This window comes from Dasypus novemcinctus, chromosome 9, assembly GCF_030445035.2.
Source record: "Dasypus novemcinctus isolate mDasNov1 chromosome 9, mDasNov1.1.hap2, whole genome shotgun sequence".
Lineage (NCBI taxonomy): Eukaryota > Metazoa > Chordata > Mammalia > Cingulata > Dasypodidae > Dasypus > Dasypus novemcinctus.
In genome coordinates, this window is record NC_080681.1 from 100,321,553 (window position 1) to 101,464,754 (window position 1,143,202).

Here is a 1,143,202-nt window from a genome sequence, read left to right on the forward strand (position 1 = left end):
ATGATTATAAAGTTATCTGGCATAAGTGTTCTGTTGTATCTATTAAAGTTGGTAATAGGTTAGAATTATCGTTAGGCACAGAGTGCGTTTTGTTTTCAGTGAGTATTATTTTTCATATAAGAGTGGATATTTCTGTTCCTTTCTTTAAATTCTTAACATAAAAAACAGACTGTAGCAAATGCTTTAGTATCACCTATTGAAATGGTCGTGCTGTTTCTTGCTTAATTATTGAAGTGATGTGTATTTGTTCTTAATTAGAATTTCTAAGTTAGGTTTCCTTATTTTGTAATTTTTTTTCTCCTCCTTTTGATTTCCTTTGGTTTCTTGTTCTAGATGCCCTTTCCCACCTCTGCCTGTAGCCTCCTTACACATACTAAATTTTGGGAAAGCTTAGGTGAAGTTCCCTGGGTATGGATGTTATCTGAGCATTCCAGCCAGTGAAGTGCCATGTGACCAGGTGGAAACCATTCCTGTTAACTCATACACTGAACATGAGCAATGATTAAGAACAGGTGACTAGATTAAATAATTAAATGCATTTAATGCATTTTGAGTGCTTATTTAAGTAATCTTTGAAAATCAATCTTAATGTTGCTATGATGTGTAATGTTAAATATTTCACTTTTTTAAATTTAAAAGGATCTTTTGTATGTAATTCTATAACTGTTACTAGAAGAGACTTTGGACAGAATCTGCTTATCTTCTTATCCTTAGAAATCTGTATTTAGTCACAAGCAATATTATGTGGATCTCTCAAGAATTTTTTTCCTAGACTCATTAAGTATTGTATCTGGGAGGAATATGGCTGTTAATTGTGTTTACTAAGTGATATGTGCATAAATAAATAAAATGGAAATATTAATAATCATTACGATCTTCTAGGACAGCATATGTTATGCTAAATATGACTGATATGAATGGATTTTCTCATTATACAAACCTTTATTTTGTTGGTATGAATTGTATATACTCTTGGTATATTATTCTTTTAATGTAGTGCTGATTTTACCTACTGATATTTTATTTCAATACTTTCTATCTCTATTCAAATATGATATTGGCATAGATTTTGCTTTGTTTTGACACCTTTATCAGATTTCAAGCTCTTTGTCATGCTGGCCTCATAGACTAATATGGGGAGGCTCATCTTTGCTTTGGAACAGTTTATAATGCATAGAAATCATTTGTATGAGGCATAATTAGCCAGTATATCTTTATATTCTTCAGTCTGAACCTAACACTGTTTTCCAGTCTTGTGTCAAGTTTGGAATTCTGTATTTTTACAGACTTTTTTCCTATTTTGTTGTGGTTTCAAATTATCTGACAATTTGGCATAAGTAGACCTTCATAATTTAAAAAAAAATATTACTTTGCCATGATATATCAGCTTTCTGATTTTAATTTTGTTAATTTGAATTCATTCTCAAATGCCTTTATAGTTTAGGTTTCTTTGTTTTGTCAGTGAATTATCTTTTCCCTTCTTATTTCCTTTGGGTTTCCATTGCTCTTACCTCTGCCTATCATCACATCACATGTGGGGACCACGTGACCCCACATTCTTCCCTAGCCCCAGATGCTTGACTGATGCAAACACAGGTCTTCTAAAAGATAGGATTAACCATCAGATTCTTATACATTGGAAATTAAATTAAGAGACCAAAAGACTGTGATCATTAACTGTGGGGAGTCAAAATGCAAGCTCAGGTTATGTATGAATCAGTATTGCCACCAGCGAAGCCACAGGCAAGCTGAAATTAAGGCAGAGAAGAATACCAGTGTGAGCCGTGGAAGTCAGCGGGGAAAAAGACACAGATGTGCTGAGAGAAGCAAGGACAAAACTCATGTAACCCCAAGAGGAGGGTGGTGGAGACGCACTCTGTCTTTTGTCCTGCCAGTTCTCCTGAGACTTAACTTCCGCACATGTATTTCTATGAGGATTACCCTCTATTTTCTTAGAACTTCTATTTTGTCCTTAAGCTAGAGTTTCCGTTTCATGTAACCAAAAGTCTTAAAACATTTTCATAGGTTTTAAGCTTAATGCTTATTTGACATATTTGATTTTTCAAATAATAGAAGACAAGACACATGTGATGAAAATTCATTATTTCTCACAGAAGTTATACAGAAGCATTCAGACCTCCTAATTCTTTGAGAACTTTTGCTTTGCCCATTTTAGCATATTCGTGGTAGCAAATACCAGGACAAAATTTATTCTCATAGCAGTTGTCCATCATTTCTTCCAAATAAGCAATAAGCAAGGTACTAGATTTTCATTTCTCATCTCATATTCTCTTTCTTTGAATTACAAATCCAAATTAGGCAAAAATCAAATCCATGCATATGTGAATATGTATCTATATCTACATAGGAAAAAAAGGGGGGGAATTGGAAGAAAATAGACCAAAATTTTACTGGTGTTATTCAGTTTTTACTTTTTTGTTTGCTCTTTTCAGTTTTCTCCAGACAATGAGAATGCATTATTTTACAATCAGATAAATGCAATTATTTAATACTAAAAGTAAACAATTTCCTCTGAGTTTGACTTGGCTGTACTTCAGAGTTTTTTTTAATATAGTGTTTTTATTTTCATTGATTTCCACATTTGCTATTATTTGACCCAAATGGAATTTTGCAGCAGAGTTTTTCATTTACAAGCTTAAATTTTTTTTGTCTGTTTTAATTTATATCACTAATAGAGCATTATTTACCTGAACACCAACCTTGGGACAAAATTGGGTCACAGCTCTTGTTAACTGCCCGCTCTGCATCTGTTCTTTCAGATTGTTCTGGTCTGTTCTTTCCTAGGCATGGGTAAAATATATATGGTTGACATTCAGTTACTCAATGATCATTTTATTAGTGCTTATAGTGTGCCTGGCACCATTTTAGGTTTGGGTGATACAGAAGTGAAAAAGTAAAAAAAAATAGAACCTTTGTTCTCCTGGAGCTGATATTCTAACAGGGAGACAAACTAATCAGAAAAATCATATATTAATAAGAAGCTACCCAGAAAAAAATAATTTTTAAGTGTGATATGGCTGAGGTTGGGTTTTCAGGAAGGTGTCTTTGCAGGAGCCATCTTTACAATGAGAGCTGACCAGAAGGAGTCCGTCATATGAAAATGTGAGGAGAATGATTCCAGGCAGTAGGGACACTGGTACAAAGACCCTCCTGCAGAACAAGCTCAGAGAATTTGAAGAAGACCAGAGTGGGTGGAGCTAAGTGGACAAGGAGGGTGGCGAGAGTGGAGCTAAGAGAAGCTGGTGCAGGTCAGGCCATGAAGATAAAGACCAGAGAAAGGGTGGGGGTTTTGTCCTAAGATTGGTAAGAAGCCATTGGAACATTTAAATCAGGGAAGTGACATGACTTGTTTTATGTAGTAAAAGGGGACTTAAGCATATAATGGAATATTATCCAGCTATATTAAGGAATGAAATTCTGATACATGCTATAACATGGATGAACTTTGGAAATATTAATTTCCAAATAATATAAGCCAGATACAAAATGAAATAAGCCAGATACAAAAGGACACATATTTTATGATCACACTTTTATAAAATATCTAGAATAGGCAAATTCATAGAGATAGAAAGTAGATTAGAGTTTACTACCAGCTGAGAGAATGGGGAAAAAGAAAAGATAACGAGAGGATTTCTGCTCTAGGAAGATGAAATAAGTGTACTTTTCCTCATTCCTCCCCCTAAGTACCCCTAAAAGCCTTGGGCATTATAAATAAAACAAGTATTAGAAGTCCCTGAAAGGTGGAAGAAAGAAGGCAGACTGACTAGGAACTTCAGAACCCAAGGAATGACACTGTGGTGTGTTCCTAGTTTTGTTTTGTATGTTTTTTGCTTTATATCTCTTGGATTTGGAGCAAAAGGTTGGCAGCCCAGAAATGCTTACAGTCAGATACAAAAAATCCCAACAACATCTCCTTTTTTTTAGCCAAATGACGAGAAAAGGGGCAGCCTAGCAATGTAGAAAATATTTTAGACAATAGCCACTCTATTCCAACCACACTCGACAGGAATAAAACCATGACCCCTCTCCTAGCCATGCCAGCAAAGGCCAAGTAGGGAGCCTAGATTTCCCCAGCCTGCAATTACATGTCCTAAACTCCTGCTAGAGAGGTGCTTAGATAAGATCAAGAAGGGAGCCAGGACTTTCATCCTCACCAGGTGGTAACAGCCCTTCCCTGACAAAGTATCAGGAAAAACCACATGGGGAGCCTGGGCACATATTCACCCCCCATATAGCAGTAATAAGTTTCACACACACAGACACTGAAGTAGAGGCAGAGGAGGCCTAGTGGGAAATTGGAACTTTTGCCACTGCCCAATAGTGATAAGGCCACCACCTTCCCCTGAAGTGTCATTGGAGGGCATGAGTTTGTGTGGGGGGAGGGGATAACAAGTCACCTCTACCTCCAGCCAGGGAGGTCATTTTGGAGGCCTAGTAGAATGCCAGGGATCCAACCCCTCCCAGAAACAATGAGAAATATCTCCTCTCAGAAGTCAGTGGAGACTGAGTGGGGAACCTTGACTTCTATCTCTATTGGATAGTAATAAGATGATGGCCCCTTTCCAGAAGAAGCCACCTAAACAAATGTTTAAATAAGATCCATAGCATAATACCCAAAATGTCCAGTTTGCAATTGAAACTTGCTTGTCATACCAAGAATCATGAAAATCTCAAACTAAATTTTAAAAAATCAACAGATGCTAACCGTGAGATGACAGATGTTAGAATTATCTGATAAAAATTTAAAGCAACCATCATAAAAGATGTTTCAATGAGCAATTATGAACATGTCTGAAACAAATGAAAAAATAGAAAGTCTCAATAAAGAAATAGAAGATGTAAAGAAGAACCAAGTGGATAATTCAAAATGTAAAAATGTAATAACTGAAATAAAAGATTTATGAGTGGATTTAACAGCAGAATACAAGGGATAAGGAAAGAATCCATGAACTGGTAGACAGAACAATAGAAATTACTGTCTAAACAACAGAAAGAAAATAGGTTTTTAAAAACATGAATAGAGGCGTTCTGTAGATAATAGTAGGGATCAGCAGGGCCTACCTTCTTACAAAAATAGCAGAGGAGAGGCAGAAGCTGGCTGAAGCAGCTGTTTTGTAGTTCTGCAGATGGAGAGAGTGCCATGCATTGTCTAGGAGGGAACAGGACAGAGAGACAAAGAGGCTGAAGCAAAAACTGACTTAACTAGCCCTGTCGCAGGGAATGGTGCCTATTCCATCCTTGAGATGAACAGCTTTGGTACAATCCATGGCTGATTGCCACTGATGGAGAGGAGAGCAGACATTTTCCTCCTTGGGAAGGGGAGGGCATGGCAGAGGACTGAGTGTCTTTTGCTCAGTGAGTTTGAACAGCAAGGCCTGGCTTTGAACTGTGGCTCTAGCTAGCCAGCTAAAGTTACCATTGTCTCTATACCATCTAGTGGAGGTTGGAAGAGAAATGCTCCCTCCATCCTAAGACTCCAGAGAAAGGTTTGCTGAAGAGCACCATCTACTAGCAGGCTAGGAAAGAGAAGGGGGGAAAAAAAGGTTTTTTGTTGACTTTCCTGTTTCTATCTCTAAACCCCCTTGAATCTGGTCTGAGCCCCATTAGTTGGTCTCTGGCCTCTTTTGATAACATAAAAAGGGGCAATTTTAAAATTATAGGGGAAGCAGACTTGGCCCAGTGGTTAGGGCATCCATCTACCACATGGGAGGTCCACGGTTCAAACCTCCTTGACCCATGTGCAGCTGGCCCATGCGCAGTGCTGATGCATGCAAGGAGTGCCGTGCCATGCAGGGGTGTCCCCGCCTAGGGGAGCCCCACGTGCAAGGAGTGTGCCCCATAAGGACAGCCGCCCAGCGTGAAAGAAAGTGCAGCCTGCCCAAGAATGGTGCCGCCCACACGGAGAGCTGACAGAACAAAATGACGCAACGAAAAGGAACACAGATTCCTGCGCCACTGACAACAACAGAAGCAGACAAAGAAGATGACGCAGCAAATAGACACAGAGAACAGACAACCGGGACAGGGGGGAAGGGGATGTAAATAAATAAATAAATCTTCAAAAAAAATAAAATTATAGAATAATTTGAACCAAGAATCAAAGACGAGTCATAAAGCAAAGTCAATAAAAAATAAAACCTTAGTCAAGAGAGAGAAATTGACCACCAGAGTAAACCGTCCAACATAATCCAATGCCTAGCCATCAGCAAAAAGCATACTAAGTAGGAATACATGGCCTAGTCAAAGGAACAAATTAAAAATCCACATGAGACACAGGATTTGAAAAAATTAATCAATGACGTTTGAATAAATCTCCTAAATCTTTTCAAGGAGATGAAGGAAAATATGGTTAAAGAGATAAAGGATATTAGGACGATACTGGACAAGCATAAAGAAGAATATGAAAACTGGAGCAGAAAAGTAACAACTTATGGGAATGAAAGACACAATGGATGAGATTAAAAATATATTATAGGCATAGAAAAACAGAGTTGAAATGGCAGAAGAAAAGATCGGCAAGTAAGAGGACAGAACATCTGAAGTTGAAAAGACAGAAGAACCAACTGAGAAAAGAATGGAAAAAATTGAACAGGGTCTCAAGAAATTGAATGAAAACACAAAGTGTAAAAACATATGGGTCACAGGTGTCCTGAAAAAGAATAGAATGGAAAAGTGGCAGAAAGAATATTTGAGAAAATAATGGCAGAAAACTTCCCAAGTCTTATGAAAGACATTTTCATATCCAAGTAGAGCAACATACTCCAAACAGAATAAATCAGAATATACCTACTCCAAGACACATGCTATTCAGAACGTCAAATGCCAAAGATAAAGAGACAATTCTGAAAGCAGCAAGAGAAAAGCAATCTATCACATACAAGGGTTGTCCAAGAAGACTTAGTACAGAATCCTCCTTAGAAAACAGGGAGCTGAGATGGCTATGGTATGATATATTTAAGATACTAAAAGAAAAAAAAAATCCAGTTAAGAATTCTTTCTTAAAATTTTTTTTTTAAATTTTTAAAGAAGTTTTAGATTACATAACTGTTACGTTAAAAATATAGGGGATTCCCATATGCTCCATCCCCTCCCAATTCCCACACTTTCACACATTAACAACACCTTTCATTAGTGTGGTACATTTGTTACAATTGATGAATACCTATTGAAACATTGCTACTAACTGTGGACCATAGTTTACATTATAGTTTACACCTTACTCCCGGGGATGAGCCTCACTGACACAGAGGCATTATTACCAAGCACCAACTAGTGATGCATCTGGAAAAACAGATGACCAAACGGGGAAAGGGTAAATACAAATGAGTTTTTATGGCTAAGAAATTTAAAAGTGAGTTGGGAGGTCCTTCCAGAGGTTACACTTAGGCATGTCTCAGCAAGACCTCATTGACTGTCACAGTAAATAGTGCCTCAAATAGTGGGGCTCCTGAGGGCTCTAGAGACCTCCAGACACTATAGGCAGGACAGACAGCTCAGGAATTCGGAGTCTACAAGACTCACCTTAGATGCAAGGACACAAATAGGTTGAAAGTAAAAGATTAGAAAAAGATATTTCACACAAACTGTAACCAAAAAAGAACTGAAGGAGCTATACTGGTATAGGACAAAACAGATTTTAAATGCAAACTCTTATAAGAGTCAAAGAAAGACACTATATATTAAAGGGGCAATTCACCAAGAAGAAATAACAATCATAAATATTTATGCACCTAACCAGGATGTCCCAAAATACATGAGGTGAACATTGGCAAAACTGATGGGAGAAATAGACATCTCTACAATAATAGTTGGAGACTTCAATATACCACTCTCATCATTGAAAATAACATCTAGACAGAGGATCAATAAGTAAACAGAGAGCTTGAATATGATAAACGAATTAGACCTAACAGACATTTTACAGAATATTACACTCCGAAATAGCAGGATATACATTCTTCCGAAGTGCTCATGGCTCTTTCTTCAGAATAGACACATGGTGGGTCACAAAACAGGTCTTAATAAATTTAAAATGATTGAAATTATACAAAATGCTTTCTCTTTGTAATGGAATAGAGCTTGAAATCAGTAATAGGCAGAGCATGGGAAAATTCACAAATATATGGAGGTTAAACAACACACTCTTAATCAGTGAGTCAAAGAAGAAATTGCAAGAGCGATCTGTTAAATGTAGATCTGCCATATGATCCAGCAATCCCACTACTAGGTGTATACTATGAAGAACTGAAAGCAGGGATGTGAACAGACATCTGTGCATTGGTGCTCTTAGTAGCATTACTCACAAGTGCCAAAATGGAAACAGCCTAGGTGTCCACTAACAGATGAATGGATAAACAAAATGTTTCATATGCATATGATGGAATATTATTCAGCTATAAGAAGTAATGAATTTGTGATGCATATCATAACATGGACAAACTTTGAGGACATTATGTTGAGTGAAACAAGTCAGACACAGAGGACAACTATTGTATAATCTCACTAATGTGACCTAAAATTAATGAGCAAAGTCCTGGAATTAATAGCTAGAAGTCTGGCTACCACAACGTAGAATGAGGATAGAAAATGTAGAGTTGAGGCTTAATTTGTGCAGAATTTGTAGTAAGTTTGATTGTAAATGTTTAGAATTGGATAGAGGTGATGATAGCACATTAGAGTGAATGTAATTAGCAGTGCCAATATGGGGGTATGATTGTGGTTGAAGGGGAAAGTTTAGAATTATGTATGTCAGTAGAAGGAAAACTAAAAGATGAAACATGGGGTAGCACAGTGAACCCTGTTACAGACAATGAGTGTCGTTAATAGTACAAATATAAGAGTGTTCTTCCATGAATCAGAACAAAAAAGAAATGCATATTAATATTACAAGATGCTAACAAGTAGGGTGGTATTTCGGCAAAAATATACCTAATGCAAACTATGGACCGTAGTGAATAGTAATATATTAATATTTTTCAACAATTGTAAAAAATAGAATTATGCTAAGTGACAGAATCCAGCCACAAAGCACTACATATTGTTTGATTCCACTTATATAAATTATAATTATAAATACATTTATGGAGACAGAATTAGATTAGCAGATATGTATGGCAGGGAAAGGATAGAGTGGTTGAGAAATGATTACTGAAGGGTAGGGGTTTCTTCTTTTTGGAGTAATGAAAATGCTCTAATGTTGACTGCAGTGATGAATGCACAGCTCTGTGATTATGTCAAAAGCCACTGAAGTACTCTTTATACGGATTGTATAAGTGAATATATCTCAACAAAACTGCTCTAGAATTTAAAAAATGAACAAAGTCTCAGGAACCTTTAGAACAATAATAAAGATATAAGATTCATGTCATCAAAGTTCTGAATGGAGAAGAGAAAGAGCAGGTCTGAAAAGTACTCAAAGAAATAATGGCTGAACACTTGCCAAATTTTGTAAAACACGTAAACCTACACGTTCAGGATTCTCAGCAAACTGGAAACATGATAAACCCAAACAAACTCACACCAAGAGACACCATCATTAATCTTGTGAAAACTGAAAACAAAGAGGGAGTGGATGTGGCTCAAGTCATTGATCTCCTGCTTCCCACACGGGAGGTCCAGGGTTTGGTTCCCGGGACCTCCTGAGAAAGCAAAAACAAAAACAAAAACTGAACAACAAGCAAAACAAATGATAAAACCAACTTGGGGAAGCCTATGTGGCTCAGTGTTTGAGCACCAGCTTCCCACGTGTGAGGTCCTGGGTTTAATCCCCGGCCCTGGGGACCTCAAAAACAAACAAACACACCAAAAACAAGGGAAAATGAAAAAGAAAAAAGAAGGCAGTAAGAGGAAAATTGCTACTTATCTATAGTGAAAAAATAGTTCAAATGAAAATGATAGAATTCTTATCAGAAACCATGAAAGCCAGAAGGAAATGACACACTGTTTCCCTGTTGTGAAAGAAAAGAACAGTCAATCCAGATCCTACACCCAGTGAAAATATCTTTCAGAAATGAAAGGGAAATCAAGGCATTCTCAGATGAAGGAAAACTAGGAACATTTGTTTCTAGCCGAACTAATCTAAAAGTAAAAGAATGGAAAATATATATAATTCAAACATGAATGAAAAGAAAGGAGTGGCTAATTAGTATCAGAGAAAGTAGACTTCAGAGCAAATAAAAGTAGCAGAAACAAAGGTAATAATAATGATAAAGTTGTCAGTCCACTAAAAGAACATAACATTCCTAAATATGCATGCACCAGCAACAGAGCTGCCAAATATGTGAAGCAAAAACTGCTAGAACCAAAAGGATGAAGAGACAAATCCACAATTATAGTTGGAGAATTCAGCACCTCTCTCTCAACAACTGATAAACAACTCAGTAGAAAGTCAGCAAGAGTATAGAAGAACTTAATAATCCCATCAATCACTAGGATTTAATAAACATTTATAGTATTCTCCATGCCACGAAAACAGTATGCACATTCTCTTCAGAACAAATACCAAGACAGACTTATCAAATTGTAAAAAACTGAACTCATACAGAATGTGTTCTCTGACTACAATGGAATCAAACCAGAAATCAATAACAGAAAGCTAACAGGAAAATTTCCAGCACTTTCAAACTGTACAACACATTTCTAAATAATCCATGGATAAAGAGAAAGTTACAAGGAGAAAACTTTTAAATATTGAAATGAATTGAAATGAAAATATAACATCAAAAATTTTTTCCACATTAAAAAAAATATTTATTTCTCCCCACCCCCTCATTGTTTGTACTTGCTGTGTCTGTTCATCTTCCTTATTTGCTTTTTTTATCATTTTTAAAAAATGTTATTGTCTTTTTTCAAAGATAAATAAATCACACAAAATGTTATGCTAAAAACATAAGAGGTTCCCATATACCCCACTCCCCATTCCACCCCCGCTCTTCCTACATCACCATCCCCTTTCATCAGTGAGGCAAATTCATTGCATTAGGTGAATACACTCTGGAGCACTACCACACTACATGGATCATAGTTTACACTAGTTCACACTATTCCCCGTCCATCCAGAGGGTTATGGCAGGATAAACAAATGTCCTATATCTGTCCCTGCAATATCAACTCCAGGTTGACAACTCCAAAAGACAGCTCCAAGTCTTGAAAATGCCCTTACATCACACCTCTTCCTCCCTTTCCCTGCCCTCAGCAACTCCTGTGGCCACAGCCTCCACATCAATGATACAATTTCTACGATTGATAGAGTCACGACAGTTCTATAATAGAATACCAGCAAGTCCACTGCAATCCATCTTACATCGCTCCATCTTGTGGACCCCGGGATGGCAAGTCCATTTACCTCTAAATTGAGAGGGAGCTTAGCTCCTACATGACTGATGGATGCAATTCTCCTGCTTGCAGTTGTAGACAGTCTCGTTCCCTTGTGTGGTGGTTCAGCATTCTCACCTCCCTGTCAGCTGACCTGGGTAAGTCCAACGAACCGGGGAGTAGGAGTTGCAACTCTGCTGAGGCTCAGGCCCCAGCTGGCACATGGACTGTCCAGAGATTCAAGTCTCCTGAGCATACACAAGCCCCAACACCAATCACAAGTTCAGTAAAAGTGACAGAAGAGGCATGTGTAGAGATGTCATATTTGAGTCCAACTCCATCACAATCGGGAGCACAAATTCCAAAATAGGGCCCACTGGCAAGACAATGAACTCCAGAGCTATCTGTCATGACCATAGAACCTGTGAGTCTTCATAGCCCTCAGGAGCACCAATACCTGGGGTTATATCTACTTTGGCTGTCTCTGGGATCCTGCTGAGATGTGCATAAGCATGGCCCCTCTAATGACCTCCCAACTCATTTTGAAGTCTCTTAACCATATAAACTCATTTGTCTTCACCATTTCCTCCTTTTATTCAAGGTCTTTCTCTAGTTGCATCACCATTAGGTGATGGTAGTAATCCCTTGGCACCATGGAGGCACATCTCTGGGAGTCATGTGCCATGCTGGGGGGAAGGTAATGTGTTTACTTGCTGAGTTTAGCTTAGAGAGTGGCCACATTTGATCAACATGGAGGCTCTCAGGAGGTAACTCTTAGGCACCCCATAGCTATAGGCCTAATTCATATAGTCATCAGTATCAAGTGCTCATCATTGGACCATGCTTCTTCACTGGTCTTTGCCGTTACACTTGGGAGATTGTTGCTATTCCATTGGGGAATGCAACAGAGCTCCCCAGGATGGGAACTCAGCAGTCCCTCTGTTGCCATGTGTAACTCTACCCACTATGACAATACCCAACAAACATCTGAACATATCTATATACCCTATATGTATGCCCTGCAGCACTCCCTCCTACCCATGCATCCCCCATCAATGACACCCCATATCAGTGCTCCTCCCCTGCCATAGAACATCAAAACTTATGGGATTCAGTTTCAGCAGTGCTGAGAGGGAAATTTATATCACTAAATGCATATATTAGAAAAGAGGAAAAGCTCAAATTGGTAATCTAAAAGTAAAATAATCCCAAGGCAAACAGAAGGAAGGAAATAATGACAAAAGAAGAAATCAATGAATTTGAAAACAGAAGAAGAATAGAGAAAATTAATTAAACAAAAGTCTGGTTCTTTGAAAAGATCAATTGATTTGACAAACCTCTAGGAAGATTGACAAAGAAAAATAGAAGATACAGCTTACTAATATAAGGAATGAAATAGGAGTTATCACTACTGGTCCTGCAGACATCAAAAAAAGGATAATATCGGAAAAATATGATCAACTCTAAATACAAAATTTTAGTAAATTAGATGGACTGGATTGATTGCTCAAAACCCACAAATTATTACAACTCAACCAAAATGAAACAGATAATTTAAATATACCTATAACTATTTTAAAAATTGAATTTATAACTCTAAAACTCTCCAAAAAGAAATCTTTAGGTATAGATGGTTTCACTGGAGAATTCTACCAAGCAATTAAAAATAAATTATTCTATACAATCTCTTGAAGAAAATAGAAGGGAAGGGAACACTTCCCAATTCACTTCATGAAGCTCGTTATTATCTTGACATGAAAACAAGATAAATATAGTACAAAAAAAGAAAGTTACAGACCCAGATCCATCAAGAATAAAGTCACAATAATCTTTAACAATATGTTAGCAAATATAATTCAACAATATATAAAAATAATTATATATCATAACCAAGTGGGATTTTTTCCCCAAGAATGCAAAGCTGGTTCAATATTCAAAAGTCAGTCAATATAACCCACCTGTACAACAGCATAAAACATACAAACATGCATGGAAATTTCAGAAGGAAGGAAGAGAAAAGGGAAAAAAATCATATTTGATGAAATTATGGCTGAAAACTTCCCAAATGTAGTGCAGAAGACTAATAGACAATTTTAAGAAGCTCAGTGAATCCAAATTCTGATAAATCTGAAGAAAACCACACCAAAACCTATAGTCAAACTGCTGAAATATAATAACAAGAGAAAATCCTGAAAACATCAAGAGAGAAAATGATTCTTCACATGCAGGGGAACATCAATATAATTAACAACTGATTTCTTCTGAATCAGTGATGGCCAACAATTAGGGGAATGGCATATTCAAAGTTCCAAAGGATGAAAAAATTCTGTCAGTCAAGCATTGTATATCCAGCAACACTATTCTTCAAAAATGAAGGTGAAATAAATATTTTTCCATATAAATGAAGACTGAGAAAATTTATTTGTTGCTGGCAGAATTCCCTTATGAAATATACTGAAGGCAGTTCTTCAGAATTAAAGGAAATAACAGCTGACAGTAACTCAAATCCATAGGAAAAAATGAAGAGCAGCAAAAATGATAGATAAGTGAGGTAATATAATAGACTCTTCCAAAAATTTTCTCATTTTTTCTCTTAATTTCTTTTAAGGGTTAATATTGCATAAAGCAATAATTCTAACACAGCATTGTTGAGTTATAACATATATAGATGGAAAATATGTGACAATAATGGGATAGAGGAGTGGTGGAGGGAATGGATCTATATTGTAAAAGAGTTCCTATATTTTACCTGTATTGGGTTAGCATTAACCTTAAGGAGATTGATAAGTTAAGAATAAGTTAAGATGGCTATTGAAACCCCTAAGAAAATAACTCAAAAAATAGTTTTAAAAATCTACAGAAGAATGAAAATGGTGCACTCAAAGTACTTACTAATCTCAAAAGTAGGCAGTGTATTAGTCAGCCAAAGGGGGTGCTGATGCAAAATACCAGAAATTGGTTAGTTTTTATAAAGGGTATTTATTTGGGGTAGGAGCTTACAGATACCAGGTCATAAAGCCTAAGTTACTTCCCTCACCAAAGTCTATTTTCACATTGGGGCAAGATGGCTGCCGATGTCTGTGAGGGTTCAGGCTTCCTGGGTTCCTACTTTCTAGGGTCTTGCTTCTCTCTGGGTTCAGTTCCTCTCTTCCTCCACAAGGTCAGCTGTAGGCTATCAGGTGAACAGCTCTGTCTCTTTCCCTGGGGCTCCAGCTTAAGACTTGAGCATCAAACTCCAACATCAAAACTCCAACATTAAGAACCCTCAACTCTGTCCTTTGCCATACCTTTTATCTGTGAGTCCCCACCCACCAAGGGGCAGGAACTCAATGCCCTAATGACGTGACCCAATCAAAGCCCTAATCATAACTCAATCATGCCCAAGTATAGACCAGATTACAAACATAATTCGGTATCTATTTTTGGGATTCATAACCATATCAAATTGCTACAGGCAGTAAAAGAGGAACAAAAAAAGTCAGGGGACTTTTAGAAAACAAAGAGTAAAATGGCAAATGTTTGTCTAACAATATCAATAATTACGTTAAAGGTGAGTGGTTACTAATGATGCATTTGGAAAAAGACCTTAACCAAAGGGGAAACATTAAATACAAAAGAGTTTTTATGGCTGAGACATTTCAAAATGAGTTAGAAGGGTGTTTCAGGGGTTATACTTACGCTTATTGCAGACAGATCTCACTAACTGCCACAGTAAACAAAGCCCAAATGGGGTGCTCCCAAGGACTCTAGAGACATCCAGATACTATGGGCAAGGCACACAACCCCATGAAATCAGCATCATATTGGTGGGAATATATGCTATATATGATAATCTATTTCCCCAATGTAACAGAGTTAGACTCATTTTTAATTTCCCTACACATGATGCTTCTACCCCTTTTATTTGAACTTACAAATAGCACTCTACCTATTAAATATATGTCCCAGAGATTTAACCTTTGGTCTGTTCATACGCTAGTTGAGCCATGAATCTTAGCAGAGCTGCAGCCAACACTGACTCTCCAGTTAATTGGACTGGTCCAGGACAACTGACAAAATGATGATGATCGAAAACACCCATCCCAAAAAAAAACAGAGAGTATCTGCAACTCAGTTTCATCCATTTGTCCCATGAGATCTAAGTCCCCTCTCAATCTGAAGTGCAGTGAGCATCACTATCCTCAAATCCTCAAGATTGAGGAATGAACAAACATAAGAAGGGAATGCAACCATCGTCCAAAATAAATTTATTATTATTGTTGTAACAGAAAAATATTGATATAAAGGTAGAAGTTCTGAGGGGAGGAGGTGGAGGGAAGAGTAGGTGGAATATAGGGCATTTTTAGGACATTGAAATTGTTCTGCATGATATTGCAATGATGGACGCAGGCCATTATACATTTTGTCAAGTCCTGTAAAACTCTTTAGTAAAAAGTGTAAACCATAATGTAAACTTCAGACCTTGGTTAGTAGCAATGCTTCCGTATTTGTTCATCAATTGTAACAAACATACCATGGTACTGCAAGATGTTCTTAATAGGGGAAATGTGGAAGGGGGAAGGATGGGGTACATAGGAATCCTTTCTTTCTTTCTTTCTTTCCTTCCTTCATTCCCTCCTTTCTCCTTCTCTTCCCTCTACCTGGGGCTGGGCATTGAACCTGGAACCTTGCATGTGGGAAGCTGGCTCTCAACCACTGAGCCACACTGGCTTCCCTGAGTTGGGTTTTTCATATGTTTTGCTTGTTATTTTTTTCAGAAGGCCTGGGAACTGAACCTGGAACCTTTCATGTAGGAGGTGGGCACTTAACCGCTTGAGCCATATCTGGTCCCAAGAATCCCCATTTTTTTCAAAGTATTTTTATTATATAGAAAAAAGTCTACAATTTCCCTCTTGAACACAGGACACAAAATCCCCAACAAAATCAAACTTAGCAATATGTAAAATAATATACCAGGACTGTATTTTTCTGTTGCTATGCAAAAAAATTATCACAAAATTTGAGACTTGACACACATTTATTATCTCATCAGTTCAGTGGTTTGGTAGTCTGGGCTTGGCTTAACTGAGTCCTCAGGAAGTGTCACTTTGTCACTTTTACTGAACCTGTGGTTGGTGCTGGGGTTGGTGTGAACTCAGGAGACTTGACTCTCTGGACTGGCCTTGGGCCAGAGGGGCCCTGAGCCTCAGCAGAGTTGCAACACCTACTCTCCCGTTCGTTGGACTTCCCCAGGTCAGCTGACAGGGAGGAGAGAATGGTCAACCACCACACCAGGGAACCGAGAGTGTCTATAACTGCAAGCAGGAGAATTCCATGCATCAGCCATGTGGGATCTAAGTCCCCTCTTGATTTAGAGGTGGAGTGGACATCATCACCATCCCAGGATCCACAGGATAGAGGAATAAAATATGGATTAGAGTGGACTTACTGGTATTCTACTATAGAACTACTACCATTCTAGTAATGGTAGAAACTGTATTATTGATGTGGAGACAGTGGCCAGTGGGTTGCTGAGGTCAGGGAGAGGGAAGAAGACGTGCGATGAGGGCATTTTCGGGACTTGGGGTTGTCCTGAATGATATTGCAGGGACAGATGCAGGACATTATATATCCTGCCATAACCCCCTGAATGGACTGGGGGAGAGTGTAAACTACAATGTAAACTATAATCCACGTGGTGCAGCAGTGCTCCAAAATGTATTCACCAAATATAATGAATGTGCCACAATGATGAAAGAGGTTGTCGATGTGGGAGGAGTGGCGGGGGATGGGGAGTGGTTTATATGGGACCCTCTTATATTTTTTAATGTAACATTTTTGTGATCTATGTATCTTTAAAAAAAAGACAATTAAATAAAAAAAATTTTTAAAGAAGGAAAATAAAGAATGAATGTGGGAGGATGCTATTGCAGATTCTACAGGGTAGACGAGGCCAAAGATCATTGTGATCTAGGCTACAGCCATAATAGAAAGACATGGTTGAACTAAAAAGATAATTACTTTTTTTTTGAGTTATAAATAGGTTGTAAAATTCATTCCAGTTACTAGATTTTGGGCTGAATTTTCTTTCTGGATTTGGAACTGGGGAGCATACCATTTGAAAACCAAGTTTACTTGAGAGCACGTCAGATGGAGAGATTGCCCTAATCCATCAACATAGTGGGATGTAAAATTCTGAGCAGAATCAAGATATGCCAGGTCCTCATTTTTCATTTTAGTAGATGACTGAATTCTTGGTTTTCTGGGAGTGTCCCCTCATCCTCCAGTTTAAATCTTCTCTTGAGAGTAATGCTGCACCTCTATGGAGGGAAGGAGAATCTCTCAAAACATGTTCTTGAATAGCAGTTATTAACTAGGGGAGATTTTGTCCTCCAGGAAATATCAGACAATATTTCAGACATTTTGGTTATGCTGGAATATAGAATTCAGGCTTGGGGTACCCAGAGAGGCCAAGAACCTGATCTGCCGCTACATGGTCATCTTACTTCCCTGTACTGCTTTTCAAAATTATGTTAAATGGTAAAAAGTAGTATGTATGTAGTCAGTGAATATTGAAAGAAAGTTAGAAAAAAATAGATAAATTTAATTCACATTGATTCATTTAGACCGCATTTATTTATTGAATTATCTGCTATGCTCCAAGCCCTGTTCTAGGCACTGGAGATACAATGATGAATTAAACAGATGGTCCTTATTCTCATGGAGCTAACATTTTAGTGGGAAACTACACAAAGCTATAAATGAGTATTGATAAGTACTCTAAAACAGGATAAAAGGGTGAGAGTACTATTTTAAACTGAGTGATCAAGGAAGACTTTTCTGAAGAGATAAAGTTTAAGCAGATCCCTAAAGGGAGAACAAGAACAAGCTTACAAGGAAGAACAGGAATGTGAGAAGGGGAACATTCCATACAGTAGGGACAGCATGTGCAAAGGCCCTGAGGTAGAAGCAAGCGTGGTGTGTTTGAAAAACAGATGAGAGTTTCTGTGGTTGGAGCACAGTGAGTATGGCAGAGAGAGGTGGAAGAAAAGTGACTGATTATTTGGGACCTTTAGGCCATGACGAGTCTTTTTTTCTTTGTTTTTGTAAGTGTGATGGAAAGCTATGGAGGGTCTGGGTCAGAGAAGAGACAAGCATGTTGAAAGGATTGTTCCAGCTGCTATATAGAGAGCAGCCTGAAGGGGCAGCAGGGAAACAAAAGAGACCAGTTAGAGCATATCACAGTTGTGCAAGTCAGAGGTGACTGCTTCTTGTACCAGGCTGGTAGCCACCTGGGCAGTGAATAGTGGTCAAATACAGGATATATTTGGAAAGTTGAGGAAGTAGGATCAAAGACAAAATAAGAAAATTTTTAAAAAACCCACAATATATTCAATCTCTTAGCTTTCTCATAGCTAAAACTCCTATTACCAATTATATGTCTTCTAGACTTTTGCATATATATTTCTATTTGTTAACCTGCATTATCACTTATCACAAACATTTTCCATGGAAGTAATTTTATTCTCAAATATAATTTTAATAAATATATAATATTTGATTATAGGAGACACAAAAATTTGCTTAACTCATCCTTTATTATTGGACGTTTAGGTTATTTTCAAATTTTCACCATTTTAGAAACTCCTATATTGATATCTCTATCAGTGAAATGCACACATTCTCATTCACTTCTTTAGGGCACTTTCCTAGATGAGCATAAAGTGGTAGCATGTTGTAAAGCATGTATTACTCACCCTCCAATTTACCCTCCTATCACAAGTTTACAAATACTTTCCATACACCCTCAGGAAGCACTATCTATTCACCAGTATTATGTTTAATCTTTGGCAGGTTGATAGAGAAACAATATTATGCGTTTTAGTTTGCTATTCTCTGAATACACGTGAGGTTGGATATTTCATTGACTGCATCAATAGACTCTTTCCTGGTCATGACTTGGGTCACATTTCATCTGTGCTGGCATGGAGGATTTACCATGGGGGTCAAATTCTATTCCAAGTGACAAAAATCGAACTCATGTAATTGAAAAGTCCAGTGATGGAAAAGCCAGATTCAGGTCTCATTGGATTCAGGGATCAAAGGATGTTTTTAGGGCTTGGCTCCTCCTTGCCATCTTCATTTCTGCCTTCCACTCTTTTGTTTGTTGGTCTTAAGCAGCTTATGGTACATAAGGCAGTCACTCCAGAGCGTATTCTCTCAGCATCAAGTCCAGCAGGCAGAAACACCTGCCCCAGTCCCAGAGGTCTCAGCAAATGCTTCAGGGCATGCCACAGTTCTGAGGGTCATGTGCGATCCTGAGCCAAGCATGATGGCTGGGCAATGAGGGGTTCTTATTGGCTTGGGTCTGGGTCGTACTCTGACTCTGGGACTGGGGGGCAGAGACAGCCTCATGTGAAACAGATGGAGCCTGAATTGAACACTGAGATACTAATAGCACAGAAGGGGTGGTGGTTCCTTTCAGGCAAAAATGCCAAGCTTCCACAGCAAAAGAATGAACAGCTTTCTCTCTCTCCATCTCTCCTAGGCCTACTGAACTCACCAAGGACTCTTTTTCTAAACTGTATGACCCTTGACTAGGCATGGGCAGCAAGCGACTAACCAGCCTTGTTGTCACTGTGATGTCATTGAGTACATATTTATTGATTTTAGACAATGGGCAAAGAAATAGCCTTGGTGCTGGAGAAGAAAGAGGGATCAAGATGTTCTAGACTTGGTCTCAACTCACTGAATTTTCAATAACTGAAAGAGACAGAAACAACCATAATTCAAAGTAAAAGTAAAGTAAGGACTAAATGCAGGTAGAATGACCTTGGGTGACAAGATAACCTAGGGTGGCAGAGGGGCATTCAAGGGAGACTCCTGCAGGGACAACACTTGCAGAGCCCTGAGTATGAGGTGGCTTTCCATACATAGAGAGAACGGTGATGAAACCCCAGAGCCCACAGCATTCATAGATGGTTTCCAAACCCTTTCTTGCCAAGTTCTGTGCAATGACTACTTGTAAATTGTAGGAAATTAATTGCATCATTTATATTCCCTGCGGATACAAGCCAGATCTGGTCTCAGCCTCTTTAAAGCAGTCACACGGCCACATTCTTCCCCTACGGCAGAAGCCCGCTGCTGCTTTCAATTATTTAGGCTCATTTGGACAGGGTGCTTTGGCCTGGCCACCCGTTCAATGCTCAGTGATGGCCGGAGCCTCCGTTCACCAAGAGCAGCAGGGAGGAAGATCGGGTAGCATGCTGGCCTGAGCTGTGTTCAGGGTAGTTCCAATTGGGAAAGACTCAGCAAACAACCTTCCTAATAGTTACCGTTTTTAATTTCTCCTGAAATATTGGCAGGGGGAGGTCCTGCAGAAGAAAAATGAACCTTAAGAGATGATTCACCGACTTAAGGTACACTCATGCTCAGAGTCAAGCAGAGTTGCCTTATCAAGGACTGCTCCATCCATTCCTTCTCCTAAACTCCTATCAATAACCCACTAACAATAACAAGTTGCTACATGATACCGTCACCATGCTGTTGAGACTAAGCACCTGATGAGGTGTGTGCAATAAATCTGATTCCTCTCCTTTCCTTTCCTGTTCATATTTCAGAGTGCACAAATATTTATGGAGTGCCCAACTTGTGGCAAGCACATAGTGGACTAGGTTGGCAAGGTCTCCCGCCACCCACACAATGCTTCCACTCTATGGAGGGACACAGACCCAAACAAATAAAAAGAAACTCAATCATTGCAATCAGGAAATGCAATTGGGTAATGTGATAGAGGGTGAGGAAGGGGTGCTATTTCCTATTAAGCGGTCAAGATTGACTTCTCTGGGGAGGTGGCCTTTGAGTCATAATGTGAATGATGGACAGGAATGAGCTATGTGAAGAACAAGGGAAAGAACATTCCAGAAAAAAGATATGAGCAGGAAATATAGGGGTGAAGAGGCCTCGATAGTTGAATAGTTGTGACTGAGGGAAAGGGAAAGATGGAGACAAAATATAATTCTGTCTCCCTACTTGTTCTTTCCTTAATCCTCTTTCTTCCTCTCTTCCCTCAAGCCCCTCTCCTTGCCCCTGCCCTCCTCCTTTGCTCAACCTTGCAGGACTTCTCTGTCACCTCCTCAGCCTTCTGGGAGTCAGCCTTCTGGGAGTCTGGGATATTGTGGGTTTTTTTTTTTTTTTAAAGTATAGCTCTTGGCAAAGAGCCAGTGCTATTTCCATCTTGTGTAGAAAATATAGAATTACCGTGAATTATATTGAAAAATTAGATTCATTCACTGCTGTGATAATTTATCTCCCAATCTGTCTCAGAAAGTTAGCAGCTGGTGAGAAAATAAAATGTAATTTAGGCAAAAAAAAAAAAAATCACTTTTAATCTATGTCTGGCAGGGAGAGAGGCTATTAAGTGAGTTTACTCTTTGCCAATCAGGTGGTTTTCTTTAGCACACCCTCAAATGAAGTGTTGTGATGGGGATTAATGGATAGCTTGCTATCCTTGGATAGGCCTTACCAAATATGGGGTGAGAAGCCAGGCCTCACTTAAAATTCAAAGCTTCCAAAATGAGGCCCCCTGCTAAGGCTCATCTCTTGAGATCCTGCTGGACTTGCTCCTGCTAAGAGAATCCATGACTGTTTCTGCCTCCCTCTCTCTTGAGAAAGGAGGAGAAACATCCCCCAATTTTAAGCCTTATTGATTTAAGGTGTTTGAAATATTCCTCTCCGGTTATTATAATGGCCATTTTTCTTCTCCTGAGAGCTGATTATGTGCCCTGGAATTGTCCTGACATCATCGCATGAGTCAGAACACTGAGCTAATCATGCTCTGCCTGCAGTCCAGCCAGCCCAGAGCTCCCTGCATCTATGAGTCAGCCCTTCGTGCTAGCAGGCCCAGGCGAGGCCAGCCGGGAACGGCAGGCTCAAGGCTGCACCTTTTCAGACTCGGTTGCATCCTGCAGTGTCTGTGCAGGCCTCTTGCCCTCCTTGCAAGGGGTCTTGTCTTCCCTGAATTCTCTCAACGGGAAGTTTGCAGGACTGCAGGGAACAGACACTGTATGTTTTCCATTCTTCCTAGCTTAGTATCCTGCTTCCTTGGGGAAACTGAGACACAGTGGAAAGAGAGTGTCATGGACTGAAATCCAGAGCCTAAGGATGTAGTGAAGGGTCTGCCATTCCTTTGTTGAATGTCCTTGGGGAAGTCTCTTGCCTTCTTTTGGCAGAAGCAGCCTCACCTATAAAAGATGGGCAAGTTTTCTCCAGTTCAGAGATCATGAATCCATGAGTTTGTGGTTAAGGTTACACAGATACATGTCCTGCTCCATTCTGTACATGCTGGGTAGAGCATGGACTTTGCATCTGAGCTCAAACCTCCCTGGCACCCTTGATCAAAGGACCATGTCTCAGGTGGCTTTGGGAAATGGAGAGTGATTTATAACTATATGAGGGTACAGAGGACAGGGGATCACCAGGTTCTCACTAGCACCTTACACACTGGGTGCAAGTGACAGGATACCATGCTCTTTGGATGCTGGTTTCCTCAAAGCAAACTGAATTTCCCTGCAGCAGTTGAGGGGACCCTTCTGATGGGGGAGCAGGAACAGGAGCCCCAAGTGTGGAGAGCTCTCAGAAGTTGTCTGGCCACCACATTCTCTCTAGGCAGAGCTGTGCCTCATCCCATCCCCCAGAGATCTTGCTGACTTCTTGAACATGACCTCTGAGGTCAGGCAAAGAGGAAAGGATTTGATTTAAATCCAGTTCGAACTTCCAGGAAAGCCAGTGCTCGCAGTAGAACTTCCACCTGTTCCTACCGTCTCCTCTACAACCCTGGTCAGGGTAGAATTACCAGTAGAATAGAAAATCAAGGGAGCACTGAAGCTGGTGTCTGTTAGGCAAAGCTGAGAGAAGTGTAAGGGAGTTTTGAAAGATGGAAGGCAGGCCAGACTGGTCCAGAAGAAAGGAGGAGCTCATTCTACACACAAAGGAATAGGCTACAGCCATTCACTCATCAATGAATACTTACTAAGCGACTTCTCTGTGCCAAGCTCTGCTCCAGGTACTGGGAATACAGAGGAGAGAAAAGGAAAGACAAGAGCCCTGTTCTCATGAAAATTCTCGGTTGGGGAGACAAGACAGAAAAGTAATAAACAGATATATAGACAAGGTATTTCAGAGAGTAAAAATGAAACTGCTGTGAGATGTAATTGAGAGTGTGCCTGGGTGGGCAGGGGTGGGGAGATTATCCCCACAGGTGGTTAGGAAAGTCTTTTAGAGGGGGTGCACTTTGAGCTAGGACCTGAATGATGAGAAGGAATGAGTTGTGAAAAGGACAAGGGGAAGAATATTCCAGAGAATATTCCAGAGTGGTTCCAGAGAGGCTCTGAGGTGGGAACAGCCTGGCATGGATGGAGGAATAGAAAGGTCAGAGTGACTGGGGTGTGGCAAGCAGGTAGTGCAGTTAAAAAAGGAGAGAGAGAGAGAGAGACCAGGAAGGCAAATAGGGCTAGATCATGGAGGCCCTTGCAAGTCATGGCAAGGAGTCTAGATTTTATATTAAGAGTGGTGGGGAGAAATTGAAGGGGTCAAGCAGGAAAATAACATAAGCTAGTTTATATGTACATACTTTAAAAACATCCAGGCTTTGGAGAATGTATTGTGTGGTCTGCCTGAGAAGTTAAAGAAAAAGATCCTGGCAGAACTCCACTATTACACCCATCTCCATTGCAAAGAGAAGGCCCGGAGGTGAGGATAGAGGGAACTTGTATGGATCCTACTTAGACTTTAAGAGGAATACCAGGGAACTAGGTCTCTGTGAGCTGAGGACACAGTGACAGCATCTCCTGATTGGGCCAGGGGAAGCAAAACCCACTGTCCTGCACTCTGAGACACTCACCAGGAAAAGGCAGGCCATCTTTTGGTTCTTGGGCAAAGAGCCCCAAGGCACCTGCCTCCCATTTTCCCTCTCTCCTCTCCCAAACTGCTAGATACCTGAATTGTCCAGTACATTTATAATGAGCCTAATCGTTCCTCTTCTCCCTTTTGCCTGAACCCAAAGATATGAATAGGGGACAACCCTGATAATCTCAGCCAGAACTGATTTCAACTCTCAATACTGAGGGAACCCAACTTCCCCCTAACAGGGTGAAGAGACAGAGAAAATAACCAGACATGGGGAAGAAACTGAAGTTCAAAAGAAGGAGCCCATCTAAGAAATTGAATAACATATCTTCCTAATAGTAAAATTACTGAAAGAAGCAGGAGATAATTTTAGACGATTCTTAACTGTTCTCCCAGTGAGATTCAAAATGTCATTTCATCTATGAATCTAAAGCAGAAACTCACCTATGATGCTATGAAGAGAAGACAAATTGTGACAAACTAAATTAGGAGTCAATGTAAGGTGAGAGTCCGGAGCCCGGGCTTAGAGTCACTCTACACTTCGCTGGGTCTGTGGTCCTGGACAAGTTCCTGAGCCCACAGATTTCTTACAAAAAGGGGATCTAAAATAGTAGCTTCCTTGTAGAGTTGTTGCAAAGCTTGTGTGAACAAGTACTTGTGTGATGTGTGAACAGTACTTAGCACCATGCCAGCCACTTTATAGGCACCCAACATGCATTCTTCTTGACAAAGTGCATGAAAGTGGAACACAACTGATTAGTTTAGAGTTTATGGTGACAGCAAAGAAGGGCAGGTTAGATTCCTCAGGAAACCAAGAGCAAAGTGAAGGGCAAGTTAGGGAAATTAGAACTGAATTTAAAAGAAAAGAAATAAGAGATGAAAATAATAGCTAAAAAGAAGAAAAGAAAGAGGCATAAAGGACAGGAGCAGTAAATTCAAGACTGAAAGAGGAAGTCCTGTAAATAAAAATGGAGCAAATGAGGTTAACTATTTAAAAAATAATAAAGAATTTTCTGATGTTTCTGCAAATCTAAAGGACTTATTGAGCAACAGGAAAGGAAAACAGACCAATAGCTAGAAACATTCAGGTTAAAATTTTGAATTTCAGGGATAAAGGAAAAATTACTAAATATAAGAGAAAATAAATAGAGGTTTATTAAAAAGGAAGGTAACCAGGTTAGCAATGAGATCTTGCCAAAAAACCAAACACCAGATGAGAAAGGACCATACAAGCGGAAAAGCATGACAGAGAATTCTAGTTCTCCTTCCAGATTATTATACATACAAGGGTAGCAGAAAGGTTTCCTCATGCATAAAAGGGCTCAGAAGTATACTTCCCATAGGATTGTGATGAAAAAAAAATTAATCAAAGCTAGAGCTTAATGCCTAAGAAATGAATTCAATATAGAAATTAAGAATGTGGAAACCATATTTTAAAAGGAGTGTGGAATAAATTATAAGGTGGAGCTAAAGCTAAATAATTATCTTTAATGGAATTACATAATATGCAAATATAAAAAAATCTTTAAAATAATTTAATACTAACCTATATCTAATACCCCTTATTTCTTTTTAACTAAGAAATGAGATAATATACGAGACAAGCAAATTTTGCCAAATTTTTCCTCTTTCACAAGGAAGTATTGATAAATATTTCTTTTCTGGCATTAAATAAGGAAAATTGGATATTTAAAAAAATTTTAAAACCACCTGTTAGAATAAAAACAAGATATAAACTCCAAATTCACTAGTAAATAGAACAGAGAAAATGCATTTCCATAGAGGAACAATAACAAAAACAAATATATAAGCATAAAAAATATTATATATATTTTTTAGTATGACTGCAGATATGAATGAGTTAAGCGCTAATGTTAAATTAAAAGACTTTCAAAGGATGAGTTGAAGTCCATTCAAGTTACTATCACAGAAAAGTTAAAATTCTGCTCTGGGACATAAAAGGTAGTGGATTAATGTAAAAAATATATCATGTTCCTTGATAAGAAGTCTCAAAATTTTATAGATTCAATTTCTTTCTAACTAATCCATAAACAAAGTGTAATTCTAATAAACAAATGGAATTTTTTGAAACTTCACAAAATGACTTTTAAATTCTTCTAGAAAAGTAAAGACAAGAGAAATAAAAATAAAAATTGAGGGAACAGAATAAGAGGGCACTTATTTTTTATATTAAAATATATTTCAAAGATGCATTAATTAAGAAAGTATAAAAATGAAGATATTATTGCAATATACTAGAAATCTCCAGAAAAGCATTTCATGACATTGAATGAAGAATACATTACTCAATACATTGCCTCAAAGTCATTGTTAATTATTTGGAAATTAATAAAATTGGATCTCATCATATCATATACATAAAGACTAAACATATTAAAATGTTAAATGTAAAGGCTGAAGCCATAAAATAACTAAAATAAAATAAAGATAAAACAAGGATAAATACTTGCTTGATCTTTAGGTAGAGAAAGGAAAAAGCAAAGGAATAAAAAACACAATGAAAAAAATGAAAGATTCGACTACTCAAATATTAAAATAGAAACAAAAAATTTCTCATCAAAAAGTCCATAAATCATATTTAAAAGAGAGGGAAAAACCTGATAACTAATGTGACATACACACACACACAGACATGCACAGATAAAAGGTTAATGCCTGGACTATTTAGAAATCAATGCAAATGAAAAAAAATAGGCTTCTAATAGGAAAAAATGGGCGAAATATACAAACCATTGAATTACAAATGAAGAAACACAAGTGGCCCATGAGCATATTAAAACCTCATTATTGAAAAAGATATTCAAATTCAAACATCATGCCTATCTAATTAAAAGATTAAAACATGTACTACTATAGAGTTGTAGAGAAAGAACAGGTAATAGATACTTCTATACCTGCTGGTGGAGATTTTAACAATATATATAACCATAAGGTTGTAACCTTGCTTATGGATATCCCTTTCCTAGGAATTTATTCCACAGAAACATTCAGAAATTTACACTAAGATTTAGCTACAAGGATGATCTTTACAGCATTTTTTAAGCAGGTCAAAATTGTTGATAATAAGAAAATCTAATATTTATTTATTGAACACATAAAATGTCCAGGCACTCTGCAAGTTCTTCACGTGCATTAGTTCGTTTTATCATCAAACAGCCACATAAGAACTTCCTAATATTATCTGTTTCACAGATGAGGAGCTAGAGGATTAGAACAACTCAAATGCCCAGCAAAAGAGGATGATTACATCCTGGAACAAAAATAATATAAAAGTTGCAAAGCCATCTAAAACAATATTACTTAGAGTAAATAAAAGGACATTACTAAATGCTCACAGTACATTTGTAAGTGTGTTTTGGAACAGAGGACAAGACATTTCGCCACTTGATAAGTGACATATATATGCATCTCCCTAGGAAACAAAGAATAGATAGTGAAAGAGAGGGGGTTGGAGAAGATGAAAGGGAAGAAAAGGGAAAGGGAGGGGAGGGGAGGGGAAAGCTGTTAGTGATTTTGCTCTATCTAGGAGATTATAGAATGGTGATAATCTTAATTTTCTTCTTTGTGTCATGTTTTGTATTCAGATTTCCTTCAATGAACATGTACTTTTAGAACAAAATAGAATTTTAAATAGTATTTTAGTTAAAAGGCGGAAAGAATTGTTGTAATTTTCAAAGGTTTTTTTTTTTTTTTTTTTTTTAAATAAGGAATAAAGATTGTTTTCAGATTTACAGCCAAGCCCTAATGGTTTATCCAAGGTTGCTGGGGTCACTAAAGTTCTCAAAGCTACCTATCCTAGGAACAGAACAGGACTGATTTATTTACCTTGGAATAAATTCCACTCTTTGGTCCAGAGAGACTCTGGCTTAAAAGGCCTGCCTTAGATCACTAAGTCCCCCCTCTGGCTAGAAGTTTTGTTCTGAAACTGGAGCCCTATGCATTTTCCCAGCTAAATATATAGGTCCTGATGTTCATTTTGTATATTGATGTGTCTGAATGTCTTCAGCTCCCTGCTGTCCTGGATCAAGTGACAAATTTCACTGCATTGTCTTCTGAATTTCCACAAACTAATATTTTCATTAATAGGAAAGTCCCCCAAGTTCCTGATCACATCATTTCAGCAAGGTGATTGGGTTGTATAGAGAGAGTTTAAAAGTAGAAGGGCATTAGGGTGTCTATCTAGCCTGGCTGGTTTGGGGGATGAGGGCCACAATAACGACCACAGGAGGATTTGTCACAGCTATTCCTAAGGCACAGGCAGATGGGCTCCTTCCAGAAGGGGAGAGCTTTATACATCTTACTGGAGCGTGGGGGTGGGATTTAGGTGAGGGAAATCAAAGGCTGTCTCTCCCACAAATACAGCAAAAGATCACAGAAAAGTCTCCTGCTGGCCATGTAGTTATGGGTATCTCTATTTGACCTTTTCATTCATCCATCCATTGAACAAATATCTTTTGAACACTTGAAATGTCCCAGACACTGAGGATATAAGGATGAACCAGATAATAACCCTGTCTTAATGGAGGTTGACACCTTGATGGAAGGAGAGAAAAATAAGCATGTAAACATATAAGCAAACAAGTAAAAAAGCAAATAAAAATAAGATGATTTCAGATAGTAGAAAGTGCCAGAAGAAAATAAAAGAGGATATGAGATGGCAAGTGACTGGGGTATTACTTTTCTAAGGTGACCGTGGAAGGCTGCTCTAGGTGACAGCTGGGCTGAGATATGCATGAGTAGAAGCCAGCCACTCTAAGATAGTGTACTGCTTCCTTATTTTCCTTAGCCTGGCTGTAGCAGTTTGGTATTGTTTATGAATTCCAAAAACATATTGGATTATGTTTGTAAACTGGTCTGCTCCTCTGGGCATATTACACTGTATTAGATTCAGAGGTTTCACTTTTATGTGATTAAATAATGATTAAGATTTTGACTCTGCCACGTCAGTAGGACATTGAATTCCTGCCCCTTTGGTGGGTGGGGACTCATAGGGAAAACAGCATAGCAGAGGGGAGAGTTGGAGTTTTATGCTGGAGCCCCAGCAAGTAAATACACAGGAGAGGAACACAGAGGAACAGAGGCAGCTCCATAGACATGTCAGAAGCCCCCAGAGGGGAGAGAGCCTATTAGTCCACAGCTGACATTGTGGAGAGAACAGAGCAGTTGAGTGAAAAGAAATGAGCCCTAGGAAATGAGTCTTATACCAGTCTACAGAGGAGACCAGAAGCAGCTGGGACCATGGAGCCTGAAGAGGAAGGCTGAACCCTTGCAAAGACCAGCAGCCATCTTGCTCCAACACATGGCAACAGACTTTGGTGAGAGAAGTAATTTACTCTTTATGGCTTTATGACTGTAAACTTCTACCCCAAATAAATACCCTTTATAAAAACCAACCGATTTCTGGTATTTTGCATCAGCACCCCTTTAGCTAACTAATACACTGGCCATGCCTGTTTATCAAGCCCACTCCCTCCAGGAAATCTTTCCTGGAGTTCTCACTGTATGCTATTGCTTTCTCAGAACTCTCAGTCTGTGCCACCTGTACTATCAGTTCTCCCAATGGTGTGTGTGTGTGCACATAAAAATGTATGCATGTGCAATGGCTGTGCAAGTCCTATTAGGTTACAGGATCCATAATGAAGCTAGGGGAGTACCCTATGATCAGTACACAACTGAGTGGTCTGAGTTCTTCACAGGTCTTAGCCCAGACCCCTGTATCCAGGTGCCCAATGGGTGGGTTTGCCTGGGTCTCCCACAAATGCCTTGTAATCATCAAATTGGAATGAAAATCAAGTTCATTATGCTTCACCTCCTAAGCCTACTCCTTCTATACCTTCCAATTCAGTTGACATCTCAGCATTTATTTCTTCAAGAGTCTGTCTCTGCCAGGGTCACCATGTATGGTTGGGCAATTTGTGCAATGCACAAAGGCTAAGAGGATGAGTGGAAGGTGACACCTAAGCCACATGGTCAGGTACCAGGTCACCTTGATATGGGGCTTAATCCCTGCAAAGGAAGGAGTGCCTTTACCATCCACTTGCCCAGTCCTGCACCATGAGGCTACATTTGCCCAGAGCAGGTACTTTTTCCTAATTTGCACAAAGGTGCCCTATAGCTAATTATGGCCCAAGACTCAGTGTGATCTTAGCTAGAAGTTCTTGTGGGCTAGACCTACATGTTAATATATTTTAATTGCCAGTTACATCTTTGTAAACAAAGCCAGCTAGTCTTTTCTCCACTCACTTATTCCTTCCCCATCCTTCAAGGTCACTCACAAGTTCCCCATCTTACAAGAAACTTCCCTGGTTCTCCTAATCTCTCTTCTAAGACCACAGTACAGGCTGTCTGCACAGCTGACTTTTCCTTGCCTGTAGCACATAAGGGCGTGGCCTTCCATAAGTGAATTTTGCCATCTCAACTGGACACAAAAGCTAGACTGTGTTTTGGACCTCAGTGGCTGGCACTGAGTAATGCATGGATCAGAGAAGCCTCAAATATACTCTCTCCTATGATAAGGTAGAAGGGGGTGGTTTGTCAGTGGATGGGGGCAATGGTGGTACAGGGATGTGAGTGGGGGTCGATGGTGCTGGAACGTGAAGGTGAGCAGGGTGGAGGATTGGGGTGGACTATCCATGGAACTGGAGGGAGGCCTGGAGGAAGGAACAGGTGAACTCGGGAGATTTGCAGGTTTGTGGCTGAAACTATAATTGTGGGAATGTTCTTTTGGCAAATATGGCAGGTGAGGGTCACTGCCGCAGGGTGTTGGTGGTGGGGGGATATGTGGGAAAGAGTGCACCTGTGGCATGCTTCAATGGAATATGAAAGTGCTCATCGTGTCATAGGGTGTTATCTCAGTGGGTGGAGACACACACATTAAACAACAAAATATTAAACTCCCGTCTTGGGGAGTCCTGCTGCGTTCTCATAGAGAGGGGCAAGAATCTCTTGAGCACATAGGCAGTGCCTAATAAAACAGACCAATATGTCAAGCCCTCAACATTAATGCATGTAACTATGAACCTTATTCTTGAAAAATTGAAACTTAGTGGTTACCTTAGGTTCTGAGGGGAATGGGAGGAAATAATAGGTAGAACATAGGGCATTTTTAGGACATTGGAATTGTTCTGCATGATTTTGCAATGATGGATATACAGGCCCTTATATATTTTGTCAAAACCTATAAAATTATACAGTGCAAAGTGTAAACCATAATGTATACTATTGACCATGATTAGTAGCAATGATTCAATATTTGGTCATCAATTGTAACAAATGTACTGTACTCATGTAAGATGTTATTAATAAGGAAATATGTGAAGGGGGGTGAGGTATATGGGAATAGCCTCTATTTTTGATGTGACTTTTTGGGAACCTAAAGCTTCTTTGAAAATAAAGTGAAAAAATAAGAAGACGGTGGGGAAACATATAGAAGATATTGTAAAAATACACAGACGATAACAGATCTTATAGTGTTGGCAGGCACAATGCAAGAAATTTTTTTGGCTTTGTTTTTGGGGAAATCTTGGATTACAGAAAAGTTGCAACTATGGCAGGATCACTGGTGCAGGGTGTTGGTGTTGGGGCATGTGTGGGGAAGGATGCACCCAGGGAATGCCTCTATGGAATATGGATGTATTCATGCGGTCATGGGGTATTATCTCAGTGGGTGGAGACCCACAAAATAACTAACAAAATGTTAAATTTCCATTGGAGAGTCATGCTACATTCTTTAAAATAGTGGTAAGAATCTCTAGAGTACATAGGCAGTACCTGAAAAAGACAGACCACTACACCAGATTCTTTATATTAATGCTTGTACGTATGGACCTCATTCTTGTAAAATTGATACTCAGCCTAGTAATATATATTGCCTAAGAGTTACCTTCCAAAGGCCTCCTTGTTACTCAAATGAAGCCTCTCTCTAAGCCAGACTCAGCATATGAGCTCACTGTCTTCTGCCTGGTGTGGGACATGACTCCCAGGGATGGGCCTCCCTAGCACTGACGGATTATTATCAAGCCCCAACTGGCAATCCATTTGGAAAACGACCCTGATCAAAAGGGGAAAATATTTTATACAAAAGAGTTTTTATGGCTAAGAGATTTCAAAGTGAGACAGGAGGTCATTTCAGAGGCTACATTTATCCATGTCTCAAGAGGGTCTCATTGACTGCCACAGTAAACAATGCCTCAAGCAAGGGAGCTCCTGAGGGTTCTAGAGATATCTGGTCACTATAGGAAGGGCAGACAATCCCAGGAAACCAGCAACCCATTGGTGGGCCTTACCTTGGAATACATGTTAACCTATCTTCCCAGTGAAAGAGTTAGACTCACTTATTATTTCTCTACACATGGCTCTTCTGCCCCTTTTATTTGAGCCTATAATTAGCACTATACACATTAAATATATGTACCAGATACTTAAATCTTCTGGCTGTTCATATGCCGGTTGAGCCATGAATCTCAGCAGAGTTGCAGCCAACAGCCACTCTCTATTTAATCAGACTGGCCCAGGACAACTAACAAAATGATGATGATGAACAATGCTCATCCCAAAAAACAGAGAGTATCTATAACTGCAAGCAAGACAGTCCTACCCATCTGCCCTATGGGATCTAAGCCTCCTCTCAATCTGAAGCAGAGTGGCTTACCCATCCCAAAATCTTTAAGATTGAGGAAAGAACAAACTTAAGGGGGGAATGCAACTATGGACCAAAGTAGACTTCTTATTCTAGTAATGGAAGAACTTATAACATTGATATGAAGGCAGTGGTCACCAGAGTTTCTGAGGGAAAGGAGAGGGAAGAATAGGTAACATGGTAACATGGGGCATTTTGGGGACTTGGAATTACTCTGCCTGATATTGCAATGAAGGATACAAGCCATCACACATTTTGTCAAAACCTATAGAACTGTATAGTGCAAAGTGTAAACCATAATGTAAACTATTGACCATGGTTATTAGAAATGCTTCAATATTTGTTCATCAGTTGTAACAAATGTACCACACTAATTAAAGATGTTATTAATCGGGGGGAACTTGAAAGGAGGAGGGGGTGAAGTATATGGGAATCCACTAGATTTCGATGTAACTTTTCTGTAATCTAAAATTTCTTTAAAAATAAAGAAAAAAATACTTGTGACCATTTGGTATTTTTATGAATTCCAAAAATAGATATTGGATTGTGTTTGTAAACTGGTTTGTTCCTCTGGGAATGTTAGACTGTATTATCTTCATAGGTTTCACTTTCACTTTATTAAATCAAGATTAGGGATTTTATTTAATCATGTCATTAGGACGATTTGGTTTGAGTCCCCACTTCCCCCCACCCCCCTTTATGGGCTTTATAAATGGATGTTCGATCAAAGATAGTGAAGTAAATACACATAGAAGGAAAACACAGAGCGTTTAGTTTTGGGCTAGAGCCCCACGGAGAGAGCAAGCGGTTAGCCTGATAGTTTACGGCTGAAGAGACCACAGCCCTGAACAGCTGAGAAAGCCCAGAAAGAAACAAGCCCTGGTGAGAGAGATGAGCCATATGCCAGTCTACAGCTGAGATCAGAAGAAGCTGGGACCATGCAGCCTTAGGAGGAAGAGGAAGGCTGAACCCCTGCAGAGACCAACAGAATTTGCTTTAACACATGGTAACAGACTTTGGTGGGAGAAGTAACTTACTGTTTAGGGCCTGTGACTGCAAGCTTCTACCCCAAATAAATACCCTTTATAAAAGCCAATAGATTTCTGGTATTTTGCACCAGAACCCCTTTGGCTGACCAGTATTTTCTCCTTGAGAATGAAATTCTTCCGCTGGCACTGTATTTTCAAAGTGTGGTTTCTGCAAACTATCTGCATCAGCATCATCTGCATATTCCTGGGTCCACCCTAGACATACTGCATCAAACTCCCCAGGAAGTGGGCCTCTGAAGCCTTATCATTATTAGTGTGAACTTGGGAAAATTGCTTTGCTTAGGTCTACCTCAGTTTCCTGGGCTACACTTCCCATTGGGACCCCAACTCTGGACTGGTCCTTAGGAAAAGTTCATCTATTCCCTGGCTCTAGCAGGAGCCATAGAATCCCTGACTGTAGTGTTATGTTCTCTCTCTCCAGCTGATGGACCATTCAGAATTTCAGATACATTGCTCCAAACCAATTGCGGAATATAGAAAAGTGAATGAATGAATAAATGAATCACTCAATCATTCAATGAAACAGGAGAACTGGTTTTTTGAAAAGACCAATAAAATGGACAAATCTCTTAGAAATGAGGCTATCTAGGAGGAGGTGGCAGTGGGATGCATTCCATACATGAAAATGCTGTGATGGAGGGAACCTAGAAAATAAAGAAATGAAGAGGTCACTGTGGCTGGAGTGTAGTAGGGGGAGCTATGGCCAGAGAAACAGGTAGGGACTGATCATATGGGCCATTACAGAGTATTTTGAAATGTCTCCTAAGAGTCACTGGGAGCCATTGTAAGATTTGAGTACAAGTGACCTTTCCAGCAAAGCCAGGAATAGGACGAGGTCTTGGCACCTGGACCTTGCCCTGGAAACATTTGAAAAGGTTTCTTCCATTTGTGAGGCTCTGTAAAATAAAGCAATGGGAATGGGGAGTGATTCTGTCCCAGGTATACCAGTGAGGAACCTGAGAGGGTACCAAGGGATGCCTGCAGAGGGTCCTGGAAAAGAACATGCTAGATTTCCTGCACTGCTACTTCATGTGGCTCCTGCCTCTGTCCCATCCCTCCCCTTTAGTTGGCCTGGATTTGGGATTGTTCTCCAGTTGGAATCTTGGCCAAGAGTTGGCCTTTCAGAAAGTGGCCTCATTCCCAGGGATTCTGAGTCATGGAGGAAGCAGTGTCCGGATAGACAAGGAGCAAAGTCAACATTTTTAGCCAACACAGATGTGTCAGCACCTAACAATCCCCTGAGGTTGCTGGGCTAACCAGGCTTCATCTGAGGTCATGAGGACAAAGCAAATTGGAAGACACAGCACCCCAGGGGAGGAGACAGAAGTGACAGAGCCCTTCAGCATTAAATGCTACACTGGACGCAACTCTTGACCCAGACTGCGCGCTCCTCTCAAGGTCTCCCAGGCACGTCAAAGAGCCCATCAGCCGACATCTCTGTAATACCTTTGCCTGAATCAGGGAGATGGGATATGATCATAGGTGTGAGGCTCAGGGAGAACTCAAGTCAGTTTGTGGCCAGCTCTGCAGTAATCCCTGGGGCTGCAAAGACAACACGTCTGCCTCCAGGAGCTAGTCCATATGGGAAGACATACCCAGGAGAAAACGATCACAGAGTAATGCCCTCCTCTAAAAGAAGTGATAACAAGGGCAATGACAACCCTGATGGGCATGAAAGAGGTCCTTCTGGGGTGTTTCAGGATAATTTAAGGCAGAAGGAAATGGCTGAGCTGGACCTTGAAGGATGAGTAGAACTTTAGCAAGTGAACAAGGGAAAGAGCACCCTAGGCACATGGAAGAATATAACCAAAGGCTTGGAGGCATCAAAGCACTCGTGTTTCAAAAACACAAGAGTGTAGTGGTCAAGCAGTTGGACTTAACTCTGCCAATTACTAGCTATGAGTTGCTGCCTCCGTTTCTTCATCTCTAAAAAAGGCAATAATAATTGTACCAACTTCATAGGATTGAAGTGAAGATGTTAAAAGTTAAAATACATAAAGTCCTTAGAAGCAGGCCTGGCACTTAGTAAGTACTATGTGAGTATTAGCTGTTATTATTATTATTATTATTATTTTTATTTATTTATTTATTTAATTCCCTTCCCCTCCCCCGGTTGTCTGTTTTCTGTGTCTTTTTTCTGCGTCTTGTTTCTTTGTCCATTTCTGTTGTCGTCAGCGGCACAGGAAGTGTGGGCGGTGCCATTCCTCAGCAGGCTGCTCCCTCCTTTGCGCTGGGCGGCTCTCCTTACGGGTGCACTCCTTGCGCGTGGGGCTCCCCTACGCGGGGGACACCCCTGCGGGGCGCGGCACTCCTTGCGCGCATCAGCACTGTGCATGGGTCAGCTGCACACGGGTCAAGGAGGCCCGGGGCTTGAACCGCGGACCTCCCATGTGGTAGACGGACGCCCTAACCACTGGGCCAAAGTCCGTTTCCCAGCTGTTATTATTATTGTTGAAGGTGTTGTTGCTATTGCCATCATTTTTGGATGGCTATCTGGTACACACTCAGTGAAGTTGCAGGTGGATGTAAGGTCAGATATGAAACTGAGGAGGGAAACTGGGACCACAGAACTGAATGGTGGACCCAGCAAGGATTTCAACCCTTTTCTTCCAAGGGTGAAATTTCTTTTTTTTTTCCCCCACTTTTCTATGTTTTAAAAGATACTTCAATTCAGGCCATAAAGAGCCATAAGTCACGTCACTCACCAAAATCTATTTCGATGTGTTAGAGCAAGATGGCTGCCAACATCTGCCAGGGTTCAGGCTTCCTGGGTTCCTCTCTTCTCGAGGCTCAATTCTCTCTGGGCTCAGCTGCTCTGCTCCTCTGTGTGCTTACTTCCTGGGCTCCAGCTCAAAACTTCCAACTCTGTCCTTTGCCATGTCTTTTATCTGTGAATCCCCACCCCTTGGGCCTACTGATGTGGCCCAATCAAAGCCCTATTCATAATTTAATCAAGTAAAAGTGAAACCTCAGACAGACCAGTGCACAAATATAATCCAATATCTATTTTTGGAATTCATAAACAATATCAAACTGCTACAGATGGCTTTGTCCAAATGTACTCCTGTGAGTCTAAAGGGCAATCTGAAGGGGAGTGGGGGGTGGTAGAAGTGTAGCTAGTGCACAGTGCAGCCTCAGCTCTCTCTGCTTCTCCCCATCAGCCAAGTCTTCACCTCTTGCTCTAGAGATCTCAGGTAGCTAGATATGAGAATGTTGTTTCATCCTTTTTCCAGAGGACATGAAAAAGCACCCAAAGGCCTCTCAAAGCCCCCTTCCTTACTCGGCTTAGGGTGAGGGGGATGTTCCTCCCTTCTCCACAGGATGGGGGTGGGTGCATGGTACACTGACAACTCTCCAGGAGATCACTCTTCACCTCACCCTCTAGCATTTCAAATTCAACCCTTCATACCTTTGAGATGGATGATGGAGTAAAGTTCTCAACACCAGTTTTGACTACCCCTCCCTACTTGAAAGTCCCAGTGATCAGCATGTTGATTTGGAATACAATGGTACTTGTCACCCTAATTTTTTTTTTATCTCATTCTCTGGGGAACTGAAACAGAAAGATTCTCAGGTTAGCATCCTGCTAGACAGCAATGAAGAAACAGAGGTGGACATGTATAGTTCTATGGGCTAGGTTAAAAGTTCAGAGATTTAGAAAAAAAATGGAGTTCTGTATATACTTAGAAAACTGGAGTGCTCTTGCCCTGCCCTGGGCACCTTGGATCCTAGGCCAGGGAGTGGGGATCAGTTCTGGCAAAGGAGCTGGGTGGGGCAGAGCCAACTTCATCTTCATAGGATCCAATATTGGCTTATGTTTAAGCTTCCTAGATGCTAAAACAAATGCACAACATGTGTTGGCTTAACAACAGAATTTATTGGCTCATTATTTCAGAGGCTAGAAGACTTGCTTTCTCCCAGAGATAGTATCTTTGGGCTGGCCAGGAATCTTTGGGGTTCCTTGGTTCATCCATCACATAACAACACACATGGTGGTGTCTTCCACTTTCTCTTCCAGGTTCTGTTTAAGTTCCAGCTTCTGGTTGCTCTCCCAGGCTTCTTCCCTCCATGTCCAATTTCCTTTGCATATAAGGAGTTCAGCAGTATTAGATTAAGAACCACCTTAATTCAGTTTGGGCATACTTTAGGTATTGTTACCTTCAAAGTTCCTATTTAAAAAAAGGTCACACACACACAACCAGGGGTTGGAACCTGAACTTACCTTTTGTGGGGGAACTGGCTCAATCCACAATAGCTTATTTCTTTTAGCAATTATTAATCACTGGAATTAGAAAGAGTTAAATTAAAATTAAATAGTTTGAATTTAAATGCTGATTAGCTGTTAATGTCAGCACATTAATAGTTCTGAGTTGACTGTCACCAACTGTATGATCTTGGAAAACTTGTATTAAATGTTTAAAAAGCACCTAGAAATGTGCTTAAAATATAGTAAATGCTCACTAAATAGTAAGTTTTTAAAAAAAGTTCTGAGAGAGAGAGGTAGCTGGAGGAAGCTGCTTTCCCAAGCAGAGGTCCTGTGGTAATCAGAATTCTTCCATTTTCAAATGAAAGAAACCTAATTCAGACTGTTTAAAGCACAAAGATAGCATATTGGCTTATGTAAGTGAGAAGTACTGAGGTCTCTTGTTTCAGGCGTGGCTAGATCCAGGTGCTAAAACATCATTAGAAATCTGTCTCTATTTCTTGATTCTGTTGCCCTGTAGATTTTTTTATTCTTAGATACTCTCTCCCTCCCAGATGGCTGCTATAAATTGTAGCTTCATATCTTCAAATTTGGTAGTCCCAGAGAAAAAGAGCTTCTTTTTCCCAACAATTACAAAAAAAGGGTCACAGAATTGTATCTTATTGGGTCATATGTCCATCCTGAAACAATAATTGAGCCATGGTAGTAGAATCCATTGATTGGCAAAGCCTGGAACACTGGGGCAGTCTCATCAGAAACATATCAAGTGAAAATGAAGAAGAGGTAGCTTCCGAAAAGAAACTCAGAGTGCTGTTATTTGAATATGGGAGAATGGAACCAGATAAAGGAGCCAGATGTCCTTTATAGACTCAGAGGAGTCAATACCCTGGTAAGGTTATCATGTTCAAGGAAATGGCCCTCAGCTTTGTGGAGTGAGAAAATGAATTGTATCTGTGCTCCCAAGCTGAACAGTCTCTGGAGGACTGACTTATAGTAACTAAGCTCACAGAAGACCAAGATACAAATCAGATTTCTTAATGACTGAAATATTCAGGTTTTCTATCCAGGGAAATTCCAGCTGCTACATGGAAGTATTTGGGAGGCTGACTTAATCTTCATAGTGTGGTGTGATTTCCTAATTTGTCATCTGTCTCCCCTCTAGATTGCGAACTCCTGAGGGCAGGGATCGTGTCTGGTTCTCTATTCTCAGTTCCTCAGACTGCATCTGGCATTTAATTCTCAGTTCCTACAACTGCATCTGGCAGAATAGTGGGCCATTAAAAATATCCACATCCTAATCCCTGGAGCCTGTGAATATGCTAGTTTACATGGCAAAGGGGGATTAAGGTTGCAGATGGAATTAAGGGTGCTAATCATCTGACCTTGAGATGGGGAGATTACACTGGATTATCTGGATGGGCCCAGTATAATCACGAGGGTCCCCATATGTGGAAAATGGAGGCAGAATATCAGCGTCAGCAAGATGCAATGCTGTGACTTCGAAGACAGAAGAGGGCCATAAACCAAGAAAATGGTTCCTACCCTAGAACCTCCAGAAAGAAACATGGCATTGCCAACACTTTGATTTTAGTCTCATGAGACCCATTTTGGACTTCTCACCTCCAGAGCTGTAAGATAATAAATTTGTGTTTTGTTTTTTTTTTTACTTTTAAAATACTTTCTTTTTCGAACAGTTTTACATTTGTAGAAAGATTTAGCAGAGTTTTCATACACTCCATGCCCAGCCATCCCCATTATTAATATTTTACATTAATGTGGTATTTTTGTTACAATTAATGAACAAATAGAGATACATTATTATTAACTAAAGTCCATACTTTGTTCAGATTTCCTTAGTTTTCACCTAATGTTCTTTTTCTCTTCCAGGATCCCACCCAGGATGCTGCATTACATTTATTTATTTATTTTATTTTTAAATTTTTTAAAAATTTTTTAATTTTTTAAAATTAAAGTTAATATATCACAAGGAATTTTACATTTAAAAACTTAAAAAACAAAAAACATAAGAGGTTCCCATACAATCCACTCCCCATCCCCCTCATCATTTTTGTAAATTGTAATTTTTTGAAGATACATACATCACAAAAAAGTTACACTAAAAAATATAAGAGGTTCCTGTATACCCTCAACCCCCATCCCACTCCTCCCACACCAGCAACCTCCCTCATCATTGCTGCATACTTATCGCACTCAGTGAACACATTTTGGGGCACTGCTGCACTACACAGATAATAATTTACCCTGTAGTTCGCACTCTCCCCCAGTACATTCAGTAGGTTATGGCAGGATATATAATGTCCAGCATCTGACCCTGCAATACCATTAAGGACAACTAAAAAAAAAAAATGCGTTCTTTTAAGCCACTAAATTTGAGGTAATTTGTTACAGAAGTCTTAAAAAACTAATGCAATTGGTGCCAAATAAATAATGGTTGAATCACAAAATTAAATTGAGTCAGAAGTTTGCCTGACGAATGTGGAATCCGAGAAAAGGAGAAAACTCTGGAAGGCTATTTCCTCCAGGCCTTGGTGAGTTTGTTGATCCATCCCTGGATTCTCCCTGAGCCCACCTGTAGGGACAAGATACTCAGGGTGGCCACACTTTGAGTCATTCTCTCACGGACAGTGGTAGACCAACAAAACCAATTTCTGGTTTGCAGGCTTTTCCCTTCTCAGTTTACTTGCAGACCACTCTCTTCTGCAATTTTTTTAAACTTATGAAAGTAATATATGCACGTACTATTTTTTTTTTTTTTGCAGCTAACGTGAGCATTATAACATGAAAACTAGAAGTCTCTTCAACCCCCAACCATCCTTTCTGATCTCCAGAATTAAATTATTGCTGTTTCTGTGGAATTTTCTACTTATATTCAAGGTTGTATTTACAAGTTTATGTGTGTACATCCACAGACAGAATATTTTGACATGAAAGGAATCAAACTCTAGCTAACATTCTACAAATTGCTTTATTCATTAAACAATATATCTTGGATGGTCTTTCCTTATTAGCACGCTTTTTTTTAATGGTTATGTGGTATTTCATCGTTTACCATAATTTATATAAACACTGCCATAGTGGTATTTTGATGGTTTGGTATACAGTATAACAGGTTCTTTAATATTTAATCCCATTCTCCTGTGCCCACACAATCACAGGCATTTTATGACTTTCGTAGACCCTGGGTACTAAGTTTAGAAATTTCTGTCTCATATCACATGGAACATATTTAAATATTTCCACATTCCATATTAAATCTAAATTTGCTGTAAAAATTAGAAATATTTCCTTTGAAATAACATGGCTCTGAGTAATTTATTTAATTTATGATTGACTACAATTTCTTAGCAATCATCATGCATACTCCAGAATTCTTACAAAGTGAGCCAATTTAATCTACAGTTTTTAAGTATAATAATGTTTTTATGAATATTAAATTTAACAATGAATGTGACATAATGCTATACTTCATAGACATTTAAATACTTACTTAAAATTTTGATATTTCTGCTTTCTTTTGAAGTTAATAGTGTTCTTTTTTCAGACCTCATATTTTCTCAGGGCTTTGAGAAGTTTGTAATCTTTTGGAAGCTAATAACCCCTGGAGACAATTACTAAACTACTCAATGGGCAAAATACTGTGCATGCTACTCCATGGCTGGGTGGTTTGACTCACTCTTTTTTAAAAACATTATTTACTTTTACTGTGGTCAGTATACATAACATAAAAATCATTTCAACCATTTTAAGTATCCAATTCTGTGACAGTATGTATATTGACAATGTCATGTTACTTTCACCATTATTTCCAGAACATTTTTATCATTTCAAATGGAAACTTGTACCCCGTGAACAATAACTCCTCCTGTGCCACCCCTACCCTCTGCCCAACTCTGATAACAACTATTCTGATTTATTTCTCTATGAATTTGCTTATTTTGAGTGTTTCACATAAAAAGAAATCATAAAATATTTGTCCTTTAGTGTCTAATTTCACTCAAAATGATGTCTTCAAGGTTCATCCATGTTGTAGCATGTATCCAAACTTCATTTCTTTGTAAGGGTGAATAATATTTCACTGTGCATGTACCACATTTTACTTAACCATTCATCTCTTGATGGACACTTGGGTTGTTTCTAATTTTTGGGATTATGAATAATGCTACAATGAACACTAGATACAACTGACTGAATCCCTGTTTTTAATTCTTTTTGGATGTATACCTAGAAGTGGAATTGCCAGGTCAGGTGTAATTCTGTTTAACCTTCAAACTGCCAAGCTGTCTTCCAAAGCAACTGCACCTTTTAACATCCCAATGTACAATGTACAAGGGTTCCTATTTCTCCACTTTCTTACTAGCACTGATTATTTTCCACTTTTAAAAATAATAGTGGGAACATACAGAAGAAATTGTAACCATACACAAAAAGATAACGGATATGATGGTGATGAACAGCACACTTCAAGAAATAAAAAAATACACTTTCAGCAAATAACAGCAGATTTGAAGAAGCAGAGGAAAGAATTAGTAATGTGGAAGACAGTACATCTGAAATCAAACTGATAGTAGAATTGATGGATAAAAAGATAGAAAAAATCCAGCAGGGACTTAGGGACCTGAATGACAACACAAAATGCATAAACACATGCCCTATAGGCTTCCCAGAAGGAGAAGAGAAGGGAAAGGGGAAAGAAGGGGTGTTGGAGGAAATAATGGCTGAAAACTTCCCAAACCTATTGAAGGAGATGGATGTACATGTCCAGGAAACACAACGCAACCCAAACAGCATAATCCCAACAGGTCTACCCCAAGACATATACTTGTCAAATTATCCAATGCTCAAGACAAAGAGAAAATACTAAAAGCAGCAAGAGAAAAGAAAACCACCGCATGCAGGGGAAGCTCAATAAGATTAAGTGCTGATTTCTGGTCTGAAACCATGGAGGCAAGAAGGCAGTGGTTTGACATAGGCAAGGTACTAAAAGAAAAATATTTCCAACCAGGAATACTCTGTCCAGCAAAGCTAGCACTCAAAAATGATGGAGAGTTCAAAATATTCACAAATAAACAGAAACTAAGAGAGTATGCCAACAAGAAACTTGCCCTTCAAGAAATACTGAAGGGAGTACTGCAGGAGGAAAGAAACAAACAGGAGAGACAGAATTGGAGGAGAGTGTAAGAACAACTAAAACTACAAAAAGAGAAAAAAAATCAAACAACATAAGACAAACACAAATTTAAAGAAAATATGGCTAACATAAGTAATTCCTTGAAAGTAATAACACTAAATGTCAATGGATTAAACTCACCTGTTAGGAGACACAGATTGGAAGATTGGATAAGGAAATATGACCCATCTATATGTTGTCCACAAGAAACTCATCTTAGACCCAGGGATTCAAGGAGGTTGAAAGTGAATGGCTCAAAAACAATCTTACAAGCAAACAATAACCAAAAAAGGGCAGGGGTAGCTATATTAATATCAGACAAAATAGGCTTTAAATGCAAAACAATTGTGAGAGACAAAGATGAACACAACATATTAGTGAAAGGGATAATCTTTCAAGAAGAACAAACAATCATAAACATTTATGCTCCTAACAAGGGCGCCTCCAAATACATGAGGCAAACACTGGAAAAACTAAGTGAAAGAATAGATGCCTCTACAATTATAGTGGGAGACTTTAATACAGCACTATCAACTTTGGACAGAACATCTCAAAAGAGAATCAATAAAGAAACAAAAACTTTGAACAGTATATTAGAGGAGCTGGACCTAATAGACATATACAGAACATTACACCCAAATACAGCAGGATATACATTCTTCTCAAGTGCACAGGGATCATTCTCCAAGATAGACCATATGCTAGGCCACAAAGAAAGTCTCAATGAATTCAGAAAGATCGAAATCATACAAAATAATTTCTCTGACCACAGTGGTGGGAAGCTGGAAATCTGCAAGGGCCAGAGGCCCAGATTTCACAAGAAGATATGGAAATTAAAAACAGCACACTCTTAGAAAAACAGTGGGTCAAGGAGGAAATCTCAAAAGAAATCAATAACTACCTTGAAACTAATGAAAATGATAACACAACATACCAAAACTTATGGGATGCAGCAAAAGCAGCACTGAGAAGAAAATTTATAGCCATAAATTCATACATCAAAAAAGAAGAAAGAGGGAAGCGGACTTGGTCCAGTGGTTAGGGCATCCGTCTACCACATGGGAGGTCCGCAGTTCAAACCCCGGGCCTCCTTGACCCATGTGGAGCTGGCCCATGTGCAGTGCTGATGCACGCAAGGAGTGCTGTGCCACGAAGGGGTGCCCCCTGCGTAGGGAAGCCCCATGCACAAGAAGTGCACCCCATAAGGAGAGCCATCCAGCATGAAAGAAAGTTCAGCCTGCCCAAGAATGGTGCCACACACACAGAGAGCTGACAAAACAAGATGAAGCAACAAAAAGAAACACATGCCACTGACAACAACAGAAGTGGACAAAGAAGAACACGCAGCAAATAGACACAGAGAACAGACAACTGGGGTGGGGAGGAGTGGGGAGGGATAAAATAAAATAAATAAATCTTTAAAAAAAAAGAAGAAGAAGAAAGAGCTAAAATTGAAGAACTAACGGAACACTTGGATGAATTAGTAAAAACAACAACAACAAAGTAACCCCAAAGGAAGAAGAAAGAAAGAAAGAACAAAGATAAAAGCAGAAATAAATGAAATAGTAAATAAGAAAGCACTTGAAAAGATAAACAAAACCAAGAGCTGGTTCTTTGAGAAGATCAATAAAATTGACAAACCCTTAGCTAGACTAACAAAGAAAAAAAGAGAGAAGAGGCAAATACACAAAATAAGAAATGAGAAAGGAGATATCACCACTGACCCCACAGAAATAAAGACTACCATAAGAGGATACTTTGAAAAACTACATTACAACAAGAAGGACAATTTAGAGGAAATGGACAAATTCCTAGAAACACTTAAGCAGCCTGCATTGATGAGACAAGAAATTGACAAACTCAGCAAACCAATCACGCATAAGGAGATAGTCAGTCATTAAAAACCTCCCAACTAAGAAGAGCCCAGGGCCAGATGGCTTCATAGTTGAATTCTACGAATGATTCTGGAAAGAACTAACACAAGTCTTGCTTAAAATCTTGCAAAAAAAAAAAAAAAAGTAAGGAACATAACTCATTTTATGATGCTAACATTGCCCTAATACCAAAGCTAAACAAAGACACATCAAGAAAGGAAAATTACAGACCAATCTCTAATGAACCTAGATGTGAAAATCCTCAACAAAATACTTGCTAATTGTAGTCAACAGCACATTAAATGAATTATACACCATGACCAAGTGGGTTTCAATCCTGTTATGCAAGGATGGTTCAACATGAAGAAATCAATTAATGTAATATACCACATAAACAGACGGAAGGAAAAAAAATCACATGATCATATCTATAGATGCAGAAAAAGCATTTGACAAAATAAAGCATCCTTTCTTGATAAAAATACTGCAAAAGGTAGGAATAGAAGGAAACTTTCTGAACATGATAAAGGGTATATATGGAAAACCCACAACTAACATCATTTACAATGGTGAAATCTTAAAATCTTTCCCTCTAAGATCAGGAACAAGACAAGGATGTCCACTATCACCCCTTCTATTTAATATTGTGTTAGAAGTACTTGCTCGAGCACTGAGGCAAGAACCAGATGTAAAAAAGTCATCCAACTTGGAAAAGAAGAAGTCAAAATTTCACTATTTGCAGATGACATGATCCTATACATAGAAAGTCCTGAGAAATCTACAACAAAGCTTCTAGAACTTATAAATGAGTTCAGTTAAGTTGCAGGTTATAAGATCAATGTGCAAAGATCAGTACCATTTCTGTACACCAATAATGAGCAATCTGAGAAGGAAATCAGGAAACAAATACCATTTACAATAGTAAATTTAAAAATCAAATACCTAGGAATAAATTTAACTAAAGATGTAAAAGACTTATATACAGAAAACTACCCAACACTGTTCAAGGAAATCAAAGAAGACCTCAATAAATGGAAGAATATTCCCTGTTCATGGATAGGAAGACTAAATAGTATTAAGATGTCTATCCTACCCAAACTGATTTACAGATTCAATGCAATCCCAATAAAAATCAAAGCAACATTTTTTAATGAACTAGAAAAGCTAACTGTCAAATTATTTGGAATGTAAAGAGACCCCAAATAGCCAAAGACATATTGAAAAAGAAAAATGAAATCAGAGGAATCACACTACCTGAGTTTAAAACATACTACAAAGCTACAGTAGTGGCAATGGCAGGGTATTGGTGCAAGGATAGACACACTGACCGATGGAACCAAATTTAGAGTTCTGACATAGATCCTCATATATACACTCATCTGATATTTGACAAGGCCACCAAGCCCACTCAATGAGGGGAGAATGGCCTCTTAAACAAATGGTGACTGGAGAACTGAATATCCATATGGAAAAGAATGAAAGAGGATTACCATCTCACACCTTATACAAAAATCAACTCAAGATGGATCAAGGACCTAAATATAAGAGCCAAGACCATAAGGACCTTGCAAAACATGTAGGGAAGCATCTATAGGACCTTGTAATAAGAAATGACTTCATGAACTTCACACCCAAAGCACAAGCAGCAAAAGAACAAATAGATAAATGGGACTTCCTCAAAATTAAAACCTTGTGCATCTCAAAGGAGTTTTTCAAGAAAGTGAAAAGGCAGCCTACACAATGGGAGAAAATATTTGGTAACCATATATCTAATAGGAGACTTATATCCTGCATATATAAAGAACTCCTATATCTCAAAAATAAAAAGACAAACAACCCGTTTAAAAAATGGGCAAGAGATTCGAACAGACGCTTCTCCAAAGAAGAAATACAAATGGTTAAGAAGCACATGAAAAAATGCTCAAAATCACTAGCTATTAGGGAAATGCAAATCAAAACTACAATGATATACCATCTAACTCCCACAGACTGGTGGCTATCAAAAAACAGAAGACTACAAGTGTTGGAGAGGATGTGGAGGAATGGGAACACTCATCCACTGCTGGTGGGAATCGAGAAGGATCCAGCTATTCTGGAGCAGTTTGGCAGTTTCTCAAAAAACTAGCTATAGTTTTGCCATATGACCCAGCAATTCCACTGCTGGGTATATACACAGAAGAACTGAAAACAAGGACACAAATTGATTTATGCACACAAATGTTCATAGCAGCATTATCACTATTGGCAAAAGCTGGGATCAACCCAAGTGCCCATCAACAGATAAATGGATAAATGAAATGTGGTATATACGTACAATGGAATACTACTCAGCTATAAAAACAAATAAGTACAAACACATAGGATAACATGGATGAATCTTGAGGACCTTATGTTGAACGAAGCAAGCCAGGCAGGGAAGGACAAATACTACATGACCTCTCTGATATGAAATAAGCAAACCAAGCTGTTTCAGAGAACTAGAGAATGGATGATAGGCTTAAAGGAAGTTGTGGGGGAGACGAAGTTTGTGAGCTGATGCCTAAATGGGTGAAATTTGTGATAAGCTGGAGGTAAGTATTTGTACAGGAAAGGGATAAGATGGGGGCATAAGGATAACTTTGGGTGGGGCTTTGCAGGCTTGAGAGGGGCTAGGGTTAGGAGGATGGGTCAGATGGCCCAAGGAATTGGGGCGAGGGCTGGGGGGGACAGTTGAACATGAGAGATAGTCAGGTATGTGGTTGAAACTATAATGTTGAGAAAACTCTTTAGAAAATATAATAAGGAAGGATTACCTGTTTAAGGTGCTTAATGGGGGGCATCTTTCACAGGAGCAGGCTTCTAGGAAGTGTTTGAGTTCTCATCTTGTGAGAGTGTGTTATATCATTGGGTGGAGACCCATACAATGAGTGTGAGGATGTACCCACATCCTGGGGAGGCCTGGTGTACTCAAACAGAGGGAATTGTGTCTCTTGAGAGAATTGGTGGCTCCCAATGGGTTAGGGCAGTCCAGTATGTCAAGCCATCAGCATTGTTGTATGTATCTGTGAATCTGGTCCTTCAGGTAGTGAAGATTGATTGTCACTGTGGGCCCTGACTGGAGGGGGAGAGAGGTATAGAATAGATGGAAGCAAGGTAACTGGGGGCAGTAGAAGTGTTCCACAAGATCATGCAATGATGGATATAGGACATGTTAAATTAGACCAAAAATGTATTAAAGTATATAGGCTAAAATGTAAACCATAATGTAAAACACAGCATAACTAAAAATTTAGAAAATTGTACAGTCTAAAATATAAACCATCATGTAAACCAAAACAGAACCATGTTTGATAACTATGTTTCAGTATCTCTGTACATCAGTTGCAGCAAATATAACATGAACATGTAAAAAGATCATTGCTGAGGAAGAGAGAAAAGGATTAGATGTTGGATATATGGGAGTCCCCTATATTGCATATGTGAATTACTGTGATCTAAAACTTTTTTGAAGACAAAATTATAAATTAGGGGAAAAAAAGAATAAAGGATGTAGACAATGAGGAAGAAATGAAAGAAAATGCCTTACCACTGTACATACAGGACAACACTTATTACAGTGATGAAAGGCAAAAAGTCAAAAACAAAGCTTTATAATATTTTTCATTTTTTAATACCCCAATTTATTTTTACTTTATTTTAGTTTTTCTAAATTAGTATGTATTCTATTCCTAATCTTTAAACCCATCACTATATTTTATTTTCTTATTAATTGGATTTGGCTATATATTAGGCTTCATTTTGAAGAAGTTTTGGACCACAGAGAGGTTCAACTATGGCAGAGGAGGAACACTGGTGTGGGGTGTTATTGATGGCGGCATATGGTGGGGAGGGAGTTCTTTATGGCATGTATATAGGGTACATAAAAATGTTTGGATATATGTTGGGTATTTTCATAGTAGTTACAGCTGTAAGAGACAACTGAGGGAGTGCTGAGTTCCTACCCAGGGGAGCTCTATCACATTCCCTAATGGAACAGCAACACTCCCCCAAGTACAACAACAAAGACCAGTGAAGGATGGTCCAATGATGAACCCTTGATACTGATGTAGACTACACTTATGAGTCTGTGTGCCTGAAATATGAACTAGGCCTAGAACTGCAGAGTGCCTAAGAGTCACCTCCTGAGAGCCTCCATGTTGCTCTAATGTGGCCACTCCTTAAGCCAAACTCAGCAGGTAAATGCATTACCTTCCCCCAGCATGGGACATGACTCCTGGGGATGAGCTGCCCTGGGCACCAAAGGATTACTACCAATCACTAAGTGGTGATGTAACTACAAAGAGACCTTGAATAAAACAGTCAACTCAGACCAGTAGAACATCTCAGCCTACATGTAGGATCATGTGTTAAAAACTGCTTTTTGACCTTGAATAAAGGGGGGAAATGGCAAAGACAAATGAGTTTATATGGCTAAGAGTCTTCCAAAAAGAGTTGGGAGGTCATCAGTGGGGTCACGCTTATGTACACCTCAGCAGGACCCCAGAGACAGCCAAAGTAGATACAACCCCAGGTACTGGTTCTCTAAGGGCTACGGAGACATACACAGGTTCTATGGTCATAGCAGATGGCTCTGGAGTTCAATGCCATGTCAGTGGGCCCTACTTTGGAATTTGTGTTCCTGAGTGTGATGGAATTGGACTCAGATGTGACTTTTCTGCACATGCCTCTTCTGTCACTTTTATTAAACCTGTGGTTGGTGCTAGGGTTGGTGTATACTCAGGAGACTTGAATCTCTGGACTGGCCATGGGCCACCTGGGCCCTGAGCCTCAGCAGACTTGCAACTGCTACTCTCTGGTTCATTGGACTTACCCAGGTCAACTAACAGGGAAGTGAAGATGGTCAAACACCACACCAGGGAATCGAGAGTGCCTACAACTGCAAGCAGGAGAATTGCATCCATCATCCATATGGAATCTAAGCCCTCCCTTGATATAGAGGTGGAGTGGACATCACCATCCCAGGGTCCACAGGTTGGAGGAATAAAATATGGATTAGAGTGAACTTACTGGTATTCTACTATAGAACTATTGTGACTAGGAATAGAAGAAATTTTATTATTGATGTGTAGAAAGTGGCCACGGTAGTTGCTGAGAGCAGGGAGAGGGAAGAAGAGATATGATGCGGGGGCATTTTTGGGACTTGGAATTGTCCTAAATGATATTACAGGGACAGATGCTGGACATTATATATCCTGCCATAACCCACTGAATGTCCTGGGGAAGAGTGTAAACTACAATATAAACTGTTATTCATGTGGTGCAGCAGTGCTCCAAAATGTATTCACCAAATGCAATGAATGTGCCACAGTGATGAAAGAGGTTGTTGATGTGGGAGGAGTGCAGTGTGGGGTATGTGTGGGGGTGGGGAGTATATGGGAACCTCATATTTTTTAATGTAACATTTTTTGTGATCTATGTATCTTAAAAATATATAATTTAAAAATGATGGGGGTGGGGGGTGGGGAGTGGGATATATGGGAACCTCATATGTTTTTTCATGTAAAGTTTTGTGTGATCTATTAACTTAAAAAAAAGTTAATTAAAAAATAAAAATAAATAATAGTGGGAATGGATGTGTTTCAAGCAGTTGGGCACCTGCTTCCCATGTGGGAGGTCCCAGGTTCGGTTACTGGTGTCTCCTAGAAACAAACAAGCAAACAAAAGCAAACAACAAGTAAACAAAATAACCAAATCAGGGGAGCCGATGTGGCTCACTGGTTGAGCTCCAGCTTCCAACTTACAAGGTCCAGGATTCAATCCCTGGTCCCGTTATCTCTCTCACACACACACAAAATAATAATCGCCATCTGTGTGTGTGTGAAACTGTATTTCATGGTTTTGATTTACATATTTCTGATGGCTAAAAACATTCAGCACATATTTATGTGCTTATTGGCAATTGTGTATCACCTTTGGAGAAATATTTATTCAAATCTTTTGGCATTGCTTACTTGGATTTTTTGTCTTTTTGTTGTTGAGTTGTAGGAATTCTTTATAATTTCTGAATATTAAACTGTTATGTGATAAATGATTTCCAATATTTTCTTCCATTCTGTAGGTTCTCATTTCATTCTCTTGATAATGTCCTATGATGTGCAAAAGTTTTCTTTTCTTTTCTTTATTCATTTTGTTAATATTACATTCAAAAAATATGAGGTCCCTATATACCTCCCACCCCCCTCACCCCACTACTCCTCCCATAGCAACATTCTCCTCCATCATCATGGAACATTCATTGCATCTGGTGAATACATCTCTGAGCATCGCTACACCTCATGGTCAATGGTCCACATCATAGCCCACATTCTCCCATGTTCCATCCAGTGGGCCATGGGAGGACCTACAATGTCCATTAATTGTCCCTGCAGCACCACCCAGGACAACTCCAAGTCCTGAAAACACCTCCACATCTCATCTCTTCCTCCCATTCCCCACACCCAGCAGCCACCATGGCCACTTTCTCCACACCAATGCCACATTCTCTTTGATTGCTAATCACAATAGTTCACGAATAGATTATCAGTAAGTCCACTCTAATCCATATTCTATTCCTCCATCCTGTGGACCTTGGATTGGTTGTGTCCATTCCACATCTATGTCAAGAGGGGGCTTAGATTCCACATGGATGCTGGATGCAATCCTCTTGCTTTCAGTTGTAGGCACTCTTGGCTCCCTGGTGTGGTGGTTGAGCTTCTTCAACTCCATGTTAGCTGAGTGAGGTAAGTCCAATAAACCAGTGTGTAAGAGCTGAAGTCTGTTGAGGCCCAGGGCCTGGCTATCATATGGTCAGTCCAGAGATTCAGATCCCCTGGGTATATATTAAACCCCAGCACCAACTACAATTCTGGTAAAGTAACAGGAAAGGCTTGTGAAAAGAGATCATGTTTGAGTCCAGCTCCATCACACAGAAACACCAACTCCAAAGAAGGGCCAACTGACATGGCACTGAACTCCATCTGCCATGACCATAAAACCTGTGGGTCTCTGTAGCCCTCAGAAGAACCAATACCTGCAGTTGTATCTACTTTATCTGTCTCTGGGACTCTGCTCTGGTGTCCATAAGGGCAACCCCTCTGATAACCTCCCAGCTCTTTTTTAGAGACTCATAGCCATATAAACTCATTTGTCCTTTCCATTTCCCCCTTGATTTAGGTCAAAAAGCATTTTTAACTCCTGTTATTATATGTAGACAGAGATATTCTGCTGGTCCGAGTTGACCCTTTTATTCAAGGTCATTTTCTAGTTACATCATCAGCTGGTACTTGGTAGTAATCCCTCAGCACCAGGGAGGCTCATCCCCAGGAGTCATGTCCCCTGCTGTGGAGAAGGCAACGAGTTTACATGCTGAGTCTGGCTTCGAGACTGGCCACATTTGAGGAACACAGAGGCTCTCAGGAGGTAACTCTTTGGCACACTGCTGCTCTAGGCCTTGTTCTTATTTCAGGTGCACAGGCTCACAAGCATAGTCATTAGTATCAGGGGCTCAAAAGTTTTTTATTTTATCTATTTTTATCTATTTTTCTTTTCTTCCTCATGTTTTTGGTGTAAAATCTGAGAATCTGTTTTCTAATATATGGTCCTGAAGATATTTCCCTATGTTTTATTGTAAGAATTTTACAGTATTAGCTCTTTCATTCAGGTCTTTGAATCATTTTGAATTTATTTTTGTAGTAGTCCAAATTTATTCTTTACCACATGAACATCCAGCTGTCCCAGCAACATTTGTTGAAGAGACTTCTTTTGCCCATTGAATGGACCTAGTACCTTTGTCTAAAATCAACTGGCCATAGATGTGTAGACTTATTTCTGGACTTTCAATTCTATTCCATCAGTCCACGTCTATCCTTATGCCAGCACCACATTGTTTTAAATATTGTAGGTTTGTAGTAAGTTTTGAAATTAGGAAGTCTTAGTTCTCCAACTTTAATTTTCTTTTTAAAGATGGTTTTCACTATTTAGGGCTTCTTGCAATTCCATATAAATTTGAGAATTGTTTTTTTTTTTTTTTTCGTCTGGTGACCATGGTCACCCTGGTCCTGTTCTTGACCTCAGAAGAAAAGCTTTCAATTTTCACCATTGATTATGATGTTTGCTGTGAGTTGTTCATAAATGTCCTTTATCATGTTGAGAAAGTTACTTTCTCTTCCTAGTTTTCTGACTGTTTTTATAATGAAAAGATAGTGGATTTTACTAATGACTTTTCTGCATCAACTGAGAAGAATGATCACACGGGTTTTCTCCTTTATTCCATTAATGTGGTGTATTACATAAAATTATTTTCTTATAATGAACCAGTCTTGCATTCCTGGAATAAATCCCACTTAGTCAAGATGTAAAATCTTTTCAACACACTGTTGGATTTCAACACACTTTTCAACACACACATTATTTTTTTGAGGATTTTTGCATCCATGTTCATAAGTGATGTTCTGTAATTTTCTTTGCTTGTGATGTCTTTACCTGGCTTTGATACTAGATTAATGCAGGCCCCATAGAATAAATTAAGAAATTTTCCCTCCTCTTGAATTTTTTTGAAGAGTTTAAAATGGATTCTTCTTTAAATGTTTGGTAGAGTTCAACAGTGAAGCCATTGGTCTTGGATTTTCTGTTTTGGGAGATTTAAAACATCTTTTGTTCCTTTTTTTCTTTATTAGAGAAGTACGTTTACAGAACAATCATGCATAAAATACAAGATTCACATATACCACTCTACCACCAGCACCTTGTATTGGTGTGAAACATTTTGTTATAATTGATGATAGCCCATTTTTATAATTGTACTAGTAATTGAAGTCTGTGATTTAACTTAGGGTTCACTGTTTGTGTAGTGTAGTTCCATGAACTATTTAAAAATTTTTTGTTCCGTTACCATGTATACAGTCTATTTCCCCTTTTTAGTCATATTCAGATATATATTTGAGTGTTGTTAATTGCATTCACAATTTTATGCTACCATTGCCACCATCCATTACCAAAACACTTCCGTCACTCCAAATAGGAACCCTGAACAGTTTAAGCCTTAACTTCCCATTCCTTATACTCATCTTATCTTCTGTTAACCTATATTCTAGATTCTGACTCTGTGAGTTTGCTCATTCTAATTGGTTCAAATCAGTGAAATCATACAATATTTGTCCTTTTATGTCAGGCTTATTTCATGCAGCATAATGTCTTTAAGGTTCATCACTGTTGTTGCATGTATCAGAACTTCATTCCTTTTTACTGCTGAATAATATTCCATTGTATGTATATACCATATTGATTGGTAGACACCTCGGTTGCTTCTATCTTTTGGCAATAGTGAATCATGCCACTATGAACAACTGTATGCAAATATCTCTTTAAGTTCCTGCTTTCAATTTTTTTGGGTATATACCTAGTAGTGGGATTGCCAGGTCATACTGTATTTCTATATGTAGCTTTCTGAGGAACCACCAAACTGTCTTCCATAGCAGCTGCATCATTTTACACTGCTGGCAGGAAGGAATGAATATTCCTACTTCTCTCTATCCTCTTCAACACTTGTTATTTTCCATTTTTAAATTTTTATTTTCTTTTAATAATAGTTTTTCTCATGGATGTGTAATGGTATCTCATTGTGGATTTGATTTCCATTTCCCTGATGCTTGATGATGTTGAACATCTTTTCATGTGCTTTCTGGCAATTTGTATATCTTCTTTGGAGAGATGTCTGTTCAAGACTTTTGTCCATTCTTTAATTTGGGTGTTTGTCTTTTTGGGTTAACTTGGATAATTATTTATATATACTTGACATAAATCCTTTATCAGATATATGGTTTCCAAATATTTTCTCCCATTGTGTAGGTTGTCTTTTTTACTTTCATAATAAAGACCTTTGAGGAATAAAAGTTTTTAATTTTGATTAAGTCCCACTTATCTATTTTTCTTTGGTTGCTTGTGCTTTGGGTATAAAGTCTAAGAAACCATTTCCTAACACAAATTCTTGAAGCTGCTTCCCTATGTTTTTTTATAGGATTTCGATGGCTCTAGCACTTCTATTTAGGTCTTTGAAACATTTTGAGGTAATTTTTGTGTATGATGTGAGATGGCACTCTCTTTTTGTTGTTGTTGTTGCAAATCAAGGTCCAGTTTTCCCAACACCATTTGTTGAAGAGACTATTCTTTCCCAATTGGGTGGTCTTTGCCACTTTGTCAAAAAATCTGCTGACAATAAATGTGATGGTTGCTTTCTGAGCTCTAAATTCTATTCCATTGGTCTACATGTCTGTCTTTGTGCCAGTACCATGCTGTTTTGATTATTGTGGCTTTGTAATAAGTTTTAAGACCTGGAAGTGTGAGTTCTCCAACTTCTTTCTTCTTTTTCAAGATTACTTTAGCTATTCAGTGCCCCTCACCCTTCCATATAGATTTGATTATTGGTTTTTCCATTTCTGCAAAGAAGAATTGTTGGAATTTTGATTGGGATTACATCAAATTTATAAATTGCTTTGGGTAGTACAGACATCTTAATGATATTTGGTTTTCCAATCCATGAACAAAGAATATCCTCCCATTTGTTTTGGTCTCCTTTAATTTCTTTTAGCAATGTTTTGTAGTTTTCTGGGTACAAGTTTTTACATCCTTGGTTGATTTATTCTTAGCTATTGATTCTTCAGTTGCTACAGTGAATGGAATTGTTTTTCTTAATTTCTTCTTCTGATTATTCATTGCTTGTGTATAGAAGCAGCACTGATTTCTGCATATTAATCTTGTATCCCTGCTACTCTGCTGAACTTGTTTATTAACTCTAGTAGCTTTGTTGTGGATTTTTCTGGATTTTCTCTATTTAGGATCATATTGCCTACAAATAGGTAATCTTTACTCTTTCTTTCGAATTTGCCTGCCCTTTATTTCTTTTTCTTGCCTCATTACTCTGGCAAGAACTTTCAATACCACAGTGATGACAGGGGGCATCTTTGTCTTGTTCCTTATCTTAGAGGGAAAAGCTTTCAGTCTTTCACCATTAAGTAGGAATTTAGCTATGGGATTTTCTTACATGCCATTTATCAATTTAAGGAAATTTCTTTCTATTCCTAGTGTTTTAAGTGTTTTTTTTTTTTTTCAAGAAAGAGTGCTGTCTTTTGTCAAATGCCTTTTCTGCATTGATTGAGATGATCAGGTGTTTTTTCCTTCATTTCTTTAAAGTGGTGTATTATATTGATTGTTTTTCTTATGTTGAATCAACTTTGCATACCAGGGACAAATACCACTTGATCATGATGTGGAATTCTTTAACTATGCTGTTGAATTCATATTACTAGCATTTTGTTGGGTATGTTTGCATCTATATTCATAAAAGATATTGGTCTGTAGTTTTCTTGTGGTATCTTTATCTGGCTTTGCTATGAGGGTATTGTTTGCCTCATAGAATGAGTTAGGAAGTGTTTCCTCCTCTTCAGTTTCTTGGAAGAGTTTGGGCAGAATTGGAATTCATTCTTAGGCTGTTTGGTAGAATTTCCCTGTAAAGCCATTTGGTCCTGAACTTTTCTTTGTTGGGAGGTTTTTTATTACGGCTTTGATCTCTTTATTAGTAATTGGTTTGTTGAGGTCTTGTATTTCTTGAGTCATTGTAGTTGGTTTGTGTGCTTCTAAGAATTTGTCCATTTCCCCTAGGTTGTCTAATTTACTGGCATACAGTTGTTCATAGTATCCACTTATGGTCCTATTTATTTCAGTGGGGTCAATAGTAATGTCCCCCTTTTCATTTCTGATTTTCATTATTTGTATCCTCTCCCCCCCCCCCTTTTTTTGGTCAGTCTTGTTAAAGGTTTGTCAATTTGTTTGCTCTGAACCAATGTTAGGTTTTGTTGACTCGCTCTATTGTTTTATTTTGTTTTGTTTTCTATTTCGTGGGAAATTTTTTATTACTGATCTAAGATGTTTACTTGTTCTAGGTCTGTTGAGATTTCCTATTTCTTCCTGAGTCAGTTTAGGTAATTTGTATGTTTCCTGGAATCTTTCCATTTCATCCAGATTGGTGTCCTACAATTGTTCATAGTTTTCTCTTAGAATCCTTTTATTTCTGTAAGGTTAGTAGTAATGTCCCGTCTTTCAGGACTGATTTCAGTTATTTGTGTCCTTTCTTTTTTTTTTTTTTTTTTTCTCTTTGTCAGTTTATCTAAAGGCTTGCCTATTTTATTGATCTTTTTCAAAGAATGAACTTTTGGTTTTGTTGGTTTATTCTATTCTCTGTTTTATCTCCATATTATTTTTTACTCTTTTCTTCCTTCTGCTAACATTGGATTTAGTTTGCTCTTCTTTTTCTTGTTTCTTCTAGGTGTGAAGTCAGGTTATTAATTTGTGATCTTTCTTCTTTTTTATCTTAAGCATTTAGAGTTATACATTTCCCTCTGAGCACTGCCTTTGTCATATCCTATAAGTTTTGGTATGTTGTGTTTTCATTTTCATTTGTCTCAAGATATTTTCTAATTTCCCTTGTGATGTATTTTTTGACCCATTGGTTGCTTAATAGTGTATTGTTTAATTTCCACATATTTAAATTTTTTTCTACATTTTCTTCTGTTAATAAATTCTAGTTTTATTCTGTTGTGGTTCAAGAAGATACTTTGTTTGATTTCAAAGTTTCAAAATTTACTAAGATATGCTTTGTGACCTAAACATATGATTTAGTCTGAGAATGATCCATGTGTTCTTGAGAAGAATGTGTAGTCTGCAGTTATTAGGTGGAGAGTTCTATAGATGTCTGTTGGGTAAATTGTTTTATGATAAATTCAGATTTTCTATTTTCTTATTGATCTTCTGTATAGATGTTCTACCCCTTATTGAAAGTGTTGTATTGAAGTCTCCAGCTGTTATTGTATAACTATCTATTTCTCCTTTCAATTCTGTCAAATTTTGCTTCTATATTCTTGGACTCTGTTGTTAGGTGTGCACTTGTTTTATTATTGTTATATTTTCTTGTTGGATCAAAACTCTTATCAATATATAAAGTCCTTCTTTGTCTCTGCTAAATTATTTTTATCTAACTTGTATTTTGTCTGATGATAGTATAACCATGCTGACTCTCTTTTGGTTACTATTTGCATGGATTATCTTTTCCCACCATTTTACTATCAATCTCTTTGTATTTTTGTATATAAAGTGAGACTCTATTTGACAGCATATATATGGATCATATGATTTTCATCCAATCTTCCTATCTCTGCACTTTAACAACAAATTTAATCAATTTATATTTAAAGAAATAATTGATTAGGTAGAATGTACTTCTGCCATTTAGGCATTTGTTTTCAGTATGTCTTGTATGTGTTTTTGTTCCTCAATAACTCCCTCACTGCCTTTTTTTATTATTTTATTTTTTTTAATAGTGTACCATTATGATTCTCTTATTTTCTCTGCTCTATAGTTTTAGTTATTTTCTTAGTGGTCACCTTTTTTTAAACTACAATTAAAATCTTAAAATGATAACAAACCAACTTTGAATAGTACCAACTTTTAGTAATACAAAAATGATCTACTTCTTGCTTAATGTATGTAAAAGTTTCAATTAACTTTATTGCAAAAGTATGGAAATGTATAGAGTTGATGGTAACACATTATAGTGAGTAGCAGCTGGTTTATAAATTGGAATGTGGCTGGAAAGGGTAGTCTAGGGATGTAAATGTCAGTTGAAAGAAAGTTGTACAATAATCTAGGGACTGAATAACACAGTGAACCCCGAAGTGGATGAAAATTGTGGTTGATGGTGCAGATGAGAGTGTCCTTCTGTGAGCTAGAGCAGATGGACATCAGTATTGCAGGTCAGTGAGAATGTGGGGAAGCATGGGGAAAACAAAACTGGTGTGACCTATGGACCTTGATTAATAGCAATACTGTAATATTCTTGTATCAAAGCCAAGGATGTACTGTGGCGATAATGGGGCCTAGGGAAAAGTGTGCCAAATGTATGCTATGGACCCATGGTTGATGGTAATAGTCTGATGGTATTATCTAATAATCTGTAAAAAAATATTTCACCACTGTGTGATGTGTTGGTGAAGGATGTTATATGGGAATTTTATACATGTGCATGATTGTTTTGTAATTTCACAACTTCTATAGTAAAAATATATTTTAAAAATAATAAAATGGTTGGTTGAGGGAAAAATACACCAAATGTAAGATATGGACTATAGTTAGTAGTATGATTTTGATGATATTCTTTCATAATTTGTAATAAATGTCTCACAACAATGCAAGGTGTTGGTGGTGGGTTGATGTAAGGAATCCCTATATGATGATATGCATGTTGTTTAGTAAGTTCAGAACATTTACTATACAATTATCATTGATGTATGCTCATGTATGAATGATATATTTCAATAAAATAAAATAAATTTGATTTACTCCTACACACTCCACCTCTCTGCCTTTTATAATGCTATTGTCTCAGATCACATCTTTATACATAGTATGCCCATTACCATAACTTTTAATTATTGTTTTACACATCTGCCTTTTGAGTCATATAGGGGTAAAAAGCAGTTGCAAGCCAAAAGTACAATAAAACTGGTGTGAAGTTCAGGCTAATGTGTCAACTCAGCCAGGTAATTGTGCCCATTTGTTTGGTCAAGCAAGGACTGGGCTAATTGTAATACAAGGACATTCCATGGACTTTAATCATCAGTGAGTTGATTGCCTAGATGGCTGATTACATCTACAATCAAGAAAGGAGACTGCTGTCCACAATGAGTGATGTCTTATCCAATCAGTTGAAGACTTTAAAGGGGGAAGTGATTTCAGCATTCAGAGAGAATCTCCAGCTCTGCTTCAGACAGCCAGTGTCTCCTGGGAACTCATCAAGGACCTTCACTGAAGCCCTTGGTTTGCAGCCTGCCTGAGGAATTAGGACTTGTCCTCCCCCACAGTCACATGAGCGAATTTTATAAAATCTCATACTATTTACAGCTGTCTCCTGTTCCTTCTGTTTCCCTAAGAACCCTAATACAACTGGATGTTATATTTACCTATGTATTTACCTTTACCAATGTTCATTATTTCTTCTATGTGTTCATGTTGCTGTCTAATTTCCTTTGATTTCATCCTGAATTATTCCTTTTTAGCATGTCTTGTAGGACAGGTCTTCTGGTAATGAAGTCCTTTAACTTTTATTTATTTGTGTCTTTTTCTCCTTCATTCTTGAAGGGTAATCAGATATACATTTCTTATTTGACATGATTTTTTTTTCATTAAGGACTTTAAATATTCCATCTCATTGTCTTCTGATGAGAAATTTGTTATTAATCTTATGGAGCACCTCTTGTATGTGACAAGTTGCTTCTCTCTTGCTGCTTTCAAAATTCTCTTTGGATCTTGGTACTTTAGCTATAATTTGTCTTAGTATGGATCTCTTTGAATTTACCCTGCTTGGAATTCATTTAGCTTCTTGGATGTTGTTTATTTTCATCCTTAATTAGATTTGTGAAGTTTTTTGCCATTATTTCTTCCAACATTTCTTTCCCCCCTCTCTCTCTCATCCTACTGGGACACATATAATGAATATGTTGCTGTACTTGTTGGTGTCCTTCAAGCTCTGTCAATTTTTGTTTTTTATTAGGTATCAGGACCAGGGATTAAACCCAGGACTATGTATGTGGGAAGCCAGTGCTCAAAAACTGAGCTACACCAGCTCCCCTCTGTCCATTTTTTCATTCTTTTTTTCTTTCTCTTTATAACACTGCAGAATAATTTCAATTGTCTTGTCTTGTCTCCATTTTTGCTGATCCTTACTTCTTCCTCCTCAGATCTTCTGCTGAATGCCTCTAGTGAGCTTTTCATTTCAATTATTGTATTTTTAGCTCCAGAATTTCTATTTGGTTCCTTTTTTAAATTTCTCTTTTTTTTTTTTTTTGTTATTCAGCCAATCTTTTCATAATTTCCTTTATTTTTTTGTCCATGGTTTCCTTTAGCTCTTTGAATGTATTTAAAGCAGTCAATTTAACATCTTTTGACTAAGAGTTTCAATGTATGATCTTCCTCAAGGATGGTTTCTGGCTATATTTTTCTATTTCTTTATGTGTTTTATAATTTTTGTTGTTGTTGAGAACTAGACATTTTAAATATTGTTTTGCTGGAAATCTAATTGTCCTAATCCTCTGGGATTGCTGTATTTTCCCTTGTTGAGAGCTGGAGCTGTCAGCTTGTGACTTTTCCAAACTACCTTTGGTTCTAAACAGGGAATAGGAAAAGAAAAAAAAGTCACTGCTCTTTAAAACTCCTCTGTCACTTGTGCCAATAGGGTTGAAACGTTTTCTTTCCATGTCCACTCCCCAGAGATAAAAACTAGTAATCAAAAGCAGCAATCTACAGCTGGACCACACAGCCCTAGGTTTTGGAAGACAAGGTCCTTATTATTCACCACCTTGTCACCAGCAAAGTGCAGCAGAAAAATGAGTTGCAGTTCCCAAAGCTGCCCACATGTGGCTGGAGGATAGAAAAGGGTAGCCACTACATAGAAGGTGAAATTCACTGATATTTACCATTCTCCATATCCAGCTGTTCCCTGGATGTCACAAGTGTTTTGCTGGACTCCAGAATTCCAAAATAGTTGAGTCAGACAGTTCCTGCCAGTTCAGTATTTGCTTTTATGGAGGGAGTAATTCACAGAGCTTCCGGTTTTGCCATCTACCTACAATCCTCCTGAAGAGAGTGAGTAGGAGATTTGGAGTATGCCCAGGGCGGCATGAGCAGGAGCCTCATCAGGGTCCCAAAGATGAATGTTTCCCAAGGTGGTGTGAGACTGTAAAACCAGATGGGACAAAAAAAGATGTAGAGTTATAGCCTAGGAAGCTAGTCTTCTCTGAAGGGAACCTACTGGCCAGGAGTTGGGCACTCTTAAAGTCTTTATCCATATATTCCAAGTCCATCTTTCAGATGCTTCATTCTATTTGCTGTTAGGGGAGAGAGAGGGTCTTCTTTGTTTCCCTTTAAAAGGGTAGCCAAATCTTGAAGGTCTGGGAAGCGCTAACTCTGCCCTTATGCTCTGACTACTATAAAATCAGAGTAGGCAATGTATGCTTAAGCAGCACTGACTAATGGGCAAATGAGGGTCTCCATCAGGAGGTAAATTTCCCCATCTGCATCGCTACATGTGAAAATGTCATACTGATCAGAGCAATAAGTGCTCAGAAGGGAAGGGCAACATAATGACAGAAACAATTTGGCATCTCATTTGATTTCCTCACAAAAAAATTAACATTTTTTAAAAGATTGACTTTCTCCATGGAAATTCCTCTCCAATGTAAGCACTTGACTGATGATGGGCTATTATAAATGCTTATGATCATGAGGATGAGATTTCTACAGCATTAGATGTTGTTATTACTTTGAATGAAATCACTGTGAGGACAATTTCAGGTCCCACAAGCAACTCTTAGCTTTAAGAAGTCCCCATGGATCAGAACACAATTTCCACAGCTCAGTAATACAGACAGCCAAGAAGCTGGGCAGAGTCATGTGAGATGGAGGGATGCATGTGAGCAAGGAAAAGCAGCAATGGGCTAGACAATGGTTTGTAATCTTTGTCTCTTAGGTTATCCTCACATGGAATAAGAAGAAGTTCACAATGTCAGGCACATGCAATATATCTCTACTTTTGTCTTAACAGACTCTATATGACAATCTGGGGGTCTCTTTACAGGTTCCATGTGTGCTCTAGATATTATTTTTCTTGGCAACCATGGATATTCTTGTCTTCTTTCTCTCCACTCTAGACCTCTGTGGGGATGACTTCTGCAGATAACAATAACAAATGTGTCAACTTCTTCTAGAGGTATTGCTGATTCTAGATCAAGGTCAATGCTGCCTGATATCAGGGGTGTCTATACTGGGAACTTCTTGTAGTGGAAGACAGCCTGTGGTCTCCAATATCTATTATATTCTTTTTTCTTTAGTAAAAGAACTCCAACTTTTAGCTAAGTATACTGCCATCCACTGAAAAGACTATATTTTCCAGCCTCCTTTGCAGTTACAAATAGCCATGGAAGTACATTCTGACCAACAAGATATAACCAGAAATGCAGTGTAAGACTTCAGGTACATCTTAAAACAATGAAGGTGCACCCTGCCCCTTCTTTTCCCCTTCCTCATTACTTGCCCCAGAATGCAACAGACATGATGGCTGGAGCTCTTGAAACCATCTTACACCTTGAGATGGCCTTCATAGTGAAAGGTGTGTGCTGAGAAAGATAGAGACTTGTTCCCTAGTGACACCACATGGGAAGCACCACACCAGCTTGTTTAAGCCACTTTTATTTTGGATTTTTAGAATATGCACTGTTAAATCTTTTACTAAATGATAAGGACCAGTTGCTGTTCCAAAACTCCTGAGAACAATTCAGCAACAATTTTCTGAGGTTTTAATCACATTCTGTGTGAGTCCTTTTGCCTTTTATCTGGACTGGAGTTCATGGAAGCTGAATAACAGATGAGACATTCTACTAAGATCTCCCTCTTCCATGCCTCCCTACTGACCACTTGGTATATATCAAGTGAATAAATGACACCCTGTGACCCTCGTTACACAGAAACTGATTTTCTGGATGCTATCTTTGTGGTTAAGGTGGCGAGAGGTCAGATCATGTGTGTGGCATTGGGAAAGTTGCTTTGCTTCACTGAATTCCAGTTTCTTCACCTGAAGTTGATAAGATCTAGCTAGAGAGGACTGGGAGGGGAGAATTAAGTACCACACAAGGTGATGCTTGCAAAAGGATGCAGCACATCACAGGTACTCTGTAAATGTGAGTTTTCTTCCTTTCATCCTAGCAGGCTAACCAGGGCTTCCTTTCTTCAGAGAAAACAAAAAGTGAGGGAGCATGTGACTGATACCTGGTCAGTTTGCATAAAGCAATATATATTTCAGTATCAGATCAGAACCAGGAAACCACACACTTTAAAGAGAAGAGGGGGGGAAAATGTAGACACAAGAAAGGCCACATTCAGAGACTTGACAGAGAGGAAAAAGGGGCTGAATGTAGTGGATCAATCATCAAGGTGAAGACTTAAAAGACGATTGATTTTCCTCCTTGATGTCCATATTTCAAGGGCTTTGTTGGATTCCTTCTGGGAAATCAACTTTGAGGCTCATGTGCTACAGAAAGTCATTTCCTCTGAGCTTTGTTTCCAGTGGCTCCCTGAGTTCTAGGCGGGGAGCAAATACCAATGTCCTTGGAGAACAGCAGCTTGACCTCAGCACTATCCCTCACTCTCTTTCCCCATCACCCAGATGGCACCCAGAGTGAGTGAGTTGCACCAGCTGTCCTGGCTGTGTGGCCTTGGGTAAACTGATTCACCCATCTTTAGGTGGTTACTGACAGTTGCGAATCATCAAGCAGGACAAGTGTAAGATCTTGAATCTGTGAGATAAGTGGGCAGAATGAAGCTGAGCCAGAGGTGAGAAGTAAGATGTTTTTTTGGACACCAAAAGTCAGAACAAGGCAGCTAATGTTTTCCAGGACAAAGGTCAAGGAGCAAGGAGGCAAAAGGGGTGAAGCCTAGTACAGAGAGAGAAAGGAGCAGAACATGGTAAGATGGGAGCTGGGGACAGCATGTGGTAAAGGGTCTGGAAAGTCCGTGGCCCAGATTCCTTTGTCCCCAGGTACCTTGTAAGGTAGAAAAAAATCAGTTTGAAAGCACAGAATCAAGGCTAATTGAAGTGAGTCTAACAAGAATGGCATAGGATTACATGAGTAATGGATGGAAAACCATGCCACACAGGGCTTGATAAATGTCAGAAGAATTTGAAACAGAATACGTATAAGGCAAAGGACAAAAGAATCAACTTGAAATTTCTCTTCTCTGCTTCGGAGACAGGGACTCTCAGGTGAACTCCGGGCTACCTCAGGGTTTCCACAACAAGTGTGGGTGGAGCTGACTGCCCCAGGCAGCAACCCAAACTAAAGCCTGCCCCCACTTTCCCCAATCCCCGAAACCCTTTGGCAGTGTTGGTGTTTTTCTCTACTTTCCAAGTCAACAACCATGGCCCACAGATCAAATCTGGCAAAATGGTTTTTGTAAATAAAAGTTTATTGAAGCATAGCCATACCCATTCATTTATAACCATCTATGGCGGCTTTCATGCTACAATGGTGGAGTTGAATCATTGGATGGATAACACATGGCCCACAAAACCGACCATAACCAGTGAATGGACTGCGAGAGAGTGTAAACTACAACATAAACTATAATCCATGCAATGTAATGCTGAAAAATATACTCATCAAATGCAATGAATTTACCACACTAATGAAAGAAGAAGTCAATGTGGGAGGAGTGGGGGGATGTGGCGTGGGGTATATGGGAACCTCTTTTATTTTTTATTGTAACATTTTGTGTTATTTATGTATCTTTTTTAAAAAAGATAATTAAAATCTTTATTTTTATTTTATTTATTTATTTTTTTTAAAGATTTATTTATTTAATTCCCCCCCCCCCCCCGTTGTCTGTTCTTGGTGTCTATTTGCTGCATCTTGTTTCTTTGTCCGCTTCTGTTGTCGACAGCGGCACGGGAAGTGTGGGCGGCGCCATTCCTGGGCAGGCTGCTCCTTCTTTTTCACGCTGGGCGGCTTTCCTCACGGGCGCACTCCTTGCGCGTGGGGCTCCCCCACGCGGGGGACACCCTTGCGTGGCACGGCACTCCTTGCGTGCATCGCTGCTCATGGCCAGCTCCACACAGGTCAAGGAGGCCCGGGGTTTGAACCGCGGACCTCCCATATGGTAGACGGACGCCCTAACCACTGGGCCAAAGTCCATTTCCCCAATTAAAATTTTTAAAAAAGCTTGGAGAACATCAAAGAACCAACTCATTACTTTGGAAAAAAAAAACCCTAAAGGGCGTTACCTCACCCTTTACAGAGAATGCTTGCCAACTAATGGATGGATTAGATGCGAAATGTTTGTGGGTGGGGCCAGAGTTGTGACTTCCTTTACTGCTCCTTTAATATTGCCTTTTCCCAGGTGCTTTCGGGAGAGGGCAACCTGAACTTTGTACAATCAGAGGAATAAAGAAAAAGGGGAAATTTCATGGCTGGATGGGAGGATTGTAGAAGAAATAGAGGTGCTGTGCTGGTCTGATGAAGACCTTCTACCCTGCTCCCACAGTGTGAGACACTTGGGAAAAGAGGCAATTAGGACATAATGATTATGAGCAATCTGACCCAAGCTCAGGTCATTCTGCCTCTTCCTTGCTGTGTGACTCTGGACAAATTTCTTAAACTCTCTGAGCCTTGAAGCCCTCAGGCCTCACAGGGCAGAATTTGGAGAGATCATGTATATAAAGTACTTAACACAGATACTGATACATGACAAACACTTATAAAATGCCATTATTATCATTATAGAGAAGACTTGGGATGGAGAGAGGGGCCCATGTCTCTTTCATTCCCAAGTTCCTGGAAGAAAACAATTTTTAAGTGTCAGAAACAAGATAAAAATTGTCCTGAGCACAGGAAATCTGCTCTAGAAATTGCAAAGCAGAAATCATGGTTCTCTTTATATTCTGCCACAGAGTAAATATCTTATTTTATTTTAAAAATGTTTATTTCAAATTAAGAAAAAATAGAAAAAGGCAGTTAAATGACATAGTCAAGGTCTCCTTATTAAAGAAAAAAATGAAGAAAAAAGTGCTTATTCATATTCATATCTCACAAAACCAAGCCCCATATTTTTTTAAACTTTTTTTTACAGGTAAATAAATAAACTAGTTTTCCTTTTGCTACAAAACTGTTACCATGTTGTTGTTGACTATAGTCTATAACTTACATTAGTTATATTTTCCCCATGCATCACCGCTTTCTTAACACCTTGTAGTAGAACATTTCTGTATTATATTATTAACCAGAATCCAAATCTACTGCCAAAATCATTGTTATACATTCCATATATTATCTGCCAGCTGTCCTCCAACTAACATTAATCTCCCTAGCCTACTCATTTCAGCCACAATTACTTACATAAATCAACAGTGCTTGTTACACTGTTTATCACATATTTACATTTGACCTTATTAAACATTCTACATACATGCAGCATCATCTACCACTTCTCATCCCACATTTTATCTCCCACCAACCTACACTTCATAGTCCAATTCCATAAATCTACTCATTGTATTTGAATTTCAAACAATTTTGTGAAAAATGTGAAAAGACAGCCAACTCGATGGGAAAAAAAGCTTCAGAAACCATATATCTGATAATGGATTGATCTCCATGTTATATAAAGAGATCACACAACTTTAGGACAAAAATACAAGCAACCCAATTTAAAAAATGGGAAAAAGACTGAAGTAAACATTTTTCCAAAGTAGAAATACAAATGGCCAAGACACATGAAAAGGTACTCTACGTTATTAGCTATTAGGGAAGTGCAGATCAAAACTACAATGAGATATCATCTCACACCATACAGAATGGCCATTGTGAATTAAAAAAAAACCAGAAAACTGCAAGTTCTGGAAAGGATGTGGTGAAATAGGAACACTCTCAATGTTGATGGGAGTGTAAAATGGTGCAGCATCTGTGTAAGACTATTCGGTGGTTCCTCAGGAAAATATGCCTGCCACATAATCCAGCAATCCCACTATTAGAAATATATTCAGAACAACTGAAAGCAAGGATGTGAACTGATATTTGCACACCAATGTTCATAGCAGCATTAGTCACAATTGCTAAAAATGGAAACAACCTAAGTGTCTGTCAACCTATAAATGAATAAACAAGATGTGGTATATTCACACACTGGAAAATATTCCAAGAAACCAACTGAGGAAGAACATGACAACATAGAGGGACCTTGAGGATATTACATTGAGTGAAATATGCCAGGCACAAAAGGATGAATATTGTATGATCTCACTGATAAGAACAGTGTAAATATTAATAATTGTTCAGCACACTTTTACATCAACCAAAATAAAAATTTCAACTATGTCCATGTCATTGGTGCCACTTCCCACACTCCCCATTTTCTTTTTCATTTTTGTTGTTACTAGAGAAGTTGCTGGTTTAGAGAAAAATCATACGTAAAATACAGAGTTCCCATATACCACCTGTATTAGTCAGCCAAAGGGGTGCTGATGCAAAATACTAGAAGTCTGTTGGCTTTCTTTGAAGGGTATTTATTTGGGGTAAGAGCTGACAGATACCTCGCCATAAAGCATACATTACTTCCCGCACCAAAGTCTATTTTCATATGTTGGAGCAAGATGGCTGCCAATGTCTGTGAGGCTTCAGGCTTCCTGGATTCCTCTCTTTCCGGGTCTTGCTTCTCTCTGGGCTCAGGGTTCCTCTCTTCCTGGGTTTGCTTCTCTTTCCTCTGTGTGCTTACTTCCTGGGGCCCCAGTTCAAGACTCCAGCAACATCAAAATCTCCAACATCAAAAACCTCCAGCTCTGTCCTTTGTCATATCTTTTATCTGTGAGTCCCCACCTACAACACCCTATTGATGGGGTGCAATCAAAGCCCTAATCATGATTTAATCATACCCGGTACAGACCAGTTTACAAACAATCCAATATCTATTTTTGGAATTCCTAACAATATCAGACTGCTACACAACCCTATTATTAACAACCTTCATTTGTATGGTACATTTGTTATGATTCATGAAAGAATATCTTTATATGCTAGGGAAGGGGAAAAGGGGTTTGATGTTGGATATATGGGAATCCCCTATATTGTATATGTGAATTACTGTGATCTAAAACTTTTGTAAAGACAAAATTAAAAAATAGGAAAAAAAAAGCAAATGTAGACACTGAAGAAGAAATGAAAGAAATTGCCTTGCCACTGTATGTACAGGGCAACACCTATTGCAGTAATGAAATGGAAAACATCAAAAACAAATCTTTACAATAATTTTCATTTTTTAATACCCCAATTTATTTTTACTCTATTTTGGTTTTTCTAAATTAGTGTGTATTCTATTTCTAATTTTTAAACCCATCAATATATCTCATTTTCCTATTAATTGAATTTGGCTATATGTTAGACTTCATTTTTTAAGAAGTTTTGGACCACAGAGAGGTTCAACTCTGGCAGGGGAAGAACACTGGTATGGGGTGTGATTGATGGGGTGCACACGGTTGGGAGGGAGTTCTCTATGGCATGTATATAGGGTACATAAAAATGTTTGGATACATTTTGGGTATTTTCAAAGAAGTTACAGTTACAAAAGACAACTGAGGGAGTACTGAGTTCCTACCCAGGGGAGCTCTATCACATTCCCCAATGGAACAGCAACAATCCCCCAAGTGCAATGGCAAAGACCAACAAAGAAGGTTGGTACAACGAGCCCTTGATACTGATGACTAAGCTTATGAGTCTGTGTGCCTGAAATATGAAGTAGGCCTAGAGCTGCAGGGTGCCTAAGAGTCACCTCCTGAGAGCCTCCATGTTGCTCAAACTCAGCAGGTAAATGCATTACCTTTCCCACTGCATGGGACATGACTCTTGGGGATGAGCCTCCCTGGTGCCAAGGGATTATGACCAATCACTAACTGGTGATGCAACTAGAAAGAGACCATGAATAAAATGGTCAACTCAGACCAGCAGAGCATCTCAGCCTACATGTAGGATCATGTGTTAACAACTGCTTTCTGACCTTGAATAAAAGGGAAATGGCAAAGACAAATGAGTTTATATGGCTAAGAGTCTTCCAAAAAGAATTGGGAGGTCATCAGTGGGGTCATGCTTATGCACACCTCAGCTGGACCCCAGAGACTGCCAAAGTAGATACAACCTCAGGTACTGGTTGTCCTGAGGGCTATGGAGACCCACAGGTTCTATGATCATGGCAAATGATTCTGGAATTCAGTGGCCCTACTTTGGAATTTGTGCTCCTGAGTATGATGGAGTTGGGCTCATGTGTCACCTTTCTACACAGGCCTCTTCTGTCACTTTTACTGAACCTGTGGTTGGTTCTAGGGTTGGTGTAAACTCAGGAGACTTGAATCTCTGGACTGGCCATGTTCCAGCTGGGTTCTAAGCCTCAGCAGTCTTGCAACTCCTACCCTCTGGTTTATTGGACTTACCCAGGCCATCTATCAGGGAGATGAAGATGGTCAACCACCACACCAGGGAACCAAGAGTGCCTACAAGTCCAAGCAGGAGAATTGCATCCATCATCCATGTGGAATCTAAGCCCCCTCTTGATATAGAGGTGGAATGGACATCACCATCCCAAGGTCCACAGGATGGAGGAATAAAATATGTTTTAGAGTGGAGTTACTGCTATTCTACCATGGAACTATTGTGACTAGTAATGGAAGAAATTTTAGCATTGATGTGGAGAAAGTGGACACAGTAGTTGCTGGGGGCAGGGAGAGGGAAGAAGAGATGTGATGTGGGGTTGTTTTGGGGACTTGAATGATATTGCAGGGACAGATGCTGGACATTATATACCCTGTCATAACCCACTGGGTGAACTGGGGGAGTGTAAATTGCAATGTGGACTGTTATCCATGTGGTACGGCAGTGCTCCAGGGTGTGTTTGCCAAGTGCAATGAGTGTGCCGCAGTGGTGGTGGTGGTGGGGTTGTTGATGTGGGAGAGTGGAGTGGGGTATATGGGAACCTCTTATATTTTTGAATGTAACAGAAAAAATGAGTATCTTTATAATTGTACTATTAACTATAGTCCATTCTTTACAATAAGGTTCACTGTGTTGTACAATCCTGTTTTTGTTTTTGATTTCTAGTTTAGTAACATATATAGAGACTAAAATTTCCACTTTTAACCACGTTCAAATATTTAATTCAGTGCGGTTATTTATGTTCACAATGTTGTGCTACCATCACCACCATCCATTACCAAAAATTTTCCATCAACCCAAATAGAAACTCTACAAATTAAGTATTAACTCTGCATTCTGTACCCCCAGCCCACCCTCTGGTAACCTATGTTCTGGTTTCTGATTCTACGAATTTGCTTATTCTAACTATTTCATATTATTGAGATCATACAATATTTATCCTTTTTTGTCTGGCTTATTTCACTCAACATGATGTCTTCAAGCCTCATACATGTTGTATGTATCAGAACTTCCTTTCTTTTTAGGGCTGGATAATACTCCATTGTATGTATATACCACATTGTATTTTATTTATCCATTCATTGGTTGATGGAGCTCTTGGATTGTTTCTATCTTTTGGCAATTGTGAATAATACCACTATTAGCAATAGTATGCAAATATCTGTTTGTCTCTGCCATCAGTTCTTTTGGGTATACATCAGAGGTGAGAATGCCAAGTCATACGGTAATTCAATACTCGATTTTCTGAGGAACTGCCAAACCTTCTTACATACTAGCTACACCACTTTGCATTTGTATCCATTTCTCCATAGTCTCTCCAACACCTGTCATTTTTTAAAGATTTATCTTTTATAAAAATTTTATTTAACTCCCACCCCCCATCTGTCTGCTCCTTGTCTGCTTGCTGTGTCTGCTTGTCTTCTCCAGGAGGCACCAGAACCTCCCACACAGGAGGTCTGAGTTGCCAGGACCTGAACCTGGGACCTCCCCTTTGGTAGGTGGGCACCCAACTTGTTGGGCCACATCCACTTTCCCATTTTGATTTTTGTAGTAACCATTCTAGTGGGTGTGAAATGGTATCCCATTGAGGTTTTGCACTTCTTTAATAACTAATGATGTTGAGCATCATTTTGTATGTTTTGGGGCAATTTGTATATCTTCTTTGGAGAAATGTCTCTTCAAGTCTTTTGTCCATTTTTAAATTGGATTATTTTTATTGTTTAGTTGTAAGATTTCTTTTTATGTTTTGTATATTAAACCCTTATCAGATATGTGGTTTCTAAATATTTTCTCCCATTTGGTAGGTTGTTCTTTTTACCTTCATGATAAAATCCTTTGATACACAAAAGTTTTAAATTTTGATGAGGCCTCATTTATCTAATTTTCTTTCATATCTTCTGCTTTGGGTGTAAAGTCTAAGAAACCTTTGCCTAACCCAAGGGCCTCCTGAATAGGCTTCCCTATGTTTTCTTCTAGGAGTTTTTGGTGCTGGTTTTTATGTATAGGTCTTTGATTGATTTTGAATTGACTTTTATCTGTGGTATGATGTTGGGTCTGCCTTCTTTCTTTCGTATATGGACATTCTGTTTTCCCAGCACCATTTGTTGAAGATACTGTTCTTTCCCAATTGAGTGGAATTGGCACACTTGTCAAAAATCAGTGGGCCATAAACATGGAAGTTGATTTCTGAACTCTTAATTCAATTCTGTTGGTATATATTCCTGCCCTTGTGCCAGTACCATGCTGGGGTTTTTATTTGTTTTGTTTTTAAAGATACTTAGATTGCATAAATGTTACATTAAAAATGTAGGGGATTCCCATATGCCTCACCCCGTACCCCTCCCACACTTAACCCACATAAACAATATCCTCCATTAATGTGGTACATTTGTTAAAATTGATGAACATACTTTGGAGCATTGCCACAAACTGTGGATTATAGTTTATATTATAGTTTAAACTCTCCTGCACAATTTTGTAAGTTATGACAAGATATACAATAGCCTGTATCTGTCACTGCAGTCTCATTCAGGACAACTCCAACGTCCCGTAAAATGACTATAGCACACCCATTACTTCCCTCTCCCTACCCTCAGAACCTCCGGTGGCCACTGCCTCCATGTCAATGATAAAAGTTCTTCCATTGTTGGAATAACAATAAGTCTGGGGAAGCAGATTTGGCCCAATAGATAGGGTGTCCACCTACCATATGGGAGGTCCAAGGTTCAAACCCAGGGCCTCCTGACCCGTGTGATGAGCTGGCCCGCTTGCAATGCTGATGCACACAAGGAGTGCCATGCCAAGCAAGGGAGTCCCCTGCCTAGGTGAGCCCCACGCTCAAGGAGTGTGCCCTGTAAGGAGGCCGCCCAGTGCGAAAAAAGTGCAGCCTGCCCAGGAATGGTGCTGCACACACGGAGAGCTGTCACAACAAGATGACACAACAAAAAGAGACACAGATTCCAGGTGCCGCTGACAAGAATACAAGTGGACAGAGAAGAACACACAGCGAATGGACACAGAGAAGCAGACAACTCGGGGGCAGGGGGAGGGGAGAGAAATAAATAAAAAATAAATTTAAAATAATCAAACAATAAGTCTGTAGTAGAGTAACAGTAAGTCTACTCCAGTCCATTATTTATTCCTTAATCCTGAGGATTCTGGGATGGTGATGCCCACACTGCCTCTAATCGAAATGGTGTTCCATACTATTTTGATTACTGTGCTTTGTAATAAGGTTTTTTTTTTTGACTTTTTAAAAATTAATTTGTTGAACTATATCACTCATACACAAACATGCATAAACAATAAGTATATAATAATAGTTGTGAACTTACAAAACAAACATATATAACATCATACAGGACTCTCATAACTTACCCTTCCACCAATAACTTTGCATTATTGGTAAACCTTTTTAACGAATGATTAAAGAGCACTGTCAAAATATTACTACTAACCAAAGTATTTTCCCCCAACCAACCCTATTATTATCTTTATATCATTTATATATGAGCACACATAAACAATTAAATGTATAGTAAAAGTTCTGAACTTACAAAGCAAACATGCATAACATCATACAGGGGTCCCATACATCAACCCTCCACCAACACCTTGCATTGTCATGAGACATTTGTTACAAATTATGAAAGAATATTGTTGAACTCTTACTACAAATCATAGTCCTTATCTTACATTTGGTGTGCTTTTCCCCCAACCCACCCTATTATTATTTTTTAAATATATTTTTTATGACAGAAGTTGTAAACTTATAAAACAATCATGCACATGTGCAGAATTCCCAAACAACATCCCTCCATCAACACACCACACTGTGGTGTAACATTTGCTACAGATAAGATAATATCATCTGATTATTACCATGTCCATAATATACATTTGGTTCACATTTTCCATACTGCCTCATTATCAACACAGTACATCTTTTGCATAGATGCAAGAATATTATATTATTACTACTGCCACAGTCCATAGGTCACTTCAACTGTATTTTTCCCATGCTTCACATTCCCAGTACCCTGCAATAGTGATGTACATTTGCTCTAGCTCAAAAAGGACACACTTGCATCTGAACCATCAACCACAATTCTCATCCACCTCTTGGTTTACTGCGCTATCCAGTTCATAGATTATTCTCTAGCATTCAGTCAGTTGGCATTTACTTATCTAAACTACCATTTTCAGTTACATCCCCATTTATAAACTAGCTGTTACTCACTATGTGTTACCATCCATTCTATACATTTCCACACTTTTACAGTATATAGCTAATTAAAACTTCTACAGACATTAAACATCAGTAGTCCATCTCAGTCCTCCTCTTATCTCCTTTAAGAATCCACCACCTACTACCAGGTCTTGAAGAGATTTTCCTACAGTATCTTCTAGAAATTTTACGGTTCTTGCTTTTTAGTTTTTTTTTTTTAATCCATTTTGAGTTAATTTTTGGTTATGGATATCCAATTCTTTCAGCACCATTTGTTGAATGGACTGTTCTGCCGAGCTGTGTGGGTTTGACAGGCTAGTCAAAAATCCCTTGACCATACATGTGAGGGTCTGTTTCTGAACCATAAATTTGGTTCTATGTGTCTGTCTTTAGGCTAGTACCATGTTGTTTTTACCACTATAGTTAGATAATATGATTTAAAGTCTGTAGATAAGGGTTTGCTTTTCTTTTTTATGATGTTTCTGACTATTCAGGACACCTTACCCTTCCAAATAAATTTGATGTTTACAATTTTTTTTAATGCTGGTGGATTTTTATTGGAATTGCATTGAATCTGTATATCAATTTGAGTAGAATTGACATCTTAATATTTAGTCTTCCAATCCATGAACATGGAATGTTCTTCCAGTTATTTAGGCCTTTTTAATATTTCTTTTAAAATTGGATTGCAGTTTTCTGAATACAAGTGCTTTACATCATTGGTTAAGTTTATTCCTGACTGAGTTTTATCTGTCATATTTTATTTTCACTGCTCTTCTGATACTTTTAGTTACTTTTATTGATATAATCTCATTTCTAAACTCTCTTCCAGGCCTCTCTCTCTTGTATTTTCTTTTCAGGCTCTAGCACACCCTTTAGTATTTCCTTAAATCTGGTCTCTTGCTTAGAAATTTTCTCAGTTTCTCTTTATCTGTGAATATTCTAATCTAGGACTCATTTTTGAAAGACAGTCTTACAGGATATAAGATTCTTGGCTGGAAGTTTTTCTCTTGAGGTATCTTGAATATACCAGACCATTGTCTTCTGGCCTCCATGGTTTCTGGTGAGAAATCAGTACTTGATCTTATTGGATATCCCTTATGTGGTATGCATTGCTTTTCTCTTGCTGTCCTCAGAATTCTCTCTTTGTCTTTGGCATTTGACATTCTGATGAGTATATATCTTGTAGTTGGTCTATTCAGATTTTTTCAGATGGGAGTATGTTGTGCTTCTTGGACATGGATATCTATGTCCTTCAATAGGGTTGGGAAATTTTCTACCATTATTTCTTCAAATATTTCTTCTGCCCCTTTTCCTTTCTCTTCTCTTTCTGGGACACCCATGGCACATACATTTGCATGCCTTTTGTGGTCATTTAGTTCCCAGAAACCCTGTTCAATTTTTTCCATTCTTTTCTTCATCTGTTCTTATGTATGTTCACTTTCAGAGGCCATTTCCTCAAGGTCACTAATCCTTTCTTTTGCTTCCTCAAATCTGTTATTATATCATTCCAATGCTTTAAATTTCACTTATTGTGCCTTTTATTTCCATAATATCTGCTATTTTTCTATGTATGCTTTCAAATTCTCCTTTGTGCACATCCAGTGGCTTCTTAATATCCTTAATATCCTTAATCTCTCTAGCCATCTCATTGAATTTATTAAGGAGATTTGTTTGAACATCTATGATTAGTTGTTTCAATTCCTTTATGTCATCTGGAGGCTTATCTTGTTCCTTTAACTGGGCCATAGCTTCCTGTTTCTTGGTGTGGATTGTAAATTTTTGTTGGTGTCTTGGCATCTGGCTTATTAGAGTATTTATTCTGGGTGCAGTTTTTCTCTTTAGTTTAAGGCTTCTTGCCCTTTCTCTCTTGCTGGTTGTGCAGTAGGAACTAAGCATTTAGTTGGTGCCATAAGCTGTGGAGGCTCCAGCTACCCTCATTGCACCAGGGACCAATAAAGCTTCTTCCAACTTTCTCCTCTGCCCAGGGCAAGGACAGGGTCACAGCTGTGTGGAATAATCCAAGTCATGCAGGCCTAGACTGTAGTTGCCCAGAGAAACTAATGAAGCTTCACACCCCTTTCTCCCTAGGGCAGGAATTGAGCTGCAGGTGTGGGCAGCAATCTATGCAGTGTGGGTCCAAGATGACTGCAGCTGCCCCAGTAGACATCTGATTTTCAGTCTATGCCAGCCAAAGGTATCTGCAGTTACCTGCATAGGCTGGTGCAGGGCCCACCAGCCTCCTCCCTACTAGAGGTGGGGCTGAAGCCTAGGCTAGTGCTGCAGGCCAATCTGGGTGAAAGAAACCAGTTCCTACCATCACTGTGATTTGTCCCCTCAGGCTGGGGACAGTCAAAACGGTGGCCACCGGTCTCTTTCTGACTGGGGTTCATCCTTACCCCAGTTGTTCCTAGGGTTATGTCTTAGCCAGCTGAGTCTACCAATCAATAGCCGAAATCAGCAGCCAACAAGCTCCTTGCCTGTTTTTGGGAAATGGAGCTTCCAATTCCAGCCACAGAATAGCTCCTGGGACAGCTTGTGATGCGAGAGTAGGATAATCACCAGTCCCTGAGACTTGGCTGGTAATTTCCCGAAGGCTACATTTTATGGTTGTAGCATTTATATTTAGGTCCTTGATCCATTTTCTGTTAATTTTTGTATAAGGTGTGAGATAAGGGTCTTCTTTCTTTTGGATATGGATACCCAGTTCTCTCGACACATTTTCTTGAATAGAGTGCTCTGGCCCAACAAGTGGGCTTGACAGCTTTGTCAACAATCACTTGACTATAGATGTAAGAGTCTATTTCTGAATTAGCAATTTGGTTCTATTGGTCAATATGCTATCTTTATGCCAGTACATGCTATTTTTACCACTGTAGCTAAGTAATATGCTTTAAAGTCAGGAAGTGAAAGTCCTTCAACTTTGTTCTTCTTTTTAAAGACATTTTTGACTATTCAGGGTCTCTCATCCTTCCAAATAAATTTGATAATTGGCTTTTCCATTTCTTTAAAAAAAAGTTGTTGGAATTTTTATTGGGATTGCCTTGAATCTGTAAATCAGTTTGGGTAGAACTGACATCTTAATGATATTTAGTTTTCCAGTCTACGATTCTGGAATGTCCTATTATTTAGGTATTATTTGCTTTCTTTTAGCAATGTTTTGTGGTCTTCTGAATAAAAGTCCTTTATGTCCTTGGTTAAAATTATTCCCAAATATTTTATTCTTTTAGTCAGTATTAAAGATATTTCTTCCTCAGATTGCTTATCAGTAGTGTACAGAAACACTACTGTTTTTTTTGCTTGTTAATCTTGTATTCTGCTACTTTACAGGATTCATCTAATAGTTCTGGTAGCTTTGTGTGGATTTTGGGGGATTTTCTAGATATCAGATCATAACATCAGCAAATAGGAAAAGTTTTACTTCTTTCTTTTCTATTTGGGTGCCTTTTGTTTCTTTTTCTTGCCTAATTGCTCTACTGAGAATTTCTAGCACAATACCTAACAGTGGTAGGAATGTGCATTTTTGTCTAGTTCCCTGTCTCAGTGGGCAAGTTTTCACTGTTTAGTACAATGTTAGCTGTGGGTTTTTCATAGATGCACTTTATATTTTGAGAAAGCTTTCTTGCTCTCTCTCTTTTTTTTTTTTCTATGCACCATGGGCTAGAGATTGAACCCAGGACCTCATTTGTGGGGAGCCTATGCTCAACCCCCGAGCCACATCAGCTCCCCTGAGTTGGTTTTTATCATTTGCTTTTTTTTTCTAGGAGGCACCAGGAACCAAACCCAGGACCTCACATGAGGGAAGGAGGTGCTCAACTGCTTGTGCTATGTCTGCTCCCTATTCTTATCTTTTGGAGTGTTTTTATCAAGAAAGGATGCTGCATTTTGTCAATTGTCTTTTCTGCATCAATTGAGAGGCTTATGTGATTTTTCTTTTTCAATGTATTAGGGTGGTTTAGCAAAGTAATTGATTTTCTTTCTTGAACCATCCTTGCATATTTGCAATAAAATCAACTTGATAATGGTGTATAATTCTTTTAATGTGCTTTTGGATTCATTTTGCAAGTATTTTCTTGAGGATTTTCACATCCATATTCATTGGAGGAATTATTCTGTAATTTTCTCTTTTCATAGTATTCTTACCTGCTTTTGTTATTAGGATAGTGTTGACTTCATAGAATGAGTTTGGTAGCATTCTTTCCTGTTCAATTTTTGGAAGAACTTGAGCAAGATTGATATTAGATCATCTTTCAATGATTGGTAGACTTCACCTATGAAGCCATCCAGTCTGGGCTTTTCACTTTTGGGAGGCCTTTGATGATTGGTTTGATGAGGTCTTCTAGTTCTTTTAGGATCAGTGTAGGTTGTTCATGTGTTTTTTTAGGAATTTGTCCATTTCATCAACATTTCTAGTTTGTTAGTTGTTTTTTTTTTTTTTTTTTGGCATACAGTTGTTCATAGTATACTCTCATGATCTCTCTTATTTCTGCAGGGTCAGTGGTTATGTCCCCCTCTCGTTTCTGATTTTATTTATTTGTGTCTTCTCTCTTTGTACTTTGTCAGTTTAGCTAAGAGTTTGTCCATTTTGATGATCTTGAAGAACTAACTTTTGGTGGTGTTGATTCTATTATTTTTTATGTTTTCAGTTTCATTTATTTCTGCTTTGATCTTTATTATTTCTTTCCTTCAGCTTGGTTTGAGATTAGTTTGCTCTTATTTTTCTAGTTCCTCCAGGTGTGCTGTTAGGTCTTCAATTTTAGCTCTCTCTTCTTTTTTAATGTAAGCATCAAGGGCTATAAATTTCCCTCGTAGCATAGATTTTTAATATGTTGTGTTCTCATTTTCACTTGTCTCAGGATATTTACTGATTTCTCTTGCAATTTCTTCTTTGACCCACTGATCATTTGAGTGTGTTATTTACTCTCCATATATTTGTGAATTTCCTGCCTTTCCAGCTGTTATTGATTTCCAGCTTCATTCCATTAAGATCAGAAAAAGTGCTTTGCATAATTTTAAATTTTAAAAATTTGTTGAGACCTGTCTTGTGACCCAGCACATGGTCTATCTTGAATAAGGATCCATGAGCATTTGAAAAGAATATATATCCTAGTGTTTTGTGGCAGAATGCTCTATAAATGTATGTTAGGTCTAATTCATCTGTCAAGTTTCCTTTTTTTTTTAAGATTTAAAAATTTTATTTTTCTTTATTTATCCCCACCTTCCAGATGATTCTCTTGTCTGCCTGCTTATTGTTTGCTTGCCTTCTCCAGGAGGCATCAGGAACTGAACGTGGAACCTGCTACTTGAGGGGAGAATGCCCAATGGCCTGAGGCCCATCTGTTCCCCATGGGCTGTGGGAGTGGTATTTAGCATGTTGTGGTAGGGGCAATGTCTAGCTCATCTTTTTGTAGGAGGCACCAGGACCTAAACCTGGGACCTTCCACGTGGTAGGCAGGTGCCCAACTGGTTGAGCCATATCTGCTTCCCTCTGTTTCCTTTTTTATCTCCTGCGCAGATGTTCTCCCCAATGCCAAGAGTGATGTGTTGAAGTCTCCAATGATTATTGCACAGACATCTATTTCTTCCTTCAGTTTTGCCAGTGTGTGCATCATACATCTTGGAGTATCTTGGTTAGGTGCATAAATATTTATTTTCACTTTTTCTTCTTGGAAAATTGCCTATCTTATTAATAGATAATGACCTTCCTCTTACAACAGTTCTGCATTTAAAATCTATTTTTCTCATATTAGTATCATTACTCCAGATCTTTTTTTGGTTACTGGTTGCATGGAATATCTTTTTCCAATCTTTCACTTTCAACCTGATTGTGTCCTTATGTCTGAGATGAGTCTCTTGTAGACAGCATATAGATGGCTCATATTTTTTTTAATCCATTCTATCAGGCTATAAATTTTGGCTGGGGAATTCAATCCATTTACATTCAATGTTATTACTGTAAAGGCATCACTTATTTCATCCATTTTATCCTTTGGCTTTTTGTTGTCATATCTCATTATCATCTATATTTTTACCTTTTAAGTTACCCTTACTAATAATCTTCATTTCTACTTTCTTCTCCAAGTACTTGCTCTTGTCTTTTCCTTTCAGACTGTAGCACTCCTTTTAGTATCTCTTTTAAATTTGTTCTTTTGTACCTTACTGTCTCAGTTTTCATTTGTCTGTGAAAAATTTAAAATCACCCTCATTTTTGAAGGGCAGTTTTTCCAGATAAAGAATTCTTGGCTGGCAGTTTTTCTCTTTCAGTACCTTAAATACATAATACTTTTTTCTCACCTACAAGATTCTTTTTTTTTTTTTTAGATTTATTTATTTATTTCTCTCCCTCCCCCCCCCCACCCTAGTTGTCTGTTCTCTGTGTCTATTTGCTGTGTCTTCTTTGTCCACTTCTGTTGTTGTCAGTGGCACAGGAATCTGTGTTTCTTTTTGTTGCATCATCTTGTTGTGTCAGCTCTGTGTGTGTGTGGCACCATTCCTGGGAAGACTGCACTTTCTTTCGTGCTGGGTGGCTCTCCTTACAGGGTGCACACCTTGCACGTGGGGCTCCCCTACATGGGGGGCACCCCTGCATGGCACGGCACTCCTTGCGCACATCAGCACTGTGCATGGGCCAGTTCCACACGGGCCAAGGAGGCCCGGGGTTTGAACTGCAGACTTCCCAAGTGGTAGACAGATGCCCTAACCACTGTGCCAAGTCTGCTGTCACCTACAAGATTTCTGATGAGAGATTGGAACTTAGTCTTACTGAAATTCCCTTGTATGTTTCTATGTGATGTGTAGCTTTTCTCTTGCTGCTTTCAGAATCCTCTCTTTATCTCTGGTATTTTTCATTCTGAACAGTAGGTATCTTGAAGTAGGTCTATTCAGATTTATTCTGTTTGAGGTATGTTTTCCTTCATGGTATTTATATCTTTCATAAGGGTTGGGAAGTTTTCAGTCATTATTTCCTCAAATATTCTTTCTGCCCCTTTTCCATTCTCTTCTCCTTCTGGGACATGGATAATGTGTATGTTTGTGTATTTCACATTGTCATTCAATTCCCTAAGACCCTGTTCCATTGTTTCCATTCTTTCCTTTTTCTGTTCTCCTGTCTTTTCAAGTTCAGATGCTCAGTCCTCCATTTCACTAATTCTATCCTTCATCAATTCAATTCTGTTGTTTTATGCCTGCAATGAATTTTTAATATCATCCATTGTGTCTTTCATTCCTATTAGCTCTACTCCTTTTCTTTGCAAGCTCTCAAATTGTTCCTTATTCTCTCCCAGTGTTTTCTTAATATCTTTTATTTCTTTAGTCATGTTTTCTTTAGATTCTTTGAAGTGATTTAGGAGAGTTGTGTAACTATCACTGATTAATTGTATTAAACCCTGTATCTCTTCAAGATATTTGGTTTCTTCTTTGACTGGGCCATCTTTTCCTGTTTCTTAGTATGGCTTGTAATTTTTTGCTGATATCTAGGCATCTGAATATGTTGATGAATTTACTCTGACCATCAATTTCTCCTTTTGCCTAGTTATTTTGTTTCACAACTCTTCTTTGAATTTTGGTTCAACTTATTTAAGTCTTTAAAATTTCCCTGTTTAAGTTACCAAAATAGGGGTAGGAACTTACTAACAGGGCTCAGAACTGCTCCAAAGGGTCTGGAACAAGAGACTCCAAAACTTGTTTTATCTCCTTGCAGTTTCCTGGCCAACCAGCAGATGGCGCTTATTGGTGAATATTTCCATAAAGATGTCTCTTTCAACCTCTACTTGCTTGTGATTCTGATCTTGCCAAAGTCGTGATTCAAAGTGGCCTCTGCTGACAAAACTCACTGAAGAGAAACCACTCTCTGCCCTCTATGATGTCCTCCCTCTTCCAGGAAGGAAGATATCTGTTCCCCTGGCAGTGGCTGCAGTGAGCCATGGTTTTTATACAAGCTGTTATTGAGGGTAGGGATGGGTACTATGCCCATCTCTGGGAGTTAGTAACTCAAGGTTTCCATTTTGGTTTCTTCATTTCTCTGTCCCTTGCCCTTCTGGAGAATGTATAGCACTTTCCTGGTCTACAGACCCCTAAAGCACTTTCTTGAACAGACTCTTGCCTTTCTTCCATTATTTTTATGAGAGGGCTGAACCTGCCTTCCTATTCTAATCCCATCTTATGGGATGTCTTTCCATATAAATTTGATATTGTTTTTCCCATTTCTCCAAAGAGGATTATTAGAATTTTGATTGGGATTGCAAAGTATCTATAAATCACTTTGAGTTGAATTGACATCTTAATCATAACAAGGTATGTTCTTCCATTTATTTAGGTCTTCTTTGATTTTATTGAACAGTATTTTGTAACTTTCCATGTACAAGTCCTTTACATTCTTGGTTAGAGAACTGGTATTTGATTTTTTAAATTGTTATTGAAAACAGAAGTTTTCTTCCTGCTTCTACCTCAGGTGTTCGTTTATTATGTATACAAACACTACTGATTTTTGGAAGTTGACCTTGCACCCCACTACTTTGCTGAGTTCATTTATTAGTTCCAGTAGCTTTGTTGTGGATTTTTCAGGATTTTCTATATATAAGATCATGTCCTCTGCAAATAGGGAATATTTCACCACTTCCTTTCCAATTTGGATGCCTTTAATTTCTCTTGCCTAATTTCTCTAGCTATAACTTCCAGTACAATGTTGAATAACAGTGGTGACAGTGGACAACAATGTCTTGCTCCTGATCTTAGAAAGAAAGAAAACTTTCAGTCTTTTCACCATTAAGCTGTGGGTTATTCATATATGCCCTTATCATGTTGAGGAAGTTTCCTTTTATTTTTATTTGTCTAAGTGTTTTAATGAAGAAGAAGTGCTGGATTTTGTCAAATACCTTTTCTGCATCAATTGAGATGATCACATAGTTTTATCCCTTTGTTCTGTTAATTTAGTCTATTACATTAATTGATTTTCTTATGTTGAAACACCTTTGTATACCTGGGATAAATCCCACTTAATCATGGTAATAATTCTTTTGATGCACTTTTGATTCATTTTGCTAGCATTTTGTTAAGGATTTTAAAGTCTATATTCATAATGGATATTGGTCTGTAGTTTTCTTTTCTTGCAGTATCTTTATCTTGCTTGGCATGAGGTTGATGTTGGCCTCATAGAATGAATTAGGGAGTGTTGCCTCCTCTTCAATTTTATGGAAGAGTTTGACCAGGATTGGTGTCAATTCTTGGAATGTCTGCTAGAATTCCCCTGTGAAGCCATCTGGTATTGGGCTTTTCTTTGTTGGGAGGTTGTTGGTTACTAGTTATTGCTCAAATCTCTTTACTAGTTATTTATTTATTGAGATCTTCTATTTCTTCTTGAGTCTATGTAGGTAGTTTGTGTATTTCTAGGACTTTGTATATTTCTCCTAGGTTATCTAATTTGTTAGCATATAATATCCATGTCTAGTCCTTTTATTTCTGTGGGTTTTGTATTAATGTTCCCTTTTCATTTCTGATTTTAATTATTTGTGTCCTCTCTTTTTTTCTTTGTCAGTCTGGATAAAGGTTTGTCAATTTGATTGATCTTTTCAAAGAACCAACTTTTGGTTTTGTTGGTTCTCTTTATTTATTTTTATACTCTAATTTCATTTATAACCTCTTATAATCCTTGCCATTTCCTTCCTTCTACTCACTTTGGATTTAATTTCTTCTTTTCTAGAACCTCCTTTGAAGTTATGGCTCTAATTTGAGAACTTTCTTCTTTATTAATGTAAGACATAAGCATTTGGAGGTATAAATTTCCCTCCCATAACTACCTTTGATGCATCTTTTCTTTTGTTGCTCATGCTTTGGGTGTAAGGTTCAAGAAACACTGCCTACCACAAGACCTTGCAGATGGTTCCCTACATTTTCTTCTAGCAGTTTTATGGTCCTGTCTTTTATATTTAGTTCTTTGATCCATTTTGAGCTGATCTTTGTATAGGGAGTGAGATAGGGGTCCCCTTTCATTCTTTTGATTATGGATATGCAGTTCTTCCACTACCATTTGTTTTATTCCAGCAATGTAGACTTGGTAGGTTTGTCAAAAACCTGTTGGCTGTAGAGGTAAGGATCTATTTCTGGACTCTCAATTCCATTCCACTGATTAATGTGTCTATGTTTATGCCAATACCATAATGATTGAATCACTGTAGATTGGTAACATGTTTCAAGGTCAGGCAGTGAGAGTCCTCCATATTGTTATTATTTTTAGGATGTTTTTGGCTATTTGGGTGACTTTCCCTTCCAAATAAATTTGGTAATTGCCTTTTCTATTTGTAAAATAGGCTGTTGGAATTTTGATTGGGATTGCATTGAATCTAAATAATTTGGGATAGGACTGACATCTTCATGATATTTAGTCTTCTAATCCATGAACACAGAATGTCTTTTCATTTGTTTAGGTCTTTTTTTATTTTTTTAAAGCAGTATTTTGTAGTTTTCTAAATACAGGTCCTGTACATCTTTGGTTTAAGTGATTCCTAGGCATTTGAGCCTTTGTTCCTATTGTAAATGTATTTTTCCCCCAGTTCTCTCCACAGATTGTTCAATATTAGTGTACAGAAACATTAATGATTTGTGCATGCTGATCTTGTATCCTATGACTTTGCTGAAATCTATTATCTCAAGTTACTTTGTCATAGACATTTCAAAAATTTCTAAATAGAGAATCATGTTATCTGTGAATAGGGAGAGTTTTACTTCTTCTTTTCCTGTTTGGATACCTTTTATTTTTTCTTATCTAATTGCTTTAGCTATAACATATAGTACAATGTTGAATAATGGTGGTGACAATGGACATCCTTGTCTTGTTCCTGATCTTAGAGAGAAAGATTTCAACCTTTCCCCATTAGAATGATGTTGGCTGTGGGTTTTTCATATATGCCCTTTATCATATTGAGGAACTTTCCTTTTATTCTTATCTTTCAAAGTATTTTTTATCAAGAAAGTGTGCTGGATTTTGTCAAATGCATTTTCTGCATTGATTGAGATGACCATGTGATTTTTTCCCCTTCAACCTGTTACTGTGGTATATTATGTTAATTGATTTTCTTGTGTTGAACTACCCTTGCATACCAGGAATAAATCCCACTTGTTCATGGTGTATAATTCTTTAAATATGCTGTTGGGATCTAAGCTCCCTCTCAGTTAGAAACAGAGTGGGCATCACCATCTCAAAATCCTCAAGATTGGGGAAAGAACAATGGACTAAAGTAGACTTTTTATTATTCTATTATAGACTTATTATTATTCTAGCAATGGAAGAGCTTGTATCATTGATATAAAGGCAGTGACCACTAGAGGTTTTGAAGGAATGAAGAGGGAAGAATAGGTGTAACATGGGGCATTTTGGGGACACTGGAATAGTCCTGAATGACTATTGAAATGATGGATACAGACTATTATACATTTTGTCAAAACCTATAAAATCATGTAGGGCAGAGTGTTAACTCTAATATAAATTATACTCCATGGTTAGTAGCAATGCTTCAATACGTGTTCAATTGTAGTAGGTCTATTCAGATTTATTCTGATTCGTGTTTGCTGTCCTTCCTAGACATGTAAATTCATTTCTTTCATGAGAGTTGGGAAAATTTTAACCATTATTTCCTCAAATACTCTTCCTGCCCCCTTTCACTCCTCTTCTCCTTCTGGAACTCCCATGACATGTATGTTGTTGCACTATGTGTTATCATTCAACTCCCTGAGCCTCTGCTAAATTTTTCCCATTCTTTTCTCTCTCTGTTCTTTTCTCTCTTCAATTTCAGCTGTTTTGTCTTCTGCATCACTTATTATTTCTTTCATCATTTTGAGTCTGCTGTTGCATGCCTCTAATGGGTTTTTGATCTCCCTATTGTGTCTTTCATTCCCATAAACTCTATTGTTTTTCTATTCTGGTTTCCAAATTCTTCTTTGAGCTCACCCAGTGTCCTCTTGATGTCCTTTATCTCTCTAGCCATATTGTCTTTCAACCTGTTGATTTTCATTTAGGAGATTTGTATGGACTTTGTTGATTAGTTGTCTCAAATTCTGTGTCTCATCTGGGGCTTTGATATATTCCTTTGTATGGGCTATACCATCCATTTCCTTAGTATGGCCATAATTTTTGCTGATTTCTAGGCATCTGATTATGATGGTGAGTTTACTCTGAGGCTCAATTTCTCTCTCTTGAATAGCGATTTAGTGGTGGGATGCTGTGTGTTACTGCAATTCTTTGATTCTTGCTCAACCTGTTCTAGCTCTTTGGGATTATCCATTCAGTTGTTCAAATCTGGATAATGGCTCCAGTAATGGGTTGCAGACCTGCTTCCAATGGTCTTGGGTGTGTGTGTAAAGGCCCAAAAAGCCTTTTATTTATTTGCTTTGAATTTTCCCACATGCACGTCCTTGGTTCTCTAGCAGATGGTGCTCTTTGGCAGATCTCCCAGTTCAAACCCTGGTCAGAATGTGTTCACTGCAACCCTGACCAGAACAATATGACAGAAGATCCTGCCTCAGGGCTATTCAGAGTCTCACAAATCAGACTTTCTTAGAAGCTGTTCTCCAACCTTTGCTGGCAGCCCCCTCCTTTTGGCATCTCTTTAGTCCCATTCCGGCTCCTAAGGCAAGCAATTGCACAACCCCACCCAGCCTGGAAGGGATTGGGGGACACAGCAGACCAAATTTGTTAGCCAAAAACTGAATCAGCCTTAGACTTTGACCCTCTTCCTCCCCTTTCATGGGGAGGTAGACCCCCGTAGCCCCTGTCTGTAGCTGCTGGCCAGAGGCTGAAAGCTATCTGCTCTGAGAGTAGTGAGATGAATACTGGCAGTTGCAGCTATAACTTTTATACTCAGAGTTTCCCATTACTATTATTTTGCTTTGTTCTTTTCTTTTCTGGATGGTGTCCAGCCTTCCCCTGATGTTCTAAACCCAACAACATTTTTTTGCAGGCCTTTTCTGCCTGTCCTCTAACTCTTTCTCTGGGAGAGAAGTCCTGTGTCTCTCTAATCCTCCATCTTCCCAGAAGTCTACTATATTGTGTTTTCATTTTCATCTCCCTCAAGATATTTTCTAATTTCCCTTGTGATTTCTTCTTTTGACTGATTGGTTATTTGAGTATGTTGTTAATTTCTGCACATTTGTGAATTTTCCATTTATCTCTCTGTTGTTGAGTTCTAGCTTCATCCCTTTGTGGTCAGAAAAGATACATTGTATGATTTCAATATTTTTAAATTTATTGAGACTTGTTTTGTGGTCTAATATATGGTCTACTCTGGAGAATGATCCATGTGCACAACAGAAGAGTGTGTATTTTGCTGCCATTGGATGTTTTTTATGTATGTCTTTTAGGTTTAGCTAGTTTAGAGTATCATATAGGTCATCTCTTTCCTTCTTGGCTTTCTGTCTAGATGTTCTATCCATTATTGAAAGTGGTGTATTGAAATCTCCTATTATTACTGTAGAACTGTCTGTTTCTCCCTTCAAATCTGTCAATATTTGCTTCATGTATTTTGGGCTCTGTCACATATATATTTACAATTGTTAGGTCCTCTTGTTGAATTGACCCCTTTATCAGTATATAATATCCTTTCTTGACCTTTGTAACTATTTTTTTTACTAAAAGTCTATTTTATCTGAGATTAGTATAGCTACCCCAGCTCTTTAGCCCCTTCTGGAAATATTTTTCATGTATTTTCTTTGTGGCTGTCATTGGGTTAAAATTTAACATCCTATGTTTATAGTAATCACATTTAATTTAATACCAACTTATCTTCATTAGGATACACATACACTCTTGTTATACTCCTTCACCTCCCCTGCCTTTTCTGTACTTGTTACAAATTATATCTTTGTATATTGTATATCAGAACAATTGATTTATCGTTACTCTTGATGTGTTTGCAGTTTAGTATCTGTAAGGAGTAATAGGGAAGCAGATGTGGCTCAAGCAATCGGGCTCCCATCTAGCATATGGGGGGGAGGGGGGAACCCAGATTCAGTTCCCAGGGCCTCCTGGTGAAAGTGAAGGTGAAGGTGAAGGTGAAGGTGAAGGTGAAGGTGAAGGTGATCAGAACACACACACACAGAGTTTGAAAGACTAGTTTTTTATGTTCCATCCTGGCACCAACAAGCTGCTCCAGGAGCCCAAGCTCCAGTCCCCACTGCTGCCCACCACAAAGCAGAGGTAAGGGGGGATGGATGCAGAAAGGGTGAAGCTCACTGGTATTTACCACAGTTTACCAGCCTCTTCCTCCTGCTTCTCTCTAGATGCTGCACATTGTTCTCCTAGACTCCGTAGTTTCAAAATAGCTGATTCACACAGCTCTTTCAGTTTAATAGTTGTTTTTGGTGGAAGGACTGATTCCACCATCATCCCACAATCCTCCTCCATTTTCTTCCCACAATCCTCCTCCATTTTCCACAACCTTCCTCCATTTTCTTTTAATTAACCCATGAAAATTACTCAACTAAATTCTCAAGCTTGGGACTGCCTGATGAGTGCCAAGCTAACAGCTTCAGTTTTACCTCCAACCAGAAGGAAAGCCTTGTTCTGCCCATCCTTGTCCATAGCCAGATCCTCACTGCTCTTGCCGGCTCTTCCTTCTGGGTCTGTTCCCTCTGCCCACACAGGCCCTGGTCTTGGGGTGGAAGCACCAAAGGCCTGCACATGTAGGTGAAGGATTCTGTGCCTCAGGGGAAGGGATCTGTGGTCAACCTCTCTTACTATCCCCCAGTGGTGTGCTGGTTAACCAGACCTCTGGGGGAAGGGAAGAAAAGAAATCTTATAAGTAGCATTTGCCAATTTCTGTAGTGTAAATACTCCCATTATGGCCAATTTCAAGTTACCAAAGTCTTGTAAAATTTTTGAAAATTTAACAATTAGTTTCCTGAGCCAGTCTGAGCTGGCTCCAGCTCACCACAGCCTCCACCCTATATACTGTGCCTATCACGGTTTCCTAGCTCCAGGTGCCCTATTAGCGGGAACCCCCCAATTTTACTTCTGGGGAACTCCTTTCTGGCCCCTGTTGTCCCCAGTGAGTTCTCTCAAAGGGTCTGGGCAGTGGGGAGTTCAAGTTTGCTCAGCTTTGCCAACAGTGCCACCTGTATCCCCTAAGTCTGATTAGGTTCACACTACTCATTACACCAGAAAAACTTCCTTCTGTAACCCACTAGATGACTCACCAGGTCACAAGTCTATCCCTTTCTCAAAGAGCTGAATCATAGAAGTTTTCTTGCCCCTCTCCATCCTGAAACCTCACCTGGCCATAGGTTTCTTTCAGGCATTACCATCTGCCCCTAGATTTCATTGCAGCCTCCACACTGGTGTCCCTGATTTGCATCTCCCCCTCATCATGCCACACTTTTTTTCCTGTCTTTTTTCTTGAAGGACCAGTTGAATTTTGGAAGGGAGAGAGAAGTGGTAAGGCATCTATGGTCTAAGGAACTGGAGGAGGAGTATAGGGGTACATGAGCAGAGCCTGGAAAGAGAACTGGTCTGGTTGAGACAGAGTAGCATATAGGAAAGGAGTAGGACCAGAGCCTGAAAGGTATGGAAGGTTCAGGTATTTGTCTAGACTGGAGGGGGCAGAGCACTGGTAGAGCTAAAGATTTGCAAGATATAAATTGCAAGTATGTCCAAGGCAGCAGTAGCTGCCTTGGAAGCAAGTGAATATGGATCCTCCACCTCCCCTCCCCTTAGTGTTCCTTCACCAAGAGTAAGCTTTGACTTTGAACTACTCAACTTCAGGAGCTAGTATCATTCGTCTCCATTATCTCCAGAACCTGGTGATCAGTCTGGTGCTTCATAGGCACTGGGACAGGATGCTTACAGAACTTTTGTTCCTGGTCCACCTTCCTTTCTTCTGCCCTTGAGGGTAGAAAAGCAGGGATCTTCCAGGAAACCACTAATTCTCCGTGAATCAACAATGCCTTTATCATAGATTTCTAGAATCTTTGTGGAGGTCCTGTGATGCTCAGCTATTTCCTCTGGAACAGGGTGACCAATGATCTCTTTTCCTCTAGGTAGAAAATGCTATCCAGAAACACTCTGTAAAACATTCCATGGCCATCTGAGAAATATTTCTGAAACATGAATAAAATGTTATCATTATTCTGCTTTAAGAAACAAATATAAATAACAATAAAAAACTTTTTGTTCCCTATCACCTACACAGTAAACCTAAGAATCCTTTTTGTTGTCAGTGTAGAATTTTTGTTTTGTTTTGTTTGTTTTGCTTTGTTTGGGGTCTTTTTTTAATCTCAGATACAAAGGGTCAAGTTAATCATATTCTTTCTGTGCTCTTCTAATGTCATGATCCATACAAGACTCCTTGGGATTTAATTTATTTATATGTATTCCCATTTCTCCCTTTTCCTCCCCCTAGCGTAAGCAACCTTACAAATGGGTTTAATGTGTATCCTTGAATTTTTATGTATAATTGGAAATTAAGAATTGTTTTAATCTACCTAAGTAATGCTATGCTAAAGACCTTGTCATATTTTTGACTCAGTGCTATGTTAACTTTCATACACATTATTGGGCAAACATCTAGTTTTCTTGCTTCTACCCTCCATATTCATCCACAGGTGAGGATGCCTGCATTATTTCTGACTTGCTGTTCCCACAGTCTGTGCTACCATGTATATTCTTATCCATGGTCCCTTAACTTGGGTGAGAATTTTTCTGGGGAATTGCTGGTCATGGAGCATCTGCTTCCTTAGTTTGAAAATATCCAACCAGTTTGCTCTCCAGTGTGACTGCACCAGTCTGCATCCTACCAGTCCAAACCCCATCTCCATTAGACCCCTCACCACTTTCCAGCTACCCCCATCCTAAGTTCCTGCTACCAGATATGCTCACTATGCATTGAAGGTGAGTGTTTATGGGAGACTATCTAGCCCAACCATCTTGTTTACTGATTAGGACACTAGGGCACAGAAAAAGGACATTGGTGGCTCAAGTTTAAACAACTTGGAATGGCTTAAATAAAAGGACCTGGGTCTCCTGACAGTTTAAGGCTCTTTACACTTCACCAAAATTTTTCAATCTTTTCTCCCATTTCATAGAAGTAGGAAAGAGTGTTCCATAGATAGGAAATCACAAGCACAGTTTTACATGGAATATTAGAAGAAAAAGGTGAAATCATGGCTCTTTTGTCCTTGAAATTACTTGCCTTTCTGTTGTGGGTCTGACCTACAGAGTTAAGAGCTGGACACTTATGTCAAAGGAGTCTGGGGGTTTGTGCTGTGCTCACTCCAAATCAGGCAAAGCAGCAAACAACCTGGCACCTGGCACCAGCTTCAGAGACCTGGATAGTCTAATGGGTCTTTAATCAGTCTGATCTTTCTGGGGCTTCATCTAGGTCTATCACATTTACCATGAAGTTTGCTTCCATGTAATTGCCAATTATTCCAATAGATCAAAGTTGATTTGGGAAACCTGAGGCTAAATTTAAAAGTCAGTTTAAGCTTATGAAATTGTTTGGGGACAATAGTAATGTAAACAAGCAGGTTCTTTAATACATAGAAAATGAATTGCATTTTTCATGGGATTTTCATATCCTCTCCCCCCTCTGCCTTCAGGGCATCACTCTCATACTGAGAAACAGTTTGGGAGGGATAGGAAACGTGGAGAAAAACGTGATGCTGTGGCTTACTTCACTGGGAGGCGTCTTCCCTCAGACCAGCCCACAATACACCCTCAGAGAGTTTCCCACACTCACCGAGGAAGGGAACTCCCCATTTGGTCCACTGGGTCCCTGTAGCCTTGCATGACTAGACCATATCACTTATCAGCTTCTACAGCAGGAACCAAGCAAATTGTCTCCTTTTGTGCCTGCTTTTTATGCAAGAACAGCCTTATCCCACCTCCACACCTTCCCCTCCTCTTAGCTCCCAAAGCTACCTACAAGTTACAGGCAATTTAATAGGCAGATCTAATCTTGCCAAGATTTCAAAGCCATCCAGTCAAGGCATCCTAACTCTTCTTTTCTCTGCCTCTTCTTCCTCCTCCTCCTCCCAAGCTGCCCAATGGCAGAGTCCTGGTAGAGGCTCAGAGGTCCTCCCCCATTTGACTTTGGTGCTTTCCATTGGTATTTCATGATGGAAGAATGCAAAGTCTTTAGTGTTTCTGATATAATGTAGAGTGTAAAGTTGTGTATATAGGCTCTGGACCAGGAAACCTAGATTCTAATTCTGGCTCTACCACCTACTAGCATGTGAACTTGGGCAGATTACTTTATCTCTCTGTTCCTAGGTTCCCTGGCCAAGAAAATGGGAGTACTAACAGGATTTACCTCATAGGCTTGTTTCTGAGATTTAAATGTGTTAATACCTTAGTAACATGCCAAGAACAGCACTTGTGATCATAACAGATGATGATGATGATGATGATGATATGCTAATGATGGACAGTTTCAGAAGGGAAGAAAGATGAGAATTGGTTGAATTGTTTTTTTCTAGATCATCTTTTCCTTTAGAGCCCATCCATCTTTAGAGCCCAGAGATTTTACTCATGTGCAAAAGAGCCTCCAGGCAAACAGCACTAAGTCAGCTGAAATGAAGTCATTTCACCACTGAGGTCAGTGATGGAAAGAAGTTCTAGACACATAAGAAAGTAGAGTTCACAAGCAGATATATGATACAAGACTGTTGGCAAGAGGCTGGTTTTGCCTTCTTGGGAAAGAGGATTCATTCCCCTGCCACATGAGATGCTCTGGTCTCTTGCTACTCAAAGTGTGACCAAGATGCCTTGCCAGGGGCCCTACTTTGGAGTTTGTGCTCCTGGGTATGACAGAGATGGACTCAGATGTGACCTCTCTACACGTGCCTCTTTTGTCCCTTTTATTGAACTTATAGTTGGCACTGGAGTTGGTAGGTGTATGTCCAAGAGACTGAATCTCTGGGCTGTCCATGTGCTAGTTGGGCCCTGAGCTTCAGTGGAGTTGCAATACCTAATCTCCAGTTCATTGGACTCACACAGGACAAGTAACAAGGAGGTGAGGATGGACAACCACCACACCAAGGAACTGAGAGTGTCTACAACTGCACACAAGGGAGTCCCATCCAGCCATATGGGATCAAAGCTCCCTCTCAATCAGAGGTGGAGTGGGCATCACCATCCCAGAATCCTCAGGATTGGGGAATAAAATATGGACTAGAGTAGACTTACTAGTATTCTACTATAGACTTATTGTGATTCTAGCAATGGAGGAAATTATATCATTGATGTGGAGACAGTGGAAACTGGAGTTGCTGAAGGCAGGGAGAGGGAAAAAGAGGTATAATACAGGGCTTGGAATTGTCCTGGATGACATTGCAAAGACAGATACAGGACATTATATATCCTGCTATAACCTACAAAATGGAGTGGGAGAGAGTGTAAACTCCATTGTAAACTATAATCCATGCTGTGTGGCAATGCTCCAAAATGTGTTCATCAATTGCAATGAATGTACCACACTAATGAAAGAAGTTGTTAATGTGGGAAAATTGGAAGTTGTGGGAGTGGGATATATATATGGGAATCACCTATGATTTTTAATGTAATATTTTATGTTATATATATATATATATATATCTTTTAAAAATAAATAAAAATATATTTTTTAAAAAGTGTGACCAAGAATGAGCAGCATTAGCATCTTCTGGAAGTTTATCAGATAGGCAGGATCTCAGGTCTGTGGCAGATACAGATCTATTTAATCAGAATCTGCATTTTAGCAAGAAACACAATGATTTTTATGCACATTAAAGTTTTAGAAACATTCTTCTAGTCCAAATGCAAAGGAGTGGACTCAGTGGCCCTCCTCTGCTGTCCCACTGGACAGTAAGTGCCATGTAAGCTAGGGACTTTGTTTTATTCTCATTGTATCCTCAGTATTTCACATCATTCCTGCCACATAGTAAACACTCATAAATGTTTGTCAGATAGATGTATGGATGGTGAACTGAATAGTAAATGAGGGACTGCTGGGCTAGAAGCTTTGTTGACTTGTTTTTGGTCCTCTATGAATGGTGCAGGAATATCCCAGCAGGAGGCAAAATGGTGAACCTAGACAAAGGCCATTGCATAACCTCATTTACTGCCAAGATTGAGCAAGATTGGGTGGGGGTTCCTATATTTTTTAATGTAACATTTTGTGTGATCTATGTATCTTTTAAAAATAAATAAATAATATATCATTGCTAAAAAAAACATTTGGGTCGGGGAACTTGAGACTTCCAGTTTTATGTAGCTGGGCAGAGATAGGTCATGCAGGGACTGACCTGTGTCTACCACATATTCCTCCTCTCATACTTGGGTGACCCTGACAAAAAGGAAATAAGGTCAGTCTGACATGATTTGTTCAAACTGTACGCATGTAGCTTGACAGTGAGTCTTGCAACTTTGGGCCCTTGTCATCCAGCCCCTATGATACTGGATATACATTACTGGGTAGAAATGATGCTATATAGAACCAGTACCCTCTGAGACTTGAATGTCCTAATGACATTTGCCTGTTCCCAGACTTCCGGCCACTGCCAGACTTCCATGATTCCTCAAAGATCACCATATTAGGCAATGTCCTTTGCAATTGTTTTGAAATATCCTAACATGTCATTTGTCTGGGCCAAGGGTCAGGCCCAAGCACATATTCATAGTAGTTCAGTGTTTGATTGTAGTGGCCTCCTCCTCCTCCTTTGGATACCTTTTATCCCTAACAATGTCTGCTCTCACCTTTACAGTCTAAAGATTATGAAAAGATTTGTCCAAAGGGTTGGGGCTGTTTGTGACAGTTCTGAGGCCTTAAAAGTAGATCTGTGGGGGCTCACAGTGGCCTCTTCTGTGCAGGGCTCTTTTTTTTTTTTTTTTTTTTTTTTAATTTTTTTATTTTTTATTGACTTTGTAATAATATTACATTAAAAATATATATGTGAGGTCCCATTCAACCCCACCCCCCCACCCCCCCTCTCCCCCCCCCCAACAACACTCGTTCCCATCATCATGACACATCCATTGGATTTGGTAAGTACATCTTTGGGCACCTCTGCACCTCATATACATTGGTTCACATCATGTCCCATACTCTCCTCTATTCCATCATGTAGGCCCTGTGAGGATTTACAATGTCCGGTGATTACCTCTGAAGCACCATCCAGGGCAGCTCCATGTCCCGAAGATGCCTCCACCTCTCATCTCTTCCTGCCTTTCCCCATACCCTTTGTCCATTATGTCCACTTTTCCCAATCCAATGCCACCTCTTCTATGTGGACACTGGATTGGTTGTGTCCATTGCACCTTTATGTCAAGAGGAGGCTCAGATTCCACCTGGATGCTGGATGCAATCCTCCCATTTTCAGTTGTAATCACTCTAGGCTCCATGGTGTGGTGGTTGTCCTTCTTCACCTCCATCTTAGCTGAGTGTGGTAAGTCCAATAAATCAGATTGTAGGTCCTGGAGTCTGTTGAGGCTCAGGATCTGGCTATCACATTGTCAGTCCAGAGATTCAAATCCCCTAAATATATCTTAAACCCCAACATTAACTGCACCTCCAGCACATTAGCATGAAAGTCTTATGAAGGGAGATCCCATCTGAGTCCAGATTCATCACACATAAACACCATTTCCAAAGAGGGGCCATCTGCCCTGGTAGTTAACCCCATCAGCCATGACCATAACTCCCATGGGTCTCTTTAGCCCTCAAAGGAACCAATATCTGGGGGTTGTATCTGCTTTATCTGTCTCTCTGACTCTGCTCAGTTGTGCATGAGGGCAAACCTTCTGCCAGCCTCCAGACTCTTTTTTAGAAACTCGTAGCCATATAAACTCATTTCTCCTTTCCATTTCCCCCTTACTTTAGGTCAAACAGCATTTTAAAGTCATGGTATTTTATGTAGACATGGATATTCTGCTGATCCGCATTGAACCTTCCGTATAAGGTCATTTTCCAGTTGCATCATCAGTTGGTAGTTGATAGTGGTCCCTCGTTGCCAGGGAGGCTCATCCCCGGGTGTCATGTCCCACGCTGGGGGGAAGGCATTGCATTTACATGCTGAGTTTGGCTTCGAGACTGGCCACATTTGAGTAACATGAAGGCTGACAGAAGGAAATTCCCAGGCACAAAGTTGCTCTAGGCCTTGTTATTATTTTGGGTTTATCAGCTCACAAGCATAGTCATTAGTATCAGGGGCTCACTGTTGAACCCTCACTCTTGCAGGGCTCTCTTTATCTTCTCCCTGCCGGCTGCTCCTCCTGGGATTCCTCTAAATTTCTTCAACTCTAGGAGATCCTTCAAGAATGCAAGCAGAATGGAATGAGTTTAAGGTTTGATGTCAAACAGGTTGGGGCTTGGATCCTGGCTCATGAGGGTCAGAATAGCAGGGGAGAGCATTGCAAACACATTGCTGCTCTGTTGGGCATAGGGGCCATTCAGGTCCCTTGTAAGGCTCTCTTCTCCTCTAATCGTTCCATCCTGCCCTGCCAGCATCCCCTGCATTATCTCCTACAGAAACTACACCCAGACCTGTCCTTTAGAAGCAAAACATTCTTATGTCTCCTTTGTCCAAGTGAACTGATAAAGCAGACATGGGGTTGCCTACACAATATCCATTCCCACCCCAGACTTCTTTCTCATAACAAGATCCCTTATTTTGTTGGAGATCTACCTTCCTCAGTTTTCCCATTTGCTCATGTGCCTCAGAGGAAGTAGACACAGTGTTTCTGATTAAGCTAAACCAATCATGGTTAGTCACTGCCAGTGACTGCGAATCAGTTCCAGCCAGTAGGTGTGAGGAAAGTCTGTAGAGGAGCTTCTGGAAGAAGTTTACTTGCCATTAAAAGGAGACACAGGCAGAAAGTATTGCACTTTTCTCTATATCAACAGGTCTAAAGATGATGCCTGGAATGGTTCAGCTATGGGGAGGACCAGACTTAAGACAAAGCCAAGACATTTAGGATGGCAGAGAGAAAATACAAAAAAGGGTCCTTGATGACAGCAATGAGCCACTGAATTAATCAACCCCAGTGCTGCCCTATCTCTGCACTAACGGTAATATGAGGATAATAAATCTTATTGTCTGAGGCTGTTGAGTTGAGTTTGCTGCAGCCAAAACAAAAAAAGCAAAATGCTTGATTAGATATAAACGTACAAGGAGGAGCTGTAATGCTTGTGCCTTCTTTGTGGTGACTGATCTGAAAAGGAACCTGCCCATCAGTGTCAAGCTTTATGCCTCACATAAACATGCATGCATGCTTCACAAGCATTCATACACACGCATGTGTCAACATCAGCCAAGAAATGGAAGCAATTATGTGACTATTCTTAAGAGAAGAACCCAGTTATGTTTAAAGCCTAAAGTACAAGGGCCCAGTTTTGTTCAGATAGGAAAATGAAACACTGCCAAGTGGGAGTGGGTGAGAATGACCCAATTAAATTATGGCTTTTATTAGCATCTTGTCCTTGGGTGTGGGGGCCTAACTGGTACAGCTTTGTCTAGGAGAAAGCTTTGGAAACCATAACGCTGTTGCTAAAAAGTAAAAGTTATAATTCAGAGACTAAAATATCCTTCTCTTATTCAGAGCCCATTCTGTAACTTAAGAGATATGTAATGTCTCAGGCATAGAGTTCTTAAGAGGTAGCCTGCTGGGTTGAGCCAGCCTGCCATAGCCCAGGGGTTGCCCTTGCATCCATCCCTCATCTTCAGCCAAACAGAAGCCAGGGCCTTACACCTTGTCTCAGGTAGGGTTCCCAGGAACCAGATGGAGATTTGCATGCAGGAAGTCTATTGCACAGGAGCAGGTGAGGAGTGTTCTCAGGAGCACTGACTGGGAATGAATAAAGGCAGCAGGACTGGGGAAGGGGAGAGGTTGAGCTGAGATATAATAGTTACAACTGAGGCTCAGCAGATCCCACAGGGAGCTCTGGAGCTGGGGTGGTATTTCAGAGTTGTCCCGAATTAAGTCAAAGGGGCTGGGACTTTGACATCATTCACGTATTAGCTATGGGATGTGGGTTGCCCCTGGGGAGGACACATAACCCTGGGCAAGGCAGCTCCCTTTGAAGGAAGGAGGGCAATTCCCAGGGAGGGACCCGGCTGTGAGCAGCCAACACTCCTGACCACTGGGGAGTGAGGGCCTTGGTCCTGCAGGGTAATTCTGGGGGCCACATACCAGCATCTCCTACACATCTGATACAGACATTGGAAAGTGCTGAGCAGAAATGCTCTTATTCCCCCGTCCTTCCTAGCACCTCCAGAGTGCACATGGTAGGCATTTAGTAAATATTCTTAGATAAATAATGAGGGACATCCAGGATCCAACTGACGAAAAGATGAAAGCATCATGCTCTCATCCTCTCTTCAGTTTACCATCCCATGCAGAGAATTCACTGCTACTTCTAGGGCTGTCAAATATTGTTTAAATTGCACAGATCTGCCTCAAATAAAGGACAAGAAGATCAGAATGTCCAGAGAGTTTTTAACTTTTGGGGGAAAAAATTCAAGTTACAGCATGACTGCATGGCATACAATAAAATAACTTTCAGATCAGTAAAGAGTTAAATATAAAAGAATTGAAACACTAAAAGAGTTAGAGGACTATTCCAAGGGAATGTTTATATAAACTTGGGTGGGTGGACTTTCTAAGCATTGCTAAGCATTCAAGCATTTCCAAGAAAAAACAATTTAGGAAAAGATTGATGAATTTGATTACTTAAAAGTAAAATCTTCACTGGGTCAAAAAAACACCACAAGCAAAATTAAAAGGTAAATGACACACTGGGGAAATTACAATAAGCACATATTACAGACAAAAGGTTGATGTATATGAAGAATTCTCTGTAGTCAAAAGGAAAAGATAAGCACCCCATAAAAATGGGCAATAGGCATAAATAGGCAATTCACTAAAGAAAAATTACAAATAGACAATAAACATATGAGAAAACATCCAGCTTCACTGGAAACAAAAGGTATGCAAATTAAATCAACAACGAGTGTGGGGAATTGAGCTTTCTCATATACTGCTGGAAGGAGTAGAAATTGGTACAACCTTTTTAGAGGGCAATTTGGCAATATCTATAAAAAGTATTAAAAATGCGCATGCATGTCTTTGACTCAGCAACTTCTAGGAATTTATCTTAATGATAAAAGCAAATATATTGTAACTATTTATATGTAAGGCTATTCAATAAAGCATTATTTATCTTAGTGAAAAACTGGAAACAATATGCATATCCAACCAAAAGTAATTTGTTAAACAAATTATGAAATATCCAGAATATGGGATACTATGGAACCATTGAAATGAAGTTAAAGAAGCACATTCACTGACCTAAAAAAAAAAAGTTTAAACATATTGCTGAGTGAAAAAAGCAGGCTATGAAATACAAAACAATATAGATAACACCACAAATGTGTGTATGTATGTGTGTGTACACTTAGAAACAAAAAGTTTGGAAGCACAACTATTTTCCAAATATTAACTTTCCTTATCTCTTGATGGCAGCTTACAGATTTTTATCTCCTGTGTGATTTTCTGTTGTTGTCCACATTTTCTGAACTAACCAAGAATTAACTCTGTATTTTGGAAATAAAATGTCATGAACAAATGAACAAAATACTTGGATTCAGAAGAATTAGCCAAAAATGTATTTGCTAGTCTTATCAGTGTCAGGACTGCCCCCACCCCCACCATGTCAATGTGAATCAGATTTGTATCTGTATTTTGAAATTGAGGACTGAGAGTCAGAAAGGAGCCCACCTGAGCACCACCAAAGACACCTGGGGATTGGTAGTTGATGACCATCCTCTTTGAGGGTAGGACTGAGTCACAAACATCTCTGTGTCTTGCACAGGGCTGATGAGAAGTTGAATGAACATGTGAGTAGCAGTTAGCCAACCCGCCTTCTACCCCTTCTCCTGAGCAAAGTTTGCTGCATATAAGCAGAAGAGCTCCTCTCTGCGCTCCTTCCTTCAGGAGCCAGCAGGATTCTCTTGTTACCAAGACAACCTGAGTCTGAGCAGAGGTTAGGCCCTGTGGAGGCCACCTTCCACCTCATTTCTTTCCCCTGTGCCTGCCCCTCTCTCTCTGCTCTTGCATAATTCTCTCTCCAGGTACTTTATGTCAGCCTCAAGATAGAGACATTTGACTGCCCTACACAAAGACATTGTGTGTTAACCTTGGACCCCAGGCACAGCTGTGAGAAACTTCTAAGAGGCCCAAACATCGACTATGTTGACTTAGTTTTACTATTGGAATAGTTGGTGAAACTGTAGTTAACCCTGAGTAGGTGGGTGGATGGACATTAGAGTAGTCTTATCTAAAGGCAAGGCATAGAAATTGGAAAGTAGGATTAGGTTGGAAGTGACTGAGAGTGTGGACCAGTGAAGAGAGGACTGTTTCCACCCATCTGGGGCCCTGTGTCCATGTGGCCATCCACTATCTCCCTCCATTTCCTTTGCCACCTTTCTGCCAGCTCTCAGCCTGGCATGCCTAAGCCACAGGCAGCTGTCAGCAGGCCAGCCCACCTCTCCTCATTTTAGAGCACTGAGCCAGAAATGTTTGAAATTGATGCAAACTTAGAAAACTGAGATTTGGGTTTTTGCCCCTTCCTTCCAGCATATCTTTTGCTCAGCCAGCCAGGACTGGTTGCCACAGACACTACTGCCCAGATCTGTGCAGTAATAGTTATCATTAATAGCTGTAATAATAATCATAGTCACTGCTATTACAACTCCCATTTTGAGGATCTACTATGTACCAAGCCCTTTAAATGTATCATCATATGCCTGTATAATAAAGTTGCAAGGTACACGTATCTAGATGGTAAATTTGCAAAGTAGTGTAACCGAGAGTTTCCCAGACTTTTCCCACTTCTAGATACAAATGGGATCACATGCCTAATACTTGCTTAAATTTCACAGATTTGTTGCTCTCAAATAGAGGGCGTCAAGTCTATCCTCCTACCAACATTTCATATGGCTAAGAGTTGGGTTCCTCAGGTGCCGTATTACCCGCCTCCCCCCCCGCCCTGCTACTCCCCTGCCAGGCTTCATTGTCTTTACTGTTGCTCTTTCACTGGCACCCAGGTCCTTACTCCTGAAATGCCTGGCACCAGGCTGTCTGCTGCTGCAGGGGAGCCATCAGTGGTGGCAAATTCAGGGAAGATGCTCTTTGCCTCTCTTCTGCTATATCTTACATGCTGTTTGTTACAAGCCTGAAACAGTTTTGTTTGTGCCTGAATGTATGACCTAGTTACTGAAATGGCTCCTTCAATGGCCTGCCTTCATCACACACACCTTTACCAGTGGACACGTGTCCAATAGGCCAGGAGACAAGTACAAGCGACAGAAACCACGCCGTGCTCAAGAATCATACCACCCCTCCTTCCCCTCCCTTTTTCTCTTGCTCTTTTTTCCACACTCAAACCAAGACTGTTTGACTGGCTCAAGTCCTTTATGTCTGCCTCTCCTTCCCTAAGAGAGCTTTTACTGAATAGCTGATAGCAGGCATTCAATAAGTATATGTTGAATGGTTGGATGGATGGATGGATGGATGGATGGATGGATGGATGGATGGATGGATGGAGAGGTAGATGGATATATAAAATGCCTAATCAGTTCTATGTCAACCAGTTTTTATACCAAGTAGTTTTTATTACTCCACATATAATTGAATTTCATTGACTCCAAATGAGATCCTTGTCAGAGTTAGTATAGTTCTCTATATTACAGATTTAAAAACTGAGGCCCAGAAAAAGTGTCACTTGCCCAAAGTCACACAACTGCTAAGCGGCAGAGGTAGGGTTCAAACCCAGGCCCAACTGACACACAAATCCTTTCCTCTTTCCACTCCGTTCCACTGTCTCCATAGCAAGATGCTGGATGCTCTGCCACATGCCGGAGCTACATCACTGGATGTCCCTTGGGGCTAAGACCTCTCAGACAACCTTGGTATTGCATGCTTCCCCATTGCACCCCTCAATCTAACACGTTCAGGCAAAGGTCCCCATGGGTAACCTACCCATTGTCCCCAGCACCTGGTTTGCCTGCCCATTGTCGGGAAGGAAGATGATAACTCCTTTGGACTGGGTCTGATTTTCTCTGTTTTTGGTCACTTGCTTTATTAAGCAGAGACAGAGTCTGTTTTATAAGTCTTCTTGACCCAAGGGCTTCTACATCCTTTCCCAACTCTCTGCCTCAGAGAAGCAGCAATGTCTGAGCAATGTCTTGGGACTTCTGGTAAAGACAGTTCAGTCCTTTGGGATGAGCTCCTGGCTATCAATTCCTTTCTCTGCAGGGAAGAACCTTCCAATGCAGCCTCAACCCTGTCCAAGTCCAGAATTCACTGATGTCAGCTTGGAGAGAGGGTGACATGCCTGCCACATAGGCTTGAGGTAAGTCTCATCGGCCCTAAACTACAGCCTCCTGTCCCTGGGTGTGTGCCTGCCCTATTATAGGCTTCTGACTCAGCCCTTGATTTTCCTCCAGACCTCATAAACCCTGAATCCTAGTAATTTTTGTTAGCCAGGGCCCCATCTCCCATCCCCTAAGAAACCACCACACTTCTCCCCAGGCTGGCTTTGCTCTCCTTGTTTTAGCCACTGTCTGGATCCCACAGGCCAATATAGTACATCTTCAGGATGATAGGCATGACCCAGAAGTGTAGCCTGGGACTACCAGGGCTGCCTGTGCCTGCCACCTTTTGGATGTTACCCCAGTCCAGATTAAAATTCAGTAGGCTCCTTGAACATTGGTGTACAGACTGTTGATCCCTCTCACAAGCCTGAGTAGTCCCTGCCCTGTATTACTGTCTGGCAGAGCCCTTGTAGGGCTTTAAAGCAGACAGAGCTGAATGCTGCGGAATTGATTTCAAGAGGGGGAGTTTGGAGATGCCCTGTTACAGTGAGGTAGTTGTGTCGTCCAGAGCCCCACAGGTCCAATTCTGGAGATAGGGAACCAGATAATGCACAGTATAAAATGCCAGGCTAACCTCTGGACTCTGTACTGCATGTATCACTAAATAAAAATCAGTCATGGGTTTTAGGAAACTGTGTAACCATGCATGTGCTTGCATGCATTTTACTGGTGGAGTTTCCATAGTTTTTATTAATAATAACAAATATTTACTCAGCACTTACTATGTGCCAGGCACCAACTAAGCACTAATGCATTTACGCATATTAACTGATTTAATCCTTATCGTACCCTGTGAGATAGGTTCTATTGTTATCCTAATTTTACTGATGAAGGAACTAAGGCTCATAGAGGTTGAATATGTGCCCAATATCACGTACCTGGCGAGAACTAGAACTGGAATTTGAATCCAGATCTTTGTGAATCCCAAGTCCATGTATTTAACCTCTATATTTCATTACTGAAATTTTTTTTTAAAAAGTGCATGGCCCTAAAAAGGCTTAGAAACTTCATACAAGGAGAAACTGAAAAAGTGGAAAAAAGCCTTGATTGGGTCAAATGAAGAGCAAGGGAGCATTCAAGAAATCAGCATCCACTACGGAGCCAGCAACATTCTTCTAGCAGGGCTTTGCAAATGTTCCTTCATTTTCTTTTCACAGGAGCCCTGTGGAACAAGTCTCATAATCCGCATTTTACAGATGAATTAAGTGAGGCTCAGAAAGGCTCGGTAAACTGCTCATGATCACAGACTCATACAAGGTGGTCCTGAGATTCAGATATGGGCCTATTTGAATCTAAAACAGTCTAATGCTGTGTGAGGGATTAGACTTACATAACCACGGGCTTCCCAAACCTTGGAAAGGGGCAGTGGTGGGAGAAGGGACCCTGTGCTCCTTTTCAATCCCATCCTGCATTGTCCTCTGTCCTCTCCCTTCTTCCTCCCTCCTCTCCTGTCACCCCCCTTACTCCTGTCAACCCAACACACCTATCCCTCTTTACTTGCTGGGGATTAAGTTAGGAAAACAAAAATGAAATGAACACTGCTCTGCCAACCCATCCCTGGAGACGCCGACTTACACGGGTCCGACGCTGTTGATGATGTTCTATCGATTTCCCCTCTAATTGCTGCAGCTAGATCTATATTCATTTTCTGTCTCAAACTTCTCTTTTGTTGGTTCAATCAGCTAAATGAAGGGCCCATTTTTCTCTGCTCCTGTCCTGAAAAGCTAAAGAAGTTTTGAATGAAGAGCTCTCTTCATAACACAGTGAGGTCAGCAGACTAGGGACAACGAGGGTCATAAGAGGATGACCTCTTTTGAAGCTTTGACAAAGAACAAGGCTGGAAAAGGCAGACTCTTGGGACAGACTCAGCTAGCAAGAAGCACACATATTTCACCTTGAATTCACAGATCAGGAGTCCTCTCATTCATTTAACACCTTCTTTGAATATACCGTGGACTGAACCCTAGGGTAGGCTCTAGAAATATTTGGAGGGAAACCAAAAGGACACAGTCCCTGCCCTCTTGGAGTTAAATCAAGTGAGGGGAGACAGATGTTAATCAAATAATCTCATAGATACATATAATTTTGCTATGCAAAGTGTCTGGGTCAACCTCAAGAGCCACAGGAAGGAGTCTCAAACAGCATATCAGATTGGCTCAAACAAGACTCATCCTTCCCTTTGTTAATTCAGCAAGCTTTCTTTTCAGTTCCATTAAACTGATGTACAACGGAGGGAGAAAATGCAGAAGGAGATCTCCAATAAGAACAAGACTTGGTGTTTTTCTTCAAGGACTCACTACATAGAGGAGAGACGAATGCAGACACATGAAGCTCCGAGTTGAGGCAGGCAGAGGTAGGTGCTATAGTAAAAGTATAGTCTGAATGTTGTGGGAGGTTGGGAAGGCAGAGATAAAAGTCTGGCAGAAGGAATGTGGTAAGAGACAGAAGAGACTTAGTAAGGTTTTGACAGCCCTACTGCATCTTCTAGGTGCCCAGCCTTTCAAGGATAAAGCAGGGGCCAGGGTAGTCACCTGAAATGACATATGACTCCGCTGGGAACAAGTCCAGGAGCACTACAGGGAAGCCGGATGCTGTGGCCATTTTCCCTGCCTGCATGGGTCCTTGAGTAGGCAGGTGGTAGAGCATACAAAATCAACCTTCTTCCTATGTGATCTGCCTCTAACTTCAGCCCTTTGGGGAGACCTAGCCCTGCCTCTTGGTGTTCAGCCCCAAGTGTTCATTCCTTGCTTGAGAAGCATTTGGTGCTACTCAGTCCTCACGCTGGGAATCTGACTATACTTCATCTTTCCAGTTCTCAATCCACCAGCATTTACTGCCCTTAACCTGGCCATTATACCCCTAACTCTTTACATGTCAGGCCGGGTAACTATATTAGGTATATAGAACCATTAGACTAGGTTATGTTGCAATAACAATGTCACCTCAAAATATCAGTGGCTTCACACAATGAGGATTTGTTTCTTACTTATGCAAAGTCCTCAGAAGTTTCAGTGGCTCCCCAGGGCAGTTCTCTTCCAAGCAGTGACTTAAGGATCTGGTATGCTTCTGTCTTGAGACTCTGGCATCTTAACACATGGCTTCCAGGTTTCTGTAGCAGGGAAGAGAGCTGAGGCATTATGCAGGGGTTTTTTACTGCCTCCCCCAGAAGTGATATACATTCTTTTGGTTCACAATCTTGACAACAATTGTCACATGGCCCCACCTAACATCCAAGCTGGGAAATGTTGAGGAAGGAGAGAGGAAACATATATTTATAAGTTCTTGTAACATCTACCACAATTGGTTCAGTCTCTGGACAAGAGGTCTATTTACACACATTCTTATCTGGGGCTCCAACTTTCAAACCACCACAGCCTAATGTCTCATTTTTCATCCTTATCCCTATGATACAATCTTTATTCACAGCCCATGTCTTTCTACACTGGTGCTAGACACTGTTCTAGAACTACCCTCTGAGCTCAGTTGTATTATTACTTCCATTTTATAGGTGTGGAAACTATGGATCAGAGAGAAGCATAACTTGACCAGTTACTAGCAGCCAGAAACTGATAGGAAGTGATTGAAGCTCATGATTACCTTCAAAAGAAAAACTCACATCTCTTCTTCTCTATTAAGCTGCCTCTATTGAAAAGCACTTGTATTTAAAACATTTCTTGGGAAGCAGACTTGGCCCAGTGAATAGGGTGTCCGTCTACCTCATGGGAGGTCTGCGGTTCAAACCCCGGGCCTACTTGACCCATGTGGAGCTGGCCCACACGCAGTGCTGATGCACTCCAGGAATGCTGTGCTATACAGGGATGACCCCGCCTAGGGGAGCCCCACATACAAGGAGTGTGCCTTGTAAGGAGAGCCGCCCAGCGCGAAAGAAAGTGCAGCCTGCCCAAGAATGGCACTGCACACATGGAGAGCTGATGCAGCAAGATGACGCAACAAAAAGAAACACAGATTCCTGAGCCACTGACAACAACAGAAACGGACAAAGAACAACACGCAGCAGCAAGTGGACACAGAGAACAGACCACAGGGGGCGGGGAGGGGTGGGTGGAAAGAAATAAAATAAATCTAAAAAAAAGAATAATAAAGCTTTAAAAAAATAAAATAAAACATTTCTGTTATCGTTGGGACAATATTGAGACCTTCAGAAAGGTAGAGTTGGTCAAGTTCAGTAGTTACGAGCTTGGGTTTTGGAGTCAGGCACACATATGTTTGACTTTCTGTTCTGGGTGACCTTGGTCAAATGACTTAACCTCCTATTAGTGCACCTGTAAAATGGGAGTTGTGATAGTTCTTATTCAGGTTGTTTGTGACACTAAATGACTTAATGTGGTTAGTAAAGGCTCAATAAATAGTAACTGCTATTAGTATTATTATAGATTTCTAGAAGTCAATATTTAATCAACGGTTTGATAGTGTGTTTAAGATTCAGTGCTAAAAATGCTAGGAGAGGAGAGACGGGGAGGTAGATGCACTTGGGGATCTGTGTTTTCTGCAGGCTCCAGATGAGTTGCAGGGCAATTAAGCTGCCAAGAAACCTGGGTCGGTAAGAAAATTTCAGTCATACACCTCAAGAGTAATGGGACCTGGAGGAAAGAGTCAATAAATCTCTGAATATAAAGAAGAGGCTATATGGAGTGGGATGCAGATACAACCTCCTTTCTTGCTTCTTCAACCTTGAATTTGGCTGGTTCCAGTATAGCTTGGATTAAATATCACCATGCTTGTAAAATGCAAAACACAGTCTGAGGCCTAGAGTTTGTGCTCAATAAATAATTATGATTATTACTATGATAATTATGATTATCATTCTACTCCAGTAAGTTGGAACATGGATGTGGGAGACCATAATAAGGCAGTTATCTCTAAAGAGTCTTATTCTATGATTTGCTGATCTCTATCCCCAACTTGTTAGGGGATTTTGTTCAGGAACAAAACCTCCCTTAAACACTGTGAGTTTAAAGGAAAGAAATTCATTGTCCCAGACCTTGAGGCCCCACAGTCTAGGCAGGGGGTCAGATATGGTAGCAGTGACAATATGTACTGAGTGCCTTGTCCTACACTGTGCACTTCACTAACATATCTGCACACCAAAAGCAGTTGAATAAAATAGGACTTATTCCCCCTATTTTACAGATGAAGAGGTAAAAAACCCTCAATTTCCTTAACCTTAAAATGGGCACATCAAGACACTTCAGTGACTTGCTGTGAAAATTTGAGATAACTTCTACAAAGGGCATAGAATAATTCAGGCACAAAAATGTTATGGACAATATTAGGGAAGGCTCTGCAGAGCAACCAAGGCTTGTCTGTTAAGTTGCTGGCTACACAGGGAAGGTGTGTGGGAGGGGTGGACAGTGACCCAGGAGTCTGATAGTTCGAGTTGGGAATAGAAGACCTATGCTAAGTAAAATCACAGGCACTGGAGGAGAATGGGAAAGTGAGGGAAGGAATGAGTGGGAGGCAGGTGATGTGAAGGGTGCCAGATCAGCCCCAGGGGGTTAAGCCTCAGACTCTTCAGGGCTGCCCAGCTGAGACTGTCCCAGGTCTAGAGCTGTGCTTAGGTCTATGATTTACTCCCTATCCCATATCCCACTCCCCAACCAGGCTCAAAATGATGCCAAGTTCTGTTCCAGCCACTGGCACAATATTTAAGGACTGCTAATAACTTTGACTTCTTATGTTTCTCCTAAGTCTCCTTTGCAACCCACCAGATCCAGAAGTCAAATGTGCCAGAGATAAGATTTATTGGAGCAACTGCCAAATCTCCCCACAACCTGCTGCTCCCTCCTTCTGTATCATTCCAGGATGTAGGGCTAGGGCCCTGCCCCTAATTCCCATAGTCAACATCCCATCAGCCTCTTTGCACAGGTTCTGCTATGGATGACCCATCCCCTTCCTCTCTGCTTTGGCATATTTGACTCATAGTGGCATATTTCTAGGAACGCAAGTAGGAAGATCCTTGCAAAAATAACAGTGCTCATGATTCTCAGGGCTAACGGAAGGTAACCACTTAAGCGGCAGATTTTTGGAAGCCTGCTCAGCCCTAAATACTCCCTGTTGTTTATTAGAGGCCTATAAATTATACCATGAGAGAGATTTTATTTTAATTCGAGTTATTCTTTTAAAGTAAACTTTTGTTATGAAGGGTTACTCAGTATCAGAATTTGGGCAAAGTCTTAAATGAGGTTGCCCATGGCCAAGCCAATGGTCAGAATGCTGGAAGGTGGACAAGGCAAAGTCAGTCTGGATTTCATAAGATCGGGACTATGGAAAGTTTCTTCCTGGACTATAGCAATTTCAGGGAGATTTCTGGATGTGGGCTATCTTCTGGTGGCACCATCGCCTACAGGCAAGCAGGCTCTCTGGAAAGGAGTTCTCTAGCCCCTGAGGCCTTCATCCCTGACTAAAGGTAAAGTTCTGCCTTTAAACCAGAATTGGAGCTTAGCTTGGAGTTTGTGCTCAAGAGACCAGGTGTGCTGGAACCCAAGCACACAGACTTTACCTGGACTTACCTTCATGATGTTGATGAGGAGGAGGATGATCCTAATGTTTGTGAAAGTTGTGGTGGTGATGATGCCTAACATTTATTATATATTAATCATGTATCAGATACAGTTTTATAAATTTCATGTGTATTCGTTCATTTAACTCCCACAATTAGCCTAGGGGGTGGGTACTATTATTACCCTCATTTTACAGAAGAGGAAAGGAAGCTTGGAGAGGCATGGCTTCCCTGTGCCACTGCACTGCGCAACTTAAGGGGAAGTCGGTCATTCTCACTATCATTTATGAACAGTGGCCCTAGAGTTGCATAGGGCACAAACTGTTCAGCTGTCTGCAGAGAGGCTAAGTAACTCATCCAGTGTCACAAAGCTAATAAGGGGTGTGTTTAAACCCCAGATAATGGAGTTCCAGAGTCCCCATTCTTAACCACTATACTCCACGTGGCTCTCTTAGGACTTTAGTTTCAGGCAAGTGTATTATGGGCATAATGAGCCAGGTGGTATTTTTAAACACATTTTTTAATATTTAACTTTTCATTACAAAGATAAATTCAAATATTACAAAAGTGATCAATACAAAGTCAAAGTTCTTCGCCTTCATATTCTCCCCTGTGGATGTCTGTCTCCCATGCTTCCAACCCTGACAAGAAAGAGGAAGGGATGGAAAGCTGCTGGGTTGACTTAATGAAGGGTTGCTATAGGAAGAGAAGGCAATAGAGCTTACATTTCATGGCAACCCTTTGGCATTCAGGCCAGGCTTCCTTCCTGGATATGCCCTGTCTGCACTCCTTCATACACAGAACTTTGAGGAGCATGTATTCACCAAATATAATGAATGTGACACAATGATGAAAGAGGTTGTTGACGGGGGAAGAATGGGGTGGGGGGTGGGGTATATGGGAACCTCTTATATTTTTTAATGTAACATTTTTTGTGATCTTTGTATCTTTAAAAAAGAGAGAATTAAATTTAAAAATTTTCAAAAAAAAAGGGGGGCTTTCTGAGGGGATTTGTCAGAACCACTGGATGTCACTACCACCTGTTTGACTCCTACCAGAAGGATATACAAGCCTCAGTACATTGAGAGCTCAGTTCATGACTTTGAAGACTATGTAGGGCTTCTGAACAAAGACATCTCTAACCAAGTATCATTCAGCCTAGGTTATCCTCTTAATTTTATTAACAGATGCAGATTTTTTCTTTTTCCTTTTATCAAAATGGAATCATACTATATTGATCTATAATCAGCTTTTCTGCTTGATTCACTGATACACATCATGATCATCCCTCTGTATAAGTGCAAGAAACCTGCTGCTTCCTTCTAATAGGGGCCTGGTGATCCATTGCGCAGCTACATTACAATTTTTTGTCAGCTTCCTGTTGATGGATATTTAGATCATTTCCCATCTTTAATACTGTTACAGGCAGTGCCATTACAAATGTCCTTAGATATATCCTTTCACATAGCACTGATATTTTTGTATGGAGGGGAATTGCTGTGTCAAAGGATATGCAATCGGCTGGTTTTAATGATAGAGCCAGATGGCATGAGAAACAAAGGAGATGCATTTTAATATGAGGGTGGAGGCGTAATGGCTTGGAGCAAGAAGGATGCTGACCTGAGATTTTGTACCTTGGCAGAATGAGCAGCCTCAACCCAAGAAGACCGCAGAGGCAGCTGTGTCCTCTGGAGCTATCATTCTCAGTTAAAGGGGAAGAGGGGAGGAGTGTCCTGGAAAGAGCCTGAGCATGTAGGGAATTCTGTTTGCCACAGAATGGGAAAGGACAGGAAGGGACAGGAACTGTGAGGGTTGGATTGGCGGGCAAGGGAGCAGAGATGGAATGAGAGGACAGGAAAGAGAGGCTGGGTGTTAGGGAGGGTCTTTAATCCAGCAATGGATGCCCAGGGTGTGAGGTTGGGGTGATTGTCTGGCTGCAAGGTTCAAATGGATCAGAGATGATAGTCTCTAAATGGCACTCAGTGCTGAATGACACTTGCAAAATGTGGTCGTAGCACAGGGTTTGTCTTAGTTCTGCTTCTCTGGAAACAGCGCCTGAGGGATTCAGGTGCAATGATTTAATGAGAGAGAATTCTTCAGGAAAACCTATCAGGGAGGAAGCAGAGCAGGATAGGGAAGCCGAAAGAGCCAGGCAAAGCTGTGGCCTTAGGTAAAATCTAGCCTTGCCTGACCCAAGGGGTGCTCTGGAGTGAAAATCAAGCCGTGGAGTGGTCTTGCAGTGAGGCAGAGGCCAAGTGTGTATGCCTTCATGTCAGCCAGTCATTGACTAACCCTGGGGACAGGGAGGAAACCTCCCAAACTCCTCCAGGCCAGGGGTTTCCGGTTATCTATGGGCAAATCTCCAGAGAGGGTCACAGTCATTAACATTTGCCACAGTTCAGGGACAGGTATATAAACAGGTAAAGGAATCTGCGAAACACCCAAACAGCGTCTATTACATGGTTCAGAGTCATCTAATTAGGATTCATCTAGAGAGATCTAAAGCAGACTAAGAAGGGGCAAGATTCACTGGTTCCTGGAAACCTTGCCTTGCAGAGAACTGCACGAGCAACAGTGGGCAGGAGGACTCAGTCTGCTTCCTGCCAAATATGATTTGGGCACGCTTTAGAAGAGCAATTGCCTGCTGGAGAGGTGACTGTTCTGAAAGTAAAGGCTGGTGTTGATTTAGAGCATCAGGAATTAGCTATTGCTTCAGGGCTTATGGAAAGGAATCCAAGGACTCTGAATCCTGGAGAGTATGCGGTGGACTGCAGACAAGACCAAGGCTGTGTGCACTCTTTCTTCTCCTCTTCCTGCCTTTGACCTCATTAGTGCATCTTCACACCTAGTGATATCATGTACCATGGAGATTGAATCCATGGATGCTGGAGTCAGACACCTTGGCTTGGCTCCAGACAATGCCACTTTGAGTAACCTTAGGTGAGTTACCACACATCTCCAAGCCTTAGGATTCTCATCTGAAACAGACTTAAGAGTAATCATGTTCTTGGGTAGTTGTGTGAGTGAGACAATGAATATGAGGCACTGGATATATTGGATGCTCAACAAAAGACAATTGCATTGTGGTTATATTTAAAATCAGTTTTATTTCCTGGCCCAGGAGCATCAGTGCCGGCACTCCCTTTCCTTCTGAGCCTAAAAACAAACACCCCATAAAAGGGTTTCTCCCTCTTTACTCCTCTGGGAATCTTTCCAAGCTCTGCTTCTAGATCCTGTTTTTTCACCTTACCTGTTCTTCATTTATGAATGATCACAAGAATTGTACTCTATGATCCACCCAGAAAAGGAAGGAGACAGGACCAGGATTGGTCAGGATGGACAGGATTGAGCAGGTGGCTCTGCTCTGGGGCTGGTCTCCTAGAGAGGTGGCCTCCATTCTTCACACTGTGCTCAAAAGGGCTTGAAGAGCTCAGACTGGACTCCCACAGGCTCCTGTGTTACTTAGGAATGAATTCAGTTTCAAGTAACAGAAAAATTGGTTAAAAGTGGTTTAAACAAATAGGGGTTTGTTTTTCTCTCAACACAAGGAGTCTAGAGATAGTAGGCCTCTGGAAATGACTCAGCAGTGAGTGATGTTAGAGACCGTCTCTGAAATTCTCTTTGCCTTTGCTTCTGCATTTTGCTTCGTGGTCACAACATGGCTGCTACATCTCTGGACATGGCACCCATGCTTAAGGCAGGAAGAAGGAGGAAAGCAAAAGAGGGAAATTCTTCTCCAGCCCTATTTGTCTCCTTTTATCAAGTAAGTAGAAGCATTCCCAGAATCTAAGAAGGTTTTCACATAGGTCCAAATGACCAAAAACGATCACAACCACCCCTAATTGTCAGGACTAGAATAGTCATGTTCAGATTAATATCATGGTTCATCTCCATGGGTTGGCATGTTGCTGCTCTGAATAAAATCAAGGTTCAGTGGGCAAGGAAGAAAGCAAGTAAGGATATTTGGTCAGCAGTAAGTAGAGTCTGCCCACCTTCATACCCAGAGAAGTCCATTCCCTGGGAGTGTGATCACAGCAGTAAAGATATGGTCAATGAGGCTGAGCCAAAAGCCAATGTTCTGTTTCACATGCCATCAGAGCTCTGTCCCCACTTTCTAGGATCCCCAGTCCATTTTTGTGCACACAGCTCTCAGACTGTTTTCACTCCAACTCCAGCACTGGAGTCTCTTTCTGAGAGAGCTGCCTTAGCTGTAGAAACTCACTTTGCCTGTGCACATAGGGAGCCAGAAGGGTATAAATACTTAAGCTCCCTAGCCTCTAATTGAGACAGCTCTGAGCTGTGGCTTACGGTCTTCAGAAGTCCCTTGTGGAATTACATGGGACTTTGCTTGATATCACACCCTTGCTTGACTTCTTCCTTTACTTGTCCCACTTCTCCAAACCCCTAATGGATTTTCCTGGAACATTTCATAAGTTATTTTCACATGAATTTCCAAGGTCTATTTCTAGGGGACCCAACCTCAGGTCCTGGGAAATTGTGATTCAATTACTGGGTCTGTTCAGAGCAATAGATGAGGAGAGGGGGCAGGGTCTGGGAAAGGTCTTAGCAGTGCACGAGAGCCAGCCAAGTAGGCTGGGGTTTAGGACAAGGTCCCTGGCTCAGTGATAGTTGTGGGGTAAAGAAGGAAATGGAGGCAAAAGCTTGAATAGAGGGATAGTGACAGTATGGCAGGTATTAGAGTGCTGCTGGACAGCCCTGTGAGAACCAGGATTAACATGGGTCTCCAGCTTTATCCCAGGCCACATCCCTTCTGAAGGCTAAGGTACCCAGTGACCTTAAGGCCTGGGTCAGGACTAGTGCAGGGTGGGGTAATGCAAAATCTGTAGAGACCAGGCCTCAGAGCTCTAGCTGAGCAGGTCATGGAAGGAAAGCACTGTCATGCTTGAACCTCAGCTCACCTCACTTCATTGAGTGTCACAGCCAGGTGGATCCCAACTGTCTTTTAGACAAATGATTTTCAAACTGGATCCTCAGAGCACCTCTTTAGCCAGGACTGCTCTGCTTCATCTGGTTTACATAGTTGACACAGTCAGTCAAGACAGAGAACTGCTTTGTCACGTGAGAGCTATTCTCTACCTCCCTCTGCCTCCTAACCTGGACCTTAGATGAAAATGGAGAAGGGGGTTCTGAGTCACTGAGTTTCATGTCCTTGGCTGAACCAGGGCAGTGAGAGAAAGGTCAGCCCTTGAAGCCTCCCCCAGGGATTCCTTTAGCTTCTGTATCAGGAGAACAGTCATCTGGATTCAACATCTCACTAAGAATGATATGTTCCATCTTTGTGTCCTTGCTTATTCAAAGTTCCTGGAGATAGACACTGAAGAGATGGGTTTTATTAATGGCTTTACTTTTGGTTGTATCAGAGCACTGAGTTGGAGGACCCATCAGAAGAAGGTACTTCTCCAAAAGGAAATTGAGTAGGGGTTAGAAAAGGGAGATGAATACCAGTCAACAAAAAAAGAGACATATGATTAACTCTTTAATGTTCATATTCTAAGTTATGACAGAACCTCAATGTCCCACTCACTAGAAACCTTATTACATATATTGTACACTGTTTAACTCATTCATTTTTGCAGTAATAATAAGAGGAATTTGGAGAATTGTCTGCCACCAAGACTTCCTGCAGGTGTTCAGTTGCTGCCAATTGTACATATGATTTTTTTCACCACCCTTTCAATTTTCTGAACCTATCTCCTTTGAAGATCGCAGCATGTACTACACAAAAGACATGTTCAAGTCTTAATCTGCCTTCCTATAGATGTGAACCCATTTGTAAATAAAACCTTTTAAAGATATTATTGTTAATTAAGGTGCAGCCAAATTGAATCAGGATGGATCTTAATCCATATCACTGAAGGCCTTACAAAAAAAGGAAATTCAGACGCAGAAGTCAGTAAAAGCCAGAGAAAGAGGGGAAGAAAGCCATTTGACAGGCAGAGATGCAAGCCAAGGAATCCCAAAGATTGCCAGCAAGCCAGAACGAGAATGCTACAGAGTCCAGGAGAAAGCATGGCCTCTTAATACCTTGATGTTGGACTTCTAGACTCCAAACAAAGACAAACTAAGATGTCTCTATACCCTACCACATAGGTTTCTAATAAATTCATCTTTTGCTTAGCTTAGCCAACAAACCTCAACTGAATTGACTGCAAATTACAGGTTCACTTTGTGCATACAAAATATGGCATGATTAATGGCTATTTGCTTTACACGTAATGTTACAGAGGTTGCACAAAAAAATAACCCCAAAATTGCTATTTGTCATAATCACACCACACACCCTTTTGTTTACACACCTCAATGCATTTACTCATGCTGTTCTCTCCAACTAGAATATCCTGTTTCCTTGAAGTAGCCATCTCTTAGAGTGGACACCAGGCCCATGATGACCCTTCTTTTTTAGGGAAATGCCCTGAATTCACAGGGGCCAGCCTTCAGGGGCCAGGTGTGCACTACCTGATCTGGGTCATCAGGCCCATCTAATAACTAGATGTGGATGTCTGGCCCTAATTGGGCCAATCAGCTCTTTTCCTAAGAATCTGGAATTTTGAATTAAGAGACCAGAGACTTGGGTTTTGTGGAGTTGAGTTATGGTGATGAAGGTTTTCTAGAGAGAAGGATCTTAGACTCCTGCTGCTGAGATCTCCCAAACTACTGGGTTCCTTGAAATGTTCTTGTTCATCTCTTCCTTGGATTCCTTGAAACAACCCTTTTAATACCTCTCTTTATTTAAATTAGCCAGTCAGATTCTGTTATTTGCAACCAATCTTACTCAATATACTCCTGATTTTCTGGCTATTTCTTCAATGTCTTTTTCTTGGTAAAGCCTTCTTTGACTCACTACCCTGTCTTAGTTTGCTATAACAAATAGCACAGACAGGTTGGCTTAATTAACAGGAAATTCTTATCTCATGCTTTTGGAGGCTAGAAGTCCAAAGTCAAGGTTTTGATAAGCCATGCTTTCTCCTAGCATCTACAGTGTTCTGGTGGTATCTTGCTGGCAATCCTTGGAGTTCCTTGGTTTGCAGCTCTACCTCCATCACATGGTGGTCTGCTTCATTTTCTGGCTTCTTCTGACTTCTATCTTCTACTTGCATGTCCAATTCCTTTTGCTTATAAGGACTTTAGTAGTATTGGTTCAAAGCCTGCATTCATTCAGTCTGGGCACACCTAAACTAATAATGGCATCTTCAAAGTCCTATTTACAAATGGGTTCACACCCACAGAGCCAGGAGTTAGGACTTGAATATGTCTTTTGTGGTGGACATGGTTAAATCCTCAACATACCCCCTGGCAAACAAAATTTATCCCTTTCTACTTCCCCTAACACTTAATTCTCACTTCTACTGCAGCATTTCATACTCTGTTTTTTAATCTATTGTGTATTTAGACCATGGGTTCCCCAAGGAAAGAAGCATGTTTATTTATACTGCTATCCTTAATGCTAATCCTAGTGCATGCAACATGAGATGTTTATTAAATTCTTCTTGATTAACCAATTAAGTGAATGAGTGAATGAACAATTAGAACTAAATTGGTCACAGGCTTTGTGAAGGGTTAAACCTTATTCCTTTTGCTGTGTGAGTGAACACTGCAGAGGGATGTCAGCAGCAAACCAGTTCTGTTCTGCTCACATCTCCGCCACAATGAACTCTACAAGCTGTCAGAATCCCTTTGTCCTGTTGGAACGTCTGTTTGCTGCATGTTGCTTGGAAAGAAAGGCCATCAGATAGGGGGCTAGAGATTCCCTTGGTTGTACAGCGATTTCTTATTTCCCGTGGACCTGACCTGGCAGACCTCCTGGTCATCCCATTGACCTCTAGCTCTCTTGAGCAAGTCCCTGAGGAGTGGGGAGGGCTGTCTCTCTGCCTAGGGAAGGAGGGCTGACAGGAAGCACTGGAGAGCCTGGCCAAGCTATTCTCTTCATTCACAAGAGCTTGATTCTGACAGGCTTTGGAGAAACTCCTCACTGTGACTCTGAGTTGAAATTCAAAGACAATTGCAGCATGGGTGAATATAAAACTGGAAAAGTAAGAATTTCCAGAACAACCAATCCAATGACTATAACTCTGACCTAAGCCTCACAAAGCCAGTGCAATTATGGAAAATCAGGGCAAGAGTGGAGAGATGAATGTGATGTTGATCAAAATTCAAGTGTTCAGAACACAAGCCATCTGAAAAGTTGGACCACAGGGCCAAAGCTTGGGTTTCAGTTGAGCTGCAGCACTTATAAGAAAAGTGGAATCTGGACCCAGGGCATTATAGCTGTGCCTCTTGGGTACAGAATTAGAAAAGCAGAGAAGGCCTGAAAGGAAAAGCCCTCTAAACCAAGGACCCAGGCAAGGTAAGGGTTGGCTGGTGATTTTGAAATAATAGTGGTTGTAATAACAATAATAGCTCCTAACATGCCAGGCACAGTAGTAAAATACTCCAGATGTGTTATCTCATTCAATCCTTGCAATATATTTATAAAAACAATACTTCCCATTGTTCCTAGTTTTCAGAAATGAAAATAGGCCTAGACATCAAGGAACTTGTCTAGGTTCACTCAACTGGTCAGTGAGGAACCTGAGATGCTGACCCAGACAGCTCTTTTGCAGAACCCTCACAATGGGCTTCCAGGTCAGGCATGTTCTCTGCTTTCCAGTCACCCTGGGCTTTTCCTGCTTTAAAGTCTTTGCATATGCTATTGCTTCTGCCTAGAGCACTCTGAACACCTAGCAGTAGTGTGATAGCATGGAAGTGTCCACCAATTCTCTCAGGCAGCACTATCAGGTATTAGCATGGGTTGTGAGATTGACCAGTCAGTAGAACCTACAAAAGTGAACAAGTAGCCAAGTAGTCAGTAAATGCATTTTAAGCTTTTCACTTTCATGGAGGGTATAATATGATCTGGAGAAAAGGAGACTGAGGAAGAGGATTTTGGAAAGAGAAGCTGAGGCAAGGTGATTTTAATTTATCCAAGATTTTGTCACTATATAGCTTGAGGTAGGCTAACATCGACTTTCTTTATTTTTTAAAAGATTTATTAATTTTTATTTTATTTCTCTCCCCTTCCCCACCTCCCCCCTCCCCAGTTGTCTGCTTTCTGTGACCATTCACTGTGTGTTCTTCTGTGTCCACTTATATTCTAGTCAGCAGCACAGGGATCTGTGTCTCTTTTTGTTGCATCATCTTGCTGTATCAACTCTCTGTGTGTGCAACGCAACTCCTGGGCAGGCTGCACTTTTTTTCATGCTGGGCGGCTTTCCTTATGGGGTGCACTCCTTGCGTGTGGGGCTCCCCTACATGGGGGACATGCCCATGTGGCACAGCACTCCTTGTGCGCATCAGCACTGCGCGTGGGCCAGCTCATCACACAGGTCAGGAGGCCCTGGTTTTAAACCCTGGACCTCCTATGTGGTAGCCGGTTGCTCTATCCATTGAGCCAAATCCACTTCCCAACATTGACCTTCAATTTCTCTGTTTGGCAGAGGAATTTGCTATCCATCAAAAACACTTTCTTTTCCTTTAGAGAAGATGGCTAGACTATATCTCCCAGATGAGACTATGCAGCAGAACTCTAGCCAATGGAATTAGTGGGCACAATGCTTGCTACTTGCAAGCCTTACTCATAAAATCCTCCCATGTATGATACTCTCTCTCCAGGCCTACCAGCATGGTACCTATCAGAGGACTCTAAGACCCAAGGACATGGTATACCCACAAGATGGATGGACCCGAGTTCTAGAATTACTTTATGGAAGGTCACCCTCCAAACACCTGACTGACTTTTCATAGGTGGTAAATAAACCTTTATTTTGCTAACTCACTGAAATTGGGGAGAGGGGGGCCAGCAATATCCTATACTGTCTAACATATCTCTTCTGACAAAAGAACACAAGTGAGCAATCTCACCTTAATTGCAAAGGGCAAGCGATTAGTTAAATTGCTAGTTAGTGGGTTAGATGGTATACTAAATTACAGAACATCTCCCAGTCCTTCAAAGAACATGAATTTTGGAACAATTAGTCCATCAATAGCCTTTATTATGTGCCCAACCTATATAAGAACCATGGGGTTGAGGGAAAAGAAAAATGAAAGACCTCTCCCTGCCCACCACAGGCTTTTAAAAGAGACATAACATGCCCATGGAGTGAGATTCTATTTTGGTCCAGACACCCATGATAAACGTGTGGCACATTTATGGTGGCCCCTGGAGTTATATAAATTAAGATAAGGATCTCTGGATTGAAAAACCTTAGAAGACTTATAGTCCTTGTGTCCCAGGCCAAGCCTTCCTCAAAGAGAGAGAGGGAGAGACAGCTTCGCAAATAATTCATAAGCTGCAACATTCCCACTGACCTCAATATACTGCCAGCCCAACACTGTAACTTCCACATACCCCGGACAAGGGGTTGTAAAGGCGAGCTTCATTTATTCCTTCATTAAGCAAAGATTCATTGAGAACTGCTATGTGCACTTGATTCTGGGGCTATAGCAGTGAACAAGACAGATTAGAGGCCCTGCTATTAGGGAAGTAATAGAGAGGAAAGTAAAGCAGAATAAGGGAGTTAGGGAGTGGCAGGGTAAAGGAGTCAGAGTCCTGAGAAGGACTTGAATGAGATGAATTAGATGGATATCTGGGGAAACTTTCTAGGAAGAGAGAATAGTAAATGCAAAGGCCCTGAGATGGGTGCTTGCTTGACATTTTCAAGGAACAACAAGGAGGCCAGTATGGCTAGACAGAGTCAATGTCTGCAAGAGTTCCAAGAGTCATAGGAGGTAAAGTCCAGAAGGCAATGGGACCCTTGGCCCTTGAAGGCCATTGCAAGACCTTTGGCTTTATCTCAGAGTGACAGTAAATAAAGGGAGGATTTATAGCAATGGAGTAACATAATCTGATGTGGATTTTTAAAGGATCAAAAATCTGCAGGGCTGCTAAGTTGAAAACAGATATAAGAGTGTCTGGTGGAACAGGAGGACCCATTAGAAAGTTACTGAGATAACCCAGGTGAATGGTGGCATCACGGAAGAGGAGAAGAAATCTGATTCTGGATCTATTTTGAAAGAAGAGTCTATAGGATTTACTGAAAAATTGGATATGGAAGAAAAGAGATGAGTCAAGATAATCCCAAATTTTGGGCCTGAAAACTGGAAGAATAAAGTTGCCACTTTCTGAGATAGCAAAGATTTCACAAGAAACTAGGGAGCGAATGAATATCAGGAGTTCCATCTTGGACACATTGAGTTAGAGATGTCTATTGAGCATTAAAGTGCAGATGTTCAGTATGTTCAGTAAGTAATCGGATATGCAAATGTGGATTCAGGGAAGAAGCCTGGGTGGAGACACACATTTGGTAGTCATCAGCCTAGAGATGGTATTTAAAGTCACAAGTTCAGATAAGACCACCTGGTTAATACAGAAAAGAGAAAAAGATGAGACTGAGCTAAGCAGCACTTCAACATTGAAAGGTGAGAGCCAAGAAGCAACCAGCAAAGGAGGTTGACAAGTGCCCATAAGGCAAGAGGAGAATCAAGAGAGACAGTGTTTCAGAAACCAAAAGACCATTCCAGAAACCAAGAGAAGTGTTCAGAATGGAGGGAGCCATCACTCTATCACCTGCTGCTGGGAGGCTGAAAAGGGTAAGGCCTGAGAACTGAGCTTAGAGAAGTCAATGTGAAGTCACTGGTGACCATGACAAGAGCTGCTTTGGAGGAGCAGAGGGAAGGAAAGCCAGTCAAGTGGGTTCAACGGGAATGAGAGGAGAGAGAGTAGCTAGAACAATGACATGCTTTAGACAAGTTTTAATATAAGGGGAACAGAGAAATGGGGCAATAGCTGGGGGTAGAATAAAGGTCATCAAAAATGTTTTCTTTCACAATGTTTGAGTGCTTATGGGAATGGTCCCTTAGAGGAAGAAAATTGATATGAAGGAAATAGAGGAGATGTTTTTAGGAAAAATGCACTTCCTTCTGTGGCAAGAAGGGATGGGATCCAGTGTACAAATGGGGGATTGGCCTAAGACAGGAACACAGGCATTTCAACAGGAGGAAGGGTAGCTTATATGGGCAAAGATGTGACATCTGCTTTTTTTTTTTTAAGTACAGGGCCTGGGCATTGATCCTGGGACCTTGCCGGTGCTTAACCACTGAGCCACATCAGCTCCCATGTGTTGTGTGTTTTTTTTTTTTTTGAGGGGGCCCTGGGAACCAAACCCAGGATTCCCATGTGGAAAACAGGCACTCAACTGCTTGAGACACATCTCCTTCCCAGTGACATCAGCTTTTAGTTGAGGAGCTAGAAACCTGAGAAAGTTATCTTCTGTATGTGCCTATTTTATTAGGGAACCAGGAACCAAAGTGATGGCTAAGAGTTAGAAGGGGGATAAAGGAGGTGTGAACAGTTGTCTAGGAGAGGTGGAGCAAACAGGGACCAGGGACTTGTAATTGTGGTAATGATCAGATCACACTAAAGGCCTGTTGGAGGTTAGTGGTCAGAAGCTAAAAGTTGAAAACAGCATAGTTTGACATTTTATCCAGCCAGGTTTGGCTGTAAAAGCACATGCACGAAGTACTGTGGGGAGTTGGATTTAACCAGAGCTGGGTTAAGGCAGATGCCTGTGACAGTGGAAGCCACCTTGTCCGACAAGAGCACTCATGATGCTACATTAGTCTTGTTCTGTTCCAAAAGATCTCTTATACTAGGATGCCTTAGTGCCCTTGGAATTTTATGAACTTTAATTGTAGAAGTGCTGGTAGTAAATGTTTACTGAATTCATCTCTGCCAGATGGTATTCTAAGCACTTCACATGGATTATCTAACTAAACTTCATAGCAATCTTATGAGGCAGGTGCTGTAATTATTCCCATTTTGCTAATGAAAATACTGAGGCACAGAGAGTTTAAGAAACTTGTTCAAGGCTACCCAGCTAATAAATGGCGGAGTCAGAGGAGCATTTTGGCAGTTATTCCAAAGCACACGAACTACTCCACTCTGTATACTTACTACCTGGGCTGTGATGTATATCTCAGCAACTCATGTGAAATCACAGATTTCCTAAATTTGGATACCAGATGGGGAAACATATTCCAATTTATAGCCTAATTTATAAAGGGCTGTAAGTTAGCTCAAGTTCTGGAGGCATGCTTGTTTAACAGAGGTATGCTAACCCAATTATGGGAGTTGGAAAAAGGAAAGAATGATGGCTGGTAATTCACAGACAGCCTGCCTTAATTGTCGGCAAATGGGGGTGGGAGAAAGTTCGCCTCCATTCCTAAACTTCCTTATAATTAACAATATTGTGACTCAACATCACATCCACACAAGCCCACAAACATCTGCATTTTGGCATTCCAAGGGCGGATGCCATATCCACCGTGCTTCTTTATGAGCACCTGGGGAAATGGCCTTGCTGATCTACCCAAAGAGATATTAGGGAAATGCCTCAACCAAATTTTTTAAACATGAATGTATTGTTTCCCTAAACCTTGTTTTTTTTGATTATCTTATTCCCTGGGTTCCCATGCCCTCTTGAGCCCCTAACTATTTGGCAACATCAGCAGGTACTCTGTGTCTTTCGCAGTTGCCTAAACCAGCCATGGCTGCTTTATCAGTAACCTGCCTTTACAGATGTACATGTATTCCTGATGTAACAAATATCTTTTTGGCAAAAAGCATCAAATCTCCTCTTGTTTGAGGGTAGGGATTGCTCATTTTGCTTTCAGCAAACTCTTAAGAGGATAATCTGACACACAAGGTCCCTACAGGAAGAAGTACGCCAGTTAGTAAGGCGAGGGCCTGTGGGAGATGCTTCATGAAAGTACACTGAGGGAAAAGGACTTGGCCCAGTGGTTAGGGCGTCCGTCTACCACATGGGAGGCCCGCAGTTCAAACCCCGGGCCTCCTTGACCAGTGTGGAGCTGGCCCATGCGCAGTGCTGATGCGTGCAAGGAGTGCTGCGCCACGCAGGGGTGTCCCCCGCGTAGGGGAGCCCCATGCGCAAGGAGTGTACCCGTAAGGAGAGCCGCCCAGCGCAAAAGAAAGTGCAGCCTGCCCAGGAATGGCGCCGCCCACACTTCCCGTGCTGCTGATGACAACAGAAGCGGACAAAGAAACAAGACGCGGCAAATAGACACAGAGAACAGACAACCGGGGAAGGGGGGGAATTAAATAAAATAAGTAAATCTTTAAAAAAAGAAAGTACATTGAGCCCAGATGCAAGTCCACTGGGAATTGAGGTGAGACTGGGAGGAGTAGAGCCGCCCAGAGTTGACTATTCACTTCCTTGAGGACCTGATGAGTCAACAGGGTGAACTCATGCATGGCTGCATTGAGGCTAAAGGGTCGTCTTGATTTCTAAATAGCTCAGAACCCCAGGTAGGAGGTGCCGACTCCCCTCCTGCCGTAAGCATCTCGGTCAGGTCACCATGCTCTGGTGTTGCTGCTCTGGAATTGCACCCTCCCTTCTGGCCCAGTTAATGAAGGCAGGAAGCTGGAAGCTCTACACCCCATTCCCAGGGCTCTGCTCTGGTCTGAGCTCCAAGCCTGGACATCAGGCACCCTTGCCCTTAGGGCCAAGTCCTTCTACCATTTCCCAGCTGGCTTGGATGGGTGTGGGGTGGCCTCTAAAGATTACCATCTCTCTTCCCAGCACTGACCTCACAGTTGCTGTGGGAGTGGAGCAGGGGGTAGAGAGAGGAAGAAGCAGCTATAGGTGTAATCAGGGGAACGAGGCCCCACTAGAGGGTCAGGAGGGAACTGTCGCCGCTGAGGGGCTTCTGGGGAGCACCTCCACCCCCAGAACTGGCTCCAGGCAACCACCAGCACCCAGCACAGAACCTGACATAAATAGATTCAAAACTCTTGGTGTGGAGTCCAGGGCCTGGCTTGTAGCAGTCTTTCTGAAGCCTGCCTGCATGGGGACCTGGAGCGGCTCCCTGTCACAGTCTTTTTAAATTTAGTTAAGTAATACATTCCACTGCAGAGAAATTAGGAAAGCTAGGATAAAAGGGAAAATGGGGGGGGGGGGGAATCCTATAATCTCACCATATAAAGTTAGACACATTAACATTTTTGTATCTTTCCAAGACTTCTTCACATGCATCTTCACATAAATATATTTTATGCAGATGGTTTTGTACTATATGTACTATTTTGTAACCTTCTTTTCCACTTGACAATATGTCATGCTCAGCTTTCAATGTCAGCACATATAGTTCTACATCTTTTTTAATGACTACATTGCAATCCTTTGGGTCAATATACTAAAATTCATCTAACCAACCCCCTATTGCAGCATAAATAAATGCTGCTTTAAAATTTTTTCCTATTACAAACAAAGCTGTAGTGAATATTTCTGTATGGACAGTCTTTGGTCTTAAGGAACTCCCAACTATAGAAATTTAGGAGGGGATTTTCATTGCTTTTATTTATGGCAGGTGAAATAACTTTTTAAAATAATAATAATGATGATAATAAAAGCCACTGTTGATTAAGTATTAACTTCATGCCAGCACTGAGCAAAGGGCTTTGCATCCCTATGCCATTAAATCCTTACAACAAATCTATGAGTATTACTGTTAATATTCCTATTCCACAGAAGAGTAAACAGAGGCTCAAAAGCAGGAAATGACTTGCCCAGGATCACACAATGAATAAGTGGTAAGGTCAGAATTCAAATCTGAGTCTGAAGAGCACAAAGTTTAAGCTACAGGCTAAAAGCTAGATTCTCTCTTTACAGTTACTTGTAACCAGTGTTCCTGGGTTTTAGCCTCAGATCTGATTCTTATCAGACATATGTTGAAACAATGAAATAGCAATAAAAGACTACTTGTGGGAGATAGTAAAATGACCACAAATTCTTTCTTTCCCCACGTATGCTCTTCTTTTACAATGTGTGAGTTCAAATCTCTTCTCTCCCTTCAACAATGGAGCCCATTTCCTCAACCCTGGAATCAGGGCTGGTATCTGGGCCTTGCTTTAGCCAGTAGAATGGGGCAGCAGGGATGTGATACCAGTTTCAAGGCAGGCGACCCTGCTGGCGGATGAGAAGTTCAGGCCTCAGTCACGCCCCTCTGGCTGCATGAAGGAACCTAGCCAAGACCAGTAGAGCCACCTATCCAGTTGTGAGCTCATAAGTACTTACTGTTTTAAGCCCACAAGTTGTGGGTAGTTGTCATGTAGCAAAAGCTAATGCAAGCACGGCTGCATGGTTCTGTTAGTTGTGGACTACGCAGTTTGGGTGGAAAAGGGGGCGTCTAGTGGGGGTTGTGAGCCACACGTCTGGGAAGCCTTCACAGAAGAGGTGACAGTTCATGCATTGCGGGGTGTGCAGTAAATCGCAAAGCTTCCTGGAGCAGAACGGGGTGGTGGGCCTGCATGTACAATTAGATAAACCGCACTGCTGCTGCTGCGGGCTGCGCCAAGCGTGGGTTAAGCAGACTCTTCCCTTTGGCCAGAAAGGTGGGGAGATGTCACTTACACACCAATGCAAAAATGAAACACCTGGCAGAGTCCCTGGCAGCCTCTCACTGGTCTACCCTTAGTTGGATGACATCCTCCTTTCAAGTGGAAAATTGGAATTCCAGTCTCAGACCATGGAATTTCTTCTGGATTTTCCTCACCCTGAGGCATCCTTTGCCCTGGGAAGTCCTGAGGGATTAACACATCACTGCACCTTCAGACAGGGCAGGTAGTATAAAGTGCGTTTTTCAGTAACGCACAGGTGACCCAGGGGGTTTGCTCTCTTAGCAGTGCCTAATGAAAGATTCAGCCAGGTGACCTTCAGGGTGTGACTCAACAAGTCACTCACTCACTCATTCATTGATTCATTCATTCATCCATTCAATCCACAAACACTCCCAAACTAGGTGCTGTGCCAGAATTGAGATGACCTTGAAAAGCTCACAACCCAGTGTCGAATACGGATGGAAACAGAAGTCTGGTATCCATAAAGTCTCATCTTTGCTAGCCATCTCTTGCTTTCCCTGTCTTTGCAGTAAATGTGTCTCTGTAACTTGTCTCAAATGAGCCTAGGTGAGAAAGCAAGGGGTCCAAAGGTGGCCCAAGAGTAGCCCATGTCTGGTCTGGGTCAGTGATGGAAGCAGCAAGCTGCCTTCCCGCATCTGAGGGAACCAAGAAGGGAAAGACAGGTGAAGTGGGTGTGGGCTCTGGATGCCAAAACCCATCTGCTTCAGGGTTTTGATGTCACCTGGAAGGAGGGGAGGGATACAGGCAGATCCGCTGAGGCTTGAGTCTGGAGGGGACAGTTAACCTGATATTGTGCCATCATAATAACAATAACTATTTTTCATGCCTGAAAGCATTCTCAGCACACGCTTATTAATGTCCAGGCATTAGGCCCTGTGGGAGGTGTTGAGGAAGACAGAGCTAAAGAGTGTCCTGCCTCCAGGAACACAAGTTCTGTTGGCTGCAGGCAAATTGTTGCAGTCTGAGGTAATAGATGATTTAATGGGAGCAAGCTACAGGAGCAGAGGTGAAAGACCTGGGCAGATTATGGAGGGCTTCATATTTGAATTGGTTGAATAGGAGTTTTCCAAGTGGTGAAGAGACATTCCAGGAGGAATAAAGAATTGAATGCACAAAGATATAGCAGCATGAAAAAGCACAGAACACACCAGGTTCCCTGAGCATAAAATGAACAGGGTACAATGGGAAACAAACTAAAGTGAAGTAGGTGGGGGCCGGGGATTTATGTGCCAGTTAGAGGAGCCAGGACTTTATCCTGTGGAAAACCTGACAGCCCTTGGAGGGCATTAACCAGAGGCTGGTATGATCAGAGCTGTCTTTTGGAGCCTGTGGTAGATATGTTCTAGACAGTAAGGTGAGGGGCAGGTACACAGCTAGGAGACACTGCAGGAATCTTGGCAAAAGGTGATGACGGCAGATGCAATGGAGAGAGCATTAGTTCAATGGTCAGGTGCATAAGCTCTGGGATTGGCTTCCAGGGATCAGAGCTGCCTGGATCTCTTACCAGCAGTGGAACCTTGGACAAATATTTAATCTCTCTGTACCTGACTTTCTTCATCTGTAAACTAAAGATAACCAAAACAACCACTATATAGCAGTTCTCTGAATTAAATGAGATGACCTATTAAATTAAATAAGTTGACTTACTAGATCTATTCCCAGTGCATTGCACATGCTCTGTAATTACCAATTATTCTCATTTGATCCATTAGACCTGATGATGATGGATATGGACAGTGAGTTAGAGGGTAAGTCTAGAGTTGTTTCTACCGAACTGGCTAGGAGGATATTATTCCCAGACAAAAGAAATATTAGAAGATTACCAAAAAATGTTCTTCCCACACAATGGGAAATGGTACCCAGTGTATCCAGTGTACAGAACTAAGCTTCTGTCCCTCTCCTTTTCTCCTAGAACTCCTCTAATGCAGTCTTGGTTCTGTGTAAGTAGACTAGAATCCTGCCCAAGACAAATGACAATAACAGACACCCATAGAGGTAGCATCATGCCCACTTATCCTCTTTAAACCTCACAACAAGCTTGTAATATGAGTAGGACAGGTTTATCATTGTCTGAGTTCTTACAGGGGAAGAAACAGGCTCAGCAACATTGCACGGAGAGGATAGAAAGGACAAGAGCCCTGGGTCTGATCCCAGGTCTTCTGACATCAATTACAGGACTCTTCCCCTGACCCTGACTTGCTACCATCTTTTTGCTTCCCTCATAGGCTTCCCCAAAACTATGTGACAGTAGAGAATCTACTTTGAAGCTCCAAACCTGATTTTTCTGCCTCTGAGAGGTGAAAGGGAGGATTTTAAGCCCCACAAGAAGGGTGAAGTACGGGGTGATCCTCAACTCTGCTTGGAGGCTTCCTTAGAAGGAATTCAGCTCCTCAAAAGTCCTGCTGCAAGGCCAGAAAGCCCTGGAAACAGTGAGAGGAGGGAGAGACATGATTCTTAGCCTCCCCTTTCAAGAATGCTCCAAAGCACAGCAGAAAGGAAGGAGAACTGTTACTTTTTTCTGGGTACTGTGTTCCGGGGACCAGACACTCGCCAGCTCATTGACCATTTCACCTTCACTGTGAACCATTGGCATCATTTCTATTTTTAATGTGGAGACTGAGAGCCAGAGAAGTTAGGTACCCAGGTCTGTGTGACTCAAAATCCAAATTCTTTATTACTCTATTATGACAGTCCTGCCTTTGAGTGAAAGCATAAGGTGATGGGACACTGCATTAAGACAGCTTCCTCTTTCTCTGGGTATATTTTGTTACTAAACTGAGAAGATATTTTTCTACTTTTAATCATTGTTTTTGTGAGGACAACAGAGAGGATTAAATACTGTTAAGGGACTTCCTGGAGTGGCAGAAGTGGGGAAAGGGGCTTGTTTTTCACTTGGCTCAGTTTGTATCTGTCTCTAGCCTAAAATAGCAATATTTAATTAAGAAGGAACATTTAAATGTAGGAGATTCCCATATACCCAATGCCCTCCCCGTTTTCTACTTTCCCTTATTAATAACATTTTTCGTGTGGATGGCACATTTGTTACAATTGATGTACAAATATTGAAGCATTGCTACTAACCATGGTCAATGGTTTACATTATGGTTGACATTTTGCACTGTACACTTTAATGTGTTTTGAGGAAATTTAAAATGGCCTGTATCCATTATTGCAAGATCATGCAGAACACTTCTAATGGAATTGGAGTTCTAAATGGAAATATACTAAGTGCCAGAAAATGTGGTAAGTATTTTATATACATTGTTTAATTTAATACCCAAAACAACCCTATGAAGTAAGTTCTATTACAATCATCCCATTTTTCAGCTGAGAAGCCTGAGGCTCAGAGAAGTGAAGTAACCAATTTCTCTGAGGTCATATAGCTGCTAAAGCCAAGTCTATGTTATTGACTGTTATTTTATGCTGCCTTCTGAAAGAGAAGAAAATTCCCCTGCTAGCTACAGAATAGGATAGTCATCAAGCACAGTCCATCTATGGCACATGGATCCACCTTGGAGGCCATAGGGCAGATCCTCTGGTTAAATCCCAATGTGAGTCTAGAACAGGAATTCCCAGTCTTTGGTTCCATCTTTGAATTGGGGTCCATAATCTAAGAACCTTGCACATCCCCATAACAAGGCTGTTCAGACTCTTGCTTAATAGATGGGCAGTGATAACATATAGGTCAACAACACAGGTCTTGCTGGATGAAAGAAAAAGATTCTAATCTGTTCCCACCAGTTATTAACTATATGAATTTGGGCAAAAGATTTACTGTGTTTGAGTCTCAGTCTCCTCACCTCTAAAACAAGATTAATAACAATACCTATTTATTCTGGTTATAATTGCCTTATAAAAAATTACCCCCAAATTTAACAGCTTAAAACAGCTGCTCATTATTTGCTCCAAGGAATTTTGGAAAAGCCAGGCTGGGAACATCTGACTTGGGATTCTCATTTGATTGCAGTCAGATGTCAACTGGAACTGCTGCTATCTAAAGGCTCCAATGAGCTGGATGTCCAAGATGGCTCACTCACATGACTAGCAGTTAATGTCAGCTGTTGAGTGAGAGCCCAGCTGGGATGTCCCTTGGAGTGCCTACAAATGGCCTTTCCAACTTGGCAGTCCCAGGTTGGCAATCCAGAGCTCCAAAAGCAAGTGTCCCAGCTAACAATGAGGTGGCATCATTGCTTTTTATGAACTAGCTTAGGAAATCATGCAATCACTTCTGCTGAACTCGATTGCAGGGCTCCCAGGTTCCAATAAAAAATAATTAAACTCCACCTCTGTATTAGTCAGGGCTCTCCAGAGAAATAGAGCTGATGTGTAAATATTATGAGATTTACTATGGGAATTGGCTCATGTGACTTGGGGATTGGCAAGTCTGAATTCTGTAGGGCAGGCTGCAAGTTGAGAACTCCAACAAAGGTTTCAATGAATTCCCCAGGAGAAGCTGGCTGGCTGAAGTAGAAATAGAAATTCTTTCTGACTGCTGAAATCCTCAGTTCTCACTTTGAGGCCCCCAACTGATTGGATGAGGACTTTTATCATTGCTGAAAGCAATCTCTTTTATTGATTGTAGATGTAATCAGCTATAAATGCAATCAACTGACTAATAATTTAAATCCATGAAATACCCTAACTGTAGCAATCAGGCCAGCGCTTAGTTCACCAAAGAACTGGAGATCATAACTCAGTCAAGTTGACACCTAACATAAAACATCATATATGGGATTGTGGCTGAAAGGGGTAGTTTAGGGATGTATCAAATGAAAGAAAGCTAGAGAATAATAAGGGACTGAATAACATAGTGAACCCGGTGGTGGATGAGAGTTGTGATTAATAGTACAAATATAAGAATATTCTATGAACTAGAACAAATGTACATCACCATTACAAGGTAGTAAGAATATGGTGCTGCATGGGAAAAATACAATTAATGTAACTTAAAACTATAGTTAACAGCACTATTGTAGTATTCATGCATCAATGTCAAAGAAAGTACTGTATACGGTATGGCCCAGGGGACCTGAATCTCTGGACAGACCATGTGATAGCCAGGCCCTGAGCCTCAACAGACTCGCAACTCCTACACTCTGGTTTATTGGACTTACCCCACTTAGCTAACATGCAGGTGAAGAAGGTCAACCACCACACCAGGAGGATTGCATCCAGCATCCATGTGGAATCTAAGCCCCCTCTTGATATAGATGTGGAGTGGACACAACCATTCTAAGATCCACAGGATGGAGGAGTAGAGTATGGATTAGAGTGGACTTACTGATAGTCTATTCATGAACTATTGTGATTAGTAATTGAAGAAAATGTGGCATTTGTGTGGAGAAAGTGGCCATGGTGGCTGCTGGGGGTAGGGAGTGGGAGGAAGAGATGTGATACGGGGATGTTTTCGGGACTTGGAGTTGTCCTGGGTGGTGCTGCAGGAACATGTTACCGGACATTGTAAGTCCTCCCATGGCCCACTGGGTGGACTGTGGGAGAGTGTGGGCTATGATGTGGACCATTGACCATGAGGTGCAGCAGTGCTCAGAGATGTATTCACCAAATGCAATGAATGTCTCATGATGATGGAGGAGGTTGTTGTGGGGGGAGGAGTGGGGTGAGGGGGGTAGGGAGTATATGGGGACCTCATATTTTTTGAATGTAACATTAAAAAAAATAAAGACAAACAATATTTTTTAAAAATCAAAAAAAAAAAAGAGGGGGTATGGGATTTTTCCTTTTGGACTAAGGGAAATATTCAAAAATTTACTGAGGCAATGACGGCACAACTCTGTGATGAAAATGAAAACCACTGAGCATACACTTTGTGTGGACTGTGCAAGGTATGGGACTGTATAACACAGTGAACCATGTGGTGGAAGATGCATGGTGGTTAACAGTACAAATATGAGAGTGTTTTCTCGTGAACTATAACAAATGTACAATACTAATACATGGTGATAATAATAGGGAGGTGTATGGAAAAACATACCAAATGTAAGCTATGGACCATAACTAGTAGTAATATTCTTTGATGTTCTTTCATAACCTGTAACAAATGTTCCAGAACAATAGAGGTGTTGGTGGGAGGGTGATGTACGGGAATTTTGCACATTATGCATAATTGTTTCATAAGCTCAGAACTTCTTTATATATATATGTGTATGTATATGTGTGTGTGTATATATATATATATATATATAATAAACCATCACAACTTCTTAATGGGGGGAGTGGGTATGTTCTAGAAGAACACATAAATAGGTGATATTGTTATGGCTGTCTTTGGAAAATACAGTCTGTCATCCATGAATTTAAGTATTGTGCAAGGATTAAATAAGACAATGGAAAGCACTTAAGACATAATTGGCACATAGAAAATATTCAAAAAGTTTAGCTATTGCTATTATATATGATCTGTTTGGGAGATATCTTTAAATATCTCAGGACGATGGAAAGGAAAAGGAAATATTGACAGTCATTGACTACCAGCAGTGGCAAAGAAGACAAGATTTTCCAAAAGGGTAAAACCACTTTATCATTTAGTTAGTGAATGTACCCAGAGATGAGAAAGGAGCAGGGTCTGGAGCCAGAGACTTCTGTGAGCATAAAGGAGCAGACTATCAGGATTGTGCAAGCTAAAATGTTTTAAGTCTTAGACAGAGAAGGTGTAATCCAAGAGCCAGGCAGGAAGAGGTGAGAATCGGGGCAGGACTGACCAATGACACCAAGGTTGCTGGGAGCTGCATATCTTGGGCTCACATTGTATGAGAAGAAAAGGTAAGTCTAAAAAAGGGACAAAGAGTCCATCAGATCTGGTAATGGGGCCAAAATGGGGTTCAGGGCTTCTAACTCAGTCCTCGAAGGCCAGATAGCTACAGACTTGTGTCTGGGCTGGTCCCCAAGGACAAGGAAGCTGGCTTGCAAACCTGCTCACTTGTGGGGGCATCGGTAATGGAGACTCTGGAAGTGTTTCCCCTTATTAAACTAGAACATTTCTTAACGCATTATTGTCAAGAGTATAAAAGGGACTGTAGCTGTTTTATATTGTTTATGAATTCCAAAAGTAGATTGGATTATGTTTGTGAGTGGGTCGTTTCTCTAACTATATTAAAATGGATTGGATTCAGAGGTTTTATTTTTACTTGATTAAATAATGATTAAGGCTTCGATTGGGCCGTGTAAGTAGGATGTTGAGTCCCCACCCCCTTGGTAGACTGGGGCTCACAGAGAAAACGACATGACAGAGGAGAAAGTTGGGCGTTTTGGATGCTGGAACCCCAGGAAGTAAACACACAGGAGAAGAACACAGAGGAATAGAGACAGCTCCATAGAAATGGTGGAGACCCCAGGAAGCAAGAGAGAGCCTGATAGTCTACAGTTGACCTTGTGGAGAGAACAGAGCAGCTGAGTCCAGAGAGGAATGAGCCCTGGGAGAGAGACAAAATGTATCCCAACCTACAGCTGATATTGGAAGAAGCTGGGACCATGGAGCCTTAAGAGGAGGAGGGAGGCTGAACTCTTGCAGATGTTGTAGCCATCTTACTCCAACATGTGGCAACAGACTTTGATGGGAGAAGTAACTTACACTTTATGGCCTAGTAACTGTAAGCTTTTACCCCAAATAAACACCCTTTATAAAAGTCAACAGATTTCTGGTATTTTGCATCAGCACCCCTTTGGATGACTAAAACAATGACCATATCTGAATTTCTTGAAAAAGTCTGAAACAATACTTTACTATTTTACCATTGCTCTTATAATAAAATCCATACTCCATTACATATACAAGTGCATGCATAATTTGGCCCCTGGTATTCTTACATTCCTATCTTAAACAGTTTTCTTATACTCCTTAGACTTCAGTTCCATTGAGCTTCTATCAAGTCCTAAGTGCTATACTTTTTTTGCCTCAGGCCCTTTGCACATGTTGCTTCCTCTGCTTAGAATGATCTCCTCTTCCTTTTGCATGGCTTGGCCCCTTTTCATTTCCAGGTCTTAGCTGGACTCTCATTCCTACAGTAATGGTTATCCCAATTACCCAATCTAACTAGGCTACATCTTCTTATTGTCTTTCAAAGCACCCTGATGTTTTGTTTTCCTTCATATCATTTATCACAACTTTCTGTATTTACGATTTGATTATTTATATATTTATTGATTATTTATGTATTTGATTATCCTTGTTCATTGTTTCCTTTCCCTACTAGACTGTCAGTTCCATGAAGATGGGGCCATAACTGCTATTTTCACTTTGTAAACCTAACACCTAGTTCGGTGACTGGTATTCAGCAGCTATTCAGCAAATATTAGTTGAATTTGAACAAATGGGGAAGCATAAGTTAAAAGAGATCGCTAAACCTCAGAACCTCAGTGTGGCTGAGCTAAGGGGTATGAACTTTGTCAACAAAGCTGGGGTAGTTTAAAGATACCAGAAAGTTGGGATTGGCAGTGGCCATGACACCTTAGATAAGAGCCAATGGGATCTAGGGTTGAAGAGTTTTTGATTCCGAGCGTCAAGGCCCCTTGAAGGTGACTGTGTCTGACACTGATCTCCCTATCCTACTGTGTTCCTTTTGAGATCGTTTCCCAAGAAATACTTTTTCCATGCAGTTGAATGTATATGTGCTCTGATAGCAGGAAATGAAAACCAACACCCGATGTGCTGTTGCTATCAGGAAAAACATCTAATTTATGACCTGCCACTTGTGATGGGCCCTGCTGGAGCCTGGCATCACCTGCGTCATCAGCTTCAGCTGCTCTCCATGGTCCTGAAATGTCCTGTCTTAACAATGTGTCTTCACAGAAGCCCGAATCTCAAAGACTTGCAAGCAAACGCATTCGTACATGAGAATACAATGCACACAACCACACACTTATACACACAACATGAATCTATCCACATGCACTTTCATGTTAGCTAAATGGCAAAACTCATTCAATGAATAATAGCTCCTGCTATACGTATGCCAAGAACTAGGATGGTTTGGGGCCTTTTTGAAAATAATAGGCCAGCATATCTCCTGAAGTGGATTGTTTACAAAAATATCCATAACTTTCCCCCTCCCTGTGTCCATGCCTCTTTTTTTAAAAAAGATTTATTTTTTATTTATTTCTCTCCCCTTCCTCCCTCTTCCCCGCCCCCCCCCCCACATTTGTCTGTTCTCTGTGTCCATTCACTTTGTGTTCTTCTGTGACCACTTCTATCCTTATCAGCAACACCGGGAATCTGTGTTTCTTTTTGTTGCACCATCTTGTTGTGTCAGCTCTCTGTGTGTGCAGCACCATTCTTGGGCAGGCTGCACTTTCTTTCCCACGGGGCGGCTCTCCTTACGAGGCGCACTCCTTGCACATGGGGCTCCCCTACACGGGGGACACCCCTGCGTGGCATGGCACTCCTTGTGCGCATCAGCACTGTGCATGAGCCAGCTTCACATGGGTCAAGGAGGTCTGGGGTTTGAACCACAGACCTCCCATGTGGTAGGCGGACGCTCTATCCATTTGGCCAAGTTCGCTTCCCATGTGTCCATGTCTCTTGCAATGTGACTTTGCTCCTCCTCCTATCCAGAAGTGGAATTGGTTTCCTCACCCTTTGAATCTGGGCTGGCTTTATGACTCCTGACCCCTTGAATCTATGCTGGCCTGGTGACTTACTTTAGCTAACAGAAAGTGTTGGAAGCAGTAAAGCACAACTTCCAAGTTTAGGTCTCAACAGGCCTTGCACAGTCCCATTTCCTCTTGGAAACATGCCCAGTGGCCATGTGAACAAGCCCAGGCTGGCCTCCTGGAGGATAAAAGACACATGGGGTGGGGCAGAGAGAAGCCACTCTCGCTGAAGCTCTTCTAGAAAAGTCATTCCCCAGCTGACCAGACACATAAGTGATCCCGGCCACAAGCAGCCTTGCCCATCCCAAAGCAGAAGACCTATCCAGCCAACCCATGGATTTGTGAGTTGTTGTTTAAAACCACCATTTAGGGTAGTTTGTTATCTTAAAATAGCTAACTGATACACTTCTGTACATCAAGGAACACACCTGAACTTTTCCTAAAAGTAATATGCCTCTTAAAATCATATGTCCATGTTGGGCCCTGAAAAAAGTTATATTGCTAACTATAACCTCCCCTCCCCCCCAGATGATGATACTCTGTAGTATTAGCACCATGATGTGGTCAAAAGAGCACTTCTTTGTAAGCAAGAAAACCTAGATTCTCATACTGAATCTGTCATTAACTGACTATTGGCAAGACACTTGACCTCTCTGGCTTCAATAACTTTATCTGTATATTAAAGAGTGATTTTACCTTATATTTTAAGCCTTTCAGCCTCTGACATACACCGTATGGTCCCATGATTCCCAGTCTCTGCTCCTTTCATCTGTAAAGCAAGAAAGGATAATTCACTGTTCTTTCTGTCTTGCAGGATAATCCAGAAAGTATGGAGTGGTATTTCCTCTCTGGCAGCTCTGTTTCCACTAAAGCTTTCAAGAATTTGAGTATTTCTGCATAGGAATAGACACCCTGAGATGTTGGCTCTGTCATAATTCACTGGGTTTTATCAACATATGTGAGCATGCTGATGTTCAGCCAGTCTTATAAAATGGGGTGGAATTGATAAATGTGACTCTCAGACACCAACTCAACATCTAAAAGGACTCCAGGAATTCTATTGGAAAGTACACCCTGAGCCCCATCTTCTTTTCCCCTGGGTTCTTGTGGGAGGTGAAAACAGCTTTATTTATGAGGTGGGGTTTAGTTTCCAGGCTCACAGAATACGGGACAAGCACAAAAACATATGTACACACCACAGTTAGAAGATAAGGTTGTTTAGAGCTCTTTGCCTAGCTCTGACCACACATAGATCAGTGTAAGTGTTGAGTGGGGTAAACTTCTTTCTGGAGACAGTTCTGAATGTGTTCTGAATCCCAATAATTTGACTGAAATTTGTTCCAGAACTGAAATCTAGGGAGTGCCAGGTTGGAAACTGCAATGTGGGTTTGGCCTAAGACACTTAGTGACCTAAAAGGCAACATTGTGAGTGGGTTCTCCCTAAGGTCTGTAGCATTTTGGTACCGGCAATCTTTGGGGTCCCTTGTCTGTATCTCTGCCTCAAATCACATGGCAATTGTAGCAGTTTGGCATTAGTTATGAATTCCAAAACAGATATTGGATTATGTTTGTAAACTGGTTTGTTCCTCTGGGTATATTAGATTATATTGGAATCAGAGGTTTCTCTTTTACTTGATTAGATAATGATTAAGCCTTTGATTGGGCCAAGTCAGTAAGGGCGAGGACTCAGAGAAACCATACCACAGAGAAGGGAGATTGGAGTTTTAATGCTGGAGCCCCAGGAAGTAAACACACAGAGAAGCAGAAGTATCAATTAGACCCAGCAGTGGCCCCAAGAGAGGAGACATTCATTTGATAGTTTACAGATGGCCTTGTGGAGAGACAGAGCAGCAGCTGAGCCCAGAAAGAAACGAGCTTCTGGAAGAGAGGAACCCAGATGTTGGTAGCCATTGTGTTTCAACATGTGGCAATAGACTTTGATGAGGGAAGTAACTTATTCTTTATGGCCTGGTAACTGTAAATTTCAACCCTAAATAAATACCATTTATAAAAACCAACAGATTTCTGGTTTCTTGCATCAGCACCTCTTTGGCTGCCTAGTACAGCCATGTCCTCTCTTTTCCCTTCCAGGTTCTGTTGACTTCTGGCTTCTCCCTGTGAATTTTTCTGACTGTGTCTAAATTTCTTTTGCTTACAAAGGATTCCAGTAATCCAGATTAAAACCCACCCTCCTTCAGTTGGGCTACACCTTAACTACAGAGAACTAGAAATCCAAACTCTAAGGAAAAATTATAGTCAAGAACCATAGACGGTTGGTTCCCATTCCACAACAGAAGGTAAAGCAAGTGGGCAACCTCATTCTGAAAGTGATTAAGGACAAGGTGAATAGGTATTATTCAGGAGATTTTTGGTTGCAAGTTACAGAAAACCTAATCCAAAATGACTTAATCAAAAGGGAATTTAGTGGATCACAAAACTGAAAAGTTCTGGAGATAGGCTGGCCTTCAGACATAACTTCATGCAGGGGTTCAGACAATCTCACCAGGACCAAATTTTCTCTGTTTTTTGGTTCTGTTCTGATTCTTTCTATGTGTTGGCTTTGACAGATTCTGCTGTCATGGCCTCAAAAAAGCTGCAGCTGCACCAGACTTTTCATCTACAATAAATGCCCAGCATAGAAAGCCTTTCTCTCTCAGTGGTTTATAAAATTTTCTGAGTGGTTTATAAAAATTTCTGAGTCTGAGTCTTGCTGATCCAGCTAGGTCATGTGGCCATCCTTGAACCAAATCCAGGACCTAAAGTTATGGCATACAATAACTAACTTAACTCTGATTAGGGCCTACTACAAAAGCTAGTAGGCATCAGCCCCACTCAAACCACAGAAACTGAGAGTGAAGAAGTAACTCTTCAAAGAAAATTCAAGATTTTTTTTTTAAAGCAGAAGATGGGTCAATGGATGCTACACAAAACTTCCACGGCTGTTCACTATAGGTATCAATAGGTAGACAGATGAAACAAGAATGAGAAGCCTTGCAGCCTGAAAATCTAGGATTCTCTGGGAAACAAGAGTAAAACTTTCTGCAAACACACAAAAGGTTAAAATGATGAAAGTTAGTAAAATAAGTCAAATTACAGTTAGAAATGAAGAATACAGGCTTTTTGGAGAGCTCCTTCAGAGGTCAGAGGAGTTCAGATCTTCAGGACATGGGATCCAAAAAAAAAGTCTGACAACACAGTTTTGAGTACCTTTAAAGAACCCAGCTGGAAATATGGAAACAGTCAAATGGAAATAATGTTTCCAGGGACTAAGACTCAGGGTAAAGATAAGCTGCCCTAAAAGGAAAAGATTGGATTAAAAAACAGACATAATTTAAGGCATACCAAGCAAAACAGTGATTCTTTTTTACATCATATATACCCCAAAACAACCTGCAGATGCAAAGGCGGTCACATTTAAGGCTCAAATTACCATGGCTCCAAGCTCTCATCTGCTGGATTATGGCATTATAAAATAGGATCACCATTTTCTCTACAACTCTGTCATGCCCTGTCACTAAGGCTTAAAGTAGTTCTGCTTGTTCCCCAAGTTTATGAGATCTCTCAGTAAAACAAGTCAATCAGCTGCCCATTTTAGCCCTCTAACAAGGGAGGCTTAAACTTGGCATCTGGAGCCAGGAAAGAATAGATATCATGGCAACTTTCCTTCCAGTCTCTCCCATCTCTATCCTATAGCCAGACTCCAATAAAATGTGAGCTTTCTTTCCTAGTTTTGCAATAGATAAAAATAAATATATAGGGGAATAATTCATTCAACTAATGTTTATTAAAACATGATATACTAGGTTTTTTACTTTACAATTTAGTGGAGATGAGGGAGAATAAAAGAGCAAACACAAACTTGCATGTGTATGTGTGTATAATTACAACTAGAGATAACTGCTGTAAAACAACCATCTGGATATAGAGGAAGAGAATATATTGGAGGGGATTGCTTAACAAGGTTTTGCAGGGAGCAGTTGTGGCTCAAACGGTTGAGAACCCACCTTCCACAAGAGAGGCCCAAGGTTTGGTTCCTGGTACCTCCTGAAAAAAAAAGAACAACAAGCAAAACAAACAAACAACACCAACAACAAAAACTCAGGGAATCCTATCTGACTCAGTGGTTGAGTGCCAGCTTCCTGCATAAGAGGTCCCAGGTTTAATCCCTGGTCCCCTGGACTTAAAAAAAAAAAAAAAAAAAAGTAAATTTTAGAGATAGCTTCCCATGAGATGAAATTTAAAATAATCCCTGTAGATAACAGTTTGCGTAAACCTTCCTATTGAAAACAACTAAAATATGGAATAATAATTTAAAGTAGTATTTTAAGGCACAGAAAACAAACAGGATCCAGAACTGAGAGTGGTGTTCACTCTTAAAATACAGGAAATGCAGTATGTTAGTTTATGGCTTTTTTCTTGAGAGCATTCCCCAAAATGTGCACAGCTTGTGGTCGCAGAAAACCTCAGCCTTAGTTATGAAGAAGCAGCAGCTGGAAGCTGGGGGAAAAAAATAACAGGTGAATTTAGCTGCTGCCCACTGAAGGTCAGAAAGAGTTTGGAATTTGAAAAAAGCCACATCAATTTCCTGTGAGAACAAAAGTCAACACTCTTCATAGGGACATAGTAGAATCCAGAGAATCTACAACATATCATTTATAATATACAGTATCCAATAAAAATCACTAGTCATATATGAATCAGAAAAATGTATCCCATACTCAGGAAAAAATGTAGTATAGAGAAACTGACCTCACGATGACCCAGATGTCACCATTAGCCGAAAAGCATTTTAATGCAGCTACTATAAATATATTTAGGGACTGAAAGGAAAATGTACTCATAAGAATGAACAAATGGGGAATCTCAACAGAGAAATAAAAACAACAAAATGGAAATTCAAAAGGCAAAAAATAAAATAACTGAAATAAAAATTGACTAGATGACATTAACAGCAGATTAGGTTTGGAAGAAGAATCAGTGTCTTGAAGAATATCGATTCTAAAGAAAGATAGAAAAAGAAGAAAACTGAACAAAATCTCAGAGTCTGTGCTATAACATTAGATAGTGTATCACAGATGGAGAGTCCCAGAAGAAAAGGAAAGATTGGAACAGAAAAAATTATTTGAATAAATATTGGCTCAAATCTTGCCAAATTTGGCAAAGGATATTAACTTACAGATCAATCTCGACAACCCCAGGAGAGACTACTAAGAAAGTTACAATGAGGCATATCATAGTCAAATTCCTGTAATGTAAAGATAAAGAAAAAAATCTTGAAAGCATTCAGTTAGAGGAAAATGACATAGTGTATCCAAAAGAACAATGATAAAAATAACAGCCAACTTCTCTTTAAAAATAATAAAGGACAGAATACAATGGAATAACATCGGTAAAGTGCTAAAAGAGAGAAACACTGTCAACACAAAATTCTATATCCAGCATTATCCTTCAAAAATGTAGGTACATTAAAAACAACTTAAGATAAACAAAAACCAATTCTTTAGCCAGAAAAACTGCACTACAAGAAATGCTAAAGAAGGCTATTCAGGCTGAAAGGAAATGATACCAGATAATAACTCAGTTCTATGGGAAGGAGTAAAGATCACTAGAAAGGGTTAATATGTGGGTAAGTATAAAAGTCTGTATTTTTTCTTCTTTTACTATCTTAATATATTTAAAGAAACATTATATCACTATCCTGTGGGATTATAGTATATGTAAATGTAATATATATGCTAACAATAGCATGAAGGATTAGAGTGAAGTGAATAAACTACATCAGGGGTTTACAAACAATGGTCTGTGAGCTAAATCCAGATAACCATGGGCCAAATCTGTCCATGTCCTTTAGTTTACATATTATCTTTGCCTTCTTTCACACTACAAAGATAGAATTGAGTAATTGCAAAAGAAACCAAATGGTCCACAAAGCTGAAAATACTTGTTATCTGCCTCTTTATAGAAGAACTTGGCTGACCCCTGGACTATATTACTGCAAGGTTCTCTTTTTTGCATGAAGTAGTACAATAGTAACTCTGAGTTGATTATGACAAGTTAAAGATGTATATTAAAATCCCTATAGCAACCAATAAAATATTGCAAAGTGACATAGATAAAAAGACAACAGAGTAATCAAGATAAAATAGTAATATATTCAATTAACCCAAAAGAAGACAAGAAAGGAGTAGGAGAGAAACAGAAAACACATATAAATAAAAAACAATAAGAAGATTTCTGGTCTGTACAAGATGGCATAAGTTCATTTTTCCCTGCTCCTTCCCACTAATCACAATGTTGAGCTCTTGAAATGGCACAAGAGAACCAAAGGAGAACTGTAAAAGATACTAAGAAGAAGGCAAGCTGGTTTGGGACTCCAAGATTGGAGGAATAGCACAGTGGCAAGATATCATGCATCTGACCCCCCAAGAGAGGAGGGTCACCTAGACCTAGCATTTCCCAACCACCAGCCTAGCAAAAGAAGGCAGCCTAGGTATGCTCCCTCCTCCCTTACATGTAATAGAAGTCACCTTGAAAAATATCTGGTGAACCTAACACCTCCAACAAGGGAGATCAAATGGAAACTCCACCAGAAATAAGTAGCTAAGAGAGGTTCTCTTCTTCCCTGCCAAGCCTGAGACTCTCTTTTTCCATTGAGAAATACCAACATAAGTGAACAGAGCCAAGAGGAGAGATGCAGGTACAGGAAACAAGAAGCCTCTCTGTCCCCACAGGTTGGAAACACTCCTTCCCCACCCAGAGACACCAGGGTGGGCAGGAAGCACTATAGAAACGAACCCAGGCACAGAAAATGGCTTGACCAAGGAAGCCTCTTTGTCCATGCAGGCCCAAGATTCTGACCTTCCCAGAGAAACCAAGATAACCAGGGACACATGTAGAGGGATCCCACCACATCCCTCTTTCACCAAGAGACATCTACCTGCACTACTTGGGGAAATGCCAGCAGGGACCAGCAGGCGTTCCAAAGACACCAGATAAACCAAGCAGACCAAAACAACATCACAAAGGCTCTGCAAATTAAACCACAAACCACAAAAGCAGGCCAAGGCCCACATACTAAACCTAAACAAGGTTACTGCCTGCTAAAATAAAATAATAGGATCAGGAGTCTCCTACCATAATAAATAAAATGTCCAGGATACAACTGAAAATCACCCATCATAATAAGAACTAAAGAAAATCACAACTTTACTAAGAGAAAGCAATAAAACAACACCAGTGCTAAAGTCAATGTTGGAAGGAAGGATGGTCCAATAATGAGCCCTTGATACTGATGACTATGCTTATGAGCTTGTGTGCCTGAAATATGAACTAGGCCTAGAGCTGCGGGGTGCCTAAGAGTTACCTCATGAGAGCCTCCATGTTGCGCAAATGTGGCCACTCTCTAAGCCAAACTCAGCACGTAAATGCACTACCTTCCTCCCAGCATGGGACATGACTCCTGGGGATTAGTTTCCCTAGCGCTGAGGAATTACTACCAATCACTAACTGGTGATACAATTAGAAAGAGACCTTGAATAGAAGAGTCAACTCAGATCAGCAGAATATCTCAAACTACATATTGGGTCAAGTGTTAACAACTGCTTTTTGACCTTGAATAAAAGGGGGAAATGGCAAAGACAAATGCGTTTATATGGCTAAGAGTCTTCCAAGAAGAGTTGGAAGGTCATCAGAGGGGTCATGCTTACACACTCCTCAGCAGGACCCCAGAGATAGCCAAAGTAGATACAAACCTAGGTGCTGGTTCTCCTAAAGGCTATGGAGATGCACAGGGTATATGGTCATGGCAGATGGATTTGGAGTTCTGTGCCACATCAGGGGGCCCTACTTTGGAATTTGTGCTCTTGAGTGTGATGGAGCTGGACTTGGATGTGACCCTCCTACACATGCCTTTTGTCACTTTTGCTGAACCTGTGGTTGGTGCTGGGGATGGTGCATACTCAGGGGACTTGAATCTCTGAACTCCCCATGTGCCAGCTGGGCCCTGAGCCTCAGCAGAGTTGCAACTCCTACTCTCTGGTTCACTGGACTTGCCCCAGGTCAGCTAACAGGGAGGTGAAGATGGTCAAACACCACACCAGGGAATCAAGAGTGCCAACAACTCTGCAAGCAGGGGAATTGCATCCATCATCCATGTGGAATCTAAGCCCCCTCTTGATCTAGAGGTGGAATAGACATCACCATCCCAGGGTCCACAGAATGGAGGAATAAAATATGGATTAGAGTGGACTTACTGATATTCCACTATAAAACTATTGTGACTAGTAATAGTAGAAATTGTAGCATTGAGCTGGAGAAAATGACCACAGTAGTTGCTGAGGGCAGGGAGTAGGAAGATGAAATGTGATGAGGGGGCATTTTTGGGACTTTGAGTTGTCCTAAATGATATTGCAGGGTCAGATCTGGACTTTATATATCCTGCCTTAACCTACTGAATGTACTGGAGGAGATGTGAACTACAAAGTAAACTATGATCTATGTGGTGCAGCAGTGCTCCAAAATATGTTCACTGAGTGTGATGAGTGTGCCACAATGATGGAGGTTGTTGGGGTGGGGTGTTGGTTGTTGGGGTGGGAGTGGGGTGGGGCATGGGGGGGTATATGGGAACTTCATATTTTTTAATGTAATATTTTTTTGTGTGATGTATTTATCTTCAAAAAAATAAAATTTACAAAAATGATGGGGTGGGGGTGGGGAGTGAGGTATATGGGATCCTTTTATGTTTTTTATGTTTTTTTTATGTTTTTTAATGTAACATTTTTGTGATCTATTAACTTTAACAAAAAAAGTGTAAAAAATAAATAAAGTCAATGTTGAAATTAAACTTTTGAAGACTTGAAAAAAATATTGAAAACAACCATAAAGAAATCATGCATTATCTATAGGGGAACACCAGTTCCGAAGACAGGATATTTATTATCTGAAACCAAGGACACCAGAAGAAAGGCACAATATTTTCAAATGAAAGAATTATCAAATGTGGAGTCAATGTCCAGTGTATTAGTCAGCCAAAGGGGTGCTGAGGCAAAGTATGAGAAATGTGTTGGGTTTTTGTTTTGTTTTGTTTTGCTTTTATGGTATAGGAGATTCAATTTTTTTTTCTTTTTGGAAGATACAAAGATCACAAAAAAATGTTACTTTAAAAATATAAAATATATGGAAACCTCTTATTTTTTTTAATGTAACATTTTTGTGATCCATGTACCCTCAAAAAAATAAATTAAAAAAATGATGGGGGAAGCAGATATGGCTCAAGTTATAGAACATCCGCTTACCATATAGGAGGTCCAGAGTTCAAACCCTGGGCCTCCTGGTCCATGTGGTGAACCGGCCCACACACAATGCTGCCATGCACAAGGAGTGCCATGCCACACAGGGGTGTCCCCTGCATAGGAAAGCCCCACACACAAGGTGTGTGCCCCACAAACACACCCCAACAAAAAAAGTGCAACCTGCCCAGGTGTGGCACCACACACACTGAGAGCTGATGTAGCAAGATGGCACAGCAAAAAGAGACCCAGATTCCTGGTGCTGCTGAGAATGCAAGCAGACCCAGAAGAACACACAGCAAATAGAAATGAGCAGAAAACCAGAGGGGGAAGGGGAAGAAAAATAAATAAAATAAATCTTTAAAAAAAATGATGGGGGTGGGAGATGGAGGTGGGGTATAGGGAATCTCTTATGTTTTTTAATGTAACAATTTTTGTGATCTATTAACTTTGAAAAAAGATAAAAAATAAAATAAAAATAAAATGCTCAATGAAAAAATATGTATATAAGAGGTTTTCATATACCGCTCCCCCCACACACACACACACACACTCCTCCCACATCAACAACCTCTTTCATCATTGTGGCACTTTCATTGCATTTGTGAATACATTTTGGAGCACTGCTGCACCTCATGGATTATAGTTTACATTGTAGTTTACAATCTCCCCCAGTACATTCAGTAGGTTAAGGAAGGATATATAATATCCAGCATTTGTCCCTCCAATATGATTCAGGACAATTCCAAGTCCCGAAAATGCCCCCACATCACATCTCTTCTTCCCTCTCCCTGCCCTCAGCAACTACCTTGACCACTTTCTCCACATCAATGCTACAGTTTCTTCCATTACTAGTCACAATAGTTCTATGGTAGAATACCAGTAAGTCCACTATAACTCATATTTTATTCCCCCATCCTGTGGACCCTGAGATGGTGATGTCCAATCCACCTCTATATCGAGAGGGGGCTTAGATCCCACATGGATGATGGATGCAATTCTCCTGTTTGGAGTTGTAGGCACTCTCAGTTCCCTGGTGTGGTGGTTGACCATCTTCACCTCCTTGTTAGTTGACCTGGGTAAATCCAATAAACAAGAGGGTAAGAGTTGCAAGTCTGCTGAGGCTCAGGGCCCAGCTGGCACATGGCCAGTCCAGAGATTCAAGTCTCCTGAGTATGCACCAAGCACAGTTTCAGTAAAAGTGACAGAAGAGGCATGTGTAGAAAGGCCACATTTAAGTCCAACTCTATCACACTGAGGAGCACAAATTCCAAAGTAGGGCCCACTGACAAGACACTGAACTCCAGAGCCATCTGCCATGACCATAGAACCTATGTGTCATTGTAGCCATCAGGAATACCACTACTGTGGTTATGTCTACTTTGGCTGTCTCTGGGATCCTGCTGAGGCATGCATAAGCGCAACCCCTCTGATGACCTCCTGACTCTTTTTGGAAGACTCTTAGCCATGTAAACTCTTTGTCCTTACCATTTCCCCCTTTTATTCAAGGTCTTTTTCTAGTTGCATCACCAGTTAGATGATTGGTAGTTATCCTTGGTGCCAAGGAGGCTCATCCCTGGGAGTCATGTCCCACACTGGGGGGAAGGTAATGTGTTTACATGCTGAGTTTGGCTTAGAGAGTGGCCACATTTGAGCAACAAGGAGACTCTCAGGAGGTAACTCTTAGGTACCCTGCAGCTCTGGGCCTAGTTGAAATTTCAGGCACTTAAGCTCATAAGCATAGTCATCAGTACCAAGGGCTCATCACTGGAGCATCCTTCTCCACTGGTCTTTGCCCTTGCACTTGGGGGATTGTTGTTGTTCCATTGGGGAATGTGACAGAGTTCCTCTGGCTAGGAACTTAGCACTCCCTCAGTTGTCTCTTGTAACTGTAACTACCATGAAAATACCCAATGAATATATGAACACTTTTATATACCCTATATACATGCCCTGGAGAACTCCCTCCCAACCATATGTCCCCCATCAATAACACTCCACACCAGTGTTCCTCCCCTGACATAGTTGAGCCCCTCTGTGGTCCAAAACTTCTTAAAAAATGAAGCCTAATATATTGCCAAATTCAATTAGTAAGAAAATGAAATAGTAATGATAGGTTTAAAGATTAGAAATAGAATATATACTAATTTAGAAAATCTAAAATAAAGAAAAATAACTTTGGGTATTAAAAAATGAAAACTACCATAAAACTTTGTTTTTGATGTTTTGCCTTTCATAACTGTAATAGGTGTTGCCCTATATATACAGTGACAAGGCAATTTCTTTAATTCTTTCCTCAGTGTCTACATCCTTTTTTAAAAAAATTTTTAATTTTGTCTTCAAAAAAGTGTTAGATCACAGTAAAGTCACATATACAATATAGGGGACTCCCATATATCCAACATCAAACCCTTTTCCCCCTTCCCCAGCAATTACTTTTTACATATTCATGTTATATTTGCTGCAGCTGATATACACAGCAATTCCACTGCTGGGTATATACCCAGAAGAACTGAAAACAAGGACACAAACCAACACATGGCCACCAATATTCATAGTGGCATTATTCACTATTGCCAAAAGTTGGAATCAACCCAAATGCCCATCAACAGATGAATGTATAAACAAAATGTGGTATATGCAAACAATGGAATACTACTCAGCTGTAATAAGGAATACTGTACAAACACATGGGATAACATGGATGAATCTTGAGGACCTTATGTTGAGCAAAGCAAGGCATTGAAGGACAAATACTACATGACCTCTCTGATATGAAATAAGCAAACCAAGTTGTCTCAGAGAGCTAGAGACTGGATGATAGGCTTACAGGAAATTGGGGGGGAGAGGAAGGCTCTGAGCTGATGAAGATTTTACATGGGTGAAATCTATGACAAAGTGGAGGTAAGTATTTGTACAGGGAAGGGATAATAAGACAGGGGCATAGGGATACTATTGGGTGGGGCTTTGCAGGCTTGAGGGTGTCTAGGGTTGGGAGGATGGGTCAGATGGCCCAAGGAATTGGGGGGACAATTGGGGGGAAGAGATGAACATGAGAGATTGTCAGGTATGTGGTTGAAACTATAATGTTGGGAAAACTCTTTAGAAAATATAATAAGGAAGAGTTACCTGTTTAAGGTGCTTAATGGGGTCATCTGGCACAGGGGTAGGCTTCTAGGGAGTGTGGGAGTGCTCATCATGTCATAGTGTGTAGATCATTGGGTGGAGATCCACACAATGAGCAGGAAGGTATACCCACATCCTGGAGGGCCTGATGTTCTCAAATAGAGGGAATTGTGTCTCTCAAGAGAATTGGTGGCTTCTGAGCGACAACAGTCTAGTGTGTCAAGCCCTCAAGCATTGTTTCAAGTATCTGTGAATCTGGTCCTTCAAGCAGTGAAGCTTGATTGTCACTGTGGGCCCTTAAGGGGAGGGGGGGAGAGGAATAGAATAGATGGAAGCAGGTTAACTGGGGGGCAATGGAAGTGTTCCACAAGATAATGCAATGATGGATATAGGACATGTTAAATTTCATCAAAAATGCATGAAAGTCTGTAGGCTAAAATGTAAACCATAATATAAACCATAATGTAACTAAAAATTTAGAAAATTTTACAGTCTAAAATATAAACCATAATGTAAGCCAAAATGAAACCATGTTTGGGAGCTATGTTTCTGTTGGGTTTTATAAAGGGTATTTATTTGGGTAGAAGCTTACAGCTACCAGGCCCTAAAGAGTACAACCCATGGTTCCATAACAGGTACTTTCTTACCCAAAGTCACTTGCCACATGTTGAGCAAGATGACAGGCAAAGTCTTGAGGGTACAGGCTTCCTCTTCCGCTTAAGACTTCGTGGTCCCAGTGCTCCGAACCGGTGGGGGCGAGTTCTAGGACCTGTGGGAAGGAGCGGGGGTAGGGGACGAGAAGAATGGAGGCAAGACAGGATTCTGATCAAGCCTCGTTTATTGGGGGTAAAACACGGGGATATATAGAGAGGGAAGGGAACGTGTACATAGGTGATAGGCTGGTCTTGTGGGTGGCAGACGTCCAAGGAGGGGATTGGCTGACAGTTCGCACAGGGTCTGCGGAGTTTCGCGCCTTGCGCATGCGTATTGCTGTGGTCACCTGAGTAGAGGCAGGAGGGGGAGAACAAAGAAGCAGGGAGGAGAAGAATAAGGAAATGACAGGGCAGATTTGTGAACTCCGCCATGTTGTGAGATCCGCCATGTTGTGGGAGGCTGTAATAGGTCTCACAGCGGATGGCTCCCCACATCCCAGCTTCTTCCAATCTCATCTGTAGGCTGGAATAAGTCTCTCTCCCAGGGCTTGTTTCTCTTTGAGCTCAGCAGCAGCTGTGGGCTATCAGGCTCATTCTCTTCCTGGGGCCTCTGCTGTGTCTATGGAGCTGTCTCTATTCCTCTGTGTTCTTCTCCTGTACATTTACTTTCCAGGGATCCAGCATAAAAAACTCAAACTCTCTCTTCTACCATGTCATTTTCTCTGTGAATCCTACAGATGTGGCTGAATCAAAACTGTAATCATAATTTAATCAAGTAAAAGTGAAACCTCTGCATTTAATACTCTCTAATATGCCCAGAGGAACAGACTAGTTTACAAACAAAATGTGAAGATGACCAATCACCACACCAGAGACCTGAGAGTGCCTACAACTGCAAGCAGAATTGCATCATCATCCATGTGGAATCTAAACCCCCTCTCGATATAGAGGTGGAGAGGACATCACCATCCCAGGGCCCATAGAATGGAGGAATAAAACATGGATTCAAGTGGACTTACTGATATTCTACTATAAAACTTTTGCAACTAGTAATAGAAGAAATTGTATCAGTGACGGGGAGAAAGTGGCCACAGTAGTTGCTGAGGGCAGGGAGTGGGAAGAAGAGATGTGATGAGTGGGCATTTTGGGGACTTTGGGTTGTCCTAAATGATATTGCAGGGTCAGATGTTGGACATAATATATCCTGCCATAACCCACTGAATGTACTGGGGGAGAGTGTGAACTACGTAATAAACTATTATCCACATGGGGCAGCAGTGCTCCAAAATATGTTTGTGGAGTGCAATGAGTGTGCCACAATGATGGGGGAGGTTGTTGGTGTAGGAGGAGTGGGGTGGGGGCATGGGGGGTATAAAGGAACCTCTTATGTTTTTTATTATGTAACCTTTTTTGTGAAGTATGTATCTTCAAAAAAATACAATTTACAAAAATGATGGGGGTGGGGGTAGGATGTGGTTATATGGGAACCTCGTGTTTTTTTTAATGTAACATTCTATGTGATCTATTAACTTTAATAAAAAGTTTTAAAAAGCCAGTATCTATTTTTGGAATCATAAACAATACCAAACTGCCACATGCAGTAAAACTATCTTTCAGGAATAAAGAGGGAAATAAAAAAATTTCAGATGAAGGAAACTGAAATAATTTGTACTAACAGACTAATTCTTATAGATTAACAAAATTAACTTCATCAAACATAAAGGAAATAACAGAAAGAATCTTGGAGCATAACAAAGGAAGTATGTATATACACACAATGGAATACTATTCACCTTCCACTGAAATCACTATATTATATTGTCCATCGATTATTCTCTAGCTTCCTTTTAATTGCCATTTACTTCCATAGACTACCTTTTTCAGCCACAATCACATTTATAAATCAGCAATGTTTAATTACACTCATAATTTATTATTCTCAACTCTATTCATTTCCACATCTTTACAATTAACCTTATTAATAATGCTACATATATTAAGCATCATCTCCTATTCTCACCCACCTTCTACTTCCTAGTAACCTATACTTTAAAGTTTACCTCCATGAGTTTGCTCATCGTATCTATTGCATATTAGTGAGACCATATAATATTTGTCCTTTTGTGTCTGGCTCATTTCACTTAACAAATGCCCTTAAGTTTCATCCATGTTGTCATACACATCCCAATTTCATTTCACCTTACCACTGAATAGTATTCCACTATGGATAAATAAACCACATTTTATTTATCCATTCATTGGTTGATGGACACTTGAACTTATTTCAAAAATTAGCAATTGTGAATAATGCTGCTATGAACATTGGTGTGCAAATGTCAGTTCAAGTCCTTGCATCAGTTCTTCTGAATGTATTCCTAGTAACAGGATTGCTGGATCATACAGCAGTTCTATATTCAGCTTCCTGAGATACTGCCAAACTGTCTTCCATAGAGCTTCACCATTCTAACATTCCCATCAACAGTGAAGGAGTGTTCCTTTTTCTCAACATCCTTTTCCAGCACTTGCAATTTTCTGTTGTTGTTTTCTTAATAATGGCCATTCTCTAAAGTGTGAAATGGTGTCTCAATGTAGTTTTGAACTGCATTTCCCTAATAGCTAGTGATTTGGGGAATTTTTTCATTTGCTTTTGGCCATTTTTATTTTCTCTTTGGAGAAATGCCTACTCAAGTCTTTTACTCATTTTTTAATTGGGTTGCTTGTCTTTTTATCATTGAGTTGTATAATCTCTTTATATAAAATGAGTATCAAACCCTCATCAGATATGTGGTTTCCAAATATTTTCTCCCATTGAGTAAGCTGCCTTTTCATTTTCTTGACAAAATCTTTTGAAGAAGAAAAGTGTTTAATTTTGAGGAAGTCCTGTATTTCTATTTTTCCTTTTCTAAGACATTGATATTTCAAAATGGGGAAGATAAATGGTCCTAAATGGTTATGAAATTTCCATACTGTACTCCAAGTGGTAAAATGTTAATATCAGTAGACTGTTTTTAGTCACATATGTATATTGTAATATTCAGAGCAACCACTACGAAAACAATATAAAGAGAAACACTCAAAGGCACTAAATATAATCCAGATAGAATTCTAAAAATTCTGCAAGGCCATAAAGGAAGGAAAGGAAAAAGAAACAGAGGAATGAGAAACAAAGGAAACATATAGAAAATAAATAAAGACTGAAATGCTAACATATCAATAATTACCTTTAAATGTAAATGGTCTAATTACACCAATAAAAAGTGAGAGATTGGCAGAGTGGGTAAAAATATGTGACCCAACTATATGCTACTTAAAGAGACTTCTCAGAATGGGAATTTAATATTTTGTTGATTATCCTGTGTCTACACCCACTGAGATAACGCTCCATAACCACATAAACACACACATTCATATTCCATAAAGGCATGTCCCACATAGATCCTTCCCCACACATTCCCCACCACTGACACCCTGAACCCTGCAGTAGTTGTAATTCTTTTGTAATCCAAAATTGCCCCCAAAAGAAAACCAAAATAATTTTCTTGCACTGTAACTTTCATCACCATAAGATCTGATATCATCTTTATATGAGAAATGCATTTCAAATCCAATGATATAGGTGATTTAAAAGTAAAATTATGGAAAAAATATATGCCATGCAAGTAGCATTTTTTCCAAAAAGCAGAAGTGGCTACACTGATATCTGATAAAGTACACTTCAAAGGAAAGAAAATAACTTTAGACAAAAGACACATTGTGTAACAATAAAAGGGTCAATCCACCAAGAAAATGTAGCAATCCTGAATATGTGTGCACCAAACAAGACATCCAAATATATGGAATTAAATTAATAAGGATGAAAGGAAAAAATAAACTAACCCACAATTATAGTTGAATATCTAACACTCTTCTCTTAATAACTGATAGAACTACTAGACAGAAAATCAGCAATTTTGTAGAAGATCTGAAAAACACAACAAATCAACAGGATATAACTGTCATGTAGAGAACATTCTACCAAACAACAGCAAAATATACATCTTTTTCAAGTACCTATGAAACATTCACCAAGTCAGACTGTGTTTTGCCATGAATCAGACCTCAATAAAAGTAATTGAGCTGAAATAATGTAAGCTGTGTACTCTGGTCATCATGGAATCAAAACTAGAAATCTATACCAGAAAGACAACAGGATCATCTCTAAGCACATGAAAATTAAACAATATAGCTCTAAATTATCCAGTGATCAAACAAGACGTTTCAAAGGAAAGGTTTAAAAATGCATAGAACTGAGTGAAAATGAAAGTACACTGTATAAGAGTATGTGAGATGCAACTAAAGCAATGCTGAAATGGGAAATTTTGAGGACTAAATGCTTACATTCCACCTGAATAAAGCTTTTAAATCAACAATCTAAGTTCTTACATAAAGAAATTAGAAAAAGAAGAACAAAATAAATCTAAAGCAATAAGAAAGAAAGAAAGATAAAAGAAGAAATCAATGAAATTGAAAAAAGAAAAACAATAGAGAAAATCATGAAACAAAAGTATGGTTCTTTAAAAAAAATCAACACTATTGATAAATCTTTAGCAAGACTGACAAAAATAAAAACAGAAAGGACACCAATCACTAATATTAGAAATTAAATATGAGATATCACTACAGATTCTGAAGACATTAAAAAGATAATAAGGGAATATTGTGAACAACTTTGTACTCATCAATTTGACAGCTTAAAAGAAATGGACTGATTCTTCAAAAGTTAAAAATGACCAAAACTCAATCAAAATGATACAGACAATCTGAATAGCTCTAAAACCATCAAAGAAATTGAATCCACAATTATAAGGCTCCTGAAAAAAATAATTTCTGGGCCCAGATGGTTTCATTGTAGAATTCTAGAAAATATGTAAAGAAGCAACACAAATTTTATATATCTTCAAGAAAATAGGCATGTGGTAAACAGAATAATGACCCCAGAACTTTTGAATATGTTATCCTACTTGGCAAAAAGGAATTTGCAGGTGTGAATAAATTAATGATATTAATGATAGATTATCTTGGATTAGCTGAGTGGACCCAATGTAATCATAAGGGTCATTGTTAGTAAAAGATGGAGACAGGAGAGTTATAGTCTACACTGGTTTGAGTCTTTTGTGGGTCCCCAAAAATTACGTTCATAAGCTAACCTATTCCTGTGCATGTAAGCCTATTTTATGTGGGACCTTTTGGTTAGATTCAGTTAAGGGACCTCTGATTAGATCACTTTTGATTAGATCACTTCAGTTAGGAGCCTTTGATTCAATTGTGGGACCCAGGGTGGGTCCTAATCCTTTCACTGGAGTCTTACATAAACTGAGGACTGAAAGCAGTTCTCACGCAAAGGACTTTCTCACATAGAGAAAGGGAACTATAAGCTGGAATCAGCGGAGCAGCCCAAAGCCAAAGAGACAAGGTCCATGGAGAGAGGAGTCTTATGCCTGATTGCCCACAGCTGAGCTCAGAGAGAAAGGAAGCCCAGAGGAGAAGGCAGTGACTAGCTACCATTTTGCCTTGCCACATGGAAGGAGTTCAGGATTGCCAATGGCCACCTTTTGGTGAGACAACTTCTCTGACGATGACTTGTTTGGACATTTTCACAGCCTCAGAAACATAAGATTTTACCCTAATAAATTATTTTTATAAAAGTCAACCCATTCTGGTATTTTGCATTGGCAGCCTTTAGCAAACTAAAATAGAGTCAGAGAAAGATTTGAAGATGTTCTGCTGTTGGCTTTAAAGATAGAAAGGGCCATGATTCAAGGAATGCAGGCAGCCTCTAGAAGCTGGAAAAGGCAAGGGAATCTCCAGAAAGAATGTAGCCATAACAACACCTTGATTTTAGCCCAGAGAAACCTATTTTGGATTTCTGACTTCCAGAACTGAAGATTAATTTGTGTTGTTTTAAGCCACTAAGTTGGTAAAAATCTGTTATAGCAGCAATAGGAACTAATAGGAATAGGGGTTGAATACAAGGAGGTAACACTTTGCAACTCATTTCATGAGGCCAATATTACTCTGATACCAAAAACCAGACAGACAGTGCAGTGAAGAAGACAACAGACCAATATTTCTCATGAATTTTGACACAAACTCCCCACCAACTATTAGTAAATTGAATCATACAATGTGTAAGAAGAATTAAATACCAATTGTATACTATGACCAAATGAGACTTACTCCAGGTATTCCAGGCTGGTTCAATATTCAAAAATTAATAAATAAAACTCACCATATCAACAAGATAAAAAAGAAAAATCATATGATCATATGAATTAACTGAGAAAACAAATTTGACAAAATTCAACACCTACTCATGATAAAAACTCCCAGAAAAGTAGGAGTAGACTATTCTTATTTTGCCAGAGCTGCTGTGACTGATATTACAGAATGGGTTGGTTGAAATAACAGAAATTTATTGTCTCATGGCTTTGGAGGCTAGAAGTTGAACACCGAGGTCTCAACAGGTGATGCTTTCTCCTGGAGCCTGTAGCATTCTGGTGCTGACTTGCCACAATCCTTGGGATTCCTTGGATTGCATCTCTACCTCTGTCTGAAAATGAGGTGATTGCCCTTGTTTTCTGACTTCCTTTGACTGTGATTTCTACTTCCATGTTCAATTTCCTTTGCTTTTAAAGATTTCAGCCATGTTGGATTAAGGCCTGTCCCCATTCAGTTTGAGCACGACTTAACTAATAATAACATCTTCAAAGGTCCTATTTACAAATGGGTTCACACCACTTGAGGTTAGGACCTGAATATGTCTTTGTGTGGGACATGATTCGATCCCCAACAAAAGGGAAACTTAACATTATTAACAGCACCAAAAAATGACAGTTAACATCATACTTAATTGAAAGTCTGACTACTTTCACCCTATGATCAAGATCAAGGCAAAGTTGCCCACTCTCACTACTAATAGTGAGCATATTACTGCAAGTTCTAATCCCTGCAGTAAGGCAAAAAAAGAAATAAAAGGCATACTGATTGGAAAGGAAAAATAAAATGATCAGATGACATGATTGTCTATGTAGAAAATCCCAGGGAATCTACTAAAAATAAATGTCCTGAAACTAGTAGATGAATTTAGCAAGGTCACAGAATATAAGATCAACATGCAAAAAAATTATATTTCTATATATTAATATACATGTCTATGAACATGCAGAAACCAAAATTTAAAACACATTACTAATTTTACAGTCAATCAAAGAAAATGAAATACTTACATATACAATAAACAAAAACAGTTACAGAATCTATTAATACATGCTGGAAATAACAAAATGCTAATGAAAGAAATCAAGGAAGATCTAAACACATGGGCAGACATACCATGTTCATGGATTGGCAAACTCAACATAATAAAAATGTGAATTGTTTCCAAATTGTTAAATATACTTAATGTAATTACTGTAAAAAATCCCTGCAAGATTTTTTTGTGGACACAGACAAACTTATTCTAAAATTTATATGGAAAGGTATAGGCCATAAAATAGCTAAAATTATATTGACAAAGAACAAAGTGGGAAAAAATTACTTAGTATGAAGGCTTACAATAAAGCCTTAGTAACCAAGACAGTGTGATATTGGTGGAGAGATAAGCAAATCAATCATCAAGAATGGAGGATCCAGAAATGGACCCACACATATATGCCCAATTGATTTTTGGCAAAGATGCAAAACAATTCCCTGGAGAAAAGAAAGCCTTTTCAACAAATTGTGCTGGAACAATTGGGCATTCATCCATAGGCAAAAATAAAATAAAATAAAAAAGAACTTTGGCCTAAGTCTCACATCTTAAACAAAAATTAACTCAAAGTGGACTATAGACTTCAATGTAAATTTTAAAATGATAATCATAGTCTTCTCTAAGTAACTCGTAGATCAACTAGAGTTGATCATGAAAGCTTTAAAAGTTCTGAATAACACTGTCAACCACTTTGACCTAATTAACATTTATAAAATACTATATCCAGAAACTGCTGAGAACACATGCTTTGAAGGGGCATGTAATCACCAAGATAAACAATCTGTTGGGCTATAAGACAAGTCTGTATACAAAGTTTCAAAATATTAAACTCTTACAAAGCATATTCTCTGAAAAATAATTAGAAATAAATAGCAATAAGGCATCTGGAAAAGCCATAAATATTTGTAAATTAAATAATACACTCCAAAATTATTCATGTGTCCAAGAAATCACAATGGAATTAGAAACTAGTACACAATGAATGAAAACAACCTCTCAAAATATGTGGCATACAGCTAAAGCAATTTATAGTTTTAAATGCTAATATTTAAATGTCAAAAATCACCTTAAGAAGCTTTAAAAAGGGCTTCCAGTTTCAGATAAGCATGTTCTACCCTTCCTTTCCCAGGCAGCTAAAAAACCTAGAATGTATTTGAGGACTCTGAAAGATAGTAATAAGCAGACTGCAGAAGAAGACAAGAACTCAAAGTACCACTCAACAGGAAGTAAGTTTACCATTTATTTCTCTTCCAGTATCCCCTGACCAAATTTCAACAGTCTAAAACCCAAAAGTGAGAATGGGTACAGTAAAAGAGAACATGGATGACATTTAAAGCTCTGGAAACAGAGGATATCATGTGCGAAGAATGAAGAGAGAGCATAGGTCCCAAAGCGAGTCCTTAAGGAACACGCAAAAATCTAATCTCCAGAAGCTGGGTAGAGTAGAGGAAATGTGGGAGAAGACTGAGAAGCAGCCAGAACAATGGGGAAAACAGGAGAATGATGTCATGGACAGTGTTTTGAGAATGAGGAAATGAAACTGAGTAGATGAATAAGAATAAGTCGAAGGCAGGAAAGTGTCCTTAGGGCTTATTACTAAGTAGATTGTTGGTAACCTTGACAAATCAGTTTCAGTTGGAGTAGTGGCTGCTGAAAACAGACTGCAGTGAATAAAAGGATAACTGGGAGGTAAGTAAGTATAGACTATATGTGGAGACCCCTGTTAGAAGCTTTCCTATAGAAGGAGCCAAGAGAATTGGGGCATAGGAGGCTTGCAAAAGGAAATGTAATAGTTCTCTTAGAGAGTAGGAAATGAGATTTTTTTAAAGATTTATTTATTTTCTCTCCCCTTCTCCCCCCACCCCGCCCACCCCCCAGTTTTCTGTTCTCTGTGTCTATTTGCTGCGTGTTCTTTGTCCGCTTCTGTTGTTAGCGGCACAGGAATCTGTGTTTCTTTTTGTTGCGTCATCTTGTTCTGTCAGCTCTCCGTGTGTGGGTGCCATTCCTGGGCAGGCTGCACTTTCTTTCGCGCTGGGCGGTTCTCCTTACGGGGCGCACTCCTTGCACATGGAGCTCCCCTACGCACAGGGCACCCCTGCATAGCAGGGCACTCCTTGCATGCATCAGCACTGCGCATGAGCCAGCTCCACACGGGTCAAGGAGGCCCAGGGTTTGAATCGCAGACCTGCCATGTGGTAGACAGATTCCCTAACCACTGGGCCAAGTCCGCTTCCCTGGAAATGAGGTTTTTGAAGAAGTGTGGGGCTGCTGGCCACTGATGAGAGTTCTCCTAAAGATAGGCTGACTTTCATCTTGGGTCAGTATGCTGTTTCTTAATGTAAGCCTCAATGAAGAAAGTGAGCAAATTAAAAAATAAAAAAGAGAGAAGCTGGTCAGGTTGGATGTGCAATGTATTTAACCTGCTTGGATGCAGGCATGGAGAAGATGAATGGTTAAGTCCATCCATAGTTGGAGTGTTTTTAAGAGAGTATGATAAATGAAGAGATGAGCAAGTGAGTTGAGGTTATTTGCAAGGAGGTGTTTATAGCAATGAACCACAAAATCTCAGTGTAAAAAGAAGTGTAGTGAAGGCAAAGGAGACGGTGGAAGGTGGAAAAGTGTGTCTGTTTTGGATTATATAATCCTCTAGTAGGACCCTTAAGAAAGTGCATGTAAGGATAGGTTAAAGTCAGAGAGAAGAAAGTTAGAATTATAATGAGTATAATATTATACTATTTATAATATTATACTATATATGCTATTATTACCATTGGGGTAATATTTAGAAGCCAGAGGACAGCTTTGGACATTAGTGGTGGAATAGAGAAAGTGTCACTAGAGGATGAGGAGGTATGAAAATTTCAGGGATGGAATATTAGATGAGTCATTTATGTGGATTCAGGATACTTGGAACAAAGACATAGAGGAAGACAGAGAACCAGGAACTAAGTCTTCAGTGAATGAAGGGGAATGACCGAGTTTGTAGTGGCAGTAATGGGAGTATGTGTGAGGGGTCCCAGGTATATCTCAAAAGGAGCAGTGTCTTTGGAAAGGAGAGAGAGCAGAGCAGTGGCCTGGACACAGGTGTGAGGAGTAATGAGAGCAACAAGCCTCACTCCCTGGTCCTCAGGAATTTGGAAATGCAAACCTGAGAAGCTTGCCCAAACAATGTCTCAGGTAACAGCCATGTTTTTTAAAAAGCAGGAGGTAGATAGGATGTTGCAGGAAAATGCTGAAGATACAGGGGTGTTTGCGAATCAAAGCAGGAGTCAATATTCGTGGAGTATGGGCCCTAACCCTACAATGTGTGTGTGTTTATAAATACCATATCCCATCTATTCAAAGGCCGCCGTTCAGCCTTTCCCACCTCCAATGGAGTGATTCTCACCATCTACTGCCCATCTGGGATATTTTTACCACTTTAAATTGGTGGCTGGAAGAGCCACACTTACTCAGTTGTAAGATTGGGCCACCTGTAAAATGGCAGCTGAATCTCCAATTGAACTTTATATCCATTTGTCAATTTGTTCCTGGCGAGTAGTGCCCCAAGAGCTCACGCGGCTAGGTTTCTCTCCATTATTCTGAGGACAGCCTGAAGTTAAAGAATCACATCATGGTATTTGGTGTCTCCTTTGGCCTCTCCCATCAAAAAGATCCAGTTAAAATGCCAAAAGTTGAAATCCCTCTTTATTTGGTTCACATGAGGCCAGGTGATTCCTTCCTTCAGGCTCATACATTGATGTTCAAAATAAAACATTAGCTGTGTGCAGTGGCTTAAGCTAATCCAACCAGATACAGCTAGCCAAATAAGCATGTGCTTATGCAGAAATTTGAGTTTTGAGCTGGTACATCTGAAGGACAGGATGTGCCTGCACGTTTAGTACATTTTACTCTGTGGAATGAGCCAAGCACTTTACTAAGATGATGCATTACTGAAGACTGTCTAGAAACAGAAAAATGAACTAGAGCCAGAGCAGGCTCCCTCAGCTTAAGTAAAGTAGAATCCAAAACAAGCACCTTAAAGAAATGGGTTGAATTTGAATTATCTTAATCTCTAGAGGGAAAAAAAGTAGGATATTTTTAGAAACTGAAAATGTGAGAATATTTGGACGTCTCACTTTAAATAATAATAAAATGACCTTGTAAATAATTCTATTTTGATTCATAATCTGTTTTGTCTGATGTCCTATGCTAGGTGCTGGGAATATAAAAAAAGACAGGACTTCTCTCCCTAAGGATCTCCCAGTCTGGAAGAAAACAGACCATTACAGATATTATCAATTCCCATTAGAAGATGATCTAGACTAGATGCTGATTCCCAATCTGTAGACTCAGGAGCCGGGGGCAAAGGGCATCCATATTTGCAAAGTTTTATTAAACTAGGCATTGTCTTAGGGAAAAAGAATGATTTCACACATATGTGTGCTATTTTAAGAGGAGAGTGGATATGGATGAAGTCGTGACTAACAAAAAGAAAATTCATTTAAAAGCTTTTCCGAATCCATGGAGATTTTTTACCATCATGTATTTTCTCAATGAATGGATAGTATAACTACATCTGGGAATCCAGGAAATACCTTGTGTTCAAAAGAGGGTTTCCAACTAGGAAGAGCTGGTAAACAGTGTTCCTCAGCAAAATTCCATCCCAGCAGGTGTACAGGACTGAATGCTTCCTCAGATTAAAGGCTGACCCCTCCATCTGAGCTCTGGATTCCATACCCTTCTTGTCCACGAGAACTCACTCCACCATTTACCATTTCTCTTTGATGTCTTGACTTGCCCTTCTCTACCACGCTTTTCTCGTAGTCCATATACATGCTCAAGTCACTTTCATCTTTATTAGAATATTCCCTATTATTTCAATTCACAAACATTTATTGGGCTTCTCTATAACCTAGTCTGGAATATCAGGGAAAGACTCCCTGAGAAGATGAAAGTGAACCTCCAAATAATGAGTAGACATTAATGAGCAAACATAGGAGCAGGGGGTAAAAAGGGCATTCCACACATTTAACTTATCTCCTAAAACATTTCTCAAATCCATTTGCTTATCTCAAATTTCCAACAGCAGACTAGTCCAATCTCTCATCACCTCCTGCCTGAACTGTTAAAATGTCCTCATAACTGATCTAACTGCAATCATGCTCACCTGCCCCCCACCTGCCTGGTTTCGGTACTGCAGCTGGAGGGGTCTTTTTCAAAATGCCTTATCATGGTCTCCAAGGCCCTGCGTGACGGAAGCCCTGCTTAAACTCTCCTGTCTCAATGAGCACCCCTTCCCCCTGACATTTTCCTCTAACTCACATGGCTTTTTAGTATTTCATATTTGCTCCATCACAAGGTCTTTTCACATGATTCTTCTGTCTGAATTAAATGATAAGAAATTTTATTTTATTCTAAGAGTAGTGGAAGCATTTGAAGGATTTTAAGTAGAGAAGTGACTACATATGATCTGATTTATAATCTTAAAAGATCACCTTGGCTACTGGCGAAGGATGAATTTGAGGGGGCAGAGGAGGAAGTAGGGAAACCAGTGGGGATGTTATTTCCAAAGTTTAGGTGAGAAATAATGATGACTTGGACTCAGGTGATAGAAGTACAGATAGAGAGAAATAAACAGATTTGTGATATATTGGGATCTGCAACCAGTAGAATTTGGTGATGGATTTGATGATGGAAAGTGAGGAAAATGGAAGAACCAAGGATGACTCCTAGGGTTTTGGCTTCAGCAATAGGGTGTGTGCAGGTTCTGTAACCTGGGGAGGGGACCTGTCCTATTTCTGCTAATCACTTGCCCTTTCCATTGCTCTTTACTTGCTGTGAGTTGTTATGGCAATGGAGTTGCAGAGTACTTGGTTGGGAGTAGACTGTAAAAGATGTCGATGTAGGGAAAAGATTGAGTATTCTATATAAGACATTGTGAAAGTTCATTCCTAAGAGATGGGTTTCAGGTGTTGCTTTGCTGATCCACAACACCAGCATTACTTCCTTTCTGTATATCAGTCCCTGTATTTCCCTCCCTGTCCAGCTTAGATACCATTTCTTATCACTTCAACCTCTCTCTTGTCAATATCCTTGCCCCAATGTCTCCCCCAATTCAATTTCTGGCAAAACACCAAGTTTGGATGAATCCAATTATCGCTCATCTCTGTTGCTAAGCACTGTTGGAAATCGACACAGATTGGTGTCACTATAAATCATTGGTGCCACTCTAAATTTATGGTTTCCTACTTCAAATGGACCCTCTGTGCTGCCTGGCAATCCTTCTCTATTTTCCTTGTCAGCTCCCTCTCATTCTCCACAGTGGCTATTGCAGATGTTTAACCCTCTCCTTGAGCACTACCTCCCCCTTGCTCTTAGAAGATGAATTCGTTTCTATTTCACAGAGCAAGTGGAAGCCATAGGAGAAGGGAACTAAACCTATAAACTTATTTAAATCTAAAATTACTCTTTCTTACCTTTCTTCAGTAACATGTCCCCTCCCCCATCTAAAATAATTCAGCCTGTTCTCTTGATTTCATTTCCTGCCACTTTTCTGGGATCTTCTATTTTACCCCTGCTCTTCCCTATGTTGTTCAACTACTCCCTCTTTCCTAGCTTCTCCCCACCTGCATTTAAACTTGTTCAGGGCTCTTTTATCTTTAAAACAAAGATAGTATTTTTCCCTCTACTCCTATGTAGTTACTGTCAGATCTATTTTCTTTTACCAAAGTTCCCTGAAAGTGTTACTAACACTTAGTTGTCTCCAATTATCATCATCTGCAATCTCCACAAATCATTTTAGTCTTGTTAATACCTTGAACATGTCCTCATCATTTTCACTAACAACCTCCATTTGACTTACTCCATGGTCACCCTTCAGTCTTTATGTCCTTTGGATTCTGAGCAGCCCCAATGTTGTTAACTGCCTCACCCTTCTGAAAAGTCTCTCTTCCCATTGGCATCTGTGACACCACATTCTTTTGGCTTCTCCCCAAACTTTTAGACTACTATTGAGGTTTTCTTGGCTTGATCTTGAGTGGCAGAGTTATGTGTTGTGTTTTCTCCTCTTTTCCTTCAATATCCTATTCTTATATGAGTTCTAGGTTATTTTTTAAAATGGCTACAATTCTCTACTCCACTCTTGTATCTAAGCTCTTTGTAATGTAACTTTGCTGCTCCTTCTATCAAGACATGGAGTCTGTTTCTCTACCTCTTGGATCTGGGCTGACCTTGTAACTTACTTTGGACAATAGAACAAAGCAGCATCATACCTGTTCCAAGCCTAGACCCCATGGCCATGTGAACAAGCCTGGGCTAGCCTGCTGGATGATGAGGTTCCTGTGGCCCAGTCACTTCTATTGCCACTGTCAACAACCAATCAAGCATCTGGTAAGTGAAGTGATCTGAGACCAGCCAGCTTCAACCAACCTGTTACCTGACTATAGACATGTGAGCAAATCCGTCTAAGATCAGCCAAGTCAGGCCCAGAACAGCAGAACTGCCCAATTGGCTTATAGACTCATGAGCAATAATAGATAGTTATTATTTTAAGCCGCTAAGTTTTGGAAGTATTTGTTATGCAGTAAAAAATAACTAATGTAGTTTCACTTCCACTCATGCCTTCAATGACCACCTCTATGTTGATGATTTCCCAGACTATTTCTCTAACATAGATATACCTCCTTAAAGCCAGACTCATATTTATACTTACCTACTAGACAAGAGCATTCATTCAGCCTTTTACATGGTTTAGACACAGTGCCAAACACATATTTCTCTTCATTTTCTCAACAACATCATGTAGTATAAATAGTTTTCATGGTCCCCATCTTACAAATAAGAAATCTGAGACAAAGAGAGTTAATAACATGCCCATAGTCACAGAGCAGAAAGTGGTAGGTCTATAATATTCTAAAACCTGTGTTTTTCATCACTATGCTGTCTTCTACACTACTTGCAGTTCCAAATATGCACCATGTGGCCATGTCTCTAACTATACTCATATTGACTTTCCTTCCTTACATGTTCTATCCTTCTGCTCTTCCTGGCTAACTCCTACTCATCCTTCACAACTCTAAATGGATAACAACTCCTTAGAAAGTTTCTCTGTTTGAATTTCTTCTCCTTACCCCAGAATGGATTAGATGATCCTCCTCTCTGCCACTGTAGTATGTAGCATATATGTAGGGGTACATAGTTCTATCCTGTACTTACTGCGTTATATTGAAATTACAGATTCCTGTGTTTGTCTGCCTCCCTAGACTGTGAACACCTTAAGGACAGAGATTTTGTCCCCAGAAAAGGAGCTAGTGGGTGCTCTATTCACTTCACCCAGTCAGGCACCACAAGCAATAGAAACTAAAAGAACGATTGCTCAGACATCCCCATGGCAGAGTCCAAGATCGGGAAAGTAGATCCAGAGTATCCCAAACTGTTCAAAAGGTCAGCTACTCATGTAGAAATAGAAATTCCAGCCCATTTGGCAATTTCTAAGGCAGTGGCTCTTGAAATGAACTTTTCACAGACAGAGAAACAAAGCCATTCACCCAAACTCAAATATGTGAGCTTAAAAAGAAACTGCAAGAGATCACAGCATTCCTGCTCTTTCTTCTTTCACTAGTAGACACTTGCTCATAAAAATAGATTCCAAGAGATGCTAAAAATGAGAAATTTAAGGAATAGAAAAAGTCAATTTAAGGAACTAGTCTTTCTCAGAGTAACATCAGGGAACTTTCAGCCATCTACATTTTTCTAGAGTTTTCTCTTAAAACTTCATGATTCTAAAATTAAGAGCACTCTAGTGAAGGACAGTAGAGTCAGCATAATCCTGAGGGGCTGTGGGTTAGTTCATCCTCGAGTTAATGGTGTTTACATTGTCATAATGACTTGCTATTTTTGTGAAATCTAGGTACTGTTGTACATAAGTGTGACAAAGACCCAGATTCCAAAAATTCATGTTTTCCTCTTCTTCTTAGAAGTATAGCTAGACTATATTTCTCAGTCTTCCTTGCAGCTAGGTGTGGCCATAAGACTAAGTTTTAGCCACTGAAATATGAGAAGAAGTGTTACATGCCACTCCAAAGCTTGGCCCTTAAAAACTCAGTCATGCTGCTGCTGCCTTCCAACTGCTGCAATGGAGATAAACACCAGGGCAACCTGTTGGTGTTAATAGATTCTCTGCAAGCTGGTAACAAGAACTAGAAATAAGCTTCTGTTATATTTGAGTTATTTTATGTAGATATCAGAATCTGTATTAATTATCTCTTGTTATATAACAAATTACCCCAAAACTTAGAGGCATAAAACAACATTAATTATCTCAGTTTCTGTGGCTTAGGAGTCCGAGTGTGGTTTAGCTGGGTCCTCTACTCAGGATCCTTCACAGACTGCAATCTTGTTTTGGGCCAGGGCTCTAGTTGTCCTCATGGTGGAACTGAGAAAGGAAGGATCTGCTTCCAAGTTCACTCTTGATATTGTTGGAAGGATGCAGTTCCTCATGGGCTGTTGGCTGAAGGCAATACTCAGTTTCTTGCAATGCGGGTCTCTCCAGAGGTCAGCTCACAGCATGGCAGCTTAGTTCATCAGAGCAAGAAAGCAAGAAGAGCCAGAGAGAGTGAGGAGCAAGATAGAAATCATTACTTTGTAACCTAATCTCGTAAGTGACATCCCATCCATTTGCCACATTCTGCTCATTAGAAGCAAGACTCTAGGTTCATCCCACACTCAAAGGGAGGGGATTACAAAAGAGTAAGAATACTAGGAGTCAGGGATCACTGGGAGTTGTTTCAGAAGCTTCCTACTACAAGGTCTATTTGTTACAGCAATCAGCCTATCCTAACTATTGCCATGAGCCTAATAGAGTAGTTTGCAGCTTTGGTGTTGGTGAGAATTCTTGAAGGCCATTTGAACATTTGCCCCATGTATCATGCCTACTCCTGTGAGCAAGGGCAGAATTATCCATTTTCACGTTATTCATAACTGAAGGGAAGGGTGATAACATGGCTTGAAGCATATCAGGATTATATCCACAACTGACCAAGCCCAAGACCAAATGGAGAATTAGTTTCTTCTTGCTGCCAGATGTTCCTACTTCTCTTTCCCTGGTGACTGAAAACCGTGGCAGCAAGTCCTTCCCTGCAGTGATGGCACCTTTGCCACCATGTTCTCTGAAGAGTCTACCCAGTACCTGATACTTCAGGAGAAGGTAGAGAGTAGAAACCCTGAATTGAGGAGGACCTGGCCAGACAGCTGTCAGATGCAAAGATCCTTACTATGTATAGAGTTCAACATAATTGCTCATCTGGCTAAGTCCTGATCCTCTCTGGATGTTACATCAAGGCACTGCTGGAATTGCTGCTTTTGCCGCCCTCCCCCCATCACCCTAATTAAGCCAAAATAATAAGGCAACATGTTAGACATGATGATCGAGTTTTAATTAGACTTTGATAAACCCAATGTGGATTTGGTCTTGTCAGGTGCAACATTTCTGATGAGCAGTGAGGTCCGTGAATCATGAGATAATTTTGGTATAAATAGCAACTGTGGTTTCATTTTCATCAGTGTATAGAAAGGCCAGAGATTGGGTATATGTGTAACCATCAAACCCTTCATATTTGGAGAATGCTTTAGAGTTTTCAGTTATTGCAGACCATTGCTACATGTTTATGTGAGATGAGACTCACATAGCAACAAGGCTCACAGGCCCAGATGGGGAGATGAAAGGAGAAATTAACATTTAGTTAATCCTTATGACATGCCAGGCACTGTGCTAGAAACATCATACATGGATTGGAGATCAGATATCTCATCCAAAGTTTCAATGATTAAGAAGTGTCAGAGCCAGAACTCCTACTCAGGCCTATCCTTTACAGGGCTCTCTTCACAGCTTCATGTAGACAATCTTCCAAAGGCATCCAGAAAAGTAACTGTCACAGAGACAGAGACACATACTTTAGAGCCAGAAGTACCCTCAGAGTTAGATCAAACCTCTCACTGTGCAGTTGGGGAAACTGAGACAAAGAAAGAAGAAAACATACACCTTGATTGCACAATAATTGGTGGCAAAAACAGATGAGAATTAAAGTCCAATGCTGTCATTCTTGCATTCATTTAATTCAATTTGATTGAACAGATATGTATTAAGCATCTAGTACGTACCAAGCACTGTTTTAACTCCATATTCCAGTGGGCTTTCCACTGGAAGTGAGGAGAACAGATCATGAACAATAGATAAATTAATTATATAGTATGTTAAGAGAGGATAAGAGAGGACTAAAAAATGACAGAGCAGAGTAAGAGGAATTGAGAGTGGCAGAGATGAGTGGGTTTAAATTTAAAATAAATGGTTACTGTAGATCTTTTTGTTATAGAGAAGTCTTTTTTTATTTAATTTTATTTTTTAATTATCTTTTTTTAAAGTTAATAGATCACACAAAACGTTACATTAAAAAACATAAGAGGTTCCCATATACCACCGGCCCCCACTCCTCCCACATCAACAACCTCTCTATCACTGTGGCACATTCATTGTATTTGGTGAATACATTTTGGAGCACTGCTGCACCTCATGGATTATAGTTTACATTGTAGTTTATACTCTCCCCCAGTACATTCAGTGGGTTATGGCAGGATATATACTGTCCAGCATCCGACCCTGCAATATCATTTAGGACAAATCCAAGTCCCGAAAATGCCCCCTCGTCACATCTCTTATTCCTTCTCCCTGCCCTCAGCAACTACCTTGACCACTTTCTCCACATCAATGCTAAAATTTCTTCCATTACTAGTCACAATAGTTCTATAGTAGAATATCAGTATGTCCACTCTAATCCATATTTTATTCCTCCATCCTGTGGACCCTGGTATGCTGATGTCCACTCCACCTCTATATCGAGAGGGGGCTTAGATTCCACATGGATGATGGATGCAATTCTCCTGCTTGGAGTTGTAGGCACTTTTGGTTCCCTGGTGTGGTGGTTGACCATCTTCACCTCCCTGTTAGGTGACCTGGGTGAGTCCAATGAACCAGAGTGTATGAGTTGCAAGTCTGCTGAGGCTCAGGGCCCAGCTGGCACATGGCCAGTCCAGAGATTCAAGTCTCCTGAGCATACACCAACCCTAGCACCTACCACAGGTTCAGTAAAAGTGACATAAGAGGCATGTGTAAAAAGGTCACATCTGAGTCCAACTCCATCACACTCAGGAACACAAATTCCAAAGTAGGGACCACTGAATAAAAGGGTCAACTCAGACCAGCAGAATATCTCAGCCTACATGTAGGATCATGTGTTAAAAACTGCTTTTTGACCTTGAATAAAAGGGGGGAATGGCAAAGACAAATGAGTTTACATGACTAAGAGTCTTCAAAAAAGAATCGGGAGGTCATCAGAGGGGTCACTCTTATGCACACCTAAGCAGGATCCCAGAGACAGCCAAAGTAGATACAACCACAGGTACTGATTCTCCTGAGGGCTACAGAGACACACGAGTTCTATGACCATGGCAGATGGCTCTGGAGTTCAGAGAAGTCTTCTTAAAGGCAAAGGTTTCCATTCATTCATTAATTTATTCACTCATCAAGAACTTAAAAAGAAAAAGAAAAAAGAAAAAACTTACTGAACATTTATTCTGCCCAGCTTTTGATGGAGATGGGCAGTAATGCCAATAGAATCTATCCAACACCACTGTGTCTGAGCAACTTTTTCCTAGCTAAGGACACTTTTCAAGCTCATGACCATTCAAGTGGCCTCAGTGCTACTGACCACTTCTAAATGGCACAGAGCCTCTAAATAAAATTCAAAGTGCAAAGTCAGATAGTGTTTGGGGCATGAAGGGGAGAAGACCTCCCCAGTCACTCACCACACATGACATCCTTGCAGCAGCACCCTTACAGGTCTCTCTCCCTGGAGAATGCACCACCTAACCTTTATTCACAACTCCCCATCAAAATTGTTCCAAACTGGAGCTAACTTCACTATCAAAGCCCTCTTTGAAACTCCCCAAGGTGTCGGCTAGTTAACCCTGTAAGCTAAACGAATCCGTGGATTCCTGTGTCTATTTCAGGATGCTAATTGGAATCTACTGACCCAGACCATTCATTCCTAACCTCCTAATTTGTTGAAGTAGCATTCTAGAGATAGGTGGTCTCTGTCAGGAGCCTTCATATTACACTGTGTGGGAGCGATAAGCCTTCCCATTCGGAGAGAATTTTGCAATTGACAAGTCACTTTTTTACCCATAGTATCACTAAGCCCTACAAAACTGCTGGGTCATTATTCCTTTTTTTTTTTTTTTCCATATTAGGAAGCCTACACTCTTAGGAGTAAAAGTCTTGTCCAATATCACAAAGCCTTTGAAACACAACTAAATGTCCAGTGCTCATTCTATAATTCCAAATGGCTGGCCCAGGGGGCAACATTTAGTAACAGGTTGGATGGACAAAATATAGGTGACCCAGCCCCACGTTGAGTGCAAAACCAATAGCAAGAACAGCAGGAAATTCAGGAATCCAGTAATGTAGTATTTCTCAAAATCAATGTGGACAAGAATTACCTAGGAATCTTGTCAAAATGCAGATTCTGATTCAGTAGACAAGCCTGAAATTCTGCATTTCTTAAAAACTCTCAAGTGATGCCAGTACAGCTGGTTCTGGGCTGAACTTTAAGTAGAAAAAGGATGGTGCAAGTCCATAGATCTAGTTGCCTCATAGAACTAAACTCAGGTCCCAGTTCTGCCCTGTAGTAGCCATGACTTTGGGAAAGTCTCTTCACCAAGTTGAAACTCAAGACTTTGTTTTGTTTTGGTTTTTCTCCAAAATGAGCAACAGAAGAATGCCATGGTGGGCATTCATCTTTGTTCTTAACAAGATTTCATTGATTTACCCCTTAGACTGTCATGTAAGGTTATGCCAGCTGTGTCTGCCCATGAGAATGAGACAAGCTGAAGTTCAGGCTATACCCCGCTCACTATGCTGTGCACCTGTACAAGGCTATGTCCACCTAGAGGAAGGTCACCATTTTTCTCACTTACACAAAGACACTGCATGGACCAGCAGAGGCCGTAATTATACACCTGCTCATGATCCTCCTAGTCCCCAGTGCATTCCTACTGATCTGCCTCACAGGGCTTGATCTAACTGCCAAGCTCATCTATTCTTTGTCTCCTACCTCATTCACCTGTTATAAAGAGCTGCTCAGTAATGACTTCTTTGACTCCTCCAGGCCTCTACTATATTTTTCCCCTGTCAACAGCCTTGTGGTAAAACCCATGTTTGTTCATTGCCATTCAATCATTCAACAGCAAATATTTAGGGGTAGCTGCTGTGTGCCAGGAATGCTTCCAAGCAACAGTAATACACAAGTGAACAAGACCAAGTCCCTGCCCTTATGGACTTACCATTCTCAGAGAAAAGAGACAAGACTTAAATCATATTTAAGATAATGTCAGACAGTAACATTCATAATGAAAATAAAGCAGGGTGAGGGGAGGTCCTGGGGCAGCTGCATCTTAGCACAGTCAAGAGAATTACAAGAAGTGTGGCTTGAGCAGTGTGTGTCAAAGGAGTGTCTTGTCACAGGGAGAACTTTGGTTTTTGTTTTTTTTATATATATAGTTTTTTAATTGCTTAGTTTTTAAATTTCAAAACATTTGAAAGTTCTATTACAATAAAAAATTGAGTTAATTTTTAAAAAATTTGTTTTTAGTGGTGTGAAATTCACATAACATAAAATTAATCATTTTAAAGTGTATAATTTGGTGGCATTTAGTACATTCACACCGTTGTGAAACCATTGCCTCTATTTTCAAAATATTTTTGTCACCTCCAGAGGAGAACTTTGGTTTTATTCTAAATGTGATGGGACTCCACTAGAGCCATTGCTCCTGCCATTGAGCCTCTTTGTTTCTGGCTTAAATGTTTTGATTGAGCAGGGAGGGCTATAGTTCACTCAACAAACATTTCTTGCACCCTTACAATCTGCCAAACACTGTTCTAGACCCTATTCTAGGTCACACTCATGGTCCCTGCCCTCAGAGAGTTTACATTTCTCTGAGATTTCACTGGGAGATGAATCTCCAAACTGCTCTCTTCTTGCTGAGAATCAGGTGGGGATAAGGGTAGAGGGAAGAAGGGGTGAGGCCTGAAGTTGATGACCACTGGTTCCTACCTCCCTTTGGGTATGCAATTTGGGGTGGGGTTGGGGCAAGTCAGAAAGGGCTGGGGGATCCACAGCTACCCACATACAATGCTTTCAGTGGATAATTCTTATGGAAATCAAGAACAAGAAATGGGCTCAAAGTCAGGGTCAATATGAAACAGAGAAAAAGGAATAGCCCTAGGATGGAGAATTACATAGGGCTGAGCTCCCTAAGGGAACTGGCATTGGCTCTTGTAATGAACACAAGCCCAAGGAATGCACAGAAATTCTGAGGAGAAAAAAGGCTTTATCTTGATTATATTTTATATGCATGTACATAAGCATTCTGCCCAAATTGCAATTGCCCTCTAAGACCCACCTTTAAAAACATCTTTTATGAGATCATCCTTAAAATCTTGATCACTTCCTCCCTCTGGCAGATATCTCACTCTGCACTTAGGTGTTTTTGGTGCTTGTAACAGTACCTGGCTCACAGCAGGCGCTCAATACATACGTGCTGGTTGGCTGGGGGGACACAATGACCATCTGATATAGTTTCATCTCATATGAGGTTGTCAGCTCCAAGACGTATGTATGGGGATGGAGCACAGGGGAACCTGCAGGAAGGTCCGAGACTAATTAATCTCTTATTCCCCTATAACACCTAGAATGTAGCCTTGTACATAATAAGAGTTCAATGAACGTGTGCTGAATGAAAGAATATGAGCTTTACCAGAAATCTGAGTCCAAGGATTCAGTTTTTCCCATGAAACTTTAATGCCAGAAAGGATTTCTGCATATGAAATTCACCCTTCTCCACTCACCTTTACATAATTCAGGCGGCATGTGGTTCCTTGGGGACTTCTTTGGACATTAAGTTCTCTCTCAACAGTCTGAGGATTGAACAGCTACACTTAAGCAATTACCATCGATTTGCCATTACCAGTGGGATATGGGGAGTAGTGGGGGGAAGGGCACGGAGACGAGAGGCAGAGGTGCAGGAGGGCCCAGTGACACAGAGACCCAGGTACCGCGAGGCTTGGGGTCTGAGATACAGTGGTTGACTTTATGGAGTCACGGAGCTTAAAGAAGTCGGCATCCCTGAAAGAACCAGAATGCAGGGCAAGGCCATTAATGGGGCCTTTCAGCTGTTTCTTGGTGTGCTTGTTTCTTTTCCCCAAACAATCTCCATCCTGTGGCCCCTCAGCGTCAGCTTGACAAGCGCATCTCAGCAAGGCAAGTCAGAAAAGGGAAGAGGTCAGAGAGGTTGTCTTTGTTTTTCAGTGAAAACCCACAGGATGAGGAGGAAAAACATTGAGGCGTTCTTTGAAGATAGGAGTCTCGAGAGAGCTGTCAGAGGCGTGGGGAATGGCTCGGGCAGGGTTGGCTGACTCCTCCACCCCCAGCTCCCAGACACATCTGCATTGATGAGTTGATAGAGACAGGCTTCTTGCAGGAGTGGTCCAGGTCAGAGAGGACCAGGATGACAGAATTGCTGCCGGCTAGGACTCTTCCAGGAGGAAATGCTCTAAACGGTTCCCACAGGGGCCCAGAACTCAAAAAGGTGAAGCCCTTCTCAGAAGCAGTAGTTCCTCCATCCCCCATTCCTAATTTAAAATGAAATTCTCTCCAGTGGAGGTGGGTGGAAGAAGAAACCACTCCCACTTCATTGCGAATTAATAGTGTTAAACCCTCTTGAGGATAGAGACACCTGGGGGGAAAGGAGGGGAAGAAACTGGCATTAAACATCCACCCATTTCTCAGTCCCTTAGCTTGGTTGTCATTGGACCCTCCCAGGAACTCTCCAAAGCAAGTTCTGTGATTTCCATTTTAAAGATGAAGAACATGAGTCTCCACAGACATCAAGCAGCCTTTCTGAAGACACCTGGCTAGTAGGAGACATATCTGGGTTATAGACCCAGAGTAGGAGCATCCCAAAGAGCATCCTGCAGAAATGAGCCCAAAAGGCCACCTGAAAAGAGATCCACAGACAAAAAAAAGAGCTTGGGAAACTCTCTGCCTTGGAGGTTGTCACTGCCAGCCTACATGGTAAGCCTCTAAAAAAACGTGCTTAAATTTCACCTCCTCAGCAAAGGTTAGGTCCATTCCCTGGCCATTCTTTATCATAGTACCTTCCTCCTTGGCACTTAAAACCACAAGCCTAAATAAATGCATATTCAGCATTTATTTTTGTTGCATGCCTTTCTTTCCAATTAGACTACAAACTCCATGAGAACCAGGACTACCTCTGATTTCTTCCCTGTAATATTCCCAGTGTGGGGACAGCACTTATTCCATGGCAGGTGCCCATTAATATCTGCTCAATGGATGACCTACACAAATTTGTTCAACTTTATTTAATCCAAGTTTTCCAAAACTTATTTGCCAATGAGCTCTTTCTCCTAGAAACTGAGAACATAAGATTTAGGGCAAGATGCAAGTCTCTGCCAAGAAGTTGAGCTGGTGCCCTGTCATCCTCCCCGCCTCCAGGTATGCTTGAGTACAGGCCATCCTCTGGAAAGGGAGATATTCATGAAGCCGTGAAAACCCACATTGACCATACCTGTGGGATTTGGGAGGTGAGGAAGAATAGATGAGCTGATTTAAAGGTTACATGGGAAAAATAGACCTGTGATACTAGCCAGAAAAAATTATGAAATCAAAAAATAAATAAAAATAAAGTGAAATGGCAAACCTTGTCTGATATTAAAATCTAATAAAAAATCTATAATACTTAAAACTAGTTTGTTCTGGCACAAGCTGGGTAAATTAAAGGAAAATAAAATCCAGACATAAATCCAAAAACACAGGAATTTAGTATCTGATGAATATGGTATTTCAAATCAGTCAGGAAATAAAGGACTGTTGTTGAGAAAACCAACTCGCCATCTGGATAAAAAGGAAAGCTAGATCTCATTTTTACTTTTCACACCAAAATAAATTCCAGATGGAGCAAGAATTTAAACATAAAAAGTAAACCTATGAAACTACTAGAAAGAAACATGGAAGAATTTTGTATGATTATAGAGTGGAGATGGCCTTTCTAAGCAAGATACAAACTCCAAACTGAAAAAAAAAAAAAAAAAGAATTGATTGGTTTGACTAGAAAAATTTAAAATTTCTGAGTTTCAAAAATATTAAAATAAACTCAAAAGAGAAAAATAAACTAGGCAAAAATATGCAACTCATATGACAAGTAAAGAACTGGTTTACTTAATATCAAAAGTCCTAATAGATCAATAAGAAAACAACAAATAACCCAACAGAAAAAAATGGGAAAAACAAAGCAAAACAAACAAACAAATAAAAAGACCTGCACATGGCTAATAAATATATTATATTAGAAAGATATTTAAATCCCCTCTCATTATTAAAGAAATACAAATTTTACATGAGAAACCATTTTTCATCTTTTGATTGGCAAAATTCAGAAATTTGATAAAAGGCAGTGGAGCACAGGGGTGGGGAAATAGAAACTCTTATGTGCCCCCTTGGGTGGGGAATTTGGTGGTGTCTATCAAAATGAAGAGTGTGCCAGATGCTTAGTTGATGGGGCCTCTTGATTCTTCAGTGCTTGGGCTGAAGTGATGCTTCCTTTTCAAAGGCCCCAAAACCACCTCTCCTCAGCCACCTGCCAGGATCCTACATCTCCCTTTCCCTGGATTCCAGGTGCACTGGAACTTCCAGCAAGATGGAGATTTCTCTCAACCCCAGATCAATCTGGAGCTCTGCTGTCCATGTCTTATCACTTTGACTGCAATGATGAGACTTTGAAGAACTTTGAAAAATGCCTCTTCTCTACCCCAATAAAAGAGCAACCAAAGAAACTGCAGAATAAACAAGCTATCCCAATCTGCTTTCAGGATATCAAAGCATCCCCTGGCAAATGGGAGGGGAGTTGAATGTAGTCAACAGTGCATTCCATTTGGACAAGAGTATGAATTGGTGATTGCACAAATTGGTGGCTGACAAAAATGACTCCATTTTGTGACTTCTTTAAAACCCATTACCCGAACAAGCAGATGAAGAACAGCAAAGGGTAGGGTGATCAAGCAACCAAATTCCACAAGATGGGAGCCCAGGAATGTGGCTCACAGGTAGGTACATCCTGGTAGACAGTGACAGTGATAGCTAAGCCCCAGCTAGCTTCTCTATAACCATGGGGGTGGCTTCCCAAAGCAGCATGTATATCCTTGAGTTACCATTTTTTGTTTCCTACGCCACTCAAGCAAATATCATGATATGAGTCAGGTTAAGCAATGGGAATTTATTTGCTCATGGTTTGAGGCTGGGAAAAAGTCCAAGTCAAGTTGCCATCATGGTGATGCTCTCGTTCCAAAGACTGACATTCTGGGTCTGGCTGCTGGTGATCCTTAGTTCCTAGCTGTCACACAGCAAGGCACATACTGGCATCCACCCTTCTCTTCCAGTTTCTGTTGATTTTCAGCTTCCTGTTTCCTTGGCTTTCTCTCTTTCATTTCACTATAAACTGCAAGGAGAAATCAGAATGCAGTTTCCATATTCACCTTGGGAATCTCCTCAGCTAAATAGGCAAGTTCATTGCTTTCAAGTCTTGCCTTCCACCCAACAACCGAACTCAATTTCACCAAGTTCTCCACCATTTTAAAACAAAGACTGCCTTTCCTTTACTTTCCAGTAATACATTTGTCATTTCCTTCTAAGGCCTCATCAGAAGTACCTTTAGCATTCATATTTCTACCAATGGTCTCTTTAGGGCAATCTATCAATTTTATCAAACTCTATCAATTTTATCAAACACCTCAAAATTCTTCCAGTTTCTACCCATTACCCAATTCCTTAGCCATTTCCACATTTTTTTTTTTTTTTTGGTTAAAATCTGTTTTAGTTTCCTTTGACTGCTCAAGAAAATATCATGACATGAGTTGGGTTAAACAATGGGATTCAATCATGATTTTGAGGTTAACAAAAATGTCCAAATCAAGGCATCATCCAGGCAAAGTTTTCTCCCCAAAGACTGGTGTTCTGGGCTTGGCTGGCAGTGATCCTTGGTCCTCAGCTCCTCTGTCATATGGCAATATACATGGCAGCCTCTCTATTCTCTTCCAGGTTCTGTTGAATTTCAGTTTCTGGTTTCCATGGCTTTCTCTCTCTCTAAATTTCATTCCACATAAAGGACTCCAGTAATAGGATTAAGACTACCTGGATTGGGCTGAGCAACACATTAACTGAAGTAGACTCATCAAAAGGTCTTACTTAAAATGGATTCATGGGATTGGATTAGATTTAAGAACAGATTTTTCTGGGGTGCATACAGTTTCAAACCACCACAGTTAACTTTAACCTCTCCATAAACTCTACCAAAACTTCTGCCATATTTCCTTTGCATATGTCCACCATTCTTTCCATAAAGCAGTCTTGTATTCCCCTAAAAAAATATTAAAACAGTACATAGGGAAGTGGATTTGGTCCAACGGGATAGGGCATCTGCCTACCACATGGGAGGTCCAAGGTTCAAACCCAGGGCCTCCTGACCCTTATGGTGAGCTGGCCCATGCACAGTGTTGATGTATGCAAGGAGTGCCATGCCACGCAGGGGTGTCCCCTGCATAGGGGAGCCCCATGTACAAGGAGTGCACTCCGTAAGGAGAGCCACCCAGTGCAAAAAAAGTGTAGCCTGCCCAGGAATGGCGCTGCACACCCGGAGAACTGATGCAGCAAGAAACAACAACAACAAAAAACACAAGACACAGATTCCGGGTGCCACCGACAAGAATACAAGCGGACACAGAAGAACATACAGTGAATGGACACAGAAAGCAGACAACTGGCGGGGGGGGGGGGCAGGGAAGGAGAGAGAAATAAATAAAAAGTAAAAATTTAAAAACAAAACAAAGTACATACATTTTAACCCAGTAATTAATCTTTTAGGAATTTACCTTTCAGATATACTCACACATGTGCCAAAGATGTGTTCAATTACAAGACTGGTTTTAATAGTAAAAAATACAGGAAATAATTTAGACATCAATCAATAGAAAACTAAGGTAAAGTACAGTATACCATGCAATGGAAAATTAGGCAACCATGAAAAAGAATGAGACAGCTGATGTAGAAGCATCTAAGAAATATTCATTGAAAGCAAGCAAGTTTCAGAAAGTTCTATCGTTGATGAAAAGTATAAAGATTATATATGCACAGAGTATTTCCAGAAGAAAATGTGTCAGTAGAACTAAATATATAGTAAAAAGTATCATTCTGTCCCATCTCAGACCAGCCCTGCCCTAACTCTAAAGGAGGGAGTATCCATTCTCTGAAATATGAGGGTCCATCTCCCAACTCAGTGAGCCCAGAGTATAGAATTTGTCTCCCATTTATGTTTGTCATCCAAAGTCTGTTTGACCAACCAGGCCCCCAGCAAGGGGGTCTGACCAGGCCCATGACAGCTAACTGCAGACTCATAGCCTGGAGGCCAGAAACCCAGAGAATTAGTCTCCATCACCAATTGCCCCTGTTGTGTGGGATGCCGTACCATGCAGAGGTGTCCCTGGACCCTGTGGTTCAACCAAGTAATATTCAGGACTCAGAGGCCCTGCTCAGGTCCCCCAGAAGCAAATGCTCATGATGAGGAGATTCTGAACTCCATGGTAACAGTGTTCTGTGCTCTTGTCCAAGCAGACAGTACTAAGGACTTGGAGAGCAGCACTGAGGACTCGGCATCAGCTCTTATGCCTCCAAGGGGATGTACCATGCAGGGGACACCTCTGCATGGCATGGCACTCCTTGCACGCATCAGCACTGTGCGTGGGCCAGCTCACCACATGGTCAGGAGGCCCTGGGTTTGAACCCTGGACCTCCCATGTGGTAGGCGGGTGCCCTGTCAGTTGAGCTAAGCCTGCTTCCCAGACCAGGTTTTTTTCTCCTTGCTCATTGGGCCTTCTTGTCAGTGTCTTTCCTATGACAACTGTAACATGTTTATTGAATACCTGTGTGCTGGGCATGGTGGTTATCTTGACACCTACTGCATGCTGGGCATGGTGTTTACTTGACACCTACTATGTACTGGGCATTATGAGAGTCTTGACTTGTACTGTGAGCTGGACACAGACTAACTTGATACCTGTGTGCTGGTCATGGTGGTTATCTTGACACCTACTGCATGCTGGGCATGGTGTTTACTTGACACCTACTATGTACTGGGCACTATGAGAGTCTTGACTCGTACTGTGAGCTGGACACAGACTAACTTGATACCTGTGTGCTGGTCATGGTGGTTATCTTGACACCTGCTATGTGCTAGGCATGAAGGTAACAATGACACCTACTGTGTCCTGGGCACAATGGTAGCCTTGTACAACTGGTAGCAATAAAAAAAAAGCAAGACCTGCCTCCTTGACCCAGGTCTGACTTAGATGCATGCGGGGTAGTCTGGCAGTTTTCTGAGCTGCTCAGGGTGAGTTCAGCAGCCAGGATGTAGATCTTGGTTGGCCAAGCTCCCAGAAAGCTGAGGGCTAAAAAGATGGATTAACTTCATTTAAGGAGAGACCAAAAGATCTGAGATTGGTTGTGAATGCCGATAGATTGGAGCCCAAGATGTGCCGAGCTAGTCTCAGGGTGGTTTAGGGATATCCACTCATGTCCCATGGATGAGAGGCTTGACCAGGGGAGCCCACGTTATGCCTTGGTACCCATAGCCCTGTCTTCCTCTTGTCCTTGCCGCTGGCCCCTGCATTATTCACCCCTTCTCCAATACCAATTTAGGCCACAGTTATAATTAAACCACCTTAAGTATCAACAGCAGCTTCCTTTTGCCAAGTGCTGCCCAGGAAATGGTGTCAGCAGCTGTTTTGCCCCTGGGCTGTCAATCTGGGCACATGGTGAGTGGTTAGTACAGGGTAAATTTAGCAGTCAATCTCTCCCAGGGGTAATTTTTTCTTCTAGTCTTCTTCCATGCTAATCTGTAGCTCCAATCTGGGCCAAGGTTTTCTTGAAAGATGGCTTCAGGCAGTCTCATGCCTGCTTGAGATACATAGCAAATTATAATACCAATCAGAAAGCTTCCATATCTGCTACTATCATGATCAACACCACCACAGTGTATGAGCACTGAAGCCAGAGACCTGACTGCAAATCTTAGCCACAAGCAGTTGCTTAACTTCTCTATGCCTCAGCTTTTTTCACGGGCAAAAGAGGATAAAAATAATATCTATTTCATAGGGTTGCTGTAAAGATTAAATGAATTAATATATCTAAAAGCACTTAAAACAGTACCTGGCACACACTAAGTGTTCAATAAATATTAGCTAATATCATTACTAACAATGATATACTGAGCATCAGACGTCATCCTTCACAAGGGTTCTCTTACTTTTTCTCACACTGTGCCCAGAGGCAGATAGCATCACCCTCCCTTTGCTGATAAGGAAATGAGTCAGAGGGAGAAGAATGAACTTGCCTAGGGTCTGATAGCTAGAAAATGGCGGAGCTGAGATTTGAACCCAGGCGGTCAGTCTCAGGTCCATTTTGACTCTGACCAATCTGCCACACTGCCCTGTGGAAGCAGCTTCCTTAGATGGGTTTGTAAGAAGCATCATTGGACACTGTTTCTTCAGAGACAGGAAACCCTGCAGATCTCCTTTTCATATATGCCATGGATCATTCCTGGTGGCACAGAAAGTCACAGTCACTGTAGGGACTGCTCAGGACCTTTCTCCCTTGGTTCAGGTGAGCTGGCTCCAAGAAGTGCAGGTAAGTCAGGATACGACTCAGCACTCACAAGCCCACTACTGAGCCCAACACTTTGCTCAGGTAAGCTTTGAACAGCCCTATCTATGAAAGATGCCATTTTATCTCCATTTTATAGATGATGAAGCTGGAACCCAGACAGGTTAAGTAATTCATCCAAGATCAACAGCTAGGAAGTGGCAGAACCAGGATTTGAACCCCAAACAGTCTGGCTCCAGGGACCATGCTCTGAAACACTACAACAAACTGCACGAGAAGTTGGCATTCCTGACAATTTGCCAGCCCAGAGCACCTCCACAGAGTTATAGGGTGACTCCCAGGACCTCCTAGGCTTCAGCAAAGAAGGAAAGAGCCCCAGCAACTGGGAGATCCAGGAAAACCGACATCCCATGAGTAGCATATTCGGATCTGGTCAGGAAGTGCAGGACTTGTCATGCTCAAGTGTCGTGCTGAGAGCTGAAGGAAGGAGGCTGCAGAGCACAACCAGAGGAGCACTGGACTGGGAGTCAGGGGACGTAGGTTCTAGGTCCAGGTGCCTGGCTTGTGGAGCATCCTTTCCCCCTGCTGGACACCAGTTTCCTCACCTGCAAATTAAGGTCATCAGTTCACATGTGCCCTGAAGCTCTCTGTTCTGTCAGGAGAATTATCATCCATTCTTGAATCAAATATTCATAATGGGTTGATCCCTCAGAGTCTGACACTTCACAAAAGGTGGGGACTATCCGTCTAACTTGTCTTGGGATGGGCCTAGCTTGGCACAGCAAATGTCATAGCGTTGGCAGATGCTTAGAAGGTCATGCCTGCAGCTCTGATGTGAGTGGATCCAAGGAGGGCCAAAGAGGGGAATGAGTCCTGGGCAGCTTCCCAGGCCAAAACTTGAGGCAGGGGGCAGAAGTTGAAGAAGGACAGAACTCAGCTTTGTCTAGAAAAAGCAGTGTAATGAGTTGTCTTATGAAACAGGGAGCTCCCGGTGGCTGAAAGAGTCCCCGCAGACATGCATTTTTACCTTCCAGGGTCTTTGAACAGGAAGTTCCTTTCTTCCCCACGGGATTCAGGATATATCGCATATTGGTCCATTTATTCATTGATCGTTTATTCACCCAATGAATATTTAATGAGCACCTACTTCATGCCAGGCACTGGGGTAGGAACAAGCGATATGAAGATGAACAAGGCACAGCCCTGCCCTTGACCAAAAAGGTATATGCATGATCAGACGTATTGAGAGGGACACTTGTCCACTGTGCAGTAATCTTTTGGTAGGTCATGGAGCACTTGAAAAAAAGCTCTGAACATTCTCCCCAGAAGTATGCACACCTACACGATAGTTTATAAACAAATTTGAAGTCCACACGGAAATGAGCAATGGTGCCCTAGAGTCCATGATTGCAACCTATTAGTTCCCATGTCCACACAGCTGAGCAGGGACTGGTTGGCTGCTGGGCATGCTGGCAAGATGGCAGACAAATTAAGACACAGAGAGGGAGCTAGTAGGGATGCAGGGCAACTGCAGATATAAATGGAGTTGAGAAAAGCTAGCCACGAGGACAGGATCCAAGCTCTAAGAGATCCTGGGCACACCTAGCCCTGTCAGCTTATGGTCCAAGAGGAATCAGTTTCACTGGCAGGAAAAGCAGGGAAAGATGTTTCTGAAGTAGAGACTGAGGGTGAGTGAGACCCAGAGGCAGGTCTTTCCTGGAATTCTAGGAAGAAAACAAAACAGGGTTCATTCTGGGAGGAAAAATTGAAGATCCAGCCAGGAATCAGGGCACCTTTAGTTCCCCCACCAGGCCTTGGAGGATTAAATGAGGGTGGGGTAGAAAAATCCAGCATAGTCAACGGGTCTGATCAGAGAAGAGCCAAGCAGCTACTCCAAGTCTCCCACAGGGATTTCTCTGCATTTGCTCTACAAAGGGCAGTAGAGATTATTTCTAACCCATGCTATTTCCAGGATGATGCCTCTTGTTATTGGGCTCTCTTAAAAGTTGGGGCTGGCCACAGACAAAAACAAGGGATGCTCAGTAGGCTGGAATATGAAAGGGCAAGTCGGCCAGGAACCCTCAGAAACCTCACCAGAATCCAAGCCCCAGGGTCAGTGCAGGACATCGGCGGAATGAGGCTAGAGTCTCAAAGCAATTCCCTCACAGTTAATCCTGGAAAATAAAGGGGCTGGGACCTTCCCTGGAGAGGCCTTGGAGAAGGCAGAAAACTAGATGAAAAGTTGGGATTAGAGGACCCACTTTTGAAGTGAAGCTGACCATCAATTCATCTTCCATCAAGGTAGGGTTCAAAGAGCTTCTCCCAGGGTGAGGTTCTTCTCAACACCTGTCTTTCATCATAAAAGCCTCGGGTTGATGCTCTCCTTGGCAGGAGAACCCATAGGACAGAGACCACCTGTTTCTATCCATTTTTCCATTAACATTAAAAAAGACAGAGCTCACAATCTCCCCCTGCCACGTGCTAGAAACTGCTAGCCACTTCACATACACATTTCTTGAAATCGTCAACGACCATTGATGTCTTCATTAGCTAGCTGAAAGAAATTGAGATTCAGAGGGTTTCAGCAATAGTCCAAAGACACACAGCTAGTAAGTGGTAGAGCTGGGATTCAGACCCACGTGAAGTTGAGAGCTGGATCACTAGGCAACACTGCCTTCTTGTCACAGTCCTGACCTGAGTCCCACCTCTGATCCGCTCTAGTGATGCCACAGGGCATCTTGTTTCATGGCCTTTCATAGTCTATTTCGATATACATAACTAACCACCTCCTTCATGGTGAGGATATAAACTCAGCATTTCCCCCTCAACTGGAAGCATCAGCCCCAGGCAGCTGGCACACCTGCATTTCCACCCTGGCTTCCTCCACATAGCAACTGGTACCTCCAAAGCATTGACGCTTAATGCCAATTCTCCTCATTGGCATTAACACATCTCTGTTGGCTAGAGGCAGGTGACCAGACCTGATGCCTTCCCCTTTGCTCCCCTCCCTATGATCTCTCTCTAAATATCATCTGATGATGTCACAGACCTTGAGCATGAGCCTCACCCACATTTAGCCCACCTTTCTCCAGCCACATGAAATCTTCTTTCTTTAAAACTGGTTCTCCCAGCAGAGATTTTCTGCCCTCAAATGGTCTAGACCAGGATGTCCAAAAATCTGTCTCTAAGTTAAGTGGGGTCTGCTCTGTTGCATCTCAGCCCAGGAAAGATCTAGAAGTTCAGCCAATTGGCCACCATGATCATCGAGAGGAGCTGGACCCCCCAATCTACCTGGCCCATCTTTGAACAAACTCAGAAATTTGGCCCTTAAACAAGTGCCATTGTGAATTTTTACTTAACTGTTTCCTGTTTCCTCTCCCCAACTAAACTGTAATGCCTCAAAGTCAGTCTAATACTACATGTTCAACATAACTAACTGAATCACTAATTGTGGAAGGAAGGGAAGGGATTGCTCATTTGCTGTACACCTACTTTGAACAAGGCACATAGGGGCATTTAAAATTTTAATCCTCTCTACAGCCCTATGAGATTGTTTACCCAAAGCTTTCAGCTTCCTTGGTTTATAGAACCCCAATCTGGTTCCTGAATTAGGCAAATTTGATGTGCTCAGGAGAGCCCTTCTCCGGCACCAGGGTCTCTGTTATCTTTCACCAGTCAGAATCTAAGTCTGACCAAATAAGCACAGCCTTTGTTCAGATTTCGACTAAAGAGTCTGAGCTCTATGCTCACACAATCTGGGTTCGGATCTCAGCTCTGGCAATTCTTGTGGAGTAGCTCTGGAAAAGTTGCTTAACCTCTCTGTGCCTTAGAAATAGCACCTATTTCTTGAGGTTGTTGTGAATATTGAGTAAGTTAATCCATGTAAAGTATTTAGAAGGGTGACTGTCATTTACTGAGTACACAATTAACATTTATTAAATCTATTTCACTAGCACTAATAGTAGTAACAGCAGCATTAGTAGTAGTAGAGTATGGCCATGAGCCATAAAGTAGAAATCTCCTGGGCACGTCTATGCAAGATTATGCTCTCTTATAAAAAAAAGGAGGTGGCAAGAAAGGCTGCCTCCTTTTTCTTGCCTTGATTGTGATGTAATTTGATGTCCTGCCTAGAGCTGCAGAAGCCAAGTTGGGATTTTAAAACAATAATCTAAGGACAAAAGGAAACAGGCTGAAGATGGTAGAATGGCAAGACAGACACTTGAAACAGCCTTCTCTTTTCTTTAATTGAGATAAATATTAGATATTGTATGCTATGATCGCCCCATTTTACATAGAAGGAAACTGAGGCTGGGGTGGGGAAGGGTTAAGTAATTTGCCTAGGATCACACAGCTAGATGGCAAAACTGGAATTTAGAATCAAAGCGTAGTCTCCTTCTTCCGAACCAACAGGACCGGAGGCTTGGCGAGAAAAGAGCATCTCTTGGAGAGGAGGTGAGGGAGGGGCATGCGTGAAACGCAAGGCCGGCTTCGCCTGGATCTGGCAGAGGTGTATTGGAGCAGGTGCCTGCCTGCTTCCAGTGCCTCAGCTGTCAATAAACCCCCCAGCCTGGCTGTAGCAAGCTGCAGATTCATGCAAATTCAGGGCCTATATTTAGCAGTAATTTAGCTGTCATCAGTCAGAGGGAGAAGCAAAAGCCCTCCTGAATGTAATGGTTATTCATATCGACTACCTACTCCTCTGGTGCCTTATAAATCCAATGGAATCTGACTCAAAGTCATGGTGGCATGCAGGGGGCTGGCTGGCGTGGATTATTTTATCCCCCAGGGCACAGATGATGGGGCAACAGTCTGAGTACAAAGAGAGGAAGAGTGGATTTTTTGTGGAGGGTGATGATAAGGGAGAGATGGAGAAAGATGAGTCAGTTGTGGAAATCTAATAAAAAACTTGAAACATGAAGGATGCCAATGAGTCAGAGGAAGTTAAAGCTGGAAGGGCCCTCGGAAGTCAAGCAGTCCAACCAACCCCCAAGGAAACTGAGGCCAGGGAGAGGAGTAATCAAAATAATAGCTATCATAATTGTCATTAATCAAACGCTTGCTCTATGAGCCAGGCATTGTGCTAAGCACTTTACAGGCATCAGGTCCCTACAAGATCAGAATTACTGTTCCCATTTCACAGGTCAGGGACCTGCAATACTGAGAGATTAAATCACTTGTTCCAGGTCCAAAAGTGGCAGTGGCAGGATTTGAACTCAAGTCTGATACCAGAGTCATTGCTTATAACCACTGATTTGTTAACAGTTACACTGTTAGTAAATGTCAGAGCTAGACCAGATATTGGTTTGAGCAACGCCTGGTCCAACCTTCTTCCTCCTGTATCCCCCAAGTAGAAAAAAGTGTTGACTAGCTAGAGAGAGGAAGGTAAAAGTGAACATGAGTAGAAGGAGACCATGGGTTTGTGCTTGAGATGGTTGCAGGTTTGGGGGGAAAATTAATATCCTGTGTTCTCCCTCTAGCATCACATGTCCACTGGACTTATTTATGGATGGTTGTGGAGTGCCTGCAAGCCCAGGAGAGGTTGTTTTAGAAAGGCTAGGCAGGAATGACAATAGGGGGAGGGGTACTTGTGCATCGGGAAGACATCCAGAGGTGGAGAGACACAGAAAGGGGAGGCGCTACCCTTACCCAAGGTAGACCAGACCAGGCATCGTTTAAGAGGAGCCTTCAGGGAGAGAAACAATCCTAGGAGGGAGAGCCGTTCAGGCAATACACTTGGCCTTGCCATGGGAGGGAGCCGCGCACCTTGTCTCAGCCCACAGAACCGAACCCAGATTTGTAAAGACTGCAGCCTGCACGTCCGGAGCTAATATGGGACCCCAGCCACACCCCACCCCGAGCATCCCCTCTAGGATTAAGAACATGGACTCTGGGACCAAAGTGGCCTGGGTTCAAATCTTTATTATCTATGTGAATTCTAGCAAGGCATTGAAGCTCTCGTGTCTGTTTACTCATCTATGAAATGGTAATAATAATGGTCTCTACCTCATAGGGTTGATGCGAGGAGTAGATGAATTAATATATGTAAGGCATTCAGTAGAGTGCCTGGCACAACATCGGTGCTAGCTATGGAAGCGTTCCCTATTACTATCGCTTTTGCTGTTGTGAATTCTGGGATGCTTTTGCCTGCCAAAGTCAAGTCTGAGGGGCCAAGCATTTCCCTTCCTGAAACTCAGGATGACTCAATGATCGCCTCACGGTGCACTCCAGTCATCTGGATAATGTGCAAAAATATATCTATATGCCTACCCTTTCTCCATTGCACCCCCTCCCTACACACACGCCACCCCCTCATAACTACATCTATCTGGATAATAATAGAAAAAACAAATCCCCTGCTTTGTCCTCAGGTTGCTAAAGAACAATTGGCTGAATTGGAGGATATTTGGGCCCAGAGTGACTTTCACTGGCCCCCTCTCCTGCCTGTGCTACCCCGTTCGGCCCCCCACGGCTGCTGCTATGTCACGATCCCCCAGCCCAGCTTCATGCTGTCCCAGTCATCCGGGTCGGACTCCGTTGCATCCCTCCTCCCTGTCTTGGATGTTCCAGACATCATGTGCAGCTTTGCCATCAGCACTTTGTATCCTGAGCAGCCAGGAAGAGGAATTGCCACAAATAACTGTGCTAATGGGAGGTAATGGAAGGAGAGAGACTGATGTCTCCAGTTCGCAGGAGGGCTGGTGGCACAAGCTTGCTGAGCTGGGTCTGAGCACTTCAGCTGGCTGCTAGCTCCTAAAAAAAGAACCTGTGGACCAGCCTGTCTTTCTGAATCTGTGCCTGTAGTGCAGCATCTCAGGAGCAAGTCCTGCAATTCCCGATTCTGGGGAAGGTGCCTAGAAGACCCTGGAAGGAAAATGCACGGTGAACGGTAAGTTCCTCAGACCAGCAGCATCCCTGTCACCTGGGAACCTGTTAGAAGTGCAAATTCCCCAGGCCCACCCCACATCTACTGAATCAGAAACTCTGGGGTGGGTCCTAGCAATTTTAATAAACCCTCAGGGGAATTCTGATGAATGTTCTCAAACTTTAATGAAACACTTCTAAATTTTGCTGGGGAGTCCTTTTTGTTTTTGTTTTTGTTTTTGTTTTTTTGTTTGTTTCCCCTAATGCCCAGGCCACACTACAACCCAATTCAATCAGAATCCCTCAGGGTGGGACACCAGACATCAGTATTTTTAAGTTCCCCCATGTTATTCTAACAGACATTGAGGGTTGAGAACCACTGATTTAAATACTTGGTCAACAAATCCACAAGCACCCTCTTTCTAATACGATTGTGCTAAGCAAGAGCCGTAAAGATAATTTGTCTCTGTGCAAGAGAAGGGAAATATTCTTGCCAATTAGATGCCAAGATATTACTGTGCCTATTTTATGGAGGAATAAATAGAAACATGAAACTGTTAAGTTGCTTGTCCAAAATCAAAAGCAAAGCTACCTTAAGGCAAACTATATAAGGTCTAACCTGCAGCCTCAGGCTAGACCTGGGTCTAGAGCTAGCCCATGCCACTTCATACCATGGGAAATGTGCACACCATTACTATCACAACAAAAGCAGTTATTTCACTCTGCTTCAGCTCTCATGAATGACATCATCAACTGACATTTGGACCTCAAGGCCAAGATGGCACACCGGTTAGACACACAGAGTAGTTTGTCTACATTAGGGTAACAAGACAGTGAGTAAACTATAGTTGTAGAGGCTGTGGCATATCATAAGAAATATAAGAAATTAATGGCCTCTGTTTAGTACCTAAAAATACAGATTAGATGTTATATCTACCACAAGTGGGAGGTAATGTGTCAAGGGTGAGAAATCAAGGTCAGATTATGCAACAAAACCAAAACAGTGATTTAGACCTCACTCATTTCCCTCTGCTTTTAGTTGGTTCCTTGCTCAGTAAGTTTCAGAGCCAGAATTTGAATCCTCTTCTACCTTACCCCAAAGCTCAGGGACAATCATCAGGAAATTATTCAACAGAAGCAAAAAACTTCTTCATGAGGATGTTCAACAGGCACTACCTATAATAGCAAAGCTGTTGGAAAAAAACTCTATTACAAAAATAATAACAATAATGACAGTGTCTTTCCTTTACTAAGTTTCTCTGATTCCTGAGACATTGCACTGAGAACTTAATATATATTATTCTATTTTAATTATATGTTGTGGAAATAACTAATACTATTTACTAAATATTTCCAGTTTTTCCTTTCCAGGACACAAGATTGTACTTCCAGTTACTCTTGTTGACAGGTAGGACAAGGTAATTCTATCAAATGAGCTGTAAGCAGAAAGGACATATAGCTACATTGTTAGACTGAGTTCCTAGGTAACTATGAGTATAACCATACCACCATCAACCCTTTTGCAACACCAGTCAACCCAGGATGTACAAGTAGCTTTGTTTTTTAAACCACTGAGACAAGGAGATTGTTTGCTACTGCAACATAACTCAACCTATCCTGACTCACACATTATGTAGTATTATCTCATTTTCAACCCTGCAACATTCCATGAACTATTATTCTCAATTGTATTTTATAAATGGAGAAACTGAGGCACAGAAGGATTACATTATTAACTTGCCCAAAGTCACGGAGCTGTTAGAAATTGAATAAGTCTGGCTAATACCAAAGACCATTCTCTTGATCACTACACAAAGGAAATTATGGCATCCTTAAGATTAATAGTTTTAAAGATAAGGTGGAAATAGAAAGTATATGTATGATGAAACCATAAATGGAAGAAGCAGGTTACCAAGTGGTAGGAACATCATGTTTGCAATTATATTTATATGTGTTTAATATGAACAAATTCAGGACAGAAATATATAAAAGTTGTTGTTTTAGAACAGCAGGGTTATATGTGACCTGTCAAAAGTTTCTTCGCTGTTATTTCATCATTTTTTCATTAATAAAACAAATCAATCTTCTTTTCGAAATGCCTGCATCTGCACAATGTCAAGCATGTGGGTGGACGGTTAAAAAAAAAAAGCCATCCATCAGCAGCAGCATCTCTTGCCTAACATCAGACATCTGGAAAGTCTGAATGAACCAAAAGACTGAATTTTTCATGCTTCACCTGAACTTTTTTGGGAGCAGGAGAACAGATCTTTCTGAATAGCTCATGAACTTCATGGAGAGAGAGACTTCGGTAGAAATGCTGTGGAAAGCAGCGCACCATTGAGGAAAAGAACAAGAGGAAAAAGACATAGTCTCCCAGACAAACTGGATGCAAGGAAATTCTCTGTTCAGCCACCTCTGCCTTGGGTCCCAGTGGGAAACATCGTCAGTGGAGACCAGAACATTTGGTTGGTGTCTGATGCAGGAGACTGTGGGGCAGGTATTGTTAGCCAGGCCCAGCTGACCCTACTTGTGAATACAGGAAGCACTGAGGACTATTTCAACTTCTGTGAAAGAAACAAAACCCATGTCAGTATTCATCAAAATACAGAGCAGGTCCAGCCTCACAGCACTGGCATTGCCATGACTCCTTTAAATGGGTCCCTTCTACAGAAGTCACCATGTTGGCATTACATGGTCGCCCCCTCCTTCATACTAAGACGCCAGCTAAGTGAACCATAAGAGAGCATGAAGTCAAGGGGCAGGCAAGCTATGGGCTGACAAGTGCCCCATGGATTTGTCTAGAAGGGAAGCTTTGCTCAAAAGGACAATGTTTTCTCACAGGACCAATCAAATTCTCTCTAATGGCAACTCCAAGCAGGAGAAGCACATCCATCAACAATGCGGGATCTAAACCCCCTCCCTATATAGATGTAGAGTGGACATAACCATCCCAGGTTCCACAGTATTGAGAAATAAAATATGGATTAGACTGAACTTACTGGTATTCTACTACAGAACTATTGTGACAAGTAATGGAATAAACTGTAGCGTTGATCTGAGAAAGTGGGCACAGTAATTGCTGAGGGAATGGAGAAGGAAGAATAGATGAGATGTGGGGGCATTTTTGGGACTTCGAGTGGTCCTAAATGATATTGCAGGGACAGATGTTGGACACTATATATCCTGCTATAACCCACTGAATGTACTGAGGAAAAGTGTAAATTACAATGTAAACCTTAATACATCCATTGCGGCAGTGCTCCAAAATGTATTCACCAAAAACAATGAATGTGCCACAATGATGAAAGAGGTTGTTGATGTGGGAGGAGTGGGGTGTGGGGGCGTGGAGAATATATAGGAACCTTCTGAAATTTTTAATGTAACATTTTTTGTGGTCTATGTATCTTCAAAAAAATACAATTAAAAAAAGAATGGGGGTAGGGAGTGGGGAGTGGGGTGTATGGGAACAACTTATGTTTTTTAATGTAATGTTTTGTGTAACCTATTACTTTTATAAAATATAATTTAAAAAATTTAAAAAAAGTTTTTTAATTCTCTCTAATGGGGACTGTATTAGTTTCCTAGCTCTAAAACAAATGCCATTCAGTGGGTTAACAATTTAGTGGCTCATGGTTTCAGAAACAAGAAGACTTGTTTTCTCCTGAGGTCAGTATCTTCTGCCTGGATGGTAATCTTTGGGGTTACTTGGCTGTTCTGTCCCATGGCAATGCACATGGCAGTATCTTCTCCTTTCTCTTCCAGGTTCCATTTGCTTCTAGCTTCTGAGTGCTCTCTATGGCTTCTCCTTCTGTGTCCAATTTCTTTTCCTTGTAAGGGCTTCAGCCATATTGGATTAAGGCCCACCCTTAACTAATATATCTTTGTGGCAGTTTGAAGCTTCTGTGGATCCCAGAAAATCATGCCCTTACAGTCAGTCCATTCCTGTGTTTGTAAACCTATTGTAGGTGTGAACTTTTGATTAAATCACATCAGTTAAGGACCTTTGATTAGATCATGTGACCTGAGATGGGTCTTAACTCCCTTAATGAAGTCATAAACAGAAGAATAAAAAGTCACAGACACAGAAAAAACTGCAGAGAAAGCCTTTAGAGAAAAAACTCCCAGAAGCTTAGAGAGAGAGAGAAGACCCCAGGAGCCAGAAGCTGAAATCAACAGAACACAGCAGCTGAGAGGAGGCCATTGAAGCCAGAAGGTGAAAGCAACAAGTCTCAGAGGAGATGGGAGAGATGAATAGACATTGCCATGTTCCTGATCACCCACAGCTGCAACCTTGGAGAGAGAAACCATCTCCTGATTTTGCCTTGAGTTGGACACTTTTACTGCATCTGAATTGTAAGCTTAAAATTAATAAATCCCCTTAGTAAAAACCAACCCATTTCTGGTACATTGCCTTGGTAGTCTTTAGCAAGCTAAAACAATCTTCAAAGGTCCTATTTACGAATGGGGCCACATCCACAGCACCAGGGGTTGGGACCTGAACATATCTTTTATGAAAGAAATTATTCAATCCTCAACAGGGGTAATTAACACAAGATAGAGATGGGGCAGTTGATATCAGAAGCAAAAAGATATACAGGGAGCAGAGAAGAGAATGTGTCCCAGTTGCAGAGCACTGGACACACGCCTGCTTTTAGGAATAGATATGCAGGACTAAAGTGACCTAGAGGTTAAGCAATGTTTAATCCTGGAGGACTTTCCCGCTCCCAGGCTATCTTAGTCTCAAGGTTACCTGGCTATAGAGCTATACCTGTGACACTTTGTTTAGGGGTGCTTCCAAGGGTTGTTCTTAGAGCCTGGGGTCTGCTGAAAGGAAAAGAAGTTTTGCCCAGTGAGCAGATCTAGGACAAGAATGCTAAAGCAATAATAGAAGGAAGCAACTGAAGCACTCGAACCTCACAAAGTGTTACAGGCACACTTCCAGATCTAATTGGTTGGACTAGGAGTCAACAAACTTTTTCTGTAAATAACCATACAGTAAATATTTTATTCTTTGAGGGCCAAACGGTCTCTTGTCATGACTCAACTCTGCTATTGTAGCTTGAAAGCAGCGATAGACAGTCTGCAAAGGAATAATGGGCATGGCTGTATTAAAACAAAGTGTTATTTCCCAAAACAGATGGCAGATTGGACTTGGCCCATTGATGGTAACATATCTAGACTCCTGTCAATGGCAGTGTGCCAACAGCACATGGAACACCTTCCCTGTGCACAACCATGGTATAGGGGTTGGCTCAGGGGAGCAAGGGCCTTAGTCTCTAACTTTATATTTTTCGTTTTTTCAGGAGGTACCAGTGATTGAACCCATGGCCTCCTACATGCAAAGAAGGTACTCAACCACTGAGCTCCACCTACTCCACCTTAGTCTCTAGCTAAGTCGCTTTCTCCTTCTTTGTGTCTTTCTATGTCTTTTGCAGCTCCTGAATTCCAGGGACAGCCTGATAATGAGGGGATGTAGGGTGACAGAGGGCCTGGCTCCTGAGCCCTGCCTCTCCACCCATCTCCTCTGCCTTCTGAAGAAAAACATCTCCTTAAGGTGTGGGAAGACAGTGACAATTTCAAGCAAAGAAAACACCATCTGCAAAGATGAGAAACCTATTTCTTGACTCCACCCATCCTTAAACAAATCCTCTCTCACTGAAAAGTATATTTCTAACAACTCCCACCGACTTCACCCTACCCTGACATGCATGCAACACTGTCTGGTTTTGAAGCTTCTCCCCCGAGCTCCGAGAACATGCACTGACTGCCTCTGCTTGGGAATCCAATCAACATCTCCTGACTTCCACTCCCCATGGACCCCAGACCTGTTCTTCCCCCAGTCTTTTCATATCATGAAAATGTCACCTCCAATCACTCAGATGCTCAGGTCTAAATCCAAGAAATCATCTTTGGCTCCTTCCTCTCACATCCAATCTATCAGCAAGTCTGATCAGTTGCACCTCCAAAATTTATCTCAAATCTTTTCTTTTTTTTTTTTAATTGATTTTGTAAAAATATTACATTAAAAAAATATTTGAGTCTTTTTACTGACAATATGATAACCAGGCCCTGAGCCTCAACAGACTCCAGCTCCTACAATCTGATTTATTGGACTCACCTCACTCAGCTAAGATGGAGTTGAAGAAGGACAACAACCACACCATGGAGCCTAGAGTGCCTACAACTGAAAGCAGGAGAATGCATCCAGTAACCATGTGGAATTTGAGCCTCCTCTTGACATAGAGGTGCAACGGACACAACCAATCCAAGGACCTCAGAGAAAAGGTGGCATTGGAGTGGGAAAAATGGACATGGTGGCTGATGGGTATGGGGAATGGCAGGAAGAGATGAGATGTGGAGGCACCTTTGGGACTTGGAGTTGCCCTGGATGGTGCTTCAGGTGCAATCACCGGACATTGTTAATCCTCCCAGGGCTCACTGGATGGAATGGGGGAGAGTGTGGGCCATGATGTGGACCAATGACCATGAGATGCAGAGATACCCAGAGATGTACTTACCAAATGCAATGGATGTGTCATGATGATGGGAGTGAGTGTTGCTGGGGGGGGAGGGGTGCGGTGGGGGTGGTGGGGTTGAATGGGACCTCATATTTTTTTTAATGTAATATTTTTACAAAATAAAAAAAATATATATATATATGCGGACCCATTCAACCCCACCATCCTCACCCCACCACTCCCCCCCCAGCAAGACTCATTCCCATCATCACAACACATCCATTGCATTTCTCAAATCTTTTCTTATCTCCATCCCACTGCTTTAACTCAAGCTTGCTCATCATACATCACAATGGCTTCCTAACTGCTCTTTTTCTTCTCATGCCCACAGCCCATTATCCATTAATCAGCTGGAGTGATATTTTTTAAAATAGAAAAGATGGGGCTGGTGTCATATCCCTCAGTCCCCTGCTTAAAATCCCTCTTTGGCTTCCAGCTGCTCGAGACTAAAGTCCAAAGTGCTTATGTGGCATCCAAGGCCTGGAATCCTCTGGCTCCTGCCCCTTCTCCATCCTTGCCCTATACCACTCTTCCCATTGACAATGTTGCTTCTACAGTGGCCTCCTTCTATTCTTAGAAGGCAGCAAGGCCTCTCTCACCTCCAGGCCTCTGAGCTTGCTATTCCCTTGGCCTGGAATGTTAGTCCCCCTGTTCTTTGCAGGTTGGCTTATTCTCATCTTTCAGATCTCCATTAAAAAGTGGCCATCTCATAGAGACCATCATGTCCAAAACTTGACCCCAAGGTTTACAACCCTGTATATTTGTTTCAGAGCATGTGTCTCAGTCTGAAACTATCTTGTTCAATGTTTATTTGTTTGTTGTTGCCTTCCCCCACTGGAATCTAAGCTCCATGAGGGCAGGAATAGTCTCTATTTGTTCTTGCCATGCCAATATCTAGAAGAGTACTTGGCACATAGTGTGCTCAATAAGAACTTGTTGATTGAAAGAATGAGTAACCTTGCTCCACCTCATATGGAGAACAATCCAGTGGTCTTCCTTCTCCTTCTCCCTGCCCACCCAGAACCCTTGGTCTTAAGAACTTGGCCTACATTTACAGATCACTAGAAAAAAGAGATATTCTTCTGGAGGTGCGCTGGGGCCCATGTAGATTTTGCCTCAATGCCACAAGAGTGAAGGTTTTAGACAAGTGAGGTGCATGAGGCACAAGGAAGACACAAAGGCCAGGGTTGAAGGTGTTTCCCCCACCAGCCTTCCCCCCCACCTTGCTCCAAGCATATTCCCTCTACTCTGAAATTCAGTGTTCTTTCTCTGAAACAGAATCATTAATAGCTGCCTTATAGGATTATTGTCAGGATCAAATGAAGGAACACACATGAAGCTAACTGGGTACAGAAAAGCCCCAATGCTTGGGGCTGGGGGAGGAACTTGGGGGCATTGCCTTAGCAGGTGTGTTGACCAGGTTTACTTCAGGGAACGACATCCAGAGACACTCTAGGTGGCTGCAGACTCCACGGAGCAGACAATTTTATTTTATTCACCTCTGTCTCCCAGTGCCTAGAACAGCGTCTGGCACATAGTAGGCACTCAAGTCATTTCACTGAATTAGTCAATGGAAGTGAAATGTACCTGTTGTGGTCAAATGGGAATAAAACAAGATTCAGACAAATTCATCTGGTTGAGCACAGCTGAAATCTTTTGTACTCAGTAATAAGTAAGAAAAAGAAAGTAACTGAGGATGGTCAGGGCTGTATGAAATATCTTGAACCTATTTGAGAGTTAACTACAGGTTTTAGCACCTAGGAATCTTGTTCTTCTGGAGTGTTATTTCGCCCCTATCTCATCTCTCTCCTGTTTGGACTCAATATATCTCCCAGCAGCGAGCCTTCTGCATTACTTTTCTACCATGCTTCACTTCCCCCAGACAGACTCTGGGATTAACCTGGGCAATCCATTCTGTTTAGATGAGGGGAATCTTCATTTGGTCTGCTGAATGTGAAAAGAGAAGTAAATTATTCACTCAGGATCAGCCATTCTTTGTTGACTGTGGTGGAGGACACAGCAGTCTGGGTTTGAGCCTCTTCAACTTCTGGTCCTGGTGCCTGGGGCTAGTAGAAACTGGATGACCCCTCACAAAATCATTTGGTCCTGAGAGCTGCCACTTTCCTGCTAGGGCAGTTCCCAAAGCAAAGCAATTTACAGTAGTCATTTTGGGTTTCTAGACATAGCCCAAGGCACAAACCAGTGACTACTGCTGACTTGGGACCTGTGGCAGAGCATTCTTAGCAAAGCTCAGTGTATGAATGAAATTGAGGAAGGAGCAGCCTCGACCCAATCTAAGCAAACCTCAGTTGGAAAATGTTATCTGAGCCTCTGCATGTGCTGTTTACTCTGCAAGAAACACTCTCTTTGTCCTTTTATTCACTTATTTGTTCATCAGGATTTAGCACTTCTTCCTGGAAGCCTTCCCTAATTTCCCTGAGTCAGGGGTTCTTTCCCTGGCCCTTGTGCTGGCCTCTACCACAGCCTTTAATCTACTATCTCCCTCACTACAGAGAAATCCCCAATAGCAGGCACTTGGCTTATTCATCTTTAATCACTATTATCTAAAGAAAGCCTAACACAAGTAGGCATCAGTGAATGTTGGGATTGAATAAATGAAGCATCTTTCTGAAGATCACATTACCCATAAGAGGCAAAATCAGGTGCATTAGTCAGCTTGGAAATATAACCAATAACCCCCAAATCTCAAGGCTTAAAATAAAATACATCTTTTTTGTGCTCACATTCATGTTGGCAGTTATAAGATAGCTGTGGCTTTGCTCAGCTCTCCTCCATGCATCTTGTCACTCTGGGAACCAAGGGGAAGGAGCATCATCCCCTATGTGGGAAATGCCCATTCTTGTGGCAGAGGGAAAGAGCAAGAGGATGACAAGAACCACATAGATAAAGCTTTTGCTCAGACATAGAATATGTCAAATCCACTCACATTGCACTGGCCTAAGGAAGTAAAATGGCCAAGCTCAAAGGTAGTGGGGCTGGAAGATACACTCCTCTTCCAGAGAAAATTTGGGAAGAATGAACAATCTACCATACCAGGGCTGTCTGACTCCCAAGGTCCCTCTATTTCCTGTCTTCTACCTTGAAAAAAAAAAAAACCTCTCCCTAGAGTTGTAATCTAAGGAGATAAGAAAGGGGAGGGATCCAGATGTGGCAGAAGTGGGGGGGTGGGGATTTATAGTGAAGAATCATCAGGGCACCTTCCTGAAAAAGCTGTGTTTATTTTCCATCCTGATGAGAAAAAATTTGCAATGTTTACAGCATCACAGCACAAGTAGAACCATGACTTAAGTCTCACAACTTCCATAACTGATTTCATGTATTTTTTTTTTTAAAGATTTATTTATTTATTTAATTTCCCCCCCTCCCCTGGTTGTCTGTTCTTGGTGTCTATTTGCTGCGTCTTGTTTCTTTGTCCGCTTCTGTTGTCGTCAGCTGCACGGGAAGTGTGGGCGGCGCCATTCCTGGGCAGGCTGCTCTTTCTTTTCACGCTGGGCGGCTTTCCTCATGGGCGCACTCCTTGCGCGTGGGGCTCCCCCACGCGGGGGACACCCTTGCGTGGCGCGGCACTCCTTGCGCGCATCAGCGCTGCGCATGGCCAGCTCCACACGGGTCAAGGAGGCCCGGGGTTTGAACCGCGGACCTCCCATATGGTAGACGGACGCCCTAACCACTGGGCCAAAGTCCGTTTCCCAGATTTCATGTATTTTTGATAGTCCATTCACGTTTCAAGTCATCATAAATTTTCTTTCTCCTTTAGGAACCATGTCTTCACATAACAATGCTCAGAGAAATCATCATAGGAAACACACACAAAATAAGCTCAATCCTCTTCCCAGTATACTTTGCTAGGCCCAGGATGATCAATGGATGTAAGAAAGAGCTGCATTGAACTGGCACCCACAACTAGTGCCAAATTATGACAATAGCCCCTCAGAAACCCAGGCCTGGGTTTCCCTCCCTCTATGCCCTGCCTGTTCAGGGCCCATGTGGTCTCTGGGCAACATTTTGGCTCACTGAGAAGCTGGGAAGGAGAAGAAAGTCAGAAAGGAGCTAATACCTACCTGCAAATTACATTCTCCCTGGCAATGGCCCACTTGTGCACAGGTATTACTTAGGCCCCACAGTGTTCCTTTTGTTTTAATCTGAGAAGCATTTTAAAAAGGTGGAAACATCATGATTTCTGGACTCTGGAAAAAGTGGAAGGCAAGCCTACCATGTGGCAATAGTCAAATCAAGTGGAGTTGTGGTGCAATGATGACTGCTCCCATTAAATGGTACATAGGCTCTGGTCTCCAAATGGACACAGCCACTCCCAGTACCTGCAGATGCATCTACATCTAATCTGATTCACTCCTTTATGGTACCTGTCTGACCCCTGTGAATACCTGTTGTTTTCAATCCCTTATTTATTAGTCCTGCTGTATATGAGGAATTGCATTAGGGGTCACCTATACTCCTTGTTCAGTGGACTTCCCCAGAATCAAAGCAAAGGACCTCTCCTCACTTCCTAAACACTGCACTAATTTCAGTATTTAACTGGGAGAGTCATATAGGTCACATTTCAGCTATGGTGACTGGTACATCTAAGATCCAGAAGATGGTCTTGTTTAGGCCATTGGCACTGTTGACATTTCCTAAAGATTCATCTATTTAAGTCCTCATTGTTCACAACTAGGATGGTGATAGAGCTAAAAGAATATGGAGTTTTGGTCAAATTAACCCAGATTCAAATTCCAGTTCCAAGTCACATCTATTCCTGAACCTGTTTCCTGATTGGTAATATGGGCATATTAATTTGATCTCATTGGATTGCTGTGAAAAGGGAATAAACATGGCCACGTATATAAAAAGGAGAACACACATTATAAATAGTGATTGAATATTAACTCGTATTCAAAATCCCATCCATTTCAAGCCTTGTTAAATGTGTATACCTGATACATGCAATAATTATAGAGTGAAAGTTACCTAACAGAGGTGAGTGTGAGAAGAAATGACTATTCTCTCAAAGGGATAATGGAAATCTAGATAGTTCCTTCTATTTGGGTGATAGAAATGTCTATCAAGTTATTGTCTATTTTTATTGGGTTGTGTCTTTGTTGTTCTTGAGTTGTAAGACTTATTTAATTTGAACTCTAGAAACCCCTATCAGAAATATGACTTGCAAATATCTACTCCCATTCTGTGGGTTGTCTTTTTTTTTCCCTATTTTTTTAATTTTTTTAATGTTACATTAAAAAAAATGAGGTCCCCATATACCCCTCACCCCCATCACCCCACTCCTCCCCCCATAACAACAACCTCCTCCATCATCATGAGACATTCATTGCATTTGGTGAATATATCTCTGAGCACCACTGCACCTCATGGTCAATGGTCCACATCATAGCCCACACTCTCCCACAGTCCACCCAGTGGGCCATGGGAGGACATACAATGTCCAGTAACTGTCCCTGCAGCACCACCCAGGACAACTCCAACCCAGAAAATGCCCCCCACATCACATCTCTTCCTCCCACTCCCTACCCCCAGCAGCCACCATGGCCACTTTCTCCACACCAATGCCACATTTTCTTCAATTACTAATCACAATAATTCATGAATAGAATATCAGTAAGTCCACTCTAATCCATACTCTATTCCTCCATCCTGTGGACCTTAGAATGGTTGTGTCCACTCCACATCTATATCAAGAGGGGGCTTAGATTCCACATGGATGCTGGATGCAATTCTCCTGCTTTCAGTTGTAGGCACTCCTGGCTCCCTGGTGTGGTGGTTGATCTTCTTCACCTCCATGTTAGCTAAGTGGAGTAAGTCCAATAAACCAGAGTGTAGGAGTTGCAAGTCTGTTGAGGCTCAGGGCCTGGCTATCATATGGTCAGTCCAGAGATTCAGGTCCCCTGGGTATACCTTAAACCCCAGCACCAATTACAGTTATGGTAAAAGTAACAGGAGAGGCTTGTGGACAAAGATCACATCTGAGTCCAGCTCCATCACACAGAAACACAAACTCCAAAGTAGGCCCAACTGACATGGCACTGAACTCCATCTGCCATGACCATAGAACCTGTGGGTCTCTGTAGCCCTCAGAAGAACCAATACCTGGGGTTGTATCTACTTTATCTGTCTCTGGGACTCTGCTCAGGTGTGCATAAGGGCAACCTCTCTGATAACCTCCGGGCTCTTTCTGGAGACTCATAGCCATATAAACTCATTTGTCCTTTCCATTTCCCCCTTTTATTCAGGTCAAAAAGCATTTTTAACTCCTGGTATTATATGTAGACTGAAATATTCTGCTGATCTGAGTTGACCCTTTTATTCAAGGTCATTTTCTAGTTACATCATCAGCTGGTACTTGGTAGGAATCCCTCGGCACCAGGGAGGCTCATCCCTGGGAGTCATGTCCCACATTGGGGGGAAGGTAACACATTTACATGCTGAGTTTGACTTTGAGACTGGCCACATTTGAGCAACACGGAGGCTCTCAGGAGGTAACTGTTAGGCACCCTGCAGCTCTAGCCCTTGTTCTTATTTCAGGTGCACAGGCTCACAAGCATAGTCATTAGTATCAAGGGCTCATTGTTGGACCTTCCTTCTTTTTTGTCTTTTCCCTCGCACTTGGGGAATTGTTACTGTTCCTTTAGGGAGTGTGATAGAGCTCCCCTGGCTAGGAAGTCAGCACTCCCTCAGTTGTCTGTGGGTTGTCTTTTCACTCTGTTGATAGTGTCCTTCAATGCACAAAAGTTTTCATTTTTATGAAGTCAAATTTTTCTAATTTTTCCTTATGTTTTTCTTGTCATATCTAGTAAACATTGCCTAATCCAGGGTCATGAATATTTGCCCCTATATTTTCTTTAAAATATTCATAGTTTTAGCTCTTACATTAGGATCTTTGTTCTATTTTGAGTTTATTTTTGTTTATGGTGTGAGGTGAGGGTCCAACTTGATTCTTTCATATTTGGATATCCAGTTGTCTCAGCAAAATTTGTTAAAGAAACTCTTCTTACCCATTGGATGGTCTTGGTACCCTTCTTGAAATCCATTGACCATATATATATATGAGTTGATTTCTGAACTCTTAAGTCTAAATCCTTTGATCAACGTCTTTATCCTTATGACAGCACCACACTGTTTTGATTACTCTAGCTTTTTAGTAAGTTTTGAAATCAGGACATGTGAGTCTTCCAACTTAGTTCTTTTTCAAGAATGTTTTGGCTATTTGGGATCCCTTGCTATTCCATATGGATTTTAAGATTTGTTCTTACATTTCTGCAGAAATTTTAAAAAGCCATTGGATTTTTTTCTTTATTGGAGAAGTTGTGGGTTTACAGCGCAATCATACATAAAATGCAGAATTCCCATATAGCAGCCTACCACCAATATCTTGCATTGGTGTGGAGCATTTGTTACAATTGATTACATTACTATATTTGTACTATTACATTATTATTATTGTACTATTAATTATAGTCTATGGTTTAACTTAGGGTTCACTGTGTATGCAGTGTAGTTCCATGGATTTTTAAAATTTTTATTCTATTGGCATACATTTCAGCACTGTTAATTACATTCACAGTGTTGTGCTACCATCACCACCATCCATTACCAAAACATTTCCATCATACCAGATAGGAACTCTGTACATTGTAAGCCTTAACTTCCCATTCCTTCTCCCTCACCCTATCCCCTGGTAACCTATATTCCAGATTCTAACTCAATGAGTTTTGTTTTTCTAATGTTTCAAATCAGTGAGTTCATACAATATTTTCCTTTCATGTTTGGTTTATTTCACTCAACATGATGTCTTCAAAGTTTATCCATGCTATCGCATGTATGAGGACTTCATTCAATTTTACAGCTGAATAATATTCCATTGTATGCTTATACCACATTTTATTTATTCATTCATTGATTGATAGGGATTGAATTTTGTCATAGATAGCTTTAGGAACCATATTAAGTCTTCTTAACCATATTAAGTCTTCCAATTCATGAACACAGAAAGTCTTTCCATTTATTTAGGTCTTCTTTAATTTCTTTCACAGCACTTTGTAGTTTCCAGGGTACAAGTCTTGCACCTTGTTGGTTAAATTTATTCCTAAATATTTTATTCTTTTTCAAGTTATTGTCAATGAAATTTTTTTCTTAATTTCCTTTTTAGATTGTTCATTGCACGTGTATAGAATACAATTGATTTGGGGTGTTTATTGCAACTTTACTAGATTCATTTATTAGTGCTAATACTTTTTTAAAGTAGATTTTCTATATGTAAAATCATGTCATCTGTGAATAGAGAGTTTTACCTCTTCCTTTCCAATGTGAATGCCTTTTTTTCTTGCCTAATTGCTCTGGCTAGAGCTTTGAGTACAATGTTGAATAACAGTGGTCATAGCAAGCATCATTGTCTTGTTCCTGATCTTAGGGGGAAAACTTTCAGCCTTTCACCATTGAGTATGATGTTACCTACGGATTTTTTCATAAATGTCCTTTCTCATGTTGAGGAAGTTCCCTTCTATTCCAAGTTTGTTAAATGTCTTTATTATGAAAGGATGTTGGTTTTGTCAAATGCTTTTTCTGCATCAATTGAGATGATCATGTGATTTTACTCTTTCATTCTATTATTGTGTTGTTATGCACTGACTGATTTTCATATACTGAAAGACACCCTTGCATTCCTTTGTCATGGTGTATAATCCTTTTCATAATGTTCCTGGATTTGATTTGTTAGTATTTTATTGAGGATTTATGCAACTATATTCAATAAAGGATATTGGTCTGTAGTTTTCTTTTCTCATAATAGCTTTACTAGATTTGGTATTAGGCAATACTACCCACATTTTGAATGGTTAGAAAGTGTTCTCTCTTCTATTTTCTGGAAGAGTTTGAGAAGGATTGTTGTTAATTCTTCTTTAACTGTTTGGTAGAATTCACCAGTGAAATCACCTAGACCTGGGTTTTTCTTTGTTGGGAGATTTTGGTTATTGATTCAGTTTCTTTACTTGTCATAGGTCTGTTCAAATACTTTGTATGATTTCAAATTTTTTAATTTATTGAGTCTTGTTTTGTGGTCTAACATATGTTCTATCCTGGAGAACATTCCATGTACACTTGAGAAGAATGTATTCTTCTGTTATTGAGCTAAGTGTTATGTATGTGTCTGTTAGATGAAGTTGGTTTATAGTGTTGTTCAAGTCCACTATTTCATTATTGATTTTCTGTCTAGTTGTTCTATCCAGGATTGAAAGTGAGGTAATGAAGTCTCCAATTATTATTTCAGAACTGTTTATTTCTCCCTTTGATTCTGTCAATTTTTGCTTCATATATTTTTGGACACTGTTAATAGATGTGTCTATGGTTAGAAGTGTTAAAACAACTTGATGAATTGATGCTTTTATCATACTTTTGTCTCTTGTAATAACTTTTTTACTTGAAATCTATTTTGTCTGATATTAGTATAACTATCCCAGTTCTCTTTAGGTTACTATTTGCATGGAATATCTTTTTCCATCCTTTAACTTTCAATTTATTGTGCCTTTGGATCTAAAGCAGGGGTTCTTAACAAGGGATCCATGAGCTTGAATTGAAATTCAAAAAAAAAAAAATTATTCTTGTGGGGATGTGTTGATGTGAGTATGATATATTTATTAAATAATACACAGTATAGCATGCACTTAGTAAGGGGTCTGCAGTTTTCATATGAAAACTGGCAAAGGAGTCTGTGAATAAAAAAGGTTAAGAACACTGATCTAAAGTACATGTAGTTGGGTCATGTGTTTTTTAATCCACTCATCCAAACTCTGCCTCTAACTGAGGAGAGATTAATCCATTTACATTTAAAGCAATAACTGATAAAGAAGATCTTACTTCAGACTTTTTGTTATTTGTTTTCTATATGTGTTACATCTTTTTTGCTCCTCAAATCCTCCATTGCTGCCTTCCTTTGTATTTGATTTTTTTCTAGTATACTGTTTTATTGTCTTCTCATTTCCTTTTCTGTATTTTAGTTGTTACCCTGGGATTACAATTAACATCTTAAATTTATAACAATCTAGTTTAAATTGATACCTATTTAACTTCAATAGTATACAGAAACTCTGCTCTTATATAGCTCTACCTCCCTAATTTATGTTGTATTGTCACAAATTGTATCTTTTTACATTATGTTAATGAACATAGATTTATAATTATTGTTTTAAGCATTTGTCTTTTAGATCATATAAGAAAAAAAGAGGGAAGTAGATGTGGCTCAAGTGATTGAGGCTACCTACCACATGAGAGACCCTGCATTCAGTTCCCAGTGCCTCCTAGAGGAGATGAGCAAGACGGTGAGCTGGCACAATGTGCAGGCATGGCAAGCTGATGCAAAAGAAGGCACAACAAGGAGACACAAAGAGGAAAGACAATGAGAGACACAACCAAGCATGCAGCTGAGGTGGCTTAAGTGATTGAGTGCCTCTCTCCCACATGGGATGCCCAGGTTTGGTTCATGGTGCCTCCTAAGGAGAAGATGAGCAGACACAGAGAGCACACAGTGAATGGATATGAAGAGCAGACAGTGCAATGGGGAGGGGGGATAAATAAAAAATAGAAATAAATCTTTAAAAAAGAAAAAAAAAGAGAAGTTACAAACCAAAATTTTAATAATATTGACTTTTATCTTTATTCACATAATTACCCTTACCAGTGTCCTTGACTACTTCATATGGACCTTAGTTACTGTTTAATGTCTTTTCATTTCAGTCTGAAGGACTCCTTAAGCATTTCCTGTAGGAGAGTCATGGAGAGATGAACTTCCTCAGCTTTTGTTTATCTGTGAATGTCTTCATTTCTTCTTCATTTTTGAAGGAAAGTTTTACTGGCTATAGAATTCTTTGTTGACTTTCTTTTCCTTTCAGCACTTTAAACACACCTCCTGACTGCCTTCTAACTGCCACACTTTCTCATGAGAAACTGGCTGTTAATCTTATTGAGGATCACTTTAACCTAAAGACTCACTTCTTTCTTGTTGCTCTCCAGATTCTGGTGTTTGTCCTTATCTTTGACAGTTTTATTATAATGTGTCCTAGTGTTTATCACCTTGACTTTATCCTTCTTGGAGTTTGTTGAGCTTCCTGGATAGGTAGATTTATGTCTTTCATCAAATTTGGGAGGTTTTTGGCCATTTTTCTTCAAGTATTATTTTTGTTCCATATCTCTTTCCTCTCCATCTGGGATTCCCATAATGGTTATGTTGGTATGCTTGATGGTGTCCCACAGATCTCTTAGGCTCTGTTCATTTTTTTTTTTTTTCATCCTTATTTTTCTTCTCCTCAGACTGTATAATCTCAATTGACCCATCTTCAAGTTTGTTGCTTCTTTATTCTGCCTGCTAAGGTGTGGAACTCCTCTAGACAATTTTTCATTTCAGTTATTGTTCTTTTCAGTGTCAGGCTAATTGTTTCCCTTTATACAATTTGTATCTCTTTGTTAATATTCTTTACCCAGTAAAACACTATTCTCCTGCTCTCCTTTAATTCTTTGTCCATGGTTTCCTTTTAGCTCTCTGAGCTTATTTAAGACAATTGATTTAAAGTCTTTGTCTAATAAAGCCAATGTTTGGGCTTTCTGGAGGGTAATTTCTATTATTTTTTTTTTTTGTCCTGTGAATTGGTCATACTTTCTTGTTTCTTTGTGTTCCTCATTATATTTTGTCAAAAACTGGACATTTTTATTGTAACTCAAAAATATTTGTGATAACTCTGGAAATTTGAGTCTCCTCCCTCCTCAGGGTTTTTTGTTTTGTTTTGTTTTGTTTTTGCTGCTTATTGTGGATTGCAGATGGTTTGCTTTATGACTTTTCTAAATTATTTTTGTAAAGACTGTATTCTTTATTGTGTTTCACCACTGAAGTCTCTGTTCTGTTAGCTTAATGGCCAGCCAATGATTTGACAGGGATTTCCTTAAATGCCTGGAGCCCTCCCTCTCCCCCATCCTACTCCACTCTCACCTCCCCCCCTCAAAAAAAACCTACTATCTGAGTGTTTGCTGATGGGTTTTGTGTTGGAGCACTCCTTCAATGCTCAGCCAGTCCAGTTACAACTCTGCCTTATCCTTCACTTATTGCTTGCTCAAATCCTAATGGTCACCAGATCTTCTCAAGTCTTTTCTGTACATCTGTCCAGCCCTGGGAATGCACATGGTATTCTAGATTCCAGGTAGCTCCTTCCCCAGCCTCTTCCTTCCCAGGCTTTTTGGTCTGTCTCCTCCATGCCATAATTATTATTTCTTGTCCCTGATGGCTGCAGCTAGTATATTTGTCTTTAAATGCTTTTAACAAACACCACTCAGGAGGCTGTTCAGACTTGAGAATGTTCTGAGGCAGGCAAAACAAAGGCAAGCCTCTGAATCAATCCCTCTGGAAGCTACTAGATAGGTCAAAATATACAACCACAATTATTTGAAAACATCGTCTTCACAACAACAGTTGGACTGGGGACTTGGGTATGATAGAAAGGAGTTAAAATGCCACAATTCTCTCTTACCAAGATTCAGCAGTTTCTTTGTTCATTAATTTCCCCCTCATTGTTGAAAGTTTTTTTTATCAAATTCTAGAGTTCTGAAAAAGATGATTCCAAAAATCTTGCCTGCTTAATCATTGCTTTAGTGGAGGGGTAGAGTGTTGGAGTCCCCTGCTCCACCACTTTCAATAATGTTACTTCCCTATGTCCTTTTATTTTATCTTTTTTTTTAAAGGATACATAGATCACACAAAATGTTACATTAAAAAATATAAGAGATTCCCATATACCCTACTGCCCACAGCCCCCACTTCTCCCACATCAACAACCTCTTTCATCAGTGTGCCACATTCATTGCATTTGATGAACACATTTTGGAGCACTACTACACAGCACAGATTATAGTTTACATTGTAGTTTGTACTCTCTCCCAGTCCATTCAGTGGGTTATGGCAGAATATATAATGTTCTGCATGTGTACCTACAATATCATTCAGGACAACTCCAAGTCCTGAAAATATCCCCATATCACACTTCTTCTTCCCCCTCCCTGCCCTCAGCAACTCCCGTGGCCACTGTCTCCACATCAATGATACAATTTCTTCCATTGCTAGAGTCACAATAATTCTATAGTAGAATACCAGTAAGTCCTCTCTAATCCATATTTTATTCCTCCATCCTGAGGACCCTGGGATGGCAATGCCCACTTCGTCTCTAACTCGAGAGGGGACTTAGATCCCACATGGTTGATGGATGGAATTCTCCTGCTTGCAGTTGTAGACTCTCTTGGTTCACTGGTGTGGTGGTTAATCATCCTCACCTCCCTGTCAGCTGTCCTGGGTAAGTCAAACAAACAGGAGAGTAGGTGCTGCAACTCTGCTGAGGTTCAGAGCCCAGTTGGCACATAGACAGTACAGAGATTCAAGTCTCCTGAGCATACACCAACCCCAGCACCAACCATAGGTTCAGTAAAAGTGACAGAAGTGGCATGTGTAGAGAAGTCACATCTGAGTCCAACTCCATCACACTCAGGAGCACAAATTCCAAAGTTGGGTCCAATGGCAAGGCACTGAATTTCGGAGCCATCTGCCATGATCATAGGACCTGGGTGTCTTTGTAGCCCTCAGGAGCATCACTACTTGGGGTTGTGTCTTCTTTGGCTGTCTCTGAGACCCTGTAGAGATGTGTGTAAGTGCAACTCCTCTGGCGACCTCTTGACTCATTTTGAAATCTCTTAGCCATATAAATTCATTTTACCATTTCCCCCTTTTATTCAAGGTCTTTTTCTAGTTGCTAGTGTGTCAAGCCCTCAACATTATTGCAAGTATCTAAGAATCTTATCCTTCAAGCAGTGAAGCTTGGTTGTTACTGTGCACCTCGAGGAATGGGGGAGAGAGGAATAGAATAGATGGAAGAGGGGGTAATTGGGGGAAAATGGAAATGTTCTGCATGATTGTGCAATGATGGATATAGGTCATGTTAAATTTCACCAAAAATTTATAAAAGTGTACAGTCTGAAATGTAAACCATAATATAAACCATAATGGAACTATGTTTTAATATCTGTACATCAGCTGTAGCAAATATAACATCCACATGTAAAAAGATCATTGCTGGGAAAGGGGGAAACAGGTTTGATGTTGGGTATATGGTAGTCCCCTGTATTCTGTGTGTGACTTTACTGTGACCTAAAACTTTTTTGAAGACATAATTAAAAAAAAAAAAAAGTATGTAGGCACTGAGGAAGAAATGGAAGAGATTGCCTTGCCACTGTACATATAGGGCAAAACATATTACAGTGATGAAAGGCAAAATGTCTGTATTAGTTAGCCAAAGGGGTGTTGATGCAAAATACCAGAAATGGGTTGGTTTTTATAAAGGGTATCTATTTGGGGTAGGAACTTACAGATACCAGGCCATAAAGCATAAGTTACTTCCCTCATCAAAGTCTATTTCCATGCGTTGGAGCAAGATGGCTGCCAATGGCTGCAAGGGTGCAGGCTTCCTGGGTTCCTATGTTCCTGGGGCTTGCTTTTCTCTGTGTTCAAGTTTTCTTTCTTCTTGGAGCTGGCTTCTCTTTCCTCTGTGAGGTTATTCCCTGGGCTCCTCCCTAAGGTTTTGGCTTCAAACTCCAACATCAAAACTCCAACATCAGAAACCCTCAAATCTGTTCTTTCCCATACCTTTTATGGGACTCACAGGGTGGGGACTCAATGCCCTAATCATAACTCAATCATGCCCAGGTACAGATCAGATTGCAAACATAACCCAATATCTATTTTTGGAATCATAACCATATCAGACTGCTACAACATAAAACAATTTTATGATATTTTTCATTTTTTTAATACCCCAATTTTTTAAACTTTATTTTAGTTTTTCTAAATTATTATGTATTTTACTTCTAATCTTTAAACCTTTCATACTATTTCATTTTCCTTTTAATTGAATTTGCAATATATTAGGCTTCATTTTTGAAGAAGTTTTGGATCACAGAGGAGTTCCACTATGGCAGGGAAGCAGCATTGGTGTGGGATGTTATTGATGGGGGATGCATGGGAGTGAGTTCTCCAGGGCATGCATATAGGGTATATAGATATGTTTGGATGTTTGCTGGGTATTGACATTGTGGGTGGAGTTTCACATGACAACTGAGGGAGTGCTGAGTTCCCATCCTGCAGAGCTCTGTTGCATTCCCCAATGGAACAGCAATGATCTCCCAAGTGCAAGGGCAAAGACCAGTGAAGAAGGATGGTCTAATGATGGGCCCTTGATATTGATGACTATGCTTATGAGCCTGTGTGCTTGAAATTTCAACTAGGCCTAGAGCTGCAGGGTGCCTAAGAGTTACCCCCTGAGAGCCTCCATGTTGCTCAAATGTGGCCACTCTCTAAGCTAAACTCAGCATGTAAATGCATTACCTTACCCCCAGTGTGGGACATGACTCCTGGGGATGAGCCTCCCTGGCACTGAGGGATTACTATCCATGTCCTTTTAACATGGAGTTAACCACTAACTATCAATCTCCCACAGCCCAAGCTTGAGCTTTCTGTCCTGGAATCTGAGGTTCCTGTTCACCTGCCCAGATTATGATGCCCAGTGGAGGACATTACAATGGATATTGCATCTATCTCTTTTAGTTTTTCCCATCTTTTGACCATTTTTCTGTGTTTGCTCAACAAAGACAATAAACAGAATGAAAGAGAGGCAAAATTCAAAGAGATAATGGCTTGGAATTTTCCAGAATTGATGAAGAAACATAGTAATGTGGGGAATCCTAATAAATACTGGTTGTACAAAATAATAATAATAACTAATTTGTGAGGTTAAAAAATAATGACTTCTAGTCAGGTGTAGGATAATTGTACCTAACATCCTAAATACCTATGTCATTTGGGTGGAGAATATATATATTCTTTATTCTTTTAAATATGCATAATAAAATTTCTAAGGGAACACTAAGAACAAAAATAGGTGTAACTTCTATGGTAATTAGGGGAAGATAATTAATAAGGTGAAAGGGGAATCAGTTAATTAAAAAGAAGGCAAAAAAAAAATTAGAACAGAGTTCAATAAGCCAAAAACAAAAAAGCATGAGTAATGGAGAGCACAAAATAAAATAGGAGAATAAATTCTAACTCTAGCATTGGTTCCAAAATTATCAAGTGACTAAATTCTCCAGTTTAAATAACAGGTAGCCAGAATAAAACCAATCCACTCTACACTGTTTATAAAACAGATATACCTGAAACATAAATGCACAGAAAGATTCAAGCAGTTGAGAAAGTTGAAAAAAGATGTCAGTCAAATAATAAACAAAAGAAAGTTGACAGTGCAATATTAGTATTATTTCATTAAATAAAAGTTAAAGCAAAAGGCACTATTGAGATAAAGAGAGTCACACATATTCATAAAATTTCACTTCACTGGGAAGATGTTAACTATTCTAAACTTGCATGAACATATAGGCATATAGCAATACTGAAATAGCAGTAAAATAATAAGACAAGAATTGTTAGAATCACAAGGAGAAACTGATATATATGCCTTCATACCAGGAGATTTTAACATATTCTCATGGTACAGTAGCAAATAGATAAATTTTTAAAAGGCAATAGCAATATAGAAGCTGAGAACACAAAATTAAAAAGCTTGATCTAATTGAGCTCTTTAGCAACAATTGGAGGATAATTTTTCCCATATAAACAAGGAACATTAAACAAAGTCTGAAAATTTTCAAATAATTTGTATTACATAGGCTATGTTTAATGATCTCAATCCAATTAAGTTTATAGCAATAACCAAAGGATAAGTAGAAAATAATCATTTTGAAAATCAAAAGTCATAGTTCTAAATAACTCATGAGTCAAGGAGGAAAACATATTGGAAATTAGAAAATACTTAGAATTAAACAATAATGAAAATGCTATATATCAAAACTTGTAGAATATAACTAAAATGGTACTTACAAGGAAAAATCTAGACTGAAATGCTGATATTAGTAAGAAGACTAAATTCTTGAGCAAATTTTATTCCAACTTAATTAATTACAAAAAGGAAATGATAGAATAAATTCAAAGATGATAACATGGAGGAAAAACAATAAGAGAGTACGTGATTGAAATTAGAAATAGGTACAACAGAGAGATCAACACAGCCAAAAGCAAATACTTCAGAAAGAGCAATATAATTATCAAATCTCTGGTAAGATTGTTAGAGAAAAAAGAAAGTAAAACACTAAGAGTATAAAATGGGACACTCTACATAGAAACACAGAAGAGGGTAGTAAAAGACTATCATGAACACCATTATGATAATAAATTTGAAAATTTAGATGACATGAACAAATGCCTAGAAAAATATAACAAAACCGATTCAAGATGAAATAGAAAATATGAACAGTTCTATAACCACTGAATCAGTAGTTTAAAAATTTCCTGTATAGAAAATACAAGGCCCAGAATATTATATCCAAACATTTAAACACAGGTCAATCCAAATTTATGCAAATTATTTCTGAGATTATGAAAAGAGGGAATGTATCAAAACTTATTTTATTAGGCTAGTATAACCTTGACACCTAAACATAAATAGGTCAATGCAAGAAAAGAAAGTCACAGACCAATCTTACTAATACATACAAAAATTAAATAAAAATATTAGCACATGAATGATGAAATATTAGAAAATTTATCAATGCAACTTGCCTCATTAACAGATTAAAGGAGAAATAGCAAAAGATTATCTCAGGGGATAAAGAAAAGAATTTCATAAAATTCAACATTCATTATTAAAATTAAACAAATGAAAAAACAGTTGTAAGCTAGGAATAGAAGGAAACTTCTTTAAACTGATATAGAGGCAAGCAGATTTGGCTCAACAGATAGAGCGTCCTCCTAACACATGGGAGGTCCAGGGTTCAAACCCAGGGCCTCCTGACCCATGTGATGAACTGGTCCACGCGCAGTGCTGACTCATGCAAGGAGTGCCATGCCATGCAGGTGTGTCCCCCACGTAGGGGAGCCCCATGCGCAAGGAGCATGCCCCATAAGGAGAGCCGCCCAGCACAAAAAAAGTGCAACCTGCCCAGGACTGGTGCTGCCAACATGGAGAGCTGACACAGCAAGATGACACAACCAAAAAAAGAGACACAGATTCTTGGTGTCACTGACAAGAATACACATGGACACAGAAGAACACACAGCAAATGGACACAGAAGAGCCAACAACTCGGGGTGGGCATGAAAGAGGAGAGAAATTTTTAAAAATAAATCTTTAAAAATTAAAAAAAAATAAACTGATATAGAGTACCTCCAAAAATCTTATAATAAATACCATAATTAATGGTAAAAAGTTTTTTTTTAATTCCCTTTTGCAAAAGGAACAGATCAAGGATGCTTGCTGCCACCATTTTTATTCAACATTATTTGTAATTTTTTGTTTTTATTCCAGTTTTTTGCTTTCAACATTATACTCTAGGCCTTAACTAGTTGCATAATGCAAGAAAAAGTTTAGAAATCATAAAGATTGGAGAGGAACAAACAGAGTTATCACTATTTGTTAGTGATAAGGTTATCCACCTAGAATACCAAAAGTATCTTGCAGATTCTTCAAATTTTTCAAATTTAATAAAATTTCTAAATAAAAAATTAATATGTATATTGGTTAGCAATTTCATTTCCACATACCAGAATCACACGCAAAAAAAAGTTTAAAATAAACCTAACAAAAGATATGCAAGTCTTGGAAGAAAATTACACAACTGCATTAAAGATATTAAAGAATATCTAAATAAATGAAAATATACCTTATTTATGGATAGGAGAATTCTCAACTAAAACAATATCAGTGCACTGCAACAGGTTTTTTCATGGAACTTGACAAGTTGGCTCTAGAATTCAAATGGAAAAGCAAAGAAAGAGTCAAGAATAACTGAGTCAACCCTGAAGAAGAAGATAGTGCAAATTTTGTTTTATTCTAACAGATAAAAATGTATAACAATATTATAGTAATTATGACAGTGTTTTTTTGATGCAGGGGCAGGTAACAGAACAAACAGGCTAATAAAACAAATTGCAGGGAAGCAGACATGGCTCAACTAGAGTATCCGTCTACCATATGGAGGGTCCAGTGTTTGATCCCCAGGGCCTCCTGACCCATGTAGTAAGCTGGCCCATGCACAGTGCTGCCATGCACAAGGAGTGCTGTGCCACGCAAGGGCACCCCCTTGTAGGGATGTCCCACATGCAAGAAGTGCGCCCTGCAAGGAGAGCCACCCCTGGTGAAATAAGCACAGCCCACCCAGGAGTGGCGCCACATACATGGAGAGCTGATGCAGCAAGAAAACGCAACAGAAAGATATGCAGTTTCCCAGTTGCACTGAATAATGCAAGCAGATGCAGAAGAACATACAGCGAATGGACACAGACAGCAGACAACCAGGGGAAGGGGAGAGAAATAAATAAAATAAATCTTTAAAAAAAAAAAACAAAAACAAATTGGAGAGCCCGGAAACAGTCTCACAAATACTTGGAAACTTAATATATATGTAAGAGCTGGCACTGCAGATAAGAAGAGAAAGAATGGCCATTTCCTTAAATGTTTCTGGGAGAATTGGTAGTCTTGTAAAAAAAAAAAAAAAAGAAATTGGACCCTTCAAATCATATGTAAAAAATCAATTCAAGACATATTAGATATTTCATGTGAAAGAAAGAACTATACAATTTTAAGAAAACAAAAGTAGAAAAGCATATCTTTAAGACATCAGAGTCAGAAAGGATTTTCTAAATAAGACTCCAAGAGCATGAATCATAAAAGAAAAAAACAGATAAATTCCACTTCATTGAAATTAAGCTTTTTTGTTCATTATGAGACATCATAAAAAAAGGGAAAAAACCGTCAATTGGGAAAGCCTTAAAGGATTAATATTCTTTATATATAAAGTACTTCTATAAATCAATAAGGGGGGAAAAAAAAAGAAAATTACCAATTAGAAAAACAGAAAAAAGGTGTGTAGAATCAGGACCTTGATAGATGAAGAAACAAAAAATGACCAACATGAAACCTGGATGTAATTAAAGCCACAATAAGATACCACCTTACACTCACAAGACTTACAAAAATTGAAGTTCATTTATTTAAAAGGTAATTGAAAGCAATAATAAAAGCAACATACTATGAGGTCTTTAGCATATATAGAAATAAAATGTAGAAATGAAAAATCACACAAAGAATGGAAGAGAACTAAAAGTATACTGTTGAAAGGGTCATATATATATTTTTTTCTGATAGCTATTGTTTCTTTTTTAAAATATATTTTTTACATATTTTAAAAAGATACATAGATTACACAAAATGTTACATTATAAAAATGTAGGGGATTCCCATATGCCCTACTCCCTACACCCCCCACCCTTCCCATATCAACAACCACCCCCATCAGTGTGGTACATTCATCGCAATCAATGAACACATTCTGGAGCAGTGCTACACAGCATGGATTATAATTTACATTCCAGTCTATTCAGTAGGTTATGGCAGGATATACAATGTCCAGCATCTGTCCCTGCAATACCATTCAGGACAACTCCAAGTCCTGAAAATGCTCCCATATTACACCTCTTTTTCCCTCTCCCTGCCTTCAGCAACTCCAGTGGCCACTGTCTCCACACCAATGATAAAATTTCTTCCATTGCTAGAATCACAAGTCTACAGCTGAACACCAGCAAGTCCACTCCAGTCCATATTTCATTCCCCAATTCTGAGCACTCTGGGACGGCAATGCTCACTCCACCTCCAATTGAGAGAGGGCTTTGATCCCATATGGCTGATGTATGGGACTCTCCTGCCTGCGGTTGTAGACTCTCTCAGTTCCTTGGTGTGGTGGTTGTCCATCCTCACCTCCTTGTTAGTTGTCCTGGATGAGTCCAACAAACTGGAGAATAAGTGCTGCAACTCTGCTGAGGCTCAGGACCCAGCTGGTACATGGACAACCCAGAGATTCAAGTTTCCCGGGCATAAACCTACCAGCTCCAGCCCAACCATAGGCTCAGTAAAAGTGACAGAAGAGGCATGTGTTAAATCTGAGTCCAGCTCTGTAACACCTAGGAGCAAAAACTTCAAAGTAACACCCACTGGCAAGGCACCAAACTCCAGAGCTATCTGCCATGATCATAGGACCTGGGTGTCTCCATAGCCTTCAGGAGCCCCACTGTTTGGGGTAGTATCTATTTTGCAGTCTATGAGATCCTGCTGAGATGTGCATAAGCACCACCTCTCTGATGACCTCCCAACTCAGTTTGAAGTCTTAGCCATATAAACTCATTTGTCTTTACCAATTCCCCTTTTCATTCAAGGTTTTTTCCTAGTTGCATCACCAGCTAGTGCTCGGTTGTAATCCCTTGATGCCAGGGAGGCTCATCCCTGGTAGTCTTGTCCCATGCTGAAGGGAAGGTAATGAATTTATATGCTGAGTTTGGCTTAGAGAGTGGCCATGTTTGAGCAACATGGAGGCTCTCAGGAGGTAACTCTTAAGTATTCTGCAACACTAGGCCAAGTTGAAATACCAAGCACAAAAGACTCATAAGTATAGTTGTCAGTATCAAGGACCCATCAATGGACCATCCTTCTTCACTGGTCATTGCCCCTGTACCTGGGGAATTGTTGCTGTTCCATTAGAGAATGCAGCAGAGGTCCCCAAGATGGGAACCCAGTACTCCCTCAGTTGACACATGAATCTCTACCCACTGTGGCAATACCCAATGAACATCCAAACATATCTATATATCCTATATGCATGCCCTGGAGAACTCCCTCCCATGCATCTTCCATCAATGACACCCCACACCAATGCTCTCTCCTGCCATAGTTGAACCCCTCTGTGATCCAAAACGTCTTCAAAAATGAAGCCAAATATATTGCCAAATTCAATTAATAGAAAAATGAGATAGTAATGATAGGTTTAAACATAAGAAATAAAACACATAATTTAGAAAAACTAAAATAAAGTAAAAAAAATTGGAGTATTAAAAAATTAAAAATATTTTTGACATTTTACCTTTCATCACTGTAATAACTGTTGTCCTGTATGTACAGTGACAATTTCTTCCATTTCTTCCTCAGTGTCTTACTTTTTTTTTCATTATGTCTTCCAAGAAGTTTTAGTCACAGTAAAGTCACATTTAGAATATAGGGGACTCCCATATACCCAACATCTTCCCCCTTTTCCCCCCTTCTCTACTAATGATCTTTTTACCTGTGAATGGTACATTTGTTATAACTGATGTACAAATATTGAAACATAGCTACTAATCATGGTCAGTAGTTTACATTATGGTTTACATTTTAGACTGTACATTTTTATAAATTTTGGGTGAAATTTAACATGGTCTTTATCCATCATTGCAAGATCACACAGAACAATTCCATTGCCCCCTAACTACTCCCTCTTCCATCTATTCAATTCCTCCCTCCCCCTCCCCTCAGGACCCACAGCAACCATCAGGCATCAGGCTTCATTGCTTGAAGGACAAGACTCATAGATACTTGCAACAATGCTAAGGGCTTGACACACTACTCTGTCTTCCCTTAACCCTAACCCTAACCCAGGAACCCTTCCTTGTCATACTGCTGAAAGAGTTTTCTCAATATTGTAGATTCAACCATGTACCCACCAATTCCCCCATGTTCAACTGCTCCTTCCCCCAATCCTCCCTCCAGTTCCATGGATCATCCAACCCATCCTCCCCACCCTAGTACCCTGTCAAGCTTGCACCACCAAACCCAAGAGTATCCCTACACCCATGTCATATCCTTGCACAGCACAACTACTCACTTCCACCTCATCATAGATGTCACCTCTGCATGCATTGGTTCACAACCTTCTCCCTTTCTATTTCCTGTAAACCTATCTTCCAGACTTTAGCTCTCTGAGATGGCTTGATTTGCTTAATACATTCAGAGAGGTCATGTAATATTGATCCTTCAATACCTGGCTTGCTTCACTCAACATAAGGTCCTTAAGATTCACCCATGTTATCCTGAGTGTTAGTACTGTATTCCTTCTTACAGCTGAATAGTATCATTGTATGTATATACCACAATTTGTTTATCCATTCATCTGTTGATGGGCATTTGGATTGATTCCTACTTTTGGCAATAGTGAATAATGCTGTTATGAACATTGGTGTTCGCATATGTCTGTTCGCATCCTTGTTTTCAATTCTTCTGGATATATACCCAGCAGTGGAATTGCTGCATCATATGGAAGATCTATAGTTAGTTTTTTGAGGAACTGCCAAACTTTCCTCCACAATAACTGTACCATTCTACATACCCACCAGCAATAGATGAGGGTTCCCATTCTTCCACATCCTCTCAAACACTTGTAGTCCTCTTTTTTTAATAGCCACCAGTCTAATAGGAGTAAGATGGTATCTCACTGAAGTTTTGATTTGCATTTCCCTAACAGCTGGTGATGTTGAGCATCTTTTCATATGCTTTTTAGCCATTTGTATTTTTTCTTTGGAGAAGCATCTATTCAAATCTTTTGCCCATTTTTAAAATGGGTTGTTTGTCTATTTTATTTTTGAGATAGGATTTCTTTTTATATGCTGGACATTAGGCTCCTATCAGATATATTGTTACAAAATATTTTCTCCCATTGGAGAAGCTGTCTTTTCACTTTCTTGACAAACTCCTTTGAGATGCAAAAAGTTTTAATTTTGAGGAGGTCCCATTTATCTATCTATTTTTTTCTTTCACTGCTCATGCTTTGGGTGTGAAGTTCATGAAGCCACTTCTGATTTCAAGGTCCTGTAGATGCTTCCCTACATTATCTTCCAAGATCTTTATGGTCTTGGCTCATACATTTAGATCTTGATCCATCTTGAGTTGATTTTTGTATAAGATGTGAGATGTTGTTCCTCTCTCAATCTTTTGCATATGGATATCCAATTCTCCAACCACCATTTGTTGAAGAGGCCATTCTCTCCCATTTGAGTGGGTTTGGTGGCCTTCTAGAATATCAGATGACTATATGCGAGGATCTATATCAGAACTCTGAATTTAGTTCCATTGGTCAGTATGTCTACCTTTGTGCCAATACCATGCAGTTTTGACCACTGTAGCTTTGTAGTATGTTTTAAAGTCTGGTAGTATGATTCTTCTGATTTCATTTTTCTTTTTCAGTATGTCTTTGGCTATTCAAGGCCCCTTACCCTTCCAAATAAATTTCATAGTTAGTTTTTCCAATTCAGTAAAAAAATGCTGTGTTGATTTTTATTGGGATTGCATTAAATCTATAGATTAGTTTGGGTAGGATAGACATCTTAATGATATTTAGTCTTCATATCCCTGAACAGGGAATATTCTATTTATTAAGTCTTCTTTAATTTCCTTTAACAGTATTGTGCAGTTTTCTCTATATAAATCATTTACATCTTTAGTTAAATTTATTCCTAGGTATTTGATTTTTTTAGTTGCTATTGTAAATGTTTTTTTTTTCTTGATTTCCTCCTCAGATTGCTCATTATTGGTGTATAGAAATACTACTGATTTTTGCTCATTGATCTTTTTTTTTTTTAAAGATTTATTTATTTATTTAATCCCCTCCCCCCCCCCCCCCCCCCCCCCCCCGTTGTCTGTTCTGTCTATTTGCTGCGTCTTGACTCTTTGTCTGCTTCTGTTGTCGTCAGCGGCACAGGAAGTGTGGGCAGTGCCATTCCTGGGCAGGCTGCACTTTCTTTCGCACTGGGCGGCTCTCCCTATGGGTGTACTCCTTGCGCGTGGGGCTCCCCTACGCGGGGGACACCCCTGCGTGGTGCGGCACTCCTTGCGCACATCAGCACTGCGCATGGGCCAGCTCCACACGGGTCAAGGAGGCCCAGGGTTTGAACCGCGGACCTCCCATGTGGTAGACGGACGCCCTAACCACTGGGCCAAGTCCGTTTCCCTCATTGATCTTACAACCTGCTACTTTACTGAACTCATTTATAAGTTCTAGAAGCTTTGTTGTAGATTTCTCAGGGCTTTCTATGTATAGGATCATGTTATCTACAAATAGTGAAATTTTGATTTCCTCCTTTCCAATTTGGATGCCTTTTATAACTTTTTCTTCCCTCAGTGTTCAACCAAGTACTTCTAACACAATGTAAAATAGGAGTGATAATAGTGAGCATCTCTGTCTTGTTCCCAACCTTAGAGTGAAAGCTTTTAGGATTTCACCATTGTATATGATGTTAGTTGTGGGTTTTTCATACATACCCTTTATCATGTTCAGAAAGTTTCCCTCTATTCCTATCTTTTGTAGTGTTTTTATCAGGAAATGATGCTGTATTTTGTTGAATGCTTTTTCTGAATCTATAGAGAGGATCATGTGATTTTTTTCTTTCGATCTGTTTATGTGGTGTATTACATTGATTGTTTTTCTTATGTTGAACTATCCTTGCCTCCCAGGGATGAAACCCACTTGGTCATGGTGTGTAATTCATTTGATGTGTTGTTGAACATGATTAGCAAGCATTTAGTTGAGGAATTAACATTTAGGATCATTAGAGAGATTGGTCTGTAATTTTCCTTTCTTGTGGTATCTTTGTTTGGCTTTGGTATTAGGGTAATGCTGGCATCACAGAATGAGTTAGGCAATATTCCTTCAACTTCAATTTTTTGGAAGAGTTTAAGCAAAATTGATGTTAGTTCTTTCCAGAATTTTGGTAGAATTCACTTGTGAAACCATCTGGTTTTGGGCTCTTCTTAGTTGGGTGGTTTTTAATTACTGATTCTATCTCTTTACTTGTGATTTGTCTGTTGAGTTAATTAATTTCTTCTTTCATTAATGTAGGGTGCTTGTGTATTTCTAGGGATTTGTCTATTTCCTCTATATTGTCCTTGTTGGCATATAATTTTTCTAAATATCCTTTTATGCTACTCTTAATTTCTGTGGGGTCAGAGGTGATACCCCCTTCCTCATTTCTTGTTTTGTGTTTTGCATCTTTTCTCTTTTTTTTTTTTTTGTTAGTCTAGTTAAGGGTTTGTCCATTTTATTTTGTCTTCTCAAAGAACCAGCTTTTGGTTTTATTTTTTCTAGTGCTTTCTTATTTTCTATTTCATTTGATTCTGCTCTGATCTTAGTTATTTATTTCTTTTTACTTCTTTTGAGGTTAGTTTGTTGTTCTTTTTCTAATTCCTCCAAGTGTTCAGTTATGTCTTTGATTTTAGCTCTTTCTTCATTTTTGATATTTGAATTTATGGCTATGAATTTCTCAGTACAACTTTGCTGCATTCCATAAATTTTGATATGCTGTGTTGTCATTTTCATTTGTTTCAAGGTAGTTACTGATTTCTTTTGAAATTTCCTCCTTCACCCATTGTTTGTCTAAGAGTGTGTTGCTTAACTTCCATATCTTTGTGCCTAACCTAACTCTCTGGCCCTTGCAGATTTCCAGTTTCATTCCATTGTGGTCAGAGAAATTACGTTGTATGATTTCAATCTTTCTGAGTTAATTGAGACTTTCTCTATGCCCTAGCATGTGGTCTATCTTGGAGAATGATTCATGTGCACTCGAGAAGAATATATATCCTGCTGTATTTGGGTATAGTATTCTGTATATGTCTATTATGTCCAGATCCTGTAATATATTATTCAAAGTCCTTTATTTCTTTTTTGATTCTCTGTTGAGATGTTCTATCTAATGGTGATAATGGTGTATTAAAGTCCCCTGCTATAATTGTAGAGGCATCTATTTCTCCACTTAGTTTTTCCATTGTTTACCTCTTGTATTTTGAGGTGCTCTGGTTAGGTGCATAAATGTTTATGATTATTCTTTCTTCTTGAAAGATTACGCCTTTTACTAATATATAGTGTCCATCTTTGTCTTTTACAATAGTTTTGCATTTAAAGTCTATTTTGTCTGATATTAGTATAGCTACTCCTGCCCTTTTTTGGTTATTGTTTGCTTATAAGATTGTTTTCCAGCCATTCACTTTCAGTCTCCTTGAATCCCTGGGTCTAAAGTGGGTTTCTTGTAGACAGCATATAGATGGGTCATATTTCCTTATCCATTCTGCCAATCTGTGTCTCTTGACTGGTGAGTTTAATCCATTAACATTTAGTGTTATTACTCTCAAGGAATTACTTACATTAGCCATATTTTCTTTGTATGTCATATGTTGTTTTTATTTGTCTGTCTTATTAGTTCTTACACTCTCCTCCAACTCTTTTTCTCCTGTTTTTTCCTTTCAACCTGCAGAAGTCCATTTAGTATTTCTTAAAGGGCAGGTTTCTTATTGGCATACTCTCTTAGTTTCTGTTTATCTGTGAAAAGTTTGAACTCTCCATCATTTTTGAATGCCAGCTTTGTTGGCTAGAAAACTCTTGGCTAGAAGTTTTTCTCTTTTAGTACCTTGACTATGTCATACCACTACTTTCTTGCCTCCAGGGTTTCAGATGAGAAATCAGCACTTAATCTTATTGAGCTTCCCTTGTATGTGATGGTTCTCTTTTCTCTTCTTGCCTTCAGTATTTTTCCTTTGTCTTGAGGATTGGAGAGTTTAACAAGTATATTTCTTGGAGTAGGCCTTTTGGAATTTAAACCGTTTGGTGTGCACTGCACTTCCTGGACATGTACATCCATCTCCCTCAATAAGGTTGGGAAGTTTTCAGCCATTATTTCCTCCAACACACTTTCTGTCCCCTTTCCCTTCACTTCTCCCTCTGGAATACCTATAATGTGTATGTTTGTGCATTTTATGTTGTCGTTCAAATCCCTAATTTCCTGTTGGATTTTTTCTATCTTTTTATCTATCTGTTCTACTATCTGTTTGATTTCAGATATACTGTCTTCCATATAGTTAATTCTTTCCTCTGTCTATTCAAATCTGCTGTTATGTGCTTCCTATGTATTTTTTATTTCTTTGATTGTGCCATTCATCACCATCATATCTGTTAACATTTTTACATATGTTTACAATTTCTTCAGTATGTTCACTCAGTTTTTTCTTAATATCCTTAATCTCTTACTTCACTTCATTAAGTTGGTCCATGATATTTCTTTGGACAGCTATCGTTAGTTGTTCAATATTCTGCTTCTCTTCCTGGTTTTCAGTTTGTTCATTGGACTAGACCATGTATTCCTATTTCTTGGTATGGTTTGTAATTTCTTTGTTGCTGTCTGGTCAACTTTTTATTTTGATGGGTTTATTCAGTTGATTAGCTTCTCCCTCTACTCTGGGGTTTTATTTAGTTGCTATGTGTGTGTGTGTGTGTGTGTTTTCTCTTTGACACTTTGTTCTTCTTATTCTATTTCCTTGTTGTTGTCTATGTTTCCTGATTTGTATGTTTGAGAGGAATAAATGACCTCTGCTCAGTCCATTGTTGTCTCTCTCTTGAAAGCAGCCACTTAGAGAATGTACATAGTTTCTGCTACTCCACCTATAAGCTTATCCATTTATATTATTTTAAGCCACCTTACTTAATGAATGTCTGTTCTCAGCACTTCTAGTCAACTTTGAACTGGAGGTTCTAGCAGTGCAAGAAGAGAGGAAAAGATGTAAATGTTGACATGATCGCTAAGTCAACTAAGTCTCTACAAAAAGCTATTAGTACTAATAAGTGGATTTTGCAGGGTCAATATACAAAATCAATTAACTTCTATAAACTGTCAACATTGAATTGGAAACTAGAATAAGAAAACTATATCATTTATAATAACATAAAAAATTAAATACCTAGTATAGCAGTTTGGTATTATTTATGAATTCCAAAAATAGATATCGGATTATGTTTGTAAAATGGTTTCTTCCTCTGGGTGTATTAGATTGTACTAAATTCAGAGGTTTACTTTTACTTGATTAAATAATGATTCAGGCTTTGATTTGGACACATCAGCAGGACACTGAAAAAACAACATGGCAGAGGAGTTAGTAGGAGTTTTTGGGTGCTGGAGCCCTGGGAAGTAAACACACAGAAAAAGAACACAGAGAATGTCTCTAATTCTCTGACAGCTCTGTAGATGTGGCAGAGGCCCTGGGAAGAGAGAGAGCCTGATAAGACAGCTGACCTTGTGGAGAGACCACGGTAGCTGAGCCCAGAGAGAAATGAGCCCCAGAAGAGAGATGAGACTTATCGCAGCCTACAGCTGATATTGGAAGAAGCTGGGACCATGAGCCTTAAGAGGAAGAGGGAGCCTGAACACTTGCAGATGTCGGCAGCCATCTTGCTCTAACACACGGCAGCAGATTTTACTGAGAGAAGTAACACACTTTATGGCCTGGTAACTATAAGCTTCTACCCCAAATAAATACCATTTATAAAAGCCAACAGATTTCTGGTATTTTGCATCAGCACCCCTTTGGCTGACTAATACTACTAGATATAAATTTAACACAATATGTTCTAGACATGTACAATAAAAACTACAAAACAGCAGATAGAAAGTGAAGATCTAACTTTAATGGAGAGAAATATGTTCATGTACCAGGACTCAATATTGTCAATTTTCCCTAAATTTATCTACAGATTTAAAGCAATCCCAATAAAAATCCTAATAGCATTTTAATATAAAATATTTTTATAATATTTAATAATATAAAATATTTAATATAAAATAATATTTAAAAACTATATCATTTATAATAACATAAAAAATTAAATACCTACTGTAGCAGTTTGGTATTATTTATGAATTCCAAAAATATAATCCTAATAGCATTTTAATATAAAATTTAATATAAAATTTTAATATAAAAATTGGAAAGGTGATATTACCATTTATATTGATTGTAAAATAGCCAAGACATTTAAAAAAATAGAGGACTTATACTACACGAATTCAAGATTGACCATAAAGCTAATCAAGACAATGTGGCATTGACCTCAGGATAGACATATAAATCAATGGAAAAGTAAAGAAATAGATTCATGGAATTGGTTTTTGAAAGAGGTGCTGTATTAGTTTCCTTTTGCCACTGTAACAGATTACCACCAATTCAGTGGTTTAAAACAGCACAAATTTATAATTTTACAGTTCCATAAGTTACATGTCCTACACAGGTCTCAGTAGGCTGAAATCAAGGTGTTAGAAGAGCTGTACTCCTTCTGGAGGCTCTGGGGAGAACCCATTTCCTTGACTTTTCCAACTTTTATAGTTTGCCCACAATCCTTGGCTTCCTTTCTCCGTCCACAACCCTTCTTCCATCTTAAAATTCAACAATGATGGGGTAAGTTCTTCAAATTGTATCACTCTGACCTCCTCTTCTACCTCCCTCTTCCATTTTTAAGGACCCTTGTGATTACATTGGGTGGACCTGGGCAATCTAGGATAATCTCTCCATTTTAAAGTCAACAGATTAGTAACTTTATTTCCATCATAACTTTAACCTTAAGCGCCTACTATGTACAGGAGCTGTCTTTGTGGATGGAATACAAAGATGATGTATCAGACAAGGCATCTTTGCAGAAGGAGCTTATAAAAGGGAGAAAAAAGAAAATGACATTTTACTGCAACACACTAAGTTTGGTGCTTACTGAGTTTGGCACAGAGGAAACAGTAGCAAACTGCTGGGCTCACCAGAGGAGGTAATATTTGACTTGAGGCTCAAAAGAGGGATAGAAATTCACCTGAGAGAAGTATGGGGACAGATCAGTTCTCAAATTTTTATGTGCAGTGAGGATTGCCTGTTGAGTGAAAAAATAACTCTGTACTTCAAATGTAGATGTTACTATTTTTAAATGTAAATAAATATTGCAATGATTTTTAAAATCTAGATTCATTTAAAAGTCATAGTGTTTTCTGGCATTATGCATTTTCCCAGTTGACAGTGACTAAAAGTATAAATGCTGTCATAGGTTGAAATGACAGGGAGAGGTGCCTAGAAACATTTTTTATGTTAAAGTTGGGGGCTGATGATCTCCATAATTGAGGTCTGGGAATTCCCTGAGGAAATGAGGAGAAATGAGACACTTTTAAGCAGGGGAAGGACAGAATCAGGTTTCTGTTTTAGAAAGGTCACTTGACTGCCATGGAGAGCAGAAGGGAGTTCAGAAGGCAAACAATCTGGGGACAGCGACACAAGTTTGGACATTCACAAGTGATGGCAGTGAGAGGTAAAGGTGGCTGGAATCAGACAGTGAAGCTGGGGGGAAGAGGTATATTCAGGAGATAAGTAAAAGGCAGAGGTGATGGGATGTGGTGGCCAAAGGAATGTGGGAGGTGAAGGAACAAAGGAGTCCAGGATGATTCCAGGTTTCGAGCTCTGCTAGCCGCTGAGGCCGTTCACCAGTGCTATCTATATTACCTCCAGGGGACCCGGCAGAGGGGACAGGATGATTAGCCCCTTTTTAGAGATAGCCAAGACCTTTACATTTTGGAAATGACTACACTCTCCAGTTTTAAAAGAAAAAAAATTTGTTTGAGACCTAAAGAGACAAAAGGAAAAAGTGAAAGATTCAGTTACTAACAATTCCTCAAAGGAGATAGGGAAGCTGAATAACAACAGGGAGTAGTCTTTTCAGAGGTCATGGCCAGACAAACAGGAAACATCCTGAGCCTAGAAGCTTGCCTGCTAACTGTCCCTGTTTGCTGATGGAAATGAACGCACTGCGGCAGGGCCACGGTAAGGGTAATTTCGAAGTTAGGACTTAGACTATCACATACCTATGCAAGGTTTCAAAGCTGGTAAATGGTAAAAAAAGGATTTGAATAACAATAATAATATGCAATAATTATCAAACACCTACTAAGTGTCAAACTGTTTCTCAGTCCATAACATGTATGAGTTCATTCAAATAGGCCTCCCCATTCCAAGAGGTAGATAGTATTATGAAGCCCATTTTACAGATGAGCAGACTGAGAGGCTCACAGAGGTGAAATAAACTACTCGAAACAACAGGTGATAAGTGGGAGTGAGGAATTAGACTCAAGCAATCTGGCACCAAAGTCTGCTCCCTCAGCAACTACTCAGTACCCTCAGGTCTGTCTGGCGGACTCCAGAGACTGCAGATATACCACTGGGGCCTACTGTTCTGGCACGAGGGGAGTACCGGGGTTCCGGGGTTCCGGGGAGGTGGGGAAGCCAGTTTAGGGCAGTGAAAAGACAGCAGGAAGGGGTGGAGGCGTCCCTGCTCTTTGAGGCGGGTCTGCCTGGGCCTCTGCCTGGGCCTCTGCCTGGGACACCAGGCGGGAGGGAGGCGTCTGTGCCGGCAGCTGCCTGGGACTCCACACCCAGAATGCTCTCGGGTGCCTGGGCCGCCGAGGGGCCGCTATAAAGTTGCTGGCCGCACTCTGCGCCAGACTGAGGTAGGTGAGGGATTGCAGGGTTCCGTGGGGGCGGGAGAAGAGGTGCCGCGGCGAGGGCTACGAGACTGGGGCGGGGTTTGGGGGAGGGGTGAGTCTGGAGCTTGCTGGGATTCTGTGGGGACGGTTTGCAGGAAGAAACAGGCTTTCCGAGTCTTGTGAAATTGATTTTATTTTTATGTTTTAAGTTTGTGCCAGGACGTTTTCTCAGTTGAATTCTTTTGACTACTTCTATCTCCGCATTACACTCTCATCTGCGTCCTCTAGCTGCGCATTCATTCCCACGTGCAAACAGCACTGCGAACAGACAAGCCTTGTTTCCTGTAGGCTAAGAATGTTGTCTGCCTGTTGGCCATGACCCAGAAAAAGGGCCCTCGTTTGAGTCTAGTAACCTGTGTTAAGTCAAACCTCTCTTAACCAGTCACTTGTTTCACCTTTTTTTTTTTTCCATCTGCCTCATTAACTCTTCACTCCAGGGTCCCACTTTTTTTTTAACTGTAGAAATTCAATGGCTACCGGAGCTTAAAAGTCCCAGGTGCATTAACCTTTGTTTCCTGCCTTTGTCCTCGGCTAACAAGCGCCAGCCCACACTTCAGTGCCCTTGGGCAAGGCTATGTCCTACTTAATAATCTACTTTCCCCCAGAGGCTCTGAGAGGCTCCTTCTGTCTGAGATGCGTCAGGAACCTGGCGGGGAGAGGGCGTTGTTGGAGGGGGGAAGGTGGAGTGCACGATCACTGAGCCCCAACCCTGTCCCTAGCAAATACGGGACATTCTTCAATTTAATACACACATTGACTAGGTGCTGGCCTCTGCTAAGTGTTTTATAGACCACTGTGGTCTTTAAAAGTACAAATCAAGGCCTGTCACCTTCCTGCTAAAAACCGTTCAGGGCGTCCCATTGCTCTTAGAATTGAATTCAAAATTAGTACCTACAAAGCTCTATGTGTTCTGATCCCTGCCTCTATCTGTAGCTTCCTCGCATCACTTCCTCTTCATCTACTAATTTAACTCCTCTAATTACCTGTCAGATCTCAGCTCAAAAGCAATAGAACAGGGAGGCACAGGAGTAGACTGGTTTCTTGTCTAGCCTCCAAAGCTAAGCTCTCTTGGTTCAGATCCCAGCTCTGGACCTGACTGGTCTGATTATCATCATGTGCTCATCCATAAGCCAATCACTGTGGCCACGGTGATGGAAAATGCTGATTGCTCAGACAGGCTCACAGTGCTGTCCCCTGGAGCCCAGTAGTGACATCAACTTTGTTGGGAGCATATGGACTGAGTGAAGGCAAGAAGGCTCTCCACAGCAAATCAGGAAATGGAGCCCCAAGAAAGAGGAGCACAAGCAGAAATAGCAAATGTTGGCTTCAGTGTTGTCCACTTTTCCAGACTTTGATCATTGTGTTCCTCTACAACATTTGCCTTATTCGTGTACCACGTGTGCTATTTAAATAGCATGTTTTCCTGACTCCCTTTATGTAGCATTCATTTTTAAATAAATTTATTTATATCACTGCTGTAAATGGAAAAGAAAAAAACAACCACCAATATTACTTACCATAAATAGGAAGTAAGGCTAAATTTTTTACTTTGTGTGAAAACAAAGCAATGTTACTAAATTCCATCTAGATACTGTGGTCTGCTAAAAATGTTCTGGGACTGTGGCCTTGTTCTCTCTTTGTTAAAAAGAGAGATTATCAAGTGTTAGAGAGGTGTAAAGACATACTAACACCAAACTGAGCCTTTCTCCCTGATGTAATCAGAAAGCCTAAGAAAGAATTGAAAAGGAAATTACTTTCTCACTATGTGATTCAATGTGATGTGATGCCATATCCATAGAGCATGGAAAAGTCATTTTCCATGTCTCTTACAATCATCTGGCATACCACCAGTGCTTACCTGCCTGATAGTTTAGGAAACACTGTCTTGGAGTTTTGAACTTGGCCAAAATGGTTGAATGAATGGTCAGTGACAGTGAGGCTGAGGGCTAGTTGGTTATTAGACAGGAAAGGAGGCATAACAGCAAGCACTTTTTATCAACAGATACTTGTCTCGTTGTCTAATTGGTCCTTCCTGGTGAGGGGTGAGAGGAATTTGTTCAAGTCATCTTGTTTCTCTCCTTCCCTTCCTGGGGAGCTGCGCCTTCTCTGTAGCAGACACTTGCGTTCTAAACTGGGACCAAGCAATCTTCCCAAGGAATGACCCCTCCTTCTACCCATTCAGAAACCTGGGCTCCATCCTTGGCACTTCCTTTCCACTCATCCCCTTCACAGCAACAACTTCCCTGGCATATGCAGTCACTTCCAACTCCTAAATACTTTCCTCAATGTGTCCATTTCTCTTCCCCTCTGCTTCAATCACTGTAGTTCAGACCATTAGGTCCTCTCTGGACTACAGCTGCTTCCTAACTATTGACTTCTCTTTTTTGCCCTAATTCCCAACCCACTTTCCACCTCACAAGTGGGGTGATATTTTTTTAAGTGGGTTGGGACAGTCCCTGGAGTTAAGTCTTCAAGGGTGTTTAGCCCTTGGAGTAAAAGCTGCAGCAAGGCCTGCCTGTGTGGTCTGGACCTGCCTAGATCTCACATCTCATCTCCTACCACCCGCCTCCTCCATCCCCATGGTAGAGAAGTATCCTAATTCTTCTTAGGGTCCTAAGAGCCCTCTTCCCGGCCTATGCCGCTGTTTCTCATCTGATTCATTTTTCTCATCCTTCAGTTCAAATGTCACTTCTTCAGTAACACCTTCCCTGACCCACAATACAAAGCATGTATCCTCGTAAGAGTATCCCATTCTTTGCCTTTATCGCACTTCCCACCATTTAAATTATATATTTATTTGTATTTGTTTAATGTGATTCTTCCTCATCAGACTAAGAGTTCTGTGAGAGGAGGGGATTTGTCTGTCTTTCTTAATAACTGATATATATCCTTAACCATTAGCCCAGAGCCTAGAACTCATTACATGTTTATTAAAAGCATAAATAAAAAATTCTCATAAAGCAAATGATGTTCTTAATGTCTAAAATTGGTTTAGAGAGAAATACGTGATATTAGAAGAGGAGACTCAGTAGACTAAGTATTAAGTGTGTAGAATGCTTTTGGTAAGAGGTTTGGTAGTAGATAAGGTACTATTATGTGGCTCAAGATGTTTAAGGATGCTTTTTGTATAGTTGCTGTAAAGAGAAATCTGTTAAATCAGAGGATTTAAGAAAACATGAAGAGTTCAGGAAGACAAAACAGGCAAGGTAACTCAGGGAACTTACTTCCTTGAGACCATGAGACCACAGGAGTGAGGTGGGCCGTGGGCATGGCTAGAGGATCCTGCAAAGGCTCAACTACGTGATCACTGCTCCACGTGATATGCTTCCCCTGTTAAGTACACCAGAAATGGAAAACCTGCATGCAGAGTAGGCTACTGCAACTTGAGCCAGCTCTACTCGGAGAGGGATTGGGGTAGACTTTGAGAAGGCTTTAGGGAGAAGTTAAATCCATAGGGTTTAACTCTGAGGGATAATAATTAAAAATAATATCCTGAGCCTATGTGCTTGAGAATGTCTTGAGTATGTTACCTTCCTGCCTGTTTCTCTTGCAAGCATATGGGAGCCAGGGCTAATAAATTAAAGATTCATGAGTCCACATCGAATCCACTGTCTTACTCACCACTACTGCTACTTCGAAGAGAACCCCACTAGGAGCAGGGTAAGGAAGTCAATAGTCCCCACCAGATTTTTAAAGTCAGGAGCCCTCTTCCAACTTTACTGATGAGGCAAATGGGACCTGGAGACATGAAATTTAGACAGGACGAGCTCTCGTGAAATCAGTACATGCGCTATTTGTGTATCATCAGTACAAAATCCTAAGAACTTAGAAGTACTGTAAGTTACTGTTTGAAAATTAACCTGTTAAAAGCATCACATAGAGAGGGAGTTTGACCATCAGCACGATGCTCCAGTTGAATACAAGCAGTGGTGTGCTGGATCAGCTCACACCAGCTTGCAAGAGTCAATTATTACATTTTCAGCTAGTTGTTAAAAACAACCATTATTAAAACTTAAATGTTCTAAACCTACAATTAAAAAAGTTTTATTAAAAACAATGAAAATATGTATCCTCAGGTTGTTTATTGCTATTATCTCTATTTGATGGAAATTCTCTCTAATGGTGCACTACTGTACATTTCTTCTCAGCTCCATGTTCAGTAACAGCACATTGGTAGCTTGAAATCAGCCAAGGTGTGAGTATATATACCATGGGAATCAGAAAATCCTACAAATCAGGGCTTGGTTTATTGTTTTTATTGATTGTCTAGACTTAAGAAAATGATGGAGAAATGTTAATAATAATGAGATTAAGCCTAAGAGCCTATTGTGTCTGTAAATGTTACCTTGTGAATAGCACCAATATTAAGGAAATAGTCTTCCAAAATTTAAAGACTATTATCTGGTTCAGCAAAGCAGTCACTCATATCATTGATGAAATGGAGTTTCAGTATGTCTTTATTATTTCACTATCATCTTGTTAATGTAAAAGAAATTATTAGCCAACACTCATGTCAGAACTACTCTCATTCTTCAATTTTTACCTTAGGTTGGCTACCGATGAAAGCATTTGGCAAAAATCAATGAAAGGGTCCTTTGAGAATCAGCTGGCTTTATGGAATTGACAATATATAGTATTCTGTATTCTATTATTATTTGAAAATTGTATGCTACACATCCTTTATTATCAGCAGAACTTATAATAAACTTATGCACTTATGTAGAACATATGCCTATCTTTTTGAGAGGCAGTTGTGAAACATTGACTTGCACAACATGTGGGCATCCCCCAGACCAAAACAAAGGCTGAGTGTAAGAGGTCCCTGGATGCTATTCAATGACGCTTATAGTTTTGCAGAAAGACATGCTAGTGAATGGAAGTTGGAATGCATTAAGCTCTAAGAGGATCCAGCAAAAGGGAATTTCATTGCTTAGCCAACCCTGCCTAATTGAGAGAAACATGACTAAAATGATTAGGTTTAGATAGCTGTTTTTTATTAGGGAGAACAAAGGTTTTATCAGTTCTCACCCTGGCCTAGATAGCGGTTTCTCAACCTCAGAGCTGTTTTGGGCCACATAATTCTTTGTGGTGGGCCACTGTCCTGTGATTTGCAGGATGCTTAGGATCATCGCTGGCCTCTATCCACTAAATACCACTAGCACCTCCATAGCCATGACAACCAAAAATGTCTGCTGTCATTGTCCAATAACCCTTGGGGGGCAAAATTGCCCCTTGTTGAGAATCATTGACTTAGATGAAATACCAAGTGAATTCCATTCAATTCAATGAATAGTTGTTGAGCGCCTGCCACGTGCAAGGCATTCTAGGCACCTGGAGTACATAAGTGCGGTTTCTATATTCCTTTGATTATCCACTGAGCTCCTTTTCTCCACCAGACTGTGAGCTCCTTGCGAGCAGAAATTCTGTCTTATTTTTCTCTGGGTCCCCAACCTGTCACAGAACAAGGCCTAAAACCAAAAAGGTCCTTAGTAAACATTTACTGTACTGAATTGATCTGAACATCCTTGCACTTGTCGAACACACTGCCTACTTGTACACTAGGCAGCCTTATTTCTCCTAGCCCTTTACTCAACACTAGATTTCAATGTACTGAGCTCTTTTGGTTCTCCATTGCTCTTTTAAAATGCTGTTCCCTGGGTGTTTTCATTTTTAATTAATGCGTAACAAATCACAAACTCAGGAGCTCAAAACAATGCCCATTTATTATCTCAGGAGTTCTATAGGTCAGAAGTCCATGTATACTTACTGGTGTTCTGCTGGGGAAATATTGTGATTAGTAAGGGGAGAAATTGTAGTAGTGATGTGGAGAGGGTGGCCACGGTGGCTGCTGATGGTCGGGAGAGGGAAGAAGAGATATGGTGTGGGGGCATTTTCAGAATTTGGAGTTGTCCTAGGTGGTGCTGCAGGGACAGATGCTGGACATTGCGTGTCCTGTCGTGGCCCACTGGCTGGACTGGGGGAGAGTGTGGACTACAATGTGAACCACTGTCCATGTGCTGCAGCAGTTCTCCAGAATGTATTTGCCGGGTGCAGTGGATGTGCCACAATGATGGAAGAGTTTGTTGATGTGGGAGGGGTGGCGTGGGTGGGGTGGGAGGTATATGGGGACCTCATATTTTTTGAATGTAACATTTAAAAGAAAAAAAAAAGAAGTCCACGCATGACGTGACTGGGTTCTCAATTCTGAAACCAAGTTGCCAGCCAGCTGCGTTCTCATCGGGAGCTCTGAGACCTCTTCCAAGTTCATTCAGGTTGTTGGCAGAATTCGGTTCCTTGACAATTGGGTGTGACTTTCCTAGAGGCCAGTCCCTGGTCTTTGTTAAGTGAGCCCCTATATCTTCTCATATCTGTTCCCCCTCATGCTTGGAATCTCTCTGACTTCAAATTTCTTTCTCTGGTCAGACTTGTTCCTTTTGAAGGGCTCGTGTCAGGTTCACTGAGGATAATGTCCCTTTATTGGTCAATGGTGCCATGTAATATAACCGAAATATGGGAGTGAGAGCCCACGTATGCACAGGTTCCTTCCACACTCAGGATGGAGGGAATTATCCAAGGGTGTCCCCGGGGGTCATCGTAGAATTCTGCCTACTAAACATGGACTCGTCCACTCTCCCCTACCCTCCTTCAACTTCACAATCCCAACCCTTTTGCTTTTAGATCTCAGCTTAGATGGCATGATTTAACAATAGCTTACTTTATTGTTATTTCTAAAAGCTTTACATGCTTTACATAGAGTATTTTATTTACTTTTCACAACAACCGTGTAAAGAGGGTTCTATTTTTATTCTTTGCCTTTAAAGTTTCCTCCATCTGGCACAATTCCCACAAATAGCCTTATGTTCACTCCTTCACTGGAGTCGCTTCTCAAACATCACCTCCTCAGAGAGAACTTTCCAATGGCCCACCCAAAAGTAGCTCATAATGAATTGCCAACTAATCCATGTAGAAGGATTGACTGAGCTAGAAAACCACCATTCACTGACCATCATATTTGTAATTGATTTGGGCCAGAATCATCAATAGATGTTATAACTAGTAGGTAAAAAACTGGTGAAAGGACAGCTATACAGGCTCAAAGTATCTCCCCACAAAATATTGATTAATTATAATGGGGAAAATAGTGTCTTTATAATGGAGAAAGTTGACAGCACCAGCTTAACTAAATAATCAGAGTTAAGATCACCAGTAATGAGATAAACCTACCTCATGTGCCTTCTAATATAATCACAGAAAAAAAATATCATGTCTGTGGCTTTCCTGCCTTATTAGATGAGCCCAAATTGAGGGGATCACTCTACAAAATAGCCTGTCCTCTTTAAAAAATGTGAAGAGTATGAAAGACAAAGAAAAGCTGAGCTTTATTCCAGAATAAAGAAGATTAAAGATATGTGACAGCTAAACTGAATGCAATATGTGATCCTGAATTGAATCTTGAACCAAAAAAAAAAACACAGTTGTACTGGTACAACTGTTGAAATTTTTAAAATATCTGGAGATTAGATAATAGAATCAATGTTAACTTCTTGATTTTTAAAATACTCTATATAAAGAAAATGCCCTTGTTATTAATAATATAAAAGAATTGTAAAGCAAATGTGGTAAAAGGTTAATAGAGAACCTGAATAAAAGATACATGGGAACTTTTTGTACTATTCTTGCAACTTTTCTGTATATTTAAAATTATTTCCAAATAAAATTTACCAAAATTTTTTAAAATCCCCTAAAATATAAAATTAACTTACTTTCCCACTCTTCTTTACTTTTCCGCATAGGCTTTATCAGCAGTGGTTCCACCACATATTTCACTTAACTTTCACAATGGCCATATGAAGTAGGTACTGTTATGATTCTTTGTCTTTATGGTTTCCTCTGCCTGAAATGCTCTTCTGCAGGGTGGCTGTGTGGTATTTGTTCACTTCCTTCTGTCCTCCACTCAAGTGCCAATGATAATAGCATCAGTGTTCATTTCTTCCCTCACTGGACTGTGAAAACAGGGACCTTGTTGGTTCACTGCTGAGTCCTTAGCTTCTTGAATGGTACCTGGCACATAGTAGTACTCAAGAAATATATATTGAATGAACTGTCTCCAATTTAGAGGAGAGAAGAGCATGACCTGGGAAGACTGCAGGTGGTAGAATCAGGCAAACTGATTCCAGAACTACTACTAACCACTCTGTTCTACTGCCTCTGCTGCTTCAGAAGGCCCCCTGGCCTGCCCTTACCTGTGTCAAGACAGTTGCAGGAGGCAACTTCTGACATGGCTCCCAATGACCCCCACCTCCTGGTGTTCACACATTGCATACTCCCCTCACAACCCTTACAGGGTACAGAGTGCAGGCTGGACTCTGTAACCTACTTCTAAAAATAGAATATGGCAAAAGTGATAGGATGCTGCTTCCATGGGTAGATTACAAAACCTGCTAGCAGGCTCTTGCTGGCTCTCTTTCCTGCCTCCTTGCTTGTTTGTTGCCATGTTGTAAGACATTCTATGGAGAGGCCCATGTGGCAAGAAACCAAGGGAGGCTTCCAGCCAAAAGCACATAAGGAGCCAAATGCTACCAACAATTGCATGAATAAGTATGGAAGCAGATTCTCCCCAGTCGAGCCTTCAGATGAGACTGCAGCATGGTAGACACTTAGCCTGCAGTCTGTGAGAGAACTTGAAGCAGAAGACCCAACTGAGACATGCTCGAATACTGGACCCACAGAAATGACAAGATAATAAATGTAGTTTTAAGCCACTATGGTTGGGAGTAATTTGTTATGCAGCAACAGGTAACTAATGCAACATCCCTTTGCATCTCCACAGCACCTGCATTTCTTTACCATAGATATACATTTTGTACTAAAATCATTTGTCTATATTGCCCACATTTTCCAGCCCTCACACTATAAACTCTTTGTGGACAAGGTTTGTGATGTTTACTAGTTCAGTTTACTGGTTTATAGCACAGTGCCTGCCTCTGAGTTGGAACACTGTAAATGCTTATTAAAAATTACTGAGAACTCCAATTAGAAATAAATTGTAGTTGGATTTAAGCATCAAACTATGAGTTTGGTTATCTTTCAGGACCCCAGCGAAGTTCTTCAATTTGTAAAACTTAGAAGCAGGGCCGGTATGGTGAGCACTTCACCATTGTTGTGCCACCCATGAGGCCCCATTTGGGTGGCCAGTTGGTCCATAGACAACATCATTATCTCAGCTTCTTCGAATCATAATTCTTGAAAATAGTATTGGTAACACTAAACCACATGAGAGGGCAAAGCGACCTGCCCATTCACCTGTTCTAATTAGTATACTTTTAAATCTTCCAAGAAAACCATTTCTTCCACTTTACACCACGCAAAGATTTAACCATAAAATTTAGGCATAGAGTAATCACATCCTGAATCAATGACTTCTCTTTTGAGTTAAAAAAAAATCCTAACATGTTCATTTTAATTTAAAAAATGCTATTTTAAATGGTAGGGAGCCTTTTAATTCTCCACTCTGGGTTATAAAAAAATAATAGATAGGCAGAAATGTGTTATTAAAGCTATTTTTCTTGGCATTCTGGTAATTTAATAAACTGCTGAAGCTAAGCCTTGAGACTTTATGATGCAGCAAGAAGACGACTTGTCTGTTGATTAATAGTTTCTGATCATCCCCCACCTAACCCCCCTCCTTCCTGGGGTGATTCCTGAAGGACAACTGGTGATTTCTGAAGAATAAAGAGGATTTGGGGAAACACTGTGTAAAAATGTTTTGTCCAAGGAAGGTTAATCTCCACACTCTTCTGTGAGTCTTGAGGTCCTCGGGGGTGGGGGTGGGGTGAGTCTCAGAAGATAACTCTTGGAGTGGCCATTTCCATTTTTGACAATTTCAGAGTATTTTACCAACCTTAAAAAGTCTCCACGTCAAGGTCATTAGGGGTGTTCCAGCTATTAGGGCTTTGTTAATGGGCTTCAAATCTACTCTTAATGATCCTAAAACTCTGCAAACCATGTTCCTGCTTTGCTCATCAGCTCCCTGTTAGGCTCTGTCCACAAAGGCCATTTGAGGGAGACCCCAAAGGATGGAGGAGAAAGAAAGGACTCGCTGGTCCCTGTCTGGCTCCTTTTCCAGTCAGTGGCACCCTAGCCATGGCAATTTTTTCCAGTAGTAGCAGCTTGTAATTTTCCAAATTACAGAAATTTGGAAAAATTTCTGTTTTTTCAAAACAGAAAACCAGCCTCACTGTGCCCCTTTAGCAGACCCACACCATTAGGCAAGTGCCTCTTCCTCAGAGGTCTGGGACCCTGCCCCAAGAGGACCCTCTTCTGAGCCCAGAGACACTAACAGCAGCCAAACAGGACCCTCTTTGTTTGAGTTGCATCTCCTCAAGGCTTCTAAGTTTTAATAATTACAATCTCTTCCCGTTGGGTCATAGCTTCTTCCTGCAGTGGACACCCCTGTGACAATTTTAGAATTACTTTTCTGCCTTTCCCGTTTCAAGCCAGAGTTAACAAGTATTTATATTAAATTATTTATGTTAAAATAACTGATGTGGTTTCTGTCTCCCACCTGTGCCCTGCTGTGATAGAGGTGGCTTAACTTCATTTGGCAGAAAGATGCAATCTCATAGATTATAGATAGGCTAGCCTTGCTGTTTTTAGCCTGGTCTTTTCCTTGTAAAGGAAATTGTTCCAAACATTACATAGATAAGACTGACCCAACTCAGCCAACATTCCATTCTCTCTTGCTTTTGGTAATCACTGGAAAGGATGGTTGTAAGGAAACCTCCCTTGCTGAAAAGTCTTTCTTCTTCCATTGCAGAGAGTTAGCTCTTTGATTGTCCTTCTGTATAACTTAGCACCTAGCCCAGTGCCTGTGTAAAGGAGGCACTTGATAAATAGCTACTAAATGATTGAATAAAATAGAAATATGGATGGATGGGTCTCAACAACATCTAGCAGTGGGAACAAGAAAGCCTTCTTAAAGGAATAGTAGGACTTCATCTTTGAATCTATCTTTTAGGATTGTGTTTGACTCTTTGAAAGAAATCCAAAATAATAGTGGCTTTTAATAGGAGTTCACTTTCTGTCATGTCAACAAAGCCCAGGGATAGGCTTGGTAGGGCTGGTCTGGCACATGCTGACCAGCCCCTTGTTGCTCTACCACCCTCTTAGTGTAGCTTCTTCTTTCAGAAATCACACTTGACACTTCTGCCCACAACCGGACCCTTCCGGGTTTGATTACTAAGGGAAAAGGGGGAAATACATACTTGAGACCAACTGGCCATGCCTGTCATGCCAAGAAAAAATAATACAGAACTGAGGACACCCTCCTGAAGAGGGGAGGTTTGCTCTCCTTGCTTCCCAAATGGCCTCTCCTTTCCTTGCAGAGACTACTACCACTGCTTCCATCCCAGGCCCCTGGCCCTGTCTCCCACTTTTTATGGCAGTGGCTTAAGACTGGAAACAGAGACCTGAGTTGTCTGAAGACTTAATAAGTGTTAACATTAGGATCTATGTTCCACCGAAGTTCATTCACTGTGGGCTGAGTTACTAGAAACAGGGAAGTGGGAGGAAAAGTGGGCAAGAATATCGGCTTTGGGTCATTCACAGTGACCTTAAATCATGTACTTAATCACTCCAAGCCTTAGTTTCTGCACATATAATAAGTATGTATCTCACAGGGTTTTAATGAAAATTATATGAGATAATAAAGTTGAGGTATATAACATTGTGTCTGTTCCATTGTTAAGTGCTCAGTAATTCCTAGCAGTGATTTTATTATTTCTAGAACCAACAAAATAAGCTACTCCTTGACTACATTGCTTAAACTACACATGGACTACTACTAGTTTAAGATTCTCAAATAGCAATACGTCCTGAGGGAGGAGACTGGAGGGATTTGCAAACATGTCATATGAGAACTAGATGCAGGGACCTGGAATGCTAGAAGAGCAGATGTCACTTACCTGACACTTTCACCAGGGCTGGGTGTCCCTGGTATGTGCTCTCACAGCACTCAGTCAACCCCTTTGACTATCTCTTCACCTTTCATAGTAATACGGTGCAATGGCTAAATTTAAAAATCCATGAGGGCAGGCACTCTTCTTCCTTGAAGAGGATGGAGGTGGAAGGAACCTAGAGAAGAGCCAGCAGTTTTCAGGCTCACCCTCAGATTTCATTCAGGGCTCAAAGCAGGATAAGCCCCCAGGGTCCCTGTTCCCCCCACTTTGCTGTGGAATTTGCTGAGAGACAGCAGAGCCAGGCACATAGTGGAGTGTACTGGAAAGGCATTGCCATCAGCTGGAGCCCTTCCTTACCTAAGATTCCTCTTCAAGAATTTCCTAGGAAAAAAATTAAAAAGGCTTCTGGGAAAGTAGTTCTCAGCATCTGAGGATGAGGGCTTGGGCAGTGGGCTCTAGCTTTGTAAAAGGCAACTCAATACAATTCAACACTTTTTTTTTTTTAAAGATTTATTTATTTATTCATTTTTCTCCCCTTTCCCCCCCCACCCCGGTTGTCTGTGTTTATTCGCTGCGTCGTCTTCTTTGTCTGCTTCTGTTGTTGTCAGCGGCATGGGAATCTGTGTTTCTTTTTGTTGCGTCATCTTGCTGTATCAGCTCTCCATGTGTGTGGCGACATTCCTGGGCAGGCTGCACTTTCTTTCGCATTGGGCGGCTCTCCTTATGGGGCGCACTGCTTGTGCATGGGGCTCCCCTACGTGGGGGACACCCCTGCATGGCAGGGCACTCCTTGTGTGCATCAGCACTGCGCATGGGCCAGCTCCATATGGGTCAAGGAGGCCGGGGGTTTGAACCGCGGACCTCCCATGTGGTAGACGCACGCCCTAACCTCTGGGCCAAGTCCGCCACCCTCAACACGTATTTTTGTTACCCACTGTGAACCAGTCATAGTACTAGATGGTATTTTTCATGCATTTTCTTTTTCTTTTTAAATAAACTTTTATTTTTATTAAATACATGTACACGGTTTAAAAGCCAAATTGTGCTAAAAGTCTCCTTACCAAGGCAAAGATCTCCTGCACCCCACCCCCTCAAAACCATCCTGTGTCTCATAGACAACCACTTCAACTTTCTGGTATTTACCTCCAGAATTCCATAACTCAATCATCTCTTGGGTCATCCATTTTAGATATTACCTACAGACTTTTTATTATGATAAATGAGGATTTTTACTCTATTCACACCCCCTTTCCACCTCCATCCGCCCACTGCAGTCAGATCACAGTTTTTGGTTAAATCCATATTTGAGCTTTTTATTATTATGACCACATAAATATCATTCACTGCTGAGTTAATAACAGTTGTTTCATGTTTTAATTGGAATTGATAGTTAAATCTTTCCACCCCCACCAACCACTATAAAACAACTCTCAATACAATTTTCCACATAATCACTTCTGTCAGAATAATCTATCATTTTCTTTTTCTCCAATGCCTTCCCATCCCCCACTGGCACACACCCTTTCTGGAGGTCTCCAACTTCTGGCTTCAGGTTCTGGACTGGTGGTGGTGGCTCTCCAGATCCTGCTTTACAGCTCTTGAGCTAAGACCTTCCTTTTCCTTTCTCATCATTCCTGAGATTTCCTTAGCCTCCCTTCAACTTTGGCCACCTGATTCCTGGGTTCTCTGATTTGCCCACATGTCATAGTGGAGTATAACCTCCCTTAGTTTCTCAACAAATGTGCAAGGAGATAAGTTTTCTGAGACTTTACACATCTGAAAACATTTTCTTTCTACCTTCACAGATAACAGCTTGGGTTTAGAATTTTCAGTTGAAAATCATTTTCACTCAAAGTTCTGACAGCTTTATTCCAAGATCTTCTATGTTCCTATGTTACTATTGAGAAATTTTATGGTATTCTGACTCAGGATCCTTCAAATATGGGCTGTTTTTTTTTCTGAAAATGTTAGCATCTTGCCTTTACCCTCACTATTCTGAAATTTCACAATGATATGCCTTGCTAAGCACGGATTTGAACCATTCAGACTGGGAAATTTTCTTGTACTTTTTTCTTTAATATTTCCCTCCCCCTCTATTTTTACTGTTCTGCCTTGAATGCCTGCTAGTAAGATATTGGGCCTCTTGAATTGATGCTCTCTTTTATCTTCCATATAACTTTTTTATTTTTAAAGAAGCTTTAGTGGCACTCCTGAGGGCTATGGAGACACCCAGGTCTTATGGTCATGGCAGATAGCTCCAGAGTTCAGTGCCTTGCCAGTGAGCCTTACTTTGGAATGTGTGCTCCTGAGTGAGATGGAGTTGGACTCAGATGTGAATTCTCTACACATGTCTCTTCTCTCCCTTTTATTGAATCTGGGGTTGGTGCTGGGGTTGGTGTATACCCAGGAGACTTGAATCTCTGGGCTTTTCCATGTACCTGAGTTGCAGCACCTGTTTGTTGGACTTACCCAGGTCAGCTAACGAGGTAAGGATGGTCAACCACCACATCAAGGAACTGAGAGAGTCTACAGCTGCAGGCATGAGAGTCTCATCCACCAGCCATGTGGGATCGAATCCCCCTCAGTTCAGAGTGGAATGGGCATCACCATCCCTAAGTCTTCAGGAATAAAACATGGAGGAATAAAACATGGACTAGAATGGACTTACTGGTATTCTACTACAGAATTATTGTGACTCTAGCAATGGAAGAAATTATATCATTGGTGTGGAGACAGTGGCCATGGCAGTTGCTGAAAGCAGGGAGAGGGAAAAGGAGGTGTGAAAAGGGGGCATTTTCGGGACTTGGAGTTGTCCTGAATGACATTGCAGGGACAGATGCAGGGCATTGTATATCCTGCCATAACCCACTGATTGGACTGGGAGAGAGTGTAAACTACAATGTGAACTATAATCCATGCTGTGTAACAGTGTTCCAAAATATAATCATCAAATGCAATAAATGTACCACACTGATAAAGAAGTTGTTGATGTGAGAAAAGTGAGGGGTGGGGCATATGGGAACCTCCTATATTTTTTAATGTAATATTTTGTGTGATCTAGGTATCTTTTAAAAATAAATAAAAAATATATTTTTAAAAAAGAAGCTTGAGATTATATCAATGTTACATAAAAAATTTAAGGAACTTCTGAAAAGTAAAGTCTATTAAAAATACACTACAAAGAAAAAATATATAGGGGATTCCCATATACCCCTCCCACACTTTCCCCCATCAACAACATCTTTCATTAGTGTGGTACATTTGTTAAAATTGATGAACACATACTGAAACACTGCTAGTAACTATGGACTATAGTTTATATTATAGTTTACACTTTGCACTGCAAAATTTTAAAGGTTTTGACAAAATGTATAGTGGCCTGTATCTGTCATTGTAATATCATGCAGGACAATTCCAGTGTCCCCAAAATGCCCCCAAGTTACACTTATTCTTCCCTCTCCCTCCCCTCAGAACCTCTGGTGGCCACTGCCTTTATATCAATGATACAAGTTCTTCCATTGCTAGAACAATAATAAGTCTACTTTAGTTCATAGTTGCATATGCCCCTTATGTTTGTTCATTCTCCGGTCTTGAGGATTTGGGGGTGGTAACGCCCAACTCTATTTCTGATTGAGAGGGGGCCATATAATTTTTAGAATTCTCCATCCATGAGCTTTCTCTGATGTTAGCTTCTGACACTTTCATTGAGAAATTAAATCAACCATTACCGTTTTAATGTCCAAACTTACTCTTGTTCTGATTTTTAAAAAATAAACATGTGTACACTGTCTTTATTTTTTAAATGTACTACCTTCTCTTATCTGAGAATATTATGGTCTCTCTCTCTTTCCTTAGTTCCTTCTTACTATTTTTTTTTTAATGTTTGTCTTGTTGGAAGCTGTCTGTTCTTATTGAGTCAGGCCCTAAAGAGTTGGTTGAAAGTTCTTTGTACACAGACATAAATGGAGGGTAATTTTCATTGGTACTTCCAAATACCTTTGAGGAAACTCAGTTTCTCCGGAAAGGCCTCCAAACTCCTGCCTTTCATTGGAAATCCAGCTGCTGCCTTTGGAGTGTGGCGTTCACTAATCCCCATGTTCCATCTGGGACATAATCTCCACAATCCTGATGCATGATCTCTGGAAGTTTCTCCAGAGAGATTGCCTCCTATAGAACTTTACATGGCTCTTGACATTGTGGGGCAGAGATAGGAATTCCTTCCTTTAACCCTTGCTTTCAGCTTTCTCTCCAGCACCACGTCCCACTTTATCCTGCGCCTCCAGGGCTCTACAAGAAGTGTCCCAGATCTTGTTGGTACCTAGGCATGTTGATGTCACCTTCCTCTGTTCTGCTAAGGCATTAACACTCCTCCAGCCCATTTCTGCTTACGTACATAGTAGGTGGGGTTTCAGGCTTCTAATTCCACTGAGGATGGGATTTGTAGATTTATTTGTTTTGTCTTGTTATTTGGGGGTAAATTTCAAGAAAAGAGGGTCAGAAATGTTGTTACTCCACCATCTTAAAGCCGCAAGTCTGGATTATCTTTTAATGTACACAACTATTAATTCTGCCATTAGGGGAGTGGATGTGGCTCAAGCAGTTGAGCACCTGTTTCCTACATGGGAGGTCCTGCATCCTAAAAAAAACAAACTAAGAACAAAAACAAACAAACAACAAGCAAAACAAATGAAAAAACCAACTCAGGAGAGCCGATGTGGCTCATTAGTTGAGCGTCAGTTTCCCACATACAAGGTCCTGGGGTCTGTACCTGGCCCTGGTACCTCAAAAAAAAATTGCCATTAATGTTACTGAGGTTTAGAGAGAATAAATTCTTTGTCCTAGATCAGAGTTGGAAAGTGGATAAGTTGAGAACCCAGGTCTGGCCAAGGACAAAACCAATGCTCTTTGTCTTACTCTCTCCTGCCTCCCCTTCTGAGGTCAAGGGAAAGTAGAGTGCAGCCTGGGTCAATTCCTGTAAGTATACTTTGAGGAAGCTCTTCAGAGAAGAAAAGGGCTCCTGAATTTATGAGAATGCCCAGGTGATTATGTGCAGTTCCTGCACTGTTAATCAAGGATAGCAAAAAGAAATAAGTATGTTTTGGAATTGTTTTTCAGTGCATGTTTTTCTACCTTGTGTCCAAGGAAGACTATTCCTGTAAAAACTCCACCTGGAGTAGGACAGAGGAGTATGCAGTCCTTTTATGTTCATTCCTGAGAAACAGACTGAGATGTTCAGAAGTGAATGGATCACAGAAGGAAAGAAATAAGCCCTCAAGCTTATGATCCCTGGGGTCCCATGTTTAGATAGCAGCACCCCAAGAATTTCAATCCATGGTCTCTTTTCGGGTCCCGAGTAAACATTGAGTCTCATGGGGAAAATGGGCAGGAAATATTGTGCAGAACGATAAAAATAGACAGACACACCCATTTCAAAGCAGCTCATACTTTTATCATAAAATACAAACTTCCTAAATTTAAGTGTCTTACTTCTATGTTACCAACAACAACAAAAACAAAAATCACTCATGTTAGCTAAATACAGGTGCATATGTGGTCGAGCAAGTGGTATGAATGTGAGGGGCAGGGGTCGTGCTGTGTGTGAGGGGGGCTGTGTGTGCAAGTGTTGGTCAATAGATGCATCTGGTTTTGCTGTTTTCTGTCTATGACCTGGTCCGAACCTTGGCTTTCCAAACTTCATACCAAGCTTTTGCAGAATCCAGAATTCCAGAGCGCTTAGCCCTGATCCAAGGGTAAAGGGAGAAAGAGGGAGAAGAGGAGGAGATCTAAAAATTTATGCCATTCCCACTGGAGGAAAAATAGGGGCTGTTCATCAGGGGCCCACCAGACGTCGAGTTGAACCTGGAAGAGAGAGGGGAGGGCGCCATGGTGAAATTCCTACTGTTAGCAGTGATAGGAGGAGTAACAAATACTAATTTGGGGGCTGTCAAAGATTGTGAAGATCATGCCAGGTTTGGAGACTACAAGCTTTAACATAATAATAAAGAAAGCTTTGGCTCTGGGAAAATAAAATATTAAAATGATACAATTCAAGGAAAATAAAGAGCTTCTTGTGCCCACTTAGATCAGGGAAACCCAGGGAGTCTGTAAGGATTTTTTTCTTTGGGGCTAAGACTCTCTCTGAGTCCAGGACCACAGAGTAGGGGGCCCCTCTGGACCTGAGCACCTTACCTGTGTGCCTGTGACCACTCTACCTGCCATAGAGGACCAGGTGTGTTCCTTGGAAATTCCACAAATTAGGTCACTCAGGCCAGGCCCCTGATTAGATCTCAGAATCCCAACAATCCCAGGGCTCCTCCTCCCTTATCGTCACCAAGCTAAACCAGACACTTCATTTCAACACCAGTTCAATAAGTAGGCACTAGGGCATCACTGAGTGTCAGGGGTTTTTCTAGCCACTCTGAGAGGGCAGAACTGACAAGATTTATGCCTCACCCTCTAAGAGCAGAAATAGTTTTACTTTTTCTTCCTGGCACACTCTTATTCATCCTTCAGAATGAAGCCCTCTCCTCTGTGAAGCCTTCCCTGACCTCTTCAGATGGAATCAGTTACCCATGCTTCTGGGTTCCTACTGCAATTTCTTCAACCATCTGCTAGGATACTTTGAATGAATGGGAACAGGGCTCAATACAAACATAGTGGAGCAAATGGCTAGATTTAGCCTAATCCAAGGATTTTTAATCACTTTTCAGCTGGGCAGATGGGTATGGCAGAAGATACATTTATAGCACCCTCCATTGAATTGATGAAACCCAAAAACATGGGGAGGGAGGGGGGAAGGTAATGTAAAAAGCAATGGAGTCAAACCACCATGTTAATTTTGAATGCTCCAGTTGTTAACATTATCTGTCTCGCTGTAAGAATCCACAGACGAGCTAAGCTTTGGGTTAGATTTGATTCCCTTTCTCACTAAAATGAGTTCAATGAGGGCAGGGACCCTGTTTTTGGACTGCTCACCATTTTACACTCAGTTCCCAGCCCAGGAGGTAGGAAGTAGGTGCTTAATGCTTAATTAATGTCAATGATAACTCCATCTCTTTTTCTCTCTTTCAAAACACATGTTAGAATATAAATGATTGAAAGTGACGTTATTATAGAGACACCCTGTAATCCTCTCTGATGTATAAAATAAAGGCCATGACTGATACTTCAGTATATAATACTAATTACTCATGACACCTCATCTGATTACCACACCCAATTCTCTAGACACTCCAGGTTGACAACTTCTGATTGAATCAACTGCCAAGGGCCTGGTATGGGAAGGATATGCTCTAGACCTCTAGACTGAGGAAGAGGAGTAATCCATGTGGACTGGAAAAATCAAGGAGAGCTTCCTGAAGGAGGAGTTTGGGCTGCCCTTTAGAATGGTGACTATAAGTCCAGGTTTGCCTGCGAGAGTTGATCTGCTGGTATTTCTGGTGTAATTATTATTAATGCCCTTTTAACTCTCAAAATTAAAATTGTTTGGAATTGCATGGCTATCCTCCTCTAAGGGATGTGTGAAGATTGGCTTGGCAGAGGGAAGGGAGTGTTCTCCTCCTCCTTGCCAGAGAAAATGGAGGCCCCTTGTTCCTTGCTCTCCCACTTCAGTGTCGCCTCCCGAGTTTCTTTTTTCCTGACCCAGAGGAAGAGATGACTTTCCTTGTCTCCCAGACTAAACTCCACTTGGGTCCATGTATCCTCCCTGCCCAGAGCAGTCTTTGCTATGCCTTGGCCTTCCAGCCCATGCCCACCTGTGCTCCCTGCCTTCATCCTCTGTTGCCTGGGCTTTCTTCCCATGATCGGGGATTGTCTTCCTCCATTCTCCAGGAAACACTTTCCTCACTTGGCTTCCCACACAGTCACTCTCCTGCTTTTTCTCCCACTTTGCTATATGCTCCTTCTTAGCTCCTTTGTCAGTTTCTCCACACCTGTCCAACCTCTAAATGTTGAATATCTTAGTGCTCAGTCCTTGAACAGCTTCTCTTCTCTCTCTACACCCACCACCTGGATAGTCTTATTCCATCCAATGCCTTTCAAAAGCATCTCATGCTGATGACTTTGAAGATTATATAACCAGCCCCAGCCTCTCCCCTCACTTGCATGTTTGCTTGTCTGTCTCTTTAGTGCCTATTCCCCACTTACTCCAGTAGAGAAGTTCCATGAAGAAAGGAAAATCTTCATCTGTCTTGTTCACTTTAGTATCCCCAGTGCTTAGAACAGTTCTAGGCATGTAGACATGAGTGACTGAATTGTCCCTTTTGGGGACACAGGCTTCTACCCTTTGCCTCTTTTTTCTGACCTCGCTTTCCTCACCTTCCCAACCATCCTCTCAAGCAAACCCCCCCAAGACCTGGTCTAGCTCCTGCAGCAAGTCTCTTTTCCCTTGAGCCCAGAGTCACAGCATGGAATGTGGGACATTGCGGCCTGCAAGTAGTGTGTCTTGATCCCTTCACCCTCTTTCCCTCTGCCGTCACCCACAGACACTTGTAAGTACCTCCAGACTACATCCTCTTTAGGCTCCTGTTTCTCTCCCCAGTCAGCCCATCAATTCACTCCCTTGTGTACACATCTTTATTGGATCCCCAGGCCTGGCAGTCAAAGCCTTTGATAATCCAATCTCAGCCTCACCCTGTATTAGCCCTATATCCGCATCTTTTTCAGGGACAAATCTAAACTTCAACTAGATGCCTCTATTGCTCCAGCCTCTAGCTTGCCATGCAGGGCCCTTATACCGGTGGCCTCTTCCAACCACTGCTCCTTGGAACATCCCACCCTCAGCGCACCTATAGTCCCACCAGCAGGGAGCCTGCCTCTGTCCCTGGGGCCACTTTACCCACATCCCACCCACTGCTAGCTGTCTGAGGGAAGAACCATGCCCTGTGCATCGAGGGTGCTCCTCACAGCAAGCTTCCCAGGAACTAAATGAACTAACACAGTGTTTCCTGAGGGGTATTTGGTGAAACACACTGAGATGCGCTGTACAAAAAAAAGGAAAGAAGGGAGGACACAAAAGGGTTTGTATGATGTTCAAATAACACTATCGCTCACTCTCGAAAATTCTTGATGTGCCCTAAAAGAATTAAATGATCAGAGACTTCCTCGTCAGAAAAATCTGTTCATCTTTGCTTCACAACATATCTAACTATTGAAACACCTTTCTAGAATTTGTCCCTTTTAACAAGACATTTGGGGGAAATCCTAATTGAAAGGCTGAGAGTCTGAGGGGACCTAGTTGGTACATGGTGAAGGGACTATGATGAGGAGGTTGGGAGGGCAGGGAATTGATGTCAGAGTGGAGGGTTAGGGCCTGATCCTAGAACTGACTTACTCAAACTGGGGCACACATTCCCCAGGCGTGCTGGGACATGCGAATTCACAGGAATGACAGAGCACTGCCTCTTGCAGCATCAATATTAGTTGAAAATTTGGTGGGTGGAGATGAGCAGCTATTTGTTGTTATATTAAAGCAAACACAAATTTATTACTGAACAGCATGCAAAATGTGTGTGGACTTTTCAACTAAAATGCTGAGTGTGTGCTGGCTGTTTGCTGCTAAGCCTCAGAGTGTTCCAAGAAATATGAGCCCCTCTCCTCCACTATTTGGGGGTACTTTGGTGGAAAAGTGTGAGCAGCCCTGATAAGCAGTTGAAGGCCCTTCAGCAGGGCCTGTCAGGAAGGCAATGGAACATTTGGGAGATTAACCTGGCAAGGAGCTCAGGGTACAGGAGGGGGGCTCTAAGAAGATTACCTGGCTGTTCTTGTAAACCAAGCAAAGGGGAAAGGCAAATGCATCCTGCTCCACTCCACCCTCTGCCACCTCCTATAGCCATCTCTGCTGTGGTACGATGGTGCGGTGGCATTTCTCCATCCAGGCTGTAGGGCCCTAGCACCCGCCAAGGCCCCACGGCTTGTTTCCATACCAGGTTCCTCCAGGAACCCACACAACTCCCAGGCACAAGCACAGGCCCCTCCCTCCCCTCCCCACAGCCAAGGAACACACATAGCAAGAAAGCACCGATGAAGCCCACTGCACGCTCCCCCCACCCCCACCCCGGCAGCTTTCTGGGCATGGTTGGCTCCCAGCCCAGGCCAAGGACTTACCCATATGCCTGGGAGAAGAGGTACTGCGGCCCATCTCCTGCCATAGGGGAAGGGTCTCGGGGGTTGGTGGACAACTTTGGAGGGGTCCTCTGAGGGTATGGATAGTTGGGTTGGACAAAGGGTATGTAGCTCAGCAAGGGGGTGTAGGAAGAGCGGAAAATCTGCTGTCCCATCTGCTGTGGGTTGTACGGTGTCACCTGCAGTTCAGAGAGGAGAGAGGGGTGAGACCCAGCAGAGCCCAGGGCTTCTGAAACATCACCCTTCCCCAGCCCCAGATTTAATCCCAGTCCCCACCCCTCAGTCACTGTGGGGTACACAGAAGGCAATGTGTTGGAATAGAAAAAGCACAGGTTTCAATGTCTGGATGTGAGACTCACTTTCCTTATCTGTAAAATGGGCAAACACTACATACACTGGGTGGTGGCTTGAGTGAGTTGATATGAGACTGGCACATAATAAACAGCAAGTGAAAATTTCCATTACCTTCCCTATTCTCCTGCTTTATCTTTACCTTTGTCAATAGCCACCCCCAAAAGCCTTTAGCTCATTTTTAGGGATTTTACCATCTCCCCAGAGCTGTTGAGGTTTTCACAGCTGTCTTCTCTCTCAGGATCTCAAGAGATTCCAAGTCCAAGCTAACACTGCCCCGTGAAGATCTCCTGAGATGAGGGAATTGTTCTAGATCTGTGCTGACCAAGTCAACAGCCACCAGCTACACGTGACTATTAAGCACTTGTAATGTGGTTAGTGCAACTGAGGCAGTTAACGAATTTTACTTTAAATTTAAACAACATGGCTACTGGCTACCATATTGAATGGTGTGGATCTGGGAGAAAGGACAAAAAGCTGCAATGGAGTTCAGCTCAAACCCTAGACAAAAATAGAAATTCAGTGGTGTTTCTGAGACTGTTGAGCTCAAACTCCCACTGGGATTTGGGAGACCTCCCGCCATCCTCCTGACAAGGCCAGGGCCTCTTCTGCCTTATTCACTGATCTATCCCGAGCCTTAGGGCAGTGTCTGGCACACAGGAGCTGCTCAATAGTCATATGTTAAATGAATGAATGCAAGAGAAAGAGAGAAAAAGGAAAAGAGGGGGCAGGGTACAGACCATTAAGCATCTATTTGATTACCTAGAAAGACAGGGAACTCATTACATTATGAGCACTATATTCTACTACCAGCAGCTTCAAATGTCAGAAAACCCTTCCTAATATGGAGTTGACATTTATTCCCATGTGTTGAGGGCAGTTTCAGTCAAAATTGAGGAAGGTTCTGTATTCCCATGCTATACCTAGCCAAGCTGACACCTGAACTTAACATCACACCCTCTTAATAGCAGGAACCTGGGGCCAAAGTTTCTCAGGTATTAAGCATTGGGACAGCCTTCTCTCACTCTGTATGTCCTTATCTGTAACAATAACAGTATGGGGTTTTTATTGAGTGCTTAGGGTATGCCAGGCCCTTCAAGGACATTCTGTCATTTAAACTTCAGACAACTCTGTGAGGTAGGACTATCATTATTCCCATTCTACGGATGAGGAAACTGAGGTTCAGAGGAATGGAGCAACCTGCTTATTAACTGTTTAAGGGTGGCCGTCAGAGCCCAATGCTGTGAGCCCAGAGCTTGAACTGGCAGCACCTCCCAGCCATGCACCCTCCAAAGTCTGCACTCCCCTCTGGTCCTTTCCACTTTCTTCTAATGGGCATGGATGAGCTGGTGAGCCTGAGCATGGGCACCCAAGCTCTGGGATGATGAGCTAAATGCCAGAAAGCACTTGGGCTCACAGAGGCGACCCAGGAAGGCCTTCTACCAGAACAGACCCCTGGGGGCCAGCGTGACCAGCAGATTCTGCTTCCAGAAAATAGCCCAGTAGTGAGAGGGGTCTGAACCTGGCAGGGATGGAAATGTAAGAGAAGACATAGGTCCCAGAGCTTATATAAGCTCTGCTCAAAAATATACCCCTAATTTCATAAAATGAACAGTCAAACCACAAAACAGAGCTTTGTATACTGATCTGGAACCTTCTCCCAAGATACACTCTTGACATATGCAATGAGAGACCACTGTGCCCAAAAAGTCACCATTCATATAAAAACATTTGTTTAAATAGATATCACTAGAAGGAATAGAAGAAACCATTCACAGTGATTGCTTCTTTGTTTTCGTTTTCACCGTATTCTTCTGTTGCTTTTTTCAGATATATGCACTCCAATAGAATTGTCTAAGCATGTGCTCTTTGGAGCTCAGGGAACAGTGTCACTGCTCAAGGGAGGCCACAACGTGGCTGCATCTCCACGAGCCAGGCTGTCTTTCATCTTTACTTCATCTCAGGGTGCAAAGGGTTTCTACCGCTGAAAAAACAGCCCCTACTCAGGAAATAAAGGAACCCATCCCCCTGAGCCCTTCCTACCCTCTGGGACCAAGAGGAGCACGTTAACATCCTACAGATCAAATGTACAGTTTGTACAGAAAGGGTGAGGCTCCCTGGGGAGACGCGGGAGGCAGCGTCTGTGAGCTGGGTTCCGCGCGTGTCCACCCTCCTGTGCGTGTGGGTTCAGGGCCAGCCTGTGAATGCAGCAAGTTGGTTCTTAATACCCTCCAGGCCTCCATCCTAAGACCCTCTCCCCACACCCCCATCCCTGCCCCAAGAAACTCAGTATCTCCAAATGTGCTTCCGTGCGTGCTTGCGTGTCTCTGTGCCCGAGCAAGCACGGGCAGCTTGGTGGCATGTGTGTAGCTGCGTGTTTATTTGTATCTGTCTGTGTGAGAGGAAGTGTTTGTACTTTTTTGTCTTTGCAGCTTTATTTTGATACTGCAGTTCTGTGTATCTGTGTACAGGCGGCGGTAAGCATGGAGTTTGGGAGATGAGCCCTGAAGCCAGGCTGCCCCAGGACAGACCTCAGTTCTTCCACAGTATCACTGTCCAGCAGGCATTTACCCCCCCACACACCACCTACCCATGAGAGAAGGGATGTCAGATTTAGTAAATACAAATACAGGGATTTGAATTTCATATAAACAATGAACAAATTTTTAGTGTAAGTATGTTCCATGCAAAGTAAACTAAACAAATACTTAAAGGTATTTGTTGTTCATCTGAAATTCAAATTTAACTGGCTGCCCTATATTTTAACTGGCAGCCCTACATGGGAGCAATTTAACTCCCCCACCCCACTGGCGCTGGGCTAAGCCCTGCGATTTGCTTTGGCTAATGAAACATGGGTGGTAGTTAGAGTGCACCAGTTCTGAGCTGAGGTTTTAAGAGGTATTTTTGTGTTTTTACTTGGTCCTCTCATGCTTCTGCCACCCACCATGCAAGGAGCAAGAACTGCTGTACCTTCAGCCGGGGCCCCAGAAAGAGGGACACATGGAGCAGCCTGAACCCAGGCCACAGCCCAGCCGAGCCCAGGGCCTGCAGCCAACCCCAGACCTGTGAGCCAGAAATAAATGTTTACAGCTGAAAGCCCCTGAGATGTGGAGGTTGGTTGATGCTACAGCAAAAGACGTTGACCTTCTGACCTTGGGAAAGGTACCAAATGTCTCTGCCTCAAGTTTCCTCATCTGTGCAATGGGAATGATAGCAGTGATTCACAGGGTGGCTGTGAGAGTTAAATTGGTGAAAGCTGGTGAAGCCTTTGGAGGAGTGTGTGACACAATAAGGGCTCCATAAGGGGCAGCTGTTAGCATCAGTGACTCCAATCACATGTTGCTAAGTGTATCTCTTCTCTGGGGCCAAAGCTGAGGCAGAAAGTATGGTTGGTGACGAGCTGGACAAAGATGGGGAGCTGGGACAGAGGTGGGGTGTCATCTACTCACCTGTCGGGAGTAACACCCCAGCTGGGGGTGCAGGGCCTGCTGATAGGGCATCCTGGCTGTTCTTTGTGGGTACAGGCCCTGGGGAGAGAAGGGAGAGGCTGAGGGCCATGGCACCAAGACCGCCCAGTGAGAGCACAGCAGCTTCGTGCTCAGCAGTGATACATGTTCCTGGATCACCAGACGTGCCCGAGTCTATCCCACCACTCTGCTGTCCAGACCCATGGCCTGTCTCAGGCTGGCTGGAGTCAGGCCTGGGCAAGCACAATTCACAATACAGATAAGCCCTCTTGGGCAGGCCCTTTTTGGCAGGTCATTAAGACAAGAGCTTCAGGCGCTGGCCTCCTCTTAAATCCCAGATCTGTCCTTTTGTGGCTGTGTGACCTTGGGCAAGCCACTTCACCTCTCTGAGCCTCTTTTTCCCCGCCTATAAAGCTACACATGGTGAAGCCTGAGAAGGTACCCCAAGTTGTCTTTGTTGCTGTCTACACACCTTTTTCTAAGTTCCTTTCCCCAAACCCCATTCCCACTTGAAGTCATCTGTGTGTGTGCACCTGCGTTTAAGTATATCTGCGTGCGTGCTTACATTTGTGTCTTTGCAGCTGTGTTTCTGGGTATGCATGTGCCACTCTGACCCCAGTGGTATCCACTCGGGTTTGTACTGCTGTGTGTGCCCATGCACATGCCTGTCTGTGCCTCATGGTGAGGGCTGGTGCAGGGTAATGCATAGCTTCAGACAGTGCCCAGTGCATAGCAAGGACATGGTAAATGTTAGGTCTTTTTATCATCTCTCACTGCCCCTTCCCTTGAAGAAGCTCTCTGGCAGCTTAGCCAAATGGAAAGTGAAAATTTTATTCACAATTATGTCCAGGAGGGCACAGGAGCATCCAGGTGCACATGTGCATGCACACAAGGTGAGCACAGCAGAACTGCATTTCTGTCACTGTGGGTGGGGTCAGCCCAAGATTCCTCCAGCCTCAGACTCTGCTTCTACCTGCCAATACAGAGTGACCTCCCAAGAAGTGGCTCAATGCCCCAGAGGATTTTGTACCCCAAAACGCTGCTTTCCTTCCCGTGCTCAGCTTGTGCCAACTGTCAAAATGTTGATGGCTGCGGCCATGCCCTTGATGACTCCCTCACAACCCTGTTCCTCATAAAAGGCTCTGGAATCCCTGACATGGAGTCCTCAGGGATATCTCCCAGCTCTGCTAGTCCCACCATCATCTTCCAGGTTCCCAAGGCACACATGCTTTCAGGGTCCCTCCCTGCTCTCTGCTCCATGCACTCTTCAGATGTTCCTATGCTCTGGCCGCTCCCACTCCACCAAGACACCTACACCTGAACCCAGGACATTTACTCCTCTGTACTCCAAGCCCTGCAGCCCAGGGCAGCCTCACTCACCACTATTACTGCAGCGTGGCCCTGAGCCTGGCCTTGGCCTGAACCTGGGCAGAGCAGTCAGGCAGGTGGGTTGCTTGCCAGTTTCCAGCCTTCCATTGGAGCTCAAGGCCACTCTGCCGGTGGCAAGTGTCTTTCCCCTGTTTCATCTTCTCCCATCTTTCTCTCCTCACCCTCATGACTACTGCACTTTGTCTTTCACAGCCAACTTCCCAGACCCAAAGAGAAACAGTCCTCCTTCAACCCCACATCTTCCGGATCCTGCCCTTAGGATCTTTGAAGACAAGCAGCTGCCCACCCCTGCTCAGCCCTGAGGCAGATTTCCAGGAGATGGTATTATATCCATCAATATGAGCAACCCTGCATGACTGTAAGAATATTTCTGATTAGAATTGCAATTTTGTAAAATCACAAGCAAGGGTAAATAAGCATTAATTTTTCTTTGCTTATGGTCACAGCCGCTTGCCACACCCCTTCACCCTTAACTGCGAACACAATTCTTCTAGGTCGAGCAGCCCAGTAGCCTCGGAAGCACCTCAATGTTGGGGACTTTGTCTTCCACATCTCTGTGCCCTCCATGGAAGACTGCATTTGAGGCCTCATCTTTATCCCTGATATCAAGCAGAAAGAGACTAGAACACGTTGCTCCCATGTCTCCTCGTCTCCTCAACCTAGTCTGCAGAGGTCCTTGACGCCATTCCTTAGGAATCTTATAATAAAGGCCAACAGCTGTATCATACTTCATAGTTTACAAAGTCCTTTCAATCCACCAGCTCACTTAATCCTTACAGCTGATTCAAGTACATACTGCTGCTGCTCTGATTATCATTGGTCCATTTTCCAAATGAGGAAACCAAGGCTCAGAGCATTTAACTAACCTGCCCAAGGCCACCCAGCTTGAAATCAGCAGAATTCCTCTAAACCCAAGCCTACGAATTCCAAACCCTGCCTTCTTTCTAGTCTGTCAGCCCCTTAGTCAGCTGCCTTGAGGCTGAATGGCGTCATGACATCATGAGAAGGTGGGAGGAGGTAAGTTATGTTGTCCTTTGCTACCACCTGGGAGGATCCACTCCTTTTACAGCAGAGTTTAGCTGGGCCTGCTCAGAAGACCCCATGGGCCATAGCAGCTGGAACCCCAACCACTTATGCCGAGGGCCCGGGGACACTCAGAGCCACCCCTGAGATGTGACCACTGGCATCTCTGAAGACAGAGGACTTTCATGCTCAGAAATGGCTATAGCCATATCTTATCCACTCCAAAAAGGTCAAGTCAGGAGAAAACCACATTACAAAGAAATATTATCTCCTCTTTATAAAATAAATCACTGAAAATCAGCCTTCCATGGTGAACTCTGTGAGTCTACTGGAGAGTAACTCTACTTTAAATAAAATGATACAATTGTTTCTCTTTCAGAGCAGGGTTGTGCACAGCGTGTCCACTGCTGGTGTTGATTTATTCCTTGTTTACACTGGACACCCAGTTTCTTAGTCATCTTTGAATTCCACAATGAATGTCTCGCCAGGGTAAGTATAGGGTTTTTTAAAATTACTCTAGTGAATGAGTCAATAAAATGGGTAAATCAATGAGCAGGTGGTGAGTGAAAAAGCAAGCACAAAAATGCAAGTGAAGAGGAGTACTGCTGACCGAGCCAGAGAATCAGTGAGTGCGTAGATGGATATTCCTCTTAAGATCTGTGTAAGGATAACATATCACAAATGGGAAATTTCCCCTTAGATGGGGTTTCCTTACTACCTCTCACCTCAATGGGGGGACAGGACACTTTCTACCCCTCGGGGGGAGGAGAAGAAGGTGGGCACTTGTCCTCTTTAGCAAACAAAAAGACTTGAGAACAAAATGTTGGTGGAGAGACACTGGCTAAATTCCTTTAGCTTCCATTTAAGATTGAGGGGTTAAATCTGGGGACCAGGTCTGAGTGTCTTTAAATGGAGCAGAGAAGATTTGCCTTCCACATGGGAAAGCTAAGCCTTAAAATTGTCTGCTCTGCTGTAAAGGAGCAAATGAGTGGGGGAGGGAAAGGGCATGGAGGTAGGCCAAGCCAATGCAGTGGTCAGGCACAAAGCTCCATGTCCCCTCTCCGGGCTTTGCTGGACCAGGCTGGGGTGGGGATTTCCTGAGGACCTGGGCCCACTCTTCCCCATCCACCCACAGGCCATCCTAGAAAAGAGCAGGAGAGGAAGAGAGGACTGACGTGGAGCATCTTTCCTGGACAAACGAGCATTACCTAAAGGGACTATGTAAGTTACTTGATTGGACTAGGGTTTAAACCAGAGTAGACATTTATTTAATTTCTCCCTTCTTCTACCCAGTGGGTGGCAGCTCCTAAGGGATATTAAGTTAAATAAACAAAGAAACTACATTTTCCCTGCATAAATCAGTTCATGGAGTGAAATTTTCAAGCCCACTGCAGGTGTTTCATCATCCCCCTGTGTCTGGGCACTAAATTCCTCTTAGTTCTGAACCCAGCACCAAGAACACGTGCCAAGCTGCCTTAGCCAGTACAAACTGACACTGTTCAAATGTGGTGAAATAAGGTGGCGATATAATTTATTATCCAAACTAGGACACTTGAGAGTGAAAGAGGAGGCTATTGATAATTATGCTGGGACAAAGACCTAAACTGGGACTGTTCCAAGAAATCTAGGATATATGGTCCTCCAACTTTTAAAGAAGTCACAGGAGGCAGGTGGGAAACAAGGACTGTGGCATTGTCAAATGCTGGGAACCAAAGAGAAATTCTGTACAAAGCGTTTAACCAGCCAAACTAGCAAAGCAGCTCTGGAATATCCAGGATAGAGTGAACTGGAACTCAGGCAATGGGAAATTAGAAACACAGGTGTATATATGTGCAGTGTATGCAGATGTACATAGAGATGTGTGTGTAGCTCAAGTGGTCAGTGCGATATGACCAAAATGGAGAAAATAATTGACACATGGATAGGTCTCTCCTGTAGCTCCAATGAAGTCTCTCAAGTATAGAAATGAAGTCGAAGGGGAGTCTAATGGCTCTTCGTGAAATAGGCTCCTTAGAAGCCACACTCCCTAATGGTGGGAACCCACCTGAATGACACATGGAAAGCCAGGCCCCGCCCAACTCACTCACCTGATACTGCGGAAATGTGGAGTGATTTGTGAACACCGGTGGAGGCGGGTAGTTGAGGTTGAGCCAGAGTGGCTGATTCAGGGTTGCTGAGGTTAAGGTCGTGGCAAAGCGTGGGGTGAAAACGTTCCCTGTGTACTTGGGGTTGTTCTTATCGGCAGCAGTCACAGGAGGGTTCACTGCAAGTCACAGGAGAGGTGGAGCATTTCAGGGACTGAGGCAGGGAGAGGCCAGCAACCCTTCAGCACCACAGCTACCCCAGGAACTAACAAGGCCAGAGGTGGGTTTCTTGCAGCCATACGAGAGTTCTTCGGAATTCTGGTGAATTTCCAACTACAGGAAAACATCATTACTTCCCACCTGGCCAATTTGGAATGCAGGACAGTCCCAGCAAGGTCTGGCCTGGAGCTTCTCTTTCCATCATTCACTAGTAAAGGAGGCAGTTTAGCAAAGGAATATAAAAGAGTAGATTCCAAGAGCTATATTTCACCTACTTACAAAACCAAATTCTTTCAAGAGCTTTAGAAAAATCCAGCGCTATACAAACAATTGCTATGCCTTTGGAATTCATACATATCAAATTATTAAAGCAGGCCCCCTAAGGACATGCACTTGGCAACACAGCAAATCTTGCACAAGTCGTTGTATCTATGTGGGAACAATTTTTTAAAGTCATCTTTTAAAACATTATAAAATTCAGATTGGCATGACCAAAATTATTCTGAATGAGTGAGGTTTTTTTTAAGTTGTTTCAGGATATGAACCATGGATTTTCTTAACCTATAAGATGTCCTATGGATTTATAGAACCAGAGAAGTCCTCAGTTTCCCCTTTATTGGTATCTGTTTTTAGGAAAGTTTTGACTGAAACAGGCACTTGAAGGAAGGCAAGGTGGAGAAAACAGGGTCATAAGTAATCTCTGTAAACATAATCTAAAACAGGGATGACTGTGGGAAGATGGCAGAGTGGGAATCCCAGGAAACAGTCCCTCCACCAAAACAACCACTGAACTGGCAGGAATGGTGTGAACTAACTATTTTGAAACTCTGGAGTCTAGAGGAATACTGTGCAGCATTCAGAGAAAAGCCAAACAGAGGCTGGTAAGATGCAGTAAATATAAGTGAGTTTCAGCCTCTACAGCAACCCCCATCCCCATCCTCCACCCATGTGGCAGGAAGCAGCGGGGACCGCAACCCAGCTTGCTGGTGCCAGAGTGGGCCACAAGGACCTAGAGCTCCAAACCCTGGAAGAGTGTCACATCTGATCACTGACCACTGCTTTTGGTCAGTTATTTCAGATTGCTGGGGGGCTGGCTCTGAGGGTGGCCATTGTTTCAAACCCCCTCAGGCAAAATTAACAGAAGAGTCTTAAAGAGGCAGTATCTTTTTTTTCTTCTTCCTCTTTTCTCTTTACATTCCCCATTTGAGAGCAAAAACTGTTTGGAAAAGTCACAGATTGATGCCTCTATCCCTCAATAAGACACACACACACAAAAAAAGACAACAACAAAACACTTGCAATTCCAGAGGAGTAGGAGAACCATATTTCCAGAATTATAACAACCTAATACTAAGGATGTCCAGTTCTCAACAAAAAAATTATAAAACAAGCAAAGAAACAGGAAGGTATTGCCCATTCACAGGAAAGAATTTGACAGAAACCATATCTGATGAAGCTTATACTCAGAATTATTACTCAAAGACTTAAAAGCAACTGTCTTAAATATGTCCAATGAGCTAAAGAAAGCCATACACAAAGAATTAAAAGAAATTAGGAAAACAATGTCTTAACAAAATAAATTGAAATTATATATATATAAAAAAAAGAACCAATCAGTAATTGAAGTGAACTATCCATCCCATGGATTTAACAGCAGATTTGAACAGGCAGAGACAGGTATAAGTGAATTTATCAATACAAGATGACTGAAATTATTCAATGTGAGAAAAAGAAAAAACAATGAAGAAAAATAAACAGCCTGAGGGACCTGTGGGACACCATCAGGCATATCAACATACACATCATTGGAGTCCCAGAAGGAAAAGAGAGAGAGAAAGGGGCTGAAAAAGTATTTGAAGAGATAATCACTGAAAACTACCCAAAACTGATGAAAGATACACGCGCGCACACACACACACACACACGCAGGAATCTTGATGAACTCAAAGCAGATAGACTCTCGAGGTCCACATCAAAACGCATTATAAAAAATATACATAAAAAACAAAACAAAACAAAAACGCATTATAGTGAGACTGTCAAACACTAAAGACAAAAAGAAGGTTTTGAAAGCAGCAAGAGAGAAGCAACTTGTCCCATATGAGGGATCCCCAATAAGATTAACAATGGATTTCTCATCAGAAACCATGAAGGCCAGAAGAAAGGGGGATGATATATTTATAAGTCCTTAAGTGAAAAAAAAACTGTCAACCAAGATCTGTATCTGGCTAAATCAGCTTTCAAAAGTGAAGGAGAGGGAAACAGACTTGGCCCAATGGATAGGGCGTCCACCTACCACATGGGAGGTCCAAGGTTCAAACCCTGGACCTCCTTGACCCGTGTGGAGCTGGCCCATGCACAGTGCTGATGCACGTGGGGAATGCCATGCCATAGAGGCGCCCCACGGGCAGGAAGTGCGCCCCGTAGGGAGAGCCGCCCAGCGCGAAAGAAAGCGCAGCCTGCCCAGGAATGGTGCCGCCCACACGGAGAGCTGACACAACAAGATGATGCAACAAAAAGAAACACAGATTCCCATGCCGCTGACAACAGAGGCAGAGAAGGAAGACACAGGGAATGGAGCAGAGAGCAGACAACCGGGGTGGAGGGGGGAGAAGAGGAGAGAAATAAATAAATAAATAAATAAATAAATCTTTCAAAAAAAAAAAGAAAAGTGAAGGAGAGGGAAACAGACTTGGCCCAATGGATAGGGCATCTGCCTACCACATGGGAGGTCCAAGGTTCAAACCCTGGGCCTCCTTGACCAGTGTGGAGCTACTCCAAGTGCAGTGCTGAGGCACGCAAGGAGTGCTGTGCCACGCAGAGGTGTCCCCAGCACGAAAGAAAGTGTAGCCTGTCCAAGAATGGCACTGCACACCCGGAGAGCTGACACAGCAAGATGACACAACAAAAAGAAACACAGATTCCTGGTGCCACTGATAAGGATAGAAGCAGTCACAGAAGAACACACGGTGAATGGACACAGAGAGCAGACAACTGGGGAGAGGGAGGGAAGGGGAGAGAAATAAATAAATAAATCTTTTTAAAAATTTTAATAAAAAGAAATTAAGACATTTACAGATAAACAGAACAGAAAGAATTCATTACCAGAAGATGTATCATACCCAAAATGCTAAATGGAGTCCTTCAGGCTGAAATAAAAGGACACTAGACAGTAACTTGAAGCCATAAAAAGAAATAAAAAACATTGGTAAAGGTAATTACATAGGTAAATATAAAGTCCTTAATTATTGTACTTTTGGCTTGTAACTGCTTTTCCACCCATATGACTTAAAAATGCAAAGGCATAAAATAACACTTAAAATCAATGTTAATGGGTATATAATGCATAAAGTTATAATCGAGATAATGACAATATAAAGGGGAAGAGAAGGTGATATGTAGGAGTAGAGATTATTCTTACTACTGAAACTAGGTTAGTATTAGTTGAACTGGGTTATTATTAGTTTAAGATGTTAATTGTAATTACAAAGGTAACCAGTCACTAAGAAAATAACTAACTAATATAGAGAAAAGGAAAAAAGAAGGGGGAAAATAGTACACCAAGAAAATGCAGCTAGGCCCATGCACAGTGCTGATGCGCACAAGGAGTGCCATGTCACACAGGGGTGTCCCCCACGTAGGGGAGCCCCATGCACAAGGAGTGCGCCCTGTAAGGAGAGCCGCCCAGCGCAAAAGAAAGTGCAGCCTGCCCAGGAATGGCCCCGCACACACGGAGAACTGACACAACAAGATGACGCAACAAAAAGAGACACAGATTCCCATGCCGCTGACAACAACAGAAGCGGACAAAGAAGATGCAGCAAACAGACACAGAGAACAGACAACCGGGCCAGGGAGGGGAAAGGAGAGAGAGAGAGAAAAAAAGTGGTAAGGTTGTGGGGAAACATAGGAAAAATACAATAAAAAAAAAAGAAATGAACTAAGTTGGTATATTTTGACTCAAATCATGAAACAGGGAAGCGGACTTGGCCCAGTGGATAGGGTGTCCGTCTACCACATGGGAGGTCCGCGGTTCAAACCCCAGGCCTCCTTGACCCGTGTGGAGCTGGCCCATGCGCAGTGCTGATGCGCGCAAGGAGTGCCATGCCATGCAGGGGTGTCCCCCGTGTAGGGGAGCCCCAAGCGCAAGGAGTGCGCCTCGTAAGGAGAGCTGCCCAATGCCAAGGAAAGTGCAGCCTGCCCAGGAATGGTGCCACACACAGAGAGAGCTGACACAAGATGACGCAACAAAAAGAAACACAGATTCCCGTGCTGCTGATAAGGATAGAAGTGGTCACAGAAGAAAACACAGGGAATGAACACAGAGAGCAGACAACAGGGGTGGGGGGTGGGGAGAAATAAATAAAAAATAAATCTTAAAAAAAAAAAAAAGACTTAGAAAAAAAAATCATGAAACAATATTTTGTTTTTTAAGTGTTGTTTTGTTATGCCATAACAAAAATTTCAATAATTATTGAAAATAATAAAAGAGAATATTTTTCTTTGTGATAGATTAAAGATAGTATAAGGTAATTTTGATTGAATAACTTTTATATCATTCAATTGGAAATACAGCTATTTTAAGATGTGGTACATTGATGTTAATAAATGATGTAGGTCAGAAAAAAAAAATGCAGCTAAATACAAAAAAGGCCATAATATACTAACTGAGGGGCGCCAAAATACAAGACATACAGAAAACAAATATCTAAATGATAGAAGTAAAACATTCCTCCTCAGTAATTACCTTAAGTGCCAAAGATTAAATCCCTTTATTAAAAGGCAGAGATTGGCAGATTGTATGAAAAAGCAGTATCTATTTACATATAGGCTGTCTATAAGAGACTCACTTTAGGTACAAAGATAAAAAGAGGTTCAAAGTAAAGGAAAAAGATATTTGATGTGAACAGCAATCAAAACAGAGCCCAAGTAACTATATTATCATCAGACAAAATAGAATTTAAGTAAAAAAATTTACAAGAGACCAAAAAGTACTATATATTGATAAGTTTCACTCAAGCAAGATGATATATCAATTATAAACATTAAGTGCACCTCACAACAGAACCCCAAAATAAATGAAGCAAAAACTGAACAGAAGTGAAGGGAGAAATAGATAGTTATACAATAATAGTTGGACACTCCAGTACATGACTTTCAATAATTGATAGAACACTTCAACAAAAGAACAAGGAAATAGAGGACTTGAATAACACTATTAACCTATTAGAGCTAATGGACAGATATAAAACATTCCATCTAACAAGAGCAGAATAAATACTCTTCTCAAGTTCACATGAAACATTTTCTAAGATAGAACATATGTTAGAACACAAATAAAGTCTTAATAATTCTCTAATATTGAAATCATACAAAGAATCTTTTGGACAACATGGAATAAAGCTAGAAATTAATATCAGAAGAAACCCTGGAAATTTTTTAAATATGTGGAAATTAAACAACACACTATTAAGAAAACAATGAGTCAAAGAATAAATCACAAGAGAAATTCAGGATATGAATGAAAACAAAAACAGAACATATCAAAATTTATAAGATATAGTGGAAGCAGTGCTCAGAGGGAAATTTCTATCTCTAAATGCCTACACTGAAAAAGAAATATCTCAAATCAATAACCTAACTTCACATCTAAAGAAACTAAAACAAGAAGAACAAACTAAACCCAAAGCCAGTAGAAGGAAGGAAACACTAAAGATTTCAGGGGTTCTTAACCATTTTTGTTCCATGGACAACTGCCAATCATGTGAAAACTTACTAAGTCTGCATTATACTGTGAATTATTTAATAAGTATATCACACCCACACCATCATGTTGCCACAAGAATGTCTTTTTAAGATTTCAGTTCAGGTTCACAGACCCCTTGTTAAGAACAATCAAAAGTTGTTTTTATTTTAAAAAGATCAATAAAACTGAAAACTTCAGCCAGACTGACAGAGAAAAAGAGATAGGAGAAATGAATAACTAAAATCAGGAATGAAAGTGGGGATATTAGTGATGACTTTAAGAAATAAAAAGGATTATAAGAGGGTACTATGAACAATTATATGCCAAAAAAAATTGGAAAACCTAGATGAAATGGATAAATTCCTAGAAACATACAAATTACCTAATCTGATACAAGAATAAATAGAAAATCCTAATGGACCTATGACAAGTGAAAAATTGAAGCAGTAATTTAAAAACTACCAACAAGGGAAAGTCCAGAACTGGATGGATCCACTGCTGAGTTCTAGCAAACTCAGACTTATCACCAATCCTTCCCAAACACTTGCAAAAATTAGAAGAGGAGGGATTACTTCCTAACTAATTCTATGAAGTCTCTATTACTCTGAGACCAGAGCCAGATAAAGAAAGCACTAGAAAAGGAAATTATAGACAAACATCCCTTATGAATATAGATGCAAAAATCCTTAACAAAATACAGAAAACTGAATCCAACAGTATATTAAAAGGATGATACATCTTGACGATTCCCGGAATGCAGGGACGGTTCAATATAAAAAAATCAATGTACTATACCACATTAATAGAATGAAGGCAAAAAAAAGTGTGATCATCTCAATTGACACAGAATAGGGATTTGACAAAATTCAACATCCTTTTATGATAAAAACACTCAGAAAACTAAGAATAGAAGGGAAGTTTCTCAAAATGATAAAGGATATTTATGAAAATTCCATAGCATAAATCATACTTAATGGTAGAACACTGAAAGCTGTTTTCCTCCTAAGATCAGGAACAAGATAATGATGCCTGTTGTGACCAGTGTTTTCCAACATTTTACTGGAAGTAGCAAGAGCAATCAGGCAAGAGAAAGAAAAAAAAGGCATCGAAATTGAAACAGCGGAAGTCAAATAACCCCTATTTCCAGATTATATGATTGATCTTATATTTAGAAAATCCCAAAGAATTCGTGAGACACTGCTAGAAGTAATAAACAAGTTCAGCAAAGCTGCGGATACAAGATAACCAGAAATTAGCTTTCTGTACACACCAGTAATGAACAATCTGAAAACTAAACCAAGAAAATTCTATTTACAACAGAATCTAAAGGAATAAAACACTGAGGAATAAGGAAGAGAAAGACACTTGTGCACTGAAAACTAAAACATTGATGAAATAAATTAAAGAAGACTTAAACAAATGGAAAGAAATCCCATGTTCATAGATTAGAAAGCTTAATCTTGTTAAAATGTCAATACTACCCAAAGCAATCTACAAATTCAATACAATCACTATCAAAATTCCAGCTGCTTTCTTTGTAGAAATGGAAAAGCTGATCCTCAAATTCATATGAATTGCAGGGGGCCCCAAATAGCCAAAACAATCTTGAAAAAGTAGAAGAAAGTTGGAGGATTCACACTTCCTGATTTCAAAAGTTAAATAAGTCTACATTAATTAAAAGGATAATTAAAATGGACTTCATCAAAAGTGAAAACTTTGTGCATCAAAGGACATTATCAAGAAAGTGTGAAAAGACAATCTACAGAATGGGGGGAAATATTTGGAAACCATATATATGATAAAGGTTTAATATCCAGAATATATAAAGAACACTTACAACTCAACAGCAAAAAGGTAAACAACCCAATTTTTGAAAACGGACTAAAATTTTGAACAGATATTCTTCCAAAGTAGATATTCAAATGGCCAATAACTCTGTGAAAAGATGCACAACATCATTAGTCATTAGATCAATTAGAGAAGTTCAAATTAAAACTACAATGCGAAACCACTTCATAGCCACGATGGCTATTATTTTAAAAACCAAAAATGACAAGTGTTAGCAAGGATGCACAGAAATAGGAATGCTTGTATATCATTGGTGGGAAAGTAAAATGATGCAGCCACTGTGGAAAACAGTTTGGCAGTTCCTCAGAAAACTAATCACAGCATTACCATATGACCTAGCAATTCCATTTCCTAGGTATCTAACCTAAAGAATTGAAAGCAGGGACTCAGAAAGATATTTGTACACCAACGTTATTTGCAGCATTATTCACAAGAGCCAAAAGGTGGAAGCAACCCAAGTGTTGATCAGCAGATGAATAGGTAAACAAAATATGATTTATGCATACAGAGGAATATTATTCAGCCATAAAAAAGAAGTGAAGTACTTTTGCATACTACAACATGGATGGAACTTGAAGACATCATGTTGATGTCATAGAGACAGAAATCAGAACAGTGGTTACCAGGGGTGGAGGAAATGGGGAATTATTGCTACATGAACATGAGTTTTGCTTTGGGGTGATGAAAATAGTCTGGAAATAGATAGTGGTGAGAGTTAAAATGGTTAAAATGAGTTTTATGTATCTGTATTTTACTACAACTAAAAATAAATACATTATTTTTTTTAAAAAGTCTAAAGCATGGATTTTTCTTTGGCCTGAGTATTTTGAAAGAATATGATAATTGCTAGGCTAGGGTTTATTCAAAATTGACCACTAATAATGCCCATGTGACCCCTGAAAGCCAACTGCATTTCTCTAGTAATAGTATTCTCAATAAGGGACCTAGGGAGAAAGTCGTTTTCCCATTTTATAGGTTTGAAAATGGGTACCAAGAGGACAGTGACTTGTCCTTGGATAAGACAGCCATTTGGCAGCAAAGCCACCCCTGGGTCCTATGGGCATTTCTGGAACTCCATTCCTCTGCAGACCCTCCCTAGGTAGGTTCAGCTTACGTTTCAGCTCCAGCCCGTCCACCTCCATTTTGCTGCGCAGCCTCAGCTGCCCACTTGGATTCTTGGTGGCCCCAAGGAACTCGTAGAGCAGGTTCTTCTCAGCTGGCCATGCAGGCTTCTTGGCTGGCAGGGCCACGGACATGGTGCCCACTGGGTCACTGCATCCCTCCTCACCACAGCTGTCCTTTCGGCTCTGTGGCCACTGACTAAGGAAGAGGCTCTCTCGAGCCCTGATCAGCTCCTTGGTGCCAAGGTTCCGTTCTATAGCAGGAGAAAACTGAATCAGTGCCCCAGAAGGCCAAGTGCTGGATGTGAGGAACTTCCTCGGGACTAAGTACTGAAGCTTCCACAGCACACACTGGAGGCTCAGACCACTCTGGGGAACTCCTCCCTGCTCCCAACCCAGTCGCCTCCTCCCTCAGTCCTTTCTTGCTCACTTTACTTTTCCCTTTTCATGCATGTAAACATCCATCCATCTTTTCCTACTTTCCTTCCTTCTTTCTTCATTCATTCATTCCACCCCCTCATCCTTCCATCTACTTTCTTCCTTCCATTCAAACTTCCTTCCGATCATGTTTTTTCATCCTTTCCCCCTTCCTTCCTCCCTTCCCTTCCCTCCCCTTTCCTTCCTACCTCCTTACCTCCATCCCTCCTTTCCTCCCTTCTTTTCTTTCCTCCCTTTCTTCCTTCCAACCCTTCACAGTGTCAGGCCCATGGTGGATAATGGGTATGCAAAGATGACTGGGCACAGGTCATGTCTTAAAGGAGCTCTGGCTTCATGGGGAGACACGTTTCTCTAGGACACACAGTCTGAGCCCTCGTCATGGGCTCCACTCTTGTTCTGTTGCTCACAGGCAATTCAGCCCTTGTTCATCGGTGCCGGGCCCTGACCTGAGTGCTGGGGACACTGTGATGAGTCAGAGCCAGACTCTGCCCAGTAGGGGCTCAAACAAGAGGAAGAGAGAGACATGCCCAGAAATAGCTCTGAAACAAGGCAGATGGGGATCATGAGGTGATGGGGGACAGCCTGGGAGAAGAGGGAGGTTGAGACCGCTTCTGTCTGAGAGGGTCAGAAAAGCTTTCAGGAGGAAGCAGGGTGTCAGCAAGGCCTTGGGTCTAGGAGTGGTGGGGGGGGTGGGGGTGGGAGAGGCTTGTCAGGCATGGGCAAACTGGGCAAAGGCACGGGAGCATGAAAGAGTCACTGGCTACGGCTGGAGAAGCGGGGAGAAATGGTTGGCGCCAGATTCAGGTCTCTGTCCCAACAGGCCAAGACCTCCCCCTAGTGTGAGGATATTGTGGGGCCCTCCCCAGCAGTGGGTTTCCATAATATTTTATTAGCAATGAAACTCTTTCCTCAAACAAATTTAAGTGTGGGTAAAATAAGATATATAATTACAAAACTATTTAATTATTTAAGTAAATAATAATCATTCTCTAACATTTCTATAACTATATAATTATTTATACCATTGTTAAGGCATTGCTCTGATTGAAGCCTGGAGGAGGGTCTTGTCCTCCCAGCCTCTTCCCTCCTTTCCCAGCTTCGGGACGCTTGAAAGCCTTGGTGGAACTGGCTGGGAAACCTGGCTGTGCCCCTGGATGGCCGTGCACCGCCCTGGACACGCGGTTGGCCCCTAGGAGGACGATGTTAGCAGCCTCATCGGGGAGCTGTGCTGGTGTCACTGTGGGCAGTGAACCTGACCCCGCCAGCTCCTGACTCCGCCCTGGCTCACACCTGAGGGGCCGAGCCTGGATGGTGGGAGGAGATGGAGGCCAGGGAGGCTGGGCCTGCCTCCCAGCATCAAACCAGCAAAGGAAGGAGCTGCTCTAGCCTGAGCCAGCTTAAAAGAAAATGACATTTTTACCAAAATGTCTCCCCAGAGTCTCTTCCAAGAGTTCCTCTGGTTGCTGAGTTTAGCCCCCAGCCAGTGTGCTGAAATAATGATACCCAGGAACCATGGCCATTTCCCCAGAGGCCCACAGCCCCGGAGAGATTCTCTCACACACTTACCTGCCTTAAACTTGCTTGCCTGCTCACTCATCTACAAAGCACCCTCTTCCAAAATCTGCATACAAAGACGCACATGTATTTCCTTTGATACACCTGTGCACAACTGCACACACATACCAGACACATGCACAGACACAGACACACTCAGGTGCACCCGTACTTGCAGTCTTCCCTAACAAGTGCACTCACACCTGAAGAGTTCCCTGTCACACATACTTGTACACATCTGCACACACAAATGGTGGGGAGGGTGGGGGGACAGGGCAGCCTCAAACTCAGCAGCCCAATCCAAGAGAGGCACCCACATATCCCTCCTGGGAAAGGTGGTGGAGAAAGCCTTCTCCCTCTAGGCAGGGTTCAATCCTCTCAAAACCACAGCTCATCCCCAAGGAAGCTTCTGGCTCTTAGAGACCTGCCCAGGACCCAGAGCCTGGCTCCCTGTCCACATCCCCAATTCCTCAACCCTCCTACACTGCTCCCAAATACAGTCTGTTCTCTTGCATAACCTTGCTCCTATTTTCTTGGGGAAACTATTTTGGGTCCTCTGCATTCAGGCATCTCCCAGTTATCCATCCAGACCTGCAGTGGGGATGATTTTCTTTGGGTAAATGGGAATGAGCTCCCTTCCTGCTGACCGTAGGCAGATACTGCTGCGTTCAGCCTGCCTTCTCTGAACCACCCAGTTTGATTGGCTGGATCAGAACAGTCACAAAATGCAGAGTAAGGTGGGGGAATTTGGGAAGTGGCTGAATTTCCTGGGAAGGATATGGGTACCCCAATTAGGGGGTGGGATGCACTTTTCCAAGCCCTGAAGTATGAGGGAACAAATCCCAGGGCCAACAGCCTGAATGGCACCTGTTGAATTTAGCCATCCATCTCCCTGCCCAGACACACTGAGGACCAGGCCTCATTGCCAAAACAGGTGCCTTCATGGGGCCCTAGTGGAAGCCAAATGGCCCCAGCTGCCAAGAAACTCTCTCTGCTATGCTTCCCAAAGTCCCCATGCTGTAGTTTCACCCTAGAACCAGCTGGGGTAAACACATCCTTCAGTGTGCTCTGGATACCTGGTGGATTTTAAAAACTGAGCAGTTAACAAATGATGCTTATTCTTCTTCTCAAAGCATGGTGGAATCTGGGCCTCCGTGTATGGCTATACAAGCTGTGCCCTGTACATGGGCATCCAACAAGGAGGCACAGGGGGCCTGTGTCCTTCTCCTAATTTGAACAGAGATGCATGCTGCACTTGCTGTAGCCCTGATTAACTGCCTGGTGAGGACCTCCTCTTTGCAGGCCTCCTCTCTATCCCTGCTCCCAGCCCACTTACCCACCAAGTGGTGCCCCTCTATGGTGGGGTCAGTTTCAGGCTTGGAGCAGATCTTGGCAAACACAGGGAGCTGCCTTTTCTGAGCAGGGAGCTCAGGGATATTGTTGGACAGTGCAGGAGGAGGTGGGGGCGGCAGCAGCAGGAACGGGCCCAGCCCCGCTGGCTCCCTGGGTCCAGGGCCGCTGAACATGCTGTGCTGCAGGAAGTCTTTGATGACCCTCGTCTCCTCCAGCACCATCTTGTTGTCGGGGGCCTTGGACGTTTCGGTGGACTTCAGTGGGAACTGGGCCAGGAGCTTGCTGATCTCGGAGTTAGAGGTGCCCAGGCTGCGGCTCCTGTCCTCTGACCCCTTGATACCTTTGATCTTGGCAGCACGCAGGATGCCTGTGACTGTAGACATGGCAGAATCACAGTCCTGCCGGCTGCCAATAACGGCCACAGCCACCTTCTGCTCCAGAAGCTTGTCACCGGTAATGACGGTGGCTCCCGGGAGTTCACTGCTGCCTGCCACCAGGGGAGGTCCAAGAATGCAGGGAGCTGGCTCTCTGGTCCCCTCAGTGAAGCTGCTGGGTGCCTTCAGTTCACCCGAGCTCTCTTTGACCAGGATGAGGTTCTCCTTGGTGAGACTCAAGAACTCCTGCTCCACCAACAGGGAGATCTCATCTTTGCCAGTGCTGAGCTCTGGAGCTCTGCAAACAGGTCAGAAAGAAAGATGGTGTTAGTGCCAGCTCGCCAAAGGGTGGCTCCACAGGTCCCAGCCCCAGGGAAGGCAGATGGATGCAGGACCTGATGGAAACCATTGCCCAGCAATGCTTCCTCAAGAGAGAAGATGTTTGAGCAAGTAGTGGACTTGCAAAAGGTTTCTACATCCCTGCACATGGGGTGTGGTACAAAGAGTGCAGTTCTGGGAATCAGGATACCTGCTCCTCTCCCAATACTACTTCATGCTTTGAGTCGAGGCAAGTCACAGCCTCAACAAACCTTGATTTCAGTCCATCCTGCCTGTCGTGCCGAGAACCTGAAGCAATAAAAGACTTGGGTGGTCCATGGGGGAATTTGCACAGCAGCAAAGGAGTCAGGCGTGAGCCAGCAGCTCTAAGCACACAGTGCAGAGGGCAGGCACTGAGGCCTGGGGGGCCCAGGGAGCACAGGGCAGACTCCCCAACTCCTCGCTGCAGAACGGTGGTGTGAGAGGCGAGGCTCCTGGGCGGGCAGCCCGAGTTCCCGCTCTGGCTCGGTCACTTTCCAGCTGGGTGACCCTGCACAGGAGCCTCAGCATCTCGGTAGCCCATTCCCTTCACGTGATTAACAGGAATAGTGCAGAGCCTACCTCATGACATGTTGTGAAGGTGCCAAGTACCTCGGACAGCGCCAGTCACAGAGTAAGGGTGATGGCGGGTGTCAGCTCTAATTTCTATCTCTCTGTCACCCTGGCTGCGCCCTGGACCCTTGTTTCCCAGCATGGCCTCATGCATACCAGCGTCCACCTGGTTGGCACAGCCCCCTGACCAGATTGCGGCCTCTGGACTAGGCCCTACTTCCCGAATGGCACCAGTTGTTTGCCATCCAGTTGGTTGCTTCCTGCACTGATTTGCAAGATTCAAATCTTGGACCTAAACATTGGCATCTGATACCTACACTTCAGACCCCTGGACCCCCAACTGGACACTTGATGGCTGGCGCCGGCCTGATGGGACCTGATGGACTCATGGACTCTGGGATACAGTTTGCTGGCTCCTCTCTGGGGGGGCTGGGACGATAGGGGTGACAACCCTGACAGCCTGGCTCATGCCCCAGCCTAACCTACCAGCAGCCTTGGCAAGGGGGTACTGTCCTCCCTGGCAATCTCAGAGCCATGGACACCCAGCTTAGGGCCATTGGTCCTGCCTACCTGATGGGCTCCTAGGAGGGGTAGATGAGATGGCCTACACGGAGTAGTCTGGAACCCATGAGTGCCCAGGGTGAAAAGGGTAAGAAGAGGCAGAAGGAAGTGAAGAGAGCACCAAGAGTGGAGCTCAGCTGCCGCAGCTTAGTCTCTGCAGCTGGTGACAGAGCCGGGGCCAGGCTCAGGCCAGGGAAGGGGCGGGTGGGCCTAGTGCACAGACATTCCTGCTCTGACGACCTGCTTGGAGGGCGTGGTAAGTCCTAGAAATAGTGAATGTGCAATGCCCTGAGCAAGAAGCACGCCTCTTGGTAATGTTCTCTGCGCATGAACGCATGCACACACATGCACAATATACACACACGTGTCTTTTGCACACACGTTTTTGTCCAGAAACATGCCGGCACACAATGACTCATATGCTGACTTACATAGAACCAGGAGAATAGTCACTGCCTCTGACAATCAAACAGAATGGGCACAGGCTATAGTCCTCGAGGCTTCCTCCGTGCCAGGCATTAACCCTTTAGTAGCTGGATCCTAATGAGGCCCAGGGGACACTAGAACAGGGTCTGGATCACCAGGGCACTTTGAGGAGCTTGGGAAGAGCTACATGTCAAAGCTATGGGAGGGTGTCAATATTCTAACAACCAAATGTACCTCCTGTACCTCTAGGATGACACAATTAAAGTCAGGGAATGATGCCAGGGAAAAGCAGACTCTAGCCAGACAGACCTTGATTTGAATTGGGCCGGACACAACTGCATATTGTCAGCCCTTGCAGTCTCATGGTTGCCCCCATGAAATGGACACAAGAGCCCCCACCTCCTAGAGCTCTAGGTGTAGAGCTCAGCACAGTGGCCCACCCACAGGAAACACTAGCGCCCATTAGCCAGTGTGGCTGGGTCCTGGCAAGTTCCCAGGGCCCTCGAGGCTGTGTGGGACAAGGTCCACCCCTGCTTTGATCCTCTTGCCTTCCATTCTCTCTTCTCTTCCTCATCCCTGTCCTCTCTCTCTCCTGCCTTTGGCCTTTCTGCTGTGCCCTGGGAGCAATCACATTAAAGAGGTTGCCAATCTAAGTCTTACGTTTTAGGTCTCCCTCCTCTTCCTCATCTCCCTCCACTTCATCATTGTCCTCAAAGGGAACAGGTGAGTCTTAAGGCACAGAAAACAGACATTTATAGGACCAGTTTTTGCCTTCCCACCCCCTCACCCACAGAAACACAAACAAAAAACTTGCAAAAGCTATATACCAATAGCTTTTCTGAGTCAGAACCACTACAGTTATGGTACTTTAAAAAAATTGTGATCATGGCATTGTGGTTATATTTTTTAAAAAAAGAATCTCTTAGAGATCCATACTGAAGTGTTTACAGAAAAAATTATGCCTGGGATTTGCTTTAGGATGAATGCAGCAGGGGGAGGGGAAATGAGGAGGGTAGTAGATGACAAGGGGTTGGCCATAAGCTGGGTGAGTGGTGCATGGGAATTCACCACGTCCTAGTCACTCGATGTCTGTCCATGCTTGGTTTCTTTCTTTTTTTTTTTTTTTAATAAAAATGCTATACACAAAAAACATTCACCACTGAACCCTATAAAGTACCAGTCTTAAGGGGCAATCAAAGCAGCTTCTAAGACCTGCAGGGCCCTGAGGCCCCTATACCCCAAAATACCCATGTGGTAGATACCTCTCACCATCCAGAGGATGTTCCTGCCCCTCTCCCACCTGTACTCAGCCTGGCAGAGGGACTCCCTGGAGCTTGGGTCATCAGCGCTGTGTGTGGATCCTGGCTCTGCCCCCTCAGTAGCTGCCTTCTAATCCATCACATGGGCATAACAGCTGCCTCACACGGTTATATGGTGAGGATTATATGAGATAAATTGTGCAGAGTCCTCAGCACAAGCCTGGCAGAGTAATTCACAGTGTAATTATTATAATGTTATTATCAGTGATTAGACCTTAGCTGCAATGAACCCAAATATGCCTTGCCATAATGTTCACTCCCTGGCACCAGCGCTGCCCCCCAGAGCAACAAGGAATACTTCTGCACTCCCACCTTGCAGCGCTTTTTGTGTCAGAGCAGACACTGGTGTCGCAACTGTCTACTCCTCTCCTTTTGGAACTCACCTGTGCTTTGGGCTGGTTCTCAAGGGACGTGGTTTCCAGACCTTTCCCATCCTATCCTGTTCCTCTGGACATACCATGGAAGTCAATGGGGCTCCAACAAGAGCTGTCCTTCCCAGAGGGGTGACACAATGCCAGGAATGGGGAGCCCTTCCCTGGCTGTGGACCTTACATGGGCCCCAGAGCACCACTCCCCAGAGGGCCAGCCTCCTTAAACCCCCATTCCACTGGCCTCTGCCATGAACCCAAGTGTCCATGACCAGCCTCACATTTAATCCTCTCCACACCTCTGGGCAAAGGACAGTGTCCTCCCCACTTGAGGGATGAGAATAGTGACCCCCAAAGAGGTTCCGGGCCTTGTCAGGACAACGTGCAGAGGCTGGTGTGGGGATACAGATTTGCCCAGCTGCCTTCACTAACTTTTCCCCATGCCCAGGTCTCCCTCCCGGGAATGGTGTCCAGCTGGGTCTCCCTACTGTACGGCCTGGGCTGGTTTCCCAGTTGGAACGCCATGGCAGATATTGTTGGTCTCGCCCCGTTGCTCCAGCCTGTGGATGGAGAAGCATCACAGCAGCTTGATCCTATCATCCGTGGCATTAGCTGTCCCTGACAGCTCGTGTCAGCCGCATGTCTGATGAGCACGTCTCCAGGGTCTTCTGCCAATTTACGGATGAAATGTTGAACAGGAGAGAGTCTGGGGCATAGTGTTGGGGACACTGTGAGAAACCCTTCTCCCAGCCCGACAGGAATCTGGGATCAACACTTTGGGAATCAATCAAGCCAGCTACTATCATCCGGTCTCCATCTCCATCTTCGTGAAAGCCTTCGTCAAATACCTCATGGCAAGCAAGATTCACCATATCTAGGATTCTCCGATCAAGGCTTTCCCCTGCCCTGTTCCCTCCACCCCAAGGAAACGGGATCTATAAGTTCGTCTTTGTTCTAGAAAACTTCATGCCCTCAGAACTGGGATATTCTCAGAACTCAGATCAAACCATTGTTCTATTTAATACCCTCCCTTAGTCTCTCATTCCACATAAGATAAAAACCAAATTCTGTGCCATGACCCATGGGCTCGCCACAAACTGACCAAGCCTCTGTGCCCTGAGGTCCTTTCTCTTGTTCAGCATGTTCTGGTCACACTGGACTTTTGTCTATTCTTTGAGGCCAAGTTCATTCCAGTCCAAGGGCCTTTGCATTTCTTGTTCCTTCTGCCGGGAATGTTTTCCCCCAGACCTTGCCATGCCTGGCTCCTTACCATCCAGGCCTCAATTCAAGTTTCATTTTCTCAATGAATGGGCAGCTTTTGCTGCCCATTTGTTAAAGTGCCCTCCACCAACTGGCCACTCTCTACTCCATTTTCTACTTCATTTTCTTCATAGTATTTTTCACTCTCTTATTGTCTTTTTTTTTTAATTTGTCTACTCCCCACAACAGCATATACTCATTGTGGGCATGGCTCAGCTTTTGTTCACCACACTGGCCTCAGGGCCCAGAATAGTGCTGGACACATAACTCCAGCTCAATAGGTAGTTGTTGCATAAGAGAATGAACTAGCTTGGTAGCCTTTGCCATCTCCATCCCTTGGATCTCCTGGCTGCCCTGCTGCCTAGTCTTGCTTCTCTTCCAGGCAAGGTTTGCTTAATTCCCCATATCCTCCATATCTGGCCTTGGTTCCAGTTTCTGGCCTCCCATCTCCTGTCTCATCTCTGCCCTGGAGGCCCTGTGAGCTGATCACATGACACTCGTCCTCCTGTGGGCCCGCTGCTAAGACCTCCCACTTCTGCAGGCAGCCCTAACTAGGCAGCCCTGCCAGAGCATACACCCCCACTGAGCCATTGTCACCCCACACAAAGATTTGAAGGCACCCCACAACGTTGCCGGGGTTCCACATTGAGCCTGCTTGCCTGTGTTTTCTGGATTCTACCTTTTCATCTCTCTTCCTGAGAAGTTTTGCCAGGCTTGGCAGCTCTCCCATATTATTTGCTTTCTCCTTCAGATTGGTGAAAACCAGAAAATCTATCACGAATTCTATCACAGTGAATCATTTAGGGAGGTAAACCCAGGTCCCAGGCTGCTGACAAAGGAAGCAAGTCGGAATTGGTTCCATGGCCTCAGCCACTGCCACCTCTGCTGTGCCCACCTCCAGGAATGATAGGTGTCTGATACGGCTCTATACGCAGAGGCTGTGCATTATTTCTGCATTTGCGGTATACAGAGTCGTATAAAAATAAAGGCTATTGACTGGCTGGCACCCCTTCCCAGAATAATGACTAAGCAAGCATGCTGTTAGCTCCCCGACAACAGTTCTGTGTACATGATAACACAGAGCAAAGATGAAAACTGCTATTCATCTGAGCCAAACAACAGAAAAATGCAAGCAGAAAATTGTTAGTGCTGGAGGAAGACACCAAAACAAATATTTCCTTCCAGCTATGGCGTTTGAGACCGACGGCAAGCACAGTATACCCAGGCCCAGTGCCCAGGCAATGTGGCTGACAGGGAAGTGAGGGATGGGAAGGGCTTCAGAGTGAGGCGTGGACCTGGGCTTGAACTGTGGCCCATCGGCAGACTGACCTGCGAGCTTTGGGTGCTCTTCTGGCTTCATTCATGTCTGTGTGGGTGGAGCAGCACAGCAGAGTGACCAAGAGCTTGGGCCCTAGAGTGAGGCAGAACTGGATTCAAACCCCCACTGTCTTAAGGGTGGCCAGACCTTGAGCACACTGCCCATCACACCTAAGCCTCAGATCCTATTGCGTAAAACAGAGTAAGGGCTCTCTTTACCGAGTGTTAAAGGACATGTCAAGCTCTTTACATACAAAACTCTCATCTTGACCTATAATAGCCCCAGTGGGTAGTGTGGTGGGCTGATTACAGGAATGGCCCCCATTTTATCACACTTTCCTGTATTCATGCCCTTTGGTAGTTCCCTCCAATCTTGATTCTGGGCTTGACCATGTGACTTGCTTTTTCCAATGTGACAGTAGCAAATGTAATGCAAATAAACTTGAAAAGTGATCGGGCATTAGGGCTTAATTGCTTGTTTCTCTTGGAACCTGCCACCTCCATGTGAACAAACTAAGGCTAGCCTGCTGGAGGGTGAGACATTAGTAGAGGAAAGCTCCAGTGTGCCTCCCTCTTTAGTCAGCAAGCTCCCAGCTGATGGCAGACATGGGTGAGCACAAGCCAAGTCTGGCCAAGCCCAGCCCAGACCAGAGGAGCCGTCCAGCTGAGCCCAGCCTAAGTCACTGGACTATAGAAATAGGAGGTAATAGTTGTAGTTTTGAGTCCCTAAGTTTTGGGATGGCTGGTTATATAGCAAGAGTTAACTGACACAGATGGATAAAATTGTCTCAATTCTAAAAATGAAAAAGTCAAGGCATGGAGGGGTTAAGTAATTTTCCCAAGGTCACAGAATTAAGATGGAGCAAAGCAGGTGAGCCCAGGAGATCTTGCCCAAATGTCATTCTCTTCATCACTAGGCTATACTGCTCTGAAAACCAAGAGTGAAATGCTGTGAGAATATCCAAAATAAGAGGTGAAGAAAGACCTCTTTAAGGAAGTGTCATTTAAGTTGGGGCCTTAAGGTGAAAAATGCATGGAAGAGCTTTCGAGATACAGGGAACAGCATGTGCAAAGGTCATGGGGTGGGAAAGGGCTTGGTGCTGTTGGTGGGACTGATGCTCACGTAAGCGGAGCACACAGATGGATGGGGTGTGGAATCACCTGACGCAAGGTTAGAGATGAAAGCAGGCATCAGACCATGCCAGGCCTTGAAGGCCAAGCTAAGAAATTTTATTCCAAAGACAGAAGGGAGCCATTGGAGAGAATGAAGCAGGGAAGTCACAGGCTTGGATCACCTGGATGGTGAGTATTTCTCCCAGAGAACAATCCAGAGGAGTTCTGGGAGGGAGCTGAGGCTGAGCCAATATCTGTGATGTGTCTACCAGGTACCAGGTATTATGCATGGGCACTTGTCCCTAAAGCAGCCAAGAGGGACAGGAAGCATCTTTCTTCCCGTTTTAGAAAGAGGAAACCGAGGCTCAGAAAGGTTCAAAACACTTAGGTTCACACTAGAAAGTAAGCATTGGAGTAGCATCAGAGCCCAGATCCACATGGCTCCAAAGCCTCCACTCTTACCCTATAGTCCCCAAAAGAGTAGATGTGGGAGCAAGAGCAGGGGCTTTGCAGTCAGGGGCCCTGGATTCAGACCCCAGCTCTGCCTTTCTGATGGGCTCAGAGATAACCTTCCACAATTCAATTCCCTTCTTTGAACCTGAGCTGAGGGAGGCCAGGGAGCCAGATGGGAACCAGGAGGACGAGGCAGCAGGAGACAGAATGAGGTGGGCAGGCGGAGGTGGGGGGAGAAGGGTAAGGAGGGAGTCACCAAAGGGTCTCCTTGTGGAGGCAGAGAGGGGCTTTGGTGTCCGGTCTCTCTTGGGCTGAGGTTGACAGACATTTCTGGGTCTTTCTAAGTACTTGGAAAGCAAGGCCCCATCTTCTGTTCCCCTGGTGAATATGCCAAAGCACTCAGGGCGGCCTGTGCCCACTGTGGAGCAGGGGGGTGCAGCCATCTCTGTCACAGCTACCTAGTGTCTTCCCCCATCTTCCCTGTATGCTAGACCCAGGATTCACTGAGCTGCTCTAGTCTTCCTTAGGCACACACCACAGCCATGCACATGCACACTTCAGTCATGCACACACACATATACAAACCAGTCATGCACACACATACACACCACAGCCATTCATGCACACCACAGTCAACACACATACATACACCACCACCATGCACACACATATACACATACCAAACCATACACACACACACATGTAGACACACTACAGCCATACATACACATACACAGTCATGTATGCACACCACAGCCATGCACACATACATACACTACAGCCACACACACAAATCACAGTCATGCACACACATATACACACACCGCGGCCATGCACGTACATGTATACGCAGACAACAGCCATGCACCCACACATTTCAGTCATGCACATGCACATACACAAACCACAGTCATGCACACACATACACACACACCACAATCATGCAAACAAACCAGAGCCATGCATGTACACTACAGCCATGCACACATGCACACACCCACATACATACTCCACCACAGCCACGAACACACACATACACATAGCAACACACCCACACACCCACCACAGCCAAATACACACACCATAGCCATGAATATATACACGCACATACACACACACCTGCACACCAATCATAGCCATAAGCACACACACAGCAGTCATTCACTCAAACCACAGCCTTGTGCAAAACTAGCAGGAAGGAAAGGAACCAGGGAAGGAAGGTGGATTCCACTCCTCTCACAACCCAAGGAGCCTTGTCCAAGTTCTTTCAGTTTGGGGGTGGAAGGGCTGGTGAGCGAAGCTGTGGTTTCAGTTGCCATCCCAGTGACTGGACTCCTGTGTCCCAAAGATCCCTGCAAACCTTCAGAGCTCTATATGCTGAGTCCTTTCTGGTGGAGGTGGGGTGGGGTGGGGAGTAGGAACCGTGGGAAGAGGGCCTTGGGAAAGGTTTGACCTCCCCACTTCTCACCCCTCCTCTACCACTCACCAGGCTGTTGTGAGGATTAAGTGAGATGAGGAAAGCGAAAGCACTTGGTAAATTGTAAGGAGCTCTATGCAAATGTTAGCTGCTCTTGACTGAAGATGGGGGTGTGGGAGAGCCAAGTTCAGCTGCAGCTTCTGAGCCACACTGACCTCAATTCACATCCCAGATCTGGGCTTATGAATGATGTCAACTTGGCAAAGTCACTGAAACCTCGGTTTCTTCATCAGCACAATGGGGGTGGTGAATCTACCGGGGTTAGAGGAGACGACACTGTGAAATTGCCCAGCTCTTTGAATGCCAGACCTGGATTTCATGTTCATCTCATTTCTTAGTGTAGTCCTTCCGACACATAGTAGATGCAATTATAAAAATGCCCCTGGCCTACACTTAGAGCTCAAGAAGTGGTAGGCTCCTCCCTTCCACGCCACCTTCTCAAAGCTGGTCCCACTCTTCCTTTTTAAACCTGCCTCCATCACCTTTGACCCCCAGACCTGAGAGCCTTCTGAACATCTGCAGAAGAATCACCTGCGGAGCTTATTTCACATGCAGATCCCTGAGCTCCCTTGGAGAAGGATGATTCAGTTCATTGAGAATGGTGCCCAGGTATCTGGATTTTGAGCAAATTTCCCTGTGCCCACCCAGTGGTTTTGATGCAAATGGTGTACTTGGAGACCCCCGGCCAGGTGCAAATTTCTCTTTAGATGCTTTCCAGCTCCTCCCTGCCTATCAGTCAGGGAGGTGGGGGAGCCCGAGAAGGCAGGACTGGCACATACAAGTGAGACACCTGGACAGGACCCCGTCCCTGTCCCTGAGGCAGGGAAAGGAGGAGCTAGCAAACAGGGAGCAGCCCTGAGTTGGGACAGGGGCTAGGAGGGGTGAGGAGGATGAGGGATTCAGTGAGCTGGGGAACGAGACAGGAAATACTGGGGAATAACTACAGCAATAAAGGAGCTTCGGCTGGGAGCTGCAGAGTGATTCTTATTGTTCAAATTATCTTTAAAACTTTTCATTTGAATCTGTTTAATAAGGGAAGGCTTACCCTAAGGAAGAGGTATTTTTTTTAATGTGACTTGGGAGCTGAATTGGAAAGAATGTTGCAACAAAGATATTAAAAAGGGGATTAAACGAAACCACTGGTGGCCCATCTCTGCAGGCTCCCACAACCTGCGACAGAGCTCCCGAAACCATAAAATTAAATTAAAAAGGGGGACACGGGAAGTGGGACGTTAATCATGATTCATCTTCCCTTCACTTCTTGTGGCTCCTGGTGATAAGCAGACACCAAAGGGCTATTCAGGAAAGAGCTCAGGCTCTAAGCTCCACCAGGCTTCTATCTCCCTTTTGCCCCTTCCAAGCTGGGTGATCCTGGGCAAGTTGCCTAGCCTCTCTGAGCCTCAGTTTCTTCATCTGCAAAATGGGAGTAGTATCAACCATCTACTGTGAAGGGCCTCTAAGACAAGGAAATAAAATAGAAAATTAAAATATAGAAACTGGCAAATATCAAATACTCAAGAAAATTGCAGTTCCTTTCTCGGTAGGCTAAGGCAGAAGGAGAAATAAAGCTGCAGTGTTTTGGCAGTTCTGTCCCTATGTCCCTCACTGCCTCTTCTGACCCCTTACTTGGATCCCTGCCACCTCTGGGCCTCACCCTCCTTGAGGTGACATTTTTATGGCTCATCTGTTTACTCATTGCCTCATTCATTCACACATACTGCAGAGCCACCAAGTGCCAGGAACTGGGCTGGCAGCTGGGGAGACAAAGATGAGTAAGACACAGGCTTTGCCCTTAAGGGACCCATGCTCAAGTGGGGGAGAAGAATTGTTGCCACAAGGCAGAGGCCACCAACAGCCAGGTGACCGCCTCATCAGAAAGCTCATGCTGGAGCTGCAGTGACAGTTCTGCCCTGGGTGCGTGCCCTCCCCTCTGACCAATGACTAGAGCCAGAGCTGATGCTAACTAACTCTTCCATTCCATCTCCCTCACATAAACACCCATACGAGGTGGTCCTCATTGCTGGGGAATGCTTATCTCTCCTGATGATTTTGTCTTCTTTTATTAGATAGTATGAATTATGGAAACCAACTGTTAGGTTCCCCATTTTTTGCTCTGGTTACCAAGAAGCTCAAAGTGAAATCTTCCTCAGTTGTGTAAGCTCCCTTAGCCTAGGTTTTCTGGAATATGAGTCTCCTCTCCTCAAATCATTCTTGATTACTTAATGCCTGTCATTTTATCTTTAATAACAACAATGATGATGATGGCGACGATGATGATGCTAAACACGAAGTCCTTATTTATGCCAGGTGCTGTGTAAACTTACATACATTATTTCATTAACCACTATAATATCCCTTTAAGGGAGTCACTATGATTTTTTTCCATTTTTCAGACAATAAATTGAGGCACAGAAAATTTGAGGGACTTGGTTACATAGGTGCAATTCTAATTCACCCACCTCCTTATTTTATTGTATCTGAGCCTTCTTAAATCCCTTAGGAAGGAGATGGGATATAATTGTTTTTATTTAAATTAAAAAGAGGAACCCAAGAGGAACGGGGAAGAAAAAATGTTGAATGGGATGAGAAGTGAAAAATTCACAGGATAACACACTTACCCTAGATCTTCAAGGAGGGATAGGGGTTTGAAACACAGACAAATGGGGGCAAGGCATTCCTTGTAGTGAGATAACCTGAGCAAAGACAAAGAGGTGGTTCCCTGCTGATAACTCAACTTGGTTTACAGAAAGCATGAAGTAGAGCTTTCTATAAATGAGCATCTAGATACAGGTGGGGTCTACTACAGAGACCCTTAAAGACCAGGCCAAGGGATTCAGAGGACAATGGGGAGCCATGGGAGATATTTGAGCAGTGCTGCTGATGTACTTCCAGGAGGTGAAGCTGGAAGGAGTAAAAAAAGGTGCCCTGGAAGGCAGAAGGGATGAGGTCTGTAGAGGAGGGAAGGGTCAGGATGACCCTGAGCCTCTGTCTGCCAACACTTAAATCAGTAACAACGCAAAAACTAAATCATATCACAGTTTAAAGAAATACGGTTTGTCTTGGGGCAAAGTCCTGTCTGCTACAGACCTCTCTGAAACTTACAAAACAATTCATCTACTTCCAGTACACAAATGGACAAAGGATAAACATTTTCATTAATACGGACAAATTGGGAGGGAAACATGAGTCACGGGTCCTCTACAGATCAGTAAACCTGCAGAGCATCCTCCATTGGATTTTAGTCTTAGAGTCATTCTTAAGAATATGGTTTCTTCTCCTTGGTGCCTTATGGGAACCCACATTTCCACAGGCTTGCCCAATGGTCATTTTCTTGGTTCCACCCTCATTAAGCATCTGGGTGTTGACCAAGATCCAGACCTCTCCCTCCAAGATTGTTGGGGTGATTGCCACACTTTACCCCCTAGTAGAGTGATGTGAAGACAAATTTCCCCTACCTTTGGCATACATGTTCAACCCTCTTAAAGCAATGAGTTGAACACCTGGCCTTCCCTAAGCTTTGTCATATAGGCTCAACCCTCTCAGAGCAACGAGTTGACCACCTGGCCTTCCCTAATTCAGAGGGGGAAGGTCCACCCCTCCCAGACCTGTGGGGTGCTGACCTTAACAGTCCTAATCTTTGGTGAATGTACCCCATCCTCCCTGTACTCTGGAGCAGCAAAATTCTCCCAGAACATCAGGCAGGAACATCCACCCTCTTCAACTGCTGGGGCAAACTTACCCTCTCTGTACACATGGGTGGGGTTCCTCTCTTGGCCCAAAGTGATGTTTTAATTCCAGATCTCAGCTTCCACGGTTTTCCTTCTGAAGTCATTTCCCCTTCAATTTCTCCTTTCCATATCCCTTTTATTCCAGGCTCACAGTGGTTTTGTTCATACATCTCTCTCAAAAAGTCTGTTGGTTTAGCATGCAGGAAGCAGGGGTTCAAGCCATCAGACAGTAAGACTTTCCACAAGTCTTTCTGAAATAACTGCATCTTCAATCCTGATTTACAAGTTCCAAGTTTAGTTAAGCCCTCCAATGGGGCACTTTCATCTGGAGCTTAATTTCCAGAGGCTTGAAATTTCCAAAATCAGTTTCTGTTTTCTTTGGGTCCAACAGTTCATTCCTCAGTATCTCTCTCTCTCTTCTAGCATTTTGCTATAAGCTACAAGCAGAAGTCAAGCTGCATTCTCCAGGTTTACTTTGGAAATTCTGCCTTCCATAAAACACCAAGAGTTAATCTTGCTAATTTCTCTGCAACTTTAAAACATGGATTGCCTTTCTTCCAGTTTTCAATAATAGTTTCATCATTTACTTCTAAGCATCATAAAAAGTCTCTTTAGCATCCATATTTTTATCAACAGTCTCTTGAAAACACTGTAGGTCTTTTCTTCCAAACAGCTCTCAATTCCTAAAAAAATACCCCTTACCCATTTATAAAACCATTCCAGCATTTTGGTAATTGCAAAAGCATTTCCCCATTCCTCGGTACTAAATTCTGTATTAGTCAGCCAAAGGGGTGCTGATGCAAAATACCAGAAATTGGTTGGTTTTTATAAAGGGTATTTATTTGGGGTAGGAGCTTACAGATACCAGGCCATAAAGCATAAGTTATTTCCCTCACCAAAGTCTGTGTTTTATGTGTTGGAGCAAGATGGCTGCTGATGGCTGCAAGGGTTCCTCCCTTCCAGGGCCTTGCTTCTCTCTGGGTTCAAGTCTCCTTTCTTCCAGGGCTTGCTTCTTCCTGGGCTCAGGGTTCCTCTCTTCCTGGGGCTGGCTTCTCTTTCCTCTGTGAGCTTATTTCCCAGGGCTCCAGCATCAAACTCCAACATTAAAACTTCAACATCAAAAACCCTCAACTCTGTCCTTTGCCATGCCTTTTATCTATGAGTCCCCACCAACCAAGGGGTGGGGACTCAACACCCTACTGACCTGGCCCAATGAAAGCCCTAATCATAACTTAATCATGCCCAGGTACAGACCAGATTACAAACATAATCCAATATCTATTTTTGGAATTCATAACCATATCAAACTGCTACAGTCCCCATGTGTGAGTTTTGCCCTCATCACTCCCATCACCAAGTTTCAAGATTTAAAAAATAATAATAAAAGTAGGTATATATTCCTAGCAACTTTTCCGGAAAAGTCTAAGCCAATTGTTTAAATATCAGTAGCACAAAGGATCAGTTGGCTTGGAGAGTGATTCAAATGAGGCAATGCTTTGGGTTGCCAAGTCTCCTTGGCTCCAGGAGCATGGAGGACTGGCCAATGGAGTCAACCATGAACATCTACTAAAGTAGATGCAAAACAGTCACTTTGTTTTCACAACAGATAATCCCCAGAAGGTTGCCAATTGGGAAATCGTTTTGTTTGTTTGTTTGTTTGTTTGTTTGTTTGTTTGTTTTTAATGCTTAGAAGGATTTCTTTTCTTTCTGCAGCCTTGTCTTCCTACTGGGGTCTGGCTGGGAATGATGCCCACCAAAGCCTTTCAACTCTGCAGACCAAGCTCTGTCTCACTCAAGGTGAAGACGTACTGGAATCAGGGGAAATGGGATGGCCTTGGGTAGTGGAATGGACCACACCCAGAAAGCTCCAGTCCACTTTTCTACTCCCAGTGACCTCACACACCCTACAATCAATCTCTAGGGAACTTCCTATTCTACCTGCTGAAAACTTTTTGTAGGCTGTTCCTTCCCTCTTCTCAAAACCCACCAAGGGGGCACCTGCTATAGGGACGTTCACAATTATAATTAATCATGCTGTTCTCTGCTCCCAGAGAAATGTACCCATGTCTTTTATCACACTCACAGTGCAGGGGTCTCATCTGTCAACCCTTCAGTTCGCCTTCTCCAGGGAGCCTTCCCTGGCCCAAGTCTGGGTAACAAGTCCCCTCAGTGTGCTCTCGTGTCACTGGGATGTCTTCTTCAGGGCACTTATCATAACGTCCTGTGGTAGCTGTCTTGAGAGAGTGGTGGTCCAGGAAGGAGGTTAGAGACTGCCTCCAAGTTTTCCACCATTGTATTTTTTCCACACAGTGCCTGGCACATAGTAGGTGCACAGTGAATATCTGTTGAATGCTATTGCTGTTGTATTTGTGTCCATCTCACCCACTAAATGGGGGAGATTTGCAGGAAGCGCCTCTGTTGTACTCATCTTAGTAGCCCTGGGACCCAGCACAGGGCCTGGCACAGAGAAGGCAACTGTTTATTGGATGAATCAATAAATGAAGGAATGAAAAAATGCCATTCCATAGTCAGGACAATTGAGACAGCAACGAATTCAAAGTCTCCATTCTGAGGCTGTAAGTTTTAGTGATGAGGGAAATGAATGAATAAGTAATCCTAGGATGTGAGTCAGTAAGTGACTTGCCACAACTCTCTAAGCCCAAATTTGAGACTAATTAAAAGATAACTGAATAAGATTCTGGGGTTTAATTGACAATAAACAGAACTATTGATTTCTCCCCATAAGCCCATTCCTCCCCCTTTTCTTCCCCACTTTAGTAAATGGCAACACCAGCCAAACAGCGGCACAAGCCAAATCCCCAAATTCAGCCTTAGTGTTTCTGTTTGCAAGCCCCAAAGCTCAGCAAAGCTGTTAGCTCCTCTTAACGCACATACTGAATCCCTGCACGATTTCTATCTCCACTGCATTAACCCCTCGCTCTGGTCCAAACACCACCACCATAGTCTCTCACGCGGACTGCTGTAAGGTCTTCCTGAAACCTACCAACTTCCTCTCGCACACCCCGCAAACTATCGTCACACACGGATGGGTAGATCTTTAAAAGAAAAGCCCCTATATATGCCTCATAATATGCAGAGTAAATCTGAAATTCCTACCGTGATCCCCAAGCCCCCATGACCTTCCCCCTGCCTGTCTCTGATCTCACCTTAACCCACATTCCCATCACTCACTATACTCTGACCACAATGCCTCTCTCAAACCTCACTCTCACCACAGCATCTTTGTACTTGCTCTTCCTTCTGCCTGGAAGCTCATTCCTGGATCATTGCCTGACAGGCTCATTCTTGGCATCCAGATCTCAGCTCAAACATCACCTCCACCCAGAATCCTCCCCTCTATTATTTTACTGTTTTATTTCCATCACTGTTATCTGAAATCTTCTTGTCTATTTTTTTTAATACTTGTTATCTGTCTCTCCCAACTAAAATGCCTGTTGTTTTCATGTTCTGAAGTTATCATCCTTATTTGTTTTCTGTCTCTCTCCCTAAATAGAACATAAGCTCTAAGATGACAGGGCCTCATCCCCCTAGCTCCTAGCACAGTCCTGGGCACATAGCAGATGCTCATGAATATTTCCTGAATGAATGAATGAATACAAAAATGGATTCAAAATGTATATACAGAGTAATGTAGGCTTGGGGAGAAAAGCGAATGTGGTCTTAATTGCCATTAACAAGAATTCAGAATATAGATGGGAGGAAATTGCCCTACTCCATTCTGTACTTATTCAGTTATATCTGTATTACTGTACTTGGTTCTGGAAGTTGCACTGCAACACAGCAGGCAGTATAGACAAGAACCTGACCAAAATGGCACATAATGAGAAATTCAGAAAACCAGAAATTATGGGAAGACTATTGTTACTGTCTTTAATATCTAAAAGACTATTGAGAGAAAGAGAGGACAAATTTGGTTTGGAGCCTGAAGGGGCAGAATCCAGTCTAACGGGTATTAGTTTGATGGAGATAGATTTCAGCTACAGGGAAAATGAACTTCTGACAGTCAGGTTTCAGAGTAAGGGAATGCACTACCTTTGGAAGTAGTGAGCTCACCATCTAAGAAAGTGTAAAAAGTGAATAACAATTTGGCAAGGATGTTGGGGAAGGGATTCCAGCAGGAGAAGATGACCTCCAAGATCCCTTTCAAACTTGAGATGTCTGGGTTTCTATGTACCTAGGTTCACAGTCAAGAAAGGACTTCTGTCTGACCCTCCTCTTGACATAGAGGTGCAATGGACACAACCAATCCAATGTCCACATAGAAGAGGTGGCATTGGATTGGGAAAAGTGGACATAATGGACAAAGGGTATGGGGAAAGGCAGGAAGAGATGAGAGGTGGAGGCGTCTTTGGGACATGGAGCTGCCCTGGATGGTGCTTCAGAGGTAATCACCGGACATTGTAAATCCTCACAGGGCCCACTTGATGGAATAGAGGAGAGTATGGGCCATGATGTGAACCAATGTATATGAGGTGCAGAGGTGCCCAAAGATGTACTTACCAAATCCAATGGATGTGTCATGATGATGGGAACGAGTGTTGTTGGGGGGGGGAGAGGGGGGGTGGGGGGGTGGGGTTGAATGGGACCTCACATATATATTTTTAATGTAATATTATTACAAAGTCAATAAAAAAAAAAAAAAAAAAAAAAAAGAAAGGACTTCTGGCTAACAAGAGTGGTGGAGATTACTTATCCAGCTGCTCTGACAGCAGAAAACTGTTGTCAAAACCAAGTCTACAAATCAGGGAGTAGAAAGATGAGCTGGGCAGTGTCTTCTGGACCCTGGACAGCTCCCAATATTTGAACTCGGTTATCTATGTGTGATCATTCAAAATATGGGACTTCCAAATGTTTTGACTACCCGAAAAGATGCCTCAGATTCTAGGGGAAGATAGCCAACATTAGATGGCCCTGGGTTTGATTTCTGAAATTCCACCACTTCTTAACTGTAGGACTTTATGCAAGAAATTAATTCCCCCAAATTTCAGTTGCTTCATCTTTAAAACTTATTTCATTAAAAAATGGGGAGACAGGCCAATTGAAATAAGAGTGGAACAAATCTGATAATTATTGAAACTCAGTGATAGACATATGCACATTCACTATACTATTCTACTTTTATGTATTTGAAAAATTGAATAATAAAAGTTAAAGAGGGGGAGTTTAATAACAGTATCTACCTTATGGAATAATTGTAGGGCTTAGAGCAATTATCATCAATGTTATTACAAGAAATTTTTATGAATTCTAATTATTGCCAGGAATTTTAAAATATCACATTTAATTATCCCAATAATCCTGTAATATATCCCAATCATCTCCATTTTGCAGGTGAGGAAACCAAAACTCAGATAAATTAAAGAATCACAAATCTTACAGCTGGAACAGGGCTGAAATGTGATCCAAAACCAAAGTTGTCTAACTCTCAATCACAGCTGCCTTTATCTCAAGAATAGCTCATTGCATTCTACTTGGTTGACACTGACGCAATTATGATATCATTTATTCATTTAAGCCAGTAGTTTGCTAGCTCTTTTCTCAGCAGCACAACTTTTTTTCCAATGCAGCCTTACTCAGAACCCCAGAGAGTAAAACTGATAAAAGTTATACAGTTCTGTTGACATAGGGGCTGGGCCCCAGCAACCAGTCCACTGAACTCTTGGGTGGCCCCTGGAGCATAGTTTGAAAAAATCCCAGATTGAAGCCAACAACAACAACCAAAACCCTAAGAATGATACATTAAGGACAGCTTACATTTGTATACTGCATCTTTGTTTTCCTGTGTCCCATCACATTTGATCCTCATTATCAACTCTGAGGTGGACAAGGCAGGGCATATCATCCTCAATTTGCAGATGAGCAAATCAAGGCCAAACGAAGTTAAGCAACTGGCCAAAGGTGCACCAGTTTAAGTTTTGGCCAAGAACAGACTGGAAGGAGTCTGTCTCTATTAACTAAGTGTGACCTGGCAGAGAGGATGTCATCTACTGGAAATTGCTACTGACCCTTGGTCTCCAAAGTAGACCAGCAGCTGCTTGACCACTGAGAGCTGAGCACAGTCCCATGGGCCCCTCTGCCAAGACCCTGTCTCTGAGCAGATGGCGATGGGAAGGGGAGAGAGGCTCACTGCCACCAGACAGCCTGATAACAGCCCTCTGGCTATAGATAGCCCATTCCCATCCAAGCCATATATTCCTGCGCACAGAGCAGGGGAGGCATTAACAGCCAAAGTGCCTTCCACCCTCATCTGCAGCGAGAAGGTAAGTGCAGCAATAAGTGCAGACCCGTGTAGCAGTTACACTTTGCTTTTCTCCCTAGCTCTTGCAGGGAGATGCCTGAATCCAGAGGCAGCCGATAATTGCCTACATGGTTCCTCCACTCCAGAGCATTTCTGAATTGAGCTGGAGCACGTGTTGGCATAGACAACACTTAATTATCACTTAGTCTTTAATTAGCACTTAATTATTAACACTTAATCCATCTGTAAAATGGGGACACTAATACCTGCCTCAGAGGGACTCTAGGAGGATTAATTAATGTTTGCGGTCCACTTTGAAGAAGCAAAGAATTGAAGAAGTGCTCAACAGTGGCACTAACAACCACACTGGATTTATTTCCTTTTCCTAATGAGGTCCCATCTTTCTCTGCTCCTTCCTCTCCTTGCGAATATCTATCCTTCACAATATCTGCCCAATTTTGCCCTGGTAGAGAAACGCTTAGCTCTATGTATCTCAGACACAGGATTTCCCATCCTAGAAACGGGCTATTTACAGCCATCTTCACACACTTTAATTTTCCATTATGTCCTCTGAATATGTCAATGCCTTCCCAGTAAATATTTTGATGTGAGCTTTTGCAGCGGCTTCTGTGGAGGCTGAATGGGACAGCTGCTCCCTGTATTAGGGAATTCCAGATGTGGTTTAAAACCACCAGGCTCATCTGTGTGAATGTCCAACCTTTGGGAATGGGGGGGGGGGTGCAGATCTTCTGGTTGTCTCTGGGGAAAGCCATGGGCCTCTGCGCCACAGGCTTCAAAAGAGATAGCCACCTGTTCCTTGGCCTTGGCTAGGGTGTTTCCTCAAGGACCTAAAACCTAAATCTGGTTTGGCTATGCCTTGAAGATGAAATATGTCGCCTTACTCGGCTGGTGAAAAGGTAGTCTGGAATAGCTCCTTGGTCAGGCTCTGCCCTACTTAACCTCAAGACCTTGATCAGCTCTTAAAGCCCGGATGTAGGACCACGGGGAGGGGGGGAGGGAATGTATACAGCCTTTAGGGTTTAATTGGCCTGAACAAGGGGCAAAAACATTTCCCCAGAAGGTCAGACCTCATCTCCTCCCTCCTCCCTTGGTGCCAACCAAGCAGGGGAACACTCACTCTTCCTGGAAGCTGAGCCCGTTGTCTCGTGGAGTCCCAGTCACTGGGGCAGAGAGCCGCTCCATTGAGGTCCTGGGCTGCAAGGCTGCAGGCAGACCCTGAACCCTCTTCCAGATTTCATGGCAAGTCTTATCTAGGCTGTCTTGGGGTGTGTCCTGGTGGATCCAGATGTATCTGGGGAATGGGCCCAGGGCGGAGGGGCGCTTGGCCACCAGGGCCGAGGACGAAGGGAGCCCATTCCCACTGGCCATCCTCCTCCTCTCTTTCTGGAAGCCCCTTTGTCCTCCCAGGGCTCGCAGATGAGGGGACCATCCACCACCACCCCTCATTCACCAGAAAGGGGGATGAGGATGGGCACTGGCAGAGGCAGGTCAGTTCTGGCTGGCTGTTGCCCCAGCAAGGTGATGACGTTCAGAAGCTCTCGATTTATGCGTGAGTGGTAGGTAGGGGACAGCTTTCTTTTGGGGAGGGGAAGCTTATTTTGATTTGTTTTTATTTGCTCTTTCCTGGCTTTTGCCCCCCTCCCCCTCTCCCTTAGAAGAAAATATTTAAAAGTCAACAAAAACCAGTAGCTTAGTAACCGTGGAATCCCCCGGAGCTCAGGAACCAGGCGCCTGGGCGGGCAGAAGGACATCTGGGAACAGCTGGAGGGGGAGGGCTGGCTCTCCCCACAGTCCCTGGCACTCCACCCTTGCGACACTCCCCTGACACCTTGCGGTGCCTGGGGCTCAGCCCATTCTCGCTGACTAAGCCACGCTGGTCAGTGGTTAGGGGCCTGGCACTGCCCTAGGCACCGTGGGGGCAGGAGCCCGCCATTAGATTCTCAGTTCCAGTCTTGCCAGGGACCCCCGCGCAGACCGAGGCCAACGGCCCCTGGCCCCTCCCCCCGCTGAGTCCCCTCTTTGCTCGATCCCCTACCCCCTGGTGGGCCTTCTCCAGCGGCTGCCCTGCTGCCTCCGGACAAGAAAAGACAAGAAAACTAGTGAGTGTATCCCGGCGGCTCGCTGCCGCCCCCGGCACGCCCAGCAGACACCTGCCGCGCCCCCCGCGCCAGGGGACGGGGCTCGGCACCCCGACGGGCCCTGAAGCTTTAAAAGGGCGCGGTCTCAGCAGGGGAGGCCGGGCACTGCGGCTTGGGCCTGCTTGCCAGTGGCTCCCACACCCTTCCCGTCCAGCGCTGGAGTTCTTTCTGTGCTTTCAAGCCCAACGGCTCGGTGCGCGGGGCGCCGGGGTTCCGGGTCCAAGGCCCTACGGCCGCCGCAGTGGGGGCGGGGGCCGATGGGGGCGGGGTCGCCCGGAGGGTCCCAGAGCATTTTCCCCTGCGATGGAAATCCAAGAGAGCCGGCAGCCGCCTCACTCCGACTCAACACAGGAGCCTCCGCGCCAGCCAGGGGGCTCTGCCCCCTTATCAGCCGGATTTTAACACTAGCAGCCAATTTATTGGGCACTTAACGTGTGCCAAGCGCCAAGCGTTCTATGTTGTCCTATTCAATCTTAGCGAGCTCATGAAGTTTGTGCCATTTATTTATTATCGTTCTCCTTGTGCAGAAACTGGCTTAAAGACATAAAGGGGTGAATTCCAGGAGCACTAAGAAATGGGGTGCTGGGATTGAAACCCAGGCCCTCTAGCCTGCGCCTGGGCTCTGAGCTACTGCGGGAGCCGGTTCCTTCCGGTGCTGGAATTCAGGGGCCCGGAAATGGGTGCCAATGGGACAGAGGCGCAGAGAGAAGGGCTAAGTGTGCTGTTTGCTATTCACTGAGCTCCTGTCCTCGTTGAAACTGCTTCATTAATTTCGGAATTGGCCCAGGACCTCTGCTGGGGGCTCTCCAGCCCCAGGAGTCAGTGGTTGTTCCTGTAGTTGTTTCCCCTGCGATGGAAGAGCAAGAAGGCAGAGGAATGGATGCAAATAAACGAGAAGGCAGCCCATAGACACAGGCCTGGATGGAATCCTGGCACTGCTGATTCCAAGCTGTGTGACCCTGAACAATTTCCTTAAGGTTTCCCATCCTCATTCATTCATTCCCCAAATATCCACTGAGGCCTTCCTCTGGGCCCTGCTGGGATGAACAAAAAACACATGATTCCTGCTTTCCTGTATTCTAGGGGAGGAAGATAGATGGCAAACTCGCAAAGCAAGTATATAAACAATAGTTACAGATGAATTGGGCTGTGATGGAAAGGAATACAGTGAGGCAATGCAGGAGGGGGAGGCAACGAGAAATGATGGTCCAGGAAGACATCTTTGAGGAAGTAACTTCTGAGATGACAGGGAGGATGAGAGAGTCTTTTCTGTAAGATGGTGTGTTAGTTAAGGTTCTTTTGGGAAACAGAATCAACAGGAAATATCTGTAAATAGTATGAGATTTGTAAGACTCTCTCATGTGACCATGGAGATGCACAAGTCCAGGTTCCACATGCAAGTTGCAAACCAGGAGCTCTGATGAAAGTCCAGTGAAGGTCGTTGATGAGTTTCCAGGAGATGTTGGCTGTCCAAAGACAAGCTGGGAAATTCTCTCTGAATGCTGAAATCACTTTCCCTTTAAAGGCATTCAACTGATTAGATGAAACGTCACTCATTGCTGACAGCAATCTCCTAGGTTGATCGTAGGCGTAATCAGCCATCTATGCAGTAAACTCAATGATGACTAAAACCCATGAATGTCCTTATATTACAATTAGCCCAGTGCTTGCTTGACCACACTTACCTGGCCAAGTTGACACATTAGCCTAACCATTGCAAAAGGTGACAGGAAATCATAATAAATCACATGAAAACCGAATTTCTAGCTCCTGGTAGGCACTCGGTAAATACATATTGAATGAATTAATGGTATACTATGTGTAAAGTGCCTGGCATACATTAGGTACCTCAAAAAACTGCCTTACTCTTTACGGAGAGGCCACATTCCTGGAAATGTTGACTCAATTTTGAAATCTGAGCTTCATTCCTTTCTGATTTTCATTATAAAATTGAAGATGGGTTCCTTTGGGTAAAATTCCAAGGACCTAGACTGAATAAAATTATTGTTAAGAATGTAGAAAACCTTTTAAGATAGTGTGTTTAAAGGAAAAATGATCATTTCTGATGAAATATTAATAGTTCTGAAAATGTCACTCAGTGTTTATGCTGCTTGGCATTTGGTTGGCTAACACCTATGCTTAGAACAGAACTCCAGGAACCTTGCACTGCCCAGGCCACAGGATTCTGGAAAGCCAGCCAGCTCACTTACTCCTTCTGTTCTCTCTCCCCTTCAGCAGGAGATAGGGGACAGGGATCAATGACAGGGACATGTTTCTTAGAACATACAGCTGGGGTTTCTAGAAGATGCTGCAAAGACCTTAAGTGATGCACTTAGAGATAATACAAGCTGTGTGCAATACAGTAACCACATGTGGCTATTTTAATTTTAATTAATTCAATGTAAATAAAATAAAAAATTTAGTTCTTTAGTTGCACTAGCCACATTTCAAGTGCCCAATAGCCACATGTGGTTACTGGCTAGCTTATTAGCACAGAGAACATTTCCATGACCACACAGGCTGTAGAACAGACTGCCTTGTTTATATTCTGATTTTGGGTTTTCTGGCAGTGTAGACTTAGGCAACTTACTTAACTTCTCTGTTCATCAGTTGCCTCATCTGTAAAATGGGGATGATAAAGAACACCTCCTTTGTAGAATTGTTGTAGCTATTCTCTTTCTAAGTTATTACTTATCCCATGGAAAATCCCTAGAACAATATTTGGTGAATAAGGGGCACATAAAAATGCTATATATTAGTTTTTTTTTATATATTAGGTTTTGCTAATTATACTGAACATTGTGTCTTGGGTGTTTCTGAATAGCAAGACTCTGTGCTATGCATAACGAGGAAGAACATTTGCTTAATTTTTTATTGTGCTGGGGGAATTGCTCTGTGGCAGAGGAATGGACACCAAACATCACCTAAGCCTTTGCAAGTTTTGTTTGGTTTTGAGCACCTAGCATGGGCTAAGACCAGATAAGGCACAGGGGTTAGGGATGGATGAGACCTCTACTCTAGGCAAAGGCCCAGTCTAGTGCAGAAGGAACAAAGCATTCCACAAGTGCCCTGGTACAAAGGAGGTGTTTGATAAATGCTTCTTCCAGCCTCTGATCAGCACAAGTATATGTGCCCAGGACATTTTGGGACACTGAAGATAGTACAGTGAAATAGCCAGGCTTTCTCCCTACCTTCTTAGAGCTTGAAGGGATGCATTAGATGGTCATGGACAGCATTTCATCTTTGAATTATTTTTAGCTTAGAAAAATTCTTAATTTACTCCTTACTAACCATATTACCAGGGCAGGTTGTTTAACCTCTCTATGCTTCAGTTTGCTCATTTAAGAAATAGAGATAATAAAAATACTGACCTCACACAGTTGTTCATGATAATTGAGATAATACATGTAAAGTGCTTAAAATAGCTTGGCATGAGCTACGTACCCAGTGAATGTCAGCTATAATATTTAGGATTCTGGAATTCTTGCTTCCCTGTTTGGCTCCAGGACAGCCTCAGGAGCTGTCCCCATCTATTCCCCAGCCAAAGCCTGTACTCACTCACTCCCACTCCAGTACGAACACGGCTGGGTTGAAGAACTCAGAAATGTGGGCAGGGCCTGGCCCCACCCCTCATCTAGTAAAATTAAACACACCCACCTTTCACCAAAAATATAACTTTGTGTCTGTGAAGAAAATAGAAAGGATTTTTACCATTTTGCTTTTGAAAATTTTTGGCCATGAGTGATTTATTGAACGTATGATCAGCTATGATTTCTCACCAATCTTGGTGCCTACTTAGGAAATCTTGTGTAGTGATAAAAATCCAACCTACAAATTGTTATCAAATGTAATGAAAGTTTTGTGACGACTAAATTCAACAGTTAATGAAGATGACACAATATTACATTTTGCATTTAATTAAATATTTACCGATTTCAATGTTGTGGCTTTCTTCTTTGTATTTTGCAGCCTAATGGTGACATTTGCAGGCCTAAAATTTTTTAGTAAGCCGCTAAAAATAAGAAACCCCAGTTATCAAGCCTAGAATGCTTAATGGGTTAAACAGCCCGGAGGCAGGGCACATGCATAGGTAGGTCCTGAGCAAATTTCTTTAGGGACAAACCATCAGAACTGGAGGAAGAGGAGGCTGCAACCATGTTTCCTGGGAACGGGCCTCCCCTGGATGCTGTTCTAGCAACGGGACTAGGTTGCAGAGCAGCCAGCCATTTCCAGGACTTTAAAGCAAAGCTGTGACTCTGTGGCTCCTCTTCTGGTGACACCATCAGCAATCCCTGCCATTTCCTAAGGGGTTTTATCCCTTATCATTGCTTTGATTTCTTGCCCACATGTGAGTAAGTGGTTAAGAGCTTGGGAGGGGAAGCAGAGAGGCTCAACTGATAGAGCGTCTTTCTGCCATATGGAGGGTCCAGGGTTCGATCCCCAGGGCCTCCTGACCCACATGGTAAGCTGGCCTATGCACAGTGCTGCCGCTCATAAGGAGCGCCTTGCCACGCAAGGAGTGCACCCTGTAAGGAGAACTGCTCCACGTGAAAAAAGCACAGCCCACCCAGAAGTGGCGCCACACACGGAGAGAGCTGACGCAGCAAGGTGACGCAGTGAAAAAGAGATGCAGTTTCCCAGTGCTGCCAGATAATGCAAGTGGACACAGAAGAACACACAGCGAATGGACACAGAGAGCAGACAACATGGGGGAAGGGGAGAGAAATAAGTAAAATAAATCTTAAAAAAAAAAAAAAAAAGAGCTTGGGAAGAGGCAGCTGATACACTTGGGCCTGAATTTCTGCTCTGCTACTTTCTCACTGGAGGCTTTACACATGCCTAGCCTCTGGAATTCCTGCATCAGTAAAATGGTGAAAACAAAACAGAGAAGTTTGGGGAGGGGAGTCCAAATAGGGAAATGCATGTAGAATCCTCAGTACAGTATCTGCCTCTGTGAGACCTTAATAAAAGATATTGATTACTATTCTTGTTATTATTATCATTAGCTATTCTGAACAACCTTGTAATGTGAAAATGGCATCCTATGAGATCTCCAATTACAGTTAGGGAAAGGAAGGTCATAGCTAGAGAAGAAGAGAAACCAAGCTGGCAGTGGTGGCCTAGTAAACAAGCATCAGAGTCAGTCCCCAGTAGATCCCCTGGTTTCCCACTCTGGGTTTTCTCCACTGAACCAGACCCCAGGCATGATAGATGCCCCAAGAACTACTAGAGGGATCCATATGGGATGCTTGGCTCTTCCTTTCATTTCCATGCCAGCATATTGGTCTTAGGACTTCTATCTACTGACTACTGAAAAGATTTGAAGCAGCTTTCAGATTAAAAAGTTAAAAAAAAAAAAAAGACATCAAAGATTAAAACAAGATTTGACTCCATCCAAAGAAAGCAGGAATAGCTGCTACTTCCAGGTACCTGAATTGGTCAGCTCACATGGAGGTAATAAAACTAAGTATCCCTATTTGTCAGCAAAAGCAAAAATGGAAACACGTCAGATGGCAGAGTTTTTATTTTCTGACAGGAGAAAATACACATCTTCATCTGCAGAGACAAAATGTTTCCTGGAAATAACCCCAAGCATGAATTTATCATGAGTCCTTGTATAAAGGACACCAAGTGACACAGTGGGCAATATATTCAATTCTGTTTTCATAAAAGCCAGAAATGCCATTAAGTTGGTCAGTTTCTCACACGAGGGTTCTCTGAAGGCAGGGAGCATAACATTAAATCATAACTCAGAGAAAGCATTTCTTTAAGGAACTCAGATAATGAAGTCCAGGAGAAATACCTTTGGGTCCATTCCACAAACATTACTGAGCACCTACTCAAGCATGCATGCATTCATCCATTCAGCAAACATCAACTGAATGCCCACCAGGTACCAGGCATTCTGACTGGCACTGGTGAAGATTGCTTGTAAGAGCGGACACCTGGACTGAGTTTTGAAGGACAAATAGGAGAGCACCAGACACAGAAGGAGGAGGAGAGTGTTTCAGGCAGAGTAAGCAGCAAGCACAAGGGCCCAGAGGGTAGGGAGAGCAAGCTGGGCTCATTTCAGGAATTCAAGGGCCTCAGAAGGACTGGAGCCTGGGGGTGGGGATTGGGGAAACAGGAAGGTGGATGGGTGGGCAGGGGCAGGTAATGGAGGCTCTTGTGGGGAGGGTCTTGCAGGGAGCTTGGATTTCACTCCAGACCATGAGGAAAAGTCCAGTGACGGCAAGGGAGCTGTGAGGTCAGGTGAGTGTTTTAGAAAGAAAACTGGTACAATGAGAAAGATAACTGGGTACAATGTTTTGCAAAGATAACTGGTACAATGACTCATTGAAGGGGACCAAAAGCAGAGGAAGGGCGCCTGTAATCCAAAGAGAGATCTGGGTGATATCCAGGAAGCAGAACTGAGAGGGCTCCATGCCTGCCTGGATGTGGAGGCCGGGTGTAAACGTCCTGGACGAGCTCCAGGTTTCTGACTCAGGACCATGGTGGGTGTGGAAACCCTTTCCTGAGGTGGGGAACTGAGCAGAGGGGCAGGCTGGAGTGAGGGACTAGGCTGGGGTAGAGGGACATCCAAGAGGAGAGAATGTCAGGCATGAAATAGGCACTGGGTGCTCAGGTGACAATAACATTTTCCTGCCCTCAAGGAGCCCCCAGCCTACCAGATGAGACACAGGAGCAAGCTGACAGGTTCAGAGCAGGGAGCGTGGCAGGCAGAGGTGTACTTCCCTCACACCATTCCTCTGGAGTCCTGGACTGCTGGGAATGAAGCAGATTTGTCACGCCCGTTACATGCTGCCTCCCTGCCCTTGCCCCCACTGTTCTTTCTTTCTGGAAAGTGCACTTCTCACTTTCCCTTCCCCACATTGAGCTAGCTTTCTCCTTGTTCTCCTTATATTCTGTATCTCTCCTGGAGGACTTCATCATGCTGTGCTCTGTAACTCCCTTCTCAATGATCTACCAGCTCCGTGAGGGCAGGCACCACTGGTAATGCCTTATTCCTCTTTATATTTGTTCCCTCAGAAACTAGCACAGAACCTGGCATGCTCATTAATGTGTGTGGCCTGGACAAATGAATGAATGTGTGAGAGAGGGGTAAGCAAATGACTGCATGTTACAGGGTAAAACTAGTATCTGGGCACTGCTAGGTGCTGTAACCTCAATATTTCAGTGCATTAACACTGTTAAAGATCATTTCTCATATAATAGTCAACTTGGTTTTCCTGGTTGGTGGGTGACTTTCCTTCACCTGGCAATTTGGATACCCAGGTTTCTTCCATCTTGTGGCTCTGCTATCCCCTAGGGACCCAGATGCTCTATATCCAGCAGGCAGAGGGAGGAGTAAGGGTGAGAGGGTTCCACTTCCATTCCTTTGGCTAGGACACTGTCTCAGGACTGCACCTCACTGTAGAGGGGGTTGGGAAATGTCTTGACTGGGCAGCCCCTTCTCACTGACATTTGGGGCTGAATAATTCTTTGTTGTGTGGTGCTGCCCTGTACATGGTGGATTGTTTAGCAACATCCCTGGCCTCTCCCCTCTGGATGTCACCCTCCAGTTGTGACAACCAAAAATGTCTCTGGCATTGCCAAATGTCCCTGGGAGGAGAGCAGAATCACCCTTGGTTGAGAACCATTGCTCTAGACTATGGAAGAGGGAGCACAACTCTTGAGGAACAGCAAGCACGGCTGATGGGAGGAACTTCAAGCAGAGATGATGACCTGCAGCAGCCCCTTCCCAGTGCAGATGGCCTCTGACAAGCAGAAGACAAAGTTGATCTCTATCTTGAGCTCTGGTCCTTTCTTTGTTTCACAAATGATGAATTTTCTGCAAGAATTCAGTGGCCCCTGCATTTAAAACGCTAGAAGAATGGCCAGGCTGTGGGCCTCTTGTCACTTCACCCTCCTGGCCATGGAGGCAAAAAGCCTGACCACAGTTTGTTCTGGGCTTTTTTTCATGAACCCCTTCTGTCACCTTTCCTCCAGAAGGCAGATCACTGCCATTTCTATAGTGACAGCCTCACCTTTGGGAAATCCTAGCTGCTGTCAGATCACTCTCATGATTTAAAAATCAACCCCATCCCCAACTCAGGACCCAAGTTTTCCCTTTGAGCCCTCCCCTTTGCTCTGTGGCCTGCTCTGAAGTCCTGCCTGCCCCTCCATCTCCCTCAGCTGCTGCCTCCATTTCTGCCTTACGTTGCTGGAGGATTGCATTTGTTTTCATCCTATTGACTTCTGAAGGCTCTTTTATTTTCTTCTGGGGCCAGAGTGAAATTTTCAGGGCATGGAGTCTATAGCCCCTACTTGAATCAGGCTGTTCTCCAGAGCATCAGGACCTTGTTTTCTTTCTAAAACGAACTCTGATCTTATCTGGATGTTAGGCTTATCTTGGCGGGTCACTATACTGCACTGGGCTTTTTTACAATGTGATATGGTGAAGAGACTACGACCTGTGGCTGCCTACTGCTAATGGAAGAATGCAAGGGGAAGGGGCAGGCAAGAAGCTGCTCTGGGGGCTGGGCTCAGAGCCATGCTCTCAGAGGCTAGTAGGGGGAGGGCTTGGACTGCTGTGTAGACTCCCATGTGATCTCCCCTTTTCTGCCCCTTCCCTTCCTGTCCCTTCTCCACAGAGGCCAGAGTACATGCCAGGTCTTGTCACTTGGCATCCCTTTCCTACCAATGAAAACCCAAACCTCTCATATTCAAAGCTGTGCACCTTCCCAGAGTATCTTCTGTTAAAACACCGTGCAATAACACAGCCTTAACAGATAACTCTTTAAAGACATATTCTGACAGTCTTGCATTTGCTTTCTCTACTTTCCTTCACCTGCAAAAGTCCTTCCTATTTCCCACCATCTAAGAATAAAAGCCACCACTCCCTACGAGAGCCTGCAGGATCTGGTCCCTGCCTACCTCCCCCGACCCCCCATCTCCTGACCCTCTCTCCTTGCTGGCTTTGAGTGCTCTCCTTCTGTTGGTCCCCTTCCCTCTTCAGGGCCTTTGCCATATTTTCTGCCCCCAAAGTCCTTTCCCTATTCCTTGTCTGTCTTGCTTATTTTTAGATCCCACTCTCAAGGTCAGCACCCAGACAGGCCTTCCTTGACCACCTGCTTAAAGTGCACGCCTTCATTCTTTCTCCTAGCAGCACAGCATTTCCTCCACAGAGCTTTTACTTCATAACTTATCTGTCTGTCTGTCTGTCTTTATTGCCTGCCTCCATCAAGGCAGGAACCATTCACTAGGGTGTATGTTCATTACCTAGACAGCTCCTGGTGCACAATGATGCCCAAAAAATGCTTTCTGTGTAAATGAATCTTCACCTTGTCAGAGTCCCTATGCAGGTCTCAGGGTCCAAATCCTACTTCCCTCCTTAAATTAACCTTCCCATCCCCCAAGTTCAAGGAAAACTCGTTTTCTTGATATGTCCCTAGGTAACCTGCCCCTTCTTCTGGCATGACGATGATGGCTGGCTGAGTTGTACCTATCAGTTATGTGGTGGCTTCCATCTTTGTTCCACATCCTTCCAAGCCGGGCCAAACACTGACATTCAGCAATGCGGGCAGCCTAGCCATCCACAGGGCCTGGAGCACAAGAGGAGTGCGAGAAACACATGTGGACCCAAATAGATCAGAGAGGGGGAGGGATGGCAGAGGATGTGAGCAACCGCGCAGTTTACAGGGATGAAAAAAGGGCCCTGCCCTCCACTTCTTCCCCGTGGAGAAGGATGACAAAAACTCTCCTTTTGCCAGGGAGGGATTTGGAAAGGGGGGGGGGGGGAATCCTCTGCTGCCGATGGAGCCACAGAGCAAAGTTTTGGGACAGAGGAGAGGCTGGAGGCAGGCCAGTGCCCTGGAGCCCCAGGATCCTAGATGAACCCAGACTCCCTTCTGCCCAGCTATGGGTTGCAGAGATGACAGGGCTGTCTCTGCCAATCCTTTCTCTAGAGGAGAGCCCCGTCCCTAAGAGAGGGGACCACCCAGGTTAGGAGGCAGGAGCCCACCCTAGAGAAGGCCTAGCCAGCACCCCCCACCTAGGGCCCACCACCACTCACGGCAAAGGCAGCCCCTCCCTCCTCTCCAGGGGTGGTGGAAAGGCCGTGGCCAGTCCTGGCTGGCTGGCTGAGCCCTCTCCTTCGGGGGCTGGGCCTGGACAATGGGGAGCGAAAAGTCCCCTCCCCGCCGCCCCAGGGACATAAAGCAGGCCTTTCACTGAGGACTTCTGGCTGCTTTGGTTAGTTCTTGGCACCCAGCGAGCCTGCGACGGGAGGGGCGGGAAAGCAAGTATGTTAGGGGGTGGGGATGGGGCCCGAGTTCCTGAGGAGGCACGCCGGCCCGGGTCCACCGGGCTGGCTCCCCAGCTGCGGGATGAGCTCATGCCGGGAAACCGGAACCACTTGGGGGGTGGGGTTGGGGAGAGAGACCGGCATTTGGGAGGCTGGGAGAGCATGGCTCTGGGGCAGCAAGTTTTACGTAGGGGGCCAGGACAAGCATTCACTCCTCCGGCCCTGCCCGCGCCCCGGTGCCGGCAATCTCTTAGACCCTCTCCACGCCCTTCCCCGGAAATTCTCAGGCTCTGCCAGCCGCCTGGTTCTGTCCCCGAGGCCTCTCAGATGCCAGAGGTCCGGTCAAATCGCGCGGCCTCCCTTGGGTGTCTCTGGCAATGGTGTGGGGTGCCCAGTGGCAGTTGCCTCTCCCCTGGGCGCGCCAAGCCGGGGCCTCCTTCCAGGACCCTGTCCACCTCCCGCCCCTCCAGCACTCCCCCTCCCCTGCCCGCAGCGTCTCTCCTCTCCCGCGGAGAGTTTGGCGTAGACAGCGAAGGAGCCATCGTGACTGATGGAGGAGTCTAGGGGAGACGAGACAGTGACGGCGACCGACCGAGTCGGGGTGGGGGACCGAGGCTGAGCTCTATCTAGGGGCCTGACGGCAGCGGCGACGGGGGAAGAGGTGGAGAGAGGCTTACGCCATTGGGAGAAACTCGGCTGGTTTGGGGCCGTGATGGGGAGACGTGGGGGCGGGGTGGCTGTTGAAACAGGGTCCGGTTATTTAATTTTAAGACTAAACTGTGTAAGTAACTCTTGTACTGTCCTTCCACCAATCCACCCCACCCCCACCCCATCGCACATGCATTCCTCCCTGTACCCACAGAATTTGTTTTAGGGGAGGGGTAGGACTGCACTGAGTCAAATGAACGCCCCCCGCTCCCACGCCCTCCAAATCTCTGTCTACGCACGTTTGCCCCGCTCCTGGGATGGGGTAGTAGGCCATTACTAATGGGGCTCGTAAACCTCTCTCCCAGCCTCAGATTTAAAGTTCAAAGCCACCTTCCACGATCAGCTTCTGAGAGCCGTGACTTGGGGAACCGCGTCTTTCTTTGGTTACATTTTCCCAGACAGTATTCCAATTTCCAAACGTGGGAGAGACGCGTGTGTATGTGTGTATGTGCCTGTGTGTTCGAGTGCATGTGTCTGTGCCACATGTGTGTGTGCGCACGCGTTGGGTGTATTAATGGGTGATCTTATAAATGGAAACAGGAGAACTGAACTTAAAAGAAACTGGTCAATTGTAAAACAAACAGGAATAAACAACCTGGTAGATGTAATTTGTGGTTTATCAGGAGATGGAGGTGGCACTGAAGAGGAACCCTCACCCCCCATATTTTCCCTTTGCTGCGCCTCCACCCCCAGCATTTGGAGCGGCGGAGAAGCGGCTCCAGAGTGATTAATCCGGGGATAATTCACCCCCCCTCCCGCCCCCCGGCGCGAACCCCGCGAAGCGGGATTGGAGCGAGTCATTTCCGAGAGCGCAGCGCGCCTCTCCCCGGCCGGGCGGACACTTGGTTCATTCCAGCCGCAGAAGCTCAGGGCTCCCGCGTACCGGGATTTTTCCGAGCAGAAAAAAGCTCCAGAGCTCTCCTGACCTCCTTTCTCCTCGGCGGCGAGCGGAGCCTGTCCCTCGGCGCTGCCGGCCGCGCCATGCCGCGCTCGCGGGGACGGGAGCTGGGGCGCTGCGGCTGCCCCGCGGGGAGGGCTCGCGGCAAAGCCGGGATTTCGGCGCTCCTGCCGGGGGCAGGAAGCCGCTGGGGCCGCCCGCCGCTGCCGCCAACGCCGCCGCCGCTGCTGCTGCTACTGGGCTGGGGGCTGCTCAGCGCCTCGGCCGCCGCGGGTAAGTCCGGCCGCGTCAGGCAGCCGGTGGCCGCCGCGCGCCCCACCCGAGCCGCGAGCCCACCCAGCGCCGACCCGGTCCCGCCCCCCGTCCCCCCCGACCCGGCCTTAACCTCACACCTGTCCAATCGCCCATCCTCAATCTTATCCTCGCCTCCGTCTTCTCCCAGCTTCCCCACCCCCAACTACATCCTCACCTCCACCCATACCCCCAAACCCCAGCCGCAACTTGGCCGGATCCGGCCGGTAAGGGGGGCCTGGGAGACAGGCATCCTCGCCCGGGGTTGCGGGGTACCCGGACCGTGGCATCAGTTTCTCCATCCTCTCAGCCCCCAAGGTGCCAGGCTTTTCCCAGATAAACTTTCCCGGAGCCCTACCCCGTTCCCGATTCTGGTTGGCACGCCGTCTGGGGGCTGGAGAGGAATGGCGTGCCCTCTCCCCATGTTTGCGTCTGTCGGGTCTCGCCTTCCCTGCCCCCGCCCATTTTCCCCGGAATGAAACCCGCGCCCCCGCCGGAGCCTCCGGCAGACTGCGGCCGCCATCCCCCTCCCCAAGTGACCCCCTCCCTGGGCGCTCCCGACTAGGAGAGGGTCAGGTGGACTCGCGCCCAGGGAGGGGGTCCCGCGTACGCCTCTCAGGAGGGCTCAGGTGGGGGCTGAAGGGTGCTGAACGACGGGGAGGCGGGAGCGGGGGTTGTGCCGGGGGCGGGGGAGGGAGTGTCGCCGCCAGGCTCCGCGTCGCCACATCCCCCTCGGTTCCCACTCCGCGCCAAAGTGCCCTTTCCCGCGCCCTGCTGCAGCCGAGCGCCTGGGCTGCGGCAGCGGCGGCGCGGGCGACGGGACCCGCTCCCAGCGACGGAGTCGGGGGAGGGGAGTAGACCTCGGGGGTGCTGTGAGTCCCAGAACTTCGCGGGTGTCTGGCAGCAGCTTGCAGATCCGGGGAGACACGTGGCCCTTCGAGGGAACCCGATTCCCGGTGTGTGGGGGGGTCACTGGTCCCTATGGTGCCCTCCCACTTTATCCCCTCAGCCTCTCTTAAGCTCAGCCCTAGCCACAACCCAGAAAGTTCCGTGTGCCCGGGTGGGGACGGGTCCAGATGGGCGGCGCCTGGAGCTGCATTTTGATTTACCCAGGAGACTGACCACTGAGGGCGAAAACCTGAACACCTGCTGCTAAGACTTGGCCATGGGGCACCTCTGGCCTGGAGCCTTTTTATTAATAATAATAATATTATTATTTTAACTCACCGATTGAACCTCTGAAGGCTTGGCCTCAGCTACCCCAGCACCCCAGTCCCCCACCCCCTTCTTGAAAGGTGCCCCTGTCCCCCGGCGGGCCCGTGAGTGGTCAGCTCTGCGGCCCAGTCTGGGCCCAGCATCTCAGGAGGCCATCCCCGACTGTGTCGCCTGCCTCTTAGCTGGGGAACGCTAGGGTTCCCGGGCAGCGAGGGCGCCCCGAGGCAGCCCGACTCTCATCCCCACTTGACCGGACCTTCCCTCGGATTCTCCTAAGAGTCATAGCTACCGATACCCAGAGAGGGGCGCCCGCGGTGCGCGCGCCTGGGAGCTCGGGCTTCGCACACACCCACACCCACTGGAAGACAGTGTCTACCAACGCCACTGGGCAACCAGCCTTGCCCCATGGGCAGTCTCCTGGCCATTTTGCCTCCGACGTTCAGGAGAGGCCCCTGCTCTGGCTTAGTCGACCGGACAGAATTGCCCAGATCTAACTGAACTGTTTTTCTGGCTAGGTTTGCCTCTGTCCTTGGGGCAAGTCATGCCCCTGGGGGAGAAAAAGGCAGGCTCACTGAGCTTGCCCTCTGCTAGCTGTGCTGGAATCCTGCCTTGCAAACACGTGTTTGTTCTTTGGTCATTGGAGAAGTGGGGGGATGATGGTGGTTACGGCCTGGGGGGTGGGAGTAGTTGCTCTCTGGCAGGACAGACTCTGGTTTCCAATGCTTAACTGCATTTCTTTTTAAAACCTTTCCTGCATTTAGATGTGCTGTTTGGCCTTGCAGGCATCAGAGATTTGGGAATGGACTTGGTGACAGATGATCAGCAGGATTTGGCATATAAGAGGGGGAACACATTCATTTTGTGTTCTTTTCACGCTGTTGACTTTGAAAGATGCTTAGGACTAGACCATCTTCCTTACTTGACTTGGTGATGTTTGGATAAAACGAATATAAGGACTTGAAAAGGGGGAGCCCTGTCACCCACCTTGATCTTCTTGCCAGAGCCCCTTCCATCTGTGCCCTGCCTCATCCACTGTCCCCAGACACTTGCCTTTAGTTACCTCTTCTCTCCACAATCCATCAATCACTCTTCTTCCCTTGGCCTATAAACAGGTTCATGTTTAACCCCAAACAAGCCAACAAAACATCCTGGCCCCACCTGATCTCTTTTTGCCACCATCTCATCTCTCGTTCTCCTTTACAGTCAACTCTCTTCAAAAGGGGTGTTCGACTCATTTTCTTTACCTCCGTTCACATCTTGCAGTCCCCTCAGGACTCTACTAAAACTCCAGGAAAAAAAAAATCATTGGTGACCACCCTAATTACCAAATCCATTTTACTTCCTCCATCCTTGTCTTCCTTCACCACTCTGTGGCTTTGGACTACTCCTTTTAAAATTTCCCTTCCTTGGGCTTCTAGGATGCCTTGACCTTCTGATTTTTCTCTCACTTCTTGGGTGCTCCTCCTCAGTGTCCTTCCTTAAATATGGTATACTACGGCACTCCATTTCTTGTACATTTCCCCATTCCCTTTCACCACTTCTTAGGTGAGCTCATCCATGCCCACCTCATTCACTTCACACTCTGAGGCTTCCAGCTAGATTTCTCCTGCCAACACGTTTCTCCTGATGCATGTCTATTGGCTTCCTAGCCCACAGAAACTCTAGCTGTGGGCAGCCCACATATCCCGCTGATTCTTGGGCACCTTCACCTGGATGTCTCCCTTCCAAGGCAAACTCATTAGCTCCTCTCCCAAGCCTCCGATATTCCCTCTGCAGGTTGATGATACCTATAGTCCAGTTACCCAGCCCAGAAACCTTAGGATCATCCTCAACTCCTTCCTTCAGTCACCTCCCTTAGCAGCTAGCCACCATGTCTGACTCTATATCACTCTCAAATCTAGCTGCTTTTCTCTGGATTAAGAAGCTCTGAGTAGTGAAAAGGTTATCATGCCTCCCATTCCCTTAACAAGTATTCCACAATAAAATCATATCAACTATAAAATAAGTGTAAGAAATTCTGAAAAGTTCTGATTTTCCCCATGTCAACCACCACCATTCATTGCTTTAAAATAAAAATCAAATACCAAATTATGTTTTTAAAAATTTCCCATTTTGCTTTTGACCTAAGTGCTTGTTTAGTTGCCTTTTGCAAATGGAGCACTGACTGTACCTGATGTTCTATTATAGTACAAATTGGTTGTATTTCAGGTATTTGTTAGTCTGCCTCACATATTAAACTGTGAGCCTCCTGAAGGCAGGGAAGGAGAGAGAGCGTTCTCTCTCTCCATAACCCCAGCACCCAGCTCAGGGCCATACTTAGAGTTGCTGCTTGATAAATGGTTGTTAAATCAGTGGATGCTTTTTTATGGTGCTTTCTTTTTCTTGGACAGTTTTCTAGGGATTTATAAGGCTAAATTAGGAGTTTCAGGGGTCAAGGAAACCAGCTGGTTTGCAGAGGTAATGAGATGACAAAGACATCTGGTCCCCAGTTGCTTTTTCCCCAGAACTAAATGTCACAAATTGGTTAGAAAGCTCCCTGGAGTCTAGAACCAGTGCAACAGAGAGCCCTTGGCATTCCCTCTCCTAAGCCCCTCACCCAAAGGGAAGGCATTCAACCGCTCAGTCACCAGTGTGTGTGTGCACTTGAATTTCCCTTTGCAAATGAGCTGGGGGGTTATGCTTTTTTTTTTTAATGAGGTGACTACAGCTAACTGATCGTATGAACAGCTGGTGAATATGTGGCTTTGTTGAAAGTGGGGCTAGAAGAAGATGCAGGGGCCTGGAAGCCAAATTGCAGAGTCTCAAACACTGTAAGGCTTGGATTTGTCCAGAAGAGTCCAGCAGGTGGCTTCAGCAACATAACCTTGACTCATGGGTCTGGTCTGGCCTGCCTCTGTTTCCTGGTTGTTGTCATGTCAGCAGAATTAAGGGGATCTGGTTGCTCAGCAGAGCCAGATGCTCCTTGTTAGAGACCTAGCTGATTTCAGACCTCTTCAAGGCTCAGGTTCCCCACCTGCAAAAGGCACAAGTAATTCCTGCATTGTGGGAAGGATTAGAAATTAGACATACAGCAGGCCCAGCATAATACCTACCTCATCAAATGTGCCAGGTTAATGGAAGCTGGGGCTGAGCAGGAACACTGAGAACCAAGAAATCCGCTGGGCAGTCTTGCCTTCACCATGTCCTTACCCACTTAGTGTTCTCAGATGGTGGTACTGGGCACCCAGGGGAATAACACTGATAGGTAATGTCTGCTGACCTTACCATGTGCCTGGCACTGTCCCAAGCACCAGCTTGTATTAACTTAATCCTCAGAGCAACCTAGTGAAGTTGGCAATATTTTATGGATGAAGAGACAAGTTCAGAGAGGATATGCAATTATCTGTGTAACAAGTAAATGACCAAGCAGAGTTTGAACCCAGGTCTGCCTGATTCCAAATCCCTTATTGGTAGCCACACTGCCTTGCTCTGCCTTACTCTTTGCTTGGGGCTGCCCTCATCAGTTAAGCTGTGCTGGTTTTGGGACTTGAGGCCCAGATCCCAAACTCTTCAAGCAGCTATCATCCATCTGTCTCCAGTTCCTGAGGGGTGACTCGTTTTTGGTTTACTGACCCACAACATTCATCTTGATTGAACTCTGTGTGGGCTCTCGTCACGCCCCATGTTTCCCCCTATTGCAAAATGTATCATGACGTATTAGAACTTCTTGTTTAATGAGGTGGTATCTTCTTTCTTCCCTAAAGGACTATGAACTCAGGCAGAGCAGAGTATCCCAACTCACAGTATACATTAGACACTCAGTAACACCTTCTGAGCGATTCAGAGGCACGTTTTCTGGAATCCAAGGCTCCCTTTCCCTCTGACTGCTCTCTTGGACATCCCCAAGACAGGTGGAATCTGGAAGGAATGGGAATTGGTAAAGGGGCATCCCCAGGTGGTTGGCAGCCCCAGGTCTACCTGCATAATAATAATATTTCTCCTTTACTTAATGCTAACTAACTGCTTTAGAGACATCACCACCAATCAATTCTCAGAATGACCTAGGCACTTTAATATTATATTTGAAGAGAAGACTGAGGTTCAGAAATTAAGCACTTTGGCCAAGGCCATAGAGCAGGTAGCTAAAGTAGGCAGACTCGAACCTCAGGGCCCATGGAAAGGAACTGTCATGGTGCGGGGCCCCTTGTTAGCATTTACAATAGGTTAGATGTCATTGCTATTACTGCTACTACTACACTCTGCTTGCTCTCTGCACCAACTTTTTAGAATTGTAAGAGAAACCGTCTAGGCACTATGATATTCCAAGTTTCCACTATATGCAGCAGCTAGAGTCTTCCTTCTTTGCTGTTCCCACTAAAAATATACTCTTTAGAACCTGTCCAGCTTGTTAGTGTTCCTCTTCCTAGAGGGGTCAAGAGTCAGGACCCTCTAGCTCCTCCTAGAGGCTGGAAGATGCCACAGACACCCCTCACCCTGGGTTTCTGTCCTTGGGTAGAATGTGGCCTCCTGAACCCTGCTTTCTGCCTGAGGGAGAGAGCAGAGAATTTTCCTGACAACTGGGAAACACCTGGGTAAACCTGCAAATGGAGGATTAATTCAGAGTCCTCAGCCTCAGAGACTGTTTCAGGGCTCACTGGCTGAAGTGGAATTTGACTTTCCTTGGGCCCACCAAAAGCAAAGCCTAGGCTAGGCAATGTGAGGGTTTCTTAACTTGAAAATGGGGGTGCAGTCCTTAGAGCCCCTTTCTAGCTCTTGTCAGTTAAGAGAACAGTGGAGACTCATGTTTATTTTCATCCACGACTCTTGAGAGTCCAGCTCCTTGGATTATCTTTTCACCTTCCTTTACAAATGTGACCTTGTATCTTCCTTTCTTTCTCCCACCCAAGTACACAATTAGCTCTTAGGTCCTTGGAGGGATGGTGAGACTTTTTGGCTTTCTCAGGTAGCCTCTTGTTACATGAAGGGTGGTCATTCCCCCTAAATATGCAATTGAGAACTTTCGCCAAGCAGAGAATGAGAGGGAAGGGGATGGAATGGACTATGATGGGATAATCTGAGATGGACTGGGGTCAGGTAGGAAGGGGTGAGTTGGGATAGGATCAAGAGTGGGTTAGGTTATATTTAGATGGGATAGATGGAATGAATTGGGTTGGATTTGAGATAGGAGGTGAGGTAGAATATGTTGAGGTGAGCTGATATAGTTTGGGATGGGATTGAAGGGATGAGATATAGAGTATTCTGAAAGATTGCCTGAGTTGGGATAGGATGGGATTGGGTGGGATGGGGTGGGAATGCTAGTTAAAATGGACTGTGTTGGAATATGATAGGCTAGATTAGGGCAGAATGGGATCGGCTGAGTCATGGGACCATTGAGACTTGGTGGAGTGGAGGTGAGATTTGTTGTGATGGAATAGGGTGAACTGGGAGTGGATCATATGTACTTGGCTATACTGAGGTGATTTAGATTGGGTAAGTGGAGATACGACATATAACCAATTTAGCAGGGAGGGGACCATAACAAAACCTGCTTCACACGATGATAGCATTTTCCTCTCCAGAAATTCTTGAACTTTAGTCAGTTTCTTACTTACCTGAACTATAAAATTTCCAACAGATGGGAGGACCCCAGCAGCTCTTACACTGGAAATGGGGCTAAAACTTTAGAAGCTCCACTCATTTGCTATAAAAGGTTGTTCCTGGAGAGTTGGGAGTCCTGTGTCCCTACCACCATTAACCCAATCAGACAAATATGGCTGGCACATGCCACTTGCAGCTCATGTCAAGCCCTACAACTGAGAAGGCACTGTGTCCACTCTCAGGCTAGTGGGGTGGCTGACCCACAGAATGCAAAGCTCTGGGTGGCATAGGGGCTCACTCCCATGACCTTCCTCTTCTGGGGAGTTTCCCCATTGGAAACTGCTTTTTATTTTCTACCTGTTTATTTCTGTATTGTTGGAAAATTTTAAGAGGAACTGGTCCCTAAGGGGATGTCTGTCCTATCCTTGAAAATCGTCATTACAAAGAACTTTCATGATTCTAAAAATAATGTATGTATGGTTAAATTACTGAGTGCACCAAGATAGCTCTAAGAAATTTATTTGAAAATCTCCTGTGTGTCTAAAACAGAAAATAAGAGATCATATTGTGGCACAAATAGCCTTCTTCCCTGCCAGTGTCTAATTTATACTCAATTAAGTGCAATTATAATCCAGGAACCTCAAAAAAGTATGCGTCCATCTTCTAGATTTTTAAATAGAAAACAGAGTAAGTCCCATTATTAAATAGCTACATTTATTTATTGATTGAAGGTAGGTGAGTATGACCATTGGAACTTTAAAGGGAGAAAGCAGAGACTTTGAAATTTAGACGTTTTGTGCAGAATAATTGATGGTCCTTTCAGAGATGAGCAAGTATGGTAGGGTTGACTCAGTTTTCCGGGTTGGCACCTGATTCCCACCCCTTCCCCCACCCCATCCTGGTCTTACCACATCCTGATCCTCATTGCATCCTCTATGCCCATTGCAGGGGTGGGGGTCAAGGATGAAGAGAGGCTCAGAGATTGGATGAGGCTTCAGGATGAGATATGGGCATCTGGCATGCTACTGGCAATAAAAAGGTGAAAGCTTAATAATTTTCTTTCAGGTCAGGTTAAAGTGTCCCTAGCATGAAAACAGCCATCTCAAATGAAACTGAGGGACCACTGTGGCCCTTCCCTCCTGGCCCTTGTCACATGCTCTGTCTTACAAGGGCTGACCCATGGCAGAGCTGAGGTGTAAGGAAGGCACTGTTTGGCCTGGGAGTCAAGAAACCAGTCTTTCCAGCCTTGGCCCTGCCCTAACAACCTGTGTGACCAGGAGAGAATCATTTCATCTTCTTGGGCCTCCATTTCCTCATCTGTAAAATGGGAATGCTAGTACCCACCCTGGCAATGAATTGCCAGACTTGGAAACTCTTTAATCAACACACAAACTAGAAGCTGGATATTAGAATAGGACCCAAAGGCCACTAGTCTAAGTCCCATCCAATGGTAGGTCCTGCCTTCTGCTCAGGCTGACTTGGCTTATCCAGGGCTGGCTTGCTCACTACATTGCAGTCCCTGATTCAGGCAGGAAGAGACCCCTGGGCATAGGGTAGTAGAGGAGAAGGAGGGTGGACTGGCTCAGCTTCCTGGCCCTCATCATCCTTATCCTCCGATGACCTGGGTGACAGCTCCTGCAAACTGAAAATGGGGGAACAAGCAATCCTGAAACCCCATCCACAGCTATTCGGAGCTCTTGGTTGCAGCCTCCTCCCTGTCCGTCCCCATACAGTGACACCTTGAGTTAACTATGGTAGAGGCAACTACTGGGGCTTCACTCTCACAAATCATCCATCCAGAGCACAAGATCTGCATGGAGAAATTCGCCATATTCAAGGACCGCTGGGATTCAAGGACCAATAAATACTTTGTTCCAAAAAAACAAACAAACAAAAAACACATGGAAGGAGGAAAATGTTTTAGCAGTAGTTTTCCTGAGTCAAGAAGGTTTTGTTGGGTGTTTTTGTTTTCTGCTTTTTCCCCCCCAATCTCAGGTGCATAACATTGAATTAATCCTGCCGTCAATCCATTGTACTTTATCACCATCTGTCTATGCAAGGCTCCTCCTATTCTATTTTAAATGTTTCCTTCTTTCATCCCCAGTCCTCAAGGCTATTGTTGCCGTCCTCCACAGGTCCCCATTTTAATATATTTGATATATGTCTTGAAATATGCATGGATCCTTATAAAATATATAGTGTTGTTTTGTGTGTATATGTATTTTTAATTTACATGAACAGTATTGAACTATAAATTTCATCTCGTTTCTTTATTTACTCAGTGCCATATTTTAAAGCTCTAACCATGTTGCTAGTATGCGTCTAATCTGTCATTTCTACCTATTGCATTATATTATGTCTTGCATCATGTTTTGTGTATACCTCCCCTGGAGATAGACCCCTGGCTTGACTATAACTCTTCCAAGTCTCACAGAGAGTTCTGAAGAACATCCATGCATTGCTCTCTTGGGACCCTGTATGAGAATAACTCTGGGCTATACAAATGGGTGACTGGGATCCCTGAATTAATATGTTAAATTTCTATGTTCTGCCATATTGCTTTCCAGAATGGCTGTACCAGGTCATATTCCCACCAAGAATGTCCAAAAGTTGTCTTCCCACATCCTCACCAATACCTAATGTTATCCAGCTTTCTAATTGTAGCCACACTGTGGGCTTAAAATGCCATTTTATTGTTTTAATTTGCATTTATTTGATTACTACTGAGTTTAAAAATCTCTTCTCTGCTTGCTCTTTGACCTTCTCTTTTTTGAGAAATGCCTATTCATAGCCTTTGCATATTTTTAAATTGGGTTTGCTTTCTTATTTTTAATTCGTTTCTGGTTGATTTGCAGAAGTCCCTTTTACATTTCAGATATTGGATATTACCTTTTGTTGGTTTTAGAGGTCCCAATCAGTCATTTCTCCATTTTGTGTATCGTATCTTTCTTTGAAAGAAAGGCTTCGATTTGATATTTTGCAGAAGGCATAAGTTGAGACATATGGGGGAGCTGATGAACTGGGGGGCAGGGTGACTTCCCAAGCATACCTAATCCACCCCCTTCAGGGATAGCTCCCTGTATGGGGGCTTTTCAGGAGCCCCAGAGCCTTCCTGTCCATCTGGGCTTCCAAATTCTAAAGTAGGTCTCTCTTGGGGCTTGAGGCTGATGCTTCCTTAAGGCCCCAATTAAATTACACATATCTTACTTGATGGGTACAACATAGCTTAACCATTAAGAGAAAGTGAGGGATTATTCAGTCCTTCTCCAGATGATTTTTGAGAGTTTGCCCAGTGTTAGGACTCTCAGATACACTGGGGGCATGGACAGATTTCATGGACAAGGGCATATAAGGTGGGCAAACTATCCAGACTCAAGCTCCTAGAGCAAGTGATGTTTAAGGTGAAGCCTGTGGCTCAGATGAAGAGGAGAAGAGGGGGAACTATTCCAACAGAGGAACCTTATCTGCATAGGCTCTTAGTTGAGAGAAAGCAAGGCATGCTCAAGATCTGGAAGAAGTCCAGTGCGACATGAAGCCCTTGCTAACCTAAGAAGGGCAATGAGGAATTGAGAGTTTTGAGCAGGGGAATGGTTGGCACAGCAGGTCCCTAAAGGAGTGAGACACCCATAGTGTAGAGTGAAAGTGCTGCACAGGATGGCAGGTGTGGATGCTTGGAATCCCATGGAGAGAAGTCAGCAAAGAGTCTCTTAAATGCCTTAAGGCAGGAGGGGATGAGGGGATTCTTTTCCTTCCACTTTACCTTTACTCTGTTCCCCATCTTCCAGATAGGGTAAACATTTGATAAAACATGAAACCCACTCCATAAATTGTGGGACATAAATCACAGTTCTGCGAATCCTGCTCTCAAAGACAGTTATAAGACAGACAGCTTCCAGAGAATGAAGGAAGGGGAGGTGGGTGGCAAGGAAGGTTTCACCCAGGAGATACAAGCAGGCTCTTGACGGGTGAACAGACATTGGTTTAGAGGTGGAAAATATGAAGTGGGACATCTTTTTTTTTTTTGTCTTTATTTATTTTTTTAATGTTACATTCAAAAAATATGAGGTCCCTATATACCCTCCACCCCCCTCACCCTACTCCTCCCCCCATAACAACAACTTCCTCCATCATCATGAGACATTCATTGCACTTGGTGAATACATTTCTGAGCACCGCTGCACCTCATGGTCAGTGGTCCACACCATAGCCCACACTCTCCCACAGTCCACCCAGTGGGCCATGGGAGAACATACAATGTCTGGTAACTGTCCCTGCAGCACCACCCAGGACAATAAGTGGGACATCTTAAACAGAGGGAGCAGCCTGAGCAAAGGCTTAAAAGAGCAAGATGTGTTTGAGGGATGTCAAATTTGCCTCATCCCTCCATCATTACATCATTATCACCATCATCATGGAAGTTGGCCTTTATTGAGCACTCACTGCATGTTAATTCCTCACTTAAGCCTTACAACACTCCTAAGAAGTTGGTCATTTTGTAGTTGAAGATGTGGTGTGGCTTAGTTTGCCAGTGCTGCTATGACAGATACCACACAATGGGTTAGCTTAATCAGTGGGAATTTATTAGCTTATGGTTTTAGATTTTGGAATCTAAATATTGGCAAGGCTTGCTTTCTCCCCAAAGACTGTAGTGTTCTAGCATTGGCTACAGGCAGTCCTTGGAGTTCCTTGGCTTTCTGGTCACATGGCAATGTCCTTTCTCTTCTGAGTTCCCGCTGACTTCTGGCTTCTCCCTGTGGCCTTCTCTTTGTAAGGCCTCCAGTAATCTGGATCAGAGGCCACCCTGCTTTGTTGGCCACACCCTAACCAAAAATAACATCTTTGGGTTTACAGTGGGTGCACACCCAAAGGAATGTGGGTTAAGAGTAAGAACATGTCTACATTGGGGTGCATACTTCAGTCTACTACATGGAGGTTTAGGAGGTTAAGTAATCTGCCCATGACTACACAGCTAGGCAGGGGCAGAACCTGGATTTAACTCAGTCTGATTCCAGAGCCCACAGTCTGAACCACTCTACCAAGGTTTCACATAGTTAAAAATGTTGATCCCCAGGTCCTCTCCGAGGTTTTCTGAATCAGAGTCTCTAGGATAAGCCTAGGAATCTGCATCTCTAAAATGTTGCCATTATTATTAGCAAGTCTATGGCTCCCCAGGTCTGAAGGTGAAACCTCAAAGGAGGCCTGCCTTCAGCCATCCACACTCACGTGCTCCTTTTCATGGCCCCAGGTCTTAACTGTGTCCAAGAATGAGCAGAGGACGGACTCCAGAACCTGCGTGGTTCTGGAAAAAATGCATCCGCCCAGTCCACACCTGGGCTGTCCTTTGTACACCCTTGTTCTTCTCTCCTCTCTTCCCGCTCCTTTGTTATCAGCTTCTGTACTGGTGGAGCTAGGCCCTGTTTCCAGGGAGGCTGGGGGACCCCACAGGTGGTCCCCAGGATGACCAGCTTTGTGTGGATGAGATTAGGCAGCCCTCCCAGGGGAGACTTTGCTGGCCTGGAAGGCCCTGCTGTAGCATTCCTAAACAGCTTAACACACTTAGCAAAAGCCTGTTGGGAGGTTGGCCTGACAGCTTGGAGCTCCTGAATCACCAAGCCCTTTCACCAGCCCCGGATTTGTTAGGTGAGAACATTTACCTTGGGGAGTCTTATCCTCTACTTCCTCTACTATACTAATTCCCATTATTCCAGATTTAAGACTGGCTGGGGAGTGAGCACAAAACCTGGATGCCATTGTCCTCAGACCTGACGGTGGAAGTCACCTGACATTTTAGAACAGAGCCACAGCAGGCTCAGGCAAGGGTTTTCCAGCCAGGGTGGGGTGCGGGTAGGCTCTAGGAGGATAATTCAGAGGGTGGGGCCAAGGACTCCTGGTTCCAGCCCTCTCTTTGTTTAAGGCTGGAGGGGCCAAGCCTCTGGGGAGCGAGAGGCAGGACAGCCAGTGGAGGGGCATTTAGAGGGTCTGCCATCCCACTGAGGAGCCAGGGGGGCTCCACAGGGAAATTGAGGCAAAGGTCCAGTTATGCTATAGGAGTCCTAAGGCAGGCCCAGGGATGGCTGTCATTCATTCATTCATTCATTCAACCACGCGTTTCTTGGGTTCTAGGAAGTGAGGTGGAGACCATTATATAGGTACACTGGGGAAAAAACAGGGTTCATGACCAGATGAGTCTGGGAAATATTGGACCTTTGGTTTCATTGTGTGGTCCAAGGCCTCCCCAGGAAGCTTGTTAGAAATGCAGCCTCTCCGGCAGCACCCCCAGCCTGTAGAATCCAAGTCTGTGTTTTCACAAGATCCCCAGGTGATTTTTGCCCCTGAGAGTCTGAGATGCAGTAGACCTTGCATTGTCTGAGCACAAACTTTGGAGTGAGGCCACTCCAGGAAAATCCTGATTTGAAAATCTAGTTTATTCTGAGTCTCAGTTGCTGCATTAGTAAAATAGACTGAAAACCATGGCCTCAGTCATGCTTGTAAGCACCCATGCTTGCAAAGGGCCTAGCTTTTTGATCTGATGCATTTGTACCATGCTGAAGGCAAGGGGTTTGTCTGTTTTGGTTACCACTGTGTCCCCAGCACCTGGAACAGGGCCTGGAATGTGGTAGATGCTCAATAAATATTTGTTGAATGAATTAATGAATGCTCATCAAGGGGCTGTCAGCTCAAAGCAAACACCCTGCAGGCTGCTTTCTGCAGCGAAGACACAGTGAGGTTTTCCTTTCTATTACTGCACCAAATTATGGCAGATTTCCTGAGGTGAAGGATTGCTGAGGGGCTGGAGCAAGGTTTTCCATACAGAGCAATGAGACGGCTGTTCTGAGTTAGCCTGTGTTTCAGAAAGGTTATATTATTGCTGAAATCTCTCAATTGAAAGCCCTAGTTAAGATGAAACATTAAGGGAGCTTTCAGCTGTTAACACATTAGTAAGGATGAACAGATCAGTATGGAGAGAGTAGAGTTAGATAGGACTTGAACCCAGAACTGGTGTATTTTGCTGAGGGGTGAGGAGAGGGTACACTGTGTATCTGGACCCACATGATGCCACTGGGCCTCAGAGTTTGAACCCAGAATTTGATCCCACTCAGCCCGTTGTTGACCTCTCCCCTCAGCTCAGTCCCTGGTATATCCTGCCCCTGGCTCTGGGCCGCTCTGGACTGCAGGCTCCATCTTGGGACCATTCTCATCTCTTGCAGCAGTCTTACCCACTCACTCTCCTGCACATCCTTGACTCCTGCTTCACAGAAAAACTGGCATTAAAGGAGACAGCTGCGTGAACTTTGCTGTTGAGTTGATGTCGAGCAGTGTGTTATCCAGGAACGTCACTGCTGCTGTTGGCATTCCTGCCTCCCGTGTGTCTAACCCCTCCCTCACCTCTGTTTCTTTTCCATCAGCCCATAAACAGGCTTTTTTCTATATCTTAAAAATACACTGAACAACACCCCTTCCTTGCACCCCCCCTTTGGCTATCACCCCGTCTCAAGCTTCCTGAGAGAGTGTCTGCCAATTCACTTCTCAGCCTGTCATCTGGCTTCCACTCTCCCCACTCCAGGGGAAGCGCTGCAGCCGAGGGCACCATGTGACTTCCTATTTACCAAATCCAAGTCTTCAGTCTGGCCACAGCTTGCCTCTTGACCTCCGGTCCGTCCTTCCCTCTTGCTTCCACCTCTTCAGCATCTGACTACGTATTATTTGCCTAAATATTGGTGCTTCCAGGTCTTTGGCCTTAGCCCTCCTCTTTTTTTTTTTTTTTCTTCATTCTGCACTCCATTCATTCCTGTGGTTTTTAAATGGTACTCTCCAGATGATGATAATCCCTGAATTTAGGTCCAACCAAGACCCTGCTCTTGAACTCCAAACCCATGCATCCACCCAGATGGTCCACTGGCCAGCTCATTCAGCATGCCACAGGTGAACCCTTCATTTCTATTGTCACATATACAATAATCTCCCACCACAGCAATTTTACCATTCGAAGTTCTTTTGTGTCCCACCTCAGTGAATTGACTCACCAACCATGCATCTTCCTAAGCCAGAAACCTGGGGATACTTCTTGAATTCCACTCCCCTTTCACCAATTGACAACCAAATTTTTTTACTTCTACCTCCCAAATGATTCTCAAGCCTCCCCCATCCCTGCCCCCGGCATCCTTGCTTGTTTGGCTGTGGCTTGGACCTCATCCCTTTCCTCCTGGTCAGTTGTAGCACAACATACTCTTGCAAGCACATTAGCCTTCAGCTGGTCTCCCCAGCTCATCCTTGGCTTCTTCCACCTAATGGTCCATACTTCAGTCAGAGGGCTACAGGGGAGTGGCTTTATTCTCAAGGCTAGGAGAGAAGGGGCAAGACAAAGATCTTTGACCAGAAGTTGGTACTCCTTGAAGAAGTGGCAAACATCTGAAGCTCTTAGGTAAGAGCGAGCTTTGAAGGCGTTTAAACTGATATACTGCTAACCCCAGAACCTCTGGGGTTCTGATTGATGGAGGTAAGAACCAAAAACACTAGTCAAATGGAAGGGAAAACACTGATTCATTTAGTAATAGTGGGCATGTGCCTGGTACCCCTCAAAACACGGGTTTTTGGGTACATCATGCTGGAGAACATGGCTTGGGCCTGGGGCCACATGGTGCTTTCCAACTCCCATGGTGAATCTAAATCTTCAGAGCTGTGTGCCCAGAGACACTCACAGACATAGGGGTCTGTCGGGGTTGCAGAGTAATAACTCACAGTGACTTTTGCAACCATCTGCTGGGTTGAGAATGGTAGGCATGCTTTACCCACCCAGTTTCAGGGAGACCAGAGCATCTGGTGGGCATGCTTTGCCTTTCAGTTCAGTGACCTTTCCCATCAGGAAGACCTGGCTCCAGGCAGGGTGGGGCAGAGAAGGAGAAAGAGGTAAAGCTACTTTCCCAGCCCTCTCTGGCATGGGGGAAGGGAGGGCATCCTCTCCTCTTTATGCAGCTTCTGCCACGGGTGGGGGTGGGGTGATGCTCCTACACCTTGCTCCCTACCTGAGCACAACCCAACTTTGTTATGACTTGGGGTCCTCTCCCATTCTCTGGTTTCCTCCCAAGAACCCTGGGTCTTAAGATACTATTGCCACCAGACTGTATTTACTAAGAGGGGCATGAATTCTTTTCCCCAGTTTTATTTCTAAAAGACACATGAAACTGCCAGTTGTTATCAGATATGCTGGCAGGGACCAGCTCCCTCCCTTTCCGCGCACCCTGCACCACAATTGAGGGGAGACTGCTGAGGGCTGGGGCCGGAGAGTTCCCAACCTGGCTCAGACCCGCTCCAGGGTAGCACGCTGCCTGCATGAGCGAACCACTCTTTTCTGCCTTGCCTCTCTCATCACAGAGCCCAGCTCCCTTCCCACCCTCTTATAGCCACACTCTGTATCCCTTCTGTAGTGTCTGAGTCGAAGCAGTGAGATGCTTTGCTCGCTTCCCTAATCCGGGCTGCTCTGTTCTTTGGCCCTGGGAAAAGGCATCTTCCTGGGACCTCATTCGTATTCCACTTAAGACTGAGGCTATCCCCACTCATCCCCCCAAATGCACTTCACTTCAGTTTCCCCTTTCAAAGCCATCGACAGCTTTGCCAAGCAGCTACAGTTTCTCATACAGTTGAGCACAGGCGCTAGAGAAAATGGCATGCCTTAATTGTCAAGCGCCTGGGGTCCCCGGGGGGGCCAGGCTCTGTCCCACCAATCAGACTGGGCAAAGGGCAGTGTGACCTCACTGGTTGGGAATAGTTCCAGCCCAAAGCAGACACTTGGCATTTATTTGGCCTGTGCATTTTGATTGTGGGTAAAGGCAGTTTCTGTTAGGTTCTTTGAAATATGGGGGGAAAAAAAGCTCACACACTCTCATTTCTGCCTTTGAAGAGCCCCAGGGGTCTGGGAACCCCAGGCAGGAAACATTCATCTTGTCCAATTCCTCTTTTATACCCTAACCACCAAACCTTCCCTCCCCTCTCAAGTTTAGAACTAACAGAAAAACACGAGAGAGTCAAATGCAGAGATCAAAATGCCCGCTTTACTACCGATAAAGCTGATTGGAGACTGTGGCAGCCAAATTGCCTTGCTAATACATCACTCTGGAATTAGACAAACTTAGCCATCCATTCACCAGCAGAATGGAACAAACTCAGGCCTCCTGCACAGGGACAGAGCCACCTAGATACATTTAGAGGGTGCAGGATGGAGAGCGAGACTGGAAAAATGTGTGTGCCTCTGGTACTTTGGCCACTGGGGGATGGCATGGGAATTCCTTCCCCTTGGTGGAAACATGAGGAGGTGAGAGTGTTTTCTCCTAATGCACCACAGTAGGCCTGGACCTGAATAGGTCATCACTGCCTGCATTGAAGGGGCCTGGGGCAGGCAGGACCTCTCCCACCTGGGAGGAGTGGTAGGGGGCCTCCCACCTGGCTCTCATGTAGGTGCCAGCTGCTTTGGAGGTTTCTCAAAGCCCTTTCCCAGGCTGAGAGGTGATGTTGACTAAGACGTTGATTATCTGCCCTGCTTATCTCTGTGACATATTTAAATAAGAAAATAAATTGTTCATTTTTCTTTTCCCTCCATTGTCCCCTGGAAGAGTAAATGGAGAATATGCTCCATCCAGGTGAATCGCTAGGAAATGGGACTATGCTTTAAAATGCATCAGCTCTGGAATCAGACCTGATTCTCTTTGGTTAACTCCTTGATAGAAAATGATGTCAGATTAGGGCCAGGCACCATACGTTTGCTTTGCAGATGAAGGGATAAAATTGAATGGAAAAACAGGTCCAAGGCAAGACAAGCAGGCTGGGGATGGCAGAACAGGTGACTAGAGTAAGACTGTAGCAATGCGAAGACTCCCCCCCATCCCTCCTTTCTTCCTCCTGCCTTCCCTCCTTTCCATTTTAATTCCTTCCATCCTTGCAGCCAACCATCCATGCGTCCATTCAGCAGAGTTGTACTGACCTCCTGCTTTGAGGCAGGCATTGTGCTGGTTCTGAGATACAGAGTTGCAGGTAGGCATGCTATCAACCCCCACCCCCAAGCCTTCATTCTTTCCAGTATAACACCCTTGGGGTGGACAATAATTAAGCAGATATTTAAATGCAGTTTGATGCTTATCACAATAGAATTTAGCATGGGGTTTGGATGGGTGTTATGGGAACACAGGGGAAGGACCAGAATCCAGGCAGGGACTCTCTGGGATGGCTTCCCGAAGGAGGGAATCTTTAAACAGAGATCTCCCAGCAGGAGTTAGTCTGGGGAAGATAGAGAATGTAAACTATGGTTTCTCCCCTGGTAGATATTGTTGGTAATTGCCTGGGAGGCTGCTGCTTTGTGGTGACTGTGTGCTGGGACTTAGGGAGCCTGCCTGGTTCTGAATCAGCCCATGTCGACCTTGTTGGTGGACCTAGACTCTGTGCTAGATGCTTAATAGACATTATCTTACTCACCACCATGAGACCCCACTGAGACAGGTACTAGAATTAGCCCCCCTTAATACACAAAGAAATTGAAGTTTGGGGGAATGAAATAATTTGCCCAAAGATCACACAGACAGAGCTGGAACTGTTTCCATGACTCATCACCAGTGATACCAGTCTCTAGACTGGTTTTATGGCTATGGCTCACAACACAGAGTCACTAGATGGAGTCCAGCCCTGGCATTGATCACAAATCATTTCTATAGTGATAACAGTATCTGGACTTTCTGTGATGGTCTGCTGTGCCAATCATGTTATAGATACAACCTAATTCATACAACAACATATAAGACAGGTGACTTGATTCTCTCCATTTTGCAGTTTTGAAAACGGAGGCTTAGCGTTGTTGAGAAACAGCTCAAAGCTATGTATAGCTGATAAATTTTGAAGCTAAATTAGAACCCAGACTGCGTGATTCCAACGCCCATGCTCCTAAGCAGAACATTATTTACCTTATATGATTTCATACAAGCAAATGGGAAGAAGAGACCATTCTTATTCTGCATCCCTCCCTGCACATGATCCTGCTACTTCCAGGTTTCAGCTTCCTCATCTGTTTACAGAGGACACTTATTCCTGCCTGCAAGGCACAGAGACAGGGCAGACTCAATAGAGGTCTTGGATTCCACTGGGCTTGTGCAGTACTTGCAGCTGAACTTCAGGGCTGTTGTCTTCTGGGGTGAGGGGACAGAGAGGAACCACTTCTGGGCTGGGCTCCAGGGGCAAGTTGTCTGATCTGATCATTTAGATCCCTTGTCCCGTGGATGTGCATACCATCAGCTCACCACTGACAGATGTGAGAGGATGAGAACCTATTGGAGACTGGAGAGGGGAGGGAAGAAGGGAGCTGGGGCTGGGCATTCCCATCTCTTCCCTGAAGGCTTCAGCAGCAAAGGAAGGTGCAGAGAAGCTGCTCAAGGACATGCCACGACTCATGCTCTTGGCAGCATTCATGGGCCTGGCTCTATGCAGTGATGCAAAGGGAGATGGACATTGTCCCTGCCTTACATTTCCCTAGAGGACAGGCATGTGGAAGCAGTCACAGTAGAGTGGTACCTGGCAGCCATCCTTGACACCTCTTTTTCTCTCTTTTCCTCTTTCCCCACATGAGTCCATCAGTAAATCCTATGTGCACCACTTTCAAAATATATCCAGACTCCAGCCTCTGCCACAGCCTTGAGTCTGAGCCACCATCTTCTTTTGTCTGGACTATTGTAGTAGCCCCTCACTGGTTTCCCTTCTTCCGTTATTGCTTCTTACCACTTGCTTGACCATCCAGAAGTGGAGACCTGTTGAAAATGTTAGTGAGCTCATTCATTCCTCTGCTTGAAATCCTCCAGAGGCTCCCATCTCACTGGGAAAGAATTCAAGGTCCTTTCCCCATTCTTGCCCCTGGTTTCCTCCCTGACCTCCTCTTTCATAAGACTCCACTCAGCTGCAGCTGGTGAGCCCCTGCTGTTCTTCACACACCCCAGGCATGCCCTCACAGATGGACAGGGGGCCTGCGGACTGCCCAATAGCCACGCAGCTCATGCCATCGCTTCCATCAACTCCTGCTCAGATGCTGCCTCCTCACTGAGACCTTCCCCCCTCCCTTATCTACAATAACACTCCCCTTCACTTACTTTGCATCAGCTTTCTTCATAGCCCTCCTTAATCTTCTGACATATTATCTATGCATTTTTTAAAAAATTTACTCTGTCTCAAGTAAGTTCCTTGAGCCCAAAGAGCTTGTCTGTTTTGTTCTCCGCTGTTTGCCCAACTTTTAGAATAGCGTCTCATGCATAGGGTGGCCTCAGTGAACATGTAGTGGATGTTAAATGAATGCCTGGAGAGGTAGAACAAAGATTTATGGATCCCAGAGGACGGAGCAAACCCCTCCGGCATATCGGGAGGGGGGTCATTGTTGGGTTAGGTGACATTTGAATGGGTCTTACAGGGACAGTTGGCAATTCCCAGGAAAGAAAGGAGGGAAAGGTATCCAGGATGAGGCCCAAGGACCTCAAAGGGCCTGGATTTTCAGGAACAGACGAGAAGTTCATATGGTTGGAGTTTGCCTCTTGTATGTTGTGACTGGGGCTGTGGAAATGGGCTTGGGGAGGGAGGGGGCCATTGGAGGAGGGGGAAGAGTGTCACTGTGGAGCCATTGCGAGCATGAGCTCTGGAGCCAGGCCTGCTGAGTTCAAACCCCAGCCCTGCAGGAAAAACCTGTGCGTCACCATTTGAGGTCGCCATTAGATCAGCACTCAGGACCTCAGAGGACAGGGGTAGAGCCTTGTCAAAGCACAAGTGGGAGGGGAAGAGAGAACAGGCTTAGATCCTGGCCCCGCCGGTACTAGCCTGGGTGAGAGACAGTCTCTTTCCACTGCCTTCCCCATCTCTAAAACCAGAACAATAACCCCTAATTCACAGATGTGGTGAACTGACATACGCGAAGCACCTACCAGGCCTGGCCTGGTACTGGGTCATGGTTGCCACGGCAACAGGGCCTCTAAATCCAGTGGGTCAAGAGCACTGGGATAAAATTGCCCTTTAAACTCCTGGTGGGGCTGCAAATGTTACCTGGACATTTGCTTGGCCTTGCCCATGAGGGGACTCTGCTCTGCCTCCCCTTTGCTCAGAGACCCTGTGCTCCTTCAGGTCCTGGAGGGCCGTGCCTCCCCTGCCTCTGGGCCTTTGCATGTGCTGATCCATCTCTCTGGAGTACTGTCGTCCCCTTCACCCCATCAGCCATAGCTTGTCTTGTCACATCTCTGCTCAAGGTTCACATCCTCTGAGAGGCCCAACCCCAGGCTAGATGTTCTCATAGACGTGTGTTCCTTGCCTTTGGCTTGCTTAACTTAATTGATAACTATATATTGATCAGTGCCGTTAACTGACTGTTACTGTGCTTCGCTTCAGATGGTAACCTTTAGGAGGGCAGGAGCTGCGTCTGGCTTTGCTTATCTTTGTATCTCCGGGCTAAGGGCAGTAGTCCCTGGAGGACCGGAGGTTCTTACTTAGTGTGCAGAATGGCTTAGGGAAGACAGAAGTGGAACACACACTGCAATGACCTTGTCTCCTCCAGTTCCTTTCCCAGCGGGGCTGTGAGGACTGAGGGAGGCGCCTTACCTGTGAAAACTCACAGCTTCAGGGAGGGATTAACATTTTAAAAAATTTATAACAACAACAATAAATAACATGTACTCAGTGCTTCGGTTGCTGTGCTAAGTACTCTGCAGACATTACTTCATTTAATTGAAACGTCATTATTATTGAGTGAGAAAAGCAAGATGCTGAGAAGTGTGTATAATATGATCCAATTTACAGAAGATAAACAATGTCAACCCCTACTATATATGTAAATGTGTATATGGTGGTATGTGAGTTTAGGTTTGCATGTGGTTTTATGAGCATGAATAAAAATATGGGGAGATGCAAACTGGATGGTTAATATGAGTTGCCCAGGAGTACGTGTTGGCCAGGAAGCAGCCTGGATAAGATGGTGGGGAGTGAGGGAGGGGAAGCCAAGAAAAAGTAAAAAATAAAATTGCATTAAAAACTCAATAGGCATAGTAAGATTATACTTATGCATTCAGGCAAGATTATATATGAATGTGTATGTAAAAAGAAATATAAAAATTGTTCCAGAAAAACATATTGTATGCTGGCAAGGGTCCAGTGTGAGGGGCATTTTTGTGACCTGCCTGTAGGAGTGTAAATTGTTACAAACTTTCTGGAAAGCAACTTGGAAATCTATTATTAACAGCCTTAAAATATTCATGTATTGAGAATCAGTATTCCACTTCAAAGAAGTTACCCTAAAGAAATAACCAGAGATGCAGTAAAAAAATCTGTGTATAAAATGTTTAACATTCTTTATGATAGCAAAAAAATAGAAATAAACTAAGTAATCAACAAAAGGAGAAAGGCCAAACAAACTGCTACATCAAAAAATCAATTAAATCTCATGACAGCCCTGTAGTCATGGTGCTGATATCATCTCTGTTTTACAGAGGAAGGAATCTAAGTTGGCCACAATCACAAGAGGTACAGCCAGGAGTCGAACATATTTGCAAAGACATGAGAATCCTTACCTTACTGATACGCTTGTAAACAGGGTAAACACCAGCTGTTCAAGTCCCTCCCCAGAGGAAACTGCAGCTCTTGCCCCGAAGCCCTGAAACCCTGACTTGAGACCTGGCCAATCAGAGTGTATGGAGGGAGCCACAGAACGATCGTCAAAGTAACCTTGCTTTCTCTTTTTTATGAAATAACACATAGAAAATCTTTAGCCAGCACCTGACACAGAGCTAGCACTCTGTCAATATTATAACTTTGAATTCACATGATTATTATTTTTTTCTTGGTTAGAGAAGCAATTAGGAAAATGAGCACTTTTACTTGCATGCCATTCTGAATTCTCCTCCTTGGGGTAGCTTGGAAAGTTTCCTCCTAATGGCAGTGTATTAGAGTGTAACAGCTTTGGAGTCAGATCCAGGTTTGAATTCTGGCACTGCCTCTCAGCATCTGTGTGATTTTAAACGAATTATTTAACCTCTCTGAGCCTATTTGCTTAACTCAGAGAATTACAGTGAAGATGAAACTAGATATCAAATAGAAAGCACGTAACACAGTCCCTGCCTTGGAGTAGGTGTTTATGAAATGTTAGGTTGCCTGCCTCCCCAGGTGAAAGGCACAATCTTCAGTTGAAGCTTTGCTAATGGTATTGGATTATGACTGGACCAGCTTGTAAACTGGACCAGAGGCGTAAACATCATGGCTAGGGCTTCACCCTAGACTAGAGTTCAAAGTTGGTGGAGGAAAAAAAGAAGCATGTGGCTCTGTGCATGGACCCTGGAGTTCACAGGAAGATTTTGACCTGATGTTTTTGCTCTTGCTGAAGGCTGATTAGACACCAGTCTGGGGAGTCTGGACAGGAAGAATGAGGAAGAATGTGGAGCTAAAGACTTGATGTTCAGAGTGCTCAGACACATCTTGGATGAAGAAGATCTTAAGAGACCCTGGGGGAGATTAGCAGTGTTTTCACTCACTTCTTTTACTTTTCTTTGTAGAGACATTAGACCTTGGCTGCCCCAGTCTCCTCACCTCCAGAAGCATAACCAGGTCCAGTCTGTGGGTTGGGATGAATAGATGCAATTGATGAATGGACATAAGGGTGAACGGGTGGATGGATGAATGGATGGGCTGAATAAGATGGATGGATAGTAGATGATGGAATGGTAGATGGAACTGATGGGTATTTGGGATAGATGAATGGATGGATTGGCTGGTATATGGGGTGACAGATGAATGCATGAATTGCTAGGATGGAAGGATAGGGCAGGTTGATGGGCTTGGAGAATGGAAGGATGGATGGGATAGAGGGTATGGAAGGGTAGATGGGATGGATGATTAAATGGAAATACAAATGGAGGATTAAATGGAAAGATGGAAGGATTGGCTTGGAAGATTATACAGATTAATTGAGATGGATGAATGAAAGGATAGATGGAGTACATGATGAGTGGATTCATGGGATGGATAGACTTATGGGTGTTTGACAGATGAATGGATAAAAGAAAGGACTCACAGATAGGTAGATGGAAGGATGACTGGAAAATGAGTGATTAGGGTTTTAAAAATGTCTTGCTCAAGCAAATTCATTTGGGAGCTGGCTGACTGGAAGTAGTGATAAAGGCTGAATTGAGGAATAAAATATATCACCTTAGAGGGCCTGCCTGTGAATAAGAGCCTGTACTTCTCTGCATCATTCTCTTAACAGTTACTATCATGTGCTTAATAAAAACTCTTATTATATTGGGCCTGAAACACAAATGCAGATCGTGTTCACATAGCTTTGTGAAAACAGACTGTGTCTGTTCTAATGCACAGACATAGGAAAAGCAATAAAGTTGACTCTGACATGCAAATATGGGGTTTGCCCACATGGGTGTTTGCATGCACATGTTATTTATAATGGAGGCCTCCTGTTTATACTCTGCTGGCAATGAAATGAGAGCCAATGGCTAATGGTCCATAGCACACCCAGTTGGGTGGGATGGACCAACAGAAAGGAAAGTCACATGGCTCAGCAGTCTTTGACTTATTTAATGGATATGTGTGTGTATGTTTCTTAGTTAAATAATTAATTTTGAAAGGTACCAGATCACTCTGAAAGATATCAGAGTGCTTAGCTTTTCTTTGCCAAAGCAACCCATGTGACCAAGGATAAAGCACTCAAGAGACTTCTGAGATGCCCAATCGGATCCTTAATAGCTCAGATGCGGTTACCCAAATAACCTAATACACCCCCAGATATACTCCTCTCCTGTGCTTATTCTTTCATTTTCCTTTAAGTTAATTAGTTATAACAACTTTTTTTTTTAAAGATTTATATTTATTTATTTAATTCCCCCCCTCCCCCGGTTGTCTGCTCTCTGTGTCTGTTTGCTGTGTCTTGTTTCTTTGTCCGCTTCTGTTGTCGTCAGCAACACGGGAAGTGTGGGCGACACCATTCCTGGGCAGGCTGCACTTTCTTTTGCGCTGGGCAGCTCTCCTTACGGGGCGCACTCCTTGTGCGTGGGGCTCCCCTACGCGGGGGACACCCCTGTGTGGCACGGCACTCCTTGCGCGCATCAGCACTGCGCATGGACTAGCTCCACACAGGTCAAGGAGATCCAGGGTTTGAACTACGGACCTCCCATGTGGTAGACGGATGCCCTAACCACTGGGCCAAGTCCATTTCCCTATAACAACTTTTTAATTCCTAAAAGTAATCTATACTCAGGGCAAATATTCAAACAGCAAAGAGGGCATATAGTGAAAAAGACCTTCTCCCCAGTGCAAATCCCCAGTCACCCTTCTTAAAAGTAACTGCCATGAATAGTTTCTTCTGAATCACCCCAGAAGTTTTCAAAATAAATATAGTAGAAGTATTAGATAAAAATTCTTTAAATCTCACACAACTGGGATCATTCTCTACACCTTATATGTTATTCTGTAATGTACCTTTTTCACTTAGCAATAACTCTTACACATCTTTCTGGGTAAGTGTATGTAGAGTCATCTCATTCTACTTAATGGCTGCATGGTATTCTATAATTATCATAAACTAGTCAATCAGCCCTGTATTATTTAAGCTTTTTCTAGTTTTTGGCTATTCTGAACAACAGAGTCACAATAAAATGTAAATAATTGTGCGTATATATGTGTATGTATACATATTTGCAGAAGTATGTATGTATGTATATGTATGTGTGTATGTGTGTATATCAACATGGATGAACATGTCTACAGAATGAATTCCTTGCCTCAAAGGATATATACATTTATGTTGACAAAAAATATTAAGTTGCATTGATTTAAATACTACCAGTAGTATTTGAGAGTTCTTAGTTTCTCCACCTTAGAATGCATCAGAATCACCTGAATGTTCATTAAAATATAGATTGCTGGGCTCCACCCCAAAATTTTCTGATTTAGTAGAACTGGTGTAACATAGGTTCAGATTGGAAAAAGTCTGGGATAGAACCTGAGAATTTGCATTTCTAACAAGTTCCCGGGTGCTGCTGTTCCCCCAGTAACGGCTCTACACATTTCCAAGATTTTTAAAAGATTGTCAGTCTGATATGTATCAGAAAAGTATCTCAATATTGCATTTCTTCAGTTATAAGTGAAATTGAACATTTTTTCTTGTTTCATAGTCATCTGTAGCTCTTTCCTTGCAATTTGTTTGTTCAAATACTTTGCTCATTTTCTGTTGTGCTTTTCATATTGATTTGTAAGAACTCTTTGTATGTAAAGGACATTAGCTCTTTGTCTGTTGTGTGGAAAATCTTTTCCCCTGTTTGGAGCTTGTCTTTAGACTCTAATATCTTTTAAAAAAAAATACAGAAATTTTACAGTTTCGTTCAATCACATTTATTAATGTTTTGGTTTTGTGATTTTATGTCATATTTAGAGAAAGTCCTTTGTTATGCTAAGATTATATAGAAGTTAACAGTGAATGTGTTCTAAAGCCTGTTTTTTCAATTTCAACTCTAAAATAGGGCAGCAAGTATTACTATAACAATGTATTAATTACTTAATTAAAAATGAAAATGTGAAATCCTCACATTTCTGAATTAACCTGAAGGGATCTTCAGAGCCTCTTCCTCTCTTGAGTCCATAAGAGAGAAAAGAAAACTCCTATTTGATGGTTTCCCCTCTCCAGGGTATTGCTGTAATGAGTTAAGATTAAAAAAAAGTATTTGAAGTTTGGGGCCAAAGTTATGTAGGCTCTTTTCAGGCAAACAGATATTTATAAAGTGATGGAGGCACAAAGAGCACCATGGAGTCCACAAGCAAACAAAAATACCCTTCCCCTTTTGCCAGTCTGACTGCCAGATTTTCATGTTCATACTCTCTGTCCCCAGGGCAGATAAGTCTTATCATTGGGAACAAGGCATGGGAAGAGGGAATTGTGAAGCACAGCACTTTGCACAATTCATAGCAGTGCATGCATCAATAAATATGGGCTGACAATTCATGGAGTCTTCATTGCTTTGAAAACCTCGCTTTTTCTCTTATTTGGACAACCATGTACAGGGTCCTGGCTAGATGCTGGACAACATCATTAACAAGCCACCATATTGGCTTTGGAGGAACTGGCAGCCAAGTGGACAACCACGATAGTGAATCAATGATATTTTAAAAACGGGGAAGAGGCGCTAATAGAAAGTGCTAGACTGCACCACAGCAGGGACCATGGCTTAGCCATCACTCCATCCTGGGACCCAGCACAGGGACTGACACTTAGTAGTGTCAGTGTTCTACCAGTGTTTGCTGATTGAATGAATGAATGTGTTTGAGAGCACAGAGGAGGGAGCAAGAAACTCTGCCTGGCGATGTCACAGAGGAGGGGATATTTGGATCTTAATGGAAAGAAGAAGAAGGATAACAGAGAGAAGAGGCTGACAAGTAAGATGGGTCCCTTTGTATGTGGCTTAGGATGACTTTTACAATGTCGTGGCAGAGGCTTTAATAGGAAGAGGGAAAGCTGATGTTAGCCAGCACAGCAAGATGAGAAAGCACCTGTCCCCCATTCTTCCTTATCTCCTTGGAGGGGTGTGCTGGGGCCATGGCTCTCAGCTGGGCATTCCACCTGAGTTTGTCTTCCAGAGAGGGTCATGACCCTCTGCTGCTCTTCCTCTTGGGACAAGCACGGGAGCTACGTTATCTGTGAAGGGACATACATGCTGCTTGGGTGTGGGCCATTTGTGAGAACTGCCTAGGGAGGCCCACTGGCTGCATCTAGGGCATTTTAGTTCATATGAAGGGCAGTAGGAGTCCCTCTTGCTGAGTGAAGGAAGCCCCCTTATTCTGTGGGAAGCTGAACTTAGGTGTCCCTGGTGCCAGCTCACCCATGGCTTGGGTGACCCAGGTGAGCACTCAGGGATATTTTCAGAGAATCCCCCTCTTCCCTCATGGTGGGGAAGGCAGAGAGACCAGTGTGCGCAGAGATGCTGAGATGAGCTGCTGGGTGGGAGATCTAAGAACGCCTGTCCAGCCAGAGTGGCTGTTTTGTGATGGGAGATTAGGGGTAGAGTTCCACAGGGGTTGTATGCCATGACGAAGGGTTTAGATTTTTATCCAGAAGGAAATGAGGAGTCTTTGAAAGGTTTTAAGCAGGGAAGTGACAAAGTCGGATTTGTATTTTAGAAAAATTACTTGCTCACCAGCAATAAAGTGAGACTAAGGGCAGGGAAGCTTGGCTGGAGCCATTCAGTGGTCCAGACAGGATGCTCAGCTCAGGCATCATGGGCATGAGAGGTGTGTAGGAGGGGCCGGCCGGCAGGGTGCCCAGTTGGACATGGAGGATGAGGGAGCTGGAGGCATCAAGGCCAACCCTGAGGTTTCCAGCTTGTGTGACCTGGAGTTTCTGGCGCAGGGAGCCTGGGGGAGCAGCCGGGAAGCCTACAACTCCCACAGTTGTCTCAGGCATTCATGGGTGGGAAGCTGAAAACCAGGCAGTCCACAGGCAGCCCTCCAGAGGTGGTAGGAAGCCATGCCCAGGGTCAGCAAAGAAGCAAGCATGCCCGGGGCTCCTGCCAGTGGAGCCTCTGGCCAGATGCAGGCAGAGAAGCCCAGCGTTGTCTGAAAGATCCCCCCCCCCCACCACCACCCTGCCTTGTGACCAGGTGAGGTCCTGGGCCAAGATGCTGAATTTAAGGGATTTTTTTCTCCTTGGTCTGTTGTCTACTTCTTCTCCCGAGTGAGAGTCAGCAGGCCCGGAATCTGAGGAACACCGAGTCCTGTCTGTCTGCCCTGGGAGAGGGGACCGCCATGGCCCGGCTGCCGAGGCCAAGATGGTGGGTGGGGCGGGCTCATTACGGGACTCTGCATTGCAGCTCCGCTAAGTGTGCATTGGGGGGCACCTACTGTGTGTCAGGTACCATGCTGGGTGGCTCCCAGACAACTTTTTATTTGATTCTGATAGAAGTCTACGAAGCAGATGCTATTTCCACTCCCAATTTATAGAACTTGAAACAGATGCAGGCACTCAGACACTCGAAGAAATAAAAGCAAACCCTGAGCAGGTCTCAGCATCTCTGGCTGCTGCTGAAGCCCATTTCTGTCCATCAACACACTGCCTCGCAGAGGCTCACCCACTGATGGGGATTCTGGCCTTGCTCAGAGGGACATTTAATGCCTGCACCAGAATGGGCAGCTTGGTGAGGGTGGGCTCCCTGGATCCCCTCTCCCTGCTCTGTGCTACTTCACAGGGAGGCCTCGCCACTGTGGGGTCAGGTGGACACTGTGGCTTCAGCTTGCCCTCCACTTGCTGGGATCCCCACTGGCAGGTGAGCCCCTCAAGCACAGCATCCAGGGAGGATGTGCAGGACGCAGGAACTGATGTCAAGACAAGTAAGCAGCAGGGTGTGGTCTCCACACTCCTAGGGAGAGCAGAATGGAGAAATCCCCAGGCTGGTCAAGCTGGAGCAAATAGCTTGCAAGATATATTCACCCATGTGTTTATGGGGAAAAAAAGGCATGCCCCCTGCCTCCCCACCCTCCCCGCCCCCGCAAGGGAGCATGCTGAAGAGCTTAGACTCTGGGTCAAGTATATCTTAGTTCTCATCTGGATCTGCACATCCAGCTGGCTGTGGCACTAGAGGCAAGTCAGCCAAGCTTTCTGAGCCTCAGCATCCTCATCTGCAAGGTGAGGTTCTTATGAACCCCTAGCTCATAGAATTATTGGGAAGGTGAATGAGAACAAGAGATCCCGCACGTGGAGAAAGTGGCCATGGTGGTTGCTGCAGGTAGGGAGTGAGAGGAAGAGATGTGATGTGGGGCCATTTTCAGGACTTGGAGTTGTCCTGGGTGGTGCTGCAGGGACAGTTACCAGACATTGTATGTCCTCCCATGGCCCACTGGGTGGACTGTGGGAGAGTCTGGGCTATGATGTGGATCATTGACCATGAGGTGCAGCGGTGCTCAGAGATGTATTCACCAAATGCAATGAATGTCTCATGATGATGGAGGAGATTGTTGCTATGGGGGGAGGAGTGGGGAGAGGGAGGTGGGGGGTATATGGGGACCTCATATTTTTTTAATGTAACATTAAAAAAATAAATAAAGGGAAACGGACTTGGCCCAGTGGTTAGGGCGTCTGTCTACCACATGGGAGGTCCGCGGTTCAAACCCCGAGCCTCCTTGACCCATGTGGAGCTGGCCCATGCACAGTGCTGATGTGCACAAGGAGTGCTGTGCCACGCAGGGGTGTCCCTGCATAGGGGAGCCCCACGTGCAAGGAGTGCGCCCTGTAAGGAGAGCTGCCCAGCGCGAAAGAAAGTGCAGCCTGCCCAGGAATGGCGCCGCCCACACTTCCCATGCCGCTGACGACAACAGAAGCGGACAAAGAAACAAGACGCAGCAAATAGACACAGAGAACAGACAACTGGGGGAGCGGGGGAATTAAATAAATAAATAAATCGTTAAAAAATAAATAAATAAAGACCAAAAAAAATAATGTTGGTGAACAAAAATGAAGCATTAGTTGGTGAGGTGGGAGGTGGAGGGAGATAGGGGAGGGTGCAAAATCCTGGGCAGGAGAGACAGGGCCATATTGGACATGCACATTTATTGAACACAAAGGGAAATCAGAGATCATACCTTTTCTTGAGGCCTGGGTAGGATGGTGTTGGTTTTGCCCTTTAAACCAGGTTCTCAGTGAGGTAGATGTGCAGAGACAAGGACCAGTGAGGGCCTCCTGGGGAGGTGTGCTCACAAAAAGTTGGAGAAGAATGTGGCCTTTGAGAGAGAAGGCATCAGGAGAGGAGCTGGAGGGCACATGAGAGAAGAGCGGGAGACAGGGAGAGCCTTGGGTCGAGGTAGGGGAAGGTGTGTCCCGAAAGGCCCCCTTACCTTTCCCCCAGGACAGAAGCTCCCCTGTTCTCACCTGTGTTCCAGGCTCCACAGAACAGTCACAGAGAGATCCAGAAACCTGCGGATCTGATGAGGCCGCTCCTTCCCCGCGCTGCAGGCAGTTAACACCTTCTGGGGGCCTCAGCTTCCCCTTGCTCTAAAAGCCCAGCCCCATCCAAGACTGATCTGACCCGCCTCCTCTCCCCACCCCTGTCCTGTACTCCGACCCCAGTGTGCTGGCCTGCTCGCTGCATCTTGATAACAAGCTTGTTCCCGCCCCTCTGCCTGGGGTGCTCCCCCACACCTCATGCCCTTCAGGCCCCTGCTGGACCACGCTCACATCACCTTCTTCGTAGCACCCATCCTGCTCCTTGTTTTACTCTCTTGTTTACCTGTTTATTGTTTGTCTCCCCACCAGAAAATAAGCTGTGTGAGGATGAGGATGGGGGCTTTGTACCCCAGGGCTGGAGCGGGCTTGACAAGACAGCACTCAGCAAATACTTATCAATTGGATGAACAAAAGGCACAGGGGTGAGCTAAAGGAGAGAATGAGTGGTGATTCAGTTTATTGAGCTGCCTGTGCCTGGAATTTCACACCCCTGGTCTCATTTAATCTTCCCAGAATCCCTGAGAGGGAGGTATTATTATCCCTTGCTTACAGATGAGGGAGCAGAGGCTCAGAGAGGGTAAGCAGGCTGCCCAAGGACACACAGCCAGCAAGCAGGGTTCTGAATTCAGGTCTGCCTGCCCCTATGATCGGTGTCCATGCCTCACGGCTCTGCTGCATGTGCTTGGTGTGCTCTGGGAGCAGTGAGTGGGCCACTGGGTTGCGTGGGTGTCTGTGGTAGAGGGTGGCAGTGCAGATTACCTGCTAAGCCCCGTGGGCTCGCTTTATAATTCCCCCACACTGGTATGTATCCTTGAATATATTCTTACCCATATATGTAAGCACATTTACACACACATGCTTCTGCATGCACATGGGTGTTTACACACACAGTCTCACCAGATACCACACGGTTCTACCACTCAGACACAGCACCCTCAAGAACAAATGTGGTATCTGTTCCCTTTTGTGTACCTATGCACCAGATATAGCACTTAGTAGGCACTCAATCAACATACCCAATGTGGCACCCGTCCTTTCCACCCAGGATTTTTCACTCCCTCTCAGGCTCTCCCAATACCCTCCCACCTTCTAGTCACCAACACCAAACACGGGATACCCAAAGCCTTACTTTGGGTAATTTCTTCCCAGGGGCCTCTGGGGCCCTGGTGGAGGGAGGGGAGCAGCAGGGGGCCCCACCGAGCTCTCCATCCTGGATGGCAGGGGTGTACGCAGTGGAAGTGTGTGGGGAGGCTTCTGTATGGGTGTAGCGGATGAGGGTATCAGGGCTGAAGTGTGGGCCTGTGAATTCTGTGTGCCAGGAGGTGGGCTTTGTGACCATCTCAGCTGGCCTGGGAGCCTCCTCTCGCCCCAGGGGCGGGCCAGGCCTTGACTGTGAACCCTTACTGCCCCCATCCCCCATCACTGCCTGCGCAGTCGGAGCTTGAGGGCCAGCCCCCTTCCAGGCCACAGCCCCCTTCTAGACCACAGTCCAGGCTCTGTGGAACACAAGCCAGGTCCAGTCATTCACCTCATACACTGCCCCCACCATCCCAGGGCCATTTTTTGCACCGTCTCTAGGCAACTTTCTGAACATCTAGAATGTGAGTCTGTGCTTGGCAACGGTGCCTGACAATTGCCAGGGCCCAGCCAGGCCGGCAGCTGCACAGATGCTGCCAGGCCTGTGTGTCCTTCAGGGAGGCACAGGCCCAGCTCGCTGTGCTCAGAAGGACCTCACCTGCTCTGGACCTCAGGCCTCCTTGGACCCTGCATCTCCCTTGCAGTGGACCTGTTGCCTCTTGACAAGCTGCTGGCTTGGAGTCAGGGCTGTCTGGGGTTTCTCGGGTGAGGAGGAAGGGAGAGGGCACATCCTCAGACCTAAGCAAAACAACCCTGTCTGTGGGTGTAGTCGTGGGAGGAGTCTTAGACTCCCCAAGTTCCTACAAAGGGTCTCCACTAGAGCTGAGCCGAGGGACTTTCTGCCTCAGTGCTCACCACGCTGGTTCCTCGGAGGCTCTGTGGGGGAAGCAGGGACACACAGGGGTTAGCTGCCTGGGCTCTCCTCTACCGCCTCTGGAAGGAGCTCCCCTGAGGCATCAGCACCCATCTAGAGCTGGCAAGCCCTCAAACACAAGGTCCAGACTGAGCCGAATGTTCAGAGGGAATGTGGTAGAGGGGATCCGTGGCCTTGGCTGTGGAGCAGGAGTGGATTCGGGGAGCAGCTAAGGCTGATTGCTGGGAAGGTGGAGGGAGATGCCACTCTCCTAGAAAGATGAAACAGGCACCCAGTCCGAGGGACAGATCTGAGGTCATTGCTGCCTGGGGCTGGGCTGGGGCGAATGTGGGAACAAGATGGGCAATGGGCAGCAGCAGGGCCCAGCCATGCAAGGCCTCTTTAGAAGCTGGAGACCTCGAACCCCTCAACTACTCCACTCTCCTGAGTCGCTTCTCCCAGCCCCTTTCCTTTATTACCCAGTCCACTCTCCACTCCATCCCTTGAGTGACTCTCCCACTGAGAACCCCCACCTTTGGCCATTCTGCCGTCCCAGCTCTACACAGGCCAGCCCAGGTCAGTCACAAGGCAGCTCTCTACCTGCCCTGGCCCCAGGCTGTGAATCCTGCTGCCACTGTGTCCTCCCTGCCCCCCACCTGAGCCCAGCACAGATGGCCTTGCCCTCTTTCTACCTGCTCCCTTATTGGCCATTCCAAGATAGAAATTCCTGGGCCCCTCACCTCGCCAGTACCTCAGAAAGGAAATACAGACCATCAAGGCTGGACTTCTCCCACATCCCGATAGCGGTCCTCACGGCCACCTGCGCCCCATGGCCACCTGCTCCTTCTCCCTACTCAGAGAGGAAGAGGGTGGGTCCTTCCTGTGGTTCCCAGCAAAGTGAGCCCTGGATCCCAGGCATCTCTCTCTTCCCTCCGCTCCCCATTCTATTTTTCTGTCCACTGATGTTGAAATTAAACGGGGGGCTCTTTTGGACTGTGAACTCTTCTGTGGCCACTGCGCTGTTCCTCTTCTTCTCTTTAGAGCTGAGTGTCTTGAAAGCATGCCCTGTAGCCTGTCTCTCTTGCCAGTGAACTCCTGTGGAGCCTGCTTGTCTCCTGACACTGACAGAGCCATGTCATGTGACTGAGCGGAAACTCGTGCCCTCTCTTGTTTCTCATTCCTTCTGTGTCCCTTGCTTTCTCTTGGCCTTTCTCTGCCCCTAGTTTGGTGTCTCTTTCCTGTGTCTCTGTCACTTCTCTGTCTCCCTTTCTCTTTCTTGCAGTTTTCCTCTGTGTCTGGCTTTATACCTCTTGTTTTACCTTCCCGTCGCTCCTTGGTTCTTTTTCCCCCACTGTTTTTCTCCACCTTTGTCTTTCTGTCTGTCTGCCTACATGGTCTGCCCTTACCTCTGGGTGCATACTCCTTCCCCTGCCTGTCTCTCTCAGCATCTATATCCCTCTCTCCCAACTTCTCTGTTTCCTTTTCCTACATTCCTGGCCAGAGCTTGTTCCTTCTGCCTGGCCATGAGGACAGCCTGCCCTGCACAGCAAGGTGACTCTGACACCTGGAATCAGAGCTGCTGCCTGTCGTCCCCCTCACTACCATGTAACATAGCCTCTCAGCCCTGCCTCCCTCCCTGGTCTAGACCTGCTGCCGGCCACAAGGGACAGAGGGTGCAGAACTCTTAGAAACTCCAGATAATACAAACTCTGAAGCTAAGTGGGAGCCCAGCACTCACTGTGTCCCAAGGATAATTCTTAGAGAATAGGCAATGGTTTCATGCTGGCCCCCTGACTCATTATTTCATGGCTGTGCCCCCCTCACATAACATTGGCTAGAAGGTCATAGAGGCTGTGCTCACAGCCAAGGATCCTTGGGTTCTGCCTATCCGAGGCAAGGGGAGATCAGCCAACAGTAAGGAGCAGGTAGTGGGTGGGCTCAGCCCAAACAGAGGGCTGTGGAGAAGAGTTTGACTTTATCCATTAGGGAGTGAATTGGGAGCCATTGGAAGCTTGAGCAAGGGAAGTGTCTTAGGTTGAGACAAGGATTTGAGAGCACATAGTTTATTTCAGAGATGATCCAGGAAACATCAGTTGAGGAGTGGGAAGTGTCAGGGAAGAGAGGGCTGTTCCTTTCCAAGTTACTACTGTGGACAACTGGAGCTTAGTCCTGCTGGGGTATGCTGGAGGCCAATGTAGAACCCACGCCTCGAGGGAGGGGTGCGGGGCCTGGGGTGTTTATCCTGACACCCATGACATTGGTTGGGGCTATGTCTGGGGGTGCTGATTTTGCAGCACTTCTGCTTTGGAGGCCAGGGAAAGCACTCAGGCAAAGAAAGGCAGGCACCTGCAGTTGGAAATCAGGCTGCTGTGCACTGAGGTGGTAGGGGAGAGGGGACTGGGGCCACTCTGGCAGCCTGTGGAGGATCCAATGGTGGAGGAAGAGGCACAGGCCAATTGTACGTTTGGAGGCTGTGTCAGTGACGCAGAGAACGTGAAGCGCGTCTGGACCAGGGGAGGGGGCTGAGTGGCCTCCCCGTGCCTCTGCAGTGATGTCTATTGGACCTTTCTATGAAATGGGAGAAGGGAGATGGGGCCCTGCGGACTTCTCCCCTCTGAACTTCATCGGGATGTCCAGCCATGGATAGTGGGAATAGAGGGCGCCTCAGAGGGACCTGGCGTCCCCCGTCAAGTGCCCCTCCACGGCCATAACAGGCAGCATGGGTCTGCCCGTCGGCGACCTGCACAGCTGCCCCACTGGAGGCAACACCTTCCAGGCTGCAATGGCCAGAGAGCAGCCCTCCCCCTGGGGTTTTGTGGAGGAGTGCCGTGCACACGGGGCCGGAGCGCCTGCAGGGAGTGTAATTACATTCTGCCTGCTGACAGTTCCCACCGTGGTCTCAATTGGATGTGACATTCTTATTAAATAACTTTACCAGTAACTAGTAATAATAACCAAGCCCTTACTTCCTGACCTAAATTGCTCATGCTATTTTGGTGATCAGCAAAGGTGCTGCAGGGCTTTTGCAGAGTGCTCCCCCCATCGCTGCCAAACATGTGCTTGCACGCACACACACACACCCGGTCAGGGCTGATGGGAAGTGTGCATGCACCATCTGTGCAGTCTGCATGGGTGTGCCCGGAACACACATGAGGGCTGTACCTATTCCCCAAAGGGGAGAGTCCTGGATGCCTATGGTAAAAGCCTCCCCAGCAGGGATTCATGGTCCCAGCCTGGTTGTTGCAGAGAAGGGAGATTTGACTTCCAAAATATCTCTTGATTCAATTTCCTTTCTCTACCCTGCCTCAGCCTCTGGGCATTTATATCTGCCTTCCCTTGTGTCTAGAGTTTCCTTTCCTTCCTTTTCTACCAGGTGAAATTTCATCCATTATCCAAAGCCTGATGCAGAGGTACTTCTCCCAAGAAGCGGTCTCTGATTCTGCCAGAGTGGATCAGTCTCTCCCCTGAATTGTTCTGCTTTATTTGCCCTGGTCTGGTGCTGTACTCTCACTTTGTTTGCTGGGTATGGGATTGCTTCATGACCACTAGACTGTAATTTCATCAAGGCAGGAGTTATGTTATAATCACTTCTGGGGATGCATCCAGTCGCCAAGCAAGACTCACTGAGTTTACTGCATGGAAGTGGGTGTAGGGTATGGGAGTGGCAGGGGTGTTGCTAGAAGCCTGAGCTTTGGTGGTGGTGGTGGTGGTGGTGGTGGTGTTTCTCCACAATATGAAATGCTTGCAAGGCCTCAACTCTGCCTTTGTTTTTATTTTCCATCTCAACACAAAAGTGAGATGCTCGCTGATGTAGAACAAATAAAACTGTGCCTTGGGTTTCACAATTTGTGTGGCTGATTTCATCTGCTTTTGACAGCTCTGTATTGTTCTTGACAGTCACAATTTATTTCTCTGAGACCTCAGGATGATAAGTTGGGATACCAACCTTGCATTGGTCCATGGGGGGAGCACAGAGCCCCTTCTGGTTTCTTCCCACTCTGCGCAAGTCAAGGAGAGGATGGATGGGGAGAAAATAAAGTCTTGTGAGAGTGTGCAGGAGAGTGTGTGCCAGGGGTAGGGGCATTGCCCAGGTCATCTGGCCTAGGTGACCAGGGCATGGCATTCCCAAGACCTCCTCCCCACAGCTCCCCAAAACAAGTCCAAACTGACTTCTCTGCCCTCTTCTACCCTTGCCTTCATCTCCAGTTCCCCCAGGAGCCTGTGGCAGGTCTCCAAATTAATGTGAACTCTGAGCAGAGGGGTCATGGCTGATTCATTTCTGGCTCAACCATGTGCAGCACAGGCTTAGCCCTCAAAAAGACATATGAACAGGTGGATGAGTGAATGGATGATGCCAGCTTCTAAAGCCTGCAGGTTCCTCCCTTGACCTGAGCATGGAATTTTGAGTCTGTCTTGGATTTGAATCCCACGTGTACTACTAACTAAGTGAGTGATTCAGGAAAGTTATTTGGCCTTTGAGAAGGTAGTTTCCCATCTGTAAAATCAAGAACAGACTCCAAGCCTGCCTGGATCATGTGGGTGTAAAATACATAAGGGACCATATAGTAGAGTGGTTAAATCCATGGGCTTTGGACCCAAACTGCCTAGGTTCACTTCCTCACTCTCCTACTCTCTAGCTCCTACTCTCTTGGGAAATTTAATCTTGGGAACTCAGGCTGCTCATCTGTCCATGGGGATGAAGTGGCTCCTACCCCCCCAGGTAAAGCATTTACAGCAGTGCCTGGCATGTAGCAAGTGCCCAAGATATGTAAGACAGGGTGTCTTGGCTGATTTGCGGCTGAGATGAAAACATTAAGGCTCTGGACAGTTGTCTGCTTAAATCTCACAGAACTTTTGGGGTGACTGGCCATGCCCCTAGTTGCATGGGCTTCAGTGTTTCAACAGGAAAAGCTTGAATCCTGAGCATGAGGAGGGTTCAGAAGTCTGTAGATATGTCTAATGGATTGGGGGAGGCTCGATAGAAGTTGTCAGGTGGGACAAATTGGCATCTGAGGGAAAATTCACCATGGATGAGTAAGAAAACTAGCAGGGTGGAGCAGACAGGGCCCTGTGGCTCAGCTTGAGGGTTAAAGGAAGAGAGGGACTCTGAACAGAGCTGAGACTCCTCTTGGACCACACCCCAATCCATCTGTGCATCCTCAGCACCTCAAAAGGAGATGACCACTTGGAAAGGTGGAAAAGGTGCCCCAAACCCTCAGCTGTGGGACTCCTTTCTAGTACCAGGATAATTCTCTGCTATGGGAATGTTTGGGGCCAGGGGAGAGGCAGATCTGTCTTGTGCGTTGTGGAATATTTAGCAGTATCTCTGGCCTCTATGCACTAGATGCTAGTAGCATCTCCCTGGTCATGATAACCAAAAATGTCTCCAGACAAATCATCCCTGCTTCCTGTAGAGAACTGTTATTCTACTAGAATGGAAAATGATGATAACTTCCAACCAGCTGGGAAGAGAAGTGAGAAATGGAAGTCAGGAGGTGAAAAAGTCAGGAAAGTTCCTTCCAGCTGCCTGAGTGTTAGCACTCCTACAGATCCGTGATCAAGGTGGGTAAATGTCAATATGTGGCCCTCAGCAGAGTCTTAGCAGCAAAATGGAAGTTTCAGAGGTCCCATGACTGTGGAGGAAGGGTGCAGCAACCAGAAGAGGACAGCTGGGTCCAAATCAATGGCTCTGCTCACATGTGAGTCAGCCACCCTCAGGGAACACCTCCAGAGCACTGACCTTGGCTGCACCATTGCCAGGATCCCAATCCCAAAGGTTCTCATTTAGTTGGTCCTTGACACTGAGAGTGTACAAAGCTTTGCAGGTGCCACCAAGGTTGAGAACCAGCCACTATAACCAAGGGTTTGTATCAGTATCACCTGGAAGCTTGTTAGAAATGCAGATTCTCAGACCCCACTTAGACCTACTGAATGCCCAGGTGATTTTTATGCACAATAAAGTTTGATAAGCACAGACTTAGGATATAATAAAAAGTGGGAGGAACTGTAGATCTTTCATTTGACAGGTGGAGTCTATTGATTCAGTAGACTTAAGGAAAACCATTACATTTAGCTGAGATAAGGTTCTCAACCTGGCAAGATGTGGTGATATAGTCTCCATTCTTTGACTAAGCCAGAAGGGACCTTGGGGCAGACACCCTACAGTGGATGATCTTGCCCATTCCTCATACAACAGAACCTGGACTGGCTGCCCCACAAGCCTGACCCGAAGACGTATGCTCATCCAAGTCTGTTACTTGTCTCCTCCCTCTCTTTTCTATTGTTACATAGAAGATTGAAGCAGGGGAGGAGCCAGAGGTTTTGACCCTTTCTCTGGGCTCTTCCCACCTCCATCCTTAGGTCACATTCATTTATTCATCAAATATTCATTGAATGGTGACTATTGGCCATACACTCTTCTAGATTCTGTGGATTCAGTAATAAACAAGGAAGAAAGGAAACAAATTCCTGACCTCAGGGAGCTTGCATACTGGTGGGTGGGACAGACAACATATAAATACATGATGTAAGTTGGGGTGGTGATAAGGGTTCTGGTGAAAACTAAAGCAGGGAAAGGATGGTTGAAAAGACCATATGGTTGAAAAGAACATAGGGGAGAGGAGGGTAATTTTTTTTTTTTTGGCCTTAATTCAAAGGGGTGAAATTAAAATTACCAGTGGTTTTTATCCACTGTATTTCTCATATCTCTGTCTATGATATGTTTCCCAAACTTCCAAACCCTCTTTGAATGGCACCTCCTCCACGTACACCCAGCCCCACCGTGGCTCAGCAGAGGCCACTGGACTGTAAGGGACATGGGGGGCACCAGGGCCTCACACCTGTAGCAATTTTGCTAGACCATAATGAACAATACCTGCTCAACAGGTGACCACAGAGCAGGTAATGGTTGGATGTAGGTGTATTCCTGCTTTATCTGTCCAAGTGTGCTTGCACAGCATCCTCACTGGGAGTGAATGTGTGCTCATGGCCATTTCAGGGACAGAAGTATTTTGACAGATTATTGCATCTTAGTATCTGTCAGGAGATCTTTCCTTGAATGAAGACCAGTCAGGCCAGAACTGGGCATCTTGGGAAATGGCAATGGGATGTCTTTTATGCAGAAGCTTGGAGTCACTGGGGCAGGTTCTGAGCCAAGTGTCATCATGCTTTGCATCCAATGGGTGTAGGGCAATGATGGAGCTCTTGTACTTTCTCTTTATAGAGATTTTAAGAGGAAGTGCATTTCTCCACTACTCCTGACACAGTTTTTAGATTATCTCTCCGCCCACTCAGATATATTTTTTTCCTGCAGTTCATTCAAGATTAAAAGAGAGACGTTTTAAAAAGAATTAAAGTCTTTCCCAGGCCAACACGTGCCAGTTCTGTCCTTCCCCTGGACAGGAAAGGATGGAGGACAGGGCTATAATGGCATCACAGCCAGCCAAGAGGAAGAGCTCCTCAGCTCTGGTTAGCTCCCTTAGACCTCCATGCTTCATAGACTGCTTTCCAACAGAGCCACACCTGCTGATTTGGCTTTCTGGGGCTTTAGAGAGTTAAGTCCATGTGAGCTGTACATTTTGAGTTTATTGGATTGTAGTTTGTTTGTTCATTCAACAACTATTTACTGAGTGTCTTCTTTGTGCCAGGCACTGTTTTAGGCACTTGAGATGTATCAGTGAATAGACCTTTTGGAATAAATGTTCTAACAAAGGGAAACAGACAAACACAATCTATAAGTAAATCCTATAGGGTGCCATAGATTGAAACATGCTAGGAAGAAGAAGAAAAAGAAAAAAGAAAACAGCAGATAAGAAGGATGGGAAGTGCTGAGAGGGGGGAAGCTTACAATTTTATAAGGGATGATCAGAGTTGGCTTAATTGACAAAGCAGTATTTGAACAAAGACTTAAAGGAGGGGAAGGAGTTCTCCATATTTGTGAGAAAGAACTTAACAAGAAGAGGGGAAAAGTAGCACAAAAGCCCTAAGATGAGAACATGGCTGGTGTTTGGGAGGAACAGGAAGGAGGCAACTGTGGCTGGGGAGGGAGAGCAAGAGAAGGGGAGCTCCATGAGGCAGAGACCATGCTTGTCTGTTCCTGGCGTGTGGTAGATGTACAGTCAGCCCCAGCTGAATGAGTGAATCTTTGCCGGTGTCTAGGTGGGTCTGAGCTGGGTCAGGCCAGGACTGAACCCATCGCTAATTTGCTTGAACAGAGGGACCCAATCTGACGTCTCCCTTTTGATAGGAATAATTTCCAAGTCACCAACAGAGTTCATATTAATTAAAATATGCAGTTGGGGGCATTGAAACACAAAGCCCTTTCCTTTGCATGTTAGAAGAACAACACATCTGAAGTTTGGGAAAAACAGAGTGAAATTTCAGGTGACCTTTTAATACCTTAATTTAAAGAAAGGTCTGGATTAAGCTTGTAGGCACTGTGATTGGTTCCATGAGTGAGCCGTTTGGATTCCCGGCAGATGCCCAGTCTGAAGTTGCCAGAAGAATGGAGAGGGGAAGTGTTGTGGTCTCTCGAGGAAGAATAGGCTGCACTGAACAGCTGATGACCACATGCCATGACGTCCTTGGCTCTGGCTCTCAGATTTTGTCTCTTATGCACTGTGTGCATCTGTCTTTGTCTCTCGTCTTCCCACCCCCATTCCAGGGAGCTAGTTTCCACATGCCTGCTTCCTCCTCATTGGCTAGTAAGGGGTAAGTGCCAGGAATATCTCAGGAATACACCCCTGAGAGACCACCCTCTCTCTCCCACCCCAGTCCTCTTTGTGGTAAACAACCTTTAGTGTGGCTTCTGGTTCTGCCTGGCTCAAGGCTGGAACACAGTGTCTTAGGCATTCAGTACCCTGAAGAGAGCTCCAGTGCTCTCTGCTCCTTCTTCCGCCAACCCATCAGCTTCTCTCTCTCTCTCTCTCTCTCTCTCTCTCTGTCGCTCCCCCTCTCCCTACCTCCTGACCTCTTCCTGCCCTCCCCCACTTCCTCAACCTGCCAACTTTCCTTTTTGTTCATCACCTTGTTCAGAAATCCTGGGAGAGATTGAACAAGGATTCCTAGGGTCAGAAGAAATGAGCGCCCCAGGGAGTTATTGGTTCAGGACCATGGATAGCAGCCCTGCACTTCTGACAAGCTCGGCTTTGGTCCCCTGCCTCAGAACATCTCTGTGAAGGTGGCCTTGAGAGCCCGGTTTTATAGACAGAGGGACAGCGGCCTTAAGCAACTAAAGGATTTGACCATATCTCTTGCTATTAAGTGGAAAAGAAGAGCTCTGAAGCCAGGCTTTCCGATTCTTTCGACTGCGCCATGTTAGGATTTTTCATTTTTATTAATTTTCATGTATGGTCTACCTGAAGGCAAAGGACTTGAAGATAGTTGCCTATGTTCCTTATGGATAGTGACAATCTGCTGTGGATGTATGCATTAGACAAAATGACAGCCATGAATTTTCCAAGATATAAAGAAACAAATGAAAAGCCAAAAAAAAAAAAAAAAAAAAAAAGAAAGCGCAGGTGAACAACTGGACAAGATTAATCTATTTATTAAGCAAATATCAATTGAGTATCTATGAAGTGTCAAACTCTGTGCTAGGGATCTAATAGCAAATCAGATGTAGTCTCTGCCTGTGGCAGAGTCAGAAACATAAGCCTGGCTTCATGTACTTTTGAGCATTCCCCAAGTTAGCTCTCCCTGCCCTTCTGCTAAGTCCAATGGGCATAGAACTCCCCAGATACTGTCACTTCTGATGCTCTTCTGGGCCCCACCATAGTGGGCTCATCTCCAAAATGACAGGCAGTAGGGCAGAAGCCTAACAATTCAAGCTGAACTGATTGATAATGAAGAAGGGGCTTCCTAGGGCAAAACACAATGACCTATCAGAGTTCTCTGGAACTTGGTATTGCTTGATATATTGGCCAAAATAAATATCCATCCACCCATCATCCATCCATCCATCCATCCATCCATCCATCCATCCACCCATCCAAGCTGGAATAGTAGTTAAGAAGACAGGATTTGGTACCAGATGATCAGGAATTAAATCCTATTTCCACCATTTACCAATTGTTTAACCTTGGACAGGTTACTTAACCTTCCTGGGTATCAGTTTCCTCTTCTGCAGAATGGAAATAATAATAGTTCCTCTCTAATATACCTGTGAGCTTAGAATGAGTTATTACATTCAAAGGACATAAGAGTACTTGGCATAGAGAAAATGATTAATAATCTATTATTATTACACTGTAAGCCTCATGAGGGCAGAAATAGTACCTGGGGCACAGTGAGTGGCAATAATATTTTTAAAATGAGTAAATAAATGAATCAAACCTTCGCCAAGCCCTGAACTTTCATGTCAACCCCTATTCGACTGACTGTACCCTGGAACAGAGCTACAGCATAAGCATTTTTTTAGCTCAGGAGAACTCAACAATACCTCCCTGTTTCACTCAGAAAGACTCAGCCAGGAATAGAACCAGCCTGGTGGAGACACCCATCCCCAGATACACCTGATCCCTTCTTGGTATTGACCCAGGGATGTGACACTTGATGCATGAGCGGCTCTACCATCATCCATGCAGAGATACCTTTGCTTGTCCAGGATTCCCAAAAAACATAATAAACACCCCTGTCTTGTGTTGGTTCAGAATTATGAAAAATGAACTGCATCTGTATCACCAGTCAGGGAAACTCTTATTTGGACCATAGTGGAAGCATCTGTGTTAAGCATATCCAAGAAAATCAGAGAGCTTGGAGTTAGACTTAGAGTGGTATGGGATCATTCCCACAGAGCGGGTGGATGTGGCAGAGGGATGCTTTGTTTCTATGTTCCTGAGGCACAGCAACTGTGCTAAGCTCATTTTAGTAAATCCCAGGCTCCAACCTGTGGTGCCAGGTGCAGAGTGGAACTAGGACTGTACCTTTGGGGGTGTGTTTCCAAGGTGGTGTTTGGGATCCTTCCAGCCTGGGAGATGGTGGAGCAGTAGGGTGGAGAGCCTGGGTGTTGGTTTTGCTTTCACACTGATCTGGGTTTGAATCCCACCTCCTCCACTGCTACCTGTATGACTTGAGCATGCACATAAACCACAATGAGCCTCAGTTTCTTCATCTGTCAAATGGTACAGGGAAGGGAGGTAGACCAGCCACTTCAAAGGGTTATTGTAACTATTGAGAGAGATAATGTTAGTGAACCATGTGGATAAACATTGGTTTTCTTCTCAGATCTGCAAAAGAGCATCAGTCTTTCTAGGTTTGTTGTATGTATTCTCTGTTCCCCTGAGATTCAACAATATTGTCTCCCTGAACCACTTGTCAAGTGGAGACACACTTAGTAAGATGCAAGGGTCTGTCTCTCTTGCACACTCTACTATGACCTTCTTGAGGGGATGGACCATGTTATATACAATCCATCCCCCACCACCCAAACTCAGCACTCTGCCTTCCACACACACACACAGCCTGGAGAATAGGACAGGCACTAAGCAGCCCTCCTCTAGACCTGCTGAATGAAAGATTGATTTTGACTTGGACATCTGGGGTTCTCAGTAGAATTCACGGATCCCTAATTTGAATGGGGAAATTTGCATCTTTACTTTCACTAATCTCCTACTGAAATTAGCATTTCTATCAATTGTGAATATAGGCAGCAAATCATATTAATATCAGCAGCACCTGCGTTGTCATCGTTAAGATCACAGATATTTTCATAAAACACTACAATTGTTGCAACCATTTTTAAAAAGCGTTTATGCTTTGAACTACAGTATTCATTAGACCCACTGCTAGATCTTGTTGATAATGCATTAACAAAGGAGTACCTATTTTATCATATGAAATATTTTCAGAACATTTTAACTATATTTCTGTACGGTTGGTTTCCTTTGTACTTCTATGTATTTTGTCTTATGCATTTAAAAATAGTATTTGAGAAGGGTCCACAGGCTTCACTACACTGCCAAAAGGATCTATGTCACAAACTAGGATAAGAACTTGTGGCCTAGGAGGTCCAAGCCTAGACTTCTTTGGTATATGAATACCCTGAAGTGAATGCAAAGTTGGGGGTCTTACCTTCCTATGCATAGTATACTGGAGACTATATCTAGATTTTGTTTGAAACCCCAAATGGCTAAGAATTAGACTACGGGGACATTTGACAATATCTGGAGGCATTTTTGTTTGTTTAAGGGGAAGGTTGCTACTGGCCTCTAGTAGGTAGAGTTACGGGATGCTGTTAAACATCCTACAATGCACAGACAGCCGCTCAAAACAAAGAATTATCCAGCTCAAAATGGTGTAGCACTGAAGTTAAAAATGCTGCCCCATTAATGGAAATCTCTCTGATTGTTGAAGCCTCTAGTGAAAAAAATCAGTGTACAACATCATTAGAAACACCTGTGATGATTCTCTCATCTTAATGCACATTTACTATCTACCAGGCTTTGAACTTGGCACTAGGAATATCTCTGGGTCTGCAACTCAGTAGGATGTAGAGTTAGGTGAAAGATGCAGCCATTATACGAATCTCTACTGGACACCTGGTGTGTTCCAGGCAACATGCTGGGTATTGGGAATGAGGATGACCGTGACAGAGCAGGGTCTCTATCCTCAATTGAATCCACATATCTCAAGGAAGACAGAACAAAATAATGACATAATGTGCAGTGAGTGTGATGTTGGGGCTGTGTGAGAATGCAAGATGTGTGTGTGTTGGGGAGAGGAGAGTGCAACTGAGTGTAGCTGACAGTAAGGTCTCCTGGGAGCAGAGAAATTTAAGTTATGATGTAAAAGATGAGGAGGAGTTGGCCAGACCAGAAGAGGGAACCGTATATTTCAAGGCACAGAGTGAGCAAAACAGCATGGAGCAGGAAGTGGATTTGGCTCAACTGATAGAATGTCCGCCTTCCACATGGCAGGTTCAGGGTTCAAACCCAGGGCCTCCTGACCCATGTGGTGGTGAGCTGGCCCACGCAGAGTGCTGATGTATGCAAGGAGTGCTGTGCCATGCAGGGGTGTCCCCCACATAGGGGAGCCCCACGTGCAAGAAGTATGCCCCATAAGGAGAGCCACCCCGCATGAAAAAAGTGCTGCCTGCCCATGAGTGGCGCTGCACACACGGAGAACTGACACAGCAAGATGATGCAACAAAAAAGAGGCACAGATTCCCAGTGCCGCTGACAAGAATACAAGTAGACACAGAAGAATACACAGCGAATGGACACAGAGAGCAGACAACTGGGGGAGGGGAGAGGGAAGGAGAGAGAAATAAATAAATAAATCTTTAAAAAAAAAAAAGAGCATGGAGCATTAAAGGACTGGAGTGTCGTTTATAGGAAAGAGTGGCAAAGAAGTGAAGCTTGGAAGAAGAGTAAGGGCCAGGTCATGGAGGGGTCCTTAGAATCTGGGACTTCATCTAGTCCTAAGTATGAATCTGGATGAATCTGGATCTTCTCTAGATGACGATCCATAGTTCTTCATCTAGAGGAACTATTGTGTATGTGTGTGTGTTTGTTTTTGTTTTAACTCCAAAGAGTGGGAAGCCAGCTTTGTTATTTTGAAAGGCACAGATTGGGAGGGAAGAGACCCGGAGTTGGGTGAAACTAGATGGATAGCTGTCTCAGTGAGAGAGGGAGGGAGAGCTTAGAGAGTAATTCTGCCTGGGAAACCAGGGCAGGCTCCTCAGAGGAGGTGCTATGTGAACTGAATCTGGAGCAGTTAGTAAGGTCTGCTAGGTAGCAAATGCAGGAGACAGACTTCCCAAACTAAAGGCCAAGCATTGTGAAGACCCAAGAGGGCCTGGAGTGTTTGGAGACGATGAGCTCTTTGGTGTGACTGAAGCATGGTGTTCAGGGTAGAGGAGCTAGGATGGGGCTCCATGCCACCATCACTATGACTGAGGTCTCTGGTCTGCTCCTAAAGGAAATGTGTTGTTTGACCTCTGCTTCCCTATCTGCCCAGGCAATGTGCCCCTGCCAGAAGGCATAGAGATGGACTAGAGTCTAATTGCAGATTTGATGTATACAGCTGGTTCTCCATGTGGCAGGTGAGACATCTTCAGTCGCATGATGATTTATCCAACATCCACAACTCTCTTCTGTGTTTCCTCTAAGGGAGTTTTCATTAATTGCATGGTCTCGACAAATCCATATCTCTAGCCCAGAGTGTGCTCCCAAATACCAGTCTACAGCCCTAATTGCCTTCTGGCTATCTTCTCAGGATATCCCACTGGCATCTCCAACTAAATTTGTTCAAAATTGACCTTATCAGTCAATAAATATTTGCAGAATTGAATTGAATTTTCCTTCCAAATGTCTCAAAAAAAGTTATTTCCTCAAAATTATCATTATTTTGTAGACAACATGATTGTGTACCTAAAACACCCAAGGGAATCAATGGAGAAATCTTTAGAATTAATAAGAGTTCAGAAACCTGGTTGGATGCACAGTGAATATATAAAAATCAATGTTTTCTGTGTATCAGTAATAGCCAGTTAGAAAAAATAATGGGGGAAAAACAGTCATTCACTAGAGCAATAAAAAGTGCATCAGTACCCCTTCTCAGCCCTCATCCTATCTCCTAGTAACCTATACTCAAGATTTTAACTCCATGTGTTTATTTTTCATATTTAGTTCTTATTAGTGAGACCATACAATATTTGTCCTTTTGTGTCTGGCTTATTTCACTCAGCAAATTGTCCTCAAGATTCATCCATCTTGTCATGTGTGTCATGGGTCTGTATAACACAGTGAACCATGTGGTGTATGATGGACTGTGGTCAACAGTACAAAGATGAGAGTGTTCTCTCGGGAACTATAACAAATGTACCATATTAATACACGGTGTTAATAATAGGGGGTGGGTATATGGAAAAATTAACTGAATGTGAGCTATACACCATAGTAGTAATATTTTCATGACGTTCTTTCATAATCTGTTAGAAATATTCACCAATAACACATGGTTGGTGGAGGGGTGATATATGGGAATTCTGTACATTGTGATGGTTGTTTTGTAAGTTCACAACTTCTCTAATAAAAGTATGTTATGGAAAAACAGTGTATCAAATGCCTGGGAATAACTTTAGCAAGATGTGACTGAGACCAATATAAAGAAAACTACAAATCTTTACCAAAAGATTAGCTGGTATTTATTCATCACCCCCAGTATGCCACTATTATAACAAGCATTGAACAGACATTATTGCATTAATCTGTACAACCATTCTAAAAGTGGATGTTAATTTTTAAAATGTAGAAACTGTGGTTTAAAGAGTTTAAATAAATTGGCCACAATTTATTGTGTTAAGTGGCAGAACTAAGATTTGAACCTAAATCTATCTGATTCCAAAACCCAAGCTTTTAACCTTTTTACAAAGCTATCTTCTAAACGAACCATACATAGACAAATGAAGCTTGTGGGTATTAAGTTTGAATATTATAAAAAGATGAATTCATTTCATTCTTCCATTCATTCAAAAATATGTACTCAGTGTCTACCATGGATGAGTACTGGGCTAGGTGCTGGAGATAAAAATATGAATAAAATCCAAGGCATGTATTGGCAGAGATAGCCAGATAAGCACATCAATATATGGTGGGGGCAATGATGTTCATAGTGAATGATGAGCAAGCAAAGGCAGAAGACTTGATATTGTGTTGAGGTTCTAACAGGGGAGGACAGCAAATAAACAAAAAAAAATATGTCAGGGTGTTAAGTGCTAAGGAGGAAAATAAAACAGCAACTTGGAGCACCTGGTTTGGGAGGAGAGAGGCCTACATTTTATTTTATTATTTTATTTTTGCATAGAATGCTGAGTTAAGAACAGTGTGGGAAGGGGGATATGTCTGAAACAGAGCCTGGGGTGAGTGAGTAGCAGTGTTTCTATGGTGAGGCCCTGCAGGAGGCTGGAATTTTATTCATACCAGCCAGGAAAAGCCTCTCTGAGGAGGTGATATTTGACTGGAATCCTGAAGGAAGTGAGGGAGTGGGAAACACAGTTGCTGGGGGACATCTTTGGTAGCGAATGGCAGGGTCTCAAGATGGGTGTGCGATGTGCTTGAGGTCCAGCAGCGAGGCAGCAGGGCCAGGTCACAGGTGAGGGGCGAGAGGTAGGGGAGGAGGTCTGGGGCAATGGGGGATCCATTCATGTAGGGCCTTCCAGGCTACAGCAAGGCCTGGGCGTTTGTGCTGAGTGAGCTGAGAAGCCAAGGGATCTTTAGCAGGGAGGAGTCTTTATACATGGAAATAAAGGAAAATATTAGCAAGAAAAAGACAGATGATTGTGATAACATAGAAAAATCAAATATTTTAATTGACACAAAAAAATCTATGCAAAATCAAAACAAAAACACATAATCAGGTAGAAAACAATGTTTGCAACAAATATGACAAAAGAATAAAATCCTGACTCTAAAAAGAGTACAAATTAATAAGAAAATTATTAAGAACTAATTGAACCTTTAAGTACTTAAAATGTAGAACTGTTCACATAATAAACAAAACTGAAAGGCAGAAACAGCTACAAAAATTACCCTTAGCTCATGTGATGCATAGAGAATTAATAGCCATGAAATGTAAAAAAATAAGTGCAACAATGAGAAGTGAGCCAAAGGTTTCATGAACTCCTTTACAGAAGGAGAAATTAAACTTGTTAAGAAAAGTTGAAAACTGTTGAATCTGAGGCATTACGAATGCTAAATAAAACAATATAGCTTTTTTTTTTGCACCTTTCAAGTAGGCAAAAACTTCCCAGTATTATAATACACAAAGTTGGCGAAGATGCCATGAGATAGACATTCCTAGACATGCCGCTGAGAATGTAAATGGTGTGCATTTTCTAGAAAGTGTTTTAGCGATCCAGAGCCAAAGCCTCAGAAATGCTCAGGCCTTTTGACCCAGATTTCTGGAAATCTGTCCTAGGGTAATCATCCCAAAGCAAATGAACAAACACAAAACTGGAAGGGCCCAGTTCTCAGGGATGGTTCCCAAGACTGACTAGGCCTTGCCCTTGTTTGGTAGCTGCCTTGGCGAAAGGCCAAAGGCCTGGGTGAGAGGAGGTGCAGCCTCCTGGGTGCCCAGCATCAGCAGCAGCATTTCTATCTTCAAGGAGGCACAGGCAGCCTTTTTCTTGGATGGAATTCAACATCTCATAGGCATGGAAGGACACTTAGCCCTTTCGCCGTGAGCTCCCAACCCATCAGCCTTTCAATCTGGAGTGGTTGCTCAGGGTCATACTTTCCTCAACTCACTAACATACATTTGGTTTCTGAGAGCCTTCAAACGCCCCAGGCTGCCAGCCCTTTCTTAGCCATCCTCGGCCTGTGCCTGCCACAGACTCAGCCAACCCACTGTGGACATTATTTTCCTGGAAATCAGAGCTGGATGCAGTTACTTCCTTCTGGGATTCTGGCCGTGGAAAAGCCTTTTTTGCTGCACCTACTGGCATCCTATCCTCAAAATTGTTAAGGGTCCAGATCTTATTTATAACCAGAAAAAAAAAACCCAAACAAACTCCAAGAACAATCTAAATGTCTCACAGTAGGAGAATGGTTGAGTAAATTCCTATATAACCAGACGCTGAAATGTTGTAGATCCATTTAAAAGACTGTTTATGAACAAATTTGATATCTTCAGGAAATCTTGGGTTATAATGTTTACTGAAGTGTTGCAAAAGAAAACCAAGAAATGGCCTGAATGTCCATCAACAGGGGAGTGGTTGAGTAAATTGAGATACAGCCATACCATGGAATATTGAACATTTATATTAAAAATAAGTTAGATCTGTATCTACTGACCTGGAAGGTGTCCCCAATGTGCAGTTAAGTGGGAAAGCAAGCTGCAGAGAAATGAGTTAAACTATGATCCCATTTTAAAAAACAGAAAAATAAAAATTCTCCCTGAATCTTTCCATATTTTATATGGGAGAGGAAAAGGCGGGGGGAAACACATACCTAGCTATTAACTTAGTTAACTTCAAGATAAGTGGAAGGGAGTTATACTAGAGATACATTTTTCTTTGTATATCTTTGTGTTGCATACATGCCTATCTATCCTTATTACAAGAGTACATTGTATACATTGTATAATTTAAAATTGAAGAGTAGTTTACTGAAAACAACACATAAATTATATATACAATATTATCTCAACAATGTGAAATATGTGCAGCGAAATCTAGAAAAAATAAATGAAAACATTAACAGCACTTGCCCCTGGAAGTGAGGTTATAATCAAGTTCCTCATTTTTTATTCTTGCCTGTATTTTCTACAAGGAGCAAAACATTTAAATTACATTTAAAATATAATGGTCTCCACCATCTAACGAGTCAATTTTGCCTTTTCCTATTACAGTCTGGCATCTGCTCAGTTCACCTCCCCACCTTCGCATTGTCTTTGCTGTAATTCATGTGTACATTCAGCTAATATTTATTGAGTTCTAGGCACTGGGGATGCAGCAGGGAACAGAGTACACCTCCCACTCCCACCGTTCTCACTTCTAGAGGGACTATTTAGACATCGAACTGAGTGACCTCATCCAAGACACTCTTCTTAGCCTCTGTGGTATTCAAACACATTGAGTCATGCCCTGTATAGAACCACCCCCAGGGTCTCCTCCAACTCTTCTGCCTGCCTTCTACCCAGTCTCTGTCACTTCTCTGTTTCATGTCCCTGTCCCCTTACACTCTGTCCTCAGCCCCCCTTACTCCTTTCTCTGTGGCAGGAGATACAGCTTATACCCAGATTCTGATTTAGAACCTCCAGTCCCAGGCAAGTCTGAGCAAAGGCAGCAGCCTGGGATGCTGGGGATGGTGGTGAGTGTTGGTGTCATTGGTTGTCCAGGACGTGAACAAGGATGGTCTTTAAGATGTGGCCCCTGCAGGGGTTGAGTGTTCCCTTATCAGTATTTCAGAGTCACCCTTTGCACCTTTTTAGCATGGTACTTTTTAGCATGGTACTTACCCTGTGAATTTGTATACCCATGTCTGTTTGTGATTCGTGTCCCATGACCCAGAACAGGAGCTAACCTAGAGGAGGGGCTGAATGAATGAATGCATGATGTGGCTATAATGAAGTCACCGGGCAGGTATTAGGGTCATGAGCCAAGAAGATCTGATTTCTGTGCCAGTGGGGAGATGCCATTCAGGAAATTGCATCACAGAGCACCTTTGAAAGTTGTGCTGATAGAAGCTTTATTTCATTATTACTGTGATTGAGGTATTTTTCTGGTTTTTGGATCATTTATGTCTTCTTTTGTGAACTAACTTATTCATGACCCCATCCCATTTTTCAATTATAGTGCTTGTTTTCCTGTTGATTAGTAAAAGTTCTTTTGATATATTAAGGATATTACTTATCAGTCCAAATTTTTTGTATGCCTTTTGATGTTGTTTATATTTTGACATAAACATTATTTTTATATAAAACTATCAGTCTTGTAGTAGCTTTCTTTTATGTTCAGAAAATCCCAGTTGTATAGTTTTTTCTTTTTCTTTTTTAGATTTTTTTCAGTTTTTTATTTTTTGTTTGTCTTTATTTTTTTAATATTACATTAAAAAAATATGAGGTCCCCATATACCCCCCACCCCCCTCTTCCTCCTCCTCCCCCCATAGCAACAATCTCCTCCATCATCATGAGACATTCATTGCATTTGGTGAATACATCTTTGAGCACTGCTGCACCTCATGGTCAATGGTCCATATTATAGCCCACGCTCTCCCACGTTCCACCCAGTGGGCCATGGGAGGACATATGATGTCCGGTAACTGTCCCTGCGGCATCACCCAGGACAACTCCAAGTCCCAAAAATGCCTCCACATCTCATCTCTTCCTCCCATTCCCCACACCCAGCAGCCACCATGGTCACTTTATCCACACCAATGCCACATTTTCTTCTATTACTAATCACAATAGTTCATGAATAGATTATCAGTAAGTCCACTCTAATCCATATGCTATTCCTCCATCCTGTGGACCTTGGAATGGTTGTGTCCACTCCACATCTATATCAAGAGGGGGCTTAGATTCCACATGGATGCGGGATGCAAAATTCCTTTATGACTTGATTATTTTTAAACCTATAACTCTTTACTCCATCTGGAATGTATTTTAGTATATGGTGTGAGTCTAGGACGTAACTTAATTATCAGTTGACCCAGTAACAATTTTTTTTTCCCCATTTTTTATAATGTCACCTTTGACATATTTTGAATTTTTATGGTATTTAAGGTTATTCCTGGAATACTCTGTTTCATGTTCTACTTGTCCACTTTCATGCAACCTTCACCTCTACACTATTTTGATAAGAGTTGCTTGGTAATGCCTCTTAGTATCTTATAGGATGAGACGGCTAAATTTATACCTTTTTTAAAAAAGCGTCATCTGTGATTATCTGTTAATTGTTCCAGTTGAACCTAGTAAATTTTACCACTTTTAAAACAGAGGTCATTGGGTATTTGATGAGAATGGTGTTAAAAACTTATAAATTGGCTTGGGAAAAAAGGTGACGTCCTTTCAATAGTCAAATTTTCCATTCAAGATATGCTATGTCTCTCTAATTATTTGAATTATCTTAGCCTTCTGTCAATGTCCAAGTGACAGAATAGGTGTGTGTAGAAAGTTCACATCTGAGTCCAACTCCATCACAGTCCAGAACATAAATTCCAAAGTAGGGCCCACTGACAAGGCACTGAACTCCAGAGCCAATTGCCATAATCAGAACTTGTGTGTCTCTGTAGCCCTCCAGAGCACCAGTACTTGAGGTGGTATCTACTTTGGCTGTCTTTGGGATCCTGCTGAGGTGTGCATAAGTGCTACCCCTCTAGTGACTTCCTGACTCTTTTTTGAAGACTCTTAGCTATATATACTCATTTGTCTTTACCATTTCCCCCTTTTATTCAAGGTCTTTTTCTAGTTCCATCACCAGTTAGTGATTGGTAGTAATCCCTTGGTGCCAGGGAGGCTCATCCCTGGGAGTCATGTTCCATACTGGCAGGAAGGAAAGGCATTTATATATGAGTTTGGCTTAGAGAGTGGCCACATTTGAGCAACTTGGAGGCTCTCAGAAGATAACTCTTAGGCACACTGAAGCTCTAGGTCTAGTTCAAATTTTAGGCACACAGGCTCATAAGCATAGTCACCAGTATCAAGGGCTCATCATTAGACCATCCTTCTTCACTGGTCTTTGCCCTTGCACTTGGGGGAGTTTTGCTGTTCCATTGGTGAATATGACAGAGCTCCCTTGGCTAGGAACTCAGCACTCCCTCAGTTGTCGTTTGTTACTGTAATTACTATGAAAATACCCAGCATATATCTGAACATTTTCATGTACCCTATCTACATGCCCTGGAGAACTCCCTCCCAACCGTGTGTCCCCCATCAATAACACCCCACACCAGCATTCCTCCCCTGCCATAGTTGAACCTCTCTGTTGTCCAAAACTTCTTCAAAAATGAAACCTAATATATTGCCAAATTCAATTAATAGGAAAATGAAATAGTAGTGGTAGGTTTAAAGATTAGAAATAGAATACATACAAATTTAGAAAAACTAAAATAAAGTAAAAATAAATTGGGGTATCAAAAATTGAAAACTATCATAAAACTTTGTTTTTGACATTTTGCCTTTCATCACTGTAATAGATGTTTCCCTGTCTGTACAGTGGCAAGGCAATTTCTTCCATTCCTTCCTCAGTGTCTACATCTTTTTTAAAAAAAAAATTTAAATTTTGTCTTAAAAAAGTATTAGATCACAGTAAAGTCACATATATAATATAGGGACTCCCATATATCCAACATCAAACCCTTTTCCCCCTTCCTCAGCAATGATCTTTTTACATGTTCATATTACATTTACTGCAGCTGATGTACAGATATTGAAACATAGCTATCAAACATGGTTCCATTTTGGTTTACATTATGGTTTATATTTTAGACAGTATAATTTTCTAAATTTTTATTTAGCTTATGTTTTACATTATGCTTTTTATTTTAGCCTATAGACTGTTATACATTTTTGGTGTAATTTGACTTGTCCTATAGCCATCATTGTATGATCTTGTGGAACACTTCCCCCACTCCCTTACCCTGCTTCCATCTATTCTATTCCTCTCTCCCCCTCCCCTCAGGGCCCACAGTGACAATCAATCTTCACTACTTGAAGGACCAGATTCACAGATACTTGCAACAATGCTGAGGGCTTGACATACTAGACTGTTCCCCACTCCCCCTTGGGAACCAGCAATTCTCTCGAGAGACAATTCCCTCAATTTGAGAACATCGGTCCTCCCCAGGATATGGGTACACCTTCCCACTCATTGTATTTCTATGTATTATATGTATTTTATAGTTATCAAGATGTATTTTCTTCATATTTTTATTTTTATAGATTTTTGTACTTATTTTGCATTTGGCTACTTTACTGAAATTTCTTGTTAGTTCTGATAGCCTTGTAATTGATTCTCCTGAGTTTTCTAGATATATTAATATATCATCTACAAACCATATTTTTGCTTCCTCCTTTCTTGTTTTTTTTTCCTTGTATTGCTTGGATTAGTGCTTCCAATATTAAGTGGTAACTCCCAGGGGTGATAGTGTCTTCTCTTTCTTATTCCTGGTCTTAATCAGATGTTTCACCATAAGTATGATGTTAGTTATTGTTCTAAAACAGATGTTTTATCATGGTAAGAAAATCTTCTTTTAGAACATTTACTTTAGTCAGGGTTCCCATGTCTAATTTTATCAAATGTACTTTTACCATTTATTCATAAGACCTTATATATTTTTCTCCTTTGACAGGATACTTTGTGTTAAAAGATTTCTTAATATTAAAGTCATTTTAAGGATTAACTGTCCTTTGTCAGTTAACCCCTAAAACAGTCTTTAAAAAATTAGTGTTGAATCGATTTATCAGCATAATAATTAAGAAAGTGGATCGGGAGTCAACCTGCTTATATCTGAATCTCATCTCTGAGTAATGGTGTGACTTGGAGCCAGTTCCTTAATTTCTCTTTGCCTTATGTCCTCATCTGTAAAATGGAAATGATATTAATAGTACTCATCTCATAGGATTAAACAAGCCAATATCTGAAAAGCTCTTAGGAGAGGGTCTAGTCAAACACTCAATAAACATGAGTGACATAGTATCGGTGCTAAACCAGACATGGGAATTCAAACTCACATATGGTTTCTTCTCTCATGGAGCTTGTGACCTGGTGAGAAGACAGAGACTTACAAAACAATCATGTGGAAGCATGGAAATTTGCTTCTATGATAAGTGCTACCAAAGAGGAGTTATGGTTTCATGAGAACATATAATGGGGTGGAGGGACAGTTGATTGAGATCTGAAAGATGAGTATGCCAAGAAAGCAAGAAAATATGCTCTAGACAGAAAAACAGCATATACAAATGCCCTGTGGCTATGGAGTAAGAGAATATGGCAGGTACAAAGGATTAAGAAGGGCAGAGTTTGGCTGGATACCTGGTGGACATGGGGCTGAGATCTCACTAAGGGTCAGACTATGCAGAGACCCTCATAGAACTTAAGTGGCCTTTCCATTGAGAGTTTGGGGTGGGGTGGGGTGGTGGTGGTGGTAGGGTAGCAGTTAGGATAGATGACCAGATCAGATTTCCAGTTTGAAAAGAAACCCCCATCACCTCTTTCCCCACCTCCAGTGTAAAGAACAGGTTGGTGAGGACCAGTGTGGATGTGGCTGAATAGCTAGGAGGCTGTCAGGACAGTCCAGTGAAGAGATTGGGGGGTGAAGGTTGGACACAGACACAAGGGTGACAGATTGGCCATGGAGATGTGAGAGAGAGGAAAGTGTCAGGCATGGCTCCTGCATGGGCCTTATTTTGCCAAAGAGGTGGAGGTGTCATTACATCACTGGGAGAAGGAACAAACGAAGGGGACAGGTGGAGTGGGGGACATCATGAGCCTGAGCATCCCAAAGTGGATGCCAGCCGGTGGTTGGGAATGGGAATATGAGTCTGGAGCTCAGAGGGGAGATGGGGCCTGGAATGTTAAGTTTATCAGCAGTGGCAAGTGGGGAGGTCGTCCAGCCTAGAGAGGAGGAGAGGTACAGACCTGAGCCTGAGAAGAAGACCAAGAAAGAACAGCCAGAGAAGGAGAGCACAGTGGTGTGGGAGGAAGCCGTGGGCCTTGCTGCTGAAAGTGTGGGCCCAAAGCAGCAGCTTCGCAGTACCAGGGAGAGACCTAGAGATGCTCTCTGGCCCCACTCAGCTACCAGGGATGTTCAATCAGAATCTGCACTTTAGCCAAACCCCCAGGTAAAGCTCACGCATTAGAGAAGTTGGAGAAGCTCTGGCCTGGGAGGAGTGTTTCCCGAAGGAGGGTGTGAGCCCTAGTGTTAGAGGCAGCTGAGAAATCAATTAAAATGAGGCCTGAAAACATCCACCAGCCCCATTGGTGACCTCAGTAGACCTGTTTGAGTGGAGTAGTAGGGCCAGAAGGCAGACTGACAGGGCTGAAGAGTGAGTGGGAAGAATGGAGATGGAGACAGGGAGGATAGACAGATGGTGTTTCTAGAAATTTGGCCGAGAAAGGGAGGAGAGAGATAAGACTGTGGTTGGAGGGCGATGAGGAGTGGCATAGGGAATTTTTCCTTAATGATAGAATCTTGAGCACATTTAAGTCAATGGAAAGGTACATTCATTTCCTAAGGCTGCTGTGACACAATGACACAAACAGGGTGTCTTGAACTAACAAAAAATTTGGAACCCTGCATATCTGGAGGTTAGATGTCTGAAATCAAGCCATGGGCAGGGCCTCGCTGCTTCTACAGGTTCTAGGAAAGAGTGGCTCTTGCTATCCCTAGCAATCCTAGGCCTTCCTGGACTGGTAACTGTACCCTCCAGCCTCTGCCTCGTCTTCATGTGTGTGCGTCTGTGTCCTCTCCTCTTCTTGGAGGACACCGGTCACGGTGGATTCAGGCCCACCCTTCTCTGGTATGACCTCATCTAACTAGTTAGGTTTGCAAAGACCCTCTTTCCAAACAAGATCACATTCTCAGGTTCTGAGTAGAAGTGAATTTGGTGGTGATGGGGTCATTATTCACTCTAGTATAGAAGTTTTCAGTGGAGAGGAAATGGTTGAACATATACAAGAGGGCGACAGGGTAGTGCACAGTACCTGAAGAGTAGGGAAGGATGGGATCTGAGGGGCACATGGAAGATTTCAGTGTAGACAGATAGAGGCTGGTTCCCCCAAGTGGGTGTGAGGACAGCGTGGTGCAGACTTGAAGCCTTTGAAACTGGGAAGAAAAGGGAATCCCTATTTGACAGAGACTGCAAATAACAGAGGGGGCTGGAAATTGTCACCTGGCATTGAGTATCGTAAAGGAGAGGTCTGAGTTCAGTTCTAGTTCAAACTCTCTGAGCCTTAGTTTCCTCATTTGTAAAATGAGGGAAAGAAGTGCTTCCTTACTGAGTGGTTCTGAGGCTTGACCATAAAAGATTTTATCACCTCTGTGCCAAGCCCAGGGCTGTCCAGGAAGCCCTTGGAAAAGTGGGTTAATGATTTTCTAAACATTGTTCCTGTCTCTCTGGAAGCTTCTGGGAATTCCTCTGGCTTCACTGAACTTCTCCCTTTCTCTTTCCCAGGCCAGAATTGCACCTTCCAGCTGCAGGGTCCCAATGGGACAGTCGAGAGCCCAGGGTTCCCATATGGCTACCCTAATTACGCCAACTGCACGTGGACCATCACTGCAGAGGACCAGCACAGGATCCAGCTTGTGTTCCAGTCCTTTGCCCTGGAAGAGGACTTTGATGTCCTGTCTGTGTTTGATGGCCTACCCCAGCCAGAGAACCTGCGAACAAGGTACTTCCTGACCTAACTTCTCCAAGTCAACAGCCGGGCCCTGAGGCTTATGGTCATCAACAAAGACCTCTTATATTTTTTATGAGGCCCTCTTTCACTTCCTCTGATTTCTTAAAGTCTCCCAATTTCTTTCTCCTACCTAGAAATATCCAGTAGCTAGGACTGATGAGTAGAACATTTGGGAAGATTAGATGGAAAATATAAAAGGATTATAAGGAAATTACATCTCTGTATTGAAACTGATTTTGAGTGCATAAATCTCTATATTTGTGTGTATGTTTTGCAAGCACAGAGGAATTTATTTTCTGTCCTTGGACCCAGCAGTTATGTAGGTTGAAGACTGTAGTGATGAGTAGTAAATTTGTCTTGCATCCTGTATTTGAAAGACATCAATGCATTGTTGGAATTCGTCTTGAATTTGGGTGATCTTGGCTCTGAATGTAGAGCTGGAAGATTTGGGGAAGTCCCCATCCTCTCAAATTCCATCCCACTGGATGGAAGGGAAAACTATGGAGAAGACCAGGCTGCTTTCCTGTACTCTGGTAGGGAAGTTCACATGTGACAAAGGAGATAGGGAGGGAAGGCTTCAGTCCCTCTGCAGATTTTCTGGGGCAAAGCAGAAGGTCTCACAGTCCTAGCTCTCCAGGTTCTGTTGACCTGGCCTGTAGGGCTCCATAGCAAGCCTTGCCCCTGACCTGCCAGCCACACTTAGGCTTCCCAGGAATCTCAAGAGTTAATGGCTTACCAGCCAAGCCCTGGGGAGCCTGAAGTGCTAATTGCTTCTAATGACATGGTGCACTAATGAGTGGTTCCCTGCCAAGTACTTAACCTCAAGGCTTTGTTTAAGATGCTCTGAGCCCTAGGCTTCCAAGCTCCTGGAGCTGGGTCACAAACAATATTTACAGCACAGCCCCCAGCCCTCTTCTCTCCCTGCTCTCTGCCTTTTCAGGATGGGGCTGAGGCAAGGCAGGCGAGGGAGGTGGGCATTGGGGGCCCCACTGACTATGAGCTCAGGTGGTGCACTACTAGGCCTCATCTTCTTCCCTTGACACTTGGCAGTGTTGGTACACAGTAGGTGCTCAGTAAAACTTTGGTGAATAAACTGGAGTCCTCTCCACCTTCTTATTCATTCCACAAATATTTCATTAGCACCTGGTATGTCTAAGACACTGGCCTAAGTGTGAAGGATACAGCAATGAACCGTAGGTGCTGCCCTCTTGGAGGGTACATGCTAATTGGGGAAGATAGACATGGAAATAAATAACAGATCAGGTGCTATGAAGAAGCAGCAGGCAGGATAAGAGAGTGCTGGCAGGGTATGCTAGTTTTAGTAGGGTGGTGGAAGAAGGCCTTTCTAAGGAGACACCAAACCATGAGAGGGAGGGAGCTCTATGGGTATCTGGGAAGAACTTTCTAGGCCAAGGGTACAGCAGATATTAAGCCTTTTGGCAGGGGGTTCTGGCATCCTGTGACCTGGCTCTGACATAGCACCACTCACCCTGGCCAAGCCATCTATGTTGAGGAGAAGGAGGACAAGGACATATGATTTTGGTGCCATCATTCCAGATAATCCTGGTGTCATCTTTATGATCTGCTAGTTTGAAGTCACTTCACAAGATTTAAGAGACCAGCAGCTAGGGCAGAGCCACTGGGGAGAAGGTGAGGGTCAGGATGTAGCAGGAAATAGTTCCTGGAGCCACAAGTGGACTTTGGCTTTTGCCCTAAATGAAACAGGAAGCTCTTGGGGGAGGGAGGTTCTGAGCAAATGGGGGAACTTTGGTGACTGTGGGAGTGATGGTTGAGGGCAGAAGCCACCCAGTTAGGGGGGAGACAAAGGAGGCTGATGGAAGTGGAAGAGGGGGTAAAAAATTGTCAGCCTGGGCTGTATTCTAAACACAGAGCTGCCAGAATTTGCTGTTGGCTTAGCTGTGGAGCATGGGAGGAAAAGGGATAAAGATGATTCCAGTCTTGGGCCTTAATATCTGGCTGAAAGCAGGAACCGTTTTCTGAGATGGAAATGGCTGCAGGAGGAATATTATCTGTGAGAGGTGGGGTAGGGTGGAAAGCTAAGACCAGATTTGGTCAAATAGAATTAGAGATGCCTATTAGATATCCAGGTGGAAGCAGGTCAAGGGGCCAGTGGTATAATATTGGGGGACTGGGAACTGATAATGCTGAAAACCATGAGATCCTAAGGGCGTCCTTGCCGTCAGATTTAGAGCTCAAGCACCACTGTTTTGGGGCACTTTCATACCTTTTGTTGAATATTAAATGAATGTTGAAAGATTCATCGAGGTGTGGCCAGCTGGAGTGAAACTCTACGGGGGACTGGAAGATAAACTTCTTAGTCTGGCCCTGGCTGGCCCTTTGGCTCCTCAAGCAGGGCCCACACATGTGGTCAAGCCTGTACGTGCTGACTCTGGGCCTTCTCTAGCCTTTGCTTTGAGGATGGAAAGATGGGGGCTTCCATGACCTAAGGAGGTGGTCCTGGCACAGGCGGCTTTGTCCTCATCCTAATCATGCAGAGGAACCCAGGAGGATACTGGGTTTGTACCTTCGTGGGTCATCCCAGGCTCTCTGCTGGGGCACCTCCTCTCTGTCCACTTCATGAACTGCTCATTTGAGTTTGGGTCAGAAGTACATAAGTGTGTGCAGGCTCAGCCAGGAGGAAGGAGCTCACCACTTCTTAGCACCTCAGGGGCCAGAGTTGCTCACACCAGGGGGACACTGGAAGGGGAAATGCCCACAGAGGACAGTCCAAGGAGCAGCAGAGTATGTGCTCCTTGTAGGTGTTGAAATGGGTCTCCTTCAGAGGAGACAGCAAGCATGTGTTGCTGGAGACTCTGGGCTCTTTGAATGTTTTCAACTTTTTGCTGGTTGTTGGTCTATTCAGATTTCTTCTTAGCCATGGCTCAGTTTCTGTAATGTACATTTGTCTAGGAAATTATTTATTTTATTGAGATTGTTGAATTTATTAGTCTGGAATTGTACATTGTTGTCCCATGCATCGTTTCTCTATCTTCAATATCTGGAATTCCATCTCCTTTGTCCATCTGATGCTGCATGTTTGTGTTTTCTTTCTCTGTACTCAATCTCCTCAGAAGTTTCTTTTATTTTACATTTTATTGGTCTTTTTAAAGTTATAACTAACTCTAGGGTTATCAATTTGTTCTTTTCTCTGTTATCTAACTTACTGAATTTTGGTTTTATCTCTATTCATTCCTTTCTCCAACTCTTTTTAAGCTGATTTGTTCCTTTGCTGACTTCGTGAATTGAATTAATGTCATTGTTTTTAGTTTGATAATAAAACCATTGGGAAACGGACTTGGCCCAGTGGTTAGGGCGTCTGTCTACCACATGGGAGGTCTGCAGCTCAAACCCTGGGCCTCCTTGACCCGTGTGGAGCTGGCCCATGCGCAGTGCTGATGCATGCAAGGAGTGCCCTGCCATGCAGGGGTGTCCCCTGTGTAGGGGAGCCCCACGTGCAAGGAGTGCGCCCCGTAGGGAGAGCCGCCCTGCGCGAAGGAAGGTGCAGCCTGCCCAGGAATGGCGCTGCCCACACTTCCACTGCCGCTGACGACAACAGAAGTGGACAAAGAAACAAGACGCAGCAAATAGACACAGAGAACAGACAACTGGGGGGGGGGGGAACTAAATAAATAAATAAATCTTTAAATAAAATAAAATAAAATAAAACCATTAAGAGGTATATTCCCCTAAGTATAACTTTGACCATGTCCCATAATTTTTTTTAAAAAGATTTATTATTTATTTATTTCTCTCCCATTTCCTGCCCCCCAGTTGTTTGCTCTCTGTGTCCATTCACTGTGTGTTCTTCTGTGACTGCTTCCATCCTTATCAGCGGCACCGGGAATCTATGTCTCTTTTTGTTGTGTCATCTTGTTGTGTCAGCTCTCCGTGTGTGTGGCGCCGTTCTTGGGCAGGCTGCACTTTCTTTCGCTCTGGACAGCTCTCCTTACAGGGTGCACTCCTTGCGCATGGGGCTCCCCTACGCGGGGGACACCCCTCGTGACACGGCACTCCTTGCGTGCATCAGCACTGCGCGTGGGCCAGCTCCACACAGGTCAAGGAGGCCCGCAGTTTGAACCGTGGACCTCCCATATGGTAGGGACACCCTATCCGTTGGGCCAAGTCTGCTTCCCTTTTAAAGTGTTTTTAACTTTAACTAAGAATCTTTATTTTTTAAAGGGACAAGTTGAATTCATTCACATTTTTTGGTGGTAACAGATATGTTTGGTCTCCTGTAATATTTTATCCTTTCTATTTTTAAACATTCTTACTTACCATTATTTATGTTTTCTGTTTTCAAGTTCAAGCTTTCTTTGCTTTTTCTGGAATTTTTTTTTTGCTATTGGTTAAAGCTAGTTCTTCAGAAAGCATTTTTTATTGATTTATTTGTTAGAGATGTTATAGGCTTTACAGAAATAGCATGCATAAAATATAAAAAATACAGAGTTCCCATATACCACCCAATTATTAACACCTTGCATTAGTGTGGTATATTTGTGATAATTCATGAAAGAATATTTTTATAGTTGTACTATTAGCTATAGTCCGTCATTTACAACAGGGTTCATTGTGTTATATAGTACTATGTTTTTTATTTTAATTTTTATTCTACTAACATATATATGGCCTAAAATTTTCCCTTTTAACCACATTCATATATACAATTCAGTGCTGTGAATTATTTTCACAGTATTGTGCCACCATCACAGCCATCCATTACCAAAGCTTTACAATCAACCCAAATAGAAAATTCTGTATAATTTAAGCATTAACTCACCATTCCTTATCCCTGCCCCCTGGTAACCTATGTGCTAGATTCTGGCTTTATGAATTTGCTTATTCTAACTATTTAATGTCAGTGAGATCATACAATATGTGTCCTTATGGTTCTGGCTTATTTCACTCAATGTGATGTTTTCAAAGTTCACCCCATTGTTACATGAATTAGAATTTCATTCCTTTTTTACGGTTGAATAATATTCCATTGTATGTGTATTAGTCAGCCAAAGGGGTGCTGATGCAAAATACCAGAAACTGGTTGGTTTTTATAAAGTTTATTTATTTGGGGTAGGAGCTTACAGATACCAGGCCATAAAGCATAAGTTACTTCCCTCACCAAAGTCTATTTTCTTTTTTTTCTTTTTTAATTTAATTTTATTATTTTTAAAATTTTACTTTATTTATTAATTTTTTAAAAAATATTACTTTAAAAAAATATGAGGTCCCCATTCACCCCCACCACCCCCACCCCTCCACTCCCCCCACAGTAGCACTCTCCCCCATCATCATGACACATTCTTTGCATCTGGTGAGTACATCTCTGGGCATCGCTGCACCCCATGGCCTGTGGTCCACACCATAGCCCACACTCTCCCACGTTCCATCCAGTGGGCCATGGGAGGACATACAATGTCTGGCAATTGTCCCTGCAGCACCACTCAGGACAACTCCAAGTCCCGAAAATGCCTCCACATCTCATCTCTTCCTCCCATTCCCCACCCCCAGCAGCCACCATGGCCACTTTTTCCACACCAATGCCACATTTTCTCGATTATTAACCACAATAGTTCATGAATAGAATATCATTAAGTCCACTCTAATCCTTACTGTATTCCTCCTTCCTGTGGACCTTGGCTTGGTTGTGTCCATTCCACATCTACGTCAAGAGGGGGCTTAGATTCCACATGGATGCTGGATGCAATCCTCCTGCTTTCAATTGTAGGCACTCTTGGCTCCATGGTGTGGTGGTGACATTCTTCAACTCCATGTTAGCTGAGTGGGGTAAGTCCAATAAATCAGAGTGTAGGAGCTGAAGTCTGTTGAGGCTCAGGGCCTGGCTATCATATTGTCAGTCCAGAGATTCAAATCCCCTAGATATATCCTAAACCCCAGCACCAAATACAATTCCAGTAAAGTAGCATGAAATGCTTGTGAAAAGAGATCACATCTCAGTCCAGCTCCATCACGCAGAAACACCAGCTCCAAAGAAGGGCCAACCGACATGGCGGTGAACTCCATCTGCCATGACCATAGAACCTGTGGGTCTCTTTAGCCCTCAAAAGAACCAATACCTGGGGTTGTATCTACTTTATCTGTCTCTGAGACTCTGCTCAGGTGTGCATAAGGGCAATCCTTCTGACAACCTCCAGACTCTTTTTTAGAGACTCATAGCCATATAAACTCATTTGTCCTTTCCATTTCCCCCTTACTTTAGGTCAAACAGCATTTTTAACTCCTGTTATTATATGTAGACAGGGATATTCTGCTGGTCCGTGTTGAACCTTTAATTCAAGGTCATTTTCTAGTTACATCATCAGCTGGTACTTGGTGCCAGGGAGGCTCATCCCCGGGTGCCATGTCCCACGCTGGGGGGAAGACAGTGCATTTACATGCTGAGTTTGGCACCAAAGTCTATTTTCATGTGTTGGAGCAAGATGGCTGCCAACTTCTGTGAGGGTTCAGGCTTCCTGGGTTCCTCCCTTCCTGGGACTTGCTTCTCTTTCCTCTGCATGCTTACTTCCTGGGGCTCATGCTTAAGGCTTCAGCATTAAACTCCAACATCAAAACTCCAACATCAAAAACCCTCAACTCTGTCCTTTGCCATGCCTTTTTTCTGTGAGTCCCCACCCCTTGGGGTGCCCTAATGACATGGCCCAATCAAAGCCCTAATCATAACTTAATCACACCCAGGTACAGACCAGATTACAAATATAATCCAATATCTATTTTTGGAATTCATAACTATATCAAACTGCTGTGGTATGTGTATACCACATTTTGTTTATCCATTCATCCATTACTAGACACTTGGGTTGCTTCCATCTTTTGGCAATTGTGAATAATGCTGTTTTGGTGTGCAGATATCTTTTTGAGTCTCTGCTACAGTCCTTTGGGGTATATATCTAGTAGATGGATTGCCAGGTCCTATGGTAATTCTATACTTAGATTTCTAAGGAACCACCATACTGTCTTCATAATGGCTGCACCATTTTACATTGTCACCAGCAATGAATGAGTGTTCCTATTTCCCACTTTCCTTCCCCACATTTGTAATTTTCTGGTGTTTTTTTTTTTTTAATAAAAGCCATTGAATGGTTGTGAAATGGTATCTCATTGTGGTTTTGATTTTCATTTCCCTAATAGCTAATGATGTTGAACATCTTTTCATGTGCTTTTTAGTATACATATATCCCCTTTGTAGAAATGTCTATTCAAGTCTTTTGTCCATTTTTTATTGGGTTGTTTGTCTTTTTATTTTTGAGTTGTAGGATTTCTTTATATCTTCTGGATATTTAAACACGTATTGAATATGTGGTTTTCAAATATTTTCTCCGATTGAGTAGGTTCTCTTTTCATTTTCCTGATAAAGTCCTTTGATTCACAAAAGTTTAAAATGTTGATGAGGTTCTCATGATGATGGAGGAGATTGTTGTTATGGGGGGAGGAGTGGGGTGAGGGGGGTGGGGGGTATATTGGGACCTCATATTTTTTTAATGTAATATTAAAAAAATAAATAAAGACAAAAAATTTTTTTAAAAATGTTGATGAGGTTCCATTTATCTATTGATTGTAAAATCTAAGAAACCCATTTCCTAATGCAAGATCCTGAAGATGCTTCCCTACTTTTTTTTATAGGAGTTTTAGAGTCCTGAATCTTATACTTAGGTCTTTGATGCATTTTTAGTAAATTTTTTTATGTGGTATAAATTAGGGGCCCTCTTTCATTCTTTTGCATATCCAGTTCTCTCAGCACCACTTTTTGAAGAGACCATACTTTTCAATTGAGTGGACTTGGCAGTCTTGTCAAAAATCAATTAGCCATAGACATGAGGGTCTATTTCTGAACTATCAATTCAATTTCATTGGTCTATATATCTATCCTTGTACCAGTACTATGCTGCTTTGACCACTGTGGCTTTGTAATAAGTTTGAAAGTAAGGAAGTGTGAGTCCTCTAACCTCATTCTTTTTCAAGATAGTTTTGGCTATTCGGGGTCCCTAACCCTTCCAGGTAAATTTGGTGATTGGCTTTTCCATTTCTGCAAAGTAAGCTGTTGGAATTTTCATTGGGATTTGCATTGAATCTTAAATCATTTTGGAGGGAAGTGGACTTGACCCAATGGATAGGGTGTCCTCCTACCACATGGGAGGTCCGCGGTTCAAACTCCGGGCCTCCTTGACCCATTTGGAGCTGGCCCATGTGCAGTGCTGATGTGCGCAAGGAGTGCCCTGCCATGCAGGGGTGTCCCCCGTGTAGGGGAGTCCCATGCGCAAGGAGTGCGCCCTGTAAGGAAAGCCACCCAGTGCGAAAGAAAGTGCAGCCTGCCCAAGAATGCCGTCGCACATATGGAGAGTTGACACAAGATGATGCAACAAAAAGAAACACAGATTCCCGGTGCCACTGATAAGGATAGAAGCAGTCACAGAAGAACATACAGCGAATGGACACAGAGAACAGACACCTGGGGTGGGGGGAGGGGAAGGGAGAGAAATAAATAAAAAATAAATCTTTAAAAAAAACCTAATTTTCGATAGAATTGACATCTTAACAATATCAGTCTTCCAATCCATGACCATAGAATGTCCTACCATTTATTTAGATCTTTTTTGATTTCTTTTACAAAGTTTTGTAGTTTTCTATGTATGTGAGAAAATATTTTAACCTATAATTCTCTGTCAACATTGTGTAGCTTTTCTCTTAATTTGGTCTTACTGACCCTACATCTTGTTGAAATTCCTTGGTGTTTGTGACATGTCTCTTTTTCCTAATCTCCAAAATGGATATAGATACACCCTCTTTTTATTTCCATGGAACTTAAGGGGTCAGCTTGTCTTGGCTCTCTTTCTTGGACTGGAGATTTTGCTAATAAATATTTTTATTCTTTTGATGCTATTGTGAATATATTTATTTAAAATGCTCATTTTCAGATTGTTCATTGCTAATATATAAAAATATAGTAAATTTTTATCCTGTATCCCATAAACTTGCTGAACTTGTTGATTAGTTCGAACAGTCTTTTGGGGGATACGGTGAGGTAGAGGACAACTTAGGACTTTATATGTGCAGAACCATGGAGTCTATGAATGAAAACAATTTTGCTTCTTCCTTTCCATTATGAATACCATTTATTTATTTTTTTATGTATTTATGTATTTATTTATTCCTCCAGTGCAGTGTTGTAGATGCCCTTCTAATACAGGTTTTTAAGCAGAGAATTGATAGGATCAGGCTTGCATTTTGCATGATCTAACTGCAGCTGGGAAACTGCACTGGGGTGGGGGCCAGATGGATGACTGCAGGCCAGTCAAGAGACTGTGGTAGCCTGGACTAGACCAATGAAGAGAGAGAAGAAGGCGTGGAATTATTGTTCTGGAGTTGATGGTGGAGTGACAAGAACAGATAAGATAAAGGAAGGGGTGGAAGAGGACTGCAAAGTGTCTGACTTAAAAGCAAAGAACAAGCCCAACTGTCCTACAGTCACCTGGTGGAACAGGTAGGTCACCTCCTCTCACAGTATTTCTGTGAGGCAGTAGGGTTCAGTGAGACAAACCTAGACTTATACCTCATTAGGGCCTGCATTTATCAATGGTGTGACCTCACACAAGGTTTGGTGTCACTGAGCCTCAGTAAACATCATTTGCATCCCTCCCCACCCTTGTGTCCTTAGGATCTAGTACCTAGGCCATTCTAGAGGGCTTTAATGCCTGTTCTGACACTTCATCTGTGGCCCAGCCATCATATGTTTCAGACCAAAGAATTGCAGGTGTGAAAGAAAGACATCATTAGAAAAGGAAGGAGGCTTGGGTGGCACTGGTAGTTGTTGGTGGCATTACTGATTCCATTACAGTCTGTGCCCACCACCCCCAACTTGCACCACAGTGGGAAGAACTAGCAAGAGGATTGCTGCAGATTTCTCTCTGCCTGCCTTAAATCATGGCTTCTGGGTTTCATTTTCTGAAATTTGATAGGCATAGATTTTTTAATTCCTGCCCTCTACTTTTTAAATGCGTCTCTCTTTTCTCCCCTTACCTCCAGCACTCTGACCTTTTTATGTTGTTTATGGATACATTCCAATAGAAGGCTAAAAAGTCATTCCCCAGCCCAATTCCCAGCTCCCTTTGACCTCACTCTTTTCCAGCTGCTTGCTCTTGGTTTGCGATGTATGCAATGCACTCCCCTCCTGGTGCTTTAAATTCTAAACTCTAAGTTCCCTGAGGCTGGGAATCAACGATTCTGCCATTTTTGCTTTGTGGAGCAATGCACTGGTTGTGCTGGAGGACGAAGTGAGTTTTGAGTCCCAGCCGATCCCTAGCTGTGTGCCCTTTACAAGTCATTTCAACTCATCCTCATCTATCAAGTGGAATCTATTAGTACCTCATAGATGGACTGGTGAGAATTAAATTAAGTAATCTGTATAAACTGCTTTGAATTATGATGAGATGTAAACAAAAAGGATCCTTGTTTATTTGTAAGAAAAAGGTTAGAAAAAACAGTTCAGCAGAAAGACGAAAGAACCCCACAACACACTGTATCTGTAAGTTGTGGGGCAGGGCAGTGGTTCTCAACACGGGGTGGCTTTGGCCCCCCACCCCCGGGGGTAGGGAGAAGGCATTTGGCAATGTCTGGGGATATTTTTGATTGTCACAATTTTGTATGGGGCATTGCTACTGGCATCTAGTGGGTAGAGGCTACAGATGCTGCTAAGCCTCCTGCAGTGTGCAGGACAGCTCCCCTCGACCGGCCTTAAATATCAGTAAGTGCTGAGCTAGAGCGATTGAGGAGCTAAGGTCTCTAGTGCCAAACATACTTGGGTTCTAATCCTATTTCTTTGTCAGTGGCCTTGGACGAGTGAGCCAACCCATCTGAGCCTCAGTGTTCTTCTCTGCAAAATGGGGAGCTCTCCGATGCTGCGTGCTGACAGCTGCGTCTGGCATCGTTAATGAAGAGGTGCCAATAGGCACGCTGCACGCAGCTTGTTCTATATGCAGATCCCATTCATCTCCCAACAACTCTCTTTCTACACCAGGAGTACATAGTCATCTCCTTGAAAGCATCTCACATTTCATCTAGAGCTATTCACAAGCAGCAACATCCCAGGGTGCCAGAAGGCAGCGTCTGGCTGCTTGAAATTAAATTTACAATAGAGGCTGATCAGATTCTTCTCAGAATGCATCAGGGTGGGAAATGGGAGTCAGAGCTGGTCCTGAGGGCCAGGGAGCCTGTAGGAGTTTGGAAATTAGGAAGAAAAGAACAATGAGCCTTCCAGATAATGCAGTGTCAGCCCTGCCTGGCTGAATTATGGAAACAACCCCCACCTCTCTGCTATTGCGCAATTAGATGGCCTTTCTGTTCTGGCACACATCCTATTGCATTGCGGTTTAATGTGGAATGAGGTTTTCTAATGGAAAATGAGCAACGTAATCTATGGAGATGCTGCTAATAAACAGCCCCACTGTATATTGGAGGGTTTATAGGGTGCTCGTGATGAGTGCACCAGTTAAGCACAGCTAAGCATCCCTTAATTTAGACATTTGGGCTGAAGTTATGGGAAACGCTACAACTCGTTCCCTCAATTACTGACAATACACATTTTCTCATCAGCCTAAGGTGGAATGTAGTTTTAGTCATTTGGAGCGGGTTGCAGATTTCACTCAACTGGCATTAGACACCTGTTTGGAAGTTGTAAAAACCCACAAATTTGCCAGATTTACTATCTTCCTATGAATATGTGTCACGGCAGAGGCCCCCAGAGGACCTGTCTGTTGGGTTCCTTAAAGTGTGTGCCTTGCATGTCAATGGGCTGTCTTAGAGGACTCTCTCCCCAGAGCACCATAGAATGTGCTCCTGCAAGCAGGAGGCAGCTGAAAGGATGCATGTGGGCAAGGGAGTAGTTCTTTGTTTACAGTTGAATCAGAGAAAGAGAGGCTGCTGGAAAAGAGAAAGAAGAAATGATGTTATTGTATACCCGCCATGGGCCAGCCCCATGCTCGATGCGCTTCCTCATTAATTTATTCATTGTCATTCACTCAGCATTTATTGAACATCTATTAGGAATGCCAGGTGGTAGGGATACAGGAGTCAACTTGACAGCTTCTGCCTTCAAGGAATTTCACTCTTTTTTTTTTTTAAAGATTTATTTAATTTTTATTTATTTCTCTCCCTTCTTGCCACCCCCCCCCCCCGTTGTCTGCTCTCTGTGTCCGTTTGCTGTGTGTTCTTCTGTGACCGCTTCTATCCTTATCAACAGCACCAGGAATCTGTTTCTTTTTGTTGCGTCATCTTGCTACGTCAGCTCTCCGTGTTTGCGGCGCCATTCTTGGGCAGGCTGCATTTTCTTTTGCGCTGGGCGGCTCTCCTTATGGGGTGCGCTCCTTGTGCATGGGGCTCCCCTATGCGGGGGCACCCCTGCGTGGCACAGCACTCCTTGCACGCGTCAGCACTGCACATGGGCCAGCTCCACATGGGTCAAGGAGGCCCGGGGTTTGAACCGCGGACTTCTCATGTGGTAGGTGGATGCTCTATCGATTGGGCCAAGTTCGCTTCCCGAATTTCACTCTTTTGTGGGAGACAGATAAGTACGCAGGCAAAGATGGTCCAGGATGCTAAGTTATAATGTGGGGCAGTGCAAGGGACCCTGACCCAGCCTTGGGCAAGATCTTTGTACGTACTCATCTGTCGGCTGGGGATGCCCTCCCTCCAACTTGCCCTCCCTCCACACTGCCCCTTTGGCTTAGTTACCTCTTACTTACTCTCCATATCTTAACTCAGTTTTCTCTGAGACACCCCCGCCCCGGGATATAAGCCCTGCACCCGGTCAGATCCTCCCACGATGACCATGTGTCCATTCCTCATAGTTTTACCTGTATGCTTGTGTAAGCATTTGATTTATTCCATCTCCCCCACTAAGGCCTAATACAGTGCCTGGCCAGAGTAAGTGCTCAACACATATTTGTGGAGTGAATGACTGAATGCGTCCTGGAGTAAGGGGTCCCTGATGGGCAGGGAAGAAGGGTGGGGAAGAAGGTTCCAAACCAAGAGACCTGTAGATGCACAGGCTCAGGCAAAAGCAAGAGGAAGGTGAGGAGCCGAGTGTAGCAGGGTCATTGTGGCTGCAATGTAGTGGGGAGGGGTTGTGTGTGGGGCCAGGTCCCCAGGGCTCTGCATCTGTGCTGGGGGGCTTGGCACTAACAAAGGAGAAGGAGAGACAGCGAAAGGTTGTAAACAGGCATTATCCGTGTTGCCTAATTTAATTCAACAAGACACCTTTTGCAGAGGTGAAGTGGGTAAGGTCTCTAAGCTAAGTGGCTGCAGGAGGGGTGGACTGTAGGTCTCTCAGAGACAGAAACAAAACTTTTTTTTCCCACCCAAGATGCCTTCTCACTGCATAGAACTCATTTGCGTTCACTCCATTTTCTTTTTTAAAAAATTCATCTCATTTTCCTTTTTTGGCAGATTCTTTAAAATAGTGAAAGTAACTAGCTACTCACTACTTTAAAAAAGTCAAGCAGTGCATGCAGTAAAAAGGTATAAGAACCTCCTATTCCAGGCTCTTGTTCTGGCTCTGCTCCCTGGGGGTCACCGCTGTTAACATTTTGGTGTGTGTCCAATTTCCTTTTAAATAAAGATTCATTAAACTGCCCATGAGGCTTATTGGGACATCCATCAGCCCTTTAAAAATTGTTCTGATGAATTAAGTGTAAACTAATTAGAAACATGGATTCAATTACCCTCGAAACACACAAGGGTTTAATAATTAATAGGAAGAGGGCTTGAGGCCAAAGGCATTATGGATTTTATCAAACCCCTAACATCTGAAAAGTAAATATGTTGGATTTACCCTAAATGCCAGCAGATTTTCCATCTGATGGCAAACCTGTTCGTAGGAGCTGTGTATTTAACCTGGAAAGTTATCGATGATTAATAAGGAGTCAGCTAAAGTGGTGCATAGATGCCAAAGCCCACTGGGTCTTGCTGGACACAGCTGCCTGGGACAGGGCAGGGGTCTGTCTTTCAGGGTGATTGCAGTTGGTTTAGTTCACAGGCCTTCATCTGGCAAGCGAGATGGCAGTGGAAGGGTTGCTGAGGTCCCCAATGAGATCAATGACACTAACTGTAGGCACAGAGCATTGGGTGTGTGTGGGGGGCAATATTGGGTCAAGGAAACATTGTAGGACTTTGGGGGAGACATTCTGTTTTTCCCCTTGAACTCTGAATCTGATGACTTAGATAAACTTAGAAGAAGGTCAGGGAGGTGGAAAAAATAGCTGTTGCATGCCAGGTGCTTTATATACTGTATCCCATTTAATCCTCTTAATTTTCCTGGAAGAATTATCACCCTTGTTTTTATTGCTAGGGAAATTGGAGCTCAAAGAGGCTACATGCCTTGCCCAAGGTCACTCAGCTGGTGAGAGCTGCAGCCGTGTGAAAATTCCCAGACCTGTTTGACACCCAGGTACACACAGGTCAGCATACCATATCAGGCCTAAAGGGGATTGTGGGAAGGGAAGGAACTAAGATCTGCCAGGGCTGGGGCTCAGGAAACCAACTGCAGTGACCCATGTTGCAACCATGTGCTCCATTACCCTATGCCAAAGCGGGGGCTTAGGCATTCGTGGTAGGGGGAGGCGTTGGCAGCACGTGACATACAAAGCCAGGTGGGCGGCAGTGTTGGAGTCCTGAGCAATCTCTCCATTCACAGTAGGACCCTGTGGTTCAAGGACAAAATCAATTTTATGGCAAAGCCTCACTTCGTTCATTCACCAAGTCTGCTATGTAATAGCAGCCAAAATTTAAGACCCTGTGGAGCTTGAGGCTCAGGCCCAAAGGCTGTGCTGCCTACACTCCTTCCCTTGCTCGGTGCTGCCCATGGGGTAATGGCATGCAGGTCCAAGCTTCAGCATTACTTCAGAATGGAGTGGGCCACCCTAGACCGACAGCTGCCACTTCCTTGCTAGTGGTTGCTGACAGGGCTTTTGCTGCTATAGGAAAGTGTTCCCTCCGTCATTCTCAACCCTTAATCCCTGAAGTATGTTTGCAGCTTTCAGTCTTTGGGAGCAACCAAAAATGCTCTGTGCAAGGGACCCTAGTAACCAATGGATGTTGTCCTCAGAGTAGAGGCAGACTTCGATATGTAATTGTAGTCCTCATTCTGTTCCTTTGACAGCAGAAGTGGTGCCCAAATGAACACCTCCCAAGTATTGAGTTTCTCATTTCCTTGGAATTAAAGAAAATATAAAAGTAAATATATGTACATCAATTCTCTGATACACATATAAAGTGTGTATGGATCTTGACTCAGCTTTTAAGTGACCAATGAGCCCAGTTACTGTACTCTCAGGTGGTGCCAAGAGTCGGGCCTGGGGCGAGGAGACCTGGGTTCTGATACAGACTGGCTACCAATTTATTTGTGATCTTCGCTAAGCCTCATCTCTTCTCTGAATCAGCTGCATTTTCCTGACTTATCCAACAAGGACTTAAGTCCAAAGGACCTCCAAAGTTTCTTGCAGCTCTGAAATTGAATAATTGAGTGATGCTAGGGATGCCATGCGGAAGGGCTATAAAATTCGCCTGATCTTCTCTGGTTACTTCTGCCCTACTTGTACATTGCTCTTGGGTCTTTCAACAGTTCCAGCATTTGTCGTTGTAACAAGGGTTTATTTTCTGATAGCCTGTTAAGCAGTGTGACAGAGAAGGCTAACTGTCCATCATCATCCTTGCTTCTCTTCCATAATGTGGCATTGTCGTGGGAAGCAGCTACCCAGGCAGGATCAATATTTCCCAGGCTCCCTTGCAGGTATCTAGGTGGGTCCATGTGGTTCAGTTGTCAGTAGAATGTAGACAGAGTATGCACACCTCTTCCAGGCTTGGCCCTCTCTCTTTCCCTGAACATTTGTGATGTAAGTGGCCTGGTGCCTGGATGACTACATGGAGAGGAACCTACCTGTCCCCTGCTACTGCTGATTGGACTGGATTTTATATAAGTGAAGAATAAATTTTTGCTGTGTTAGGTCTCTGAGAGTCCTAAGAGACTAGTGTTACCTTAACGAGTGCAAGCTTTGGGTCTTGGCATTTAGGGGTTTATTTTAGAACCTAGAGGTAGGTGAAGACTCTAGACCCCTGGATTTCATTAGCTTTCACTTGAAACTGACACTTGATCTTGGTGCTCTTGGGGTAATGAAGCTCCTGGATAATTCAGACTTTGTGCCTAAAAATTAGCCCATCAACCTAGAAAGTACAGTGTTTTAAAGGAATTTTAGTGCTCCTGACTTTTAGTGGCTTCCTTTTGGCACTAACATCTGGTTCTTGTAGTCTTTCTCCCACATACCATCCCTGGCAGCCTCAGCTGAGCTCATGGTGTAGTGTGGTGGTTAAGAGAAAGGCTTTGGAGCCATCCTGCCTGAGTTCAAGACCTGGCTCTGCCTCTTAATCATCATGCGACTTTGAGGCAGTCACTTCTAAGTCTCGTTTTCCATATCCATGAAATAATAGAACCTACCTTGTAGAGAAGTTGTCAAGATTCAACTACCATACAAGGTATAGAGAACTTCTGGATTCATGGTGTGCACTCAGTAAATGTTACCTTTCTTACCATTATTGTCCTGTCCCAAAGTCCACCTCTTCTAACTACACCCACTGCCACCACTCTGATCCAAACCACCATCATCTCTCATCTCCATCATTGCACAGCCTTCTACCTGGACTCCCTCCTATTGCCTTTGTCCCCTTCACTCTATCCTTAATACCTGAGCTAGAGGGATGTTTTATTGTTTCATTTTTTATAAGCCTTTTATTAAAATAAATAAAATAGTACTCAATTTACAGAGAAGTTGTGAATATAGGACAGGGAGTTCCCACATACCTCATACCCAGCTTTGCTTGTTATTAACATCTTACATTACGATGGCATATTTGCCAGGAGTAATGAACTAATATTGATATATTCTTATTAACTAAAGTCCATGTTTTATTCAGATTTCCTTAATTTCTACTAATGTCCTTTTTCTGTTTTGAGAGCCTGTCCAAGACACCATATTACATTTAATCATCATGTTCCTTTAGGTACCTCTGGACTGTGAGAGTTTCTCAGACTTTCTTTGTTTTTAATGACCTTGACAGTTTTGAGGAAGGTCGGTCATGTGTTTTGTACAGTATCCCTCAGATGGTGTTTGTCTGACATTTTTCTCATTGTTAGACTGGAATGATGTCTTTTTAGAAGGGAGACCGTAGAAGTAATGTACCATTTTTATCACATATCAATATTTCATACTATCAGCATGATTTATCACTCTTGATATTGACCTTGAACACCTGGCTGAGGTGGTCTGGCCTGGTTTCTCACTATAAAATAACTCCTTTCCTTCCATCCTATAGTTTTTGGAAGGAAGGCACTATGTGCAGCCCACACTTAGGAAGTGTGGAAGTTATGCTCTTCCTCTTTGGGGACAGAATAGCTACATCAGTTGTTTGGAATTCTTCTGCCTGAGAGATTTGTCTATTCATCCACATTTATTAATTTATTCAATCATTAATTCATATCAGATGGACTTAGAGGAGAGGCAGGAGGTTAGAATAAATTTTTATCTGTTGTGTACCAGTTGCTTTAACATATTATATCTCATTTCATCCTCATAATTTTCCTGGAAGCGTTATTATTCCCACTTTATGACAAGGAAAATTGAGGGTCCAAGAGACTACATCCTTGCCCATGATGGCTCAGCTGATGAGGGCTGCAGCCATATGCAAATTCCCAGATCTGTTTGACACCCACGTTTACACAGGTCAGCACCACCGCGTTCCTCCATCATTGTAATTGCTTGTGTTCTTATTTCAAGCACTTCTTCCCTTTCTGGTATGACAAGATGCTCCAAGCTCATATTGTACATTTCCTGCCCCATACCTAGAATCAACCATTTCTTCAAGGAGCCCTGGTTCATTTGATTGGAGAATGGTATTAGAAACCATGCACTGGATGCTGGACATGCTTATAGCTTTTGGGGTGTTACTATTTTAGGCCCTCTCAGTTGACAGAACAAGGAAATACATGTGTGTCTACTAACTCATGTATATATACATCTATAAATAGTACTGTATTTTTCTGCCTGTATCTGTATTAATTTAAACTCATGTTTAAATTACATCTACAAGTCTAGCTTCATACCCTCCCATGCTTTTCTATAATCTCCACCCTCCAACAATGAGAAGAAACCTGTCACCCACCATTGACCATCTCTTTCCTTAATTGGTCAATTCCAGTATACATCTATAGTTGTTTTGGAATGATTAACCCATACCCTGTGGGGAACAACTTTATCAACTAGGGAACAATGTCTATGTTGTTTCTTTTGCCTTTATTCTTACAGATTCTACTTCTTTTCTTTTTTTTTTCACATAAATGTTACATTGAAAATATAGGGGGATTCCCATATCCTCCACCCCCTTCCTCTTCCACATGTTTCCCATCAACAACATCCTTCATTAATGTGGTATATGTGTTACAATTGAGGAGCACATTTTGAAGCATTGATACTAACTATGGTCTATAGTTTGAACTTTGCACTGCACGATTTTATAGGCTTTGACAAAATGTATAATGACCTGTATCCATCATTGCAGTGTCATGCAGAACAATTCCGATGTCCCAAAAATGCCCCATATTATACCTATTCTTCCCTCTCCCTTCCCTCAGAACCTCTGGTGACTACTCTCTTTATATCAATATTACAAGTTCTTCCATTGCTTGAATAATAATAAGTCTACTTTAGTCCATAGTTGCATGCCACCTGTAGGTTTATTCATTCTTCAATCTTGAGGATTTGGGGATAGTGTTGCTTCCTCTGCTTCTGATTGAAAGGGGGCTTAGATCCCATGGAGCAGACGGATGGAACTGTCTTGCTTGCAGTTGTAGATACTCTCTGTTTATTGGAATGGGCTTTGTCCATCTTCATCCTTTTGTTGATTGTCCTGGGTGAATCTGATAAACTGAAAGGAGTTGCTGCAGCTCTGCTGAGATTCAGAGCTCATGTGGCATATGAACAGACTGAAGAGTTAAGTCTCTGGGACATATATTTAATGAATATAGTACTAATTATAGGTTCAAATAAAAGGGACATAATGTGTAGGGAAATTATAAATGAGTCTAACTCTGTTACATTGCGAATATATGTTTTAAGGTAAGGCCCACTGACAGGATGTCGAATCCCTGAGATTTTCTGCTCTGCCTATAGTTTTTAGATGTCTCTAGAGCACTTGGGATCACCCTGCTTGGGACAATGTTTACTCTGACATTCAATGAGCTCTTCCTGAGAAGTGCATAAGCTTAACCTTTGGAAGGACCTCCCGACTCACTTTGAAATCTCTTAGCTATAAAAACTCTTTTATATTTAATATTTCCCCCTTTTGTTCAATGCCTTTTTCCAGATGCAAAGCTAGTTGGTGCTTGGTAATAATCCTTTGGTGCCAGAGAGACTCATCCCGGGAGTCATGTCCCACTCCAGGGGAAGGTACTAAGTTCATGTGCTGGGTTTGGCTTAGAGAGAAGCCACATTTGAGCAACAAGGAGGCTTTCAGAAGGTAACTCTTAGGCAATATATAATGTTAGACTAAGCTTCAATTTCACAAGAACAAGTTTCATAAGGACAACCGTCAATATAAAGGGCCTGGCATATTGGTCTGTTCTCCTTTGCTAGGCACTGCCCACGTATTCTAGGGATTCTTGCCACTTTACTGGAGAAGGACTTCCCAGGATGGGAAATCAATATTCTTTTGGTTATTTTGTGGGTCTCCACCCATGGAGATAGGACGCTATGACCACTTGAACATATTCATGTTCTATAGAGGCATGCACCAGGTGCACTTCTTCCCACACATCCCCATCACCAGCATCCCACCAGTGATCCTCCCCTGCCACAGTTACAAACCTTCTGCAGTCCAAAACTTCCCCCAAAACAAAGCCAAAAATAATAAAAATAATAAAAAAATAAGAAATAAAACAAAAAAATTTTAAAAATTAAAAATTTTTTTCTCTGTCTTTCATCACCGTAAGATATATTATCTCTTATGTACAGTGACAATTTCTTCTGTATGTTCCCCCAGTGTCTTTTTTGTTTATTTGTTTGTTTGTTTTCAAAGAAGCTTTAGGTTACAGAAAAATCACGTAGAAAATATAGGGGATTCACATATACCACACTCCCTCCCCCTCTTAATTCCCCTGTTAATAACATCTTATATGAGTATGGTACATTTGTTACAATTGATGAACAAATATTGAAGCATTGCTACTTACCATGGTCAGTGGTTCACATTATGATTTACATTTTGCACTGCACAATTTTATAGGTTTTGACAAAATGTATAATGGCCTGTATCCATCATTGCAAGATCATGCAGAACAATTCCAATGCTCTAAAAATGCCCTATGTTCCATTTATTCTATTCTTCCCTCTCCCTCCCCTCAGAGCCTATGTTAACCACTAAGTTTCAATTTTTGACAGATAAGGTTCATAGTTACCTGCATTAATATTTAGGGCTTGACATATTGGTCTGTTTTCTTTTATTAGGCACTGTTTATGTTCTTGAGGGATTCTTGCCCCTCTAATTGAAAACTTAGCAGGACTCGCCAGGATAGATGTTTATTGTGTGGGTCTCTGTCCACTGCGATAACACAGAACGACAAGATGTACACTTTCGTATTCCATAGATGCATGCTCCAGGTGTATCCTATCCCACATATCGCCCAGCCCCCTACACCCTGCACCAGTAACCACCCCTGCCATATTTGCCAAAAGAACATTCCCACTATCATGGTTTCAACCATAGATCTACAAATCCCAAAAGTTCACCTGTTTCTTCCTCCTGCCCTCCCCCTAGTTCCGTGGATAGTGCAACCCAACACCCTACCCCACTCCCCCTCACATTCCAGCACCAGCGACCCTAGTCACATCACTGCACCACTATCATCCCCATCCACTGCCCAATCACCCCTTTCACCTTATAGGTTTGCCCATATTGAGCATTGGCTCAACTCACTCTATTCCCTTTCTGTCTCTTCATATTCTATCTTCCAGACTTTAGCTCTGTAAGTCTGCTCAATTTGCTTAAGTCATATCAGTGAGGTCATGTAATAATTGTCTTTCAGTGACTGGCTTACTTCACTCAACCTAAGCTTCAAGATTCATCCATGTTGTCCTGTGTGCTAATACTGCATTCCTTCTTACAGCGGAGTAATATTCCATTGTGCGTATATACCACAATTCGCTTATTCATTCATCTGTTGGTAGACACTTGGGTTGCTTCTAACAATAGTGAATAATGCTGCTATGAACATTGGTATGCATATATCTTTTCGTGTTCCTGCTTTCCATTCTTTTGGTATATACCTAGTAGTGGATTGCTAGATCATATGGCAATTCTATAGTTAGCTTCCTGAGGAACCGCCAAACTGTCCTCCACAATGGCTGAACCATTCTACATTCCCACCAGCAATGGCTGAGTGTTCCCTTTCCTCCACATCCTCTCTAACTCTTGCAGTTCTCTCTTTTCTTAATAGCCTCTAATTTAATAGGTGTAAGATGATATCTCATTATAGTTTTGATTTGCATTTCCCTAATAGCTAGGGATGTTGAGCATCTTTTCACATGCTTTTTAGCCATTTATATTTATTCTTTGGAAAAGGGTCTATTCAAATCTCTTGCTGATTTTTAAAAAATAGGTTGTTCGTCTCTTTATTTTTGAGATACAGGATTTTTTTATATGTGCTAGTTATTATGCCCTTATCAGATGAATAGTTCCCAAATATTTTCTCCCATTGAATAGGCAGCCTTTTCACATTTTGACAAACTCCTTTGAAGTGCAAAAATTTTAATTTTGAGGAGGTCCCATATGGCTATTTTTCCTTTCTTTGCTTGCTTTTTGGGTGTAAAGTTTATGAAACCATTTCCTTTTACAAGATCTCATAGAAACTTCCCTTCATAATCTTCTAGGAGCTTTATGGTCATGGCTCTTATATTTAAATTTTTTATCCATCTTTACTTAATTTTTGTGTAGGGCCATGGGATGGTGATCCTCTCTTGTTCTTTTGAATATGGATATACAGTTCTCCCAGCACCATTTGTAGAAGAGGTATTTCTGTCCTGGTGGAGTAGGTGTGGTGGCCTTGTTGAATATCAGTTGATCATATATGCAAAGATTTATATCTGAATTCTCAATTCAGCTCCATTGGTCACTATGTCTATCCTTGTGCCAATACCACACAGTTTTGACCACTGTAGCTTTGTAGTATGCTTTTAAAGTCAGGTTGTGTGATTCCTCCAATTTTGTTATTCTTTTCCAATATGTTTTTGGCTATTTGGGGCCCCTTGCCCTTTGAAATAAATTTCATAATTGGCTTTTCCAGTTCATTAAAAACTTCTGTTGTAATTTTTATCAGGATTGTGTTAAATGTGTAAATCAATTTGGGTAGGACAGATATCTTAATGATGTTTAGTCTTCCAATCCATGAACATGGAACATTCTTCCATTTATTTAGGTCTTCTTGATTTCCTTTAACAATGTTGTGTAATTTTCTGTGTGCAATCCCTTACATTTTTAATTAAGTTTATTCCCAGATATTTGATTATTTTAATTGCTATTGTAAATGGAATTTTTTTCTTGATTTCCTCTTCAGATTGCTCATTATTTGTGTACAGAATGCTACTGATTTTTGCATGTTGATCTTATATCCTGCCACTTTACTTAACTCATTTATCAGCTCTAGAAACTTTGTTGTAGATTTTTCAGGGCTTTCTCCATATAGGATCATGTCATCTGCAAATAGTGAAATTTTTACCTCTTCCTTTCCAGTTTGGATGCCTTTTTTTTCTTCTTCTTGGAAGTGATCAAACAAGTACTTCTAATACAGTGTTAAATAAGAACAGTGACAATGGCATTCTTGTCTGGTTCTAGATCTTAGAGGGAAAGCCTTTAGCATTTCACCATTGAATATGATGTTAGCTGTGGGGTTTTCATATATGCCCTTTTTCATATTGAGGAAATTTCCCTTTATTCCTATATTCTGAAGGGTTTTTTATCAAGAAACAATTTTTAATTTTATCAAATGTTTTTTCTGCATCAAAAGAAATGATCATGTGATGTTTTCCTTTCGATCTGTTACTGACGTTTGTAACATTGATCTTCTTATGTTGAACTAGCCATGCATACCAGGGATGAGGCCCACTTGACCGTGGTGCATAAGTCAGTTGATACTATTGGTGAATTCCAAAAAGAAGTATTGATTTATGTTTGTAACCTGCTCTTTTCCTCTGGGTGTGATACCCTTTGATTGTGTCAAATTCAGAGGTTTCACTTTTACTTGATTAAATTAAGATTAGGGCGTTAATTCAGCCACATCGGTAGGACATTGAGTCCCCACCCCATGGTGGCTGGGCATGCCACAGCAGAGGAGAGAGCTTAGTTTTGACCCTGGAGTCCTGGGGACAGAGACGAGCCATTTGCCTGATCTTTTATAGCTAGCCTTGTGGAGAAAGCAGAGTAGATGAACCCAGAAAGAGACAAGCCCCAGGAAGAGAGATAAGCCTATAGCTAAGAGTGAAAGAAGCTGGGGCCATGGAGCCTTAAGAGGAAGAAGAAGCCTGAACCCTTTCAGGGACTGACAGCCATCTTGCTCCAGCATGTGCAACAGACTTTGGTGAGGGAAGTAACTTATTCTTTATGGCCTTGTGACTGTAAGCTTCTTCCTCAAATAAATACCCTTTATAAAAGCCAACAGATTTCTGGTACTTTGCATTAGCACTCCTTTGACTGACTAATACAGATGTGTTGTTGATTATGATTACCAAGTATTTTGTTGAGGTAAAATTTTAGCATCTAAGTTCATTAGAGATATTGGGCTGTAGTTTTCTTTCTTGTGGCATCTTTATGTGGCATTGGTATTAATGTGATGTTGGTATCATAGAATGAGTTAGGAAAGATTCCCTCCACTTCTGTTTTTTAGAAGAGTTTAAGCCAGATTGGTGTTAGTTCTTTCCAAAATGATTGGTAGAATTCATCTCTGAAGCCACCTGCTCTTGGTCTTTTCTTAGTTGGGAGATTTTTGATGACTCATTCAATCTCCTTACTTTGATTGATCTGTTGAGTTCATCAGTTTCTTCTTTCATCAATATAAGCTGCTTGTGTTTTTCTAGAAATTTGTCTGTTTCATCTAAGTTATACAATTTATTGGTCTACAATTTTTCAAAGTATCCTCTTTTGATGCTCTTTATTTCTGTGGGATATTGGTGATATCCCCACTCTTGTTGTTTTTTTCCTAAAGAATTATTTATTTATCCCCCCCCCCCCCCATTGTCTGCTCTCTGTGTCCATTCACTATGTGTTCTTCTGTGTCTGTATTCTCATTAGGCAGCTCCAGGAACTGATCCTGGGACCTTCCGGAGTGGGAAAAGTAATGAAGAAAAGTAATGACTCTCTTGCGCCACCTTAGCTCCCTGGTCTGCTGTGTCTCATATTATCTCTCCTCTGTGTGTCTTTTTGTTGTGTCATCTTGCTGCACCAGCTCTCCATGTGGGCCAGCACTCCTGTGCAGGGCAGTGCTCCTGTGTGGGGCAGCACTCCTGCATAAGGCAGCATTCTGCATGGGTCAGCACTCCACGTGGGCCAGTTCTCCACATGAGCTAGCTTACCTTCACCAGGAGGCCCTGGGTATCGAATCTTGGACCTCCTATATGGTAGACAGGAGCTAATTGCTTGAGCCACATCTGCTTCCCTCTCATTTTTTATTTAATTTATTTGCGTCATCTCTATTTTATTTTGTTAGTCTAGCTAAGGGTGGTCAACTTTATTAATCTTCTCAAAGAACCAGATTTTGGTTTTATTAATTTTTTCTTGCATTTGTTTTATTCTCAGTTTTATTAGTTCTGCTTTAATCCTTGTTATTTCCTTCTTTCTACTTGTTTTGGGATTAGTTTGTTGTTCTTTTTCTAGTTCCTCCAGGTGTGTAGTTAAGTTTTCAATTTTAGCTCTTTCTCCTTTTTTAATATAAGCATTTATGGCTATAAATTTTCCTTTCAGCATTACTTTTGCTGCTTCCCATAGTTTTTATTATGTTCTGTCCTCATTTTCATTTGTTTGCAGGTAGTTACTGATTTCTTCTGCAATTTTCTTCCTGACCCACTGATTATTTAAGAGTGTGCTGTTTAACTTCCTTATCTTTGTGCTTATTCTGTCTCTCTGCCCCTTATTAATTTCCAGCTTCATTTTATTGTGATCAAAGAAATTGCTTCATATAATTTTAATCTTTCTGAATTCACTGATACTTGTTTTGTGACCTAGCTGTGATCTATCCTAGAGAATGATCCATGTGCACTCAAGAAGTGTGTATAGCCTGTTGTCTTTGTGTGTAATGTTTGTACATGTGTACTAGGTCTATGTCCTCTAATGTATTATTCAAGGCCCCTGTTTCTTTATTGAACCTCTGTCAAGATGTTCTGTCTAATGGTGATAACGGTGTATTAAAGTCCCCCACTATAATTGTAGAGGTGTCTATCTCTCTCCTTAGTTTTTCCAATGTTTCTAATGCCCCCAAATACATGAGGCACTCTGATTAGGTGCATAAATGTTTATGATTGTTCTTTCTTCTTGATAGATTACTCCTTTTATTAATATATAGTATCATTCTTGTCTCTCACAATACTTTTTCATTTATAGTCTATTTCTTCTGATATTATTATAGCAACTCCTGCCCTTTTTTAGTTATTGCTTACATGTAAAATCATTTTCCAACCATTTACTTGCAGCTTTCTTGCACCCCTGGGTTTAAGGTGAGTTTCTTGTAGACAGCATATAGATGGGTCATATTTCCATATTCATTCTACCAGTCTGCATCTTTTGATTGGATTGGAGAGTTTACCCATTAACATTCAATGTTATTACTGTTAAGGCAGTACTTATATTAGCCATTTTTTCTTTAGGTTTATATATATATCATAATTTCTTTTTATTACTCTTTTTATATTTTTGGTTATTCTTACTAGTAATTTTCCTTTCTACACTCTCCTCCAAACCTCTTTCTTCTGTTTTTTTCCTTTTAGCCTGAAGAACTCCCTTTAGTATTTCTTGAAGGGCAGGTTTCTTGTTGACAAACTCTCTTAATTTCTGTTTATCTGTGAATATTCTGAACTCTTTCATTTTTGAATGCCAGCTTTGCTGTATACAGAATTCTTGGCTGGCAGTTTTGTTTTTTTTTTTTTTTTAGCACCTTTGCTATGTTATACCTCTGCCTTCTCCCCTTCATGGTTTCAGGTGAGAAATCAGCACTTAATCTTATTCAGCTCCCCTTGTATGTGATGGATCTCTTTTCTGTTGCTGCATTCAGTACTCTCTCTTTGTCTTGAGCATTGGATAATTTAATAATTATATGTCTCAGTGTAGGCCTGTTAGGATTTTTATTTTTTTGGAGAGCACTGCACATCCTGGACATGTACATCCATGTCCCTCAAAAGAGTTGGGAAATTGTCAGCCATTATTTCCTCCAACACTCCTTCTGCCCTCTTTCCCTTCTCTTCTCCTTCTGGAATGCCTATAATGCATATGTTTGTGCATTTTATGTTGTCATTCAATTCCCAGAGTCCCTGCTGAATTTTTTTCTGTCTTTTCATCTATCTGTCTGATTTCAGATTTACTATCATCAACATCACTAATTCTTTCCTCTGCCTGTTCATGTCTGCTGCTATGTGCTTAGAGCATGTTCTCTTAATCCCCCTCCCCTTGCATCTTTTGCTTGCTCTCTGTTCTCTGTGTCCATTTGCTGTATGTTCTTCTGTGTCTGTATTTATTTTTATTTATTCCCGCATGCTTGTGGCTTGCTTGTTGTCTGCTCTCTGTGTCTATTAGCTGCACACTCTTCTGTGTTTTTGCTTGTCTCCTTTTCTGTTGCGCCACCTTGCTGGTCAACTCTCCATGGTGCTTGTAGGCTGGCGGCTCTCCTCAGCATGTGGGTGAGACTGCTTCCATAAGGAGGCTCCAGGACATGAACCTAGGGCCTCCCATATGGTATACAGGAGCCCAACTGATTGAGCCACAGCCGTTTCCCTTACAGTGTATTTTTTATTTTTTGCATTGTGCCATTCATCACCATCAGATCCAATATCTTTTTATGTATGTTTATGATTTCTTCAGTATGTTCCCCTAGTGATAATATCCTTTATCTCTTCCTTCACTTCATTAAGTTGATTCATGATTTTTTTTGGACATCCTTGATTAATTGTTCCATGTTCTGCATCTTCTTCTTTTTTGTAGTTTGTTCATTAGACTGGGCCATGTGTTCCTGTTTCTTAGTATGGCTTGTAATTTTTATTGGTGTCTAGACATCTGTTTACCTTGATGGGCTTATTCAAATTGTTAGCTTCTCTTTCTTCTCTAGGTTTTTATTTTGCTTTGCTTTGTGTTAAGGTTACTCTTTGACACATGGTTCCACTTATTCTATATCCCTGTAGTTGTCTGTGTTCCCTTGGAATAATATTAGGACCACAGAAAAGGAAAGAGAGAAGAAGAGAAAAAGAATAATAGTAATAAAAAGATAGAAGAGGAGCCATAAAGAGCCAGGAAAACATAAGTAATAAGAGTGAAAAACCATAAAAAATACAAAGGAATAAGAATAACAAAAGATGGAATTTAAAAAATGAAACAAGAAAAAAATAGAATAAAATAAAAGTCCAGAAAGATGAGAAGAAGAAAAAGTAGGAAAAAAAAAGAAAACCAAACAAGAGAAGGTGACCTGAAAGAAAAGCAGTAGAAGGGGGGGGGGGGGGGAATAAAAGAAATAAACTAAGGAGAAAAAATAAGGAAGAAAAGAACAGCGAAAGGGCAGAAACAAAAAACAACCAGGAAAAACAGGCTTCTCTCTTAGGCCCCTAGGAACCATCTCAGGCTACCGGTGCTCATCAATCTATCACTCTGTTGCTTCTCCTCCACCAGTAAGGTACTGGATATTAGAGACTAAAATAAAGAATGAGGAATAAAAATTTAAAAATATTAAAAATATAAAATAGCAGATCGAAAAACCTAAAGCAAAAACATCTCAGTCTGTAAGTCCCCTGTCACAAGGTGCTGCCTGGATGCACAGCAACCTGCTGGATCACTCTCTGGATCCCTTCTCTCAAGAGGAACCAGGAATTCAACCAGGGCCCCTAGTGTATGTGAGGCAGGCACTCCTCCACTGAGCTACACCCACTCCACAGGTTAGGTGGGCTTTTGAAAGCTTATCTGACTCTCCTCGCCCTCTTTTCCCTCAGGCAATTTTGGCTTCTAACATGTTGCTGGCTGTGGCTCCTGTTTCCTTCTCTCCCTGGCTCGTTAGGTGCCACCTACCCCCTCACTGACTGGGTTCCTCCCTCTCCCAGGCAGTTGGTTGTGACAGCCTGATTCCTCTCTCCTCTCCCTCAGGCTGCTTCAATGCTGGCTGGGTCCTTTTTGAGATTCAGAGAGGGCTCAGCTGGCCAACTTTGCTCTCCACCAGACCCCTCTTCCTCCCAGGGAGGGCCCTCTTTCCCCACTCAGTTGGCCGCAGTGACCCAGGGGCTTCACTGAGGCGATTCGCATTGAGCGTGGGGGATATGTGCCATTTCCAACCCTAGGGGCAAGTAACTCACGGTTTTCATTTGACCTCTTTGTCTCTCTGTTCCTCTCCTTCCTAGCTGATGCGCAGCACCCTCCTGGTCTGCAGATCCCCAAAGCAGCTCCCTCGGACAGCTTTTTGCCCTTCATCCATTTTATGTGTGTGTCACGTGAGAGAGAGAGTTGAGCCCTGCTTGCCTACTCCAACGCCATCTTCCCGGAAGTCCCCCCACTTATTTTCGAGGTTATTTAGGTTACCACCTCCTGCAGTGAGGTTGTTTCATACATTTGTAATACAGTTAGATTCTTTTGTCACAATCTTCATTCTGTCCTGGGATCCCAAGATCTCCTAAGTGATATTTTAAAAATTTGCATACATAAAGATTCACTTTTTGTACTGTAGGGTTTTAAGAATTGCATAGTGTCATGTACCCACCATTGCGGTTCCAGACAGAATAGTTCTGCTGTCCCAAAACATACATTTTGCACCCCCAGTGTGCTAGATGTGGAATAAACAATGCAGAGTCTTTACCCTCAAGTTGTCATATAAAGAAGCATCGACAATCCAGTGTGTGATCAGCATGCTGGGGTGTGCCTGGAGGCCCAAGACATGGTGCACTCTGCCACGGGAGGAGCTCCCTGTCTTGGGTGCCAGACGGCAAGGGCCTCTGAGGGCCAGCTCCCCGGGATGTGTCTCCCCGGCTCTCACTGGCCTCCCCCTCTGGTGTTAAATGGCGCCACTTTCCCCTGGAGCCTTCCCCTCCAGCCACACAGGCTGCCTTTCAGTCTCTCACTTGCGCAAATTCTTTCCTGGCCTTCCTCCTTGCTCTTCGCCATGCCTCATTCTTTACCTGGCTGAACTGTCGCTTCCTTCCAGACACTTTCTGTGAATTAGAGCCCCCTTTTTTTTTCTCCCTTAGATCACCCTAGTCTTTTTTTTTGCTGGGGTGGGGGGAGCGGAGATACAGTTGCAAGTCTCTCTATATTGATATTTATATATTTCATATACTTGTGCATGTGTACTTGTGTCTCCCCCTATAGATCAGAAGCTTGCAGAGGGCAGTGTCCCCATCTGTTGTGTTCAGCACTGTGTTCTCAGCACCAGGTGCAGTGCCCGACATACAGTAGGTCCCCAGATGCTCACCGTGCATCCTGGAGGCAGTTTGGGTGCTGGGAGGGGAGCCAAGAATGCCTCTCCCACCCCCACTCCCATCCCCCCATCTTTCAGGGCCTGTCTCATTTGGCTCTCCCGGGCCTTTGGACTTCTGCTCAGGCCTTATCCTGTGATTCCTGACATCCCTGCTTCAAGCACTCAACAAACATTTCATCAACTCCATATTTACCAAATGTCTACTATGCAGTGAGAATACAAAAGGGAGTAAAAAGTAAAAATCCAATGCCCTTAGGGAGCTTACATTCTAGTGTCACTAAGAAGGTGACTTTTGAGTAAAAGCCTGGACATGACTTTGGGTCTCTGTCTAGCTGAAGGTGGCCCAGAGGCACCTGTTGTGTTGGATTGTATGTCTTACTTATGTTTCCTTTCTCAGGACCCAGCAGGTTTTATTAAGGAACTTTAAAGGGAAGAAACACGTGTGCATGGGGTCACTTCAGGTGACATGCTGGACACTCAGGCACAGGTGGTGGGACCATGACCCCAGGAGCTGAGGTGGACTGGAGTCACCAGGGGAACGTAGTGAAGGCCCTGCAGACGGGGTAGACAGATCAGGTTTGGGAGGTCATGGACGAGATCTCTGACCTGATGCTCCTGAATGTCTGGGGAGCAGGCTGAGCAGCGCCTTGCCTGTCTGAAGGAAAGAATGTTTTGATGAGGTTCCTGTGGGTGAGCTCCTCTGCACCCTGAACCACCTTTTGTCTTTCCTCCCAGCTTTGACCCTCCCCCATATCATCGCCATCTCTCCATCCCTTGCTAAGCAGTGTCAGCCTTACTGAGCAGCATAAGGAAGGACGGCTCTACAGTTGGCTCTACTTTCCCAGTTTGGTTATTTTGTCCCAAAGGGCTCTCAAACAGTGATCTGGGGGTGGGGGGTGGGGTGCAGCTTTTGTGATGTCCTGGCCAATCATTAAAGTCACGTCCTATCCCTGTCTTCTTCAAAGTCCTGCAGCCACACGGCACAGACAAGGTGGATCTTAGCGGTATCTAAACCCTACAAAGCAACAGAGCAAGAAGAGGGATCCACCTCTAGTAGTACAGTTAGATTTCCATTCTAATGGGAATTCAGCGATGTCCACAGACAAAGAGAGTTAGAAGTTGCCAAAGCCCTTGGCGGATGGGGGAATGGAGACAAGAATTATTCTTGCAGACCAAGGCAGATTTGACAACAGGGACCAGCTGCAAGGCTCCACCCTGTAAGCACCCAGTACTGTTCCTCTCAATTTTGTTTGATGATGAAACTTCCCAAGTGCATTTTAAACATATACCTCCCTCAGTGACCCACTATGGGCTATATTCTTCCCATTTTGCAGAGGAGAGGACTAAGGTTCAGAGAGCTAACAAGCACAAAGCTGAAAAGAGGTGGCTGACTTCTCCATGTTTTTTCCGAGCTCTGCCTGACTCAGGGTCCTCCAGCCACACAGGCTGCTGCTCTAGTAGACAAGGGAGAGGCCTTGGGGGCTAACAGGCTAAGCAAGGAGCCATCCACCCTAAAGGGCCTCAATGGATGAGGCCAAACCTCTCTGAGATACATTTATTCCCCTACTGCCCCCTCCTGCCCCCATATTGGAATTTACCTGTATGTGGGCAAAAAAGAAAAAAATCGAGTAACTCTCTCTGTCCTCTGATGTGCTCTTCCTTCAACATAAGCTAGGTGAAGGCTTCGACATGGCAAATTATTTGTAAAACCCCGAAGGAGTGGGCTCCTTCTATTTTGGAGTATGTAGAAGAGTAAAGATTTTCTTTAATTAGATAGTGCCGGATAGATTTAATTAAAGCTTCAAACCTGCAATTTTCTTTCTTTGATTGATCAGTTGGTGCTGATTGCCTGGAGTAATTATGAAGGGGGAGGTGGAGTTTTCAAAGTCTGATGGCGATAAGAAACAGACTGAGTCAACCCTTGGATACTTGAATGTGAGAGTGATTCTGAAAAGGTTCAAATTGCATAGATGTTTTCCCGCTGGACAGATGAAAAATAAAGTGTCTGAATTGCACTTTCATACTTTTGGCTAAGTTGCACTCCTGCCGGATATGCTTTTGTAGAAAAGTTCTCCCTTTCACTCCTTTCTCTAAATATAACTACACCCCTGAGGCCAGGCAGCATTATGTTATTTTTGTCTTTTATGAAATAGTCAAGGCACATCATTGGGTGTGTCTCATAATGGCCTTTTAAAATTGCCAGAGCCTACTGGAGGGCAGGAGAGAAAGACAGCCTCTCACTATCAGTATGAATTTAGGGAGCTTAGAGGAGTTTTAAAAGTCAGGCAGTCCTGGGTTTGAATTTGCCTCTACCATTTGCTGGCTCTGTGGCCTTGGGAAAGTACCGTTGAACTTTTTCTCCTCATCTACCAAATGGGAGAGCTGTTGAGAGGACCAGTGAGCTGATGTAAGTGTGTCAAGCACCTGGCACAGTACCTGGCCTGGGGGCTTCTCTCTGTCCCTTCTCTTGTCCCTTCCCTTTCCTGTGCTCTGTTGGTCCCAAGATTACGATGGTGAGTAAGGTGGCCCAGGCTCAGGAGCTAGTGGAGCTTTCCCTGCAGTGGTGCGTGGTGGGTCTCAATAAATATTCATCCAATGAAGGGATACCCTGCACATTTAGGTCCTTCGGAAGTTGGTGACAGTGGTACAGGGTAGAAGAGGCAGCTCCAAAGAGTTGCCATATGAATGAAAGCCTCAGGGGACTTAGTCATCACTGGCTCAGTTTGAAATAACCATGGGATTGGGCTCCCCCCCCCCCCAGTTGTCTGCTCTCTGTGTCCATTCACTGTGTGTTCTTCTCTGACCACTTCTATCCTTATCTGCAGCACCGGGAATCTGTGTTTCTTTTTGTTGCATCATCTTGTTGTGTCAGCTCTCCTTGTGGGCGGCACCATTCTTGGGCAGGCTGCACTTTCTTTCGCGCTGGGCGGCTCTCCTTATGGGGCGTACTCCTTGTGCGTGGCTCCCCTACGCGGGGGACACCCCTGCGTGGCACGGCACTCCTTGCGCGCATCAGCACCGCGCATGGGCCAGCTCCACACGGGTCAAGGAGGCCCGGGGTTTGAACCGCAGACCTCCCATGTGGTAGGCAGACGCCCTATCCATTGGGCCAAGTCTGCTTCCCCCTCAAAGCAATCTTAACAGGTAATCCAATCAAGAGGCTCTCAACTGACTCCAACATAATCAAAGGGTATCACACCCAGAGGAAGATTAGTTTACAAACATAATCTTTCTTCTTTTTTAGATTCTTAAAATAAGCTCACACTGTCACAGGGCCCTTCTCGGCTGCTATGGGGTCTCTGGCTCCCTAGAATGGCCGACTCCTTGCTGCTTATGCATAAGTCCCCCACCTGCCCTCTATAGAGTCTGTTAAAAGGAGAGGAACTAAGGAAAGGCTCAGATGCACCTACTCAGACAGGGCTTGAGAACTGTGTCTCAGAAGCAGTAGAACTTGGCATTCGTGGCTGAGATGTACATCTTCCGCTCATGTTTGTGTCTGTGCCCGTGACTGTTTGTCATTTGCAAATAATGCTCTATTGTCTTAATCCTACTTTTATAGCTAATGATGTGTGTTTCATTCCAATCAAGCATAGAATTTGGGTAAACATGCATTTCTCAACATTTCCCCCTTTAATCACTATCCAGGGCCATGAGTCATTGAAAGCAATTGCGCGTGCGGGAGCAGGATCATTTCTCGAGTCCAGCCCCTAAAACCAGCCTGCTCTGGCTGCCGGTACAGCCCTGATGTGGCTGAGAGTGTCCATCCTCGAGGGTGCCTTTGCTGCTGGCCGAGAGAGCCAGCTTCACTTTCTCTGTGAATCCGCAAGGGCCTAACAGGCCTGGTGGTAGCATCGATTGCTGTCCGCCTTGCTGTGTTGCTTCCTCTCATTTCCAGGAATTCATGATGTTTCTGATTTGGTGACTGGGTGTCACTCTGCATGCTCCCCATCCCTGCTTGGCTACAGGCAGCGCTGTTCCCCAGACCCTGAGCCCACCATGCTCATCCTCACAGAGGTGGGGTGAGGGGGGAGCATGCTGCAAGGGCCCCAGCTCTGGGATGCACTGGACAGGTGTGCACCTGCTGTGCTGCAGACAGCCTGGCCTCCTGGCTGGTCCACGCCCTGCCCTGAGCCCTGGCTCCCTTGGCCAGCGCCCGACCCCCTCCTGGCTCTCTACCCCGCTCCTCCCAGCAGCTGCCTTGAGAATCTGCTCCTGCCTCCTGACTGCAGGTCAGACATGCCCTGTCTTGAACAGGCCTTGAACCTCTAGCTTCATTGCACACCTCCCTACACCAGGCTGGTTGCTAAGCCCCAAGGCTTGATTCTCCCCCTCCCTTCCTTCTTCCCTTCCCTCTGTTGGTTTAGAACAGGGATTCTTAACCGTTTTTGTTCCAGGGACCCCTTTGACAGTCAGGTGAAAACCACGGACCCCTTACTAAGTCCACACTCTACTATGTGTTACTTAATAAATACACCACACCCACACCAACATGTCCCCACAAAAATAATGTTTTTGTGAATTTCAGTGCAAGCTCCTGGGCCCCTTGTTAAGAACCCCTGGTTTAGACGGTGTTTCCAGAGGCCAAGGAGCAAGGCATGCCAAGGGGGAGGAAATTCCAAGACAGAGAGGGGATTGCTGAAGGGAAAGAGAAAGGAGGAGAGTGGATGGGGCAAATCAAAAGCAGGCTTGGGAGCAGTAGTTCCTGATAGTAAAAATTAACAATTATATCACCACACACAAAACAATTCTATGTACCTGAAGTCTTCTAGGCTTGAGAGGCAACATCTCACTGTTGCTCTCAACAACCCCATGAGGTGCACTGCGGATGGCAACTGGAGCGAGGAGTAGGGAAGTGGCTTGATCAAGGGTACACAGCTAGCAAGTGGCAGAGCCAGGATTTGGACCCAGGCAGACTTCCAAGTTCATAATCTCAGCCACTATGCAGTGTTGTTTCAAGTTCCTAACTCTGGTGGGGGGAGAGAGTCGTGGACCCCTTTGAAATCTGATGACAGCTATGGACTCTCCCCCCACAAGACACACACATTCAGTTACAATTTGGCATTTAATTTTGGTGGACTCGCAAACACCCTTGGAACCTGTCTTTGAAGCCCACGTTCAGAACTCCTACAGTAGAGGATGCATAATAATAATAAAAGAAGTGTACGCCTTACTGAACATTTGCTGTGTTCCAGGCACAGTGCTATAGGGTCTCTCTGGATTATCTCATTTGAGCCTCACAACAGTTACATGAGGTTGGCATTATTTCCTCCATTGAACAGATAAGAACATGGGACTTGAGAGAGAACAAGTCCCTGTCCCAAACTTGAGCATCTGGTGAGCACTGGAAAGGGGATTAAAGCCAGGTCTGCTGACTCTCAAGTCAGTGCTCTTACCCTCTGTAGCCGGCCCAGCAAGGGCTGGGTGGTGCCCTTGGTACATGGTCAGACCTAGCCCCAGAGGAGAGAAGTGGCAATTCCTTGGGGTGGCTTCTAATGGAGGTTTCTGGGCTGCCTAACCCAAGACTGATGGCATCTGCTGTTCGGCATCTTGGATGCTGCGCTCATTTGCCAGAATTAGTCCCATCTCTGAGAGTGGAAAGACTGAGCAAGGCAAAGAAGAAAAATGTTGGAGGCCCAAAGGCATAACAGGGCACTGAGCAAAGAGGAAGGTTTGTTCCAGAGAATCCAGCAGACTCGCTCGGAGGAAAGAGACCATCAGGAGGGAGGGAGCAAAGCCCAGGGGAAGGGGGTGGCTTAGGGTGTCCCCTCTCACAGATAAGGCTTTGGGCATTGGTTTGTTTTGTTTTGTTTTTTAAAGATTTATTATTTTTATTTATTTCTCTCCCCTTCCCCCACCCCATTTTCTGCTCTCTGTGTCCATTCTCTGTGTGTTCTTCTGTGTCCGCTTGCGTTCTTGTCAGGAGCACTGGGAATCTGTGTCTCTTTTTGTTACAGCATCTTGCTGCGTCAGCTCTCTGTGTGTGCAGCGCCACTCCTGGGCAGGCTGCACTTTTTTTGCGCTGGGCGGCTCTCCTTGTGGGTTGCACTCCTTGCACGTGGGGCACCCCTACGTGGAGGCACCCCTGTGCGGCACGGTGTTCCTTGCACGTGGCAGCACTGCGTGTGGCTCAGCTCACCACATGGGCCAGGAGGCCCTGGGTGTGAACCTTGGACCTCCTATATGGTAGGCGGACACTATCAGTTGAGCCACGTCCACTTCCCTTTGGGCATTGGTTTTTACAGCCTGTTTTCTTGCTGTGCTTCCCTGGGGACTGTCAGCTGTGGGGTTAGAGGATGGGGTTTTACAGACCAGCTGAAGCAAGGATGGAGCTGGGGGCCATCAAACAGGTGACCACAGCAGAGCCAGGTCCAGGCACCGGGGTGTGGAGGTTGCCCCACCCTCGGGGATGGGCCCTCACACATGGTTCTCATGCCCCTCTCCCACCCCTGGTGCCCTCCCTCCACCCTCCCCACCACTTTCCCCTCCCGTGCATCCCCACATTTCAGCTCAAATGATATCCTGAAACGTGGCCACAGTGGGACTTCCTGATGTGGCCATTTTAAGGCATCCACATTAAAGTGCCAGTGTCAAATGCATAAGCCACTCCTTTGTTACCAAGTTGGATGTTTGTTACCCCGATGGATGTCAATGGCATGCATTACTTGGTAATAAAAATAGCCAAAAGTGTAGGGATTTATTTTTAGTTTGGGTCCTAATGTTGATGCCTCAGAAGGCACTGTAGAGTCTCGGAAGACCTGGTGGGTACTTGCTCAGGCTCGTTCCGAGCTATTGCCAGCACCTGGAGCCCAGGGAATCAAAGGCCATCGTAGAATGTGCTCACATTGATTTCAGATTCACCAAGGTCAGGAAGTTGTGGGTCCAAAACACCACATCCATCCTGCTTAACTCTTCTGGAGGGAAGGTCAGCAAATTCCCTGCATGCTGCTGTGGGGACCACACACGGGTGCACAGGGAGGATTGGGAGGTGCTTTAAGTGAGTTCTTTCACTGACCCAAGCAACAATTTCCTCATTCAAAAAATCAGGATAATACTTCCACCCTGTTGGTGGTTGGAAGGCTTCCAAGAGGTCATGCAGAAGCCAGAGGTGGTGTACGTTTGTGTGTCTGTATGTGGGAACACACTGCAGTTTCACTCATCTGGTAATACTACAAATGCCTGTTATTCATTGAGCACTTACTGTGTGCCAGGTGCTGCTCTAAGCACTTTTTTAAAAAAGATTTATTATTTATTTATTTCTCTCCTCTTACACACACCCCCACCCGTTGTCTGTTCTCTGTGTCCATTCACTGTGTGTTCTTCTGTGACCACTTGCATTCTTGTCAGTGGCACCAGGAATCTCTGTCTTTTTTTTTGTTGTGTCCTCTTGCTGCATCAGCTCTTTGTGTGTGCGGCACCACTCCTGGGCAGGCTGTGCTTTTTTGCACAGGACGGCTCTCCTTGTGGGGCACGCTCCTTGTGCATGGGGCTCCCCTACGTGGGGGAAACCCCTGTGTGGCACAGCATCCCTTGTGTGCATCAGCACCGCGTGTGGGCCAGCTCACCACACAGGTCAGGAGGTCCTGGGTTTGAACCCTGGACCTCCCATGTGGTAGGTGGATATTCTATCAGTTGAGCCAAATCTGCTTCCCGCTGTAAGCACTTTTCATGTATTAACTCTTTTAAGTCTATAATAACCCTATGCAGTATGTGTCCCCATTTTGCAGATGAGGAAACCGAGGCACAGGGCAATTAAGTGACTTGTAGGATTTCAATTCAGGCAGTTGGGCTTCTGAGCCCCATTCTCAACAATGGGATGACAGCAGGAAGCTTTGGTCCTTGGTTCTCAGGAGGTGCCAGGGCCTGGTCTGGTGCAGTAAGGCAGCTTCAACAAAGGTCCAGCTGTCAGAGTTGGAGGCCACCTGGCAGTCCAAGTGAAATGATCATGGCACAGAGCCTGGCACCCTATCGGGCAGGCTTTCTCTGCCTCAGTGCTGTTGATGTTGTGGGGCTCTCCTGTGTGTTGTAGGATGTTTATCAGCATTGCCAGCTTCTACCCACTAGATTCCAGTAACAATCCCCTCGCCCAGTTCCAGAAACAAAAAATGTCCTTGGACATTGCCAAAGGTCCCCATGGGGAGGTGGGAGCAAAATTGCCTCTAGTTGAAATTTTCTCTTCTGTCCCAAGGTCTCTTCCTACCCATGGGCATGGTCTCTTGTGCAATCAGCTGTCTAAATTGAGGCAAAAAGCAGATGCCATGGGTGGGGTCTCTGTGCATCTCAACTTCCTGGTGGGAGCAGGGGGAGGACATCATGAAGGTGAGCCCCAGCCCTGATGGGGGCTGGGCAAGGACTGCTGCCCTGGCCTTTGTGGTCTTTTCACCCTTTTCCATTAAAAAGATACATGGCACTTCTGTTACTCCATTTCCACCGAGAATCAATTGCAAAGATAAAAATATGGCATCTGGAGAGTTTAAAATTAGATTCTTATAAAATACAAAGTGGAAGAGAGGGAAAAAAAATAGAAACAGGGAGTCCCATGACCTACATAAATCCTACATTTGTTGCCTGGTTGCTCAGCAGTGGGCTCCAGATGAAAGGGAATTCCAGGATGCCGCGGGCAGGCTCACTGGGGAGCAGGGAGGCACGCCAGCCTCCTCCAGGGCAGCCTCGTCCTCTGCCTCCTAGTCCTTCTCCTTCCCTTCTCCTGTGTATTTTTAGGGTTATATAAATACATCCTAATTATAGGAAACTTGGAAAATGCAGACTACAGTGAAGATGAATTTCTAAAAATCAGCTCTCATGTTGCCACCCATAGAGAACCATTGATGACACACGCACACGCACACTTACACATTGATTTTACCAAAATTGGATTCTATTGTACATCCCATTTTATAATTGTTTTCTTTTCCCCATTTAACCTGTCTTAAACCAGTGGATGAAACCCAGGCTTTCTGGGACCCCCACCCCCTCATCCTGCCAACCACTTAGCAGCTGCATGAGCTCCCCTGGGTTCAGTTCTACAGGGGCAGATGAGGAGACAGGAGCCAGGGAAGGCGACACTGCAAGTTGCTGCAAGGCAGGGCCATATCTGTGAAGGCTTCCTGGAAGGACCAAGCTGGGCTGCGAAGAACCCATCGGACTTGGCTGGAAGGACAGGACAAAGGAGGTCATTCCAGGAGCAGGATATAGTGTGAGCAATGGCTGGGATGAGGGACTATTCAAAGTATGTTTGAGGGGACCTTGAGAAGTGGGGTTTGGAACCTACGTGCAGCAAGGACTCTGTCCTTGCTGGTCTGGCCAGTGGTCCTGGGATGAGCAGCAGGCTGGAGAGGCTGTTTAAGGCCGGCTGATGGAGGAATTGGATTTTCCTGGAGGCATTGGAGAGCCATAGAGAGAGCATAGGACTGTCAGGGGGGATTGGAGGAAAAGGCCTGGAGCCGTGTCTGCCCCTGCCACCTTCGAGATTCCCCTCTCTGCTCCATTTCAGAGTCCTCTGCTGGCCACCTTGGTCCTCCCTGGGGCCTAGACCTAGGCCATGCTGCGTCACATGCCCTTGTTGACCTCTCCCTCTTCTCCTTTCTCCCTTCCCGCCCTTGTGTCCAGCCAGGGCCGGCTCCAGGGCTGTGTGGCCTGCACAGTCATATGAGGTCCCGTGCTCAGTAGGGCTTTGTACTTGGTTGAATGCTCTGCTGCCGCCATCTTGAAATTCTGAATCATTTTTGAACAAGGGCATTTTCATTTTGCTCTGGACCCTGAAAATCGTGTAGCTAGTCCTAAACTTAGCAGAAGGCCTCCATTTTCATTTTACAGAGATGTTCCTCAAAGGCTCTCCCTGGGCCACAGGCAGCCTCCTGGTTTCCATCTGTCCTTTTTCCCTGGGCTCCCAGGTCCATTCCCACTTGGATTTTCCCACCTGAGTGGCTGTTATCTCTTGGATATCTCGCTCACCTTTTTTCCGCTTCTTCACTTTGCCCTACACACATGCTCAGCTGTTATTCTTTAAAAAGCAGATTTTAAAAAGCCACCGCTTGCCACTGCTACCTGCTCCTCCCCCCAACTGTCCACACTCTCCTCCCTTCACTTCTGAGGTGCTCCCTGGGGAGTCTCTGCTCTCTTTGTCTATGTCTACATCTCCTTGGGCCTTTGCCCCCTGAAGTCTGGTCTCAGAGGCCCCTCCCCTGCAGATGCCCTTCCCAGGATGTTCGCTTGCCTGACCCAGGGCCTTTGCTTGGCCTCACCCTGCTTGCCCTCCCTGGTGTCCGCCTCTGTTGAGCCTTCTGGGTCTGATCCTCCCCTTTAGCTCCTGGGACTCTGCTTTCCTGCCTTTCTTCTTCCCCTCTCCTCCGTATCCTCACGGTGTCGTGAAATCCAAGGGGTCAATTCCAGCCACTGCAGTGGCTTGGGCGACCCAGAGGCAGGCCTGCGAAGGTGAACTGAAGGTTCCACATGGTGGAAGGAGGGGCTTTTGAGCCATCACAGATGCAATGGGACAAGCCAGGTAAGATGTGAGGGGTGGTGCTTGACGAGGATTCAAACCACAGGGGTCTCGGGAGGGGATTAGGAAAGCAACAGGTACTAAGCACGATCTGGGGTGTGCTACGATCCACACTAGCCGGTTCCTCTGCTGTCGTTGGTTCATCCGTTCATTCATCCGTTCCCTGCATAGTCACTGAGCACCTGTCAAGGGCCAGGAACTGAGGGTGACTGTGCGATGTGTTAATTATGCTGGGTGTGTGGTCACCCTACAGGCGCCGTAGCTGGCCCTGGGAAAACAGTGGGGGACAAGACGTACAATCTCCATCTCCCCCGAAATTAGCCTCCCGTAGGAGAGAATAATCAGTAAACAATCAGACCAACAAAAAGATGGTAGGTCTGGTAAACTTTCCGAAGGAAATAAATAGGGTGCTACAAGAGAGACCGCCCTGGGGAACACCTGGTGGGGTGAAGATTGGCGGAAGGACTCGCTGGCATCGCAAGGCTAGAGCAGAGCTGGCGAAGAGGCCGCCAGACAGAGGCCCCGCTGGTGAAGAGGCCCTGAGCAAGGCCCCTGCCCTGTCATCGGGCTGAACCGCTGCTGGCTGCTGGTGGTCCTGCTGGCTCTGTCCTTTTCCACTGGTAGCAGTGACCTTGTGGTCGCATTGTCCCCGAGTACTTGAGCCCATGACCTGGGGCACGTTACCCTGCTCACTGCTTATCTCTTCCTGTCCTGCCATGACCCCTCAGCGCGGTAGCTTCTGTCCCATGGGACTTGGCAGGCCGCTTAGTCTCCAGATTCGCAGGAGCCTCAAATATGGGCGCGCGTGTAAGCAGGTGGGAACCAGGGCGGCTTTTGTAAGCAGGTGGGAACCAGGGTGGCTTTTCATAAGCAGGTGGGAACCAGGGCGGCTTTTCGTAAGCAGGTGGGAACCAGGGCAGCATTTCGTAAGCAGGTGGGAACCAGGGCAGGTGGGAACCAGAGCGGCATTTCATTGCCTGCGACGTTCCCCTCCCAGGCCCCAGAGGCAGAGGCTCCTAAAGCCGGGATTAGGCTGGGACTCCACCCAAGGCTGGGATCCAAAACGTAGCACCCAGGCTTCCAGCTTGGTGAAAAGGCTTTCTGTCTGGCCAGCGGCAGAGACGCCTCTTCAGGGCTGTGGCGGGGGGGAGTGGCGTTCAGTTACGTGGCAAGAGGACTAAACGGAGCTTGATAAGGCCAGAGGAGCAGGGCAGAATTCCAGGTGCTCCCCGGGAGCCAGGGCCCGGCAGCTCCGTGGGCCCTCGGGCCGGCGCCCACCCTCCTCTGCCCGGCGGGGCTGCAGCCCCATGCAGCCGCGGGTCCTTCCATCTTTCCGTTCTACCACCACAGCCTTGCAGAGTGGCCTGCTCTCTTTTTTCTTAGAGGAAGTCTCAGCTTATTTGTCTTCATCAGTTTTGTTTGGTAGCTGTAGGGTTTTTAAAATCATCATCATATCAAGCACTTGTGTGTCACGCATCACAAGAACCTCTGAGGTAGGTACTGTTATGACCGCCGTTTCACAGATGAGGAAAAGAGGATCAGAGAGGGCAAGTGACCTGCCCGGGGTCACACAGTACTTAAACGGCAGAGCCACGGATCTGGTTCAAGCCTGTGAGTGCTCTTCTCTGACCAATTCCTGTATATATAATGGGTGCGTCTGTGCAGGGGCAGAAAGGGAAGTCTTGGAGTTAACACTCTCCACTACAGCTGTGCCCATCTCTGCCCCCGACCAGGGGGCGCTGCATGGCTTCCTCTTCTCCCAAGCCCCTATCCTCACCGTCTCTGCTTTTAGGCCGTGGCACAACCAAGCCCACCTGACCCTCTGGGTGAAAGAGGGAAGTCAAAAGCCTTTGTGGGCTAAGTCCTTGCCAGCCCCGAGCAGGGCTCACCTCCTCACCCCAGCCCCTGGCTTGCCTGCCAGAGCTCAGATGTGTAGTGCTATAAAAAGCCAAGTAGTAATATGCAAATCACCCTGATTATTTATGGCCAAGTTAGTAAATAAGCCGAGAGACAAGGTGGGTTGTTGTTTTTACCATCTCTGCAGTCCTCGCAGGAAAATCTATGGTGAGCAGAGCTGCAGCCCGTGGTTTAATAAACTCAGCCTAATTATCAGGCATAGGGGACAAACACGCAAGGGGGCAGGGGAGGGCCGTGATAGGAGCCTGCAGCCTGGAGGAGGGGGTGGAGTGTGGGAGCTGCAGCTGGAGCCTCGCTCCACCCTGGCCCGCCTCTGAGCCGCCTGCTGGGAAGGGGTGGGGACTGGGCTGCAAATCACTCTAATGGGCTGTGAGTGTCCCTATGGGATACTCCCGGGAGCTAGGGCTTCTCTCTTGCCAGGATACTCTAGCTACAAAATCGACAGAAAAAAATGTCCGAGTGGGGCAGCTGAGGGAAATGGGGGGACTTAGGGTCCAGGAGATGGGAGAAGGCAAGCTCGCTGCTGACCATCAGCCTGGCATCAAGGACAGCGCAGCCTACCGGCTGCTTGCCCAGTTCCGCTCCCAATGTCGTCTCATCTCTGCAGTGGCAGCCTTGGGAATTTGGGATCGGGATGGAGTGAAGCTGGAGAGAGAGTGACACTCGAGGATCTCGAGGACAGCAAAATGCCACACAGCCAGGGGCCCAGTCAGAAGTCCTGCTGCACACCACCTGCTCAGGTACACATGGAGTGGAGACTTCATAGGTAGGGGAGGGAGTTGGTGACTCCGTACCCCAGCCCCCTCTCCCTCAGCTGTACCCACGCCCAGCCCTACCCAATGGGCGTGCCACCTCCTGTGACTGGGACCCCTTCCCTGTCTCACTTCCCCACACCCTCCCGATGCTTCCTGGGTTCACATTCCAAATAAACTCACCTGCCCCCAAATCCTTAACCCAGGTCCTGCGTTTATAGAAACCCAGGCTAGGTGACGGTCGCTGCCAGGAGCTAACCACCTTGATAGCAATACTTATAATGGTAGCCATTGAGCACGTGCTAGTACCCACCACCAAGCGGAACATTTTCCTGAATCAGCTCATTGAATCATCTCAACTACCCTATGAGAGAGAAGTCATTATTAATTCCCATTTGACAAAGAAGAAAATGAGGCACAGAGATGTTCAGTAAACATGCCCAAGGCCACACAGCTGATAAGGAGCAAAACCAGGCTCAAACCCAAGCAGTCTGGTTTTACGGACTGTTTCCATCATCGTTTCGCTGTGCCATGGGCCTTCCATTCCAGGTCTATGCTTGGCATTCAGGATCCAGAGGTGAACCGGTCATGGGCTCCTGACTTTGGAAATCTCACACTCTCGAGGCAGAAACATGACAGCTAGACAAGCCAGTGCGTTTGGAGAGCTGTGACCTGAGCACCTGGGGAAAGCAGGGAAGGCATTGCTAAGGAGGCGAGGAGCAGGGGGTGAATGGGGTGGGGAGAATAATCCAAGCAGGGGAAACGCACCAAGGGAAAGAGCCGTGGCGATATTCTGGGGATCGCCTCTTTTCGTCTGCCTGGAGAGCTGGGGCTGGGCTGACCTTTCACTTGTTTGTTTACTGTTATTGTCGTATGTGGTGAGGGTGACGAGTGACAGGAGAGGAGTCAGAGCCAGCGTATGAAGGGCTTTGTCACATGCCAAGGGGAGGGGGAGCTACCCAGGGGTTCCAAGTGTGTTTGCAGTGTTTCATTTCTTTAATTGGTGGGGGATACAGGGATGCTCCTTATATTATTGTCATCCTTTCTTGTGTTTCTGAAAGATTTCTACTTTAAAAATTATTTAGAAACATAACAGCATTTAGGAGGTAAACAAGCCCGCAAGTTTAGACCAGAATCATTGCCTCCTTCCTCTGTACGCTCTACTGCTGGGAAGGTATCCCAAGGTCTCATAATCTTTCTTGGCACCATGTTGCACCATCAAAGTCAACCATGAGTTCCAAGATTGTTTGGCAATGGGCCGTTTGGAAACAACTTTTGCAGTTGGAGATCTAGGATCCAAGGACAAAACTTTACTTTTATCTGTCTTTAATGCAATGGCTCTAGATTAAGCCCAAGGGGCTGTTTAGATTCCGGTTTCGGTCATTGAGTGCATCCCTGCCAGCTTTATACCAGTTGTTAGTTGATCAATGTGCCATCCATGTCCCCATAAAAGATATTAAAAATGATGGCGCTAAATGCAATATGATACCCTGGATTGGATCTTGAAATAGAAAAAAGGACATTTATAGAAAAACTGATGAAATCCTCATAAAGTCTGTAATTTGTAGTAAAATACCAATGCCAATCTTAGACTTTGGTTAGTTTTGAGTAAAAGTGGTTTTGTAAGATTTTCACATTAGGAGAAATTGGATGAAGGTATATAGGAACTCTGCACTATTTTGCAACTTTTCTGCAAATCTAAAATTATTCCAAAGTAAGGAGCTTATTTAAAATAAATTTCTGGTGGACAGACCAGGACTGAGGATGTAGCACTGCCTCAGGCCGCTAGCACCTTATTCCCAGCTGACATCTGCACACTGTCGGGAACCAGTAAAGTATCGATCTTTTTATGGTAATGTCTAGCCCACTGTTAACCTTCTGTTTCATTTGTAAATGGCTCGTTGAAACCTGGATATTCCATACCTGTCGCAGTTTCCTGACTTTCCCACCAGAACTTTCAAAAAGGAATGAAAACAATGATTGTGCACTTTGCAGAGAACATGTCTCTTGATCAAAAAAGATGCACCATGGGTTGCTTTGGAATTGTATGCTTTCTTGTTACACTTAAAGAAGTTCATCTACTTGAGTTGTAATTTCATCTGCGTTTTCAGAAATCTCTAGAGCAAGGCACACCTGTTGTCCCCAAGGAAGGAAGGCAGGAAGAGGGGCTCAGGGGCAACAGACCCCTGCAGCAAAAGTTGGATCCATCCTGAACCTTATGTTTGGCACTAAATTTTAACCTTCCTTGCAGATTTCTTGTCTTTGCTTTGCCTGGAGGGTCCCAAGAAGGTGGACTAATGAGGAGCCAGTCATGGAAGTGTCCTGTTCTGACTCAGAGACAGTGGTGACCTTTCAATCTTTCCCAGTCTACACGCAAATTGTCCCCCGCTTACATCATTCTAATTGTTCCTGCTGATTAATGAGGTCACTGATGGTATCAATTGTTATCCCACCAAGAGAAGGAACATCAGGCTAAAACAAACGCCCATGAACTTGCTTCTTCTATTAAAAAATTAAGTAATGGGAGATGATTAATGGTGCATACCCTGAAAGAAGCCACAGGAAGGGGTGGGCAGGAGAGAAAGCTAGAAACGAGCAGGTTCTGATTAGCAGGCAATAAAGGCTTTTGTTTAAAAGGGGCTTGCCATTGCCCTTCTTTCAAAGCCACTTCTTGAGAGAGCTGTTAAACTTGGTGACTACAGCTCAGCTCAGAGCCTTTTAACAGCTTAGCCCTCTCTAATCCTGGTTTCAGTCCCACCACACCCCTGATACTGCCCTGGCAAAGGTCACCACTGTTCTCCTGTCAGGGCCACTGACCCTCTTGGTCCTCTCGTACTGGTCTTCTCTAAAGTGTTTGCTGATATTGACCTCATTCCTCCTAAAATGCTTGTTTTCTAGCTTCTCCATCCCCGCTAACTCCTCATTCCTTCGTTCAATTTCACACATATTTATCAAGTGCCCCTTTGTGCCAGGTACAGGGCTAGGCACTGAAGATACAGAATAAGCAAGATGGACAAAGTCCTTGCTCTAAGTGGAGCGGACATTCAAGCAGAGGATGACAGGCAATTAACAAGCAAATGCATATAAACATGACATTCGGTTAGAGGTAAGTGTCATGAGGAAGACAGAGCCGAGTGAGTGATGGATGATGACGGGGCAACACGGGGGGTGTGATGGGTGGGAGTCTCTCTGTGGAGGTGACAAGTCCTCCTTTGCTTTCTCCTGTCAGTCCCTTAAAGCGTGCTGCTGTCTCCGGGGTCCCATCCCTTCCCGGTGTCATCTCACTCTGCACAGACATGGGCAGGATCCTGGGGATGAGGCGGTTGGGCAGGGCCAGTCCTTGCTTGGCAGAGTGTGGCACTAAGGGGACCCAAACGGTGCCATCCAAAGTCAACCTGGCAGTTGCCAAACCCCGAGGGCCCAGGCAGAGAGGTAGAATCCAGGGACAGCACAGTCCAGAACCCAGGGCCAGCAGCTGTGACGCAAACGGCTTCCCTCCGCAGTGGCCCCGAAAAACGGTGGAAATGAGAGCAGACCCTGGGAAGCAGAGCCTGCGAGAGTTCCCAAACGACCTGTAGAATTTCTCAGGTAGCCCGCCTGTCTCATTGTCCCTGGTCCCTCTCCCGTCTACAGACCTGTAGGAGGCTTTTTACTGTCGACTGCCAAAACTCCCTTGGGGGATGCGGCAACTCAGACTGTCCTTCCGCTGCCCACCCCACCCCCGCCTGGGGCTCTGGCTCCCACGGCACGCCATGGGCTCAGCTGGCCCTGTTTCCACAGCCCTGGGTCCTAGCCTGGACAGAGGCCCTGGAACCTCTTGCTCAGAAGGGAATCTCCACAGCTCCTCCCGAAGGCTGTGGATCCAGAGGCTTCTACTTATTCTCGTTCTGTGGAGAACGGGCAGAACATGGACATTGTTTCCCAGGCTTCGGGGTCTGCCTCTGGCCTCCAACCATGTCCAAGAAATATTTCTGTCCAGTTCACAAGGATAGGCCCTGAGCACCTGCAGCTCCATGTCCAGTACCTTCCAGTGGTGGGTGTGCAGGCGATTATGGTAGTCATTAACGTGGATACAGGTGCTGTAGGTGGCACATGAGAAAGTGCTGTCTTCAATGTGGAGACCCAAGCTTTGTAGACCAGGGTCAATGCTCCGAACGGGCCCTGGTGGCCAGCAGGAGGGGCAGCATGATGCAGGAGCAGGCCACTCCCTCAGGGCTGGTGCACTCCATTCTCTCCTTCCAACCTCCCCGTGCTCTGCAGACCTGTTACCCATCTTAGGCTTCCCCAGAGCTCTCAGGTGCTCCAACAGCTGCCTTCCCATGTGGCCTCCATATCTGTCAGAAGGGCTAGGACCCCAGGTGGAGAATCTCCAAGTGGGGAGACACCGCCAACCACTGTAGGGTATTTGGACAATGCCTGGAGGGTGTGTGTGCTTGGCACGAGAGGAACAGAAAACGCAAAGCTCCTCCAAATGGTGCCGCATCCTAGGCCGGCACCACCCGAGGGCCTGGATCAGTCTCATTTGCTCATCGAGCCCCCAAGGTGGTGTGTCCAGTCTTCTAGGGCAGTCTTGATGGGGAGGAGCAGCCATTCCCAAATGGGTGACATCGCTGGGCTGATTCTGGGAGAGGTAGATGTCAGAGGTGGCAGTCTTCTGGAACATGAAGTCTCCTCCTCCTCGAAGTCGCCCTCGTCAGTCCCGCTCCCACCCCCACACTCAGTGCTCTGTCATGGAAGACCACAATGGGTCAGGGTTTTCCAGGATCCCATGGAGGTAAATAAAATCTGCATCTGCTGGAAGGCTGGGCAACCTCCCAAAAAAAACCCCTCTCTTGGGGAGACTGGTAATTAAGCAGTCACAGCAACCAAGTGGAGATGAACAGCTGGTTGCATCCATTTGTTCTCCTGTCATGGGCTGGAGAAGAATTTCATAAATTACATGTAAAGTTAGATTTTGTCTTTCTTCTGCTTATGCCATCCCTTTTGCTTAAAATGACCTCCCTCACCTTCCATGCCCCTCCATGCCCCTTTATTAGCTAGTAATTTATCCTTTTAGATCATCTCAGGCAAGTGATGTCAAAGTCCTTGGGCCCATCACTAGCATTGTACTTACTATGTTGCATTAACATTATGTCTTCACGAATAATCAAATTATTAACTCCTATTGAGTGCCACGGGCTGTTCTATAGATCAGTGAGCCAAATGGTTAAAAATCCCTGTCTTCATGGAATTTACATGCTAGTGGGGGAAAGCGGACTTAATAAATAAGCAGTAATCAAATATATATGTCAAAAAGTAGTAAGTGTTATAGAAAAATGCAGGGCAGGGGAACCAGGAGCCAAGAGATGGAGCCAGGAGGAGGCGTGCAGTTTTGAGTAGGGTAATCAGGGAAAAGGTGGTATTGAGGCAAACAGCTGAAGGAGGTGAGGCAACTAGCCATGCACATCTGGGAGAAGAGATGGGATGCTGGCCAAAGCTGTGGGAATAGCAGGTGCGAAGGCCCTGAGGCAGAAGCTTGCCAGGTAGGTTTGAGGTATCAATAAAGGCCAGTATAGCTGGAGGAGGGGGACACTAGTTAGTGGTCAGGAGATAGGTAATGGAGTGGGAGTGGGTGGTGGTGGCAGAAGATTGCCTAGGTCATTATGAAGATTTTGGCTTTATTCCAAGCCAAGTGGGGCACTTTTTGAAGGATTCTGAGCTGAGAAGAGACGTGATCTGACTTACAATGATCAATCATATCCGCTGCTGTGTTGAGTGGACAAGGGTTGAAAGCAGGGAGGCTAGTTAGGAAGTTATTACAGTAATTAAGGCAAGAGATGGAGGTGGATTGAGCCAAGATGGGATAATGAGGGTGATGAGAAGTGGCTGGATTTCTGCATAAATTGATGTACACATTTTCTTTTGATGGTAGACTCCTTGAGGGCAGAGTCCATGACTTAGGAATTTCAATGCTCAGAATCAAGCACAGTACATGATACTTAAAAGGGCATACAATCACTATTTGTTGAATGAACGATTGATGAGATGTTAACAATGGGAGTAAGTCAATCTCTGGGCTCTTTTTTATATATTTATATATTTATTTATTTATTTTTTAATTCATTTTTAAAAAATATTACATTAAAAAATATGAGGTCCCCATGGAACCCCCACCCCCCTCACCCGACTACTCCCCTCATAGCAACATTCTCCTCCATCATCATGACACATTCATTGCATTTGGTGAATACATCTCTGAGCACTGCTGCACCTCATGGTCAATGGTCCACACCATAGCCCACACTCTCCCACGTTCCATCCAGTGGGCCATGGGAGGACCTACAATGTCTGGTAATTGTCCCTGCAGCACCACCCAGGACAACTCCAAGTCCTGAAAATGCCTCCACATCTCATCTCTTCCTCCCATTCCCCACCCCCAGCAGCCACCATGGCCACTTTCTCCACACCAGTGCCACATTTTCTTCGATTACTAACCACGATAGTGCTCTTTTTGAATCTGTAATCATAGAGCAAATTATGGGTAATATCAATCCAGATTTCTCATAATGAAGGCTGATCATAATGAAGGCTGTTTATGGGGGTACTGAGCTGGGGACAGAGAAGTGTGGGACATGTCGGGTTCAACTGCATTTGTCTATTTTCATGCTGCAGGACTTCTCAGAGCTTTTAATAACCTAATACAGAAGTTCCCAAAATTTCTTAGTTTAAGGTGCCATTTGTGTCTTGGTAATTTTTTCATGGTGTCTCTGGGATTAAAAGAAACACTTGACAGCTCTGTTTATTAAGTAGTTAGGCCCAAATAACTGAATAAATATTTATGTCCTAACAACTTTGCAGCTGTTTGAAAAAATAATGAATACAAATTGAAAGAGAAAGTAGTATTTTTATTTCATCCTTAAATAAACTCAGCTACTTATTAATGGAATGTGTGTGCTTGTTGGGCACCACACAATTTCTCTAACCTTGAAATCAGACTGGATACCACACCCTCAAATTCTCTCCACCTTGACTTTCACACAGTACCAACTTTATAGCACACCCACCGCAGACCCCCCAGCTTTGGAAAGATATGCCATCAAAATGAATGCAGCTTGATGTTGAAACTATAAATGACCTCAAGTGAATACTTGCATGTCCAACAGATGCTAAGTATCACCATTTCCCTTGAAAACTTAAAATATCTCATGGCACCCCTTTAAATTCCCTGCAGTAACCTGGAGGCACCTTGGTATACAGTTTGGTGATTGTGGTGCTACCTTATATTTAGTTTTCCCCCAAATTATTGGTCCCTTTTTCCAGGCCTATCTACTAACATTGCATTGACAAGCATTTTATGGAATGCTGTTTGTGAACTGTTGGGATGGAGAACTCAGAGCTTATGCCTAGGAATTTCCTGCCACAGCTGTGGTCGCTGCAGTTCTTTTGGAAATACCCTGGGTGTTGACAAAGGGCGTGTGCTTAGAGAATTTGCATTCTGAATGGACAAAGCTGCTCCCCTATTTTTAGAACTCAGCAGGTGGGCCTGCTATGACTCCAAACCTTTCTTCGAAAGTCCATACATGTCTTAGAAAGACTTTACGGATCTTTGGCAGCCTAGCATTGCTCCTACGCAACCACATTCAGGACAGTTACCCAGACCTTCAAAAGCTGCACATGTGCAGCTGAAACCAGAGGTTTGCAGAGCCACTGGGGGTTTTCTGGATAGGCTAAAACATTGGAGAGAAGATCCTTTGGACTTAATTTGGGGGTTTTTCAGCAGGTATCTGACATTAACACTTAAAGGCAGGGCCAATCCAATTTTTCCAAGTTTTCTGTTTTTAGAAGCTTTTGACGAAATGCAAGTGGGAATAACCAGAGAGAATATGTGTTTGTAGGGGTGTGTGTGTGTCTGTGTATTGTACATAATTATGACTAATGTCCGTCAATTACCTGCAAATTACTAGATGATGCCTGTAATGATAATTCTGTTTTAAGCTTAATGGTTTATGTATCTAACTAGTGGTGGCTGTCTGGAGTGGGGCTGCTGGTGAATCAAAACACTATTTGCCAAGCCTGTCAGTGTGACAAATGTTGCTTACATTCACTCTTTTGTTCCCAAGGTCAATTGACATGTCTTTTTCATATCACTGTTTGATGTGCTAAGAGCCTTAAATGCGAATCATTCAATAAAGGCCCAATTTGCTATATTACTGTTTATTCAAGGATAATTCTATATTAGTTGGGCCTTTTAAGGCTGCAAGGAAGAGCCATGCATGATCACTGTAAAAAATGGGGGTTTGTGACAAGGATCCCAGATCTTCAGATTTTTGGTTACTCTGAGTTTTAAGACTTCCAAGACCAGGAACATCAGTGGCCTCCTGGTCAATGTAGTAATGGCCTAAGTTCTGTGACCTGCCCCCTTTGGACATACCATTTCCCAAAGAGTATTCCATAGGACCCCAGACCACATGGTGCTCTAAAAATAAGAGTTGAGGAACAAGTGAGTTTGGGAGTTATCACGTAATCTATTCCTGCCTTGGAGATTTAAGTGCAATATTACCTTTATTAAGAGCCCCAGAAACACTTTATTTTTTTGCTTATGTCCTGCTTAATTTTGTTTAACTCAACATTTTCTAGTTCTGTATAACCAGTGAACACCCATTCATATCCTCTAGAACACACTTTGGAGTATAACCTACCAATTGTACTTTCCAAAAGAATCTGGTTGCATTACTTTGTCACCATCTCTGTTGAGGGTCACCAAGACCACCCCCAGGTTTGATATTTGCTAAGAGGACTCACAGGAACTCAGAATATAGTCAACCTCTCAGGTCTGATTTATTATGGCACAAGGATACAAAGCAAAATCAGCGAAGGAAAAAGGTGCATGGGGTAAAGTCTGGAGGAAACCAGGCACCAGCATCCAAGGGCTCTCCCCCAGTGGAATCACGTAGTACTCATTTAATTCCTCCAGCAATGAGTTGAAATGCTGCCAACCAAGAAAGCTCATTAAGAAACTCAGTGTCCTGGGTTTTTACTGGGAGCTGATCATGTAAATAACCTCTGCCTGGCCTGCACCAAAATTCCACTTTCCCATGAGAAACATAGGTGCTCAGCATAAACCATATGACTTTTCATGAAACTGATAAATGACATACTCTTATCAGTTCTGGGAATGGTGGGAACCTTATACACTGGCTTTTCAAAGGATAGCAGTCAGGCCTGTTATGTTAACTCTTTTCTGTCTATCCTCTAATAGTAAACATTCATTCATACATTCATTCATTCTATTTTGCACCTAATAGGTGCCATGCATTAGTGATGCAGTGAAAAAATTAAACCTAGTTCTTGATTTCAAGGCACTCACCATCAAGAAGGAAAGATAGATATGTAACAAATATTCAATTACTAATTAATTCATTCTGAGTTTTCAGAAATAAAAGTACTCAGTGCTCTGAGATCATTTATCAGGGATCTCTTAGTCCTTTCTCAGAGGAAGTAATGTTTAATCAAAAAAATAGTGTTAAACATTAGAGGGACAGTCCACCTCTGTCATTCCTGGTCTTTATGCCCTTGGATCTGGCCCTAATCTCTAGTTTCACCTAATGCCTGAAGCACAAACCAAAATGACATTTATGCAGGGACAAACTCACAATTCTGCTCCTATCCTCAGAAGATCGCCACTTTCCTCGAAGACATTGGATGAATCCCTAGTCTTTAATTTCTCCTTTCCACCTGTGTTTCTCTATCAAACTGGAATAAAGATTTATGCACATGCAATAATGGGGTCACTCTGATATACAAACGGACTCCAAAGTTCAAGATTGAGATCAGTTGCTCTGATGGTCCCTCTCACTGACAGAATCAAAGTCATATCCAGTTGAGTTTGGCCCAAGGCACAGGCAAGGATAATCTAGTATGTTTCCACACCTTCTCAGATCTAGATCCATTGATGCTTAATAAGTATTTGATTAGTGGCTGTGTGTTGCAGCAGATCACTTAACCTCATTGAGCTTGAGAATTCCCACCTTCAAAGTGGAGATAATAATGCCTACTTTGTAGAGCTATTGAGAAAATTGGAAATAATATATGTATTAGGAAGCTGGCTGTCATATTTTAATAAAATGGAAATCACTGCTAAAAAAAAATTGAATTGAGCTTGTGAGGCAGCCCATTCCCTCCCTAAGCAGGTATGACTGACAAAGCACTTTTTTTTTCAAGTTTCAAATGAGTGTTTATTAATTCCCATAACAGAGTTGCTAACCAATTGTGATTATAGAAAATAGTTCTGATGAAATGTGTTTCTTTTTTTAACTTATTTTTAAAGAAGTTTTATTTTCAGAAAAGTTACATCGAAAATACAGGGGATTCCCATATAACCCATTCCATCCCCCTTCTCACATTTTCCCTGATTAATAATATCTAACATTAGTGTGGTACATTTGTTACAATTGACGAACAAATATTGAAGCATTCAATATTTCAATACACTACCATGGTCTATAGTTTACATTATGGTTTACACTTGGCATCGTACAATTTTATAGGTTTTGGCAAAAGGTATAATGGTTTGTATTCATCATTGCAATGGGTTGAGGACTGTGATTGAGAATACAATTGTGGGAGTATTCTTTTGACAACTGTGGCAGGGGATGATCACTGGTCAGGGTGTCAATGGTGGGAGGATGTATTAGTCAGGGTTCTCTACAAAAGCAGAATCAACAGGAGATATCTGTAAATATATGAGATTATATAAGGGTCTCTCATGTGACCATGGGGATGCACAAGTCCAGGTTCCACAGACAGGCTGCAAACCAGGGGCTGCAATGAAAGTCCAATGAAGATTCTAGGTTAGTTTCCGGGAGATGTTGGCTGTCCAAAGATGAACTGGGAAATTCTCTCTAAATGCTGAAATCACTTCTCCTTTTAAGGCATTCAGTTGATTGGATGAAGCGTCACTTATTGCTGATGACAATCTCTCTGATTGATGTAGATGTAATCAGCTATTTATTCAGTAAACTCACTGGTGACTAAAGTCCATAAATAACCTTGTATTACAATTAGCCCAATGCTTGCTTGACCAAACAGCTGGGCACAATTACCTGGCCAAGTTGACACATTAACCTAACCATTACAAGGGATATGTGGGGAAGAGTGCACTTGTGTCATGCCTCTATGGAACATGAATGTATTCATGTGGCCATAGGGTATTATCTCACTGGGTGGAGACCCACTAAATAACAACAACAAAAAATTAAATTCCTTTCCTGGGGTGTCCTACTATATTCTCTAATAGAGTGGCAAGAATCTTTAGAGTACATAGGCAGTGCCTGATAAAAGAAAACAGGCCAATACATCAATTCCTTGATATTAATGCTTGTACCTATGAACTTTATTCTTGTAAAATTGAAACTTAGCCTAATAATATCTATTGCCTAAGAGTTACCTCCTGAAAACCTCCTTGTTACTCAAATGTAGCTTCTCCCTAAGCCAAACTCATCAAATAAACTCATTACCTTATCCTGGGCATGGAACATGATTCCCAGGGATGAGCCTCCCTTGCACCAAGGGTTTAATACCAAATGCTAACCAGTGAAGCATTTGGAAAAAGATGTAGACCAAAGGGTGGAAATATTAAATACAAAAGAATTTTTGCAAGATCATAGATACTTGCAACAATGCTGAGGGTCTTGACACACTAGTCTGTCCTCCCCAGTTGGGAGCCACCATGCTCTTTAGAGATATCCTCTCCTCTGTCTGAGAACATCAAGCCTCCCCAGAATGGGGGTACAATTCTTTCCCACTCATGTCCTTCAAGCAGTGAAGCTTGGTTGTCACTGTGGGCCCTGAGGGGAGGGAGAGAGAAGAATAGAATGGAGGAGGGAGTAACTGGGAGGCAACAGAAGTGTTCCATAAAATCGTGTAACAATGGATGTAGGCCACATTAAATTTCACCAAAAATTTTTAAAAATATATAGTCTAAAATGTAAACCATAATGTAACCAAAAATTTATAAAAGTGTACAGTCTAAAATATAAACCATAATGTAAACCATAATGGAACCATGGTTAGTTGCTATGTTTCAATATCTGTACAACAGCTGTAGCAAATATAACATCCACATGTAAAAAGATCATTGCTGGGGAAGGGGGAAAAGGGTTTGATCTTGGGTATATGGGAGTCCCCTATATTGTATATGTGACTTTACTGTGATCTAAAATTTTTTTAAAGAAAAATTAAAAATTAAAAAAAAAGGATGTAGACACTGAGGAAGGATTGGAGATTGCCATGCCACTCTACATGCAGGGAAACACCTATTACAGTGATGAAAGACAAAATATCAAAAACAAAGTTTTATGATATTTTTCATTTTTTAATACCCCAATTTATTTTCTACTTTATTTTAGTTTTTGTAAATTATTATGTATTTTATTTCTAATCTTTAAACCTATAGATATGCTATTTCATTTTCCTACTAATTGAATTTGGCAATATATTAGGCTTCATTTTTGAAGAAGTTTTGGACACAGAAGGTTTCAACTATCGCAGGGAATGAGCACTGGTGTGGGGTGTCATTGATGGAGGATTCATGGTTGGGCAGGAGTTCTCCAGGGCATGTATATAGGGTATATACATATGTTCGGATATTTGTTGGGTATTGTCATAATAGGTAGAGTTATACACGACAACTGAGGGAGTACTGAGTTCCTAGCTGGGAGAACTCTGTCACAATCCCCAATGGAACAGTAACAATACCGCAAATGCAAGGACAAAGACTACTGAAGAAGGATGGTCCAATGAAGGGCCCTTGATACTGATGACTATGCTTATGAGCCTAAGTGCCTGAAATTTCAACTAGGCCTAGTTGCATGGTGCCTAAGAGTTACCTCCTGAGAGCCTCCATGTTGCTCAAATGTGGCCACTCTCTAAGTCAAACTCAGCATGTAAATGCATTACCTTCCTTCCAACATAGGACATGTCTCCCGGGGATGAGCCTCCCTGGCACTGAGGGATTACTACCTGGTGGTGCAACTAGAACAAGACCTTGAATAAAAAGGGGAAATGGGAAAGACAAGTGAGTTTATATGGCTAAGAGACTTCAAAATGAGTTGGGAAGTCATCAGAGGGGTTGAGCTTATGCACGTCTCAGCTGGATTCCAGAGACAGCCAAAGTAGATACAACCCCAGGTACTGGTGCTCCTGAGGGCTAGGGAGACACACAGGTTCTACAGTCATGGCAAATGGCTCTGGAGTTCAATGCCTTGCCAGTGGGCCCTACTTTGGAATTTGTGTTTCTGAGTGTAATGGATTTGGACTCAGATGTGATCTCTCTACACATGCCTTTTCTGTCACTTTTACTGAAGCTGTGGTTGGTGCTGGGGTGGGTGTATGCTCAGGAGACTTGAATCTCTGGACTGTTCATGTGCCAGCTGGGCCCTGACCCTCAGTAGAGTTGCAACACCTACTATCCAATTTGTTGGGCTTACCCAGGTCAAGTAACAGGGAGGGTGAGGTGGTCAACCACTACACCAGGAAACCAAGAGAGTCTACACCTGCAAGCAGGAGAATCCCATCCATCAGCCATGTGGGATCTAAGCGTCCTCTTGATTTAGAGGTGGAGTGGACATCGTCATTCCAACATCCACAAGATGGAGGAATAAAATATGGATTAGAGTGGACTTACTGGTATACTACTATACAACTATTGTGACTCAAGCAATGAAAGAAATTGTAGCATTGATGTGGAGACAGTGGCCATGGGGGTTGCTGAGGGCAGGGATAAGGAAGAAGAGGTGTGATATGGGGGCATTTTTGGGGCTTAGAATTGTCCTGAATGATATTGTAGGGACAAATGCAGGACATAATATATCCTGCCATAACCCACTGAATCAACTAGGGGAGAGCGTAAACTACAATGTAAACTATAATTCATGTGGTGTAGCAGTTCTCCAAAGTGTATTCACCAAATGCAATAAATGTGCCACACTGATGAAAGAGGTTTTTAATGTAGGAGGAGTGGGATGAGTGGGGTATATGGGAACCTCTTATATTTTTTAATGTAACATTTTGTTTGATCTATGTATCTTTAAAAAGAAAGACAATTAAAAATTTGCTAAGAAAAAAAGAAGAGTTTTTACAGCTAAGAGATTTCAGAGTCAGTCAGGAGGCAATTCCAGAGGTTACACTTATGCATAGCTCACATGGATCTCACTATTTGACATAGTAAACAAAGCCTCAAACAGTGATGCTCTTGAGGACTCTAAGATATCTGAACACTATAGGCAAGGCAAAAACCCCATAAAATCAGCACCCCAAGGTAAGACGAGCCTTGTCTTGAGATATATGATAACCTATTTCCCTAATGTAACAGACTCATTTATAATTTCTCTATGCATGATTTTCTCCACCCTTTTTATTTGAGCCTATAATCAACACTATACCCATATAATGTGATATGTAGTTCTGTTTATCTCCAGACTATACACACCGACTTCCTTCATCTCACCTAACAGGATTCCTTCATGTCTTCTGGCCCCAAGCCTGGAGCCTCAAAGCAAAGCGATCCCCAGCTAGGGAAGTTGATAGTTGGTTAAATCAGAGCCCCAGAGTTCTAAAAAATTGGGTACTGACTCCAGAAGTCAGAAAATTAGCTTTCCTTTTCATAGTTAGAAATTTCCAAATACTTCACTTGAGTGGAAGAATTTGTCACATTGTTGCATTTTTAAAATTTGACCTTGAGTCCCCTACTCACTAGGTTGGGGAGAAATTCCATTTCATCTATCACTGAGAGTCTCCTAGTCAAGGTCTTTCACAAACCCAATGTTCCAGGAGGACCTCCTAGTCTTGAGACCACACTAGACATGGTTGATCTGCTCAAGGCCTCAGGGTTATTTGAAGGTGGGCACCTTGGTTATGCCTTCCAAATGGGTGGGTGAGTATAAGCCCTGCTGCTTTGGACAGGAGTTCTTCTGGGTGCCCCATGCAGTTATTCCTTTCTGAGGTTGTGTACCTTTCCTAAATTCACAAAGAAGGAGGGCACAAGTCCCATTGCTGTGGGATCAAACCCTGTGCTGGTTCCAGCCATGGCAATCTCATCTCCCCACCTGGGCTTGCTGCTCCCTCTTTATACTCCAAGCACATTCCTCTCCCCTTTAAAAGGTCCTACTTTTCATGGGTTGGTTGGGAAGAGAAGGAGACATTCAAAGCAGTCAGCTATTTCTTTTACTGGCCACTGTGTTTCATGGTATAGTAGGGGAACTACCGAAGTCAATAAGTATTACTTATCCCATGTCGTGGTGTCTATCCTACCTGTTGCCTGTACTGCTAGCATCAGGATGAACTACAACACATGGTTGCTGGCCTGAAAATACCAGGTAATCTGCCATTCATTCATTCATTCATCCAAAAATAAATGTCCAAGGACCTGGGGATACAGAGCTGAGCAAAACAGAGCTGCTATTCTCATGGAGATTTTAGGCTAGTCAGGGCATAAAAACAATAACAATATTTGCTCCAATAAACATCTAATTAGGAAGTGTGATAAATGCTATGGAAGAAAGCAAAATGGGATTTTATCAGTCAGGATGGGGTAGGTTATTCTGGGATAAAAAAAATAACCCCCAAATCTCAATGACTTAACTCACCAAAAGTTCACTTCTTGCTCATACTATTAATACATGTTCAAAAAGGGCTTGTAGGGGATCTCTGTTTAGTCTTGTCACTTGGACCCCAGAAGACAGAAACCAACAATCACCCATCACTGCAGGAGTGGGGAAGGGAAGGAGATATAGCATAAAGTACACCAGCTCCTAAAGGTTCCCTCCCAGAAATAGCACACATTTTGTTGGCCCAAGTCAGGGCCATGGCCAGGCCTGAGTTCAACTCCACCATGAGCCTGGAAAGACAACTGGAATGCAACGGGGACTAGTACTAGTTTCCTTGGGGATCTATGAGAATGCTCTGTCAACCTAGTCTGGGGGGTCAGGTTTGCATCTTTCCAAAAATAACATTGAGACATTCTATATGTGATTTGAATGTTGAGAGGGAGTTAATTAGACAAACTGGTGAAGAGAATGTGAGAAAATGTTCTAAAAAGGAAATAGTGTCTACAAAGGCCCTGAGGATGGAGGTGTGACAAATGGAAGGCACTAAATTGGTGGTATACCAAGTGGGGCTGGAGAAAGGCAATGAAGACTTTTATCACTGACATCATTTAGGTGGTGACTTGTTGAGTCAGTTTTATTATTGTTTTCAGGTTCTCGACAGGTGATGCACCCTCTTATTATTTGCACTGTGAGCTGACCACTCCTCTGCCCCCCTCCTTGGTACACCCCTGGCTGGAGAGCACTGGAGGGAGTGGGTGCAGTAAGGTACCTGGGCAGCAGATGGGGCAGAGGCTCCAGTGGAGACCAGCTCATGCAAACTTTTTGGACCACACTGGGGGATCTGGTGTCTTAATCCTAAGGGCAGGAAGAGGATGTGGCTCAAATGATAGAGCATCCCCCTACCATATAGGAGATCCAGAGTTCTAACTCAGGGCTTCCTGGTCCATGTGGTGAGCTGGCCCATGTGCAGTGCTGCCATGCACAAGGCATGCCATGCAGGGGTGCCCCCCACATAGGGGATCCCCACGTGCAAGGAGTGTGACCCGCAAGAAAAGCCACCCCGAGTGAAAAGCATAGCTCACCCAGGAGTGGCACCACACATACACAGAGCTGACACAGCAAGATGACACAACAAAAAGAGACAAAGAATCCCAGTGCTGCCTGACAAAGAATGCAAGCAGACACAGAAGAACACACAGAAAATGGACACCGAGAGCAGACAATGCAGGAGGGGGTAGCGGGGGGTGAAGGGGAGAGAAATCAATCAATCAATCAATCATCAATCAATCAATCGTAAGGGCAATGGAAACCTTTTGATGGATTCCAAACTGGGATCACATGGTTGGAAGCCACTGAAATCATGTTTCCAAGACTCTGAGTTAGTCTGGACAGAGGTGAAAGCAAAGAAAAGGTGATTGAGGATGTGGGAAAGACACTACCTTGATAAAGCAGAAGATGAGCATCATTCCGTCAGTGGTGATGCTGCCGGTTTGCAGAGGGCTATTTTCTGCACACTTGAGAGTCCACAGGGAGCATAATGAACAGTAATGGAGGTCTCTTGTCTTTCCTGCCATCATTTTACCCTGCTTCTCTAAGAAGTCTGGATTCCATTACTGAGGGATGCTTCATTCCTTTCAGTATGGTATATAGACTTGTCAGGTAAAAGACGGAAAGTCTGAGAGTTTGTTTGTTCATTCTGAGATGAAACATGATAGCTCCTCATGACTGCAGGGTCATCATCTTGTCTAATGCTGAGTGGCCCCTGGAGCAGCAGGCCATGGGGTAGGGCCAAATGATGAATCAGAAATCCAGATGGGAAGTTTCCAGTGCCCACCCCCACCCTTCAGCTTTCAGGCTTTGAGGAATCCAGTGTATTAGAATTTATCTACCGAGCCTGGGAAATAAGAGAGCAGTGGTAAATATCTGATTAGAGGAAATGCCTAGTAAGCTGCAATTCCATATATTGCAAGTGATAAAACTGTAATTGTTTGTTGACAGTATACATTAGCTATTCACAGTTTGTGTCAATAGAGTCCCAAGAAATTAGGGTCTAGGAATCTTTAATGGCAGCTCAAAAATATTGTGAAACTAACTTGGGTAATAAAATCAACAATTTCCACTTGGTGGGAAGAATGCCATTCTCTGATAACTCCATGGGAGAAACCCTGGCAAGGTTTAGGATTCCTCCATGAAGCTGTATGTTGTTGAAGGAAAAGCCTCTCCCAAGATTGAGTTTCTGGGGAGGCCCCCCAGGGCATCATTCTGGTGGATGTGGGTAAGGGGCAAGTGGTACCTGCTGTGAATTAGATCTACTTGGATGTAGAGGTAGCCAGGGGCAGCTGGGCTGGGGACATCTGGGATGGGGCCTGGGGAATCATATCCAGATATAGGTATGGCCCCATTAGGGACAGTTTGGTATTTTAATGCTCAAGGTCCGAAGGGGTGCAGCAACCCGGCAGAAGCAAATAAGGATCTCTGGGTGTCGGGGAGGATACTGGTACCTGGGTAAACCACCATGTGGCCAGGGGACAGGTGAATGGTGGCCCTGAGGCCTGGGTTATGGCGCAGTGAGGCAGGTGGGAGAGGGAGGGGGCAGAGTGGGGACTGGAGTGAACAGAAAGCAGTTGAAGGGAGGGAGGGGCTGGGCAAGGAGCAGGTAGAACCCCTAGTCCTAATCCTAATCCTAAAACTGAGTTTAGGTCAGATCCATTGTAGGACTGTTGTGTTGTCCAATAGAAATAAAATGTGAACTACTTATGTAATTAAATTTGTTTTTGAAATAATTATAAATTCACAGGAAGTTGCAAAGAGAGCTCCAAGTGCCCTCCATCCAGTTTCTGCCAGTGGGACATCTTATGCCACTACAGTACAATATCAAAACCAAGAAACTGACACCAATACAATGTGTGTATATATTTCTGTGTCACTTTACCACACGTGTAGATTTGTGTAATCAGCATTACAATCAAGATATAGACCCCCCGCTCTTCCATCATCCCTAACCCCTGGAAACCACTAATCTGTTTTCCATCTCTTTCATGTTGTCATTTCAAGAATGCTAAATAAATGGAATCATACAGTTGTAACCTTTTGATATTGCTTTTTTCCCCTCACTCAGCATAATTCCCTTGCAATCCATCCAAGTTATTGCATCCCTTTTTATTACTGAGTAGTGTTCCATTGTATGGATATACCAGCTTGTTTAATCATTCACCTATTGTAGGACCTTTTGGTTGCTTCCATATTTTGCCTGTTACAAGTAAAGTTGCTATGAAGAATCATGCACAGGTTTTTATACAGACATAAGTTTGCATTTCTCTGGGGAAAAAATGCTCAGAGGTATAAGTGCTGGATTAAAAGAAAAGTGTATGTGTTGTGTTTTAAAGAAACTGCCAAACTATTTTCCAGGGTGGCTGTACCATTTTAAATTGTATGTATGAGAGATCCAGTTTCTCTGCATCCTTGCCAACATTTGGTGTCACTGTTTTTATTTTATTTTAGCTGTTCTAATAGGTGTATGGTAGTGTCTCATCATGGTCTTAATTTGCATTCCCCTAATGGCTAGTGATATCGAACATCTTTTCATGTGCTTTTTGTCATCATATATCCTCTTCAGTGAAATGTCTTTTCATGTCTTTTGCTGCTTTTCTAATTGAATTGTTGGATCCTTGCCTTGTTCTCAGTCTTAGGGGAAAAGCCTCACTCTTTTACCATTAAGCATGATATTTACTACGATGTTTTTGTAGATGTTCTTTATCAAGTTGAGGACTTCTCCCTCTATTCTTTTTCTTTTTTTAAGATTATGGTTGAGACATTTTTTAAAAAGATTTGTTTATTTCTCTCCCCTTCCCCCCACCCCCAGTTGTCTGCTCTCTGTGTCCATTCACTGTGTGTTCTTCTGTCTCCACTAGTATTCTTGTCAGTGGCATTGGGAATCTGTGTCTCTTTTCGGTTGCATTGTCTTGCTGCGTTAGCTCTCCATGTGTGCGGCGAAACTCCAGGTTGCACTTTTTTTGCATGGGGCGGCTCTTCTTACAGGGTGCACTCCTTGCATGTGGGGCTCCCATACATGGGGGACACCCCTGCATGACACAGCACTCCTTGCACACATTAGCACTGTGTGTGGGTCAGCTTACCACATGGGTCAGGAGGCCCTGGGTTTAGACCCTGGACCTCCCATGTGGTAGGCAGACGCTCTATCAGTTGAGCCAAATCCACTTCCCTCCTCTATTCTTAGTTGTTTTTGTGTCCTCATTGTGAATGGGTGTTGAATCTTGTCAAATGCTTTTTCTGCAGCAATTGATACAATTGTGATTTTTCTTTCTTCAGCCTGTTAGTGTGGTGGATTGTATTGATTGATTTTAAAATGTTGGATCATACTTGAAATAAACCCCACTTGGTCATGATGTATAATTAATTTTATATATTGCTGAATACTATTTGCTAAATGTTAAGGAATTTTTTTACTTATATTCATGAGGCATATTGGGCTGCAGTTTTCTTTCTTTGTACTGTCTTTATTTAGTTTTTCTTTAGAGTAATACTGGCTTCATAAAATGAATTTGGAAAGTATTCCTTCATCTTATATTTTCTGAAAGAGATTATGTAGAATTAGTGTTAATTCTTCTTTATACATTTGGTAGAATTCTTCAGTTGGAAACCATCTGGACCTAGATATTTCATTTTGGAGAGTTTTTAAATTACTAATTCATTTGCTTTAAATAGAGGACTATTCAAATGATCTGTTTCATATAGGGAAAGTTATGGTAGTTGTTGCTTTTCAGGAAATTGGTCCATTTCATCTAATTTATCGAATGTGTGTATATAGACTTGTTTGTAATATTTCCTTATTATCCTTTTGATATCTGCAGGATCTGTAGTGCTATCTCCTTTTCCATTCTTGATATTGGTAGTTCTTTTTCTTTGTCAGTCTTGCTAGAGGTTTGGAATTTTATTGATCTTAGAAAAGAAACACCTTTTTGTTGCATTAATTTTCTCTATTATTTCTTTGTTTCAATATCATTGATTTCTTCTCTGTAATTTTCCTTCCTTTGTCTTGCTTTGGGTTTATTTTGCTCTATGTTTTCTCAGTTCTTGAGATGAGAGTGTAGTTATTGATTCAAGACTTCTCCTTTCTAATGTAAACATTTAGTGCTATAAATTTCCCTCTCATCACTGCTTTAGCTGTATACTACAAATTTTCATATGTGATATTTTCATGCTCATCTTCATTCAGTTCAGTGTAATTTAAAAATTTTCCTTGAGACTTCTTCTGTGTTCCATGGTTATTTAGACATGTACTGTTTAGTTTCCAAGTGTTTGGAGATTTTTCTGTGATCTTTTGGATATTGATTCTAATTTTATTCCATTGAGGTCAGAGAGCACATGCTCTGTGGTTTCAATCTTTTAAAGTTTACAAGATATATTTTATGGTTCAGTATATGATTTATCTTGGTATATGTTCTATGGACTCTTGAAAAGAATATGTATTCTGCTTTGGTTGGGTGGAACATTCTATAAATCTGTTAGTTAATGGGGTTGATTTTTTCTATATCCTTGGTTGTTTTCTGCCTTAGTTTTTCTGTTGAAAGAGAAATGAAGTCTCCAGCTGTAATTGTGGATTTGCCTGCTTCTCCTTTCAGTTCTATTAGTTTTTGCTTCACATATTTTGCAACTCTTTTTCTTGGTGCATATACATTTAGGATTGTTTCATTTTCTGTAGATTGACCCTTTTATCATTTTGTAATATGCTCTTTGTCTCTGGTAATGTTCTTTGTTCTGACATCTACTTTTTCTGACATTAATGTAGCCATCCCTGCTTTCTTTTGATTAATATTTTCATGGTTTATATTTTCCATTCTTTGACTTTCAGCCTACCTATATTTATATTTGAAGTGGGTCTCATGTAGACAATATATTTGGGTCATGCTTTTTACCCACTCAGTCATTCTTTGCCTTTTAATTATTGTATTTAGACTATTTATGTTCAATATAGTTACAGATATGATAAGGCTGAAATCTACTGTTTAAAAATTTTTTCTGCTTGGTCCTTTGGTTTTGTGCCTCTCACATTTGTAATTTTAAGTTTCCTGGTTGACATATTTTAAAAGTAAAAAACAAATGAATTTAAATTTTAGGGTCAATTTTCCTATGGCTTTTTTTTTTTTTTTTTTACATTTTTCTTTATTTTTAAAGAAGCTTTATTACATAAATATTATGTTGAAAATACAGGGGATTCCCATTTACCCCACTGCCTACCCCCTCCCATACTTTCTCCCATCAACAACATCTTTCATTAGTGTGGTACATTTGTTACAATTGATAGCTACATATTGAAGCATTGCTACTAACTGTGGTCTACAGTTTACATTATAGTTAACACTTTGCACTACACAATTTTATAGGTTTTGACAAAATGTATAATGGCCTGTATCCGTCATTGCAAATGCAGAACAATTCCAATGTCCCAAAAATGCCCAATGTTACACCTATTCTTCCCTCTTCCTCCCCTCAGAACCTCTGGTGACCACTGCCTTTATATCAATGTTACAAGTTCTTCCATTGTTAGAATAATAATAGGTCTACTTTAGTCCATAGTTGCTTTCCCCACTATGATTGTTCATTCCTCAATCTTGAGACTTTGGGGATGGTGATGCACACTCTGCTTCTGATTGAGAGGGACTTAGATTCCATGGGACAGATGAATGGAACCATCTTGCTTGCAGTTGTAGATATTCTCTGATTTTTGGGGATAGGCACTGTCCATCATTAGCCTTTTGTTAGTTGTTCTGGGTGAATCTCATGAACTGGAGAGTAGGTGTTTGCTGCAAATCTGACAAGATTCAGGCCTCAACCAGCATATGAACACACAAAAGATTTAAGTGACTGGGACATATATTTATTGGGTATAGTGCTAATTATAGAATGAAATGAAAGGGAAGGAGAACCATGTGCAGGAAAATTATAAATGAGTCTAACTCTGATACATTGGAGAGATAGGTTATCATATATTCCAAGGTAAGGCCTAGTGATGGGGTGCCAATTTCCTGGGGTTGTTTGCTTTGCCTATAGTGTCTAGATGTCTCTAGAGCTCTCAGAAGTACCCTTGCTTAAGGCACCGTTTACTGTGACCTCTCAGAAGAGATCCTCCTGAGATGTGCATAAGCATAGCTTCTGACTCACTTTGAAATCTCCCAGCCATAAAAACTCATTTGTATTTGATATTTTCCCCTGTGGTTTAGGTTTTTTTCCAAATGCATAGCTAGTTGCCAGGGAGGTTTATCCCTGGGAGTCATGTCCCAGGAGGGGTGGGGGGAGGAAGGTAGTGAGGTTATGTGCTGAGTTTGGCTTATAGGGAGGCCAAATTTGAGCAAGAATGAGGCTTTCAGGAGATAACTCTTAGGCAATATATATTGATAGGTATATATTAGTCAGCCAAAGGGGTACTGATGCAAAGCACCAGAACTCTGTTGGCTTTTATAAAGGGTAGTTATTTGGGGTAAAATATTAAAATCACAAGGCCGTAAAGTTTAAGTTATTTCCCTCACCAAAGTTTATTGCCACATGTTGGAGCAAGATAGCTGCTGGTCTCGGCAAGGGTTCAGCCTTCCTCTTCCTCCTAAGGCTCTGTGGTCCCTGCTTCTTCTGATCTCAGCTACAGGCTGGCATAACATTTTCTCTCTTTCCCTGGGGCTTGATTCTTTCCCATCTCAGTTGCTGTGGTCTCTCCACAAAGTCAACTGTAGACTATCAGGCTCTCTCTCTTCCCAGAGCCTCTGCCATGTCTGTGGAACCATCTCTATTCCTCCGTGTTCTTCTTCTGTGTGTTTACTTCCTGGGGCTCCAGCCTCAAAATGCCAACTGTCTCCTCTGCCTTGTCATTTTCTCTACTGACATGGCTGAATCAAAGCCTTGATCATAATTTAATTTAATCAAGTAAAAGTGAAACCTCTCAATTTAGTACAATCTAATATGCCCAGAGGAACAGACCAGTTTATAAACATAATCCAATATCTACTTCTGGGATTCATAAATAATATCAAACTGCTACAGTAGCCTAAGTTTCAATTTCACAAGAACAAGATTCATAAGTACAACAATCAATATCAAGGGCCTAATGTATTGGTGTGTCCTTATTTGCTAGGCACTGTCCATATACTCTAGAGATTCTTGCTACTCTTATTAGAGAATGTAGCAGGACTTCAGGAATGGGAGTTCAACAATCAGTCAGTTATTGTGTGGGTCTCCACCCACCGAATAATACCCCATGACCACAATTCCATAGAGGCATGCCCCTTACCATACATTCCCCCACCACTAACACCCCTCACCAGGGACCCTCCCCTATCACAGCTGCAACCCTGCTGCAATCCAAAACCCCCCGAAGAACAAAGCAAAAAAACACATAATAATAAAATATTCTTTTTTGCATTCTGCTTTTCATCACTGTAAGATCTATCTTTTATATATATTAACTATTTCTTTTGTATGTTACCCTAGTGTCTTTTTTTTTTTCCACCTTATTTTCCAAGAAGCTTTAGGTTACAGAAAAGTTACAAAGAAAATATAGGGGATTCCCATATACCACCCCTCCCCACATCCTCCCCTATCAATAACATCTTACATGAGTATGGTACATTTGCTATAATTCATGAACAAATATTGAAGCAGTACTTCTAATTATGGTCAATGGTTTACTTTATGGTTTACGCTGTACACCACATACCTTTATAGTTTCTAACTAAATGCACAATGGCCTGTATCCATCGATGTGAAATCATGCAGAACAATCCCAATGCCCCCAAAATGCCCCATATCCCACCCACTCTTCTCTCCCTCTCCCCTTGGAACCTGTGGCAACCACTGTTTAAGTTTTTGAAGAGGAAGTTTCAGAGTTACATGCATTAATATTGAGGGCTTGACATACTGATCTGTTTTCTTTTATTAGGCACTGCCTATGTACTCAAGAGATTCTCCCCGCTCTATTTAAGAACATAGCAGGACTCCCCAGGATGGGAATTTAATTCACCCACTGAAATGACACCCTATGACAAGATGAACACATTCATATTCCATAGTATCGTACCCCAGGTGCACCCCTTCCCAGTTATCCCCCCACCACTGATGCCCTGCACTACTGACCCTCCCCTACCATATTTGCCCACTGTTTCATTTTCAACCACAGACCCCCACCTCCCCAGAGTTCACCTGTTCCTTCTTCCATCCCCCTACGCTCTATTTAATTTTTTATAGCCCCCCTTTGTAGCTTTTTGCATGCTGTCTGCATTCTGTGTCCATTCACTGTGCATTCTTCTGTGTCTGTATTTATTTTTTTATTTCCCCTCCCCATTTGTGGCATGCTTACTATCTGTTCTCTGTGTCCATTCACTGCATGCTCTTCTGTGTTTTTGCTTGTCTCCATTTTTTTTTGTTGCATCACCTTGCTGAGTCGGCTCTCCATGACACTTGCGGGCCGGGCAGCGCTGTGCAGTGTGCAGGTGAGCCTGCCTTCACAATGAGGCCCTGGGATGCGAACCCAGGGCCTCCCATATGGTAGACGGGAGCCCAACTGGTTGAGCCATAGCCACTTATTCCTATTTAATTTTTTTATGCGTTTACCCCAAATGCATCCATGATGTTACCATTTCAACATGTAATCAATTAAAAAATATACTGAGAGATTTTAAACTCTTTCCTGTGAAATCTTCAAAATATAGTGTGTGCATTATACCCCCAACATATCTCAATTTGGGCTCGGTACATTTCAATCCCAGTAGCTACAATATTGGACAGCGCAAGGCTAGACAACTAGAAACCCTATAATGATGATGAGGCTTACATAACTGGATCTAGAGCAATATACTAACCTTAGAAATGATAAGAATTTGATTTTAACAAGTATTTGCTGCTATCTATTTTGTGCCAAGCTTCATGCCAAGGACTGGGACCCCAGGAATGGTCCAGCCTTTCTGCTTTCTTGAATACTCCACCCTTGGCCCCAGTTTTGGGAAGAGACAGCCAGGTCAACAGATGGTTACAGTCCAGTGTGAACAGGGCATTACAAATGTACTGCTTTGTCTTGGATGTGTGTGTGTGTGTAGCTAGTAGTCATGGGATGTGTGGGAATGCTTCCAGAGAATGTAATGCCCAAGCAGATACTTGAAAGATGATGCAGAGCATGTCTGGTAAAGGAATGGTGGTTGGGCAGCCCAGGCTGAAGAGCTACATGAACACAGATACAGGGTTAGAGACTGTAGTGTTGGGGAAGGTTTGGAGAGCAGGACATTTGAGTTTGGCTGCTGCTGCAATGGCCAGTCCCCAGAGTGCTCAGGCTGGTTTCTGGGGCCCCAGGGGCCCACATGGGAGGCTTTGTTTTATAAATTGGAAAAGAGAGAGGAGTGCTAACTGGAGTGATAGAGATAGATTTGGAATTTAGAATAGCACTAGTTCCCAAGATCTGCGTCCAAGCCCCGTGGTTAGGAGGGTCAGGGCTGGAAGTTAATGGAATTGCTTGAGAGTGCCTTGGTGAGTCTGGAATTCTTAGCAGCCAGGGCCAGGCAACAGATGTTGAGGTGTGGGATGAAGTGAGGGAAGAGGCCGTCTTACCCTACTCTGCGTAGACTTCAGTTCTGCAGAGAGCCCCTTGAGACAGCGGTCATGAACCCCAACCACACTGGCCAGTTGGTCCCTGACACATACCTCAAGACACATCGTCTGAGGCATTGGGCTGTGGGCATGCTTCTGCTCAGGTCAGCACTTGCCAAGGATTGATTAGGCTGCGCCTGGGAGAAGAACTAGAGAAGGCTGAGACCAATCTCCTGCTGCCCACTAGGGAGGTTCAGTTTACCCCAGGCAAGAGGAACTTCTTCAAAAAATAGCTTTATTGGTTTTCTTCTAAATATGAACAGATTGGAAAAACTCAATATGGAAGTGAAAGAACCAGAAAGAAAAGGAAAGTCCGTAACTCCAATAACCATGTTTAGCATATAACCCTTCTATGCAGTATTTTTTTTCCTATACAGTATTAAATTAATGTAGTTATTAAGAAAAGGAGTTGTAAGTTCAAATCCCAGTTTAACTACTGAATAACTGTGTGGTCTTGGGCAAGTTACTTCTCTGTGCTTTAGCTGCCTCATCTATAAAACGGAGATAATAATAGTAACTAGGCCATAGGGAGGATTAAGTAATATACTCCAAGGACATCATTTACAACATTGCCTGTCAACGTTAACTATTGTGCGTATATGGGGGGGGGTAGGTTAACATGGCTGTATATTATTCTTACTATCCATAGTTTCTTGTTTTTATTTCTCAGCACTATGTTTTGGATATTTTTCATTTCAGCCCAAATATATCTGCCTTATACTTTTTAGAAGCTGTATTGTATTCCATGGCACAGTTCTATCATATTTTATCTAATCCTCCATTGATGGGTGTTTATATTGTTTCAAATGCTTCTCAGTTGCAAGCAATATTAAAAATGAACATTCTTGCTCATGTATCTACATGTTCTTGGAGGAATAATCTACATGATCTATATCCTCGAAGTAGAAATTTCTGGGTGAAGGAGAATGTAGATTATTAGTGTTGATAGACTATATTACTATATTACTTAAAGTTTTAACAAACCCCCAAATCTGAGTGACTGGGCACCTCTTCTCCAGGCAATGATTCAGAGGCCTACCCTATTTTCATCCTGCAGCTCTGCCATCTTCAGTGCAAGGATTCCCAACCTTGCTGGGAATCTTCTGCATCCCAACTAGCCAGACAAGGGAAAGCGCAAAGAAGAGTGAGTATAGACGTTCTGTTCTTATGGACCAGACTGGAAAGTAACACACATTTTTCTATTCATCATTTCACTGGCTAGAACTAGTCATGGTGCTTCTCCACCTAGGAGCAGGGGCTTCTGGAAAATGAAGTCTGTGACTAGGCAACCACTTTACAGCAACAACCCTGCACTACAAAAAGGAAGCATGAATCTTTAAGGAAAGATAGCTTTCTATACTGCTTGGAAATTGCCAAATTATCCTCCAAAATGTAGCAATTTACATACTCAGGAATGCATGGAAATATCTGTTTCCCTTGACCCTTGCCAACTCTGGGTATTTGCCAACCTGATAGATGAAAACTGAATCTTGTGGATTTAGTTTGCATTTGATATTAATTAGGTGAATCATCTTTCCATTTTTGTTAGCAATTTGCATTTCATATGTGGATTGTTCATGGCCTTGCCCTTTTCCTCTTTAGCTGCTTATCTTTTTCTTTTTGATTTGTTAGTGATCTTTGTAGATTATGGGTATTAACCCTTTTTTAGTTTCCTAGGCTGCTAGAAGCAGATACAATGAAATGGGGTTGGCTTAAACAATGGGAATTTTTTAGCTTAAAGTTTGAGGCCAAGAAATTGTCCACAGCAAGGCATCATCAAGGCAATGCTTTCTTCCCAGAGACTGGCTGCCAGAGATCCTCGGCTCCTCTGCCACATGGCAAGACACATGCCAGTATCTACTGCTCTCCATTCTCTTCCAGTTCTCATTGCATTTAGCTTCTTGCTCTGTGGATTTTTCTCTTTGTCTGAATTCACTCCATTTATAAAGGACTCCAGGAATAGGATTAAGTCCCATTCTAAATGAGGTGGGTCACACCTTAACTGAAGTAGCCTCATCAAAATATCCTACTTACAATGGTTTTTTACCCACGGGAGTGGATTGGATTTTAGAACATGCTTTTCTGGGGTACATACAACCACGAGCCTCTTCCTATAATATATATTATACGTTACCTTTCCAGTTTGCATTTTTATCTTTACCTTTTAGCAATTTCCAGCAATTTCTTTTCCATGTATATGTACTTAATTTTTACAAAGTCAAACCTGTCAAAATTTTCCTTAAGGCCTTCAGGGTTTCATATTGTATCTGTCATTGCTCAGTCAATGTTAAGAGATAGAAACCCAAATTAAAGTAGCTTAAGGAAAAAAAAAAGAAAGGAAAAGAAACAAAGAATTCATGTAACTGGGCATTGTAGAGAGAGGTCTAGTTTCAGACATGACTGCATCAAGGAGGTAAAAAATATATCATCAAGGCTCTGTCTCTTCTCTTCCTGCTGCTCAGTTGTGTGTGTGTATGTTTATCCTTTGCTCCTAAACCAGAAAGGTTCTATGTGATGATAAAAAGACTACTGGTAGCCCCAAGCTTACATCCTGATGATATAAATATACAAAACTCAAAAATAAAAGATACTTTCAGAGTCTATATATCCACAGAGGGCTTGGAATGGCCCTTGTTGTGTCACGTGTCCTCCTCTCTCTTCTCCATACCTTTGACCAGTCCATGAAGATGAGGCATAGCATGCCATGATTGGTCACTTGCCCACTTCTGTGGCTAGTGGGCAGTGGGGAGCCCATCAGAACTCCATGCAATGGTCAGGTCCCCAGAAGAATGATGGGCAGGTAGAAGAAAAAGTAGTTCTCTACATGTGCCATGCTTAGAAAGACTGTCTTCAGTGTAAGATGATGACAGAAAAACCTTTGTTTCCTTCTAATATGTACAGTTTTATTATTTTATATACAAATTTTTGACCTATGTATGTGCAAGAGAGAGTGACAGATAGGGATCCTCTATAAATGTCTCTCTACTTGGAGAGATGAAATTTATTTGGCTATGCATTTAAGCTTCATCGCCTTTCCTTCTCTTTTCCTTGAGATCATTCTGAGTCAACATGAATCCAGTAAGATTAGGGCCATGGAAGGGGCACAGGGATTTTCACCGTAGGCAGTAACGCAAACCTGACCCAAAACTCATGCTCTCCAGGGGCCATCGAAATGGGCATCGAGATGTTAGATTAGAGTATGGGAGGTCTACGGATAGGCCCAGAACTCCACAGAGAGCCCAAACTACCTGAAAATGGGGATAAAGGTGGATCTTGAATTCCCTCCAAGGTCTCTGATGGGGGAGAGGGGGAGCAAGGCTGAGCCTCAGGAGACAAAGGGCAAAGCTCTGGGCAGGGGCCTGGCACCTCATCACCACCTCTGTGCACAATCAGGCCTCCTGTGGGGGTCAGCAAGTATGAAGGCTCAGCAGTGACAAATTCTCTTTTAAAATATGTCCCCAATTGTTCAATGAAAACCTCATCATTTTCTCTTCTTAACAGTAGAAGAATATTTATAAAATGACTCTCTTGTGCTAAAGACATATTTATCTCAGGTTCAACAATTCCTTCAGTTTCACCCTCATTTCTTTTTCTTTTCTTTTTTTTTATACGCAATATTTTTATTAACAACAGCTGGTGCCCTGCTTTCAGATACTGGTTACCTCATTTCTTTTTCTTCTAGAAAAAAAAAATGAAACACTTTAAATTTAAAAGCAGGTATGGTATGATCCTGTTTGTATGAAATCCTTTCATTGAATGTGATCCTGTTTATTGATCCTTCCTTCTTTTTGAATGTCAACTGTCAAGAATGATGATTTCTAGATGGTATTGATTTTGCTTCTGCCTTCTCTTTAAAAGAATAAGCACATATCATTTCTATAAAAGCAGTAAACCTATTCCTTTTAAAGAATAAATTCTATGATAGCAAAGCCTTCACATTCTTCCACTTAGAGCTGGATATGTTTTTCTCAATACACAAATAACTGTTATTTGTTGGCAATTATTAGAGGTAAATCTGTGGGTGACCTCTGCCCACAGCCTCAGGAGGGAGGAGATGGAAGAGGAGGAAAGAGAACAGACGAAAATGAGGCAGGCGTCCAGGTCAGGGAGCAGCCCCTTCCGCCACTTCCCGATCTCTCCGCGAGCCAGTCACCTGTCTGCACATCCCGTAGGTGCCTGGAGTCCGGCTTCTGTCATAGCCCTCTCCGTGCCTAGGTCAGCGCTGTGCGTCCAACAGGTGCTCAAAACACGCTCAGCGTGAAATGTAGCTCCCCAAGCAGAACTCTGACCTTAATGGCACCTTTTGTCTTTCAGGCTCACGGGCTTTCAGCTGCCCGCCACAATCGTCAGCGCGGCCACCACCCTCTCTCTGCGCCTGGTCAGTGACTACGCGGTCAGCGCGCAGGGCTTCCACGCCAGCTATGAAGGTAGGTAGGCTGGGAGCCTTGGCCCCCGGAGCCCGGGGCGGGGAGTGTCCCGTGTTGTCGTGTGTTGTCGTGAGAGCCACGGGAAAGAGCGGCTTCAGTTTCAGAGCTCGCGTCTGTCCTAACAAGCTAGTTACTAACCGCTAACTCAGTTACTTAAATTGCCATTTCTGCGTATCCAGGAAACTGAGAATTGAATTCAGAGCTCAGCAGCACTAGCTTATCCTGGGGGCTTGGTTACATCTACTTCTCTGTCCCTTTAACTGGGTTTTGTTGGGTTTTTATTTATTTTAAATTCGGTTTTATGTCAGGCTTAATTGTGTAAGGTACCTCAGCTTGTTTTTAGAAATAAGAGAGAGAAAAACCTTAAGTAAAAGAAATCAAATAAGTAGCTGAAAAGTTTCTACTCAATATAGTCTGCAAAGAGTCAGTGTTATATCATTCAGAGAACGTTCAATTTTTTTTATTAGCACTGGTTTGAGCTATGCAAATAATTTTCACTTCTCTCAGCCTGTTTAAATATGGTGTTAACATTCAAATTAACACTAATATCTTCAGATTATACACTATTATTATTATTAATTTTATTATGTTAGTTCAGAAGGTGGTACTGTTAGATCTCTGTCATTTCACTGGGAAATTTGCATCTCATTAATAGGTAATTATGCTGCTCTTGGCTAAGACCTGAACTGCTATTTTGTGTTGAGCTCATTAATAGGCATATTTTAAGACTGGTTAATGATAATTAATAACACTAATGATATAATACACTGGTAAAGCATGCCAATTACTAAAAAGCTTTCTTTCCTTGCTTTTAATCAAGAATTTAAAGAATAAGTGATGCTTTCTTGAATTAAGCTATGGGAATATGGAAACAGATACTAACTTTGTTTTGGCCAGGACTACACCATGGAAAGAGGGTGGGTATACCTCCTTAGCAAAAACCATCCTGGGTGAAGGGAGCTTGGGGCAGGCAGTTCAACACTTTAACCTGAATAACTGAGGGCTCCTGAGATGGTCCCAGTTATCTGTAACTGAGGGTTCCTAAGAAGGCTCTGGAAAAAGTTCCACATGCCTTTAATTGAGAGCTCCTGACATAACCCCAGTTGCCTTTAAACTGAGGCCTCCTGACAAAGATCTTTAAAGGATAGACTCCTGAGATAGCCCAATTTAAAGAAAAACAAAAACCCAATCAGCTCCTTCCAATGTCAAGCCCGTGGTCTTGGTCATCCTGGCAATATCTTTACTCCACCCCTGAATCCAAACTAATTCTTTCCAAGCTTGAGTGACAACCTCCTTACCTAGCGAGATCTCTTCAGAAGCTTCATGAAGTCTCTCTGGCCATTAGCTCTTGCCATGATTTGTTTGTTGACTGTGTTGAAGACCCAGGGGACCTGAATCTCTGGACTGACCATGTGATAGCCAGGCCCTGAGCCTCAACAGACTTTGCAACTCCTACACTCTGGTTTGTTGGACTTACCCCACTCGTCTAACATGGAGGTGAAGAAGGTCAACCACCACACCAGGAGCCAAGAGTGCCTACAACTGAAAGCAGGAGAATTGCATCCAGCATCCATCTGGAATCTAAGCCCCCTCTTGATATAGATGTGGAGTGGACACAACCATTCTAAGGTCCACAGGATGGAGGAATAGAGTATGGATTAGAGTGGATTTACTGATATTCTATTCATGAACTATTATGATTAGTAGTAATCAAAGAAAATGTGGCATTGGTGTGGAGAAAGTGGCCATGGTGGTTGCTGGGGTAAGGGAGTGGGAGGAAGAGATGTGATGTGGGGGTATTTTCGGGGGTTGGAATTGTCCTGGGTGGTGCTGCAGGGACAGTTACTGGACATTTTATGTCCTCTCATGGCCCAGTGGGTGGACTGTGGGAGAGTGTGGGCTATGGTATAGACCATTGACCATGAAGTGCAGCGGTGCTCAGAGATGTATTCACCAAGTGCAACGAATGTCTCATGATGATGGAGGAGGTTGTTGTTATGGGGGAGAGGAGTAGGATGAGGGGAGTGGGGGGTATATGGGAACCTCATATTTTTTGAATGTAACATTAAAAAAACAGACAAAAAAAAAAAAAAGACCAGCTGAGCCAGGGATGCTAGAGGAGGGGCCTGCAGAGATGCACTTGGGGCCAGACAGAGCTTCTAGTGGATCCTGTGGATCCTTGTATTAATATGAGGTCTGGATTTTCATGAGGCTTTGGGAAGTGTCCATTGATCCCTATCTACACCTCCCCCTCTGGGAAATAATGCCGAACACTGCTTCGCTGAGGCAAAACAGATTTGAGGGTATATTCCTAGGGTCCTTTTAAAATATTCTAACCTGGAATTTATGGGCAGGGTCTGCAGTTTATTAATATAAGCCCCTGAAGGTATATACAAACTTTCAAGTGTATGAGGTATAAGTAGTTTTTTCTAGGGAGGTTCTAGAGCAGAGGTCAACAAACGGTGGCCCCTGGGCTAAATCCAGCCCTTGGCTTGTTTCTGAAAATACAGTTTTATTCCACCACAGCCACACCTATTTGTTTGCATACTGTCTGTAGCTGCTCTCAGGCGCTACTGCTGCAGGGTTGAGTTCCTGGGACAGAGATGGAATGGCCTGCAAAATCTAAAATATTTAACTGTCTGTCCCTTTGTAGAAGAAGTTTTGCCAACCTCTGGCTTACAATAAACATTAGGCACCTGTGGCTATTCAGTTTAAACTAATTAAAATTAAATAAAGGGAAAACCTGAGTTCCTCAGTCACATTTAGCCACCTAGCGAGGGCTCGATACCCACATGTAGCGAGAGGCTACCAAATTGGACAGCACAGACATAGAACATTTCCAACATTGCAGTAAGTTCCATTAGACAATGTCTTCATTCGCCAGGGCTGCTATGTCAAATACCACAAACTATTTGTCTTAAACAGTGGGAATTTATTGCCTCATGGTTTTAGAGGCTAGAAGTCCAGCGTCAGGGTATCGGCAGGGCCTGCTTTCTCCCGGACAGACCCCTCCTCTTCCCACTGCCAGCATTATGCCAGTCCTCCGTCAGAGGGTGACCTCTTTTTTTGTGACTGCTCCTCTGGTTTCCACTGACTTCTGGCTTCTGCTGACTTCTGGTTTCAATTTCCTTGCCCAATTTCCCTTGCTTCTCAGGGCATCGACCATGTTGGATTAAGGCCCACCCTGATTCAGTTTGGTCTTATCTAAATAGGATATTGGAAGGCCCTATTCACCCATGAGCCTGCACCTTAATTAATAATATCTTCCAACACCCTGTTTACAAGTGGGTTCACACCCACAGCCACAGACCTGGGGGTTAGGACATGACATGTCTTTATGAGACCATGATTCAGTCCCCAGCAGATAGCACTGAGCTGGCACTGTCATCTGATTTGCAGGGGGTTAGGATTCAAAAGAATTTACTAAACACTAGGATAAAGTAAAGGCCAATGGGTGCCTCCTCACACCTGCCTGGCTCAGGTGAGGCAGCCCAGGCATGAACAACTCTGTATTCCATGGCAGGACCAACCGGGAAGTAGGAAGGGCCTATCCTACCTTAGCCTCATAGTGGTGTCAGGGCCATAGATCACTGGTGCTAAGAAAACAAAGGGCAGAATGACCTGACCACATCCAGTCAGCCTTGCTGGGTCCTCCGCTCCTTGGGCAGGCCTGGGTCTTGTCTATACAGGCCAACCCTGGCCCCAGTGCAGATAGGTTGCTCCAGTTGAGCAAGTCCCTTTGTGGCCAGCCTGTGCAAGGTGTCTGCAGATTTTTTAATGTGTGTGGCCAGCTGTCTTGGTACACTGCCCAGCAAAGTGGATCATTGAGGTCTCTGCTAACAAGTGAGTCAGGGAAGATAAACCAAGGCTGTGACTATTACCAAATCCCAGTGGCTTGGCTTGGGACTGGATTATGGGGCAATTTGTGCATCCGGTAAAATAGGAGCTCCAAAGTGGAGGGGAAGGAGGTAAGATGGGAGGAGCCAATAGGGACAGCCACTGCGAGGAATATGGCCCTGTGGTATATGCATCCCTCTCTATCGCTGGGTTTATTCAGGAAAAGCCTAAAGAATCCCATATTTGAGGATGCATTGATGGACACAAGTTTCTTGTGCTTATATCTAACTAACTGGGTGACCTTGGGCAAAAAGACTCTGAAGATTTGGCTTTCTGGGAAGGAGGTCAACCCCCTTGCTCCATTGCAGAATCCACCTTAGTCATATGTGCTGGATGACACACAGACAGACAGACAGGCTCTAAAGGAGAAGGTCTCCTGCTGGCCTGGGCTGCCCCCAGTTAGGACGGCTCCCTTATACTCTCTTCAGATGTCACTACATCCGTGCAAAACATCAGGGCCCTGCTCTTTGTAGGTCCCCTTGGCTGACAGTCCTGAATGTCTGCTATCAAAGGGAATTTGATCCTCCCGCACCCTCTTGCAGAGTGTGAAAAGTGCAGATAAGGACCTGAACTGCTGGAACTGCTGGTAGGGATTTTGGAGAAAGGTGAAGTCAGGTGAAGAGTGTCAGCTCAACAGCTGCTGCGGCTTCAAGGGAAGATCAAAAGGGCCAAGAGTCAAACCCCGAGACCACAGGAGATGCTTGAGTTGTAATCCCTGGGGGCAAGAGTGTGGGCTGCGGGGATCGGCAGGAGGGAAGGGATCTGCCCGTGTTGAGCTCTGACTGTGTGCCAGGCACTTTACACATGGTTGCTCACGTGATCCCCACAGTGCCCCTGTGGGCTGGTGTGCAATCGCCATCTCACAGCTGTAGAAGCTGGAGCTCGGGCGGGTTTGCGGCTCAGCTTAAGGCCACCTGATGGCCAGGAGTTCCCATGTGGCTTTTCTGACACCCAACACTATACTCTTGCCCTGCCCTACAGTCTTTGCAAAACGCCTGGCTTGCGATGCAGGCTGGCGGCTCCGTTTCATGGCAGGTAATCTGGAGCGGGATTAGAGGCACACGCAGACGCCTGCCTTGGGCTTCAGTGGGGCTCCGGGTGGGCGGGGGTCATCCCCTGGAGGTCACAAGTGATGTTTCCAGAGCATCTCAGCCAATATCGCCAGATACAACACAGGGCGTCCAGATAAGTTTGAATTTCAGGTCCACCGTGACTCAGAATTGGAATTTACTTATACTAAAACTTAGTTGTGGTTGATCTGAGATTCAGATTTAACCAGGCATCTTGTGTTTTATTTGCTGTGTCTGGCAACCCTCTTATCAGCATTGAGTCTAAAATAAGTCCCAGCAGTCATCACCCCACTCCCCTCCTCCTCTTTACTCCCAAATCTGCCCCCAACCTGCTCTTTCCAGCTGGGGGTACCTGTGCAGCACAGACAGCCTAGCCTCACCTCTGCTATCGTTGAGGGTACATCTAGATAGCTCTCTGCACACGCACACACGTGCATGCACAGATCCATGGGCACCTGAGAAGAGGCTACATGTGCAGGTCTGTAATCTGGCTAATGAGGCTGGCATCTTTCTGTGTTAATAAAAGTAGCCCTGATTTGTTCTTTCTAATGCATATCAGTAACAGGAGTCACTGTGGTTGATTCTACCCCAATTATTTAACCGATTATCTTCTGTGGACATTTAGGTGAAGAATATCCTTGTACACACAACTTAAACTTTTATCTAATTACCTTTGTAGAGGAAATCCTTGAAAATGCAATTGCTGGGTCAAAGAGTACATAGTATATCATTTGAAAGTGTCTTTAGAAATGTTGTACTAATGCACACTTCCCTTAACATTGCACGAGAGGGCTTATTTGCCCTACCTTGCCTACATTGCATTTTGGTGAGTTTTAAATCAGTTTCATTGATTAAACTGGACGAAAAAAGAAACCTCATTTGTTATCATTTGCATCTCTTTGATGATAAGTAAGGTTGAGCATGAAATATCGCTTACTAGCCGTTTTTTGATCGTTTGTAAATTGACTTTGTCTTCGCCCTGTTTTCCATGGGGCTGTTAGTATTTTTCTTATCTCTTTTTGTAAGTGTTTTTTTTCCCCCTTCATATTAAGGATATTAACAGAATGAGTTTCCTTTTGATGGGCAGCATTTTTCATTTTTATGCCACTAATTTTCTATTTTAATTTTAAATTTTTCTTTTAGGATGCTGCCCTTGGGCATCATGCTATTCCAGATCTTTTCCATGCCACAATCAGACAAATATTAATTTAAATGTTCACCTTATTCTTTTCTTTAAGTTTTATTTTTACATTTCACTTTTTTTGTCTTTATTCATTTTTTAAAATATTACATTCAAAAAATATGAGGTCCCCATATACTCCCCACCCCCCTCACCCCACTGCTCCCCCCATAGCAACATTCTCCTCCATCATCATGAGACATTCATTGCCTTTGGTGAGTACATCTCTGAGCATCGCTGTACCTCATGATCAATGGTCCACATCATAGCCCACACTCTCCCACGTTCCATCCAGTGGGCCATGGGAGGACCTACAATATCTGGTAATTGTCCCTGCAGCACCACCCAGGACAACTCCAAGTCCTGAAAACGCCTCCACATCTCATCTCCTCCTCCCATTCCCCACACCCAGCAGCCGCCACCGCCACCCTCTCCACGCCAATGCCACACCTTCTTCAATTACCAATCACAATAGTTCCCTCTGGAATTTAGTTGCGTTTCTTTTGGATTCTTTAACTCTCTCTGTCTAGGGCTTGGTGTGTGTATCATTTTGGTTTTTTCCTTGAGGATGTGGAACCCTGTGTCTTCTCCACTTGGCCCCCCCACATAGTTCTCCCTGATGTTTCTAGTCCTGTTGCTCTTTGGACATTTTTTTCTCTCACCTCTGCCTCCAGGCTTCTCCCCCTCCCCTCAAACAATTCCTCAAAGATTATTTGGATTTGTTTTTGTCTCTTCCAGACAGATCAGCGAGAGTTATCAGCAGATCAGAAATGTTAATTAGGCAAGAGTCTGTGCAGGTTTGTAATGCCTAGTCCTGGCTGCGCCTCTGAATTTTAGCAGCGTTCATCTTGAGACGTCACTGACTTGAAGGAAAGCGGTCTCTGCGAGCTGCATCTCAGACTCTTTGCTTTAATAGTCTAGATCTCAAGATAGGTATTTCTCTGGTTGACAAAGTCTGTCCATCATCGTGGTAGCTCACTATCAAAAAGCAGGAGGCCTCTGTAGAACTCAGGCTATTCTCTCTACTTAGTATCTCCACAGTGAAGCCAGAGAATGAGGGACCCTTATCCTTGCCAGACTCCTTGGTAACCATAAAAGGAGAGGTGGTGTAGCCCAGCAACTAAATTCTCAGATTGTGGCCTTCAGGCCTATATAGAATCAAATCCCATCTCGGCCACTCACTTGCTGTGTGGCCTTGGACTCGTGACTTCATTTCTCTGAGCTCCATCTTCTGCACCTATCAAACCAAAGGATAAGAATCTTGCTTCACAGAGCTGTTGTGAAGGTAAGAGGACACGTGAGTCACGTGGTGTGCTAAGAACACAGCCTGGGAAGTTCTCAGTGCTCGGTAAATGCCAGCTAATTAATCAAGTGACCCTCAGTCTAACCTTACTTGATTGGGATTATTTCAAGAGATGGGAGAAAAGACACGTCAACTCCATAGGCCGTGAGTTTGCGTAACATCCTTAATCTAGTTGCTCTTACAGTCTTACATCAGGCTGAGGCTTCTCTGAGGATGAAACTCGAGTTCTCCATGGCCATGAGCCCTCAGCTCTGCTTGAGAGAGGGCCCAGTGGACAGGGATGAGGTCTCGGCCCCACCACCCAGTAAACTGAGCGAACGAGGCCAAGGCCATGAGCCTCTTCTCTTTGTGCCAGAGGTGGTAGCTTTAGAGCTAAGGGTCCTAGTAACAGGCCCAGAGGATGTTAGACTTTTGGAATCATTGGCTTGGTGAGGACTCTGTTTAAATCGGTGACTCTTTCCCCAGATATACACACACACACATACACACATTCACACACACAAACACAAAAACAACCATTCTCCATATAGTCCAGGGGCAGTCACAGGTGCCCTGAAGCCCACGCATGAAGCCCTAGTCCACCTGAAAAGCTGAACCCAGAGAGGCTGACCGCACACCTAATGTTGGTGGCAGGGATTCTTTGGTTCACTGAGCTAGTATGTATTGAGTAACCACTGTGCAGAGGCCCTGTGCTGACACTGGAACTCATACCTGCATCCCTGAGCTTTCATTCAAGCCTCATTTTCAGTCCCAGTTTGTGGCCTCTACCCCTCTCCATCCACCCCCGAAGGAGACAGAACAAAGGAGAAGAAAGAAATGCTCGATTTAGTGTCGCTGCAGAAGAAAATTCCCTGGTCTACATTTGCCACCAACAGAAGGTCAGCAGTGTCATCTCTGCATAAGGACCAAAGCACATTGAAAAGAGGGTCAGATAGACAGACACATCTGTGAGGGACAGACAGACACAGACGTAGCTGCCTGTTGTTGCAGGTTAGGAGCAAGCTTTGGGACAGAGTGTGCGCTCACAGCCTTGGAAGGGGGAAGGGGGTACAGATCACTGTGCACACAGGGAAACTGGGGTCCAGAGAAAGAAGTGGAACGGGAGAGATGGGCCCCCCTGGTTTTATCCCACCCTCTAATGAGTCCGGCTGATTCACCTCTCCCAGCTCCAGCCTCTCAAAACAATTTCCTCATTCTGAAAGAATTCCCCAATTCTGGGACATTATACAGACATCTCAAAACTGGGCTAATGGAAGCTATTTGCTAATATATATACTGCATATGCAATTTTCGCCATTTCGGCCACTCCAGGCCTGAGCGCCTGGCCTGCCGAGGCCTCCTCGCGGGGGCAAGGGCATAAATGCCCATTTCCTCTGCCCAGGAGGGACGGCGCGTGCTTCCACAGTGAACCTGCTCTATTTCTGATGGCTCTGCCTTGGGAGTTGAAGAACATTCCTTTTAATCAGTCCTGTAGAGGAGTAAATTAATACATAGAGATGTGACATTTAAGACAAATTGGGTAGTGCTTCTCAATGAGTGAGGAATTTCATATTACATCCTCAGTGATCCCACAAAGCGTTCATCGTGCAGAACAATGCTTTCCCCCTTTGGGGGAGAGTATTAACATAACTTTAAGATGAAATTACCCCAACTCTGCACCCCGACCCTCCTTAGTTCAGGCTGTCAGAAGACTTGGAGGTGAGGGGAGAAAGAGTATTTTTGGGCAGCTAGACTGTCTGCAGGTAAAACCCATTTCTTCTCATGGCTATTCCTATTTATCCTTCCAGTCTATATATACTTCTCTGCCCCTGTTCATTCATTCATTCATTCAGCCAGAAAATATTTACTTAACCACTACTTTCTGCCAGGTCTCATGGTAGGCCTTGAGGATATAAGGATAAATAAGAAATGCCCCCTACCTTCAAGAACCTAAAAGGTTGGAGAGGAATAGGCACAGGGGTCAGAAAGACCCGGGTTCAAACCCTGGCTTTCCTGCCTACTAGCTGGGAGATTGTAGGCGAGCCTCCCAACTCCTCGGAATGGTATTTCTGCAAAACAGAAACCAAAACGCCTCCATGGGTACAATGAGGACTAAAGGAGTTAACTCACTGAAAATACCTGGCATAAAGCAGGTATCCAACAAACACCAGCCCCCTACCATGCAGAGAAGAGTACTCTCGTGCTTAGTTGGGTTTCGGGGATCAAGTTTGCTCTCTGCCACATACCCTCTGTGTGTACTTTGGATAAGGCACCGCACCCCTCAGTCCCTGCCTCTGTAAAATGGGATCACCCCTCAAGCTTTCCAGGGGTGGTTGTGAGCATTAGTGGTGAGAGATGGGATGTACCTAGAATGGTATTTGGCATCTAATAGACACTCAGTAAAAGCATGATATTATAACAGAGCATGGTGTGTTTTATGAGAGCGAAAAAAATTTTCTTTCCCCAGTCAAAACCTTTTTGTCAAACCTTGTGGCTCCCCAAGGGCAGGAGCTGTCACCTAATTTTGTTTCTTCTGCCACCATGATACCTTAATCCAAGGGCTTTGCACATAGGAGGGACATTGCAATAATGGCTGGCACTTGTCACACCGTCCCTCCCCCCCAGGATCCCTGCTAGTCCACTTAGGGCTTTTAGGCAAATTAACACAAGTGACTAGCTCAAAGGAGATACATAGATAAGTGAATGGAATATAGGCTGGTTTTTAACCCCATAGCCCCCTCTGCCTGGGCACCTTTTTCTTTTTCTTTTATAGTGCCCAACCTGAACAACTGTACACTGAAGCCCTGCTCTGAGTTTTCTTCTTAGGTGTGTACAGTCAGTTACTGTTCAACAAAAAGATTTCAGGAATCATTAGATACTTTGAGGCAAGGATCTCAGAGAGCTCGTACTTAAAACCCTCTCACTGTTTCCAGGTTGGAGTTCCAACTCTTTGCCTGGCCACCAAAATCCTGGCCCTCAGTCCTGGCCCCAACCCTTCTCCTACTCTAGCCACACTGGACTTGATCAGGTCCTCAGATAGACTACATTCTGTCTCCCCACTCATCCTTCAGACATGCTGAGTCCCCTTTCTCCCAGACCTCCTCCCCTCACCCCTGCCCTTCTTTTCCCAGCTATTTCTCATTCTCTTCCCCGTCTCTCTTAAACCATATGGGGGAGACCGCAGCAGGTGCACCACCCCCGTTTTACCTTCCCGTGGCTCCCTGGGCATCTCCCTCCATCACCCGCATCACTCGTGTATGAACTAGTCCTCGCCTGCCTTCCCCACGCTGTGTGTGCTTGCTGACAGCCAGAACACACAGTCGCACATTGAGCCCACAAGCTCAGGATCTGGAGGAAGGAGGGAGTCCCTGCTCAGCCAGTCAGCAGCCAGCCGTGGGGCTTTGAGCAAGTCTCTGACCCTCCTTTTACCTCCCCTGTTATATGAGGACAATGTAAAAATAATCCCTACTTGATCGGATTGTTGCTGGGAAGACAGGCAGTCATGCCAATCAAATTGTTCCTAACAGGGCCTGGTATGGAATCAAGACTCAGAAAGCATACATGTGTGAGCTATTATGATCACCATTCATAGCTGTGCCTAGTCCAGAGTCTGACACATAGTAGATGCTCAATAAATACTGCTGAAATAAGGGAATGAAAGTAAAAGATCAATGTAGAATAACCCAGACAAGAAGAGTGATTTGCTCAAGGTACTTGGTGCCATATTTCATTGACTCTAAGATGCCCTCGGCTGTAAGATGTAGCTTTATTTGATGTACCTCTAACAAAGAAAAAATGCTGCCAATTAAAATATGGCATGCCATCGACTGTATGACACATCCCAATTTCAGAGATACTAAAATATGAAAAAACATGCATCCCAGAACTGATGAAATACTGCAGCTGTTTAATTGCTTTGGATCATACCCTCAGCCTCGGTTTGGGGCGGGCCCCTCATGCTGAGCCCTTCCTTGGCACGTGCTCTCTGACTGCCATGGCCACCCCCTTTTCAGCATTCAGGTGGAGGTTCTCTGCCTGCGTGATCACCTTTAATTTGTTCTCTCACTCCAAGTCTCATTACTTCTCAATTTTCTGCATTGAACTCTATTTAACACCGATTAGCACACGTCTTCAGCTGATAAACGCCCTTTTTGCGGGAGGCAGCTGGATGCCCCGGTCTTGACCCTGTTTCCCATAACTGTGCCCGTGGCAAGTGGCCCCATAGAACCCAAGCAGACCCCTCCCAGGACCACTGCCAGCCCACTCACCTCCCACAGTGGCCCCGTGGCACCTCCATGGAGTTCCAGATCTCCACGCAACACAGGGGCCAGGACTCCTGTTTAAATGGGAGGGTCAGCTTCAACTGCACTCCGGCAGTGACTGTAGCTAGACACACACATCTCCCTCCTGTACCCCTGGGTCAGGGGACCTGTCACAGCTTTCTCCACTGACCCCAGCCTGGACCCCAGTTTCGGGGGCCTCATACCTATCTACCACCACTTCCCTGGGGTGGTTACCTCCCAACCCAGAGGCCGAGCATCAGCACAGAAAGAACCCTCCCAAAAGACGTAGCAAATTGAGTATTCCAACCCCCCCTCTGCCCATTAATTGATGATTTGGGGGTGATTAGCCACTGTTTTGGATTATTCTTTCCAGGCCTTCCTTCATTAGTGTGGATAATTGAGGGTTAAACCCATTGACATTTCATTTTAACAGCAGGAGCAAAAGCTCTTAGTGCATTCAGTGGGAGATTCTGCCTTGAGATGGGGCAGCAGACACATCACATCTCCATCCTTCCCCTTTCGGTCCCATTAATGAGAGGAGTTTTTCCCCCACACATCCTGTACCCTTATCCAAGTTGGCAATATCCCTAAGTCTGGGCCTCCGGGATGAAGGAAACAAAGGAACCTGCATTCGTTGAGCACCTTCTACATGCCAGGCAATGCAATGGGCATTTTGTAGACACTGCCACTTCAGCACTGCACCAGCAAGGCCTTAGGATCCCCATTTTCCAGATGAGAAAACTGAGGCCCAGAGAGTTAGTTACCTTGCTTGGGGTTACACAGCGAGTAAGTGCCATCCACGGTTTGGAAATCAGTCTGATTCCAAAAGCCATGCTTTCTCCGCAATGGGCTACCTCTCAAAAGGAGTCCCCCACAGGCCTGCCCCTCCTGAACCCGCAGAAAGGAGGGGCGCAGGAGAGTCGGGTGGGCCAGCAGCACGATGCCGCAGTGTCTCCCAGGGATTTGCAGTTTCTGGAACAGGCATCACACAGCGTCCTTGCTGCCTGGGATCCTGTCTTGTGATGATGGTTTGCCCTCCTGCTCTGTGAGCCTTCCTTTCAGCTCTCCCCTCCCTTTAGGTTTTTTGTTTGTTTGTTTTTTTAAAATTTTTTAATTCATTTTTTAAAAACATTACATTCAAAAAATATGAGGTCCCATTCAACCCCACCGCCCCCACCCACCACTCCCATCATCATGACACATCCATTGCATTTGGTAAGTATATCTCTGGGCATCGCTGCACCTCATGGTCAATGGTCCACATCATAGCCCATACTGTCCCACGTTCCATCCAGTGGGCCCTGGGAGGATCTACAATGTCCAGTAATTGTCCCTGAAGCACCACCCAGGACAACTCCAAGTCCCGAAAACGCCTCCACATCTCATCTCTTCCTCCCATTCCCCGCACCCAGCAGCCACCATGGCCACTTTTCCCACACCAGTGCCACATTTTCTCTGTGGACCTTGGATTGGTTGTGTCCATTGCACATCTGTGTCAAGAGGAGGCTTTGATTCCACATGGATACTGGATGCAATCCTCCTGCTTTCAGTTGTAGGCACTCTAGGCTCCATGGTGTGGTGGTTGACATTCTTCAACTCCATGTTAGCTGAGTGGGGTAAGTCCAATAAATCAGAGTGTAGGAGTTGAAGTCTGTTGAGGCTCAGGGCCTGGCTATCATATTGTCAGTCCAGAAATTCGAATCCCCTAGATATATCTTAAACCCCAGTACCAACTACAATTCCAGTAAAGTAGCATGAAAGGCTTGTGAAAAGAGATCCCATCTGTGTCCAGCTCCATCACACAGAAACACCAGTTCCAAAGAAGGGCCAACTGACATGGCAGTGAACCCCATCTGCCATGACCATAGAACCTTTAGGTTTTTATCTGACCATAGTTTAGAAGTAAAACAGGGAAGTGGACTTGGCCCAGTGGTTAGGGCGTCCGTCTACCACATGGGAGGTCCGCGGTTCAAACCCCGGGCCTCCTTGACCCATGTGGAGCTGGCCCATGCACAGTGCTGATGCGCGCAAGGAGTGCCATGCCACGCAGGGGTGTCCCTGCGTAGGGGAGCCCCACACGCAAGGAGTGTACCCCATAAGGAGAGCCGCCCAGTGCAAAAGAAAGTGCAGCCTGCCTAAAAATGGTGCCGCCCACACAGAGAGCTGACACAAGATGACGCAACAAAAAGAGACACAGATTCCCATGCCACTGACAACAACAGAAGCAGACAAAGAAGAACAGGCAGCAAATAGACACAGAGAACAGACAACTGGGGTGGGGGTGGGGGTGGGGGTTGGGGTGGGAAGGGAGGAGAAATAAATAAATAAATAAATCTTTTAAAAAAAAAAAAGAAGTAAAACAGATGGGGCTTGGTCATGAGTCAAAGTCTAGGAGTTAGTCCTGTGAAGTGGAGAGGGGCAGAGGAACGGCAAGCCGGGCATTGCCACCTCAGGGCCTGCGTACCTTCTTTGCCTCGGCCTGCACCACTCTCCCTCCGTGACCCCTAGCTCTCTCCTTTGCCTCATTCAGGTCCCTGCCCAAACATCCCCTACCAGAAACCTGTGACCACACCATGTAACAGAGCACCCCCCTCACTCCCTATCACCCCCTGAGATACTGCACTTTTTTATCTTTTCTTTATTTTCTGTCTCTCGTATCAGAATGTAAGTTTCCTGGAATCACAGGTTTTGTCCTTTTTGCATTTGTTGCTGTTGTTCTCTGATGAATCTTTAGCTCCTAGAATAGGTCCTGGCACATCGTAGTAGGTGCTCAATAAATATTTGTTGACTGGGAGGGAGGAAGAAAGGAAGGAAGGGAAGAAACCAAAGGCTACAAGAAAGAAAGAGCATAGATATTCGAGCAACAGCTGGAAGACTCTAGGGGCAGAGGTATAGTGTGAGAAGGAGGAGCAATGATAGCTGAGCCCATGCAAGGGTCAAGGGCCAGCTCGTGCAGGACCTTGGAGACGACAGGACAGAGTTTTCACATTGTCGCCAGAGAGAGGACAATCACTGAAGGGTCTCAGGCAGGGAGATGACCCCATGAAATTGGTGATTTAGAGACAGTGAGAAGGGAAGGGGACCAACTGCAGGCAAGAGGTCCAGTGGCAGGTTGGGGCCATCGTCCAGCATAGAATGTGCCTGGACCTTTACCAACACCGAGGATGGTGCCAGGACAAGGACCAAGCCCTGGGCTCACCTGTGTTCCTCACCTTCCTTTTGTGGATGGGTCTCTAAGCTGATGGAGCAGAAGGAATGCCCTCTACTGAGAGCAGCTTGGCTTTCACAATTGTTTAAGGAAAACATTGATGACATCTTGTCTCTTCTGCTGCATTCATGGTGTGACTGTAACTGACTGAACAGGCTCACCCTGAGAGTCCTGATGAATAGATGCACGTTCAAGTGCTGGGGTCTCCAGTTATAAGTGATGTGGAGGAAACCCTAGAGAACACACTTGGATCTTTAGCTCCTAGAATAGGTCCTGGCACATGGTAGATGCTCAATAAATATTTATTGGAAGAGAGGGAGGAAGGAAGGAAGAGAAGAAATCGAAAGCCAGAAGAAAGAAAGAGCATGGATATTTGAGTAACTCCAAGAAATTCCTTGGGGCAGAGGTATAAAGTGTGAAGAGGAAGAGCAAATGCATTAGATGGTGCTGACTGAAAGGATGAAGATGAAAGCTAACGTTTCTTGAGCCCTCACCGGGTGCCAGGCACCCTCCTCTGTGCCCTACATACAACAACATTCATCCTCATGACAAGCTTCTGAGGTAGGCGCTGTTTTTATCCCACTTTACAGATGAGGTTAAGTAACTCACTCGAGGTCACACTGCTACTAAGAGGTAGAATATGGTTTTGAACGCAGGCTCTTCCAATAAAATAATTTCATGGATCCGGACCTACTAGATCAAAATAAAATATTTCAAGCTCTGCACCTAAGTTTAAAGGATTGATCAAAAGAAAAAGCTGCACTAACCTGCCTATATTCAAATGTAAAAATTCCGTGCAATAAAAGCCATCTGAAATGAAAAGAGAAACAACCGACCATTGAATAATAGGACACCAAAGAAAGGGTTAAGCGCTGTATTATGTAAGGAGTCCCTATAAAAGTGGTAAGAAAAGATGCTTGGGTGTTCACAACAGAGGAAATAGAGTTAACAAGGAACTACACAGGAAAAGGCTTCGGTTTTGCTAATAATGTGCATTAAAACAATGATGTAGCACTTTATCCTTATTAGATTAGCCTGAAGAACCTTGAGAAGGTACAATGCAGTGCTGGAGGGGCACGCTGGCATGTCGCTGGTGGTGATGTAAATTAGTCCTTTGGGAACCCAATTTGACAGCATGCATCAAGAATCATAAAATGCTCATGTCGTTTGACCCAGTAATTCGCCTCCTGGGAATATATCCTATGGAAATAATTTAACAGAAGAAGAAAGTTATATGTGTGAAAGTTTTGATTTCTGCATTATTTAAAGTGATGATAAATCGGAAACTGTAAAAGTGTCCAACAATAGGGGAATGGTGAGAAAATTATGGTATATCTACCTCATGGATTTATGCAGCCATTTAAATTATAATAACATTATTTAGTAATATGGAAAGATGTTTATGATATCATTTTCAGTGGAAAAAAGCAGAATACAAAATTGTTTCCCCATATATATTACAACCATGTAGAGTAGGTCTTAATACGGACAGGGGCTGAATGGAAATAAAAGGGGAAACAATTGATATGAGGAGGCAGTGAGCTTGTGGGTGATTTTTTTAGTTCCACTCCATGGCCGCTCTGGTGTTGTTTGTGTGATTAGTAACAAAGAGGAGAAAATCCAAAACCGAAGTGTAAACTAAAACCAACTGTCCAGCAATATGTCCCAGCTTATATAAAAACTATATAAAGGTTTTGGTTGGCTGTGAATTCAACGTGAGTCAAATGTCACATGGCTCTATTAATAAATACAGACTCCAGATCTTGGGAAGTGAATGCATTCAGAGGAATGAAAATCTATGTAATAAAGAATTGCAGAGTAGCAAGATATTTTTGAGGGGTATGGCTTTTTCGCCAGCGCAGAGTGGGTATTTCAGAAGAATGAGGGAGAGAAATGATGAATCAACATCAGGGATGATTTTAAAGGAAAGACCTAGAAGTAATATGAGAGTTTATTACATAGAAGACAGAATTAAGATTTATTTTGGGTTGCCCCAGAGAACAGCAGATGTTAGAGGAAGGCCAATTTCAGCCAAGAATCAAGAACAAATTTAAAATAACTTTAATGACCATAAGTTGGGATGGGCTCCCTTGTGAGATAATGAGTTCCCCATTTCTGGGAGTGATCAAGAAAGGTTTGCCTGATCAAACTCTGCCAGGAATGCTGTTAGCATACTTCTCAAACTGGTGTATGTACTGGATTTTGTCAAATTTAACATTCCATCAATTGTAAGGTGCAACATTTTATGTACTGCTAAGAAATACAAATGCTGCCAATTAAACTATGAGACACCTTTGATTGTAAGACTCATCCCAATTTCTGAGATGCTTAAATGTGGGGAGAAAAAAATGAATGAAGTATTTCATAGCCCCAGTGGTACATGGTGTATTGGGAGTGCCAAAATCTACAGGCTTACCAAGGCCCATCTTCCAATTTTGTCAGGGTTGGCAGGATTAAAACCACCATCTACATATATGGAGTAAAATGCAAATAGTCATTTTAAAAAAAGACAGGGCAGGATACTTCAGAGACATGTCCTGCTAGTGGCTGGCTACCCCAGCTTGGTGCCCCCACCACCACATTCCTCTCCTTTTGAGGGTTTCTTTGGTTTGAGAAGCTTAGCTGAACTGGAGAGGGGGTTGTGCTAGATGCCTTCTAAATTTCATGACAAATATAAGACTCCCTAATTCAATGGCTCTATGATTCTGTGACTCATCCTCTCCCCATCCATTAGTTCAGTGGACTTTGGTGCCAGAATGTTTTCTAATCTTTGGTATTGGTTGAGGCCTTGGCTGTTGAGCCCTGTTAACACCCAGGCTGCAGGGATGCAGGGACGTGGCCAGTCCCCATCTGCCAGATCTCTTCCTGTCCTGTGTTCCCAATAACCCCTGGAACTGCGGAAGCCCTTTGTGAACCAGGAAGCAGCTGAGGACCTGAAAAGGCATGGCTAGCCATTTCCAGGCCCAGATGAGCCAGAGCCCAGTGCCCGCAGAGGCCCCCGCAGTCCGTTCCTGGAGGCAGGAGGAAAGCAGGAAGTAGCCCAGGCAGTTTAAGAAGTTTGTATTTTGGAATCAAATATTTCTTGGGTTATTCTTCCACTCACTGTGTGCTGTCTGGGAATAATCTCTGTAACCTCTCTGAGCCTCAGTTTTCTCACCTGTAAAATGGGGCTGTTGTCTGAGCACAAGATAACAGTAGTGCTCACCCATAGCCATGCCCATTGAGATCGAGCTTGCTTCTTACTCCAGTGTTGCTTCTTGCCTGGAGAACACATGAAACTCTTCTCTTACAGCTTCCATGTCCATCTCAAATGGAGGGTGAGATGCAGGTGGATTCCTTTCCTTTCTTGGGAAATGTCTGGAAGGCTGAGGTTTAAACAGCCTACTCCTCACAAACCGTGGAGAGTTCTGTTTCTCATGCTGCATGCCCAGCTGCCTTGGAGAACAACATGAGCCTGCTTAGAGGCAGCACATGGACTGGTTGGCTTCTGACGAAGGCTTCTTGGAATGCTGCATATCTTTCTTGGTTTCTGTTTGTTCAATCAACCAGTCAGGAGAAAATGCCCCAAACACAGTAACAGTTATGAAAACCTGGCTTTCTTGTTAATTTCATCTACCCAAGCAGCCAGTCATATACCCATCCATTCATTCATCCACAAGCATGCCTTGAAGACCTACTCTGAACAGGGCCTAGGAAAACTCAGATGAGTAAGACCCAGTCCTTGCCCTTGGACACTTGTGATCTGGTTGGGGACTGTGGCAGTTTGATATTATTTATGAATCCCCAAAAAAGAGACAAATTATGTTTGTAAACTGGTCTGTACCTCTGGGTGTAATACCTTTTGGTTGTATTAAATTCAAAAGTGTTAAGTTTACTGGATAAAAGATTAGGGCGTTGATTTGACCATGTCAGTAGGGCATGACTCAGAGTTGAGTCCCCACCCCCTTGGTGGGCTGATATAAATGGACACTCACTCAAGAAGACACAGAAGAAGATACACAGCAAGAAGAGAGAGCTTCATAGACACGGAAGAGGAGACAACTTTGCCATTCATTTTTTGATCCTGGGGAGAGATAAGCTGATATTGGAAGCCCTGAGAGACAAGCCCTATGCCAGCCTACAGATGAGATCGGAAAAAGCTTTGTCCACGGGGCCTTAAGGGGAAGAAGGAAGGAGAGACCAGGCAGAGATCACCTGCCATCTTGTTTTAACATGTGGCAATTGACTTTGATGAGAAAGTAGCCTTGAGTTGGACTCTTTAGGGCCTTGTAATTGTAAGCTTTTCCTCCAAATAAGTACTGTACAAAAGCCAACAGATTTCTGGTACTTTGCATCAGCATCCCTTTGGCTAATACAGGGACACAGACAAGAAATCAGACAATTGCAACGTGTGTCATGATCACTGCTGGAGAGGTTAGGGCATGGGGCACCATGCCACTTGCTTAGTTCATGGAGAAAAGCTCAATAGATGGCCTTTGGATTCCATCCCACAGCTATTGGGGAATCCCCAGGCCCTGAGTCAGCAGCACACACACTCACGAGGTTGGAGTTGCCTGGCACCTTTGAAGAACTGCAATGAGGCCAGTGTGACTGAATGAGCAGGGTGAGGTGGGAGTGGGGGTACGAGGAGGTGATGGAGTGAGTCAGAGAGAAAAGAAGGGACCAGGTCATGTGCAGCTTTTGAATTATGGAAAGGACTTTGGCTTTTACTCTGAGTAGAATAGGAGCCATTGGAGGGTTTTGAGAGGATGGCCTGATCTGATTTACCTTTAAACAACTACTTTGTTGAGACTGTCCTGAAGCTTTAAGTGAAAGGGTAGAAGCAGAGAGACTGACCAGGCATCTACTGCCAAGATCAAGGCAAGAGACAAGGGAGGTTTGGACCAGAGCAGTAGTAAGGGAGAGGAAGAGAAGTAGACATATTCCAGATAGATGTTGAAGGTGGAGCCAACAGAACTGTCTGACAGCTTGAATGTAGGGTGTTAGCAATAAGGCAAGGGTGACTCCGAGAGTTTTGGCCCAAGCAACTGGAAGCTTAGAGCTGCCATTAGCTGAGAAGGAAAGCCTGTAGATGGAGCAGGCTTGGGGATGCAGAGAACAGGAATGCAGAGAACAGTTTGGACTGTTAGGTGTCAAGTGCTGGTTTGACGTCCAGGAGGAACCGATGGCAAGTAGTTAGACGGAGAGGGACTATCTGGAGATATAAATTGGGGCATCCGCAGCATGTAATGTAGATTACATGTAATGTAGATAGTATTTAAAGCCATGAGGCTGGAGGGGATTACCTTGAGAGGGACTAGAGTTAGAAAACAGAAATTCTCTTTTCTCCCCAAAGCCACACAACCTCATGGTATTCAGAGAGAGATCATCACTCTTCTTTTCCCAGGTACAAGACTGGGAAAGTTACATCTCTTTCCCAGTTCTTGGAAGAAGCTGTAGCTTCAGTTCCTTCCAGGGAAGGGCAGGTCAGCCTACAGAGAACTGGGGACCAAGGTCAGCAATGGCTCTGGCAAGGGAGACCTGGGCCTGCCCCAAGGGGCTTGTGGGTTCCCTTCCTGTAGCAGGTGTCAGGAGGCAAAGGGACCTGAGCCTGCAGCCCCCAATGAGAGCTCAGCAGTGGCTGAGTGGAGGGATGCAGTCTCTGAAGAGCTGACGGGCTCTACCCCATGGTCCTGAGAGACACAAGAGAAGGTTTGTGCTGCAGAGAAGATGCCCCTCTGAGCAGAGGGGACTGGCTCTGTGTGTGTTGGGTGTTGAGGGAGCTGTTGACAGCACAAGCAAAGGATCGCCTGCAGCACAGGAGCAAAAGCTCGGCTCTGCCTGGCAGGCACCTCTTGTCCAGAGAACTATGGATTGAAAAATCCATAACGGGCATGACAGTGCATGATAATACTTGAGAAGAAATCCACGACGTCTACTTTCAAAGCAACGCCATGCAACGCGGGACTTCCATTCCCCAGAATGCTGAGCTGTGGCTCCGTTTTTGTAGCTGCAAACACATTCCCCTGTCAGCAGGGAAGGACAGTTAGCACACCTGTGGGTTGGGCTTGGCCTTGGGCTTCCTTCTGAAGGTTAATGAAAGTGAGACCTGGGGGACCATTCACAGGTGGGGCACCAGGAAAGCAACAGCCAGTCCTATTTGCTGCAAAATGCAGACAAGCTTGGAGAAAGACAGGCATGTCCCCTCTATCTGTGAGCCCTGGCACCTACAATGGAAGGAGCTATTTTGGATTTGGCAGTATTTCATTGGCTTCATTTATGTGATTGTGTGGGCTTAGAGGAGAATCTTCCATTTATTTGAGAAATATTTATTGCGTGCCCACTCTGTCGCAGCCACCGTTTAAAATTCTGACCTTAAAGTAGTGACAAAACCAACAAAAGCTCCTGCCTTATGGAGCTTGCATTCTGGTTTATGGAGCAGGTAATAGACAAGCTGAATAAGTAAAATATAGTATATAGATGTTGATAAGTGCAAAGCAAACTCAAAAGCAGCAGAGGCTAGGATGGGTCCAGGGTAGGGAGATTACGGTTTTAGATTGGATAGCTGGGAAGACCAGCTTGAGAAGGTGATATTTGTTTTAAGACCTGAAGGGGTAAGCCACAGGGATATATAGGGGATGAGCGAATAGCAAGTGCAAAGGCCCTGGGGTGGGGCATACCTGGCATGGGTGTTTGGTGTTTTTTCTTCTTTTTTAAAGGAGCTTAGATTACATAAAAGTTACATTAAAAATATGGGGTATTCCCATATATCCCACTCTCTTCCCCCTCACCTTTTTCCCAATTAATAACCTCTTTCATTAGTGTGCTACATTTGTTACCATTGATGAATAGATATTGATGCATTGCCACTAACCAAGTTCTATAGCTTACATTATGATTTATACTTTGCCCCACACAATTTTATAGGTTTTGACAAAATGTATAATGGCCTTTATCCATCATAGCAATATCATGCAGAACAATTCCAGTGTTCCAAAAATGCCCCATATTACACCTATTCTTCCCTCTCCCTTCCCTCAGAACTTCTGATGACCACTGTTTTTTTTTCTTTTTTCTTTTTTTTGTAAATTTATTGAAGTATATGACTCATACATAAACAATAAGTGTGTAGTAATAGTTGTGAACTTATAAAACAAACATATATAACAGCATACAGGACTCTCATAAATCACCTACCACCAATACTTTGCATTCTTGTTAAACATTTTTAACTAATGATTAAAGAGCATTGTCAAAATATTACTACTAATCAAAGTATTTCCCCCAACCCACCCTATTATTATTACCTATATCATTTATATATGAACATACATAAGAAATTAAGTGTATAGTAAAAGTTGTGAACTTAAAAAGCAAACATGCATAATATGATACAGGGGTCCCATACATCAATCCTCCATCAACACCTTGCATTATTGTGAGACGTTTGTTACAAATTATGAAAGAATATTGTCAAAATCTTACTACTAATTATAGTCCTTATCTTATATTTGGTGTATTTTTCCCCCAACCCACCCTATTATTATTTTTTTAATATATTTTTTATGATAGAAGTTGTAAATTTGTAAAACAATCATGCACATGTGCAGAATTCCCAACAACACCCCTCTATCAACACACCACACTGTGGTGGAACATTTGTTACAGATAATATCATCTGATTGTTACCATGTCCATAGTGTACATTTGGCACACATTTTCTATACTGTCCCATTGTCAACACAGTACATCTTTGGCATAGATGCAAGAATATTATAGTATTCCTGCTAACAGTCCATAGGTGACTCCAGTTGTATTTTTCCCATACTTCTTCACATTCCCACCACTCTGCAGTAGTGATATACATTTGCTCTAGCTCACAAAGGACACTCTTACATCTGTACCATCAACTACAATTCTCATCCATCTCTTGGTTTACTGTGCTGTTCAGTTCCTAGATTATTCTCTAGCTTTCTATCATATGGCATTTACATAACTAGACTACCATTTTCAGTTACATCCCCATTTATAAACTAGCTGTTACTCACAATTTGTTACCATCCGGGAAGCGGACTTGGCCCAGTGGTTAGGGCATCCGTCTACCATATGGGAGGTCCACGCTTCAAACCCTGGGCCTCCTTGACCCATGTGGAGCTGGCCCATGCACAGTGCTGATGCGCGCAAGGAGTGCCGTGCCATGCAGGGGTGTCACCTGCGTAGGGGAGCCCCACGCACAAGGAGTGCGCCCTGTAAGGAGAGCCGCCCAGTGCGAAAGAAAGTGTAGCCTACCCAGGAATGGCGCCACCCACACGGAGAGCTGACGCAACAAGATGACACAACAAAAAGAAACACAGATTCCCATGCCACTGACAACAACAGAAGTGGACAAAGAAGACAACACAGCAAATAGACACAGAGAACAGACAACTGGGATAGGGGGGTGGAGGGGAAGGGGAGAGAAATAAATAAATAAATCTTTAAAAAAAACAATTTGTTACCATCCACTCTATACATTTCCACACTTTTACAGTAAATTTCTACATACATTAAACATCAGTAGTCTATCTCAGTTCTCCTCTTATCTCCTTGAAGAATCCACCACCTACCACCAGGTCTTGAAGATATTTTCCTACAATTTCTTCTAGAAGCTTTATGGTTTTTTTTGTTTTGTTTTGTTTTTAGGTTTTTGATCCATTTTGAGTTACTTTTGGATAAAGTGTGAGATAGGGGCCCTCTTTCCTTCTTTTGGCTATGGATGTCCAGTTCTTTCAACACCATTTGTTGAATGGACTATTCTGCCCAAGCTGTGTGGGTTTGACAGGCTAGTCAAAAATCACTTGACCATACATGTAAGGGTCAGTTTCTGAAACATCAATTTGGTTACATTGGTCTATGTGTCTGTCTTTATGCCAGCACCATGCTGTTGTTACCATTATAGCTAGGAAATATGATTTAAACTCTGGAGATGAGGGTTCACTTTTCCTTTTTATGATGTTTCTGGCTTTTCAGGACCCCTTGCCCTTCCAAATAAATTTGATAATCATGTTTTCAATTTTTTAAAAATGCTGGTGGAATTTTTATTGGGATTGCCTTGAATCTGTGTATCAATTTGAGTATAATTAACATCTTATTGATATTAAGTCTTCCAGTCCATGAGCATGGAATGTTCTTCCAGTTATTTAGGCCTTTTAAAATTTCTTTTAATACTGAGTTGCAGTTTTCTGAATACAAGTGTTTTACATCATTGGTTATGTTTATTCCTGGCTATTTGAGTTTTATCTGTCATATTTTATTTTCACCACTCTTTTGATGCTTTTAGTTACTTTTACTGATATAATCTTTATTTCTAGACTCTCTTCCAGGCCCTTTTCTCCTATCTTTTCTTTTCAGGCTGTAGCACACTCTTTAGTATTTCCTGAAAATCTGATCTCTTGCTTAGAAATTCTCTCAGCTTCTGTTTATCTGTGAATTTTCTAAACTCACTTTCAGTTTTGAGAGATAGTCTTGCCAGATATAAGATTCTTGGCTGGAAGTTTTTCTCTTATAGTATCTTAAATATATCATATCACTGTCTTTTTGCCTCCATGGTTTCTGAGGAGAAATCAGCACTTAATCTTATTGGATAGCCCTTATATGTTATGCATTGCTTTTCTCTTGCTGTTCTTAGAATTCTCTCTTTGTCTTTGGAATTTGACATTCTGATTAGCATGTGTCTCAGTGTTTGTCTATTCAGATTTTTTCAGATGGGAGTACATTGTGCTTCTTGGACATGGATATCTGTGTTCTTCAATAGGGTTTGGAAATTTTCTACTATTATTTCTTCAAATATTCCTTCTGCCCCTTTTCCCTTCTCTTCTCCTTCTGGGACACCCATGACATGTATGTTTGCACATCTTTGCTGTCATTTAGTTCCCTGAGACCTTGTTCAATTTTTTTCCATTCTTTTCTTCATATGTTCTTTTGTATGTTCACTTTCAGAGGCCATTTCTTCAAGCTCACCAATCCTTTCTTCTGCCTCCTCAAATTTGCTATTATATGATTCCAATGTTTTTTTAATTTGAGCCTTTCATTCCCATAAGATCTGCTATTTTTCTATGTATGCTTTCAAATCTTCTTTATGCTCATCCAATGTCTTCTTAATATCCTGTCTTCTTAATATCCTTAATCTCTTTAGCCATCTCATTGAAATTATTAAGGAGATTTGTTTGAACATCTATGATTAGTTGTCTCAACTCCTTTATGTCATCTGGAGGCTTATCTTGTTCCTTTAACTGGGCCATATCTTCCTGTTTTGTGGTGTGGATTGTAATTTTCTGTTGGTATCTTGGAATCTGGCTTACTAGAATACTTATTCTGGGTGCAGTTTTTCTCTTTAATTTAGGGCTTCCTGCCCTTTCTCCTTTGCTGGTTGTGCAGTAGGAGCCAAGGATGTAGTTGGTGCTATATGCTGTGGAGGCTCAAGCTGCCCTTGTTGGCCAAGGAATGATGAAGCTTCTCTCAACTTTCTCCTTTGCCAGAGGTAGGGACAGAGTTACAGCTGTGTGGAATAATCCATGTCATGCAGGCCTACACTGTAGTTGCCCAGAGAGACTGATGAAGCTTCATGCTCCTTTCGTCCCTGCCTAAGGCAGGGATGGAGCTGTGGGTGTGGGCACCAATCTATGCAGTGTGAGTCCAAGATGACCGCAGTTGCCCTGGTAGGATTCTGATTATTCAGTCCATGCCAGCCAAGTGTACTTGCAGTTGATAGGCTGCTGCAGAGTGGACCAGCCTTCTCCCTGCCAGAGGTGGGGCTGAAGCCTAGCCTAGGGCTGCAAGCTGGTCTGGGTGAAATAAACTAGTTCCTATAATCACTGTAATTTTTGCTCAGCCGGGGCTCCCCTCCTGCTGGCGGCAGAGTCAAAATGGCAGCCACCAGCCTCTTTCTGACTTGGACGGGTTCAAACTTTAGCTGCTCCTTGAGCTGTATCTTAGCCAGCCAAATCTTCTAATCAGTAGCCAAAATCGGTGGCCAACTGTCTCTTCCTCCCCTGTTTTTGGAAAGTGGAGCTTCCAATTGCAGCCACAGAATAGCTCCTGGGGCAGCTTGTACTGCCAAAGTAGAATGATCACCCGCCTCTGAGGCTTGGCCAGTAATTTCCCAGAGAGTCTAATGCAAATCCCCCCAGCTTCCTCCCTGCTGGAGGTGGGGTTGTGGCTTAGGCTAGAGCTGCAATCTGATCTGGATGGAAAGAAGCCAGTCCCACCAGCACTGTGATTTTCAGTCCACCCTACTTCCCCTCGTGCCAGGCGTGGAGTTAAGATGGCGGCTACCAGCCTCTTTTTGACTTGGACAGGTTCAAACCTAAGCTGTTCTTAGGATTATACTTTAGCCCGCTAAATTTACTCATCAGAAGCTGAAGTTGGTGCCCAACCGTCTCTTCCTTCCCTGGTTTTGGGAAGTGGAGCTTTCAATTCCAGCCACAGAACAGCTCCCGAGGTAGCTTGTTCCTCCAGTGGAGGATGGGCACTGGCCTCCATGGTGGGGAATGCTCTACTTAGGAATCTTCTCTGCAAATGGGCAGTTTCCTCCTTCCATTCCTTCAAGGATGCTGCAGAATACTCTTCTGGTCTCCTGGAGCCCCCAAACAGGTTATTTAGATAGCTCCAGAGAGCTCTGGGTACTCTGGGTATTTACTAACTGCCTTGTAGCAGGAACTGACTCTAGGAGCTCCTTACTCCGCTGCCATCTTGCTGGTTGTCCGGTGACCACTGTCTTTATATCAATGTTATAAGTTCTTCCATTACTAGAATAATAAGTCTACTTTAGACCATAGTTTTATTCCCCCCTTATGTTTGTTCTTTCTTAATCTTGAGGATTGTGATGCCACTCTGCTTCAAATTGAGAGGTGGCTTAGATCCCATGGGACAGATGGATGGAACTGTCTTGCTTACAGTTGTAGATACTCTTTTTTTTGGAATGGGTGTTGTTCATCATCAGCCTTTTGTTAGCTGATGAACTGAAGAGTGGGTATTGGCTGCAAATCTGTTGAGATTCAGGGCTCAACTGGCACATGAACAGAACGATGATTTGAGTCTCTGGGATATATATTTAATGGGTATAGTTCTAATTATAGGTTCATATAAAAGGAGCAGAAGAACCATGTGTAGGAAAATTATAAAAGAGTCTAACTCTGATACATTGGGGAGATATGTTGCCATATAATCCAAGGCCATATATTCCAAGATAAGGCCCACCAATGGGATCCTGGGGTTGTCTGCCCTGCCTACCATGTCCAGATGTCTCCAGAATCCTCAGGAGCACCCCTGCCTGAGGCACTGTTTACTGTGGCAATCAGTGAGATCTTCTGAGACAGGTATAAGCATAACCTCTGGAATGACCCCCTGAATCACTTTACAATCTTTTATCCATAAAAGCTCATTTGTATTTAATATTCTCCCCCTTTCAGTCAAAGTCTTTTTTTGAATGCATCTTTTCTTGGCTCTTGCTAATAAGCCCTTGGGTCCAGAGAGGCCCATCCCCAGGAGACCTGTACCATGTAGGGGGAAGGGCAGTGAGCAGCAAAAAGAGGCTTTCTGGAGGTAATTCTTAGGCAATATATATTAGTAGGCTAATTTTCAATTTTACAAGAATGAGGTTCATAAGTACAAACATTACTATCTAGGACCTGGTGTATTGGTCTGTCCTCTTTCTCTAGGCACTGCCTATGTACTCTAGAGATTCTTCCCACTCTCTAAGTAAATACAGCAGGACTCCCCAGGATGGGAATTTAATATTTTGTTGGGTATTGTGTGGGTCTCCACCCACTGAAATAACTCCCCATGACCACATGAACACATTCATGTTCCATAGAGGCATGCCCTGGGTGCACCCTTCACCATACATCCCCCCTACCACCACCACTGACACCCTGCACCAGCGATCCTCCCCTGCCATAGTTGTAACTTTTCTGTAATCCAAAACCTCCCCCAAAACAAAGCCAAAACAAAAAAAAAATTTTTTTTTTGCATTCTGCCTTTCATCACCATAAGATCCGTTATCTTTTATGTATATTGACCATTTCTTTGTGTGTTCCCCAGTGTCTTATTTTTTTGTTTTTTAGCTTTATTTTCAAAAAAGCTTAAGTCTACAGAAAAGTCACCTGGAAAATATAGGGGATTCACATATATCTTACCCCTCCACCTCTCACATTCTCACCCTTAATAACATCTTAAATGAGCATGGCACATTTGTTACAATTGATGAACAATACTGAAGCATTACTACTAACCATGGCCAATGATTTACATTATGGTTTATACTTTGCACTGTATACTTTTAGAGGTTTTGACAAAATGTATAATGACTGTATCTGTCATTGCAAAATCATACAGAACAATTTCAATGCCCTAAAAGTGTTCTATGTTTCACCTATTCTTTCCTCCTTCTCCCCTCAGAACCTGTGGTAACCACTAAGTTCTACTTTTTCAAGAATAGTGTTCAGAGTTACATGCGTTAATGTTGAGGGCTTGACATACTGGTCTGTTTTCTTTTATTAGGTAGTGCCTATGTATTCAAGAGATTCTTGCCACTCTATTTGAGGATGTAGCAGGATTCCCCAGGATGGGAGTTTGATATTTTTTTGTTTAATGTGTGGGTTTCCTCTTCACCCACTGAGATAACACCCTATGACAAGATGAACACATTCATATTCCATGCCTCAGGTGTGCCCTTTCCTACATATCCAACCACCACCAATGCCCTGCACAGTGACCTTCACCTGCCATATATGCCAAAAGGACATTCCCACCATTATAATTTCAACCACAAACCTACAAATTCCCAGAGTTCACCTGTTCCTTCCTCCAGCCCGTCTCCTTGTTTCATGGATCATCCAACCCATCCCCCCCTACACTCATCCTCACATTCTAGCACCATCAACCCCACTCACATCCCTTCACCACCATTACCCCCATCCACTACGAAACCAATTCCTTCCACCTTATCATAGATTTTGCCCATATTGAGCATCAGCTCACCACACTCTACTCCCTTTCTGTCTCCTGATAACTTATCTACCATACTATATCTCTGTGAGTTTGCTCAATATGCTTAGGTCATATCAGTGAGGTCATGCATTATTTGTCCTTTAGTGACTGGCTCACTTCACTCAACCTAAGGTCTTCAAGATTCATCCACATTGTCACATGTGTCAATATTTCATACCTTTTTGCAACTGAGAAATGTTCCATTGTATGTATATACCATATTTTGTTGGTCCATTCATCTGTTCATGGACACTTGGGTTGCTTCCAACTTTTGGCAATAGTGAATAGTGCTGCTATGAACATTGGTGTGCATATATCCATTTGTGTCCGTACTTTCAATTCTTCTGGGTAGATACCCATCACTAAGATTACTGGATCATATGGCATTTCGTAGTTAGCTTCCTGAGGCTAAACTGTCCTCCAGAGTGGCTGTACCATTCTTTATTCCCACTAGCAATGGCTAAGTGTTCCCTTTCCTTCACATCCTTTCTAACACTTGTAGTTTCTCTGTTTTTTTAAAATTGCCACTAATAGGTGTAAGATGATAGCTCATTGTAGTTTTGATTTGCATGTCCCTAATAGCTAGTGATGTTGAACATCTTTTCATGTGCTTTTTAGCCATTTGTATTTCCTCTTTGTAAAATGCCTATTCAAATCTCTTGCCCATTTTTTAAGTGGGCTGTCTTTTTATTTTTGAGATATAAGATTTCTTTATATATGCATGATTTTAGACCCTTATCAGATAAGTGGTTCCCAAATATTTCTTCTATTGAGTAGGCTGCCTTTTCACTTTCTTAACAAATTCCTTTGAAGCACAAAAGTTTTTAATTTTGAGGATGTCCCATTTATCTATTTTTTCTTTCTTTGTTCGCATTTTGGGTATAAAGTTTATGAAACCATTTCCTACTTTAAGTACTTGTAAGAACTTCCTTATATAATCTTCCAGGAGATTTATGGTCTTGGCTGTTATATTTATTTAAGTCTTTGATCCATTTTTATTTAACCTTTGTATAGGGCATGAGATGGTGATTATCTCTCATTCTTTTGGATATGGATATCCAGTTCTCCCAGTACCATTTGTTGAAGAGGTCATTCTGTCCCAGTTGAGTGGGCTTGTGAAACATCAGCTGACCATCTATGTGAGGATCTGTATCAGAAATCCCAGTTTGGTTCCATTGGCCAGTATATCTATCCTTGTGCCAATACCATGCAGTTTTGACCACTGTAGCTTTTAAGTATGCTTTAAAGTCAAGCAGCATTATTCCTGCAATTTCGTTTTTCTTTTTTAATATGTTTTTTGCTATTCAGGGCCCCTAACCCTTCAAAATAAATTTCATAATTAGCCTTTCCAGTTCAGTAAAAAAAAAGTTGTTGTAATTTTTGAAATTATATTAAATCTGCAGATCAATTTGGTAGGACAGACACCTTAATGATGTTTAGTCTCCTAATCCATGAACATGGAATGTTCTTCAATTTATTTAGGTCTTCTTTGATTTCCTTTAACAGTGTTATGTAGATTTCTATCTCCAAGTCTGTAACATCTTTAGTTTATTCCTAGATATTTGATTATTTTAGTTGATATTGTAAAAGGAATTTTTTTCTTGACTTCATCCTCAGTTTGCTCATTATTAGAATACAGGAATGCTACTATTTTTGCATATTGTTCTTATATCTTACCACTTTACTAAACTCAGTTATCAGTTCTAGAAGCTTCGCTGTAGATTTTTGGGGGCTTTCTATGTATAGAATCATGTCATCTGCAAATGATGAAATTTTGACTTCTTCCCTTTCAATTTGGATTCCTTTTATTTCATTTTCTTGCTTGTATGTTTGAGCAAGTATTTCTAATACAGTGTTAAATAAGAGCAGTGACAGTAGGCATCCTTTTTTTGTACCAGATCTCAAGGGAAAGCCTTTAGCATTTCACCCATTGAGTATGATGTTAGCTGTGGGATTTTCATATATACCCTTTGTCATGTTGCGCATGTTTCCTTCTTCTTCTCCTTCTCCTTCTCCTTCTCCTTCTCCTTCTCCTTCTCCTTCTACTTCGTCTTCTTTTTTTTTTTTTTTTAGTATATGTGCTGCCAAAGCAAGCACAGGACGTTTTCTTCAATCTTTCAAAGTGCTTTTATCAAGAAAGCATGCTGTATCTTGTCAAATGCTTTTTCTATATCAATAGAGATGATCATGTGTTTTTTCCCAATCTGTTGATGTGGTATATTACATTGATTTTCTTATGTTGAACCTTCCTTGCACACTAGGGATAAACCTCACTTGATCATGGTGTATAACTCATTTGCTATGTTTTTGAACACAATTAGCAAGTACTTTGCTGAGGCTGTTAGCATCTAAGTTCATTAGAGAGTTTGTTCTGTAGTTTTCTTTTCTTGCAGTGTGTTTATGTGGCTTTAGGATTAGAATGATGTTGGCATCACAGAATGAGTTAGGTAATGTTCCCTCTGCTTCTATTTTTTGGAAGAGTTTTAGCAGGTTTGGTATTAGTTCTTTCTAGAATGATTGGTAGAATTCACCCATGAAGCCATCTGGTCCTGGGCTTTTCTTGGTTGGGAGGTTTTTAATTTCATCTTTTACTTGTGATTGGTCTGTTGAGTTCATCAGTTTCTTCTGTTGTCAATATAGGTTGCTTGTGTGTTTCTAGAAATGTGTCCATTTCATCTGAGTTATTCATTTTGTTGGTATACAATTTTTCAAAGTATCCTTTCATAATAATCTTTATTTCTGAGGGATCAGTGGTGATGATACCCCCCCTTGCTTTTTAAAATTTTATTTGCATCTTCTCTCTTTTTCTCTTTGTTAGTCTAGCTAAGGGTTTGTCAATTTTATTAATCTTGAAGAATAAGCTTTTGGTTTTGTTAAATTTTTAGAGCTGTCTTTTTTTCATTCTCCATTTCATTTAGTTCTTCTCTAATTATTGTTATTTCCTTCTTTCTGCTTGCTTTGGGATTAGTTTGTTGTTCTTTGTCTAGTTCCTCCAGGTATGCAGTTAGGTCTTTGATTTTAGCTCTTTCTTCTTTTTTATGTGGAAAGGTAGACAGAGAAAGCTGAGGGAACTCATACTCAAATAGCTTCAATTTCCTTAGTGAGAGACTGAGATGAGAAGTGTGGTGATCGCTTCAAATTGCTGTTCATTCATTCAGCAAATCTTTATTGTGCACTTACTGTGCAAGGTTCCAGAAAGGCATTGTGGCTACAGTGGTGAAAAACATATACTCTGTTCTCATGGAGCTTATAGTCTACTGGGGGAAGAGACGTTAAAAAATAATCACACAAAAATATAAAAATTAATATATTAATGAATAAATGAACATGTTAATAAATGAATATATTAAGATCCCACTGTAATTCCTAAGCTTCATTTTAATTAGAAACTATGTGGTTAATTGAGAAGGTTTTTTTGAAATGGAATGGATTTTTCTGCTTAGCTCTTCTGTTGAACAGGACAGGGTCAATGACAGAGCCCTACATCAGGCCACTCAAGACTTCCTTCAGATGGACAAAAGTCCATTGACTTAATCTACTTTCTTTCCCACCTTGGGTACACTTATGAGTTTAGGCACTAGGACTCCTCTTTTGGAATCTACCCACACTCCAGGACTAGTGTCTCTCCATCTTGTTTTGCAGAAACTTCTGCCCATCCACCAGGCTCCAGACGACTAGAAAGAGTATAGGATCTGGAGTCAGGAAATCTGGATTAAAGTCCCAGCAAGACCCCTCACTTGGGAGAGTTTTCAATGGGACATTTTAACCTTTCCAAGCCCCCACTTTCCAGATCTTCCTCTGTGAAAATGAAGTTAATGTTAATGCCTGAGTCTTCTTCACACAGTATTGGGAAGGTTAAATGAGGGAACGTGTCAAAAGATGGGTGGTAGAATGGAAAGTGCTAGCACAACTGTGGTTTTTATTCCTCACCTGTACCCACTTGGAGCCAGAGCCACTAACTGATGAGTGTATAGGTCTACCAACACATTTCAGGATCCTCATTTGGTTCTGTATGCTTTATAAAGCAAAATCATTTGGTGGTTTAAGTGAGATATCCAGGCTTTTTCAAAGTGTCAAGCTACAGCTTGATGGCCAGACTTGGGTAAGCTTGTCTTTTTTCAAGACCACATGTCTAGCTTTTCCAGATTATAAGTGTTCCGTGTTTATGGGAGAAAATTGGGAAATGTGCAAAAGCATGAAGAAGAAAATTATAATCAACTATAATCAACCATATAGATATAACCACAGTTAATATGTTGATATTGTGTTGGTATTTATCCTTCCAGGTATATACAGTATATATGTGTATATATGTGTATTTGTACATAAAGTTAGAATTATATTCTATATACAATATAGAACTATAATTATTTAACCAATTTCTTTGTGCTTAAAATTTTAATTGTTTCCCCTTTTCCACCATAACAGATAATGCTACTGCAATGAAAAGTTTCTATACATAAATCACTAGATACATCTGATTGTTTCCTTAGAATAAATCCATTAGGACATGGCCATTTGAAAGACTTTTGTCATTTCAAATTGCTTTCCAGAAAGATTTATGTTCCTACCAGCAATGTATATCCTCATACTCTCCACAGCACAGATACTCACATTTTTAAACAATGGTTCACTAATCTGATGGGTAAAAGAAGGTTCGCCAACAGGGTTCTGAGAAGGCCAGTCTCCAAATGTTGCCTGTGTCCCAGCAGCTGTAGGAACAGCCCTCACAACAGAGCTCCTATTTCCCAGAAACCTCTTGTTCCCTAGCCCTCCTTGCCTGGCCTCATTCACTGTGCACTGAGTCAGTGCTCCCTGGGTTCTTGACTCAGAGCAGGTCACTCTTGGGAGGCTGAGGTCAGGCCTGAACCAACAATGATGCTCAGTGGCATCTGAGTCCTGAAGAGAAAGAAAGAATGGAAAAGCCTTCAGATCAAGGCAGGCCAGTGCCCTACATACCACCTGGGTACACTAATCAGCTGAGACGCTAAGGCTCCTGTTTTGGAATCTTCCCACACCCCAGGCTGTTCAGTTGTTCAAAGGACCTGCTTGTTTCAGACTAGATTCCATCCTCTAGAAGCAGCAAGCTAGCATCTTGCCCCTAGAGAGGACATTTTCATGCCTAGATGGCAGTGCCAGGGTGTCCATGTATGTGCAAGACAGCCTGGCCAGCTGGCTCCCGGGGGTATGCCCACCCTTCTCATCAGTGCTTGCTTACTCCTTGACTCTCATGCTCTCAAACCTGGGGCTGTGCCCTGCCCAACCTAGAGGTAGTCATGACTCTACCCTGGACATGGTCTGAGGCCTATGGGAGAAAGGGGATAGAGAGCATAATCTCCCTACATCAGTACCCAGCTACAGGAAGGAGCTGTGGCACATTAATTTATTCAGCCCTCCTTCCATCATGCTGGATGTTAGGAGAAAAAGGAAGAGGAGCAGGACCAAGTCCTTTGGTGTCCTCAAGGACTAGTAATGAATTAAGACAGACTGGCCATACCCAGTGATCATAAAATGGGGTAGGGAGTGAAAAGCCCTAGAATAGCTTTTCCCTGAGACTCTGGAAGTCCAATTCTGGTTACCGACCTTTGTCTGTTGTTTCCACGTTAGGAAAAATACCTCTGGCAGCAGAATGGGTTGGTGAACTGGAGTCAGGTCCTGAGAGCTGGGGTGGGATGGAGTGGGACATGTGTTGGCAGTCCTTGGTGAAGCTCCTGGAATAATAAAAGAAGGTATGGGTGATGTCTAGAGGTCACAGAGTTCTCTTTGGCATTGTGCATTGCCCCACCCCCACCCCGAAGGAGCTAGGATGTTAGCCTCTGGGTTAGGAACTGAGGGGTCAAGTGACACCTGTGAAAACTGCCCCAAAGGTGTCCCGAAACTGAGGCTTTCATTAGAAAAGCGATCTCGCGATCTGGTTTGGGTGGATATCAGGATGGGGTTAGTGACAAACCAAGTAGGGTTAGCGTACTAAGAGTTAAGGGGCCAAGCACGTGCTGATATAAGGATCTGGGCAGAGAGGGCCAATTGATTTCATCTTGTGTGCCACTATCAGTCAATTGGTTGTGGCTGCCAAGAGCCATGTGTTGGAGCCACATCTAGAATTACTGAGAAGAGTGCGGAGACCAGTTGGTGATGTCTGAGTGGGGGTGGATGATAGAAATAGTGGAACCCATGCCATTTTTGTCATCCCTGATCTCGGGCATCACAGAAGATATTGCTGGATGGCAGAGAGGTCAGCATCAAGATGGTGTGCCTGGTTTATGCTTGTCCTTGGGAAGGGGGCTGCATAGTCCCTTCTGGAATACAAATCTTAGGTGTCATAGGAACAGGAGCCACCCATGGAAGAGAGAGTGCCTGAGCTCAGCAGATCATCAGGGTCCCAGCCTTGGTGATCAGTTTCAGATAAGTTTCCAGTCCTAGGGAAGCTATAGCACCAGTCAGGGAAACTGGGGCAGATGAAGCTGGTGAGGGGCAAGAGAGGCTTCAGCTCAGTAGGCTCCCTTCAGCTCTCAATATGGGCTCTGTGGCTACCTAGCTATTTGAATTTCATCTTCTCATGACCTCCCTGCTCTAATCAGGATCCAATCAGAACCTGGGCAAGCCTGAGCCTACAGGGGCTATATGGATTATACCAAGTCTGCCATGGCCATATATAGGAAAAGCAGGAGGATTCCTGGCAAGTGAGATTTTTAGGAGCATTTAAAATCCTCCCTTTTCTGCCCACCAAATCCTCTCCTTGCCTCCAACCCTGTTAATATTTCCACTATCAGAGGTGGTTCCATAAAATTTCCAGTCCAGAAGCGGGTGATGATCAAGCTCTCAGATGCAGGAGAGAGTTGGGAACAACAGAATTGGATGGAATTAAAATGGTGTAAGCCAGGCTACAGGAATACCTAGACCCAACCTCAGACCATCTCTTCCTTCAAGTCCCCTAGTGAGGCTCCATAGCTCCTTGACTCTAAGATGTATTCCCTGCCCTCATGCACCCTACCAATAGTTCAACCCTTCTGAAATCAAGATGAATCGTAAAATCAACACATGCAGTTCATGCTGTGGGTTTTTTTCCCCAAAAAACTCTAATTGACAGCATATGCCATTACTGGTGACATGCATGAATCAAAGAAATATGTTATATGCACAAAGAATAAGGCTGAAAAAGAAACCCTTGATTACTAGATAGAGCTGAGGCTTCAAATACTGTTCCAAGTGGCTGGATTCCAGTGAAAATGTCTCACTAACCAACTGCCATGAGCCTTTTAGTGGTACGTGGGAGAAAGCCAACTTGAAGAAACTTGAGCATGAAAGGGAATTTGCAGGGAAGTCTAGGGTGATGGCTTCAGGAAGAGCTGGATCCAATGTCACTGGGGCTCTGTTAATCATAAAGCTTAGCTTTATATCAGGCAGGCTTCTTTATGTGGCAACGAGATGGCCTCTGGCAGCTTTCGATGTACACGATCCTAAAGAAAGAGAGAGATCCTATTTTGCTCAACAACCCTATATGAGAAGTCACAGAAAAATGGTTATTGGCCGTGCTTGAATTATGTACCACCCGAAAGCAAATCTCAGTGGGCTGGGAGTTGAGGTGCCATATTGGTGAATCACGTGTGGCCAGAGGGCTGGCAGGGCATTGCGATTTGATGCACAGTCTGCACAGACCCACATGGGATGGGGGCAGCCATTCTCCAATGGAAAGAGAGATGCTGGGCAAATAAAACCAACAGCTGCCCCTGCTTGGGTCAGCCTACAGGGCCTAACCAGAGTTCTTCCACCCAGTGCTCAATCTGAGACTTGATTATTCCTGCTTCTGCTTGAGAAAAGACCACTGTGGAATATACGGTCAGAAGGACAGAGGACAAGGTCAGAAAGAGGCAGTGCGGCCCTGCTCCGGTGTCTGGGTGGTACAGGAGGGTCCCTTCCAAGTGTGGGCTGCCTCTGGACACTTCTGCACCGAGGCGACAGTGGGGACATAGAGGGAAAAAAAGAGCTGGAGAAGCTTAGAAGCAGCTTCATCGGTACAGCAAGGAAGGAAGGAGGAGCCACCACAGCCTGGGAAGATAATGCCGGGGTTGCTAAGCCCAGTGCCTGAATCCCGGCACCCAGTCAATAAATGGTAGCTATTATTATTACCCATTAGGGATCATCCCTCAGCGCCTGCAGCCTGGCTGTGATGGATGCAGACTGCGTTTGTATAATAGGGATTATTTATTAGTCACCTTGTAAAAAGCAACGACAGAAAAGGCAGAAAACTATGTTAGCACAGAGGGATCTTATCTCATGGAAATCAAAAGCTTCTGTTTCCCACTAGGAAACAAGAGCACTTGTTCACAGAGATTGAATCCAATTCTTCTATGAAGACCTCCAGGGAAAGGAGGAGATGTAATTCCCATGGATCTCCACAACAGGACACATTGCTTTTAGGATAATTCTCATCCTGTCCCTAAATTCCTGGAGCCTGGGCAGGTGGGGGGAGTGAGAGGGGGCTGGAGAAGGGAGAGGAGAATTGGCATGAAGAGGCAGAGAAGTCTCCACGGAGCTCCGTCCTTTGCCCTAACCTTTCTACCTTTGCATGCTCAGAGCAAAGAGGCAGAGATGATGTTTAGGTGGATCAGCTCCTGCTGGTTGGGGGAACCACTCTCCCCTTTCCTTTCCCATCCTGCCAAGGCATCCCTGCTCTGAGTTTCCATACCTTGTCTACTGCTGACCAGTGCCCATATCACAAAACTGACCCACTTCTCATTGCCATCTAGCTACTACATACACCATTTTAGAACCACCTTTATTTTTTAAAATAGGTTTTTAATTTATTTTTAAAAGATACACAGATCACATAAAATGTTACATTTAAAAATATAGGAGGTTCCCATATGCCCCATTCCCATCAACCCCCCCCACACACACACACACTTTTCCCACATCAACAACTTCTTTCATTAGTGTGGTACATTCATTACAATTGATGAATTTTGGAGCACTGCTATACAGTATAGATTATAGTTTATGCTGTACTTTATACTCTCTACCAGTCCATTCAGTGGGTTGTGGCAGGATATATAATGCCCTGCATCTGCCCCTGCAATATCATTCAGGACAATTCCACGTCCCAAAAATGCCTGTATATCACACCTCCTTTTCCTTCTCCCTGCCTTCTGCAACTCCTGTGGCCACTGTCTCCACATCAATGATATAATTTCTTTCATTGCTCCAGTCACAATAATTCTACAGTAGAATACCAGTAAGTCTACTCTAATCCATACTTTATTCCTCCGTCCTGAGGACCTGGGGTGGTGATGCCTACTCCACCTCTCAACTAAGGGGGCTTCGATCCCACATAGCTGGTGGATGGGACTCTCGTGCCCACAGCTGTAGACACTCTTGGTTCCTTGGTGTGGTGGTTGTCTATATTTACCTCCCTGTCAGCTGACCTGGGTAAGTCCAAAGAACTGGAGAGTAGGTGCTGCAACACCACTGAAGCTCAGGGCCCAGCTGGCACATGGACAGCCCAGAGATTCAAGTCTCCTGGGCATACACCCCTCCAGTGCCAACCACAGGTAGAACCATCTTTATTTATTTATTTATTTATTTATTTATTTATTTATTTATTCTTTAATAGATTTTAAAAAAATTTTTAGATACATAGATCATACAAAATGTTACATTAAAGCATATAAGAGGATCCCATATACCCCCACTCCCCACCCCACCCCACTCCTCCCACATCACCAAATTCTTTCATCAGTGTGGCACATTCATTGCCTTTGATGAATACATTTTGGAGCACTGTTACACAGCATGGATTATAGTTTATACTCTCTCCCAGTCCACTCATGGCTTATGGCAGGATATATGATGTCCTGCATTTGTCCCTGCAACATTATTCAGGACAACTCCAAGTCCTGAGAATGCCCCCATATCAAATGTCTTCTTCCCTCTCCCTGCCCTCAGCAACACCCATGGCCACTGTCTCCACAGCAATGATACAGTTTCTTCCAAGGCTCGAGTCACAATAATTCTATAGTAGAATAACAGTAAGTCCACTCTAATATGTACTTTATTCCTCTATCCTGAGGACCCTGGGATGGCAATGCACACTCCACCTCTAACTCAAGAGGGGGCTTAGATCCCACATGGCTGATGGATGGACTTCCTCTGCTTGCAGGTGTGGACTCTCTCGGTTCCCTGGTGTGGTGGTTGGCCATCCCCACCTCCCTGATAGCCAACATGAGCAAGTCCAACAAACTGGAGAGTAGGTGCTGCAATTCCGATGAGGCTCAGGGCCCAGCCAGCACACAGTCCAGAAATTCAAGTTTCCTAAGCATACACCAACCCCAGTGCCAACCACAGCTTCAGTAAAAGTGACAGAAGAGACATGTGTAAAGAGATCACATCTGAGTCCAACTCCATCACACTCAGGAGCACAAATTCCAAAGTAGGGCTCACTGGCAAGGCACTAAACTCCAGAGCCATCTGCCATAACTTTAGGTTCTGGGTGTCTCTGTAGCCCTCAGGAGCACTCCTACCTGGGATTGTATCTACTTTAGCTGTCTCTGAGATCCTGCTGAGATGGGCATAAGCGCAACCCCTCTGATGACCTCCCAACTCACTTTGAAGTCTTGTAGCCAAATAAACTCATTTGACTTTACTGTTTCCCCCTTTGATTCAATGTCTTTTTCTAGTTGCATCACCAGCTGGTGCTTGGTAGAAATCCCTTGGGGCCAGTGAGGCTCATCCCTGGAAGTCATGTCCCACGCTGGGGGGGACGATAATGCATTTACATGCTGAATTTGGCCTAGAGAGCGGCCGCATTTGCGCAACATGGAGGCTATCAGGAGGTAACTCTTAGGCACCCTGCAGCTCTAGGCCTAGTTGAAATTTCCAGGACACAGGCTCCTAAGCATAGTCATTAGTATCAAGGGCCCATCCTTGGACCATCCTTCTTCATTGGTCTTTGCCCTTGCACTTGGGGAATTGTTGCTGTTCCATTGGGGAGAGCCACAGAGTTCCCTGGAATGGGAACTCAGCACTCCCTCAGTTTTTATGTGAAATTCTACCCATTATGTCAGTACCCAAGAAGCATCCAAATGTTTCTATATACCCTATATGCCCTGGAGAACTCCCTACTACCCATGCATCCCCCACCAATGACTCTCCCCATAAGTGCTTGTCCCCTGCCATAGTTGAACCCCTCTGTGATCCAAAACTTCTTCAAATATGAAGTCTAATATATTGCCAAACTCAATTGATAGGAAAATGAAATAGTAATGATAGGTTTAAAGATTAGAATAGCGTACTTACTAATTTAGAAAAACTAAAATGAAGTGAAAAATAAATTGGGGTATTAAAAAAATGAAAAATACCATAATACATTTTTTTTTATATTTTGTCTTTCATCACTGTAATAGGTGTTGTCCTGTACATACAGTGGCAAGGCAATCTCTTCCACTTCTTCCTCAGTGTCTACATTCTTTTTTTTTTTTTTAATGTCTTCAAAAAAGTTTTAGGTCCTAGTAGAGTCACGTATAGAATTAGGGAACTTCCATATATCCAACATCAAACCCTTTTCCCCCTTCCCCAGCAATGATCTTAAAACATGTGGTTGTTACATTTGCTGCAACTGATATACAGATATTGAAACTTAACTACCAACCATGGTTCTGTTATGGTTTACATTATGGTTTACATTTTCAACTGTACACTTTTATAAATTTTGGGTTATATTATGGTTTACATTTTAGACTATACGCTTTTATAAATTTTTGGTGAAGTTTAACATGGCCTGTATCCATCATTGCAGGATCTGGTAGAACAACTCCATTGCCCCCCAGTTACTCCCTCTTCCAACTATTCTATTCCCCTCACCCCCTTCCCTCAGGGCCCAGTAAAACAGATTTTTTTCCTGGTTAATCCATATAGCAAGGACATTTTTATGTGGCAATCCTTATATGAATTTGGAATGACCACAAAATCCCCATGCATGGTATTAGATCCTTGGTTAATTATTTGTTTAATAACAGCTCTGCCTAACAACAGTCGAAGACCTAAAGATAGCTATCAGAAACTGGTCCCCAAAGAACATGGGGAATTTTTCATTTATTTGGAGAACAGCAGGGAGCATATGAATCACTTCTAGTTAGCATGCTCTGGAACTTTGTGGCCACTCTGAACATAACATTTATTAAACACTTCACATTGCCCGATACTTGAGGGTCATTATTTCACTTAATCTTCATAACTATTCTCTGAGATAGATACTATGAGCTTTAATTTGCCCCCATTTCACAGGTAAGAAAACTGAGGCCCTGAGAGGTTAGTTACCTGGGGGAGTGGTAGAGCCAAGTTAGAGTCAGATAGACTTCAGAGCTGGTACCTGACTGTCTCCTGGTATGGGGCCACCCGTCAACATGTAAAAAGGAATAATGATATTATTGTTTTTTTAATGTCCATGCCTATTATAAACATTCAAGCAATATAAAAATATTTAAGTACAAAATGTTTTATAATCACACAGAAGTTCAACCCAGAAATAAAGCAGCACTAACATTTTAAGAGCATCACGCTGGACATCTAGCTACCTAGGGAGATAAGCTAACAAGAGAATGAGAAGAAAAGAATTTTAGGAAAAAATGGGATTGCTCACCATGTTACTTCTACTTTTAAAAATTTTATTTGAATTCAACAAATGGAAAAAATTTAAGGAAAAATGGTAAGAATTATTAAACTTCAGGAAATAGTCATTTGTGCCGAAAATATACCTCTAATGCTAAGATTGAAGATTTAAAAAGCACATTAAAAAGTTGTCATTACTACTACTATTACTATTTTTTAAATAGTTATTAATACTCTGCCTTGGGGATGAGGAATATAGTGCATTTATACTTATTCTCATTTCTTCAACCCTCCTTTCCTGGTTTAAAAAAATTCATGGTTTTTATATTGGCAAGGTCTATAACATTTATATTCTGTTTTGTAAAGAATTCTCATGGTTGTATAATCTTAGCTCCATATTTAAAAGGACTTTGTACTCATCACCAATCATCTTAAAACATATTTTACATTCCAGAGTTCTCTATTTTGATTGATCACTTGGTGTGCTAAGTCCACTATCAGATACTTTTTACAAGAAGGGCTCATGGGTGTTGTATTCCCTGAATTCCTACATGCTACAGAATGTCTGCCTGTTGTCTAAATACTTCAATGACAGCTGCACCGGCTATACAATTCTTAAGGTGTACTTCTTCTCAGAGTGGGAAAGGATTGATCAAAGGCCAACTAGACTTCTTTCTCGTTTGTTTAATTTCTGTTTTCTACTTGGATGCTCCTAAGGCTAATTCATTTTCCTTGAAATTTAGTAACTTTATCAGGATATGTCTTGGAGGTGATTGCTATATATATATATATAAAACATTTTCAGAGGCATAATGAATGTATACTTTCGATCTTCAGATTCAGCTTTCTCTATTTCAGGAAGGTTTCCATTGATCCTATCTTTGATCATTTTTCTCTATGGTTATGTTGGATCTCTTCTGTCAGTATTCCATATCTGTGATCTTTATCTATTTGATCTTTTCCCTGTATTTATTTAATTTTCTCAAACTTATCTGCCCAGTTTGATTTGAGTTTTGGGACATGCTGAATTCATTGTTTCTTTTTTTTTTTTCTTTTTAAAATTGCTGTCAGTGATCTTTCTCTGACTTTCCCCCAATCTGCCAGCTCACCTTTTATGTGTTTTGGTTATCTTATACTTTCCTTTTAGATGCTTGAATCTCTTTTTTGAACTCATTATTTTTTTAAACAGAGTTGTCTGTAGTTTTTTTGAGACTGAAGCATCATGATTTTCTGAACTCATCTTGTTATATCCTTTGATAATTCCTTCTGGAATTATGTTTTCCATAGCCTTTATTTCATTTCTCATTTTATTTACTCATTTCATGATTTTTTTCTTGTATTTCTCTAGCTAGTCCTTACTAAGTAAGTTAGTTCCTTACTAAGTATCTCTTCTTGTGAATTGGACCAAATATTTGCAAAAGAGTAGTATGTGAAACTCTGGGGCCAGGAGAGTGGGGAATTAGGAATTGGGCAGTTCTGTTTTGTGGTTCAACTATCCTTTTACCAAATTGGTGTTTCTGTTTGACCTGTGAGCACAGCAAGACCCCTCTGTCTTTGTGGGGTGGTTTGGGACTGGACGTCTCACTGCCACTGCCCCCCCCTACAGCCTCGCTGGGACAGAGGCAGGACCTTGGCGCGTTGAAGTGGAAAGGCAGCATGGCTGTCCTGCAGCCTCCCCTGCTGCCTGTAGCTGACAGTCTCTAGAACCATCCCCCTGGCCGGGCCACACTCTGACCTCTTGTCACTCTAATGAAAAGTTCACGAAGGCCTTTGGGGCTGAGATGCCTTGTTTCAGGGAACTCTGTGCTTTGCTGAAGGACTGAGGATGCCTGTGTGGCTTCTCAGCATTCCTCCTCATTTAGGTCCAGATTTTGCAGTAGTTTGCTAATATACTTAATGGTTTGTGGTTGGGACCACTTCCTTGTTTAATTGAAGATAGAGTTGTTACACTCCTATGTTTTTGTTCTTTTGTTGTTTTGTCAGTGGATTTCAAGAGACTAAAAGAGTGCAAATGCCTTTACTTGACATCTGTATTAGTCAGCCAAAGGGGCGCTGATGCAAAATACCAGAAATTGGTTGGTTTTTGTAAAGGGTATGTATTTGGGGTAGGAGCTTACAGATACCAGGACATAAATCATTAGTTACTTCCCTCACCAAAGTCTATTTCCACATGTTGGAGCAAGATGGTGGCCGATGTCTGCAAGGGTTCAGCTTCCTGGGTTCCTCTCTTCCCAGGTCCTGCTTCTCTCTGGGCTCAGGTCCTCTAGTTTCTCCATGAAGTCAGCTGTAGACTATGAGGCACTCTAGGCGTTGCCTCGCTCCACGAGGTCAGCTGTAGACTATCAGGCAAATGGCCCTGTCTCTCTCCCCAGGGCTTCTGCTGGGTCTTAAGAGCCATCTCTATTCCTCTGTGTTCTTCTCCTGGCCCAGGTCCTCTATTCCTAGGGCTTGCCTCTCTTTCCTCTGTGAACTCACTTCCCAGGGCTCCAGCTTAAGGCTTCAGCATTTAACTCCAACATCAAAAACCTTCAACTCCATCCTTTGCCATGCCCTAATGATGTGGTCCAATCAAAGCCCTAATCATAACTTAATCATGCCCAGGTACAGACCAGATTACAAACATAATCCAATATCTATTTTTGGAATTCATAACCATGTCAAACTGCTACAATATCTTTAAAAAGAATTATTCAGAGGTTACACAGAATTCCACTGTTGAGCAACACTTAATTCACTAAAATTCTCAGTTGAAGGATACATTTGTTTCCCAGCTGCTAAAACAAATACCAGAGAATGGATTGACAACAGAAATTTTTGGCTCATGATTTCAAAGACTTGCTTCTCCAGGGGTGGTATCTTTTGATTGGCTGGCAAATGTTGGGGTTCCTTGGCTTGTCACGTAGGCATGCACATGGCAGCATTTTCTCCTTCCTCTTCCCAGTTCCCTTGATTTCCAGCCTCTGGCTGCTCTCTGTGTCTTCTCCTTCTGTGTTCAATTTCCTTTGCTGATAAGGACTTCTCGTTGTCCTGGATGAAGGGCCACCTTCCTTCAGTTTGGCCACACCTTGACTCATATGTCTTCAAAGGTCCTGTTTGCAAATGGGTTCACACTCCAGGACCAGAGGTTGGGACCTGAGCATGCCTTTTGTGGGGGACCTGATTCAGTCCCGAACAAAGGACATTTGTGCTGTTTCCTTTTCTCTCTTCTTTTCCTATATCAGTGCTGGGATGAATAGCCTTAGACACATGCATTTGTCCAGGAGCCTTCACTCATATGTTAAAGAACTGGGGGAAATAAGGGAGGTAAAGGGATTTTCCCAATGTCAAGAATTTCATTACTGCTAGACCTGGGAAGGTGAGCCTGGCCTGAGATCCCAATTCGCCCCAGGCCTGCCTCTCTCCAATGCGGTAAAGACCCTTCCCACTGCTCATCCTCTCCAGTTTTACTGCCTCCTCCTCTGACTCCACAGTCTTGTAGATTTAGCCCCTGTTCTCAGAGGGATTAACTGTAAGAGGATTTCTGTGCAGCTTTTCTCCTGGATTCACACAAAAGGACTTAGATAAGTCTTGGCTTAGGGGGCCTTAATGGGCCATTAGGGGAAACTGGAATGTCTGGGGCCAGCTCTAACCAAGGAGGGAGGTGCAGAGAAGGCTCGGACATACACGGGGAGGGACTACCAAAGCCTGTTCTCCAAAGTCGCATTAAAGGCCTACGCAGCGAGTCTGGGCTGTTTGTGCAACCCAGAAATCTTTGCCCTTTCTTATATTGAGGGTCAACTCTTTGGGGACAGTCACACACAACTGACAAATAATGAAGTACCTCACATGTGCCCAGGACCCATAGGTGCCGACCTGTGCAATCAGAGCCCTGCACTTGAAAGGCCTCCACGCTCGGTTCAATGCGCTGCTGCCACCATCTTGAAACTCTTAGTCGTGCACAAGGGGCCCTGTGTGTTTATTTTGCACTGGGCCCCGACTGTAGAGCTGGACCTGTCATGTACCTGAGACAAGACTGAGCTCTTCTCCTGAGCTGGCTGAGGCTGCCACCGGGAGAAGCAGAGAGCTGGATCCGCAGCCATCCTTCCAGACTGGGAGGCTTCAAATCTGCAGGCTGTGGGGACACAGTCGGTCCGGGCAGCCTGGTGGGAGAGCAACAGGGAGGCTGGTGCAGCTGTGCAGATGCAGGGAGACCTGGGCAGGGCAACTACCTCTGGGCTCACAGTCACAAAGGATCAGACTGCACAGACCAGCCACTGGGGGGGCCCAGGCTGCACCTCAAGGGCAGACTAGACGTCCAGGCTACCTTCTCCACCATGTGATGGAGCCTGCTAGGAAAGAAGGCATTTATCAGAGTCTCACTCCATTTTCCTCCCATTGCCTATAGCTTCACCAAGGTGCAGAAGCCGCATACCAGGCATTGTGCAGACAGACCCCAAATTCCATCCTGACTGGGGCTGGAAGATGGCCTCCTTCTCCCCCGCTTCCAAGTCTCTCTCTTCCTCTCCTTTCTTTCTTGTGTTTATTAGCTGCACGCACGAAAAAAGATTTTTATTACTCAAATGAGCTCTCAGCACGTCTGCTAATACACTTCTAATGGGTTTTAAGACTTAAAAGCAACAGCATGGATCACCATTTGCCTGCTCAGCAAGAATTTGCCTGGTGGGAGGGCGGGTCTGAGGGAAGGGAGGGAGGCAGGGAACAGGAGCTACCTCTGTGGGCCAGACCCACCATGCAAATGAGCTGGGCTGTGGTCCCAACGTATTAAATGGATCAGAGCAGCTTCTCGTTCACATGTGCAAATTAGATTAATCAGACCAGACACACAAAGAGGAGAATAATAATGCCGTTACTAAGGACATGCAGGCACCCGCAGGGACAGGCCCTGGCCAGACTTGGGCTGAAAATCATCTTTGGGCAATGGGTCATGCCCTGCTTCCCTCACCCTGCCATTCAGCCAAGTCCAGATCCACTAGATGATCCCTCCTCACCGGCAATCTGGCAGTCCACATCCTTCCCTTTGGGCCCAGCCTGCTCAGGCAGCAGCCAAGGCACGGATGGCCTGGCCCCAAACCTAATTCCGATTTTCACTGCCTCCCTTGGTGCCTCAGACTGAATCACACACACAGACATGGGCCAGGCTTCCTAGAGCTACAAGGTGGTCTGAGAGTTGGAGCACAGGCACTGGAGCCTGAGGATGAAGCCCTGTTGATCACCAGTGCATGGCCTTGAACTTCAGTTTCTGCCAGTGCTACTGTTAACCCCCTCAAAGGGTTGTTCTGTGGATTAAATGAGCTAATATATGCAAAGCCCAATGGCAGATGTAATAAATATTGACTACTGTGTCCTTCCTTCTTCCTGCTCTCCCTCCCTCCCTTTCTTCCTCCTTCCCTCCACCTCCCTCCCTCTCCTTTTTCCTCTTCTGATGCCTAGAATCAGTTCCAGTGTTCTCTAAGTGGGTTCATAGAATCGATTTCATAATTTCTATAATTTGACCTTCCAGGGGATGCACACAAACCATCTCACCCCGAGATGGCATCCTCTGGAAACTCCAGTTGCCTCCAGTGCAGCCCCTCGGGTGAGCAACCCTTCCCTCCTGGGCTTCGCAAGCTCCTCGGTTTCCCTTCTCAGGGCTGGCTCGGCCCTCTTGTCTGCTCAGCTCTCGGTAGCCCCTGCATGATTAGGACTCATTGCCAGGACATTCTGTATTTCACCCACCTGTTGTGCCCTGACAGCTGACACATACAGAATCCACACACTTGTGCCAGGATCTGTGGGTAGAGGTTTTAGTGGAAAAGCTGGAAGTCAGGAGAGGGGGACTCAAAGCTTGACATCCTCTCCCAGCTTATTTTCATCCCTCTGTGCCAAGTTTTATTTCAGCAGGCAGTGTGGGCCCTGGTTTGGGGCAGGGTGAAAGGGTGTGGTAATTGCACAGTGCCTTGCTGATCAGCCAGGTGGAGCATCTTTCTGTGTTTATCCATCATTTGTTTTTCCCTTCCTGGGAATTTTCTGTCCATATCCTTTGCTTGTTGTTTTTGGGGGGTTGTTAGAATTTCTTTTTCATATTTTCAGTAATTTGTAGGTGCTCTTCATAATAGCTGAGCATTCATCTTTGTTTATGTATGTTGTGCATGTATTCTTCCTGTTTGCTTGTGTTTCCTTGGTCAGTTGTGCTTTTCACTGTGGATAGCACCCCAGCTGACCTCATCCAGGCATGTACCAGCCCCTGGGTTGTGGACACTCACAGATGGTTGGGGCCACACCTGGGAATGTTACCTATCAGGTGTGCACTAACCTAGATGAACCACTGTTACAGGTTAACAGATATTAACCCAATGGACTTGGCCATTTTCAAAGCATTGCTTTTCCTATTTCTTTCCCAGTTCAAAATAGAGCAGAGATATGATACATTCTCATGGCCCAGCTGTAGCTAGGAACTGAACATGGACAAAATTGTTAGCAAGTAGGCTATGCAGGGGGACTCTTGAGACAGCTGCAACCTTGATTTTTTTTTTTTTTTTTTTAAATTTCTTGAGCACTAAGCTTCATTTAAGAGCTCCGGGAGATGCAAAGGTTCTGCACAGACCTAAGGTCTTGGACAGGAGGCCAATTACAAAGGCAAAGTCACTCAGACAGGAGGCCAGGCAGTGGCTTATGGGAAGTAACCTCCAAGGGGGCCGGGGCCAAAGTCCCAGAGCACAGTCCTGTAGCCACCAGGTCCTGCCTCACAGCCTGCTGGCAACCTCTGATGATGGCCAGGCAGCCACCTGCAGTTTTGGGTTTAAAATAGGTGTTTCTAACCTTGGTAAAGCCAAAGGCCCCACATATATTTATAATTTAGGGGTGGTCATTCCTTGAGAAGCCAAGACCATACAGAGTAGTCCAAGGATGAAATTCATGGAAGTCTACCTGGATTCAAGCGAGAACTTACAGTGTTACAGAACTCTTCCTCTCCTCTTCATCACTGGGAAATCCACTGAAACACATTTACCAAGAGCCTGTTGTGCCTGGGTTCGTGGGAATATTTCTTAGCCACGTAAAAGCATTGGTTATTGGCTCAGGCCAGTGGGGTTAGAATCGTGAGGAGAGTGTCTTCAGGCAAGTGGCTCCAGATGTAGGCAATATCAACTAAAGAGTAACTTCCTTCCTTTTGATGAACATTAATGGAGTACCTACCTACCACATGTCAGGTAATGGGTTGGACTCTGGAGATACATTGAAAAACAAAAAACAAATGAAATCCTTGCCCTCGTAGAGCTTAAAGAAGAGAGGGAGAGACAGACATGAATCCAGGAAGAGCATAAATACATGTAAAGGACAACTGTAAGAAGGGCCCTGAGGAGCAACTCACAATGCTATCAGTGTGAGATAGACTGGGAGAATTGCCCGGGACCAGGCATCGCTAAGCCTGGCTCTGGGCAGAGTTCGCCAGAGGACAAAGGCAGGCATTCCCAGATCAGTGAACCACCACCTCCCATCACTCATCCTTCCTCTTTCCTCCTGCTCACCTACCCCACTCCCTTAACTCAAAATTTTCATATTCCCCCATTGTCCCTGCCTTGATTGTCATCTTTTTATCTCACCTCCAGATGACTTACTGATGTATTGACTTCTAGCATTTCCTTTCATTAATTCATGCATCTTGGAGCCAGAAGATTGTATCCATCCATTGGTAAAAGCCTTCTGAACAGAACAAGTTCTTTATTCATCAAACCAACACACCATGAAAGGTTGTTAGGTTCTATAAGACACAAAGGAGGGCATGAGAGAAAGTACTGGGTTCCTGGGAAGGAGAAGTATTTGAGCTACACTTTGAAAAATGGGTAGAATTTGGATATGAGGGGTGGGTGGAGGAGGCCATTGTCAACAAACAGAAGGGTCTAGGACATGAGACTTTAGAAGAGGCAACTGGAGGGGGCAGCTAGGAGGTGAACTTCCAGAGAAGCATTTCGTTAGTGCGCTGGGGGCAGAAAAAAACTAGATAACTTGAAGTTAGGAGTCGTGAGAGCCATAGGCAATGGAGGTGGGCTTTTCTTTCAAGACCTTTGGTCAGTGAGAGGACCATTGGGAGATGGTGGCTAGAGAAAGTAGAAGCGAGTGAAGAGTGTATTTAGAATGGGGGTGTTTGGGTACATTTGTGTGAGAGAGAAAAGACTCAGGATTGAGAGTGAGAGAGAGAAGAGATGGAGACAGCGAGAGAGGTGGGGGGAGGGGGATAAAAGAATGATGGACTAACTGATAAAGAAGGACCCGGGAGAAGCAGAATGGACAGAGATGGCAGAGGTCAACCTTAGAGGAAGGCAGCTGTGTTCTGAGAGAGGAGGCAAGCGGAAGATAGTGGTGTTATAGGGCAGTGTGAGATGGAGAGAAGCAAGGTGAGGGAGCCAATTTGACCTCATCCCAATTCTGTAAACCAAGCTCTTAGGTGATAACAGTAAACACATTAATATTATAGTTCACTGTAAATTTTTCAAACGCTGCAGAAATCTCCGAAATAAACACTCCCTCCAGTATTGGTGGAGTCTCGCTCCCCCAATCCTTCAACAACCCTTCACGAGCCCAGGATTCATAGTTTGGTGTATGATCTTCTAGATCATTTTCTATATATGTACAAAATCGTATATATTTATTTAGATATAGATATATACAGATATCGAGGTTTTGCTTTTTTTTTTAACATAAATGGGATAATCCAAAAGGCTGTATTGTTTTCCAAGTGCCATCGGTTATGTCTTTATAGATCTTTCTGTATTTGTAGTCATTCTTCTTGGGGATTCTATAGATTTCTGTGCCATGAATTATCTATCTAATTTATTGATGGACATTCAAGTTGCTTACAGTTATCTCTGTTAAAAACAATGTTGCAACGAGTGCCATTGTCTGTGCATCTTTATGGGCATATGTAAGAGTTTCTGTAGGATCGACAGCTAGAAGTAGAATTGCTAGGTCAAACAGTACACAGGCTATACTTTTTGACCTTGTCAAAATGTCCTCACAAAAAATCATACCAATTTGCCTTCCCACCAATAACCTAAGTTGATTCCCCTACTCTCTCCAACACTTGATTTTCTCAGTCTCTTTCATTTGTCCATCTGATTGTCAAATAATGCTGCCTCAGTGTTGCCCAGAGTTGCACTTTCCTGATTATCAATGAGGCTGAGTTTCTTTTCATATGTTTATCCTCCACTTTTTCAGTAAATTGCCTGTTCATGTCTCCTGACAATTTTCTTTCCTTATTGGTTTTTTTGCCATTTTCTTAGTGACTTGTTAGAGCTCCTAATATATTTTGGATATGATTCTATTGTCCATTATGTATGTCATACTTTTTTTTCCTCCTAGGCCATAGCTTGTCTTTTTACTTTGTTTTATGGTCCATTTTAGAGATGAAAAAACTGAGTCAGAGAGAGGTATTTCAAATGACTTGCCCAGGGTCACTCTGGCAGACCTATTCTCTGACTTCCAGGGCTTTCTCCACCAGAACCAGAATTCCTCTGTAGAACAGCAAGGCTGAGTCCTCTTCTGGCTCCCAGTGAGGGGGATTTGTGAAATTAAACACCCTCCTAGGAGTGAGCCCAAGTCTCAGCAGACCTCAGAGCTTGATGGGGCAGGGAGCCCCACAGCGGTGGCTCCTGCTCAGCTTCAGTCTACCTCCTCTATCTCCCTTTCTTTTGATGTAAAAATTCCGAAGATTTACTAGCTCACAGTTCTTGTTCACTTAAGAAATGCTGCTGTAAACTAGAGGGTTTCAAACTGCATTCTCTGAACCCCTAAGTGTTCTCTGCTAATGTAGCAGGGGTCACCTGGCATAGGTTTCCCACATTTAGTAAATAAAAATACAGGACACCCAATTTAGTTTGAATTTCAGATAAACAACAAATACCCTTTTTAGCCTAAGTATGCCCCATGCAATACTTCAGCATCAGTCTGCCCCGTGCAATATTTACTATACTAAAAAAAAAAAATCACTAGTTTATCTAAAACTGAAATTTAACTGGGTATCATGTATCTTATCTGGCAGCCCTAACCTGGAAGAAAAGAGAAAGGGTAGGGGCATATCCCAGCCACATCTGAAGGGTATAGATACTTTGTTTATCCATTCACCTGCCACTGTGAAATGTTTTAGATATTTAGCTTTAGGAAATCAAGGTACAAAGAGACCAAGTGATTTGGCAGGGCTGGGAGTTGGATCAAGGTGTGTCTGGTAGACGAGCCCTTGAATTTTCTGTTGTACCCTGAATTTGGGTTGACCCGCTCCCCTCTTTCGACCCCTTACCATGCTAGGAGAAAAGACCCCAGAGAAGCAAAAGGTGTTGTAACACGGACTCTCCACAGGGAGAAAGCATAGGCTGAAGGGGGCCGATGGAGAGAGAGTAATGTGTGCTTCCTGCAAAACTCTCATCGCCTTAAATGGAGTGAATCCACATTAATTCAAATTAAATAACTATTTAATTGGCTCTAACTCCATTTCCAGGAGGGAGTTCAAAGCCTATGTATGGATCTTTGCATCTCTGATTACCACACATCTTTACACATCTTATCTTGTATCCTTTTTTTAAACATAGCTATTCTAAATGTTTCTTTTTGAAATCACCTCTAATGAAATATATACACAATTAAATGCACCAAAATTAAATGTGCAACTTGATTGGTTTTGGCAAGTTTACACTGGCATCTAACTACCACCACAGGAAGACATTACATATTTCCATCAGCCCAAAAAGTTCCTTGGTGTTTTTTCTTAGTCGTCCTCTCCCCCCCCACAAACTCCCCCAGGCAACTGGTCTGCTTTCTGTCACTTCAGATTAGATTTGTCTTTCACTTAAAAGGAATCATATAGAATAATCATAAAATATATCTCCTCTTCTGACTTTCACGTAGTGTAATGATTTTGAGATTCATCCATTTTGTTTCATGTTTTATTAACTCATTCATTTTCACTGCCGAGTAATATTAAATTGTAATAAAATACCATACTTTGTTTATCCATTCACCTGTTTTTTGTTTTTTGGGTTTTTTTCCATTCACCTGTTAATGGAACTTTGGGTCGTTTCAAGTGTTGGCCCTTTGTAAATAAAACTGCTATAAATGAAAATTTATATATAAGTTTCTGTGTGGGCCTTTGCTTAACATTTCTTGTCGGTAAACCGTTAGGAGTGGGATTGCTGGAGCATAAGGTAGGTACCTGTTTATAACTTCATAAACAGCTGCCCAACTGTTTTCCAATGTAGCTGACCATTTCATCTTCCCACCAATACTATATGCTGGAGCCAAGTTGCTCCACCCCTTGCTAAAACTCTGTATTGTCGGGAAACGGACTTTGGCCCAGTGGTTAGGGCGTCCGTCTACCATATGGGAGGTCCGCGGTTCAAACCCCGGGCCTCCTTGACCCGTGTGGAGCTGGCCATGCGCAGCGCTGATGCGCGCAAGGAGTGCCGTGCCACGCAAGGGTGTCCCCTGCGTGGGCGAGCCCCACACACAAGGAGTGCGCCCCGTAAGGAGAGCCGCCCAGCGTGAAAAGAAAGAGCAGCCTGCCCAGGAATGGCGCCACCCACACTTCCCGTGCCGCTGACGACAACAGAAGCGGACAAAGAAACAAGACACAGCAAATAGACACCAAGAACAGACAACCAGGGGAGGGGGGGAAATTAAATAAATAAATAAATAAATCTTTAAAAAAAAAAAACTCTGTATTGTCAGTTTTGGAAATTTCTAATAGGTAGTATCTCCTTGTGGTTTTAATTTGCATCTCCCTGATGGCTGGTAATGATAAGGATCTTTTCATATGCTTATTGGCCATCTGGATATCTTTTGCTGTGCATTATCTATTCAAATCTTCTGCCCATTTCTTAATAGATTGTTTGTCTTCTTATTAGTGAGTTGGAAGAGTTTATTTATACATATATTTGGGATACAAATCCTTTGTGATATATATATCTATATAAAATATTTTTTCTCAGTTTGTGCCTTTTGAAGAACAGACACTTTAAATTTAATAAAACCCAAGTTATCAATATTATTCTTTTGTGGTTCATACTTTTGTGTTGTATCTAAGAAATTTTTGCCTATCCCCAAACTATGAAGCTTTTGTCTTGTTTTCATCTAGAATTTTATAGTGTTAGCTTTTCCATTTGGATCTATGATCTATTTTGAGTATGGTGTGAAGGGTTGAGTTCATTTTTTCCCATGTGGGTATCCAATTATTCCTATACCATTGGCTGAAAAGACTGTTGGATCTTTTTTTTTCCCCAAAGATTTATTTTTTATTTAGTTCTCTCCCCTTACCCAACCCCCCACCCCACCCCACCCCCGCCCCCAGTTGTCTGCCCTCTGCGCCCATTTGCTCTGTGTTCTTCTGGGTCCGCCTGCATTCTTGTCAGCGGCACACGGAGTCTGTGTCTCTTTTTGTTGCGTGATCTTGCTGTGTCAGCTCTCCTTGTGTGCGGTACCACTCCCGGGCAGGCTGCACTTTTTTTGTGCTGGGTGACCCTCCTTACGGGGCACACTCCTTGCATGTGGGGCTCCCCTACACAGTGGACACCCCTGCATGGCATGGCACTCCTTGTGCGCATCAGCACTGCATGTGGGCCAGCTCACCACGTGGATCAGGAGGCCCTGAGTTCGAACCTTGGACCTCCCATGTGGTAAGCTGACACCCTATCCATTGGGCCAAATCCGCTTCCCTCATTTTTTGATTAAGATGCAGCCTGATTGATGCCCTATCAGCCCTTTTACTTTTCAAGCAATATTTTTCAATCAACAAATATCTGCTGAGTTTCCATTACATGTCAGGCATTATTTTAAGTGCTGAGGATCAGCAGTGAAAACAAAGTGGAACAAGTTCCTGCTCTTGTGGAGGTAATAGTCTAGTGGCAGGAGACAATCAGCAATTTAACCAAAAATAATAATAGATCAGATACTAGAAAGAAAATACAGGAGAGTGACAGGACATGCTGGCATGAGGCAGGGAGGAGGTCAATTTTAAGAAGGCAGCATGTGAGCAGAGACCTCAAAGATGGGAGAGAGTGGGGCTGGGGCTCTCTGCAGATGGGCATTTAAGATAAGAACATCACTCCAAGCAGCTCCCATTGCCATGCCAGCCAGTTTCTCAGAAATCCCCTTAGGGTTCTTTGCTCTGCAGAACCCCATGTCCTATCAGATGTCAGGTCAGTCCTCTTCTGTGTCTTACAGCGGTGGTTTTATTGCAGGTCAGTTGGGAATGCCTTTAGCAGAATTCACTCCTTCATTCATTCCTCTAATAGAAGGAAGGCCATATAATGAGCACACTAAGTCTACTTGTCACTGTGCTGGACTCTGGGGAGATAGAGGTAAACACAAAAATGGGAAGAGGTGGGGGATGAGCCTGAGCTCCTGCTTCAGCAGTAGCCAGGCCACGAAGAGTCTTAAATGCACTTAGTACACTAAGTCTTTCCTGTGCAGACAGCGAGCTCCATTCAGTGGCTGAGGCAGGGGAATGACCCCTCTTGAGCTTGTGCAGCTGCTGCATTTGGGGGCGGGCAGGGGAAGGAGGGGACTTAGAGGACGAATAGGGCTGAGATTAGGAGAATGTTGCAATAGCTCAGGCCAGACATGATACAAGTGTGAATGAAAGCAGTGAAGACCGGGAGGAGGGGAGATAGACTCAGGTGGCTCCAGATTTCTGACTTGTGCAAGGGGGATGGTGCTGCCATTGATTGCTTTAGGAAATACAGGAGGCAGAGAAGATTTGGAATGGGTGAGGGGGGAGAGCAATGATGAGCAAGTTTGAGGGCATGTTGGGAGGGAGGTGCCTGCAGGACCTCCTGGTAGAAATGTCCAGGATGTAATTGCCCTTGAGGGTCTGGAGCTCAGGAAGGAGGTCTATACTGGAGGTCATCCACAGAGAGATCATGGCCAACACCAGAGATGGGTAAGCTGCCCCCAGGAGGTATCTAAACAGGCTGTTGGTCTGTGTTAGACTTTGTGCCTTGACTCTGTGGCACTGGGGCTGCCGTGCTTACTTGGTTTGCATGTGAGGGAATAGAAACCTTTAAGCCTCATCAAAGCTGCCTTGTTTTCATGGATAGGCTTCATAGTAAACAGATACAGTGCATTTGTAGGATACGTTAAGTTAATGTCACCCCTTTTATATGCTGGGGTTCTGTGCAAGGTTTCTTTTGAGAGGGGTTAGTTGCCTTAAAAAAATGTGCAATGCAAGGTGCAAACCATCATGTAAAGTATAGACCATGGTTGGCAGCAGTGCTTCAGTGTGTTCGTCAATTGTAACAAATGTACCACGCTAAGAAAATATGTTGTTAATGTGGGAAAGTGTGGAAAGGGGAGGGGGTGGCGTATACGGGAATTTTCAGTGTAGCATTTATGTAATATAATAATAATAAAAAGAAAAACAAAATATTGGTCAGCACGGGAAGAATGTATGTTGGATGTATCTTACCATTGCATATGTACCTAAATGTGTAAACAGTGGTTACAGTATTGGGCCCTGGCACCCTACTCTCTGGGTTCAAATCTCAGCTCTACCACTTAATAACAGGGTGATATTGGGCAAGTTGTGTCACCTTTCTATGCTTCTACTTCTTTTTTAACAACCAGTGACAGTAAAATCTGCCTTGTAGGGGTATGGTAAAAGATTAAACGATTTAATATATCTGTAGCACCTAGAATAATGCTATACTCTGTGTCAAGTATAATATCCTGTAATTCTCACAGCACATCCATAAAATAGAAATTTTCAGTGCCCACTTTGCAGATGGGGAGTTGAGAGTCTGGCAGGACCTTGTCCCGAGGTCATGGAAAAAGAAAGAGGAAGCTCTAGGACTTCAGCGCAGGTCTGAGTATCCAGAGTCCACCATGTAAGACCATCTCTATCGTGGCAAAAAGGCCTGTGCATTCGTTGGCTCTTCAGCTAACAGCCTGTCTGGGCAGTGGGCTTCCAAGGCTTGGCTGAGCCCCTAGCCCTGCTGTATGTCAGCCTGTGGCCAGGGGACCCAGCCGGCCAGCCTGCAGGCCTTTGACTTGCCTGGGTGGGGCGTGGTCTTTCTTACCCCTCCCCAGGCCCCTGGGGAGGCCTTCAGGATCCAGAACCTTTCACCTCTCCCAGGAGGCCTTTGCTTTCCACTCCAGTTCTGGAAGCCCTCTTTCTCAGGGCATCCTTAGGCCTGAGGGCGCATCCCCTCTCCTGGGGCTTGCCTGCATGCAGCCCTGGGACAGTCTTGTGGCATTTCATGGCAAGGTGTTCATCCTGCACCTCCTGTGCCACATCTGCATTGGGCTCTGGACCGAGGAGAAAGGAGCCCTGGAGTCAGTGCTGATGGAAGACCATTTCCCATACTCAGTGCCCTGGGTCACGCTCCAAGCGCCCCATTTGGAGAGAAGAGCAGGTCAGGAGCCCTGGCAGAGAGAGTGTATCGGCTTGGGGTTGATGCCAGAAGAGTGGACTTTGGAAGGACTTGAGGCTATTAGCAAATGCAGCTCAAGTAGAGTCCGGGAGTTGTGACAGATGCCAGCATTAAGGGACAGGCTGAGTCACGGCCCAGCAGGCAAGCAGGAAGGCAGTCAGCCCAGGGGAGGGTCCTGGGAGCAAGCAAGCCTGTTGGAAGCTGGCTCCACTTACCTTCTGTGGGACCTGATGCAAGATGCCGCACCTCCCTGAGCCTCTGTTTCCTCATCTGTAAAATGGGCATCCCTTATCAAGATCTTGTGAGCCCTAGGTGTGGTGCTGAGTGTGTTATTTTAGCTTCCTTCCCCTTGCCTGTGTCTCCCCAAGGAGGGGAGACCTCCCGCAGAGGGCAAGCCTGGAGCAATATTTGGGAGATGAGGAGGGACGTGGTTTGTCAGAGCAGAAGAAGGAGGATATTGTTGAAAGGGCATGAGCCTCAGCAGCCCCTGAAACTGTGACTGGGAGGGCTCCAGATTGGAGGGATTAAAGGGGCATACGTACATAGAGAGGGAAGGGACTAGCTGTTACCATTCTACAAACCCCATCCTAGGCGAGTGCAGTACCACCTCTTCGTTAATGGAGCATCACCATCCAGGGTGCTAAGTGAGAGCAGGGGACCACAGAAACTCAGCAGAGAGCGATTGCTTCTGCCTGGTCCTTCAGCAAGAGCACTGAGTGCTGTGCTCTCTAAGGATGGGGGAGCAGAGATGCTCTAGGCCGCATGCTGTGTAGACGGGCTGATTGGCAGCGAGCACAGATTTGTAGCAGCAGGTCCAAGCTGGGCAGTGCTGGTCCTGGGGGAAAACAAGGGACCAAGGTCTACTGGGGAGCAGGGACTTCTATGTTCATTATCCTACTTCATCCCCCTACAGTGCAGAGAATCCCTTTTCCATCCGAAGCAGAGAGGTCCAACAACTTACCTAGAGCCACACGGAGAGGAGAGTGAGCCAGCACTCCCCCAGGATTCAGTCAGAATCTCCCGGGTCCACAGGAAGCTCTGTCCCACCCCTCACTCGTTCCAGCCCCAGCGCCTTCCCAGCAGATGGGGCCGCTCCGCCTCTGCCTAGCCCAGCCTTCCTCCCCAGCTGCCAAGGCACTAATTAGTATGCCTGGACCCGGCTCCAGGGCGCGCTAGCAGTTGCTCCTCACCGCTTCCCTCTCCCTCTCGCCTCCCCTAGAAAGCCTGGCTCTTGGCTCTATTCAGCTGTGCCTACTTCTCAGGGAGGGACGGGGTGGATGGAGAGGGAAGGCTAAGTCCCCCGTCTTACAGAGAGAAGGGGCAGCGGGGGGCTCCATCCTCCCCAACCGACCGCGTCCCTCCAGGGCAGGCGCCTCCGTCACTTTCCAGGTGCAGCCTCACGCTGGGGCCCCGGGGCTGCCGCCCTTACTGGTTTGCATGTGAGGGAATAGATCATCAAAGCTGCCTGTTTCCATGGATAGGCTTCATGGGAAACCAACATTACGCATTTGTAGGATACGTTAGGTTAACATCGTCTCTCTTATGTGTTGGGATTCTGTGCAAGGTTTCTTTTGAAAGGGGTTTGTTGCCTTGAAAAGTCTGATAACATTGGTTAGCATGGGAAAATGTATGTTAGTTATGTGTAACCTAAAATAAAATAAAATTAACGGTAATACTGAACGTCCTTGAAGGGTTGCTGTGAAGGTTAAATGAGGTGCGTGTGTATATATATGTGCGTGTGTGTGTAAATATATATATAAGTTTGGAATTCAGAGTTTCAAACTTCAGTGTCTCTCTGTTCAAAATGTGGTGGGGGACCAGCTGCAGCAGCCTCACCTGGGCTGGTTAGAAATGCAGCCTCTCGGACCCCACCCCAGACCGAATCAGAATACGGGCTTTACAGGAGCCACAGGCCATCCTTAGGCTGCTTGAGAAGCTCTGGGTTAGTGTGAATCAGGGCAAGAGGAGAGAACGCAGATCTCCTGGATTCCAAATCTGTCCTTACCTTAACACCCAGAGGTTTCATATGCCCTCAGAGACGTGCAGCGTTCGCTCTCAGCTGCAGCGTCAGGGAGGCAGGCTGGCGAACCAAAGGGAGCTCGATTTCCCTCCTTCCCAGAGACGCCGTCCCCCCAGGGCCCCGAGCCCAGGTCAGTGGGGAGAGGTGACAGGCAGCCTAACATGCTTGGCCCGGGGGCAGCACACCTGCGACTCCTGGCTTGATAAGTTCCCACTTCGGTCTTGACCCTGGAGACAGCCCTTCAGGCACAGGGAGAAAGGGCCTAAGGCAGGGCACACTTTGCGGGCACAGGCCTGACCCCAGGGGAGGCAGCTGTGGTCACACACCAGCTCTGCAAAGTCCCTGGAAGACTCTTGGAAATGGCCAATTTCCCCTTCTAAAAGGCCAATCACCAAGTTGTTGAGGGCAGTTCTTTCCTTGCTTCTTGCCCTGACCCAACCTTCCCACAAGGAAAAGTGTCCCCAAGTAGAGATCTGTCCCCAAGGAGTGGCAGGGAGAGGCAGGTGAGCAGCCCAGCCGGACCCTCCCCGTTCTGGAGAATGAGGCCCTGAGCTACGTCTTGGTACCTGCTCATTCCTTGCATGGAAAATGAAAGACCCACCCTCGCCTGGATGGGCGCGGGAGCCCTGTAACCAGCCTCGGTACCCTTGAGTCCATCTTTCTTACAGGTCTTGCCGTCCTCGCTCCGAGTCCTTCTGTGGGTCCCTGGGACGTACAGGTAATGGTCCATATGCCTCAACAGGACTTCCAAGACCTTTGCATGCTGGGTCCTGCCCCCCTCTCCAGCCTGAGTTTTGCTGGTCCTTGCCTGTGTCTTACAAGCCACCTTGCCTTGAGGGCTCCCCTCTTTCGAGCCTGTCTGCCTGTGCACTGCTGTTCCCAAGCCAGGTATGCCCTGCCCTCTGCTCGCTGGCAGGTCTCCCAGGGGCCCCCTCATTTTTCTCTCACTCATTCAGTTAGTCAACAAATATTTAGTAAGTTCCTCCTGTGTGCCATGTGCTAGCCTAGAGTCTGGGGATATAAACTGTAGACAATAGCTACAGTCAATTTAAAGTACTTACAGATCTACGGGCTTCAGAATAATCTCTCCTCCCTTGTCAGTTTACTGATGAGGAAACTGAGGCACAGGATGGTTAAATGACTTGCTCGAGGACACACAGCTGAAGGTGGTAGAGCCAGGACTTGAACCCAAAGCCTGACTCCAGCACTCAAGGCTTCGGCCCCAGGCCATCCTGCAGCCCTTTTGTAAAGACCTCTTCCTCCATGTCATCCCACACATCATCTCATGCCCTCCTGCCCCACCTTCCTCCTCCTCAGGTCCTCTTCCATGTTCCCATCTCAGAAGATGGCACCCATTTTCACCCAGTAGCCCAAATGAAAGCCAGGAAGCCGTCTTCACCTCCTCCCTCTCCATCGGCAAGTGCTGCCTGCTCTGCTCCTGAATGTCTCCCACAGCCCTCTTTTCTCCACTGTCCCCTGCCACCCCCAGCTCAGGGTTGTCACCTCCCACTTAGATGACTGCAGTCACCTCTTTATTGACTGCCCTGCTCTCACTGCTTTCACTCTTGCCCCCACAATCCTTCCTTCCCAGAAACCAGCAGATTTGCAGCCAGTCTGACAGGTGACCCCAATCTGGCTCCCACGGACTGTCGTTGTGCCCTGTCCTCACTGTTGTGCTCCGGCCCTCTAGCCATTTTTCAGCCCCTCCCTCCTAAGCATCAGTCCCCCCTCCCTAGCCCCAGCCAAATCTAACTGAACCCCTTCTCTCCACCTCAGCTCAAAAGCCATCACCGCAGGGGGCCTCCTCTGAGGACCTGTCCCGCTCCAATGCCTTTGCTTCATGACTGCCTCCCATCATGGTTACACACTTAATGTGTAACATATTAACCCCTTTCTCCCTTGTGGGACCGGAAGCTCCATGAGGGCAGGGACATGTCCACTTCTCATCTTCACAGCGGACCCAGCCTGGACACAGAGCCTGACAGATAGCAGGAACCCCACAAACATCTGATGAACAGACCAAGGGCTGTTATGATATAGTGCCTGTAAAAGCACTCGGCGTAGGCCCTTGCGTAAAATAGACACTCATTTACTAGCTAATAATAGTTGCTTTTGTTGTTTGAACCAATTCTGAGCAAGCCTTACCTGATGCCCAAAGGGAGATAGAAATTGCAAAGAACTGGGGTGGTGACTGCAAATAGTCAGACAGGGGCTGTGAAGAGCTGAGGGTGGGAGCTGCGAGCAGCTGGGGTGATGACGGCTCGCTCCTGAGGATCATGCCGGCAAATAGCGGAGGTAGTGGCTGCAGATAGCTGCAGTGCTGAACTGCAACTCCGAGTAAGGACTGCACACAACTTGAGTGGAGTTTGCAAGTAACTGGGGTGCAGACCAGTATTCTTACATGCACACATGCACATGGGTTCCCCTGTTCACCCGCCCTGGCCCCAGAGCCTACCAGCCAAGGCAATTCCCTGCCCCTGCCCTTCCTCCACTCTCTCAGCACAGTGTACCATGGGGACCCTAGAATGTGTTTCTCATGAACCCACCAAAAGGCCACACCAGCCGTACCTCCCTCCATCAGGTCCTCAAATGGGCTGTGCTTCTTCCCACCACCTGGCCTTTGCACATGCCATTCCCTTCACCTGGAAGCCCCCACCCCGTCCTTCAGAGCTTAGTGCAGGATCACTTTAGCAGAGGGACTTTATCAGATGCCACGTCATCATCTTCCTTTTTCATTTTTCATCCTCAAAAAGAACCATTATCATTTCTTCATATACTTGTAGGATTTTCTGATTAATGTGTCCATCTCTCTTATCAGATGGCCAAGCTTCTAGAGATCAGGGAACACCCTGTGTTTATTTGCCACTGTATCCTTAGCACCTCGTTCAGGGCATGGTACATAGCAGGTGCTCATAAACAGGAGCTGGATGGAGGAAATGAAGCAATGGCTAAGAGTAAACTGAGAGTTCCTTGAAGGCAGGTGCAAAGAAAATGAAAAAGACTCTCATTAATTGAGCGTTTGTGTATCTGGCCCAGGGATAAATTATCTTCTTCAATTCAGTTCTTGGAATACTATAGTGAGCTGAGTTGTTCAAGGCAAGATATGTTCTAGTCCTAAGGCCACGTACATGTGGATGTGGCCTTATTTGGAAACAGGGACTTTGCAGATGGGATCAAGTTAAGATGAGGTCAGGCTAGGTTAGGGTGGGCTCTAAACCAATGACTGGCATCTTTCTAAGAGAAAGAAAAGGGAGATGTGGGTAGAGACCCAGGAAAAAGGCCATGTGAAGACAGATGGAGACGGGAGTGATGCAACTGCAAGCTTAAGAAGGCCCAGGTGGCTGACAGCCCCCAGAAGCCAGGAGGAGGCAAGGAGGACCCTCCCCAAGAGCCTGCAGAGGGAGCAGGCTCTGCTGGCACCTGCACCACAGGCTTCCGGCCACCAGAACAGCGGGAGAATCAATTTCTGATGTTTTAAGCCACCCAGTGTGAGGTACTTTGTTAAGCAGCCCTAGGAAACAGATGCACGTGCATATGAAGGAATCATTCTGTGCTGAGAGTCAGATGACCTTCATTCTTGCCTTGGTTTAGCCACTGCCTCCCTGTGGGTACTGCCTGGTCGGGAAAAAAAATGCACCTGCCAGTGCTCTGCACTGACGGCCACCCCCTCTTGCACAGTGCTTCAGGCAGTGGCAAGGAGGGCCTCAGCTACCCTATATCTATGAGGACTTTGGGCTCTTAAGATGATCCCTGAGACTGTGCCAGGTGTGGCCATCTGTGAGTCTGTAACCCAGGTCTCAGGGAACTCCCTGTCTTCATCCTGCAACCAGCCAGGCCCTTCCCAAGAGTTCCAGTCCCCAGACCAGTTTCAAGGGGTCTGGCCACTGCTGCCCACCCCTAGGCAGGAAAGGGTCCACAATGAAGGCTGTCTCCCAGTTCCAGGTCACACATTCCATCCACCATGTTGCCTACAAGAACTCGCAAATTCATATAGCAAGGTGCAGAACTCACACTCGCACAGGCACATCTACCCCATAGGAGACCCTAAATGATAATTAGAATCGAGCCTTATAGGATGCCAGGCTTTACTCTAAAATGATGCTCAGAGAAATTAAGGAACTTGCCTAGGGGCACACAGCTGGTGAGTGACAGAGCTGGGCTTTGGACCAGAGCCCCTGCTCTTACCCTCTGTATCATAGTGTGAGACGCCCAGACACACCCATCCCAGACACGCAGGCTCACAAAGTGCACACACGTAAAGCACGTGCTGAATTTTTCAGGGAAGCCAACAAAATGGCCTCTGTGCTCTTCCTTTTTCCTTTCTTGGAGGACACTTGGGCTCTGCTGGCTACAGGCACTGCACAAAGCCAGAAAGGGTCGCTTGTCACGAGCAGGCTTCCCTCTCGAAAGGACTGGCATTCCCAGTCTCTCTGCCAGCCAGGCTGGAAATGAGTCTTGGGAAGGGCTGAGCCTGCAGTCAGTTCCCTTGGATACTGGTCCCCACGGCCGGGGGAAGGGGCAGGGCTACTTGTCAGCGGGCTCCTGGCCTGGCTTGACATCACTTTGGATGGTAGCTGAATGCCTCCTTTACCTCTGTCCCATTAATTCAAAGATGCCCTAGGAAACGTGTTAGGAAGAACAAAGCAGGTCTGCTGGCACTCTGAGCCAACAGCCGCGCCTCCTCCCTCCTGCTTCAGGCACAGCAGGGAAGAGAACCCAGGCAGCTGCAAGGTGGGCAACGGGGCCTCTCACCTGCAGGGGCTGGGGCGTGGGGAGGGCACAGGGAAACCGAGAAGGATGAGAAGGGGCAGCGCAAACCAGCGGAGAGACAGGAGTGGGACAGAGGGGTGCAGGGAACACCAGAAATGGGGGGATGACATCTCGAAGCTTCCAGAGAGGGTGAAGGTGGCCGCTGTTGATCTGACTTTGGGCATGGTATTTAGCTCTCGGTGCTGCAGTTTCCTCTTCTATAAGATGGAGATGGTGAGAGTGCTCACCTCTTAGGGCTGCTGAAAGGATTTAATGAGATCGTCTTGTAAAGAGCATAGTACAGTGCTTGGCATTTAATAAAAGTTTATTGGCATGCAATAAATGTTAGTTCTTATTATTGGTAATAATGAGGGCAATGAGAATGGCCCTGGGGAAGGAGAGCTAGAAGGGACTGTGCCCGGGGCAAAGCTGGCTCCTGGAGCATCCTTCCATCACTCCGGCCTCGTGGAGTTTCTTCAGTCTTTGGACATGCTCTCCTTTCTGGGTCTTTGCATATACTGTTCCCTCTACCCTGAGCACCCTTCCCAGCTCTTCTTTTAACAACCTACTTATCCTTCAGGTCTCAAACTCTGACCTCACCCCATCTGGGAAGCCATTCCTGACCCCAGCCCCACAGGATGGCCTAGGTGCCCCTTCTTGGGACTCCCACCTCTATGACCCCTGTCCTGGCCTGAGGTGAGAGTGTGAAGGCATCGTGCGGATCTGCCTTGCTCAGCACCCCGTCCTCAGGGACTCACACAGAGCCTGGGCCCAGGCGCTGCTGAGTGAGTATGTTTAGAATGAAAGAATGACCCGTATGTCCCATAGCAGAATCTTGCCCATCCAACCTCCACCTGGATGTTTCTCAAAGACTAAATCTGTCACCGTAAAACCCACGCAGATGCCGAATGCGGTGCGGTCAGGAGCACAGACGCTGAGTGACCCTGCTTGAGTTTTACTCCGCTCTCCTCCACTAGTGGCTGGACCTGGGAAAGTCACGGAAACTTTCATTCCTCAAGTGGGCATAAAGTCTCCACCTCACAGAGCTGTTGTGAGGATAAGCAAGTTAAAACTCATAGATTCCTGAGGACAGGGCCTGGTCCAGAATGTTCCGCTCATCCTTGTTACACTCCAGGGCCGCCCAGCGCCTGCCCCGCCAAACCGTGACTCATGTCTGCACTCGCCTGCCCCTTTCCTTCTTCCGTTGACTCTTTCCGTACTATTGTGGAAGCCTCAGTGAGTTTTCCTAATTAGATGTTGATATCCTTTTATGTCCTAACCAAAAAAAAACAACAACAAAGAAGAACAAGGCTTAAAAAGAGAAGTGGAGCCACCTTGCGTAGGACAAACAGGGTCTCAAATTCCGGCCTCAGTGGAGAGGCTCACCGGTCCCAGCGTGGGTGGCTGGGCTGCAGCCTCTGGTGCCGAGCGAGTGGTGGCCTCAGGTCATCCGGGCCCCCAGCACCACCCGGGCCCGGCCAGCCCTGCTCGGGGCATCTCGGGACAACGAAGCCAGCTCAGAGCCACAGACTGTTGGGTTGGTCTCCATGGCCCTGTGGGTGAACGCTGGCGCTTTACAACCGGATTTATTAGGTTAAAAGCTTACAGTTCTGAGGCCGTGACATTATCCAAATCAAGGCATCATCAGAGATTCTGTCTCACTGAGCTACAGCTGTGGGTAATCAAGCACATGGCAGGGCGCTGTGGTTTTTCACTTCCTGGATACTGCAACTTCTGGAAGCTTCCTTGTGTCTCTGGGCCTTCTTTCTGTGGCTGCTGCTTTTATTCCTCCATTTATAAAAGACTCCTGCAGTAAGAGGATTAAGACTTATCCTGGGCCATGCCCTACTGAAGCAATCTAATCAAAATCTAATCCAAAGGGCCCATCTACAATGTGTTCACATGCATGGGAATGGATTATTTTTAAGAACAGGATTTTCCAGGCTCCACCCAGCTCCAAATTGTCACACATCCAATACTCTAGCACGAATGCCTCCCCACGTCAGATCTGAGGGCAGCACTCCCCACCTCCCACGAAGGCCCCAGCAGGCCTCAAGGCCAAGCCCACAAGGCTCAGACTCAGGATCAAGACTGAAAGCCAGGCGTGGCCTACAAGGTCCCCCAGGCTGGGCCCATGCTCGCCTCTCCCACTGCCCTCTTGCCAGGCCTCCCAGTGCACCCTGAGTCCCAGCCATGTGGCCTTCTTTTAGTTCCTGGAGGGCACTGTGCCTCCTCAGGGCCTTTGCACTGCTGTTCCTTCCACCTGAAATGCTATTCCTCCTCCCCTTTCCTCTTCCTTTTTAACTCCCTCTCATCCTGCAGAGAGCTCACAGGTCACATCTTCAGGGAAGCCTTCCAGACCCTGAAGACTAGATACGGTCCCCCTGCTCCTCATTCCTGTGGCACCCAGAGTCTGTTCCCCATTGCTTAGCTAATCATTAACTAATTAGCATTTGCATTTGACTCACGTCTGTCTGCCCCCTAGACTGGAATCTCCATGAAGGCAAGGCACATATTTGCTTTCCTCACCCCAAAGCTCAACCAGTGTTTGTTACCTACAAATATTCCCTGAGCACCCAGCATGCGCCAGGCATTGAGCTAGGGTCTGCAGGTACAATCGTGAATGACTCATGCTCAGGAAGATGGGCCATGGCCAGAAAATCACCTGCCAGCTGATAAAGGATGGGGTGAGCGGGATGCTGGGGGAAGCACAGCCCAGGAGCCACAGCAGAGGGACCCCCAGCCCGCAGGGAGGAGGGAGCATCTTGGGTCAAGTCCTCCAGCTCATCCATCACAGTTCTCTGTTGAACGCTCAGCCATGTGGAGCGTCTCAGGGCCAGGGAGGGGCATTTCAGCAGGAAGAGACAGCAGGAGCCAGGACACGGAGGTGGCATGCTGAAAATACACGCTACAGCGGCTCTGTGTTCTGGAATGCAGAGCAGAGTGTTGCAGCAGCAAGGAGTGGGGAAGGAGGCTGGAGGCGGAGGGAGGGGTGCCCTCGATCACCAAGGGCCGTGCTGGGTTCTGCTGAGGAGGATGAAATTCAGCCAGAAAGCAACAGGGAGACATAGAAGGCTTTAAGCAGGGGAGAGGGGCAGACAGCTGTAAAAGAGATGGCCCTGCTGGAGAGAGGGTTAGAGGAGAGCTGGCTGGGGGATGTGGTGGTCTGGAGCTTCCCAGGGTATGTGCCTTCTGTTGCCCCAGTCGTCATGCTCCCCACCCCTCACTAACAGAGACAACCAGCTGATCTGCCCACTCCCCACCCCACCCCTGCACCCACTGGGAGTTCTGTGCTCAGGGTGACACCTGGTCAGCTCCTTACCCCCAGCGCCTCAGATGGGACCTGTCTAGAGCAGGTGCCAGTATTTCCTCCGTCCCTCCCGCCCCTCCCCTCCTTCCTCCTAACTTCCTTCCCTTCTTCCCTCCCTCTCTACCTCTTCCCTTCAGCAGCAGCATAGGCTGCGAGCTGGCTTCTCTCTTCTGGTTTCCTCCCCCCTCTCCCCAGCCCCTGTCATCTACCACTTTTTTCCTGGGAAAACTCTGAGCTCAGCAACATTGACCATGAGGTGCAGCGGTGCTTAGAGATGTATTCACCAAATGCAATGAATGTCTCATGATGATGGAGGAGATTGTTGCTATGGGGGGAGGAGGGGGATGAGGGGGGTGGGAGGTATATGGGGACCTCATATTTTTTTAATGTAATATTAAAAAAATAAAGACGAAAAAAAATAAAGTCAAGGGAAGGCAGGTGAGAAGAACCAATATCAATTAAACGCCTTTTCTATGCCAGGTAATCTGCCAAGAACTATGCAAGCGTTCATTTCATTTTTAAATCAAGCCAAGGAGGTGGATGTTAGTGTCCCCATCTTATCCGTGAGGTTCAGTGCTGCCCAGTTTCCTCCTGCGGCAGCAGGACTTCGGGCCAGGTCTGCAGACCTCAGCAAGAGCACGAACAGGTCTCTGTCGACCAGACTTCAGGCACCTGATGGGGCGGGGTGGGGAGGTTTTGGAGTGAGGACACCTTCCTAAGCCACTCGCATCATGCCTCAGAGGCCTTTGTCACTGTGCCTTGGGTAGGGGGTCCTGGTCCCCAGCCCTGCTCTGAGCGAGGCCTAGACCCCGTGACCCCCACCAGGCCGGATGGAACTCCAGGCAGGAGAGTGATGTTGGCTCAGGCAGGGCTGGTGGTGGAGTGATGGATCCAGGGGTGGGATGAGGCCCGGGCCAGGACCCAGGAGATGGACTGCAGGGCCAAGCCACCCCCTAGGCCAGGGATCCCTGGGTCTGGAGACCCTTCCTGCTCCCCCTTCCGTTTTGACTCACATCGCCATGTCTTTGGGCCTCTGCCCCAGTCACGGCCCTCAGCCGAAGCAGGTAAGCTTTTGCTGGGGGCCTCGCCGCTGCAAGTGGAAGCCCGAGCCTCCCATGTCCCGAGCTTTCTCTGAACATTGAATCGGCACATTCCATGCAGGTGAGAGAGCCAGCCAGGTCCCTGGGCTCGGCATCAAAGGGCCCGGAATTATCGGCAAGTTGCTTTTGAAAGGGGAGAGAAACGAAACGTGTGGGGATATAACTTTTCACTTAAAATGCGGTGCCCTCTACATTTGGATGTCAGGAGGGATGTTGAGTGACATTTGTGGAGCTGCTGGGGTGAGCATGTGAGGTCAAGCATACTCATTAGCCGTGCTTAGAGGCAGCGGCAGAGGGAGCAGGGAATAAATCGGTTCCACTGGCCAGGTTCCTCCCTATCAGGAGAGAAACAGAGCTCACATTTACCCAGACAGAGTCACATTACCCAAAAGGCAGGGCCACAGCCAAGCTCAGAGAGACCATCCCTGGGGGGTCACGGTGGAGTGTCTAGAGGTCCAGAGAGGCCACCCCAGCTGCAAAATATCCTTGGCCCACTGGAGAAGGAGTACCTACAGGTAAGTCCTTTAGATGGCACCTGTGTGGTCTCGTTCCTGCTTAGAACAAACAAAACTTGGACTGTCATAAATTTTATCATAGCAGGAATTTGGATGGGCAGGCATTATGTAGAATTTCCTAACCCATGGACAGCTGGAATTTATGCAGTGTGAATGTGCACACGAGTGGCAACATTTGGAAGGAAGAGGATCCATAGATCTATTGAACTAATTCAAATTCTCAAAGGTGTCCATTTATTGGTTTTAAAAACATTTACTGAGCAATCACCATGTACCTGGCACTGTTTGGGACACTGGCCATATAGCAGTGAACAAAACAAGTCTGTGTTCTAATCCAAGAGGCAGAAAAGAAGTACATAAGCACACCGATATCAGGTTTGGTGGTGACAGGTGCCCTGTATAAGCTTGGTAAGGCAGTAGAGAGGGATGGACAATAGTCAATATTGCCCTTTGGGCATGTGACCCCCAAACTGCAAGGAGCCCTTGGTGAAGACAGTAAGTGGATTCCAGTCTATGTGAAGGGTGTCCCAGGATCTGTTCCACCTGGCAAAGCAGGCATAGGTGTCAGCTGAATGCTGTTGGAAGCCAGGTCCTGTGGTGATGGAGATGGGCCCCCTGGAGAAAGGCAGTGACCCCTTCCCTCCTTCCTGCACCCAGCCCAGTGCCCAGGCTCCTGCAGGAAAGGGTGAGAGGCCTGCCCAGCCAGGGCAAGTGAGCAGAGCTCAGTGCAGTCGGAAGCACCTGGCCTCAGAGTGGGCCGAGCTGGCTCCCATCCAGCTCCCCACCCCCACTGCCTGGAGGGGTGAATTGGATGGAGCACTCCAAGCGCCTGGCGTAGGGTCTGACTCCCAGTGGCTGCCCAGTCCACCTAGCTCCCCCCTCCTTCCCCTTATTAGAGACATTCACAGGTGGCAAGTGTGCTGGTGTGGAAGGGGCAGGTGGCTCCAGTCCTAAGGTTGGTCCTGGAAGCAACCTCTCCCCTGCCTCTGGGCCACATAGGAGTGCTGAGATGGCCCCGTGGGCCCTTCTGACTCTGAAGTTCATGCTCAGACACTCCCCAGTGTTTTCCTGGGGGCTGCTCCAGGCTGAGCCCTGGGCTGGATGGCCTGCACTGGGCTCTTGACCTTGGCATGCTCACAGTCCAGGGGAGGAAACCTGTAAGAAAAGCAGCTCTGCCACTGACCTTAAGCGACTCACACGCCTCCTCCCAGCCTCAGTCCCTTCACCTGTAAGTGGGGATAGTCCAAGTACCTTCCTTATGGGGCCTTGGCAAGGGCTCAGTGTTTAGGACACACCCAGCCCTTAGAACAACGCCCAGTAGAACCCGCCCCCTGGGGCCAAAGAGCCGGACTTGCTTGCTGCCTTGTCCCTAGCGCCCGCCCAGTTCCTAGCTCAGAGAAGTGCGTCCAGAAGGGGGAGTGACCAAATGGGGACAGACCCTCTTCTGCAGGCGGGGCCGTCCATTCCTGGAGCCACATGAGATTTGTGTGGACCCATGTGACTTGTGCAACGATATTGCCAACCCCTGTCCCGAAGAGCCTCCTCATTGAGTATTTGAGCCTTTGATATACGGGCGATGTTTGCCAAGGGGGAGAGATGTTATTGGACATTTTTCCGGGTTGTAAAGATTATTTCTTGATGAAAACACACACAAAGAAAGACTTACAAGCTGCCCTGAGGTAGGCAAATGAATGATGTGTGTTTACCGCCACGGAGCCGTTCCTCAGGGCTGTCAGCTCCGCAGGCGCCTCCCGGGGCTGAGGCAGGGGAGGGGCGGCCGGCGCTGCACCTGCGGGGAGCAGAGGGCAGGCGCGGGCTGAGCCTGCAGGGGCCGGTCACTGGGATTCGTCCCTTGAGCCTCCTTGCTCATCTCTGCTTGAAGACCCTCCCCCCGCCTCTATGTCCTTCCCGGTCACCCCTACCTATGCTGGGGCGCCCAGGGCCTGGAGCGTCTGCGCCCTGCTCTGGGCCCGTGGGGGCTGAGGCCCTTCCTGGGGGAGCCCCCCTCAGCCAGATCCGCCCTCCTCCAAGGGCAGGGTCTGCAGGCCCTGCAGCGAGAAAGGGCTGTGGCCGTGGAGAGTCATCTTCAGGCAGCCACGTGCGCTTTGCTTCCTCCTTGGGCTTAGCACCCCAGCTAAAGTAACCTGGGAGCCCCTCAGAGTGGGCGGACCGGATCGCGTCCGGTCCAACCCCAGGACCACTCCTGGCCTGCTGAGCCGGGGGAAGTTGCCAGAGCGAATGAATGAGTGAATGAAGAGAAACATCTTCTGCCTCCTTGCTGACCCATCCCTTTTGCTTCCCCCTTCCTGCCCCTCGCCCCGGTGGGAAGGGCTGGCCGCCTCCTGCAGCCTGTGCCACGTGCTGGCTGGCTGCATGGTGCCCTCCTTTGGGCCTGCTTACTCTCGGGCTTTGGGAGGTCTTCCTGCTGTGGTGACACGTTGGTGCCCTTGGCTGCAAAGTTTGGGGCCCTGCCAGGGTTCCAGGGAATAGGCTCAGAGCATCCCAAGGTGGGTCAGAGGCCAATAAGGCTTGGGTCAGGCTGGGTAGCTGGGAGCTGGGTTGACTTACAGCTGTGCAATCTTGGATGGATGGCTTACCCTCTCTGAGTCTCAGCTTTTTCTCAGCCTGCAAGGGTTTAACTCCTTTAACTGTGGGGCTTGTCCTCCTGCTCCAGGTCCTGTACAGGACCTACAAAAACTCAGTAGAGAAACTCAGTAAATAGTCCGACATTCCCTGCCTTGGGTAGCTCATGGCATGTGTGTTGATTTCCTGTGTAGGCCACTGTAACAAATTGCCACAAACTTAGTGGCTTAAGACAACACCAATGTATTCTCTTATGGTTCTAGATGTCAGAAGTCCAAAATCAGTCTCACTGGGCTAAAATCCAGGTGTGGGCAGGATTGGTTCCTTCTAAGGGCTCTAAGGAGAGAATCCACTTCCTTACCTTTGCAGTTTCTAGAGGCCACCGGCATTTCTTGGGTCATGGCCCCTTCCTCCCACCTCTCCAACCTTTTTATTCCATCACGTCTCCTACTGCTGACTCTGGACCCCCTGCCTCCTCTTACAAGGACTCTTGTGAGCACATAATCCAGAATAATCTCCCCATCTCAAAATCCTTAACTTTTTCACATCTGCAAAATCCCTTTTTCTATGGAAGGTAATTATATTCACAGTTCCATGAATTAGGATTCAGGCTTCTCAGGGAGCCTTTATTCAGCCTATCACAGTATGATAAAATATAAAATGATCAATCAAGTAATGATCAAATGAATATGTTAGAATGAACCCAAGAGCACCAAAGCAGCACTGCGCTGCAAGAAGGTGTAACGGGCTTGGCTTAATCTGGGGGAGCAGGGAGGGCTGGGCCTCATCTCCCTTTTTCTCAAGCCCCCTCTCCCCTCTGGCAGGCCCCAGGAAGTCCCTTTCTGTGGCTATCCACCATCCACCTCCTAGCCCCTTCCCCTGGCCAGGACAACCATTCTCTAAGGACTTCCTGGCTGTCAGGAACGTTGACAATGGCTCGTCTCCTAAGCAGCACGTGGCCCTATTAGAACCAGCTTCTTGGGGAATGGGTGACACAGACATTAATTGTTTGTCTCTCAGGTTGTAAGGACTATCAAACTCATTTAGCCAAATGTGCTGCCTCTCTCCACCCCACCCATATTCTCCAGAAAATCAGCCCCCACCATCTCTGAACGATACATTCCTTCCTCTTCGGAAGTCCTACAGAACAGGTTTTGTCATCAAGGCTCAACAGCTCCCTGGTGAGGTCAGGGTCCACGGTCCTCGGGAATATTCTCACTCACCCACCTCCCAAAATAGATGCCGGCTCGTCCAGCTGAAGGCAGCCTGACCCACAGCTCCCGGAAATGGCACGGGACAGTCATCCTCCTCCCCACTGGGCTCCGCGCGGAGAACGGCGCCCCCATCCGTGTGTCACACGAGTGTCGCTCTGCAGGTGCTGGCATGCTGGTGGCTCTGCACACAGTGGAAAGGGGTTTGGAATCAGCTTCACACAGATGCTGAAATGGTCAGGCTTCAGAAAAAAGGCCCAAGACAGGCACACTGCTTCCAGAAACCGCAGACATCTTCATCTGCGCGCAGCGTCGGGCAGCAGCCGTGTCTGCCGGCTTGGAGGGAGACTGGGCCATGAGTGTCCGCTTCCATAAAGCCACCTGTGCTCGCTCATCCATGCCAGCAGGCCCCTTCTGTGGGGCTGGGGGACTCGGGAGGTCATGGCTAAAGTGACCTGGGCAGAGTGTCTGGAGAGGACAAGACCGGAGTTCACCCACCACGTATTTATCTCGAGCCGCACTCTCTGGGAAGGGGTCCTTGGCCATGCCAGAAGCCTTGAAGAAGATCCATCCTCTTAACTGCCAGCCCCTCCCCAACAGTCCAAGAGCTGCCGTCATGATAACGATCATGAACTTGATAATTGTTCTCAGCTACCAGGTGTTTGTGCTGTGCCAGGCCTTGTGTGGAGCCCCTTACCTGTATCATCGCGGTAAATTTCCCGGCAGCCCTGGTAGTATCCTCTCCATTTTACTCATGAGGAAACTGCGCCTAAGAGATATAAGCAATGGTGCTGGTAGTGGACTCAGAGGAGAGGCAGCCTGTGTGCTGAGAGACGGGGCATGTATTCATGTATTCGGAGCTCAGCAGATCTGGCCTGGAATCCAGAGTTTGCCACTTAGTTGCCTCTGGTGCCGAGTCTTAAGCAAGCAGGGGAGAAGCAAGTGGGCACGTGTGGGTCTCCCACAGCGGTCCAGCCCTGGGCCCACCCCCACGTACGCTGTGTCCCTGTGAAGCCAAGGACAAGTCTTATGTGCTTGAGACAATGCAGGATTGAGAAGCTGCACATACGCTCCTCACAAGACTCCTGGAAGCATCACTTGTTTGTTTTTTTGTTTTTTTTAAAGATTTATTTTTATTTATTTAATTCCCCTCCCCTACCCCGTTTGTCTGTTTTCTGTGTCTTTTTGCTGCGTCTTGTTTCTTTGTCTGCTTCTGTTGTCGTCAGCGGCACGGGAAGTGTGGTGCGGTGCGGGCGGCGCCATTCCTCGGCAGGCTGCTCCCTCCTTCGTGCTGGGCGGCTCTCCTTATGGGTGCACTCCTTGCGCGTGGGGCTCCCCTACGCGGGGGACACCCCTGTGTGGCACGGCACTCCTTGCGCGCATCAGCACTGCGCATGGCCAGCTCCACACGGGTCAAGGAGGCCGGGGGCTTGAACCGTGGACCTCCCATGTGGTAGACGGACGCCCTAACCACTGGGCCAAAGTCCATTTCCCACTTATTTGTTTTTTTTAGCCTATTTTTCTTCTTCCCTCCCCCTTTTCTTTGCCTATAAAAACCCTCAGCTCCCATTCTCACTTTGAACTGGTTTGGGAAAAACTCCCGCAGTCCCTTGCTTGTGTACTTGCAATAAATCACCTTCTCACTGAGAGACAAGCTTCTCCTCTGTGGTGCCAGATCGGGCGGGCCCTGCTATTGGAAGTAGCTGTGCTTTCGGTAATACCTGTAGGTTCTTCCCTGCCAAGAAGGGCAGGGAGGGGCAGGTGCCAGGAGAGATTCTGCAGAACTACCGCTCCTGCGCGACAGGCCTGAGGCTCAGACTCCGATGCCATCCAAGGAGGCTGGCTCCTCCCAGGCAAGATTCCTGCCCACCCTGCCAACCTTTACAGAGCAGAGCTCATGCACGGTGGATCAGCAACTGCTGACACCGGGGTGCCCGGGGGCGAGCGAGAAGCAGCCTCATGCAGGGCAGGTCGGTAGGAGCCGGAGAGGGTGCGTCCTGGGGAGCCTTCTCTGTGCGCAGGCTGGCCTCGGCTTAGAGATCCAGGCAGCAGGAGCTGGAGTCCTTCCACAGCCTGTCCCACCTGAAGCAGAGTGTCCTGTTCACTCACTCATCTAAGGAGCCACGGAGCACTGTGGTCACCAGCACAGGCTCCTGAGTGAGGCGGACCAGGCTCACTTTTACTTTTTCATGTATTTTTAGTGGGATCTTGGGAATGTCACATAACCTTCCAGAACCTCAATTTTCTCTTTTGTCAAATGGAAATAATACATAATTCACAGACAAGGTGAATATCAGATGAGATGATGTCATAAATTAGTTGGCACATTACCTGACACTAGGCTTTATGCTCAATAAATCATTTAAAAATCCTCTCTCTATATATATATATATGTATATATATATGTTTGTGTACATATATCATCATCTCTGTTAGCAGAAATAATAATGTAAGCCAAAAATGTGAGTATAGCAGTTTGATATTATTGGCGAATTCCAAAAAGAAATATTGGATTATGTTTGTAAACTGGTCTTTTCCTCTGAGCATATTGAAGTGTATTGGATTCAGAGGTTTACTTTTACTTGATTAAATAATGATTAAGGCTTTAATTGGGCCACATTGGTAGGATGTTCAGTCCCTGCCCCCTTGGTGGGTGGGGAATCTAAGAGAAACTGCACCACAGAGAAGGGAGATGGGAGTCTTGAGCTGGAGCCCTGTGATATAAGCACACAGAGGAGCTTGGCTGTGAGGAAAGAGAAGCAAGCCCTGGGAAGAGAGGAACCCTGAGCCTGGAGAGAAGGAAGCCCTGAGAAGAGAGGAACCCAGGAAGCCTGAACCCTGGCAGACAACAGCAACCATCTTGCTCCAACACGTGGAAATAGACTTTGGTGAGGGGAGTAACTTGCACTTTATGGCCTGGTAACTGTAAGCTTCTATCCCAAATAAATACCCTTTATAAAAAGCAACCAATTTCTGGTAGTTTGCATCAGCACCCCACTGGCTGACTAATACAGTTAGCCGCATCTGTAATTATAAATTTCACAGTAGCCACATGAAAAGAGTAAAAAGAAACAGGTAAGTTTATCAATATATTTTTATTTAACCCAGTATATCCAAAGTATCATTCTTTGAACATGTGATCAAAATAAAAATGTTAATGAAATATATTACATTCTTTATCTCATACTAAGTCTTTGAAATTGGGTGTGTCTTTCACAGTTACTGCACATCTCACTCGGACGTACTGCCTCTAAATGAGAGCATTCCTTGGGGTTTGGTCCTCAGGTCTCTTCTCGCACCATGCCTGCTCTCTTCTGATCTCTTTGACTCCCACTGTTTCAGTTATCACCTCTGTCCCAGGGTCTCCAGCAGGGAGCTTGGGGATGGACAGGGTGTGCACAGAACATGCAAAGAGGGCACATGACCATGAAGGGAGAGAAGGGGGTAGCAGCAGGACAGCAAAGGTTCAGAAGAAGCTGAGTGCTTTAGCTTCCTGTTAGGGCATAGCAAATTATCTCAGACTTAGTGGCTTGAAACAACATGTTATAATCTTCCAGTTTCTGTGGGTTATGAGTCAGGGCACAGCCCGATGGGGTGCTCTGCTCAGGATTCCCTAGCTTGCCTTCTATTCTCATCTTTCGAAGTGTTTTTATAAAGAAAGTTTGCTGTATCTTGTCAATGCTTTCTCTGCGTCAATAGAGATGATCATGTGATTTTTTTTTCTCTTGATCTGTTAATGTGGTGTACTACATTGACTGATTTTCTCATGTTGAACCATCCTTGCATACGTGGGATAAAACCCACTTGATCATGGTGTGCCATTCATTTGATGTGTTATTGAATACGATTAGCAAATACTTTGTTGAGGATTTTAGCATCTAAGTTCATTAGAGAGATTGGTCTATAGTTTTCTTGTGGCATCTTTAGGGTGATGTTGACATCATAGAATGAGTTAGGTGATGTTCCCTCCACTTCTACTTTTTGGAAGAGTTTAAAGAGGATTTAAACAGGATTGGTGTTAGCTCCTTTTGGAATGATAGGTAGACTTCACCCATGTTTTGTGCCCATTTTAGAAATGAGAAAGCTGAAGCTCTGAGTGGTCAGGTGACATTACTAATGAATTGCTTGGCTGGCCCTTGTACCCATGTCTTCCAGTTCCTTGTCTTGTCCTATTTCCACTCTACATTATACTGGCCACAGAACAAAGAGAGAATGCAGAGCAACCCAACCCCTTTCTCACTCATACCTGCTTTTATTTTTTATGTCAACCTAAGGGAAAGTTTAGCAAAGATTGTTAAATAATAGCTGGAGAGCATCTAGGAGCTGAACCAACACAGGTGCACTGAGAACACACCACATCATTTTTATCTTGCTAGTGACAGCCAGGGGTTGAAAAAGTTAAAAATGTGGGTAGTTTCCATGCTCTAGCATCTAACAATGTTCCTCATCAGTGGTTTCTGACCTCTTTGTGAAAATGGTCCGAGGAAGAAATGATATCCTTCTGAGTTTCTGTTATCCCAGAGTATGGTGTCCCCCAAAACAGCCCTTCTTCCTTTAACTCAAGGTTTATCCTGCTCCATGAATGCACTTCTTCACAGACTAGAGGCCTGAAAGTGCAACAGGAGCATGTGACCTTGGGGACTTCTCAGGCATATTGCCCCAAGTGAGGCTTTTGCAGTGGGGCACCCCAGGTCAATAGACTCCGGTCTCAACTCGAAGGCCCTAAGGGGCATTTCTTTCCAACACAAAAGCTTCAATTTCCTGGTTAGCGCCTGGGGTGTGGGGTGGGGGTGTGGGGTCACAAAAAGTTAGTGCATTTGCCTCTAGAACACCCTCTTGAGTGACGTTTATGGGCCTTTGGCCAGAATTCGACCAGGACTTGACCCGAGAGAGGAGGAGATGGGATTGCTGTAGAAAGAGCAAGAAGTCTGTAGAGATATGCTTGTGGGGTTGGTGTGCATGTGGGAGGGGGGTGTGCACAGGTGAGCCTGAGTGCACACATGAGTGCGTGGATGCTGGGTGATTAAACAAGAGCAGACATGTGTGTTGGGTGTGTACCTCTGTGTGTAGATCCTTGAGATTCAAGTCAACTATATCCAGGGAAGGTGCCATTCTCAAGTTCTTAAATATCTTCATAGCTTATTTCCCTTATTGAAAAATCAGTAAAGTGTGTACTTGAAAAGAAAATGTTTTAGTGACCTCTTCAGACCTTTAATGATTCTGTAACTGTAAGGCCAAAGTCATTTATAAAATATTAAAAATCAATTCTCTACTAAAATATCTCCCCCGCCCTGCCCCTGCTACATTGCCTCACATCATTACTCAGCTAACATTCACGCAGTTGGTCTAAACCAAAATGGGATCCTGATAAATGATGCCACGCCCCTATTCACTTCTCCTGTGGTAGGAAGAACACTTCACAGAATGTTTAGTCCTTTCTTTGTGCTTAAAGGTCGGTTAGAGCCACACTACTGCCCCCACCACCTGGCGCTTCATGGAAATATTTACACCAGCTCTCAGCTGTACCCCAAGCACCTTTCCATGGAGAATCATGGGTTTCCTGGGCATAGCCTCACAACACTCTCAGCCGCCTTTTCAGCTGTCACCAAAGTATTCATTCCCACTCAATGGGCAATTTTTGCCCTGGCTGAAGCACTTGCTGAAATGATTTTATAAATCATCTTTTTCTTGTTTCCAAACACTCGCAAATCAGAGCCACCATCAAATTCAACATCCTCTCCTTAATTCACCCACAGCTTCTATTTTGTAGCTAAAAACCATTACTTTCTTAGACTCCCTCACTTACTTTTCACTTTCCATTACCACCCCGGCAGTTGGCTCTATTTTGGGAAATGATTTTTCACAATAAAATAAAGATTTTCATCACTTTTGCAGGAGTTGTCGCACAAGCCCAGGAACAAAATCCCGTAGGTCCACAGATGGTCCTACGGTTTTCTTGCTAGCCAAAGGCCCTCCTCACTTGCCAGCCTCTCAGTGTGTGTGACTCAAATTTAAACCTCAGCATAATTAGAAATTATGATCTCTTCAAAGTTTCGCTTTGTGTAGATGGGCTTTACCATCACAAGGGTAGAAAACGTGCACAGCTGCTGTTCAGAAGGTGCGGGTGGGACCAAGCTTGGCCCAGATTCATGGTGGAGGAGGCATCACTAAACGGGCTGGGGTCAAGGCCAGCTCTGCAGACCAGGGAACCCTGTGAGTTCAGGAGCCTCGTGAGCTTCCTGTCCTATAATTTCAGATGATGTGTCACTTCTTTCTGGAAGCCATCCCTGACGCCCCTGTCACCTCCCCCAGCAGGTGAGCTACTCCTGCTGAATTCATTCATGTGCTCCCATCACCCATGGGCTGTTGAGCTTACCGCTCTGGGCTGTACCTCCCTGTTGACTTCTGTCTGCTCCACTTCCCAGTTAGACGGTGAACTCCCCGAGGGCAGGGCCTGCCCTTCTCGTCCTCCTCAGCCTGGCCTTCATTATCTCTCCACACAGTCCATGGAGAGGATGGGCCCTTTTTGGAAATGCCTGAATTCAGGGCCAGTTTCATGGACGTGTGATCTGTGCTCAGAAGGGCCCCCTATGTGGTTTTGTGCTCTACTGCCATCACTTAAGGGTTTTTTTTATCACAAGGGGCCCTGCACACTGGACCCACAAATTATGTAGCCAGTCCTACCTGCACTGAATACATTGGTGGGCAGAAAGTATTTTGGAGGGTTGGTTTGCCTAAATCCCTGTGTAACATTATAGAAGAATCCCCTGGGGACAGGGATTGCACTGACCCAACACTTTCTGACAGTCTGGGCATTGGCTTAGGCACAAGGGCATCCTCTATCCTTCTAACCCGGCCTTGGCTGGTGCAAGTAGAAAATGGGGAGAGAGATGCCTGCACCCAAGGGGCCTGTCAGCGAGGACCCCAGACCCTCTCCTGAAGGTTGTGGTTGACGGGGCTAAGCATGGAATGTGGTTATCCTCTGGCATAACTTCAAAGCCAGACAGCCACAAAGCTAGGGATGATGGACTCTGATGAGGCCTCACAAATCAGGTAGACAGACCAAGATCTGGAGCGTTTTATCAGGTCTTGCCCCTAGAGGCCTTCAGTGAGCAGCAGAAAGCAGAAGACCTTAGCAACATGGTCTAGAGGACCAGGGTGAGTGGCGAGAAGATACCTAGCTCCATCCTGACTGACTTGGACTTAGTTCCATAAGGTTTACCAAGGGGGTCGCTTGCTGGGTAGAGGTGACTGAGAGGGACAGAGTCAGAGAAGGTGCTGGGGGCAGCTTTATAGCCTCTGAACCACAGGACTATAAAGAGTAGCAGTGACTGTGTCCTGGGCCTTGTGTCACAGAGCTAAGTGCTTTACATTGCAAGTTCTCAATTTTATAAAGGAGCTATAATATTAGTATTGCTATTTTACAGACAAGGAAACTGAGCCCAAAGTGGTCTGGAGACATGTCCATGGTCGTCACCCAGCTAGTTAGGGGCAGGACAAGGATGAAAATTCAGATCTGCCTGAGCTGCCTGGTAGTGAAACCTATACTTGCCATCCTGCAGCCCACTGCTCTTCACCCTTCTGGGGTGAGGACATTCCTGTTCTACCTCAGAGGGAAGAGGGGCTTTCCTAGGAGAGGAGGGCCAGCAAGAGGGCAGGATTAAAAGCAGAAAAGCAGAAGTCTTGATTGGGGACATCAGGAACCCAGAATGTAAGAAATTTGAGGGTTCTAGAAGCTCTCTCATTCCTCCATTCTAGGTGTTTATTTGATCATCCAGAAGCCATCTCCTAACAGCTCAACATGTGCGAAATAAATTTTACTAGGCACCAAGAGTGCAGAGATTCAAGACCATTGCATAGATTTACTAGGTGCTTACTATGCGCCAAATCATTGCATGTACTTCTTCCCATCACCCTATGAGGCAGGTACTGTTACTATCATCTGCATTTTATAGATGAACAAATTGGGGCATAGAGAAGGTAAGAAAGGAGCTTGCCTTAAGCCTCACAACTAGATAAGCAGCAGCACCAGAATTTGAACCCAGCCTGTGCTCTCTAAGCACTACATGGCACCACTTCAGTATCAAAGAGCTTCCAGTTTATTCCATTGTTCCACACCTTAACTGCACATTAGAACTACCTGGGGAGTTTTAAAAGTCTCCACACTCATTGGGACTCTCATACCTGCAGGTTAGAAGTTAAAATGGCACAACCATCTTGGAAAAACAGTTTGGCAGTTCTTAAAAAGTTAAACATGTGCCTGCTGTCTTCGTTTGCCAGTCCTGCTCTGACAAATACCATGAAATGCGTTGGCTTAAACAACAAGCAGTCATTGTCTCACAGTTTTGAAGGCTAGAAATCCAAAATCAAGACCGAGGCAAGGTCATGCTTCTTCAGAGTCGGTAGAATTCTGATGATGGCAGCCCTACCTCATGCTGAACTCTCTACTCACTGGCTTCCGGCTTCTTCCACTGGCTTTCTTTGATTTCATTGTCCAAACTTCCTCTCTTCATAAAGCCTTCAGAAGTATGGATTAAGATCCAGTCACAGTCAGCTGGCCACACCTAAATAGGAGCTTTGAAGATGCTATTCACAAATGAATCTACACCTCAACTGATAATATATCTTCAAAGGGTCCTATTTACAAATGGGTTCATACCACAGGAATGTGGGTTAAGGACACGTCTTTTGTAAGGTACAAGGTTCAAACTCCAACACCTATGATATGACCCAGCCATTCCACTCCCCAGCACTACCCCAAGAAAAAGAAAAGCATATTTCCACACAAAAACATGTGCACCAAATGGTTATAGCAGCTTTCTTTGAAATAACCCCCAACCTGGAAATAATCCAAATGTCCATCAGCTGGTGGATGGACAAAAACATGTGACACATTCATACACGGGAATACTACTCAGCAGCTGGTGCTTGCAACAACATGGATGACTCTCAAATGAATTATCATGAGTGAAAGAAGCCAGACAAAAAAGAGCACATCTTGTATGATTCTATTTATAGAAAATTCTAAAAATTACAAACTAATCAGGGGGGATGGAGATCAATAGCTGCCTAGGGATGGGGGAGGGAATACAGAGGGGCACGAAGAAACTCTCAGGTGTGACTGAGAGCTTCATTGTCTTGATTGTGGTGATGGTGTCAGAATTTATCAAACTGTAGAATTGTCTGTCAATTTCACTGCAACAATACTATAAGAAAATGCTCAGGCCTCACCCCAGACCAAGTAAGTCAAAATCAGGGATCAGTATTATTGAAAACTCCTCGGGATTCCAATGGGCAGCCAAGGAGCAGAACTGCCGAACTAGTGAGAAGACAGGTGCACAGGGCAGTCTGGTCAAGAGCTGGACATTGCTCTAAGCTCTGAGGCTAGGAAATGGGCAGAACAGACAGAAATCCTTTCCCTCGTGGAACTTGCATTCTAGTGGAGAAGAAAAACAATGCAATTACAAATAATATGTTAGATGCTAATGAATGCAATGGAGAAAAATTAATCAGGGGAGGGAGATGGGGAGAGACAGGATAAGGGGCAGGATTTGTAATTTTAAATATGGTGGTCAGGAAAGATTTCACTGAGACATCAACATTTCAGGGAAGCCCTGATGGAGGTGAGGAAATGAGTCTTGCTGATATCTGGGAGGAATGTGGTTCGGGGCAGAGGGACTACAGGTACAAAGGCCCTGAGGCAGGAACGGCCTGAATCATTAGTACCAGCAAGGGGATCAGTATGACTAGAGCTGGGGGAGTGGTTTGTGTGAAGCCTTGAGGGCCATTGCCAGGACTTAAGTGTTTCTCTGAACGAATTGGGAAGCTATGGGAGCATGTGTGCAGAGAAGTGGTAATGAATCTATTCCTGCAGCCTTGTTTGAAATTCACATGTTTGTCAAGTGAAATCTGCTTAAAATCTCTGGAAAGGACCCAGGCTGACCTAATGGCTGTGGCATGGAGATGGCTGGTTCCTGCAGAACAGGCATGTTTGCAGGGGCATGACACATGCTTTTCCCAAATTAAATCTTTTTGCGACCCCCAACACCCTCTGGATGAGAGCGTGAGCCCCTCCAAGAGCAATACTGCCCACACGCAGGTCCCACTTCCCCTCCCCGAGGACAGCTTCCAGGCAGATCGGCTCACCCTCATTAGAAGTGGATGAGGCGAGGAAGATGCCGGTTGTAAGAGGGAGGCCCTGCAGACCTCCTGAACAAAGGAGCCTGAACATCCTCTCTTCTACCCAAATTGCATGGAATTTGCTGAAATGATTTCTATGTCCACCCAGCCTAAACAATGGGTATACCACTTCCTGAGTACTTACCATGCACTAAGATCTGTTACAAATGCTTTACACGGTCTGTCACATTTAATCCTTTCACGTAATAATGCCCGTTTCACAGATGAGGATCAAAGAAGTACAGCGCATTATTCAAAGTCACACAGCTAAAGTAGAAGCCCAGGTCTATCTGACTCCAGAACTGTGCTTGGAACTGCTGCATGGCTTTGCCACCCTCTCGAGCAGCCACTGAAGCATGGCCATACCCTGCCTTCCAAATGGGCAAGGCACATGAGGCCAAGAGACCTCGTTCCCAGAGAGCGCACTCTTCAGCCTTCCCGGTGTGATGGGACATGGTATGAGCTGTGAGGAGGGGCTGGGACTTTGGCCTGGCCTGGGGGAAGTAGCCAGATTGCAGGCCCTTAGGGGGCTGCCTGGCAACATCAGCTACGTTGCCCCAAACTTGCCCTGATCTACACGCAGCGGGTCTGAGGCTGGCAAGGAGGTCTTGGAGTGCTTTCTGGGCATCTGTCCTTTGGAAGTAAGACCCCAACTCCTGTGGAATGAGCTGGCAGGGGAAGGGCCTGCCTCCTTCCACCGTGCTGGTGGGCTAGATTTAGTCCAAGGTCCATGGCCAGCAGGGAATGGAGAGAAGGGCAGAAAATGGGGTCAGAATCCCTGACCACACTGCCTGGGCCAACGCAGGAGTCCGGAAAAGGATGGGCGCAGCAGCACACTGCAGACCACGGGCATGCTTCCTGGAGCACTTTCCCAAGAGCAATAGCTCACTTATTTCATGGTCACCTCCCAACCAGATATGTCCCCAAGCTAGCTAACGAAGTCATATGCCCAGACCTGTGCAAGCCTCTCGTCCTCCAGAGAGCTCCTCTTAGCTGGGAGGGAGACACTCTCCTAAGCTCAGAAAGATTGGCAAATGAGAGTTTCTGTTTCCATGGGCGTTGAACACGGCCCCTCTGGGCTCCCACAGCGCCTGCTGCAAGCTTCCGCCCCGGTACTTCCCTCGCCTTGCTGTAATTATTTGCTCACACATCTGTCTTCCCCACAAGACCACGAGCCCCTTGAAGGCAGGGCCAGTGTCTGATCCATGCCCGTGTTTCCCAATGCCTGGCGCAGTCTGCTCTGTAGAGTTATAAGATAAATTAATGAATAATTAAGGAGAAACCGTTTCCAGAGAGCATCAGGGTTCCAAGTCAGTGGTCTGCTAAGGTCTCTGCGAGGGAATCCGGCTCCCGTGGATTCTGTGTGTTGAATAATTGAGAGAGAAATGCCAGAGGCAGAGCAGATGTGAGGTTTCTCAACCGTCTGACAAAGGAGAGACATGAGGCCGAGGCCAATCGGGAGACGCTCCTCTGGGGATCCCAGGAGGCAGGGCTGAGGAGGGGGTGGGGGGATGCGGGTACAGCTGTGGATGGAGGAAGGGGTCCCAGGGATGACAGCAGTGGGTTAGCAGTGGGCGGGGCCTCTGCAAGGTGGGTTGTTGGAGGAAGGCCACTGCTGGGGACCAGTCCCACCCCCTGTGGCCCGGGGGGCTTGGGCGATGTGGGGACCAGCATCTTAAAGACACCAAAAGTCAATTTAGAAGATTCATTCACTCATTTGACAAAGGTGGCGAAGACAAAGCCACTGCCCTCCTGGAGGTGGCCTTCTAGTGTGGAAATCGCCAGGAGGTGGGTCAACAAATAAATCGTCTCATTGCTGATTGGGGAAAGTGGCATACAGACGGAAGCGAGGGCCAGGGAGAGAGGGTGAGAGAATGACTTGAGACAGGTTGGTCCAGCGAGGGCTTCTTGGAGGAGCTGACCCTCGAGCACAGACAGAGGAAGAGGAACCAGGAAGCATTGCCCTGACATGGGGATGAGCTTGGCAAGCTTGAGTTGCTGCTCGAAGGCCAGTGCAGCAGGAGTCAAGTGCACTGGGAAGGAGGTGCTGGGCTGACCAGCTGTCTTAATTTGCTAGGGCCACTGTGACACCGTATTGCAAACTGGGTGACTTACAACAACAGAAATGCATTGTCTCCATCTGGAGGCTTGAAGTCTGAATTCAGGGTGTCAGCAGGGCCTTGGTCCCTCTGAAACCAGTTGAGGAGAATCCTTTCTTGGCTCTTCTAGCTTCTGGTGGTTCAGCAATCCTCAGAGTTCTCACTCATAGATGCCTTACTCCACATGCCTTCTTTCCAGACTCCATCTTCACATGTGGTCTCCTCTTTGTGTCCATCTGTGTCCAAATTCCTCTTCTTACAGGGACACCTATCAAGCTCATGTGGTTGCTATTAGAACCACGGCAGCTTGCTTCTTCAAGACCAGTAGGAGAATCTCTGATGCTTCGAGTTTCTGACCGCCAAACTCTTTTTCAAAGGGCTCGCCTTACTTGGTCAGGTCCACTGGATATCTCTCTTTTGATTAACTTGAGGCCAACTAACTTGGGAGGTCTTAATTACACATGTGCAAAAATCCCTTCACCTTGGCCATGTAATATAACCTAATCATATAATATAATCGCAGAAGTGACACCTATCTCGCAGGTCCCGCCCACACCCAAGAGGCAGGGATTAGAGGATTATGCAAGGCATGGACACCAGGAAGTAAGACTCTTGGGACCATTTTAGAATTCTGCCTACTACATTAACCATGGAAGTGTAAATACTAACTCATTTAGTACACAAGAGAGCCCTGTGAGAGAGGTACTAGTACAGTCTTCATTTTACAGATGAGGAAACTGAGGCACAGAGAGGGTAATTAACAGCCCAAATTCCACAGTTTTGGCAAAGCAAAGCCTCATGGAGTGTGGCTCCCTGCGGCAGTCGGGGGAGGGGGAGGGGGAGGGGAACCCACTGAAGTTCTCATTGCTGGTTCCTAAATCGTTGCCATGGAAACCTTGCACGGAGCGTCACTTAAAGAGCTGTTTGATTATTTTTAAGGCAGCGTCTGCAGACACATAGCACAGACACATGCACACACTGTGGCTGAGTTCACGGGCCCTACAATAAGCATATGGCAGGAGCTTTGGAGGGCCCGTTGATAAAGGAGTATGCTCAGGCCTGCACCTCTGGTCCCATCCCCGCCTGGGCCTTCTCATTCCAGCAATCTGTGTACCTTGGTCCAAACAAGATGGGGCTAGAACAGTGCAGACACGTAGAAGTCTGGACACACAGACCTGAGGAAAGCCCAAAACCGCTGATGAATTCTACCCCTTGTCATGACCCAGACAGAACATCCTGGACACAAAAGGATTTTGTCCCGGATCTTACACAAGGGCCAGCAGGGAGATTGAGGCAGGAGGTCCAGGGTGATAATTAAGATGACAAATGAGGATGGTAATGACTGCCATCTAGCATGATTTCTTGGCAGGCCCCATGCAAAGTGCTTTGTGTACATTACATCTAAGTGATTGTTGATTCCTTCAATAACCATTTCCTGAGCAATGACTCTGTGCCAAGTTCTGGGTAGACACTAGTGAATGGATTAGGCAGGGTACCTGCTGTTATGGCGCTTGCATTCTAGTGAGGGGAAACAGACAAGAAAACAAAAGTGACTCAATTATGGTAAGTGCCGTAAAAAGAATTAAAATAGAACAGTGTTGCACAGAGGACCCCTGGGCACTTCTTTGATTTGTATGTCAGGAAACGCCTCTCTGAGAAGGTAATAGGTAAGCAGATATCAGAAGAAAAAGCTGTGCCAGGGCAAGGGCACAGCTCATGCCAAAGCCCCAAGGTGGGAGCTGGCTTAGCAAGTTGGAGAAGCAGACAGAAGGCCTGTGTGGCTGGAGCATGGTGAGTGAGCTTGGAGTGATGCTCCTGCAAGCCAAAGGATGCCAGCAATTGCTGGCTGCCATGAGAAGCTAGGAGAGGCAAGGAAGGATTCTCCTTATGTTTCAGAGAGGGCATGCCCAGTTGAAACCTCAATTTTGGACATCTAGCCTCCAGAAGATTTGATCAGTCCTTACTATAAACCCACAGTGTAGGCACTTTCATTACTCCCATTTTACAGATAAGCAGACTGAGGCCAAGCAGTAGTAAGAGACTTGGGTAAGGCCATCTGCAGGTAAGTGGAGGAGCAAGAATTCAAAGCTTGGTCTGCGTGTCTCCAAATCCTTGATGTCTTAGTAATGTCCCAGGTTAAATGAGGAGACTAATTAAGAAGGTATACCTGGCTTGCTCCTTGGTATTGCATTTTTTGGACCAACTTGAAGGGACACAGAGTAATTATTTCCTGGAATGAGCATCTTCGGCACAGGCCCCAGGATGTTCCGCACTGGCCTCCCGCGTGGAAGCTGACACCGCGTCTGGTTGGCGACAAGTCACAACAAGGCTGCGCACACTCCCGCCCCGCCCCGCACAGGCAGCACCTCACCGGGGAAAATAAGATAAAACAAAATCAAGCTGAGCTCCTAATTCGCATTCCATCTCCGGCAGCTCCTTGATGATAAATAATTCTGGAATAGGAAATGAGGCAGGAGGGAGGCGGATGGAGATCCGGGCAGTGTGGCTCTTGGATGGATTCCACTTGGAGTCACCCTCTCTTCCTTCTCAGGCTTTGAGTGGGTAGGACCCCACCCCCTGGGGATGAGCTGGCACCTTTGCCTCCTCCTCTACCCCAGGCTCGACCATGATCATATCCGATTGTGGGCGTTCAGGTGGCTGGGGATGAGTCAGGGTCCCCCCACAAGACTGCCACCCCTGGGGACACGCCTGCCCTTGCACCGTGTCCTACTCCCCTCTCCCCCCCCCCAACCTGGCCTCACCAGATCTGAGCTTCAGGCCCTGCAGGTTTCCATGGCATCCCTTTGTCAGTCAACTGTGAAAGACAAAGACAGAGTCCCGGCTTTGCGGCTTAGCAGGTTTGTGGCCTCAGGAGGTTATTTCATGTCTCTGCCCTTGGTTTTTGTCACCTTAGAACTGGAATATCATAGTACCTATCATGGATGGGGGAGCTTGCAGGAGGTAATGCTAGTGCTTCTTGTGCACCTGACATCATGCTGACAGCTTTGTGTGGCTCAGTGAACTTGGACCTCACAACAACCCTAAGAACAACTGACTGGTATTCGCCTCTTAATGGAAGAGGAAACTGAGTCTCAGGAAGGGACGGACTTGTTCAAGGTCCCTCACTAGTGACTGGTGATGCAGGATTCTGGCCAGCAAGCTTGTACTCTGGTCTAATACCTGTCCTGTCCCCGGGTGCAGGTAAGACACCTACCAGGGGATCTGACCCACCGAAGTACTCAGCACGTGAGAGCCAGTCTGGCAAAGTTCTGGACATGATCATAACTGGCTCCTGGGTCGGGGAAATCAATCACCTCTCCCCGAGGAGCAGAGTCGACTTCACAGCAAGGCCTCTTCAGGCCTGGGTGTTCTGAGCGGGGGCTGGACCTGCCTGGCTGGGTGGAAACCAGGGATCCACACCTGTGTATCCCACCTGCCTGGGAGGAGAGTCCGTGGGGTTTATCCTTCCTCAAAAGGTTCCTGACTGCAAAATGGTGAAACCCACTTAGACTTGAAGCCCGTAGATCCCAGGAGGCTTGATAAGGCTTGTGAGGAGCAGAGCTTGTGTGTCTTGCTGAAGGCTCAGACAGGGGCAGGGTCCTGGGAACACAGCGAGTCAGCCTGGATAGTGGCAACAGAAGAGAACCAGCCAGAACCCGGGGTCACGTGGGAGCGGCTGGGCCTGGCTCTCTGAATGATTGGATCAGAGCACAGAGAAGGGTAGGCTGGATGCGGGAAACAAAAGGCACCCAAATTCTGTGGCCTAACACTGGAAGTTCATTTCCTGCTCTTGTATCAGTCCCAGGCAGCAGCCTCCTTCTGTTTTGGGGCCCCCATCCCCGTGGGTCTGGAGCACACATTGGGGAGCCAGGCCTGGAAGTGGCACATATCACTTCCTCCCATATCCCCTCAGAGAGAACCTAACTGCAAGGATGGGGAATGTAATCTAGCCCTGTGCCCCAGAAGGGAGAATGAATTTCAGCATACAGCTAGCTTTATTTTGAATTTTTTTGTGGTAGCATATATATAGCACATAATTTGACATTTAAACCATTTAAAGTGTACAATTCAGTGGCATTAATTACATTCACAAACTTGTGCAACCGTCACCACTTTCTAATTCCAGAATATTTTTTATCACTCCAGAAGGAAACAGCCATTAGCAGTCCCTCCCCATCCCCTACTCCCCCATTCCCTAGAAACCTCTATCCTGCTTTCTGTCTCTATGGATTTGCCTATTCTGGGCATTCCATGTAAATGGAATCATACAATATTTGTGCTTTGGTATCTGGCTTATTTCACTTAGCATCCTGATTTCAAGATTCACCTATATTGCAGCATGGATCAGAACCTAATTCCTTTTATGGCTGAGAAATACTCCGTTGCATATATAGACCCATTTTAAAAATCTATTCATCTGTTGATGAGCACGTGGGCTGATCCCATCTTTTGGCTATTGTAACAGCTAGCTTTTCTCCCCACATATAGCCATTCAACAAACTTCAGCTGATGCCACTGCCATAGACAATGTTTAAGGAACAGAAGCCCACAGATGTGAGTTCAGTAAGGTGAGGTTTATGATAAATATATAGAAAACAGTCCCACAGGAAACTAAATACTCTGAGGTTGCCATCCTTTCACTCATGCAGTCATACATTCAGCAAATATTTCTGAATGCCTCCTGTGTGCTGGCCACTGTGCTGCACACTGGGATTCAAAGGTGAAAGTCAGACAAGGCCTCTTTTCATGGAGCTTACACACAAGTGGAAGGGACTAACAACAAAAGCAAAGAACATGTAAACCAATTACACAGGTGGTAAAACAGGGAATAATTGAGAATGGATTAGGAGTCAGGGTGGGCCTCTCTGAGGAGGTGAATTTGGGTTGAGATCTGAAAGATGAACATGAGTGAGCCATGCAAAGACCAGAAGCCAGAACATTTCAGACCCAGGAAAAGTGGTGTAAAGGCCCCGGGGCAGGAAGAGCTTGATGCATTTAAAGACCATCCACCACTTCCATTGTCCTTATTCCTATTTCTGTTTGTGCCATTATTTTTCCTCTGGTTAATACCCCTGGTTTTATAACTGGGCCATCAAATTCAATGACTCTCTTGGGGCCCCTCCAGCTTGAGCCCTCAGTGGCCCCTCAGTATGTTCATTCTCAGTACACTCCTGGGCACCACAGTCCCTTGACCCACCCATCCCTATCAGTCAGTTTTCCCAGACTCAGCCTTTATCTCTGCTCTTTTTGCCCTCTTTGCCTTGGCTGCTTTGGCCTTCCTACCAACTTTTCATGCTAGGTGCTTCCTCAGAGGTGTGTGCAAAGCAAAAGGGCTGTTGGACTCTATAGAAGAGAAGGGAAAGGACTTTCAGAAGTGACATTTGGGAAGAAAGGCCATTTGAACTGAATCTTGTGTGGTTGAGTAGATGTTGCCAGATGAAGAAGAGAAGAGCATTTCTGAGAGAGGGGCAGTAAATACAAAAAGGTCTAGGAGAATGAAAGGGCATAAAAGAGAAGGCAGGGAAGGAGAGGTTACAATTCCAAAGTGTGCACAGTTGAAGATGGGAAGGAATTGTGCATAGATGAGGAAGGCATATGGTTGAGGATGGGAAGGGATTGTACATGTATGAGGAAAGTGCATGGTTGAGAATGGGTAGGGATTGCACATGGATAAAGAAGGTGTATGGTTGAGGATGGGTAGGGATTGCACATGGATGAGAAAGGTGTATAGTTGAGAATGGGAAGGGATTACACATGGATAAGGACGGCACATGGTTGAGGATGGGTAGGGATTGCATATGGATGAAGAAGGTGTATGGTTGAGGATGGGTATGATGAAAATGGTGGAAGAAAATCTGGGCATGTGGACTGATCAAGGAGCTTGAATGGCTTGCTATGAAATTGAGTTTGTTCTGCCAGCATCAAGAAGCTACAGCAAGTGTAAGGATGGTGAATGGATTTGTTTTATAGGTCGGTGGATTTGGAAGTTGTGCAGAGGACTGGGGAAGGGTGTGAGGGTGACAGGGAACCTGCAGTAAAGACTGAGTGGAGAGGCGGGAGAAGGCCAGGCAGGAGATCCATTTTTCTTAAAGATCAGGAGAGACAAATGCAGGCATAATACTTGGCTCAGAGTAGGCCATCAAGTGTGATTGCCCCCACCTCCTTGTGGGCTGCAGCCTGGGATGGGCTCTGGTTGCTTCATTGGGTAGGAGTGAATGAATGGGTGAGCAGCTTCTGCAAGCCAGCATGACAAAGTGGAGGGATAGCGCCCCCACCATTCAGACATATTCTTGTCACTTTTGTTCAAGGGAAAGCAGAGAGAACTAGGCCTGCTTCTGGAGTCCTCCTCCACCCTGGAGAGGAGTACTGGCCTAAGGAAATGAGGGCAGGAAGGTCAGAGATTGGACCAAGGTCAGGACTGTGGGTCAGGTTTTCAGAAGTGGGAGAAGGAATTGAGGTCATCGGGTGTCTAGAAAGCAAGTTCTGAATAATGTCACTCCTTGGCAAACTATCACAGAGGTAGAGTGATTGGGTCACCATCAGCACTTTGGAGACATAAAGGGAGGTACAGACTCTCTGGGACCCTCTCACCCCATCCTTCCTTAAGCAGGATGGGAGACAAAGCACATAGGGACCTGGTGCGGGAACCAATCTCCTGGAGGGGGTGAGGGTCTCTTGACGCTCCTTGGCAATTCCTGACTCCCAAGTCCTGACTTCCTTGGAGCAGTCAGCAACCTGACCTCCCCTGCAAACATCAGTGCTACCAATTCTGCTTCTCTTGGTTCCCATCCTCAACAGACTCTGAGGATGTCTGCGTCACACCCACACATGAGCATGTCTGCGTCAGAACCACACATGTCTGTGTCATACCCACACATACCCACACACAACCAGATGTGTGATAAACACACATACAAGCATACACAAATTATATTATACACAAATACACGCAAGCATAAAAACACCAACCAATGCACCAGCATGGCTATTGAGACACATGCCCAAATTGATACACAAATACACACACACACACACACAACCATTGCACAGGAGGAAATGTAAGAGGTTCAGTGCTGCTGTGACACTGGGTATGAGGAATGAGGTTGGAGATGTGGGTGAGGCCAGCTCATGGAGGACCTTAAGTGATATCCTAAGGAATTTGAATCTCATCTCATTATGGAAGTGATGAAAAGCCACTGAAGGACTTTGACAGGGAGGTGGCATGGTCCTGTTTGCTGATGAGAGAATGAATTGGACCCAGGGGGTCTAAAGACAGAGCAGCAAGAAGGCTTGTCTCCAAGTTCAAGGAGAGAATAGGAGAACCAGGGGGCCTGCCCGGGGGCATTAGCAGTGGGGGTGGGAAGGATGGTTAGGAGAGGTGAAAGGAAGCAGACTCAAGAGAGATTGCATGCAAAGAAGGATGTCCCTATCAAAGACCCAAGGAACACAGGAGGAGAGGTGGGTTTGGGGCAAGGGCGTGAGTTCAGTTTGGGCCACGGGCAGGTGGAGGTGTCTGGGAGACTTTGAAGTGGAGAAGCCCAAAGGTAGTAAGACATAGAGTCTGGGGTCAGGAGGAAGGGCCAGGCTAGGACTTTGTAGACAGGGATTTGAGAGTCAATAGCTTTAGGGACAAGAGCCTGGAAGACAGACACACTACCGTCCTTCTGGCCATGTGCCAGCTCCTTTACCTGGAAGGCCCTCCCTTCTGTGCCAAGGCCGTGCTGACTCTTCCTCCAGGAACTTGCTCCAAGTTATTCTTTCCCATCATCACTGCGAGTGTGCTGCTGGCTGATGGGCCCAGGAGCACAGGGCAGCTGAAGAGAGGGGCAGAGGGACAGGGTCCTGGCACAACAGACACCTGATCTGAAGGCCAGAGCCTCGTGCTGGGCCCAGAGACACACAGGGTCATGCCCTGGGCCTCTTGGTTGCTCTGCATTTCCCTAGTCAGTGTGGGGCTGGGTAGGACCGTTCATGGATTCCTCTTCTTAGGACCTGGGGAAGCCCTGTAGACTCGAAGCAGAGGCTCCTGCCTGGCTCGTACACAGGGGTCTTGGTCCAAGCCATGCCACCTGCCTGGCAGGGCCAGAGATGGATTCCCGTGTTCCAGCTCCTGGGGCCCCTTTATGCTCCCCAGCTACCATCGCCAGCTTCTCTCTATTTCAGGTCTGGCCTCTCCCACTAGCAGCTTCTCCCAGGGAACTCCAGGGATGTACAGGGAACAGCATCCAATTTTGTTCAGCACTTATGGTGGGCCAAGAGCTACGCGCTTTGCCCAGCGGACTTTAATCCTCTCCGTAACTCTCTAAGGTGGGCACAGTTACTATCCCCTTCCCCTAGGTGAGGAAACGGAGGTGCAGCAAAGTGAAGTTACACGCTAGTTAAGTCACAGAGCTGGCATTAGAACCTGGGCCCTCTGTCTCCAGGGTCCATTCTTTAAGCGGTATGCTCTGCTACCTGCTATACAATAACTGCTAACCACAGCTGCAAGGGGCACCAGCAGGTTAGGCTTAAGGTGTAGGGTTTGGGATGAGGGCTAGTGCCCAGGTCTTAGGGGCCAGAGCCACGGCACTCTATGCCTCCCTGTCCCGGAAGGCCCTCCCGCCCGCCTTGTAGGTGGGGACTGAGCGAGCAGCTGCAAGAAGCATCTCCAGGGAAAGAGCAACCCCACCCCCACTGCTGCATTCCACGCTGTACCTGGGAGGCCACGCACATGAATCCAGGGGCCAGGTAAGCCCCTGAGTGTGGGGTAGTAAGCCTGGCCTCCATGGGGTACGCTGGAGGTATAAGGAGACGTCGGTGAGCAAGGCTGATTAATCCATAAGGGGCTATACAGAGAGAAGAGGGGGTTTTAAACCTCTTTATGGAGACTGAATTCACACACCATTCAATTCTCCCATTTAAAGTGTACTCTTCAGTGGTTTATCATAAATTCACATGCAGGTGCAACCATCACACAATTTTAAAACATTTCATCACTTCAAAAAGAAACCGTATACCTTTTAGCCATTCTCCTACACCCCTACCCACCCTGGCTGTAAACAGCCACTAATCTATGGATCATTATTTTTATACATCAGCATGGACTGTTTTTTTGTATTTGCAGGATAGTTAAGTGTGTTGTGTCTGTTGTCCTATGTGTGAATACAAAAGCTGTGTACAGATGCATCATGGGTTTGTCAGTTTTTATATGTGCATGTTTACCTTTATGTGTATGAGAAGGTATATGCGCGTGTGCATGTGTGTGGTGTGTTTGTATCGGTGGATTTGTGCATAATAGGTATGAAAGCACATTCCTAAGCCAACATGGAGAAGTGTGCAGCTTCTCCAGGGCACAGCCCACTTTGCCTCCCACCCCTGTGACCCTGGGGAACCAGAATGAAAGATCTGCACCTGCCTGTGCACAGGGGCCTCCGTGAAGCCTTTGGGAAAGTAGTCGGGCTCCAGAGATGAGAACAAATGAACCAATGAGCAAGTGGCAGGGCCTTTCTTTCCCCACTGCTCCTGATTCTCAAACTGCAAAATGCTCTCCAGATACCATCCTGGACCCAGTTGGGGGCGCCCGTAGGAAAACAAGCCTCAGAACAGACTTCTCAGCTGGTGGGATAGTCATGTCCTCACCAACCCTTCTCGTGCTTCTTTGCGATGATGTAGCAGCTGAGAAAGGAGGTGCAAGAGTGAGGCCGGCTGCCATGAAAGTCCAGCTCCCCGCGTTCCTAGCCATGTGAATGTGAACACGGTGTTGCCCTCTCTGAGCCCGTTTCCTCACCTGTGAAATGGGGATAGTGGCCACTTCACTCTTTTGTTATTAAGATTAAATGAGATCAGATTAAACGTGAAGTTAGCCCAAAGAAATGGTCAGTAAGTGAAGGTGCCGCTGCTGGAGAAAGCTGGGAGGAGGGTGCGTAGGACTTCCTGGGGGAACTCAGACGCGTCAAACTATTTTTTTTCTTTATTAGAGAAGTTGTGGGTTTACAAAACTACCATGCATAAAATAACAGGATTCCCATGTGTCACCCTATTATTAACACCGCGCACCGGTGTGGAACATCCGTTACAACTGATGATAGCACATTTTTATGATGTACCATTAACATAACCGTGGTTTAACATAGAGGTTCCTGTTTGTGTTGTGCCCTTCCATGGATTTTTTAAAAAGATTTATTCTTATACCGTATACACAATCTAGCATTTCCCCTTTTTAATCATATTCAGATATATATTTCAGTGCTGTTAACTATGTTCACCTCGTTGTGCTACCATCACCAGCATCCATTACCAAACCATTTCCATCATTTCGAATAAGAACCCTGTATGTTTTAAGCCTTAACTTCCCATTCCCATTCCTTTTTGGTCTGGCTTATTTTACTCAACCTGATGTCTTCAGGGTTCATCCATGTTGTCGCATGTATCAGGATTTCATTCCTTTTTGTGACTAAACCATACTCCTTTGTATGTATATACCACATTTTATTTGTCCATTCATCTGTTGATGGACACTTGGGTTGTTTCCATCTTTTGGCAATTGTGAATCATGACACTATGAACATCCATGTGAAAATATGTTTGAGTCCCTGCTTTCAGTTCTTTGGGGTAAATACCTAGTAGTGGGATTGTTGGGTCCCTTAATAATTCTATACTTAGCTTTCTGAGGAACTGACAAATCATCTTCCACAGTGGCTGCACCATTTTATATTGCATAAGTGTCACTGTTTCTCCACATCCTCTCCAACAATTATTTTCAATTTTTAAAATAGCAGCCATTCTAATGGGTGTGAAATGATATCTCATTGTGGTTTTGATTTTCATTTCCCTGATATCTACTGATATTGAGCATCTGTTCATGTGCTTTCTGAACATTTGTATAAATTATTTGGAGAAATGTTTATTCAAGTTTTTGACCATTTTTTATTTGGATTGTTTGTCTTTTGTTAAGTTGAAGGATTTCTTTATACATTCTGGATATTAAACCTTTATTGGATCTGTGGTTTTCAAATATTTTCTCCCATTGTGTAGGTTGTTGTTTTACTTTCATGATAAAAGTAATTTTGATGAGTTCCCATTTATCTTTTTTTTTCTTTTGTTACTTGTGCTTTGAGGGTAAAGTCTAAACATAAGGTTCTGAAGGTGCTTCTCGGTGTTTTCTTCTAGGAGTTTGATAGGTCTGGCTTTTATATTTAGGTCTTTGATCCATGTTGAGGTTATTTTTGTATAAGGTGTGAGGTAGGGGACCTCCTTTTTTTCTTACAAATGGAGATCAGGTTTTCCCAGCCCCATTTGTTGAAGAGACTATTCTTTCTCAATTTAGTCTTTGCTCCTTTGTCAAAAATCAGTTGGCCATAAATGTGAGTGTTGATTTCTGAGCTCTCAATTCAATTCCTTTAATCTATATATCTGTTCTTATGACAGTACCATGCTGTTTTAATTACTGTGCCTTTGTAACGAGTTTTAAGATTGGGATGTTGAATCCTTAAACTTTGTTCTTCATTGTCAAGAAGAACTTGGCTAACCCAGCTCTCTTCTAGTTACTATTTGTATGGTGTGTGTGTGTGTGTATATATATGCTTGTATATTTCCAATATTTCCATCCTTTCATTGTCAACCTATTTGTATTTCTTTTTCCTCAGAGTTGATTTTTTTTTGGTTTCCACTTTTTAAATTTTTTAAATGATACTTCAAATACGCAAATGTTACAGAGAATATATAGGGGATTCCTATTTGCCCCACTCCCTAAACCTCCCACATTTTCCCACACTAGCCACATCTTTCATCAATGTGGTACATTCACTGCAATTGATATACACATTTTAGAGCATTGCCACTAAGCATAGATTATAATTTGCATTGTAGTTTACTCTCTCTCCCATTCAACTCTGTAGGTTATGGCCATATATATAATGTCATTGTATCTATCACTGTAATGTCATTCCAGATGATTCCCAAGTCCCCAAAATGTCCCCCTATTACACTTCTTTTCCCCTCTCCCTAACCACAGAACATTTATGGTCAACCTATTTGTATCTTTGATTTAAGGTGAGTCTTTTGCAGATAGAATATGGTTGAGTCCTACTCTTTTATCCATTCTGCCAATCTCTGTCTTTGGATTGGAGATTTTAATCCATTTATGTTTAAGGTCACTACTGATAAAGCAAGACTATCTTCTACCATTTGGTTATTTAGCTGTTGTATGTCTTATATCTCTTTTGACCTTCAATTCTTCCATTAATGCCTACTTCTATATTTATTTGATTTTTTGCATTAATCACAAGAAAAAATTTATTAAACTTCCATTTATTTACATGTTTTTGCTGAGATATGAGAGAGTAACCAATATTTTTTTAAAAAAACATACAAATCTAATTCATTAAGACACAGTTCTATAGGAGAAGTGGATTGGACTAGAAGTTCATTTAAGGAATAAAAGGGAAAATGCAGAATATTCAAATATTAAATAACACATATTTTTAAGATTGAGGATGGTGCTTATCACATGATGAAGGTGTTTAGATACCACTTGCTACACTTAAAAGAACATGTCACAATTTTTTTCATTTTATCAACTTTAATGAAACATTCCAAAACCATACAATCCATCTAAAGTGTACAGTCAATGGCATTTTGTGTTTTGTTATCATAGTATGTGGCTTCCCTTTTCTATCTGGACGTATATTTCAGCTGTTTGTTTGTGGTTACCATGGGGTTAATATTTAACACAATAAATATATAGCTGTCATATTTGGTTTGATAACTTACCTTTGATAGCATGCATATATACTTTTTCTATACCCTTCCATCTCTACCTTTTTTTATGCTTGTTACCACTCATTTCTTTGTACGTTGTATGTCCAAAACCATAGATTTAACATTACTTTTTATGCGTTTGTATACTAGTACCTGTAGGAAATTAGAAATACAGTTACATACAAAACAAGACACTATAATAATGCTGGCATTTATAATTACCATCACAGGTTTTTATTTCTTTATGCCACTTTGAATCACTGTCTAGTGTTCTTTCCTTTCAGTCATAAAATCCTTTTGGCATTGCTTATAGGGTGGGTCTGGTGGTGATGAACTTCCTCAGCTTTTGTCTACTTGAGAATGTCTTAATCTCTCCCTCATTTTTGAAAGAAAGTCCCACCAGATATACAATTCTTGGCTGGCAATTGTTTTCTTTAAGCACTTTTAAGTATTTCAGTTCACTGCCTTCTTACCTCTACGGTTTCTGATGAGAAATTGATACACAATTTAATTGGAACTCCCTTGTACATAACATGTTGCTTTTCTCTTGCAGCTTTCAGAACTCTCACCTAGTCTTTTGCATTCGATAGTGTGATCAATATATGATAGAGTATATTCTTCTTTGTGTTTATTCTGTTTGGTGTCTTCTGGACTTCTTAGATGTACATATTCACATCTTTTCTTAGCTTGGGAAGTTCTCTATCATCATTTCTTTGGATATTCCTTTGGCTCCTTTCTCTCTTTCTTCTCCTCTTGGGTTCCCATAATATGTATAGTAGTATGCTTGATGGTGTCTCAGAGGCGTCTTAGGCTATTTTTGCTTTTTAAATTATCTTTTTCTTTCTGCTCCTCACCTGACTCATATTAAGTATCTTGTATTTGAGTTCATTGATTCTTTCTTCTGCCAACTCCAATCTGTTCTTTAAACCCTTCTGGGCATTTTCATTTCTAGTTTTTATGGTCTTCAATTCCATTAGTTCTTTTTAGTTCCTTTTAAAATTTCCATCTCTTTACTAAGATTCTCATGTTGCTCATTCACTGTTTTCCTGATATCCTTTAGTCCTTTTTCTGTACTTTCCTTCATCTCCTTAAACATTTTTACGATCATATTTTTAAAGGCTCTGTTTGGTATGTCCACATTCTGATGTTCTTTGATGGTGTTTTCTGGATTTTTATCCTCTTCCTGTGGATGGACTGTCACTTCTTTTTCTTTGTTTGATTTGTCCTCTTTTATTGCACACAGTACATTTTAGTATTTTTAAATGTTAACTCTGTGATTTAATTCTTGAGGTGACTGTTGCTTGATTTTGAAACCAGCTGATGATAAAACAGGTTTTCTTTAGCTTCAGCCCAGCTAGCAGGAAGGTCTGCTCAAGGCGAATCCAGTGCCTAGGGTTTTCCCTGACTCGCGGGCCCTCTGTCTTGTCCTGCGCTTTTGCTTCTTAGCTGTTTCGAAGTCCCCCTGTTTACAGGAGTTTGGTTGTCCCCTCTGTTTCCCAGGAGACAGACTTCCCTCTCCTGGGTGTTTGAAGCCAGAAGGCTTTGCTCCAGACTTCCCACCTTTACACTCCTTTCATTGTTTCAAGCTGTTTTTACCTGAAGGGCAAATTCTGAGAGGAGGGGCACGCCTGAGAGGAGTTTCCCAAATCTGTCTTTGGCAACTTAAACAGGGCCAGGGGCCCACAAGGAGGGTGCAGACTGGCTCCACAGTGCTCTGAGGACGGAATCAGGGAGGCCACCAAGAGACTCTTGCATGGCAACCCAAAGCTGAGCTTTCCAGGCCTGCCCAGCAAGGGCAGCCCTCCAGCTAACTGTCCGCGCAGCCCTGAGGAAGTGCTGCATCTTTAAATCTCCACGCCACCCCCACTCCTGTCTGGGTCAGCTTGAAATAATGGCTGCCCTCAGAGCTGGGCATCCCACAACCCAAAGGTACTGATCAGAGGCTGTGATCAGTGATTGGCTGTGCCCACCCCTGGTCTTGAAGAGGATTTTATGTCCCCTTCTGTCAGCTCCAGGGGCTGGACCCCATGGCTGCATGCCATGAGACTGGAGGATGGGCACTGTAGCCACTGTGTGGAGAAAGCAATTTACTGTTCTTTATCGTGATTTATTAGCCTCTTCCTCCTAATCTTCCCTGGATTCTGTACAGCCTTCTTTTGGCCTCCAGAGTTTCAAAATAGTTTTTTTCAGGCAATTCCTGCCTGTTTAATAGTTGTTCTGTTCAAGGACTGAGTCCTGGAGGTCCCTACGCAGCCATCTTCCCACAATGCTCTCGCAACAAGCCTTTGTCTTTATGGTTACTTTATGCACCATACTTTGCAGAGGGTGCCAGATACAGTTGGACAAAGTGGCTGAAAGCTTCCTTTCAGCTTTCCAGGTCCCCAGGACCTTTTCAGGTCCCACTCTCTAACTCTTCTCCTAACTCCCATCAAGACTTATCTTTTCTCAGTTTTCTTTCTCTATTGTGGGGAGATTGGAGGTCCTTGAGATATAAATCATATACCCAAGGAAAATACACTAGTTCAGAGGGTACCAAACTACAGCCCATGGGCCAGCCACCTGTTTTTATAAATAAATTTTTATTGGAACACAGCTTCTCCCATTTGTGTATTGTCTGTAACTACTTTTGCACTATATTTGCAAAGATGAATCATTGAAACAGAGACATATGGCCTGCAAGTCCACACGTATTTACTCTCTGATCCCTGAACTAGTCTATTTCTTCATTTTTTAAAAATTCATTCAGTGCTCTTTTCCTGCAAGGCATTGAATCATATTCTAGATATATAAAGAATACAATCTCATTCCTGCCCTCCCAGGAGTCCAGAGATGAAAGCAGATACCATAACAATTGCAAGTGGTCTCAGTTCCTGCTTAGAAGCCAGAGTTTTATAAATTAGTGAAGGAATACAATGTTGTATGAGCCTGCAAAAATTGAGGTGCATATAAATCCCAATGTAATTCCACAAGTGGGGTCCCAAAAATTCATGTAAAATGTGGGATTGTGAGATTGCAAGGTTACTGAAATGTCTAGAGTAAGCCTACTATAGCGTATGGACCAGGGGCTCCAGGATTCTGGGAGCCACACGCCATTCACAATATGCCTGCCTTTACATCCTATCAGGGTATGTTCTCATGGGATGTTCTGGATTAAATAAAATACTCATGGTATCAAGGAAAGCTTCATGGAGGAGGGGACATTTAAGTGTGGCCTTGAAGGATGAGTAGGAGTTTGCCAGGTGACGAGAACAGCTAGGTATGTTCGAGGAACCTGTGGTTTGGAATAGAATGGTGGAGGGAACAAGACAGGGGAAGCAGGAGATAAGGCAGAAATGTCACAGGGGTCAGATCATGAAAGGATGGAGTCTGTGGAATCCAAGATTCTATTTATCCTGATAGCAGTGGGGAGGTTCTGAAGGTTTCCCTTTTCTTTATCTGTATTAATCTTTAAAAATCATTAATTCTCATGTGTGTCGCCCAAAAGGCCAGAGTGTTGCCCTTGCCTCGTCCTTTGACGGTAAGGAACCCACTTCAGCAGGTGTGCTCCTGACGGGGTTAGCAGGGTGGGCCACAGTGAATTTGCCATTCTGGAACACTCCCTCCAGCATCAGGGGGACAAAGCTTTGGAGGGGCCAGGTCAGCGATGGGGAGATGAGCCGGGGAGAGATGATGAGGTCTTCAAATGCGAAGGAAGGAAGGGCAAGATTTATGGAAGGACAGGGAATTCCAGGGGAGAGGCCAGGCTTGCTGCCCTCAGAAGTAAAAGCCCAGCAACTAGAAAGGTCCTGGGGATTTCATAGTTCAGAGTTCAGGGAGATAAGCCAACTGGGTTAATGAAATGATTTATGTTAATAGCTTGCTATGTGTTATTTTCAATCTCAGCTCTGCTTTACAGTCCCCAGGGGGAGCCCAGGCTCTACCTCTGAGATTCTGACTCAGTAAGTTTGGGGATAGAGTCTAGGCATCTGTAGTCTTATAAAACTCCCCACATGACCCTGATGCTGAGGGTTGCAGAATCACCAGCAAGAGCCAAGAGAATGGGCTCAGGGTGGAGAGCTTAGGCCTGGCAACTGTCAGAGCGAGAGGGGCAGGGCAGGTCCCAGTGGGCTGGCTATGGGTAGCACATGCCGTCTGATGCCCTGGCACCCTGCCTTTGTGTGATTGGCACGTAGCTGGAATGTGCAGGACCAGGCAAGGGATCGACTTGCCTCGTAGTCACCCCAAATTTCCCCACCCTCAGGAGAATGAATGGCAAATCCCACGTGAGGGCATTTCAAGGTGTATCAGCTACCAGGGGCTTCATGGGGAATGGTCAATGCAAGAACAGCTCAGTACAGATGGAAAATACATGGGCTCAGCAGCCAGGCATTTCTGTTGGAGACCCAGCTCTGCCTCCCCTGCAAGGAGATGCATGGCCTTGGGTAGGTGCCCCAACCTCCCTGGCAAGTTCCTGATTCATGACAAGCATGCTCATCTCAACAAGAGACAATAATAGCATCTTTCCTAAAGGAGTTTTGAGAGAATTAAATAAGATTGTTAAGTCATTCAGCAAACTTCTATCAAGAACTTACTGTATGCCTAGCACAGTTCTAGGAACTGGGACACAGCAGTGAGCAAAGCAGACCAAAAAAATGCCTGTCCTCAGGGAACTGATATTTTAATAGGATAAGGCAAACAGCAAACAAATGGATACACCATAAATGTGTGAATAGTATGTCAGGTGGGAGGAGAGGGGGTGGAGACTGCAACTAAGGACAATTCTTTGGGGATGGAAATCTGTGAAAAGCACTTGACATTGAGCATGGTACATAGTAAGTATGCAATAGATGATGGTTAAAATGCCAAATAGCTAAAAGGGAGTTGTGAAGATTAAATAAACTAATGGGTTTCATGGAAGTGCCTAGCACGGAGGAGGCACTGAAGGAAGGTAGTGGGTTTTTTCCCTGAGACCCTGCTCACTGCCCTCCACCCCACACCTAATACATGCATACGCACACATACGGCACCCTCTTCTTTCAGGGCTGAGCGTTGTGGGAAGACTGAATCCTTCTCCCTGAATCCTTCTTCCCAGCCATCCTGCCACTTTGCATCAACCGTATGGCCATGGAGATGAAACAAGTTTCTTGATGGAAGATAAGAATTGAAAACATATGGAGGGTACTTGTCCAGAGAGCATAAATGACTCTTCATTATAATATAGCAACCAAAGCCTCAAATTAAAAATAAAAGAAGAGCAGCTTTTGCTGCTCTCCAACCACAGAGGAGATTCATTGTCATGCAATCACTAAGAATATTATGTTGATTGGCAAGAGCCAAGCTTTGTAGATGGGACAGAGTTCCCCACAGCTAATCTACAATGAAATTATTCAATGTCAGGCAAAGCTTTAATAATATTGTTCTGGTCTGCGTTGGATGTAAATATCCCACTCTTCATTTTGTAAGCAATCAAAGGGAAGCTTTATAGATGGGGGAGCATGAGTGGTTATAATATCTGTGCTGAAGAACACACGGGCAAAACTGAAAAATCAAAGAACACTGTGCCTTAGGAAGTCTTCCCTTTGTGGCTTATCTCCCATCTCCTCCGTCTGTCCAGTAAGTTGCACATCAGACACATTACAAAAGACCGCACTTTAAATGTTGCCCTTGACATTAATAAACAGTAGAGAATGGGCAAATCAGACTGCAAAAAAAATCACTACTAAGTCCTGGCAATACGGTAACCATCCTTCATCTTGTCTGAGTGCCTAGAATACAAAGGCAGAAGGGGAACTCTTGTTATTTGGGGACCATTGTGTGTTGGGGACTTTATCGGGGCACTGTCACAATTCCAATTAAAGTGCTTGATTGTCACATTCCAGTTAAAGTACTAGACCGTGGAGCTGGGAAGACCTGGATTCCCACCTAGTTCTGCCATGTTCTAGCTGTGTGGTCTTGGGCAAGTTAAGTTCTCTGTGCCTAAGGGTTTTCATCTGTAAAATGATGATAATACCTATCCCACAGGATAATATTGAGAACTAAGTAAAAGAACCTTGTTGCCCAGGGCTGAAATAGACCAGGCTCTCAGTGGTAGGTGTTGTCAGTCACCTGTCATTTTAATCCATCCAACAATCACCTACAGAAGCAATATGTGTCCTCATTTTCAGATAAAGGAATTGAAGGCCAGAGAGGTAAAATTTATGGCTCAAGGGCACTCAGCTAAGGCCAAGCATTGGGATTTAACTGTAGGTCTCTCTGAGCCCAAAGTCTGCCCCCTTTCCGTTCACCATCAGCCTCCGGGCAGCAGGGTTTGGGGTGGAAAAGAAGGTGGGGTTGGAAACGAGTCCCCATTCATCTCCTCCAGGTCCCGGCGGAGGAGCCAGGTCAGCGTGGTCTGATTATGAACAGCTTGTTAAGTAAAGAGCAGTGAGCGTCTGAGAGGGACTTTTTAAAAAGGATCGACTTTTATTTATAGTGACGTTCCAGTCATTAATTTCGAAGGAAGAGAGCCCAAAGCAGAAGCAGGTTCATTAAAAATTTGACATTAGTAATTTAATTAAATTGGGTCTTTGCGTCTCGTTGCAGAAAATGAAACGTTAGTTCTACACGGCTTCTCAGCCCATTTCCCCTGGTTGGCTCCCTCCCCGCACTTCAGCTTGCTTTCTTCTCCAAATGTTTACCTGGCCCACCCCTCCACCCCCAATGCTCAAAAGCACACACGCATCACTGTCACCTCCTCCCTGGCTTCATCACCACCTCTAAGAAAGCAGACCGCAAGGGCGTGGGGGGAACGCTGACTGGGGTGAACAGAGCGGTGCTGAAGGTTAGCTCTTTCATGGGGGCATCTCACCTGTGGCAAGAAAGCATTCTTTAGATTTTTTTCCAGAGATTATTATTTTTTTATTGTCTTTTTTTAAAAAAGATAAATAGATCACATAAAACGTTACGTTAAAAAACCCAAGAGCTTCCCATATACCCCACACCCCACCCACCCACACTCCTCCCACATCAACATCCCCTTTCATCAGTGAAGCACATTCATTGCATTTGGTGAACACACTCTGGAGCACTGCCACACCACGTGGACCATAGTTTATATTGTAGTTCACGCTCTTCCTCCAGTCGATCCAGTGGGTAATGGCAGGATAAACAACGTCCTGCATCTGTCCCTGCGATATCATTCAAGACAACTCCAAGTCCTGAAAATGCCCCATATCACACCTCTTCCTCTCTCTCCCTGCCCTCAGCAATTCCTGTGGCCACTATCTCAACATCAATGATACAGTTACTTCCATTGCTAGAGTCACAACAGTTCTATAGTAGAAAACCAGCAAGTCCACTCCAATCCATATTTTATTCCTCCATCCTGAGGATTCTGGGATGGCAATATCCACTCCACCTCTAAACTGAGAGGGAGCTTAGATCCCACATGGCTGATGAATGGGAATCTCCTGCTTGCAGATGTAGATTCTCTCAGTTCCCTGGTGTGGTGGTTGACCATCCTCACCTCCCTATTGGCTAACCTGGGTAAGTCCAATGAACTGGAGAGTAGGTGTAGTAACTCTGCTGAGGCTCAGGGCCCAGCTGGCACATGGACAGTCCAGAGATTCAAGTCTCTTGGGCATACACCAACTGTAGTGCCAACCACAAATTCAATAAAAGGGACAGAAGAGGCATGTATGGAGAGGTCACATCCGAGTCCAACTCCATCACACTCAAGAGCACGAATTCCAAAGTAGGGCCCACTGGCAAGGCACTGAACTCCAGATCCATCTGCCATGACCATAGAACCTGTGTGTCTCCGTAGCCCTCAGGAGCACCACTACCTGAGGTTGTATCTACTTTGGCTGTCTCTGGGATCCTGCTGAGTCGTGCATAAGCGCCACCCCTCTGATGACCTCCTGGCTCATTTTGAAGTTTAGTTCTTAAGATGAACTCCCCCACAGAAAAGCACATGCCTCTGGAGGGCAGGGCCTCGTGTGGTCAGGCTCGCTGCTATTGTCCCAGTACTCAGAGCCGTGAGCCTGCAATGAGTATTTGTTGCGTGAAGGAATTAAATCATGAATGAATGAATAACTCCCCAAACAACTAATTAATGAACACACAAATAGCTCCCACAAGCACCAGGCACTGCGTTAAAGGCTCCGTCTCAGTTTGCTAGGGCTGCCGTGACAAAGTACGCCTCTCACGAGGTGGCTTAAAACTGCAGCAGATGTACCGTCTCGCAGCTCTGGAGGCTAGAGTCCAAAAGCGGGGTGTTGGCAGGGCCATGCTCCCTGAGAACCTGGAGTAGAGAGACCTTCCTAAGCTCCTCCGGCTCCTAATCCTTGGCAGTCCTTGGTTTGCAGACATATTACCCAGTCTCTGCCTCTATCTCCTGATGGCCTTCTCCCTCGTGTCTGTCTGTCTCTGTGTCTGTTTCCCTCATCTTATAAGGACACCAGTTGTACTGGATTAGGGCCCACTCTAATCTAGTTTGGCCTCATTAACGATTTACATATTCACAGACCCTATTTCCAAATAGTCACATTTTTATGGGAGTTGGGCAATATCTTTTTGGGGGGACACAGTCTCCAGGAGATGCCTGAGGGCCAGAGCAGCCCTCCTTTGTGACCCCTACCATTCAACAGAGTGGTATCGGGGCCCATTTGTGAGCCCCTACTATGTGGTCGGCGCTGCGCCTGCCCCATGGCATTGATTATTGGTTATCCCTGCAATCGCTTGATGTTATTGTCCTCAATTCTTTCTCCAAGGATTGGAGGAAACCAAGGGCCAGAGAGGTCACATGGCTAACGGTCACACAGAATAAGTCAGGGACGGTGCCTGGGTTCAGACCAGATCAGACTGAAAAGTCTGCTGTTTCCCTCCAAGCCAAACTGCCTCTCCCTGAAGAGGAGGAGAGGAAGCAGGAGGGAGAGGCTTCTTTGCAAGGTTCTGAGATCATTGAGGCTGGTAGATAGTCCTGTAGGGCCACAGAAAGAGGGTGCTACAGGGGTCTGGGGACGCCTCTGCAGACCAAGCCCGCTCATCTCCACTCTCTCATCTTCATCATCAACAATCCATCACTTCAGGCTTCCTGACCTTCTCAGCTCTCTCAGGCCTCAGGGCCTCTGCACATGCCATTTCCTTTATCTGGAACTGGAATACCCTTTTTAGCCTGGATAAATCTTACTGTCACCTCCTCTAGGAAGTCATTCCTGACCACCCAGAATGGGTTAGGTACCCTGCCTGTTCCCTATCCCATCACAACACCTTTTTTTTTTTTTGGGGGGGGGGGTTGGACATTGTCTCTCATCATACTTTTTTTTTTTTGTCTTTATTTATTTTTTTAATATTACCTTCAAAAAATTTGAGGTCCCCATATACCCCCAACCCCTCTCACCCCACTCCTCCCCCCATAGCAACAATCTCATCCATCATCATGAGACATTCATTGCATTTGGTGAATACATCTCTGAGCACCGCTGCAGCTCGTGGTCAATGGTCCACATCATAGTCCACACGCTCCCACAGTCCACCCAGTGGGCCATGGGAGGACCTACAATGTCCAGTAACTATCCCTGCAGCATCACCCAGGACAACTTCAAGTCCTGAAAATGCCTCCACATCTCATCTCTTCCTCCCATTCCCCACACCCAGCAGCCACCATGGTCACTTTATCCACACCAATGCCACATTTTCTTCGATTACCAATCATTATAGTTCATGAATAGAATATCAGTAAGTCTACTGTACTGTGGACCTTGGAATGGTTGTGTCCACTCCACATCTGTATCAAGAGGGGTCTTAGATTCCACATGGATGCTGGATGCAATCCTCCTGCTTTCAGTTGTAGGCACTCTTGGCTCCATGGTGTGGTGGTTGACCTTCTTCAACTCCATGTTAGCTGAGTGGGGTAAGTCCAATAAATCAGAGTGTAGGAGCTGAAGTCTATTGAGGCTCAGGGCCTGGCTATCATATGGTCAGTCCAGAGATTCAGATCCCCTGGGTATATATTAAACCCCAGCACCAACTACAGTTCTGGTAAAAATAACAGGAGAGGCTTGTGAAAAAAGATCACACCTGAGTCCAGCTCCATCACACAGAAACACAAACTCCAAAGAAGGGCCAACTGCCGTCACAACACTTAGCACACCTTTAATCGTCCACATCTGAACTGGCCTGGAAGTTTAAATTCACTTGTGTTGGTCTCTCTGTATGCCAGTCTCTGTCCTAAGCACTTCATGTGACAGAACTCATTTAATTCTCACAGCAACCCATGTGAAAGGTATTGTGGTCTCCATCCTGCAAACAAGCTGAGTCCCCAAGAGATTAAGAGACTTGCTCGAGGTGCCACAGGTGTGAGCCGGTCAGGCCAAGATGTGACTCCTGAGTCTGCACTCTCCACTCCCTAGAGCTGCTCAGAGATGGCCTGGAGAGGGACTTGGACAGAGGTCTGGACATGGCTGTGACCCCTTGCCCTTACCCTAGAGGGGACAGCCAGGAATAGTGGGGGAGATCAGGGCAGTTCCAACTCAACAGAGAAGACAGAGGGCAGGAGAAGCTGGGCCACAGTTGAACGGGTGCAGCACCAGCACAGAGGAGCTGCATCCTCCTTCCCGCCCTCCTAACTGGCAGGTCATGATGATCTTGCAATCACACAAAGGCCATTTCCTTTGGCTAATGAGCATGCACATGGGATTGCTATTGCCCTGGCTGCACATTGTACATCGTGTTCCTCCACTCCAGCTTTTCCCCTGTAAGCGGGTCAAGCTGATCAGACCGCGGATCTTTGTCTTCCCTACTCACTCCTTATTCTCGCACAAACCACCTCTACAACTCCCTCTAACCTGCTGGGCCACAGTACCCTCTGGCTGCCAGGGCAGACCACCCATGAAAGAAAGGGCACCTACTCTAGACCATGCACTGTGACAGGCCCTTCCATGGTGTTTAATAAGGAAGAGTGTAAAGTTGAAATGAGGGCACCCTCGCCCAAGAGATTAAAGTCATTTCCCTGCCCGGAGTCTCTTAAGTGATGGAGTTAGACAGAATTCAAATCCAGGGCTGTGCATTACAGAAAATTGGAGACCTGGACGTCCAGTTATAAATCTCATGTGTGGCCCCTTCTTAGCATTTGCCCTCTTGCAAGTAACCCAGTCTTGGGGAACCGACATCCTTGAGAGGCGGGCAGGTGGGCTGGGCCAGCTCTGTTTTACCGAAGAAGAATGAGCCCCAGGGGCCTGACTTGGGTCAGGAGGTGCTGCTGGGAAGGAGGGTATCAGCCTCGAGCTCACGGATGTGTCTCCCCTCTCCTCACAGTTCTCCCCAGCCACACGTGCGGAAACCCAGGCAGGCTGCCCAACGGCGTCCAGCAGGGCACCACCTTCAGCCTCGGAGACAAAGTCCGCTACAGCTGCAACCCTGGCTTCTTCCTGGAGGGCCATGCCGTGCTCACCTGCCACGCCAGCTCCGAGAACAGTGCCACGTGGGACTTCCCGCTGCCCTCCTGCCGAGGTAGGTGGTCAGAGAAGGGTCTGAGGGAGTGGCTGGCCGCTGGGAGGGAACTTCAGTATGCCTAGATGGGGTCATGTGTCAGGGGGCAGCTGCTTCTCCATACACCCCAGGAGGGTCCTTGGGGTCCCCAGCCTCCCCAGACCTCCTGGTGTGCCCTCCCTCAAATTCCTTCCCGTACACCAACATGTATTTTCAGCCAATCTGCCCTCACCTCCTGCCCTCCCGTCTCAGAAGAAACATCATCTCTCTTCTCATCTCTCTCTCGGGCACTGATCTCTTCCCCTGCCACTTTAGTACTGATCTCTCCTCGACTGTTAGTCTTTTTTCTTTCCTATAATTTCAGCCTCTCCTTATTTAGTGGTTTCTTCCTCTTAACCTCCAAATGTCTTCACAGCATCTTTACCCCAACCCACTCCCCCCTCCCCAAACAAAACCCTATCACCCTTCAATGCTATGGCTTCCTCCCGTCCCAGAAAAGGTGACCAACTTGTCCCAGTTTTTCCAGGACTTTCTTGGTTTCACCTCTGAAAGTCCCATGTCTTGGGAACCCCTTAGTCAAACCAGGCCGGCCAGTCACCCTACTTCCAGCCTATTCCTTATTGCCCTCCCACCCACTCATAATAACCAAGCTTATTTCTAAAACGTTCCTAATGGCTCTTGTCTGATGATAAAAATGAGAGCTTAGAAAATACAGAAAAGAATAAAGGAAACAAATTTCACTCACTTTAAACTAGATGTGCATGTATTTCCTTCCTGTCTTCTTCCAAGTAGTATATAAAAACATGTTCATAGTTGAGATTATGGTGCATGTAGATACTTTATAACCACATTTTTTAGGAGGTACCGGGGATCAAACCTAGGACCTCATACATGGGAAGCAGGTGCTTAACCACCTGACTACATCCACTCCCCTAAAAATACCTTTTTACAAATCTAACATCGAACTGTAGGGTTTTCCCATGCCACTAACAAAGCCCAGCCCCTTGAGAGCGCCATCCAACCTTGTCTCTTCCTTACCTCCCGTTTACTCCGCTGCAGGCTGAACTTTGCCTCCAATATTCTTCATTATGTTGCCAAATCAGGCGGGAATTCTTAGGGCCCTTATATTTCTTGACCTCTCAACAGCCTTTTGCACTATTGACCACTCTTTTCTGCTTGAAACACTCCTTTGTAAATTCCATGGATCTCAGAACACCAAGATATAGGTCTGGGAGGATCATTTTTAGGAATTGAGAAATGGTTGGAACAACTAGTTTCTCAGTTTCTCCTTTGATTTAAGTTTTCTCTTCCTTTTGGAGGAAGCTTTTCTGTAATTACTATCAAAAGGCTAGCTCCTGGGATGAGGCGCCCTCTTCTTCCCCCACCCCCATGCCCCCGTCACCATACACATTTTTATGTCTATACCAGAGATGGCAAAAACTTGGCACATACATCTCTTCCCCTTCTTCCCACTCCCATGGCAGACATAACTAATTGATCAAAGCACTCCTTCTGCTTGAGTACAGACACAGCTGTGAATTCCTTCTCAAGGCAAGCTACAACAAGTTAATCACTGGCCACTTGACTTGACATTTGGTTAGCATTCCTCATCCAATAGTTTCTGCCTCAGTTGTGTTGACCCTTGTTGGTGGAGCCCAAGAGAATCAGAGTCCCCTCTCTGGCCTTCCTAAGTGCCATCCTAACCCAGGACATGCCTTTGAGTGGCTGACCCCAGAAATGACCAGGCCAATCAGGTGAGACCTTGGCCCCCAAACACATGTGTGAGGCCTTGTGGGGCCTAACCATAGCCTGAAGTTCTGTTTGCCCTTCCTTATAGCATTCCTAACCATCCCCCCAAGTTTAACATTCTGACCTTCCAATGAGGGGTGTCAGAATTGTGACATGATGATAGAATATGAAACAAGTATGAAACATGATAGTAAATGAAAGCAGGTGTTTAATTTGTCAAATCTACACCATTCTCTTTCTTTCTACCAGACCATAAATATCATTCTCTTTTAATTAAGACAGAAACTAAAAACAAATGTAAACCAATTATTAGATACAGAAGGAGTGTCAACTTACTCTTTGATATTTAAGTATAATGTGGACAAATATCCATCCATGGGAAAACCACTGTCCCTCCGATATTTAGAAATTGTCATCAGTTTAAGCTTCCCCTAGCTCTTGAACTCACTGCTAGGCTTTACCTCTCTTGACTCTGCTCTGCCAACTTAGGTGGGGTAACTTGGCCCATTTTTCTTGACCCGTCCCCTCACCCCACAAGACACTACTTATGCGTGATGTTGACATGTAGCAAAGTTTTTATCAAAGGTTTATGGCAATGTGGGAGCTTACATGGCAAAAATGCAAATGACTTAAAGTATTAAGCATCATGATCTTCAAAGTCTTTTGGCCCCTTCTCCCTGGAAACTTCTCCTTGGCTTCCTACTTTGCAGATTCCAACTTCCTGTCTGGAGTCCATGCTGCCCTCCCTTCTTTTTTTCAACTCTCTCCTCTTTGCTCCCTCTTGCACTAAGTCCCATTTCAAGACTTCAGTCAAAGTCTTATTCAGGGAAGGCTGAGCCACTCCTGGTTTTGCCATCAACTTCCAGTCCAGGTATCTGATGCTTTCCTTTCCCACCCAAACCATTTAGGTAGAGAGTTCTGAGCAAAGAGAGTTCTCACCCTAAAGGAAACTTTGACACTGACTGTTATGTTTTTTGATGATCCCATTAATCAAAGGTAAGTGATGAGAGCTACCTCATGGACATCTTTCTCTGCCAGGTCACAGGTCAGGCCATGGCCTTGCTTGGGGTATGTCAGGGGATATGGGACAGTGAGGGACCTTTCACTGCCAGGAGCCTGGCTTGGCCTTTTCTCTTGGAACTTGCAGTGCGTTGAGCAATGTTCCTGTCTACCCGGAACCTCAGAATGTGACCTTGGTTGGAAATAGGGTCTTAGCAGATGCAATTAAGGTTAAGTTCAAGGTGAGATCATCCTGGATTGGGGTGGGCCTTCAGTCCAATGAGAACAGCTTTCTAAGAGACAGAGAAGGACACACAGAGGCAGGGAAGAAGGCCAGGTGAAGACAGAGGTGGAGAGCAGGTACGTAATGCCACCAGCCAAGGAATGCATGAAACTGAAAGAGGCAGAAAAGGATCCTCCCCTAGAGACTCTGCAGGGAACGTGGCCCTGCTGACACCTTAGTTTTCAGACTTTTGGCCTTCAGAACTGTGGGAGAATGAATGTCGGTATTTTCATCTGGCTGGTTGGTAGCGTTTAGTGAGGACAGCCCTAGGAAACAAAGAGAGCTTCTCACTCCTCTTAGAAGATTTTATCTCTACATGGCTTCTTCTGTTTGGAGTTGGGGGATGTCTCCTCAATCCTCCCTCCAAGCCTATGCTCTATCCTAAGCTTTAGGTCAATAGGTATATCAAACTCTCCCCTGAACCCCTCCCTGAAATGTCCTTCCTATGCTTCAAACTAGGTATATCCAAAATCTAACTCTGTTTTCTTCCAACCTGCTCTTTTTTGCTACCTTCCCTATGTCAGGGAAGAGTGTCACCATCCACCAAGGTGGCCAAGCCAGACACCTTAACTCCTCACTTTTCTTTACCTCCTCCTCAGTTACCAAGTCCTGTTGAACTGCCCCCCTCCATGTCACTATTCAGGAGGTCACAGCAATGGTCCACTCCTTGCCCCCAACCCCTACACCCTCCTCCATTCTTCAGTGCCTAGTGAGCTTCCTAAAATGCACATCTGATAAAATCACTCATTACTTAGAATCCCTCAAGCGAGTAGCTCTTCATCACTGGCAAGGTCAAGTTCATCTACCTTAGTGGGGAACACAAGGACCTTCTGACAAGAGGTTTAGGCTGATCTTTCTCATCTTCCTCTTAGTCCTCTCTTAAGTACCTTCCAATTTAGTCTCACCAGAGTATACTCCCCCCTCAAACATACTAGGAAAGCCAGGTAAGGGTGTCAAAGCTCGCTTTCAGGAGGGCTTCTAGACTCACTTCTGCCCAAGGAGCTGAGAAGTGGTTCTGCTCAAAGGCCGGGATGGAACAAAATGGTTCTCAAGTCTTCTGAGCCCCCAGCACACCCCCTCCCATTCCCTGTGCTCCAGATCCACACCTCTATGCTAATTTCCCCTGAGCTGTAAGAATATACTAAAAATCATTCTCAATAACATCAGTGATTCTCTGAAAGTGATTTTGCAAGATGCCCTTCCTTAGGAGGCCAGGCTAAACAGGAATGAAGCATGCTCACCATGCTCTCACTCTGTGCCAGGCACAGCAGTCATACCAGAGTTAACATTTCATACTCAGGAAAGCTAAAAGCCTTTTGGCCTTTCTACCTCTCATGTAGAAATCTCAAGGGCTGGCATCTGTGAGCAGATAAACCTCATCCACTGGGCAGTGGTCCGTAAATATTTGCTGAATGAATGAATGGTTGGATGGGTCTAGTTCATGATCAGGATCCTACAAGCTTACAAGCACAAAGGGGAAATTACTGCCCTGGATTACTGCCACCTGCCCAGCAGCTCTGAATGACATAATCTTTTTAAGTCCAAAACTTCCCAGAGCAGGCCAGAGAGTTGTATGTACCCGCTTTGTCCTGGAAATACCATGTGCCTGACCAAAACGTGGGCTCCATCTTGGGACAGGATGCTCAAGGGGGAATAGGGAGCAGCTGTGATCAGGAGGGCAGAAGAGAGGTGAGGCTGACCCCCAAGGAGGTAGCCAGTTGACCTGCGTGCCAAGTCCCAGGAGCCTGGCCCATCAAAGCTTAGTCCAGCTGACAGAGTGAAGGAGGCATAGCCAATGACCTCCCTGCACTTTGTGTCACTCAGAGCCCAGATCAAAGCACAGGTCTCAGCTTTGTGGAAACTCTTTGATCTAAGAAGAGGAAGATCACATGGATTTCAGCAACTGGCCTCTGACTTGAGAGAGCCATTGGCCCTAGATCAAACGAGGCCACATGGGGAAGGAATGGTGTTTGAAGGCTCTGAGGGCCGAGAGGCAGGTGGTGCTGAGAAAGGTGGCCAGAGCAAGAAATGCTTGGCCTCTGAGGTTCAGCCAAATGCAGCGGGCAGCCACCAGCCTGTGGAAAGAGGCACTTGGTCTGTAGAAGCTTGGACTACAAGAACCGAGTTGCATTCCAAATGTTCTGCCCCGGGGGAGGAATCTGCAGAATATGAAACAGGTAGCGGTGACAGGTCTGAAAGGACAGGTTAAGTTCAACCCTAGCTGTGCTAGCCATAGCTCTGTGGCTGCCAGCATGTTCCAAAGTGGGAACACAAACAGCAGGCTTACCAGGTTGATTCTTATTCATTCATTCACTTAGTTATTCAGCAACTTTTTATTGAGTACCTATTTCTATGTGCTAGCAAATCAGTTGTTGATTCATTCATTCATTCTTTTTTTTTTGTCCAAGTGATCTTTTTTTTAATTATTAAATTGTCTTTTTTTAAAAATATATATAGATCACAAAAAATGTTACATTAAAAAATATAAGAGGTTCCCACATACCCCATGCTCCACCTCCCCACTCCTCCCACATCAACAACCTCTTTCATCATTGTGGCACATTCATTTTATATGGTGAATACATTTTGGAGTACTGCTATACCACAAGGATTATAGTTAACATTGTAGTTTACGCTCTCCCCCAGTCCATTCATGTTGTGAGCGATTAAGGCAGCATGCATAGAATCTACCTTTCAGCAATGCCGGTAACATGGCCGCCCGGACTGATACAACAATAGCTTAGGTCACCCTCTCCCTTCTTTGCGGAACTAGTTCGCGCCAAAAGTGCTTACCCGCCTGTCTGCCTTCTGCCCTAGCAACAGCAGCTGCCAACCCCAGACCGCCACCTATCCTTACCCGCCACCCCCCTCCTCCCTAGAGTATATATGCTCAGTCCCCTCAATAAAATTTTGCAGCTTGATCAGAATACTGTCTTGCTGTCGTTCTTTGTGTCTCTTGTCCCATACCATTCTTCCCTCATAGGACCTGGAGTCTCCGTTGATTGTCCCGTGGGCCGGGACACATTCAGTGGGTTATGGCAGGATATATAATGTCCAGCATCTGTCCCTACAATATCATTTAGGACAACTCCAAGTCCCGAAATGCCCCCACATCTCATCTCTTCTTCTCATTCTTCATTGAGCATCACCTTGAGTGCCAATGACTGATCTTCTAGTACGTGCTGCTTGTGTCCAAATTCCATGATTTCCTGAAGTTCCCATTCTAACAATAGGAAAGTAAAAAATGCAAAAAAAAATGAATGAGCAAACAAATGTCAAGGTGTAATAGAAGCTATGATGGAAATAAAGTAGGTATGGATGAGGAAGGCTATTTTACACTGAGCAGTTCAGAAAGGCCTCTGTGAGTGGAGGACATATGAACTGAGTCATGAATAGCAAAAAGGAGCCTATTATGTGAAGACTCAGTGAAGGACATTCCAGGCAAAAGGAACAGCAGGTGCAAAAGCCCTGAGGTGGGAAAGAGCATGACTTGTAGAGGAACAGAAAACACATCCACGTAGTAAAAACAAGAGGTTTTTTTTCTTTCTTTGTATTAAATTTTATTGGAATTATATATTTACACACACACACATCCAAAAATTTGTCATTTTAACTATTTTTATGTGTACAGTTCATTGACACTAATGACATTTACAAATGTTGTGCTACCACTACCAAAACTTTTTCATCACCATGAATAGAAACTCTGTACCCATTAAGCAATAATTCCCCCTTCCCTTTCTTCACGTCTCCTGGTAACCTCTAATCTACTTTCTGTCTCTATGAATTTGCTTATTTTAGATATTTCATATAAGTGGAATCATACAATGTTTGTCTTCTTTTTTCTGGCTTATTTCACTTAGCATGTTTTCTCCATTCATCCATGTGGTAGCATGTATCTGATCTTCATTCCTTTTTATTGGTTGAATAATATTCCATTGTGCCTGTAAACTACATTTTGTTTATGTATTCATCTACTGATGGTTACTTGTGTTGTTTCCACCTTTTGGTCATTGTGAATAATACTGCTATGAACACTGGCATGTAGGTATCTCTGTTTAATCCCTGTTTTCAGTTATTTGGGGTATATACCCAGTAGTGGAGTTGCCAGGTCATATGGTAATGCTATGTGTGTTTAACTTGTTGAGAAATCAAACATTTTTCATAGTGGCTGCAACATTTTATATTCCCATCAGCAATGCATGAGATTTCTAATTTCTCTGCATCCTCACCAACATTTGTTGTCTTTTTTTTTTCCTTGATAATAGCCATTCTAGTGGGTATGAAGTGGTATCTTATTGTGATCTTGAGGTGCATTTCCATAATTACTAATGATGCTGAACATCTTTTCATGTGCTTATTGGTAATTTACATTTTTTTGTTGGAGAAATGTCTACTCAAGTTCTTGGTACATTTTTTAAATTGGCCTTTTTGTGGTTGAATTCTAAGAGTTTGGACATTAAAACCTTATCATATATATGGTTTCCAAATATTTTCTCCCATTCTGTGGTTTTTCTTTTCACTTCTAGATCCTTTGATGCACACACTTTTTAAATTTTGATGAAGTCTTATACATTTTTTCTTTTATTGCTCATGCTTTTGGTTTTATAGTATAAATCCATTGCCAAATGCAAGGTCATGGAGCATGCAGGGGTTTTAAGCAGGGATGTGATGTAATTTGTCTTATTTTATAAATGATCCCTCTTGATGTTAGAAGGGAAAGGAATTGTAATTGGGCCAGAGACCAGGCAGCAGGACCAGTTAAAAGGCTATTGCAGACATCCAGCCTGGAAATGATAGATCTTGGTTAAGGTGGTTATGAGAGATATGGAAAGGAGTGGAAAGATCAGGCCACAGTTTGAGGGAATAGCCAAAAGATCTTGCCAATGAATTAGATGTAGGTGCTGAAGGAAGGACAGGCCAGGGCTGACTCCTGGGCTCTTTCTGGAGTGCCTGGGTGGATAGGGAGGCTGTTTAGCAGGGGTTAGGGGGCACATGCTCTAAGGAGAATCAAGATGAACCATTTTATCCAGGTAAAGTTTGAGAGGCCTGTGAGACAGTCAAGTGAGGATATTAATTCTGCAGCTGGGGAGAGCCCTGAACTAAGAAAAGATACAGGAGAGGGATAAGAGACCTTGGGACAAGGATGTAGATAGCCAAGAGGATCTATGCCACAGGCTGGGCACTTTTGTCAGATGAAATTAAACAACATGCAGAAAGCACTGAACACTGTGCCAGGCAGAGTAGATGCTGAGTGATTGAGTACTGTACCTGTGCCCATGGTAACCAGGCACCTCTCCTTACCCTAGGGTTCGAGTCCCACTACTGGGATCATCAAGACTTCTCCCACCACCCTCGTCATCACTGGTATCACAGCACAATATTAAGAATGTAGGCTTTGGCGTCCAATCACCTGCATTCAAATCCTGGCCTTGCCACTCACATACCTCTTGATTGAACAACATGGGGCTACTTACCCCAATCTGTCTCTGCCCCAACTTCCTCATCTGCAAATGGGAATAATAATGTTACTTACCTTATAACATAGAAGTGAAGATCAAGTTGTTAAATGCTAAGCATGCAGGAGAAGGCCTGTGCATTGTAATGACTCAAAGAGGGTTAGCTATCATAGTTCTTACTATTACGACAACTACCGGCCGGCAGTGATTGAGCACTAACTATTCACCAGATACTGCACTAGCCAATTGAATCCTCTCCAAACTCCTAAGAAGTTAAGGTATTGTTATCCCCTACCACAAGCAAAGGAACCAAGCTCAGAGAGGTGATGTACTGTTGGAGCTGTTCCAGCCAGGTGGTCCAGAGCCTGAGAGCTTGGCTCTCAGAGGTCCATCCCTGCACAACTCAGGTCAGGGGCTACCCAGCCCCCATGCCTCCCCTCAGCCTTCCTCTTTAATTTGTCCTGGGAGCTCTTTAAGAAAGAAACATCAGGAAGAATATCAGTGAAAAGGTCATACTGGGAGAGCTCTAGACTGCCAAGGACTACTTTTCATTCTTGTCAGGGAAGTCTAAGGCCGAGGCTCAGCCGCCTCCACCTGAGCACAGGGCAGCTGGCCCAGGACGTTTGAGGCAGCACAAAGTGCCCTGTGTCAGGCTCCTCAGACAGAGGAGAGGAAGAACAGGAGGTGACTTTTCACACCCAGAAACCCCCATCTCCAGGGTCTGGTGCCTCCAGGAGCCCACTCAAAGCCCTGTGTCAGGGCTGCACTGCAGTGACCCAGGTCTGAGAGGCAGAGAAATAGATGGCAAGGGCATGGGTTTGGGATCAGACTGTCCTGGGTTCAAATCCTAGCTCCCACATTTAGTAGCTGTGTGACCATGGGCAAGTTCCAAAACTTTGCCGAGCCTCAGTTTCCTCACTCTGTAAAACAAGGGTGATAGTGCCTATCTCTTCGAGCTGTTTGAGGATGACATGAGAAAATGCAAGTAACACATGTAGCACAATGCTTGGCCTATAGTAAAAGCTCAACAAAGACTAGTACCATAGTTGAATACTGTCTCGTGCCCACATGCATCACCTCAGAAGGATTGGGTGGCAGTATCCATAGGAGGAGTCTGGGGGTGGGGCTACAGCAGCATTCGCAGGCAATTGGCAGTTTCTTAATAAGGGGAAGGAGTGTCTTTGAGAAAGCCAAGGATAAAGGGGCAGACTCCAGAGCCCCAATAAGAGGGGACCAGTGAGGTCTAGCAGGTTATTGGGACCCCTGTAGGAATGGGACACTGAGCTCCACAGCTGAAGATCAGAGTGGGGCTCTACAGCTTTGGGGTATCTATGCCCAGACTCCCTCAGTCTTGCCCTTGAGTTCAAGATGGCGGCTTCTCTCCCAGCGTCAAATGGGCTTCTCGTTTCCTCAGAGGCTGAGTGCTGCTGGGGAGGGAAGATGTGGACAGAAGCCCAATACTGAGGACTCTAGACTTCCTAGCACCCGAGATTTTGCACTGGAGTTGGCCTGAAGAGGTGGGGGTGATATGATGCAGGTGCCTCCAACCCTACCTGAAGTTTGTGAGTCAGTGTAGAGTTAACAGGCTTTAAAGAGGCCTGAGGGATAGTTTTCTAAAAGGATAGCTAATTGAAGAAATTTCAGTAGAACTTAAAATTGATCATAAATAGTCATAACCTTGGGAAGGCAGCTATCAGCATAACCCACCTGCACCACAGAATACACATGACTTAATGGCAGTGCAAAATACCCCATCGCAAGAGAAGGAAAAATGTAAATTAATATTTTAAGACTGTGATGTCAACTGAAGGTTATATTTTATGACTCTGAAGTTGTAACCATGAAATATGATGCCTTGTTTAAAGTGTGAGGAAGTCTCCAAATAACTTTTTACAGCATCTTCAATCAAAACAGGATGGTACAAGAGTGAGGGTGTCAGAGGAGCTGGAGGCACCGGGATGGCTAAAATGGCAGAGGTGCCATCTTCAGAGTAGACTGGTAGCTTTGGCTTAGAGGGTCTCAAGCTCTTGAGTCCTCAGTCCCAGCACCATCCAGAGTCATTGACTAAAATTATAAAGTTTGAAAATCACAGGATGCCTTAGAAAATGACTGTCAAGCAGCAAGTAGTGGAGGAGACCACAGTTCTGGTGCCAGAGTGACTCAGCTGGAGTCTTGACTTGGTCACTCCCTGTGGACCTTAAGGAAGTTACCCTCTCTGAATTTCAACTTACTATTTCATTTATTTGTTCAACAGATATTTATTGAGTGCCTTCTGTGTACCAGGAAATAAACAAGGTTCTGGGGACAGAATAGAAATACTCCCTGCCCTCATGGGGTTTACTATCTAGACATTAAATCAGTAATGACAGAATTAATGAATTAAAGTAAGTACCACCAAGAGAAAGTATGTAGTGCTCTGAAAGTGAGTAATGGTGGAGAGCATAGAGGGAGGGGCATTCTTTTTCAGGGAAAAGTCCTTGAGGAAGTGGTAGTTAGATGAGTAACTAAAAGCTAAAGAGGCCCAATGAGGTAGGAAAGAAGGTTCCAGGGAGAGTAAACAGCCCTTTCAAATGCCCTCAAAAAGGAAGACAATGTGAGTATCAGAAGTACCAGGAGGAGGCCAGTGTGGTTCTGGGAAGTGGGGAGGGGGAGACTGGTATGAAGTGACATCTCATAAGGTCCTTGTAAGCCATGGGATATTTTACTTTATCTTGAGTAAAACTGGGAGTTAGGGAAGGTTCTATAGAGAGGAGGGGCATAACCAGGTGTGTGCTTTCTGATATTACTCTGGCCTCTCTGAAGGCTGGCCTGGGGCAGGAGGGATGGTCATGAACCTGGTAGGAGGCTTCACGCTGAGGCTGACCTATAATACCATGTGGCTTAGAATAGAGCAGCACAGTGAGGACAGAGATAGAGCCAAGAGCCATGTAGAAATGTTGACACAATTTGGTCACTGGTTGGGTACAGGGGTGTGGGACAACTTGAGGATGTACCCCAGCCTCTGGCAGGAGGAATGGATTGATGCGTGCTGATACTCTCTGGACAGGAAACTCTGGAAGGTCAGGTTTAGGCGGGTCAAGGATGAGGTCAGTTTTGGTGAGATTAAGTTTGAGAAAAATGCAGGATATTGAGTTGGGTTTGCAAGACTGAGACCTGGCCCAAAGCTGTGGAGTCTTTAGCTTTCTCCAAGACCGGCTTGTCCTCTGGCGTTCCCTCCCTGTTGGTCAGTTGACCACCTAGACGCTCAAGCCGACTGAGCAAGACAGTGTGGGCCGGGTGCCTGGTTAAGACCTCAGGCCGAGGGCCAGGCGCCTGCTGCCCAGCCCTGCACTCCTGAGCCTGCTCTGCCCGCTGCTGACCGCTCTCCTGCCTTCGACCCCTGCCCACTCCACACTCCCCAGCTGCTGCTCTTGGCCTCCTTCAATGTGGATTCTGTCCACAGCCATTCCCCATTCCGGTGGCACCAGTTCCCACCTTTATCCCACTGAATCCTACCCTCCAGTCTCGGGGTCCTCTTTACTGAGCTCCGAACCCCCAGGGCCTCCCCTGTTTATTCCTCGGCACACGCCCTCAATGCCATGTGGGGGAGGGGAGAGAAGGGGGGCCACTGCTCTTCCCGCACAGCCACGTCTCTTCTGGGGCTTCCAGATTACTCAGCAGCATCACCTCCGTCCTGCTGCCCATGCTGAGAACCACGGCGTCTTCCTGGTGCCCATTCCCAGCTGGAGACCAAATGGGATTCCGAGTCTGGCTCTGGAATCCCTTCCACTCGGTCCTGACACCCCCACTGACAGTTGTAACCCTGTCTCCGGGGCTCTCCCTGACTCGGCCTCCACCTCCCCCCACCTCCTGTCCATCCATCACACAGTTACAAGAGTCACTTTCTAAAGCAGGTCTGGGCTTTGACTCCCTGTGTAACACCCTGCGATCTTCTTCTCATCACCCACGGGGGCTCCCCAATACCTGCCGGGTAAATTCCAAACCCCTTAGTGGGACCGTCAAGCTCTTTTAGGAGCTGATCTGTACTGACCTGTTCCATTTCAAGACCCAGAACTCATCTCAGGCATCCTGCGTTTTCATCACTGGCCACCGCCGGCCGTGGCCCAGGCACACCACGTCCGCTCAGCCCCTGCCTCTGGGGCCCCTTTCTCCCTTCTCCCTCCAGCACTCCCCTCCTTTTTCAAGGTTCAGGCTAAATGTCCCCTCTTTCACTACACTCTCCCTAACCCCGCTGCCATCAACAGGGCGAGTGGCGGGATGGTGGGCTCCGGCAGCCCCAGTGACATTGACAAACCTGGGGCTCACTGACAGGCTTCTGCAGCTTATCTCCCTGGTAATGTTCACAATGACATTGTTTACATCAGAAGACAAAGCTGCCTGGGATGTCAGACTCCAGAGCTTCCTGCCAGAGATACCCAAGGTGGAAATGCGGTGCAACCCGATACAACAAACAGCGTCGAGATTGACTAAGCCCAAGCACGGCAAATCTTGTCTACATCCCCTTCCTTCCTCCTCCCTTAGGGCCTGGGCACCTGGGCTGGGGGTGGCAGAGGAGGAAGGGGGGAGCAGAGACGGGGAATAGAATCGCAGCCCGGTCACTCGGCATCTAAGACCCTGCGTGGTCCATCTCGTGCCTTCCTGCCCAGCCCTGGCTCCACCCCTTATTGTCTTTCTGTTTATATTCAGACAATCCCCAGTGACTTGTACATCCCTAAGCATGCAATGTTCACCAACTCCAGCTGCCTTGCTTGCTGCTCCCCCTGCCTGGGATGCCCTCCCCTCCATCCTCACCTGCCAGCTCGGCTTTCAGAACACAGCTAGACGGAAAGGCTCGCTATTACCCCCTGGCCCAAGCCACCATCGCTTCTCATCAGAATCATTGCAACAGCCTCTCCGAGCTCCCCTCCTCTGCCCTTCACCCCTCCAGTCCACATGGCAGCCTGAGGTACCCTGTTAACACTCACATCAGAACACAGCACCTTCTGCTCAGAAGCCTCCGCTCATCTCACTCAGTGTAAAAGCCCGAGTCTCTGCTTGGCCTCTCGGGCCCTCAGCAGTCTGTCCCGCTCACCTCGCCCCCTGCCATATTTCTTGCTCCCTCTTCTCCGGCTGCTTGGGCCTCTTGATGCTCTTCAACCATTTCAGGTCTTTGCAAGGGCTGCCCCATCTTCCTGAGTGCTCTTCCCCCAGATAAGCCCAGCGCTCCCTCCTCACTTCCTTCAGGTCTTTGCTCGAGCCTCAGCTTCTCAGGGAGGCCTTTCCTCACCACCCTCTGGAAAGCCAACACCCTGGCTCTCCATCCCTCGCCTGCGGTCATCACTACCTCTTGTATCAGAGAGGGTGCTCTTTTATCTTGGGCACTGTCTGATTCCCCCCGCCCAGAACGTGAGCTCTGAGAGGGCAGGAGTTTTCATTTTTTTATCCACAGCTGAATCCCAGCACCTGGAGCACGCCTGACATGTCGTAGACTCTCAGTAAATACTTGTTGAGTGATTGAATAAAGGTCTCACCCTGGGTAGCATGGCTCGCTTGCCAGCCCATCCCCACTCTGATATCGTTTTCAATACTCTGAGAAGCAGAGACAAAAATAGGCTTTCACACTCTGGTCCGGTCCCGGCCCAGTGCTTGGTGCTGGTGCTCAGTTAATGGGTGTGGGAGGGAAGCATTGACAAGCACCTGCACCAGGCTCATTTAGGAATAGATTCATACTTCTATTGAAATGGCCCTTGACCCTGTAGAATGACATTAAGGAGAACAATTCAGAGCCACTAAATAAGCTTATGTTTACCTCCTGTGTAATCCGCTCCTGTAACTCCTTCCATCAGGTCCATCTCTTCATGAGGATGTCCACAGACACACCCAGCTCTGGATGGCCAAACCTCAACTCCTGCTCATCCACCCTCCAGAGGAAGCCCCAGTTAATGGCAGTTTTACCCATCCAGATACTGATCCAGAAATCTGTAGTTCTTCCCTCCCATTTCCTGAGTTCTGTAAATTCTACTTTCTAAAGAACTCTCAAAGAAGTCCCCTACCCAAACTCCCATGGCCTTAGCTCACTTTGGTGACTGTGTCTGCCAAGGCCATCCTGCCTGCTCCTTTGACTCAGACCTCCTCTCAGCCTCAGCCAGAGTAACCTTTCTAACATGCAAATTTAATCCTATTTCTTTACTACCTTTGATCTTCAAGATAAAGTAGGAGGAAAAGGAGAACTGAACATCTGTTGGGTAGCTACTGTATGTGGATCACTGGCAAATGTTAGTGACTTCCACATTGATTCTCTCACTGAGTTATCACAACAAACCATTTTACAAAAAGGAAACTGAGACTTAGAGAAATAAATTGCCAAGGTCATGTGGCTGGGAAATTGTGAAGTATAAATTCAAATCTAAGGTGTCCTGATTTTACCTCTTCTTTCCAGGATGCTATACTGCTTCCAAATATGTCTGCTATGATGTTCTCTATCATTTGGCCCTTTCTGCACATCCAGCATCATCACCCATCATTCCTCTCCATTTATGGTGTGATAAGGCACCTAGAGCAATTTGTCTAAGACATGCCTTACACTTTCACACTGCAGAGTTTGTGACTGTTTGTTCCCTCTGCTATACAATTCCCTTCCTTTTCTTCTCTAGCTAGTAAACTCCTATTCATCCTTCAAAACTCAGCTCTCATGACACCTCCTCTGTTAAACCTTCCCATACTGACTCACTCAGGCAAAGTTATTTGCTGCTTTCTCTGTATCCTCACAGTGTAAACTGTACTCTTGGGAAGCAGAAGAGTATAGTGGTTAAGAGCAGTGGTCCTGGTATCGGACTATGGGGTTTAGAATCCCATCTCCTTTATTCACTATGATCTGGGTCATCTTTGGCAAGTGCCTGAATCTCTTTGTGTCTTGGTTTCCTCACCTGAAAAATGGAAATGATGCTTCCTGGAGTCATACTAACAATGAAATGAAATATGCAGAGCTTTTAGAATAGTGCTTGGCATAAGTGCTCAATAAATATTAACTTTTATTATTGTCACTCTGGTGCACATTTGAACACTGATATTGCATTTTCCTTTCTTTGTGATTTACTCTATATCTCTATTACAGCGTATGCTACAGTACATTATATTTACTTACTTGCATATAGGCTCCCAGAGGGCAGACTTAGCAAGTTTCCCCTAGGTCACTAACTAGTAGGTGGCAGAGGAAAGATTTAAACTGAGGTCTGCAATATTCCACAGCCAGGGATCTTAACTAGTGTATACAAGAGCATGGTCCTCAGATCATTTTTTCTTAATATCAAGTTTCAGCTGGGATTTAGGCTGAGCAGCAAGACTGTGCCAGGTTGTGTTGCAGGCATAAGTAAGACATGGTCCCTGTCTTTGGAGATTCCTGGGGGAGCTCAGAGCCCAGAGAGGAAAGGCAGGTGTGAGACCAGGTCATTCACGGCAGTAAGTGCTGTGCAGGGCTTCAGAAGGGTTCCCTAGACACAGGGCCCCTAGGCCGAGGGACAGCGTGAGTCAAGGGCAGGAGGTCGAAGATGCACAGCACCAAGCCGTAGCTGGCTTGGGGACAGGGGCAGGGGGGAGGATTACAGAGCCCTAGAATGCCCTTGGGTCTCCCTCCAGGGAATCGTGTTGGGTTTTTGTTTTGTTTAAATCACCTCTGAGTCTTACAAAGATCTGCTGGAATGAAACATCCTGTTCACAGCAGTTTGCAACCATGGAAATAATTGTGGCAGCGGGTTTCCCCTTCTTTCCTGGTCGCCAAGGGCCATCAGGGTATAGTAGTGAAGTGTGTGCCCCCTAGAGCTAGAGTTCAAATCCCAGCGCTGCTGCTCATTAGCCGCATGACCTAGGGCAGGTTACTTAACCTTCCCGTACCTTGGCTTCCTCCCCTGTTAAACGAGAACGACGATAACATCTAATGTTCCCAGAACAGTGCCTGGCACTGGAAATGGCTAGGTCAGTGCTTGGTATCGTGATCATTCAAACCAGGACCTCCTCCACTGTGTCTGAGCATCACGCTCCAGGATCCTCTCTTGCCCCACGAGTGAAACCCACGGGGAGAGTAGGGGACCGGAAGGCAGACCACTGACATGGGCCTCTTGTCTCTGTGCCCACAGCGGACGATGCCTGTGGCGGGACCCTGCGGGGCCAGAGCGGCATCATCTCCAGCCCCCACTTCCCCTCGGAGTACCACAACAACGCCGACTGCACCTGGACCATCCTGGCCGAGCTGGGGGACACCATCGCCCTGGTCTTTATTGACTTCCAGCTGGAGGATGGGTATGACTTTCTGGAAGTCACCGGGACCGAAGGCTCCTCCCTCTGGTAAGCGCACCATCCCCCAAGTCCCTTCCTTCCTTCCGTCTTCTCTGTAACTGTGAATTACTGGGATCCACTGTCTCCTTAGTGCCTGGACCCACAGCCAAAGTCCTCTTTGCCACTTCCTTCTCTCTACTGTGGTAGTGTCTTTATTTCAACATAATGAGAAATCACTGCATATTCTTAGAGCTGATATAAAATTTTACAGCAATTTTGGTTTCTGATTTGAAGCATGGCCTTGCTGCAGAAATTCATGATGGGCTTTGGTGGAGTAACTTGAATTAACACTAAAAATGTTCTAGTCTCAGGACATGGACAGAGTCTCAGTAAAATGATTTGAAATATTGTTTCATTTCTGGAAGACATATTTATAGCATCCAACAAAAGGAAGAGAATCTTAAGTGATGATTGCTTTTCCCACTCCCAAGGTACTGAGACATCTGCGAGGTATTATGTTGCTGTTTTCAGAAGGAAAGACAACCCTTCCCCTGTTGTCCTGGCATGGCTGAAAAGAGAGTGTGGAGTTTTATGTAGTGTGCTCCATCTATCATGGAGAGTTTCAGAAAATTGATGGGCTCAGGAGGAAATGGGGGATTAAAGACTTCCCAGCCTCAGTTGCTTGTTGTCTCCCCAACTCGTGCTATAGGACATGCCCAAGCTGAGGTGGGCTGGAGAAAGTGTCCCACTTCCTGTGGTTGACAAGCCTCCCGGGTGGTGATGTGGCATTTAGAACACTCTCTCGTATTCTCCTCGTGGCTGTGTTATTAGGAACAGGAAATCAGGAGCACCTTTGTCAGCTCATCAGGAGCCAATATCAGGCTGCGCCTCAGACGTGCTTCAGACAAGAATGGGGCACCTCTGCAGCCTTCGTTGCCATAGTGCCAGCGGAAAGGCAGGGCTCTACGCAGTGGGGTGGAGGGCAGAGTGGAGTCACTGAGGATTCTGAATGGAGCAGAAAGTAGGTGCTGCTAGAGTCAGTGAAGGGCAGTGCCTAGGAAAGGCAGAGGCAGGGTAGCTGGTGGGGTAGAGAGGGAGGGAGAGGGCAAGGGAACAGGAGGAAGGGGCACATTTTCTTGAACACCTCTCACATTGTGCAATGTGGTAGAAATACCTAGTTGAGTAAGAGATTGTCCTTTGTTCTATTGGGTTAGAAAATTAGACAAGCCCATAGTAGAAGCCAAGAGTGACTATTTGAAAGGGGGACAGTGGGAATGGACTCATCCCCAGTATAGACTCTGATATTTGGGGTACCCATGAGCTTGGTCAGGCCTTTCACTACCCTGGATGGGGTGTTGGGAGAAACACAGGTAAGCCCGAAAACTTGACTCTGCAGAAGGTAAAATGCTGCAGACACGTCTAGGAGCAAAGGCAAATCTAAAGGCATTTGGAGCTAGGAAAATCTAGCTCATTTGGCTGAAAATCGAGACAAGCCTATATGAACTGGAATCAGAAAAACCTACTCAGCCTGAAGCCCCTCTGACCACTCTTTCTTTTTAAAATACTTATTTTTCTGATTATAAACATAATACATGTGCTTGTTATAGAAAAACATGGAAAATATAAAAGGTATAGAAATATGAATAACAATTATTAAACTTTCGATGTACTCCCTTAACCTCTTTGCTTCTCCTAGATCAAGCTAGCTAATATACACACACACACACACACACATATATATATATATATATATATATATTTTTTTTTTTTTTTGAGCTACCAAGGCTGGGAATTGAATCTGAGACCTCATATATAGGAAGCTGGCACTCAACTATTGAGCTACACCAGCTCCCCCAATTTGGTTTTTCTCTTTGTTTGTTTCTTTCTTTTGTCTTTAGGAGGAACAGGGGATCCAACCCAAGACCTCGTACATGGAAAGCAGGTGTTCAACCACTTGAGCTACATCTGCTTCCCTATATATTTTTATATTAAGAAAGTAGACTTTTAATATAACTGTAGTTACATATATTTTAACTTGGCAGTACATCATGAAAATGTTTCCTGTATCATTATAGATGCCTCCAAAATATAATTGATGTGATGATAGTATCATTTATTGAACCTATAATGTCCATATGTGCCAAACTACTTCTAAGTTTTTGGCAGCTGTAATTTCACTTCATCTTCTTAGTATCTCTGTGAAGTAGGTACTATCATTTTTTTCTCATTTTACAGAGGAGGAAAATGAGGCCCAGAGAGGTTATGCTACCTGCTTGAGATCACTCAGCTAGTAAGTAGCAGAGCTGGGAGTCACCCCTAAGTTAGTCCAACTCCGGTCCCTGTCTTTTTAGCCATCACAGCACCCTACATCACACTCCACCCACAGAGGCTGTGTCCCCTTGTAAGACTGTGCTATAGTTGACTTACCAGATCCCCTGGTAGGTCGTTTGCAAGTTTTCACTTCCAGAAAAAAATGCCAAGACAAATATCCTTGCCAGTTCCCTCTTTTGCAGCCCCACAGCCTCTTCGACTTACTTGTTTATCCGTGGGCCAAATGGTCTCCCACATCCTCTGCCCCCCTCCCCCCCAGGTGTAAGCCTACACGTCCAAACTTCTGGAGTGAAACAAATCTGAAAGAGTGTTCCTTTTCCTATTAAGTCACTCAGTAGGGAAGGAATTAAGCAGAGGAAATCGTTAAGGGAGTCATTCAGAACTCTTTGCTATAAGATTAAATTATAATTATTTACAGGGTTGGTGTCACCACTGCCAGGCAGGATGCATTTGTTGTTCTAATTTATACTTGCAAAGCAATTATGGATAAACAAACTTGGAGATGCGGGATGTATGTGTGAAGAACCAGTTCTCTCCCCGGCCCCTCTCTTTATGGCTCCCTGGATTCCTGTGAGAATGTGATGTTGCTGGTTTATGAGTGCATGGCTTTTATTAGCATACATTAAGATTTTAGGATGTTCTCTTGAGTCTTGTGCTGAGGCATAGAAAGAAAGACAACAGATCATGTTAGAAAAGATGGATTTGAACACCTGGGTATTGCCTCACCTGCTGGGAAGACAGAGACTCCTTTGAGAGGAAAAACTCCTCCCTTACCCAATACTAGCTTCCCACTGATTCAGGAGGGAAGGGTGGCATGAGAAGGTCCCTGACTCAGTTTCCGTACTCTTCCCTTCCCCCACGTCCTGGTAGGATAACAACAGGAGAGTTGGAATTCAGGGTTCCAGTTGTACAGATTTCATGGACTAGTAAAATTCCCAAACAACTGGTGAAACATGGGGTCGATACTATTTTATTTTAGCAGGTAAGCATATTAGGGGGGAAACTGACAACTCCTCAAGACATTATTTCATAAAACGAAGGACAATTTAAAGCTAACAAATGTGGCAGGACATAATCAATCAGCGGCCTCTCTCTGACATAACGAAGCGGAAGGTGGGAGCACACACAAACAGCCGCGCACACCCATAACTGCGGAGCCCAGCGATGTGTGTCAGGCCATCCGTGTCCTCTTTTCCTGTTTTGCTGGTCTGTGACCGGCCTTTGGGAATCCAACAATACGCTATTCGAACAGGAAAAGGTTGTTACTATGGTGAGCACTGAATCCCGACGTGTTGAGAGAGTCCCAAGTATTTTAGCCTTTTTAGCCTTTCTCTCCTTAAAGTTAATTGCTTTCTTTGTGTGATTGACCAAGAGCAGGGACTGGGTTTGAACTGAGAGTTACAATCCAGACAGTGGATGTGGTATTCCTTCCCCGCTACACACACGCACACATCCACACAGGCACACACCCCACCTATTCACCTCCCTACACACACACACTACCAAGTCTCACACACATACTATGCACTCATGCCGCCAGTTCTCCCTTCCCACACACACCACCAACTCACCCACTTACACACTGGCAAACCACATGCCATCACCCTCCCCACACTACCAAGCCATGCACACGCACACGCGCACACACACTGCTAAGTCATTGCCATATCCATGCACTAGCCAGGCCACCCCATCACAAACACAGTCTGACCACCAGCCCTTCTTGGGGAGTCTCTGTTCTCTGGTCCAGCCTGCTGGCTCTGACCGTGATGGAGCCCTGTCACTTCCCCCCGATTCCTAGGAAAGTGCTCTCACCACTGCTAAAGTTCCCCATAAGCCCATGGACTTTTCTCTAGGCAAAGGGCTGGCACTGGGGGATACAAAAGACCCTTTTAATTCGTGAGGATCTGGGGTCCCTTGGAGGGGTATCGGCTCACACTCAAAGAGCAAGTGGAAGGCAACCGCCAGCCCATCAGAGAGCAGGGCTCTCTGTTGGCAGAGAAAATCAGTGACTTGAAGGCCACTAAGCAGAGACCCAGGACGTTTCCCCTGCTCCCTCTTCCTGGCGCTCAGCACCCTCCACCTGAGCCCTTCTGCCCTGGCTCTGTTCTGTGAGGAAGGAGAGAACACCACAGTCTCCTTGATAAATGTGGGAGAGCAGGTCTATGCAGTTCCTCCAGTGTGAGCCTTGAGCCTGCTTCTTGGCATCTAACAGGACAGCAGGCTTGGGAGGCAAACCATCTGGAGCTCAGATCCCAGGTCCACCTTCTCCGTTGTCATCTTGGGGTATTGACTAGCCTTTCTGAGCCTCGCTGTGCACATCTGAAAGATGGGGTTCGTTGTACCAACCTGCAGAGTGTGGTGAGGGGCTGAACGTGTAAACTGCCCCGCTCAGCATAGGTGTAGCACTCCCGGATGGGGGCCGGGGTTAGGCGCACAGACCCTGAGGGGACCTGGGTAAGGTGGGCTCTGTGGTGGTCCACGGAGGCCGTCCTCCCAGCCTGCCAGGCCAATGGCATCTCAGCAGGCGGAACGGCATAGCCGGGCCACGCTGACTGGTCCAGCTGACAGGGGAATGGCCTGGACACATTTTAGGATGTGCGTGCAAGGACAGCCCCGGGTTAGACTGGAGGATGTGCCTGCCGAGAAGAGGTGGCAGGGATTTTGTTGAAACCGTCTTCCCAGAACTGCGCTTTGTGGGCAGTGTGCGGCCTGAAGTGGGACTGTCACTTCTCTGCCTGGGCCTGGACCCCAGACTGGCCAATCAGCTGCGCTGTTAGAGGAGCAGACAGGGAGTCAACTAGTTCTCTGTGCTGGGCTAGGAGCAAGAAGACACTCAAGAAGACAAGACGGGGGCCAGGCCAACTCAGCCTGGCTGCCCTTTCTGCCTGTCAGTGGGCTGGAGGGCTCAGCCGAGCCTTCCTCTCTCCCTCCTCCTTCCACGGCAATTCCTTCCTAGCGCGAGGAGGCAGATGGGGCCAGGCCCTGGCCAGCACTCGGGCCTGAAGCCACCCTTGTCCTGGGGCCAGCGGGTGGGCTGGCCACTGCACAGGAGAGTGTCTGTGGGATGTGGACGGGTGCAGTTCAATACTCTTTCCTGCCTGTGGGGTTTCTGTGTAGGCCTTAGACCCACCGTGCCAGCCGCTTGCTGTACCTATGGGCCAGTTCCTCTCTCCTGGGGATTCCCAGCCTCTCTTCTTGACTTCCCTCCACTGTACTTTGCTTTTCCTTCTTTGTTTCACTCAGACAATTGGGGCCTCCCCTGTCCATTCACTATTTCCCCACATCCCAGGGCCCAGACCCTTGCACCTGTATGTGACTAACTGTCTCCATGAAACATTTAAAGTAGGAAAAGAAAGGACAGCATCCTCCAGGGCTTCAGGGAGGATGCTGTGCTGTGGGGATCAAGACCTCAAGGAGAAGGTGGCATTTGGGTCCGTGTTGCTAAGGGAGATGAGGCCGCAAGAGGCTTTATTCTGGTGCTGTTCCCCTGTCCTCCTCACCAAAGTGCTGGATTTTGCCTGAGGCCTGAGGCTGGAGTCCAAGAGGAGGTGGCCTCAGAGGTTCTCTAGGGAAAATTCTTCCCACCCTGGGGTCTACCATCTACCTCTGAGCCACTGAGAAGATAAGAAGGTCTGGGGAAGCGGACTTGGCTAAACATATAGGGCGTCTGTCTACCACATGGGAGGTCCAGGGTTCAAACCCCGGGCCTCCTTGATCCGTGTGGAGCTGGCCCACGCACAGTGCTGATGTGCACAAGGAGTGCCGTGCCACACAGGGGTGTCCCCCAAGTATGGGAGCCCCACGTGCAAGGAGTGCACCCCATAAGGAGAGCCACCCCACGTGAAAAAAAGTACAACCTGCCCACACACATGGAGAGCTGACGCAGCAAAATGACACAACAAAGAGACACAGATTCCAGTGCCGCTGACAAGAATACAAGTGAACACAGAAGAACACACAGCGAATGGACACAGAGAGCCAACAACTTGGGGGAGGGGGGAGGAAATAAATAAATAAATCTTTAAAAAAGAAGAAGAAGAAGGTCTGCACTAACTGTCTCTATTTCCCAGCTCCTGGCCCGGAATTGCTGGATAGACTTAGGCTGTTTTTGGAAAAATAACTTCCCTGGAAAGCAGACTCAGCTTACTCCTCTGGATCTAGCAACTACCCCCTTAGGAGTTTTGTCGTTAAATTACCTCCTAAGAGCTTTGAGGGTTTTTCTTTACTTTGAACCCCTTCATATGTTTCTTTTGTTTTTGTAGGTGTGAATACAAAATCTCCCATCTACTTTATAGACAATTGAACTGAAAATTTTGCTAGCAACACTCTGTCTCCTTTAGAAAGACTTTGCTTTAATTATTAGGCATTTTACACTTGGAATTTGAGCCAAATAGAGCCATTTGGTCTCAGTGATTTCTAACTAGATATTTCATTCAGGAGCCATTAGATTCAGATATAATTAAAATGAGACTAGCATGTCAATGGGGATTTGTTAATAATAACTACTCACTTATTTATTCATTCGCATATACTTTATCAAACCATTGGTTTAGATCATTTACATTCTTTGGAACTTTTTCCTTATTTATTCTCACTAATCATTTATTGAAAGCTTTCTATGAAGTATCCATTCTTCTAGGTGCTAGGGAGACAAAGACACAGTTTCAGTTCCTAAGGAGTTGTTTATTCACTTCACAAATGTTTGTTTAAGAACCATGTACCAGGCTGGACCCTGGAGCTTACAGTCATGGCAAGAAGCAGTATATAATTAAATGCTTACAATATCATGTTAAGGCATTTTCTAAGAGGTTTAAAGAAGCTCCCAGGGGACTGAAAGAAGTACTGTAGCTTGAATTCTTTGGGTTCAAAAAAATAGAAACCCTCCTCCAGCTAGTCTAAGCTAGAAATGAACTGTGTTGGCTTCTGCAATTGAAAAGTCCAGGCATAGGCTTCAGGCACTGTTGGATCAAGGTATGCAAGTAATGTCACCCAGAATCTATTTCTCTCCCTCCCATGGCTTTGATTTCTTACATATTGGCTTCATTCTTAGGCAGACTTTCCATGAAGCGGCAAGGGTGGCCACTATCAGGTCTCACCATTCTGGTTTAGCAACCCCAGCAGAAGAAGTCTCTTTCCTAATGGTTCTTGCAAAAGCCTTCAGAGAAACCTGGGTTGGACCAGACTGCATCATGTGCGCATTCTTGAACACCAATGTAGCCAGGGGCAGAGGGTGCTCTCATTGGCCAGGCCCGGGTCACATGACTGTCTGGCCCACCAAGACTGAAGAAGGAATGGCTCACCAAAGGAAAACTGGGATACTGGGAAGACAGAAACAAAAGATGTTCTGGACAGAACGTTGTATAAGTCTTCCTGCCATGATGGAGGGAGAGGGTGCTGGGCGTCCCACAGGAGATGACTTTTGAGTTGGACCCTGAGGGGTAAGTTTGCCACCAGCAGGACCATCCAATGCCAAGGGCAACACACAGGCCAGAGGCAGGAAAGAACCCAGGTGTTCAGGGCATTGCAAGTGGGATGCAGAGAGTAAGGGGCAGGATATGAGGCCTCAGGTGAGGGCAGGGTTGGCATGGGTCATGAATAACCTGCCCCCATGTTATGGAATAGGAGAGAGTTCCATAGACTGGAAACTTTTGAAGGGATTTTTGCAGGAAAGTAACATAATCATTCCGAATTTGAATGGGGAAGAGCTAGGAGGCCCCAAAACTAGTGAGAAACCTTTTTTGTGACCACTTAAGTGAGAGATAATAGAGGCCTAACCTATGACAGCTGCGAAGGGGTAGAGAGCAGGGGTTTATATCAGGAAACATCTCAGACAGAGTCATCTGGACTAAGTGTATCACTGCAAAGAAGGAATAAAAGTAGGATGGGAATCTGGGATGATTCCCAAGTTTCTGGCTAGATGACTTGGCGGGACTGTTCACTGCACCAAGGGAAGGGGCAGGGCTAGGGTGATGGAGAAATGGTGATGCCAAATGGCCTCTCCAACACAATGAGGACAGCTAGGGACATCAAAGCCCCAGTAGAGAAGGTGAGTCCAGATGCAGGAACACAGCTGCCCTTATTTATTGATATATAGTTTCTGGGATAAGATGGGAGGAGATGATCAAACGAACTCAATAGCTGCCCTTGAAATTTTGGTGTTCAAGATGGCAGAGTGGTGAGAAGCCATCTTCAGGATCAGCACCAGCATCAATCGCATCCCCTGTATCCCCTTCATCCTTGTCACTGCCCATCTTAACATCTCCATCTTTACTACTGACATCTTTCCATTGTAGTTCATTCATTCAAACAAACTACTTAAGTCCTTCTGTTGTCCAACATTGGACTTAGTGCCTGGAATACAATGAAGGAGAAGACATAAGGCCACTGCTTTTCTGGAATTTTATGGCCTATTCGGGGAGACTGATATTAGTAAACTAATCACAGAGTTAATGTAAAATGCAACTGTAACAAGTGCCATGAAGGAAATGAACAGAATGGAGAATAATAGCAGTGGGGGACTCTATTAAGAGAAAGGGATCAGAAGAGGCCTCTTGGAAAGGATGACATCTAAGCTGATACCTGACTGCTGAGAAGAAGCCACCATGGGAAGGACTCAGGGGCCACATTCCAGGCAGAGGGAATCATATGTGTAAAGGATCACAATCACAATGCTCTATTTGCCCTTGGATTTCATCCTTGGAAATGACATAGGCCTTGTGCCTGTCCCCTGGGGTTTCAGCTTGTTTGAATGTCAGGAACAAGGCAGAGTCTGAGGTCCCAAGCTGGCAGTGATGCCCATGAAGCAGCTGGGACGATGCATGACTGAGGATGCTGAACCCAGGGGCATCGTGAGCCAGTACACGAGCAGGCCTATTCCAGCGGAGATGCACACTCTCCTGCCTTCCTCGGGGGTTGATGACGCCCTTGCTTCCCTTTCCTTCCCCACGACATCACAACTCCTCTTTAAGCTGCACCAAGAAACTGCTCTCTTCTGATAGAGCCCATGAAATTGCATCTGTTATATTCATCAGGAGCCAGGCCATAAATAACCAGCCCTTTAAAATCTCATCTCCCTGTATCTCTCAGAGTTGAAAATAGCATTACCAGCTCCACAGCCGAGCAGTAGGAAAGGATTAGTGCCCTAGCATGCTGCTGGCACAAATGTATCTGGAGGGGTGAGGGCTGGGGCTCCTGCACTCCCGGCAGCGTTTCAACGTGACTTCCTTGCTTGTACCAGGAGCACTGGCTCTCAGAAAGAAAACAAAAGCCACAGCTGGGAGGAGCAGGACATGCATCCTCACTGCCTGCAGTCCTCACAGCAGCTCCGTCAAAGCTTGTGATTTGACAATGTTCTTCGCATGGGAGGCTGAGGTTGGGCAGCTGGTCTACAACCCCCCACCCGCCCGCGGGTCTGACTCCTGTGCAACAGGTTTGTACTAAGCTCCTCAACTGTGCGGGGGCTTCTGCCAGGACTGCGAAGGGCACCAGGCAACGAGATGCTGTCCTCCACCTCTCTCGAGGAGCTGCCAGATAGATGACTGATGCTGCCTCCAAGACTGATGGAAGGAGCTGTTCTGGGCCTTTCCAGAGGCACCCCACTCTGGCAAGACCTGTCTTCCAAAAGGACTTCAGTTCATTCAGAATGTTCAAGGCCCTCCTCCTGGTCTCCAGTTTCACACTTGGCCACAAATGGGTGCTCCACTTGCTCTTTCTTTATTTTTTAGTCCAAGCAGAAACTTCATACCCTTAGTAGTAACTCCTCATGACCCTCTCCCACCCCACCCCCTTTAGCCCCTGGTAAACTTGAGTCTACTTTCTGTCTATATTCTAGATATTTCATATACATGGAATCATATAATATTTGTCCTTTTTTATAAACTTTATTTTTAAGAAGTTTTAGATTACCGAAAACTTACATGTAATGCATAGGAGATTTCCACCTCCTCCCCCTCTCACATTTTCCGCTATTATATTTGTCCTTTTGTGTCTGGCTTATTTCACTTAGCATGATGTCTTCTAGGTTCATCTGTGTTGTTGCATTTATAAGAGTTTCATTCCTCTTTATAGCTGAATAATATTCCATGGTATGTATATACCACATTTTGTTTATCCATTCATCTCTTCATGAATAGGGTTGTTTTCCCCTTTTAGCTATTGTGAAGAATACTGCTATGAACATTGGAGTACAATTGTCTGTTTTCAGTTCTTTTGGGTATATACCTGGAGAGTTGCAAGGTGATATGGTAACTCTATGTTTAACATGTTGAGGAACTACCAAACTCTTTCCCATGTCCCTGAATCATATTACATTCCCATCAGCAATTCCTTTTCCTGCACACACTTGCCAACACTTGTTTATTTTCTGGGTTTTTGTTTTGTTTTGTTTTGTTTTGTTTTTAATAATAACCAGCCTGGTGGGTGTGAAGTAGTATTTAGTGGTTTTGTCTTGTATTTTCCTAATGACTAATGATGTTGAGACTCTTCTCATGTGCTTATTGGCCATTTGTATCTCTTCTGTGGAGAGATGTCTATTCAAAGTTCTTTGCCCATTTTTTTATTGTGTTGTTTGTCTTCCATTCACTCGTGACATCACCCAGCCTACATTTCACTCTGGTTTTGCCTCTCTCTTGCTGGCTTTCTAACGCTGACCTAAGTCCCTGATTCTAACCCTGAGCCTAATTCCAGCTTCTTCCCATGAATGGCTGGCATGTAATACCCAAGATTCACACAGAAAACTAGCATTTCACTATCCAATGAAATGACAGAATGCTCACTGTTGAACTCGATAACTTTGACATTTGAGAAGGGAGAAGACAGTTTGGTTTACACTGTCATGGAGAAGGTAGAACTCTAGAGTCTCTGGAAATTTCTCATCCAAACTTCTTGGAAGAGTGGTCTACATTGGCTGGCCCCACGTCTTCTCCTTCTATTCATTCCTCACCTACTTCACTGCAACTTCTACCCCTTCCTCCCACTGAAACCATTCACATTAAGGTCATCATCAGAACTCCCACCACTCCCAAACACCATTACTTACAATTGCCAAATCCAGAAGATACTTTTTAGGTCTCAGCTTACTGGACTATTTTGAATGATTGGTTATTTTCTCCTCATGGAACTCATTCTCTTTGTGTTCAAGTTGCCACTCTTCTCAATTCTTCTCGAACCTCTCTGATCATTCCTTCTCCCTCTCCTTTGGTGTCCCCAAGGCTCTGCTCTTGCCTTACTACTCTGCTCATGCCACACATTTTCCCTGGTTAAGCTCACCTGCTCTCATGGTTTCAGATAGCACCTATTTGATTATGACTCAAATCTGGATCCCTAGCTCTGACCTTCCCACCAAGCATCACACTATAGAGCCAGCTACCTGGTGGATATCTCCACCTTGATGTACCATCGACAGCTCCAATTCAACATGCCCCAACTTCTCTTATAAGTTACCCCTAAAATGGTCAGTTTCCTTTCTTAGCTTATGGTACCATGCTCTTCCTTGTGATCCAGTCCAAAAATCTGGTAATCATCCCATTTTAATCCTTCTCTCTCACCAGCCACATTCAATCATTCAGTTAGCTTCAATGTTCTTCCAATGTGCTTCCTATAATATGCCATCTTTGCTCCCACTCCCTCAGTTCAGACCATCATCTTTTCATTATTGTGGAATGTAATAACCTCCTTACTGGTCTCCCAATACCTTGCCTCTCTCCACTATTACCAGAATGGTTTAAATGCAAATCTGACTTGCAAAAGCTTTCCGTCACCTTCCATTATATACAGAATAAAATTCATACAGGACCCTTCTTTCTCTAACCCTTGCCTACTACACCTGCCTCATCTCTTGCCACAGCGGTGTCCACTGCAAAGGTTTATTTCTTTTTCATTCTATGTTTGCCATGGAACACTGGGAATGTCTCTTCAACGTAGTCATGCAGGTAGATAGCCAGGCTCAAGAAGGCCCTTCCATCTTGTAGCTGCACCATCCTCACATGCCATGACAGGGTAAGAGACTAGAGGATCGAGCATTGCCCTCGCCCAGATCTGATACATATCACCTCCAACTCACATTTCATTGGCCAGAAATAGTTAACATGGTCTCTCTCAACTGCAAGGGAGCCAGAAGATGTGGATGAGCAAATGGAACGTACTTGGTGAGGCACCATCTCTGTCTTCCCTCATGATTCAGTGGACAACATGTCCTTGCCCTATCCTGGCCAACCCCCTTGCCTTATGCTCCAGATCTCATTTTCCCTCGAAGACTTCTTTACTGCACTCCTCCTGTCTTTCTTGTATCAATTCCCCCCTCTGTTGAGCATTCCTACCAATACAGAGAGACATTTTCTAATATCTACCATGTCAAATCAACCACCCCCCAACTCCCCCTATTACTCAGCCCCATTCAGCTACCATCCTATTGCTTAACTACCACCAATTGTTGAGACAGGTTCCTTTTTCAGTTTCTGACCCTCTTTGCTGCTAAAACTGTGCTTACTAAGATTGCCAGTGACCCCCATTGTGCCAAAACCAGGGTCACTTTTCTATCCTCATCTGACCTCTCTCTAGCCTTTACATGTGAAACTGCCCAGTGGCTCCTGGAACTCTCTTCTCTGTCTATCCTCTTTCCCAGATAATTTCAACCAATCACAGGCTGGCTTTCAACACCTTCTATATGCCAATGTCTCTCAATTTACATTTCAGCCCTGATGGCTATTTTGGGCCCCAGGGACATATAGCCAGCTGCCTCCCCAATGTCTAACAATAAATACAGATAGACTTTTTATCACTCTCACCCCACCCTGAATCTGGTCGTCCCCCAGCCTTTTCCACTACCTCCTACATCATTCTGTTCCCAAGAGGAAGCTGTTTTTGCTCATTCTAAGCCACCAGCATCCTTGGGCTGCTTAATGGCCTATCTCCCTGCTTCCCTTCTTGCCCCCCTGTAACCCATTCCCCGCAGAGCAACTAGAGTGACTTATGTTTATAAATCAAGTCACGTCTATCTCCTATTTAAACCTCTCCAATGGCTTCTCATCCTACAGGGCCCTATACCTGTTGGGCCACCACCCGCCTCTCTGGCTTCCCCTCCTCCAGCTCACACCAGCTCACTGTGTCCAACTGAACTCCACCCCCTGCCCCCCCAGAAGGTTCCTTCCTAGGGTCTCTGTGATAGCTGTTCCCAGAGCTTAAGAATCCTTTTCCTTCAAAGATTATTTTTAAAAAAGAAAAAACATGACTTTTTTGAAATGCAGATTTCCATTTAAATTTCTCCTCCTTACAAAGGCCTTCTCTATCCATGCAATCCAAAGCAACCCCTCAGTCTATCACAGCATATTGATTTATTTTCATCAAGGCATTTATCACAACCTGACATTTTCCTGCTCACTTATGCACTTGTCATTTTTCTAAGCACCCTCCTTATTGCTAGCAGAATGCTGGGAAGGCCCAGATGCAGTGCTTGGTGCATAGTAGGTGTCCAAGGTTGGTATGTCTGGAGTAGAAATCTGCTTCTGCTCTCCAGTAAAATCCTGTGGCTAATTGTAAAGGTTAACATAGAGTCTCTTCACCAAGTATTTTAAGTAATAACCTTCCTGGGGGACATGTGCAAATTAGCCCTGACTCTTGCTGATTACTCATCCTAAACTCAGTCTGATTAATAATTAATCAGCAAACTGCTTGTCCAGAGCAGGCTGATCAGTGCTAGGAAAGGATCTTAAATTATGCAAGTCACTTGGCCAGTCTTTAAAATAAAGAAAGAGAAAAAGGGGGGGGGGGGAGGAAGAGAGAGAGAGAGAGAGAGAAAGAGAGAAAGAAAAGCTCAGCAGTCAACAGACCTGGAGAGGTTTGATTGCAGTGTGAGGTAAGGTTCCTCAGTTGTTTGTTTTTCCTTTTTGTCATTTTTATCCTTTCCTTTTGACTAAGAAATCAATTAGACTCAAACTTACAACCTTAGAGAGAGACTATAGCACTAAAATAGAAATGTGTTAAATATCACTTTCCTTTTCTTCTCCTTCCCTTTAAAAGAGTTTTGGTCCGGGTGACAGAGGTTAAAATTAGCCAATTTGTTAAGCAAATACCTGTCTGGCACTGAATGTCAATTTCTGCAGCTACATCAGTTCCAGCTCTTCCTTCACTTCCTTGGAGCAGTTGCCCATGGCGCCTGGCAAACAGGAGGCCAGGGACCTGGGAGGAGGAGGAGGCTTCATCAAAGATTCGACGGGCACTGCTCACTCCACCCCAGGGCTGGGGCTCACTCCTTTGCCAGCAGCCTGTCTCACCAGGGGTCCTGATGGTGCTCTTTGCCTCCTGCCTACAAACCCCAGGGAGACAGGAAAAAGGACAATCAGAAGGTGATGAGCAGGCGTCGCACTGCCAGGGAGTGAACTCCGTGGCCACCGGGAACCCTTTTGAATCCTCTGTCTGCAGACTCCATCCTCAAAGGTCTACCATCCTGGCAGCTTCAATTTTCTTCTCAGATGCCCCTTAAGGTCATCAGAGGGGGAGACCCAAAGAGGGCAGAGAGCTCTGTTGACTCTGACCTCTGGACCAAAGACAAGGGGTGGAGATCAAGGATTCGGTACAGTAGGGCCATGCTGATGCCTGTTAGAACCACCAGGGATGACAAGGTGACACCCCATAGCAACTAAGTCGGAGTGCCCAGGGGTGGGAGCCAGGCATCAGTACTTTTTACAGCCCCCCATGGGATCCCAGGGTGTGCCTGGTAGAGAACTACTGGACTAAAGCATGGTAGACTTTTGGGAAGGAGATTATGAAGGGAAATCATAAGAGGAGGGAGGAAACGGGCTTTTCAGGAGTTGGTTATTTGTGTTGTGACAGGCAGGATAAGGGGAGAAGAGGTAGCCAGCCCCAGAGCTTCCGATTCATTTCAGTTGTTCTCCTACTTTAAGAAATTCCTTCTAGAACATAACATGTGTTTCTCAAATTGTGATGTACTAAACAACTTTTTACAGCAGAAAACTTGCCTGAAAGGCTTTTTAGAATGCAGGTTCCTGGGCCTTACCCTAGACTCCTGATTCCAAAATTTCTGAGGATAGGATCTGAAGTCAATATTTTAAACCACCCTCACTGGTGTTCTAAAAAAGATTTAAAGTTTGAGAGCCACACTAGGCCTAAACAGAATACTTTACAGAGCAGTAAGGTGGAGGGGGTCATTTTGTCCATTATAAAAAGAACAGCCTTCTTATGAAAGGATTCATTATTGAATTTCTTGCATAGAAATACCCCAGTTTAGTTTGACTTATGTATTGTGGCTTATGCATAAATCTGAGCAAGCACATCTATGACATGAAACAAAGCACACTGACTCCTAATGGACTTTATTAATTTATTTAACAAATATTTTTTGCCTGCCTATTATGTACCAAGTTCAGTGAAAGGCCTTAGGGTCTCAATGCTGAACTAGATAGTCTCAGTCCTTCAAGGAGCCTCTGAAGTCTGTCCTTGAAGTCTAGCCTTACCTCCTTATCTATCTGGTGTAGGTCCAAAGGACATCTCCTTCCCCAAAACTTTTAGACATGGTTGAGTCTCTGCCCTCCACCACTTCCCCTTTCCCACCCCAATGACCCACCCCAAGCTTCTACTTCACTGACACAAGCCACTTAGCTTTGTTAGCATCCTTCTCCCAACCTGAACCTTTTAAAAGCATGGACTTGCCCCATCATCTCCGAATCCCCAGTACTCAGCCAAAGTCCTGGCGCAGACAGGCATAAATATTTCCTGACAAATTGCTGAATAAATTTTTTTGACAACAGGACAGATGTCAAGAAATATAAACAGACTGAGAACTATTGATTGCCTCTGGGAGCCTGGTGGTGGCTGTGCTGAATACTGTCATACACTTGTCTCATTGGCACTCCACCAGCACATGCAAGTTAGGTTTGACCATACCCATCTTGCAGATGAAGAAATTGAGCCACAGAGACTTAGCTTCCTTCTTACCTACACACTCTCTTTTCCCATGGGCTCTTCCCATTCTGCTCCCTCTGCAGGTCTGGGGCCAGCCACTCCTCGGGTCATTCTTGCCTTTAGTACAGTCTACCTGGTCTCTCAGAGTCTCTGATGATCCCCTCAGACTGTCCTTCCTCTGCTTTAACCTATCTTCAGGACATCACAGTCCTCAAGAGCTCCTGTGTGTCAAGCATTATACTAAGAGTTCCATGTGCATTAATTCATTTAATCCTTATAAAACTCTTGCAAAAGAATGTATCATCATCCCCATTTGGTTTTTTTTAGATGGAAAAGCTAAGACTCCAAGAGGTTAAGAAATTTGCCAAAAGTCACATACCTAGTAAGTGCCAGAGCCAGGAGCTGGGCTCACGGCCTCTGGACCTCTGGTCTACCCTGACTCTTCTGCTCCTCTGGGCTCTGATTCACTTTCTGTCCTGACCCCAATGGCTCATGTGGCTCTTTGGTACTCTTTTCTTGGGCTACACACCCTCTCTGCTCTCCACAGGCCTGTGGCAAGCCAGTCCTGTGTCACAGCTGGCCAAGAGCTGCCCCTACCCGCTCTAAACTGCCAATGTCTCCAGGATTGCATCTTCCAGCACTCCTTCTCCTGTCCCGGCACACCACCCAGGACTGAGCTGTACTGAGTCCCTGGCCCTTGAATCAAACATTGAGCTCTGCCCAGAACTAGAACTGAAGTCCTGTTTTGTCCCTATGGGAGGCCATTGAAACATTCAGGCTGCTCTTCAGCCGAGGGCTGGGGTAGCAGGGCTCCTGCCAGAAGCTTCTCACGTCTCTGGTTTCTATACTGTGATTCTATGACATGGACATGAAACTTCCTTGGAGGATTTTTGTGGCAGGTACAACCTGGATTGCTAACTACAAACTGAGTGCTGACCACTCACAGCCTCGTGCTGGGTCAAACACGGAAGGCTTGATTCTCTTACTTCAATGCCCGTTTCCCTTCCCCATAAGGCCCCAACTTTGTCCATGGCCCTAGAGTGGGTCAGTAGCAAGAGCTTGACCTGGTCCATCTCCAGCTCTGGTCTCTGAGCCCAGGACTGCAGACCTTGCAGAGAGAAGGACCAGATATCAGCATCTGCCTTCCAGCATCCTGGGAAAGATCCCCAGCACTCCGTGCTCACCCCTGAACCTCAAGGAAAGCAGGTGGGCTAAGGGATAGAGCATGGCTTTGGGAGTCAAGGTTGGGTTCAAATACTGGCTGTGCTGCCAACTCATCATGTGACCTCAGTTAACTCGCTTACCCTCTCTGGGTCTTATGCAGAGCTACAAGAAATATGTAAGGTCCAGCGTCCCAGCTTTTAAATCCTGCTTGTGTCCTTCCTTAATGTTGCATAGCTGAAGCACCTAGAAGGCCTGCCCTGTCAACCTCCCTCTGCCCCTCCTTGCCCCTCCAGAGCCTCCCAGCAGGCTGTCCATGCACATGTCTGGTCACAGCTCCCCTCAGAAGTTCCAAAGGTGCTGTGGGTCTCTTCCTCTCCAACTGATGAGTCAAGGAGGCAGCTTCAGATTAACCCTGGCAGGAGGCCACAGCAGGAGGCTGTCATGTCCCTGTGGATCTGTCAGCTTTGAGATGCCAGGGCCATTCGACAGGACCTGACAGGCCCAGGGAGAAAGTCAGGGGGTGAGCCATATGACTGACTTTTCCCTCTGAGCAAACTGCTTACTTTCCTGGACTTCAGTTGCCCCATTTTATAAAGGAGACGTTGGGTTCTCTCCATCCCCACTTGCAGTCTGCTGGGACCATAGAGCTTGGTACACAAAGATTCCCAGATCCTTCCCATGTAAACACAGCACCCCAAATTCCCTCTCCAACAGGATCTTACCAAATTCCCCTCCATCAGGATCTTTGCCCTAAGGTGAATTTTCTGGGACAGGGAATGTTTGAAGAACAACAGCTATCATTTGTAGAGTGGCAACCAGGTACGAAGACTTTGCACGGCTTATTATTTCCTTTGCATATGTGAGCATCTATAAGAGACTGAGACTCAGAGAGGTCATGTGTCCAGGGCTGCAGAGCTCTGAAGTTTCAGATTGAAGCTGGAGACCTTTGCCCTCTGCCCTCTTGCTCTTTCTGCTTCTCTGGATCTTGGAAGTTGGAAAGAGTTTTCCTGGAAGGATGCCCCCGGGCCCATGCCCACGGCTCACAGAGCCCCTCCCTGCTTTTATCTCAGTTGGAGCTGCTGCCAGCTCACTTCACCATCAGCAGGCTCAGTATGGCCTCGTGGGTCACGTGCCACCAGCTCCCTCAAAGCCAGCCCGGTGAGCTTGGGACAGACTGCAGGCAGCCTTCGCCTTGCAGGAGAACCCTGTCACTGCAGACAAATGGCCGGTGTCATTCAGCCACGTGCTTTTCATTACCGGTCTCTGGCCTGAGTTATCCCGATAACCCTTCTCATTTAGCATTGTCTCTATGGACGCCACCAAGGTCCACATTGTAACGACAGCCAGCTCCTGCCCTGACCAAGAACGGGCACAGGCAGGCCTGCTTCCTGAATTCTGTCTGCTGCAGCTCTGCCGATTATAGGAATCTGTCAAGCACCATCGAGTGAGGTTTTTCACGGGGGGAGGGGTGTGTCCCTTAGGCCTCATTCTGAGCTGGAGATGACATGCTGGAGGCCGATGTTGCCTCCATCCCTCCACCAACAATTTCCTGCACCATTGCCAATCCTCTCCCCCGCCCCCCTTGCCTGGTAATGCCCTCCTAAGCTCCCCTAAAATTTCTCCAAACCCTTTGCTTATAATTACCTTCCCCCAAGCCCCTTCCCCAGCTGCACCTCCCCCAGTGCCTTAGCAAGTAATTACCTTCAGAGGAAAGTTGACAAGTCTCTGGTGACTCCTAGGCTGGCTGGAAAGGACTCATTATTCTGCATCTGGAAATAACCAGGCCCATCAGCAAGGGGCTGAGATAACACCAGTGTAAAAGTTCTCTTTTCAGGGGAATTAATTAGGATTCCTTAGTAAAGATCCAATTAGGCAAAAGGGCATTTTTATCTGTGATAGTCAGCTGCTCCTGTTTTTCTAAAGCTACAATTCCAAGTTAAAAGAGAAAGAGAGAGAAAAAGCCAGGGGGCTGTGTTTTTCCTCTGAAACAATTCACTCATTCAGCATCAGTTATGTCTTCATCAGGATGTGAAAATAGATTTTCTCATTCAATTTGCAATGCTTTATCTCTTCAGAGTCTGGTAATGATTCCACTCTATCCCTTTAGCAAGAGAGACAGCCCCAGATTAGTATTTGGGGAGTGGGCGGCTTGGTTAAGATGACTGCATGATAAACAGCTCCTTTTAGCAGCCCTATTACTTGGGCTGGCAGGAAGGGCCACATGCTGTCACTTTGACCTTGGGCAAGTCGCTGAGCTCTCTGAGCCTCAATTTCCTCCTTCCTAATGGAAGGTAATGATACCTAGCTCCCAGAGTCAGGGCGAAGAGGAAGCGTTAATCCATGTAGTAGAAGACAGTAGCTAAGAACCCAGGCTCTGGTTCTGCATCAACAATTACCACACAGCCTCGGACAGGTCACCTCTCTGAGCCTGGGCTTCTTCATTAGCAAAATGGGAGGAAAATCCTCTCCAGAGACTCCCGGGAGTAGATGAAATGAAATCATATGAGAAAGCACCTTGCCCAAGGAGGGCACTCCATATGTGTTTGTCAAATCCAAATCAACCCATTGTGCATTTCCCCCAAAGAAGCCCAGGGAGGCTCACTGGAGGGAGCTGTTCCTGCTCCCCACCCTGAAAGAATCAAATTCTTTTTGTCCTGGGTGGAGCCTGCAGATCAGTGCCTGATTAAAGGTGCTGTAAAGTACCACTGAGACTTACTGCTCTACAGCATCCAACTGAGCTTTGGTGATTGGCAACACTGTGTCCTCAGTGCCTCCCAAAGAAAGCAGTATAGGAGGGGGATTGGGGAGGATGACCTCTGACCTTGTCGGTTGCCCTGCCCTCAGCCAGGGACCCCATATCCAAAGTCCACCTGACCATGTTAGCTGGGTACCTATGTGGACATTCTCATTGTAAATCCCACAGACGTTTATTAGCACTGTTAAAGAGAGTAGTGGCAGGCTCATTTACCCCAAGGAAAAGAAAATGTGATGGAATAACAGAATGCAAGAGAACTGTAGAAAGTGTGCTGTGCTTCAACTGCCTCATTCCACCGATGAGGACGCTGCATCGCACCACCACTCAGCCAGCTAATGGCAGCACAGGATGGAACCCAAGCGCTCCAAATCCGATCCAGACCTCTTGCCACCACCTGAGGTGTTTCGAGGCTGCCTATCACCCAGCCAGCATTTGGCAGACTTCACATCAGAGCGTCACAGCAGTGCCTGACTGTCTTCTGCAAGATCTGTTTCCACACCACACCTACTTCCCACCCTGTCTACCTGTCCTGGCTCCCCCTTACTTGAGCCTCAGTGCCTTGTTTATCCTTCAGAGGAGCTACTTTACTTCTGGATCCTCTTCTCACTTTTCCTCAATATTGATTTGGCACCCACACCATATTTTCTTAAAATAAACTTTTTATTTTGAAATAATTTCAAACTTATAGGACAGATGCAAGAATTACACAAAACCTATTCAGAGAAATCCAACACACTCCCCACCCCAGATATCCAGTCCACCAACTTTTAACATTTTGCCACATTTACCATATCATTCTATATCTATGTTTCTATGTACCTGTGTATCTATCTATCTACCTACCTACCTGTCTGCCTGCCTATTTATCTATAGCTATCCTCGATCTATATCTTTCTATCATTTCATTGTCTATATAATTTGTCTATTTTCTAAACATTTGAGAGCAGGTTGTATACCTCATGCTCCTTGAACACTTAATACTCCCATGCACTTTTCCTAAGAACAAGGATATTTGCTTATGTAACCTCCTTAACTACAATTGTCTATACCCTCTTTTAAAGGCCCTGTACCCCAATAGGTCTCTGACCTTACCCCCTCCTACTCTCCCTTTCATTCACTCCTGCAGCCACACTGGCTTCCTTGCTGTTTTTTAGACTCCAGGGATGCTCCTCTCGATGTAGGGCCTTTACACATGCTGGCTCCTCCTCCCAATGCTTCCCTCCTCCCGGAACCTACATAAGTCACTCCCTCACCTCTTCCAGGTATCATCTCTAAGATCCCCTTCTCAGTGAGGCCTTCCCTGACCACCTTTCTTTTTTTTTTTTAAGATTTTTGAAAAATGTATTACCATCCCCCTCACTGCCTGCACTCACTGTCTGCCATGTCCGTTGACCGCACATTCTTCTGTGTCTGCTTGTCTTCTCTTCTCATCTTCTCTTTAGGAGGAACCAGGAACCAATCCTGGGACCTCCGATGTGGGAGAGAGGCACTCAGTCACTTGAGCCACCCCAGCTCCCTGGTTCGTTGTGTCTCTCATTGTCTTTCCTCTGTGTTTCTTTTGTTGCATCATCTTGTTGCATCAGCTCATGGCATGGGCCAACTCTCCTTGGCACCAGCCAGCTTTCCTTCACAAGGAGGACCTGAGAACCAAACCTGGGACCCCTCGTGCGGTAGATGGGAGCCCAATGGCCTGAGCCACATCCACTTCCCCTGACCATCTCTTTAAAATTCCATGTCCTCATCCTTCACCCCTCTCTAACTCCTCTCTCAGCCTTGCTCTTCATAGAACTCATGACCATCTTTTTTTCTTTATTGTATCCCTTCCCATGCCTACACAGACCCCTCCAATGTGCCCTGTCTGAGGGCAGGAGTTTATGTCAGTTTTCTTCTCAGTGAATCCCCAGCACCTAAAAGAGTGGAACTGGAATTTGAGGGTTCCAGCCCCTCTCTTTGATTCCAGCCTGGGAGCTCCAGATGAGGAAACCACAGGAGGGGCTTGCGCTGCCCAAGGTGTCTGGGGATATTGGTGTCACAGGAGGCACTGTGCCCGGGGCCATCCTAAACCATCTGTAAAGGCAGCTGCACGCACAGTATTTTTCTGTCTCTGTGGTTCTCCCTGGGTCTCGAGGTCAGACTTCACCAGGGGATGTCCTCAGGCTTCACCGAGGCCTCCAAGATAGGGCCATGTTCAGGACAGATTTTCCTGCTGCAAAAACATGTTGCTGAAAGAGCATCCAGCCGTGGCTAAGGAACGAGCAATCCTCTCCCCCTTGCGACTCCCCTCCTCACCCCCACTCCCCCGCCCCCACCTCTCTGCCAATTCTCCCATCAAATAATTCCTGATAATGAAGTTAGGATGATTCATTGGTTTTCTGATGAGCATGAATTCATCATCAAAATCTACATATTTCAATCCCCTGATATGTTCTCTCAGATTCCTAACCTGATTAATATGTAAAGTGCTTTATCCTGTGACTTAACAAGAGTAAAAACCCAGCTTGGTTTTAGGAGCCCGCGTAGCCTCCTGCCTCAGGTTCCGGAAGGTGGGAAGAGACTGCTGGCTCCCCTTGGGGGAGCTAAAACTCGTTCCACTGGGCACTTTGGACCCTCAGTGCCAGGACCTGGGATGCCCCAGCACTGCAGCTGCTGACCCAACCCCCCCCCCCCCACCCTGCCTTCTCATAACCCAGAGGCTGGAAAGTTGTTCAACATTCAATTCCCCACAAACCATGAGGGCTGGGAATAGCCCCCATGTCAGAACTTACAGGAGAGGTAGCAGTCCCATTCTGAGCTTTTCTGCCAACAGCATCTGAGCCTGATCCCTGTCCCCTGTCCCCATGCCTCTCCAGAGGAGGTGGGCTCCAGCTCGGCAAGCAACCTGGAGCTCCTGCTCCTTCAATTTCCCTCCCATAGCCCCAGCTTCTGCTAACCTCTTGTCTTATCTAAGATCCCTCAATTTAAGATCCAGCCCCTCCCCCACAAAAAAAACTTTGCCACTTTTCTCACCATACATCCCCACTCTCCTCTGCCTCCATATTATGCATTTTGCCCAGACTGGACCCATTTTGGCCCACACCTCCTTGGTCTCAGACTATTGCCTCATACCCACAAGCACGCCAACCTTTGCCTCCTAACCTCCCTCAGCCCTGACCCACAAGCCCATACACACACCCATGTACCCCAGAGGATTTCCTGTCAGGTCCCATGGCTGCATGTTTGTGAGTGACTCTTTGTCTCTAGGGTTTGAGAATCGCAAGTTCAAATCTCACCTTCAGAATTTGGGCAAGTTATTTAACCTCTCTGAGTACCCTTTTCCTTTAGCTTTACAATATAGATATAAGGAGTAATAATTTCTACTTCTTAGGGCTGTTCTGAATTTCAGATTAGCACTAAGTGGCATGTCTAGCATATAGGCAACGTATTCAATATTATAGCTTATTGTTTTTCATCCCCGAAACCATTGACCGAGGTGGGTAGATATTACTCCCATTTTTCTCTTGTGGAAATAGAAGCTCAAAGATGCTTCCCCAGAGAAGTACCTGGAGTGTCCTAGGAGAAAAGGATTTGGGACCCTGGGGAAGATGGACATGCCCTCTCCTGCAGGAGATGGGGACCAGGACACCCCATCAAGACTGAGGCCCCAGCAGAGGAGGGCTGGTTATTGGCACAACATGGTCTGATGCTGGAACTCTTACAACCACCAGATACTCTTACAAGCACCAGAGTATTGTCCCAGTTTGGATTTACTTAAAAGCAGACCCTGGGCCCAGGATTCAAGTGCAAGTAGTTTATTGGGAGTTGCAGGTAACACTAGTAGGTAAGTGGAAAGTGATACAGGGAAGGCAGGGCAGCCAATAAAATGTGCATTATTGCATCAGTGACCATAGTGACAGCCGGAGGCATAAGCTGTAGGGAGACTGTGGCAAACACAGATCTGCAGAAGCCAGGTCTTAGAATAACCCCAGTAAATAGAATAACCCAAGGAAAGAGGGAGTTGGGGGGTTTATACACCAGTTCCTGAGAGTCATTGAATGAGAGCTGCTGCCGGAGGATTATTAATTCCCTGTCCCTTCCGGTCTGCTATGAGCAAAGTGGCCTTCCACAGTCTAGAAGAGCCCTCAGGCACAGGGGTGCAGATGCCAGTGCTTGGCAGTCAGCCCTTGCACTCAGAAGGGTCAAGGGTTATGGTCACTGAACTACTAGTACCTGCTACAGATGTAAATTTAGAAAAAGGCTGTGAGGAAGGCGGGCTGGGCAGCTTTGTGATGGGATACAGCTCACTGGCCATGAGCCTGGGGAAGGAGCATTTTCCCATGAGTCTCAAGGAACCACCAAGCCCAGAAAAATACACAGAAACCTGCAGAAAGGGTAACAGCACTGGGGAGATGCACAAAGGACAACAGGTACCCATTATCCAGGCAGCCCCATTGCTGTGACCCTGACCCCCACCACAACTGTCAGATAACTCTAGAGACCTTCACGATCAGGAGGAGGGATAGACCAGATATCGGGGTTTATTTGAATCTCCCACTCTTCCAGCAGGCTGCAGCTGGTAAGCAAGAAAGAGGGCCAATTAAACCACCCTGAGGATTCTGGGAAGAGGCTAGACTTTCTGCTAGTTTGGCAATTAGACCCTGCAATTTGGAAAATCAGAGACACAAAACTTATTTTGTAGTGACAGAATGGGAAGTTCTCTGGATTGAGGGCACACACACACATACACACACCAATTAGTTACTGAAATGCAAGAGAGTCTGCTATCAACATTCAAATATTTTTTGGAAAGTTCTGTTTGTTTGGTTTTTCTGACTTTGCTTCGAATGGAATTGTTCTTATTTCACAAGTGAAGTCACAAAAGCTCATGCATAATTGAGCAGGAACGCCCACTTGGGGCTTTATTTAGACATGCCCCAGTGTTCCCCGCATCACTTTCTGGAACCACCGTGAGAAGTTTCAGAGCTCAGCCTGGGGGAGGGAAAAAAAAGGCTCGGAGTTCAAACACATCCATAACCTAGTTACTCTTCTTTTCCCAAGTATGTGGGTGAAAGCACCCTCATGCTCCACTTCCTTCTCCATTCTCCTCTCCCATCCTCTGGCTGGGAGGACAGTGGGAAGAACCTGAACCTCGAGTCACTACCTGAGTTCAGCTGGCACCTCCCTTCTGCAAAGTGGACAAAATGGCACCAGATCCCACATGGTTGATGGATCGATTCTCCTGCTTGCAGTTGTAGACACTCTTGGTTCCCTAAGGTGGAGTGGACATCACCATCCCAGGGCCAACAGGACAGAGGAATAAAATGTAGATTTTATTTCTCATAAGAGTGGACTTACTGGTATTCTCTACCATAGAACTATTGTGACTCTAGCAATGGAAGAAATTTTATCATTGATGTGGAGACAGTGGCCACGAGAGTTGCTGAGGGCAGGGGAGGGAAGAAGAGATGTGATGTGGGGTCATTTTCAGGACGTGGAGTTGTCCTAAAAGATATTGCAGGGACAGATGCTGGACATTATATATCCTGCCATAACCCACTGAATGGACTGGGGGAGAGTGTAAACTACAATGTAAACTAAAATCCATGTGGTGCAGCAGTGCTCCAAAATGTTTTCACCAAATTCAATGAATGTGCCACGATGATGAAAAAGGTTGTTGATGTGGGAGGAGTGGGGGGGTGAGGTGTGGGGTATATGGGAACCTCTTATATTTTTTAGTGTAACATTTTTTGTGATCTGTGTATCCTTTTTTGTTTGTTTATATGGTTTAATCCGAGTCAAATGTAGTTTACAAAGGGAAAGGACAAGTCCCTTTGTAGAGAATATACAGACACAGCAAAAGCATGGGACCCATGTAGGAGGTAGGGGAGACAACGCTTTTCCCTGGGAGCAGCAGCTCTAATCCCAGGAATGGTTCTCAGTAGAAGGCTGGGTAGCCAGCAGCACCCTCATCCAGTCCCAATCTTGGCCCCTGCTTCTGCTCGGTTCCCATTTCCTGAAACCCGCCCCCCCAACTCCTTATAAAGAGCCTCACTAGCTAAAACTTAAGGAGAGGATCATGTCCTTTGCGGCAAGTACCTCATGTCTGAGAGAAGAAATATACACCACTGAACACCAAGCACATGGGAGAGGCAAGGGCACCATAGGGGGAGAGGAAGCAGGCACCCAGGAGGTGGATGGGCCGAGCCCCCAGCCAGCTCTGAAGGAGGCACTGCTTCCAGGTGGTCTTAGAAAAAGAAGGAAATCATACAACCAAAGGGGGAGGGGATGGGATAGAGGGGGAGAAGTTGCCCCATTTATACACATTGTAAACATACACAGTCTGGATTACATGTGCTTCAGTGTAGTGATTGCATGTCTGTCTGTCCGTCAGTCTGAGGGCTAGATCTTAGGAGCCTTGTCCCCCTGCTCCCCTGACTGCTGCCTCCCTGCTCCACCCTGGAGCCTGGAACAGGTGTGGTTCCTAAACTTGGTGGGAACCTCCCTTCTGGCTCCAGAATCCTAGTGTTGTGTGTGAGAGAGAGAGTATGTGCATGTATGAACACGGGGAGCTGTATGCAGGTACATACAAGGGGAGAGGGTCACTGTCACAGAGGCAGGCGGAGCTGCCAAGGCAAGGCCTGCCTGGGGTCACTAGCCCACAAGTACATCCCCTGCAGGTCTCCGAGTGCTGGGATGTACTGCACTGAGGGCAGAGCTTCTCGGCACCCAGGGTCCACAGCTAACACTCCTCGCAGTGCACATGCCAACACTGGATGGATGTTAGGGGCATCGAGTAGGAGTCCATGCAGATGAGGCATTTGTACTGGTCCCCACGAGATAGCTGCTGTTCAAGCTCCCTGACTCGAGCCTGGGGCCTCGAAGGTGGTCACAGCCAGATCTTTGTTGATTTTCTCCATGTCACTATTCTGCTTGCTGCTCCCACCGTTGCTGGTGGATGGCATCTCATCACTGGCCCATTTAGAAAACTCAGGTGCGGTAGGTGTGCTGGGAGGGCCACCATTTAGGACTGTACCCCGGAGCGCCTCTCTGTCCTTGGCTTCACCAGGCTCCTCACCTGTGCAGGGGATGACGTCCGCCTCTGTGCGTTGTGGCTTCCCACACTCCAAAGTGTCATCCCCATGCACATCCAAGTCGGCATCACTGTCCGGGTTCTCTGCCTCTGCACATGAGGAAGCCAGAGCCTGGGATGGGGGGCGGGGCTTCCACTGGGCCAAGCCACACCCTTCCAAGGAGCTGCGGGGTCACTGGAGATGGGCAGCCCCTGCAGACCTCTCGGCAGCAACTGGGAAGAGCCCAGGGGAAGCAGGGAGAAGCTGGGCCCTCTTGCGTCAGGGCAGAAGGTGCCTCGGAAGCCCCCTTTCAGAAGAGTGGTGCCCGTATCCGCTTCTGCCCACACTGCTCAGATTCCTCAAAGCGGTTGCTGTTCTCATGCTCAGCGACCACGGCATCATCTTCTGCCATGCAGGAGCCTTCCCTCTGCCCTTCATCCTGCGTCCTCCTTTTAATTTTCCCAATCCAAGCATTCAAGCGGATCTTCTGGTTGGCTCGCACTCACAGGAAGGTCTGCTTCCTCCCTGCCGCCGGCCCTCCTGCTCTAACCGGACCGTGGCCACCGCGCTGGAGCCGCCCCAGCCCAGGCCTCCAGCACTCGGACCTCGCAGCCTCCCAGCTAAGGGCGGCAACGCAGGCAGGTCCCCCCGCCCCCCGCGCTGCCCGTGTTGAACCTCTTACAATTTTTAATGTAACATTTTTTGTGATCCATGTATCTTTAAAAAAAGAAAAAAAAAAGACAATCGAAAAAACGGCACCAGAAATGGTGCTCAAGGAACAGCAGAGTAGGTGCTCAGTGAGTGCCCATGTTTAATTTTCTGCCTGCCTTTCTAATAAATCCTGTTAGTTCTCTCTCTGCTTTAATTCCTCTTCCTTCCCCAGCCATTCAGGTTGTTCCAGGCGGCGATGTGACCCGGATGTTTCTATTGATGTGAGGATTGAATGGATAGCATGATGATCCGTTCATAATTAAAATAAATCATCATCAATTTATTGCACACCTACCATTATGCTTGGAACATCCTATTAATCATTTTCAATGGGATAATATAAACTCTCTCACCAGCCTGGTTTGTTCCTGTTCCCATTTGCGTTTGGTTATTCATCTCCTTCAGATGCTCTCGAGTCACCACTTGGGACCCAGGGATGTGGCATCTCACCTTCTGCTTCACAGTCACCCGACCAGCCCTAACAGAAAGCAGGGAAAGGACAATTATTTTACCGAACTGGCTTCCAGCAAAAAGGAAATGGAATCTAAAAAGAACAAAAAGTATTGGTTTTTAAAATTTCCATTAAAAACATAAGACAATAAGAAAATTTAGAAAATAGAGAAAAACTGGGGGCGGGGAACCTCTTGTATGAACACATTGATGCATTTCCTTCCATTTTTTTCAGGCATTTCTTAAGAGCTCTGTTCATACAGTGTATATATACTTTTTTTGTTATTTAAAAATGCCGTTCAGGAAGCGGACTTGGCCCAGTGGTTAGGGCGTCCGTCTACCACACGGGGGGTCTGTGGTTCAAATCCCGGGCCTCCTTGACCCGTGTGGAGCTGGCCCATGCGCAGCGCTGATGCACGCAAGGAGTGCCGTGCCACGCAGGGGTGTCCCCCGCGTAGGGGAGCCCCACGCGCAAGGAGTGCACCCCGTAAGGAGAGCCGCCCAGCACAAAAGAAAGTGCCGCCTGCGCAGGAATGGCGCCGCCCACACGGATGCAGCAAGTTGATGCAACAAAAAGAGTTTCCCTTCAACAAAAAGAAACAGAGATTCCCGAGCTGCTGACAACAACAGAAGAGGACAAAGAAGACGACAAAGCAAATAGACACAGAGAACAGACAACGGGGAAGGGGGTGGGAGGATAAATAAATAAATAAATCTTAAAAAAAAAAAAAGCAATCCATACACCTTCAAAATATACTGCATAACAAATGTTAAGTCTTCTGTTTATCAAATGCCTACCCTAATGTCACATTCCTCTCCAGAGGCAACCACTATTAACAAGTTGGTATGTAGCCTTGTCGGTCTGCCTTTACACATTTGAAACATACATACACACATATATACAGGATAGGGGGTTAAACATAAACATACTGTACAGCTTGCTTTTACTGTCTTAATTGCTTACATTAGATGTTTTTCCATGTTGGTACATATATCTGTCACATTATTTTTTTTTAAGATTATTTTAATTTATTTGATTTCTCCCTCCCCCCCCCCCAGTTGTCTGTTCTCTGTGTCTATGTGCTGCGTGTTCTTCCTTGTCCACTTCCATTGTTGTCAGCGGCACGGGAGTCTACGTTTCTTTTTGTTGCGTCATCTGTGTCGGCTCTCCGTGTGTGCCGTGCCATTCCTGGTCAGGCTGCACTTTCCTTCGCGCTGGGCAGCTCTCCCCATGGGGCACACTCCTTGCCGGTGGGGCTCCCCTACATGGAGGGCACCCCTGCATGGCGCGGCACTCCTTGTGCGCATCAGCACTGCGCATGGGCCAGCTCCACATGGGTAACGGAGGCCCAGAGTTTGAACCACGGACCTCCCATGTGGTAGATGGACGCCCTAACCGCTGGGCCAAGTACGCTTCCCTGTCACATTATTTTTTAACAGTTGCCTAATATTGCATTTTTCACCATTTCAAACAATGCTACAATTTAAATCTTCCTATATATGTCTTGGTATATATGTCGGAACATTTATAGCATCTCTTCCTAAAAGTGAAATTTCTGGGTCAAAGTGTATGTTATTTTAAAATTTTGATAGGTCTGCTCAAGTATACTCTAAAAAGGCTGTGCCAGTTTGGTATTTCCATAAACCATGTAAGAGAGTGCTATTTCCCTATATCCTTCCCAAATTAAAGTGAAAAATAGCACTTCATTCTTGTTTGAGTTTCTCCAGTTTTAATGTAGTTGATAATCTTTTCATGTGTTTATGGTCATTTTAATTTTATTCTCTGAATTGCCTATTCCTAGTTTTTACCCATTTTTCTGTGGGGCTGTATGTGTTTTTCTTACTGATTTACAGGTGGTTTTTGCATATTTTGAATATTAACCCTGTGTCTGTCATATGTTACACAAATGTTCTTTCAACATTGTTTTATTATCTCTCAAAGCAGAAAGTTTAAATTTTTTCTTTTAAATTTTTGTGTGATCAAATCAGTTCATCTTTTGCTTTGTTTCTCTTGTATTTTGTGTCTTGGGTAGGAATACTTCCTCACTTTAAGATTATAAAAATCCTCTTCTCTATTTCTTCTAGGACTTTCAGAGTTTTGTATTTTATGGTTAGCTCTTTAATTATCTGAATTATATTTTCACACCAGGTGTGAGCTATAGATCTAACTTTATTTCCAAATGAATAATGAACTGTCCCCAAAACTGCCCTTTCTGATTTGAAATGGCTCTTTTATCATAAACTAAATCCACATCTATTCTTGGATCTGTGTCCAGATTTTCTCTTCTATTTCATTTATCTATTCTTCTATTTCTGTGCTAGAATCACATAATTTCAATTACCACGGCTTTATAGTCATTTTTTGTTTCTAGTAAGAAATGTCATCCCTCATTATTAGTTTTAAAACTAAAACTTATATTGGCAATTTTTGGGCACTTAATTTTGCCAGATGAAATTTAGAATAAGTTTCTCAAATTTCCACCAAAAGAAATTCCATCCTGATTTTGTTGGAATTTCAATGAATTTATAGATGAATTTGGAGAGGATTGACCTCTTTACAATATTGTAAGAGGCTTGGTGTGCCTCTTATTTATTCAGATCTTTATGTTCTTCAATAAAATTTCATAGTTCTCATCAAATACGCCTTGTGACTTCCTTGTTAGGTTTATTCCTGGGTATTTGTATGGTTTTTATTGTAATTGTGAATAGGATCATCTTGCCTTGGCATTTTCTAATTGTTTATTGCTAGTAAATAAGAAAGCTATTGATTTTTGTGCATTTCTTTTATACCCAACCATTTTCCTGAACTCTCTCATTAGCTCTAACAGTCTTAAAGCTGATTATTTTAGATTTTCTAGGTTAGACAGTCATATTGGCTATGAGTAATGTAATTTTGTATCCTCCTTTCCAATATGTATGCTGCTGTTGCTGCCTTTCTTTCTCCTTCTTACATGGCTGGTATCTTCAAAAGTATATCAGAGAGGAATGATCATTCTCTTAGCTTCAGAATTTCTGCATAGGACGGACTTAAAGGAAAGTATAGTGTTTACTGAGATTGTTCATTGCAGATCAATAAAAAGAACAGAATTTCTAGAGATGTTTTTATTCACACTTGATACAAGATTGAGAAATCATATATTGTCCATATTAAAAGAATTTCACTCTTACTGTTTTTAACTTGGAGTGATTTGGAAGGGACTGATGGAGACTGAAAGGGGAAAGTGCCAAAAATTGGAAGTGCAGGCTGCTCCATAGTACTGCCCCTGGACGATGCTATATAAAGTTTTGTTTCCTGATTATTTTGTGCTTAAAATTATAGCATTAGCATTTTCCTTGTTATTATAAACCCTTGGCCCCCAAATATTCCATTAAGTGGATATGTCGCAATTTACTTGACTATTCCTCTTTCTGTGGCCATTTAGATTGTGTCCTGTTGTTCAGGGCTATAAATATTGCTGTGAAGAACATTTTCGTGCATAGAGCTTTTTTTTTCTGAATTTATGATTATTTCTTTAGGAGAGATTCCCGGAATGAGTATTTTTTAAGACTCTTGATTCTTATTGCCAAATTGCTTCCTAAAAGCATTCAATCATTTTACACTGCCACCGGCAGTATGCAAACGTCTGAAGAAATGGGGCATTTAAAATTAAAGATTATGAAATATGTCGTAGAGGAAAGAGAATGGGCTTAGGAATCAGAGAGTTGAGTGTGAATCTTGGTTGCTCCACGACAAACCTAATCAGCAAAAAAAAATGTCCTCTCTGGGCCTCAATTTCCCTATCTGTTAAATGTGGGGCTAATTCGTTCTGTGGTCATGGCAAAAGCTGAGAGAACAAATAGATTGTGGTGTTGACATAAAGTAGCTATAGATAAATGGGAGTCACCTTCTCTTTATTTGAACTGTTTTCAGAAGTTTTTACTTTCTAACCAGGGTTGAATCTTTCTCTGCAAAACATGCTGGAATTAGCAAGGACTTCCATCTCGTAGCTGAGATGTGTCTGTGAAGGGGAAAACCCTTTCCCACCACTGGCCATTGCCCCACTGTAAACTCCGAGGCCTATTATATGGAAGTACTTCCCATGGGGCTGCCCAACATGCCCAGATCTGTGGATGGGCTACTCACAAACCTCCTGAGCCCTGCAGTCACATCTGCTCTGTACAGGGGAAGAGAAAAGCACAGGAAGCCCAGCCTTCCCAGTGAAAACTGGCCAGGGGCTTCTGGAGAAGCCAGCAGCTTCTCACCTGGTTCACTAACTGCATTGTCTCCTTCATGGACGCTGCCCAGAGCAGGGCAGTTTCCATCTGCTCACAGCCCTGAGCCACAAGTCCTGCCAGTTCTGCCTCCTAAATAGCTTTCCAACTCGGACCTTTCTTGGCAACATCAGTACCCCAACCTTGTTCAGGTATTCTCACACTTGAAACATGGACACATCCTCCAACTGGCTTGCAGAATTTCTTCTGCCCATCCATCCTCTGCTCTGGCCCAGTGTGAACTTTCTAAATCTCCAACTCTGGCCATGCCTTTCCCTGGCTGAAAATCCTTGGAAGAATGTCTTCTTGTCCGCCAAGGAGTACAGTTCAAGCTCTCAGCTTAGTGTTCAGGCATCCAGGTGGCTGCCACTCCTAAACGGTGCATTCCACATGCGTTCATTAGTCAAGAAGGGTTTATTAAATATTCATAACCAGGGTTGGTATTGGAGTTTTAGTCATGATCTCTTGTAGCCAACCAGTCTAGAATAAGGATTACATTATAGCTAACATATTTTTGCACTCTTTCTAGGCACTTGGTGAGTACTGTGCTAAGCACTTTATATACATATTCTCTCCTAATCATTTCAACAACTCTTTGAGGCAGGTATTATTTTTCATTCCCCTTTTACAGATAAGGAAACTGAGGCTCAGAATATTGATATAACTTGCCCAGCAAGGAAATGGTAGGGCCAAGGTGTAAACCCAGGTCCTCCATCTCAGAACTCATGCTTTCAACCACACATCAATCCTAATTTATTTCTTACATGTTTTGCCTGAGAATACCTATTAGACTAAACTGGTGATCTCTTACCCTATATATATATCCTGCAAGAAATGTGTGCATGGAATTCACAATTCTAATTAGAAAAATTTCAAAACATGTCATTAATCAGAGACTAACACAAGAATTTGGCAGCATTTCCTCCTTCTAGTGCTCCAGGGCTGATCTTGAACCCTGGTGCCACCACCTCAATTCCTGCCTCCTTATGTGTACCCCACACCTGTGTTATTATGTTTTCCCAAGAGGGGCCTCTGCCTTTATCTCTGACCCTCCATAACCAGCACTTATGGGGTGCATAGTCAAGACTCAATAACTGCACTGAATTAAATTGGATCAAATTGAGCCAAATTGAATTCAGAAGCAGATATTCTCCAACTGTGGCTGGGATTTAAGCTCATTGTTGTCCCAGTCATCTTGTGGTAGATAACATTGGCTCCTCCATAAGCCAGGCTAAGCACTTAGGTCTTTGAGGACAGTACATCTTAAGGGGTTTCAGTTCAGGCAATGTAGCTTTTTCTGCATAGACCATTGGAAAAAGCCTGAATTGTACATGTTCTTTGATGTAGTTTCTGATAGACCTTGGAAGTCAACCAGTCTGGGCTTAAGGGTTGTCTGTGCCACTTGTACTGCTGTATGACCTTGGGCAAGTTACTTAACCTCTCTGAGCCTCTGGTCCCTCATTTGTCTTTCCACAATAGAGATTTTACAAGGATTAAAATGAGAAAATTTAATGTGCTTGGCACAATTCATAATAAGAGCTCAACAGGTTTTGACAATAATTGTACTTTCTTTTTCTACTATCCGCGCTGAATTGGATAGTGAGGTGGATTGCTGGAAGCAACAGGAAGGAAAGAGCAAAAGCAGGTAATTGGAAAGCATGGTCTTTGTGGAGCCCAGTCAGCCCAGGGACCCTGGAAGGAGGGAAGCCCCCACATTCTAAGTCTCGGAAGGTGGCTGAAGGATGTGGAAAATGGAGAGGGGATGAGGTTGGAGAAGTAGATGGAGACCAGATTATTTGTTTTTGATTCTGAGAGGAATATGGAGCCAGTGAAAGATTTATAGCAGGGGAGTGGTATGATCATCTTTGCAGTTTGGAAAGCCCACTCTGCTGTTGGAGCACAGGTTGGAGGGTTGAAATTTCAGCACAGACATAAGCCATTCCCTGTCACAGTAGCCCAAGTGAGAGATGATGAGGCCTCAGCTAACACAGGGTCATAGAAGCTGAGTGCAAGGGTGGACTTTGGAGACTCGAAGAAGGTAACAGCATTCCCTGGTTAGTGATCCCACAGACCTGAGGCGGGGAAGAGAAGGGGTAATAAAGACAGTTCCCAGCTCTTAGTTTGAGTGGCTGGGTGGATGATGGGTGGACAAATAATAGGCTTGGTAACATGAAGTTTCAGATGCCCATGGGACATCTGTCATAGGTGAATGTAAGGATCTGAAGTTTTGGTGAGGGGAGTGGGTTGTAAATAGACGTTTGTGAGCCATAGGCATAAAATTGGGTGCAAGGAGAGAGCTTAAAACCAGGAGACAGTAAGTGTTCCAACTTACTGGGAGCCCCATCTCTATCAAAAGGTGGAGTCTGGAATTGGTTTCACCGACATCCAAAGTGCTGTAAAAGGACTAGGCATTCTACTGTCCACTGTGCCCAGCATTTGTGACTATGTGTCTGCTGTACTCGAGGGCGGCCCTCCAGCTCCCCAACTGGCTGAACACGCCCTAAATACCACTCTGCTTGGCTGATCCATGAGTCCCTGCCCAGCCCTGCTTCTGCCCCTCCCAAGGGCTGATCCTCTGCTTCTGGCTATATGAAGATTATAAAAATAGTTTAAGCAGAGACAGTGCCTTTCTCTATCGCCTCTCAGGACATTACAAATCCCATAATGAGGTGTGAAGACCTCAATCTATTAATAGATTGAGCAGAAGAGTGAGACTCCTGAAAACGAGACTTTCCTGCTTGCTCAGAGGCGGTGTCCTCTTTGGGGTATCTCACCCAAGGACTCTCTGAAAAGCTCTGGAGAATTTCCATTGGTGTCAAAGCCTTCCAATTTGTTGGCCCCAATTTGTTGTTGTTGGTTCTTCTCGAAACCAAACAAGCAGAAATTTCCAGATACCACTCTCAAAGAGTGCAACTTGATAGATTAGGAATAGGACCCAGAAATCTACATTTTAAACACCTCCTCTTGGCCATCTAATGCCATGGGACAGAGATCACCTTTGACAAATACTGGTTTAAAGCAAGACAATTGTGAGCGGACCCAGCATCTGACAATTGCCCACCATTTGCCGTATTACTGATATTTCATTTATTCCTCACTCCTCTGTAGTGAGGTAAATGGCATCAACATTTACAGTGCAGGAAGTAATCTGAGACTCAGAGACGCTTAGCAACTTGCTCAAGGGCACACAGCTGGTTACTAGCAGAGTCAGCATTGGAACCCCAGGTCTGCCTGATTACAAAGCCTAAGTAAGACATTTAATCACCAACATGGCACCTACTGAGAGAAAAATGGTGCATGCCTTTGGGTAGTTAAAAGTCCATCATATGAAAGAAGGTTTCGATAATTGACAAAAATAGGATCAGTGGGTAACTGCAGGAGTCAAACCTTGATTTAATGCAAAGATCTAATAGAATAAAATAGCTTCCCAGGGGGAGGATTAGGTTCCCCACCACTGGATGTGCTACATAGGTAAGACGATTGAGAGGGCTATGGATCCTGAATCTTTTATCCTTCTCTGAGTCATTTATTAATTATAAGACTACCAAGAAAGCATGTTGTGGCCCTGGAGACACGGATATCTCCGATTTCCTTGATGACTGATTGAAATGCCTGCCTGCTATTGCCCTGTTCGGTGAACCCAGGGCATTAATGGGGAATCCTCCCTGGACCAGATTTCAGAGATGGGCAGGGAGAAGTGCAGTTCCGCTGCTCCAGCCCAAGACGTGGGTGCTACAAAGGGATAAATCATCAAGAAAAAGGTATGCCTTTCATTCCTCTCCAGTCTGTACACCCTTCAGTGGGAAGAATTGTGACATAGGCAGCACTGAACAGAGCGCGAAAGCACATGAGTTGCTCATTGAACAGCCTGGCTTTTGAAGCTGCCTCATTGGATCATCCATATTCACAGGGGTCATTTTCAGTCCTCCAAGTGCAATTACCTGTGGCTACCCCCCCCTCCCCATCTAACCATTAAAGTTCTGCCATAACCTTGTGGAGATCAGTGTCCACATTTGATTCCCAGCTCTCCAGTCACAGCTGTTTAATCTTAGACAAGTAATTTAACCTCTGGGAGCCTCATACACTGTTGGTGGGATTATAAATTGGTACAACCTTTTTGGAAGGCAGTTTGACAGTAGTGATTAAAATGTAAAATGTGCTACCAGTTTTAGGAATTTATCCCAAGGAAACAGTGCTAAGTCAGTGTAAAATGATATGCACAAAGATGTTCACTGCAGTGTTATTTATAATAATAGGAAAAGGAAACACTACATGTCCAACTATAATGATTAAATAAACTGTAGTCCATAAGGTTGATAAAACATGTAGCAATTAAAACTATAATTTCAAAGATAATTTAAAGAAATTGGAAAATATTTAAATATGATATTAAGTGAAAAAAGATACAAAATTGAATATATGTAGCATGAGCTAATTTTTTACACATATATTAATCATAAAAAGAAAAGATAAGGAAAAAGTGTTAACACCTTTATCTCTGAACAGGGTGTTAGGATATTGTTTTTCTTTATATTCTTTTAGATTTCCTAAAAGTTTTACAATGAGCATACACTACTTTCTGAGTTAGAAAAAAATAGTAAAATAAAAATATATTTTGATAGTTCCCCACTGCCTATTGTATGAAGAACAAATTTCCTAAAGGATTTTCATAATCTGACCCCATCCTAACTCAGCAGTTTCATCTGCTGCCACTTCTCCCCTTTATAAACAGCTCTCAGCACCACTTTTTTTTAAAGCTTTATTTATTTTATTTCTTTCCCCCTCCCCCTCCCCCCAGTTGTCTGTTCTCTGTGTCTATTTGCTGCCTGCTCTCCTTTGTTCGCTTCTGTTGTTGTCAGCAGCACCAGAATCTGTGTTTCCCTTTGTTGCATCATCTTGTTGTATTAGCTCTCCGTGTGTGCAGCACCATTCTTGGGCAGGCTGCACTTTCTTTTGCGCTGGGCAGCTCTCCTTACGGGGCGCACTCCTTGTGCATGGGACTCCCCTATGCGGGGGATACCACTGCGTGGTTTTAGCACTCCTTGCACCCATCAGCACTGCGCGTGGGCCAGTTCCACGTGGGTCAAGGAGGTCCGGGTTTTGAACCACGGACCTCCCATATGGTAGACTGACACCCTAACCACTGGGCCAAGTCCGCTTCCCAGCACCATTCTTATGCCCTTTGCTTTAGATACCTCAAGCTTCTTGCCATCCTATAAACACATCATATCCTTTCATACTGCCATGCATCTATCCTTCCTGTTTACTCTTTACGGAATGACTTGTCCACGTTTTTCAAGAGCTAATTCAACTGTCCTCCACCTCTTCCTTGGTGGTTAATTGCTTCCTGCTCTTTATTCCTACAGAACTTTATATATAGACTTAATAGATATTTAATTAGTGTCTGTTCCCTCCACTTCCCTTTTCTTTAAGATACTGTGGGAGCCACAAGAATAGAAGACTAACTCCATCTTGGAGAGTCAGGAAAGGACATCTCCAGAGAGGACATTTGATTGGGTCCTTAAAGAATGAGTAAGAGTTTGTGAGCTAGACAGAGGACAATAGATATTCCATACAATTCTGGGATGAGCTTCCTGCTGACAAGCTTTTGTACATATTTTGTCATATCCCTAATCACATTGCTTAGTGAGTTGGATATCTGTCTCTCCCCTATCAGATGGATATCTGTCTCTCCCCTATCAGATGGCGAGATCAGTGAAGGCAGGAAATATGGCTTGTTTGCCTTGGCATGCTTTGTCAATATCTTGCACATAGTGGGCATGATAAACACATTTTTGTCCCAGAGTATGAAGAGCTGAAAGTCACCAATCCAGTAATACTCTGTTGCCTTTCCTTAGCATGAATGGGGAGATCACACCTTTGTTGCCTCATCACTGGTTCCAAGTACAGGGCCTGAGATGCTGAAAATGCTTTATAGTCTGTTGATTTGAATCAAATTGAAGAATTTGCTTACCTGGTAGGCATTTAGAGTGTCTTCTGAAACATTTGGGCTTTATTCAAGTATAAGAATTCCATCAAAATGAGCTTTTCTTCCCCTTTAAACAACATGGCCATGGTTTCCAAACGATGCCTTTGAAATAAACCCCATTTGAGTAATGCTTCTATTGGACTCATAAAATCTTTATGGCAATATTTTCTCATCTCGTAGACTATGAGAGTGAATAGCAAGCCAGAACCACTGAGCTAGAAGTATGGAATGCAGTATTTTCTCATATGTGGGTCACACATTTAATGTAAATATTTTTTAATGTAAATCCAATCTGACTACACGTTAGCTCAAAAACTCTAGCACTATCCAAAGTGCTGAATCTTTGGATTCTATAGAAACGATGTATCAATTCAGATAGAAGGTTCGAATATAATACAAGAACTGGTAATAGCTGTACAAGTGATAATACAAATACTGGCAGAAATACACAGAGGAAGAGCTTAGTACAAAAAAAAAAAAGGAGAGGAAGAAGAAGAGAAGGAAGATGAGGAGGAGGAAAAGAAACAATAAGTTGATAGAACTGAGCTCTTACCCCAGTTATACAAAGGACTACTGACATGAGAGTCCATATGTTCATTCAACACGCATATCTGGGTGTCTACTATATATTAGGCATTATGCTATGACTAAAAAAGAGATGGATCATAATCTTTGGTTTCCATGAGGTCATAATCAATGCTGGCTAAACCACAGACCAGCTGGTGATCTTGGAGAAGGTATTTAAAATTTTCTAGCCTCATATTTTCCATTTAAAATTGGAGATAATAGAATCTCATGAGATTTTTGTGAGGATTAAATAAAGTAAGGCTTACAAATCACTTGACAGAGCTTAACATATTGCAAGTTCTCAATGAATGTTGCATGTTAGTAACTGTGATGCTCTGTACTAAGTTCTTTACATCCATCATATCATTTGTCTCTTGTTTATTCAAAACCAGTCATGTAGGGTAGGTTTTAATGTCTCTTTTTTACAGGTAAAGAAATTGAGGTTCAGAAGAATGAAAATTGGGTAATTTGCCCAGGTTGGCACAGCTAGCTAGTGGTAGGACATTCAAAGCAAGCAAGTCTGTATTACTCTAAAGCCAGTGCTCAAACTTATGGTAATGTTGGTTAGAACAGAGGTTAGGGACAAACTATCCATATCATCCATCCAAGGAAGTAAGGTAAATTCTGACCTTATCTGGGTTAGCATTTTTTGAGAGGGCAAATTCTAAGGGACTGCTTAGACACATGACTTAGGGGCTTGTGTGAATTTTAGATCAGGGACACTGGTATCCAACTCATAAAGAGAGGGCCAAATCCCAGTCATCCAGAAAGGCTTACCAGACTCTCAGCCCTTCAGGGAGCAGGAGTAGAGACCAAAGATGGGAGCAGATCAGTCAGGCAGATGGGCCACACTTGAGGAAGGGGGTGGTTAGCTAGAAATGCTACAGGGGCCCAAATGGCTATATCCCTCAAGGCACATGGCACCTTGGATGTCAAGGCAGCAGATTATTTCCAGAAGCTACTCACAAGAGGAGGGGACTCATGATGAATTGCCTGCTGGCAACTCATTGGAACTGGGACAGGGCAGGTTTGAACCTGAATATGTGACAGAGCAAGGGCTGGACCAAAGCTGGCATAGAAATCACTGTCTCACACACTCCATATGGAGCCTCCAGCTGAGAGAAATCTGTGATTGTGCTGGGCTGTGTCCCATGGAGTCCAGGACAATAGAGGTTCTGAATTAGTGATAACATACTGCTGCCTTGGTGGTAAGAGTGTTCACTTTTAGTCCAAGAGTTTCTGATTCAGTCCTATGCCCTTCACATAAATATTCTCTTTGTAGGAAACACAAGGTCACAAAGCACAACAATGCCCCCTTCTCCCTAAGGCTGCCTAATAAACAATGGGGCTATTTGCAGTCTATTTAATGAAATCAGAAAGGCCACATTCACAGTATTGTCTTTGGGATTTGCTTTCCCACTTGTGAAAATTCTGGGCTGTCCTGTCTTTAAGGTGGCCTTCCAGCTCTGACCTCCATGGGTGTCTTTCAAACATGGCACACTGGAAGCCTGGCAGGCCATCAGACAGGTAAACGGATCAATGAGGACTGTTCATCGAATTGTGCTCCCAGAGCCTTTGCATCTGCTGCCTTTGCCCTCCTTGCAGCTGGCAGATCAATGTGGGGAGCAGATGGCTGTGATGTGTCATAACAACAGCTCCTTTACAGAGAGGCTCAGTCCTTCTCCTTCAAGCTGGGAAGGTCAGTGGCATCTGTGCCCTATACCTTGGAAGCTCTGGGGAGACCTATGTTGGCTTCTGATAAAGGTCAACAAGGGTCTCCAGAATGGACCATGTGCTGGTCTTCCACTAGCCCATGGTGCTGTCTGTCCGTATTAGAGGGAAAGTGTGGTTGCTCCCATTTCATGTACATGGAGCTTTTGGGGTGCTGGCCTTGTCTTCCACTGAAGAGAAGCCATGTGGAGGGAAAGCAAAGCAGCTCAGGTCATTTCCCATGCCTCACCTTCAGACACTACTGGCCCAGGATGGCTCCTGCCTTAGGAATCCTGAAGATTTATTGGATGGATATATGGGACAGAAATGGTGGGGAACAACATTCTCAGTCATTATGTGGTCCATTTGCCTTCCTCTCTCTGCTTGTTAATCACTGCACATGGTCCCTGATGTTCACTCCAGCCCCTGAGTCTGCCTGATCTTCTAACTCTAGGGATCTGTTATGGGTTGAATTGTGTCCCCCAAAAAGGAAGGTTCGAGTTCTAACCCCTGGTTCCATGAAGATGATCCTATTAGGAAGTGGGATCTTTGAAGATATGATTCCTACTAGCCAAGGATTGCTGGCAAGCCATGGAAGCTAGGAAGAGGCAAGGAGGGATTCTCCCCTACAGGTTTCAGAGGGAGCATGGTCTTGCTGACACCTTGATTTCAGACTTCTAGCCTCCAGAACTGTGAGGCAATTCATTTCTGTTGTTTTCAGCCACCTAGTTTATGGTACTTTGTTGTGGCAGCCCTAGGACACTTCCAAGATAACATCCAACTGACTCCAGATTTCCAAAGCTCTTAATTTAAATCGTCAAGAAACAGAATCTGGTTGGCTCGCTCATCAGTCAAATGCCCACTCCTATGCAGTCAGCTGAAGCTAGAAAGGGGCAAGCTCAGTGGTATAAGCAGAGCTGCAGGAACCCCTGCTGGAGGGAGGGAGCAGGGCAGTCTTGAGAAGAGGGCACGGGCTGGGCAAGCACCCCAAGGCATTTGCTCTACATTAACTTAACTAGCTCACTTCTCTTTGGTCTCCTTCTGGAGGTAATGGAGAAATCCACACTTTTCATCTACCTCCTTAAGCTAAACATAATAGTACAGACTAAGGGCCCAGCACTCTGAGAGAACTTGAGAGCAATTTCATTGTTCTTGCTGCTATCCATGTTCTCTCTCTGACTTTCACAGTCTGCAGAAGGGAGCTTTGTAAATACCAGTGATTACAGTGATTTTTATGAATCCTCTTAAGCGGCAAAATTTCCTAAATTCTCAGAGTTTTAATGCCGTGGGATTTAAAGATATAATTAAGAGCAGATGAGCTTCAAAAAGTCTGATATTGGGCAATATCTTGGGTTGCATCAAAGAGCAGAGAGAATTGCAATGGGAGTTTCGGGCCTTCCTTTCCCAGTGGTGGTGGAACCAGGACTAGAAGATTCCCGTGGTGTGAAGGACCTTGGTTACCTGAGTCACTGGGCCCAGGAGACCCTGCCCCCCAGTCTCCCAGAACTCATGGCACCACATGACACCACCTATAAACTAAATCAGTAGGTCAGGAATAGGCAATGCTGAGTCAGGCTTGGACCATGGCACTGTGACCACTTTCATAGCTTTCTGCTGCTGCAGGATCCAAAGAGACCAGCCACGTCTGGCCCATTTCTTCTTGGGCAGCCATTTGCCTTCTGTCCACACAACAATCTTGCCAAAAGAGTGCTTGTGCTACAGGGATGGGTCACTCCCTGCTCTTCCGTTGAGTTTTTGCTCATTTCCCAGTGTTTTCCTCTGACTTCTGTACTTACTAAAAGGCAGGGAAATACTGAGAAGGCAATACTGTGTATTATTTGATCTATCAACCATGGTGACCTGAATCTATATTATCTGTCATGCCAAGAATATTTTGACCTTCTAAAAGGAAATGAGTGCTTCCCAGACCAGAGCCAAGTAAGCAGCTTAGACCCATTCACAAGCAAATGTCTGGTGCCTAGCAAACTCCTGGGCATTAAATAACAGTCAAGACATGACTAGAGCCTCAAAGCTCATGATTTGGAGCATTAGGGAAGAAAGGAAGAGAAGAAGCAGTCATCCAACTGCTGATGCAAGAGGTAGTATAGTGAGGGCACTGGAACTAGAATGTCAAAGCTTAAATCATGGCTCTTCTTCTTGACAGTTATGTGACCTCAGAAACATTGCTTAACTTTTTTGTGCCTCCATGTTCTAATCTGCAAATCAGGAATTAAAATAGAAACCTCCTCATGGGGTTGCTGTAAGCACCCAATGAGCTAGTACATGTGCCTGGTATGCAAGTGTTCAGACTGGCATCTGTTATTCCCAGGTGTAGCTTGGGAACCTGTACTAAGCTTTATCATTTTATTCTCATAATAACTCTAAGAATACGATTTTGGTATTCCCACTATGCAGAAGAAGAAATTGATTCTCTGATGTTAAATACCAGGCCCATGACCATGAAAAAGTGAGTAGCAGGGACAGATTTCTAAGGTAGATAGATCTGACTCCAAACCTTAGTTCCTTCTGTCTTCCCACCCTGACCACTCCTCTTCATGGATACAGGCTAGCTTCCCAGAATCGCATGCCCTCCCCTCCTGTCCCTCTGCTTAGCCTCTCACTTCCCACCCTACTTTTAAGGACCCTGGAATCACAATACCACTTCCTAGCTAAGACAGCATGGGCAAATTATTTGATCTCTCTGAGCCTTGATTATGTTATCTGTAAAGTGGGCACAGTAATGGAAGCTGATGAGAAGGAGAACAGCAGCCCACAGCCACTGGAAATGGTCCTGGCCCCACATTAGTTAGGGTTGGATGTTTCTAGATGCTGACCTGATACCCATACCTAGACCTTGGTGTTCTGCTAAACATAAAACAGTTTCACAGAACATCAACACCAGGCAAGGCCACTCTGTAACACTTCATACTCATGCCTTAATTTAGACAAAAACACGTGCATTAAGCCAAAATGCAAAAATGACCAAACATGCCCCTTTTTCCACATCTTGTTAATGAGTGGCTGCTGCTTCCTAACCAATTACAACTCCAGTCTTGCTTTATCCTTCCCACCTTCTAGGTAAAATTAAGTGCCTCACCTTAGAATTACATCTACTTCCTGACTGCCTCCAGTCCAGAGCAAAGCTCCATTTCCTTGAATCTTCCCCCAAACCACTTACAACAAGCCCAGATCCTACAATAAGTTCTTCCTGAGACTCCCCACACTTCCATTCTCCCTGGCTGCCAGGAGTCAATCAACGCACCTTGTTCAACCACAGGTGGACCCCTGGTGGTCTTTGGCTGTGGTCATAGATCGTGCCTTCTGGAATTAAGTGTGATGATGCCTGGGAAGCACTTAGAAATAGAGTAATGCCCAATAAGTGTTAGTTACTGGCATTATATTTACCACAAAAAAAAAGAAGTTTTTCCCCTTTGGACAGAGCCAACAAGCACCCACATCCTCTCATTAGCCCCTTCTCCTTTTCTGTGCCCGTGCTGACACCCTGTTACATTTGCCCTGAGCACAGCAGCATTCCCTTTTTGCATTTCACAGACCTTTACCTGCACCCCAGGCCCCAAGCCTCTTCACCCACGACCTGTCTTTGGGGCCTCCCATGGTGGGTATTCTATCAGGGTGCTGAGACAGCTTTGCAGAATCACAACAGCATGGTGGGGTGGGAGCGAGGCCATGGCAGAGTGAAGATTGGGCTTCTGCAACCCTCTTTCCACTTCCTGGCAGAATAGTTACTCTGCAAATGGAAGTTCCCTCACCCACTTGCCAGGGCTGCAGGGGCCAGAGGAGCTCAGCCAGAATCTTCAGCGAAATGTACTCGCAGCTGCGTTGGCGAAGGCAGCCCCAGGGACCGCAGAGTTCTTCCACGCCGTGGCTGCTAATTGCAGATAATGCATTAAAAATACAGAGCCGCATCTGTTCGTTTCAACATTGGTGTCGAAGAATTTACGTGGTTTGTAATGACAGGGTGTGAGAGTAGGAAAGCCGCTTATAATTCCTGCGGCCAGAGGCACAGCTGCGAGCTGAGAGCTGGAGGTGTGGTTTCCGGTGCCCATCAAATTCTGTGGGTGCCGGCCAAGCCCTTCCTCAGAGGCTCTGAGGGCTCTATCCAGGTAGTTCTCTGTAAATACTAAGCGATTAAACCAGCCAAGCACACAGAGACCCAGCAGGCCTTCTGGCCCACCTTTGCCCATTTCAAAGAGTTCCTGAGAGAATGCGAGTCACCTACTGCCGGGCGCCAGGAGAGGGGCAGGCACCTGCCTCTCATATGATCAATTGTTCAAGTACTGGAGGAAAGACTGTGTAGCAGGACCTTAGGGTGGGTGGAACAAATTATGCCATTTAGCTTTCACGTCCTGTGCGTTAGAAATCTGCGAGTGGCTTGGCTGGGTTCTCTGGCTTAGGGTTTCTCGCTAGGCTGCCACCAAAGTGCTCACCAGGGCTGCAGTCATCTCAAAGCTTGACAGGGTGGGGGTCAGGATTCACTTCCGAGCTCATTCGCGTGGTTCTCTGTGGGATTCAGTTCCTCAGTGCTGTTGGCGGAGAGGACCCTCAGCTCCTTTCCATAGGACAGCTTAGAGAGAAGAGCCAGAGAGAAAGAAGCTGGTTTTTTATAACCTAATTTCAGAATTGACAGCTCATCAATCTTGCTGTATTATATTAGAAGCCAATCACTAGGTCTAGCTCACACACACAGGGAGGTTATTTTACAAGGGCTTCAACACTAGCAGACAAAGATCATGGAGAGCAACTCAGAAGCTGCCCGCCACCACACTCCGCCCTCTTGCCCCAGTGATTCATGCTCCTTCCACAGGCAAAATACACTCAACTCCTTTCAAGGCCTAAGAGTCCCATCCCATGGCAGAGGCAGCTCAAGATCCAGAATCTCATCATCGAAATCAGGTCCAGGTATAGATGAGGCTCTTGAGTATAGTTGCTTAAGCGCAGGTTCTAGAGGACTGTTATTCCAGCTCAGCAGATCTAGGAAATTAAAGAGATAAGTTACCTGCCCCCCCCCACATACCCCCCAAATTCAATAGTGTAATAAGCATAGGGTAATGGCTATAGACATCCCTACTCAAAAAGGGGGTAAATGTGAGACACAAAGGAGTCATTGTCCCATAACAATTCTGAAACCAGCCAGGAAACTATTAGATGTTTCTTAATGAGCTTTCAAAGCTTGGGAATAATTTTCTATGACTCTTAGCTCCACCTTTTTCACTCTTGATCCTCCCTCTGAATTGTTCTTTCTTGTTCATGAAAGAAAGCATGGGTTTGCAACTGACTTGTTTTCTCAGCTTGCTTCCTGATGAAATTTTCCATTGTTCAAAGGCCTCTTTATTTTGTGCTATCCCTCTTCCTTTCAGTCAAAGTTGGCAGTGATTTTGCTGATAACCATTTTCTCAAAAACTTTTTGGGTCTTCTGTGAATCTTAGCTGCAATCTATTTCACAAAAGCCACATCCACAAATTTCTTTGATATAAGGCCTTCTTTACCTTGGGTTTCTGGTAAAATGGCCAAGGGACAATGCCCTCGTGCTCCCAGAAGCCCTATTATTTAATTTAGAGGGTCTGTGAGGCTCAACCTCATTCTTTAAAACACCCTTTGTGTGACTGAATTTAATACTATGATCCTTTGATCTTTCCAAACTCTTAAAGTCACACCTTCTACTTTATCTCCAGGCTACCTTTCCTTGACATTGTTCAAAAGTTATTTCATTTTAGAATCTTTTGCTGTCTTGAGAGGCTGAGTTTGCAAAACTATCAAGTCCTGTCTCCTTCATGTTTTAACATTATTCCTTCAGTTTAGCGCTCTCTTCTCACATTTTGCCATCAGCTTCAAGAAGAAACCAGACAGTACCTTCAACACTTTGCTTGGACATCACCTTAGCTAGATCACCAAGTTTATTAGGCATGTGTTCTGCTTTCCACATAACTGCAGGTGACAAGTGTTACTAAGCTTTCTGCCACTACATTACAAGGAAGGCCCCTTCAGTTTCCAATGACATGTTCCTCACTTTCTTCTGAGTTCTTGCTGGAAGCGTAATCAAAGTCCAGATTTATACTAACAGTCACTTCAAAGCAACTTAAGTTTTCTCTAACCAGCCCCTCAAAATACTTCCAACTTCCACCCACTGCCCAGTTCCAAAGCCATCCCACTTTTTAGGTATTTGTCATGGCAGCACTCCTCTTGATACCAAAATCTGTATTCATTACCTCTTTCTGTTTGCAACACTTTGCACCAAAACTTAGTGGCATAAAACTGTGCCCATTGCCTTACCGTTTCTGAGGGTCAGGAATCAGGTACACCTTCACGAGGCTGCAGCCAAGGTGTCCTCTGGGGCTGTAGTCACCTCGAGGCTCAGCTGGGAAAGGGTCTGCTTCCAAGCTCACTCACCAGGTTGTTGGCAGGACCAGGTCCTCGAGGGGCCTCAGTTCCTGGCTGCATGTTGGCGAGAGGCCACCCTCAGTTCCTTGCCACATGGCCCTCTCCATAGGACAGCTTTCAACTTGTCAGTTTTCTTCAAGCAAGCAAAGAGAGAAGAGGGAGGGAGGGAGAGGAAAGAGATAGAGGTCGGCTTTTTATAGCCTAATTTCAGAAGTGACATCCATCACTTTTGCCATATTCTATTTGTTAGCAGCAAGTCACCAGTCCTAGGACTGCATGATATAGTACCACATACTGGGTGACTTAAAACAACAGAAATGTATTCTCTCACACTTCTGGAGGCTTGGAAGTCTGAAATCCAGCTGTCAGCAGGCCATGCCCCCTCTGAAGGCTCCAAAAGAGGACCCTCCCTGCCTTCCTCCTGGCCTCTGGAGGTTGCCAGCCGTGCTGGTGGCAGCTCACCTCAATCTCTGTCCCCATCTTCCCATCGCCGTCTTCCCTCTCTGGGCCGAGGTGTCTCTCTTCTGCTTGTCTCATGACACCAGTCATGCGGGATCAGAGCCCACCCCAATTCTGTATGACCTACTTTTAACTTGACTTCATCTGCAGAGACTCTACTTCCAAATAAGGCCACATTCGCAGGTCCTGGGGGTGAGGACTTGATCATATCTTTTGGGGGACACAATTTGACCCAGAGCAGTGGGGATGACTGGGAATGGCCTCAGAAGCTGCTGCGCACAGTGAGTGTGGGGGCAGTGCTGCTGGCGGGTGGGCCATGGCCTGATTTTGGCCAGTGGGTAACCACTGAAACATTGCACTGTGGAAAGGCAGGAGTCTTAGACAACCATGGCAGACAAAGGAGTGGGAAGGGAACAGAGGGTAGGGAGAGCAGCTACAAGGAAACCCTGTGGAGATGGCCACGTGAGCATGTTCAGTGGTCCTGGCGGTCCAGCTGGAGCTCAGGGCCTGCCTGAGGGTCACGTGCCACTTTGGGATTTTGGCCAAACTGTCTCCTGCTTGAAACTGCCTTCTGGCATGTTGCTCTCTCCTTCTTTACACTATCCGTTAGAGACTAGGACAGGCACCCCTCTTTGCGGGTCGCTTCTTACACTCCAGACTTGATTTACAACCATGTCTCAGGTATTTCCTTTATTTGTCAGCACTCCTATTGTTGTTTGTGGTATTGTTTGTGCGAGTGTGACTGGGTGACATAGGGGTGCCAGTACCTTTGTGACCTCACCCCAAGGCCCTCACCCTGCTCTAGGACCTGACCCCCAATTTTAAAGACCCAGAAACCAGACATTTTTACCCCAAAACAATCAATTATTTAGTAAAGGCTGAAACCATCTGGAAGGTCCCAACACGGCTGTGCAGCTCTAATGCTAATCGATTGCTTTGTAATCGATCCTCTGTTGGGATTTGAGGGAAACCCAATAAATAGATAAACTTAGTTCAGAATCATCTGGCGGATGCAGGAGAAAGGCAGAGGAGGCCCAGCCTGTCACCTTTATTACTGATGAGCTGATTGGAGACCAAACCGGGGGAAGGGGGCTTGACCCCCAAATGTGCCAATCGGGTGTGTCCCTCCTCCTCTGTAGGATGAAGGAGGGGCTGGAGGGGGGAGAAGAATGCCTCTGCGGTCCTAGAACCAGCAGCAACAGTATCACTGGGAACTTGCTAGAAACGCATCTTCTGGGTTCCACAGGCAGAAATAGTAACTCAGAAGCCCTGGGGTGGGGCCCAGCAATCTGTTTTAAAAAGCCCTGTAGGCGATTCAATACCCCCTAAAATCTGAGGAACACGGGTCTAGAAGAAGCTGTTCCACATGGAATACGCAACCTAGGAAAAAACATTCCCCTGGAACATTCTGCCATCAAGGTACACCCTTCCTCCCGTCACCTGGGAAAATGAACCGCAGTGTCTGCCTTTGCTTCATATCATACAGCTGCTCCAAAGAAGACCACAAGGAGACTCCCCTCAAAACGGGAAAATGCCATGGGTTTTGTGTTTTCTAGGCTTGGCTCTTTCTCTTGCAGACCTTGGAGGAGGTGGCATCTCCATTTTCACACTCGATAGTCTCTGAAGGCTATCCAATAACTCAAAGTCAAGGATAGAAGTAAATGGCACTCCCCTGCTACAAACCCTCCCGGGCTCCCCATTGCTCTTAGATTTCCTAAGAAACTTGCCAAGCCTCCTTGACGTGTCCTTGCCCATCACTCCTGCTGCATCTCACCCTCTGCCCTCCCACCTGACTACTCACACACCTTCAATGACTCTGCCTCCTTTCTTTCCTTCTAAGATACCAACCCACCCCTGCCTCAGGGCCTTTGCACTTGTTGACCTGCTGCTTGACAAACCCTTCCTTCAGTCCATGGCTTGCCTGGCTCCTTCTTGTCCTTTAAGTCTAAGCCCAAATGTCATCTCCACACCTCCTTTTCTGATCACTCCATTTATAGCACCTCCCCTCCCACCTGCCATTGTTTATCTCATTACACTGATTTCTTTCCTTCAGAGCACTTGACATTATCAAAAAACGATCTAGTGTGTTTGCTGGTTGACTGACCTATTGTCTGTCTCCCTCTCCCCAGAATGTAAGAGATCAGGGACCCTGCTGTAGCCCTAGCACCAGAACAGTTTCTGGTATATTGTAGGAATAATATTTGCATAGATGTTTGTTGATGAATAAATAAATTGATGCCTGGACACCGGAAAAGGTTCTAGTTCAGAAGGGATCAGAGTGGAGAAATTCAGTCATCAACAAGACAGCGATGGGCCCAGAGATTCTGGCCTTTTCCCAGGGCAGGGGTACCTGAGCCAGGCCGAGTGGGCCTGGAATGCTGGCATTGTGCCAAATGTTCTGCCTGCTTTTCCTCTCCCCCATTGTTCCAGGCTCGGTTCCAGGCCACCCCTACTACTCCTCCTCTTTCCCTCCCTCCCTTTCACTGTCATTACGTTGCAGTCATTAGAAGCCAGCAGATTCACACCTTCCTGTTGTCTTTTCCATAAAGGAACGTTAATGATGTGAGTTTTCAGCAGGGGTGGCTGCAAAGTGTTGTCAAAACTCCGACTTGGCCACCCACATTCTTGTAATTAATCACACAGGAAATCAGAAAGGGGTGGCATAAGGCCCGGGCCGGGCTGTGTGGGGGTCCCTTGGCATGAAAGAACACAGCCAGAGCCCACGGTGCAGGTCTGAAGGAAGACAACCCAACTGGAGCCACTAAGAGGAGTCCAGGCAGGGCTGGGGGGCGCTCCACCTTCAAGAGGTTGATAGGAAAGGAGGGGGGGGGAGGAGAGGGGAGGGGAGGGGAGAGGAGGGGAGGGGAGGGGAGGGAAGGGGAGGGGAGGAGAGGAGAGGGGAGGGGAGGGGAGGAGAGGAGAGGAGAGGAGAGGAGAGGAGAGGAGAGGAGAGGAGAGGAGAGGAGAGGAGAGGAGGAAAGGAAAAGAAATCAAGCAACTATTCGGTAGAGGCTGGAGGGAGAAACAAGGTTAAGGCAATTTCTTCTAGAATTGTAAGGAAGCTGCTGTGTATTGAGTATATTGTATTAGTGACCCAATACTGTGCAACAAATGACCACCAATTTAATGGCTTCAGAGAATATGCATTCATGATCTCACCATTTCTGTGGGTCAGGAGTCTGGGAATGGGTCAGCAGGCCACCGCTTGGGGTCTCATGAGGCTGCAATCGAGGTGGCAGCCAGGGAGTCCTTGCAGTTTTTTTTTAGTGGCTTTTGGTTGGAGGCTGCCCTCAGTGCCTAGAAGCTGCAGTTCCTTGCCACATGGTTTTCTGCAACATGGCCAATTCCTTCATCAAGCCAGCAATAAGAATCTCTAGAGAGACTCAGCTAGCAAGATGGAGTTGTATGGTTTGTGACATAATCACAGAAGTGACATATTCCATTGGTTAGAAGCAAGTTGCTGGCCCCGCCCACACTTAAGGGGTATGGATTTGTAGCAGTTTGAGATTTATGAATTCAAAAAAAAGGTATTAATTATGTTTGTAAACTGGCCTGTTCCTCTGGGCATGATACCCTGTAGTTATATTAAATTCAAAGGTTTTACATTTACTTGATTAAATCAAGATTAGGGCTTTGATTCTGCCACTTCATTAGGACAACTCAGCGTTGTGTCCCCGGGCCCTTGGTGGACTGATAAATGGATACTCAATCAAGGAGACAGAGCAGATATGTGAGAGGAGAGAAAGCTACATAGACACAGAACAGGACTTTGATCCTGCAGCCCCAGGGAGAGAGAAGCCATTTGCCTGATAGTCTGCAGCTGAAGAGAACAGACCAGCTGAGCAGCTAAGGAAGGAGGGACCAGAACCACCGTCTTGCTTCAACATGTGGCAGCTGACTTTGAATGAGCAATCAACCTTGAGTTGGACTCTTTAGTGCCTTGTCACTGTAAGCTTCTACCCCAAATAAATACTCTTTATAAAAACCAACAGATTTCTGGTACTTTGCATCAGCACCCCTTTGGCTGACTAATACAGGATTATATGAAGATGTGAACACCAAGAGGCACAGGTCCCAGGGGTCCAGCTTAGGTCTCTCCACCACATTGGGTATCAAGGACTGTGTCATATACTTCATTGTGTGATATCACATTGAATCTCTGGAACAAGCCTGTAAGGTAGATCTTACCCCACTGCAAGATGAGAAGCCTGAGTCAGAAGAGTGAGGAACTTGCCCGAGGTCCTGCCAATGTTAGCCTTGGGACCACCATACCATATCATCAAGATGGCGAGCCTGGTCTCTCCTTCCTTGGCTGCTCAGCTGTTCTGTTCTCTTTGGCTACAAACGTGTACCAGCCTAGAGGCTGAAGAGTCAGCACCTTACAGTGAGGAATGAGCTCTGAGGGAGGCAGCAGAAAGAGGTATAGAGGCAGGGAAAGGGGATAACAAGAGAAGGAGGGTTAGATCTCCCCATGGGACATACCAGGAAGAAAGCATGGGTGTGGATTACAGTTTGAAGAATAAAATGGAGAGCCCTTCTATCTGATGATGTCTATTTTCTCAATGAAGCAGAAAATGAGGGCATCTCCTGAGAAGGTGGGGGTTGGACTGGAGGGGAAGCAGAGCCAAGTGGTAACTGCAGCTGTGGGATACAGGGAACAGGAATTTTTCCAGCAAGAGTGTAAGATTGCCAAGTAGGATAAGGCTGCTTCCTCCATGAAGGCTTCAGCAATCAACTTGGTGGATGGAACCCACTCCTTCCCCCAGGACCTTATGAATTTCTCACTTTCATCATAATGCCTTGTAGAGCTGACTTACTTCCCAGTCTGTTCTTGCAGGGCAGGAAACTAGGGCCTGGTGCATGGGAACCCCCATAAAGGGCTGGTGAATTATGTAATGGGGAGGGGCGGAACACTGGGCAATTAGCCTCGTGTATTATGGAGGGCCTTGAAGCACAGGCAGAGGGGTTTCCTGTGGGAAAGTGGGAGACATGTGCAGTGTTAGAGTGGGGGCACAAGAAGCCCTAGTTTTGGAAGGTTCTTATGTGCCTTAGGCAAGAAGAGTTAGGGACTGGAGAGAGTGATGCTGGCAGGGATACCAGAGAGACTGAGACTTAGAGAAGTGGTATGGTCAAGTGGTCAAGGGCACAAACAGAAACAGGTCTTGGGACTCTTCCATCACCCCTTCCCAATTGCCTGTCATGTAACAATCTCTGGATCCCTGGAAGATCCATCATGATTCTTCTGTTCCAGACTTTCTCTCTTGCTGCCACTGTGGGTATGCAGACATGGAAAAATGTCCAACCTCCGAAGGATGGCTTAAGAAGCTAGGCCATCTACAAGGAGGGGAGGTGACCTCTATATAATTCTAGGAGAATGGCTATGTCTATGAAAGCACATTCATATGGTATCCCATTATTTGATTTTGTAGACCAGTGAGGGTTTGAAAAACATTATACTTACAACTCTTTACAACAATTTTAAGTGTTATACAGAATGGATATCCTCAGTAGGACCTTAAATCTCACTCTAAAATTGGGTAGAACCCAGAATGGGCTGCAGATCAAATGTAAGGTGAGAGTTAGGCATCATCTGGTTGACAAATTATCCATTGCCTGAAATCAAATATTTCATCTCAGAAGGATCACCACTAGTAGTTCTATGTGAAACATCTGAACGTTTGCTAAGAGCTCCCCAGTATCCTGGTCTGCATCTCAAAGGGTCTGAAGGTTTCCACTGAAAAATCTATTGGATGGAACTTTGTTTTGTAGGCCAAATTGATTTGATTTGATTTGATATATATATATTAGACATGGTGGGGCAGCAGGGAGGGAAGAAGATATTGGGGCTGCAATATAGTCCCTTTGTGTCAGCTCCAAACTGTACAGAAAAACTTTAATGACATGTGCAACAATTCCTGTTATGATAATTACTAGGGAATTATCATTGTTGCATTTAATAAAAATAATAGGAAACATGCAAAGTATTTTTATTAATATTTATACTTTATGCTATACTAAGTGATTTACATACTCTCACAGTAATCTAAAAAGTGAACATGACCCCATCTTCCTGATGAAGAGGTTAAGCTCAAGGTCACTCAATGTTTAAATGGCAAAGTTGGAATGCAGACCAAGGTCTCTGATTCCAGACCTTGGATTTCTAAACCACTCTATTACCTCTCATTCCCTTAAAGGCACACCCAGTTCTTCAAAAAAAAAAAAAAAAAACTTTTCAAAAATATATGTTTTTACTTTTAAAAATAAAACTTCAGACAGTACAGTGGAGTAGAAAATATAAGTCTTTCATCATGGAATAGGGGTTAGAGGTAGATTTAGGGTAGTCTGTTGCACACATAACCTAATAACAAAAAAGCAATTTTGCAATTTAACCCAGACTTTTTGATGTGAGGATGTCAAAAGAGCCATTTCCAAATGTTCCATTTCAATCTCTATTGATTGGTATGAGACAATGTCCACAGTAATTGCCTGGAAAGATCCTGTTACAGTACAAATACTTACAGCAAATCCCATTTGTGTCAAATTTCTTATCAGTATGAAGTGGCAGGAAACCTAACTCAAACCATTTTAGGCAAAAATTGAAATGTGTTGGCTCATCGTCCATGAAAAGTCCACCTGTGGTGCCAGTGGGAAAACATGGTGGTTCCATTCTCAGGCTCTATAGGATGGCATAGTTGCCGCCAACAGTCCCCAGTTGGACCCACTTGGGTCATGAGCCCATCACTGAAGCCATTCCTGTGGCCAGCGGCTTCTGTGCTCTGACTGACCAGGCTTTGGTTGTAAAAGGGAATCAGGGTGCTGTGACCAAGGGGAAGAGGAGTCGGTGTCGTGGCCATAAAGGCAACAATGCCCACTCACTTATGTGTGCTATGGTTTTATCAGTAGAAAAATGACCAGGGGGCTGCGCAACAAAATGTTCCCGGTTTCCTCCAGGGTATGGGACCTGGGATGGTTTTTACCTCAGGCTCCAAAGCTGGTCCTCCTCCACCCAGTCACGGAAGCCTAAAGGGTCACTCTGACTTTGGTAGGGAATGCCGCTGGAGTCCCATCCCAACCCACCGGTGGTTTCTAGGTCTTGCTGGAGGCCTGGGATTACTGAAGAAACCTCGAGACACCTCAGGCCCACCTAAACTCTACCTCCCCAACCCCTACTGTCTTGGTGCCCCCAAGAGACTGAGTTCCAGCCTGAGCTTCTTAGCTGTCATCTCTCTGTTGGGGCCCAAATCGGGAGGCTGATGTGAACGCAAAGCTGTCTATCCCTGATATTCTGCCCAGCCCCGGCCACCCTTTACCAGAGCTGGACCCAGGGACTCAGGACCTGACCTGAGTTGGATCCTCCAAACTAGATGACCACTCGGATCCAGAATTCTCCTACCTTCCTGACTTCCAGCTTCTTTACACCTGGAGACTCGCGCTCCACTTGCCCTAGCATATTCCTTTGAACATGCTGCCTCCCCTCTCAAAGCTAACCCTTCCCCAGGGTCCATTTCCCAGCTACGGTCTCTTCTACCACGCCACTCACGTCCCAAAAGTAGCAGCAAAGACTGCTTAAAACCACTCAGGAGACCAGGGATATAGGCAGTGCAGTGGAATGGCATTTTATTTTTTCAAATTGGAGCCATTGGCTTTGCGGGACGCAGGTTTCCCTCTGCGCTGCTTACTCGCTGACACTCGGAGGCTCTTCCTGGTGTTATGCTGCTGGCGGTAGGTGGCGAGTTCCTCTCTGTACTTGGCTCTCAGGAAAGCCGCCCTCTCTTCATAGGGCTGTTTTTCCGCATCCGTCCTGGCAGACCACATCTTCCCCGAGGCCTTTGCCATCTGCACCACCGACCAGTTGGGGTTGTCCTTCTTCATTTGAGGGTAGTGGTCATGGCAGAAGAGTATGAAAGATGATGGAGGCCGCCTGGGTGCCTGGGGGTCCCGCTTTCTCCTCCTCTTCCTCTTGCCAGCATAATTCATCATCTCTTCCTGATAGCGGGCTTTGTCGAGCTTGGCCAGGACTTCATATTTGGCCTTTTCATGCTTTGAGATGGACTTCCATTTTTCTGAACACTTTCTAGAGAACTCTTTAAAGCCAAGGTAGGAATTTGGCTGCTGCTCCTTGAACTTGTTTCTGTAATTCACCAAAAAGTGGATATAAGAAGAGACATTTGCCTTGGGCTTTAGCTGGCTTTCTTTTACCATGTTCATAAAATCATTTTTTTTTTCTGAATTTAGAAGCTTGGACAGCAGAGACTTCTGTCCCCCACGCTCCAGGAGCAATCTAGAACGTACTCTGCCTGCGGTGAATTTTTCTCTCTGCAAGAGCTGCAGCCAGAGGATGGCCTTTTCAGTGGTGGTAGCATTGTTGGGTCAGAGGATGGAACTGTGACATCACCCACAAGCTGGCCAATCCTGGCCAATGCCCATTGGGATTTGCCTATAGCTACTCTTATATTTTTGAGGGTCTAATTTTGCCTCTCTGGAAAGGTTGTTCATTCAAAGCAGGCTATGGGACAACTATTTCTCCTGGAAATATTTCTTCTTGGCTTCCTGTAGGCAGTGGGCTTTGCATAGCTTGGGGGGAGGGGAGCTTTATATCTCTCAGGTGTGGTAACAAGCCATGGGGATCTGCTTTCCTCCCTAGAAGACTGTCGAGATGCTGCATCATCCCAGAGACAGGCTGGAAATAATGAATGTGAGGAGGTGGATGGCACCCGAGCTGTCATGATAAAATGTGAAGTCTTTCTGTTTGCCTTGAACAGTGGCAGCTCATAACGCACAAAGAGTTTAGTAGTAACACTAAAAATAATCAGGTATGACAGCTGTGACTTGGTTCCTGTCAGGACAAAGTTGTCTAATTTAAAACCCAAGCACTTGGGCTATGAGTCTGAACTCTTCATTTCTGTAAAGAATTTTGGGAGGGAAGGAGAGAGGAGAACCTTAAGATTTTACTAATTACACCCAAGTCCATGAAAATGATTAAGTTCTTAGCCCATCGGGGGGCTCTCTCCATGCTCACTTCCCGGGTCCCTGTTTCCTGGGGTTAGAGCACAGAGCTATATAACAGATACACTCAAACTAGTAAGACATTTGGTTGGCTTCTAGCTTTTTATAAAAGCAGTTGGAGTCTTTCAAGTGGAAGGAAAAGACAAAGCATTGTTTACTGACCTTGGGACACTGTATTGACACTAACTTATATAGTATTGAATTTAATACAACTCAGTGGCTGATAATAGCTCCCAATTTACTGGACTCAAATACTGAATCTCATTAACACGAAAAAACAACTTGTTTAATATCAAGTAGCCACTATCAGGTGGGAAGCTGGATTTTACCTATGACTGCCTGACTCAAGCCTGTACTTCACCTTGCCTGTGCAGAAATCTTTCCTTGGGAGCTGAAGGTCCATATGCATGGCCTCAGCAGCTGAGCCTGACAAGGAAACATGCCTAAAATTATACCATATTTTGAGTTTTTGCCAAATCTATCCCCAGGGCTCAGACTGACTTCTAACTTTTATCTTCTGTAAAAGAAATAGGGGAATTGATCAGCATCCCCAATCCTGATCCAGTTCTGCCAGCAAGGTGGCTGGGCTACCTTGGCCATCGCCTTCCTTCCCATAAGCCCATGAATTCTTATCTATAAACTGGGCACTTTGGACTGGCTAGAGAAGGTATGCTATAGTTTGGGGGCTGGATTCAGGGGCCTGCAAGATAGCAGATGCTAGCAAAGAGCTGTGCAAGTGGAGGTGGAGGAAACGTGCCTCCGTCAATGGGAGTTGATTACTCTGGGGACATTTCTCAACCTAGGCAGCTTTATTCCCTCTGGTTCTTTCTCCCAAAGGGCCAGAGATTGGTCTACCTATTCCTTGGACTTGAACTGTGTACTGAGATTAATGGAGCATGGAAGGATGGGATGTGAGAAAGAACTTGTATAAAGTCCAGAGATATTAATCAGACTCTGTTCAGGCTCACACAGAAAACTTAGCAGCTTATCTCTTTCTCTTCATAACCTTCCACCTCTTCCACAGTGATACATCTAGGATGATTAACTCCGTTAGAGCCATCTGGAGACTAGCAGACATAGGAAGAGGAGGGAGGAAAGGGACAATAGATGGCAGTCTGGGTGTTTAGGCCAGACTCCCGACTTGGAGGGATGAAGCAAGGAAATTCCTTGTGTAGGGCAGCTGAGTCGGTAAACAAAGCTGCATTCTGAATTGGTCCTATGTGTCCTGTGTGCCTGAGTTCCCCCACCCCAGGACCCTTTTCCAACCTTCTCCACCCTGCTTTCTGCCTCCATCCTGCTCTCCACCAAGCCTGCCCATATGGACCATATCACCGGTTCCTGTGCCTTCTGGATTCTATTTCAGTTTGTCCAGTGGGAACCCCCAACAGAAGATCAAGGAGGGAGGGAGGCTGGCACTCTGCCTCTTGACTAAACATCTCCACTCTTCTCAAGGCAACCTTTCTAAATGACTCTCTCCTAGATTCAGTAATTGCTCCATCCCCTTGTCCTCTGCTGCTGGGGTGGAAACAGCCCTGCTTTGACTAGCCTCTGAGTACTTGGCTGCCCCATGCCTTACCTGCCCTGGCCTTTGTAAATAGTCTTAAAGAGGAGTAAACACTCCTCGAATTGAGTGGGCCATCTATTTCCTGCTGGGTCCCTCACCAATACACCCTGTCTCTTACCTTCCACCACTGAAGAGCTGTGGAGGTAGATAAAGAAAGCGACTGTGGGCATCAGCCCCAGGTAGAAGGGCATTGCGCTTCTGAAGACCCAGGTGCCCAGTGGCAGCCTAGGGTGCTCCATAGAGGGAAGAGAAGAGGGCTTGTGAGGGCGTTGGGAAGACAAGGGTTGCATGGCCTAGGAAGAGGCTCTAATACACTCTTAGAATGGCATGGCTGCTAGACAGCGGCATCAATCTAGAGGGCCAGAGAGTAAATATTTTAGACTCTGTGGGCCACAGTCTCAGTCACAAGCACTCAACGTGTGGCTCACAAGTAGCCATAGACAATGTGTAAACAAATGAGCATGGCCGTGAGCCAATAAAACTTTATTTACAAAAACAGATGTTAGGCTGGATTTGGCCTAAGGACTGTAAATTTGCTGACCCCTGGCCTGAAGATGTCAAATCAGTATTTTCAACCTTTTTTTATTACAATCTACAGTAAGAAATGCATTTTACATCGTGATTTCTTACTTACATCCATACTTAATAATATTTATATAATGCTTAATATGTGCCCACCTCTGTTCAATATCCATTTAATCTTCATAATAGCCCTCTGAGGAGAATGCTATTTTTATATCCATTGTAAAGATAAAGGTAACTAAGCACAAAGAGTTTACAGAAACAAAAATTTGCTAAATACTTACCCTTGCTGCATGTGTGGCATGCTCTTTTATTTTCTATTCTATGCTGTTATACTCTATTTTGTTATTTAAAAATACAGCTCATGAACTGAACTCATGACCCAGGAATGGGTTGCAGTCCATGGACTTATTTGGAAAGCACTGTCTAGACAAGCTGGGAGGTAGCACTCACCTCTGGGATTGCTGGAGCCCCTTTTACCTGGTGGCAATAACAGGAAGAAGAAAGAGAAGGCGTTGAGATCCAGGCAAACATGAGCTGAGATTCTAGCTTAGCCACTTACTAGCTGGATAACTCTGGACAAGTGTAGTTTGTTTCACGAAGTAAGAAAATAAAGCTGTGAAGGTTAACTTGATTGAAATAATGAGAAAGCATCTTGGTTGACGCTAGGAGACAATCCTTTTCCTTGCTCTTTCCAGCTTCTCTTGACCTCTGGTTACTGAGATAGAATATATACAGCACTGGCACATAGTGGGACCTCAATAATAATAGCTGTTCATTTTTGAGCCCTTGCAGTGTGCCAGATTCTGTGCTCAGAGCTTGTATGTGCATCATCTCATTTAAACCTAACAACTCCAGGAGGAGGGTCCGCTATTAAATAGATGGGGAAACGGAGGCCCAAAGCAGGTCAGGCACTTGTCCGAAGTGAGACAGAGAGTCATTTTAGGGCTGAACTTGAACCCAGGCAGGTTCCTTCTGAGGCCCATGCACTTAATCTCTATTCCAGATGGCTTTCTACTTAGTCCCTTTGCCCACAATTCACCCCTGGTGCATGGGAACACGACATGAGCAAGAAGCGCAGCTCCTGTAATTCATCACATTTAATCCTCACCACTGCACTATGAGATAAACATGAGGGAAAGAGGCCTGGAGAGGTGAAGCCACAAGGCCAGAGCAGGGTGGAGTCAGGGCCTCCACCTAGACTGCCTCTGGGATTCCTTGCATTGTTGACCTTAGCATCCCAGGGATGTTTGACCCAGCTATCCCCCAGCAGACTGGGAGACTCAATCCCTCAGTCAGAGCTTCATTGCTGCTGAACTCAGGCAGGGTGGGCTACCTGCCTCCTGGGGGAGGTTGCAGGGAGCATCAATGCTGCTCAAACACAGAATGGCAGTTGCAAGGCAGGCAAACACTGGTGTGGCTGGCACCACCATAAGCCATCTGCAAACATTTCCCCTGAATGAGAAGTATTATCCACACGTAATTCCCAGAGGCCTCTGCAAGGTATACATTGCCATGCTTCCCAGAAGGGGGCAGATTCCTTCTCTGAGTCAGGTCTGGCAGGGGTAGGTGGGAGTTGGGCCACGCCGAGGAGGCAGGAGCCGATGGAGGCCAGGCTGGGGGCCCCCAAAGGAGAAAGGGAAGGTGACAGCCAAGTGTATCAGCCACCCTGGGTGCCGCTGGGCACCCCCACACCCTTACTTGCCTGGGAAGTCTAGGCCAGGCGGCCCTGGAATCTGCTTCACCCCAGCATGACCTGGAGGGTGGGTTCAAGGCACTGATAAGGTCCCATCCTATGTTTCCTCAGACCAAAGCAAGGGAGTAAGACAACTCACATTTGTGAGGCATCTCCCAAGTGCCAGGCACAGTCCATACACGAGCATGGCTATTTGCAAGAATGCCATCATAGGTGGTAATTCCTCATTGCACAAATGTGGAAACTGAGGCTCAGAGAAGTTATGTCACATGCCCACTTTCACGCAGCTAGTAAACCGGGGAGCCAGGATTCAAATGTAGGACTGTGTGATCCCAGAGGCCCACCAGCCTTTAACCTTGACTTTCTTAAACCTATTGCCTCCATGTTGGGGACCAAGGCAGATGATGAACAAGACAAAAAGCATCTCCACTTGGGCAGACAGCTCAGCCAGGAAGGGGAACGTGCCCAAGTAGAGGATTCGTCTGCTGTCCTCACCTGGCTCTTAAAGCTTGCATCCTGCTTCTGGGCCAAGCCTGATGCGGGTTCAGATTTAACAACTTAGGGTCTGGGGGCCACCAGGCCTCAAGGCTGTCACAATGGATCTTGGGTCTAATCTGCAGTAACAGTGATGACGTCCATTCTTTCCCAGTGAGACTTGTGCAGGACCTGGAGGAGGGTGAGTGTTTAAGGGGCAGACCCTGGTTATAAAGAGTGGATGGGGGCTGGGGGCCAGCAGCAGAGATGGCAGAGATGATGGTGGGCCACCCTTTTCCCAAAGCTCCTCTAGGAAGGCCAGGTCTGTGGGGCTTTCATTTTCATCCAACGGTGTGCTCAACCCCTCTCTCCACAGAGTAACCTCATACCGAGAGTCACAGGAATCTACCTTCCTGATGGCAGCCGTCCCAGCTGATAATTGATGGCCCAGCTTGGGTCAGGGCCACCCCGATCCAATAAGTGATTACCTAAGGGCCACCTGCTGTGCAGGGCTGCCTCTTTCAGGAGCTCTGGATAGAGGAAATCCACTGGTCTTCCAAGGCTATAAGCCATCAGAAGAGTGGACCTGCCCAATTTTGACTAGGAGACAGAAAGGAGAGTTGGTGGGTTCCACTCCTTCCTGGGGCATCCCCTGAAAAGCGGCTGGAGATCCACCACCAGCTGCTGCCTAGAGCTTGGCACCCTGCTGCCATCTCCAGGCCTAACCCCATTACGTTCCCTGCAGCATCATGGGCTGGTCCTCACCACAGACATGGGAACGCCTCACCCAGCAGCCCTGCCGAGCAGGCAGCTGAGCCAGGAGTGGAGGAAACTGACAGCCCCAAGCCTTCCCCCTAGAGTTTCTCAGTGTGCCCCTCCGCGACACACAAGCCCAGGGTGTCCGCGAGGAAGCCCCCATCCCGTCTGCCAACTCGGCCCGGAACGCTGTCCCTCAGGACTCACATGCTCAGACACACTCTCCAGAGAGGGTTGCATCTGGTGGAAAAACATTTACCTGATACAGTTTGTGTGAGTTCCCTGGAGCTAACAATTAGCTGAGCAGGGAAGAGCCCTGACGATTTGTTGAGTTTATTGAGTTGCTTCTGGGGGAGAAGGAACATTTGCCCACATTGATTACCAGGCTTCGCTGTTGCTGCGTGCGGGACGTGTCATCGTGAGAAGAGTTCCCAAGAAGTTTCCAGTGACTGCCGAGTGAATGGGAGCACAGTGAGGGCCGAGGGACCAAGGGCTGGGGGGCGCGTAGTCAGGACCGGAGAGGGCGGTGCAGGGGAAGCCAGGAGGAAGCCCAGCGTGGCCTTCGAGGCTCTCCTTATTGCCTCCCGGATCAGCCGCTCACCTGCCTCTTCCTCTGCTTTTCCCCATATATGCCCTCTGTTTCCACCAGCAGGATCTCATTCATTCATTCACTGAATCATTCATTCATCCAGTCAGCAATGTTTATTTAGCATTTTCCATGTGTGGTGTGAACAACAGGGAGCTCATAGTTGGGTGCATGAGCCACATCCCTGAGCAACATGTGGAGAGACAAGCACTATGGTAAAGTGCAGGGAGCCAAGGGGGAACGGATCAGGCTCCGAGGTGAAGGGCTGGGTCCCTTGGAGCTAGTGTTTGTAGGCTGAGGCCTGAAGGATGAGTAGGAAGTTCCTAGGAAGAGGGTGAGGTGGAGCAAAGGGGCAGTTGGCAAAGAGGGGAGTTCTTAATTACTGGGAACGTTCAAAACAGCTCTTGACTAATCATTTGTCAAGGATGCTATAGGAAGGATTCATACATAGCTTGGGCATTAGACCTAGGAGAACTCTGAAGTCCTTCTTCAATCTAAGATTATACGGTTAGCTGGTTCCCACTCTCCTGATTGGAGGAGATGTAATTAGAAAAGATGCCCCACCATGAAAAGCAATCAATTGCCATTCATTCCCTCATTCATGCATTCATTCATTCATTCACAAAGCATGCATAATGCAAGTGCTCTTAACCTATCTCCACCAAGGTGACTGCCTGAATTAGCTGCACTCCTCTGGCCCCAGAAGCTCTTCCTGGCTGATGCCCATGGCACCTGAATGCCAGCTGCTGGCTGCCCCTCTCCCACCCTTATTCTCGAGGCCTGTGCACTTCTGCTCCCACCAGCTGAGCCTTGCACTTTCTGAGACTCGGTTGGGTTTGTTGCCAACTCTCTCTGTGCCAGTCATACTTGTTATTGTAATTATGTGATTTAAATTAAACATCACATAAACTGATGAAATATGACTGTGAAAGGAAATATAGCTGCGTCTATGGAAACTAAATTGAATGCTTTGGAATGACTCCGTGAAGGAAAGTCTCTAAAAAGAATTACTTCCTAAATATTAGGTGTGAGTGAGACATCTGCACCCCCTAGGCAAATTCCATGGGGCAAGGATTATGTCTGTCTCATTCAGGCTACATCCTAGTACCTAATAGGATGCCTGGCACATAGTAGGTACCTAGTAAATTTTTGTTGAAAGGACGACCTGTCCCAGAATTGGAAATGGTAAATGACACGTTATGGGTATAGTGTATATAAGATTGACAATGCAGAGAATGGACCCATGGTCAAAGGAGAGGCCTTGGTCCTACATTAAAAGAATTAGTGAACAAAGGTACATTTAAATATTTTCTATTATAATGAAGTGACTCAGCTATGTATGTATTCTTTTGTGGTTTCCTATTTAGAAAATAATTTTTCAATTTACCAACCAACCTACATTATCTGTGAGGCTTCTATGGTAGAGGTCAGTAAACTCTCTATATACAGGGCCAGATAATAAATATTTTACAGCCACAGTCCCTGTCATAACTTCTCAACTCTGCCTTTGTGGTGGGAAAGCAGCCATAGATAATATGTAAATGAATGGGCATGGTTGTGATCCAATAAAACTTTATTTACAAGAACAGTCAAGGGGCTATAGTTTGATAACCCCTGTTCTATGGTATCCATTCTGTGCTTTGTTGCTGGAGATACTCAACAAAGAAAATCCTGTCCCTGCTCTCATGGAGTTCAATTCTAGTAAGGGAGATGGTCAAGTCGAAAGATGATTACAGTTTGGTGTTTCCAGTGCAATGCAGGGACATGTCCATGCAAAGGGGAGGGGATTGTTCCTATATGGGGGGCAGGAAAAGGAAGAGGTCAAGGAAAGACATCTGGTTAGATATGTAGGAGTGGCAATTTCTCAGGTAGTTAGGAGTAGAAACAGGACAGTGCATTCTAGGTAGAGGGAATAGAGTATGCAAAGGCTTAGAGACATGGCAAGCCCTTGGCATGTTCTAGGACATACAAGCCATTCCCTGTGGCTGGAGTTCAAGGATGCCATTGGGGAGGGAAGGCAGAAAGGGCCCTTACATCTCACATTTAAAAATTTGAACTTTGTCCTAAAACCAGTGGACCCCCTCCTTCACTCCCCCAACCCCATCCCCTACCCCTGCCCACTGCAGGCTTTCCAGCAAGGCAGGGACTTGATCAAATCCCCCTGCAGAGTGTAGAAAATGGATTGGAAGCAGGGGCAGAACAGAAGCTGTCGCTATAGTCCAGGTGAGAAATAATTGGGTCATGAGGTGGGGCAGACTTGGCCTCAGTCTTTCGTGAGGGTGGAGAGGAGGGAGAAGTTGAAGATGATGCAGATTATGGGGAAAGGGAAGGCTAAGGAGCATGAAAGATTGGGAGGAAGCTTTGGTTTGTTCGGGTCATTGTAGCCAACCCCAAACATAACATGTAGCTACGAGTCGAATCTTTCTAAGGTGCCCCAGGCCTCTGGGGCCTGCCTGCCTAACTGGATTAGACAGGTACTGCTGGAAGCAATAGCCTTAGGAGACCACGGGTCCTTTTTAATATAAGACTGGATAATGGGGAGTTCAGCAGCCCATATCCAAAAAAGACTTGCATTCATCCTATGCATTCATCCAATTCTTGAGAAATATAAAACATCATAGGATTGTTTAGGGAAATGGGTTTATCTTGATATGGCAGGAATCCTAGGGGTTTGGCTAATGGAAAACTGATGTGGAAACCATTTCCAATGAGCCTGGGTGTCAGAGCTGAATCAGTAAAGGTTTGCTTTGAGGATGAAAGGTGGCTGGGGGGTAGATGAAGAAGCAGAAATTGGCCTCCAACAAGGGCCTTGGTGCCCTTTGCCCACTGCTGACCACTATGTTTCCAGAAGGGTTCCCTGTTTGCATCATGGTGTCCTCTCTCCTCACCCAAGAAAAGGGCTGGCAGGACAGAAGGGAAGAGGGTTCAGGAACTGGTACAGAGTGGTGAGCACCTCCCATATTTCACATTCACCCAGGCTGGCATTGTTTTGTGCTTGGCACTGCACTGCAGATGTACTTCAACCCTGAAGCAGACACAGATCATGTGCATAGTTTAGTGAAGAGATAAACCCCACAGGAGATGCTCTGGGAGCACACAAACCAGAGGCTACTGAGCAGGCAGGAGTGGAAGCTGCATAGAAGAGAGGGCATTTCAACTACCTTACAGATGGCAGGCTTCACAGGGACGCCTCACATCCAGGGAGCCACAGAGGGGGTGGCACCCACTGGCAAGTACACTTACACAGGACACACTTGGCAAGTGAATGAATAAAGGAATGAGTGCATGGTCTCCTGAGGATGTCCATTTCCAGGGGTGCTGGGATTTAACAAGATCTCTTAACACTCCTTTTCCTCAGTTGGCAATTAGGCAGCAATTCCTCACCAAGTGTCATTGTCATTCCTCACCTTGTGTGGGGTGTCTCTTGGCACCCAACATCCTGACTCTACAAGAAGCTTCTTAAGAAGAACAGCTTTCCACGAAAGTCTACTCCAAGCTCACCTATTGCCAGGAGAAGGGTTTAGAACTTTCTGCAGAGAAACTCGACATCACATTTTCCATAATGAACTACATTAAAAAGAATGATTTTTTTTTTATTCTCCCCAAGCCAGATCCCATTAATGAAGCCCCATTTAATGGAAGTCAATTTACCAAAAAGAAAAAAAAAATGAGCATAATTGCTTAAATACATTTTATGTTGTACTGCAATCACAATTTTCTGAGTGAACTTGGAATTCCCCAGGACCCCCATAGTCAAGTTAATGTGGACAGAAATGTTTGAAGGGGAGAATCTCTCATTGTGTTTCTCTCCTTTAATTATGATTCTTCAAGAGAGCAAAATTAAAGAGGAACCTGGAGAGAGAAGAAAGGAAAGAATAAGAACAGAGTGGAGTTCAGCCTCAGCTGTTCCACTGCTCCCCTTTATCCTCACAAGTGTGTGTCTTATAATGCAGTGTCTGAGTGCATAGGCTCTGAGCTAGACAGCCTGGTTTTAAATCCTTCCTCTGTCACTTAATAACTGTGTGAACTTGATCAAGTTTCTTAGCCTCTCTGTGCAACCAGGTGGTACAGTGGCAAAGGGCATAAAGAGCAGCAAGCACAAAGACAGAAAAGCACAAGAGTAACGTGTGTTCCAGTACATGTAAGATGTTCTGTTTGACTGGTGAACAGTGTGTGTGCACTCAAGGAAGGATGGCAGAGGTCAGACCAAGAAGGCTTCTCCGAGAAAGTGACATTTGATCAAAGCCTTTTGAGGTCTGGCAGAAAAGCCAATGTAGGAGGTAGAGGTGATGCCAAGTGCAAAGGCCCTGTGGCAGATGCACACCTGGCCAGTTTTGAACAGCAAGGAAGCCATGTGACTGGAGCATAAAGAGACGAGGAGAGGTGATGGGACACTAGCTCTTTTATGGTCTCAAAGACTGTAGTAAGATCTTTTACTCTGAGAACAGGAGCCATTAAAGGTGGTGTGTATTTTTTTGCTGTTGCTTTGGTTTTTTTGTTTTTCTGTTTTGTTTTTTAGTTAACTCTATTAAGGCAAATTTTGCACACAATAAAATACACCCGTTATAAATATATAGTTCGTTGGAGCTTTGACAAATACAAACATCCCATAATAACAACCATCTCATTCAAGATATGGAGCATGTCCATTGCCCCAATCTCCACCCCCACCTTCACGTCCAGCCCTGGCAGCCACAGATCTGCTTTCTGTCGCTACAGATTAGTCTTTTCTATAGTTTTATATAAATGTGTCATTCCGTATATCCTCTCTTACTGCTCAGCATAACGCTTTGAGATCCCTCCCTGTAGGTGGCATGTAAATGTGTATTGGGGGGTGTAGGCAGGAGTTTGATGTGCTGGTTCCATCATTGTGTGAGCCCCCAATGCTTGGATAAGTTCCAAGAAAATTTTCAAACGCTCAACATTTATGTTCAAGGAAGCAGGAGCAGGGCAGGGGAATTAACAGGAAGTAAGCGAGGACGTGGGGGGCTTGGGAGGCTGGAGATGCCCCCTTGGGGGTTAAAGCCTTCATCCTTCCAAGCCAAGGGCACTGGAAGCCTCAGTGACTTCCCTTTAGCTACCGTCCCGGCCTGCAGAGATCATCCTGATCATTAATCTCCTCCTGCTCTTGGGACGGTCACCTTCCTCTCATTCCATTGCTCAATAAAGTCTTTGGTTCTGAATTATTCAGGTGAATCCCCCTATATCTCCTTTCCTAATGTAAATAACCTCCAAGCTTTGTCATTGAGATAGAATTGAATTTGGCCTGGGGTGAAAAAAAGGAAAAACCCCCACAATACTGTTTGTGGCTCCTTAGAAAACTTAAATGACTCAGCCGTAATAAACTATTTTAAATGGGATCTGGTGAACTACAGTAATTGGTTTCTATAATATCTTACCATAGCAATCCGGGCTGTGTTCCTGGAGTTTGGTGTGTCAGCATTTTCATTATAGTAAGAACTCAGTTTCACAGGGTGTGAAGCTCCTGGGTTAGCTCTTCCATTTCATACATACTTATAAAGACCATCTCCACTGGATCGCTTCCATCCGCCACTCGAAATCCAGCCTGCTTGGTGCCTGAGACTTACCCTGGGGCTGCCTCTGTGTGCTCCCGCATCCTCTGGCTTCCTGGTGAGTTCCATCAACAGGAGCGCCAGCTGGAGGTTGGGGAAGGAAGAGGGGAGAGTGAATTCAGCTTATTCATTCCTTGCCCCCTCCTGGTGGGATTTTAAAAAACTGGCTGACGACCTGGGTCCTAGAGGGTGGCCCTTTCCGTGCAGCCTCTCCTTTAGGGGGAACCATTTCCCTCCTCTCACTTGAGTGCCTCCTGTCTTCTGCTGGGACCCTAGCATGCCAGCTGTGTACAGGTGTTGTGTTAGGTGCTAGGACCCAAGGTATAGCTGTCGTTTACAGAGGGCTCACTACTTACCAGGGTCTGTGCTAAGGTGGGTTTTTTTCTTCTTTAATAGAGAAGTTGGGGGGTTACAGAACAATCCTGCATAAAATCAAGGATTCCCGTACACCACCCTATTATTAACACCTTGCCTTGGTGTGAAACATTTGTTACAATTGAAGCTAGCACATTTTTATAATTATGCTATTAACTATAGTCAATGGTTTAATATAGGTTTCACTGTGTGTAGTGTAATTCCCCGGATTTTTTTGAAAATTTTTTATTCTCTTACCTTATATATATTCTAACATTTCCCCTTTTAGTGACATTCAGATCTCTATTTCAGGGCTGTTAATTACATGGGAGCACAACATTGCTAAGGTGGTATTGGTGTATTACCTCATTTAATCCTTGCAAGCCATGGAAGAATTTTTATCATTGACATAAGGGCAGTGGTCACCAGAGGTTCTGAGGGGAGGGGGAAGGTGTAACATGGGGGCTTTTGGGGGACATTGGAATTGTCCTGCATGACATTGAATGACAGATACAGGCCATTATACATTTTGTCATAAAATTGTGTGGGACAGCATGTAAACTGTTAACATAAGGTAAACTCTAGTCCACAGTTAGTAGCAATGCTCCAGTGTGTGTGCATCAGTTGTAACAAATGTACCACACGAATGAAGTTGATGCGGGAAAGTGGGGGACGGGCGGGGTGGGGAAAACGGGAATCCGCTGAGCTGTGCCCAGGCCAGGGCGGAGGGGCCGGCAGCTGGGCGACGCAGGAGAGAAGGGCGCTCCGGGCGGTCAAGCAGGCTGAGCAGCAGCCCAAGGCAGTGCCCCTGAGCTGAGGTGGCCATCCTGGAAGGCTGGGTTGGCTAGAACCCAGAGGAGGCTGGCCGAGGTTAGGGGTCCAAGAGAGGAGGGGGAGGGCCTCGGGGAGGGGTGGGAAAGGTGGTTGGGGGCAGCTGGGTGGGGGAGGAGCCAGAGGAGACCGGGCCTGGTGAGTGGCCTAACATGGGCTCTTAAACTGGTGGGTTGCCCAAGCCCTGACTCCTGGAGCCTGGACCACTGCCTGAGGGGTGGGTGCTGCCCCCCTGCCCAGGCCTGAAGGACCCGCGCCCTCCACTCCTCATCTCAGGGAAGCAACTCCAGTGGATCGAGCCCCTGGCCGCGGCCACCAAGCCTGCCTCAAGCTGCTCGGGCCCCAGGTTCCTGCTACCAGGCTGGGCTGAGGCCCAGGCAGGCCGGGGAAGGAGGGAGACCCCTGGAGGCCCGAGCCCCTGTCCTGCCAGCTGCGGCCCCTGACCCCGCCCTCTTCCTGTCCCCGCAGGTTCACCGGAGCCAGCCTCCCAGCCCCCGTCATCAGCAGCAAGAACTGGCTGCGGCTGCACTTCACATCGGACGGCAACCACCGGCAGCGCGGCTTCAGCGCCCAGTACCAAGGTAGGCGGGGCCCTGGGACCCACCACGCTTCCTCGGTGGGCGGTGGACAGGGAGCCTGGAAGGGCCCGTCCTGTCCTCACATTGGGTCTGACGTGGCTTCAGAACCTCCGTTGTCTTTCTCCTATTTGCTGACCCAGAGGTTTGCAAATCTGCATCTCTGTATCTGGCACTGCTGATGCCCGGAGAGTGACAGTTCTCAGCCTGTGTAGCCCGAGCCACCCCCGTTACGTCCCCGTTAGTCATGGTGGCTAATACTCACCGAGGGCCTCTTGGAAGGTGTCATCTCACTGAAGCCTCCTCATTCCCCTGGGAGGTAAATACTCTCACCATCCCCATTTTATGGGCGTGGAAGCTGAGGCTCAGGGAAGTTAAGCCAGTTGCCCCAGCTCATCTGAACTCCTGTCCTGAGTCCGGTATCTGCTCTTAACCATCGCACTTTAGTTTACCCCAGTATAAAGCAGGAGAGCTGCCCAGGTTCAGCGTTTTTTCATTTTAACTGGAACACGAATGTATTATAAGCAGAGACAAAAATAACTTGTGGGAGCACTGTAGCTTAGATGCTCCAGGCTGTAAAGAGAGATCAGACCTGGAAAGGCTGGTGGAAATGGCAGGAAGCAGATTGCTACTAAAATAATTTTCCTAACCCCAAGAGCTGCCTATAAAAAGGTCAACCCCAAGAGAAGGGATGCTCTCTGCAACTGGAAGAAATTGAAACCTGCCTTGAGTTTATTTGGAGTATACAGAGTTTATAGAACACCAAGGGTGGGCCTTTCACTATCGCCAATCACAGTCAATGTTGGCTTTAATCGAGTCAACAGCGAGCTTGTCCTGCACCCCCTCTACGTATAAGGCCCTGCTCACGGCCCTGGGGATAAAAAGAGGAGCAGGTTTCGGGGTGGTAAGTCGCATGTATAGGAACAGCTACCATCCAGGCCAAACAGTAGTGAGCGAAGTGAAACAGAAGCCCTGCGGAAAGTGTGCTGGAGAAGCAGCGGCTGAGTCCAAGAGGAGAACCGAGGGAGGTTCCCAGAAGAGGTGGGGCAGCTTGCTCCTCCAAACCCCACCCGGTGGGGCCCCAGGCCCAGCGCAAGTGCAGGGCCCGCCTTCCCCGGGCCACGACAGCCCAGCGCCTGGGCCAGCCGGGGAGCACCGGGCAGAGCAGAGCCCCGCCACGAGGCCTCTGGGGCCGGGCTTTCCAGCAGGAAGCCAGGATCAAAGCAGCACTGGAGGTAGAAGCGTTACTTCTAAATCTGAACCTTTTATGAATGGCCTCGTTTACTTAGCCTCGGGTAGCCAGAACACATTTGAAATATTTAAACAAGAAACAAGAAACCAACTTGGTATGACAAGCTTAACAAAGCCTTGCCCCGAGAGCGTTGCTGGAGACGCGGTTCTTCACGTGAGGCGCCGGTCTGAATCCTTCCGTGATGTTTTCCAAAATAGAAACACGGAGATGAATGCCATCGTTCTGTCTGATTAAATAAACGGTGGTGTTTCTAATATTTCAGTGACTGAGGGCCAGTCATCATTATAGTGGGTTACGGTTTGATGGCAGATGATAACCCAGACTAGACGTTCATTCACCGGGAAGGGAACACCCCAGTGCACGCAGGCCCAGTGCTAAGCACTAAACGTGTATTGCCCCATTGGAGCCTCTCAGCATCACACAGGTATTTTTATTCCCATATATCAGCTGAGGAAGCTGAGGCTCAGAGAGGCTGGTTCACTAGCCCAAGGTCACACAGCCTATAAGTGGCAAAGCTTGAATTCATTTGCAGGCCTATGTAACTCTGCACACTCACAGGGCCGCTACTTAAAGTGCTTTGGATATCTTTACTTTCTTATTCAGCTGGAAGCTCTTAAACTTTGTTAATATTCCAATTTTTTTTGGCATCACAACCCAGTACACACACACATCTACAGAACTGAAAGGAAAGTTCACCACATGGTATTTATCTTTACTGGCTGCAATGCACCCTGAAATTTTCTTTTCCATTATTTAATGTTAGTTGCCACCTCTAAATTGATTTCACAAGCCTATAACAGGGAACAGCCCACAATCGGAAAGACAGTTTTTGTTGTGAATTTCTTGAGAGCAGACATGATCTTATCCTACCCTCCATCTCCCTTATCACAGCCCAGAACTGGGTTTTGCATGTCAGTGCACCAGCATTTACAGAGGGCTTTCTAGGTTTCAGGCACTTGACGTTTATCGTTTCATTCCACTCGAGCAGCAGTAGTGTGATGGGGATACTGTCATCAGCTCATTTTACAGATGAGGAAAGAGAGGCTCAGAGAGGCCCACAGCCAGCTCCCAGTCTCGCAGATCGTGTGCTGGAGCCAGAGCTGGGCCCCCAGCAGTGTTCATCTGGATCTGGCAGGCTTAATTACTAGGGCACATGCCGATTGTGTTAATAAATGGTTCTCCCTAAGACCACTGTTTTTAAGTATTTTCCAGACTGATGGTACAGGGTGCAAGGAGGCATGATGATGATTGAGCAGCTCGGTTGGTGACTCTAAAGCAGGGTTTCCCAACCTCAGGACTATTGATACTTTGCAGCTGAATAATTTGTTGTTCGGAGATGGCAGGAGGGGGGCGCTGCCCTGTGCACTGTGGATGGTTTAGCCGCTTCCCTGGCCTCCACTCATTAGATGCCTGGAGCAGCTCCCCCACCCCACCCCTGCCCTCATGACAAGCACAAATGTCTCCCAGATATTGCCAAATGACCCTTAGGGGGCAAAATAGCTGCAGGTGACAACACAGGGGCTGTAAAGGAATGAAAACTTGGGAGACATCAGACCAATCTTCCCATCGAGTGGCAGAGATAGGTTTCCATCAAGGGCCCATCAGGAGGCAGAAGCCTTTAAGTGAAGAGAGTTTAGTGAAGGGACTATTTACAGAGATAAAGGTGGCATTAAAGGAACCCACAAGAGATAGCGAGGCCCCAGGGACTAAGCAGCAGGGAGAACTTTACGACTACCAGGCATGAAGGAGCCAGGGGAGGGAATGCAAGAGCTGGAGCCATGGAAGGGGGCCACCTTACAGAGCTGTGTTCTTGAGGAGCCTGGCCACTCTCAATTCAAAGCACCCAGTACAGCAAGGGGGCAGGAACAGGGGTCAGTACCCAGTGTAGCAAGGGGGCAGGAACAGGGATCAGTACCCAATGTAGCAAAGGGGCAGGAACAGGGGTCAGTACCCAGTGCAACAAGGGGGCAGGAACAAGGGTCAATACCCAGTACCCAGGGCAGCAAGTGGGGAACCACAAGGGTCAGTACCAAGTGCATCTAGCAGAGTGTCCGAGGGATCCATACCCACTGCACAAGAAGGGAGACAGAGAGATCTCTACGCAGTGTAGCACTTTTACCTCCCTCCTTCCTACTGCTCTTCTTCCCATTGGCCAGCTCAGCTGAAAGCCAGAGACAAGAAAACTGGGTGGTATCATCCACAGAGGCCCTCCTCTGCCCTGCCCTATGCCCCAGGAGGCCAACCCGCTTTACCCAACAGTCTCCCTTGCTCTCTCGCAGTCCTCACAAGTCAGCCTTCCAGGGCACAGAGCAGAGGAGGTGTTGGAAGAATAGATCCAGAGGGCCTCGCTGAGGAGTATCAGCACCGATCACACTCACCTGTGCTCAGGTTTTTGGCATTAGTGTCTCAAGTGATTTATGGCCCTTTGGAGCTCATAATAACCAACTCCTAACTGTGCTGATGGATGTTTTTTCCCCTCCCAGGAAAGCAAGAACTACCTTAATTAATTGGAAGATAACCCACAACAAAGCATATTACATTCTTGTCTCAGGCCAATCAGAACTGAGGTGTGTTGGTGCCTGGACACAATTTTAACTAATACCACGGGATGTGAGAAACCAGAGCACGAGCCTGGTTCTACCTCTAGCTGACCATGGGAAGGTGTGCGGTTCTGTTTGATTTAACAGACATTTTTTGTGTAACATTACTATGTGACAGCATAAAAAGTTGTACATGACAAGGCCAATCTTTGCTCTCAAAGAGATTTAAAGAGAGGAACAGACTTAAATCTATAACTTCTGTACAGCAGGATAAGAGTTATAATTGAAGCCTGATTAAGAGTTCTAGGACCAGAAAGATAAAGGAGCAATTAATTTTGCCCAAGGCACTTAAGGAAAGCCAAAAAAAAAAAAGAAAAAAAAGAAGTGACTGTAATGTGGGCCTCAAAAAGATTTCCAACAGAATAGGAAGAAGCATTCCAGGAGATAAAGGTAAGAAACTTGAAACTGGTAGGTCTGGAGAATCACAAATATTTATGTTAGTCCAGAGCAGGGGCCTGTAAATGATAGTCCACCAACCAAATCCAGCCCTAAGAACTTTCCCTTTTTAAAACGATTGAAGGAAAAAGAACAAAAGAACAGCATGTGGTGACACTTGAAACTTGTATGAAATTCAAATTTCAATGTCCATAAACAAAGGTGTATTGGAATACATTCATGTATGCATTGTCTATAGCTGCTTTAGACAATGGCAGAGTTGAGTAGTTTACAACAGTGAAGGATGGCCTACAAGGCTAATTTACTTACCATTGGGTCCTTTACAGAAAAAGAAAGGAAAGCTCCAAGCAAAGGTGAGCAGTCACTAGTGAGTCCTGAGGCTGGAAATCAAGGTAGGGGTCAAGTTGTGAAAAGGCTTGTGCATTAGTCAGCCAAAGGGGTGCTGATGCAAAATACCAGAAATTGGTTGGTTTTCATAAAGGATATTTGTTTGGGGTAAGAGCTTACAGATACCAGGCCATAAAGCATAAGTTACTTCCCTCACCAAAGTCTATTTGGAGCAAGATGGCTGCTGACGTCTGTGAAGGTCCAGGCTTCCTGGGTTCCTACGTTCCTGGGGCTTGCTTTACTCTAGATTCAAGGTTCCTTCCTTCCTTCCTGGGGCTGGCTTCTCTTTCCTCTGTGTGCTGACTTCCCGGGGCTCCAGTTTAAGTCAGCATCAAACTTCAACATCAAAACTCCAACATCGGAAAACCTCTCACTCTGTCCTTTGCCATGCCTTTTATGTGTGAGCCCCCACCCACTCAATCATGCCCAGGTACAGGTCAGTTTATAAACATAATCCAATATTTCTTTTTGGAATTCATCAATAATATCAAACTGCTACACCATAGTAAGGTTGGACTTGACCCCTTGGGTGATGAGAGGTTATCTGAAGTTTTTAACAAGTTGGGAGACAGGATCATTTCAGAAAGATCTCTGACTCTTCTAGAAGAAAAATAGGAGGACCAGTTAAGGGACTTTGAGAATTAGAAGATGATGAGGCAAAAATAGTGGAGATAGAGGGAAGGAAACAGATGCAGTCAAAAGATTTCCATGGTAAACAGCCCTGGACTTGGAGACTGGGTAGAGGTGGTGGGAGATGGGAAGGACATGAGGTATCAGGAATGAAGCCAAGGTTACTAGCTTGAGTAAGGGGGTAAAAATGATACAACCAAGATGGTCCAGAGCACGGAGGAAAAGAGCAGCCACCATGAGCCTCAGGTCCCGCAGGTGAGGAGGGATGTGCTTGGTTGACCGGAGGAGCTGAGGGGCTCCCACGTGAGGAGCAGAATGTGAGGTCGGGAAGGAGAGCCCCTGGGTGAGCAGAGGGAGGGAGGGTTTTGTCAGGGGCAGGGCCATTTTCTTAATATAACTAGAGTCCTTCAGCTGACAGCCCTCCTACGTGCCCATGCTCTCAGCCACTGTGTTAATGGCACACGGGTGCTGGAGGAGGCAAAAAGGAGCACATAAACTTTTTATGTGAATGTTTTCTCATCAAAAAAAAAAGATGGTCTGGGGCAGAGACAGATGGGAGATGAATTTTGCCTGGGACACAAAGATTTGGGGATGGTTTGGGGATGCCAGGGATTGGGGTAGTGTCTAGCAGGCATTTGGATGTTCTGTGGGTGTGTAGCTCAGGGAAGAAGTGGTCTGGGCTAGAGTTAGAGATGTGAAAGGTTAGGGGCAGAGTAGAGACTGAGATCACCGTTCTGCATTTGGGCAGGAGTCCCTGCGTGAGTATCACATGAGAGGATGGGCCCCAAAAGAGTGGTTTTCAAAATGGGGTCTTTGAGGCCACAGTGTGTTCCCCCAACAGCTGGTGTGATGGAGCTGAGTGGGTGGAACTCCAGGTTTCAGCCAGAAGCATCCCACTTTGATGTCTTTTGTACAGTGGGCATTTCCCTAAGCGTTTGTTAAAAGGGTAGGTTCCTGTAGCTGAAGTGTTTGGCAACCCCAAGACTTAAAGTTCCTTAAGACTTCTTCCCATTCTAGGAGACCAGTGGTGGTATAATCAATCCTTCTGCCTTCAGGCAAGGAATATTTCCAGTCTTTCTTAGAGTATTAATTGCTTTCTTGGTTTGATTCCAGCCTACAAGGAATGACAGTGAGAAGGACCTTTTTCAAATGCACCCAATGGCTGATAAATCACCATGGGGCTTTCAGGGCAGTAAGGACAAACCATCACCACTAACCTCCTCCTCTGTACAGAGGGAGTGATAGTAACCCCATAGGGTTAATAGTGAACATTTAAGGAGATCCTGGTAAAACACCTGGCACGTGGCATCCCACCAATCATCTGAACTCCTTGTTAGATGGTGAAACCCTTGTGCAGTGGGGAGCTGCTGCTCTGGCTCCTCCTCAGATACATGCCCTTTTCCTTCCACTCTGAACTGATGATCATCTTCTGATGCCAAATCCTAGCCCAGTCCTGCTGTCCCTCTCAATGTCTCTCTTATCGAGACAACCCTGGTGACCAAGAGGTGGAAAACATTCCACAATGAAAGCCTTCTAGAAGTCCTGCATTGAATCTCAATTGTCTGCATTATAAACTTTTCTATTTGAAAACACTTTGCATTCACTGGGATGCTTGAGGCTTTTCTTATAGTAACAAGCTGAATCTTCTGTTTTCTACATGAACTTGTTGCATTCTTACTTTTGACTTATCTGCAGTGTCAGATCAGAGCAGAAGTACCTTTGGCATCCCACAGTCCAAGCTTTGACTCCTTTGTCCCCTTCATGTTGGCCTGCTGAGCTACCAAACTCTTTCCAATCTCATTTCCAGGTTCGGAACTCCAGGGGTCTCCGAACTGATTTGCAGGTTAGTTGCTACTCAGCTCAATAGCCCAGGGCCAAGTGCCCACAAAGCCAAGCTTCTGAGCTCAATCAAGAGTGAGCCTGTACCAGCAAAAACGACTGCGGCACTCCCCTCACCTACCAGTTTTCAAGTGTAACCCATACCTTTGACCAGGAAATGAATTCAAAGCACATTCTGCTAATAGTTGGTCATCCATCCACTCAGTCATCACACTGCTATTGGGCACCTTGCTTTGTGTTTGTCACAAGATACAGACATAGCCATACCCTTTAGGAGCTCATGGAGCAGAATGACAGGAGAACAGGATGTGATGTTACAGTCTAATGAGGGTTTCAATGGAGGTCCAAGTGACATCTCTACATTTCCTACCTGAGAAATGTAGGGATAGTCACAGAGAGGAAGTAACATTTGAGAGAGCCCTTGATCACTGAGAAGTAACCAGGCAGAGAAGGACAGAAATAATGTTCCAGGTAAAGCTGGCATTGCAAGTCCATTGAAACCAATAGCTAATGGTTATACTGATGGCCTTAAACATCTTTTCTCCAGCTGACTCGTCTGAAGCTGTTAGTGAAGACATCACACCATCCACTAAAAATGGCAGAGGACCATTCTAGGAATTGGAGCATTCCACCCCCGTCATACCACCTCTGTTACCTCTGCTTTTTCCTCCCACCTACCATACCAGGCCCTTCTCTGCTTTAGGAGTTCCAGTGAGCACAAATTCTGCTGTGGCTAACAGAGAAACCACACCAGAGCATCGAAAGAAATTAATCTTTTTTTTAAAGATTTGTTTTTTATTTATTTCTCTCCCCTTACCGCCCCCCCCCCCCAATTGTCTGCTCTCTGTGTCCATTCACTCTGTGTTCTTCTGCATCTGCTTGCATTCCTGTCAGTGGCACCGGGAACCTGTGTCTCTTTTTTTTCGTTGCACCACCTTGTTGTGTCAGCTCTCTGTGTGTGCGGCGCCACTTCTGGGCAGGCTGTGTTTTTTTCACACAGGACAGCTCCCCTTTAGGGACACACTCCTTGCACATGGGGCTCCCCTATGTGGGGGACACCCCCACATGGCATGGCACACCTTGCACACTTCTGCACTGTGCATGGGCCAGCTCACCACACGGGTCAGGAGGCCCTGGGTTTAAACCCTGGACCTCCCGTATGGTAGGCAGATGCTCTATCAGTTGAGCCAAATCCACTTCCCAAGAAGCATTTCTTCTTTTTTTTTTTCAATGTTACATTCAAAAAAAAATATGAGGTCCCCATATACTTCCTCACCCCCCTCACCCCACTCCTCCCATAAGAACAACCTCCTCCATCATCATGGGACATTCATTGCACTGGGTGAATACATCTCTGAGCACTGCTTCACCACATGGTCAATGGTCCACACTATAGTTTACACTCTCCCCTAGTCCTCCCAGTAGACCATGGGAGGACATACAATGTCCAGCAACTGTCCCTGCAATACCACCCAGGACAACTCCAAGTCCTGAAAATGCCCCCACATCACATCTCTTCTTCCCACTCCCCACCCTCATCAGCTACCATGACCACTTTGTCCATTTCAATGCTCCATTTATTTCCATTACTAATTACAATTGTTCCAGAATAGAATATCAGTAAGTCCACTCTAATCCATACTCTATTCCTCCATTATGTGAACCCTGGGATGGTTATGTCTGCTTCATCTCTGTATTGAGAGGGGGCTTAGATTCCACTCGGATGATGGATGCAATTCTCCTGTGCATCCTGTGCAATTCTTCACCTCCCTGTTAGCTGGCTTGGATAGGTTCAATAAACCAGAGGGTAGGTGTTGCAAGTCTGTTGAGTCTCAGGGCCTGGCTATCACATGGACAGTCCAGAGATTCAGGTCCCCTGGGTATACACTAAACCCCAGCACCAACCACAGTTCCGGTAAAAGTGACAGGAGAAGCTTGTGAACAAAGATCACATCTCAGTCCAACTCCATCACGCTCAGGAACACAAACTCCAAAGTAGGGCCAACTGATATGGCACTGAAGTCTCTCTGCCATGACCATAGAACCTGTGGGTCTCTGTAGCCCTCAGAAGAACCAATACCTGGGGTTGTATCTACTTTAGCTGTCTCTGGGACTCTGCTGAGGTGTGCATAAGGGTGACCCCTTTGATGACCTCCCGGCTCTTTTTTGGAGACTCATAGCCATATAAACTCATTTGTCCTTCCATTTCCCCCTTTTATTCAAGATCAAAAAGTATTTTTAACTCTTGATATTACATGTAGGCTGAGATATTCTGCTGGTTTGAGTTGACCCTTTTATTCAAGGTCATTCTCCAGCCACATCATCAGCTGGTACTTGGTAGTAATTCCTCGGTGCCAGGGAGGCTCATTCCTGGGAGTCATGTCCCATCGGGGGGAAGGCAGTGCATTACATGCTGAGTTTGGCTTTGAGTCTGGCCTCATTTGAGCAACATGGAAGCTCTCAGGAGGTAACTCTTAGGCACCCTGCAGCTCTAGACCTACTTCTTATTTCAGGCACACAGGCTTACGAGCATAGTCATTAGTATCAAGCACTCCTTGTTGAACCATCCTTCCTTATTTGTCTTACCCATTGCACTCAGGGAATTGTTGCTGTTCCATTAGGGAATATGACAGAGCTCCCCCAGCCAGGAACTCAGCACTCCCCCAGCTGTCATTCCCAACTGTAACCATTATGAAAATATCCAAACATTTTTATGCACCCCACACATATGCCCTGGAGAACTCCCTCCCAACCATGCACCCCCCACCAATAACACCCCACACCAGTATTCCTCCCCCCACCACCATCGAACCCCTCTGTGGTCCAAAACCTCCCCAAAAATGAAGCCCAATATATTGCCAGGTTCCATTAATAGTAAAATGGAATATAGTGATGGGTTTAGAGGTTAGATATAGAATACATACTAATTTAGAAAAATTAAAGTAAAAATAAATTGGGGTATCAAAAAGTTAAAAAATGAAAAAGCTTTGTTTTTGATATTTTGCCTTCTATCACTGCAATAAGTATTGCCCTGTATGCACATTGGCAAGGCAACTTCTTCCATCTCAAGAAGCACTTCTTATGGCCTCATTTGGGTTGATAATTCTTTTTTCCACATATACAAAAAAAATTGCCAAGCATGCCACCTTTACCAACTTCTGAGGATGTCTGCATAATTTTCTCAACTATCAGTGATCCTTCAAAACCCACACTCTTAGCAATGGCCATTGCCAGAATTTTGAATGTTCTTTTAATTATTTCTCTATCTTTTTTTTTTTTTTCTCTTCATTAGCTGGGGCAGTGACTTCAAAGCTAGAATGCAACAAAGCAAAGCACCCAGAATATGCCTTTTTCAATAGCAGCTCATGTAGCATTTAGTAAGTCTGTGATTATTTCTTTTCATTCTCTTATGTCACTTTTCCCACTAATCTTCTGCACAGCTACTCCATCTGCAAGTTTTGCCAGATGTTAATTTAGTTTCTCTTTTTCACAGCCACTAGTCACTATTCCCTTGCAAGCATATGCATCATCCTTGGTCACAATGACCTTTCCAACTTCCCTTCAAGATGTAGGGTCACACTCTCTTCTCCAAACATCGCACCAGATTAGTAGTATCAATGTGGGTTATTTCTATGTCACCAAAACCTGGAGCTTTGACTGCCATAACCTGAAATTTAACCTGAAATGAGTGTACTGGGAGCATTTTTAGCAAATATAACCTGAGACTTTCAGGGAAATCAGAAATTTCAAAAATGGATATAATGGGTTGTGTATTGGAAATCTAAGCACCCCGAAATTTACATTGTTGAACTTCTGATGTGTTGCTCAAGTGAAGAGATTCAACCTTGGTCAAACTTCATACCTTCAATTTCTAATTCAACATTCAATGTTTTTCTCACCTTTACTGTGATGGCACCATCCTAACCTTTGTGATGGATTACAAAGCAGGAATTATATTTCTGATTTCTCTGTCTCTGTTTTCAAGAATTATGGCAAACTGAGCAGTGTCTTCTGGGGTGGTCACAGGTTTAGGCTTCTTCCTGAGTTCAGAGACTGTAGCATCAACACACAGCATCACACCTTTTCTGACATCCCCTGGCTTAATCCCTCTGCTAGGCTTGAAGCCTTCCGTGGTGGTCGAGGATGTCAGTATCATAGCAGTGGTGGGGCCTGCAGCCTCTTCACTTGTATTTTGGCAGCATTCTGATCAAGACTGGTGCCAACAGTCTTGTATTTATCCTTTAAGCTGGCTGACCTGGCAACAGTCCCATCATCTTTTGTTGCTTTGATACTTCGCTACTTCTGGTCAGTAATCACTGTTCTTCCCTGTGGCGCCATAGTAAGGACCACAGCATCTTCTAAAAGGTCTATACCTTGGAGCATTCGGGTTTAGGCATCTGCACAGAATTTTACATCTTTGGCATAAATTGAGGTGAAAAGCCAGTGCTCTGGACACTAGGTCATCTGGCAAAGGACTGTGGGTCATCAAAGCATTTTGGCAGCAAGCAAGGGGCAGGTGTTTTTAAGTTTTTAAGTAGGAAGAGGAGGAGATAGATTTCAGTTTTTTAAAAAGTCACCCTCTAGAACAGTTTTTAAGATGGGTTAGTGGAGCTGAATCAGCAAAGAGTAATCTAAGCAAAAGAGGAGGAATTTAGGACATGAGTGGCATAGACAGTTGAAAGGAGGATTCACACAGAGACATTTTCTAAGATTGTACAAACAGGATTTGGTGAAGAAGTAGTTGTTGGGGGAGGACAGGAGATGGTTCATCCAGCAGTACAGCCACAGCAGTGGGGAGAGGGGGGTGATCAGAGTCAATGGAGGGGAACCTGAATTCACTGAGATGAGAAGAGGCAGCAGATTCCATGTACCTCTTGACTCCCAGAGCCTGAAAAACAGGTTAGGCCTCCCTCCCTTTACCCTTCCCCTAACAAGTCCTTGTCTCCTGCTAGCTCAGCCCAATAACTCATGCTGTAGACTGGAGAGGCATTTGTATTGCCAGATTCTTCTAGCTAAATGTGTACCATGTGTCCTGCTAACCTTTACAATGGTGAGGAAATGTCTTGTAATTAACCAGAATATAAAGGATAGATGGAGCAGCCTGGCAGTCTCCTGTAGTGATTATCATTCGGAAGAGATGAATGTACCTGGTAAGATTTCCATCAACCAGTTAAAGCCAGCCCTCTTCTCTTGGGAGTCCTGGCTCCTGACTTTGTTTACATAGAGTGCAAATGCATCCATGTGTGTATGCATTGTATTTTGTATGAGGGTATTTGTAGCCATATGTACACATATGCACGAATATATACTTGTGGGTATACCTGTTGTAGACACAAATGTGTATGTATGCATGGATATGAGCACATGCATGTGTGCATCAAGGAGTGTGCATTTGAGTGTAGACAGAACCATGGTGTCATCCCCATGGTTCTGAATCCTGCTTTTAGAGACCAGGGCTTCTGCGTCATATCATTGGCACAAGGCTAGTGGCTCACTGTGAATGAGTGAATGTACAAACAACAGGAATGGATACATCCCAGGTCCATGCTCTTTTGTCCGTCTGGCTGGATCTGTCAGTACTCCTCTGTGGAGATCTAAAGGGAGTCCTGCCCTTGCCTCCTGACCTCCATGTCCTGGTGTGCCCTGGTCTTCAGTGAGCTCCCCTCATGGCTGATTTCCCATGGTGCTTCATATTCCATGAGCTCTCACCACCCACCTGGCCAAACTGTTTAACAGATAAATTAGCTACGTGATTCAGGGTGTGGCTGCTTCCCTGGGGCTGCTCAGAAACTGAGGCCCAGGCAGATGGTGGAGGTGGTTTCTTGATAGTAATGTCACTGGTGATGTGGTCCTTGCCTAGAGCTTTACTCCCCAGCTGAGAGCACTTTCCTGCCCCATAGATCCACAGCCGCGAGCGTGTGGGTCAGCTGGGCCTGGGTGGACATCTCCTCCCTGTTAGAAATTGTGCTGTTGGTCAGAGCCCTGCCTAAAGGGCTGTGGCCCCTGGATTTCCAGGCTAATGTGAGGAGGTCAGGGATGAATTCGGACATACGTCCTACAACTCTGTGGTGTCCACAAGCTACATGGGGGTAGGTGATGCAACTTCACAGACCAACTCAAAGAAGTGACTGGTCACAAAACCTATATGTAAATAAACTCGCCTTAAAGATTCCTTCTCATTCAGTTCTCGTCACTGTAACAAAGTCCATCCTAGAGTGAGCAGCAGGAACTAAAAGGAGGAGAAGTTGGTTCCTGCTTGGGAGGCATGATGAGGTTATCAGCTACTAGACGTGGCCCCGTGAATCTGAAGCCTTGACTGTGGGATTAGATAGCCCTTCCTTGGGGAGGAACAAGTAGAGAGGATGGACAGAAAAATCAGGAGGCTTCCTCCTGGGGCCTCGAGTGGGGAGAGGAGCAGAAGACTCTTCCTTAAAGCAACCCTGAGAAGAGAGGGACAAGCTCTTCATGTCTATCCATATGTCACAGTCTCCCACCAGAAGTTACAGAGAAAACACAAACTGCGTTTTCCCCTGGGAATGACACCCATTGTGTGCTGCCCCATTTCCTCATTCCCCTGCTTCTAGTGGACACCAGAACCCAAAACAAGGGGACTGTAAAGACTCTGGCTTTACCTCTTACACCTTGGCCAGATGCCTGAGCCAGGTCCTCACACCCTACCTCAAATGGCTGTCCTGGGTCATGGAGACCCCCACCCCACCCCTGCCTCAGTGCTAGGGTATCAGGGAGAAGAGCTCGAACTGTTTTCATGGTGCTGGAGCTGCTCCTGTTCTCCTGGGGATGGTGGAATCGAGAGATTTTTCCCCTGGCACTGCATTAGCTAGGCTTGAATAATGTATGTTTCCCTACTGAAGCCCTCTGTTTGATAATGGGTCCACGTTAGTGTTCATTGGAAATTTTCCTTCTGGATACACATGAACAGTAATGCACATTTATACAAGGGGTTTGACTGCACACGGGAAGCAGTGGCTCTGTGGACATAACTGACTTTTCTCAGGCATTCAGCTTAGAGGAAGGGGGCAAATCCTTGGGAAGCTTTTGATGTAGGTGGAGTGGGATGACTGGGAGACTGCCCCCTCGTGCAGCTGATGCTGTTACTTCAAGTACAGAGCAAGTCCCTGAGTACTCAGGGTCTGAGCTGGGGAGGAGGCCACTGCTCAGGAAGGCTGCCTGTGCTCCTGAGGACTGCTTTGGGGGCAGTTCACAGAAGAAGCCGAGACTCAGATGGAGAGCACGGCTGTTCCTTGACTGTGTGGCCTGCAGCAAGTAACTCAAACCACTTTGAACCCTGATTTTATTATCTATCAAGTAGGTATGATACTTACGGGTCAAGGGTGTTGAAAGGACTAAATGAAGTGCCCCCAATATTCCAGGCACTATTGAGGGTACAGCAATGAACAAAGCAGCCAACAGTCCCTGCCTCTGTGGGGCCTACAGTGCAAGGGAGGTGACAATAGACTAAATAACAAAGTAAACGATATGGTATGCTAGGTTACAAAGATAAAGTAGGGAAAGGGTTAGGGTGAGAAAAGACTGGAGGTGCAGTTTTGAATGGAGTGGTCAAGGCCTCAGTGAAGAAGAGGTGTTTGCACAAAAGCTTGAAGGATAAAAGGGAAAAAGACATATGGATATCTGGGGGCAGAAAGGGGAGCATCTTGGGAACAGCCAAGCCAAAGAAGGCACATGCCTGGCATATCAGAACATTAGGGAGGTCTGTGAAGCCGGAGGAAAGTGGCTGAGGGTTAGTGGTTGAAGGTGGGATCAGAGGTCATGGGGAAGGCAGATTTTGTGGTCCATTTGAAAGACTGTGGCTTTTATCCAGGAGGGATAGGCTGCCACTGAAGTAGTTTTGAGCAGAAACAAAGTATGGCCTGACATGTTTTAGCAGGATCCCTCTGGCTCTCGAGTTGAGAATAAACTGTACAAGGGCAAGGGTGGAGGATGGAAGGTAACACAACAATGCAAGAGTTACTGAGACTTGGATCAGCCTGATAGTCGAAGTTGTGAGAAGTGGTTCGATTTGGAATCTATTTGGGAGGATTTGCTGATGGAGTATGTGTGAGTGTGAGAGAAAGAGATGAGTCAAGGATACTGATTTAAGTAAGAATTTATAAGGCACTCAGCCTAGAGCCTGGCACATAGGAAGTGCCTCGTCATGGTGGTAGTTACTATTGCTGGATGTCGAAGAGGCAGCTGGCTGGAAGATGGCACAGGGGATCTGGGATTGCACAGGTGCACCAAGGCACATAACCGGGAACAGGGTACAGTGTGGAGGCCAGGAGAATGCCCTGGGGAACAGGGCAGTCATATGCAAAGGAGGTGGACAGGTACAGAGCACTGGCCTTTGGAATTGTAGTGTTCTGCTCTGGTACCCTTTGCGTGCTGTTCACCAAAGTCCTGCAAAGCTGTGGACTGAACTTACAGCAACTGGGTCAAAGCCCAGTTCAACCCAGAAGGCATGCACCTGAGCCAGGCTCCATCCCCCTGTGGCCTTGAGTACTTACCTTACCCCACCCACAGTAGGCCCAACCTCTGCACATTTGTTCAAGCCATTCCTTCACACACTCACACACGTGAAAGTTCCTCCTGTCCTCCCTTTATCACCAAATCCTAAATCTGTAAAGCTTGGTCTAAGCAGCATGCCTTTGATCAAGCCCACCTTGTTCTCTTCTGGTTCCTTCATTTGATAAATATTTATTGAGCAACTACTATGAGCCAGGTACTTTCTGGGTGCTGGGGCTATAACAATGAACAAGACAGATGAAGATCCTGCTGTCATGGAGAGAGACGGACAATAAACAAGGCAACAAATAAATAAGATGGTGTCAGATAGACATGTATTCCCCCAAGTGACAGGCTAGGCATTGACTGAGTGGCAACTTAAACTTCTCTTGTGGATATGTGAATTTTGAGGTTTATATTTAAATATCCAAACAGAGGTGTAAAGTAGGCAGCTGGATATTTAAGTCTGGGAAAAGGTAACTGGCAATAGAAATCTGTATGATGTCGGGCCCTCAAAAGAGCTGAACATTTTGCGACAGGCACACCTGGCTTCAAGCCCTAAGGCTACCGCTTATGGACTGTGGTTCCCTGGACAAGTTACCTAACTTTTTGAGACTCATTTGCCTCATCTGTAAAATGGGGTAATAATAGCTACCTCATAGATTTATGTTTAGTTATAAAACATGTCAGTAAAGTACTAAGTAAGGTATGTGGCAATAAATAGTAGTCCCCCCACCCACTATTCAAATTCCTCCTTCTTTACCCTTGATTCTGTGCTGTCTTACTTTAGCAGTTAGTCTTGTTTTCCCTGCCAGACTGTGAGCTGACAGCCACTGGACAGGGACCCTGGCTAGAGCTTCTATCTTTCCCATAATCCTTGTATGTGTTGGTGACAAAGTAGAGACCTATTGATTGATAAAGCAGTGGTCTTCATTCATTCATTCATTCATTCATTCATTCATTCATTCATTCCACAAACTCTCGGTAAGCATCAGACCATGAAGAAACAGAGGTGACAAAGAGAAAGATCCCTGCAGCCCAGTGTGGGGGTCACACGTGGCATGAGAGTCCAAAGGGTGATGAGTGGGATGAAGTCTGGTGGGACCTGGGGCAGTGTAATACATAAGAGCTCAGGTCTGTGAGGCAGATGAGGCAACAGGCAGAAGCGATGCCCAAATTTGAGAGGAAGACAGGGCAGAGCTTCCTGTTGTAGAAGAGGGCCTGGCAGCAAACAAGGAAGCTTTGGGGAAAACTGAGCCTGATGGCCCAGAGCTTCTTGCGTACACATAGGTATGGGGCCTTGGACAGCCCAGACAACTGCAGACATCTCCTACTGGCAAGGGCGAGAGCCCCAATAAGGCTTTTCCTATCGGTTAACAATTGCCATGAAAATGCCGCATTAAAAACTACCCCAAAGTTTAGAGATTTAAAATAAGAGAAAAAAACCTCTTAGATGTGCAGGTCATCTGAGTATCAGCCAGTCTAGGCTAGGCCTGCTCACATGGCTGGGTCGATCAGCTGATCTAGGATGGGCTCAGTCAGGCTGATAGACTGTACGTGTCTCTCACCCTCCTGGGATCAGCCACATCTCCTCACCATGATAGCAGAGATGCAAGAAGGCAAACCTAATAGGACAGGTGCTTTTCAAGCCATCAGACATGTCAAGCCCTTCAAAATTCCAATGGCCAAAACCAAAGGCAAGGGGTAGAGAGAGAGATTCCACATCTTTAATGGGAGGAACTATAAAATCATGTTGCAAACAGGATGCATGCAAGAAGGGGTGAATCCTCGGGGCCTAATCCAATCTACCACACCTGGTATGGGCTGGTTGAGAAATCGGGCAGGGGAGCTGAGCTGCAGAGGGTGGGCTGTGGGGCTTCAACGTTAGATGCTCCATAAAAGTTTGCTGTGGAGCAAATTGGATTCAGAGGTTTTAATGGTGAAATCTGAGGTGCCTATGGGAGGCCAGTGGAGGAGTCCCAGAGCCTCTCAAAGCACTTCCTAGGAGGCCGCCACATCCACCTACCCCAGAAGGCCTGCTTGAGGGGAGCTGTGGCTCCATGCCTGAGATTCTCCTGGGCGTGGATGCTGCAGTTGGCATGCCCCTGCCCAGAGGAGCTCCTGGCTTTTACCCACCGTGGAAGGTCCCAAGCCAAGAGAAGGGAACTGTTCTAGAGGGTTCCAGTTCCTTGTCACAGACAATTCAACAATTTTTCCTCTTTTTTCCCCTCTAGTCAAGAAGCAAATTGAGTTGAAATCTCGAGGTGTGAAGCTGATGCCCAGCAAAGACAACAGCCAGAAGACATCTGTGTGTAAGTGTCTGCCCGCCCGCCTGCCGGGCCTCTCGCCAGAGCTCAGACCCGCCGGTGCTGTGACCGCGGGGAGCCCGATACGCCGTAATGATTTCCCTTCAACCCCGCTTCCTTCCATCCCGGGCTCTGCGCATGGACACACTGACTGGCGGCTGGCGAGGGGGCTGTCTCTTGCCTTCTCTTCCTCCCATGCTCCTCCTTCTCCTTTCTCCCTCACTTCCCATTCTAAGTGCAGTCCAGGGAGTCATTACTGCTACATTTCTCTTTATTTTTCCTTTTGAATCACTTCCACCTGCTAAGACAGTCCTTTTCCTGGCTCCTGTTCTGGAATCGGTAATCTTGGGCTGGGATCTTGGGGATTGCAGCTCCCCAATCCCAGCTCCCGAGGCCAGATTGGGAAGGGGAAGGAGGGAAATGCCCCTATCAGGACCCAGTCACTTGGTCCAGGACTCCCTGGAGAGGGCTGGAGGGTGGGGGGTGATGCCTCTTGGGTGGATGGGGCAGGGCTGGGGGCTCCCTGCTTGGGCATAGGAAGGTTATTGCTGTGGAAACATGTTCCTGCTACTAGTGTTTGTTGGTGACAAGGGGATGGGTGCTGGGGAGCCATCACAAATATCACCCCAGAAACACCTGGTGGGAGGGAGCCTGTGCCAAGGGGTATCTGCGGAGGGGTGCAGGCAGGGCATGGGAAGGTTCTGGGCGCCTCTGAGGGCAGGATTGCAGAGCAGAGGAGATTTTTCCAAGCAGCCCTGTGTTGTCATTCTGGGGAGGAGGCTAGGGAGCCTCCACGTGACTGGCCTCCGGCTTTTACCATCTCCTCCCCTTCCTTTGCTCTCCCCCTGCTTCTCACCTCCTCTTCCCCTCCTCTATTTTTTTTCTCCCTCCTTCCACTGTTCCCTCCATCCTCCTTCCTCACCTTCTCTGTTTTCCCCCTCATCTCCCTCCACCCCCTTCTGTGCCTGCATCTTTCCGCCTCCCCTTCCACTCCTGGCATCCTCTCATGTCCACTGCTCACTTCCCTTGAGATGCTAGAAGTGCATGCGGAGGAGAAAGGGAAAGCAGCCATCATGGTTCTAAGCTCTGCCCTGCTGGGTGTGGTGGAGAGCGGGCTGGGGAAGCCCCGGGCCCAGCTGAGCCTGGATGTGGGGTTTTATCTAGTCCTCAGTCCTCAGAGTGGAAACGGGGTGCCCCTGGCTGCCACGTACAGTGGGGCGCAGGTTTTCTAGTGAGCCTGCCCCAGGGGCCTTGATGGCAGAGAGCTGCGAGGAGACCCTGCAGCCTTCTGCGCTTTGCTAGAGGCTCAGGGGAAGAGCTGCAGGCAAGGAGAGCTGGGGGGTAGGCACAGGCCCGGCAGAGAAGGTGAGTTCCCTGGCCTGGGGCTGCCCAGTCTTTCTTCCTGTAGCCACGGGAGATCTGATGAACTAAGGCTGACCCTAGAGCAACCACCATACTTTATAGAACTACCCCTGAGCTGGGAGACTGAGTTTTCATCCAACTGTGTCCTCAAGTAGCCGTGATACCCCCGACACTAGCCTCTTGGTTTCATATCTGTAGAACTGGGCTGCCAACCCTAAGCCCACCTTCCTCCCAGAGGAATCTAAGGTGGGGCTTCTTGACCCAGGACTTCCAGAGGTTCATGAGCTTCTGAAAAATTTCATGTGAAGTGTGGGTACATGTTTCTGGGGAGAAGGTCCCTGGTTTTCATTAGCTACTCAGAGATGGCCAGAGTTCCCCCAGAAGATGAAAAAACCCTGTTCTAAAGAAACGATGCACAAACTCTTTGAAAAAACATACAGCTCTCTTTCTACCAACAATCCAGCCTAAGATTTCCCAGGAAGAATGGGTGAGACTCAAGCCACCTCAGAGGCAGTTGTGCCACATGTCTGCAGGTGTCTGGCCCCTTGTGTTCTGGCCACATTCCCTGTGGACAGGTGTCCTGAACTTCAGAGAGGAGTGGGCCACCTTCCCATCTCCTCGAGCCTGCTTACTGCCGTCACCAGGCAGCCCCTGGTACCACTGGGCCTGACCACCCCCGTGTCCGTGACTTCCTTCACTTTGGGTCAAAGTCGTTGCTTTTCTGAGCATGTGTGGAGAGTCAGGGTGACCCTTGCTTCTGTCCTCTCTGCAGCCAACAGCAAATTAATGCTACAAACAAGAGCAGCCAGTTTTGAACAGGCAGGGAGGGCCGGAATTAAGATAAAAGGAGGTGTGTGTGGGGGGGGGTATCCTCCTGCATCAATAATTTAGACAGTAAACTGGTCACTGAGATGTAAATTTGCTTGTTTCCTGGGAGGTCCACGTGGGTGCCGTCGCCTGCTCCACGGGAAAGGGGACACGGGTGGGTGGGAGCTGCGTCGCTGGCTGTGTTGGTAACGTTCTGGATGGTGCCTGAGCCTCAGTTGTATCTGGCTGATTACAGGGGAAGGCAGCGGGGCCTGCTCCATATGTCAGGAATGGTGGTTCTGTCCTCTCTGGTCCAGCCCCATCTTCGTCTGTCAGCCTTCTGCGCTCTTTGCTTCCTCATGGTGTCAATATTAAACAAGAAGGCAAGAGAAGGGGATAGGAAATGGTTTATTTTCCTAGTGCAATACCAGAGATCGGTGTGGTTACTGAGCAGTGTTCGGCAGGGACTTTGGGATGGGTGGGGGACATGGGCAGCCTTGAGTAGACAGGATATAAAGATAGTGTGTGCTTAATTTGAAGTCTACATTAAAGATGCATCATGGTGCAGCTGCAAGGGCTGACTGACCAACAGATAAACCAGCTTGCAGAGCTCAGGACTGTCTTCCTCAGCTCCTTAGAAGGGAGCCTCGTCTCTCCTTTCCACCTCCTGGAATATCCTGGAAGTCCCAGGTATCTTCTCCCTGTGCTATTTCCTTCTTATTATTTGCAAAACTCTAAGTCTTCCAGAAGGGAGGATGCCAGCTTGCTCTGCTTGGGGGGATGGCACGTCCATCTCACTGCCCCAGCCTGAAAGGTCCTGGACTCATGGGAGCAAATGGTGACTAAGTTCAGGGTGGGAATGCCTTGGTGAGAGAGCTTTGGCAAGAAAGGGGATGAAGGTAGGGCTCAAGCATCCGTCACTGTAGGGGACAGTGCCTTAACCTGGCAGTGGAGAATGTTGAAGAAAGGGAGGCTTCCCACGGGGCCTCAGACTCATGGCCAAGAGGGTGCCCAGTGTCTGGCTTAAGGATGTAGTCTTTCCAAATCCCCAGCTTCCCTTGGCCAGTCGCACCTGGGTACCTGGAGGTTTGAACAGGGTCTTCACCAGGCTTCTGACGGTAGAAAGGAGCTTCAGACTCAGTGAGTCTGAAATGGGACTCCCCACTTCCCCTCCTTCTATCTTGGCACTCATATCTTCGCAGGTGCCCAGGCCCAGGAAATCCACACCTCCCTCTCTCCCATTCCTGAGTCCTCCATGAGCCCTGGTGATTCTTTCTTTGCCACGTCGCCCATGTCCATTCCCACTACCTCATGTTTGTCCCCACTCCAAAGCTCTTGTTGCCCTGGATGGTCACAAAACTTCTGAACTCGTCTCACAGTGGCCAGCCTCCTGCCGAGCAAGCCAGATCAACTGTGCCTTTCTCCCACTCAGAACTCTTCAGTGGCTCCCCATGGTTTTCAGGATCAGACTCAAACCCCTTAAAAGTCTGACCTCTGGAACCTCACCTTCCTCTCTTCTGTGTCACTTGTCATCCTCCCTCCTACTCTGCACACATACTGGGCAAACCCCAGTCCTAGGTTCTTGTTTCCCACCTTGCTCCATGTGCTCGTTTCTCTCCTGAAATGCCATTCCTTTGTCTCCATGTGTTAAAATCTTACCATCTCAGAAGAGCCATGCTAAATGCCACCTTTTCCCAGCAGCCTTCCATGCTTCTCACAGCAATATGATAGCTGACATCTTTGTAGCTGTATCTTTCATTAGACACACCACATGTCCCATCACAGGTCAGCAGTTTGTGGCCGGGTTCATGTCCTCACTTGACTGGGAGCTCCTGAGGACAGGGGTCATATCTGACTGCCCTTGACATTTCCCCTGGTACCTGAAATAGGGCCTTGGGCACAATAGGTGCTCAATTAACGCTTATTGTGTGCCCACATGAGGGAATGAGTGAGTGGATTAGTGAATGATGTAGCACTTTGCTCACATCATGGGACATTGAGTGGGGAGGGGAATGGGCAAGTTCAGGGGAACTTTGCTCCAGACTCCCTTTAATCCCTCATTTTGAAGTTGCTGTTGGCATCGTGGGATTGGTGGGTCCTTGACCAGAACTCCTGGCTCCAGAGCCAGGAATCCAAAGGTGTATGTGGGTTCCAACCTGGTCAATACTGGAGCCTCCTGAGAACAATGAGCAGGCAGGGCAGGGCAGCTTTCCCCACCCTCTCAACAGGAGACTGGAGAAAACTAACTGCACGTGTATCTGCCACTCCCTGACAAAGCTTCTCCTGAAGCTGAGATGACTGTGCACACAGTCTTTGTAAAGAGGACTCTGGTGTTGGCTTGTGCCAGGGCATCATGCCACCTGTCAGAGTTACCACAGGCACCATCACTGCTCAGTGCCCTTGGCTGATGGCATGGGGCAGGAGATGCTCTGGTTACTGCTTCCTCTGGCTTGAGATGTGTCTGATGGGAAGAGGTCTCCCAGGAGAAATATCCATGTTGGGGCTGAAGTCCCAGCTTTGAGCTTCAGACTGCAGCATTCCTCTTACATTCTTTACCGTTTCTGATCATGCATCCACCTTTTATTTAACTTTCTTTGAGTCATTTCTTCATTGGGGGCAGAGGTGGGGGGGGGGGCTCATCTCATCTAGAGTCGCCCTACCTGGTTCTGAAGCACAGGGTGGGGTGGTCACTGGGGGCTGTGGATGTTCCACATCTGTCCGCTGGGGTGGGGTGAGGGAGCCGGGTGGGTTGTTGGGGTGGGGCACCTGCCTCTGAGCCCACAAGCTCTTGATGAATTTCACTTGGACTTGGCTCTCAAAGGAATTTGTCAAAAGCAGCTCTCCACATGGCACGCTCAGGAAAGGCCAGCCCACCAGAGCCCAGCGAGCCCCCCAGGACTGCTGTCTCTGCGTCCTCCTCCCACCCTGAGCCTCTGCCCCAGGGGGTGCCTTTCTGTAACTGTCCATCTCTGTATGTGCTGTTTTTTTGCCTTGTAGTAACTCAGGTTGGTGTGGCCCAAGGGCATAATATGTGTCCAGACCCTGGCATACCCGAAAGGGGCAAAAGACTAGGCTCAGATTTCAGGTAAGATCTGTTTGGGAACCTTCTGGTTGCATGAAGGGTGGGGTGGCTTGGTGGGGCAGGGGGAGCAGGGCTGGTTCTCTGGAGGTGGAATGGAGAGCATGGTGCAGATGCAGGAACGGACACTTTCTGGAGATGGGATGTGGCCTATGATGTTCTTTTCTGGCCCATTTCTGGGAACCGTGCCCATGCCTTAAGTGGGGCCTGTAGGCTACCAACGTTGCCCCATAAACCCAGGTCACAAAGAGCTGCCATCATCAATAATGGCAGGCCAGCAAGCAGCTCACACCGCTGCTAATGGAGATGCTAGTGCCCCAAAATGTTGCATTTTGCAAAGTTTCTAACTATCAAGGCATCTTCCCATCATCCTCCATCTTCGTGAAAGTTTATGGGTATCATCCACCCACTCTTAGCTGCCCTAATTGATACTTATCTCAGAGGGTTGCTGTTTTGTTCACAAAGTCACCTTTTAATTCAAATGCTAAAGCCATTAAATTGTTCAAAGAAAAAGAAGAAGATGATGAAGAGCAGATGTTCCAATGGGATTTTAAGTGATAAAATCATAGAACAGAGATTAAGGGTCAGAAGGAAGAAAAAAGTTCAATATGGCCCTTCCTTGTGGAACCAGGAAGGACTCGGGGCAGGAGTGTGGAAGGCCCAGGGTTCAAGCTCACAGTCTTCCCTTGTCTCTCAGGTTAGGATCCAGCGTCCAGTTCACCTGCAATGAGGGCTACGACCTGCAAGGGTCCAAGCGGATCACCTGTATGAAAGTGAGCGACATGTTTGCAGCCTGGAGTGACCACAGGCCGGTGTGCCGAGGTGAGGATGCTCCGGGGAAGGGAAGCCGGCCAGAGCCCTTGGCTGGGCAGAGAGGACAGAGGCCAGACCACGAGACCCAGGCTCTCACCCAGACTCCCCTCACCTCACTCCCAGGTGGTTCTCTGGGCCTTAGTTATTAATTAACTTACATTCATTTAGTGCCTCCTCTGTCTCCAGGCTTATGCTAGGATCAGGAGATGCAGAGAGGGGAAGATAGATATTGTACCTGTCCTGCACGGACCTTATATTCTAATGCATAGAGGCACCCATGAAGCATGTCCCTAGCTCATTGCACAAAGCTCCTGGACAGGAAGGAAAGCCACCTTTTGTATGTACCTTGAATCCCTCCAGTATAAAACATACACATCTTGAAACCTTGATCGCAGCACCCTTGTTTCTCTCCCCACTGTGCAATAAACAGACTCATCATTCCTGCTGGAAGAATGCTCTGCCCTCAGCTGCTCAGTGGTGATGTGGGCCGTGGTGGCAAAAAGGCTTCCCCGCGGGGTTCTTCTTAGCCCACACCTATTCTCGAGGGCCTGCCACCCCCATGCTCAGGTTGCTCATGGACCAGGCTGGGCTGGCTCAGGCCCACCTACCCAAATCATCTTAAAAGAGCAGACCTGAATGTATTCTTACAACTGTTTTGTAATCAAGAAGCCCCTGACCTCATCCCCCAGAGCATCAGCAAAGAGAGCCCTGAGTGCTGGGCCATGCAATGGCCTTAGATTTGCTTTGCTCTTCATTCCTCTCTCCTCTTCCATTGCTTGAACACATGAACAGGACCCAGAGTTCTTGGAATAAGCATAAACAATAGCTATGGAGTTTATAAACAAAGCCAAGGGCTGTCCTTTTAAGAGCCCTTTTGAAGGAGAATGGACATTGCCAACTATAAAGTTACATTCTGGATCCTTTTGAGTCTAAGAAGGAGATTTTTTGCCTCTCTTAAGACATAGCATCAAGATGACATTCATGCAGAGTGGGATGGCTGCAGGAAAAAGAACTTAGATAATTATTTCTCTTAAGAAGGGACAAAGTATAAGCTGAGACTCACCCCTCCCCTTCTTTTTTAATGTGTTGATAAGGAACCTGGGAGAGGGTCATAAAAATATCTTTCAAATAAGACTAGATGTATTCATCCTCACTCAACTTTGAAGTGTCCAGGATCTACAATTTACAATGTGCTTTGCAATTCCACTGATTTTAGCTATGTTATTTTAAGGATTCTACATAGCTATTATTTTTCTTAAATCAAACGAAAAGAAGAATTCTTAGGTACAACTCTCAGCTTTGCCACCAACTAGACATGGACATTGGGCAAATCACCTCTTTTCCTGGCCCTACTTCCTTACCTGTCAAGGTAGATAGTGGTACCTGCCCTATCCAGCTTGTGTCCAATGTGGAGGTCAAATGGATTGTGGATGTGGAATTCATGTCTGGTGGGAGTTGTTTACATACATACGCCCAGGGCAGGGAAGGGCTGGTGCTTGAGAAAGAAGTTCACAGTCAAGTAATATGCCCACACTTTTTCTACTGACATTTTGTATGCCCCATTCAAGCCATTTCCAATGATTTTGATCCACTGGACTCTGAATTATGCTTTCCCACATCCATTATGTCATCCATCCTTCTGCCGCTGTGGAGGGGTGGGGAGGATAATAATGGAAAGCAGAGCCAGGCATAACTGGGTCCAAATCCAGGCATCATCATGTTTTACCTGTGTGTCCTTGGGCCAGTTTCTACACCCCTCTGAATCTCTTTTTTTTTTTCCCCTGCTAAAATGCTGTGAAAGTAAAACATTACTTCATGGCTTTACAGTGAGGTCTAGATGAGACAATGAGGTCCTCATTTAGAAATGGTCCCAGCATGTCTTTGTAGTTTATGTGCAAACAAGTTTATTTCAAACTGCTATGGGGTTATAGCATCCCCAAGCCCCAGAACAAACCCTCCCATCCAGTGTGCATGGTCTTCTAGGAGCCTGTTTCCTCACCCTCTTGACCATGGATTCTGGTTGCACAGCTTCAAAGTCACACAGACTTTGATCCAAATCACATCTCTGTCCCCTATTAGCTTGGCCTTGAGGGGGAGGGGGATTCGGTCATCTTTTTAGCCACAGGGCCCTCATCACTGAACCTGGAAAACAAAACTTCCCCTTACCTAGTGATTGTGGCATTTAAACAAGTCAGTTTATAGCAAGGGACCAGCACAGTATCTGGTGGAGATTAGATTCTCAGTGCAGGTTAACCTCCCTCGCTTTCCTCCCTCTCTTTTGCTCTCCCGTAGGTCACTGTGTGGGAGAAGGAGGGAAAGCAAAGGCTTTTAGGGTTGGACGAGGATGCTCCATCCTGGAACTCCCTAAAAGCCAAGGGCTGAGACAAATAGCAGATTCACAGGGCTTTTATTTTGGCAGTTTCTAAGTTTTCTCCTTTTATATCTTTTGTTCTTAATTAATCAGAGTTGCTATTCTAATTGTGATTTTTTAGAAGCGCTTATATGAACCCCACTTTAATAAAAAACAAAAGGCACAAAACTCTTTAAATCCCAAGCTAGCTTCACAAAGAAGCCGATTACCCAAAGATCACATTCTAAGAAGAATTCCTCACCATCCATAGTGGTATTATTTTTCCTCTAATGCATTTAAAATATGATTTGATTTTAAATATTCATTTTCCACACAATTACTTCTACTAAAATGCAGAGCCTGGCAAATAATAGGCTCTCAGCAAATGTTTGATGACCACCTGAACGAATCAGTGACTGAAATGAGTGAACAATATGGGGCTCTGTCCTCGTCTTGGAATTTGAAATTAGATATCCACAGGCCTTTCTTCTTTTCCTCCCACCAGAAGAAATAAGTTTCTAAGTTGACGCCTAGAAAAATTTGATTATCTAAGGGAGAATGGGAGCAACTGAGCCAATGTTATACTGATTCATTTCCACCCTAAATGGAGGCAGGGGTGTGTGGTATAGGGTTTAGCAGACTGATTTTACGTATGGAGTCCAATGTTTTAAAACGAGGTTCTGCCAAGGCCCAATAAATAAAACAGATACAGGTGAGCTTTTCTGATTGAAGCAGGGTGGGGGATTTGGAGTTGTCCCCTCCCTCACCACTCTCAGCAGCCCCTAAGCCACCTTGAGGAACTCCTGGGGCCTGCAGCAACGCTGTAAACCACAGGATAGTAAAGAGAACCAAACTGACAGCCAGGACACCTGATTCCTTGTGGCAAGTTGGTGTTGAGGATAGAAAGGGACTGAGTACCCAGACCTGGTTGAGATTCTTAGACACATGTTCACAAATAGATGATTAACTCAAAGACAATTAACAAATCATATATTACTCTTCCCTTGTGGATAAAACTTGTAGTTCTCCGGTACGTTTTTTTCTCTGCTGTTTAGAATAAAGACCTTTCTGATGAATATTCCTCGGGACTCAGAGACCCAAGTTCAAGCTCCAACTTTGCTATTAACAAACCACATGGCTCAGAGCAAATAATTGAAATGCTCTGAATCTTCCTCTTCATCTTTAAGCCAGGAGAGCAACTTGGGAAATATGACACAAAGCAGGCTTCATTAACTACTATAATAATTATATGATAATTACAGGTGTTTGTCTTCCTGCTTGGTGGCCTTCACTGGATCAACTTCCTGAGCCTACGCCTGAAACACTCCATGTTTTCCAGAGTTCTGTTTTCTGTTCTCCCCTCCCCTCCTCTGCCCTCCCCTCCCCTCTCCTTCCCTCCTCTCCTTTTCTCCATTTCTTCTCCCCGATGTTGCACTGATTTCACTAGAATATACCCCCCTCCATGCTCCAGCCTGAGAATATCCCCAAACACTTTACCTTTATGCACCAGTGATAAAACTCCCACTTATTAAGCTGTTTATACTTGTATAAAGCACTGTACTAGGCGTTTTTCATAATTTATTTATGGGGAAAGTGGCATTAACCATATTTTATGTTTGGCTGAAACTTAGAGTGGTCAGCTAACTCGTCAATGGGCACAAAGCTAGTTGGTTGAGCTGGGACTCAAACCCTAACTCCAAAGGCTTTACCCTACACCTACCTGAAAATTGCACCTGGACATCCTTCAGAGGCAATATATTGGATGGTACCACCCTGAGCCATTCCCCTTCCTCCTTTTTATTTTGATATCATTTTAAACTTACAGAAAAGCTGCAGAAATGTACAAAGATTTACCCAAATTTAAACAACCACTTTTAAGAAGTACATGGATAAAAAGGAAACTTGGAAGGGCTGGCCAAAGAGATAGGACCAAAACCAAGCAGCGTCATGGAAGCCAAAGAATGTGAGTCCGTAGGGTCACATGTCCTCCAAAAGGATCGGGTACAATAAGGAATGAGAAGTAACTATCCAGGTTAAATGGGTCATTCAAGTGAGGAATGCTTAAAGTGACCTCAGGAAGGTGCAGGTGAGGGGGCTGAACACAGGCAAGTGAGAGGACTGACTTGAGCTGAAGGTTCAACTATGATGGTAAACCATGGATCTGTGGAATTACCATGGTTCTCCTGGCAACCCCCAGGATTAGGATAGAGAAGGTGGATGGTAGAATTGGTCAAAGGCAGGCATTTCACCAAGCAGATCTGAGAGTGTCTGAGGGAAATGAAGATATTGATGAGTGGTCTTGCAGTCCAGACTGGATAGTGAAAGAAAAAATGGCTAAGAGTAGTCCAACAGACAGGAGGAAATGTGAGAGCCAGTGGGCTGGAGGAACAACAGGTACATATGGACTGACATCACTTGGCTGGGATCTTAGGAGGTGGTGGAAGGAATGGAATGACTGAGTTTAAGATCTCAGAGATGGATATCCCTGGTTCTCAGGATAGCAGTGCCTTGGGTGTGGCCACAGACATGGTTGCCCTTGAGATTGTGAGAGGGCAGGGAGCTAGATTCTCACAAGTAGAAGAGGCTATCCCTCTGTCAGAACAGGAGGGAAGAAGATTAGCACATAAGCAGGTAGGTTTGTGGATTTGGGTGGTTAGAGAAATTGTGTGCCTGCTAGATGACTTGTTTCTTCCACAAAGAGTGAGGCAAGGACAACAACCGAGAGTAAGGGGAGCAGTGGCAAGAAAAAGAGTAAGAGGCCCAAGGGGCATGCAGGAGGCATGAAGGAGCTTTGAGCAGAGGGAGAGAGGGAACTTAATAGAACTCAATGGCAAGACCACTGGGCAATATCTAGTATCCTTTTGAGATGCGTAATCATGAAGTTTTAGTGACATCCATCTTCCAACTTTCTCCAGCAATGCTCAGCTTTTGTAGGGGCAAGTATGGAGAATGTAGACAGAGGGATTCATCCACAAGTGATGTTTTCTAGGCAATTGGTTTACAAAAGGGATTAGGGAGGATTTGCAAGAAAATGATCATAATGATGGACCTTGGGATTTAAGTTGGGTAAGTACAGAAGAGAAGGCAGGAGGAGGCTGATGGGTGGCAGGTTCAAGAAGAGTTCCTGTGTAGGTTCAGTAAAGGTTTGTAGCAAGAAATAATAGAGGATAGGAGATGGAACACCACTGGAAGGGGCTGCAGAAGAAGCAGTGGCCAGAGGTGGAGGAGACAGTCTTCAATCAAGACAGACGTTAGAGCAGGAGGTTCTGAAAGATGTTGCAGCTATGGGTAGGGATCTGTTGGCCTTAGAATCGGTGGAGGAGAGGTGGTTCCAGAGGACTAGGGAGAGGGTGGGGAAAGAAGGTCAGTGATAGAAGAAGCAAGGGGAGGCAGCAAGGAACACTGTGGGAATAAGATTTGGGGAGAAGGTAGGAGACGAGAAGAATTTGCATCTGGAGCATTTGCCTCTTTGGTGCAAAGTGGCTTTAGTGTCAGAACTTGCTACAGGTCCAGATGGGATTCTGTCTGCCATTATGTGGTGTAATGATGTCTAGAGGAAAAGGGAGTGGCTGGTTGTGGAGCTCAGGCATGGCAGACTGCAGAGTAGTCTCCCCTGAAAGCTAGCCAAAAGAGCAATTTGTGGGAAAGGCAACTAGAGAAACATAAAGATGTGTTCACTCATTTATTCAGACATTTTCTGAGCACCCACCAATTGCCAGCTGGTGTGGGTTGCAGCAATAAGCTATCTATCTGTTGGTGAGAACACAGGATCTGGCTGCCCAGGGAGAAGTCTGTCTGCCTGCAGACCCCCCGACCTTGCCCATAGAGCAGAAAAATAAAATAACTAATGCTCCATTCTGAACCCATTTAAAGGCACTCCATGCTAATGAGCTGCAGATTGTAATGTTATAATTAAACCCTTCTAAGCCCTTAAAGTGGTAAATGCCTTTTTGACTTGTTCTCTCTACCTCCAGCACGTCTCAACAGGCTGCAAATGTCATCTAATTCTTAGAAACAAGTACAGGATAAATAGAGTCTGAATCTGAGAGCTTTGGGCAGGAAAACTTGACTTTATAGAAGAGGTGTAAGATGGTCCTGATGGAGATTTGTAAGGATTTCCTGCAGGGTTAGTGTTCTGAGTCCACAAGTCCTCTTTGCAAAGGTGGGATGGTATGGTGTTTGGAATGATCTTTCTCTAATTTGTTTAGTAGTGTCGTCAGTCTCAAGTGAACAGGGCATTGGGATTCTGATGGTCCTTTACTGAATATTGACCATGCCCCAGGCCCTGGACTGAGGTTGCCCATCCATCATCTCATATCCTTCCATCCTCAGCACACCTCCATGGAGCCATATCACCAGCACCTTTGTACAGATGAAAAAGCAGCATCAGAGAGTTTTGGTAACTTGCTCAGATTTACACAACCAGTAAAAGGATTTAAACCCAGGGGGCTAAGCTGGTAAACCCCAAAGCCTGCATTTTCTGCACCCTGCCAACTGCCTTCAGATTCAGGTATATCAATGACAATGTGTGAATGGAAGTGTTTCTCAGCCAGAATAAAGGAGCGATTAGATGCATACCAGGGGCATGGAGGAGAGGGTGCCCCTAGAGATTTGTTCAAACTTGATTCAACTGATAGTTGAGGTCAGGACAGGGCGAAGCAAATCCTGCAGGCACAGGACTGGAGTGAGCCAAGGAACGTCCTTGTGGAAGATTGTGAGACAGCAGAGACGAGGGAGCACTTCTCGTCCATTGGCCCCCTACAAATAACTGCCAACACTCGCTGTGCTCTCTCATACCTGTTTACATCCCTATTTCCTCCACTTGCCTGTGGCCCTTCATGGAAGAGGGTTTCTGTCGTAGACATTTTTCTCTCCCCACACTCCGCCTGCCCCATAATAAGCACTCAATAAATGTTGGAATGAGTGAGTACAAGAATGAGTGTATGAAACGAGAAGAGATTAATTATCTCCAGGAGCTGTGGAACCTTCTGGGAAGGGTTTCCTGGGAAAGGTTTATCATGGCCTTGTCCATGCGGAAAGGAGCCTGAGGATATTTTGCCCCATCAGAGGAAACCAGGTTTGACACCACTTTCATTTTATATACTTAGGCTTGTAGAATTTGCTCACTTTTTCTTTACTGTTAGGCACTTTGCCTACAATTAGGATAAATTGCCATGTGGGCAGCAACAGAACAGGCTCATAGAACTCTTCATTAAAATAGCTGAGCACTAACATTGAAGAATGAAGTGGCTAGAACTAAAGAACACTTTTTTAAAGCAAGCAAACACCTAGGTACAATGTAGTACCTTAACTGTTATCAATCGCTACTTAATCTAATTAGTTTAGAAGCTATTTTAAAGAGCTTAATTAGATTAAGCTGTGATTGATAACACTTTATATCTACTTGAGTAGAGCACTTCTTCTAATTCACCTTGAATCTTTATGCCTCCAATCAGAAGCCTGCGTCGGGCATGCGCTGAGTGTGGGGAGGACTTGGACTCAGTCCAGGTGCCCGACACAGGGCTGAGCGGAGGGCCGGGCAGAGTCCTTGGGCATAGATGCACTGAGACCTAATGTGGTGGCCTTGACAAGGACATCCTGAGATTCTACTTGGGAGGACTGGGAAGTCACAGAGGGAGAGTTGAGGGCTTGCAGGACCTGGAGAGAGGTCAGAGTCCTAGCCAAGCAGACTTGAGTCCAGAGCAGGGCTTAACGGTTCTGGTGACCTGGAGGGGAAATGGGAAAAGCACAATGAGCAGAGCAAGGGATGTGCGCCTTAGCAGGTCCTTAGGTGCCTGAAATGCCCTCCACCCACCAGCTTTAGGTCAGTGTGAGTAGTTCCAGCCCACACCCTGTGGTGGGAAAACTGCTCCTTCACAGTGGGGTCAGGGTCAGGGAAGGGGTTGTATCAATCAGGGTTCTCCAGATTTATTATAAGGAATTGACTCGCATGATTGGGGGTGGGCAGTGGGCAGGCAAGTCCAAGTTCCACACAACAGTTTGGAGGCTGGAATTCAGGAGGGAGTGATGATGGACAGTTTTCATCCAAGTCTATAAGGGAGCCAGGAAGGACTGAAAGGTGTCTCGAAGCAGAATTCCTTCTGATTCTTGAAACCCTCAGTTCTCACTTTTAAGAGCTCCAAATGATTGGATGAGGCCCACCCACATTACAGTGGGATGTCTCCTTTACTTAAATTCAACTGATTGTAGATGCTGATTCCACCTACAAAATAATGCCACAGTATCAACTAGGCCAGTATTTGACCAAACAAGTGGGCACCAAGTGGACCCGGAAAATTAACCATCCCAGGGGTGATTGTTTAGCCTGCCTGCGGAAAGTCATCATTGCCTACAGAGCAACAGGACAGGGCATGTAGGGATTGCCCCTACCCCAGTGCTCCAGGGACTCTGACCCTCTGAGCCTACTGAGTACTGGGGGAAGGGCACAGGAAGCAAAAGGTTATGTCTGCTGTGAGGCTGTACAAACTTCAGTCTCTTCTGGGAAGGAGGTGAGAGGTGTGGAGGAGAGGTGGACCTGGTCTAGACTAAAAGGCTTCTCTCTCATATCTCTGCAGCTCGGATGTGTGATGCCCACCTTCGAGGCCCCTCGGGCATCATCACCTCCCCCAACTTCCCCATTCAGTATGACAACAATGCACACTGTGTGTGGGTCATCACAGCACTTAACCCCGCCAAGGTAAGGCTCACTGGGAGCGGGAGATGGTAGCCTATGGGCAGGTCTGGGTTGGGGGCAGCTGGGGCCAAGAGGCTTCAAACCCAGTCTTGGTTATGGTAGATTCTCTGCAGACAATTCCTCAAAATTGTTTTTATTAAATATAAAGTAGTTAAAAAGCATATTTATAAAATTAAAAGTAATACATAAAGAACATCAATGCAACCATCATCCAGGTACTATCTCCCAGCTTAAGAAAAAAAATCAGTTACCTTTCTGATGCATGTCCCTCACCAATCTCATTCCATTCCCAGCACCCTCAAGGGTAACCATTTACCTCATTTTGTGTTTATCATCTATAGTTAGTCTGAAGTGTGTCTCCCTAAAATACATTGTTTAGTATGTCAGCATTTGAACTTTATACAAATGTCATCATGTTGTATATATTCTTCATCAACTTCACTTAAAATTCTGTTCCTAAAATTTACCTGTCATGTGCATGTAGTTTTACATTGCTGAATACATCTTCTCATATGTTTATTTCCCATTTTGGGTTTGTTTGTTTTTTTTCCGTGAAGTGATTTTTTTCTCTCTCAGAAATTTTTCAATTTAGCTTGTCAAAATGTCCCAAACAACCTGTTAACATTTTTATTGTAATTATATCAAAACCATAGCTCAATGGGAGAAGAAATGTTGTCTTTAAGATAGTACCTCTTCCAATCTGTGAATGTGATATCTCTCTATTTAATCCTTCTTTATCGTCTTTCAATAAAACTGCATAATTTTTTCCCATGACAGATCTTGTACTCTTTTAAATATATTTACTCCTAGATATTTTATATTTACTGTTGCTGTTATAAATCCTATCTTTTTTTTAATCTTATCTTTTTTAAACTGCATTTTCTACCTGTGTCTAGCTGGTGTTTAAAATGCAATTGATTTTTATCTTTTGATTTTTGTATATAACAACTCTTCTAATAATTTATCTGTGAATTCTTTGGGATTTTTCATATTGACATTCATCACCTACAAAGAATGATAGATTTATTTCTTCCTTTCCAATCCTTATACCTTTATTTCTTTCTTTTTCTAGCCTCAGTGTTTTGGCTAGACCCTCCACTATGATGTTTAATTATTGTGGCAGTGGCAGGCACTTTTGTCATTGTTTTATGTAGAATGTTATTTATTCTTTCACCATTAAGTACGATGTTGGCTGAAGGGTTTTGTTTGTCTGTTTCTTTGTTTTTCAATTTATAGATACTCCCTTTTAGGTGGGGGAAGTTCTGTTCTATTTCCAGTTTGCTAAGATCTTTCATAGCAGGTGGATGTTGAGTTTTATCAAGTACCTTTCTGCATCTATTGATACAATCATATGAATTTTCTTCTTTGTTTCTTTAATGTTATAAACTTCACTGACTGAGTTCACTGTTAAACCAAGGGCCTTGCATTCCTGGGATAAACCAGGTCAACTAGTATTACAATTTGTTTACATGCCTATATTTGATTTGCTATTATTTCATTTAATAATTTACATCTGTCTTATTATTGAGATTGGCCTGTCATTTTTTTTCATGTTAACCTTGCCAGATTTTTGTGTCAAGATGTTGCTGGCCTCATAAAATTACTTGGAGCATTTGCTCTGTTTCTGTCCTTTGGACTTATTAGTGGAAGACTGGAATAACTTATACCTTGAAAGTGTGATAGAACTTTTAGTAAAACTGTCTCGGTCTGGTGTTTTCTTTGCTGGAAGATTTTAATCTATAAATTTAATGCCTTTAATGAAGAAAGGGCTATTTAGGTTGGTGGTCTTTTTATTCTTTAGTCCGTTTCACCAAGGTTTCAAATTCATTGTATTTAAATTTGTACAAACTATCTCTTATTATATTTTTAATCCCTGCTCTTGCTGTATTTCTGTTCCCTTTTTCATTTCTAATTTTGTGTCTTCTGTTTTTTTATCCAGATTGCCAGAAGTTTTCACATTAGTCTTTTCAAAGAGCCAACTTTTGGCTTTGTTAATACTCCTTTTAATCTATTTCATCAATTTCTAGCTCATCAATTTCTGTTTCATCAGTTTCTGCTCTCATCTTTATTACTTCCTTCTTTTACACTTGGGTTTGCTCTTTTGCTCATTTTCTAGATCTTTATTGATGGTTAGTTCATTATTTTACAGTCTTACTTAAGCATCAAAGGCTATAAATTTCACTGTATGGATGGCTTTGGCTACTTTCCTACATATTTTTATATGTAGCATTTCTGTTATAGTATAGTTCTGGATATTTTCTCATTTCTTTTCTTTCATCTTTCAACAATGAGTTATTTAGAAACATTTCTTAATTTGCAAACAAAGGATTCATCTTACTATGTTTTTGTTACTGGTTCCAAAGCTTATAGTCAGAGAACATGATCTATATTTGAATTGTATGAAATTTGTTGAGACATGCCCTGTGGGCCATAACTGGTCATTTTTCATACATCTTCTGTGTGTGCTTGAAAAAAAACAGTATTTTGCAATTGTTGTGCTCTAATATATCCAAGCTTGTTAATTATGTTTATATCTTTTATATCCTCATTGATTCTTTTTTGTCTTCTTGGTCAATCAACTGCAGAAAGAGGAATATTAAAATCTTTCACTATGATGATCGGTTTTTCTAGTATTCCTTAAAGTTCTGTTGATTTTGGATCAACAGAACTTTAAACTTTGAGAGTGTTTTATTAGAATATGCAAGTTGAGAATTATTTATCTCCCTGATGAATTAAACTTTTTAAAAATCACTATATAAATGACTCTTCATATCTAGTAATGTTTTTTACTTAAAGTTTTTTTTCCTGAGCTATTCTATCAGTTTTATTTTGTATTTTAATAAATCTTTTCTAGTCTCTTACTTTCAACCTTTCTGCTTTCTTATGTTTTAAATGTGTTTTTTATATAGCTGGATTTTCTTAAAATCCAGTGTGATAAAGGAGTGGATGTAGCTCAAGTGATTGAGAGCCTGATTCCCATTTATGAGGTCCTGGGTTCAAACCCCAGTATCTCCTAAAAAAAAAAAATCCATTGTAACAATCTATCTTTTAACTGGAGAATTTAGACCACTTAAATTGTACAATTTATACCATTTAAACCCTATTCTTTTAGAGTTACCTCAAATACCATAGAAATATTAACGTACATATTTAATAAAGTCTAATGTTAAATAGTAACTTTATGTTCCTCCCAAAAAGTCAGGAAACTTAGAACACTATAATTTTAATTACCTCATCCCTCCAACTCATATATAAAGGTGTCTATATTTTCATTTTATCTTACTTTTTCTCACATCACTGTTATTAATGTTTAATAAAGCTAATGTACATTTCAACTTACATATTTACTGTTCTCAGTCCACATTCCTTCTTACATCAGTTCTTCTTTTTTAAATTATTTTCTTTCTGTCCAAAGTACATACTTTAGAATTTATTTTTATGTTGATTGCAAGTGTTCTTTATTTTCCCTTTGTTTTTGTAAGAACACTGGTATTTACCGGATATTTGATTCTTGGTGTTATTTTTTCTCTGTACATGGGGATATTATTCCAAAGTCTTATAGTTTCAGCTTTTGCTGTCAGTTTATTCTCATTCTTTTATGTGATATCCTCTGGCTGCTTTTATGGTCTTTTCCTTGTCTTTTGTGTTCTGCAGTTACATTATCATATGTCTGGGTGAGGCTGTTTTAGTATCTATAACACTTAAGATTCATGAAGTTTCCTAAATTTATAAATTGTGTTTTTCATCAGTTCAGGAAAACACTTAGCCACTGACCTTTCAACTTTTGCTTTTGCTTCATTCTCTCCCTTTTCTCCTTCTGAAAGTCTGATAAGTCATGTTAATCATTCTCAACCTATCTTCTAAGTTTCTTAACCTCTCTCATCTTTTCTATTTCTCATCCTATTCACTAATTCTCTTTTCAGATGTGTTGAACCTCTGTTAAATCCATTCACTTAAGTTTCTTATTTCACATATTATACTCTTCACATTATGAAGTTCTGCTTGTTTCATTTTCAAATGTCATATTTTAGAGTCTCTTGCTCTAATGATGTTTAGACCCTTTTTTAATTTTCTATATATACAAAACATACCTATTTTATATTCTGTGCCTGCCAATGCCACTCTCTGAAGTCTTTTTAAGGTCAATTGGGTTAGTTGTTTCTTTTCTTTAACTCCCAGAGCCATCTTCCTTTCTTTCTTTTATACTTTTTGACCATGTAGTTGCAATAGTAAACTTTGCCTGTGGTAATTCATTGAGACTTGAGTAGAAGGTGGATTCTTCTAGAAAGGATTGCATTTGTTTCTGCCTAGTACCTGAGGGAGAGCACAACCAGTTGCAAACCTCTACAGACTAAATTCTCAGAATGAAGGGTTTTCAAGCTGCCCTAGTAACATGGAGGCTGCAAACCCTTGTGAGGACTGACTTATAGCCGTGGACTTGCTGGGTAAATTTTCTGTTCCCAGACCACTCAGTGTCATGGTCTTTTACCTCCAGATTCTCACTCCCACTCCTGCTCAGAGAGGGATTGTATCAGGAGAGAAGGAGGAAATTCTACTTTCCCAGTTTTTAAAAATGTCCACAAAATGAAAGCCAACATTACGCTCTTCATTCTTTGGGTCCCTATAGTCACTGTGTTTTGTACTCTGAGTATTCCTTACTAACATGTAAATCATATTTTTCTCTTTTTCCTTTTTAAGTTTCATTCAACATTTTAAAATTGTTTGGGCAATTTTAGCACTGGGGACATAGTGCTAAAAACACTGGAAATATATTTCCTCTACAAAGCATTTTACAAATAAGGAGTCATAATTTATCAAACCATTTGATGATGAACCTAGTCAATGGGAAAAAGATGCTTCACCACATGGGTTGGGGATGGAGGCTAGACCAGGAGAAGGATTTATTACCATGACGTCATTAAGTTCCTCCTTGGAGAATTCTTTCCTGGGCTTTGTTAAACATGCTTATTTTTCTCTTGTAACCTGAAGATGGAGTATAGTGGGAAGTCTAGGGGAGGCCTGAGAATTTTCTGAGAAGCTATTTGATTTACCCCAGAAGGCCTAGCCCAGGCTGGTGTGTGGAGATCATTCCCCCGTTGCCCAGTTCCTGAAGTCAACTTCCTAAAGGCATAGTCTCAGAGTCAAGCTATTCAGAAGGGTGTTCCCAGCATCTCTTATGTTCTTGGCAGCTTCAGGTAGTGCCAAGAGAACCCAGAGGACTGAACAGAGTCCCATCCTGAGACCAAGTGGAAAGAGTGACAGGGACCATCCAGTGTAGGTACAGGTGAAAGTGTAGAAATTTAAAGTCAAAGAGTAAGGAATAGAAACTTCCTCCCTGAAAGCAGCAAGAAAAGCACATGCTGTGTTCCTAACCCTGATCATGGAACTGGCCCACAGGTGAGATACAGATGTATCCAGGCCTGCCTATCCAATTGCTTTCAGCAAAAAGTACTGCCTTTACAAGTGCACAAGTTTTTTGAGATGATCATTCATTCATTGATTGGAGGTATGATCTCTGCCCTTGAGGAATGTGCTCATAGGAGAAAAGTCAGGCATGCAAACACGCAACTAGAGTACAGCTTAAAGAGGTGTCTCCAGAGTGCTATGGGAAAACCAAGGAAGAAGTTGTAACAAAAGGTCAGGAAAGTTTTCACAGAGGTGGCAGGGTCTTAAAGGATATGTAGGCTTAGAAATCACTATCTGAGTGGTCACATGTGCAAAGGCACTAAAGTTTGGATCAGCTTTTTATTTTTTATTTTTTTAAAGATTTATTTATTTATTTATTTAATTTCCCCCCCTCCCCTGGTTGTCTGCTCCTGGTGTCTATTTGCTGCGTCTTGTTTCTTTGTCCGCTTCTGTTGTCGTCAGCGGCACGGGAAGTGTGGGCGGCGCCATTCCTGGGCAGGCTGCACTTTCTTTTCACGCTGGGCGGCTTTCCTCACGGGCGCACTCCTTGCGCGTGGGGCTCCCCCACACGGGGGACACCCTTGCGTGGCACGGCACTCCTTGCGCGCACCAGCGCTGCGCATGGCCAGCTCCACACGGGTCAAGGAAGCCCGGGGTTTGAACCGCGGACCTCCCATATGGTAGACGGACGCCCTAACCACTGGGCCAAAGTCCGTTTCCCAGCTTTTTAGAATTGAACATAATTCAGCATGCCTGAATCGAGATGAGGATGGAAAGGTAAAAAGGATCTAGCTCATGGTATGCTTGGCAAAGAGGTTTGAGTTTTATTCTGATAAAGATTTTTTTAAGGGTAAAAGTGTTAGACTGTTGGTAATGATAATAACGAACTCTTACTGTTTGCTTATTCTGTGCTAAGCACTGAGAAAGCCCTCTATGTTAATGATTTCATTTCAGTCTCTTAAAACATAATGAATTAAGTTTTTGCCTCCCCCCCCCCACCCCCCTGCCTTGTCTGCTTTCTGTGTCCATTCGCTGTGCGTTCTTCTATATCTGTTGTATTCTCATTGTATTCCAATAACCCATCCTGGGACCTTCCAGAGTGGGAGAGAGGTGACCATTTTCTTGCTCCACCCCAGCTTCCTAGTTCATTATGTGTTTTATTGTCTCTTCTCTGTGTCTCTTTTTGTTGCATCATCTTGCTGCATCAGCTCTCCATGTGGGCAGCACCACTCCTAAGCAAACTGCACTCTTGTGCAGTGCACCACTCCTTGCACGGGGGGCACTCCATGTGGGCCAGCTCTCCATACGGGCCAGGAGGCCCCGGGTATTGAACCCTGGACCTCCCATATGGTAAGTGGAAGCTCTATCAGTTGAGCCACATCTGCTTCCCATGAATTAGGTTTTGACAGACCCATTTGATGAATGAAGAAAATGAATCATGGATAGGTTAAACTATCCATGGCATCTTAGCCATAACATATAGCCAATAAGTGGCAAAGGCAGGATTTAAGTCCAGTCTTTCTGGCTCCAATGTCAGTGGACTTCAATAGCTGTGCTATGCTGCTCAATGGAACAAAGTCTCAGAGTAGATGAGCAAGGGTGGGATTCACAACACTGGATTATAGCTTTGGGAAGGATGAGGGCCAATTTCTCTTCTGAACCAAAGTTATAAAATTTAAGTCTAAGGTTTTGAAATATTATTCCGGTAGCACTTTAGAGGGTTGGAGAAGATACTGGAAGGAGGTAGACCACTTAAGAAGCTGAAACAATTAGGTAAGAAAAATGGAGGTACCAAAAAAGGCTTTGGAAATATGGAGGGGGAGAGAGATTTGAAGGAGATTTGGGGGACAGAATGGGTCTTGGTGGTTGATTGGATGTGCAGTTGAGACAGAAGGAGGAGTCTTAGTCAACATTGTATCCCCAGTGCCCAACCCAGTGCCTGGCACATAGTAGGTACTCCATAAATATTTGTTCAATAAGAAAATGATGAGTCAGTGCTTTCAGGGTTGGACAAATGGGGGACTTAAAAAGGAAACACCAGAGGAGAGACATTTTTTGCAGGGACTAAGAGGTAAATATAGCACATTTATTTATTTATTTATTTGTTTGTTTGTTTGTTTGTTTTACTTTATTTTTTATTTTTATTTCTATTGTTTTTATTTTTTTAATGTTACATTAAAAAAAATGAGGTCCCCATATATCTCCTACCCCCCCCTTACCCCACTCCTCCCCCCATAACAACAACCTCTTCCATCATCATGAGACATTCATTGCACTTGGTGAATACATCTCTGAGTACCGCTGCACCTCATGGTCAATTGTCCACACCAAAGCCCACACTCTCCCACAGTCCACCCAGTGGGCCATGGGAGGACATACAATGTCTGGTAACTGTCCCTGCAGCACCACCCAGGACAACTCCAACCCCCAAAAATGCCCCCACATTGCATCTCTTCCTCCCACTCCCTACCCCCAGCAGCCACCATGGCCACTTTCTCCACACCAATGTCACATTTTCTTCGATTACTAATCACAATAGTTCATGAATAGAATATCAGGAAGTCCACTCTAATCCATACTCTATTCCTCCATCCTGTGGACCTTAGAATGGTTATGTCCACTCCACATCTATATCAAGAAGGGGCTTAGATTCCACATGGATGCTGGATGCAATTCTCCTGCTTTCAGTTATAGGCACTCTTGGCTCCCTGGTGTGGTGATGGACATTCTTCACCTCCATGTTAGCTAAGTGGGGTAAGTCCAATAAACCAGAGTGTAGGAGCTGCAAGTCTGTTGAGGCCCAGGGCCTGGCTATCACATGGTCAGTCCAGAGATTCATGTCCCCTGGGTATACACTAAACCCCAGCACCAACTACAGATCCAGTAAAAGTAACAGGAGAGGCTTGTGGACAAGATCACATCTGAGTCCAGCTCCATCACACAGAAACACAAACTCCAAAATAGGGCCAAATGACATGGCACTGAACTCCATCTGCCATGACCATAGAACCTCTGGGTCCTGTTGGATATCTAATGGCATTTGAATGCATTGGTTAGAAACTCTGGATAAATTTGGGTTCAAGAGAGAGATTTGGGTATTATCTCACCAGCCCATGGGCAAGAATGGAAACCTAAGGAATGGGCATCATTTCTTGGAAAGAGTGAGGAGATTAAGGAGATTCAGGGAAACAGACTTGGCCCAGTGGTTAGGGCGTCCGTCTACCACATGGGAGATCCGCAGTTCAAACCCCGGAACTCCTTGACCCGTGTGGAGCTGGCCCATGTGCAGTGCTGGTGCACACAAGGAGTGCTGTGCCACACAGGGGTGTCCCCTACATAGGGGAGCCCTGTGCACAAGGAGTGCACCCCATAAGGAGAGCCGCCCAGCGTAACAGAAAGTGCAGCCTGCCCAAGAATAGTGCCACCCACACAGAGAGCTGACACAACAAAATGACACAACAAAAAGAAACACAGATTCCCGTGCCACTGACAACAGAAGCAGGCAAAGAAGACGACACAGCTAATAGACACAGAGAACAGACAACTGGAGCGGGGGATGGGGGGAGGGAAGAGAAATAAATAAATAGATAAATCTTTAAAAAAAAAAAAAAGGAAGATTCAGAATGCAGCTGGGTATTCATCTGCACTCTTTTAGAATGGGAACAACATCCTAATAGAGGGCAGATGAAAGAAGGGTATCCAGGGAAAGAAAGAGAGAAGCAAACGTGAAAGATAGGATGGGAATTATGATGCACAAGCAGGAGGAACTTCCTAGGTGGCCATGTTTGAAATGACAATGCTGAGAAAGCTCTTTTGGTAAGAACTGAAGAGGAACTATTGGCTTTGGCCTTGGAATAAGACCTTTCAGTGGAGGTATGGGGGCAGAAGCAGATAGCAGTAGGATGAGTAGTAAATGGATGAGAGTTGAGGTCAAGTGTACAGGCAACTCTTCTGAGAAGTTTTAAGAGGAAGTGAAGGAAGGAGTGAGGGCAGCAGCATGTGACAGAGGTAGGGTAGAGAGAAAATTGGGGCTATTTCAAGGTTTTTGTTTGTTGTTTAGAATATTAAAAACTTGAATGTCGTAGTCTGAGGGCAGAGGAAAAAGAGGAAGAGAGTGAATATGTAGGAGAAAGAGGATGGTGAGTGAAGGGAGGTCCTGGGATGAGTGCAGAGAAATGGGATTGAAAGCACAAGAGTTCCCTTTGCAAAGAGGAGGTGGAGAAAGATGATGCCATGAGAAGGAGTTGAGAAATAGAAATACTCTGGTGTTAGAATGACCAGAACGTATATCAAGATACCAGCATTAATTGAGCACCTATAGGCTCTGCATCTCTACACTGTAGGAACAATAAGAACTCACAGTCTAACTGGGAAGGAAGGTTAGGGATTTTTCTCTCCCCAATAAGCCAGAAAGAAAACAAATGAAAATGCCCCATCCATGTTTCTGGAAGGTTGACAGTCTCAGAGCAAAGGGAAAAGAAGTTTCAGAGCCTACTCCTTTTGCAACCTTTCCACACTCGCTTGGATTGGGAATGCCCTTGAGCATTTACACCATCTCAAAACCTGTAGTCAGTCTGCCCAAAATAATTTTCCCCAACCTTGGTTAATCATCAGAAATACCTAGGGAGACTCTAAAAACAGATTCCCATGCTCTTTCCACAAAGACCTGATTCAGTGGGCCTGGGACTGTCAAACTTCCAGAAGCATGGATGGGGCCTTTTCATTTGTCCCTGCTCCCCACTCAAGAGCTGATTCTCCAGCCCTGCTTTGGGCCCCCAGCAAGACCCCAGCAGAAACTACCTTCTAGCTGTGCCCAGAAAAGTGCCCTTCCTTTCACAGAGCTAATAGTCAAGTTGGCAGCAGGATTAGTAAACCAAGACTGAGTGAGCCAAGGTCAGCCCTCTGGAGGTCAGAGAAGGGCCCCAAGGAGGAATCCAGAGGAGGGACTGAAGCAGGACATTATGGAGGGGTCTCTGCCTAGCTGGGGAGGGCAGGGGAAGGACTACCTGGCCCAGAGTTTCCAAGCCAAGTCACTGAACTTCATCCCAAGGGTTGGTAGCTAACAGACTCTTCTTTGGTGAAGGAAGTCCTTCCTCAGGACCTATGACAGTCGGGTTCAGATGGCTGTGAACTGCAGAAACCTCCCCAGCAGCTTCGAAAAAATGGGCCTTGTTTTCCCCACATCTCATAGGAACAGAAGTAGAGTGACCAAGAGGTAGAATCCAGGGTTTGTTTGGTGCCCCAGCCAGGGCCACAGGCACCTTCTCTTTTGCCATCTTTGCATCTGGTTATCATCCTCATGATCACAGGAAGCGTGCTTCACCCCTGCCCTCACATCTGTACTCCTGGGAAAAGGAACACTAACTGGAGGACTCCTAGCCCATCTCTCATTGCCTGGAATTCTGTCATGTAGGTGACCTTCGCCGGTACATTGCCAACCCTCCAAAGTCAGGGTTCTGTTAGGAACAATTACCCAAGATGTGAGCTAGATCATAACGGAACTACATCAGTTGCAATAGGGCCCTGCCCACTCTGGCTCCTTCTTCAGCTTGGTTGGTGCCCCTTGAAGTACCTTTATGGAACCCTGAGATGCCTGGGACCCCAGTTGAAAACCATTGCTCCAGGGAAGGAGTCAGCAAATATTTTATGTAAAAAATTCAATGGTAAATATTTTAGGCTTTGAGGGCCACTTAAGGTCTTTGTGACATATTCTTTTTTTCTTCTTCAACCCTTTAAAAATGTAAAAACTATTATTCTTAACTCAAGAGGTCCAAGATCCATGTTGAAACAGGCCATCGTCCAGACTTGGCCCAAGGACCATAGTTTGTCAACCCTGCTCTAGGGTATAGTGAGGCACTATACCCTATGGAGTACAGAGTGAAGGATGGGTGAAAGGCCAAGAACCCATTAGAAGGCTAGGTGGAAGGACCATCATTGGGCAAGATAACCTCAGATCTCTTGGGACTCTGTTTCCCATAAAATGCTCTGGAGTGGTTGGGTGTTCTGCAGCCTCACAGAGACCTTGAGCACAGGCTGGCAGGGCTGGGAGCCCTGTCTGTTGGCTGGTCCTAAGGAGTACTCAGGAAGCAAAGAATTTCTCCAGGGTCTGGAGTGGGTGTCCTCCAATCCCCTGTGTGCTCCAAGGGCCCTGGTCTCCAGGGCTCTCTCCCCATACCCACCCTCTGCCACAAACAGTTTGTGCCAACTCCAGCCTTAAACCCTCATCCCACTCCTTGACCTGTACCAGCCTCCTGCCTCTAGTCAATCCTTCATGTTGATTATTTACTCTTGCCCACCCACAACGTTCAAACTTACCATACTCTTCCCAATGAAGTCCAGAGTGGTTGCCCTGGCCTGCCAGGATAATGCCAGCTTCAGACTAGGTTCTCTGCCAGGCTGGTGTTCACGCCCCACCTCCCCTGCCTTGGCCACCCACCCTTCTTTGCCTTCCCCTGTTCATTGCTCATGGCATTTCTGGAGAGACCTCACACCTTCCTGCAAGGCCCAGTATGAGCATCTCTGCTCTGGGCCAGCTCCTTTAATCTCTCCTTTCTTTGTGACCCTTCAGCACTCACCAACTACACCAGGCACTTGGCATTTAGATTCTGCTCTAAATTGTCAGGCATGTGAGATAACTTATGGGAAGCAGCTAGCTCAGTGCTTGGCACATGGCAGGTGCTCCGTAATTACATCTAGCTGATGGGTTCATTTATTCGTTCATTTAATGGGTTTAAATTTGGCATCTAAGCTGTATACAAATGTGCCTCTTTGATCATGCCTATTTCATGTGCTGCCATCTCTCCTACTTCAGAAAGGGCTTTGTGAGCTTGATTGATCTGGTGTTCGTTAATGAGTCATTATAAGTTCCTGTCTCTAAACAAAGACCAAAGCAGAAAAGGGAAAATAGAGAGGATCAGTACATTGTGCCCTGGGGGCCTGTCCCATTGCTGCAATGTTATGCCTGGTGTACTGTCTACTTGGTGTAATTAGCTCCTACATTAGGGTCAGGTGCTCAAAATATGGTTTACATCAATGGCTGCTCTAAGAGGTAAGGTGAACCATTTCGCGGCTCTGGGTTCTGGCCTTCAGAGCAATATTTCCCCATTATACGCATCGTAATCCTGTGCTCCCATATTGGGAGGTGGCTCAGTGAGCTGGAATCCTCCAGCCCAGGGCTGACTGGAAGGGATGGATATAGCGAGAGCACACAGTAGGACCCTCACTCTTTGCAGAGCCCAGGCCCCCTCCTTCTGCAGAAGGCACTGCATGCCTGGTGCTCTTTTAAAGATTTTTTTTTAAATTTATATCTTTCCCCCACCCCTGTTGTCTGCTCTCTGTGTCCACTCGCTGTGTATTCTTCTGTGTCCGCTTGCATTCTTGTAGGCAGCACAGGGAATCTGTGTCTCCTTTTGATGGCTCATCTTGCTGGGTTAGCTCTCTGTGTGTGCTGCGCCATTCCTGGGCAGGCTGTGCTTTTTTCCCACAGGGCAGCTCACCTTACAGTGCGCACTCCTTGCGTGTGGGGCTCCCCTATGCGGGGGACACCCCTGCATGGCATAGCACTCCTTGCGTGCATTAGCACTACGCATGGGCCAGCTCACCACACAGGTCAGGAGGCCCTGGGTTTGAACCCTGGAACTCCCATATGGTAGATGGATGCTCTATCAGTTGAGCCAAATCCACTTCCCTGCCTGGTGCTCTTTTATGCATAAAAGGTGTTTGCTGAGCACCAGCTGTGACCCAGGAAAAGTGCTCATGGATCTGAGACCTCCTGGGACGTTGTAAGGCAGTAGAGCCTAGTGGCTAAGAGCCCGGCCTTTGGAGTCAGACTACCTGGTGTGAATCCCAGCACTAGCACTTAGCTGTGTGGTGTTAGGCAAGTTTTTAACTTCTCTGTGCCTCAGCTTTCTCCTTTGTGAATTGGAGCTAATAATAATCCCTATTGTTTTTATGAGATTTACGTGAGTTGATACATGTATAAAGTGCATAGAACAGAGCCTAGCATGATAAAAGTGTCAGCTACTGTGAAGAAATCTCACAAGAGATTATCAAAGACTGTGACTGTGACTTAAAGACTCTCCTAACCAGGAGTTGGCAAACTATAGCCAGTGGACCAAATCCAGCCCACTGCTTGTTTTTGTAAATAAAGTTTTATTGGAATTCAACCACACCTGTTCGTTCACATACTGCCTGTGGTTGCTTTTGCAGTACAACAGCGGGGTTGCTTAGATGCCACAGAGATTGTATGTCCCCCAAAGCCAAAAAAACTTACTATCTGGCCCTGTACGGAAAACATTTGCCGACCCCTGCCCTCGCTGAGCCCTAGATAACAACGGTGAGGGACCTGAGATTGTCGCAACCAGTTCAGACTGGAGAGTCCAGAAAGGCGTCTTTTGAGAGATGGGGTTTGCAAAACGCCCTCCCATCAACATTTTTGAGCCTTGGCATGTGCTTGGCACATGCCAGGCACTGGTGGTACAGAGGCAGTGAGGCCTGACCTCTGCCCACCTCTTGGCATAGTGCAGGAACAGGTAGACGGAGCAATCACAGTTCAGCAGGTAAGCTCTGAAACAGAGGGGAGGGAAAGGTGCTGAGCAGGGGGCACCCATCTTGTCAAGGGTAGAGGGAGCTCTGGGGGGAAGGAGCACTCAAGGATGAGAAGAAATTCACTAGGGGAGCTAGGGGAGGGAGGAGCCTGTGCAAATCTTAGTCGCTGATGGGCGGGCCCACATCAGGTGGCCTCACTGGATGTGAGGTGTGGAGCTGGAAGGTGCAGGGTGCATGTGTAAGGGCTAGGAAGCAGCGATGTCATTCTCTAGGGCAGGACTGGGGAGGATGAGGGATGGGACAGAGAGGCCAGCCTGAACCAGTGTTCCCATAATGGTGACATCTGGGAACAGAGAACACACCTGCTGGATGGGAAAACCAGAAGGGCCAAAGAATCTGCAATCACTCTTGACAGTGCCGTTCCATCCCCTCGTTCCTAACCACCCCAGCCGCTGCCTGCCACAGGCCCACAACCCCATCATCAAACCATTGCTACAGCTACTGATTGCCCTGGTTTTCAAACAACTCTCAATGCAGTTTCTCCTAAAACAAGCAAACAAACAAAAATGTCATGTTACACCTTTGCTTAAAACTCTTCCATAGCTCCCTCTTGTCTTCAGGACGAAGCCCAAGATCCTTAGCATGGCAGACAGCCCTGCTGGCTCCTCCTGCTTCTCTCGTTTCACTGCCCTCCACTTCCCTCTCCCTTAAATAGCTTCAGATTAATGAGAAGCCTCTGAACAAGTCGTGGTCCATACCGCTGCCTGTTTACCTGCTCGTCCCTCTGCCTGGACTGCTCTCCCTCCCTTACCCCTTTGCTGAACACCAGTTCATCTTCCAAACAGCCTGGCTGTCCTTTCTTCCACGGTTTCACTGCCTCCTCTGGCTTTCTGCAGATCCACTGAAGCGCTCACCAAGGACTTCCGCAGAGGCTCTCCTCTCTGGATGCCCTGCCTGGGGCAGAGGGGTCCTGCATCGGCGGGAGGGCAGTACCTGTGCGCTTCTGAGATGCCTGATGGCACCTCAGGGCAGTGTCCACATGGACATGGGTGCTGGGCTGTTTGGTGTGGACAGAGGAAAGCTACGGAAGGCGTCAGTCAAACTGAGGAGAAAATGCCCATGGAAATTCTACATTCCTTAGATTCAAGACACCAAGGAGTAACTTCAGCCTCTCCACTGGGAGAGTGAAGAATCTCATGGGATTGAAATCAGATGAAACGGGCAAAAAGAGACCCAGATGAGGCAGTGGGCGCATGAACCTTCTGTGTGTCCTGTCTCCATGAATGGTACCCCCCCCACCCACCCAGCTGCCTCGCCAGAAACCTGCAAGTCACCCTAGACCGCTCCCTCTCCCTCACCCTCCCCATACCCATTCCTCGCAAAGCCCTAACTCTGGGAGAGCCTGAGCCTGTTCTCCGCCTCCTCTGCTACCCCTCCATCACTCCCCTAGACTCCCACCAAAGCCACAGGGCCAGCCTCACTGCCTCTCGCCTCACTCCTGCCAGTCAATTTCCACACAAGCCTCCAGACCGATCGTTTTCTTAAACATCTACGTGATCTTGTCATCCCACTTTTTCAAACTCTTCTACCACTCCTCCCTCAGGATAAACCCCAACTCCTTGAGGTGGGGGGAAGGGGGTGTTATGAGTCCTTCTGGACCTGGCTCCAGGCAAACGTCTCAAGTTCCAGCTCTTGCCCACTCACCTCCTTGCACTGGATGTCCAGCCACATCGTCCCACAGGGCAAGGCACGGCGCTTGGCAGCTAAAAGGTGTACTCAGTCAATGTTGTAGACCTGCCACTGACAGACACAAACAAACTGCCATTTCTGGAATGTTCCCTCTCTGACACAGCTCTATGTCCCTGACTCCTGGGAACGTTCCCTCCCTATCCAAACACCCACTCTGCCCTGAAGGAGTCATATATCCTTTGGAATTCCCTGAGATGACACCATCATAAATAGCCTCTTCCCCTTACTGCGAGCAGAGACTGTGTCTTGCTCACTGTTGAAATCCCCTCATACCCTGGCATATGGTGAGTACTTAGCAAACATTTGTGGACAGCAGGAGTAAAACAAGTTAAGAGGGAGGAATCATCCTGTGCTCTACTTCTTGGAATATTCATTTATAAAACAAATAATAATAATAAAAAGGATGGAGAAAAGCAGGCCTAGGAGAGGCTGAGTGAAACTTCTGCAAGGTAGCTAAGATTCCACATGTGGCTTGAAAAATTGCCACCAAGCCCATGGGGATGTCTGTGCTCTAAAGCATGAAGGAAGAGTCTAACCACCTCACAGCCAGCCAGAGTGCCTGGTGTTGCCATGACAGCCCCTGGAACTGGACAGATGTGCCATGAACATCTTTGGAAAAATCAGGGGGCCCCCGAGACTTGGGAAGAAATTGTTCACTCTCATAAAGTTGACAGAGAGATGGTCAGTTTGGTTTGGGAGTCACCAGTGACTCTTGGGCATCAGGACCTGACCAGGAAAATGCTTTCCATCCTCAGGCTATGGAAGTCTTTTTTTATTTTCTTTTTAAACTAAATTAAGGAAAGATGGAAAGTCTTTCCTGGCAGCCACTGCCTGCTTCCTAATTCTGTGCTCCCCCCCTAGGTGATCAAGCTCGCCTTTGAGGAGTTTGACTTGGAGAGGGGCTACGATACCCTGACAGTCGGGGATGGTGGGCAGGACGGGGACCAGAAAACTGTTCTCTACATGTAAGTGAAGAAGTGTGTGTGGTCAGAAGGGCGGGTGGCATGTATAACCTGGCTGGGGTGGGGATGATGGGCCTACCCAGTCATGCCTGGCCTCCCAGACCACCCTGCAGCGATGCCCCTGGTTTCAGAAGCAATCCCTCTGACTCTCTCCAAGGAACTAGAGAGCCTGGCCAAGTTCTCGCTGGGAATTCACATGGAAAGTGTATACAAGAAACAGTCTCTTAGGGAACATGAGAAAAAGAGGCTTTGTGTGTGAACCTGGAGCTTCCCACTTTGCTGTTGGCTTCTGTGCTGACCCAACTTCTGCCACCCAACAGTTTTACTCAGGGCCACATAAGTCCGTGGCAGTCTGACTTCAGGAAAAGATAGCAGAAGTCTTTGCTGACCTCCCTGAATGTACAACACTATCTGGACAATGGATGGTTTCAAAGAATTGGGATGATTTAGATGTTGTGACCACGTTTTTGAGCCCAGGAGGGACAGTCTAGTAAGACCTGGTCTAGAAGGGATGGGCTGATCACCAGTAGGCTGTCCTGAGATTCCATTATGTTGGATCTTTGCTCCTCCTTCTTTGCCCAACACCATCAGCCTAAAATGAAGGCAGGAAAATGCTCTTGTTCAGGGCATGTGGCCAAGCTTCAGAGGGGCAGACAGGTCTGACCAAGGAAGAGGAGGAAATTCACATACATTGGGCATCTGCTAAGTGCTCAAGTACTGTGATGGGAAATTTCACATCAGTTATCTCAGTTAATCCCCACATCAGTCCAGTGAGAAAGGTATTATTATCCCCCATTTAACAGAGGTCCATTCAGTGTCTTGTAGAAATCGCAAAGACAGTTGGTGGCAGAACCAACAATCGAGTTCATATCTTTTGATTTCAGCCAAAGCCCGCTCCTATACCTCACTCCTCACAACCAAGCTAACTCCAATCTGACACCTTCTGGTTTTAATGCTGAGTTAGGAATGGCCATTCAGTAATAGGGGGCTTATCCAGGTGTTATTCTGCTCTGGGTGCTTCCCATACCTTCCCCACAGCTACCTCAAGAAAATGCTAAAGGGACAGTTCCTGTGTTATCCATGGAGTTAGCAGACATGACTGGACCTTGGGATTTCTCCCAATAAAAGTATGAAATGTGAGCCAGAAGGGTGTCCCCCTGCTCTGGGATCCCCCCACCCCAGACTCCCCCATCCTCCAGCTTGGTGTATCCCCATCATTCACCTTCTGCCCTGACTTGCTAACAAGTATTGTGAGTCAGCTCAGTGCACCCAAGAGGCCAGCATTCCAGCTCTGTCTCCTCCCATTACCCACTGTGCTTTGTCAGAGAGAGAGCTTTAGAATGTCAGAGCTGATAGAAGATTTGGGGATCATACAACCCAACTATCTCATTTAAGGCTAAAAAAGCCCAGAAAGGCTCAACCACTTGCCCAAGGCCCAACGACAAATTAATGGTAGAGCCAGGACTTATACTCAAGTCTTTGGACCAGTCTAGTTTGAGGGAGCTCCCATCCAGCTATAAAGCAGTCCCAGCTATGAGGTGCTGGGGGTCTCCCCAAAGCCCCTAAGTCTCCTTAGACCAATAGTCATCTCATATCTTCAGGGAAACACATGCAAAATGGTTGGGTTCCTTGGTTGTCATAATCCATCAGAGGAAAAGCAGAGGCCTTGGTCTTCACCGCTCACCACCACTCCTGAGTCAGGAGCTAACGTTGACCTTGCCTCAATCTGTCTTCGCTTCAGAACATTCTACTCAGGGCTAAGAGCCCCCATCCCTAGGATGTCACAAAGGCCAAGCTGGCTCTATGTGGTCTATCCCAACTCCACCCCTATGAAAGGGGCTCTCATGGTTTGCTAAGTATCTCTCTGCAGCTTACTCAACAGCTCCTCAAGCTTTGAGAGTCCAGGGTGGGGCAGAGATTAGGACCCTTTAATCTGCTCCTCTCCCTCCTTGTCTTGGCCAACTGTCTGTTCTCAACAGAAGGAGGGAACCAGGCTAGAAAGGGGCTAGCATACCTGAATAGGGTTTCACTTCTGGAAACCCCTGGCCTTTGCTGCAGACTCCTGGTTCTGCTGCTCTCCAGCAGGCTGACGTGGGGAAAGTCAGTCCTTGTTCCACCTCTGCTTCTCATCTATACAGAAGGGATGACCACCCCTACCTCACTGGACTACTGGGGGGATTAAATGAGATAACGGATGGGAAATTGGTCAGCACAGTGTCTGACTCAGGTAGGTGCTTGGTAAATGTCAGTTGAATCAGAATCCTCCCCATGTTTTAAAATCCCTTCTTCAGAAAGCATATGGCCTTAGGGGGATGGTTGCACTTTAAATCTTGCCTCTCACACTGAAATAGAAGGATTTTCTTGTTAAATGAATGTCTGAGTAGTAGGAAAGGAGGTGAGAGAAGTGACCAAACCAGGTCATTTCCAGCCCAATAAGGCTATTGTAAGGACTTGGATTTTATGCTAAATGAAATGGGAAGGCTTTGCAGAAGTTCAGTGCCATAATCTGGCTTTCATTCTAAAAGATCATTCTGTGAAAATACATCCAAAAAATTAAGGCGAACTGATGGATGGAGAGATGGGTGAATATGTGATAAGACAGATATGGCAAAACATTAAGTGTAGAATCTTGGTGTGGGTAGAGGATGGTCACTATTTAATGCTTTCAATTTCTCTGTGTGTTTGAAAACTTTTGTAAGAGAATATTTGGAATAGAAACTAAATATAATGCTGAAGGGCCATAATCTAACTGATGTATTTCACTTTATAGAATGATTTTAACATGTCACTGAAAACTGTCCTATAGAGAACTTCTATAAGCCAAATCTTATTTCCTCCCTAACTTTCATCATGGAAATAGATTATATTTCTTTGGAAAGAACCTGGATGATAAAATCCAAGATAAAAATCATATCTAGGAATGTAAACACCTTGAAATTATATGTTCTGTATGATAAAGTGAATGCCTGCAGGTAGGCAAGATAAAAACATCAAAGCCTGCAGGAGAGTAGACAGGCCCTTGGTTAGATTTGGCTCCCGTTGTCCCCATGCCCTGAGCAAGCAAGGGCAGAGATCTCCCTCGTGAGCCCAGCGATCTGGGCTAGGAAGTCTCCGTTGACAGGCAAGCTCTGCCCACAGCCGAGGGGAGGTTCTGTGTCTTCCCAGCACATGGAGCACGTGCTGCTTGGTCCAGTGTCAGAAGCAATGAGAGACCCAGAGTTTGTCCCTGAGTGGGCCTGACTCCTGGACGTTCCTGTGGAGTCGGTGGGGCCGTCGTTGGATATGGGCACCGCGGTAGGCTTCCGCCTTCTAAAACTCTCTGTCCTGACAGTCTGACAGGTACGTCAGTCCCAGATCTGATTGTCAGCACCAACCATCAAATGTGGCTTCTCTTCCAGACCGACGGCAGCGGCAGCTCCCAGGGATTCAAGGCCTCTTACGAAGGTAACTGCTCTCGATGAGTTCTGGGGTCTGGATTTGGAAAGGAGAGCCCTGGGTCTGAATACCAGGTCTTCCTGTACTAGCTTCTACTCCTTGGGCAAGTCATTTGGCTTCTCCAAGCCCCAGGCTTCTTTGTTCAGTGGGTCTCTCAGCTTCTTTTCAGGATTATGTGAGATAAATTTCTTAGAGCCCTGGGCACTCCGCATCAGGCACATACATTTTCATTCCCTGTTCATATCTTGCTCATGTAGACCTTGAAAAGCCTCTTAAACTTTTTGAGCTTGCTCATTTTAAAAAAATCTTTAGAGTGGGAACTATAACTTCCCAGCCGAATCTATTTGAGTGTTGTAACGATAAAGGAGAGAGTGTGTGGAGGGCCAGTGCAGGCACACCCCATTGCTGCTGGCCCAAGGAAGATGTTCCCTTATCGAGAACAGGTATTACGGGAACCACAAATGCTGGGACCCAAGAGATACCACCACCCTCACCCTTCCCACCCATGTGCTTCCAAACCTTCATTTGGTCAATGAGTGCTAATGCTGATCCCCTGAAAAGGGGAGGAGAAGCCATTCCACGGGATTTTTTGTTTGTTTGTTTGTTTGTTTTAGGAGGTACTGGGAATTGAACCCAGGACCTCATATATGTGAAGCAGGAGGTTAACCACTGAGCTACACCCCTCCATTCCACAGGTATTTGTTAAGCACAAAGGTTCCGGCATGAAGGGAACAGATGCATAAGATCTAGACCCTCTCTTCTAGGGGCTTGCACTCTAGTGGTGAGACAAAGGAGTAAATGAATAGGGCATTAAATAAGACAATTGCTGCGAATAGAACCAATGGGAGCTCAGAGGGGGGAGCAGCCATTCTTTCTGGGGGATCAGGAAAGACTTTCTCAGTAAAGTCTGCCTTATGTCTTCACAATGAATAGGTAAAGGTGGGAGGCAGGGGGAGGGGGAGAGAAAGCTTGCTTTTTTTAACCCCCATTCAGAGACCTGATAATTCTACAAGGAAATATTTAGAGAATTAAATTCTATGCTGAGCAACTCCAGTGGAGTCCCTTCCAGGCTCCCACACCTGTTTCCCCACCCCCATGTACTAAAAGCAGGTTCTGGGTTCTTGTACCAGGACATATACTCTGTTCCCAAAACTGAGTGCCCAGGAGGCTAGCCCATGCTTCCTACATCGACATGATTGTACGCATCCAAATGCCCATCGGGGCTCGGACGTTCCAAGAAGAGGAAGTCTATGCCTCGGTGGGACAGAACTGCCAACAGAACATGTTTCTGGTGTGATGAATGCTGAGTTCAAAATCCCGATTCTGTCACTTTCTAGCTCTGTGGCAGGTCATAGACCCTCTCCAGGGCTCCGTTTCTTCATCGGTGAAATGGATATAATATTGCAGTCTAGGAAGTAGGGCTACCTTGAAGATTAAGTTAGATAAAGAATGCAAACACAAGAAATGTTGCAAATTGCAAGCAGTTAGAGAGTAACTAAAGAGTGAGTAAATGAGTAGTTAAATGAATGGGCTCTTCTGGTACATAAAGTTATATGTGAGCAGCTGTAGGGAAATGGAAAGAGCACTAGATGAGAAATCAGGAGACCCTGATTCCGGTCCAAGCTCAGCACTCACTACTTTAAAAATGCAGATGAGCATGACTTGGTCAGGGATGGATTTGGACTCAGTTTCTAAGGTTTCACTATTTCTGAATTCCCATGGATGTTCAGCAACAAATGTTCCCACAAGTGGGGAAGAATGCTCCGTGACATCCACATGCCCTCATTCTGTCCATATTTTATCAATGGCTTGGAAAAGACATGAATAGCAAGTGCTTGGAAAGAATGACAGTATACCAATGGGCAAATGCAGGGTGCAGAAAGATCTTGGTGGGGAGAGCTATTGGCTAAATTAGCAGCATAGATGGAATTGGAATAAAATATGAAGCCCTGTTTTAAGGTTCAAAAAATTAAGTGCTAGGATTTATGCCAGGGAGTTAGCTGTGCTTTGTTCTACCCTGATCAGGCATCAGATAATCGAACTTAGATATAGGGACCTCAGCTTGAGATGGATAAGGAGAGGATTTGAGCCAAGTCCTGTGGGAAGGGTTAACGTCCCCTGAATGTTTACTCAGGAGAAAAGCTAGAGAGACCCAAAAGCCATGTCCAAATATTTGAAGGTTGTCACGTGGTCAAGAGGAATTGTATTTGTTTGGCATGATTTCTTTGGAAAAGAAAGGGACATAACATTTGTCGAGAGCCTACTGTGTGCCAAAAGCTTTATGTGAATGATCTCAGGGTTTTCAAACAGTATCATGAGAAAACCTGGTAACCACCACAGACCACCCAGATGAAGCAGGGGATGCCTGGCAGGGAGCACTCTGACCCAGCCTCCATTTCATTCAAGAAGCGCTTCTTCTCTTTTATTCCTGTAAGCTTTCTTCTAAGAGGGGGCTTATAGCTAAACATTAGTTTGAAAAACACTCATTCATCTCATTCAGTGTTCACAACTATACGACGACTGCTGGTCTACAAATGAGGAATCAGACTCAGAAGGGTAAATGAACTTGTCCAGGGTCACAAAGCTAGGCAGTGGTGGAGCTGGGATTCGAGCCTGTGTCTCTCTGGTTCCAAAGCCCATGATTTTCCCACTATACCAAGAGCCTCCTAAAGTTTCAGAATTTCAACTCCTCATAAAATCTTTATGGAAGTCAATGGTTTCCCCCAATCAAATGAGCCTGGATTCCATGTTAATAGAGGTCTAGTTTTTGCTTATTTCTTCATTTGTCCATTTCACTCATCCCACACTGATTAAGCTCCTCCTGTGTGTCCAGTACTGCATTAGATACTAGGATTACAACAGTGACCCAAACGTTCTGTGCGACTGCTGGTCGTGGACTAGGTGTTGGCAAGACTTCTCGTGGGACCTGTGACAAATTAGTCAGGAGAGGCCAGATGCTTAGGGACAACTCTAACCCACAGGGTTAATGTCAGGTTTTACTCACAGAGGCAGTGGGTTCCATGAAAACAGGACAGACTGGAATTGGACCACCCTGGTGAATCCCAGCTTGATCCCTTACTAGCTGTGTGGCCTTGGGCAACTCATATGGTCTCTCTGAGACTGTTTCCCTACCCCTAAAAGGAAGACAAAAATGGCAACCTTACTGCCTTGTTAGGAAATGTGGTGAAATTGCATGGGGTGATGTGTATAAAACTCTCCTGGGAGCATGGGGGCCACTAAAGTTCCTCTCCTCCCTAACCCCTTCTTGGGGATCAATACTGCCGTCTCCTCTACCACTAGGCCCCCTCCGCATCTCCTCATTTGCCATCTCCCCAGCTCTAACCCCCTTCCCAGATTCTCCCAGTTTCCCTCGCCCAGGCTCAGTCCCCCATCACCTCTCACTTTAACAACTGCACGGTCCTCTCCTCCACAGCCCTACCCTCAGCCACATGCAGCAGACTGGTCTTCCCAGAATCCAAATCTGGCCACGATTCTCTTTAATGCCAATTTCTCATTGTCCCAGGATAAAGTGCAAAGTCATTTGCATGCCATGCAAGGCTCACCATGAGAATAATTTCAAACAAGTTCAGTTCCTATGAATCCATTCAAGGCAAAGACAACGTTTCCTTAACTCGTCAGCCCTGCAGTGCTGAGCTAGGTGTCTCACTCACAAAAGTGCTCAGAAAAGCTCCCCAAATTAAACTTAGTGATTGTATACATGCACAACCAGGCCCCCTTTCTTGGCAACCTCTCAATTCCTTTTGGTCCATTTTACCACCTCCTAGCTCTCAGGTGCTAAAAGCCCACACATTCTCTAATGTCCCCAAAAACTTAGGGGTCAGACAAACCCAATTTATAATCGGATCCTGCCATTGACAGCCTGTGTGACCTTCAGCCAGTCCCTCCTCATCTCTGAGCCTCAGTTTTCCCATCTGTGAAGGATTGCTGATAAATATTTACGTTTGAGTCTTAGGAGGATTCAGTGTTGTGAAGCAGCCAGCATGGAGCCTGGCATTTAGTAAACACTCGGTTGAAACCATCCCCCTTGCTTCCCCGGTCCTGCAGCTCGTCTCCCAACCTGCATCTGTCCCATCACTCAAACCTTCAAAATTACCTCTGCCTCCACCTTATTCCTTCTTTTATCCCAGCTCCTGGGGAATCCCATATAGGATAGATAGCTTGGTTCAGGGATGAGAGGCAGCCTGGATGCAGGAAGTACCAGACTGAGGGCAGAGACATCTCAAGGCCATTGCTTCCACCTCTCCCCCAGGCTACCTGGCCCCACATTGTCAATACCACCTCTGCCCGAGTTCAAATAGGGAGAAACTTCCTTGGGGCATGCAGGTGGCACTTCAGTATCACCACCACCCTCTCACCCCCAGTTTAAAGCATGAGCCCTGGGTGGGCACATTGGGGGATTTATTTCCCAAAATTTCTTCAGTTCTTCTGCTTGTCAGAATCCCAGGTTTGGGGTGGGGGCTCAGGATCTGTCAATATCTGAACACTCTGAGCCTAGAAACTCAGCCCCCCTCCGTGGGGCTGCCAGCTGTGGGAAATGCATTCATGGTTGCAATTGCTCTGCTTCCCAGTAGAACAAGAAATATTTAAGGAACAGGCAATTAGCACTTACCAGAAACATTATAAAATTACACACAACTTGCTAACAAGTTTGAGCATCAATCTGGGAGTCTCCTTTCTTCCTGACGCTGAGCCTGGAATCTGGCAGCCTAACAGAAGGCTAGACCAGGCAAGGCAGGAGCTGGGGCCCTGACTCTGGAGATGCAGAGGAGCAGAGCAGTAGAGATCATGCACAGAGGATGCCTAACAGTTCAAGGATTCGTGTCAGAAATGAGGTCATCGGTTGACTCAACAAGCATTTCCTCATCCCCTCTTAACCTGTTACAGACAGGACACTGTGAGGCCAGGACACTGTTGAGGCCACATGAGTAATAAGACACTACCTGCCTTCACTTAATCCATAGTCTGTTTTCACTGCAGTAGAATGTGTGCTAGAAGGTGGGGAAATATAAAGGAGGAACAGCTAATCTAGCTTGAGATAATCAGGGAAGGCTTCCTAGAGGAGGTAGAATCTGAAACTGAGGCCTGCTTACAGGATGAAAAGGAATTTGTCAGACACTCCAGAGAGCGAGAACAAGTTGGCTTAGAAAGGTGATTTATGGATGGACATGAAGCTGAAACGTCCATAGAAATAAAGTTTGAGAGAAAGTAAGGAGAAGATGGTCAAGACTTGCCTTCTCAGGCAGTGCCCACATCCCCTTCCTTAGAACGTAACTCTGGTGGTGGACACAGGTGAGCTGTGAGCTTCCTGCAAGAGATGGTGGGGCTGGGCTTGAGACGAAGCCAGCAGCAGTGGCCCAGCATCATTAACTCCACTCCTTTTTGGACACTGTGTTTCCTCCTGTTGGAATGTTAGGTACATAGCCAGATTTAGCCTCAAGTCTATTTTTGGTACACTACTAATTCTTACTTGGTCCCTGAAAGGGGGCATAGGGGCCGAACCTTCCCACTTTGGGCAGGAATAACACCAGGTGTGTTTGTCAGACTCTCATTGAGTTCCCAGGATACCCTTAAATTCTATTCTCAGAAGAATCCCCGATCGGATCCAAGTCTGCTCTGGCACCTGGCGATAGGGGTGGCAAGCACTAGAGGGTGCTGCCACATTAAAATTTGGCAGGAAGTAATTTGTCAATGAGATATACTCTCCACATACCTGGGCTTTTGCAAATGGCAAGCTCCAGCTCTTGGCTTCTGTGGACAGCTTGGGGGCAACCCAAGTGTTCTACATGTCCATATCCACTCCTGTTTCCCAACATCCTTCAAGCCTGTGACATACCCATGTGGAGGAAGGTGATGGGGAAAGAAGAATGTCACCCACTTCCTACTTCCATCCACACCCCCCTCCCATTCATGAAAATCATATACAGAGAGAGGCACGAATACCAGAGGTATATTTTGTAGACACACTGTCTCTTGCTTCCTTGTGTCCTTCCCATCATCAGTATTAGAAAAGTGGAGTGGTGTATGGGTCCAAGGAAATACAGATCCAGGCATATCCTGGGGGTGGTCCTACTGCACTGAAGTGCTCCTGGCCACTCACCAGAGTTGGAACTGATTGAACAATAGGTCTGGAGCACTTAGTATGCCTAAGGCCCTGAGCATGGTGCAGGAGATGCAGAGCACAGAAGCATGGGACTCCTGGCTTTGAGCAGCTAACAAACTACAGGAAAGAGCTTAAACAACTTAACACTCATTGAGCCAGGCCCCTCATGGTCTCCCTCAGACCATTTCTCTGGCCTCATCTATCTTTTTTTTTTTTTTGTCTTTATTTATTTTTTTAATGTTAAAAAAATGAGGTCCCCATATACCCCCCACCCCCTCACCCCACTCCTCTGCCCATAGCAACAACCTCCTCCATCATCATGAGACATTCATTGTACTTGGTGAATACTTCTCTGAGCACCGCTGCACCTCATGGTCAATTGTCCACACCATAGCCCACACTCTCCCACAGTCCACCCAGTGGGCCATGGGAGGACCTACAATGTCCGGTAGCTGTCCCTGCAGCACCACCCAGGACAACTCCAACCCCCGAAAATGCCCCCACATTGCATCTCTTCCTCGCACTCCCTACCCCAGCAGCCACCATGGCCACTTTCTCCACACCAATGTCACATTTTCTTCGATTACTAATCACAATAGTTCATGAATAGAATATCAGGAAGTCCACTCTAATCCATACTCTATTCCTCCATCCTGTGGACCCTAGAATGGCCGTGTTCACTCCACATCTATATCAAGATGGGGCTTAGATTCCACATGGATGCTGGATGCAATTCTCCTGCTTTCAGTTGTGGGCACTCTTGGCTCCCTGGTGTGGTGATGGACATTCTTCACCTCCATGTTAGCTGAGTGGGGTAAGTCCAATAAACCAGAGTGTAGAAGTTGCAGGTATGTTGAGGCCCAGGGCCTGGCTATCACATGGTCAGTCCAGAGATTCATGTCCCCTGGGTATACACTAAACCCCAGCACCAACTACAGTTCTGGTAAAAGTAACAGGAGAGGCTTGTGGACAAAGATCACATCTGAGTCCAGCTCTGTCACACAGAAATACAAACTCCAAAGTAGGGCCAACTGACATGGCACTGAACTCCATCTGCCATGACCATAGAACCTGTGGGTCTCTGCAGCCCTCAGAAGAACCAATACCTGGGGTTGCATCTACTTTTTATCTGTCTCTGGGACTCTGCTCAGGTGTGCATAAGGGCAACCCCTCTGATAATGTCCCGGCTCTTTTTGGAGACTCACAGCCATACATTTTGCCATCACTTCCTGCCATATTGAATATCTAACTATTCTCCAGAATCACATTGTCTTTCTCCATTTCTTCTTCTCTGCCTCTTCCCTTCCATCCTTCCCTCCAGCCTCTCCTTAAAATTTCTCAAACATTTATCAAATGCCTACTGGTGCCTAGAAGCTGGGAATGTAAACATTTCAAAAAACATTTCAAAAAACTCTGACTCGGTCCTTAAGAACCTCACCACTTAATAGGGAGAAACAGGTACCCCAAAATGCAGCACCATTGCTATCACAGAGAAATGTCCAAGGTGGGTGAAAGTATGAGAGAAAGAGCAACTCAAGCACAGTCCCAGATTGGGAAGCTCTTGGGCTGACACAAAAGATGTTTGAGTCTATTGAACAGACCAGCGCAATGTGTTCATTTCAGAAAGAGAGAGAGCACACTTGACATAGGTGTGCAATGGACACAACCAATCCAATGTCCACAGAGAAAATGTGGAATGGGTGTGGGAACGGTAGCCATGGGGGCTGCTGGGTGTGGGGAACGGGAGGAAGAGATGAGATGTGGAGGCGTTTTCGGGACGTGGAGTTGTCCTGGATAGTGCTTCACGGACAATTACGGGACATTGTAGATCCCCCCAGGGCCCACTGGATGGAACGTGAGAGAGTCTGGGCTATGATGTGGACCATTGACTATGGGGTGCAGTGATGCTCAGAGATGAACTTACCAGGTGCAGTGGATGTGTCATGATGATGGGAGAGAGTGTTGCTGTGGGGGGAGTGGGGGGCGGGGGCGGTGGGGTTGAATGGGACCTCATATTTTTTTTTAATGTAATTTAAAAAAATAAATAAATAAATAATTTAAAAAAAAAAAAAGAAAGAGAGAGAGCAGGTGCCAAGTCAGAGCCATGCCAGAGCTGGCTGGGCTCAGCCAACATCCACCATAATGACCAGAGGAAACACCATTGCAAACATTATTTTATTTGCATAAATTCACTTAGTTCTCCAACCTTGTAGAATAAGTATTATTAATACCATTTCCATTTTACAGATGAGAAAAGTAAGTCTCAAAAAATGAGTAACGTGCCCAAGGTCTTAGAGGCAGAGTCAGGAAATTAGAACCAATTGTCATCCCCAAGGCACTGTCCCTACAGATTGTCCAGTTTTGTAACATATAAAGCTCAAGGAAGGTGGTGGCAAAAGATGAGGCTGGGATAAGGGGGTGGGGAGGTAAATGAGGGTACTGCCATGCCAAGGAGTTAAGGTTTTAATCTGTGGATTATGGGAAGCTATTAAGCAATCAATGAACATAGGACAGAAGTGCCTGGATTTTTCTTTTCAAGCAATCTCCGACCACTTTGTAGAGTTCAGAGTACAGGAAAGAGGCAGGGGAACACCTAGGTAGCTATTTCAGTCCTCTAGGAAAGAAGGGATGGAGAGTGGAGGGTACAGATATGCTTAGAAGGAGAAGCCAACAATAGGTGGTGAGTCAAAATCGTGGGTGGGAAGGGAAAGGGCAAAATCCAAGCTGGTTTCCGAGATTCTGGTTTGGGAGCCTCCATGAAGCCTGTCCAACTCTCTCAGCCACAGTAGGGCGCATCCTCCTCTATTCTCTCACATGTCGTGGAATCATGTCCACACACCTCCACTGTTCTCATATTGACTTTGGAATATTTCTATATGTACCTGATTGTGAGTTCTCCAAGGGTGGGGGCTGTGGGTCAGTCAGCTCTTTATCTTTAGTCCTTAGCTTGAAATTTGGTGGTTTCTGTCCAATAAATATTAAAGAGAGAGTTCCCTAAGTCCCAGGCACTAGGCAAAATTCTGGGTGTACAGCAGGTAAACAATATATATTAACTCCCTGGCTTAAATTATAGTGGTGGGGAGTCAAGAAATAAGGAGGCAGGCCTGGCAGCTGGGGGTGGAGTGGGGGTGGGGGAGGTAAGTCCCTGGATCACCTTGTTCCTGATGCTCAACCAGGTAAAGCTCCATGAAGCAGAGATTTTTGCCTTTTTTCCCACTGCCACACACCCCCAATGTCTAAAACAGTCATCAGTAAGATATTTCTTGAATGAATAGATATAAAGGGCAACCAGTGGTATGAAGAAAAAGAACAAGGTGTCAGGGGAGAAAAGAAAAAGGGATCTATTTAAGATGCATAGCCAGGGAAAGCATCTTGAGGAAGTGACATTTTAAACTAAAGTCTATAGCATGAGGAGTTGGCCATATATGAAAATAGGGGAGGAGGGGGTAGGCAATAGGGAGCTATAGCTCAGGCCAGAGCAATGAATAAGTGAATGAATAAATGAAGTCCTACTACTTTGGATTGGCATCACATTGCAGCCCAAACTTGGACTTGGTCTTCCTCAAAGCGATGCTTTCCTCGTTGGAGCACATCAGATAGTTAGTGAATTTACAGAGAAACACGATGCAGTTCCTTCTGTAAAGACATTGTCAGAAAAGTGGATTCCAATTTGGTATTAGAAATTGAAAAACCTGGGAGAAGACAGTGAGGTTGATCACAGATGATAGGGATAAAACAGCCAAGGAAGGGGAGAGCAAATACTCTTGGCAGAGCCCAGTTTTGATGAAATTCTGAAGCCCTCATCTCATGTTTCCCAGCTCATTTTTGGTAGAGAGAGAGCGAGAGAAGGAAGAAAACATTTATTAAATGGAATTACATTAAGCCAGATAACAGGAAATTGTAGGCATGATTTTCTCCAAGTCAAAATTCGGTTTATCTATTTGGACTCCTGGGCCCTGACATTGGGCTTAGTCAGCACCAGCCCAGGAGCCCGAAGGTCACGCACCTTTGAAGGGGGCAGTGGAGCACACAGACCCCTCTGCGGGAAGGTGGAGGGCCTCGGCCCTTGCATTCCCAGCAAGGGGTGGTGCTGGGCTTAGACAGAAGACCCAGAGCAGGACACAGGGTGTCCAAGGTCAGAAGGCATCCCCAGCTCTCTCTGCCTTCCTGGCAAGGAGCTCCCAAACTCCTTCCCCTCCCTCCTCCCTTCTCTGTTCTTCCTCTCCCCCTACGCAATCCTAGCTCTGTGGCCAACAAATTCCCCTATGACTTAACTCTTTGCTAATTGCTCCTTTAAATCCGACTTCCCCCTGAGGTCACTGTTACCCAAGAGCCCACTCCGATGCTAGCAGCCCATTTCCCTACACCCTGTGAAATGCACATTGGAGAGGTGTGCCATGTCCTCACCCCCCTAGACATCCCATCTATGGGTAAACCCCTTCTCTTTGGAGCTTGTGCTCTGTTCAACTCTATCTTGTTCTACCCCTCTTCATCAATGTCATCAGTCTCTTCCTCTCTGCTCCATGTCTTGCCATCATCTTGTCCCTTACTTCCTTGACCATCTCACTTCCTGTCAGTCAATTCCATTGTGGTTGCAGCTGACCTCGTAATTCAGCAGCTCTGGAATCTTAACTTCACAATCCTATTCCGGGGCCTTTTGTTCCTTCAGCTCTCACTGCTGCTCCCTCCACTCTTGTTCACCATCCTTTCCCTGACCTTTCTGTCTTCGATCGCCTCCTGCAGTTTTCACTTCCTTCTTCTTTAGCCTAAGCTCCTTGTCTAACACTTCATCCATTCTTTTAATAAAATCCTCCACTCCTTACCCCATTGTCCTTCCATTCTCCTCCAAACAAAACTCATTCCTCAATCCATCCTGCTGTCCCTTTCTCCATTTCTTCATGCACCAAGGTACTGATAGTTGCTGGGGAAAGTCACACGGTTCTGCTCAATTAGAGCTCCTATAAATGAGTCGTCCCCACCTTCAGTGGGACCCCAGAGCTGCTTGTCAATCCACATAGCCATGACTTCCTCTTCTACAGGGTGACTTTCACACATTCTTGTCAATGTCATATCTTTTCCTACTACTAGTCCCTCACCTTCAGCAATGACCATGACCTGCTCCTCCACTTAGAAAATAGAGCCTATGATCACCAAAAGCCCTCCCTCACTTCCTGCCATCCTACCAGAAAGCTCATTGCAAATACCCCTTTCCTCTTCACCCCTGCCACAAAGGAAGAAGAAGCCCTCCTGGCCTCTAAGGCGAATGCTCTGGAGCCTTCTGGCTCTCATTTCTCCTCCAAATCTTCAGGCAACATTCAATCTCTCCCCCTTTGCTCTTCCATAACATCTAAGTAGCGTCAAGTTTCTTCTATCATCTTAAAAACATTTTTATAAACCTTCCCTTAAGATCATACCTGTCTTGTGCTACTGCCTACTTTCTCTCTGTTCCTTAACTACCAAAAAATGCCTCCTTTGAAAATCATCTTCTCTTCCTGTTTCTCTTTCCTCATCTCCCACTGGACACTGGGCCCATCAATACCCTCATTCTACTCCTGCCAGTATCACCAGCAACCTTCTGCAGGCTAACCTGCTTTTCAGTCCTATCTGAATTTCCTGGCAGCATTTGATGTTGTTGAGCTCCTTCTTGGAAGTCACTCTTCCCTAAGCTTACGTGACACCCCCCTCCCAAAGACTATTGCAGCATCTGAAAATGTTATTGTTCCTCACTGTTCTGACCTGAGACATCACCTCTTCTTCCTCTCCTTGGATGGTCTCCTCCTTCTTATGGCTTCATTTACCATCCATGAACTGAATCTCAATTCTGTTTTTCTAGACCAGACTTTTCTCTTAGCTCAAAGACCCATATAGCCACTTTCTCCTAAATGTTTCCGCTTGAAGGTCCCTCAGTCACCTCAAAACTCATCATGCCCTACTAATGACTCTCTTTTTTCAGACCTGTTCTTCCTCCTGCCTTCTGGCCTCAGTGAAAGCACACCCAGGTTCCCAGGCCAACCTTCTATCATTGTAGACCCCTGTCTCTCTTGTACCTCCTATATCTCAACTCTCACTATAACGTCTTCCTTCTTCCTGCTTTGGATCTCCAGATCTTTCTGCCTCTCTCAATGCCCTCTCTTGTGCCCTGGTTCTGGATGCCATCATATCTCCCAATTACTGCACCAGCCTTCTAGTGAGCTTCCCACCAGAATGGAAACTCCATGAAGGCAGGGCCACGTCTGCCTCGTTCACTACTGCAACCCCAGTGCCCAGCATGGTGGCTTACACTAAGCAGGCACTCCAGTATTTGTTGAATGAATGAATGGTCTCCATGTCTCTAGAATTGTTTCCCCCAGACCATTCTCGAGACAGCAGCCAGGGTGATCTTTCTAAATATGAAATATTGAACACTAAAGAGAATGAAATCCTTTCATGATTCCCCATTGCCTCCTATCTAAAGTCCAGGCTTCTTAACAAATTGCACAGGCCCTTTTATGGGTTGACCCCTGTGTGCCTTTTCCAGCCTCAACTCTCTCCCCAGTGCCCTAGTATGGTGTGATTAAGAGCCCTAGAGCTAGGCTGCCAGATTTTGAATCTCAGATATACCACTTGCCAGCCCTGGGAACTTGAGTGAAAATTCCATGATCTCGCTGGGCCTCAGTTTTTTTCACCTTCAAAATGGGAATGATAATAGGACCAAAATCATAAGGCTACCGCAAGGATAAAATGTGTTGAAATATATAAAGTACTCTCGGTGGTTATTATCAGCCCCACAGTCTGCTTCTGGGCCTTTTCTTGTTGTATCAGTCAGCATTCAACCAGAGACACAGAACCAGTAAGAGACAGATGTTAAGAGATTCATTGCAAGGAATTGGCCTGCGTGATGGTGGGGCTGGCTGAGAAGTCCAAATCTTAGGGTAGGTCTTCAGGAAGTGCAGGCTGAACTCTCGGTACAAGCTGAAGCTGTAGTATGCAGTCAAAATTTCTTCTTTGGACACCTCAGTCTTTAAGGACTTTCAATTGATTAAGTCAGGCCCACTCAAATTATCTGGTGTAATCTCCCTTACATAAAGTCAGGTGATTATGGACTTCATTCACTTCTACAAGAATCCTTCACAGCCACACCTAGCTTTATGTTTGATTGAACACCTAGGAGCTATAGCTTAGCCAGGTCAACGTGCAAAACTGACCCATCACACCTGGGTTCTTTCCTCCGCCTGAGAGGCCCTTTCTCCCTCTTCTGCTCACTTCTTCCTCTCACCTTCCTGGTTCCTACGAAGCCTTTAGGTCTCAGTTTAGGCATCACCTCTTCGAGGAAACCTTCCATGACCCCAGGGCCGGGAAACTTTTGCCTCAAGCACAAAATTGAAGGGAGCACTAAAAAATTCAGTAATCAAGATAAAAAATATTTAGATGCAATATTTTAAAAATCAAAATTGATGCAAAAATCCATGACGAAATCACATACCAACATTTTAAGTAAAGACAGGATCCAACAGGACAGGACAAAGGTGCGGTAGAGAGGCACGTCGTACAACCACAAAGCCAGGTCTAGTCTTTATTTAAAATGTCGATGTTTTGTTCGTTGTGAAATTTTTTTTGCATTAATCTTGATTTCCAAAAGAGCATTGCACTAAAATATTGTTTATCTTGGTTACTGAGCTTTCAATGGCCCTTAGATTTTGTGCCCAAGGTGAGTGCCTTACTCTCTTCACCCTATGCTGACTGCATCATCCAAGTTTGAGCTAGGTGCTCCGTCTGGGGGCTTCCGTAGCACCAACTAGCCCTGTGTCATACATACCTGTTTCCTTATCAGTGCCATGCCTAGATTGTTCACTCCTTGGGAACAGAGACCATACCCTCAACCAAGTGTCCAGCCCAGGGCCTGGCACACAGTAGGTGCTCACCATGCTCATTGGTTGCATCAAGAAGGAGAAATTGGGTGGGCGTGGGCAGGTGTGAAGGGCTGTGTTTACAAAATTGGGAGGGCTGAGCAGATTCCTTCCTTCGCCTGAGGTCGTTTGATCTCTTGAGCTGATGACAGCTTCAGAGAAGCCACTCTGGGCAGGAGCATAGGTGGGCGGCCCCCCATTTTTGTCTTCAGCATGGTGGGGCCTCTCTGGGAAACCTTACGCCTGGGTCCTGCCTCCTGGTAGCAGGATCCAGCTCTGTCTTCAAACTCTGGGTCTTTTTAACCAGGTCACTAAATGCCTGGCTTGCCTGCAGTGAGTCCTTGCCAGTCTCCTATCCCAGGAGGGCACACCTGTGGGGACACCCTGGATGTCGACTTGTCTCAGCGGCCCTCATCTCATCTTGCTTTCCTTCAGATGCCCTGAAGTTCTGGGGCCTGGAGCAAAGGAGCCACCTTCCCAGGAATGCCTCAGTGCCTCCCTTCCCCTACCCCTGAGCAGGAGGAAGTCCAGTTTGGAAGAAGGGTGCAGATACACTGTCAGCAGATATGTGCGTAGAGGGTGAGGCCAAAGAGATGCGGGAAATGGGAGATGGGTGACCTGACCTATGCTTGAGACCTCAGACCTACATGATGACTTTAGACACACAGGCCCCCCTGCCCCTACACTCAAGGACCCTAGAGGCTTTCCTTATATACACACCTACAACACAATCCCAGGCGGAAAATGCCTTGTCCTGCCAATTGCACCAGAGGGCTGGAGGCCCTGGTTTTCAGGGTAATGTGAATGTGACAAGACAAGCAAGAGCTCATGTAAGGCAGTGCCTGGGGCTACACAGGCAACCCCGAGGGGCCCACAGAAGCCCAAAGGTTGTGGCAAGAAAGCATTCACAGAATCAGCCCTGTTAGGGTCACACATAGCAACTGGGAGCCATGGCTGCTGACAGCTATAATGGTGTCTACCAAAAAGGCAGGGTCCCTTTTGGTCATACTCACAGTCCTCCTCTCACCCTGTGGTACTTCCTTCATTGCTTTCTCCCTCCTCCCTCCAACCCCTCCCTCCTCCCCCACTCCTTCCTCCTCTCTTTCCCCCTCATCCTCCCCTCATCTCTCATAGCAGGAAGCACAGGATCACTTCCTGACCGACTGGTCAGAGACAGAGGTAAGCACCTGATTTCAAGATTCTGGAGCAAACTCCAGGAACTTGGCCAAGGCAGACCCTTTCCAGAAGCATCTGGGTGCTAATAGACTCTCCCATGTGGCAGCCAGTCTGTTCGTGGCTGCAGCGTCCAGGCTCCCAGAGCTGTCTCAGGAAGCCCACTCTACGTCTGATGCACACCTATTGAATGAAACAAACTTTAAAACATACTTAATGAGTCATTCATTTCCTTTTACCTGCTGCCCTCTCAAATTGAATTATAAAATATCTCCATGAAAATGCTTTCATATCAGATGGCAGTGAATCCAATGCTTACTTAATCTCTGGTTTGGGGGAAAGGTGGGCAGCAAAGAATCTGCTTCCCTACTCATCTTTTGCTTGCCTTTACTACTCAGGAATGGACCATGTTTAAGATCTATCAAAGGACTTTAGTCATCTGAATGCAAAACCAAGTTCAGTAAGGAGGGCCCCAAAGTTTGGGAGTACAGACTTTTGACAGGTAACCCACAAAGAATATAGATCCACTTTGCCTGAATAAAAGTATACAAGCATCTAGAACACTTTCTGTAGAGCAGGCATTTCAGACCTGGAAGGCCCATTCCCCCTAGGATGCTGTGTTTACATCGGACATTGCAGGATTTCTCCTGAATCTAATCCCTTATAAGAATATGAAATGTCTGACCTGTGACACTTGGAGCCCTGGGTCACAGGAGAGGCACAGCAGAGAATGTAATGTGGACCTCCAGCTCCAGGAGAGGTATAAAGTCATCTTTGGTCTTTGTCTTCTTGTCTTCCTGTCTTTCAGAGATCGAGCAGGGCAGCTGCGGGGACCCAGGCATACCTGCCTATGGCCGGAGGGAAGGCTCCCGGTTTCGCCACGGTGATACACTCAAGTTTGACTGCCAGCCTGCCTTTGAGCTAGTGGGGCAGAAGGCAATCACGTGCCAAAAGAATAACCAGTGGTCGGCTAAGAAGCCAGGCTGTGTGTGTAAGTGAGCAAGGACGAGGCCACTTGGGGAGTTCCATTGAGAGGCAGGGATCCCATTTCCCAGCTAGTCCAGGGGCCCCATCCTTGAGCCCCTTGCAGGGTCATGACAACAGCTTCACTTTGGTTGGTTTCTTCTATTCTTTGGGGCATTGCTGGTTGGGTCCTCATTTCTGGCAGTAATGTAGACCTTAGCACCGTGAGTGATTGGTTTGACATTCGAAGAGGGACTCTCTTCAATGCCGTCTTACTCTCCCTGGTGATCCTTGAGAGCAAGGCAGTGGCCACTTGGGCTTGGTCCACCTGACTCAAACCCAGATTTCCTCCTCGCCTTTGTTGCTCCTGGGGAAACCATACAGTTAAGCTGGGGTGGAAGAGACTGGAAAACTTGTAAGAGTGTGGACTCTGTACCAGCATCTGGGCACTGTGGTAAACCATGGTCTTGATGGGATATAAGTTCCCTAAAATCACCTCCTTGTGGACTGGATTTAGGGTGGGATGGGGTATCAAGCTATCTTTGGGTTGTTGCTCTCTTGGGGAAGGAGTCCGGGTTGAGTGCTGTGTTGTAGGGAGAAAATAAGGAAGCCCTGCTTCCTTCCTCTTGGATGGTATGCCCATACTTTCCAGCACAAATGACATCTTAAGTCTTGGGTGGCGGTGGGATTGGCAAGTGTGGGATTAGCAAAAGGAAGATCAGGCGTATTCTCTGCTGGGAAGGCAAAGGCTCTAGCTTCTCTAGGCTGTCACTTCTTCTCCCAACCCTTACTGCTTCACCTCTTCCATCTCTTTCAATCTGCTTCTCTTAGGGAAGGGCAGACAGCCTCACCCTCTGATCCTTCACCCACCTCCCTGGGCTTCTTGGGGCCTCTGAGTTCTGCAAACTGAAGAGCAGCAGCCCCTTGGGGCTCGAGGAGGGATTGACTGGGAGACTAAGGGAGCATCGGTGATGACTGAGAGTTTGTGCATGAGCTGGTGAACTGGGTCATTCCACAATGATTATGATTCTCAAGCCAAACAAACAAACAAACACAAAGCATTTTTGATGACTTGTGAGGTTATTTAGTTAAAATTCTTGCAGAGGTCTAAAGATCAAATCGCTCTCAGATATGCATTTAACAAATCACCTGTATTGAAAGGAGTAAAATTGTGTGAAATCTATCAGTCTCTGCTCCCTGGTGGGGTTAGAATATAGTGCCCTACAGTGTTAGCCTCACAGTGCCAGGAGCCAAGGGGACCTGGAAGGGCGAGAAATGTTAACAGGAGGCACCTTAGCGCAAGCAGGAGCAAAGGGGCTGACAGTCCTGCGAACCAAGCACAGTCAGGAGTGGGTAAATGGAGTCGAGTTCTGCAGGGAGCAGATTGGAAGCAGAGCATGCCAAGTTAAAGGGACACACTGTGGGAGTCCCAAGTAGCCAGGGGGCATACTCTCTGAAATTCATCCAGACTAAGTAAGGCTGGGAGAACTAGAATAGGGCCAGGCCCTTGGGGCAGAGAGCCAGTAAGAATGAAATGGGAAGCAGACCCGGCCTGCTGCTTAGGACCAGGATCAAGTCTCCTGGCCTATAAGCCAAGAGACGCAGGTAGCAGAGCACTGGGAAAGGCCTTGGGAGGGAGGGAGAGGGGCTGCACCGCTACTCCTGGAGTATTCCAAGAATTTGACACCTTGGTTCTAAGGAGTAGCTTATAAATCTTTTTAAATTTTTTCACTAAGACCAGAAGACCTTGAAGGGCTGCTGTACTGCAGGCCCTTCCCTTCCAGGAGCCAGGCTGGCAGTATCCAGTGAGCTGGCCACTGATTGCTAACAGCTAAGACCACCAGCACTGTACCAGCAAGTATGGCTGGTGCTCACGCTGTAGTTTAAAACAAGGAAGAGGAGCCCAAGGCTTACTGATGAGCACTGTGAACCAGACACTCTGGGGAGGTCAGCACGTGGTATTTCTTCTTCTGGACAATTAGGAGATATTAGGGGATGATGTCACCAAACCACTCCCATCACTCAGGTGGGACTGGGGATTTGGGTGTAACAGAACACAGCTTGAGTCTCAGATGCTAGCTTCAGAGGGCAGAGGCTGTGGAGCGCCAACTGTCCCCACGCCCTTGCACCACATTGCAAGGTCACATTTGCATTTCATGAAGGCAAGGGGTCCCCTAAGCAGCTGCTTCCAAAAGTGCTGGTCTTTGGCCTTAGGGAGCTTGCAGCCCAATCGGTAGTGAAGAGGAAGAGGTGGTGATAAGAAATGGCTGGTGCACTGAAATAACTTTGGATTTGAATTCTGGGAACCTGATGTTAAATCCTAGCTCAGCGCCTGACTGCAGCCTGGGCACCTCCTCTCTGGATTTCTGTCTACTGATCTCTCCAGTAGGGTAGCACTCCACTCTGACTCCAGAAATTGTAAGCTTCTATGATCATATTCACAGACAAAGATAAATATGACATGAATATTCCCCGCAGTCTCCACAACGAATGCTTAGAAACCACTTCTTGAAGTGGATCATTACAAAGCGTGTCATACTTGGATTTAGGGGTATCATTAAACTTTGGTCTTCTTCTCCTGACTCTGTATCAAATATATCATAGTGGGCAATCAATAGACAAGATGTAATGTCTGTAAATGTGTATAAAAATATAACATAGTAACATCGGTCTCTGTGCTTTATAAAGTGGCCATAAATGTACACACAAAAGTGCCGTGAGCAAAAGTCAACATAGCAGTCCTACATTTTACCACACATGTATTCACAATAAATATCAATACAATATTTAGCTAACAATAATGTTCATTTCTTCTTAGGATTTAGAAGGGATTGGGGAAAATTATTTTGATAGCTCAAATCTCTTTGAACATTTGTCCAAAGCAGTGTAAACTGGTTCATTCTTCTTCTCTTGAAACATTTTCTTCGAACAGCTCCTTCCTGGGGAATCTCCCTGCCGAGACTATACAAATACACTTTTTCCTTCATGTTCCAAAACATTTTCTGTAGCAAGCAGATACTTCAGAATCATTTCATTGGCTTTTACGCTGCCCTCTCAGTAGTGGATACTCAATAGATGGTCTTTTTTCACCTAGGTTTTAAAGAAGAGGATGTTTCTCACAGCGAAAAGCATTTTTAAAGACAAGATGGAGCCAGCTTCTGGCCTCTTATTCTCTCATCCTCCTTGGTTGATGCACATCTCCAGGTGCTCAAAATCTGTTGGAAATAGTACCACTTTCCATCCATTCAACAATATTTTTTGAATGTCTACCCTGTGCCATGCACCATGCATTGAATTCAGAGCTACCCAGTCTCTCTGCCCATGAGATTTGCTCAACCTGGCTGTCCTGGTGAGAGAGCTTTGTGCAGGTTGCACACATTCTTCACCTTCCCAGAAGCTCCCTTCCTTAAAAAAGAATAGAGGGACCTTCCCCTTTCCCATACAACTGTATCCAGTTATTCTGCCACAACATGTGACACAATGGGAAGGAAGATACAAATAACTCTGATGGTGGTTTGCACAATACTTGATGCTTTGTTGACAGACTAACAGAAAGCTTCACACTTCATAAGGAAGCCAGGAAACCAATTATCAGTCCATTAGCAGCCACTTTCAAAAGACATTTCAAAACAACTTTTACCAGAGAAATGCTTAGACTGCACAAATACACTCTTTCCTTCGCCATTTTGTAAACCAGCAAGAGAAAGTGTGAATCCTAATTGCTCGGTTCCTAGCATATATGGCACATGTGTGAAATGTGACGGCAGGGCCTCCTGGAGTCTATATAGTATAAATTGCAAATCGGCAGCTGAATCTTGAGGTCAAGAGAGGGAGAAGTGAGTCCTTGGGTGATCAAAAAAAGGATCACAGAGGATACAGGACATGAGTTCGACCTTGATGTGTTGGGAGGTAAAGGGGGAATTTCTAAACAGGGGAGCTAGGAGAAATGGCCCTCTCCTAGTACTCTCCTGCCCCCACACACCCTGCACACGCATGCATATATGTGTTCCTGGACAAAGAAGTGTGTTGTGTCATAGGGTCGTCAGGAAGCTGGTCTCTCCCAGACTCTAGGACAGAGTTACTCAACCTTGACCCTATTGATCTTTTGGACCAGATCATTCTTCGTAGTGCTGGACCATCTTGTGCATTGTAAGATGTTTAGCAGCATCCCTGGTCTCTACCCACTAGATGCCAGTAGCACCCACCTCCACCCCCCAGTTGTGACAAACAGAAATATCTCCAGACATTTTCACCAAATGCCCCTGAGGGCAAAATCACCCTAGGTTGGGAACCACTGGTCTAGAATAACCTGATCTTGGCAAATTCCAAGTATGAAGAAATTTGTGGTTTCATATTTTAAGTGGGGCTGTGATTAAAGTATGTAGAGGTATAACAGTAAGAAAGTGTGGGACAGGGAAGGATCCCAATAATTGATAAATGTTTTATCTCACCAGGAAGATATGAACCTTTCCAACAACTTTATGGAGTATTTGTTCTCATTTGCAGATGAAAACAAAGTTCAAGGAGATTAGATTTGATTAAAACTACTTGAAACGTGTGCCCATGGGTACACGTGTGCACATGGGCTGAAATGTACACTATTTGTTGGCAGAGCAGCAATTTGAACCCAGGTTCCTATCCCCAAATCTTGCACTAGGATCTGAGGGTTCGTCTGCACAATAGAGGCAAGGAAGCTTAGGACAAAAATACTGGACCAGAGTACAGAAGCAAACCATTGTCTGAGTTACCCCCTGAAGTAACAAGGGTAGAAAGGAGTTAAATTCATGGAGGAGAGCTTATTGGAACTATATGGATATTGAAGCCTTTTTCCTCATTGTTACTTTTTCTCATTCCTCCTATCCATCCAGTTATGCATCCATCTTTCACTTATTGAGTGCTTACTATGTGCAAAGTCAGATGCAGGAAAGGTTATGACTCTTTCTGATCAGACACAAAATTCTAAACTGGAGGACCCCTGGGGATGACTGTGTTGAGGTCTAAGGGGAGATGTCTTCATGCCATGCCTTATAAATAATGTGCAGTAACTCTATTTCAAAAAGTGCCTGGAGCGTAATTGCTCATACTTAACACAAGTATTTGGTATGTCCTAGTATTAAAATCAATAAAATACTCCTATTCTCACTACCTTAAACCAAACTGATCTCAAATTTGTCTATTCTATTTTGATTTGTACCCATGTGCACATGTTTCATGTGATTTTAATCAAAGTAAATCTACTATTTTGCATTCTGTGTTTTAAAGTTAGGTTATCTTACCATGTTGCTACGTCTCTCAAATCTAGTGAATGGACCATGGCTTGTTAAACCAATTATGTTTAATTATTTTTTCTAAAATTGTAATGGGCATCCTCACACTTATGGCTTTTTTTGCTTCTGTTAAATTATTTCCCTAAGATAAACTTCCAGAAGTGAGGTTATTGGCCAGGGTATAACATTTTTATTACTCTAGATGCATATTGTTACGTTGTTCCCAAGAAATGTCCCATCAGTTCATAATGCCAATAGCATTACACTTATACAAGATTAAGTATAAAGTTTGTATAATACGTGGCCTTTCCATTCAGAAACATGGCATGCCTTTCATTTTGTTTTTCTGCTTTCATCTTTCTAAATACAGCAACTCGTGGTTTTCTTCATGTTGGTGGCATATATCACTTGTAACCTTTATCAGCTTCTCCAAACCTCCCCCAGTATTTGTGCTGCCTTTCAAAAACTGCTGCTTTCACAGGTATACATTGTGTGCATGCCTGCAGCCCACCCTGGTTGATGACTGCAAAGTGCCAGGTGTTATGATAAGCGCTGTGAAGCCAGCGAATGAATTGGATGCAGTCCTTGACCTCAAAGAGCTCTCGCTACTGTGGAGATAGACATAATTATGTAAATTACAGTGGTATCTTGTGGTTTAAAATTTAGTTTTTCAATTAGAAAGCCTCGGTGCAGATGTATTTAGGATCTGCTCTCTCAAGATTCACTTTTATTCGCCGCATATTTATTGGGACTTTCCATAAGGTGGGCATCAAAGTTGTTGCTGAATGGGAGAGCAATTGTCCCTCCTCTCATAGAGCAGAGACTTGATGTCATGTGTTTGGTGTAATGGGCATTGAAGGGGGGGAGGACAAAGTCAGGGCCCTGTCGGAAAAGGAGACAGCTAAGTGGCAGTAGCGGGTGCTGCCCTCCACGTAAACCTTGCATGGGAGTAGGAAGGCCTGAAAGGGAAGCCATGGGGCTTGGGCCTGGGTGAAAGGGGGGCGCCCCGTGGATACGCCGATCCATGCACACACATGTGTACACATGCGCACTGCCAGTGTGGACACTTGGTTTTGCAGTGGTTCCTGAGGGAGCTGGCTGCTGCCAAACATAGGTGAGTGGAAGAAGGGAGGTGGGCTCCACGGGAGGAGGGGCTGGAGGGAGACGGCTGGGGAGCCCCTGGCCAGAGGGATGACCCTGTCGTGAGCCAGAGCCGTGAGGATTTCTACCACATCACTGGACAGTATCTTCAGCCCTGGCCTTCCTCCAGCTGGGCTGGGTCCAGCCCTGTGTAGCAGGACCTGCGGCATGGGCTCTTTGCAATCCTTGTGTGGTAACTGCCCATACTGACAGGTAGCTACTAGGTGCTGGTATTGTCCTTTGCAGTTTGAAGGAGCTCATTCTATACTTGGGATAAAAACCTTGTGAGACTGAATATTCATATTTCCCCAATCATTTTTTTCCCTTTATGTTTTCTTTTGTTGTTTTGTTTGTTTTGCTATTTTGCATAGTATAGTTATTTTACATTTTCACATAGATATCTCAGTGTTGGCAGTTCCTTGTCAAAGTAGACAAAGTTATCATTCAGCCGTGGATCTGAGGAACAGTTTGTTCTATTTGGGGTTATTTGTCAGTACCTTGATTTTTTAAATGTAATTCGTTAATCCATCTGGGGTTTATTTAGGTGGATGTACAATATTGTCCAAACTATTATTCAGTTTTCCAACACAGTTTATTAAGTAATTCATTTCCCTTTTGATTTGAGGGAAATTGCATTGTTTTATCACGTACTGAATCCTCAAATGTAGTTAAGTCTATTTTTTGAGTCACCACTTTGTTCAGCTGCTCTATTTTTATCTTTGCACCAGTATTGAATAATTTTCATTGTTGTTTTATAATATGCTCTGATATCTGGCAGGCCTAGAAAGTATTCCTTCCTCCCTTAATTATTTTCTCTTTCAGAATATTCATTGTTATTCTCAAATGTTTGTTGTTCATGATAAATTTTAGAATCATTTTGTCAGAGTAAAAAAAGCATATATATCCTATTAGGATTTTGTATGTGCGCTCCTGTTAAACTATAAATTAACTTGGGGAAAATGGGCATCTTATAATCCTCAACCTTCCCGTCCAGAAATATGGCATGTCTCTTTTTGTTCATCTGCTTTCATTTTTCTAAATAGAACATCTTCATGGTTTTCTTCATATAGGTCACATATGTTGCTTGTTACCTTTATTTTTAAATAAGCAGGTACTTATTTCACTTCCCTTACATTTCTACCTCAATGCCCTGTGCACAAGCAGAAAAAAATCCATGTACTCCTTTCCCAGGGCTTAAAACTGGTATCCCTGTAAATAGCTATTCCCAGATTTTCCAGAATGAGTGCAGTTTCAAACATCCTTTCCTTTGACCTGGAAAATATGATCATAATATCGTCTTTGGAAATTGCCTCTTTAAAAATGTTAGGACTCAGCCAATGCTTGAAAGCGTCGTGCTCAGTGTGTGGAATGGTATTCCTGGAAATCGCTTGCTATGGGCACATGAGCTGTGATAAGGATGGCGCACGCTTCCTCTGCTTGATGTACATTCCTCTCATTCCTCCAGGTTTCCTTAAAGGTGCCATCAATCCACAGGTGGCCCCAGGACAGGAGAAGCAGGGAACCTGGAGATTGCTTTGGTCCAAATTTGTATTTCAGGCGAGTTCCTAGAAATTGAAAACCAGCATGTGCTGTTCCAGGGTCCCTTTCTCTGTGACCCAGTCCTAAGTACTCCAGAGACTGAACACTTGTGGTATTGCTTTGTTCCTGATGGGCAGAGCTGGAGATGGCCTGCTCTGCAGAAGGGCCCTCAGTTACCCAAAAGGTGTCGATCCTCTGAGCAGAAAGTCTGTGCTGGTGGCCAAAGCTGGGCAGATTTGTATCTGCCCCTGCACTGAAGAATCCACACCATGGTCAGAGTCTGTCGGCATGCCGGGACCTTGGGGGCCCCTGGGAAGTGGGTGAGCCAGACCTGTGGGAGGCCAGGCCTGGGAGAACTGACCGTGGATGAAGGATGGCTCCCAAAGATAGCTGCCAGCATTTCCTATCCAAGTGTCTAAGGAAAGTAAAGTCAACACTGGTCCTAGCAAGCGTGTGGATCCCACACACCACTTATCATAGGCAGGTATCCTCTGTGGAAATAGGGCTTCTGGGTTGAATCAGGGAACAGGGTCTACCCTGCAGGGATCCTTGTCCCAGTCATTGGCTGCAGTTTCAGAGAGGGCTTTACTCACGGCAGGGACAATAGAGGAACCAGGGTCCAGAGGAGAAGTGCCAGTCCCTGGGCTTGGGCACACATGGTAGGGCTGGCATGGCAGGAGAGAAGGGTCCCATAATTCATTGGGCTTACAGGTGAGCTGGGCTTCTCACAAGCCCACCAGATACTGCCTGTGTAACTATACTCACTGCATACCCCACTGATTTGTGGATACAGAATTTCCCAAAGTACCATCAGACTTAGCTGAGCTTGGCTCAGAACTGAGCCCATGGAATAAAGTTCTTCTGTGCATCAGGACAGGGTCAGATCAGTCAAAAACTGACACCTAAAGCTAGTGTCTTTGGCAGCCCTGCCTAGTCTAAAATGGACCAAAACCCAGCTGATTATCAGAATCACTTGTAGGCCTTCTAAAATTCAGAATCCTGGCCTTATCTGAAATTCAGATTCTGAATTCTGATTCAGGTAGTCTGGGATGGAGCCCAGGAATAGTAATTCTAAAACCTTTCCAGGTGATTTAGATGTTAGACCAGCTTTGTGAACCACTAATATGGAAAACCTGCTGAGAAGACACTAAGTCAAGCATTTGGAGGGCCCCTACAACATCCCTGAGAGGGTTTGGTCCCCTAACAGGAAGGCAGCCCCATGAGATGTGGCTATGATGCATATAGCTGATATGTTGTGGTCATGTGTTGCTGATGGTAGTGAATTCCTCTGGCCAATGTTGATGTCCAGTGTGGAGTGGAATGCATGGCCCCATACTCTGACATCACAATTTGATGTTGTGATCACCTGCCTTTCATTCAATTTGAAGACAGCAAAATGTGGAGGAGAAAGGCTACTATGTACTAGGCATCACACTAGGCACTGGGAGAGCACTGGGGAGTATTCTGAAATGCTTCTTGCTCTCCAAGAGGTCATAGTCTTGATGGTGAGATGAATACATACTTCTGATATAAAGCAGTTTCTGGATTATTACAATAATAGATGTGCTTACAAAGTGCTACCAGAATATATAGGAAGAAAAATCCATTCTAAATTTGCAGATTCCCATAAGTCTTCCTTGGAAGATAATGATACAGCCAAAAAATTCAGCCCAATCCAACCTAGAAATTGCCAGAACCAAACTGAAAATACAACTTAGTCCAGGGCCAGGTCCAAAGGTCATATTACAAAAGTTAAGATGCCCTCACAGCTACATGGTTGAAACAGGGGCTGGGAAAACTCACCAAGCTTTAAGAATTGACCTGAGCAAAGAGAGCTGTGTTCGCTAAGTCAGTGTCTGAAGGGCATGGCAGGCCCAGGCATGGTACAGCCAAACACCCATTCCAAAGAGTCTTCCCAAGAAGGCAACTGTGTGCTTCTCCCAGTTTACCTGCTCATTCATATCAAGATCTTCCCTAGAGACTGTGATTACAGGGAGCAGAGCCTATAAAAAACAAGGAAGGTGCTAGGGACCCAGGGAAGTGAAATGGCATTTAGATATTCAGCTCTCCACTCCTATGCTAGGGAACTCTAGCATTGGAGTTATTAGGAATTTGGAAGCTGGATGGAGTCTAGACCTGCAGAAATGACAAACATATTCAAGGTTTATGTTTGACATAATGTATACTAGGAGCTGGAAGGAAGACTTTGAAGTTGGGGTTGTTGATTCATTGCCTGCTTCAGTCCTGATTGCATAAAGATCTTAAAACAGACAGGACCAGCAGAAGAGGGCTTTGAGAAGGCAGATACAAGACCTTACTCTTCTCAGGTCTCAAGGCATCCCGATCCCAGAGAGGGAGAGAAGAGATATTCCTCCTTCTTCCCAGATTTTCTGTTTCCCAAGGGTCTGGTGATAGGCTCTAGACCAGTCAAAGCCTGTTAGGTTCCATTTACCTGGGTGGCTGATAACTTGTACTAACTTCTCATGATTTCTCTTACCATCCTCTCTTCTTCCACCCAGCTGGAGGCAGCAGGCATTACCAGGAGGGTCTGTCACTGAAATATAGAATTATCCAGGTCAGGGTCTCTGCAGTTTTAGAGGGAGCACTTTGGAGGGATTCCTTGCTGGGGGTACCCTAAAGGCACAAGGTGCTGGTTCCAATCTAATCTTGGGCTGTGATCTCTGCTTGTAGAGTTAATGTTTCTGCCCTTCTCACTTCAGCTTTTGCCTTCTGAGTTAGAGCCCACTGATGTTTTTCTCTGTAAAGTTTCCGGTCATGTAAATGTCAAGTGTGTTCCCATGGCCTCTCCCCAGACCAAGCTGTCTCCTGCACTCTGCACTGACTCAGAAAGCTCTTGAAGCAGACATATGGTTTCACCAGCATGGTCTGTTTTCACAGCTATTGCCTCAGGAGCTGGGGTTTGAAGTTCTGCCAGTACCCCTCTTCCATTCTTTGAGTTCCTTGACTTATTTGGCCTGTCCCTTGGACATAAGCACCTCACCATCAGCCCAGGGCTTCATGGGTGTCTTCAGGCTCTGTGGTTCTCAGGAAAGATAACTTTGTCCTTCTCTTGGCCTTCGAGGAGAATTTTGAGTTACCCTTTGGGTTTATACGCCTTTACTTCAGCCCTTAGGTACAAAGGCAGTCATTTGAGGGAACTCAGTGGAGATGGATTCAGGAATAGGGCTGCCACCCCGAGGCTACCTGATTAATTCTCATCTTGCTTTGGGAGTCAAGTCTCTCCCATTGTCATGAGGGTAACTCTATCAGGATAACTGTAAACTCCCCTGAATCATCATGGATTTAAAATCCAAACATGCTTCCTTATGATCATGATGACCAGCCATTAAGTGTTCTTTTCCAGTCTTCCATGGGTGGTGGTCTGAGGCTTACAGTGGGCAAGACCACAGCTGGTTCTAAGACTTCCCAAGTGAAGGTGCTCTACTGAAACTTCCCAGAGGAGATAATGCAGCTCTCTGACAGAGTTTGGGGGTTTGAGCGAAAAGAACAGGCTCTGAGGACTTCAAAGACCAGTAGCCTGGACCTGCAGTCCCATGAGCACCTTCTGGGTTGTTGGCAATGTAGTCCACATCCTTTCTTGAGTTCCTCTGAGCAATGGAAAGGCCAGGGCATACATCATGAAAAGATTCATTTCTCCTCGGCTAAAACTTGTGTCTGGCTGACAATGTTAATAAGAGTAGCTGAAGCTGACACCATCACCCTGCTACCCTGGTGGCAACATTAAAACCCTACAAGGACATGGGCATCCATGATACCTCATGGGAGTAAGAAGCAATTTTGAGTAGCTTTTGCATGGGACATGGATGGACTGAGCCATCAGAGCACCCACTATTCACCCCACATGGCACAGCTCATCAAAATCCAATCCCACAATGAAACTCAAGACTGATAACATCGAACACTCAAATAGAAGGCTCTTCAGCACCAGGTGTTCCCTTTCAGGCAATAGAGGGTCTCTCCTTTCATAAGCTGGTCTACCCTCTGGGTGGGATACCAGATCATATAGTTAGCAACCTGAACAGTGAATCTGTCCTACAAACGGGGAGTTTCATCAGAATCTTCTCTGAGGATAAGAGGGACTGAGGATCAGAGATCAAGCCTTTTGGTCTGAGGTCATGCTTGGTTGAGGAGCAGGCTATGCTGGGCAAAGGTAGGGAGACCCCTTTCTTGCAGCCTCAATAGATGGTAGAGACTATGTGAAACACTGAGTGGATCCATGCATGGAGACAGCTGTCAGCAGCAGAACTGGGACATGTCTCTTCTTTCAAATTCAATGGATATTGAATTTACACCTTCCATGCTCCAGGCATTGTGCTATGCTGGATGCCTTCACAGGCATCATCACATTGAATCTTCATAACAAAGCTGTGACTTAGAAGTTATTAGCTCAGTTTTTATACATATGGAAATAGATTCAGTGAAGTGAAGTAGCTGTTTTCCACCCCTTTCCTCATACTTCCAAAATGGTGTACAGCTAGTAAGGGAAGGACAACACACAAACCAAAATTGTTCAGGATTCACATTTGATCCAGCTTTGGAGTGGTGGTGAGATTTGGCTACTTGTATTTTCCCAAGAAAGTATATAGTCAGTTTTAAGGTAAAAGCTGAGTCCCAGGAGAATGGATGCAGCTTATTGCCAGGAATGCAGAGCAGGGGACTTCATGCTTTGTTGCATAAGGTATCAGAAGGTGTCACCTGAACTGGTAATACAAGATCCTCAGCTAGCAGCTGAGAGAATCATGAGACCTTAGTGCAGAGCCAGGCCATGACAAGGGCCTCCAGATATCTCAATGAAGAGGGTCTAAAGGTTTGGATGGACATTATTCTAGATTATTCATGGCTGCAGGGTAATTCCATGCCAGGAGTCATTCCTAGAAGTTGGAAGGAGATGTCATTGTGCTGATACTCAGAACTTAGCCAACTGCTGAGGGAGTATAAGGAGCAGGGTCCAGCCATAGAAAACAGGAAGTAGAAGTCAATCAGATCCTCACCAGTTAACATTGGTTTAGGATTCCAGTTCCAGAAGGTTATTGAATTATGAGTGAGGAGCTTGAAGCAGAAGCTACTCCCTCGGGGTAAAAGATAATTTTGTGGGAGGGGAATATAAGAACTATGGGTAGTGTAACCATATATCCCCATTTTCTGAGACAAAAAGATACCATGCAGTGGCACGGCTAAAACAATAGTCTTTTATTTACCCACAGTTTTGAGGTAAGGAAAAAAGTCCCATAGAGGCAACATCAAGATGATTTTTTCTCCCCAAAGACTGTGTCATTCTGGGGCTGGCTGCTGGTGATCTTTGGTCCTTAGCTTGTCACATAGCAAGGCACATGGTGGCATCTCTTGGGCTCTTCTATCTCTTCTGGGTTCCACTGATATTCAGCTTCTGGCTGCTCCCTCTCTGGCTTTCTTTCTAAGAAAGACCCTAAATTCCCTCCTGCCTCAAGCCTTTGCCCTTGCAGTTTACCCAGCTGGCTTTTTCTTCTTGTTTAAGTACCATCTTAACCATGATCTCCCCAAAGAGGCCTTCTCTGACCACCTTATCCAAAGGACTAACCCTTCACTTTTTATTTTCTTCCTATCACTTTCACTAAGTTCATTAGTCGACTTTTGTTCTCATATCAACATCCCAAAAGTCTCAGTAGCTTCCAACAAGAGAGAGTTATTTCCTGCTAGCATTCCAGAGATGTAGCTCTGCAGGGCTCAGCTGAGTTCCACATAGGATCTCCTTCTGGGACCCAGGCTGAAAGACCAGCCCATATACCTAGGACATGCTATGTCATGGCATGAGATCAAAGCTCAAGAAGACAAGGGCAAACTATTCATGCACATTTAAAACCTCTGTTTGGACATGCATATATCATGTCCACTCACATTCCATGAGCAAAAGCTAGTTACAAGGCCAAGTCCAAAGTCAATGGGGTAAGGAATAGGGATCTACCTAAAGGGAAGGGTGGCAAGAATGATTATGAACAAATAATGCAATCTACCACAATAAACTAAGCTTATTTTATTTGTTGATTGCCTACCTGTCTCAGTAGACTGTAAACTATCTACAGGCAGGACTGTATATGTCTTGTTCACTGTAGTATCCCTAGAGCTAATCATATATGGCAATTTTTATTAAGTTTTGTTTAACTATTTTTGTTATATTTGCTATTAGTAGTATTAGTGTTGGTGTTATTATATAGGCAGAGCCAACATGGTAGGGGTAAGAGAGGCTCTAGTTTGGAAGCCACTTGAGGACCCAAGGTCTATTAGCAACAGGATTTCATTATACAGCCCTCAGTCTGGTGGGATTGTAGTTTAAGCCCTGGGTGGGATGATCCTGATATACGGCTGATATACAACCTGATATATAGCCATGACTATAGCTGTGAGGGATAAGTGGGGGTAGGAAGGCCCCTCAGCATTCAACAGAATGCACTTGCAGTTTATCCAGCTTACAGAATCAACAGAAGCAATTCATAAGAGAGTTTTCCATGTGGACAGAAGAGAATATTCTAGGAAGTTAAATTAGCCTAGGAAAAAGTACAGACATGGGGTTAGCATCACACATTTATGGGACTGCAAATAGTTCAATATGGCTGGAATATAGGATGCAGCAAGGGGATGGGAAAATGAAGACAAAATAGCTTGGCAAGGGCCTAACATCATTAAGGGTCTTTTGTGTACCTTGGGGAAATTAAACTCTATACTGTGTGCAATGGAGTGTCTTTAAAGTTCCAAACAAGATGTAACATCATGAGAATTTGTGATTTATGAAATTCACTCTGGAACCAATAGGAAGTATGGATTCAGGAGGATAAGATTTAATGCTGGAAGACCACAGAGACTAACTATTCCGGTCATCTAGGAGGAGAGCCTCAACTTAACAGGGGAATGATAAGGTTGTGACAATTACAAGAGATGTAAAGAAAAAGAAAAAACAGAAGTTAGTTACTGATTGAATATGGGAGTGAGAGAGAAGGAGTTAATATATTTTGCTTGGGCAAGTGGGTGTTGTCATTCATAGGAACTTAAGAAAACAGATAAAGAGTTCAGTTATGAACTCACAACTTCTCTAATTAAAAACAGAGAGAAAGAATTTAACTTTGGACATGCTTTTGAGGTGCCAGTGCACCCTCCAGTAAAGATGAACATAAGAGAGTTTCTCAAGTCTGGAGGATAGCAGAAAGGTCTGGGCTCCCAATATTGATTTGGGAAGCAACTGTATAAAAGGAGAGAAAGTGGGGAAGAAAAGAGGGCCTAGGGAAAACCCGTAACAGGATGACGGCAGGGATGAAACATTCACTGATACCTGGGAACATTTCAGGTCCTAGAATCTAGGACAACCAGGTTTAGAGAAGAAGACCAGGAGTTCTGTTCTGGACACATCTAGTTTAAGAAACTGTGATAAAATCCAAACTTTTCATGGTCTCAAAGACTTGAGGCGAACTGATCTTTGCCATTTTCGGCAACTCATCTCCTATTCTTGGCTCCATTATTCACCATGCTTCTGCCATACTGACTTATTTGCTACCTATCCTGGCATATAGCAGCTGCTCAATCAATACTCAAGCTTAGGTGGAAAATTTTAAAAGAGCATTGGATATACCTATCTGGAGAGAGGTCTGATCTTCAGGTGTATATTTAGGAGTCATGAGTGGGGAGAGGTGCCCTAGAGAAAACATCTAATATGAGAAGAGGGCCCTGAAATAGAATCCCTTAAAATTCCAAAATGTTAAAGTCAGGTATTAAAAAAAAACAAAACTTTCAAATGACTGCAAAGGCTTATTCCTAGCTAGACCCAGAAAACCCAAAGTGGGTGTCATGGAAGGCAGGAATGGAGATGCTTTAGGAATGAGGGAGGGGTCAGCTCTATGGAACATTCTCCTAGACTAACTCAGGACACCAGCACCCAAATCCTGCCTGCTGAGAGGTGGGGAATGAACAGAACAAAGGAACACAAAAACTTGAGCACAATTCTTGGTTTTTGAATTGGCATGCATCACTTATGAATTCAGGAGGACACACTATTTGCTCGGGAGATACATGACCAGCATTGTCCACTTATCCTTGATGCTCTTTTTTGAATGTGTGTGAGTTTCTAGATGGCATTTTCAGTATTCTCCTGAGAGAGAACCAAGCCTAAAGTTAATGTAAGCTTTTACGATTGTAAGGATGAGCCTTGCCAGGTGATCAGCTTTAGCCCTGACAGGTGTGACCTTGAGAACCTCACACTGCCTCCTTGGGCCCAACAAAGTTAAACGATAACGTTCAACGAGCTCCAGTGCCAAAGATGATGTGACGATAACTGAGATGAAAATTAGCGTATTTTCTGAATAGAAAGAGGCTAGCAAAATTCAAGGGCGAGTTTGTAAAGACTCTGCTTTCAGCTCAGCTTTAGCATTAATCAGCAATGCCTCAGTTTACTGGTCCAGAGACAGACAATGAAGCAAGAACAATATGATTGGGCTGTTTCTGCTTGGGTGAGCACTGCTGAAGAAAAACGTCTGACCAGGCATATTGGCACTGCTAGATATTCACGGTCACCAATCTCAATCAAGGCTGCAACACCGGCTGGCAATCCATCTTGTGTTTCTCAAGTCAATCTATTCTCCTCTTCTCTGTGGAAGCCATCCCAAGCATGCTCTGCTCCCTTAAACCTATGAAGAGCCCTCGCTCCTGACCTTGCTCTCAGAAAATGACCTTACCTCCCACCTTACAGGCAACGTACGTGCAAGTACTAAAGACAACGAGCCTCCCCACCCTATAGTCCATCCTCACCCTGTCTCTTTCCTTCCCACCTTTTATAATGGAGGGATCATCAGTCCTTTCCCTCACCAAAAATCATCCCCCTAACCAATTATATATCAAGAAATAAATTTTTAACATACCTCTATTTAGGCTTTAGATCAGGAACTTTCAAATGCTTTTGACCTCACAACAAAAGGGAGCATTTTCACATTGCACGTCAGTACACACACACACAGTCACACATAATTGAAACACAAATTTCACAAATAGCACCTACCCTTACTATCTGTAATGCACTCGGATATTTCCGTTCTTTTCCCTTTTTTTTTAACATCCAATTCATGCCTTGCCACGTCGATTTCATGACCAGTGGTATAGATTCTCCTTCATCTCCCACCTTCTTGGAAACTTAATGCCTTGTCTCTTACTCCCTTCCCTCCTGCCAGATACTTCCCAGAAAATTTTAAATTTTTCTTAGATTTCTCTCATCTTAAAAAAACTTCTTTCTTTACACTCCCACATCCCCTTTCAGGTTTCTTCAATATTCTTTCACACCCACACTTCTCTGCTGGGTCATCTGCCCTTGCTGTGCCCAGCCCTCACCCCCCAATCACTCTTCACACCACTCCATCCTCACTTGCGTCTGTGGAAACCATTTCTTACTAAGGTTTCCAATGGCCCTCTTGATCCTAAAATCCAAGGAATCATCTTCAGTCCTCATATACCTGGTGCTGAGCAGGATTTCAGAACAGGTGACCCTTCTCTCCTTCCTGGATCAGTCTTTCCTAGCCTCTTATGCTTTTCCTTCGATCTTAACCTACTTCATCTCAGTCTGCCCTGTGGCTTCTCTCCATTTTCTTACAATGTCCCATGTTATCTTCTTTTTTCTTTACCAATTTCATGGCTCTGTTGTTAAAGTTTTGTTTTCTAATAAGAGTGTACATTTCCCCCATCTTTATTGACGACCTTTATTTATCCTGTTAATTGCCTCTTAATTTCCTTTGCCAATATTTCTACTTTGAGTGTTTATCTTTTATTGAATTGTAGTTCTTTGGATATTCAGGATAGTAAATACTGAATTGTAATAACTTGCAAATATTTTCTTTCTGTTTGTTTCCCACTAGTTAGCTTCAGTTCATGGTGATTTTTTAAACACAAAGTTTGCCGTTTCTGTATTTAACAATATTGTTTGCTTTATGGTTTCTCACTTTGGTGTAATTCTAAGAAAGTCCTTCCCACCTTTGAGATTATGCAAATATTTCTTATATTTTCTCCTAGCACTTCCATGGCACATGGAGTGAGGTGTGGATGGACTTTCTTCCACAACTGGTTAGCCATTTGTCTTAACAGCATTTATTGATCAGTCACCTCTTTCATTGGTAATTTGGAAAAGCCCTCTTTGTCCTATATTAAATTCTTTCAATCTTGTGTTTGTTTTTGGTCTTGCCCTTTGGTTCCATTGATCTTTTTTTTTTTTTTGAAGACAACACCATTCAGATTTTACTTTGCAGTATATTGTAATATCTGGGTTAGGCAAGCCCTCCCTTCGCTGGAGGAAGTAGATGTGGTTGAGAACTTGAACTCTGGAACCAGCCTGACTGGGCTCATATCCCAGCTCCTTCACTTACAGGCAGGGTGACCATGGGCAGCTCCTGGGCTCTGCTTCCACATCTGTAAAATGGGATAAGAATAGCATCCACCTCAGAGGGTTTCTGGGAGCACTAAATGAGTTAAAGTATATGATAGTCTTAGAGTGCCATCCAACACCTCATGAGCTATTCATCTATCTGAAGGAGAGCTTAATTATTTTCACTCGTTTATTCCAACAAATGACTCTTAAAATTGTTTCAAGTCGGGGGACATGAAAGTGATTGAGGATCTTACCTAGAATTGTGTTAAATTTATGCAATGATTTGAGGATAATTGTCATTCTTAGAATATGAACTCTTCATCCCAGAACGCACTTTGTCTCTCCATTTAAAAATTTTCCTTCTGCCTATCTGTAAAGTTGTGTTCCCTTCCTTACATAGGTCATGTTTATTTGTTATTTTAGGGCTGAATTTTATTTGCTACCACTTTGAATATGGGATTTCTTATTCTAGTCTATAGGTATGTCAGTGTGTGAGTTGGTAGATGAGGGTACGTGCATCATATCAACGTTATCCCTATGGTGTATTTGTTTCAAGATGAATTTAAATAGCATGTCTAAGAGTTTGTTGAAGATTTTAAAGCACTGGCCATGGAACCATCCATCCACTAAGTAATTTTCCGTTTCTTCTAGGTTTTTACTATCACACTTATTTTGGTAATTCAAGATTTTCACGTTTATTAATATCTTATCCATGTTATTGTTTATACTGATATATCTCCTTATTTTTTACTATAGCCCCCCCCCCCCCCTTCTATCTCTCTCTCTATGTATTTTGTCTCTTTTTATTTCTTGGGTTTACTGACCAGACTTTTCTTTTATTCGTTCTGCATAAAGTAGGTATTGGGTTTTCTAACCCATTTATTTCTGGGCTTATCTTTCCTAAGCTTATTCTTCTGGCTTTCCTCAGTCTTGTTTAATTCCCTTTCTAACTTCTTGAGTGTGAATACTCTTCATTTAGTCTATGACTATGAATTTTCTCCTATTTGAACTTGTACCACCATTATTATAAGTAGCCTGTACTTTAGGAAGAAATTTCTGAAGATTTTCTCATAGTCTAATATAAGATCCCCTTGTGAGCACTAGTAAAGATGGTTGTGTTTCTTGTTTGAGGGCTACAGAGAGTTGTCTAAAACATGCACATTCATAATATTAAGATCTTCTATATCTTTATTTGCTTTTTTACTTCAAATTAGTGCATTTTTCTCAGTTTCTTGAATTTTTAAAATACTTTATTTTGTCTGTTTCAGTGCCTTGGGGCCTAAAGTTTCATAATTGTCATATCATCATCTTGGAATGTGCCCAGCATCCCATTTTTCAAATGTTCTCTTTGGATTTTTTTTTTTTAGAGCTCTACTAGGATTTAATTTTGTCAGGCCTCAAGTAACTGAATTATCTAAAATGATAAAGCAGTGAAGCTAGCAGTGACACCACCAAGAGGAAAAAAATAGTAAAAATGAGTTTCTCAACAAGCCTTTTATTTTCTATTCAAGATAATATTAAATAATAATCATATGTTGTGTGTAGTAATTACTCAGCCACTTGTTAATGAGTTTTCCACCTTTATTTTTCAAAAGACTGAGCTATGTGAGACCCCTCTGGCTTAAATAAAGGTTTATTTTCTGTCAAGATCCAGCAACACAACCTGGTAATATTTCTGAAGGGTAAAGTCTCCTGACCTTCCTTTTTTAACCTGAGTATTGACAGTGGTATGATCCAATCACACGCAGGACCTGAGAAGCAGGCTTCTTCTATTCTCTAATAGAAGCCTTGCAAAGTAGCATGCATACATAATTTTCCAGAAAGAGAAAGAATAGACCCTGTGGGACAATTTATGCTTCCTTCTCCTGTTCTTGTTGCAGCAGGTATGAATTATCCCTTGGGATGGAAGACAGCTTTGTAGCACCCCATCTTCATTCTGTTCATGTTAGCTTATCAGCCCCATCTCTATCCAGGTAAAAGAAAAAGTGTCTCTTGGCAGCTGTCCGGAAGACTCTTGACCTGAAAAAAGCTATCCAAGAGTTTGGTATAATATAATATCCACAGGTCTGTCTGGTATGAACATTAAAACTCTAATTCGTTGTTGTTCACATTTGCCTCCTTCAATAGTTCTCCAACTTTGGCTGCACATAAAGTTCACCTGGGGAGCTATTAAAATCTATGATGCCCAGAGACTACACCAAATCTTTGGGATCTGGGCATTGGTAAATTTTAACATTCTTCCAATGTGAGCCTCCACTATCTTTGCCCATTTCTTTACTTTTGATTATTCTGAGTCCCTTTGTTTTAGCTGTGTGTCTTGTCCCAAAATGAAGGTTATATTTTATAGGGTAGATTAACCCATATAAATTTGTCATAAATCACATGTTTCTTTTAACATCTTACTATATGCTTCCCTGCTGTTTCCTTTGAATTCTTTTTTTCTTTTCTTTTCTAAAGTGACTGCTTTGTTTTTTCCCCTTTAGTATTTTTGAAGATAACCCATGTTGTAATTTATTAATAATTATGCTTAACATCTTTAAAAATATACTCTAACTTATATTTCTCTAATTAACCATAGAAACTATGTAACAGATTTCCTGCAAGATGAGGAAACTCTCCTATTTCCTTCCTCCAACTTTACTCTTTTTATCAGTATAAGCTGGAAATTTTAGCTTTGGGTTTGAGCAGGAGTGATATTTTCTCTCTTCCAAGGTCTGTTACACTTGCATTTCTTTTTATAACTATACTTAGAGAGCGATTGTTTAGATTTATTACTATATCGGGGTTTTTGCTCAGTACCATATTCTTTTTAATTTTTATTAACCACAAACTTCTCATACTTGGAGCTTCATTTTTTTTTTCTCTCTCCCCTTCCCCCCCCCACCCCCAGTTGCCTGCTCTCTGTCCATTTACTGTGTGTTCTTCTGTGACTGCTTCTATCCTTATCAGCGACACTGGGAATCTGTGTTTTCTTTTTGTTGCGTCATCTTGTTGTGTCAGCTCTCCATGTGTGCGGTGCCATTCTTGGGCAGGCTGCACTTTCTTTTGCGCTGGGCAGCTCTCCTTACGGGGCGCACTCCTTGTGTGTGGCGCTCCCCTACATGGGGGACACCCCTGCGTGGCAGGGCACTCCTTGCTCTCATCAGCACTGCACATGGGCCAGCTCCACACGGGTCAAGGAGGCCTGGGGTTTGAACCTTGGACCTCCCATGTGTAGGCAGATGCCCCATCCATTGGGCCAAGTCCACTTCCCTTGGAGCTTCATTTTGATTCATCTCTTGGTTGGACAGAGACCATCTTCAACTGATTTTTCAGAAATATTGTGGGAACAGTATATTTTCTAAGGCTTTCAATCTTTGAGAGCAGCTTTCTGAAGTCACCACTCTTCCGGATGATATTCATTGAGTCATTCAGCAAATGTGGATTTGGAACCTATGCTGTGCCAGGCCTGGGGATTGGCCTTTAGGGATTCAGAGATCAAGCCAGCAGATGAGATTTCTTGGAGTCTATGAGTGTGTGTTGAGGAGGGGAAGGGACAGACCATCAACAATTAAGCAAGTGAACAAGACAATTTTAGGGAGTGATAAAAAGAGCTGCTGCATATAACTTCTCAAGTCCCCCAGTGGTGTCTGGGAGCTGTACAATCTGGCAATTCTGGAAAAAGTCTATGGAGAAATAAGAATAAAGTGATGGAGTGACCAGGTGAGGATGGGGACTCAGGTGATGTTAATTAAATTCTCCGCTGCAGCAAATCCATCTGTTCCCATTTTTACAGTGCCCCTCTCTGATCATTTTCCCACTGAAACTCTAGGATTATTCTTTTCCTTCAGTGTGCCTTGGTGTTGTTCTTCGGGTAGGCAGATCACCGAGAATTGGGTTTAGGTTATGATCCCTCACTATTTTCATTATGCTCTCACTGACTACCATAAAACTGGAGACAGGATGACAGTGTGCAGGCATCCATGTCCAGCCCAGAGCCCCCAATTCAGCATTGATATTATCCTTGGAGTTGACAGATGGATCTTCAGCAGCATCTAGGAACATTGCAAGGACTCCACCTTCAGAATTAGCCTCATGGGAGAGAATCATAATCCTACTAGGAGAAAGAATTGCTAATGGCTAAGAGTTTGGTCCCCAAAGTCAGTCTGCGTGGATCTGAATTTGACTGTACCATTGACTAGCTGAATGACCCTGGCAAGTTACTTAACCTCTTAGCCTCAGTGTCTTCAGCTTTAAAGGGAGTTAATAACAGTACCTACCTCGTAGTATTATTGTGACAATTAAATTGGGTAATTGATGAAAAGTGCTTCAAACAGTGCTGCTCTTAGTAAATCCTCAATACATAAATAATAGTAATTACTATGAACTAGATTTTGTGTTGCCTAAAAGCTTTTTTATGTCCTTCTCTGCCCTTGCCTGGAACTCTTACTATACATAGAAGTTACAGGGAGTACACGGATAAGACACTTACGGACCAGACTTAACTGAATTTTCTGGAAGGGTGTTCAGCAGCAAGTTGGAAAAGAAATACCTAACCCAGAAAAAGGGAAAGCGGGTGGAGTCAGGGAAGAGGCAGGAAGAAACTCAACATAAGGAGCCACCAATTCCTTTGTTTTGTGTGCTTTTCTTTTGCAAACATGATTTTATTATTATTTTTCCTATTAGCATCATTACAATTAAGAAAACAAATACTATACTTTCTTTAGTATCAATGTCATTCATACCAAACATCGATATAACTTTTATAAATGGATTTAAATATTTACCCACATTCATTTTTAACCTTTATACTCTTATATATTTATACAAAAAAAACTGTTAGAAAAATTTGACATCATTTTTGCAATCAGAAAAAAATTAGATGCTCTTTTCACTTTGAAATATTGTCCGGAAACCCACTACCATAATACAATTTTTGCTTTTTGAGGTTCAATCTTTATCTATATATAAATAAATATTTAATAGCTGTAATCAAATGTGTACATAGAATTTTATGATCTCCATTTTACTTAAAATGATTTTTAACAATCTTTCTATGGGGTCATATTAATCACTTTAATGATTACATTCAAACTGCACCACATTAAATGTTATAATTTACCTTACATTGTTGGGCAGACATATAGGTTGTTTGCATATTTTTTCTGCAATAAAATTATGTTACTATAAACATCTTTGTCTATGTGGCTTCTTTTCTTTTGAATTAATTTCTAGGGATTAGTTGTCAAAGTATTTGAGTAGTTTTATGGCTCTTAATACAAATTCATATGCTCCCTTCCAAAAGGATTATATCAACTTTATTCTGCAACTAGCAATGAATGCATGTATTAGTTTTCATGAAGTCTCAACAGTATTGGGTTTCATTTATTTATTTTATTTTTATGAAATGGACTATGTTTTTGTGTTAATTCTATTCTCTCTTATGAATCCTCTGATCATACTCTTTACTCATCTTGGTGATGTTCTTAAACAATTATAAAGCTCTTAATTCAGTGTTGATGTTTGCCCTTTGTCATATTGTGCTAATTATTTTTTCCAACCTTTTATTTTTCCTTGTAATTTTTGTTTGTTCATTTCTTTGTTTGTTTTTCCATACACAGCCATTTAAACCACGTTGCTTGCCTTGTCTTTGTTTAGGGTCTGCCAGTAATTAGCATGAAAAGGGTTTGAAATTAGCGGTTTTCAGAAGAGTAGGTGCTTAGGGTAAAGTAGCTGAGAGAGAACAGGAAGTGGGCAGGCTCTGTGATGAGGCTGTCACTTCTCCCACCCACTATCCTGAAAAGCAGTGCTTACCTGGTACCTCCTCAGCATAGCTTTGTAGCTTGGGGTGGGGGAGTCGAAATTCCCATGGCACACCTACTGGTTTCCCCACCAAAATTGTTAAAAGGAGAGAAATGAACAGGGTTACCATGAGGGGCATTCCTGCCACTAGGTCTAAAATACTTTCATGGGAGTCTCTTCTGAGCTTAGCAGTGTCCTTTCCTGCTGCAGCCAACCAAGCTGATAGGGGTTGCACACTGCGACTCTGCGCTCAAGCTTGAATGATGGTTTTCCCCAATGCCAGGGACCAAAAGCATGCACAGCCTGCCTGGGGTGAGCACGCTGAGCTGGGAAAGGGGGCCGCAAGAAGACAAACGCCACCACGTCTGCTGTTTGCCAAAGGGACCCTTCCCAGCGTGATGCCCAGCATGGAACCCAGCATGTTTCCCGCCTAGAGCTCAGAGCCCAGCCGGTCCCCCCAACGCTCGTGTCACCCTTTCTTTCTGCAGAGCTTTAGACAGAGAACGCTCCTCCCGCCCGCCCTCAGTGGCCGAGGCAGAATGCCGGCGGTGCGTACTGACCTCCGCTGCTCTTCTCTTGCAGTTTCCTGCTTCTTCAACTTCACCAGCCCCTCTGGGATTGTCCTGTCTCCCAACTACCCCGAAGACTATGGCAACCACCTCCACTGCGTCTGGCTCATCCTGGCCAGGCCTGAGAGCCGCATCCACCTGGCCTTCAACGACATCGACGTGGAGCCGCAGTTTGATTTCCTGGTCATCAAGGATGGGGCCACCGCTGAGGCCCCTGTCCTGGGCACCTTCTCAGGAAACCAGCTCCCCTCCTCTATCACAAGCAGTGGCCACGTGGCCCGTCTCGAGTTCCAGACTGACCACTCCACGGGGAAGAGGGGCTTCAACATCACCTTCACCAGTGAGTCCTCCCTCCCCGAGGATGGCCAAGGGTGCTCCCAGGGAGGAGTGTTGACGTGGGTGGGCAGCTGCAGGGACGTTGCTGGGCCATGGTGCTGAGACACGGAGCTCTAGTATGACCAGAATAAGCTCTGGCTGCTGGGGAGGGTGCACGTTTCTGTGGAGTCACAGAAAATTTATTTCCCACAGATGTGGTCAAAAGAGCCTGGGGCCTCGTCTTTCCTTCCCACGCTCCCCTCCTAGAAATCACAGCTAGAACCAAGAAGGGTCCAAGGGCAAGAAAGCCCCTTCTTGCTCCTGATTCTCTCTCTGATGTACTCCCCCAAACCCTGAATGCTATTTACTGTTGACTTCTGGCTTTACTGATAGGGCGGTTCGCACATGCTTTGCCTGGTCCCTGGGCCCCAGAAACAAAAATTTGGAATAGAGTTTCTGTTTGACTCTGCGGCTCATTGGAGCCCTTCCTCACAGCCCATCTCAGAGCCTCAGGCTGAACATGGTCAGCCCCAGCTTTCATCCGGGCCCTTCTCTAGAACCTAAAGCTCAGTTGGGATTATTTTCATGTGCCTCATGGGTTGACACAGGGGTGCGGTGGGGGCAGAGGCTTGGCCACTGAAAATGGAATCCAAAGTAGGCAGATGACAAACCATGAGTGGGGATGAAGCTGAGTCTGCCCAAGAAATTAACCAGGTCCTTTCCCAGAGGTTGCTTATGAAACGCAAGCCCACAATTCAAGCCCTGCCTTGTGCACACACAAGAGAGTTCTTCCCTCTCGTACTTTTTGACAGAAGTGACCCTCCACCCCCACCCCCACCCCATTCTGAGCCTTGGCATGGAGGCCTCTTGTCACACTGGACCCTTTAGGCCAATCGGGCTGCAGATAATAGGTGCTAACTGGTGGGCCCTTTGGGACCCCAGATTTCAAAGGACCACCCAGGGTAAAGCCCTTCCCTGGAGTTCCCCTCATCACCCTTCTTCAGGACACCCAGGCTTTCTAGAGCCATAGACTGTGAGGGGCACATCTCCTCCAGAAGACTCTTCCCACCATCCTCAGGGCAGGAGGAAGAAGAGCCAAGTTCTGTGTTCCCTACTCTTAAGATGATAATACTAGCAATATGGTTTTTAGCTTACTTATCCTTATACCTGCTTTTTCCATGAGATCATGAGCTTTGCAAATGTAGGGTTATAGATTACTTATCTTTCTCTCTATCCCCTCTGCCCAGTGCAGAGTCTGGTACATGGCAAGGATCCATAAATATTTAATGTATGAAAAGATCCACGAATGACTAACCATTCTTTCTGCACCCTGATGAGTGGGAGGGGAACGGTTATCCTATGGAAGTCCACTTACCCAGGATGGTGAGAGCTGAGAATGCTGCAGGTTCAAAGTAGGAGTGGACATTGGCAGAGGACTTAGGACACAAATGGATACTCCTGCCTCGTAGGAGCATCGAATCTATTAAAACCCTACTTTCAGAAAAGGTGCAAATGCTGAGTCATCAGGAGGCAAAGGCAGGTGGTGCTCTAGAGGGTCAGCTTCTCTCTCTTTAATGGACCTGCCCCAAGGGCTATGTGGTTATCTAGTATTTCCCTCCAAGATTTCCTGGCCATTATCAAAAAAAATAATACATGTCCAAAATTAAAATAAGAGAGAAAGGGTCAAGGAAGAAATTGTAAATGCAACCCAAAATCCTACCACCGAGAAATGACTCTTGCCAACATTTGGTGAACACAATTGCACACACGAGGTATTTTTTTCCATGCGCTTACGTTGGGAAGATAGGTGGAAATAATTTTTTCAATTCCAGTCCCCATCCTCAGCCTGCTGGTTCAAATCTCTAGGGGGATAAGACCTCTGCATCTACATTTTTAATAGGTTTCTGTGGTGATTCTGATGCAGCCAGTAAATCAGTAATCCGTGGACAAGTGTCTGGGAACTGGCATAATCTCCCCTGCAGGACATTTGTCTCCTTCCTCACCTCCCAACTGGCCATCATCTAGGCTGTGCTTGCCCAGCAGGAGGGAGCTTATCCCAGACAGCTCTCTCCACAGCTAGAGAGTGTGTGTTCCTTGTGTCGAATTGAAGTCCGTGCCCCTGATCCTGGTCCCCCCACCCCTACCCCCCACCCCCACCCCAGAGCTCCTTCTTCCATGTGGAGCATCTTGGATAATGATGAGAGCAACTACCAGTTCCTGAGTCCCTGCTGTGTCCTGGGCCCTGTGCTGGGTACTTTCAAGTCATCCCGAGTGACCCCCAACAAAACCTCTGTAAGCTAAGGGCTATCCCCCTACACAGACTGGGAAGTGGGCTTGAAAGGAATACAGGTAGAAGTGGGTGGCATTTAAGTCCTTCACTTAAAGCTTTAGCTCCCAGATGTTTGAAACACCCCTCCTCTGTGTATTTGGTGTTTAGATAGACAAATGCCAAGACTGGACTTCTGGGTGCCAAGCATCACTTTTCTTCCTACCCCATATTTCTAAACATCAGCACAAACTCATGATCATAATACCCAGTGAAGAAATGTCGGGAGGCCTTGACCTTGCTTTTCAGTGAGACGCATGTTGGGAGCTCAGTGGAGGCGCTCCAAGTTATCATCCCAATCAGCTCCATGGCAAAGGCTCCCAGAGCTCCTATTCAGCAGGAAGGATCTCCAGGTTTGCAGGCCTCCGGCCTCCAGCAAGATTCAGCAGCCTCAGGGGCTGTTTCTCTTTCTGACAGTGCAAGTGTTCCCATCACTAGGGAATTTCAAAGGCCTGTAAATTGGCTTCTTTAAAGGGGCACATGCCCGTGCAGCCAGGGAGCCTGGTGTCCACTGGAAAGCCGGCATCTTTCAAACAGCGGGAGGCAAAGAGGGCCTGGCTCCAGAGAGATTTAGTGCGAGAACCGTGGCAGCCCTGCGGGAGGAAGACTGGGGACGTGCTTGGTGGAGACGGAATAGGAAAGGGACTCTTGGTACCATATGAGGAAGGGAGGAAGGAAAGGAACTCATACTTAACAAGCACATCCTATCTGAACCATACGCTCACCACTTTTCCATTCATATCCACTTGGATTTTATATTTCTCTCAAAATGACCCTGCAAGTGAAGTATGGTCCCCAGTTTAGAGGTCAGGAAACCGAGGCTCAGCAAGGTTATGTAAGTTGCCCAGGACCAGGGAGCTAATAACTGGCAAAGCTGGACTGAACCCAGCGTTCTGGCTCTGTTCTCTCTCCCTTCTCACTGCATTATCAGTTACCTGGGCAGAATGAGAGGCAGCTCTGACAAGAGGCAAGGAAATGAAGGCAATGGCTTCAGGCAGGGTTAATTCCAGGGCATCTACTTTGTGATTCTTAGTGCTTATTAGTGGCATGGGATTTAGAGTTCAGCTCACTTGCAGCATGAATGATCCCATAACTGATGCCAGTTAGGGAAGCAGGGAATGGATTTGACATTGGAAAGACAAATCTTTGGGCCTCAATTTCCTCATTTGTAAACTGGGGTGAAAATATCTATTTCATGGACTCATTATGTGGTGTAAATAAGCTAACATGAGAAGTACTCAGCTCCCTGCCTGATCTATACATGTTCATTAGTCTGAAGTTGAATTAGGCGTCCAGGAAGGCAGAAGATCATGTTTAACAGGCACCTGCTCTAAACCCCATGTGGCACCTTATAACCCTGGAGTCCCTAATTGAAGGTACCCAGGCATCTCTCCAGCATGGCAGGTTCTCAGGGAAATATAGAGGTCTAGGTTCAGCCGTAACAATGAAGCTTATTGGGGCAGGGGCAGGAGTGGGTGGGGTGGGGGCAGTGCACACCAGCCCTGTCTAACCGTGCCCGTGACCTCCATCCACACAGCATTCCGACACAATGAGTGCCCGGATCCTGGCGTTCCAGTAAATGGCAAACGGTTTGGTGACAGCCTTCAGCTGGGCAGCTCCATCTCCTTCCTCTGTGACGAAGGCTTCCTGGGGACCCAGGGCTCGGAGACCATCACCTGCATCCTGAAGGAGGGCAGCGTGGTCTGGAACAGTGCCGTGCTGCGGTGCGAAGGTACGAGGCTGCTGGGCCAGGCCGGAGTGAGCCCAGGCTCACCCGGGCTGTCTGGATGAGCTCCCTCCTGCTGGGCAGGTCATGCCTGGACCTGCCCTTCCTCTTCTCCCAGGACTCAGGGTGCCCTTCTGGCCCTCAGGCTGGAATGGCAAGGGCTCTCTATGTCCACTTTTTAGGACTTTCCTTTGTAACCAGAGATTAATACCTGGAGAAAAGCTAGTCCTGGAACGTCAGGCATCAAAATCACCTCCTTTCAAGCAGGGAACCCTCCCACTATCACAGAATTAGGAGCCCTGCTTCCAGCCACAGCCCAGGGGAGCTCTGCCAGCCCGCAGCAGTGCCGGCAGAGCTGTGAGTTTTTGAGGCTTTCAAGCCACCTGCCACTCTTCTCTGCACATGCCAATTTTCCTCCAATTCCCTGGGACGTCTCCCAGCCTTGGCCTCTATGCCGTTGTTAAATGCTGCCTTGATCTCCTTGGGGTCAGACTCCAGGAGAGGAAGAGCTGACCAGCCAGAAGCAATGCAGCTGGAAGCAAGCACACAGTTCATTTTGCCATCTCTTCAATCCTGCCTCGTCTGACGTGGTTTCAGAGAGCTGCCATCTGTCCCGCCAGCTGGCAGGAATTTTAACAGATTAAGCTTCTTGAGGGCAAGGATCATGTCAAATCTATGTCCTAAGCACAGTGCCTGGCATGGAATAGCTGCTCGGCGAATATTCGTGAATAGTTAGTAAATACCCCACAGGCGCCTTGGGGCAGCGAAGGTGCCCACGGAAGCAGAGGCTGTGTGGTTCTCACCCTCTGGGGAGCCAGAAATCTTTCTCTCATCTCATGTGATGGACAGAGGGTGAGACCTCTCTGCTTATCCAGTCCCTAAACTGTATCTCCACACTCTGGCTGGCAAGCGGGCAGGACAGGAGGACGAGAGGTGCCTTAGGGCGAGCACTGCCCCAGCACTGACGGTGTGAGGGTGAGAAAGGAGAGGCTTCCCAGCACACGCCACACATGGCGGTGACGACGGGGTCCAGTGGGCTTTGAGCCAGAGGCTCTGGGCTGCATTCCTGTCTCTCGGCTAGTCGTTTTGTCCCTCTGAACCTGGTTTTGTTTTTCAGCTGAAAAGAAAAGGGATAGTAATAAGATGTATGTGTAAAGGGCTGTTCTGGCATAAAGTAAGTCCTCAGAATGTTAGCTGTGCTCTCAGTGGCATTAAGCTTCATGAAGTCGAATCCCCAGCATGTGGCATATGGCTTGGCACTTAGTGGTTGATGAATCACTGAATGAATGAATGAATGAATGAATGAATGAACGAACGGATAGCCATTTCAGGAGGGGGAGGCACATGTCAATGAAAAACCTCTTGAGCCCTGACTTTAGCCAGTCACAGGCCCCACCTGAGACTTGCCAGGACAAATGACTTGACCTCTCTGTGCCTCAGTTGCCCCATTTGTAAAACGCAGATTAATAATGGTGACCTTCTGCCTGGGTTGCCACAAACACACACAGCCCTTGAACAGCACCCGGCAGAGAGGTAGCGCTCAATACGCATTAGCTGTTAGCATTATTTTAACTTGACTGGAACAGCTTCTTCATCAAACCATATGGATTAGACCCTTCCCTCCATGTATACGGCGTACACGAGCTGACATGAGAAGCACTCAGCAACCTGAGCTGGAGGAGCAAGCAGTGAGTTTCCATCCTTCCAGGTGCCTCCCTGACAATGACAGACATTTCCTTTTGCCCTCCAAAGCCCGCACGATGGATGGAGTGCCAATGACCTCATCTGCTCTTCTTCCTCAGCACAGTCAGCACTTTTGGAAATAACACAAGCTTTGGAGTCAGAGAAACAATGTGAAACTCCTGGCTTTCCCTCTTCCCAGCTTCAGAACTCACAGGCTCTGTAACTCCCTGGACCGCAGCTGCCTCTTTGACAACAGGGGGATAACCTCACAGATCTGATGGAGCTGAAATGAGATGACCATGCAAAGCAGGCATCCAGAACCCAGAAGCTGGAGGGCTGACAGCCGGCTATGGCTCCCCTTTCCTTCAGGCTAGCCCCCTCATTCTCCTCTGTGCTCATCCATCTCCTCTGGTGTCTGGTTTGCCTCAGGTCAGGCCACCTGATCTGGGAGGCCTTTCCTGCTCTCTCTAGCTCACCGCATCTCTCCCTTCTCCTATTCCTGCTGTCCACTGGGCCACTTTATCACACATTTTCTCTCCAGTTCCATGACCTTGGTCCTACCATCTCCCTGCCAAGACTGTGAAAGGTTCCAGGGCAGAAGCCCGGCCCCCCGTGCCCTGGTTTAGACCTGCAGGGGCTCACTCCCCTCCCACTGAGCCCACTGAAGAAGCATCAGGACTTGGAACTGCAGGATCCTCCTTCTTCTCCTTCTCTCTCCGCCTCCCGCCCTCCAGAATCAGGTGCTGCTAGACATAGTTCTGCCTGTGCAGTGAAACACAAGGCCCTCGGTGAGCACAAGAGAGAATTCGACCTCTGATAAATGGATTTTAAAGCAGCTCTCACTATTTCATACTGTGGGAGAAATGGAACGAAATGAAAAGTCCTAATTTGGAAATTAAAACCATCTTATTCACTTTGTCCCTGGAGGGGGAAACGCTGTAGGTCTGGGGGAAAAAAGCTACCAGAAACGAGACACAGCTTGTTGGAGACCCTGACTTGGCCTAGGGAAGCGGCTGCGGTGTGTTCTGAGTGACGGGCGTTTGAAGCCGACCTGGTTTTGGGGGACCTGGGGAGCAGCATATCAGAGCAGCAAAGGGAGAGCCAGATGCCACCCAGGGTGGCCGAATCCCAGCACTGATACAGTAGAGAAAAGCCGGAATAAAGGAAACCCTGGCGAGGCTGCCTCGCTTTGGCCCCTTTCGCTCCATGTGCCCTGGCCTTGGGAGAACCCTGCTTTGTAATCAGCATCTTTATCTTTTCCTTTTTTTTTTTTCTAGTTTTGTTTTTTATTAAGTGTCCCCACCTTGTGGACAATTAAATGCAGAAGCTAATGGTCTTTTTAACAATCTTTTAATATATGCTAAGAGCCACTTAGCTTTTGAGAGGCCATAATGGGACAAGGGGGAAAATGGCTGCTTCTCCTAAATTTGGAAAGAAGGAGATGCTCTGGGGGATCTAAAGCAGGGGTCAGCAAACTTTTTCCTAAAGGATCAGAGAGGAAATATTTTTGGCTTTGCAGACCATAATTGTCTACTCAACCATGCCGTTGTAATGTGAAAGCAGCCTTAGATACATACATAAACAAATGGGCCAGATTTAGTCTGCAGATTGTTAGTTTGCCAACCCTGAATCTAATGTATAGAGGGCATAGGGGATCTATATGACTAAAATCAGGAATTTCCAGAGAAAGTTTTCTAGGTTGTGAAGGCAGCTACACAAGAGTGCCCAATTTTCTCTACGCCATATTCACCTCTTCCTTTTGTCTTTTAACCCATTATGATAACTGCTTTATAACTATTTCATTTCAGCCTTGCACCAGTCCTAGGAATGCAGAATGACTTTTATCCTCACTGGGACACAGAGAGGTGTCGTCACTGGACCAAGGTCCTCCCAGCATGTACCTGATGGAGCTAGGATTCAAACCCAGGCTCTCAGCTGCTCTGTCACAGTGTTTTTCTTAAATTATAGCACTAGAGAGAAAACCATTTCAAGCAAGTTTATGAAAGAACTAAAAGTGTCCACAAATAAAATTAAAAGCAGGTCGACCACTTTCCACATCCCAATAGACAATTAAAACAAAGAAAACATATTGGCTATTACAAAACATATAGCAGATAGGACATCACATGGAAGCATCAGAAATTGGCAGCATAAAACAAAATGACAGCAGTGAGACAAATATATCAGTTATGACAATAAAGGTAATTAAACCCCTTGTTAAGAGACAGAGACTCAAACTACATTAAAAAATATGCTGCTTGCAAGAAATACACTTAAAAAGTGAGATAAATTATCTGAAGCAAGCATGCATTTTTATTTTTTAATTTTTAAAGTAATACTGGGTAGTTTTGAAATTTTTCACACATCACACAAGGGTGATAAAGTTCAAAGTGAAAATACTCGTTTACCAATCCCACTGCCCAGAGGAAAATGCTTTAACAGTTTGGTGTAAACACAGCTACATTTCCTTCTCTTATGTACACAAAATGTGGTACTTTCATATCTGGGGGTGGGGGTGAGGGGAGTCCCTGAAAAAGAAAGAAAGAAGGTCAATTCTCTCCACTCTGACAAAGAAACCTAAGTAATGGTTGTAACTCATGTAGGCCTCCAAGGTAAAAAGAATAAGGGTAATTACTGAGTTTCTAACATTATCTCATTTAACTTACATGTCACTCCTGTGAGAAAGATATTATTATTTAGGAGAAATCTGAAAACCAGAGAAAGTAATTAACTTGCCCAAGATCATCCAGCTAGTAATAATTGAGCACTTACTATATACTAAATATTAGGCCAAGTGCTTTACATATATTGTCCATTGACTCCTCATGATAGCTCTGAGTTAGTAATGGTAATTATCCTCATTCATAGATAGGGGAACTGAAGCATAATATGGTTAAGAAACCTGTCCAAGGTCATTCAGCTTAAGTGAATGGGAGAGTCAGGACACAAATCCAGGTGTTCTGACTCCGGAGCCATCTCTTTTAACATTCAAATGAGATCTGACTCCCAAGTTTATTGTCCTTTCATTCTACCACAAAATAGAGGGAGGAGGATAGACTGGCGATGCAGGGCTGGAGGGAATAGCTGTCAGGCTTCCAAGCTGCAGGACTGAGTTACTCCAGTGTCGTGCTGGTTAGAGGAAAAAGCTTTCACCACCTCTGGTCACTCACTCTGGACAACTAGTCAACTAAAACCTCTTTGAACATGGAAGATTGTGGGAGATGGTGGAGTAGGAATCTCCAGGAATCAGTCCCTCTTTGAAAACAACTACCGAAGAGGCAGGTGCTCTCTGAATCAACTATATTGAATCTCTGGAGTCTAGTGGAACACTGCGTAGCATCCAGGGAAGAGTTAGAGGAAGAGGCTGGTAAATTGTGGAAAATATCAGTGAATTCCACCCTCTGTGCAGTGACAACTATCCCCCATCCTCCAACCACGGTGCAGGCACAAGTGGGAACTGAAGCCCAGGCGCTGGTGCAGTTGCTGCCACCATGGTGGACTGTAAGAACCTCGTCCTCCAAACTCTGGGGCAGGGCGGGGGAGGAGTATGACCGCTCGTAAGTGCTTTTGATCAGCTATTTCAGATCACTGCGGGTTGCTCACTCTGAGGGTGACTATTGTATCCAAGTGATACAGTATTCTGTTCTTTATTTCACTTTGCTTTTGCTTTTGATAAATTGCTTATCACGTTTAATCTTTCATTTTAATTATGTGTAATTTTAACATAGTTCCAAAGTTAAATTTATAAAAGAAGCTATATTCTGAGATGTCTATCTTCTATGTCTGTCCTCTTTACCCTGCTCCTCTCCCTTCCCATAGGTAACCTTTCCAGGTTTTGGTTTACACTTGTCTTGATGTTTTTAATATGAGTAAATACATGTCTTCCACCCCACTCTTAGATAAGTAGAATCATACTCTACCTGCTATTCTTTATAACTAGCTTTTTTCACTTAATAATAGATTCTGGAGACCACTTATTTGAATTATATAGAACATTCCTCATTCCTTTTTATAATTGCATAAATCTCCATTTTATTGATTAACCTAATTTATTCAGTCAGATCCCTAGTGCTGTTTCTACTCCTTTGCTATGTAAATGGTGCTGCCTTGTATAGCCTGGTATGTATATATATCTATGTATATATCTGTAGCTATATATCTATCTCTATCGAGCTATATCTGTATCTATTTCTATATCTGTATCAATATATGTTTTCATGCTTTTGCCAGTTTACCTTTGGGATCGAGTCCTAGAAGTAGGTCAAAGAGTGAAAGCATAGAATTTTGCTGATTGTTATCTAATTTCCCTCTATAGGGCTTGTGTCTTTTTGCATATGTACCAGCAAGGTAATAGAATGCCTGGTTTCCCATGGCCTCAAGTGTCATCAAACTGACTATATACACACAAGCCTCAGGCCTTTCTCAGAATTTGCTTGTCTAGTCACATGGCCGCATGGACCTCTGCAACCTTGAGTTCCCTGGCTGTGGCGTTTGTGTCCCTAGGGAATAGCTCCTCACATGAACATAATCCATCATCTTCAAGGTCTATCCTTAAAAAAACCCGAAACAGCAGATGGACAGAAGAAGCTGTACTGCTTTTATATGTATTATTCTTCTTAAGAGTGAGGTTGGGCATCTTTGCAGATGTTAAAGAGCCATTGCATTTAGGAATCTTCCACTTCTAATCCCTGCCAGGCAAGTGCCACCCTGGAATGGGATGATGAACTATGGAGAGAGTGGAGGACTGACTGAACAGAAAGGCCATTTGGCCCTTTCAGGAGAGTGAAGCAAGAGTAACCAGCCGAGATGAAAAAGCAATTGAGTAGAGAAAGAAAACAAAATGGTGCCCACCACAGGAGGGACTCGAGTTCCCCTTCCTGGAGACCTGTGATAGGGTTTTGCTGATGCCTGTGACCTGAATGGAAAGTAGCCTTGGCAGAAAATAGTGATTCTGTGGGCTTCCTGGAAAGTTAAGAAATGAGAACATGGCTCAGCAACCAGAGACATTGGCCTGTGCTTAATTGGAGCCAAGAGTCTCAGTGCCTGCAGGGGAACCCAGGGGCATAGCAGTAGGCACACCCTTCCCCATTGCCAAGGTCTTGCCAAGTCCATTGGAGAAATGAAGGAAAGCATCAGTGTTTTCAATCAGTTGGATGGATGGGTTCTGAAAACTGGGGTTACCCACGAGGAATTTATTCTCTCCATGTTTGATTGTTCAATATTGGTGCTATGTAATTTCTTAGTTTCGCCCAGTTTCAATTTACTGAAAATGGGTACTAATCCCTGCTTGTAAAATAGGATACTGATATCTGCCTTTTAATATCCCAAGGACAATCCACTTAAGCCTTGATACTTTGTAAGTTCTCAATGTGAGCTCATCGCCATCAGCAGCCATGGTAGTTTTTGTATATGCCTCGGGTATTTGGAGACAGAGATCTTGAGACTGAGCCTTAACTCTAACTTTATGGTCTCCATGTCCCTGATCTAGCCTCTTAAATGTATTCAGCCTTGGTTTCCTTCTCTGCAAAATGAGGATCATAAGTAACTTCATAAATGTGTACGTTTAAATGAGCTAACACGTGTAAAACAGAGCAGAGTAGTGTCAGTATGAGTTAACTACCGTTATCATCACTATTATTGTTCTTATTTGTGTTATCATCTTTGTTAATTAAACTTTCTACTGTAATTTTCCATTAAGAATGCTTGATAACTATTTCAGTTATTTCCAGGAAAGTTATAGAAATGAGAAAGGACTGGTGGGATAGACTGTGCCATGTGGCTATAGTGTTAGCAATTGATTACTTAGGGGAAACTTTGCAGAGAGAGAAGTGCTATGGAACTTTTTATCTCCTTCCTGGTCCTTTTCAGGGCATTTTTGGTGTCTGGTAGCTGCTTAGTAAGAAGTTCCTTTATAACTGGGAGGCTACTTAGCTAGGTTTATTTGGTCTTGCTTAGGTCTGATTCCAGGCTCTACCACTTGTTCTGTGTGTAACTCTGTGTGAGTTGCTTAACCTCCTTAAGCCTCTGTAAACTGGAAATAATAATGGCACTGACCTCAAAGGGGGTGGTGTTTTGTGAAGAGTAAATGTGTAAAGCTTAATTCCAGGCATGGAGTGGTGCAATAGCAGCATTGGTGGTGATTGTTATTCTCATCATCAATCTTGGGGATTTGTATGAATCAGGGTGGACTATAGACCACAATAACAAATATCCCCAAAATGTCATTGGCATAAAAGAGCAGGAGTTACTATCTCACGTAAACTACCACAGCTACATGTTTAACATGGTTGTCAGGGGCCTCTGCTTCTCAGAGTCATTCAGAGATCCAGCTAATAGGACCTCCACTTTTTTAACACATTTTTTAATCCCCCCTCCCCGCACCCCCGTCAGATCGTTCCCTTGTTTGTCTGCTCATCTTCTTTAGGAGGCACCGGGAACCAAACCCGGGACCTCCCATGTGGGAGGTGAGTGCTCAACCACTTGAGCCACTTCTGCTCCCTGCTGTTTGCACCATCTGCTAGTTGCAGTGTCTGCTGGTTGCTGAGTCTGCTGGTTGTGGCAGTTGTGATATCTGTTGGTTGTGGTGTCTGCTGGTTGTGGCATCTGCTCATTGCAATGCAGCATCTGCTGTTTGCAGCATCTGCTCATTGCAGCATCTGCTCATGGAATCTGCTCATTGCAGCAGTTCCAGTGTCTGCTGGTTGTGGCATCTGCTCATTGCAGCATTGCAGTGTTTGCTCATTGAGGCGTCTGCTCATTGCAGTGTCTGCTGGTTGCAGTGTCTGATTATTGTGGCATCAGCTCATCTTCTTTTAGGAGGCAATCAGGAACTGAACCTAGGACCTTCCAGGTAGGAGGTGAGCCCCCAATTGCCTGAGCCACATCTGGTCCCCAGGCCCTCCATTTTGACACCTGCTTCCACAATCACCAAGGCAGAAAAAGGAAACTTTGCAAGTCATGTACTGGCTCTTAAAAAATTTCTGTGTATCACTTCTGCTGGGATTTATTGACCAAAGCAGTTGAGTGGCCTTGCATAACCTAAGAAGGCTTGGGGCAATGAAATCCTATCCTGTGCCTGGAACAATGCTATCGACCACTGCAAGGGTCAAGGATCTGGTTACAGAAAGAAGGGAAAGATGCAGATGGGAATGGGGAAACTCAGTGCCCGGGAAAGTGGGCAAATTGATACTAAGAGACTGAGGTAACAAACAGCCTTTGCAGGATCAGAGCCAGGCACGAGGTATGTATGCCTAGACCATCCAGTATGCTGTCATGGACTGTATTCATTCATCCTTTCACTTCTTCACTTACCATTTATCTGCTAATTATCAAGGGGCCCTATGTGCCAAGCACTATGCTGAAATGCTGGGGATACCAAGTGTGTAAAACAAAATTGAGGTCCCTGCCCTCATTGCAAGCGGAGCAGGGATTGGCACAACTGGGCTGAGCCTCCTGGTCAGGGGCTCACTCTGCCGAGGCAGGGGCTCTGGGTGCTAGGAGGTGAGGGGTGGGCTGGCTGTGTGCCTTTGCCTGAGGCCTAACAACTGAGTGAGGAGCAAAGAAAAACACAATCTGACCCAAATACTAGCTGCGTTTTGGCCCTCCTAGAATGACGAAGGACTTTGTTTAAAGGATTCTTTTCATTTCTCCCCTCTGGCCTTTAATAAAACTCCGAATGGTTTTACTGGATATATCCATAAAGATCCCAATAGACAAAACTCACAGTTTATAGGTTATGTAATTTTCCATTGAAACAAAAACAACACTTGTTGGCTGACACATTTTATAGAGAAGATATATTTTTGTTTGTTCATTTATTTGTCCCCCCCCCCCCCCACAAGAGAGCCGCTTCTCTCCCTTCTGTCCCTCCAGCTCCCTGCGGCGGCCATCTGACTTCTCCCAGTGGCACCATCCTCTCTCCAGGCTGGCCTGGCTTCTACAAGGATGCCCTGAGCTGTGCCTGGGTGATCGAAGCCCAGCCAGGCTACCCCATCAAGATCACCTTTGACAGGTGCCTGTAACCACAGTCGGGGGAGAGGAGGGGAAGGGGTGCTTTCTAAGGTGTGGAGTGGAAGGCAGTTGGGGTGGACGTGTCAGCAGGATGAGAGTGCTAGAGCAGCCTCGCTGGCCTTGCCTTTGGGTTTGGTTCCATCTCGGCAGTGGGGTCTGTGCTGGGGAGGGAACTAAGACTCGAGGGGCAAGAAGACTGGGGTGTCACATGGGACGTCAGAGCCAGGAAGGGAGAGTGAGCAGACCGATGCCATCAGATGCTGGAAACATGGCATTAGCATCTGTGGAGCATAGCCCCAGTGCGGAAAAGCAGCTGCCCTGGGCACTGGCCCAAATCCTGCTCACTCGCCCCACTTCTAGCTCCCACCCTGTGATGGAGAAAATAGCCACCTAAATATGACCACAGACTTTTTCTGGACAAAGCATTTAGGCCCTAAAGTAGCAGCCAGTAATTTTTTTCTGAAAGGACCAGATAATAAATATTTTACTTTTCTTTTTCTTTTTTTTTTTATTAAATAACCCCTTAACATGTAAAACCATTCTTAGCTCACAGGCCATATCAAAACAAGCTACAGATCATATTTGGCCCTAGGACCAAATAGCTTGTGACCCCTGGCCTAGAGCATTCTCACCCCCATAAGGCTAGTCCTTGTCTCTCGAAGTTTTAAGATGGGTAGCGGCCCAGGCCATAGAGAGGACTGAGAGAGCTGCATCTGAGCACAGAAGGAGAAGGAGGGGTTAAATACAGTAGAGAAGGGCCTTCAACATTGCTAATGAATGTGAACAAATTGTATAAAAATATCCCAGGCCACCAACATCTGGCTGTTCTTCTGCAGCCCTGGGTCAGGCAGGGCCTTTTGTCATCTGCAAATAAATAGTGCTGGGTTTCTGGAGAAGTCTTCATTTCTGTCTTTGGCAGATTTAAAACCGAGGTCAACTACGACACACTGGAAGTGCGAGATGGAAGGACCTACTCAGCACCCTTGATCGGGGTCTACCACGGGACACAGGTGCCTCAGTTCCTCATCAGCACCAGCAACTACCTCTACCTCCTCTTCTCTACAGACAAGAGTCACTCAGACATCGGCTTCCAGCTGCGCTATGAGAGTGAGTCTTGGTGGGCACAGGGAGGAAATGGCAGGGTTTGCCTGGGCAGAGGAAAGAACTGTGGAGCTTGCCCCAGCAGCAGGTCCCAGCTCGGCCTGTCCCCACAGTGTGCTCCCTAGCCTGTGCCCCCCAGGGCTTGGAGTGACTCTAAACCTTTGAGAAGCAAAGAAAGCTCATGGCCTCACCCAAAGCCTCTCTGGGTGCTGGCCCCTCTGGGAAGAGGGCGTTTGACTAGCCACCAAGTTGGGGTGAGATGGCATCTCCCAGCTCGCTCTCATCATCTTCTGCCTTTGCTCTTGGTGCCTCAATTTAAGGGCCAGATGTCACTTTAATTCTTTGCAGACCAATATAAAGTTATGGTTGAGAGCTCTCTGAGGATGAGATCATTTTCTTACTCATCTTGACTTCCCTAAGCCCTAGTATAGTGCCTTAGCCATCGTGGACACTCAGCTAAGGTTTACTGAGTGAATGAATGAATGAATGGTCAGCCATTCAATGACAGCCACATTTGGGGAGTGGATAATTGGCAGCTCCAACCTCTTATAAATCAGGACATTCTCCTCCCTCTCCTTTTGGAGACAGCTGGGGTCCCTCCATGCCGACAGTGGCCTCTCTTTTCCAGCTATAACACTACAGTCAGACCACTGTCTGGATCCAGGGATTCCTGTGAATGGGCAGCGTCACGGGAATGACTTCTACGTGGGTGCACTGGTGACCTTCAGCTGCGACTCGGGCTACACGCTGAGTGATGGGGAGCCCCTGGAGTGTGAACCCAACTTCCAGTGGAGCCGGGCCCTGCCCAGCTGTGAAGGTGAGGCAGCCCATGAGGAGGCGACCGTAGCAGATTCCTTTCCTGCCATGATAAACCAGGAGCTGGAAGATGCACTGACTCTCCCCATCCGTGAGGGTTGTGGGGAGGAGTCCAGGGGGCCATGGGGGAAACACCCCCGGACCACACCAGTCTTTCACTGCCTCTTCGCTCCCTCCATAGCGCTCTGTGGTGGCTTCATTCAAGGCTCCAGTGGGACCATCTTATCACCAGGGTTCCCTGACTTCTATCCCAACAACTTGAACTGCACCTGGATTATTGAAACGTCACATGGCAAGGGTGAGTGTTTGGGTCCATAGCAGGTATTGGGATGTGACATGGTCAGGGCCGCAGGTTCCCCAGGTCAAGGTGACCTCAATGGGGATCCACCTATACAGTGACCTCTGGTCTCAGTCTGAATATTTTTCATCAATAGGAAAACTCCAAGAAACTTCCCATCTTTTTGAATCACAGAATTCATACAATATATATATTTGAGAATCCAGAATCTCCATAGTCAAAGAGATCTTGGAGATGACTGGCTCTAAAATCCCACTCAATGGAGAAATCTGCTCTAAATCAGTCCCCACAACATGGCGACACACCCTCTGCCTAAGCACCTCCTTGTTCAACAAATGGGGACCGACTATCATTATTTTAATAGTTCTGACCCCTCCTAGTTTATTAAGTGACCCTGAAACGTCTGCCCTGTACTGTGCCTTGAGGAACATAGGATACATCTGTTCCCTCTTCATCATGTCCACACTTCAGATGTTGAACAGAGCGATCCACTTCTCACAGAACACAATTGTTCCTTGATAACACGTTTTCAACTTCCTCACCAGGCTGGGCTGTGGGAGCCCAAGGGCAGAGTAAGGGTGTTGGTTTCGAATAAACATGCATTAATGTGCTCTTTCCCTCGACAAATATCATTGAATGTCCCCCATGTGGCTAGGCACTGGGGCTGCGGACAAACAGCAATCAGGCAAGTACAGTCTCTGTCCTCGGAAGCTTATTCTGAAGTTCCTCCAGAGTCGAGGTTCTTAAGCTGTCTGCGGTTTAGCAAATGCTCTGCTCCTGAGCCCCCCACTTAGAGGTTTTGCTTTTCTTCATTAGAAATGAATGGAATGTAGGTGGCACCAGGCATTTATGTTCTTAGAACACTTCACTAATAATTCTGTTGCATGACCTCTGCTCTAGAAGAATTAATATGTAAAAGAGCTAAGAACAAAATTCTAAGAGTAACCCTTCCATGTATTAAAATGCTGTTTAAAATAAGTTTAATGATGTGGTGTCCATACAGGAGTGGACATACAGAGCTGAGGAGAAGAATAAAGATTCAGAAGTAGATTTGTCTGTATATGTGTATGAGGGTATTTAGTAATGATTAAACCATCATTTCAAATATGTTGAAGAGAAGATGGATTATTTAATAAATGGTTTTAAAACAGTGGGCTTAACCATTTGGAAAAAAAGAAAAGCAAATCCACACCTCATACATTAATTCGTATAAATTCCTATACTAGAAGAACATGAATATCTGACCTTGGGTGGGGCATTTCTTCGAGTAACAACAAAAGTGGAATACATACAGGCAAAGACTGTCAGATTTGATTAAATAAAACTTTGGACAAATTTATGTCAAAACACTGTAAAAATTCAAAGTCAAATAGCAAGTGGGGAAAGTGGATGTGTCTCAGCAGATAGAGCATCTGCCTACCATATAGGAGGTCCAAGGATTCGATGCCCAGGGCCTCCTGGCTCATGTGGTGAGCTGGCCCATGCAAAGTGCTGCTGCACGCAAGGAGTGCCAGCCCATGCAGGGATGCCCCCACATAAAGGTGCCCCCAGAGCAAGGAGCGGCCCCCGCTCAAAGGAGAGCTGCCCCGCGTGAAATCACAGCCCACCCAGGAGTGGTGCCACACACACACAGAGCTGGCATAGTGAGATGATACAACAAAAAGACACATATCCCCAGTGCCACCTGATGAGAATACAAGCGGACACAGAAGAACACACAGCAAATGAACACAGAAAGCAGACAATGGGGTGGGGGGGAGAGAGAAATAAATAAATAAATCTTAGGAAAAAAACAGCAAGCAGGCAAAAATATTTGCAACATATATAACCAACAAAGGATTACCAACCTGGTGCCTAAAGGGTTGGTAAAAATCTTTAAGAAACATATGCCTGGTCCACCAATCTGCAAAATGAACCAAACTATTACATAAGCTAACATTGCATGATAGAGGAAATGCAAATGTAAAAATATCAACCCCTCTAATATTTAAGGAAATGCAAATTCAACCAGTAGTAAAATACCATTTCCCTTTTCAAATCAGCAATGTGGTAGAGGATGTAGAGACACGGGCACTCTTATTACTGCCGATATTGTACAAAATGGTTCAGCTTTCCAGAGAATGTTCTGGCAATATGAATCAAAAGCCTTAAAAATGCACATGCCTTTGTACTCAACAATTCCACTACCTTCAATTTGTCTGAAGAAAATTTAGTTACAAGGATGTCCCCTAAAATATTGTGTATTATACTGAAAATTAGTAACTACTCAAATACCCATCAACAGGAAAATGTTAAGTAAATTTATGGCCCAGCCATAAATTTATAGCACAGATACACAACTACTGAAAAGAATAATGTGAAAGAATGTTTCAAGACCTGCAGAGGTGGTCGCAATACATTCTTAGGTAGAAAAAAAAAGATGTTTGCAAAAGAATATGTTCTATTTATTAAAAAAAAAAACAAGTACATGTACATAGAAAGCAGTCTCAAAATACACACCCCAGCATCTGAAGACGAGTTGTCTTCTTTCAATCTTTTGGGTTTTTTCTAATTTTGAGCAATAAACATGTATTACATGTAAAATAAGATAAACATACTCTGCATGAAATGGCAATCTAAGAAAAAAAGATCGTTTATACTCTTACATGTACTCAAGTTCTTTCATTTTGCCTTCAAAAGGCTGACCTAAACAGGACTAGGATGACCTGGAGCTTCTTAGGGCTAGGCAGGACTGTCCAAGCAATCAGGACAGAGATGGGGAAGGGAGGGATAAGAGCAGCATCTTCGCTTAGCCTGAAAACTGTTTTCACCAAGCCTGGTCAGAGGCCATTGGAGGAGCCAAAAGCTACTCTGTGGCTTCAAGAGGGATAGAGAGGCAGCTCTCATGACCTCCAGAGGGTCAACTCACGATTTTCTCTGTGTCTGGGCATCTGTAATTCTAGGGGTACATGTTTCTCTATGTGTTTTGATGTGTCTTTGCCAAATCAGTGCAATTTAATCAATATGCAACAAATGCTTATTTTATACTTACACAGAGCTGTGCAAGCAAATAGCAGGTGCTGGGAAAACACAGCTGAACAAGTCACTCTGCCACAGCCTGCCCTCAGGAAGTTTATAGTCTAGTGATGCAGGCAGACAAGCTAAACAGTTCTCTCCATGTAACATGGTCAGTGCTGTGATAGAGCAGATGAAAGTGGGGAAAACATTTGGAGCCCAGCTCAGAGTTAGACATGGGTCCTGGAGATGAGGCTGGAGTCAAGTCTTCAAAGATGAGCAGGAATTAGCCAGGATGAAGGATGTTCCTGGCAGAGGAAACAAGAAGAGAAAGGATACAGAAGTGTGACCAGGTCACTCCACCCATAGAACCATTGAAAGACATTACATAGCCCTTAGCATAAAGCTCCCACTCACAAAAGGCTTACCTTTGCTTACCTTTCTCAACCTCATTCTGAGCCATCCAAACACTAGGTCCCAGCTCACTGCACCTCTTTCCTTTCCTAGAACTTTCCAGGCTTTGTCCTCTAGAGTTTCGCATTTGGCTGAGTTTCTTCTCCCTGGAAGGCTCCTCTCCCTGCACCATCCCCACCAGCTCCCCTTGCATGCCCAGCTCCTCTTCTTTCCACGCAGGCTTCCTCAGTGAGACTTCCCCCACCCCTTTCCCCAGAGCTGGGTCTGGTTTGAGTTTCCATTGTGTTCCCACAGCATCCTGTACCTTCCAGTCAGGCTTTCCCCACTGCATCTTCACCTTCTGTCTGTTGGACAGGCTACAACCTCTTGAAGAGTAGCAGGATAATGCACATCTTTTGTCCTGCAGTTTCCCCCACTGCTGGCTCTGTGCCTGGTTCACAGGGAACTCAAGAAGTATCTGGTGATACTGGATTCAGTGGAGCCTGGAAGCTCCTCCAGAGAGCACTCCTCTGCCTCTGCTTCTCTGAGCATCCCAGGTGAACACACCTATTAGGCTGCTAATTCTGGTTGCTCCATAACAGGCAGAAGCACAACTGGGGACACTCAAAAGTTGGTGAAATTCAGAATCATTCAACTCGCCACACCCCCAGCCTGTAGGAACAGTTAATTCAAGGTCCAGAGAATGGACCCTGGCTGAGCTGCCAGGACTGACATCGTTGTACCCACAGGGCTGTCTGCAAATTAAACTGAGCCAAGAGAAACACCTACTCAGCTCCAGGCACCCTACCGTGTGTTTTGCATACATACCCTGCCTTGCTTATTCCTCATTGCATGAACCAAATTTCACCTGCGAGGGAAGTACTATCATCCACATATTATAGTTGAAGAAACTGGAATGTAGAGGGACAAGCATCTTTACCCAAGACAGCAGATGGGCTCTGGCCCAGGGCTGTCTTAGGCTGCACTTCCTGCTCCGGCGTTGCATTGATTTCACTCTGGGGTTTGCGCATCGTTCAGTCCAGTGAAGTATGGGTTTGGGTGTGCTTCTTTCCCACCAAATCCAGATTCACATTTGAACGTGGGGCCTCTCTAGTTCTGTGACAAAGTCTTCATTTTCTCACAGTGGCCAAAAGAGCCCCAAGCAATCAGCACTGCTGGGAAAACTCAGAGATTTCATCTCAGCTATTTACTCACCCTGAGAATCCCAGCAGGTTTACTGCCTTGGAGGGGCCATATTTGCATGCTGGAAGAATAGAGTGGAAAGCGCTTGGCTTAATCAACTTTGTTTCCACCAGTTACGTGCTGGACCTACTCTCCACCTACCAGCTGCTCCAGCTAGAAGGAAAAGTGTATCTACTCCAGCCAGGGTTTTTGCAAGTTCTCTGGACTGAGAGCAGTTTCCTGATCTGCACTCCTGCTTCTGTGTTGGATTACGTGCTACATGCATGCACACCTACCTGTGCGTCTCCCCAAGCATGCTCGCACTCCTCACTTCAAGGATTTGGACCTCTGTGAAGCCTTCCCACTCCTCGGAGTGCAGTCACCCACCCTTCCTCTGTGCTCCCACTCTGGATTCTCACTGCTCTATGTCTGTTTCCCCCTAAACTGGGCGATCTTCCTCAGTGCTTAGCTCGAGGTCTGGCACTTACTTGATGGGTACTTAGGACCGGGTTTTTTTTTTTGTCCCTCTCTTTTGACCAAATAAATAAATGGCTGCAACTTAGTTGTCTGGGCACAGGGCATTTACAAACTACATCCCTGGTCCCCCACACCCACACCCTGGAAGCCCAAATGCTCCAGGAGCACCAGCTCATATCAACAGGGAGGCTAGAATATGAAAACATCTAAAATGCTTTTGCATTAAGGGCTTGGGTCCAACCGTCCAAATGCTTTTGCATTAAGGGCTTCAATCCAACCATCAGTTGTCAAAAAACATATCAGTAATTATCTAGAAAGGATTTCTCAAACTCGATGTGCCTACACTACCGGAAGATTTTTAACATGTAGATTTTGATTCAGTAGATCTGCAGTGGAGGTGGGGATTCTGCATTTCTAACCAACTCTCTTTCTGGAGACCACCCCTTGAGTAGCAAGTGTGTCCAGCACTCCTTGTCTATCCTCATACTTGCCCCTGCACTCTTCATAACGCCTCTCCCATAGGCACACTCACTGGTGAGCATGCATTTGCACACATGCCCACCCAAACACAACTGTGACCTGTACGAGTTCAATAGCTGCTTTGAATGTTAAGATTCTGCCTGCCCCTAAACTTTCTTACCTCCTGGTTACTCTTACTACCTGCTCTCTTTCTGTAGCGTTGGGAGGCACTGTGATGTGGCATCTGCTGACACATTGCCTCGATTTGGCATCTGCTAGCTGGGTGATCTTGGACAAGTGACTTCATCTCTTTGTCCCTCAGTTTCCTCAAGTGTAAGATGGAGATGACCATAATCATACCCACATCACAGGGCGATTGCTGGCATTAAATGAGTTTTCCTATCTTACCTTCCAGTTGATAGGGGCCAGCTCCTGAAGCAGCTGAAACATTTAGGACAGCGACACATGATTTAATGAGTGCTCAAAATGTCAATGGATTCTGGTATTTTTATTTGGAGCTCCTGGCCCCTTCCTCCTTAGTGGAGTGCCCTTCTCCCTCTTTCTACCTCTCCGTTCCTGGCCAGTCTCCCTGTCTGCCATTTACTATTGCTCTCCCAGGCTCCCCTCGTGGTTCTCCTAGACCTTCACTCCGTCTCCTCTCCTTGGGCCCTCTTCTCCATGCTTGTGCTTCAAATCTCACCTACACGCTGGCGACTCACAGATCTATCTCCAAGGTAAACCTGAATCCGGAACTCCAATCTCTACTTCCCCTTGCCCACCAGATAGCTCTGTTGGATGCTAAAAATTCAGGGCACTCAAAGCCCATGCACTGCTCCTCTATGGCCTGCTCTTCCTCCTATATGTCCTGCCCCAGGCAGCATAAGACATCGCCGTCCTGCTGGTTAAGGCCCTCCCGGTCAGCCTCCTCTTTCTCCTTGCATGGGTCACCTAGTGATTCCTGCTCCCTCTACCTCCCTACGGTCTTGCTCATATCTGTTTCTGCTCTCCATCACCCTCAGTCAAGCCTCATCATCTCTCAACCAGAGCGTGGCCACCGTCTTCCCCATTGATTTTTTTGCCTCCTCTCCCTCCACCTGGTCCTTCTCACAGTCAGCAACATTTTTAAAAACTGAAATCTGATCCACTCCTGACAGGATGGCTCCTCATTGCCTCCTGGAAAATATCTGGTCTGGCACAGCCCACCTTTCCCGTCTCAATTCCAGGCATTTCCTGGTATTTCGCAGCCTCAGTGTGCACTGCCGGAGTCCTGGAATTGACAGCGCCTCTTTTCCTTTCCACATGGCGGTCCCCTGGCTGGAACATCCTTCCCCTCTTACCTGGCTAATCCCTACGCTTCATTTTACCACCCAAATCACATTTACTCTTTAGGGAAGTGATTCTTCCCGCATCGTCCCTCTTCTTGCAGGAGCTGCTTTCTCTCTGCCTTCCACACACTCTGGCCTCCGTTTGTTACAGCATTCATCACTCTGTGCTGTAGCTATTTGTTTGATGTCTTGTATATTCCCTTGAACCTTGCCCAGGGCACACAGTAAGTACTCAAGAAATACACAAATATTTGTGGAATGAAGTACCGAACGGCTATGAAGCATTCTCATAGGCCTAGCTGGAATCTCCCTTTCACGTGTTGACCACTATCTAGTCACCTTTTCCCTGACTGGCTCTGTGGGCGATGGGGTGTTCAGGTCCATTCACTTTAGGTTTGCCTCTATGTGTTTATCACCACATGCTTTTAGTTGTGCACACCCACAGGCATTTGCAAATTGGAAATGTTCATGCAGATCCTGTCTTGCAGCTGGGAAGGTCCAGCCTTCTCACCGTCATCGACCTCACCCTTCTGTTCTCTTGGCAGGTGTGTTCTTTACTTTCCACACCTTCCACCTGGAGAGCGGCCACGACTACCTCCTCATTACCGAAAACGGCAGCTTCGCTCAGCCCCTGAAGCAGCTGACCGGCTCGCGGTTGCCAGCTCCCATCAGTGCTGGGCTCCACGGCAACTTCACCGCCCAGGTCCGCTTCATTTCTGATTTCTCCATGTCTTACGAAGGATTCAACATCACCTTCTCAGGTACAGAATGTGAGGATCCCTGGCGGGGAGAGGAGGGAGAGACCTCAGGATCCCCCCTCTGTCTCTCCCTCTGCCACCAGTCTCTTATCTCCCTGGCCAATAGATATTGATCCACTATGCAAGAGATATTTAGGTTAGATGCAAGGAAGAACTTCCCTACAATGGGCTTGGAATCTCCTTCTCCACAGGTATTTTAAGACTAGCTCTGAACATAACCTACCTACCTGGTTGGACTAGAAGTCCTCACAAAAATCTCTTCCTGCCCTAGTAATTCCAAATAATTCTTTTGGTTCCATTTCCACTATTTTACCACCCCAGTAATGTTGTTTTTTTTTTAAATAAAGATTGGGGCTTGAAATTAATATATTTGGGGTGTTGTAGTCTCACTTGGGGTCATCTCCATCAATGCTAACTTTGTAGTAATAGATACTTATCTGTGTTTAACAATCCTAAAAATAAAAGTTTAGCACCTCTAGTACAGAGTCCCCCAGCTGCTCTTGTCTTATAGAACCCCAGGGTTCCTGCCTTCTTAGCCCGGAGCAGAGATATCAGGTGGATGCCTCCCGGGACAGGCACGACGCATGAGGCCCTTGACCCAGCTTCCTCCATGCTGGCCCTCCAACGGGAGAAGCCCCTGCTAGGCTGGCTCGGCAGGTGGAGCATATCCAGCCAGCAGACCTCATCCCTTCTGAGAGGAACACTCCCACCGGCCACGCAGAGCCTGTGGGGACTGCCTCCTAGAAGAGCGATGCCGGCGGGGCGCGGGGCGGGGCAAGGGAATGGTCATGTCTGTGCTGTTCCTAGAGGCACCAGGCAGGCATCTGACCCCCACCCTGGGATGTTCTTCATCCTCCTCCAGAGCCGGCATCACCAGGCTTGGCTTTGCGAGAAGGCTGTGGGTTCTTTTTCACAGTGTAAGCCGCTCCAGGCCAGGTCATTTATTCTGACCCTCCAACACTAGAATGGCTGAGTTTATCTGGGCTTGGAGTTAAAATGGAGATGAAGGGACAGAAGAGGGAAGGTCCCCGGCTAAGCATTTATCCAGAATGCAGTGCCTCTAACCCATGGCTCACAGTAGCAAGGGGCTCGGTCCCCAAAGCAAGACTTGGCCTTTTCCTGGGACCCTGCCCCTGCTCCTCTCTTCTTTTCTCTTTACCTTGTGGATGGGTGTATGCATATCCTGTAGCTCTGTTCCCTAGTCTCAGGCTCTTTGCTCCTTGGCAATTTGACCCGTGTGCTCCCTCTTCTTTCACCAACTCCCCCAGGTGTCTCTGACTCCAACTCTTCTGCTCCCTTTCCAGAATATGACCTGGAGCCCTGTGAGGAGCCAGAGGTCCCAGCCTACAGCATCCGGAAAGGCCTGCAGTTTGGCGTGGGCGACACCTTGACCTTCTCCTGCTTCCCCGGGTACCGGCTGGAGGGCACCGCCCAGATCACGTGCCTGGGGGGCAGACGGCGCCTGTGGAGTTCGCCTCTGCCAAGGTGTGTTGGTAGGTGGTCACGTGCTTTCATTTTGCTTCACTAGTGGGGTGGGGCATGGAGGAGCACGCAAGGGCCGAGCGTCAAACAGGCCTGGGTCGGAGGGCTGACCACCACAGCCTAACCTGCAGCGGGGCCCTGGGCAGGTGGCAACCGCCTTCTGCGCCAGCCTCTGGTCTGAAAATAAGGATGGCGTTGCCTGCTTCGCTTTGCTAAACAGGCCCACCGTGGGTGCCCAAATGAAGCTGACTTCAATGCTCTTGCCTTCCCTTAGGCCTTATCACATAGGCTAAAGGATGCCTCTTGCAGAGAAATCTGGATGGGGCGCTGAGAGGACCTATGGGAAGGAGGTTGACCTTGGCCCATGGAGAGTCCCTGTCTGGGGGAGTAGGTGGGCGCGTTGATGCATCTCATGGGGGCAGATGGAATCTCCCTTGGAGAATCCTCAGGAAGGCTTCTCCCATTCAGCTGGGAAGAAGAGTGGGGAGCCAGAGTTGGGTTCATTTATAAAGCACTCATTATGTATCAGACACTGTTCTAGGTGCTCAAGATACAAAAATAAACAAAACAGACAAGGTCTCCCCACTCACCGTCCACATTCTGGCTGGGGGAGACAGGCTGTTAACACATAGCTGTGGAAGGTGCTGGTTAGTGTTGAGGACAAGCCAGCCCTGAGCGTGCTGGAGGCAAGGTTGATCTTCTGTACAGTGGTCAGGGAGGGCTTCTCTGGTGAGGTGACCTTACAGTAGAGGTCTGGGCAAATTCAAGGAGCCAACCACTTGGGTGTCTGGGAGAAGAGGGGACTGGGAGCCAAGGGCCTGCTCCCCAGGGAGGCCCATCCCTGGAGGAGCAGCTCAGAGGTCACAGGGAGACCAGCAGGTGATGAGGTGAGGGAGGAGGCTGGGAGGACCTTGGAACCAGGGGCCCCGGCCCCAACTTCCTGCCCCCCTCCTTGCCTGGCCTTCAGCAAGGCTCTGCTTCATGCTGCAATCTGTTCAGAGCTCCAGGCCTGGAGGGTGGGGGCAAGGAGGGAGAGATCCGGGGAGTGGGGACAATTGCTGGCTGCCCCTCATTTGTGAGGTAGATGGGCTCCACACTCCCAGCACAGAGCTGAGTGACACCCAGGATGGATTGCTGGAGTACGTACCAGGCTCATGGGAAGCCATGGAACGGGGGCTCTAAGTGACCCCAACATACACAGCCCATCAGAGCAGCCCTGCGCTCACTAACATGGGAGCCAGCCTCTGCAAGGCCCATGGTGCCAGACCTGCCTGCAAGAGCGCCAAGGAGCCTTCGGACTCTGCAGCGGGCAGCTGAGAGAGGCGGGCAGGCTGCGGTGAGCCCGAGGTTGAGTCTCCGCTTTGCCACTTTCCAGCTGTTAGAGCACAGGCAGCCACCAAACTCCCCCTCAGTCTCAGCTTCCTCCTGTGGAAAACTGAGGTAACAGCAGCCCACCCACAAGCTTCAGTCCAGGATTAGGTGGTGAAATGTGCATGCACCAGGAGGCACCAGGTAATTATTGTTATTTTGCCAATAACTTTTTGCAGACTCAGAAAGGAAAAAGTCATACAAGTCACTAATGTTGTAGAATTCCATGTTTTTAAAATAATTTATTGAGGTGAAATTACATAGCAAAGTCAACCATTTTAGAGCGAACAATTCAGTGGCATTTAGTACATCACAGCTGTGCGCACCCACCCCCCCACCCAGGTCCAGAACATTCCCATTGCTCCAAAGGAAAACCCTTCGCCCATTAAACAGTTTCTCCCTATTCCCTCCTCCCGCCCATCTGCATTCTGTCTCCATAGATTTCTCTAGTATGGATATTTCATAGAAATGGAATCACACTCAGTGTCCTTTCAGGCCTGGCTTCCTTCACTTAGCATAATGTTTTGGAGATTCATCCACGTTGCAGCATGGGTCAGTAGAAAGTTTTTTTTTTTATGGCTGAATAATGTTCCATTGTATATACATATGGAATTCTATGTTTTACCAATTAAATAATACCAAGGTTTATCCCTTTTCCCTTACACCATCCCCCAAAGCATCCACCCAGCCTGACCTGGGCACACGCACGCACCCATAACCTCCCCCTTTGTAAGTTCAGTTCATATGCTTCACAGTTGGAGCCAAAGTGAGCGGCTTAAATAGCAAATTAAATAAGAGCCAACTTAAGTTGGCATTTTGAAGGCAGTACCCCTTTCCTCAGAGAACTTGTACATCGATGAGTCTTCTAGACACTCTATAAGGACTTACATGAGCTCCGCGTTCTATTGGCTCTTTTCTTGGATTAATTTTGAAGGACTATCCACCACATGGCTGTTAGGTTGGGGGTATTTTTCAGGGCTTTATCGCACTCTTTTTGTTTGTTTGTTTGCTGTTGCTTGTTTTACCAGTCCAGCTGCATGGAAAGCCCTTTTGTGTTCTTGCTTAATGGGTCATCTTGGCTTTCTGGCTGCTAGCAGCTCTTTTCATCCCCGGGAAAATGTCCTCAGCTAGGCATTTCTGGGGGAAATTTTTCTTGGACCACAGGTACATATATTCCTTACACTCTTGCCTCCCTGATCGCATTACATAAACTCATTCTTTAATTTATTATTCCAATTACTGTTCGTGACACCTCACAATATTTCCATTCTTATATTTGCCTTCTGTTTCACATGTTATTAATAACACGTGGCAATTATCATCACCTCTAATTACCACAAGCTCTGTAGCAGAGGCTGGAGATGGAGGTGTCGTGGGAATGCCCACCCAGGAGATGCTACCAGTTGTCATATGTACTGTAGGTGTAAATTGGATGGTTTAGCCCACACAGTGTTACCAGGAAAATTTCTAGCTGAGAAGGAAATGAACACCCCTAGGCTCTAATTCATGGTGCAATGGGGCTGACACAGCCCGTGACCTCAGAGACCCCTGAATCTGACATAGAAGCAACACCCCTGACCCCAGAGGACCCCAGTATGCAGCAGGAGCCATGGCCCTATCCTTGGGAGCCCCGATGTGATGGAGAAGACCTCGCCCTCCACCTCAGGGGCCCCAGACTCATGGATAAGATACAGCCCCTGCCCTTAGTACAACCTCTTCTGATGGGGGTTACAGAAGTCACAGATGTCTAAATCAGCAGCAGCACTTTCCTGTACAAATGACTGTTTCTCCAGAACATTTATTTGTGTCCACTTACACTTGTGTTTGGCTTTTCAGTGCATCTGCTCATCTCCCCTATTCCTTTGGGAACTATCTCAGAAGTGAGCACCATGTCCTTCTACCCTCCTGTACCCTCCATGGTGCCCAGGACAGGGCTCAGGACCTGGTGGATGACCAGGACTGACCCATCTGAAGCTATCAGTTTTCATCCTCATGAAGGTGTTCGGCACGTGGGAAAAATGAAAGGGTCATGCTAGAGCAGAGATGGGCTTATAGCTACTGATGGGGAGAGTCCAAAAATATACCAAAACCCATGTTTAAGGGAAGCCAGCCATCAAGAACTAGGCAGAGGATGCCAGGCATCAGGAACCTTGAGGATGCTGTGAACCGTGGGCTTCCCAAGAAGCCTCTCGGCATTTTGCTCATCCCAGAGCACAGGCAGCTGGTGCTCCACATGGAAGCAGGTGGACTGCATACACTCACCTGGGATGGATGGGGAGAAAGAGGAGGAAGAGGACTTGTTGAGGGCCTCCTAGGCTAATCCATGGACCACCAACTTTATATATAAGATCTCATTCTTTTCATGAGATGCTCTTCTTGTCCAGATGAAGAGACCTAGGTTCAGAGAGTTATTAATACTATAACTTGTCTGTCTGACTCCAAAGTCCCTGCTCATTCTACTGCAACACATAAATATCTAAATGTGCATAGCCCTTGGCTTCTTCCGAAAATCTCTCCATCTCAGGTCTTTCACTCAAAAAATGTATACACTCTAGACATATAGCTACCTGAATTATCACTAGTCATCACTCCTAGGGTACCTGCCCAACACTGTCTTTTTAGTTTCATGCCCCAGCTCAGTACACTCATCCTGAATATTTAGTTACTTTAAAAACTGGCTTAGTTTAAGGTCCCTCTGAGCTAGATTTCTCCTCCAAGACAAATGATGGTTTGTATAAAGTCTTAGGAAACTGAAGCTGGTCCTGAACTAGACAGAGCCCAGGGAGTAGGGCCCTTTGAGAAACTAAGTACTTGGTGGTGGAGCAAGGTCACCATCTCCAAAAGCCTAAGGAACAGGCTTTGGAACTAGAGAACACACTGGGCCCGTGGGTCCCAGGGGCATAACCAAGGCCACCACAGGGTCATCTCTGAATGTTCCTATACCACATCCTCCTCCAGATTGCCTCGGCCAAAAACATTTCCGACTTAGGGCAATTAGAGTTGAACATGTTGTCAAAGCCAGGTCCTCTGGGTCAATGTCATGGTCCTTCCAGCCAAGGACTCTGCCTAGAAAAGGGCTGCTGACAGACTGTTTGGAGAAAGCAGAATTGCTGCCATCGACCTCAAAGATTCAGGACATGCTCCAAACTCCCCATATGTCCAGACAAATATGGGCCCACCATCTGGACTTGTATTTAAATTCTTCTGGAACTTAATTATTTTTAGGACTGTATGTTGTCGGAGCTCAGGGTACTCCATATTCATTCATTCATTCATTCATTCAGCAAATATTTATTTTCCTGACAATCTGGCTAAGCCTTGGAGTTTCATAGATTCATAAAGCATGACCCCAGCCCTCAAGTAACTCACAGTTTGGTACAAAACTGTGGTAAATTGGTACAAATTTTGTCAGATTTTGGTACAATGCGGTAGGAGCCCAGGGCACTTTTAGAGCACTGAGAGGGGCTTCGCAATTATTCAAGATCTAGTGAGCCAACTTCAGCCTTGGTTTTTTCAGTACATGCAGGGCTACTGAGTTCTGTCCCCATTCATCTGCTAATGCCTGCCCTGGGTGGGACATTGAGTGCGTGTTAGAGGTATAGAAATATAACCAAGTCCCCAAAGGATCACAATGCAGCAGAGGAGATGGAAATATTAACAAACAACTCAAGTGAAATATGATAAGTGCTATAAATAAGAGCATGTAAGTTATGTGGGAACAATGGGGAAGAAATGACTAATCCTGGGAGTGGAGAAACCGATTTTGAGAGGGGAGAGTGAATGAAACAGGATTCTGGTATGTATATGCTAAATTTTCTCCTGAATCTTGGGATTCCTTACTTCCAGAACAAAGGAGTTCTTATTCCCCTGCTCTTCCTGAATTGCTAAGCCCCAGGTTGGTTCCTTTTAAAAGAGGGATGATAATTGTACCTCCCTTATGGGGTAGGTTTTTGAAACAACTTTTCTCCTGGTGTTTTGCACATAAAATCTTAGAAGATGCTAGCAATTATTATTTGATACTCTCCCTCCTTAGTGTCTATCCTCAAACACTAAAAAGATTCATCTATCATCGCTCAGCTGCCCACACCCCCACCCCCACATCCCTGACCCCAAACCTCTCAGTCATTTCTGTTGCTGATACTCTATGAACAGGTGTGGGAAACAATTGCTTACAACACGGTGAAAGGAAAAGGCACCTGTTGAGTTCATTTCTGCTTCTGCAGAAGAGAGGCAGACCAACAAACAGGGAGAGAGATAAGAAACCAGGAAGAAATGTAGGTGGACAAGTATTAAGAAAAAAAGTCTGACAGGAATTCTCATAGGCTGGCAGACAACGGGCAGGTAAACAGGATGTGGCTGGTAGGCAGACAAACAACTTGCCCCCTTTTTTAAGGTTCTCCAGAGTTGTGAGTTCTGTTTCCTGGGTGTGGCTGATGGGGGTTAATCTGAGATTATTTATGGTTCTCTTTCCAGCCAAGTGTGGGAATTCAGTCACGGGCACTCAGGGTACTTTGCTGTCCCCCAACTTTCCTCTGAACTACAGTAACAACCACGAATGCATCTACTCCATCCAGACCCAGCCAGGGAAGGGGATTCAGCTTAAAGCCAAGGCGTTTGAACTCTCTGAAGGAGATGTCCTCAAGGTAAAACTGATAGATTTCTTAGAATATGTATGCTGCAGTATGTACACTTGTGGTCAACGCTCACGTATCTCTGTGTGAGTTATCCAAACTTTTCCTTTCCTCCTGAATCCCAGATATTATCCTATCTCATCCGGGAGAAAGTGAGGAACCCTAGAGAAGGATATGTGAGTGTCTCTGAATGTGACTTTTGTGTTTGATTAAGAGCTGACTGCTCTCAAATACGTTGTGATTGAGTCTGTGTTGACCGCATTATAAAAAAAACAATGAATTCAGATGGAGTGGCCAGTGGTTTTCCATTATAAATCCTGACCATCAACATGGGTAATGAAAAGCTATTAAAATGTGTGTATGAGGGCATAAGTGGGTGCATTTGTGTAGATATGTGTTTGTGGATATAGCTACTTTCATATATGTCTCCATATTGTGTGAGTCTGTGTTTATGTGTCTGTTGGGGTTTCAGGATCTGTGACTGTGCATACTTGTCTCCGTATATGTGTTTGCAGTTTGCTTGTCTTTGGTGTATGTTTTGGTAGAATATAGGCCATTATAGTAGTCTCAATGTCCCCTGGCTGGGTGTAGCAGTGGGGTTAAAGCAAGTGGAGGCAAGAGAAAGACATGATAAGGACTTGGAATTTTGGATGTTATAATATGAGTTGTTAAGAAATAGCACGTTTCTTTGAGTATATAATTAAGTGGGTATCTCCAATAATTGTGTGTGTGTATTGTACATAATCAAGAGTTGACTTTGAAAAATTGTTTTGGAGAATTGTCTTATTGAGATTGTTTATAAGGAACATCTCACTCAGTGTATGTCCACTTTCATCTCGAGTCAAAAACTTTTTTAGCTTATTCTAATATAGTTTTATTCCCTGTAGTGAGGGAAGTCCTAACAATAGAAAAAGTTGAAACACTCATAGGTCACTGCTCTGGAAATCCAAAGAGAATTACTAAATCCCTATTGTTTAGGTGTCTCTCTAGATGTGATGAATGCACTGACTCTTTTATGCACAGGTGATGCTCTTGACCAACCCTCCGGGGCATGTGTTTTCTAGTATGGTGTATGCGCATGCGTGTGTGTGTGCATGTGTATTTGGAAGGCATTTCTCACTCTTACCTAATCCTTCTTGAACCCAGGAGTTTGCAATTCTTGAGATACAGTTGGGACTAGGTGTACATGAAAAACAGTACAGAACAATCCCATTGGAGTTTGGAACCCTGTCATTGGCTTCATAAGCTCTATTTTTCAACCCTGAGCTCTTCAGACACAGGAAAACACAGAGCGTCTCCCTATAAGTGAGCACTAGACAAGGGCTTTCTACCCTTCCAAGGGCCATTGCCCTGATCCTCACTGCTCTCCACCCATGTGTTCATCATAGACAGCAGACCCTCAGAGGGTACAGTGGGGGACAGCCAGGCTAGAGTGACTTATGCTCTGTAGTGGTACAGGAGGAAGTGACACCATCTGGGCAAAACTGAAGCCTTCTTGCATGAGTGCCATGGCTAGCCCTGTAGAAAAAGGTATCTTTGAGGCATAAGTTTTAATTTGCAGGTTTTGAAGGGAGGGTGAGCAGCAGTCCTGGGCATGTGGCCTGATGGGTCCAGCAGAAATGGCTCCTAGGTGTTCAGACCACTTTGCCAGAGTGGTCTAGATTCAGAATAGCGCCCACGACATAAACGGCACATGCACACACCAGCTGCACGTCAAGGTTTGGTTGAAGGGTCAGGTGAGAGGCTTAATAGACAGGCAGAAGAGGGACATTCTGAGGAAGTCAGGATAAGAAGGAAAGAAAGGAGGGGCATGGAGCACAAAACTCAACTCAGAGGTCAGGAGCGGCTCGACAGGATGCAGAACTCCAGAAGTCCTCCAGGGTTTGGGAGCCGGGGGCTGAATTTCTGTGTTTCTTAGAGAACAACTTCCCAGCCATCAGACTCTGTCAGTAACGTGCCCAGCTAGCCCTGACACCTAGCCCTCTAGTACTAGGGTTGACCTTCTTGGCAAAGGCATCCTTGTCCTGTGTCTCAGCCTCCCTAGTGTCCTCCTCAGAAGGCTGGGCTATGGCTTCTGACCCAGCTGAAGGGAACCCTGGTACCACTAGAAATGGAATAGAACTGGGCCTTGGGGAAGGGAAAGCAAGATAAGCAGGAAAGCAGGATGGTATCCTGTGTTGTCTTCCTGGTCTAAGTTCTCAGAGCCCCTTGGCCACCTAAGGGAGAAACTGGGGCACCGGTAGGTACCAGAACTGTTTCAGAACTAAGAGAAACGGACAGTTAAAGTTTCAGACCAACTGTGCTTCTATTCAGCTGCAGAGGCACTGCTGCTTGAACCTGATGCTTTTGTCTACCTCGACAGGAATGTGGCAGAAGGAACCCAGAGAATCCGACTCACCTCCAAATCCATCTTGCCTATGCTGTGTTTGTTTCCTAGCTGCTAATATAAGTAACACGCCATGGGTTGGCTTAACAAGAACTTATCTGGCTCTAAGTTTCAGGGACTAGAAGTTACTTCTTCCCGAGGTCGGTTATCTTCTGGCTGCCCTGCAGCCTTTGGGGTTCTTTGGCTTTTCCATCACATGGCAATGTACCTGGCAATATCTCCACCTTTCTCCCCCTCGATTCCCTTGACTTCTGGTTTCTGGCTGCTCCGGACGGCTTCTCTCTCTATCTGACTTTCACTCTGCTCATAAAGGAACCCAGTAATCCAGATTAAAGTCCAACCTGATTCAACTGGGACACACCTTAACTAAACTAACATCTTGAAGAGCTTTTATTTGTAATGGATCCTCTCCCACCAGAATGCAGAACAACACCAAGAACACGTCCAAACTGGGGTTGTCATTCAGTCCACCACAAGGAGGCCTGTCACCTCCTCCACAGCCAACTTGTCCCCCAAAATACAATGCCACATGTACCTGCAATCCTCCAGGACTTCCATACAGTCCTATATTTCTGACCCATGAAATTTGCCCATTTTCTTGCATTTGTGACTCTAGGCCTGTTCCTTATCCTTGATAATTACAAATTTCTTAAACTTCACTCCCCCCAACCCCAGCTTGTTTTCCAGAACCAGCCACATTCCTTTAGACCTTGGCCCCAGCACCCTCATTCTTGCTGCTACTTGCTGCTTCTCTGGCATCAGCAAGAGACAGGAGGGGCTTTTAAATGCAATGCTATTGAAAGACAACTTGCAGCTCAAGATGGCAAATGAAACACATGCATATAATTACCTCCTCTACAGTTCCCATTGAAATGACTAAAGGAATATAAAAACAGGGAAATGTGGTCTTGGCACTGGAAATTAGGGCAGGGTCTTTCACATACCGCTTAAAGGAAATCTTGCCAATTGCATCAGCCAAGAAAGAGTCCAGACTGAGAAAGGGGTTACACACATGACAGTTGACACATGTGAAGTGAAATCCTCCTTGTAAAATAAGTGGCAGAAACCTTAGGGAAAGCCTAAGATCACCTGACTCAGAGCAGCAGAGCCTGGGGTCAAGGACATACCGTGGGCACATTGGCAGACACCAGATCTCAAACCTACTGGCTCCTCGGAAAGTGTACTAAGTTTGGGAGACCACACAGAGCCACTATTCCCACTTGACATGACACTGTGACTTTTATTTGGCTTTTTTTATGTGGCCAATACCTAACAAGAGTGGGTCAGTCTCATTAGAGAAGAGGCTGCTGTGATGGCATGTGTGCGCATACATGCACATACACATGCTTCCACACCAAGGAGATGCCCCAGCTATGGCCTCTTCTGACCTAGCTCTTCTGCTCCCCCTTACAAAGGACTGGGTGTTTCCATTCTCCCACCTTAATCATATGCCAGCAAGAAAAATAACTGGGTAGATGAAAATATACAGGAGATCAGAAGTAGTAGATCTGTCTGAAGACTCAGAGCCAATTGTTGCCCTCTAACCAACAAAGAAAAAAGCATAAGTTCCTAATTTGTATTCTTAACAGGATTTGAGAGAATATTATATTTATGACACAAAAATAGGCAATCATGAAAACAGAGCAATCTGAGATGAGGAAAAATTGAGTAGAGATGAAAAACATGATCACCCAATTAAAAAAATGGAATGGAGGCAATGAAGGGAGATTAGTAAACCACAGAAAAATGAAATCAGTTTATTATAAGATAAATTTGAGAACTTCTCCCACATCTCATAAAAAAGGGAAAAAGAGGATTCTCTTCTACTAATAAAATGTACAATCAATCCACAGTAAAACTTTATGCGCCAAATAACATAACAGAAATAAATTAAATAAAACCTGCGAGAAATGTTAAAAAATTTAATAAAGTTACAGTTGTTGTGGAAGTTTTTAATATACTCTGTTTATGTCTGCCAGATCACGTAGGTTAAAAATAAATAAGGTTTTAGGTAGCTTGAATAATTCAATTGAATAAATCCAAAGAAATTTATTTATAAAGATAAAAGCAGAAATGGCTGAAAAAAGAAAACTGAAAAACAACAGCAATTACCAACAAAACCAAAAGCTAGTTCTTTAAAAAATAACTAATAAAATAAGTGAATCTGGCAAGAGTGACTAAGGACTAGAAGTCACAAATACATATTAGAAATGAAAAGAGAGAATAACTACTGATAAAGTAGTGATTATGAAAGTAATAAGAAAATATTTAGGAACAATGGAAAGATAAGAAATTTAAAAGCTTAGATGAAATGGAAATTCTTACAGAAAATAATACTAAAATCAAGAAAATATCGAAAATTTGAATAGGTGAATAACCATTAAAAATTTGGAATTCCCTCTCATACCCTCTGTCAAAGATCCCAGATCTAGACTGTTTTACAGGTAAATTTTAACAAAGCTTCAAGAAACAATTAGTCCTTGTAATAACTAACTGGTTTCAGAAAAGAAAAATAAGGATCTACCTCTCAACTCATTGTGGTTTTTTTCTTCTTTATTTTCTTTTAAATGTTACATTCGAAAAATATGAGGTCCCCATAAACCCCCCACCCCACTCCTCCCACATCAACAACCTCTTTTTTTCATCATCGTGGCACATTCACTGCACCGGGTGTATATATACATTTGGGAGCACTGTTGCACCACATGGACAGTGGTCTACATTGTACATTGTAGTCTACACTCACCCTCAGTCCACCCAGTGGGCCATGGCAGGATATACAATGTCCAGCATCTTTAATGAAGCAGGTAGAAACATTTATACCAAACTGAATGAGGACAGTGTAAGAATAGAAATTATTAGATGAATTCCAGTTATCAGCACAGATCTGAAAATCCTAAATAAAATATTGTCAGATTGAATCCAGCTGTGAATTAAACAAAAATGGCCACGTGGGATTTATTCCCATGTGCAGATGAGCCAATATTAGAAAAGTTTGTAAACTTATGTATTAGGGGAACTACATGAAATTGCCATTTTATTTTTGGTCAAAACAGGTCAAATATTGGTAATTTCATGTGGTTCACTTTAATACCCTGTAGACAGATTAGAAGGAAAAAAGATCGTACCAATACACCCCAAAACATCATGTGATGAAATTCAATACCCATTCATGATTTTTTAAAAAATATCTCACAAAATGATAAATAGAAGATAATTTTCTTAATCTGATCAAAGGTTTCTACCAAACACCTACAGTAAATGTTATACTTAATGGCAAAACTCCCTAAGGATTCCCAGGGAAGTCAGGAATAAGACCAGTTTGTCTGCCATCACCCATAGTATTCAATATTGCTCTGAAGATCCAAGCCATTACAATTATATTTTTAAAGGTATTAAATTTGGAAAGGGATATAGAAAATATTATCTTTCATTTAGGAAATTCAAAAGAATCAAATTATTAACTATCAGAACCATCAGCCAATTTGGCAAGGATGCTGGTGTCTCCATAGCAATTAAAACATAGAGTGGGGTGGGGGCGGTGGGGTTGAATGGGACTTCATATTTTTTGAATGTAATATTTTTAAAAAATGAATAAAAAATAAAAATAAAAATAAATAAAACATAGAATCAGAAAAAAAATCAGATTCATAATAGAAAAAACAATACAGTAAGGCATCTAGGAATATGCTTACCAAAAGTGCATGACCTTTACTGACAAAATCATAAGTCTTTATTTTAAGGTCATAATTAGGTAAATGCATATTTTAGGAACATAAAACATAAAAAACATATTTAAGAGATGTAAAAAGTGTCATTTGTCTTAAAGGACATTTTTGATGAATGTAGGGAAATATGTTCATGAATGAACAAAAGACAAGAATAGGCAAGAAAAAGAAAGTAGAATTGTTGATAAACCATGTAAAAAGATGCTCAACCTCAGTGGTAATCTTAAAAACACAAAGTAAAACAAGGTACCATTTCACACCTATCAAACTGGGGGGAAAATTGTCGTCTTGGTACTACCAAGTATTGACAAGAATATCAAGCAATGAAAACTCTCATACATTGCTAGTGATAGTAATTTGGTACTACTCTGGCAATATGTAATAAAGTGAAGATTTGTATTCCCTGCAACTAGCTTCTCTGTTCTAGATGTATGCCTTAAAGAAACTCTCCAGCACATGTGTGTAAGCCAATGTGCAGGAATATTCATAGCAATGCCCACATTGTTTGTAATTGTGTACAAAAAGCTATCCATTTAATATATTCGTTTTGAAACCAACCATCTGTTAGGTATAGTGGATGTGCATAGATTTCCTTGGATTTCTCAGGAAGATAGTGCCATCACCTGTGTATAATGATAAACTGGACCACCAAAGCAATTTTCCTATATATTAGCAATATTCTGTTAAGAAATAAATACAAAGGCCCAATTCCCAATAGCAATCAAAAATATATAAATAACCAGAATAACTACAGAACTTTATTGAGACATAAAAGACAACTTGATTAAATGGAGCCAGACACCATGCATTTATATAGGAAGAAATATTTCATAAATGTATGGTTGTCCTCAAACTAATCAATACATTTAATGTAACTCAGACATAATTATACAAAGATATTTTGTTATTTGGGAATATTCTTCTCAAATGTATCTAGAAGAATAAATATTGGAGAATAATGAAAACAAGGAGACGAATGAGGGAGATCTTGCCTTATTAAATATTTGAATATATTATAAATTACAGTAATGAAAACAGTGAGGTTAAGCACAGGAATAGACAAATAGACTAATAGAACAGAATAGAAAGTTGACAAACAACGCCTAGTGTATTTCATTATATATACAGGGTTTGGTCTAATGGCTAATCAACCAGGGAGAAAAGGTAGACTCTTACCCCATATGCAAAATAAATACCAGGTAGATTCAAGGACAAAAGTAGTAGAAGGAAGCACTCGTTCATTTATTTATCATATAGTATTGAGTGCTTACTATGTGCCAGGCACTACTCTAGAAACTGATATATGAATATTGTGGGTTAGGTTAATTTTTTAATAGAAATCCCTGCAACTATTTAAATGCTATTAAGGAAAAATATCTAATAACTTGAAAAATATGTTTATTATATTAAGTGAATGAGCAGTTTACTATACAGAATCTATAGCATGACCTTGTTGTGATAGAGAAAAAAACAGATATAAACTATACATAGAATGAAGTCTGGAAAGATAGTCACCAAATGTTAAGAATGCTGAGTTGTTTTTATTTTCTTTGTGCTTTTATGTGGGTTTTTTTTTTTAAGTTTTCTGCAATGAATATTTTATTTTAATGAGGAAAAGAATGCTTTTTCCTTAATGAATTAGGATGAAAAATGCTTTGAAATTAAGGGAAAAATCCTGTTCCCATTATACTTTTTATTAATTAAAAAAGTATCTTATGATTGTTCTGTAAACCCACAACTTCTCTAATTAAGAAAAAAAGTATCTTTTTAATATCATTATATATCCAGCGAGTGTTTCACTTCCAATTGTCTCATATTTTTTAAATTTGCCATATTTCGCCATGTTTTTTAAATTTATAGTTTGTTTGAATCAGAATCCAAATAAAGTCCACCCTTGGATTGGTAGTCCCTTATGTGCTTTTTTATCTTTCAGGTTCCCCCTCCATCTCTTTTTTCCCCTTGTAATTTATTTGTTGAAGAAAAAAGGTCATAGGTCCAGTGGAATCTTCCACATTCTGGATTTTACTGATTGCATTTCCAGGATATCATTTCATATGTTCCTCTCTGATCTGTATCCTATAAGTTAGAAATTGGACCTAGAGGCTTGATGTGATTCGGTTGGATTTTTTTGGCAAGATGACTCCATAGGTAATGGTGCATCTCCCGTCATAAAACATATGCTGTCTGTCTCCCTTTTTGTGATATTAACAACTGTTGATAATTAATGCCTTGAACCATTAATTTTAGTATAGATTTTATGGACAAAAATATTTTTTTAACAATTTGGATGCAGCCATGGGCTAAACTATTTGGACTGGTGATGTCTCAGTGTTTGTTGGATCCCCACAATTCTCTCTGGTCTATCAGTGATATAGAGCAATTGCATATCTGGAAACAGGCTTGAGGCTCCCAGGAGCCTAAACAATCTCTATAATATACAGCACTGTTAGCTTGAAGAATGGCTTCTTTTAGAAAGCATTGCTTCATAAATAGTACAATGGAAATATTGTTCCAATTTGCTGGCAGCTGGCACCACATCGAGTGCCGTCTACAAATATTCATCACCCACCCATAGATTCCATCTTTGATATTTACCAAAGCACCAGGGGGTCTTTCACTCAATCACAACTTCTGTTGCTATCTGTGCAATTATCCAGAAAGGAGCAGCGACCTCGAAACCTGGGGAGTCAGTGCATATTTGGATGATTGCTGTCTTAGCTGGTGTTCAGAAGTTCAGGGGACAGATGGGAGTCAGGAAAGCCAGATGCCTGCTTGAGCCCACCCCTGGCAAGCCCAGCAGGCCCTGGCTAGAGCCCTCATTTTAGGGGGAAAGGGGCAGAGGCTGAGCTTAGGGAGGAGAAAGGCACCATGACAAGCGGGCCAATTTAATTAACTCCACCCTGCCTGGATCCCACGGGCTGTACTCAGCAGCCTGGTCAAGATGGAGGCCACCTGGTGGGGTGGGGTCATGTGAGAGGCAGGCTACCTTCTCTATTGGAAGGAGTGTTTAGCAATGTAGAGATGCCACCTGCTTTCAGCCTGCCTGTCTGTAGGAATATAGGGTTTGGGGGACCTGACAGCCCAGCGTGGCCTCCCCTGGCTGTTGAGGAGTGAGCTACTGCCATACGGGGGCTGAAGGAACCAAGAGCAGATCTCCAGTGGAAAGGCTAGATGAGCAGTCAGTGCCTGGAGACTTGGTCCACCCTGGGTGGGGCCCGGCACAGAACTGATGCCAGGTGGACAACAGACGGACTGAGAACTCACCTAACTGCTAACTCCACTCTACCATCTCCCTGCACGGAATGACCCCCAGTGCCCCTCCAACAGTTTTTATTGGTGCTAACTTCTGCAAATGTGGGCTGTGGGGTGAGAGAGAACCGATTATTTGAAAAAAGACCTCGCTGATGAAATGGGTCGGGTGTCTCTCCGGTGTGCAGGTCTATGACGGCAACAACAACTCTGCCCGCTTGCTGGGGGCATTCAGCCGCTCTGAGATGACGGCGGTGACTCTGAACAGCACGTCCAGCAGTCTGTGGCTTGATTTCATCTCTGACGCTGAAAACACCAGCAAGGGCTTTTTGCTGCAGTTTTCCAGTAAGTCTTTCTTGCTTCTGAGTGGACGATGAAGTCAGGCTTTCCCTGGTTCCACTAACAGCGGGAGGACGGGCTGTGGGATGGATACTGTACTAGTTGGTGCTTGCTTAGTTGGTTGTTGCTTCTGGGACACCGTGCCCGTGGTTCGGGTATGCCACCACTCAGCATCAGCATGCAGCTTCATGGTTTCAACATGGGTGGACTGAGTTGAGGGTCACAGCACACTTTTTGTCCACTAATACTTTAAAAGTGAGCAACACCAAAACTTTTCATTAAAGCAATTAAATATGGCCTTTCCTAATCATGGCATTTATAAAATAATGTTCAGCTGTAGCCAAATTTTAAACCTACAAACATGACGTACAATTAAGTTATTTTTATTACTCCCTAAAGACTTGAGTCTTTCCCTCTTTTTTCATGATTTTCATTTTCACCTTTACCCCTGGGATTTTGTAAAGGGTAAGCACTCAGGTTTAGGGCAGCCCCAAGGTAATTGGCATTGCATTCTCCATACTTTGAATACACACCCATTTTATTCACTTATATGAGCATCTACTTGTCCATTAGAACGAAGAAATGTGAAGGTCTAGACTATTCTTAAAATCCAATGAGTATCTATTTTCAACTGGTAAATGGATAAACAAAATATGGCATTTCCAAACAATGAAATATTATTTGGCAATAAGAAGGAATAAGTTCTGATACATGCCACAACGTGGATGGACCTTGAAAACATTATGCAACGTGAAAGAAACCAGATCCAGAGAACCACTTATTGTATGATTCCATTTATATGAAATGTCCAGAATAGGCAAATCCATAGAGACAAAAGATAAATTGGTGGTTGTGTGGGGCTGAGGGAATTGGGAGGAAATGGGTATGAGACTTTTTTTGGGGGGTAATAAAAATGTTCTAAAATTGGTTATAATGATGATTGTACAACTCTATGAATATACCAGAAAAACACTGAAATCTACATGTTAGATGGATGAATTGCATGGTATATAAATTATATCTCAATAAAGCTGCTGTTTTTAAAAATCCAGCAAGTATATTCAAGATTATCCTGCCTGATCTCTAGGCGCCTGGTATAGGGGAAGCTTGCCTGTTACAGCAGGTGGTGGAGTGGAATCAGGTTAGACAGAGTGGCTTGTGAATTCCACTTCTGTCATATGACAACTGTGTAGCTTGGGGACAATTTACTGAAGTCTCCCAAGTCAGTGTTCTCAGTTGTAAAATGTAGGAAATTATACCTATCTATAAGACTCTTGTGAATAACAAATGAGAGAGAACGCATGTAAAGTACCATCTAGTAGGAGCTTTGTATAAGTTGATTTCCTTCCCCAACCTTTTTTTAACAGAGTATATCTAAGCAGAACATAATTGAGCTTTTAAACATACATCCAAAGTGACTTTTCCATATTGCACTATCCCAGCAGAATGTCTCAACAAGCAAAATGGAAAGGACAGCTCCTGCTAGCAAAACGGCATGGGGTCAAACAAAGAACTGGTGAAGGCAGGTCCTATGCCTGAAAACTGTTAAAAGCTGCCCTGGAACAAATAATTGAAATCATTTACATACAGCAACAGGAGAAAGAATGCTTTTTTTTTTCCATTTTTATTTTAATGTACACTCAGCTGAGCATAGAAATGTGGAGGGAAACCAAGCAGGGACACCACTAAACCTGGCAATGCGTACAGGGCGTCTTCCTCAAGCACGTGGGGCTCCTGCTGCTTGCTCACTCTACCTCTTCTCTCTTCACCAGGTTTTGAACTCATCAAGTGTGAGGACCCAGGAACCCCCCAGTTTGGTTACAAGGTGCATGATGGAGGTCATTTCGCGGGGAGCTCCGTGTCCTTCGGCTGTGACCCCGGATACACCCTGCGGGGCAGTGAGGAGCTGCTGTGTCTGAGTGGAGAGCGCAGGACCTGGGACCGGCCTCTCCCCACCTGTGTCGGTAGGAGGCCTCTTGCTGCTCAAAGGACCCCTGGGGCTACCCTCACCCCACACTTCCAACTCTGCTTCCATGAAGGCTCTCAGAGCCTGGCAGGCCATCTAACAGGACGGAACCCCCTGTTCACGGGGGATTCCCCCGCTCTGCCCCCCCAAGCCCCCTCCCCCCGGTTTCCTCACTTTCACACCTCATTACATCTATGCAGCAGCCAAGCCGGGTGGCTTGCCATGTCACACATTTAGCAAGTGGGATCAGAGCCAAGTCACGTCCTCAGGACTGTAGCGCTGGAGATGGAGAAGAGCTGGAAGAGTTCATTAGAAAGGGAGAGGTGGGCTTTTGACTGGGCCCTGGCACGTCCTTCACCACTAAGACTCAAACAAGTCTCCAGCTCACCCTGGACCTCAGTTTCCCTTCAGCAAAATGGGGCTTATGCTCCTTCTGTGAGGGAATGTTGAAAGAAAGAGTGAAATAGTGAGCTAGCATCTATCTTACCCTAAAGAAAGAATAAGATAATGAACTTACGTCATCTTAAGCCTAAGGTGCTTCTAGATTGTCAGCAGGGGCTCAGTGGAAGCCTCATCCATGTGTCACAGGCCACGTGAAGGCTGGTCAGGGCAGAAGTGTGACGCAGACAAGACCTGTTGTTCTGTCTGTCTGGCCTTTTCGTCTCTCGCCATCACCTCACTGTGCATATTACCCTCCTGCTGATCAGGAGTCCCACAGCACTGCTTTGTTCTGCTTCTCCAGCCCGGGAAAACCAGACCTGTGCTCTCCCCATCCCCTTTCCTGAGCTCTAGGACCTCAGTGTGTCCTCACAGCACTGCTAATCACATAAGAAGCATCCATTGGGGGAAAATTTCAGTGCCTACCAAGCACTGCATATCACAGTTGGCTCTGGTGTGTGTTTGGGTATGTGTGGAGGCAGAGAAATAAAAAATAAATTTAAAAAAATATGTTCACTTCCCTTGGAGGATCCACACTCCTGCAAGAGGAATAAACATAAGATAAGCACGATAAAGGAGTTACATGCAGAGTATTAGAGGAAGACCAACATAGCTCTGCACAGGAGGTGATGTTTCAACTGGGCCTTGTAAGGATGGATAAGAATTCACCGATGGAGGGGAGAGTGGAAATTCTAGCCCAAGTCCATGCAGGGACTGAAAATATGAACCAGCATGATGGAAAGGGTCAATGGCCAAGGTTGGTTCTTTTCCCCTAAATGACCACATTTTAATAGGCTCTTCAGCACTGTTGCACAGCAGCAGGATTGAGGGGAGAATTTGAAGCCTGAGAGTGAACAGACTAGGGTAGTGGCTTAAGTGGTCTCTAGGGTCTTCTTTGCCCTTTGTTCTTGAAGCTGAGCCAGTCAGCAGGCATGCCACATCCCTTTCCCCCCCATACCTCTTTCCATCCTCTTCTTTCATTCATGTGCCAGGTCCTGTGTTAAGCATGAGAAATCTAGAGGAGAGCAGATCCCAGGCCAGTCGGGGAGACACATACCCAAGCAGATGATGTATGCTGCCATTGACAGCCAGAGCAAGAAAAGTAAAAAGGAGAGGTGATGGTTCGCATTATAAATCAGTTCTTGGCTTTGCAGAAAGGATTGACTGTCAGCTTCTCTTGAATACCAAACATCCCAGTCAGACTGGACTTAGAGCATCCAAGGAACCAGTAAGACTATTTATACGTAGGACTTTGGAGGCCTTCTCCCGTGAGACTCTCAGGCCCAAATAGCTCTGAAATAACTCTCCTTTTCATGTTCACTTGCTGTCCTGTTCAAACCCTTATTGTAATTTGCCTGGAAAACAATTGCTTATTTCATTCATTTGATCACCCATCCGTCCGTTCAATCAGTAAGCATTTAGTAAGCATCTGTAATGTGCCAAACACTATACTAGGCACTTGACGTGCAAGTATGAGTAAGACAAGGCCTCTGCTGCCGAGAAGCTTTTATTCTTGTGGAAGAGATAGACATACCTTTAGTAGTATGTTTCAGATGCTAGGATAGAAATGTGTTTGAAGTGTAATGGAGGCACAAAGGAGGACACTTGGGAGGGGAGGGGGTCACGGAAGGTTTCGTAGGGAAGACAATTGGCAGTAGAGGCAAGAAGAGGCCCCGTGTTCCTGAGTGTGTGGAGTTCATTAGACTGGAGCGAGCGGGGGTAGATGCGGGGCCGAGAGGCCAAAGGGAGCTCCTCTGGAGGGTTCGATGTGCTCTGCTGAGGAGTCGGGGCTTCATTCCGGGAAGGACAGTGTAAAGCAGGCAGTAACGTGGTCAGTGCGTTTCAGGAAGATCCCTCTGGTGGCACTGCTAAGGGTGGAAAGGTCTAACTGGTGTCAGCCTAGACACGAGGAGGTCCTGAGCCAAGGCTCTAACAATGGAGGGCAGAGGACGGCCCCATGTGCAAAACGCCACAGAGATTCGGGCTTGGGGGGCAGAGTAGATGTGGGGGAGAAGGAGGAGTCACCAGTCTCTGAAGTAGGAGCCTGCTCTGTTGAGGAACATACAACGATGCGCTCGTCTTCCCACCTCCAGTTTCACCCCTTTCTGGAGCCCTTTAAACTGCTACAAGAATGACCTTTCTACTCCGTAAAGTTGATCGATTCACTCACGGGTTTAAACACGACAGCTATTCCCCGTGGCAGAGTAAATACCCGGCAGCCTGGTGCTCAGCGCCTTCAGGGCCCGGCGCTCACCCACCTTGCCAGCCAAGTCTCTCCGCCGCCCGGTCTCATCCCACGTCTGCCAGGCATGAGGAATGGCCCGGCTGGCTCGCAGCCCCAGGGATTTTGTGCCGGCTCGACTCTGCGTGTGGTGCCCTCTTCCGCCGTCCTCCCCTTCCTGCCCCTGCCACCCAGCCAACCTGGTCAGCTCTTGCCTCCTTCGGGACTCATTTGAAGCCAGGGCCCTCCCTGCCTCTCCCTACCTGGTGGCCTCCATGCTGCCACTTGCCGTGAGTGTGGCCCTGTCCGGCACGTGGCACGTGCTGTGGCTCTCTCCTCCACTGGGCCGTAAGCGCTTCTGGAGGAGCGACAGTATCTGGTTTGCTTTCGTCCTCCTGGCACCTAGCACAAGCCTAGTGCTGTCGAGGAACAGGTTCCGGTGCCTGTACAGTCCTCCCTGTGGGACCTGGTCACAGAGTAGGCTACTGGCCCTATACTCAGGGAAATTTTTTAATTGCTTTTTTTGTGATATAATTCATATATATTACAAATTCATCCATTTAAACTGTACAATTCCATGGGTGTAAGTATATTCACAGGGTGTGCAACCATCACCACAATCTAATTTTTTAACTTTTTCTTCCCCCAAAGAAAATCCCATATGCATCATCAGTCACCCCTCTAGCCTCCCATCCCTTCCAGCCCTGGCAACCACTAACCTACTTTCTGTTTCTGTAGATTTGCTTGTTCTAGACATTTTATATAAATGGAACCATACAATATGTGGTCTGACTTCTTTCACTTAGCATAATATTTTCAAGTTCATCTGTGTTGTTGCATATAACAGAACTTCATTCTTTTTTTATGGCTGAATAATAGTTCATTGTGTATATATGCCACATTTTGTGTATCCATTCTTCATTTGACAGACATTTAGGTTATTTCAGCTTTATGGCTGCTATGAACATTCAGGTACAAATTTTTGTATGAACATATGATTTCAATTCTCTTCGATATATAACTAAGTATAATTGCTGGGTCATATGGTAACCCTATGTTAAAATTTTAAGAAACTCCTTTCCAAACTATTGCATTCTCACCAGAAATATGCAAGCTTTTCCACATTCTCGCCTACATTGGTTATTTCTGTCTTTTGGACTATAGCCATCCTAAGTGGGTGTGAAGTGGTATCTCATTATGATTTTGATTTGCATTTACCTAATGATACTAAGTATCTTTTCATGTCCTTTATGGCCACCTGTATATCTTCTTTGGAAAAATGTCTCTCTAAATCCTTTGCCCAGTTTTTCAATCGGGTTGTCTCTTTATCGTCAAGTTGTAGGAGTTCATGTTTTCTGGGTTCAAGCCTCATCCAGGGAGGGACCTGCTTATATGCTGTGCTCAGTCACCTGGAATGAACAAGGGGGACTCAGGGATACACAGGCAAGAGGAACCACTGAGTCACTCCTGTCAGCTCAACCTCCCTCCCCCCCAATGAAGCTCACTCTTTTGGGATTTCTTTCAGCTGAGTGTGGAGGGACAGTGAAAAGAGAGGTGTCGGGGCAGGTGCTGTCACCCGGGTATCCAGCTCCCTACGAACACAATCTCAACTGCGTCTGGATCATCGAGGCTGATGCCGGCTGCACCATTGGGTAAGTGTCAGGGCCAGCACAGTAACCCTGGGGAGTTGTCACCAGCATTGTCTCCGGGCCACTTGGCAGGTGCCTGGTCCTGCAGGCCTTACCTGAGACCCTTGTGACCAACAGGGTTGCTGTGTCCCCAGGCTTGTGCTGGGCCCAAGGAAAACAGAAAACTCCAGTCTCGGCCTCATAGGGCTGCACCCTAAGGTCATAAAACTCCCTGACATAGACAGCACAGCTACCACAGAGCAGCTGGGGGCACATGCCTTAAGTCCAGCAGACCCCAGTTTAAATCCCAGTCCTGTCACTGACTATTTGCAAAACTTTGGGCAAGTCCTTAATCTCTCCAAGACACTCTATCTTCTTGTGTTAATCAAGGATGGGTTATAATCCCAGCTTCCCAGGATTAGCAGAGAGTGCTTTAACAAATTAATGCATGCAGTGTGCTCAGCACAGTACTTGGAGTCTAGTACATGTTTACTAATGCTTGCTGTGGTTATTGCTCTGGCAGTAAGTAAGGGTCAGCTCAGGAGCAGGTGATCCCGGGCAGATTGCTTTTCTTTCTCAGTCTGAGTTGCTTCATCCAAAAAATGAGGACAAAAACACCTGTCTTTTTAGGATTATGGAGAGAACAAATAACACGAGTTCCACACAGTGCCTTGTACTTGGTACACACCCCCTCAAAATGAGGGTCTCTTTCTCTTCCCTTCCTGACAAGCACCAGACTAACAGCAATGACTTCCTGGAGTTTAAAGGAATCAGAGAAGAAAGGAAAGTCACCATTTAGCAAGCACAGGGCCTGGCACAAATGTATCCCTGTGAACTCTTCACACTGGCCTTAGGAAATAGACGTTATTATTGTTCTCATTTTGTACATAACAAAACTGAGATTCCAGGAGAATGCATAACCTGTCTAGGTTCATACAGTGGATCAGCAAGCTGGGATAGGAACCCAGATTTTTCCAAATCTTCATATTATGTCACACTCCTGGCAAAGCTGACCCTTTGCTTGTGGTTCAGATGAGTTATAAGGAAGAGAGAGCACTTTGCAAGTTAGAGTGGCATGATAAACAGAGGTGTGGAAGGAGGATCACAAGGGAATTAGAGAAAGGAATAGGATAGAGTCCAGCTGGAGTGGGGGATGCATATGGACAAGGAATGGGAGAGATAGAGTTAGAGTGTGGCCAGGTTATAGAGGACATTCAATGCAAATGAAACTAGAGAGCAAGAACAGGTTCTTGAGCAGGGTTGGTCCATCATGGTTATTTGAAGTTGAAAACTCATTGGAAAGTCAGAAATCTGTTGCAATGATCCAGGAATGAAGCGTTAAGTAATTGGTTTAGTGGGGAGCCAAGACAATAAGCAGAAAGCATAGCTCAGAGAAGATCCCTGTCCTTGAGAGTTTTCAATTAAGGGGAACTGGATGGAAGGGAGTGTGGCTGCACAGAGATATACATATTCATGTATTTACTGATGTACACATGTCCTTAGTCTCAGTTCAATTACAATCAAGGAAATAGATAAGTGTTTGCTATGTGCAAGTTTTCAAGCTAAGCCCTGTGCAGGATGAAGATGGCAGAGCTCTCAAGGGCCTTGCGCTATTAGGGGGACAATTTAAATATACAAATTCATGCTACACACCACTGCTGGAATAACCTTCTGGAAGCACAGCTCTGATCAATTCATCCTCTGATTAAAATCCTTTCATGGTACCCTATGCCCACAGAATAAAAGCTAAACATCCTATCTTGGCTTTCAACACTATCACAACTTCACCTTACCTCTCCAGTGTTTCCACCCACTTCTCTTCAATGACATTCCAGCAAAACTCAGTTGCCTATGATCCTGTACATGGGCTCTTGGTAGCCTAGTTGTATGCCTTTGTTTCCACTCTTCCTCTCCCCAGAACACCCTTCTCCCCCCAATGTCTTCTGTTCAAAATTTCCCATCCCTCTAGGTCAAGAGCAACTATCAGCACACCCAGGACATTTTCCCCCAGTGCCCTCTCCTGGGAGGTGTTTCTCCTTCTTCTGAACTCCCATTGTCAGTTGCATGTATTTCCCCTACGACAATGACCACTTTCTCTTTTATCTCTGTCCTATTCATCTTTACACTTTCTTTGGGCTCTCAGCCCAATACCCCTGGTGGAGTTTCCACTAATCAATTAATGTTTGATGAATGAATGAATGAATGAGTGAGTGAATGAATGAATGAATGAATGTTACAGGACTTAGTATACAAGTAGTTACATGCCTAGTGGAACCATGATAGTCCCTCAGTAAATATCAAAGGAATAATGAGAATAAGAGCATACATGATTATTTTGCTCTAGCGTACACATATGCAAATCAAGAGACGGTATTCCCACTTTGCTTCTTTGGTGCACCCTTCAGTCATTCCCTCATGAAACAACTATCTGTTTGTTTAATTCATGGTAGTACCTGGTTGAATGAGACCTGGTCACTCTTCACAAAGAGCTAGGAGCTGTGTGTATGACAGAGCTCTGTGCACAGCACAACGGTGGCTTAAAGAGAAAGAGGATCGAAAAGGTGGGGGGTGGGGGTCAGGGAAGTCACCCTGGAAAAGGTGTGCTGGGCCTGGTCCTGAACGGTAGAGAGAGGTCACCAGGTGGCCCTGGAGGAAGGTCGGCGGGGAGGGGGAGGGCCTCCTCAGCAGAGGAAGTGAAGCAGTGCAGTAGGCTCGAGGAGCTGGGAAGGGGCTGGAGCTTGGCTTGCAGTCTGGTGCGTGAGGGGAGCCGTGGGAGACAATGCTGGTAGAGCCAGCCCCGGCCAGAGCAGCAAGGGCCTTGGGGGCTGTGATGCGGGGATTGCACCTGTTCTGGCAGCCTGGTGGAGAATGGGCTCAAACGGGACTGACTGGGTCTGGGGGAAAGTGTGATTGGGGGCTCCTGAGGCCTGAATCCAGGCAGTGGGAGTGGGGATGGAGAAGAGGGGACAGAGCAGGGACATGTTGAAGGCGGATACACCAGGTAGTCTTGCTCTCCTCAGTCAGTGTGGAAGTTGGGGTTTCTCTCATTTCCCAGTGTTTTTATTATATGATATACCTTATGTATAAGATACAGAGAAGTTGAAAGTACAGTACAACATCTGAATACCTACCACCTACATTCAACCGTTGTTAATATTTTACCACATTTGCTTGCTTGCCTCTTCTTGTCCTTCTGTGCGTTTCTTTTTCTTTCTTTTTTAATCACTCAAAAATCCATTGTAGATTTGGTCATCCCTAAATATTATGGCTTGCCTCTCCAAAAAATAAGGATATACTGCCCCATGGTGCAGCAACATTAGCATACCTAAGAGAGCAGGCAAAGCTTCTCAGGGAATTAAGGTTTAGAATGGCTAGAAGAGAGCAGGGGAGGTCTTGGAGCAGCTGATGGAGGAAGAGCACGATAAGTATGTGAAGGGATTTCTGGGCAGGCGCAAGAACAGTTATCACTTAGGAATGGTGAGCCTGGGGTGAGGAGGACGGGAGACCTGAGGACCCCTTCCTAGTTCTAAGGAAGAGAAGATCAAGCAAATACAGGGAATAGCCTTTCCAGAGCAACAGAGCAAGAAATACAGCGTCACGGGGCATTCTGAGTGAGTATGTGAGGACCCCAAGACGGGATGTAGCATAGAGGAGGTGAAGGTGACATCAGTCCTCAGTTCTGGAAGGCTTCTTGGGACCATAGCAACCTCAAAGGAGCTAATGCTAAGGAACAGAGGAGAGCCGCGCAGCCTGTGGGGGGCTGCTGGGCCCAGGAGCAATGGGCCCCTCTCCCTTCCCCATTCACTTCCCCGTCTGGGATCGAGCTACCCGTGTGTGCTGCCCCTCCCCCTCACATATACACACACGTGTGCACACACACACCTCACTTGAATAACCAGCAGCAAACTTAAGGAACCCATGATTAGTCAGAACTAAGACTAACACAAAGCCCCTTCTGTGTCTGAGCCCTTATTCAGAGTAAGATCTACTTATTATTTGTTCAAAATGGGAATATCGTCACAGAATTTTTCTATATTAAAAATAGACACTCACTTTTTGAAATTCACACTTCAAACAATAAAGATATTTCTAAAGTCGACATCAAAAATCCCCATTATCCTACTCTAGTCTCCTGCACACACCCCCAAAATAGATAGCTACAGTTATCAGTTTCTTCTACTTATTCTTTTAGATATTTTATACCAATATATACATAAAGAAAATGCAATAAACATGTTTTCTAACATAAGATCTGTATACATGGCTCAGTAACTTGCTTTTTTTTGTTTTACCACTTAATCTTACATCATTATCATATTATGTCAGTATATATAGATCTACCTCACACAGTTTGACAACCACCGGGAATTCTGTTGCATATACACCATAATTTATTTAACTACTATGCTATCGATAAAGTGCTTATTTTCCATCTTTATTCCAGAGAATATCCTTACACATGAGTCATTGAACAGTTGTCTGATTCTTTCCTTAGGAAAATTTTGATTCTTGGCCTCATAAATTCCCTGTAGATATTGCAGCAATTTATACACACACCAAAAGTCTGTGAGTAGGCCTAATTCCCCACATAGCATCGCTAGATGTCACTCCTTTTAATGCTTACCAATGTGATGGAACAAAGGCTATTTAATTGTCTTTGCTACTTCAAGTTATTTGTCTATTTTTCTTCGGGGGAGTTTGTCATTTTCTTATAGAGTATTCCACTTTGTTAATTTCTAAAGAGTCTATAATTTCAGGTTAGATTTCTTTTTAACTCAAGAATATTTGAGTTTCTAAAAATTACTATGCCGTTATATTTTTTGGTTTAGCATTCTTTTTTCTTTTTTTTTTTTTTGCTTTTTGAATTTTTGTTTTATTTATATGCCATGAATATTTGAAGAAACTGAAAAATATACTGAGTTCTATATATTTCTATTGCATCACATATCTTACGCTTTCTTTCAAACGAAAGGTACTAGCCTTCTTTATTGTTTTATTTTTTTTCACTTTGTGTTATTAGCTAATTTGATCAAATCAACTTTGTTTTTCTTCTAATGATTTGGAAGCTCTATATCCCACTTTTATTCTGCCAGTGATCTTGTGTTTCATTAATTCAGTTTTCAACATTTAGCCTATTTACTGGCTCTTTATGTTGGCAATCTTTGTTTTATTTGAAGGAAACTCCATTTTTGTTTTCAGATTGCCCTTGATAGCCTACTTTTGTTTTTATCAATGTATTATCATCCTACATCCTCAGAATACTATTCATGTTTCACTTTACAATGTCTCTTGTTTTTCCGTACATCAATAGCATTTTGCAGTTGGGCCATTTATTCTGATTATTCCTCTGGATTCCTTTTGAAGGGCTAATTCTCTTTGTGTCCCAGGAATTTCATTGTTCAAATAGCATCCACTTGTAACTAAGAGCTAGAGTCTGGTACCAGATGGCCTACTCCTCTTATTAGCTACGAAACTTGGACAAGCTCATTAAGCTCTCTGTACCTCCATTTTTTAATCTATAAAATGGAATTAAAATAGTACCTACCACATAAGGTTGTGGTGAAGATTAAATGAGCTAACATATATAAAGCACTTAGAACAGTGCCTGGCACATAATTCCCAAGTGATGAGAACGCCCACCAGGAGTTGGGTTCATTTTCCCCAAATGGAGCATCCCAGGTCCTAGGTCACCCCTTAAGTTTCACAAGTTGTGGGTGCTGTGCTGTGGGTGGGAGCAGGTGTCAGGCAGGACTTCCCCTGGGTGCACCGGGGGGAGGAGAGGTGGGGTAACCATCAGGCCAGCCCATGAGACTGTCCCCAGGTACACAGGCAAGAGAAAGCTTGCAGACCCCTTCCCCCCACCCTACCTCACCCAACCAAGCAGAGAGGGTGACCAGAAGAGTCTGTGGTCAGAATCACCCAAACGAGCTGGGAAAGGATAGTTCATTTCCAAATGTGCCAGAGAAGGGCAATGGGTGGCTGCAGGACCACCACTGGGTATGGTCTAAGCAGGAAAATGGGCCTATCCTGGGTGAGCCTGGCAAGAATGGGCTGGCAGGCAGGCCCTTCCCCTGAACACAGGTGGCATCTGTGCCATTTGGCAGGTGTTTCTCCCTGAGTGCCAAGAATGGGACAGGTTGGCTGATGGACTCCCTCCAGGCCTGGCCGCTGACGGCAGGAGAATGGGCCAGTGCACTCTTACCTGCATCATCAGCACATAGAACTTGGAAGTTTCAGGTATTTGGGTGGGACCTTTTCTCAGTTTCCAACGTTGGGTCAGAGTTTTCCTTTTTATCATCAATGGACCAACTCTGGTGAAAATTGGAGAATAGAAAGAAACAAAGCTTTTTGCCCTGGCCCCGCCTCTCTAGCTAACATATATTTGATAAACATATGAAGTTCTATACATAAATATACCAGGTTCTGGGTCAGTTGTTATTGTCCCCATTTAACAGATGCAATAAAGCCCAGAACAGCTGACTGTGAGGCCTCACCATAGCCCAGTGGTACAAGTTTTGAACCCGTTCTGCTCTTTCTATCCTGGCTCTGGTTTAGCTCCATTTGACAAAACATGAATTGAACACCTTCTCTGTGCCAAAGACTGTGTGATGCTGTGAATAAGAAGCACAGAGAACAGGCTAAGTCCTTGTCTTATCTTCCAGAACTCACATTCTAGTAGGGAAATGGGAAAATACACAGGTACTTCCAAGGTAAGGTAGGTGCTGTAAGTGCAAGCCACGTTCAGTAATGGGGAAGAGAGAGGGATTCTGCCTGGGGATGTGGAGGCAAACGCTTCAATTGAGGGCAGGGGAGAAAAAGCATGAACATGGGGGAAAATAATACAGGGTCTGTCAGTGAAAGAATACTCATTTGATGTGACTGGAGCCTATGTGTGGGAGAGATAAGGTTGCATGGGTACAGAGGGGTCTCTGGACAATGCTAAATGCCAAGATGAACACTTTGAATGGATTTCTCAGTTTAATGAAGAGCCATTGGAATATTTTGAAGGTAGTAATAACATTCAGTTCAATTTAAAAACTTGGAGCATTTAATCAGTGCCAGGCATTTTGCCAGACCCTGAGGATACAACAATAAATAGGAAGCCGTCCTTTCCTTGAAGATATTAGTTTTAGAGACAGAAATTATGTCAATTAGGAATAGAAATAGAAAAACTGAATGACACTGGCTTCAATAAACAGTTCATTTTTCTCTCTTGGAACAAGAAGTGTGAAGGTACCATCCAGACCGAGTACAGCTGCTTAGAATGCCATTCTCGTCCCTTCTTGCTCTGCCACCTTTAAGTTTTCATCCTCCTGGTTACCTCTATGGCTGCTGTAGGTCCAGGCTAAAAGAAAATAGGAGAGGAAAGGGCACACAGCTTTCTTTCTCATCAGGAGGGTTTGCACATTTATTTAAGAAGAACTCCCATTCCCAGAGGAATCTTCCTACATCTCATTGGTTAGAACTGGGCACCCATGGCTGAGGAAAAGTGGGCAATCAATTTTGTTTTGCTTTCACTGCCACAATAGTAGAGACAGACGAGGGGTTTGGAAATGGGGTATGTATCAGCAACCTACGGCGCCATCTACAGATTCTAATGTAATGTGATAAATGCCATAGTAGAGGTAGGTATAAAACACAATAGAAAAGCATCTGCAGGGATATTTCATGATTTCAGATGGCAGTTGGAAGTGGGGTGCTAAAAAGAGGAAATGCTTTGTTAGTTGCACTTTAAAGGACGGTAGACATTCACAGTACAGAGGTGTAAGGACCAGAGGCATGTAAAAGAGAGGACAGTGTGAATGCTCATGGCTGCTTCTGGGAGGGCTCATCATCTAGTGTGGCGTGATGGTTTCTGCACTTCTGGAGGATCAGCAGCAGCAGTGCAGAGAATACATTGGAGTGGAGAGAGGCTGGGAAAGTAGGGAGGGGACTATAGTCATTGTTTGAGGGTTCCTGGTTACATTCAGAAGAACTGAGTTTTGCTTCTTATGTACAAATTTGTGGAGGTTGAGAGCTATAAATGGCTGTTTACATGGAAAGGGAAAGGAGAAAAGTCCTTTCCTTCCAGGTGTGCTTTTCCTAAGAGAGATCCATGGAGGGTGGAGAATTTCTTGTTGTGGGACTCTCTGATTTCTGCTTCTAGTACCCATATAGCCATAAAGCTCATATTTGGCAATAATTCTAGTTTGTTGATTTTTAGCTTATTTTATGCTTCTTAATGATTAATGGAGACAACTCGTTAGAAATTCCATCCTTGAATGTCGGTCACAAATCAGCAGGATTACCGAGAGGGAAGCCACCATGTTGATTAACCAGAACCCCTACCCAGTGGAACTTGTCTTCCCGGGAGGATGCTGGGCTAGACAAAACATCTGGCTGTGCCCAAAGCCCAGATTCCCACACTGGGTTTCAGATCAGCCACAGGGCAGCAACTCCCCACTGTGTCCGGTGCTGCTTCCCTTTATCCAGGCAGTGGGCAGCTGTCCCAGAGTAGGCAGAAGGCACCTGAAGTGAAGCTTCTGTTCACAGCACTTGCCAGGAATCATGGCCCAGGTTTAACAGCTTCCAGAAGATTTATTTTTGAGCAGTGACAGTAAGTTAAACCTTAAACAGAGAAAGTCTATGTACTTTCATTTTGAGAGCTGACCTCCTGAAGGAACTGAACATATAAGCACATACGCTGTAGGGGTGTCCCTTTGTCAGATTCAAGGTTTTAACAGATAAGGAAATATCCCAAAAAGAGCTCAGAAGTTTTTTGGCAGAGCAGATGTGGATACCCTGGTAGGTATAAATGTGGTATGACAGCTTTAAGAGTGGTGGTGCTCTCTGGCAATATAGTTTTTCAGGCATCACTTCTGGAGAAAGAAAACAAACTATTTCAAATTACCCAAGAATAATAATCCAACCCAGCTACCTGATTGTTGGATTGGCCAGAATACATCAACTTCACTGCCAATTTACCATCCCAGAAATGAATTCCATCATCTCTTAGGAGGAGAATGAAGAGCTCAATCAAAGAAATGCAGATACCCTGTTGGGTGGACACACTGAACCAGTATAGATCTCTTCTTTTTAAAAGATAAGCAAATGAATAAGGTGGTGCAACCAAAAAATTTGCATGGTGCCACTGAAAGTGTGCCATATGATATGGGGCCATTTCCCTAAAGAAATAAGGGACAAAACATATTTTCTGAAAAGGTTTTTACTGTAGAACACAGAAGGAAGTTTAAAGTGATTATGTACATTGTGTTCTCAATCAAATATAAACATATATTTATCGATAGCAAGTAGCGGAAGATGGAGAATGAGATGAGGAGGAGGAGCTTCTATGATAAAAAGGTACTGACAAAGACAAGTAAAAAATGCACAGAAACTAAGTACACAGTAACAATTAAAATCCACAGCAGCAATGTTTGCCTTATAGGAAATAAAATCATGGAAATAGGAGATAACCTAGAGAGTCACAGTAAGATTGCTGAGGGAAAGGGCAAAGATATGGAAGTATTGAAGAAAAAGTTGCCAAATATGGAGGACAGAGCACTGAGCTAGTCAGCATAAATGAGAAAGAACCATGAGCAAATGGAGCAGAAGGAACAGTTAGAAAGGTCCTCTAAGGAGCGGTGGGATATGGGATAGAGTGACCAGTGTTAAAACATCCACAGAGAATTGAAAGGAATCAAGGAGTTCCAGGCAAAATGAATTAGATGCAATTCCATGAAAAATGTCACAGTTCCAAGTATAATTTTTTAAAAATTCTACAAGCATTTGGTAAAATATATTCACACAGACAAGCACACAACCAGCTCTCAGGAAATAAAAGTCATTTACAAAAGAATAACAACATCACAACTAATCTGACTCTACTTAAAATTTCTTTTCCTTAATACCATAGTTCAAATTCAGTGGTGTTATGAGATCCAAGAACTCTTGATTCACCCAGATTTAATTCACTAACAAAAGTAATAAAGATTTTTCTCAGATAGGCACAAAAGCCACAGAAAATTGCCTCTCATGAAATTCCTGAAAACCCTGCAAAGGTATTTTAGTAGTTTTAAGTAATAATTTCCAAATAGATCAGACCCAGATCGCTGGAGCCTATGAATGTTACCATATTTGGGAAAAGGGTCTTTGTAGATATGGTTAAATTTAGGATCTCGAGATGGGAGATTACCCTGGATTGTTCAGGTGAGCCCTAAATGCCATCACATGGGTCCTTATAAGAGGGAGGCAGAAGGAAATTTTACACACAGAGAAGGTGACATGAAGATGGAGGCAGAAATGGAAGTGATGTAGCTGCAAACCAAAGAATGTCAGCAGCCACCAAAAGCTGGAAGAGGCAAGAGCAGATTCTCCCCTAGAGCTTCCAGGTGGTGCTGTGCCCTGCCAATACTTTGATTTTGGCCCAAAAGTACCAATTGCAGCCTTCTGGCCCCTAGAACTGTGAGAGAATGCATTTCTGTTGTTTTAAACCACAAGGTTTGTGGTAATTTGTTACAGCAGCAACAGGAAACTAATACAGGCATATAATTCTTTAGCCTATTGAGATGTTGGGGAAAAAGAAACTAAAGTATGAACTGATGACTGTTAAAGAATATGTTTAACTTGGTGTCTGCAGTCCCTCATTTTATTGTCAGCAGTTTGATAGTTGATGAAACTTTTTTAGATTTTCTCTTTTACATAAGGGGAGTTAAATGGTATATTATTTTTCTTAAATTTGATCATTAAAGAAGATGTAAAATTTAGGAGTAATTTTTATTTTTTATTTTTTTCTTTATTTTGAGTGGCATCTTTTTTTTTTTGTCTTTATTTTTTTTTATAATGTTACATTCAAAAAATATGAGGTCCCCATATATCCCCCACCCCCTTCACTCCACTCCTCCCCCCATAACAACAACCTCCTCCATCATCATGAGACGTTCATTGCACTTGGTGAATACATCTCTGAGCACCACTGCACCTCATGGTCAATGGTCCACACCACAGCCCACACTCTCCCACAGTTCACCCAGTGGGCCATGGGAGGACATACAATGTCCGGTAACTGTCCCTGCAGCACCACCCAGGACAGCTCCAACCCCCGAAAATGCCCCCACATCACATCTCTTCCTCCCACTCCCTACCCCAGCAGCCACCATGGCCACTTGCTCCACACAAATGCCACATTTTCTTCGATTACTAATCACAATAGTTCATGAATAGCATATCAGTAAGTCCACTCTAATCCATACTCTATTCCTCCATCCTGTGGACCTTAGAATGATTGTGTCCACTCCACATCTATATCAAGAGGGGGCTTAGATTCCACATGGATGCAATTCTCCTGCTTTCAGTTGTAGGCACTCTTGGCTCCCTGGTGTTGTGGTTGACCTTCTTCACCTCCATGTTAGCTGAGTGGGGTAAGTCCAATAAACCAGAGTGTAGGAGTTGCAAGTCTTTTGAGGCTCAGGGCCTGGCTATTGCATGGTCAGTCTAGAGATTCAGGTCCCCTGGGTATACACTAAACCCCAGCACCAACTACACATCCGGTAAAAGTAACAGGAGGGGCTTGTGGACAAAGATCACATCTGAGTCCAGCTCCATCACACAGAAACACAAACTCCAAAGTAGGGCCAACTGACATGGCACTGAACTCCATCTGTCGTGACCATAGAACCTGTGGGTCTCTGTAGCCCTCAGAAGAACCAATACCTGGGGTTGTATCTACTTTAGCTGTCTCTGGGACTCTGCTGAGGTGTGCATAAGGGCAACCCCTCTGATAACCTCCCAGCTCTTTTTGGAGACTCATAACCATATAAACTCATTTGTCCTTTCCATTTCCACCTTTTATTCAGGTCAAAATGCACTTTTAACTCCTGGTATTATATGTAGACTGAGATATTCTGCTGGTCCGAGTTGAACCTTTTATTCAAGGTCATTTTCTAGTTACATCATCAGCTGGTACTTGGTAGTAATCCCTCGGCGCCAGGGAGGCTCATACCCGGGAGTCATGTCCCACGCTGGGAGGAAGGCAACACATTTATGTGCCAAGTTTGTCTTCAAGACTGGCCACATTTGAGCAACATGGAGGCTCTCAGGAGGTAACTCTTAGGCATCCTGCAGCTCTAGGCCTTGTTCTTATTTCAGGTGCACAAGCTCACAAGCCTAGTCATTAGTATCAAGGGCTCATTGTTGGACCTTCCTTCTTCTTTGGTCTTTGCTGTTGTACTTGGGGGATTGTTGCTGTTCGTTTAGAGACTGTGATAGAGCTTCCCTGGCTAGTAACTCAGCACTCCCTCAGTTGTTTTTAATTGTAACCACTATGAAAATATCCAAACATTTTTATGTACCCTAGATATATGCCCTGGAGAACTCCCTGCCAACCATGTGTCCCCTGTCAGTAACATCCCATACCAGTATTCCTCCCCTGCTGTTGTTGAACCTCTCTGTGATCCAAGACTTCTTAAAAAATGAAGCTCAATATATTGCCAGGTTCCATTGATAATAAAATGGAATATAGTGATGAGTTTAAAGGTTAGATATATAATACATATTGAAATTAGAAAAATTAAGGTAAAAATAAATTGAGGTATCCAAAAATTAAAAAGTGCAAAAGCTTTGTTTTTGATGTTTTGCCTTTTTGCCTTCCATCACTGCAATAAGTGTTGCAGGAGTATTTTTTAGATGCTTCAAGGAAAGCACTAGTAGAATTCCAAATAAAATGTATACTTTCCAAATCATTGAAGAGAGTTTGAAAATTAAGAAATATTTTATAAAGGGGAAAACAAGGGAAATAGTGAGAAGTATAATAAACACAAAAGCATAAAACAGGATGATAGAAATAAGTTTGTATTAGTCAGAAGTAATAGTTGATTGCTATAACAATAGCCCTCAAAACTTGGTGGTTTAGCTCAATAAAGATTGATCTCCTGTACTTCACAGTCCAGTGCTGGTCTGCAGCAGCCAACAGGACCCCATGGGGAAGAGGGAGGAGAAGGGCTAGTACCTATTCCACAAAGTAATCCAGGCTCTTTCCATGTGTGGAGGCTCAGAATCCTCCAATGGATCCTGTGCATCTGGCCTGCTAATGCGTGCACATGGAAAGCATGAAAGATTGGCAGGAAGGTTTTTAGGAGCTGGACCTTCTCTCAGATGCTATTGATCGGAACACATTCCACTTCATTGTAAAGGAAGCTGTGCCTAGAAAGAGTAGGAAACGAGAGTGGTGAAGGCATAGGAATGTCTCGACCACAAAAAGCAAACATATCAGTTCTGATAATAAGTATAGATTCACTTGCACCTGGCCACCCATTGTGTGAAGGAGAGGGATGAGTGGAAAAGAGGAAGCCTCTGAAGCAGCCCAAGATTATATATTATATATATTATAAGATTATAGGAGCTCAAAATGGACAGGGGAATGGAGATTCCATGGATGTAGGGGCCAGAGAAAAGGAGAGCTATAATTTGACACCTGGTTTAAGGGTCAGTCATGAACCAAGGACAAGTGGGGGAACAGAGTGGGAGAATCAGATGCAGAGCAAAAGAGCAAGCAGAGTGCTGTGTGGGGCATCCAGGGAGAGGCCCTGAGATGATGGCACACAGGAAAAAAAAGCTTCTGCTGTTACATGTGGAGCAACTACCAGTCAACCTGCGGGCAAGAACAAAGCTGTAAGGAACAAAGAACTGGCCCATAAGTTAAACTCCTGCATTGCAAGGCAATTTTCAGATTGAGAAAATGCTGCCAAACAGAGGAACACCAAAATATGGCAAATAAAAGATTGGGACAAATAAATAAAAAGCGAAGATCACAACATTAGTTTTCTTAAACAGATTAAATTAAAGATTAAAAGAAAGCAAGAAAAGGTTTTTAGTTTTTAAAAAAAGGAACAGAGGGAATTATTTTATATGATAAAGTACATAGTCTGCAATAATTCACAGTCCTGAATCTTTATGCACCAAATAACCTAAAGAGAAAACATACAAAGCAAACTCTATTGGAAATATAAGGGGAAATTGGCAAATTGTCATAGGAGACTTTAACACATCTCACTTAGTCAAATATAAAAATAGAGCAAAAGTGGGATTATTTTGGCATGATTTTAACATTTGTTGTCTTTATACTGTATATCAGGCTCAGTGCTAAGCCTTTATCATACGTGTTTTCATTTACAACAATCCTCTTAGTGACATCGCTAGAGCAATGATGTTACTGCCATTGTGCAGATCTAGTCTTTGAAAGCAGGTCTTTTACTTCCTGGCCAGTGCTTTTTCCACTTTGTTATACAGCCTCCTCAGGAAGCCTGAGCCTTTTATTTTATGGAAAATATATCTTCCAAGAAGGACTAAAGATCAATCTGCCCTCACAGAATCCCGGACACCCACAGGGCAGGCTCTGCCTAATGACAGGACACCACAGGCCTCCAGTTACAGGGTGATGATGAAGAGGTGATAGACAACTGGTCTAAGGACACCCTGCCATCTCCTAAGCCCTGCATTTGCTGCACCGCCCCGACCTTCCAGAATACCAATCACCACCCTGGAATGCTATTCAGCCTTTTCAGCGACCTGAAGCCCCATTTCATTCTTTCAGTTTCGAAAATAACAAAAGAATTTTTTTTTTTCTGTTGCCTACCAGCTGGCCCCAGGAGAGAAAATCCTCTAATTTTGCTCTAGACACCAATGCTTGCTTTGGGCTTTGTGCTGTCTTCTTGGTTTTTACTCTTTGAATAGCATGATGCTTTAATTATTATTGTCTGCTATTATGATCATGGTTTAATTGTTGGTTTGCAGTCTGGGTGGCTCAGAGGGTGGCATTTTGAAAAGCAAGTATTATTTTCTTATTGCCATTTCCGGTGTCACTGAGGATAATTTAAGCTACATTCTCATGTAGGGACAGGAATGATTTCTGACCCCCTGCCCCCGACAGCAGCTGTTGGTTCCCTTGCCATTTCCCCCTGATGTAGAGAGCCGCTGTGATGACTGGTATCCCTGCAGCATCTATAGTGTTCATGCAGTGTTAGCAGTTGCTTGGGACAGGCCCGAAACCCTCTAAACATCCCAGTCAGAAGACACGTGAAAGTGACATGTCAAGATGCCATGTTTTGTCTCCTCTCTCATTTTTGCACATCTTTCAGTATGCAATGGATACAGGTAAACCACTTGTAAACAGCAAGGTAGGCAGTATCCCAAAAAGCCCAACATGTTAAGATTTTCGATGGAGAGAACTGAGGACCCTAACCTAGAAGCAAGTTTAAACCGCTTTACGGCAAGTCGGTACGTGACCTGCTCGTGACAGTAGCAGGCTCCTGCGGCAATAATTCAGTCTTCTCCTGGATCCTTAGATTCAGACTCTTGGAGACAGTGTCTTCCTGTCGCTGAGGCTGAGTGTCATGCATCTTGCCAGCCTGGCAGCAAAGCAGGAGGGAGCCTGGGTGGTGGGCTGGTGGGCCGAGGCAAAGGGGTGAGGATCAGGAGGGAGCCTCTTAGCCAGGGTCCTGCCAGCAGATGACTGTGGGAGGTGGGCCTAGGTGAAAACACCTTGAAAAGGTGTGTGGGGACCCCAGACTTGAATGGGGACAGCCCCGCCAATCTGGAGCACCTCTGCAGTTGAAGCAGGCTGCAGCCAGGTGTGCGTCAAGATGCAGCCCCTGGGAGAGAGCTGGCAGTTTCAGGGCAGCCCCAGAGGGGAATTGGAGAGAGCCAGGGCCCAGGGGCCCAGTTACCTGGGCTGGCATGCTTGTTGGCATCGGACTGCAGGTTATCATGAGTGCCCAGGGGGCCACCCGAGCTAGTCAGGTGGCCTACCAGTTTCCAAGGGTTGCCGAGCAAAATACCACCAACTGAATGACTTAAAACTACAAATCTCTTTTCTCGTGGAGGCTAGAAATCCAAAGACAAGGTGTCAGTAGGCCATGCTCCCTCTCGAGGCTCGGGAAGAATCTGCCCCTGGCTGTTCCTGGCTTCTGATGGTGGCACACCATCCCCCTTGCCTAGTAGACACGGCACTCCAATCTCTGCCTCCATCTTCATGTGGCCCTTTTCCCTTATCTGTGCCTTCCCTTTCTCTTAGAGGGACACCAGTCATTGGATTTAAGGTTCACCTGTCATGCTAACTTGATTCCATCTTCAAAGACCCTATTTCCAGTAAGGTCACAGTCATGGGGACCAGAGATTAGGGCCCGAACGCATCTTTTGGGAAGGACACTCTTCACCCCCCCACAGGAGGTATGGGGGCGCATGCAGTAGTGTGTGCCTTCTAGGCAGAGGAGAGGCCCAAAACAAGACAATAAGAAGGCGGTGGATGAAGACGGAAGGGGTGACAGAAGGCGCCTGGGCTGCTCCCTGGAATGGTCAACTTTGAAGACTCCTATGTAAAAATACTTTGCTAAATGCAAAATTAGCATTACCTGTGAACTAGTTAGAAATGCAAATTCTGGGGCCTCATCCAAGAGCTACTAAATTAAGAAATTCCTGGGGTGGGACCCAGCAATCTGTATTTTTAAAGTTCCCCATATTGTATTGATGCATACTAAAATTTTAAAACCAATGCTGTGGAGGAGTACGGGGAAGGGTAAGTAGAAGAATGGAAAGATAAAAGAAAGATAGATGGATGTGCAGCACACGTTTGAGGAAGCAGAGAAAGAGGAGCGATTGGGGCACATGTGTGGTTCTGAAGATCAGCCTGGCCGTGATAGAAAAGGTGGGTGGAAAGGCTGGGAGGAGCCCAGATCCCGAGGCTCTTGACCTGCTGTTCTTCTCTTGGATCTTCTCCTTCTCTCTCAGTCTCCTCATAATTTTGTTTGCTTTCTCTGAAACTGTCTCAAAGTCACCTCCTCCTTGACATTTTCCTTGATTCTCTCAATCAAATGAAGAAGATGGTATGAGAGAAAGGCCTTTTGTACCAGGCAGATATGGTATCGATGCCGCCCCTGACCCCAGGTGAGTTTCCTCTATTTTCCCCTTAGAACTTCAGCTTTCCCATCAGCCAAATGGAGATAAGAGACTCTAAATTGCAGGGATTTTATGAAGATGTTAGACAATATACATAAAGTACTTGGCACACAGGAGATTTCCTGCAAATGTTTAGTTCTCTTTCTCCTCCAGTTATTTTGATAACACTTTATCCCACTCTCGGTGCTTATTGCGTCTATTACCGTGTTTCGCGTGTCTGGTTCAACAAGCAGCCTAATCCTCCAGCACGAGGACAGCGCCTCCACGTTTCTGCAGCTCTCAGCACAGGACTCCACACACAAGCAAAGCCCCACATCCTTGGAGTCGGCCTGTTCACGTCTGTGGCCCAAAGAAGCAAACAGGCATAGAAGTGATACATCAATACGAAGCAATGCTTTTTCACCACTCCCCTTTCTTTCATTACTTCCTCACCTGCGGGGAGAGTGGGAGTTGAATTCTCAAACTGTTTTGAGTGTTAGAAGCCAAAAAAAGAAAGAAAAAAAGGCCACTCACTCACCTACAGGGTTGCTGCTTCCTGCTCAGGATAACCCAAATGTCTGTTTTGGCCTGGAATATTTCTATTAATTAGAACCTCTAATTAGCATTTATAAACTTTGATTTCTACAAGAAATATTCAGTAAGGGTCTTTGTAAACATGGTCATTTAATTTAAACTGCATCTCGTGTGTGTGTACATGTGTGTGTTATGCAATGGTTTCTTTTTTTATTTTTATTTTTTATTTTTAAAGTAGCTTTAGATTACATAAATGCTACGTCAAAAACATAGGGGATTCCCATAGACCCCATCCCTTCCCCCTCCCACACTTCTCCCCATTAACAGCATCTTTCATTATAGACTGTATCTTTAATGGTGATCGCCAGGGATTCATAATAAAGAGAATTAGGAGACTCCTAACAGCAGCCTCCTAGCTGATTTCCCTGCTTCCACGCTCCCTTGCCAATCCACTCTCACCTGGGCAGCAAGAGGGATCTGAAACTGTAAATCGGTTCCTATCAGGCCTCAGCTTAAAAGACTTCAATGACTCTCCTTAGCTCATAGAATAAAATCCAAACTTCTTGCCTGACCCACGAGGTTCCACATGACCTGACCTCTGCCTGCCTCTCTTGGCCCAGCCTCAGTGGCCTCTCCATTGCTCACATGCTCCCGGCTGGCTCCCTTTTAGAGCCTTTGCACATGCTGCCCTTTATACATGGAAAAGTCCCTTCTGCCCCTTAGATTGTCTGGATCTTTCCATGGTGGGCACCCTTTGAGCCTTCCTTTTGCTTCAATGTCCCCTTCTTAGAGATGTCTTCCCAACCACTCAAGTGGTTACACCGTCTGAGCACTCTGCTATTGCCTTCCTTGCCACATTGATCATCTTTTCATGGGTTTATGAACGCAGATGAGCACCAACAGCCAACACATAGGAGGTGTTTAAATAAATGAATGCAGGAAGAGGTTTGCAACTTCAGCTTCTGTCTTTTCAGTTGTCAACTTATATTGTTTCTACATTCAGAGGATCTCAGGGCTGTCTCCTCTGCCCAACTCTTGACACTTGTCTTCACCTCATCAGTGCCAAGTTTTTGACTTTGGCTGATTATCAGATCAACGAGGCTGAATGCAATGAACTGGTATTTTTAATCCCCGATCTTGAATACCAGCCTGTTAACCTTATGTATGATTCACATGTAAACTCCCCAGTGCACTCCTGGCTCTTGGCCATAGCCTGCTCCTCCTGGAGGCGTAGGCAACGTCATCAGGGGATAGCGTGAAATCTGATGTGATTGTAATTATATAATAATTTCTCCTTGCTCTTTAACCAGCCCTTGATCTTGGGCACGTTACTTATCCTCTCTGAACCACAGTATTCTCATTTTAAAGATGGAATGATGCTATCTACCAACTAAAGCTGCTTGTGAGGATTAAATGTGATCATGTGAAAGCCCCTCGTATACCATGGTTGCTATATAAATGTGATTTCTTTCATTTCTTAGTCTCTTCTCGACTTCATCACAGTAAATCTCCTATGATTTCATTCCTTCATTCATCAAACCACTCACTTCCTTACTCATTCAATTATTCAACCTCCGGGACTTCAGTAGGTCTTTATTTCTAGTAAGGAAAATAACACCCAAACTCCTCTACCTGATTTTGAGATGCTCATTATCTTCCCTTTGACATCCACCGTTCTTCCCACATGCACCTCAACCTCCCCTCTGCCTCTGAGTCTCATCTCATGTTACTAAATCCAGAGAAAGCATACTCCCTTTCATGCAACCAAAATTCAAGTCTCATTCCCTCCTTCCTTCCCACATGAACCTCTCTCTTTTGAGAGTGCATCCCTGCGTGCCGCACAGCTCCCTGCTTGGTCTGCCTCGACCATCGCTGGCCTATTTCACAGTGCTGTTGAGTAACCTGGTGAACGCAGAGAAGGAAGGGGGCAGCTTGGCACAGCAGTGACGCTGCTTATTTTCTCCCCTCCTGGGAACTCCTTCTCCCCCTTTTCAATCAAGTGTGGCCCCAGCCTGCCAGCTTGTTTCTTCCTGAATGCCCTAAAAGGAAGCAGCCCATCTGTCTTGAGTTTGTCTGAAGTTCTCAGAGGGGAGGGCAGCCAGAGGAAGTAAAACAAAATCCAGCCGCTGAGGGAAACCACAACCACTCCTGGTATTGAGCAATCTGTCCACCTGTACCTGAAAAACCTACCTAGGAAATCCAAGAGGATCACTTGGCTTCTATGAAAACTAAGTAGCAACTAAAATATGATGATAGATGATAGATAGAGATGATAGATAAATATAAATAGATCCAACAATAACTAGAAAATGTAGCTGAAACTTTACTCCCAATGACAGTTGTACCAAAAACCCATAGTTTATAGATTGCCAAGGAATGAATTTAATGAAGTCTTTTTAAGGAATGAAGTGTGCAAAGAAAAGAAACATAAAACTTTACCAACATAAACTAAGCCCTAAATCAATTAAGATATCTACAATGTTACTGGTTGGGTAAAGGAGTAACATAAAGGTGTCAGTTCTCCCCAACCCCCAGATTACTCAATAAATATGTGCAATTCCAATCAAAATCTCATTGGGATTTTTTGAAACTTGATAACCATAAAGTTTATGTGAACAAGTAAATTTGGGAAATTAGCTAATAAATTTGGGAAGGAAATATGAAGGAGAACTTGCTCTGAAACAGGATCAAAGTAAGTCTATCAAAACTGCGATAGTGTTGTTCCTGCTACCACAAAGGGGGGAAGCCCTGGAACCCTAGGAGAGAGTCTATAAGGAGACCCACGACCAAGGTGACATTTCAGACCAGTGAGGGGAGCCTGCACGGTTGAGTACCTTTTGTGTCTCCATTCCACAGGTGTCCACAAGTACCATCCACAGGTGTCTGGCATATCCTAGGCACTGAGCCCCAATAGTGAGCAAGATCTGGGCCCACACCCATGAAAATTGTATTCTATCAAGGTGACAGATAGTAAACAAATAAATAAAGTAAATATAGACAATGATAAATGCTAAGGAGGATGCAAACTGTATTTTGAGGGACAAAATATTCAAGAAGAGAGAATTTATAGAAATTGGGACAATTGAGTGTCCATTTGGAAAAATAATGAACCTATAAACCTCGAAAAATGAAATTATACAAGTACTGGGAAAATATTAAAGTTTAGTTCTTTAATCATTTTAGAGGGAAGAGGGTTTTCCCAAGGACAATATGACAACCCATTATCCTTAAAGAAAAAAATTAACCTATTTAATTACATAAACGTGAATTACTTCTATTCTAAAATAGATACCATATACAAAATTTAAAGGGAAAAGAGGCACCAGACACTAAAAGAAAATGTTAGCAATGAATATATAAAAGAAATAAAATATATACTGAAAAAAAGAGAACTCAATTAAGATATGTAAAAGATAAGATGTATGAATAGCCAGTAAATATATGCAAAGATATCCAACTGTACTGAATTATCTAAACTCAAAACACCAATGTGATTTCATTTTGGTCTAGCATATGGACAAATATTGGAATACAGAATATTCTTTACAAGGTCAGAATATCATATTGGTCAGGTGAGGATTGGGGAGAATAGCCACATTAATAATGTTTAAGGAGAATATAAATTGGTGCAATCATTTGGGAGAACAAATTTTTTAGAATCTATACCCTTCCCCCCCCAAAAAAAATTATTCCTACAAGTCAAGTGAATATGAAGTACACAAAGTCATGCAAAGATTGGGGTATTCATTTTGGACTGATGTGAAACAGTGAAATATAATAATGTCTTTCTCTGTAGAAAAAAAATGAAATAGTTGCATATGTCCAAAATAGCATATTAAGTAAAGAAAGTAAGTTACATGAAAATCATAAAGCATGTCCTCATTTGGGGGGGAGGGATAATTTTAAAAGATAATTTTAAAGAGAGAAAGTGATAACTGAAACAGAAAAAGGACATTAGCAGAAAAACTGATGCAATCCAAATAAAGTCCAGAGTTTAGTTCATAGTAATGTACCCTTGCTGGTTTCTTAGTTGGGAAAAATGAACCATGGAAATGTGAGATGTTAACAATGGGAAAAATAGTGAGGGGTTCATGGGAATGCTTTGCAACTTTTCTGTAAACCTACAATTACTCCAAAATAGGGGGAAAAAAATTGTTTGGGAGGGAGGCTTGTAACCAAAGTAACTTTGGCTGTCAGGACCCTTTTGTCCCAGGAGAATTAGAGTTCCTACTGAGCGTGCTGGCTCCAAGAGCTTTGTCTCTGGTCTTCTGAAGTTTGCAGAGATTAGCTAAACCAAGGCTGTGTGTAGCTGAAATCCCCTGAGTTCTGCTCTGAAAATCCACGGTATGGGCTCACCAGGCCCCTACTACAGCTGGGCCAGCTTCTCAGAGACCCTACAGCTCCCCCTACCCTTATCCCCTTTTATTTTTAAACATATATCCTTTTTTCAACCCAGACCCTGCCTTCTCAGCAACCCTTCTCCCCAAATCTAGAATGATACTGGGTATGGGCTTAGGAGTGAGGTCTCGGGTCTGTGTGGGGTCGAGGAGAGGAGTGGGGCTCTGAGAGTGGCAACACGGAGCTCAAAATAATAAACAAGGTGCACAGAGCGCACTCCCCTGGCCCTTCTCCCCCTTGCTCGTGGCCCCTGTGCAAGAACTGGAAGGACGGGACTCATGAGGATGCTGCCAGGTACCACCTGCTCCTCCTCCTTGCAAGTCTTCCCGTAGGTTTAAGACCTTCCCTGGGGGGAAACCCCTGGGAGGAGGGGACTGAGCCCCGGTGTAAATGCTGCCCCCTTCTCTCCATCCAGGCTCCACTTCCTAGTGTTCGACACCGAGGAGGTCCACGATGTGCTGCGCATCTGGGACGGGCCTGTGGAGAGTGGGGTTCTGCTGAGGGAGCTCAGCGGCCGGGCCCTGCCCAAGGACCTGCACAGCACCTTCAGCTCAGTCGTTCTGCAGTTCAGCACCGACTTCTTCACCAGCAAACAGGGCTTTGCCATTCAGTTCTCAGGTCTGTGCTCGCCTCTGCCAGCCCCATCCCCATTTGTCCCACCACCTGACACCACCTGCCTCCATCCCCCTTTCCTCCATCTCTCCACTCATGTAAAGACATGTACGGAGCCTCTGCCATGTGCCTGGCACATGATAAGCATCATTCAAATGCCATGCTGAGATGACTCGGGTGGGGGAGACAGTCATGTAAATATACATTTATACACAAATGGATAAGTGTCTGCATGGAGGAATTTCAGCTATAATGGAAACATGTAGACCAGTCACCTTGGAGCATCAAGGAAGATGTTCCAGAAAAGGTGAGCCTAAGCACAGACCTGAAATATGAGTGGAAATTACTTGAGTTTCAAGGAGGGTGTGGTCAACAGTGGCACATATGTTGTGCCACTGAATTGGACTTTGGAGAGTCCATGGACTCCACTTAGATCGAAAGATGGAAAAGGGCATCCTAGGCACAAAGAACTCATGAAGATGAAGAAGAAAAGTGGGTTCTGGAAATGGAGAGCTATTCATTGGGGTTGAAACTCAGGGTTCAAAGAGGAACCTACAGGAGGTACAAGTTGATGATGGCTTCAGGCACCATTTTGGAAGAGCCAATGTTCTGATTCTTAGTTTAGTGCAGGTCTCAGTAAGGACTGGAAGCCAAACACAAATAATCTAAATTCAATTAATTATATACGGCAGTAGCCAGATATGGAGGAGCATGGCAAAGAGCGACCCAAAATGAGCAACACTCAAATGTCCAAGTCTTGATATTAGATAATTTATATGATTGGTCCTGCCTCCTCCCTGGGATGCATCATCTCATCTCCTCTGAAGTGCCTCTTCCATCACTCATCTCCCTGAACAAGTGACTCTGCCTGGGCTTGGGCTTGTGTTTATTATACAGCAGCTGTCTTCATTACCATCTCCTTACTCCACTGTGTTTGAGGTGGGGGCAAGTTTCCACGGTGATTCCAGAACCAATCTGCGCAGCACCTGTGCTGTGCTTCTGCCCTCACACTTTCACCCAGTTGCTGTATCAGCAAAGGGTGGATGAAGCATATCTCTGACCCCAGTGACCCATTAATGGGGCTGAAAACCCCACTTCCAGCTTCTTTATGCCTCTGTCTTCCCTGTGGAGCTGAGCATTTAGCAATGTGTGGAGCAGGTGAGGGTCTCCAGGATCGTGTACCTTTATTCTGATAAAGGCCCCACCCCCTTAACACTCATGCGGGGACTATCTCCTTCCAGGGTTCACTGGGAGTCCTCTTCCTGAGAATCCTGGCACCCGTTCACCCATGGAGAAAGTGCCTGGGACCACTGAACCCCACCTAAGATTAGGATCCCACCAGAGGGCAGCAAAGGGGGTGCAGGTTACATAAGCAGTTCCTGTTGCCTAGGGTCCATGGAATATTCACTGGTATTACAAGAAAAAGAAGTTTACATGGGCAAGTAATGTTGAGAAGGTCCTGGGTTGAGGCTGACTTAAAGAGCTTATCTCAATGGGGGGCCTTGCAGAACTTGCAGTATACCAGTGCATAGGAATTCCACAGAGGTCTGGCATGTCACAATTCCCAAACATATTTGACCATGGATGGCTTTTTTCCTAGGCCAGCTCAAGAGACTAGCCTTTGATGGAACAAACTTTGGAAATTGCTGGGATAAGCAATAGAAGGATCTACCAGCAATAAGAAAGGTAGCATGCTGAAGAGACTGCTTGGTCCCTCTCTCTGGAGGAAAGAACATGATGAATAATTAAAGCCAGACATGTATTTTCTGAATGTTCCCAAGCTGAGGGTATGGCTTTAAAAAAAAAGCCCGTAATTGCCCTGACAAATCCCCCCACAGGTTTGCATTATCTGACACCCGCCGTGTCCTCCGTGCTGCCTTGCGGGACAGCTTCCCTGGGCTCACTGGTGCTGCTGTGCCTTTCTCAGGCTGCATTCTGCTGCATGGCCTGCCCTGTAGAAATCCTATTCTTCCTTCAAGGTTCATCTCAGATGCCACTTCCTCCTAAACTCCCCTCAGAATAAATCACTGTAGCGTCTGGCTGGAGGCATTTTACGTCTACATCTTCGGCACTTTGTCAGTGCCAGAATTCTGCCTTTTCGTGGAGTTGGCCACCTACTTGCCATCCCCTGGAAAGTTCTTGGAGGTAGGGGCCCCACCATGCCTCCTGAACTCCCCTACAGTACGTGCATACAGCAGGTGCTCACTCAGTGCTTTCTGTATGAATGAAGAAATGAATGGATAGTTTATTCTAATATGAGAGTGTCCTTGGGCCAACTGCCCTGAGCATTGGGTGGGTCCCGAGAGAGGCGAGTGGTCCAAGCTCCTGGCCTGGGCTCCAGGCCGGCCGTGACAACCTGACCTAGTGTTCTGGGCATAACCGAGTTTTGGGAAAGGTCACCTTCCCTGTTGCTGTCATCAATTAGCAAATGCCAGGACTACTCTGGGGAAGAGGGAATGGCCCACCCCCATGTTAACTGTACAGTGTGTATTTGACAGGGGATTGTACAGAAATGCCAGGGACGATTAGTACAGGCTTGGCTTTATTAAGTAAACATGACTGTGCAACATCTAACATCCTGTCTGTACCACGTGGATCCAGCCTTTCTCGGGGCTTACCAAGCAGCTCACATTCAGGAGCATTAAGGAGGGGAAGTGAGAACAAGAAAGGGTGGGGTGGGGGGAGCACTGAAGAAGAGAGAAGCATAATCACTACCATCTATTGAGCAGGCGCCTTGCTAAGCTCTCTGCTATATTATCTCTTATAATTTTCACAAAAACCTGACGGTCTGGGTACCGTTGTTAATCCATGTTGCAGGTGTGGGCTCAGAGGTCGAGAGAGCTCTCTCAGCCAAGGCCATCTAGTTAATAAGTAGCAGAGCCTGGATCAAAACTCGTGTGTCTGACTCTCAAACACAGGCACTTAATCACTGCACTCTATTGCCTCCCGTATAAATATTCTTTTTGAGTATGGCCAGAACAGTGAGCTATTTTTCTTCTAGGGAATCATTTACATTTGTACAGTGCACTGTAAAGCTAGAGAAGAAAGCTAAGTCTGTTTTTAATTGGGAAGAAAGAAGATGAATCTCTTTATTTGACTTTACAAATAAATTCAGTGTCAGGTGATGATTTGTTCATCCATTCAACAGATATTTTTTGAGGGAGCAAAACAGCCACGGTCCCTGTTCTTATAGAGATATGCAAGTGATAAGCAATAAAAAGCAAACAAATAAACTAGCAAGATTATTACATATTGTGTTAAAGGAAAAGAACAAAACAAGTTAAAGTGATCCGATTTGCTAGAAGGGGATTAAGGGATGAGCTCAGAAGAAGGTGATCAAAGAGGCCTGGCCGCCAAGGACCCATTGGCGCTGAGAATGAATTGACAAGATGGAGATGGCAGAGGAAGAGCTGTGAGTGCAGGAGGACGTGCAGGTGCAGAGGCCCTGAGTGGTACCTGAACTCACTGTGTTGACAGAACATTTTACAAATGCGGCTGGGGCATCATGATGGCAGATCATTGTTGGTGTTAATGACTAAGGCTGGATAAAAGCAAAGACTATGCTCTTGAAACCTGATCTCAAAAGAGGAAGACTTGAGATAGGACACCATATACTAGAGTCTGGCAGACTTCTGTAAAAGGCCAGACAGTACATATTTTAGGTCTTATGGGTCATATGTTCTCTGAGGTAATGTTTCAACTCTGCCATCCGAGCCCCAAAGCAGCCATAGGCAATATGTAAACAAATAAAGCTTTATTCACAAAAAATTGACAAAGTGCTAGATTTGGCTGTGGGTGGTAGTTGGTGGTATACTGTCTAAAGGCATTGTGAGATATAAGGTGTTAGATACTGTAACTTCAGACTAGATCCTATAATTAGTAACAGTGTACACAGTTGTCCTAGGCCAGCACTTCTCCAACTTTTCCACTGGAGCCCTCCTAATAGCAGACGGATTGACTACATACCCCCAAAACTGACATTCCAAGCAAATAAGCACCCTTTATCCTGTGGCCTCCAAAACCTTCTGCATTCAGGATCTACAGCCACAGTTTGCGAATGATGTCATAGGTGAGGACCGAGCCCTGTCACCAGCTCTGGGTTGTGGCAGCAGCCTCAGAAAGTCAGTCTTTCTGGACTTTCCTTTTAGACCATTTCCTTGGGTGCACACACATGCTGCATTTGTTCGCTCGTGCGCTCACTCGTTCTTTATTCATTTATTCCTTCCTTCCAGCATTCATACCATGTTTGGAAACACCTGTCCTGTTAGACTCATTTAAGTATTAAGACTGCAAGTATCCCACAAATTCCTGAGTTTTTGAATTAATACACCTCAGTCATTTGTGTTTGTGTTGAACTCTACTTTGCTGCTTCCTAAAAAGTAACAACTGATTTTTCTTTGAGCACATTTTTAACATGATGGGTCCTTGGTTGTTTGCCCTGCAAAAGAGAGCACCCAACTTCAGTAATTCCCTGCAATTTTACAACCACCGCTCAACCACCATCCCCCAAACTCCTTTGCAAAGCCTTCTGATTGAATACATGGAGTTATACTTAATTATCTTGTCACTCCCTCTTACTGATAATGTTTGTTACATTATACAAAATTGCAAGGCTTTGTCTATGTAGCAATGCTTGTGTTCTCAAATCAAATTGAACTGAATTCTACATTCATAACAGTGCAATCACAACTGAGTCATGGTATTTCATGAAAGGCTGATGATGGGAATGATGAAGGCGCTGGGAGATGGGTGGCGGTGGTGTCAGTGAGAGTGACAGTGTGATCACAAGTGGTGATGGAGCAGTGGCAATCACTGCGGTGAGAATGGAGGTGGTGGCACCAGTGCCGCAGCTAATTGCACAGTGTGGAGGTGATGGCGGCAGTCGCAGCAGTGGCCCCGGGAAGGAAATGGTAATGTCTATGAGCCGGGAGCCCCGTGGTCTGTCAGGCACCTGGGCAGTCACACGTCCTCTCCCGTTTCCCTGTTCTAGTGTCCACAGCTACATCCTGCAATGACCCTGGGGTGCCGCAGAATGGGAGCCGGAGTGGTGACAGCTGGGAGGCTGGCGACTCCACAGTGTTCCAGTGTGACCCCGGCTACGCGCTGCAGGGAAGCGCGGAGATCAGCTGTGTGAAGATCGAGAACAGATTCTTCTGGCAGCCCAGCCCGCCCACGTGCATCGGTAGGGCTGGCGAAGTGACCCGAGAACCCTGCCCTCTGGTCTCGTGGGGCGCATGCTCCAGACCCCTCCCATGAGTGTCAGCTACACCTTGAGCCCGGGACCAGGAGAATCTGAATAGCTGAAAGTTGCAGAAAACCCAAAGTTTACCCTTGCTTTCCATGCATATGCGCATGCACACACACTCATGGTCACACTCTGCACACTGCACACACACACACACCACAAATTCTTCTCTCTCTAGCCCTGACTCAAGATTTTTGTCAGGCATGCCTGTCCATTTCTCCCTGGCCCAGACTGTATAGTTGGAAGGGGGGTGACAGACCACCCTGAGCAGTAAGGGTCAGCAGGTTCCAAAGCGATTCAGGACACCCACTGCTTGGGGTGTAGAGAACAGAAACTTGCTCTTGCTCCTTTCAAGGAAATTATTGGTCGCCGGGGTGTGGTTCTCCAGCTCTGTCCTTAACATCTCCCCCATATGACAGATGAAGAAACAGAGGCTCAGAGACATGCCCGAAGTCAGGTAGCTCATAAAGGATGGGGCCTGGATAATTCCACTCCCTAGATGCCTGGATCTGAAAGGGGGAGGAACGAAAGAGAAATAGCAACAAGCATTCCAGGTGCTCCCATCCACATGGGTTTTTTTCTCAGGCAAGATAATGAATGCATTTATCTCCCATTTCAACACTGGGTGCTGCAAGAGAAGAGAACGATAGTGACTGAGCCCTCCTGGGTGCCATCCCCCATACCGGATGTTTGCTTACATACCCTCATTTCACTTTCCCTGCAGCTCTGTGAAGTAAGCACCCTTCCCTCATTTTACAGTTGGGGACCCTGAGACAAATCCAAATAGCTTGCCCCAAATCACAGAACTGGGCGATAGCAGAGCCAAGATTCACACCCACATCAGTCTGGATGCATCCTCCTACCTCCAATATGGCCTCCCATGCTGGAGGTGGGTTTAGAGACCCCAGCAGTGTGCCCTGCACCCTTTTCCAAGCAGCCTCAATAGGAGGCGTGGTCCAAGCATCTGAGGACCGGCCTTTGCCAGTCATGGCTCTGTGGCCTGGCACTGAGGGTGAAGAGTGGGAGGAGGCCTGGTGAATGGGCAGTGCATGGGGCATAGACACCTGGGCTCTAGACCCAGCTCGGCCCTTAACCACACATTTGAATCACACAGATCCGGGCTTGGCTCCCCGCTCTGTCGTTTACTCCTTTGGTGGCATTGGAAAAACTGCTTTGACTCTCGAGCCTCAGTTTCCCCACCCATAAAGTGAGGGTAAATATACTTCCCACAGGGAAATACCTAACCCTAATCTCAAGAAATACTGACTTCCCACTCTCCTTTCTACCGTCTTTTCTTTGATTCCTTCTTTCAAGTCTCAGACTCACTTCCTGTCCCTGAGCGAGAATTCCCTCCACTGGTCCAAGGAATTCTGGTGAGGCTAGGCAAGAATCAGGCGACTTCTGAGGTCCCTTTTAAATAAGGTGTTCTGTAAGGCTGTGATTCCTGAAGCTTATCTTCCAGAAAGGCAGGTCCAAGATGAGACTGCCCCACGTGGGAAGGAGGGTTTCACTGTGTTGAACTGGTGAGAGCAATAGACGTGCAGCAGGCAGGACAGAGAGGTTAATTCAGCTTTCATTACCCGTTCCTCTACGCTCAGCTTTGGGAAACGTTCCTCAGGCAACAAAATGAATGTCTTTGCCTCTTCTCTCAAACAGACTAGAAATCCTAGTGACAAGCCCCTAATTTCCAGCTTCCTTGGCAGCCTGCCATGACTGGGACTAGCCAGCCTTGATAACCCTTCATTACAGAGAGAAAGAAAGGAAGAAAACAAATATTTATTGAGCGTCATCTCCATGATAGACACAGGGCCACACATTTTAGCTACATTCTTACAGTTTAAATCACCGCACGATAAGTTAAGAGCTCAGATTCTGGGATTTACCTACCTGGGTTCAAATCTGGCTTTACCACACAGGCTATGTGGCCTTAGACAAATAAATTAGCCTCTCTGTGCCTCAATTTCCTCACCTATAAAATATAGAAAATAGCAGTACTTACCTCATGGGGTAGTTCTGAGGATTCAGTAAAATAATACTGTAAAGGACTTAGAACTGGGCCTGGTATATGTTTGAAGCCATTGTCGTCATCTTTTTTTTTTTTTTTAAGGATGAGGAAACAGAGTCTCAGAGAGTTTGGATAAGTTACCCAAACTCACACAGCCAGTAAGTGACATTGTCAGAATTTTAACCCAGGAATGTGTGACTTCAAAATTGATGCCTTTTTTTACAACTTTCACCACTCAAGGCAGTCTGCCCACTTCTTGGCCATCTGGAATGATTGTCAGCTTGCGCTCACTCCCATCTGGGCCTCCACGGTTTATTGAGCCTAAGCCTGGGACGGCAGGGCGTTCTGCTTCTAACTAGTAGTGGGGAGCGGACAGTGGGGCATGATCAGCACCGGGGGACGTGCCCTGGAAGGGGAGCAAGTTCTGGCTTCTAGTTCCAGTTTGGCTTCTCAGCCCCGACCCCAAGTAAGACGATGCCAAAGGGGGGAGGGGAGGGGCAGGACCCCGCCGGGGCCGCATTTGGGCTCCTACTGCTCAGCTGCTGTGCTTGCCAGTGCCTGGCCTCGGACATGGCAGGGGCCCTGCCTCCCCTCGTGCCCCTCAGGCAGCCCCAAGCAGTGGGAGCGCTCCAGTTGGGGAAGCTCTTCCCAGGACTCCATCTGGAGCCTTGAGCACAGCTGGCAGAGGGCCTAGAAGCCCAGGCCTGCGTCCCGAGCAGGCAGCAATTGCTTGACTGCAGGCCTGGCAGGCCGATGCCAGGGAGCCATCTGGAAGGGAGCTGGGCCAGCCCAGAGGCCTAGAAATTAAACTTTGTGGATTGGCAGAAGAATAACAGGAGTGGTTTCAGAAACACCCAGGCTCATCCCGTCTGCAAAGAAATCCCTGAGCTGACAAAGGGGAGTCGAGCCAGGGAACACTTGCCCAGGATGGGGCATCCTTTAAAAAGACCCACCAGCTGGGACTTCTGACATGGCGTGGACTTTCTATTCGCTTGAGCTACTTCAGACCGAGTCTCCAGGCTGGCCTGGACAGGCCACTCTCTGTGGACTGGAAATAGCAGTCTTCCTTGGTTAAGTAGCCCTCCAGTCCATCCTACTGAGCTAACAACACTCAGCTCCAGAGGGCGTTCAGTGGCAAGAAGGTAAAACACAAGCAGACCTGACCCAAGGAACATCCTCGCTCATGGAAGTTTCCTCCCCATTTGGGGTACAGGAAGACATACCCTTTCCTCTCTACTCCCACTTCTACCGACGATGCTGAGGCAATATAGGCAAATGGGGGAATCAAAGGCTTTGAGTCTCAGAGTGACTTGAGGCAATTTACTTAACCTCTCTGAGTTCTAGTTTCTTCCTTTGTAGACCAGGAAGAATTGATCCATAGCTCATTGGAATGTTAGAGACATAAGCAAGATCAAGTTATCTGTCTTCATTTCCTAGGTAGCTGTAACCAAGAACCACACATTGGGCGGTTTAACTCAACAGAAATTTACTGCCTCCCAGATCCAGAGGCCAGAAGTCCAAAAGCAAGGTGTCAGCAGGCCACGCTCTGTCCTAAACCCAAGACTCCTTCCTTGCCTCTTCAATCTTTGGTGTTCCTTTGCTCATGGCAGCATAATTCCAAACTCTGCCTCTGTCTTATTTTTTATTACTCTTACTTTAATTTTTTTTATTTTATTTTTTATTAGAAAAGATGTAGGTTTATAGAAAAATCATGCAGAAAGTAGAGTTCCCATATTAACCATACATATAAACATACATGCAGGTTTCCCCATTATTAATATTTTGCATTAATGTGATACCTTTGTTACAATTGATGAAGGAATATTAATATAATTGTAGTATTAACTACAGCCCATACTTTACATTAGGGTTCACTGTGTTGTACAGTCCTATGTTATCTTAAAATTTTTTATTCTAGTAACATATATACAACCTAAAATTTCCCCTTTAGCTGCATTGAAATCTATAAAGCAGTGGTGTTAATTATTTTCACAGTATTGTGCTACCATCACCATCACCAAAACTTTGCCATCACTCCAAATAGAAACCGTACCAACTAAGCAGTAACTCCCATTCCCTTATGTAACATAACTAATTCCATTGACAGTGACCCTATTTCCAAATAAGGTCATATTCTGAGGCACTGGGGGTTAGGACATCAATATGTGTTTGGGGGTACAAATCAACCCATAATGGTATCTGAAATGCTCTTCACGCCTGACCTATAGTGGGTATTTCTGGGTATTTCTGGGACTCGGGTCGTATTTTCCCGTGGGAAGAGCCACTGCTGTTCATGCCACTCAGGTCTTGGGTTCCGCCATGTTAGGGTTCTGTGACCTGGCCTGAATGCTGCCATTTTTTGAAGAGACCCTGTCAGGGGCTAATCCAGCCCTTTAAATCTTAGGGAGATAAGATCCAGCTCCCGACAAGCTCTCTGGGCGTTCCGGGCTGCGCCTGGCTCTGAGTGCTCCCGGGGGATCACCGCTGCTGACTCCACGGCCAGCCTCCAGGGCGCCCGTGGCTTTCAGACGCAGGCGTGTTGAGAGCCGCAGCCGTCTTCTCCTCTTAAAGACCCCGCGTGCCTCCCAGCTTCACTCTGCCAAGCCCCTCATGCCTCAGGGTGACAGCCGGCCGCTTAGGAGAACCTGACTCAGGATCCGGGGAAGCTGCCCAGGGGTCCCTGAGCGGCAGCTCGCTGTGTCACCCAGCCACCCTCCCCCTCCCCACTCCTGCCTGAAAGGCCTGTGAGCCAGGGGCTCGGAGACCACCAGGAACTAACCGAGGATGTGTGGAATCTCCATACAACCGAGGTACAAACAAACTCTTGGACAAGGCCTTTTGGAAAACTGGAAGGTGTCTGCAGCCCCGAACAAGAGCACTGGCAGCGTAGGGGGCCAGCAGCACTTGGCAGGTAACGCGATTATGTTTCCCGCTCCTGACATCGAGTGCGCGGGAATGCGTGGCCAGCGCCTACCAATCTCACCTGGAAGCTGGGTATGGGACAGTGGAAGGAGACCATGTACCTGATGTGTCCAAAGACAGCTGATGGCTGTCATGTATTGGCTCTTTAAGCCAAATGCTTTAGCAAACATCTCCAATCATCTTTACAACTACCCCATGAAGAAGATACTACCTCTTTTTACAATAGAGGAAAAGCACTGAGGTCCAGGGAGGTTAAGTAAGTTGCCTGAGGTCACAGAGCCTGGAAGTGACAGAGCCAGATTTTAACTTAGATCTATCATATTCACCCCCTCCTCTACTGTGCCTTATCAACACCTGTTAAGATCTGACTAGGAGGAAGTAAACAGTCTTACCCTCGTCTTCCTCTCTCCTCAGCTCCCTGTGGGGGAGACTTGACGGGACCATCAGGAGTCATTCTGTCACCAAATTACCCAGAACCCTACCCGCCAGGCAAGGAGTGTGACTGGAAAGTGACCGTCTCGCCGGACTACGTCATCGCCCTGGTATTTAACATGTATGTACCTTTCCCCCGGGTGGGAGATGAAGGGTCAGCCCCGCTAGGGGTTTCTGGACTGGGGTCTCTGGGTAAGTAAACATGGCCTTCTGTGAACAGAGTTTGCAGTTCAGTGGGAGGTGAAGACATTGAGAAGAGAAACTAGCAAGCACAATGCTCAGTGCTTTTACATATATTCTCTTATGTAATCCTTAAAATAATTTACAAAGAAGCTGCCTCTGAGGAGAATGAGATTTAGGAAGCAGAACTTGCTGGACCCTGTTCCTCTCCCTCCTGTCCTTTCCCTCTCTGTTCTCCTGGCTCCTTCCATCTCTCGGGCATCTCTCCTGCCTTCCCCATCTAGCTAACGCTCTCTCTCTCTGCTCTTCCATTTCTCAGCGAGCTCTTCAGAAGAACTGTCTCTGCTTTGCTCTACACTCTCCACGGCTCACTCTCAAACCACTGAAATCTGGTTTCTGCCTCCACTGTTCCACTGGAAACTCCTTTTAAAAGACACCAGGAAGGCCACGTTGCCCAATAAAAGGGAGTCCCTCCCCGTTTCATCCTCCTCCACCCCTGCAGCAGCTCTCCACCCTCACCCTGCTTTCCCCTCGGTTTGTGTGATGTTACTCTCCTCTAGTTCTGCAGCAGTTTCTGTGACGTCACACCTGCCTTTTCTTGCCCCTTTTCGTTTGCCAGGCTGAACTCAGGCCCCTTCACTTCTCAGCCCTCACGTCCTTCCTGGACAAGCGCATCCACTCCTGTGGCTTCAACTTCCTCCTGCAGGTGGAGGAGCCCACTGTCTGCGGCCCAGCCTGTCCTGAGCAGCAGGCCCCCACATGCGGCTGTTGGAGCCTCTGCTGTCTTCACCTGCCTCCCACTCCCTCCTTGTCTCCATCCTCCTGTCTTGGACCAAGCCCTTCTATTGCCCTGTCTAAATGACTACCATCGTCTCCTCACGGGACTCTCCATCTTGCCTTCTGGGCCATTCCATTCTTTAGCTGGGTGTCAGGGTGATCTTGCCATTTGAAAATGTTTCAATAACCACCCCATGTTCCATGTTAACATCCTGTGATGGGACTGCTTAGCAATAAAAAGGCAAAAGGAATGAACTACTGGTCCCTGCACCAACATGGATGAACCTCAAGTTGAATGAAAAGAAACTCAAAAAAGTGCATAATGTGGGAGTCCACTCTACAAAAGTTTAGAATCAGCAAAATTAACCTATGGTGATGGAAATCAGATCAGTGGTAGCTTCTGGGAATGGGGAAGAATAACTGGGAAGGGGGAACCTGGGAAGGTTTGGGGGAAGTTAGAAATGTTCTGGGTCTTGCCTGTGCATTTGTCAAACCTGATCAAGTGGTACCCTGAGGAGCTGCTCATTTCACAATGTGCAAATCATCCCTCAATTTAAAAACAAATAAGCCTTTCCTATATTGCTTCCTTCTTTCCTGTAAATTTGACCCAAACTTCTGAGATTCGTTCCAAACAGCCTGGCCCCTGCCTCTCTCCAGTCGTCCCCCACCCCCTTCTGAGCCCTCTACAAGTCTGAACCTCTTGCAGTTTCTGAGCTTTCTCTGACTATTTCATGCCGTTGTCACTTCACCTCTGCTTCTCCCTCCCGGTGACTTCTTTTTCCCTCCTTGTCCAGCTGGTGGGCATATTCTCGTCTTCCAAGACTCAGCTCAAGCTTGACCCCCCACTGTGAACACCTTATTTTCCCTCCTCCTGAGGACCTTTGTTTCATGTTCCCACTGTGCTTGTAGAGACATCATACTTTTATCTTTTTACTCACTCGTCTGTCACTTCCTACAGCTCCATCGACTTCTTGAAGGCAGGGGTGGTGGCTTGGCATCCTGCGTGGTGCTGGCATATTGAGGGTACTCAAGTAAAATTTGATGATTGGGGGAAGGAAGAAACAGATGGGAGGTGATTAGTTAGGAAGAGCCAGAGCCGTACTTTGTGACCACGTTTGATTCACCTTTCCCTGGTGACTTTCAGAGAGCAGGTGGGTGGAAGCTGAACTCAGGGTCCTTGAAGACTGCATCATCCAGCACTGGTGAGGTGATGATGTCAGCACCAGCAGGGAAGGGTGCTGTATCGGAAGGAGGCCAATGCGTGTCTGGCTCTAGTCCTGTGCCTCCCTGTCCTGTCTCTCTCCCAGCCCTACTCTCTGTCCTAGAGATGTCACATCTCCCTCTCCCTGCCATATGTCTTAGTTCAAGTGTAGAACAGCCAAATTTAATAGCTGAGTATCCCCAGCCTGTGGCTAGGCTATGAACGAGTTTAGTTGAGAAATCTCTTCTCTGCCAACTCGTTTTCTTTTATTCTGTTGTTTTCCTTTTCACACACTTGATTAGTATCGATTGCCTTTGTTGGCTATAGACCTAAAAGGAGAGTCACTGCATTGTAAGGAAGGCATATGTTCAGCTTTAGTAAATCTTGCCAGTTTCCCAGAGTGGCTGAACCAATTTACCCTCCGGCCGAGAATGAGAGTTCCAGTGCCTCCATATTCTCCTCAGTACTTGGTATTTTCCATCATTTTCATTCTACTCATCCCAGTGGGATGTTACATTCAAAACCTCTAATATTCTGTTTTCTAAACAAAGATAATTTTTAAAATGGTTTCCTCCATGCCAGTCAGGATAGCTGGGAAGAAGTTGCACTCGTGCATCTCAAGTATGGGGTGTGGCAGATTTTCTCTCTGAGAACTGAATAACTGGCTCAGGGACAGAGGAATACAGCTAAGGTCCTTCATGGACCCCTGCCTGCCTGGGAATGGCTCCCTAGGAGGCTCTTTCTCTCTTGGTGAAGGAGATGCAGTACCACAGAATATAAAGAACATTGGGATCTGTTGAGAGACTTGGGCTCTGGACCTGCCTTGGCTGACCATTCTTGGTGATAAAGTTGGCAACTCATTTTCCCTTCTGTTAAAGGAAGGCATTAGCTTTTCAAAGCTCCAGCTTTCTGGACACTGACTCTGGAACCTTCCCCCTCTGCCCCTGAGCCTTCCTTATCCATCTTCTCAACTGGCTGGGAGGTCATCTGGGCTTCATTCTTTCCTTCCCCACCCACCTGTCATTGACACGTAGACCCAGGGCAGGGCTCTTTGGCTGAGTCTAAGGCAGAGCCCAAGCCTTTGTTTGACCTTAGTGGGGTGGGGTATGTGTTTTTGTTCCCCAGCTTTACCTTGGAGCCTGGCTATGACTTCCTCCATATCTACGATGGACGGGACTCTCTCAGCCCTCTCATAGGAAGCTTCTATGGCTCCCAGCTCCCCGGCCGCATTGAAAGCAGCAGCAACAGCCTGTTCCTTGCCTTCCGCAGCGACGCCTCCGTGAGCAATGCCGGCTTCGTCATCGACTACACAGGTAAGGGCTCTGGGTCAGAGGTTACCGAGGGCAGGGCCAGCCAGACCTGGCAGAGGGGGCCAGAAGACAGTGAAGTGCAATGCAGAAGGAGCTGGGCTGGACTATGGAGTGGGGGGACTGCTCCAATCCTGGTACTGCCGCTCCTGGCACCTCTTCCCTGTGGCCCTCCAGGGGACTTAATTTTTCACCCCAGGCCTGGGAAAGGAGGGGGCCAGAGTTCTGTTTGAGTCGTATTTCTATTTCCAAATCATTACCTCTCTTCTCTCCTTCTCCTTTGAGGCTCGTTGCTTCTAGCTTGACTTCACTCTCATAGACTTCCCCCTTACTTACCAGCTAATATCTTCATGTTCACTCCCCTGCATTCATTGAAGGTTCTTAAGCCTCCCAACATCCTGGGCAATTTCAGGGTCCATGGGGACAGCCTGTCCAACTCCTAGCATCACAGCACCTGGGCTTCTCTCCCCAGGACACTCCATGGCCATATTCTGGAGTCTTGTCATAAACTGGACATTTTCTGATACTTCCTAGTCACATTCTCCTATTGTTCCAGCTGTCCCCTTGCACTCCCATTGCACTTTTGAATTAATTCAAGCAAGCTGAATAGTGTAGAGGTCAAGAGCAGGGGTCAGCAGATCTTTTCTTAACAGGCCAAATAGTAAATATTTTAGGCTTGCACCCAGCTCTGCTGTGGAGCTCTAAAGCAGCCACAGGTAATATATAAATGAAAGGGTATGTTGTGTTCCAGCAAAATTTTGTTTACAAAATCAGGCCCCAGTCCCTGTCTGGTCAAGACCATGGGCTGTTGAAAGCTCATGCTTACCACTTAGCAGTTGTGTGATCTTGGGCAGATTTTTTTTTTTTTTAAGATTTATTTATTTATTTATTCCTCTCCACTTCCCCCCACCCTGGTTGTCTGTTCTCTGTGTCTATTTGCTGCATCTTCTTTGTCCGCTTCTGTTGTTGTCAGCGGCACGGGAATCTGTGTCTCCTTTTGGTTGCATCATCTTGTTGCGTCAGCTCTCCGTGTGTGCGGTGCCATTCCTGGGCAGGCTGCACTTTCTTTCGTGCTGGGCGGCTCTCCTTACAGGGCGCACTGCTTGCGTTTGGGGCCCCCCTAGCAGGGGACACCCCTGCATGGCCCGGCACTCATTGCGCGCATCAGCACTGCGAGTGGGCCAGCTCCACACAGGTCAAGGAGGCCTGGGTTCTGAACCGCAGACCTCCCATATGGTAGACCGATGCCCTAACCACTGGGCCAAGTCTGCCTTGGGCAGATTATTTAACCTCTCAAAACCTGTTTCTTCATCTATAAAATGATGATAGAATAATTCCTACCTCATAGAAACATTGCAAAGATCAATGAGTCCATACATTAAAGCCCTTGGTACAGTGCCTGGCACATACCAAGCATTCTTTAGGGTTCAAATATTATTATTATTAATAGTAGTTCCAGGCTTCAGCACATTCCAATTTCTTCTACTCTGTTGATCCTTTTTTGACCTTTTCTTCTTCCCTAATTGTCCCAGACACCATTATCTAAATCCTAGCTCCATTTCTTGCTTGATTTGTGAGCTTGGCGAGTAATTGTCTCTTGGAGCCCAGTTCTCCATCTATAAAATGGTGTTAATAATAATTATGCTACAGAAGGTTGTTTTAGATGAAAAGATATTTTATACATACATATTCTATATATATCGGTGTAATACTCCAGAGATGGTCATTTTTGTTACTGATAATATAACCCAAGTCCACCCTGACCTCATCAGCCTATGTACACTAATGAGGTCGCATTGCCAGTTAAAATTTTAAAATAATTTTGGCTTATGTCCCCCACTTGCATAATGCAGGACCTCAGTAACCTTTTAAAGTTCCTTTAATTAAATATTTCTGGCAACCCCTGGCAATATCTTACATGATCTCACAAATAATGCTAATCATGATAAGAGCTAATGCTTATTTAGTGTCTAAAAAGTGCCAAGACTGGTAAGTACTTATTGAAATCTTCATAACTGTCACTTATCTGTTATTTATCAGGTATAGTTCTAGAAGATACTTGTTGCATAAAACAGAGAACATTTTGCTTGCAGTCTTTCCTCATGGGGCTGGGCCTGGGAAATGGATATTTTGCAGTTCTCTCTTCCACTAGGCACCTGTCATTTTGTAAATTCCTTGTACCTTCTCCCTTTTCTGCATGCTAATATCAGAGCAAACACAGCTAGACATTTTGGAATGCTAACAGAAGACATGATTTAGACTTAGACTGGGACCCCCATCATTCCACCCAGCTCCCTCCCCACTGCCATATTATCATCATTTTTCTTATTCATCTCTTCACTCTCATTAGTACCCTCAATTTCCCTGCCCTCTTGTCCTGCTATTGCATAAACCTCACAAAACTGCAGCTTTGTTATGCCCATACCTAGAAGTCTGAGCACTGCCAGAAAAAACTGCACCCCCATCAGATTGGGAGCCACTACAGTTATATCCTTTGCTCTCAGCTAAGCCATTGCAACCACCAGACATGCCTCTGACCTGTCCCAACTGGGTCTTCTCCTTGGTGGTGAATTCATACTTTCACCCCAATGGTCACCACTTTAAGCCTCATTCTTAAAAGAAGACTTCATTTCATTTTCCCTGGATACAGTGAGCTACTGGGTATAGACTCCTGCAGCTTCCTCCCCAGCCATCCTGTTATAAACCTCTGGTCAGCCAGCCCATTTGGTGGGGTTCAGGGATCTCCCTGCCCTACCACTGGTCTCCTCCCCATCCTAGATTTCTGGATACCTTGAACGAGTCTGCTCTACTACCAGGACCTTTACAATGTTGCCCCCTTGCTCAGCAACTTTGTAGGGCTGGGTTCCATCACTTATTAACTGTATGGATGCATACAAGTTGCTTAACTTCTCCAAGCATCTGCTTCTTCTCTATGAAATAGGGATGGTGGCACTACATGGAAGAGTTCTCATGAACATTAGTAAATAGATAGGGTGCCTGGCGATGGCAGTAGGCACTTGGGTACTTTGATCCTCCCTCTTCCATCACATTACCTTGTTCCTGTGTAATCAGTATTTAACTTGCACTTCCCTTGTTTGGAAGGAAAAAGGGTACGAACCCCTCTTCAAGCAGCTAACCCTACAGGACTTAATACATATTCTTTTCTGTTTACTGAAGATATATAGTATATGTTTTGCACACATAGAGCATGAATGTTTATGGTGTATGTGTGTGTCCTGAATACCCCTCCAGTCCATGGAAAGAATTTGGACAGTGTACACTCTGTGAATCCACAAAACACTGCAGATGGAGATGCAGCCTAATAAGGACTTGCACACTGGATCCTGTGGAAGAAAAGAAGTGGCTTCATTCATCCAGAAGCCATCTGTGCCTCTGTCCAAAGGCAGAATCCTGTCTTTAAGAGAGATTTGGGATCAGCTAATGCTGAAGATCTGAGTCTCCTTTGAGCTGTCCTGATTTGGGATATGAAGGGGGTCCCCAAGAACCCCACTGAGTTTACCAGACTCAGCAGGGCTTAGCACAAGAAAGCCACTCTGGGGTCAGCCCCTCCTCTGATTCAAGGTAGGACTCCAGGAGCCTTTCCCTGCATCCTGCCAGCTTCCCAAGGAAGCAGTAACAGTTTGGTTGTATTTTAGTCAAGGATAATTTTGTTTCAAATCAATAAGCCCACTCCAACTAGCTTAAGCAGGAATAGGAGTAATTTATTATAAGAATGCTAGAAACAGAAATGCAATCAAACCAATTTGAGATCAAAAGGAGACTTTAATATGAGAAAACTAACAACTAACAGCCAAACTAAGCTAAAAGGAGCTTTTTCTTTTAACAATACAAATAACACAAACTCACTCTAACTTAACACACACACCGAAAAAAAAGAGAACATATTTTCAGAATATAAAAGCCCAAGGGCCGGAAGCAAAACCTCCAAGGGACTGAAATCAAGATGGTAGAATAAGGGGTTGAGATCACCCCTCCAAATTCTCTAGCACCACTGGGTCTCTTCTTCTTTCTTTCTGAGTATTTGCTACATTCTCTCTCTGCAGCTCAGTTGTCATTTCTTCTCCATTCTCCTAGTACAAGCATGGTGGCGCCAACCTTAGCTTTGAATCACTTCCTAGCTTTAGATTCCAATTCCAAATCCCAAAGAGATCATAGGATTGACCCAGCTTGAGTCAAGTATCCACTAGCAGAGTCTTGGGATTAGGTTTTTTCACGAGGAGCAAGGACAGAGCAGACGTTTTTATTCATTTGTTCACTCAACAAATATTCACTGAGCACCCACTTTGTGCCAGACACTGTTCTAGGGGCTGAGGATAGAGCCCGGGAGCAAAGCAAAGTCTGTGCCTCTGTGGAGTTCATATCCTGGTGACAACCAGGCTGGTGGGCATTTCTACTACAGATGAGAAGTTAGAGGCCCACCTGATTATCAGATGAGGACGGGTAGGTTTCTGGGTCATGCTGTTCCCTGGATATCAAGGCTACACTGCTGAGTACACTGGTGGCCCCTTCCCTAATGAGACTTAAAGGTGATGAGGGAAACAGACAGTAAATAAGTATACAAGCAAGGAGTAAGAAGTTAGAAAAAAACAGGCTTCTCTGAAAAGAATCATAGGGAGCCCACTTCAAAATAGTAGTTGGTGAAGGCCTCATCAGGCAGGTGACCTTTAAGCCAGACCTGAAGCTGGAGAAGAAGCTCGCTGTTCAACAGGTGAGAGGGAGAGTGCTTCAGAGGGATGAGTGTGAAGTATGTGTTGGAAAATCTGAAATAACTCAGAAAAGGCCAAAGCAAATCATCTTTTACCTGAAGTACTAAAAAGCATTCTATTTTCTGTTTCAAGCCTTTGGGAGTAACATTATGGGTCAGAGAGTTACTCCCAGAATGCCACACTTTCCCCTTCCCCCACCACCCCACCACCACTTCTCTTTTAAATGCAAATGGGAATATCTTCATTTTTGCCTATTTTGAAAGACACACATATTTGTTGAGAATTTTTAAATGATACAAAACCATATAAGATGTACTTTTTATAAACTTAACATGCCCTATTGCTATCATCCCCTGAAGTACCATTGTTAACAGTTTGTTAGATCATTCCAGATGTAAATATATAAATAGAGATAAATGCAAAGTAATGTAATGGGTTAGCAAACTTTTTCTATAAAGGGTCAGTAATAACTATTTTAGGCTTAGCAAGCCAGACAGTCTCTATTGCAACTGCCCAATCCTGCTATTGTAATGTGAAAGCAGCCATAGAAAATATGTAAGTGAGTGGGTATGGCTGTGTTCCAATAAAACTTTATTTACAGAAACAGGGAGTGAGCCGTAGGTTGCTGACTATTGTTCTAAATGAATGAGATCAAACCATATGGACTAATATATAACCTGATTTTTTTTGCCCATACATACATCTAGAACATCTTTCTGTATCAGTGTACAAATACTTACGCCAGCCTTTTTAAAGACTGCTTGTATTTCAGCAGATGTTTGTAATCTACCTTTTTAACCAGCTCCTCCCTGGTTGGATGCTTGGGTTGTTGTTTCCAGATTTTTGCTATTACAAACAATGTTTGGAAACAGACCTTATCTATTAGGACTAAAGAGCAGCCAGTTCTTTTATCATTCCATTTTTGGAGGGCTTGGGTTTTATTTATTTGTATCATAATGTTTTAGTCATTTAGTTTTACCATTCATACCTATGTTCTGGTTTGGCAGCCTGGAGACTTGATTTGGGTTTTAACTCTACCTCTTAATTGCTGAATGACTCAGAAAACTCATTTAGCCTCTCTGATCACCACATTTCTCATTTACAACCTGAACATGAGTGTATCTGGCCCTGCCTGCTGCAGAGGCTGTTGTGAGACACAAATGAGATAACAGATTGGAAAGTGTTTTGGAAATTATAAAGTGATATCCCTGTGTAAGGGGTTATCATCATCATCATTATCCTTCTCATCATTACTAATGTTATAATGCTTGGAATGATGAGCTCTTCTTCCTCTGACATGTGAGTAAATACAGAACGGAGTCTGTATTGGAGTCGTTGATGTGGCTGTTGACTCTTCAAGCCCTGGGGTGTTTGGCTAGTCAAGGCAGCAGCATTTCCTAAGCCCCTGTGATGTGCCCCACAGGACTGGCCCTGGTGCCAAGTTCCATGCTAGTTGCTGGGATTAGGAAAAGTATAGGTGATGGTCCCCTCTCCTCTGGGAGTTCAGAACCCAACTGTAAAGAAATACATGTATCAAACTCACCAAGGTCATGCAATACATGCTATCATGAAGAAAGGAAAAACAGAATTCTGCCAGAGAGAAGGCAAAGTTGGGAAGCTGCTCAGACAGGGTGGCATTTAAAAGTGTAGGGATTTACCTCATGGAGAAGGGAAGAAAGGACCTCAGGCACAGTGAGAAGTTCTAGGGCAGTCACACACAGCTGAGGCCCAATGCCTGTGCAGTGGTTACCCAAAAGTACAGTTACTTAAACAAAGTCAAAGTTTATTCTCCTTCCTATCAAAGAAATCCAGAGGTGGGCAGTCCAGAGCTGATAAGGTGGTGTTCCCTAGGCTCCTTTGTCTTTCTGCTCTACCATACTAGTACATGACTTGCATCTGCAAGGCTATCTCAGGACCCAAAATGGTCACTGGGGTTCCAGCCATCATGTCTGAATTCCGGACTGTGAGGAGGAAGAGAGGAACGAAAGAAGGGTCAATGAGCATTTTCTCAGCTAAATCACCTTCCCTTAACTAGCCTTTCCAGAATTCTCACATTTGTCCATTAAAGAGATTTATTGAGTGCTTACCACATACCAGGCACTAGAATACAGCAGTGAACAAAACTGAAAAGTTCCTCATGGAACTTGCATTCTAATGGAAGGAGGTAGATAAAAAGAGATGGAGAGTACATGAAATAGTATCAGTGCAGTGGTAAAAAAAAAAAAGAAAGAAAGAAAGAAAGAAAAGAAAGCAGGGAAGGAGGAGGGGAAGTGTTGAGGAGAGGAATATGGCAATTTAAATAGGTGGCCAGGAAAGGTGTCCCTGAGACAGCGAGCCAAGTCCTGAAAGAGGTGAGAAAGGAAGCTGTGCAGATGCAAGTCCTGAAAGAGGTGAGAAAGGAAGCTGTGCAGATGGTGGAGGCCAGTGTGGTTGGAGCAAAGTGAGCAAAAGGACAAGAGGAGCCAGGTCATAGAGATGAGGGTCAGGGCCTTGTAGGCCTGTAAGGATTTGGGCTTTTACTCTGCATGCGATCGGAAGCTGCTGGTCATTTGGAGCAGACCTGCTCTGACTTCGTTTATGTTTCTTTGGTCAGATCTAGCTGCATGAGAGGCTGGGAAGTATAGGATTTAGCTGGTGCCTTGATGCTCTGGATGAAACCTGTGTTCTCTTGTTCAAGGATAAAGGGAGGAAATGGATGTTGGGTGCCACTTCTAGTCCTGCCTCTCTTGAGCTGTGCAAACTTGGTTCCAAGTTACTTAGCCTCTCCGAACTTGGGGCTGACTGGCCTCTGCTGTGTCCTGACTCTGCCCAGCCCTGATGGCACGTCACTTGACCATCCTTGATCTTAGAACTATGAACACTGAGAAAAGGCAGCAGTGGGTGGAAGTGAAGGTCAGCTCCCAAGAGCTGTGCGGGATTTTCAGCCACTGGGAATTTGCAGAGATTCAGGCTCCTGACTGGTCCTCCCAGCCAGACAGGGTCAAATACAATCTCTTCTGGTGCAAAGAGTCTCTCACCTCTTTCAGGACTTGGCAGAAACCAAGTTTGTAGATCCAAGAGGAATGGGACCAGCAGTCTTGAACTTGCCTGTGCTCCTTGGCTAATGAAGGTCAGGCTCTCCTCCTGGGAGCTGCACCTGGGACACGGGCCACCAATGAGCCTTGTGTGTGCACATGTGCTTGTTTCTCTCTTTCGCCAGAAAACCCTCGGGAGTCGTGTTTCGACCCTGGTTCCATCATGAACGGCACACGAGTGGGGTCGGACCTGAAGCTGGGCTCCTCCATCACCTACTACTGCCACGGGGGCTATGAGGTCGAGGGCGCCTCCACCCTGAGTTGCATCCTGGGGCCCGACGGGAAGCCCGTGTGGAACCACCCCCGGCCAGCCTGCACAGGTGCGAGCCCAGGGCTGGAGAAGGCGGCAGAGGGATTGAGGACATGCCGGAGGCAGAGGGGCCATTGGCCCGGGAAGAGGACACAGGACACGGTCCTCCAAGGAGGTTCCTGTGAGCAGGGCCTGGCCAGCGTGAATGTGCTGTGAATGACGGGGGCTCCCCCTCACCAGGCACAGCGGTCCCTGCCCATATGTCACCCCTCTCAGGTCACATGGTGCCCCCACCCCACCCTCAGATCCCACAGATGCTCACGCCCTGAACACTGGCATGCCATCAGCTCTCTCCAGGGAGAAGGGAACCTCAGCTTAAAGGTGACCCCTGCCTTCATCCTGGAACTAGGGAAATCAATGAGAGATCAGAAGGGTGTTGCTACGGCCACGGGAGTGGGGCAGCCTCAGTGCAGGATAAGCTGGAGGGTCAGAGCATCGAGAGCACGGTGGCCACCCAAGTTGGAAAGCAAGCAGTCTCCTTTGCCCAGGGAGAGAGGCTGGCTCTGAGATCCACCCCACCATGGACAGGAGCAGAAGGCAACTGGGTCATGGCTGGCCCGTGCCAACGGGGTTAGTTTGGGGAGCCTGCAGCTCCTTGCTCATGTGGACACTGCCCACATGCCATAGGGCCCCACTTGTAACCAGGAGTCCCTCACTAAGGTACTCCCCAAGGCCGCTGCCCAACGCTGTGCCTTAAGGGGCTGATGCCAATTAACAGAGGCCAGGGACTGAGAGCAAAAGGACAGGTGTCCTGGGGCATGGCAAAGTCCTCAGAATTGCCCTCCTCCACCTTGGGGCAGCCTACAAGAGCCAGGAGCTCAGGACGGGTGCAGAAGGGAGGACGGACAGCTGTGAAAGGCCCAGGGTCACCTGGCCCTCACTCTGTTTCTCTTTCAGCCCCCTGTGGGGGACAGTACGTGGGTTCAGATGGAGTGGTCTTGTCCCCCAACTATCCCCAGAACTACACCAGTGGACAGATCTGCCTGTATTTTGTCACCGTTCCCAAGGATTATGGTATGTTTGGGTTTTATGTCTGCATGGATTCTTTTTGATTGTATGTTTTCTGACTCCTCCTCTTCCTCACTCCAAAAAGGACAACTCCTCAGGCCCTGCCCAATCATCCACTCCCATCGTGGGAATAGGAAGAGCAGGCTCCCAAGCTCGACACCTGAGTGCTGACTCCGTGAACCGGGCTACAGGGAAGGGCACAAGGGAAGCCAGCTGGGACCAGGGGAAAGCAGTAGAACAGAGGGAAGGTAGGGGCAAAGGGAGGAACTACCTGGCATAGCCCAAGTCTGAATGGAGCCCCCTTGGTCTCAGGGGTTGGTGGCCAGGGAGAAGGAGGAAGGGAAGGAATGGGACAGAGCCAGGGCTTGAAAGTGCAGGTGAAAGAGACAGGACCTCTGGCTTCAGAGCCCATTATTCCAGGTATTCCACCTGAGAACTGGAGCTGGGGCCAGCAAGTGCCCTGAGAAGACAGAGAAACCTCCAGATTCTAAGAGATCCAGGCAGAAAGATACCAGTCTAGTCACCTGGCTCCAGTGGGTACATGTCATGGGCCCTGCCAATCCTGGGGGCAGTGACCTGCCTGGCTGCCTCCTCCCTGGATCTTCCCTTGTAGAAGAGTAACAATCATTTCTAAACATCATTGGTGGTGGGTAGGGCCACAGGGATTACTATCTTAACCATCTAGGGGAGGATGGGGCAACCTGCAGAGAGCTGGCAGCTTATTCCCAAGAGATAGGGCAGGTGCGCTCAGGGGAAGGCCCCAAGCTTTAGTCATTCTCCATACACTTAGTGATCACCTCTTGGAGACCATGCACTCTGCTGGGTATCAGGGCCACAGAGATGAGAGACATGTTCCCTGCTCTCTATAAACTCCCAGTCTCATCTTCATCCACAGCTCTAGCCACCAACACCCCATTCGCCCTGCAGCGACCCACACTCCCTGCAGCATACATACATACACACTCGCCAGCATACTGATGTGGCAGAAGCTTTGGCCCTGCAGGATCAGAGACTAAGTTCTGAAAGGCCATCCAACCCAGGCTGCTACCCAGCAGATCCTTTGATAGGTGGCCATCCCATTTGTGTTGAATCCCCAGTAACAGGGCACTCATCCTTTGCAAGTAGCCAACCCCAAGGTTGGTCCATTACACTGAACTGAAACCTGTATATGGAGAGCTGGTTCTAGGAAGGGCAGTGATCTCTCACAGCACCTTCTCTCTGCCAGTGGGGCTGAGCCTGGGTATTTGGGTGAGATTTTCTCCTCTGGGTCTATCCCCTAGCTCAGGTATCAGCTCTAACATGGTTTTCTCAGAGATGCCTTCTGTGATACCCTATCTAAACTGACCTGACTCACCCCATCATTCTATCCCCTTATCCTGTTTCATTGGACCCCTAAAACTTAACACTATCTGGTATTACCTTGTTTACTTGTATGTTTTTTATTGTCTTTTCCCACTAGTATGTAAACTGTGAATGCAGGAACCTTGCCTGTCCTAGTCACCATTGTAGGGGAGAGAAAAGGGACAGCCCTACCATCATCCCTAACTCAGTAGCCATTTGCAGAGTACCAAAATGTACTTTTCTTGTTGCTCTTCTCCCTCCTGCTCCCCCACCTGTGACACACACACACACACTACTTCCTATATGTTCAATGCTCTGAACCAAAGTAGAGAAGGGTCTACCTGGTTCATTCCCTCAGCTGTGCCAGGCCAATTGGGAGACCAGAAGGTATTGCTGCCTGATCCCAGCCCTTCCATCAGTGACTGGCAGAGAGGGGATGGTTGAGGAAATCCCCTATAATTCATATTGGTGCCCCAAATGGTCATGAAATGCCAGGGTCCTTAGAACTTGTCTGATAGGAGCTGGGTCAGGGCTTATGGCCACTGGCTTGTCAGCCCCTCTTCCTCAAGCTAGCTAGTAGCCTTGGAGAACCATCTTCATCTCTCTGGTCCTCAGTTTCTTTGTAAGATGGAAATTATCCAGAAGAGTCATATCAGAGAAGATGATGCACATGGCAAGCATGTCACTGGACACATAGCAGGTGCTTAATTAGCGTCATTTTCCCTCTTCCCTCTGGGCTTTGCCAGAGGGAAATGAGGTGGAGACCTTTTTCAGCGCCATATGTAGTCCCTCCCTCTAGCAGAGCAGGCTGCTACTCAGCCCCCTCAGCCCTCTTAACTGTGGGGGGGTCTTCTATCCAGGGGCTCCCCTACTCAGCTGGGTCTTTGAAGAGAAGGTAGGGCAAGTGCAGGTCCTGAAATCACATGGAAAAGGGGGGATACTGCCAAAAACCTTGCATGTCCTTGAGTAATTGCTGCAGTTGATCTCTGGGAGGAGGGGGGAGGCTTGCTTGGTGACACCTGTAGCAACCTAATAGTTCGGTGCAGTCTTCAATGTCATCTTGATCCATGTGGGATAAAGGCAGCCCAATCCTTCCCGGCTCCCCAAACCCCTGTCCCTGGGTCTCTGTAGAAAGGCTCAGCCAGTGGTTAGCCCCATGAATGTCCTCCAAGGTTTCCTTCATCCTGGCCTGGGGCCCGCAGATCACCACCCCACTCCTTGCCCCCAATGTGGTGGCCCAGTCATCCCCCCTGAGATCTCCATGCCATGTCTCCTCCACAGTGGTGTTTGGTCAGTTCGCCTTCTTCCATACGGCCCTCAACGACGTCGTGGAGGTGCATGACGGCCACAGCCAACAAGCTCGGCTCCTCAGCTCCCTGTCGGGCTCCCACACAGGTACCCGGGCTCTTGGCCCATGTTGGGGGTGGCAGTGGGCTGAGGGCTTTGCCAAAGGGAAAGAGGCCCTATAAACATCTCCTGGCTGCTGGTGGAACTACACAGATGTGTGCTTCTAACGCTGTGGTGCCAACTCCTGATAGCCCTTACAGCAAAGGGGCTTCCAAAGCCACCCTCAGCCCTGTGTCTGCACACCAAGTGGTGTAGCCTTCTCCTGTTTGTTTATATTAAGACCCAACACTCTCACTATAAACATATTACATTTTCAATGTAGAATACTTAGGGGCAAAACAAAAGAATTGCAAAAAGAATTAAAAGAAAAACCACCCACAATGATTAAGATTTAGTGCCTTTCCTTCCAGGTTTTGTATCTATTTAGAGTTCCATCATTTACATATCTTGTTGAACAAATTGTATGATTATTTTATTAACATATTCACTGTGAGCATTTCTCTGTCATTACTTTTCTTCAATATTAAGATTTTTAAATGTCACATAGTAGTCTATCATATAGTTGTTCAAAATGTATGTAATTATTTCCTAATTATTAAACAGTTAGATTATCTCTAATGAACAGTGATTTGATGTGTTATACATCTTTAAACACATCTCTGGCTGTTACCTTAGAATATATTTTTAGAAGTAGAATTTCCAGGTTAAAAGATATGTGATATTTTTAAAAAATTATTTCTTTTCTGTATGTGAGATTTTTAAGGTTTTTTATACAGATAGCCAGCTATCCACTATCTTGCCACTTTTTCACTAACAATGAGTAAGAGGACATGTTTTAGTCTCACAAAAACTAGGTAATTTCTTTAAAAACTTCATCAGTCTGGTAAATGAATATATCTCATTTTTTAATTTACCTTTTTTATTACCGTTTAGATTAACCTTTTGATAATATGCATATTGGCTCATTCATTTTTTTTATTTTTTTATTTTTTATTTTATTAAAGTTAATAGATTACCAGGAACATTATATTGAAAAACATAAAAAAACAAAAAACATGAGGTTCCCATATAACCCACTCCCCACCCCCGACCTTGTCATTTTTGTAAACTGTATTTTTTTGAAGATATATACATCACAAAAAAATTATATTAAAAAATATAAAGGGGAAGCAGACTTGGCCCAATGGATAGGGCATCCGCCTACCACATGGGAGGTCTGTGGTTCAAACCCCAGGCCTCCTTGACCCATGTGGAGCTGGCCCATGCACAGTGCTGATGCGCGCAAGGAGTGCCCTGCCACGCAGGGGTGTCCCCCATGTAGGGAAGCCCCACACACAAGGAGCACGCCCCGTAAGGAGAGCCACCCAGCGCGAAAGAAAGTGCAGCCTCCCCAAGAATGGCACCGCCCACACAGAGAGCTGACACAACAAGATGACGCAACAAAAAGAAACAGATTCCCTGTGCTGCTGATAAGGATAGAAGTCATCACAGAAGAACACACAGTGAATGGACACAGAGAGCAGACAACTGTGGGGAAGGGGGGGAGAAATAAATAAATAAATAAATCTTTAAAATAAATAAATATATATATATATATATATATATATATATATATATATATAAGAGGTTTCCGTATAACCCACACCACATCCCACCCACTCCTCCCACATCAACAACCTCTTTCATCATTGTGGCATATTCATTGCATTTGGTGAATACATTTTGGAGCACTGCTGCACCACATGGATTATAGTTTACAGTATAGTTTACACTCTCCCCCAGTACATTCAGTGGGTTATGGCAGGATATATAATGTCCAGCATGCATCCCTGCAATATCATTTAGGACAACCCATCCCGAAAATGTCCCCACGTCACATCTCTTCTTCCCTCTCCCTGCCCTCAGCAACTACCATGGCCACTTTTTCCACATCAATGCTACAATTTCTTCCATTACTAGTCACAATAATTCTATAGTAAAATACTCATAAGTCCACTCTAATCCATATTTTATTCCTCCATCCTCTGGATCCTGGGATGGTGATGTCCACTCCATCTCTGTATCGAGAGGAGAATTAGATCGCACATGGTCGATGGATGCAATTCTCCTGCTTGCAGTTGTAGGCACTCTCAGTTCCCTGGTGTGGTGATTGACCATCTTCACCTCCCTGTTAGCTGACCTGGGTAAGCTCCAAACCAGAGAGTAAGAGTCGCAACTCTGCTGAGGCTCAGGGACCAGCTGAGGCTCAGGGACCAGCTGGCATATGGCCAGTCCAGAGATAGAAGTCTCCTGAGTATGCACCAACCCCAGTGCAAACCACAGGTTCAATAAAAGTGACAGAAGAAGCATGTGTAGAAAGGTCACATCTGAGTCCAATGCCATCACACTCAGGAACACAAATTCCAAAGTAGGGCCCACTGACAAGGCACTGAACTTCAGAGCCATCTTCCATGACCATATAACCTGGGTGTCTCCATAGCCCTCAGGAGCACCAGTACCTGGGGTTGTATCTACTTTAGATCCTGCTGAGGTGTGCGTAAGCGTGACCCCTCTGATGACCTCCCAACTCTTTTCTGAGGACTCTTAGCCATATAACTTCATTTGTCTTTCCCATTTCCCCCTTTTATTCAAGGTCTTTTTCTAGTTGCATTTCCAGCTGGTGATTGGTAGTAATCTCTCGGTGCCAGGGAGATTCATCCCCGGGAGTCATGTCCCACACTGAGGGGAAAGTAATGCATTTACATGCTGAGTTTGGCTTAAAGAGTGGACACATTTGAGCAATATGGAGGCTCTTAGGAGGTATCTCTTAAGCAGCTCTAGGCCTAGTTGAAATTTCCAGCACGGCAGGCTCATAAGCATAGTCATCAGCATCAAGGGCTCATCATTGGACCATCCTTCTTCACTGGTCTTTGCCCTTGCCCTTGGGGGATTGTTGCTATTCCATTGGGGAATGTGACAGAGCTCCCCTGGTTAGAAACTCGGCACTCCCTCAGTTCTTGCCTGTAACTCTAACTACTGTGAAAACACCCAACGAATATCCAAACATTTTTATATGCCCTGGAGAACTCCCTCCCAACCATGTGTCCCCCATCAAGAGCACCCCACACCAGTGTTCCTCCCCTGACATAGTTGAACTCCTCTGTGGTCCAAAACTTCTTCAAAAATGAAGCCTAATATATTGCCAAATTTAATTAGTAGAAAAGTGAAATAGTAATGGTAGGTTTAAAGGTTAGAAATAGAATACTACTAGTTTAGAAAAACTAAAATAAAAAATAAATTGGGGTATTAAAAAATGAAAAGTGCCATAAAACTTTGTTTTTCATGTTTTGCTTTTCATCACTTTGATAGATGTTGCCCTGTACGTTCAGTGGCAAGGCAATTTCTTTCATTCCTTCCTCAGTGTCTACATCCTTTTTTTTTTTATTTTAAATTTTTGTCTTCAAAAAAGTTTTAGATCACAGTAAAGTCACATATACAATATAGGGGACTCCCATATATCCAACATCAAACCCTTTTCCCCCTCCCCCAGCAATGATCTTTTTACATGTTCATGTTATATTTGCTGTAGCTGATGTACAGATATTGAAACAAAGCTACCAAACATGGTTCCATTTGGTTTACATTATGGTTTATATTTGTGAATGTATTTGGGATTTGGGGTAGATTTTTCTGTTAGAACATATTCTCTTATTTATTTAGTAGAACTCCATATTATTATTATTATTATTATTATTATTATTATTATTTTGATATGAAAACTGTGACCATATTATATGCTATTAAAAATGTTTCCCTCCAGTTTGTCATTCACCATTGAATTTTCTTCAGGGTGCATTTTAATGTCAGAAATTTTAATTTCCTATGAAAACAAATCTATCAATATTTTCTTAACAGGTTTTTTCTTTGCTTTTATACTGATCAAATAAATATTTATATGTGATTTTTTTCACTTCATTTAGTTTCATTATTTTGCTCTGTTACCTCTGAGATTTATTCTGATTTATTATTTGATATAGGGAATCTAGCCATAGTCTTTCAAATGTAGTTAATCAGTTAGCCTAACACTGATACTATATATATATATATATATATATTTTTAAAGATTTATTTATTTATTTAAATCCCCCCCTCCCCCGGTTGTCTGTTCTGTGTCTATTTGCTGCGTCTTGTTTTCTTTGTCCGTTTCTGTTGTAGTCAGCTGCAGGGCACGGGAAGTGTGGGCGGCGCCATTCCTGGGCAGGCTGCAGTTTCTTTGCGCTGGGTGCACTCCTTGCACATGGGGCTCCCCTACGTGGGGACACCCCTGCGTGGCAGGGCACTCCTTGCGTATCAGCACTGCACGTGGGCCAGCTCCACACGGGTCAAGGAGGCCCGGGGTTTGAACCGCGGACCTCCCATGTGGTAGACGGACGCCGTAACCACTGGGCCAAGTCCGTTTCCCTAAAACTGATACAAAATGCCAGTTTTACATATACTAAATTTTTATGAAGTTTTACATCTGTTTTTAGACTTTTATACATTTCCTCTATGTGTCTATTTATTCTTGTAGCAGTAACACGAAGCTTTAATTATTGGAACATTAAAATAGTTTTTAATGTTATAATGATTTTTAATATATGCTAGTAAAAGTCCCTATTGTCATTCTTTGTTTTGAATTTTTATTGGCTATTCTGCATACTTTTGCCTCTATATAAAGATCAGAATTATTTTTGTCAAGTTAAAAAATTTTGCTGAATTTTGACTGGAATTTCATTAGACAAAGTTAATTTGGGGAGAACTCACAAAATTACAAATATTCTTTACAGTATACCAATATTACCTTTCTTCCAATCTAGGAACATTTATTTAAACCTTTTGTAACCCTTGTTATGGTATTATATTTTTATTTGGGCAGTATTCATTTTTGGTAAAATGTATTCCTAGATATTTCACAGTGATTTTTGTTGCTACTGTAAAGGGGCCCTTTATTCTATTATATATACATATTTTTTTAAAGATTTATTTATTTATTTAATTCCCCCCCCCCCCTCCCCTGGTTGTCTATTCTTGGTGTCTATTTGCTGCATCTTGTTTCTTTGTCCACTTCTGTTGTCGTCAGCGGCACGGGAAGTGTGGGCGGCGCCATTCCTGGGCAGGCTGCTCTTTCTTTTCACGCTGGGCGGCTCTCCTCACGGGCGCACTCCTTGTGCGTGGGGCTCCCCACACGGGGGACACCCTTGCGTGGCACGGCATTCCTTGTGCGCATCAGCACTGCACATGGCCAGCTCCACACGGTCAAGGAGGCCCGGAGTTTGAACCGCGGACCTCCCATATGGTAGACGGACGCCCTAACCACTGGGCCAAAGTCCGTTTCCCTATTATATTTTTTAACTGATCTTTGCTAGTGAAGTACGTAGAAGACTGGCATTTTTGGTGTGTTCATTTTGTAAAGTCATTGAACTCTCATATAGTGCTAACACTGCCAACTGTTTCTCCTGCGTCCTCCAGACAGAAGCAGTATCATCTGCAAATCAATTTGTCTCATGATTTTCTTTCCTCCTTTTCAGTAGTTTTTCTTCAGATTTCACTCCATAGTTGATCTATTCAGGTATATTAAATTAATATCAATTTGATCATTTATATTTCAGTAAAAAATCCATTTTGTAATTTTTTTCAATTTAGCAGCATAACTTATAAAACATTCAAGGAAAATGTTTAATCTCCTTTGTGTTAGTGGTTATAGACCCTGCATTTATAATGCTGTATTCCTATTTCTACTTTTTTTCTCAGTTAGCTCTGTCAGAGGTTGTTGTTGTAGGTTGTTTGTTCGTTTCATTTTCATTGGTCTTATTTATCAATTCTTCTGTAATCTTTGTTATTGTTGCTGTTTTCTAATTAATTCCTGCTTTTATTTTTATAATCTCTCTCCCCTTTTTTTCTTCAGATTATTTTGTGCTTCTTGTTCTAACTTCTTGAATTGAGAGCTTTATTCATTATTTTCCCTGTGACATAAAAAACATGTTTATTACGACATAGTCACCTTTGAGCATAATTTTTATTTTATGCCATAAATGTTGATACATACTGTTTTTGTCATCATCCCTTTCTAAATAGTCTATGAGAGTGTCGTTTTGCTCTTTGTCGCCCGAGATCTATTTAAGAATGTCGCTTTCCTCCAAGAACTTGGATTTTGTTCTTTTTGTCCTTTAAACTCTTTCTTCATTTTTTATTATCTTTATTTAAAGATACATAGATCACACAAAATGTTACATTAAAAATATATAAGAGGTTCCCATATACTCCACTCCCCACACCCCCCACTCCTCCCACATCAACAACTTCTGTCATTGGAGTCGGTACATTCATTGCATTTGATGAGTACATATTGGAGCATTGCATTATAGTTGCATTATATTGGAGCATGGATTATAGTTCATGTTGTAGTTTACACTCTCTCCCAGTCCATTCAGTGGGTTATGGCAGGATATATAATGTCCTGCAACTGTCCCTGCGATATCATTCAGGACAACTCTAAGTCCTGAAAATGCCCCAGTATCACACCTCTTTTTCCCTTTCCCTGCCCTCAGCAACTCCCGTGGCCACTGTCTCCACATCAATGATATAATTTCTTCCATTGCTAGAGTCACAATAGTTCCATAGTAGAATACCAGTAAGTCCACTCTAATACACATTTTATTCCTCCATCCTGAGGACCCTGGGATGATGATATCCACTCCACCTCTAAATTGCGAGGGCCTTTAGATCCCACATGGCTGATGGATGGAATTCTTCTGCTTACAGCTGTAGACTCTCTTGGGTTTAAACTTTTTTTGTTAATTTCTTTTTTTATTGCCATGTGGTTTGAGAATGTGGCCTGTACCATTTCTACTTTGGGGAATAAATCTGAAAAATACATTATTAATTTTTAATTCCCTAAGTTTTAAGATGAATGTGTGTTCTCTGTTGGGTCAAGAGTCGATGCAGACTAGAGATGACGAGGTGGCGTTCTGGAGTCAGACTGGTCTCTAATCCTACTTGCATGCTGACTGTCTTAAAGCACACAGCTTAACCTCTCTGAGCTTCACTTTTCTTGTTGGTAAAATGTAGAGAATAAAAGTTCTATCTCTTACAGTTATTGTTAAGATTAAATGAACTTTGTAATAAGCATTAAATAAGTCTTACTCAATTTCATTATTCAAATCCTTTATACCAGTGATTCTCAACCAAATTATTTTTATACCAGCCACCCCCACACATCTCCTGGGATAAGATGCCTTTCAAAATCTCTTTATTCATAGATAAATAAAGATAGATGACAGATTGAAGTAGAAATAAGCATAGATATAGAAATGAAGGGATAGGTACAGGAGAGAGAGAGAGAAGTATACATACATCTAGAGATCTAGATATGGATCTAGGTACAGGCATAGATATAATGTATAGGCATAGGATGTATCAATATGGAGATGAGGATGGAGACAGAGACATACACTCAGGTAGCTTGGTATTCCTTTTGGGAGGAGAACAATGATAATTAGCCACTAGTGCTGATGGGAGTGAACTGTGTCCTTGTCTCTAAAGTGTGCTGGGGGATGCGGTTTGAGGACTACTCTTCAACAGTCATTTAGTTTTTCTCTTTGATTGGCCAGTGATTGAAAATGTTGTGTTAAAATATCTCCCACTACAATTGTGGTATTTTGTTGTCTTTTTATGTTTCTAACAGTTTATAAATTTATGTTGCCTTGTATGTCTCTACTCATCCTCTTCTTAAAAGAGTCTCTGTCTTCTAAGGGGAAATATAACATTTATTTTCTGAGTGAAATATTGGGTCTAATATCTACATCGTATTTTGTCCTTTCTGGACTTTTGTTTGTTTTGTTTTGTTCTCCTTCCTTGCTTTTCTACCCCTACCTGTCCCATCTCCAAGTCCCAAGTTTTGGTTGATATATTTTGACTTGTATATTAATATTATCATTGGTTATTTTAACATTATGGACTTCTACCCTGAGAGTAAGTTTTTGCACTGGCATTTACTTTCTTTTACCTCATTAGCACTTTCCTGGTTGCATTTATCCTTGCCAGTTCTTGATTTCCCTATTTTAAGTTCCGTTTTCCAGTAAAGTTCATAACTACAGAAATTACTTGTCACCTTGCATGTATGAGAATGCATTTCTTTTGACATATCATATAAATGACAGCGAGTTGCAAATCAAATCGCGGGTCACAAGCTTTTTCTTTCAAAACTCTGCAGCAGTTGTTCCGTTCTATTTCAAAATTTAATATTTCAGAAAAGATGGAGTACAACATGGTTCTTTGTCCTTGTAGATGCCCCATGCTCTTCTGTCTACCTGCGTTTTTTTCTCTATTCCTATTATTAAAGAGCCCACTAGGATGTGTTCTGGCAGAGGTCTCTTTTCATTAGTTAGATCTGACACTTAGCAAAACTACTTCAGTCTCAACCTCAAGTCTTTCTTAAATTATTTTTTCTCCTTTAGTTTCTCTGTCTTCTCTCTGGAATTCTTGATATATGTGTATTGAATTTTTAAAATCTCTCTTTTGTGTCACTTGTTTCTCTCATTTTTTAATCTCTTTATCTTTTTCCTGTGAAATCTGGGAGAATTTCCCAAATTTTTCTCGATTTTGCTTTTCAGTTTTTATAGGATCCAACTGCTGTGCACTTGTGTTTCTCATCAACCCTTACTGATCTCAGATCCTTCCTTTGGCATATCTTTCTCCTCTGATTTTCACAAATACAGTCCTAGATTTAATCTTGTGATAGCCACGATTGAAAATCTTCCAAGAATTTTGCTTGTTCCTTGTAGTTCACAGGAAAAATAATATTTACTTTGACTTTTCAGACAGCTCTCTTCCTTTAAAACTTTGGAATCTTTCCTTATGTCCATTGATTTTACTGTGTTTTTACCATGGAGAGAAAGGCCTGCACTCATCCAGGATTGGATGCTGGAAGGGGTTCTGTGAGAGATTGCAGGGTCCTTGTCCAGATCCAGCAGGCCAGATGCGGGGAGAATGGAAAGTTAAGTTTTGCTCTGCTCACATCCCTTGGAACTTAGAGGAGGAGGTAGAGATGGAGGTGATACAGGAGGAAAGCTTTGTCTTTCTGAGTTTCATTTTTTGTTTGCTTTGGCAGCCAGATGTTAGCTGGGGCAATGACCCTTAGGCAGACTCAGCCATCTGGGTCAAGCATAAATCTAAGTGGGCCATTCCCCATAACCATTAGCATCACTTGGGCTTCCTGGATGCACTGCTGGGGCCCAGATGTGCCTCCCACTGTCTTGTTGACTGGTCCTGGCCCAGCCCTCACTGCAGTGGAGATGTAGCCTGGCTGCCTGTAACCCCTTCTTCCCGTCAGATGGTGGAATCAGCAGCTGCTCTCCAAGACTAAAGCTGTGGAGGGGCAGCATGCAAAGTGGCCATGCCACCGTCTACCACCCCGTGTTCCCAGGGCCCCCACAGGAAGATAATGACAAACAAGACTATGATTCATGGATACAGGTTCATTTGGTGCTGTCTTTACTCTCATCCCATTGGTGCCACACCAAGCAGAAGATACATCTTTATCTTCTAATGTAAAGGCTTCAGTCTCCCCCAGTTTCCAGTGCCAATGCAGGTTTTCACCAATTTACATGGTATTAGTTGAGTGATAACACATCTTGGTTTGCCTGGTTCGGTCCCAGTTTATACTTCCTTGCCCCAGCATGATAATTAATAGCACTCTCTTTCACGCTCAGAAGTCTCCTAGTAGAGCAATAAATTATACGATCACTCTGGTTATCGACCTTCTCACTGGGCATCTGGGAAAGGCCAGTGACTCCCAGATCATCATGCTCCTTCCCAGAAGCTGTCCCATTTTTTTTCCCATCAGATTGATGTGAATTTTCTGAGTAAACCACCAGTCAGTTTGATAATGGCTTTTCTCCCCATTCCCATGAGCCAATACATCTTTGGGAGCTTTCTCTTTTCCAGGCAGGTCATTCAGTTTTCCTGAACCTCTCCTTCTTGGTCTTTTAAATGGGGTACTGGCCTCTGTCCTGCCAACCTCTCACTGACATGGGCCAAGTAATGACCATGGATGTGAAAACCCCCTGTGAACCACAAAGCACAGTAAAAATGTGAGGTTTTATTTCAAGAGTAAATAAAGAATGTGGAAGGAATTGCTGTGTGGGTTATTGGCAGCCCTTCCTGGCCTAGATTTTATCTCCTGGGCCTCACTTTTGGACTCACTCTCTTCCTCTCCTCCTCGCCCCTTACTTTGGCAGGAGAATCACTGCCCTTGGCTACCTCCAATCAAGTTCTCATTAAGTTCAGTGCCAAAGGCCAATCCCCAGCCAGAGGTTTCCACTTTGTCTACCAAGGTATGTGGAACGTGGATGTGGGTGGTGCAAAGACAGTGTCTGTTCTTCAATGATTCAGTGACCCAGGGAACAGTGAGCTTTGACCCTTAGTCTGAGTCTCATTCTTAGGGCAGTTACTTGTTTCTGGGGTACTACCCTGAAATTCAGTTGAATTTTATATATTCGTTTACTTAGCAGACATTTCTTGGGGCAAACTCTATGTTAGACAAGGAGAGAAATCAAACACAGGAAGCTAATCCCCCAGTCAATTGTCTGGTACAGACCAGATGGCACTGGGAAAACCAGCCCAGGCCTCTTACCTATACCAGAATCTCTCCCATGGAACTTGGTTTTATCTGCAGTGCCCAGTAGAGGTGAGGGGAAAACACGGGCTCTGAAGTGAGTTGGACATAAATTTGAATCCCATCTACACCACTTTCCAGCTCCACCTCTTGGAGCCCCAGTCTTCTCACCTGTAAAATGAAGATGATAATAATACTTACCTCACAGGGTCACAGGTAGGATTAAGAGAGAGCTCACAGTGTAGCTGACCCAAAGCAGATCATCAGTGTTAGTTTGTTTCCTGCCTGGCCCTGAATGGCAAAGGTTTGCAGCACCCTGACTTGCACCTGAAGGCCGCGTACCCCTTTCCCCAGGAGACTGGCCACCAGTCCAGGTCCCAGGTTCTAGGCCTGGGTGAGCTGCATTTCCCCGTGTGGCCTAATCCTGCCCCAGAAGGTGCCAGCGAGGCCTGGGTTAGGGGGTCCTACCGGCATTGTGGAAACGGGGAGAGGAGGTTCACGTCATGGAGAGTGGGGCAGGATCTGAAGGGCTTCTGGGGAAAAGAGGCCAAAGGCAGAGGGAAGGACTCTGAGAGTGGAGGAGGAAGGGGCCGTTCTCCCTCTTAGCAGACGTGGAACCCTGATGAGCAAAAACAAAGAACAAAATTGGGTCTGACATCTGGGCCCGGTAGGCTTGTACTGCTTCCGTGGTTTCCAGAAGCTCTGGTGCAGCACTGATTGTCTAACCAGAGTTCAGTCAAAAGGCACCATTCTAGAGAGTCCCCAAGCATCCTCTAAGCAAAGGGGCTCAGAGCCCCTCCGTGGTCCCGCCCAGAAGGGCTTCATTCCAGTCCTGGGCCAGTTCCCAGGGGGTGAAGCCTGCCCCTCATGCCCCTTTCCCCTGCAGCGGTGCCCCGAACCAGCGCCACGCAGTGCAGCTCTGTGCCGGAACCACGCTATGGCAAGAGGCTGGGCAGTGACTTCTCGGTGGGAGCCGTCGTCCGCTTTGAATGCAACTCCGGCTATGCCCTGCAGGGGTCCCCCGAAATTGAGTGCCTCCCCGTTCCCGGGGCCTTGGCCCAGTGGAACGTCTCCGCGCCATCGTGTGTGGGTGAGTGCTTGGCCAGCCAGGACGCGGGGCGGCGGGCGGCACACGGTCATTCCTCTCTGGAGAGGCAGCAAGCCCCGGCAGGTGCCCCAAGCCACAGGGAGCCCTTCCCCGCTAGCGTCGACTAATCAGGCTTCCTCTCAGGCCGGGTCCCACAGGGCGTGTGTGGAGGAGAGCAAGGAGGAGGCCGGGCATTGGGGACGGGAGGCTCCGAGTGTGGAGGGAAGTCCCAGGGTCCAGTCCCTGCGGGAGGCTGTGTGGGAGAAGGCATGGGAGGACGCGAAGGCCAGAGGGTGAAGCCAGCATAGGAAGAGTCACGAGGGGAGCCCGGGGGCCCTGACGGAAGAGCCCACTTGGGACGAACATGGGAGCACCCCAAGGCAACGGGGGGAGCCCTGACAGCGCCACTCCCCCCCAGTGCCGTGCGGAGGCAACCTCACGGAGCGCAGGGGCACCATCCTGTCCCCCGGCTTCCCAGAGCCCTACCTGAACAGCCTCAACTGCGTGTGGAAGATCGTGGTGCCCGAAGGTGCCGGCATCCAGGTAGGGGCCACACGGGTGCCAGACACCACCAAGGCCTGGATTAGGGGAGCAGGGAAGAGACCTGTCAGCCCAGTCCCTTTCCCTGCAGCGAGGGAGGCTCAGTCCAGGTGTGGGTTGTGGTCCACAGGCGGAAAAACCCAAGAATTCACCAGCCAAAGGCGCTTCGGGGGCAGGAGGAGAGGAACAGGTAACCCAGAGGAAGGACGAGGGGTGGGCACTGTCTCGGCCCGTGGGAAGGTTAAAAGAAGGAGGGCCTGGAGCTTGACTGTGACACGGGGCGGGATTCATAGGAGATTGTTTCCCGTGGCTTGAAGGGCCTCTTGAGGTTGGTGGGGGATGGTAGATGGTAAGGGGGACACTGAGCTAAGGGAAAGGAGCACAGCTGAAGCAGGAGAGCCACCGGCACACACCTAAAGCATCACACCTACAGCCTGAACTGTAGGAGAAGACTTGGGGGCATAACTGGTGTCCAGTGGTGGGAGTCAAGTGGAGGGAGCGCCCAGAGTAGCTGCTGTGGCGGGGAAGTGGCCAGGAGCCTGGAAGGCCGGCAGAGAGGCAGCAAGCAACTTGGGCTGGACAGAGCTGGCTGGCAGAGGGCTACGGGTCCTCCCTGCAGAATGCCTGAGGCAATCAAAGCAGGAAGGTGGGGAAACCCAAGGAATGTTCAAGGGATGAGAAGGCCAGTGGGACTGAAGTAGTCCCACTTCCTGGAAATCTCCTTCCTGCATCCTCTACCTTGCAAAGTACACCCACTCTCTTTTCATCGTTAATTTCACATCTGTCTCCCCCAGAGGACAGTGAACTCCTCCTCCATAGGAACTGCCTCTTGCTTTGATCTGAAGGGCCTAGCACAGTATCTGTCCCAGAATGGGTGCTCAATAACTGAATGCATTACTAGAAGAGAGGAGAAGGAGAGAGGGAGGGGCAAACTAAGGGACACAAGCAGCTGCCTAGCCAACAACTCAATCCCTCTGCCTTCCCAGATTCAAGTCATCAGTTTTGTCACAGAACAGAACTGGGATTCCCTGGAGGTGTTCGACGGGGCGGATAACACCGTAACCATGCTGGGGAGTTTCTCAGGTAAGGCGGGACTTTGAGGCACCTCAGCGGGGAGGACAGTGGTGGACTACTAGTTTATTCATAAAGTTATGCAACAATCTAATCCCAGAACATTTTCATTATTCCAGAACACATCCAGATACCGATTAGCAATCATCCCCATTCCCTCCCCCTCAACCCTTGGCAACCACTAATCTACTTTCTGTCTCTGTGGATTTGCCTGTTCTGGACATTTCATATGAATGGAATCATACAATATGTGACCTTTTGTATGTGCCTTCTTTCACATAGCGTAAGATTTTCAAGGTCCATTCATATTGTAACATGTATCCGTTCTTTCTTTTTATGACTGAATAATATTCCATTATATGGATATACCAGCTTTGTTTATCCATTCATCAGTTGATGGGTATTTGGGTCTACTTTTGAATATTCTGAATAACGCTTCTATGAACATTCAGGTACAAGTTTTTGTGCAAACATATATTTTCAAGTCTTTTGGAGAATTCCACCTAGGAGCAGCATTTCTAGATCTATTTGAGGACCTAGCACACTGTTGGGCGAAGTGGCTGCACCATTTGACATTCCAGAGGTGGACTTTTGACCAAGTGTGGTGTATGTTTTTGCCCAATGGCCAGAGAAATTATCTGAATCTTTTAGGCTCCAGAACTCCATGTCACCAAGATATAAAAAGGAGCTAAGTGCTCCAGATAAACTATCTACTCTGCCTGGATTTTCCAGACAGTTTCACATGCCAAAGTCATTTGGAAGATGGCCAGGAGGGGATGAAACCACCTGGGGAACTCTTCCTGCTGCTGGTGTCTGGCTCTGCCCCTGCTGGGTTTCTACGGAGTTGCTTGGAGTCTCCCTTCCTCTGCCTAGTTCTGTGTGGGGTGCTAATTAGTCATTGAGTGTTTTTGAGAATTAGGTTCATTTGGGGTCTTGGTCTTGGGACAATAATGCCAGCAGGTAGCATAAAGCAATGCTCTTGGGGGCCTGGGAAGGCAGAGCCTAAATGACTCCTGGTTTCCTTGCCCTAGGGACAACGGTGCCTGCCCTTCTGAACAGCACCTCCAACCAGCTCTACCTTCACTTCTACTCAGATATCAGCGTGTCTGCAGCTGGCTTCCACTTGGAGTACAAAAGTGAGAATTTGGGGTCTCAGCTATGCATTGGACTCAGGGTGGGAGCTAGCAGTTACCAACCACCCAAAAGGAGCAAGGGTTATGCTGGGTGCTTTATATATCCCACTTAAACCTTACTTCAGACCTGGATGAGGATGCTAAAGCTCAGAGAAGATCTGTAACCTCCCCAAGATTGCACAGCCAGTAAATGGTAGAGCCGAGATTCTCACCCAGGTGCTCATTACTCAAAAACCTGTCTTTCCCCTGTCCAGGAACAAGAATGGGAAGGAGGTCTAGCCATTGGCTAGGCCTCAGTATATACTTTGAGATGGAGGAAAATGTTGGTGTTCTCCTCCTTTAATCGTAAAATCTGAACTTTCCAACCCCATTTCTGCCCATGCCACTGCCTTTGAGTTTCCTTCCCACATAGGAATCTTCACTCCTCTTTGGCCAGGTTTCTCTCTCCAGGCTCAAACCCTTACATCCTGGCTTCCAACATCCTAAATGGTCCCCGCTCAAATCTCTTAAAAGACAATAAGTCTTTATTGCCCTCTGGGGAGAACAAAGAAAGAGGTTGCCGGGGAGACTGCTTTCTCTGGGGGAACTCACTGGGTATAGGAAAAAATAGGTAAGCAGGTATGTATTCATTCAGCAGATACTGAGAATTTACTATATTCAGGTGCTATGCTAGGTCTTGCTAGGACTGTATAAGATCAAAATGTGTAAGACCCCTCACAGCCCATTGGAGGGGCAGACATGTAGAGAGAGCATTACAGGTGCTCTCGTGGATGTCTCTAGATGGTTGAGTAGCGGTCACTTTTCCTTGGGGTGGGTGAAAAGGTGAATGCCATGAAAAGTTTCAATAAGATGCTTGAACTGGGTCTTATAAGTTTAGTTAGAAAAACAGAGTGCCTACAATATATCAAACCCTGTACTAGGTGCCCATGACACAAAGATAAATGACATGGTCCTTAGCCTCAAAAACACAATGTCTAGGGGAAGAGATGGTTATGGAGATAACCGTTTTCTTACAACATGATATGCTAAGGAAGTAAAGAAGAGAGGTGCTAAGATGGTCAAATAAGGCCAAGTTAGGTTTGTAAAGAGAGGTAAGAAATGTGGGAAGGCGTGGTTGGCTTGGCCATCTTTGACGTTGTGAGCCTCTGCTAATTGAATCCCCAGTTGGAACAAGAGGCCTGGCAGGGTCAGCACTAGATGTCACACAGATGCTCACCTGGGTCTCCAAAATGGATGAACTTTATCTGGATGGTTGGGAGAGGATTAATTGGATTCCAGGTTGCTCATCACCTGAAAGAACTGAAGGGTGCACCTGGTAGAAAATACCTGGGACAACTTGAAGCGAAGTACCCTGAGAGGTGGAGGACAGGACAGGACAGGCCCTCCGAGACCTTCCTCCCCAGAGGTCTGAAGCTTCACTCGCCTCATAGAGAGGAGTATCTGGTTGTCTTGAATCTTTCATGTTTTTCCTTTTACCTTCTTTTCTCTGTTCTCTCCAATTGTGTTTTCTTACCCAGTATTTTTTCCTTTTTTTATTTTAATATATTTTTTATTTTAAAAAAGCTTTAGATTACATAAATGTTACATCAAAAATATAGGGGATTCCCATACCCCCCTCCCGCCCCCTCCCACACTTTCCCGCATTAACAACATCTTTCATTAGTGTGGTACATTTGTTAAAATTGATGAACATATTGAAGCATTGTACTAACCAAGAACACAGTTTACATTATAGTTTATACTTTGCCCCACACAATTTTATGTCATTGCAGTGTCATGCAGGACAATTCCAATGTCTTAAAAATGCCCCCATGTTACACCTATTCTTCCCTCTCTCTCCCCTCAGAACCTCTGGTGGCCACTGCCTTTATATCAATGATACAAGTTCTTCCATTGCTGGAATAATAATAAGTCTACTTTAGTCCACAGTTGCTTTGCTCCCTTATGTTTGTTCATTCCTCAATCTTGAGGATTGGGGGATGCTTACTCAATATTTTAGTTTGAGTCCTAAGCATCCCCTATAATCATCTCTGTTCTTTAATCTTCCACAGATACTTCCTTCCTAAATTCCTTAGTCATTTCACTCTCTCATTCCCATGAAAAATTCACCTCTTCTCTGTTTTCTTTGTCTGAGGGAACTGGCATTTTTCTCAGTAGCTAAGGTTTATCATGCACTGTCCCCTCGTGGTTGGAAGAGCTAGGGGAAAAGAAGTTTCTTATTAATACTTGGAGACTGAAAGTCCTAGGGAGCCAGGAACCCTGAAGTCATATTTTTGTTTTTTTAGATAATCCATAAGGAGGGTGACGAAGATGGCAAATTAACTGTTATTGTAGAGGCAAATGGTTTTGAAGGGTACTGAAAAGTCCCATCTACTGCTATGACTCATATTTAATGTTTATATAATTGAAATGGAAATGAAACAATATGTTTCCAAGAGCAATAAATTGCATATGATAAAAAAAAATAATACTTCCTTTTTTGTAAGCATGGCTTAAATAAAACCGAGCTGTGCAGTATAAGAGAAATTAGAACAGACTTTTCTTGGTCTCTTCCTTTTTTTCTCTCTCCCTCTCTCCTTGGCTTCGTCTTTCTCTCCATTCCGTTTTCCACGTACCACACTCATTTGCTCTCACTCTCCTTTCTCTCTCTCTGCCCCTCCTTTGCTTTCTGGTGATCATTTCCTTTCCTGTTGCCTCTCCTTTGCTTCACCAGTAAGTAGGTCTTGATTGACATCTGCGGTCACCCCACTGAAAGCCTTCTACTAGGAGTGCAGGAGGGGTGGGGGTTAAGAGGCAAGAGGAAGAACTTCTCATTCAGTCTGATGGTTGTTCTCATCTACATCCTCGGGGTCTTTTGTCCCGGCTGCTGGGAATCGGGGGCATAGGCTCAAACAACCTTGACTTCCAGGCCTTACAGTCTCTCCTCAGAAGCACATGTACGAGAGGAATTGACTGGGAAGGGCACGAGGGAACTTCCTGGAGTAAGGACAATGTTCTCTAGTTCCAGGAGGAGCCTGGGTTATACAGGTGCATGTGTTAGTCAACACTCAGCATGTGTACACTTGGGATTTGTGCACCTCATTATACCTCAGAAGGGGAAAAAAACAAATGGACTTATCAGAATGCCAGCCAGGAAAGTGGGATGAGATTTCATCAGCTGCTGCTCCAGAAGATGAGGCTACTGGGTGGTGGCCCAGGTGGCCAGGTCTTCTCCTTTCGTTTTACACTGGCAGGCACATGGGTGCCCAAGGAGCTACTGAGAGGGATGAGCATGCCCTCTCCTGTGCTCTCTGGGCCATGCAAGTGATCCAGGGTCAGATCCAACCACAAAGGCCTCCGTCTCCTTTCTGCCACCTTTGGTGAAAGAAGACTTCTTTGGGGTGGGTAGAAATCTTGGTTTATAGCCAGCCTTCTGCCTTGTCCCGATTCTTCTAGCCCTCATCCCTGGAGAAGGGCACTCCAAGTCCAGTCCCTCAATGTGCAAGAATTTATTCAGTGCATCTTAAATGCCAACACCTGCAGGTGACTTCCAAGGGCATCGGAGGAGATGCCACACTCCCGTGGGCCATATGGGAGGCAGTCAGGAGGTGATTCCAAGCAGGAGGTGAAGGGCGAGGACGGCTTCAGAAGGGCAGGGGGGGACGAGCATGGGGGCAGGATGGGGTGTGGGCTCACATGGCCTCAGTGCTCAGCTCCACTTGGTGGGCAGGGTCAGACCTGGAGTCAGGCAGGGCTTATATTTTAAGAAGTGTGAACAGCCTGTGAGTGCTGGACAGGCACAGAGTGGGAGATGAGAGGGAGGCTGTTACAGGTCCTGCGGGGTTTTGAGGGCCAGGTCCAGCGCCGGCCATGGGAGGTGAAAGAACGAGGAGCCACCAAGCGCTGCTCCCGGAAAGGAGCTGGCAGGAGAAATAAGGCAGCGGATTCTTATTCACTGGCCAAGTTTTCTCAGGTCAGTCAGTCCCAGGGAGTCAGCTCTTTCTGGGCCCCTGAGCATCACAAGGATACCCCTTCTGATAGCTTCTCTCCATCCTCTTGCCTTCCTTTTGCTTTTCTCCCAATTTCTTGGCCTGCGGGACTTGTCTTTTTAGGGTGCAAATGGAGGGAAGTTGGGAGCAGGAGGTGGGAGCGATGTGGGAGGAGCCCCTGCAGAGAGCTCCAGGGTTTAGAGCTGGGGTTTAGGGGAGATCCCTAGCTGTCCCCACTCTGCTCCAGGGTCTGCGCTGAGCCCAGTGGGTGCGCACAGCCTCCGGGCCGTGGTGGCTCCACGCTCCTGGCTGGGCAGGCAGCAGAGTCCCAGGGATGTCTCTTGACCCCCTCTGCCATACAAATATTCAAATTTCCTCTGTGGTGAGAGGCGAGGAAGCGCTGCGCGGAGGCACCCCTTCTCCCCGCTGTCCGCTTCCTCGCCTTGACCTCCTGTCCATCTGGGTGTGTCTCGCCTAGCGGTCGGCTTGAGCAGCTGTCCAGAACCCGCCGTGCCCAGTAACGGGGTGAAGACCGGCGAGCGCTACCTGGTGAATGACGTGGTCTCTTTCCAGTGTGAGCCGGGATACGCCCTCCAGGTAGCGCCCCTCTGCTCCCAGGGCAGGAAACAGGTGTCCCTGAGACGGGATTGCCGGCCTTGCACCCAGAGCCGCAGCCACCAAAGACCGGGAAGCAGCCTCCAGCCACCCTCCTGCCGCTCCCCTGGGGACCATCATCCCCTCCTGGAGCTGTTCAAGTGAAAGACAAACTGCTGACTTGAGCGATTTGGTGCCAGCCCGCCTCGAATGTTCCTGCAAAGTTGGGTTTGATTAGACTCTAGGAAAATTTAATTTTCCTTCGAAGGCCATGAGGGAATTTAGTAATTAAAGGAGTCTCACAAGGAAGCCTTTAGTAATGAGAATTCCTTAATAATGGCAGCTAATAACTGTCCTTGCCAAAAAATCGCTCTTCTGCTCCACTCCCTGTCCCACGGAGGGCCTATTTTATAACATAGTATCTTTGTATGTCTTGTTCCTTCAAACGAGGCCCCTGAACAAGCCCCCGGGGCGGGGGGCAGGGGGACGGTGGCCTGGGGACAGCTCCCCACCCTGTTCCTGATTCCTCCAGGGCCACGCGCACATCTCCTGCATGCCCGGGACCGTGCGCCGCTGGAACTACCCTCCGCCGCTCTGCATTGGTAAGACAGCCCGACTGCCCCACTCCTTCCGCTCCGTTTTCTACCCTGGATTTGAGCTGAGTGGCCTATCGCGGGGTTCAAGGTCAAATCAGAAGAAAGTGTGGTATTCTGGGTCTGTTCCCTGTCCGTGGCTTTAGACTGGGGTTAGCTGGACCCCTCACTGAAGGCTGCCGGGCGTTTGGAAACCTCCACCAACTGAAGGGGAAAATGACAGCAGGATCGCCCATTTGAAAGCATTACAGGTGACCCTTTTGATTCCAGATAATCAGCCAAGCTCTTAGTAAAACTTCTGGGCACTTTGGGCTTTCCTCCAGGGCTTTTCCTGGGACTGACAGATAAGTCTGCAAATGCAGAAATGCTGAGGGCTCGGTGTGAAGCGGAGGCTTGGCTTGGCTTGGTTTCTTACTCTGTGCTTGGTGATGATGAAGAGATCAAGGGACACGAAAATGCAGTCTTGTTCCTCAGAATCTTCTAGTCAATAGGGAAGGGAGAGGCTAACGTGTTCTGCGCCTCACATATGCCGTTTCTTCATAGCAGCTCCTGGGGGAGATATTATTAAGCTTACTTTTTGCAAATGGGAAAACTAAGGCTCTTTGGGTTAAAAAGAAAGTGGCAGCATCCAAAACAGAAGCCCAAGTTTGTCTGACGCCCAGTTCTAAAGTGAAGCTTAGTGCTGACGTTGGGCTGAAGCCCCTTGAGCCAGGGGGCGTCACTTGGGCAAATTGGCATTTGCCTTCTGCCGTGTGACCAGGGTGCAGCCGAGCAGGTCGCAAGTGTGATTTGCCAGCCCAGGGCGCTTTCCTACATTACACAGGATGACGGTCTTGCCAAGGAAACCATGGTAATAGCTGCCTCTGTTCATGGAGGGCTTGCTAGGTATGCCAGCCCCTGTTCCAAATGAGGTACAGGCCTTTCTCATTTAATCCTAAGAGAAACCCTGTGAGCTAGGTGCTGTTGTTAGTCCCATTTCACAGCTGAGGAAACTGAGGTTTGGAGGGGTTTAGAACATGCCCAGAGTCACACCAACAGTGGAAGCATTGGGATTCCCACCCAGGCAGGGGGATGCTGGAGCCCCCACCCTCCAGCTCCCCTGGTCCAAGCCCTGGGTCACACTCTCCCTGGAAAGGGCTGGCCTGGGTACTGCCCTGCCTTCCCTCTGCTTCTTTATTTGGGCGTCCATGAATAACCAACCCCTTCCTGCACACGCACCCTTTTCCTAAAAGGATGCGAAAGGAAAGCATTGATGCCCACTGACCAGGCTGCAGTCGTGCCCTAGCCCCGCATCTTCAGGCTTCCCTCAAGTCACCTCGGCTGGGGATTCAGATGTCCCTCGCCTCTAAGGACATTCGTTCTCAGACAGCCTTGGGGCAGCCTCGCTCCCTGTGGAATGCTAATCACTGTCACTCTGTATGAAGTTCGAGAGCTACGGCGACCATGTGGCAAAGTTCTGAGGATGGGCTCACAGGCGGAGGGGGCGTACCTGCTGAACCCCCTCCTCTTAGGACATCTATTTGTAAGAAGCCTGGCACCGAGTAGGGATCTGGTGCTTGCCAGTCCCTTTCCTTCTTCAATCTTGAAAGAGTCAATTGGCAGTGAGGAGAGGGAGATTGGGAGGAAAGTCGAAGAAATGGCCTCACTTCTCACGGAACTGACCTCTGAAGGGTGCACTGCAGGTCAGGAACCCATAATTTGGGCCCGTGGGCTCCTAGGCAGTCCCCGTTCCTGAATCTACACACTCAATTTTGCCTGTGCGTGCATTTTTTAGGGAGAGGGAGAATAGATGCCTTTGGATTCTTGAAGGGGTGCGTGACTCAGGAAAGATGGGAAGCTGCTGAGCAAAGGGAGCTTCCACACGTGGGGGTGGTCCTGCATTCTTGGGGATCTAATTCTAATCCCCTGTCTGGTCTCATTGTCACAGCGCAGTGTGGGGGAGCAGTGGAAGAGATGGAGGGGGTGATCTTGAGCCCGGGCTTCCCGGGCAACTACCCCAGCAACGTGGACTGCTCCTGGAAGATAGCACTGCCCGTGGGCTTTGGTGAGTCCCTGCAACCCCTTGGAGGCAGGGGGCTTCAGCCTAGGCCCCTGGGCTTTGTCAAAGCAACTGTCTGCCACAATCTCCCAGCACAACCTTAGCCAAATCACATTAGCTCTCAGCCTCTCTTTGTCCTCATCTGTGAAATGAGGATAATGCTGCCCTGTCTACCTCTTGTGGAATTATGAGATCAATTAACAGTAGTAGAGATAAAAGTGCCTTGAAAACATAAAATGTGGGGGGAAAAAATCTTAGGGATTGCCATTATTATCGTCTGAATAGTGAGCTAAGATCCAAGAATGTAGAATGAAAAATTACTTGTGGACGGTTAAGAAAGGGAAAAAAATCTATTTTACAGAAACCGGACCTCAAGTTGTGCTTTTAACTCCAATATCAGATTTCTCATCCTAATTAAATTGAGCCAAGGTCAATATGAAATTGAGTTTGCATTCTTCATATGCCCATTCTAGCCGGCCTCGAGATTAGTAGAGGGATATTTTGTGGTGACAGAGTGTGCCGGGTGCAGGAGAGAGGGGGGACAGACACTGATAGGAATCACTGATGATTCCTATCTTGTGCACTAAGCCCACATTTCTCTGTTGAAGGGATAAAGGATGTGTGTTGACCCCGAGCTGATGAGTTTACATGGGAAGCTTCTTGCTCCCAGTCCTCGTTTTGCTCTTAAAAAAGAAATGCAGTAATGGTGGAGCCCCAGGAATGAGCACCTCCTATTTGTCCCTCCTTATTCAGCCTGGGGTGGGTCTCCTGGTTAGGGAAGGGGCTCCTCTCTAACCAGAGAGAGGTTGGTGGCCCTCCCAAGGGTGGAGTCTTACACTTAGTGCCGTATTCTGAAGGGAGCCGGGGAGGAATGATACGGGTTCAGACTTTGGACAACTTAGGCAGCTTTGGGAAACTCCAGATTTTGAGACACTGGGGAAAAAGGAGTCAGGAGTCCCTACAGCTCTGTACCCAGGTCTGGGACAAAAGAACCTCTGATGATAGAATGGGGGAAACAGCAACAGCCCAGGGAAAACAAGTTTAGATGGGAAGTATGTCACTATCCTCTGTAAATCCTGATGTTCAACCTCCAGAACCCTCTCTCTAAGTCCAGGGTGCTCACCTTGCCTCTGGGGCATAAGTATACCACAGGACCCCTTGCTTTGAGTGAGTTTTAGATTCTACCATGGTCCTAAATCTGGCACCTGTGTCAGGGTGTGCCTAAAGAGCTGCTGCACTTGCATATTTTTGCCTCTAGGTGGGGGTCACATTCCAGTTATTTCCATTCTGCCCAATTCAGAAATTCTTCAATCCTTAAAGAGCCCCTTTGGATGCATGGATGGTGGAATGGAATGCACAGATTCCACAGACAATATGAAGAAAGATGTTCATTGTAAAATTATCTGTAACCTGGAAACATCTACATGTCCATTAGTAGGGGAGTGCATAAAGTGTGACTGGGTAATCCATAAGATGGAATCAATATGTAGTTAAAACGGACAGACTATCTTTCAATATCAGCCTGGATAGATCTTGAAAACATAATGTGGAGTGAAAAAGAAGTTTGCAAAACTGTTTTTACAGTGTTATATCATTTATATAAATGTTTCAAAAAATAATATATATTTATTTTAAGAATCTAAAACTGTGAACTGGATGTCTTTCAAATTCATGATGATGGTTGCCTCTGTGGAGGGAAGGAGGGGAATGGGACAGGGCAGAAGACAAAGGGTCTTCAGCATTATGTGTCAAACCTTTATTTTATTCTTTAAATAATCAGGTGCAAAAAATTTTACGTGTATGTACTCAGTCTAAACAAACTAGAAAATACAGATGAGCAAATCTCAAAACTTAAACTCCATCTATGATCCCACCATGCAGAGCTAATCGCAGTCAGCTTGGTCCTCTGTCATTAGCATGCCATCCTTCTGAACAAAAGGCCTGTAGATCTTGTTCATCCCAGTGCAATGCCTCAAATGGCCCTGATGCACAGTAAATGCTTAGGAAATATCCGTAGGCAATGAATCCATATTCTTCCAGTTTTTAATACAAAAACTGGAATTATAATGCACATGTATTTTGTAATCTGATTTTCACAATTGACATACAGTGGACATTTTCCTATCCTCAGTATCATTTTTTTTTATTCAAGAAGTTGTAGGTTTACAGAAAAATCATGCAGAAAGTACAGTGTTCTCATTAACACTTTGCATTAATGTAGTACCTTTGTTACAATTGATGAAACAATATAATTATACTATTAACTATAGTCCATAGGTTATATTAGGGTTCCCTGTTTATGTTGTAAAGTCCTGTGGGTTTTTAAAAAATTTTTATTCTAGTAATATATATAACCTAAAATGTCCCCTTTTACCCACATTCAAATATATAATTCAGTGGTGTTAACTACATTCACAATGTTGTGCTACCATCACTACCATCCATTACCAAAACTTTTCTATTACCCCAAACAAAAACTCTGTACCAATTAAGCACCAACTCCCTATTCCCTACCCCCACCCCAGCCCCTGGTAACATGTGTTTTAGTTCCTGACTTTATGAATTTGCTTATTCTAATTGTTTCATATCACTGGGATCGTATAATATTTGTTCTTTTGTCTCTGGCTTATTTCACTCAGGATGATGTTTCAAAGTTCTTCCATGTTGTCACATGTATTAAGAATTCTTTCCTTTTTATAGCTAAATAATATTCCATTGTATGTATATACCACCTTTTGTTTACCCATTCATCTTGATGGACACTTGGGTTGTTTCCATCTTTTGACAATTGTAAATAATGTCACTGTGAACATCATTGTACAAATAACTGTTTGAGCCCCTGCTTTCAATTCTTCTGGTTATATGCCTAGAAGTGGGATTGCTTGATCATATATTTAACTTTCTGAGGAACAGCCAAACTGTTTTCCACAGCGGCCACACCATTTTGCATTCCCACCACAATGAACAAGAATTTCTATTTCTCCACATCCGCTTCAATATTTGTTGCTTTTCTGTTGTTGTTGTTTTTAATAAAGGTCATTCTAGTGGGTGTGAAATGGTATTTCATTGTAGTTTTTATTTGCATTTCCCTAATGGCTAATGATTTGAATATCATTTCATGTGTTTATTGGCCATTTATATATCTTCTTTGGAGCAATGTCAAGTCTTTTGCCCATTTTTAAAGTGTATTGTTTTGTTTTGTTTTGTTTTTGTTGTTGTTGTTGTAGGATTTTGTTGTTCAGTTGTAGGATTTTAAAAAATATATTCTGGATGTTAAACCCTTATCAAATAAGTGGTTTCCAAATATTTTCTGCCATTCTGTAGGTTAGCTTCTTTTTGCTTTCTATTGTAGTAACTATTATACAACTCAAAATTTCCTATTTTAATCAATTTCAAGTGTATAATTCAGGAGTGTTAATTACGTTCACAATACTGTGTTACCATCACCAATATCCATTGCTCCAATTTATTCATCTCCTGAAACAGAAGCATTGCACCCATTAAGCAGTAACTGCCCCTCATCCTCTTCCCACCTCTCACCAAGTTACCTCTGGTAGCCTATAATCTACTATCTGGCTCTATGAAATTTGTATATTCTAGGTGTTTCATATAAGTAGCATCATCATACTACCTTTATTAGTACCTGACTTATTTCACTAAACTTGTTTTCAAGTGTCATCCATGCTGTAGCATGCATCAGAACTTAATTCCTTTTAACCACTGAATAATATTCCATTGTTTGTATATACCACTTTTATTTTTAATCCTTTCATCTGTTGATGGACATTTGGGTTGCTTCTCCCTTTTGGCTATTGTGAGTAATGCTGCTATCCACATTGGTGTAGAAGTATCAGTTCAAGTCCCTGTCTTCAATTATTTGAGATACATACAGAGAAGTGGGATTGCTGTGTCATATGGTAATTCTATTTTCAAATTTCTGAGGAAGCATCAAACTGATTTCCACAGTGGCTGCATCATTTTATAATGCTACCAGCAATGTATAAGTGTCTTATTTCTCCACTTTAACACTTATTATTTTCTATTGTTGTTTTCTTTTAATAATAACCATCCTAGTGTGTGTGAAGAAGTAGCTCATGGTGGTTTTGATTTTCATTTCCCAAATGATCAATAATGGTGAACATCTTGTCATGTGCTTGTTTGGCCATTTGTAGATGTTCTTTGAAGAAATACCTTTTTGCCCATGTTTAAATTGTTTTCTTTTTGTTGTTGAGTTATAGTAGATCTTTATATATTTTGGATATTAAACCCTTATCAGATATAAGGTGAGCAATTATTTTCTCACATTCTGTAGGAAGAATTGTCTTTTCACTTTTTTTGACATATAAAAGATTTTAATTTTGATGAACTCTATTTTATCTAATTTTTTCATTTGTTCCTCATGCCACCAAATCTTTTTGATTCTTGCTCTCTCAAATCCTTTTCTTTTCACCATTGCCATTGCCATTATCTTAGACCTAGTCCTGGTAATCTTAAACTGGTTCTCTATGTTACTTCTTTTGCTTGTTTTGAAATAATTTCAAACTTAAGAACAGTTACAAATATAATGCAAACCCCATTCAAAGAATTCCTACATACTCCCGCCCTGCCTCCAGATACCCAGACCCACCATTTTTAACGTTTTGCAACCTTGGCCATATCAGCCTGCCTGTCTGTCTATCTATGTCTATCATCTATCTATTTTCTGAACATTTGAGAGCAGATGGTACACAGCATACTCCTTGACACATAATACTTCCATGTACATTTCCTACTAATAATGATATTCACTTATGTAATCACCTTAAGTATGGTTATTTAATTCCAGAAATGTAACATTGATATAAAGCTTACATTCTATATTTCAATTTTTTCTTATATCCCAATAAACTCCTTTTGAGCCTTTTCTCCTGCATTCTTAGATTCCATCCAGTATCATGTATGGCATTTTATTGTCATTATCTCTTTAGTGTCTTTCTTTTTTAATTGTGAAAAGATATATATACGATATAAATCTTCCCATTCCAACTCCTCCCCAGCATACCATTCAGGGGAATTAATCACATTCACAGTGGTATAGCACCCTCACCACCATCCATTCCTATCACTTTCCCTTCACCCCAAACAGAAACTCTACACTCATTCTGCATTAACTCTCCATTGCCCCTGTTCCCTACCATGGCAACTTGTACTTTATTTTCTGTCTTTGAGTTTGCATATTAGCTGAAATTTTCTTTGTGGTTACTGTAGAGATTAAATTTAACATCCTAAATTTTTAACAGTTTCATTGCTTTGATACCAACATAACTTCAATAACATACATAAACTGTGTTCCTATACCCCTTCATTCCACTTTCATGTAGTTCCTGTCATAAATTACATGTTTAAGCATTATAAGTCCAAAACCATTGATTTATCTTTACATTTTAAGCATCTGCCTTTTATATCTTGTAGGAAGTAAAAAAGTGGAATTACAAATCAAAAATACAGTAATACTATATTTATGTTTACCCTTGTCATCATCTTTACTGGAGAACCTTCTTTGAGTTGCTTCCGTTAATTGTCTGTTGTTCTTTCTTTTCATCCTGCAGAACTCCCTTTAGCATTTCTTGTAGGAAAGGTCTAGTGGTAACAAAATACCTCAGCTTTTTTTATCTGGGAATGTCTTAATCCCTCCCTCATTTTTGAAAGACAGTTTTGCCAGATACAGAATTAGTGGCAATTTTTTGCCATCAGCACTTTAAATATGTCATCCCACTGCTTTCTTCCCTCCATAGTGAGAAATCTGCATTTAATCTTATTGAGGCTCCCTTGTATGTGACAAGTCATTCTCTTGTAGTTTTCAGAATTCTTGTTATCTTTGGCATTTGGCAGTTTGACTATCGTATGTCACAGCATGGATTCATTTGGATTTATCCCATTTGGAATTTGTTGAGTATCTTGGATGGATATATTCATGTATTTTGTTGAATTTAGGAAATTTTCAGCTATCATGTCTTTGAATATTTTCTCTGCCCTATTTCTTTCTTCTCCTTCTGGGACTCCTATAATGCATATACTGATACACATGAAGGTGTCCCTCAGGTTCCTCAAGCTCTGTCCTATTTTATTCATTTTTCTTCTTTTGCTTCCCCAATTCCAATATGCTGTTGAACCTATCTAGGGAGTTTTTAATTTCTCTTACTGTGGTCTTCAGCTCTGTTTAGTTCCTTTTCATAATTTCCATGTCTATATTGATATTCTTTTTGTGTTCATCTTTTGTTTTCCTGATTCCTTTAGTTCTTTGTCCATGTTTTCCTTTGCTCTTTGAACATATTTAGGATGGGTTTGTTTTTTTTTTTTAAGTCTTTGTCTAGAATGTTCCAGGTCTGATCCTCCTCACTGATGTTTTCTAGTACTTTAATCTTCTTCTTTGACTTGGCCATCAGCTCCCCTTTCTTTGTATGTTTTATGATATTTTCCTCAAAGTTGGGCATTTTTTTTATTTTAGTGTATAATCACTGAACTTTATACTCAGAGGCATGGGTTCCTTAAGCTAGTATCCAGACAGTGTTATGACTGAACTTTCCTTGAATGCCCACTAACAAAAATAAAGAAAGAAAAGAAGGAGAAAAAAAAAAGGAAACACTTTTCAATCTTTGAAGATTGATCTGTGCTAGTGCTGTCCTGCAGGGTTTATCCATACAATGAATTTGGAGAATAGCACCAGGTTTTTACATAGGGGCCTCCCTGATCCTTTCTGTACATGCATGGGTGGACCTAGGAATTCCCTTTTACACGAATATGAATGCTCCCTCTTCTCTAGGAAACAATTTCCTCACATCCAAGGCACTGAACTGTATATCTTACAGCCAGCAATCTCTTGCCCCAGGCAGCACAACTTGGCCTCTGTCCCACAGTCTTCTGCAGAGGAGCTCTCTGACCTGCCTTCTACACACAGGGCAAGTTCTGGGATATCAAGTGCTGCTGGATACCACCAGACAGTTTGGGCTAGTCATATATGCTCCCAATGTGTGCATGAGGAACTCCCTGAGGAACTGGAACCAGGGATGCACACAAGGAGCATGGGCTGGCTCCCATTCAAGCTAGGAACTGAGGAGGGGCCAGCCAGGGCACCATGAGATCCTACCACTTTTACGTAGTCTTTATTGTGATTTGGTGCTTACTCTATTACTGCAGTTCTTTATCTGTTGCTGATTATTCAAAGCTTCTTTAGGGGAACTGGGCCCTGATTTGGGTGGGGCCTATAGGTTGTCTTTTTCTTTCATGATAAAGTTCTTTGATGCACAAAAGTTTTTAATTTTCATGAAATCCCATTTATTCATTTTTTCCTTTTGTTGCTTATGTATTTGGTATAAAGAGTAAGAAACTACTGGCTAACACAGGTCCTAAGGATGCTTCCCTATTTTCTTCTAGGAGTTTTATAGTTTTGGTCCTTATATTTGGGTTTTGATCCATTTTGAGTTAACTTTTGTATAGGGGTCTACTTTCATTCTTCTACATGTAGATATCTAGTTTTCCCAGGACCATTTGCAGAAGAAACTCTTCTTTCCCCACTTGAATGGACTTGGTTCAATATCATTTAATAGTAATCTAATTTTGAGAAACCTTATCAGTAAACACATATTAATGTTCCCACTTCCATTTTCCAATAAGTGTATTAATATGTAAGTTAAGGGTTTAACTAGATTCATTTTACCTCTCGTGATGCCAGAGATCTTGAGAAACCCAATAAGATTCCAAAGTATAATCTTCACTTTGCTTAATAACCCAGATAAGACCCCTAAATCTTGTATTTCTGAAGTACCTTAAGAGTTCTAGGATATATTAGTAGTGAAGGTCATGTCTTCTGCTGGGGTGAAGATGAGGGTCTTATTTTTAAGTAAAAAAGTTTATTTTAGCAAACCTATCTTTATATTGATATTAGACATATGAATTATAAATTAAATCAAACGTTGGCCCTGAACTTTTTTTTTTCAATACAATAAATGGACTTGTGATGGAGCTCTTAAATGATTAATGACTTTATTTTTGCATGAACAACTTATTTTTAAGTTCAGTCCTGCCTGAAGACAAGAGACTAGACTAGACCAGCGTCTCCCAAAGTGTGTTCTGGGAGCCCTAGTTCAGTGTGAATTCAGTAGGGACGTTTGGATGCTCAGAGCATTAGGGACCCTGGCAGGAAATGCTCTCATGAGGCAGCCCATCTGAGCAGGACTGTATTGCTTTGGGTTCTGCTTCTGTCTTGCTCCCAGGAGCTTACATCCAGTTCCTGAACTTCTCCACCGAGCCCAACCATGACTTCATAGAAATCCGGAACGGTCCCTACGAGACCAGCCGCATGATGGGCAGATTCAGTGGCAGCGAGCTCCCAAGCTCCCTGCTCTCCACCTCCCACGAGACCACTGTGTACTTCCACAGCGACCACTCCCAGAATCGGCCGGGATTCAAGCTCGAATATCAAGGTAAGGGCTACAAGGACCCACTTGCCCTTCTGTTCATCCCATTCCTTACCCACAGCCTTGTTCCCAGCCTTCCATGTAAGACAACGACAGAACGAGAGAAGTGGTGAAGGGTGGGGAGGCAGAACTGTGCATGAGGCTTCCTTCTGGTGGCAGATCTCTCTGCCACCATCCCCCCCACCTGAGGCTATCTGACCCCTATTTGACAAGCTTTAAATTCTCCTACAACCTTTTCCAAGGTGGCAGGCCCAGCAGCACCTCTGAAGAGACCCAGTAGCCAACAGCTAGCCCTGGGCAAGTGGCTGTTCCCTCTCAGGCTTCCCCAGAGTGTCCCACCAGCCACTTGCCCCCAGGCTTGATCGGCTTAATTATTCCCTGTGGTTCTTCTCCTGGGTGTCCTGACTGATTAGGCTCAGCAAGTCTTCTGCTGTGACAGAGGATTCCTATTACAGTCCCTGGAGCTCCCATTGAGCCTTGCACAATAAGTCAGGCCCTTTTACTCCTGCGGAGGCTTTTCCTGCTTGAGGCACAGGATGGATTCGCCCTCAGAGCCTCCAGAAGAAACCAGCCCTGCTGACACCTTGATTTCAGACTTCTGGCCTCCAGAATTGTGAGAGAATTCAATTTCTGATGTTTTAAGCCACCTGGTGTGTGGCCATTTGTTACAGCAGCCGCAGAAAGCTGACAGGACTGTTGCACGTGGGCAGGCTCAGAGGGAGCAGCTGGGCCTGTGACTTGAGGGCAGCCTCAAGGGTTTTCTCCGGGTAAGTCCTGAGGGTTAAATATATGTGGCGGAGGAAGGCCCATTGCAGAGGGGAGGCCCCAGGGAACAGCTGGGCCCCTCACACAGGGACGCTGGGGGGCAGGGGGCAACAGCCCCTGAAGGCACCTTAGGATCCCTCCTCTCCACACACAAGACAGCGAAGTCCTCAGCAGGAGGAACGGGCCACTGGCTTACACACGGAAGCGTCAGTGGGAGGAACAGCGGGTCACAGAGAGGGACGCTAACAGGAGTGCAGGGCGTCATTCCCAGAAGCCTCAGAGCATACCTGGACCCTGTGTGCAGGAGAGGCCTCCACAGGAGAACTTCCCAAAGGTGAGCTCAGGGAGTGTGGGGTTCCGAGCCCGAGGCTGGGGCCCTGGGGGGGCAGTGAGGTCTCTTCTACAAGGAGGTATAGATGGACAGTCTGGACGAGGACAGGTGGGCTTAGCACACAGGAACTGCAGCAAGAGTGGCTGGTCCCGTCACACTTTATTCAGTGAAGGGAGGTACGGTCCATGGGGGTGGATCCGGGAGCAGCTGTCCCTGTTTCATTTCCTCTGAGAGGAGAAGCCTCAGGGAGAGCGCCCAGACCTTCCAAAGGAGACACCTTGGTGAAAGGAGCCGCGTCTGCCCAGAGAGGAAAGCTGGGCACCTACGTGGGCCCCGGCCTCCCCTGTGACAGAACACGGCCGGCCGGTGTGGCATTGCCCCCTTGAAGGGCCCCCTCTTCCAACCGGGGCTGCACGTGCTTGGAGTCAGGGTTTGCCGAGACAAGCCCCCACTGAGGCCGCTGCCTCACCCCAGGTGGCTTACAACATCAGAAATTGTATTCTCTCACAATTCTGGAGGCCAGAAGTCTGAAACCAAGGTGTCGGCAGGGCTGGTTTCTTCTGGAGGCTCTGAGGGCGAATCCATCCCGTGCCTCTCTCTAGCTCCTGGTGGCTGCTGGCAGCCCTTGGCATTCTTGGCTTACTCCGATCTCTGCTTCCATCATCCCATGGCCTTCTCCCCAGTCTGTGTCTTCTCTTTGAAGGACACTCATCCCCAGATTTAGTGTCCATCTAATCCAGGGTGATCTCATCTCAAGATCCTTAACTTAATTACATTGCAGAGATTCTTTTTCCAAACAAGATCACATTCACAAGTTCCAGGTGGACACATCTTTGAGGGGCATCATTCAACCCACTACAAGTACAATTGGCTTCACATGGTGTCAGGCCAGCTGCTCTCCCTCAAATTCAAGCTCTGTGGCAGGGCAGCTTCCATTAAGGCTTCCCGTTTGTGATGATCTCAACCTCTAATACCAACTTGCCACTAAGTTCAGAGGACTTCTTCCACTGAGGCCTCCCAGTTTGTGACAGGCACAAATAATTCTCCCTCACTGGGAGGCCCACATCCTCCACCTCGGCTTCCTGTCTGACAGCCCCACTTAACCCTGTGGAGAGGTGCCTTGTGAAACAAGCTCCAACCACTCCCCCCTGGGTTTTCCTTTGTGGAAAGTCCTGACTTCATGATAAAGCCACCCGTCCCACTGAGGCTGTTTCTGCGAGCAGGCCCAGCTCTCTGCGGTTCCTCAGCTTTCTTTGGAAGAGGTCCAGCTCCTTATCCTGTCTCAGGATTCCTCCAGTGAGACACTCTGAGCTGGGCTGGGGTTTTCTTTTCCCTTCTTCAGGTAATTGTTTCTACAAAACTTTTAGTAACAGCAGAAGCTACTCTTCCCAGCCTGACAGGCTTACCTTCTTTCATTAAAACTTCTCAGGAGGATCATGTTTATAAAGAGCTTAGCAAAGTGGCTAAGCCATGTAATTGTTACAAAATGTTAGGTAGCATATTATTTTTAGTTTTATTTGAATTGTATCTTTTCCTCCTGTATCATCTCCCTTTGGGACAAAGCCTCCTCTCACTGAGAAGTTCTTCTGTGGGAAAATTAATGATTCCTACTCTTGAGGTTTATTTCTATCCTATAGGCCCAACCTCTCCCTTTGAAGCTTCTTTGGGTGTAACAGACTGAGATTTTTCTCAAGATGAGAGAAATTCAGGTACTTTCTCTGGAGTGGCTCCCTTTGAAACATCCAGTTCCTTCCATTTGAGACAGTTCCTGTGAGAGAGACCCCACTACTCTCATTAAGGCTCCTGGCTTTTCACGTGCCGCCACTCTCTCTAGGCTGCTCGCTGTCTTAGGATCCACCTGTTCCCACTGAGGCTTCCCTTTATAATAAAGGCCCAGCCCAGCCCATCTGGCTACTTCCTTGTGTAACTGGCTACTGCTTCCAGCAAGGCTTTCATCTCTGAATTCACCCAAACCCCTGCTGCTTCTCTCCTTAACCTGACCAGCCCAGCCGTGCCTACCACAGCTTCTCGATTTTTATGTGCACCCAATTACCCTGATGATTCCCAGTGAAACCTGCCCAGTTCTTCCCACTGGGACTTCGCTCTATGATATTGAATGAAAAATACATAACACAACCACCATTAGAGTGAGTGCATGGGAAATGGTAGCTTTGTGGCTGTTGTTTTTTGTTGCTATTACGTATGATAAATGCATCCACTCTCCCAGAGGATTCCCTTGGTCTCAACACTCCCACTGAGTTTCCACTCTAAAAATTTCCATCTATTCCCACTACTGATCTCCAGTGTAGGCCAGACCCAATTACTGCCACAAAAGCTATTCTTTGTCCTGTGGACCCAGTTAATTGAAGGCTTTGCTCTGTGGCCCAGCAAATCCCTCAGTGGCTTCCCCTTGTTTGACAACCCCCAGCTACTTCCACTAAAGTGTCTCATTTGGGGTCAGTCCCACCTATTCACATGGAATCAGCTTTCCTGCCATTTATACAGGGGTTCTTAATCTTCTTTGTTCTAAAGACACCTTTGCCAGTCAGGTGAAAACTACAGACCCCTTACTAAGCCCACACTATACTATATATTTAATAAATATATCAAATCCGCACCAACACGTCCCCACAAGAAAAATGTTTTTTTGAATTTAAATTCAAGTTCATTGACTCCTTATTAAGAACCCCTTGATTACAGGGACTTGCCTTGCGTGAGAGTCATGCATTCCTTTTAGCCCAGCTCCTCCCTCTGAAAAGTTTCTCTCCCTGCCTACTCCCACTTAAGTTTAATTCTTCCTGATAGGTTCTAATTTGTCAGAGTCAGAAAGACCCCACTTAAATCCTCATTGCACTGCTTTCTATGTTTGTGATCTTGACCATTGTTGTGATGATTAAATAATAACGTGAAAGAAACTAGGTCAATGGCTAGCTCCAAGGAGGGAAACAATAAATATTGGTTCTATCTAGCAGCAACTTCCTTGAGTCTCCTTTTCCCCTGGAAATAATAATAGATAACATTTATTGAATGCTTAGCATGTGCCAGCACTGTGCAAAGAGCTATGCAAATATTATCCTACTTAATTCTCACAGTAACCAGCTTATAAAGAGGAAAACCAAAACAGAGAGAAGTTGAATAACTCACCCAAAGCCAAAACAAGTACATGACAAAAGTCTGCATCCAAGTCTCGGTGCTTCAACGCTATGTTAACTCTCTGCTGCTCTTATGTCCTGGTTGGGGAGAAAATACCCAGACAGAATAAAATCACTTTCTCTCTTGATCATTTCCAGCCTATGAACTTCAAGAGTGCCCAGACCCAGAACCCTTTGCCAATGGCATTGTGAGGGGAGCTGGCTACAACGTTGGACAATCAGTGACCTTCGAGTGTCTCCCAGGATATCAACTGATTGGCCACCCTGTCCTCACATGTCAACATGGCACCAACCGGAACTGGGACCACCCCCTGCCCAGGTGTGAAGGTATGTCCCTCTCTCATCCCTGGTGATTCTTCCTGTGAGGTTAGAGAGATTGATCCAGAACAGTCCCACATTTCCCTGCCTGTACCATGGGATCAACCATGCTAGAAGGTCCAAGCACACATTGTCCATCCTATTCGCCTATGTATGGGACCAAACCTAGCTAGGTTAGTGTCCTGAGGACAGAACTCTGGGCCAGTACTAGGGAGAAGATGTGGTCCCATTCCTAAGGAGCCACAGCCAAAGGGAAGAAAATACCCAGCCCTTGGGAAGATCCATCCTGATGAGCTAGATGTCCCCAGTTGGAAAGGAAAACCACATGAGAGTGGAGTAGCCTAGTGGTGGGTTAAGATTCCCAAAGGGAGAAGAGTGTGATGCCTCTTTCTAGGAAATCTCCTACTCTACTCTTCACCTGCCTCGTCCCCTTATTCTCTTTCTCCTACATGTGCCTGAGAGAGCTGAGGTGTTATCAGGGAACTGGACATGGCACTTTCCTGGGTCTTCTTCCTTAACCACAACCAGGACAGAAGAGGAGCAGGAGGTCTGCTCTGCCTCTACCCCCTTCTGCAAACCTCAGGTCTTCATACCTCAGTTCCATTTTCCTTCTGTTTTCTCTCTTAGAGCAATTTCCACAGAGGAGAAGTTAGGATTTACCTTGAAAGGGGAAAAGTTGGCTGAGGCAGTGGAGCCCAGGAGAAAGTGCCTTGGCTCTGGGCTCATATCATCCTAGGCTCTATCCCTGGCTATATGACTTTGGCCAAGACACTTCACCTTTCTGAGCTTCAGCTTCTTCATTAATAAAATGGGATTTATCATCTCTCCTTCACAAGAGCCAGGAGGATATAATAGACAGCTTGTGTAATGCACCCAGCAGAGCAGCCAACTCACAGACAATGAAATCTAGAAAAATAGGGAAAAAATGACCTTTTTTGCAGCACTGAGCTATTCTGGTGTTGGAATACTAGCACCTCAGTTTGTAAAAATTTTAAACCTCAGTTAGTTTTTCAGATTGTGAGAACCACCCCTGTGCATAACCAGTTGATCTTTCTGGAATATTGGTTGACTGTGTACTATGTTACAAGCTTTTTGCTGGTGTCTCTCAAAAGGCTAGAACTTCCCACAGCTTCCTTAGTGTCCCAGGGTGTATCAGTAGGACCACCATGAGAGGATGGTAGGGTCATCTGAGGAAAGGATGTTAAATTCTCCTTCCAGTGGTAATCCGTGAAAGGACAGCGATGGCAAGTGCCTGCCACTAAGCATCAATGAAGAGATGACTTCGTTGAAAGCAACTCCCACAAGGTGGAAAGGGGGAGGATATTGTCATATTTTCCAGACAGGGAACTCATGCAAGATGGAGGGGAAGTGTCTTCCCCCAGAATAGCTGGATTGAGTGGTAGTGCCAACAACTTTCTTTATAACCACCAATGGGAGAGCCATAAGAGCCCAGCAGTGTCCTCCCACCCCCTTCAAAGTAGCCAGGAAAGCATGGTTTGAGGACCCTCTCATAGGGCAGGCAAGAAGGTGTGTTTTCCCATCCTTAGCCTCTCCTCTTGGTAGCCTAAAGGATGATGGTTTCAAGTGCCCATAAGGCAGGCTAGAGGAGCAGACAGTGACAGGTTCTCCGCACCCCTGGGGAGCTGTGAGAGGATGGCAGGATCAGGGTCCCCTGGTCTGCTCTGTCATGAAAGATTCTCCGGATCCTGCAGTCTTGGCCAAAGAGGGGCATGGCCTGACTTCACCAGTGCCATGCTGGGCCCTGAGGCAGCAGCCTGAAGAGCCTGGGCCAGGGCTGGAGAGCACCAGATCCCTTTCCCCAGCAGAGTCGAGGGGCCTCATGTTGAGCTGATAGGGATCTGCCATGCTGTCTTACACTTTCGGATACAATTCAACAAACATGTAAGAAGCACATCATGGTGTCATGCAGACGCCACAGAGAACTAAATGCTGCCTTGATCTCAGTGAATGTCATCGATTGTGAATGCCACTTCCTCTCTTAGAGCCTCTCTTTCCCTCATGACTATTGGAAGGATTAGGTAGGAAGAGAACTTTGAGCCCCTGAAGCTAGTGGGGAGCTGGACATGGTGGGAGGCTGGCAGGGACAGCAAGGGGAGCTCCTGTGGAGGCTGGCATACAAATTTGAAAATAAAATAAATCAGAGCCTTACATGCATACCCGTCAGAACGGCCCCTCCTCTGATATCTTCAACCAACACCTCCCGCCTCCTGCATGTCAGTGTCCTCTTCCTTCCAGTCTCAGTGGAAAGGGGGCCCCCCTCGCCCCCAGACCCTCCTAGGGAGCTGTATTGGAAGCCAGCCCCCTCTGGTTCATGTCTTTCAAACTCCCCCTTGCTAAATGTGCTGAATTCTCTTTTTTTAAAAATCCATCTTGACCCCACCTTCCCCTTCAGTAACTTACTGTCTCTCTTCCCCTCACAGCTATGTTTTATGAAAGGGTATCTTGAAGACAAACCCCCTTTTTATGTACGATTTTAATTCTTCAGTGGTTATGCCTATAACTCTAGATAATATACATGTCTTTTTTAAAATCAAATTCATCTTTTAAATTGAAGTGTAACATACATACAATGAAGTACATTATATATTAAGTTTACAACCCAATTAATTTTATTTATACGTGTGTGTGTATTTATATTTATGTGTCTACCACCCACATCAAGGTGTTGAACATTTCCAGTACCTCAGAAGGCTTCCTCATGTCTCTTTCCAGTCAGTATCCTTCCCCATAGGTAATCGCTATTTTGTCTTCTACCTCCATAGATTAGTTTTGCTTCTTCTTGAACTTTATATAAAAGTGTCTGCCTTCTTTGGGTCATCATTATGTTTATGATAAGACTTTACAAAATATAAATACAAACATACAAGAGAGAAGGATGTAATCCTGGCACAGGACTTCAGACAGCATCAAATCCTGTGCCAGGATTACATGTTATTTTATGTGGACTCAATGCCATGACCCCTGGGCTACTTGAAAAGGAAAGTGTTTCTGGCATCAGGTCCCCTGAATTCATTTCCCTTATACTTCATCAGTTGCTACAATCATATCTTGCAGTTTGCTTCATATTTGAAACATGACTGTTTTTAACAAATAAATTTTATTGATTCATATTAATAAAGCATAAATCCATCCAAAGTATACAACCAGTGGTATTTGGTATAATCACATATTTGTGCATTCATCACTTCAGTCATTCTTAGAGAACTTTCATTATTCCAATAATAATAATATTAAACAAAAATAGACAAAACTCATCACTACCACTCAGTCTCTTCATGCTTCCCCTGCTATAGATAGCTATTCTTTTTCCTTCTCTCTTGTATGTTTGTATTTATATTTTGTAAAGTCTTATATACAAAATATCACCCATATTTGTGTTGGGTTTTTTTAAAGGTTTATTTTATTTATTTCTCTCCCCTTTCCCCATTGTTGTGTGTTCTGTGTCCACTTGTATTCTCAACAGCACCGGAAATCTTTGTCTCCTTTTTTTTTTTTAAGATTTATTTTTTATTTATTTCTCTCCCCTTTCCCCCCCCCCCCCACCCCAACCTCCCATTGTCTGCTCTCTGCATCCATTTGCAGCGTGTTGTTCTTTGTCTGCTTCTGTTGTTGTCAGCGACATGGGAATCTGTGTCTCTTTTTGTTGCATCATTCTGTGTGTCAGCTCTCCGTGTGTGCAGCACCATTCTTGGGCAGGCTGCACTTTCTTTCACGCTGAGCGGCTCTCCTTACAAGGAGCAGGCACACTCCTTGCGCATGGGGCTCCCCTACGTGGGGACACCCCTGCATGGCTTGGGACTCCTTGTGTGCATCAGCACTGCGTGTGGGCCAGCTCCACCCAAGTCAAGGAGGCCCAGGGTTTGAACCACGGACCTCCCATGTGGTAAATGGTCACCCTATCCACTGGGCCAAGTCCGCTTCCCATCTTTGGGTCTTTTTGGTTGCATCATCTTGCTGCGTCAGCTCTCTGTGTGTGTGGTGCCACTCCTGGGCAGGCTGCACTTTTCCCATGCCAGGTGGCTTAATGTGGGGTGCACTCCTTGCACATGGGGCTCCCCTATGTGGGGGACACCCCTGCGTGGCACAGCACTCCTTGTGCACAGCAGTGCCATGCATGGGCCTGCTCACCACATAGGCCAGGAGGCCCTGGGTTTGAACCCTAGACCTCCCATATGGTAGGCAGACACTCTATCAGTTGAACCATGTCCACTTCCCCATATTTGTGTTTTATATGAAGGTTTACTCTTATTCAATCCCAAAACCATGACCTTTTCATATTTTTTCTTGTTTCTCCTGCACTAAATGCTTTTTTTTCTTGCATGGTTTGTTTTTCTTACATCCTCAAAATCTTGGTGGCTTAACACAATAAAGGTTTATTTATTGCTCCCATAAAGTCCAAGGCAGATTGGGCACCTCTTCTCTATCTTCTAGCTGTAGCCCTCAGGTTCACTTTTGCAGGGGAAGAGAAGAGGCACACTAATTCTAAACTGTCTTAACCAGAAGTGACACATATCACTTCTGCTCACAGTCAATTGACTAGAGCTAGTGTGTGGCCCTCACCTAACAATAGAGAGGCTGGAATGTGAGGGAGCACATGCAAGGCCTTTGTTCTAGTCCTGCCAGATGTTGCTTTCAGCATCAGAAGTCTAGTTTTATAGATTATGATGGCAATGGTGCAGAGTGTGCCACTTTATTAAGTACCTAAGCAGAACACGTGCTTAATCTTTGAGATGCTGAAGGAGATGCATGAGCTTTGGAGTGAATATGGCAGTTTAAAAATACTTTCATTTTTTGGACCTGCATATTTAGCTGTTTGGAACTCACTTGTTTCCTTCTTGAGTTTCAAATATAAGATTGCTCCAATTATATCACAATATTCAGGGGTGAAATCTTGTTTGTTACTGTCATTCCCATTTCTTTTCATTTAGAACCAGAATAAAGAATAAAGTTGGATTTTAAATACCTGAAAAATAGAGATTTAAAAAACATCAGAGCATTCTAAAGATGAATTCTCCCATTTTTCTTGTTTGTTCTGGTTTGTTGCTTGGGGAGGGCAGGTAAGCCCCTGGCTGCCAGGTGCTCATCTATAGAGGGTGGTGATGAAAGGGCGTGGCAATGTCGATTAATCTGTCTACAGATTTTCAACTAATCCCTATTCTCTTTCCCATATTCTCTTGCCCTTGATGCAACTCTTATTTCTGAGGCCAAAGCTTCTCTTGGATTTCTTAGAACAGATCAGCTCCCTACGCATGTACCCTGGGCTGAAGGTTGTCTTTTAGAAATTTGTTGGGCTCTTCTGATAGTGTCTTCTCATTCTCTTCATTATGGACTTTATTCCCTTTTACTCCTCATCTGAATGGCACCACAGGAGACGAGCACAATGCTTTTCTTAGTTTGCCGTCTTGAACGAGAAGCTCTGCTCCCTCCTTGAGAAACTCCCTTCTTCTCTTGGCTTCTTTGATTCCGCATTCTCTAGCTTTTCCTTTTACCTTTTTTACCTGCGCCACCTATTTCAGCCATCTCTTCCTTTGTCTGCCCCTTAAGTGTTGTTTTTCTCTGAAGTTCTTTCCTACACCCTCTCTCCCTTATCCCCTCCCATGACTCCAAATGCCCTCTTTATCTGCAACCTTTGTCTCTTTCCTAAGTTCCACACCTGTATATTCAGTTGCTTACTAAATACCTTCATTACCCCAGAGGCCTATAAATCTCAGCATAGTCACACTGAATTCATCCTCCTTCTGCCCTTAACCTGAAATCTCTTATCAGTAAAGAGCCTGGCTACTCAGCCCTTACGTTGGGCACCATCTTCAGCACCTCGCTCTTGCTTATCTCCTACACTTGTCAAGTCCTATTAATGCCACATCCTAAATATCTTTCAAATGCATCCACTTCTCTCCTATCTACTACCTCTCCCTAAATTGAGGCATTATATAGACGAGCCTCCTCACTGGTTTCCTGAACTTCAGTCTTCTACTCCTCAACTGTTCTTCACAATGTAGCAGGTCAAGCCTTCAAACCATCAATGTGATCCTGACACGCCCCTGCTCAGATGCCAGCAAGGCATCTCCACCTGCCTTAGCGTAAATTCTAAATCCCTTCATGTAGTACACCGTGTCCCTTGGGGTCTGGACCCTGCTACCCTCCTAGTATTCTCCACTTTCATGCACTGGATTCTCCAGCTGAGCCAAAATACCTTTGGTTTTCCAGATGTGGCATGTTCTCTGGCCTCTGGTTCTTAGCACATACTGTTCCTTCTGCATATAACATCCCTGCCCTCTCCTACCTTACCTACTTGGCCCTAGTCATTCCTTAAGTCTGAGTCTAAATATCTAAATGTGAATTCTACCAGGGATCCTTCCCTACCCTGACAAGACCAGATAAGGAGTTCCCTGAAATATTCCAGGGTGTCATACTATGATGGCAGCTCTACCCTGTGATGTGGATGCCACTATCCTTGGCTGCTTCCCCAGTGGACTGTGAGTGCCATGGAACAGAACAAGAGTTTCTCTGCACCCCACTGTCTCCCCAATGCCCAGCTCATGCCTCGCACCAAGTGGATGTTCAGTGTTTATAGGAGAGATGGCATGGCCATGTGGACCACTGTCAGGATACATATGCTTGGAGGCAATTGGAATTGTTTCTCCTTAATCTAGTCTGCTCCCATCCAGATACCTACTTGATGTCCCATGACAGCCAAATACACTCATTATTCCACAGCGGGTTTGTGGTGTTTTAGCTGTAATTCCCATTTTATTCTCCTCCCTGGTGACCAGATCTGAACACCATAGAGACTTCGAGGCCTTTTCATCCTTCTGCCTAAAGCCAAGATTAAAGTGAGGCTAATATTGGGAGTTACTTTTGGGGGTCAGGAAGCTAGGGAGGGAAGATCATATGTATGTAGCAAATGCCACCTCAGAAAGCAAGATACTGGGATGAACATTTTCAATGTATCATTTTACCAAATTTCCCACCACAGTCCAATTAGGGGTATATTCTTCATCCCAGTTACAGGTCAGGAAATAGATTCTCAGACTTGTCTAAGGTCCTTTGGTCAATAAATGGTTTAGCCATGATTTGAACCCAACCTTAGACTCACCTCATAAATCCCCAACTCTAAATCAAGACCAAATTACCACTCCAAGAATAGCAAATAAAAAGAGAAATAAAGAGAGACTTTTGTACTTTCTTAGCTCTTCCCAGCAAAAGTACTGCTGCCCTGACCCCACTAACCACTATCATCCCCATTCCTAGGAGAAGAGGGAAAGTCTCCATGTGTCCTTCCTTCTTATACAAGAAAGAGAAAGAAGGAGGCTGGGGGTGGAGACAGGCCCACAGAGGCACCTGCAGTGAAGACTCGGGGGCCAGCAGGGATGTGGTGTGTTGGGGCTGGTAGAGTGATCCAGGCACAGTCATCCTCAGCCCAGGCTCCTCATTCCATCCCCCCGGCCCTCCTTGAGCAGGGACTTCACTGAGAAGTCATCTGAATTCTCAGGTGGGTGGTGATCCCCAGCACTGACCCGTGTTTATATTCTTCCTTGGCAGTCCCCTGTGGCGGGAACATCACCTCTTCCAATGGCACCGTGTACTCCCCGGGATTTCCCAGTCCGTACTCCAGCTCCCAGGACTGTGTCTGGCTGATCACAGTATCCGTTGGTCAGGGCATCCGTCTCAACGTCAGCCTGCTGCAGACAGAGCCCTCAGGAGACTTCATCACCATCTGGTAGGGCCAGGTGCCATGTCAGCAGCCAACTAGAAGGGAGAATTGGTTGGGTTCTAAACTGGGTATTCTATCTATTTTTTTAGAAAACTAAGAACTGAATCATTCTCAACAGCTGTTAGCTCTGGATTTCAAAGAGACATGGGGCATTGGTGCTCAGCTTTGATTAGCCCTTATGATTCCTTGAAAGGAGAAGGATAGGAGGACAGTGGCCCCCAGCCTAGGATCCAGGCCCTGCTAGGGGTCAGTGAAAACACCAGTGGATGCGTGAATGGGAGTAGGCATGGATACATACACCATTCTCAGTATTCCAGAGTTCAAACCAAAATTCCACATTTACCTAAAACAAGCTACTCAGACTCATAAAAGTGTTTGGAGATAGAATTTTGTCGAAGTCCCACTGGTCATTCCTGCAGATGAGAAGCTCTGAGTCAGCACTGTCAAACAGAACTTCCTGCAATAAGGGAAATGTTCCCTAACTGTGCTGCCCAATATGGCAGTCAGCAGGTGGCTCTTGAGCCCTTCAAATTGGCTAGTGGCTGAAGAGCTGACTTTTAATTTTTATTTAATTTTAACTAATTTAAATATAAATAGCCACATATGTTAGTGGTTACAGAATTTGGCAACTTAGCTTTGAGTTACATAGTTAGAATATCTTGAGTTAATCTTAAAATGGGAATCCAGGTTCTTAGTTGATAAATGTAATTTCCTAGATGGTTTTTTCCAAACCACTGAGTTGGCCAAAGATATAATTTTTAAATTCCTTGAGATTACTGCCATTCTGGGGTAACAGAGGATAACAGGATCTTTCCCAAAATTCCCAGGACCGAATAATTGTAATCGGACTTTTCTGGGTTAATTTCTAGCTTAGTTCCAGGCAATGGCTAAGAAGAGATGGGAAGAACTAGATAAGGTTCCAGGGAGAAAATGCTTTGCCCAAAAAAAGGCACCATGGGTTTGTCTTTTTGCTTGGGGGAACAAGGAAATGAGGGAGGTGAGGAGAAAGCAGCATGAGCTTCTTACACCTACTCCCCAGCCCTGTCTCAGTGCTGCCTCTGACAGAGAACCTGCTATAAGATCCACAGCCCTGCTCTTGGCACCTTTTCTTGGGTGAGAACATTGCTACAGAAGCCCATCGGGGATGCAGGCTGGAGAAGACTCAGATGGATGAGGAATCAGCGTGAGCCTCACCTACTCTATGAACTCTGTTTGGAGACTGAGTCAGGAAAGATCAGAAAGCAGTGTGTAGAGCATTGGGGAAAAGAAGTGTTGGCTGCAGAAAGTGTCACAGCCACCTAGGCCAGGTCTGTCTTCAAGCCACTGGTGGCTCGGGTGGAGCAGACAGCCATGGTGACGTGTCACATGCCAGGACCTTCTTTCCTACATGCAGGGATGGACCACAGCAGACAGCTCCACAGCTCGGAGTCTTCACCAGGAGCTCAGCCAAGAAAACCATGCACAGCTCATCCAACCAGGTCCTGCTCAAGTTCCACCATGACGCAGCCATGGGTGGGATCTTCGCCATAGCCTTCTCTGGTCAGTATGGAAAGAGCTGTCAAGTCCAGGCTGGGCTTGAATCCTGGCTCCCCTGTTCACTAGAGGGTGACTTTGGATGAGTTATCCTATCCCTCTGAGCCTCCATTTCCTCAAAGATAAGAGAGTTGAAAAAAGATAAGCACATGTGAAAGCTCCCAGCCAGGGTTCCTTAAATTTAAGTTTACCTCCCCTTCCACACTACCAGGGCAGAGAGGAACACAAGGGCAATCCTTGGAGCCAAGTCCATGCTTGGAGGCAGCAGGGTACGACTTCTTGTACCACTTGTTCACAGCCAATTCACTGACTGGCTGATCCATTTTCCTGTGCCCAGCTTGCCCCTTAGCACCTTCGAGTCCTTTCCCCCAGCCCCAAAGGAATCCCAGGGCCTCTGCTGACCTCACAAGGAGGACTGTGTCTTTGTGCAGAAACAAAGGCATGGAGATTTCAAACAGAAGGAGGAGTGAGAATGATCCAGGATGGATCTGTCCTTAGCAACAGCCTATTTTCCAAGTCTAGTGTTATAAGCCTAGGTATAGTTTCTTCATTTTTGTTACTGTGGACACTGCATAGAAAAATTTAGGGAAAGTTCTCAGTGGGCTTATGCCCATCTATGGAATTATCCTGCATGTTTACAGCTTACAGAGCATTACACATATTTGAACGGGAAACCAGGAAGCCAGATTTTATTCCTGGCTCCACCTCAGGCAATTGTGTGACCTTGCACAGGTTCCTTCCCCACCTGTGCCTCAGTTTCTCCATCTGTAGTATAAGGGGTTTGGAGTCTGTGACCACTAATTCTGTAGTAAGGGCAATATGATTACCCTTATGTTACAATTGAGGAAATGGAGGCCAAGAAAGCCTCAAGGGCTTGCCCAAAACCACAGGGATGGAATTGGGGACAAAACCCAATTCTACAGCATCTGCTCCTGTGTGACTCTATGGCATTGGTGCCTCCTATGTGAATTTAGAGAAAAGAGAACACATTCAGCTCCAGGCCCTCAGAAGAGGTAGCCATGGAGAGACAGACAGAAAGGGACAGAGAAAAAGGATCATGTAAAGGCGTCAGCAGCCGTGCCCACCACCCTCCTTGGGGGACTCTGCCCCAGGATGAACGTGATGAGGGAGGTGAAACTCAGCCAGTTCAATCTGCCTCAGTCCCTGCCCCTCTTACTGGTCACACTAATGGGACCAGGGACCTAAGGCTTTGAAACTTTGACTCTCTGGGACTTCTGCCCTGCATGTTGGCTTTAGAAGTCCAGGAGGGCTGCGGCCCTACCTTATGTGGGAATGTGGGTCTGCTTCATTAGGGGTGTGCACCTGTGATGCTGTGTGCCAGATGCTGGGTCAGAGCCATAGAAAGTGACAGATGGAAGCAAAATATATTACTGGTGAAAAGCAATAGGGAACGGATATAGCTCAGTGGTTGAGCACCTCCTTCCACATACGAAGTCCTGGGTTCAATTCCCAGTACCTCCTAAAAAAAGCAAAGCAAAAACTGTTCCCTCTGTGTCTTCACTGGGATGCTGTTCGCATTACTGCAACACCGGTTGTTGGAAAAGTGAGTAGTTCTGATTTCCTCATCTGGTTCTCACTGTTGCAGCATTGGCATCGCTGCAGCATGAAGGGCCAGGGCCTTGGCACAGGTTTTGCTCGTGTATTTATCACTCACTGGGGTCTGCCTCTGTACTAGTCAGCCAAAGGGGTGCTGATGCAAAATACCAGAAATCTGTTGGCTTTTTTTTTTTCCTTCTTTATTTTTTTTTTAAATGTTGCATTCAAAAAATACAAGGTCCCCATATACCCCCCACCCCCCTCACCCCACTCCTCCCACATTAACAACCTCTTTCATCATCGTGGAACATTCATTGCATTTGGTGAATACATTTTGGAGCACTGCTGTACCACATGGATAGTGGTTTACATTGTAGTTTACACTCTCCCCCAGTCCACCAAGTGGCCCATAGCAGGACATACAATGTCCAGCATCTGTCCCTGCAACACCACTCAGGACAACTCCAAGTCCTGAAAATGCCCCCACATCATATCTCTTCATCCCTCTCCCTACCCTCAGCAGCTACCATGGCCACTTTCTCCACATCAATGCTACAATTTCTTCCATTACTAATCACAATAGTTTCATAGTAGAATATCAGTAAGTCTACTCTAATCCGTACTCTAATCCTCCATACTCTAATGGTTATGTCCACTCCCCCTCTATATCAAGAGGAGGCTTAGATTCCACATGGATGACGGATGCAATTCTTCTCCTTGCAGTTGTAGGCACTCAGCTCCCTGGTGTGGTGGTTAACCTTCTTCACCTCCCTGTTAGCTGGCCAGGGTAAGTCCAATAAACCAGACGGTAGGAGGTGCAAGTCTGCTGAGGCTCAGGGCCTGGCTGTCACATGGACAGTCCAGAGATTCAGGTCTCCTGAGTATACCCCAACCCCAGCACCAACCACAGGTCTGGTAAAATTAACAGAACAGGCATGTGTAGAGAGGTCATATCTGAGTCCAACTCCATTACACTCAGGAACACAAACTCCAAAGCAGGGCCAACTGACACGGCACTGAGCCCCAGAGTCATCTGCCATGACCATAGAACCTGTGGGTCTCTGTAGCCCTCAGGAGAACCAGTGCCTGGCCTTCTATCTACTTTGGCTGTCTCTGGGACCTGCTGAGGCATGCATAAGCATTACCCCTGTGATGACCTCCCGACTCTTTTTTGGAGACTCATAGCCATATAAACTCATTTGTCCTTTCCATTTCCCCCTTTTATAAAGGGTATTTATTTGGGGTAGAAGCTTACAGGTACCAGGTCATAGAATATAAGTTACTTCCCTCACCAAAGTCTATTGCCATGTGTTGGAACAAGATGGCTGCCAATGTCTGTAAGAGTTTGGTTTCCTCTTCCTCGTAAGGCTCCATGGTCCCAGCTTCTTCCAATATCAGCTGTAGGCTGTGATAAGTCTCATCTCTCTCCCGGGGCTCATTCCTCTCTGGGCTCACCTGCCCTGGTCTTTCCACAAGGTCAGCTGTAGACTATCAGGCTCTCTCTCTTCCTGGGGCCTCTGCCATGTCTGTGGAGCCATCTCTATTCCTCTGTGTTCTTCTCCTGTGGGTTTATTCCCAGGGCACCAGCAGCAAAAAACTTCCTTGTGTCCTCCACCTCCATGTCTTTACTTCCCCAGGCTCCCCATCAAAACTCTCTCCTCTACCATATAGTTTCTCTGTCCCTAGGGCAGGAACTCAACATCCTACTGATGTGGCCCAATCAAAGCCTTAATCACTTAATCAAATAAAAATGAAACCTCTGAATTTAATACAATCTAATACACCCAGAGGAACAAACCAGTTCACAAACATAATTCAGTATCTATTTTTGGAATTCATAAATAATACCAAACTACCACAGCCTCGCTCAGCTGACTGAGCCTTGGCCTGCCCTGGTGCGCGCACCCTTTCTCTTCTCCACCTTGGGCCCTTTCTGAATTTCCAGCTGGAGAACCAGGGTAAGAGAACCAAGGCAAGAGCCCCTCATCTCCAAACAGCTCCTCCAGGAGAGGCTGTGTGTCATAGAGGGGACAGCACCCGCTTGGCCCCCAGACAGTCTGTCTTCACACCAGACTCTGCTGCTTCCACAACTTGTGCCCTTGAGCAAGTCACTCATCCTATAGCAGTTTGATATTATTTGTTCCCAAAAGAGATATAGATTATGTTTGTAAACTAGTCTGTTCCTCGGGGTGTGATACTCTTTGATTGTATTAAATTCAAAAGTTTTACATTTACTTGATTATGTTAAGATTAGGACTTTGATTCAACCACGACATTGGAGTGACTCCAAGTTGAGTCCCCACCCCTTTGGTGGGCTATATAAACAGACACTCAATCAAGGAGGAAAAAAGCAGATACATGGGACTAGAGAGAGCTCCATAGACATGGAAGAGAAAGAAATGAGCCATTCACCTGATAGTTTGCAGCTGAAGAGACCAGAGCCCTGAGCAGCTAAGAAGACCCAGAAGGAAACAAGCCTTCCAGACTACAGCTGAGATCAGAAGAAGCTGGGCCCATGAAGTCTTAAGAGAGAGAGGAAGGCCAAATCCTCGCAGGTATGACCCCCCCCCCCCCCCCCCCCCCCCCGTCTTGTTTCAACATGTGGCTACAGACCTAGGTGAGAAAGTTAACCTTGAGTTGGACTCTTTAGGGCCTTATAACTGTAAGCTTTTACCCCAAATAAATACCCTTTATAAAAGCCAACAGATTTCTGGTTCCTTACAGCAGCACTTCTCTGGCTAATACACACCCTCAGAACCCATCCCCTCATATGGTGGTTGTGAGACTGAGTTAAATACAACAATACTTTTAGAACCTAGTAAGTACTTAATGAACGATAGCCACCTGAATAAGTCCCTGCTCTGAGCCTCTCTGCAGCAAAGCATGGGGCTGAGGAGCAAATGCAGCCACATGTGGAATGCTCACGAGAGGCGTTCAGTGGGTAGGAACTTTCCCCCCCTTTCTTCAGCCACCTCCTAATCTAGACTCCGCTCCTCAGACCAAGTCAGCTGAGTCAAGAGAGGCAGAGTGTGGACCCCAGTGTCACACAGATTTGGCTTTCATCCTTGGCTCTGACACATAGAAGCTGTGGGACCTTAGGCCTCTCATTTCTCCCTTCCACATTTTCCTTATCCACAAAATAGGAATGGTGTCAGTACCTAACCTCATGGGGTCAAATGAAGTAATGCCTAGAAATCCTTGACTCCTGACACAGAGGATAAAAGGTACTCGATCAGTGGTGGTTTTAATAGCCATCACTGCAATTGCTATGATATTTAGCTGCCTGCAGGCTCTGTGTGAAGTCACCTCAGCTCTAGGCTGGCTCTCTTGTTCCTGCTCCTGTCCCTTCAGCTGTGCCAGGACTGGGTGAAATAGGGGCCCCAGCCCCAGGCCGTCCTTGCTCCTTCGTTCTCCTAAGGAAGCCTTCCCATGAGCACTTGATTCAGGGTGCGTCCTGGGCTCAGTGCACCTGCTGCCAGTCAGAAGAGATGTGAGACCCAGAAGTACTAACTCCGATGGTCCAAGGCCTCATTGACCAGAGGACAGGCAAGGGCTGGGGTGAGAGAGGAACACTGCTATACCCAGGCCAGCCGGCGTGGGCGGGAGAGGCACTGGGCTGGCAGCTGAGTGAGCAAGAGAGGCTCATGCCCTCAGGGAGCTTATGGTAAATGGTGAGCAACATTACAGGTATAAAAAGTGTTTGTAGTGTGTGGAGATGAAAGAATCATACTAAATTAAACACCCATCACTCAGCCCAAGAAAAAGAGCACCGGCGCCTTTTCCCTAGTGCATTCTCCTCCCACCCTCAGAGCCAATCAGGATCCCAAATTTTTGCTAATCATTCCTTTGCTTTTCTTTCTAATTTTACTCCATCTGTGTGTGTCTCCAGAAAAACAGTGTTTTCATCTACCTATTACTTCTTTGATGTAAATAGGATCGTTCTATAAATATCCTTCTGTGACCTACTTTTTCCACTCAAAATTAGGCTTTCAAAATTCCTACTGATGTATGTAGCTATACTTGGTTCATTTTTCAATTCTGTTTAGTATTTTATTGCATGAAAATACAGCAATTTACCTAGTCTACTGTTAATGGATGTTTAATTTACTTTCTTTCAAGCAATATACATTTTTGCATATTCCTTCTTATGAACATATGTGAATTTGTCTAGAGTATATACCTATATGGAATTGTGAGCTTGTAAGTATTCACATATTCGGTTTCACTAGGTAATACCAAATTTACCTTACAGGGTAGTTATAATAAATTACATTTTTCCAGCTACTGAGTTGACACTCCCATTGCTCTACTTCCTTGGGACCACTGGGTTTTATGGGATTTTTAAATTTTTACCCATCTAGTAGATTATGAGGTGGCATTTCCCTTTTATGTTAATGATGAGGTTGGCCATCCTTCTATATCTGTATTGACTGTTCGTCCTTCCTGCTCTGTGAAATGCCTGCTGCCCAAAGAGCTTTTTCCTCCAAGGACAGAGAGAGAACAAACAAGTAAGTGGACAAATGAAATATTTACAACATGCAATAAGTGCCTTGAAAGAAAGAAATAATAGGCTAAGATAGAGAACAAAAAGGTGGAGAATTCTACTTCATGGAGAGTAATTGTGGAAGGCATGTCTATGAGGTGGTATTTGAGACAAGAACTAAAGAAAAGGAAGGTGCTGGACTTGTAAAGAGTGGGAAGTAGGAGTGGGTGCAGGAGAGAACGTACCCTTTCAATAGGTAAACATCAGACCTAAGTAAATTTTGCTTCATATAAGCATAAATAAGCAGAAAAGTAAATACCTGAAGGAGGCCTGTGAAACAATCCTGTAACATTTAAAACAATATAGATAGGATTTGAATTGCAGGGAAAAATGTCCATAAAAAGATACAGTTTAGGAAATATAAGTTTTGAAAAGCATCTGCATCTAACATCAAAGTCTAGAAAGCCTGAACTCTAAATAAAAGGTGAGATGTTGTGAAGTGGGTATAGCTCAATGGTTGAGTGCCTCCTTTGCACATATGAAGTCCCGAATTCAATCACTAGTACCTCCTAAAAAAGAAGATATTAAAACATAAGTGAAAGAGATCTGGCTGAAAAGTAAATGAAAGGAGATAAATCCCTTCCCTTCCTGTATTAGTCAGGGTTCTCTAGGGAACAGAATCAACAGGAGATATCTGTAAATAGTATGAGATTTTATAAGATTCTCTCATGTGACTGTGGGGATGCACAAGTCCAGGTTCCGCAAACAGATTACAAACCAGGGGCTGGGATGAAGTTCCAGTGAAGATCCTTGATGAGTATCCGGGAGACGTTGGCTGTCTAAAGATCAGCTAGGGACTTCTCTCTGAATGCTGAAATCACTTCCCCTTTTAAGGCATTCAACTGATTGGATAAAATCATCGTTCACTGCTGATGATAATCCCCCTGGTTGATAGTAGATGTAATCAGCCATCTATGCCATAAACTCACTGAAAATTGGTAAATGTCCTTGTATTACATTTAGCCCAGTGCTTGCTTGACCAAACAACAGGCACAATTATCTGGCCAAGTTGACACATTAGCTTAACCATCACAATTCTCTTCCCATCCCTTTGCTTGCCTTCCTTCCCATCCTGAACAATTCAGTTCAGTCCTAAAGTCGTTAGAAGGGGTAAAGCAAGGTAGGCATCCACACCTGTCAGAGCAGAAGGGGGTGGGAACCACAGTGGCACAGACCAAGAAGTAGAGAGGAGGGAGGCCATCCAGGGATGGCCTGGCATGGGGAGTCAGTGCCATGAGGGGTGAGAAGTTACCCATAAAGGGAGAAGGTTGGGTATCAGAGCTCTGAGCAAGATGAAGGGACAGCCTCATAGGGATGGAGCCCAAGCAGGGTGAGGAGGGCATTCACTCAAGGAGACAGTCCAGTGAGGGTAGTCCTGAGTGGGGTGAGGAGGGCACTCATGCAGAGGAGGAGTGATAGCAGGGATAGGAATTCCATATGGGCAATTGATCGAAGAAGTTAATACATTAATGCCAATAGGAAGCCAGTGTTTTGCTGTCAGGGTTAAAAACATGGAAAGAGAAAATTAAAATATACCAAGTGGTGCTGGATTCAAACTGAAGATAGCAGTGTGGGCTCATGGTCTCCAATATACAGAGATAGATATGGAAGGAAATAGGGATACATATGTGTGTATGTGCACATCAATGTATTCCTTAGGTCTTTCCACTGAGAGGTCTTGGGAGCAGTGACTCCTCAATAGCAACAACATGTCTAGCACAGGTTTCTAAATACCACTAAAATGGGTGAGAGCTCCTTCAAAAATTGGCTGATTTCAGGGCTGGCGTAGGCAAAGGACAAAAGGAGCCTGGAACATCTTATGGCAGAAAGCAAAGAAGTACTGAAGAAATAATGGAGACATGTAGAAAGGACATAGACACTGACTTGAATGGTGTCCACTGATCATATTGGGGACAATCTGAACATCAAAGTAGTCAATGATAGTAACAAATGGTAGCCCATTGAATAAAATAGAAACCCATGAGTCCATACAGATTGAATGAATGAATAAATTTAAAGTTTAGTGAGGAAAAGCGTATTTTTTTATTAAATTGTCCTTTTTTTAAAGATACATAAATCACAAAAAATGTTACATTAAAAAAATATAAAAGGTTCCCACATACCCCATACCCCACCCCACCCCCACTCCTCCCATATCAACAACCTCTTTCATCATTGTGGCACATTCATTACATTTGGTGAATACATTTTGGAGCACTGCTGTACCACATGGATTATAGTTTACATTGTAGTTTATACTCTCTCCCAGTATATTCAGTGGGTTATGGCAGGATATATAATGTCCTGCATCTGTCCCTGCAATATCATTTAGGATAACTCCAAGTCCCGAAAATGCCCCCACATCTCATCTCTACTTTCCTCTTCCTGCCCTGCCACTACCATGACCACTTTCTTCAGATCAATGCTACAGTTTCTTCCATTACTAGTCACAATAGTTCTATAGTAGAATACCAATAAGTTCACTCTAAACCATATTTTATTCCTCCATCCTGTGGACCCTGAGTTGGTGATGTCCACTCCACCTCTATATCAAGAGGGAGCTTAGATCCCACATGATTGATGGATCCAATTCTACTGCTTAGAGTTGTAGGCACTCTCTGTTCCCTGGTGTGGTGGTTGACCATCTTCACCTCCCTGTTAGCTGACCTTTTGAAGTCCAACCAACCAGAGAGTAGGAGCTGCAACTCTGCTGAGGCTCAGGGCCCAGATGGCACATGGCAAGCCCAGAGATTGAAGTCTCCTGTGTATACACCATCCCCAGTGCCAACTACAGGTTCAGTAAAAGTAGCAGAAGAGGCACGTGTAGAAAGTTCACATCTGAGTCCAATTCCATCACACTCAGGAACACAAATTCCAAAGTAGGGCCCACTGACAAGGCACTGAACTCCAGAGCCATCTGCCATGATCGTAGAACCTGTGTGTCTCTGTAGCCCTCAGGAGCACTTGTACCTGGGGTTATATGTCCTTTGGCTGTGTCTGGGATCCTGCTGAGGTATGCATAAGCGTGACCCCTCTGATTACCTCCTGACTCTTTTTTGAAAACTCTTAGCCATATATTTATATAGCTTCAAACTACCTCTTCACACAATAATTAGGGAAAAAAGAAGAATTTCCCTAGAGAAGCTTGAAAGCCACCTTGATCAAGTGATAGCGGTAAACATCATCAGTGATGGGGCATGTGGCCCCACCTGATTGGAAACTGTGAGAAGAACCCAGCACACTGTCTGTGATAATCCAGCCAAAGATGCTTGAATCCAATCATAAGGAAACATCAGATAAACCTAAATTGAGGGACATACTATAAAATAAATGTCCTGTGATCTCCAAAAGTGTAAACATCATGAAGTCAAGACAAGGTTAAGAATGTGTTCCAGACTGAAGGAGACTAAAGAGACATGACAACTAAATGCAACATGTGGTTGCCAGCTGGGTCTTTTTGCTGTTAAAGACTTTATTGGGACAAGTGGTAAAACCTGAATGAGATATGATGATTAGATAGTAGTAACGTATCAGTGTTTATTGCCTATTGTTGATGGCTGTATTGTAGTGGGAGAATATACTTGTTTGTAGGAAAAACATGCCAAAATACTCTGAGGACACAGGACATCATGTTGGCAACTTTCAAATGCTTTAGGAAAAAAACGTTTTTTGTACCATCCATCCCACTTTCCTATCTATGTTGTTTCAAATTTTAAGATTTATTTACAAATGGAGCTAAATGAGAAAAGAAGATTGAAAAGAAATGCAATAGTAGAATTTAAATCTCGTAAGACTCAGCAAAGAGCAGAACTGACACTGCAGAAAAACAATTCAGAGATGTAGAGAACAAACCTGAAAAGCTCAACAAAAAGGAAAAGTGCAAAGACATTCAGACAGAATATGGTAAAGAAGGAGATCCAGCGAGCAGAGAGCCAACATACAGTTAAAAGTGTTTATGAAGAAAAGGACAGAAAAATAGAAACTTTCTGTGATGAAGTAAAACCTGTTTATATCTGGAAATAAAGAGATTACCAGATACCAGAAGAAATTTAAAACAACCTGGCAAAATTTTCTAATTATAAGGCTAGAGGGGAAGGAAAATCTAACTAAAATCCAGACAGAGAAAATTACCTATAAAGGAACCAAAATCAGGCAAGCCTCGGACTAATTATTTTTGACATCTGTAGATTTCTATAGATATTTAAGAAGGAAAAATGTTTGTGGTTTCATGTGTGAAGGCAAGAGACAGTCACTTGCAGGTATTAAAGAGCTTAAAATTGGTGCCACCCGTAGTCTCAGTCTGAACTGTTATTCATCCCAATTAGGGATGAACCACGGACTCTAAATTGAGAAGTTGTAGAAAAGAAAAGATTAAAAGAGAAGCATTGACACTAAATAAGCAGAGATTTAAGTCTAAGTAAACATTGAAAATATAGATTCAAAGCAGAATACAAATAAAGGAATAATTCTTAAAATACTAAAAGAACAGTCTCATATTAATAAATGCTGAGGTAGATAGAAGAAGTTATCAGAGAAAGGGAATATTCTTATCTCTTTTTTTAAAAAGATTTATTTATTTATTCCCCCTCCTCCCACCCTGCTGTTTTTGCCATCTGTGTAGTCTTCTGTTCTCATTTTCTCTCCTCTAGGATTCAATCCTGATGGAGAGAGAGTTTCCCTATCAATTGCGCCACCTCAGTTCTTGGTCTCTGCTGCACTTCACCTGGACTCTCCCCTTGTCTCTCTTTTGATGTGTCATCATCTTGCTGCATGATTCACTTGCACAGGGCACTGGTTCACCACTGGGCACTAGCTTGCCACATGGGCATGCTTTCTCTTCTTCTTTTTCACCAGGAGGCCTCAGGGATCGAACCCAGGTTCTCCCATATGGTAGGCGGAAGCTCTATCACTTGAGCCACATCCACTTCCCAATATTCTTATCTTTCAAGAAGGTGGAATGAATGGATATATTGAAATTTTGACTTTGATAATTAGAGAAATAAGGGTTTCAAGTATATTTTTTATATTTTTTAGCCACTGATAAAAAGTAGACTATAAAATCACTGGAAGGAAAAATCAAGTAAAACATAATCCATATTTAAAAGGTAGGGGAAAAAAAGAAACTGTGTAAGAACAAAGATACAGAAAGCACAAAATAGGATAAAGAAATAAAATAAAATTGTTTAATTATTAAAACAAATGCACATTTTGAAGTCCAATTCTCTCTTTTAAAAAAGCACAGACTCTTACATCAGATTAAATAAAATCTAACTATATTTTCTATACCAGGAACATAATTAAGACAAAGTGACCCAGTTAAAAATCAAAGGATGGATAGTGATATGTTGGGCAAATACAAACAACAACTATAACAAAGGAAAAAGAATTCAATGCAAAAAGCATTAAATGGAAAAATTTAAGTATTTTATATTGGAGAACATTGTAATATATCATGATATATTTTTTCAAAATGATAATCTTATAGTGAAGAATGCAGGGAAATGGACTCTTGATGGCGGGCAGTTTGAAGATTCATAAAAGCCATAACCCAGCCTTATTAACTATAGCTAAAACACTTCAGAGTGATCATCATGATCTCCATAACCGCCCCTCTCCCATGGGCACTTGGCAGCCAAGTTTGTACATCGTGACTCCTCCACACCTCCAAGCCGCTGTAGCTGGGACCCAAGGTAGGTGCCTGGCCTGAACTGACTCCAGCAGCAGCAGTAATGATGTTCTCTCTTGAGAACTTGAAACTGGACCTAAGAGATTCTACTTCTGCCTAGACTGGTCTCCCTGAAAAGAGAAGATATAAATTTAAGTGCAGTAGATTGGCTGTCTTCTACTTTCCAGGTGGACTGAGAAACAGAAAAATCCTATGTGCAGAAAGACAATAACGGAGACATGTGGAGAATTTTCCTGGGTTACTAATGGCCCCTTAGTTACTTGTCCTCCACCTTTATGAAGTCTCAGATTCTGATAGGCTTTTTCGCTTATTCTAGCCTGAGTTGATTTGTGTTACTTGCATCCAAAGGTTTCTAACACAACTATCTAGCATCCAGCAATCCTACTTATAGAAATTGTGCAAAGCTGATGAAAGGGGGTTTTGATGTGGGAGGAGCAAGGAGAGGGGATTTGGGGTATATGGAACCTCTTATGTTTTTTAACATAACGTGTTGTGTGATCTATTTATCTTTTTTAAAAAAGACAAAATAAACAAATAAATTTTTTAAAGTAAAAAAAATTGTGTAAAGGTATGTATATAAAGATATTCCTTGAAATGCTATTTATAACGGAAATTAGAAACAATTGAAATGTAAAAAACAATAGGAGAGGCAATATGAAAATTATATTTATATGCATAAATGTATATATGACAAAAAATATGGTCATTAAAAAGAATTTGTGTCAAATACAGTTCACTGATTTAAGGAAATGCTTATTTTATGTTACTCAATTTTTAAAAAGCAGATGATTGGAGTTAGGTACAATAAAACTAGAGGATGCAGCAGCCATGAGCTCTTACACTTGACCATAGCCATTCCTCCTTGTAAGGTTCTTGAGAAAGTGATATATACAAGGGACAATGGGAAAGGAAGCAAGGCAACAATTTATATTAGTTGGGCTTGAACCCCAAACTCAAATGTAGAGCCCTGAGTCTCTGGTAAGCTGAACTGAACCTCGTGATCCATGTTTCTTTTACCTAAACTAATCAGGTTTAAAAAGCATCAGATAAAAGGTCAATCTAACACACTCATCAGCCTCGGGAAGAATGAACCCAGAAAGGGACAGGAAGAAATAGTACAGTGTGCAGTAAAATAAGTGTTAGAAGCTTTAAATGCAAGCATGTGGCTGAGAATGGAAGGTATCAAATTATAAAAAAAAAAGGTTAAGGAAAACATTAATAATATAAAATTTAATATCTCTGCAAATAAAAAGGTACCATAAATAAAAACAAAAAAGCAATAAAGTATGAAAATATATTTAGTAGGCAAAGGCCAATCTTGAATATTGAGTGCTTGATATTTGTTCAAATAGGAACAAAGGACAGGAATAAATCATTAAAAAGAGAAATGCAAATAATCTGTTAGCATAGGGGAAAGATGCTAACCTACTGGTTATCAAATCCCAGTTAAAATAAAATAAATGCCACTTTTTTGTTTGTTTGCTTACTTATCAAGTTGACAAAATAATTTTCTCCCTCAGTGGGCTCTAAATTCTATGGGGGCAAAGACTATGTCTGTTTTGTTTACTCTTTGTCTTAGATTAACACAGGACTCCAATACAAAGTACCAGAAATGGTTTGGCTTTTATGTCACCAAATTCAAACTGTCACACTCTTATATACTCAACACATAACAATACCTGGCACAGGGTACAATCTCAATTAAATGAATTTCATTAAATGAATTGGATGAAAGAAAAATGATATCAGTCAGTATTGGAGAAAACTGTCACTCTGTTGATGGTATAAACTGGAACAGTTTTTCTATAGAGTGGAGTGGAAACATTCATCAAGTGCAAACTGCCTGATTTATAGCAAATCAAGATTAAACCTTATTGATTACACCAAGAATGCCTCTTGGTTTTTTTTTTTTAAGATTTATTTTTTATTTCTCTTCCCTTCCCTGCCCCCCCCCCCCCCCCCCAGTTCTCTGCTCTGTGTCCATTCACTGTGTGTTCTTCTGTGTCCCCTTGTATTCTTTGTCAGAGGCACCAGGAACCTGTGTCTCTTTTTGCTGCGTCATCTTGCTGCGCCATCTCTCCATGTGTATGGTACCACTCCAGTATAGGCTGCGCTTTTTTCACGCCAGGCAGCTCTCTTTGCTGGGCGCATTCCTTGCGCATGGGGCTGCCCTACGTGGGGGACACCCCTGCGTGGCACGGCACTCCTTGCACATCAGCACTGCATGTGGGCCAGCTCATCACACAAGTCAGGAGGCCCTGGTTTTGAACTCTGGACCTCTCATGTGGTAGGCAGATGCTCTATCCATTGAACCAAGTCTGCTTCCTGCCTCTTGGTTTTAATACCAACATTTCGTAGAGCTTAAGTTGCTCTCAACACAATATTGCTCAGCTGATACTTCTGTAGAAAAATTCCTAGATTACATCCCCGAAACATAATACAACATTTTAAATAAAACTATATGCAGGAAAATTCTCAAATTACATTCTAACTACAGTTGGTAAAATGTCAGAATCCCATGTGGATATTTGGGAAAGAGCACCAGTGTCCATGGCAGAATGGGCATCTCAGACGGGCATCTCAGACACTGCTGGCTCCAAGAGGTTTCACACCATGAAGTTCAGTGTGAACTCTACCACTTGTTCTGATCACATTCCCACTGTGTCTTTCAGATTTAGCCCTCATTTTTGCCTACCATTTTATCATGAATCTCAAGCTGGTAAAATCTACATGGTGAACTTAATGTTTACAGTAGGGTATGCAAAGTTTCTGCTACTTACAGCACACAGAGCCACCAATGTGTTACAACCATGTTGTTTGATAATCATGAAGTGATAGTTTAAGTATTTTACATGCAGCAAAATGGTTTGTTGCATATATATAGGTATTTTATTGTGTTTAATTACTTTTTGCTTTTTGGGTTGGTGTACAATGTATTATAATTTTTGTCATTTGAAATAATAGGAAACAGGCTCCCAGTTAGCATCTTTACACAGAACATCTGATTTCCAGGAAAGAGTTACTAGCATTCAGCAGGAGATGCTTGTACTTTTAAAAGTCATGCATTTTATTCTCAATGACATTTTGTATTTTTCAGTGTACAAATTTCAGACCTTTTTATTAAAATAATTTCTGTTTAAAAAAGTCATGCATTTTAATAATTGCTAGTAGAAAGAAAGAAAAGAAAAAGTTCGCAACTGATGCATATATGAGGATCGTCATTCTAGTTTTACTTTAAAATGCAAAATTTTAGAAACCTAAATAGTAACAATAGAGTATCTGATAAATTATAGTAAATCTGTATGATGAAATTCTATGAAGTCGTTTCCATCATATTTTTTAAGAGATTTAACTATTTGGGAAAATTCTTGCAATATAATAGTAAGTTCACAAACATCAATATGAAATATAAAACATATGAGGCAAATCTTGTAAGAGAAAACTATTCATATATGCAGAGAATAGATACTCGAAGAACTTACATTAACGGATTAACAGAGGTTATCTCAGATGGCAATGGATGAGTTGAATTTTCTTCCTAATATGTCCATAGAAAATCTCAGATTTATGTATTTGTAATTTTAAAAGAATACCAGTATGTTTAAATACATTGTTAACAGAGGTTGAGGTGCTTCCAGAAACAATAATAAGAGCAAGAGAAGTACCACTGTCAGTAGAGCTGACAGTTAAGTAGAGCACTTAACTTTGTCCAGGTAATGAATGGAAGCTAAGTTAGGAACTCTGCCTCCGTAACATCAACCTGCATCCAAGCATTATCCAGCCTCTGTCCCGGGGGATGGATTCCAGTTTAGAAAATCCACTGAAGCCAGAAGTGTTTGGCCAAAGATCTGAAGGGAAACAAGCTGATTTCAGTGGGCGTTTGCTTAAGCCACAGACAGAACCTAGAGGTAAAGGAAAGAATGTGGGATCTAGATTTGAATCCTGACTATGCCACTTGCTTCCTGTGGGGCCCTTCTGAACCTGGGTCTCCTTATAAGTAGAGTCAGAACACCTGGCAGGGTGATGGGTTCTTGTGGGAGCTATAGGTGACAGCACCTGCCATATAGAGATGCTCAGCAAGTGCCCCTCCCCATAACCTGGCGTCTTAGAGCCTCCCTCCTTTTTATTGTTTAATACATCGTTTCTGGTTTTTGCATCAAAACAAACAAAAATGAATGACAGCTGAGAAGTAAAATTGTATTTGGCTGAACTTGGCCCTGTGTACAGATGCATGCCCATTATTATCTGTTGCATGAATTAATGATGAATGAGAAAGCAAAGACGTAAACAAAGGAATAACAAAGTGTCCGCAGAACAGTGTTCTTACCCTGACTTGTTCGCTTTTATCTTTTCAGCTTATCCACTCACCAAATGCCCTCCCCCAACCATCCTTCCCAATGCTGAAGTCGTCACAGAGAATGAAGAATTCAACATAGGTACCTCCTTCCAAATCAGCAAGCACTGGGAGTCCAGGGCTGGTGGGGAGGGGCGGGCAGGAGTTGGGGCTCACCAGAATGGCTTGTCTCTCCTCCCATTCATGGAGAGAAGCAGTGGGCCCAGTGCAACAAGGGTGATATTCTGCCAACTGACTTTGCACCCAAAATATAAACTCTTCCTTTTAGCCATCACCTAGGAAGAGGAGCTGAGAAGGCAACTTTCTGTTGTGATTCTAGTCAGAATGTTTTTTGAGAAATACATCCATGCAAGACAGTATAAAAACTTTCTGGAATAGGAAAACATTCTTAGACTCAGACAAGGCACAGCTATGAGAGGGGACTAGAAGTTGTCTGGATCATTTGATTGGAGTTGAGCTACTTACTTAAGTCTGAACAGAACATAACCTGCCACTGATAGTCTTGCCCTGAAGTAGGCTCAAGGTACTAAGGACGGGTGTCCCTCCAACCTTGCCCAGACTTCTCCAGGGACTCCCATGTTGTTCTTTCTTTGACAGGTGACATTGTGCGCTACAGGTGCCTCCCTGGCTTTACGCTGGTGGGGAATGAAATCCTGACTTGCAAACTTGGGACTTACCTGCAGTTCGAAGGCCCACCCCCAATATGTGAAGGTAATTGCACTGTCTCAGGTCTTTATTGGGCCTGTAGTTTCTCCAAAACAAAGCCCTTATTTATACCTCTTTAGAGTCCCTGGTCTTAGCTTAGTCCCTGCTCCATACATTAAGAGGTCATTCAGTGAATAGTTGTTCGATGAATGAGTGAAGAGTGAGTAAGTGATAGTTCTAAGTGGACTCCCTGCCCTTTTCTTAAGTCTGTGGCTGTGAATTGGCCACAATGGCCACATTTATTTCTGTTTTTGTTTTTCCTAAACTGGGTATTCCCTGGGAATTTCATATTGGACAATTGGCAGGAGAGAGTTCTGAGGCCTCAGGAAGGGTGGGCTCACGTACCAACCTTGCCCTAGTAGAGTGCAGAAGTGCTCAAGGTCCTGTGTGGTGGACTAGCAACCAAGAAACCACAGCTGTCTTCATGCCTGTGAAATACCTTGACAGAAGAGGAATTCACTTCACCAGGCTATCAAGACCAAAAACAATCTTCTCCACTGACAAGGAATCTGACCTCGGGCAAGTTACCTAATTGTCCAGCACCTCCTTTTTCTCTTGTGTAAAATGAAGATCATGCCTATGCCATGGGGATCTTGTGAGGATTACGTAGTTTAATAATATAAAGCGCTTTAGAACTATGCCTGGCACAAGTAACTGTTCAATGCTGTCTGTCAGTATTAGTATTAGTACTGCTACTCTTTGCTGTACTATTGCTACCAACAAATATCTAATAGCCTATACAAAAAACAGGCCAGCTTCTTCCCCATCCCTCAGAAAGTAAGAGTAGGAAAAATCTGTACTGTAGAATGTTAGTGAGGAAGAGAGGAGCCACAAGCCCCATAATTAGGTTGTCCCAATACATTGACAAATTCAGTATGTTTTTCTCCATTGAGCTGACCCACTCAAACCAAAACACAGCCCCCAAACTAATCCCAAAGACAAGACAAGTGTAGCAAGAATAAACAGAAGTGGATCAAACTTCTAATTAAAGGGCAGAGACCCACAGGTTAGTTAAACAAAATGAAGCATCAGGCTTTCCAGAAACTGAGAAGTAAATATCTTCATCTGCCTACCCAAAGTCACCTATCCCTAGTATGAAACTATATGTATAGATATACATATATATATATGTATGCCTGTATATGTATTTGAATACACATATGTGGGCACAGCATTTGAGATATATATAAAATATTAGCCCTTAAAAGCTGGTGTAGCAAAGTTAGTGTCAGACAAAATAGAAATTTAGGCAGAAAGCATTAAGAGAAATGAAGAGAGATATTTCATACCAATAAACATATACTCTATCAAGAATATATGATAGTCATAAATTTTTATGCACCTAACAACGTAGTCTTGAAATAAAGTAAAAATTCACAGAATAACAGGGACAAATGGACAAATCCACAATTACAGTGAGAGATTTTTGACATACTTATTCTGATGACAGACAAAATAAGTAGTTATATAGACTATTTGAATAATATGGCTGTATCAATAAGCTTTTTGGCATTAAAAAAAACAAGCCAAAATTTAGAGACTTTAAACAGTAACCATTTATTTTCTATGAGACACACTTTAAAGACCAGGTAGATTTCAAGTAAAAGAATATAAAAAGATGTATCATGCATATGGTACTTATAAAAAGCATAAGATAGTTCTAGTAATACTTCAAGCAAGAAAAAGTCCATAAATAGAAATATTTTATAATGGCAATGGAGTTAATTTGTTAAAGATGTAAGTGCATATGCAAATAATAAGAGTGCTTCAAAATGCACAAAGGAAAAAGCAACAAAACTAAATGTAAAAGTAGATGCAAGCTACGGGATAAGAAAAGATATTCACAATATGTATATTTGAAAAAGAACTTGTATCCAGATGATGCAAAGAACCTCTACCACTCAGTAGTAAGACAAACAACCCAATAAAAATATGGACAAGAGAGCTGAACAGATCCTTTACAAATAAGATGGATGAGTGGCCAATAAGACACAGAAAGATGCTTAGTATCATTAGTCATCAGGGAAATGCAAATGAAAACTATAATGAAATGTCACTATACTACATGCTCACTAGAATGGCTAAAATTTTAAACACAGATAATACTAAGTGTCAACAAGAATATAGAATAACTGGTATTTTCACGTATTGCTCTGGGGAGTGTAAAAAGATACAGTCACTTTGGAAAACTGACCAGAAGTTTCTTTTAAAGCTAAATATACACCTACTCTATAACTCAACAATTCCAATCCTGGTTGTTTACTTAAGAGAAATAAAAATCTTTGTCCAGAAAAAAATTTTTACATGAATTCCATAATAATCACAACCTGGGAACAACCAAATGAATAAATAAATAAACTGTGGTATGGTCATACAAAGGAATACTACTCAGCAATAAAAATGCATGATATGTGACCTAATGGTTTGTGGCAATACACAAAACAACATGGATTGAATCTTACAAACATTATGTTTAGCAAAAGAAGAAAAAAACAAAAATAATACATGTATGGTTCCATTTGTGTAACATTCTGGTATAGGCAAAACTAATCTGTGGTAATAGAAATAACATCAGTGATTGTCTAGAGTATGGACAGTTCACACTGACTGCAAAGGGGCATGGAGGAACATTCTAGGGTGATAAAAATAATATCTATGTTGCCTGTGGTAGTAATTACATGGGTACAAACTCATTGAGCTGTATACCTAAAATCTGTGCCTTTTACTATTAATAAATTATATCTCCAAAAAGTGAAAATTTAAAAAGAAGTTAATGAGCTACAAAACAAAAAAACAGCCTTACTGATAAATAAGTTAAAAAGATGTACTTGAAAAGAAGGTCATCAAAATAATCAAACTATTAAGTAAGCTAATTAAGAAAAGGAAGAAACATGAATATGCAAAAATAAGAAGTAAAAAGTGGGATATAAACACTGAATCAAAAGAAATTTGTTCCATGTAACCAGTGATGAGACTTGAAAACCCTTGTGATCCAGGACATAGCACTCCCTGCCCAGAGACTGGGGTGTGCAGGCCCATGGGAACCAGCCTCTTCTCTCCCCTGGTTGGTGACTGACACAGAAAACCTACTCGTGCTCCTCCAGCTCTGTTTCAAAATTCCACACTCACCTTAGGGTAACATTTCTTCTTTAGGTGATACTATTAATTAGGTCACTGCCCAGCTCTTTTTTTTTTTTCTTTCTTTCTTTCTTTCTCTATTTTTTTTTTAATGTTACATTCAATAAATATAAGAGGTCCCCATATACCCCCCACCTACCCCCCACCCCACTCCTCCCACATGAACAACCTCTTTCATCATTGTGGAACATTCATTACATTTGGTGAATACACTTTGGAGCACTGCTGCATGACATGGATAATGGTTTACATTGTAGTTTACACTCTCCCCCAGTCCACCCAGTGGGCCATGGCAGGTCATACAGTGTTCAGCATCTATCCCTGCAGTACCACCCAGGACAACTCCAGGTCCTGAAAATGCCCCCACATCATATCTCTTCTTCCCTCTCCCTACCCTGAGCAGCTACCATGGCCACTTTCTCCACATCAATGCTACAATTTCTTCTGTTACTAATCACAATAGTTCCATAGTAAAATATCAATAAGTTCACTCTAATCCATACTCTATTCCTCCATCCTGTGGACCCTGGAATGGTGATGTCCATTCCACCTCTATATTGAGAGGGGGCTTAGATTCCACATGGATGATGTATGCAATTCTCCTACTTGCAGTTGTAGGCACTCTTGGCTCCTTGGTGTGGTGGTTGACCTTCTTCACCTCCCTGTTAGCTGGCTGGAGTAAATCCAATAAACCAGAGGGTAGGAGTTGCAAGTCTGCTGAGGCTCAGGGCCTGGCTGTCACATGGACAGTCCAGAGATTTAGGTCTCCTGAGTATACACCAAACCCAGCACCAACCACAAGTCCAATAAAAGTGACAGAAGAGGCATGTGTAGAGAGGTCACATCTGAGTCCAACTCCATCACACTCAGGAACACAAACTGCAAAGTAGGGTAAACTGACATGGCACTGAACTCCAGAGCCATCTGCCATGACCATAGAACCTGTGGGTCTCTAGCCCTCAGGAGAACCAGTACCTGAGCTTCTATCTACTTTGGCTGTCTCTGGGACCCTGCTGAAGCATGCGTAAGCACGACACCTCTGATGACCTCCCAACTCTTTTTTGGAGACTCATAGCCATATAAACTCATTTGTCCTTTCCTTTCCCCCCTTTTATTCAAGTTCAAAAAGCAGTTTTTAACCCCTGATATTACATGTTGGCTGAGATATTCTCCTGGTCTGAGTTGACCCTTTTATTCAAGGTCTTTTTCTAGTTACATCATCAACTGGTGCTTGGTAGTAATCCCTTGGCACCAGGGAGGCTCATCCCCGGGAGTCATGTCCCACGCTGAGGGGAAGGTAATGCATTTACATGCTGAGATTGGCTTAGAGAGTGACCACGTTTGAGCAACGTTGAGGCTCTCAGGAGGTAACTCTGAGGCCCCTGCAATTCTAGGCCTAGTTCACATTTCAGGCGCACAGGCTCATAAGCATAGTCATCAGTACTCATTGTTGGACCATCCTTCTTTATTGGTCTTTGCCATTATACTTGGGGGATTGTTGCTCTTCCATTGGGGAATGTGATAGAGCTCCCCTGGCTAGGAACTCAGCACTCCTTCAGTTGTCGTTTTTAACTGTAACTACTATGAAAATACCCAAACATTTTTATATACCCTGTATACATGCCCTGGAGATCTCCCTCCCAGCCATGTGCCCCTAATCAATAACACCCCACACCAGTGTTCCTCCCCTACCATAGTTGAACCTCTCTGTGGTCCAAAATTTCTTCAAAAATAAAGCCTAATATATTGCCAAATTCCATTAATAGTAAAATGGAATATAGTGATGGGTTTAAAGGTTAGATATAGAATATCTACTAATTTAGAAAGATTAAATAAAGAAAAAATAAACTGGGGTATCAAAAAATGAAAAAGCTTTGTTTTTGACGTTTTGCCTTTCATCACTGCAATAGGTGTTGCCCTAGCTCTTTTGACCCTTTCTGTTCTTGATGCAATTATCATCATCATCATCTACCTTCATCCCAATACCTGAACTTTCTCTTTCTTTCTCCAAGTGCACTGCCCAACGAATGAGCTTATGACAGACTCCACAGGTGTGATCCTGAGTCAGAGCTATCCCGGAAGCTATCCCCAGTTCCAGACCTGCTCATGGCTAGTGAGAGTGGAGCCCGAATTTAACATCTCCCTCACAGTAGAGTACTTCCTCAGTGAGAAGCAGTATGATGAGTTTGAAATCTTTGATGGTAAGTAGACACAGGGGTCCTGGGGCTATGAATCAGAGAGAGAAACCCTCCTCATCACCCGCACTAAACCTAATCCTCTTTGGGGATTAGAGATGCTGTCTGTGATAAGGAAAATCACCCCAGTGGCAGTCAGTGAAGTGGCCTATCCACAGACAAGGCCCTTTAACTGTGTAATCTCATTCCATGTTCACAGCCACCCTTTATAATTGTTTCTATTAGATAAAAGAAATCTAAACTCAGAGAAGGTGAGTAGTTTACCCAAGGTTTAATGGTTAGAGACAGCACCAAGTTTCATTTAATCATTCAATAAATGTTTATGGCACACTTACCATGTGCCAGATTCTGCTTTAAATGCTTTTGACACAACAGTGAATAAAACAGATTCCTACCTTCAAGGAACATAATGCTTACATTATAGAAGAGCAAGTCAGACAATAAACAATAAGCATGAGTAAATGAGTAGATTAGATAGTATGTAAGAAAGGGATAAGTGCTACAGGTAAAAAAAAAAAAAAAAAAAAAGAACAGGTTAAAGGGGGTTGGAGTATGGGTGTGGGGCAAGTAGCAGTATTAAATAGGGCGATCGGCATAGACCTCACTGAGAAGGTGTGAGACTTAACATGAGTTGCATCCCAGAGCCAATAGTCATGAAAGCCTGGGCACTTGCCATTATGATCCATCCGTTCATAGTAGGCAATTAGGCAGGGACTGAGACCTGGTTTGAGCCCAGGCATAACTTCCATCTCTGCCACCATAAGCACATTGTGCAAGCATTGGATGGCCAAGGTTGAGGTTGGCTGACATCTGCTGACTGAGTCATCCTGTCCACTTCTGCAATGAATGGTCTCTAGTGGGCACTAATGTACAGTTCAAAGATTCTCACATTTTGTGCCCACTCACATAGGTTCATCCTCACGTTTCTTTTTCAGACCCCCTTGTCTTGGCCTTTCAGTCTTGCTCTTCCCAGGCCCCTGGTCAACCATCTTAGGTATTAATCACTGCTCATGAATATCCAAGTGTACTCTAATCTCAGGCCTCTTTTCCCTCCCCCCAAACTTAATGACCAAATGCACTGCTCTAAGTGCTTCTCCTTGGAAAGAGTTTCTTTCACCAACTCTCTTTCAGGGTAACCCCTGAAACCCTGGGATTATAATGTAGCAGGAGACCATTTTTGGCTAGCATCCACATACCAGACAACTTATCTGTAAACTGAAAGTCAGGTTTTTTCCTCTTCTATGAGCTAGTCATAGAGAACCCTCATCCCCACCCAGAAGTACGATGGTGTGAGCTAGAGGAAGGTGCCAGAAAAACATGACAGTTACAAGAGGCTACAGCTTACTCATTCAGCTTACTTGTGCTCTTTGGACCCACTTGAGGCTGGTCCCAGATTTGGCCCTTTCATTTTACATTAGATTGCTTCTGGGACCACCTGACCTCATTACTTGATGGGTGGGTCTCACAGTATCCAGATTATTATGGGTAATTCTGGTTGCAAAATCACTTTATGTCTCATGCTCAGACAGTTTCCACCAGGGCCCTGTAGCATATTAGGGAGCTATTTTCAAATGCTGTATAGTTCCCTGTTGCAGATGTGCAGCAACTTCCCTGTTAGGGCTTGCCAGAAGTTCCACGCAATGTCTTTCTCTACCAGAGAAACTCAAATACCATGGGATCTGCCATTTTGTATGGCCCAAACAGCAAGGCTGCTTGTATTGCAGCCTGGACCTGCTACAGGATCCTTTCTTGCTCTGGATTCCACTCAAAGGAAGCACCCTTGAATGTCAACCAATATATGGTTCATAGTATTTTCGAGTGCAGAGTATGCCACCTCCAAAATCCAAAGTTGTCTACCAAATTTGTGCATCTTTCTTAATGGTAAGAGAAAAAAAGATTGAATAAATCACTCCTTAATTTTGAGGGAGTTTTTCAGCATGCCCCAGACCAATGGACCTTTTACACTTCACCTGAATCTTTGTAGAATTTATCTTCTACCCTGTAGAGCACATAGGTCTTGCAAACGCCTTCTCAGAGGTTGCCCCATCTGGCACGGCTACTGCAACTGAAGCTGCCGCTTGGTTTGTCATAGTCCACAGTCATCTGCTGCAATCTATTCAGTTTTTGCAGGGCCAGTCTAGTTAATTACAGGGAGATATGATAGGCACCAACACCCCTATATCTCTTAAAATCTTTGAAGATGGTATTTATTTCATCCATTGTACACAGAATGTGATATTTTTAACTTGGTGGTAGTAGGGGTCTCCCACTTAGCCTTTCCTAATAAACAGCCTTGAGGTGCCAGCTATTAATACTAAGTATGACCATTCCTCTTATACATTTGGGGACTTAAAAAAGACCACTGGGTGGGCTCATGGACCCAGTAAACCCACTCTGAGATGTGCTCTAGGACTCCATTTATTATTAGTCCTAACTCCCACATATCCCTACTGTAAAAGGGGAGCCATGATGGTGCTTTGGGTCCCCAGGTATCAGCACCAATTCACACCCTGTATCTGAAGGTCTTTGAAAGAGCTGGGCTTTCTCCCTCTCCCCCATATTTAGTTACCTCAGTGAAAAGCCATAGATCCCTGTGTGGAAGGCCTGGGGGAATCACTACTATATATACTATATATATATATATATATATATATATATAGTATACTATATATACTATATGTATTTTGCAGGATCCTTTTTCTCAGGAACCCAGCCTTTCCTTCAAACTGTTCTAGGAAGAGAAATGAAAACTGGGTCATGTTTGGACACTGGGCAAAGGAATGTAGCTTTCCATTGGGGTAGCTTATCTCACCCTTCTAGGCATTTATTCATGATCTTTTTTGATCTGCTGCTCTTTTTGGCTGCCCACCCAGGACACCATGTTCTATGAGCCATCTCCATCAATCCCTGCAGGTCAGGCCCCTCCTGGCTGTCATTCCAACCTTGCCACCCATATCTGTAATTATGCCAACCTTGCTTCTGACAGTTAAGTGCTCCCTCTTGGCCTCTGCTTTTCTGGGATCCCTTCAACCCCTGCTATTAGAGAGCACAGTTCTGTGACATCATCTTCACCATCAGATCTGGCCTACAGAAGACAGCCATTACTCAGGTTTTCATTGATGTTAGTGCCCACCCCTCACCAGTGCATTCCTTATTGCCCTAGAAACTGGAGAGTCCTCCAGGCCCTCCTGAGAAATACGTTCCAGCTAGCGAGTGTTCTGGTCTTATACAGGAGACTCATTCTAGCATGCCACTTCTCTGTGTCTTTTGGCCCCTTCCTCCACAGTTCAACACAGCAGTTCTGATGTCTCTTCTTTGTTTAATGTGAGCCATTGCTTTTCCAAGCTTCCAAGCAGCATATTAGAATGATAGTGCAGGGCCCTTTCCAGGGTGATAAATGCTGTGTCATGGGAGCAAAAATCACCTATCCAGCTTTATATTCTGCTTCTCTTGAACCAGCCCCCTAAGGATACACTCCCTGGGATATTCTTTTGATTCCTACTGGTATGTGTTAACTTGGTTCCACATCTTTGGTGTAGTAATCACTCTCCTCCCTTAACACACACATTATTCCCCCAGGTTATACTGAGATTTATCCTTATTATGGTTCAGGTAAACAGTGAAGAGTATGAGCATTGTTTTACAAGACACCTGCCTCATTTAAGTCCTCAACACAGCCTTCGTAAGGAAGGGCCCTGACTTCCAGTTAAGGGTCTGAGGACCAGAAGGCTCAGGGGACTCTGGGTTAAAAGGTCTCATTGGATCTACCAGACATCCATATTCCAGATCTCACGGTCCTACTCCTTCCCTATCAAATCCATGATTTTGGTGTAAGAGGATTGCCTAGAGAATTCAACCTTCTCTGAAGTTCTGACACTCTTACAATTAAGTCCTGGAGGGAAACGGACTTGGCCCAGTGGTTAGGGCATCCGTCTACCACATGGGAGGTCCGCGGTTCAAACCCTGGGCCTCCTTGACCCGTGTGGAGCTGGCCTATGTGCAGCGCTGATGCACGCAAGGAGTGCCCTGCCACGCAGGGGTGTCCCCGCGTCGGGGAACCCCACGCACAAGGAGTGCGCCCCGTAAGGAGAGTGGCCCAGCGCCAAAGAAAGTGCAGCCTGCCCAGGAATGGCACCGCCCACACTTCCATGCCGCTGACGACATCAGAAGTGGACAAAGAAACAAGACGCAGCAAACAGACACAGAGAACAGACTACCGGGGGAGGGGGGAATTAAATAAATAAATAAATCTTTAAAAAAAAAAAATTAAGTCCTGGACCTGATCTTTAGCCATATCTGTCCTCCAGCTGCAGGAGATGAGGATCTCTTTAAATGCTGCCCTCTCACTTTCATACTTAACGGTCTATTAACAGATCTGATCCCATCACTTTCTCCCTTCAGTGAATCTATGACACTTGGCAAAACTCACTCAGTTCCACAGTCCTTCTAATTACTAGTCCCCCCCATAATTCCCACATGTCCAAGACTTTGTACCAGCTAGTGCATCCCCTTCAATCTGTATCCCATCCCAGTTCAACACAGGTGAAGATCTTAGCAATTGCCCTACTACAGCAGGTCAGGAAATATCATTACGCCACCTACCACCAGTGATGGAGTCCTTGTTGCCATCCAGTCTGGAAGTGATCCAGTCCCAGAATAGCATCCTTAGAGGTAGAGCCTGAGATGGAGATGATATTTCAGGTGATTTATTGGTAGAATGCTCTTCAAGAGAAGGGGAGTAAGAAGAGAGAAAATGACAGGAAGAAAAAGCTAAGCAAGAATACGCTCTCAGAGACATGTTTCAGCATGATCCTACTGGGAAGCCCTGGAGCATACACTACACCAGAGGGTTTGTCCCACTTGCAGGCAAAGGGGCCAGTCTTTTGTTCCTTTGTGCCAGTCAGTCATTGACAGATGTCTGCCCTTGGGGACTGGGGGGAATATAGGCTCTCAGGAGAAATGGCTCCTAGAAGAGGGTTGTTGAGAGTTGTTACCTGTCAACACTCTGGCAGCTAGGGGATGGGTGCACAGTGGTGAAGATCAGGATGGGCCATCGGAAGCACCCAGTATAGTATCATATCCAATTTCCATTTTTATAGAACCTAACAAATCATTTAACCTCTCTAGACTTCATTGTTCTCATTTGTAAAACTATAATAAAAATGTTTCGCAGTATTGCAGAGCAGATTAACTGAGGAAATTTAAATGTAGTTGTCTAGAACTTTGTTTTAGGAGGCGCACAGTAATTTTTTATGTGTCCATTAGCATTATCTAAAATATTTTCATTTTCATTGTTTACTTTCTCCTCACAATAGGCACATGATATAAACAATAGGAATTATTTTCCTTTCAACAAAGAAAAAAACTGAGATCTAAAGATGTCAAATCTTTTGGTTTAGGTTACTTAGAAAGCTATTATCAGGTCAGTAGATAAACATAGATCTCTTGATTCCTATATGGTTCATGTCAAAGGGTAAGTTTGGCATTTAAGGTAGGAAAAAGGAAGAAGGAAGTCTTTCTGAAGGAGCCTTAGAAAGGAACATTGAAGACCTTTGTTATTTATGTCATAGAGACGTGACTTTACTTGTAAATTTGCATTCCTTCAGCTTTTTTTATCATAATATTCATAGTCCTTTATTTCACTTAGAAATGTTTTCATGTCATTAAATAATCTTCAATACTATTTTATGATTTAATCATGATTTAGCTATCTATTGATGGAGGATTAAGTTATTTCCATATTTTGCAAGTATAAAAGGTACTGAAATTAATAAAAAATAAAATAGATGAAGATGAACTGAAGAAAGAGACTGAGAAATATCAATCATAGATATTTATTATTAGAGGGAAAGAATTATTAGAGGGATTATTATTATTAGAGGGAAAGAAAGATTCAAGAATTAGAGGGTATTGGTATATATAATAATTGCTTACAAATGAACAAGAAAAAAGTTTAGTATCATTCAGCTTTATTGCTAGATATTCATTCGATAAATATTTTTTCAGGCACTAAGCAGCTCTTCCATTAACCAGCCACTTGACCTTGGGAAGTCCAAGGATGGCCAATAGATTTCATCTCACCTGCTGACTCCTATATGTTGTCAGTGACTTCCTAGAGCACTGTTTCAGGCTCAGGAGGAAAGAGCACCTTGAGCAATGCCTGTGGGTGCAAAGAGAGGAGTGGAAGTACAAAGGTTTTTGCTGACTCTAAACAAGTTACCCAACCATCCTGGGCCTTGGTGTCTTCATTCAAGGAGAGGGAAAAACAGGAGATGGTTATATTAAAGGTATCTAAATCTTTGACAGCTCTGAGTCTGTAATTCATTTCCATCTCACCCTCAGGTCCTTCAGGACAAAGTCCTTTGCTGAAAGCCCTCAGTGGAAATTACTCAGCACCCCTGATTGTCACCAGCTCAAGTAACTCTGTGTACCTGCGCTGGTCATCTGACCACGCCTATAATCGAAAGGGCTTTAAGATTCGATATTCAGGTGAGTAAAACACAAGGACTCATGAAAAGAGGTACAGCCTGAGCCCCTTACGTTTCTCAACCCAAACTCCCAAATAAGTCATGGGTCATCTCCTTACCAAGATGGTGAAACTCTTCCATGGGGACTGGGCAGTCTTTTTCCTCCTCTAAACCCTTCTCACCCAAAGCTATACAAATGGTCCTTGGTATTTTCCTACCTTTCCTTCTACTCCTTTTACCCCCTTTTAACCTCCTTCTCTCCTGTTCCTTATATTGACAGCCTGTGTCTTAAGGATAAGTTTGACTATTATGTACGATAGTTATATGCCTAAAAGTTTTTCTATCCTTAATGCTGTTGAAATGTTAATAAATGTTCTTTAAAACTGAAAGCCCCTAAGACATGGGTTTCCAATTGGGAAATGGTAGGCAGGCAGCAAAGGATAGGCTATATTTTAAGTCCAGCAGCCTCTCTTCTGCTCTGTAAGTCATATCTTATTGGCAGAGTCAGCCAGCCAACTGACCGGGGCAGCCATCTATAAGGAATCCCTGTACATGTAATGAGATGGAAAAAAATCAAATTTATCTGAATTCCCATCATGAGGATTACTTTCTGTGGTTGCAAAGAAAACTTGATAAGCTGCTTGATGCCTACTTTGAAGAATGTGGGTCCAATGAATGGCTGGCCAGTCTCCACAAGCTTGGAGGCAGAAATTAATTGCTCAGGACTGTGGGGCGAGGCCAAGACCACCGCCAGCTTTCCCCTTCAGCATTCTTTCCCCTAACTGCATTTGGCCTGCATTCCAAACAAATGTTGGACAAATTTTTAAAGAGTATTGATTGGAAGCGATGTCAGATTATAGCCTGAGGTACCACTTGTGTTGGTCCTTGTCTTTTCATGGGTCACCTAAGCATTATTTGTTAGGAAAAATTGGACTTGAATCAAAATCTGTAATGTTACTCTCCAAAAAGTATTTTTGCATATTTGATGACAAAATATTTTTTGCTTGCTAAAAATATTAACTCAAATTCATCTGCCCAAACTTAGCAGTCCCATTAGAATGATCCTAAAGAACTCTTGGGTATGACTTCCAGGGAAGAGCAAATCACAGGAAGCTGAAGGAGCCCTGGTAGGAGACAGCTCTTTACTCCCTCAGTCCATTTCTTCTGCAAAGTCGATCCAAACTCTCCTTTCCTGTTGAGCACATGAGAGACAGGGTGGCAGCACAGACAGTTCCCCAGGTTCAGTAATCAGCTCTGTCACCAAGCTGTATGATTTATTAGCCAAGTCACTTAACCTCTTCAGGCCTGTTTCTTCAAGACGAAAAAGAAACCTTGACCCTTGACAGTCCTGAAGGTATCTCTCAGGGGATACTCTGGCTGAGTCTCCGGCAGCTGCTCCCACTAAAGAGAAATAGTCATTTAGTAGCATTTCGCTATGCTGATTGCAAAATTCAGAACTAAAAGCTGTTAAAGAGTTGCTCTTTCCTTGGTGTTTTTAAAAACTAACCACATGTTGTGGGTAATGAGTGAGTCAAAATTAGCTCAAGTCCATTAAGTAGAGAGCTAATGTACATGCCATGTTGAAAGTGAATTAATCACATGGTGAAAAATTAGTACTTAATCATTAAAACACAGTAGACTTGTGTAATTTGCACATGCATCTGTCACTGTGATCAAGTACATTTTATAACTAAGATTCTTGTTCTTGAGATAGCCACAGAGATACAATATGCATAGGCTGCAGATGGCAAAGAAGAACAAAGAAGGGCTTGGAAGGGGGGTGCTTAAGACACCAGCATCACCAGCAGAGGGATGAGACCACCAAGTAAGAGGCCAGAGGATCTCATGTTGGGGAGGGGGGGTTAAGAACCCTACCACCCAACCTGACCTTATCCGCCCTGCCTAGGGGACCCAGCCAGGGACTCTTGGAGTAAATAAGTGACTTGTGATGCTTGTTCCTTTGGTCATCCTTCTGTCAACTTCCCAGAACTTCCCCCTTGCAGGTGTTTTTAATGGGAGTCCTCTGAGGCCAGGATTTTTGTCTGGTCTGTTTAGAATAGCACTTGATATCTAATGCACACTCAATTTGATTTCTTCAATAAATGAATGAATGATACTGAAGCCATGCTTTGAGGGAAAAATAGGACCTTGGATTTGGGGTCCTCAATTCTCGCAGCAACCTCTCCTCCCAGTCCCCTTACACAGCAGAAAGACGGAGAAGGGTCATTTATTGAGCAATAAGGGTCCTGCACCATGCTGGGAGCTTTATAGACACAATCTCATTTAAATTATACAAAACCTAGGAAGGAGGTACCACCAATCACATTTGCCAGGTGAGGGCCCTGGAGCCAAATGAAGCTTCAGTGGTTTGCACCAAGCCACAGACTTGGAAAGGTCAGAAGTGGGATTTGAGGCCAGGCCTGCCTGAGTCCCAAGTCCACTCCCTGTGCCCATGCCCGCTGGAGTCTAATTTCCTCACCTGTTTAAGGGCCGACCGAGTTCGAGAGCCTGAATTCAGCTGAACAAACAGTGCTGCTCTCAAGCCAGAAAGAGGACCCAATGCTTAATGGAGCTGGTTTCCTTTTCTTTTTGTTTTTCATTCCTAAACTGATTGACTGCTGTTCAATACCAACCCCTCAGACCTGGCAGTGGTGAAAGCAAACCCTGACTTTCCAGAGGAAACACTGGGGAGAAGGAAGGGGGAGGGGCATGCCTGAGAGCCCGTGTCTGAGCCCTCTTGTTGTTTAGCTCCTTACTGCAGCATGCCCAGAGCTCCACTCCACGGCTTCATTTTGGGCCAGACCAGCACACAGCCCGGCGGCTCCATCCACTTTGGCTGCAATGGCGGCTACCGCTTGGTGGGACAGAGCATGGCCATTTGTACCCGGCACCCCCAGGGCTACCACCTGTGGAGCGAGGCCATTCCTCTCTGTCAAGGTGAGAAGCAGGTGTGGGAGCGGGTGGCAGGATGGCTCTTGATCCTACTCACATCTTGGGCTTGTCCCAGGAACAGTTACTTCCAGATGGGGATTTCCTGGATGATAATTAATTCATTCGTTCAGCAAATATTTATGCAGCAAATATTTATGGAGACTCTGTAGTATCTCAAACCCTAGGGATATACATATGCATCACACCCAGTCTCTGCATTTTGAGAGAAATAAACGTATAAATACAAAAAGACAGAGTGAGCAAGTGCTGAAACATGAGTCTGAGCAGAGTGTTGGGGGAACCCAGAGGGGAGAGAGGACCTTCCTACTGAGTAGCTGGGGAGCTCCTAGAAAAGGGGGTGCCTGGCTTGGTCTCATAGAACAAGCATATTTTTTGCCAGGGACCAGCAAGGAAAACATTCTAGAGCAACAGAAAGAGTTTGTGCAAAGGCACAGAGCCAAGAGCCAGTCCAGCATGTGCAAGGCCGTTTGGACTGGCCGAAGCACGAGGCTGAGGAGGCAAAGGGACAGAGGGAACCAGGGCTGACCTACAGGATCACCATAACCACCGTTATCAGTGATCAAGCCCGATATGTACCAGGCAGTTTGTATGCATTACCTTTTATAACTTTTCCGGGCGGGGCAGAGGGGTGGGAGCAGCTCTCTTAAAGTAATATATATTCAGACCAAAATGCTGAAAAAGAAAACTAGAGAAAATGCCAAAGAAGAAAGTGAAAATGACTTATAATCCCATTACCCGAGATCTGCTAACACTTCAGCGCATTTCCTTCCATCTTTATATATTGTTTACAAAAATGGGATCATTAGTATACACAACTCAATATTTTATTAACATCTTTCATATAAATAAATGTGCTTCCTCACCATTATTTTCAGTGGTTGCATAGCATCAAGTATCATCTTATTTTTTGGTCATTTGGATGTCTTTTTTTTTTTACTGTATATAATGTTGCCATTAAAATCTTCATAATTCATATATATGAACATCCATATTTATTTCTTTAAATAAATTCCAGAAATTCAATTGTCGAGTCATAACTTACACACAGTCTTACAGCCTTTAGTACATAAAGTCAAATTGCCCTCCAGAAAGTCTGTCCTCATTTATTGTTCCAACAGCAGCATGTGAAAGTTGTCTTTTCTCCCACATTCCCATCAACATTGTGCACCTGAAAAAAAAATCCAAAAAGACCTTTGCCAATGGTTTAGACAAAAACAGGAAATCACATTGTTGTTTGATTTTATTTTTCTTTGATGAAGTATTTTTCAAGTGACATCTGTCGTTTCTGATTCTTTTTTTTTATGTTTGTGTTTTTTTATTTTTAAAGAAGCTTAGATTACATAAATATTACATCAGAAATATAGAGGATTCCCATATGCCCCATCCCCTCCCCCTCCCACACTTACGACCTTCTGGCCTGTGCTTGAGTTTTCTCCAAGAACAAAAACCAGTGTGTTATTTTCTATGTGAAGCCCTTGGCAAAGGCCACAGAAAACCAACCCAGAACCTTCTGCGTTCTGCCTTCACTTCTGCTTTCCATGGACACCAATGTTGTGGTCCTTTCAAGTAGAACATGTTAATCCCCCATTTCCCACATGCACTTGGACCAAGAGGCGCCTGGCATTCTTCTAATGCCCCACTGCTGCAACCTTTACTTCCCCACCCGTAAATACATCTCAGAGATCTCACCCCAACACAAATTTCAAATACTTTAGGATTGTATCCCCTCCTCTCCTACACGTATGAAGTGTCCTTCCATTACCTCTGGATTTGGGGGACTCTGTTTCGGCATAGAGATCATGAGACTCAGGCTTCTAGTCTCTTGGGCTGGTAATTTATTTTCTGTATGCTTAGTTACCCACAAGACAAGGGCCAGGCCAGGGAGAAGAAAGTGTCTGCAACCCAATACTTTCACTTCTTTTCCCCAGATTAACATCCAATGCAGGATGCCGGGAGGTGGGAGGTGAGGGGAAATCTAAATATTTCTTCCCAAAGGGTCCAAGGAAGCAGTCAAAAGAATTAGTTGATTAGATATGAAAATTCGACTAACACATTGCCTGCACCCACTGAAGGAGCTCAAAACCTTGCTATTTAGGCATTTGTAAAGTACCATATTTAAATGCTTCCTTATAATCTTATTCCTTCTATTTTCCTGATCATGATCCTTTCCTCCCATGTCCTTCCTCCATCTTGGCATCCCAACCCCTCTCCTTCTGGACAGTGCACCCTTCCCCATATCATAATGGAGCACTAGCCCCATGCCTCTTCTTGGGTCTTGAAATTCTAGTATTATCAAATATCATTGTTAGTCAGTATGGATGGAAATTTCCTCTGTCCAAGCTTTTCTGGCTCAAAGTGAGAAGGTCTGAGCTCTAGATCAATTACAGAAGAGTGGTGGATAGATGGGGAGCAATAGTTGGTAATTTAACTCTGGATAATCTCTTACCATTTGTAATAGCTTCTCAACTATCAACAGACAAGTATAACTAATAAATATTAATTCTTTCAAAGACACAATTTATTCTAAGTAATATATATTCCTTCTAAAACATGATGTTGACCCTACTTCTTATGAAATAATAATCCTGGCCATTTTGCTTGCTCACCTTTCTCTCCTGAGTTGTCACCTTGAGATTCCTATTCTTTGTACTCTGATGTTAGTTTTATCATTTTCCCCATCTTTCTTGGTTTTCTTTTTGAACTTGTTCCTCGGAAAGAGTTCATGAGAGGTAAATTTTCTGAGTCCTTAAATGTCTTGAAATTGCTTTATTTTGCCCTCACCCATAGGTTGACTAGATAAAATCCTAGGTTAAAAATCGTTTCCTGCATAACTTTAAAGGCATCGTCCCATTGTCTTCAGACCTCAGTATTCTTGATGGAAAGTCTCATGCTAGTCTGATTTCCATTCCAAGTATGTCATATTTTTTCTCTCTCTGGAAACTTACAGGATCTTCTCTATGTCTTTGGTCTTCTGAAATGCCATGATGATGTATGTAACAATGGTTCTTTTTGCATCCCTTTTCTCACTTTCAATCTGAAGACTTGTGTCTCTTTTCAGCTCTGGGAAATTTTCATCTATGATCATTTCATCCCCTCCATTTTCTCTATTATCTCTTCCTGGAGCTCTACTTAGCCAGATATGAGATTCCTGGGTTGATCATCTACATTTTCAGAACTTTTCTCTCATTTTTGGTCCCTGTCTTTTTTATCTATATTCTGGGACATTTCCTATACTTTTAATTTCCAGTCTTCCTATTTAATGTTTAGTTGGGAAGCTCTATTTTTAATTTAAAAGAGTTCTTCCTTATTCTCTTGTTCTTTTCTCAAAGCCCTCTGCTCTCATTTTGTGCCTGCAATAATGTCATCTCAACTTGCTCAAGAAATTACACATCAGAAGTTTTTCAAAATGTATTTTTTCTGTTGCTTGAATTAGCTCTAATTTCTAAGGGGAATTTTTATTGATTTGTTTACCTTGAACTTTCTCTTCCATGCTGGTAGTTTTCTTCATGCATGTAGTAACCCTTGATTGTCCGTTCATATTTGAAAAGAAAAGGTTAAGTTGGCTTTTCTAGGTAGCAGCTGTGGGTTACCTTTGCTTGTTATTATATACAATTATCTTTGCCCACTAGGTTTTTCCCATGATTAGAAAGTCCAACTGAATATATGAGATGAACAGGCAGAGAGCCTTTAGGCTGAGAACCTTTAAATCCTAGAATTAAAAGAACTTTACTTTGGGATGCCAGCTCCCACCCTAGCAACTCTAATTCTCTCAGAGGAGTTGGGTTTTGTTTTTGTTTGTTTTTTTCATTTAAGTAGGAAAGAAGACCCCTCTCTATTTTGTCTGGAAAGTAGACACCTGGCTGCCTCTACACTCTTTGTAGAAAGGGATGAAAGACAATTGGTCTCACCCAGTAGTCCCCTCCCATATATTTTGGGCTGTGGCTTCTTTGCCCCCATTTAATCTGTCAAAATATTTCTATCTGCTTTGTGTTTTCAATTTTTTTTTAACTCCCTCATCTATTCATCCTCCTATTTTTTTATGAGGTTTGCCCCTTTTATTTTTCCTTTACTATAATTTTGTTGGAGTTTTGAGGAAGAGGAAAAATAAAAAATAACTACTCAGACCACCACCTTTAACAAGAAACCCTCATAAATTTTTTCCCTTCGCTAGGTCTTTCCTGCGGAGTTCCTGAGGCCCCCAAGAATGGAATGGTGTTTGGTAAGGAGTACACAGTGGGGACCAAGGCTGTGTACAGCTGCAGCGAAGGCTTCCACCTCCAGGCAGGTGCGGAAGCCACAGCAGAGTGTCTGGAGACAGGCCTATGGAGCAACCACAATGTGCCCCCAAAATGCATCGGTGAGTCCTTGGGTGATAGAGGCTGGTGTAAGGAGGGGCTGGGTGAGCAGCTGAAAAGTCTCAGGCAAGGAGTAACCTAAAAGCCCAGTAATGAGAAAGACCATGTACGTGGAGGTTGGGGGATTCAGGGAGAGGAAATGGGTGGGTGGTATCTTCTGCCAACTTGGATTCTCATTTAAAAGTGGTCTCAAAGCACTGATAGACCATTGTGTCCTGGCATGTTTCCTTAAACCATTATAGAACTTAGGAATGATAAACTGTAATTCAGACAGTTTATATGAATGTCCCTTGATCACAAAACTCTAAAGTGACAGATGTACAATTCAATTTTAAGGCCAAAGTCACAAACTGGCAGCCTAATAAGTCATATCCAATCCAAAGATGTGGTGGTGGTATTTTTTTTTAATCTACACTGTGCTTTTTTTTTTTTTTTTAAGATTTATTTTTATTTCTTTAATTCCCCTCCCCTCCCCTCCCCCGGTTGTCTATTTTCTGTGTCTTTTTGCTGCGTCTTGTTTCTTTGTCCGCTTCTGTTGTCGTCAGTGGCACGGGAAGTGTGGGCGGCGCCATTCCTGGGCAGGCTGCTCCCTCCTTCGTGCTGGGCGGCTCTCCTTACAGGTGCACTCCTTGCGCGTGGGGCTCCCCTACGCGGGGGACACCTCTGTGTGGCACGGCACTCCTTGCGCGCATCAGCACTGCACGTGGGCCAGCTCCACACGGGTCAAGGAGGCCCGGGGCTTGAACCGCGGACCTCCCATGTGGTAGACGGATGCCCTAACCACTGGGCCAAGTCCGTTTCCCTACACTGTGCTTTATAGGGAAAAAATTTGAATTACATAAAAATCCAGATTTCTGGCTTGTCTTGAAAAACAAAGATCCAACCAAATGGAACTTGCAGTCCCACATCCAACAATCAGCATTGCCTAAATGGCACCTCCATTTTCTTGGCAGGACCTGCACTCCTCGGTTTACCACATTCCCCACCGAGCCCACTTCACTCATTTACCAAACCTGCCTGGGAAATAAAGATGCTAGGATTCATCATTCCTGCATTTAGGCTTCCCAGTCCCCAGCTCTGGGCTCTTGCCATGTCTTCTGTAATTAATTAGCTAACCCCCCTCCCTGCCCCTTGTTTCCCCAGCTGTGACCTGTCCTGATATCAGCAGCATCAGCATGGAGCATGGCCGGTGGAGACTCATCTTTGAGACACAGTACCAGTTCCAGGCCCAGCTGATGCTCATCTGTGACCCTGGCTACTACTATACTGGCCAAAGGGTCATTCGTTGTCAGGCCAATGGTCGATGGAGCCTTGGCAACTCTCTGCCCACCTGCCAGAGTAAGCCCAGGATGGGAGGGTGGGCATGTTGGCACTGTGCCTTCTACCCTGAACTATCTCATATGTAGTGTGAACGGGGGAAGGGGGAAGAGAGGTATCACTGGGGTTGTAGTATACCTCTTTTTGGGCACTCACCTAAAATCAGGATCTGGGAAAATGCCTACTCCTTTAAGGGAGTACTTCTCAGCACCTTGTCATCTTATTAAAAGCTGCCTTTGTCTAGGTGAGCATTCACTAATTCATATATTCAGCATTCATTACCATATGCCAAGGACTGTAGAGATATGAAGATAGATTATGGCTCCTGCCCTCAAGGAACTTAAAGTCTACTGGGGAGACAGACAAATAAAGAAGCCATGATAATGCGCTGTGGTAAGAACTGTGATGGGAGTGTGCATAAAGTGGAATGAGGGTATCAAAAGGCCACAAGTCTGTCTGCTCTCTCTTTTTCCATTGTTAATTGTTTGTTCTTTGGTTCTTTAAGATATATATTAAAGGTTGGGGTCCCTGGAAAGCAGAACTCTGAAAGGAAGGTTTATTAGAGAGTGGTCTTGGTATCTTCACCTATGAAAGGGAAGGGAAGAAGCAGGACTGGGCAGAGGAAGAAGTTGAGCTGTGATTTGGCACCAATGAAGACCTCAACAGGGCTGCCCTAAAGCAAGGATGACCCTTCAGAACTGTCACAAGTTGGAGCAAAGGGCTTAAGCCTTTGTACCTCCACACTGACCAGCCATTGGATTCAGGCTGCCCAGGAAGGAACATGACCTTAGGTGAGAGGGCGCTTCAGCTGAGACAATTCTGAAGAGGGCTGCTTGCTAGCAGCATCCAGCAGTGGTGGAAATAAGTCCTAAAGGGAAGTCTGGGAGGCACACCACAGCATCCAGTACAATAGTAGTAGATTCTACTACAATACACCTCTTATTCATATTTCACCAGTAAGGGTGTCATAGAGAAGAAGCACATGATTGTAAAGGGGTAGAAGTGTAGAGCCTGTCAATGAGAAGTGGGAGGTTTGAGACAGATGGGAGAAAGAATGGTATCTTCCCAACACCTATAAACCAAGACACCATTGTCTTTAGGCATCATGAGAGATTGTGGGTAAAATCTTCGCAATGGGATCCAACCATGTATATGGCAAAGTTGAAAGAAGTCATGAGTGTATGTGATGGAAAGCATTTAGAGTGAAACTGCTCACAAGTCAATGCAGCCTTGGTAATTAGTTCTCACGTGGGCCAGCTAGTAGTTGTCTACAGTGCTCTGCTGAGAAGGAATGTTCTTTTCTAGGCAGCAGAAATTGATTGGCAGTGTCTGCCCTGGGTTTTTAGGGGGTTATCCCCAAATCACCATCTCTCTGGTACAGTGATTCCTCACCAGGGCAGCAGGTACAAATCACCTGAAGAGACTTTAAAATCCACATTTCTGGGCCATATTTCCAGAGATTGTGAGTCATGGGTCTAGAGTGGAACCTGGGCATTTTAAAAGCTCCTCAGATGCTTCTGGCAACACCTGCAGTCAAGAATCTCCTCCAGTGTTAACATCACTCATGTCTAGATCATATCCAGACACGAGTTCCAATGGAGTAAGATTAAACATCTTATTTCTGTCATTGTTCTTGCTAATCAAAAAGTATTCATCTCTCTCCTTGGGGGCTAGCTTACTGAACATTTTGTGCTCTTTTTAGTCATCTCCTGTGGAGAACTTCCCATCCCCACCAATGGGCACCGTATTGGAACATTGTCTGTCTATGGGGCAACGGCCATCTTCTCCTGCAATTCTGGATACACTTTGGTGGGCTCCAGGGTGCGGGAGTGTATGGCCAATGGGCTCTGGAGTGGCTCTCAAGTCCGCTGTCTTGGTAAGTGGGCCTATCCTACCCATTATCCCTCCTGAGGTCAGGTTAGAGCTTTCCAAACCTGGGCCACAATCATTGAACAGTATAATTTTACCCACTGTCATAAAATGCTTAATCCAAACTGACTAAACACCAGTTAGTGGACATTTACCATGACTAAATTCCTGAACTAGCTACTCTTGGGGCACCCAAGAGAATGAGAAGACCTTCACATCCAAAGAGACAAATCTTTGAGGGGTTCTCATTCTGGTCAAAAAGACAAACCCCCTCTTATTGGCCTTTGTGTGATGCGTGAAGCCCCAACCTCCATCTTTGAGTAGCTTACAAAGACAAATTCCTATAACACACCTAAAATATATTTTATGTTATATATTTGTTATATGTGTATGTGTTTGTGTGTATTTAACAAATAGCAGAAGTATAAAAAACAACCTGGCTTATAAAGGACAAAGTTATCATCTCTCTATGGCTAATTCATCCCCTACCCAAACCCAGAGAAGTGCCCTATTTATATTCTTAGGTTTTCTCTCCTCTCACTCCTTGCATGGACCCCTGAAGTCCAAAGGAGAATCCAGACACACAGACCTAACAGGATGGAGTGAATGGTCTGTCCTGGAGCGGAGGAGTGCTGCCTTCCCACTGTTTCTGGTCCCTGTAGGGACACTGTCAGGGATTACGACACAGATCCAAAGGATGCCAGTGGAAATGCCAGGAATACACTCGACCGAAACCCCATTTAATAACTCACCTAGTTTTGCATTACTGGCATTCTTCACCCTCAAGGAGAAATAAAGATGATTTTAGTTAAACCACCTGTTTTTAAATGGTTATTTTTAATCCAGCTAGGCTTTTACTGCCTTAATGCAGACTTCAATGCCCTCCACGCAGTAGATGCTTAATTAATGATGGTTGATGAGAAAAAGAGGGGACTGACCCCTGAAGTAGGGAGGGAACCATGATAATTTCTCACCCATGTGCTGACACATGGATCTAAAGTCCAGTGATCAATGGTCAGCGGCATGTATTATCATTGGGATGCAATTTCGTGATGTTAGGGTGCCAATTCCTCAACACCATTTCTATCATGTCTAGGATTCCTGAAGTCACCCCTTCAGGGTTACTCTCAAGGGAAGGTGGGAAAAATACTAGGTGATTGTATAACTGGCCCTTTTTCACACCATCCCTATCTTCTCCCACCCTGACCAAATGCCACCTCATTTTCTATGAGGTCCTTTGTGACTTACTCTCTTCCTTCCTCCTTCTCCCACCAAAGCTGGACACTGTGGGACTCCTGAGCCCATTGTCAATGGACACATCAATGGAGAGAACTACAACTACCGGGGCAGCGTGGTGTACCAGTGCAACGCCGGCTTCCGCCTGATCGGCATGTCTGTGCGCATCTGCCAGCAGGATCATCATTGGTCGGGCAAAACCCCTTTCTGTGTGCGTAAGTATGTTGTCCACTCTCCCTAGTCATGGGATTCAGACTCAACATGGACTGCCTCTCTTTTTTTCTGGCTTAAGTTAGCTACAGGTTTTTGTATACTTTATTAATTTTTTTGAAGATGTGTTCATTACATCAATTGTTTTTCAGTTCTCTAGTTTTCTACTAGTTCTCTGCTTCTGTTCTTTACTAGTGCTTCCACTTTTATTATTCCTTCCTTGTGATTTCTTTTAGCTCACTTTTTGTTTCTTTATCTAAGTTTTTGAGTTGGGGATTTAATTCATTTGTTTTCATTCTTTCATTTTTATTCACTTTTATTGGTGTAAATGTTTAAGGCTAGGAAATTTTCTTCTAGTCACTGCTTTAATATGCATTGTTAGGTATTATTTTTTAGAAATTCTGTAATTTGATATGAATTTCCCCTTTCAACCAGGATTCTTTTAGTAGAGGTTCCTAAAAAAAATTTCCAAGTAGAAGGATCTTCTTTGTTTTTATTTTGTTTTTCATTTCTATTTTATTGTATTATACATATTTCTACCTTATGGAATTTACTGATGCTTTCTTTGTGACCTAATACATGCTCAATTGTTATGAATGTTCCCTGTGCACTTTAGAAGACAGGATATTAGCATGTGAAGTTGTATATATATTCATAAGATCTATCTTACTGTGTTTATGCCTAATATATTCTTAATTATTTTCTTTCCATTTGACCTGTTTTGTTATGAGAGATGTGTGTTAAGGTTTCCTATTATTAGTGAGCATCTATATTTCCTTGCATTTCCTGTAGTTTCTGCTACAGTAAGGTAGTTGCTGTATTATTAGGTGCATAGATATTCATAACTATTATTCTACATTGTGAATTGTGGTTTTTAGCCTTTAAAAGTGTCCTTTGTCCCTTTCAATATTTTGTCTCAAATTCTACTTGTCTGAATTTAGTATTGCAACTCCAACTTTTATCCTTTTTCCATTTGCATGGTATGTGTTACACTTCCTTTTATTTTAGCCTTTCTGAATCACTTAAATTAAGTGTGCCAATAATTTAGGTGTATGTATACAGCATATAGGTAGATCTTGCCTTATAAGTCAATTTGAAAATATTTTTGTTTTAATGGATGAATTAAACTCATTCACCCTATTGATATGAATGATATGTTTAGTTTCAATTCTGTCAAGCATATGTAATTGTTATATGTAAATATTATTTTTAGGAATTTCTTTCTCTGTATTAATATGGTTTCTTTGCTTTTTTTCATTTCTTTTGGTGTGTAGGGAAGTTTAGATTTTTTTGTTATTTACTTTTTTATTTATAGCATTTTTAGTGATACTAGCACCCTGTTTTCTTAATTATATGACTTATCAATTTTAATGGAATATTTTAACTTTCACCTATTGTCTATATAACCATCAATGAGATTTTCTGCTCTCTTTTTTCTCTCTGCCTTTGCCTCCCATTTTTAGTTGCATCATTTCTACATTTTCAAAGCATAAAACATTTTATAGCATTTATATATTATTATTCCACCCTTTCCCCCACCTTTATTTTATTGCTAGATCTACAATTAAATGTATTAAAAGTTCGTCAATGCTGTAGAAGTTTTCCCAGTTCACTTTATTTTTCTTTTTTTTTTCTTTATTTACTTTTAAATGTTACATTCAAAAAATATGAGGTCCCATATAACCCCCACCCCTCCCACATTGACAAACTTTTCCATCATTGTGGCACATCCACTGCACCCAGCGAACACATTCTGGAGAACCGCTGCATCACATGGACAGTGGTCCACATTGTAGTCCACACTTTCCCCCAGTCCAGCCAGTGGGCCACGACAGGACACACAACATCCAGCAGCCATCCCTGCAGCACCACCTAGGACAACTCCAAATTCTGAAAATGCCCCCACACCATATCTCTTCTTCCTTCTCCCTACCATCAGCAGCCACTGTGGCCACCCTCTCAACATCACTACTACAATTTCTTCCCCTACCAATCACAATATTTCCCCAGCAGAACACCAGTAAGTCCACTCTAAACCATACTCTATCCCTCCATCTTGTGGACCTGGGATGGCTATGTCCAGTCCCCCTCTACATCAAGAGGGGGTTTGGATTCCACATGGATGATGGATGCAATTCTCCTGCTTGCAGTTATAGGCATTCTTGGCTGCCTGGTGTGGTGGTTAACCCTCTTCACCTCCCTGTCAGCTGGCCAGGGTAAGTCCAAGAAACCAGAGGGTAGGAACTGCAAGTCTGCTGAGGCCCAGGGCCTGGCCGTCACATGGACAGTTCAGAGATTCAGGTCTCCTGAGTATACACCAACCCAAGTGCCAACCACAGGTCTGGTAAAAGTAACAGAAGAGGCATGTGTAGAAAGGTCATATCTGAGTCCAACTCCATCACACTCAGAACACAAACTCCAAAGTAGGGCCAACTGACATGACCCTGAACTCCAGAGTCATCTGCCTTGACCATAGAACCTGTGGATCATTGCAGCCCTCAGGAGAACCAGCACCTGGGTTTCCATCTACCTTGGCTGTCTCTGGTACCCTGCTGAAGCATGCATAAGCATCACTCCCTTATGACCTCCCGGCTCTTTTTTGGAGACTCACAGCCATATAAACTCATTTGTCATTTCCATTTCCCCCTTTTATCAAAGGTCGAAATGCAGTTTTTAACACCTGTTATCACATATAGGCTAAGATATTCTGCTGGTCTGAGTTGACCTCTTTGTTCATGGTCTTTTTGTAGTTACATCATCAGCTGGTGCTTGGTAGTAATCCCTCGGTGCTAGGAGGCTTATCCCCAGGAGTCATGTCCCATGCTGGGGGAAAGGCAATGCATCTACATGCTGAGTTTGGCTTAGAGAGTGGCCACATTTGAGCAACATGGAAGCTCTCAGGAGGTAACTCTTAGGCACCTCACGGCTATAGGCCTAGTTCATATTTCAGGCACACAGGCTCATAATCAGAACCATCAGTATCAAGGGCTCATCGTTGGACCATCTATCTTTATTGGTCTTTGCCATTGCACTTGGGGGATTGTTGTTGTTCCATTGGGGAATGTGATAGAGCTCCCCTGGTCAGGAGTTCAGCACTCTCTCATCTGTCGTTTCCAACTGAAACCACTACAAAAATATTCAAACCTTTCTGTGTACCCTGTATACATGCCCTGGAGAACTCCCTCCCAACCATGTGCCCCCCACTAATGACACCCCACACAATTGCTCCTCCCCCACCATAGTTGAACCTCTCTGTAGTCCAAAACTTCTTAAAAAGGAAACCCAGGGTTCCATTAATAGAAAAATAGGATATAGTGATGGGTTTAAAAGTTAGATATGAAATACATAGAAATTTAGAAAAATTAAATAAAGGAAAAATAAATTGGGGTTTCAAAGAAATGAAAAAATGAAAAAGCTTTGTTTTTGACATTTTGCCTTTCATCACTGCTACAGGTGTTGCCCAGTATGTACAGTGGCAAGGCAATTTCTTCCATTTCTTCCTCAGTGTCTACGTCCTTTCCTTCTTTTTTTTTTTTTTTTTTCTGATTATTAAGTTTCTCTTGACATAAGCTTTAGGTCACCATAATTCACATATACAACACATATATCCAACATCAAACCCTTTGTCCCTTCCCCAACAGTGATCTTTTTACATGTTCATATTATATTTGCTGCAGCTAATGTACGGATATTGAAATGATAGCTTTCAAACATGGTTCCATTTGGTTTTACATCATATTTTATATTTTAGACTATACAATTTTCTAAATTTTTAGTTATCTTATGTTTTACATTTTAGCCTACAGACTTTTATACATTTTTGGTATAATTTAACATGACCTATATCCATCATGGCATGATCCTGTGAAACACTTCCATTGCCCCACAGTTACCCTGATTCCATGTATTTACACATGATTCCATGTGTTTACACCTCTTTCCCCCTCCGCTCAGGGCCCACCATGACAATCAATCTTCATTACTTGAGGGGCCATATTCAGTGATACTTGCAAAAATGTTGAGGACTTGACATACTCGACTGCCCTAACCCATTGGGAGCCACCGATTCTCTCAAGAGATACACTTCCCTCTGTTTGAGAACATCAGTCCTCCCCAGGTTGTGGGTATACCTTCACTCTCATTGTATGGGTCTCCACCCAATGATATAATCCACTATGACAAAATGAGCACTCACACACTCCCCAGAAGCTTGCCCTGTGTCAGATGTCCCCGCCCCCCCAAGCATCCCAAACATGCAACCTTCCATATTACATTTTCTAAAAAGTTTTCTCTGTACCACAATTTCAACCACATACCTGACAATCCCCCATGATCAAATGTTCCCCTCACCCTCTCCCCAATTTCTTGGGCAATCTGACCCATCCTCCCATCCCTAGCACCCCTAAAGCCTACACAGCCCCACCCAAAGTTATCCCTATGCTCCCATTTTATCCCTTCCCTGTACAAATACTTACCTCCAGCTTACCATAGATTTCACCCAAGTAGCTGTCAGCTCACAACCTTCCTCTACCCTCCAGCTACCTTAAAAGTTTATCATCCAGTCTCTAGCTCTCTGAGATAGCTTGGTTTATTTATTTCATATCAGAGAGGTCATGTAGTATTTGTTCTTCAATGCCTGGGTTGCTTTACTCAACATAAGGTTCTCAAGATTCATCCATGCTATCACGTATGTTTGTACTGTATTTGTTCTTATAACTGAGTAGTATTCCATTGTATGTATATATCACATTTTATTTATCCATTCATCTGTTGATGGGTATTTGGGTTGATTCCAACTTTTGACTACAGTGAATAGTGCTTCTATGAACATTGGTGTGCATATATCAGTCTGTGTTCTTGTTTTCAGATCTTCTGGGTATATACTCAGCAGTGGAATTGCTGGGTCATATGGCAAATCTATAGCTAGTTTTCTGAGAAACAACCAAACTGTACTCCAGAATGGCTGGGTCCTTCTGCATTCCCACCAGCAGTGGATGAGTTTTCCCATTCCTCCACACCCTTTCCAACAATTGTAGTCTTCTGATTTTTTGATAGCTGCCAGTCTTATGGGAGTAAGATGATACCTCATTGTTGTTTTGATTTGCATTTCCCTAATAGCTAGGGATTTTGAGCATTTTTTCATGTGTTTTTTAGTCATTTGTATATCATCTTTGGAGAAGTATCTGTTCAAATCTTTTTCCCATTTTTTAAATGGGCTGTTGGTCTTTTTATTTTCAGAATATAGGTGTTCTTTATATATGCAAGATATAAGTCTCCTATCAGATATATGGTTACCAAATATTTTCTTCCATTGTGTAGGCTCTCTTTTCACTTTCCTGACAAACTCCTTTGAGGTGCAGAAGGCTTTAATTTTGAGGAAGTCCCATTTATCTTCATGTTCTTTTGCTGCTCATGCTTTTGTGTGAAGTCCATGAAGCCATTTCCTATTACAAGTTCCTGTAGATGCTTCCCTACTTTGCTTTCCAAGGTCTTTATGATCTTGGATATTATATTTAGGTCTTTGATCCCCAGTTCACTCTTGAGTGAAGCTCAACCTCTAGTAGAGTCTCAAAAAGGCCTCATTTGCACAATATTTCCCAAGTCATTATATGTTTAAAACTGTTTTTCTGTACGTCAAAACTTGAAGGACAGCTGGCTTGGATATGAAATCTTTGATCACAGGTTCTTTCTTTGAGTTTCTTAAAAATGCTCCTCCATTGTTGTTTTGCTTGCAAATTACTCTTAAGGAATTCTAATGTTAGTTTAATTCTATTGTTCTTATAGTTTATTTGTAGGGTTTTTCTTGAGGTCCTGATTTTTTCCCCTTTAGCTTTAAAACCTAATATTTTCACAAGGATATGTCTCAGAGTTGACTTCCAAGACAATTTCCCAGGTATTTTGTGGTCCTTTCAATATATAGATTCAGGTATTCACTTCCTTCTGGAACATGTTCTTGGTTGTAGTTTTAAATACTAGTTCTGTTCCATTGTTTTGATTTTCTTCTTCATGGACTCCTATTATGTGAATGTTGCATCTTCTTTGACATCTTCTATTTCAGCCTCTTCCTCTCTGATCATTCTAATTTCTATCTCATTTTAAATCTCTTGGTCATTTACTTTACTTTCTTCAATACTCCTTATTAAATCATAATTTGAGAATATTTTCCCTTAAGATATCATAATTTAGTTTTCACTTCTGAAATGGTTTTGTCTTTTATTTCTTTCCTGCATTTCATCAATTATCTTTTAATTTTTCCCCATTTTCTACCCATTTCTGTTTGGGTTTTGATTTTCTGATGCTCAGGGTGATTTTTCAAATCCCTATATGCTTATTTGAGAATATTTAATTCAGTTTAGAGTGTTGTTACAGCTTTCTTTTTTAAAAAAAAAAAAAAGATTTATTTTATTTATTTCTCTCCCCTCCCCCCTTTCCCCCCCAATTGTCTGCTCTTTGTGTCCACTCACTGTGTGTTCTGTGTCCACTTGTTCCCTCAGTGACACTGGGAAACTACGTCTCTTTTTTGTTACATCATCTTGCTACGTCAACTCTCCGTGTGTGCAGTGCCACTCATGGGCGGGCTACACTTGTTTCACGTGGGGTGGCTCTCCTTGCAGAGTGCACTCCTTGCATATGGGGCATGCCCACACAGGGGTGCCCCTGCATGGCACAGCACTCCTTGCTCACGGCAGTTCTGCATGTGGGCCAGCTTACTACATGGGTCAGGAGGCCCTGGGTATTGAACCCTGGACCCTCCCATATGGTAGGCAGACACTCTATCAGTTGAGCCACATCGATTTCCCATACAGCTTTCTTTTGTTCATGCTTTTTTTATTTTGTTTTTGGTGGGGAGATTTTCAGCAGCTGAAATGTGTTGTTTATTTTTGGTCTTCCTCCTAAAGTATCTTTGTATAGATTTAAGCTGATGGTTTTTATTTACTTTTGTGGATTTAGGGTGATTTACAAGAGCACTTTCTTCTGTCAGTGTAGCATGGTACTGTTGTTGCTATGGTTTAATAGAAGGCTTTTTGTAATTTGAAGGGAGTTATATATCCTCCCTTTTTTATTTCTAGTTTGTGCAGGATTCTAAATTCCACATATCCCTCATAGCCTCTTTTTCCCTTCAGTCCCCAATCTCCAGAGAGTATCTATCTATCTATCACCTATCTATCATTTTTCTAATATGTGTGTGCCTTTCTTTCCTTCTCTTTTTCTTCCATTTTTTTTCCTCTATCTCTTTCTTTTTTTTTTTTTATGTCCTTCAAAAGTAATGGGGAGAATCACAGTTCTTTTCTGTAATTAGTGCACTGTTATACCAGAATTCCTTTGCAATATTTTCATAATTAAGGTGGACTTTCTCTTCTCCTCATAATTTTAGATCAATCTTAGGGCTTTCACCTGATTTTCTCTTCCCTTTTCCATACAGATTTTCCAGATATTCTTGCTCTCCATAAAGGTTTGCAACAGGAGCATGAGAGATGGCTCTAAGTTTCGTGTTTGTTTTTCTACTTACAGTTCTTTAAAGTCTGTAGTATTCTCTGTCTACTAGTATGTCTGCTATGTTCTGGGTTTTCTATAGTCATATTTATTCTCCCTGTTTATCTGAATTTTTACTTAAATGGCCACTATTATCCTCAGCTGCCTAGAAGTAATTTGAAAAATTCTTCAGTTTTCAAATTCTCTAAAGTGAACCTTTATGTAAATTGTGTTTTTGTTCTTAAATTTTTTTAGGAGGTACTGAGGATTGAACCTGGGACCTCATACATGGGAAGCAGACACTCAACCACTGAGCTATATCTGCTTCCCAGTGAGAGTTGTTTTTTTTTTCACTTGTTTGTTTCTAGAAGGAACTGGGTATCAAACCCAGGACCTCATACATGGGAAGCAGGCGCTCTATCACTTGAGCTATATCCACTCCCTTAATTTTTGTAAGGCAGGTTTTTGTTCTTAATTTTTCTTCTTAGTTTGGTTTTTCATATGTGGGATGGGGCAATAAGCTAATGAGATTTACTCAATAAGCAATACATAAAAATTAGTATTAATAATCTCTTAAGAAATTAGATTTATGGAAAGCAAGGATTATCTATGTTCAGTCATTCTTCTAGGTGTATCTAAACAAAATATATTTGGTTTCACACAGAAGATGTGAATTCAAATGCCTTCAGGAAATTTGCACACAACTTGCGTGAAGACATTTGGGTTATAAATAATAGGGAAAGTTGGGTTATGGAACTAAATGGAGAATGTCTTCTTAGCCTAAGGACATTCAATTTTAGACCTGTTCTATATTGGAAGGTAATAAAGTAGTCAGGGACTCAGGTCCTGGACCTAGATTGCCTGGGTTCAGATCCCAGCTCTATATGATATATGGTATGGCTATATGACTTTAGACTTTGCCTCTATAGATCTCAGTTACTTCTGCTCTATAAAAGCAGATATCTCAAAGCCTATTATGAGGATTAAATAAGTGAATACATGTAAAATGTCTAAAACAGTGCCTACTATAAATGTTAAGCAGCTGCTGCTGCTGTGTTATGGTGATGATGATCATGATGGTGATGTTGCCACCACCCTGTCACATCACAGAATCCAGGATCTCTTGACCCAAGCCCCATTCCCTCCTGGTGCACACAGCTTTGGGAGGTATCTGGAGGAAGGAAGGTGTTTTCATGTCCTAGCTGATAAAACAAATATCACACGGTAGGTTGGTTCAAACAACAGGAATTTATTGGCTCATGGTTTTGTGGCTAGGAGAAGTCCAAAGTCAAGGTACCAAGAAGAAAATGCTTTCTCCTTGAAGACTTAGGAATCTGGGTCTTTAGCATCTTTTTCTTTCAGGATCTATTGACTTACAGCTTCTTGTTCTTTCTCCTTTTGTGTCCAAGTTTCTTTGCTTGTACATACTTTAGTCATATTGGATCAAGGTCCACCTTCATTCAGTTAGGGCACACCTTAACTAATAACATCTTTACAGGTCCTATCTACAAGTGGATTCACACCCACAGGACCTGAACATGCCTTCCTTGGGGGATATGATTCAATCCCCAACAGAAGGCAAGGGTAGAAGGAACAAATCTTTGTAAGTGTTTATTCTGTTCTAGATACTGTTAGCTGTCATCACATACAAATTCAAAGTTTCCAACATCAACTATACTCTCAAAACTTTCTAGCTATCCTTCTACTTTTACCCCATTTAGCTCTTTCCCATTCCCCACACAGATGTTTTACAATTCCATCTCTATTCTGAAGCCCATCCTCTGTCACCTCACCTATATTCTTGCAAATAGTTAAAATGACCCGGAACTAGAGTAGCTGCATTCCAGGCTCAGAAGAGCCATTTAGAAGCTATGTGTCTTGGACAAGTCTCTTGACTCCTCTATTTTCCTGGGAATAATGATGGTGCCTACCTCATAGCATTGTGAGAATTAAATGAGATAAGGCATATAAGCCCCAATAATTGTTAACTAGGCATACAATCTCACTTTCCTTTTGCAGAGATAATAGAAGCCATCAAACAGTAACTCCTTCTACTTCCTGCTTCCCCACCCATATATCTATCCTTGTGTGTACCCATATTTGCCACCTTCTCAAATGTCTGCCCAAATCACTGGATCACTTTCCTTTCTGCTTCTTTAGTCTATTTTCTCTCTCTTTTATACCATCAAACTTCCCTTTTTTCTACTACGATTTTCCTTCTGCCTATAGGACCATATTCAACAAACATTTCCTTAGCATCTACCATGTGCAGAGCACTTTGTTAGGTGTTTCAGACAAAGGTGGATTGGATGAGTCATAATCTCTGCCCTCAGAGAATCTGGATCTAGTGGTCCATGTGTTCAAACTCCTAGTGAGAATTCAAGCCTCATCAGAAGCCCTGTTTTCCTTTCTAGCAATGCCTTATCCATGGGCTTGAGGTTAATACTCCATGCTCCAGCTATGCTCTTGGAGTGATCTGATGATCTCATGCTGATTCTCCTAACTCTAAATCATAACCACATTTTCAGAGCTCCATGTGGATGTTTCATAGACACCTCAATTTCAACAGGTCCAAACCTCCTCCTCCTCTTTCTGTATTCCCCTTCACAGGAAAGGTCACCAGTCTGTCCAGCTGTGCCAGCATCCTGGAAGTTATGCTTTTATTTCCCCTTAATCCTCAACCCTGGCACATACAGCCAGTCACTGGGTTCTTTTGATTCTGCTTCCATCTCTCCATCCCACAGCCACCACCGTGTCACTCCTGCACTACTGCAGCCATCTGTCTGAAACCCATCTGATGTTCTCTTATGAGTTCTCCAGACTCATTGCACAGAGCACTCTATAGCATGTAAGTTGAATCATGTCATTCCCCTAGTTAGAAAATTTTTCTCATCCATAGGTTTCACAATAAATTCCAAGTCATTTAGCATGGTTTCAGAGGCCCTTTATGACGGGACCCCTGCCTCTCTCCTTGCGTTATTTCTTGGCACTCTCCCTTGCGTTCTTCAATCCAGTGTCACTGACCCACCTGGCGCTCATACAGAGCCATGTTGCTCTGAGCTTTTGTATATGCTGTTGCCTTTGCTTGAACTGGACTTGATCTCTATTGTCGTACTTGCCTTCTTGATCTGGCAAAATCCTACTAATCCTTGAGATCCTTTCAGATATGATGTCACTTCCTCTGGGAAACCTTCCTTAACCCACTTTCTCCTCCCCAAAGGAGGGGAGATGCCCTCCTCTGTGCTGGCTCTATCTTGGCACCGGTCTGCTCTACTTTAATGTATGCTTCCTTTCCTGCTGTCATGGTGATGGGAGCTCTCTGAGACCAGAGACTGTATCATATTCTTCCTTGTATTTCATCAGTGCATAGTGGAGTGCCTTGTACATAGTGAAAAGTAAAGGTAAGAATCTAGCCTCAAAGCAACCCTGTGAGCTGTGTAGCAAATCCCTACTTTATGGATACAGAAACTGAGTCTCAGAGAGAATTGTCCTTGAACACAAGGCCGAAAGGGGCAGAGCTGAGTGCTGGCCTCAGTAGCTAATTTTCATCCCACCACACCAGGCTGCTTTGACCCTGTGTAACCCACTAAAATATCTCCTGCTCTGCCCAGTTCTCTCCACTAGCGTCAGGGGTGCAACTGTTGAGATTCACAAAAGAGGACTGGCCCAGAGAGACACAAGAGTTGGCCACAACAAAGCAGGTCCTACCTGAAATTGCTTCCCTATACCATCCGCACCATTTGGGTTTTGGCTAGGGTCATCATGGATCCAAGGGTTGGGCTAAGAACTTCCCTCATGATCCCTCATCCTCTCACAACCAAAATCCAGATCCAAGGAAGAAACCTGCCAAAACCATCAGGAGGAAGTTCTATCCAAGAAGACTCGGGTATCAGGCAAGTCCTAAACAGGACCCAGGTCAAGGACCAAAGCAGAATCCCAGGCATTCGTCCAGTCATTCACTCACTCCCTCACTCATTTGCTCATTCACTAAGCAAAATTTTTTTCTCTGTTAATTTCTTTAATCCTCACAGCAACCTTTGAGATAGGACACACTATCCCTGGTTTACGGAATGGGAAACTGAGGTACAATCTAGGAACTGCTTCATAACAAAGCCTTAGAAAGTGGTGGAGCCTGGACTTGAACTCGAATCTCTCTATTCCCATCACCTGTTCTTTCTGCTCGTGCACTAACTAACAGAAATATTATCCCAAGGGCTCTTCATGCTTCATCACTGAGTCCCTGTTGTTGCCTTTCCTGGGTTAGTCCTCATCTGCTTGTCTTGATCTTTGAGTACTCCGTAGCGCTGGTTGTCTTCTGGTCCTCAAGCTCCTGTGACTTCATCCCCTGAAAGCAGAGAGAGGCCTAATGGAGATACTGTTCCTCCCCCAATGAGGACAGTTGGTATGGGGGAGGGGGGGCTGTCTGGCCACGACTTTTGCCTGCAACCCCATGACAGGGTCTTCATCATCCATGCCCTGTGGTCCCCCAGCTGCTTGCTTCCAGCAGGCTTTCACTACGCAAAGAAGGCAATGCATTTATCAAGAACTGCTATATGTTAGGCACTGGTACAAACACCAAGGATGCAGCAATAAACAAAACAAAGCCCCTGCTCTCATGGAGCTACATTCTAGTGGAGATAAGCAATAAACAAAGAAGTATATGTATATCAGTGTACACGTTGTATCCATTGATGATAGTGCTATGGAGAAAAGTAGAGTAGGCCATGGGATTGGGCTGTGCTGGGAGGTGGGATATTGGGTAGTAAGGGAAAGCCTCACTGATAAGGTACCATATGAGGGAAACCTGAGGTCATGAGGGGAGAAGCCACGGGATACCTGAGAGAACAATGTTCAAGGCAGAGAGAAAATCAAGTGCAAAGGCCCTGGGGCAGAAACTTGATGTATTCAAGAAAGACCAATGTGACTGAATGGAGTGAACTGTACTACTGGCAGAAAGAAGGGAAACTGGAAGAGAAGGGTAAACACAAGCGCTCTGGGATCAGGCCTGTGAGCACCAGCCTCTTTCTCTTCCTTGCCCATGTTTAAGTAAATTACAAAGTAAAATAGAGTTGTAGGAGGAGACCAAAAAAATCACCTTTATTGTGAATAAAGGTCAAGTTGGAAAATAGAGCTTAATGTGAGGGCCAAACAGGGCCTGCTAAATGAACCCAGGAATGGAGCAGATCCACCCACCCATGAGAGGCAGCACTGCACTGGGGCCTCCTGACGTTGCAGGGAGCACCTGCCTCTTGAGGAGCAGTGGAGAACACATCCTGTCTGCTGGCAGCCAGGTCCTGCGAGGAAAAGGCGGAGCTGAGCCTTCATGCCAGTTCATTCTTTCCCAGTTGTACAGATCAGTCACTCCACATTTCCTGGGGCTGAGTAACTAAAGGAGCACAGAGAGAAGCCAGGAACTGCACTGGTACAATTCCCTTAACATGGAAGGAATGGGGGTGGGAGATGCTTTCCTAACAGCAAGTCTAGTTCCCCACAGCTTGCCTGAGCCACTGGTTTAGCAGGGTGACCAAACTCTCTGCTGCAGGCTTGATTAGTATGGATTCTGGCTCTGTCAAGACTGGCCCAGGTGGGTCTGAATCAGCTGATGGGTTGTCATCACTACACCTAGCAATGAAGAATGGAAGTGGGGAGCCGACAGTATCAGAGGCAGAGGAAAGAAGGCAGGACTGACCTCCTGGACCACAGAGAACTGCAACCCAGGTCTAATGCCCTGTGAGAAGTCATAGAAAGTTGTCCAAGCTGTGGATGGACATGCCTTCAAGGAAGATGGCATGTCCCCATGATGATGTCAGGAAATAAAGATTTTGCAGCAAAGGAGACGAAAGTTAAACTTAAGGATGAACTTCCCTGATGCAAATGAAAAATGCCGGGTGAGAGAAGGATGACCTTTTTTGGGTGTGGAATAAATGGAAGGGCTTACCTGTCTTCTGTTTTGGTTACAGCAATCACCTGTGGACACCCAGGCAACCCTGTCAATGGCCTCACTCAGGGCAACCAGTTTAACCTCAATGATGTGGTCAAGTTTGTGTGCAATCCTGGGTATGTGGATGAGGGGGCTGCCAGTTCCCAGTGCCTTGCCAGTGGCCAGTGGAGCAACATGCTGCCCACCTGCAGAAGTGAGTCATCCTTCCTCTCCCACTTCACCCCACCCCTGCACCATACCTCTGCCATCTGTGATTCTGTAACCCAGGAGCAGAAGCCAGTGAATTCAGTCCTGGCATCCTTTGACTCAGACAGGGAAGACTCAAGGCAGATGCAGGTCATAAATGAGGAACTTTTTCAACCCCATAGCTAGATCCATCTATGTTAAATCTCATCATGGTTTATATAAGGAAACTAAGTGAAATTTGGTTTCATCTTACAAAATAGAAATGGAAAAGTCTTCTTCTGTACATTACACAGAGTAAATAGCTTGTCATTATAATGCAGAGCCCCATTCTTTTTTTTTTTTTAATTTATTTTTTTTATTGACTTTGTAATAATATTACATTAAAAATATATATGTGAGGTCCCATTCAACCCCACCACCCCCACCCCACCTCTCCCCCCCCCCAGCAACACTCATTCCCATCATCATGACACATCCATTGGATTTGGTAAGTACATCTTTGGGCACCTCTGCACCTCATAGTCAATGGTCCACATCATGGCCCATACTCTCCTCCATTCCATCCAGTGGGCCCTGTGAGGATTTACAATGTCCGGTGATTGCCTCTGAAGCACCATCCAGGGCACAGAGCCCCATTCTTGATGAAAGCAAGAAGCAGAAGAGTTCAAATGAAAAATAAAAAGCAGAGAAAATCTAGGGCTTGGAATGAAGGGGGAGGGGAAAAGGCACAGAGAGGAAACTCCAGAGGCCAACTGGGTGAAGGATATTCCTGGGCTATTTAGGAAATAACCCTTAAAGCTTTGCAAGGTGTTTCACAGCAGTGAAATACAAATGGGGCTGTCTGCCCCTTACTGATAGTGACTTGGAGGACTAAACGACGTTTGAGTGAGCAGTTAAATCCAGGATGAAGGTACCCAGCCCTGACCTCAGGACTGTTCAAGTCTTCCCAGGTAGGATAGCTGAGACTCTGAGATGCTCCAGGAAAATAGCTCTTTGTGGCCATGTTTGGGAGTGATTGGCTGTACAATGCGTAACTGACACTAAAGGACCAAACTTTTCAAATGATTTTTTAATAAATAAAAATATTTTCACAACCAATCCTAAAATAACATCCCACTCTTTAACATTTCAAGATGCTATTTTGAGTGAGAGAAGTTTCTGAAGAACACAGCAAAACTTGCTGTGACCTTGTGCTGTGACTTCCTTCCATCATCTGCTGAGGCAGGAAAGAGTTGAGAACTGCTGTTTTGGACTTTTGCTATCCCATGCCCTGCCTTCTCAAACACTGCTCCATCTGCCATTCTCTCCTCTGACTTCAGCTACCTGCCCCTTCACCAGCACCTTCCCAGTAGTATGAGCTCAAAGGCCGGTCTAGGAATCAGAAGGCTGGGTTAATATCCTTGGAAATCATGGCCTTCACTTCCGCGCCCCACCAGCCCATTCTCTATCCTGCCAGAGTGGCCTGTCTAAAATGCAAATCTGCTCAGGTCACTCCCTGTGTAAAAAGACTTCCCGTGGCATTCAGAGTAACCGGCCTCGTGCCCAGCCTCACCCGCTGCCTTTCCTCCATCCCCAGCCCCACCCTTGCCCTGGCCTCCAGCCACACTGACCCTTTTGGTTTTCTCACGTGTGCCGAGGCCCCTCTCAGCCAGGTCGTTCCTGCACACCATTTCCTTGGCTGTGTTCTTCTTCGTCCCCCTCACCACCCCCTCTTTGTCTGGGTGACTTTTACTTCACCGTCAAGAGGCAGCCTAAATACTTGCAGGAAGCCTTTCCTGCTCCCCTCTGCCTTGGGGTAGGTGCCCCACTTTGTGCCTCCTGAACCCTCGCTGCTGCCCCTATCAGAGCACATATCAGATGAGATCCTTGCTTGCTTGTCCATCTCTTCTCTCTAGACCAGGAGTTCTCAACTGGCCCATCAAGGGGGCCAGTGTCATACCAGAAGGTGCTATCAGTGTCTAGGACAGCCCCCCACAACAAAGAATTATCTGGCCCAAAATGTCAATAGCGCCAGAGTAGAGAAACCCTGCTCTAGACTGTAAATTCCGTGGAATCCTATCAGCCCAGCACAATGCCTGGCACACAGCATGTCTCAGTATTGTGAATGAATAAATGCTGCATTTTTTTGTTGTTATTGCTCCAATATCTCTGAGCTTCAGCGATCAAAGAAATATAAAAATACCTTCCCTGCCACTATCCCATAATGAGAATGAGTTCAGGTAAGATAGTGGGTCTGAAAGTGTTTTGAAAGCAAAAGCAACACATCATAGGTTGTAAATAATATTGTCATTATTCTAATATCTCACCCTGATTTTGAGTTAAGCTGCTTTGGAACACGAACATTTTAAAGTCAAATTTATCCCCCAGGATGTTCATTTCTCCCCTGAAATGTTCATAAAAGAGGAGAAAACAGTGGCCAAAAGAACCCAACCCCTGTGCAAGTCAACTCAAATAAATCGGTTTTACAGTTACCGAGCTTTGCTGTGGCTGGTGCCTTGTGCTAAGGATCAGGCACACAGAGAGGAACTCTCATACTAACAAGTCACAGTCCAGGCTGGCAAAGTCAGCCGTAGAGGTCCCTGCAGGTAGGATGAGGGCAGAGAGGTTAGCCAGTCTGGGAGGAGGCAGGAGGGCTTCTCCAAGGAGGTGATGTCTAGCCAGATACAGAGGGATGAGCCCACTGACCAGGTGATAGAGGCGAGGGCAGAAGTGCAGCTACCTCAGCACCAGCTCACCCTCCCAGGCAGGATTTGATCTGTGTCCCTTTGTTTGAGTCTGGGCATTTTGCTGTACTGGGCATGCATGCCTGTTTGTATTTCTGAATTCTCATTTAAAAGCATAAGAAAGTCCTTAGGTTTAGGTTTCTGCTCTGCCACTAATTGTGCCATTTCATTGCAGTCATCAACTGTACAGATCCTGGGCACCAAGAAAACAGCATCCGCCAAGTCCGTGGGAGCGGTCCACACAGGTTCAGCTATGGCACCACTGTGTCTTACCAATGCAACCCCGGCTTCTACCTCCTGGGCACCCCAGTGCTCACCTGCCAGGGAGATGGCACATGGGACCGTCCCCACCCTCAGTGTCTCTGTAAGTAGATAACATCTCTTCAAAATGATGGCCCATGTGGACTGCTGAGACAGTCTTCCCCCTCTGTGCATGAGCATGTGGTCCAGCACGGGGGCCTTGGGTGTAACAGCTCTTCCTGGGGCCCTATTGGGCAGTCACCATGCCAATTTGTGTGTCCTTTCCTCCAGGCCAGGGGCACCTTTCCTCTCCAGTCCTGCCACCATCCTCCTCAGCCTTTAGGGCTCCCTGCCATTAAAACTAGTTGCCAGGAGTCCCCCCAGTTTACTCCTTCTTTGCTTTTTCCAGAAAGATAACAGAAGAGCCCCTTTCTTTGAAGATTAAAACAGAAATAGCACAAACTCTGGAAACAGCCTGATCTGGATTTGAATCCTGGCTTCACCACTTAGCAAGCTGTGTGGTTTGGGGGACTTGAGCATGGGGAAGTCCATTAACCCCTACAGCAGCAGTTACAGTTTCTTCCTCTGTAAAAATGGAGCTAATACCTATTCCATAGGGTAATAGGAGGATAAACAAGAAAATCTGCATAAAAAGTGCCTAATATAGTATCTGATACATAGCACCTACTCAGTAAACAATAACTGTTCCAGTTATTACTAGGAAAAGATATGCACACATGTAAAAAAGAAAAAAATGTGGGGAAAGTGGTGCCAAGAACACTGCCATCCCGTTGCTAGTATCGCATGCCCTTGTAGAAGATCAGTCCCATTGGTCTCCGGCTCTCTCCTCCCTTTCCTAAAGATAAATCCTGTGGCTTCACTCTTTCTCCCATCTTCCTGGTGGTAGAGGTGAAGATGCAACCCAGAGGGATCAGTGGGTATCAAGTTGTGGCCTTTCAACTGCCCTCCTATCTTTGGTGGCCCTCCAGCCTGGTGACCCCATCTCCTTATGCCCCTAGGTATGATAAGAGACCAGCACAGCTACTCATTTCGTGCAATTCCCTGGCTGGAGGACTCCAACCTGGCCATCCAACCCCAGTTATCACTAACAAATTGTTTGGGGTTGGAAATGGACAATCCTTTATGTCAGAGCCCCTGATGGGTTCAAATTATTATATCTTCTGGTGAAGTGAAGCTTTTATCATAAAGCTATCTGTATTAATTTTTTGTCCTAACACTTACTTTATCTAATGTTATTATTGATATTGATTTACTTAATTATTATATTATCATATTAATGCAATATAATTTATAACCAGCTTTATTTGTTTAGTGTATATTTTTCATCATTTTACTTTTAACTATGTAAAAAGCATATAATTATGATTTTTTTAAAACTATCTGACAACCTTTTCTTTCAACTGGTGGATTTAGTCCACATATTTTTTTCTTCTCTTTAGTGAGATATTTCACATACCATAAAATTCTCCCTCTTAAAGTGTACAATTCAGTGATTTTTGTTATGTTTACAAGGTTGTGAAACCATCAGCACTATTTAATTCCAGAACATTTTCATCACCCTGAAAAGAAACCCCATACCCTTTAGCAGACACTCCTATTCCCCACTACCACCCTGCAACCAGTCATCTACTTCTTGTCTCTATGAATTTTCTTATTTTGGACATGTAATTTAAACAAAATCATACAGTATGAGGCCTTTTGTGTCTGGCTTCTTTCACTTAGCCTAAGATTTTCACAGTTCATCCATGTTGTAGCATGTATCAGTATTTCATTCCTTTTTATGGCTGAATAATATTCCATTGTATGAATATACCACATTTTGTTTATCCATTCATTAATTGATGGATATTTGGGTTGTTTCTACTTCAGGGTTATGAATATTGCTGCTATGGGCAGTTGTGTACAAATGTTTGTGTGAATGTATGGGTACATACCTAGGAATAGAATTGTTGGGTCATATAATAAGTCTCCTTAACATTTTGGGGAACAGCCAAACTGTTTTCCAAGTGGCTTTACCATTTTACACTTCCACCAGTAATGCACAAGAGTTCCAATTTTTTCACATCCTAATCTAAACTTGTTGTTGACCATTCTTTTCATTATATCCATTCTAGTGAGTAGGAAGTAGTATCTCTTGATTTGGTTTGCATTTCCCTGGTGATTAATGATGGTCAGCAGCTCTTTATGTGCTTATTGGCCACTGGTATATCTTCTTTGGAGAAATGTCTAGTTAAGTACTTTGCCCATTTTTTAATTGGGTTGTCTTTTTATTGAGTTATAAAAGTTTTTTATATATTCTGGATACTCCACTCATACCAGGTATATGCTTTGCAAATATTTTCTCCCATTTTGTGAGTTGTCATTTCACTTTCTTCATACTGTATTTTGATGTACAAAGTTTTTAATTTTGATGAAGTCATTTCTTTTTTTGTTGTTGCGTATGCTTTGGGTATTATAGTCAACAAACTGTTGCTTAATTCAACATTATAAAGATTTTCAACTATGTTTCCTTTTAAGAGCTTTATAATTTTAGCTCATACATTAGGTCTTTGATCCATTTGAGTTACTTTTGGCATATGGTGTGAGGTAGGGGTCCAAAATCATTCTTTTGTATAGGGATATACAGGTATCCCAGTACCATTTGTTGAAAGATGATTCTTTCCCTATTAAATAATCTTGGCACACTTTTCAAAAATCAATTAACCATAAATATATGGGTTTATTTCTGAACTCTCAGTTCTATTCCTTCTACCTGTAGGTCTATCCTTACACCAGTACCACATTATTTTGACTACTGTAGCTTTGTATTAAGTTTTGTAATCGGAAAGTGATCTAATGATCACTTGAACAAATTAACTTTCTTCTACTTTCAAAATCGCTTTGGCTCTTCAGGGGCCATTGAAATTCCATTTTAAGTTTAGGATCATTTATCCATTTCTACAAAAAAATACAGTTGGACTTTTGTTAAGTATGGCATTGACTCTATAGATCAACTTGAAGAGTACTGCTGTCCTAACCATGAACATGGGGTTTATTTAGGTCTTCTTTGCTTTCTTTTAACAATGTTTTATAGTTTTCAGTGTACAAGTTTTGTACTTCCTTGGTCAAATTTATTCTTAAATATCTTATTCTTTTTGATGCTATTGTGAAGGGAATTATTTTCTTAATTTCATTTTTGAATTGTTCATTGCTAGTATATAGAAATGTCTGGTTTTCATACATTGATATTACAATGTACAACTCATTTATTAACTCTAATAGTTGTGTGGGTATGTGTGTATTCTTTAGAGTTGTCTCTATATAAGATCATGTAATCTGTGAATAGAAGTAGTTTTACTTTTTTCCTTTATAATCCGGTTGCCTTTTATTTCTTTTTCTTGCCTAATTGCCCTGGTAAGAATTTCCAGTATAATGTTGAATAGAATCAGTGAGTGCAGACATCTTGTCTTTTTTCTAGTCTTTGAAGGACAACTGTCAGTCTTTCACCATTAAGAATGATGTTAGCTGTGGGGTTTTCATAAACCTCTTTATCAGTTTGAGGAAATTCCCTTCTATTCCTAGTTTGTTAAGTATTTTTATCATGAATTGTGTTGGAGTTTGTCAAATTCCTTTTCTGCATTTATTGAGATAATCCTGTATATAATATATAATGTAATATACTGTATTAATAGAATACAGTATATTGATTGATCATCATATGTTGAACTCTGCTTGTATTCCTCAAATAAATCCCACTCAGTCATGGTGTATACACTGCTGGATTCAGTTTGCCAGCATTTTTTGAGAATATTTGCAACTAAGCCTATCTTTTATAACCCTAGAGCTAATAACGTGGAGTTATTTTACATTTTAAAAGGGTTGCAAAAAAAATCAAAGAAGAATATGCAGCAGAGACCCTATATGGCCTTCAAAGCCTAAAGTATGTTCTATCCGTCCCTTTATAGGAAAACTTTGCCAACTCCTGGTCAATGACAATGATAATTAATGAACCACTGCTACACACAATATAGATGAATCTCACAAACATAATATTGAGTGAGAGAAGCCAAATACAAAAGGATAAATACTATAATGCTCCATTTATATAAAATTCCAAAGCAAGCACAACTAATTTGTGGTATACAAAGTCAAAATAGTGGTTTCCTTTGGGAAGGGAGAGGGGGTAGTGATAGGCAGAGGATATAAGGGATCTTCTGATATGCTGGTGATATTTTGCTTTTTGATCTGGGTGGCGACTTCATGGGTGTATTCACTTTGCAACAATTCATTATGCTGTACACTTATGATTACTGTGTTTTCATGTGTATATGCTATTTCTATTTTTAAAATCATAAGTTTCTTGAAAAACCATTAGAGAATTTATATTGGACTAGGAACCCAAAAATCTCTAATAAGCAATCACAGATTCACTTAAATTGTAATTAGAGACGCCATTCCTTTCAGAAGGAGATATTTTATTGGTAGTATTAAAACAGTATTACAGATGGGAGTAAATTATAGTGCTTAAAAGTGTGGTCTTTGAAGTCAAACTGCCTGGTTTCAAGAATGAATTCTACCGTTTAATAGGTCTATGATCTTGAGCAAGTTACTTATCCTCTCTGTGACTCAACTTACTCATCAAAAAAATCTATATAAAAATGGTACCTACCTCATAGAGTGGTCTTAAGGGATAAAGACTATAATCCTTGAAAAACACTGCATCAGTAAACTATTGCTATGTGACAAACCATCTCAAAGTTTAATGACTTAACTTTTTATTTTTGTTCTCAAAATTCTGTGGGTCAGGAATTCAGTTAGGGCTTAGCAGGAATGGCTCACCTCTGCCCCATGCAACTCATCTAGGATGGAGGATCTAAGATGGTCTCACTCACATATCTGGGGCCTTGGTACTGGCTGTCAGCTGAGGTCCCTCTGTTCTCCATGAGGTATCTCTCCATGTGACCAATCTTTCCAGCAGGATGGCTTGGTCTCCTTTACATGGAGGCTGCGTTCTTACAGTAAAAGTGGGAGTTATAAGATCTTTTAAGGCCAGAGTTTGGAATTCCCAAAACCTCATCCCACCACATTCTCTTGATTGAAGAAAATCACAAGGCCAGCCCAGGTTCAAGGGGAGGAGAAACAGACTCTCTCTCTGAATGGCAGGAGTAGCATGGTTTTACAGGGATAGGGGAATTATTGGTAGCCATCTTTACAGACAATGCACCACAGTCAGCTGTGGCCACCACATGCAATATACAGCCCCTACGCTCAAGGTCTCCAAAGGTCATATCCATTTTGTTTCAGTTATCTATTATGTAACAACCCACTCCAAAACTTAATGGTTTGAAACAACCACCATTTTATTGCTTATGACCCTGTGGGTTGGCAATTCAGGCAGGGTTTAGAGGGGATGGTTCATCTCTGCTCCACAGGTTCTTGTAGCTCAATTAGGCCTAGAAGATCCAAGAGGGTGACACTCACATCTCTGGGACCTTGGTGCTGGCTGTTGGGTAGGCCATCACAGTTATGCTCCACATGACCCCTCTCTCCATGCTATCTCTTAGCATTCCAGAGTTTAGGCCTGACTTCCTTATATGGTGGCAATACGATTCCAAGAAAATGAAGGTGGAAGCTGCCAGGTCTCTTTGGTCTAAATTGGTACAACATCACTTCTATGACATTCCACTAGTCAAAGCATTTCTCACAGGCCAGCCCATATCCAAAAGACAGGGAAATAGATTCCATTTCTCAGTGGGAGGAGTGGTGTGGGCATACATAGATGGGAAAAATTGTTAGCAGCCCTCTTTGTTGCTAATCAGTACTTAGGACAGGTCTGGCATATATTAAGAACACAATGAGAAATGAAGACACCTAGGATCCAGTCACACCATCCTTGTGCCCTGCCAAAATTTCATCATCAGGGATAGCCTTTCCAACCCAGATTTTACCCCTTTGGTCATCTGTCCTGGTCAGCATCCATGCTATGACCTGAGCCCTTTTTGGGTACAAGCTATCACTACAAATATCTCCTACCAGACCCTAAGATTTAATCCATGCCACCATCATCATCTCTTCTTGAACTGCAACAACATCCTCCTCTTTCTTGCCCCACTGTGATCTATTTTCCATACAGTAGCCAGAATGATCTTGTTAAAATGTAAATAAGATCACATCATTCCACTAACTTCCTACCATACTTATAATGAAATCTAATTTCCATACCATGATCTGGCATCTCTATCCCTGTCTTCTTCCATGCTTTATTTGCTCACTCTATTCCAGCATTCCTGGCTTTCTTGTTCTTCTGGCCTCTGGGCCTTTACACCTGCTGTTCCTTCCCTTGTAATGCCCAGAGACAACATCACCAGTTATATCCCATCTCTAGCCTTTACAGCTCAATTCTTGTGCTCTAATTCTATCACTTATCATAGCTGTTCTTTGGTGTTTCAGGAAAGGGACCTTGAAGACTAAAGGAGACAAGCCAGGGACAATTGATGAGGGCAACTGTAAGATGCAGTTGGAAAAGGACTATAACTGACCCTCATTCTGGAATCTGTGTCCAATGAAGATAGTCCCAGGTTGCAAGATTTCCCATTTTTGTCTTGCATATATTATGAGTATCAGCTTTCTGCCCTTGGATACATCATATAGCAGTGAGAAAATAGAGAGAAATGAGCACAGGAGGCAAGGAAGAAAATAAACTAATATTATTGTGCACCTACTACATGCCAGGCCTTCTCGTATGTATTATCTCATTTGACTCTTAAAACAACAGATATTGTTCTTCATTTTACAGATATGGAAAATGTAGGTCAAGTGAGTAGCATCGTCTCTAATGCCAGGAAGTTTGCTTCAATAGATACCTGAGGGTTTCTCTTCTTCCCTGCCTCCCACTACACAAAACTTAGCATGTGACATGTGATGCCTGCCCATCCCTGTGCAGAGTTGCTGAGATGTTTGCTCTTCCCCACAGTGGTGTCCTGTGGCCATCCGGGCTTCCCGCCCCATTCCCAGATGTCTGGAAACAACTATACCGTGGGGGCTGTCGTGCGTTACAGTTGCACTGGCAAGCGGACTTTGGTGGGAAACGCTACCCGCATGTGTGGGCTGGATGGACACTGGACTGATTCCCTCCCCCACTGCTCAGGTAGGGGGCATGGAGCTGGGGAGAGGGGTCCAGTGGAACATGTGGCTGGGAAGGTGGACAAGCTCCCAGGGTGTGAACATCACTGAGGGATGGGAGGGAAATAGGCCTTTTGAACCCTTACTGCTCACAGAGACCACAGTTCTAAGAGGTCCCAATTGGACTTCAGGTTGGTGGTCTGGTCGTCTGAGCCTAGCTTCATTCCCTTAGGCAGCTGTGGCCAAGCCCAAACAGCCAAGAGACTGCAGAACTAGGGAGGACACAAGTTTGTGAGGTCAGTATATGGCCAGAGTCCAGTCCAGACACATGATTCCTTGAGTTCCCAAGAAGAGCTCAAGCCTTCCTGTTGTTAAGTCCAGGCCAGTCCTAATTTGGGGGGCTTTTCTTCCCTGTTTCGAACCCCTAGACCCTGGTCTGCTTTTCTTTCTTATCACTATCCCCCATCTACTTGTCCTATGTCCTGGCTGTCTAGAGAGATACAGTCTTCTTCCCTAGTGCCCTAAAATACCAATCCCCACCCCTTTCCTACTAATTTTTTCTACTGCTAATTTCTATGAGGACACTGACAGATGTTATAAAAAATAACAAATTCAGAGAACTGCCAAAATTTGAAGAATCTCCTATGTCCATATCATCTAAACCAGAATTTGTCTTTACTGTCTTATAACAGGAAAAAATATTTGGAATTAGATTTGTCCTATCAGTTTAGACAAATATTAGCACCCTGAGCTTTGTCCACTTTAAGTTGAGTCTGCCTGGTCCTAAGAAGGGATCCCAGATGGTATGTCACCCATAACAGGGGCAGCTGCTCATGTAGCTTGACATTCCTCAGGGAGCCCACCTTGGCATCGAAAGTAACCCCTACCCTGCCTATGCTGGTTCCCCCTGGAGGAAAGGATCCTGGCCTTTTACTAATACAGAAGACTTCCTGATATGGGACCTCACCCACAAGACACAAAGATATTCTTGCAGTTTGAGGTTCCCAAACTTTAGGACCCTGTCAGAGTATTGAACTAGATATTCCCCAGAAGGGAGAGATTCCAAAAGTGCTAACCACTGTTTCAAAAAGCTGTTGCCTGCCCAGGACAATCCCTGACACATCACTCTATATGACCAGCCAGGACTTTGGCCCCTAATCCCTATCTAATCTCTGAATGTGGGACTACAAAGAGCCATGAGGACTCCTTTAACCTGAACTAGAGTAACACCTGCTACCCAAGCCCATGACTTCTTTCTGTGTGGACTTCTGTTGGAAGTTATAGGGGAGGATGGCATATAGGGCTGAGGCATGTACACTGGGCCTCCTGAATTATCTACAGAATGAGTTCCAGGAAGGCAAGGCAGTCTGAAGAGGAAAGGGATCCGAGCATTCATTTACCTCAATCCCATCTATGCATTATTCCCTTGTATAAAACTCCTCCCTCTAGAAACTTCTCCAGGACATTGGGCTAATGATGTCCTTAAAGTCTACTTGGTCTATTTTGGGGGTCTTTGTTGTCCATGGGAAGGGAAAGGCCAGGGTAAGGGAGAAAGACACCAAGAAGAAAGCCTTGAGCATACCCTACTTGTTATCCTATTTAACCAGCAACATGGTCAATACATGGTCATTCTCCTGGCCCACTGCATGGAATGCAAAGTCTCTTCTATCAAAAACCATAATTTCTTCTGTTGGAGTTGTGTTATCAGAGGCTAGAAAATGATCTGCTGATAATATTACAGAGGCAATTCTTGTCTGGGATAGAGAATTCATCCAGAAAACTTCCAAAACTCTTTCAACTCTGACATTTCATAATTCTGTGGCATCCTAAGTAATGGTCCTACATATGGAGGACAGGGCTCTCTTGGCAACATCATAAGTCAATAGGAGAGACTAGAAACCTTGAGAGTTTGAAAGAGTAAAAGTCAGGAAAAAAACCTTCAGAGGACATAGACTCCACTCATTAGGAGATCACTTGCATTTAGCTATTTGAATTCTGACCCTGAATATTCTGAAGAAACACCAGTCTCATTTCTCCTATGTATCCATCAAGGATAACAGACAATTAGAAGAACAAAATCATAGGTAGAACTTTCTTGGAGACCTCCAAGGTCAGGATTAGAAGGGGTTCTATAAATGCTGAGGCTGAAGAATAAAAGAACCTTAAATGCCTTAGATAAGAAAATGAGAGAGGAGAAAAAAAGGGATTAGTAAATAACATTAGGTAGGTACCAATGGATAAAATAGATATAGTCCCTCCCTTCCTGAGACTTATATTCTAGCATATTTTTTAAATCCTAAGAAATACACAGTCAAGAATTCCATGGTCAGATTTTTGAGATTTATTCTATACAATCAGTGGACCCCAATGATTCTTAACAAAATCTCCTTTCCAGTATCACCATGCAGTCCCAGCATGTTGGGACATCTTTTTCAGTGATATAGGGAGTCTCTTCATTAAAGAGTGAACAGTTGCTGTATATTTATTCTGTGCCTGTAGTACAATATTCTGTCCCAGATTCCCTATATCATTGAAAAAGATGTCCCAACATGCAGTGGTGGCCATTCCATCATAACAAGTCCCCAGGACTGGAGGGTTCCACCCTCATGTTTTATTTTACAATAGCATTGGCTCCAGCTAGCCAGCATGAGAGTTAGAGTTACTCACCATCAAGTTCACCTTCAAGGGAACATGGTATTACCTGTTGCATGATGTTTTAGTTTTCTAAAATCTGCTGAAAGCAATATACCAGAAATAGATTGACTTTTACAGTGGGGATTTATTAACTTAAAAACTTACAGTTCTGAGAGCATAAAAATATCTAAATCAAGGCTTCATCAAGCAATGCTTTTCTCCCTGAAGACTGGCTCCTGGCAATCCTGGACTTATTCTGTCACATGGCAAGGCGCAATAGCAGCATCTGCTGGTCTGTCCCTTCTCCATCAGGTCTCCTTGCATCAGCTTCCTGTGCTTTGGTGGCTTTCTTCCTCTTTGAATCCATCCTGTTTATAAAGGACTCCACTAGGAGGGTTAAGATCCATCCTGGGTCACACCTTACTGAAGGAACCTAATCAAAAGGCCCTTAACTGAAGTAACCTAATCGAAAGGTCCCATCTACAATAGTTTCACACCTACAGGAATGGATTAGCTCTACGGACATGATCTTTCTGGGATCCATAAAAGCCTCACTACCACACATGAGCTACATCCTGGAAAGCTTCAAAAGATAAAACCTAGTCATATATGATGGGTCTTCTTGTTCCAAATGTTTGAATTGAAAGTTGAGTGACTCCACCTTCCTTGGCAGGGAACAGAATGGGGAACAGAGGTTATACAATATTGTCATAGTCTGACACTAGATTAGTAAAGGAAATGATTCCAAGATTGAGAAGATGGAAGAGACATCAATTTAAGAGGTGGGGTATACATGACTTAAACATTATTGACTGAAACAAACAAAACATAGTCACTAAGGTGTTACCATTTGATACTCACACATGTGGGTTCATGAAGATATATTCCACAGCAGTTGGAAGCGTTATCTTCTCATGCATTTTCTGTTTATTCTTTGACCTTCCTCCTCCTTCATGCCTACTATAGTCTATACCAATGTCTTCTGCACATCTCTGTATTATGAAATGTGCTGGCTCCCAAAAGCTCTAGATCTTGTGACTTTGTCTCCTCTCTTTATCTATTGAATCCTTAGCACTCTCTTGAGTGGGTTCGTAAAATCTCAGAAGCTAGATAAATGCAAAAATGTAGCAAGAGGCAGGGAGTAAAGCAAGAATGAAAGGATCTAAGATATCTAATCTAGAGCTCACACATATTGAGCAATTTGTGAATCCGGAATTCTCAATTAAAGGCCCAGGATCAAGATTCAAGCTGGGCTGTTGGAAAGATGAAGCTATACTAAGGAGTTTGGAGTGTATTCTGTAGACATTTGGATACCCATGGAGATGTTTCAGCAGGAAAGAAACAAGGTCAGATGGCTGTTGGTTGTTCATTTTTAAGATTTGATGATAAGAGGAAAGATTACTTAAAGGGAGAATTTAAGAGGAAGGGACACCAGTTAGGATGCTCTTGTTCTAGTTTAGGTGAGAGAATGTTTAGCATCTAAACTAAGATATGGCATTGGTAATGGATAGGGTAGGATGAAATTAGGAGATTTGGGGGTGGGTAAGAGGTAAAATGGGGAAAGAGAAGATGTGGCCAGACTAGGCCACTGAAATTCCAGACAGGCACAGGCCAAAGAGGAGGCATAATTTCCACATCTGAGCTACATCCTGGAAAACCATAGGACTTTCCCTCTGCCTTCCTATTTCCCTTTGTTGTGTGACTCGTAAGGCCTTTGCCCCTGATCTCAGACTTTTGTGTTCTTAGACCACTGAGTATTGAGGCAGGAACCTGTCCAGGTAACTTAGACTGGTCACCCAGTCAGTTTGAGCTCCTTAATTTGGGAAGCCCACCACTCCCTCTTAGCAATAAGCCAAGCTCTTTCTCTCTCCTTCCCCTCCACTCCCTTTTCTTCCATGCTAAAAACAATAAAGTTTTGTTTGGTTCTGGTCCATAGGAACCAGTATGGGAGTTTGTGGTGATCCTGGGATTCCAGCCCATGGTATCCGTTTGGGGGACAGCTTTGCTCCAGGCAGTCTGATGCGCTTCAGCTGTGAAGCTGGCCATGCACTCCGGGGATCATCAGAGCGAACCTGTCAAGCCAATGGCTCCTGGAGTGGCACACAGCCTGAGTGTGGAGGTAATGTATGTGACACATTCTGCTCTTCCCCTTTGCCTCTCCCCAGTGCTCCTCCCCCTGTTCTCCTACTCCCAAGAACCTGCCCTCACATTCCCAGGTAAAATCCACATTCCCATTGACACCCTTTAGCATGACAGATAATGGACATAAACAGAGAGTCATGTTCATTTTCAGTAGTCATCCAAAGACAAATATATTCCCCACCCTCATCTCAGAAGGATAGAAACCAGAAGGAAAGAAATCAGAAAAAAACACACAGAATTTATCCCATTAATCCCTCTATTTCCCATATAGTTTCATTGAACAACTATGTGCCAAATACTATGGTACTTGCTGGGGACACATCAGTGACCAAGATGGACACTCCTCTTACCCTCTCAGAGCTCACATTTTAAGGGGAAAAGCAAGGTTAACAAACATACAAAATGCAAAAAGAAATCCAAATCCAATTTTTAAAAACCCTTTAAAAATAATATAGGCCCTTAATGTTTTCTGAAGTAGCTCCAAAGGGGGAAATTATATTTCTCCACATACTTCTAAATTTCTGAGGGAAAAAACTTTGTAAAATACTCTCTCTCTAGAGTCCAGTTTTTTGCAGCTGTTCCCCACATCTCTCTGCTTCTCTCTAAAATACAGTCTGCATAGCAGTCTCCTAATTAGAAAGCAAGCTTAACAACTGAGATTAAGTTTATGTGAGAAGATACTGGAAAAGATAGAAGATATGAAATAATCATCTAGCAAGGTAGTAGAAGGTGAATAGAAGGGTGAATGCAATAGGGAAATATATACTTTCCAGGCAACACTGATGGCTCACTCAAAGGAAGAGGTCATTAATTTAAAGTGAGAGCAGTCAGCATAATTCTATGTTTTTGTTCAATCACATTTTGCTACTTATGTGCAGAGTAAGTGAAGTGTTGAGTTTAGGGTTAAGCTTTTACTAGGGAGCTAAGACATTTTTTGAAAACTGGCAAGGGAGATGTGGATTATGTAAGGCAAAGATTGTGGTGGATCTTTATCTAAACTGGGTAAGGAGAGGTCAGGTTGATGAGTAGAATTAAGAGGCAGATGGTAGGATCAATGGATTCTAAGTCCTAGTAGGATCAAAAGTCACCAGAAACCAAACCCCAGAGTGAGTTAGCTAAAGAGATGAAGGCAGTGGTTAAAGAGCAGGCTACTTGAAATTGAGATTAGAAGTAGTCTTGCAGAGCAAAGGGAGATGTTCTGGCCCATTAACAGGGGATGCCTACCCAGGAAATGACACAAATGGGATCATTGTCCTCTCCCACCTGTCTTCCCAAAGTCCTCCCTTTGCTGGGGGTGATATTTGCAAAGTTAACTTCTATAGAACTTTGTGAGTATAACAAGAGAACTTTATGGTAGTGGCAGAGTATGGGCAAGAAGAGAATTTAGCATATTCTCAAATATCCACTGTGCTCTAGGTCCCCTTTTATGCCAACTCAGATCCCAGTCAGAAGTCAGCCAACATGCCAAGAATACTCAGTGGATGGAAGGTGGGTGGTTAAGGAGTTGGACCTGAAAGTAAATCATGGTCTCATGACTTCCCTTGAACAATCCTAGCTGCTCCCCTCTTAGTCCTTTTGTTACTTCGAATATAACACTTATTATGTCATATTTTAATTTATCTGTTTATAGGTAGGTGCAGCAGTTTTATATAGTTCATGAATTCTAAAAATAGATATTGGGTTATGTTTGTAAACTGATCTGTACCTGGGCATGATTAAATTATTATTAGGGCTTTGATTGGGCCATGTCAGTAGGGTGTTGAGTCCCTGTGCCTTGGTGGGTGGGGACTCACAGATAAAAGACATGACAAAGGACAGAGTTGGAGTTTTGATGCTGGAGTCTTGAGCTAAAACCCCAGAAAGAAGCACACAGAGGAGCTTGGGCCTGAGGAAAGAGAGAAGGCCCCAGGAAGAGAAACAAGCTGTTCACCTAGTCTATGGCTGGCCTTGTGGAGAGAGGCAAAGCCTAGAGAGCCTTATAGTCTACAGCTGACCATGTGGAGAAAACAGAGCTACTGAGCCTGGAGAGAAATGAACCCTGGGAAGAGAGGAACCCTGAACCCTGCAGATATCAGCAGCCATCTTGCTCCAACATGTGACGATAGACTTTGGTCTAAAGCATAAGCAATAGACTTGTGCTCTATGGCCTGGTAACTGCAGGCTTTGACCCCAAATAAATACCCTTTATAAAAACCAACCAATTTCTGGTATTTTGCATCAGCACCCTTTTGACTGACTAATACAGTAGGTCTCTTGGGCTCTTAGGATAGACTGAGCTCAAGTTCAGGAGCTCATCATAGTTTCCCCAGCACCTAGGGCAGCTCAAATGTTTGTTGAATGAACAGATGTCAGGGCCTATCTGTCGTGTTAATTATACAGGAATCAATTGGTAGCTTGACTTTGAGGCCACATAAACATTTTCATAGTTACAAAACAAAATTAAATCAAAGATTAAAAACCAAGTAATCTCTAACATCAGAAGCAAAATGGAAACAAATGAACCTAATTATGTATCAAGTTGGTGGTTTAACAACTGAGAGAATTATTTCAACTGATTTTAAATGCAGTAATTTGACAATGATATATCTCTTAAGGACAGAGAGAACCACAAACAAATATTAAATTGTTTTTCAGCAATCATATTATTAGAAGTAACATTAGTAGTACTATTCTGAAATTGTTCCATATAATGTCATAATTTTTGTAGATGAAACAAAATGACAATTAAAGTCATTAAGAAGCAGGATTTTCAACATAAACAGATACAATATAAAAACAAAGAAGTTAAGGAAAAACCCTTAATCCTACATTTGGATTGGTAATATTGGCATAAACTCATAATGTATTTTCCATTTTAAAGTCATTTTCTTCATCTGTCCACTATAAAGTCTAGAATCAGTGACTAACTCAGTAGCAATGAGTAACCTCAAGTCCCAGATTGTAGTCTCTAAATCCATCTCCATTCAAAGGAATCAGGGCTCTTTGAAAAAATAGCTAATTTCAGGTCTGGAGTGGGAAATGTACAAGATGAAAATGCTGCATCTTGTCGTTCCAGAAAGCTAGGGAGCTATGAAAAACAACTGAGATCATGTCAAAGGAACACAGAAGCCAACTTCAAGAGGTTCCCACTAGCCAAAGATGTGAAAACATGAGCACCAATAAAAATAATAACAACGGATGGTAACACAGTAAATAAGTTTAAATCCATGAGTTCATAATAGTTCTTACATAAGTTCATTGGTCACCTTTGGAGCTTGCTAGAGGACCAACTCATTATTCTGACCCCTGATTAAAAAGAAAAAGAATCAAGCATTATCCTGCCTTCTTGTATGAACTCTACTTCAGGGTAAGCAAATATTTGATGAGGGAAAGATCTTTATTAAAGAAAATCAGGTAATACAGATGGAATGATAGAATTAAAATATCACCATTTTGCCACCCCTAATTAAGTAGTGGATCTAGTTCGTCAATTGCTGCTAAAACCATGAGGTGAAAAACTAAAGGGGAACTTTATAATGATGGATTAGGTGGGCAAACCCAATGGACAGTCTCAACACTACAAAGAAGGAAATAGCTAGACATTATATGGCTCCTGGTGTGATACAATAAAGAAGACACACAACCACCCAGGAAGTACACTTGCCAAAAAGTAGAACCTGATTACAGGAACTACAGGGAACAGAAGAACATGTTAAACAAAACCTCACTGATGCAGTTAGTGAAATCCAGAAAGTGGGCAACTCTACAGAATAAATGCCCTGCTTTCTATAGCAAATAAGTTATAGGGGAGGGAGCACTAATCACTGGATTCAGTGATACTTAGAGAAGAGCCAACCAAATGTCATGTGCGGTGCTTTGGATCCTGATTCAAACAAATCAACTGTAAATAAGATATATGAGACAATTAAGGAAATTTAAACAGTGATTGGATATTTGGTGCAATTAAGAGTTTGAGTATGAAAGTAAAATAATAAATTAATTTTCAAAAAATTTGGGTATGATAATAAAAGAGGTAGTGTCTTTATTTTTAGGAAATGAAAAAATATTATTTCAGGTCTCTCTTTTCCTTCTGGACATGAGGTAATCAGGCATGAAAGCAGCATGTAAGCCATTTCCATCCCCAGAACCCCATGTAGCATGTGGTTTTCACTCTGGGCAGTGCTCAGTCCCCCAGGTGATGCTGTCATTGTTCTTGTGAATAATGTGCCCCTTTGGCTTCCTAGTGATCTCTTGTGGGAACCCCGGGACGCCAAGCAATGCCCAAGTCGTGTTCAGTGATGGCCTAGTTTTCTCCAGCTCCATCGTCTACGAGTGCCGGGAAGGCTACTACGCTACAGGCCTGCTCAGCCGACACTGCTCAGTCAATGGCACTTGGACGGGCAGTGACCCAGAGTGCATAGGTGAGAACCCAGGCCCTCTGGTCTCCGTGGCAAATGGTGGCCCAAGCAATCAAACACTTCCTTGCAGAAGAAGGCCATCCATGGCGACCAGGGAGGCTGGCTGGAGTGCTGGGACTTAACCTTAAATGATAATTGTATCAATACCCTCTAAATATTGAGCATATACTGTGTGGCAATTTTTAGCCATTGAGCTAAGTGCTTTGTTTTATAAGCAGATTTCATTTGATTCTCACCCAGCCAAAAAAGTAGCTACTATTAGCTCCACTTTAAACATGAGATAACTGAGGCTCAGAGAGGTTGAGAACATATCCTGGCCATTTATCTGGCTCTAGCCAGTTTCTCGGGCTTTCCTTTTCCCTTCTTAGGGCAAACCCTTGGGATTTGGTTCTCTTTCCACTTTAAAACTGTCACCGTCCACCATCTTTGTTAGTTCCTTTTCTCCTTTGAATTTATCTTCACCCTGGCTTGGCTCCCAAGCATGGTATAGCCTCACAACATTCCTTTCTTGCTACTCTCCAGGACAGCCCTGGGCCCTTTTCCTTGGAAATCAAGTTACTGTGGGGCCCAAATGGGGAGAAATGATAAGGTGAGACAATCTGACAACAGCTCCTTTTCAAAGTCCTAAATCTGGAATTTCAGACCTGGTCTGAAATCCCATGTCAAGTTCAAATTGTTCTTAGGACAAAGCTTTGCAAACCTCACCCTCAGTTGATCCATAACATAGGTTTGACCATTTCATAGGCCGTAAGTCCCTGCTTCTAGGCTCATAGGCCTCTGAGGCAGAAGAGCAGGTGCTATAATATACCCCTCTTGGCAACTAAGTTGTCTTATGTGGTCCTTAGTACAACTTAGGCTCTTCAGCCTAGAAAGCCTTTCTCTCTGGGCCCCAGCCTCACTTAGGAGCTGATCCCTCTAAAAGTCCTCTTAGAGAGGCATGCTTTGGTTAAGAACAGACTTGATAGCCCAAGTTGCTGGGGTGCACAAGGCACAGTGTGGGCAAGGGCAGTGGGGATGTGGGAGGGCCAATGCAGGGCGATTTGGCCAAACAGACTTGAGGATGGGCAGAGCTCAGCTGAGAGTCTTTGAGGAGACAGGGAACCCCTGATAGGACAGTTTTCAGTCTTGGACTTGTGGAGGGAGTGATAGGGTTTGTACTGGAATTCTGAGGTGAACTGGAGTCTGGGCTAGGAGTGAACAATCTGTTTCTTTCTTGTCCTAGTCATAAACTGTGGTGATCCTGGGGTTCCAGCCAATGGCCTCCGGCTGGGCAATGACTTCAGGTACAACAAAACTGTGACATACCAGTGTGTCCCTGGCTACATGATGGAGTCACATAGGGTGTCTGTGCTGGGCTGCACCAAGGATCGGACATGGAATGGCACCAAACCTGTCTGCAAAGGTGAGTCCAAGTGCTGCAGGTCTGGCAGGGGGCCAAAGAAGGTACAAAGATGAATATCTAGAAGGGAGGGGATTGACAAGGCAGACCCCTAACATTTTATCAGGGGGTCATGAAAGGTGAGGACTGGTCCTTGAACATCTGCAAGGAGGGAGTTGGAAGATACTAAGATAAGGCCAGGACCTTGAACATCAAGGGGGAAGGCCGAGCAGAGTGCAGGCTGAGCGCTTGGAGGGACTGTTGTGAAAGGCGACAAGATGAGGGCCTCCAAAAGGGAAGTGGGGGAGGGGGTCTGGTTCTTCCTGCCTAGCCTAGACTCCCATGCAGGCAGAACAGCCAGCGATGTCGGGGCTGATGACCAGGGTCAAGTTTCCCCAGGACAGCTCCAGAACTCAGCCTGCTTTGGTCTCCCCAGCTATCACGTGCAAGCCGCCTCAGCTCATCCCCAATGGGAAAGTGGTGGGGTCTGACTTCATGTGGGGCTCAAGTGTGACTTATGCCTGTCTGGAGGGGTACCAGCTCTCCCTGCCTGCAGTACTGACCTGTGAGGGAAATGGATCCTGGACCGGGGAGCTGCCTCAGTGTTTCCGTAAGTTGCTAATACGGGTCTTTGGTGCATCCCATCTGATGGCTCCCTCCCTTTCCCTGCTCAGAGCTGTGTCACCAGAAGACTTGAAAGAGGTAGTGTCCTCTCCAAAGAAGTTTTTTCAAAGACACTATTGAAAGAGAAAGGAAGTTGAAAGGAAGATAATGAGAACATCTTAACTGAGCTGTCCACAGCCACAGAGGAAAGAAATTAAGCCAGAGATATCTGAGGTGTATCTTAACCCAGAGGTCATTAACTGGATGAGAAAGTGACCAAAGATCTGAGGGTGCACTGTGCTGGAAATGTGCCCAATCTTCATGGGAAATACCCTGCAGAGAAAAGACTTCTGGAGGGCCCATGGTTTTCTTACAAAAGAAAATCCTAAATCCTAAATTGTGCCCAGACAGCCCCAAGCCCATTACAGGGCTCATTCCAACTGAGGTCCCCAGAGAAGAGGTTGAGGGTCACATATACTTGTCAAAACCCATGAATGGGCTCCGGAAGGTTTCTTCTGTGTCCATGCTTTGGGCAGGTAATAAGAACTACTTTTTCTTTCTACTTGGCATTTATCTCATTCTGCCAAAAGCTATCACCATAGTCCTGGCACCATTTGGGTACTTCTGAAAAGTTGCTTTGGTTTGGGAAAATTCAGCAGACACTAAACCAGCAGTTCAAAAGTGGGCACTGGAATGGCAACAGTTGGTGTGTGATTGGCCCCTGAGACCATCAGATGTCACCAGGGAACATTAGGATGGTTGCAAGTCTCAGAATTGAATCTGAACACAGCAAGCATGCTTTTCCTCTTGAGAAACAGCTATGTTGCTTTTTAACAATGAATTATGGCCATCATAAAACATGTGTGTTCCACTTAAAAATACATAAAAGGAAGAAAAAATTATCTGAATGGTGAAGCTTTTACTTATGCTTTCACATTAACCCCTAGGCATTTTTGCATATACAGCAATAAGTATACAATTTTCTATAAATAGTATCAGATCATGTCGCATATGCTATTTCAAAACTTATAATTTCAGTCATCAATATGCTATCAACACCTTTCTATATCATACAAATTGATCCACACATCATCATTTTTATGCCTTTAAAGAATTCTATTGTTGAAGGTACCAGAACTTGTTTAATCTTCTACTGGTGGTGATTTAGGTTGTCTCCAATTCAGTTCTGTAATAAATATTCCTAAAATTGCCTTTCATTACTTTTGTGATAAAGTCCTGGAAGTGAGAATGCTGGTTCAAAGAGCAGGCACTCTATACTTCTTGACACATGTTGCCAAACTCCCACCAGCAGCTTATTAGAACATTTTTAAATTCACACCATCACCAACAGTGGATTTTGCCAATCTTTCTAAATATTTATCAGGCTGAGGAGTCTAAAAAGATAACTCATTATTTTATTTAGCATCTCATTGTTTATTAATAAGGCTGGGCTCATCCTTCTCTACTTGTCTGCCATTTGTATTTCTTCTGTGAGTTGCATCTTCCTGGATGTGGTAACTTGTGGTCAGTTCTGTCTTTAATTGACTTCTGATTTGTCAGCTCCCAGCTTCCAGGGCAAAGGCTACCGATCCAGCTTCCATTTTATTTTGCAAACACACACACACAGTGTGCATCATCACAAAGCACAAGGAATGTCTTCTTCTTGTTTGATAGGGAACTTTTCCTTAGCCAACTTTTTATGATACTTCTGATGTTAGGATAACCTGAATGAAATGGGCACACTTATATACTACCCACTGCAGTATAAATGGGTACCCTTTGAAAAAAAATTTGGTAATATACATCAAGAGCTGTGAACATGCTCAAACCTAGAATATTCTCCTAGGAAATAATTCAAGTGAAAGGAAAAGCCATATGTAACACTATCATAATAGAAAATAAAATAAGGGTTATGATAAAATGTTATGGCAGTACATCTCATTGCAAAATATATAGCCAATAAATGATATCATAAATGATAATATTAAGTGAGCAAAGCAAGATTCACAATCACACGGACTTTGAGTTTGCAACCATGCACAAGTTTACACACAACTGAACAAAGACTAGAAGGGAATGAAAATGAAAAATAGTTTAGGGTAGTGGAATGGCAGTTTATGTTTTCTCAATTTTTTTTAATTGTTTTTGTTCTCAATTTTTTAAACTTCCTATAATGTTCCTCCATTATTTGGATGATGATTAATAAGCATTATCAGTATGGAAATGAAAAGAAACACAGCAACTGCTGCGCTGCAGCAGATGTGCGCACGTACAGGGGGCTGTCCCGATTTCTAGAGCTCAAGAGGACTCAGTCGGGAGGAAAGCAGTACAAAGAGCAAAGGCTGGGGACAAGGTGGATAGACTGGGTTCTAGGAAGCAACTTGGACCTGCCTTTCTTCCGTTTTCTTCCCAGCTGTGTTCTGCGGGGATCCTGGTGTCCCACCCCGTGGGAGGAGAGAGGACCGGGGCTTCTCCTACAGGTCATCTGTCTCCTACTCCTGTCAGCCCCCTCTGGTGCTGGTGGGCTCTCTGCGGAGGTTTTGTCAGTCAGATGGGATGTGGAGTGGCACCCAGCCCAGCTGTATAGGTGAGAGATGATCTGGGTGGAAGAGTGTCCTGGCTGGTGGGCAACTTTCTTTTGGGCCTGAGACAGAGGATTCTTTCCCTTCCTCTGTCTTCAGTAGTCTCATCTCAAGAGTGGACAGGTTCTCCTTAAGCTTCTTAAGGTGGGATGTGAAATCACCAGATCTGATGTGCTACAGGGAAGTGAGTAGTCAGCCGTGGTATGCTTCAGGTGGAGATATTAAAAGTCAGGGAAGTCAGGATGTGGTTCCATCATCCTACCTGCGTCTAGTTCTCAGCCTGAGTCAAGATAGTGAAATTTTCAGTCACCATATGGTGTTTCTTTGTTTGTTTTGGCAATCCAGACCCAACACTGACCATGTGTGCTGACCCCGGTGTGCCACAGTTTGGGATACAGAACAATTCCCAGGGCTACCAGGTAATGAAGTCAGCCGATATTGCACCTTCCTGCCTCCTGTCCCCACCTGCCACTGTCAGCATCCGGGGCCCTGGGGACCTTGCTCAGGACACCATTGGCTGGAACTAGGAGAGAGTAAGACCTTGGAAGCTGGAGAAATGAAGTGCTGGAGAAAGGAGCACCCTTCAGAAACAGGAAGATGTTTACGTCAATCAGAGAAGCTGGTGAGGAAAGACAGACCACACAGAGTTCCAGAACACTTCTCAGCAATCCGATGTAGTTTGGGCAGGAAGTTTATGGAAATAAGAAATGAGTGAGACAGAGAGAGCTCAGTCCTCAAGACATCCCTATCCCACCCACAGACACAGGATTCATACAGAGTAGTGCAAGCAAGATTATTATGCTTCATATCTATATAAGATCCATATATTCTGTATTTATCAAATGGTATATCATAATTTCTTAAAAGAGGAAGGCAGATGCCTGGTCATGTAAGCCTTGAGGTGATGGTAAGTATTGTAAGTTTTTCTCTAAATGCATGGGAAACCATTCAAAGGTGGGCCAATCTGATTCATGATTTTGAAATATCACTCAGGCTGCTGAGAAGATATAGACTATAGGGGTGGAGTGGAAGCACTTAGACAAGCAGGACACTGTTGAATGGCTCAGGTGATAGGTGAAGATGAGTTTAGGCAAGGGAATCACATTGGAGGTACAAGTGAAGGGCTCAGGACATGTTTTATCAGTAGAACCAAGAGGAACTATTAATGGACTGGATTGAGAGGTTAAGGGAAAGGAGGGACTCAAGGATGACTTCAGGTCTTTGATTTGCACAACTGGTTGGATAATGGGGCCATTTGCTGAATGAAACAAAGAAACAGTGTGTGTGGAAGAAGGGAGTGGCAATTAAGGGTTTCACTTTGTGTTTGAATTTGATCCAGGAGGCAATAAGGACACATGCGTGTTTCCTGCATGGGCGAGTGGTATGCTTCAAGTTGCCTTTGGGACACCAATCCGGTAGCATTGTGCAAAATGGATTGGAAAGGGAGAGATGGAGCTGTTGGTTGCAGCAGTGTAAATTCAGGCAGTGAGGGGCTAGGGGAGTGACAGTAGGAAAAACACCTGAGCAGAGAGACTGAGGGAGGGTGATAATTCTTTTCAGCAGATTATTTACAAAACACATAGAAGACACATGCAACAAATCATTTTATTTTGTATAGTTCTTCACATTTCACAAAATGCGTTCAAGACCACCATCCCATTTGAGCATCACAACATTCCAGTGTCAGGGATGGTCATCCCCACTTCATACATAAGAGGACTAAGGTTTAAAGAATGTCAGTGCAGCTTGTCATTCAGTGTGTAAATGGAGAAACCATAACTCAGGTCTAAGGTCTTCTGATTCTGAATCACGCATTCTGTCTACCACAGCAGGATGCAATATGTTCCACAAGAACACCGATATGGCTTTGTGGAAGAGATGTGATATAAACTGCCTTAAAGGATGAATAAGATTTAACCAGGCAGAGAAAGGTGATCCAGGCAGAAGCAACCATGTGGGTAGGGGTTGGGTCATATACAAGGAAGTCATCAAGTGACAGTGTATGGAGCATTGCTGGATAGAGGGTGATGCTGGGGCCTTCTCTCCTGGTTCCAGGTTGGAAGCACGGTGCTCTTCCGTTGTCAAAAGGGTTACCTGCTGCAGGGCTCCACCACCAGGACCTGCCTCCCCAACCTGACTTGGAGCGGAACCCCGCCCGACTGCATCCGTGAGTGCAGAAACTTCACCAGCAGCCCAAGAACACTCCCCTTTGCAACACATTACCTCCCTCAGCTGGTCATCCAGTACATGCTTGAAAGCTTTGAATGTCAGGGAGCTCACACCTTCTCATTTGGATTGATATTGGGCTCTTTGTAGTTCTTATCCCTCGGGGCCCCACAAAACACATTTAATTCCCCTTCCATACAAAGCCTTTCTGACATTTGAAGGTAATTTCTATGCCTTAGGGGAAAGAAAAGGGGGTGGGGGGCAAGGAGCAGCAAAAAATAACTACAAGGTCAGGCCACAGGGTGGCGATAGCAGGCTAATGACCATAATTACTCCTTCTTCCCTCAGGAAAAGTGCTGCTGGCTTGGGTTCCACCAGCCAAGGTCCACATTTTCCATCTTGGCCATTCCTTATTGGCATTAAGGCTGGGTGTGAGAGGGTGGAGAGAGAGGAGGGGGATGCTGAGCATGAACGGGGCCTATAGGGAGAGAAAGGAGATGATCCATATAGGAATAGGGGAATAGCCGAAAAGACCTCCTGAGGATTCTAATCTCCCCAGGTCCAATGTCTTTCTTCTTATCCAGCCCACCACTGCAAGCAGCCAGAGACGCCAACCCATGCCAACGTCGGGGCCCTGGACTTGCCCTCCATGGGCTACACCCTCATCTATTCCTGCCAGGAGGGCTTCTCCCTCAAGGGGGGCTCTGAGCACCGCACCTGCAAAACAGATGGTAGCTGGACAGGCAAACCGCCCATCTGCCTTGGTGAGTGTGTAACTCAGTGAGCCTCTCCATGGTGGGAGGCTAAGGGTGACAACTGAGCTTCAGCCTAAGGAGAATTAAGGATGGAAGAAATAATGATTTCCAGAATCTGGATCCTGCTTCTCATTTTGTGAGGTGTTGAGCCTCTAGGAGACCAGAGAGTTTAAAGAGGCATGTATTGAAGCCAACTCAAGTTTTATTTTGCTACCTTCTACCTGAGCTTAAAGACACTCTTAGAGGATTTTACTTACTCATTAGGCAGAGAAAAGCTCTTTGTTCCACCAAACTGAAGTAACTTATTACACTTAATTTTGATAAAACGGTACTCACCACAGTAATGTTACCATGATGTCCCAGACTTACCTTCCTCTCTTCCTCATTCATTCATTCTCTAATTGTTGAGCATTGTCTTGGAGCCATGCCTAGCTGGACACAGGGGATATGGAGATGAAAGTTTTGTTCCCTGTCCTAAAGGAACTCACATTCATCTCCTGAAGACAGACAAGTTATCGGATATTATATTACCTCGAGGAACATAGCAATGCACTGAATGCCTTGGGAATACAGAGGAAGGGGAGGAGGAAGAGAAGTCAGGGAAGGCTTCCTGGAGAAGGTGATATCAGAGTCTAGTCTTGAAGAATTTTTCCAGCAAGGATAAAAGATCAATTTGGTGCTGGAATGACTTTAAACCCTCTCTTACAGGTGAGGATCTCACCATATGCCCAGCATTGTTCTAAGCACTTGTATGTATTAACTCATTTGATCCTCACAGTAATCCTATGATTACTGTAATCAGGTGCAATTTACCCCCATTTAATATATGAGGAAACAGAGTCACCAAGAGATTAAATAACATGCAAGGTGACCAACTGGTAAGAGGCTTCAGAATCCATGCTTTTAGCCACTTTGCTATACTACCCCTCAAAGAGAGATCAGTCTTCAGGTTCAAAGTCTTTATCAGAGCTAGAATATAATATTATCCTTTATTTTGTATTGTATAAATTATTATAAATTGGTTTTATTTATGGAAAGCAGTGTTTGTTTTCCACATATGGTAGTTACGTAAAGTTTGTTTAATTAAAGTTCATTTATTGTTTTAAAGTATAATTTAATTTAAAGAAAAATACTAAACTAACAAAAACAAAAAGGTGGGCCAGTAGCATGGTGGATGAGCTGGTATGGCACTTTCTCCTACTTCAAACCTATAAATATACCATATCAACAATTCAAAAATGTTATATACACAGCCAAGAACTTTCATTTTTTGGCAATTTGGCACACAGCATATCCCATGCAGCTCTCTGTTACAAAGCACCTAGAAATGCTGAGTAAAATATATAACAAACATTGATAAATGCATAGCTGATACCTCAAGAAAGTAAGGGAAATCCTCAGGGGCCTCAGGAAAACTAAAAACAGAGGAAACTGACAACCTGAGTGGTGAGACAGCCGTGAAGCTGAAACTGCTCCCACAGTATTTGCCGATCTCCATGACCCGGAGCCTTACATTTAACACCCCAAAGTGGAGAAGAGACAAGGCCTTGGGCCTTGAAAGGTAAAGACTTCACAGAGACTCCACATAAAGCCAGAACCCTCAGAGGTCTAACTCTCAGGGGAACGTTGCCTTCCAGAAAAGGTAGACAAAATTGACATTTGTATTTTTAGCCTGAATTCTGAGGTTAGCATGTCTCCCTTGGGAATTTATAATTATGGGTCCACTTTATGTGATTTTGGGGTTTGTAGTAATACTGTCAAATGTTCTGCAATATCCCAAGTCAAGAAATAAATTTGCCCTTAGTTGACTACACCCTTGACTATGCAGTTTTTTATGGAGGCTACATTTTCAACTCAGACCTCACAAAATTCCCAGTTAAGAGTTGGAAAATAAGCCACTTTAGCAAGAGCAAGAAATAAAATAAGCAAGAGAAATGGACAAGAAACACAGCAGAATGGTTATTTTAAAAAATAAAATATGGAATCAAAACAATAATGTGATCAAAAGTGACCTGCAGAGCTTTAGCAACAATGAAAACCAGGGGGGACGGAAGTCTTCAAGTCTTGAAGATAAAGTAATTGTTAACCTAGAATTACCTGCTTAATGGAAGGTTGGATGTGTCCTCACAATGGGACACATCCAGAACTCCTACAAAATCCTCCAAAGCTCCTACAACTTTTTTATATACAATGTCTGGCATTCAATCAAAAATGCTTGGCATGCCAAAAGATAGGATCATATAACTGAAAACCAAGGGGGAAAAGAGACAATAGAAACAGATCTGTAGGTGATATTGATGTTAGGTGATGACTTTAAAATAAATATGATTAATGAGTTCCAAATACAAGCAAAAGATAAAACAAAAGAAAACTGGTAAGAATTTCACTGGAGAATTGGAATCTCTAAGAAAGAATCAAATGGATATTCTAGGAACCTTTTGAGAAGATGAAGTCAAAGAAATCTTGTAGAAAATAGAACAAAAAATAAAGAGATAGGAATAGGAGCAAAAAAAAGAGAGAAAGAAGAAGATAGAGGATTAAACCAGGAGATTCAACGTCCAACTAATATGGAGGAACATATCAAAGAAATGTGAAAACTTTCCAGAAATGGAAGATTTGAGTTTTCATACTGCAAATGCCTCTAAATTTCCCAGCCCAATAAATTAAAAAAGAAAAACAAACGCACATCAGTCCAAACAGCTTCAGAAAGTGGAAAAACAGTTTATACAAGGATAGTAAGAAAATAGTTAAAGTAAAAGGCAAAGATATCCAACAATATAATGGCTTACCTGGGCTTCCCAGTTATCATGGAGCTTACATTTGAAAGTGGGGGGTGGGGTGTGTGTGTGTTCATCTTTTGTTACGTGCTAATTGAAGAGTGGGGTTGTAAATATTAAAGCTACTATGTAAAACAAACACTAATTTTGGCTTCAAAATAAACTCTCACTCAACCACAAATATATATATATATACACACATACATATATATATACATATATACACATACATATATATATATATATATATAATGGCTTAAAAAATAAAGTTTATTTCACTGTCACATAGCATCTAGGACAGAAAGGCAGGCTGCTCTACTTCTCAAGGTCATTCAGGGACCAGAATTCCTTCCACCTTGTTTCTCTGCAATTCCCAATAGTATTTTCCTCATCCAACTAGTTAATGCTAGAATTGCAGGCATATCCAAGTTCTTCCTCTTAGGAAGGGGAAAGAGGACAGAGGAGGGTGAGGACAATGATTTATGAGTCAAGACTAGAAATGGTGCTCATAATATCTACTAGAACTTAGTCACATGGCTATCCCTAGCTGCAAGAGGGGCTGGGAAATACAGCTCTTACCCAGGCAACCATGTGCCTAGCTGCAATGCTCTATTATGGGAGAAGGAAAGGATAGATTTTAGTGGACAACCAGCAGTCTCTGCAAATGTGAGGATTCAGAAAGACATCAGGGGAAGAAGATTTGGCTCGATGGATAGAGTGTCTGCCTACCACATGGGAGGTCCAGGGTTCAAACCCAGGGCCTCCTGACCCATGTGATGAGCTGGCCCATGCACAGTGCTGATACGCACAAGGTGTGCCATGCCACACAGGTGTCCCCCACGTAGGGGAGCCCCATGGGCAAGGAGTGCACCCTATAAGGAGAGACGCCCGGTGCAAAAAATTGCAGCCTGCCCCAGGGTGGCACTGCATACACAGAGACCTAATGCAGCAAGATAATGCAACAAAAAGAGACACAGATTCCCAGTGCCACTGACAAGAATATAAGCAGACACAGAAGAACACACAGCAAATGAACACAGAAAGGGAAGCGGACTTGGCCCAATGGATAGGGCGTCTGCCTACCACATGGGAGGTCCGCAGTTCAAACCCCGGGCCTCCTTGACCCGTGTGGAGCTGGCCCATGCACAGTGCTGATGCACGCGAGGAGTGCCGTGCCACGCAGGGCTGTCCCCTACGTAGGGGAGCCCCACATGCAAGGAGTGCGCCCTATAAGGAGAGCCACCCAACACAAAAGAAAGTGCAGCCTGCCCAAGAATGGTGCTGCAAGCATGGAGAGCTGACACAACAAGATGATACAACAAAAAGAAACACAAGGGAAGTGGACTTGGCCCAGTGGTCAGGGCGTCCGTCTACCACATGGGAGGTCTGCAGTTCAAACCCCAGGCCTCCTTGACCCATGTGGAGCTGGCCCATGCGCAATGCTGATGCGCACAAGGAGTGCCCTGCCACGCAGGGGTGTCCCCTGTGTAGGGGAGCCCCACGCGCAAGGAGTGCGCCCTGTAAGGAGAGTCACGCAGCACGAAAAAAAGTGCAGCCTGCCCAAGAATGGTGCCGCCCACACGGAAAGCTGACCCAACAAGATGACACAACAAAAAGAAACAGAGTCCCGTGCCACTGACAACAACAGAAGCGGACAAAGAACACGCAGCGAATAGACACAGAGAACAGACAACTGGGATGGGGGTGGAGGCGGGGGGGGGGGGGGAGGAAGGGGAGAGAAATAAATAAATAAATAAATCTTAAAAAAAAAAAAAGAAAGAAACACAGATTCCCAGTGCCGCTGATAAGGATAGAAGCAGTCACAGAAGAACACATAGCGAATGAACACAGAGAGGAGACAACGGGGGGGGGGGGGGGGGGGGGGCGGAAAGGGGAGAGAAATAAATAAATAAATAAAGATGTTATTTAAAAATGAACACAGAGAGCAGACAACTTGGGGGGGAGGGCAGGGAAAGGGAGAGAAATAGATTAAAAATAAACCTTTAAAAAAAAAAAAAGACAGACATCAGACTACAGCAACAATACTGGACTCCAGAAGACAAAGGAGCAATACCCTCAGAATTCTGGGGGGAAATGATTTTCCAACCTGGAATTCAGACAGCAAACTATCAGTCAGGTGTGAGGGGGAAAAAAAGTGTGAGGATAAAATATATTTTCAGAAAAGACAAATTCTAAAAAATTTTACCTCCCATGCACCATTTTGAAAAAGCTACCAGAGGCTCTGCTGACCTCAAATAAGGCAATAAAAAATTAAGAGGAAGATATGGGATCCAGAAACAGAAGTCCAACACTCAAGAGAGGGTATAGGCTTCCCACAAAAATGATAAAAGGAAATCACAGAACAATAGATGGGGGCAAATGCAGAGGATGCACAGTTCAGACCGAAGTAGAACGGGGAGGGCTACAAGAGGAAAACTGCCAAATAAATACATAAATAAATTAATAAAGTTGAAAGATACTGATGTGCTTGCTGGTATTGAGAGCAAGTTTGTAATCTTGGAAGAAAAATTGAGCCTGAATTATGATAGATCATAAGAAACCAAGTAAATATTTTTTAAAGTCAGTTACAAACTTCAGGGGAAAAGAAGTTGAAGAAGAGTAATCACAATATACTGCATGGCTTAGCTATGAATAGTAATATCAACACTGTCATCATAATGTAACCACAAATACTAATGCAGCCAAAAAAGCAATGTGAAACCATTGGAACAATGGAAGGAAAGGGAGAGAAAGGGGAACATGATGCAAGAAAATTAAACCTTAATATCCCTAAGGTAAGAAGTCAACAGATAATGCCCAAGATTGAAAATCAATTTATAGCAGGAAAATCTTGTAGTTTGGAAATTCGATAATAAGTCCTGGAAAAAAAAAACATAAAATAATTGAAAGTGGTTGCTCCTAGGAGCAGGAACTGAGAGAGGGAAAGAGAAAGAAGGGCTATTCAATATAAGTATTGTCCTTCTATTTGACTTCTTAAACTATTTCCAGTACTTTGATAAATAAAATTTTAATTAAAATAAAAGAAAGGGAGCCCCTCCCCTTTCATTAAACAATAGACTCTCCTGGGCCCCAAAGCAAGTATTAGCAATCCTAAAGAATTAATATCACACAGACCATGTTTTCCAACCATGAATCATTGATATTTGGTAGAAAAAAATAATAAAATGATAGCTAAATAAAGAGGAAAAGAAGAAAAATGCTGCATTTGGAAACAGAAAAATTTCTAAATAATTCATGGGTCAAAGAAGAAATGGCAACAGAAATGACAAAATATTTAGAACTGACCTGCAACAAAAACACTGCATGTCAGAACTTGTGCAATCCACAAAAAGTGGTCCCTAAAGAGTCTACATCTTAAATGCATGTATTAGAAATGACTGAAAATTAATGAGCTAAGTGTTATGTTAACTAATTTTAGAAATTAGGGAATGAATAAGAGCAGAAATTAGTAAAACAGGGAACAAAGGAATAAAAGGGAGGATCAGCAGACCCCAAAGCTAGCTCTTTGAAAAGGCAAATAACACAAACAAACCTCTCGCAATATTGCCTAAGAAAAATGAGAAAATATAATATTCTGAATGAAAAAGGGGGTAGAATTACAGATACAGTAGAGATTTAAAATTAGAAAACACCACAAACAACTTAGATTGAAATGGTCAATTTTCTAACCATTATATTAATCACTAAAATTTGCCCAAGAAAAAAGGAAAAAAAAGACATAATCAACATACATATAATCAATAAGGGAATAGTAGAATATATAAAGAGCTCATAGAAATTAATAAGAATAAAGACAAACAAGTAAAAAAATGAGTAAAAAGATTTGCAATAGGCGGCGGACTTTGCCCAGTGGTTAGGGCGTCAGTCTACCACATGGGAGGTCCGCGGTTCAAACTGCAGTCCTCCTTGACCTGTGTGAAGCTGGCCCATTCACGGTGCTGATGCGCGCAAGGAGTGCCCTGCCACACGGGAGTGTCCCCCGCGTAGAGGAGCCCCACGTGCAAGGAGTGTGCCCCATAAGGAGAGCAGCCCAGCGTGAAAGAAAGTGCAGCCTGCCCAGGAATGTGCCGCACACACGGAGAACTGACACAAGACGACACAACAAAAAGAAACACAGATTCCCGTGTCACTAGACAACAACAGAAGTGGACAAAGAAGATGCAGCAAATAGACACAGAGAACAGACAGCCGGGGTGGGGGGGGGGGGGAAGGGGAGAGAAATAAATAAATCTTTAAAAAAAAAGATTTGAAATAATATTTCAGACAAGGAATCTGGAGTAGCAATAAGCATGTGAAAAGGTGTTCAACTTTATTAATAATCAGAGAAATGCAAATGAAGACCAAAATAGGATTTAATTTTTGCCAACTAGATGGGAATAATAGGAAGTCTGATAATCATCAAGTGCCAGAAAAGATGGGAACTTTTCTTCATACCTGGTGAGATATGTACATGAACATCTCTAATATACATTGGAGCAATTTCATCCTTGGCGTACTATAGAAAACATGTGCAAGAACATTCCATGAATGTTCATGGAAACATAGTTCATAATAATGAAACTTAGCAAAACCCATTGACAGGAATGAGTTCGTAAGTGTGGTATATTCATACAATGACACATGATATAATAAAAATAGATGAAATGTGATTTTGTGCATAACATGGAGAAATGCTGAGTTAACAAAAGCAATTCCTAGAAGACTGCAGATAGTGTGATACAACCTTCAGCTCCATACAAATACATGATGATAATAAAATAAGTAATACATAGTTTAATCTCACAAACATATGTAATACAATGATTTTTTTTTAATAAAGCAAGAGACTGATAAAAAGTGCAAGGTAGTGATTATTTCTGAGGGTGAAGGGATGGGCTGGGGAGCAGTTCATAGACATGCATTGTAGATAATGTAGATAATGTTCTAGATCTTGGGATTGGTGGTGGGCTCACTAGAGTGTCTTGTGTTGTTTTGCTTTATAAATATATATTCTTTTGTAAATCAACTATTATATTAAAGTAGATCACAAAATAGAAAACCTATAACCAACTGGGTAAGTAATGGTAAAATGTTATAAAAATTTCCGTTATATTCAAGAATAAAATAAGGATGCCCATTATCAGGGCTTCTATTAAACTACACTCCTGGGCCTAACTCAATAAGACAAGAAAAAAAAAACAAGAGCAGCAAGAATCATAAAAAAAGAAACGAGTTTATAATTATTTGCCAAAAATATGATTGTCTATATAGGATACTAAATAGAATCTATCGAGCAAAAAAAGTAGCTAATAAAAGAGTTCAAGAAAGTTGCTGGGTACAAATTCAATATGCAAAATAGTGTTCCCATATAGCAACAACAATGTGAAAACATAATTTTTAGTAGTGAATATAATTAACACTACTGAATGGTATACTTGAAACTGGCTAAAGTAGGAAATTTTGGATTGTATATGTTACCAGAATAAAAAAATTTTTAAAAACCACCAAACTGTACAACACAGATTGAACCCAATATAAACTATGGACTAAAGTTAATAAGATAATTATAATAACATTGTTTCATCAGTTATAACAAAAGTATCACACTAATGCAAAATGTTAATAATAGGGAAAACTGTAAAAAATTTTAAAAAGTAATTTTTAGAGAGACACCATTTGCAATAGCAATGAGGAATATAATGTACTTAGGAATAAGATGAACAAGAGATGTATAGGATCTTTATGGAGAAAATTATAAAACATTTATGAAAGGCATAAGGGAGCTAAATAAATGGAGAGATATATCAAGCTCATGGGTGGGAAGAGTTAATGAAAACATCTCAAAAGAGTCCTTTCCTTGCTTCATGGTATCTTAACAAAACTCCCCCATCAACCCTTCCCCTTCTTAGACTCTTTTTCCATGATATAAAATGCCCAGGATTTTGGAGGCCGGCAGCTGCACCATACCTGTGATTCTGGCCCCTCAAATTGAAGGCATCCAGATCCAACTTCATAATCTTTTCCCCAAGCTTACTTTTATTCCTATGTTCCTAATCTTAACAAATGGCATCATAAATCCATCCTCATGCACTTACTGGGAGCACTTACTAGTCCAATCTGTCTGGTGGTGGCCTGAGAGACTCACCTTCCCAGAACTTGTCCTGCATGTAGAAGGTAGTCCATAAAGCTCTCCTACACAATGCTATGGGAGAGCAGTCAGATCCTGCTGCCTGGTGCAAGGGATTGCTGACTGTAGGATATACAATACAGTTCCTGGGACCAAGAGGAAGTTGTTCCCTAAGGAAGAGGGGAATTCCTATCCATGTAAACAGAGGATTCCCAGGACCATATACACATTCCAAAGCCAAGACACATGCACAGAAAAGACCAGGGAGGCCTCTATGCCTGGGACCCACCAAAGATTTTTTTTTAATGGTCCTAAATATGTTCAAAGAGCTAAAAGAAAATATGGACAAAAGAAAACTAAAGAAAATCAGGAAAACAATAGATGAACACAAAAATAATATCAATAAAGAGAGAAATTATGAAAAAGCACCAAACAGAGAAGACAATAACACTAAAAGAAACTAAAAATTCCCTAGAGGGGTTTAACAGCAGATTAGAGTTGGCAGAAGAAGAATCAGAGCACTTGGAGATAAGACTATTAAAATGATACAGGTTGAGGAGCAGAAGAAAGAATTAAGAAAGGTGAACAGAGCCTGAGGTACTTGTAGAACATCATCAAGAGTACCAAAATATGCACTGTGGCGGTCCACACAGAGAAGAGAAAGAAAAGGGCAGAGAGAAGAGTGAAATATTGACTGAGAACTTCCCACATTTGACAAACGACACGAATATAAAAATCCAAGATGCTCAACAAACTCCAAGCAGGATAAACCCAAATACATCCATGCCATGGCATATTATAATTAAACTGTCAAATGCCAAAGATAAAGAGAGAATTCTCAAAGCCACATTAGAGAAGCAAAGTATTACATGAAGGGAGTCTCAATACGATTAAGTGTCAATTTCTCATCAGAAACAATGGCAGCAAGAAGGCAGAGGAAAGACATGTTTAAAGTGCTGAAAGCAAAAATTGCCAACCAAGAATTCTTTATCTTGAAAAACTCTTTCAAAAATGAGGGTGAAATTAAGACATTCCCAGATAAACAAAAGCTGAGGAAGTTTGCTACCACTAGACCTGTCCTACAAGAGATGTGTAAGAGAGTTCTGCAGGTTGAAAAGAAAGAACACTAGACAGTTGACTGGAGCCACATGAAGAATTAAAGATCTCCAATGAGGATAACAACATGGATAAATATAAATGCTAGTACTATTATATTTTTGGTTTGTAACTTCACTTTTTACTCCCTACAAGATCTAAAAGGCAAATGCATAAAATGCAATGCTACATTAGTGGTTTTAGACTCATACTATTTAAAATGTAATTTGTGACAAAAATTATATAAAGGGAGGGACAGGAACAGAAGGGTATTGTAGCATAGTCTGTAAGTACTATTGAAGTTAAGTTGGCAAACAAGAGTGTTAGAGATTTAGGATGTAGATTTAAGCGCCGTGGTATCTAAAAGAAAATAGAGAATATGCAAGCTCACAAAGAAGAGTACAGTTTCCCAGGAGTGGGGAGCAGGAAGAATAGGGAGTTAATGCATAATGAATGTAGGTTTTCTGTTTCAGGAGATGAAAAGTTGTAATAATGGAAGATGATGAGGGTACAGCAATATTGTAAATATGGTTAATTCCACTATATGATTTTTGGGGAAATGGCTCATCTGGGAAAGTTTATGTTGCATTTATATTCCCACACTTTAAAAAAAGAAAAAGAAGAAAGAGCAACTAAAGAGACAGTGACAATTAAATGCAATACATGATCATGAGTGAGCTCTACAAGGGAGAAGAAAAGGCTCAAAGGGACATTATTGGGACATAGGAAAAACTGGAATATAAACTTTAAGCTTTATATCAATATTAAATTTCTAGAACTTGATAACTACACTTAAGGAGTTGTATAAATGAATATTCTTGTTCTTAGGAAATGCACATGGCAGTGTTATATGTTCAACGGGCATGATGTATACAACCTACACTCAAGTGTTCAGAAAGTGGATTGACAAATGATAGATACTCAGATGATAGATAGATAGATAGATAGATAGATAGATAGATAGATAGATAGATAGATGATAGATAGATAGATAGATAGATAGATAGATAGAATGATATTGCAGATGTGGCAAAATGTGAAAATTGATGGATCTGTGTATGGGGAGGTAGGGCACTTTTGGAGTTCTCTGTATGGGGTTTGTATTATTTTGTAACTATTTTGTAATTTTGGAACTATTTAAATATAAAGTTAAAAAATATATAGAACTATATAACACAAAGAATGAACCCTGGGAAGCAGACGTGGCTCAATTGATAGAGCATCCATCTACCACATGAAGGGTCCAGGGTTCGATTCCCAGGGCCTCCTGACCCATGTGGTAAGCTGGCCCATGTGCAGTGCTGCCACACACAAGGAGTGCCATGCCACATGGGTGCCCCCGCATAAGGGTGCCCCATGCACAAGGAGTGCGCCCCGTAAGGAGAGATGCCCTGCGTGAAAAAAGCGCAGCCTGCCCAGGAGTGGTGCCACACACACAGAGAGCTGACGCAGCAAGATGATACAACAAAAAAGAGGCACAGTTTCCCAGTGCCACTGGATAATGCAAGCAGACGCAGAAGAACACACAGAGAATGGACACAGAGAGCAGACAATGGGGGAGAGGGGAGAGAAAGAAAGAAAATAAATATTTTTTTTAAAAGAGTGAACCCTAATGTAAGCTATGGGCTATAGTTAGTCATGTAATTGTCATAGTATTGTTTCATCAATTATAAGAAAGTTACCACACTAATGTAAAATGTTAATTACAGGGAAAACTGTGTGTGTGAGTGAGGGGTATATGGGAACCCTATACTTTCTGGAGATTTTTCTGTAAACCTACAACTGGTCTAATAAATAGGGGGGGAAGCCAATTGATTCTAAAAGTAAGGGTCTATTTCTAGATACTCACTTCTACTCCAATGATCTATATTTCTATTTTTATGCCATTACCATACTCTCTTGGTTGCTGTAGCTTTGAAGTAAGTTTTTTAAATGTTTTTATTTTTAATGAAGCTTTAGATTACATAAATGTTACATCAAAAGTATAGGGGAGGGAAGCAGATGTGGCTCAACCAGTTGGGCACCCACCTCCCACATGGGAGGTCCCAGGTTTGGGTGCCAGTGACTCCTAAAGAAGATAAGCAGATGCTGCACTGCAGCAACAAGCTAGTTGTTGCACCCACTGCCATGAGCTAGATGCTGCACTGCTGTGACAAGCTAGACATCACACCCACTGCAACTAGCAGATGCCTAAGCAAGCAGATGCCACAAGCCAGCAGGCACCACAGCCCATGGGGAGTGGATGTGGCTCAGGCCACTGGGCACTTTCCTCCCATGTGGGAAGTCCCAGGTTCAGTTCCCAGGGCCTCCTGGAGAAGGCAAGCAAAACAATCAGCAGACAGACAAGGGACCATCTGGGGAGGAGGGAATAAATTAAAATAAATAAATAAATAGGGGATTCCCCACCCCACACACACTTTCCCACATTAACATCTTTCATTAGTGTGGTACATTTTTTTTGTTTTGTTTTTGGTTTTTTGGGTTTTTTTATTATTATTTTTTTAAATATTACATTCAAAAAATATGAGGTCCCATTCAGCCCCACCGCCCCCACCCCCCACAGCAACACTCTCCCATCATCATGACATATCCATTGCACCTGATAAGTACATCTCTGAGCGTCACTGTACCCCATAGTCAATGGTCCACATCATAGCCCACACTCTCCCACGTTCCATCCAGTGGGCCCCGGGGGGAATCTACAATGTCCCGTAATTGACCATGAAGCACCACCCAGGACAACTCCAAGTCCCGAAAACGCCTCCCCATCTCATCTCTTCCTCCCATTCCCCGCACCCAGCAGCCACCATGGCCACCCTTCCCACACCCATGCCACATTTTCTCTGTGGACATTGGATTGGTTGTGTCCATTGCACATCTATGTCAAGTGGAGGCTTAGATTCCACATGGATACTGGATGCACTCCTCCTGCTTTCAGTTGTAGACGCTCTAGGCTCCATGGTGTGGTGGTTGACCTTCTTCAACTCCATGTTAGCTGAGTGGGGTAAGTCCAATAAATCAGAGTGTAGGAGCTGAAGTCTGTTGAGGCTCTGGGCCTGGGTATCATATTGTCAGTCCAGAGATTCAAATCCCATAAATATATCTTAAACCCCAGCACTAACTACAATTCCAGTAAAGTAGCATGCAAGTCTTGTGAAAAGAGATCCCCTCTGAGTCCAGTTCCATCACGCAGAAACACCAGCTCCAAAGAAGGGCCATCTGATATGGCAGTGAACCCCATCTGCCATGACCATAGAACCCGTGGGTCTCTTTAGCCCTCAAAAAAACCAATACCTGGGGTGGTATCTACTTTATCTGTCTCTGAGACTCTGCTCAGGTGTGCATAAGGGCAATCCTCCTGACAACCTCCAGACTCTTTTTTAGAGACTCGTAGCCATATAAACTCATTTCTCCTTTCCATTTCCCCCTTACATTAGGTCAAACAGCATTTTAAAGTCATGTTATTATATGTAGACAGGGATATTCTGCTGTTAGTGTGGTACATTTGTTACAATTGATGAACACATATTGAAGTTTTGCTACTAACCATTGAATATACTTTACATTATAGTTTGCACTCTGTCCCACACAATTTTATAGGTTTTGACAAAATGAATAATGGCCTGTATCCATCATTGCAATGTCATTCAGGACAATTCCAATGTCCCAAAAATGACCCCATGTTACACCTATTCTTCCCTCTCCCTCCCCTCAGAACCTCTGGTGGCCACTGCCTATATATCAATGATACAAGTTCTTCCATTGCTAGAATAATAATGTCTATAATAGACTAATAATAAGTCTACTTTAGACCATTGTTCATTCCCAACTTTGAGAATCTGGGGATGTGATGCTCACTCTGTTTCTAATTGAGAAGGAGCTTAGATCCCATGGGGCAGATGGATGGACCTGTCTTGCTTACAGTTGTGCACATGTAGTAAGTTCTGATATGAAGTGTGAATCCTCAAACTTAGTTTTTCCTTTTTCTTTTGTTTTGGCTATTCTGAGTACCTTTTATTTCAATATGAATTTTAAGATCAGTTTGTCAATCTCTATAAAAAACTGGGATTTCAATAGAAGGTGTGTTGGTTTTTTTAAGACTTATTTATTTATTTTATTTATTCCCTCTCCCCACCCCTACCTCCGTTGTTTGCCCTCTATGTCCATTCACTGTGTGTTCTTCTGTGTCCACTTGCATTCCTACCAGCAGCACTGGGAATCCGTGTCTCCTTTTGTTGCATCATCTTGCCACATCAGCTCTCCATGTGCGCAACACCACTCCTGGGCAGGCTGTGCTTTCCTCGCACAGGGCAGCTCTCTTTGTGGGGCACACACCCTGCGCATGGGACTCCCCTACACGGGGGATACCCCTGCATGGCACAGCACTCCCTGTGCACATCAGCACCACGTGTGGGCCAGCTCACCACACAGGTCAGGAGGCCCTGGGCTTGAACTCTGAACCTCCCATATGGCAGGCAGATGCTCTATCAGTTGAGCCAAATCCAATTCCCAGAAGGTGTGTTAAATGTGTGGATCATGTTAACAATTTGTCTTCCCATCCACGAACATGGGATATCTTTCCATTTCTTTACATCTTATTTCATTTCTTTCCATCATGCTCAGTACACATCTTGCACTTGCTTTGTTAAATTTTTTCCTAAGTATTTTATCCTTTTTTGATGCTGGCTAGGTATGCTTTTGTTTTGTTTTTTTAATGTAAAATATTATAGATACAGTTGAATCCCAGGTCAATCCCTTTCTGCCTGACCTTGGGCAAGTCCCTTCACCTCTCTGCTTTTCAAAAGTTTCCTCTTCTATAAAATAGGGACAATAATCTCTACATCAAAGTTTCAAGAGAAGGATTAAATGAGATGCCATGAATAAAGTGCTTAGCACAGCACCTGGCACATAGAATGCTCTCTCCCTCTTTACTCCCTTCATCTTACAAAACCTAACACAATTAAGATGTTCTGCCACAAGTGAACTTCCACTGTTAGAGTCGCTGTGGAAGACATATTCACAGTCCTCTGTATTTCTGGGCATGAGCTGACCTCCAGACTTGGAGGGGGTTTGCTAAAGCTCTGTAGCCCCCCAACAGAGACAGTAGGGAGAGTTTACCCTTATTTCATGACAAGGCAGATTTTTCTGTTTCTGTACAAAAGAAGATAAGACACTAAAATTTATTGACAATGACTTTCATGTTCATAACTTCATTTACTTAGTATAACTCTATGAGGTACATTTTAGTATTTTCCTATTTTTTAAATGCAAGACATCTGGGAGGAAAACAGAGTCTAGAAAAGGACTTTTTTTGCCCAGGTTTCTTGTTTTAGTTTGTCAAAGGGCTACCAATGCAAAGTACCAGAAATGGGTTGGCTTTTATAAGGGTAATTTTATTTAGGGTAAAAGTTTACAGTTCCAAGGCTGTGAAATGTTCAAATCAAGGCACCGTCAGAGATGCTTTCTCACCAAAGTCAGCAACTGTTGATCCTGGCATGTTGTCACGTGGCAAATCAAGATGGCAGGAGATCTCTGCTGAAGTCTCTGCCTTCCCCTCCAGAATCTACCATCTCTCAGAGCTCAGCCATTGACAACCAGGCATAGGGGCTTGTCTCTTTAGCCTGGGCTTGTCTCCTCAACCTTGAGCTACTCTGTGGGTCCAGCCTCTTGGGGTCTCATTCTGTGCCTCTATGCTGGTTCTAGACTCTGGGACCTCTCTCAGCCCTTGGGGCATCTCTGTTTTCCTGCAGTCCTCTTTCTCACATGGCAGGATCAATAACAGTAGCTTCCTTTTCCTTTCTCTCTCTCTCTGTCTCTCTCTCTGTCTCTCTCCTTGTGTCCCCATTTATATCAGACCCAGCAAGAGGGCAGAAACTCATCCTGAGTCACGCCTCACTGATATGGTCCAAAACATATTCCTTCTTTTTGGGGGGGATTCGTAGAAGAACTTCAGACTGTCACAGTTCTCAATAAGGGCATTCTGGGCACCTATGCACTAGGACAGGAACATATAGATCTTTATTTTCCTTTATCTCTTACTGAAATGTAGCATTTCCTTTAATTTTGAATGTAGACAATAACCCATAGCAGTGTTAACAAAACCTGGTGGCTGGTGTGTCACCAATAGAAATTCCAGCTTTTTTTGTATTATATTACAGTTCTTACAGATATTATGGAATATTTTTATGCTCCTGATTACTTCAAAATTATGGTAAATTACCAGAACTGCTTCTAGATCTTATTATTGAATGCAGTAATAACCACATATATAAGTATATCCTAATACATCATTTAACATTTCAGTAACTATACTTGATATCAGTGATTTCCTCATAGTCCTTTTTATTTAATTATTCTGAAGAAGGACACATAAGCATCATCAGGCTGTCAAAGAGGACCACAGCACAAAAGGGGTTAAGAACCATGGTCTAGGAGGATAAGTCCAAAGCAAGATCTCAAGGAACCCATCAACCTCATGTTATAGGTACCAGTTTCCAGGTTCTTGGCTATATCACATAAAGGAATTTAAAGACACACTATCGGGTAGGCAAGGGAGTAAAGAGTTTATTAAGAAGTTAGAAAAAAGATAGTCCGCAACCCAAGACATGGGTGTGGGCATGTTGCAGTGTGAGAGACATGCGTCCCCTCTCTAGGGGTTTCTGGTTTTATTGGCTATCACTGGCGGGTTAGGGCTTATGCTGATTGGAATATTCAGGAGAAAAAGAGGGAAAATTCATTGGGTGATTTGGTTTCTAAGAGTTTCTGTCCAGTGGTAATTAGCTTCTGGCTACTGTCCTTGAGCCCTGGGCTGGTGTGAGGTATTTACAAAAGTATGTGGATTGTGATGGTGGGGCCCTGTCTGTTTTCCTCTCTTTGTGCAGTGTGAGAATGTTGCAAGTTACTTTCTGATAATGCAGCTGCTGGGTGGGAGCTGCTAACTGTCTTTTGATAACTTGTCTGTGTTAACTTGTCTGTGTGAGTTAGCAAGCAGAAGGTTGTGCCTCAGGATTTTGTTCCAAGTGCTGTTTGTGTAGCTCATTGGTTTTCTGCCCTTCCTCCTTACGTCCGTATTCTGTCCTGCCTCACTAATGTCAGAGAGCTGGTCATATTTTTCTAACAGATCCTGGGCCAGGAGCTGACCCTCTTCTTCTTTTCTCTTTCCCTAGCAGAGGTCCGGCCCAGTGGGAGACCCGTCAACACTGCTCGGGAGCCACCACTCACCCAAGCCACAGGTATATGTATGGCCCAGACTTTGGCTCAATCATCTTGTGTGCCTTCTTTCACCCAGCAACGTGCTCATGAGTTGCTGAGTGCCCAGTGGAAAGGCATGAAAGCTATAGACCCAGACAGACTTACCTACCCACCTTCCAACCCCAGGTAAGCCTGACAGAAACCTCACCTAGAAGAGAGATCCCAGGCCTTCCAGAAACATGTCTAGAGCTTCGAACTCCAGTGCAATTGATTACCACAGCCCCTTTTGGTACACTACCAGCCAGTTTGTAACCATACAGAGCCAGGCCCTGACTGGGACTCCCTTTTGAAACAGACACAAAGACCCAGCTCCTGCCCAGGGAGCTTCCTGGAAATGCTTTCATTTTTAAGACAAGCATTGTGTCATTCAGAGTGTGATATCCAGAACTGGACACAGAACTACAGATGTGGCCTGACTAATGCAAAATTATTATAGACTACCATGTCCTCTTCTGAACCTTGTACTTTTATTTAACACATTAGCTTGTGCACGTGTACTGTACAGGAAGGAGACTAGAAGTAGAGTCATAAACTCGATTCATGTTCCATTTTGGTCACTGATAGCTGCATACTTGGATAAATGAGCTTCACCTCTTGAGCTTCAGTTTAGCTTTTGGTAAAATGGAGATTATAATGTTTGCCCTTAAGAACTATTATAAGGATAAATAGATTAAGTGTTTTAATACGCCCAATACTGAGTGACATACAATTTGCAACATTACATCATTTAATCCCTACAATAATCCAGATGAGATAGGTGTGATTGCCTCCATTCACAGAACTACAGGTGTGACCTGTACAATTCAGCAAGCTGAGATTCTTGCACATGATCAAACAGATAAGGGACATAGCCAAGATTAGATGCACATCTGTCTGCCATTGTCCATGTTCCTATCCACCACACTGTACTGATATATTAGTTTTCTTTCTATTCTCCCCTTTTCACTTTCCCATCCTCTCCCTCCTTTTCTCCCTGTTCTTCTTTCTCCCTATATCACTTCCTTCTAATCCTGTGTGTGTCTCTCTCCCTCTTACTCTCTTAGCCATTTTCTCCTTTGCTCTTATCCACCCTCTCTCTCCTTCCCTCCACCCTTCCACTCTAAGACATAAAAGGATCCCACGAGTGTGATGTCCAGAACCTCTTCCCATGTTAGACATTAGAGAAAAGAATCCATCTCAGTGACCGAGCTGGGACCAATGACCAGATGGCCTCAATTCTGCCCACGCACACTGTCCCTCTCACTTCTATTTATGAATTCCTCTAGTTCCTGGGGATGTTTTTGCCAAGAATTCCCTGTGGAAAGGGGCCTATGAGTACCAGGGGAAGAAGCAGCCAGCCATGCTCAGAGTTACTGGCTTCCAAGTTGCCAACAGCAAAGTCAATGCCACCATGATTGACCACAGTGGTGTGGAACTCCACTTGGCCGGTAAGGAGCAGGCTACCTCAGTGAAAGCAGGGGGTGAGGGGTGGTACGAGTGGAACAGGCGCTCACCCTTTGCAGGGATGAGTCCAATGTCATTGCATTGTACTGTCATGTAAGGTTCAGACTTGTCTGGTGGGCAGGGGAAGGGGAGGAGTATGTCTTTGTTTACATGATAAAAGCACCACAGACTGAAGGGAGATATTCACATGGTAAAGGATAAATAGCTTGAATGTATGAATAATTCATAAATAAAGAAGAAAGAGATCCATATCCCTAAAATTGAACCTAAATTGGGTGCAGAGAATTCCTAGAAGCCAAATACCAACAGTCAATAAAGAAAAAGAAAAAGTGTTTTTTACCAGTATTCAAAAAAGTGAAAGTGAACACAAAATGCCATTTCCCACATATAATATTAACTATGATTTTTTAAAACTGATGAATCTTAGTGCTTGTCAATGTTCAGTGAGGGCTCTCATGCAGGGCTAGCCAAAGTACTGAATGCTGGGGGAAAAAAAAGGTTTGGGAAGTTGTATCAAGATCCTTAAAATGCTTGGACTCATTAATTATCCTTCTAGGAATTTCTACTACAAAAAATAATTATGGAGGGCATCAAATGTTTATGAATAAAGGATATCCACATTTGTATCAAATAAAAATTGGAAGTAGCAAATTGTCCAAAAATAGAGAAGTAGGTATATTAATCATAGTATGGCTGCTGGATGAAACATGCCAATTTAGGAGAAACTGTACCTACCTACTATAATGCATTTAAAATATGACTCCAGATTTTTAAGGGAAAAAATTATATTCATGAGAAAGAAAATTAGAAGTACTTACACCAAATTTTTACAGTTTTATTTCTTAGGAGTAGAATCAGGAGTGCTTTTATTTTTCCTTTTTCCTTTTGCCTCTCTGCATTTTCCACTTTCAGATTTTTTAGTCAGAAAAATTAAACATCTTAGAAAACAAAAATTTATTGAATAGATGGCTAGATCAATGAATGTATGAGTGAATGAATGAACATAATAATATAATCATATCCCCTCATTCACACACATATACACAGACATAATTGAATAGTCACATTCACTCATTTGCTATAACATATTAAAAGCTGTAAACACATTCACACACTCTCATATACATGCCCCTATATACTCCTGAACCCACTGAATTGTAAACATACCCATACATTAACTAACACATTGAAATATACAATACTGTAGTCATTATTTTCTCACACATGCATGTGTAAACAGGATCACAATCACAACACAGTTATCCAGTTGCTTAGTAACACACATATGCACATTCTTGTACATGCTCTCATTCAACCTACATAAATTCACACACAGCTCTATGCTCACAAAATCACAGGTATGTAAAGAATGCTTATATCAACATCCACTGCACATACCTACACATGAAATTCCACTCAGCCACTTACACCCATATACCCACAAATTTGAGATTTGAAATTTTCCTAGATCTTTTGAGTGTACCCTCTGAACTTTCTTTTCTCAGGAATTTACAAGAAAGAAGATTTCCATCTCCTCCTCCAGGTTTACCAGATTACTGGGCCTGTGGAGATCTTTGTGAATAAGTTCAAAGATGATCACTGGGCTTTAGATGGGCATGTAAGTCTAGTGAAATATCTCTCCATCTTTGACCTCCTCTTTCCCTGCTCCATGCCCTAGTCTGAGATCACTGGCAGGGAAGAGAAGGAGTGAAGGGTGTAGAAACTCTCAGGATCAAGGTGGGAAAATTGGAAGGAGGTTTTCCTCGGGGGGAGGGGTGGGACTGGGAGCAAGGGAGTTCTCACCTGATAATAGAGTGGGCAAAGGCAAAGTTTAAATGGCCAGGTGGCTTAGAGTCCAGAGGTTCACCACATCTGAGGGAGATGGAGTTAGTGCTGAAATTAGACAGAAGGCATGAAATTAGAGGTCAGGGATATAATAGTGAATTCAAGCAAGTTGAAGGTAATAGTGGTGAGGTAATTGGGAGCTGGGATACGGTGAGTCCCAAATGACTCCCTCCAACATCTACTCACATTTGAGGATGAGAATTGTGGATAATTTAACAGAGCATGGGAGACCAGAACATTGAGGAAAGGGTAGGGCTTCTTGCATTCCCTTATGGAGAAGACTTACTACATTCTAGGGCATTCTTAAGATGAAAACCAGGTCCCCAGTGATGCTCCTCTACTTTACCTTCCCGTTTCACAGGTAGTTGGTTGAGCATAGTATCCACTAGAAGTACAATATTTCACCTACCACATTCTCAGCATACCTCTTTGGGTTGTTGGGGCTAGAAAAGAAAGGGGTGGAGAGGAAATGGAGTTCATGGTGAAACAGGAGTAGCAAAGAGCTGAGGACTCAGAGCACATCCCCATGGACAGGTATAGCTGGGAGATTGACACAAGGTCAGTGGCTTTAAGGATTGCTTTATAAACCCAAAAGGAGAATCAAGTGGCTTCCCCAGATTGCTTGGTATGCCTGAGAGAAGCTTATGGATCTCCTTGGGGGTAGCCAAGTACTGGCTAACTTCAGTAGTAGTCCAAAAGCTCTGCAGGAACAACAGATGCCACCATGCTGGGAGGGTTGCAAGATGTGAAAGAACAAGGGTCAAAAGTGGGCAGCAGGACAAGGAAGGTAGGCCAGGGGCAAGATGAGAATGGTGCTCTGGAGGGTCAGGAACAACCAGAGCAACTTCCTCAGACAACAGCCAACCATTGGAATTCCCTTCCATGGGCCACCAGGGCATACTTGGGGAAGTAGGTAGGAAGATCAACCTAAAGCCCAATAGATAGAGGGCTCCACCTGAGAATGGAGCATCAGCTGGAAGGTATACCAGTAGCCCAAACCTCCTCAAAGTGTACCCTCAGCTGAGGGGTCCATGAGCAACATGTTTGAGTGTCTGGGTCTGTTATGTGAACATCATGGAGAAAAAATACCAGCAGGGAGTACAGGAGAGTTATACTCCAAATACCCTTCCTTCCCCCCCAAAAAAATTAATAGCTATTGGAACTGTAATGAACTCTCCAAAATACTTTAAACACTAGATACTTTTTAATCCTGGTTCTAGTGTTCTGTGACACTAACACATAAGGTCTATTAAGTGTCTAAGTACTTTATCTATATTAAATCATTGAATCCTCACAGCAGCCCTCTAACCTAAGTACAGTTATTATTCCTGTCTTACAAATAAGAAACTGAGACAGACACATTAAGAGATTCGTCCAGTAGAAAGTAAAAATTTCTCCCTACCTAACATATGTAGTTGGTGCCCCTGCCCCACCCTCACTTCTGCTCCTCAATCAGGCTCTGCCCTTGCCTGGATGTGGGTAGAGAGTCCAATGTCTGTGTGTGGGAGCTGTAAGTGGGTGTGATGCCAGCTCTGTACCTGTGAATGTGTCTCCTTCCTGGTCTGGCCTGCAAGAGTTCTCACTCCTTCCAACCCACCTCCCATCTTGTTCTCGCCTCTCCCCCATCACAGGTCTCCTCAGAGTCCTCTGGAGGCACCTTCATCTACCAGGGCTCCGTCAAAGGCCAAGGCTTTGGGCAGTTCGGTTTTCAAAGACTTGGTAACTAACATTTGTCCCTTGGAAGTGTGAGCTCATGGGTTTGGGGGAGAAATTGGGTGTGTTGGAATGAGGAGGAGGACTGGTGTACGTCAACAGTCTAAGATCGGGATTCTAAGATAGGGATTCTTGCCCTTTTTGGGGTTGGAGATGCTTTTGAAGTTCTGATAAAAGCTAGGCAATCTCTCTCAAAAACAGCGCCTGTACACAAACACTCATACTTTGCAAAACAGTTCACAGCTCGGATATTAAGATCCCCCACCTTAAAGGACATTGAGTCTGAGCTACAGTCCTTGGCAATCTGACCTGGCCAGCCCTCAGGCATCACTGCCTCAAGGTGCAGTGACATCTTTAAGCCTTCAAACTTGGGGTTCTCAGGGCTGCCTTCACTTGCAATGTCCATTTCCTCCTCAGCAGTCCTAGAAGATTGGTATTGTGTCCTTATTTTACAGATAAGGAAATTGAGGCTTAAAATGGTTTCCCTTCCATGTTCTTCCTTGGCATCTTTTCCTTGCAACCTGTGGGTCACCAACATCAAGCCTCTGGCCTCAAAGATTTCCTTGAACCCAGAACCTCTGGGTGCCAACCCTGAGACTCTAATAAAGGAGAGGTTCCTGGTTTTTCAGAAGCTTTAGAAGGAGAGACAGCTCAGTGCCCCGGCACTGACACCTCCATCCCCAAGGGCCCTGTCTGCCACAGCAGTCCATTGCATTTTCTCACAGCTCTGACCTTCAGAAACCATTTCCTTGTATTGAGCAGAAATCTGCCTCCCTGTTGCTGAACTCTATATTGCTTCTCCCACTAATTTGCTTCTAGCTCTGCCCTCTTGAGATGCATGGAATAAGATTGCTCTCTCGTCCATACAGCAGCCCTTCAAATACTTGAAGACAGTTCCCAGGCCCCACAATCAGAAAATGAGGGTTCTTATTCTGACTCCCCACCTGAGTCATTGTTTCCTGGGCAGGCCTGTCCTCCTGTAGGACCCTCAGTTAGGTGGGCACTCGGCAGGGGCAGCCTTGTCTGTGTTCTGCTGAGCCCTCCCACTCATGGGCAGGGGTGGGCGACAGAAGGAGAAGCGTCAGGGTCCCCACTCCCTCTCCATCCAGACCAGTTCTGCTTTTAACTTTTATATTTTCACTTCCTTATAAGTTTTCATCTATAAAAAGCTTCTTTGGCCAAAAGAAGTTCAGAAACTTCTAAAGGTCTCCACCCTTTTAGGATTCCCTTCTGAGACATGGTTTCAGGTTCTTCTCTGATCTGAGCAGTGTGCTGGACACAGTCTGACCAGCAGGAGGCTTCTCCCTCCAGGGGAATGTCTGAATGTGTGGAGGGCGGGAGCGGGTGGGCCCTGGGCACCAAGGCCCCTCGAACTGGCGGGAGTGGGAAGGGCGACAGCGACTGTCAGCCTTCAGACTCTCTCTGTGACTTGAGTTTTATGGTTTGGGACTTTACAGACCTCAGGCTGTTGGAGTCAGACCCCGAGTCCATCGGCCGCCACTTTGCTTCCAACAGCAGCTCCGTGGCAGCCGCCATCCTGGTGCCTTTCATCGCCCTCATCATCGCAGGCTTTGTGCTCTATCTCTACAAGCACAGGTATGGTGAGGAAAGGAGGCAGGGAGGCTGGAGAGGTTGAGGCGACGGGCCCATGCCCTGTCCCCACCCCACACCTGCCCAGAGCCTTCTTGGCTTGGGAGAGCTCAGACCTTCTGAGAGGAGAAATCACCTCTCTGGCCCCCCTTCTGTCTTTTTTATCTGTGTGTTGTACCCTTCTTTTCCATCTTGGTCACCCTCTCCCTCTTCTTCCCAGGAGAAGACCCAAAGTTCCGTTCAACGGCTACGCTGGCCACGAGAACACGAGCGTCCGGGCCACGTTTGAGAACCCCATGTATGACCGCAGCATCCAGCCCACAGACATCATGGCCGCCGAGGCCGAGTTCACCGTCAGCACCGTGTGCACAGCAGTATAGCCCCCAGGCCTGGCGCCACCGCTGCCCGCCGAGAGCCCCGCCCCGGCAGCTGGTGAGGGGGGTGTGGGGGGCTAGACGGATCCCCAGGGGAGAGTACCCACAGTCTTGGACAGGCACTGACATGTACCCATAGAGGCCCAGAGGCTCTAGCTTACAGAGATGCGCACCGTACAGACACCTCCCTTAAGACAAGAACTGTGCGTGTGAGCGCACTGTGTGCCAGGCACTGAGCAAGCCCTCTGGGCAAGCTCCAAAAGCAGCTAACATTGATTAAGCACCCATGATGTGCCAGGGTCTGTTCTAAGCACTTTACAGATCTAATTGAATCTCTACAACACCTGGGAGGTAGATACTATACTATTCCCCATTACAAAAACGGAGTCACACAGAAATAAATTAACTTGCCCAAGATCACACAGCTAATATGGAGTAGCATCAGAATCCAAACCCTGGCAGGTTGCCATTGGGCTTGGCAGACACAGAAATAAATTAACTTGCCCAAGATCACACAGCTAAAACGGAGTAGCGTCAGAATCCAAACCCTGGCAGGTTAGCCATTGGGCTTGGCAGAATATCCAAGTAGAACATAATAGACAGGCTGCCACAGTCCCTGCTAGTGGGTCTGAGGGAAGGGACCCCTCCCCAACATGGGCAGGGGTGGACGCAAGCACACGTGGAGGTTCACAAGTGCACACTGCAACACATAGATATTCTCTCTCTCTCTCTGATGGGCCCACTGGCAAATCTAAAGATGTTGCCTGCTCCTCTCTCTTCTCCCTTGATGAGGGAATTTTGCAAGATACCTTCATCCTTTGGGAGCTGGGAACCTGTGGGAGTTGCACCCCCCCCCCCTAGGAGAACTGTACCTTTCCCCCCAAGCCCCATTTGCTGGGGGTAGGCAGCAAGCCTCTCTCACATACCTCCTCCCACCTTAGAGAGCCCTTGCCAGAGCTTGAGGGCTCTAGGGACAAAAGTCACAGGTCAAGAAAAGTGGGGATTTCAACAGAGCAAGGGTAAAATCGGTGAAATGGATCATCAGTCAACCCGGAAGCGTAATGAAGCTCTCGCTTCTCATGCTCCCGTCTATAGCTGCATGGGCGGCTTTCATTCCTGGGCAGGCACATATGGCAGTTGGGAGGGAACAGGTTGGTGAGGGTTGAGCTGACAGAGATGGTAGGGACTATAAATGCCAAGGGAGTTAGAAGAATAACGTGAGTAATTATCAGTCTCCAACTGCAGACTGTGCCTGGAATGTGACGTGCATTATTCCCTATATCTTCACAACAACTCTAGGAGGATTTTTACAGTTCCATGCAGCTAGTGAGTGATACAGCCAGGACTCCAAAGCCTGTGCTTTTAAACACTTTACTACACTGCCTCCAATTCTTTCCTCCCCATTGGGATCCACTTTTTCTCTCCCGATCATTTCTATGCCATAAATCTCAGCTTCAAATTTTAAGTATTAAGATAATTTATACATAAAGAGAACAAAATTATTTTCAGAATATATAAGGGCAACTATTGAATACAAACAATTAATTTATTGAAGTTTATCTCCAGCCTTTTATGATTCCCAAAAAAAAATAAAGAAGGGGGAGATAATATTCCAGTGAGCTCATTTTTAACGTGCCAAAATTACTCCTGAGGTTTCTTCTTCATGCTCAATCTTTACTCTTTCTCATGTTCAGCACTCTAACAAAAATCCCCTCTGATGACATAAATCAGGGCTTAAAGGTGATCAGTAATGAATCTGAACTTCAAGTCACTACATGAATTATTGAACAATATGAGAAAGAAACAAGAAGTTTCCATCACCTGCCAAGCTGCTCACCTTGGGGTCTGCTGGGTTCAGGCACCTGAGAGGCCAGGTGCTTCCACCTCTGGGGCATCTTGAGAGCTGGTGGCTCCAAGCCTAGGCATCCTTCAGCATTGTCCCCTAACCACCAGCCAGGGCCTCAGAACTTGCTGCCCAGCCCACAGCTCTCCAGCAAAGCTGCTCTGACCGCCTCACCCTGCCCAGACCTGGAGCACAGAGAAAGCACCTCTTGGCTCAGGTTGGGGATTCATAAAGAGCCAGCCTAAACAGAAAAGCAAACATTTAAAATGAGTGACTCAGTGATAAATTCAAATAATGCCTAATAAGCATGAATGAAGTCAAAACCAATGTCTCCCTACATAGGAAAGTAATTGAGACTTGGGTCAATAAGTAAGTGGGTGAAAGGGCAGGGCCGAATTATGATTTTTGTGGGTCCTAGGCACTTTTGCCTTTGTGGATCCTTTCCTCCATTTATATATATATATATATAAAGTGTATATATATATATAAAGTATATTTGGGGAGTGGATGTAGCTAAAGTAGTTGAGTGCCTATTTCCCATGTACGAAGCCCTGGGTTCAATCCCCAGTACCTCCTGAAAACAAAAGCAAACAACCAAAAACACCAACTCACAGGAGCTGGTGTAGCTCTGTGGTTGAGTGCCAGCTTCCCACATATGAGGTCCAGGGTTCAAACCCCAGCCCTGGTACCTAAAAAACAAAAAAGTATGTTTTACAGCTGTGTTGGTATGACTACAAATATAATCCAGGTCGGATTCATTATTGTATACCCATTATTATTATATTCCTATATTTCTTCTGATTTTAAAAGAAACTAAAATTAAAACATTATCGTGGGCTTCAAAAATATTGTGAGCCCTAGGCACCCTGCATAATGGATAAGTCAGCCCTGCGAGGGCAAGAGTCTACATTAGAAAAATCTATGTTCTGCTATGTGTGTTCTCTACCTACAGTCCATTCGCAGTGTGGAAAGGTTAAAAAGCCAAGATAAGGATGAAGGCATCTAACTTGCCTTAATTCTTTGCCCTTTATTTCTTCTTTGTGTCACCTCTTTTCTCTTGCCCTGCTCTGCCCCATCCTATCCCCCACCCACCCACTTTACAAACTCTAGTGTAATCTCTTTGTCCCCAGTTCTCCGGGGGCAGGAAATGAGCTCCCCTGAGCACAGTGCCCAGTGCCCATCTTCGTCCGTCTCTCCACCTGTGTCTGCTACCACTGGGACCTGGGTCTCGCCCTACTGCCATCTGCGCCTGCCACCCTGGAGAGGCTCCCACTGTGCTCTGACTTTGGGCAAGGAAGGATGAGGAGCTGCAGATAGAGGAAGGAAGTTGATGGATTTAAAACGCAAAGCCACTTGTAGATGTGTGTGTGTGTGCAGAAGCCTGTGCATACACAAACATGCACTTCCCTTCATTTAAGCCCTTTGGAAGAGACTGTAGAAGCTTTAAAAAAGAGAAATGTGTGTGAAAAGGTTTCCACGCCCTGTTTTCTGCAAACAGAGAGAAGAGCTGAAGAGGGAACCCACTATCCGCATTGAAACTAACATGCCCTATGTGTCCCCATGTGAGGACACAAGTGACTGTATCAGGGTGCTGTATCCCATGGTGATCAGTACACAGAATCAGATGGGCAGTCCCATCTGCAAATTGACAGCAAGGAATACCTCCTAAGGACAGAAAAGAATCTCAAGAAATAGTTTGGAAATCAGTTGCTTTATTTATTTTTCAAACAATTTTGAGACCCAAACCCATTGAGTTAAAAAGTTACTCTGGGTCAGCACTGGAAAAGAAGGGCAAGGCAGGGCAGGGCAGGGCAAGAATCTGGCCATGAGCCCAAGGTCAAGTGGGGCCATCAACAGACACAAGAGAAAACAAGTATTGTGGCCCAGACAGATACCAAGTCTGGAGACAGTGGGGAGGAGCAAAAAGGGATAGGAGAAAAAGCCTGCCCCAGGATCCAACAATAGTGGCTACTCTGTATTGAGGTTATTATCTGTTTTCTACATTTTAGATAATTTTCTAATCCTTAAAGCAACCCCAAAAGGTAGGAATTATTATTCCTACTTCATAGATGAGAAAACAGAAGCTCAGAAGGTGAAAAGACTTAGGCCACACAGCTAATAAGTGTGGATTCAGGATACAAACCCCTAACTGTTGGACTCCAACGTCCACTATACCAGCTGCCAGAAGCCCAAATCTAGAAACGGCACCAAAGACAGGAGGGAGTTAGGTGAAGCTCTACAGAAACACTGTGGCTAGGTCTGGCAGGAGACCTGTGTATCCTGTCTGGGTACTGCTCTTTCCTCCTGGCAGAAGCAGAACCAATACCTCAGGCCCTTTGCAGGTAGCCCTGGCCCCCTGGTGCCCAGCAGTCCCTGATCACAGCAGGCAAAGACCTGGGAGCTCCTGAATCAAAAGAATGAAGGGAATAAAGGTCACGCTACTGACAGCACCTTGCAAGCAGGATTGACTTATTTTGACAGTTTCATTGTGCTTGGGTCATCAATGAACTCAGTAAAAGTATTGTTGGGAAGTTAATGAATTTAGGAATTAAAGTATGGTGTTATGTATCACTGAAACATCTCTTTCTCTGTCCTCGGGACAGTCCCCATGGGCTTAAGCACCTGTGCATGTGTGACATGTCACATACTGACATAATAAGAAATGTGCAAGAGTGGAGTGGCAGGGACATCTTGTTCTTAAGCAAATTCTGGGTATGAGAAAATGTAAAGATCTGACCAATGTTACGTTTGGCTAAAGTGAGAGGTATCAATTTTCAGCAGATACCATGGGACTGGCAGTGATAGGAGCCCACCCCTGCCCACACCCTCTCTAGGCCACAGCATCCCTGGGGGCTTCCAGAAGAGGGCCAGTGCAGCCACACACACACTCACACTTTCATCTTTTTCTGACCCTGGAGACTAGTGCAGAAAGCTCTTTGGCTGGTCCTTCCCAACTCCTTACACTCCTCTCAGAATTACCGTGGACTCCTCCTCCAGCCTGTGCCTCCCTGCCCTGTGTCTCCTTGTGAAGTTCCATGAGATGCCCAAGGAGCACATGCTCATGGGGCACCAGTTCTGCTGTGCACCACCCTTTCTCACCTCTGGCATTTCCTCTCCACCTCCAGGGGCTTGGAAGGGAGCAGGACAGACTAGGCCCTTCCCATTCCCACCATTCCCACCGTATACCATCACCATTCCATGAGGGAAAAAGAAGTAAAAAAAAAAAAAAAAAACTTTTGTACAGAGATATATTTTTATTATACAAAGTTTGTACAGTACCAAAAAAGAAAGAAAAAAGGTGTAAATTTTTTTCCATTGTTGTAGGTAAAGGATAGTGGAAGCCTTTTTTTGTAAATGTAATAAAATGTATAAATATGGTTTTCAGAAAACATCAAGTGCTGTAAATATGTAATCTACACATCTTGGCTTGTCTGCAGTATATACATTTAATTTATCTGTCTCTGTATATGAGGCTTCCCCCTGGGGTCCTGCATTATGGTACTTTCCTGAATTTGAAAGCAATTTTAAATTTTTTGAATTCAAATAAAATATAAATTTTTGCATTGGTTTTCTTACATTTTATGGCCTTTTTCATAGTTGGGAGCAAGTGTTTGTTGCGGAAGAGGAGATGGTTTGTCAGACTTCTATGAAAAATACCACACAATGGGTAGGCTTAACAAGAGGAATTTGTTGGCTGGTGGTTTGGAAAGCTAGAGATTCAAAATCAAGGCATCAGCCAGACCGTGCCTTCTCCCTGAAGTCTGAAGAGCTCTGGTGCTGGCTTGCTGCAGTCCTCTGGGTTGCTTGGCTTGCTGCTCTGCCTCCTATCACATGACGATCTCTCTCTCCTTGTGTCTGCTCTTCGCTTTCCACTGACTTCTGACCCCTTCCTGTGTGGCCTTGTGTGACTCCTGACTTCAGGTTTCTTCTCTTTATGAGGCCTCTAGTAATATGGATTAAGACCCATCTGATTCAGTGGGCCCACACCTTAACTAAAAATAGCATCTTCAAAAGTTCCTGTTTACATATGAGTTCACACCCACAGGAACACAGATTAAGAATACGTCTAAGCCAAAGTAGATTGAAACCCAGATACTGGTTCTCCTGAGGGCTATAGAGACCCACAGGTTCTATGGTCATGGCAGATGGCTCTGGAGTTCAATGCCATGTCATTTGGCCCTACTGTGGAGTTTGTGTTCCTGAGTTTGATGGAGTTTGACTCAGATATGACCTTTCTACATATGCCTCTTCTATTACTTTTACTGGACCTGTGGTTGGCATTTGGGTTGGTGTATACTCAGGAGACCTGAATCTCTGGACTGTCCATGTGACAGCCAGGTCCTGAGCCTCAGCAGACTTGCAACTCCTACCCTCTGGTTTCTTGTACTTACCCTGGCCAACTAACAAGGAGGTGAAGAAGGTCAACCACCACATCAGGGAGCCAAGAGTGCCTACAACTGCATGCAGAATTGCATCCATCATCCATGTGGAATCTAAGCCCCCTCTTAATGTAGAGGGGGACTGTACATAACCATCCCAGGGTCCACATGGTAGAGAAATAGAGTATGGATTAGAGTGGACTTACTGGTGTTCTGCTCGGGAACTATTGTGATTAGTAAGAGAAGAAATCGTAGTATTGATGTGGAGAAAGTGACTACGGTAGCTGCTGATGTAGGAAGAAGGAAGAAGAGATATGATGTTGGGACATTTTCAGGATTTGGAGTTGTCCTAGGTGGTGCTGCAGGGGCAGATGCTGGACATTGTGTGTCCTGCCATGGCCCACTGGGTGGACTGGGGAAGAGTGTAGACTACAATGTAGACCACTGTCCATATAGTGCAACAGTGCTCCAAAATGTATTCACCAGGTACAGGGAATGTGCCACGATGATGGAAGAGATTGTTGATGTGGGAGAAGTGGGATAGGGGGGTTGGAGGGGTATATGGGGACCTCTTTTTTTTTAATGTAACATTTAAAAGAAAATAAAGAAAAACAAAAAGAGTATTCTAAATTAGAATACTAATTCAACTTATCACGTGAGGAAAGACATTTTGGGCTAAAAGCCAAGAGTGGAAATGTGGAAATCCCTTTCTTAAAATTCATTGCCTTGCTACAGTTACATGTTGGGGACTCCAGCACAAATGATAGTGGAACCCAGAGAAGCTCAGGACAGGACACAGGAGAGAATCATCAGGACAAAGGAGCTCCCGCCTTCAGGGATGGGCTTCAGCTTGGACCGAGGCCAGGATCTAATGCTACATCTCAAGGGCAGGTGGGCTTAGGCAGCAGGAACTCTACAATTGAGGAAGGCTGAATCAAGGTTCGACAGCCTCTAAAGAAGAGGTGAGGAGAGAAAGAAAAGACTGGCAAGAACGAGGAGTCTATCCTTCTCTAACTATACCTATTTAGAGTGCATCATTTTATGTGGAAAATTCATCTAAACTACCTTGAGTTTTCCAACTCCCACTACCCTCAACTTCTGCACTGCACCTTGGCCCCACCCTCCCTCTGGTTACACTGATAACCTGATTTGGACCAATTTCCCCAGTTTTAATAAAGGTGCCTTGTCTAGGACATAAGTTCTGATATTTAACCCCTGGCCACAGAGAACCAGTTGAGTGGACCCGGTCCTCCCATCAGGGACCTCAGGTAGGTGGGAAGATGGATTCAATGCCAGGGATTGGAATGTTGTAAAACACTGGCTGGGAATCTGGGAAGCAAGGTGGCAAATATTAAGTCTATTTTCAGATTATAAATTCATGCCAGCTTACAAACATTCTACAAGAAAACAGCAGACCATTTTTTATGCCTCTTAGAGTGGGAAAAGACTACCAAACATCATGCCAGGATAGGCTTTTATAAGTTTAAGAGCATGGAGAGAGGAGTCAGGCCCAAACTACAATGCCTGTGAGACAAAGCTATACCATTCCCATAAGATCAAACCATACCAAGAGAGGAGGGTACCACTGAACTAAGAAATCATATTAAGAACTCAAACCACTCTCTTTCATCCCAATAGGATTACCTTATTGCTTGTTTAGGAAAATCCTATACATTTTGTCATGGACAGAAAAGGGTCAAATTATCTACAAAATTTCTATAAAAATAAAACAGAAAATGAGTAATAAAAAATTTTAGCTATACTCCCCCTAGAAATAAAGCAGAGAAATACTTTTAAAAGCCATTCCAATATAAATTAAATATCATAAAACAAAGCCATTACAAATATTAGAGTATAATGCAAAACAGAAGTTCAAAAACAGAATATAAATGGCCATAAAACAGGAAGAAGTGAAATGAGAGTTGGCAACAAAAAAAGGTATAGATAGATAGATAGATAGATAGATAGATAGATAGATAGATATAACCCCAGACATTGCCAAATGTCCTAGGTAAGCAAAACTGATACTTCATTGAGAACCACTGATCTAAAGCTAATAAAATAGTAAGCACCTAAGTGGAGAAAGACAACACTAAGAGCATTACATAAATGTATTAGTTTAAAGGTAATCACTAGAATAAAAATTACAAATTTTGTTAACTATTAATGAAAATATTTTTAAGTACTTATATTAGTCAGCTAAAGGGGTGCTGATGCAAAGTACTAGAAATTTGTTGGCTTTTATAAAGGGTATTTATTTGGGGTAGACGCTTACAGTCACCAGGCCATAAAGCATAAGTTACTTCCCTCACCAAAGTCTGTTGCCACATGTTGGAGCAAGATGGCTGCTGACATCTGCCAAGGGTTCAGCTTCCTCTTCCTCTTAAAGCTCCGTGGTCCCAGCTTCTTCCAGTATAAGTTGGAGGCTGGAATAAGTCTCATCTCTCTCCCAGGGCTCGTTTCTCTCTGGGCTCAGCTGCTCTTTTCTCTCCACAAGGTCAGCTGTAGACTATCAGGCTCCTGTGTGTTTACTTCCCAGGACTCCAGCATCCAAAACTCTCACTTTCTCCTCTGCCATGCCATATTCTCTGAGTCCTACTGAAGTGGCCCTGTCAAAGCCCTAATAATAATGTAATCAAGTACAAGTGAAACCTCTGAAGTTAATACAATCTAAAACGCCCCGAGGAAAAGACCAGTTTATAAACATAATCCAGTATCTATTTTTGGAACTCATAAACAATGACAAACTGCTACAGTACCCAAAAACTCATATTGCGAAAGAACCAGTAAATATGACAAACACACAAAGTATGATAGTATAACAGAGCTGAGACCAAACATACCTATTATATCATTAAATGTAATTAGGTTTAACTCATCTTTTTTTTAAAAAAAAGGTTTTCAAACTGTCTCACTAAGTAAAACTCAACTCTGTGCGTTGCAAAAGCATACCTAAAACAAAGTGATTCAAAATAGCTAAAAAACAAAGGAATAGGCAAAGGAATAACGGGCATATGCAAACAATAAGAAAACGTGGTGGGGGTGTCACCATCTTGATATCAGACAAGTTAGAATTCAGGCCCAAAGGCATTAAACAAGATAAAGAAGGACATTTTATGCAATGGATGTGTCATGATGATGGGGGAGAGTGTTGCTGTGGGGGGAGTGGTGGGGTGGGGGAGGTGGGGGGTGCATGAGGACCTCATATTTTTTTAATGTAATATTTTTTAAAAATGAATTAAAAAAAAAAGGACATTTTATAAGACTAAAAGCCACAATTAATACAGAAGATAGAACAGATATTAGCAACTATGCACCAAATAAGAAGCAGCCAACTTCACAAAGCAGAAACTAGGAGCTGCAAAGAGAAATAGACAAAAACACACTAATAATATTAGGGAGCTTTAACTCACCACTCTCAGTCCAAGATAGATCAAGCTAAGAAAAAGCATAGAAAGAAAATTCACAAAGTCAGGCTGTCAAAGATCTAAACAAAATAACCATAATGAAGTATTTAATAAATATGTTAAACTCCACAATCCAATTTTTCAAAAGAAAACTTCCTTTTGAAGCACACACGGAAGATTCATGAAAATTTCTATCACATGAAAAGAATGCTTAAAAATTGAAAAGAAAGAGACTAAAAGTAATGTAACAGTCAAAACTATGGAGGGTGGAGATATGCAAGAGACCCTTAAGTACATGACAAGTTGCTTGATTTCACTCTTTGGAGATATCATTTCTCACCTACTAAATCAGCAATATTCCAAATAGCAAACCACACACTCAGTTGCCAAAGATGTGGGGAGGAGCGAATGTGGCTCAAGCAGTTGAGCACCTGCCTCCCACATGGGAGGTCTCAGATTCGGTTCCTGGTGCCTCCTAAAGAAGACAAACAAACAACATGCAGACATCGAGCAAAAGTGATGAGCAGACAACAAGCAAAAACAATGAGTAGAGAATGAGAGAAAAATGAGGAAAAACAACAAACAGACAATGAACAAGACAACAAGAAAACAATGAGCAGACAACCAACAAAAACAAATGAGCATGGGAAGTGGATGTGGCTCAAGCAGTTGGGTACCTTCCTACCACATGGGAGGTACCAGTTTTGGTTCCCAGTGCCTCCTAAAGAAGACGAGCAAGAGAGCAAGCTTATGCAATGGGCTGGTGTGACGAGCTGATGCAACAAGATGATGTAACCAGGAGACAAAATGAGGAGACACAATAAGAGACACAACAAGCAGGAACGAATATGGCTCAAGTGACTGGGCACCTCCCTCCCATATGGAAGGTCCTAGGTTCAGTTTCCAGTGCCTCCTATAAAGAAGATGAGCAGACACAGAGAGTACACACAAATAAACACAGAGCAGATAGGGAGCACAGTGATGGTGGGGAGAGAAATAAATAAATAAAATAAATCTTTTTTAAAAAATGAGCAGGGAGCGGATGTGGCTCAAGCAATTGAACACCTGTCTCCCACATGGAGGTCCCAGATTCAGTTCCCAGTACCTTCTAAAGAAAAAACAAAAACAGACAATGAGCAGACAATGAGCAAAAACAAGAAGTAGATAATGAGCACAAACAAAGAGCAAAAACAATGAACAAAAACAATGATCAAACAGACAAGGGAGCCATCTCAGGGGTGTGGGATTTTTTAAAAACATGCAGGGAAACTGGCGCTCTCAAATGCCGCTAGTCTAGCTCTTATGGAGGAAGAATATGGTAATATATAACAATTTTCATAATTATTTACCCTTTCACCCAACAATCCCACTTGTAAGGATTTATTCTGAAGATATAGCTACTCAAATATGAAATAACATATGCTTATGCTTACTCACAGCAGCATTACTTATAAAAGCAAAACACTAGAAACAACCTCACTGTGTATCAATAGGAGACTAATTGATTAAACCAGGGTACATTCATGCAATGCATTATATAGCTGTTTTTCAAAAAAGAATGAGGAAGGGCTCCAGGAACTGGAGTAATTCTCAAGATAAAATATTGCACAAAAAAGACTAAAGACAAAAGAGTGTATATTTGGCTACTCTGTATATAAGAAAGAAGGGGAGTAAATTTATAAATCAAAAATAAAATGAATCAAATGTGCCGTTTTATGGAGTTGGTGGGCCACACAGAGAGGAATTATTGCAAATGATTTTTAAAATACAGTAATTTAACTGTATATTCCTAGGATTGAACTAAAGGACAAAAAGAGCTACAAAAATATTTCAAAGCTGCTTTCAGAAGTCTTATTGGTGGTGATGGCATTGGTATTTTATTTAGAGGCTGTTTTGTGTATTTTAAGAAATGGAAAATGAGTAATGCTGTTGATGTCATTGGGAACCAGGATTGTTTTTATGGGAAAAAGGAGAACCATATGCTAGATGGAGCAGGTAAAAACCCTGTAGACCTGAATTTGAATGGAAAATAGTGTGATCTAATAATGGATTTTACTTTAAAGTGGATGGATAGAAGGATGGATGGATGGATGGATAGACGGATGGATGGATGGATGGATGGATGGATGGATGGATGGATGGATGGATGGGTTTCCTAGCTCTGTCTTCTGAAAAGGCCTAAAGAAATGAAAAATCAGATCACAATGAGCACACTTACCCCCCAGATTGTGGACTCTAAATATCATTTCTCAATTGAAGGAACCAGAATTCTTTGGGAAAATAATGGATTCCAGGTCTGGGGTGTAGAGAACATGGAACATCTTGTCATTCCAGAAAGCAAGAAAGTTACCAAAGACTACTGGAGTCATGTCAAGGGAACTCAAGAGCTAACTTTAAGAGGCTCCCACTGGACAAATATGGGACAATTTGAACATCAATAAGAACAATAAAAGAATGGATAGAAATATAGTAAATATGTTTAAATCCGTTATTTCATAAGTTTTTTTTAATCCATTGGTCTCCTATGAAGAATACTAAAAAAAAAACTCATTATTTTGATAACAAGTGAATAAAATGGAAAAAAGAAAGCATTTATCCTGCTTTTCCTATACAAACTGTATGTCAGGATAACCAAATAGTTGAGGAGGGGATGTTTCTCTTTATAAAAGTATCCTATTAATAGCTAATAAGTGATGGAGGCAAGATGGCATCCAAGTGAGTGCACCCTCATCATCTCTCCTACAAAAAACTGGCTGAGTGGAGACAGAATCCTGCCTGAGTAAGCTGTTTTGTGAACACACAAAGCAGGACTTTTCTGGACATCGATCTGGAGAGAGTGCAACAAAAGGTATGATTACTCAAGGTGCTGCTGGCAGTCTTTCTTGTTTGCTGTGCTTTCGCCTCCTTGATTTCCTCTTTTCTGTGTCTACTGATTTTGGCTACCAACGTGACCTCATTTCCTCTTTCTATCTTCCATCTTCTGTTGTTGTTCTTATATTCCACCTCTTTGTTTAGCCTCCATTTTTTCTGGCTTTTTCTTTCTAATACCTCTATTGTGTTTTCTATCTTTTATTCACTCTTTATGTAAATGTCCTTTCTTTTCTCTTTCCCTCTCTCCTGATCACACTGGCCTTTTAATTCATACTATATTCTTCTCCATATTCAATTTCCCATCTCATTGTAGGTATTCCACTTTTTTATTGTTATAACTCTACACAGCTTACAAGAGTTTAATATTCATTCTCCTAGGTCTTATATGGTCTTCTGCTAACATTTACTATCAATATTACTATTATACTTTTTCTTTTCTTACCTCTTTTGCTTTCCCTGGCCCTAATATTTTCCCTTCAAGAGAACTTAGACAACAACAAAGAAAAGAATAAGAAGAACAAAGAGTCAAAGAGAAGACTTAACACACACACACACACAAACAGCACCTAAATAAAACCTGAGACCAGATGGAGAAGCTTATCAACTGAACAAACCCATCAAGAAAAAATAATGACCAGACAGCAACAAAAAATTACAAACCATACTAATAATCAGGAAGACATGGCCCAATCTAATGAACAAAATAAAAACCAGGAAAAGGACCAGAACACCAAACAACTAATTAAAGCTCCCAAACAAATATCATGGGTCAACTTAATGAAGTGAAGGAAGAGATTACTGATATTAAGAAAACACTTGGAGAAAATACAGAAGAAATTGTAAACATACCCAAAAAGATAATGGATATTATGATGATGAATGGTACAATCCAAGAGAAATCAAAAATATGCTCTCAGCAAATAACAGCAGATTAGAAGAGGCAGAAGAAAGAATTAGAGATGTGGAAGACAGTACATCTGAAATCAAACAGATAATAGAATCGATAGATAAAAAGATAGAAAAAATCTAGAAGGGACTTAGGGATCTGAATGACAATGCAAAACACACAAACATTTGCATTATAGGCATCCCAGAAGAAGACAAGAAGGGAAAGTGGGCAGAAGGCATATTGGAGGAAATAATGGCTGAAAACTTCCCAAACCTATTGAGGGAGATAGATGTATATGTCCAGGAAGTGCAACACACACCAAACAGCATAAATCCCAACAGGCCTAACCCAAGAAATATACTTGTCAAATTATGCAATGTTCAAGACAAAGAGAAAACACTGAAGGCAGCAAGAGAAAAGAGATCCATCACATACAAGGGAGGCTCAATAAGATTAAGTGCTGATTTCTCATCTGAAACCATGCAGACAAGAAGGCAGTGGTATGACATAGTCAAGGTACTAAAAGAAAAAAATTTCCAGCCAAGAATACTCTATTAAGCAACTGGCATTCAAAAATTATGGAGAGTTCAAAATATTCACAGATAAACAGAAACTAAGAGAGTATGCCAATAAGAAACCTGTCCTCCAAGAAATACTAAAAGGAGTGCTGCAGGTTGGAAAAAAAAAACAAGAGAGAGCAAGTTGGAGGAGAGTGTAAGAAAAATTAAAAAGACAAAATGAGAAATATAAACAACATATGACATACATAAATCCAAAGAAAATATGGCTAATTTAATTAATTCCTTGAGAGTAATAAGACTGAATGTTAATGGATTAAACTCACCTTTCAAGAGGCAGAGCTTGGCAGAATGGATCTGGAAATACGACCCATCTATATTCTATCCACAAGAAACCCATCTTAGACCCAGGAATTCAAGGAAGTTGAAAGTGAATGGCTTGAAAACAATTTTACAAGCAAGCAATAACCAAAACAGGGCAGGAGTAGCTATACTAATATTGGACAAAATAGACTTTAAATGCAAAACTATTGTGAGAGACAAAGATGGACACTACATATTAGAAAAAAGGATAATCTTTCAAGAAGAAAGAACAATCATAAACATTTATGCACCTAAGCAGGGCACCTCCAAATATGTGAGACAAACACTGGAAACATTAAGTGGAGGAATAGATGCCTCTACAATTATAGTGTAGGACTTTAATACACCATTATCACCACTAGACAGAACATCTCAACAGGGAATCAGTAAATAAACAAAGACTTTGAATAATATATTAGAGGATCTGGACCTAGTAGACATACACAGAACACTATACCCAAATACAGCAGGATATACATTCTTCTCAAGAGCACATGGATCATTCTCCAAGATGGACCACATGCTAGGCCACAAAGAATGTCTCAGTGAATTCAGAAAGATTGAAATCATACAAAATAATTTCTCTGACCACAATGGAATGAAGATGGAAATCTGCAAAGGTCAGAGACCCAGATTTGGCACCAAGATATGGAAGCTAAACAAAACACTCTTAGAAAAACAGTGGGTCAAGGAGAAAATCTCAAAAGAAATCAGTAACTATCTTGAATTCAATGAAAATGACAACACAACATATCAAAACTTATGGGAACAGTAAAAGCTGTACTGAGAGGGAAATTCACAGCCATAAATTCATCCATGAAAAAAAGAAGAGCTAAAATTGAAGACCTACCTGGACACTTGGAGGAATTAGTAAAAAAAAAAAAAAAAACAACAAACCCCAAAGGAAGATAAAAGAAAGCAAGAACAAAGATCAGAGCAGAATCAAATGAAATAGAAAATAAGAAAGCACTAGAAAAAATAAAAACAAGAGCTGGTTCTTTAAGAAGATCAATAAAATTGACAAACCCTTAGCTAAACTAACAAAGGAAAAAAAGAGAGAAGATGCAAATACATAAAACAAGAAATGAGAAAGGGGATATCCCCACTGACCCCAGTGAAATAAAGACTATCATAAGAGGATACTTTGAAAAACTATATGCCAACAAGAAGGACAATTTAGAGGAAATGGACAAATTCCTAAAAACACATAAGCAGCCTACATTGATGAAAGAAGAAATTGATGATCTCAACAAACCAATCACAAGTAAAGAGATAGAAACAATCATTAAAATCCTTCCAACCGATGGCTTCACAGGTAAATTCTACCAAACATTCCAGAAAGAACTAACACCAATCTTACTTAAACTCATCCAAAAAATCAAAATAGAAGGAAAATTGCCTAACTCATTGAATGATGCCAACAGTACACTAATACCAAAGCCAAACAAAGAAAACACAAGACCAATCTCTCTAATGAACCTAGATGCTAAAACCTCAATGAAATACTTGCTAATCAGATTCAACAACACATCAAATAAATTATACACCATGACCAAGTGGGTTTCATCCCTGGTATGCAAGGATGGTTCAACATAAGAAAATCAATCAATGCAATACACCACATAAACAGATTAAGGGGGAAAAGTTACTTGATCATATCTACAAATGACAAAAAATCATTTGACAAAATGCAGCATCCTTTCCTGATAAAAACACCACAAAAGATAGGAACAGAGGGAAACTTTCTGAACATGATCAAGGGTATATATTTAAAAACCCACAGCTAACGTCATTCACAATGGTGAAATCCTAAAATCTTTCCCTCAAGATCAGGAACAAGACAAGGATGCACACTATCACTGCTCCTATTGAACACTGTGTTAGAAGTACATACTCAAGCACTGAGGCAAGAGCCAGATAAAAAAGACATCCAAATTGGAAACAAAAAAGTCAAAATTTCACTATTTGCAGTCATGATCCTATACATAGAAAGCCCTGAGAAATCTACAACAAAGCTTCTAGAATTTATAAATGAGATCAATAAAGTAACAAGTTATGAGATCAATGTGCAAAAATCAGTAGCATTTCTGTACACCAATAATGAGCAATCTGAGAAGGAAATCAATAAACAAACACCATTTACAACAATAAATTTAAAAAATCAAATACCTAGGGATAAATTTAACTAAAGATATAAAAGACTTATAAACAGAAAACTACACAACATTGTTAAAGGAAATCAAATAAGACTTAAATAAAAGGAAGAATATTCCCTGTTTATGGATAGGAAGACTAAATATCATTAAGATGTCTATCCTACCCAAACTGATCTGCAGATTTAATGCAATCTCAATAAAAATCAACACAGCATTTTTTAATGAACTGGAAAAACTAACTATGAAATTTATTTGGAAAAGAAGGAAGCCATGAAGAGCCAAAGACATATTGAAAAAGAAAAATGAAATCAGAGGAATCACACTGACTTTAAAACATACTACAAAGTTACAGTGGTCAAAATGGCATGGTACTGGCACAAGGATAGACACACTGACCAATGGAACCAAACTGAGAGTTCTGATATACTCACATACATAGTCTTCTGTTACTCAACAAGGCCACCAAGCCCATTCAACTGGGAGAGATGGCCTCTTCAACAAATGGCGCTTAGAGAACTGGATATCCATATGCAAAAGAATGAGAGAGGATTACCATCTCATACCTTATACAAAACTCAAGTCAAGATGGAGCAAAGATCTAAATATAAGAGCCAAGATCATAACGACTTTGAAGACAATATAGGAAAGTATCTACAGGACCTTGTAAAAGGAAATGGCTTCATGAACTTCAGTTAAATAGGACCTCCTAAAAATTAAAGCCTTTTGCACCTCAAAGGAATTTATCAAGAAAGTGAAAAGACAGCCTACTTAATGGGAGAAAATATTTGGTAACCATATATCTGATAGGAGACTAATATCCAGCATATATAAAGAACTCCTGTATCTCAAAAATAAAGACAACCCATTTTTAAAATGGGCAAGAGATTTGAACAGACATTTCTCCAAAGAAAAAATACAAATGGCTAAAAAGCACATGAAAAGGTGCTCAACATCACTAGTTATTAGGGAAATGCAAATAAAAATTACAGTGAGAAACCATCTTACAGCCTTTAGAATGGCAGCTTTAAAAAAAAAAAATGGAAGACTACAAGAGTTGGAGAGGATGTGGAGGAATGGGAACCCTCATCCTCTGCTGGTGGAAATGTAGAAGGATCCAGCCATTCTGGAGGACATTTTTGGGGTTCCTCAAAAAACTAGCTGTAGATTTGCAATATGACCCAGCAATTCCACTGCTGGGTATATACCCAGAAGAACTGAAAACAGGACATGAACCAATATATGTACATCAATGTTCATAGTGGCATTATTCACTATTGTCAAAAGATGGAATCAACCTAAATGCCCATCAACAGATGAATGGATAAACAAAATGTGCTATATACATACAATGGAATACTACTCAACTGCAAGAAGAAATTCAGTACTAACACGTGGAATAACATGGATGAATCTTGAGGACCTTATGTTGAGTGAAGCAAGCCAGGCATTGAAGGACAAATATTACATGACCTCTCTGATATGAATTAAGCAAATCAAGCTGTCTCAGAGAGGTAGATACTGGATGATAGGCTTACAGGAAATAGGGGAGGAGAAGAAGGTTGTGAGCTGATGCCTACATGGGTGAAATCTATGATAAAGTGGAGGTAGGTAGTTGTGTAGTGAAGGGATAAAACAGGGGCATAGGGATAATATTGGGTGGGGTTTTACAGGGTTGAGGGGGGCTAGGGTTGGGAGGATAGGTCAGATGGTCCATGGAATTGAGGGGAGGGGTTGAGGAGAGCAGGTGAACACAGAAGATTGTCAGGTACATGGTTGAAACTATAATGTTGAGAAAACTCTTTAGAAAATATGATAAGTAAGGGTTACTCTTTTAATGTGTTTCACAGAGGGCATCTGACAGAGGGTGCACCTGGGTCAGGCTTCTAGGGAGTGTGTGAGTGCTCATCTTGTCATAGTGTGTTATATCATTGGGTGGAGACCCATACAATGAGCAGAAAGGTGTTGTACCCACATCCTGGGGTGGACTAATGTTCTCAGAGGGAAGGGTGTCTCTCAACAGCATGGGTGGATCCCAGTTGGGGAGGACAGACTAGTGTGTCAAGTCCTCAGCATTGTTGCAAGTATCTATGAATCTGGTCCTCCAAGCAGTGAAGCTTGATTGTGGGCCCCAAGGGGAGAGGGAGAGAGGAATAGAATAGATGGAAGAGGGAGTAATTGGAGGGCAATGGAAGTGTTCCACAAGATCGTGCAATGATGGATATAGGCCATGTTAAATTTCACAAAAAATTTTAAAAATTGTATGTCTAAAATGTAAACCGTAATGTAAACCATAATGAAACCAAAAATTTAGAAAAGTTTACAGTCTAAAATATAAACCATAATGAAAACCATAAAAGAGCCATGGTTAGTATCTATGTTTCAATATCTATACATCAGCTGTAGGAAATACAACAACCAAATGTAAAAAGATCATTGCTGGGGAAGCGGGAAAAGGGTTTGAGGTTGGGTATATGGGAATCCCCTATATTGTACATGTGACTTTACTGTGGTCTAAAACTTTTTAGAAGACAAAATCAAAAAAAAATTTTTTTAAAGATGTAGACACTGAGGAAGGAAAGGAAGAGATTGCCTTGCCAGTGTACACACAGGGCAACACCTATTACAGTGATGAAAGGCAAAATGTCAAAAACAAAGTTTTATGATATTTTTCATTTTTTAATACCCCAATTTATTTTTTACTTTATTTTAGTTTTTCCTATTAGTATGTATTCTATTTGTAATCTTTAAACCTATCATTACTATCATTTTCCTACTAATTGAATTTGGCAATATATTAGGCTTCATTTTTTAAGAAGTTTTGTCACAGAGGGGTTCAACTATGACAGGGAAGGAGCACTGGTGTGGGCTGTCATTGATGGGGGACATATGGTTGGGAGGGAGTTCTCCAGGGCATGTATATAGGGTATACAAAATGTTTGGATATTTGTTGGGTATTGTCATAGTAGGTACAGTTACACATGACAACTGAAGTAGTGCTGAGTTCCTAGCCAGGGGAGCTCTGTCACATTCCCCAAAGGAACAGCAACAATTCCCCAAGTGCAAGAGCAAAGACCAGTGAAGAAGGAGACTCCAATGATGGGGCCTTGATACTAATAACTATGCTTAAGAGCCTGTGTGCTGGAAATTTCAACTAGGCCTAGAGTTGCAGGATTCCTAAGAGTTACCTTCTGAGAACCTCCATGTTGCTCAAATGTGGCCAGTCTCTAAACCAAACTCAGCATGTAAACACATTACCTTCCCCTTAGTGTGGGACGTGACTCTTCAGGATGAGCCTCCCTGGTGCCAAGAGATTACTACCAATCACCAGCTGGTGATGCAACTAGAAAAAGACCTTGAATAAAAGGGGGAAATGGTAAAGACAAATGAGTTTATAGGGCTAAGAGATTTCAAAATGAGTCAGGAGGTTATCAGAAGGGTTGCGCTTATACACATCTCAGCAGGATCCCAGAGACAGCCAAAGTAGATATAACCCCAGGTACTGGTGTTCCTGAGGGCTACAGAGACAGGGCTACAGAGGTTCTAGGGTCATGGAAGATGGCTCTGGAGTTCAGCACCTTGCCAGTGAGCCCTACTTTGGAATTTGTGCTCCTGAGTGTGATGGAGTTGGACTCAGATGTGACCTCTCTACACATGCCTCTTCCATCACTTTTACTGAACCTGTGGTTGTGTACTGGGGTTTGTGTATGCTCAGCAGACTTGATTTCTGGACTGTTCATGTGCCAGCTGGGCCCTGAGCCTCAGCAGAGTTGCAACACCTACTCTCAAATTCGTTGGACTTACCCAGATCAGTTAACAGCGATGTGAGGATGGTCAACCACCATACCAGGGAACTAAGAGTGTCTATAACTGCAAGTAGGAGAATCCCATCCATCAGCCATGTGGGATCTAAGCCCCCTTTCAATTTAGAGGTGGAGTGGACATCACCATCCCAGGATCCACAGGATGAAGGAATAAAATATGGATTAGAGTGGACTTACTGGTATTCTACTATAAAACTATTGTGACTCTAGCAGTGGAAGAAATTGTATCATTGATGTGGAGACAGTGGCTGTGGGAGTTGCTGATGACAGGGAGATTGAAGAAGAGGTATGATATGGGGCATTTTCAGGACTTGGAGTTGTCAAGTCCAATGCAGTCCATTGGACAATGCATTGTCAATGCAGAACATTATATATTCTGCCATAACCCACTGAATGGACTGGGAAAGAGTGTAAACTACACTGTAAACTATAATCCATGTGGTGTAGCAGTGCTCCAAAATACATTCACGAAATGCAATGAATGTGCCACAATGATGAAAGAGGTTGTTGATATGGGAGGAGTGGGGGGGTGGGGGTGGGGTATATGGGAACCTTTTTTATATACATATATATCTTTTTTTTTTAAGATTTATTTATTTCTCGCCCCTCCCCCAGTAGTCTGTTCTCTGTGTCTATTTGCTGTGTGTTCTTTTTCCACTCCTGTTGTTGTCAGCGGCACAAGAATCTGTGTCTCTTTTTGTTGCGTCATCTTGTTGTGTGAGCTCTCCGTGTGTGCGGCGCCATTCCTGGGCAGGCTGAACTTTCTTTTGCGCTGGGTGGCTCTCCTTACGGGGCACACTCCTTGCACATGGGGCTCCCCTGCGCGGGAACATGCCTGCGTGGCGTGGCACAGCACTCCTTGCGCGCATCAGCACTGTGCATGGGCCAGCTCCACACAGGTCAAGGAGGCCTGGGGTTTGAACCGCGGACCTCCCATATGGTAGACGGACGCCCTAACCACTGGGCCAAGTCCACTTCCCCTCTCTTATATTTTTTAATGTAACATTGTTTGTGATCTAGATAGCTTTTTCAAAAAATGACAATTTTAAAACTTTGCTGAAAAATATAGCTAATAAGTAAAGAAGAATAGAATTTGAGTATCACCACTCTGAAAGCCCTATTAAAATAACGAATCTTTCAATGATCATGAATGAATGCTAATATAATAAAAAGAGACACAACCAAATATGACATAGTTATACTCATTTTTAATTTCCCTACTCATGATTCTTCTACTCCTTTTATTTGAACCTATAATTTTCAATATATCATTAAATAGATCTCCGAGACTTAAATCTTCCAGATTGTTCATATGCCAGTTAAGCCCTGAATCCCAGCAGAGTTGCAGTCAACTATTACTCTCCAGTTTTTCAGGATTGCCCTAGACAACTAACAAAATGATGATTATGGACAAGTCCCTTCCTAAAAAATAAAAGGAGTATCTACAACTGCCAGCAAAATAATTACTTCCATCTACCCCATAACATCTAAGTCCTCTCTCAGCTTGAATCAATCAGAGCAGGCATTACCCCAATCCCTCAAGACTGAAGAATGAACAAACATTAGGGGGAATGTAACCAAGGACCAAAGTAGATTTATTGTTATTGTAGTTATTATCTTGTGTAACAGAAGAACTTATAAAATCGATGTAAAGATTGAGGTTGCCAGAGGTTCAGAGGGGAAGGTGTGGGATGAATAGGTGAAAGACAGAGCATTTTCAGAGAGGTGAAATTGTTCTATATGATACTGCAATGATGTGCATATGTTATACATTTGTCAAAGCCTATACAAATGTACAGCACAAAGTGTAAACCATAAGGCAAACTGTAGGCTTTAGTTAATAGCATTACTTCAAAATCAGTCCATCAAGTATAACAAATATAACATTAATGTAAAATGTTCATACAGGGGAAACTATGTGGGAGGGGGGGGAGGATTTATGGGAATTCCCTATACTTCTGATGTAATTTTTCTGTAATTCTAAACCTTCTCTTAAAATAAAGTTTATTATTACTAAAAAAAATTGTTAAAAATATCTTCAAAGAAAAAAGAGAGGCAACGAGATATTATAAGACTTCTAATTGAAGTATCCACCACCATCTATTACATACTCTTGCCAAAAAGTCAAATCTGAATATGATCAAGCCTCTAGAACTAAATACCAATTTACAAAGAAATATAGGTGGCGGAGGAATAAGTTAATACCATAGGGATACAATTTACAACATCCAGGCTGTGGAAAACTCAACAAAAATAGCCTGGCTCCTTTAACAAGTAAATTTTAAGATAAATAAATAAATAAATAAATAAATAAGAAGAGAGAATATATAGATTAAAAGAGACTTAAAAGATATTAGCAGCGGCGGACTTGGCCCAGTGGTTAGGGCGTCCGTCTACCACATGGGAGGTCCGCGGTTCAAACCCTGGGCCTCCTTGACCCATGTGGAGCTGGCCCACGCGCAGTGCTGATGTGCGCAAGGAGTGCTGTGCCACGCAGGGGTGTCCCCCACGTAGGTGAGCCCCACGCGCAAGGAGTGTGCCCTGTAAGGAGAGCCGCCCAGCACGAAAGAAAGGGCAGCTTGCCCAGGAATGGTGCCGCTCACCACGGAGAGCTGACGCAACAAAAAGAAACACAGATTCCCGTGCTGCTGATAACAACAGAAGTGGACAAAGAAGAAGACGCAGCAAATAGACACAGAGAACAGACAACCGGGGTGGGGTGGGAAGGGGAGAGAAATATATAAATAAATAAATCTTAAAAAAAAAAAAGATATTAGCCACTTGCAATGCGTGACCATATTTAATTCTGATTCAAACAAATTGTTTTCTAAAAAATTATGAAGCAATCCATGAAATGTGAACATTAACAGGATATTTGATTATATTAATAAATAATTTTTAACTTTTAGATGTGATAAGGATGTTGTGGATATGTTTATTATTTTAAAAGCCATTATATTTTAGAGATATATTCTGAAATATTTGTGAAGTAAATGATACAATGCCTGGGATTTGCTTCTCGGTAATCTTTGGAAGGAGGGAGTGAGAATATACATTAAACAAGAATGGCCAACTCTCCAGCTCATTGGACTCACCCAGGACAACTAACAAGGAGGAGATGACGGATAAACAACATACCAAGGTACCGAGAGTATCTACAGCTGCAAGCAAAAGAGTTCCATCCATCAGGGGACTCTGTATGGGATTGAAGCCTCCTACTACTAAAGGTGGAGTGGGCATCACCATCCCAGAATCCTCAGGATTGGGAAATGAACTATGGACTAAAGTAGACTTACTTTAGTATAGACTTATTATGATTCTAGCAATGGAAGAAATATAATTGATGTGGAGTCAGTGGCCAGTGGAGATTCTGAGGGTAGGGAGAGGGAAAAACAGGTATAATATGGGGACATTTTTGGGACTTTGGAATTGTCCTGAATGACAGTACAATGACAGATACAGGTCATTATATATCTTGCCATAACCTACAGAATTGAGGGGAATAGGGTGTGAACTACAACGTAAATTATAATGCATGCTTAGTGGCAATGCACCAAAATGTGTTTATCAATTGCAATGAATGTACCACATTAATGAAAGATATTGCTAATTTGGGAAAATGTGGGAGGTGTGGGGAGTGTGACATATGGGAATCCCCTATATATTCCCTGTAACATTTGTATATCTAAGTATCTTTTAAAAATTAAAAAAAAAAAAATGAAAAGACAAAAAAAAAAAAAAAAAAAAGAATGGCCAAAACTTGATAATTTATTGAAAGTGGACTTTGATCATACTGTTTCTCTAATTTTGTATATCTATTAGTCAGCCAAAGGGGTGCTGATGCAAAGTACCAGAAATGTGTTGGCTTTTATAAAGGGTATTTACTCGCCTTTTTTAAAGAGCTTATAGTTATCAGGCCATAAATCATGTTACTTCCCTCACCAGAGTCTTTTGCCTGTGTTGGAGCAAGATGGCTGCCGATGTCTACAAATGTTCAGGCTTCCTAGGTTCCTCTCTTCCTGGGTCTTGCTTCTCTCCAGGCTCAGGTTTCCTCTCTTCCCGGGGCCTGCTTCTTTTTCCTCTATGTGCTACTTCCCAGGGCTCCAGTTTAAGACTTCAGCATCAAACTCCAACATCAAAATTCCAACATCAAAAAACCTCCAGCATCAAAAAATTCCAACTCTGTCCTTTGTCATGCCTTTTATCTGCAAGTCCCCACCCACCAAGGGGCAGGGACTCAACACCCTAGTGATGTGGCCCAAACAAAGTCCTAATCATAATTTAATCATGTCCAGGTACAGACCAGTTTACAAACATAATTCAATATCTATTTTTGGAATTCATAACGATATCAAACTACTGCAGTATATATTTGAAATTTTTCTGTTAAGAAAAGAAATATGGGCAAATAATAATTTATATACATATATAAATTACTGCCCAACAAATATAAGAGAAATTAATCATAATTATCTACAGGTGATAAGTAGGAAGAGGATGAAAGGATGGGAATGGAAGCAAGAATCTTGAGTACATCTCTTTATAGAGTTTTAAACTTTATTATACCAAGAAATGTTTCATATATTCAGATATTTTAAAAATAAAAAGGAAAAAATTATTAAATTGAAAATAAAGAGCACAAATGACCTAAAAGTTTATCAAATTGATAACCTAACCACAGAGTGAGAAAATAATTATTTTGTCACTTTTGAAGACAGAGCTCTGACTTAGTTATATATATTGTAAGGACAAAAAGGACTGCAAAGAACTCTTAAACATTACTTAGTTTATTGTTACTAGTAATATTGGAACAAGAATCTTCTAACAGTTGTTTGTATATTACATAATAAATCAAATAATGTTACCATAATTAGCACCAAGATGCTATCTGTAAAAGAGATATAAATACACAATAGAAAAACCTAACAAAAATCATAGGTAATATAAAAAATTAATTTGAATTAGAAATATTGACATAAACTCATGATATTTAAGATACACATATATTTCCTAGTTCTATCCATTGAAAGTGTCCAAAAGCAATGACACCCCAGTAGCAATGAAACATCCAGATCTTGGTTTCTAAACAGCATTCCCCAATAAAAGGACCAGAGCTCCTTGGAGAAATAGTTGATTCCCCATCTAGGCAAGCTAAACATGAGGTGGGTGTGGAAAATCTTGTCAGTGTTTAACTGTGGACTGAGTATTAGATAATATCATTATCAACCCCTCATAAAAAACTTATTGAAATAAAAAAAGTTGGATGGAAAAAACAGGCCAACACTATTTTACAGAGGAGTTTCACCAAACCTTCAAAGAGTATGTAACCCCTATCTCATACAAATTGTTCCAGAGAAGAGAAAAAGGAGAACTCCCCCAAACCATAAGGCTAGAAAAAAAGTAAATAAAACTCTAAAATTGAAAACAAAATGAAATAAATGAACCTAACAATATATCACATTTGTAAATAAAAAATTACTTTTGACACAGTAATCCATCTATACACCTCTGGTGGGATACTTTATAAGTACAAAAAGAAGTGCAAAGAATTTTAAGTATCATTCATTTTTATGGCTAATAAAATCTTAGTATTATAGTTTTGAAACTATGTATAAGATGACATTTTGAAATTTTAGCAGAAAAAGTGCATAAAATTACAAGTAGTCAGCTTAACAAATTTTCTCATAGTGAACATATCCATGTAAACATTATCCAAATAAAAAAAAAAGTACAACATTCCTCAGGCTGAATTCATGAGTTTTCGAAATATTTTTGCACACTTCAGGAGCAATGGACACTCCAAGGACCCAAATATTGGTTTCTAAATAGCATTTCCCAATATCAGGAACCAGAACTCTTTGGAGAAATGGCTGATTCTAGATTTGGAACAGGGAAAATAAAAGGCAAGCTTGGGATGTGTTATTGAGTCAGAAAAGAAAGAAAGAAAGAAAAAAAAAAAAACATTTGCCACCACCAGAGGTGATTATTATATCAATTTCTTCCACTAAAGGGAAAGATTTAAGCATTTATTCTGCCTTTTTTTTTTTTAAAGGAGGAACTGTATTTTATTCTTAACTGATAAGGACGGTCTCTTCTTTTCAGAAGAAATACAGTCAATAAATGTAAAATCACCATTGTACAGGTACCAATAAAATAACTGATTCAGGCAAGTATCGATAGGGGCTACAGCTTTAGCAGAAACACTGATGAGCAGCAGGATATTTGCACAGTGCCAATGGGTTATCACAGAGGCTATTTGCTATTTCCAAAGGGGTAGAGGAGAGGGGACTCTAAACTTCACCATCTTACCCAAATGACAACAGGGAGACATTCTAGCATATGTCTCTTAATGTGTTGCAGTGTGAAATATGCAGCATCACCCATAAAATATTCTTTGCAAAATGTTTAGCCTGAATCTAATTAAGCCTTTAGATTTTACCTCCAATTTATGGAAAATATAGGAATATGGAACAAGTTAAGCATCATACTAGGAAACAATCAGACAAATCCAGAATATGTGGCATTCTGTAAAACATTCAGCCTAATCTTTCAAACAGCATGAAAACAAAGAGGTAGTGAGATGGTTCCAGACTAAAAGAGAATAAAGAAACTGCAACCAAAGGCAATGCTTGAACCCTGGTTGGATCCTGGTTCGTTAAAAAACAGGCTATAAAGGACATTTGAAGGACAACTGGAGAGATTTGAATAGAAACTTGGGAAAGTTTAATAAGAACTGGGTATCAGATTATATTTGGAAACTGTTAATTCTTAAATTTAATAATGATATTGTAGTTATGTGGGATAACATCTTAATTTTAGGAAATGGAAGCTTAAGCATTTAGAGATGAAATGATGTCTGCAACTTATTCTGAGAAGGTTCAACAAAAATATTCATATATTAGTGAGATAAAGTATATGTGCCAAAATGTCAACAATTGTTGAATCTAGAGAGTGGATATACAGACATTCAGTGCATTATTTTTAATTTCTATGTGTCTAAAACTGTTCATAATGAGAAGTTGAAATAAAATTTTAAAGTAAAATATGTGAAATTTAGCAATGTTCCATTATTTATTTATTTATTTTAAGCAGGATTTCAGGCACCTTTATTCATGGCCAGACATTTTTGGTGAGGGGAGACTGCCTTAGAAATCTTTCTCCCAGATTACTTATAGAAGCCAACTCCTAATTAAATCCAGACTACCTTTACAACAGCAATAGGTGGCATCATTTCCATTTGCCATTACTTGGCTTGAAAGCATCCTGCACCCAGGTTTCATCCATTTAAAGTTGTTTCTGCAGCTGGGGAGTAATAGCTATTAATCCATTTTATTACTGAAGGATTTTACTTCTTTGTTCTCATATAACAAATAATTAGGACACATTATTTCATAATATTATTATATTCTTTTAATACAATCAAAACTGGTGATATAGAAAACAATTTTTTCAAAAAAAAGAAAAAAAGAAAAACATATCATGTTCATTAGGGGTTTTCCTCTATCAAGTACCATACTCCTCAACTCGGCTTGTGAAAATGGTGTTCCAGATTTCAGTGTAAATTAGCAACCTTCAACTCTTTTGTGTGGCAGGTATCTTGTTTTCATCTCCCAGGTCTTCCACCCCAGCCTGCGTCATGAGGCCTACAATATTTTTCTCCAGATCATTAATGCGACTACTCATATCATTGGTCAGACATAGTCCGAAATTTATCTTGCATCTGTTGCAGGAGTGTCTGCACCACCGAAGTGAGATCTGACACAGTCTTGGGGTCAGACTCAACCATCTTCCAGGTTCCCAGCTGGGCAGTGAAGTCTCAGACCATCACCTACACTTCTGTTTGTCTGCATAGATGCCCCCCAACATTGTTCCTTTTTTCCCTTGAACTCATATTTCCATCTTATTTCTCCTACAGAATTTTACCCTATTATATAATATATAAATAGTATATATGTCACATATACATTACATTTTTATGCATATAAATTACATTTTATGCATGAAAGTCTTTTATTGCTCACCCTATCATATTTCTCTGCAACAAACATATATACATGTGGCCATTGATATGAAATTTCTTCTGGATTGCATTATCATTACAATTATTAGTAGGCCTGAGTCTGCCTGGCCCTTCCTGAAAATCCTACATAGGCCCAGATGCCATATAGTTGCAGGGGTGGGAGGAGGGTGAGGGAATAGGAAACTTCTAAGGGGACTCCTTAAAAGTTTGACAAGGACTCTAAGCCACCTATGTTTCCTTGCTTTTATTAATGGAAATGTAAATAATTTTAAAATTTATGATAAAATTAATACTGAGTATTACACTAAAATTACAAAGAACACCATAAAAATCTATAATTCCAGCACCCTGAGATTACACGATAGCATTGTGCTGTAAATCTTTCAGAGTGCTTTTGTGCCCACACACAATTTTTTAATATTACTCTTCTCAGCTAACAATTCATTATGGACATTTTTACATGCCATTGTGTATATATTTTTTCCACATTTTAAATGGCTGCTTAGTTTTCCATTGCCTGCTTCTATGTAATTTATATCACCATTCCCCTTTATTGGATGTTTTGATTATAAAATGATTTGCCATCATATTGCTGCCATGAACAACATCACAGGATGATTGCTGAACATGTTTAGGGCCTAATTGACCATGAATTTATTATAGTACTAATCTTTCTGATTACATGATTTTTTTTTCTTCCAGAAAAAGTTGACAACTGTGAATGCAGGCAATAGACAGGTTGCATTACTGGATTCTTTCATGGTTGAGATTATGCCAGGCAGATTTAACAAAACACCGTAGTAAGAAATGTAAGGATATTGGTAAGAATGGTTGGAATTCTGAATTATGGTACCTAAGCTGGGTAGGAAATGTACGAAGACAGGAAGGAGGTAATGGATAGAGAAACAGAGGGGACTAGAGACTGAAGGTCCTTAGGTCTATTTCTCTCAACCACAAATAAGAGGAAACCCAGCTCAAATTGACCTAACAAGAAAATTTCTTGGCACCTCATAAAGTCTGGTTCTGAGTGGGCTTCAGGATTTGCTAAGTCAGTGTCTCCAGCTTCATTTCTTGGCATTCCTTCCGCTGCACAATCTGGGTGAGGCTTTGGCTGTGGGAAGCCTTCTCTCAAGGTAGTAAAAAGGGTTGTAATAGTTATAGGCTTTGTATCCACACCTGATGCCCAAAAGGAGTTATTTTGGCTTTTCCCTAGAGTCAGGAAACTAATTTTTTAGTCCTACATCACCCAAACCTGCCACAACATCTCTTTGGCATAAATAGGTTTATCCACTCCTGAATCAATCCTTCCCATCATGGGAATGTCACCACTGATTAGTTCCTAGATGGAAAATGGGTGAAGAATAATGGGATTTTACCTTTGGACAAAGCAGGCCCATGCCTGGAACTGCGAACAGGAGTACCCCTGAAACACAAGGTCTTTATAGGAGGAACTAGTTACCTAAACAATAATTGCAATACTCTTAGGAAGGGGAAAGGCAACCACAGATACTATTAACAAATAAACATGTAATAATAGACTATGCTGATGGTTTCTCGAAGGCACTGGCCGAGAATGTGCCCAAGGGGACCTGAGGTGTGGGTGGATGAGTGGGCCCTGTCCACTAGGGTCTGGAGGACATGGGGAGTCTGTAGGATGGTACCAAGGTGCTAAGGGAATGTATGTTCCCTTGGCTCATCCCTGTTGGGCCACGGAAGGCAGTAAGGTCTAGGGCGGTCAACCTAATATTCACTAAAGAATTCATGTTGGCAGGGCAAGATGGCATCAGAGTAAGAGCACCCATATCATCGCTCTTACAAAAAAACCGCCTGAGTGGGGATAAAATCCTGCCTGAGTGAGCTGTTTCAGGAATCCACAGAGCAGGAGGCTGCTGAACATCCATCCTGAGAGAGCACAACAAGAAGAGCGATAGCTCAAGGTAAAACCACGGGTTTCTGCCCATCCCCCAGGGCAAGAAGCCATGGCTTTCCCCCTCGAAAGTCATACAGCCAGAGAAGAAAAACTCTGAGAGTGGGAGGGTTCTGGTGAAGGGTGGAGAGGAGTCCTATGAGTACAGGTTCATGTGTCTGGACCCCTCTTTTTTAGCTTTGAGGAGCACACCAGCTGGTCTGAGGAGAAACCAGGAAGAGGGGAGAGGCGAATCTGTGGAGGCAGCCCAATTTACCTAACCTCTGTGGGTTAGGTCTGGGGGAAGGTGGAGCCAAGCAATTAACTAATCCTATGCAACAGACCTAAGGGAGGGGGACAGTAGGAAGTGCTTGGTAGGCTTTAGGGTTCCTGGTAAGGTGTTGGTGCTCTCTCTCAAAGAGTCATTATTTTCCATGGTGATTTGGTTCACCAGGGTCCCATTTGAATTTCAGAGGAGAGCTCTCACACAGGCTTCCTGCTGCCCTGGGAGAGAGAGAAGTGAGAAAGGAAGAAAGGGGAAAGGGCAGATTCCTAATCAGTTTACTCAATTGCAAAGTCTATCCTGTCCCTGGAAGGGAGATTTTTTTGAGGCGCTATTTGACCTGAAGGAGAGTTTGGCTCATTGGAGGAGTTTCAACTTTGAATGGGCAAGGTCTCTGGTTCTATTCCCAGTTCCCCTTAGAGTAGGACCCACTCGGATATTAGCTGTTATGTTGAGACAGGGAAAACACAGATAATATCCTTATATTAGCTTCCCCTGGGTCTCTTATTTTCCCTAAATAAGAGATTAAGAGGGAAGTCTGATTTTTTATTGTATGGTTGACTGCTTGCTTATTTGTATTTTTTTTTTCCTTGTTATCTTGTCATTCCTTCCTCTTTATCCTCCTACCCCATCTCTCTCTCTCTCTCTCTCTCTTTCTCTTCTTTTTTCCTGTTTTTGATTAGGTGCTGCTCCTGGCTTGTTTATTGTTTGCTGTACTTCCTCATCCTCAACCTCCTCTTTTATGTGTCTACTGATTTTGGCTACCAAGGCTATCTCCTTACGTTCCTACATCTTCCTACATTCTACCTTCTGTTGTTGCACTTACATTCTCCCTCTTTGTTTAGCCCCCAATTTTTCAGGCTTTTTATTTCTAACACTTCTATTCTGTTTTCTATATTTTATATTTTATTTATTAACTCTTTATCTTATTGTCCTTTCTTTTCTCCTTCCCTCCCTCCTGACCATGCAAGCCTTTTAATTCATACTATAATCGTCTCCATATTCAGTTTCCCATTTCATTGTAGGTTTTCCACTTTCACATTCCTGTAACTATACATTGCTTACATGAGTTTAATATTTATTCTCCTAGGTCTTATACGGTTCTTCTGCTAACATTAACTACCAATACTACTATTATACTTTTTCTTTTCTTACCTCTTTTGCTTTCCCTGGCCCTAATCTTTTTCCTTCAAGGTAATGTAGACAAGAACAAGGTAACAGAATAAGAAGAACAAAGTATCAAAGAGAAAAATTAACATACACACAAAAACAGCATCCAAAAAAACCCAAGAGACTAGAGGTAGAAGATAATCGACTGAACAAACCCACCAAGATAAATGATCAGGCAGCAAGAAAAAAGTACAAATCAAACCAATAATCAGGAAGACATGGCCCAGTCCAATGAACAAATTAAAAACCACGGAAGCAGACTTGGCTCAATGGATAGGGCGTCCGTCTACCACATGGGAGGCCCGCAGTTCAAACCCCGAGCCTCCTTGAACCATGTGGAACTGGCCCACGTGCAGTGCTGATGTGCACAAGAAGTGCTGTGCCATGCAGGGGTGTCCCCCCGCACAGGGGAGCCCCAAGTGCAAGGAGTGCACCCCATAAGGAGAGCCACCCAGCGCAAAAGAAAGTGCAGCCTGCCCAGGAATGGCACCGCACACACGGAGAACTGATGCAGCAAGATAAAACCAACAAAAAGAGACACAGATTCCCGTGCCGCTGACAACAACAGAAGCAGACAAAGAAGAACATACAGCAAATGGACACAGAGAATAGACAACTGGGGGGAGGGGGAAAGGGGAGAGAAATAAATTTAAAAAATAGATCTTTAAAAAAAACAAACAAACAGGAAGAGGAGCATCCTTGAGAGCAATAACACTGAATGTTAATGGATTAAATTCACCTGTCAAGAGAAGAGATTGGCAGAATGGATAATAAGAAAATAAGACCCATCTATATGCTGTATACAAGAAATCCATCTTAGACCCAGGGATTCAAGGAGGTTGAAAGTGAAACAACCTTACAAGCTGGGAAACAATCTTACAAGCAAACAATAACCAAAAAAGGGCAGGGGTAGCTATACCGATATCAGAAAAATAGACTTTAAATGCAAAACTATTATGAAAGACAAAGATGGACACTACATATTAGTGAAAGGAATACTCTTTCAAGAGGAAAGAACAATCATAAGCATTTATGCACCTAACCAGGGTGTCTCAAAGTACATGAGGCAAACACTGGAAAAACTAAGTGGAAAAATAGATGCCTCTACAATTATAGTGCAGGACTTTAATACACCATTATCACCACTAGACAGAATATCTCAACAGAGAATCAGTAAAGAATCAAAGACTTTGAATAATATTTTAGAGGATCTGGACCTAATAGACATATACAGAACACTATACCCAAATATATCAGGATATACATTCTTCTCAAGAACACATGGATCATTCTCCAAGATGGACCACATGGTAGGCCACAAAGAAAGTCTCAATGAATTCAGAAAGATTGAAATCATACAAAATAATCTCTCTGATCACAGTGGAATGAAGCTGGAAATCTGCAAGGGCCACAGACCCAGATTAGGCACCGAGATATGGAAGTTAAACAAAACACTCTTAGACAAACAATAGGTCAAGGAGGAAATCTCAAAAGAAATCCGTAACTACCTTGAAACTAATGAAAACTACAACACAACATATCAAAATTTATAGGACACAGCAAAAGCTGAACAGACAGGGAAATACTTGGCCATAAATTCACACATCAAAAAGACCTAAAATCAAAGACCTAACTGTACACTTAGAGAAATTAGTAAAAACAAAAACAAAAATAAGAAATTCAGTCCAAAGGAAGAAGAAAGAAAGAAAGAACAAAGATCAGAGCAGAATTAAATGAAATAGAAAATAAGAAAGCACTAGGAAAAATAAACAAAACAATGAGCTGGTTCTTTGAGAAGATCGATAAAATTGACAAACCCTTAGCTAGACTAAAAAAGAAAAAAAGAGAGAAGATGCAAATACACAAAATAGGAAATGAGAAAGGGGATATCACCACTGACCCCACAGAAATAAAGACTATCATAAGAGAATACTTTGAAAAACTATATGCCAACAAGAAGGACAATTTAAAGGAAATGGACAAATTCCTAGAAACACATAAGCAGCCTACAATGACAAAAAAAGAAATTGATGATCTCAACAAACCAATCGCAAGTAAAGAGATAGAAGCAGTCATTAAAAACCTCCCAACTGGGAAGCGGACTTGGCCCAATGGATAGGGCATCTGCCTACCACATGGGAAGTCCGCGGTTCAAACCCTGGGCCTCTGTGACCCACGTGGAGCTGGCCCATGTGCAGTGCTGATGTGCACAAGGAGTGCCGTGCCACATAGGAGTGTCTCCTGCATAGGGGATAGACATACTGACCAATGGAACTGAATTGAGAGTTCAGATATCAATGTCACATATATAGTCATCTGTTACTCAACAAGGCCACAAAGCCCACTCAACTGGGAGGGAATGGCTTCACCAACAAATGGTGCTTGGAGAACTGGCTATCTATATGCAAAAGAATGAGAGAGAATTACCATCTTACACCTTATAAATCAACCCAAGACAGATCAAAGATCTAAATATAAGAGCCAAGACCGTAAAGACCTTGGAAGATAATATAGGAAAGCATCTGTAGGACCTTGTAATAGGAAATGGCTTCATGAACTTCACACTTAAAGCATGAGCAACAAAAGAAAAAATAGATAAATGGGACCTCCTCAAAATTAAAGCATTTTGCACCTTAAAGGAGTTTAACAAGAAAGTGAAAAGACAGCCTCCCTAATGGGAGAAAATTTGGTAACCATATATCTGATAGGAGACTAATATCCTACATATATAAAGAAAATAAAAAGACAAACAACCCATTCAAAAAATAAAATAAAAAGACAAACAACCCATTCAAAAAATGGGCAAGCGATTTGAAGAGATGCTTCTCCAAAGAAGAAATACAAATGGCTAAAAAGCACATGGAAAGATGCTCAACATCACTAGCTATTAGTGAAATGCAAATCAAAACTATAATGAGATACCATCTTATACCCATTAGACTGGCGGCTATTAAAAAAACAGAGGACTATAAGTGTTGGAGAGGATGTGGAGGAATGGGAACCCTGATCCTCTGCTGGTGGGAATGTGGAAGGATCCAGCCATTCTGGAGGATAGTTTGGCGGTTCCCCAAAAAACTAGCTATACATTTGCCATATGACCCAGCAATTCCACTGCTGGGTATATACCCAGAAGAACTGAAAACAAAGACATTAACTGATATATGCATACCAATGTTCATAGTGGCATTATTCACTATTGTGCCAAAAGATGGTATCAACCCAAATGCCCATCAACGGATGAATGGATAAACAAAATGTGCTATATACACATAATGGAATACTACACTCAGCTGTAAGAAGGAGTACAGTACTAACACATGGGGTAACATGGACGAATCTTGAGGTCCTTATGTTGAGTGAAACAAGCCAGGCATTAAAGGACAAATACTACATGACCTCTCTGATATGAATTAAGCAAATCAAGCTGTCTCAGAGAGCTAGAGACTGGACGATAGGCTTACAGGAAAGGGGCGGGGTGGGGGAAAGAAGGTTGTGAGCTGATGCCTACACAGGCGAAATATATGGTAAAGTGGAGTAAGTAGTTGTGCAGTGAAGGGATAAGATGGGGGCATAGGGATATTATTGGGTGGGGTTTTGCAGGTTTGAAGGGGGCTAGGGTTTGGAGAATGGGTCAGATGGTACATGGAATTGGGGGGAGGGTTTGGGTTAAGTGGGTGAACATGGGAGATTGTCAGGTATGTGTTTGGAACTATAATGTTGAGAAAAGTCTTTAGAAAATATAATAAGGAACGGTTACTGGTTTAAGGTGCTTAATGGGGGCATCTGGCACAGGGTTCACCTGAAGCAGGCTTCTAGGGAGTGTGTGAGTGCTCATCTTGTTATATTGTGCCATATGAGACACATACAATGAACAGGAAAGTGTTATACCCCCATCCTGGGGCAGACTGATGTTCTCAAAAGAGGAGAGGGTGTCTCTCGAGAGCATGGGTGACTCCCAATGGGGGAGGACAGACTAGCGTGTCAAACCCTCAGCATCGTTGTCAGTATGAATCTTGTCCTTCAAGTAGTGAAGCTTGGTTGTCACTGTGGGCCCTGAGGGAAGGGGGAGAGAGGAACAGAATAGATGGAAGTGGGGGTAACTGGGAGCAATGGAAGTGTTCCACAAGATCATGCTACAATGGATATAAGCCATGTTAAATTTCACCAAAAATTTATAAAAGTGTACAGTCTAAAATGTAAACCATAATTGTAAGCCATAATAGAACCATGGTTGGTAGCTATGTTTCAATATCTGTACATCAGCAACAGCAAACATAACATGAACATGTAAAAAGATCATTGCTGGGGAAGTGGGAAAAGGGTTTGATGTTGGGTATATGGGAGTGCCCTAAATTGTTTATGTGTAAATTTACTGTGATCTAAAACTTTTTAGATGACAAAATTAAAAAAAAAAAAAAGGGATGTAGACACTGAGGAAGGAATGGAGGAGACTGCCTTGCCACTTACATGCAGGGCAACACCTATTACCATCATGAAAGGCAAAATGTCAAAAACAAAGTTTTATGATATTTTTCATTTTTTAATACCCCATTTTTTTATTTTAGTTTTTCTAAATTATTATGTATTCTATTTCTAATCTTTAAACCTGTCAATACTATTTCATTTTCCTACTAATTGAATTTGGCAATACATTAGGCTTCATTTTTTAAGAAGTTTTGGATCACGGAGGGGTTCAACTGTGGCAGGGGATGGGCACTGGTGTGGGGTGTCATTGGTGGGGGATGCATTGATGCAAGGGAGTTTTCCAGGGCATGCATATAGGGTATATAGATATATTCGGATGTTTGTTGGGTATTGTGATAGTAGGTAGAGTTACACATGACAATTGAGGGGTGCTGAGTTCCTGTCCTGGGGAGCTCTGTTGTATTCCCCAATAGAACAGCAACAATCCCCCAAATGCAAGGACAAAGACCAGTGAAGAATGATAGTCCAATGATGGGCCCTTGATACTGATGACTATGTTTATGAGCCTGTGTGCTTGAAATTTCAACTAGGTCTAGAGCTGCAGGGTGCCAAAGAGTTACCTCCTGAGAACCTCCACATTGCTCAAATGTGGCCAGCCACTCTCTAAGCCAAACTCAGCATGTAAATGCATTACCTTCCCCTCGGGGATGAGCCTCCCTGGCGCCTAGGGATTACTACCAATCACCAGCTGGTGATGCAACTAGAAAAAGACCTTGAATAAAAGGGGGAAATGGTAAAGACAAATGAGTTTATAGGGCTAAGAGATTTCAAAATGAGTCAGGAGGTTATCAGAAGGGTTGCACTTATACACATCTCAGCAGGATCCCAGAGACAGCCAAAGTAGATATAACCCCAGGTACTGGTGCTCCTGAGGGCTACAGAGACACCCAGGTTCTAGGGTCATGGCAGATGGCTCTGGAGTTCAGTGCCTTGCCAGTGGGCCCTACTTTGGAATTTGTGCTCCTGAGTGTGATGGAGTTGGACTCAGATGTGACCTCTCTGCACATGCCTCTTCCATCACTTTTACTGAAACTGTGGTTGGTACTGGGGTTTGTGTATGCTCAGGAGACTTGATTTCTGGACTTTCCATGTGCCAGCTGGGCCCTGAGCCTCAGCAGAGTTGCAACACCTACTCTCTGGTTCATTGGACCTACCCAAGTCAGCTGAGGAGGTGAGAATGGTCAACCACCACACCAGGGAACCAAGAGTGTCTACAACTGCAAGCAGGAGAATCGCATCCATCAGCCATGTAGGATCCACTTTAGAGGTGGAGTGGACATCACCATGCCAGGGTCCACAGGATGGAGGAATATAATATGGACTAGAGTGGACTTGCTGGTATTCTACTATAGAACTGTTGTTGCTCTAGCAATGGAAGTAATTGTATCATTGATGTGGAGACAGTGGCCACGGGAGTTGCTGAGGGCAGGGAGAGGGAGGAAGAGGTGTGATGTGGTGCATTTTCGGGACTAGGGATTTTTCCTGAATGAAATTGCAGGGACAGATGCAGGACATTGTATATCCTGCCATAATCCACTGGAGGGACTAGGGGGAGTGTGAACTACAATGTAAACTACGGTCCATGCATTGTGGTAATGCTCCAGGATATATTCACCAAATGTAATGAATGTGCTTTACTGATAAAAGGGTGTTGATGTGGGAGGAGTGGGGGGTGGGGTGGGGAGTAGGGTATATGGGAACCTCTTACGTTTTTTAATACATTTTGTGTGATCTATTTATCTTTTTTTAAAAAAAACAATAATAAAGAAAAATTTAAAAAAAATTTTAAGTGGTTGAAAAAAGAAAAGATCTAGAGTGGTAAGAATGTGTGGGCAGTACCTGGTGTGCACCGTTTGCAAGCAAGTGTGAAGGACTAGGGTCCTGATGAGAAGAGTTCTAGTCCGTGAGTTTTTTGCCTCCACAGTGGGAGTTGTAATCACCCCACACACACCAGGGCTGGGTTGGTGCAGAACTGCTTGATTCTTTGCAGACCTGGGAAGCAGTTGCCTGCTATTGCCATGGTGGGCAGGGTACCCAGTGGAGGTGACTAGGTAAGCACACTGTAGGGGCTGAGGTGCTGGAGACCTTCACAGGAGGGAGCTGTGCTCTGGGGGTGCTGGCCAAAAGAGGAGAGACAGGCACATGGCTGTCAAAAACCTGGATATAAGTGGACAGCAGAGGTTTGAAGGGAGGGAGAGGAAAGAATAGGTGTAACATGGGGGCGTTTTTTGGGACATTGGAATTATTCTGCATTATACTGCAATGATGGATACAGGCCATTATAAATTTTGTCAAAACCTATAAAATTGTGCAGTGCAAGACCATGCTTAGTAGCAATGCTTCAATACATATTCATCAATTGTAACAAATGTACAATACTAATGAAAGATGTTGTTAATGGGAGAAAGTGTAGGAGCGGGAAGGAGTGGAGTATGAGGGGACCCCCTATATTTTTAAAGTAAATTTTATGTATCTAAAGCTCCTTTAAAAATAAAGAAAAATGCTTTTAAAAAATAGATTATGCTGAGTGCTCTAAGGAAAAACAGCAGGGTTGGGGGCAGTAAGGTCAGTTGGAGGTAGGGGTTGAGGAATTTTTTTTTGTGACAAGTTGATATCTGAAAGATGAGCAGAGTTAGCCAGGTGACATACATAGCTAAGAACATTCTTAAGTAGCAGGAACTGCTTGTGCAAAGTTTTGGAAGGGCTCAGCCTGATGGAGGAACTGAAAAGGAGGCCAAAGTGGCTGAAGTATGGAATAGTAGGGGGGACAGTGTGTGACAGAAAGCGAGGGCAAAATGATGCAAATGTAATGGGAAGCCAAGCGACATGACATGATTTATACTGTGAGAAAATCACATGCTTTTTTTTTAGTTTGGTTGAAGAAGGCCAACAGTAAAAGGAAGAATACTAGTTAGGAGATTGCTGCAGTGGGCCAGGTAGGGGTGATGGTAGCCAGGATGAAAGCAGTAGCAATGAGAATGGAGAAAACTTGGGGAATTCAAGATATCTCTTGCAGATGTAATCCACATGACTTGGTGATTGTTTGGATGTGGGAAAAAAGGATAGGGGAGGTTCAAGGGTGACTCCAAGATGTCTGGCTTGAGTGACTGAATAGATGGTGATACTACCTACAAGCATGAAAAAGAAAGGGGTAGGAGGTTGAGGAGCAAGCTTGGGGTGGGACATATTGCTATAGACCTGCTGAGTCCAAGAGCAGATGCCAAGTAATTAGTATGCAAGTCTGGAGCTCAGAAGAGATATCTGTGGCTGAATTCATTGAATTGTTGATATTAGAGGGGATGGGGAAAGGCACCAGGATGTGGCTGAGCTGGGGTGGAGCAAGTAGCCATGAAGAAGTGAAGGACTGTGTAGTCTTCCTGTGGGTGTTGAGTCAACCAGGATGATGGCAAGAGTTGGGGTGCAGAGAAAGACTACCAGCCAGGAAAGGAACTTTTCAGTGAGTGCAGGAAAAGGTCTACCAGGTGGGAGCTGACCCAGACAGGGAACAGGTTATTAGATGACCCATGTGAACAGCCTAAGCATCCAAGAAGCAGGGACTCACAGGACCTGATGGCAGAGTATAAGGGTTAAGAGTGAGGACCAGACTTCCCCACTTAACTAGCTGTACGACCCAAGGCAATTTATTAACCTGAGCTTCTGTGGCCCCATTTTTAAAGGGGTATGATAACAATATTTCCTCATTTAGTTCTGTTAAGGCTGAAATTATTTCATCCATGTAAGATCCTCAGCAGAGTGCCTGGTTCTCAGGTCCTTAATAAATCTTAACCTTTATAGCTACTAGCTCTCAATTATTGGTGAAGTGAATAAAAGAGGAAAAGGAGTAATAACCTGGAGGAAGCAGCAAGAAGTGAGAACAATGCTGCCTCTTCACCAAGAGGAACTTTGGCTGTGAGAGAACCAGCAGCCTCTATTTGAAAGGTCGGCCAGGGAGGCAGGATCCTCAGGAGAAAGCCAAGTATCCATCTGGTCAGGTGGTGCAGAAAAGTGAAGACACGGGGAGTGGTTAATCATGAAGCAAGACCTCAAAAAAGGCTGGATAGACAGGGGTTTGGGAGAGGGGACGTCTGAAGAGGTTGGGTATAGGAAGAAGTAGCAGCCAGGGCATTATGAAAGGTTGATCAATGAAATCAGTGGTGTGAAGCCTGGTGCAGGTAGTCCTAACACCGGGCACTTTTGTCTCATAGAATTCAGCTATAGGTATTTATTTTTCTCTGGACAGAAGAGAAAGTCCCAGAGAGGGTATAGAGCAGTATTCTCCTGCAAAAGTATATGCAGAAATGGGCAAGGAACCAGAGAACTGAGTCAGATTATTTGACTCTCTGGGGTGGGCAGGATTGTTGTAGGCTTTGGTCCTAACATACTATACAGGCCAGACAGAATGGGGAGTTATTGCCCTTTAAGTCTGGGACTTGCAACAAAATTCACCCATGTGCCCTCTTCCACACCCTAGAACACCACAGATACCAATCAATATTGGGAATCAATATTGGTACCCTGACTTGAAGCACTCAAGAATCCTTTCCTTCGCTGGGGCCAGGAAAGTGGGAAAGGTGCTCACCAGTGGTCCCTGACTTTCATGTTACTCTCCTTTATCCTAACCACCTTGCCTTTGGCTTTTCAGGAGAAAGAACACTGAACAAGCAGCAGGAAGCCTGATTGAAAAGTATGTTATTCTACAGATTATTGGATTGTGTGGTTCTGGACAAGCTCCCTTTCTAAGCCTCAGTTTACTTATCTTGAAAAGGAGCATGACATCCTCACTAGTAAATGTCACATAAGGTTTCAGTGAAATAAAATCTGTCCTGATGAGGATCGACAGACCTCGAACCTAGTCCAAGTGTTACTATACTTGCCTTGTGACTATGAATAAGTCCCTAGGATTTAATTTCCTCCTCTATGAAATGAGGCTTTCAAGGGTCTTTTTTTATTCAAATGCCCTAGAATTGTGCTGTCTAAAAGAAATATAATGCAAGCTGCAAATGCAAGCCACAGGTATAATTTTAAATTTTCTAGTAGCCATATTAAAAAAGTAAAAAGAAACAGGTTATCTTAGTTTGCCAGGCTGCTATGACAAATCCCAAACAATGGGCTGGCTTAAACAAATGGCAATTTATTGGCTCACAATTTTGAGGGTAGAAGATGTCCAAAATCAAAATATCAGCAAATCTTGCCTTCTCTGACTCTATAGCAATCTGGTGCTGGCAATCCTTGGGGTTCCTTGGCTTGTACCTCTTTCTCTTATCACATGGCAATGCCCTCTTCTTTCATCAGTCCTTCTGGTTTCTGCTGAATTCCAGCTTTTTCCTGTGTGGCCTTCTCTAGTTTCTGGTTTTTTCTTTTTTCTAAGATCTCCAGTAATATTGATTGAGACCCATCCTCAATCAGTTTGGCCACACGTTAACTAAAAATAATATCTTCAAGAGATTCTATTTACAATGGGTTCACACCCACAGGAACGCAGATTAAAAGCATGCCTAAATTGCAGTATGTAATTCAATCTACCACACAGGCTACATTAATTTTAATATTATATTTTATTTAATCCAAAATATCCTTTCGACACATAAACAATATAAAAATATTGATATATTTTTACATTCTTTTCCATGAGTCTTCAAAATCCAGTGTGTATCTTATATTTATAACATCTCAATTTAGACTAGCCACATTTCAAGTGCTCAAGAGGCACATGTAGGTAGTGGCTACCATATTGGACAGCACAGTCCTATAATTCTTGATCTTGTTTACTATGGAATCCAGATCATAGGAGAATAGAACAGGGAAAGGATATAGAGTATTGAACCAAGCAGCCCAGCCCTCCATTTCTCATGTGGAAAGCATGAAGAAGCTGCCTCCTGTTTTTCCTGCTTCACTTCCCCCTCCACCTGTACCAGTTCCTGCTCTCTCCTCTTCATTTCTGCTTGCCCTATCTCCCCTCTCTCGGCTCTTTGCCTATGCCACTCACTAGACACCTAGGACAGCAAATCCCTATTTCTACCTCCTATCATTCTTGTCTTCTGATCTTGGTTGCCTCCTCTCCTGCATATCCCTCTGCTCCTTCTCTTTCCTTTCGTTTCTCTGCCCTCTGGATCTACCCACCACCCTTTCCTACTTGCTCCTCTCTCTTCCCTCATTCCTTCCTTTGCCCCTGACCCTGCTCCTTCCTTAAGCTGCCTGAGCACTTTAAGTCTCAGGTCCCTTACTCCTCTTTAGACTTCAACCCCAAAGATGCCCCATTCCACCTGATGACTCCAACTGCTTAGTTGGAGACTAGGTGCTCTTGCCAGTGGGATTCCTGGTTCAGCTGAGAACTTCCAGCAATGTGGTCACCCAATAGCCTATTGACATGGGGCCAACAGATAGCTGGCCTCCCAGTCCACAGAATCTTCTCCCTCAGGTAGGGTTTCTTCTTTAGTATTATATTCTCAGTTGTACTGGCCTTGACCACCCTCCTTCCGATAACAGAGTTCTTGTTCCTAGCCTGGTTCGGCTGGCCAGGCTTATCAGACCCCTACATTTGTTAATTACTTCTGTGCCCTGCTGTACCTGTGGTCAAACCATGGCTAACAACAAGAGCTTGGACAAGACAGAGTCTATGGCTTCTCTACTGTATTCCAGAAAGGCAAGTCTTATGGATCTGGGCAGTATTGGACCAACTGCTAGAAAGAACGTTTCATGAAAGCATGTAAACAAGACCCAGAGCTTGATCCTCCAGGGAGACCATAATTTACTTCTTCCCAGATCTCATCTTTGTCCCAAGACATACAAAACATTAGTCCATTCCAACCACTACATACTCCCTGGCAGATTCTGATTCCTACAGGAAGAAACAGGTTTCCAATGAAGTCTGATCAAAATCACACCAAACTCTGAAAGAGCTCTCTTTCTACTGATGATCAGAATTTGAGGACAATGAGGTCTAAAAGGTAGAGATACCCACTTCCCATCAAATGGTAAAAGAGTGAAATTTTATGTGGAAACTTCACTCTTGAGCTATTAAGCCTTCTGAATGTCACCAGTAGGTGGGAAAAATCTCCCTAAACACTCTCCAGCTCTATCTCCTTCTCAAGTACAAAGTTGAGTCAGTTCTGTTCCTGAACTAGAAAGCAAATCAGAAGAGTCAGGTTAAGATTCAACTCTTAGGGAACTCCTTTCTTTTATTCTTTCCATGCATAATCATCCTTGGTGATTTGGGTCCCAAATACCTCAGGTATATTTCCTAGAAGAGAGATCTTATGGCACATGACCAAAGTAGATGTGCAGAGAAGGCCAAAAGACCAAGAAGCCATTTGTTAAGGGAAAAAGGCAATGACCTTGAAGTTGTGTACATCCACCCATGTCTGGAAAACCATAGAAAGCGGTGAAAGTCCAACACAAGGGGCTTGAGATCCTGGACCTCATTCCTCCATGAGGGCCTCAGTATGCCTCACTGATTTCCTCCTTCTTTTTCTTAGATTCTTTTGATATAAGCAGGAAGATGCCAGAAGAATCCAAAACAAGTTTCTTTTTTGCAGCAATTAGCATAATTTATTAATTCATCAAGTTACTTTATCCCAAAATAATACCACAGGAAAAAATTAATAAAGTATAGGAAAGTGAAAATAGAGCCAAAGAAAATGAAGCCAGAGATTGATGCACAAATTGCAAACCATCGGGCCTGTTTTGTTTTTAGAAGTAGACCTTAAATCTGAGCCTCCTGGGGGCCAAAATGGAATCCAATTTCATTTCACAGTCACTAAGAGGGAACTAAAATTGATCACGAAAGTCTAACTTCCATAAGAAATTAGTTACTCTGGAGAGATCTCTGGAGATAACCACCACATTTCCTGTTTCCCCAGGACACACAGGGTTCAGCATGAGCTCCAGCCCTGCTAGCAGTTCCTCCGCCATTTCTGGGACCTTTCAGGAGTGGAGTTGGGTTGGGAACCTCATATATGTCATGAACAAGCCCTTTCCTTACCAGTTGCTGTCCACAGAGGCATTCTCTCCTGCCCTGGCCTGCAGGTAAAGTTTGCGACAGAGGGTTTTCAAAGAAGCTTCTCACCACTACCCTCAGGGTACACCCTCAAACCACCTCCTGCTGGCCTCCACTTGCTCTAAGAACTAGCAGAAGCTACTCTGTGGTCAATGAATTCCCCAAAGCACTGAAGCCAAGTCATGTTCTATGCGAGAAGGTCCCTTTCATCTCCATGATACATTTGTCACTGGCACCAAAATAGGGCACCCTCTGTCCCAAGGACCCGAGAGATTTTAGTGACAACCGCCATTAGCCCCAGCCTGCAGGCCCTCTCCAGCATAGGCTCAGATGATTTCATAATGCAGATCCCAGGACCAGCCTCAGAGACAGAGAGTTTTCTTAATCTTCCTTCCCTTGTCCCCCACCCTCTAAGTGTGCAAACCATGAGGATTGTCCTACAGTGGAAATGTGAAAAATAAATGTGACTTTAAAAATAAGTATTCTGTAACAGCAGATAGGATCAGAATCATCTCCACATATGGAGAAGCACTAATAGTGCCAACTGGAAAATCAGTGTCTGTGTGAATCCCTTTTCTAGATTACAGTGTGTTTAGGCAAAATTATTTCATTGGATTCTTCTCTTTACTATTCCAATGCCCTTGGCTTGACCAAGTGGCTCTCAGAACAAAGAAACTCTCGGTTTTGAGAAATGAGAGAACTGACCATCTATTAAGAAAAGGACCTCTTGAGCTTTCTGCCTCTTTCTCCAAGCAGCACAGGATGGAATTCCTGACAGTGACAAGGTGAGAGGGGTATCAGAGAGAAATGAGAAGAGTCATCAACTCAGCTGCAGCGTGGGGTGGGGGAGCAATAATGAGATGAGGAAGGAAAGTGCCTTTATCCCTACCTAAAATGTGCATTTGGAGGCAATCCCAGGTTTGCCTAAAGTCAGAGTGAGGGAAAAAATGATTAGCAAAGACACATTAATGGTAATACTGATGTAGGGAATGTGAAGGGATAAACGCCAGGAACCGTAGGGGTAAAGATTAAAATGTCTATCACCCCAGGCATCAAGGCCCACTGTGAATCACACCTTTCCTGGAACACCTTCCTAGACATTCTACAATATACAAAGCACTAACTTCCTTAGCAGGTTGTGACAGGCACTCATTGCTGTTTGCTGCTATTCGGAAGGGATGTCTATAGGGAGGGTGGGATCAGGAGATCCTCAAAATTGAAGGGGAAGTTTTATATGATTAATTTTGACTTCAGGTACTGACTCCATTCAGAAGACTTCGCAGGCAGCTGGGTAATCCCAGCCCAACCGGAAAATCACCTCAGAAGGGAGGACGTCTGTTTGTGGGACTGTGTCTGAACGTGTAAGCCTCTCTGGGTATGTGTGAAGGCTTATCACTGAGTGTACTTGTAAACACGTGTGAATAGGTAAGAGGATGCAGATGGACACAGGAGAGATGGGGGTTTTAAGGAGCCTGGGGGTCATCAAAGCAGCACTGGCCAGCAGGCAGCTGAGCTCCTAGATCTAAAGTTCAGAGGAGCAAAGACCTTCTGGAAGATGTATGGAAGCCCAAACAAGGTGATAAGTTAGGCTCCACTCACTGAAACCACCTGCAAGAGTACTTCTTCCAAAGAAAGGGTCAGGTAGACAGGGAGGGGGGACCATTTGAGCTCCCAGTTTTCTGACCTATCCCACAATGCCCTTGCTTTCATGGTTGAGCCTAGAGTTAAGTAAAAAACATCAAAACTGCTCACTGAACATACGAGATACTAGCATGGGGGAAAGTGGCATTCAAGCAGGGAGAGAGCCACCAGTGGTTCTGCACTTGTACACAGAGCTCAGCTTGACGTCTACAGTGAAGATTCCAGAAAACTGAGAACTACATTGAAAAGTCCTATGTCAATACTGATGGAGACTGTGTCCTAAAGATGATGGGATCAGAAAGTAATGCATGGAGTGTGTTCTATATCTCCTCTGCAGGGCTTCCTTCTCTGCATTTTGGTTATTCCCAAGTTCTGTCCTATGTCCAATAATTATTTGATTTTGCACATACTCCCTTTCTCATGATTTTAACTACCATGCATATGCAGGTAACTGTCTTCCTTAATCTCCCCTCTAGCTTCAGGCCCAGATATCCAAATGCCTGCTATATATCACCACCTGGATATCCCATAGAAACCGCAAATACAAAATTTACCCAAACTAAACTTATAATCTTCTGCCCCTCCTCCTTGTGCTCCCAATTCTGAATAGTGACATGTGCATTTACTCAAGGCATTCTAGCTTTCCTCTGCAATCCTTGATGCTGTCTATGAAACTTCTCAAATGTTATCTCCTCCTCTTTGATGTAACTGCTGCTCTAGTTTGGACCCTCACATTTTAATTGGAATGTTGCAATAGTCTCTCAACACATCATCCTGAATGCATCATACTGAGTTTCATACAGCTACTAAGATTTCAACAATGCACTTCCGAACATGTCACCCTGAGCCTGGTGTCCAGGTTCCACTCCAGTCACAGCATCCGTCCAATCTTAGCTCCCACCACTGCCACTTCCCACTTCTCATATTGCACCCTAATAGTGTGCTTATGGTTCCCTCACCCATACCCTGAATCTATGCTCTTTTACACCACTCTGCCTTTTCCTGGAACTCCCTTCCCCTGCTTTAGGACCCTTCCTCTCACCTCACAGGGTACCCCAGATATGTTTTTATTGCAGTTATGAGGATATCCGCTGGTTTCAATCTAGGGCTCACCCCATGAACTCTACCCCTCAGAGATAAGAACTAGAATTGGGAAACTTGGAAGGAATTGACATGCAGTGATCCCTGGTGAGCTAGTTCTTGGGAAGGAAGATTCTGAAGCAGAGGAAGAAGTTAAGAAATGACCTTATTCTATGGAAGTGGAAAATCTCTCCAATGACTTGGTCAGATGTCAACAGAATGTTCCACTCTTCAAGATTCCATCACATCCATTATGTGACAGGTACTTCCCAAGTCCATGAGATAGCTAGGGTATGAATGGCATCCCAATGTCACAAGTGGGTGTTAGCAAAGGGAATTTCCTTTAAAATCCTATAGAAACACAAGTCCTTGGTCAACATTTTTAAACCCTTCGAAGGGAACTGTGGATGGTCCAAGTGCTGCAAATTAGAAAACTATGCTGTATTAATCATTCTGACTTAGCCTATCTGTGTGGAAGCCTGATTTTAATAGCCAACACTTAGAAAGTGCTGGGTGGGTCAAGGACAAGATAGTGCAGGACAGAATTGTGCCATGAACCTGGAATGCAGAACATTGTTCAAAGACCTCTCACTAGAGTACCCCACACACCAACTTCAGTCTTGGCATGGAGATGAGGAATAAAGCTACTGCCATATCAAAAGAGAAAGGGTCAGAGAGCTAAAAATGCAGGGAGGAGCAAGCACTGCCAAGGAAACCCAGGTTTCTAAAAGGTTTAACATATGACCCAACCAAGGATATCAAGAAGCAAGACTGACCCTCTGAAAAAGAGAAACCAAAATCCCATTTCCTTAGCCAAAGCAGTATCTCAATGGAAGAAACATCACTTCAGCTATATATTTTTCCCAATATCAAATCATCTATATTTCTCACCCATATTAAAGGAAGAAATTCACACCAAGTGCTTTCATATAGCTTAGCCTTACTCAAAGCACTATGGCAATTCTTATTATCCCAAGTCCTTTCATCTTCAGGGATTCCTGGTTTCCATATTTGTTAAAAGAAGAGTTAATCAAGCAAATGTGATCTATAAAGTACCTTGAGATCCTGGTACCTGAGACCCCTACCTTAATGTGAAAGAGAATTCAGGATAGCGCTAAAAGGATCTCAAGCACTGGAGGACAGAGCTGGTTGAATCCTGCCTCTGCCATTTTCAATGTGTGACTTCAAGATACTTAACTCCATTGAGCCTCAGTTTCCTCCTCTGGGAAATGGGGAGAATATTAGTGCCTACCTTTGGGGGCTGTAGAGAGGACTAAGAAAGATTATGTATATAAAGTGCTTAACACAGAGCCTGCCAATGAGCGAATGCTCAATAGATACTGAATATTTCTGCTATTATTAATAATGACTCAGTGATGATGTTATTGGTGTTCTGCTCTTTGCTGAGCTCCTGGTGTTCTGCTCCAGACCACTTATTCTCAATTAATTATGTTCCTCTCTCACCAGAAAATCTCAAAATTCTCCCATGAGTATATGCCTTACTTGAAAACTACCATTTGCAAGAACCAGTGTCAATGGGATATGTGTTTGCATATGGACAGTATGAAGGCACAGCAAAGGTTTGGAATCACTGGGCAAGACCAATGATTTATCTGACCCCCTAAGTTAACAGTTTGGCTCAAACACTGATACCAAAGTCCTACATAATAGCAAATGTAAAGATTGCCTGGGGATTGTGTATGGATGAAAAACAAATCACATTGAAGAAAAGTGCCTTCAAATATGGATCATTAGTATTTGTAATTCACCTCTAAATTAACTACATTATAACAAGATAACATCCATGGGATGTTAAAATTGGGAAAGTTTCTTTCTAGCATGTCTTAAGATCTTGAGAGATTTGAAAATACATTTATCTGTCTTCTGTTGTAGGGGAAGGTGTCCCCTATGATGCTTTTCCTCCCACATGGGTTCTCCGATGGGCACTGAAGTGGGAACTGTTGTTGAAGTCTTTGCCACACTCAATGCATTTGTAGGGTTTCTCCCCAGTGTGGATTCTCTGGTGAATAATAAGACTGGAGCTCTGGTTGAAGCATTTCCCACACTCTCTGCACTTATAAGGTTTCTCTCCTGTGTGAATCCTCTGGTGGGTAATGAGGTTAGAACGATCTCGGAAGTATTTTCCACACTCGAGGCATTTATAGGGCTTCTCTCCTGTGTGCACTCTCTGGTGTGTGATCAGCTTGGAGCGCTCACTGAAGCACTTCCCACAGTCTTCACACTTATACGGCTTCTCCCCAGTGTGAGTTCGCTGGTGGTTAGCCAGGGTGGAGCTCTTACTGAAGCTTTTCCCACAATCAGCACATTCATATGGTTTCTCTCCAGTATGAATTCTTTGGTGACTAATGAGGGCAGAACTCTTAGAGAAACTTCTTCCACATTCAGAACACTGATAAAGTTTTTCCCCTGAGTTGGTGCTGTGTGGTCCAGGAGAATTCAAGTTCTTACTGATACTGCTTCCATTTTGAAATTGTTCCAGCGATTTCTCCTCTATAGAGTTCCTCCAGTGAACACTAAAGGATGGACTTTGGCCAAAGATTTCCTCAGGTTCACTACAGTGGTCAGTATTTCCTCCCAAGTGGATTCTCTGATGTTTCAGAAGGTTTGAGCTCTGGTTGAAGCTTTTCCAACATTCCCCACATTTGTAGGGCTTTTCCCCTGTGTGGATTCTCTGATGAGTGACGAGATTTGAGTGGTCACTAAAACTTTTCCCACATTCAAGACATTTGTAGGGCTTCTCTCCAGTGTGGATTCTCTGGTGGGTGTTGAGGTTGGAGCGGTCACTGAAGCTTTTCCCACATTCAAGGCATCTGTAGGGCCTCTCACCTGTGTGGATCCGCTGGTGAGCAATGAAGTGGGAGCTCCGACTGAAGCTTTTCACACATGTGTCACACTTGTAAGGTTTCTCTGGCAGGTACAGACCTTGGTGATCGATAAGTTTTTCTAAGTCCTCTTCAGAAGAACTTTTTTCCCATTGTTCCTGTGAGGGATTTCCCCATTGCCCTTCATCTTCATTTTCATTTTCACTGTCTTCCCCCCAATCATGAGGTTGGCAAACATCTTCTGCAGTGCATTCTGATAATACTCCAGGCAAATTCTCAAAAATTCCCTGCTCTGAAACCTGGTCTTCATCATCATGCTTCAACTCAAAACCTAAAAGAATGGACAGAAACGCAGTTTTATTCATTTATTACCCAGCATTTATTTTGATATCTATCCTCTATCTTGTGAATGTGGTTAACATGAATTTCTATCTTGTATTTTGTGAATGTGGCTAACATGAAATCAATCAAGTTTTAGCATTTCTGACTTACAGACCTGAGGAATGGAGTCTGGGACATGGTGACCTCACAAAAGGAGGCATGCGGCCCAGTTCAGGCAGCTAGCAAACCAGACTCCCTGGCTAACTGTCTTTTCTTATTATTCAGTAATGAACACCTCCTTCTTCTAGTCAAGAGTATTCAGTATATTCTGTGTCATATGAGATTAAGTATACTCTATAAAGCCCAGATGCATCCCAGAAAAATCTAGACTGACTGCTTATCTCATCTAGGGGATCACACCAGACCAGAAACTGGATAAACAAAGCAAAGCACAAATCATATTCCCATTCAATCATATTCTCTCAGTTCAATGACAAAAGATGTGCCAAGCGCTCATTCTTTCTGTGTGCTTGCAGACTTCGTAGACATCCAATTACTCAGGCTTACCAGTGTCTGGGGTTTTAGGACAGGGGGTTGAAGGTTTCATGGCATCTTCATCTGCCATCTCATCCCTGGCCTCCCGGTCATCAGCCTCACTACCACACTGCCCAGAACTGAGGAGACCTCCAGGCTCCCTGAGAGTCCCCATGGTTCTGACCGCAGTTCGAGCCCTCATCAGAGAGTCCAGCTCCTCATAGAAGGGGCACGTTCCCGGTGGGTAGGTGCTCTTGGCTTTCCGATAGCTTCGAAGGAGGTTTTTGAATCTGTAGCGACACTGCTCCAGTGTCCTCAGGAAGCCCTGTGCACACAGCCGCTCTGCAATGGCCCGGTACACCTGGCTGTTCTGGTGACATGTGCGAAGCTTTTCAGAGAATGGGGACTCACTGAGAATTGCCAGGAAAGCCTTGGTCTCCTCGTAGCCCCAGTGCACACCTGCTGTCAAGAGTGAAGATTTCAGAGCTGTGAGATTTAATGAGATTTGCCTAGGTCATCAGGGATGAAGGTCGCCTACCCTGTTAAACACCTAGAACACAGGCATCTCAGCAACTGTCCAGATGCCTGGGTCACCAGCACACCTTGCTTCTCAGGGGTATGCTAAGAAGGTGAGTCAGAACTTCCCACCCCCACTCTCTTCTAAGAGTCTAATTAACAGTGAATGGGGGAAGTGGACTTGGCCCAATGGATACGGCGTCCGCCTACCACATGGGAGGTCTGTGGTTCAAACCTGGGCCTCCTTGACCCGTGTGGAGCTAGCCCATGTGCAGTGCTGATGCGTGCAAGGAGTGCTGTGCCACGCAGGGGTGTCCCCTGCATAGGGGAGCCCCAGGCACAAGGAGTGCACCCCACAAGGAGAGTTGCCCAGCGTGAAAGAAAGTGCAGCCTGCCCAAGAATGGCACTGCACACATGGAGAGCTGACGCAACAAGATGATGCAACAAAAAGAAACACAGATTCCTGGTGACACTGATAAGGATGGAATACACAGTGAATGTTCCTCACAGAGGAACAAACAGCGAATGGACACAGAGAGCAGACAACTGGGGAGGGAGGTAGAAGGGGAGAGAAATATAAATAAAATAAATAAATCTTTAAAAAAAAACAACAGTGAATGGAAGGGCTTAGGTGGCCATATTATACCAGGTGACTCCACTCTGCTGGCTCCAACTGATAGGCTCAGAGAAGGGCCAATAATTGGGATCCATGAGAGTCTACCTATATCTGTTCAATAAATATCCTCTGTTTACTCATCTAAATCTCTACCTAAGAGAAAATAAAGCTCTAACCGTTCACTAGATCAATTTCAAATTCCTGGATACCTCAAGGTAGTTCAGACTTCCTATCAAAGATATCTGTTATCTACCCCCTCACTAGATCACTTTCAAATTTCTCTTCAGAGTATGCCTGGTTTGCTATTGAGGTATTCCAGGTTTGCCTCATCTCTTCCATCTAGCCTCAACTGCTACCACAGCTAATATAAGTCTACAGTGCATTGAATAAGAGAGATCTGGGTTCAATTTCTGGCTCCACCACACCCTGGATCAAAAACCTTAAGGAAATATTGCTTAATTTCTCTGAGCCTATGTCTTCTTTGCTTTAAAATGGGGATAATACCTACCTACTTCAAAAGGTTGTTGTACTCATTATATGAGACAATAGCCATAGAATACATAATACCATAGAGTCCCATAATATATTATACACCACATAGCATGTTCCCCTGCCACTACACATGTATACATTTTATCTTTCCAAATAGCCTTTAAGAAGGGGCTGTTTTACCTTTCCAATATGTTACCCAGCCCCTAACTCAGGGCCATGCACACAGTAGGCTTGTAGTAAGACTTGTTATCTGGTCTTAAGCAGCCAAGATCCTTGGGCATACTTCTCCTTCCTATAGAAGTCTTCTAGCTAACTGTCCTGCATCCTAGACCTGGTCACATGGTATCCCTCTCCCCTCCCCATTCTTCAAAGTTATGACACTTAAATGATTCAACATTGGCTACAGAACCAAATCTAACATCATTCCTGAGATTCAAAGACCTGAAACATCTGGTCCCACTCAAACTATTTGACCTCATCACTTATTCCTAACCAACACATACGGCTATTCCTGCCAAGCTGTTCTCTTTACTATTCTTCTAGTACATACTATGGATTCTTGACGCCAAAGCCAACAACAGGGGAACGGTAGAGGACAATATGGTAAACCACCTCAATGGAATAGTCTGCAGCAAATAAAATGGACAATTATGAAGACTATAGAGACACTGACTATGAAGACTTGCCAGTTTCACAGCTAGTAAGTGGCAAAGCCAGGAGTTAACACACATAGTCTGACTCCAGGGTTGAGACTTTGACCGCTATTGATACAGCTTAAGATAGTCACTCATTCATCTACTCACCAAATACTTCTCAAGTGCTCACTTTGTACCAGGTACTGTACAGGCAAGATGGGTACAAAGGAAGGACATAATCCCTGACTTCAAGTCTAGTTACATGCAAAGGCATAACCTAATGGGGGTGGGGGGAGGGCTGTAGATAATGTATTATGATCACAGCTATGTAAAAATGATGTTTGTATGAAGACTAATACAAAAAAGGAACACAGAAAAATGGAAATGGTTTGACCCAGATGGTAATATTCTGGATAAATTTTTTCATTTTTTGATGTTCACTATTACTGTCATATTAAATATTTTTTAAAGGAGGAGGGTGACCATCAAAATAGTCCTCTTAGAAAGAAGTTGAAACTCTGTTTGTTTTATAATTAACAAACACTGTGGAATGTATGGGGGCCCAGAATTTAATCTAATTCCTTCAGATACATTAGGAAAGATTTAAGATTAGTTCAATATGCAGAAAATCTCAATTTGATGTTAGAAAAAGATGCCCAGATTAGAAATAAGGACACCTGGGTTTTAGTCTTATCTTTGCTGCTACTAACAAAGAGACCTTGGAGACATTACTTAGCCTCCTTTGGGCCTTATTTCTTCCATATGTAAATATGGGCAGTCACTTATATCACCTCCAAGATCCTTCCAAATCTAACACTCTCTGATTCACTCCCATTCTTTGGCAAAGATTGAAGCTTGTATTAGAAATCTATACATAGGGGAAGGGCCCAGAGGTTATACTTCTGCAGTAATGCATTATATCTCAGGGACTTAACAGATTCTTAGGTTATCCTCGAACCTCTCCTTTCTTTATACTATGGCACTTTTTATCGGAACCAGGAAACCAGGAACATCATGTTTTTTTATTTGTTGTTCCATTATTAAAAGCCCAAGGCAGGGGAGAGGGGTAGGTGTGGTGATAAAGAGATAGCATGAGGTTGGCTTGTGATGATGGTACAGTCAAGTATCTTGACTGTACTGGTGGGGACACAAAAACACACATGATAAAATTGCATAGAGATATACACACACATACACAAATTAATGCATGTCTAACTAGTGAAATCTGAATAAGCTCTGAGAATTGTACAAATGTCGATTTCCTGGTTTTGATATTATGCTATAGTTGTGTAAGATGTTAACATTGTGGAAGGCTGGGTGAAAGGTGCATGGGTCCTTCCTGTATACTTCTTTGCTACTTCCTGTGAGTCTATAATTATTTCAAAATAAAAAGTTAAAAAAAAAAAACAACTGATGGAGACAGATTTTGAAGGCAAGCACTCTGGCTTCAGGGCCTATATTCTTAAATACTATGCCACAGTGCCTCATATATTTTATAAGAGGTACACACATAAGATGAAAATATAAATATAAGTTAGAGAGAAAAAAAAAAAGCCCAATGCAGGATCATACCTTAAGAGACATAAGTGGATTTCAAATGATCATGCAAGAGGGTCCAACTGAGGATGTCCTTTCTTCTTTCATGGAGGAATGAAAAAGGACATGGTCTAGTCTTACTTCCCCTACAGGCCAGTGATGCACCCCCAGGGAGGGGGCATGGTGGAGGGATACTACATAAACCTGGCAGGCAATACTGGGGCTATGCCCCTACCCCACTGTGTGACTTTGGACAAGACACTCCACCTCATGAGCTTTGGTATGTTCACCTTTACAGTGTGCGGGTGTGTTTCCCAAACATTAATTGCTCACTGTCATGATTTCTATCAGATCTGTCAAATATTTCACTCAGTATCTTTACCTAAATTTACTATCTATGAAATCATGGGCTAGCTATATTTTGATGTGCTAGCTGTATTTTTTTCCAATACACATTAAGAAATATAAAATTTAAAGTTTGCTCATGTAACACTTAAGATTATGTCCAAATTATTAGAGTCTTAGCTCTTGAAGATTCCTTAAGGTCTTAAAACTTTATACTTCTATAATAAGAAAACTTTCAGAAGGAGGCTTTATCATAGCAAAAGAGAGTAAGAGTTTGAGGATGACCTAAAGAACTGAACACCTAACTACACTGGCAGTAATCCAGGTTCACACTCTATGGCCTGACCTCAGGGAACAGAAGTTTGGCTGGTAGATGGGTTGGAATCTGGACCCAATTAAATTCCCATGGTCTTACCAATACGACTCTGGAACAGAGCTGGGACCCCTGGAGTCCTGGGCCCTTGGACAGACTCATCAGTGGCCAGATCATCACCATTACAGTCTGTTTCCTCAGGTTCCCAGCCCCCTTCCTCCTGCTCATCCTCCTCTGCATCACTATCTCCCAACCTAGGGAGTGTCACAGAGTCTCCTGGGCTGTCTGTAGCTCTGATGGCTGTTCGAGCCCTTACCAGGGCCTCCAGCTCCTCGTAGAAGGGACAGGTCCCTGGCGGGTGGCTGCTTTTGGCTTTCCGATAATTCCGTAGGAGGTTTTTGACTCTGTAGCGACACTGCTCCAGTGTTCGCAGGAAGCCCCGTGCCCTTAGCCTCTCTGCAATGGCCCGGTACACCTGGCGGTTTTGGTGGCAAGTCCGGAGTTTTTCAGAGAAAGGAGACTCACTCAAAATTGCCAGGAAAGTCTTGGTCTCCTCATAGCCCCAGTGAACACCTGACACCTTCATGTCCTCCACATCCCATTGGTATAGTTGTTCCCAGGTTCTTGAGTCCCTCCAGGCCAATGCCTGAGTTGATTTTCCGTGCTCGTTATCCAGGCTGTAATCTTCTGCAGTGTTCCTTTTTCCAGAATTTATAAGGTTTGGACCCCAAAATTCTGGCCCTTGCTCTTGATGGGAAGTGATATTTGGTTTTGAAATTGGAACTCCTACACAAAAGGAAGAATATAAGTGACTGAGTAGAAATGATGAGCAGTGTTTACCCAAAATGTCCCTGAAACTGGTCTTTACCTAAAGTTACTATCTGTGAAATCATGGTCTGGCATACTAGTTATAAAGCTTCTAATACACATTAAAATAAATATATGACTAGGAATATATCCAGAACTGAAAACAGTGACACAAACAGACATTTGCACACCAATGTTCGTAGCGGTATTATTCACAATTGCCAAAAGATGGAAACAACTCAAGTGTCCATCAACAGATGCATGTGGTATATATATACAGTGGAATACCATGCTGCTGTAAGAAGAAATGAAATTGGGATACATATGATAAATGAACCTTGAGGACATTATGCTAAGTGAAATAAGCCAGACATAAAAGGACAAATATTGTATGGTCTCACTGATATAAACTAAAAAAGATATAAACACAAAGAGTTAAAACCTAGAATATAGGTTACCAGGAGACAGGATGAGGATTGAGCTCTAAGAGGTACAATGCTTAATGTATTCAGAATTTTTAGTTAGCTTAACTGTAAAAGTATGGAAATGGACCAAGTTGATGGTAACATACTATAATGAGTATAACTAACACAGATGGTTTATAAATGGGATTGTGGCTGAAACAGGTAGTCTAGGGATGTAAATGGCAATGGAAAGAAAGCTAGAGAATAATCTAGGGAGTGAAAAACATAGTGAACCTGGAGGTGGATAAGGACTGTGGTCAATAGTACAAATACAAAAACGTTCCTCTATGAAGTAGAACAAACATACATCACTATTACAAGGTGGTAAGGATATGGATATACATGGGAAAAATAAAATTAATGTAACTTACAGACTATAGTTAACAGCAATATTTAATATTCCTACACCAGTGCCAGAGAAGGTACTGTGTTAATAATGGGGGGAGGGGGTATGGAAAAAATATACCAAAATGTATGCTATAGACCATAGTTAGTGGTAATAGTCTGGTGATGTTCTTTCATAATCTGTAACAAATGTTCCACAACAATGTAAGGTGGTGGTGGTGGATGGATGTTATATGGGAATTCTGCACATCATGCATGATTGTTTAGTAAGTTCACAATTTCTCTAAGAAAAAAAACTATATATATTTTTTAAAAAAATACATGACTATTAAAAGTTTAACTTGTAAAAAATTAAAAGTCACAATCTGGCATCCTTTCCTTCTAGAGGTTGATGATAAATTTTCATGCTAATTCCTTGAAATGTCTGGAGGGACAGGGATAGGTAACTAGAGGTAACAAGGTCTCTTCACCAGAAATGTTCAACTGCTTGTTTTGTTCATTTTTTATTGTTGTTGTTATGAAACACATAATATAAAAGAGGGACTAATATTGGTCTACAGATGGGCACATGACCTAAATTGGCCCAATCAGACTGAATTCAATGGCTGACAGAAATGTTTTTTCTGAGTGTGTGTATGTGTGTGTATGTCATCACATCTGAACACATGCACATGTCTGTCCTACTAGGAAACTACAGCCTCAATTTCCAATGGCATCTAACTTTTGACCATGAGCAAAAACAGCTTTACTACAAAGCTCAGAGTAAAAAAAAAAAAAAATTGGGGAGGGGGGGGACTTGGGTCCATGATGACTAATTTGTATAGTGGCTAGAGCATGCCTCCTTTCAGCTTCCAATAATGCAAGAAAATAAATTTATTTACTTTTTAAATGAGTTTTGAGAAGGGGTTTTCTTTTATTTATGCCCAAATAAAACTACAGGTGATAGGAAGAAAATAAATCAAGCTAGTTAGATGATCAATTAGCAGAGGCCAAAAAGGAAGGAGTAGATGACCAAGGATTGTGTAAGGCCTGGACCTATACTTGGACAATCACCCACAATTCTATGCCTGGTTCAACAATTCCACAAGGTCAAACACACCTGGGCAATGCCAGGTATATTGAGAAGAAATGGATCAAGAAGATAGTTAGTTCAGAAGAAAGGCCTGTGCAAACTCCTTGTTCTTCGAAGAGTCACAACCATCCAAATAACCAACAAAACTGCTTCCAGCTCAACTGACTCCTGAGCACTCTGAGCCAGATGTGGTAACATGGAGCAGGAACTAAGGTGAGGCCTACATGTGGCCCAAGTACCAAGAGAGTGAGAGGCATCAGCCAAAAAAGAAAGCACAAGTTCCCTACACATGTTATTCCCAGATTACAGGTTGGGAAAGATAGAAAAGGAAGGGCAGTGGAAAAGAGATGTCAGAGAGAAAGGGCTGTGTGAGCTGCACAGCCACCATTCAAATCTCATCTATCATGCCTCCACGAGCAGACAGCCAGCCTCCCCAGGAGTAAGGAAGAACATTCTTCTCACTAAAGACACTAGTCTCTGCATTGGGCCCATGTTTATTAAATTTTTCTTGGCTATGAGTTCTCTCTTTAGAAAAGGTTAAAATGGTTAAAATAGGAAATTCTGAGTTGTACAAATTACTACAAAAGTTTAAAAAAAAAAAAAAAACAGGGACTCTGTCCTTTGTCCTATGACTTTTTCCATAAGATTCCAATTTTCCTAAAATAATATTAGCATTTTATTCAATAGGCTACATTTCAAAGACTGCTACCTCAACAGTTCTTGGCTCTAACAAGATGGGAAAGCTTTATTAAAATAATATTTGAGGAAAACAGATTAAAAAGTTTTAAGCACTGAAATAAGGTGATGGATAATCCAGTTCAGTATTTTCCAAAGTCTGTCCTTTGAATACTGTTTTCCCAAATATCATGTTAAAAAAAAAAAAGTAAGTCTGGAAAGTTCTACATTTCTGCATGAAATAAAGTTAAACGGATTTATGTCCTACAGGACTTCTCCAAGCTTTTAACTGTTCTACTGCTTTGCATCTCTATGAGAGGAAGATGCACAATAAGTAGTAGCTTATTGGTCCACAAAAACACGTGAATTGGAAGCAGTGCATGTCAAGAGACTCTGTGTTCAACAATGCTCTCTGGAAATGTTGCTCTAATTAATTACTCTCACTCTAGACATAAAAAACCTGAGGTTGAAGATATAGTAAGTGCCTCAAATCACATCAACAATTAAAGGCAAAGCTAGAACTAAAACTGTGGTCTCCCGCTCCTGGTCTCACTGCTCTTTCCACTCTACAACATGGTCTTGGAGAGCTGGAGCTTCCAGTCACAATAAATTCAGGACCTGGGCTTAAATCATATTTCTTCCATTTCTGTGGTGATCTTGGGCAGTTACTTAACCTCACTGAACCTGCTTCCTCATCTGGAAAAAGGAGCTGATAATATATATCACATAGCTCAGGACTTGGCAAAATGGTCTTCAATGATTGCTACTGCTTTCTACAATGTAAGCAAAACCCAAGGAACTTACTGTCACCTAAAGCTTTGTGTTAGGCACAAAATTTAGGAGTGAACAAGATGAACTGGAGTAAGTTCTGACAACTGCAACCAGAGTAGCAAAAGGACTCCAAACTATTTATTCACAGAGTGCTGGTTAGGGGGAAAAAGGCACAAAAAGGCACAAAAATTGCTCCCTCACCCAACCAGAGACCTGGGCTACACAATCAGCAGTGACAAGGAATATGATACTGTTTTGATGTAGAATACTGTGGGATCATGGTCTCCATGGTTATAGTATCTAGGAGTTACAAGTCCTTTTCCCAAGAACCAGGTAGTAAGATCACCTTCAGAGACCTGAAGGGGAAATGCAATATAAGAGCAAAGATTTGTAAAATCATTTCAAATGACTGATTCTTAAAAGGAATGTGGGGAAACAGACATAGTCCCCACCAATACAACACCTTATAAATCACTACCAAAGCAAGCCTCTACAATTGCTCGGATCTTAACAATTAATTTTATCTGAGAATATATGCCTGGCACTTTATCTCTATTATCTTATTTAATTCTCACAGTAAGCCTATGAGCTAGGTTGAATTAACATTCCCATTTTACAATCAAGAAAACTAAGGTTGAGAGTCAAAGCACTTAACGACTATACTGGTTTACCAAGTAGAAAAATTGTTGAGTCCCTGCCTTTAAAAAGAATGACTCTCATGTCTATAAGATAAAGTTGTCACCTGACTGAAAACACTATCACAACTAAAAGAAATGTCTCATCAGAAAGGAAGCTGGATGCAGAGGCAACATATACTATTTTCACCCAAGCCCTTGCAATGAACTTTGCCTTTTCTACCCTCATTCACAGGGCTATCCCTAATGTGGACACAATTATAAGGACTTAAAAAGTCAACAAGCTTCTAGAATCTTACCTCCCCTTGAGTCAGACTTATCACAGTCTCTCATTTTATCCTACTGAGATCTCTAACTTCCCTCATACTGATCCCATGCTCATTAATATTTGGCTTGCAATGTAGGTTTGCCTATAGAGAAAGGAGACTGTGTTGGTCATAGGGACTTCAAGTATTTTTGTTTGTTTTTAATTAATTTATTTATTTATGTATTTAATGTTACATTAAAAAAATATGAGTTCCCCATATACTCCCCACCCCCCTCACCCCACTCCTCCCATAACCACAACCTCCTCCATCATCATGGAACATTCTTTGCACTTGGTGAATACATCTCTGAGCACTGCTGCACCACATGGTGGACTTCAAGTATTTTGAGCCCTGTAATACTTAGTTCTCATTGTGTTCTAACACATCAGTCTCATGGGCTTAATTCACTTGAGTCTGCCCCTGATATAGCTTTCAGTTTGGTACTGACAAGGATCAGACTTCTGAGATAAGAAACTAGGGCCCAGACACTGGACCATGGTGAAGGCACTGAGGTAATGAGGATAATAAGCTCTGTCTGGGCCAGCTTTTGGAAGCCTTGCACAAGCCTCTATCCAGAGAGACTCCACCCTCTACCTGCCATTCATGCCACCAGTGTTGGCTTTGCAAAGAGCAACTCTTCTTCCTATCTCCAAAATTCCACAAAGCCTTCAGTCTTAAGGGAATGATGGAATGGTCTAAAATATTTAGAAACTGAATGTCCCAGAAACCTAACAGTATCTTCCTCACAGGGCATTGTTTCCTTACCCAGAGACATGTTGTGCCCACAATCGTCTCCTGGGTGGTTCTTGAAGAAATCCTTCTCAGCATGTTTGCCAGGGCCTGGGGCTTCCTGTGTGATGAACAAGAGAAGATGCTCAAGTGTCGTGATCCTTGAAAACAGCCGAGGAACCTTACCAGGCCCCAGGAAAGATAATGGAAATGCAGATGCAGGGTGAGGCTAGCATTATGGAAGCAGCATGACCAAAAGGAGGAAAGCCCAGGGAACTGGGGAGGTAGGGGGTGGGCAATCCTTATGCCCTATGCCCTTTGCTGACAGGAGGCCCTGGAGAAAGAGGAAGAGCACTGGGGGCAAGAGCACAGGAATAGTGTTGACAGGAAAAGAACAAACGGCAGCTTACCTGAGACTCAGCTGCCACCTCCCAATCTCCAATGCGCCCCATCTTTGGGAGGGTAGGGACCCGAGGAGTGAGTACAGCTGAAAATAAGGAAAAAACTCTGAAAGCCAAGCTCTGATTCTTCAAAGAGCCATCCCCTCTCAGGTCCAGCCTTCCAAAAGTCATGCTTAGACCAAACTGAGACTATCCCTCTGACTGTTGCAGATTTTCCCTGCTAGCAGCATCATTCTCTTTTACAATGCTTACTTACTTACTTTACTTCTCAGTAAGTACGCCCATCAGACACTATCCTCTCCCTTGCCCTGAGTCCTGAATGTGCTTTCTTTTCACATGCCCTTCTTTACCCTCTCTGCCCCTCCCCTGAAGGAGAAGGTTCCATCCCCTGATGTTCCCCCTGGCTCTTTATACTTACCATTCTCTTTCAAGGACTGTGGTGCCACTTTGGAGTTTAGATCCTTGGGTAAGTCAGGGCATGGGTTTTTCACCCCCTGCTTCTGGGTGAAGCAGTTATCCACCGGCTGCAGCTGGAAGCTCTGAGATCCCTGCATTGTCTTTAAGGACCTGGTCTCTTCTGCACATACTTTCAATTCCTATACACAGATGGCCAAAAGTCCCAATCATCAGTTCTGTAAGACCCACCACTGGTAATCTTGAGTAAAACTGTGGTTCAGAGGCTAACAGACTGTTTTACAATCCAAAGATGGCTTAAAGTATGACTGTAAGTAAATAGACCAGCATTTATAACACCAAATGAGTGCTGTCTTGCTCAACACAGGGAGGCCATACAAGTGTTTCAAAGAGGATGCCACTGTTCAAAATATTTTTGAATCATGAAACAAATGAGGTAAAATGGTTGTGGCATTAAAAGATAATCCCTAAGCATCAAAAACAGGTTACCTTTTAAGTTATCAAAAAAAGTAAAAGTAAGCAAGGTATATACATTAAAAGGTAAAGGAAACTATAAAAATTGAAAGAAAAAAAAGATACAAATAAAATATTAAATGTAATTGCTCTAAATATCCCTTCTGAAAGGCAAAAATGTTAAAAAATATTTTTTAAAGGAAGCACAACAAATAAAATGGAATTTGAAAATGAAATTTAGGTATGTGTTGCTTAGAAGGACACATCTAATCCTAAAAATAGAAGGATAAGTAGAGATAAGGCATTCTAACTCAAAAGGAAGGCAGAAGTCCCAATTTTAATTTCAAAATAGATTGAGACAAAAAAGTACTCAGATACAGAAAATTCATATAAAATGAAAGGGAATAATTAAGAAATAACATGATTAAACTTTTCTTTGCCCTAAAACTTTACAAAAATCTATAAAACAAAATAATTGAGGGAAGCAGATCTGATAGATCCACCAGCTAGAGCATCAACTGACAGAGCGTCCGCCTACCATATGGGAGGTCCAGGGTTCAAACCCAGGGCCTCCTGACCCATGTGGTAAGCTGGCCCACACGCAGTGCTGATGCACCCAAGGAATGCTCTGCTATGCAGGGGTGTCCCCTGCGTAGGGGAACCCCATGCGCAAGGAGTGCGCCTCGCATGGAGAGCTGTCCCGCGTGACAAAAAGCGCAGCCTGCCCAGGAATGGCGCCACACACACGGAGAGCTGACACAGCAAGATGATGCAACAAAAAGAGACAGATTTCCAGTGCTGGTGACAAGAATACAAGCAGACACAGACGAACATACAGCAAATGGACACAGAGACCAGACAACAGTGGGGAAGGGGAGAGAAATAAATAAAAAATAAAAACCATAAAAAAATAATAATAATTGGGGGGAGCAGGTGCAGCTCAATGGTTGAGCACCAGCTTCCCATATATGAGGTCCCAGGTTCAGTCCCCGGCCCCAGTACCTATAAAAAAATGAAAATGGAAATACAAAGAGAAATGAACTCAAACCAAATGTTATATGTTTCTTAAGCCACTATATTAGCCCATGGGAGTGAAGCAGATCAAAATAACAGTAACAACCAAGAATAAAAACAATGCAATTACCTAAAGGGAATTATTATATATTGATTTTATACCCTATGACAACACCTTTAAAACCTATGTGACAACAACACTCCCAATAGAATAGAAACATTTATAGATTCCTCTTTGATAGTGGCTTCATGGGCCACTTTATAAGCCACAAAGAGATTTAGGGAGGAACCCCCATTCCCCCAGCCTTATCTTTCTACACAGAAACTTCTACCACGGTAGCCCCCTTGCTCTCTCCCTTACTCACTCCCCCTTCCCCAAAGGAGAGAAATTGTTTTTCTGATTCTGAGATCAGGAGAAAGAGCTGAGCACACCCCACCCCCCATCCAAGCCCTTTTACTTTTGGGCCACAGCAGGCCCTCAGGATATATACTTGTCTGCCAAGAAAGCCTCTGACCATGAATGAGGAACCTGAAGATAGAGTGGGAAGGTGGCTAGGAGGGCTTAAGGTTCAGTTCAGGAGTAAGGTATTAGGAAGCCACAAAAAACAATTCAACTTTATCAATAATAAAGCTAATATCTAATCTGATCTCTATTTCTCAGTTGGTAATGAATTCAGAGGTAGAGATCAAAGTATTATTTCCTGACTCTAAAACTCCAACAATATAACAGTCTTGTGTACAGGAATACCTAACTTTGAAATACGCATTTCAATTTTTTAAAACAGATAACTTACACGGTTTGAAAACAGAAAAAATGAGGATATTCAGTGAAAAGACACCCCCACCATTGTCCCCATCTCATCTGCTCAGTGTCTTCCCCCATGTCTCACCAGAGGTAATCACTATTCTTCTGCATCCTTTCAATGTTTTTATTTATATACAAGCAAATGTAAATAAATTCTTCTTTTTCCCCATTTTTACACAATAAGTAGCAACTATATACAGTTCTCTGAACCTTATTTTTTTGACCCAAAGTAGTAACATCCATCTTCATCAACTTATTGGACCTGAAAACTCAAATCCATTCTCAAAGAGAGCAAAGAAAGCATCAAAGGCCATTCCAAATGAGGACCTCCACCAACATTTTGTGGCCTCACAGGGAGGAAACAGCTGCTTATCAACATTCTTCTAAGGTTATTTTTTTTTAAATCTCACTTTGTTATAGCTAACAGTTCACAAAAGAACTGTGTGACCAAACTCAACAACAATCTTCACTCCCAACTCCAGCTCCTCCAACCTTTTCCATCCCTGAGCAAAGATGCCAATCCCATAGATGATAACTGTGGAAGTAGATGTGACAATGGGGAGGCAAAATATCTGTAGGATACTGGTTAGGGATAGTGACAAAGTGTCCATCAAAAATGTCTGTGCATCCCTAAGATGGGTGACAACAGAGTAAACAACCTAAAAATCACAAAACATCACAGCTGAAAGCTTTCTTTAAAGAAAATATCCTAAAGGACATTTAGCCCAGGAAGTGCCAACCTCATTCAGGTGGTGGTTCTCCTTGAGGAACACAGTTAATATATTTCATATATTAAGACCTGGAATAATTTTACTTGCAGAAAATATAACTAAGTGCAGCAGTTTGATATTGTTTATGAATTCCAAAAATAGATTCTAGATTGTTTGTAAACTGGTCTGTTCCTCTGGGCATATTAAATTGTATTAGATTCAGAGGTTTCACTTTTACTTTACTAAATCAATACTAGGGCTTTTGTTTGATCACCTGATTAAGATGTGCAGGGTTGAGTCCCCACCCCTTTGGTGTGGGTAAAAGAGACTCTCACACAGAAGTAAACACACAGAGAAGAACAAAGAGAGAGACAGCACATTAGACACAGCAAAGGCCCCAGGAAGAGAGATGAGCCTGATAGTCCACAGCTGACCTTGTGAAGCCAACAGAGCAGCTGAGCCCTGAAAGAAACCAGTTCTGTAAAGAGAGATGGACCTTATGCCAGCCCACAGCTGAGATCATAAGAAGCTGTGATCATGGAGCCCTAGGCAGAAGAAAGAAGGCTGAACCCTCACAAACACTGCCTACCATCTTGCTTCAACATGTGTAGCCAGAGAGTTTGGTAAAGAAATAACTTTGAGTTGGGAGTCTTTAGGGCCTTGCAACTGTAAGCTTCCACTCCAAATAAATACCCTTTATAAAAGCCAACAGAGCAGGGAGAGGGAAAAGGATGAGTGATACTGGGACATTTTTGGGACTTGGAGTTGTCCTCAGTGATACTGCAGGGACAGATGCAGGACATTATATATCCTGCCATGATCCACTGAATGGACTGGGAGAGTGTGTAAACTAAAACATAAACTATAATCCATGCTGTGTAGCAATGCTCCAAAATGTACTCATCAAATGCAATGAATGTACCACACTAATGAAATAAGTTGTCAACGTGGGAGGAGTGGGGGTCTGGGGAGTAGGGTATATGGGAATCTCTTAGATTTTTTAATGTAACATTTTGTGTGATTTATGTATCTTTAAAAAAAAAAAAAACAAAGAAGCCAACAAAGTTCTGGTACTTTGCTTCAGCACCCATTTTGGCTAATACACTAAGTTACATACTTGCAATATAAGATCACTAACTACTACATATGTGCCCCAAAAGACAAGCTCCTTTGCTATGTATCTATTTGTTCTGACATTTTTTAGCACTCAGAGGCAGACAGAAAGGTTAAAAAATAAAAATAAAATTCACAGGAGTGAAAATACATATGAAGATTCCATTACCTTACTTTTTCTTAATTTTAGAAGCAGTTCAACCTTTGGTCAGACTCACAGTGGCATAATTTGAAAACCTTTGCTCTAGTCCACCCCCTATTTTACAGATGAAGAATCATAAAGACCTTGATTTAAGTTAATTCTCATCTCTCAGTCTCAAGTTCTTCACCTTCCAGCTCTGACACCCTAAGACTTTGTGTCTTTCTTCACTGCCACTTAAGGCAAATAGCTGGTTTTTTTTTAAAGAAATAATATGGAGGAAGGGATGTCATATTAAAATAATGTACACTCTCTCTCAGTTCTGTAACTTTAAATATTCTCTCTGTATCTTCAGTTTATAAAGGAAATCAAAAAGCAAAGCATTTATAAAGGATATGTTCTCAAACTTACAATTTCCCACAATGAAATGTAGTTAAGTAACATACCAAAAGAATTACCAACGATATAACAAGTGGACAGCAACAAGATTAGGCTGAAATGAGGGTTCTAGGAGGCTGGCTCAGCCTGCAGCCAGCTAAAGGACTTATTCTACAAATACCAGCTTTGAAGCAGGATTCAAAATTTGTGTTACAGCAAAATTAGGTCACGGGCCTTCAGCATCACTTGCAAATTGTTAAAATTGTGAATGTTATAGCCGTAATACTTTTACATCCCTATCTTAGCTCTATAACTTAATTATATAAATTTGGGTAAGTTACTTACATGTCTCTGTCTCTGTTTACCCATTTGAAAAACGGTGATAATAGCATTTTATTGGGTTGCTGGGTTGGTTAGATGAATGAAACGTACAAAAAGCTTAGAAAAGTATCTAATACAATGAATGCTCAATAAATGTCAGCTAACATCTCATTTGAGGTATTTCGATTCCTATGGCTTGCAGTGGCATCTGTTGTATATTAGAAAGAATGGAGAGCGGATGTGGCTGAAGCTGTTGAGTACCTGCTTCCCACATGGGAGGTCCCGGGTTCAGTTCCCAGAGCCTCCTTGACCCATGTGGAGCTGGCCCATGCGCAGTGCTGATGCACGCAAGGAGTGCCGTGCCACACAGGGGTGTCCCCCGCATAGGGGAGCCCCACGCATAAGGAGTGCACCCCGTAAGGAGAGCCGCCCAGCGTGAAAGAAAGTGCAGCCTGCCCAGGAATGGCGCCGCACACAAAGAGAGCTGACACAGCAAGATGATGCAACAAAAAGAAACACAGATTCCCGTGCCACTGACAACAACAGAAGCGGACAAAGAAGACGCAGCAAATGGACACAGAGAACAGACCACCGGGGTGGGGGGGAGAGGGGAGAGAAATAAATAAATCTTTTAAAAAATTAAAGAAAAAATAAAAAGAACAACAACAAAAACAAGTAAATAAATGTAAAGTCCAACTCAGGGAAGTTGATGTGGCTCAGTGGCTGAGTGCCAGCTTCCCACATACACGGTCCCAGGTTCAATCCCTGGCCACAGTACCTCAAAAAAAAACAAAGCTCAGAAAGATGGGCTTGGAACATAAGAGTCTGGGTTTAAGCTCTGGTTCAAGCAAAGTGAGCTTTGTGAGCCACTTGACCATTTGGGGTCTTGGTTTCATGTGTAAAATAGGGACAATCATACTATTTTGTCTATCTACATTACTGCTGTAAGCACCCAAACAGATTACATATGTAAAAACATTTAATTAAGTACAAAACACAGTAAATTAACCATAGTGTGAGTATGGTACTGGAAGCCTGTTTAGAGTGGTGATTATGAGTGCTGGCTTTACAATTAGACTGCATGAGTTCAAATTCTGGCTCTACCATTTAGTAGCTATGTGACTTTGGGATCAATAATGACTTTTGTCTCAATTTCCTAATGGTAAAATTAGGATAACAGCATCCACCTCACTAAACTGTTGAGAGGATTAAGTGAGTTAATACACATAAAGCACTTAGAACAATGTTGGTACACAGTAGTGCTCAATAAATGTCAGTTATTATTATTATTATTATTGTAATTTTGGCAATTATTAACCCAGTCACAGCCCTGCTGCCTTGCCCAGCCCACTCACTGGAAAATAGACTGCCTCACCAGCTGCCTTGCAGCTTGGGTCTCTCGCTGCCAATCCTCGACCAGGGCCACCGCCTCCTCTCCACTCTCAGGGTGGCGAGCCTGTACCCAAGTCTGGATCTCCCTGGGTAAGATAGTCAGGAACTGTTCCAGCACCAGCAGCTCTAGGATCTGCTCTTTGAGGCGGATCTCCGGCCTCAGCCAGCGACAGCAAAGCTCCCAGAGTTGGCTGAAGGCCTCATGGGGTCCAGCTGCATCCCTGTACTGAAACTGCCTGAAGCGCTGGCGGGAAGCTTCAGGAACAGGGATAGGGTCATGACCCTCCTCCTGGGGTTTAGATTCTGATCCCCATGAGTCCTCCTCCAGTTTCACAATCAGGAATCCTTCAGGCTCTGGCAGGGGAGAGGCCTGGGCCTGGAGCTCTAGGGCCACAGCCATGGTCTAGCCTGGATGCCTCACTTCAGCTGGGTTGTCCTCCTCTGACTTCCTCCTGCATCTATGAAGTATCCTTTAAGGGGGCTCTTCGGAGATGAACTGCTCCTTCTGGCTCTGAAGGCAGAAAGAAAAAGGACACAGTGAGCAAGAGAACCCAGGAGCCTCTTTCCTCACTTCTCCCGCACCTTCCCACTATCTATGGCGGGGGGGGGGGCGGTGTCGGGAGGGAGTCCTAAGAGAGGCCCCTTTCCCATAGGCAAGAAGTTAGGTCACAATCTAGCACAAAGCCAGCAACCAACACACCTTGGAACACAGTATTAAATCATCTGGTCACGTGCCTTAACACATTAGCCTGGCATTCAAAGCCTCCATAAACTGGCTCAAGTAGCCTTCTTCCCTTCTAAACACGTCCAAAGTCTAACCCGCTCTCAAGTTGGGTTCTAAATGTCACCTTTCCATAAGGCCTTTCTTCCTAAGCCTTAAAGCTTGGTATTGCTTTTAGGGTGATCTCCCTGCAAAATCCCTCTTACTCACACTCCCCTTGGTCATCCCACCCATTGGCTTTTTTTACCATCTCTATACTGATGACTCCTAAAACTCCAGCCAGATCCTATCTCCAGACTCCCATATCCAACCAGTCCTAGTACCTCAAACCCATTTGGTCAAAACCTGAATTCATCATTTCCTCTTGCAAACCTGTCCCTCTTTGGAGATTCCCATTCAGTGAAGGCATCACCTTCCATCACATTACCCATGCCAGAAATCTGGTTATCATCCTTCTCCAAGACCTCCACATAAAACCCATCACCAAGCTGTGCGCACCAGCCTTCCAAACCTCTATATCCCTAATGCCACCACCTCAGTACAGGGAATCAACATGTCTTCCACCTGATCAGCTTCCTAACACATGTCCCTGCTTCCATTCCCCCCCACCCCAGCACCCCCATCATCCATTCTTCACACAGTAACCAGATAGCTTAAAATCTTATCATGTCACTTTGCTGTTAAATCCTCTTTGGTAACTCAGGATAAAATGCAAACCTTGCCCAAGTCTCCAACCTCATCTCTTTACCACCCTCCACTAGTTAGTGTTTGAGCTGCAGAGCTACCAGTTCCCACCTCATGCTGCTCTCTGAACCCACTCACATTGTGGTCTCCTTTGGAAACAATCTCCTAGCCTTTTTCACCTAACTAGGTTTCAGCTTAAATTGCACTTTTTCCAAGAGGCCTTCCCTGTACCCTAAAACAAGATGAAGTGCTAAACCACAAGCTTCCATAGCATCTTATATTTTCTCTACCACAACCCTAGTCTTACTTTAATTATCTTATCCACTAGAAAATCAGCTTCCTGAGGGACCTAGCAAAGTACTAGCACACATAAGAAACACTCAGAATATAGTCTGTGAAATAATGATCAACCAATGAAGATGGTGTGTCATGAACCAAGGATTACAATTAATACATTTCTGTGCATAAGAGGTCAAGTAAATTAATTAAATGACCTTTCTGCCCAGGTTGGAAGGAATTCCTGTCTCCTCTATCTCTGTCTTGTGATACTTAAGTCGTCTACACTGTATTAAATGGCATTATGTGTATGCATGTATGATTACAGCCTCACCAAGGACAAAGAATATAGCTTATTCCTCTTATTATTTCCTGGCAATAAACATGGTGCACTAAACACAGGGAGTCTCTCAGTAACTGCTTATTGAGTGAATGCCTGGGCCTGCCTCTGTTATACAATGAAAACCCTGACAACACCCAACCTGGGGTATCCAAAAAAAAATAAATCTTGTGTAATTCCCAACAAATTTAGGTAACATTTTAAAAATGCCCAGTCAAAGGAAGCTATCATTTGATTTCAAGTGGGAATGACAGATGAATTGAGAATGGAGGAAGGGTGGTACTTTGCATTTTAGGCCATCTGCCTGGACTATCAGGAAACAAAGCAAGAATGATGAAAAGTTACAAGCTTGTCCTACATTGCAATGACAGATACAGGCCATTATGTATCTTGTCATAACTTAGAGAATTGTGTAGGAGAGAGTTTAAACTATAATGTAAACTATAATCCACACTTAGTGGCAATGCTCCAAAATGTGTTCGTCAATTGTAACAACTGATGAACCACACATACACCAATGAAGGATGTGGGAGGGGTTGGGAGTGGGGTATATGGAAATCCCCTATATTTTTTATGTAACATTTACATAATCCAAGTATCTTTAAAAAAATTTTTTTTAAAAAAAGGTGTTGCCCAACTGAATGAAGATCGGTCTTAATCCAAATTACAGTAGATCTTATAAAAGAGGACCTCGAGAGAAGCGGACTTGGCCCAGTGGTTAGGGCATCTGTCTACCACATAGGAGGTCCACGGTTCAAACCCCAGGCCTCCCTGACCTGTGTGGAGCTGGCCCATGCACAGTGCTGAAGTACACAAGGAGTATCATGTCACACAGGGGTGTCCCCGCATAAGGGAGCCCCACACGCAAGGAGTGCACCCCGTAAGGAGAGCCGCCCAGCACAAAAGAAAGTTCAGCCTGCCCAGGAATGGTGCCGCACACACGGAGAGCTGACACAACAAGATGACGCAAGAAAAAGAAACACAGATTCCCATGCCGCTGACAACAACAGAAGCAGAAAAAGAACACGCAGCCAATAGACACAGAGAACAGACAACTGGGGTGGGAGGGAAAGGGGAGAGAAATAAAAAAATAAATAAAGAAATCTTAAAAAAAAAAAAGAGGACCTCGAAATTATAGGAGCAAGAAAGGAGAGGATATCATCATGTGCCAAGAGGCAGAGATACAATCCAAAGAACCCCAAGAAGTGCCAGCACCAGAATGCTACAGTCTTTGGGGAGAAAACAGAGCCTTGATGATGTCTTGATTTTGGACCTCTTCTAGTCTTAAACCCATGAGCCAATAAATTCCTGTTCTTTAAGCCAATAAATAAATAAACAAATAAATATAGCTTGTCCTAAAGACCTCCACAAATGTAGGAAGAGAGCGGAAGTACAACTCATGGCCACTGGTAACTTTCGACTCATCTTTCAGTTATCAACTTAAATGACATCTCGAGAGTGCCTTGACATGTCCTTATCATGTCCTGCCCACCAAGAATCACCTTCCCCAACTGTATTCCCAAAGCAGTGGGTACATACCTCCAATAAAGGTCTTATCCTACACTACTATAGTTACCTGTCCTGCATCTCACAGCCCCACTAGACTATCAAGTATTACTAGGGACAATACTGTGCCTTATTCATTTCTGTATCTACAGTTCCCAACCCAGTATCTGATAAAAAGGAGACCTATTAAAAGTTTTGCTGGGACCAAATGTAGCTCAAGCGGTTGAGAGCCCGCCTCCCACATGGGAGGTTCTGGGTTCAGCTCCCAGTGTCTCCTGAAAAAAAAAAAAAAAAGAAACAAAGAAAGTAAAAGGTCTGCTGCCTTTTAAAATGGTAAATCTCATATATCAAAAATCTAATGAGGGTAGGGCAAGATGGCGTCCAAGTAAGTACACCATCATCATCTCTCCTGCAAACAACTGGCTATGTGGTGACGGAATTCTGCCAAAGCGGGCTGTTTCGGGAACCTACAGGGCAGTAGGTGTCTGGACATTGATCTGGGGAGACTGCAGCAGAATTAGTGCTTGTTCAAGGTAGAACAGCGGGTTTCTAACACTGAACTCGGAAGCCATGGGAAGGTACTACAGGCAACATTTTATCTGCTGTGCTTCCTCATCCTCAATTTCTTCTTTTCTGTGTGTACTGATTTTGGCTACCAATGCTGTCCCCTTTCCTTTACATCATTCTATCCTCCATCATCTACTGTTTCTCTTACATTTCACCTCTCTCTGTTTAGCCCCCAATATTTCTGACTTTTTATCTCTAATACCTCTAATCTGTTTTCTATCTTTTATTCACTCTTTATATTACTGTCCTGTCTTTTCTCTTTCCCTGTCTCCTGACCACACTGGCCTTTGAATTCATATTATATTCCTCCCCATATTCAGTTTACTATCTTATTATAGGTACTTCACTTTTTTACAGTTATAACTATATATAGCTTACATGAGTTCAATATCCATTCTCCTAGATCTCACATGGTTCTTCTGCTAACATTCATTATCAACAATACTATTATATATTTTTTACCCTTTTGCTTTCTCTGGCCCAAAGATGTTCCTTCAAAGGAACTTAGCCAATAACAAGGAAACAGAATAAGAAGAACAAAGTGACAAAGAGAAGACTTAACATGCACACAAAAACTATAACTAATTAAACCCGAGACGAAGAAGCTAATCAACTGAATAAACCCAACAAGATAAAATGATGACCAGACAGCAACAAGAAACTACAGACCATACCAATAATCAGGAAAACAAGGCCCAATCCAATGAACAAACTAAAAACCAGGAAAAGAAGTGGAACACCGAACAAATAATTAAAGATCTCAAAACATGTATCATGGACCAATTCAATGAAGTGAAGGAAGAGATTAAGTATAATAAGAAAACACTTTGCAAGCACACAGAAGAAGTTGTAATCATGCACAAAAAGATAACAGATATGATGGAAATCAATAGCACAATTCAAGAAATAAAAAATACAGTCTCAGCAAATAACAGCAGATTCGAAGAGGCAGAGGAAAGAATTAGTGAGGTGGAAGACAGTACATCTGAAATGAAACAGATAATAGAACTGATCAATAACAAATAGAAAAAAAATCCAGCAGGGACTTAAGGACCTGAATGACAACACAAAACACACAAACATAAGCATCATAGGCATCCCAGAAGGAGAAGAGAAGGGAAAGGGGGCAGAAGGGGTGTTGGAGGAAATAATGGCTGAAAACTTCCCAAACCTATTGAGGGAGATGCATGTACATGTCAGGCAGCACAATGCACCCCAAACAGCATAAATCCCAACAGGCTTGCCCCAAGACATATACTTGGAAAATTTTCCAATGCACAAGACAAACAGAAAATACTAAAAGCAGCAAGAGAAAAGAGAACCATCACAAACAAGTGAGGCTCCATAAGATTAAGTGCTGATTTCTCATCTGAAATCATGGAAGCAAAAAGGCAGTGGTATGACATAGTCAAGGTACTAAAAGAAAAGAATTTCCAATGAAGAATACTCTATCCAGTAAAGCTAGCATTAAAAAATGATGTAGTGTTCAAAATATTCACAGATAAACAGAAACTAAGAGAGTATGCCAACAAGACACCTGCCCTTCAGGATATACTAAAGGGAGTTATGCAGGAGGAAAGAAAAAAAACAGGAGAGACAGAGTTGGGAGGAGAGTGTAAGATCAACTAAAACAACAAAAAGAGAAGGAAAAAAAACAAACATATGACAAACACAAATCCAAAGAAAATATGGATAATATAAGTCCTTGAAAGTAATAACACTGAATATCAATGAATTAAACTCACCTGTTAAGAGACACAGATTGGAAAACTGGATAAGGAAATATGATCCATCTATATGCTGTCTACAAGAAACACATCGTAGACTCAGGGATTCAAGGAAACTGAAAGTGAATGGCAGGAAAACAATTTTATAGGCAAACAATAACTAAAAACAGGCTGGTGTAACTATATTAATATCAGACAAAATACACTTTAAAGGCAAAACTATTGTGAGAGACTAAGATGAACACTACATATTAGTGAAAGGGATAATCTTTCAAGAAGGAAAAGAAACCATAATTATTTATGCCCCTAACAAGGGTACCTCCAAATATGTGAGGCAAACACTGGAGAAACAAAGTGAAGGAATGGATGCCTCTACAATTACAGTGAGGGACTTTAACACACCACTATCACCATTGGACTGAACATCTCAAAAGAGAATCAATAATGAAACAAAGACTTTGAACAATATATTAGAGGATCTGAACCTAATAGACATATACAGAACATTACATCCAAATACAGCAGGATATACATTCTTCTCAAGTGCACATGGATCATTCTCCAAGATAGATTACATGCTAGGCCACAAAGAAAGTCTCAATGAATTCTTTGCGGGTTTGAGGGGGGCTGAGGATGGGCGGATGGGTAATATTGCCCAAAAATTGGGGGGAGGGAGGGGCAACATATGAACATAGGAGAGTGTCAGGTGTTGGTTAAGAGTAAAATGCTGAGAAAGTCGTATCAAAATATAATTAGGAGGGTTACCTGTTTAGGATCCTTGGAGGGGATGGTCTGATGCGGGATGGACTCCTGGGGAATGTCTGAATGCTCATTTTGCCAAGGTGGGTTGTGCCATTGGGTAGAGACCCAAGTAGTGAGAGTGGGGGTGGACCCACATCCTGGGGAGGACTAATGCCATCAAATAGAGGGAACTGTATCTCCCGAGAGAAAGGGTGGCTCCCAGGGCATTAGGGCAGTTGAGCAAGTCAGGCCCTGAACACTGTTGCAAGTATCTCTGGACGTGGCTCCTCGGGAAATGGAGGTTGACTGTCACTGTGGGCCCCAAGGGGAGGGGAAAATGGATGTTGAATGGATGGAACCAAGGTAAATGTGGGGGCAAGAGAGGAGTTTCGTGAGAGTACACAAGGATGGATATAAAACATGTAATATCACGCCATAAACATATAGGGGACGACAGACTAATAATGTAAACCATAATGTAAAACATAGGATAACTAAAAATTTAGAAAACTGTATATCCTAAATTATGGACCACAATGTAAGCACAAATGTCACCTTGTTTGAAAGCTATTGTCTCAGAGTCTGTACATTAGTTTAAGTAAATATGATATGAATAAGTTATAAGAATATCGCTGTGGAAGGGAAAAGGTTTTATGGTGGATGTGTGGGAGTACTGTATACTGTATATATGAATTACTGTGATCTAGTGCTCTTGTGAAGAGAAGCTCAATAATTAGGAAAAAAGAAAAGAAAAAGATAGGATATAGAATTTTTCCAAATCAATACGTATTCTATATCTAACCTTTAAACCCATCGCTATATTCCATTTTACTAGTAAGGGATCCTGACATTATATTGGGCTTCACTTTTCAGGAAGTTTTGGATCACAGAGTGGTTCAACAATGGCAGTGGAGGAATACTGGTATAGGATGTTATTGACAGGTGACATATGGTTGACAGGGAGTTATACAGGGCAAATGTCCAGGGTGCATGGTAATGTTTGGATATACTCATAGTGGAAACAATTAAAAACAACAGCTGGGGGGGTACTGGGTTCCTGGCCAGGGGTGCTCTGTCGTGGTCCCTAGGGGAGCAGCAGCAGTCCCCCAGGTGCAACGGTAAGGACCAGGAAGGAATGAGGGTCCAACAGTGAGCCCCTGATACTAATGACTATGCTTGTGAGCCTATATGCCTGAAATAAGAACAAGGCCTAGAGCAGCACTGTGCCTAAAAGTTTCCTCCTGACAGCCTTCATGTTACTCAAATGTGGCCAGTCTCGAAGCCAAACTCAGCATGTATATGCAATGCCTACTCCCCAGCGTGGGACATGACATCCGGGGATGAGCCTCCCTGGCACCAAGGGATCACTGCCAAGTACCAACTGATGATGCAACTAGAAAATTACCTTGAATTAAAGGTTCAACGCGGACTAGCAGAATATCCCTGTCTACATATAATAACAGGAGTTAAAAATGCTGTTTGACCTAAATTAAGGGGGAAATGGAAAGGACAAATGAGTTTATATGGCTATGAGTCTCTAAAAAAGAGTCTGGAGGATGTCAGAAGGATTGCCCTTATGCACACCTGAGCAGAGTCTCAGAGACAGATAAAGTAGATACAACCCCAGGTATTGGTTCTTTTGAGGGCTAAAGAGATCCACAGGTTCTATGGCCACAGCAGATGGGGTTCACTGCCATGCCAGTTGGCCCTTCTTTGGAGCTGGTGTTTCTGTGTGATGGAGCTGGACACAGATGGGATCTCTTTTCACAAGGCTTTCATGCTACTTTACTGGAATTGTAGTTGGTGCTGGGGTTTAAGATATATCTAGGGGATTTGAATCTCTGGACTAACAATATGATAGCCAGGCCCTGAGCCTCAACAGACTTCAACTCCTACACTCTGATTTATTGGACTTACCCCACTCAGCTAACATGGAGTTGAAGAATGTCAACCACCACACCATGGAGCCTAGAGTGCCTACAACTGAAAGCAGGAGGATTGTATCCAGTATCCATGTGGAATCTAAGCCTCCTCTTGACATAGATGTGGAATGGACACAACCAATCCAAGGCCCACAGAGAAAATGTGGCATTGGTGTGGGAAAAGTGGCCATGGTGGCTGATGGGTGCGGGGAATGGGAGGAAGAGATGAGATGTGGAGGCATTTTCGGGACTTGGAGTTGTCCTGGATGGTGCTTCAGGGACAATTATCGGACATTGTAGATTCTCCCAGGGCCCACTGGATGGAACGTGGGAGAGTATGGGCTATGATGTGGACCATTGACCACGAGGTGCAGCGATGCCCAGAGATATACTTACCAAATGCAATGGATATGTCATGATGATGAGAGAGAGTGTTGCTGGGGGGGGGAGTGGTGGGGTGGGGGTGGTGGGGTTGAATGGGACCCCATATTTTTTTAATGTAATATTTTTACAAAATGAATTAAAAAAATTAAAAGATAAAAAAGAATTCAGAAAGATTGGATTCATACAAAATAATTTCTCTGGCCACTGTGGAATGAAGATGGAAATCTGCAAGGGCACAGACCCAGATGTGGCACCAAGATATGGAAGATAAACAACACACTCTTAGGAAAACAGTGGGTCAAGGAGGAAATCTCAAAAGAAATCAATAACTACCTTGAAACTAATGAAAATGATAACACAATATATCAAAACTTATGGGATACGGCAAAAGCTGTACTGCGAGGGAAATTCATAGTCATAAATTCATCTATCAAAAAAACAGAAAGAACTAAAATTGAAGACCTAACTGGACACTTGAAAAACTAGTAAAAAAACAACAAACTAACTCCAAAGGAAGATAAAAGAAAGCAAGAACAAAGATCAGAGCAGAACTGAATGAAACAGAAAATAAGAAGGCACTTGAAAAATGAAACAAAGAGCTGGTTCTTTGAGAAGATTAATAAAATTGACAAGCCCTTAGCTAGACTAAAAAAGAAAAAAAAAGGAGAAGATGCAACTACACAAAACAAGAAATGAGAAAGGGGATATCACCACTGACCCCACAGAAATAAAGACTATCATAAGAGGATACTTTGAAAAACTATATGCCAACAAGAAGGACAATTTAGAGGAAATGGACAAATTCCTAGAAACATATAAGCAGCCTACATTGATGAAAGAAGAAACTGATGACCTCAACAAACTAATCACAAGTAAAGAGAGAGAATCAGTCATTAAAAACCTCCCAACTAAGAAGAGCCCTGGGTCAGATGGCTTCACAGGTAAATTCTACCAAACATTCCGAAAAGAACTAACACCAATCTTGCTTAATCTCTTTCAAAAAATCGAAATAGAAGGAACAATTCCTAACTCATTTTATGATGCCAACATTACCCTAATACTAAAGCCAAACAAAGACACCACAAGAAAGGAAAATTACAGACCAATCTCTCTAATGAACCTAGATGTGAAAATCCTCAACAAAATACCTGCTAATCATATTCAACAACACATTAAATGAATTATACACCACGACCAAGTGGGTTTCATTCCTGGTATGCAAGGATGGTTCAACATAAGAAAATCAATTAAAGTAATACACCACATAAACAGATTGAAGGGGAAAAAATCACATTGTCATATCTATAGATGCAGAAAAAGCATTTGACAAAATACAGCACCCTTTCTTGATAAAAACACTGCAAAAGATAGGAATACAAGGAAACGTTCTGAACATGATGAAGGGAATATATGAAAAATCCACAGCTAACATCACTTACAATGGTGAAATCCTAAATTCTTTCCCTCTAAGATCAGGAACAAGGATGCTCACTATCACCCCTTCTATTTAACAATGTGTTAGAAGTACTTGCTCAAGCACTGAGACAAGACCCAGATATAAAAGGGATCCAAATAGGAAAGGAAGAAGTCAAAATTTCACTATTTGCAGGTTATATGATCCTATACATAGAAACCCCTGAGAAGTCTACAACAAAGCTTCTAGAATTTATAAATGAGTTTAGTAAAGCTGCAGGATATAAGATCAATGCACAAAATTAGTAGATTTTCTACACCGATGATGAGCAATCTGAGAAGGAAATCAAGAAACAAATACCATTTACAATAGTAAATTAAAAAATAAAATACCTAGGAATAAATTTAACTAAAGATGTAAAAGACTTATGCACAGAAAACTACACAACACTGTTCAAGGAAATCAAAGAAGACCTAAATAAATAGAAGAATATTTCCTGTTCATGGAGAGAAAGACTAAATATTATTAAGATGTCTACCCTACCAAAACTGATCAACAGATTCAATGCAATTCCAATAAAAATCAACACAGCATTTTTTAATGAACTAGAAAAACTAACTATAAAATTTATCTGGAAAGGAAAGAGACCCTGAATAGCCAAAGACAAATGAAAAAGAAATATTAAACTGGAAGAATCACACTACTAGACTTTAAAACATACTATAAAGCTACAGTAGTGAAAACGTCATGGTATTGGCACAAGGACAGACACACTGACCAATGGAACCGAATTGAGAGTTCTGATACAGATGCTCATATGTACACTCATCTGATATTCAACAAGGCCACCAAGCCCACTCAACCTGGAGAGAATGGCCTCCCCAACAAATGGTGCCTAGAGAATTGGATATCCATATGCAAAAGAAGGAAAGAGGATTACCATCTCAAATCTTACTAAAAAATCAATTCAAGATGGTTCAAAGACCTAAATGTAAGAGCCAAGACCATAAAGACCTCGAAAAACAATATAGGGAAGCATCTATAGGACCTTGTAATAGGAAATGGCTTCATGAACTTCACACCCAAAGCATAACAGCAAAAGAGCAAATAGATAAATGGGACCTCCTCAAAATTAAAGCCATTTGCACCTCAAAGGAGTTTGTCAAGAAAGTGAAGAGAGAGCCTACACAATGGGAGAAAATATTTGGTAACCATATATCTGATAGGAGACTTATATCCTGCATACATAAAGAACACCCATATCACGAAAATAAAAAGACAAACAACCCATTTAAAAAATAGGAAAGAGATCTGAACAGACCCTTCTCCAAAGAAGAAATACAAATGGCTTAAAAGCACATGAAAAAAATGCTCAAAATCATTAGCTATTAGCGAAATGCAAATCAAAACTACAATGAGATACTATCTTACTCCCATAAGACTGGCAGCTATCAAAAAAACAAGACTGCAAGTGCTGAAAAGAATGTGGAGGAATGGGAACACTCACCCATTGCTGGTGGGAATGCAAAAGAATCCAGCCATTCTGCAGGACAGTTTCATGGTTTCTCAAAAATTTAGCTATAACTTTGCCATATGACCCAGCAATTCCACTTCTGGGTATATACCCAGAAGAAATAAAGATAAGGACACAAACCAATATATGCACACCAATGTTCATAGCAACATTATTCACTATTGCCAAAACTTGGAATCAACCCAAATGTCCATCAACAGATGAATGGATAAATAAAATGTGGAATATACATACAATGGAATACTACTCAGCTATAAGAAGGAATATAGTTCAAGCACATGTAATAACATGGATGAATCTTGAGGACCTTATGGTGGGTAAAGCAAGTCAGACATTGAAGCACAAATACTACATGACCTCTCTGATATGAAACAAGCAAACCGAGCTATCTCAGAGAACTACAAACTGCCAGATAGGCTTAAAGGAATTTGGGGGCGGGAAGTGGGGGGGGAGAGGAAGGTTGCGAGCTGACGCCTACATGGGAGAAGTCTATGATAAATTGGAGGTAAGTATTTATACAAGGAAGGGATAAGATGGGGGCATATGGACACATTTGAGTTGGGCTTTGTGGGCTTGAGGAGGGCTAGCGTTGGGAGGATGGGTCAAATGGTCCAAGGAATTGGGAGGAGTGCTGGATCAGTTGAATATGGGAGAATGTCAGGTATATGTTCAAAGCTGTAATGTTGAGAAAACTCTTTAGAAAATATAATAAGGATTACATATTTAAGGTGCTTAAGGGGCAAGCTTCTAGGCAATGTGTGAATGCTCATTTTGTCACAGTGTGTTACATCATTCGGTGGAGACCCATACAATGAGTGTGAAGGTGTACAGATATCCTGGGGAGACCTGATGTTCCCAAATAGAGGGAATTGTGTCTATCCAGAGAATAGATAATTCCTAATTACTTAGGGCATTCTAGTATATCAAGCCTTCAGCATTGTTACAGTATCTGTAAATCTGGTCCCTCAAGAAGTAAAGATTGATTATTACTGTGGGCCCTGAGGTGAGGGAGAGAGAGGTATAGAATAGATGGAAACAGGGCAACTGGGGGGTAATGGAAGTGCTCCACAAGATGATGCAATGATGGATATAGGACGTGTTACCTTACACCAAAAGTGTATAAAAGTCTATAAGCTAAAATGTAAACCATAACGCAAAACATAAGGAAGCTAAAAATTTAGAAATTTGTACAGTCTAAAATATAAACCATAATGTACACCAATATGGAATCATGTTTGATAGCTATGTTTCAAAATCTGTACATCAGCTGCAGCAAATATAACATGAACATGTAAAAAGATCATTGCTGGGGAAAGAGGAAAAGGGTTTGATGGTGGATATATGGGAGTCCCCTATATTGTGTATGTGAATTACTGTGATCTAGAACTTTTTTGAAGACAAAATTTTAAAATTAGATTTAAAAAAAGGATGTCAACACTGAAGAAGAAATGAAATAAAGTCCCTTGCCACTGTACATAGAGGGAAACACCTATTACAGTGTTGAAAGACAAAATGTTAGAAACAAAGGTATATAATATTTTTCATTTTATGAACACACCATTTTTACTTTATTTTAGTGTTTCTAAAGTATTACATATTCTATTTCTAAATTTTAAACCCATCACTGTAATTCAATTTCCTTTTAACTGAATTTGGCAATATAATAGGCTTCAACTGTTGAAGAAGTTTTGGACCACAGAGAGGTACAACTATGTCAGGTAAGGAACACTGTTGTGGAGTGTTATTGATAGGGGGCACATGAGGGGGTGGTGGGAGTTCTCCAGGGACTGTATACAGGGGACATAAAAATGTTCTGATATATGTTGGATATTTTTATAGTAGTTACAGTTACGAACGTCAACTGAGGGAGTGCTGAGTTCCTACCCAGGGGAGCTCTGTCACATTCGCCAACGGAACAATAATCCCCAAGTGCAATGGCAAAGACCAACAAGAAAGGAGGTCCAATAATGAGCCCTTGATACTGAGGACTATGCTTATGAGCCTGTGTGCCTGAAATATAAACTAGGTCTAGAGCTGCATGGTGCCTGAGAGTGACCCCCTGTGAACCTCCATATTGCTCACATGTGGCCACTCTCTACACCAAACTCAACATGTAAATGCATTACATTACCTTCCCCCAGTGTGAGACAAGACTCCTGGGGATGAGCTTCCCTGGTGCCAAGTAATTAATACCAATCACTAACTGGTGTTGCAACTAGAGAGAGACCTTTAATAAAAGGGTCAATTCAGACCAGCAGAATATCTCAGCTTACATATTGGATCAAGTGTTAAAAACTTTTTGAATAAAAGGGGGAAATGGCAAAGACAAATGAGTTTATAATGGCTAAGAGTCTTCCAAAAACAGTCAGGAGGTCATCAGAGGAGTCACGCTTACACATACCTCAGCAGGACCCCAGAGAGAGACAAAGTAGATACAACCCTAGGTGCTGGTTCTCCTGAAGGCTATGGAGATCCATAGGGTATATGGTCATGCTCAATGGATTTGGAGTTCTGTGCCATGTCAGAGGGCCCTACTTTAGAATTTGTGCTCCTGAGTGTGATGGAGCTGGACTCAGATGTGACCTTCCTACACATGCCTCTTCTGTCACTTTTACTGAACCTGTGGTTGGCACTAGAGATGGTGCATACTCAAGGGACTTGAATCTCTGGACTGCCCATGTGCCAGTTGGGCCCTGAGCCTCAGCAGAGTTGCTACTCCTACTCTCTAGTTTATTGAACTTACCCAGCTAACAGGGAGGTGATGATGGTCAACCACCACACCAGAGAATCAAGAGTGCCAACAACTGCAAGCAGAGGAATTGCATCCATCATCCATGTGGAATCCAAGCCCCCTCTTGATCTAGAGGTGGAGTGGACATCACCATCCCAGGGTCCACAGAACGGAGGAATAAAATATGGATTAGAGTGGACTTACTGATAATCTACTATAAAATTATTGTGACTAGTAATAGAAGAAATTGTAGCACTGAGGTGGAGAACCTAGCCACAGTAGTTGCTGAGGGCAGGGAGAGGGAAGAAGAGATGCGATGTGGGACATTTTTGGGACTTTGAGTTGTCCTAAATGATATTACAGGATCGGATACTGGACTTACATACCCTGTCATAACCCACTGAATGTACTGGGGGAATGTGAACTACAGGGTAAACTATTATCTATGTGGTGCAGCAGTGCTCCAAAATGTGTTCACTGAGTGTGATGAGTGTGCCACACTGATGGAGGAGGTTGTTGGTGTGGGAGGAGTGGGGTGGGGGAGTGGGGGGTATACAGGAACCTCATATTTTTTAATGTAACTTTTTTGGTATGATGTATATATCTTCAAAAAAATACAATTTACAAAAATGATGGAATGGAGAGGCAGGGAGTGGGGTACATGGGAACCTCATGTTTTTTATGTGTTTTTTATGTTTTTAATGTAACATTCTTTGTGATCTATTAACTTTAATAAATAAAGTGTAAAAAAAATGTAATGAGGAGAGAAGATTGTGGTAAGTTGCTTAAGGGGGGCATATGGCACAGAAACAGGCTTCTAGGGAATGAGTGCTCATCTTGTCATAGCATATTATATCATTGGGTTGAGACCCATACAATGAGTGGGAAAGTGTACTCATGACCTAGGGAGGTCTGATGTTCTGAAATAGAGGGAAATGTTGTCTCTAGAGAGAATTGGTGGCTCCCAATGGGGGAAGACAGTCTATCACGTCAAGCTCTCAGCATTACTGCAAGTATCGTGAATCTGGTCCTTCAAGTAGTGAAGACTGATTGTCACTGTGGTCCCAGAAGGGAGAGGGAGAGTGGAATAGAATAGATGGAAGTATGGTATCTGAGGGGCAATGGAAGTGTTCCATAAGATCATGCAATGATGGATATAGGACATGTTCAATTACACCAAAAATGTATAAAAGTACATAGGCTAAAATGTAAACCATAATGTAAAACACAGCATAATGAAAAATTTAGAAAATTGTACAGTCTAAAATATAAACCATAATGTAAACCAAAATAGAACCATGTTTGATAGCTATGTTTCAATATCTGTACATCAGCTGCAGCAAATACAACATGAACATGTAAAAAGATCATTGCTGGAGAAGGGGGAGAAAGGTTTGATGTTGGATATATGAGAGTCCCCTACATTGTATATGTGATTTTACTGTGATCTAAAACTTTTTTGAAGACAAAATTAAAAATCAGAAAAGAAAGGATGTAGACACTGAGGAAGAAATTAAAGAAATTGCCTGGCCACTGTACATACAGGACAACACCTATTACAGTGATGAAAGGCAAAACATCAAAAACAAAGTTTTATGATTTTTTCATTTTTTAATAACCCCATTTATTTTAGTTTTTCTAAATTAGTATGTATTCTACTTCTAATCTTTAAACCCATTACTACTATTTCATTTTCCTATTAATTGAATTTGGCATTATATTAGGCTTCATTTTTTAAGAAGTTTTGGACCACAGAGGGGTTCAACTATATCAGAGGAGGAATGCTGGTGTGGGATGTTACTGATGGGGACACATGGTTGGGAGGGAGTTCTCCAGGGCATGTATATAGGGTACATAAAAATGTTCAGATATATGTCGGGTATTTTCATAGTAATTACAGTTACAAACGACAACTGAGGGAGTGCTGCGTTCCTAGCCAGGGGAGCTCTGTCACATTCACCAATGGAAGAACAATAATCCCCCAAGTGCAAGAGCAAAGACCAGTGAAGAAGGATGGTCCAATGATGAGCCTTTGATACTGATGACTATGCTTATGAGCCTGTGTGCCTGAAATTCAGACTAGGTCTAGAGCTGCAGGGTGCCTAAGAGTTACCTCCTGAGAGTCTCCATATTGCTCAAATGTGGCCACTCTCTAAGCCAAACTCAGTATGTAAATGCATTACCTTCTCCCCAGCATGGGACATGACTCCTGGGGATGAGCCCCCTGGTGCCAAGGGATTACTACCGTTCACTAACTGGTGATGTAACTAGAAAAAGACCTTGAATAAAAGGGGGAAACGGTAAAGACAAATGAGTTTATATGCTACGAGTCTTCAAAAAAAAGTCAGGAGGTCATCTGAGGTGTTGTACTTATGCACGCCTCAGCAGGATCCCAGAGATAGCCAAAGTAGATATAACCCCAGGCACTGGTGCTCCTGAGGCTACAGAGACACACAGGTTCTACCATCATGGCAGTTGGCTCTGGAGTTCAGTGCCATGTCAGTGGGCCCTACTTTGGAATTTGTGTTCTTGAGTGTGCTAGACTTGGACTCAGATGTGAAATTTCTACACGTCTCTTCTGTCACTTTTACTGAACCTGTAGTTGGTGCTGGGGTTGGTGTATACCCAGGAGGCTTCAATCTCTGGACTGGCCATGTGCCAGCTGGGCCCTGAGCCTCAGCAGAGCTGCAGCTCCTACTCTCCAGTTGGTTGGACTTGCACAGGTCGTCTAACAAGGAGGTGAAAATGCTCAATCACTATACCAGGGAACTGAGAGTGCCTACAACTCCAAGCAGGAGAATTGTATCCATCAGCCATGTGGGATCTAAGCCCCCTCTCGATATAGAGGTGGAGTGGACATCACCAACCACAGGATAGAAGAATAAAATATGGATTAGAGGGAACTTACTGGTATTCAACTATAAAACTATTGTAACTAGTAATGGAATAAACTGGAGCACTGATGTGGAGAAAGTGGCCACTGTAGTTGCTGAGGGCAGGGAAAGGGAAGAAGAAATGAGATGTGGGGGCATTTTCAGGACTTGGAGTTGTCCTAAATGATATTGCAGGGACAAATGCTGGACATTATATATCCAGCCATAATGCACTGAATGTACTTGGAGGCGAGTGTTAAACTACAATGTAAACAATAATCCACGCAGTGCAGCAGTGCTCCAAAACGTATTCAAGAATGCAACAAATGTGCCACAATGATGAAAGAGGTTGTTGATTGGGGGGGGGGGGGTGTATGTGGGAACTTCTTATAATTTTTAATGTAACATGTTTTGTGATCTATGTATCTTTTAAAAAAAAAAAAAAGACAATTTAATAAAAAAATAAAAACAAAGTACTTAAAAAAATTTTTTTTAAACCAACTCAGGGAAACCTATGTGACTCAGGGGTTGAGTACCAGCTTCCCACATACAAGATCCCAGGTCCAATCCCTGGTACCTCAAAAAAAAAAAAAAGTTTGCTGCCTTTCATTAAAATGGTAAATCTCATATATCAAAAACCTAATAAGGAGAGAAGATTGTGGTAAGAAGGCAGAATAAGGAGCTCCAGGAATCAATCCCTACCAAAATAAATACTGAACTGGGAGGAATTATCTGAATCAACTATTTTGGAACTCTGAAGTCTAGTAAAACCAGACTAAGGAAAAGCTGGATGAGGAGGCTAGTGACTTGTGGTAAAGACTGGTGAATATCACCATCTGTGCAGTTCCTATCATCCCCTGTCCCCAACTAAATGGTAGGAATCTGTGGGACTGCCACCAAATTCCCTGGTGTGATTTGCAGTGCTAGGTGGGGCAATAAGGACCTTGTCCTCCAAAATCTGAGGGCATATACTCTGATCACTGCTTTTGATCACTGAGAGCTATAGAATGGAGGTCAGCCATTGTTTTCACACAGTGAGAAGTAGCAAAAGAATCTTAAAGAGACAGACCTCTTTTTCTTTCTTTTTCCTCTTTCCATTACCTATTTGGGAGCAAAAATAGTATGGGAAAGTCACAAAGTGGTGGCTTAAGCCCTTAACAAGAGGGGAAAAACAACAATCCCAGAGGAGGTAAAGAATTAGAGTTCCGGAGTTACAACAACATAATACTCAGAACATCTAGTTCTCAATTAAAAAATTTAAAAACACACACAGAAACAGGAATTTATGGCCCATTCTCAGGAAAAAAAAATTTTTTTTGACAGAAAGCATCCCTAAGGAAGCTCATACATTGAAACTATTAGTCAAAGATGTTAAATATGGTTAATGAGCTAAAGGAAACCATGGACAAAGAACAAAAAGAAATTAGGAAAACACTGTCTGAAAAAAACAAACAGAAGTTATAAAATGGAACCAAACAAATTCTGGAGCTGAAAAGTGTTGTGGGCGATTAAGGCAGCATGCATAGAATCTACCTTTCAGCAATGCCGGTAACATGGCCGCCCCAGCTGATACAACAATAGCTTAGGTCACCCTCCCCCCTTCTTTACAGAACCAGTTTCCGCCAAAAGTTCTTACCTCAAATCTGCCTCCCGCCCTAGCAACAGCAGCAGCCAATCCCAGACCGCCACCTATCCTTACCCACCACCCCCCCTCCTCCCTAGAGTATATATGCTCAGTCCCCTCAATAAAGTTTTGCAGCTTGATCAGAATACTGTCTTGCTGTCGTTCCTTGTGTCTCTCTTGTCCCATACCATTCTTTCCCTCCTAGGATCCGGAGCTCCCATTGATCGTCCCGCTGGCCGGGACAGAAAAGTAAAATAATTGAAATGAAAAACTCACTAGAGGGATTAAAGAGCAGATATGAGCACGCAGAAAAAATGATTGGCAAACTTGAAGACTGGCAAACTTGAAGACAAAACGATTGAAATTATCCAGTGTGAGGAGCAGAAATAAGAATGAGGTAAGTGGATGTGGCTCAAACAATTGAGCTCCCACCTACCACATGGGAAGTCCCTGGTTCACTTCCCAATGCCTCCTAAAGAAGACAGTGAGTTGGCATGATGGACAGGTGTAGCAAGCTGACATGACAAGATTATGCAACAAGAGACACAAGAGGAAAACACAATGAGAGACAACGAAGCATGGAGCAGAGATTCCCAGTGCCTCCTGAAGAGGACAAGCAAGACAGCGAGGTGATGCAATGGGCAGGCAGGGCAAACTGATACAACAGGATAATGAAGAGATTAGATACCTCCCTCCCACATCAAAGATCCCAGGTTCAGTTCCCAATGCCTCCTAAAGAAACAGAAGAAGATGAACAAACACAGCAAGTGTAAGCAATGAGAGGGTGGGGAGAAATAAATAAAAATAAATAAATCTTTTTAAAAAGAGAAAGAATAAGTAAAAATAAAAAGAACTTGAGGGACCTGTGACACAACATCAAGCATACCAATATCAATGGGATCCCAGAAAGAAAAGGGAGAAATGAGCAAAAAAGTATCTGAAGAAATAATGGCGGAAAATCTCCCAAATCTATAAAAGACATGAATATACATTCGGGAAGCTCAATGAATAAAAAATAGGATAAACTCAGAGAGATCCACACCAAGAAAAATTACAATGGAACTGTCAAATCCAAAGACAGAAAGAATTTTGAAAGCAGCAAGAGAGAATAGACTTGCTACGTGTTAATCCTCAAGATTAACAGCCACTTTCTCATCAGAAACCATGGAGGCAAGAAAGTTGTAGAATGATATATTTAAAGTCCTTAAAGAAAAAACTGTCAGTCAAGAAATCTAAACTATCTTTCAAGAAAGAAGAAGAAATTAAGACATTTACAGATAAACAAAAACTGAAGTTCATTACCAGAAGACCTGCTCTATAGGAATTGCTAAAGGAAGTCCTTCATACTAAAATAAAAGGATACTAGACAGTAACCCAAAGCCATACAAAGAAAGCAGATTTGGCTCCCCTGACAAAGCATCCACCTACCACACGGGAGGTCCAGAGTTCAAACCCAGGGCCTCCTGACCCATGTGGAGCTGGCCCATGTGCAGTGCTAATGCGTGCAAGGAGTGCCGTGCCACACAGGGGTGTCCCCCGCGTAGGGGTGTCCCCTGAGTAGGGGAGCCCCACACACAAGGAGTGTGCCCTGTAAGGAGAGCCACCCAGTGTGAAACAAGTGCAGCCTGCCCAGGAGTTGCACCGCACACACAGAAAGCTGATGCAGCAAGATGACGCAACAAAAAAGAGATGCATTTTCCCAGTGCTGCTGACAAGAATACAAGCGGACACAGAAGAACACAAAGCTAATGGATACAGAGAGCAGACAATTGGTAGGGGTGGGGGTAAGGGTAGAGAAATAAAATAAATCTTTAAAAAGAAAAGAAATAAAGGACAGTGGCAAAGGAAACTATATTGGTAAATATAAAATCCTATATTATTGTACTTTTGGCTTGTAACTTGTTTCCTATATATGCCTTAAAAGACAAATCTGTAAAATCAATAATTAAAATCTATTTTAATGGGTGTACAATATATAAAGATGTAATCTGAACCAATCCCACTATAAAGTGGGAGGGATAGAGATGTACAGGTATAGAGCATTTGTATACTACTAAACTAAGTTGATATAACCCAAACAAGGTTTTTATTTGTTTAAGATGATAACTATAATTACAAAGGAAACCACTAAGAACATAACTTTAAAAATACAGAGAAAAGGAAAGAAGGAGGAAATCAAAAGGTATACTACAAAAAAAAAAACTGAAATGCAGAAAAGGGCATTAATGGAGTAACAGAGGGGAAAAAAACATACAAGTCATACAGAAACAAATAGGTTAATATAGCACAAGTAAATCCTTTCTTATCACTTGTTACATTAAATGTAAACAGTTAAAACTCTCCTATTAAAAGGCATAGATTGGCAGATTAAAGGAAAAAGCATCATTCATCTATATTTCCTGTAAAGACTCACTCAAGAAACAAAAACACAAAGAGGTTGAAAGTAAAAGAATGGAAAAAGGTAGTCCATTGAAAAAGTTATCAAAAGAAAGATGAGTGGCTACATTATTGTTAGAAAAAATATATTGAAGCCCAAAAAAGTTACAAGAGACAAAGAAAGGTATTGTATATTGATAAAAGGTTCAATTTAGCAAGAAGATGTAACAATCATAACCAAATAAGCATCTAACAGACCCCAAAAATACATGAATTAAAAATTGGCAAAATTGAAGGCAAAAAGATTGAAGGCAAAAAGATAGTTTTACAGCAATAGCAATGCATCGCTTTCAATAATGGGTAGAACATCTAGACAGATTAATAAGGAAAGAGAGGACCTACACTATAAACAACACTATAAACCAATTACACCTAACAGACATATATAGAACATTCTATCTAACAATGAAAGAATACATTCTTCTCAAATGCACATGGATCATTCTCCAGAAGAAATCATATGTTAGGCCACAAATCAAGTGTTAATAAATTTTAAAAGAACGAAATCATACAAAGTATCTTCTCTGACCACAATGGAATGAAGCTAGAAATCAGTAACAAAAAAGAAAACTGGTAGATTTACAAATATGTAGAAATTAAGCAACACACTTTTTAACAACAAATTGGCCAAATGAGAAATCTCAAGAAAAATTAGAATACACCTAGAGACAAATGAAAATGAAAACACATCCTACCAAAACTTAAGATATGCACTGGAAGCAGGACTGAGAGGGAAATTTAAGCTGTAAATCCTTATACTAAAAAAAGAAGAATGATTATAAATCAATAACTTAACTCCACACTTAGAAGCACTAGAACAAGAAGAGAAAACTAAGTCCAAAGGCAGCAGAATGAAGGAAATAGTAAAGATTAGAGTAGATATAAGTGAAATAAATAGAAAAACAGTAGAGAGAATCAACTAAACCAAAGTTTTTTTTTAAATCAATAAAATCAAAAAACCTTTAGCCAGACTGATAAGGAAAAACAGAGGACACAAATAACTAAAACAGAAATAAAGTGGGGATACTTTATTATAAGGAAATACCTACCTTATAGAAATAAAGAAATATGAACAATTAGAAAACCTAGATCAATGGACAAACTCCTAGAAATATACAAATTACCCAAACTGACTCAGGAAGAAATAGAAAATCTCAACAGATCTGTAACAAGTAAAGAAATTGAATCAGTACTCAAAAACCTCCCAACGAAGAAAAATTCAGGGCAGGATGGGTGGCTTCACTGATAAATTCTACCAAACATTTGAGTTAACACCAATCTGTCTCAAACGCCTCCAAAAAATAGAAGAAGAGAGAATACTTCCTAACTCATTTTATGAGACCAGCATTACCCAGCTACCAAAGCCAGATAAAGCCAGAACAAGAAAAGAAACAATATCCCTTATGAATATAGATATAGAATTCCTCAACAAAATACTGGCAAATCAAATCTGACAGTATATGAAAAGGCTTATACATAATGACCAAGCAGGATTTATTCCAGGAATGCAAGGCCTGTCCAACATAAAATCAATATTAAGCACTACATTAATAGAACGAAGGATAAAAACCACATGATCATCTCAATTGATACAGAAAAGGAAAACTGACAAAATCAACATCCTTTCATGATAAACACACTCAGGAAACTAGATGTAGAAGGGAACTTTCTCAACATGATAAAGGGCATTCACAAAAAACCTACAGCAAACATCATACTTAATGGTGAAAGACTGAAAGCTTTTCCCCTAGTATCAAGAACAAAGATGCCTGCTGTCACCTCTGTTATTCAACATATACTGAAAGTTCTAGTGAATACCATCAGACAAGTAAAAGAAATAAAAGGCATCCAAATTGGAAAGGGAGAAGTAAAACTTGCAGATGACATGATTCTAAAGAGAGAAAATACCGAAGAATTTACAAAAAAGCTACTAAAAGTAAAAAATGATTTCAGCAAAGTTACAGGGTAAAGACAAACTCAAAAATCAACTGTTTATATACCAGTAATGAACACTCTGAAAAGGAAATTAAGAAAACAATTCTTTTTACAATACCATCTGTACCTCAATCACGTCTGAACCCTCTCAGACAACGCCCACCATCTTGCATCAACACACGGCAACAGACTTTGGGTGAGAAAGTACCTCTTATGATAACTTGTGTTGGACTCTTAAGGGTCTCGTAACTGTAAACTTTTACCCCAAATAAATACCTTTTATAAAAGCCAACAGATTTCTGGTATTTTGCATCAGCACCCCTTTGGCTGATTAACACACCACCTAAAAGAATAAAACTCCTAGGTGTGGTGGCTTGGAATTATGTTCCCCTGAAAAACATGTTCTTCATCTTGATCCACTCTGTGGGTGTGAACCCCTTGTAAATAGGACCTTTTGATGAAATTACTTCAGTTAAGGTGTGGACCAAATGAATTATAATGAGTCTTAATCCTATTACTGGAAGCCTTATAGAAAAGGCCACAGAGAAAGAAACGATTAAGGAGCATCCAGAAACAGGGAGTCAACAGAACCCAGAAGAGAAAGGAAAAGACATTGCTGCATGCATTGCCATGTGACAGAAAAGCCAGGAACCCCAAAGATTGCCAGCCAGCCAGAAGATACTGACCCCAGGAGGAAATAAGACTTCTAGACTCTGAAACCGTAAGCCAATAAATATCTGTTGTTAAGACAAACCACTGTATGGTAGTTACTTTGGCAGGCAACAAACCAATGTACTAGGAATATATTTAACTAAGAATATAAAAGGCTTATATACTGAAAATTACAAAACTTCGCTGGAAGAAATTAAAGAAGACCCAAATCAATGGAAAGATGCCATGTTCATGGATTAGAAGACTTAATATTGTTAAGACATCAACACTATTTAAAGCAATCTACAAATTCAATGCAATCCCTATCAAAATACCAGCAGCTATTTTTGCACAAATGAAAAATTCAATCCTCAAATTCATAGGAAAAATTGAAAGGGGTCTGATAGCCAAAACAGTCTTGAAAAAGAGGATACATATTTGCTGATTTCAAAACTTACTACAAAGCTATAGGAATTAAAACAGAGTAGCTTATTGATTCATAAAAGTAACTTCCATATTTAGGATTTCAACGTATTATTATTCATATATGTCACAAATATTTTTCCCATTTTGTTGGGGTTGGGTTTTAATTAATGAATTAATTTAATTAATGGTGGTATATAAGATTTAAATTATGTAGTAAAATTTATTAATATTAAAAAAAAAAACCAGAGTGGTACAGCATAAGGATAGATACATAGACCAATTCTATGAATTGAATTGAGAGTTTAGAAATAACTCACACATCAATGGTCAGTTGATTTTTCGCATGGGTACCAAGTCCATTCAGTTGGGAAAGAAATGCCTCTCAACAAATGGTACTGGGACAAGTGAAAATCCATATGCAAAAAAAATGAATTTGGACCCCAGCCTCTCACCACATATAAAAATTGGCTCAAAATGTATCAGGAACATAAACATAAGAATTAAAAACATAAAACTCTTACAAGAAAACATATCTTTAGGATCTTGCATTAGCAATGATTCTGAGACTTTACAGCAAAAGCATGGCCTAACAAAATGAAAAATAAAGTAGGCATCTTTAAAACTGAAAGTTTTTGTGTATCAAAGGACATTATCAACAAAGTAAAGATATGTCCTGAGACTAGGAAAAAATAACTGCATTTTGTCTGATAAAGGTTTAATATCCAGAATATATAAAGAACTCCTGCAACTCAACAAAAAGACAACCCAATTTAAAAGTGGGCCAAGAATTTAATAAAAATGTCTCCAAAGAAGATGGCTATACAAATGGCCAATAAGCACATGAAAAGATGCTGAACATCATTAGCCAAAAAAGAAATAGAAATCAAAACTACAATGAGATACTATTTCACACCCACTAGGGTGGCTTTCATTAAAAAAAAAAAAAAAACAGAGAAAATAAGTTTTCACAAGGATGCAGAGAAATGAGAAATAGGAAACCTGTACATTGTTGATGGGAATGTAGAATGGTACAGCCATGAAGAACAACAGTTAAGCAGTTCCTCAGTACCCGTTTAAGATGCTTAAAGGGGATAATCTGACAAAGGACAGGCTCCTAGGGTGTGTGAGAATGCTCATTTTGCCATAGTGGGTTATATCACTGGATAGAGACCCATATAATGAGAGTGAAGGTATACCCACATTCTGGGGAGGACTGATGTTCTCAAATAGAGAGAATTGTATCTCTCAAGAGAAATGGTGGCTCCCAATGCATTAGGGCAGTTGAGCATGTCAAGGCCTCAACACTGTTGCAAGTATCTCTGAACATGGCCCTTCAAGCAATGAAGATTGACTATCTTTGTGGGCCCTAAAGGAGAGGGGGAAAGAGGTATTGAATAGATGGAATCAATGTAACTGTGTGGGCAACAGAAGTATTCCACAAGATTACGCAAGGATGGATATAAGACGTGTTTAATTACACCAAAAATATATACGGGCTGATAGGCTAAAATGTAAATCATAATGTAAAACATAACTAAAAATTTAGAAAATTGTATAGTCTAAAATATAAACCACAATGTAAACACAAATGTTACCTAGTTTGAAAGCTATTGTCTCAATATCTGCACATCAGTTTCAGTAAATATAGTATGAATATGCAAAAAGATTATTGCTGTGGAAGGGAAAAGGGTTTTATGTTGGATATGTGGGAGTACTGTATATTGTATATATGAATTACTGTGATCTAAAACTTTTGTGAAGATAAGCTTAATAATTAGGGGGAAAATAGAAAAAGAAAGGACGTAGACACTGAGGAAAAGACGGAAGAAGTTGCCTTGCCAGTTTGCATACAGGGCAACACTTATTGCAGTGATGGAAGGCAACACATCAAAAACAAAGCTTTTGCATTTTTTAATTTTTTGATACCCAATTTATTTTTACCTTAATTTTCTAAATTAATTTGTATTCTACTAACCTTTTTTATTTTTTTTAAAGATTTATTTATTTATTTATTTAATTTCCCCCCCTCCCCTGGTTGTCTGTTCTTGGTGTCTATTTGCTGCGTCTTGTTTCTTTGTCCGCTTCTGTTGTCGTCAGCAGCACGGGAAGTGTGAGTGGCGCTTTCTTTCACGCTGGGCGGCTTTCCTCACGGGCGCACTCCTTGCGCGTGGGGCTCCCCCACGCGGGGGACACCCTCGCGTGGCACGGCACTCCTTGCGCGCATCAGCACTGCGCATGGCCAGCTCCACACGGGTCAAGGAGGCCCGGGCTTTGAACCGCGGACTTCCCATGTGGTAGACGGACGCCCTAACCACTGGGCCAAAGTCCGTTTCCCTCTACTAACCTTTAAACTCATCACTATATTCCATTTTACTATATGGAACCTGGCAATATATTGGGCTTCATTTTTGAAGAAGTTTTGGATCACAGAGAGGTTCAACAATGGCAGAGGAGGAATACTGGTGTGGGATGTTATTGACAGAGGACACATGGTTGGCAGGGAGTTCTACAGGGCACATATCCAGGGTTCATAAAAATGTTTGGATATTTTCATAGTGGAAACAATTAAAAACAACAACTGAAGGAGTGCTGAGTTCCTAGCCAGGGGAGCTCTATCACAGTCCCTAAAGGAACAGCAACAATCCCCCAAGTGCAACAGCAAAGACCAAAAAAGAAGGAAGGTCCAACAATGAGCCCTTGATACTAATGACTATGCTTGTGAGCCTGTGCACCTGAAATAAGAACAAGGTCTAGAGCTGCAGGGTGCCTAAGAGTTATCTCCTGAGAGCCTCCATGTTGCTCAAATGTGGCCAGTCTCAAAGCCAAACTCAGCATGTAAATGCGTTCCCTTCCCCCCAGCGTGGGACATGACTTCCAGGGATGAGCCTCCCTGGCGCCAAGGGATTACTACCAAGTACCAGCTGATGATGTAACTAGAAAATGACCTTGAATAAAAGGGTCAACTCAGACCAGCAGAATATCTCAGTCTACATACAATACCAGGAGTTAAAAATGCTTTTTGACCTGAATAAAAGGGGGAAATGGAAAGGACAAATGAGTTTATATGGCTATGAGTCTCCAAAAAGAGCTGGGAGGTTATTAGAGGGGTTGCCCTTATGCACACCTCAGCAGAGTCCCTGAGACAGATAAAGTAGATACAACCCCAGGTATTGGTTCTCCTGAGGACTACAGAGACCCACAGGTTCTACGGTCATGGCAGATGGAATGCCATGTCAGTTGGCCCTACTTTGGAGTTTGTGTTTCTGTGTGATGGAGCTGGACTCAGATGTGATCTTTGTCCACAAGCCTCTCCTGTTACTTTTACTGGATCTGTAGTTGGTGCTGGGGTTTAGTGTATACCCAGGGAACCTGACTCTCTGGACTGACCATGTGATAGCCAGGCCCTAAGCCTCAACAGACTTGCAACTCCTACACTCTGGTTTACTGGACTTACCCCACTCAGCTAACATAGAGGTGAAGAAGGTCAACCACCACACCAGGGAGCCAAGAGTGCCTACAACTGAAAGCAGGAGAATTGCATCCAGCATCCATGTGGAATCTAAGCCCCCTCTAGATATAGAGTGGACACAACCATTCCAGGCTCCACAGGATGGAGGAACAGAATATGGATTAGAGTGGACTTACTGATATTCTATTCATGAACTATTGTGATTAGTAATCAAAGAAAATGTGGTATTGGTGTTGGTGTGAAGAAAGGGGTCGTGGTGGCTGCTGGGGGTAGGGAGTGGGAGGAATAGATGTGATGTGGGGGCGTTTTCAAGGGTTGGAGTTGTCCTGGGTGGTGCTGCAGGGACAGTTACCAGACATTGTATGTCCTCCCATGACCCACTGGGTGGACTGTTGGAGAGTGTGGGCTATGGTGCAGACACATGAGGTGCAGCTGTGCTCAGAGATATATTCACCAAGCGCAATGAATGTCTCATGATGATGGAGGAGATTGTTGTTATGGGGGGAGGATTGGGGTGAGAGGGGTGGGGGTTATATGGAGACCTCATATTTTTTTAACGTAACATTAAAAAAAAGTAAATAAAGACCAAAAAAAAACCTACAATGAGATACTATTTCACACCTACTAGGATGGCTTTCATTTAAAAAAAAAAAAAAAAAACAGAGAAAATAAGTTTTGGCAAGGATGCAGAGAAATGAGAAATAGGAAACCTGTATATTGATGGCAGTTCCTCAGAAAAGTTAAGTATAGAATTACCATATGAATGGTATATTAGTCAGCCAAGGGGTGCTGATGCAAAGTACCAGAAATACATTCACTTTTATAAAGGGTATTTATTTAGGGTAGAAGTTTACAGTTACGAGGCCTAACGAGTCTAATTCAAGGTACTCTAAGAGATACTTTCTCATCCAAAGTCTGCAGCCACATGTTGACACAAGATGGCAGGTGACGTCTGTGAGGGGTCGGCTTTCCTTTTTCCTCTTAAGCTCCATGGTCCCAGCTTTTTCAATCTCAGCTGTAGGCTGGCCTAAGGCCCATCTTTCTTCCCGGGCTCATTTTTTTCCATGCTCAGCTGCTCTGTTCTCTTCACAAGGTCAGCTGTAAACCATCAGGCTCATCTCTATTCCAGGAGCCACAGGATCCTCTGTGTATCTTCTCTGTGTATAATGAATTGTCTCTCTTCCTCTGCCGTCTTTTTCTGTGTGAGTGTCCACCCACCAAAGGGACAGGGACTCAACCCTGCAAGCCCTAATGACAGGGTCAAATCAGCCCTAATGATGTGGTCAAATCAAAGCCCTAATCATAACATAATTAATCAAAGGCATCTCAGCTGAATCTAGTACAATCAAAGGGTATCATGCCCAGAAGAACAGACATAATCAATATCTCTTCTCCAGATTTCATAAATAATATCAAACTGCCACACCTGGCAATCCCACCTCTAGGTTTATACCCAAAAGAATTGAAAGCAGGGACTCAAACAGATATTTGTAAACCAATGTCCACAGCAGCAATGTTCACAACAGCCAAATGATGGAAGCAATCTATGTGTCCATCAAGAGATGAATGGCTAAATTGTGGTATATCATGCAACGGAATATTATTCAGTCATAAAAAGGAATGAAATGCTGATATATGCTACAACATGAGTGAACCCTGAAGTCATCCTGTTGAGCAAAATAAGCCATAAACAAGGTACAGATATGGTATGCGTTCTCTTACATGAAATACTTAGAACAAGCAAAGTCAAAGAGACAGAAAGCAGAAGACTGGTTACCAGAAACTGTATGGAAGAGTGAATGGGGAGTTACTGCTCAATGGGTACAAGTTTCTCTTTGGGAGGATTAAAATGTTTTGGAACTAGATAGTGGTGAAGGTTACACAACATTGTCAATGTATGCAGTGTCACAGCATTGTATTCTTAAAAATGGTTAAAATGATATTTGCTATGTATATTTTACTATATATATATATATATATTTAAGTATTAAAGACTAATGAGCTATGCAGGGGCCATCATTATCATTAAGGTAAGAATTAACCTTTCATGAAATTTCTTTTTAACCATAGCCTTACTGATGATCTAGTCCAAGCACACTGTGTCCCTCTCTCATATGTGGACTAGTTCGCCAATCATTTACAGAGTGCCCATTATGTGGCCTGTACTGAGGGCGAAGGATCCAAGAGTGTCTAGGACAGACAATCCCACCTTCATGGAAGTTATGGTCTACTCAGAGAGTCAAAAAGCAAGCAAAGATTATGAGCTCTTTCAAAGAGAGGACACTACAACAAATAGGCAAAAAGCAGTCCCATCAGGCCTAAAGCTCACAGTCTCACATAATGGGTATTTTCTTCCGGAAAGATTTGAAGTCCCAAGGGTTATTTTCAAATAGAAATCAAAAAGCCCCAAGGACCATATATCACCACAGCTTCTTCCATTCTTGCATAGCAAGCAGCCTATTGCAGAGAGGGGTCAAAAGTCAGCCAACAGCAGGGTGACAGCTGACAAAAGGAAAAAGGACAGGAGCATTCCTCAGATCTGACTGGGAATCCTGGGACCCCACTAAGATCAGCAATCTCAAAGAGTACCCACAAGATGCCAAGCCCCATGCTGGGTGCTCTACATTTCTGATCTCACTGAAGTCTCCAGGCAAGCATTATCAGTTCTGAGTTGTATTACCTTGGCCTATTCATCTATGTACAAAGACCAGAGAGAGAGAAAGCATATTCAAATTGGGCAGCCAGTTCCATCCACAATGTGTCTATTCCAAAGCGAGGTTATCGTGATGATGCCCATGATTCTGCTAGTCCCGAAAATGGTCTTACTTCCCTCAAGACTTCCTTTCCATTAAGTGTCAGTGGAGTGTCTTTCATACATCAGAGTTAATAAACACAAGCCAACTCTTTCATCTAATGTTCAACCCAGAAAAGCCAACTGTACTGGTTAGGTTACTGACAGACAGCATGTTTTCTGAAATGGTTCCTTGTCAATGGATTTTCAAGCTGTGATTTTTACCTTCTGCACTGACTTTAGAATGTAATCTTCCTGTTAAGTATGGCTCCACTATGTCCTCACTTTACATACAGGGAAATTAAGCTTCTCTGAAGAATAATCACTTAAGGTTATACAACTAGCAAGTGGCAGAGTTGGGATTAAAACACAAATCTATTTTCTCTGGTTATTTTCTCACCCACACCATGTAGCCTCCTCTAGTCATACAGACTCCTGAGAAAATGGTATGGAGGGAATGAGAATAATATTAAGGCAGGAATGAGCAGATCAGGATTCTAGTCCCTCTCTTGCCATATGACTTTGGGCAGGTCATACAGTCCCCACAGCTACCTATTTCAGGCTGCAATTTACAGCCTGACCCTACTCAGCAGTTGCCCCAGGCTCCCCAATTAGTACATCAGGGATAAAACAAAAAAAACAGGAAACTAGAATGAGTGGTTACAAATTTAAATGAGTACAGAGGCCAGACAGATAATATAAATGAGCGAAGTGAGTTGAGTAGGGAATTGTGGCTGAATACAGGCCCAGTGTTCCCAGGCCTTTGAATTTTTCCAAGAGAAGCCAGAGCTCTGCATTTTCAAATGTCAGCAACCAATATGAAATTATTTTTAATACCATGAACAGTAAATACAGCATAATGGTGGGCTTATAATTCAACACTGTCCCTAGGCCACTTTTGAGCTAAATGGACTCAAATGACTCTTTCAATATCAGGAAGACCTAGAAACAGTAGATTCCCACAAGCCATAAGGAATAAGTGTTGACTCCTGTCAATATCAGGATTCCTTTAAAAACACAGTGAAGCTGAACTGCATCCTGGCTCCTGGGGTATTGAATATGGATGTGAACAAAAGCAGCCCACTCAGTGAACAATGGAGTAGGAACATGAAATTTGTTCCAGTCCCATGGAAAAGGCCAGAACTGATCTGTGACCTACAAAGAGAAAGAAACTGGAAGTTACCAAAGGCTGTCAGGCCTACTTGGCTAATGGTCTAGGGCTATGGATTAAGGCAGCCTGACATTTTACTTAAGAGCTTAAACAAAGGAGAGCAAATAAATTTCATTTAAAGTGTCAACTCCAGTCAACCTGAAGTGGATGCCTAGAGTAGTGGGCTGCCCTGTTTGAAATATATGCTGTCACCAATCAGCCATGACTACCAGGGACACAGAGGAAGGGGAAATGGCAGTGGCAGCACACATTCCACATATTTGCTACCCGTGACTAAACTCTCACAAACACTGAACTATCCTTAGCTTCCAGCAAAGAAATCCTGACAGCAGGAGAAAACTACAGCTCATGCCCCCTAGAAATCCACTGGAATTAGCTGGAATATCAAAGCTTGCCCTGGATAGTCTTTAGTCACAGATTCATCAAGTATTTACTGATACCTGTCCTAGAGATCTTACAGGCTAGTGGAAGAGACAAGTCAAAGATAATTATGATCTGTTACATGTAGTAAGAGAAATGTGTGGGAGCCTGGGGGGTGAAGGGTGACCTAATTTCCTTAAGAGAACCAAACAAAGTAAAATTTTAGTTGGTTCCTGAAGGAAGAGTGGTCCTCTTGGAAAAGAACAGGAGAAAAGAGTATTCTAAGTAGAGTGAACCAAACAGTTCACCAGAAAATGGGGAGAACCTTGATGGTCCTGAAAGCACGGGGTGCATGAGGGGCAATAAGAGAAGATGAAGCACAAAGGGAACTGATGACAGTTTATGAAGGGTTTTGAATGCCAGGCTAAAGCTTTGGACTTAATTCTGTAGATGATGGGAACCAATGAAGGGTTTTAAGCATAAGGTATAATCAGATTTGTGGGTTAAATAGATCACACTAGCTGCAATGTGTGGGCCCATGCTGGGAAGATGGGAAGATGAATTCTGCAAAAACCATGGCAATGAAGGATCAGATTTAAGACATATGAAGGAAAGTGGATATGGAGGAAAGCTAGAGTAATCAGAGACAGCGACTCTGGATGATGGTGCCATTCACTTCCAACTTTGCATAAGGATAGAGATACAAGGATGGGGCAAAACACAATAACCACTCCCACCCACTGGGTTTCAGAGGAAATAATTATTTGAGACAGTATAAGAGGGTACCAAATTCAGACATGTTTATTCTAAGTGGGTAAGCAGGAGCTTTTAAGGTCCGGCTTCAAGCTCTGACCCTCTTTAGCTTCACTTTTTGCCAGGGCCCCAAAGTCCTCTACCCTTCCCTCTGTGGCCTCCAGACCTTTCTATAACTCCCCCACCTCCAAAACCTTTATCCGCCTCTTCGCCTACAGACCGTTCTAAGACCGTCCTCACTCGCAGTGCCTTCTATCTCCCTCCTCATCCCCGTCCACTCTATGACCCTTCCCATCTCCGGACGCTTCATCCCCCCTCCACTCTCCCCACACACACATAAAAGCGTCTTTCTCTCCTCTCACATTCCCCGGCCCCCTGTGATACCACCTCCTCCTAAATCTCCAACCGAAAGCCCGAGTCTCAGGTGCCCCCATTCCGCCACCCAGACTCACCCACCGAGACACCCACTTCACAACACGACGGAAGTCCTCCAGGGTTCGCGCAGGGAATGCTGGGACGGGGAGTCCGAACAGCGCCACCCCAGTAATGACCCGTTGGAGACTACAATTCCCAGAAGATACTGCGCGAGCAGTAGTGGGCGGCCTCTCTGTTTGGCTCTTGTCGGATGTCGTCAGCCAATAGATAAGTCATCTCCCTGCCCCTGCTCCACCGGAACAAATAGAAACAGGGTCAATGCGGGTGGGAGGGACGGGGCCTGTGGCCGTCCTGACCCTCTCAGGAGACTCGGGGCTAGCGGCACGGCGGGATGGGTAGGCACTCGAACGGAAGTGGGAGGAGCTGGAGCATATGGAAGGGTCGAAGGGAAAGCCGTCGGCTCGGGAGATGTCAGAGCTGAAGCGGGAGGGGAGGGTGAATGGAGGTGGCTAGACTGGGGGCCAGGAGAGAGTTGGGCAGTTGTAGATTCCATCTCCAGCTCACCGCTAAGCTGCGTGACTTTCCATGAATTCTGAACTTGCTTTCTATACCTATAAAAATGAGGATAATAGCATCCAAGTCTCCGGGTTTTTGTAAGGCTTTAATTAGATAATACACCTAAAACGATTAACTCCGTGCCTGGGTCCTAATGACGAACGTTAGCTATTAGTATGTAAATAAGTTAGTATAGAGCTTGGCACTTTCGTGGGTGTAGGAAGAATGTTACTCATTATTACAGAATAATCTTACTATAAATGCAGTTTCCTTGTACCACTGTAAATCCTGTGAGGTATGAGCAGTCTAATATGGGGGTAAGACTCTGGGTCCAAAACCCAACCGTTTCCTAGCTGTGTGACCTTCAACAAATTACTGCACCTCTTTTGTGCAGTTTTTTCATCTGTAAATGCGGGTAATATAATAAAGCCTAAATGACATAATGTAAGTAAGGGACAGTCTCTTGAGTCACATTGTGTCTGAAACTTCTTACACTCAGATGCAGGATGTGGGTTTTGCTACTCACTAGTTGTGAAACGTTCAGCAAATTGCTTAACCTTCTACCTCAGTTTCCTCATCTTTAAATTGGGAATAATAATAACATCTACCTGATAGGGTTGTTGAGAGGAGTAAATAGGGAACAGTATGTATAGAATTTGGTACGTGTCTGACACACAGAAGGAGTTTAATAATCAGCAATAACCATTAGTGAAATGTGCTTATTAAAAATTTCTTCAGCTAAATAGTTCTGAAAATTCAAATACACGAATGAAGTTGGTTTTCAATTAATCTACTTTTAGAGATTTGCTCTTTGCACTTAGTCCCCAAAGGATATTAGCCAGATCTTCTCAGTTTTCTTACAGGAATAAGATAACATCTCAAAAGAAAATCAGACTATATGGTGTTAGGAGCATTGGATCAGGTGTTAGGACCCAGTAAATCTGTAACTTTCCTCAGAAACAAACAAACAATAAGATTGATATCCTTGAGCAGTTTGCTGAGAAAGGAGTCATGATGACCTTGATAAACTATGGTTATTTAGCTGCTGAAACCACAAAGCAACACTGGAATGAGAAATTGCACGTAATCCTTTTTCTTCGCCTTTAAAAACTCTAGCTCCCATTCTCACTTTGAACTGGATTGGGGAAGATTCCCCCAGTTCCTTTTTGTGCACTCACCACAAATCACTTTCTCACTGAGGTGTTTCTCCTTTGTAGCACCAGATTGGGGGTCCCTTCTATTGGAAAGAGCTGTGCTTACGGTAACATTAGCTATTATTCTTCTCACTAATTGTTATGACAGGCAAATTGACATTACCTAACATGGTAAGTGTTCAGTACATGTTAGCTTGTGTCAAAATTAGGGGAATTCTGTATCTTGGTCTTAAAGATCCAGTTCAAATTCCTTCTCCTCTTTGTTGACTTTTTATAATAATAATGTGTGTGTGATTTTGCTCAATAGATGCAATAGCAACATATAAACATCTTGTTATTGAAGTCTCATTAACAGGCCTATGAGGCTGGTGTTATTATCCCAATTTACAAAGAGGAAATGGGGGCTTAGAAAGATGAAGTGACTTGTTCAAGATCACATAGCCATGGGAAAAGGATTTGGCTCAATGGATAGGGCATCCGCCTACCACATGGGAGGTCCAAGGTTCAAACCCAGGGCCTCCTGACCTGTGTGATGAGCTGGCCCATGCACAGTGGGAGCCCCACATGCAAGGAGAGTGTCAGGACCTGAAGCTGGAAAGGCAGCTTTGAAGGGCCAGGGAGGGATATCTACTCCAGGATTGTCTGCCCCAAAAAGGAGGAATAGAGGTGATTGCACAAGGTGGAAAAGATCCCATTAGGACACAAGAGGGCACCCCTCACCATAAATCTAGCCTGGAATTGTTCTATGGTTTCCCTGAGCCTTTGTCTAATTAAAACCTTGATTTTTCAAATGAGGAAACTAAGACCCCAAAAGGCTGAGTGCCCTGCCCAGTATCATATAGAGTTAAGTGGCAGAGCCTGAAACACCCTGGTTTTCAGCATCCACCAGGATTTGATTTTCAAGCATTCTGTCCTCGATTGTCTGTCAACACCCTTGCCAAGCCAGGCCAGTGCTAGGGTCTAGGGAAGCAGAAATGAATCAAACCTCATTCCTGCCCCCAAGGCCTGCTCTTCAAACTTTCCTTATCAAACATACCTATGAGTAAAAAATTTCTGAGCACACACTCCTAGCATATATGTATTTATTTACTTATAAATAATATACATGCAAAAACTATAGCCAATTTTTATTGAATATTTATACTACATTAGGTCCCATTCTCAGTGCTTTGTAGGCATTAACTCATTTAATGCTCACAAAGCCCTTTGAAGGAGGGTCTGATATTACTCCACATTACAGAAAAGGAAACTAAGATACAGGGAGTTTAAGTAATATGCCAGGGGCACATGGCTAAAAAGTAGGCAGGCTGCTTCAGAGTAAGCTGAGATAAAAAAAATAAATGGAGGGAAATGGATGTGGGATCCCATCTACCATATGGGAGGTCCAGGGTTTGATGTCCAGGGTCTCCTGGTGAGGGCAACCTGGCCCACACAGTGAGCTGGCCCATGCCAGTCAATGCAGGAATGTCACCCCACACAGGAGTGCTGCCCTGCATGGGAATGCTGTCCTGCACAAGAAAGCCACCCCGTGCAGGAGTGCCAGCCAACACGGAGAGCTGGCACAGCAAGATGATGCAACAAAAGACACAGAGGAGAGATAAGAAGATGTAGCAGAATAGGGAGCAGAGGTGGCACAAGAGAGTAATTGCCTCTCTCCCACTCCAGAAGTTCCCAGGGTCGGCTCTAATGAGAATACAAGCAGACACAGAAGAACACACAGCAAATGGACAGAGAGCAGACAAGGGGCGGGGGCGGGGGGGGGGGGGCGGAGAGAATATCATTTTCTTTCGAATCTCCAGTGGATCATCTTGTGCAAACCACTTTGCAGACCGCTGCTTTAGGGGCTCCCTGATGTGTGAGAGAAGGGACAGTGTCACCAGTACTTTGAGAAAGGGAAATAAAGTACAGGAAGTTGTGGGAGCCCAGAGGTAGCACCTTATCCAGGCTGGAAGGTCAGGAAAGAATTCTGGAGAAAGTAATGGCTAAATTTTATAGGATAATTTGTGCAGTTCACCAGAGTGGGAAATGGGTGTTCTTGGTAGAAAGAACAGCATGTGCAAAGGCCCAGAGGCAAGACGAGAGCATGGTGTTCTGGGAGCTACAAGGAGTTTAGCACACCTAGAGTACAGAGTGCCAAGAAGGGTGGCTTCCTCCTCCCCATTTTGCTGTGAGGATCAAACGAGGCCATAGATGTGAACATACCTTCATGTCTTTACTGTGAGAATAGGCAATCAGCCTGCTACCTCCTGGGCAGAGTCTCAACTACTCAGCTTTTTTGGTCCTTAGCTATCCATCCATCTATAACCCAGATGGCAAAAGGGACCCTTCTGGCCCTGAAGATCTGGTTGAACCCAGTCTGGTCCCTATTCCACTGCTTAGCACTGCCCAGAACCCTCCCTCCTTCCCTATCTTTTTGGAAATACTCAACCTTATTTACTTTGGGCTTCAGTTCCTATGAGCCTTCTGCCTCCTGTGGGTTTCCATCTAGAAAAAAATCCAATCAAGGCCAAGCATTTTGTGAACTTAGTAAATTTAGTGAGGATTTAGGTCTTGAGAGCACATCACATCTGCACAGCCACCTGCCGTCTCCCAAACTTTCTCATTCAGCCTCGAGAGCCTTCCCAAATGCTGCGTTCCCAACCATTGATCCTCCCTGCACATGCAGCACCCCCACCACCCACCAGAAGCCGAGATTGGTCTCATGCACCCACACATACCCTCAATCTCCCTGCCAGGCTGCTGCTCTTCCTGCTCCCACCCTCCAACATATATGCACCCACTTTACTATAAACCAATCTGCTCCAGTCTGCTTCCCAGCCAAGTCCAGAAGTACTCCTTTCTTTCACCTTCCTTGGGCCACACACCGTAGTCTCCACAACGGAGCAGACAGGCCAGCCTATGATAGCGGGGGAGCTGGTGGCGGGAGACAGGCTCCAAGAAGACCAGCAGCAGCCCTGAGGGTTGGGGGGCAGCCAGCAGGAGAGAAGTGGCCAGGCGGAGCTCCAGGCGGCAGCGGGGGGTGAGCAAAGCCTGCTGACTCAGCACACACAGAGTAACCCGGCTGCCCGCCATGCTGTCCGCCACATTGTCTGCCACGTCCTTGCCTGGCTCGAAGTCCCGCTCGGGGAGACAGAGGCGCAGTCCCCGGCCAGCAGGAGGGCAGCCCTCCAGAGCAGGCAGCAGCTCCTGTACCACCCACCCCTGGTCTTCCCTGCAGTGAGATACAAACACATCGTAGAAGAACTTCTTGCTCTCACCCCTCTGGCCCTTCAGACCCTGGAGCCAAGACCTGAACAAGACCTGGAGATAGAGGACCCAGGAGTTCCTGGCTTCATGTAGGAAGGGCAAGGACATCAGCAGGAGCAGCAGGGCAAAACTGCCCAAAAAGAGTTCCAATCCCAAGGTCTTGGGGCAGTGGCTCCAGAGAAAGGGGAATAGGGGATTCTTGGAATGGCCCCTAGTTTCTGATTGGCACAGCTGGTGTGATAGTGTGTACATGTACGTTCTGGGGGAATGCTCGAGCCAGGGCCCCACCCATGCATTGGCACACTGGCAGGCCAAATACGCCGTCAGAAAATACATGTACTGAGGCATCTGAGGACTGTGTTCCTGGAGGCTGCTGTCCAACACAAGGCTATTCTCCCAGTCCAGCACTAGGACCTGGAGGCTGCCCAGGCCCTGGAAAGCAGCAGCTGACAGTGTCTCCAACCCTGTGTCGTACAGCTGCAGGAGCTCGAGCCTCGGCAGCTCACCCACCAGCTCCTTAAGCCACACTGGGCGGGGCCGGCCTCGGGACTTCAGATGCTGCAGCTTCAGTTCCCGCAAGCTGGGCAGCCCCGTGATGCAGCAGGGCCCGGGGCTGTGCCCGTCCCCCATCACGCTCAGCTGCTCCAGCCTGGGTAGTTGCCAGAGGAAGAATCTGGAGGTGCCCTGGGAGCAGAGGGCCTCTAGACTGTTGCCAAGCAGGGAGAGTTGACGAAGAGCAGGGAAGACCTCGGACACATTCTGGGCCTCCAGCTGCAGTCCCCAGCCATTCAGAGTCAGGGTTTGCAAGACTGGAAAGACATTAGGAGCCAGCTTCCAAGGTTTCATGCCTGAGACTGCTTGAAGCTCCAATCTGGTCAGCCTCACGGGCAGGGACAACACTACCGCAGAAGGGCCAGAGGGGAGCCTCAGAGTCAGGCTGTACAGATTCTCTGGACCCTGGAAGTCCCAGGCTGGGCTCCATACCACCTGGGTGTCTAGCAAGTTGAGGGTGGTCAGTGCAGGCAGAGCAGCCAACCAGCCCTGGCCCAGTGTTACCAGTGGATTTGTGCCCAAGTCCAGCATCTGCAGCTGCCTCAGACCCTTGAACACCTGACCTTCCAGGCAGACCAGATGGTTTCTCGAAAGTAGCAGCTTCCTCAGGTGGGGCAAACAGGAGAAAGTGGCTGGGGACAAGTTATGCAGACTGTTACCAGACAGATCCAAGACCTGCAGTCCTGAGCCAGCCCCTGTCTCGTTCACGCAGAGCATGGCACTCTGCAGTTGGTTATTTTTCAGGCTCAGTCTCTGAAGCCTAGGCATGGCAGCCAGGAAACCAGGGGGCAAGTCGATCAGACCAGTTCTCTCAAGAGTCAAACTCTTCAGGCTGCGGCAGGAAGCCAGAGCCTCCGGGGCTATGTGCCCTATGTGAGTTAACCCCAAATTCAGCTCTTGCAGCTCAAAGTGGGCAATCACCCTGGCAGGTAGCTTGGCTGTGCCTGTATACCCCACAGACAAGATATCTAGCCTCTGCAGCCCCAGTCCCACCACTGCATCGGCTTCGATTTTTGTGCGATCCAGACGTAGAGTCCCCAGCTTGAGACCCTGTAGGGCCCCTGGGCTGGCCATCTTCAGCTTCAAGTTGTTTGATAGGTCCAACATGTCCAGGGTCCAGCCATCCCCAGAGGAGTTGCCAAGTGCTAGGTCTGGAAAGATGTCAGCCAAAACACCCACATTCTGAATGCAACTGTCCTTGACAGACAGCCGCCGTAGACTGGGAGGCAACCGGACACCCACACTCCCCTCCAGACAGGGAACCAGGAAATCAAGGTGCTGAAGGGAGCTCAGATTGGCAAAGGCATCAGAATGTAGGTAAAGATAATTCACATTGCCCATAAAAGAAAGTTGCCGCAGCTGCCCCAAGCCCCGGAGAGCTCCTGGCAGGAGCTGGGTGAAATGCAGGCACAACCCCAGGACCTTAAGCCCAGGGAAGGAGGAGAAGGCATCTGGGGGCAGGACAGTAGCGGAGCCCCCGAGACAGAGCCCCTCCACTCTCTTCGGCACAGCCTCCAAGGCCTGTGTCACGTTGCTCACCGAGGTACACAAGGCAAAGAGAGGCAGACTGGAGTCCAAGGAACATAACGATACGAAGCGGGAGACCAGAGGCATATGGGAGCCTTTGGTCACTAGGCAGTTGGAAGTTGTCCAGGCTGCAGTCACAGGAAGGATCAGGAACAGGCCAGCCAGTAGCAAGTGCCTGCCCATCTCGATGCCAAGGCTGATGCACAGAGAGGCAGAATCAGAACCCCACTCTCTGCTTACCTCCCTTTTCCAGGGAGAAACCCAGACTCCACCCACTCCCTCCACACACACATACACAATACTCACAGCAGCAACAGCTCCAAATGAGCCCAGGAGAGTCTGGAAGCAGAGGGCCACCCTGCTTCCAAGCAACAAAATAGCTGGGAAACTGAAATGGAGCATGGGCCAGATAGAAAACACATATTATAGCTGAGGATCCAGGGGTCAGGGAAAGGAGGAAGTATGCTAGTGGTAAGGAGGAACCACTAAGTCTCACTTCTCTGATGTGAGGAAACAAGCAGAGTTTCTGAGCACAAAATTTAGGGTCAGGGAAGCTGATGTGGCTCAAGCAGTTGGGCACCTGCCTACCACATGAGAGGTTCCAGGCTCAGTTCTCGGTGGCTCCTAAAAAAGACAAAAGCAAGACAGCAAGCTGATGCAATGGGATAGCATCGCAAGCTGACTCAGCAAGATGACGCAACAAGATGATGCAAGGAGGAAACACAAAGCGAAGGAGCAGATGTGTCTCAAGCAATTAGGTGACTCACTCCCACATGGGAGATTCCAGGTTTGGTTCCCAGTGCCTCCTAAAAAGAAGATGAGCAGACACAGCACACAATGAGCAGGGAGTGCAAACATCAAGGCATGAGGGGGAATAAATAAATAAAATAAATCTTAAAAAAAAATTAGGGGCAAAGATACAGGATCCCACTCTCCCATTTTCCAGAGCTGTGTAGTTCACCGCTCTGGACTTCAGCTTCCTCATCTGTAAAATATGTACCTCTGGGAAGGAGATGTAGTTCAAGTGATTGAGTGCTTCCCATGTATGAGGTCCTGGGTTCAATCTTCAAAACCTCCTAAAAAAAAAAAAAATCACCTACTTCACAGGATTGCTGCAAATTACACAGGGGTGGCAAAATGGGGTTTCTAGCCTTATCACCTCCTTGACCACTTTCTCTCCTTCTAATAGAAAGGAAGTCTTGGGAAAATCAGAATTCAAAAAAACATAAACAACAGATTATGTAAGCAGATTAATACATTGAAATGATAACATCGTGGACATCTTGTAATGATCCCTATGAAAGATTTCAAAAGGCTCGAGCTTCATCCAGAGCACTGTAGAAGTCCATTCCTGCCCTTCTGGGATGGAGCAAAGCAAGAAGGTCTCCATGGCCTTGATGTGCACTACCAGGATGGAGCCAGGACCCCAATGGAGAGCTGAAGGGAAAAGAGGTTTTATGATTACTTCAAACAATGCCGTGAACAATTCAATACAATCAATATGTGTTCATGATTTTCAGGAGAAAAACTCTTTAACTTAAAGAAGGGCATCTGCCCCAAATCTTCAGCAAATACAATTCTTAATGGTGAACCATCCATTACATTTGATTTAAAGTCAGGAATGAGACAACAGTAATTACTTCTTTAATTATACATTATACTGAAGGCCTTAGCAAGGAGAATAAGAAAAAAAGGAAATTAAAATTATCAGTGTTTTAAAGGAAGAAACAAAATGTTGCCATTTACAAGATGATAGGCTTGTCTACATAGAAAATCCAGGAATTTCTAACTACTATTAAAACCAAAGAGTGAAGAAAGCATAAAAGATGTGGTGCTTTTGCTTTTACATTTAAGTCTATGAACTGTTTTGTGTTTATTTTTGTGTATAGTGTGAGGTAAATTTCCAAATGTATTCTTTTCTACATGTCTTTCCCATTGTTGCAGCATTATTTGTTGAAAAGCCTATTTTTATCCTTTAAATAGTTTTGACACCCTTATCGAAATTAGTTAACCAAATATGTGTGGATTTATTTCTGGACTCTGAACTCTATTTAACTGATCTGTATGTCTATCTTTTTTTTTTTTTTTTTTTGCACCACATTTTCTTAAATACCATTGAATCATAGGAAGCTTTGAAATTGAGAAGTATGAGACTTCCTACTGTATGTTTCATTTATATTATATTTTATCTATTCTTGCTCCCTCACAACAACATGATTTTTATAGTCAGTTTGTCATTTAATATAAATAATTCAGCTGGAAATTTTGCATGAATAATGTTGAAACTGTACATCACTTGTGGTGTAGTATTATCATAAAAATGTTAAGTATTCTGGAACACAAACATTAAGTGATTTACCATTTATTTATATCATGAATTCGTGCAAAAATATACTGTATCTATCAGAATATGTTTAGCATTTTTTATTAAATTTATTCATAAGCAAACAACAACAACAACCAAAGAGTGTTTAGCAAAGATGCTGGATACTGGAAATGTTTTTAAGCTTTCTAATACATAAGTGTATTGGTCAGTCCCAATAGCTCATTCAAATTAGAATTTATAGACAAAAGGTTTATAGATAAAAGGATTAATCACAGAGAGGTGGGCCGGACTTGGGGCTATCACAAGCAGTAGTGCAGGAACCTGGGGCTAGCAACCATAAGGAGCTGTTGGTACTCCTAGGACTGAAAGAATAAAGCCTGGGAGAAGCTACCAGAACTTAGAAGGAGAAAGTTTTATAGGAGCAATAACTGTCAGTCAAGTCACAAAGCCAACCTGTTGGAGATCTTCACAGGGAAGAAATCAGTGGTATAATGCCCTGTCCTATCCTCCCTCCCTCTGATATCCTGTTAGGATTCTCCATTGGCCCAAGAATCGGGGCACAGGGGGGTGGGTAGTAATTCTTGATGTAATCCTTTAAGGTAGGCTTCTCTGAGCAAGTAACAAAGTGGAAAAGGATGGAGTAGATATAGAGGGACAAACTAAGGAATGGAGTACAACCAGCAACGGAAAATTAGAAAATGTGTTTAATTTTTTAAAGTAATAAGACACAAGAATATATAGGTAAATGGAACATAATATAGTCCACAAACAAGCCTAAACATATCTAATCACCTGATTTTTAGAAAGGCACTTATTCAATTCCAAATATCTTCATTAAAAATAATTTCAGATATATTGTAAGACTAAATGTGAAAAATAAAGCAATAAGTCTTTTAAAAAAAGACATGAGAATATCTTTATGCTCTTGAGATAAGCAAACTGTTCCTAAATATGCCACAAAAAGCATTAGCCATGAAAATTTCATACTGGACTTTAATCATTAAAATTATGAAATTCTGTTCATTAAAGATATAATTAAGAAGTTGAAAAGACAAGCCACATACCAGGAGAAGATACTTGCAATACATATGTTCAACTCAGTACTCATAGTAGAACATAAGAAAGATATAATTTTGAATAACCCATACATCAAAGAAGGAACCATAGTGAAAGAAAATATTTTCAGTTGAACAATAACAAAAACACTGCATATCAAAGCTGGTGAGATGATGCTAAAGCAATATCTATAGGGGAAAATATAGCCTTAAGTGTCTGTATTGGGAAAGGAACAGCAAAAGCTGGAAATTAATAAGCCAACAACCTCAAGAAATTAGAAAAGAAGTAGTTTTTTTACAAGTTCCACTTCCCCCATTATGGAGTAACTGATACCTATCTAGCCTTCCCATCATAAACAACTGGGAAACTGGGCCAAATATATGAAACAACTGTTTTCAGACATTAGACAAACTGAACATATAGGACAGTGATCTACAATTACCCTTAGTTTCTACCTGCAGGCATTTACTAGAGCAGCATAGGGAAGGAGATAGATTCCAAGCTGAGTGCAGCAGTCTTAGTGAGATGAGAAAGCAGAAGGTCAAGACAACTGGACTTTGTGGGGCAGAATACAGGAAAGGAGGGAGATAAATAGAGAAAGAGCTCTAGAATCTGCATGGAGTTCCCTTGGATCTTTGGCTGAATACTAAGTTGACAATGTAAAGAATGAAACTCCGCAAGCCTGGACAAACAATAACTGTTGGAAAGGTAAAAGCTGAATAATTTCGAGAGTTCTTATAAGGTTGTGGGACTTTGAGTTCTTCTTTTTTTTAATGGAATCATTCAAATGTGACTTTTAATTTTTTTAAAATTTTTTTACGATTTATTTATTTATTTATTTCTCTCCCCTTCCCCCCACCCCAGTTTTCTGTTCTCTGTATCTACTTGCTGCATCTTCTTTGTCCGCTTCTGTTGTTGTCAGAGGCATGGCAATCTGTGTTTCTTTTTGTTGCGTCATCTTGTGTCAGCTCTCCATGTGTGCAGCGCTATTCTTGGGCAGACTGCACTTTCTTTCCCACTGGGCGGCTCTCCATGCACTTCTTGCACATGGGGCTCCCCTACGTGGGGGACACCCTGCATGGCACGGCACTCCTTGCGTGCATCAGCACTGCACATGGGCCAGCTGCACATGGGTCAAGGAGGCCTGGGGTTTGAACCACGGACCTCCCATGTGGTAGACAGACGCTCTAACCACTGGGCCAAGTCCGACGCCAGATTTTGAGTTCTGACAAACCAGATATTAGGGACCTTGTTGAGCACCCAGGGCATTCAATAGAGAACCCAGATGGTAAAACTTTAGTAATAGGGTTAAACTCTTCTGGAGCACAGGATTAAAAACAAGTCTTGAGAGAACTGAGCAAGATGGCAGTGGAGTAAGGCGCTCCTAGAGTCAGCTCCTGCTACAGGGCAGTTAGTAAACACCCAGAGCTCTCTGGAATTAGCTGAAGCACCTGTTTGGGGGCTCCAGGAGGCCAGAAGAGCATCCTGCTACATAATTGAAGGAATGGAAGAAGGAGACTGCCCATCTGCAGAGAAGACTCGTGAGTAGAGCACTATACACCATGGAGGCTGGTGCCCATCCTCCACTGGAGGCACAAGCCACCTCAGGAGCTGTTCTGTGGCTGGAATTGAAAGCTCCACTTCCCAAAACAGGAGAGGAAGAGACGGTTGGGCACCAATTTCAGCTACTGATAAGTAAATTCAGCAGGCTAAAGTATAATCCTGAGAACAGCTTAAGTTTGAGCCTGTCCAAGCCAGTAAGAGGCCGGGAAGCGGCTATCTTTTAACTCCACACCTGGCAGGAGGGGATGCGGGGTAGACTGAAAGTCCCAGTGCTGGTGAGGACTGGCTTCTATCCAACTAGGTCAGATTGTAGCTCCAGCCTAGGCCCAAGTGCCACCTCCAGCAGGGAGGAAGCTGCAGGGACCTGCGCCAGCCTCTCTGGGAAATTACCAGCCAAGCCATGGAGGCCAGTGATTATCCTACTCTGGTGGCATGTGCCCCCCCCCCAGGAGCTTTTCTGTGGCTGGAATTGGAAACTCCATTTCCCGAAAACAGGGGAGGAAGAGACAGTTGGCCACCGATTTTGGCTACTGATTGGGACTTGGCTGGCTAAGAAATAACCCTGGGAACAGCTGGGGTGTGAATCAGCCCAAGTCAGAAAGAGGCCAGTGGCCACCATTTTGACTCCACCCAAAGCCTGAGGAGAAGCCAGGCTGACCAAAAATCACAGTGACTGTAGGAACCAGTTACTTTCACCCAAATCAGCCTGCAGCCCTAGCCAAGGTTTCAGCCCCACCTCTGGCAGGGAGGAGGCTGGTGGGCCCTGCACCAGCCTATCCAGATAACTGCAGTTAACTTTGGCTGGCATAGCTTGATAATCGGAAGTATACAAGGGCAACTGCAGTCATCTTGGACCTGCACTTCATAGATTGCTGCCCACACTTGCAGCTCCATTCCTGCCTCAGATGGGGAAGAAAGGGGCGTGAAGCTTCATTATTCTCTCTGAGCAACTACAGTCTAGGCCTGCACGACTTGGCTTATTCCACACAGCTGTGAGTCTGTCCCTACCCCTGGCAAAGCAGAAAGTTGGAAGAAGCTTCATTGTTTCTAGACACAATGAGGGCAGCTTGAACCTCCACAGCTTACAGCACCAACTACATGCTTGGCTCCTACTGCACAACAAGCAAGGGAGAAAGGGCAAGGAGCCCTAAACTAAAGGGAAAAACTGCACCCAGAAAAAATACTCTAGTAAGCCAGATGTGAAGACACCAACAAAAAATTACAATCCTATGGACCAGTGAAAGGAACAAGATAAGCCTCCAGGTGACATAAAGGAGTTGAGACAACTAATCATAGATGTTCATACAACTCTCCTTAATAAATTCAATGAGATGGCTAAAGAGATTAAGGATATTAAGAAGACACTGTGGGAAGTGGATTTGGCCCAATGGATAGGGCGTCCACCTACCACATGAGAGGTCCAAGGTTCAAACCCAGGGCCTCCTGACCCATGTGATGAGCTGGCCCATGTGCAGTGCTGATGCACACAAGGAGTGCCGTGCCATGCAGGGATGTCCCCCACGTAGGGAAGCCCCACGCTCAAGGAGTGTACCCCATAAGGAGAGCCGTCCAGCATGAAAAAAGTGCAGCCTGCCCAGAAATGGCACCACACACACAGAGAGCTAATGCAGCAAGATGACGCAACAAAAAAGAGACACAGATTCTGGGTGCCGCTGACAAGAATACAAGTGGACACAGAAGAACACACAGTGAATAGACACAGAGAACAGACAACTGGGAGGGAAGAGGGAAAGGGGAGAGAGAGGAAAAAAAGAAGAAGATACTGGATGAGCACAAAGAAGAATTTGAAAGCATATATAGAAAAATAGCAGATCTTATGGGAATGAAAGGTGCAATCGATGAAATTAAAAAAAACATTGGAATCATATAATAGCAGATTTGAGAAGGCAGAAGAAAGGATTGGTGAACTTGAAGAAATGGCCTCTGAAAGTGAACATACAAAAGAACAGATGAAGAAAAGAATGGAAAAAATTGAACAAGGTCTCAGGGAACCAAATGACAGCAAAAGGCATACAAACATACAGGTAATGGGTGTCCCAGAAGAACAAGAGAAGTGAAAAGGGGCAGAAGGAATATTTAAAGAAATAATGGGGAAACGGATTTTGGCCCAGTGGTTAGGGCGTCTGTCTACCACATGGGAGGTCCGCGGTTCAAGCCCCGGGCCTCCTTGACCCGTGTGGAGCTGGCCCATGAGCAGTGCTTATGCGCGCAAGGAGTGCCGTTCTACACAGGGGTGTCCCCCGCGTAGGGGAGCCCCACGCGCAAGGAGTGCACCCTGTAAGGAGAGCCGCCCAGCGCGAAGGAGGGAGCAGCCTGCCCAGGAATGGCGCCGCCCACACGTCCCGTGCCTGCCGCTGACGACAACAGAAGCGGACAAAGAAACAAGACGCAGCAAAAAGACACAGAAAACACACAACCGGGGGAGGGGAGGGGAATTAAATAAATAAAAAATAAAATAAAGAAAGAAAGAAATAATGGTAGAAAATTTCCCAACCCTATTGAAGGACATAGATATCCACATCCAAGAAGCACAACGTACTCCCATCAGAAAACATCTAAATAGACCAACTCCAACACACATACTCATCAGAATGTCAATGCCAAAGACAAAGAGAGAATTCTGAGAAAAGCAATGCATAACATATAAAGGATATCCAGTAAGATTAAGTGCTGATTTCTCACCAGAAACCATGGAGGCAAGAAGACAGTGGGCTGATATATTTAAGATACTACAAGAGAAAAACTTCTAGCCAAGAATCTTATATCCAACAAGACTGTCTTTCATAAATGAGGGTGAGATTAGAATATTCACATATAAACAGAAACTGAGAGAATTTCTAAGCAAGAGACCAGATTTTCAGGAAATACTAAAGGGTGTGGTAGATCCTGAAAAGAAAAGACAGGAGAGAGAGGAGTGGAAGAGTCTAGAAATGAAGATTATATCAATAAAAGTAACTAAAATTGTCAAAAGTATCTCTGGACTGACAATATGATAGCCAGACCCTGAGCCTCAACAGACTTCAGCTCCTACTCTGATTTATTGGACTTACCCCACTCAGCTAACATGGAGATGAAGAATGTCAACCACCACACCATGGAGCCTAGAATGCCTACAACTGAAAGCAGGAGGATTGCATCCAGTATCCATGTGGAATCTAAGCCCCCTCTTGACAAAGATGTGGAATGGACACAACCAAGTCAAGGTCCACGGGAAGGAGGAATACAGTAAGGATTAGAGTGGACTTAATGATATTCTATTCATGAACTATTGTGGTTAATAATCGAGAAAATGTGGCATTGGTGTGGAAAAAGTGGCCATGGTGGCTGCTGGGTGCGGGGAATGGGAGGAAGAGATGAGATGTGGAGGCATTTTCGGACTTGGAGTTGTCCTGAGTGGTGCTGCAGGGACAATTGCCGGACATTGTATGTCCTCCCATGGCCCACTGGATGGAATGTGGGGGAGTGTGGGCTATGGTATGGACCACAGGCCATGGGATGCAGCGATGCCCAGAAATGTACTCACCAGATGCAATGGATGTGTCATGATGATGGAGGAGAGTGTTACTGTGGGGGGAGTGGTGGGGTGGGAGCGGTGGGGGTGAATGGGGACCTCATATTTTTTTAATGTAATATTTTTTAAAAAATGAATAAATAAAATAAAAATTTTTTTAAAACCCCACTGAATGGACTGAGAGAGAGTGTAAACTACAAGATAAACTACAAGATAATCCATGCTATGTAGCAATGCTCTAAAAGGTATTCATCAAATGCAATGAATGTACCACACTAATGAAAGTTGTTGATGTGGGAGGAGTGGGGGTGTGGGGAGTGGGTATATGGGAACTTCTTTTTTTTTTTTTTTTTTTTTTTAAAGATTTATTTATTTATTTAATTTCCCCTCTCCCCTGGTTGTCTGTTCTTGGTGTCTATTTGCTGCGTCTTGTTTCTTTGTCCGCTTCTGTTGTCGTCAGCGGCAAGGGAAGTGTGGGCGGCGCCATTCCTCAGCAGGCTGCTCTTTCTTTTCACGCTGGGCGGCTTTCCTCATGGGCGCACTCCTTGCGCGTGGGGCTTCCCCACGCGGGGGACACCCTTGCGTGGCACGGCACTCCTTGCGCGCATCAGCGCTACACATGGCCAGCTCCACACGGGTCAAGGAGGCCCGGGGTTTGAACCGCGGCCCTCCCATGTGGTAGACAGATGCCCTAACCACTGGGCCAAAGTCCGTTTCCCTCTTTTATTTTTTAATGTAACATTTTGTGTGATCTATCTTTTTTTTTTAAAAGATAAATAAATGAAAAAAATAAAATAAAATAAAATTGTCAAAAGAGGTGAAAATAAAATATGACAGATAAAACTCAACCAACGATGTAAAGCACTTGTATTCAGAAAACTGCAAATCAATGTTAAAAGAAATTTTAAAAAGCCCTAAATAACTGGAAGAACATTCCATACTCATGGATTGGAAGACTAAATATCATTAAGATGTAAATTCTGGGATGCGGACTTGGCCCAGTGGTTAGGGCCACATGGGAGGTCCACGGTTCAAACACCGGGCCTCCTTGACCCGTGTGCAGCTGGCCCATGCACAGTGCTGATGTGCACAAGGAGTGCCATGCCACACAGGGGTGTCCCCCATGTAGGGGAGCCCCATGTGCAAGGAGTGCGCCCCATAAGGAGAGCAGCCCAGCGCAAAAGACAGTGAAGCCTGCTCAAGAATGGTGCCGCATACACGGAGAGCTGACATAACAAGATGATGTAACAAAAAGGAAACACAGATTCCCGTGTCGCTGACAACAGAAGCGGACAAAGAAGAACATGCAGCAAGTAGACACAGAGAACAGACAACCGGGGTGGGGGTGGGGGGTATGGAGGGAAGGGGAGAGAAATAAATAAATAAAAATAAAATAAATCTTTTTAAAAATTCCCTTAAAAAAAAAAAGATGTAAATTCTACTCAAATTGATATATAGATTCAATGCAATTCAGATAAAATTCCACCAGCATTAAAGAAAAAACTGAAAACATGATCATCAAATTTATTTGGAAGGGTAAGGGGTCCTGAATAGCCAAAAACATCATTAAAAGGAAAAGCAAACCCTCATCTCCAGACTTTAAATCTTATTACCTAGCTATAGTGGTAAAAACAGCATGGTACTGGCCTAAAGACAGACACAATAGACCAATGGAACCAAATTGATGGTTCAGAAACAGACCCTCACAGGTATGGTTAAGTGATTTTTGACTAACCTGTCAAACTCCCACAGCTCAGGCAGAATAATCCATTCAACAAATAGTGCTGAAAGAATTGGATATCCACAGCCGAAAGAAGGAAAACAGACATGGTAGCAATCAGATGATCTTATCTTACCTATAGCAAATGTTCCACCACAGTGTGGTGTGTTGATGGAGGGGTGTTGTTTGGAAATTCTGCATATGTGCGTGATTGTTTAATAAGTTTACAACTTCTTTCATAAAAATTATATTTAAAAAATAATAATAGGGTGGGTTGGGGGAAAAACACACCAAATGTATGATGAGGACTATGATTAGTAGTAACATTTTGACAATATTCTTTCATAATTTCTAACAAACATCTCACGAAAATGCAAGGTGTTGGTAGAGGGTTGATGTGTGGGACCCCTGTATGATGTTATGCATGTTTGCTTTGTAAGTTCACAACTTTTACTACACACTTAATTGTTTATGTATGTTCATATGTAAATGATATAAAGATAATAATAGGGTTGGTTGGGGGAAAAATACTTTGATTAATAGTAATATTTTGACAGTGCTCTTTAATCATTAGTTTAAAAGGTTAACAACAATGCAAGTTATTGGTGGTAGGATGAGTTATGAGAGGCCTGTATGACGTTATATATGTTTGTTTTGTAAGTTCACAAATATTTTTATACACTATTGTTTATGTATGTTTATGTATGAGTGATATACTTCTATAAATTAATTTTTAAAAAATAACCAAAAGAAAAAAACAAGTCTTGAAAGGATAGAGATGATCCACAAATAATCTGACCAAACAAACTTCAACACTCTCTAAAAGGGAAACCACAAAATCCAGCTGATCAATAATATAACATTTACAATATTCAACATTCAATCAAAAATTTCAAGACATGTAATGAAACAGGAAAATGAAACCTATAACCAAGAGAAAAATCACTCATTACAAACACACCCACAAATGACAGAGATAATGGAATTAGCAGACAAAAATGTTAAACAATCCATTATAATGAACTAAATATGATCAAAGATTTAAATGAAAACATGAACATAATGAAAATAGAAAGGAAAGATGAAAAAACTAGATGGAACTTATAGAACTGAAAAATTCAGTATCTGAAGTGGAAATTTCACTGGATGGTATTAATGACACATTACAAAATGCAGAAGAAAATCTTAAATGAACTTGAAGTTTCTAGCAATAGAAACTATTCTAAGTGAAGTATAGAACAATAAAGGCAGGGGAATATTGGATAAACTGACTGTAGGACAAAATCAAACAGTCCAATATATGTTTAATTGAGTCCCAGGAGAAAAAAAGAAGTGCAGGGGGTGATTGTGAAGAAATGAGAGCCTTTTTTTTTTTTCAAATTTGACTAAAACTGTAAACTCACAGAGGCAAGAATTTCAAGAAATTCCAAGGATGATAAACACAAAAGAAAACCACAAGAAGTAATGTTATAATCAGAATGTTGAAAATCATTGGTAAAGAGAAAATCTTAAGAGCAACCAGAGGAAAATGGCCTATTACATAAACAAGGAAATAGACATGAGTTACAACTTCAGCAACCCTATACTGGCTGAACTACCAACGAATCAAATTCCTCAAGAATGAAGATTTTAGGTATTGTATAAAGAGAACAAACAAGAAAAATAAATAGTTAGGGGGAATATGGTGGAGTAAGGAGCTCCAGGACTCAGTCCTTCCACCAAAACAACTATTAAACAGGAAGGAACTGTCTGAAAACTATTTTGAAGCCAGAAAAACACTACAGGATCCAGAGAAGAATGGGAGGAAAAGGCTGATAAATTACAGTAAAGAACTGTAAATTGCTCTCTCTTCACCACAGCAGCTACCAGTGCCCATCCTGCACTTTTGCTGCAGGCTGCCATGGGGTCCAGTCCCTTGCTAGCTGCTGCTGACAGAAAGGGACATCAAAATCCTCTTCCCCAAGAACAGGGGTATGCATGGCCAGATACTAATCACAGCTTTTGATGAATTAATTTGGATCACTAGCTCTGAGGGCAGCTATTGTTTCAACCTGCCCTGGACAAAGGTGGTGGCCAACAATTGTTTCAACCCCACCCTGGATAAAAGAGGAGTTGGTGGAGATTTAAAGATGCAGTGCTCCCATAGGGCTATGAGGAAAGTTAGCTGAAGGGCTGCATCTGCTGAGCAGGCCAGGAAAGATCAGCTTTGGGAAGTCATGGATGAAGATTTGGGTACTTTTCCTGCTCCCCTCCCCAGTGCACTTTGGGGCCATTTTACAGCCTGTTACAATTTGAAGTTTTTGTGAATCCCAGAAAAGATCATGTTCTTAAAACTAGTCCATTCTTATGGGTATGAGACCCATTGATTGCATTAGATTCAGTTAAGGGATGTTTGATTAGATCACTTTTTATTAGATTGCATAAGGGCCTTTGATTGGACTACATCAGTGCAGCATGACCCGGGTTAGGTCTCTATCCATCCTCTTCTGGGGTCTTACATAAACTAAAAACTGGAAGCAAAAAAAAACAGAGAGAAAGGCAGCCGTTATTTTGGCCCTGCCATGTGAGAGAGAAGATCGCCTGCAGTTGCAGAAAGACAAAGAAGCCCCAAGAGGCTGAGAGGTCCCGGAGGCTGGAGGCTGTGTATGCTTTTTTTTTCTTTTAAGATTTATTTATTTTTTATTTATTTCTCTCCCCGTACACTCCCTCTCCCCCATTGTCTGCTTTCTGTGTCCATTCGCTTTGTGTTCTTCTGTGTCCGCTTGCATTCTTGTCAGTGCCACCAGGAATCTGTGTCTCTTTTTATTGCATAATCTTGCTGTGTCAGCTCTCCATGAATGCAGCACCACTCCTGGGCAGGCTGCGCTTTTTTTGTGTGGGTGGCTCTCCTTGCAGGGTGCACTCCTTGAGTGTGGGGCTCCCCTCCATGGGGGACACCCTTGTGTGGAATGGCACTCCTTGCACGCATCAACACTGTGCATGGGCGAGCTCACCACATGGGTCAGGAGGCCCTGGGTTTGAACCCTGGACCTCCCACATGGTAGGCGGATGCTCTGTTGGTTGAGCCAAATCCACTTCCCTGTATATGCTTTAAATCAGCAGAGCACAGAGGCATAGAAAGAGGCCTGCAAGAAGCTAGGCCACCATTTTGTCTTGCCACATAGCAGGAACCCAGGGTCCAACCAGCAACTGACCTTTCGTGAAAAAGCATCTCTGATGATGCCCTGATTTAGACATTTTTATAGCCTCAGAACTGTATGCTTTTATCCCAAATAAATTATTTTTATAAAAGCCTACCTGCTTCTGGTATATTGCATTGTTAGTCCTATAGCTAAGCCACACCCCTTTCTTGGGTCCCTCGACCAATTTGGCTAGGAAAGACTAAATTGGGAAAGTCCTCCCCAGGATGTCCTTCCTCCCAGAATTTGCCCTCCAGGCAAAAGCAGTGTAAGGCAATGAAAGGAGTATAAAAAACTATAAAGGCAGATTGTCTGGGACAAAGGCCTCCAGCCTCAGATACCTGGGAAAAAGAGGTTTGTCCCAGGGAAAACAGAGGGGACAACCAAACTTCTGTAAACAGGGAAACTACAAAACAACTAACAAGCAAAAATCTAGGACAAGACAGAGACCCAGTAAGTCAGGGGAAACCCTGTACAGTGCATTCATCTTGGGCAGACTTCTTGATAGGAGGGCTGAAATTCAAGAAAATCTATGTCTTGTTGCCAGCTGGATACAAAACCAGGAAACAGATATCCCAGGGAGTAAGTCCCAGCATTAACATTTTAAATGACTAAAATGTACAGTGTGAAACAAGAGTACAAAACAACCAAAGATTCAGGAAATGATAGCCCATCCAAAGGTAGAGGATAAAAATACAGAAAACACCAACAAAGAAGACAAAATGTGGACATACCAAATAAAGCCTTTTTTAAAAAATGATCTTAAAAATGCTTAAGAAGATGAAGAACCATACAGAGAAAGAACTACAGGATATCAGGAAAACAGTGACTGGACATTGGGAGCAGGTGGAGCTCAGGCAGTTGGGCACCATTTTCTCATATGGGAGGTCCTGGGTTCGATCCCCAGTGCCTCCTGGAAACATGGAGCAAGCAACAAGCAAACAAACAAAAGGCCAACTTGAACACCGTTTTCCCACGTACAAGGTCCCAGGTTCAATCCCTGACCCTGTACCTCAAAAAAAAAAAAAAAAAAAATGACTGGGCAATATAAGAGTCATAGAAAGAGATAGAAAATTTTTTTAAGGAACCAAACAGAACCATTGGAGTTGAAAAGCACAATAACAAAAAAAAAAAAAAAAAAAATGGGTGGGGGGAGAAGTACCCAGGAGGGTTTCAAGAGCAGACTGGAGCTGGCAGAAGAAAGAATCAGTAAACTTGAAGACAAGATACTTGAAATGAGTCAGGCTGAGGAGCAGAAAGAAAAAGAAACATTAAAAGTGAAAATAGCCTAAGAAAGGTATGAGACACTATCAAGCACGCCAATATACATGTTATGGAAGTTGCAGGAGGAGAAGAGATAAAGGGACAGAAGGAATAGTCAAAAAAATAATGACAGAGAACTGCCCAGACTTAGCAAAAGACATGAATATGCACATCCAAGAAGTGCAGACAAGACCAACTGGGATAAACATGAAGAAAAAGACATCCCATCATATACTGAGTACACTATCAAAGGAAAAAGGCAAAGAGAGGGTTCTTAAATCTGCAAGAGAAAAGTAACATGTTGCCTACAAGGGAATCCCAGTAAGATTGAATGTTGATTTCTCATCAGAAACTATGGAGACATGAAGATAGTGGGTTAAATACTTAAAGTGCTGAAGGAAAACAACTGCTGGCCAAGAATTTTATATCTGGCAAAACTATCTTTCAAAAATGAGGGAGAGACTAAGACTCAGATAAATGAAAGCTGAGGGAGTACGTTGCCACTAAGCCTGCCCTACAAGCAATGCTAAAGGGAGTTCTTCATACTGAAACAAAAGGACTAGACAGTGGTTCAGAGCAGCATAAAGAAATGTAGACCTGCAGTAAAGGTAACCATTTGGGTAATTTAAATTGCCAATATTATTGTATTGTACTTTTTGGTATGTAACTCCACTTCTTACTTCCTACAAGTGCTAAAATTCAAATGCATAAAATAATAATGAGTCTAGGTTTTTGGACATAAAATGTACAAAGATATACGTGGTAACAGGTACAAAAAATAGTAGAGGGGGACAGGATGAGTATAGGAAAATTATATATGTATGCTATTAAAGTTAAGTTGGTATCAAAACAAATAAAATTGCTATATAATTAGGATGTTAATTTTTAAGCCTATGATAACCACAAGGAAAACAGATGAAAAGTAGATCCAAACAGAAATGAGAAAGCCCTCAATATAATAAAACACAAGAAAGCAAATAAATATAAAAGCAAGCTTGAACAGAAGAGAGGGGAAAAAAGGTATATGACTTTAAAAAAACTAAATAGCAAAATGGCAGAAGAAAGCCTTGTATTAACAATAGTGACTTTAAATATAAATGGATTAGGGAAGCAGATATGATTCAAGTGATTGGGTTCCCATCTACCATATGGGAGGTCCAGGATTCAATTCCCAGGGTCTCCTGGTGAAGGCAAGCTGGCCTGCATGGCGAGTTGGCCCAAGGAGAGAGCTGTCCCATGTGGAGTGCTGGCACAGCAAGATGATGCAACAAAAAGAGACACAGAGAAGAGACAATAAGAGATGCAGCAGACCAGGGAGCTGAGGTGGCATAGTGATTGAGCACCTCTCTCCCACACCTGAAGGTCCTAGGATCAGTTTGCAGTGCCACCTAAAGAGAAGACAAGCAGACACTGAAGAACACACAGCGAATGGACACAAAGATCAGACTTTGAGGGGGGAGGGGAAAATAAATAAATAAACCTGTTAAAAAATAAAAATAAATGTATTAAACTCTCTAGTTAACAGGCAGAAATTGGCAGAATGGATAAAAAAGCATGACCCAACTATATGCTGTCTGCAAGACAGTCACCTTAGTCAAAGATACAAGTAAGTTGATGGAGAAAGATGGAAAATATATATATACCATGCAAGTAATAACCAAAAGAAAGCTGGGGTGGATATAAAATATCAGATAAAATAAACTTTAAGTCAAAAACAATTACAAGGGACAAAGATGGACATTATATACTGATAAAAGTGACAATTCAACAGGAAGCTGTAACAATTATAAATACATACACACCTAACATCAGAGCACCCAAAATACATGAAGCAAATACTGACAGTTTTGAAGGGAGAAATTGACAGTTCTACATTAATAATAGACTTTATTTTTTTACGTCTTCTTTTAAGATTTATTTTTTATTTATTTCTCTCCCCTTCCCCTTCCCCCCTCCCTCCCTTCCCCCCTCCCCCCCCGTTGTCTGCTCTCTGTGTCCATTCACTGTGTGTTCTTCTGTGTCTTCTTGCATTACCTGGTGGCACTGGGAAACTGCGTCCTTTTTTGTTGCATCATCTTGCTGCATCAGCTCTCCTTGTGTGTGGTGCCACTTCTGTGCAGGCTGAACTTTTTTACACAGGGCGACTCTCCTTGCAGGGCACCCTCCTTGCACGTGGGGCACCCCTACATGGGGGTGCCCTTGCATGGCACTCCTTGCACATGGCAGCATTGCATGTGGACCAGCTTACTACACAGGTCAGGAGGCCCTGGGGATCGAACCCTGGACCCTCCATCTGATAGGCAGATGCTCTATCAGTTGAGCCATGTCTGCTTCCTGATAATAGACTCTAAAATGCTCAATAAAAGCTAGAACATCTGGTCAGAAGATCACTAAGGAAGAACAGAACTTGAATGATATACTAAACCAACTAGACCTAACAGATGTATATAGAAGACTCACCCAAAGAAAGCAGAATACTCATTCTTGTTGAATGCACATGGATCATTCTCCAGGATGTACCATATCTTAAGTCACAAAACAAGTCTCAATAAATTAAAAAATATTGAAATCATACAATGTATCTTCTCCAACCACAATAGAATGAAGCTAGAAATCAGTAACAGAGAGAGAAAGGGAAAATTCACAAATATGTGGAAATTAAACAACATATTCTTAAAAAACCAATGGGTTAAAGAGGAAATCAGTGAAATTAGGAAACATCTTGAGGCAAATGAAAATGAAGATACAACCTACCAAAACTTATGGGATGCAGCAAAGGCAGTGCTGAGAGGGAAATTTATAGCTCTAAATGCATATATTAAAAAAGACTTCTAATCAGAGGCCTAACTTCAAAACTGGAAGAATTAGAAAAAGAAGAACAAATTAAACACAAAGCAAGCAGAAGGAAGGTAAAAACAAAGATCAGAGCAGAGATAAATGACACAGAAAACAAAAAACCAATAAAGAGAATCAGCAAAAGTTCATTCTCTGAAAAGATCAACATACCTTTAGCTAGACCGACAAAGAAAAAAAGAGAGATGATACAAATAACAAAAATCAAAAATGAAAAGGGGAACATTATTACTGACCCAGCTGGAAAAAAAAAAGGACTATAAGTGGATACTTAGAACAAATGTATGCCAATAAATTAGATAACCTAGATCAAGTGGACAAATCCCTAGAAACATACAAGCTACCTACACTGACTCAAGAAGAAATAGAAGATCTCAACAAACCCATTACTAGAAAAGAGATTGAATCAGTGATCAAAAGTCTCCCAAAAAGAAAAGCCCAGGACCAGACAGTTTCATAGGGGAATTCTACCAAACATTCCAAGAAGACTTAACTCCAATTCTGTTCAAATTCCCTCAAAAAATTGAAGAGGAGGGGTCACTCCTTGACTCAATCTATAAGGCCAATATCACCCTCACACCGAAGCTAGATAAGATACCACAAGAAAAAAATTAAATACTAATATCTCTTATGAATATAGATGCAAAAATCCTTAACAAAATACTACCAAGTTGAATCAATTCAACAGCATATTAAAATAATTACAAAAAAACTTTTTTAATTAAAAGAAATAGAGGGAAACGGACTTGGCCCAGTGGTTAGGGCACCCGTCTACCACATGGGAGGTCCACCGTTCAAACCCCAGGCCTCCTTGACCCGTGTGGAGCTGACCCACGCACAGTGCTGATGCGTGCAAGGAGTGCCATGCCACGCAGAGGTGTCCCCCGCATAGGGGAGCCCCACACGCAAGGAGTTTGCCCATAAGGAGAGCCGCCCAGCGCGAAAGAAAGTGCAGCCTGCCCAGGAATGGCGCTGCCCACACTTCCCCTGCCGCTGAGGACAACAGAGGCGGACAAAGAAACAAGACAACAAGATGCAGCAAATAGACACAGAGAACAGACAACCGGGGGAGGGGGGGATTAAATAAATAAATAAATCTTTTTTTTTTTTTAAGTAGAAAATAAAAAGAATTACACACCATGATCAAATGTGATTTTTCCCTGGTATGCAAGGTTGATTCAACCTAAGATAAAGCATTAATGTAATACATCACATTTACAGAATGAAGGAGAAAAAACATATGATTATCTCAATTGACACGGAAAAGGCATTTGATGAAATACAGCATCCTTTATTGATAAAAACACTTAGAACATAAGAAATAGAAGGAAATTTCATCAATCTGATAAGGGCATATGTGAAAAACCCACAGCTAACATCCTACTTAATGGTGAAAGACTGAAAGCTTTCCCTGTAAGATCAGGAACCAAGACAAGGATGCCCACTGTCACCACTGTTATTCAGCACTGTACTGGAAGTCCTTGCCAGAGCAATCAGGAAGAAAAAAGAAAAGAAAAGAAAAGAAAAAAGAAATAAAAGACATTTTGAAATTGGAAAGGAAGAATTCCCTTTTTGCAGATGATAAGACCCTATAATACAGAAAATCCTGAAAAATCTACAACTAAGCTCCTAGATCTAATAAATGAATTCAGCAAAGTGGTGGGGTACCAAAATCAATGTTAAAAAATCAGTAATGTTTCTTTATACAAGCAAGTAACAATTGGAACACGAAATCAAGAAAAAAAAGCCATTCACAATATCAACTAAAAGAATCAAACATCTAGGAATAAATCAAACCAAGGATGTGAAGATCTTGTACACAGAAAACTAAAATATTGCTAAAAGAAAGTAAAGAAGACCTAAATAAATGGAAGGATGTTCCATGTTCATGGAGTGGAAGACCAAATATCATTATGATGCCATTACTACCCAAAGCAATTTATAGATTTAATGCAATCCCAATCAAAATTCCAACAACCTTTTTTGCAGAAATGGAAAAGTCAATAAGTGAATTTAAATGGAAGGGTAAGGGACCCCAAATAGCTAAAGCCATCTTGAAAAAGAAGAATGAAGTTGGAGGACTCACACTTCCCTATTTTAAAACTTATTGAAAAGCCACTGTAATCAAAACAAAATGGTACTGGCACAAGGACAAACATATAGACCAATGGAATAGAATTAAGACCTCAGAAATCAACCCTCACATTTACAGCCAACTGATTCTTAACAAGGGGACAAAGTCTGCTCAATCAGGAAAGAATAGTCTCTTCGACAATGGTGCTGGGAAAACTGGATCTCCATTTGCAAAAAAAAAGGAGGACCCTAACCTCACCCCATAAACAAAAATCAACTCAAAATGGATCAAGGGCCTAAGTATAAGAGCTAGAATGATCAAACTCCTAGGAAAAAACATAAAGAAGCATCTTCAGAGCCTTGTGTGAGGCAATGGTTTCTTGGACTTTACACCCAAAGCACAAACAACAAATGAAAAAAAAGATAAATAGGACCTCATCAAAATAAAAAAATTGGAACTCAAGGAGGTTAAGCACCTGCTTCCCATTTACAAGGTTCAATCCTTGGTACCTCCTAGAAAACAAAACAAACAAACAAATTAAAAAACCAACTCAGGGGAACTGGTGTACTTCAGTGGTGGAGCACCAGCTTCCCGCATGCTAGGTCCTGGGTTCAATCCTTGGCCTGGGAACCTCAAAAATAAATAAATAAAATTTAAAATTAAAAAATAAAAATAAAAAACTTTTGTTCCTCAAAGAACTTTATCATAAAAGTAAAAAGACACCTGACACAATGGGAGAAAATATTTGGAAACCACATATCTGTTAAAGGATTATTATGCAGTATGTATAAAGAAATCCTTCAACTTAACAACAAAAAAACAACACAATTTTTAAATGGGCAAAAGACTTTAACAGCCATCTCTCCAAAGAAGATATCAAATGGCCAGAAAAAACATGAAAAGATGCTCCACATCATTAGTCATCATCAAAGTAGCCATTTGATCTGGAGAGCAAATCAAAACCACAGTGAGATACCATTCCATACCCATTAGAATGGCTGCTATTTTAAAAAATGGAAAATAACAAGTATTGGAGAGGATGTGGAGAAATAGGAGCACTCATTCATTGCGGTGGCAATGTAAAGTGGTGTGATTGCTGTGGAAGACAGTTTGGTAGTTCCTCAGAGAATTAAGTATAGAATTACTATACGGGGAAGCAGATGTGACACAAATGATTGAGTTCCTGCCTACCACATTGGAGGTCCCGGTTTGGTTCCCAGTGCCTCCTAAAGAAGACGAGCAAGACAGCAAGCTGATGCAACAAGAGACACAAGGAAGAAAACATAATGAGAGACATAGCAAAGCAGGGAGCAGAGGTGGCTTAAAAAATTAGGCCCCTCCCTCCAACATCGGAAGTCCTAGGTTCGTTTTCCAGTGCCTCCTAGGAAAACAAAGAAGATGAACAGACACAGAAAGGGCAAACAACAAGGGGGTGGGGAGAAATAAGTAAATCTTAAAAAAAAAAAGAATTACTATATGACTGGCAATCCCGCTAGTAGGTATATACCCAAAACAATTGAAGGCAGGGGCTGAAACAGATATTTGCACACTGTTGTTCATAACAGCATTATTCGCAATTGCCAAAAGATGGAAGCACCCAAGTGCCCATCAACCAGTGAATAAATAAATAAAATGTGTTGTACACACATAATGGAATACTATTCAGCTGTTAAAAAAAAGGGGATGAAATGTGGGTACATCCTACAACATGACAGCACCTTGAAGACATCATGTTTTGTAAAATAAGCAAGACACAAAAGGACAAATATTGTGTGATCTCGCTGATTTGAAATAATTAGAATAAGCAAATCCAATAGAGTCAGAATCTAGAATATAGGTTTTACCAGAAGTCAAGGCTTAAATGGTAGCACAACATTGTGAATGTAAATAATAGCACTGAAATATATATATATATCTGAATATGATTAAAAGGGAAATGTTAGATTGTATATATAATGTGGCAGTTTGAAATTATTTTAAGAATCTCAAAAAAGAGAAATATTATGTTTATGGGCTGGTCCACCTATATGGGTGTGAGCAACCTTTTCAATTGGACTGTGTCAGTGAGGCATGACTCAAGTTGAGTTTCCACCCTCTTGCAGGGTCCGATAAAAAACAGAGACACACCAAAAAAGAGAGTTCCACCATATCTGATGCTGCCATGCAATGGAAAGGAGATGTTCAAATTGATGAGGCTGCAGGAAGAGATGAGCCATTTGCTTGATAGCTTGCAGTTGAGATTGGGAAGAAAGCAGAGCAGCTGAGCCTGAGAGAAGAGGTCCAGCAAGAGACAAGCTATATGCCTGGTTGCCCTCAGCTGAGCTCCAGGAGACAGTACAGCCCATAGTGGAAGGCAGATACCAGGAAGAGATTTCCCACCATCCTGCTTCAACACATAGCAGTTGACCTGGGTAAGAAAGCACCTCTTATGGTGCTTTGAGTTGGACTTTTCATGGCCTTAGAACTGTAAGCTTTTATCCCAAATAAATACCCTTTATAAAAGCCAACACATTTCTGGTACTTTGCATCAGCAGCCCTTTGCAAACTAAAACATATGGTAACAGAATTTTTTTTTAATTTGTGGAACTATGCTACACAGTGAACACTAAGTTAAATCATCAACTTAATTAATAGTACAATTATAAAAATATGCTGTCATCAATTGTAACCTGTTCCACACCAGTGTTGTTGGGTGGGTGGTATATAGGAAATCTGTATTTTAAGTAAAGCCACAACTTCTCAAATAAAGAAAGTACATACATAAATACATACATACATGCATATATACATACTGTTGAGGTGCTAAATTAAGACAAAGGGAATGTGGAATAGTTATAGGAGGAAAGAAGTAAAGTAAAGCATCAGAGGCTGTAGTATGTATCTGTATTTTCTTCTTTGTTGCATCATTTATATTTTATATTAACTACTGTATTTCATTGATTCTAAGATGCTTATTTTTTTCATATTTTAACACTTATTAAACAGACCTTACTATTGCTAGTAACTAGGCAACATTCATGATATAATTCTATTGGCTGCAGATATGCTTACTGGGTCATAACTGTTCCTATTATTATGTTATCACTTCAGTTAAGTTGGGTACATTTTAGTTTAATTGTCATTTAAAATGTCTTCAAAATATAGTTTTATAATTCCACATTGAATTAAAAAGTTACAGTATATGCAAAAAGTCATGGAAACAGAGCAGTGAGACAAATATTTGTTGGAGAAATCATGTTGGAGGTATTCAGAGTGGGACACTAAATATGAAGAAGTTTGAGGAATACATTAATCAATATATTTTTCTTATATTTTAATTTTTATGTATGCACAAGTGTTATTAAGATTAAAATCTATGTCTATGTCTAAATAAATCTAAAATTGCTCTAAATTCTAAGAGATAAGAAAGCACTGCATCATTATTTAACTAGGTAATTTTCCTTAATAGTACGTAAAATAATGGTTTGTTTTACAATTGACTGTTATTCAATTGAATAGTCATTTAACTCTTTTAAACTAATAAATTCTTCTTTCCTTTCCCTTTCCCTTATTATTACCTAATGATGTGTTAGTCATGGTTAGTTTTATAATTTATTGCATAGATTGTAGGATTTTGAGAGAGGATATTTATATTACCAGAGGAGTGACCATCACCCACAGACCCTGGACTTGTAGCCAAGCATCGTTACTGATGGGGTTTAGCTAGACTCTTTTGGGTAGGTTGAATGCATTGTCAGTTGGTCAGAAGATAGTTGATTATGTTATCATTGGTGGAAGCTTGATTTTGAAGTGTAAGTATGGAAAGAAGGGGTTTTGTTGATGAACAGTCAAAGGAGTTGACTGTAGTCTTTCTCCTTTCTCTCTCCATTCACCCATCTCTCCTTCTTCCGTGGTCAGCAAATCCTTTCTCCCCGCACTGTCACTTGATGACCTATCCTCACCACTTCCTTTTCCTGCCACTCAATCTCTCCAGCCTTGCCTAGGCACTCCTTTCTATCTGGAAGACAGAGGTCTGACAAATCCACAGTGACCACCCTCACTGTGAGCTGTCAAGTGGTTAGCAAATATCATCTCTAATTATAACCAGTTTTCAGCTATTTCATTGCCAAACCATAATTAGAATTCACCAGAATTCTAAGTGAAAAGAAGAAACACCTCACCCACAATTCCTCCACTAAATCAAATGACCTTCACTTGCCTGAGTTCACTTCATTTCTTGTCCATACATTTAACACTTTTTATATAACTACCATTTTTGCACCTCCCTATGTGCCAGGCATCCTAATAAACACTTTAAACACCATAAACCCAGAAATGTTTATTAAAAAAAAAAAAAAACCTATATTTTTAGCTACCCAGAAATAATTTTAATAATTTAAAAAACTAACGTTTGTTGAGAACATGTTATGTGGCAGGTACTATGCTTTATATCCATTTTCTCACTGAATCCTAGCACCTGGTTTTGGTGTGTTACCCCACCCCCCTCCATTTTTCAGATGAAGAAATAGGGCCACAGGAAGTCGTGACCTGCCCAAGGTCCCAGGGGTAGTTAGTTTCTTCCTCTGTAAAAGGTGCGAAAGTCTTAGTTATTACTTCCCCATTTGGGTTTCTAGGGGGACAGTTGAGGTTTGCCTGAGTTCCTTTGTTGTTTCTGCCTTCCTTGCTTTGGTGTATTCAGGTGTAATTTCCAGACAGCTTTGAGTAAAGAATGCCTCTGTTTCCTGTTGTTTCAAACATCACAAGAACAGACAGGGGAATCTACACAAGGGCCATAGAATGAGAAGTTTTAATTGATGCATAGAACAAATGGGAATCTAGCCAGGGGCAGCTGGGCAGAACTTTGAGAGAATCCCCTATAGGCCTTCAGGAGGCAGGAGCGTCAGCCCTGCTAGGGAAGTGCAAGAGGCCAGGCTACTCTTTTGACTTTATTGAGGTTCTCTGTGTGTTATGAAATGGAAATCAATCAGACCAGCCCAAGCAGAATTTTGGGGGAGAATGTGAGGATATCTCAAGAACCCCAATCAACCAGGACTGGGAGAGGATTGAAGCCAGGGCGTGGAGTTGTCAGAGACCTGCCAGTTGTTAAGTCCTCTCTCATCTCTGCTTCAACTTTCCCTTCTTCCCCGAACAGCTATTTCAGCTTCCGTGTTCTCATGGCTGACGATGGGCACTTCATTCCCAGGGAACAACTAGGCTGAACTAAAACCAAAGGCCAGTTTTGGGGGATGCAGAAGCTCTGCCCTTCCCTGCTTTGAGCCATGCTTGCCCCTCCACCCACCACTACCACCACCACCATCACCCACACACACCCGCTCTAGGCCCCTCCTCCTTCGCTGGCACAGACGCTCTTCCCCCCAGAGATCTACCTTTGGACTCTAAGGGAAGGAGAAGCCAACATTTTCCTTCCTTAGGGATTTCTTAGAAATCCCCCTCCATATGGTTCCCTGTCTATGTTGTGAACTTGCTGGGATGCTATGCTTGAGAGTGACAGGATTTCTCCACGGTTCTGGGGAGAGATGCAAACATTTTCTCGCTCTGGGAGGCAGCAAAGCCCGCTGCTGTTCCATTCCCGTAAAGGGTTGGCAGCCTGGGTTCTAAGGAGTGGCTCAGTCCCAGTTTCTTCACGTTGCCTTCCTTTTGGCCCGCAGATTACATTATTCAGATCTCCTGAGATAATGAGCTCAAGGCCTGTTAGACATTCACTTTATTCCCTCATTTATGCCAAAGGTATTCTGAGCTCGGCACTGGGGCACAGAGACAAAGGAGGCAGAATCCCTTCCCTCCAGAAGCTCCTGATGGGTGGAAGAGAAAGCCAGCTGCCCCTCCCAACCCTGTTATCCCTGCCACAGGCCACTTCCCTCTAATGCACAAGGAGCAGCAGTCTGAGCCTTCAACCTCAAAGATTTCAGGAAATCCAGTCCCTTAATAGGTTCCTTTTTCCCAAGTATCTCTGAGAATCTGTGTTCCACCAATTCATTTTTGTTGTCATTTGTCACCTCTAACTGCCCCAGTGGACCCTGGTCTGGATTTCAGCAAGGCCTGCCCTCTGGATATCTGCTTTCCCCGGGCTCCTACTTCCCATCTAACTGCCTAAACAAGGAAACCTACTCCTGGAAACTTGAGCGCCTTTCTTTCCTCTGCATTCTTTCCCTGGGTGATCCCATTTGATCTCATAGCTTCTAAATATGATCTATTTGTTAATGACTTACAAATCCCTTTCACCAGCACTGACTTGTCCCCTGAGCTCCTGTCTCATATCCAGTTGCCTAGTATCATATCCAGTTGCCTAATATCATCTTCACCTGAAGGTCAAATAGGCAATTCAATTTAGCTCAGCCAAGACAAGCTTGATTTTCTGCCCTGCTGTGCTCTTCCCAACCTGCTCCCCTCCAAGTTGACCCCATTTCAGTGGAAGTTCCAGTACATACCCTAACACCATCTACTTAGATGCTCAATCCGCAAACCTGAAAATCATTCCTGATTCCTCTCTTTGCTCACCCCCAGTAGCTAGACCTGTTGATTCCATGTGTTAAACCTGTTGGTCCCATGTGCTAGACATTGTTCTATGCGTTAAAAATAAGCAGGGAACAAAACATTAAGTCCCTGAGATTGTGGAGCTTACTTTTAATGGGAGAAAAACATTTTTGAAGTAGACAAATACATAATATGCAATATAATAATGAGTTCTGTGAAGAAAAATAAATTATGGAGAATGGAGATAACCTGGGATAAGTAGAGTTGCAGTTTTAAATAGTGTGTCAAAGAAGAGCTCTCTAACAAGGTGAAACTTAAGCAGGAGCATGAAGGAAATGAGAGGAAAACCCAGGTTTCTCCCTGGGAAAAGAGCACTCAGAGCATAGGAAACAGCAAGTACAGTGGACTTGAGGTGGGAGTGTGCAGCATGTTTGAAGACAAACCAAGAGGCCAGAGTGGCTGTAGTGGAACAAGACAGGAAAGTGTAGAAGGCAAGCTCAGAGAGGTCTGGAGGGGCAACAAATAGCTCAGGGTGGGCCCTATAGACCTTCCTTTGGCTTTGGCTACTACTCTCAGTGAGATGGGGCACCCTTAAAGGGTTTTGAACAGAGTGACAAGATCTGATTTATGCTACAAAAGAATCCTTTTGGATGGGGAGATATCAGAAGAGGAGGAATCAGTCCCTACACCAGAACAACTATTAAGCAAGCAGGAACTGTCTGAATCAACTATTTTGAAACTCTGGAGTTTTAGAGCAGCATCCAGGAAAGCATGAGAAGAAGAGGCTGGTAAATTGGGGTAAATACTGGTGACTTTCATTCTGCATGCACTATCCTCCAGCCCCCAGGCTCTTTCTTGGCAGGCAGCAGTAAGATCCTCAATCCCGGCTCCTGGTACAACTTGCTGGTGTACTGCTTTTAGTCAGCTACTTCGGATTGCCTGGTCCTGGCTCTGAGTGCAGCCATTGTTCCAACCCACCTCAGGCAAAAGTGGTAGAGGACTTTTAAGACAGGACCTTACCTCAAAACTATGGAAAGCAGTTACAGTGCATTTACCAGGCAAGTGCCAAATCAAGAAAGCACAGCCTCCAAGGTCATAGACGCTCCGGGTGCCCTTGTTGACCCCTCCCTCATCCCCTGGCCAGGGCAGTGTGGAGCTGGCCAGCACTCCCTTTGTCAGTCCCTGGCCTCCTGACTGGAAAAAAGGGACCTAGTGTTTTGGTTTTCTAAAATCAATTTTACTGATACATATTAATAAATCATACAATTCACCCAAAGTGTACAATCAATAGTATTTGGTACAACCACATAATTATGCATTCATCACCTCAATCATCATTAGAGCATTTTCATTATTTAAATAATAACAAATAAAAAGCAAACAAGACAATTCATCACCTCTCGATCTCTCTATGCTTCCTCTGCTGTACATAACTCCTATTTCTGGCTATTCTTGTACAATTATTTATTTATTAAGCAGTTTTATTGAGATATATTCATATAACATATGATCTATCCATAGTATAGAATCAATGGCTTTTAGTATAATCAATGTTGTGCATTCATCACCACAAAAAATTTTAGAACAATTTCATTACTCCGAAAAGAAAAACTCCACACCCCTTAGCAGGCCTTCCCCAGCCCTACATAGCCACTAATCTAATTTCACCTTTAAAAATTGATTTAGGTTTACATTTTATATAAATGGAATAATAGAATATGTAGGACTTCGTGTCTGGTTTCTTTCACTTAGCATAATGGTTTTTGTCTGGTATTAATGTCTTGTAATATTAACATACATTATTCAGTTTCAATGAAAAACCATCTTATATATGCAGTTTTACCCATATTCATATTTCTTTTTTTTTTAAAGATTTATTTATTTATTTAATTTTTCCCCCTCCCCCGGTTGTCTGTTTTCTGTGTCTTTTTGCTGCGTCTTGTTTCTTTGTCCGCTTCTGTTGTCGTCAGCGGCACGGGAAGTGTGGGCAGCGCCATTCCTGGGCAAGCTGCTCTTTCTTTTCACGCTGGGCGGCTTTCCTCACGGGCGCACTCCTTGCGCGTGGGGCTCCCCCACGCGGGGGACACCCTTGCGTGGCACGGCACTCCTTGCGCGCATCAGTGCTGCGCATGGCCAGCTCCACACGGGTCAAGGAGGCCCGGGGCTTGAACCGCGGACCTCCCATATGGTAGACGGACGCCCTAACCACTGGGCCAAAGTCCGTTTCCCCCATATTCATATTTCACATGCCGTTTTACTCTGCTATACAGTCCCATGTTACATTTTATAGCTTTCCCTGTAGTCATATATATGACCTTAGACTTTCCCTTTAAACCACTTTTTTAAAAAGATTTATTTTATTTTCTCTCCACCCTCTTATTGTGAGCCAAACCTGGGACCTCTGATGTGGGAGGGAGGTGCCTAATTGCTTGAGCCACCTCTGCTCCCTGCTTTTGATGCATCTCTCATTATGTTTTTCCTCCCCACATCTCTTGTTGCATCAGCTTGCTGCACCTGCCCATCGTGTCAGCTTGCTGTCTTCCTTAGGAAGCACCAGGAACCTCCGCTCCCTGCTTTGTTGTTTCTCTAATTATGTATTTTCTTCTTGTGTCTCTTGTTGTGTCAGCTTGCCATGCCTGCCCTTCATCCCACCTCACTGTCTTCTTTAGGAGGCACGAGGATCAAAACCAGCAACCTCCCATGTGGTGGGTGAGAGCCCAGTTACCTGAGCCACATCCATTTCTCTTTAAACCACTTTCATACCCACATAATAGTACTGCTAATTACAAACATTATGCTGTGCTTTCACCTTTTCTACTCATTTCCAAAGATTAACACATATGCTTTTTACCGATTCTGCACAATTTAACCCTCAGCTTTTTATTCTCTAACCTCATTCTATTTTCTGGTGACCCATATTCAAATTAACTCCATGAGATTACATAATATATTTAGTTCATTGTAGTGCATTCATACAGTATTTGTCCTTTTGTGTCTGGCTTGCTTCACTCAACATAATGTTCTCCAGATTCATCCATGTTGTCATATGCTTTATGACTTCATTTCTTCTTACAGTTGCATAATATTCCATTGTGTGAATATAGCACAATTTGCTTATCCATTCATCATCTGATAAACACCTGGGTTGTTTCCAGCTTTTGGCAATCGTGAATAATGCTGCTATGAACATTGGTGTGCAGATGTCTGTTCGTGTCACTGCTCCCAGTTCTTCTGGGTATATACCCAGTAGTGGTATTTCCAGGCCACATGGCAAATCTATATTCAACTTCTTTAGGAACTGCCAAACAGTCCTCCACAGTGGCTGTACCATTCTGCATTCCCACCAATAGTGAATAAGTGTTCCTATCCCTCCACATCCTCTTCAACACTTATAGTTCTCTGTCTTTTTAATAGTGGCCATTTTGACATTGCAAAGTCAGACACAAGACATTATATATCATGCCATAACCTATAGAATGGAGTGGGAGAGAATGTGGACTGCAATGTAAACTATAATCCATGCTGTGTGGCAATGTTGCAAAATGTGTTCATCAATTGCAATGAATGTACCACACTAATGAAAGAATTTATTCATGTGGGGAAAAGTGGGAAGGGTGGGAGTGGGACATATGGGAATCCCTTATGTATTTTTATGGAACATTTTATGTAATCTAAGTATCTTTTAAAAATAAATTAAAAATGTATTTTTTTTAAATAGTGGTCATTCTAATAGGTATGAAATGATATCTCCTTGTAGCTTTGATTTATATTTCCCTAATTGCTTCTGATGTTGAACATTTATTCAAGTCTTTTGCCCATGTTTTAATCAGGTCATTTGTCTTTTTATTATTGTAGCATCTCTTTTTATATCATGGATATTAAACCCTCATCAGACATGTGATTTCCAAATTTTTTCTCCCACTGAGTCAGCTGCCTTTACACCCTTTTGACAAAGTCCCATGAGGTGCAAAAATGTTTAATTTTGAGGAGGTCCTATTTATCTATTTTTTTCTTTTATTGCTCATGCTTTGGGTATAAGGTCCAAGAAACTACCACTTACCACAAGGTCTTTAAAATGTTTCTCTGCAGTTTCTTCTAGTATTTTTATGGTCCTAGCTTTTATATTTAGGTCTTTGGTCCATTTTGAGTTGATTCTTGTATAGGGTGTGAGATAGGGATCCTCTTTCATTCTTTTGTGGCTATGGATATCCAGTTCTCCCACCACCATTTGTTGAAGAGACTGTTTTATCCCGTTAACATGGCTTTGGTAAGTTTGTTGAAAACCAGTTGTCTGTACAGATGAGGGCCTATTTCTGGACCCTCATTTCTATTCCACCGATGGATGTGTCTATCTTTATACCAATACCATGTTGTTTTGATCACAGTAACTTTGTAATATGTTTCAGGTTCAGGCAGTGAAATTCCTCCAATATTAGAATGCTTTGAGCTGTTTGGGTGTACTTTCCCTTCCAAAAGAATTTTGTAATTGCCTTTTCTATTTCTGTAAAGTAAGCTGTTGGAATTTTGATTGGTATTGCATTGAATCTATAAACCAGTTTGGGTAAGATTGACATCTTCACAATATTTAGACTTCCAATTCATGAAAATGGAATGCCTTTCCATTTGTTTAGGTCTTCACTGATGTACTTTAGCTTTGTTTTGTAGTTTTCTGCATATAGGTCCAGTACTTCTTTGGTTAAATTTATTTCTAGGTATTTGAGTCTTTTTGTTGCTATTGTAAGTGGAATTTTTCCCCTGATTTTCTCCTCAGATTGTTCAATACTAGTGTACAGAAATATTACTGATTTTTGTGTGTTGATCTTGTATCCTACCACTTAGCTATACTCACTTATTAGCTCAAGTTCCTTTGTTGTAGACATTTCAGAGTTTTCAAAATATAGGATTATGTCATCTGCAAATAGTTAGGGTTCTACTTCCTCTTTTCCTATTTGGATGCCTTTTTTTTCTCCTTGTCTAATTGCTCTAGCTAGAACTTCTAGCACAATGTTGAATGACAATGGTGACAGTAGGTCTTGTTCCTGATCTTTGAGGGAAGAGTACAATATTGGCTCTGGGTTTTTCATGTACACCTTTTATCATATTCCTAGCTTTCAAAGTGTTTTTTATCAAGAAAGGATGCTGGATTTTGTTGAATGCCTTTTCTTCATCAATCAAGATAATCAGGTGGATTTTTTCCTTCAATTTGTTAATGTAGTGTATTACATTAATTGATTTTCTTGTATTGAAACATCATTGCATACCAGGAATAAATCCCACTTGGTTTTGATATAGAAGTCTTGTCAAATGCTGTTGGATTCTATTTGCAAATTTGTTTGTGGGGTTTTTTTTTGACAATTTTTGCATCTATGTTCATTAGAGAGGATGATCTGTAATTTTCTTTACTTGTAGTATCTTTATCTGGCCTTGGTATTAGGGTGATGCTGGCTTCATAAAATGTGTTGGGTAATTTTCCCTCCTTTTCAATTCTTTGGAAGAGTTTAAACAGGATTCGTATTAATTATTCTTGAAATGCTTGGTAGAATTCACCTGTGAAGCCATCTGGTCCTGGATTTTTCTTTGTCAGGGGATTTTTTTTTTTATGGAAAAACTAGCTGTGTCAGGGGATTTTTGATGATGGATTCAATCTCTTTAAATGTGATTGGTTTGTTAAGTTCTTATAATTCTTGTAGCATCAGTATAGGTTGTGAATTTCTAGGAATTTGCCAATTTCATCTAGGCTTCTGTTTGTTGGCATACACTTTCTCATAATATCCTCTTATGATCCTTTTTATTTCTGTGGGTTCAGTCATAACTTCATACCTTTCATTCCTGATTTTATATATTTTTGTCTTCTCTCTTTTTTGTTAATCTCGTTAGAGGTTTGTCAATTCTTTTTATCTTCTCAAAGAACAAGCTTTTAGTTTTGTTGATTTTCTCAATTGTTGTTGTTGTTGTTCTCAATTTCATTTATTTCTGCTCTAATCTTAATTATTTCTTTCCTTCTGTTTGCTTTAAGAATAATTTGCTGTTCTTTGCTAGTTTCTCCAGTTTCTCTAGTTGTTTAATTATATTTTTAATTTTAGCTCTTTATTCTTTTTTAATGTAGGGCTATAAATTTCCCTCTCAGCACTGCCCCCACTGTATCACATAAGTTTTGCTATGTTGTGTTCTTGTTTTCATTTGTCTCGATATATTTACTAGTTTTACTTACAATTTCCTCTTTGACCAACTGATTATTTAGGAGTGTGTTGTTTAGCCTCCACATATTTGTGAATTTACCTCTTTCCTGTCTATTATTGATTTCCAGTTTCACTCCATTATGGTCTGAGAAGGTGCTTTGTCTAATTTCATCCTTTTATATTTATTGAGACCTGCATTGTGACCTAACATGTGGTCTATCCTGGAAAAAGCTCCAGAGCACTTGAGAAGAATGTATAACCTGCTGAGTTTGGGTGCCACATTCTGTATATGTCTGTTAGGTCTAGCTCATTTATCATATTGTACAAGTTCTCTGCACAAAGAATGTTGATCTTCTGTCTAGTTGTTCTATCTATTGATGTGAGTGGTATGTTACAGTCTCCAATTATTATTGTAGAGATGTCTATTTCTCCCTTCCATTTTACCAGAGTTTGCCTCATGTATTTTGGGGCATCCTGGTTAGATGCATAAATATTGATGACTGTCATTTCTTCCTGGTGGATTGTCCCTTTTATTAATATATAATGTCCTTCTGATCGCTCATATTTTTTTGCATTTGAAGTCTGTTTTGTCCACCATTGGTATAGTTACTCCTGTTCTTTTTTGATTACTATTTTCGTGTGGTATCTTTTTCCAACCTTTCACTTTCAGCCAGTTTGTATCCTTGGGTCTAAGGTGAGCCTCTTGTAGGCAGCAAATGGATGACTCATTTTTTTTAATCCAATCTGTCAGCCTATATCTTTTGATTGGAGAGTTAAATTCATTCACATTCAATGATATTACTGTAAATGCATGATTTACTTCCAGCATTTTATTCTCTGGTTTTCATATGTATCTTATTTTTATCTGTCTTTTTACTCCTTTGGTTATCCTTTCTGCTAGTCTTTCTTCTACACTCTCCTCCAAGCCTCTCTCTCTCCTGTCTTTTTCTTTGAGGCTGTAAGGTTTCCTTTAATATTTCTTGCAAAGGTGGATTTTTTTTACAAACTCTCTTCATTTCTATTTGTTTGTGAATATTTTAAACTCACCTTCATTTTTGAAGGACCATTTTGCCAGATAAAGAATTATCAGCTGGCAGTTTTCCTCTTTCAGTATCCTAATTGTATCATACCACTGTCTTCTTATGTCCATGGTTTCTGCTGAAAAATCTGGACTTAGTCTTACTAGGCATCCCTTGTATGTGATGGTTTGCTTCTCCCTTGCTGCTCTCAGAATTTTCTCCTTATCTTTGATGTTGGACATTCTGAGTAGAATGGGTCTTGGAGTAAGTCTATTCAGAGTTATTCTGATTGGGGTACAGTGCAGTTCTTGGACATGTACGTTCATTCCTTTCATGAGAGTTGGTAAATGTTCAGCTATTACTTCTTCCAATACTCTTTCTGCCCCCTTTTCCCATCTCTTTTCCTTCTGAACTCCCATGACACTTATGTTGCTGCATTTCGTGTTATCATTCAACTCCCTTGCTCTTGCTCAATTTTTTCCATTCTTTTTTCTCTGTGTTCTTTTCTTTCTTCAGTTTCAGCTGTTCTGTCCCCTGTATTGCTTATTCTTTCTTCTATCATTTCTACTCTGCTGTTTTATGCCTCTAATGTATTTTTTATCTCACCTACCATGTCTTTCATTCCCATGAGCTCTGTTACTTTCTATTCAGGTTTTCTAATTCTTCTCGTGTTTGCTCAGTGTCTTCCTGATGTCTTTTATCTCTTTAGCAATATTGTCTTTCAACTCATTAATTTGATTGTGGAAATTTATGTGCATCTCATTGATTAGTTGTCTCAAACCCTGCATCACATCTGGGGCTTTAATATATACTTTTCTTGACCCATTTCTTCATTTTCTTAGTATGGCTTGTTTTTGTTTTTGTTTTTTGTTTTTGCTTGTTTCTAGGCATCTGATTATAATGGTGAGATTACTCAGACGCTCATTTCTCTCTCTTTTGTAGGGATTTATTGGCAGGAGGCTATGTGTTACTGCTTTTCTTTGATTCTTGATCTTTAGGATTGTCCCTGTTAGTTGCTCAAATCTGGGCCATGGACCCAGTAATGGGTTGCAGACCTGCTTCCTAGGGCCTGGGGGAAGGAGCTGTAAAGGCTGGAAAAATCCTCTCTATTACTTTTCATTTCCTCATGTGCACTTCCTTGGTCTACCAGCAGATGGCACTCTTTAACAACCCTCTTGGTTCAAAGCCTGATCCGAGTGTTTGCTATAACACAGGTGAGATCAGTGTGGTAAAGGATCCTGCCTGGAGTCTAAGAGCCTGGTTATTCAAACTTTCTCAGAGGCAATTCTTCAACCTTTGCTGGCAGTCCCCTCTCTTTCCCAGGCAGGAAATAATTCCACTCCCCTCTGTGTCCTCAATAACCAATCACAGTCAGCAGAGAGGGAGAATGAGAGGGTCAGATCTCTTTAGTCCCTTGCCAGCTCCCATGGCAAACAATGGTGCAGCCCTACCCAGCCTGGAAGGGCTCCTGGGACACAGCATACAAATTTGTGGGTCAAAAGCTGAATCAGCCTTAGGCTGTGTTCCTCTCTCTCTCCTTTCCTGCAGAGGTGGGTCCCTGGGGCCCCCTCTTTCTGAGCCCTGGCCCCTGAGGACTGAGACTTCATAAGTGTCTATAGGATGCTGACAGGTGCAGCTTTCAACTCTTGGTTTTGCCATCACTATTCTTTTCCTTTGTCCCTCTATCTTTTGGGCTGTGTCCTGCTTTCCCCCTCATGTCCTAAACCCTAGATTTTTTTCCAGGCCCTTTCTCCCTGTCCTCTACCTATTTTTCTGGGAGAGAAGAGAGTCGTATGTTTCTCTATTCCACCATCTTCCCAGAAGTGACCTAGTGTATTTGTTTGCTAGGCTGCTGAAATGCAATATGCCAGAAATGGGTTAGCTTTTACAATGGGGATTATTAGGCTGCAAGCTTAGTTTCAAGGCTGAGAAAAATGTCCAAATCAAGACATCATCAGGTGATGCTTTCTCCCCAAAGACTGGCTGCCAGTGATCCAGAACTCCTCTGACACATGGGGAGGCACATGGCAGCATCTGCTGGTCTCTACCTCCTCTCCCAAGTTTTGCAGCTTTCTTTCTTAGCTTCTGTGCTGCCTCTTAGCATTCATGCAATTTATAAAGGACTCCAGTAGGAGGATTAGGACCTACCCTGGACCACTCCCCTACTGAAGTAACCTAATCAAAAGGTCCCGCCTATAATAGGTTCACACCCACAGAAATGGGTTAGTCTAAGGACATGGTTTTTCTGTGGTCCATAAAAGACTCAACCTAACACTTCTGGGAAACTCCTCTTCAACTCACCCCTTCCCAGAATTTGCCCTTTAGGTAAAAGCAGTTTGGGAGAGTGAAAGCAATGTAAGGGACAATTGAGTTGGGCAGTCTAGGGCAAAGGCTTACCTTCTTTAAATCCTGCAGAGGAACACCCAGAGAGAGAGAAATCCAGTTTCCTAGGAGGAGAGGGGGCATTCAAGTTCCTGTAAATGGGAATTCCTAAGGCCACTAGAAAGCACAAGCCCAGGACAAGACATAGACTCAGAAAAGACAGGGAAGACCCTGCACTTTGCATTCACCTTGGGCTGACCTTCTTGATAGAAAGGCTGAATTCTGAAGGAGAGCATTGGCCAATGCAAAGCCAATTTGCAAAGAATTTTAAAGTTTTTTGTGGGATTTTTTGCATTGGTTTGTTTGGTTTTGTTAGCTCCTGGCATTCAAGGAATTCTCCTTATACCACTAGCTGGATACAAACTCAAGAAACATAAAGCTCAGGGACTAGATTCCAAAGGTAACACTACAAAATATTAAAATGTACAATGTGCAACAAAAGAATACAAGACAGGGAAATGGACTTGGCCCAGTGGTTAGGGCGTCCGTCTACCACATGGGAGGTCTGCGGTTCAAACCCCGGGCCTCCTTGACCCGTGTGGAGCTGGCCCATGCGCAGTGCTGATGCGCGCAAGGAGTGCCGTGCCACATAGGGGTGTCCCCCGCGAAGGGGAGCCCCACGCGCAAGGAGTGCACCTGTAAGGAGAGCCGCCCAGCGCGAAAGAAAGTGCAGCCTGCTGAGGAATGGTGCCGCCCACACTTCCCTTGCCGCTGACGACAACAGAAGTGGACAAAGAAACAAAACGCAGCAAAAAGACACAGAAAACAGACAACCGAGGGAGGGGAGGGGAATTAAATAAATAAAAATAAATCTTAAAAAAAAAAAAAAGAATACAAGACAAACAGGAAATTGTGACCCATTCAAAGGAAGAAAATAAAAATCCAGAAAACATCAACAAACATAGTGGATATACCAGAAAAGACTTTTAAATATGCTCAAGGAGATGAAGGAAAATACAGAGAAAGAACTAAGGATATCAAGAAAACAATGACTGAACAATTTGAGAATTTCAATAAAGATCATAATTTTAAAAAGGAACTAAACACAACTACTGGAGTTGAAGACCACAATAACTGAAATGAAAAATTCTCAGGAGGGTTTCATCGGCAGAATGGAACCAGCAGAGGAAAGAATGATTGATTCAAAGATAGACAATTGAAATGTCAGTCTGAGAGGCAGAATTTTTTTAAATAGAAAATAAAATTTCTTTTCTAAGAAATTTGCACAATCAAGTGTACTAATATATGCATTAAAGGGGTCCCAGAAATAGAAGAAAGAAAGAACAGGGCCAAAGGAATATACAAAGAAGTAATGACAGAAAACTTCTCAAACTTAGCAAAAGACATGAATATGTATATCCAAGAAGCTCAATGAACACCAAACTGTATATACTTGAAGAGAATACACCCACACACGTAATATCAAACTATCAAATGCAAAGGACAAGGAGAAAGTTCTGAAAGCTGCAAGAGAAAAACAACAGGTTATGTACAAGGGAGTCCCAATTAGATTATGTGCCAGTTTCTTATCAGAAACAATGGATGCAAGAAGGCAGTGGGTTGAAAAACTAAGAGTGCTGAAGGAAAACAACTGCCAGCCAAGAATTTTATATCTGGCAAGACTATCTTTCAAAAATAAGGGAGATGTATCATGTGATGCATGTTTGCTTTGTAAGTTCACAACTTTTACTATACGCTTATTGTATGTTCATGTATAAATGATATTTTAAAAATAATAATAATAAGATGGGTTGGGAGGAATACACCAAATGTAAGATACTTTGGTTAGTAGTAATATTTTGAGGATGCTCTTTTTATCATTAGTTAAAAAGGTTCACAACTATGCAAGATATTGGTGGTAGGGTGAGGTATGAGAGCCCTGTATTATGTTATGTTTTGTAAGTTCACAACTATTACTATACAATTATCTTTATGTATGCTTATATATAAGTGTTATAGTTCAATAATTTTTTTTTAAAAATGTGAAAAAAGTACAAAGATAAAGGTACTATGGAGGTTTGTCAGGCAGTTACTTAGTGAAGATCATATGCCAGCTTTCTGGATTTGGGGACATTGTGATATTTATCAACCTATTCAAATTTGTATTTTGGGGTGTGATTTTTTTTCATATTTTAAATAAATATTCACTTTTGTACTTTAAAAAAATGTGGGAAAGATTAAGACATTCCCAAATTAACAAAAACGGAGGGAGTTCACTGCCACTAGACCTGCCCTACAAGCAATGTTAAGGGAGTTCTTAAGATTGAAATGAAAAGACTCTAGACATTGGTTCAAAGTGGCATAAAAAAAGAAAGACCCCCAGTAAAGGTAACCATATGGGTAATTATAAATGTCAGTACTATTGTATTGTATCTTTTGGTATGTAACTCCATTTCTTACTTCTTACAGGTGTTAAAATGCAAATGCATAAAAATAGTGATATAGCTATGGTTTAGGGCATACAATGTAGAAAGATACAATTTTCTAACAACAAAACAGGTGGAGAAACAGAGGGGTATGTGTATGGTAATGGAAGTTAAGTTGGTATCTATAATGATTGCTACAGCTTTAGGATGTTAAATTTTAACCCCATGGAAACCACAATGAAAATATACGAAAAATATATCCAGAAAGAAATGAGAAGGGGCTTCATATGGACAATACAAAAAATCAAATAAATAAGAAAATAGTCATTGATGGAAGAATTGAGGGTCAAAAAAGGTATAAGACTTGAAAGACTAAATAGTAAAATGGCAGAAGAAAGTCCTGCATTATCAGTATTTAATTTAAATGTACATGGATCAAACTCTCTAGTCAAAAGACTGAGATTGACTGAAAGGATAAAAAAGCATGACCCAACTATATGCTATTTACAAGAGACTAGCCTGAAATTCAAAGACATAAGTAGGGTGAAAGTGAAAGTATGGAAGAAAATGTCCCATGCAAGTAGTAACCAGAAGAGAGCTGGGGTAATTGTACTAATAACAGATAAAATAGACTTTAAGTCAAAAACCGTTATGAGGAGCAAAGAATTTCAATACAGTGATAAAGTTGCTATATATATATTTATAAAAATTATAAATATATATGCATCTAACAGCAGAGCCCAATATTGATGAAGAAATATTGACATATTTGAAGGAAGAAATAGACAGTTCTATATTAATAGTAGGGTACTTTAATACCCACGTTCAATAATGCATACAAGATCTGAACAGAAATTCAGTAAGGAAAGAGAAGAGTTGAACATTACTATAAACAAACAGACCTACCAGACATATATGGAATACTTCACCAATAGCAGCAGAATACACATATTTTACTAGTGCACATATATCGTTTTCCAGGATAGACCATATCTTAAGTCACAAACAAGTCTCAATAAATTTAAAAATATTGAACTCATATGATGTGTTTTCTCTGACCATAACAGAATGAAGCTAGAAATCAGTAACAGAGGGAGAAAGGAAAAATTCACAAATATGTGGAAATTAAACAATGTACTCTTAACCTATAAGTCAAAGAATAAATCACAAGGGAAATTAAGAAATATTTCTAGGCAAATGAAAATTAAAACTTAACATACCAAAAATTGTGGGATGCAGCGAAGGCAGTGCTGAGAGAGAAATTTACAGCTCTAAATGCTTACATTTAAAAACAAATCCAAAGAAAATATGACTAATATAAGTAATTACTTGAAAGTAATAACATTGAATGTCAATGGATTAAACTCACCTGTTAAGAGACACAGATTGGAAGACTGGATAAGGAAATATGACCCATCTATATGCTGTCTACAAGAAACACATCTTAGACCCAGGAATTCAAGGAGATTGAAAGTAAATGGCTGGAAAACAATCTTACAGGCAAACAACAACCAAAAAAGGGCAGGTGTAGCTATATTAATATTGGACAAAATAGACTATAAATGCAAAACTATTGTGAGAGACAAAGATGGACACTACATATTAGTGAAAGAGATAATCTTTCAAAAAGAAAGATCATAAACATTTATGCCCCTAACAAGGGTGCTTCCAGATACATGAGGCAAACACTGGAGAAACTAAGTGAAGGAATAGATGCCTCTACATTATAGTGGGAGACTTTAACACACCACTATCACCACTGGACAGAACATCTCAAAAGAGAATCAATAATGATTCTCTTTTGTTTGAACAATAATGTTCAAACAAAGACTTTGAACAATATATTAGAGGATCTGAACCTAATAGACATATACAGAACATTACACCCAAATACAGCAGGATATATATTCTTCTCAAGTGCACATGGATCATTCTCCAAGATAGACCACATGCTAGACCACAAAGAAAGTTTCAATGAATTCAGAAAGATTGAAATCATACAAAATAATTTCTCTGACCACAGTGGAATGAAGATGGAAATCTGCAAGGGCCAGAGACCCAGATTTGGCACCAAGATATGGAGGCTAAACAACACACTCTTAGGAAAACAGTGGGTCAAGGAGGAAATCTCAACAGGAATCAAAAACTACCTTGAAACTAATGAAAATGATAAAATGATATATCAAAACTCATGGGATGCAGCAAAAGCTGTACTGTGAGGGAAATTCATAGCCATAAATTCATTCATCAAAAAGGCAGAAAAAGCTAAAATTGAAGACCTAACTGCACAATTGGAGGAATTAGTAAAAAAAAAATTAAAAAAAACAGCAAACTAACCCCAAAGAAAGAAATAGCAGAGATAAGAGCAGAACTAAATGAAATAGAAAATAAGAAAGCACTCAAAAAAATCAAACAAAGAGCTGGTTCTTTGAGAAGATCAGTAAAATTGATAAACCCTTAGCTAGACTAACAAAGAAAAAAATAGAGAAGATGCAAATACACAAAATAAGAAATGAGAAAGGCGATATCACCACTGACCCCACTGAACTAAAGACTATCATAAGAGAATACTTTTAAAAACTATATTCCAACAAGTCAGACAATTATAGGAAATGGACGAATTCCTAGAAACACATAAGCAGCCTACGTTGATGAAAGAAGGAATCAATGACTTCAACAAACCAGTCACAAGTAAAGAGATAGAATCAGTCATTAAAAACCTCCAACTAAGAAGAGCCCTGGGTTAGATGACTTCACAGGAGAATTCTACCAAACATTCCGGAAAGAATTAACACCAATCTTGCTTAAACTCTTCCAAAAAATTGAAATAGAAGCAACACTGCCTAACTCATTTTATGATCCCAACATTACCCTAATACTAAAGCCAAACAAAGACACTGCAAGAAAAGAAAATTACAGACCAATGTCTCAACAAAATACTTGCTAATCATATTCAACAACACATTAAATGAATTACACACCATGACAAAGTGGGTTTCATTCCTGGTATGCAAGGATGGTTCAACATAAGAAAATCAATTAATATAATACACCACATAAACAGACTGAAGGAAAAAAATCACATGGTCATATCTACAGATGCAGAAAAAGCATTTGACAAAATATAGCACCCTTTCTTGATAAAAACACTGCAAACGATAGGAATACAAGGAAACTTTCTAAACATGATGAAAGGTATATATGGAAAATACACAGCTAACATCATTTACAATGGTGAAATTCTAAAATCTTTCCCTCTAAGATCAGGAACAAGGATGCTCACTATCACCCCTTCTATTTAACATTGTGTTAGAAATACTTGCTCAAGCACTGAGGCAAGACTCAGATATAAAAGGGATCCAAATAGGAAAGGAAGAAGTCAAAATTTCACAATTTGCAGATGACATGATCCTATACATAGAAAGCCCTGAGAAGTCTAAAACAAAGGTTCTAGAACTTATAAATGAGTTCAGGGAAGCGGACTTGGCCCAGTGGATAGGGTGTCCATCTACCACATGGGAGGTCCGTGGTTCAAACCCCAGGCCTCCTTGACCCGTGTGCAGCTGGCCCACACACAGCGCTGATGCGCACAAGGAGTGTCGTGCCACGCAGGGGTGTTCTCCACGTAGGGGAGCCCCACGCGCAAGGAGTGTGCCCTGTAAGGAGAGCCGCCCAGTGCAAAAGAAGTTCAGCATGCCCAGGAATGGCGCTGCACACACGGAGAGTTGATGCAGCAAGATGACGCAACAAACAGAAACACAGATTCCCATGCCACTGACAACAACAGAGGCGGACAAAAAGAACACGCAGCAAATGGACACAGAGAACAGACAACAGGGGAGGGGTGGGGGAGGGGTGGGGGAGGGGTGGGGGAGAGGAGATAAATAATAAAATAAATCTTTTAAAAAAATAAATAAATGAGTTCAGTAAAGTCACAGGGTATAAGATCAATGCACAAAATCAGTAGCATTTCTGTACACTCACTGATGATGAGCAATCTGAGGAGGAAATCAAGAAACAAATACCATTTACAATAGTAAATTAAAAAATCAAATACCTAGGAATAAATTTAACTAAAGATGTAAAAGACTTATGCACAGAAAACTACACAACACTGTTCAAGGAAATCAAAGAAGACCTAAATAAATGGAAGAATATTCCCTGTTCATGAATAAGAAGACTAAATATTATTAAGATATCTATCCTACCAAAACTGATCTACAAATTCAATGCAATCCCAATAAAAATCAGCACAGCATTTTTTAATGAACTAGAAAAACTAACTATGAAATTTATTTGGAAGGGAAAGAGACCCTGAATAGCCAAAGACGTATTGAAAAAGAAAAATGAAACTGGAGAAATCACACTACCAGACTTTAAAAGTACTACAAAGCTACAGTAGTGAAAACAGCATGGTATTGGCATAAGGATAGACAAGCTGACCAATGGAATTGAACTGAGATTTCTGATATAGATCCTCACATATAGAATCATCTGATATTTGACAAGACACCAAACCCACTCAGCTGGGAGAGAATGGCCTCTTCAACAAATGGCACTTGGAGAACTGTATATCCATATGCAAAAGAATGAGAGAAGATTACCCTCTCACACCCTATACAAAAATCAACTCAAGATGAATCAAAGACCTAAATGTAAGAGCCAAGACCACAAAGACCTTGGAAAACAATGTAGGGAAGAATCTACAAGACCTTGTAATAGGAAATGGCTTCATGAACTTCACACCCAAAGCACGAGCAGCAAAAGAACAAATAGATAAATGGGACTTCCTCAAAATTAAAGCCTTTTGCACCTCACAGGAATTTGTTAAGAAAGTGAAAAGAGAGCTTACACAATGGGAGAAAATATTTGGTAACCATATATCTGATAGGAGACTTATAACCTGCATATATAGAGAACTCCTATATCTTGAAAATAAAAAGACAAACAGCCCATTTAAAAAATGGGAAAAAGATTTGAACAGACGCTTCTCCAAAGAAGAAATACAAATGGCTAAAAAGCACATGAAAAAAATGCTCAAAATCACTAGCTATTAGGGAAATGCAAATCAAAACTACAACGAGATACCATCTTACTGCCTTAAGACTGGCAGCTATCAAAAAAATAGAAGACTACAAGTGCTGGAGAGGATGTGGAGGAATGGGAACACTCATCCACTGCTGGTGGGAATGCAGAAGGGTCCAGCCATTCTGGAGAGCAATTTGGCAGTTTCTCAAAAAGTTAACTATAGATTTGTCATATGACCCAGCAATTCCACTGCTGGCTGTATACCCAGAAGAACTGAAGATAAGGACACAAAATGATATATGCACATCAATGTTCATAGCAGCATTATTCACTATTGCCAAAACTTGGAATCAACCCAAATGCCCATCAACAGATGAATGGATAAATAAAATGTGGAATATATATACAATGGAATATACTACTCAGCTATAAGAAGGAATACAGTACAAGCACATGTGATAACATGGATGAATCTTGAAGACCTCATGTTGAGTGAAGCAAGCCAGACATTGAAGGACAAATACTACATGATCTCTTTGATATGAAGCAAGCAGACCGAGCTGTCTCAGAGAGCTAGAGACTGGAAGATAGGCTTAAAGTAATTGAGGGGGGAGGAAAGTTGTGAAGTGATACCTACATGGGTAAAGTCTATGATAACCTGAAGGTTAAGTATTTGTACAGGGAAGGGTTAAGATGAGGGAATAAGGATAACTTTGGGTGGGGCTCTGTTGGCTTGAGGGGGGCTAGGGTTGGGAGGATGGGTCAGATGGCCCAAGAAATTGGGAGGAGGGCTGGGGGGAACAGTTGAATATGGAAGAATGTCATGTATATATTTGAAGCTATAATGTTGAGAAAACTCTTTAGAAACTATAATAAGGAAAGATAATGTGTTTAAGGTGCTTAAGGGGGGGACATCTGGTACAGCGGCAAGCTTCTAGGGAGTGTGTGAATGCTCATTTGTCATAGTGTGTTATATCATTGGGTCAAGACCCATACAATGAGTATGAAGGTGTATCTACATCCTGGGGAGACCTGATGTTCCCAAATAGAGGGAACTGTGTCTCTCGAGAGAATTGGTGGCTCCCGATTAGTTAGGGTAGTCTAGTATGTCAAGCCCTAATCTGGTCCCTCATGTAGTGAAGTTTGATTGTCACTGTGGGCCCTGAGGGGAGGGGGAGAGAGGAATAGAAGAGATGGAAGCAGAGCAACTGGGGGACAATGGAAGTGCTCCACAAGATCATGCAATCATGATTATAGGACATGTTAACTTACACCAGAAGTGTATAAAAGTCTATAAGCTAAAATGTAAACCATAATGTAAAACATAAGGAAGCTAAAAATTTAGAAATTTGTACAGTCTAAGATATAAGCCATAATGCAAACCAAAATGGAACCATGTTTGATAGCTATGTTTCAAAATCTGTACATCAGCTGCAGCAAATATAACATGAATATGTAAAGAGATCATTGTTGGGGAAAGGGGAAAAGGGTTTCATGTTGGATATACAGGAGTTCCCTATGTTGTGTATGTGAATTACTGTGATCTAGAACTTTTTTGAAGACAAAATTAAAAATTAGAAAAAAAAGAAAGGATGTAGACACTGAGGAAAAAAAGAAAGTGCCTAGCCACTGTACATAGAGGGCAATACCTATTACAGTGATGAAAGGCAAAATGTTTGAAAAAAAGCTTTATAATATTTTCCATTTTATTAATACACCAATTTATTTTTACTTTGTTTTAGTATTTCCAAATTATTATGTATTCTATTTCCAAACTTTAAACCCATCACTATATTTCAATTTCCTATTAATTGAATTGGACAATATATTAGGCTTCATTGTTGAAGAAGTTTGGGACCACAGAGAGGTTCAACTATGGCAGGGGAGGAACACTGGTGTGGGGTATTATTTTATGGGAGGCACATGAGTGGGGTGGAGTTTTCCAGGGCATGTATATAGGGGACATAAAAATGTTCTAATATATGTCTTACTCAACACAGGGAGACCATACAAGTGTTTCAAATACGATGCCATTGTTCAAAATATTTTTGAATCATAAGACAAATTAGGTAAAATGGTTGTGGCATTAAAAGATAATCCCTAAGCCGCCTCTTGATATAGATGTGGAGTGGACACAACCATTCTATGGTCCACAGGATGAAGGAATAGAGTATGGATTAGAGTGGACTTACTGATATTCTATTCATGAACTATTGTGATTAGTAATTGAAGAAAATGTGACATTGTATGTCCTCCCATGGCCCACTGGGTGGACTGTGGGAGAGTGTGGGCTATGGTGTGGACCACTGACCATGAGGTGCTGCAGTGCTCAGAGATGTGTTCACCAAGTGCAATGAATGTCTCATGATGATGGAGGAGGTTGTTGTTATGGGGGGAGGAGTGGGGTGAGGAGAGTGGGAGTTATATAGGGACCCCATATTTTTTTAAGGTAACATTAAAAAATAAAAACAAAACAAAAAAATAATTTAAAAAATAAAAAAGAAAGACACTTTTAATAAAAGGGTCAACTCAGACCAGCAGAATATCTCAGCCTACATGTAGGATCATGTGTTTTTTTACCTTAAATAAAAGGGGTAATGGCAAAGACAAATAGTTTATATGGCTAAGAGTCTTCAAAAAAGAGTTGGGAGGTCATCAGAAGGGTCACACTTACACATGCCTCAGCAGGACCCCAGAAAAAGCCAAAGTAGATACAACTCTAGGTCCTGGTTCTCCTGAAGGCTATGAAGACCCACAGAGTATATGGTCATGGCAGATGGATTTGGAGTTCTGTGCCATGTCTGAGGGCCCTACTTTGGAATTTGTGCTCCAGAGTGTGTTGGAGCTAGACTCAGATGTGATCTTTATACATATGCCTCTTCTGCCACTTTTACTGAACCTGTGGTTGGCACTAGGAATGGTATATACTCAGGGACCTTGAATCTCTGGACTGCCCATGTGCCAGCTGGGCCCTGAACCTCAGCAGAGTTGCAACTCCTACTCTCTGGTTCGTTGGACTTACCCAGGTCAGCTAACAGGGAGGTAATGATGGTCAACCACCACACCAGGGAATCAAGAGTGCCTACAACTGCAAGCAGAAGAATTGCATCCATCATCCATGTGGAATCTAAGCCCCTCTTAATATAGAAGTATAGAGGACATCACCATCCTAGGGGCCACAGAATGGAGGAATAAAATATGGGTTAAAGTGGACTTACTGATATTCTACTATAAAACTATTGTGACTAGTAAAAGAAGAAATTGTAGCATTGAGGTGGAGAAAGTGGCCACAGTAGTTGCTGAGGGCAGGGAGAGCAAAGAAGAGATGTGATGTGGGGGCATTTTTGGGTCTTTGAGTTGTCCTAAATGATATTGCAGGATGAGATGCTGGACTTTATATATCTGTCATAACCCAATGAATATACTGGGGGAGAGTGTGAACTACAGGGTAAACTATTATCCATGTGGTGCAACAGTGCTCCAAAATATGTTCACCGAGTGCGATGAGTGTGCCACAATGATGGGGGAGATTGTTGGTTTTGGAGGAGTGGGGTGGGGAGGTGGGGGGATATATGGGAATCTCTTATGTTTTTTAATGTAACATTTTTTGAGATGTATCTTCAAAAAATACAATTTACAAAAATAATGGGGGTAGGGAGGTGGGGAGTGGGTTATATGGGAACCTCTTAGGTTTTTTAATGTAATTTTCTTTGTGATTTATTAACTTTAATCTAAAAATGTGTTAAATAAAAGTATCAGACACACCAAAAAAAAAAAAAAAAGATTGAATGTGGACTCCTAACTCACACCACATACAAGAATCAACTCAAAATTGATCAAAGACCTAAATACAAGAACCAGAACTATGAAACTCCTAGAAGAAAATGCAGGGAAGCATATTCAGAACTTGAATAGACATTTCTCCAAAGAAAATATACAAATAGCTAGTAATCATATGAAAAGATGTTCAACATAATTAGTTATTAGGGAAATGCAAATCAAAACCACAGTGAGATATCATTTCATACTCACTAAAATGGCTACTATTTTTTTTTAAAACGAAATTACAAGTGTTGAGAGGATATGGAGAAATAAGAGCACTCATTCTTTGTTGGTGATATACCTAAAAGAATTTAAAGCAGGGACTCAAACAGATATTTGCACAATGATATTCAATAGCAGCATAAGTCACAATTGCCAAAAGATGGAAGTAATGCAAGTGTACATCAGCCAATTAATGGATTAATAAAATGTGATATGTATATAATACAATGGAATATTATTCAGCCATATAAAGGAATGAAGTTCTGATACATGCAACAAGATGGATGAACCTTGAAGACATCATTCTAGGTGACAGAGGACAGACACAAAAGGACAAATATTGTATGGTTCCACTTACATGAAATATCTAAAACAAGCAAATTCATTAGAGACAGAAAGTAGATTAGAATTTACCAAGGGTTAGGGGAAGGGAGACATGAGGGGTTACTTCTTAGTGGGCACAGAGTTTCTGTTTTGAGTGATGAAAACGTTTCAATAATGGATGATGATGATGGCACATTGTTGTAGATGTAATTAATGTCACTGTATTGTACACTCAAAATGGTTAAAATGGCAAATTCTACAATAAAAAATAATTTTTTCAGAAGTCTTCCTTCCTGGTGTCAACTCAGGCCATGCTCTTACTCCTCCCACCTGCAAATAGTACTACATGTGACACTTCATGGTCAAAATCTGGCCCTTGGTCTCCTCTTGAGCTTCATCTTCCATCAGGTTCTGACATGCATTCTTTTCTACTGTTCCACAGTGCTTTTTCAACTTCTTCTTTTATGCCCGTGCTTTTTCTCATTCTGTTCCTTCTATCTGAACTACCTTTCCTTCCTGGACCCCAGGAACCTTGACTCCCAGGCAGCTCCTTTCCTCTACTCAGGGGCTTCCTTTACACAGTCTAATCTAAGGCAAGATGCAAAACCTTCCAGTGGAAAAGAGTTTCTTCCACTTCCCTGAAGGCTTGAGATCTGAGGGGCAATTCCTGGAAATATGCAGAGTACTGTGCTCCTGGGCAATGAGGACCCAGAGAATGGGAGGGTAAGGTGGACAGAACACTATTGGTTGCTGAAAATCTCAGCTGCCAACAGAGAGGGAAGAGAGGGAAGAACGAATTGGGGCAAACTGTGTGTTCGTGGAAAAGTAATTTTGCGTAGCGGGATGATCTCCAGCCGCCTGTAATATATCCCCGCCATGTTTTATTGGTTCCCAGGCACGTTTCACCTATGCTCAAGAACAAGTCCATTCCCACAGTAGTCCTGCACTTTGCAGACACCAGGAACTTTCCACACTCCTCTGCTCAGCTTCTGAGCCTGATTTTACCTAGCCACACCCACAAGGCATAGCTGCCTTCTGCAAGTGTCAGCAGCCGTACTGCCAGACAGCGTTGGCAGCACCACTGCCTCTGCTCCCCTGCTTGATTGCTGGGCATAGTGTGTACAGCTGCCACTCCCTGCTGCTCCATCTGCTGCGCTGGTCTTTTGCATGACCACACCCCCCTCCCCCAGCCTCAGCAGTTCTCTGAGTCTCCTAGATGACGTGAAGGAGAATGGCTCCTTCCCTTTGTGTTGCAGCGGTAATCTGTACCCCACAAGTCTCACCAGCCCGTAGGTATAAATGAAACCACAGTATCATTTGGACCCACATATTGCTAGCTCAATACCGCCCCACTCTTAACCTGGGTAACGGCAGGTCCCAGAACCATCATAATGTGGCTTGGCTTCTTGGTGTCTTTGGGAGACCCAGCATTGTCTTATCTGGGCTTCTGCATCAGTCAAGGCTGCTGCTCATGCTGGCTCTTCCACTCTGCTCTGAACATCACTCCTGGTGCTCCACTTAGGCAGATTCTTGCATTGCACTGCTTGCCTCTAGACTGCCTTGTAATGTACCACTTGGTGGCTGCCTGCCACCCATCCTGTGCCCCTGATACTTGGCCTTGCCCTTTTACTTCTAAAAGGAGAAAGAGGTCGCTTTTTAAAAAATCTACAGATACATACAGATGCTGAACCCAGAGCCACGATCCACCTCCATTCCACAGGCCCAGGGCTAAGTCTCATTCTTAATTCCAGGCTCCTTCATTCATTCAACCTCTACTTATGGAGCCCCTAGTGTGCTTAAGGATTGTGATAATTACTGGGTATATTCATTTCCCATTGTTGCTGTAATAAAGTAGAACAAATTTAATGGCTTAAAACAACACAAATATATCACAATTCTAGAGGTTAGAAGTCTAAAATGGGCCAGGAGGGCTGTGTTTCCTGAAGGCTCTAGATGAGAACCCATTTTCTTGCCCTTTTCAGCTTCTTGTGGCTACCCATATTTCTTGGTTCATGATCCCACATCACTCCAATCTCAGCTTCCATCCTCACATCTTCACTGACTCTGACCCTCCTGCCTCTCTCTTATAAGGACCCTTGTGATTGCATTGCGCCCTTTTGGGTAACCCAGGATAATTTCTCCATCTCAAAATCCTCAATTTTTTCTCACCTGAAAAGCTTCTTTGGCCATGTCAAGTACCATAATTCACAGGTTTCAGGGCTGAGGACGAGGCCATCTTCGGGGACGGGGGGTACTATTCTACCTACCACTCTGGTTATCCAGGTGAACGGATTCCACCTCAGGAATGCATGGTCCTTCTCCGGAATTGCCTTCCATCACTCCCCCTTTCTTTCTCTGTTTTCCAAACACACTTCTTCATACCTGAATCCTAACATTAGCATAATTCAAGTTCTTTTCTCAGGGACTTCCTCCTTGGCCCCCTTGTAAATCAGGATGAGATTATACCCAATTATTGGGGAGCCCTTCCACCCTCAGAGGTAAAGCCTCTGCCTCTCCTCCTAGTATCACAGAGAGCACTCAGATATTCAAGTCAGGACACTGAGTCTATGGTACAAGTGTGTAAGGTGTAATCCTGGATAAGCTTCCTGTGCTGGATTTCTTCCATTTGCCCCTCCAAATCTTCATCCTTTTCTTTCATACTCTCTCACCAGGAGGCTGACCTCTATGAGCAACGTGAGTGAAATCTCTTGTCCTTGAGCTTTCTGTTGGTTCAGCCAATAGGAGCCCTGGCAGGCAATTGGAAGGTGGGAGGAGAGTGAGGGTAAGGGGAGATGCATTCCCTTGACTTCCTCCTTGCAGAGTTGCCATGAACCACTGCATCCCTCAGCTGAAGGCCTCAGGTCCTGTTGGATGCCCTCTCCAAACAGCGCCCCAGTCTCTGGATTGAATTGAGGCAAATGGTCTTCCTCTCAGTCCTTCAGGCCTAGGGATGGTAATAGTTTTGCTGTCCCTAGCCCCAAGTTCTACATTATCTCCTGTGTTTCCCTAAACTCTGCCCACACCTTTGTAAAGACACTTCATTAAATTTTTCTGAAATTATCCAATATGAGTGTGTCAACTGTTTTCTGATGGGATCCTGACTGTTATACTCCCCAAAATGTAACTTAGCTGTTTCTCAAGCTTCACTGGCTTATGGGTTTAAATGAAATCATAACTTAGATCTGAATGTTGGTAGCTAAGTAACCCTGCACCGAAGTCACAGCAGTTCCTTTTCAAGGTTGCAGAATTCCTGACACCCCAGGGATATCTCAAAATTGCTTATGATCCAGGCCACTCTTCACATTCCCCCCACTTCTCCTCAGTCCATACCATGGACCAGACACCACAGAGGGAAGAGAGCTTCCCAGCTCCAGGCTCTTCCTGAGATCCAGATGCCCCTCTGCCTTTAGATCTAAAGATACCTCAGTATTTTTCGCTAAGCTGGATTGATCTGGCTTTGATGGCTATGAATATGTGAGTCAAGGCCACATGACTCTGACCCTGATTTAATCCATACGTGATTGCATGGATTTTTTAAATTCCTTGTTTAAGGATTTGCTGACACCTCTTCTGAGCCAGTAAATCTCTCCCTTCTGGTTCACTGTGAAAACTGAGCCCTTAGGCAGGAATTGTTCAATTCCCCATGCCACCCCACATCTACAAAGATAGCCATTTCAACATCCATCCTTATTTCTCTCCTTCTTGTCTCAGATGAAATATCTCTCTTTCTGTTCAGGGCTCATCTCAGAATGAGATGCTTGATACACCCCCCTCCTGTCTACTCTGAGAGGGTGCCAACTCCTGTCTTTTCAACATATTCAGACTCTTCTCTACTGAAATATTCCTCTATGCCTGTAAATCTTCTCAAAATTCTCCCAACTAAAAAAAAAAAAAAAGCCCTCCTTTGTTCTAGATCTAGTTATTGCCTCTCCTTCCCTTCTCCTCCAAGTTATTCAAAAGGGTTGCCTTATACTTCCAACTCCATATCTTTATTTCTCATCATCAACCCACTGCCATCTGGCTGCTGCCCTTCTGAAGTCATAATCCAGTGGGCACTTTTTCATCCTTGTCTACTGAACTTTTCTGCTACATTTACTATTCAGCACCATGTGACTCCTCCACCTCCACTCCCAAGAGCAGGATACTCATAGCAGAGACTTTGAATTGCCTTCAGTGAGCCCACTTTCCTCTTTTATTTATTTTTTTAACAACCCCAGAGCTCTAATAGAATACATGGTACCAGCTGAAATCTACATTTTCCAGCCTCCCCCACAGCAAGGTATGGCCGAGTTCTTCCAGTAGGACGTGAGCAGAAGTGATGTGACAGCTTCTTGGTCCTACTCTTGATGCTGCAGACCCAGGGATGGGAGCCTCACGTTAAGGATAGTAACATCAACCCCTCACCTGGGTTCCAGATAACTCCTTGGAGCAGAGCTGGCCTTGCCAGCCATGGCCTGCTCATCTCTGGACTATTCCTGTGAGATAAATTTATATTGCATTTAGGCTGTTGTGTTTTGAGAGTCTTTATTACAGTAACCTAGCCTATTCTCTAAGTAATATAGCATTGATTCAAGAGGAGGCAATTCATAGTCCTCTCATGCTTACAGGGCTTTTTACACACTCTTTCTGTCCAACTCCTCCATCTAATTTAGGTCCTCCTATTACACTCTCTCAAAGCAACCTGTACCTCTCCTTCAAAGTACTTATCAAAATTTTTTATTAAATAATTATTCGTGTAACATAGTGGTCACTATTAGTTGCCTTCCCAGCAACCATTGCTCTCTCCCTTCTTTCGCTGTAACAGAATCCTGATTTTGACCGTGGTAACCAGACCGCCGCCACGTGGAGACAGGTCCCGCAGGTCGCCGCGGCAGGAGGATCACGGCGCACACCGCATTCCGACGGCGCTCAGGAAAGTACAGCCAGCGGTTTGGCGTCCTACAGCGAGAGGTTAAGGGCCCCACCCCAGAGTGGTGATCGTGAGAGCCAAGCCTCCCAAAGGCCAAAGAGTTGAGCGACATCTGGAGAGACTCGGATGCAGCTACCAGCTGAATGGCACCTGCAAAACGACCGCATTTGCACAGCCTGGTGCAAGCAAGAATCAAAGATGCCGTGCAAAGATTTATTATCAACACTGAAGAAGAAGAAATAACCTACAAGAACTTTTAGCATCAGAAGAAAATGAGTACTTTACTGAAATGCAATTGGAAGAAGAAACAATTGAAGAGAAAAAAGAATGAGAGAGAAAACCGTTATTAAAAGAGTGAAAGAAAAGAGGATTTTGTGATGGAAAAGTTAGACCAGCAATTCAGGTAATAGAGTCAGAGACACATATACACATAATCTGAAGTTAGTGTATTATAAAAGATTTAGGAATGGTGGGGAGCAGATAAACCACAGTGGTTGAATGCCTGTTTCCCACGTACAAGGTTCAATCCCAGGTACACTCCTAAAAAAAATTAGATTTAGTAATGCTAATTTACCGTAAACCATAGCCTTAAGAGGATATACATAGTAGTTGTTCCTTTAAGTCTTAATAATTATAGACATGCTGTTGAATAATGTAGGTTACAGAATTTTTCTGTTCTCTCGTATTCTGTGCTTGCCTTTTAATTAGAATGAAACTATCAAGTAAGATTTTGTTACTGAATATTGGGTATTAACCTCAGCCTTATTGTTAGCAGGAAGTTCCTTTAAAGCCCCCATCTCAGAGTCTTTGGTAGAGATTGGCTCTACTCTCTACTGCTGTGGTCTCCACCTGAACTAAATCTCTTCTTGGTTCCCTATTCTTTATCGTCTCTCTCTTCACGTGGGATCCTGATCCTTGGAGTCTAATAACCTGGACTTCTGATCCACTTCCTGACCTAGGCCCACATTGAATCTCAGCGCAAATCCCTGGCCTTCACTGTGCTCAGTCCATCAGCCCTTTACATCTTGATTTTTCCATTCTTGGATACCGTGAGTCTAAGCTTGATTTCAGCCCTGCACCTATACAGAGATTCACATGGAGCACCCCAGTGCTCAGAAAAGATGGAGGCTTTGCCTGGGGATGGTGGAGAGTCTGGCTTCCACCACAGTGCTCAGAGAGAGCGGAGCCTGTGCCCTGGCATTTGTGGAGAACTTGGCTGCCATCCCAATGTCTAGAAAGGGTGGTGCCTTCACCCCAGAGTTCAAGGAAAGCATGGCCACTGGGCAAGCACTTGGAAGGGATGAAGCTGCCACTTCCTCAGTCCTAGAGGACAAAACATCCTTCCATAGATGACTCTCAGACCTTGAAATCTAATGGAGTATAAGCCCTGCTGTGTTTTGGAATTCTCTGGGACCCAATGACCCCTGTTTTCCTTCCAATTTCTCGCTCTGGGAATGGGAATGTTTATCCTATGCCTGTTCCTCCATTACACAATGGAACAGATAATTTGTACTCTAGGTTTCATAGGTCCACAGACAGAGAAACTGTGCCCCAGGGCAGACCACACCCATAACCACTTCTGATGAGACTTCATAGTAAGCGATAGTTCTGAAATTACTTAAGGCTTTTGGGAAATTGTGATGGAATGAATGTACTTTACATGTAGAAAGAACATGTATTATTGCAGTCAGAGGATTGGACATGGTGGTTTGAAGCTGTATGAACCCCAGAAAGAACATGTCCTTAAATTTAAGCCATTTCTATGGGTGTGAACACATTGATGAGAGTACTTCAGTTAAGATTTTTCTCACCTCAATCCAGATGGGTCTTAATCCTATTATTGGAGTCCTTGTAAGTGGAACGAAACTAAGAGAGAGAGTGAAAAAGCCACAGGAAGTGAGACACTGAAACAAATAGAACCCGAAAGAGAAGAGAAAGACCAGAAGACACCACCATGTGCCTTGCCATGTGACAGAGGAGCCAAAGACTGCTGGCAGCCAGCCTCAGAGTGCTGGTCTTCAGGAAGAAAGCATCACCTTGAAGACGTCTTGATTTGGACTTTCCTTTAGCCTCAAAAACCTGAACAAATAAATTCCATTGTTTAAACTGGAAAAAAAAATGAATCCTGATTTTATTCTGATATTCATGCCTCCCTCGTTCAGGATCATTCTGTATGAAAAGGTGACCTTAAGCTGATCCGATTCTTTCCCCTGGATTTTGAACTAAGAAACAAATGATGAGCCACTTATCAAAAGGATTAAAACTAAAAGTTCACAATGTAGAGGGAGCCAGAGAGGCTGCAATGTGCCACATGCAAGGCAAAGTGCTAGAAAAATCACAGCTAAGAATAAGAGGAGGCCAGCAGGTAGGGAAAAAGCAGGTAGGTGACGTGCAGGCAGAGTGCATCAATGAGAACTGTGCATCCTGTCTGCTCAGGACCTGCAACCACCTTGGATCCAGGATCATTCCCCAGTTTCAGTCTCTGCTCTTGGCTTTTCATAACATCCACGGTTTTATCTAAAATATACCACATTTCCCTGAGCTATGGTTTTAATTTCCTCATTGCTAATGCAAATACCTTGAAACGGGATGGCTTAAACAATGGAAATTCACTGGTTCACTGTTTTGAGGCTAGGAGAAGTCCAAATCGAGGAGTCATCAAGGTGATGCTTTCTACTGCTGACTGGAGTTCTGGAGCTGGCTAAGTCACTCAACCTCACTAAGCCTCAATTTCCTCATCTGTAAAGTGGCAGATGGATAATCCTTGATCCAATAATCTTTGGTGGATTATTGTGAGGTGGAAATGAAATAATGCATGTAAAGTGCTTGGCATAGTGTCTGACCCACCACATTCAATGAGGGAAAATAATTCTTCTTTGGTTATCATTATTATTGTCCTCTTCATTTAGGCCAGTGGCTTTCTCTCCTTTGCCCTGCCCAAGTTTGAGCTCTGCATCTTGTCACAGACACAACCTAAGAGCTGTTTCTCCACAGGGCCTCACTGGGCCAGGCCTGAAAGAGTCATGGATGTGAGCTTGGCAGGGCAGAGGAATGGCCTGTAATTGATCCCAGTTAGAGCTGGGCAGGCTCTGTCTTCCTTGGCTGCCGGCCTCAGGAAGCAGGGTGCTGCCTGATTTATGTCTCTGCTAAACCGGGGATGACCTAGTGCCCTTTCTACGTGTTCCAGCTTCACACAAGGCCATAAAACGGAATTAGTGTTGCATGGTTGTACTGTTCAGAGCCAGCTTGCATGCTGTTGCACCCAACTTCTGTCAATCCCCTGGAGGAACTGCCTTGGGGAGTATTGGTGTGTGTGGCCACTCTGTGCTGTCAGGTTGGCTGGGAGTTCAGGGCCCTGTTCTTGGCCCAATGCCCAGGGACAGTGTACAGAAGGAAACGCACGGTCTCATATGCTTTCATGGGTTCAGTGACCCTCTAGTGGTGAATGATTCCCAATCTATTCATGGGTTCAGTGACCCTCTAGTGGTGAATGATTCCCAATCTATATCCTGAATCTATACCTCTCCCAGCCTCAGACTGAGATATCCAATGGCCTGTTTGATGCTTCCTCCTGTGTGTCCCATTGTCCCCATCCTGCACTCACCATCTTCACCCCTCTGCCTACCCCTCTCCCCAGCCAGGTTCCCCCTCACTGATTGGTATGACACCCAGGCTGAGGAAGCTGCTTCTTCCGTGATCTGCCACAGCATTTTCACATACCTCTCCTATAGCTCTGACCACACTGCTTTGTAATTAGGACAACTCATCACGGGTTTTATCATTACCTACATCCATGTCGATCTCCTCCAATATTCTGAGAACTCCTGGAAATCAAAGACTGATATGACTTATCTCTGTACCTCCAAGGCCTAGAGCAGAGCATGGAGAGAGGATAAGCCATAAACTTTTGATGAACGCACAAGTGAATGGTTGAATGAATTAATAAACAAATAGAGATGGGCAGTTTATCAAGAGTTTCCTTCAAGAAGAGTTTTTAAATGAAGAACAGAACTTTCTAAGACGAATTCACAAAGTTCCCCTAGGAAGAGTGAAATTAGATAGTAGCATCTTAGAGCTAAAAAGGACCTTATTGTGTTCCCTGAGCCTTCAAAATACAGATGGCTGAGGCCCAGAGTAAGTAAATGACTTGTTGAAGCTGAACAGTGATTTAGTGGCAAAGCGTGACCCCCACTTCATGCCTCCTAATTTCACAGCCCACAGCCTCCTCCTCTCTACCACACTGAACTTCAGTGAGCCCTTCACAGACTCCTGAGCTCAGCTTCCAAACACAGACTATAGGGGGCAGAGGATACTCTAGACTATCTACAAGATTTTACTAATAACAACTTGATCCATAGCAGAAAAACGGTGGCAACGTTCTCAGAAATTTCCACTTCTAAGAGCAAGTATAAAGCCACATAACTGAGTGGCTCTTATGCTCTCTAAGCCTCAGTTTCCTCATCAGTAAAATGGGGGTAATGGTAGCACCTGCCCTAACATAATGCATGCTTTTCACTTTAGGTTCTTGTGTGGTAAGCCACATAATTATGTCCAACTATTTCCTGGTCTCTCAGTAAAAAGATTATCCATCTCCTCCCATTGCTCTGAGACTTGCAGTGGCTCTTTGTGAGAGAAGTATAACTCACTGACCCTTCGTGTCAGCTTAGGCCACTGACCTCCTTTGGCCGATGGAATGTGAATGGAAGTAACATATGCCACATCCCAGCAGAAGTTTTAGAGCCATTGCAAGGTTCAACCATTGCAATTTTTTCTTCTGCTTTGAGACTGAGATAGGAGCTACTCCTTCAGTCTGAGACCCAGAATGTGCCAGTATATGAAGACACACAGAGTGGAAGTCTCAAAAGACTTGTAGCTGCCATTAATGTGTGTGAGAAATAAACCTTTATTGTTATTATCCATTAAGATTTTGGGGTGGTTTCTGCAGCATAGACTAACAAATGCTGACTAATAATCTTTTGGTTATAAAACAGAGAGACTTACTTAGGACACCTTACAAGGAAGGTGCTAAGGATATCCATAAAATACATTAAATCTCAGGTAGCCCCAGGGCCAAGTATTAGTATACAGGCTAAGCTGCTGTCATAAAAAAAAAAAAACAAAAAAAAACTCCAAAATACGAGCCTTAAATGAGATACACATTTGCTTCTCTCTCATGAGACAGTGCAGAGGTAAGTGAGTGGTTCAGGGCTGTTAGGTAGAACTGTTTCCTGAGGTTTCCCAGAGATCCGGGTTCCTTCCAACTTGCCTCTCATGCTATCCCCTATGGAGCTAACCTCATCTACACCAGGCTCACCTTCCAAACCATAAAAAGGAGGAAAAGGGGGAAGTAGGGGCAACCAGCAACCCTTTTAAGGATGTGACAAGGAAGTTCCCCACATCACTTCTGCTAATAGCCAGACCTTACTCATATGGCCACATCTAATTATGAGGAAGCTGGTAGATGTCATTCCCAATCAGGTGGCCATGTGCCTGATAAAACTCAGAGAGGGGCTTCCTATTAGTAAAAGAAAGAACGGGATAATTCAGGGGTGTGCTGGAGCCTGCCCACATAGACTGCCACATAGAACCAATTGCACACACATTCAGTGACATCATTTGAAATTGGCCTTGTTGGGAGTTTTTACCCCACAGAAATTGGCAAGCACTACAAATCTGGGCCTCCCCCACCCCCACCCACCCTCCCATGAGAGCCAGTTGTTAAACATTTGTCAGCACAGGTGATAAATAGATACTGGGAAGCAATTAGCAGCCTCTGCCATAGTTAGACCACATTTTCCTGGTGTCTCTACTCCCTTCTCTCACTCCTGATTGCTCTCCTCACTTTCTGCTCCAGCATTCTTTCTTGGCTCAAATTCATATTGCAACTTACCTCTTCCTGTCTTTTGCTTGCCTACCCTGGACCCATACTTGGTCCATACTCGGGCTATTCTGCTATGCCCGGGGCTGGAGGAGCTGGATAAGAATCATACATAAAGCTGCCTTCCGAGGCCCTGAAGCTGTGAGCAACTAAGGAGTGAAAGCACTTTCTCCAACCCAGCACAGTGTTTGGGTTTTAGGAGACTCTTCATACACAGCTTTGATAATATTCTTTTTTTTTTCCCTCCCCCAACCCTGCTGGGTTTTTTTTGTTGTTGTTGTTGTTTTTTTGCTGTCTGTGTCTATTCACTGTATGATCACTGTATGATCCTCTGTGTCTATTTCTCTTTTTGTCTTCACTTCTCATTTTTTTCCTCTAGGATTCACTGGGATTCAAACCTGGGGACCTCTGATATGGAGAGAGGTTCCCTGTCACTTGTGCCACCTCAGTTCCTGGTTTCTGTTGTGCCTCACCTTGACTCTCCCCTTCTCTCACTTTTGTTGTGTCATCATCCTGCTGCGTGACTCACTTGCACAGGCACTGGCTCGCCGCAAGGACACTCAGCTCACCACAAGGACACTCAGCTCACCACAAGGACACTCAGCTCACCGCATGTGCATTGGCTTGCCATGTGGACCCACCTTTTTTTTTTTTTTACCAGGAGGTCCCAGGTCTCGAAACCAGGTCCTCCCATATGGCAAGTAGAAGCCCATCACTTGAGTCACATTCGCTTTCCTTAACATTGTTTTGATCAGATGGCTAGGTTCTGTGAAAGATGAACTCGCTGAGGTAGCAGGGGGTCTCTGGCTGAGGCCTGGCCATGCCCCGCATTACAAGGGAAGGTTGCTGTGGTAGAGACATGACAGCAGTAATTTGCAGAAGTAAGGTCCTCACTCAGGGATCTAGGAAAGGTGGCTGCATGAGCAATAGCAAGACAACTCAGGAGGTAAGAAAGAGCAGAGACTTCAGAGTCAGACAGACCCAGGCCCAGAACCCGGCCCTGTCCCTACTGGCTGAATGACCTTGGACAAGTTCACCTCTGACCATTCCACCTCTCTTTGTCTGGCTAATTCCCATCTAAAGTTGTTTTCTGTGTGGTTCTCTTACAGCACCCTGGTCTTTCCCTTTGAAATTCTCCTCAGAGTCTACTACAGACTTATCTACTTACTTCCTAATTTTTTCATCTGTTTCTGCACCATTCTGGATCTTCCATGTTAGTGCTGGGCACAAATCTACCAATCAATAAAAATCTGTTGAATGAATAAATGAATGAATATGAGAATGAATTAAATTAGTTGGTTTCTGTAAACTTTAATGGTAAACAAGGGAGAATATTTAAAATACCTAACTAGTAAGGCAGGGGCAGGAACAAATGAGGAAGCATGCCAAGCCAGTGCTGGAATAGTAACCTGGAGACTCCTGCTGGGCCAGTTATTAACCCTTTAATTGCTGGATGGTGCAGGGATCTGGGGGATTCCAGGGAAGGTGCTAGAATGGCAGGGGAAAGTGGGGGACTTGGAGCAGCAACTGATAGGAAAATATTTCACCAAATTAGCAATCATTTTAAGGCTATATTGAAGCAAACCAGCAGAATATCAGCCCTCTTTGTAAAATGGAGAAACTGATAAGGAGTTGATCTAAAGGGATCCTGGGGGGGCAGTAAATAAATCAGTTCCAGGATGTGTTGGCGGAGGTAGGCTTAAGGTAAGGAAAACACCGGAGGCTTAGATAATATTAGGACTGAGATGGCTATGCTTCCCGCCCCAAGCCCATCCCAGAAAGAGAAAGACGAGTCCTAAAAGCCAGTTCCAGAGGTGTGAGGAAAATCCTCCTCTATTTGGAAAGGGTGTCAGCATCTGAGGAGTTGTGAATATGAAGGAAGAGAGCAATATTGGGACTGATGTGTCCAGAGACTGTGCTTCCCCAGGAGATTCCTTCTCAACTATGGACAATTAGAATAGTGGGTCCCTCCCATGCAAGGCTGGACCAGGCACCCCACTAGCATTTAAGACTTATAGGAACCTTGAGCCATTTCCTCCTCTCTGTGTCCCTCAAGTTCTCTGGTAAAAGCTCATTCACAGGAGGGGCAGAAGACTCTGGAACTGTGCAAGGGGTTTTTTCCTCTCAAGGCTCCAGACCAGGATCCTTGAATTTGCTTCTCCCTCCAGTTGCGCCAGGGAAGCAGAACTGCTGGGCCTGGGAGATCAAGCTTCTGGAGGTAAAGCCTGGCTTTTCATCAGGTAGAAACAAGAGATGTCCTCTGTTTATGGGACCTAAGCACAAAAAGGAACTTAATTGTGTCATGGAATCCAGGGGTAGGGATAGAGCTGGGCCTTGGGGTAGGAAGGCAGTTAGTGCCCTGCAATACCCAAGCATTGGCTCTACTTCTCTTTTTCACTGCAGAATACCTGGCTTTTTCTTTTTCTTGAGATGCATGGTAGAAAATGTCCACTGCCAACGGCTCCTGCGTTCATATCACCCTCATTCAAGAGAGCAGGAAGGGTCAGGAAAAACGCTTCGGTTCCAAGCCAGGATCCTGGAGATGGAATATGATTGGCTCAGCTTGAGTCAGATGCTCACCCTGGACCACTTGTCTGTGGCATGGGGCAAAAAGTGGAATTGCACGGCTGTTGTCTGAGTAGGTGCAACCCGAGCAGGGCCATTGGTGGACCAGGATTACTGGAAAGGCAGCAGACAGAAGATACCCTCTACTGTGATTTGTCCAAGGTCACACAGCCAGAAAGTGGCTCACCGGGTCCAAAAGAATCCTAAGTCTGTATTATGAAATGGAGGGACCCTAGAGTGATGCCCGGAGCCTCAGAATCCAGTGAGGATTCGGAGAGCTGAAAGTAGAACGTGCAGCAGCACGCTTCCCCATGAGAGGAAGTCTAGCATGAGTCCTGGCAGGTAGAAGTACTCAGTAATTATTGAATGAATGAGTGAGTGAAATGAAGAACTGTGCTTCTAAATCCCTTGTAGGACTCGGTTAAAAAGAAAAAGTTACTAACAGCAGATGAGATTTATTAAGAACTTTGTAGTCTGAGACTTTGTAGTAAATCACCACATCAAACCAATGAGTTGAATATTATTATTCCCTTTTATAGATGAGACTGAGATACAGAAGGATTAAGAAATTCACCCAAGTTCATTAGCAGCAGAACCATTACAAATCTAAGCAGGCTGACTCGAGAAACTCCACACTTAACCACTGTACCCTACTGCCGCCCAAGGTACCCACAAGCACACCCCAGACCTGGAGAATCAGAATCTCTGGGTGTGGGACTTGGGAATCTATATTTGAACAACTTCTGCAGGTGATTCTGATTCGCAGTCAGAAATAGTCCTAAAACTGTGTTTCTAAAAGTTAGCAGTAAGCCTGGGGCCATGTGGCTGGAACAAACAAAGCTGTTTTCAGGATTTTAAAGGTTATCTGGTTATATGAACACAAGGCCTGTGACCGATTGTATCCTCTTTGTGAGGTGAGAACTCAAACCCAGATCAATTACAAAGCCCCCTCTAGGGACCTGCAAGCAGAAGGCCTGCACAGAGAACCTGCTTATGAGAGACTTTCTCAAGGGGCTCCAGTCGACGACCACCATCCTTAGAAGAGTCTAGATTGACTGTGTACCTGCCCTAGTTCCTGGGCTTTGATCTTTCATCTGACCTCCTTCTCACCCCTGCTCTGATCTCACAACGCCTGCTGAGTTGACCCCATCTCTGACCCCAGCTTGCTCCAGTTTTCAGCCTCACTGCTCCTGGCTGATATCTCACATCATGACAGCTCAAGCCAGGCCAATATTCATATAGGCCACCAATTTGGGATCAAGACACCATCTCTTCTAATGATGTAGTGACAGGTGGACTATTCATGTCAAAAGAACTGTGACTTTCAGAGTGGAATTCAGGTATCTTAAATCAGCTCTGCACTGTCACTGAGTGTAGGATGTAGAAACAGTGAGAAAGTAAATATCCCTTGCTACTAACTGGAGCAAAGTTCTTTCATTCATAGAACAGATGGTTATTGAAGCCCTCTTCAATTATAGTTTCTGTGTTAGCAGTGAAGGCCAAAAAAAGGATGAACAAGACATTGTCTCTGCCCCCAAAGAATTCTTTTATTCCAATACTGCTGTTGCATCCAAAAAAAGATGATGCTTCAAGTTTGTAGGCAATTGAGCAAAGAAGAAATACTACAAGATTGCACTTTCAGGAAGAGGATGGTTCTAGTTTTGCCCTAGGCTCTAAAGTCCCTTAAATACTGAACCAACCTGACTAAGGAAGTTTGGAAAAGTTAGTAATGAGCCTCAAAACACATGGACCTTTAAAAAACTTTGAGGGAGCAGGTGTAGCTTGGTGGTTGAGTGCCTGCTTCCCATGTACCAAGTCCTGGGTTCAATCCCTGGTACCTCCTAGAAATTTTAAAAAGAAATTTTTTTTAAAAAATAAACACAACTTTGATCTGTCTATTTGCTAGAAATTTGGGTCTGGGGGTGAGAAGCTTTCCTAGTAGATATCAAAAGGGCTTAGGAATCTCTGAACTGACCATGTGATAGCCAGGCCCTGAGCTTCAACAGACTTGCAACTCCTACACTCTGGTTTATTGGACTTACCCCACTCAGCTAACATAGAGGTGAAGAAGGTCAAAAAAATAAATAAATAAATAAAAATTAAAAAAAAAAAATTTAAAAAAAAAAAAAAAAAAAGAAGGTCAACCACCACACCAGGGAGCCAAGAGTGCCTACAACTGAAAGCAGGAGGATTGCATCCAGCATCCATGTGGAATTTAAACCCCCTCTTCATACAGATGTGGAGTGGACACAACCATTCTAAGGTCCACAGGATGGAGGAATAGAGTATGGATTAGAGTGGATTTACTGATATTCTATTCATGAACTATTGTGATTAGTAATAGAAGAAAATGTGGCCTTGGTTTAGAGAAAGTGGCCATGGTGGCTGCTGGGGGTAGGGAGTGGGAGGAAGAGATGTGATGTGGGGGCGTTTTTGGGAGTTGGAGTTGTCCTGGGTGGTGCTGCAGGGACAGTTACTGGACATTGTATGTCCTCCCATGGCCCACTGGGTGGACTGTGGGAGAGTGTGGGCTATGAGGTGGACCACTGACCATGAGGTGCAGCAGTGCTCAGAGATGTATTCACCAAATGCAATGAATGTCTCATGATGATGGAGAAGGTTGTTGTTATGGGGGGAGGAGTGGGGTGAAGGGGGTGGGGGGTACATGGGGACCTTATATTTTTTTAATGTAACATTAAAAAATAAAGACCAAAAAAAAGGGGGGGGGGGCTCAGGATATCCCGTTCTGGCTATATTCTAACTTGAGTTGTGATTTTAAACAGCTCATATCCCCTCTCTGGGCCTCAGTTTCCTCAGACCATGTCTTTTCTCTATGAATGCCCAGTTCCTCAGTGCCCAACACATAATAGGCGTCTAATAAATGCTTGTGGAATGAATGGATGAATCTCTGAAGTCACTTCCAGCTCTGATATTGTGAGGCTATGAACTGAGACATCTTTGGGTAAAAATGGAATGGGCAAAGAAAAAAAAGGTTAGTCCCACTCCTAAGGGATCCTGAGCCATAGTCCATTTTCTCAGTGTGATCTGCCCCTCATGGACCACCTCCCCTTTTCTTCATCCCTTCCTTTATTTTCTGTCTCCTCTGCACACCTTCGACCTCAAACCCATCCAAAGCCATTATTTGGAAATCACTCCACTGATGCATGTTAAAGAGCCCTTAAAAGCTCCAGCGGCCCTGACATCTCTCCAAATGTGCCCTGAAGATGACTCATCGCTATTGTGGATGTCTGAACCTAAGAAGCCTGATTCCCTCGTGGAGGAAGGAGGATGGAGGATGTCTCTCCCATATGATTATTTAGCAGAAAGAGAATGCTGAGGGGCGGGGAGGAGGGTTGCCAGCTGCTTTTCTGTTGTGCCAGGGACAGCCCAAGAAAAAAGGGGTTTTCATCACCACTGAGAGGATGTCACAGTCATTTTCTATCACTCATTCAGTAAATATGTAGGGAGCACTGACTGTGCTGGGCACTGCTGGGGCGTGTGTGTGTGTGTGTGTGTGTGTGTGTATACAGGAAAGGAATGCTAAAGAAGCATGACACACATTCCTTGAATTCTGTGAGGCAGTCTGGAGTTGGGGGCCTGGAGCATAGTGGGGTGGTCACATGGACTTTGGAATCTGACAGTCTTGGGCTTGACTCCTGGCTCTGCTGCTGATTTCCTTTGCAGTCTTGGACAAGTGCCTTAATCTCTTTGAGGCTTAGGTGTATTGTAAGGATTAAATAAGATGATGTATATATAGCACAGAGTCAGGGCCAGTGCTCGACAAATGTAAATTTTTTAAAAATTTTATTGGGGAGCAAAGATGTTCACTTGAAACAACTCAAGCAAAGGAGCACAGGGATCATAATCAAACAAGACCACTATCTGGTTTAGGCCCTCTTCACCTCTTGCCAGGCACATCTGATGAAATCCCCAGAACTGCTCCAGGAGGATGTTAGTGCCATTTTACAAATAAGGAAATGTGGCTCAAGGAGGTAAGATAATTTGTCCAAGTTCACACAGCAAGGAATGTGGCAGACCCAGGATTCAAACTAGAGCTCCCAAGCAAATATTCTTCCTCTTCCTAGGCAAAGTTTATGTGCAAGTCAAAAGTGTTTAGGGTCAGCAGTCTAGTTGGGAGGGGGCCAAGGACACTTGTCTTGAGGATGTGCTTACCACTATACAAAGTATATAGTTTGTACTGAATTTGTATGCTTTGTTTAATTAGCAAATATATCTCTAGTGCTCAGGGTGTTCTAAGCCCTGTGTGGTGGGCACTGCTATTATCCCCATTTTACAGATATGGAAATGGAGGCACAGAGAGGTTAAGCAGCTTTCCAGAGGTCACACAGATAGTGAGTAACAAAAACAAGAATTACACATTTGTGTCTGCTTCTCTGGTTCCAGAAACAATGCTCTTAATCACTAGTCTTTTGCCACACCTTTTGGGGTATTTGGGGGGAGGGTGACTGTTGAAGTGTGCAGGTAGGGAGAATTACTCTCTCCCCTGCAAATCACCCTTAGATGCCATTGCTACAATAAGACCATGAGTAATTTGACCCTATAAGGTGAATGGCAGGATGAAGTGGGAGCTGTTCAGCCCTGTGATTCTATAAATCAACAGCTTCTCATCCCTGGCCCACTTCCTGAAAACTCTTTGCTCCTCAGTTTTGGAAACCCTTTGAGCACAAAGAGCTCATTTCCTGTGGTCAGGAAGGATGGGATGAGTTCCTGATGACAGCTCATCTCCCTCATTAAGGCCCTCGTAAAAGTGTTTCAAGGAGCCTGACTTATGGCTCTGCTGTTTGTCGAGATCGCCTTCTGCAAGGAGCCACTCCGGTAATTTGGTGCTAGGAGATGTGCAGAAGAAACCAGCTCCTTTGAGTCTAGGAATTATTTATGATCTTAAGAATAGAGAATGTCATTTGGAGAGATAACAAGCCTTCACCAACATAACTGGCTGTTTAATGTGCCACCAGGGAAGGATGGAGGCAGATTCAGAATTCCAAAGCCAGCTAGAAAACCTTAAGAAATTCTGTACTTGAGGGTTGTCTGTTCCTAGGACAATAACAGAAATGACAATAGCTAACAATTAAGGAGGGTTTACCACTGGGCCACTGCCTGTGCTAAAAATGCTTTCTATGCATTAATTCATTTAATTCTCCCAGGATTCCTATCCTATTTTACAAATTAAGAAATGGAGGCACAGAGAGGTTAAATAACTTGCCCAAGGACACTCAATTAGTGAATGTCCAAGTCCGGATTTTAACCCAGGTAGGTCTGCCTCCAAGTTTGTGCTCTGAAGCACTAAACAGTCACAGTTTAGGAAGGTGAAATTTACGTATATTCAAAATTACCTTTGGTCATCCCTTAAAATTCCCAAAAAGTTTGGCATACTTGGTTTGGGGTATACATGGGCTTCTTTGGTAATTCATATATACATCAAAATTAGGGAACCACTGAGTTAAACTAAAGGAAAGAATAGAAGGAAAGTCTCTATGCAAATGTTTATGCTTATAAACTACCCCACCTTTATGAACTATAATGTCCCTAGTGTAAAGCTGGAAAAGCAGAGAATTCTGGAGGGCCCCTGCATACCTGTAGGGGTGATTCTATTTTCCTTTAATATTTAGCCCCTATGACCTTGATACATGTCATGAGACATATTGTTGTAGAATTAATAACACTGTCACATCTTAAGAGGATAGGGCTTTCTGTTAGAGAACGGATCTGAAATCCAAGCCTAAATTAAAATGAACCTGATACACTGAGACTGCCTTTGGAGTTTGGATTTGAACCCAAAATTTGCTCCTTACTAACTGTGTAACCTTGGGCAGTTTGCTTCATTTCCTGAAGCCTTAGTTTCTTTATCTATAAAATGGTCATAGCAATA

General features: G+C 43.6%; 5 protein-coding genes, 3 long non-coding RNA genes and 2 pseudogenes across 15 annotated transcripts; 2 read left to right on the forward strand and 8 right to left on the reverse strand.

The window, feature by feature from the left end:
- Window positions 1-242,805: 242,805 nt before the first annotated feature.
- C9H1orf94 (chromosome 9 C1orf94 homolog) lies at window positions 242,806-289,677 on the reverse strand. 2 transcript variants are annotated; one of them, XM_058304821.2, is made up of 8 exons: window positions 289,150-289,677; window positions 288,817-288,990; window positions 268,077-268,765; window positions 264,742-265,002; window positions 255,818-255,993; window positions 251,301-251,378; window positions 247,483-247,679; window positions 242,806-243,237 (listed from the first exon to the last, which is right to left on the reverse strand). In XM_058304821.2, the coding sequence occupies exons 2-8, from the start codon at window positions 288,879-288,881 to the stop codon at window positions 243,162-243,164; spliced, it is 1,542 nt and encodes a 513-aa protein (XP_058160804.1). In that variant the 5' UTR covers window positions 288,882-288,990; window positions 289,150-289,677; the 3' UTR covers window positions 242,806-243,161. The 2 variants fall into 2 exon arrangements, with proteins under 2 accessions (XP_058160804.1, XP_004460545.2); XM_004460488.3 differs by lacking the exon at window positions 289,150-289,677 and having other exon boundaries at window positions 288,817-289,145.
- A 12,006-nt stretch (window positions 289,678-301,683) lies between these two features.
- CSMD2 (CUB and Sushi multiple domains 2) lies at window positions 301,684-973,613 on the forward strand. The gene is made up of 71 exons (XM_058303940.2): window positions 301,684-302,001; window positions 360,406-360,622; window positions 434,114-434,226; window positions 542,927-543,121; window positions 559,702-559,909; window positions 629,423-629,535; window positions 647,388-647,465; window positions 652,626-652,713; window positions 653,405-653,529; window positions 662,446-662,567; window positions 679,128-679,231; window positions 682,560-682,672; window positions 698,652-698,834; window positions 723,506-723,832; window positions 727,671-727,865; window positions 737,415-737,553; window positions 738,472-738,659; window positions 739,282-739,470; window positions 739,651-739,767; window positions 747,143-747,358; window positions 748,660-748,848; window positions 754,679-754,848; window positions 764,388-764,544; window positions 766,311-766,502; window positions 770,689-770,815; window positions 793,047-793,249; window positions 798,234-798,425; window positions 803,830-803,968; window positions 807,131-807,318; window positions 815,239-815,433; window positions 816,321-816,437; window positions 819,054-819,167; window positions 829,376-829,471; window positions 830,639-830,842; window positions 831,258-831,382; window positions 832,366-832,462; window positions 833,482-833,586; window positions 838,030-838,148; window positions 838,678-838,747; window positions 840,666-840,782; window positions 849,029-849,238; window positions 853,619-853,807; window positions 861,362-861,539; window positions 862,927-863,072; window positions 879,208-879,288; window positions 879,804-879,917; window positions 885,062-885,250; window positions 891,587-891,733; window positions 894,460-894,648; window positions 898,835-899,020; window positions 900,162-900,356; window positions 902,038-902,211; window positions 903,482-903,655; window positions 917,084-917,257; window positions 920,149-920,337; window positions 927,187-927,360; window positions 931,906-932,088; window positions 936,335-936,511; window positions 937,731-937,910; window positions 938,323-938,496; window positions 940,903-941,076; window positions 941,417-941,490; window positions 943,127-943,238; window positions 943,822-944,001; window positions 961,161-961,223; window positions 962,508-962,669; window positions 964,191-964,303; window positions 966,162-966,249; window positions 967,701-967,839; window positions 968,054-968,265; window positions 971,181-973,613. The coding sequence occupies exons 1-70, from the start codon at window positions 301,812-301,814 to the stop codon at window positions 968,211-968,213; spliced, it is 10,824 nt and encodes a 3,607-aa protein (XP_058159923.1). The 5' UTR covers window positions 301,684-301,811; the 3' UTR covers window positions 968,214-968,265; window positions 971,181-973,613.
- On the forward strand, window positions 392,657-406,671 carry LOC131279800 (uncharacterized). The gene is made up of 4 exons (XR_009187257.1): window positions 392,657-392,811; window positions 399,423-399,597; window positions 403,427-403,559; window positions 406,544-406,671. It is a non-coding gene; the product is annotated as an uncharacterized lncRNA (long non-coding RNA).
- LOC131279798 (uncharacterized) lies at window positions 574,390-581,467 on the reverse strand. Its single transcript, XR_009187255.2, has 3 exons — window positions 581,384-581,467; window positions 578,957-579,024; window positions 574,390-574,475 (listed from the first exon to the last, which is right to left on the reverse strand). It is a non-coding gene; the product is annotated as an uncharacterized lncRNA (long non-coding RNA).
- On the reverse strand, window positions 586,592-588,145 carry LOC139439585 (E3 ubiquitin-protein ligase RNF220-like; annotated as a pseudogene).
- LOC131279799 (uncharacterized) lies at window positions 599,122-607,262 on the reverse strand. The gene is made up of 3 exons (XR_009187256.2): window positions 607,026-607,262; window positions 605,576-605,726; window positions 599,122-605,319 (listed from the first exon to the last, which is right to left on the reverse strand). It is a non-coding gene; the product is annotated as an uncharacterized lncRNA (long non-coding RNA).
- Window positions 615,184-616,315, reverse strand: HMGB4 (high mobility group box 4). Its single transcript, XM_004449749.4, has one exon. It carries the CDS (start codon window positions 615,798-615,800, stop codon window positions 615,210-615,212), a length of 591 nt encoding a protein of 196 aa, XP_004449806.2. The 5' UTR covers window positions 615,801-616,315; the 3' UTR covers window positions 615,184-615,209.
- On the reverse strand, window positions 640,415-642,263 carry LOC139439586 (60 kDa heat shock protein, mitochondrial pseudogene; annotated as a pseudogene).
- A 36,237-nt stretch (window positions 973,614-1,009,850) lies between the features above and the next one.
- Window positions 1,009,851-1,069,717, reverse strand: ZSCAN20 (zinc finger and SCAN domain containing 20). Of its 7 annotated transcripts, none has more exons than XM_058303935.2 (9): window positions 1,069,638-1,069,700; window positions 1,041,973-1,042,070; window positions 1,036,117-1,036,644; window positions 1,029,813-1,029,990; window positions 1,029,404-1,029,480; window positions 1,029,030-1,029,114; window positions 1,023,290-1,023,973; window positions 1,018,767-1,019,195; window positions 1,009,851-1,018,209 (listed from the first exon to the last, which is right to left on the reverse strand). In XM_058303935.2, the coding sequence occupies exons 3-9, from the start codon at window positions 1,036,531-1,036,533 to the stop codon at window positions 1,016,942-1,016,944; spliced, it is 3,138 nt and encodes a 1,045-aa protein (XP_058159918.1). In that variant the 5' UTR covers window positions 1,036,534-1,036,644; window positions 1,041,973-1,042,070; window positions 1,069,638-1,069,700; the 3' UTR covers window positions 1,009,851-1,016,941. The 7 variants fall into 7 exon arrangements, with proteins under 7 accessions (XP_058159918.1, XP_058159919.1, XP_058159922.1 ...); XM_058303936.2 differs by having other exon boundaries at window positions 1,069,626-1,069,696; XM_058303939.2 differs by having other exon boundaries at window positions 1,018,767-1,019,192; window positions 1,069,622-1,069,682.
- A 3,364-nt stretch (window positions 1,069,718-1,073,081) lies between these two features.
- Window positions 1,073,082-1,076,983, reverse strand: LOC101443728 (toll-like receptor 12). Its single transcript, XM_004449746.2, has 2 exons — window positions 1,076,885-1,076,983; window positions 1,073,082-1,076,774 (listed from the first exon to the last, which is right to left on the reverse strand). Exon 2 carries the CDS (start codon window positions 1,076,759-1,076,761, stop codon window positions 1,074,038-1,074,040), a length of 2,724 nt encoding a protein of 907 aa, XP_004449803.2. The 5' UTR covers window positions 1,076,762-1,076,774; window positions 1,076,885-1,076,983; the 3' UTR covers window positions 1,073,082-1,074,037.
- Between the last annotated feature and the right edge of the window lie 66,219 nt (window positions 1,076,984-1,143,202).

Excerpts from the sequence above, each read along its gene's own strand:
- C9H1orf94 (XM_004460488.3), bottom strand. The coding sequence starts at position 289,145 with ATGAGGGGTGGTGGTGGATGGTCCCCTCATCTGCGAGCCCTGGGAGGA. Across the intron at positions 265,003-268,076 it reads AGAGGGGCACCACTTGGTGG|AACGGAACCTTGGCACCAAG; the intron begins GTAAGTGGGCTG and ends CTCCTGCTATAG. Across the intron at positions 243,238-247,482 it reads CTCTTCTCCCAGGCATATGG|GTTCAACTCGACGTCTGGTG; the intron begins GTAAGTCCTTGG and ends TCTCTCTTCCAG.
- CSMD2 (XM_058303940.2), top strand. The coding sequence starts at position 301,812 with ATGCCGCGCTCGCGGGGACGGGAGCTGGGGCGCTGCGGCTGCCCCGCG. Across the intron at positions 682,673-698,651 it reads ATTCAAGGCCTCTTACGAAG|AGATCGAGCAGGGCAGCTGC; the intron begins GTAACTGCTCTC and ends CCTGTCTTTCAG. Across the intron at positions 932,089-936,334 it reads CACACAGCCTGAGTGTGGAG|TGATCTCTTGTGGGAACCCC; the intron begins GTAATGTATGTG and ends TTGGCTTCCTAG.
- HMGB4 (XM_004449749.4), bottom strand. The coding sequence starts at position 615,800 with ATGAACATGGTAAAAGAAAGCCAGCTAAAGCCCAAGGCAAATGTCTCT.
- ZSCAN20 (XM_058303938.2), bottom strand. The coding sequence starts at position 1,036,533 with ATGGCTGTGGCCCTAGAGCTCCAGGCCCAGGCCTCTCCCCTGCCAGAG. Across the intron at positions 1,029,991-1,036,116 it reads CCCAAGCTGCAAGGCAGCTG|GAATTGAAAGTATGTGCAGA; the intron begins GTGAGGCAGTCT and ends ATCTGTGTATAG. Across the intron at positions 1,023,974-1,029,029 it reads TGGGCACAACATGTCTCTGG|GAGTTCCAATTTCAAAACCA; the intron begins GTAAGGAAACAA and ends CCTTTTGTGTAG.
- LOC101443728 (XM_004449746.2), bottom strand. The coding sequence starts at position 1,076,761 with ATGGGCAGGCACTTGCTACTGGCTGGCCTGTTCCTGATCCTTCCTGTG.